The sequence below is a fragment of the Stenella coeruleoalba genome, assembly GCF_951394435.1.
Source record: "Stenella coeruleoalba genome assembly, chromosome: 2".
Classification (NCBI taxonomy): Eukaryota; Metazoa; Chordata; class Mammalia; order Artiodactyla; family Delphinidae; genus Stenella; species Stenella coeruleoalba.
This window is the reverse complement of record NC_137147.1, coordinates 64863757-65859264: the sequence shown is the minus strand read 5'-3', so window position 1 is coordinate 65859264 and position 995508 is coordinate 64863757. Positions and strand designations below refer to the sequence as shown.

The 995508-nt window shown below is 38.8% G+C and overlaps 3 protein-coding genes across 27 annotated transcripts in view; all 3 read left to right on the top strand.

The window, feature by feature from the left end:
• The first annotated feature begins 124037 nt into the window (after nt 1-124037).
• Nucleotides 124038-199256, top strand: ARHGAP5 (Rho GTPase activating protein 5). 5 transcript variants are annotated; one of them, XM_079909434.1, is made up of 7 exons: nt 124038-124257; nt 137625-141512; nt 159494-159641; nt 184690-184767; nt 187539-187670; nt 189699-189804; nt 194892-199255. In XM_079909434.1, the coding sequence occupies exons 2-7, from the start codon at nt 137793-137795 to the stop codon at nt 195217-195219; spliced, it is 4512 nt and encodes a 1503-aa protein (XP_079765560.1). In that variant the 5' UTR covers nt 124038-124257; nt 137625-137792; the 3' UTR covers nt 195220-199255. The 5 variants fall into 5 exon arrangements, with proteins under 5 accessions (XP_079765560.1, XP_079765559.1, XP_079765561.1 ...); XM_079909433.1 differs by lacking the exon at nt 124038-124257 and adding an exon at nt 124551-124635; XM_079909435.1 differs by lacking the exon at nt 124038-124257 and adding an exon at nt 124892-125013 and having other exon boundaries at nt 159497-159641; nt 194892-199256.
• A 31980-nt stretch (nt 199257-231236) lies between these two features.
• On the top strand, nt 231237-829723 carry AKAP6 (A-kinase anchoring protein 6). 7 transcript variants are annotated; one of them, XR_013827168.1, is made up of 19 exons: nt 231237-231755; nt 269651-269756; nt 270661-270789; nt 295580-295680; nt 339193-339404; nt 452745-453102; nt 544670-544921; nt 554883-556649; nt 578119-578241; nt 599386-599482; nt 600597-600763; nt 683598-683746; nt 698503-698623; nt 732841-732987; nt 736049-736273; nt 768884-769099; nt 814446-817867; nt 822805-825290; nt 829647-829723. XR_013827168.1 is itself a non-coding variant. In XM_079913689.1 (19 exons), exons 7-18 carry the CDS (start codon nt 452779-452781, stop codon nt 817824-817826), a joined length of 6969 nt encoding a protein of 2322 aa, XP_079769815.1. In that variant the 5' UTR covers nt 231237-231755; nt 269651-269756; nt 270661-270789; nt 295580-295680; nt 304338-304506; nt 339193-339404; nt 452745-452778; the 3' UTR covers nt 817827-817867; nt 822805-826120. The 7 variants fall into 7 exon arrangements, 6 of the variants coding, with proteins under 6 accessions (XP_079769815.1, XP_079769819.1, XP_079769814.1 ...); XM_079913689.1 differs by lacking the exon at nt 829647-829723 and adding an exon at nt 304338-304506 and having other exon boundaries at nt 822805-826120; XM_079913693.1 differs by lacking the exon at nt 829647-829723 and having other exon boundaries at nt 600600-600763; nt 822805-826120.
• Nucleotides 829724-969894: 140171 nt separating this feature from the next.
• NPAS3 (neuronal PAS domain protein 3) overlaps nt 969895-995508 on the top strand; it is an 863203-nt gene continuing 837589 nt past the window's right edge. For 8 of the 15 annotated variants that reach the window (XM_079914479.1, XM_079914477.1, XM_079914478.1 and 5 more), the window contains exon 1: nt 969961-970022. In XM_079914479.1, coding sequence (XP_079770605.1) covers nt 969973-970022 — 50 coding nt within the window. In that variant the 5' untranslated portion in view covers nt 969961-969972. Of the gene's footprint in view, nt 970023-970050; nt 970388-995508 lie in introns of those variants that run through there. The other 7 variants (XM_079914468.1, XM_079914469.1, XM_079914467.1 and 4 more) reach the window with 3 other exon arrangements.

The following is a 995508-nucleotide window of genomic DNA, read 5'->3' as shown; positions in this document are numbered from 1 at the left end:
GGAATTCAAAAAACTGATGCCTGAGTCCCACCCCTAGAGATTCTGATTTACTTGACATTGGATGTGATCTGGGCATTGGAAATTTTAAATCCTCCCCAGGTGATTTTAATATGTTGCCAAGTTTCAGAAACACTACCCTAAGACCTGCAAGTATTAGCATGCATCAGAATAACGTGGAGGGGGGTTTGTTAAAAATCAGGTTGCTAGACCCCATCCCCACAGTTTCTGAATCAGTTTCTGGATTGTGCCTGATAGTTTGCATTTCTAACAAGTTTCCAGGTGAAGCGATGCTGCTAGTTCAAGGGCCGCATTTTGAGAACCACTATCCTAAAAGAAAGCAAGCCAGGGAGATGGGCTGGGAGGGAAATGTGAGTGAATGCACAAAGATCCAGCTCTTTCTTATTCTCAAACTCTGCTGTTGGCTTCAGAGGCGGGAAACCCTAAGCACCATAGCTGCTGCTGTGCAGAAAACCCGTGTGGGGTTGAGCTGAGTCCAGAAAGCCAGGGTCTCGGTTGGATAAAGCATGGACCTGCAACAGAGAGTCTGGAGGTCTGGATCAGCTCTGTCCAATGACAATATCGTGCAAGCCACAGATGTGAGTCACATACATACTTTCATATTTTCTACCCACATTAAAAAATTAGATATGAATTTTAACTATGTATTTAACCTAATTATCCAAAATCTTATCATTTTGACATGCCATCAACATAAGTATTAGTGAGATAATTTACATTCTTTTTTTCACGCCAAGTCTTTGGAACCAGGTATGTGTTGTACAGGAGCACATCTCAGTTCGAACTAGCCACCTTTCAGTGGCCACATGTGGACAGTGCAGGTCTGGATACACCAAGTACTGGGGCCATCAGCTTCTGAAGAAGGGCTGATGCATGGGGGTCAGCAGGCGGGCCCCTCCTTCCCGCCCCTCCTAGAGCCCCTGGAATCTGTCCTCCGCATCTGAGAATCTTCCTGTGTTCACCATCAGTGCTTCTGGAGAGCGTGAGAGGTGAAGAGGGCCACGTCTGGTTTGCAGGGCTTGTTTCTTCATGTCTGTGTGTCTGAGGTCAGACTCTAAGAGGCTTTCACAGCCACCTCTCCCCATTTCCAGACTTAAGCATCGACAGATACGAGCAGAGCCCCTGGGTGTTGGTGGGAGAAGCTGAGGCTTTGGTTAGGGAGAAATGGGTGTCTGAATTAGACTGAGGAAGAGAGCGAAGGGAGAGCTGTGGTTGGCCTGAACAGCCATGAGTGTTCGTTTGAATGCTGCAAGTAGGCGTGAGCTGACAGTTCCAGTGCTTTCACTGGCCAGGGAGCCCAGAGCACTGTGGGTTTTTACAGCACTGGGTCGACAGCCATTGTGCTCTTCCCATGACATGCCGCCCTCTGTCCAGTTGCAGTCATTAACCATGCTAGTACTGAGTGCCTACTGCATGTGCCAGTATACCAGGGAGCCAGTAGACTGTAGTTATTGGGATCACATGCTTTGGAGTCAGGCAGGCCTGAGTTCGAATCCCCACTTTTGCAGTATGATCTTAGGAAGTTTTTTAATGTCTAAACCATAGTTTCCTCATTTGCAAAATGGGGATAATAACACCTATACCTGAGAAATCTTGTGAGGATAAAGTGAGGTGATATATGTCATTTCTGAGCTCAGATCCCAGCTCACAGGCACTCAGTGAACGGCGGCGGCCGGGACGAGGTGAAGTGAGCGAGGTGCACCGTGTGGAGCTCTCATCACCATCACCATTGTTGCTCTTGAGTTCTTACACCATAGTAGGTGCCCCAAGAATTACCAAGCTGCACAAGGCCTGGTCCTTTCTCATCAGGGGCAGAGGGTCCATAAGGGGAGAGAAGATGTACAGATGAGTTGAAGATGAGCTGGGTGTGATGAGTGCCTTGAGAGAGGTAGGAGGAATCACTTCCACCCAAGGGATTTAGAGACTGTGCCCTTGAAGAATGGACGAGAAGCCTACTGGCAGAGATTGAGGGGGAGGACAGTTTATGGAGAGAATGGCTTGATCAAAAGCCCCAGAGGTGAAGGACTGTGCTCAGGGAGTACTGAATGGTTGTGACACTGGTGCACGGAGACAGCTAAAAGGGGTTTGTAAGAGGCTGCTTGCAGCCCATTTGTACGGGACTTATGTGCCAGGCTAAGGAGTTTGGACTGTGTTTGGTAAAAAATAGAAAGCCATAGACAGCAGCCCAGGAGGGAATGACAAAAGTAATGATGAATACTTTTTCCTTTTGAAACAGAGGGGTTTTGAGAGTCAGAGTCTACTGACACTGCCCCGTCAAAATTGAACACAAACTTTCATGTCTTGAGACACAGGTAACTTGTCAGTCATGTTATCCATTACCACCCCTTCCCAATCCACCTCCCCAAAGGAACCCTTGTTACCAATGTGGTGGGTAGCCTTCCAGACTTTCCTCTGTACAAAGACAACATATTTTAACCAAAATTGGAGCATAGTGTACTTACTGTTCTGCCATTTACTTTTTTATTGTAACTAACTGCCCATTCCCCCTCCTCCAGCCTCTAGTAACCACCACTCTTCTTCCTATTTTTACAACTTTGGCCACTCTAGGTACCTCATATAGATGGAATCATACATTATTTGTCCTTTTGTGACTGGCTTATCTCATTTAACATAATGTCTTCAAGGTTCCTCTATGTTATACTATAGAATGTGTCAGAATTTCCTTCCTTTTTAAGCCTGAATAATATCCCATTGCATGTATATACTACTCTTTGTTTGTCCATTCATCCATTATTGAGCACTTAGGTTGCTTTCATCTTCTGGCTCTTGTCTGCTATGGACTTTTAAAATAATATATTGTGGGCATGTTTCCCTGTGAGTTCCTGTAGAGCCAGCTCATTCTTCATGGCTGCCTAATATTCCATTGTATGGAAGTGACTAGTCTAGAATCACACAATCAGCTAGTGGTGTAGTGGGGATTTGAAAACAGTTCTTTTTGGCTCCAAAGGCTGAGCACTTTTCACCACTCCAGGAGACATGACGGATGTGTATGTTTTGAGCCACCGCGTGGCCTGCATGGTGTTAGGCAAGTGTAAAATAATGTGATACAATTTGATTGAGTTCTGAGAGGCTTCTGACAAATGAAGTGATGGGAGTGGGTAGAGGCCAGATCTAGCCCTGAATTAGGAGTCTTTCCACGACAGAGTTATGGCCAATGACACTCACATTGATTTTCTATTGCTGCAAGGAAGAGAAGGAAGTAAAAGTGATGAGAGAACATAAATAACTTTTAATAAAGCCAGGCAAGACTCTGTGTCTTCCCACGACACAATTATGGCCAATTCTCGATCAACGCTGACTTGGGCCCCTCTCAGAGTGGCTCTGGAACAGTAACAAATAGTAGCACATTTAAGCCAGAAGGGGCCTTGCAGTTCATCTGGCCCAACCCTTTGTTCTAGGAGAGGAGGAAACTGGAGCCTGAGAGATGGGCCCCACTACATGCCTGCAGCTCAAGGTTGTGGCTGCTGGCTAAGCAAAGTGGTAAGATGCTCCAGAGTGTGTCCCATCCCAATTTTATTGACTCATACTCACCCTGTTGATGCTGGAAACTCGTGCATTATTTTTGTTGTTCATTTCTCCCATACACATGCAGCCTGCCAGGCTTTATTAAAAGTTATTTATGTTCTCTGATCACTTCTACTTCCTTCTCTTCCTTCCAGCAATGGAAAATCAATCCGAGTGTCATTAAGAGGATATTCCCTGAAGAAGCTTGCTGGGGACAGTGGATCTGTCACCCAGCTTACTTCTTTTCACCGAGCAACTGGAATTTCTTCCACAGGGGATGATCCCCAGTGTTATTTCACTGTCTGAATTCAGGCAGGCCTTGCGCTGACTTACCAAGTTTTCATCCCATTGTCTCACTGTCACTGGCTGATCTGGTCTCTGCACTGATTAATTAGTTTCAAATCCCTTCATATTGGTCTAGTAAAATTGGCTGGTTTAATTCGTGATGGGAAATCCTGAGAATGTTTCATTTCGACTCTGGTGAGGGGCACCTTTTTTTTTTTTTTTGCGGTACGCGGGCCTCTCACTATTGTGGCCTCTCCCGTTGCGAAGCACAGGCTCCGGGTGCACAGGCTCAGCGGCCATGGCTCACGGGCGCAGCCGCTCCGCGGCATGTGGGATCTTCCCGGACCGGGGCATGAACCCGTGTCCCCTGCATCGGCAGGCGGACGCTCAACCACTGCGCCACCAGGGAAGCCCGAGGGGCACCTTTTTATAACGTCCTGTTGGAGACATCCCTTGGGAGAGAGACATTGTCCTCCATACAATCTCCTGAATTACACAGCAGATGCCGAAACGGTGGTGAGACTCTCCCTGCTGCCAGGTCTGGGTGCTTTTACAACAAGCACTTCTGCCTGTTAATGGGGCAGTTTATCGTGTCCTCTCACCACATGCACCTTGGGCCACCATCTTTCCTCTAGAGGTTGTCTGAGCTGCTTCTAAGCATCAACACCTAGCCTGTCCGGGTGGGGCCTGCTTGCTGTCCACCCCTGCCGTCCTGGGCCAGAACAGAGCCACGGCCGCTTCACCAGCCCCCGTGGCGTGCTGCTTGATTTATAAATACCTTCTTTTTTTCTACTGGCTGTGATTCCCCCCAGGAGAGGTTGGAGTAAAAGTCCCAAAGCGGAATATTTTCTGATCCGTCACAAAGAGAAATGGATGAGCAGATATATAAGTGGCCCTAAAGGGGAGGAGAGAATTCAGCTAAGAGCCAACCCCATCCTGGATGCAGGACTGAGTCATGGCACTCAGCAAGATGCTTTCCGTGGTGTGGTCACTCCCTGGCTGGAATTAAATTCTAATAGCTGCTTTCGCAATCAGCACCCACGAGGATGCAGGGAGCTTGTTTATTTAACACGATCAGACCACTGTGTCCAGCTAATCTCTACTTGCCTATCTCCCCTAAGATAGCTTTCACAAGAATGTGTAAGCACATTCTAATAATCTTCTTGAAGTCCCTTAAAACCCCCCTGCGGGGGCTGCCCCCACCGGCCAGGCAGTGGCTGAGTCGCCCCGTGGTGGGAGGGTTCTCATACATCTCCGTTAGGCAAGGCAAGAGCGGGGCAGCCCAGCCAGAAATGAGCTTCCCCCACAAAGCAGCCTCCCTGCGCGGCAGGGCCCTGGGAGCTGCCGTGCAGGCTGCAGCATTTGGCCCATTCATTTGTCTTCATTAATGTTGCTTATAGCGAGGCCTTTGTCACATACACGATTATGGGAGATTGAATCCTCCTGAATGTGTAAACACAGAGCACCAGTGAGAGGCTCCAGGCAGGCAGCAGCCTGAAAAGGAGCTTTTCTGCTGTTGGAGGGATGACATGTGCTTTCGGTCCCTAGGGATGGGGGCCACACTGGAGGACCGGGTCTTAAATATCGGGGACTGGCTCTTGCTCCTCGGTCCTTGGCCCCGGAGGCCCACCTCTGCCCACCAGTCACCTCGCGTGACCTCATGTCCTTATCCATTCCTCCCTCCCCTCAGCCACATTCACCAAGTCCACTCAGGTTTCCGCCTTAACATCTCTTAACTCAATCCCTTCCTCTTTCCTCCTCCAGGGTCCTGTCCTCATCTAAGGCCACCATCATCTCATGGCTGGATTCCTGCGACAGCCTCTTAATCATACTGCCTACCTCTAATCTTGTACCACTCTCCTCCATTCTCACCCTGCTGCTGTCCTCATCTTTCTGAAATGCAAATCAGTTTGGGTCACTCTCCTTCTCTGGGAGAAGGCCAAACTGCTTCACCTGGTCTGCAAGGCTCTTCAGAACAAGGCCCCTGGAACCTTCCAGGCTTCAAACCCATCCCCTTTTTGGGCTATACTTTGTTCCAAGGTTCCAAAACAATTCTACCTTGAGCCTAATATCTTCAGGCTTTTACCTAAAGCAATTTTTTAGTTTTTTTTAAAAAAATATTTTTATTAAGGTATAATTGACATATAACATTAGCTTCAGGTGTACAACCTAATGATTCAATATTTGTGTACACTGTTAAATAATCACCACAGTAAGTCTAGTTAAGATCTGTCACCATACAAAGTTACAAAAAAGTTTTTTCTTGCACTGAGAACTTTGAAGATTTAGTCTCTTAGCAACCTTCAAATATGCAGTACCATATTATTGACTATAATCACCAGGCTGTACGTTACATCAACATGACTTACTTATTTTTAGCTTTTAATTCACTTACTCTGCCATTTCTCAGATTAAGCCAGGAGAACATGGGGAGATGGATTAAATAAAATATCCAAATCACTGCTTTACTAAGTATCATGCTTCTCCAGGGATTGATGTTTCTGTTCTGAGCTGTCATACTCAGGCCACTTTAGGTGCAAGAAAGAGAACAATCAAGTTACCAGAGGAAAAAAGGGGGAATTTATTAAAGGATATCCATGAGGGAACCCAGCGAAATCTGGCTTCGGGAAGGGTAGAAACAAGACAGCCCTATGGCCCTGCCAGTCTTTCCCTGTCTCTCTGTCTCTCTGTGTGTCTGTCTCTCTTTCTGTCTTTCTCATCAGCGTCACCTCTCTCCATTCTCTTTACTTTCTCTTGACCGGCTTCCTCTGCTTACTCATCTTGTACATAACCCAAAATGGCAGCCACATGGCAGGGTCTCCGTGGGCTTCCAACTTTAGCACCCACCACCCACTACAACTTCCTTTTGTTGGAGAGGGCACGGGCTGGTCCTGAGTCATCTCCCTGACCCGGGCTGCAGCGGTCCTGGGTCCTGGTGAGCCTGGGGATTGGTTGTCCTTGGCTCAGAACTCTTTCCCGCAATTCTTCCCCATAGCTTTGACCCAGGGCAGGAGGTTACAAGGGTATCCTGCTTTCTCTGTCAGGGGCAGGGAGCAGAGGCAGATTATCAATGGGAGGCTGTATTAATTTATTACATTAACTGTATTACTAACAAAGTACCATAACAAAGTAATAAAGGAGGCTGTGTTAGTAACAAAGTACCACAAACTGGGTGGCTTAAACAATAGAAACCTGTTGTCTCAGTTCTGGAGGCTCGAAGTCTGAGATCAAGGAGTTGGTAGTGTTGGTTCCTTCTGTGAGGGAAGGATCTGTTCCATGCTATTCTCCTAGTTTCTGGTAGCCTTGAGCATCCCTGGCTTGTATATTGCATTCTCCCTGTGTCTTCACATCATCTGTCTTCTGTACATGTCTGTCTCTGTGTCTTAAGTCTTCCCTTTTATAAGGACAATAGTCATATTGGATTAGGGTCCACCCTAATGACCTCATCTTAATTTGACCTTCTACAAAGACCCTATTTCCAAATAAGGTCACATTCACAGGTACTGGGGGTTAGGACTTCAGCATCTTTTGGGGGGCATAATTCAACCCATAACAGAGGCTAAGGTCAGGGCCAAGAAATATCTCTACTGTTCCTCTCATGGGTCCCCTCAGGAACTCCCTGGTGAGCCCACTTTGCCAGTCTTCCAGATACAACTAGACACTGGAGTAGAGAGAGACATTAGGTGCAAATTGAGGCCCACGCTACAAACAGGAAAAGCCTTGTAAACCCCAAGTAAACACCTTCTACAGGTAAACAATGCCCCACTGAACCCTGGTCAGGAATATAGCTTTTTGGTTTTGTAAGACCTATAAGGAAAGATTATTTATAACCTGGATAGGTCAGTAGCTCTGATGGCAACAGTTAACCTGGTCAATAATAACTACAACAGTAATGCTAATACTGTATACCATGTGTGGTGCCTTAGAATTGTCAAAGTGTTTTCATATCCATTATTTTATTTGTTCCTCACAACAACTGTGTGAAGTAGGAAGAAGCAGGTTTTCTTTTGTTTCATTTTATTTTACTTTTTTATTGAGGAATAATTGACATATAACAGTATATTAGTTTCAGGTGTACAAGATGATTTGATATTTGTATATACTGTGAAATGATCACCACCATGGGTCTAGTTAACACCCATCACCATACTTAGTTACAAAAATGTTTTTCTTGTGATGAGAACTTTTAAGATCTACTCTCTTAGCAACTTTCAAATATGCAATACAGTATTATTAACTATGGTCTCCATGCTGTACGTCCCTGTGAATTATTTATTTTACAACCGTAGGTTGGTACCTTTTGACCCCTTTTACCCATTTTGCCCACCCCCAGCCTCTGTCTCTGGCAACCACCAATCTGTTCTCTGTATCTATGAGCTTCTTTTTTTCTTAAAGATCATATGGTATTTATCTTTCTCTCCTGAATTCTTTAACTTAGCATAATGCCCCCAAAGTTCATCCATGTTGTTGCAAACGGCAAGATTTCATTCTTTTTATGGCTGAATAATATTCTGTTCTGAGTAAATCACATTGTATTTATCCATTTACCCACTGATGGACACTTAGGTTGTTTCCATATCTTGGCTATTGTGAATAATGCTTCAATGAACATGAGGTTGCATAAATCTTTTTGAGTTAATGTTTTCATTTTCTTCAGATAAATACCCAGGAGTGGAAGTGCTGGATTTATATGGTAGTTCTATTTTTAATTTTTGAGGAATCTCCATACTGTTTTCCATAGTGGCTGCCCCAACTTACGTTCCCACCAGCAGTGCACAAGAATTCCCTTTTCTCCACATCCTTGCCTACACTTGTTACCTTTTGTCTTTTTGATGATACCCATTCTGACAGGTGTGAGGTGATAGCTCATTGTGGTTTTGATTTGCATTTCCCTGATTATTAGTGATGTTGAGCATCTTTTTATGTACCAATGCAGATTTTGGTTATATTATTTCTTTGTGCCTCAGTTTCCTCCTCTGTGAAATGAAGATAGCAATAGCTGCTCAAAGGATCATTGCAAGAGTTAAATGCATTAATAAATTTGAGCACTGGTACCCTGTAAACGTGATATAATGGATGATGTTTTCATCACCATTATTCATATCACAGTCAGAGAAAGGAGACATGGAGGGTAAGAGTCTCAGCTAAGACTCTCAAACCCACTACCAAGCCAGGGCTGTCCCTCACAGCTCAGGGGCAACAGGATCAAATGGGTACCTCTGTTAACCCAGAAAGAAGATGCCCCTCCATTCCCACCACCTCTTTCCGTCATACCCTAGAGTTACTTTGCTAGAGGCTCATATAATGTCACTTCTTTAAACTGTATTTTCATTTATTTTATTTCCTGTCAGAGCTGTTTTGTTGTTACCAAAATTAAGAAAGCATAAAGAAAATATATTTTAGGTTAAAATAACATGCAACTCTTTAGTTATGCCTATAATATCCAAAGGGCATGCAGTGCAATTTTTTGACAGAAAGAGAAAGGGGAAAGGAAAATCATACACCACATGTACGCACACACACACATATTAGAAGACATGTGGGATCTGGAAGATTGTACAAAATTTTCCTTTAGTTTCGGTCTAAAAACTGTCTAGCCCTTTCCATCAAGCCCTCCTCTCTCATTTCCCTCCATCCACATCTCCAGGTCCCAACTGTTGGAGACTCGTTTTTCTCTCTCTCCCCTTTTTGCAGCCTCTTGGCTTCGTCCTGGGATGTCTTAAGTTGGGCTCCTCAGAGGCTGCTGCTGAGATAAGGATCATGTGAAAGAGATTTATTAGGAAGCATTCCCAGGAAAAATTGGCAGGGAGGTCGATCAGGAAGGGAGGTATAGGAAAATATCAAGCGAAGTCCCACAGAGCTGCTCTTGGAGAGAGAGGAGGTCATACTTCAGAGTTGTCTTCATCAGGAAGGGATGGGCAAGGCGCTGGAATATTTTCCACCTAATCAACAGTCATTGGTTGTTAAGTCCTACCCCTCCCCCTTTCCCTCCCCAGGGCAGAAATTCCCCATCACTTCCAGCTGGCTGTGTGCAGGCCTGAGGGTGGGCCTTTACATGAGAAGCAGGTGCTGGCTGTTGGGAATGAAGGCACAGCTGAAGCTGGTGTGTATGAAGGTGATAGAGAGATCTGAGGGGAAAGGGGGCAGCTCCATTGGGCGGTTCCTGCCTCCATCCTGTAAGAGGCTGCATGAAGTCCCTCCTGAGCCGGGCTGAGGCAGCTTTAAATCCTTGAGTGGAAAGTCTGCAAAACGATCACCTTTCTGTTGCTTGTGTGCACTGTCTCTTTGGACAAAGCTTTGATGTTTCATGCTACACAGGGTCTGGTTTTTATTTATTTTACTAAACTCAGTGAAGGGAAAGAAATGCCATGAGTGAAGGTGGGAGAAAATCCCACCAGTCCGCAAACGTGTTTTAGTTCCATGTTACTGATTTTTAAACGAAAATAAGAGACCTCGTGGCCCTGGGGTCTCAGCTGTCCTTGGACGTGTTCCTGATTCAATGCCAGGTTGCTCCCTGTAATCGAAGACTCACTCCACATCTTTTTTTTTTCTTTGTCTTCCTCACTCTTCCCTTTCTATCCAAAATTGGGCTTGGTTTCTTTATTTCCTTCTCCTTTTTTTCTTCTTTGAAAGCTATGGCTTTGCTAGTAAGGGGGGAGATGCTGAGAAAGGTGGGTTGAACCCCCAGCCTAGATCCTTTTCGGGCTCAGAGTTGTTTTGTTTTTTTTTTTTTTTTTTTGTGGTACACGGTCCTCTCACTGCTGTGGCCTCTTCCGTTAAGGAGCACAGGCTCCGGACGCTCAGGCCCAGCGGGCATGGCTCACGGGCCCAGCTGCTCCGCGGCACGTGGGATCTTCCTGGTCCAGGGCACGAACCCGTGTCCCCTGCATCGGCAGGCGGATTCTCAACCACTGCGCCACCAGGGAAGCCCCTCGGGCTCAGAGTTTTGAGGTGAGAGGAGAGTTGTGAGGTAACCCTCCATGGCACGGATGAAAGGAAACAGGGAGGAACTTAGGAGAGCGTGCTGTCCGAACTCCACGTGTCAGAGGTAATTTCAGAAAAGACATTCTCCCTAATGAGGGAAGTTGGGTTTCTGGCCTACAGGTGGAGGGTGAGGTGCTTGGCTGGGGCGGGGGGAGTGGGGGCTGCTGGCAGCTGGCGCCTGAGGCAGGGAACTGGGCCACTCACCTCCAGTGCCTCTTGGCAGAAAGGCAAGGTACTTCCTAATGGAGACTGATGAAGCCGGAACTCTGAGAGATAATGAACTGAAACAGGATTCCTCGCTGAAATGAAAGTCAGGGCTGGTGATAATAAATGCAGCTGTCTCTATTGAGCCTAGAAGCTGCACTCTGCGTGGAACTTTGTGAAATGAGGCCTTCCTTGTAGAACAACAGATTGTGAGGGGCGGACTCTATGTTTAAATTGCTGTTAAACTGAGCTAAGCAAAGTCAAGCCATAGCCTTCCAACTCAACAGATTTGTCCTGCAAGCAAGGTGCTTGGAAATGTCTAAGAGGCCTGAAGCCTTCTCAAATCTCCTGGCAACCTTTGAAAGGAAACAGTTGTAAAATTCCTCCTGCCAGGTAGGATCTTAAGCATCTCAAGGGCAACCTGCAACCATTGTCCAAGGTTGTTTCTCTGAATGGAGGGACATCCTCAAGTCGGAAATTTGTGATATTATGGGTAAACAAAAGAAGACAGAACCCTCAGCTGCAAGAACTTTGGAACTCTAGAGAGACATTTTTCTGGGCTGGGAAGTATCAACAAAATATCCCAGACTTTGGGATACAGTAAAGAAGGAACTGAAGGAATGTTTGTTCCATAACAAGGTCGGATAACAAGTCTACTGATCCTGAACTCCCAGTATGACTCCCAGCATCACTAGCTTTTCTGCTGTGCTGAATGGAAAGAGTTGGGCCTGGATCAGAGAGATGTGCTCTTGAGGTAGGATATTTTATTGATTTTTACACTGATATTTATCTGTATAACACTTGATATTTGCATTGTCGTTCACTAAATTTTTAACTCCTGCCCTACGTGACTGCCAATAGTATGTAGTCTGTACTTCAGGAAATTTTGTGTAGGTTGGATTTTTTAAATCAATCATAATTTTGATGGTTTAAGGCAATAATAACACCATACATCTCTAAATCACTTCTACAGTTTACAGAGCATTTTAGTATATTTGGTATCAACTGCCACACCATCTTTGTGAGGAAGTGTTGTCATCTCCATTTTCCAGATGCAGGAACTAAGATTCATGAGGGTGCAGGGGCACACTCAACCTTCCAGGGCTTCCTGGCTTGTGTTCAGAAGTCAGTTCTCCTTACTGCAAATCTTATATTCTTTTTTAAAATTCAGTACTCATTAATTAATTCCCTTGTAGAATAAATGCTCATTATGCCAGGTTAATTTTTCTGTTTAATATGTATGTCAACAAATATTTCTTTTTATTTATCATATTATTGTAAAGTGAGGTATACCTATAGTGGGTCAGCATTGAATGAGTATCAACTAAGACTGAAAGAAGGATTATTTTCCCCATGTTGTGGGTAAGAGAATGAAACAACAGTAAGGTTAAGTGAATTTCCTAAAGTCTTGGTGAAATGGTAGTATCAGTACTGAGTGTTTCAAGTCTCCTGGTTAGCCCATAAAACACCCCTATATTTTCTATTCTTGCTTTGATAGACCGGTTATTTGCAATACCCGTAAGAACACTTCCAGTAGAAGCATAATACGTGACCTTACACAAGACTCAAGGGCAGATCCATATGTCTGTGCTTTGAAGGTTACACAGTTTAACAGAACAATTTTAAGAAAAAGAATACAAAATTAGTAAAGGACTCTGAAGATTAAGCTTCATGAGTTTCACAGTAAATCCACCTCTGCCAATAGCTGGCGGGAATGCTCCAGGCTCTCACCACACTCCACCTCCCAGAGTTATACTATCCCCATGAGCAGGAATGAATTGATTTTTATCTCCCTTCATTGGTGAGGACACATCCTAGAAAGATGAGGTAAAGCCCCAATTGAGGACAAAGATATTGAGAGCAGCTGGCCATTTGAAATGCATTCAGGTCTCCAAGGCCAGATAAATTACTTTCCAGGGAACCAAAACAATTGAAATATATGATTAAGGAACAACTTTTTAACAATTTTTGAACAAGTTACCAAGGAATGAATAGCCACAGGTCAGAGGGAGAAATTGGTATCCCCCAAATTTCAGAGGTGGACTCTGCACACTGCAGCCAGGTGATCTTAACATTAGCCACTGGCAAATTTCTAGAATGGGTTATCTAACAAATAGTTTGTTAAAATGTAGACAGGGGAGACATGATTACCAGGTTCTAAGATGGATTTAGTAAAAAGAAATCAGCACAAATCAAGTTCATTAACACTTTTTAAACTGAAATATTAAACCAAAGATCAGGGGAATATGTTTGGGTTTTAGAAGGCTTTTTGACAGACTTTTTCATGATAGTTTTTCAAACAAGTTGGAGAAATGTGGATTGAACTATGAAATAGTTAAACAGATTGGTTTGGTTGACTGATAGAGTGAGATGAATCAGTGCTGAAGTGAAAGAGTTGCCCATTTCTTTTCAGCTCTTGTTCAATGGGGATACAAAGATGAATAAGACAGGGCTACTGCCTTCAAGACTTCAGCAGAGGAAAATGATATATAAGCAACTAGCTATGGTCATTCTGGAGAGGGCTGTACCAAGGATATATATAGGAAATGGGAACACTGAAGTAGGATCACTGGGGTGGTGGGTGGGAAATCTTTATGGCAGTTAGCAATGTCAACTGATGCAGAGACCATCTTGCAAATTAGTGAGGATTTCAACTGGAGAGGAGATAACTTGGGGAAGGTCATTGAACCAAACAACTTTCAGGTTCTCTTCAAAGGCTAAGCTTCTGAGTTTGTTCATGGTTAAATCACAACAGCTGGTCTCAGCACAGCCAAGCCTGGCCAAAGCTCTGAGGTTACATCTCCACAACCAGACTGTGGGGCAGGGGAAGCAGAGCTGCTGAGGTAGGTACCAGAGTCAGCTCGGAAACCACATTTATGCTAGGAGCAAAGGACAGGGAAAGAAAGCTTGTTAGCTTGTTCAGATTATTGGGATCCTCCTGAAAGGGAACATATTTGTCTATTTAAAAAATTACAAGCTAAAGGGTCCGGGAATTAAAGGAGGCTTGTGGTCTAGCAAACGAAAGCTGGCAATAGCGGGGGGGGGGGGGGGGGGGAACCCTCCACTCAGAGAGATTGAATTTATGCTAAAGAGTGCAGAAAACCTCCACATTCTCCTCATTTCAAAGCTTTTTCATGCCACTGAAAAGACTGATTCTGCTTTTCGAAAGAACAGTGTGGGTTATTTATTAATGTTCATAAGAAATATTTCTGTAATGCTACCTCAGGGTTTGAAACCAATCTGGCTGGATGAGGCACATCTAAAGTCTAAAAATCCTAGTAATGTCAGCCTTGTTTCCTGTGCAGAGCATGGTTTAAAATGAAATATTAAGTCATTGAGTCATCTAAGTACCTGGAAACGATTCACATCCGACTGGGAAGAATTTATTAGAAAAACACATCCCAGTCCCCCAGCACAGGAGCCCACAGCTCACCATGCACAGTTGTCAACAGCAGAGTTCTGTTAGTTTCTCTCACTGGCAGCTGTCGTGGCCTAAATCTAAACTCTGACCAGGAATCTTCTCCACACCCCAAAGTCACCGTAACAAGATAGCCACCCCTCCTCAAAATCGTTTATAAATGTCTCTCCCTAGGGGCTCACCCTTTCTCAGATTGACACCCTCCTCTAAGGACAAAAACTGGGCATGTGGTGTGAGCGAAGCCCTTTTCACCAGGCGGTCCCTAATTACGCACGGCCTTTCTCCAGCGCATTCAGCGGCAAAGACCAGCCAGACAATGAACCCATGTTCAGGGCCCTGGATAATGCCGGGCATTTAATGCGGTTGAATATTGCAGCCAGGGCCTTCCTGTTTCCAAACCAGTCAATAGAGGTGCGGGGCCCTGAGTGTGTTTCCCAGCCTTTTGCCATCCCGTGGAAAACAAAGAGGAGTTTGATGTCTGTGCCCTGAATACTTAGCACAAGATGCTGAGGTCCAGCCTTCCCTCTGCACGGCAGTGGAAGGCTGTGGTGCTTGGACAGATCGGGGTAGAGCTCAGTTTGCTAGGCAGCACCACGCGCTGTACTCACAGGTCCACAGAGAGGATGGTCTCAATGTGACTGAAAGGATCTTTGGTCACAAAATAGTTATCTATTTTCCCACATAAATATACAAACATTATACTTCTTTCAGGAACAAAAATATTATTTGAATTTACCCGTCCATTTTCATACCCTGGCATTCCATGTTTTATTGGTAAAAACCACCTGTGTTCTTTGAAAATTTAATGAAACAATATTAAATAAATAATCCAGAAGTAGCATAATAAAATGCCAGTACATCCAGGCTGTGACTCTGTTCTGAGAGATGGGTGACGTGTAAATCTTGCTTTCTTTCTATTCAAGGAACTACCCTGCTAGTCTGAACATGTGAAAATCTGGCTGGGATGGGCCTTAGACCTTTGGCTCTTAGTAATAGAAAGAGAATACAGATTTGTACATAGGCAGTCTCTTCACTTTATCCATAATAGCTTGGCAGTCAGATCATTCCCACATTTCGGATGAAAACGGAATGCTATGAATAGCAATAAACTGCGTGAAACCAATGGGCTGGAGTGTTCTGTAAGAGAGAGCTCAATCCATCCCTCTCCCATCCCCCTTCCCCCACACCTTCCATTTGTAAGAAACACTATCCCAAACATCTCAGGCAGCTAAGAATGAAAAGCTACAGAGATGCTATAAAATATGTATGCTTGTGCACCTCCCCAGACCATGTCTAGCAAGTACAAAGGACTTGTGTGTTCTTGGCTAGGAATATATAGATGGATGGATAGAATCATAGATCAGTAGATACAGACAGATAGTTACATTATGATTTAGTAACTATTTATGGCACAGAGGCCGTTTAAATAAATAGAGGAAAGCCAAGGTGACAATCCTAGACATGATCAAGCTATGTTAAATCTTTCAGTTCTTTGAAAATACTCTTCTTTCATTCTCCCTAGCACCCTAACCAGCTAACTCAAGGTCTTATTTTAAGAAACACCAATGATGTGAAGCATTTCATGATCTCTCAAGCCTAGGAGAAGAGTTGCCCTCGTTCTGTACCCTGTAGCATGCTATTCTCTCCCCGTCAGAGGGTCTTCATTGCCAGTCCGTGTTGTAACTGCTTGTTTAACTATGTTTCCCACTGGCCTATTAGTTCCCCATCTTTCTCACACTTTGATCTCCAGCGCAGATCGTGACACACAGTAGGTATTCAGTAGGCATTTGTTGAATGAATGATCGCACTGTAATTCAAGGTCACCCTACTTTGTAGGGCCAACAAGTATGAATTGTGCCCCTTTTATGTGTGAACACCATGCTCTGTCCTGGTTCTCCTGAGGTCATTGAAGGATATGAGCAGTGGCCCTGCTGTCAAATCCTTTGCAGATGAGCCAGACAAATGAGACAATCAGAAGCTCATCAAGAGCCTCTTTGAGCTGCTGATTTCAGCTGAAATTCAGAGAAGCGAGGAGCTTGGGGGCCTAGGAAGTCCTGTGAGGCAAGGAGTGAAGGGGACTGCAGCTGGGCTGGAAGGAGGGGGGGAATTTGATTAGGCAGAGAGGGTGAGGCGGGCACTGCGGAAAGGAGGAATAAGAAATGGAGGTGGGGATGAGTCTGGCATGAACAGGGAACAGGGAGGAGGCTGGCTTAGCTGGAACAGAAGGTCCAGATTCTCCACGACCTGTAGAAGCTGGAGCTGGATCCTGGAGGATTTGGAAAGCCAGGCAGAGGGGTCTGGGCTCTAGACACTGCATGACAGGATATTGATGTAAAACTTGGAGTGGGAATTTCGTGATTAAAAAAAAGTCGTGAAGGAAGAAAGTCTTATGGTCATGGCAAGGAAAACCTGAAGGGGAGAGAACTGTGCTGAGAAGGCCACACTGTAGCCATTGCAATTACCCAAGAATGAGCTGACATGGCCTGGGCTAGGGTGATGCAGGAATATGGGAAGAGGGGAAAAAGAAAACATTTTGGAGAAAGGAATGGCAGGCCAGCCTCAGCTAGAGGCATCTTATGCTTTTCAAAAGCCACAGGTCTGATTCTTCTGAAGGTACAAGTGGCTGCACCCTGGGAACCAGGGGCCAGGGACTGGATGACCGATGAGGAGGAAGGAGATGGCTTTGGAGGTCATCCTGCTGTCCTGGCGCCCCTCATGGAGGTTGCCGGCCAACCTTCCCTTCCCCAGGGCGGTGCTCCTGTGCAGCTTTTACTCACTCCCCCGGCAAGCACAGGGGGGTAACCTTCTCCCGTCGGCACCACGCTTCTGTCTTCCAGGCGGGCGTTCAAGGATAGCTACCTTGCAGAGCTTCGACTGCCTCCAGGACAGAGAACCCAGGCTGTGCTGGAGGCTTAGCTGAGGGCCGGACTGTACCAGGGGTCGCTGGGGAAGAATTCATTTTTAAAAATATGCCAGCCTTTGACTGCCTTCTCTAAGGCCTCAGGGTTCTGCTTTCACCCTTCCCTCTAACGGCTTTTCATCGTGGTCTTGACAACCGTCACATGAACGTATTACGTGAAAAGAAAAGTCACCACTTTTCCAGAATGTGCTCAGGAGGAGTCGCCATTTCCCTTGTGTCCCCGCTCGCAGCGAAGCTCTTGGTCTGGCGAGAACTCGGGGCCTGGTTGCCATGATTTATCATCCTGGTGTCTTTCCCGGACAGCCTGCCTGCTCCCCCAGTTCAGCTTTTCATCATCATTTCGGGGCTGTTTGCTCAGCCTTCACTATTGCTGTTGCAATTGTGTTTTGGACCTGACCTCCTGGCAAGCCGTGGGCTTGGCTGAGGGAGCTGGCAGAGGCTGAGCCCAAGCTCCTGAGGGTGGGAGGAGACAGAGACACAGGTGTGTGTTTTCTGAGCCAAGAAGGGGATTCACTGAGCAACCAGCTTTGGTGCTTTTCTGGAGCATTCTCCGGTGACCAGGGTCCTCTGTGGTGTGGCTCCCTGCTTCATCTCTCCTTAATTCCAGCTCCCCCTTCAGACTCCCATGCTTTTGTCACCTCCCAAAAAGATGATTATAATTCTCTCCAAATGGTGCTTCGTTTGAAATAAACTCAAAAGCAGCCCTGAGGGCAGGACATAGCTGCCTGCTTCCATTTAGGAGCCAGGGCCCTGGGAGCCAGAGTCCACTCGATCTCCTCCCCGCCGCCCCCTTCACCCCTGGCCTGAGCCTACGGGCTGGCGAGGCAGCAGAGAGATGGAGAAGGGGAAAGAGCTTTGGCCTGGACATCTGGACATCCCGGAGTCCAGAACCATCTCTAACCACCTTCCCCTGTGCTGCCTACTTTATAAGAACAAAACCACCAGCCTCTGTCTTGACTTGGAGGGATGGATTTAGCTTTACTGATCATGTACTATGTGTCAAGCTATTTACATACCCTGTTAATCCTCAGGACAGCCCTTAAGAAGTAAATAGTTGTATCCTAAATTTATGGTTGCTCAGAGAGTGAAAATAACTACCTAAGGCTGCACAGCTATTAAGTGCTAAAGCTGGAATCGAGGTCTTCCTAACTTCTCTTATTCCACACTGCCTCTGAGAATGAGTGGGCCAGCCTGTACACTGGCTCTTTCTGATCCGTACTCAAGCATGCTGTTATTGACATAAAAAAATATATATATATATATATACCTTTTGAGTCCCTTCAATGTACAGCAAGAAAATGCTTCTAGCTTCTCAGAGGAAAAATGCCATAGAAAACTCAGCTTAGGTTCACAGTGGTTCTTGACCACTCTCTTCAGGGCTATTTTGATGACCTTATGCTATGAACCATTGGGCATCATGTTTTCTACTGTCAGCTCAGACAAGTCTTGAACCAGAAGAGCCTGACGGCTGGTCCCAGCTGTCTCCTGTGTGTCAGAGAACTCATCATGCAGCCTGTCTGGGTTCCAGTTCCTCCACCTCAAAGGAAAAACTGAAACCCATGCCCTACAGAGCTTTGCTGTGAAGATAGATGCAAACATTTCAGGTTTACAAAAGTGCTACTGACAGACAAAAAGCTATACCCAGGTAATTTTCTGTTGTCCCCTCCTGGGAAGACAGGAAAAAGATTTTTCCTTTACCAGCTTCCCTTTACTTCTGAAACAAATCCATCCTTCCTTGTCCCCGTGTCACCCCTAACCCAGGAGCAGAAGCAGTTTGCTCCATCGAATTGTATAACACTAGCATTTTCCACATGGGCAGGCGATCTTGGGGTACAAGCAGCTTATAGCACAGGCATGTCTTCTGGGCAGACTCAATTATTCATGGGGCCTGGTGCAGAATTAATGCTGTTTCCTTCCTCCTTCGATAAACTGGCTGCTCTTCCGGACTCATGCTTTGGGATAACAGACTTTGCCAGGTGATTTGACTTCTTAGCTTAGCCTCTTGGGCCTCTTGGAAAACAGGACCTTTTTCTTTCTGGGTCTCGGATCCAGCCCCAGGACATTCCTTGAGTTAGGCTGAGACTGTTCTACACGCACCCAACAACCTACATGGAAGGCTTGAGCCACACCACAGATCTCAGCCGTCTGTTGGGGCTCCTCCCGGGCCCCGTTCTCGTCTTCCTTAAATGACCTCACACTCTTTCACCACCCTGTCCTTCCTACGCTCCAGCTCAGCCATAACTAATGGCTTATATTATGTCCATCAACACCAACCACCCAGTAATGACCGCATGAAATACAGCGTTGACAAGGATTCTGAAGTTAAGCCTCAGTTTGGTGGGGAAGAATAGCCTAGACTTGATTAGCGGTGTCTGTCACGGGCACGGGAGGAAGGGGGTCAACATGCATGTGAGGTACTTGCTGTCTCTGCACCAGCATTTTAAGAGCTTGTTTCCCTGGCCTCACATCACGTGTTTTTGTTTTGTTTTGTTTTGTTCTTTATTCAGCTCACATATTTTCCCCTTGGATGTGCAGTACCATTTTTTCCCCTGATAAGAGTAGCATATTTAAAAGCACACATTTACATTTTATCATAATTGCCCTCCTCAGTGCAGTGATTCTTGGAGAAAGGGTACTCTTTTTGCCATTGAGTTCCGTAGAAAATTTTGCTACTAGTAGTTCCCTTCTATTTCCTTGAGAAATTAGAAAAAAAATGGGAACATATATTTTATGGAGACAGGTACTGGAAATTTATTCACTCACTAAATAAGTCTTTATTGAGTGGTTATTATGTGCCAGAACTTCTAGGCACTAGGATACAAAAAGGAAAGTGACACCGACTCTCTCTGCAAGAAGCTCACATTCTGGCCTGGAAAAGCCACATGTTAACAACTGACTATAAACAGATCACAAAGCCTTGCCACCTCTTCTAAGGGAAGCCGCCATGATGTTCCTGGAACTGGAGAATTGTTCTCACCAACTTTCATTTTCTAAAGAGGTTAAGCTGTTGAAGGAAGGAAGTTCAGAAGGAAGAACTAACCTCCTCCACGTTATCTATCAGTGAGTCAGTTCCCAGTGTCAAAGTTCCCGTGGTGCCTTTAAAACACTCTCAGGCAAAAACTGCTGAACTGGGCTAATAAATCTGACTGAGGTAGCAACCAGCTATTTGGCAATAGTCCTCAGAACCACCCTGTTCAGCCTGCACAGATTCCGATGCTCAGGAGTTGGCTGCCCATCCTGCATCCTGAATCAGCTCTGCCCTGGGCTTGAGATCTTCAGGCTGTACCTCCCACTCCCAGCGTAACCTCACAACCCGGGGCTTCAGATTTCAGGCCTCTTCCTAAAACAGCACTTGTTGTTTCCTCACGTGAAGTCCCGTGGCTGACGCCACTGCCCATCTTCAGTGCTGCCTTTTCAGACCAAGCCTGACCTCCTGTCGCTGACTTGGCATGCCCCAAATTCCACTTCCGCTAAGAGTCATTGCACCAGAATGGGTCACCCATGTAGCTGCTAAATGGTGCTAGAGCATGGGATAGGCCTGAATTAGTTTGGCGATATCCAGGTATTTCACATTTGCTTTCATTGTGATTCTGGGCTGAATTTCAGAGCTCATCAACATGTTTGGCAATCCAGAGACTCAGCCTTGGCCTGGAGAAGGCTGAAGCCATCTGTTCTTTTAAGTGATAGAAAGGATAAGACTGAATTAGTTAGAACCAGGATAACACAGGGAATGCTTTCTGAAGAGCATGACCGGGTAGACATTTTGCTTTGTGTGCTTATGCAGAAATACATAAAACTGTGGGACGCAATTATCAGAAAACTGTTGTCAGAGACAGAAACTGAGTTAGTGGTTGCCAGGGGTTGAGGGATAGAGGATAGGGAAGAATGGCTAACGGTTACAGAGTTTTGGGGAGAGGTGGTAAAAATGTTCTCAAATTAGATAGTGGTAATAATTGCACAATTCTGTGAATACACTAAAACCCACTGAATTGTATACTTTAAAAAGGTGAATTTCATGGTTTGTGAAGTATATCTCAATAAAGTTGTTATTTAAAAAAAGAAATCTGTGATGTGTAGCAAAGACAACAACCAATACCCTGGGATACATTTAACAAACACTTGCTCAGCATCTACTATATGCATCAAGCTTTGTCTGAAGCATGAGAGGCATTCAGAAATGAGACAAACAAGGAGTTTGTAGCTACAAGCAACCCACAGATGCAATTGAAACTCCTCCTTGCCCACATCTAGGGCTCACCTGGATACTGGTAGCCTAGAGTCAGGTGTAGATACCCGTCCAGCCACAGTGGTCACCTTTGGACTTTCTACCAAGGAAAGACTGCCTGTCTTGGCAACCCTGAAGCCCTTTCATCTCCAGGGAGTGTTGCACTGATGAGCTGGCTTATCTCACTCATTTGTTAGTAATCACAGGAACAGAACAGTTTGTAATGAATTTTTATCTTTCCCTATGCTTGTGGGAGTCATCCAGGCCTTTTTCAAGGGCTCCATAATCAGAGCCCCAGAGCTAATACAAGAAGGAGAATGCTAATACAAGACGTCCTCCCAAGTGGGTGCACTCCTGCAAGGTGGGATTGCCTGGCAGTTCCAAGTCCTTAGTAGGCCACTGTAACCAATTTTCATCCTCACCTTGAGAGGCTAAGTCCGTGGAGTGGCAGTCACGCTCCTGGACAAAGATGAGGCCCTACCTCCACTTTCTCTCTGGGAGACCATGTCTGCCTTGGCAGGGACAGTATGTTATTTATGTGAGATCATTCTCAGCCATGGTACCCAACCACACCTCCGTCCACAACCAAAATTAAAAGAGCTTGGAAGCATCTTCCTGTCCTCTACAACTTACATTTTCTAACTTCCAGAAATGTCCAACATCTGGCCCTCAGCCTTCCGTCCAAACCAGAGCAAGGCCAGGCCTTGACTGACCCCGCCCCCGCCCCCCCATACCAAATACAACCCACTGTCCAACACCCACCTCTTTCCTGTGGAGCAAAACCAATTATAACCAGGTGAGGATTTCCATTTGTGTCAGTGAGCTCTCAGACAGGAGAAGAAAGGGACAACTTTAGAAAGATGTCATCTAGTATGGAGACAGTTACGAGTTCACATCCTGGGAGCCAACTGGCTGTAAACTGAGCCTAGACTCCTGCTCTGAGATACATGCATACATCCCTCAGGGATGGGAAAGCTATGCAGACAAGCACAGCCCTAGTGGTGTACTTGGAAACTCTAGGAACAGAGAGGAGGGGGGCTGTGGGAGGACAGAAGGACTCAGGGCATCTAGAAACTAGACACTTCCAGTTTGGGGGCTGTCTGGGGAGTTGGGTGGGGCTCATTACTTCTTCTTTAAGGACTTGGGCTAGGTGGGAAAGCTTACTTGGCAGAGGAGATAGAAATACGAAAGTTCATTTTCATTTTTGATGAAGTGAAACTTCAGCTTAAAAAAATTCTGTCGTGACCGGAGCCCTTCTCACAGATAAACACAGAAAAGCACCGTTGGCTATTGCCATCTACCCTCAGGAACTGGCCTTCAAAACACACTAAGGGGCATTCTGAAGGTCATGAACAGGTCCCGTCCAGCTGTCTCATAGGAGAAGAAAACAGGAGAGCAGAAGGGGAAGAGTTTAAAATAAGGGGGCTCTTAAATAGATCTATAAAACTGGGTGGCAAACCTAGTCCAAGGGTTAAAAACAAGCTTTTCCTCCAAAGTTTCTATGGCAACTAGATAAAAATCTACAGCAAGAGTGTACTTAATGAAATATTTCTTCTAGATCAACATGTAGCAATAGCTAGTGAAGGCCGACTTTGTGCAGGGATCCAACACAGGTTACATTTTTAGCTGCTTCTGTTTTTTTCCGGCAAGAATTAGGTATGGAGTTTGGTGAGACTCCATTTACTATACACCCTGATATCTCTTTCTCACAGCACAGAGTCTAGAAAGCGGGGGCGGATACGCTGGTGTGGATCCAAATCACTTGGACTGAAGAGAAACCTTCTCCCTCCCTCCCTCCCCACCCCCACCAACAGTTTGGATTCCTTTGACACACACTCACAGTGTTAATTTGGACATTTAGCATAAATGCTCGTGACTGACTAATTTTATCTGTACATAAAGAATAAACACGATCTGGTGAGGTTAGTTGGGGGCTACTTATGTTGTACGTGATGAAGAAGCAACGAGAATGCTTGGACTTGGAGGCCTTGAAATGGTATTTTAACCTGGTCAGTTATTAGCAGTGGGACTTTGGGCAAATTATTTACCGTGTCCCAATCTCCAAAATGGACCTGAGGGAAGTGCCCACCCAAAAGCTGGTTTGAGGATTAAAAGAGGTTAAAATGTATAAACGTGCCTAGCAGCAACTGGTATAGAGTAGGTTTTCAATAACAGCTTATTGAATCTAATTAAATTTCTTTGGCTACAAATCAGTTTCGGGTTCCAGAGGAGCTCCACTATGTTTCTCACCAAAAAGATTGAATCCTATATCCTTTCTATTAAGGTGGCTTCTCAGAGAACAATTTTAAGATATGAGATTATTCTAAAAATGGAACACATAATTGGATAATAATAAAAGTGGCTAACACTATTGACACTTACTTTGTGTTAGGCATTGTTCAAAGCATGGTATATGCATTTGCTTGCAATCCTCACAGAACACTATGTGGTAGGCAATAGTATTATCTGTTTAACCGATGAGGAAATCGAGGCACAGAGAAGTTAAATTCTGGATAATGTCCTAGATTATTTAAGTTACCACCACTACCACCATCACTGTCAACACTAACATCTCATGAGCCTGACATTGTGCCAAACACTTTATGTGTATTATTTCATCACATCCTCATAACTCGGTATGACCACCTGACAGATGAGGACAATAAGCCTGTTATACTAAGTAATTAGTCCAAGATCACAAAGATAGTATGTGTTGTAGTTACCATTCAACATAAGCAATCATGCCATCTGTAAATAAAGACAGTGTTGTTTTTTCTTTTCAGATCTTTATGCTTTCCGTTTCTTTTTCTTGCTTTATTGCACTGGTTATGACTTCTTTGTTCAACGATGACTAGAAATGGTAGGAGTGGACACTTTACCTTGTTCCCATCTTAGGGGGAAAGCAGCCAATATTTCACTGCTAAGTACATTTGCTGTAGGTTTTTATAGATGCTGTTTATCACACTCTGGAAAATTCCCTTCTAGTTCTCATTTTTTGAGAATTTTTACCACAAATGAATGTGGAATGTCAAATGCTTTTGTTCCTCTCTTAAGATGGTGATATGGCTTTTCTCTTTTATTCTGTTAAAATGATGAATTTCAATGACTGATTTTCAAATATTATGCTAACTTTCAATCTGGAATAAACCCCACTTGGTCATGATGTATTATCCTTTTTGTATTGCTGCGTTTGATTTGCTAGCATTTTATTATGAAGTTTTGTGTCTATAATTCATGAGCTATATTAGTCTGTAATTTTCTTTTCCTGCATGTTATTGTCAAGTATTAGTATCAAGGTTCTTCTGGCCTCAAAAAGGAGTTGAGGAGTATATGCATTAGGGTTCCAGCAGAAAAGAATCTAGTAGGGTAAATATATGTGTATATACATATGTATGTGTGAGTGTGTGTGTGTGAGGAAAGAAAGAAAGAAAGAGAAAGAAAAAGAGAGAAAGAAAGGAAGGAAAGAAAGGAAGGAAAGAAAGAAAGGAAGGAAGAAAGAAGGAAGAAAGAAAGATGGCTATATTGCAAGTATTGGCTTATACTTATTGGGTGCTGGGTAGTCAAGTCCAAAATTTGTAGGACAGGCCATAAAGAAGGGCAGTGGGCAGGAGTTGAAGTTTCAGTCCACAGGTAGAATTTTTTCTTCTTCAGGGAAACCTCAGTTCTGCTCTTAAGGTCTTTGTAGCTGATTGGGTCAGGCCTGTCCAAATTAGTGAGGATAATCTCCTTAAAGTCAGCTGATCAGTAGCTGTTGATCACATCTACAAAATACCTTCAGAGTAACACCTAGATTACTGTTTGATTGAATAACTGGGGACTATTGCCTAGTAGAGTTCACATAAAACAGATCATCATAGTCTATCCCTTATCAAAGTGACACTCATATATATCTCCTTAAACTATACTTAATTTCCAAATAAAGACAATAACAAAGCCCTACTTTTGCCTAACATGATACAACTATCCTGTATATAACCAAAAACGCACTGATCCTTTCTCCAAAAGAGGATGAAAAGGTCTTGGGTGAAGTTCACTCTTCTCCCTGATATCCTATAATTTAAATACTGTTATGTAAAGTTCACTATTAATATATCTATGTTAGATGATATGGTGACAAGAGAGGGAAGAAAACAAACAAAAATATGTATACACATAAACATGTTTAATAAAATAAGCAAGAAATACTCATAGCAATTATAGTCCTCATTTCTGTAACTGGTCACGTGGTTATAGCTGGTATTTATAATTAGCTTCTTATACTACATTTCCATATTCCTTTTGTTTGCAGCAAGCCCCTTAGCTGATTGTGGTTCCTTGCCTCATAGTGTGATCCAGACCTTCATTCCTGAAGGGTCTGTCTGGACCATTAGCAGTTCTAGTTTTCCACTGACTTCAATCATATAGCATGGTAGTACTAAGAGACACCCTGAGGGATTCTTATATTCCAGACATTCTCTTCCTTATATCCATTGTGTAGTACCAGCCCAGTTTCCCCTTGATAATCGGAATCAATAACTCTAGCCAGTATAGTAACCCTCTTCTTTGCCTGTTGACTCAGAGGCATGAGGAGTCCAAAGTGGCTGAATGGCAGTTATACCTTCCAGTTCAATAGAATCATTGTTGTGTCTCCTGGTAAAAGCATTTCTCCCTTTGGGACAAAGATCAACAGACCAACAAAGCATAAAATCACAGGGATGGGAAGCAAACATTTTACTGGTGGATCACTAGAGGTAATAGTGAGTGGTGCTACTCCCATTTCCACCCCTTGGTTCTTAGACTCATGAATTCTGACTGTGGGAGAAACAGCACCACATACTGTATGCTGATTTAAAGCATACATAGCCTCTTGGAGGATATGGCCATAGTCCTGCAAGGTATTGCCACCAAGCCGGCACTGTGACTAAGTTTTCAAAAGGCCATTCCACCACTCTGTCAAGGCAGCTGCTTCAGGATGATGAGGAACATAGTTTGACCAGTGAAATCCATGAGTATGGGCCCATTGCCACATAGCCCATCACTGTGAAGTGAGTCGCTTGATCAGAAGCAATGCAGTGTGGAATACCATGATGATGGATAGGACATCCCATAAGTCCATGGATGGTGGTTTTGGCAGAAGCATTGCACAGAGGTAAAGCAAATCTATTTCCAGAGTAAGTATCTATTCCACTAAGAACAAAGAACTGCCCCTTCCATGTTGGAGGTGGTTCATTGTAATCAACTTGCCATCAGATAGCCAGCTCATTAGCCTGGGGAATGGTGCCACATCAAGAACTCAGCGCTGCTGCTGGCCGATTGGGTCTTCAACAGTAATTGTATTCAGGTGGGCCTTGGTGAATGGACGTTCATGTTGCTGATCCCATGCGTAATCTCCTTCATTGCTACCATAGCCACTTTATTCATGAGCCCTTTGGAAAATGGCAAGAGTGGCTGGAAAAAGAGGATGACATGTACTGCAGAAAGGGTTATTCTATCCCCTTGATTATTAAAAAATCCTCCTCGCTTACGTCAGCCTTTGGTGAGCATTCACATGGAACACAAATATATTCACTTTATTTGCCCATTCAGAGAAGTCTGTCTACATACCTCTTTCTCAGACTTTATTGTCACCAGTTTTCCATTCATGTTACTTTCAAGTCCTTACCCATGCAGCCAAACCATTGGCCACAGAACATGAATTACCATAGACTTGTACCTCTGACCATTTTTCCTTCCAAACATAATGAGCAACAAAGTGCACTGCTTGAAGTTCTGCCCACTGGAAGGATTTCCCTTCACCACTGTCCCTCGGGGATATCCCAGAAAGGGGCTGTAGTGTTGCAACTATCCACTTTTGATTGACACTTGCATATAGCACAGAACTATCTGTAAACTAGGCATGAGTCTTCTCTTTCTCAGCCAACTTATTGTAGGGAACTCCCCATGAAGTCATACGTATGGGCTAGGGGAGAGAAGGTAATGTGGCAGGAGTGGGGACCATGAGTATTTGTGCCACTTCTTCATATAAATTACTTGTGCCTTCAGGATCTACTCAAACCCAATCTTGTATATACCACTTCCATTTGATAATGGAGTGCTTCTGTGCAAACCCAACCTTGGTAGGTCAGACAACACCCAGTTCATGATGGGAAGCTCAAGTTGCATAGTAACTTGGTGGTCCATAGTAAGGCCAGTGTGATGTCTTCTGGAAGGGAAAGATGATCAAGGTACTGTGGACTAAATTAACAGGACTGGAGAGTTGCTGTACCACTGAGGTAGGACAGTGAAGATGTATTGCTGGCTTTGCCCCTGAAAGCCAACTGTTTCTGGTGTTCTTTACTTAACAGGCTTTGAGAAACAGGCATTTGCCAGATCAATAGCTGCATATCAGGTGCCAGGGGGAGTGTTACATTTGCTCAAACAATGAAACTACATCTGGAACAGCAGATGCAATTGGAGTCAGCACTTGGTTAACTTTACAATAATCAATTGTCATTCTCTAAGATCCATTTGGGGGTTATACCTCCTGCTCTGTTCTTTTTCCACAGGATTGCTTTGGCAATTCTGGGCCTTTTATGATACCATATAAATTTTAGGATTATTTGTTCTAGTTCTGCGAAAAATCTCATGGGTAGTTTGATAGGGATTGCATTAAATCTGTAGATTGCTTTAGGTAGTGTGGCCATTTTAACAGTATTAATTCTTCCAATCCAAGAGCATAGAATATCTTTCCATTTCTTTGAATCATCTTCAAATTCCTTTATCAATGTTTTAAAGTTCTCAACATATAAGTCTTTGACATCCTTGGTCAGGTTTATTCCTAAGTATTTTTTATGTGATTTTAAAAGGGATTGTTTTGTTACTTTCCCTTTCTGATATTTCATGTTAGTGTAAAGAAATGCAACTGATTTCTGTATGTTAATCTTGTATCCTGCTACTTTGCTGAATTTGTTTATCAGTTCTAGTAGTTTTTGTGTTGAGTCTTTAGGGTGTTCTATGTATAGTATCATGTCATCTGTATATAATGACAATTTTAGCTCTTCTCTTCCAATTTGGATACCTTTTATTTCTTTTTCTTGTCTGATTTCTTGTCCTAGCTGTAGCTAGGACCTCCAATACTCCATATGCTCTTGAAGAGAAAGTGTATTCTCAGTTGTTGAGTGTGGTGTTTTCTAAATGGCAACTGCATCTAGTTAGTTGATAATCTTGTTTAAATCTTCCTTGTCCACTCTGAGTTTTTAAATTGTTTTATCAGTTGCTGAGAGAAGGGTATCAAAATCCCCAACTATGACTGTCTATTTCTCCCTTTAGTTCTGCCAGTTCTTATTCATAAATTTTGAAGTTCTGTAATTAGGTAAGTATACATTTAGAATTTTTATGTCTTCCTGATTTCTCCTTAAGAATTATCCTTTTAAAAAATCTGTGATAATACTCTTTACTTTGTCTGATATTAATGAATCACAGCAGTTTTCTTTCGCTTACTGTTTACATCGTATATATTTTTCCAACCTTTCGCTTTAAGTTATCTCTGTGTTTATATATATCAAGTGGATCTCTTCTTGACAGTATTTAGTTGGGTCTCACTTTATAATCTCTCCTTTTTAATTGGAATATTAGTTCATTTATATTAATACGATTATTAGTTTCAAGTATATCATCTCATTTTTTTTTCTAGTTGCCAAATCTGTTTTTTGTTCCCCCTTTCCTGACTTCTTTTGGATTAAAGAAATACTTCTTAGTATGTTAGACCACATGATTGTCTCATAGATCACTGGGTTTTGTTCATTTTTTAACCTATCTTTTATCTCCAGAATGGATCATTTCTATTTGTCTTTCTTCAAGTTTACTAATAATTTTCATTTCATATATTTGTACTTGTCAGTTTTAGAATTTCCATTTTATTCTTTTCTGTATTTTTCCTCTCTGCAGAGATTTCCCATCTGTGCACTCATTTTAACCATCTTTTAAGTCCTTTGACATATTTGTAGTAGCTCTTTTAAAGTACTTGTCTAATAATTCCAACATCTGGAATATCTTGGTTGTTTTTTCTCTTTTTTTCCCTCTATTTCTTTAGTTTAGGTCATATTTATCTTTTTCTTTACATGCCTGGTAAATTTTTGTTGTAGCCTGGACATTACGGATGATACATTATAGAGACTCTGGATTATGTGTTGAGTGTTGGGTGTAAAGAGTATTGAGTTTTGTTCTTATGGGTAGTTAAGTCACTGGTAGATACTTTTTGGTTCTGTCAGACTCAGTTTTGTTTTTTGTTAGGGGAGGACTGTTTTGGTTTTGAAGTTAGTCCTTACTCTATGATATGATTCTTACTCTTAAAGTTCTTATTTCTCAAGTAGGAACTGTAATCCTAAAACACAGTCTTTCTCAGGTCTCAACTGAATTCTACTACAGCCCCACCCATACCAAGAACCCGTGGTGAATCCCCACACAGACTTTTGGGACCTCCCTTTGCACAGGTTCTTCTCTAGCATCTGATCTCACACACTAACTGTTTCAGCAGCCTGGAACTGTAATCTCTGCCTTATCTGCTCATTCTGCTTTGTCTCCATCTCCTCATATTATGGCAGAAGTATGCCCAGGGCAGAAAACTGGGGCAATTCTGGGGTTCATTTCATGCTTCCCTTCTCTCAAGAACTGCAGAATTACAAGAATTATAGTCCTATGCTCCCTATTGTTCTTTGCCTGAAAACAGTTGCCTCATATGTCTTGTTCATTGTCATAGTTTATTGCAGTAGGAAGACAAGCCAGGTATCAGTTACTCTGTCATTGTGGGACGCTGAAGTCTCTGAACACATCATCTTAAAACCATTTTGAAATATGGAATGCTTGTATGTGATGTTTGCCAATGAGAAGACCAAGCTTCTGTAAAGAAAAATATGGTTATTTTCTATCTCTTTTAAATGAATATTCATCCATCCAATGGCTTAGAAGTATTTACACTTTTTATTTGGTGTGTACCAAATAAAAGATAAAATCAGTTCAACCAATATTTTTGCTAACCCACATATAGGGCCCTGAGAGGCGGAAGAAAAAAAAAAACCAGAGCCCTAATGTCAAGAAACTTTTACTGTACTAGGAAAGACAAGTTAAATATGAAGACAAGGCTGAATACAATTACATACTAAGACTTGTTGGAACAAATAGGTGAGACAAGTCTGATTTAACTTCCCCTTCTAGCTGCAGGAGCACCTCAGCATCACACATGCTTCCTCCCCCACAACTAACCTGAGGGTATCAATCTACAGATAGTGCTTCTCCAGTGAGATTTCCCCCTAAGGATCTGAATTAAGAGACTCAGCCACTGCAGTCAAATGGTGCTCTGTGAAACTCTATGGAATTATGTTTACTTTCACTCCATCCTGGCTGATCCTCAAGTGGGTATTTTACGCCTCTAAGATGTAGAATCATTTAGGGTAGCACTAGAACTAAATGAAAATCAGAATACTAGGTTTGAATTCCAGCTTAGCTAATTCCCTTGCGGCCTCCCAGCACCTTGCCTCGCTCTCCCTGTCTGTATAGAGAATGAATATTGAAGGTCTTAGTCCTTGTTTCATATCAGACTATCGTTATAAGAATTAATGAGATCACGTTCATAAGAGGATTTAATATCTGCATTGTGGTAAAATATCAGATTGTAAATCCACCCAGCAATTGTTGCCATAATAATTATAGTAAGCAATAGAGAATCTAAAGAGAGAAGTGGTTTTCTACTTTTGCTGTAATCATGAGGAAGATTGGGAAGTGAGAAGGAGGGGGTAGAGAGATAAAAGCTAGCCTCACTTTGACTTGGATGGCATCTGACTCTCCCTTGGAGGTAGATGGAGATAAGAAGAGTCTCAGGAGGAGTAATTTCCTAATCCTTTACTCTGCATCACCACAGCCTTCTCACTGTCCTCTTTGAGAGAGCTGAAAACATCTCTGTCCTTAACTAAAGCTTTCCTATTTGTTGGGATGAATGGTGACATTTGGTGTAACGGTAGCGCAGGTCAGGTTGAATAATTGCTTTTCTGTAAAGGGATCCTGCAGTAGAAGCATAGAGCTGTAAGGATAGTAGAAGGTAGAGCTGTAAGAAACGCAAGACAGGAACAGTATTAAATTTGCACTGGCCAATGAAATGAGGGCTCATTTTGCATGTCTTGGATGATTCGTGTTAATGTACAGGCAGCGTTCTGACATACATTGGCAGAAGTATCAGGCAAGCCTGCATGAGGTGATAATGTCCCCCATGAAGGAAAGAGTAGAGGCCAGAAGGCAACCAGCTATCATAAAAGTAATTAATTGTTTTACTTTATAATGGTCTGGCAAGATTGCCTTTAAAAAAATGAATCATACAAATGGGGCCATGACGTCACACAGGCTGCCCATTGAGACACAAGAAACTAGTTCCTGCTATAAATTATGACAGTGAGTTAGTTTTTAAAATGTTTTATGAGGTTAAGAAGTGCAACGTCAAATTATTTTTCCTCCATATCTCATTGCTTTGAATGCCTTTCAGAAGACAGAGGGTAACATTTCCTCTCAAAAATTCCTTCCAAGTTTACTGGCTGTTGCTTTACCAATCAGGTCTTTCTCCAAGGATGGCTTTAGTGCATGATTTTCATGACTCAGCTTAAAATGAACAAGACCCCATTGTTGGCTTTCTTGTTTTTGCACCAGCATTATTGACAAGATCTGCATAACTCTTGGGAAAAGGTCTGTTGTCTAACCAAGCTACTATGGAAACCTGATCCAGGCCATTTAGAAGCCTAATGCCTTTTCCTCTTGAATTGGTGAAAAATTTTGAGGCTGGTAAAACTTCACTCAGAAAATATTCATCAGGGCAGAGGGGTACAGCTTGTTCATTACACTTTGCTTTTCATCTTAAATCAGCTTTGCAAATAGACTCACTGGCCCAGGGTGAGAGACGGGCAGCGCTGCCCACAGGGTCATTGTAAAAAAGCACACAGCTTTCACTTACTTTATTCCTTACGTTCTGACTGGGCAGGAGCAGAGAGAAGCAAGGGCTTGGCTTCTTTTTTTTTTTTTTAAGCACACCTACATAATTGATAGCTGGAAAAAGATTGTAGATACCTATTTTATATCAATAATTAGCTCTATATGTAAGAAAAAGAGTTGAAACTTTACCTTAAACTTCCAGGTTCTAAAGAGGAGCCCAGAAATGTAGTCTATGTTCTGCTCTCTCAGGAGAATCTTCCTCTTCCCACCCCCTTTCTCTAGGTATCACCTGAGAAGGGAGAGAACACACTGGAAGCCAACACCAGGAGTGCCCCAGCTGTGGCTGGTCAAGGACTTTCCTCAGTAAATTCTTCAGGCCATTTCCTTTCCCTGTTGATTGCTGAGTATCCTGAGGCCTTAAAAGGGTGGAGGGAGGCTTTACTCTCAGTATCTTTAGGTATAAATCTCATCTCTGTGCAACAAGCCTTGCAAAATTTATAATGTGGTTATTCGTCATTATTTATGATTCATATACACTTAAACTTTATGACAACTCTGACCACAGTCATCTCTCCTGGAACATGGGCCAGAGGGAGAGAGCCATGGGGACGTTTCATGTGAACACTAACAGGATTCCTCACAACGTGACAACCGGGAACCGAGTATCTGTGGGTAACAGTCTCCTTCTTGGGATGTGAGATGCAGGATGAGCCCATGCTGTGCCGGGCAGGGTACAGAACCTGAGGAGATCAGAGCCATTTCATATTCTCCTTTCATCCTCCTCAGAGGTGATAATATAATCGCACCATTATCTGAGGTAATTGGGATAACTCAATGCACAGAGTCTACCCCTAATTCTTGCCAATATTTCAAGCTCTTTTTCCTGCCAGATCTTTTATACAGGCTGGAAATTCAGTGCTATTGAGGTTTATGTTTCCAATACCCTTTTGCTCAAGTTCTGCGATCTTATCAATAATGCTGGTGCACAAACAAAGAGAGGGAAAGAAAAAAATAGCAGGAGTTTGAACAGTCCAATGCTGCATTATCTGCCCTTGGTGAGGTCATTCCTGGCCCAGGGGGTATAGCTGAAGCTGGGGTGTGGTTTGGGCTCCCTCAGATTCCCCTGGGGAGAGTTTCTCCCACAGTTCCCTTTATAGAATCTAAGATACTGGCACAGAGTCTTCAAGAAGGTGGTCAGCTTCCTGGCAGATTCAATGAGAGGTAGATTCTGAGATGGGTGGAAAGACTATTGGATTATGACATATTAGATTATTAATTGGTTCAATCAAAAAATTTTATTGAGTACCTACTATGGGCTGGCCACTGTTCCAGATGCTTAGAATACATTGCTGAACAAAAAAGACAAAAATTCCTGCCCCCATGGAGCTTACAATCTAGTGGAAATAAAACCAATAAAAATAGGCAGAATCAATCATCTTTAGTGATAAAGATAAGGGGGACTGGAAGCATTGAAGAGTGCAGTTCTGATTTTAAACAGTATTAATTAGAGTGACCAGGATAGATCTCATTGAGAAGTGAGGTTCCGAGGAGAGTTGAAGGCGGGGAGGGAGTTCTCCATGGGGCTATCGGAAGGAAGAGCATCCTTATGGAAGGGACAGATCAGAGGAAGGCCCTTCGGCAGCAGCCTGTTGGTGCATTTGAGGACAGCAAAAGGCCTTGTAGCTGGAGCAGAGTGAGCAAGCGGGAGGGGAGTAGGAGAAAAGGTCAAAAGCAGTGGGGTGGGGCAGAGCAAGTAGCGACTTGCAGGCCATTGGAAGGACTTTGGCTGTTACTCTGCATAAGATGGGCAGCCACTGGACAGTCTGAGCAGAGGAGTGATATAATCTGACCTTGTGCAAGGATAACGCTGGTTACTGTACTAAGAACAGGCTATAGGAGAACGAAGGAGGAAGCAGAGACTGTTGCAGTCATCAAGGTGAGGGATGATGGTGGTTCAGCCCTGAGCGCTAGGAATGGCAGAGTGAAGAGAGAGAGAGAAAGGGAGGATTCTGGATATATTTGGCTATGAAGGTAAAGCCAGAAAGACCTCCTAATGGGTAGGAGAGTGAGTGAGTGGCTTCTAGTTCTAGGAATAAGTACTATGATAAACATGAGCAGAAGAAAAATCTCAGTGCCCAGTGAGAGTCCCCCAAGACTTGGTTGGCCCTGGGAGCAGCAGTAGTAGTAACAGCAACAGCTCGTGGCTGGGCTGGCTCTGCTTGGTCCTGAGCCCTCTTGGACTTCTGGCCTGTCTTTTCCCTCTTTTATTGGCTACTCCATCCCAGACACCTTCAGGGTAATATGCCAAACTCATATTAAATGTACACTCTGCAGTTTATTCAAGTATTTATCCTGCAAATACATATTTAGCACCTGTTCTGTGCCAATTACTGTACCAGATGCTGAGGATAAGAGACTCACAGTCATGCCTTGGTTTACTCAGCCAGACTGGGATCTCAGCTCAGTGCCTGCTCATCCAGTTCCTCCCAAAGATCCTTTGGGATAAGGACTGTTTTTGTCTCTGTTTTACAGATAAGGAAAGTGGAGCTTAGAAAGGTTAAAGAACTTTCCAAGGTCACAAAGCTAGTTAGGGGTGAGCTGTTATTTGACCTAGGTGTGTCTGACTTAGATGGTTACTTTTAGCCTCTATGTTCTAAAACAGAAGTTGGCAAACTGTTTCTGTAAAGGGCCAGAAAATAAATATTTTAGGCTTTGTGGATCATGTTGTCTTTGTCACAACTACTCTGCCATTGTAGTGAGAAAGCAGCCATAGACAGTATGTAAACCAGCGGTCCCCGAACTTTTTGACACCAGGGACTGGTTTCGTGGAAGACAGTTTTTCCACGGGGACGGCAGGGGGATGGGTCAGGCAGTAACGTGAGCGATGGGGAGAGATGGGGAGTGGCAGATGAAGCTCCCCTTGTGCTGTGTGGCCCGGCTCCTAACAGGCCAGACGGGTACTAGTCCTTGGCCCTGATGGAAATGATCGAGCATGGCTGCATTAGATAAAACTCTAATTATGGACACTGAAATCTGAATTTCATATTGTTTTCATGTCATGAAATATTCTTCTGTTGATTTTTTCTGACCGTTTGAAAATGTAAACCCCATTCTTAGCTCACAGGTCATTAAAAAACAGGCAGCAAGCTGGATTTGGCCCATGGACCATAGTTGTCAACTCATACTCTGAAAGAGAAAGTCTCCTAAAATTGTGGAATTTTCCACACACAATGTGTCCATTAGATTTTGATCCTCATAATTCTGAGATTCAGAGCAGGGGAAACTGAGGCCCATAGGGGCTATTACTTGCTGAGGGCCACAGAGCAGTGGTGACTGGCCCTGGGCCTGCTGAATGCATTCATGGGCTTCTGTAAGGGTCACTGTCCCGTTGTTTATGGCTGCCTGCTTTCCGTAGAATGCTGAGGGCAACAGTCTCCCAGGAACATCATCAGGGTCCATGCAGGCCCCAGTCTACTTAGCTTAGGGTTCTCAGTAGTAAAATCTTGAGATCAGAAAGGAAAACAAATCCTGGGCTTGACAAGAGACTTAAAGAGGACATGAGAGAGATTAATTACACACCTTTCAAGAGCTTAGCCTCCATCATCTGAGCCAAACAGAATGATTGTCACCTGCCAGTCCCTTTGCTGTGAATTTAGTTGTCTCAGTTTGTTCCCTCTCCAAGTTCAAGCAGTCCTCCCTGCTGGTAAGAGAAGCAAACTCCCTAATACAGCATTTCTGGTCTCTGCCCAGGACCTGCCACACAGGCTGCCCTTGTCAGATCTAGAATCTGCCCAAGGCAAAAAAAAAAAAAAAAAAAGCTTGTGTGACTTTTGATTCCACATGAACTATAACGTCTTTAACACATGTCATGATTTTTAAGACATTTTTGGGTAAAACTAACTGATTAAAAATCAATCAAAAAATTGAAATGAACCTCCTACTGCCTTTAAAGGGGAATGTAGGAGATAAAAGAGCATTCTTGGAGAAGGAGGAGGATAGTATTTGGGAGGTCAATGGCCTGATCCTTCTAGAAGCTGTCCCTCAAGTGATTTCTGGTGAAATCAGAAATCTGTATCACATCGTAGGTGAGTGGAGCTGGGGAGGGCATTGGCTCATGCCAATGAGCATTGACTCAACCAGTAGAAAAGCCAGAGACTTAGGAACTATTGACCTGGCTTGAAAAGATGATCTGAGATCATCGGACTCCTCTGTGGGTAAACTGTGACCGAGAGAGTTGATGGAGGTAAGGCAGTAAACTCAGACCCGGAGCTGTCATGTGGCCCAGTACAAGCTGAAGTGGTGAGGAAATCAGGAATCTCCGAGGAGGGGAGAAGTGAAGCGTGGTCGTGCTGGAGTGCTGGAGTCAAGGTCTTCCCAGCCCTGCCATTGAGGTCCTGGCCACCTGCTCCAGTTCTTGCCTTCAGGACACCCAGCCCCAACAAGTAACCTACCAACAGTCCTATTGTTGGGTTTCTGTAAGACTCCTTCTTATTAGGCACATCCCCTTTACTTGAGATTGCCTGAGTGAGTGTCTGTTCATATCAACCAGAGGAGTGATACCTAAAACTCATGTTCATCTATTTGCTCATTCACTCAATCAATATTTATTTTTAAGTTCTGGGGATCCAGCAGTGAGCAAGACGAAGCTGCTGCTCCTGTGGGCTCATGTTCTAGTCGGGGTCAGGGAGGGATAAAAGAGGCTAAACAGATAAACAAGTGAATATACTATATCAGATGCTGGGAATTACAACGGAAGAATGTGGAGGAAATGACAGAAGTCCTCACTGATAAGGTAACATCTGAGTGGAGACCTTAGGAGGTGGGAGAGCCAGTCCCACAAATATCTGGGGGGAGCATTCCAGGCCCAGAGTACAGTGAATGCAAAGGAAGCACATGTTTGGTGTGTCTGAGTATCAGCCACGGGACTCGAGTGGCTGGACTGAGTGAGTGAGGGTGAGAGCCGCAGAAGATGGATCAGAGTTTCCAATTATTATTATTCATTCAATAACCTTTGTTGAACTCTGCTATGTGCTAGGTCTCTTGAAAGTTCTAGAATTAGGAATTAGGGTACAAATGTCTTTTGTCTTCAAAGGCTCCCAGTTTCACTCCAGCCATCTGACACTAAAATAATCTGCAGCTTGTATTTTCCATACTCGAAAATGAAACAAATATATTAGGAGAGATAAAGCGGTCAAGTAATTTGCTCACTTCCTCGGACGAATATAACGCATGGAAAAAGATACAGAACTGCAGGGTTGAAACAAGCCTTTAAAGTTTTATTCATCTACTTCTGCCCCTGCCTCCACGGTGGGGGGGTGGGTGTGCTCCCAAGTTGCCCCAGAAATGCAGCCCCCTCTCCTGAGCTTTGGAGAGATTCCAATGAGGACTTTCCAGAGCTGTCTTTGGAAATGCCTTCTACAAACCCAACACTGAACTTGTGCTGTGCTGCATGAAAACATAAAGGCTTTCCCCACAAGGTACTGCTGCTACCAAAAATGTTACCAGGTGACCCAATTCCTTCATTCAAATGTTATTTTTAGTGAATGTCAGATAAAGGAAGAGTATCATTATGAAGCCGAGAACAAATCCCCTTCACATGCCTCCTCTTTTCATCTGTACCACCCATGGAGGACAAGAGTGACACCTGGCCAGTCTCTCTCTCTCTCTCTCTCTCAAGATGATATCTGACCAGATCCCAAAGTAGTCATGCTTCAGCCGAAAGATGAGTCTGCCTTTTCTCTTCCAAAGAAAATCAGAACTGTCCCCCATTTAAGTTCCTAAATGCATAATAACTCTGCTAAGTAACAGACTTGAATATAATTTACCATTTCCCAGAGACAGAAATAACATTAATAACTATCATTTGGATACATCTGCTCCTCAGATTTACAATCAATCTAAAAGATTGTATATTTGTTTCTGTGTCTTCTATGAAAAGTCTAAATGTTGACCTGTGCTCCCTTAAAGAAAATGCATGAAAATGAAGTATTACTAAATCTCCCATCCTGCTCTCATTATAGACAAATCACTATCACTCTTGTGTTTGCTGTACTGCTGTTGGTGGCTCTGTGTGTGTGTGCATGTGTGTGTATGTATATATTTGTGTGTGCAGTTGTGTGTGTGATGGTGTATGTGTGTAGGGTTTGGACAATCCACATTAGAAATCTGCCTTCTGTTTGTCCCAGTGAATTTCCATTTTCTATTCCTTTCTTCTTGCAAGCCAAGAAAGGCAAAAAAGAAAGTTTGCTCAATTGTCAGAAACACAGATTCTTGCCATCTGTTTACTAGGGTACAAAAAATGGAATTGCTGAAGATAACACTTAGGATTTGATGAGGGCAATTGGTTTCTTTGGATGAAGTGCAGTGCTAATGTGACCAGGGCACAGGTTCAATCCCTTATGGACCACCTCGAGTCACACACAGATGAGACCTGGCTTCATAGTGTTTCTACCTCCTGAACCTTGACCAGTTGTCCTCTCAGTGTTCACTGTTGCCCACAAATAGGAAACCACATGCAGTGAGTAGAGCTCCATGAAAATTACTACAGAGGAAATAGCTCAAAGAGCTGGCCCTGCCAATGGGAAATACCATCTATATGACATAATGACTAAATGACAGAATATTGCCAACACTTGGTGCTTATGTAAATGTAAAGAGCTCAACATCTGTACACTGATGTCGTTTTTTCAGTATGATTAATTTCTTTATAAAACCAGTAGAGCCTAATGATTAAGATCTTGAGCTCCAGGGTCAGAGAACTTTTTTTTTTTTGCATTTTTTTAAAATTTAGTTTTTATTTTATGTTCGGGTATAGTAGATTTACAATGTTGTGTTAGTTTCAGGTGTACAGCAGAGTGACTCAGTTATGCATATACATGTATCCATTCTTTTTCAGAGTCTTTTCCCATATAGGTTATTACAGAAAATTGAATAGAGTTCCCTGTGCTATACAGTAGGTCCTTGTTGATTATGTATTTTATATATAGTAGTGTGTCTATGTTAATCTCAAACTCTTAGTTTATCCCTTCCCCCAACCTTTCCTTTTTGGTAACCATAAGTTTGTTTCTGAAGTCTGTAAGTCTGTTTTATAAATAAGTTCATTTGTACCATTCTTTTTAGATTCCACATATAAGTGATATATGATTTTTGCCTTTCTCTGACTTACTTCACTTAGTATGATAATCTCTAGGTCCATCCATGTTGCTGCAAATGGCATTTTTAATTCAAAATCCTTCTTCACCTTTTACTAGCTGTGTCAGCTTGGACAAATTAATGAACCTCTCTAAGCCTCAATTTCCTATCTGTTAAATAGAGGTTAAATAGTAGCCAGCTCATTATTAACAGGATTATATGAGATGCATGTAATACACTTGGCATACTGTCCCCCACAATCAGCATTCAGGAGCTGTTAGCTGTTGTTATTCAGTATTATTTGCGTCTGCAGATAATAATGATAGTGCCTACAGCATCAGGCTGTTGCAAGCATTAAATGAGATAATCCAGGTAAAGAGCTTAGCACAGTGCCTAATTCATAGTAAGGGCTCAATAAATGGAGGCCTCCATAATAGTGATAATGATGACAATGACCAGAGAGGTGAAGTGACTCTCTCAGATTTACATAGTTGGTTAGTGGGTGAGTGGGAAATAGAATCTGAGTGCAGTGTCAGTTCTGTACTATGCCTCTATATTAAAATGTGAGCTAAGGGGACTTCCCTGGTGGTCCAGTGGCTAAGGCTCCACACTCCCAATGCAGGGGGCCCAAGTTCGATCCCTGGTCAGGGAACTAGTTCCCACATGACGCAACTAAGAGTTCGCGTGCCACAACTAAGAGTCCACATGCCGCAACTAAGAGTCCACATGCCACAGCGAAGATCCCACGTGCCGCAACTAAGACCTGGTGCAGCTAAATAAATAAATAAACTTTTTTTAAAAAAATGTGAGCTAAGAACTGGTAATGAATATAATTCTTCCTGAACCTTAATTTCTGTCACCTTAACACCAGTAGACAGCTTCTTAATATTTGAAAAGGTTGTTTCTCTTTACTTTGGGGAATCCACGTTTTTCTAGAACCACATTTCAAACAAAAGTCTCTTGTCCCATCTTTCATATGATGAATTAATCAGCTTTTCAATTTTCAATAAATTCAATGGCCATTTTTCATAGACAAAGAGTTTATCACTTCTGGAGAACAGTAGAGAACAACAAAGTCAGGCTAAGACGAGATTCAAAATGACAAATTCCTGTGTATCATAGAAATCCAGAGTCACTTACAAATAGCAGAAATGGCACATTGTAAACATGCCAGTGTGAAATCCTCAAATGCCAAGGGTCTACCCTCCCCATTCATTTCCCAAGATACTGTTCTAGGAAAAATCTTTGGAGAATTTGGAGAAAAGCCTGAAATAGTTTCAAAGAACATTAGCTTTAAACTGTCTCTTGGTATGCAAGTTTCTTACAAGTTCAGATTTAATCAAACTCATTTTTAAAAATTTAAATAAAAAGATATGATAAAGAACACCTATTGTCATAGTCGGTGGTAGAGAAAGAGTTGTTTTAATCTCACTAATCCATCATGATAGTTGAGATAGTTGCAGCTAGGAAAGCACATTTCTTCAGTAACCTGAAAGATTTTTCTTTTCTTCAACAAATCTCATTTGGAATTTTAGACTTCATCATAATTTCTTATATTTAATTATTATTACTTTAGATTCAGACCAATTAATTATTACTTCAGATTCAAGCATTTTTCAAAAGCTATTCTACCTATACTAAGCTGGGTCTTATAGGAGGGCAAGAATAGTTTTCATAGGTGGTAAATCTGGGCCTAAATGTCTCTGAGTATTATGGGAATAGACATATTTCTCATTTTGTTGTCAGCAGAACCTTTCTCTCATATTTCATGATAATGAAAATTATTCAAGGCATTATAAAGAATGGGAGAGGAGGATAATGGGAAGGGCTGAATGAGAAATCAAGACTTGAGTGGTATCAGATACCAATGAAGTATGTAGCCCGATGGTTGTTTCTTACTATGATTAGATGTCATGGGAGATCAAAATGAAACCCATTCCTCATGTGCACGGTACACCCCACACTATCCAAACTTTCCTAGAGTTTGGGTAGAAGGGGTGGGAGGTGACACCCCTGCTCTTGATTCCTGCTTCCACTGGGTCATCTGAGCACCTACGTGTGTATTTCTTACTCACTTGGTACTTTCCCACACATGAAACTCAGCACCTTTCACTGCTTGGCACAAAGCAAGTAAAACAACAAAAAGGCCTCACTTGTGACCCTTGTGTGTACAGCAGACTTTATATAAATATGGGGAGATGAAGGGATTATATAACCCTGAAACATAACTTCAAATTGAATTTAATACACTCCTGAGCTTAAACATCTCTGCTCCTGCCTCCTGAAATGTTTGACCCTCTCCTATTCCCTTTCTCTCCCCTCTTAAAAGCTAATTTCTTCCATTTGCTTATGTATAACCTTTTAGCTTTTCCTTTGTTCTGCCTTGCCCTTCCAGATGCTGTATTTAGTCTGTGTAAATGGTCCATCAATGTTTTTTATGCATTCATGTTTTTCCAACAAATATTTATTGAGCACCTATTATGTGCCCACCACTGAGCTAGGCACTGGGTATCCAAAGAGAATTAAAAGAGATATAGTTCCTATCCTCATGGAACTTAGCAGTCAGTTCTCTACACAAAAGGAATTCTGGTAGCAAAGGTTCTGATAGTAATTCCTTTTAAATCTCACTACATTATAAATTGGCATCTGAACTTCCTAATTCATCATGTCATCCAATATTCTGTCATCGTGATCATAATTTGGAAATCTGTTAAATCCTCGTGGGAACATGGCAGTGGGCTATTCATGTCCCAAGTAACTTTTAGTACTTTAGAATCAACAAAAGGCGAACAGGTCCAGAGAGATATTTAAGATGCTAAATCCACTCCTCCACTCCTCCTCTTTCTCCTCCTTCTCACCTCGTCCGGTCTCTGCGCTCCCGCTCCGGAACCCGCAGCCTTCCCCAGACCATGCCGGGGACTCGGACCCTGCACCCTGAGAGTCTTTCTTAATGGATGTGGTGGCTTGAAGCACCACGACCCGGAGGAGCAGGTTGAAAAAATCCGATAGCAGCACCACTCTGACAAGCTTCATCCTCAGACAGGAGCAAGACAAAATGTAAAAAGCCAACGTCTGCTTCCGGGTCAGCTGAGGGCCGGACACCGGAGAGGAGGTGCACCAGCCCTAAGTGACAGCTGGAGCCCCAACGATGTTGGAACAGCCCTGGGGCTGAGTGGAGGTGAACAACAGGCTCAGGGAGATTTGGGCTGTGCCTGGGTTCACAACCAGCAAGTGCCCGAGGCATCACTTCATCCAGTTCTTCTAACTTTAAACCCTTCTGCTCTCTCAAGTGTCGGATGCCTGCCACAACCATGTGGCTGACAGGGTCTTGGTGCTACGGCCGGGTGTCAGGCTTGAGCCTCTGAGGTGGGAGATCCAAGTTCAGGACATTGGACCACCAGAGACCTCCAGGCCCCATGTAATAGCAATTGGCAAGAGCTCTACCAGAGATCTCCGTCTCAACGCTAAGATCCAGTTCCACTCAATGAGCAGTGAGCTCCATTGCTGGACACCCCATACCAAACAACTAGCAAGACAGGAACACAACCCCACCCATTAGCAGAGAGGCTGCCTAAAAACATAATAAGGTCACAGACACCCCAAAACACACCACTGGACACGGTCCTGCCCACCAGAAAGACATGATCCAGCCTTATCCAACAAAACACAGGCACCAGTCCCATCCACCAGGAAGCCTACACAGCCCATTGAACCAACCTTACCCACTGGGGACAGATATCAAAACAACGGGAACTACGAACCTGCAGCCTGCAAAAAGGAGACCCCAAGCACAGTAAATTAAGCAAAATGAGAAGACAGAGAAATATGCAGGAGATGAAGGAGCAAGGGAAAAACATTCTCCACGATAGATTATATCTTGGGTCACAAATCAAGCCTTGGTAAATTTAAGATTGAAACCGTATCAAGTATCTTTTCTGACCACAATGCCATGAGACTAGATATCAATTACAGGGAAAAAACTGTGAAAAATACAAATACATGGAGGCTAAACAATATGCTACTAAATAACCATGAGATCACTGAAGAAATCAAAGAGGAAATCAAAAAATACCTAGAAAAAAATGACAATGAAAACACAATGACCCAAAACCTATGGGATGCAGCAAAAGCAGTTCTAACAGAGAAGTTTATAGCAATACAACCCTACCTCAAGAAAAAGAAAAATCTCAAATAATCAACCTAACCTTACACCTAAAGCAATTAGAGAAAGAAGACCAAAACAACCCCAAAGTTAGCAGAAGTAAAGAAATCATAAAGATCAGATCAGAAGTAAATGAGAAAGAAATGATGGCAAAGATCAATATAACTAAAAGCTGGTACTTTGAGAAGATAAACAAAATTGATAAACCATCAGCCAGAATCATCAAGAGAAAAAAAGGGAGAAGACTTGGGCTTCCCTGGTGGCGCAGTGGTTGAGAGTCCACCTGCCGATGCAGGGGACACGGGTTCATGCCCCCGTCTGGGAAGATCCCACATGCCGTGCAGCGGCTGGGCCCGTGAGCCATGGCCGCTGAGCCTGTGCGTCCAGAGCCTGTGCTCCACAACGGGAGAGGCCACAACAGTGAGAGGCCCGCGTATCGCAAATGAAAAAAAGGGGGGGAGAATACTCAAATCAACAGAATAAGAAGTGAAAAAAGAGAAGTAACAACTGACACTGCAGAAATACAAAGGATCATGAGAGATTACTACAAGCAACTATATGCCAATAAAATGGACAACCTGGAAGAAATGGACACATTCTTAGAAAAGCACAACCTTCCAACGCTGAACCAGGAAGAAATAGAAAATATAAACAGACCAATCACAAGCATTGAAATTGCAACTGTGATTAAAAATCTTCCAACATACAAAAGCCCAGGACCAGATGGCTTCACAGGCAAATTCTATCAAACATTTAGAGAAGAGCTAACACCTATTCTTCTCAAACCCTTTCAAAATATAGCAGAGGGAGGAACACTCCCAAACTCATTCTACGAGGCCACCATCACCCTGATACCAAGACCAGACAAAGATGTCACAAAGAAAGAAAACTACAGGCCAATATCACTGATGAACATAGATGCAAAAATCCTCAACAAAATACTAACAAACAGAATCCAGCAGCACATTAAAAGGATCATACACCATGATCAAATGGGGTTTATCCCAGGAATGCAAGGATTCTTCAATATACACAAATCAATCAATGTAATATACCATATTAACACACCGAAGGATAAAAACCATACGATCATCTCAATAGATGCAGAAAAAGCTTTCGACAAAATTCAACACCCATGTATGATAAAAACACTCCAGAAGTAGGCATAGAGGGAACTAACCTCAACATAATAAAGGCCATATATGACAAACCCACAGCCAACATCGTTCTCAATGGAAAAACTAAAACCATTTCCACTAAGATCAGGAACAAGACAAGGTTGCCTACTCTCACCCTTATTATTCAACATAGTTTTGGAAGTTTTAGCCACAGCAATCAGAGATGAAAAAGAAATAAAAGGAATCCAAATTGGAAAAGAAGAAGTAAAGCTGTCACTATTTGCAGATGACATGATACTATATAGAGAGAATCCTAAAGGTGCTACCAGAAAACTACTAGAGCTAACCAATGAATTTGGTAAAGTACCAGGATACAAAATTAATGCACAGAAGTCTCTGGCATTCCTATACACTAATGATGAAAAATCTGAAACAGAAATTAAGGAAACACTCCCATTTACCACTGAAACCAAAAGAATAACATACCTAGGATAAACCTACATAAGGAGACAAAAGACCTGTATGCAGAAAACTATAAGACATTGATGAAAGAAATTAAAGATGATGCAAACAGATGGAGAGATATACTATGTTCTTGGATTGGAAGAATCAGCATTGTGATAACGATTATACTGCCCAAAGCAATCTACAGATTCAATGCAATCCCTATCAAATTACCAATGGCATTTTTCACAGAACTAGAACAAAAAATTTCAGAATTTGTATGGAAACAAAAGAACCCAAATAGCCAAAACAATCTTGAGACAGAAAAATGGAGCTGGAGGAATCAGGCCCCCTGACTTCAGACTATACTACAAAGCTACAGTAATCGAGACAGTATGGTACTGGCACAAAGTCAGAAATATAGATCAATGGAACAGCATAGAAAGCCCAGAGATAAACCCACGCACATATGGTTACCTTATCTTTGATAAAGGATGCAAGAATATACAATGGAGAAAGACAGCCTCTTCAGTAAGTGGTGCTGGGAAAACTGGACAGCTACATGTAAAAGAATGAAATTACAACACTCCCTAACACCATACACAAAAATAAACTCAAAATGGATTAAAGACCTAAATGTAAGGCCAGACACTGTAAAACTCTTAGAGGAAAACATAGGCAGAACACTCTATGACATAAATCACAGCAAGATCCTTTTTGACCCACCTCCTAGAGAAATGGAAATAAAAACAAAAATAAACAAATGGGACCTAATGAAACTTCAAAGCTTTTGCACAGCAAAGGAAACCATAAACAAGAGGAAAAGACAACTCTCAGAATGGGAGAAAATATTTGTAAATGAAGCAACTGACAAAGGATTAATCTCCAAAATATACAAGCAGCTCATGCAGCTCAATATCAAATATCAAACAACCCAATCCAAAAATGGGTGGAAGACCTAAATAGACATTTCTCTAAAGTAGACATACAGATTGCCAACACACACATGAAAAGATGCTCAACATCACTAATTATTAGAGAAATGAAAATCAAAACTACAATGAGGTAACACCTCACACCAGTCAGAATGGCCATCATCAAAAAATTTACAAACCTTAAATGCTGGAGAGGGTGTGGAGAAAAGGGAACCCTCTTGCACTGTTGGTGGGAATGTAAGTTGATACAGCCACTATGGAGAACAGTATAGATGTTCGTTAAAAAACTAAAAATAGGACTACCATATGACCCAGGAGTCCCACTACTGGGTATATACCCTGAGAAAACCATAATTCAAGAAGAGTCATGTACCTCAATGTTCACTGCTGCACTGTTTACAATAGCCAGGACATGGAAGCAACCTAAATGTCCATTGACAGATGAATGGATAAAGAAGATGTGGCACATATATACAATGGAATATTACTCAGCCGTAAAAAGGAATGAAATTGAGCTATTTGTAATGAGGTGGATGGACCTAGTGTCGGTCATACAGAGTGAAGTATGTCAGAAAGAGAGAAACAAATACCGGATGCTAATGCACATATGTGGAATCTAAAAAAATGGTACTGATGCACCTTGTGGCAGGGCAGGATAAAAGACACAAACATAGAGAATGGACTTGAGGACACAGTGGAGAAAGGGGAAGCTGGGACGAAGTGAGAGAGTAGCACTGACATATATACACCACCAAATGTAAAATGGATGGCTAGTGAGAAGCTGCTGCATAGCACAGGGAGATCAGCTCGGTGCTTTGTGAAAACCTAGAGGGGTGGGATAGAGAAGGTGGGAAGGTGGCTCAAGAGGGAGGAGTTATGGGGATATATGTATGCAAACAGCTGATTCACTTTGTTGTACAGCAGAAACTAACACAACATTGTAAAGCAAGTATACTCCAATAAAGATATTTTTAAATAAGTTAAAAAAAATAAAAGATGCTAGATCCAGAGGAGATTATTATGAACCCTCCCTGATGGCCTGGACACAGGCATAGCTGACCTCAGAGCCATCATGAAGATGGAGCAGGAGAAAGAGCCCTGTCATCACCGCCTGCCTTCTTCTATGGAAAAAAAAATACAAGGGAAGTACGCAGGATGTTCCTAGGAATATGGGTCAAAATAAACAATGGATTGTGGACGCATGAAAACAGCATTCTTTAAACATGTTTAGTCCTCAAATTAGAGATCCCTGGGACGTATGAGAGTGCAACAAGTGTGAGGGCCAGGAGTTTGAATTAGCTCAAGGGAGCCCTTTTTCTTCTCTTACAAGTGCCATGCAGGTGCAACTGAAAGCATCCAACTGGGGACAGCTAGAGACATGCAAAATCAGAGTCTAAGCCAGGAGACTCTGGTACTTGGGGCTGGAAAGAAGGGCAGCAGTCAATGGGCAGATTGTGCTGCCTTCTTATCAGGCCCCAGAAGCTAAATAGTGCAAGACTTGTCCAATATGCAGATGGTGAAAGAGCAGATTCTTGTTTTCTACCAATGGCCTCATAACTACCATCAAGTGAAAAGCAATAGCAACGGGCAGACGGTCGGGATTTATTTAGAGCAAGAGGGGTGGAATGGCTCATTTGGGGCCAGGCATCACACAACCAGCCCATACAGCAGCATGCCTGGGTCAGCCCCGCCCAAAAGAACCCAGCTGCTGGCCAGCCTCGGGACACCGATGTGGTAGGTAGTTTTGTTAAATACAGCAGCTTGTGCTTCTCAAACGTTTCTGCTCAGGCATCCTACTTGCCAGAGCACAGACATGCTACTCCCTGGAAGCCTGGCATTGAGCAAACTACTCACGGACATTGGAAGAGTTTGTTTCACTCTCTCCTTTCATGTTAAAATTATATTAGAATATTATACTCAATATATTGCTTTTTTTCAATATAAAACTATTTAAATTACTAGTTAAGTTGCTTTACATGTCCCAACCCCAAAATCTTTGGGGAAAACGTTTGTATTCTGGGAAGATGGATTTGTTTATCCCTTGGCTACCAGTACCAGGCACATGGCTACCTATTTCCCGGAAGGAGGAAGGTGTAAATTCTGGTTTGAGAAATAGAGCATAGTGGAAATGAGTAGCAATGCTGCGTATGCTGAGAGAGGGATGAAACTGCTTAAAGGTCATCCCTCCGCACTGCCACCACCACCCCTGCTCCTCCTTTCCGTCTTATGTTCTCATGTTGGTGTCATCTGAAAGTCAGTTCCTGCCAATTCTCAGTCATTTAAGTATGATAAACAACCAAATAGCCACCTCCTTAAGAGACTGAAAAGCTATGCATTATTTAAACCCACTTGTCTCGGTCTTTCACAGACAGAATCAACACAGCCTCTGTCCTCTCTGGATAAACCTGTAAGAAATGTTCTGAGACAGAGATGATCAAAAATGTTTGGTCATTAACTTCTTCCTTTTTCATTTGGAGTGGAAATAATGGGCATAAAAGAAGATGTGTAATTTCCATCTTTCCTAAAATAGGATAGAAACTGAGATGAAAGTAAAGTAAAATCTAATCCCTTCTCAACTTCATAATATGGCCACTTTGGCACAGGTAATCCACGTGAGAGAGAATTGAGAGATTCCAGTTCTACCTAAAAATACAGGTCTCCAAAGGAAAACAGAATGTGGAGGTAAGTATCCTGGTAAAATTCTAGCCTGTTCCTGAATTCATCTAGATTCAGACACAAGTGAGATTTTGCCTGAACTGCCCATGGCAATTGAGATTGTAAGAGGTTGCCCCAAAACAAGAATGTGAATACAACTGTTTGAGACATACCAAGGCCAGAAGAATAATTGACCAATTCCTTGAAAAACCTTGGTTGCAGAAGAAAGGAATCATGACTGTGTTCCTCATTCCATTACTTTTCTCCTCTCTAGTTGGCAATGCCACTTGATCCACCCAGCAAAATCTGGGAGACATTCCACCAAGAGAGAGAGACTACATTTGCATGTGGTAAACGTCCCAAGGAAATCACAATATCTGCTAAAGCTGACGAAAAATGGCTGTTCTTTAACCTAGAGATCTGTCTGCAGCTGAGTGCTAGGCTCTCTCACTTTTTTAAATGAAGCGAGAGATCTCATGGCACAGGATGGGATTATTTCAGTTTGAAATGCGTCCCACCAAGGGTGGGGCTAGCAGATGAAAATGGTGTCATGAATAGCTGACTTGCCAAAATCCACAGAAAATGAGAACCGGGCAATCAAACTTGAAATCACTTCTGAAATTCCAGCCTTAAAACCGAGAAGAGAGAGTTCATACCCTGTGTTTTGGAAGTTGCCAATGGGACACTGTATTATCAGGAATTGGAGGTATAAAGGAGGCTCCCAGCCCATGCAGCCTCTTCAGGACAGAGTGGGTAGGGGGCTGGTAACACTTAACACTGCAAAGGTAGCTCTACCAACCCTCACCCAAAAGGTAGCTGGGCAGGTATCAACTTTCCTTTTTCCCTTTTGAAACCAAGCGTTTACTTTCAGAGAGAATTTCCAAGGTAACCAAAGAGATTCTACTCACCTAATTTGACATTATACCCAGGAAAACTCTGGGCTGAAAACCTAGAGCTGCAGATCAAGATTGTGAGGGGTCTGTTCTGAGAGCAGCACTGTTCTAAGTGTGTGTGCAAGAGGTGTGCCAGCCCAGCAGGCCAGTGAGTCAAAACAAGTTATGGAGTCTTAAAAACCACTGGCAAATATTATATGATATTGCTTATATGTAGAATCTAAAAAAAAAAAAAAGGATACAAATGAACTTGTATACAAAACAGAAATAGATCTACAGACATAGGAAAAAAAAAAAAGTTATGGTTACCAAGGGGGGAAGGAGGGAGGGATAAATTAGGAGTTTGGGATTAATATATGCACACTACATATGTAAAATAGATAACTAACAAGGACCTACTGTATAGCACAGGGAACTCTACTCAGTATGAAAAAGAATATATGTATAACTGAATCACTTTGCTGTACACCTGAAACTAACACAACATTGTAAATCACCTATACTTCAATTAAAACGAATTAAAAAAACCCACTGGCTGGACCAAGGAGAGAAGACTGGGCTGCCCGCTCCAGCTTGCACCCTCTTAGACGGGGCTTGGGCAGCCCTGTGAATGGAAGAGCTCCCGCTGCCCCCAGCCCCGCTTCCAGAGGGAGTCATATGATGAACAAATCCCCACCGGCTTGTTAATGATTCAGTGTGTGGTTTGTTGTCTTCTCCCAGGAGACAAGGGCAAGGAATCTCTAATGATGGAATTCCACAGATGCTGTTGAGCTGGGAGGGCATGTTGGCTGGGAATGGGGCCTTTTCCTCTCCCCTTGGTCCCCACCGCCTTCTCTGAGTATGGGGTCAGCCCACACTCTGAGCTGCAACCTTCTGTTCTGACTTGGGGTTGGCCGTCTGTTTCCCTGACCCCAGGGGATGCCAGTCTTGCCTGCTGAGTGAGTGTCTGTCCTGTATGAAAGAATCCTGTGAGTCTTTGCAAAGGTAAACAGTTACGTAAGGAAAGATAGACTTACTTTAGTCCTAGATCTTATTGAGTGGAGCCTGCAATACCACATGGGGTATTAAAAAATAATGTGGGGATTTGTGCCGTCTCTTCTCTGTTTGTTCTTCTGAGTCATGCTCTAGTTTAAGTAGCAAGAAAGATGATGACCTTTCTCTTCACTCTAAATTAAAGAGCAACTGATGGCTAATGGAAAATTTTGAGAAAGTTGTCATTGTGAAGCAATTAAATGGCCAGAGAATTTCCTGCAAGGCTTGTTTTTTTTGAGGTGGAGAAAGAGAATTTCAGGGTGAGACACCTGGTGTGGGAGGATGAATCAGGAGGTCCAGAGAAGTGTTAGAACCGCAGGGGGACCAACAACAAGCTCCCCTTCGTGGCTGTGGTTCTCGGAAATTCCTTGAGATTTTTCTGGACTTTTACCTTGAAGACATGAAGGATACTTTGGACTGTGGGCAGGGCAAGAAAGTTCAAGTTCAGACACTGGAGGTTTTTCCTGGCTGTGCTGATAACTTGCTGGGGAACGGCACATTCCGGTTTCTTCCCTCATGTGGAGGTGATAATTCGTGCCCTATATGAGTCTTATAAAACTGTTTGGAAGAGTATGTGGTCAGTTTTGGGGTGATAATCTAGGCTAAACGTTAAAGAAATATGCAGTTAATTCCCAATCTGAAATTGTTTTATTGTGATTCTCTTCCCTGTGCCTGGTTCATGATGCTGCGCACGAGGATGTGTTAGGAAAGGGCAGCAGAAGCAGGTCTCATTGTCTATTTAGTTATTGTTCAAAGCCTTCCTGGAGAGGAGGGGGTGGAGCTGGCTAATGAATAACCTAAGAGTAAAGAGTATCAAGGAATGTACTGCACAGAAGATGGGTGCTAATTAGTCTCCTCCGCTGAAGCTGCAGAGAGAGGGAAAAGGAAACTTGTATTAAAGCAAGAGAGATACAGGTTAGACATAATGAAGAACTTGCTGTTAATGAGTATTTTAAGTTGCTGAGCAGGGCAAGTAAAACCATAATCTTGGCCTTGGCCAATATAGAAAACGATGAAGGGACTTCCTGACGGCCCAGTGGTTAGGACTCTGCGCTTTCACTGCTGAAAAAAAGGCAACGAAGTGGGCCAGATTTCCCACAGGGAAAGAGTTCATATCTGAACTATCTGAACAAGTTAAGTCTGCTTTCTGGCATAAGCAGGCTTCCTTTCCTCACAAACAGCACTCTAACCTGTGGGCTTGGCAATTTTAGGGTCTCTCCCTTTTTGGAAATGAGAGCCTTTCTCATCACTGTGAAAGTGAACTTACAGTTTCAGGAAAACTATAGATTTCTTAACTGGGAGAGTTTTTTTCCTCCCTCCCTCTTTCTTTCTTGCTATCTTAAATGTTTTATTCAGTCCGTTATACCACCACAGACACAGACTCTTCCCAGGGGGCTATTTCTGCCTCCCATTTATGGAGACTACCAGGTCATATCACTTGTTTTCCATTAACTCAGAGCTCTCAGAAGCTGCTATTAGGCCATTAACTGCTTTACTAGATGCCAACTCCCAAGCCTTCCTCCTCTTCCCTCCAGTCTGGCTACTTCACTGCACTTCCTTCCTCCTATATGCTCCACTGTCCTTCCTGCTTCCCTACGTTTTTTACCCTTTGTCCCTCCTCCTGAGAGCAAGCGAGCTTTTCTTTCTTTCTCTTTCTTTCTTCTTTCTTTCTTTCTTCTTTCTTTTTTTCTTTCCTTCTTTCTCTCTTTTCTTTCTTTCTTTCTTTTCCTCCCTTTCTTCCCTTCTTCCCTTCTTCCTTTCCCCTCCTAAAACATGCTTACTGTACCTTCCAGAGTCATGATTGGAAAAACTAGATTGCTTCTGGAATCTACAATAGGAAGCTTGGCTGAAAATCACTCCTGTGAGGTCCAGGAAAGCCAGAACAGGCATTCAGATTTGTTTATTCATTCAACAGATATTTACTGAGCAGCTACTATGTGCCCCATCCCTGAGATTAAAGCTCTCGGCAATCTTTAAACTGAGAGATAGTCTTGCTCATCTGACACATAGGCTTAATCGAAGATTAGAAGATGGACTAAAAAGCCCTTGTGTTATTCCCCAGCTCTGTGTTCATAATCAGTGATTATTGCTACAAAAAAAGTGCAACCAGAGCCTTTTACAAATGTTGCAAACATCCCAATGGCCATACTGGTTTTCCTTGGAATGTCACTAGGATTATGTGTGGTAATTAGTTTCCTTTTTCCCAGCCAAAGCCCCCTTCAGCATAGCAGTGTCTGGCCCTTTCAAACCCTTTGAGCAACTGGTTTCTAGATCATTGTAACCAATTGTTTCCTATGGGCAAACCCTTCTCGATAATGAGCTCATCCTCCTACCAGGGGAAAATACAGCAGCACAATTAATATTTGGGGATAAAAATCGATTACTGTTTTCTGAGTAATGAGCCCTGAGTCCTGGTTTAAAGCTGAATATGCAGTGCAAGAACAAAATATAATTCTTTTCATGAGAACCGACAGACTTTACTTCAAACCAACTATACTTCATTAAAGCCCTGATAAGAGTCTGCAAAGCAGCACAGAAATGTTGCAGCTGTGGGATCTCGGAGAGAAGGAAAGAATCCTTATATTGTTCAAGTATGACACAATGAGTTTGTTATGGAGTCACTCCATCCCAGATATATTCGGATTCAATGCATTAATTCTCCTCGCCTGCCACCAGGGTTCACTTAATGGTGAAAGGGAGGCAGCATCCAATTCTCTTACTTGCTTTAGACTGTAAGGCATTGAGCAACAGAGTTGGAGCTGGGGGGAGGTGCAGAAGCATAAGAAGGATAAACTCCCTCTGAATAAGAGTGTGGGACTAGGAACAACAGTTTGGGCCAATCACATCCAGCCAAGATATGGAGGAGGAAAAGGGACTGGAGGCTGGACAGGCCTCCATAGAGGTGAAGGAGGTGACCACCCTTTGTGACTGCATTAGTGACCCTGCCTCTGGACTAGGAATTGGGGGTCAGAGGCTGCTCAGAAACCATCTCCTCCAGGAAGTCTTCTGTAATTCCTCAGCCCAAGTTAGGTGACTCCTCTGTGCTCCCCAGGTATCGTATACAAACTCCTTTATAGTTCTTGTTACCTTCTACTGAAATTGTCTACATTTTCACAGTGGTTGCACCACAGACTTTGGAGAAAGGCTGTTTGGCTCTTTCACCGATTAGCTGTGTGACGTTGGGCAAGTTACTTAACCTACCTGATGCTTGGCTTCCTCATGCATAAAAATTAGAGGTAATAACACTTCATAGGGAAGATGTAGTAAGTTAGTAAAGGACCTGGCATATACTAATCATTATCACCGTTATCATTAATAATATCATCTTTCTCACTTTATCAGAAGTTTCATTTTCAGGGTTTGTATACTAAGAGCTCAGAACATAGGACACTGTCAGTAAAAATCTGTTTGATGGATTTCACAGCAATCTGCCAGCATCCAGTAAGAGGCTAGATGTGCCTCTCATGGGATGGTGATTAAGCCTGGAGAGAACTAAGAGTCAACAGTGACACAGAGGGGATCACTTGCTGTTCTATATCTTTGCAGTGGTCAACGAGAAGTGATAGGAATGGCGTTTGCAATGAGGGGTAGGTTAGGAAGGACTTCCTGCTGAGGAGGTGGTACGCTAAATCCAGAGAATCTTGCACCAGGTACAAGCTCTCTGCCACACCTCAGGTGTGTCCATTTAGAAGGGAGTGACTATTGGAGCATGTGTCCCAGGAAAAGGCCCTTAATAAAGAGCCGAGCATCATGCATATAGGAAATGGAGCTGTGGGTAACTTTGTACCCTTCTCCATCTGCACTGCCTTTTATGGGCCTCCAAGGGCAGTGGGGGTCCTCTGGTCTCCTGTGCTGCCCACAGTGTGCCTGTGTGTGGTGTGTACTCCTACAGGGTTCACACTTAGCAAGAATTACTGAAGGGCATTCCCGAGGGAGGAGTCCTCTGTATAAACAGTCAAATTTGCTTACATCTGGGATGTACAGGTGTGATCATGTCTAAGGTGAACAAACTAGATAACTTCTCAGGCTCTTTTGCAGCCCTTTGGGTACAGGAAATAATCTGTGTGTATGTGCATGCGTGCATGTGTGTGTGTGTGAGAGAAAGACAGAGAAAGACAGAGACAGAGACACAGAGAGATAGAGAGACAAGCGGGTAAGAAGCAAAGAAGAGAAAATCATGGCATTTCTAACCAAATTGTTTCTACAATATTCTCTCCCTCAAATTAGCATAGCTAGTGAAATGAGGAGGTGCTGCTGACTTGGAGATATTTCAGACAGCAGTGTTTCCACCAATTAATCAGAGATGTCATTAAGAAAGAGAATGACTAAAATCTGGTGGTATAATTACTGCTTTCAGCAGCCTTTTTCGAAGAGAGGGACTGGCTCACCTCTGGAACAGGGGACTTCAAAATTAAATGGGGAATTGTTCATGTGACACGGTGACAAAAGTACAGCTAAGGAGAGGGCATGATAACTGAGCAGGGAATAGAGGGGAAAAACGTCTAATGGGAGTTAGGACATCTGGGTCCTAGTCCAGAATCTGCTACTAACTAATGTGTGACCTTGGGCAAGTCACTTCATTTCTTCAGACTTCAGCTTTTAAATTTGATGGGTCTCTTCCAGCCCTAACGTTCTAACTTATTAAAGCACGAGTATGTACATGTGAAATAGCAAATAAGACAGAGCTCTACTCTTTATATATTCTTGCACATTGGAATTCTGATGCTGCGTTAGTCCATGTTTATCAATGTCTAGACAAACATTCGAATGGGTTATATATTGATTCTCTTTCAAAGTTTCTTATAATGAAAATTGCTCTATCATCAAAAAAAGTACAGCTCCCCAGCTCATGGCATTATTTCAAGTAATTATTTCTACGTTTAATTCTTTCATCCAGTTACTTAATAAGCATTTTTAACACCAACTGTGTGCCTGATGCTGTCCAAAGGAAGATGACACCAAGATTCCTGCACTTAAGAAGCTACCACAAAGTGACAGCCCAGTAAAACATTAGCAGCATCTTGGAATATGTCTCAGGACCTGCCCTGCCCACACATTTTGAAGTGATTATTTGCATGAGTATTTCAGCTGAAGACAGCTAATCCAGGGTGTGCCTACCTGCAGCATCAATACTGTGTCAGCCAGGTTTGAATTGACTAACTTGAATCGTGGCTGGCATACAATGCCAGCCTTTGTCCTTTGGACAAAGTCCTTTGGACTTCCTTTGTCCAAGGAACGATGGAAACGTAAAGGGGAAGTTCCCACCCAAAGTCTGAGAAGACAGGGTCTGGGATCCTGATAACTTTACAGGGGATGATGGACTTTCCCTTGATCTGGGCTCATCCAGAGTTCCAGCTCCTGACAGGTGGCGATAGTGGGTGATGACTGGAGCCCTGGCATGGAGGGTGTCCACTGCATGTTTTCCTGTAAACACTGCTCTGCTTCCCTGAGACTTTTATCAGGCTTCGTGGTCTCTGTGTATTGCAGAAGAGCTCAAATATTTTAACTCAAGGGGTACCAAAAACCAACAAGGAAGTGGTCGGCAAAGGGAGCATGGTGGCAGAGGTTGCTATGCAGGTACAAGCTTTGTAAATATTTAATAGGAGTTTTTCTTTAACGGCTTCCAACTTAAACCTTTAAATCACTAACCTGATAGTGTGTGTGTAGGAGATGTTTGCTCTGTTCTCCTTTCCTAAGGATTAGGGAGCCCTAAGGGATGGGCAAGAGCTAAGGGTCAGATATGACTAGTGAGAGGAATTGGGCAAATAGTATCTCCCAGCCCTCAGTAGTCCTGGCTTACAAGAATCTTCAGGAACCTTCTAGGCAAAGAATTTGAACTGAGTCCTTTAGCAAACTGCGGGAAAGGGATTTGGAAGAGAAAGATGTATCAAATACTAAAGTGCAAGAGCTGTACAGTCCCTGGGAGAAAACCTCTTAGGGGAAGAAAAATTCTGGCACAGGAAGCTGGACTTAGCAAGAGAACTTAAGGATCGAAGAGTAATGAGTCTTGGTTGAGCACAGAGGCCATTATTTGAAGCCACCCTGGCCCAATTATCTCAGTGTTGTATGCTAGCCCTAGAGAGAAGAATAAATAAAACTGGAAAAGCAGTGTCACCGAAGTGTAACACCACAGAGCCCAGACAACTCCACTGCAGCGTGAGGCCTCTCCCCCAACAGAGCTTAACACAAGGAAGAACACCATCTCCTTTCTGTGTGGCCAGGGCGCTTGGCAATGCTGTGCCCCCCAAGCAGAGCATCGGCATTGGCAGGGCTGTTAGCCTGCAGCGGCCGTGGCTGCCAAAGGTGGGACGGGATGCAAACAGAGGTGTGGTCGTCACAGTGAGCACTGCCCGATGGAGTCTCAAACACATCTGAGACATTCCCCAGATTCCCAAGAACACCTACAGGGTGAGGGGCTGTGGAGAGGGAATAATGCAGATGGAGTCCTACACAAGCCAGTAAAATTCCATATTAAGGACAAAATTGGTTCATTGATTCCTATAGCCTGGAAACAGTTGGGTCACACTTCTTTGGAAATGTGCTTTTTTGAGGGGTGTATCAAACACGTCATGTTCTACTTCAGTTATTCTCAGCCTCACCTGCTTGTTCCAGCTGCTTCAGAAGTAGCCAGCTCTGCATGGACTCCAGTGGGCTTCACACAGCTGCCACCTGACACTGTCTACCCTCATGACTGCACTGTAAGCTGTTCACCTTCCTGGTGCTTCCCTATTGACACAAAGGTGTGGGACCCCCACCCCCCAGGTGCCCATGCATGAGCAACAACCTAGAAGTGCAAGAGAGTTAGCAATCCCATGGGTCATACCTTTGACCAGTGGGAAATGGGAGTTCTCCACCAACGGTGGAGAAATTCTTCCGTCTTTCTCTCCCATCCCTGCACAACATACAATCTTTGAGGTGCAGTTTATGCACGTTCTCGGAGGATGGTCCCTTCAGATGGAGCAAGGAGGTGTGGAGAAGAGACACATAGCTTGGCCTATGTGACTGGGCACAAAGTGTGCAGATCTTTGTGTCTCATATTAATGATCACCAAAGAGTATCCACCACAGAGGAGGATTTCAATAACCAGGAGGACCACTGATTTATCCTGTGGATATAAGCCAGTGTCTCTCGTCAGCTACGCAGTGCTTGAGCAGTGATCCTGTAAACAGTGTGGCCAAGGTAGCAAGGAGCCTGTGCATGGGCCCAAAGTATGGGCTCCCCCTTACCAAGGCTGCTCAAGGCTTCTTGGCAGAAGCAGAGACCAGTGTTGATTCCTTGCTATGACACCATTCTTCAGTGAGGCAGCTGGCTACGTCATGGCAGGGCAATCATATTGGTCCCTTCTACCCTGATGGGCAGCACTTCAGGGCTGATACCTACTCTGCATATGGGTTTGTTTTCCCTTCCCGTAGTGCCTCCACCGATATAACCATCTGAGGCCTTTCAGAATGCCTGATATATTGATGTAGTAGCCCTTACAACATTGCATAAGACCAAGAGACCCATTTTACAGCAACAGCAAAAGAGGTGTGACAATAGGCACCTAACTACAGGGTCTACCATGTACCCTGTCATCCAGAGGCAGCCCGTCTCATAGAATGGTGGAATAGGCTAGTAAAGTCTCAGCTAAGTTGTCACCTTGGAGAAAACACCCTGCAAAGTTGGAGCTCTTTCCTCTGGGCGTATAATATATATGTTGCACCAGCAGCCAATATATGGTGTTATGTTCCCAGTAGTTAGAACACATGGGTCTGGGAAGGAGGCATGGCCTGTCTTATCAGTTCCAGAAACCTTCTTAGTGAATCTATTTTACGTTCCCACAAACAGAATTGTCCAAGTTTAGAGGCCCTGGTATTCAGAGGTTTCCCTTGAACTTGAACGGCAACTACAACTGGCTCACTTTGGGCTCCTTATGCTGGTGGATCAGCAAGCAAAGGAAGAGGAGCTGTGGTTGTTCTGCGCAGTGTGAACAGGGAAGAGTACTTCTGAAACCCACAGGATTCATGAAGATGTATTTTGCATCCATAGAAAATGGGTAATGACAGCAATCACAGCCCAAGGACAAAGCAATAAAAACCTCAGATCCCTTGGGAGTGTAGATCTTGATTATGCTACTAGGCAAGCAATGCAGATCAGTGGCAAAGTGCTGGCCAATGTGATAGAAATCTAAAACGGGAGGTGGAAGAGGGGGATGGTGAATGTCAATTATAGCCTTAGGACCAGCTGCAACTGTAGTACTACATCTTATATCATTAACCCTCTTGCTTTAGAGCTTTTTGAAAATTTCAGCTGCCACCACCTTGAGGGAAATTCTGTGACTGATTAGATTTAGACCTCCCCTTCAGGGAAAAAAAAGTGAGAGCATCTTGCTCTTAGGAAAACAGAGGTTCCAGAGTAAACTAAGTGAGCCAGGTGACAGAGGGCACAGTAGGCTGCTTGGTACAGGGGTGGGCTGTACCAGACCGTTCTTATCCACCACTTTAGATCTCTCAGTTCCAGCTGTCAAGCAGTGTCACAAAGGCACAACCTGACCACGCTTTGCCTCACGTGCATGCTGTTCACCATTTGCCTGTTACTCTGGGACTTCTTTGATACCAAGACATAGACATAGACATTCACAGCAACTCTCACACTTGTACACCTGGGTGTGCAGGAGAATTAACTCTATGGAGTGAAACTTTTGACCAATGGACTGTGAGAGCAGGGGATAAATTCTTCCCCTACTCTTCCCTAGAGGTACATTGCCGAGACATTGTTTACATGGCTCCATGGAAGATGGTCCTGTGATATCAAACAATCAGTTGCGCTCAGTGGCCGTCAGCTCAGTACACAGCTGGTCTGTGTACTTGTATACTGTGTACTTCCTTGTATGGGTTCTATCTCCTCTTCTGCCTTACTTCCCTTGTCCTTCACTCCTGATCCTTGGTGTACCCTCCCTAACAATATAGTAGCACATGAACCCTTGCCTCAGGCTCTGCTTTCTAAAGAAACCAGGCTAAGAAAATGTATGTGATGATAGAAAAATAGATAAATATACAAAAGAAATCATCCTCCTCCATGGAGGAAAGATAAGTCAAAATTTAAGCCCAACCATAGATAAACAGTCCACTGTACCAAGTGTCCCCAGTGGGGCTGAGATTTAGACTTGAGTCCTTGGTGTCAGGTAGCAAGAGCTATAGAAGGGCAGTTTATAAGCCTTTTTAAATTGCCATGGGGTACTTCCATTGGAGTTTCAGGATATTTTTATATAGAATTCAAGAGCAGCAAACACTAGTATCAGATTTGGGTTGGCCCAGGGTAACCTTCTAAGAAGGTGAAATTGATCTTTAATGCCTCTGCAGATATATTTTCAGCATCTTGCACTCATGTCCTAAAACCTTCAGTGCTTATGTTTTCTTTTCTCTCTCCCTTATCCCAACATTTTTAGCTACATATTATTTGGAAGTGGTCACTTAAGATTTGCAGTTGAGGGGCTTCCCTGGTGGCGCAGTGGTTGCGAGTCCGCCTGCCGATGCAGGGGACACGGGTTCGTGCCCCGGTCCGGGAGGATCCCACATGCCGCGGAGCGGCTGGGCCTGTGAGCCATGGCTGCTGAGCCGGCGCGTCCGGAGCCTGTGATCCGCAACGGGAGAGGCCACAACAGTGAGAGGCCCGCGTACCGCCAAAAAAAAAAAAAAGATTTGCAGTTGAATGTTAATAACTAATAGAGTTTAATCTGGTAGTCCTCCTACCACCCCAGGAGGTTTATATAGAACAATCCCTAAACTCAGAAGACCATGTTTGTAATGGTAGAATTTCTGGCATCAATACTTGGCTGCTATAGATAGATTTGAGGGTTCCTTAAAAAAATCACATATACAATTCTTACTTTTCATTATGTCTAGGACTTAGTCCAGGCTATTTTCTTTCTGTGTCCTTTCAGATAATGATCTTTAACTATTAGAAGAAAGGGCAAGAAAATTAAAAAAGCAAAGCAAAACCTTGACTCAGTTTCTTACCACAATATTATTATAAACTGTTTAATAATAAAGTTGAAAGTTAAAAAAATTTTACATGAACGTGCTTATACCTACCACCTAGATTTCTTCCATTAATATTGCACTATACTTGCCTTATGACATGTCTACATATCTATCCATCCCTCTATCCAACCCAATAATCCATTTTAGTTTTTGGTGCATTTCAAAGTAAATTGCAGGCACTCTTCCCCCTAAATACTTCCCTGGCTTGCTTTCCTTCTTAAATAGTCTGCAAGTCAGGACAAAGCAAAGAATTCAGCAACTGCTGCTTAAAAACTCATTCATTACTTTGGGAATCAAGGCAAAGTGATACACGTGGATGGAATGAATTCAGTTCCTCCTCCTATTGTCTTTCTAGCAAGGAGGTGACTAAAGCCGTGAATGTGCGTTTCCTGGAAACTTAAAGTCCTGACTTGTCATCTTTGTAGTAAGAAAGAGCCATCAAACATTTCTTACGTAGCCACATGCCATAGTAAAACCAGCTCTCAACTCTTTATTTTAAAAGACTCAAGTCATTTTGCAGTGTCTTTGTGTTTATAGGTAAATGTGTTTGAAGCTATAAATCAGACCTTGAACTAAGTACAAAGTTTGAGTCAGACCAACATAAGTTGTCTGATTGCATTCCTGACCCACACAGATACCCTTTGTGGATAAAAACAAGTTGCCCCATCTCAATCCTTTCTAACTTCATCTTCCTGACATGGCACCAGCCACTGGGTGGGTGGCTTCTCCACAAAGTGTTCCTGTAAAGGTACAGGAAAGCTGTAAAGCTTCAGGCGCAGGGCTCTCCCATGACCACCTGGCACAGCTCTACTTATTCCCGCACAGTTGAGCACTTAACTGTTTAACTATCAGTTGTTTAACTATGGGATGATCGTGTCTCACTTCCTGTGTCTAAGTTCTTGGAACATAAGAAACCTGTCTTCTGAATCTTCTGCATTCCTAGGGGGCTTGGCACAGTGCTAGGCACACACCTAGGACTATAGATCTTAAAGTCTTCAGGTAGATATATAGATTTTTTTTTTTTTCCTCTCATTAAACTCAATGCATAGTAGACTGCTTGGCCTACTTGCTTCCAAAACACTGGCTCTGAGTACTTTCAAAGTGCTTCCCCGGGATACACGATCATGGCAATTAATATCAGCAAGAATATTTTCCAGCAAGTCCGCAGGCAGTCATCATGAGCAGGGACTTAGAGACAGGGTTTTTCTGTGTTGGAGCCAGAATTCAGAAATGCTCTGCTTTTCTTGTTTAAAAGAGACCCAGGGTTTTTCTTTTCAACACCCATCTGCACTGACCTCTTTTTCTGGCTTCTCAGTAAAAGGATTAAGGACTCAGGAAGCACTGGGGGGCGGGGGAATGGCTTGTTTAGCTGGAGAGGGGGCTTAGGCAAGTCTGACAGTGTGGAGTGGAAAAGCCATGAAGGAGCTTCCTCTATGTCTGGCAGTTCTACAAACCCAGGTCCCTGTCCAACTCTGGGTCATCCCAAGATGTGCATGGCAGTACGTCTGTTACGTGTACATTGCATCAAACTATTCCCTCAAGTAAGCACATCCTGGGAGTTAGCAGGACACAGGGTGCTGAAGCACTGGGGCAATTCATCAACTCCTACCTTAACAACCTAAACCATTTATGTTGGCTTCCGGAGGGTCCAGTATCTTCTAAGAATGTAGCCTATGGCAATGTGTTGATCCTTACACATAACACCTCGTGGGTTTAGCTAAAAAACAAATACCCCCATATGCTTAAAAAATGAAAACAGATTCCAGCAATAGATGAATGTGCTTTTCTTCTAAATTTCCCCAGAGAAACTCCCTTCTCATTCCGACTTTTATGTGATAGAAAAATCATCTATAAATGCACTGGAAATATTGAAAATAATTTCACTGAGGCCCCATGATAAGTGACAGAAACTGAGTCTTACGGCTTGTTCCTGACCTGAGCTGGATTTAATCCCAGAACGCAGGTGGGCTACAAAGTGACCCACTTTTCATTATCCTTGCTTTTACTGTGATTTTGCAGTACTTTCAGCGATGTACAGACTGAAAGAAATCCTTAGGGGCTTATCATCAAAGTTGGATATAGAAACAGAGATATAAGGCACCCAGCAAGAAATTGATTATCTAGAGAAGAGTGAGTCCCAGAGCTTCTACTTCTGTATTTCTTCCTTCCTCTGTCATTCTACAATATCATTGCCTTCAATGTTTTTCATAATAGTCTTCCCAGGAATGGTCTGGAAAACAAGGAAGCGTGGAGAACAAACTTTGCCAGAAGAAACATAACCGCACTGAGGGAGAAGAGGTGGGGCAGCTTTATAGTGATCTTGGCAAAGAAGCACCATGTGATATTCAGAGGCCGCTCAGTTCTCCCCTCCATGTCCACACATGTGGTGGTCTTGAATTCCCATCAGAGCCTACATGCCATGGTGCCTAAAGATTGCAGAGACCCCTAGGCCACCTCAGACACAGCCTGTGAGTTGCCAGATTGGGACCCCTGCGACTTATTGAGATGTTTGCATGCAGTGGCCAGCCCTGCAGGAGGCAGGAGGGCCTGTGTATTTTACAGCTCCATCTTGCTCAGATGAAGTAGAGTAATGGGTTAATAACTCCCCCTCCCCAATTAAACCCTAATTCCCTCACAGGAGGCTGTTATCAAGCCCACAGTCAATTTAAGAGAGCTCCCAGAGAGGATTCAAGAAAGTCAGTCTCAGACTGTCAGGAGGGACTCTCCTAAAAGATTTCCACCAGAGGAGGAAGCAGTACATGGTGAACAAAGCCAGAAGAACAGCTGGAGGCAGAGATGGTAGGGCTTAAACCCTGGATTAAGTAGTGACAGTATTAGATGGAATTGTTCAGTAGATAGTAACAGAAAATCCACTATGAGAATGTCTATTGTTTACTTAAGAAAACCTTGAGCTAAGCTTTCCAGGTTTGTGTCAGCATCTTCAGAACTCAAGGGTTCTGAGTCAGAGTCTGCGATTCTCTTGACCTTCCCCTCAGGATCACAAAATGGCTGCCGTAACGCCAGGCATTGTGACCTCACAAAGCCACTTCCAAAGGCAGCTATTAGCAGAGATGTTCTTCGTGTGCCTTCTATCGTTTATTAATTATAATCATAACTAACATTTTTAAACGTTTACTATATTTCAGGGACTAGCCTAAGTAATTTCTATGTGTTAACTCCTTTAATTCTACAGCAGATAAGAAAAACCAAAGCAAACCAAACCAAAGCACAGGAGAAACCAAAGAGAGTACAATTAACTTTATCAGGGTCACACAGATAAGAAGTGGTAGAGCTGGGACTCACCCTCTGACAGTTTGTCTCCAGAGACCTTACGGTGTCAAACTAGCTCCCAATTAGGGAAGAAGAGATTTTCCAGAATCCCCTCAGCAACCTTACCTTATGCTCCATGGTTTACACCTGGGTCACATGACCACCATGGCTGCAAGGGAGGCTGGGAATACAAGTATCTGCCTACTTCAACCCATAGCAAGATAGGGGCTGTGAAAGTCAGTTACATAGCCAACCAAAAGTGTCTGCCATGGTTGCGAAAGGAACAATGGCCTTTGTCATAGGGGAAAGGTCCTAGTGCACTAAGGGCGTAGGTAAAAGTGTGAGGTCACAGGGTCATTTGGCTTACTGCCGCTGGGGAAGAAAAACAAGCTTCTGGACAAGACCAGCCAGAAATAACAAAAATGCCAGCAGCCTGGTAGTCTTATCTTTCAACCAATCACTGGAGTGTCTATGCATGAGCAGTTCTTATTAAATTATTCATCCTGATTTAATGGGGAGGAAATCAGATGCAACAGGTATGGCTCTTCCTGCTTGTTAAATGGCTTTAAAACAAACTTCCAGATATTGGTCGCCTTGGGGGAAAGCAGCAGGAGGACAAATCAGCTGTATTTTAAGCTAATTACCAAAATGCTACACTAGTACCTGTCAAAGAAGGACATTTGTTCCGGTGTCAGTGATCATAAAATAAAAATCTGGAAAGAAAAAGAATATTACACAAGCAATATGCTTTACATGTACTTGAAAAAAGCCTCTCAAATGCAAGATATAGTCACATCCCAAGTGTTATTTTACCTGCTTGTAAACTTGAGTAGAATCTCATTTTAATAAGCTTGAAGAGACTTCCAAATTGCTACATTAGATCCAAATCTCATTAAACTTGAACCTTATTGTTATAATATACTAAAATATACTGTATTGTTTCCTGGATTTAAAATTCACTTGCACAAAGCAAACGTTAGGTATACAATTCGTTTGCAAATGACATGTGGGGGCGGGGGGGAAGAGATGGGTGCCAAAGGACTTGCTTGCCTGGTGCCAACCCGTTAGAGCCAGAGAAGGTAAATGATGTTACATCTTTCTGCAGTGACTGAAGTTGAATGCAGCACAACATTTTAATGAAATATGACGTGTGTTTCAAATGTTAGGTGGTTATGTTTCACAGTTTTATAAATTGTGGTTGTTTGGTTTTGCCCCAATTTCTCTTTCTCCTTTTTGGTCATGAGCTCATTGTATTGGTACTAACAGCTAAAAAAGGATGTAAAATGAGCAAGGTTTTGAAGTGCTGTTATCTATTCAGAAAATAATTAGAGGTTCGCTAAAGACAGTCTGTAACTGGAAGATGCTGAGAGCTCACAAAGCAAACCTACCCAGATCCACTCTTGTTTCTCCCTGGCCCTGCAGAGAACCATCACCTCCACTGTCCCTCATCTCCCTGAGCCTCAGTTTTCTCATCTGCAAAATAGGGAACTGGACTCAATGATCTCTTGGGTTTTTGAAATGCTGAGGTTGTAAAGTTCTATGATTCTGCACACCCTGGGTCAAGATTTAACAGAGACCCCAAATTTGATAAATATCACTAAGCCACAACTGACATGCTTTTTCATATGCTGCTAAGAATAGTTAACCAAGTAATAAGGGATACAGTCAATCACACTGTAGTAATTTTATATGGTGTCAGATGGTTACCAGACTTGTTGTGATGATCATTTCATAATGTATTTGATTGTCAGATCGCTATGTTGTACACCTGAAACTAACATAATATTGTATATTAACTATACTTCAATAAAAAGAATGTTTAACAATGCAAACAAAACACTGTATGAAAAGGAAATATCTTCATTCAAAAAATAGATGATTAAGAGGATACATATTTCTAAATGCTTTGTTGCACTGGGATTTTTTCCTCCACACCATTCCCTGTAGGCACACTGACAAATAATGCTAATGCACAAAGCACACTTAAGGCATGGAAATAGCCTTGTTCAGCTGGATGTTAAAATGGCATTCTCCTTACATTTTGCTTTATGAATGGAAGGTTAATGAAATTGTGCATGTTTCAGTTTTCACTCTGCAGGTTATTTTGTAATAAGGATGAGACTGTCTTACCTTTAATCTGGTGTTTAATTAAATTAAATGCATTTCAAAGGAAGGGCCGTTTTATTCTGCTATTCTGTCTTATATTCACAAGCAAGAGGGCATGCTAAATGCTTTCTCTGTTGGTTCTTTTAGGAGTCTCCTGTTTCCAGTGAATGTGATATAAGCCCATATTTAGCACATAGAAGAAAAGTAATATTAATTTCTTTAAATCAAAGGTCTTTAAACTGAGGCAGGAGCTTCCTTTTGGATTTTTATGATTTGTTCGCATCTCACCTAAAAAAAAGAAGACTTAAACATAGGAATCGTTGGGACTTCCCTGGTGGCGCAATGGTTAAGTATCCGCCTACCAAAGCAGGGGACACGGGTTTGCTCCCTGGTCCGGGAAGATCCCACATGCTGCGGAGCAACTGGGCCCATGTGCCACAGCTGCTGAGCCTGTGCTCTGGAGCCCACGAGTCACAACGGCTGAGCCCACGTGCCACAACTACTGAAGCCTGCGCACCCTGGAGCCCGTGCTCTGCAACAGAAGCCACCGCAGTGAGAAGCCCACACACCGCAGCGAAGAGTAACCCCCGCTCACCACAACTAGAGAAAGCCTGCGTGCAGCAATGAAGACCCAATGCAACCAAAAATAAATAAATAAATAAAAATAAGAAACATATGAATGGTTAACTCAATGGTTCTCAACTAAGGGCTTAACATATCCTTTAACTCAGTGGTTCTCAGCTGCAGGGTTATTATTGTTGGTGGAACAATATTCGATTTTCATGACTGACCATGCATTGCAAGGTATCTGGCATTCCTGTCTCCCACCCACTAAATGCCAGAAGCACCCTCCTACCATTTCGACAACCATACTTGCCCCACACACATTACCAAATGCCAACTCCTCTGAAACAGTCCAAAGTAGAAGTGTCCCTCTGCAGAAAGGAGGTCTGGTAATGAGAGGTTAGTTTTCAAAAGCCCAGAGAGGGTCTGTGTCCACATGTGGAGAATGAGACATTTCATCATTTCAGTCCTCGTCTCCAGTTGACGTACCTTGGTGACTTCATTGCTCCCCAGATGATGATACATATATTAAGAGAAAAAGCATAAGAGAGGATGTTTGAGAATCATATGACTTATAAAACATCGTACACTTTTCCTGGATCTTAAATAAGAATCGAAGCTGGCAACATGTAACTTTATAGAAGATGTAGACTTATTTCTCTTTCATACTCTATGAAGTAGATTGCATGTGGTCCACCGTAAAATAACCCTTGAGAAGTAAAGATCCTGCATAATGAGAAACACAACAAGAGAATGAGTGGATTTTGTTTCCATATTCCAGATTCCTCTGTGATGTCAGCGTTTTGAATTCCAACGAAATCCAACATTTCTGGGTATTGCCGGCTAAATGAGAAGGATTCTCTCTTGGGACCTGGGAATGTAAAAGATGAATCAGACATGTTCTCTGCTTTTGAGGCTCACAGCTGTGCCTGGGAGACTGACTCTTGGAAAACCAGGATGTAGAATAATAAACACCACCATAGAGGTGTGTTTACATGCTATCGGAATCAGGAAAAGGGGTAGCTGATTTCACCCAGGCATAGGGGTGTGGTGGTGGTGAGAGAAGGCGGAGACTGGCAGCTCCAGGGAAAGCTTCAGAGAAAAGGGGTCAGGTGAGTGGGCCTTGAAGGAGAAATGGGCATTTTCCAGGTGGTGATGAGGTGGGGAACAGAATTCCTAGCAGAGAACAGCATATACGTGGCCACAAAAGTGTGAAAGAGAATGGAGAAAATCCAGCATGTTGAGGCCTTCGTGGAAGGATGGTGGAGGGGACGGTATCAGCATCTAGAAGGCCCGATATACCAGGCTAAGAAGTTGGAGCTTAACTCCTAGGTAGAAAAAAAGCAATTTAGATTTTTAAGCAGGAAAATAAAATAATCAGATTTATATGGGGACAGAACTCCAATGGCAGTATGGAAGATGGATAAATGTAGACAGACTTCAACCAGGGATACCAGTTAAGTGAATTGACTGAATACTTCACTATTAAGCATTCATTCATAAGATTTGAGAAACCAAGTTAATCCACAGCAAATTGAAGGCGGGTAATACATTTGAAGATTTTCACCAGGGAAAATGTTCATGATTTGTCCTATTTTCATTCTCTGAGTGCTGGCTCCAACCACAGTTTCTTCCTTTCTATACAAGGAAGCATGAAACATTTTCTTACACCAGGACACCGTGTTTGTATGATATATTCCCACTGCCAAAGACATAGATGATTGAGTCAGAGATTCACTGTAGGCACCATAAAAAGCCATTGATAGCCTAGGTGGACTGGCTGTGGGTTCTGACCAGTGATGGGTGCCCTTTATTGGGTAAGGGCTACCCAACAGATCCTCTCAGGGTGTCTGAACACAGACATAGACAGAGGCTTGCAGAAAACACAATGGTAAAGAAGCCAAGATACACAGAGGACAGCTCACACAAGTAGTGAGGAAGAAGAAACCAGGAGGTGCTGAGAAGAACAGAGAGACCATCAGAAGCAGCAGGAAAGAAAGATGCGGGACGAGTGAGGAGGTGAGTCTTGTGGGTAGGGCAGCCAAAGTCCCTCCTGAGAGGTACTCCTGAGCTTCCAGGAATACTGTCCCCAATTTGAGTCCTTTTCATCACCTATGTGACGTTCTAGCTCAGGTTTTTTCCTGCTGTTTCTTGTTTCCTTTTATCTCTTTAAAAAATTCAAATTAACTGAAAAAACTTGTATATGCCTCTGTTTCTTTCAAACCGAAGGAAACTTTCACATCTCACTGAGATGGTGGCATTTCTTCACAGTTAATAATGAAAACACTGTTTGCTGATGGCTCACTAAGTGCTGGGCGCTGTGACGGGAGTTGTGCTTGCATCATCTTGCTTGAACCCCATGACAAACCTGTGAGACAGATTCTTCCGTTATCCCCATTTTACAGAGGAGGAAAGCGTCTCAAAGGTGACATAACGTGCCCCTGTCTACATGGCTAGTGAGTGGTAGAACTGGGGTCTGGATTCAGGTCCGTTGGGCTCTAGAACTGGCATTCTTGACAACTGTACCTTTGTGGCAGAGATGGCTGGCTGCTCCCGCCAATTTATATTCCACATTTCCTAACCTCCTTGTCCGGGGGCGGGAGCCATGTGACTCGTTCTTGCCAGTGGAGTATGAACTTTGGTTTTGAGTGTCACCTGTGGGCAGAGAGAGCCTTCTGCACACTCTCCTCTTCTGCCAGCTGAATGCAGATGACAGATGGGGCTCCAGGGAACAACAGAGCCACGGTGTGGAAGAGCCCAGGTCCCTAAGTCATAACATGGAAGAAAATTGCTGAACTGAAACCCTTGTATTGTATTATTGCATAAGCAGGAAATAAACTGAGACTTTGGGGTCTGTTTGTTTCCACAGTCTAACAGCCACGCTGCCTTGCCTTCTTGCCTCAGGGGTCAAGAGCAGGGCAGTAAGCTTAAAGCTTGAACCTCTCTTGCCCTGGTAGGTTACCCAGTGTTGCTAAAGGAGCATGGTAACCACCTCAGATTGCACTGCTTTCCCACACCAAGAGTAGCTCCCTCTTTTTATTCAGCATAACAGGAAAACCAGAAGGTGTCAAAAACACGGAGTATGTTTTTAAACACATTGTTCTTACGAATTCTCAAAATCCTTGAAAACTCAGGAAGAAAAAAACAACAGGGCTTTGAGCCTTGGAGCACCTCTCATCTTTCAGAGGCCTCCACTCTAGTCCAACTTATATTTAGATGTCACTCCCTCTTTTACACTTCCGCCTGCTAGATCGCAGCCACCTTTGGTGTGAAACCTGGCACCTGTTTGATGGGCTCACAAGAGACGACACAGCTCTTTTCGACAGTAAGCAAAAGAGTACCGGACCTGGGGGACTTCCCTGGTGGCATGGTGGTTAAGAATCCGCCTGCCAATGCAGGGGACACAGGTTCGAGCCCTGGTCAGGGAAGATCCCACATGCCGCAGAGAAACTAATGCCATGCGCCACAACTACTGAGCCAGCGCTCTAGAGCCCACGAGCCACGAGTACTGAAGCCCACGCACCTAGAGCCCATGCTCCACAACAAGAGAAGCCACCGCAATGAGCAGCCCACGCACTGCAACGAAGACTAGCCCCCGCTCATCGCAACTAGAGAAAGCCCGCGTGCAGCAATGAAGACCCAATGCAACCAAAAATAAATAAATTAATTAATTAAAGAAAAAAAGAGTAACACACCTGGGAAGAGGCAGCATGACTGGAAAGGAGGAAAGCTAGGAATGTGGAGAGTTCGCCTGTACTCCTATCCAGTTGTGGGCTATGCCACTGATACGGGCGCCTGGGATCCACCCCACAGGGACACTCAAGGGAGACATACAGACCGCACCTCAGAGTTATCTGAGGCGGGTAGAAAGGGAAAGCACTTACCCATGAGTGACCATCCCCCATTGGTCAAGGGTTGCTCAGTGGGGTGTTAATCCCTGAGAACTTCCTGGTTACACATTCCTGGGGGCCAGTTCCAATAGGTATACCACGCTCAGGTGTCAAAAGCAGCACCACTGAGAGAAGAGAGGCTATGAGGTGGGGCACCAACAATGTCTGATACAGACCTCAGTGTTAGACAATGCAGGTGGGATTTGAATCCAATACCTTCTAATTCCAGAGTACAATGTCACTGCCCACACACTGGCCTAGGGGAGAGAATGCAGGCCTGGAACTTGGAACATCTGCTTCTAGCTCTGGAATTGCTGCTCCTGGCTACTTCACTTAGGCAAACCCTTTAATATCTAGACCTCAGTTTCTTTACCTCTAAAATAGGGATACTGAACTAATTCATTATTTCCCAAAGTGTGTTCAATGTTACAATAATGTTGCAGAATATTAATTAACAAGTATAGTTGAGAAGAGGGGGTTTTGCGGCCAAATAAGATTGGTAATTGGAGCCAAAATTATGCAAATTTCTTCCCCAAAGGCTATTTCAGAGTCTTTACAATATATATTACACAAGCTTCTTTATTTGAGAAACATTTCAGAGAACTAGGTTGGTTTTTATGCTGATATTTATTGAGTACTTACTATTTGCCAGGAATCATGCCAAGAACTTCTCTTGTATTCTTTCAGCCATTCATTTCTTCAGAGCAACGTTGGCGAGCTCCTGCTATGTGACCACATTGTTCCTGGCACTGGTGATACCTTCATGAACAAGATAAAGTCCCTGATTTTTACTTGGGAGTAAGGTAAAGAGAAGACAGAGGAGAAACAGGTAAACAAACACATGAACAAAAAAATCAGCATGCCTCATCTCATATTCTCAACTAGTGCAACAGGGACTATTTTTATCATGTCCATTTTATAAATAATGAGACCAAGGATTAGAGAAGGTCACATTTAAAATCATAGGGGTGGAAATACCAGAACTAGGACTATATGTGCATTAAAGTCTGCTTTTAAAATGTTGCTGGCATCAGGTGAACAGCACTGGATTAATCAGTAACCTGAGTCCAATACACTCCTTGTCATAATCCACATATAGCTCATGCCCATACCCACTGAGGTTGCCACCACTGTGCTGTGTGGTCTTGTCCACCATCCTGAAGGTCAGTGTTCTGCAAAACACCATTTTGAGAAACAATGCACCAGATAGTCTGGAAGGAGAACCTGTGGCCCTAAAGAGATGAGAAGCAGCAAAAGATTTTGCTCATACACCCAAGTAGAGATTTGGAACTCAAGTGAATGAGAAGTGACAGTTTTGCAAACTACTGCATAGTGTCTTGTGAGTTATGCCTTTCAACAGTTCTGAATAGACTTACATTATTATTCTCTTCTTACCATAACAAATTTTTTCTCTATAAGAAGTAAATGATGTTTGTGGAAGTTCTTGCAACTTTAATAATCTAAGGAGTGACTTGTCAGTGATAAGCTGATTTTAAAAGCATGTACTTTCTCTTGACACTTTCCTCTGAAGAAAATAAAAAATCCAGGGCCTGATTAATGATGCTTTGGTCTGTGATATCACTATCAGAAAAAATAAAATAGGGAAAGGAGGATTATGTTTTCTGTGCATGGCCTACTGAAATGGTCAGGATTGTTGAATGTTAGATACAATGAAATATCCTTTGAAGATATGAACTGTTCATATGTAGATAACATTTCCTTAAATGCTTTGCTATTTTTACCATTGAAAGACCCCTCTTAAAGCTCAATCTAGATCTAATCTGACTTTAAAACTTCCCATATGAAAAGGGCTTGAGAGAATTATAATTTATATAAGATCCCCTCAGTAGATGGAAACATCACGTATACACAGCATTATGTTTAAACAATTAAGTGACCAGATTTGAAAAATGAAAAAAGGAAACATTGTTCTTCCTGGAGATTTGCACAGTAAAGAGTTACAAGCATAAAAACAACACAGGATAATCTTAGAATAATGAGACCTCAGTCATCTGAGGCCTTTAGGCCACATCCCCACTGGATCTGAAAACTGTAGCAAAATAGTTTCCTCTGCTTCCACTGGTTGACATTCAGCTGGGCCATTTTCTTTGGATGTGCATTAGGGAAAAGAACGGGAACAGGAAAAGGTACAAGAGAGTCAATGCAGTGATCATTCACCATACAGCATATGGTTTTAAAAGTATATCATCTTGGGCTTCCCTGGTGGCACAGTGGTTGAGGGTCCGCCTGCCGATGCAGGGGACGCGGGTTTGTGCCCCGGTCCGGGAGGATCCCATGTGCTGCGGAGCGGCTGGGCCCGTGGGCCATGGCTGCTGGGCCTGCACGTCCGGAGCCTGTGCTCTGCAACGGGAGAGGCCACAACAGTAAGAGGTCCGCGTACCGCAAAAAAAAAAAAAAAAAAAAAAAAGCAAAAAAAGTATATCCTCTTATTTTTAACAGCGTTGAGGCAGGGATCACAGATCTTTGACTTCTGACAGAGACACAGTGAAGGTGACTTAGAATGGATTAGAGGCCGTGCTGGGAGAATGTCAAAAGCCCCAACATTTTTATGTTGGGGGCAAGCCTCAAAACTTAGTTCTCCACTGCCCTATAAGAAAACATGGTCATCTGTGTCCAACCTTCCTAGAATAACCAAGGTTTCATCAAATGTGAAGTAATGATATAATATTCAAGTAGGTGATCAAGGGAAATGCATCCACTATTCTAAACAGGTCATAGCAGAAAACTAATTACAGATGATTGAGAAAAGAAAAGGGCAGGGTGTGTGGATAATGAGGCAGAAAAACACATTACAAAGCAAAGTCCATCTCATCTGGTCTTTGAAATTTGGTTCAGGATTCCTGAGTCCTCGTTAAGAGGAAGTAAGTGTTAAAACTGTAATTCTCATCTTGCACAGAAGGAGTCCATTTGCCACCTCTACAAGAATTCTTTGGATACTCATGCAAAGTCAGAAAGAAGAGGACAAACCTTTGCAAAGGAAACACTTGCCTATCTTACTAGAATAAAATCAGAATTAGAACTGCTTTCTAGCAATGGCTGGGATAGTAAAGTTCTGGTGTTCTCTGTTTTAGAGGGGATTTAGCCCAACTAGTCCCCCTGAGCTTTGATCCTTTCTACCTCATCATCACCAAACTTAGATACCCCCAGGGTAAGAAACCTACCTCTGGTCTGACACAGCCTACATTTTTATGAGGATGACACAAACAGAACACCACCTACTCTGAAAGTCCAAAGGTGGTCATTAGAAGGAACTACTCATGATAGGTATGGGTGGCTAATTTTTTCCCTTCATTAATTCATCAAACCTGTGCTGAGCAATTTCCATGTCTCTACTAAGCCTTGGGAAGACCAAAGCGAATTACACCTTGTTTTTTGAGAGCTTTCAGTTTAGTGTGTGTGTGTGTGTGTGTGTGTGATAGATAGGTTAGATCAGTCGCAGGAAACTAGAGTATGGTAGTTAATGGGGGAGATACATGGTCTAGGAGCACAGAGAAGAGATGCTTAAGAAAACCTTGGGAAGTTAGTGACACCTTCTACAAGTTGGCAAACAATAACCATTAAAAGGAGATTATGAAAATTGAGTAAACAATTCCCATATGCATGCTCTTCTCTTGGTATCCAAGCACACAGAAACCCTTTTTATTTTTTTAAATTTTATTGAAGTATAGTTGATTTTCAATGTTGTGTTTAATTTCTGCTGTACAGAAAAATGACTCAGTTATACATATATATATTCTTTTTCATATTCTTTTCCATTATGGTTTATCATAGGATATTGAATATAGTTCCCTGTGCCATACAGTAGGTCCTTGTTTATCTATCCTATATATGGTAGTTTATATCTGCTAATCCCAAACTCCCAATCCTTTCCTCCCCTAGCTGACCATCCCTTGGCAACCGCAAGTCTGTTCTCTATGTTTGTAAGTCTGTTTTTCTTTTTAATAAATTTATTTATTTTATTTATTTATCTTTGGCTGTGTTGGGTCTTTGTTGCTGTGCTCGGGCTTTCTCTAGTTGCGGCAAGCGGGGGCTACTCTTCGTTGCAGTGCGAGGGCTTCTCATTGTGGTGGCTTCTCTTGTTGCGGAGCACAGGCTAAAAAACGCGCAGGCTTCAGCAGTTGTGGCTCGTGGGCTCTGGAGCGCAGGCTCAGTAGTTGTGGTGCTTGGGCTTAGCTGCTCCTTGGCATGTGGGATCTTCCTGGACCAGGGCTTGAATCCGTGTCCCCTGCATCGGCAGGCAGATTCTTAACCCTTGCACCACCAGGGAAACCCTGTGAGTCTGTTTTTGTTTGGTAAGTATGTTCATTTGTGTCATATTTTAGATTCCACATATAAGTGATATCATATAGTATTTGTCTTTCTGACTTAACGTCACTTAGTATTATAAGCTCTATTATAGGTCCATCCATGTTGCTGCCAATGGCATTATTTCATTCTTTTTATGGCTGAGTAATATTCCACTGTGAATATATATACCACATCTTCTTTATGCATTCATCTGTCAATGGACATTTACATTGATTCCATGTCTTGGTTATTGTAAATAGTGCTGTTATGAACATAGGGGTGAATGTATCTTTTCAAATTATAGTTTTGTCTGGGTATATGCCCAGGAGTGGGATTGCTAGCTCATATGACAGCTCTAGTTTTAGTTTTTTGAGGAACCTCCATACTGTTTTCCATAGTGGTTGCACCAGTTTACATTCCCAGCAACAGTGTAAGAGGGTTCCCTTTTCTCCACACCCTCTCCAGCATTTATTATTTGTACTTTTTAATGATGGCCATTCTGACCAGTGTGAGGTGGTACCTCATTTCTGTTTTGATTTGCATTTCTCTAATAATTAACTATGATGAGCATTTTTTCATGTACCTACTGGCCATCTGTATGTCTTCTTTGGAGAAATGTCTATTTAGGTCTTCTGCCCATTTTTTCATTGGATTGTTTGTTTTTTGTTATTGAATTGTAGGAGCTGTTTGTATATTTTAGAAATTAAGCTCTTGTTGGTTGCATCATTTGCAAATGTTTTCTCCCAGCCCATAGCTTCTCTTTTCATTTTCTTTATGCTTTCCTTTGCTATGCAAAAGCTTATAAGTTGATTAGGTCCCATTTGTTTATTTTTGCTTTTATTCCTATTGCCTTGGGAGATGAAACCACTTTCAGAAGTCTACCATATTTCTTTTCCCTGAATGCTGTCACCTTGTGCTGTGGTGGGTTGAACAGCTCTGAGGACCTTTTGGTGCCCTGTTAATAGAATGAATGTTTGTGTTCCCTCAAAATTTATATGTTGAAGTTGCACCCCACATTGTGATGGTACTAGGAGGTGGGGCCTTTGGAAGGCTATTAGGATTAGATGAGGTCCTAAGGATGGAGCTTTCATGAATGGGATTAGTGCCCTTAGAAGAGTCATAAGAGAGACGGCTTTGTCTACTCTCGGCCATGGGAGGATACCACGAGAAGGTAGCTGTCTGCAACATGGAAGAGATTTCTCACGAGAATCTGACCATGCCCACACCCTGATCCTGGACTTGCAGCTTCCAGAACAGTGAGAAATAAATTTCTGTTGTGTATAAGTCCCCCAGTCTATGGTATTTTGTTTTAGCAGCCTGAGCTGAATATGACATGGCCCCTTGCTTACCTTCATTTAATCTTACAGGTCACATTGGTCACATGCTGTCTGAATCCTTTTCCAGGCTTGGTACAAAGGCAGTGCTGGGCACAGGTCCAGATAAAGAACTTGGCCTTCATCATTGTATTTTAACCAAAGCACAGTGTCAGCTTTGTCTCTTTTATTATGCTGATAGCCTGCACTAATCAAATTTAACATTTTGCCCGTCTATTCATTTTCTATAGCTATCATTCCTTTGATACTTCATTACTTACTTTTTCAGAGGAAATAGTTTTTGTCCAAGGTGGCAGGGGTATGCTGGAGAAGAAGCTGATTGCAAAAGATTTATCTAAGTAGAGAGTCACATAAAATCAGTTACTATCAGTTCAATAAAAAATTGTGTCTGTTATGTGCCAAGTATAGGCAACTTAAATTTGGGGTATATAACTTGTCATATATGCAAATAAATTAGTGGATGGATGGATGGATGGATGGATGGATGGATATGGTTGGAAGAACAGCCAAACTGATAAGGCAGGTGCCTCTGTCCCCTAGAATATCACCAAAAGGAAAACAGTTCACACTCCTAGTGGGATATATGCCATAATTACAGTTGCCATGCTGTCTAAACCAAGACTGCCAAGTGCTGGCATCCTTGTGTAGATAAACTGACAGAATACTTGAAACTGAGATTGCCAGAGAGCTAGAACTTAAGTTCACTCTACATATAACACAAGACAAAAATAAAATCTTAAAAGAACAAATCAGTTCTGACCAGGAAAAGAGGGATGTTTACACAAAGGAGTTGATATATGGGTTGGCTGTGAGGGGCGAGCAGGGTTATTCCATCAGGTAACCAAGAAGGGCAAAGTACTGAGGCAAAAAGAACACTTTGCAAAGGGCACAGGGCTGGGTAAGCTGTTATCCAGTGGGCCCGGAGGGTTGGGGTTCTGCCCTGAGGTGCTGGGAGATGGAGCCTGAGAGAGGAACTAGGGTTGCTGGTGAAGGGGTTTTTTGCTCCACAGGAAATGAGGAGACAGAGATGAAGTGACGCTTTAAACCTAGAATGGGAAGGAGGGCAAGGGAGTCTGACCACGCATCTTGAGCTCCAGGAGGCCAAAAACCATGTCTCCTACCTAGTTCAACAGAATTCCACCAGTAAACATTAGAGCTTAAAGGAAGATTAGAAGTGTCCATCGACAGATCAATGGATAAAGATGTGGCACATATATACAATGGAATATTACTCAGCCATAAAAAGAAACGAAACTGAATATTTGTAGTGAGGTGAATTGACCTAGAGACTGTCATACAGAGTGAAGTAAGTCAGAAAGAGAAAAATAAATACCATATGCTAACACATATATATGGAATCTAAAAAAAAAAAGGTTCTGAAGAACCTAGGGGCAGGACAGGAATAAAGACACAGATGTAGAGAATGGACTTGAGGATACAGGGAGAGGGAAGGGTAAACTGGGATGAAGTGAGAGAGTGGCATGGACTTATATATACTACCAAATGTAAAATAGATAGCTAGTGGGAAGCAGCCGCATAGCACAGGGAGATCAGCTCGGTGCTTTGTGACCACCTAGAGGGGTGGGATAGGGAGGGTGGGAGGGAGACGCAAGAGGGAGGAGATATGGGGATATATGTATATGTATAGCTGATTCACTTTATTATAAAGCAGAAACTAACACACTATTGTAAAGCAATTATACTCCAATAAAGATGTTAAAAAATAATAAAATAAAATAAAATAGTGAATCAAAAAAAGGAAGATTAGAAGAGCTCTAGCATCTAGTCTACCAGCCCTCATCTCCAAATGAGAAAACCCAGTGACTTAAATGACTCACGTAACTACTCAAATGACTGATTTACTACTTAGTGATAAAATCAAATTTCTGCTTTGCCCTTACTATATCTCTGGCTTTAGGCAAATTACTTAACCTTTCCAAGTCTTAGTTTCCCCACCCATAAATGCATGGTTGTTGTGATGATTCAGTGATAATATATGTAAAGTGCTTAGTAACATGCCTGATATGTAGGAAGAACTCAATATTAACAGAAATTATTATGAACAACAAAAATAATAACTACAATATTATCGAAGTTCCCTGATTCTGTCCAATGCTCATTGGCCAGTAGGGCCCAATGCTGGCTGATCATCTTAATCACCTGGGGTGTTTTAGACAGTTATAAAGTTTCTGGCCTACCCCAAGCCTACTGAATATGAATCTTGAGATGATTGGGGAACCTGAGCTTTTGAAAAGCTCCCTAAATGTTCCTGACAATAAGACTAGGATTAGAAACAATTGTCCATATTTACTGCTGTTCAAATACTGCTTTATTTTCTTAGTCTTCAGATAAGCACATGGAATTATCTTTCATAGTTCAGTCCTTTAAAGGTAGGTATAGGAGCAGGGGGTTGGGGGTGGGGTATTGCACATCATGCTGTGTTCCCGGAGGTCTCTGCTCCCAAGAAAGGAGGGATTGGACCACAAGATTGGAAATGGGACATTTATCACTGGTGGAAATGATTAATTATGCCCAGTTTTGCACATACATTAGCATGCCTCCTAATATAACATATGCAAATACAACTTTAATAGCATGACTTGTTTGCCAATGTTGAATGCTAACCATAAATAATTTCTATTTTTTGTAGTGTTTAGGAAACTTCAATATGGTACTTGCTGGCAGGCAGTTGCTGTCTCCTGGATTTAGCAACATATTAAGTAATCATTACAGAAACATTTTTTCACTTACTACTAACAAAAGAAGTCTAGACAATTTGTGGTTGTCTATGGAAACAGAAGATAAGTAAAGCAGAAATAATTTAAATTTATGAAAAAAATTTAAAATATGGCCTATAGTTTCCATTTATTTTTTCCTTACTAAGTTTTGGCTAGTACAGAGCAAAATAGGCCATTAGACATTTCACCCCTTCTTTTAGGATCCTAGTTAGTTTTTCTGATGTCATCAACAGCCAACATAAGGTGGGCAATAGAATAGAGAGAGAAAATACCCAGGCGCCCTACTAGCCAGTACCTGGAAATATTAATCCCTGAATAACTACCTATTAATGTCCCCCTCTCCCTGACTTCCTCTCCCCCATGCCATCCCCCAACACCCAGTGCATTGTTCTTAGTCTGTATAGGAATCATAGAAACTCTTGTTTGACCTGCAGATTCCTGGGACCTCACTTTCAGAGTTTTTGATACAGTATATCTAGGGGGTGGGCCTAGAAATCTGCAATAATTACAATACCATCCCTCCCCAACCAGCCCTGTGATTTTGATGTAGATGGTCCTCAGGACATACTTTGATAAGCACTTCCCTGGGTAATGTAGAGCCTTGAAACTCAGTAGTTCCTGGGCCAGTAGCGTCAACATCACCTGGGAGTTCATTAGAAATGATGAATCTCTGGACCCAGTCCAGGCCTACTCAATCAGAATCTGCATTTCAACAAGATCCCAAGGTGATTCATAGGCACATTTAAGTTTAAAAAGCATTGGTCTAGAGGAGGCATCTTCTTCCTTCTTTGTATGTATGAACCTCTTTGTTTTACTGAGTCTTCCTCTCCTAAATTACCTGGGATTGCTGGGTTCTCAAGGTGGATCCCCAGACCTACTGAGTCAGAAACTCTGCGGGGAGGGCCCAGCAGCATGTGTTCTAGCAAGCCCTCTGGCCGAGGCCAGGTAATTTTGATACATGCCAAAGTTCAAGAACCACTGGCATAGTTGATGTTATTGGTCTACATTTTAAAATGAAGTTCACTGGAATACACAGTGTCTTCAGTCGTGTATAACAAATAGGCCAGTGTCACCTGAGGTAGAGCACATCTCACAGACTTTTGCTTTGCGTTGTCAATACCCCAGAATCAGTCAATCCTGCAGTGTCTCCTACCTCCTGCTTCACTTGTGAAGAGGATGCTTCAACTAACGCAAGTGTTGGAGGCAATCATCTCCTGCAGTAATTAGTGAAATGCCAGGATCTGCGAGCACCCTGGGCAGCTAAGCAGTATTATGGTATCAGGGGATGAGTGGCTCAGACTGTTTGAGTTTCAAATGAAAAATAACTCCCTGATCCAAATACCTTAGCGATTACAAATTAGTATTCTCCACTTTCTGGTGACTGGCCCAACTAGAACAACCTGAGTAAAAATACCAAGGTTAGATGTTGCTCAAAATAGAGCCCCTGAACGTGACGTGGGGGCATGATGTGGAGGAAAGGTCAGGGATAATATGATTGGACCACGGAGCAAGTCAATTTAAGCTGAATACATCCACCTTCCTTTCACTCTTGTTTGGACTTTCCAACAGGTTATTATACTCAATGCTTAACCTAATATCAACTAGCTCTGAATTAGAGGCTTTTGTTTCTCTCTCAGGTTCTCGCTCTATGTCATCTGTCTTGGGCTCTCTCTGTCTCTCTCCGTGTCTCTGGGTCTCTTCCTCTGTCTGTATCTCTTCATCACACTCTCTTTCTTTCTGTCTCTGACTCTCGCTACCTTCCCATCTCAATCTCTTTAATGAAAAGATGGAGCACACCTCCCAGGGGATTGTGGGAGGGGGAGGGAATTTCAATATGAGCAAAAGCAAAGAGGCTGCCAATAGGTTTTTGTTGGTACTGTTGATTATTTTTTCTGATGTTGGAGAGCTGCATGTTATCCTGATATCTCTGCTCCTTTTTTTTTTTTTTTAATTTGCAAGTGTTTGCTATAGATTATTATCATGCTATTTCTCCATGGGACTAGAGTACTAGTTTATCAAAATGTCAGCATAAAGACCAAAAGTCAAGCAAATTTGCTGCAGTAAGGAGAGGCTGTAAATTTGCTGTCAGTTAAGAAATCCTCTCAAATTCAAAGTGCAAGTCTAGCTGAAAGCATTTTTTAATAATTGTGACTGAATGAATGTGAGGTTAACCCAGTGTGTGTGCACTTTGATCTTGTGCCTTGTTAAATTTCTCAGTTTTAATAATAGGGGCCATTATTTATGCTATGATTCCAGGAGCTATGCTATCAGGGAATGCCAAAACTATAAAATCAAGTTCATTTTGCTAATTCATTTGTTGAAACTCATATCTACCCCCCTTTTATTATTTTTGAATGTTAATAATGACGCACCGAGGAATCACTTTCTTCTTCAAGTCTTAATTACAGTTGGAGTGAAATAGTGAACCGTTTTAACATTGAAAATATTTGGCAAATAAGCCTGATGAGAGAAATTTTTATAAAATTTCTCATTGTGGCCTGGATATAAGCACAAAGAGATGAAGCATGTGGAGAAAGACCTTTACCTCCTTGGAATTTTAAGTCTTTCTGTAATACACAAAGCAGTCATAGAACAGCAGTCCCCAACCTTTTTGGCACCAGGGACCAGCTTCGCGGAAGACAATTTTTCCAGGGACGGGGGTGATGTGGAGTTCAGGCGTTAATGCGAGCCATGGGGAGTGACGGGGAGCGGCAGATGAAGCCTTGCTGTGCGGCCCGGTTCGTAACAGGCCATGGACTGGTACTGGTCCGCAGCCCAGGGGTTGGAGACCCCTGTCGTAGAAGGCTAAATAAAAAGACTTCCTCAATTCTAATTATCAAAAAGCAATTCATCTTGCTTGAGTATTTCAATGAACACATCCCTGAAACCACTTTCTCAGTTTGCTCTCCTGTCTGATGTGTGGATTTGTGTGTGTGTGTGTGTGTGTGTGTGTGTGATCATTTGGAGAAACCTCTTAGCATATGGTGGAAAAAATGCTGTTTTGTTAATTTTATGTTTTATTTCTTTTTTTTTTTTTTTTTTTTTTTTATGCGGTACGCGGGCCTCTCACTGTTGCGGCCTCTCCCGCTGCGGAGCACAGGCTCCGGACGCCCAGGCTCAGAGGCCATGGCTCACGGGCCCAGCCGCTCCGCGGCATGTGGGATCCTCCTGGACCGGGGCACGAACCTGTGTCCCCTGCATCGACAGGCGGACTCCCAACCACTGCACCACCAGGGAAGCCCTATGTTTTATTTCTTAATAGCTTACTTCTCTGCAGCAGCTTTAGTAGAATGGTTTAAGCTCGGTCTGACTTTTCTGAGAGTCGTTTACTCTGTGACAGTGACTCAGCTGCGTTAGAGCCAAGATGTTTACATGATTGAGGTGTGCGCATCGGCTTCAGCTTTTGCCGCTTTTGCAGAGAGCTTACAAACTGTAGGCGCTCAGAATAAGTGGCATCATTAGTGGGCACAAAATGCCCTAAGGGTATGGGAGTGATTTAGAAGTCTAGGATTCAGTGGAGAGAAAGTAGGCTAGGGGCTCAGGTATCTGAGGGAACTGGATCCAGTAGTAGTGCTGAAGTGTGACCTTGGTTGTATCACTTGACCTTAATTCTTTACCTTTAAAATAAGGTGAATACATGCATTTTTCCTTTTCTTGAAATGCTGCAAGTTATCAGGGCAGTATTTGTCAAACACAAAGAAGTCTTTTCACTTTAAGACAATTATTTTAGGTAATGATTTGCAAAAGATTACTTAACACAGGCAGCTTTCATCTAAGATTCTGTGAAAATTGCATGTGTCACAGTGGACATCAGCTCATAACCAAAGGGGTCATTGGCAGAATAACTATTTCATTTCCCTCAAAAGGGAGAGATGAGCTGGGCTCTTTGGAAATTTGGTCTTTTGAAACAAAAGTTGAAATTGTATAAATAACTGAATCAACCATTATTTTGTAGCCGAGGTCAGACGATCATGCCTACATTAGTATTCCCATCAAATGTGCATACCCTTGGTAAATCAATAAAGCAAAACATAAGTGCTCAACTGAATTTTTCCTATGTAATCACTGTGTTACACACTGCTGGGTTTCCAGAACCTTAGCTATAGTCCTTACCCTCCAAAGGTTTAGATTTCAGACCTGCATTCTTTAATAGAACTTTCCATGATGATGGAAATGCTCTCTACCTTTTTGGATGGGCATTTTAATCAAAGACAAAATTAATGCTCATAAAATCATCAGTGACCACCCATAAGGAGGTTTATAAAGAAATGTTGTCTTGGACGAAGGGAAACTTGAGCTGAGCCTTGTTGGCTAGGGTAAGACAGAGATGAAAAAGAGAAGAGCGGATGTTCTGGACTAAAGGGATAATAAACCAGTGACCTAGAAACAAGAAGAGCCTGGCGCTGTTACTGAATAGTTAGGAGATCACCTTGACGGGAGCTGAAGGTTCCTGCTAGAGCTGAAGGGGAAAGGGGTGGGAGAGAGGGCACAGAGGGAACGCCTATTCTGTACTAGGCACTTTACACGTGTAATATAATTTAATCCGCACAACCAACTGATGAATAGTTGCTACTATTATCCTTATTTAATGTCAGGGAAAAGACTCAGGGAAGTTAAACAATTTCCCCCAAGATCACCAGCTACAGTAGTGAGCCAAGCTTCAGAACCCAGGCAGATTTCCTCCAGATGCCATACTTTTTAACCGCCTCACTCCACTGCAGTGATTGAGAATTTGAGCTCTGGGATCATCACAGTTCTTTCTCTATTAGCATGTGACAGTGGGCATCTATAAATTGAGGACAGAAAAAACATATCATTTAAGACTGTTGTGCTAGGATTACATAAGATATTTCATGTAGAGCAGCTAGCAGTTCCTGGCATATAATAAGGGTTCAGTAAACCTTTGCCCAATCTTATTATGTCAGCAATAGACTCGAAAGGCAGCAAAGAAATTAGGGCTTGCTTGAGAAGGCATTAGGCAACCATTGCGTCTTCTTGAACTGAGTGTTGACATGTTGAAACTATTATAAAGGACAAAGGACAGAAGGAAGGAGGACTGGAATGAAGGAGGCCTCCAAGAGGCAGTTGCAGTCAACTAGTTCTGGAGGCTCACATTCAACGGATGAAAGGAATGCAATTTTATTCTTCCCCTAGAAACAAAAATAACATATATTTATTGGGGATAATTTGAAAATTTTAGAGGACAAGAAAGAAAATTAAAATCACCCATAATACCACATCTAAGAGATAATCACCATCAGTATTTTGGCATATAGCCTTCCAGGTTTTTATGTTTGTACTTGTATGTGTTAATTCATTTTTTAAGTTTGCCGTATTCACCTACAGTAAAATTCACACTTTTGGTGTAATGTGGAATTTTGACAGACACACACTGTCCTGTTACCACCAGCACAATTAAATTACAAAACAGTTCTAACAACCTCAAAAAAATTCCTTTTGTTGCCCTTATAGTCAACCTCTCCTCTTACTCCCGTCCCCAGCCCCTGGTGACCACTGATCTGTTTTCTCTTCCTATAATTTTGCCTTTTCTGGAATGTCATATAAGCAGGCTTGTACAGGGTATAGTCTGTTGAGTCTGGCTTCTTTCACTTAGCATAAGGCATTTGAGATTCACCCATGTTGGGTGCATGAACGGTTCATCTCTTTTTATTATTAAGATTTTATTGTATAGATAGATGTACCATAGTTGGTTTCCACTCACCAGAGGTACATTTGAGTTGTCTTCAGTTTTCAGCAATTTGAATAAAGCCAATTGGGAATAAGTTTTCATTTCTCTTGCATGAATACCTAAGAATGGTGTTGCTAGATCATATGTTAGGTAAAGGTTTAACTTTATAAGAAAATACCAAACTGTTTTCCAGACTGGGGATGAGAAATTTCCAGTCCACACAAATTAACTCTTCTAATTAGCTGATAACTTTTGAAAAGGTCTATTTGCATCTTTGATGAAATATGAAGAGAAAACTGCTGTAAGTTTTGAAAGCCATTATAAATGCTGAAGCAAAGGAATGGTCGTAGACTCCTGAAGTCAAGCTACTCCTCAGGAATCTGGGGAATCAAAAATCTCTATCTTATGATAGTAACTGTAAATAACTTTAACATACAATAGAGTTCTCTGATGTTTGTAAAGAAAGTTCTCTTTTGTCCATTAAAAAATACTTGTGTAGATAGCTATAGATGCAGATTTACACATGCATATACATAGGTTTGAGAAGAGAGAGTCAACAACCTTTTGATAAATTTTATTCTGAAGCATTTTTTATTTTGAGATGATTTTTCCCTGGATAAGTAAGTTTTCCATTAAAAAAAATAGAAATGTGAGTGTTTTTGACCCTAGAAACATGCATTCAAGAGTAATACACACTAAGTACCCACTTTAGTCTTATTTTTAGAACTCCAAGAATCTGCTTTTCTTCCAAGTTTTATTTTAGAAAACGCAATCTAGTTACTCTTCAGATGCTCATAAAAAAAAATGTCATTCATTGCTTTATTTTATTTGTGAGTCAGAGCTCAAGATAATGGTAAATCTTGCTCAAAGGCCTCAGGGATACTAAGCCTGAAGTTTGGGAGGAGTTTGGGTTTTGTTGGTGTCCTTCTTTCCCAGTCTGGGGTTCAGATGAGTCTGTGTCTTTCAAAATGTTTGTACTGAGAGGATGAACTTCAATGTTTGCATCATTTCCCCTGTTTTACACTCTCCTCGCATAGACCACAGCTGAGAGTTTTAGAGAAAAGGCGCTTTCGGCAAGTGCAAAGTGGGATTGTCATGTTGCTACTGGAGCTGTCTGTGAGAGCCAAGAAAATAGGACAGAATAAAAAGGAAGTAAAATAAGTCATAGTGAAACCCTCTCCCTCAGAGGAAGGAAAGCAAACGTTGAAATATTGCTTTTTCCTGGCTGCTTATTAAAGGGGAAATTTGCCTACTGTGTTGGAAGAGTCCTTTATTCATCGTTCTGTTGATGTGAAGCTTCCAACTTGAGGTTTGTTTTTGTATGCACAGCCCATTCTGTTTCTTAAGGTGAACTCTACTGACAGTGAGTATTGAACAGATTCAACGTTTCTCTGATTACAAAAGATGTTGCTTTGTTTTCATCCTTCAATAATGTAAACTAGTCCAATTCTCGGAAACAGTTCAGTTTAAACATGTTTGTGGCAAAGTCCCTTCAAATTTCTGAAATATATGAAGTCATTATTTATAAGAGAGTGGAAGTCTTGTTTTTAATATGGTTCAGTTTGTTTGAAATAAATGCTATTTGGATAGCTTGTGAAACTTACATAATTTTGTCACTTTCAGAAATGTTTAGGTACAGGGTATTGTAAATTAATTAATATAAAACCTCGAGTTTATAGATATAGAATTGTAGTGCCACATTATGCAATTAAATACCCGATGTTCTATTTTCATAAGTCCAAGGTCATTGGTCTAAAGTACAATTATATAATTTCTGTTATGATTGCTGGTGATTGGTATAATTCAACTAATTATTGCCTAAACAATGGAAGTTGGCTGGGACTCAAACTGCAACAAATGCTTTTTTATATGAGAAGCACAAGGAAACGTAATACTTTTTCCTTTTATCATTCATTATGTTAGGCTGCAATTAATCATAAATATTGTACTGGGGGGTGTAGAAAGCTTTCCTTATTTTCCAGGATCATCTTTCTTGAATGGGATGGAAGGTAACCCTCCAGAGAAAAATAAATGATTATGTTTAGGGAAACATCACATTGACTGACTAATTGGAAGGATAGCGGAAAAATCCCACAGGAAACGGTCTGAAGCCTGTGACTTTTACAGTCAATGCTCTTCTTAGACAGAGCAAACATTCCTTTTAATAGCATAAAAGTCCATTTAAATTGAAAGTACCATCTGCCCAACCTTATTATCTGACCACAGTGTCAAGAGTAACCATTGCCAGATAATAAAATAATAAAATAATAAAATGTCATGAAATATGGAATGAACTTGGGTCTAAATAATAAGAGTGCGATTACAAATTAGGGGGCTGCCTTTTGAAAAGGCACTTGTACTTTGGGGCAACTTAATATATTACATCATTTATTAAAACCTTCTTAGCCTTTCCAGCCTTTTCCAGTAATTTCTTTGTCTATTTTGACCACAAACTTTGAATGAATTGGTGAGAGAACTTGGTCATTGTCACTTTCCAGAGGCATAGAGATTTGTGTGAGTACAGATAACACAGAACCGCCACCGCTGAGAATAGAAAAGCTAGGGAAGAAAATAGTGTGCATGATTTAGCTGTGCACCCAAAGATGTTAGGATTTGCACAGGGTTCTTGGAATTCCTTAGCATCTCTACTAGAGCTGAGGAACTCCCTGGTCCCTAGAGGCGAGGGGTATACATACTGTAAAAAGTCTACTGCTGAGGAGGCGCTGTGGGGACATCCCAGGGGCCCAGGGTGGGCAACAAGTTTTTTCCACGAACCTCAAGGCAATGAGGTTTTCCCAGTCAAAGTGACAGGATTGAGAATTCCATCTGTCTTATGGTCACTTCCCACAAATTCTAGGTAGAGAGTTGCCCCTTCTTCCCCAACCCCTTGCAAAGAGCTTTATAACTTGGAATATGTTCACAGAGGCTGTTAATGCCATTTCCCCACATGTTGTATCCTCAATGTCAGAAAATTCCTATTGAAAAGAATGATAGATTGGATAGGGTAAATCTTCCATGCTAGTATCACATTCTAAAATGTATGCCTTCTGAAGTACTGAATGAAATAAATTGCCTTTAGTACAGCACAACGTAGCACAAATAAAAACGTTAAGTTCCTTATTTAAATCTCATTTGAACGTTTTATGCTGCTCACCTTAGAGATTGTCTCATTTCCTTGGCAACTAAGGACAAGTAGGCAGAGACAAGCTGACCGTTGTGGAGCTGGACCTTCTGGAAACAAAAGAGGCCTTCTGGAAGGCCATATAGCACACCATTTAAACATGTCAGACCTGGAACCCAGTTGCCTGGGTTAAATTCTTGTTCTGCCACTACCAGCTATGAATCCTCAAGCAAGTTGCTTCACTTCTGTGGATCTCAGTTTCCTCATTTGTGAAATGGAATATATAATTATACCTACCTCAAAGGATTACTGTGAGGATTAACCAAAATCGTTCATGTCAAACACTTATAAATTTTAGCTGCCATTATTATGAGTTCATTTCTTCTACCTCGATATTCCTTCGTCTGGCATTTCACACAGCAGGATTATTCAGAATTATTATTGAGAATGCGTTAGCCTACCAAAATTTTAAATGCCTAAACAACAATCCTAGAGAAAGTTATTTATTCTTCAGATACAGTATAGACACATTTCCAAAAAGGCCTGCTCTCTGGGTTTCCTCAGCACTGATAGAATATCCTTAGACCACAGTTATACCCAAAGTTATTTAAGTGAGCCCAGAACCTCTAAAAAATTAGGCAAATGAAAAATTTGCAGGCCAAATAGCATTCCAGTGATTCTGAACATCATGATTATAGAAGTTGCTGATCCACTGGGGGCACACTCTTCTCATTTGTCTCAGTAGCGAGAGCTCTGTAGTTCCACCACCCCCTTTTTAGCTCACAGAACTATTTCTTCATTTTTGAAGATGCAGTAAAATGTGAAGGGGGAGGGTGCTTGAGCACCTACATAGCCTGGTACCCACCTGGTCTTTGATGGTTTGTCAGGGGTTTGGTTCTGGAGTTCATATTTTGGGTTATGTGTGGATTAGAGGTTATTGGCTGGAATTTTTTCTAAGCCGGAAAAAATAGTTACTTTGGTTTTTTAGGTCATAGCAGTCATGAATGTTATTAAAGATTAGTATGGAGTATAAAAAATTGTTTTCCTTAGAATTCTTGATCTAAAAAAGTAACCTTTTCATTTTAACCTCTGAGCTTACCTTGCAATACAAGTAAATAGACTGCAGCAATATTATACTCCTTAGCTGCAGCAGCAAACATTTCATCTTTCTAGGATGCTGCAAAATCATAAACTGAAGAAGTCAAAGTCAATTTATGAACTCTCCAAGATCTTATTAAGGAAAGAGCTAGAAAATAGATAGAAAATGTATATTTATCCTTATGGTACATGTAAAATAATCTCAGTACACTTCCCTAAGTGCCTCTACTATGCTATGTAGGCTATGTAAGATTATGAATGCATTGAGTTTACTTAATATGATGCTTTTGGGAATGTGGTATAATTGAAAGCTTCAGAGATAAAACTAGCATCAATTGAGTTGAAAAGTTCCTTTTTAAATAAGAGCTGTTAAATTATACTGCAAAATGCTGGAGAAAATATTACACACTATCTAAATGTGAAATTAATGTCTCCCTTAACATTGCTATAAGTAGTGCATCTCAACGTAGTTCATAATTGAGAGAATTGTTTCCTTTGTTTCTGGTGATTCAGATTTCCCACGTAATAATATATCTTTTCCTTGTCTCTTTCTGTAACCAAATTCTGCTGCTAGAGTAGTCTGTTTGAACAAGAAAATTAGTGCCTTAGAAAGGTGTTAATAAGTCACAGAGCTGAGAGGAATATTTCAAGGTAAATATATTACACAATTTTCTGAAAGTGAGCAAGTTTGCTTCATGATTTTCCTCACTGACTTAGAACCATAGCTCTTTCACCGTGGTCTTCCTTCTCTTTTGTAACTTGTGGCTTCATTTGTGTGACTCATTTCACTTGTTAGGTTTATCTCCATGGATACTAACCATCCAATAAGCCATACTTTGGACATTTAAAAACAAGATGTAAATCAGCAATTCTCAACCTGTGTTTTCAATATCCAAGGGTGTGTTAATGTAAATCAAGGGTTATCTTTAGTTCTTTAAAAGCTAACTCAAAATAGCTTTGGACTTCAAGATGCTACTGAAAACTAGAATGATTGTGCAACAGCTTGTTTTCTAAGATTTGAAATACAGTTGACCCTCAAACGACATGGGGGTTTGGGGCCCCATTCTCTGCTCAGTGGAAAATCTTCCTATAACTTTACAGTTGACCCTTCGTGTCTGTGGATCTGTATCCACAGATTCAACTGTGGATCATTTAGTACTACAGTAGTTACTATTGAAAAAATCCACATATAAGTGGACTGGCACAGTTCTAACTCATGTTGTTCAAGGGTCTACTGTATACATACTTAAAGAATTCTTAGTATAGCTGTAACTACTTGATTGAAGAAATCAGTTGCTAAGCAAACAACTGAATGGTCTTAAAAATATAACTTGTACTTGCTTCCATTTTTGGATTCCCATTCCCTTCCCTCAAATCCATAATATTTGGAGGCACTGTGTTGATATTATAAAATTTATGGAGAAACTAGACTCTGCTTATTAGATTTCACCATTGAAATGGTTAGGCTCTAGAGGTCATTATCATTTTAAAAATTGGCTTTCTGCAGCCAAATAAAATCATAGATGCATGATCTTAGAAACTCCTCATTTGTAAAGGAGCAAAGGCCCACAACATTCAAAGGAATTGTTTGAGTTTACCCAACTAGTTAGCAACAGAGTTCTACCCAGAACCTAGGACCCTTCCCACCAGTATTTTATTTTTTTCCCAATATACCAGACTACTATCTCATTGGCACATATCCATACATTTTAGAATAAAGTGAGTGACAAGGCAAGGGAATAAGAAATTGAGAATTAGAAATTTGGTGTAGGGTCTATGACATTGTGTCTCAAAGTATAATCTGATGATCACCTGTATTAATTACTTGGATGCCTGTTTAAAATGTAGATTCCTGGACCCTACCCCAGACCTACTGAATTTCAATCTTCCAGGGGTGGAACCCAGGAATATGCAACTTAAACAAGCTCTCTAGGTAATTTTTCCATGCCCTAATGATATCCTACATGTTTCACTAGAATGTTATTTAAAACATTTTAAATTGTCATAATAACATAATAGATTCCCATTTGAGAAATGTGTAAAATTTTGCAGTGGGTTCTCAGGAGTGGTGCAGAGGAGACAGGGTGAAAGGGAAGGGCCTTGAGTTTGGGTTTCAGTCCAGGTTCTTCCACTTTTCTGTGTGAGCCTGGTCAGGGCACTTAACTCTCTGAGTCTCCAATTTTTCTTCTTTAAAATAAGAATAACACCACCCTTGCAGGATTGCTGAGAGATAATGGATAGAAAATACCTGGCAGGCACTGGGCCTAGCATAGTAGAGGCATGCAGGTATTAATTACTGTCATTACCTAAGCTAATATAACTATTTTTTTCCATGCCTCTTCCCTTCCCATGCAAAGTAGAAATATATTGAATTCTACATTGTTTTAGACTTAGCTACCATCCGTGAATTATTTCTGCCCTTCACTCCTCCTCCTGTCCTCTGTGGCTCCCTGCCTATCTCTTGGCCATTTCACTGTCCATTAGTCACCTCCACTAGGAGGAAATGGAAAAAAAGAAATTCAATTCAAAATACCTATTTTCCTCATATGTTATTACTTTTACTAAAAGGCTTGGTTTGAGAGAAAGAGGCTGAATCACTGACAAAAATAACAGTTTTTAGTTTTTTTGAGAATTGAGTTTATCTATTTTTTAGATAGTTTCTGTTCCTGCTCTTGTAATGGAAAAGTGGTAGTCATCTACTTGACATGCCCTCATTTGAAAACAGGTGATTTTAGTCAACATTGCATGATAAAGGGATATTTCTAAGTGAATCATCTGAATCTTGTTTCCTTCCTTACATTTTAGGGAAACTGAGAAGATGTGGTTTAGTGAAACTCATTAAGATCCTACTGAGAAGGAACCCGAGTATGAAGTAGGTCAAATTCAATCTCCCAGTCATGCCCTTCAGGCACTGCTGACACGAGTCTCTAGCGTGGCAGAGGTGGATTGCATGTGGATGGATTCCTAGATCGCAGAGCTGCTCAGTCAGTATAGCTCACACCTAATGAGAAGGTGCCTGCACAGGGCCGGCAGCCAGGAGCCTAGAGTTTCATGTAAAATGCCCTCGGTTCCTTCAGATCTTCAGGTTTTTCCTCATGAAAAGTTCTTGGTGATAGGCGTCTGTTGGTTGGAAAGGAGAGCCACAGTCTCAGCTGCAAGAACTGTGAGCCTCCAGAGGTGGTAAAACCCAAAGCATCACACAAAGGTGAGTGTAGCAATACGGAATTTTTTTCTTAACCATGCTGGTGTGTAGTCAGACTCTGGCAGGAGGGTGGGGGTGGGGCGTGGCTGTCTGCAGCCCTGGTCTTTTCTTCTTCCCACTCTTTACCTATTGCCAGTCCTGGGTCCTGACAGGGTGTCCGATACTGGCCCTCAGGTGGACCAGTGATATGGTTGACATGTGTGGCATGAGTGGTCCACTAGAATAGCATCTTCTTGAGGGTAGGTATTTTTTTGCTTTGTTTTTTGTTTTTAATTAGTTTCTTTTTTTAATTTTAATTTTATTCTAGTAAAGTTGATTTACAGTGTTGTGTTAGTTTCAGGTGTACAGCAAAGTGATTCACTTATACAAATATATACATTCTTTTCCATTATGCTTAATCACAGGATATTGAATATAGTTCCTTGTGCTATATGTAGGACCTTGTTGTTTATCCACCCTATATATAATAGTTTGCATCTGCTAATCCCAAATTCTCAACCCATCCTCCCCACTCCCCCTTCCCCCTGGCAACCACAAGTCTGTTCTCTATGTCTGTGAGTCTGTTTCTGTTTCATAGGTAAATTCATTTGTATCATATTTTAGATTCCACATATAAGTCATATCATACAGTATTTGTCTTTCTCTTTCTGACTTACTTCAGTTGGTATGATAATCTCTAAGTCCATCCATGTTGCTGCAAATGATTTCATTTCATTCTTTTTTATGCCTGAGTAGTATTCCATTGTATATATGTACTGCTTTTCTTTATCCACTCATCTGTTGATGGACATTTAGATTGTTTCTATGTCGTGGCTTATTGAGGGTAGGTATTTTTGACTGCTTTTTTCACTGCTCTAATCCCAGCACCTAGAACCAGGTCTGGCATAGAGTAGGCACTTAATAAATATTAATTAAATAAATGCATGAATTAATCATTAGGGTTAATAAACATTGAAGGAAAAGAATGGGGGTGGGGAGGCCTTCAAGATGGTGGAGGAGTAAGAAATGGAGATCACCTTCCTCCCCACAAATATACATCAAAAATACATCTACATGTGGAACAACTCCTACAGAACACCTACTGAATGCTGGCAGAAGACCTCAGACCTCCCAAAAGGCAAGAAAATCCCCACGTACCTGGGTAGGGCAAAAGAAAAAACAGAGACAAAATAAGAGGGATGGGGACCTGCACCTCTGGGAGTGAGCTGTGAAGGAGGAAAAGTTTCCACAGACTAGGAAGCCCCTTCACTGGGGGTGGGGGTGGGGAAGCTTCAGACCCACGGAGGAGAGAACAGCCACAGGGGTGCAGAGAACAAAGCGGAGAGATTCCCACACAGAGAATCAGTGCCAACCAGCACTCACCAGCCTGAGAGGCTTGTCTGCTCACCCATTGGGGCAGGGGGATGCTGGGAGCTGAGGCTATGGCTTCGGAGTTCAGATCCCAGGGAGAGGACTGGGGTTGACTGCATGAACACAGCCTGAAGGGGGCTAATGCACCACAGCTAACAGGGAGGGAGTCCGGGAAAAACTCTGGACCTGCCTAAGAAGCAAGAGACCATTGCATGAGGAGAGGGGATTCAGAGCACCCCCTAAATGAGCTCCAGAGATGGATGCAAGCTGCAGCTATCTACTTGGACCCCAGAGACAGGCATGAAATGCTAAGGCTGCTGCTGTAGCCACCAAGAAGCCTGTGTGCAAGCGCAGGTCACTATCCACACACCTGCCCCAGGAACCTATGCAGCCTGCCACTGCCAGGGTCCTGTGACCCAGGGACAACTTCCCCAGGAGAACACACAGCTTGCAACGTCACGCCAGCCTCTGCCACCACAGCCTCGCCCCACATTCCCATTATAACCACTGTACCCCTCCTTCCCCCTGGCCTGAGTGAGCCAGAGCCCCCTAATCAACCACTGCTTTAACCCCGTCCTGTCTGGGAAGGAAGAGAAGCCTGAGGGCAACCTACACACAAAGATGGGGCCAAAACCAAAGCTGAACCCCAGGGGCTGTGTGAACAAAGAAGAGAAAGGGAAATTTCTCCGTGCAGCCTCAGGAGCAGCAGATTAAATCCCCATGATAAACTTGAGGTATGCTGCAACTGTGGAATACCCGAATAGACAACAAATCCACCCATAATTAAGGCTGTGGAATTTGTGAGCAACTGTAGACTTGGAGTTTGCTGTCTGAAGCTGACTTGTTTCTGATTCTTGTTTTCTTAGTATAGTTTTTAGTGCTTGTTATGATTGGTGGATCTGTTTATTGGTTTGGCTGCTCTCTTCTTTTTCTTTTTTTATTACTTTTTAATTTTAATATTGTTTTCTTTTTAATTTTAATTATTTATTTATTTATTTATTTTTTGCAGTACGCGGGCCTCTCACTGTTGTGGCCTCTCCCGTTGCGGAGCACAGGCTCCGGACGCGCAGGCTCAGCTGCCGTGGCTCACGGGCCCAGCCGCTCCGCGGCATGTGGGATCCTCCCAGACCGGGGCACGAACCCGTGTCCCCTGCATCAGCAGGCGGACTCTCAACGACTGCACCACCAGGGAAGCCCTAATTTTAATTATTTTATTTTAGTTTACTTTTTAATTTTTTTCTTTCTTTTTTCTCCCTTTTCTTCTGAGCCATGTGGCTGACAGGGTCTTGGTGCTCTGGCCTGGTGTCAGGCCTGAGCCTCTGAGGTGGGAGAGATGAGTTCAGGACATTGGAAAACCAGAGACCTCCCGGGCCCATGTAATATCAATAAGTGAGAACTCTCCCAGAGATCTCCATCTCAATGCTAGACCCAGATCCACCCAACAGCCAGCAAGCTCCAGTGCTGGATGCCCCATGCTAAACAACTAGCAAGATAGGAACACAACACCACCAATTAGCAGAGAGGCTGCCTAAAATCATAATAAGTTCACAGACACCCCAAAACGCACCACCACATGGAGCCCTGCCCACCAGAAAGACAAGATTCAGCCCCACCCACCAGCACACAGGCACCAGTCCCCTTCACCAGGAAGCCTACACAAGCCACTGAATCAACCTAACCCACTGGGGGCAGACACCAAAAACAAGGGGAACTACAAACCTGCAGCCTGCGAAAATGAGACCCCAAACATGGTAAGTTAAGCAAAATGAGAAGACACAGAAATACGCAGCAGATGAAGGAGCAAGGTAAAAATCCACCAGACCAAACAAGTGAAGAGGAAATAGGCAGTCTACCTGAAAAAGAATTCAGATAGTAAATGATAGTAAAGATGATCCGAAATCTTGGAAATAGAATGGAGAAAGTACAAAAAAGGTTTAACAAAGACCTAGAAGAACTAAAGAGCAAACAAACAATGATGAACAATACAATAAATGTGATTAAAAATACTCTAGAAGGAATCAATGGCAGAATAAGTGAGGCAGAACGGATAAGTGACCTGGAAGATAAAACAGTAGAAATAACTACCGCAAAAAAAAAAGAAAAAAGAAAAGAAATAACTACCGCAGAGCAGAATAAAGAAAAAAGAATGAAAAGAATTGAGAACAGATTCAGAGACCTCTGGGACAACATTAAATGCACCAACATTTGAATTATAGGGGTCCCAGAAGAAGAAGAGAAAATGAAAGGGCCTGAGAATATATTTGAAGAGATTATAGTCGAAAAGTTCCCTAACATGGGAAAATAAATAATCAAGTCCAGGAAGCACAGAGAGCCCCATATAGGATAAATCCAAGGAGAAACATGCCAAGACACATATTATTCAAACTATCAAAACTTAAATACAAATAAAAAACATTAAAAGCAGTAAGAGAAAAGCAACAAATAACATACACGGGAATCCCCATAAGGTTAACAGCTGATCTTTCAGCAGAAACTCTGCAAGCCAGAAGGGAGTGGCAGGACGTATTTAAAGTGATGAAAGGGAAAAACCTACAGTCAAGATTGCTCCACCCAGCAAGGATTTAATTCAGATTTGACAGAGAAATTAAAACCTTTACAGACAAGCAAGTTAAGAGAATTCAGCACCACCAAACCAGCTTTACAACAAATGCTAAAGGAACTTCCCTAGGCAGGATACACAAGAGAAGGAAAAGACCTACAAAAACAAACCCAAAACAATTAAGAAAATGGTAATAGGAACATACATATCAATAATTACCTTAAATGTAAATGGATTAAATGCTCCAACCAAAAGACATAGACCAGCTGAATAGATACAAAAACAAGACCCATATACATGCTGTCTAAAAGAGACCTACTTCAGACCTAGGGATACATACAGACTGAAAGTGAGGGGATGCAAAAAGATATTCCATGAAAATGGAAATCAAAAGAAAGATGGACTAGAAATTCTCATATCAGACAAAACTGACTTTAAAATAAAGACTATTACAAGAGACAAAGAAAGACACTACATAATGATCAAGGGATCAATACAAGAAGAAGATATAACAATTGTAAATATTTATGCACCAAAGGTAGGAGCACCTCAATACATAAGGTAAATGGTAATAGCCATAAAAGGGGAAATCAACAGTAAGACAATCATAGTAGGGGACCTTAACACCCCACTTTCACCAATGGACAGATCATCCAAAATGAAAATTAAAGAAGGAAACACAAGCTTTAAATGACACATTAAACAAGATGGACTTTATTGATATTTATAGGACATTCCATCCCAAAACAACAGAATACACTTTCTACTAAAGTGCTCATGGAACATTCTCCAGGATAGATCATATCTTGGGTCACAAATCAAACCTTGGTAAATTTAAGAAAATTGAAATCATATCAAGTAACTTTTCTGACCACAACACTCTTAGACTAGGTATCAATTACAGGAAAAAAACTGTAAAAAAATACAAACACGTGGAGGCTAAACAATATGCTACTAAATAAGCAAGATATCACTGAAGAAATCAAAGAGGAAATCAAAAAATACCTAGAAACAAATGACAATGAAAACATGATGACCCAAGACCTATGGGATGCAGCAAAAGCAGTTCTAAGAAGGAAGTTTATAGCAATACAGTCCTACCTCAAGAAACAAGAAAAAGCTCAAATATACAACCTAACCTTACACGTAAAGCAATAGAGAAAGAAGAACAAAAAACCCCCAAATTTAGCAGAAGGAAAGAAGTCATAAAGATCAGATCAGAAATAAATGAAAAAGAAATGAGGGAAATGATGGCAAAGATCAATAAAACTAAAAGCTGATTCTTTGAGAAGATAAACAAAATTGATAAACCATTAGCCAGACTCATCAAGAAAGAAAGGGAGAAGACTCAAATCAACAGAATTAGAAATGAAAAAGAAGTAACAACTGACCCTGCAGAAATACAAAGTATCATGAGAGATTACTACAAGCAGCTATATGCCAATAAAAGGGACAACCTGGAAGAAATGGACAAATTCGTAGAAAAGCACAACCTTCCAAGACTGAACCAGGAAGAAATAGAAAATATAAACAGACCAATCACAAGTACTGAAATTGAGACTGTGATTAAAAATCTTCCAACAAACAAAAGAACAGGAGCAGATGGATTCACAGGCGAATTCTATCAAACATTTAAAGAAGGGCTACACCCATCCTTCTCAAACTCTTTCAAAATATAACAGAGTGCGGAACACTCCCAAACTCATTCTACAAGGCCACCATCACCCTGATACCAAAACCAGACAAAGATATCAAAAAAAAAGAAAACTACAGGCAGTATCACTGATGAACATAGATGCAAAAATCTTCAACAAAATACTAGCAAACAGAATCCAACAGCACATTAAAAGGATCATACACCATGATCAAGTGGGGTTTATCCCAGGAATGCAAGGATTCTTCAATATACATAAATCAATCAGGGTCATATACCATATTAACAAACTGAAGGGTAAAAACCATATGATCATCTCAATAGAGGCAGAGAAAGCTTTCGACAAAATTCAACACCGATTTATGATAAAAACCCTGCAGAAGGTAAGCATAGAGGGAACTTTCCTCACATAATAAAGGCCATATATGACAAACCTACAGCCAACATCATTCTCAATGGTGAAAAATCCTCTAAAATCAGGAACAAGACAAGGATGTCTGCTCTCAACAATATTATTATTCAACATAGTTTTGGAAGTTTTAGCCACAGCAATCAGAGAAGAAAAATAAATAAAAGGGATCCAAATCGGAAAAGAAGAAGTAAAGCTGTCACTGTTTGCAGGTGACATGATACTATACATAGAGAATCCTAAAGATGCTACCAGAATACTACTAGAGCTAATCAATGAAATTGGTAAAGTAGCAGGATGCAAAAGTAATGCACAGAGATCTCTTGCATTCCTATACACTAATGATGAAAAATCTGAAAGAGAAATTAAGGAAACACTCCCATTTACCATTGCAACAAAAAGAATATAATACCTAAGAATAAACCTATGTAAGGAGACAAAAGACCTGTATGCAGAAAACTATAGGACACTGATGTAAGAAATTAAAGGTGATACAAACAGACGGACAGATATACTATGTTCTTGGATTGGAAGAATCAACATTGTGATAATGATTATACTGCCCAAAGCAATCTACAGATTCAATGCAATCCCTGTCAAACTACCAATGGCATTTTTCACAGAACTAGAACAAAAAATTTCACAATTTGTATGGAAACACAAAAGACCCCGAATAGCCAAAGCAATCTTGAGAACGAAAAACGGAGCTGGAGGAATCAGGCTCCCAGACTTCAGACTATACTATAAAGCTACAGTAATCAAGACAGTATGGTACTGGCACAAAATCAGAAATATAGATCAATGGAATAGGATAGAAAACCCAGAGGTAAACCGAAGCACATATGGTCACCTTATCTTTGATAAAGGATGCAAGAATATACAATGGAGAAAAGACAGCCTCTTCAGTGAGTGGTACTGGGAAATCTAGACAGCTACATGTAAAAGAGTGAAATTATAACACTCCCTAACACCATACACAAAAATAAACTCAAAATGGATTAAAGACCTAACTGTAAGGCCAGACACTATAAAACTCTTAGAGGAGAACATAGGCAGAACACCTTATGACCTAAATCACAGCAAGGTCCTTTATGACCCACCTGCTAGAGAAATGGAAATAAAGACAAAAATAAACAAATGGGACCTAATGAAACTTCAAAGCTTTTGCACAGCAAAGGAAACCATAAACAAGACAAAAAGACAACCCTCAGAATGGGAGAAAATATTTTCAAATGAAGCAACTGCCAAAGGATTAATCTCCAAAATATACAAGCAGCTCATGCAGCTCAATGTCAAAAAAACAAACAAACACCCCTACAGATGAACCGGTTTGCAGGGCAGAAATAGAGACACAGATGTATAGAACAAACATATGGACACCAAGGCGGGAAAGTGGTGTGAGGGGGAGGGTGGTGGTGGTGGTGTGATGAATTGGGAGATTGGGATTGACATATATACACTAATATGTAAATTGATAACTAATAAGAACCTGCTGTATAAAAAAATTAATTTAATTTAATTTTTTAAAAAAAGCAACTCAATCCAAAAATGGGCAGAAGACCTAAATAGACATTTCTCCAGAGTGGACATACAGATTGCCAACACACACATCAAAAGATGTTCAACATCACTAATCATTAGAGAAATGCAAATCAAAACTACAATGAGGTATCACCTCACACCAGTCAGAATGGCCATCATCAAAATATCTACAATCAATAAATGCTGGAGAGGGTGTGGAGAAATGGGAACCCTCTTGCACTGTTGGTGGGAATGTAAATTGATACAGCCACTATGGAGACCAGTATGGAGGTTCCTTAAAAAACTAAAAGTAGAACTACCATACGACCCAGCCTTCCCACTACTGGGCATATACCCTGAGAAAACCATAATTCAAAAAGTCATGTACCACAATATTCATTGCAGCACTATTTACAATAGTCAGGACATGGAAGCAACCTAAGTGTCCATCAACAGATGAAAGAATAAAGAAGTTGTGGCACATATGTACAATGGAATATTACTCAACCATAAAAAGAAACGAAATTGAGTTATTTGTAGTGAGGTGGATGGACCTAGAGTCTATCATACAGAGTGAAGCAAGTCAGAAAGAGAAAAACAAATACTGTATGCTAACACATATATATGGAATCTAAAAAAGGATTTAAAAATGGTTCTGATGAACTTTGAGCCAGGGCAGGAATAAAGATACAGATGTAGAGAATGGACTTGAGGACATGGGGACAGGGAAGGGTAAGCTGGGACGAGGTTAGAGAGTATCATTTACATATATACACTACCAAATGTGAAATAGATAGCTAATGAGAAGCAGCCGCATAGCACAGGGAGATCAGCTCAGTGCTTTGTGACCGCCTAGAGGGGTGGGATAAGGAGGACGGGAGGGATACATAAGCGGGAGGGGATATGGGGATATATGTATACATATAGCTGATTCACTTTGTTATATAGCAGAAACTAACACAGCATTGTAATGCAATTATACTCCAATAATGATGTTAAAAAATAAATAAAAATAAAATATATGTTAAAAAAAAGAAGAATAAGGTGGAATAATGGGAGAGGGAAATTATGAGGTGATGATTGGCCTGGTTGAGTCAATCTGAGCATCTAAAGAGTGTCCTTTGCAGAAAAAAGAAGACACTTCTTTGGTCAAAGGCCCATGAGATTCCTGCTACTGCTAGATTCTCCAAAGTTTTAGGGTCCACCCCTGATAGTATTAATGCTGATGACTGTGTGAATTAGAAAAATAATGATAATAATGATGATGAATAACAACAACAGCAGCAACTGACATTATATAGCACTTACACCATGTGGATTATATTTCCCAATCCATTTGTAAACTTAGTGAATGATAGTAAAAGTATAATGACGTTTTGCCACAGCAGTGTGAGAGCTTACTATAATATGGTATCAAGTCCATTTAGTCACTGGAATGCAATGTTACAAACAGGTCCTAAGGGCAGCAGGCAAGCCTAGTTTCTGTAAAAAGACACTTTGTGTGTGTATGTATGTGTGGGTGGGTGCATGCATATATGTGCATCTAAATACACAAAGCCTACTCAAAATCATTTTAGTGATAACCTTGATTCTGGACGTTGGGTTGCTAGGTAAAGCTAAGTATAATTTTTACCTTAAGGCCACATCCTTTTATTCAGAGGATGGTTTTCTGGGAAGTTTCCAAAACCACAAATGCAAATGACACAAGCATCTCTAGAAATTTCCCTTTTAGGTGAATGGCAGTATGCCCACAAACGTGATGTACAGAGTGTACCTTTTTTTTTTTTTTTGCGGTACGCGGGCCTCTCACTGCTATGGCCTCTCCCGTTGCGGAGCACAGGCTCCGGACGCGCAGGCTCAGCGGCCATGGCTCACAGGCCCAGCTGCTCCGCGGCATGCGGGATGCTCCCGGACTGGGGCACGAACCCGTGTCCCCTGCATCGGCAGGCGGACTCGCAACCACTGCGCCACCAGGGAAGCCCCAGAGTGTGCTTTTAAAAGGAGCCCCTAACCTGGTCTGTATTTTATAGATCTGCTCTGTGATCTTTATTTTGTCATCTTTGTTTGCTGCTTTAACACTTTGGCTCTCGAAGGTACTTTAGTTAAATTCAGTGAAGGCAAACCGAAATGAATGGAACCATTAACTAGATTGTAGTGTCCTTCAGCGTGTCCTTTGTGAAAGGCCATAGGCTTTGGAAGAAGACAGGCTTGGGTGGTTTGGATTCCAGCTCCGCCAGTGGTCACTTGAATGATGTTAGGTAGCTTTCTTAATAATCAGAGTTCTCCACAAAATAGAGAAAGAAATAACCTCTGAGGGTTGTTGTGAGGATCAAGCAAATAATACATACAATAACATCGCATGTGTAAGGTGTATATATACTTACTTCCCTTATTACCTGCTCTTATCACCCCCCTCAGCATCCTGCACAGTGTTGTCTGCTTGGATACTTAAACATCCACAGAACTAGAGTAAATTAAGAAAAAACCCAGTTTTTCCTCCTGTGTCTTTCTCCTTTATGTTCACACAGAACACTTCACTTCTGCTCACCAAAATGGTCACCAAATGCATGGAGTGTTTTTCCCCACAACAAGGAATTCTCTGTGACACTCAATTCTGGCCCTGTCTTCCTGGAGATAGTGTCATATCCCACAGGTTAAGAGCTCAGTCCCACAAGACAGCTCTCATCTCATTTCAGATGCCAATCGCAAATAGTTGGTTCCCAACTTCTGTGGGGCTTGGCTACAAATCAGAGGTTCCCACTACTTCCATCTTGGCTTTGATTAATTTGCTAGAGCAGCTCACAGAACTCAGGGAAACACTTACTAACATTTACCAGTTTATTAAAGGATACAGATGAACAGCCAGATGGAGAGATATATAGGGCGAGGTCTGGGAGTGTCCCAGATGCAGGAGCTTCTGTGCCTGTGTAGCTGGGGTGCATCACCCTCCTAGCATGGATGTGTTTGCCAACCTGAAAGCTCTCTGAACCTCATACTATTGGGATTTTATGGAGGCTTCCTCATGTAGGCCTGATCAATCATTAACTCCATTTCCAGTCCCTCTCCCCTCTCTAGAGAAGTGGAGGTAAGAGCAGGGCTAAAAATTCCATTTCTAATCATGGCTTGGTCTTTCTGGTGATCAGCCCCCATCCAGGAGCCCACCTGGAGTCACCTCATTAGATCAAAAGACGCTCCTAGTTCTCTTATCACTTAAGAATTTATAAAGGTTTTAGGAGCTCTGTGTCAGAGACTGGGGATGAAGGCCAAATATATATTTCTTATTATAAATCACAGTATCACATGGAGCCTCAGGGCAGCCCCTTCTTTCTCTCATAGACTGTTGCAGTTACAGCTAGACACTGTACTTCCAGACCATTCTCTGCATTGCCACAAGCATTATCTTAAACACACACACACACACACACACACACACACACAATCTTATTCTACTTCCTTCTTAGTTTTCTGCTGCCTTCAGGGTAGAGCCTAAGCTCCTTGTTGAAGCATGCAAACCCTCCTCTTCTAGCTGTAGGTCTGTTGACTCATTTCTTGCAGATCCTGAACTGTTTCTTCAACCTTTCCATGCCCTTTTACAACTCTGTGTCTTTGCATATTTTTTTTTCCGGCCTAAAATGCCCTTCCACTCTTCTCTACCCAGTGAATATCCACTATGTCTTCTTTAAAGGTAGAGCTCAAATGTTATCTCCTCTATAAAGCCTCTCTGGACTGCCTGAAGCCAAGTCGGTCACTCCCCTTTATGCCTTCCTGACTCCCACAGTTCTTTAGGTATATCTTTATTTTAGCAGTGTCATGCAGTAATTAAAATTCAAACACACTTAGCAATGCCACTTTCTGGATGTGTGACTGGGGGCTCTATTAGCCTTGTTATTTTCATTTGCACAATGGAGACAATATTAGTACCTATCAGACAGAATTATTGTAAGTATTAAATGAGATAATCCATGTTAACCACATAGTACAGTGCCTAGAACATGGTCTTTACAGGGCTATCCTTGTTAGGCTGTGAGCTACTTCATTTTTGTATCCCCAGTACCTAGCACAAAGTCTGGATCACAGTAGGTATTTAATATATGTTTGTTGGAAGAAAAGGAGGAAGCAAACAAGCTACATTTCATCTCTATTAACAAAAAACAGAAAGTGTTAAACTGTATTTATGAGGAAGGCTCATTAGCTGTTCTTTCTTTCAACCTTCAGTCAATACTCGGATCTTCAGTTTTACCAGCTATAAAATGCCTACTTCCTGCTCTCCCCCAGAAAGCTTACAGAATATAATACGTAAAAATTACACAGCCTTAATTAAGTCTTCTAGGTACATCTTAGCTATAGAAACTGCTCCAATACTGTCCCCAAAAAGGGAAGAGAAATTAAGAATGCATTTAAACTGTGAAATTAAGGAAACTTGGTAAAACGGAGGTCAGATAAGCCATTCAGTAGCATTTCTAGAGTCCTCCATTTTCTGTATATAGTGTCAATACTTTTGTTTTCAGAAAACTTCACTCTCCCAATTATCAATCCTTTTAAAATTAATTGTTAATAAAATGATACTGTTGTCTTCCTTTACTTAAAATTCGAAACATAATTGTTAAAAACAAATGCCAGTTGAGGACGCGGGAAGGGGGAAGGGTAAGCTGGGACAAAGTGAGAGAGTGGCATGGACGTATATACACTACCAAACATAAAGTAGCTAGTGGGAAGCAGCCGCATAGCACAGGGAGATCAGCTTGGTGCTTTGTGACCATCTAGAGGGATGGGATAGGGAGGGTGGGAGGGAGACGCAAGAGGGAGGAGATATGGGGATATATGTATATGTATAGCTGATTCACTTTGTTATAAAGCAGAAACTAACACACCAGTGTAAAGCAATTATACTCCAATAAAGATGTTAAAAAAAAGCCAAGTTTCACCGTAATGAGGTATAGCAGCCCATTTCTTTCTGTCTGTCTAAAAGTGAGCTTTGGCAGTGGATGGCAAGATTTTGGGGTTCTAGTTCAGGGACAGGTATAAACAAGTGAGTTAATCCGGCTAAGTTTATAATTTACCATCTTAACAGCACTGCTGGTTATTTCTTAGATGCTTTGAAATTTTTAACATTGTTTAATTTTTCTGCAATTCAAGTTCCTCGTTTGCAAAAAAAAAGTAAAAATACCTATGGGAAGATATGAAGGTTAAATGAATAATGTAGATAAAACATCTAACATGGTTCTTTGCATGTAGTAGATGCCTGATAAATGTTATTTTCTTTTTTGTCAGGATTTTGTTTACAGCACCACGTTTTATTCAGACTAACCTGCTTAACATATGGTTTACCTCATTATACTGCAAACTCATTCGTGGCAGGAATTATGTTATACTCATCTTTGGATTCCTAGCACCCAGCACACTACTTAACACATAAGAGGTGTTGAATACATAATTATGGAAGGCAGGAAGGAAGGATGGGAGGAAAAAAAAGAAAGAAGAAAGGGAGGAGAAGGTGAGAGATGGAGGGAACTAAATACTAGGTAGAGTTGAGTACCATGGAACAAAACCCCCTATATAATTATTCAAGTTATTGTGTTTTAAATATTTGTTTTATCATACTAATTGTAATAAGTCGAAGCATTACCAGCACTATAAAAAATACTTGAATGCTACTTCATACTTTTGAAATGAAAAAAATATATATATATATCTCCTTTTTTTTGTTGTTTTTTTGCGGTACGCAGGCCTCTCACTGTTGTGGCCTCTCCCGTTGCGGAGCACAGGCTCCAGACACGCAGGCTCAGCGGCCATGGCTCACGGGCCCAGCCGCTCCGCGGCATGTGGGATCTTCCCGGAGCGGGGCACAAACCCGTGTCCCCTGCACTGGCAGGCGGACTCTCAACCACTGCGCCACCAGGGAAGCCCCTCCTTTTGTTTTATGCCAATGTTCATGAACAAGCATTACTGAATGAAAATTGATTGTCAAAAGTGTAACAAATGTGAGGTGGGCTGTGATTTTGATGGCACGTGTCACTCAGGCCAGCAAAATAAGAGGAGTGTCACCATGTTTCAGGGCTCTTATGTGGCACTTAGAAAACTGCAGTCTGTGACCTAGTCAAGGTGATTTATCACAGGTAAAAAGCATATGTTTTGTGCCTTTTTAGTGATGTGCTTGGCACATATTAAGAAATGATACAATCTGTATAGTATAAAGTTGCAGTGCATACCAATCAGAGATGTTATGCTTCGGGCTTACATAATTCACTGTTTGAAAATACCTTATCTGAAGAAAACAAAAGAACAAGAATCTGCTACCAAGATAGTTTTCAGTCTTCTCAAATAGACTTCTAGTACCCCTTCTCTAGTGTGTGCTACTGCCCCTAACTTTCTTTATTTTAGACTTTTTGTTGCTGTTGCTATTCTTTTCTCTCGGTTGACAGTTGATACGTACTGTTTTCATTTTAATTTTTTAAAAAGTTTTAATCATAAAATGTAAACAACATAAAAGTATAAGTAACAAATTCCTCTTTGCCGTGTCCTTACCCTCCTTCCCTTGCATTCCATCCACTTTCTTCCACAGGTACGCATCTTTCCAAATCTTTACCGTATATTAAATGTATAGATATGTGTACATATACATACACATATATTTTTCACACACATGGGATCCAGCCATATATATGTATGTGTGTGTGTGTGTGTGTGTGTGTGTATATATATATATATATATATATATATATATATATAAAATTAAGTGACATGCTTTTTTCATTTAATATCTTAAGACGCCTTTTCATGTTAGTACATATAAATACATCTCATTCTAATGGCTGCATAGTATTCCATGCCATGGTTCTAACAAAATTGATTTATCTATTCTTCTTTTAATCAAAATACATTTGTTTTCCCTCTTTTGCAATATAAATAGTATAGCAGTTGACATTCTTGTCTATTTATCTTTCCATAGGGTAGAGTCCTAGAAGTAGAATTGCTGTGTTAAAGGGCACACCATTTTTCTGAGTGCCACTTAGAACAGTCTATTGCAGCATTTAGTAACCATTGCTATTTGTTTTTTCTTTCCTGTTTTATAGAGGTTGGAAATCTACCCTGGTTTAACTGATCCTTCAAATACATTGAGATGTCAGCATAAAGAAGCTTTTGCTTCTTAAAAAGAAGGGGGAAAGGAAAGATTGTGCCTCTTATGTTAATTTAATCAGGAAGCTTTAATGATGTCTTAATGTTTGGGTTTTCACCATAACAAAGTTTCTCAGTTCGTTTTACCTTATTGTTTTATCTTATGCCACATCCAAGAGGAGTTTAACCATTTAAATTGGTAGTCACTTAAAAAAGTTATCTCCCCACAGCATGGATTTGAGGGGGTCAGGCAAATATGGAGTGAAGTGCTTCTCATTAGATTATACGATTGCAATCCAGTTCTACTGAAGCCCTGCAAAACTATTGCTGCCAAATTTAATGTACATTTTCTGTTTTTTGGTTTTGGGGGAACAAATGCTTTCATTATTTCTTTTGTATTGCAGAAAGGGAAGAATCTAAGAATTCTGAAATTTTAAGTGTTGAAAATGAGAAATGTAAGCTACAGCTATACGGATCATGATTTGAGCTATCTTTTTAAAACGTTAGGGAGATTTCTAAGAATGGGGTTATATCACAGCCCCTCAAATGGGAAGTTATGAATAACACTCATAGAGGACTGAGGAACTAGGGCCATAGAGTTCTGGGAAACTATTGGATGATGGTGTTTTGGGGCTGTTTGGTCATACCTCCTGGACTCCCTCCTAGAATCTCCTGGTACCCTCCTCCACCTATCCTGACTGCTGTGGTCACAAGTGAAATGATTTTCTTTATCATCTTATTGTTAAGCTTCTGCTACAGCTTCAAAAATCAGAAAATTTTAAAGTGGAAAAGGAGTCCTTGGAGACCACTAACTTCTTTCTCTTGTCCTGAAGTACTAAAACTGAGCTGCATTCTAGTGTAATCACAGGTCATCTGTCTTTCCAAATGATTCCTATTGAATTTCTTTCACTTATTTTTTAACTAAAGAAAAAAAGTGATGACTAATAAGAACAGAATGAGCAAATCAAACATCTCCCTCTCCATGCCCTCAGCACATGTGCCCATTCCTTGGCCTTTCCCTACTCTGTTCAACATTGCAGTTCCTCCTCCTTATACAGACTCTGGTTGGTTATCACTTCCTTGGTGATGGAAGCCATCCTTTGTATACCCTCACTCCCAGTGGAGAGCATTCTTCTAACATGCTTATCACTATAATCCGATATTTTTCTCCTGTTTGTCTCTCCCATTAAACAGTGAGAATAGATTTGTCTTTATCTTTGTATCTCCAGCACCAAGCACAACATCTAGCCCTCAGTGTATGTTGGTTAAATGAATGGACGAATGAACAACTGACTGAATAAACCAACTGGATAAACAGTCCTTTCTTAGATGTCATAAATATTTTTCAATCTAGAGGAAGAAGGATGGATTAGAGTTCCCTCTCTACTTTCTGAGTCCGTAAAAGCTATAGTCATTTTACTTAGACGCTTTAAACTATTTGAGTATGCATGGCAATCACCTACTTTGGAGAATGACTAGTGCATGGTTTGGTGTTTGTTAATGTGCCAGAAGGCATCATGACAGCAATTGTTCATCCATCATTTGGTGATTTGCTGGATTCTTACTTAGTCCATGGAAAGGATTCCAGAGCTTTGTTGTAGAGACCTCTGATCGTCTGGACTGGGCCAAACTGATTCATAAAAATCTGAAATTTTCAGGGCCATGTGTACCAAGAAACATTCCAAAATTTGTGTGTGATTGTGTTTAGATTAGATTGCCTTTTTAAAATTTGTCAGATGATGGCCAAAGTGACAAGACCTGTATCAAAACAAAATACGCTGTGAAAACTGCTAAACAGTGGCATTCGGGAAACATGGTTAAGCGTGTGTGCTTTTGTAAAAGTGATTAAAGTGAATCAGGATTAGCAAAAGTTTAGGGTTCAAGATTAGCATAGAAATTAATTTCTGAACAAGCAGGTTGTCTTGTTTCATTTCATTGCTTCCTGTGTGATTATGTAAAGCTGAAATTAATTTCTGAGCTGTTTTTTAGCCACGAAACCATGCTAGTATTTCTCAACTTTTTATTTGTGTCTGTGTCTAGATTCCCATTTTGTGTCCTCCCATCATGCAGTGGCTAATCAAGGGCTTAGCTATACCCTTGTGAATTTCTGACTAGTTGCTTCTGACCCTACCTATCTCATGTAGCACTTTTCAGTTTGTATCTGAACCATTCCTTTAATCAGTGTGTTTTTGAGGAAGATCTTTATCCTGCCAAGAACCTGGGAAAGCTTCATGAAGAGATTGTTCAGCAGCCTAGAATTTGCAAGTGCTTAATCAGGGTGCAAAGCTTGCTTAAGGTTGGAGAGTTAGTTCCCATGAATGCATCTATACCCACACAGCAGAGTGACTCTGAAGGGGGCCAACCCCTAATAGGGGCCTGCAGTGTGGACCAGCCATCCTACTTTATTCAGGAATGAGAAGGATAAAAAGAAGGAAGAGTTGTGGTGACAAAAGTCTTAATGCCATACTCCTTAACTCTATAGAAGTTTTCTGGGTTTAAGGTCCTTCTGTTTTAGGCTCTATTCTTCTCCTTTTCACTGCCAGCTAAACCGCTGAAACTTTATCATACTTATCTTGACATGACCTCTTAGATTCTTACTCAATATAATTTTTTATACCTGGGTGAAATGTAAACATACTAAATCCTCTTTAAACTGGTACTGGTTTGTTCTGGACAGTAGTTCTATTGCCCTAAGTTAAAAGCTACTCTTCTTCCCAGTACATTAGGTGCTTAGTTACTCTTAAAACACTGGCTATCCCAAGTTTCTTGGAGTAGAAATCTCTTTATTTCTAGGCGCCCAGTATTTTAAAATAAAAATATTTCCTGTAATTAGGCTTTAAAATGATGGAACAGTTATGAATAAAATTATTTCTGTGACTACCTAAAATATCCACTAAAAGTTCAAAATGATTAAGAAGAGGAAGAGATGTGTGCTTGGTTGGCACTTAAATATCATATGTTTGTGTATAAAATCAGATTAGTTTTGTACATATACTCACTTCAGGAAAAAACATGGTCAGAAGAGTAGAACAGGGCTTCCCTGGTGGCACAGTGATTGAGAATCCGTCTACCAATGCAGGGGACATATGTTTGAGCCCTGGTCCGGGAAGATCCCACATGCTGCGAAGCAACTGAGCCCGTGTGCCACAACTACTGAGCCTGTGCTCTAGAGGGTGCGAGCCACAACTACTGAAGCCGGCATGCCTAGAGCCCGTGCTCCGCAACAAGAAATGCCACCCCAATGAGAAGCCCATGCACCACAACAAAGAGTAGCCTCCGTTCACCACAACTAGAGAAAGCCCGCACGCAGCAAGGAAGACCCAATACAGCCAAAAATAAATTAATTAATTTAAAAAAAAGAAAAGTAAAATAAATGTTAAAGATAATGCTACAATCACATTATTGAAGAAAAGTGAACATTAAATAGATCTATAAACATTAAAATTAGATTTGATATTTTAAAATTAAAAAGTATTATCATTTGTTGAAATTTACTAGGAACAGCACTTACAATTTCACTAACTCATTCACTCTCAAAATTTTCCTGAAATGCTATTTACATGAGCAATAATAATATTAATATTAAACATTTTAAGGTATAGTTCAACTTCAACATTTAAAAAGCATACACAAACCCTGATAGAGTAACTTCACAGTCTATTAATCAATTACAATCAAATAGCACAAACCAGAAAAATACTGAGTTAATAGTCATCAGCAATAAGGATAGTGATAGTTTTGGAGAAGAAAATTTCCTACAGTGATTATTTCCATAACTTACTCATTGCTGTCAGGAGAGCATTAACACATACTTTTAGCATTCTTTGCAGAAATTATCTTCTAAAGACAGCTCTGTTCTAAACTATGTCACTGACATACTATGTGATTCTTTGGACAGACTTCAATGTTTCCATCTATAATACATGGATAAATATGTTGAAACCTAATTTTGAAGATCCACTGACTAAATGGAATATAAAAAATAAAGCAATGTTTGAAAATAGGCATGCTGCATATTTTTAATGGGTTTACTGAACACAAATATGCAGGAATATTGAGAAATTTTTGGTAAGAACAACTTCCCTAGCATGAAAAGCATATTAATATTGCCACATGTTGACATTTACAGCCACATATGACATTTAAATCCAGTTGCATATGGTTGCTAAATCAAGGATCTGATATAATCAAAGTTTTAAAGCTCAAAGGATTCTTAAAGAGCAGCTAGTCCAAGCTCCTTATTTTATAGATGAGGAAATTAGGTTCAGAATGGAAAACGCATTTGTTCATGTTTTCACGGAGTGACTGCACATCCAGATCTCCTCAGTTCCAGTTGTTATTTCCCTCAGAGGGCTGACTTTTGTTGGGACCTTTGAAGGTGCATACCAGTGTCTGGAAACTTAACATAGAATGTCCCACAGGTGCAATTTTTCAAATGTACATAAGTGCCACTGGGATTAACAAAATACATTCATTTTTAAATAATAAGAAAATTCATGACAGTTGTTATTTTTGCTGTTGTCATTTTGTATTTGTCTCATCAATAGATTCTCAAAATACAAAATATCACATGGAAGCCACTGAAAAATTTTGAAGAGAATATGAAAAGTTTGGGAACCATGACACAGTATCCCTTCTCCTATCTATTTATTAAAATTTTGAATGGCTGGAAAGGATAATGATTTATTCATTTGTTATGATGATGATGATGATGATGATGATGATGATGATGATGATGAACTGGGGGAACAGAGGCCCAGATATACTGATGCAAAGATGAGCCTGAAACCAAGGGCTCAGGTAAGCATGCTGATATTGGTATGTACCCTGTGCCACTGCAGCATTATTTACCACGCACTCACACCAAGTGAAAGGCAACCTCCTTGTTTTATAGGCATGTTAAGACACACAGAACATTTGATTCTAATGGCATTTTTCACTTGACACAAGTAGTATCATAGTAATATCCACCTAGTCCTTTATCTTGACTTACTAGCAATACTCCTGATTCTGGTTTTCAAGCAACTCTGGAGAAGCCCGAAAACCCCTAAGGTATCTAGCAGTGTCAGATCTTCCTTCTTTTTAACCTTATGGCAGTGTAAGCTCATTCCCTTTTGTTCGTTCTTCACTGCTTCATTTATATGCTTAAAAATAGTTTTCCTTTTCTCAAGCAAAGGAATTCAAGTTACTTCTGCTCTTATGGAGTTTATTTTCCATAAATTAGGGCACTCAGAAGTACTCATATTAAATTGCGCTCTGTTGAGGAGACAGTGAGTAGCACATCACTAGAGCAAAACACTCTGCCATGAGTCTGCACACAAGCAGGGTTCAGGAAAACATTCTGAGGCTTTCCCAGAAGAAAGGAGGATCCAGAACACAGCCCTTATTACAATTCCACAAACCAACTGCGCATTTGTAGTCAGAAGGTTCTCAGAGCCTCCTCTATTATATTCTCTGTGTTCCATGTTTGTTTTGATGTATGCACCTCATCCCCATTAACTTTAATGAGTTTTACCCGCAATCAAGAGACCGACCCTTGTATGTGGGGAGCTACCATTCTCTGTATTTCTCAGGAAACAAGACGCCACAGGGGTAATCTTACATGGGAAGATAACCAAGGTCTTCCTTAAGGCCTCCTTTCCATAGCAGAATCTGTCTCTCTTTGCATTTAAGTGCTCGGAGTCTAAATACACTTTTGCATTTAAAAGAATAACTAAGATTTTTAGGTTAAAAGTTTGGCAACCCAGAAAAACCTAGTTTTTGTTTAAACAATTTGAGAAATAACACACATTGCTAAAGAATTGTGACTATTATTTGTGTTGGATCAACTAATACATGTACAAAATTTTGATATTTTTAATTCTTGGATTTTCAAAATTTATTTAAAAGGGTTAATGTTTAATTATGTTTATTATTTTTCTATACTACTATTATTACTGCTCTTGCTGCTACTACTATTAATATTACCAAGAGGACTTGCTGAATAAGAATTCTGTGTTTTGCTTGTCTTAAAACATCTCCCTTTATCACTTTTCTTGGAATGTCCTGCTAAAAGTTTAGTTACACTGAAGGAAATGGAAACAGTATACGAAGGAGGGATGGCTTTTATGAAATGGAATTTGCGGAATGCCCTCATTTTGGATGAGTTGCAGACTCAAATTCCACAGAAACCCAAATAAAAACAGTTATATGCCAGTTAAAACAAGACTTCACTTGGTCTTGGAATGGTCTCTGTGTCATTTGGTGGTATGGCACTAACCTAAAAACTGCAAAAAAAAAAAAAAAAACCATGAGACTACAAATTTGACAGTAGAAGAGAAAAAATGAGTAAGAGTACCTCTAATGATCAGAATCTGAAAATACCGTAATCGTAAAAGTAATTTGAACAAGTTAGTTGTTTAGTTAGATTAAGGAGAAATTATTGTCCATTCAAACTTGTCATTCTATAGATGGTTTTATCTATCTTTTTATCTATCTATCATCTATCAATCTATCTATTTATCTGTCTATGCTTGTCATGTTTAAAAGGAGAAATTGTAAATGATGAAGTTATTATAGAATAACAGAAATTGAAAGACTTATTTGACCTTCACAGATATAATATATGGACCTAGCTCTCAGTAAAGATCCAATCCTAGGACATGAAAATGAGTTCATTGCAGGCAGGGGCCATGCCTTTCATGTTTATATTTCTGGTTTGAGCAGAGTCTTTGGCACATAGTTGGTACAAATTGATAGTTGTTGAATAAGAGAGTATATCAAAATAATATTCCAAAGAGATGGTCTACTTAAGTTTCAAAACTCTTGTTGATTGTATTCTGTCTGCCAGACAGTGTAATTTTAAGGAACGTTGTGAATGAGAAGACATGATTAGTATGTGCAGCATTAAAAAAAGAATCCTCTTTTTAAAAAGTCCAATAAAGTATATGGATAGATAAGAAAGTATATAAGATGAATATGCAAGAAGTATATATGATAAGTATATTTTTTAGAAAATTACCCAGAGATAGCCACTGTTCATATTTTTATATATTTCCTTTCAGGCTATTTAAGTATTCATATGATTTTTATATTTGAACAAACTTGGAATCATATTGAATTTCCAAAATATGTCAAACTCCACATATATCTCATATATAAAATAATCCAGAGTAAACTAAAAATAATTACCCTATAACCAGCTTACACTTAATATATATCACTTTCAAACAATGAATTCTCAACAAATTTAAACTAAAAGCAAAAACTAAATAAGATTTGAACCAATGTAACAGGACTAGGGGCACTGAGGAGATATCTAGTTGTCAGCACTCCTAGAGTGTTTCCCCTTTGTATGAAGACTTTCCATTTTCAAATGAGGGCATTTTACTTTAGCAGCTTATAGAGTATTTATTCGCAATATCTTAGGGGAGTTTGATAGGCAAGCATTCCCTCTAAGCTGCAGGTGTACATAGCGACCTCTGATTTCTGAAAACACCTTGGCAAATACCTATTATTGTGATGATTTAGCTAAAAATACTTATCTGAAAGGTGGGCTGTGGTAGCCAATTACAGCAAGTTAACTGATGAGATGACTGGGGAGGGTGAAGAGTTTTATCCTCAGGTAAATTCAAAGACTTGTCAGCAGCCTGTTCCAATACAAGGTGAACATACAGAATGCTGTCAAAGCCAGAGCTCTTTTATTAGAATTAGGGCGACCCTTGGGATGCTTACCACAGTAGCATGAACCCACAGGCCACACTGCAGATGTACACATAGTAAATCAGAAGAGAGTATCCAAACTGCAGTAGCCTCTTTTCTTTCTAATCCCTAAATTGCTGTGGCACATGATTTCTTTGAGGCCAAGAAGTTGCCTTACACTGCAAAATATTAAAAGGCATGGCAGTATTTCAAGGTATCAAATGAAAAGATCACTTTCAAGTGTTTTAAAATTGTATTCCCTTGGCTTAAAAGAGTTAACTCACTTTCAAAAACACTTACAACTATATACCCCGAGAAAACCATAATTCAAAAAGAGTCATGTACCAAAATGTTCATTGCAGCTCTATTTACAATAGCCCAGAGATGGAAACAACCTAAGTGCCCATCATCGGATGAATGGATAAAGAAGATGTGGCACATATATACAATGGAATATTACTCAGCTGTAAAAAGAAACGAAATTGAGCTATTTGTAATGAGGTGGATAGACCTAGAGTCTGTCTTACAAAGTGAAGTAAGTCAGAAAGAGAAAGACAAATACCGTATGCTAACACATATATATGGAATTTAAGAAAAAAAAATGTCATGAAGAACCTAGGAATAAAGACACAGACCTACTAGAGAATGGACTTAAGGATATGGGGAGGGGGAAGGATGAGCTGTGACAAAGCGAGAGAGGCATGGACATATATATACTACCAAATGTAAGGTAGATAGCTAGTGGGAAGCAGCTGCATAGCACAGGGATATCAGCTCGGTGCTTTGTGACTGCCTGGAGGGGTGGGATAAGGAGGGTGGGAGGGAAGAGGGAAGAGATATGGGAACATATGTATATGTATAACTGATTCACTTTGTTATAAAGCAGAAACTAACACACCATTGTAAAGCAATTATACCCCAATAAAGATGTTAAAAAACAAAACAAAACAAAACACTTACAACTGAAAGTGAATTAGGCACCAAGGAGAAGAAGGTTAGTTGTAGTAACTCACTTTTGATCAAAATGCCTCAAAAGTTCTGCTCAAGGCTCATGCTATTGAGATAGAGACCCCAATTGCCATGGATCAGGGAGCGTATGGCTCAGAGTTTAATAGTCGTTCACCCAGATTTTCTGATAGAATGTGTGTACTGTTTCTACAACAAAATCAAATAGGATAACTGGCATGAAGCCATCCTGTTTAAACAATAAGGAAGGGGAAGGAAAGTAAACAACAGCTATGTATTGCCAATTAAGCAAACTGATTGTAAGGATACCCTAGAAGAGAAAATATTTTACTCAATGCTATTGTATTGTTTTACAACATTTTGCAAGCAGGGAGAAAGAAGCATTACAAACATGCAAGGAAGTATTGGGAAATATTAATAAAGTCATTGTTGCATTAAGAAAAAGTCTTAAGGATTTTTCTGGGGAAAATTCAATCAGAGAATTTAAGATCCAGGGAGGCCCAACTCAATTATAAGGCTCACAATGCGATTTTAAAATAGGCAAAAGATTTTAATAGATATCTTATCAGAGAAGAGATACCAATGGCTAAAAAGCACATAAATAGATGTTCAACATCATTTGTCATTAGGGAAATGTGAATTCAAATTAGAATAAGATACTATTTCTTACCCATTAGAATGGCTATAATAAAAATGACAGACAATAACAGGTATTGGCCAGATTGTGGAGAAACTAGAACCCTCATACACTGCTGACAGAAATGTAAAATGGTACAACCACTTTGGAAAATATTTGGCATTTTCTTATAACATGAAACATAAATTTATTATATGACCCATCAATTTTACCCATAGGTATCTACCAAAGAGGAATGGAAACATATATCCATGCCAACATTTGTGTGTTCATAGCAGCATTATTCATGGTAGCCAAAAAAGTGCAAACAATCTAAATGCTAACTAACTGGTGAATAGCTAAATAAATGTGATATATCCATACAACAGACTACTATTCAGCAATGAAGAGGAAAGGATTACTGATGCGTGCTAAAATATAAATGAACCTCAAAAATATTATAAGTCAAAGAAGCCAGATACATGAGACCACATATTGTATGATTCCATTTATATTAAATGTCCAGAATAGGCAAATCCTTAGAGGTACAAAGAAGATTAGTGGTTGTCTGGGGCTGAATGTGGAAACAAGACTGATTGTAAATGGGCACGAGGGAGAAAAAACATGGGTGAGACCATGAGCAACTGAATAGATTACTAAATAGGATTGTGAGGACCCAGGATTGGCTACTGGATGCCCAGGATGGTGCTGCTGATTGGGGGGTGGGGGACAGAGTGATGAATACATTGTGGGAGTATAAAGAACTGTAAGCTTAGAAACTACAAAGCAACCTTTTGTCAAAGAAGGTTCAGAGAAGCTGACCTTATAACAGGGATGTGGCTGGCTTGTTCTAGGAAAACGGAGGTCCAAACCTAATGAAATAGATTTTAGAGATGGGTTTTGGAGGAATGTAATTAATTTAGTTTCATCAGGATAAAGTTTTTTTGTTTTTTTTTTCTCTTTGTGGGGAGGGATGAGGTATGGGACCCAGACAAAACCCGCAGGGAAGGTGAGAGTAACAACATTGTCCTGGGTGTGATGGTGGGTGTAAATTAAGTGTGAAACAGGAAGAAGTGAAGCCTGGTCTATAGGCTAACCCTGTAAAATAATTTCAAACTCAATAATGTTAAAGTGGCAAAGGGACAATTTTATGGATATGGAAACTTCAGAGAGATTCAATGACTTCTGAAGGTCACACAGAAAGCAGAACCTGAGAAAACAAATTCAAGTCTCCTCATCCCCAGTTTGGTGGCCTTTCCACTACAGACTAATTTGTGCCCCAGCATTCCTTTGTACTACAGTTAAGACCATCTTTACCTTTCCTTTAAACTGGTAATCGATTGTACTGTGCTGAGGATATAGTGGAGGAGGAACTCTGCAAGATAAATGTCTGACTTAGAAAAGCAACCCTCATTTCCTTAGGGGTGATAGGAAGAAAAGGTAGCCTAAGTGTCAGCAAATCCACATGGGAAACCATCCAAATGGAACACATTTTATCATAAACCTTGTGGTCCAAAGGGAAATGCCAGAGCATGTGGAAAGATCAGTCTGGCTTTATCAGCATTAGAGAAGCTACCTATTGTCTATACCTGAAAGCTTTTCAGCAGAGTCTTAGTGTAGAAACAGAGCTTAAAAATAGATCTGTGCCATGAGACCATCAACAATAGAGGCATTGGTATTGGCAGATTTACATAATTTAAAATAAGTCATTAGGGACTTCTCTGGTGGTGCAGTGGTTAAGAATCCACCTGCCAATGCAGGGGACATGGGTTTGAACCCTGGTCCAGGAAGATCCCACATGCCGTGGAGCAACTAAGCCCGTGCACCACAACTACTGAGCCTGCACTCTAGAGCCCACGAGCCACAACTACTGAGTCCGTGTGCCACAACTACTGAAGCCAGAGCACCCAGAGCCCATGTTCTGCAACAAGAGAAATGACCACAATGAGAAGCCTGCAACGAAGAGTAGCCCCTGCTCACCTCAACTAGAGAACGCCTGCGTGCAGCAATGAAGACCCAATGCAGCCAAAAATAAATAAATAATTTTAAAAATAATAATAAAAAAATAAGTCATTAAATATAATAAAATGTATGTTCTTTGCTTGATTTGGTCTGTAAGAACTTTAAAAAAAATTCATCAAAGACAGTACAATCTAGTGGTGGAAATAATAGGTTTGCCTAGACCGTTTCATTCCCTTACATCAGAGGCTGCTGCAGACAGAAAGAGACAATGCCCAAGGTGGCTTGTAAAAGGCCCAAGAGAAAGTTAAGGGAGAAGGAAAAGAAGATGGAGAATCAAAAAAGAAAGGAAGAAGGAGGAAACATCTAAAGTAAGAGTAAGAGGGGGAAAAGAGTGAAGAAAAGAAAAGGGAAGAATAAAAAAAAAAGTAGCTATATATAGTAGGCAGTTCAATTGCTTCAAGACAGTTTACCTTATTCTGCTTTATACATTGCCTTTTTCTCAATTTTCAACACCAGTATAATCCAAACTTTTATTGCACAAGAAATAATAGGTTCATTTTTAAAAGTTTTAATTGCAGAAAAAGCAAAAACAATAAAATAAACATTAGCTGTAATATCACCATGTAGATTAAATCTCTAGTAACATGTTAGTCAATAATATCGCCATCTTTTCAAAACATTTTCTTTTTTATAAAAATAGAACTGTGCTTCCTTCCTCACTTTGTAGCCTGATTTTTTCACAGAAAATAAATGAATATCTTTCTACCTCAATAAATACATACTTTCAAAGTATTTTAGGACTTCCCTGGCGGTCCAGTGGTTAAGATTGCATACTCCCAATGCACGGGGCACGGGTTCAATTCCTGGTTGGGGAAAGATTCCACAAGCCACACAGCGTGGCCAAAAAAAATAAATAAATAAAGGGTGTCGAAAAATATTTTAAATATTTGCCTCCATTTAAATTTAATTTTAAAGAATTTGATTTATAGGACACACAGAGCTTTTACAAATTTATGAATTATTGCTTTTACTTTTTTATCATGTTTGTAAAATCTCAGAATTCTTTTTTTTTTTTTTTTACTTTTTATTTTTGGCTGTGTTGGGTCTTCGTTTCTGCGCGTGGGCTTTCTTCTAGTTGCGGCGAGCGGGGGCCACTCTTCATCGCGGTGCGCGGGCCTCTCACTGTCGCGGCCTCTCTTGCTGCGGAGCACAAGCTCCAGACGCGCAGGCTCAGTAGTTGTGGCTCACGGGCCTAGTTGCTCTGCGGCATGTGGGATCTTCCCAGACCAGGGCTCGAACCCGTGTCCCCTGCGTTGGCAGGCAGATTCTCAACCACTGCGCCACCAGGGAAACCCTCAGAATTCTTAATGTAAACACTTTTGGGGGAAAGAATAGAAAAGAGTTACTTAACGTCTACTTCTAAGAAAACCAAAGCTAGAAATAATAAAGTATATGCTAGAACCCTGTGCCGGGCTCTGCTGAAGAGAGATGGGAAGACTATTTGGGGAAAGATGAGTATTGTTATTCCTCACTATGTAATAGGTGTGTATGAAAGAAGCTGTGCATCCATCAGAAAAATCACATTGTTATTTGTGAAGCGTTTTGAAGAAAATGCAGTAGCATGGATTGGTGAGACAAACATTTGCCATCTATTGCAGTTTATAATAACAGAGGAAAATGACAAAGCCTTAATTGTGAAATGATTATATACCTTATCATTGATTTCAGAAACTGCTAGTTGCATTTCTTGAGAATGTTCTCTGATGTTTCAGATCCATGGTTACTTGTCACTAGTAACTCACATTTACCTACCAGAGAGATGTAATATGGAGAAATGTGGGTTGTACTTAGGGAAGGACATCTAACTCAGCTTTCACAGGCTAATACATCAATTTCTTTAAATGATTTGTATTTTCCAAAGTGACTATCTCAGCTGTATTTCAAAATATAATCCGAAGCCTTCTGTTGGTAATAAGTCCACAGAAATCCATAAAACCTAGAGTGTTTCATATTATTATTATCAAACATTTATTGAGCTTTCCACTAGTTGTATTCTAGTTATTGTATAGGTCCAAACATTCATTTGTGATTCCTACCTAGAGGGGCTCGCAATCTAAATTTGGCCTAAAGAGAGTGGGAATAAGGGATATTCACAAAAATTATGTGTATGGTTAAATAGTCAAGCAATACAAGTTCCTGTTTCCCATTGTAATGATTTACAAATTATAGTGCCAACAATCTCAAAGAGAGAATTCAGTTAGCAACCTTTGCAGTTATTTTTTATCTTTACGGGGTTAACCTTACTGGGGTTGATTAAATTCAAGCTGCGATCTTTCATGAAAACTCAATGGAGGGTCCAGATGGTCCAACATTACCTCCTTTTGTGAGAGGAAATAACTTGAAGATTTTTGTCTAATTAAAGTATTTGTGCTGGTTATTCCTTTAAAAGGAGTCTGCATTACAAATAATCTTTATAAAATACTAATTAGTCAAAACTAGAGCTCTGATTTCACTCTTTCAGTTATGTCTGAGAACCAGAGCAGCATGAACATGACATTTTGAAACTAGACTCTGATACCATCTTTGGGATTTCAGTCTGAAAATACAATTCTGAAAAATCAACAGAACAAGGTTCTGTGGAACAAAATGCCAGGAAGGTCAATGCATTACTTTCCTACTGTTCCAGTCCCATGCTCTCAATTACCTTAACTCTTGTCAAAATATTTTCTATGGTAACAGCCAAGACATAATTAGCACCTTTTCTTCATGCTGAAAATATCATTGGTAGCCATAAAACAAATTTGGAGAAAGCTTTTCAGCACCTCAACTCAGCAAATGGCTACTATGGTTATATTGTGGTCATTAGTTATTGGTATTTGCCTGCTAGTGGGAGAAACACTCCATCTTACTCTGCCTTCCTTCCTTCTAATAGCCCTAACTGTATGAGATACAGAGAAAGAGAAAAGTCTAGGGAGAAGGTGGGGATTAGGTGGAGTATGGAAATGAGTTGTGACATTCTATAGGAAATTAGGCAAGAAACAACATTACCATGCTTTGGTTATTTAGTTATTTGCCTTTGTTATTCTCCAACTTCTTTGGGTATTTTGTCTGTAATCAGGTTGATATTCTGAGATAGTTTGTTCTCCAAAAGCCTGTCTTATGTCAGACAGGCAAAAAGTATGGGTCAATTTTGTTATGAATGGAAAGGCCCTTTATTTGGCTTTTCCTATGCTCTTGGTTCAGCCTACAAAAGCCAAAGTAGTTATGATCAGAGATTTCCAGCAGGGGGTGTACCTGCTTCTATAGGGTAAGTTTATTGAAGCCAAATGACATCAAACATCTCAATATGGTGTGTAGTGTTACCACTGATGGTAGAAGGTAGAGTTTTGATAACATTTTTTATGGCTGTCATCTCTTTTGATCCTAAAAAGACCATGCATATTAATACTTTATTAGGCTGTGTTAAAGAACTAGAAACTTGTGGAGAATATTTAAACTAAAAACCTAAAATACCTGACTGAAATCTTATTCTGCTAATTTTTAAAAAGTAAATGAAGAACAAAGCTTCAGGTGAATTTAATTATCCAGTACAGCAGAACAAATGCTTAAATTTTTTTTAAGATAAGAAGAGTAGTTGATCTGAGAGGGGTTGGTAATATTTCCTCTCTCTCTTCTCTCTCTCTCTCTCTCTCTCTCTCTCTCTCTCTCTCTCTCTCTCTCTCTCTCTCTCTCTCTCTCTCTCTCTCTCTCTCTCGTGTGTGTGTGTGTGTGTGTGTGTGTGTGTGTGTGTGTGTGTGTGTGTAAATGATAAATTACTTATTTTCTCAAAGTTTTTGTTTTCGGTGGGGAATGTTGGTGTTTAAAGCAATTTCTCTGAAAGCATCGTTCCTGATCAGTTTTAAAACATGCCATGTTGTCCTTGGGTTTTATTTTCTGCTGTTTATTGCCTTTTATTTGTATATATGTAAGCATTTTTAACCCTAGAACTTTTGCCCCCAATTCCTATTTTCAGATTTTTATGTGTACAGAAAACTGTATGCTTTCTTTTTTGAGAGGAGGCAGGTACTAACATAAAAATGATACAAATTTGTTAGTTATTAAGCAGTTTACCAGTATATTAGTATTAATAAGGAGCAAAGTTGTAAAGTTCCAGACCCCTTAAATCAAGATGGATGATGCAGGAGGACTAAGAAGTAAAAACAATGCCAGCTATGAAAATTATCTTTCGAAAACCATGACTTTTTTCCCCCTACACTTTCTGGTGTCTTCGTTATGAGAAAATGAGATTTCAAAAGTCCTTTTTTTCCTCCAGTATTATGTCCTGACTCTTCAGTATCATGTCCTGTTTTAAAGAAAACAGTATTATGTAAAGAAAGTAACATGTTTAAAAGCCCTGATTTGACTTTGGTTTATATTGATACATGTCCATGGTTATGAAATTTCTGATTATTTAGGAAATAATTTTTAAAATATCTTTAGGACACCCTATAGTACTTAACATTTCAACCTCAAAATTATGGCTTTGAATTGGCTTCTTGTACTTTTAAGGACTTTTAGTACAAAGGTCAAAAAATGCATTTAAATGCATGAACTTTCCAACCTATACAAGTGGTGTGGCTATGTAAGGCATTAGTACCATGTGTTGATGGATCCACTCTCCGAAATTTCCTCCTCTCTTTTTTCTTCCTTTTCTCTGTATTTTCTTTCATTGCAAGTTTTCTTTAGTGTCCTTTTTCCCTGCCCATAGTTTGTAACTGAAAGAAATAAGTACCTATGTACCTTACTTATCTGGTACCATTCAGATGCGAGGGAGTGACTGGAGTAATTTTAGTCACACCTTTTTAAACTTAGGGAGCAAGAGACATCTAGAGAAATTAAACATCCCTTCTGTTTTTGTCTATTAAGTTTACCTTAGAGAAATATGGAGAATAGAGGGGTAGGGGTGTGGAAGAAATGAACAGAATTTCTGCTGGAATATTGTGACAGATTTACTGACAAATATTTTCTAACAGATTTTTACCAAAAGGCAGTTTTTGTTTTTCTTTACTGACAGACCGGAAACGTACTTCTGGCTGGAAGCAGCTGCATCATTATAACACTAAAAAGCAACCTTGGCTAACTTCAGTACCTTATGTAACATAAGAAATACAGAATAATTTGAATTTAAAAGACTTTTTTTTTTTTATATGTTAACTTTACTGATGACAAACTGTTTTCAATGCAGGAAATCTATCCCCAAAGAGAAATTCTCCTCCACATTACTTCTTTCTTTTAAACTTAACAACAAATTGGGGTAGATTTATGTTTTCGCTCATTCATTCTTTCATCTGCTGGCAGCTATTTTAAGACCTCTGTGTAAGACGGATTCTGATGACCTTGGGAAAATCACAAGACCTCAGTTTCTTCAATGGTAAAAGAAAAGGCATTCTTCCACCGTCCTTTCTCCACCATTCAATGCCAATGCCCAGATGAGAGATACACCGAAAGCTCAGTGTACCCCCAAACTTGTGAGATTTCCACAAGTCTCAAAAAATATTGAATATATTTAAGGCAGTGTAATAAAAGCCGGATGGCCGATGGTTCCTAAGGTTGGGCTGGTAGTGGTGTGAGCAGGGGTCTTCTGGGCTACCCCAAAATCCGCCCCATGTCTTGGCATCTCGCTCAACTTCCATAAGAACGGACTAAACCGAGGGCCTGCCTCCGTCCTTGTGCGGTGTCGACGGCGAAATGGATTCTTCTTGCTCCCATGGAGTTTTCCCTTCTGGGTGAGTATGGCACCAGGTCCCGGGCGGGTGATGTCTGTAGTTGGCCAGCGATCCCAGGCAGAAAACTGGCTGCACACACAAGAGCATGCAGGCAAGTATGTCCCTGAGAACGAGCTTGGGCGCATATTTTCATCTCTTGAATTCATTAACGCTCTGAGACCGTAGGCTGATTTATCGAGAATCATTCAGTGCCCATGCGATGTTTTGCGGCTAACACAATATCAGGTTCCTTTTCAGTATTGTGGTTTGCTCTCAGTTACGGCCAGAAACCGGAACAGAAGGAAAGGGAGAAAGCAGGAAAGGTTTGGAGACGACCGTGCTCAGGGCGGCATGGTCTGCAGCTTCTAAAGCGTGGAGGATGGGACGGAGGAGGAGCAGAATACGGAGAAAGGGGAAAGCAGAGGAAAAACACTCACGCCAATGGGTAAAAGGGAAAAGGTGAGAAGGAATGGAGTAAGAGAGGGAACCAATGGGTGGGAGGGGCGGTGGAAGAAGGGGGAGGGGCAGAAGCCAATGGGGGAGCCGGGACGCGAGCGAGGACGCGGCCCCGCGCGCTCGCTCCCTCCCTCCTTCTCGGGAGCTCGCGCCTTCCCAGGCTCCCGGGAGACGAGGGCAGGGGCGTGGCCCAGCCGGGCTCGCGGCGCGGGAGGCGTCGCGAGGTGAGGGCGGCGGGGGCGGGGGATTGTGGGGAGGGCGCTGTGGCTGCGCGCGCGCGCGCCCCGTCGAGGCTGCGCCACCGCTCCGCCCCCGGCCGTGTGTGTGGCAGCGCGCGCGCGCGCGTGCGTTCCGGCGGTGCGCGCCGGGAGAGATGCTGAGGTAAAGTTCGGGAGAGAGGGAGAGATCCGTCAGCGCGAGGGAGCCCGAGTGGCCGCCATTACTGAGCCCGGCGCGGCGGCGGGCGCTGGGGAAGGGGGGAGGGACGGGGCCGCCGCTGGTGGCGGGGAGGGAGGGAGGGAGGGTGGGTTACCCGTCCGCGGGAGCCGTAGGGCTTGAGGTTTCGGGGCGTGTGTGTTGGGGAGGGCGGGGGGAGGTGGCTGAAGGGACGCGGCGCACGGTGAGCGCGCCGGGGAAGAGAGACGAGCAGAGAGTGGAGGAGGAGGCGGCGGCGGGAGCGCTCCCCAGGAATGTCGCTGCCGCCGCCACCGCCGGGACCGCTGCCGTTGAGGAGGAGATGGAGGAGACCGACGGTGTTAGGTAGGACCTTGCGACTCCCTGCTCCTTCGGGCCTGCCGGCTCGCCCCCTCCCCGCCGGGGACCCTCCAGCCGCCCGCTGCCCTCTGTCCCGCTCGGTCGCCGCCGCCGGTTGTAACCAGTTCAAGGGGCTGGGGCCCCGCAGCCGCCGAGGGGAGCCTGGCGCCGCGCTCGGTCCTTGCAGGCCGGGGCGGGGAGCGGTTGCCGCGGGGAGGATACGGGCGGCGTGAAGGGCAGAGAGGCCGTGGGGGTGGGGGGCGCTTTCTCCACAGGTGACGGGGCAGGGGTCGGCGGAGGCCTGGTGGCGGCTGGGGATCGCGCGGGCCCCGCCGGGTGTCCGACCTCGCCCGCCGCCCTCACTTGCTCTGGTCTCGGATGGTGCGTGGGGGAGGAAGGTGGCCGTGTCTGTTGCCCGGGTGGCTGCTGTTAACGAGTTCCACCTGGAAGGGGGAGAGGGGGTGGGCGCATATTCGCGGAGACACAATCCTCGTTGCAAACTTGAGCGTCTTTCTGGGGGATCGGCCCTTTCACTTTTTTCCCCTAGCTCCCCCACTCCTCCCTGGGTTCTGTTCACCAATTTCCCGTCTGCTCCTAAAGCTCAGGGTAGGATATGAGAAGTTGCGCTGCGCAACCAAAACACAAGAGTCCTAAGGGTTGACTGCGACTGGGTGAGCCTTTGATACTGAGTTCTCGCTAGAATAACCTCTAGATTCTCCCTGTTTCCACTAAAGAAAAGTATCGGGGTGGGGGTGGGGAGCTGCGCGGGAGCGCGCGCGCACTTATCCACACATAAATACACTCACTCCTTCACACCCTCCCTCTCCAGCGTTACTAGAAATGCAAGTGAGGTGGACGCTCTGGGTGCAGCTGAGGCTGAAAGGTGCTCGGAAGTCAAGGCAAACTATCAGGACGTTTAGTAAAATTTCGAGAAAGTTGTAGGGGAGAAGCTCCAGTCTGGGCCCATGCTGAATATATGGGAATTTAAATGTTCTAAATTTAGGCCAAAATAGGCATGCAGATGGTGTGTACGCGCGTTTTTAACTTTAAATTCCCAACGATAATTTGCATTTGCCTTTGTGATTGGTAGGAAACGACATCATTCTTTAAAAAGTGTTCAGGTATAAAACAGTGAAATGCATCGCTATATTTACTGATTTTTGCTTATGCTGTCTTCTACAGGTGTTGGGGGGGCGGGGTTTGTCGACTCCACTTAAATCCAAAACCAGTATTCAATTTGAATAGTATATTAGGGAGTGTTTATTTACATTGCTGTTCTCCTTCATTTCAGGGCATATTTCTCTAAGTCTCCATTTAAGATGGTTCTTTTAACAAAAATGTGATCTAGATTCAACTCTTAAGAAAAATATTTAGTTAAGTAAGATACGTTAATAAATTGTGTTTGGAAGTGTTTTGCTGTCAATTCCAGTTTATTTGACTTTAATGTGATAAAACTGTACTCTTAGTATTTTTAGATAGACATACTGACCATATAGGTAACCTGCTAGACAGTTTCCAGATTAAGGTTTTGCTTCCATTTTAAATTGCTTTCTCATTTTTGGCTTTTTCATGTGTTCTTTGTAATTGACTCACATTTCTTGTATCTGTAGTATCAATAGATCAGAGGAAGAGGCTGGTAAATGCAGATCACCAAAAACTTTTATAGGCCTTGGAGCATATGACTACACATACATGACTGAAAAGCTGGGAATACCTGTGCATTTAACTTTCAAGAAATAGCACTATTGATCAGATGGACTTAAAGCAAAAATTAGAGCAATACAGGTGACTAGATAACAGTCGATTTGGTTGTCATGTGTAGGCTACATTTTTTTTTAACCCACCTCAGCATGTCTTATTTTACCATTCTTTGTACGTTAATATTGTTAACACACCCTGGGGAATGGGGTGTGTTACACTTTGATATGAGAAAGAATTGTCACAGAATCTGATATCTTTATCAATTTTTTAGCACCCCTCCCCCACATTTAAATTAGCCATTTAGAAATTGTATTGCAAAATTAATATCTTACTTCTGTCACATGGTACTTATCCTAAATGTTTTCAAACCATGCCCCCACCCCCATCTTTTTATGTTTGAAAGGCAGATTTAAATCTGCACACTTGCTCTTTCGGAGAAAATTATTTTGACCTTGAAAGTTAAGATTTTTTAAGGAATAAAATACTGTACTTGCATTCTTTTTTTGGAATTGAAGTTGTGGCACAGCTTAGAATAATAGTTTTGTAACTCACTTTTAAATTGAAAAAATTATTTCTCAAGAAGAGCTTACTAAACTTTTACTTTTTCATCATTAGCAGGACTTAAGGTAAGTGTTGCCTTTAGTATTCACTTCTTAAATATGAAATGGCATAATAGAGATTTTTCTTGATAACTACAGAATGCTTTAATTTTCACAACTTCAGTTTCCATAGATATTATTTTTAAAACTTTATTTGGGCTAATTGTTTCTTTGCCCACCAAGGAAGGATACAGGTAATATAGTTCACTCAAGAAACGCTGTATAGTGTTCTGTTTTAGTAATGTCTTATGTTCCTAAAGGATGTTTGTAAAATACATTTGAAGTACACCAAGGGAATTCGGCTTTTTAAAGAACTGTGAAGAAACTTTATGAAGTGATCCATTATTTGGTGACTTGAGTAATCAAGCTCCTATTTGTTTACATGAAGGTTGTTGATAATTTTCTCAAACTCGGAAAATTAAGAAAAAATAGTTCAGTACTAAGAATTTTAAGTATGAACTTTAATTGGTTTTCAAATTCTGTTCCTTGGATCCCTTATGGATTTTTGCTGGATGTCTTGAGACTTCCTCTGATACCCCACCCTTCAAAACCAGGGCAGCCTTTATTTTTGTCTATTAAGTGTATTGTATCAATACTTAAATATAAAAATTCCTTTGAAAAAAGAAATCATCTGCATTAGGAATTTTTTGAAAGCCTCCAATTTGTATTCATTAGTTCAGATTATCTTTTTTGGCACTTATTATATGCCTGGCCTTGGGGGTACCAAGATAAGTTAGTAGTAACTTTACCAGGAATAAATAGTTACAAGTACTAAGAGATGCGGAAAAGAGAACCACTGTTTCTGTCAGGGCCTCTTTGGGAAACCTTTACAGAAGAAGCATTTGAATTTGGATGTTTTGACTGCAAATAGGAGTTTGAATGTAAGAGAGACAAAAAAGGTTTTTGTTTTTTCACTGTATTTTGGAGGTTGACTGTCCACAATTCCTTAGATTTGCAGTCAGATAAAGTAGGTTGTTAATATTTGGTCATGTCTGTGTGTTTTACTCCTTAGAATTAGACTGTTGGGAAAAAATTATGCATAACTTTGTAGTTTTAGGGTTAAAATATGACTGGTACGTTCCATTTGGTTAGATTCTCAAGCTTTTCATCATGAAGAGTTAATGGAAAGGTGAATTTTTATTTTTCTATCTTCGTATTAGATTTAGTCTATTTTATTATCCCTGACCAGTATTTTATTGAGCAACTAGGCACTGTGAGTGATACAAGGAAATATAAAATATTGCTCCCTTAAAAGCTTTGGTGGGGAGTGAGCTTGACAATTTAGGAATAGGTAAATGCCAGTTAGAAGTAGAGTAGAAGAGCCATATACAAGGTAGTACCTATTGATTTAAAAATTGGTGTAAAGGAATTTAGATAAAGGAGATGTCATTTGCAAGTTGCCTAGGATTGGAATGAGTGAGAAAAACATTTAAGTTAATGACACTGTGGACCCAAAGCACAGGGGAAGTGTGGATAAATTGACAGGTGAGGAGAAAATATAAGGTAAAAATGTAAGAGCATCAGTTTGTATGTTGTGAGCCAAATTGAAGGATTGGGGAAAAGTGTTAACACAAGGTTAATAGGAGGAGTAATCGGGAAATAAACAAATTACATCTTCATCACTGTCCTTGTTATTATATTTGGCATTGTCAAACAGCCTTGGAAAACTCATTCTTTGGCTTCTGTTAAGGTATATAGTTTGTTTTTTTTCTTCCTAGTGATCCAATATTGTGATCCAGTATTTTATGTTTCTTTCTATACTTGCCTTTCCAGAGTCAGGATAATGTATCTCTTTTTATTTGCTCCTTTATTTTTACTTTGGTTGATTACTAAAGAGAAGGTAGAAAATTAACATTCCTATGATCTGGGAAACTGAGATCCAGATTTCTACTCTTCTCTGTAAGTTTGTAACTCTTTGGATACTTGTTAAAAAGAGTATTAAATCAAATGGCCTCTTAAATAATTTTCTAAAGTTTATGATCTTGAAATTGATGTTACTGATCTTGACTTTGCCTCATTTCATTTCTGTATTTTCATTTGTCTTGGTAATACTGTTACCTGAAACTCAAGTGATAGCACCATCTGTTGCTGGGACTGATTAGTTTTTCTTTAAGAAACATTGACTCATTTGTTTTTATTTCTTTTATCTAGCAGCCAGTCACCAAGATCTTTGTCTTGGACTGCTGTTTTCAGTTCTGTGATAGTTCAGGTGCTTTCAAGCCTCTAGTATATGTACATCTCTTGGGCATTGTGCCCTACCAAATCCAGTTTTGTATTCTACGTCTAATCTGGAATGGCTTCTTATTGCTCATTACAAAGTCTAACTCACGTTTGCCCTTGAAGACCTTCCATAGATCTTATATCTTCAGAAATAAATAAGAAATAAGTTTCTACTTTCCAACATGGCAGCTGTGCTCAACCACTCCACCCTAATCACACACCAGGAAGGACTTCTTTTTAAAATCCAAATCCAGTCTGTTTTCAGAGTTTACTCAGATCCTTTAATCTGTTGCAGGGGTCTGCAGATTATAGCCTCTGGGCCAAATCCAGCCTGCTGCCTGTTTTCATATAATGGCTTTTTACATTTTGAAATGGTTGAGGAAACAGTTAAAAGAATAATATTTTGATATATGTGAAAATTATATGGAATTCAAATTTCATTGTCCATAAATAACCAGTGATCATTTTTGTAAGTATTGTCTATGGCTGTAATATTTACTGTCTGGCCTTTTACAGAAAAAGTTTTCCAAGCCCTGACCTATACCAATATGTACTGATTTTTCATTTCTTTGAATTCCTGTTACATTTATCAGTTCCATAGTATAGCACACTGCCTATGACTCCTCAGCTATGGTACTATATATAAAGCTTCTTAAAAATAGTGGGGAAAGTGTTTTTCAGCCTTTTAAAAAAAATCCATACCTCCTTTTTAGTCTATACCCCTTTTTGAGATTCTTATTTGACCACTTAATGTTCCCATAATTAAGAATATTGTTAAACTTAATACAGTTTGTTTTCCCTCCTGTGTAGCATTACAATAACAAACGTTAAATTATGCCCTTTCCCCCTGCTTTTCAGTTCTTCAAAGTGAGAAGAAAGGACTCAGACCCTGGAAGGGAGCATATTCATAGCCTGGCTTAGTGGACTTCCCTGTACATACCTTTGTACCCTCAAAACTTCTGACATAAAGCTAAGCAAATAGTAGCTAAGCACAGTATGTACTTAATGGGTTGCTTACATAGGTTGATGTAAATGAGGTTACTGTTGGTTCTTCTGTTTTCATCACAGAATAAGGAAATGGACTAGGAAGAGTTTAGAATAACTTTGACACCATGTCCTCAGAGGCAACATGTTGTTAGAGGAAAGTGTGGATTAAAAACAGGATAGGCAGTTTATCTAGGGAGTAGTTTACATCATTGCTTTTCAAATATTTTCTGCAATGAAACTTTTTCAAACAATAAATCCTTGAAATATCAAAAGATAAAAATGGATAAAAGCAGAATTACCTTTGCTGAGTAGGTTTTGGGGAGATCTCAAGAGTACTGCCTACTGAGACCCTTCTGGAAGGTACCCTTCAGGCTTAATGTTTATAAACCCATAATTTGTTAATGAGCAGACTAAAGATCTTGGAAAAAATACTGGACTTTTTATATTAGAATATTCTGCTGTGCTAAACCTATGGACCCATAATAGTGTGTGATTTTGTTAATTGTGACTGCGAATATGACTTCCAGATTGTCCAGTGGTTTGGGATCCGAGTCTGGAGATTGATTCATTCAGTCATCAAATACTTGAGCACCCACTGTGTGTCAGGCACTGATCTGAGTGCTAGGAATATGGTAAAAAACAAAACAAAATCTCCATCCTAACAGTTTATCCTGAATCTTACCAAGATATGCTTCAATAAAGACTAATTCATAGGAATGATGACTTTAGCATTCCTTTCACCCTTAAGATAGTGTGCTTATGTGGTACAGACCTTGGTCAAAGAAAACATGGAATATGATTGACTCTCCTACAGGTGTTAACATTGTTTACTTAGCTATCTTTTATATGTTAAAATGACTTTTCCATTTCCTCTTCTAATTTTTATGGCATATATTTATCATTGAGAATTAGCAACATTAAGAAAAGTATATTTTAAGGCAATATTATGCCATATTCATCTTTTAGTATACAGTTGATGTTTTTATTCTCAAACTGTTCTCGATAAGTTTACCTAAGATTGTGGAATATATGATCACCTTTGGGCTTGGATCTGCTTCTGTCTTGAATATTTGTTTATTTAAGGGATATTTTCTCTATTTGACTTAAAGAAGATGGAGCACATAATTACAGAGCTGCTTCTGCATAATTAGGTCTTCGAAATGTTTTCTGTAGTAAATAGTTGTGATTTAAAAAAATTTTTAGGTGTCAAAAATAAAAGTTAGATGATTATTCTGGCTGAATACAGGCATACATTTTATTACGCTTCACAGATACTGTTTTTTTGCTCATTCAAGGTTTTTGGCAACCCTGTGTAGAGCAAGTCTATAGACACCATTTTTCCAACAGCATTATTTTTTAGTTAAGGTATGTACATTGTTTTTTTAGACATAATGGTACTGAACACTTAGTAGACTACAGTATAGTGTAAACATAACTTTCATATGCACTGAGAAACCAAAAAATTCATGTGACTTATGTTATTGTGATACTTGCTTTCTTGTGGTGGTACGTTATTGTGATACTTCCTTTCTTGTGGTGGTCTGCAACCAAACCTGCAATATCTCCGAGGTATGCCTGTACAGTATTATAGATTATAGTTAGTCTTTATTCTGATGGCTTAATTTTTGACAAAAAATTTTGGGACCTTGAATATATGTATATTTTATCCATAAGTAGCTTTAGAAAATCTTTTAGATTAGTAAATCATGGCACCTATTTAGTAAACCTAACATGCTTTACTTTTTTTTTTTTTAACCGAAGATTTAAGAACATTTGATTTTAATATTTATTAGCATTCATGCATTTGTTGAATAGCTACTAGGTGGGAAGGACTGTTCTGGGCTCTTGGGAGCCCAGATGATGGAATGAACAGATTTGTGCCTTTGTGCATCTTTATTAAACCTGGAGTGGGGCAGGGAGAGGGATAGAGTTAATGACAGATAATAAAGAAGTAAGTTGTATAGTAAGTTAGGAGGGTAAGCAAAGGAGAATTTGGGGAGTATTAGGAAAATAAGTGCAAAGGTAGGAACATGTTTGGCTTGCTGAGCAACAGTTCAGAGTTTCTCACTGTGACTGGAATAGAATGAGAATGGGGAGAATAGTATGAGAGTAGGTCAGAGAGTAAGGTATGGCTGGAGAAGGTAGATCTTGTAGAAAGCCATTGAAAGGACTTGGCTTCTATTTTTAGGAGCCACTGGAGAGTTTTGAGCAAAAGAAAGGAAGGGTCTGACTTAAGTTTTAAAAGAATTACTCTGGCTGCTCTATGAACAGACGGGGGAAGGGGAGCAGGAGTGGAAGCAGAGAAATTAGTTTAGAAGCCTTTGGAATAATCCAGAGCCAGAGATGACAGTGGAATGAGATCAGAGTTATAACAATAAAGGTAGTGAAAAGCAATAAATTTTGGATGTATTTTGAAGATAGGGCCAGCAAGAATTTCCTGACACAGTATGGTAACTTAAAAGTGTAAAATAGTTTTTAAAATATACTTTTTATTGATTGAGTGCAATAGTTTTGTGAAAAGGTACAAAACAAAATTTAGTTTAAGTCCAGAATTAATAAGAATCTTTTCAGTTTCCTAGATCCCTTATAGAACTTAAAAACATTTTTTTTTTTGCAGAAAACCACTTCATGTTATTAAAACTCCATTAAAAGGAGCACGTTACGTTTGAATGGCTTAAAATTGCTCAGAAAACTTAGTTGTAGAGGTAGCTTCATTGCAGCAGACAACTGTAGGACAGTTCCACTCAAAAATTGTACATTGTCATTAATTTCTGTAAGGATGCTTAATCTAAACATTTCCTTGAAGTGAAAGTTTATAGGGTAGTCTTAAAGGCAGGATGAGAAACTGATTGCAAACTATTAAAAGCAGCACTACTGCTTAAGAAAGTAAAGATTGGTCATCAAGAGACTCATCTTAACCCTCTAACTTTGAGTAGGTCATTGTTTTTATCTTGGTTTTTCCATGAGCAAAAATCAGCATGATAGTAGATGTTAGAGAGAACAAGGTATTTTTAGTTATATGAAAATAGTTATGTCAAAAATAGAAAAGAGGGGCTTCCCTGGTGGCGCAGTGGTTGAGAGTCCGTCTGCCGATGCAGGGGACACGGGTTCGTGCCCCGGTCTGGGAAGATCCCACATGCCGCGGAGCCTGTGCGTCTGGAGCCTGTGCTCCGCAACGGGAGAGGCCACAACAGTGAGAGGCCCGCGTACCGCCAAAAAAAAAAAAAAAAAAAAAAAATAGAAAAGATATGTCTCGATTGACATAGTCAAATATTACCATTAAAAATATTTGAAAGGAATTTTCAAATTAAATCAAACAGGTTGCCTATAGACATTGGCCATTAGCTTATTAGTGGGAACTCAAAACAAAAAAAAACAGAAGGCATTCTTTTTTTCTCAGCACAGCAGAAAAATTACCTTGGTTAGTTAATGAGGGCAGTTTTGACTTGGATAGTGAGGGCCAGTGGATAATTCATGTATGTATAAACTATCCAAGTGTCTGAAAGTAAATTTCTTTATAACCTATTACAGCCAATCTCATGAGAGCTGTCTTTCTCCCTTGGGGTGGTAATAGCATACTCACTCAAACAAATGGCAAAATCTTTTTGAGGGCAGGATGGCAACAATTTTTTTTTTTCTGGTCTAGGATTTCTGAAACATTTAAAAAATCTGAAAACACTTTTATAAACTTTAGTTTCTGAGTTAAATAAACCTGTAAATCAAATAAAGAAGACACTGCTCTGATGAAGAGTTGGAGAGAGCAACTATTTATTTGCCCAGTGTTCTTTCCCACCTCTAGATGAAAGAATTTTCCCACCAGAATTTGAAAATCACTATATGGCGACTCATGACATAAACTCTGGATCTGACTTCAGAATACCAGCAGGTAGCCTGCTTGAGAGCATCCTTAGAAAAAAGAATATGGATGTTCCTCACTGTGTCTAATTGGTAGTTTACTGTAAATTTGGTTTGTTAACCATAAATGTCACACAAAGCTACCTTATTTTTAATTTAAACTTCAGTATTTGTAATTCAGAGACTGCCACTAACAAATTAATTAGGATGTGTTGAAGCCTTAGTATTAAAAATTATCCTCAGTATAATAGAGGGGCTTCCCTGGTGGCGCAGTGGTTGGGAGTCCGCCTGCCGATGCAGGGGACACGGGTTCGTGCCCCGGTCCGGGAAGATCCCACATGCCGCGGAGCGGCTGGTCCCATGAGCCATGGCCGCTGAGCCTGCGCGTCCGGAGCCTGTGCTCCGCAACGGGAGAGACCACAGCGGTGAGTGGCCTTCGCACCGCAAAAAAAAAAAAAACACATAATAGAGGGGTTTTTTTGGTCTGTTAGATAAAAAGCTTTCCAGTTTTCAATGACTGATGAAAGCGTGAAGACTTCATGCCTCCACTCATCTTCATTTACTTTTAAGGCCTTTTTCTTTCTGAAACTTTAAAAATTGATTTTGTGATAGTGTTTTTATTTCTTCTCTTATACTCCATAACTTTAGATAGAAAAGTATCTCAGTCTTTTGAGGTTTATGCTCTAGGAGAGCATGAATGATTTTTTCATGTGTTTCGATAAGTATATGTAAAAAATATTAACAAAGATGTGACCATTATGACAAGGATTAGATTTGTAGTTGAAGTTTTTCTGCAGTATTCAGGTCCATATGATGTTGTATTGTTACCTTTCTATTAACAGCTTTGTGTCTCTTAAGCTGGAAAGCAGGGGATAGTCTTAAACTTCTTTGAATTGCTCTTAGTTTTCAGAATAGATGTTTGTCTACCAAAGAGTTAATAAAGAGCTATATGTAGTTCTAGTGTTTGTACTGTTTAATGTAAAAATTCCCCAGAGTAATCACTGGTTATATTTTCTTTTGATGTACATTTAAAAGGATATCTTCTGCAATTTTTTGCTTGCTTAGTAAGAAAGAAAGATAGACCTTGTATTCCACTGTGTTTTCAATTTTTTTCTTAATTGTTAGTTATGAATCACTATGCTATTTTCACAAACTAATTTCCCTTTTTATCACTGTTTATAACTTTGTTATCCAGTTAGTTCACTGTTGTCTTTTCAGTAAATATCCATTAAGTAGCCCAGTTGTTCTTTTATGCAGTTTAGGTAAAGAATGTTAAACTTGGTGCTAAGTGCAAATATTCAGTTTGATCATGTTAAGATTTGTAAAAATTTTTACTTAATGAAAGAGAGTTAAGAGCATTGGGTGGGACTGCCCTACTTTCTTATACTGCTAGTTATTGTGTATACTGCTACCAGATAAATATTTGTAAGTCACCAGTCTGATCACATCATTTTTAATAAATCTTCAATAGCTTCCTTGGTTCTAAGAATCAAATTTTAAAAACAGAACTTAGTATTTATTAAGCATTTTTTTCTTTGCTAGGCACTTAACATTAAAGATTAACATTAAACATTTTCTTTAACATTAAAGAAAAAATTAGTTCTTAAATTTGTATAGATAGGCAGCCCTATTTTATAGATGGGGGAACCATGTCTCAAGAGGTTTAGGGCTTTACTATTGTCATAAACTAGTAAATACTAGGAGTTGAATTTGAAATCAGTTCTATTTACTCATGGTGTTCTACTACTTATGTTGCTCCTTCAACATGACAATATTTTATTTATTACCGAATTGAAGATAATGAACATTTTGCTTGAATATCAGATGGCTGATATTGTTAAAAGTAATACTTGGTTGAGGCTGATAGGATAAACTTAGAGAATACAAAAATAAATCTGAAATTTTATTTTAAAATATTATTGTACTAGAAATATTAGAATTTAAATTTCAAGAATAATTTCTCTTTACCATTAGTTGTTAGTATAGCAGATGTGCAGCACAACCTAAATAGATGTTTACTTGCAATTTTGAGGGTAGTGGAGAAGCCACATATTGGGGGCAGGTAGTGGTTCTTTATTTTTTTCCTCATGGTCTTTTTATTCTTTTATTTTGTCTGGATTGAAGATAATTTTCACATATGTTGATGTACATGACTGGATATTTTCCTTGTGAAATTTTGATGTGGTAGAAATGATGATGTATTGCTTTTCCTTCAACCTCAAAAGAATGTGAAGAATCTCCAAATAATACCTTCGTAAGAGACTGATTCATTGCTTCCACACAAATAACCTAAATTAAATTACATGCAATTCTTAAAGTTTATTTGATGTTGTTGGTATATCAAATAATTCTAAAAGATTTTCTCAAATACATAATCGTAAAATTCTTTAGCTTTGTGCTATTCAAAATGTGATCTCTGAGCTCTTTGTAAATACTCAGAGGGAATAAATACAGAAATCAAAAACATTTAGAAACTATTTGACAGTAATTTTGTATCTCTTGAATCTAGTAAGAAACTGGGACCTAGATTTTTTAAACTATTCATTCATTGTATTTTTAAAAATTGACTTACAGATATGAAATAAAAGGTCCTTAGATCGTTTGAGAAGCATTGATCTAGTTAAATGCTGTCATTATTTGTATTAACTGTTCATTTATATTTCCTTGTTTAAGTATATGAATATCCTTAATTGCTTTTAGATATAAATTTTGATAGATTTCACAGGAGTATGTTGAAACTTCTTGAAAATTTTTTTTAATTCTAAAATCTTGCTAAATTCATATGAAATTCCATTTTAGGGAATAAGTTTTGAGGAACCATGTTACAGAAAGCAGATAGTTTTTTAAAGTTGTGAGAGAGTTGTTCACGCAACTAGTATGTTTTAGTTATCGTCAAACATAGCCAGCCTCCAGTCAGAAAAGGCAGGAAAATTGAGGGAGGGGAAAAGACTAGTTGTTTCCTCAAACTCATAGGAAGAAGTAGAAACAAAATGCACATTTGGTTAAGAGGGTTTTATTTTAAAGTTTGTAAGATCACATTAAAATTTGTATTTAGTTTTTCTTGTTGTTAGATTTGCCTTAAATTTTGAGGTCATCTTGCATTTATAACAGTAAATCATAAACTGTCTTTGGTGATTTCTTAAAATACATGTAACATTGTTAACTTGCCTGGTGCTTTGTTATGAACATCTTTAATATGTATATAATTCGACATGTGTAATTCATGATTAAGATTTGTCCTTTTTCTCTTTCTAGGAAGATGATCCATAAGATCTTGAAGACCTTTCTGCACAGAAATGAGGGAAATACAAAGAACCAAATATCGTTCTGAAATTCGGGATCTGTATTTTGAGATGATTTTATTTTCAGAATGAGAAGTATATCTGGTTATCTTTATGAATGTAGAGACATGACAAGAGAGTTATGATGGCAAAAAACAAAGAGCCTCGCCCCCCATCCTATACCATCAGTGTAGTTGGACTCTCTGGGACTGAAAAAGACAAAGGTAACTGTGGAGTTGGAAAGTCTTGTTTGTGCAATAGATATGTACGCTCAAAAGCAGATGAATATTATCCAGAGCATACTTCTGTGCTTAGCACCATTGACTTTGGAGGACGAGTAGTAAACAATGATCATTTTTTGTACTGGGGTGACATAACACAAAGTGGTGAAGATGGAGTAGAATGCAAAATTCATGTCATTGAACAAACTGAGTTCATTGATGACCAGACTTTCTTGCCTCATCGGAGTACGAATTTGCAACCATATATAAAACGTGCAGCTGCCTCTAAATTGCAGTCAGCAGAAAAACTGATGTACATTTGCACTGATCAGCTAGGCTTGGAGCAAGACTTTGAACAGAAGCAAATGCCTGAAGGGAAGCTCAATGTAGATGGATTTTTATTGTGCATTGACGTAAGTCAGGGATGCAATAGGAAGTTTGATGATCAACTTAAATTTGTAAATAACCTTTTTGTCCAACTATCAAAATCAAAAAAACCTGTAATAATAGCAGCAACTAAATGTGATGAATGTGTGGATCATTATCTTAGAGAAGTTCAGGCATTTGCTTCAAACAAAAAGAACCTTCTTGTAGTGGAAACATCTGCACGATTTAATGTCAACATTGAGACGTGTTTCACTGCACTGGTACAAATGCTGGATAAAACTCGTGGCAAGCCTAAAATTATTCCCTATCTGGATGCTTATAAAACGCAGAGACAGCTTGTTGTCACAGCAACAGATAAGTTTGAAAAACTTGTGCAGACTGTGAGAGATTATCATGCAACTTGGAAAACTGTTAGTAACAAATTGAAAAATCATCCTGATTATGAGGAATACATCAACTTAGAGGGAACAAGAAAGGCCAGAAATACATTCTCAAAACATATAGAACAACTTAAACAGGAACATATAAGAAAAAGAAGAGAAGAATATATAAATACTTTACCAAGAGCTTTTAACACTCTTTTGCCAAACCTAGAAGAGATTGAACATTTGAATTGGTCAGAAGCTTTGAAGTTAATGGAAAAGAGAGCAGATTTTCAGTTATGTTTTGTGGTGCTAGAAAAAACACCTTGGGATGAAACTGACCATATAGACAAAATTAATGATAGACGGATCCCATTTGACCTCCTGAGCACTTTAGAAGCTGAAAAAGTCTATCAGAACCATGTACAACATCTAATATCAGAGAAGAGGAGAGTAGAAATGAAGGAAAAATTCAAGAAGACTTTGGAAAAAATTCAGTTTATTTCACCTGGGCAGCCATGGGAGGAAGTTATGTGCTTTGTTATGGAGGATGAAGCCTTCAAATATATCACTGAGGCTGATAGCAAAGAGGTGTATGGTAGGCATCAGCGAGAAATAGTTGAAAAAGCCAAAGAAGAGTTTCAGGAAATGCTTTTTGAACATTCTGAACTTTTTTATGATTTAGATCTTAATGCAACACCTAGTTCAGATAAAATGAGTGAAATTCATACAGTTTTGAGTGAAGAACCTAGATACAAAGCTTTACAGAAACTTGCACCTGATAGGGAGTCTCTTCTACTTAAGCATATAGGATTTGTTTATCATCCCACTAAAGAAACATGTCTTAGTGGCCAAAACTGTACAGACATTAAAGTAGAGCAGTTACTTGCCAGCAGTCTTTTGCAGTTGGATCATGGCCGCTTACGGTTGTATCATGATAGTACCAATATAGATAAAGTTAACCTTTTCATTTTAGGGAAGGATGGCCTTTCCCAAGAACTAGCAAATGAGATAAGGACACAATCCACTGATGATGAGTATGCCTTAGATGGAAAAATTTATGAACTTGATCTTCGGCCTGTTGATGCCAAGTCGCCTTACTTTTTGAGTCAGTTATGGACTGCTGCCTTTAAACCACATGGGTGCTTCTGTGTATTTAATTCCATTGAGTCACTGAATTTTATTGGGGAATTTATTGGAAAAATAAGAACGGAAGCTTCTCAGATCAGAAAAGATAAGTATATGGCTAACCTTCCATTTACATTAATTCTGGCTAATCAGAGAGATTCTATTAGTAAGAATCTACCAATTCTCAGGCACCAAGGGCAACAGTTGGCAAACAAGTTACAATGTCCTTTTGTAGATGTACCTGCTGGTACATATCCTCGTAAATTTAATGAAACCCAAATAAAGCAAGCTCTAAGAGGAGTATTAGAATCAGTTAAACATAATTTAGATGTGGTGAGCCCAGTTCCCACCAATAAGGATGTATCAGAAGCTGACTTGAGAATTGTCATGTGTGCCATGTGTGGTGATCCATTTAGTGTGGATCTTATTCTTTCACCCTTCCTTGATTCTCATTCTTGCAGTGCTGCTCAAGCTGGACAGAATAATTCCCTAATGCTTGATAAAATCATTGGTGAAAAAAGGAGGCGAATACAGATCACAATATTATCATACCATTCCTCAATTGGAGTAAGGAAAGATGAACTGGTTCATGGGTATATATTAGTTTATTCTGCCAAACGGAAAGCATCAATGGGAATGCTTCGAGCATTTCTGTCAGAAGTTCAGGACACCATTCCTGTACAGCTGGTGGCAGTTACTGACAGCCAAGCAGACTTTTTTGAAAATGAAGCCATCAAAGAGTTAATGACTGAAGGAGAACACATTGCAACTGAGATCACTGCTAAATTTACAGCACTGTATTCTTTATCTCAGTATCATCGGCAAACTGAGGTGTTTACACTGTTTTTCAGTGATGTTCTAGAGAAAAAAAATATGATAGAAAATTCCTATTTATCTGATAATACAAGGGAATCAACCCATCAAAGTGAAGATGTTTTCCTGCCATCTCCCAGAGACTGTTTTCCCTATAACAACTACCCTGATTCAGATGATGATACAGAAGCACCACCTCCTTATAGTCCAATTGGGGATGATGTACAGTTGCTTCCAACGCCTAGTGACCGTTCCAGATATAGATTAGATTTGGAAGGAAATGAATATCCTATTCACAGCACACCAAACTGTCATGACCATGAACGCAACCATAAAGTGCCTCCACCTATTAAACCTAAACCAGTTGTACCTAAGACAAATGTGAAAAAGTTGGATCCAAACCTTTTAAAAACAATTGAAGCTGGTATTGGTAAAAATCCAAGAAAACAGACCTCCCGGGTGCCTTTGGCACATCCTGAAGATATGGATCCTTCAGATAACTATTCAGAACCCATTGACACAATTTTCAAACAGAAGGGCTATTCTGATGAGATATATGTTGTCCCAGATGATAGTCAGAATCGCATTATTAAAATTCGAAACTCATTTGTGAATAACACCCAAGGAGATGAGGAAAATGGATTTTCTGATAGAATCTCAAAAAGTCATGGGGAACGGAGACCTTCAAAATACAAATACAAATCTAAAACCCTATTTAGTAAAGCCAAGTCATACTACAGAAGAACGCATTCAGATGCAAGTGATGATGAAGCTTTCACCACTTCTAAAACAAAAAGAAAAGGAAGACATCGTGGAAGTGAAGAAGATCCACTTCTTTCTCCTGTTGAAACTTGGAAAGGTGGTATTGATAATCCTGCAATCACTTCAGACCAGGAGTTAGATGATAAGAAAATGAAGAAGAAAACACACAAAGTAAAAGAAGATAAAAAGGTAAGTTTAATTTATGGTTCATAATGTTTCTAAAGATGTTTGCTTTTGACTTTTAAAAAATTATTTTTTAAGAGAATGGATTTGACATCAATGAGAACTTAGGCTGCCTGTGTCATTCAGTAAATATAATTGACAGCTCTTTTAAATTTTCTGAGTATTTTGTGAGGGCAGATTATTTTTTGTTACTTATTACATTTTATTTACTTGAGCTTTATCTTATTTGGGGTGGAAGTTTGATTTCACATTCTTCAGCATAAAAGTTCTAGCTGAATATGTGTGTTCTCTCTGCAGAAACTCAGATATAAAGTGATTTTGTTCATTTTTTTCTGTTTGTCTGTAAGCATCCCATTTGTCTGTTTTTCCCTTTTGATCTACCATTTTGCAATATTAATTTGATACATTGACATAGCTTGTTTTATTGTGCTTTGCTTTTTGCGCTTCTCAGATACTGCATTTTTTACAAATTGAAGGTTTCTAGCAACCCTGCAACAAGCAAGTCTTCATCAGCACCATTTTTCCAATAGCATTTGCTTACTTCTTACTTGCTTCCATGTTACATTTTGGTAATTCTTGCAATATTCCAAACTTTTAGATTATTATATTTGTTACGGTGATCAGTGATCTTTGATGTTGCTGTTGCAAAAAGATTACAGCTCACTGTCGGCTCAGATGATGGTTAACGTTTTTTAGACTAGAAAACTATAGACAAAGATCTGGCAAGATTGATCAGATAAAAAGAGAAGGCATAAATCCTGAGAATGAAAAGGGGAATATAATTACAGATAGATCAGATTAATAAGATAGTAGAGAATACTATCAACAATTTTATGTGAACAAATTTGAAAGTTTAAACAAAGTTAAACTCCTTGACAAGAAAGCTTAGAATAATCCTGTAACTATTAAATAAATTATGAAGTAATAGTTACATCTTACCACAAAAATACCAGGCCCAGGTAATTTTACAGGAGACTTTTTAGGGAACAGATCATTGCAGTGTTCTACAAATCCAGAAAATAGAATAGGAGAATACATTCTTTAATTCATTATCTGAAGTTATCTATTCTTAATTCCAGAACCAGTCACAGGTAATATTAGAAAAGAAAATTTTAGTCCCATTTTACTTACGAGTGCACATGCAAAAATTCTAAATAAAGTTCAGGTCTACAGACCCTTAACTGCAATTTTGAAATCCAGTAACCTCTGAAAACCAAAAGTTTGTTTAGAACTTGGCAGTGTAATCTGATTTACCCTGTTCTTGGTGGGAAAACCTGACTTGAACTAATGTGTGAGGCTACATATAAGCATTGTCTTATTTAGAGTGAATATCCATATAGTTCACTGCAAGTGTGTTAATGTATTTGAATACAGGTACTGACCCACAGTTTGTTGGGGTTGTTACCTAATACACGTTTTTTGTACTGTACAGTAGGGATGATGACTAAAATTTTCTGAATTCTAAAATATCTTACCCTAAGGGTTTTACATAGGGATTGTGAATGTATAATACCAAAAGAAAAAATCCAACAATATATATATAAAAAGCACTTGATAAAATTTAATAAATGAGAAAGCTACTAAATTATGAACAGATGAGAACTTACTTGAGAAAAGGTATCTATAAATATGCAAACAAGTAAGCATCATCCTAATTAGGGAAATGGATTCCCTTTTCAACCAGGAACAAGACAGAATGTACACACCATCACCACTTCCAGTTGGTATTATACAGAGATCCTAGTTAAAGCAGTAAGATAAGAAAAAAAATTAAAAGGATGAGTATTGGAAAGGAAGAAACAAAATTGTCACTCTTGGCTGATGATATGATTGCTTATGTAAAAGCCAAAAGGGATCTACAGATAAATTATTAGTATTAATAAAAGAGCAAAACAGCTCCATATAAGATCAGTAATCGTCCGTTGCATCTCTATACATCAGCAGTAAACAACTAGAAAAAATAATCAGAGAAGACACCATTTTTAAAAGCATGGCAGATAATCAAGTACCTGGGAGTAATTGTAACATCATGTGCAAACCTCCGTGTGGAAAAGTATAAAACTTTATTGTAAGACATTAAAGAAGATCTAAGTAAATGAGGTCACTATTGCCTTCCTATCCATGAATATGGCTTATCACAAAGAAGTTATTGATGTTCAGACTTATCTCTAGATTCAGTGTTGTTTCATTCAAAGTGTCAAAGATTTTTCAAGAAATTCTGCACTGATTCTAATACAAATATGGAAGAGTAAATAGTAAAACCAAGTATTTAATAGCCAGGACACTTCTGAAGAAGAAAGGCAGAGGTAGAGTGGTGATGATACATGTGCTTATTCTATCAGATAACGTAAAACTTTAGTATTTAACATAATGTGTTATTGGCTCAGAGACAGGCACATTTACCAGTAAAACAGAACAAAGTGCTCCCAAATACACAGACCTCTGACTTGGAGCTGTCCTTCCAAGCCATGTGAGGCTGTTGAACACTTGAAATGTGGCTAATCTGAATTGGGATATACTGGTCTACAGGGTGAATAAAGGCTTCCCTGAGACTTGTCATTTTGTCAGATCTGATAGATGAATTGGACTTAAGTAGGGGAGTGGTTGGGTGGATGGAAGAATATTTAATGCTGAATGAATAGAATGTGCATATTCTTAAAGGAGGTCACTGTGGCTAGTCATTGATCTGAAGCTGTCGTTGGCAAACTTTCTGTAAAGAGCAAGATAATAAATATTTGAGACTTTGAAGGTAATACCTCCTGTATTATAATTGCTCAGATCTGCTGTAAAAAAAAGCAGGCATGGACAACATGTAAGTGAATGAGTATGGCTTCTTTTTATTTATTTATTTATTTTTGGCTGCGTTGGGTCTTTGTTGCTGCGTGCGGGCTTTTCTCTAGTTGTGAGCGAGGGCTTCTCTTGTTGCAGAGCACGGGCTCTAGGCACGCGGGCTCTAGAGCGCAGGCTCAGTGGTTGTGGCACAGAGGCTTAGTTGCTCCTCAGGATGTGGGATCTTCCCAGGCCAGGGCACGAACCCATGTCCCCTGCATCTGCAGGTGGATTCTTAGCCGCTGCGCCACCAGGGAAGCCCAGTATGGCTATTTTTAAAAACAGACAACAGGGTGGATTGGTCCCCTAGGCCATAATTTGCTGATACCTGATCTATGGGAGAGAATAATACAAGGAGAGATTTGAGGCTAGGGACTAGATGCAGACCTTTTTAGCACTGTTAGGAATTTTTGTTATTTAGCCTAAGAGTATATTGAAATTAACAGAGTTAGTGGATCTGAAATCACTGGGTTTCTGTATGGGGTATGGGTTGAGTGATACAGAAGACCAGTAGGCATTTACAGTAGTCTAAGCGAATCATGATAAAAGCTTTGAATAGTTGGAGTGGGGAGGGAGAGTGGTTTCAATGGATAGAATGGGATGGATTTGAGAAATACTTAAAATACATAAGATTTGATAATGTATTGCATATGTGGGGGAAGAGTAAAGATGATGAAAGAGATAGGAAAGATATCGCCTTGGTTTCTAGCTTGTGCGGCTTAATCAGTGATGATGCTGTTCCTGACGTAGAGCATTGGAAATTTGCCAGGTTTGGAATGGAGGGATGGAAATGAAAACTTTTAGAGTTCAAGTGGAGATATCAAATAGGCAGTTAGATATATAGGTCCTCAGAGAAGAGGTCTGAGTTGGAGATATGTATTTAGGAGACAATGAAGTAGAGATGGCAGTAGATGAAATGACCTAGGGAGTGAATACAGAGGAGTGCCTAACACAGCCTAGACCAATGTTGAATGGCCAAGGAGCAGAGAGGATCCTTAAAGGTAGGGAGAGTAAAAATAGACCACTTACCTTTTCTTAGCTCATTCCCTCACCTGTAAATTAGGAATGATAATGTTTCGCTTGGAATTGTGGTAGAAATTGGAACTGTGTGTCTCAAGTGCCTGACATACAGCAGTGTTCAATAAATGCTATTATAGTGTGCTTCAGGCCTGAAATATCTCAGTATACTCTGTCTGTATTTCAGAATAGTCCTTTGACCCATTTGCTGGATTAGTCTCCTGACTCATTTTTAAATTAAATACTCCTGTGATTTTTGATCCTGAATTTATGTACTTCTTCTTCTTCTTTTTTTTTTTTTCCTCTAAGAGAAAAGTTCATTCTTTTTACCTTCATTCTTTGATTCCAACATGGGAGCTATAGTCTAGGAATATTTTCTCAGGTTCCTTGACATTGGAAGATTATAACTTTTGGGCATTAGTGGCATCTAAGGAAGGCTCAAAGATCTGTTTCTCTTAATGTGGGCTTTAGTTGTCATTCCTGCCAAGCAGAGAAGGCTTTATGCTTAATTATCTTTTGTTCTATACCCCAAAATGAGTTTAGTGTTAGTTGTGGGAACAAAACCTCTAAGATATTTCTTGATTTGCAAGGATTTTCTTAAGTCATAACCCGTTATAGACATAAATATTTCTATGTAAAGGAAATCTTGCAAAACAATACCTACTTTATAAGTTATTTTGATTTTCTAGTCTATTGCAGTGAAAAAAGGGGTGCTGGTTGTGACCTACTGAATTGACTTTAACTTAACAGGTGCTTGAAAAATAGTGCTTAAGAGAATGAACTGAATGAGAAAATTTGAGTTAATATTGATAAAATTGCCAGTTTTTAACATCCATTCAATGAGATATACTTGTGTTTTAACTAGTTTGTTTTTTCTTCAGTATCCATTTCAGTGCTGTCAGCTTGATTCAGATAGTAAATAGTAGAATACTTTGTGAATTTTGTGGTGCATTAGAATAAGCTGGTATTCTAATGATTTTTCTTTTTGAGCTTTTCTTTAAAATTGTTTTCCTGTCTTATTTCCAGGTCATGAATCTTTTCATCCTCTTATTTATATTAGCAACTACCAACTCCTATTTTACTCTCAAATGTTCCATCCAGTCCTTATTATTTTCTCTGTGTTTTATTGGTCCCTTCTTATTAAACCCCTCTATCAAATAGTATCTTAGAAGATTCTGCTGCTTTAGCCATTATACTAGGGTTTGGAGCCTGTTTAGGGAAGAATACCAAAATAGATAATGTTTTCTTCAAAAAACTGAAGAGATATCTATATGTATATATTGAGTCGAAGATGTTAATTTAGTATTAGTAGATAGTGAACTGATACCAAGCTATTAATAGGGTAGATCCTTTAGAGTATAGTAAATCTTAAGTTTAGAATTATTTGACTTCTGACTTCTAGAACCTACAGTCTTTATTAAGTAAAATGCCTTTTGAAAACACTGTCAACCAGACAGTGGTGACCAGAATTTTCTCTTGATTTATAGATTGTTCATTCCAGATATAAAAGTAATGAAGTATATGAAAGTATGTCTGTGGTGAACTGCTGTTTGTCTGTATCAAAATGTATAAGTTGTAGGGTAAGTTTGCTTTTTATTTTTAGTGTATATCACTTAACCTCTTGACAGTCACTTAACTGACTGTCAGTGTTCACATCTGAGGTTCTTGGAAGAGTTATAATTAAGGCTAAATAAAAATTGGATGGGGCTTCCCTGGTGGCACAGTGGTTGAGAGTCCGCCTGCCGATGCAGGGGACACGGATTCGTGCCCCGGTCCGGGAGGATCCCACATGCCGCGGAGCGGCTGGGCCCGTGAGCCATGGCCGCTGAGCCTGCGCGTCCGGAGCCTGTGCTCCGCAACGGGATAGGCCACAACAGTGAGAGGCCCGCGTACCGCAAAAAAAAAAAAAAAAAAATTGGATGACTAAAGAGCTTACTGTAGGAAGAGCAATACTTACAGATCAGATACAGATAGAGTAGTTTGCACTTTGTTTAATGAGCTAAGTCATTTAACAAAGTCTTGAACTGCTCGACAGTTTCAGGTTTTCTATTTCTCACCTATTTTTTGGGGAGTACCTTGGTTAGATTTCTGGGCAGTTGATAATAGGGTGCCCATTATATATGTTATTACTTTGCAGACACTTCCTTAGGGGAGAGAGTGAGGGTCACTTTTATAAAGGAAGTATGATCAGAAGAATGAGAAAATTGCTTTCCCAGATTCCTCAGCCAGCATCTTTTCCAGCCTCATTGCCATGAGTTGGGTCTTATATCCATTCCTGACCAGTAAAGTCTGGCCAGAGGTGGAGAATTATGCTATTGAATGTAGGCCTGAGCCTTTAGAGCTCTTGGCGAGGTTGGCTTCCCCCAAATTAGGGTAATTTCTAAGGGATGAAAATTGCAGTGTCTAATGCAGGCTAGATTTACATGTTGTTTATAGTTGATCTCCATGGCCTAGCATAGTATGTTGTACTATGATCAGTTTGAAGTCAGTAGGAGTATATAGGTTTGTTTTTGTAGTGGTAATGAAAGAACGATTTATGGGTTTTTAAAAATAATTACATTTATTTTGACTCAAGGAAACTGTTGTTTTATTCAACAAGCATCTTACTGAATGCCTTCTATGCCTGAACACTGTCCAAAGCTAAGGATACAGGGATGACTTGGTCATGGGCTCTGCTCTCAGGCATTCAGTCTAGTACATTTGATTTTGGTGAAAATTAAACATATTTTATATTTTCATCAAGGTTAGTAAAACTTCTGGTTCTTTCATATCTCTCATTTCATTTGGAAAGCATTTATTTAGAAGTCTTAGTAACGATTTTTATTGCTTTCATATTGGCTAAATATGTTCTACATCTGACTGATTAGTTCTAAGGTGTTTCTGAAATTTCTCATAAAGTTAAAATTGGTTTCTTTAGTAGCATTTCTGGTGCTGGTGACATCAATTTATGGTATGATGTAAGTGTGGATATATAATGTGAATATTTCTGCCTGCATTTCACTATTTGCTGTTTCTTTGAATTTGTTCTGTGCTGTTGGGTTGACCATGATCTGTTACTCTTCAAATTCAGAATGAAATGTAACGAGATGGTTAGTTTTTAAAGTATATTTTGACTGATGTGTTCTAATAAGACTCAGTTTAAATGATTGTGTCAGTGGTATGCTTGTTTTCACTAATTTAAAAGCAAATGTAAATGTCTTCAGTGTGGCTTTCTATTCAAACTTTGTGTTTTTACTTAGTTTTCATAACAGCATGTTGAATGTTTAGCAAAAACTGGCATAGCACAAATTACTGAAATTATTCTTTGGCAGCACATTCCTTATATTAATTGTTAGACTATATTTAGTTAATATATAAAGGAGGCACTTTACCTCTATAACATAGACTACTGTGTTCTTACTATAATTTTATATCAATGGACAATTGTTACTATTCCAAGACTTATAAGTGAGTTTATAGGGTTGTCAACCAGTTTGTCTGATACATGTATACAAGAACCCAGACCACATTTATTTGCCCTCAGTTATTTTCTCTTCCCTCTTTTCACCTAGTGTTAGGTTAAAGGGTCTGAAAGAGCATTCACAACATCCAGCACCTAACAGCTTTTAGAGAATTAAAAAAAAAAAAAAAAAAGGATTAAGTAGACCTTCATGGAGTACTGACTCTAAAGACTTCTTTTTTATGTTGATGTGTTATGCTATGGTGTAATACTTATTCTTCCCACATAAAGTAATCACTTTCTAGTGGTTTTATTGCTTTGTAGTTTAATAAGTTTTGTTTTTCTTACTACATTGTAAGCTTCTTGAAGGCAGTTATGATTATCATTCATCTTTGTGTACCGTACAGTAGTGATTCTCTATCTTGAATTATGTATTGACTTTTTTTTTTTAAAGTTAAAGTCTCAGACTTCCCAGGGCTATATCTGTAGCCATCTCCCAAACTTGAGTTCTTAGTCCTTGATTTTATTAGCCTAGCGCAATGGTTCTCAACCAGGGTCAATTTTGACCTGCAGGGAGCATCTGGCAATACCTGGAGACACTTTTGGCTGTCACAACTCAGGTGGGGAATTGCTACTGGTATCTGTTGGATTGAGGCCAAGGATGCTGCTAAACACCCTGCAATTCAAAATGTCAATAATACTGAAGTTGAGAAACCCTGTGTAGCCAAATGTGGTCTTCAATGAAATTCCTGTGAGATTCTAGAAGTCAGTCATACAAGGCTTGTTTGTACTTGCTCATTAGGAAAGGCAGGTTTTTCCTCACAGGTCATAGATATTTCTTCCCTATCCTCACCATGATTGGGTAAGGATGTATTTTCAGGAAGGAGTTACTGTGGGTCAAAGCTACATGCTCTTGCTATTTAACTTGTCTGATCTTTATTCTGCTGTGAAACATGTTGTTTCCATTTCATTGTCACAGTCTTAGTTGAGGTTATCATAAATTCTTACTTGGATTATTGCAATGACCTTTTTTTAAAAAAATCTTTTTAATTTGAGGTAATTGTAGATGGACATACCATTGTAAGAAATAATGCAGAAAGATTCCATGGACCCTTTGCCCAGTTTCCCGCAAAGGTAACATCTTGCAAAACTAGTAAAATATCACAAACAGGGTATTGACATTAATGTGACCCGCAGATACTTTAGATTCCCCCAGGTTTGCTTGTACTTGTGACTGTGTGCACGCATGTGTGTGTGTGTGTGTGTACTCTATGCAGATTTTCACACGTGTAGCTTTGTGTATCCTATCCTGCACAGTACCTAGCATGATGTTATTATGCACATGGTAAATGCTCAGTTCTTACACACTGTTGAAAGTACATTACCTTATATCCAAATGAATTCACATAGAGTTGGCTATTTAATCCTTCTTGTAGTTTTATGATAAGAATCATTATTTTGTATGAATCCTGATTTTATTAGGTTCAGATGCTTAAGCTTAGATACATCTATATAATGACTCCCGTAGTAAAAAAAAAATTAGGTATAATGAAACTGTTTGCATAACTGGTAAATAAACTAACAGTATTTCGTATGTTTATTAACAGAAATCTTATATGGTAAAGGCTTTCTCTGGTTCTTGTTTATAATTTTGTTTGCTGCTGTTAGTGTTGACTGAGCACCCACCATGTGCCAAGTTATAGGTACTAAAAAGGAAAAGTGGACAGTTTCTAGAGTATTTTGGAAGTCATACCAACAGGGCTTCTTATGCATTCACTGTGGAGAGTAAGGGAAAATCAAAGCTGATTCATAAATTTATGGTTTAAGCAACTGGGTAGATTTAGATTTACTGAGATAGTGAAGAAGGTTAAGGATGAAAGGTTTCAGACCAGAGAGACTCAAGACATCTGTTTTGTGCTTTTTATATTATGTTTAAAATATCTATGTTGACATCCCAGTGGAAGTATAAAAGTTAGATTATGAATCTGGTATTCAGAGGAAGACTTATCAGGTTATAAAAGGATTGAAAGTTATGAGTTTAGATAAATTCACGTAAGGACAGAGAATAGCTAGAGAAGAAGGGAGGGGCTCAGAAGTGAGTTTGGGTAGACCAGGAAGACTTGTTGGCAGGTGAAACTGATCCCACTACTGGGCATATACCCTGAGAAAACCATAATTCAAAAAGAGTCATGTACCACAACGTTTATTGCAGCTCTATTTTCAATAGCCAGGACATGGAAGCCACCTAAGTATCCATTGACACATGAATGGATAAAGAAGATGTGGCACATATATATGATGGAATATTACTCAGCCATAAAAAGAAACGAAATTGGGTTATTTGTAGTGAGGTGGATGGACTAGTAACTGTCATACAGAGTGAAGTAAGCCAGAAAGAGAAAAACAAATACCGTATGCTAACACATATATATGGAATCTTTAAAAAAAAAAAAGGGGGAGTTATGCAGAACCTAGGGGCAGGATGACAGGAATAAAGATGCAGACATAGAGAATGGACTTGAGGACACGGGGAGGGGGAAGGGTAAGCTGGGATGAAGTGAGAGAGTGGCATGGACTTATATATACTACCAGATGTAAAATAGATAGTTAGTGGGAAGCAGCCGCATAGCACAGGGAGATCAGCTCCGTTCTTTGTGACCATCTAGAGGGGTGGGATAGGGAGGATGGGAGGGAGACACAAGAGGGAGGAGATATGGGGATATATATATATATATATGTATAGCTGATTCACTTTGTTACAAAGCAGAAACTAACACACCATTGTAAAGCAATTATACTCCAATGAAGATGTTAAAAAAAAAGAAAGAAAGAAAGAAAAATGAATCCCTGGTGAGAAAAGAGGAAAAACTGGTTAAGAGTAGTGACATGGGAGCCAAGAGAGCAAGTGTTTAAGGAGGAAGTGATCAAGAAAGAATGTTGCTGAGAGCTCAAGAGGAATGAAAAGTTTCTTTTTGATTTGATAGTGTGGAAGTATCTGATCTTGACAAGCAGTTTAGTGGCATGGGAGAGAAAGCCAGATGGAAGCAAGGTGAAGAATGAATGGGATGTGAAAAGTAGAGATAGATGTAGATGACACCTTCAAGAAGTGTTTCTATGAAAGGGAGCAAGATTTGGGTCAGTAGCTAGAGTTCAGTATGGGATCAAAAGAGGGTTTTGTTTTCATGTTTGTTTTTAAAGATGAGAGATATTATATTTGTATATTCATAAGAATGACCCAGGAGAGGGACAGGTTGATGCTATGAAAGAAGAGGCGAGGGATAAGAAGATATTGGAAAGAAGATATTGGCTTGTATGAACAGGGGATACTACAGAAGGAAAACATGAATCAGGGTAGAGATACATAGGTGGGTTGGTTGTAGGTATAAATGAAGAAAAGGGAATTCCTATGTGTCTTTTCCAATGAAATGTGAGTTGAGGACATTAGGAAGAGAGAGGGTAGGTAGTACTTGTAGTTACATGAGTTTCTTTAATTGTACAACTTCTCAGAATTTTTTAGCATGCTGTGATATGTTGAGAATCTCTTGAGTGGGACAGAGTATATAGGGCAGGACCAGAGAAAACTCAAATTGGAAGCCATTGGGGAGAAATTTGATTTCCTATTTCTTTCCATTTTGAAAAGAGGATTAAAGTTTATATATCATAGACATAAATTTTTTAATTAATCTGTTTTTGGCTGTGTTGGGTCTTCGTTGCTGCGTGCAGGCTTTCTCTAGTTGTGGCAAGCGGGGACTACTCTTCGTTGTGGTGCGTGGGCTTCTCATTGTGGTGGCTCCTCTTGTTGCGGAGCATGGGCTCTAAGCACATGAGCTTCAGTAGCTATGGCACGCAGTCTCAGTAGTTGTAGCTTGTGGGCTCCAGAGCGCAGGCTCAGTAGTTGTGGTGCATGGGCTTAGTTGCTCCACGTCATGTGGGATCTTCCCGGACCAGGGCTTGAACCCATGTCCCCTGCATTGGCAGGTGGATTCTTAACCACTGTGCCACCAGGGAAGTCCCTCATAGACACAATTTTTTAAATCTTGGTTTTTTTCTGGTTACACAAGTGATCTTTATCTTTTCAAAAAGTACTTCCTTTACAAAAGGAAATGTACAATTTACAGTGAAAATTCTGTATAACCTCCTCCCAGTCTTTTCTTTCTCTTTCCTTCTATACCCTGCTCTAAATTTAAGGGTATCGTTGTCAATAGTTTGGTATTTGTTTTTTAATTTTTGCTATAATATTAACATAAATGATTTATTTTGATGGAATGGAATTATACTATTTATCCTGTTCTTAAACTGTAACATATATCAGTATATGTAAATCTGTTAAAATCAACCTTCTTAATTCGTCTTTATTATCATTAATTTTGGTGTACTAGATCTTGACAAGGACTAAAGGAGATCATTTAAAATTTCTTATTCTGTTTCCATAGAGGTACATATTTCTGCTATACTTTGTTTCTGCTACTTGGTGGATTGAATTCTAGATAATTGTAAGTGAGTCTCTTGTATAGTTCAAAGCTTTTTGCTTTGAAGACAGCTGCAATGTTAACCTTGCTCTTGTAAAAACAAAAAAAATCATTACTTTCTCCATCATTTTGTTTTCAGTTTTTAGGAGTCTGTTTAAATGGCATGTGGTTAGTCACGTTTAGTTTTTTGTGTTTTTTTAAATGAATTTATTTGTTTATTTGTTTGTTTGTTTTTGGCTGCATTGGATTTTCGATGCTGCGCAAGGGCTTTCTCTAGTTGTGGCAAGTGGGGGCTCCTCTTTGTTGTGGTGCGCAAGCTTCTCATTGCGGTGGCTTCTCTTGTTGCGGAGCACAGGCTCTAGGCGCATGGGCTTCAGTAGTTGTGGCACACGGGCTTACTTGGTCTGTGGCATTTGGGACCTTCCCGGACCAGGGCTCGAACCCGTGTCCCCTGCATTGGCAGGCAGATTCTTAACGACTGTGCCACCAGGGAGGTTCTCCTGTTTAGTTTTGTACCAAGTCTGAGAGTCTTTTATAGCTGATCTGATCTTAATCCATTTACATTTACTTTTTAATTTGCTTTTTTCTTGTTATCTATTTTTATTCTTCATCAGCAAAAAAAGAGAGAGAGAGAAATAAAGGAACTAATAGTTATTCTTTTTCAGATTCTTTTCCCTTGTAGATTATTACAAAACATTGAGTATAGTTCCCTGTGCTATACAGTAGGTCCTTGTTGGTTATCTATTTTATATATAGTAGTGTGTATATGTTGATCCCAAGCTCCTAATTTATCCCTCCATGCCCTGTCTCCGCCCGATGATGTTTCATTATGTGTTTAGGATTTCTAGGGCAGTTCGACAGTGCTATAATTTAAATATTAACTATTACATATTTGAGAACTTAAAAAAAGCTGTAGTTGCTTGTTACACACATTTGGATGACATACTGGCTAAATAAAGAATCTTTGACAAATCTTTTTCCCATGAATATTCACATAGAAGAGTTTTCTGACTTCCCAAGTTTTCGTGAGAACTTTGAGGCTAGCCTGATATTTTCCCTCCTTTGTTGGTCATTGGTTTCTTCTGCCTAGATGCTTTTAAGATTTTTGAAGCTTACTGAGTTCAGCAGCATATGTCTGTAACTTGATGGTTTACTCCTATTTGTGCTGAGATCATTCAATCTACAAATTAAATTCATTATTTCAGAAGAGACCTCGACTATCTTTGCACTTTTCTCTTTCTCACAAGCAGAATTCCAGAGCATTGGAGTATGTTAATGAACAAAGCAGATAAAAATCCGTGCCCTTGTGTGGAGCTTAAATTGTAGCAGGCGTACACCAAAATAATAATGATGATGATGATGATATATGAGAAAATTTATATAGTGTTGTGGGTAGGAAAAGCAGTGTAAGAGGGATTAGAAGTACTGGGCAGTAGTTAGAGAAAGACAGGCCATAGATCACAATTTTTAATAGTCCATGTAGGCCTTATTGAGAGGGTAAAGGGAACAGCCAATGCAAAAGTCCTAAGTTAGGAGCATGTGTCACATGCTAAAAAAGCAAGTAAGCTGTGTAACTTACTTGCACAAGGAAGTAAGGAAAGGGAGTAAAATGATGGAGAAAGTAGAGGAAAATGAGGTAAGAATATATAGAAGCCGAGTTCAAAGCATGCTAGATTATATATGGCCTTGAAGGCTGTTATTTGTGGGTCACTATCATTCTGGGTGCTTTATTGAGAACGGTATGTAGAGAATGGTGGTAGAAGCAGGGAGGATTGATTGAGCAGTCAATGCAGTAATCTACATATGTGAAATGGTGATAGCTGTATGGACCAGGGAATTAGCAGTGAAGATGGTTAAGATCTCATAGATTTGGAAGTAAGGTGTGAGAAAATAAGAGGGATCAAAAATGACTCCAAGATTTTAGGCTGGCAGCTGAAAGGATGGAATTGCCAGCAACTGAGATGTAGAAGGCTGAAGATGGAGCTCCTTTTAAGGAAATCATCAGGAGTTCAGTTTTGCGTGTTAAGAAAGAAATCTCTCTTAGACATTCAAGTGAAGAGTCAGGTAGAAGGTTTCAAATGAATCTGGAGTTCAGGAGAAAGAGCTGAGCTGGCAGTATTAATTTGGGTTAGCAGCATATGGATGACATTACCAAGAGGGTGATTATAGATATTGAGAAAAAAAGGCAGAGACTGAGGCCTGGGGTATTCACAGTATTATAAGGTTGCCGAGGAGGGACAAGCTAAGGAGACTAATAAGGGGAGAACAAGTGAGATAATAGAGGTCGTCTCCTGAAGTCCACTAAAGAGAGTGACTGCTGAAAAGTTGAGTAAGATGAGAGCTGAGAACTGACTATTGCAAAACAGTCATTTGTGAACTTAATAAGAGCAGATTTAGTGGAGTGATGAGAGTGATAAACTAATATAAGTACATATAAGAGGGAATGGAAGGAGGGGAATTGGAGACAACTAGTATAGATGATTTATATAGAGTTTGTTCTACAAAAGGAAGTAGAATTCTGGAGCAGTAGCTAGCAGAGAGAAGAAGATTAAGACTTCTTTTAAGAATGGGAGCAAAAGTATTTTTTGGCATGTGTCAAAGAAATGATACAGTAGAAAAGAGAACTCTGATGATCTTTTCCACTTTATTCTGATCTTTTCAATCATATTGGGTCTTTTACTAAAGAGGTATTCATTTCTTTAATGGATTTTTTTCTTCACTTTCTTTACATTTTGCCTCTGGTTGTCTCATTTCTTCTTTAATCTTTTATTTCAAGAATCCCATAATAAATTTAAGAGAATAGAGAAGTCCAAAATTTCTTGTTTCCTGGATTTATTCTTTGAAAGCCTCCTCAACTGTTTTTTGCTACTTAAGTTTTCTACAGTTTGTTGGTTACATATGAAGCAATTGAGGTATTGTTTTTTTCAGTGTTATTGATTGTTATCGACAGTATTTATTGAATATTTGAGGATGTTGCTTAGATGCTCTCCTTTGTTGTGTTGCTGATATTGCTGAAGTGGAAGAGCAGATTCTGTAAAGAGCTATTTATATGCCTTTTCCTGGTCCTGTTTACTTATACTAATGATAGTTTTTAATATCCACTGGACACTTAACTGATAACATTGTTTGTATTATTTGTGAAATACAATGTTTATTTTACTGGATATGCTTTTGCAGACATGAGATTTGCCTAAGTGGCCAGGAAGAAAAGACCTTGGGTATTTGCATTTAAGCAGAAATTAAGATTTGTATGAATGCAGTAATGAATCAAAAGTTGGATTATCATAAATCAGATCCTGTTTTCCTGCTGGCATAATTATTTATTGGGACCTGCCATTTCTGACTATTGGTTCATCAAAAGCTATAGATATAAATGACCAGGGCTTCCCTGGTGGCGCAGTGGTTGAGAGTCCGCCTGCCAATGCAGGGGACACGGGTTCGTGCCCCGCTCCGGGAAGATCCCACATGCCGCGGAGCGGCTGGGCCCGTGAGCCATGGCCGCTGAGCCTGCGCTCCGCAGCGGGAGAGGCCACAACAGTGAGAGGCCCGCGTACTGCAAAAAAAATAAAAAATAAAAAAAATAAATGACCAAATAACCATACGCCTCATCTTTTTCTTGCATTTCAGAGAACCTTGATGGGATTTTATAGCAGTTGTAATCATCTAGCCTTAGTTTAATTTATGAAATAGATTTTAAATTATGTAAGTTAATTTGAATTGGTATAAATTTGTAGCTATAGATTAGCAACTCTTAACTAAGGGTTGTATGTTAGAATAATGTATAGTTTTTCAAAATTCACATTTCTAAAGAACTCCCTGAAGTGATTCTTATGCTTAAGAACCATCACTTATAGAAAAAAAGTTATATATGTTTTTATTCATCATAAAAGCTAATATAGGAATGTCTAATTCAAAACTATTTTCCTACATAGAGTTTTCTTTTGCACCACTGTAAATTAGTAGAAAAATTGGTAAAGTCACATAAGCTTTTTACGCTTTTTTTCCCCATATATGTGAACTATAACTTGACTGTCAGGGCAGTTGTATGTTAGTAAGTTATCCCTTTATACTTTGCCAGAAATTCCATGCTATAAGCCACTTAGCATTTCATTGCCTCAGATTACTGGTGTAATCTGATCTTGGAGTGACTGCAGAATTAAATAACTTGCCCTTGTAACTTTATGGACTTTGAGGGATGGATATTCCCTGAGCATAAGCCAGAGAAATCTACCCCCAATTTTAGTGAAGTATTCAGAGTTTAGTTTGGTTCCTAAAGGGTAATATGAAAAGAGAATTTCTTAAGAGTTGATTGGAACAGTTAGGACTAGCTAGCTTACTTTTCTTACAACTTTGTTTTTTAGGTGTCATTGCAGATTAAGATCTTTTATTCCTGTTTCTTGGCTCTTGCCATAGGTTAGGCATTGCTGTTTTCATTAACTTGCTTAAGTGTAATCTTTTTCACCACTGTATTATCTCTGTAAACAAAAACATCCATCTTTGCCTCAGTTTTCACTTTTGTAATCAAATGGTGCAGCTAATAGTTTGCAGGCTGGAAAGCACCTTAGTGCTCCTGAGAAAGAAGAGGACCCAGTCGCTGTATCCCTACCTCAGCTTTGAAATAACAATCTCTTCATTTCTACTTTCTTGCACATTGTTCTGTTTTGGTGGTGGTGGTAGTGGAAGGATTGTTTAAGGAGTAAGGAAGGATCCACACTACTTGACTTGGTGGGCTAGGTCTTGAGCCATACCAAGTATTCCAATGCTTTGTTGGTAACATTTCAGACAACTAGTTATATTGCATGTAATCTGTACCTACCAGAGTTTATGTAATCTGTATCATCAGAGTGATAATATATGAAGACTTAGAAGTTGGATTTCATGAGATCTGGAAGTTTGATAGGTAGAGCAGCCTGAAATTGAAATGAAGAAAGGACTTGATTGATTATGCAGGGTATCAGTTGCATAACTTGGAACTTGGAAGAACACATTGAAAGATCAGTCCATCCAAAGGAGAGACTCCTCTGGAAATTAAAATGAGGACTGTTGCTTTAAGCATTGAAAGCTCTGCCTGTGTTCCCTCCCCTGCCCCCACACACACTTTTCTGATTAGAAATGGTATGTTTTTATGTGATTTGTAAGTCAGTAACAATACTTACGACAAATATAAATACACCCTACTTAAGGAAGAGTGACTCAGAATCTCCTTAAGGGTTGAATTCCAGGCAGTATTTCCTTAGGTTTTTGAAATGTTCGCTCCCTGGTTAAGAACCCATTTTCTCCCAATGCAGTATTGAAATTAAACTTTGAAAATTCTTACGTAATTTTGTTTATTATTGTGAAAATGTTTTGTCCATTACTTATAAAAATTATCTTTTTGGGAGTGCTTAATAAAACATTTTTTTTTTTTTTTTTTAAATTTATTTATTTATTCATTTATTTTTGGCTGCTTTGGGTCTTCATTGCTGCGCGTTGGCTTTCTATAGTTGCAGCGAGCCGGGGGCTACTCGTTGCTCTGCAGCATGTGGGATCTTCCTGGACCAGGGCTCGAACCCGTGTCCCCTGAATTGGCAGGCAGATTCTCAACCACCGCGCCACCAGGGAAGCCCCAATAAAACATTTTTAATAGACTAAATTAACATCTCCTTTCCCACTAGGATGTTATTTTCTTTTATAAAAATTATCTTAATATTTAAGAAATAGAGTCAATAGATAGGAAGAAAATGAGGAAATGATGGGGTTAAAACTCATGGAGTTGAATAGCTTCATTGTATAATCAATAATTAAAGCTATGTTATATTCTTACTAATATAGCTATGCACAAAAATCTCACTTGGAACTTCCCCAAAGACCAAATAACAAATGCACCAATAAACAGACCACACTGAAACTGTGAATTGAGCATTGCTTACTCCTAGTTTCTCCTTTTCACTTGGCATTGAAAAATGATCTTTTCTAATTTCCCTACCTGTCCAGTTTTCTATTATTTTACAAAGGAAAAAGTTTCTTCTATTCAGCCATTTTTTTTGTCTGTTCACTTTTGTCTCTTTCTCTTGGTCACGTTGCTGCTTCTAGCAGAATTTTTTTAATGAACCCGGTATTGATGGACATTTAGGTTGGATATGGCTTTTAAATATATCTTTTGATACAAAATGTTTATTTACATTGCTTAATACTAATGTTTTTCTGAAAGAAATTAATTTTAATAGTTTTAACTTGAATATGTTTTTTTATAGCAGAAAAAGAAAACTAAGAACTTCAATCCACCAACACGTAGAAATTGGGAAAGTAATTACTTTGGGATGCCCCTCCAGGATCTGGTTACAGCTGAGAAGCCCATACCACTATTTGTTGAAAAATGTGTGGAATTTATTGAAGATACAGGTAGGATAGAAGTATCATTGCAAGAGGTTTGATATAAAATTTCACTTTTGCTACACCAATAGTTTGTCAAATGTTCCTGATTCAAGCTAGAATTTGAAAGAGGTGTATCGTTCTCATTAGGATTGATTATCTTGAGTATTAATTCTAGATGTAACCATCTGATATTTGAAAGCAGTTTTGTCGTTAGCCAGTCATGCTTTTGTTGGACTTCTCTTTATTAAATGGCTAAGTCAAATACTAAAATGTTAAACTTACCTTTTTCTGGAATTTAGAATAACTCAGTTATTAAATTATGCTACTGTTTAATCATAGTTATGATTTAAATCAGTAATTTGAATGTTTGCAACATTTTAAGTCTAATACTATTTTTAACTCATTTTACACACGAATTTTTCTTTTAAAAATTCATAGCAATATTTGTGAATGTGCAAGAGGTAGCTTGTGATGTTACTATTTATTCAGCCCCACTAGCTTAATATGGTTTGTATGGTTTGAGTTGTATTTGTAAGGAGTGTGTAGATATCCTCACTGTTTTAAAAACAAGCCTGCTCTTATGTTTACTTTGTCTGATGAAACTATTCAGAAAGTAGTCAGAGTTGGGTTATAAAGGCAGAATACTATGTTTATGTGCATTTAAAATGAATACAAGTTAACCATGAAACTTCAGTGATTTGAATAGACTCCAAAATGTAATGGTTTGAAAACGTGAGCTAATTTCATTTTAGCTTTATTTATTCTTAATGACCTCTTTTGATAAACAACTATTGTTTAAAGAATAAACAAGCTAGGATGCCCATGTCCTATCTAAAAAATCAAGCTCATTTTTACTTAGGTGTATGTACGCCATACCATTTAATCTTGACTGTCAGCTAAGTTCTATATGTACATATTAGGTTGTCCGGTGAGAAGTGCTAACTTTCAGTTTTAATAATGATTGGAATATGGGGCAATACCTGTTATCCACTGGTATTAGAGTTGAAATAGCCTATCTTCTCCCTTAAGTTAATAAATTTTAATTTATAGAGCCTGTATTTGTATATGCCTTTAATCATTTGTTTTTTCCTTCAACAGAAGTATTAGGCAAATTTCTTTATGTATTTCTGTCCATCTTTAGCATAGTAGAAATGCAGAAGTTCTTATAATATTAGCTATCTGCTTTGAGGTAAAAGAAATCTCATTTTCTCTAGTAATATAATTAGGCCTTGTGGATATGACTGAGCAATTCAAAAAGACTTTTCTTTAGTGATTAGAAAATAATAAAGTAATAATGGATTGCATTTTGTACATTTATTTTTATAATTAAAAAGTCCCACTTCTTGAATATTTTCATGGTAGTTGAGTGATTTGGCTTGAGGAAAATAAATTCCAAGTGTAAGATAAAATGAAAATTCTAGTTCAATTCTTAGCAACATTTGAATTAGTTCAGTCAACTGGCAGGTAATTTATATATTTAAGTGCTTTGTTAGAAGTATACTTAGTTAGGTACCATGAAACCATAAGAATACTTATATAAAGATTAAAGCTAGTTCTTTTGTTGATGTAGTAGTATGTATTATTTTGTTACTGATTAATGCTAATCCATTTTAGCAGAAATTCTCAGTTGTTTAAGAATTGAATATCAGATTCTCATTATGGACTGGAGCAGCCATCTCCATATTTAAGGTTTAACTTGTAACGTAAATATAATCAACACCCTTGTTTAGAGGACTAACCTTTTAAACAACCCTGAAGAAAATATGGTGGAAGTTTTTAAAATCAGCTTTACTGTCATAACTTACATGCAATAAAATTTACCAATTTTAATTATACAGTATGAGTTTTAATAACTCTATAGTCATATAAGCACCACCACAATCAAGATTTAGAACATTTTTATCACCTCAGAAAGCATCTAGTCTTTTGTCAGGTATGATGTTAGCTCTTAGTTTTTTGTAGATATTCTTTATCAGGTTGAAAAGTATCCTTCTATTTTTTTAAAGAAAGCACTGGCTCTTTTATTTTTTTTATTTTTTAAGATTTTTATTTCTTTATTTTATTTTTTTTTAAGTCTGTCGGGTCTTAGTTGCGGCACGTGGGGTCTTCGTTGAGGCACGCGGGATCTTTCTCGTTGCGGTGCTCGGGCTCTTCGTTGTGGCGCTTGGGCTTCTCTCTAGTTGTGGCGTGTAGGTTTTCTCTTCTCTAGTTGTGGCCTGCGGGTTCCAGAGCGCCAGGACTCTTTAGTTTGCAGCACACTGGCTCTAGTTGAGGCACATGAGCTCAGTAGTTGTGGCATGTGGGCTTTAGTTGCCCTGCAGCATGTGGGATCTTAGTTCCCTGACCAGGGATTGAACCCACGTTCCCTGCATTGGAAGGTGGATTCTTTACCACTGGACCACCAGGAAAGTCCCAATCCTTCTATTCTTAGTTTGCTGCATTTTTATCCAAAATGGATGTTGATTTTGTCATGTGGCTTTTCTGCTTCTGTTGATATGATCCTAGAGTTCTTATTAAAGTCTGTTTATGTGGTGAATTATATTAATTGATTTTTTTTTTGAGGTTTTTTTTTTGTTTTTTTGGCTGTGGGATCTTCATTGGGTCTTCGTTGCTGTTTAACGGGCTTCTCATTGTCATGGCTTCTCTTATTGCGGAGCACAGGCTCTAGGCACTCAGGCTTCAGTAGTTGTGACTCATGGGCTCTAGAGCACAGGCTCAGTAGTTGTGATGCATGGGCTTAGTTGATCTGTGGCATGTGGGATCTTCCTGGGCCAGGGCGTGAACCCGTGTCCCCTGTATTGGCAGGTAGAATCTTAAGCACTGTGCCACCAGGGAAACCCCATTAATTGATTTTTAAATGTTGATTTTTAAACTAACCTTGCGTTCCTGGGTTAGTCATACACCATTTGGTCATAATGTTTTATCGCTGGATCCAGTTTGCTAAAATGTTAAGGGTTTCTGTATTCTAAGAAATATTGGTCTATAGTTTTCTTTTCTTGCAGTGTCTTTGTCTGGTTTTGCTATCAGGGTAAACCTGGCATCATAGACTGAGTCTATTTTCTGGAAAAGTTTGTATAGAATGGTAATATTTCTTTATTAAATTTCTGTAGAATTCACCCGGGAAACTATTTGGACCTGGAATCTTGTTTGTGAGGAGGCTTTTAACTATACATTAAATTCCTTTAATAGATACAGGGCTGTACAGATTTTCAGTTTCTTCAGTAAGCATTGATTGTGTCTTTCAAGGAGTTTGTCCATTTCATTCAAGTTGGCAGAGGTGGTTTATAAAATTCCTTATCATACTTTTAATGTCTGTAGCATCTGTCTTCTCTTTTGTTTTTGGCATTACTGATTTCTTTTTTTTGTCCTCTTGAGAGAGGTTTATCAATTTTCTTGATCTTTCAAAGAACCAACTTCTGGTTTTATTGATTTTCCTCTCTTGTCCATTTCTAAATTCATTGAATTCTACTTTTTTTTCTGTTTTCCTTCTTTCTGCTTTCATTTTGTTTCTTTATAGTTTCTTAAAATGGAAGCTAGCTAATGATTTTGACCAGTCTTCTACTATAATGTTAAATGTTTAAAAATTTCCTATAAACATCATTTTAGCTGTGTGCCACTGATCTTGATATGTTGTTTCCATTTTCATTCAGTTCAAAATACTTTGTAATTTCTCTTTTGACTTTTTAATTTAACTCATTGATTATTAAGAGTGTTTTATTTCTAAATGTTTTCCAGATATCTTTGTTATTCATTTCTAGTTTAATTCTATTGTAGTTGGAAAACAGTTTGATTTCAGTGTAAGTTTATTGAGACTTGTTATTTATAGCCCAGAATGTGGTCTGTTTTGAAGAATGTTCCATGGAGCCTTCAACAGAATGTTTTTTAAGCTGTTGAGTGAAGGGTTCTATAAATGTCAGGTCAAGTTCTTGAGAGTATTCGTCAAGTCTTGTCTATCCTTACTGATTTTCTTGTTGACTTGTTTTTTTTAATCGAGTACTATTGAAATCTGAAATCATGATTGAGATTTGTCTGTTTCTCCGTTCAGTTGTGTTAGTTTTTGCTTCATGTGTTTTGAAATTCTTTTAGTTGCACATACATTTAGGATTATGTCTTTTTTTATGAACTGACCTATTATCGTTATGAAGCATTCTCCTTGTTCTGAAGCCTTATTTGTCTAAAATTAACATAGCCAATGGTATTTTCTTTTGAGTAGTGTCTATGTGGTATATCTTTTTTCATCCTTTCATTTGTATCTTTATATTTAACATAGTTTCTTATGGATAGCATATCTGAATCTGACAGTCCATTTCTTTTAAGCAGAGCGTTTATTTGATCATTGACTTTTCATGTAATAATCAGTATGACTGGTTTTAAATCTGCCATCTTGTTTTTATTTTTCTTTTTGTTTCATGTGAACATTATTCCTTTTCTTTTCCTGCCTTCTTTTGGATTAACTGAATATTTTTTATTCTATCTTAACTCCAATGCCAGGGTTATTAGTTATATTTATCTGTTAGGATTTTTTAGTGGTGCTCTAGAATTTGAAATAATAAAAAGTTCAGAAAGTTAAAAAGGCATCAGTTATCACTTTTATACCATCCTAGTGACTTTGGTTTTTAAATGAATGGACAACGATGTACAGTTTTTACTATGTGGCCACTGGTTTAAAAGATGCTGACTTTATTTTTTCATTCATTTTTGCGGGAAAAGGGGACTTGTACATAAGGTCAGTCCTGCTCCCTCAGAATCATGTTAAATGTGGCTAATGGTGTGGTACAGAACTGTAGTTAGTTGTGCATTTGTGATTTTTATCACTGTTTGTTTAATCACAGTTCATCTTCAGGCAACATTACACCACCATGATATGTAGCTTAAGAACCTTGGAACAGTGCATTTAACCCTCCTATCCCTTGTTCTTTTGTTGTACATTTTAATTTTCCAATATGTTTTAAACATCACAATATATGTTCATAATTTTTGCTTTAAACAGATAATTATCCTTATTTTTGAAAGATATCACACTCTACAATTCACCCATTTAAATTGTACAATCCAGTGGTATATTTGTATATTCACAGAGTTGTGCAGCCATCGGCACTTTCAATTTTAGAGCATTTTCATCACTCCCAAAATAAACCCCACCCATTAAGCAGTCACTCCCTCTTCTCCACACCCACCCCCCTTAACTTTCTGTCTCTATAGATTTACCTGTTCTGGTCTTTTATGACTGGCTTCTTTGATTTAACATAGCGTTTTATAACATCAGTGTTAGCATCTATCAGTACTTCATTCATTTTTATTGTTGAATAATTTTCCATTGATGAACATTTGTGTTGTTTGCCACTTTTTTACTATTGTGAATATTGCTGCTGTGAACCCTCCTGTAAAAGTTTTGTGTGGACACGTTTTTCACTTCTTTTGAGTATATATACCTAAGAGTGGAATTTCTAGATCATATGGTAGCTCTATGTTTAACCGTTTGAGGAATTTACCAGACTGTCTTCCAAAGTGGCTGCACCATTTTACATTCCCACCAGCAATATGCAAGAGTTCCAGTTTCTCCACATCTTTGCTAACACTTATTTTCTGATTTTTTGATTATAGCCATCCTACTGGGTATGAAATGCTATCTCATATGGTTTTGATTTGCATTTCCCTGATGATAAATGATGTTGAACATATTTTCAAGTGTTTATTGGCCATTTGTATATCGTCTTTGGAGAAGTATATATTCAGATACTTTACCTTTTTTTTTTCGGTACGCGGGCCTCTCACTGTTGTGGCCTCTCCCGTTGCGGAGCACAGGCTCTGGACGGATGCGCAGGCTCAGCTGCCGTGGCTCACGGGCCTAGCCGCTCCGCGGCATGTGGGATCTTCCCAGATCGGGGCACAAACCCGTGTCCCCTGCATCAGCAGGCAGACTCAACCACTGCGCCACCAGGGAAGCCCCTGGATACTTTACCATTTTTAAATTGAGTTGTTTGTCTTACTGTTGAGTTTAAGAGCTCTTTATATATCCTGGATACAAGTTGCTTTCAATATGACTTGCAAAAATTTTTTCCCCAGATTCCTTATTGGTATCGTTTGAAGCACAAAAGTTGAAAATTTTGATGAAATCCAGTTTTTAAAAAAATTTTGTTACTGTGCACATGGTATCATATCTAAGAAGGTTTTAGCAAACCCAAGATCACAAAGATTTATGATCCTATATGTTCTTCTAAGAGTTTTTTTGGTTTTAGCTCTTTCATTGAGGTCTGTGGTCCATTTTGAGTTAATTTTTGTGTATGGCACAAGGAAGGATTCCAGCTTGATTCGTTTGCTTTTACGTATCCATTGTCCAAGCACCATTTATTGAATTGCCTTGGCATTCTTTTTGAAAATCAATTGACTGTAAATATGAGTACTTCTGCACTTCCACGTATATTCCATTTATCTATATGCCTATCCATTTTTTTTTATATATTTATTTGGTTGCACTGGGTCTTAGTTGTGGCAGGTGGGCTCCTTAGTTGTGGGTCATTGGCTCCTCAGTTGTGGCATGTGAACTCTTAGTTGCAGCATGCATGTGGGATCTAGTTCCCTGACCAAGAATTGAACCTGGGCCCCCTGCATTGGGAGCATGGAGTCTTAACCACTGCACCACCAGGGAAGTCCCTATGCCTATCCTTTTTTGCCAGTACCACTTTGTTTTCATTATTTTAGCTTTCTAGTAAGTTTTGAAATCAAGAAGTGTAGTCTTTCAACTTTGTTCTTCTGATAGTTCTAGGCTGTTGATGGATTTCTTTTTTCTTTTCAGCTTTTTTTAAAAAAAATTTATTTTATTTATTTTTGGCTGCGTTAGGTTTAAGTTGCTATGTGCGGGCTTTCTCTAGTTGTGGCAAGTGGGGGCTACTCTTCATTGCGGTGTGCGAGCTTCTCATTGCAGTGGCTTCTCTTGTTGCGTCACGGGCTCTAGACGCGCGGGCTTCAGTAATTGTGGCACATGGGCTCAGTAGTTGTGGCTTGTGGGCTCTAGAGTGCAGGCTCAGTAGTTGTGGCACACGGGCTTAATTGCTCTGCGGCATGTGGGATCTTCCTGGACCAGGGTGTGAACCTGTATCCCCTGCATTGGCAGGCGGGTAACCACTGCGCCACCAGGGAAGCTCTTCTTTTCAGCTTTTTAAAGACTGCTTCTTGTCTCCTGCATGATATTTAAAAGGAAATCTGCTGCTATTCTTAGCAGTATTCCTCTGTATATGATGTGTTCCCTTTTCTCCCTCGATTCCCGGCTGCTTTTAACATTATTCTCTCTAGTTTTTAGCAATATTATTAAAAATGTATTTTAGTGTGTGCTTAAAAAAAAAAACACTTCTGCTTGAGGTTTCTGGAGCTTCTTAGATGTCATGGTTTATAATTTTCAAATTTGCGGCCATTATTGAAATATTTTTTCCTGTTCTATTTCCCAGTTATGGACTCCAGTTACATGGTATTAGACATCTTAAAATTGTTCCGCAGCTTACTGAGACTGTTCATTTTTTTAAACCTTTTTTTCTTTCTGTGTTTCATTTCACCTAGACTGTGTATCTATTGCTATATCTTCTAGTTCACTGATTTTTTTTTTTTTTTCTGTATGGTCAAATCTAGAAGTTCCATTTTAAGTCTCTTTTTTATCATTTATCAATATCATGTTGATATTTTCTTTTACGTCTTTAAATATACTTATAAAATTTATAATAGCTGTTTTAAGGCCCTTGTTTTATGGATTCTGTCATATTTTATTTCTCGGTCTGTTTATGTTTCTGTTGGCTTTTCTCCTGATTATGGGTTGTGTTTTTCTGCTTCTTTGACTGGCGGTTTTGATTTGACATCAGACATTTTGAATATTTCATTTTGCGTGGTGAATTTTCTAGTGTTCCTTTAAAGAGTGTTGGATTTGTTTTGTCATGTGTTAAGCCTTTTGTGGATCAGTCTGGTCCTTTCTAGGCTTGCTTGTAAGTTTATTTTGGCAGATCCATGGCAGCTTTTATTCTAGTATTTATTTAGACCTACTTTAAGGTATGAAGACTTCACTTACTGCCCTGCATATTAGAAGGTCTTAAAATCAGCTATACTTCAATTAAAAAAAGAAAACAATACTTAAAAAAAAAAGTCTTTTGAGAATAGAACTTGGACTAGTCTCAGCCCCTGTCCTCAGAAAGTTTCCTCTCACACACTTGCAGTATTCAACCAAAGACTCCAGTGTCTTTTCTGCATATCTCTGAGGCTTTCTCTATATACCTCTCCCTCTTTTTTTGGTATTCTACCTCACAAATTCTAGACATCTCATCCTTTCTGAACTCCTGTCTCCACATTCTCAACTCTGGTAGGCCAATATGATTCCACCTCTCTGCACTGCTATCTAAAATCTGTTTCCAGGCACTAAATCGGGGCATTCAGACACTTTAATTTATTTGCTTCTTTTTCCTTACAGATCAGTTTTGAGCTGCCTATAGTTCAGTGTCTGAAAACTGTTGTTTCATATAAAGTTTACAGTTTTTAGTTGAAGTTGTGATAAGTTCCAGTTAGGAAATGACCCTTGAAATATTAGTATAAGTTTTAAGTAGACAGAAAGTGTGGTGGAGAGAGATTGAAAAGAAAGAGTAATAGTCCTCTCTAAGAAACTATTTAGGATAGATAAGGAGTTGAAAGAGGTCTCAAAAATGCCTCTCAGATTCTATATTAGGGTGACCATAGGTGGTACACCATTAATGAAAACAGGAATTATGGTATGAAAAGCAGATTTGACAGTTTGATAATAGATTCATATTATGTACATCTTAAATCTTAAGGTGCCTGTAGGGCAGTGGTCCCCAACTGTTTTGGCCTCAGGGATCGGTTTTGTAGAAGACAATTTTTCCACAGACTGGCAGGGGCACGGTGTCAGGGGGGTGGTTTCAGGATGATTCAAGCACATTACATTTATTGTGCACTTTATTTCTGTTAATATTACATTGTAATACATAATGAAATAATCATACAACTCACCATAATGCAGAATCAGTGGGAGCCCTGAGCTTGTTTTCCTGTAACTAGATGGTCCCACCTGGGGGTATTGGGAGACAGTGACAGCCGAAGTGTGTTGCTTATGGTCCAGTCTAGTATGTAAGATGCAGCTTAATGGTCTCTTGCCACTCACTGATAGGGTTTTGATATGTTTCTGCAAGCAGTTGATTTATTATGGTCTCTGTGCAGTCAAACCTCTCTGCCAGTGAAAATCTGTATTTGCAGCCGCTCTCCAGCACTGCAGTGGGGAACAGCTGTAAATACAGATGAAGCTTCCCTCATTCGCCCACTGCTCATCTCCTGCTGTGTGGCCTGGTTCTTTAAAAGTTCAAGATTCAATTGAATGTATGGCTGTGGATCTTTGGAAAGTTATTTGGTCTTTTTTTTTTTTGCGGTACGCGGGCCTCTCACTGTTGTGGCCTCTCCCGTTGCGGAGCACAGACTCCGGACGCGCAGGCTCAGCGGCCATGGCTCACGGGCCTAGCCGCTCCGCGGCACGTGGGATCTTCCCGGACCGGGGCACGAACCCGTGTCCCCTGCATCGGCAGGCGGACTCTCAACCACTGTGCCACCAGGGAAGCCCAGTTATTTGGTCTTAAGATGAGATTTTGGTAATTGTCATTGTATAGATATTAATGTAAACTATGTGCTGATGAAATTCAGGGTGAGCATAGAGAGTGAGAAGAAAAGATCACATTGCAAATAGGCTGTACAAAAGAATGGAGCCCTAAAACACTAAGAAGAAAATTTTTAATAAGAAGGAAGCATGGTTATCAGCTTTGAAGTTACAGGGGTTAGATGACTTAGAATACTTTTTTTTTTTTACATTTTTATTCAGGTGGAATTCATATATTATAAAATTAACCTTTTTTTTTTTTTTCTTTGGTACGCGGGCCTCTCACCGCTGCGGCCTCTCCAGCCACGGAGCACAGGCTCCGGACGCGCAGGCCCAGCGGCCGTGGCCCACGGGCCCAGCCACTCCGCGACACGCGGGATCCTCCCGGACCGGGGCACGAACCCGCGTCCCCCGCATCGGCAGGCGGACTCTCAACCACTGCGCCACCAGGGAAGCCCTAAAATTAACCATTTTAAGGTGTACAGTTCAGTGACATGTAGTACATTTACCATGTTGTACAACCACCGCTTCATCTAGTTCCAAAGATTTTCATCACCCAAAAGAAAACTATACCAATTAAGTGGTTATTCCCTTCCCTTTTCCCCCCTTTCTCCATCCTCTGCCACCATAAACCTATTTTCTGTATTTATGGATTTACTTATTCTGGATAGTTCATATAAATGGAATCACACAATGCGTGACCTTTTGTCTGGCTTCTGTCATTTCGCATAATGTTTTTGAGATTCATCTGTTGTAGCATGTGTCATTGTATGGATATATACTGCATTTTGTTTATTTGTTCACTTGGTGGGCATTTGGTTTGTTTCCACCCTTTCGCTGTTGTGAACAGTGCAGCAGTGAACATTCATGTACAAATATTTGTTTGAATACCTGTTTTCAGTTCTTTTGGGTACATACTTAGGAGTGAAATGGTGGGTTGTATGGTAATTCTATATTTAACTTTTTGAGGAAATGTCAAACTGTTTCCTGCATTTTACATTTCCATCAGTAATGTATAAGGGTTCAAATTTGTCCACATCCTCCTCAACACATGTTATATTCTGTGTGTGTGTTTTATATATTTTTATTTTTATATACAGCAGATTCTTATTAGTTATCTATTTTATACATATTAGTGTATATATGTCAATCCCAATCTCCCAATTCATCCCACCACCACCACTCCCCCACTTTCCCCCCTTGGTGTCTATACATTTGTTCTCTACATCTGTGTCTCTGTTTCTGCCTTGCAAACTTGTTCATCTGTACCATTTTTCTAGATTCCACATATATGTGTTAATATATGATATTTGTTTTTCTGTTTCTGACTCACTTCACTCTGTATGACAGTCTCTAGGTCCATCCACATCTCTACAAATGACCCAATTTCATTCCTTTTTATGGCTGAGTAATATTCCATTGTATATATTTACCACATCTTCTCTATCCATTCATCTGTCGATGGGCATTTAGGTTGGTTCCATGACCTGGCTATTGTAAATAGTGCTGCAGTGAACATTGGGGTGCATGTGTCTTTTTGAATTATGGTTTTCTCTGGGTATATGCCCAGTAGTGGGATTGCTGGGCTCACATGGTAATTCTATTTTTAATTTTTTAAGGAACCTCCATACTGTTCTCCATAGTGGCTGTATCAATTTACATTCCCACCAACAGTGCAGGAGGGTTCCCTTTTCTCCACACCCTCTCCAGCATTTATTGTTTCTAGATTTTTTGATGATGGCCATTCTGACCGGTATGAGGTGATACCTCATTGTAGTTTTGATTTGCATTTCTCTAATAATTAGTGATGTTGAGCAGCTTTTCATGTGCCTGTTGGCCATCTATATGTCTTCTTTGGAGAAATGTCTATTTAGGTCTTCTGCCCATTTTTGGATTGGGTTGTTTGATTTTTTAATATTGAGCTGCATGAGCTGTTTATATATTTTGAAGATTAATCCTTTGTCCATTGATTCATTTGCAAATATTTTCTCCCACCCATTCTGACGGTTGTCTTTTTGTTTTGTTTATAGTTTCCTTTGCTGTACAAAAACTTTTTAAGTTTCACTAGATCCTGTTTATTTTTGTTTTCATTTCCCTTACTCTAGGAGATGGGTTAAAAAGGATCTTGCTGTGATTTATGTCAGAGTTTTCTTCCTATGTTTTCCTCTAAGAGTTTTATAGTGTCCAGTCTTACACTTAGGTCTTTAATCCATTTTGAACTTATTTTTGTGTATGGTGTTAGGGAGTGTTCTAATTTCTTTCTTTTACATGTAGCTGTCCTGTGTGTGTGTTTTAATTCTAGCCATCCTATTATTCCTTTTTGATAGGGATTGCATTTTGATCTGTAGATGACTTTGGTAATATTTCCATCTTAACAGTATTAAGTCTTCCAATCCATGAACACTAGATGTCTTTCCATTTATTTAGGTCTTCTTTAATTTCTCCCAACACTGTTTTATAGTTTTCATTGTACAAGTCTTGCATTTCCTTGGCTAAGTTTATTCCTAGGTATTTTATTCTTTTGGATGCTGTTATAAACGGAATTATTTTCTTAATTTCATGTTCGGAATGTTTGTTTCTACTATATAGAACTGATTTTCGTGTGATTATGTTTTATCCTGCAACTTTGCTGAAGTTTTTTTTATTAGCTTATTAGTTTTTTGGTGTGTGGGTGTATTTGGGATTTTGTCTGTATATAAGGTCATATCCATTTGTGAATAGGGATAGCTTTACTTCTTCCTTTGAAGTTTGGTTGCATTTTATCTCTTTGTCTTGCTCTGGCTTGAACTTCCAGTGTAATGTTGAAAAGCTGTGGTGAAAGCAGGCATTGCTGGTGTTCCTTACTTTAGAGAAAAACTTTCATTCTTTCACCATTATGTTAGCTCTGAGTTTTTCATAAATGCTCTTTATCGCATCGTGGAAGTTCCCTTCTGTATTAGTTTCCTGGAGTTGCCATAATGAAGTCCCACAGACTGAGTAGTTTAAAACAACAGAAATTTATTTGCCAGCAGTCTAAAGGCTGGAAATCTGAAATCAAGATGTCAGCTGGGTCACACTTCATCTGAGACTCTGGGTAGAATCTTTCCTTGCCTCTTTCTGGCTTCTGGTGGTGGCTGTCAATCCTTGGTGTTCCTTGGCTTGCAGCAGTGTTAACTCCATTCTCCCTGTGTCTCTGTCTTCTAAGAAAGACACTAGTCATTGTATTAAGGACTCACTCTACTCCAGTATGATGTCATCTTATCTTAGCTAATTACATCTGTGATGACCCTGTTTCCAAATAAGTTCCCCTTCTGAGGTATTGGGGGGTTGTGACATCAACATATCTTTTGGGGAGACGGAGTCAACCCATAAAACCTTTTATTCCTAGTTGAATATTTTTTATCATGAAAAGGATTTTGTGAAATGGTTTTTCTTTATCAATTGAGTTATCATGTGGGTTTTTTTCTTTCATTCTATTGATGTGGTGAGTTGCATTGATTATTTTTTTCTTATGTTGAGCCACTTTTGCATTCCTGTGATAAGTCCCACTTGCTCATGGTATATAATCTTTTTAATGCTGTTGCATTCAGTTTACTAGTGTTTTGTTGAAGTTTTTTGCATCTGTATTCATAAAGGATATTGGTCCATAGTTTTTTTTTTGGTGTCTGTCTGGCTTTAGTATCCGGGTAATACCTCATACAGTGAGCTAGGAAGTGTTTCTTCCTTTATCCTTTTATCCTTTAGAATGATATTTTAATGAAAGTTTTCTCTGGTATTAAAAACGTGCTGTCTTCAGAATCTTTTGAAGCATTCCTATGTTAGAGACTTTCTAAATTTTTTTCTAGATTTTATAGTTTTTCAATTTCCTGCTTTGTTGTCAGTGTACCTCCTGCTGCTTATAATCTTATTTTACTTTTCCAGTTTGCAACTTCTAATCTGCTGTGAGTGAGGAAAACATATGGCAGAGTTAGTTTAAGTTGTGTTTTTGGTTAGGTTAAATAGAATCTGTGGAAAAACAGGAGGTATTCCTCCTATAAAGGAAATAATATATTTTAGTGCAAGGGCTTTGTACATCTTTTTGGCTATTTATAATCCTTTTTGTTTCCATTTTTTCAATTATGACAGGTTAGGTGATCAGATGACCAAGTTCCAGATAGGGGAAGAATTTCTTCACCTATGTATCCTAAAATTTATATTTGCATGTAGATGTAGTTAATCTGGAATGCCCCCACTATTACAAATGAATTATAAAGAAATAAACTATCTGTATAGCTTAGAGGTTATTTTTCTGCTAAGACTCTGTTAGAAGGATGAATGTCTCGGTAAGTTTCTTTAAATATTGGTCTAAAAATTATGTTGTTCCAACACACCAATGATGGATGAAATAAGTGAGGTTAAATGGGTAAAACAAATCTTTGTTTTATTGCTAAAATAAAGGTCAGTATAACTTCCTTTTTATTTTATTTATTTATTTTATTTAAAAGCATTCCCACTTGCTTTTTTGAAGAACTCCTACTAATTTTCATTATTCTGACACTTTTTCACTAAATGTCATTACCTAATGTCTTCTGTACTTCCTTGTCCTACCTATATATATCTCAATCCATTTTTATATTCACCCCTTTGCATGCCTCCTCAACCCTGACCATGTTATTCTCTTGGCAAACCTCAACTGTGGTTAAACTAACTCCCTGTCTACTCTGTGGTTGGACCAGAAAGTAGATTATAGCTGTAGAAAAAGAAAAACCATGCATTTCGTGTTAAATATGTGACCACAAATCTGAAGTAACCATCCCATATTTTCTTTATTTCTTCACATTTTGAAAACTTTTGAACGTTCAGAAATGTTGCAAGAATAGTATGATTGAGCATCCATATATCTTTCATCTAGATATACCAGTTTGGATGGGGGGCTGGGTTGCCACATTTCTCCCCAACTTTTTTTTTTTCCCCAAACCATTTGAAAGTTACAGACATCATGGCACTTTGCTCTTAAATCTTTTTGGCATGTGTCTCTTAAGAACAAGGACATTTCCTCCACATAACCACAGTATAAATACCACCTTCAGGAAATATAACATTGATAAAATACTGTTATTTAATATTTTATTTATAATCAAATTTCCTTCATTGTCCCAGTAATGCCCTCTTACAACTTTTTTGTTCTTTCACTTTAGGATCCAGTCAAGGATCGTGCATTGCATTTCTTGTTATGTTTCTTTAGTTTTCTTTAATCTAGAATAGTTCCCTAGCCTTACGCATGTTTTCCTGACACATTCTTTGAAAATTTTAAGTCACTTTTTTGCAGAATGTTCCTGAATTTTTTCTGATTCCTGGTCAGATTCAAGGTAAACATTTTTGGCTGGAATTCTACACAGGGCTGTTGTGTCTTTCTTTTCTTTTTTTTTTTTTTTGTGTTACGCGGGCCTCTCACTGCTGCGGCCTCTCCCGCTGCGGAGCGCAGGCTCAGCGGCCATGGCCCACGGGTCCAGCTGCTCTGCGGCACGTGGGATCCTTCCGGACCGGGGCACGAACCCGTGTCCCCTGCATCAGCAGGCGGACTCTCACCCACTGCGCCACCGGGGAAGCCCTGTTATGTCTTTCTTAATGCATCACACTAGGAGACATATTATTTCCTAAAGGACTTTTTATGTTGCTTTTGAAATTCTAGGCTTTTAATAACCTTATCTGTGTCAGATAATGCTAAAAGTTGGTATCATTGGCATCTGAATTTAATGATTCAAGTGTGACTTGTTTATTTTTGATCTAGCAAAGAGGAATTATAAATTAGACCTTAAAGCCTTTCTTTAGATAATTTTAGTATGCCTATTTCTAGCAGAAATTCCTTAAGGTTTTTTAGTATGTTAATATGTTACCTTTTATGTTTTCTAGTTTTGAAATAAATTTTTATCTGTTAGCAAGAACATTTTCTTCTTTGAAGTAGTTGGTCATTGGGTTACAGCCAATGCTTTGTTCTGTTTTTTAAACACCACAGCCATTAGACCATAATCTCTAAGAGAGGAGGGACCCCCAGCTCCTAAAACTAGGAGGACATGTGAATAAATCCTTTTTTAATAAACGTTTAAAAAATGAACCCTACTTAATTTTAATAATCCTAAGTGTGTGTCCTTGTGCCAGTAGTTATACATGAATGATATCTCTTTAAGTCTTTATTTAACAAACTAGAATTAGCACTTATTATTTTTTCCTACAAAAATGCATGACCTTTGCAAAAGATGAGAGAATGGAGGCATTTGTGCTACAGTGTGACTTTTATAATTTACATTTATATCAATTGACTAATTTGTATTGTGCTGAGCTGTTATATCATTAAAAACCCAGGTTTAACATTGTAATAATAGTGGATGATGAAGGTGATACACAATATGCAAGATGCTCTGTGGTTATGACAGGGAAAGAAAGGCTATTCTCAGGAGAAAGCTATGTCAAATACTTTGTTTGAAAGTTAGATTGAAACATATGGAATCGTCATTTTTTTTTTATTGACAACCAGGTGATTATACCTGTAGCTCTTTTGTTTTTTTAATGGTGAAATTCCAGCAGGAAAATGAATGTGGTGCAAGTCTGAAGAAACACTCTAGCCCTTATTCTTTTTATCCCCAAGGTGAAATAATTAGTAATGTATTCAGCTTTTACTGAATGCTTGCTATTTGTATAGTAAACTTTCGGTATGCTATAAAACAAGTGTGTTGTTTTTTCATTTAATTTTTTAAAAGTATTTATTTATTTATTTACTTAGCTGTGCCATGTGGCTTATGGGATCTTAGTTGCCCGACCAGGGATTGAACCTTTGTCCCCTGTGGTGGAAGCATGGAGCTCTAACCACTGGAATGCCAGGGAATTCCCTGTAGTTTATTCATTTAATTTTCACACCTCTATGGCGTGTGTGTGCATTTACTATCTCTGTTTTACAGAGCAAGAAACTGAGGCCCAGAGAAATTAAGTAATTTGTCTGAGGTCACACATTTGGATTCTAGCCCAGGCTCCACTACGATTATCGCTTACAGGTGATATTTGATAGCCAGGGTTTTTTTTGTTTGTTTGTTTTGATTTGTTTTAAGGAAAGGAGCTATCTATTTCATTACAGCAGGAAAAAAAGTACAGATGAGTCCATAAGGAATAGAACTGAAAAAATCACCTGTGATTTCATGAGCAAGAGATAGGTTTTTCTTCTTCTAAATGTTTACACATTTAAACATACAGCTTTTTCAAAAGGGGAAAACTCAACATGGTTTTGTAATATTTTTAATATATGAGCAAAACTTCATTCCATTTGATAAGATACTTTAGAATTATATTTTATGACCTATATTTCGTATCTAACATCTTGATAATTATGGTTTATTCAGTAATTCCGTATTTCTGGATATGTCTTGAAACAGTCAATAATGGCACTTACCCTTTTGTTTACATCAATGCTCGCATTTTTATTTTCTAGGAAACATGACTAGACATGAAATTGCTATGCCCAACCCCAGTGATAGAAATCATGCAGAGAGAGGAAATCACCTAGCATAAAACAAATGGGGTAGCATGTCAAAAATATTTCCTTTTATATATTGAGTGAGACAAACTAATGACCCTGGCTTGCCCAGTTTCTAATTTTAGCAAGTCACTTCACTTTTCTAAGTTTGTTTCCTTATCATTAACATAAGGCCTCTTGTCTGTTATTTTGAAAATGGAATGAAAATAATGTATGTCATGTTTACGTTACGTATTTTTAAGCATTATATGTAAAGAAAGTAACAAAATGAAAGATTGGAACACTGTTGTTGCTTTTTCTTGGATATTAAAGAGATACATATGTATATATATTTTTAATATAGCTTCCCCCCCATATTTAAAAACACTGTTTTTGATTGAGGAAAAAAAATACTGCCTTTAGCCTTCTTATTTCTGTAACATTCTTGTCCCTGAAGTGTCACTTATCATTGCTAAAAGACTCTCGCTCCATTGGTGTTACTTCATCCTTATAAGCTTTGATGTATCTATATATGTCTATATCTTTTTTTTTTTTCCTTTTTTTTGCGGTTCGCGGGCCTCACTGTTGTGGCCTTTTCCGTTGCGGAGCACAGGCTCCGGACGCGCAGGGTCAGTGGCCATGGCCCACGGGCCCAGCTGCTCCGCAGCATGTGGGATCTTCCCGGACCGGGGCACGAACCTGTGTCCCCTGCATCGGCAGGCGGACTCTCAACCACTGCACCACCAGGGAAGCCCTATATCTTTTTTTTTTTTAAGAAGTTTTAGGTTTATAACAAAATCAAGAGGGAGGTTTAGAGATTTCCCATATACCCCCATCCCCCCACATGTGAAACCCTCCTCACCCCCAATTACCAACATCACTCACCAGAATAGCACGTTTTTTGCCAAGGATGAACCTGCATTGACACATGATAATCACCCAAAGTTCATAGTGTACATTAGTGTTCACTCTTGATGTTGTACATTCTGTTGGTTTGGACATATGTATAGTGACATATCCATCATTATAATAGCATACAGAGTATTTTCACTGCCCTAAAAATCTTCTGTGCTCTGCCTATTCATCTCTCCCCACCTCCCTCACCCCTGGCAGCCATTGATCTTTTTATTGTTTTCATAGTTTTACCTTTTCCACAATGTCATATAGTTGTAATAATCATACAGTATGTACCCTTTTCAGATTGGCTTCTTTCATTTAGTAATACGCATTTAAGTTTCCTCCATGTCTTTTCATGGTTTAATAACTCATTTCTTTTTTGGCATTGAGTACTATTCCATTGTCTGGATGTACCACAGTTAAATTATCCATTCACCTCCTGAAGAACAGCCTGTATGCTTCCAAGTTTGGGCAGTTATGCAGTAAACATAGCTATAGCTATAAAATAAATGTTGTAAACATCTGTGTGCAGATTCTTGTGTAGATATGTTTCCACTTCCTTTGGGTAAAATAACAGAGGATGATTGCTGGATGGTATGGTAAGAGTACATTTAGTTTTGTTTTTTGGGGTTTTTTGGGGGGTGTTTTTTTTTTTTTTTTTTTTGTCCACACTGCACAGCTTGTGGGATCGAACCCAGTCCCCTGGCAGTAGAAGTGTGGAGAGGACATTTAATTTTGTTAAGAAACTACCAAGCTGTCTTCCAAAGTGTCTGTACCATTTTGCTTTCCCACCAGCATTGAATGAGAGTTCCTGTTCTCCACATCCTTGTCAGCAATTGGTGGTGTCAGTGTTCTAGATTTTGGCCATTCTAATGGTGGTATCTCATTGTTGTTTTAACTTGCAATTCCCTAGTCACGTGTGATGTGGAGCATCTTTTTATATGTTTATTTGCCATCTATAGATCTTCTTTGATAAGGTATCTGTTAAGATCTTTACCCCATTTTACAATGGAGTTGTTTTCTTTTTTTCTTTCTTTTTTTTTTTTTTTGGTGGTATGCAGGCCTCTCACTGTTGTGGCCTCTCCCGTTGCGGAGCACAGGCTCTGCACACGCAGGCTCAGAGGCCATGGCTCACGGGCCTAGCCGCTCCACGGCATGTGGGATCTTCCCAGACTGGGGCATGAACCCGTGTACCCTGCATCGGCAGGCGGACTCTCAACCACTGAGCCACCAGGGAAGCCCTGGAGTTGTTTTCTTATTACTGAGTTTTAAGAGTTCTTGGTATATTTTGGATAACAGTCCTTTACCAGATGTGTGTTTTGTAAATATTTACTCCCAGTCTGTGACTAGTCTTCTAATTCTCTTGATGTTGTCTTTCACAGAGCAGAAGTTTTTAATTTTAACAAAGTCCAGCTTATCAATATTTTTTTCACAGATTGTGTCTTTATCTAAAAAGGCATCACTGTAGCCAAGGTCATCTAGGTTTTTTACTATGTTGTCTTCTAGGAATTTTATAGCTCTCCATTTTACATTTAAGTTTGTGATCCATTTTGAGCTCATTTTATATATATATATATATATATATATATATATATATATATTTATATATATATAATTGGCTGTGTCAGATCTTAGTTGCAGCATGCAGGATCTTTTCATTGTGGCACGCATGCTCGCTCTTCGTTGCGGCGTGCAGGCTTCTCTCTAGTTGTGGCACACAGGCTCAGTAGTTGCGGCATGCAGGCTCCAGAGTGCGCGGGCTCAGTAGTTGCGGTGTGTGGGCTTAGTTACCCCATGGCGTGTGGGATCTTAGTTCCCCAACCAGGGATCAAACCCACGTCCCCTGCATTGGAAGGCAGATTCTTAACCACTAGACCACCAGGGAAGTCCCCAGTTTGAGTTCATTTTGTCAAGGGTGAAGGTCTGTGTCTAGATTCATTCTTTTGCATATGAATGTCCTATTTTTCTAGCACCTTTTGTTGAAGAGACTGTTTTTGCTCTGTTCTTATTGCCTTTGCTCCTGTGTCAAAGATTAGTTGACTGTTAATGGGTGTTTATTTCTGGGCTCTCTACTCTGTTCCATTGATCTATTGAATATTTCCCTCTTTTTTCCTCAATACCATATTGTCTTGATTACTGTAGCTTTATAGTAAATCTTAAAGTCATGTAACGTCAATCCTCCAACTTTGTTCTCTTTAAATATTGTCTTGGCTTTAAGTCTTATCCTCTCTATGTAAACTCTAGAATCAGTTTGTTGATAACCATAGAATAATTTTCTGGGAATTCGATTGGGGTTGCATTGAATCTGTAGATCAGGTTGGGAAGAACTGACAACCTGACTATTTTGTCTTCCTTTCCATGAACATGTTATATTTCTCCATTTACAGTTAGTTGACCCTTGAACAACGTGGGTTTGAACTGCGTGGGTCCACTTATACCTGGATATTTTTCAATAGTAAATACTATAGTACTACACAATCCATGGTTGGTTGAATCCGTGGATGTGGAGCAACAGTGGATACAGAGGGCCAACTATGAGTTATACATGGATGAACTACTGCATTGTTCAAGGGTCAGTTGCATTTAGTTCTTTGATTTCATTCGTCAGTTTTGTAGTTTTTCTTATATAGATCTTGTACATATTTGTTAGAAAATTTTCATTTTGGGACATGCTAATGTAAGTGGTATTGTGTTTTTAATTTCAAGGTCCATTTATTCCTTGGTATATAAGGGAAGAAGTTGATTTTTGTATCCTGCAACCTTGCTATAAGCACTTACTAGTTCAAGGATTTTTTTGGCAGATAGATTTTCTACATAGGCAATCATGTCATCTGTGAAAAATGATAGTTTTATGTCTTCTTTCCCAATTTGTATACCTTTGATTTCCTTTTATTGCTTTAGCAAGTACAAGAACTTCCAGTACTTTCAACCAGATGTTGAAAGGTATGGTGAGAGGGGACATCCTAGCCTTGTACCTGATCGTAGTGGGAAAGCTTTGAGTTACTTTGGGTACTAGACCCTTATCAGATAAATGATTTGCAAATATTTTCTCCCATCTTATAGGTTGTCTTTCTTGATAATGTCCTTTGATGCACAAAAGTTTTCAATATTGTTGAAATCCAATTTATCTTTATTTTGTTTCTTATGTGTTGGTGCTGTATCTAAGAATCCATTGCCAAACCCATTGACATGAAAATGTACTCCTGTGTTTTTTTCTAAGAGTTTTATGGTGTCAGTTCTTATATTTAGTAAGTATTTTCATCAGCAATTAGGACTAATTTTACTTAATTTTTTTATGCTTTGGATTCCTTTTATTTTTTTCTTGCCTAATCTAGCTAGAACTCCAGTACAGTGTTTATTAGAAGTCATGAAAGCAAACATCCTTGTTGATTCTCTGTTTTTCTACCTTTTTATTTTTGTATTCTACTTTTTATTTTGTTTATATCCATTTTACTTTTTATTATTTCCTTTGTCCTATGTAGGTCTCTTTGAGTTTATCCTGTTTTCAGTCCATTTAACTTCATGTATAGATTTGTAGGTTTCTTTTTCATATTTGGAAGTTTTCAGCCATTATTTTTTCAGATATTCTTCTTTCTCCTTTTCCCCTCTGGGAAAGTTTTTATGCTAGTGTTGGTATGCTTGATGGAGTCCCAGAAGTCTCTTTGGCTCTGTTCATTTTTCTTCATTCTTTCCTCTTTCTGCTCCCTAGACTGGATGATCTCAATTAACCAGTCTTTTAAGTTCATTGTTTCTTCTGTCTGCTAAAATCTGCTGTTAAACCTCTATAGTTTATTTTTCATTTTAGTTATTATACTTTACAGCTCCAGATTTTCTCTTTAGTTCTTTTAATAATTTCTTTGTATTTATTGATATTCTTCATTTGTTAAGTCATCATTCTCTTGGTTTTCTTTAGTTCTTTGTTCATGGTTTCCTGTAGCTTTTTGTACACCTTTAAAGATTGATTTAAAGTCTTTGTCTAGTAAGTGCAGTGACTGGGTTTCCTCATGGACAGTTTCTATTAATTTCTTTTTTTTCTACAATGGGCCATACTGGCTTCTTTCCATGCCTCTTAATTTTTTTGTTGAAAATAAGAGGTTTTGAATATTTTAACATAGTGAAACATAGGTAAGCCCTTGTGCTCTTTCTTCTGGGAGCCACCAGACAGGTCAAAATATGCAACTACAGTTCTTTGAGAATAAGATCTGTGTTGCTCCCTCTGGCACTTGAAACCTAAACCCAGAGTGCAGGCTGCCTTCCTTATGGTTGTTGCCCGTCTAGAGTGGCACCGGGAATGGTAGGTGGGCAGCTTAAATCTTCTTTCTTCAGCAAGCCTTCTAATGGTGGTTGTAATTTTTTTACTAGATTCCAGAGGTTCTGCAGAAGTTGATTCTGATACTTTTTGGCTGCTCATTAGTTGCTTTTATGGGGGAACCAAGCCCCAAAATTCCTTTCTCTATCTCTTTTGCTGATGTCACTTCCCATGGACATATTAATCTAACTTGTGGATTATCTACACACCTTACTTCTCCTTTACCATTTGTAATCTGTTTTATGACTTCAGTGAAACTCTTGTATCTGTTAGCAACTCAAAGAGAACTTAGACCATTTTAGAACTTCAGATATCAAGAGTTCTGTGTAGTGTAAGGATTAGTTACCTTTCTAATGAAGGAAAAAGGGGTGATGATATTTGGTTCAAACATATTTTAAATTTAGTTTTGGAATATTGGTATAGATTTTTAATACCTATATATTACTTGGAGGCCCAGGATAGATACTTTGGGTGATTTAAGTCAAAGTTAAACTTGTATAATTCACGTCTAGATAATTGAGTTGGCTTCCTCTTTTTTTTTTTTAAAGTCACTCATTAGTGAATGGAAGGCAAGATTTTTTATCATGGATGATTAAGCACCTTATAATTTTCATTTAGCAAATAAATGCTTATCACTATGTCAGGGTTTCTCAACCTCAGCATTATTGACATTTTGGGTGTTTTTAATTCTTTATTAGGCAGACACTTCAGGATCTAATCTATGGGCACTGCTTTTAGTAATCATGTCGTTTTTAACACCTTTAGTTTGGGAGAGTTGCTCAGCTTCTTTTGTTTTTCTTGACTTTGAGACTATCAGACTTTAAGCCACTAGTTTTAGCTTCCGTTGATGATTATTTTTTAGTCTCTCATTTTTTGTATGTTTATTGGTTGGCATTTTACTGTACAAATGAACTTTTTATTTCTCCTTCAATTTGAGGTTACTGTTTCCTCATTATTAGATTCAAATTATGCATTTTTGTTAGAAATACCACCAAAGTAATGTTGTATCCTTCTAAGTGCATCATATCTGTTGGGATAGGATGTTATTTTGTCCCACTGTAGATGATAATAATTTTGGTTATTTGGTGGTGTCTGCCATGCTTCACTGAAGTTAAAACTTTGGATTTAATAACTTTGACACTTTTATCAGTGGATTTTTGCTACCTTTATGACCATGAATTTCTGAATATAAAAAATTAGAATTAACATATTGTCCCATACAAGCACCTTGACATTTGTCCAGGGATAAATTTGACAAATTCTGCGTTTCTGTTGATTCTTTTTTTCTCCTTGGGATCAGAACAATACAATGCCTTATCAAATGGAGTCTCTTTCAGAAGTGCTTTCAGAAACTTCCCATTGAACATAGAGATAGGTTTTCGGCTGATGACACAAATATTAGATCTTTTGTTATTGTCCCACAAATCCCTGAGGCTCATCATTTTTTTTTAGTCTAATTTCTTTAGATTGGGTAATTTCTACTGATTTGTCTTCAAGTTCATTTATTCATTATCATTACTCTGTCATCACTTTTCTGTTATTGATCCCATTCAGTGAATTTGTTGTTTCTGTTACTGTATTTCTAGTTCTAAAATTTCCAGTTAGTTCCTCCTTATGTTTCTGTTTCTTTGCTAAAACTTTCTATTGGGAAGTTTGTTTCAAGTGTGTTTATAATTGTTCACTGAAGTGTTTTATGATGCTTTAAAATCCTTGTCAGATAATTCCACAACTGATATCTTTGTACTGGTGTCTGTTAATTGTTTTTTCTCATTCAGGTTGAGACTTTCTTGGTTCTTGGAATGATGAATGATTTTACTTTTATTATTATTGTATTCTAGACATTTTGGATAGTATGCTGTGAAACTTTGGATCTTATTTAAATCTATTTTAGCAGGCCTCCTCTGACACTGCACCAGGCAGGGGAAGTGCAGCTGCCTCATTACTACAAAGTGGGGCTGGAAGATTGGACTCCCCTCCCCACTTGATCTCTACCAGCCTCTGTTGACTACCATGGTGAAGAGGGGAGGGTACCTCTTACCTCAAGGTGGTAGTAGAAGTTCAGACTTGCCATTCAGTCCTTGCTGACACTCTAGAGAGGGGAAGGGGCACCTTTGTTACTGCTGGCAGAGGTAGAATTCTAGTCTCCCTACTTGGTTCCACTGATGTGGATGAGGAGGAGTGGATTCCATGGTGTTTGGCTGTAGTAGGGCAGTAACAGTAAAAAATGTTTTTGCTTCCTAGTCTGCACCTTTCCCAATCCTTTCACTAGAGAGAACTGGCTTTTCTTGTTGGTTTTCTGAGTGGTGTTTTGTTTTTATTTTTATTTTTTTGCCTGTGCTCATTGGTACTTCTGGGTTGCAGGCTTCTCTGTTGCCTGGTCTAAGATATGTAAGAAGCAAAAGGAAAACCCAGGGAACTCACTGTGTTGTTGTTCTTCAAATTCTGTGGTTGCTATTCAAATTCACTTTCTCTCCACCTTTCAGAGTCTTTTGACGTTTTTAATATATTGCACTTAGGAATTTTAGCTGTGTTTAGTGGACTAGGAAGAAATGTATCTTATTTTACATGGAACTGGGTAGGCTAAATGGTTTAAAATTAAGGTAGTCCATTAAGAACTTACTTTAAATGAAATGCTCAAGAATATTTTATTCTTAAAAATATTTTACCACCATATTTTCTAAGTCACTAAGATGTACATAAGGTTAAGTAAATTCTTTGTTATAGCTATATATTCATGTGTAAAAGTCTATTTATTTCTTTATTCTTTTAGGATTATGTACTGAAGGACTGTACCGTGTTAGTGGGAACAAAACTGATCAAGACAATATTCAGAAGCAGTTTGATCAAGGTAAGAAGATAATTATAGATATATTTATATATATATTTGATCAAGGTAAGATAATTATAGAAGATAAAATAAAATCATTGTTTTATTATTTCCCTCATTGAAATTTCATATGAAAACCTCCTAAGAATATGGATGTTTAGGGGAGAAAGTTTTGAAGTAGTATTGGAAGTATTTAATGGAACAGATACCACAGTCAACAAATGGGAGAGCTATAAATCCATTACCAGAATTAGAGAAGCAATAAATTGAGTTATGATGCATCATCATCTTTGTATATCACAGATTGCACCTATTTAAAGTTGTGATTTAAAAGGTTTTTTTTTTCCTTCATGATACTGGGCCAACTAACCATTAGGAAGTTTCAAAAAGCTGAATTTCCTACTCAAATTAAAGGAAATCTGTATGAGATCAAAGGTTTAAATGCAAAAAATGAAAACTAAGTTCTAGGGAGAAAAACGAGTGAATATATTTATAATCTTGGAGTAGGGAGAGGCCTAAACTTGACATGAAACCTAGAAAGGATGAACAAGATGATAAACTAGACTGCCTAAAAATGTAAAACTTCTGTATGAAATAGTGTATAAAGCAAACAGAATCAGGGGACAAACTGTAAACTTGGTGTGGCTGTGGAATTTCTTTGCTAGATTAAGCAATTCATATCAGAAGAAAGCAACCAACAAATATATGAAAATATGCTCAACCTCTGTCAGTTATAAAGAAATAAAAATTAAAACAAAAAGGTTGTATTTATTTTATTATGTGAGTGGAAAGGATTGTTGGTAGAGTGTAGGCAAGCAGGTATGTTGTATGCTGTTGGTTATGGGTGCTTCAGGTAGCTTTGTTGGAGAAATTCTATTTGTAAATACTTATGTTAGAAAAGTCTTTGTGTAAGCATACCAAGATATTTATTGCAGCATTGTTTGTATTTTGTTTTAAAGGTAGGGGGACCAATCCTGTTGATAAGTAGAATACTAGATAGCTGTATAAAATAATGAAGATTATATGTGTTGAAATGGTAAAATGTTGAGTGGTAAATGGTAAAGTTGAGTGGTGGGTGGGGTGTTTGTGTGTGTGCCTTGCTTTGAAAGACTGGTATTTCATTATTGCATGATATTTCAAATACCATACATTATTGCATGGTATTTCATTTAAAAAAACTTGTTAGAAGAACTGTTTAGACTTTAGCAAATTGGTACAATTTCACTTCAGGTAATGAAGGAAGAGTAGTCGTCAGTACCAGGGCCTTTTGAATTAGAGTTTCTGGTTTTGTTTTCTGGTTCTGCCACTTACTGTCTTTGTGGCCTAGGGAGGTTAACCTTTCTAAATCTCAACTTTTTCATATCTAGAATGGGAGTGATAAGAGTAACTGAGGAATAATGAGATAAATGCATATAACGAGTTTTCTGTGCCAGGCACCATGTTAAATGTTCACTGGGTAGCTGTTATTACAAGGAATATAGCCTGCCTAAGGACCTAAGCTTTAGTACATAAAAGTTGTTATCATAACATCTTTATAATATTTTTAAATGAAATAAATCTGAATGTTCAGTAATAGAATATTATGTAAATTTTTATATCTGGGAGAATGTTTTGTAGCCATTAGAATTGTTTATGTAGGGCAGAATGTAAGGATTGGTGATTCTTGGTTAAGGATATATGTGAGTTCTTTGTATTTTTATTATTCTTGCAAATTTTCTGCAAGTTTGAAATTACAATGAAATGTTACCTGCCCCCTCAAAAAGTTTTTAAAAGTTGCTTGTGAAATTTTATTAACCTTGGATAATGCCTTAAAAATTAAATCCAATATAAAATCTATCTATATATATATATTTTTTTTTTTTAATGAGCAGAAAAGGGCTGAAAGGAAACATGCTAAAGTATAAACAGTGATTATCTCTTGGTTATGGGAGTAATTTTTTATTATAAATATTCATTGTATTTATAATAAGGAAAATATTACTTTTTTAATAGCAAATTAACCTTATGATATACCTTTAATATGTTACATTCTTATTTTTTAAGTCAGAACTTCACTGATAAGTGTTTAAAGTGTTTTATATTAAAATTTTTTAAGTATAATTTCTCCACCAGGGAACTAGTAGATTTACACTGTAGATTACAATTTATATTGGCTTGCAGTATAATATTGTAGAAAAAACACACAAAAGTGGTCCTGCAATGTGAGAATAATAATGTATATTGAAACAATAAAATAGTGTTCGCCTTTTACCCCTTTTATGTCCAGTTAAGCATACTCCATGAGGTATAGTGATTTTGTTTTTTCTTCCAGTTTTATTGAGATAATAATTGACATACAGTACTGTATAAGGTGTACAACATAATGATTTGACTTATATATATCATGAAATGATTACCACAGTAAGTTTAGTGAACATCCATCATCCATCAAAACTTGAATTTATATGCATGATTCCTATCTTTTGTCTTTCTGCTTCCTTATGGCCTCTTTTAAATAGCTTATGTGAACAGAATGTTTCAAAAGAAGAGAGATGTCTCATATACTGACAAGCCTAATAGCATTTTTTTATTGTCACAGAAAATGCTTCTTACTTGGTTTTTTCTTTCCTTATCTATAGTTTGTCAGGCAAAATTATATTAAAACAATGGGGGAGGGATGAATCAGCCTGTGAAGAAAGGTGGTCCATGAGAAGACTTAAATGTCTTTGGATCTACAAGTATCCCTTTAACTTACTTCTCCTGTAATAAATTTAAATTTATTTTAGTTTTTAATTTTTATTTTTGTCTTATAGATCATAATATCAGTCTAGTATCAATGGAAGTAACAGTAAATGCTGTAGCTGGAGCTCTTAAAGCTTTCTTTGCAGATCTACCAGATCCTTTAATTCCATATTCTCTTCATCCAGAGCTATTGGAAGCAGCAAGTAAGTAAAAGCCTCCTTTTTTTTTTTTTTGAGAGGGATGATGATAGTGGGGTTTGTACATTGATTGCTTTGTGTTAAAATCAGTCATGCACTAGAATATGTAGCTAATAAAAATTCAGCTTCTAGAACTGTTTATTAAAGCTCTTTCCCTTTAAATAAATAGTTTTATCTAGGCTCCCAGATGACTAGGTGCTCTTAGAAGTTAGATCATTATACTAGAAGTTTGAGATTTGTGTTTTTAATTCAAACTCAAAGGCATTGTAAGAAAAAGAAATTAAGTCTTGGGCTTCCCTGCTGGCGCAGTGGTTGAGAGTCCGCCTGCCGATGCAGGGGACACGGGTTCGTGCCCCGGTCCGGGAAGATCCCACATGCTGCGGAGCGGCTGGGCCCGTGAGCCGTGGCTGCTGAGCCTGCGCGTCCAGAGCCTGTGCTCCGCAACGGGAGAGGCCACAACAGTGAGAGGCCCACCTACTGCAAAAAAAAAAAAAAAAGAAAAAAAGAAATTAAGTCTTCAAATGAATGTATCTGTAATGTACTTTAGTAACATATTAACCTGTGTATGGTCTGTACACATGTGTATATAAATATTTTTTAAGTCAAAGAAATTAACTTTGGCCTCATGTCTTAATTCAGTTTTTGAAAAAGACAGACAGGAAAATGGGTACTCATTCAGTATTGATTCCTACTTGGCATCATCATTCATCCAGATGTTTCTATGAATCAAATACTCATTTGTTATCTGGAAAATGAGACCAAAGGTCTATTTGAGTATCAGGTAACCTAGTGCTTAATCCACATTGTGTTCTCAATGGCTAAATTTAATGTAGTTTCTAAATATTTCTCTTTAATATTTCCTTTTGATTACAAGTCTTCAAGCTCTGTAGCATGAGACTACTTATAATACTTATTGTTAAAGTTCTCAGTTAATTTTCTTTTCATTGAAATCCACTTCAGTATATTGTCATAAGATGCAGTTGCCTTATACATTCTCTCATACGAAAACTAGGAAAATAGTCCAATTGATAGCTTAGATTTTCTTACGTTTTGGCCATGAACAATAGCCTCAGAACTTCCCTACTTAGGAAATATTGAGGGCTGATTTAGAAGTAATATGTGGCAAATGAGAAATTTGTTAGTACTTAGTGTACTACCATGAGTTGGTTGGCAGACTGGCCTCCTCCAGAGGAATCCATTGTTATTTTAGAAGAATGAACTGAATGAGGAAGAGCAGAGCAGTAAGGCACTCTGTCCTCTCCCATTTACAGCAGAGCCACATTTCAGTTATCCTGTTTCATAATTTGTGTAAATTTGGAAAGTAACTGAGCTAAATGCTTGTACTGCTTGTGCTACTTGTGAAGAACAATGTTTTATAAGCTAAGTGGATTATAAATAAGTATAATGCTTTAAATCAGGTGTTGGCAAACTGGCCTGTGGGCCAAATTTAGCGTGCCATCAGTTTTCAGAAGGCTTGCAAGCTAAGAATGTTTTTTTACATTTTTAAATGGTTGAAAAAATATTAAAAGAAAATTTTATGAAATACTAAAATTATATGAATTCAGATTTTTAAAGTTCTGTTGGATCACAGTCACTCTAGTTACATATTGTTTGTGGCCGCTTTTGTACCACTGCAGAGTTGAGTAGTTTCACCCACAAAGGCTAAAATACTTACTATCTGTAGCATGAATATTAAGAGCCTAACAGATTTGTAAGTAATTAGTTAATTCTAAATCAGTATCTAGTTATATAAGTTGCTTAGAGAAATTACTAATATACCATTTCCTATTTTGCCACCCCCAGGTTACTTTGATCTTCAGTTATTAGCTTTACTTGTGAAAAGGCTATTGTAAATAGATGGTAGTCTGTTTATTAGCAGGCTCTTTACAACATTTTCTTTGTTTTTGTTTCCGTCTCCTGATATGCTTTATATACATTCTTGATTGTCTCATACAATAAGCATAGCAGGAAGCTTTATCAATATTTTTTAATGTTTGTGTTTCACACAAATTCCTCGCTACTTTAATTTTACAGAAATCCCGGATAAAACAGAACGTCTTCATGCACTGAAAGAAATTGTTAAGAAATTTCATCCTGTTAACTATGATGTATTCAGATATGTAATAACACATCTAAACAGGTATTTTTATTTTTCGTTTTTGCAAATAAAATGCACTACGGATTTCAAACACGTAACTTTATAAATTGGGTGATCATAGAATAGAGAAAGAGAGACTAATTTAAACATGCAGTTCAATTTTGGTTCTCTAAATTAGTTTTTCTGTATTTTTAAAATAGATTTTTCATCAACTTGTTTAAAGAAAGGTATATGACCCTTTTAGTATCTAACATGATTATATAAATAATAAGTGTGGTGAGTACTTTTTTTTTGTCACTGCTGTTCTTTAACAATTCTCTTCTATAGAATCTTAGAATTTTAGTTATGAAATGACACTTAGATAATTAACCAGATCAACCTATTTGAAGTTGGAAAGGTTGAGGTTTAAAGAGAGAAATCATATGCTCAAGTGACACATCTTATAACTAGAATCCAAGTTTTATTAAGTGGTTTAATTGCCTCTTCTTTTGTACTGTGTCTCTTTTGTGTATCTTGCTTGTTTTGTTTGGATATTCTTCATAGTGAAATTTTATTAGAAACTTGAATTCATATTACTATCCACCTTGACTGTGACTGAAATGCAGGACATTAATCCTATATCAAAAGCCTTAAATATGTTAAGCTTCAAGTTTATACTTTTTTCTATAAAGATACTCTTCCCAACACCATTTCTTAAATGAAAGGCAATATTAATATTGTATAATAGCGTAAAGCTCAAGACTGTGGAATTAAATAGGCTTGGCTTTGAAACATTTTTAGTTCTGTGGCTTTGGACAAATACTTCACCCTGCCTAAGTCTTGATTTTTCTCAACTATAAGAATGAGAAGAATAATAGCTCACAAAGTTGTTATTGAGACTGAATAGAATTATTAGTATTTGTACTACATTTTTCAAAAGTCTACTCTTCACAGTATTTTCTACTAACATTTTAACGAACTGAGGTTTGGTTTTTTTTAACTAATAATGTCAGTGTCCAAAACAAATACATTTCAGTCTATACCTCTTAAAAGAGAGTATTAAGCAGTGTTTAAAGTTTTTTTGTTGTTATCAATGTAGCATAAAATTATATTAGCACTTCTGGTAACTCTTCTCTGGGGTCTCCGTCTGTGAGAAAATACCAACACACATAGTATTGCAGTATAATTAGTGGAATTTCCTCTTTTGAAAATTACCATGCAACGTGGTTCATGATTTAACAGATGTGTACAGGGCACTACAGGAGACCTTACCCAATATGGAATGTAGGGATGGTATATGAACATATTATTGTATTGCCTGATTAAAGTGCTGAAACAAGAATTGGACTTTATTAAAAACAATAGGGAAAAGAGACAAAGGGAAGAGCATATGCAAAGAATCACAGTGCTAGCCCACCATCAATGTTATATTAAGACACTTAACTGTGTTTGACTCCAGTGATACAACAGTTAATGACAGGCATATTTGGCATGTTGAGGAACAGCAAAAAGGCCTGTGTGGTTTGAGCAGAGTGAAGGATAGGGCAGTACTACCCAGAGTTTAGCCTATTGATTAGTTTTAGTCCTCAAAATATTTTACTGACAAGGAGGTTGCTTTCATGTCTATCACTAAGTGCACTGTTGAGTTCAGCTGACATTTATGGGGGGTGGGGTGGGGAGCAAGACTTTGTCAATGAAACAAGCATTGCATGATTGTTACTCTGAATGGTATGGGGAGCCACTAGAGAGTAGAACAGAGAAATAGTATCATCAGACTTAAATTTTAGAACAAACACTCAACTATTGATTATAATGGATGTACTCTTTGTGACAGGTACTCTTGTAAACCCTATACAGACATAGCAGTAAATAAAATAATCACATTTCATGGAACTTTACATTCCAGTATAGGAAATAAATGATAAATATATATTGGGTGATTGACAGATTGCAAAAATTAATCCATGGAGCTGTTCTTTGGATGTATTTTCTCTCACCTTCCATATTCAGTGAGTTATTGTGTCAAATTAGTTTTTTCTCCTGATTAGTTTTCCTTTTCATTCCTCTGCCACTGCTTTAGTTTAAATTTTATCATTTCTCATTTAGGAAACTCTAGTTTGTCATTGAGCTCTCTCTCTGCCTATTTTTCTTCTTGATTCTCCCTTGATCCTGATGCCAGAATGATCTTTCTAAAAGTTCTTTGTGTAAAGATCACTTACATCCTAAAGGAAAAAAATCTGAATTGTTTATCATTAAGTGGCCTAGTTCTAACTTACTCTGTTAAATCTCCTTTCCTTTTCCACCGTGCAACACCAAGTGCCACTGTATTAAACTAATAGGACTTAACCGAAAGTATCAATTTGTGCCTGGTCCCTTATCACATCTTAACATGACTGCCTCAGTCTTTCTCAAAATTCAGTCCTCAAAGCAGCAGCATCAGCATCACCTGGGAACTTGTTAGGAATGCAAATTATCAGGCCCCACCCCAGACATCCTTATCAATCTGTTTTAACAGGCCCTCCAGGAAGTTCTGATACACACTGAGAATCTGTTTGTTTGCTTTTTTATCGAAGTATGGTTGATTTACAATGTCATGTTAGTTTTCAGGTGTACAGCAAAGTGATTCAGTTATATATATTCTTTTTTTAGATTCTTTCCATTATAGGTTATTAAAAGCTATTGAATATAGTTCCTGTGCTATACAGTATTGCTTATCTATTTTATATATAGTAGTGTTTATCTGTTAATCCCAAACTCCTCATTTATCCCCCACACACCCTTTCACTTTTGGTAACCATAGGTTTGTTTTTTGTGTCTGTGAGAATCTGTTTCTGTTTTGTAAATAAGTTAATTTGTATCATTTTTTTTTTTTAGATTCCACATATAAGTGATATCATATGGTATTTATCTTTCTCTTTCTGCCTTACTTTGCTTAACATGATAATCTCTAGGTCCATCCATGTAGCTGCAAATGGCATTATTTCATTCTTTTTTGTGGCTGAGCAATATACCATTGTGTGTGTGTGTGTGTATATCTATCTATCTATCTATCTATCTCTCTCTATATATATACATACATACACACCATATCTTCCATGTCTTAGCTATTGTAAGTAGTGCTGCTGTGAACATTGGGGTGCATATATCATTTCAAATTAGAGCTTTCATCTTTTCTGGATATATGCCCAGGAGTGGGATTGCTGGATCATATGGCAACTCTATTTTTAGTTTTTTAAGAAACCACCATACTGTTCTCCATAGTGGCTGCACCAATTTACATTCCCAACAACAGTGTAGGAGGGTTCCCTTTTCTCCACAGCCTCTACAGCATTTATTATTTGTAGACTTTTTGATGGTGGCCGTTCTGAGCAGTTTGTGATGGTATCTCGTTATAGTTTTGATTTGCATTTCTCTAATAACTAGTGATGTTGAATATCTTTTCATGTGCTTCTTGGCCATCTGTATGTCTTCTTTGGAGAAATGTCTATGTAGGTCTTCTGCCCAGTTTTTGATTAGGTTGTTTGTTTTTTGATACTGAGCTGTTTGTGTATTCGGAAATTAACCCCGTGTCAGTCACATCCTTTGCAAATATTTTCTCTCCGTAGGTTGTCTTTTCATTTTGTTTATGGTTTCCTTTGCTATGCAAAAGCTTATAAGTTTGATTTGGTCCCAGTTGTTTATTTTTGCTTTTATTTCTGTTGCCTTAGGAGACTGACCTGAGAACACATTGCTACGATTTATGTCAGAGAATGTTTTCCCTATGTTTGTTAGGGGTTTTATGGTGTCATGTCTTATATTTAAATTTTTAAGCCATTTCGAATTTATTTTTGTATACGATGTGAGAGAGTGTTCTAACTTCATTGATTTACATACTGCTGTCCAACTTTTCCAACATCATTTGCTGAAGAGACTGTCTTTTCTCCATTGTATATTCTTGCCTCCTTTGTCAAAGATTAATTGACCATAGGTGTGTGGGTTTGTTTCTGGGCTCTCTCTTGTGTTCCAGTGATCCATATGTCTGATTTTGTGCCAGTACCGCTCTGTTTTGATTACTATAGCTTTGTAGTATCTGAGAACCACTGTTTTGACTAAATTACTCTTTCTTCCTACTGTTTTACTAACACCCATCACCCTTGGCTCAACTCAAACATTACCTCTTCAAGGACCCTGACCACCCTCATCTAACTGATTTGCTACCTTTCCTTTGTACTTTTTGACTCAACAATTAGATTTGATGCCCATATTCATGTCTTTCAAATCTATGGGTATTTTCAGAACCTATACTTGACTACCACATAGACACACCTGACTGGGCCCCTCTATACACTATATTTTAACAGAGGTTGACTTTATTCTGAATATTCTAATTTAGTTTCTTAACAAATAGTAATAACTTTTACCACAGAACACATGTTTTTAGAGCACTTATTTTGCCTCAGATGAGCAACTCCTGTGTTTGGGGGTGTGGGTCCTTTGGTTTAGATTTTTAATTTTTTGATATACAAATTCAAATAAAAAATTTTCCTGCTACCTTGCATATTGGGCTGTTTCTTCATGTGTGAATGAGAGGATTGGATAAAATACCTAAACTTTCCTCCCAATTTAATAATTTTGAGTTAAAATTCAAGATTTGCTTCTTATGTTTCTTGTTTATTACAGACAATGGTAGCAGTGCTTGCTCACATATTTAAAAGACTGGATGCAAAATAGTTAACATATGGTCGTTTGTAAATTATTTATTGTCAGATCAAAAGAATTTTAAGGTAGAATTTGCTCTGTGAACTGTTGTCATTGAAATTAAATTTGTAACGATGTACAAGGTAGTTAATGATTAAAAAGATTGTTTTCTGGAATACTAGAAACTTGAGTTTTTTGAAAGTTGAAAAGTCTCCCGGTTGGAGGATATGATAGTTTTTCCAAAGTAAAAACCATCTTTGGTTCTCATAAGGAATGGATTTTACTGCTTTTTTCTGTTATTAGAATGTAGTTGAACATGGAATGCACAAGCAGGAAAATGTTTTAAATTTGAAGTTAAGATTTTTAAAAAAGGTAAAACCAAATCATCTGAAATAATTATCCAGCTCTCAGATTCTTTAATTGCAATGAGTTTTGACTGGTTTCTAATTTTTTTTTTCCTATCATAATTTCAGGGTCAGTCAGCATAATAAAGTCAACCTAATGACAGCAGACAACTTATCCATCTGTTTTTGGCCAACTTTGATGAGACCTGATTTTGAAAATCGAGAGTTTCTGTCTACCACCAAGATCCATCAATCTGTTGTTGAAACATTCATTCAACAGTGTCAGTTTTTCTTTTACAATGGAGAAATTGTGGAAACTGCGAACACTGTGGCTCCTCCACCACCTTCAAACCCAGGACAGTTGGTGGAACCAATGGTACCGCTTCAGTTACCACCACCATTGCAACCTCAGCTGATACAACCACAGTTACAGACGGATCCTCTTGGTATTATATAAGTAGGAAGTGATTGCAGACAGCCTGAAATTGGACAAAAGCAAATCTAGGCATGCATGTTTCAGGGTTCAGTAGTATACTTCATGTTTCTTACAGATAATTCACATTCAAAATAATGAAACATTTTCTCTTTGAACTATATGGTATTCCTTATTCATTTACATTACAAATCTAAGACCATGTGATAAGCATGACTGGAGAGGTTTAATTTTTATAAACAAAAATAGCTATAAAATACAAAGCTGCTGTTGCATGCAACCTTATTGCAATCAGTATATCATTCCTGTGGCATTTTCTGTCACATTATATTGTGAATAAAATTTTTCTATAGAAATTAAATGATTTAAAAACTCACGTATATGAAACATTTAATGCTTTCCAGCCTGCTTTATGGCTGGTTTTGTTATTTGATGTGCTAATTTGAGCAACTTAATTTACTTTTATCAGTCTGTATAGATAACTAAAAGCCCAGTTAAGTATTTTATAATTTCAGGCTACTTATGCCATGCTTGGGATGTTGTTTGAAAGAAAGAAAAGTACACTTAACATATTTCTGCACCTTCATCTTCTAAGTAAACCTGTGGATGATCTGATGGGGGTAAATGGATATATTTCTTGTACACACATACCAAGGACATGCTTGTGGCTAAAGTGAGTTGATAATGTTGTGCAAAGGATAGTTGTCACCAACTCATTTCTTTATAGTCCATGATGAAACAAACATCTTGTATACTGTTAATTCTGTAAACAGATGCATGTTCAAAAGATCTATTATGGTCTTGTAATCTTAATCTAATATATTTTAGATATTTTAATTTTTTCCCTCTTGGGAAATACATTTAGTATAGTGTAGAAAATACTTCATGACATTTTCATATAAGGTTATATAACTTTTCATACATAAACATGAAATTTGTTGTAGAAAATTCTTTAAACCAAACATTTTAATCTAGGACTTCAATTTAAATCTGTCCCTTGAATCTATTTTTATGTGGCCCTTAAAAACATATCCAAAAATCCATTGCTAATATAGCAATAAAAATACTTTGGGTACTGACAGCCTCTTTGGAGTATGTATATATAAAGTTGCATACTTGTATTCATATTCTTTTCTGTGATATGTTGTACTAAAATCCAAAGTGGCTTTTGCACCATTTTTTAAACCAATTTTTTCCTTTGATGTTGGTACCAGATTTGCTGTAAATGACTGCTGCTTTGGAGGTTAAACATTTCTTTAGTGAAGTTACAACCAGAACACGAAATTATGGATAAAATTTTCAGAATAAGTGGCATAGGTAAATTTTGTTAGGCTTTATTCAAAATTTGTTCATTATCAAACCATGCCGGTTTTTTTCCCAGAAAGGGAAAAAATGGTTTTTTTGTTGCTAGGTTATATTTTGTGTAGTAAAGAAAAAATTCTTTGGTCCACATTGTAATCTTCATACTGCAATTTTAAGGTTGTCTTATGTGTACTGTAGTAAATAGATGATTTTGAGATTTGAGGCTCCTAAGAGTTTGATTTACTCCATTTTTTCCTAAAATAAATATTGTCTTTCCCAACTGTTATGTCCTAGGTATTGTACTTCTAATTTTAACTTCAGAATCAAGATGTTGACATGAACCAGGCTGCTGTTGAAGTACATGTATATTATAAATTATCTTATTTGTGTTATACTCTTACATGTTATTATCTTTTCTAAGAAAACAAAGTCCCTATTATTCCTATTGCAAAGCACACAGGAATTAAGAAAGTACAGTAATTTTTAAAAAGAAAAATCTGGTAAATGTAGTATTCTTAACTTGTTCTATATTACTTATACCTATTGTCTATATAGCTTTAATTTATAGCTGTCAGTTTAACATCGGCATGTCTGGCAAAGAAAATTAAACTTTAAGAGTTTTATAAACTGTTTCTAGGTTGCTAAAGAATTTATTTTTCTACTATATATGGTATAGACAAAGCTCAAAACTATGTACAGGAAAAAAGCCTGACTATTTCTTTTGGAAGTAGGCTGAAAAGAGAATTTTCAGAACTGTTCATGTCTTCAGTTCATTTGGTCATAACTTTGCTATTGTAATATGTGAATCCCAGTTTATTTAAGCTATTCTCTTTTATACTGTGTTAATTTAACTTTCATGTGCATTTAGTACAACTTTTGTTATTGAAACTAGCATTTACCATTTTCCACATTTACTACCTTACACCTTCCCAAAAATTTATCTCCACTTTTCTATGCATTCTATAATTGATTTGAAAAGCTTCATAGTGGGTCATTTAAAATTCTACTTTTGGTTCACTTAACAGATAGGTTACAGTTAATTGAAAATTAAAATACGGTTTAAAGCTCAGTCTGTTACACTGAATTGATTGCGTTTGTTTTTGCCAAGGGTTTAGATATGTTTTTAAATATTAGAAAAATAATGCTAAAAACAATAATATGATTAAACTTTTTTCTGGTAAGTTACTGGAAGGTTTCACTGTTTAGGGAACTATCATATATGAAACTTCTTAAAGGATGAAAAGAATATTAGGTAGTCTCGTAATTATGCGTAAACATTAAGGCATTATATTTTACAGTTTTAAATAAAATTCCATCTACACACATGTTGCCATCGTTTCATTTAAGCTTCAGTGCTTGTAATTATTACAGTATTGTACTTAACAGTATCTAGATTAGCAGTATAAAGAAGCGTAGTGGAATTCTCAAATTTTCAGTAGATTTATGGGAAGTCAAATTCTATTCAACAAACACTTATTAGGATATACAATTAATTTTAGAACAAAATTCCAGGCACAACATATTTTCATTTGAAATGGTATTTGTTAGTAGTGCTTATTTTTTCCAACATTTACAATGTAAATAATGTAGGTAGCAGCAATCTAACTTAGCCAAAAAGCAGCTTTTATTTTCCATACTGTATGTAAATAATGTAGACTTTTTTTTTTGAGGTACTGCAATTTAATTTCTAATATCTCTTAGATAGGAACAAAAAGGAACAATTGGAATAAGAACTTAGGCCTTAGCTTCCATGTGATTTTTAGTTTTTTATACAGTAATAATTGTGATGCTATTTGTCAACTGGATATAAATATATATATATAATTTTAAAAAGTCAAAAGTGCTTTGTTTCTTCGTTTATAATTAATGTAATTTTGTGCTTCACCAACAGGATGCTGCAGTAAATTAAATATCAGTGAAGCTTCTTCTGTATGAAGAATGCTGTGAATAAAACATTAAGAAGCTGTGTAATTTTAAGTTATAGTTGCCTCTAATTTTACCATTTTATTGGTAAAAATCAACTAATATTTTTTCATAAAATAGGAAAATGTTTTTAAAATTGTGATGAAAATTTTAGTAGGGAAGTGTATTATTGAGCTTTTACTGTACCCATGAGAGGAGATCTAAAATTTATTCTGGATGTATACATACAGATGAAAATTAATTTTTAAATGTTTAGGAAAACAGGATTGCACAGATTTCTAAGACTCAAATGTTACCTGGAATTTCGAGCTGTGGCTAGACATATTTTGAGCCACTGAAAATTTTTTGAAGGCTATTCTAGTTTATAACAGAGGTGCTAACATTGAACAACAATATTTTTATTTTCTTCATGGTTTATGAATATTAGGTCAAACTTCTATAGGTATATGTTGTCAGATTCTATGGATCTGGTGAGGTCAGTTTGACCTGAATCATTTTATTTGTTTATCTTGAGTTTAATCCTTTTAATTAAGTTCCTTAATTCTTAGGCTGAACAATTTCTGATTTGTTTCAGAACTTTATGGGACACTTAAAATTTTTTATTGTGTCTGAACTGTTAAAGTTCTTAGCATTTTCAATTTATCAAATGTCTGAAAATAAAATTTTCTAAGGTTTAATAAGGGAAGGAACTACTCTTCAAAATTGATTTGTTATGGTAGGATCTGTGTGTAGTTGAGAAGACTGTACAAGCATGAATGACATCTCATATCCAATATCCAGTCGTTAGATGTGATCCAAGTACCATGATCTTTTTAAAGCAGTTAAAAATCTACTAACTAAGGAACTTTGGGAATATCCACTATTCAGTTGGTCCTCATCATCATCCTATAAGCATGAGGCCATTTTTTTTTTCCCTTACAATATTAGTTTTAACTCTTGGGGTGTGTTTGGGGGGTGGCGCTGGGTGGGAAGGATCCACAGTTCTCACATTGTTTAAGTCTTAAAATGTTCAATATTAGTCTGTAGAAATTTTGCAGGCAGTAGGAATGATTTTGAAAAGCTAATCAATGGTAGTCAAAGGTAGGATTTCAGTTATAACTAAGTTTAATGTATAAAATTATAAACCTTGAAATTAATGCAGTGCTGGCAGTTCTGGTTTAGTTATTTTTACTCATCATTAGAAGAGTGCCAAGACCTGCAGTATACGCACTTCTGCTGTAAGTAGTTGTCAAGGAATTTGTACTTTAGAAACGACCTAATACTTGTTTATTCCCACAGTATAGTTTTTCTATTCAGCTTTATTTGCCTCATAAAATTTATTCATAAATTTATTATGAACTATTTAATAATGGCTTTCTTGTTCTAATAGTTTATCTGATACTTAGTTAAGATTCCCTTAGTGTTAAAACCTATTTTTTCAAATTTCTGTTTTGTGTTAAATCTTATTCCAGCACAAGTGATGTTGGATTAGCAATTGATGTATTTACTAATTGCTTTACTAATTCATCAAACTTAGTTTTAGTTATGTATCTGTACTCACCAGATCATTTTCTTTTTTTTCTGTTATCTATTTTATACATAGTATCAATAATGTATATATTATTTATATACACACACACACACAGATCATTTTCTTATGACCTTGAACTAAATGTTCTGTCCTAACTATTTAGTATTTTTTAGGTCCTTACCAGTTTTTTTTTTTTTTTTTTTTTTTTTTTTTTGCGGTATGCGGGCCTTTCACTGTTGTGGCCTCTCAGGCCACAGGCTCCGGAAGCGCAGGCTCAGCGGCCATGTCTGACGGGCCTAGCCACTCCGCGGCATGTGGGATCTTTCCTGGACCGGGGCACAAACCCGTGTCCCCTGCATCGGCAGGCAGACTCTCAACCACTGCGCCACCAGGGAAGCCCCCCCCCTTACCAGTTTTTAAACTATCTTATCAGTTTCAAATTTGGAGCTCTTAGTTTCCCTTATCTCTAGATTCTTGGTATTTCATTTTATCCAAATAAATGTCTTTGTAGGCTTAGTTGCTCCACGGCATGTGGTATCTTCCCGGACCAGGGCTTGAAACGTGTCCTCTGCATTGGCAGGCGGATTCTTAATCACTGCGTCACCAGGCAAGTCCCTATCCAATTCTTTATTGCAAAATGACTTGTAAGTTACTTTAAAATCCACTTAGATAATTATGATCATGGTGAACAAACTTTTTGGTGAAAGGACAGACAGTAGATGTCTTAGACTTTGTAGGTCATGCAGTCTCTGGCACTACTCAACTCTGCTGTGGTGCAAAAATAACCAGAACAATATAGAAATAAATTAACACGACTGCATTCTAATAAAACTGTGTTTATAAAAAAAAAAAAGGCAGCAGGCTGGATTTGGTCCACAGAGCTGAGTTGATTGATCCCTGCCTCAGATGGTTAGTAGAATTAGGATCTTCCAAGTTTTATCCATGTGGAATAATGTATGATAGAGTAACACAAAGTAATGTAGGTCAAAGTAAAATTTTATGAAGGATGATGACAGTTGCCCGCTGTTCATGCTGCCTTTTTTCCCAAAGGGGATCATCTTTTTTTAGTTGTAAGTAATGAGAGCTATGTGGAATAGTTTTTTGAAAGATCATAATAAATTATTAAAACGTTGCATCTAGAAGGTAGGAATGATGATATAATTTTATACATCAGAACTGAATTGCTTTCATAGCTTTATTTCTCTTCTTAAGGATAACTTAAAGTAATATTTTTGAGGGCAGTAATTGCCATCTCCACACACTATATATTAATCATGATCATATAATAAGTATGTCAATAAGTTGTATAGGTTAATGAAGTGGTTAATATCTTTAAAGTGCTAACCCTAAAATAAAATCATGTCCATAATGGATCTAGAAGTATGTGACCATCATTTAATGGATCATCTCTTCAAACTGTAGGTCTCTACTTCTGAAATCTTTTTGGTTGTTTTTAGTCTATATTTAAGTGCTATATGAAGCTTATAATGGCAAATCCTAATAGATTCATACTTAAGTTCAAACAAGTTCCTTCAGGTAAAAATAACCTTTCTCAAGTTTTAAGAATGTGCTGGCCTTTGAGTGTTTTTCTGTTTATAGCAATGGTTTCCATACATCAGAATCACTTGTGGGAGCTTTTTAAGAATCAGGCTATCCAGAAGCTAGCCAACTATACAAATCTCTGAAGTGCAAGTGTAACAGATTTATTCCCAGTCATGTGCTTTTGTATTCCATCTAGGGAGGACAAAATGGAGTTTCCAGAAGAAAAATTTCATATGTTAAGGGTTAATTACATAGAAAAAGCCTTGGTATTCAAATTTAAACTCATAACTATATCATGTAGGCTTGATAGTTACTGAGCAATTTTATAACCATCCATTGTAATAATCTAGTTAAAACTAAGCTTTTTAATGGCAGAGATCTGGGCTTGTTAGTAAGGAAATTTTAATGTTATTTCCTAGAAATTCAAGTATTTACAATTCCTTCTTCCCCTTTTTGTGAATAAAAGGGTTCTATCAAAGAAATAGAGAGGAAAATGATAATAAAGGGATTAGGGCAAGGAATTGGAGGAAAAAGTAATTTGTACTGTAGAACGTTTTTTAGTGTTCTAACTTTATACATCCTGAATTTTCCAAAGTTGTCATTTTCATTTTTATACCACTTTAATATTTGCCTTACAAACGATGTAGAGGTTCTATTTTCAATGGGATGTAGTAGGTCACAGCAGGTAAAACTACACCATCTAACATATAAAAGCAAGATAATTTTCGAAGGCCATATTTTTAAAGGCATCAGTGTGATATGGAAATGACTGACTCTAAAATAGACTTCAGTCTCACAGAGGGGAGAACTATTCAGAGGTTAGTGGAAGATCAAAAAACTTTTTTTTTTTTTTTTTAAATCTCCCTGATTTCCTTTGCAGTATTAGGGCATAGTCTGGGGATCTGCATTTGGCCCAGGCAGAGGGCCATGTTAAGGGAAAAAGAAACCAGCTATGCTTCTAATGATTGCATAGGGCTGGAGTTACGAAATTGGAGGTTTGAAAGAATAGCCAGTCTTCCTGTCAAGATATTAAATGTTGTAGCTTAGAAAGGCTAAAAAAGCTAAGCGGAACATTTCTGACAGGCAGAGCTGAATCCCTTGCAGATTCCTGTACCTCAGAAATGTAATAAGTGGGTTTTTTTGAGAATTCTGTAGGAAGTAGCTGAGCAGCTGAGCAATACTTCTGATGGCCTCCTGTAGGCATAGGTGGGTTTTGAGTTTGGGGGTAATTTACACAGCAATAGATACTAGCACAATTGCACATCAAAGTTCATAGTGGGGGTATATGCTATGAATGCAGTGATTGTGCATTTCCTTCACTTCCAAGTCACAGTTCCAAGTGTAACAAAATTCACACAGAGTGAAATCATATATGTGTACTGAGTGAGAAAGCACTAAGTGCTAGAGTAAATCTCAGTAAATGTCAGAAAACTCCCTGTAATGAAAAATTATATTTGTACCAGATAAGAGAGAGCCTTTGTAAAGAAATCTTTAAAATACATGTCAGAGAACCTGTACTAGACAGAAATTGTATGAGTGTGCTGACTGTGGTAGCTCCTCTAGGAAATATCACAGAAGCAGTGGAATCCAGTGGCTGCTGGACTCAAAAGGGAAAGAAACTATGTGAGAAACTGTGTGTGTGTGTGTGTGTGTGTGTGTAGGCTTTTCCAAACAGTGTTTGAATATGACCAGAAGGGAAAGAAACTATGTGAGAAAGTGTGTGTGTGTGTGTGTGTGTGTGTGTGTGTGTGTGTGTGTGTGTGTGTGTGTGTGTGTGTGTGTGTGTGTGTGTGTGTGTGTGTGTGTGTGTGTGTGTGTGTGTGTGTGTGTGTGTGTGAAGGCTTTTCCAAACAGTGTTTGAATATGACCAGAGTACTCATGCTTGAGTCACCGTTAATGCAGTGACGGTGGGAAGGGCCTTGGAATGAGTTATAGTGTATATCAATTTATAACTGAAAGAAAATCTGTTTCTTCAAAGTGAGAAAGTCTTACAGAATCAGATGAAATTGCACATTACAGATTTTATATAGCCTAGAAACTATATAAATATATTTGTGAGAGGAACTCTGAGGAGAACAAAATGAAGGATGCATTGAGGAAAGGGCATCTCATTTCACTTAAGTAATAATGCATAATGAGGGAAAACCTACCAGTTTGAAGTATTAGAGTGTGGACCAGCAAACTTATAAAGGACCAGATGGTAAATATTTTCAGCTTTGTAGGCCAAGAGGCCAAAACCAAAAATATTATATAGACACTTAAGAGAAAACAAATGTCCACAGTATTTCTACTGACAAAAATTAACGTCATTGCATCGCAAATCATTTCCAATTGAAGTTTGGAAATTCCACAATTGCACAAATATATTTTTAGATATAGAAATTTCCCTTGCAATTTCATCAAGGTCCGAAAAATCCTGCTGGAATTATAGTGTAAGTTCGGAAAGTACATCCAGTGCAAATTTGGAAATGAAGGATTCACTTCTTGTTTTAACTTCTGATAGTACTGAAAGTGTATAAAGTAGCTTGACATTACTTTTGATTCAAACAATGTTAATTGTCATTGAGATGACTTTACTGCAGCATAGATTTTGCATGTAAGAGCTATTTTGCCACCCTCCACAAAAGAAAGAAAAGCATTTTATGTGAACATAAACTCAAGTGGAATTTAAAGGAAAAAAAAAAAGTTACACAAGTTTCTTTCGTTTTGTTTTACCACAGTTCCCACATATCTTCACCCTTATCAAGCCACCTTTTTTCTTACAAAAAGTCAGGTTCCTATATAGTTAGAATATAAATGGCTTCAGTAACAAGGGATTTCCATTTATAATAATGCCAGGTAAGGTCATTTGGACCAACTCTTCAACTTAGGGCACTTAGAAAAAAATGGACAAAATTATTTCAAAAAAATCAATTTGAAGTCCATCAAAAAACTAACAAGATAGTGAAGATTTGCAGCCAGGAGTTTGGAAAGAAAAGATGCCTAGATAGATAAACCTGTGTTTGGAATCACTTCCCCCTTGGATTTTTTTGAGAATTCTGTAGGAGGTAGCTGAGCAACTGAGCAATACTTCTGATGGCCTCCTGTAGGCATAGGTGGGCAGAAGTTGGAGTTCAAGACCTCAAGTTTGGTGTCCATTACAAAATAAGGCATGTGTGGAGGAGATAAGGCAACATGAATTAAAAGTAACAGAAACACAAAATTTAAAATATGCTAACTGAGCCCTAGGAGATAAAAGTCAAGATGGAGATTGCAGCAGGTAACTGGGAAAGTACAGAAAAGTACCAAATGGAAGTTAGAGAACCAAAAAATATATTAATTGAATTTAAGAACGCAAAGGATGGGCTAATAGCAGTTAGACACAGCTGACGATAGAATTCGTGAAAGACTGGTCAGAAGAAAATAGAATAAAATGAGAACTGAAAGAATAAAAATACAGAGAAGAGAGTTTTGTGATAAATTTAATGAACTTCCCAGAAAGAGAGCAGAAAGAGAAAGAGGTAGAAGGATTATATGAATGGATAATGGCTGAGATCTTTGCACAGCTATCTGAGAGCAAGCAACTGATTCAAAGTTTGTGAATTAACCCCATGCAAGAAAGAAAAAGAAATCCATACTTAAGCATATCATAATAAAGCTGCTGAAAACTGGACAAAAAATTATAAAAGCAACCAGAGAAAAAGAATCACCTTTGAAAGAGTACTGCTTAGACTAAAATCTGCTTTCTTAATCAAAATATTAGAAGCCAAACAACAGTGAAATTATCTTTACCTAAAATTCAGTAACAAAAAATTTAGCCTTTAAGGAATCTCCAATGGAATGCTGATATGTAGGAAAGAGTGAGAAGAATGAAAAGCAATGAAAAATACCTTGGTAAATCTAATGTTAACAATAATAGTAAAAAAGAGTCTAACATCAAAGTCAATAGAAGGGGGAAAATAAAAAATGCTTAATAAAAAGGGGAGAAAAAGAAGAAAGAATAAAGGCAAACAGAACACAAATGTATTATGGTACATTTAGACCCAAATATATTAATAAGTACATTGAATTAAAAAAAATGTTCTAAATGATACGAGAATCAGACTGGATTAAAAATGACAAAATCGTAAGCATTTACAAGGGCCCCACCAAAAGTCATAAGGATCAGAAATATTAAAAGGAAAAAGATTATAAACAACTGATATCTATTAAAATGAATCTGTAACTTCAAAGTTCATGACACACATAGGCCTACATGGCTTTGCTGGTGAATTTCACCAAATAAGGGAGAAATAACACAAATCTTATATAAAGTCTTTAGCAGAACTGAAAAGGAGGAAATACTTTAACTGATTTTATGAGGCCAACATAATCTTGATAATTAAATTCAACAAGGACATAATTGTGGGGCAATCTCATGAATATAAATGCAAAAATCTTAAGTATTTGTATTTAGCAAGATATTAAGAGGAAGAAATAGAGTTGGTTCAACTTTCAAAAATCAGTGACTAATTTGCATTTATGGAATAAGAAAAATATATGATTGTGTCAAAAGATGATAAGGCATTTTATAAAAATATATCATGCAAATACTAATAGCTGGTATTGCCACGCTATTATCAGACAGTAAAATATAACGCAAAAAGCATTACTAGAGAGAGAACATTTAATAATGATGAAGGGTTTATTCAGCAAGAAGAGATAGTAGTTCTAAATTTGGAAGCACCTAATAACATAGCATTAAAATAAATAAAGCAAAAAAGAAATACAAGGAGAGAGAGAAAAGTTTACAATCCAAGTAGGAGATTAGCACCTCTCTTTCATAGCTGGTGGAACAAGCAAATAAAATATCTGAAGGTATCAAAGATTTGAACATGGTAAGCAAACATGACATAATGGACCTATATTACACATGGCACCTAATAATTGTAGATATTTACATGAAATTGTTACAAAATTGGGGCTTCCCTGGTGGCGCAGTGGTTGAGAGTCTGCCTGCCGATGCAGGGGACACGGGTTCATGCCCCGGTCTGGGAAAATCCCACATGCCGCGGAGTGGCTGGGCCTGTGAGCCATAGCCACTGAGCCTGCGCATCCGGAGCCTGTGCTCCACAATGGGAGAGGCCACAACAGTGAGAGGCCTGCATACTGCAAAAAAAAAAAAAATTGTTACAAAATTGAATATACACTGAACCACAAAGGAAATCTCAATAAATTTCAAAGGATTAAAATCACACAGAGTTTGTTCTCCAGTTACATTAGAATTAAGGTAAAAATCATTAACAATAAGATAAGAAAGTCTCCAAATGTTTGGAAATTAAGCATATACTTCTAAGAAGTTCATGGGTGAGAAAGAAATTGAAATGAAACATATTTTGAACTAAAAGATAATGAAAATAACATCAAATCTCGTGGGATGTTAATTGTGGGAGGTTGCTTAGGGCCGTGCTTAGAGGGAGATTTATGGCTTTGAATGTGTATATTATAAACAGGATTTATAGCTTTCAGTGCATGTATTAGGAAACCTAAATTATCAGTAGGAAAAAGAGTAAAAAGTAATGAAGTAGAAAACAGACACACAGAGTAAAGCCACAACTCATATCTTTGCTTTTTGTTTTTTAATCTTTCCCCAATGTGAAATTTTTAAAATTTTATTTTATTGAAGTATAGTTGATTTACAGTGTTGTGTTAGTTTCAGGTATACAGCAAAGTGATTCATATATATATATATATATATATATATAAAATATATATATTTTTCAGATTCTTTTCTCTTATAAGTTATTACAAAATATTGAGTATAGTTCCCTATGCTATACAGTAGGTCCTTGTTGGTTAACTATTTTATATACAGTAGTGTGTATATGTTAACCGCAACTCATATCTTTGAAAAGACAAATAAGCAGAGTTACCTATATTTTTAGGTATTTGATGGGAAAAGACAGCATGTGGCATTTATGGTATCATTCCCCAACAGAAGAATCACAACAGAGTTTCTTAGGATTTTGAAGCAATCCATGTCATCTGCAGCAGAGAACTGCATACTTTTCAGAAAGCTCCTGGCATGCTTATGGGCCATGGAAAAGACAGAAAGCATGATCATGGACTATTAAGTGCCCATGTGGCCAGAACTATTTAAGATGAGGTAGGTTCTGTCAAATCCATCAAGTCATCCTGAGGTCAGATGGACCCAGCAGCAATCTATCATAAGATGGAAGTGGCACATCTGTGATTGGGCCTTAGTGGGGCTGGAGGACCCAATTAAGTTGCACAAGCAAGTCATTGTGATCCCCATCTCATCAACTTGTGTTGCCCTAGTGCCTGCTTCTCAGTTCAAAACCATGTGCATATGGTAGCCATGGAAGTACACTGCTCAAATCTTTCAAGAATTGCCTCTAGGATTGCACTCAGCTGACAGTCCTAAGCTGCAGCACTTTCAGAATCCACTGCAGCATTTAAATTCAAGACATACTATTTCTGGGTACCTATAGCCAATGACCAAGTACTGGTGGGGTTGGACAGATATTAGGATCTAAATATTTCTGCATTCACCAAGATCCTGTGACTTTGCATTCATCAAGACCATCAGGAATGTTCTTGTGAGAGGGGCACCAAGTATCACTAAAGAGTGTAGTGGTGACTCCTCTCATCTACAGGCTGGAGATGATGGTAGGAAAGGTAGTCACAGAACTGAGCTAATTAATAGCAACAGGAATGATGGCATCCCAAAGCAGGTGGCACACTAAACTGCAAGAAGTCACAAGGCCATAATTACAATGACCTGCAAGGTTGAAGGGGTAATCTCAGAGGCTTGACCAGGGAATTGTGGAGAAGGCTAATAGAACATTTCATCTCTGGGGGCAAAAGAGATGGGCATTCAATAAGGATGCTGTTTAACATCTAAAAAACATTTTTTTAACCAAGTATGGAGAAACAAGTGGCCAAAGGCAGCCAGTCCAAAAAAGTTGAAATCCCTTGCTTAGTTCCCTGACCTGTATTCACAACCAGAACCAACTGACTAAAAAGGCGAACAGGTCTCCAGGAGGAAAGATCCTACAACATCTCAGTATATATTGTAAGATTTCCTGTCTTTTCCCAAAACGACTGAGGCCCTTTACTCAGGTGATTGTACACTGGAGAAAGAGGAGAACCTTGCATTTCAAAGAATATTAGACACAGGGTCTGAGTTGACCTTTGATACCTAGAGACCCAAAGCATCATCACCACCCCTTTGTTAGAAATTCACTAGTCTGTCCTCCGAAGAAACCAGATGGATCCTGGAGAATGACTGTAGACTATCATAAATTCAACCAAAGGGTGTTATGTAACATTACATAACAGATGTAATGTTAGGCATGATATCATTGATAGAGTATGTTAATAATATACATGTCATGTGGCCATTGATTTGGCAAGTATAAGAATATATTCCAATTGGGAAAGAGAATCAGAAACAGTTTGCTTTCATGAGGAGCAGATGATGTTGATTTAAGTTTTACCTCAGAACTCTGTCAATTCTCTTAACATCTGTTATAATACATTGTGAAGAGATGAAAGTGTCTGGGCATCCCATGATCCATTAGGCTGATGTCACACTGATTACGCAGGTGGAGTCCTTGATGAGACAATGCACTCCAGAAGAGGGAGATAAGCCCTTTAAAGATCAGCGAGCTGTCACTTCAGTAGAATTTTTAGGGGTCCAGCGGTCAGGCACGTGCCAGTATATTCCCTCCAAAGTAAGAGAAATTTGCTGCATCTTGCATCCCCTTCTACAAATAGGGAAGTACAGCACTTGGTAGGCCTCTTCTGGCTCTGAATGCAACACATTCTACAGCAGGGTTTTTCAACCTTGGCACTATTAGCACTTTGGACCAATTAATTCTTTGTGTGGGGAGCTATGTTGTGCGTTGCAGGATGTTTAGCAGTATCCCTGGCCTCTACCCAAGTTGATGCCAATAGCACTCCCCCTACTCCAGTCATGAAAATAAAAAGTGGCTCCAGACTTAGCAAATGTTCCCTGGGGAGCAAAATCATCCCTGATTTAGAACCATTGTTATATACCTAGGAATTCTGCTGTCCCATGTACCAAGTGACAGGGAAAGCTGCCAGATTTCAGGGTGGTCCAGAATACAAAACAGCCCAGCAGAAGGTACAAGGTTTGGTATAAGCAAATATACTATACTATCCAGTAGACCCTCTGGTCTTGGAGGGGACAATAGTGGAAATGTAGAGTTTGTTGAAAGTCCTAAAGGGACAATTACAGTGCAGACCCTTGGGGTTCTGGAGCAAGGCCATGCCATCTACAGTGGAAATTCCTGTATCTTTTGAAACACAGCTTTTGGCACATTCCTGGGCTCTGGTGGAGAAAGGAATATTTGACTGTGGACACCAAGTGTCCATACTCTGTTGTAGGGAGGAAGGTGGGACACTAAGGGAGATACTGGATCATTATATGACAAAGGAGGAATAAACCTTAAAGAACCTCAACATTTCACCATTGAGGAAGCTGAGTCCAGAGACATAACTTTGCCTAAAGTCATCACGAGGTTAGTGGAAACCAAGTTAGGAGTCTTCTACTCCATGTAAGTGAGTATCTCACTTCATAAATTGAAAATGATTGCATTTTCCCTGTGGAATATTCTTACACACAATTCTTGGGTTGTTTAGTACTGTGGCTACAGTGCATTATAGGTTAAAGAGAATTTTGTGGGCCAGTTTGATGTCTTTCTCTTACAGAATGCATTCTGAGTCCCCAAAAACTGACTTACAAAACAAACTTGAACACTGGGAACTTCTTGGTATGTGTGTGAGGTATGTTGTGGGCTCTCAGGTTTTAGAACAATAAGAGGGAATCCTCCCCCATACTCCTGCCCCTGCCCCATATACTGGGCAACAAACCTTTCTGCCAGGTTACATGGAACAGCAGTTTTCAATTCTCATTTTGACCAAGACCCAGAGTAAGAGATATTTTTGACATCATGACCCACTGTGTGTATGTGCACACATACACACTCACACATACAACACAGATATGAAAGTTTCCCAAACAGAACTTGCCCTTACCGTATGTAATGCTTTCAAATATTTCCTCTATTTTTTTAGTATTGATCATAACCAACTAATCATAGCTACAATCCTCCTGAGCTGGTAATTTCACAGCCCATTAATAGGCTAGGTCCCAAAGTTAAAACAAAAACAAAACACCAGTGTTGAGAGTTGTAGGCCTAAAAATTCTAAACTCTAAATATAACTTGATGATAATATGTACTCAAAGATTAATTTTTCGGGATTTCCCTGGTGGCACAGTGGTTAGGATTCCACAATCCCAATGCAGGGGGACCAGGTTCGATCACTGGTCAGGGAACTAGATCCCACATGCATGCCCACCTAAGAGTTCGCATGCTGCAACTAAGGCCCAGTGCAACAAAATAAAATTTAAAAAAAAACATAAAAAGATTAATTTGTAAAATATGAACACTTATTGGAAGTTGGCTGTTTGGATGGAGAATACATTTCACATTGGGAAATATATCTTTTAAGGTATAAAGCAGGCCAGTCCACAAAACTTTCTTTCCATAAATGTATACACAGGAATAGGACACCAATTGGGCAGCATCTTGGGGTGGGCAGTCAGCCACTTCACTGATGCCCTTATGTTTTCTTCTACAGCCATTTCAAAAACAGGACATTCTCTTTTATAATATAACAGACAAAAAAAATGCTAACCAGCCCCTTGGAAATTATGATAACCCAAAATGCAAAATTTCTTGAAATGGAATTTTTTGGTCCACACAATAGGATTATTAAGTATGTGATGTTTAGAACTTCCTAAGCCAGATTCTAGGAGAAGCATTTTCATCGTGTATGAGTTATACCCACTTAGAAACATGTTATCCCTAACACTGAGTAGGAACAGGGACAAGAACTACATAATAGAGCACCTAGAGGCTCTACAATAAACACTTTCTATACAACACTTTCTGTACTGGGCTTAGTAATTCTATGAACAATATTTTTATCCTGCAGCTGAGGAAACTGAGATGCAGATATTTTAAATGTAATTTTCTGAAGACCATGCAAGCTTTATGGTGGATTTGAACCCTGGTTGTTCTGACTACAAAGCCCATGTTCTGCACAGTCGCATCTGCTTCTTAGTCATTTGATTTGTTGATTGGGAAGAAGTGGCCATCCTTTGACAGTCGGTCCTTTGAAGAAGTCCATAGTGCTATGAGTTCTTACTGCACCAGGAAGTGTCAGGTAAGCCTGAAAAGCTGACTTTGCTCCAGTTTTGATCAAGATGGAAAAAACTGAGCTCCAAAGTCAGTGATGTATCACCTGAAACTTGAATTTCTGAGATTGGACATAATAATATAAAGAAAATTAGGGAATTCCCTGGCGGTCCAGCATGCTTTCACTGCTGTGGGCCCAGGTTTGATCCCTGATGGGGGAACTAAGCTCCTGTAGGCTGCGTGGTGCAGCCAAAAAAATAAAAAAATAAAAATAAGGTCAGAATTCTAAAAAGATATTTTTTAAAAAAAGAAAATTAACAATGGTTTCAATAAGAACTCTAACATAATTTCATACCTTGCATTGTCTTCCACTGTTGATAGGGTACTGATGTTTAGGCCTTTCCCACCCCACTCCCACCCCCAAGTAATATTTCATATGTCTTTCACTATACCATCAGAGGCTTAGCATGAAATATGAGAGTTCAGACAATCCTTCCTTTTCTGGTCAGGAGGAATCCAAACAATCTTGGGAGGATCATCTAAAAGATCACCTCTCTTTGGTGTGAGCCTGAAATTTTTTAGTGAATTTTCAATTTGCACCAGTCCATAACCACATCAATCTGATATGATTGACAATATTTTTCTACGAATTTGTCTCATTCATCTAAACTTTCAAATTTATTGACACTAGTTGTTCATGTTTATTACCCTTTTAATTCCTGCTGTATCTGTAATATCCCTTCCTCTACATTTTAAACATTGCTTATTTGTACCTCTTCTCTTATTGTATTGATTAGTCTTGCCAAAGTTTGTTAATTTTATTAGGTTTTTTCCAAAAAATCAAGTTTTTGCTTTATTGGTTCTTTCAAAAATAGGGTCTTTATTTTTTATTTCATTAAATTCTGCTTTTATCGTTATCATTTTCCTCTGGGTTTATTGTGTTGTTTTTATAATTTCTCAGGTTGGTTACCTAGATCATTAGTTTTGGAGTTTTTTCATTCCTTTAATGTACATTTAAAGCTATAGGTTTTCCTATATGTAGTACATTAACTGTATTCTACAAATTTTGATATAGAGTTTTTATCATTGTTTATTTTGAAATATTTCCTAATTTCTGTGTATTAGAAGCATTTTTAATATTTTATATACAGAAGATTTATAGTTATGTTTTTGTATGATTTCTAATTTAATTGAAGTTTTTAGAGATCATAGTCTTTCTAAAATTTTTCTTGTCTTGCCATAAAATATGAATTTATTTCATCATAATCAAAGTCTACAAATTGTCCTCTGATTTTTTTAACTAAGAGAAAAGGTTGATGAAAAGAACTTCAGTTGGGGCAGTTCAAAATTGGGATTCCAGCTGGTGCAGCTCACACATGGTAGAATCGTAGAAATCATAATCTTTCTAAAAACACTTTGAAATTAGTTGAGATCTATTTTATGGAGAGTACGTGATCAGTTTTCTTTCCATAGACACTTGGAGAGAAAAGGTGAAGTCTCTAATTCTTGGGTACAATTCGTGTTCTATATCTGTCCTAAATTACACTAAGCTTAGTAAATTGTTATGCTTTCGATCCTTAATATTTTTATTGATTTTTTTTGTCTATTGCTCTCAATTACTAAGATAAGTGTGTTAAAATCTTTCATATGATGTAGAATTTGCCAGTTTTTCCTTACGTTGTGTCAATTCTTGCTTTAGATAATGTGAAGTTCTTTTTTATGTTCATAAATATTCATGATTATTAAACTTTCTTGGTGAATAATATCATCATTGTATAATGTCTCTTTTATCTCTGTTTATGCTTTTTGCCTTAACATCTATTTTGTTCATTATTAATACAGCTCTGCTGCTTTCTTTGTGTTAGCATTTACTGAGTATGTCTTTTTTTGATCCTTTACTTTCAATCATTGTGTTGAAACTTCATCTCAAACTTTAAATATTTCTCCTGTAAATGGCATAGGGATGGACTTCTCTTTTTTTTTTTTTTTTTTTTTTTCAGTACGCAGGCCTCTCACTGCTGTGGCCTCTCCCACCGTGGAGCACAGACTCCGGATGCAAAGGCCCAGAGGCCGTGGCTCACGGGCCCAGCTGCTCCGCAGCATGTGGGGTCCTCCTGGACCAGGGCACGAACCCGCGTCCCCTGCATCGGCAGGCAGACCCTCAACCACTGCACCACCAGGGAAGCCCTCTACTACACTTTTTAGCAAGGATGATTGATTTTTTAAAATTAATTAATTAATCATATTTATTTTTTGGCTGCGTTGGATCTTTGTTGCTGCGTGTGGGCTTTCTCTAGCTGCGGCGAGCAGGGGCTACTCTTTGTTGCAGTGCGTGGGCTTCTCATTGTTGTGGCTTCTCTTGTTGTGGAGCACGGGCTCTAGGTGCACAGGCTTCAGTAGTTGTAAGCACATGGGATCAGTAGTTGTGGCACACGGGCTTAGTTTCTCTGCAGCATGTGGGATCTTCCTGGACCAGGGCTCAAACCTGTGTCCCTTGCCTGGCAGGCAGATTCTTAACCACTGCACACCAGGGAAATCCCAGGGATGGACTTCTTTTTAACTTAGGGCAACAGTTTTGTATTTCAATTGGAAGTTCTATATACTTTTTGTAATCATTTATATACTCGAATTTCTTTTTGTCATCTTATTTTGTGCTTTCTATCTGTTCCACTTTCTCTCCCTCCTTTGTTTCTTGCCTTCTTTTGGCTTTGACTATTTTTGTTTATTCCTTCTCCTCTACTAATTGGAAAATTTTACACTCTATGTCTGTTCTTTCAGCTTTACTCTTAAAATTTTAATATACTTTCTTTTTCAAAAATATTTAGGTTGCGCTGGGTCTTAGTTGCAGCACACAGGATCTTCGTTGTGGCATGGGGGATCTTTACTTATGGCATGCAGGCTTCTTAGTTGTGGCATGCATGTGGGATCTAGTTCCCTGACCAGGGATCAAACCCGGGCCCCCTGCATTGGGAGCATGGAGTCTCAGCCACTGGACCACCAGTGAAGTCCCTTAGTTTGCTTTCTTAAATTTTAAAGTTAGTCAATACATTTATTTTTTTCTTGATCATTACAGGAGCTTTTTAACTCTGACCACCCCCACCCACGTATATGTTATTATTTTCTAGTATTTTTAAAAAATTTATAACCATATAAATTAATTCCCATTATTATTTAGCATAGTAAATATTTGTTTTTATTTAATCACATATTTACTATTTTCTTTGCTCACAATTCCTCCTTTTAACTCAGATCTTGTTTCTGGATTTATTTTCATTCTTTCTGGAATATATTCTGTATGACTTCTTTTAGTGAGGATTCTAAGTTTTAGTGTTGGAAAAATATCTTTATTTTGCACTTATTATTAAAAAATAGTTTTACTAGCTATGCATTTCTAAGTTCACAGTTGATTTTGAAGATATTATCATTCCATTATCTTTTTACTTTCATTGAAGCTGGTGATAAATCTGCTGTTAGTCTAGTAGAGGTTCCTTTGTAGATAATTTGTGTTCTCTGTCTTCCCCTAAGATTATTTTTGTCTTTGGTATTCTGTAGTTTCAATATGATATGTCTAAGTGTGTATTTCTTTTCATTTATACTGCTTGGATTTTTAAAATTTATTGAACATCAGTTCTAAATGTTCTCAATCATTATGTCTTTGAATATTATCTCTTTCCTGTTCTATCTAGTCTTGCCTATTGTTATGGACTTAATGTGTCCCACTAATATCCGTATGTTGAAACCCTAACCCTCAATGTGGTTATATTTGGAGATAGGGCCTTTACAGAGGTAATTAAGTTTAAATGAGGTCATAAGGGTGAGGTCTTAATCCAGTGGTGTCCTTATAAGAAGTGGAAGAGAGACCAGAACTCACTCTCTCTCTCTACACATACATAGAAGAAAAGCCTTGTGGGGACACAGAGAGAAGGCAGCTATGTACAAACCAAGAAGAAAGACCCCCCCAGAAACCAACCCTGAGAACAGCACCTTGATCTTGGACTTCAAGCTTCTAGAACGTTACATATTTTTTAATATCTGTATTAGTCAGCATTCTCCAGAGAATGACCAATATGATCTATTTATTTATTTACCTCTACATATATAACCATTTATAAATTTGGAGAAAGAAAGAGAGAGAGAGAGAGAGGAGAGAGAAGAGATTTATTGTGAGGAATTGGCTGACATGATCATGGGGGCTAAGAAGTTCCACAGTCTGTTGTCTGCAAATGGAGATCCAGGAAAGTAGGTGGTGTAATTCTAGTCTGAGTCTGAAAGCCTAAGAACCAGGGGAGTCAATGGTGTAAATGCCAGTCCAAGATCAGAAGACCAATGTCTCAGTGCAAACAGGCAGGCAGGAAAGGGATAAATCCTCTCTTCTTCTGCTTTTTGTTCTAGTCAGTTCCTCACCAGATTGGATGCTGCCCACCCACATGGGGAGAGCAGTCCACTTTACTGAGACCATTGATTTAAATGCTGATCTCATCTAGGAACACCCTCACAGACACACTCAGAAATAATATTTAATCTGGGCACTCCGTGGTCCAGTTAATTTGACACATAAGATTGACCATCACAATATCTTTGTGCTATTTTCTGATTTTTAGCTCTATCTTCCATTTTAGTTAATTCTCTCTTTAATTATAAACAATCTGATATCTAACCTGATCATTGAGTTTCTTATCTTAGTTTCATTTTTCATTTTTAGATGTTATGTTTGATTTTTTTTTTTTTTTCTCGGATCTACCTGATACTTTGATGGTCTCTTTTTCCTTGGGCCTACTCTTAATACTCTCTTGTTTTTTAAAACATAGTCACTACAATCTGGCACCACTTTTTTTTTTAATGATCACCACTATGTATTCCTTTGTTTTTTTAATAAATTTATTTATTTACTTATTTATTTTATTTTTGGCTGTGTTGGGTCTTCGTTGCTGCTCACGGGCTTTCTCTGGTTGCGCTGAGCAGGGGATGATACTCTTTGTTGCAGTGCGTGGGCTTCTCACTGCGGTGGCTTCTCTTATTTAGCAGCATGGGCTCTAGGCTCACAGGCTTCAGTAGTTGCAGCACCCAGGCTCAGTAGTTGTGGCTCGTGGGCTCTAGAGCGCAGGCTCAGTAGTTGTGGCGCATGGGCTTAGTTGCTCCATGGCATGTGGGATCTTCCCAGACCAGGGCTCAAACCCGTGTCACCTGCATTGGCAGGCAGATTCTTAACCATTGCGCTAGCAGGGAAGTCCCTCTTTTTTAAAAAAATATTTATTTATTTGGTTGCACTCGGTCTTAGTTGCGGCAGGCAGGCTCCTTAGTTGCAGTTCTCCAGCTTCTTATTTGTGGCACATGAGCTCCTTATTTGTGGCTTGCAAACTCTCAGTTGTGGCATGCATGTGGGATCTAGCTCCCTGACCAGGGATTGAACTCGGGCCCCCTGCATTGGGAGCTTGGAGTCTTATCTACTGTGCTACCCGGGAAGTCCCATAGCATCACTTTAAACTAAACTTTCAGCTTAATATAAATTCTTGCCTGTAACCCAGATGAAGGCAGACTTGTGATTAGGAAATCTTCAGAGAACATTTTCCCAACTCTATTCAGAAATAAGATTGAGACTGGCATATTTCCTAACTATCTTCCTCTATGTGATGGGGTTTTGCCCAAGTTTATCCTTCCATTAGAATGACACCTCTCAAAGTCTCAGCTTTATGCCAGTATCTTATTTTGAATTGCCATTTTATATATGTGTTCCAATTAAACTTTATATATGGACACTGCGATTTGAATTTTATACAACTTTCATGTGTCATAAAATACTATTCTTCTTTGATTTTTTTCCAACTATTAAAAAATGTAAAAATTATTCTTAGCTCATGGGACATATAAAAATAGGTGGTAGGTTCGATTTGGCCCATTGGATTATAGTTTGACAATCCCTGTTCTATAAGAATGTTTTCAGCAGCAAAATAATCGATACAAACTAAGTATTCTTTATGCGAGAGTGAATAAACTAAAAAACAGTGACATATCCAGGAAAGGAATACTACCCAATGGCTACATGTATTAGCATGGTTAAACATAAAAAATGTAATTTTAAGCCAAAACAAAGCAAAAAGTTGCAGAAGGACATTCTAATATGATACAATTTAAATAAAGTTTTAAAATCTGCCAAAGAAGACTATATATTATTTATGGATACATGTATATGTGTGTATGGAAAATTATTTTTTAAACTCATGAAAATTGGAATTTAGAGAGAGAGGAAGAATGGCAGCTGAGAGAGATACACAGTGGGTCTAAGATATATCTGTAATGTATTGTTATTTTTGAAAAGTTTGAAGCATGTTGGGCAAATAAGATTTTATATATAGGGTTTTCTTAAATTATTCTCAATACTTGTGTATATGTTTGAAATATTTCATAATTTTAAAAATAATCTAAGATTTCATCTTAAAATTTGTATGGAGACACAAAAGACCCCGAATAGTCAAAGCAGTCTTGAGGGAAAAGGAGCTGGAGGAATCAGACTCCCTGACTTCAGACTGTACTACAAAGCTACAGTAATCAAGACAGTATGGTACTGGCACAAAAACAGAAATATAGATCAATGGAACAGGATAGAAAGGCCAGAGATAAACTCACACACCTACGGTCAACTAATCTATGACAAAGGACGCAAGGATATACAATGGAGAAAAGACAGTCTCTTCAATACGTGGTGCTGGAAACCTGGATAGCTACATGTAAAAGAATGAAATTCGAACAGTCCCTAACACCATACACAAAAATAAACTCAAAGCGGATTAGAGACCTAAATATAAGACCGGACACTATAAATCTCTTAGAGGAAGACATAGGAAGAATACTCTTTGGCATAAATCACAGCAAGATCTTTTGTGATCTACCTCCCAGAGTAATGGAAATAAAAACAAAAATAAATAGGACCCAATGAAACTTAAAAGCTTTTGCACAGCAAAGGAAACCATAACCAAGACGAAAAGACAATCCTCAGAATGGGAGAAAATATTTGCAAATGAAGCAACTGACAAAGGATTAATCTCCAAAATTACAAGCAGCTCATGCAGCTCAATATCAAAAAAACAAACAGCCCAATCCGAATATGGGCAGAAGACCTAAATAGACGTTTCTCCAAAGAAGATATACAGATGGCCAAGAAGCACATGAAAAGCTGCTCAACATTAAAAATTATTAGAGAAATGCAAATCAAAACTACAATGAGGTATCACCTCACACCAGTTAGAACAGGCATCATCAGAAAAATCTACAAACAACAAATGCTGGAGGGGGCGTGGAGAAAATGGAACCCTCTTTCACTGTTGGTGGGAATGTAAATTGACACAGCCACTGTGGAGAACAGTATGGAGCTTCCTTAAAAAACTAAAAATAGACTTACCATATGACCCAGCAATCCCACTACTGGGCATACACCCTGAGAAAACCATAATTCAAAAAGACACATGCACCCCAATATTCATTGCAGCATTATTTACAATAGCCAGGTCATGGTAGCAACCTAAATGCCCATCGACAGACGAATGGATAAAGAAGATGTTGTACATATATACAATGGAATATTACTCAGCCATAAAAGGGAACGAAATTGGGTCATTTGTAGAGATGTGGATGGGTCTAGAGACTGTCATACAGAGTGAAGTATGTCAGAAAGAGAAAAACAAATATTGTATATTAACGCATATATGTGCAACCTAGAAAAATGGTACGGATGAACCGGTTTGCAGGGCAGAAATAGAGACACAGATGTAGAGAGCAAACATATGGACACCAACGAGGGAAAGTGACATGGGGGTGGTGGTGTGATGAATTGGGAGATTGAGATTGACATATATACACTAATATGTATAAAATGGATAATAAGAACCTGCTGTATAAAAAAATAAATAAAAGACCCTTGCCTTATTCACCACCTGAAAAAAAAATGATCTAAGATTTCATTAGTTTGCATAATATTAACATGGTGTAAAATGCACATCCTGGTTTGGAAGAAAGTTTGGAGAAATGAAAAGAACACTAAACAACTTAGGACAACTTAGTCCTAAGCACTAGACTCTATCAGGAACTAGCCTCAGACAAGTCTTTTCATATCTTTGGGTCCAATAGAAGAAGTTCTATCTGATGAACAGTGTGCCACCTGTTTGAAAACAGTGATATGAAACACCCTAAAAATGCAAGAAAATACATATTTTTTGTTTGTTTGAGACACACACACACACACACACTCCTCATTTTAAGCCTTGTCCATTGTGAAATATAACACACATACATAAAAAGTGCATAAAATAGTAATGTATACCTTAATCATCATAAAATCAAACCATGTAGCCACTACTCAGATCCAGAACACTGGCAGCTCCCAGAAAACCCCTGAATGCTCCCCACCCCTCCACCTATGATAATTGCTTCCTTGCTTTCCTTACCAAGGTAATTGTTAGTCTTTTTTTTTTTTTTGGCAGCCCCACACAGGGCGATTTCAGTTCCCCAAGCAGCAGTGAGAGCTCTGAGTCCTAACCATTGGACCACCAGGGAACTCCCCTTCAAGGTAATATTTTTATTTGTTTGTTTCAAGATATTATCCTTGATGAAATTTACTGTGACCAGAATTCTTACAGTATTTTGACTCAAAGGTCTTTGGAATGTCTGTGGGCTCAGAGAGAAGGGGATTGGGAAATTCCTTACTGGATTGTTGTTGAGAACTCTCCTTTCTCCTGACAGGGAAACTCAGGCTTAGGCTGTGCCTTGAATGGCAATATCAGCTGCCCAGATGCCCCACCTCCAGCCTGTACTGTGCGGTGGGTGCTGTTTTGGGCATTGTATATATTTACATCATTTCATCCTTGAAACAGACTTGTGAGAAAACTGAAGTAGTCTCTAAGGTCAAAGAGCCAAAGAGAAAGATAAAGGAAAGAAAAGTTGCACTTAATTCCTAAATATTCAAGACTATTAATTTATTTACATTTTTTCCCAAGGTAAAATGTACAAGGCATAGCCCCAAGTGACTGATTTGAATTTGCCTCTTTAAAGTATTTGCATAATTGCCATTTACTTTATCTGTGGAGAACTTGAAAAAATAAATTTCCGTGGATCAAAGCATTTTGAACACATTTAGGGCTCACCAAAATTCTTATGAATTATTAAAAATGTATCATGTGTACCTATAGTCAGCTGTACTGTAAATTGCAGCTAATCGATGTTTAGTTGACAAAAGGTGGAATACTTTGGCTGATTTACTCCTTGGGCTCCTCCTGTTTCACTGGAAAACTCATCTAAACATGTATGTCACAAACTAATTTCAAGACAAAAGCAAAGCCTCAGCTGAATGGTGAAAACAGATAGCCCCATCCAAAATGGATAACCCACCTTCCCAGGTAAGACTGGGAAGACTGCCTGTCTGAAGGAAACGGCCATCGATCTAAGTGAATGCTCCAGAAAGACACTTCTAAAAATAAAAGCAGCCTCTCTACAGGAGAAAAGAAATATCACTAGACATTTTGACCGTGGTTTTATTTCGTTAAATTGCTGAGTGTAAGCTGAGTTACAAGAAGTAAAATTCAATATATAGTTTCCAAGTGCCTCCTCTGTTTAAGGCACTATGTGGTGGCCGCCAGAGGACGCAAAAAGGAATGATCTGCCATCCTCACTATTGAGGAGGTTATAATCTAAGGAGGGGTAAACAGCAAGATAACATTATATGAGCAATGTGTGATAAGACTTATGAGAAAGAAGCAGAGGGGAAATGAACCAAGTTATTTGAGTACCTTTCATAAGCCAGGCATGTTTCATACATCATCTTATTTTAATCTTACAATAAGGTAATGAGGTTGGTATTATTCCCAATTCGAGGAACTGTGGGAAAGTACAACCAAACAACTAACCCAGGATCACACTAGTAAATGGCACAGCTGAGATTCAAATCCAGATATGCCTGCCTCAAAACTTGTGTTCCTAACAAGCCCACAGGCCTTAACCATGTGATAGATAGAAAAGAGGTCCTTACTGACCATGACTCTCAGAATTAGAAAGGAGCCAGGAGGATAAAACATATTAGGGTGACTTCAGACACCATTTATGTGTGCCCTCCAATACATGATTGTATGATTTGGCCTTGTTTTCTTAGCCTAGAATGTAAAACACTTCGGATAGAAGACATGGAGTGAGATTTGATCACAGGCGTTCTTCTGTCTCTGCCATCAACCTCACTCTGCTCAAAAAGATAAAACGAATTGAATTTTATTATTTATTCATGTGAATACTAACACTGTGGATATATTTTCATAAAATAAGAAAAAAAAACCCTCAGCCTCACCATATAAATTGTAGGAGTCCATTTTCACTCTTATTACTATTACTATTTATCATTTTGATTCTTAATTGTCCTTTGTTCAGGTGACTATGCAGCCCCAGTTGTCCTCTTTAATTGCTTGCTTTCGCTTGAATACCTGCTTCATGGTTTCTCAAGAGCTATCATCACCGTTATCATCATTATTTTGAAAGGTGAATGAACATAAATGTCGATTTTCATCATGTGTAGACTCCACTGACAATCAGCAAAAGTTTTTCTTTCATATGAATTGTGTAGCTTAGAGGGGATGCTAGAAGATTAGCCCCAAATGGAAAGTTCAGCACTCTCTGGTTTAATTTCAGTTCTGCCAGTGAGCCACTGGGCAGACCACACTGCCCTTTGGCATGGTCTCTGTTTCTAAGCAGGTGACATTAAAGATGCTTGTCACCCATTGTTTTCCCTGAAGTGCTAATAGGGTTTACTAATGAAAGAAAACACCATTTCTCAAAATGATATAAAGCATCATAGAAACTAAAATTATAGGAAATAATTTCACCCACATTTTGGCTTGCACAGGCCTACCTGACTTTGGGAAAGTTGTTTTTAGGACAAGGGTTGATCACCGTAGTTGAGACTAATACAATTTTAGCTTTTCATCAATGTCAAACAAAGCTAAAACACCAATGGCTAGAATCTCTTTCTGTTCCTCCACTGATGAGAACCAAAATAAACTTTAAGACATCAAGAGCAACAATACTATGGTGTGGTAACAGATGCTTAAACTGGTGAAATCCTGTGGCTCAACTGCATGACTCTAGAACAATTCCAGTGAACTAGTTGCTACGACTTTAGAGTCTGAAACTTTTATTCCCTATACCATACATGTTATATGAATGAGGGCTTGGTATGTAGTATGATTTTCATGGGTCATTTCAAGCCAGTAGGTTTTAGAAATCCCCAGTCACTTACTAGTATACCTTCTTAAATATTCAAGCCTTGAGGAGAAAGTGGGAGTTCCCAGTGAAACTGAGGGATGATAGTGGATCTTAACAGTGTGGTGTTCTTTACTTAAATGCACAGTCCATATGCTTTTAATTTATGTGTAATGATTTGGTGAATTGTCAATCTGTCCTTTTTTAAGAGTGTGTGAGAAAATGTACATAAATGTGCACCAGTGAAATAGGCCTTCATGTTCTCATGTTTTGAAAATGTGTTTTCTTCATAGAGTGAGAGCAAAAGTATTTGAGAATTGATATTTGAAATCATAACAGAGCTAAATGTGACATGCAGTTTGACAGGCAAATATGTGATTCACACACCCTGCCTCAGAAATGAGTAAAATGTGGTCAGATATTTCATTTTCCTCATTGCATTTATCACCATCTGAAATTACCCCATGTATTTATTTGAATACTTTTAAAATCTCTGTCTCTTCCACACTCAAGTGAAACTCCGTGGTCACTGCTCTACCCCTGGTTCCTAGAACAATACCTGCCACACAATAGGTGCTCAATAACTATTTATTAAATAAAGGAATTAATGTAAGTTGAAAGATATTTAGTGCACTACTTTAGAAGTATATTTGTCTGTTTCTTTTTTTAAAAAATATTTATTTATTTTTGGCTGTGTTGGGTCTTGCTTGCTGCATATGGGCTTTCTCTAATAGTTGCAGTGAGCAGGGGCTACTCTTTCTTGTGGTGCACGGGCTTCTCATTGTGGTGGCTTCGTTTGTTGCGGAGCATGGGCTCTAGGTGCGCGGGCTTCAGTGGTTGTGGCACACGGGCTCTAGAGCGCAGGCTCAGTAGTTGTGGCGCATGGGTTTAGTTGCTCCTTGGCATGTGGGATCTTCCTGGACGAGGGCTCAAACTTGTATCTCCTGCATTCGCAAATGGATTCTTAACCACTGTACCACCAGGGAAGTGCCGAAAGTATACCTATTAATTCACCTTGATGAAGCCTCCACAAAGGCAGTATCTACCAGCTTTACTAAGTGCCTTGTTATTAGATGGGATCAATATATATCTAGTAAGGGAGTATAGATAAAGTTCCAGGAGCACTGGTTAAAAACAGCAAACCCTTCGGCATTAGATTTCAGCAACAATTCGTTTGTTCTTGCTGCTTTCTTCTTTTTTATGGAAGCATGGTTTTTTATTGCAGTATAATTGATAATTGTGAGATGCACACATTTCATGTGTATAGTTGATATGTTTTGACAAATGTATACACCCATATAACCCACATACTGATCAAGATACAGAACTTTACATCATTTCAGAAAGTTCCCCTGTACCACATTCAGTCCATTCCCCATATCCCTCTCCCCCCTAAGCAATGGCTGTTCTGATTTCTATGACTATTAGATTAGCATTGCTTGTTCTTAAACTTTATATGAAAGAAGTCATACAAATGTATTCTTTTATGTTTGGCTTCTTTTGTACAATTTACCTGTAAAATTCATCCAGGCTGCTATGCATATCAGTGATATGATCCTTTTTATTGCTGAGTAGTATTCCATTGTATTAATATACTACAGTTTATCCAGTTTCCTGTTGATGGAGAACATTTGGGCTGTTTCCAGTTTGGAACTATTATGAGTAAAGCAGTTACCAACTTTCTTATACAAATCTTTGTGGACATATGCCTTAATTTCTCATGGACAAATACATAGAAGTGGAATTGATGGTTCACAGTGTCAGTTTATCTTTATATGAAACTGCCAAGCAGTTCTTTGAATGTTGTATCATTTTATACTCCCACCAACAATGTATGAGAGTTCTTAGTTGCTCCACATAATTGCCAATATTTGGTATTATCAATCTTTTACATTTTAGCCATTCTAATAGGTATGAAATAGTATTCATTGTGTAAACTAACAGTTCGCTGATGATTAATGATGTTGAGCATCTTTTTATTTGCTAATTAGCCATTTGTATATCTTTTTTTGTGAAGTGTCTGTTTAAGTCTTTTGGCCACATTTTATTTGGGTTGTTCTTTTTATTGAGTTGTAAGAGTTCCTGATTTATTCTAGATACATGTCCTTTTCTGGATATCTCATTGTTAAATATTCCTGAATATTTTCTCCCAGCCTCTAGATTACCTGTTTTTTTTTTAATGGTGTCTTTTTATGAGCAAAAATTTTTAATTTTGATGAAGTCCAGTTATCAACTTTTTAATGGTTTCTGCTTTCTGTGTCCTATCTTAGAAAGCTTTGCTAACCCTAAGGTTGCAAAACTATTTTCCTATTTCCTTTAGAATCTCCATCTCTAATTAATTTTTGTGTATTTAAAAAAAAAACAACCCTGCGTTTTACCTACCTTTTTAGGAGCTCTCAGAAATGCTAGAACTCTATGTGACTCTACTGAGGTTCATTAATGAAAACTATTTGATTAAAACAAAAGCTTACTACCTAAAACAGAAAGCTGATTTTAGTTGATAAAACATGCATTCAAATAATTGAGTTATTATTTATTTTATTCAATTATTTTTCAAAAACTGAATTTTATTTTATTCTGCTTAATTTTTTTTAAAGAACTGACCACTAAAGGCAATTCTGAATCACTTGTTTTAATGGAGGACAACATGGGCATAAATCCTGGATTGGGCCATTTTATTATTGTTTTTTATGGTCACAGGCTTTTTTTTCTTCTGTTTTTTTTTTCTTGACCACAACAATTATATTACCTTTAACTCATAAGTTATCTTCAGTGGTCTAAAAAACATAACCCAGAACATTTTGGAAGATAAAAATAAGCTGTTGAGACAATTTTTTTCCTTCCTAAGCTAGAAACAGAACACCTAGAGTTGACTGAAGTTTTTCCTCTTATTATGATCTACGTATTGATTGCCCAAGAATTTTAAAATAGTTTATAAAGATTTTCCTGGTTAAAGCTACATTAGGATTCCTCTAATGTTAAATAAAATTATAGAATAAGAAGGAGCGTGGATTCGGATTCTGAGGAAACTGAATTTGAATTCTGGCTTCCCCCAGTCCAATATTATTACCCATATGAATTTACCCAAGGTACATAATTCCTTTGAGCATCAATTTCCTCAGCTGTAGAATGGGATAATACCTACCCCTCAGAATAATTGCAAACATTAAATGCAATCTTGTATGTAAAATGCCTACCAAGTAGTTGGTGCTCAATAACTATGACCCCCTCCTTTTCTATTTCTAATTCTTGAGTTGTCCTCTCAAGAAAACGACACATATAAAGCTACACAAACTCCAGAAAGTAGATTTTTCTATATCAACCTATACCGTGTTTCTCAAACTAGGATCTAGAACCTCTTGGAGACTTCAGACAGATTCTCAGGGGTCAGAGGCTTTTCTACAGGATTTTCAAAAGAAACTGTTTATATTTGGATGATTATCCTAAAATATTAAAATAAGCAGAGTCTGAAACTTCTGAATAAGTTATCTTTAGCTATAACTAAGCATTGCCAAAAGATTTCAATATGAATTTGCATTTACCTTTGCCATTTCAGCTTACTGAACTAAGGGACCATCAATGTGTCAGTGCTGTTTGGTTGGCATGTCCTACTATCTAAATGGCAGCAATGGCCAGTGTCTGCTATTATACTTATGTTGTCTGTGAAGGCAAAATTTCTATTTCCTAGTAATAACATACATATGAATAACATTTTCAATGATGAAGACTTTAGTTTCTTGTCTTTTTAATAAATCAATACTTTGATTTCTCATCAAGAAAATGACACGCCACTGAGTATTTACTATTTTGTGGAGGCTAATGAGAAATGAACAGAGGTAGACTGAATAATATTAATGATGCACTTGCACCAAGAGAAAGCCAAATGCTTTAGGACATTCTATACAAATAAAGATTTAATGGTAATTTGAATATTCTAAATTGAAAACAGAGTGGAAGCAATCATAATAAAATCTGATTTATGATCAATTTTGAAATGGTGTACATGAGGCATTTTCAGTATCTAATTGCCTCTGTGAAATTCTGCACTCTCAAGCCTCATTCGTGGTAAACATGGCGCTGAGCCTGTTGAAAACCCACAAGGCTTGTGATGCCTGTGTCAGACTTGTTTCTCTGTAGGAACCTGTCTGCCTTGTTTTGGGGGTGAGGGTAATTTTGATTATACAGCCTCTCTGTTAATCCTTTTCTCTCTTGCCAACAATTGTTGAAATATTGTCCAAATGTCCAGATATAAACAAAACACTGTGAGAAACCTAGTTCCTTCTTTGCCTTCAACAGTCTATGAGCTCAGGGCTGAAATTGAAAAAAAAAAGTTTAAAAAGTATTTCTAGGAGTTTAAAACTAACTTCACATAATCTTGTTCTAAATTTCAGCAAAATTTGATTATGCATTTAGTGCTGATTTCAATTATACTGTTATGCCAACTCCATGTTGAAATAAGTAATACAGCTTTACAGAGTCATCAAGCAAGTATTGCTCACTGCAGAATGTTAATTAGGAGGCCTAATTTTCCGAAACTACCTTATTTCATAGAGTCTCAGCTCCCATCTATTGTGTGCTGTGTCCTGATTTCAAAAATGCTACAATATCAAAAAAGTATGTTCCAGTATCTATATAATTTGGTAGTAAACAAAAGTTCAGTTTTTTCAGAACATACTTATGGGAACTGGCATTCTCTGCATTAGTCAAAACACAGAAACAAATTAAGTATAGAACTGAACCTGAGGCTACATCTTTCCACTATCAAATCCAACAGTGGTTATTCAGTTTCAGCCAAAGACATTATCATTATCACTGCAATAAATTTGAATTGTATTGATTTGCAGTTGTGTGTTTAATTTGTAAATCTGCTTTGGTTTTAGAGTATGTAACAGCTATAAGCATGAGTTTATACCCAGTTTTATGTTTACACATATTTAAATAACAATATAATAGAAGTAATTTGGGAATACTGGGAGCCTAGAGAGAATTTATTGTTTTAAAGGGGGTCATGCATATATCACCTGTGAGAAATTCTGCTCTAGTTCTTTAACAGCTCATTGTTCAAAAGTGCCATGACTCTAAAAACATGCATTTTTGCTATTTCTGTACACATCTGATAATTTAAAGCCATTATAAAGATTTTTCCTCCAAAGGATTTGATCTTTAGTCAACTTTCAAATCTTTTTTCTGTCTGTGGTAAACATTTTTCCTCTTTTCAGAATATAAACATTTTTCCTTTTCCTGGTTTAAACATGGTCATCCAGAAGTGTAGTTGACTGAAGGAGCTTACAACTTGTTAGAGACATCGAGCTTATGTCCCAGGAACTCTGACCATCCTTCCTAAGAACATGAAGGGGTTTTGATATATTTCTTCAAATCATAAAATTGAACATCAATTTACTATTTCTTAATAGCTTTGAAGTCAGAAATGCTTATTGGAAAGACAGGCTATTAGAAGAAATACATCAAAGCATATTTTATTTGTAATTGGGAAACTTAACCGGCTGTCATTTTTTGCCTAGTTTGGGGGGGGGGGAAGAACAGTATATTTTATTACTTTTCAAAAGCTGTGAAAGTAAAGAATTATAACTATAAACACTGAGAAAGAAAGGTTGAGCAATAAATAATCCCTATAGGCTTTCTGTTCCTTTCTCTATTTTTGTTTCAGCAATACCAGAAACTCTTACATGGTTTCACACTACTTTCTTTTTGTACATCATAAAACTGGATACCAATTTTAAAACTTCTCAAAATTACTTATCTTTCACAGGTTTTTACTTCAAACTATTATGTTGTGGAAAGGATAGGACGACCATAGGAAGGAGAAAAAAGAAACAAAACTTCACTTATTCTATAAATATGCCATATTCCTTGTTGAGGGTGCCATTTTTACACAACGCAGGCAAACCTGTGCCCTTCACTTCAATATATGAAGGTTTTCACCTTTGGCCCTCAGTTCACTACGTGTAAGGCTGTAACTTGAGCCAGTTAATATCAGAATGTTTTAACACTAACATTCCAGTATTTCTTGCAGGTAGATCTGTCCTGCATGTTTGTAGCATAATAGGGCTAGGGTTAGGGTGTGGGGAAGTACACTTAAGTACAAGAATGATTCTCCAGTTCAGCTCTAACAGTTTAATTCTTCGAATCCATCTCTCAGGCCGAACAGGTGCGCTTCAGCGTGTTCCAGTGGGTTGGAGGCCAGGCTAGAAGGCGGCCTAAGGGATGACACTTGTGAAGGGCGTGGTCGCCCATGCTAGCTCCACCCCCCATCCCAATGACGCCTGCGCAGAATGGACTCAGATCGAGACACTTGTGCTAATACTCGAAGAGCCCAGGGCGTCCTAGAGTGTGGTGCTGACCATCATATCTGAGTGGTCAGTCGTTGGGAGGAATCTCCCGGAGAGCTGGACGGTGGGCTTCGCCATTTCAGCAAAGTCTCTGGAACTGGCACAAGGCTCCTATTTCATGGGTGAAATATCGGTGACACGTTCCATATTTTGCTGGGAGGACCCGAGCTCGATCCAGAACCCTAGTGACCCAGCGTCCTGGTTGGTGGCCCAGCAAGCCAACCGATTCGTAAACCTTAAAGAGACTTGGGAGAAGCGCCGCTTGTTCCATGCAGGCCGCCAGGGCCGCCTCAATCGCGCCAGCCTGGTGGCCCACTCCGCATCGCGGCCGCCTCAGAGGGCGCGTGTCCACCTCGCTGGCCGGGTCTTCGAGTGCGCCGCGCTCGCCACTCCCGGCATGCTCCGCGAGCCGAGCGCCCCCGCGGGAGGGCCCACAGCCCGGGACCTGGGGCCCGTGACGGGGCTTCTTACCCAAGGTGCCCCGGGCGCTCATTTGCATGTCCCTCCGAAAGGTGAACCCAACAGCCCTCGCGGTTTAGCAGTCCTGGCACCAAATGTGCGAGCCTGCTCAGTGGTTGCGAGACATCAGATTTCCCTAAACGTTCGACGGTGGCTGGGAAGACGCGCAATTCAGTCACCGTAACCGAAAGAAGCGAGAAACTCCCGTGCCTTATATAGGCTGTAGGGGAAGAGTATAACGTGCTCGCTTCGGCAGCACATATACTAAAATTGGAACGATACAGAGAAGATTAGCATGGCCCCTGCGCAAGGATGACACGCAAATTCGTGAAGCGTTCCATATTTTGTGCTCTTCCACACCATCTGGACACCCTTTGTTCATCAGCTCCTAAAGGAAAAGCTATGGGCCGGAAGCACAACGTCTGGCACTTAATGCTGAAATTAAGTGATTTTCACTATAGTGATTTTTCACTATAAAAATGTTCGTGTAAGGCAATGTATGAAATGTGAATGAAGCCGAGTTGCACACCTGGGAATTTACGTGCAAATATGTCGTTTCTACGTATCTTGGAAATGAGAAAATGTCAACTTGCATTTCCTTCATAGAACTTGAAAGTTCTGAAATCACCTTACTTATGGTCTGTCTCCCTTAACAACACAAACTCCAGAGGCCCAGCTCTTATTCACTATAGACTGACACATGAATCGCTCGATGAGTCCATACCAAATCATTTCTAAATTATTAAGTCACTGAATTATTGCGAAGTTAATGAATCCTTGCTAAAGGAAGTAAGCAACAGCAGTGCACAAATCTTGGGCCTACTTTGTGACATTCTTTTGTCGTTTTAGACCGGAGTTCGTACGCTCTCAGACTGAGCTACACAAAAGCAGGGACTGTTACCAAGGAGTGGTTATAACGGATGAGATCAATGTTGGCCGGTGCCTGTGGATCCTAGAGCTCCAGCACCAGTTGAAAACTGGCTAGAAGCAGCAAGCCCATTCTGATCTGCTTTCCTAAGAAGTCATTTTTATCTGATCATTTTATCACTCAAAATGCCGCTTTACCTAAATCGGGTGGATTCTGTGATGGGAAATTTAAGAGAAAAGTTAATTGCCCAAACCAAAAGCAGATTTTAACCAATGGTAACAAGCATTCGACTGCAGACAGCAAGATTATCGAGGCAGTTTAATAATAGAAATGAGACAGGTCGGGCCACGGGCATGCCGGGAGGCCATCGAGATAGAATCGACCCTGGGAGGAAGAAGTATCCGGTGGGAGAGCCATGCAGGAGGCCTCAGAGCGGTCTCCAGAGCTGCCTCTCAAAACCCCACTGTTTTTTGTGTTAATGAGCACAGGGGTCGGGACGGTGGGGAAGGGCACAAAATATGGAACGCTTCACGAATTTGCGTGTCATCCTTGCGCAGGGGCCATGCTAATCTTCTCTGTATCGTTCCAATTTTAGTATATGTGCTGCCGAAGCGAGCACGATATTCATCTTACCCACAGCATATATAAAGCACGGTGACTCTGGACTCTTACACTTACGGTGACTGAACTGAGAGTCTTCCCGGCGATCGCCGAACGTTTAGGAAATTTGATGTCGAGCCCCACTCATGAGGCTCGCACATTTGGTGCTGTAGTCGCTAGACTGCGACGATCTGTCGAGTTCATCTTTCGGAGCGACATGCAAATGAGGGCCCGGGGCACCTTGGGTAAGTGGCTCCGTCGCGGGTCCCAGGTCCGGGACGTTGGGTCCTCTCGCCGGGGCGCTCGGCCCGCGGAGCATGCCGGGAGTGGCGAGCGCGGCGGCCTGCCTTGCGCGCGGCGGCGTGCCCTGCGCGCGGCGCCCTCGAGGACGCGGCGAACGAGCGGGACCCGCGCGGTGCGTGAGGCTGCCGTGATGCGGAGTGAGCCGCCTGGGTTGGTGCAGCACTTCAGAGCACGTCGTTTCCCACTTAAACTTCCTTTGATGAGTACTTGGGAAAAAAAAAAAAAGTAATCACCCAGCCATTATCACACCTCGAAGAGTTAAGGTAATTCCTTAATGTCACCTAATATTCACTCTACGTTCCAATTTCCTTGTTTTAAAGTTGCCTTTTATTGGTGGTTTGTCGTAAGGATCCAAACGAGGTTCAGTCCTCCCACATGGTGTTTGGTTGCTGTGCCTCTTAGGTCTCTATTAATCTCCTAAAGCCCCCTCTCCACTCCCGCCCTCCCCCCACCGCCATTTCTCTTCACGCTCTTGATTTGTTGAGGAAACCGGATACTTGCACCATGAAACGTCACATTTCTTTCATTTGGCTTATGTATTACTGATGATGTCGTTTAACTTGTTTCTCTATCCTCCATGTTTCTTGAAAGTTTGTAGTTAGATCTAAAGCCATAATTAGGTCCTGGTTTAATTTATTTCTTAAGCTTTAGAGCCCCATTGGTAGGGCGTATTCTACCTATTGCATCTCAACATAAGGCAGGTAATGTCCGGCTGCACCAGTGGGTTCAGGTGAGGTCAGTAGCCTGATCCCTCCATTATCAAGTTTCTCATACATCTTTCACTTAATGATTTTAGAATACACTGATGAACGTTGCCCAGGTAGAGGGTCTGGCGGTCTGTTTGTTGGTTTGTTTTTAACCCTTGGCTCATGAGCTATAAGGATGTAAACCCAAGGCCCTTGATGTCCAACTTCTGTACCCCAAGGAAGAAATTGAGAGAAAAAGACCAGGAAAAGAAATGAAGGAAGCGTGTCGTTGGTCGTTCAGTCCTTTCCGTGATTTGGTTACATGAGCTAACAAATTGCCTTTCTTGCTTAGGCTGGATTGGAGCCCAGTTTCTGTCTCCTCACTGCTAAGAGGCTCTTATGGAGCCAGCAACGGGTCTCCAGACACCACCTCCCTCACACAGTCTGCTTTTCTTTAGCTACACTTTTCTTGTGTAGAATCAATTGGATAAGAAAAATAGTCCCACCCACCCATATCACTATTTGAAGGCAGGCTGTTTCTTTTCTGGATATTTTCTGAATGTTTTCTGTCAGGCTATATATTTATTGAAGGCCTCACCTAGGAGGACAGTTGCTGGAGGTGTTCAAATTAACATCTTAGATTTCCTTACTCTGTTCTCTCCTTTCTGTTACACAGTTGTCTTTTTTTCCCCCCCAAAACTCTTGTGTTCTCCTACTCTTCTCCTCCTGTTTCTTCTTTCTCTATCCTGTCCCTCCTCCCAGCTACATCGAATACCTCACTAACTGAGCATATTTACCCAGTTCACCTCATGCCTTTGTAATCACCCTCATGTTTTCTCACTACACATTTGCAGCATTGAAACCCTATTGGCTTCTGCCAAACTACAAAATATTTAAGATCCCATATTTAGATTTTGACGAAAACAATTCCTGTTCTTATCACCAGTTAAGTATGTGTAAGTCTCCAATCACTTTTTTACGGGGAGATAGTGATCTTTAAACACGTCTTTTGGAGGTCATATAGGAACGTTCTGAGGAAGGTGGCTTTTTAGTTAGATAATCTTTTGTATCTTAAGATCTCACATGAGGAGTCTCACTAGGCATTTTTTAATAAACAGACTTTAGAAAAGGTTGATTTAAAGGATTTTTCTCAACTTATCCGATTTTTTAACAAGAAAAAAAGCGTTTTATTTTTATATCCTGGAACATTTGGACTCTGTTACCAATAAATGCTGTCATCATAATAATTCTAACTATTTACATTAGCAGTGGAATAAAACAATCATCTATGTTTTCTTAGTGGTATGTAAAACTGGTGCATCTTACAATCAGTGGCATTATAGATCCAAAGAGATGGAAAATCTCATTTTTCAGAGAAGGAAACTGAGGCTGAGGTAAGTGTGTAGTGATTTCCCTGGGCAGTACTGGCACTGGTCCTACCATCTTCTGAGGCCAAATTCATTTCTCTTCCTTCTGTACCACTTGTAGTATTACTAGGTCATACTCTTTGCAATAGCTTAGAAAAGAATAAAGACTTCAAGCCTGTCATTTTACAGCCACATTTCTGAGTCCTGCTCATTTTACTGCAACAACAGGATAGTACACACTGATAAGCGGAAAATCTACCTTATTCTTTTTCTTTTTATTCACCGAAAGGGAACATTCAGTGATGTGACTCAGTTGAAACAGGCAAAACCCACAAGTCATTTCCTCTTTAGGAATTTTGCTCTAATTAAAATGAAGAGGAAGCTCAACCAAAATGCTCACATCTTCTTGAACAGGGAACAGATGAGTCACTTAGAACCACAGTATCAGTGACCAGCTTTACCTGGTGTGAAATTGGTGAACTTCAGCTGGGGAACAGAGGTTAGCAACCTGGGCTGCAGTTTGTAATCACCATGAGAGCTTTTTAAAATATCCGTGCCAGAGCCCTCCCCTGAAGGTTCTGATTTAATTGTTCTCCATTTCTCTGAGCTGCTCTACTGAAGAAGCTCGTTGGAGTTCCCCACTAGCCCCCTTCCTTTACTATTCCTTCCCTTTTATGGCCATTCCCCCTTCCCTCATGTTGCACCCATTGACTCCCCAGGACACCTCCTAAATATCCCACCTAAAAAGAACTCCGAGGACCTTTCAGAACTTACTAGTCCTGGGTTTCATCTTTTCAGGGCTCTTCTGGCTAACTCCATAAACTAAAAGGTGATAGAGCAGGGTTTCCCAAACTTGCCTAGAGATAGATTCCCAGAGGATTGGCCAGTGCCAAGGCAAAGGATGATACAGCATATCTCCCAGATGACCTATCTGTGGCTTAAAGGCTACTTTTACTGAAATGAGAAAGTCACTGTGGTAAGGCTGGTGTGAGATATTTTTGTGCATGGAGCCCTTTCATAGCAACCAGTTCCTTTGATTTGTAGTAGCAGATAAATCTCATGTTTTGTTTTATGGGGAGAGTGGGAAGGGGGAAGAGGGGAAAGCATGCACAAGAGACTTATCAGAGATGAGCTTCCTTAATTTCTTGTCCTTATTACAGATTTGCTTATATTCACATACATCCCTGTTTCTTCTGTTTTCATGGGTGAGGTGTCTCTTGTATGGGAAAAATTTGTGCCCAGGTGGACAACTGCATTATCTAGAATCTAGACAATCCCCCAGGGTTATCTGATTAGGGTTATCTGATTCCAAATCTATGGAAACTATCTTAAAACTCTGTAAATTGTAGATAACTGATAGCAATACAAAATAATTCTTGTTTATAGACATGCAAAATCTATCCTTACCAGTAGAGGTTCAGTTGACTTCTCTCTACCACTGTGGAAGAAGCTTGTTTTGCTTCCATTTGCAGATTCATTTCAACATTCCTTTACTCTATATAAGTTTGTGGGTTTTGATTTCTCCTTTGAGCTGGTTACAATGTCTACCTTGTTTCTTCATTGATTAATACATTCAATACAATCTTTAACACATGTTCATTTTATATCTGTATGAGAGGCATGATTTTTACCTTTTTTTTCCCAAATGTCTTTTAACAGTTCGGAGGTCTTCTACTGAGTTGCCCAATGGATTCACCTAACAAAACTAGGTATAGTTCTGACCAGGGAAATGCAGCTCATGGGTTGCTTAACGCCCAGACACATCTTTTTTTTGGCTCTCAAAATGACAACTTCACTTTGCACTCTGTTTTTCTAGTTTTAATATTGTTCTCTATTAATTTTGTGGTTTGTCTTTGTTGTGCTTACAGCAATGTCATTGCCCACTCTTGGTAGCAACGATTAGGAATTTGGTGTTATGTTCTGACCAGAACATGTGAACGGATTAATGATTTGTAGAGCTCTTTTCTCTGTTGGGTGAGAGACAACAGAGAAACTAGTTTGTTAGTCTTGTTTGTTTGCTTATTCATTTATTTGGGCTCAAATAAGTTAAGTATGTTGTATTCCACCAAGAAGGAGAACAGCTCTTTGATATATGAACCAGTAAATTTTTTGTGCTTCTGTGTTTACTATTAACTCATGACTGAAATTTTAAAATTGAAATGATAAACTCTGTGTCTGTATGTCTATATGTCTGTAATTCCAAAAGATCTTTACGTCTCATTGTATGGATGTGTAACGCTTTCCTGAGTCCAGATGGTATTATTAGATTATAAAATTTCCTAAATTAAAGAAGTCCTGTTCTGATTGACTTATGAGATAAATAAGTGCTTATTTAAATATAATATTCCTGTAATTCTCAGAAAATAAGGAGGTTGAATTTCTGAGATTTAAAATGTGCCAGATTTAAAAACTATTTTAAAAGAAATCAGCTCAGAATCATTTAAAGAATTCAAGTTCCCATAATTTAGGTAAATCTTTGGCAAACTAGACTTTGTTAATGGTAAGATCCTTGAGGCAGTGCATCAGGATGGGCTTCAGACATTTCTTTAACAGAAAGAAGGTCAGGCTCCTCTTCTGAGAGCAGAGCAGGAAGAAACAAGGATGAGAGCAGATGCAGGTGTGCTTTCAGGGGTGTGTATGGAGTGGGAATATACAGGGAGATGCTTGATGGATTTCAAGTCTGATGGATTCTCTTTTTAAGAATCTAGGAGGTGAGGGAGTCTGCTGAGGATGAAGGGCTAGGTTTGGGTAGAAGGCCTGGGGAGGGTAGCAAAGGCTTAGGAAAGTATTTCACAAAGTGGAGGAGCTAAGTCACTGATGTACTTTGAGGCGATTTTCGTGGGTACATAGGCAGAGTTGTTTTTTAAAAGTTTAATAGTTATGAGTTTATTTTAATGCAGAGGGTGTTTTTTCATTTTAATAGTTTTGTTTTTAAATGTGTATTGGAAATAAACAATTAGCACATCAAACCTAATATTTTATGGATATTACTTATAAAGCAAAAGTACTGTTTAAAAGTTAAGTTAGGGCTTCCCTGGTGGCGAAGTGGTTGAGAGTCCGCCTGCCGATGCAGGGGACACGGGTTCGTGCCCTGGTCCGGGAAGATCCCACATGCTGCGGAGTGGCTGGGCCCATGAACCATGGCTGCTGAGCCTGCACGTCCGGAGCCTGTGCTCTGCAACGGGAGAGGCCACAACAGTGAGAGGCCCACGTACCGGAAAAAAAAAAAAAAAAAAAAAAAAAAAATTAATTTGAAGAAAGGGATTCAGTTACTATTACCTCAGGTGCTACTTTGATATGGTAAAAATCCCAAAGGTGGTACTCAAAAATTTGGGAAAGTTTGATTTAAGTAAGATATCCAATAGGGCAATTGGGAAAAGAGGAACAATGTGTGTAAAAAGACTGGTGAGTGGTGCTGAGACCGTAGCCACCTGAAATCACAGCTTTTAGCACTGGCTCAGACCATAATTCTTCCCTGAAAAGCCCTCATGCTTTCATGGGGATGTTGCCAGTAACCGCTGAAAAAATAGGATTTGTCAGAATCAAGATAAGCAACATAAACTGAAGAGTAAAACAGTACATTTTTTTTTCTTTTTGGTTTAAAACAACAAATTTGGATTAAGAGCTCTGGTTAAAGGAGCTCCAGAGACGGGCGCGAGCCGCTGCTAACAGTGCGTACCCCAGAGATGGGCATGAGGCACTAAGGCTGCTGCTGCCACCACCAAGAAGCCTGTGTGCGAGCACAGGTCACTATCCACACCTCCCCTCCCGGGAGCATGTGCAGCCCGCCGCTGCCAGGGTCCCGGGATACAGGGACAACTTCCCTGGGAGAACATGCGGTGCACCTCACGCTGGTGCAACGTCCCGCTGGCCTCTTCCGCCACAGGCTCGCCCCGCACACCATGCCCCTCCCTCCCCCTGGCCTGAGTGAACCAGAGCCCCTAAATCAGCGGCTCCTTTAACCCCATCCTGTCTGAGAGAAGAACAGACTCCCTCCGGTGACCTACATGCAGGAGCGGGTCCAAATTGAAAGCTGAACCCCGGGAGCTGTGCAAACTAAGAAGAGAAAGGGAAATCTCTCCCAGCAGCCTCAGAAGCAGCGGATTCAAGCTCCATAATCAACTTGATATACCCTGCATCGGTGCAATACCTGAATAGACAACGAATCATCCCAAATTGAGGAGGTGGACTTTGAGAGCAAGATTTATTATTTTTTCCCCTTTTCCTCTTTCTTTGAGTGTGTATGTGTATGCTTCTGTGTGAGATTTTGTTTGTATAGCTTTGCTTTCACCATTTCTCCTAGGGTCCTCTCTGTCCAGTTTTTTTTTTTTTACTTAAAAAAATTTTTTTCTTAATAATTTTTAATTTTTCATTTTAATAACTTTATTTTATCTTATTTTATATTCTTTTATTCTCTTTCTTTCTTTCTTTCTTTCTTTCTACTTTTTCTCCTTTTTATTCTGAGCCGTGTGGATGAAAACTCTTGGTGCTACAGCCAGGAGTCAGTGCTGTGCCTCTGAGGTGGGAGAGCCAACTTCAGGACACTGGTCCACAAGAGACCTCCCAGCTCCACGTAATATCAAACGGCAAAAATCTCCCAGAGATCTCCATCTCAACACCAACACCCAGCCTCACTAAACGACCAGCAAACTACAGTGCTGGACACCCTATGCCAAACGACTAGCAAGACAGGAACACAACCCCACCCATTAGCGGAGAGGCTGCCTAAAATCATAATAAGACAACAAACACCCCAAAACACACCACCAGATGTGGACCTGCCGACCAGAAAGACAAGATCCAGCCTCATCCAACAGAACACAGGCACCAGTACCCTCCACCAGGAAGCCTACACAACCCACTGAACCAACTTTAGCCATTGGGGATAGACACCAAAAACAATGGGAAATACGAACTTGCAGCCTGCAAAAAGGAGACTCCAAACACAGTAAGACAAGCAAAATGAGAAGACAGAAAAACACACAGCAGATGAAGGAGCAAGAAAAAAAACCCACCAGACCTAACAAATGAAGAGGAAATAGGCAGTCTACCTGAAAAAAATTCAGAATAGTGATAGTAAAGATGATCCAAAATCTTGGAAATAGAATAGGGAATATGCAAGAAACATTTAACAAGGACCTAGAAGAACTAAAGAGGAAACAAGCAACGATGAACAACACAATAAATGAAATTAACAGCACTCTAGAAGGGATCAATAGCAGAATAACTGAGGCAGAACGACGGACAAGTGACCTGGAAGATAAAATAGTGGAAATAACTACTGCAGGGCAGAATAAAGAAAAAAGAATGAAAAGAACTGAGGAAGTCTCAGAGACCGCTGGGACGACATTAAATGCACCAATATTCGAATTATAGGGGTCCCAGAAGAAGAAGAGAAAAAGAAAGGGACTGAGAAAATATTTGAAGAGATTATAGTTGAACTTCCCTAATATGGGAAAGGAAATAGTTAATCAAGTTCAGGAAGCACAGAGAGTCCCATACAGGATAAATCCAAGGAGAAACACGCCAAGACACATATTAATCAAACTGTCAAAAATTAAATACAAAGAAAACATATTAAAAGCAGCAAGGGAAAAACAACAAATAACACACAAGGGAATCCCCATAAGGTTAAGAGCTGATCTTTCAGCAGAAACTCTGCAAGCAAGAAGGGAGTGGCCAGACATATTTAAAGTGATGAAGGAGAAAAACCTACAACCAAGATTACTCTATCCAGCAGGGATTTCATTCAGATTTTTTTTTTTTTTTTTTTCCGGTACATGGGCCTCTCAGTGTTGTGGCCTCTCCCGTTGCGGAGCACAGGCTCTGGACGCGCAGGCTCAGCAGCCATGGCTCACAGGCCCAGCTGCTCCGCAGCATGTGGGATTTTCCCAGACCGGGGCATGAACCCGTGTCCCCCGCATTGGCAGGTGGACTCTCAACCACTGCGCCACCAGGGAAGCCCTCTCTTTCAGATTTGATGGAGAAATTAAAACCTCTACAGACAAGCAAAAGCTGAGAGAGTTCAGCACCACCAAACCAGCTTCACAACAAATGCTAAAGGAACTTCTCTAGGCAAGAAACACAAGAGAAGGAAAAGACCTACAATAACAAACCCAAAACAATTAAGAAAATGGGAATAGGAACGTACATATCGATAATTACCTTAAATGTAAATGGATTAAATGCTCCCACCAAAAGACACAGACTGGCTGAATGGATACAAAAACAAGACCCATATATATGCTGTCTACAAGAGACCCACTTCAGACCTAGAGACACATACAGACTGAAAGTGAGGGGATGAGAAAAGATATTCCATGCAAATGGAAATCAAAATAAAGCTGGACTAGCAATTCTCATATCAGACAAAACTGACTTTAAAATAAAGACTATTAGAAGAGACAAAGAAGGACACTACATAATGATCAAGGGATCGATCCAAGAAGAAGATATAACAATTGTAAATATTTATGCACCCAACATAGGAGCACCTCAATACATAAGGCAAATACTAACAGCCATAAAAGGAGAAATTGACAGTGACACATTCATAGTAGGGGACATTAACACCCCACTTTCACCAATGGACAGATCATCCAAAATGAAAATAAATAAGGAAACACAAGCTTTAAATGATACATTAAACAAGATGGACTTCATTGATATTTATAGGACATTCCATCCAAAAACATAGAATACACATTTTTCTCAAGTGCTCATGGAACATTCTCCAGGATAGATCATATCTTGGGTCACAAATCAAGCCTTGGTAAATTTAAGAAAATTGAAATTGTATCAAGTATCTTTCCCGACCACAACGCTATCAGACCAGATATTAATTACAGGAAAAGATCTGTAAAAAATACAAACACGTGGAGTCTAAACAATACACTACTTAATAATGAAGTGATCACTGAAGAAATCAAAGAGGAAATCAAAAAATACCTAGAAAAAAATGACAATGGAGACACGACAACCCAAAACCTATGGGATGCAGCAAAAGCAGTTCTAAGAAGGAAGTTTATAGTAATAAAATCCTAACTTAAGAAACAGGAAACATCTCGAATAAACAACCTAAACTTGCACCTAAAGCAATTAGAGAAAGAAGAACAAAAAAACCCCAAAGTTAGCAGAAGGAAAGAAATCATAAAGATGAGATCAGAAATAAATGAAAAAGAAATGAAGGAAACGATAGCAAAGATCAATAAAACTAAAGGCTGGTTCTTTGAGAAGATAAACAAAATTGATAAACCTTTAGCCAGACTCATCAAGAGAAAATGGGAGAAGACTCAAATCAATAGAATTAGAAATGAAAAAGGAGAAGTAACAACTGACACTGCAGAAATACGAAAAATCACGAGAGATTACTACAAGCAACTCTATGCCAATAAAATGGACAACCTGGAAGAAATGGACAAATCCTCAGAAATGCACAACCTGCCAAGACTGAATGAGGATGAAATAGAAAATATTAACAGGCCAATCACAAGCACTGAAATTGAAACTGTGATAAAAAATCTTCCAACAAACAAAAGCCCAGTACCAGATGGCTTCACAGGAGAATTCTATCAAACATTTAGAGAAGATCTAACACCTATCCTTCTCAAACTCTTCCAAAATATAGCAGAGGGAAGAACACTCCCAAACTCCTTCTACGAGGCCACCAACACCCTGACACCAAAACCAGACAAGGATGTCACAAGGAAAGAAAGCTACAGGCCAATATCACTGATGAACATAGATGCAAAAATCCTCCACAAAATACTAGCAAAGAGAACCCAACAGCACATTAAAAGGATCATACACCATGATCAAGTGGGGTTTATTCCAGGAATGCAAGGATTCTTCAATATATGCAAATCAAACAACGTGATACACCATATTAACAAATTGAAGGAGAAAAACCATATGATCATCTCAATAGATGCAGAGAAAGCTTTCAACAAAATTCAACACCCATTTATGATAAAAACTCTCCAGAAAGTAGGCATAGAGGGAACTTTCCTCAACATAATAAAGCCCATATATGACAAACCCACAGACAACATCATCCTCAATGGTGAAAAACTGAAGGCATTAAGGCACTAAGGCACTAAGATCAGGAACAAGACAAGGTTGCCCACTCTCACCACTCTTGTTCAACATAGTTTTGGAAGTTTTAGCCACTGCAATCAGAGAAGAAAAGGAACTAAAAGGAATCCAAATTGGAAAAGAAGAAGTAAAGCTGTCACTGTTTGCAGATGACATGATGCTATACATAGAAAATCCTAAAGATGCTACCAGAAAACTACTAGAGCTAATCAATGAATTTAGTAAAGTAGCAGGATACAAAATTAATGCACAGAAATCTCTGACATTCCTATACACTAATGATGAAAAATCTGAAAGTGAAATTAAGAAAACACTCCCATTTACCATTGCAACAAAAAGAATAAAATACCTAGGAATAATCCTACCTAAGGAGACAAAAGACCTGTATGCAGAAAATTATAAGACACTGATGAAAGAAATTAAAGATGATACAAATAGATGGTGAGATATACCGTGTTATTGGATTGAAGAATCAACATTGTGAAAATGACTCTACTACCCAAAGCAATCTACAGATTCAATGCAATCCCTATCAAACTATGACTGGTATTTTTCACAGAACTAGAACAAAAAATTTCACAATTTATATGGAAACACAAAGACCCCGAATAGCCAAAGCAATCTTGAGAACGAAAAATGGAGCTGGAGGAATCAGGCTCCCTGACTTCTGACTATACTACAAAGCTACAGTAATCAAGACAGTATGGTACTGGCACAAAAACAGAAAGATAGATCAATGGAACAGGATAGAAAGCCCAGAGATAAACCCACGCACATATGGTCACCTTATCTTTGATAAAGGAGGCAGGAATGTACAGTGCAGAAAGGACAGCCTCTTCAATAGGTGCTGCTGGGAAAACTGGACAGGGACATGTAAAAGTATGAGATTAGAACACTCCCTAACACCATCCACAAAAATAAGCTGAAAATGGGTTATAGATCTCAATGTAAGGCCAGAAACTATCAAACTCTTAGAGGAAAACATAGGCAGAACACTGTGTGACATAAATCACAGCAAGATCCTTTTTGACCCACCTCCTAGAGAAATGGAAATAAAAGCAAAAATAAACAAATGGGACCTAATGAAACTTCAAAGCTTTTGTACAGCAAAGGAAACCATAAACAAGACCAAAAGACAACCCTCAGAATGGGAGAAAATATTTTCAAATGAAGCAACTGACAAAGGATTAATCTCCAAGATTTACAAGCAGCTCATGCAGCTCAATAACAAGAAAACAAACAACCCAATCCAAAAACGGGCAGAAGACCTAAATAGACATTTCTCCAAAGAAGATATACAGATTGCCAACAAACACATGAAAGAATGCTCAACATCATTTATCATTAGAGAAATGCAAGTCAAAACTACAATTAGATATCATCTCAGAACGGTCAGAATGGCCATCATCAAAAAATCTAGAAACAATAAATGCTGGAGAGGGTGTGGAGAAAAGGGAACACTCTTGCACTGCTGGTGGAAATGTGAAGTGGTACAGCTACTATGGAGAACAGTATGGAGGTTCCTCAAAAAACAGCAAATAGAACTACCATATGACCCAGCAATCCCAGTACTGGGCATATACCCTGAGAAAACCATAATTCAAAAAGAGTCATGTACCAAAATGTTCATTGCAGCTCTATTTGCAATAGCCAGGAGATGGAAGCAACCTAAGTGTTCATCATCGGATGAATGGATAAAGAACATGTGGCACATATATACAATGGAATATTACTCAGCCATAAAAAGAAAAGAAATTGAGTTATTTGTAGTGAGGTGGATGGACGTAGAGTTTGTCATACAGAGTGAAGTAAGTCAGAAAGAGAGAGACAAATACCATATGCTAACACATATATATTGAATCTAAGAAAAAAAATGTCATGAAGAACTTAGGGGTAGGACGGGAATAAAGACACAGACCTACTAGAGAATGGACTTGAGGATTTGGGGATGGGGAAGGGTAAGGTGTGACAAAGTGAGAGAGTGACATGGACATATATACACTACGAAACGTAAAACAGATAGCTAGTGGGAAGCAGCCGCATAGCACAGGGAGTACAGCTCTGTGCTTTGTGACCACCTAGAGGGGTGGGATAGGGAGGGTGGGAGGGAGAGATGTGCAAGAGGGAAGAGATAGGGGAACATATGTATATGTATAACTGATTCACTTTGTTATAAAGCAGAAACTAACACATCATTGTAAAGCATTTATATTCCAATAGAGATGTAAAAAAAATAAAAATAACAAATTTATTATTCTGCAATTCTGGAGGTCATCAGAAGTCTGACATGGATCTCACTGAGCTAAATCTGTTGGCATGGCTGACTTCTTTTCTGGAAGTTCTAGGGAAGAAGAATCTGTTTCTTCACCTTTTCAGCTTCTAGAGGTCACCTGCATTCTGTGGCCTGTGGCCCCATCCATCATCAAAGCCAGCAATGCCATCTGAGTCCTTCTGCTGCCATCTCTCTGATTCTCTCCTGCCTCCTTATTCGCCCAGTCGATTCTTGAATTCAGAAATTCCTGCCCATCTTGTTGGGCTTAATGCATATGGGGGAGGAGAGGACAACATATATAACTATGATAGGTCATAGCACAGTCGTAAACTCTTGCTATGGAAACAGGTGAGAGTTGCTAGCCAGGAGAGCTAGAGAAGATACTTTTGAGGTGACATTTCACCAGGTGGGCAGGGTTGATGAGAAGCCAAGGGAAGTCACACCATAAAAGCTCAGAGGTGTGGAAGGGCATGATGAGGAGAGGGTGTATGAGATGATCCAAAAGGCCTAACTCAGATGAAGTCTTCCTACCCTTGATGGCTGAATGTTCTTCTAGTCACTAGAGCACTGCATTTTTACTCAAATTATAAAACATCCTTTTTAAACTGTGATACCCTTTCTAGGAGGGCTAAGGCAGGAAGCTGTTATCATTGCTTGGGTTTATTTTTAACCCAATCTGTGTGTTAAAAATAACTGTGAGTGTGGGTCCAGAATAGAGGAGGGAACTTTCCATAAGAGCAGCCAAGTATCTGGAACCTGTTGTTGCCTGTGTGGAGTGTTCTAAGGGGATGTCCTGGGAAAGCAGAGGCCACTCATTAATTAGGGAGGGAAATGAGCGGTTTCTCAGACGGGCTGACTCAATGAGGACCATTCACATATTCATTCATTAAATATCTGTGTCTAGTCTCATGAATGTAGGAAATTCATTTAGTGGTCCACCTAATCCTTTACTTTCTAGGTCTAATAAATTTCAGAAGTCATCAGTGGAAGATGATGATGATGTTTTTATCGAACCTGTACAGCTTCCCAACCTTCTGCACTAGTGGTAGCTGATCAAAGAACCATAACATTTATATCATCAAAAAATTAGGAGCTGCAATGAAATGATTCCACAATTCTTCCTTCCTCAGAAGAATTGGCTTCTCAGAAGGGACGTGTGAGACAATTGTCATTGGTGATGAAGAGGACATGGAAACAAATCAAGGGCGAGAGAAAAATTCCTCCAATTTTATTGAATGGCAATCTCCTGAAACTAAAACTAGAACCCATGCTGTGGATTTCTCCACTTCCAGTTTTTCAAGAAGACCAAGACTGCAGTAGGACCTTTTAATACTGGTAGAATGAATGTGGCAGGAGACTATTTCAAAATGTAGATTCTGCAACTCATCATAAACCTGATTCTTGGATCTCCCAGTCAGCATCATTTCCCTGTAATCAGAATCAGCCAGGGGTAGAGTCCTTATCACCAGCAGCCTTGCTTCCTAAACAGATTTTCCAGTCTTCTGCGCATTAAACCAGTTAAAGTCTCTTGCGCAAACTGCAAAAAAAGAAGGGATAGATTAATAAAAATAGCTATGTCTTCTCTGATTTATCAGTGTTACATATAATGCAAGTATACATTTTTTTTTATACTTGGGTATGTTTTTTCTAAACTTATACATGTTTACAGGTCAAGTAAGCTAGCATTACTTCCATTTAATGCTTTGCTTATGAAAAATATAAATTTGTGTTTGACCAAATTAAATCCTTATTCTGATGTACTTTGTTTAATTAGTAATTATATCAGCTTAAAGATAAATTTCCAAGATCTAGGTAAGTTAAATCTTGGATTGGCATTAGATTGGGTTAATTAATGGAAAAATCACTGGATACCTAGATCATTTGCAAGTAAGATCGAACACTAAAGTATTAATTATTAAGCATAATTTAAATTTTATATACCTTAGCTTCTTATTTTTATATACTACAGAAAAATCATATCTTTGGTTCATGTTAATGAACACGTTCATTTCTACCATTTTGAGAAGTTGTATATGGAATATTAGTGACTGTAGAAAGTTGTGTTATGTGAATTCTTGAGCTCTGCTAGTCTGATAAAATGCTGGGGTGTGACAGTTCACATTATCCACGCCCCCAGTCTTCTATGCAAAATAGAAGTTATTTTGGTTTAAAGTTATAATTATTATAAATGGTTGAGACTACACTGAGAAGCAATATTTTCAGAGAATTATAACTGTGTACATGCTTCTGTGTTTTCAGGAAAAGACTAGTTTTGTCCTGAAGCAGCAGCATGAAGTTTTTCATAATATTACCTTGTTTTTCTTTTAATCTCTCTAGTATCTGTAATGAGGTCTCCTCTTTTGTTCCTGATGTTGGTAACTTGTGTTTTCTCTCCTATTTTCTTGATTTGTCTGGCTAGAATTTTATTAATTTTGTTGTATTTTGCCAAAAACTCCCACCAGTTTTGGTTTCTTTTTTTTTTCTATTGCTTGTTCATTTCTATGTTAATTTCTACTCTTTATTTCCTTCCTTATATTTACTTTAGCTTTAATATACTCTTCTTTCTCTTGTTTCTTATAGTGGAAATTTGGATTATTAATTTTAGACCTTCTTTTCTAATAGAAGCATTTAAATTTGCTTCTAGGCAATTTTAGCTGCTGTAGCTGTACCCCACACGTTTTTTTTTAAATTTTATTTAAGTATGGTTGATTTACGATGTTAATTTCTGCCGTACAGCAAAGTGACTCAGTTATACACATATATATTCTTTTTCATATTCTTTTCCATTATGGTTTATCACAGGGTAGTGTATATAGTTCCCTGTGTTATACAGTAGTGTATATCCATATGCTATACAAGTGTATGGATAATCCATACAAGTTATTGTTTATCCATCCTATATATACTAGTTTGCATCTGCTAATCCCAAACTCCCAATCCTTCCCTTCCCCACTCCCCTCCCCCTCCCCCTTGGCAACCATAAGTCTGTTCTCTTTGTCTGTGGGTCTGTTTCATAGATTTGTTCATTTGTGTTGTATTTTAGATTCTACATATAAGTGATATCATATGCTATTTGTCTTTCTCTTTCTGACTTACTTCGTTTAGTATGATAATCTCGAGGTCTATCCATGTTGCTGAAAATGGCATTATTTCATTTTTTTTTATGGCTAATAGCCCATTGTATATATACACCACATCTTTATCCATTCATCTGTCGATGGACATTTTGGTTGTTTCTGTGTCTTGGCTATTGTAAATAGTGTTTCTGTGACCATAGCGGTGCATTTATCTTTTTGAGTTATAGTTTTGTCTGGGTATATGTCCAGGAGTGGGATTGCTGGATCATATGGCAACTCTATTTTTAGCTTTTTGAGGAACCTACATACTGTTTTCCATAATGGCTGCATCAATTTACATTCCACTAACAGTGTAAGAGGGTTCCCTTTTCTCCACACCCTCTCCACCATTTATTATTTGTAGACTTTTTGATGATGGCCATTCTGATTGGTGTGAGGTGATACCTCACTGTAGTTTTTTTTTTTTTTTTTTTTTTTTTTGGCGGTACGTGGGCCTCTCACTGTTGTGGCCTCTCCCGTTGTGGAGCACAGGCTCCGGATGCGCAGGCTCAGCAGCCATGGCTCATGGGCCCAGCTGCTCCGCGGCATGTGGGATCTTCCCGGACCGGGGCACGAATCCCTGTCCCTTGCATCGGCAGGCGGACTCTCAACCACTGTGCCACCAGGGAAGCCCTCACTGTAGTCTTAATTTGCATTCCTCTAATAATTAGTGATGATGAACATCTTTTCATGTATCTCTTGGCCATCTGTATGTCTTCTTTGGAACAGTGTGTATTTAGGTATTCTGCCCATTTTTTGATTGGGTTGTTTGTTTTTTTGTTACTGAGTTGTTTGAGCCGTTTGTATATTTTGGAAGTTAAGCCCTATCAGTTGCATTGTTTGCAGATCTTTTCTTCCATTCTGTAGGTTGTCTTTTCTTTTTTTTTATGGTTTCCTTTGCTGTGCAAGAGCTTGTAAGTTTGATTAGGTCCCAGTTGTTTTTTTTTCGCTTTTATTTCTATTGCTTTGGGAGACTGACCTGAGAAAACATTGCTACGATTTATGTCAGAGAATGTTGTGCCTATGTTTTCTTCTAGGTGCATTTATCTTTTTGAATTATAGTTTTGTGTCTATAAGACACATACAGTGTCTTATAGACACTATATATAAGACATATGGTGTCATGTCATATTTAAGTCTTTAAGCCATTTTGAGTTCATTTTTTTGTATGATTTGAGTGTCGTAACTTCATTGATTTACATGTGGCTGTCCAACTTTTCCAACACCACTTGCTGAAGAGACTGTCTTTTCCGCATTGTATATTCTTGCCTCCTTTGTTGCAGATTAATTGACCATGGGTGTGTGGATTTATTTCTGGGCTGTCTATTCTGTTCCATTGATACCACACTGTTTTGGTTACTGTAGCTTTCTAGTATTGTCTAAAGTCTGGGAGGGTTTTGCCTCCTGCTTTGTTCTTTTCCCTCAAGGATTGCTTTGGCAATTCTGGGTCTTTTATGGTTCCATATAAATTTTAAGATTATTTGTTCTAGTTCTATGAAAAATATCATGTGTAAGTTGATAGGGATCACATTAAATCTGTAGGTTGCTTTGAGTAGTATGGCCATCATAGCAATATTAATTCTTCCAATCCAAGAGTATGTTTACCCCACACATTTTAATGTGCTGTGTTTATATTTTCATTTAGTTAAAAATATTTACTTTACTTTTTATCTTTTTTTTCTTTGTCACATGGATCATTTAGACGCTTACTTTTAGTTTCCAAATATTTGGGGGATTTTCTAGATATCTTTGTATTATTTTTAAATTTAACTCCCTTGAGGTATGGTTTCAATTATTTTAAATTTATTGAGACTTGTTCTACAGCCCAGGTTCTATGCCTAGTGAATGTTCCATGTGGGCAGAGAAAGAATGTGCAGTTGTTGGTTGGAGTGTTCTATAAATGTTAATAGGTCAAGTTAGTTGATAATGTTGTTCAAATCATGTATATCCTTGGGACTTCCCTGGTGGCACAGTGGTTAAGAATCTGCCTGCCAATGCAGTGGACATGGTTTCGAGCCCCGGTCCAGGAAGATCCCACGTGCTGAGGGGCAGCTAAGCCTGTGTGCCACAACTACTGAAGCCCATGCGTCTAGAGCCCGTGCTATGCAACAAGAGAAGCTACCGCAATGAGAAGCCCGCACACCACAACAAAGAGTAGCCCCCACTCACCACAACTAGAGAAATCCTGCGTACAGCAACGAAGACCCAACACAACTAAAAATAAATAAATAAATGAATTAATTTTAAAAATGCTTTATAAAAAAAGAATCATGTATATCCTTACTGATTTTTTGTACTTCTTCCATCAATTATTGAGTGAGGACTGTTGAAGTCTCTAGCTATAATTATGGAGTTTTCTATTTGGTCTTTCAGTTCCAACAGTTTTTGCTTTATATATTTTGAAGCAAACGTTGTTGTTAGCTATATACACATTTAGGATTGCTATGTCTTCCTGAGGAATTGGTCCTGTTATCATTATGAAATGTTCCTCAGTGATCACAACTAGTAAAATTAATCTAGTGGATTTTTGTTGATTTATAGAAACATTTAAAATGGACACACAACTTGTGTTTTGTGAAAGCTACATCCCCTGTATCCTGCTTCAGTTTTTTCCATGACATCTGTGTCCATCACACAATTTGTTGTTTTTTTCTATCTTCCCCCACTAGAATAGAACTTCCAAAGAGTAGAACTTCATTTGCTTTGCTCACTGCTGTATCCCAACTACCTGTCACAAAGTCTGACCTCAATAAATACTTTCTGAATGAATTAATGTTTAAAAAAGCTGCAATAGCTATGAGCAGATAATATTCCCATGACTATCCCATTTACTCCATGGTAAGAAGGCCTCTGCTCACACAGGGCCTATTTCAGAAATAACTTCTACACTCCAGTGTGCTCTCACACTGCCCTTCAGCACAACTAGTGCCACAAAACAGTGTTGCTTTGGGTTCTTAGGGTCTCAGGGAGATGTTAGTAAGATAATTCTTTGTTTTAATTTGCTCTTTGTATCTTTAGTCCTGAATCATTCCAGAATGGTGATTCCAGAATGACAGACACCCAGACTCTGCCCCCCACACCCTGGACCTGTATTATGTGCCTCCAGTCACTCCTTCAGGAAGCCATTCAGGCCCTCATGTAAGGTGGACTTTTGGGCTAGCCTCACTGCTTCCAGGAGTGGCTCTATATATCCCTGGATTGTAGGGTGAGTAAGAGTTTGGTTCTTATACCAAGACCCCAACTGTATAAAGCATTTACATTTCACATCTCCTTAGCCACACTGTGGTTTCACTTCCCCCACCGACTGTTCCTTCACGCAGCTGAAGGGTTTTGTTTTCCCAGGAAATTTAGCCTTCAAATTCACCAGGAAAACTGAGCCTACCCTGATTGAAATATTTGATAATGTAAACTGCAGATAAAACATCAATCAAGTATTTCTCTCATATTTACTTTTGAAGAGAAAAAAAACCTTTTAAAATTAATTGTGTGTTTCATGTATCATAAAAAGATCCCTGAGCCTGATGGTCAGAGTTCAAATCCCTGCTCCATCCCTTGGACATACACCTTCCTGTGAAGGGAGAAAATAATAGTGTCTGCTCTGCTGGCCTCTGAGGGTTGATGGAAGAATCTATGAGAAATGATTGGGAAAGTGCCTTGTGCATTGCAAAGCTCTGCAGGTGTGTAAATTGCTGTCGTTGCCATGAGAAGCTTTTTTCAACTTTAAGGTTTGCAGTGATTGAATATTTTTTGCTCATTAATTCAAGAAGAGCATTTGGGTATTTGGATCAGAGGCCTTCACTACATCCTGAACTGCACCTGCCTGCAACTCTTAAACTGGGAGGAATACAACCCAATATCCATTGGCTGTTACCTTGGAAACTAGGACAATTTAAAAACACTGGAAAGGAAATACTGTAACTGGGAGGAAAAGCACACTTGGGCCCAATCACCTTTTTTCTTCCAAAGCTTAAAATATTAGACACCTGTGTAAACATTTCTTAATCGTTTTTTTAAACCCATAACTTATTGTTAAATACATGATGAAAATGAGAGAGGGCATAAGATCTTTTCTTGCTTTGGGGAAGTTAAGACTTAAAAGTCCTACTACTTGTATCTACTGTATACCTACTATTAGCCTATTGGTTTTTCTTACTGTCTAGGATGCTATCAGCAGGCTCAAGCTGTATTCTTGGCCAGCTGTAGGAGTCCCAATGTAATTATCTAGAACTACAGAGGAAAAAAAAACCATCCAAGCACCCAATAGAACTTTCTCCACAAACTCCCTCATCCTTGTGATAATGTATAATTCTGGTTCCTGCTAAGCTCACGAACTCCTTTCTTTCTGTATCCTTCGTTGGCTACTCTTTGTGACCCATAACTGTTGAGACACCCCCCCCCCCACCTCCTTCCCCCTATGCTTTAGTGCTTGGATCCTGCTTGGATCCTAAGCTCAGCCACTTGGAGTTTGGTCTACAGAGTATACATATCTTATCTCTGGTTCAATGGGGGACACTCCAGTGCCCTCAGTACCTCCCTCCTCTAAATTCATTTAATCCAGATTCCTGGGATTGTGGTTCAGTAGGTCTGGAGGGGAGCCCTGAAATCTGCATTTTAATAGGCACACAGGGGATTCTGATGCAGGACTCTAAGGGCTACTGTTTGAGTATCACTGTATTCAAATGCTGGCCTGATTTTTATCTTTGATCTTTATCTTTCATCTTAAATTTAATGAGCCTAAAACTAACCTCCACGAATAGATACAGGTTTCTTTTGCCTGTCGTCATGCCTGCACCAGTTTTGTAAATGTAATCAGTGTAATCTTTGTTCTTCCATCTTCCCTTCTTTCCTCCTCCCTCCTCCTCCTTCCTTTTTTTCTAATTCTTCCAGTCGTTCCCTGTCTGGTTGGCTCCTCCTCCCCAGTCTTCATTCACATTAAATCTCATTCTTAGGGCCATTCCTCTAAATCCCCACCCTCATCAACTCACGCATGGACTACCCAGGTCTTCTAGCCTCTCTCTTTCTGCTCTAATCCTTCTTTCACGTTTTCACCATGTCACTTAGCTATTCAAGAATAAGTAGTATTGCCTGTTTGCCATGTCAGAACTGAACTTCTCTCCCTAGTATTTTATGTTTTCCTCGTTACTCCGAAATTATGTATTTTTATTTTCTGAACTAGTGCCTCAGTCCATTATTTAGACACAATTTCTTTTCTCTTGCCTTTGAATGTGTAGTCTCAAAATATATTCCTTGCAAACTTCCATGGACATAGAATTTATTTGTTAGAGAGGAATTTTGATATACTGACTACATTATTATAAATTCCTTCCCATAGGCGAGGTCTAGAGAGGAAACCAAGTGGACTGGTGGACTGATTGAATGAGAACGTTACATTCCTCTGTTTTACGGCAGAGTTAAATTTCATTTTTGTGGTTTCCTTAGATTAAACGAATTTCTCTTGTGCAGTGAACTTTGAACTTTTAGAGGGAGTAGATTACCTTTTAATAGATTGTCTATTGGTAAAATTTTCCTAAAGCTGTTGAGCCAGGATTTTAAGTCAATATATAGTTTTGTACACCTTAAAAACTATTTTCTGTCCTGAGAAGCTGTACATTTAGTTAAACTGAATATACTAAGACAAAACTCTGACATGTTTTGAAAATTAGAAACAAGTACTCAGAAAATCAGGAGAGGTAGCCGGTCACTCTCATAACAGGTTTTTTTGTTCTTATTCCAGTACTTTGATGTCTCTGGTACCCATGCAGTAGCTTATGTTGGAAACGGTTTAAGTACTTGATAAATCACAAATGTTTCTTTTCAGGGCGCTTATCATTGAGGTTGGCCACTGTCCAGCATCTTGAGAAAGACTTAACAGTTCTCAACCTCTTTTTACCACAACATAACATCCCTAAGCGATCCCCCTCTTTCTGACAGTAACAGAGGTGTACTGAATTAGTTCTCAGAAGATCTCTCCTTTTCTCCTCTCTGGGTAATGTATTATTTGAAAAAGTTCCTCAGGTGGTTCTGAAACCCCCACCCGTTCTGCATTGGGAGTCACAGCTTTCAGATCTCCTAATTGCTCCTTCTTTAATATAACTAAAATTTATTGGCTTGATTTATCAGTTTCTGAAAGATGCGTGCTGAAATTTGCCTCTGAATTTATAGCTGTGAAGAAGTTTTCATTGTAGTTCTATCACATTTGCTTTATATAATTAGGTGCTTACAAGTTCAAGATTGTTTCGTCTTCCTGGGGTGTTTTCTTTTTCTCCTTATGTAGTATACTACTTTATCCCTGTTAATGTTGACGCATTACCTTTTATATTGTCTGATATTAATTTGCTATGTATTCTTTCTTTTGGTTAGTATTTGCTTGACATATCTTTATCCATTTCCTTATTTGCAAACCTTTGGTGAGATTTTTAAAAAGTATGTTTTCTGGTAAATAGCATTATTTGAATCTTTAAAAATTGACTTGCTCTCGGGCTTCCCTGGTGGCGCAGTGGTTGAGAGTCCGCCTGCCGATGCAGGGGACACAGGGTTCATGCCCCGGACCGGGAAGATCCCACATGTCGCGGAGCGCCTGGGCCCGTGAGCCATGGCCGCTGAGCCTGCGCGTCCGGAGCCTGTGCTCCGCAACGGGAGAGGCCACAACAGTGAGAGGCCCGCGTACCGCAAAAAAAAAAAAAATAAAAAAATTGACTTGCTCTCATCCTATTTTTTAATAAATGGGTTTAATTCAGAGGTCAGCAATCTTTTCCTAGAAAGGATCAGACAGTAAATATTTTTGGCTCTGTGACCCATATAGTCTCTGCTGTAACTACTCAGAAATAGCCACTGACAATACATAAATCAATGCACAGAGCCAGATTTGTCCTGCCAGCTGTAGTTTGCCAACCCTTGGGCTTAGTCCATTTACATTTTTGTGATTGATAATATACCTACATTATTTCTGTCAAATTATTTTTTTTCTGTTTACCGTCTGTATTACTTAGGGTAGTGCCAGCTGAGGTTACAGATGAACCTGGAAACCTCAGTGGCTTAACATAATAGAAGTATGTATTTTGTTATGTAAAAATCCAATCAGTGGCACAGAGGGTATGGTCTGCCCCACACAGTCATTCAGGAATCAAGGTTTCTTCCATCTTGCGGTGCTGCCACTCCCAACATGTTGGTTCCAAGATCACCCTAGAAAGGGAAAGAAAGGGTTAGGCTGCTTCTTAACCACATCAGCCTGAAAGTTATTTATATCACTACTGCTCACATTTTGTTGATGAGAACTAGTCATATGGTCCTACCTAGAAGCAAGAGGGGCCTGGGAAATGTAGTTCTTGGCCTGACAGCCACTTCCCAGCAGCAGTTCCTCACTATGGTAGAGGATCACAAATCTTTGGCAGACATCTGGACACATCTGCTGTAGCCACGCTTTTTCTTTGCTGCTTTGTTTTTTCTTTTCTGCTTTCTGTGTGGTTGATTTTTTTTTCTATTTTCCTTTATTCCCTTTGTTGCTTGCAATATATATGATGCATTACTTTTATTTTAGTGGTTGTCCTTAAAGTTTTAACATATATACATAATTTTAAAAATTTCTATAAAGCCTATGTTTATTCAGTATATCTTGTCTCTTCTAGATAAGAAAATAATTTCTTTGTTCCTCTCTTCCTCCTGTACCTACACTGCACATATCTTTCTTCATATTGCTGTCTAGGGTTTTATTTAAACCTAACCCTCCCCCCCCAAATAGTTATTATTTTTATGGGTAAGGATTAAATATACAGTTATTATATTTTTATCAGTTTCTATACGCATTCTTCAGTTTTTTGTTTGTTTTTTTCAGTGAGTCTCTGGGTAGTAAGCACCCCTAGTCTATTAGTTTTTAAAGGAACCTCCATACTGTTCTCCACAGTGGCTGTATCAATTTACATTCCCACCAACAGTGCAAGAGGGTTCCCTTTTCTCCACACCCTCTCCAGCATTTATTGTTTCTAGATTTTTTTGATGATGGCCATTCTGACTGCTGTAAGGTGATACCTCATTGTAGTTTTGATTTGCATTTCTCTAATGATTAGTGATGTTGAGCATCCTTTCATGTGTTTGTTGGCAATCTGTATATCTTCTTTGGAGAAATGTCTGTTTAGGTCTTCTGCCCATATTTGGATTGGATTGTTTGTTTTTTTGATATTGAGCTGCATGAGCTGCTTGTAAATTTTGGAGATTAATCCTTTGTCAGTTGCTTCATTTGAAAATATTTTCTCCCATTCTGAGGGTTGTCTTTTTGTCTTGTTTATGGTTTCCTTTGCTGTGCAAAAGGTTTTAAGTTTCATTAGGTCCCATTGTTTATTTTTGTTTTTATTTCCATTTCTCTAGGAGGTGGGTCAAAAAGGATCTTGCTGTGATGTATGTCATAGAGTATTCTGCCTATGCTTTCCTCTAAGATGTGTGTAGTGTCTGGCCATACATTGAGGTTTTTGATCCATTTTGAGTTTATTTTTATGTACGGTGTTAGGGAGTGTTCTAATTTCATTCTTTTACATGTAGCTATCCAGTTTTCCCAGCACCACTTATTGAAAGGCTGTCTTTTCTCCACTGTATATTCTTGCCTCCTTTATCAAAACTAAGGTGACCATATGTGTGTGGGTTTATCTCTGGGCTTTCTATCCTGTTCCATTGATCTATATTTCTGATTTTGTGCCAGTACCATACTGTCTTGATTACTGTAGCTTTGTAGTATAGTCTGAAGTCCGGGAGCCTGATTCCTCCAGCTCCGTTTTTCTTTCTCAAGATTGCTTTGGCTATTCGGGGTCTCCTGTGTTTCCATACAAATTGTGAAATTTTTTGTTCTAGTTCTGTGAAAAATGCCATTGGTAGTTTGATAGGGATTGCATTGAATCTGTAGATTGCTTTGGGTAGTAGAGTCATTTTCACAATGTTGATTCTTCCAATCCAAGAACAATGGTATATCTCTCCATCTGTTTGTATCATCTTTAATTTCTTTCATCAGTGTCTTATAGTTTTCTGCATACAGGTCTTTTGTCTCCTTAGGTAGGTTTATTCCTAGGTATTTTATTCTTTTTGTTGCAATGGTAAATGGCAGTGTTTCCTTAATTGCTACTTTACCAAATTCATTGATTAGCTCTACTAGTTTTCTGTTAGCATCTTTAGGATAGTCTATGTATATAGTACCATGTCATCTGCAAAAAGTGACAGTTTTACTTCTTCCTTTCTGATTTGGATTCCTTTTATTTCTTTTTTGTCTCTGACTGCTGTGGCTAAAACTTCCAAAACTATGTTGAACAATTGTGGTGAGACTGGACTACCTTGTTTTGTTCCTTATTTTAGAGGAAATGGTTTCAGTTTTTCACCATTGAGAATGATGCTAGCTGTGGGTTTGTCATATATGGCCTTTATTATGTTGAGGTAAGTTCCCTCTATGCCTACCTTCTGGAGGGTTTTTATCATAAATGGGTGTTGAATTTTGTTGAAAGCTTTTTCTGCATCTATTGAGATGATCATACGGTTTTTCTTCTTCAATCTGTCAATCTGGTTTATCACATTGACTGATTTGCGTATATTGAAGGATCCTTGCATTCCTGGGATAAGCCCCACTTGATCATAGTGTGTGATCCTTTTAATGTGCTGTTGGATCCTGTTTGCTAGTATTTTGTTGAGGATTTTTGCATCTATGTTCATCAGTGATATTGGTCTGTAGTTTTTTTGTGACACCTTTGTCTGCTTTTTGTATCAGGGTGATGGTGGCCTGTAGAATGAGTTTGGGAGTGTTCCTCCCTCTGCTGTATTTTGGAAGAGTTTGAGAAGGATAGGTGTTATCTGTTCTCTAAATGTTTGATAGAATTCGCCTGTGAAGCCATCTGGTCCTGGACTTTGGTTTGTTGGAAGATTTTTAATCACAGTCTCAATTTCAGTGCTTGTGATTTGTCTGTTTATATTTTCTATTTCTTCCTGGTTCAGTCTCGGAAGGTTGTGCTTTTCTATGAATTTGTCCATTTCTTCCAGGTTGTCCATTTTATTGGCATATAGTTGCTTGTAGTAATCTCTCGTGATCCTTCGTATTTCTGCCGTGTAAGTTGTTACTTCTCCTTTTTCATTTCTAATTCTGTTGATTCGAGTCTTCTCCCTTTTTTTCTTGATGAGCCTGGCTAATGGTTTATCTATTTTGTTTATCTTCTCAAAGAACCAGCTTTTAGTTTTATTGATGTTTGCTATCATTTCCTTCATTTCGTTTTAATTTATTTCTGATCTGATCTTTATGATTTCTTTCCTTCTGCTAACTTTGGGTTTTTTTTTATTCTTCTTTCTCTAAGTGCTTTAGGTGTAAGTTTAGGTTGTTTATTTGAGATGTTTCTTGTTTCTTGAGGAAGGACTGTATTGCTATAAACTTCCCTCTTAGAACTGCTTTTGCTGCATCCCATAGGTTTTGGGTCGTCGTGTCTCCATTGTCATTTGTTTCTAGGTATTTTTTGATTTCCTCTTTGAGTTCTTCAGTAATCTCTTGGTTATTAAGTAGTATATTGTTTAGCTTCTGTGTGTTTGTGTTTTTTAGAAATTTTTCCCTGTAATTGATATCCGGTTTTATAGCATTGTGGTCGGAAAAGATACTTGATACAATTTCAGTTTTCTTAAATTTACCAAGGCTTGATTTGTGACCCAAGATATGATCTAGCCTGAAGAATGTTCCATGAGCACTTGAGAAAAATGTGTATTCTCTTGTTTGGGGATAGAATGTCCTATAAATATCAGTTATGTCCATCTTGTTTAATGTATCATTTAAAGCTTGTGTTTCCTTATTTATTTTCATTTTGGATGATCTGTCCATTGGTGAAAGTGGGGTGTTAAAATCCCCTACTATGATTGTGTTACTGTCGATTTCCCCGTTTATGGTGGTTAGCATTTGCCTTATGTATTGAGGTCCTCCTATGTTGGGTGCATAAATATTTCCAATTCTTATATCTTCTTCTTGAATTGTCCCTTGATCATTATGTAGTGTCCTTCTTTGTCTCTTGTAATAGTCTTTGTTTTGAGGTCTATTTTGTCTGATAGGAGAATTGCTCCTCCAGCTTTCTTTTGATTTCCATTTGCATTGAATATCTTTTTGCATCCCCTCACTTTCAGTCTGTATGTGCCCCTAGGTCTGCAGTGGGTGTCTTGTAGACAGCATATATGTGGGTCTTGTTTTTGTATCCATTCAGCCAGTCTGTGTCTTTTGGTGGGAGCATTTAATCCATTTACATTTAAGGTAATTATTGATATGTGTGTTCCTATTACTATTTTCTTAATTGTTTTGGGTTTGTTATTGTAGGTCTTTTCCTTCTCTTGTGTTTCCTGCCTAGAGAAGTTCCTTTAGCATTTGTTGTAAAGCTGGTTTGGTGGTGCTGAATTCTCTTAACTTTTGCTTGTCTGTAAAGGTTTTAATTTCTCTGTCAAATTTGAATTAGATCCTTGCTGGGTGGAGCAATCTTGACTGTAGGTTTTTCCCTTTCATCACTTTAAATATGTCCTGCCACTCCCTTCTGGCTTGCAGAGTTTCTGCTGAAAGATCAGCTGTTAACCTTATGGGGATTCCCTTGTATGTTATTTGTTATTTTTCCCTTGCTGCTCTTAATATTTTTCCTTTGTATTTAATTTTTTTTAGCTTGATTAATATGTGTCTTGGCATGTTTCTCCTTGGATTTATCCTGTATGGGACTCTCTGTGCTTCCTGAACTTGATTGACTACTTCCTTTTCCATATTAGGGAAGTTTTCTACCATAATCTCTTCAAATATTTTCTCAGTCCTTTTCTCTTTTTCTTCTTCTTCTGGGACCCCTATAATTCTAATGTTGGTGCGTTTAATGTTGTCCCAGAGGTCTCTAAGACTGTTCACACTTCTTTTCATTCTTTTTTCTTTATTTTGCTCTGCAGTAGTTATTTCCACTATATTATCTTCCAGGTCACTTATCCATCCTTCTGCCTTTATTCTGCTATTGATTACTTCTAAATAATTTTTAATTTCATTTATTGTGTTGTTCATCGTTGTTTGTTTGCTCTTTAGTTCTTCTAGGTCCTTGTTAAATGTTTTTTGTGTTTTCTCCATTCTATTTCCAAGATTTTCGATCATCTTTACTATCATTACTCTGAATTCTTTTTCAGATAGACTGTGGATTTCTTCTTCATTTGTTTGGTCTGGTGGGTTTTTACCTTGCTCCTTCATCTGCTTTATCTTTCTCTGTCTTCTCATTTTGCTTAACTTACTGTGTTTGGGGTCTCCTTTTCGCAGGCTGCAGGTTCGTAGTTCCCGTTGCTTTTGGTATCTTCCCCCAGTGGCTAAGGTTGGTTCAGTGGGTTGTGTAGGCTTCGTTATGGAGGGGACTAGTGCCTGTGTTCTGTTGGATGAGGCTCGATCTTGTCTTTCTCGTGGGCAGGACCATGTCCGGTGGTGTGTTTTGGGGTGCCTGTGACCTTATTATGATTTTAGGCAGTCACTCTGCTAATGGCTGGGGTTGTGTTCCTTTCTTGGTAGTTGTTTGGCATAGGGTGTCCAGCACTGTAGCTTGCTGGTCTTTGAGTGCAGCTGGGTGTTAGCGTTGAGATCGAGATCTGTGGGAGAGCTTTCGCTATTTGATATTACGTGGAGCTGGGAGGTGTCTGGTGGACCGATGTCCTGAACTCGGCTCTCTCACCTCAGAGGTACAGGCCTGACACCTGGCTGGAGCACCTAGACCCTGTCAGCCACGTGGCTCAGAAGTAAAGGGAGAAAAAAAGAAAGAAAGAAAGAAAAAATAAAAAGAAATAAAGTTATTAAAATAAAAAAAATTATTAAAAAGTAATAGAAAAAAAGGAAAAGAAAGAAGGAAGAGAACAACCAAACTAAAAAACAAGTCCACCAATGATAACAAGCACTAAAAACTATATTAAAAAAAAATAAAAAACGGACAGACAGAACACTAGGACAAATGGTAAAAGCAAAGATATACAAACAAAATCACACAAAGATGCATACACATATGCACTCACAAAAAGAGAAAAAGGAAAAAAAAAATATATATGTATATATATATAAAAAAGGAAGAGAGCAAGCAAATCAATAAACAAATCTACCAATGATAATAAACTCTAAATACTAAACTAAGATAAACGTAAAACCCGAAACCAGTCAGTCGCATGCAGCAAACCCCAAGTCTACAGTTGCTCCCAAAGTCCACTGCCTCAATTTTGGAATGATTCGTTGTCTATTCAGGTATTCCACAGATGCAGGGTACATCAAGTTGATTGTGGGGATTTAATCCACTGCTCCTGAGGCTGCTGGGAGAGACTTCCCTTTCTCTTCCTTGTTTGCACAGCTCCTGGGGTTCAGCTTTGGATTTGGACCCGCCTCTGCGTGTAGGTTGCCTGAGGGCATCTGGTCTTCACTCAGACAGGACGGGGTTAAAGGAGCAGCTAATTTGGCGGCTCTGGCTCACTCAGGCCGGGGTGAAGGAGGGGTACAGAATTCGGGGCGAGCCTGCGGCGGCAGAGACTGACGTGACATTGCACCAGCCTGAGGCGAGCCGTGTGTTCTCCCGGGGAAGCTGTCCCTGGATCACGGGACCCTGGCAGTGGTGGGCTGCACAGGCTGCCGGGAGGGGAGGTGGGGATAGTGACCTGTACTTGCACACAGGCTTCTTGGTGGCTGCAGCAACAGCCTTAGCGTCTCGTGCCCGTCTCTGGGGTTTGGACTGATAGCCACGGCTCGCGCCCGTCTCTGGAGCTCTTTTAAGTAGCGCTCTTAATCCCCTCTCCTCGCACACCAGGAAACAAAGAGCCAAGAAAAAGTCTCTTGCCTGTTCGGCAGCTCCAGACCGTTTCCCGGACTCACTCCTGGCTAGCCGTGGTGCACTAGCCCCCTTCAGGCTGTGTTCACGCCGCCAGTCCTCTCCCTGCATCAGACCAAAGCCCAAGCCTCAGCTCGCAGCCCCGCCCGCCCCGGCGGGTGAGCAGACAAGCCTCTCGGGCTGGTGAGTGCTGGCCAGCACAGATCCTCTGTGCGGAAATCTCTCCGCTTTGCCCTCCGCACCCCTGTTGCTGTGCTCTCCTCCGCGGTTCCGAAGCTCCCCCCTCCGCCACCCGCAGTCTCCGCCCGCGAAGGGGCTTCCTAGTGTGTGGAACCCTTTCCTCCTTCACAGCTCCTTCCCACTGGTGCAGGTCCCGACCCTATTCTTTGTCTCTGTTTTTTCTTTTTTCTTTTGTCCTACCCAGGTACATGGGGAGTTTCTTGCCTTTCGGGAGGTCTGAGGTCTTCTGTCAGTGTTCAGTAGGTGTTCTGTAGGAGTTGTTCCACGTGTAGATGTATTTCTGGTGTATCTGTGGGGAGAAAGGTGATCTCCACGTCTTACTCCTCCGCCATCATGAAGGTTGCCCCTTAATACATTCTTTTTATATTTTATCTGTTGCTTTATGTTTGGAGTAGTAGTGAGAGGGTTGTGGTCCAATTCTTCTTCTTTTAGGAACCAATCCCCCCTATTTGAGACCTTTCCCCTATTCCTTTTGATTCCTTCCTCGTGATAATACTGCTTGGTCCATTTTCTGTACCTCACATCACTGTTGGATCCCCAAATGCACTCATAGCAAGCAGGCATGCATTGTTCTAGATAATTTTCTTCAGAGACAGATGGTGGTGAGTGAGCCTGATGACGGGAGTGGGTTGGGTCTCAGTGGCTGTGTTAGAGTGAGGTTAGGACATGGCTGGCTTGAGTGTAAGTCCTGGTAGGGCCACCATGTTTCTGTCACCCTTGCTCCTCCTAGCATCTCTGTCCTTAGCTAGCCTGGCACAGACTGATGCCCCAACATGCAGAAGGGTGTGAGAAGGCTGACCCAGACATGACACCTGCCATCTTTTCTGACACTCTGCGTTGAACCTAATTATTTCTAACCCCTGAGCTATGGAATGGGACGGCTCTGTGTTGCTATGCATTGTGCACTGTACCTGAGCACAAATCATGCCTGTGTTTCACCCAAGCTGTGCACCCACAGGTCTCTATCTACTCACAGTGAGGGAGGGCCTTCTCATTTACACAAAGATGTCAGTTAGACTATGTTGGCCATACAAGGACTCTTGTATAGTCTCTCTCTGGGCTTCTTGTCATCACCTCAGATAAGATGTTCAGGCTCTAAACTCCTTGTTTATCACCCTTATAGACAAGAGTATTGCTGAACCTCATCCTGGGGATGCTTTCCTACTAGGGTATGGTGAAGGGAGGGCCAGAGCCTGGTACCAAGTTGTTGTGGCACCTGGCTGGCAGCTGGAAGAAACTCCAGAGGCTGGAGTTTATATTTCAGTATAGACCTGGCAGGTGAGGTACCAGCTTCCCCTTTTATCTGGGTTAGACCTCATTTTTTCCAACAAGTGACACCCTCAGGCTGCCAAGGGGCCAAGGGAATTCCTGGCCTTTGTTCCCTCCAGGGGCCAGCTTTTTGTGCACACTGCCACTGACCCCCTGGGCCTAGATCTAATCCTGTCTCCCTCTGCACCCTGCCCTCCCTCGCCCCAGTTGGGCAGTAGTTTCTGGCCATAAAGCTATTAGAAATTGGCACCAGCAAATGGGTCGCTGGAAACCCAGCCCTTGGTACAAGGAAAGCCATGGTAAACATCACCTTGCAGTGCTGCTGAGATACTCAATATTAAGTAATGTTATAGCCTGACTCCTTTTCAAGGGACCCTTCTGCGCTAGTGCCTAAGGTAGCATAAAAGCATTTGTTTTCCAGAGCCAAAAGCCTGCTTCCTTTAGCTTTTTTGGGTTTTGCTTCCTTTTTTTGACTGGTCTTTAGCATTCTTGCTACTTTTGCCAGAACTTACTAAAAAATTCCTTCAGGGAAGTTTAGGAGATGACAGAAGGAAGGAGAGGTTCATTTGTAATAGGAGGAAGAACAGTAATTATGAAAAGCACAGAGGAAGCTAGAGAAAGAAAATCAAGGAAAAGAGACTGGGAACAGTCCAATCCGAGGGATTCATGTTGTGGTTGGTAGATTTGGGTTGGGAGTCTCTTTCACAGGAGTGCCTTGTGCCAGCCACTGTCCCTGAACCCAGTTAGTAGGGACAAGGGAACAGGATTCAGGGACCATGAAGAATCTGTCTTACAACCAGGGTGCAGGAGCATGGTAGTCAGCCTAGCAAAGCTAACGTTCAGAATTATGGAGGCTTTTGATGCACTTTTCTTCTAGGAAGCATTTTACTAGGCCAGACAGAGTTTACCAATGCAGGGGACAAGAGAGCTGCATTGCTGTTTGGAGCAGGACAGTTCTTCCTTGTGTCCCCTTGTGTGGGACACTGTTTTCAGCTAGGCAGTGAGAGCATTTGAAAGTCTATAGATGTCGTCCGTGATTGTTACAAAGAAAATACAAACCATGGACCCTTGAATACAACAGAGCAGTTGTAGGTACAATTCCTAGAGAATTAAATGGACATGGGTTCCAACATCAATGGAATTTATCAAGTTATCTGTAAAGCAGAATCTCAGGTGGCTGTTTCCACGCAGACCAGAGAAATCAAAGGTAGAGCTATGAATGTCTTTGGTACCATGGGAGAGATGTAGGAATTACACATAAGAAATTAGGAAGCAAAAAAAAAAAGAAACTAAGGAGCAGAGAATGTGTTCTTATGATGGCAGCATTCAGAGCGCAGGAAGGGGAAGTTTGTAGGTAGATTATAGACTGTAATGAGGATGGAACTTGAGACCCACCAGAAAACTTTGTTCCCATGAGTGTGGCCATTTGGGATGCTGAGAAGGCAGAGTCTGGGAGAACTTTCTCACATTATGCTCATGCTTTACTCCACATCTGTTTCACTTTCCTATCTACTTATACATTCATTCCTTCTGTCCTACCCCTACCATTTTACCATGTATTCACAGTAATCTTTCCTATCATCATCAAGAGAGCTTCGGCAGTGCTGCCTTCTCTAAGGCATCTTTCTCACCCACTGGAAAAAATAGAGTTCCTGTAATGTGCTGGGGTTTGTGCAGTTCGCATGCATCATCTCATTTCATGGTCCCAGCAAATCCATGAAGTAGTTATAAGAGAACTTTCTGGAAATCTCCAAATGGGGTTTAAGATCCCTGGGTCTGACTATGTAAAGGTGTTTCCATCCCACAGGCACAGAGGGTATTAGTGAATTGTGAGCACTATTTTTAAACCATATTGACAAGGGTTGCTGCAAGACGATTTTACAAAATCTTCTCTCGCTAGGGGAAAATGAGTAACACATGCTTTATTTAGGCTCCTTTTAGTAAGCAAACATGTCTGGGAGTCAGGTTTGAATCAATGAATGTCAATAGCAAGTCAGGGAATGTTGGTACCTTTCTAGGCAGGTGTAATGAAATAACATTCCTTGCCAAGGAGGAGCAGGGGTTGAGATTGTTGTAGTATTGAATCCACTGAACAACATACACTGGCTCAGGAGAGACATGAAAGGCTGAGCAATTGATTTCTCAGTAGTGGACCTGAGCTGGCCAATTTGTAGCAAACTTGATTATTCAAAATATATTTTCCAGCTAAAGACAGATGGACCCTTTGATATGAGATGTTTTGCTGTCCTCAGAGAGCTCATAGCCACGGCACAGCCAGGCACTGTGAGCAGAGTCAGTTCATTTACCAGAAATCACCCTGATGAAGTTATGGAATCCAGAGCATATGGATTACAGGGAAAGATGGGGGCAGTAAGGGAGCATAGAGATCCTAGGCCTTCTGTTAGGGGTGTTAGAAGATAACTAGTGGGATGTGGGAGTAGGAGATGGAGTTGAACATTTGATGCCCTTCATGTGGGGATTATTGGAGAAAGAAATTCTCCCTGACCAAATGATTAAGCCGTAGATTCATAGAGCTTGAGTGATAGGTGGAGCTTAAGCAAATAAGCCTCTCATTATGCAGTTGAGAAGCTGAGTCCCCAAGAGATTTGTCCAAGGCCACGCAGCTAGGAACGAATAGAATGGGATTCCAATCCATGTCTTCAGACTCTAACTTTACATCCTGTTATATAGAGTTAATTTATTTTTTTAAGGTTCCTGATTCAGTCTGATATGGCCAAATGAGTCTCTTGCTTCTTTTTATGAAGACAGAGACTATAGATCTGCTATTATTTCCTTATTAGCAGCAATGTCAGAAGCTCATAAGAAGTTTACACCCCAGATAATAAACTCCCATTCATGGTCTGAGAGAAAGATTGAAAAAAATTACCCAAAAAATATCAAAATCCCAAACTCATTAATGGATCCAATTCTTACTAACATTCCTTTTCCCTCCTACTTCTTTTTATTTTTATGATGGTTTTGGGCTTCCAGGAGTGAATGATGATTTATCTTGAACAAAATAGAATTTATTCTTGAATCCTGCTGGTGTAAATGCTAAGCTAAATAAATGGAAATAGATAGAAGTCTCAGGAATAAATCAGACTCCTTGCTTAAAAAGCAAGATGTAATTCAGCCCTTTCTTTTTGGTAGGTAAGAAAAAGCCATAGGACTAGAAGTCCATCTCCTTGTCCATATGTAGGCCCTCACTCAAGCTTTTTGTTCATTTATCCATTTGTAGCAATACAGGGTTTTCTTCCTCCCTTGCTTCCTTCTTTCCTTGTCTCCATTATCACTCATTCTTGAGAGGGGTCTTTGGAAAGTCAGAAAAAAAATAGAGACTTTGTCAGCACAAAAATACATTGAAGTCATGCTATGAAAGGTTGTGAATATTAGCAAGGAAGGATATGTTAGAAGTGGTGTTCCTCTGAGACTCTGAAGGACTTAAAATAATCAGAACTCACAGGACACAGAGAGGCTGACTCACACTCCCCACCCCAGGGGTAGAGCCAGGACTCATGAAGGAAAAACAGGGATGGAAGAAATAAGGGAAACATGGGCGAAGAGATAAAACGGGAGACCAGAGAAAAAAGGACCTCACAAAGTCCACCAAAGACAGGCTCTGCAAGGACTGAGGAGTGACTTGGTTGAAAAAATAAAGGGCCCCATGTGTATTTGTGATCATCTAATCAATGGAAAACATTCATTTTGGTGACAGACTATATACCTAAAGTAAAATATAATTTGCTGTCCAAACTGATACTCTTTAGCAAGTAAAAGGGGCCATTACTGATTATGCGGATACAACAGGTATAGTCTGGGATTATCAGGCAAATCAGGACATATGGTTACAGACTACCTCTACCCCTTCCAGACCTCATGGGCATATAGCTAAGAGGTTAGACTTTCACTCATTCAAAGCACAGTTATTAAGCCCTGATGTGTCCGGCATCATGCTTGGCACTGAGGGTACAAAGTTGAGCTCTTCTGCTTCTGCAACAGATGCGTAGTTCTTTCTGTGGCTGAGACTTTCATGACTAAAGATCAAGGCAAAACCTTCACAGTCCAGTTAACCAGTCATGATACTTCTCAGCGGGGCTTGTGTTTGTGGCTCCCACTTGGTCTCCGGCGTGTTGACGGCTGCACACCCTGAAGCGTGGAGTGAGTGGTGTGGTTTTGCTCTGCCTCTGCCCTGCATATGCTGCTTTTAATCAGATGAGCGCTTAATCCTGTAGCGAGTCTTATTACGCCCTTTGCCCTTTCCCATTCCATCTGTTACATGTCTCATTGTCTATCCTCCGAATGGAATAAGCTATATTTTTTCTCAGACTTATTTTCTTTCCATGTTTGATGTCTTTCAGAAATAGGCCTGGAGCCAAGAATTACAATCAAGCTGAAGTGGGTCTGACTGAGGATTTTCAGTACCTTGAGTTATCTTCCCTAATGCTCCACTTCTCTTATCAGCAAAGCCTCCAATTTTGATGGCTTTTAATGCAGGGTACTGGGGAGCTCTGCAGTTGGTTTCACAGATCTTCCTCTTAGGACTGCCATTACTGTCTCCCCAGGGTGTAGAAGCCTCTTGGGGCACACAGTTATGGTGGCATCCAGTTGGCTCAGTAGGTCTGTGTCCCAGCCGTGCTGCAGAGCCCAGATATATATATGCTGATGGATGGATCATAATCTTGTCTCAGTGGGCCTTTCTAATCCTTTTGATCTCTTTGGCTATTTGCTATCTTACTGACCAAATCATTCATACACATCAAAACCAGATCAACCTGAAAATAAACCTCAGGGCCTCTGTCCTGGGATTAGTAAAAGAATATAGACGAATCTTCCTCAAGGAGCGTATTTCTGTTTATTGTAGTTTCTCTCCTTCGCAGGTATGATAAGGTTTTACTCTGGAAGAATGAAAAATATTTAAAAGTTGTTGATGGTATGGCAAGTTCCAAATTTGGTTCTCTTTCAGCAAGCACAGCCCCATACACCTGGGCTCTGTCTCTCTTTTGTATTATTTATTTTTGTGTCTGTGTGTTTCCCCCAATTTTAAGGTCATTTGAGGGGAGGCTTCTTGTCTCTCATCTTTCAAGCCCTTCTTCACCCTACCCTCCTCCATCCTAGTGCTAAATCCTTTGTTTTCCATATGGAAGGCAATTGATAAATGTTTCCAAACTCAATAAATATTTCTGGCTTGTAAATCAGTAATTTCCTTATTTGTTACTTCTTTAGACTGAAAGACTTACTGATAGGTTCTTAGATGGAATGCAGGGGTTAATGTCCTTTGAGTAATAAGGCCAGACCAGAGATGTGGAAAATATGAAAGTCACTCCACGTGCAGTCCTATGGGGGAGATTTTGCTATGCCAAATGCAGAATCTTCAGAGTTCTAGGGATGCAAATAAAACATGAGGTTGATGATGCCGCATCCAATCTTTTTCGACTCTCTTGTTTACTGCTGTTGCTGTCTGACAAACACTCAAACTTACTTTGCAATAGATGGAAGGAAAGGTGTTTTAGACCTAGGAACACAGGTAAACTAAGGCCCAGGACCTGCCTTAAAAGTAGCATCCAGAATCCTTGGTTGGTTCCCAGACCAAATTAGGCTAGTACACGCCCCACCTTGAACTAGACAGGAATCAATCCAGCCTAAAAAACCAAAAGGAATAAGACATAGGGCAAATGGCCACTTGGTTCTCTACATTCTGTTCCTAATTATTGAGTGTTTCAACCCAGGTATAGCATGCTCCCTATCCTATTTGACACTTTCTTGTTGCTTCTCTCTATTAATAGTCATTCGGCTTCTGGTCAGCCAAGGATAATTATGCTTCATTACCACCCCTGGGTAAAACTCTGGTTGCCAGAAATTCTCTTTGTGTTGTATTTGAGAACAATCCAAATTTCTGCCTCATCGAGGGGGGTGGAGGGGTGGGCCAGGATCGGCCATTATGAACAAATGATGAAAGTTTAAGGCACTAGGAATCTTCACATGAGTTTCCAAGTAGAGAAGTATGGAAAATGTATTATAGTAACTTTCTGTGTTTTGAAAGTAGACCCCGTCTTGTTCAGGACTGGGTGGTGAGAAACCTGAGATAGTATCTCCCATTTATGTAGTGATAGCCATGAATTTGGAAGGCAGACAAGTGCCATCCAGGGCCAACCACACATGGACATGCAGTGCATGCCCTGCACAAAGCCTGCCTCCAGTCAGTCAGGAGGAGGGAGTGACTTTTTGGTCATTTGTCTGCCCACAGAGGGGACGCCTCTTTGAAATTCTAGTAATACTAAGCCTTCTAGTCATCTACCCACCAAGAAGAAGGAAAACTATCACTAAGATTGTGTCTCCATCATAAAATCACATTCTGGCTCGGCAGAGACATAGGATATAGTCTTTTGCTTTTAGATAGTGTTCTTTGCCTAGCTCCATCATTTTGCTGTGTGTGTGCTCAGGGGCAATCCAAAAGGCTATCTATTAAATTTCTTCAGGATGGCTCTTCTCTCTACTCCTTTCCTGAGCTCCAGTATTTTAAACTTAAAACTCCAGTCCTGACTGATGCAACACCACACATAGCTACTAAATGCTGGACTTCAGGCTCCTGGGAATCCCTGGTGATCGATGCCAATTAGATTGCCATAAGCCACAGCTGAAAAAGCCAACAGGAACTTCGAGCTTTCTAATCTAGGCATAAACAGCCGGGTAGTGCTTCTTTGAAGTTCAGAAATTGGGAGATGGTATGTGGGCCCTGGATTGGGAGAGATGGGGGTGAAATATTCTGGTAAAGTAAATATAGGCACAAGCCAGTTGTGTCACGAACAGATAGTTTCTTAGCGTGCCTTGAACTTAAGTTTGAGGAAAGGAACTACATTTCAGGAACTTGAACTTTTTTTTTTTTTTTGCGGTACGCGGGCCTCTCACTGTTGTGGCCTCTCCCCTTGCGGAGCACAGGCTCCGGACGCGCAGGCTCAGCGGCCATGGCTCACGGGCCCGGCCGCTCCGCGGCATGTGGGATCGTCCCGGACTGGGTCACGAATCCGTGTCTCCTGCATCGGCAGGCGGTCGCTCAACCAGGGAAGCCCAGGAACCTGAACTTTAAAACTCAGGTTTAAGAGAAGCAATGAGATTGCAAGTTCCATAGGCATGGGTTATGCCTTACTTATTAAGTGTCTTTGCAGCTGCTAAGGTAGTATTTTACCCTTGGTGGGCACTCAATAAATGTTTATTTAATTGGATTGAGTTTTCTGCAGATAAGGAGGAAATTGGTTTACGGTCCTGATTTGGGTATTTTTCAGTCCGTTTTCTCTGTACAATTCTGTGATTCTAGGAAGGCCAGCAGGCAAGAGAACAGCAGGTGTGACGGTCTGGAAGAGATTCTGTGGGGCTGGAACATGAAATGTGAAGGAATTCTGGTGAGAGATGCGGCTGGAGAGGTATGTGGAGACCAAGTTATGCAGGATATCTTCAGTTGGTTAAGACATTTGGACTTCATCCTAAAAGCAGAATGGAGCTACAGGAGGATTTTTAGTGAAAAGCATGACATGCTTAGATATACATATTAGAAAGATCACTGGGTTCAGCATAAGGAATGGATTGGAAGAGCTCAAGTAGGATCAGGAGACCAGTTGGGAGACTTATCTCAACTTTGGGAAATAATGATTTTTACCTGAACTAGACTGGTGGTTGTGAGAGTGGAGAAAAGTGGATGGATTCAAGAGAGGATGATGACAGTGTTTGACACTGATTGGATGTGAGGGATCTTGGGTGGGGAAGAGTAAGGAGTGAAGGGTGAGTCCTAGGTCTCTTACATGGGCAATGCTAGAAGATGGTGCCATCAACAAGAGAAGAGAGAGAGAAGTGGCTGTGAGGAGGTGGCAGAGAGAGAAGATGAGGAGTTCATTTTTCTACAGATTGAGTTTGAGGTGCTTGTGGGAGTTTGGTAGTTTCGTGAATGGGTCTGAAGTTCTGAAGAGAGATATCAGTTGAAGTACAGGTTTGGGAATATATGCTGTGCCCATGGGAATAGATGAGTTTGTTCAGGGAAATACCAACATTTAGGGCTTGGCAGAGGGAGAGGGATACATAAAGCAACCTAACCATGAGTGGTCAGAGAGGTAGGCGGCAAACACAGAGAGGTGTGCGTAGGGGAAAAGAGAATTTAAAGAAAGAGGAAAGGTCCAGCTTCCTTACCTTTAAGTCATCCAATCTCTAGGTTCCCAAATATTTCAAACTACTTTTGGCCAATAGGCCCTAGATTAGAAAAAATGCATATCCAACCACTCCTATGTGAATGATATAGCCGAAGGTCATTGGTTTATTTTATTTAAATATATCTAGGTTCTGCTCCGTCTGAGGATTTTACCTAATGCTAAAGAGAAAGAGAAGAAGTCCTCATCATACACTGTACAACCACACTAAAAGTAGCCAGCAGGGAAATTGACCTATAAGTACTCTGAGCACATTAAGGTAAGTACATTTTTAAAAACGGTATGTCTTTTGGCTGTGGTCTAATGTGATGATTGGTGGAAATGGAACTGAAGAGTGACAGGAAATATTAATGGAAGATAACACACAGGCTTTCGGCCTTAGAAAGAGCAATGGGCTATATCTGTTCCCAGAGGGAAAGTTTGATGAGTAATGATCCTGATATACGTTTTAAACACTCTGATGATGACATAATGGGTACTGCTTTTACTCTTTGGACAGCAGATTCTCCTTTGCTGTAGTTGGGTCTATTACTTCAAGTCTGTTTAGAGGGCCACCTGAGGGTACACTGGAAGCATCACGACACCTATATACCTGTTCTAGACAGTGGGTGCTGTAAAACGCATGCTATAAGAGGCTGTAAGTGGGTGCTGTCACATCAGGGCTTGCTTTCCCTACAGAGGGAAGAGCGCCAATCCAAAGGTCTCGCAGGCGCGCTTTCCCAAAACTTCCCACCCCCCAGGTTGCTGATTAAGAGCTGATGATTCACATTTAGATGGCCTTGCACCTCTACTCCCTTCCTAGCCATACAAATTTGAGTCAAGCTTGAACCTTGCTAAGAAAACAGATTTGCCCTTTTTAGTCTTAGCAGCACTGGAGTCTAAAGAGAGACTATGTGGGAAGGCAGATCCTTAGTTCCCTCTTCTCCAGGCTGTTGGAGGCATTTCAGACCTCTGCTTGCCAAAGCACTTTTATGGAGCTCAGATTTTTTAATTTTTTTTAATTTTTTTTTTTGTGGGGTGAGGGAATGCCTTCAGTGAGTCACTCCCCTCCCCTCTCTGAGCCTCAGATTTTTCCTCCTAACAGAGGGGTCTGGATTAGGGGATCCTAGAGGGCCCCAAGGCCTAGCCTGTGTCCCCGCCAGCTGGCCCCACCAGCAGAGAGCTTGTTCTCAGAGAGGCCCTTTCCTGGTGAGCTAAACTGGCCCGAAAGGACTGCTCTATACTTGGACAAGGCAAGTCACAATATGTCAGTTTGCAGAAAGGGAGCTTGTTTGGAGTGGGAACTCCATGGGAAGAGGCTTCTAAGTTGAAAATGCACACACCCTGTGGGACGGGGGGAAGACAGAGAACCCCAGTTGCTCTAAGGGGTCTAGAAATCAGAATGGTTAGAGTTTGCCTGGCCCCGCCAGTGCTCTGCTTGATTCCCTGGCCTCGTCATTTTGTGTTCACCTGCGAAGAGGCCCCTGGCTGAGAGAAGGGTGTCGGAGGTAGATGAACCTAGCTCTGTCCCTTAGTCGTTGTATGATCGTGAGTTGTTGGACTTTCTGTACCTTATTTTCTTTATCTGTTAAATGAGGATGCTTTATAGACCTGGATGAGGAATAAATGAGATAACATACATAAAACAGCCATACAGGGTCTGGCATGGGGGGCAGTTACCTCCTTCCTTTTACCTTTGCTCACATTATTCCCCCCACCTGGACCATTCTCTCCACCTCTCCAAATTTGACTCAGTTTCAGTGCTCAGCAAGATCTTTCTGCCTGTCCGAGTGCTCGAGTTCTCCTGCTGCCCCAATCACGTATTACCTGACTTCACATTCTGGTAACTGCCTTCTTTCTTGATACTGTTTTGCTGATTTTTCCCATCTAAACTGCTGCTCCCTGAGGGAAGAAATTTGTCAAATAACAGTTATCTTTCTATAATATCTGGTAAGATGTTGGGGACATAAGCAATATTTGAATGAATGAATACAGAAAGAACTAAGTTACAGGGAGAATGCGGTAGGGGGCAGTATGTACTGTGGTTAAGGTCTGGATGCTGGAATTAGCCTGCCTAGGTTTGAATCCTGGTGTTGCCAGTTATGAGCTTTGCAACTTTAAGAGTTGTTGCATCTGTCTGTCAGTTTTCTCCCTGCATAAAGGTAGTGGCAAATATAGTATTTCTCTCCTAGGGTTATTGTAAAGACTAAGGTTAGATTTGGAGAGTGTTTAGATCAGCGCCTGGCACGCGGTACTATATAAGAACCACCATTATTATTTTAAAGAACATGAGTTTAGCATTAGACAGGCCTGAGTTCAAAGACTGCTGTACTGCTTACTAATTATGTGACCTTGGACAGAAGTTATTCAGTTTCTCTGTGCTCCAATTTCCTTATCTGTAAAATAGGGATGATACACCTGCCTAATAAGTTGTTGTGAAGACAAAATTAAGAGCCTAGAACACAGTATATGCCTGAGAACTGGTGGCTACTAGAAGCCTGCTTCAGTCTTCTAGAAGCAAGAGTTTGAGGTGACTGCATGAAGAGTCATTGCGGTGGCCTGGGCCCCATTTAGGAAACTGAAAACCTGGGGCTTGCCTTGACTGGGAAGGATTGAGATAAGGGTCAAAACAGGGGTTGTGGGTACATTGTAGGAAGGCATAGGGAAGCTACTTTGTGCTAAGCTGTACAGTTGCTAAGCTGTATCACCAAAATCCTGACCAAATTAGGTCATTAGAGATACATTTGGAAGGAGCTAGAGACTTTTGCCTGAGTGAGATTCCGATACAAGTCCATGCATGTCACCTTTCTGCATATCTTTGATTATGTAAGGTGTTTCTCGTGTTTTGTCCTTACGTAGCCAGCTGTGTTACTGTCATGGTGATGCCACAGGCGTGGGTGAGTGGAGATACGCCATCCTCTGCTGGCCAAGCGGATCTGTGATTCTTGTTGTCCAGGAAGGTAAAATTTGCCAGTTCAGAGCTTGTGTAACTGAGGGGTACCATTTAGCCTCTTCTGACCCCAAGTTGGGACTCTGAGAGTCCTAATTTCTACAGTTTAGTCTATTGATTCTCAGTCCCCAGATCTTATTTGGTGTGCTGAGTGATGGTTTAGGGCCTTAGGAAGTCTATCTCCCCTTAACTTCTGCCAGCAGTAAGAGGCTGACTGTTCTGTACTGTTCAGGGCAGAGGGATCTGAGTGGTTTCAGTCAGGAACCCCACTAGGTCCACTGGCCTTGAAGGGAGGTGTGGGAGAGGAAAAAAAGCAAAGAAGAGGCGGGCAGGGAGGTCTTGGCATTGCTGGCTTCTTCCCCAGATGGCGATGCTGTGTTCACACCATAGGACTAAGGGTTTGAACCTCTCTTCCAGCACCATCTGGATATAAGTTTAGACTTTTCACGATGCAGGCTTCTCACATCCCTTTCTTCTCTGTCCCTCTGTTGCTTCTTTGTTTGAATTTAATGCTGAATTCTGCAATGCAATAAATCCTTTGGTAAGGAGATGTAACACATTTATACCTAAGAATTACAGATTTGCTACATATTTGCTATATTATCTCACCGTCTCATCAACATCTTGTGGCTTCATTGTTAGCAGTGCCAACAACTGGTTTCAAATATTAAGATAAAAGTACCCACTTCCTTTTTTTTCATTACCTCAAAGTTTTTTATGATTACAGTCTTGTTTTTACTCTATTCCGGTGGGAGGACTCTCGATTAACTTCATTGTGCAGAATAAAATTCAGATATGGGGAAGTTCAAAGAAGGCAGTTAATTACATTCAGGTGGTGGGCCTGGATACCCCAGCTCAGTGGTACTCGACCTGGCCGTACACCTGAGGAGTTTAAAAAGGTACTCTGCTCTGGGCCCACCCCAAGCCGATTAAGAATGATAGTCCATTGAGGCGGGAAGGATGGTTTAATCTTTTCAGGTGAATCTAATGGGTAAGCGTGGTTGAGATCTCTGCTCAATTTACTAAGGAAGCAAGACTTTCACAGTTTGGATTAGGAAATCACAGGAATGACTTGTAGCTGAAAATGTTAAGTTAAAACTTGCTTATGCTATTACTTTTCAAACTAGTTAGCATTTTGCATATGAAGGTTTTTGGTTAACTGTAGATTCAAGGCTCTGTCTTTGGGTTTTTCATTTTAAAGAGTAAAACTTCAGGGTAGGACTGGAGGTACTCACGCATTGTTCATCAGTACCTTAAATCATGAATATGTTGGTGTTACCCACCTGTGTTCTCTCTTTGCTTTATGATCGTGTTAAATAACCTAAGTGATTTCCAATGAGGTTAAGCAGAGTCCCTTCAGGGGGCTCTCCAGTCACTTTTTCAGAGTATGCGTTTTCAAACTATACCCCACGTCTCATCCCCCAGCCTCCTCATTCTGATCTGTTCCCTGCGGTAGACAGCCTTGGTAACTAATGGGAGTATATCTTTTGGGTATGTGAGGGCAGAAGTTAGGTTAAGGGCTACTTTCTTAGAAGTTTCCCCAGCACTCTATTAAGTATGGTATATTTATCCTCGTCTTTAGAGCTTTATGTGGAAATGTCAAGCTAGTTATTGCAAAAGACCGGGTACTGGAAATTCCTTGTATTTAATGTGAAAGTTTGATGCAGCTGTAGTTGGGATGGTGTCTTTTTTAGGGATGGAGTTCAGAGCAAAAGGAAAATGTTCTGTGTAAGACTTGCCCTAAAAAGGCACCTCTGACTGGCTGAGTCCCTCTTGAAACACTTTGGGATCCTTCAAGTTTCTAGCTTGGCTGGGTTGCTTTTGGAGCCAAGGAGAGTTCTAATCATTAGCATTAGTGAATTGTTGCTCATTAGCATTTGTGTGGAGTACCCAAATCACTGCAACAAAAGTGTGAAACCCCAGCTGGTGGTGGGGGGAGGGCGAGCGGGATTGTTTCTTCTTGGATTAATACCAGAGTTATTTCCCTTGGTGCAGATCCATTCTTCCCTGTGTGGGAATGTTTAACGTTCATACTGTTAGGTGAGAGTCTCATTCAGAGAACTTTAAAAAAAATACCCATTTTTCTCAATTTATCTTAAAAAACCCACAAACCCAACGAAAGTATACTTTCTCTGTATGATGACTTGTTCAGAAATTTGAAAAGACCTTCTGCTGCGTGAGAGAGCTTTTCCTGCAATGCAGGTCCACCAGTTATTCAAGCAAAGAGTTAACCGAGGCCAGGGAGGCTTCTCTGGCAGCCTGCAAGCTTTGTGCAATAGCCAAGCTGGAGGCTGAGAGAGACTGATATTCATTTGTTTGTGTATGAAGCTTTCATTCCCAAAGTCTTAGACATCACATACCAGGAAAGATCACTGTGAAAAGCACGGACAAGCTCAAGTGTTTCCTGGCTGTTCTGGTTGCCTTTGATACATCTAATTCTGCCTGACAGTGTTTGCCGCTTGGTTGTCCAAACAGAATTGTCTTCTTCAGTGGTGAGTGAGAATTAATTATTCACATCCAGTCGTCATCATAAATACTCTTATGTGAACCTGTGTCCCTAAATGAGTCTTACAGTAAAATCTTTAGTTTGGAAATCTTCAGTCCTCCCATTTTATTGTACCATGTGTAAGCTTCACCCTGGAATTGCAGTTTGATGAGGTGTAATGGTCTTTGGTTCTGAGAAACTGTGCAGCGTGGTTGTGCAGAGAGGCCCAGCTAGGAATGTCTCCCAGGAGTTTGAGAGCTCTGTCACTTCCTTTTTCTCCATGGCTCCAAGTTCCTTGGGCCTGGATATAGCAACAGCGCCCTCTAGTGTGTGATAGGGTGAGGATGGGCTCCTGCTTAATAAGGTGAGGTGCTTTGGCTTCCACTGAGTGAGGTGTGGGAAACAAGGGGCTTGGCATTTATTGAACAGTACAGCTGAGCCTAAATACACAACAGCAGCATGTCTTCTAGGTTTTGACAGCTGAGAAAGGAAGATAGAGACAGCAGGAAGATAGGGTTTTAGATTATTTTACAAAGATGTGAAAGCTAAGGAGAGCCAAAGGAGGGAATCCAGAGGTCATTGGGGAAAGGAACTGTTCCTATGAACAGTTTGCTGTTCTTCCAAAGAATTCAAAGCTTGGCCATATGCACGGGGAGGAGGATGGATAGGGCCTGGCCACAGAGACCTTCCATTGCTGACTGAGACTGGGCCTGCAGAGGGGCCAGAGCTTTTTTTAGAAAACTGAAATTCCAAACACTCCAAGCAGTGGTTTAAAGGCTACTAAAATGTAAATGACTGATAGGTATTACCTGACAACAGAGTTTTGATGAAAGCAACTAGACTTAAGTATAACAGGGAGCAAAAAGTGGATAGAGATGGACTGAGTATAGAGAGAATGGAAGAGGGATGCTTCCATCCTTCATTTTGTTCATCTAGCAAATATTTACTGATGAGCTGCTATTCAGTGACAGCTTCTGTTGTAGGTACTGGGTGTGAATTCACACTAGGTGTAAATAAAAGAGAGTCCCTGCCCTCATGGAGCTTATGTTCTCTACAGTTGCCAAGGGGTTCCAGGGCTCAGTCCTCCATGCTTACATTTTTATAGTGTGGTCTGTTTACAGGCAGAATGTCATTTGAGGACATGGAAAGTACCCACTGCTCAAAATTGTGTCTGCTCCAACTGGTCTCTCCTGCAATTTCCAAACCCAAACCCCTTGTTCAACAAAGACCTGTTTTCTGAGAGGAGTAACCACGAAGTCAGACACTCTGTCCCCACGCTTGTCGTCTGGTGAAAATGAACAATCTGATGAGACCTGGAGGGATGGGGGTAACTCTGGCACCAGAAAATTGTGGCCCAGGGGAGTGTATTTTTCAGAGCCGAGGTTTCCTCATCAGTGGAAGCAGCTGTGTTAATTCCTCTGTCAGATCCTTTCTGGATCTAACATTCTATTTTGCATGGCAGGTAGCATCCTGGAAAGCACAGAGTGTGGTACATCCCTGGGAACACTGGGTAATTGTTTGGGGGTGGGGGCAGGACCGGATTAGACACTGTAAAAAAAAAAAGAAGAGAGCATGGAGAAGGAGCGTGATTTGACAACCAAATTAAGGCTATTTAAAAATGTTTCTAGGACATATATTCCTGGGTCCAATTTCTGACTAGAAGTTGCCTGCAAGGGAGGGTGGTAGTGTAGGTATGGTTGTTGCAGATTTTTTGGAAGCTCAATTACTGGTACTCTTGAGGATGCTAATGAGTTTTGAAAATTATCTACAAAACTCATGGCCATAGATCTGACCCCTGAGCTGCAGCTTCTGCTATAAAGAGCTTTATGGTGAAGATGTTCTTGTGGTGTGGAGTGCTTTCCTTTTAACTGCAGATGGAGTACCACAAGCTGATATTCTTTGAATCCTAGAGAGCAAGTGACCTACTTACTTACTATTGTGTCTGAAATATTCAGTTAGAGTGTATTTTAGGAAAAACTTTTTCAGCTTGGAACATGGTTTTGCTTTTGTGAAAACACACACCCGTAGAGACACAAGATTAGTTTTCTTGGCTGTTCTGACCCACTGTGTCAGGAATAACTTTGGTTACTGTATGACTTCTCTCATTGGAAAGAGGCAATGTAAAATCCATGGGCTTCTTTAGTAAAGACTATTCATAACTATACCTTTATAGGCTCATGTGATGAAGATTAATGAAAGCTTTCGGTTTAGAATGAAAAAATGCACGAGTTATTTGCTAGGCTCTCTAACATCTCGAAGATGTTTATCCTGGTCTTTGCAGTTTATTGGTCAGGCTTTCTTTACCTTGTGGCTTTTCCCTTTGCAAAGAGTTTCAGCCTCTCTGTGAAGTACTGTGTAAATAGGTTTCAAGGTGGAGTGTGGGTGGGACTTTTTTTGCAAACTTTCTTCTTTCAAGACTTTTAAAGAAATCATACCCGGGACCAACTGAGAGGCAGAAACCTTGGGTGGCTTTGGAGTTTTCTCTGTGTGTGTTCTGCCATCTGCTGGAAAAGGATCACCAAGCTTGGAAAGCTGACCGGCAGTGTGGGAGAGGGTGTGCACTCCTGGTGCCTCCATCCCTCTCTCAGGGCTGGGCAGAGTACACAGCAAAGCTTGTAAAATGCCACGATGTACTTGGTTTTCTGTTGGATCACCTTAACTCACAACCAGAGTTATCTCAGGGATTTCCCTACCAGTCTGCTGAGCTCAGGTCCAAGTTGCTTTGGGAGCCTGCATCACAGTACCCTCTGGCCTCATTCTTCTGGCTATACAGTATGTTGATTGGGATTGCCTTGAAGTACTTTTCATTGGTTTAAAGTGGAAACAAAACAAAACATTCAATCCAAGTCCGGGTGGGGGGGCAAGGTGGCTGCCTTCGTAGTGATGTTAGTATAAGAGGGCTAACTGATCTATTCAGGAAAGATCAGCCCTTTTTCTCTGAGATCATAATCTCCCTCCTTTTTGGTGTTAAAATGCCCTTTTACAAAATGATAGTAATAGATGAGAGTGATCATGTTAAGCATATATTTGCACGGCAAAAGTAAAAGTTAGCAACTGTGAGTCAGTTTCCTAATTCTTTTAAAAAACATTTTCTTGTCTGTGAAATCCCAATGTCTGGGTTTGCTACTCCCTGTGGTCTCACCTTTTCCTTCATGTGACAACTCGAGTAGAAAAGTAGGGTCAACAATCCTCAGTTGTAGCTTCCATATTTTCCCTGGCAAATCCTCCGTGGATTTTTCTGTGCTATGACCCACATAGAAACACAAAAATAATAGTCTGGTAGAATGAGGATAATGTCTCCTTACTAACTGGGTCACTGCTTTATAGATGGATTTTGGTCTGTAGTAAATGCTTGGCCTGGTTTCGCACCCCTCTGCATCATTTTCTTCCTCTGGAGTTCTTGATGGAATGTGACCTTCCTGTCTGGATGTGTCTGTGGGACTCCCATGGGGAAGACTTAAGATTTTTGGCAGCCAGATCCTCAAGGCAACTGGGACAGGATGTGAAAGGCCAGCATCCTTGTTTCTTCTTAAAATTTCTCAGAGGCTTATAATCCTTTCGAAAGATTTTAAAATGGTAATATGACATTTTGATATCTAAGATTAGTTAAAGGTTCTAGTAACTGAAGTAATGAAACTGACTTTCTTCTTTATTAAGGGTTATACTTACAGAAACATATGATTTTTTCCCCCAAATGTTTTAAGGCCTAATTCAAATAAAATTATAAAGATTAAAGATAAAAATACAACTGGAGTTACTCTGATTGAGGTAGTTTTGGTATTTGGCTCTGTGGAACCTGAATTGAAAATTGCTATTGTATAAAAACTGAATTGAAATTTATTTCTGAGAAGCTATTTAGCTAAGAGGGCAGATATTTGAGATCTGAGTAGGTGGAGGCTGGGAAAATAAGTTTGTACTGAAGCCAGAGCACATGGTGTCTTCATTGGAAATATCAATAGATGTTCCCAGAGAATAAACGTTTTTGTATATTTATCTAGTGATAACAAGTGCTTCTGAACGAGCAAAGGACATTCACGATTGCAGGGTATGAGTTTCATATGGGCACACACAGAGGCTTGTGACCTAAAGGCCATGTGAAGAAGGTGGAAAAATCCTCCCCAGTTAAATTTTCATGGGCCAGATTGTTAGAAACATGTCCAAGAAGTGATTTCATAAAACTTTTGAAACTTGGCTTAAAACCCTGGCAGATCTGTATCATCTGGTAAATATTTAGGACTTTGTGTATATTATTTTCAAGGAACGGCAATAAACTATACAAAAAAAATTTCTTCAGCAAAAACAAAGCACTGCAGGAATGTTAGCGTTTGAATCAGAATTTTGTTTTTTTTTTTCCAAGGGTAGCTGTGGGGTGGGGGAGAGGGAAAGAGGTCTTATTTCTGATAGAATTAGGTCAGTTTAAATTCTCTTTCATTGAAGGTGGCTATCAAAGTTTACTATGATTTTCTTGTTAACTTAGCAACACTGGGCATATGATAGCTTCATTTTTTATCACCTGGTAGTTTTTTGCTTTTATTTTTAAAAATTTTCTTGCCTGAAAGAGCTTATGAGATTTCACCATTACCTGCACCTTAAAATCTCAGTATGTAACTCAACAGCAATTGAAAATGTGAATTTTCCTATCTAGTAGGAGAATTAAAAAGCAGGAAGGTAGAGTTCAGGAATAATACTCCCAAAAGGGAACAATCAAACATCAAGGCCATGTTCTAGTTTCCTCAGGTCATAGCCTTCTGTTAACGATACCATCTTATATTTCTTTTCCAATGGGATTCACATCTGTTTGTCTTTCACATATCTCCTAAGGCAAATGGCTATAATAATCATGCCCCTATTATATAATTTGGGAAACAGAGTCATAGATAAGGAATTACTTTCCTGTCTCTCTTTTCCTCAATACATTGTTCTATTGTAGTGAGGAAAACACAGATGTCAACCAGTTATATATGCCAAGCACTTTACATGTATTATCTCATTATTTCCTATGAGGTAGGTGTATTTCTATTTTTTTTCTTTCAGATGAGGAAATAGTGGCTTATAGAGATTGAAAAACTTGCTAGAATTTATATAGCTAGTACGTGGCAGAATGGGGAACAGAAACCATTACACCATACTGCCTCTCCAGTAATATGCTACAGAGAAAGCAGCTTCCATAGCCCAATTGAACCCAGCTGTCTATTCCCAGGCTCCCAGCCTGGTACCTTTCTTCATGTCCAGCATTCAGTGAACCAAGGAGTTGATTTAGACCTCCCAGGAAAGGGGTCTGGAGAGGCAACAATGTCCTGCTCTCTAGCTTAGAGTTAGCTGTCACTGATAAGACCTCTCTAAGATGTTTTAAAACAGCATGATAAAGACGTAGTAGATGAATATATGTTCTATGCAAAGGCTCATGGAACAGCAGCTCAGTAATTGCCTAAGGCCTAAGCAGGCAAGCAGGAGGCCTCAAACTGGACATGCCTCCCCAGTGTGTAGGCAGACATCTTCTCACAGGCTGTATTCCCATCCTGGCCTCTTCCCTTTTCTGTTGACTTGGGCAGAGTCCCAACTTTTCCTTACAAAAGATCAAAACTAAGACTTCTTGGCTGTCCAGATCAGATCGTCACTAAGGTTTGGCCGTCTCTCAGAAAAGACAGGCTGGGTTGGCCTGAACTTTCCTCACTTGGCATTTCAGGGAGTTCATACTCCACTGAAGGACCTTAAAACCAACAACTGTCTCCTTCATACCGTAGTAATGGCTTTGACTCAAAAACTGAATGTAGCTGATGCCAAATAAATGGCAACTCAGACGATGCTCTCCAGACTCGGCAGCTTTTAACCCATTTATCTTTAGAAACCTAACCCTTCTCTTTCAGACCCAGGCCTGTACAAATGAAATTCTATTTGGGTATAAAGTTTATTCTAAAACTAGCTTTTTGGACTGCTACTGATTTTGAATACTAATGTCCATCTTTGTTACTTTTTTGATTATGAATTTTCTAGAAGGAATAATTTTGTAGAACACAAGTACTCTGGACCCGGTTTGTGCAGAATTCACTTTAAGGGGAGGTACCTTAAATGCCTGACTGTACACTATGTTAGAAGGAGAAAAGACATCTAAGTACTACATTTGTTCCTTTTTTCTTAGTTCTGTGAGCCTGTGAGACTTAGCTCTTCAATTTCTCCCATGCCTCAAAAATTCAGATCTCAAGGACTTCCCTGGTGGTCCAGTGGTTAAGAATCCACCTTCCAATGCAGGGGACACGGGTTTGATCCCTGGTCGGGAAACTAAGATCCCACATGCCATGGGGCAACTAAGCCTGTGTGCTGTAACTACTGAGCCTGCATGTTCTGGAGCCCGTGTGCCACAACTAGAGAGCCCGTGTGCCGCAACTACTGAGCCCGCGTGCTCTGGAGCCAGCGTGCCACAAGAAGAGAGCCCACGTGCTGCAACGACTGAGCCCATGCACTCTGGAGCCCATGTGTCACAACTAGAGAGAGGCCTGTGCATCACAACCAGAGAGGAGCCCGTGGGCTACAACAAAAGATCCCACATGCCGCAACAAAGATCCTGCGTGCCGCAACTAAGACCCGATGCAGCCAAAATAAATAAAATAAGTTAAAAACAAAAAAGAAAGCAAGCATTAAAGTTTCTTTAAAAAAAAATTCAAATATCTAAGCTACCCACCACAACAAAATATCACAAGTGCTTTGGGAATTTCAGAGGAGGAAGGGTGTGGTCAGAATGCTGCCTTCTTTTTCCTAGCACAGTCAGACAGCATCTGCTCACTTTCTAATTCACTACAGAAAAACCGACCTTTCATTTTAGCCTCTGCATATTAAGAACATGATTCCTAACATTCCATTCACTACAACAGAAGCTCATTATTGTACATATCTGGTCTCAGGTGTTCATTATAATGCTGTATTTCCTCTTCTGCTTTCAGAGAGGGAGGTAGTGTCACTTACATCTGGCATATGGGAAAGGGTTAAATAAACAGGGACTCATCAACCAGTTCAGCCCTGGCCCCAAGCAGCAGGTGGTTCTTTTGCTCTTCTCACTAAACTGGGACTTATACAGGAAACAGCCGTTGAGGAAGGCAGGTTAAGTAATTTAGCAGTTTTGTAAGGAACATGCATGTAAACCAGAGGATAATCCTTTCATGCCCCAAACATCTTATAAAATAGTGGTGGAACCAGATGTACAGGGGATCCCAAACATGCAGTTTCTGCACTGCAAACATTGTCCAGTCATGAGCTGTAGAAGTGTAGCTGGTGATGCCTTGCTTATGTCTTAAACTGAAGAGAATGAGGGGCTCTGCATTTAACAGGTTACATATGCTATCAAAGAAAGCTGTACCCCTTGGCAAAGTGCATCTTCTTTGGGGAACAGGACCTCTAACCCTACAGAGCCGAGAGTGATAAGGATGGGAAACACAATGACCCCCCGTGGGTCCTTGAGAATGATGGTAAGGTGGGGCCACTCCTGCTTCCATGTCTTGGTTCGCAGACTCATGAATTCTTCCTACTGGGACACAGCACCATATAGATTCAATACTTACACTACATCCTTGGAAGATGGCACTCCATCCTTGCAGAGAATTGCTTCCAAGCTGGTATTTCAGCTATACCTTCAACAGGGCATTCCAATGCTCTGTCATGCCAGTGACTTCTGTATGGTGTGGTGTGCGATATGACCAGTATATTCCATGGTCATGGGCCTGCTGCACATGTCCTTCATTGTGCAATGGGTTCCTGGTCATATACTGTGTTTCGTGGCCTTCCACGTCTGTGGGATAGGCACACTGTGATTCCTGATAGCGGTGCTGCTTGAGACTCTGCAGATAGTAAAGGCAACCCCATACTCAGCATAGGTGTCTACTATAAGAATGAGTCATTGGCCCTTGAAGGAGTACAGTCAGCTTGCTGCCAAGTGGCTAGTTGTTCTCCTCAAGGAATAGTGCTATATAGGATGCTCAGCTTTCATCTCTGAGGTTGAAAATTCAGAGATGGCAGTAGCCAGATTGCCCTTGATAAGTGGGGATCATGTTGTTGGGCCCAGGTATACTCTGCCATTGTGGGCCTGTGCCCATCTTGTTAGTTCAGCATGGTTGGTGGCAAAGGCTGACTCATGTCAGCTGGCCGAGTCATTTTGCCTATTTAATTGCTCAGTGCCTATTCCATGGTGGCACTTATGGCATTAACATGATACAAAAATCTTCACACTTCATTCTCACAATTATATGTCCATTTACATGTATATTTTTGTCTCTGATCTTCTGGTATCTTTTCCTTTCAGGTCCCTGACCAGTCAGCTGTCCCTCTAGCCTTTCCAGTCACTGCAATAATTTTGTTCTCCTGGCTTCTGTGCTGCCACCAGGGCTCAATTGCTTTGGGGCCCCATCAACCCCATCACTGTCAATAAGCCAAGCTTTGTGACTGCCTCTCTTACCATAGGCTCTGGCTTGCAGAGTAGAGCCACTACTGGAGTTCTTAGTGAAGCTGGTTCTCCTCTCCCTAGCAAATTCCTGATGGCCTTGGTCAATGAAGCATCCTCTTGGCTCTCCTAAGAAATACAATCTTCTGGTGAGTCTGTGGCATCACATAATGCATCCATTCCAGTATGCCAGCTTCCCCCAGCCTCTTTATCCCTTCTTCTACTGCTTGCTGTGGCCACTCAAGCATTTCCACTTTCTTTACAATAGGCTATAGTTTTCTCCAGGCTTCTAGGAGCCTCCTAACCGCAAGTTTGCTCCTTTGCTGGCGTCCTTGCCAGGATGTTAAATCCCATGTCCCAAGAGAATGCCCCAAGGCAATTTATTCTTGCTTACACAGTCTTATATTCCTCCTCCTTTGATTAAGCACCCTTAAAATCCAGCCACAGAGGTCCTTCCCCGGACTGTCGGGACATGCTAATTCTGGCAGCTCTTTGCTCTCTTATCAGCCTTAGCACATCACCACAGATTATGCCGGAATTTATCTCTAGTTATCAGTTTGGCAGGCAGGGGACAAGTGGGACTACTCCTGAAGGTGGCATGTACTTCTTGTGGCAGAGAGGCCTCTGTCGTGTCTTCCTTCATGGGGGATGTGCTAGCTTCTAACACTGAGTGGTAGGCTCTGCAGGCTCTGAGGGTTTAGGAGAGCATGGAGAGCCGTAAGCCTCTGGGCTTTAACCCATGTTCCCCCATATGGGTCTCAGGTTTTTCTAATTAGGATTTTTGCGTAATAGACCTGCCTTGGCTAAGCATTTAAATGTTTCTGGAGCTTTGGACTATTCAGCCATGTGTTTGCTCCTCAGTTGTGTCTATTCTCTCATTATGGGAGAGAAGGGTCTCTTTGTAAACTACCAAAAAGGTTTTCTGATTGTTATACTCAACTGTACTTATACTTTGTTAGAAGGTGCTCTCAAGTTGTTCATTATCCCTCTGCAGGACAATACAATTTAGTAATAACCAACTGACTCTACTGTCCTTTTATACATTGTTCCCCCCTTACCTTTCAAATGCCTGCATCTTCTCGGCAAGGGCATTCCCCTCCAATGGGATGTGTTCCCACATCACTACCAGTAACATCTTCAGCAGCTGGCCCACCACCTTGTGCCAGGGACTATCTGTGCCCCACAAACCACCTGGGGTATGCTCTTCTTTAGATGAGGGGTGGTTGATCCAGTCTGAAACTCTCATCTTACTGCCTGCTTTCTCAGCCCACTCCTGCTACCGATTGTGTCAGTTCATGTTCTCTGGATGTAGATGCCAAAATGGAATTAGAAGTGCAAGGGATTTATAGAGGGAGACACCTGTGAAGGATAAAGGGGAGTAAGAGCCAGAGTAGAAGGGAGGGCCTTTGGATGGCACTGTAAATCTGAAACCAGTGAAAGAAGGGAGGGAAGAAAGGAGGAAAGGCTAGGAAGAGCCTGAGACTCAGCACAGCTCTGAGGTAGTCTTAGGGGGCAGGTAAGGAACCAGAGCAAAGATTGCCCTTAGAGGCATCCTGCCCGGGCTGGAGTGGGCCTGCCCTAGTGCCCTGCTGTGCACAGTCACTGGCTGAGAGCAGTTCAGGCAGTCTGTGGCCTTGGCTTGAATGCTGCCTCAAAGCCTGGAGGTGCATCTGCTGGAGACTGGCAGCTAACCACATGCCGCACAGCAGGGAGATCTGAACAGTGCACCTCATGGCTGCCACCTTCACTTCTCTGTCTGTAGTCTTCCCTATCTTCATGGCAACATATCCTGTTCTTAGGCCCAAATCATGGACTTATCCTTTATTCTTTTCTCTTTTACATTCTCCACAATCTGTCAGGATAACCTGTGGCCAGACCTTCATATCTTAACTAGAATCTGACCACCTCTCATTACCTTCACTGCTGTCATTGATATGAAGAGACACAGGGAGAAGATAGCTGTCCACAAGCCAAGGGACACCTGAAGCTACCACAAGCTAAGAGCGAGGCCTGGAACAGATCCTTGCCTAGGCCCTTCAGAGGGAGCATGGCCCTGCCAACACCTTGATCCCAGATTTCTGGCCTCCAGAACTATGAGACAATGAATTTCTGTTGGTTAAACCACCCAGTTAGTGGTACTTTGTTTGTGGCAGCCCTAACAAACGAATACAAATACCATCTCTCATTTGGATTACTGCAAGAGCCTCCCTGTTGATCTGTTTGCTTCAGTCTCTTTTAACAGAGTAGTAAGAAGGATCTCACTTAATGTAAATCAGATGATGTCACTCCTCAGTTCAGAAATCATCCAGAGGATTTCTGTTTTAGAGTAAAAGCCAAAGTCTTTACACAGGCCCACATTACATGTGCTTCCCCTTGCCCACTCTGCTCTAGGTACCTACCTTTAGTTTTCAAGCAGGCCAGGCTCTCCCACATAACGGCCTTTGCTAAAGCTGTTTCCTCAGACTCCCCTTCCTGCAAAGGACAAGGCTCATTCTCTCACTTCTTTGTTCAGCTGTCACCTTCTTTACCTTGACCACGTTGCTTAAAATCACAATCACTCCCTCTGTACACCTGGTCCCCTTTAACCTGCTCTATTTTGTTCTTTGTCCATAGCACTTATCAACTAACATAGGATATTGATTATTTCAATTATTTATTACCTGTCTCCCTCCACTAGAATGTAGGCTATGAGGGAAAGGAATTTTTGTTTGTATCCCAAGCAAAATAACAGTACCTGGTTCCTAGAAGATGCTTAATGTTTGCTGGATAAAGAAATGGGCTTTCCAGGATAGGAAACAGAATAAAATATTATACCGGATAGCCTGGTAGCACAACAAATCCCTCCACAATTTAATACCTGGCTTACATCTTGTACCAAGAACTGACCTACCTTCATCCACCTAAGATGTATCAAAAGCATCCTGTGTCAGGCGCAAGATCAAAAAGGAGTAATGTTTGGTCTGTGCCTTCAAGGACTCAAGAGTCTAGTGGCTGGAGGCAAGGAAATGTGTGCCCTAGATTATCTTTTTGTCATCTCTCTTCTCTTTTTTCTTTTTTTAAATATATAGTAGAAGTAAGGCAAGGGGTACTAGTGGGTGATGACAGCCTGGTAGATTTATTTTGCTTCATATAGTCCAAGCAGGCTTTCTTTGAGGGGAACTTGAACTTTATTTCAGGTATCACAGTAGGATTAAAATCTTCCCTCTCCCACCCTGTGTCTAACAAAACAGTATAGGTTTCACATAAAAAAGATGTCATTATCTGGACTATAATGATTAACCTATTTTAAAATGCATAGACATTTCTATTCATGAAAAATTATGATCATTATGCAAGTTTCTGACTAATCCTAATTGCTTCCAGGCCAATTTCATGAAAACTTGTAAATAAAAAGTGCCGCTGGTACTGTTATGCAAAAAGAAGCCTTTAAACATGGTTTATTTAAGTCTGATGAATGCAGTGAAAGATAAAAATAAATTAATAATCTGTTCATAATCTTAGGTAAAAAAATAGGTACTTATAGTCCTATTCAAAACTTTTTTTTTTAAAGAAGATGTTGGGGGTAGGAGTTTATTAATTAATTAATTTATTTTTTCTGTGTTGGGTCTTCATTTCTGTGTGAGGGCTTTCTTTAGTTGTGGCAAGCGGGGGCCACTCTTCATTGCAGTGCGCGGGCCTCTCACTATTGCAGCCTCTCTTGTTGCGGAGCACAGGCTCCAGACGCGCAGGCTCAGTAGTTGTGGCTCACGGGCCTACTTGCTCCACGGCATGTGGGATCTTCCCAGACCAGGGCTCAAACCCGTGTCCCCTGAATTAGCAGGCAGATTCTCAACCACTGCGCCACCAGGGAAGCCCCTATTCAAAACTTTAATTCTCTGAAATGTCTTTTCATGATCTGTCAAAAGATAAAATATTTAAAAACTGTGTTTCATTTATTATTATTATTTATTTACTTTTTTATTGAGGTATAGTTGATTTATAGTATTATATTAGTTTCATGTATATAACCTAGTGATTCAAAATTTTTTTTTTTTTTTTTTTTGCGGTACGCGGGCCTCTCACCTCTGTGGCCTCTCCCGCTGCGGAGCACAGGCTCTGGATGTGCAGGCCCAGTGGCCATGGCTCACGGGCCCAGCCGCTCCGCAGCATGTGGGATCCTCCCGGACCGGAGCATGAACCTGCGTCCCCTGCATCGGCAGGCGGACTCTGAACCACTGCGCCACCAGGGAAGCCCTAGTGATTCAAACTTTTAAAGAATTTTTAAGGAGCAAAATTTTGAGAAGCTTTGCATTTTTATTGAATTATTTTTCTTGAAAGAATATTTTTAGTAGTTCTCGATGTCTTGTCTTTGATGTGACTTAAGAGTCTTGAGTGATTCCTCAAGGAAAAAGCAGTGTTTTTGTGTGTATGTATATTTTTCTGTTCGTCATTTCCTCCTTTATTCAATGTTTCTTGAGTGACTACTAATCTGTAATAATCTAGACCAGTACCTAGTATTCACTCAATTTTATGGAGATCAGAGTTCTCAGATCTTTCCTGAATGGAGCAAAAATATAAAGAATTGTCTACTTTGTATTAATTGCAGTGACTTTAAAGGAAATAGTTTTTGTATCTCTTTTGGCTTAAAATTCTTAGTCTGCAAGAGGGAAAAAGCCTTGTACATAATTGAATGAGGAAAAGAGTAAACAATGTCAAGAGTTCAAGGTTTAAGAAACACACCTATATTTCCACCTCTAAATGACAATTACTATTTGATTTAAAATATCAATTTCTCTATTTGTATTCATTCCTATTTTTTTCCTAAAAGAAGAATTGCTACTTTCTTCCTTAATGTGAAAATTTTCATTGATGTTCTTTCCCTCTCTTCAAGATAATTTCTGAAAATATTTTCTTCATGTATATTTCCTTCTCTTATTTTGTGACATTTCCATGTTTTCGATTTTCTAATTAGCCTTTTTATGTGCAAACTATATTTGTTCACCTTTAAATTGTTTATTACCTATATAGTTATTTTCATTTTTCAACTGCTATACCTTTTTTTTAAACCTGAGAAAATAGTTTGGGTATACTGATTTGGGATGCAATACATTACAATTTTTTCATTTAAATGAATGGAAAAAGTTTTTAAACTTAATGGCTTTTCAGTTTGCAGTCTGTTTTTTAGGAATGAACAGAAGTTCCTAACAGGTATCAGTGTATCAATTTGTGGATCAACCTAAAGCATGTCTGTGGAGTAGATTTGGCCAGCAGGATGCTAGTTAGTGACATTCAATGAAGAATGGCTGCAAAAGTACTGTAAATATGTTAGCGTGCTGAACAAGCTATGGGGGTTATTATTCTAGGCCTTTCAGGGTGCAGGGTGGAGGGTGGTGCTTTTTTCTTTCTAACATCTTTATTGGAGTATAATTGCTGTACAATGTGGTGTTAAAATCCTCAACAAAATACTAGCAAACAGAATCCAACAGCACATTAAAAGGATCATACACCATGATCAAGTGGGGTTTATCCCAGGAATGCAAGGATTCTTCAATATACACAAATCAATCAATGTGATACACCATATTAACAAATTGAAGGATAAAAACCATATGATAATTTTAATAGATGCAGAAAAAGCTTGTGACAAAATTCAACACCCATTTATGATAAAAACTCTCCAGAAAGTGGGCCTCACATAATAAAGGCCATATGTGACAAACCCACAGCCAACGTCGTTCTCAATGGTGAAACACTGAAACCATTTCCTCTAAGACAGGAACAAGACAAGGGTGCCCACTGTCACCACTATTATTCAACATAGTTTTGGAAGTTTTAGCCACGGCAGTCAGAGAAGAAAAAGAAATAAAAGGAATCCAAATCGGAAAAGAAGAAAAGCTGTCACTGTTTTTAGATGACATGATACTATACATAGAGAATCCTAAAGATGCTACCAGAAAACTACTACAGCTAATCAATGAATTTGGTAATGTAGCAGGAAACAAAATTAATGCACAGAAATCTCTTGCATTCCTATACAATAATGACAAAAAATCTGAAAGAGAAATTAAGGAAACACTGCCATTTACCATCGCAACAAAAAGAATAAAATACCTAGGAATAAACCTACCTAAGGAGATAAAAGACCTGTATGCAGAAAACTATAAGACATTGATGAAAGAGATTAAAGACAATACAAACAGATGGAGCGATATACCATGTTCTTGGATTGGAAGAATCAACATTGTGAAAATGACTCTACTACCCAAAGCAATCTACAGGTGCAATCCCTTTCAAACTACCAATGGCATTTTTCACAGATCTAACTAGCTTTTACAAAGCTCTAGAAACTCACCTCAAAATCCCTTGAGTAAATCAAGTTATTCTCAGATTATTGCCCTGGTCCCTTGCCTTTTTTTTTTTTTTCTTCTTTGGCCTTTTTCTTCAAAGATATCATCCTATTTTTATTTCTCTTTCTTCTGAAATATAGTTAACCTACTTCTTTTTGAAAGTTTCTGGATCTCATTGATTTTCTGGATTTGAGAAGTCTTTTAATAGATTTCAGAGTGCTGCCTCATTCATACTATGAGTCTAAGAAAGGTATTCTTTACTCTAAGAAACTTTCTTCTTTCACATTTCTGGATGTTTCCTTTATTTCAGTTCAATCTTGTTTTCCCTTCACTTTTTTGTCTTCTTCCTGTAAGACACAAAAACTTCCTCTTACTGAATTATCATTGGTTTATTGGTAGAGTGATTCCAAGACAAAATGTCAGATTTTTCCTTTCATGTTAGGGAGATACTCCCAACATCTCTTCCTCTCTGGACCTCTGGTAGGTTCATTTTCATAAATGCCATTTTCTAGTTTTCCTTTAAGAGTATATAAACAGTCACTTCTGTGATTTTCCAGAGTTTGCCTTATCTCTTAAGGGCACCAGATGGCTTACTCCATATTCTCATGTTAGGCTCACTTACTTATGTACCATATTCAAAATGTCAAAACCAAGTGATCTTGGATTGTTTACTTTTGTTATTTTAATTTATCTGAATTAGACAACTTACCTCCTTCCAGTTAAACTCAAACTCTTAGGCTTCCCTGAATGTTTAATTAAAATTTTTTCTCCAGGTCCTTTTCCAACCTTTTAGCACATCAAGACATTACAATTATGTTTCTGGAATTCTCTTCTCTAGCTAAGTTGAGGGCTTTGGTGGTGTCTCTTTTCCGTGAAAGGCTAGTCCAGTCTCAGACTCCTCAGTTTCAACTTTAATAAAAATTGTTCCAGGGGACTCCCCTGGTGGTCCAGTGGTAAAGAATCCACCTTCCAATTCAGGGGACGCAGGTTCGATCCCTGGTCAGGGAACTAAGATGGGGCAACTAAGCCCACGTGCCACAACTACTGAGCTCGTGTGCCTCATCAAGAGAGCCCGCGTGCCACAAACTACAGAGCCCACACACCCTGGAGCCTGCGCGCCACAGCTAGAGAGAGAAAACCCGTACACTGCAACTAGAGAGAAACCGGAGCAGACTGCACGCTGTAACGAAAACGATCCCACATGTCTCAACAGATATCCTATGTGCCGCAACTAACCCGATGCAGCCAAAAGAAAATAAAAAGCAAAAAAGGAAAATAAATAAAATAACTAAATATTAAAAAAAAATTGTTCCAAAACACAAATGCTACCCCCCTTCCTCTCTCCTTTCTGTTTGTTAAATTCAGGAGTTGTCTGCTCATTCTGACACCGTTTGATTGAAAAACCAGTTCTTGGGAATAAAAGTTTTTATTCACCGTAATGTTTAGGGGTCAAATTATCAGTCAAAATATGACCAAAAAACATAATGCTCCATCTTCTCATGTTCTTAGCCTTTTCCTTCTTTATAGGATTTATCCTTTAGTATGCTTTTTATTCCTGAAAACTGGCTTGAGAGTCCCTCACAAAAAAGGATTCATCTTATTATTTTTTGAATTGTGAATCAACTTGTTCTCATTTCAAAAGGATCTTTTCTCCTCACTTTGAGTGATAAAGGTTCAAAAAAATAATTTCTCTGCACACTAAAAATCCGTCTTTAGAATGTAAATGAAAACCACAGTGAGATTCCACTTCATACCCACGGGGATGGCCCAGGCTGGGTATAATGGGTATGAGGCTTCTTTTGGGGATGATGAAAATATTCTCAAACTGTGGTGATGGTTGTGTGTATCTGAATATATTAAAAACCATTGAAGTGTGTATTTTAAATGAGTGTATTGTATATGAATTATATCCCAATAAAATTATTAAAAGAAAAAAAATTTTAAACACATTTACTTTTCAGTGATCAATACCACTTTCTCATGAAATGCTTACATATGAGAAATGTTCTTGTGTCTTCTCACCTTAAATTGTTCTCTTTCGCTTAGAAGTCAGGCTCATTCCTCTGGCTAATAATTGCATCTGACAGAATCCCATCAGTGTTTTTGCTTCTTCCTTTATTAGCCAGACTACTTCCAGTTTAAAGAAAATTTTGCCCTCAACAACCACTAGAGTTCCCTATAAGGTATGGTTCATAAAGGAAAGGCAGGACAGGTGCTTGATTCTTTCTTTCTATTTATCAGCTTTACAGATAGTAAGTGGTTCCCTAGTGTGCAACAATGACCAGTGCTTTCTAGGGTCATTATGAACTTAGGGATTTAAACGCACGTGATATATTCTAATCCATTGCTGGTATTATCCTTATTGGTGCTTAAAGTTTCCCATATTTGCCCAGTAGGAGCATTGACGTTGACTCCTGGGTCTTCTAGATACAACTCCAGTAATGTTTGATGACTTCTTTATTTTCTGGTGTAAAAAACTGCTCTTGGCTCCTCTTTTACATTTTCTGTTCCAGACATGAACTTACCATTTCTCCAAGAAGCCCTGGGGTATTTTAGAGACCACTACCTGGATGCTATGGGTGCTTATTGCTTCCGGTTTCGTTATTATTTCTAGGTCTTTTCAGTAGACAGATACAAGAAATATTTTTTAACATAAAATAAATTATGAATTCATATTGACACTTCTAATTCAAAAAAGAGGGTTTTTACTTAATTTCATTGATCTTAATCTGTACCTTTCTTCTACATCGAAATCTCTTCTTAACACCAATTACTCATTTTCCTTATCCCCCACTAAACACACAGTAGTCCAAGTGTAGCATTATTAATGCTACTCTAACAGTGTGATTAGTTGAAAATGTTAGAATTGTTTGAAGTTCTTTTTTGTAATGAGGGCATATGCCAAAATAATGAATAACCAGACACATTACTGTGTTTTTAAGTCACTTGGCATGATTTGTTTCTGGTGGTTATACCACCAACTAGACACACATTTAGGTTCTTTTTTTTTTTTTTTTTTTGCTTTTTATTATTAAGGATATTTTATACTTCTTTTTAATAAGGTATAATGTATATACTGTACAATTTATCCTCTTTAATGTATAGTTCTGCATATTTTGACGAAAGCATAAAATCATGTACCCTGCACTAAAACCAAGATACAGAACAGTCTTATCAACCCCCCGAATTGCCCCAAGCTCCATTACCGTCAACCCCCACTCCAGTTCCCAGCAATTTGATTCTGTTTTTTTGTCCATGTAGTTTTGCTTTTATTCAGAATGTCATATGAATGGAGTCATATAGTATATAGCTTTTTGAGTATGGATTCAGCATAAAAGTATTGCTGTTTAAAATTTAATTTTGTTTTATAATGATATAAAATATTTGCATGATTCCACAGTCTAATCAACAAAAGTATATGTAAAGAAATTTGGCTTTTATCCTGTCCTCTTCACTTTATGCCTTTCCTCCCTCTATAGATAGCCATTTTTTTAACATAAATTTGTTTATTTATGGCTGCGTTGGGTCTTCATCGTTGGGTCTTCATCATTGGGTCTTCGTTGCTGCGTGCAGGCTTTCTCTAGTTGCAGTGAGCGGGGGCTACTCTTAGTTGTGGTGCGCGGGCTTATTGTGGTGGCTTCTCTTTGTTGTGGAGCACAGGCTTTAGGTGCACAGGCTTCAGTAGTTGTGGCACGCAGGCTCAGTAGTTGTGGCTCGCGGGCTCTAGAGCACAGGCTCAGTAGTTGTGGTGTATGGGCTTAGTTGATCCGCGGTATGTGGGATCTTCTTGAACCAGGGATCGAATCCATGTCCCCTGCATTGGCAGGCGGATTCTTAACCACTGTGCCACCAGGGAAGTCCCTAGATAGCCATTTTTTATTTTTTGATATCTATCTGTCTACCAATCTCATATTTCCCTCTCCCTTCTTAAACAGTTAACATAATATGCACACTTTGCTCAGGTGGGGCATTTTAGTTTAAATTAATTTCAAGGACTCAGAATTAAAAGGGCTTAAGGATAATAATATATTTGACTAGTCTCTAGTTTTAAATTGGAATTGTATTATAGGTTTGATAAAAAGTAGTAAATCACCCTTTTTTTTCTTTCTTCCCTCCCTTTTTTACCCCCAAATTTTGTCAGGGCCAGTGATGTGTCTGCTGCTATGGACTTGGAGGGTGGTATTTGTGCTGCAGTTTAGGGTTGGCTAGGATTTCCCGAGCCCTCTGTGTCAAAGTGGGCCTTGTGCAAGCTTATGCAGCAAAGAGCAACAGTTATTACTGAGTAGCTACTTGTGCCAGGCATATTCTAGACCCGGGGGATAAGGATGGAAACAAGTCACTTTCTGTGACCTATAATCTTACAGTTCTCTGAGAAAGGAAGACAAAGGATGAGGAATGTTTGCCCTGTGTAAGAGATGGGAGAAGCTGGGGGTTCCTATCTCCTGTGGGGTGGCCAAAGCTTGTCACAAGAGTAGCCGGATGAGGCAGCCACCTACCTTAAGACCCTCTTTTGCCTTCAAATACCTCACTACCAGGCCTGATGGAAATTTCCATATCTGCAAAACTCATTCCTTGGGGCTACCATTATCTTCAGAAACTTTTGTTTAAATGTAAAAGGAAGGGGCAGCACAGTAATATATTAGATCTCCTTCCATTCTTGCCCAGGGTGTTTAATAGATTTCTAGAAGGTAGAAGGGCCCCGAGAAGTATAAATAAAAAGGGTATGGGGAGGACAGCCAGGCGTTAGATTGTAATGAAGCTTAGTTAGCTAACATACAGAATGACAGATAAAATGATCTCGATAGGTTGGGAGGATGGGCCAGGTATCAACAGGATAAAGTAATATATGGATAAAAGTACATTTCGAATTCTTCATTACAGAGCTAAACATACACACCTGGCCCAAGAGTTGGAGAAGCTGGGGAAGATCCAGGGGAAAGTAGAGCAAGTTGCAGGCCCAGCTGCTGCCTCATGCAAACGAGGTGAGTGAGCAAAGATAAGCAGCACCTGTGTGAGCTGCAAAATGATTGCTGCATCATTTCTGCCCAGCAAATCTCCCACAAGAATACTTCTTGTGGCTGACCCTCATCAGAAATATATAGGAAAGGGAATTCTGGAAAATGTGGTTCAGCTTAGTTAAGTTGACACATTAAAAAGACACCACAGGGCTTCCCAGGTGGTGCAGTGGTTGAGAGTCCACCTGCCAATGCAGGGGACACGGGTTCGTGCCCCGATCCGGGAAGATCCCACATGCCGCGGAGCGGTTGGGCCTGTGAGCCATGGCCGCTGGGCCTGCACGTCCGGAGCCTGTGCTCCGCAACGGGAGAGGCCACAACAGTGAGAGGCCCGCGTACAGAAGAAAAAAAAAAAAAAAAAGATACCACAGATGAGTACTATTGTGATTCCGTGGTGGCAAGTAACAGACTCCAGTCAAGATTAGCTAAGGAAAAAATAACTTGCAAAATACCACGAGTGACTCATGTAACGCCGAGCAAGAATGTAGCCAGGCCTCTGGAGGGCCTAGGATCGGGTGTGTCTTGCCATAGGCCTGTTTCCTCTGCCCCTTTGACCTTTGGCAAGTACAATATGGTCAGCCTACAGGTTCTAAGCTACATCATGGTAACTGGATGAGGCATCCCAAGAGACTCAGCCTGTTTCTCTGTCTTTCCCTTCTTCCTTCTTCACTATTTCAATTCAGATATTGGTAAATGGACTTTGATTGGTCCAGCTTAGACTTCATGCCTATTCTTGGTCCAATCAGGATAACAGAGTCACACTATACAAAGTGGCTTTAGGACCAGGACCTGCCACTGTGAGGGAAGCAGACAGTTAAGGCGAGTTCACTCATCAGCTAAATTTGTTCTAAAATTTGTCCATAAGCAAGGTGTGATACCACAGGAGATGCCTAGAGCTCCCTGTGGTTCTGGGTAGTGCCGTGCATCTTTGTTTTCCCCCTTTCTGGTCTTTCCCTTTTCCCCCTTGCACCACTCAGCTCTGATACCCCAGTCCCTCCAGGCCTAGGAAAGCAATCAATGTGTGACCTCCTCACTCCCATTCTGAACTAGAACTATATGCATTTTTAGAGAAATAGTAAAGGACAATGTAGTATTTAACCTAAGGGAATTAAGGGTAATGCCTGGACCCCAAACAACAACAACAGAACCCAACCAACCAAACAAAACTCCGAAAACCTTTTTAGTAACTAGCCACTTATTTTGATTCTGAGTCAGACAAGCCTTGGATTTTGGAGAAACCAAAGGGGCAAAACAAGGCATGGAGACTGGGCCAGCAAGAAATCAGCATTGTCATTTGGTTTAGTCCAGATGGCAGTCCTGAAAAGGGTCCTAACATTGAGGCAAATACAAAGATACTATTCACCCTCATCACCACCAAATACTGCTTGTTAAGCAGTTCATTGTTTTGTCTTTACTGAACGATTGCGTGGAATGATGAATAGCTAGAAACGTTATGACCACTGGTTGGAAACCACCTGAGGAGTAACAAAATAAATTCTGTTCCTCTCTGTGAGTTGTGGAAAGACCAGGGTGAAAAGAACCAATTGTATTATCTGGACACTAATTCTTACTGATAATTCTTAGTGATAATTGTACTGCTAGTGTTTTCTGGCCTGTTTCTACAGGCCAGATATGCCTATTAAAGCGTTAACAACATGAGCAAGCTGTGAAGTAGATGAATTTTGCAGTCTGTGTCCTATGCCTCCAAACCCAACTCTCTCAAGTGAGTTAAGTGCCTCCTATATGGTAAGCATTGTACTACTTTCTAAAACTCTCACTTAAAAAATAAACCCATAAAGCCTTAGATTTAGACGGACTTTTAGAAGAGAATGAGACCCACTCTATCTAGGACTCTCTTCCAGTGACATCAAGTGCTGTACATTCAAAGGCAACATCCTCCATCAGTGATCATCTCTGAATGGTAAAAAGCTCTTCCATATATTGTGATGAAACTTGATTCCTCTGTTTCTACCCATGGATTATAATCTGTCCCGTAGAGGACAGTCTCATTCCCACTTACACATCCCAGCCTCTTAAGGTTTGTAGACTCCCTTCAAGTCTCCTCTAAGGTGAGCATCCTCAGGGTTCTTGGCTGTTTCTTTGATATCACGTGAATGCTCTAGTTGCAACTGTTCCTCTTTGAACATGATGCTGAGAACAGGACACGGCAATCCGTAAGTGACAAGTTCAGTAGGAGTGTTACACTGGGCTAGTAACATGCTCTGCATTTGTTTTACTAATTATTTTGAACATACTGCGTTTGAGTTAACTAAAACTCCAGGGGGAAGCCAGAGCTCTCCTACTCTACTCCTGCCATTGATTTCTTGAGTTCAAGTGTATTAGCATTATAGTCAAAGAGGGCTCTATTAATTTCTTATTGCTGCTTATTAGCACAAATTTGTTATCTCACGGTTCTGTAGGTCACATGTCCCACCTGAGTCTCACTTGGCTAAAATCAAGATGTTAGCAGGGCTTCTTTGCCTTCTGGAGGCTCTCATGGAGAATCCATTTCTCTACCTTTCCAGAGCTAGAGACTGCTCACTTTCCTTGGACTCTGGCCCCCTTCCTCCATCTTCAAAGTCAGCAACGTTGCATCTCTGTGCCTTTATTCCATAGTCACATCTCCCTTCAACTCGCCTCTTCTGCCTCCCTCTTTCATTTCTAAGAACTCTTGGAATTACACTGGGCCCACCTGGATAAACCAGGATAATCTATTTTAAGGGTTAGCAATTTTAACTCTATCTGCAACCTTAGTTCCCCTTTGCCATGTAACCTAAGATATTTACAGGTTCTGAGGATTAGGATATGGACATATTTGGAGGGCATTATCCTGCCTACCATAAGGGCTACAGCAGCTCCAGAAACCATCTTCCAGCAAAACAACATCCAAAGATATGAGAAAGGTCATCTCTTTTGCATGTCCCCTTTTAAGAAGGAGGGGGGAAATTTCCTAAAACCTCTTTGCACCCAACATATTTCCCTCATCAACTGGCCAGAATTATGTCACATGCCCATTCCTAACCCAATCACTGGGAAGGAAAATAACTGACCATGATTGGCTTGGGCTACTCAAGATGCATCCTCTGGGGCCAAGGAAGGCCCAGCCTCCCAGGAGGCAAGCAGGCCTCTGACGACTGAATCAAATTGGGTTTCTGCTAACAAGAAAGAGATGGAAAATGGCTTTTGGGTATTCTTTATCCTATAATGTCACCATGTAATGGCTTTTAGTTATGACCTAGTTAACTGAAGGGGAGAGAGAGAGAGAGAGGGATGTTTTAAAATTATTTTTGCCTTTTCCCTTCTATGTTGAAGAGAGCACAGAGATGTGAGATATCCAGAGAAAAGCAAGAAAATTATCAACATATTATATATATTGGTGTGTATCTGTAAGGGTTCGTCAGATATATAAATCCCCAGCTCCCACAATAATATAAGGTCTCATACCTGTAACAAATCCCTTCATATATGTACATATATATATGTACACAGACAGACACACAGGGATTTATTGTAGGGGTGTGACCTCATGTAACTGTGGGAGCTGGTCAAGCAGTCTCTATAATGCTGTCATCTTCACATTTGAAGTTGGAGCTTGTGGACACAGAGCAGGCAGGGAAGGGAAGATGGCTGTAAAGTAGCCAGTGCAGGAGAGCAAGAGCAAACTGGAACCATAAGCACAAGTGGGATCCCACAAGGATGGACTGAACCCATTTGAATTCTGATTGTCTCTTTCTTTAACATGGACTGAATCTTACTTGGATTCCAGTATTTCATCTACTCAGGATTTGTTGCTACTCCTGACTTTTCTTCCTTACACTTGAACTTTTTCCCATTTAGGAACACCGGCAAATTTAAACATTGGAATAGGTAATGTGCATTGATTAGAGACCTGTATTTTAAGGGCTTTGTTTTCTGGCAGCAGAAAGGGGAAAAGGGTAGTATATTTCAGATATTATGTCAGGTGGTTCCCTTTGTTTTACCTTTCCTTTGCTGTGCTTATGAGTGATTTAAAAACAAACTCTCTGAGACATTTGTTTCTCTTCAATAAGCAGGAGCCATGTATTATCCTTTAACAATCCTGGTTACAGTTCATTTTAGGTTTGGCATTTCTTTTTGGTCACTGGATTGAAAGATTAGAGAGGAGTTTTGATATCCTCAGTATAAATTCTCTTGGTAAATGTCAATTATAGTATTTAAGGCTAAGTGGATATATACTTAACTAGCAGTAATGGTCTCATGAGATAAATACTAGTAAAAAATGTAAAATTATGTTTTATAACTTTATTAACTGTTGTTATTTGTTTATTAATAACAGTACCATTATAGCTTAGGAAGAATTTTGCATGAATTATTCATGTTTGAATTAAAGGGAAGATAATCAAATTTACTGAATCCTCAGAATTTGTCTGGTGCATGTACGTGTTCTCATCTCACTAATTCACATTACAGCCCTATGGAGTAACTCCATGTACAGTGGAGGAAACTGTGCCTTAGAGTGGTCATTTATTTGTCTCAAGTTCTCTGAATTGTAAATGGTGGAGCCAGGATTTGAACACAGTTCTATGTGATTCTGAAGCCCATTTTTGTTGTTGTTGTTTAATTAAAAAATTAAGACTGATCTAGTAAGCTTAGGTTTCCTTCGTAAAGTTTGTTATTAATATACCGTAAGATATACACTTGAACACACTGATTTAAAATTACATGAAACAGTAGGATGTCTGTATGTGTGTATATACACACACATATGCACATGTGCACTCATGCTCATACACTTTCCTGTTAGGTAGAGTGATTATCTAATCTGACTCTACATTAAGAGTAATAATTCTAAAAAAAAAAAAAGAATAATAATTCTACGTTAAAAGGCATGGTGAAAAAACGGTGCTTTTCTTTCTTTTTTCCTTTTTCCTTTTTTAAAAGGGAATTACTTATAAGGTGTGTATTTACATACATGAACTATTATATTGGCATTTTATGGTGATATTGTCTGATGATGGCATTATTGCAACCACTATTATCAGCATTCTCATATAATTCTTTTTTTTAAATTAACTTATTTTACTTATATATATTATTTGTTTTTGGCTGCGTTGGGTCTTCATCGCTGCACGTGGGCTTTCTGTAGTTGCAGTGAGTGGGAGCTACTCTTCGTAGTGGTGCACAGGCTTCTCATTACAGTGGCTTCTCTTGTTGCGGAGCACAGGCTCTAGGCATGCGGGCTTCAGTAGTTGTGGCGCGTGGGCTCAGTAGTTGTGGCTTGCAGGCTCTAGAGAGCAAGCTCAGTAGTTGCGGCACATGGGCTTAGTTGCCCTGTGGTATGTGGGATCTTCCCGGACCAGGGATCAAACCCATGTCCCCAGCATTGGCAGGCAGATTCTTAACCACTGCACCACCAGGCAAGTCCCAGCATTCTCGTATAATTCTTATTTCAACTCCAGGGAGCTTCTTAATTCTTTGTATTATATTTAGAATTTGAGAATGAAGAAAAGAACTGACTACCCAAATCATCTTTTTCAAAATTAATCTATTCACTCTTGGAAGTTTCCTTTCCTTGTCCTTCTCTTTGATTTTTTGTTCTGTTGTCTTCAATTACACAGGCCTTTGATACAATCAGTAGTCATTAATTTTGAATCACACTTAACAAAATTTACCTTGTAGATAGAAGTAAATATTTTAAGGCCATATGAATTCATATTGCTATTTTTCAAACTTGTCCATAAAACGTGTTACTTTATTCTGTTTCCCTCCTATTCAGACACAAGCTAGCACTTTTTATATTCTACAAAGACTGAAACATGTTTAGATGAGAATGGACATGCCCATTTCTTCTTCCCTTTTGACATTTGTCTCCAGTGACGTCAAAAGCTCCCATGCCGACCTCTGTTAGTCACACACACCAATTTGGGATTGAATTCAGGCTAGTGTGTATTGGGGAATGGGGTTCAACAGTGACTTAGGAAAGTGAGGATACAGACCTGCTTCATTGTTTATGGAGGAAGGGAAGTTGGGGAGACAGAAAGAGATGGATTTTATGTGAGTTGCAGAATTGTGACCCCAAAAGCAGCAGTTTGAGGGTAACTCTTTTGGTTTCCCTTCTCCATCTGTTACATGCAAGGACAGAGGTACCATTGATACCCCAATCCAGTGTTCAGGGCAGGGACATCTAGCATCTACTTAAGAGAAGTGTGTGTCAGGCCAGGGACTTTCCTCACTCCCACCCCTTCATGCCATGAGGACTGTGGCACTGGATATTAGACTCTTTCCTTATAGACCCTGTTTCATTTCTAGTCTCCAAACTACCCAGGACTGACTTTCTTGTAGAAACATGAAGAGATTCAAGATTTTTACTTTAAAAGGAGTTAATGTTGTACAACTGTGTATAATTTCCAGGATCGGAGATTGAATGTAAAATTGTTCAAATGACTTGTCTGTTCACAGCTTTGTCTGTCTTCGGTGAATTCTTTGCCAACTATTTCCATAGCCACACTCCTAGATTTTGAAAACAGTTAATTTATCTAGGCAGGAACTTTTCTGGTAGCTTTGTTTCATGGCCAAATCATTCAAACGACTAGACTTAAATATGTTTTGGAAGCTTATTTATAATGAACAACAACAACAAAAAAGTTACAACTTGGCAATGTCTATTAAAATCTACTAAAATAAAATATATATATAGTAAACTAGAATATCTAGTAATCACTATGTCAGGAATTTATTCTACTAAAATACTCTGAAAAGTATGCAGTGATACTATTCAGTAAAAGGTTGGTGAAATAAAGGCATAAACTTAAAATGGAGCACTATTTAGCTGTTAAAGCAAATGAGATAGATCTATCTCAGCAACTGGAACTACAGCAACTGGAAAAAAGCAAGAGGCAAAGAGTGTATAATATGATCAAATTTTCATCTTAAATATCTACATTTATGTACAAATAGCACACAGGTATCTTTGTATGTCTATAAGAAAGCTAAATAAAAACACTAAATTGTTATCCTCTGGGGAGATAGGTTTATGGGCCACATTTTCTTTTTTTGTTTATATTTCAAAACTTTCAATTTTTAATAATTATCACGTGTTCCTTTTGAAATAGAAAACATACTTTAAAAATACCCTGTTTCTTTCCTCTTCACCCCTTTAAAACAAGTCAGGGGGCCCAGTCAGGGCAAGTATTGGGTCTGTGATCCTAAGAGATCTGATGTATGAAGACTTGGGCCTCCTTTCTCAGTATGATGTTTTGTCTCAAAAGTCTTATCCTGACTGAACCATCAAGCCTAATTAAAAATGGAAAATTCATGGGAGGAGAGGCCTCCCTGCACACCCCAGGGGAGCCATTCTTTCCTGGCTCCCTCTGGATCCTTCCAGTTCATTAGCTAAGAAGGAGTTAGAGGAGATGTCTCTGGCCACAGCTGCTGCCTTCTCGAGTGTCACTCTGATCCGGTGAGCAAAACCCCCCGTGGGAAGCAGCAGGCTCTCAGCAGCCTGCCAGCCCAGCCCGCTGGCTGCCTCCGAAGCAGGCCTGCTGGCTAGGCCTGCCCTCCCTCCGTCTACCCCCTCCTTCCTCTTTAAGCCACTGTGGCACGGATAATCATTAGGAAACAAGGGAATTGAGGGGCTTTATTCTTCCAGGTGGGTGTGCCAGGAGTGAGGCGCTCAGACCTTAGGGATTTACTGTGGATATCCCAGGCCTGAGATCTTGGAGATGACCAGAGCCAGTGGCCCTATTTGGGTGAGGAACACTGTGTGCCCCCTGGCAACTGTACTCTACTCTGAGGGGTGTTTAGGAAAGAGAACTATTCTTTGCTGCTCTTCCCTGTGAACATGAGGCCCCCTTTGTGGGGATGCTCTCGCCCTCACTGTGGCCCAGGAGAAACCCAAGGAAGGACACAAGACTGAGAACAAGAATCTCATTAATTTGAAGGTGGCAGGCAGGATGAGTCACATAGCAGATAATGACATCAGGAACATCTGGAGCCGGTTCTGCTGTGGCGGCAGCCCGCCTGACAATGGAAATGGAGTAGGAAGATAGCGAGAGTCCAGCAGAAGACAGAAAGTTCTGCCCAGAAGGGTCCTTCTCTGCTCCTTAATTCCAGAAGTATGTTTCCATAGATCACGTTCCATCAAAGAAAATCGCAGTTTGGTCATTTCCTGACCATTTACACTAGAGTTTCTGTAGTCTTGGTTCTCTGCCCCCTCTCCCCTCCCCCTTTTACTGATATGATTATATTGACCACAGGGCAGGCAAAACCAAACTAGTTCTATGGAAATAGCCCCTTTTTCCATCTGAGGCCTAATCATTCGACTTTTTTATATCCTAGTAAATTTTTTAATAAGAAATCTTGCATATCTTGATTACTTAGATAATTGTAGTGCTTTTCTTGTGTCATTGTAAAATGAAGTATTTTCAAATCATATCTGTGTGTAGCTAGTTCAGGTAGGGCAATCTCTGTATTTAGATAGAGATAAATTACACTAAAGAAATTACTGTCAGATTTTTTATTTTCTTTCAAGTCCAGGAATTTGCTGCTTGTGGTAGAGCCCACTGGAACTCACTAATAAATGTGTTCTTTCCTTCCTGGGCACAAAGCTAGACCTCATTTCTCAACCTCTTGTGCTCCTCTTCCAGGCCTGACCCATAAAAGTCTCCTATCACCAAAAGTCTCCATTTGTCTGCTGAATGGAGAGATTCAAAGACTAAAGATCAGAATTACAAGATGGAAGAACCTGAGTCCTAAATAACTTTGTGGAGCAGAGTCCCTCTAATGACCCACATTGGACTGCGCTGTGAACAAAAAGTAAACTTTTAATGTTCTAAGCCACTGAGTTTTTTTTTTTTTTTTTGCTACAGCAATGTCTCTTCTAATATCTTATTTAAGTGAGCTACTTTAAAAAGAGTTCAGAGGTGCTTTCTGTCTACTTTAACTTATTTCCGTGATAGGAAATACTGCAGGAGTATTAATATTCTGTGTTGTTGGGTGTCCATTTATAGGCAGAGCTAGTTCATGGCATCAGTAACTCTTTAAAGCAAGTTTTGTTTCTTTTTTTAAATAGCAATATCCTATGAAATATTTATGGGCAAGCCCTCAGGCACTGTTTACATTGGAGTGCTGTTAGTTTCAAGGACAAAAAGTTGACTTTCCATGTAGCAAGACTAAACACAAATTAAAATACTCACTTTCTTCAACTGCAACATAGTGGCTGGAGGTAAGGGAGCATTATTATTACCTCATTTCTAAGATGCCTTCCAGATACAATGTTCTGATCCTCTAAGTTTGCTTGTAACCAAAACTGACTAACTTTTAGTAAAAGAAAAAAAATTTATTGAATAGATTTGCCTAGCTCACACAATAACAGAAAATAAGATCTCACAAGTATAGAAGCCATGGGATCTCAGTTGGAGTAGCTCATGGAAAGTCTCTTTAGCAGCCATCAGAATGATTCAGCTCCATTTATCTTCTATCTGTTCCTCCCTTGCCCAATATTCCATTTCCTGGCGGAGAGGGTCAGATGTAGATTGTTTACATGCCTACCTCTCAGCCAGGATAGGGTGTCAAGACTGAGAGACCCAGGAGTACCACAAGGAGGGTCAAAGGAGAGCACACCCAAATGAAAAGCAGGACTCTGAGATACCCCTTTAGAAACACAAAAGGTGGTAGCAGGAAAAATAGAAGCAAGGTTAGATGGCTGTCACTCTCTTTTGCCTGATTGTGTCCTCTGAAGGATCTGGGTCCTCTTTCTTGTCTAATAAATATCTGAAAAGATGATGCCAGGTCAACATATAGAACTTTTACAACTAAAGACATTGTTTTTGTAACTAGATGATTGAGTTACCAATCATTAGAATAGTAGTAGGCATTATCACCTAAAAGCCTAAAATATTTTACTTTATTTAGTTGCTTATAACATGAATGAGACTCTTGGGCGTCTGTTCTGAAAATGTGAGGTATAATCATTATAAGCACGTGGCACTGTGGGTAATGGCAGTTTTTAATACTATGCTTAAATTAGCAACATTAACAGGGTACAGCCAAATTGAATATTGTATCTTCAGATTGACAGCAACTTTTAAAGTAATTACTTCATTTTAGTAAGAAGCAACATTTGGGCTCATTAGCATCTGAGGTCAAAAGGACAGTGAGTAAATCATGTGAAGCTTGGTTATTGATTCTTGAATCACTGGGCTCTTAATCCATAGTATCGCTAGCTCCTTGTCTGGGTTTCATGTGCTCTGTGAAATGCAGTTACATTCATTTTAAAAATTCTATTTGGAAATAATGTTAGACTTACAGAAGAGTTTCAACGATAGTACAGAGAGTTCCCATATACCCTTCATCTAGCTTCCTCTAATGTTAACACTTCATGTGTCCATAGTTACAGTCATTATTTGTGGTTAAACATGAACATAGTTATTTAGACTTAACAGAGACAGATTGATGCATTTAAAAACATGGGGTTTTGGATTCTAACAAACTTGGATTTAGGTGCTATATCACACTTACTAGCTACTAGACAATGTAAGACAAGTTACTTGTCTGTAAAAATGGGGTGCCTACTTTCTTACAAGGTCCTTGTGGGCATAAAAATGGAATCATAAAGTTTTAGTACATGGTAGGTCCTTAATAAATGTTCATTTCTTCCTGCACCTCTCATCAATCTTTTTGCCCGTCTCTAAACCTTCCTTCTCCTCCTTCTTTGTTCATATCATTGGTTAATGTTACTTGTTTTCTGCTTTTGTGTCTGTCCCCAACGAGGCTGCCTTCCCAATCCTCCAGTTCTGGCATTTTCTGGTGCTGGGGGAGGAGACGGCCTTTTTGACCTTAGTATTGCCCAGCATCTTGCCGATTTAGCTTTAACACTCACCAAGCTGAATCCGAAGTACAAAATGTTTCCACATCACTAACAAGGACGTGGAGAAGTTATAAGGAAAAAAATGAAACCAACTTTCTGTTACAAAATGTTTGTGAATGTATTGTGTGTGTGTGTGAGTGTGTATAGGTGTGTAGGGGGGCAATCAGACAATCAGACAACAATATAAACTCTGAAAAACAACTCAAACTCCCCTTCACTTTAACACTAGAAGGGATTCCTAGTATGTGAAGTTCAACACTCTGGATCCAAATAATCCATTTTAGCCAAGTAGGACTCAGATTCTTAAAGGGCTAATCTACTCTCTAGTCATTTACTCTGATGAATGCCCACAGGGAAGGGAAACAGTACAACACTGGCACCATTTCACCTCTCAAAAAAACCTGCTTAAAACCAGATGCTTGGTAGCCATATGACAGACGCTCCACCCTGAGGAGGGGGCTCCCCTCAGGGACCCAGGAGAGGCACGGGTGATTATGCTGTATGCTTGCTTCTAAGCCTAATGGGCAGGCTGGGAGGGAGAGATGGAGCCCTTAACATCTTGGAGGTGACACCCTCTGAGCCATAAGTGCTCCAAACAGGATTTAGTCTCAGCTCAGCAGCTGTCCCATGGCTGCAGCCTTTTTTTGCCATATGGGGGAGCCGTATTTGGCATGGAATCGGGATCCTCAGGCTGGTGGAAACCCCATTATCTGTGTGAGAGTGTGGGTCAGAGGCCTAATTTGAGAGTGAGGGAGAGAGAGGAGAATAGGCACTGTCACTCTCTAGTTGCCTCTCTTGTTTTAAAAAATTTTTTAAATTTTAATTCCAGGGCTGTTGTTTTGGTCTCCAACCCACAATAGGAGAGGGGCATGAGTGTTCCTTTGTCACCGTCAAGGACTATAATAAGGAAAAAACAATAATTAGGGTTGGGCTGGCAAGGAGTTTCTCCAGAGGAAATGCTTGCCCACGGTGGGTTTGTTCGGAAGTCTAGCATGGGTCATTGGAAGGATCACAAAGTGAAAACATGACCATTTGGTAAAGCAAATGGAAACCAGATGTGAGGCAAGTAGCATTTCCGTAGCAGCTACACACTGGGATTTGTAGCAGCGCAGGAAGCTCAAAGGCTGAGGTCCGGCAGTGTTGTTGCTTGTGGCGGCTGTGGCTGGGATATAGGACCAGGGGCGCCTTCTTTTCCTGAGTGATGTGGGGAGGGCGTGGACAGAAGAGGCATGATCAGTGGCCTAATTTGTTATGGTTAAGGATTGAATCATTAGCAAAAAAAGTATTGGATAGTTGAGCTTTGCAGAGGTAGCAGAAACATAATCATTTTGACTAAGAGCTCAGTGTTAGGAATATTCAAGTTTGTGGAAATATGATATGCAGTCTTTCAGAAGAAAAACACTAACATGTCATATCAGTACAACTATATGACCTAGTAGAAAAATGGTTGACAAACAAGAAACCTGATTTATCGTCTAGGTTCTTTGGCTGATTTGCTTCAGTTTCTTTTATGTATCAGTGGGAATGATAATAATGGTTAACACCTTATAATGATTAGCCAGGTACTTTCTAAACACATATAGGTACTGTTAATGTCCTCTTCATTTTATCATGAAGGAGCTGTGACCTGAGTTAAAGAACATAGCTAGTATCACAGAGTCACCATTTTGATCCTGACTCCAGAACCTATATGTACAACTCACACACCATACCGTCTACTCTATTTACCCCATAGGGTTTGGCAGTGATGAAATTAGGTAATTGAAAGGAACAGACTAGTTTTGAGATGGCTGACAGAATGGAAAAAGCCTACACTTTGGAGCCTGGTAAAAGTGGATTTGAATCCTCTTATCACCTTGTGACTAGCTGCAAGTTACTTAATCTTAATTTTTGGTTCTGTCATTTTAATTGGGAATGGTAATGACTATTTTGCTGATTGTTGGAAGGTTAGAGATGATGTATATAAAGTGTTCAATTTGTAGTAGGAACTCAAAACTTGGTAGCTATCATTGTTTGCTCCTACTTTTATATATTAGTCTTGAGAACCAGGACCATGCACATATCTTTACATCCTGCATTTGTTATAATGGGGCTGAGAACAAAGCTGTCACTCAGCTATCAATAACAAAGGCTTATGTTTACTTGGGGTTTACCATGGGCTAGGTGCTCTTCTAGGTTCTCTACATAGATTAACTGATGTCACCACCACAAGGTGAAGAAGTTACTCTTAGTGCCCTAATTTTGCAGATGAGGAAGTAACTTTTTCAGAGTCACACCGTTTGTAAGCGACAGAGTTGGGTTTTGAAACCAGGAGTCTGGTTCTTAATTACTATGCTATTAGTCATGGCTTCATAAGATCATAGAGTTGGAGGAAGAGATAGAGGTTTTATAGTTCAACCTTATGCCCCACAGTGTGAATTACTTGCTTGATATTTCTGAGAGATGCTTATTCAGCCTCTGCTTGTTTATCTTCAGTAATAAGGTGCTCCAGGGCCCAAGGAGGCAACCCTTTCATTTGCTGGGCAACTCTTTGTGAGCGCTTTGTAACGTTAAACTGAAAGCAGGTTTGCCTTTTCTCTCTCCATTGGTCTTCTAGTTTTTGAGTACCAGAACAAGGTTAGCTCACTCTTCAGCATGACACCTCTTTGCTATTTGAAAACCACTATGTCCTCTTTTGCAAGCCAGCAACTTCCGTTTCCCTCAGTGGTGACTCATTGGCCAACTCGTCCTAGTTGGCCCTCTGACTGTTTCTTTTTATGTGTGGTAGAATAAAACATGACAGTTACTGTCTGTCAACAGTACATTATTATTTTCTTAAGTAAAGATTGCATTAGCTTTTTGCACAACCTTATCACACAGTTTGCTCCTACTGGCTTTAGGTAACTGTAGCCTCCTCTTTATTAGTCTGCTCAGGCTGCCATAGCAAAATATCATAGACTAGGTGGCTTAAACAACAGAAATTTATTTTCTTATGATTCTGGGGGCTAGAAGTTCAAGATAAACGTTCTGGCTGATTTGGTTTCTGGCGAGAACTCTTTTCCTGGCTTGTAGACAGACGCCTTCTCACTGTGTCTTTACATGGCCTTTCCTTGGTGCTTGTGTGTGTGGGGAGAGAGCAAGAGCTCGATGTCTCTACCTCTTTTATAAGTCCCATCGGATTAGGACCCACCCTTATGACCTCAGTTAACCTTTATTACCTCCTGATAGGCCCTAACTCCAAACGCAGTCATATTGGGGAGGGGGGTGATTAGGGCTTCAACATACAGATTTTGGGGGACACAGTTCAGTCCATAGCATCCTATGACCACAGGGTGTAGCTGTGTGCTGGAGACCTGTGATGGAGAACTGAAGGGAAGGGCCACGGCCACTCAATCTTGGCTGCAGGGCAGTGTGGAAAGAGTCAAAACTGCCCTTCTGTCTTCAGGGCTTATACTCTCTGTCTCTGTAATTCCACTGAGCCACTGAGGTTTCCTTTTCTTGGTTTTGAGTAGCTGTGATATGACAAAGTGGTAAAAGAAAGGGAGACAGCTGAAATCTGTTATTGCATCAATAACTGAGCTTCAAGCCCAGGGATTTCCCCATCTATCTCATATTGGGCATTTTGCCTTCCTGCCATAGGAAACAGATGCAGGGAGGGCAGGTTGTAAGCCGGAGCCCTTAATCATAGGTCAAAGGGAGCTCTCTCAGGACCTTCATTGCTGGTAGAATGACTGTGGAGACCTGCCAGAGAAATTCCAGCAGCCTTATAGAGAGGCTTAAGGTAGGGAGACCTACTGCTCCTGGGACCCAGCCTACTTCAGCCTGGAGGAGAGTAAGGACAGGGGAAGCAGGGCATGTCCATTAGGATTCTCTAGATTGCAAGCATTAGAAAAGCCAACCTAAAGTGCCTTAAGTAAGATGAGAATGTATTGGTTCACATGAAGTACACGGGCAGGCTGAGCTTCCAGTGTGGTCTGATCCAGTGCTCACATATTATCACCATGATCAGTCTCTAGGCTTGCTTCGTTTGGGTGTCAGCTTTACTGGCTCACTTTGTGGTTTTATATGCTCTCACTACCAATTCCAGAGGAAGACTAAACATGTTTCCTTGGCTCTGACTGGTTGATGTGCCATTCTGGAAGTAATCAGTGTAGCCACAGGGATGGGATACGTTGTTTTTTAAAGCCAGTCTGGGACTCCCCTGCAGCTAGGGTTGGATTCAATTCCATGGAAACCACATGACTGGAGAATAGTGGAGGGTGGTTTCCAAAGGTAATTTTGGATCCTCTTTCCCAAAGGAAAAGAAGCTTAAGAGACAAAAACTTTGGATATCTCAGAACTTTTGGAAATGGCTGTTGGGTAGAAACAACAGCTGTTTATTAGAGAGCATTTCTGACATGGTCCCCAAAACAAATCTTCACTCAGTTTTACTGGAATGTCCCTGAGAATTGTAATAAAGTGTCACTTTTTCTTCATACTCTTATTACAGCAACTTTATGTTTTTATATGCTGGAGGTTAGGACTATAGTCCTTTCAAATTTTCTCCCATTTATTTTTTATTATTATTTTTAACATCTTTATTGGAGTATAATTGCTTTACAATGGTGTGTTAGTTTCTGCTTTATAACAAAGTAGATCAGTTATACATATACATATGTTCCCCTATCTCTTCCCTCTTGCGTCTCCCTCCCTCCAACCCTCCCTATCCCACCCCTCTAGGTGGTCACAAAGCACTGAGCTGATCTCTTTGTGCTATGCGGCTGCTTCCCACTAGCTATCTATTTTACATTTGGTAGTGTATATATGTCCATGCCACTCTCTCACTTTGTCCCAGCTTACCCTTCCCCCTCCCCCTGTCCTCAAGTCCATGTTCTAGTAGGTCTGTGTCTTTATTCCCGTCTTGCCCCTAGTTTCTTCATGACCTTTTTTTTTTTCTTAGATTCCATATATATGTGTTAGCATACAGTATTTGTTTTTCTCTTTCTGACTTACTTCACTCTGTATGACAGACTCTAGGTCCATCCACCTCACTACAAATAACTCAATTTCGTTTCTTTTTATGGCGAGTAATATTCCATTGTATATATGTGCCATATCTTCTTTATCTATTCATCTGTTGATGGACACTTATATTGCTTGCATGTCCTGGCTATTATAAAGAGAGCTGCAATGAAAATTGTGGTACATGACTCTTTTTGAATTATGGTTTTCTCAGGGTATATGCCCAGTAGTGGGATTGCTGGGTCACAAGGTAGTTCTAGTTTTAGTTTTTTAAGGAACCTCCATACTGTTCTCCATAGTGGGTGTATCAATTTACATTCCCACCAACAGTGCAAGAAGTTTCCCTTTTCTCCACACCTTCTCCAGCGTTTTTTTTTTTTTTTTTTTTTTTTGTGGTACGCAGGCCTCTCACTGTTGTGGCCTCCCCTGTTGCGGAGCACAGGCTCTGGATGTGCAGGCTCAGCGGCCATGGCTCAAGGGGCCCAGCCGCTCTGTGGCATGTGGGATTTTCCAGGACCGGGACACGAACCCGTGTCCCCTGCATCGGCAGGGAGACTCTCAACCACTGCGCCACCAGGGAAGCCCTCAGCATTTATTGTTTGTAGATTTTCTGATGATGGCCATTCTGACTGCTGTGAGGTGATACCTCATTGTAGTTTTGATTTACATTTCTCTAATGATTAATGATGTTGAGCATTCTTTCATGTGCTTGTTGGTAATCTGTATATTTTCTTTGGAGAAACGTCTATGTAGGTTTTCTGCCCATTTTTGGATTGGGTTGTTTGTTTTTTTGATATTGATCTGCATGAGCTGCTTGTAAATTTTGGAGATTAATCCTTTGTCATTTGCAAATATTTTCTCCCATTCTGAGGGTTGTCTTTTGGCCTTGTTTATGGTTTCCTTTGCTGTGCAAAAGCTTTGAACTTTCATTAGGTCCCATTTGGTTATTTTTGTTTTTATTTCCCTTTCTCTAGGAGGTGGGTCAAAAAGGATCTTGCTGTGATTTATGTCATAGAGTGTTCTGCCTATGTTTTCCTCTAAGAGTTTGATAGTGTCTGGCATTACATTTAGGTCTTTAATCCACTTTGAGTTTATTTTTGTGTATGGTGTTAGGGAGTGCTCTAATTTCATACTTTTACATGTACCTGTCTAGTTTTCCCAGCACCACTTATTGAAAGGCTGTCTTTTCTCCACTGTATATTCTTGCCTCCTTTATCAAAAATAAGGTGACCATATGTGCATGGGTTTATCTCTGGGCTTTCTATCCTGTTCCATTGATCTATATTTCGTTTTTGTGTCAGTACCATACTGTCTTGATTACTGTAGCTTTGTAGTATAGTCAGAAGTCAGGGAGCCTGATTCCTCCAGCTCAGTTTTTCTTCCTCAAGATTGCTTTGGCTATTCGGGGTCTTTGTGTTTCCATACAAATTGTGAAATTTTTTGTTCTAGTTCTGTGAAAAATGCCAGTGGTAATTTGATAGGGATTGCATTAAATCTGTAGATTGCTTTGGGGAGTAGAGTCATTTTCACAATGTTGATTCTTGAATCCAATAACATGGTATATCTCTCCATCTATTTGTATCATCTTTAATGTCTTTCATCACTGTCTTATAATTTTCTGCATACAGGTCTTTTGTCTCCTTAGGTAGGTTTATTCCTAGATATTTTATTCTTTTTGTTGCAATGGTAAATGGGAGTGTTTTCTTAATTTCACTTTCATATTTTTCATCATTAGTGTATAGGAATGCCAGAGATTTCTGTGCATTAATGTTGTATCCTGCTACTTTACCAAATTCATTTATTAGCTCTAGTCGTTTTCTGGTAGCATCTTTAGGATTCTCTGTGTGTAGTATCATGTCATCTGCAGACAGTGACAGCTTTACTTCTTCTTTTCTGATTTGGATTCCTTTTATTTCTTTTTCTACTCTGATTGCTGTGGCTAAAAATTCCAAAACTATGTTGAATAAGAGTGTTGAGAGTGGGCAACCTTGTCTTTTTCCTGATCTTAGTGGAAATGGTTTCAGTTTTTCACCATTGAGGACGATGTTGGCTGTGGGTTTGTCATATATGGCCTTTATTATTTTGAGAAAAGTTCCCTCTATGCGTACCTTCTGCAGGGTTTTTTATCATAAATGGGTGTTGAATTTTGTCAAAAGCTTTCTCTGCATCTATTGAGATGATCATATGGTATTTCTCCTTCAGTTTGTTAATATGGTGTATCACATTGTTTGATTTGTGTATATTGAAGAATCCTTGCATTCCTGGGATAAACCCCACTTGATTATGGTGTATGATCCTTTTAATGTGCTGTTGGGTTCTCTTTGCTAGTATTTTGTGGAGGATTTTTGCATCTATGTTCATCAGTGATATTGGCCTGTAGTTTTCTTTCTTTGTGACATCTTTGTCTGGTCTTGGTATCAGGGTGATGGTGGCCTCGTAGAATGAGTTTGGGAGTGTTCCTCCCTCTGCTATATTTTGGAAGAGTTTGAGAAGGATAGGTGTTAGCTCTTCTCTAAATGTTTGATAGAATTCTCCTGTGAAGCCGTCTGGTCCTGGGCTTTTGTTTGTTGGAAGATGTTTCATCACAGTTTCAATTTCAGTGCTTCTGATTGGTCTGTTCATATTTTCTATTTCTTCCTGGTTCAGTCTCAGAAGGTTGTGCATTTCTAAGAATTTGTCCATTTCTTCCAGGTTGTCCATTTTATTGGCATATAGTTGCTTGTAGTAATCTCTCATGATCCTTTGTATTTCTGCAGTGTCAGTTGTTATTTCTCCTTTTTCATTTCTAATTCTATTGATTTGAGTCTTCTCCCTTTTTTTCTTGATGAGTCTGGCTAATGGTTTATCAATTTTGTTTATCTGCTCAAAGAACCAGCTTTTAGTTTTACTGATCTTTGCTATCGTTTCCTTCATTTCTTTTTCAATTACTTCTGATCTGATCTTTATGATTTCTTTCCTTATGCTAACTTCGGGGTTTTTCTGTTCTTCTTTCTCTAATTGTTTTAGGTGTAAGTTTAGGTTGTTTATTTGAGATGTTTCTTGTTTCTTGAGGAAGAACTGTATTGCTATAAACTTCCCTCTTAGAACTGCTTTTGCTGCATACCATAGGTTTTGGGTCATCCTGTTTTCATTGTCATTTGTTTCTAGGTATTTTTTGATTTCCTCTTTTATTTCTTCAGTGATCTCTTGGTTATTAAGTAGTGCATTGTTTAGCCTCCATGTGTTTGTGTTTTTTAGTTTTTTTCCTGTAATTGATATCTAGTCTCATAGTGTTGTGGTAGGAAAGGTACTTGACATGATTTCAATTTTCTTAAATTTACCAAGGCTTGATTTGTGACCTAAGATATGATCTAGCCTGGAGAATGTTCCATGAGCAGTTGAGAAAAAAGTGTATTCTCTTGTTTGGTGATGGAATGTCCTATAAATATCAATTAAGTCCATCATTTTTAATGTATCATTTAAAGCTTGTGTTTCCTTATTTATTTTCATTTTGGATGATCTGTCCATTGGTGAAAGTGGGATGTTAAAGTCCCCTACTATGATTGTGTTACTGTCAATTTCCCCTTTTATGGCTGTTAGTATTTGCCTTATGTATTGAGGTGCTCCTATGTTGGGTGCATAAATATTTACAATTGTTATATCTTCTTCTTGGATCGATCCCTTGATCATTATGTAGTGTCCTTCTTTGTCTCTTGTAATAGTCTTTATTTTAAAGTCAATTTTGTCTGATATGAGAATTGCTACTCCAGCTTTCTTTTGGTTTCCATTTGCATGGAGTATCTTTTTCTATCCCCTCACTTTCAGTCTGTATGTGTCTCTAGGTCTGAAGTGGGTCTCTTGTAGACAGCATATATACGGGTTTTGTTTTTCTATCCATTCAGCCAGTCTATATCTTTTGGTTGGAGCATTTAATACATTTACATTTAAGCTGTTTATCGATATGTATGTTCCTATTACCATTTTCTTAATTGTTTTGGGTTTGTTACTGTAGGTCTTTTCCTTCTCTTGTGTTTCGTGCCTAGAGAAGTTCCTTTAGCATTTGTTGTAAAGCTGCTTTGGTGTTGCTGATTTCTCTTAGCTTTTGCTTGTCTGTAAAGGTTTTAATTTCTCCATCAAATCTGAATGAGATCCTTGCTGAGTAGAGTAATCTTGGTTGTAGGTTTTTCTCCTTCATCACATTAAATATGTCCTGCCACTCCCTTCTGGCTTGCGGAGTTTCTGCTGAAAGATCAGCTCTTAACCTTATGGGGATTCCCTTGTGTCTTATTTGTTGTTTTTCCCTTGCTGCTTTTAATATATTTTCTTTGTGTTTAAGTTTTGATAGTTTGATTAATATGTGTCTTGGCGTGTTTCTGCTTGAAATTGTCCTGTATGGGACTCTCTGTGCTTCCTGGACTTGATTAACTATTTCCTTTCCCATATTAGGGAAGTTTTCAACTATCATCTCTTCAAATATTTTCTCAGTCTCTTTCTTTTTCTCTTCTTTTCTGGGACCCTGTAATTCAAATGTTGGTGCGTTTAATGTTGTCCCAGAGGTCTCTGAGCCTGTCCTCAGTTTTTTTCATTCTTTTTTCTTTATTCTGCTCTGCAGTAGTTATTTCCACTATTTTATCTTCCAGGTCACTTTTCCGTTCTTCTGCCTCAGTTATTCTGCTATTGATCACTTCTAGAGAATTTTTAAATTTCATTTCTTGTGTTGTTCGTCATTGTTTGTTTGCTCTTTAGTTCTTGTAGGTCCTTGTTAAACATTTCTTGTATTTTCTCCATTCTATTTCCAAGATTCTGGATCATCTTTACTATCATCATTCTGAATTTTTTTCAGGTAGACTGCCTATTTCCTCTTCATTTGTTAGGTCTGGTGGGTTTTTGCCTTGCTTCTTCATCTGCTGTGTGTTTTTCTCTCTTCTCATTTTGCTTACGTTACTGTGTTTGGGGTCTCCATTTTGCAGGCTGCAGGTTCGTAGTTCCTGTTGTTTTTGGTGTCTATCCCCAGTGGCTGATGTTGGTTCAGCGGGTGGTGTAGGCTTCCTGTTCTAGGGTACTGGTGCCTATGTTATGGTGGATGAGGCTGGATCTTGTCTTTCTGGTGGGCAGGTCCACGTCTGGTGGTGTGTTTTGGGGTGTCTGTGGCCTTATTATGATTTTAGGCAACCTCTCTACTAATGGATGGGGTTTTGTTCCTGTCTTTCTAGTTGTTTGGCATACAGTGTCCAGCACTGTAGCTTGCTGGTTGTTGAGTGAAGCTGGGTCTTAGTGTTGAGATGGAGATCTCTGGGAGATTTTCGCTGTTTGATATTACATTGAGCTGGGAGGTGTCTTATGGACCAATGTCCTGAACTTGGCTCTTCCACCTCAGAGGCACAGCCCTGACGCCTGGCTGGAGCACGATGAGCCTTTCATCCACACAGCTCAGAATAAAAGGGAGAAATAATAGAAAGAAAGAAAGAAAGAAGGTAAAGTAAAATAAAGTAAAATATAGTTATTAAAATAAAATCTAAAAAATAATTATTATTATTATGTCTTTAACAACTTTATTGGAGTGTAATTGCTTTACAATGGTGTGTTAGTTTCTGCTTTATAACAAAGTGAATCAGTTATACATATACATATGTTCCCATATCTCTTCCCTCTTGCGTCTCCCTCCCACCCTCCCTATCCCACCCCTGTAGGTGGTTACAAAGCACCGAGCTGATCTCCCTGTGCTATGCGGCAGCTTCCCACTAGCTATCTACCTTACGTATGGTAGTGTATATATGTCCATGCCACTCTCTCACTTCGTCCCAGCTTACCCTTCCCCCACTGCATATCCTCAAGTTCATTCTCTAGTAGGTCTTTGTCTTTATTTTCATCTTGCCCCTAGGTTCTTCATGACTTCTTTTTTTCCCTTAGATTCCATATATATGTGTTAGCATATGGTATTTGTTTTTCTCTTTCTGACTTACTTCACTCTGTATGACAGACTCTAGGCCCATCCATCTCACTACAAATAACTCAATTTCATTTCTTTTTATGGCTGAGAAATGTTCCATTGTATATATGTGCCACATCTTCTTTATCCATTCATCTGTTGATGGACACTTAGGTTGCTTCCATCTCCTGGCTATTGTAAAGAGAGCTTCATGAACATTGTGGTACATGACTCTTTTTGAATTATGGTTTTCTCAGGGTATATGCCCAGTAGTGGGATTGCTGGGTCGTATGGTAGTTCTATTTGTAGCTTTTTAAGGAACCTCCGTACTGTTTTCCATAGTGGCTGTATCAATTTACATTCCCACCAGCAGTGCAAGAGTGTTCCCTTTTCTCCACACCCTCTCCAGCATAAGTAAAAAACAAAATAAAACAAAACAAAAACGGACAGACAGAACCCTAGGAGAAGTGGTAAAAGCAAAGCTATACAGACAAAATCAAACACAGAAGCATACACATACGCGCTCACAAAAAGAGGAAAAGGGTAAAAAATATATATCTTGCTCCCAAAGTCCACCTCCTCAATTTGGGATGATTCGTTGTCTATTCAGGTATTCCACAGATGCAGGGTACATCAAGTTGATGGTGGAGATTTAATCCTCTGCTCCTGAGGCTGCTGGGAGAGATTTCCCTTTCTCTTCTGTGTTTGTACAGTTCCTGGGGTTCAGCTTTGTATTTGGACTCGCCTCTGCGTGTAGGTCGCCTGAGGGCATCTGTTCTTCGCTCAGACAGGACGGGGTTAAAGGAGCAGCTGATTCGGGGGTTCTGGCTCACTCAGGCCGGGGACAGGGAGGGGTACCGATGTGGGACGAGCCTGTGGCGGCAGAGTCTGGCGGGACGTTGCACCAGCCTGCGGCTCGCCATGCGTTCTCCCGGTGAAGTTGTCCCTGGATCCCGGGACCCTGGCAGTGGCAGGCTGCACAGGCTCCCGGGAGCGGAGGTGGGGATAGTGACCTGTGCTCGCACACAGGCTTCTTGGTGGCGGCAGCAACAGCCTTAGCGTCCCATGCCCGTCTCTGGGGTCCGCGCTGATAGCTGCGGCTCGCGCGCATCTCTGGAGCTCCTTTAAGCGGTGCACTTAATCCCCTCTCCTCACGCACCAGTAAACAAAGAGGCAAGAAAAAGTCTCTTGCCTCTTCGGCAGCACCAGACCTTTTCCTGGACTCCCTCCCGGCTAGCCGTGGTGCACTAACCCCTTCAGGCTGTGTTCACACTGCCAGTCCTCTCCCTGTGATCCGACCTCCAAAGCCCAAGCCTCAGCTCCCAGCCCCGCCCGCCCCGGCGGGTGAGCAGACAAGCCTCTCGGGCCGGTGAGTACTGGTCAGCACCGATCCTCTGTGCGGGAATCTCTCCGTTTTGCCCTCCGCACCCCTGTTGCTGTGCTCTCCTCCGTGGCTCCAAAGCCGCCCGGCTCTGCCACCCGCAGTCTCTGCCCGCAAAGGGGCTTCCCAGTGTGTGGAAACCTTTCCTCCTTCACAGCTCCCTCCCACTGGTGCAGGTCTCGTCCCTATCCTTTTGTCTCTGTTTTTTCTTTTTTATTTGCCCTACCCAGGTACGTGGGGAGTTTCTTGGCTTTTGGGAGGTCTGAGGTCTTCTGCCAGCGTTCAGTAGGTGTTCTGTAGGAGTTGTTCCACGTGTAGATGTATTTCTGATGTATCTGTGGGGAGGAAGGTGATCTCCACGTCTTACTCTTCCACCATCTTGAAGCTCATGACTCTCCCATTTATTTTTGATATTTCCCCCATGGTACTGTCATTTGTGCCCATCCATTTAAAAACAAATACTTGTGGAGTGTCTGTGTGTGGAGTGTCTGTGTGCCATGGGACGCTAGATGCTGGGGATGTTGCAGTGAACAAGAGAGAGATGGTTGCTGCCCTCATGGGGCTTTCCGTCTAGTGTTCCAGTCTCCTCGTCAAGCCTGTCCATTGCATTATGTGGTACAGGCATCTCTTATCTCCCTCAGGCCATGGCTGCCTTCACTACCACACTAGCAGTGCCCTATTCTTGGGTACAAAGATCAGGATCTCCCCTTAATTCTGCACAGCATGGGAGAGACTGCTGAATGCTGTCATATGTATACGATGGCACTTGTTACAATTGTCATGAATTATCTTCATATTTATTTGTTTAATATCTTCCAGTCTAGACTAATTATAAAGGTAGTGTCTGTGTCTACCTTATTTGTCATTGTTTTCCCTTGCCTAGCACAGTTTACAGAGCATATTAGGCATTCAAATACCTTGAGATATCTGCTAGACTGTCAGGTTTAATAAGACTATTTAAGGTGAAGGAATATGAAACAAACAAACAAAAAATACAAAAAGTATCCTAAAAGTTCCTAGGTATGTGTCTTGGTTGGCTCAGGCTGCCATAACAATATATCATAGATTTAGTGGCTTAAACAACAGAAATTTGTTTTCTCACAGTTCTGGAGGCTAAATCCAAGATCAAGGTGCTGACCAATTCAGTTCCTGATGAGACCTCTCTTCCTGACTTATAGATGGCTGCCTTCTTGCTATGTCCTCACATGGCAGAGAGAGAGAGAGAGAGAGAGAGAGAGAGAAAACGTGCTTGCGCTCTCTGGTTTTTCTTCTTATAAGGACACTAATCCTGTTTGATTAGGGTCACACCCTATGACTTCATTTAACTATAATTACCTCCTTATAGGCCCTATCTGCAAATATAGTCACATCGAGGGTTAAGGCTTCAACATGGATTTTTGGGGGGGACACAGTTCAATTCATAGCAGTGTTGTTATCTTCAAAGCACATAGCTCCAGGGTACCTTCAGGGACCTTTCAGTGTACACCTGCCTAGTTTTCTGGATGCTTCTATGTGGCAGAGGCCAGCTAACCATACACTGGAGTGCTCTACTTGTAAGAATCTAAGCATACTTCTCCCAAGGCCCAAAAAGAGAACAAAGTTCCTACCCTCCCAGTCTATGGTTGGCTTTCTCTGTCCCTATTTTTTGTCCAAGTCTCTGTCTCATCCTAGTATTGGGAATATCCACTCCCTTTAGGTGAGCCTTTTTTTCAGTCCATAGCTCCCTTATGAAAAAAAGGAAAAAAAATTTCTAAAGTCTGCTCAAGCTCAACCTAAAGTGAAAACCTTCTCTACCAAAAAGAATACTTATGTTGTAAATTTGAAACACCTACATTTAGGTTATTTCACATTGTTCTCCAAGGAAAATTGGTAGATGTAACTAAGGTACATTTAGATGTTTTTTTCAAAACAAAGGTTCTGCCCACTCTGAAGGGAATTCAGGTCCCTGTATCTGGGCAAATAGAAGTGTTTCCAGCACTTAGATGGCAGCCTCTCTTCCACCACCTCTTCCCTTCAGATTTTACCCATCAAGGCTTGGAGAACCTCAGGAGTGGCCAGAACTCTCATTATACTTACATTGAGTCTGGTACTAAATCACACAGTGCAATATTTTAGTCTTTGAAGCTAGACCTCTGTATCTCTGAACCTTGATGGCTGCAGTAAAGGAAAACTCCTATTCTAAAACTTCCAGAAGTGCTTTTTCTCTGTATGTAATGGGTGGAAGCAGGAATAATATATGGAGCATAGTTCTTCTTTTTTCTGAAAGTCCTCTAGGTCAGATAGCTGTAATTAAAAAACTAACTCCTGGTTGCATGAAATAGCCTTGGTTACTGGTAAAGTCAACCAGGTTGACCCTGGAACAATGAGGGGGTTAGAGGCACTGACCCTAAGCACTCGAAAATCTACTATAACTATAGTCGGTCCTCCATATCTGCAGCTCCACATCCATGGATTCAACCAACTATGGATCATGCAGTACTAAAGTACATATTTAGTGGAAAAAATGTGCGTGTAAGTGGGCCTGTTTAGTTCAAACCCATGTTGTTCAGGGGTCCACTGTACTTCAGGCTGAGTGATGTTTTCTTTAATAACAGAAAATAATGTTTCTTGAAGAAAAGGACAAATTTTTGAAAGTGTGTTTTTCTTTTTCACTGCTATCCTCATTGATTGATTTGTCTAGAATTTCTGCGGAGAATACTTGACATGACTAATAAGTGCTCTAAAGTCATTTAAGAAATCACCTAGGGGCTTTCATGGTGGCGCAGTGGTTAAGAATCCGCCTGCTAATGCAGGGGACACGGGTTGGAGCCCTGGTCCGGGAAGATCCCACATGCCGCGGAAGAACTAAGCCCGTGCGCCACAACTACTGAGCCTGCGCTCTAGAGCCTACGAGCCACAACTACTGAAGCCCGCGCGCCTGGAGCCCATGCTCCGCAACAAGAGAAGCCACTGCAATGAGAAGCCCTCGCACTGCAATGAAGAGTAGCCCCCTGCTCGCGACAACTAGAGAAAGCCTGCAGCAACGGAAGACCCAATGCAGCCAAAAAATAAATAAATAAAATCTATTAAAAAAAAAAAAAAGAAACCACCTAGACCATTAACAGCTTAAAAACAAGAAATAAGAGTAAAATATAATTTTCAAATGGTGGAGTTCTGGATATTATCTTTTTGGTAATAATAGTAAAGATAACACTTATATAGTGCTTTAGAGTTTACAAAACATTTGCTAGGTTACTATTAGGTCTGTTTTAGGGCTGAGCACTCTGCTTAAGCCCAAGCCGGTAACCCTGAATCTCATCGTTCAAATAACTAGTGGGTATTTGTGGGGGGGGGGGGAAGCGGAGCATAGTTTTGGTTTTTCCCACCTCCAGCGCTGCCTCTGCTTGTGCTAGGTCACTCCATTCTCTCTGCCCTGCCATTACCTGCCCCAAGCATTTCTAGAGCTTCTGCTGCCTCTGGGACCAAAAAAAATGAGGGAGTCTTTGCCACCAATGAAGAAAGAGCTGACCGTGAGATAACAATGTTACTTGACTGAACGCAAAATTATTAGCTCAGTCCTTGTACTTCTGTATCCATCTTGGCTCACCATCAGCCACTTGGTGGATATTTGCTAGTACACACCCGTTTGATGCCTCCAGATTCTGTATTTTTCCATTACCTAGCCGAGGGCCGCTGTTGGCAAATGCTGAGCTTGGCAAGTTAGGAATCCAGAGTCAGGAAATCCGTTCCTGGGTGAGCCAAGGGAAATTTCAAGACCTGTAAGCCCTGACCGGCCTTGGAGATGTGGTGATGAGATAGGTGATGGATTTTAAACCATGGACACTTTCTTCCAGTACCATTCCTGGAATTACTGCCCACATGTATCCGCTGCAGAGCAGAAGAGAACCTAAGCTTTCTACCCCTTGGGCTCTCTGCTCAGAAAGCTCTGAGCAAAATTGCTTCTCCGCTTGGGATTCAGCCAAATGGAACCTTCTTTGTGACCTCTGATTTCCTATCACTGAGGAAAGAGGAAAGTGCTGGGTTATGGAGAGCTCATTAGGCCTCTACAGAAAAAGGCTCCTGACTTGTTTGTTCCCAAAGGGCAGATTGTTGCCCTTCATTCCCACGTTAATAAAAATACTGTCTAGTAGTGGTAAGTGAGAGTCTTCCTGATATATCTTATTTTAATTCCTTTGAGTTATTCCATTAGGTTGTTTATTTCTTGTTGTGTTGTCATTTTGATGTGCTGTGTTTCTTTGGCTGTACCGAGTCTGTATACGTGTATTTGGATAGGTGTGCTGGTGTCTTCATACATGTATTTGCTAACCAGAGAATGTGTTTTCCCCTTTGGAATTGCTCTTATTGGAAGGATGTTTCTTTATATGTGGTTCATGGTCAAGCTTTGCCCGCTTTTGGCTCTTTGTAATTGTTTTCTTTTTAAATATATACCAGGTATATATTATTAAATAAACTTCCTCCCCCATGTTCCCCAAGGGAATCCATGCATTAAAAACAAGGGCAAAAAGGAGGAAATTCCAATGCATCTATGCTTTTGGTTACTTTATCAAACAATAATTAAAATCTTCACCACAGAAAGAAAACCTAGATTGTGAGGATAGATGGGGGAATCCATCTGGTGTTTTAAGTTTATTTTCTTGGCTTCACTGTGGTCGCTCTCCCAACCTCTTTGTCCTTTTCCCCAAAGTACCTGGGACAGACTTGGGCCTCTCTTTCAGGTAGTTATCTAAGCCTTTCTGCTCATTCCCTGATACCTGAAAAACTGACTTCGAATCTGCAGGACTGGAGCCTCTTAAGATGTTGGGGTTTTGAGAGTCAGAGAAGAAGGTTCTAACCAAGGCTGAAGTTTGAGAGCACAGGTGCCTAGGATTCTTTCTCTTGAAGTATTGAATGAATCAGGCTCACCACTGTTCAGAATTCTCCCAGCTTCTTTCTTTAGCATCTTCCCCATTTAACGGTAGCATAGAGTTGCTGCATCTGATAACAGATGACAATTTACAGGACTCGTATGATGAAACCTGTATTTAACATCCATTAGCATTTGAGCTTCCTCAGCTTGCAGGGTTTGCTTAATTTCTTTTGACTCGATGCCTATAAATCAGTGCTTATTTGCATGAGAGACTTTATCTTCTTAGTGTGGGGATAGATGATCCACAGCAGAAGAAGGCATAGGCTGGGATAGCATTGCAGTGATTCCTGCACTTATTGCTGCCCTTACTACTATTGCTCTGTTATTGTTGCTGCTACCTGCTGCTCTAACAGTGATCCAGCTGATGCTGCTGTGGCTGATTTTGCTCCTACTAGTATTGCTTCTTCTGCTGCTGCTACTAGTCACCGTTCACATATTCAGTTCTATGCCAGAAGCTGTAGGGATTTTAAAAAATTCATTATCAAAGCCTTGAAGATGTTTATAGTCTACGTAAGACTAACCTGAGAAATAATGGCTGGCAAACAAGCACAATATTTACCATTTATTTAGCACTAATATGTGCCAGATGCTTTCTATAATTAGCTCATTTCGTTATTTTGACTATTTTAAGAGATAGGTCTTACTATTAACCCTTTTCAACAGATGAGAACATTATGTTTAGAGAGGGCAAGTAACTTGCCCATGATCACACAGTTAGTGAATGACAGACCTGGGATTTAAACCTAGGTCTGTTGGGCTCTAAAACCTTTGCCATTTTCACTGGGCTGGCCTGTAGACTTTAAATACAGAAAGCACATTCCCCATTATTATCTCAGAGAATCTCACAATAGCCCCCAGAAATGGCAGGGCATGTATCGTGACAAAAACTGAAACACAGAGAAGATGAATGACCCTCAGAGCTAGTTACCAGGACTGAGACTCAAGGCTCCCAATTCCCAGCCCTGTGTTCTGCTTCCCTCTGGAGCCACAGTGTGTTTTACTGACTCTTTTTTTTTTATAAAGCAACCTTTTAAATTAGCACGGACCCAAAGCCTGAAAATTAGGCCAGGGAAACAAGAGTTCTAGCAGCTATTGAGCTTGTACATCCTTGTAGCCTTGCCATGCCATGTACCTTGTGCAGCCACACTCTTTGATCAGTAGTGTTATCTTTAAGCACCTTTGTTCCTTGAGCAGCATAGGCACTATAATGTGGAAATAAATGCCTGGGCTGTTCATATTTTCTGTTTCTTCAGTCTTGGGAGCTTGTGTCTTTCTAAGAATTTGTTCATTTCTTCTAGGGGGTCCATTTTGTTGGCATATATATATATGCTTGTTGTAGCAGTCTCTTATGAGCCTTTGTATTTCTGTGGTGTCCATTGTAACTTCTCCTTTTTCATTTCTAATTTTATTCATTTGCACCCTCTCCCTTTTTTTCATGATGAGTCTGGCTAAAGGTTTATCAATTTTGTTTATCTTTTCAAAGAACCAGCTTTTAGTTTCATTGATCCTTTCTATTGTTTTCTTCATCTCTATTTCATTTATTTCTGATCTTATCTTTATGATTTCTTTCGTTGTACTAACCTTGAGTTTTGTTTGTACTTCTTTCTCTAGTTGCTTTAGGTGTAAGGTTAGGTTGCTAATTTGAGATTTTTCTTGTTTCCTGAGGTAAGATTGTATTTCTGTAAACTTCCCTCTTAGAACTGCTTTTGCTGCATCCCATAGGTTTTGGATTGTTGTGCTTTATTTTCATTTGTTTCTAGGTAATTTTTGATTCCACCTTGATTTCTTCAGTGGTCCATTGGTTGTTTAATAGCATATTGTTTAGCCTCCACATGTTTGTATATTTTACAGTTTTTTTCTTGTTGTTGATTTCTTATCTCATAGTGTTGTGGTTGGAATAGATGCTTGATATGATTTCAATTTTCTTAAATTTACTGACGCTCACTTTGTGGCCCAGCATGTGATCTATCCTGGAGAATGTTCCATGTGCGCTTGAGAAGAATGTGTATTTTGCTGCTTTTGGATGGAATGCTTTATAAATATCAATTAAGTCCATCTGCTTTAATGTGTCATTTAAGGCCTGTGTTTCCTTATTGATTTTCTGTCTGGGTGATCTGTCCATTGATGAAAGTGGAGTGTTAAAGTCCCCTGCTATTATTGTGTTACTGTCAGTTTCCCCTTTTATGGCTGTTAGCATTTGCCTTATGTATTGAGGTGCTCCTATGTTGGGTGCATATATATTTATGATTGCTGTATCTTCTTGGATTGATCCGTTGATCATTATGTAGTATTCTTCTTTGTCTCTTGTAACAGTCTTTATTTTAAAGTCTATTTTGTCTGATGTGAGTATTGCTACTCCAGCTTTCTTTTGAGGTCCATTTGCATGGAATAACTTTTTCCATCCCCTCACTTTCAGTCTGTATGTGTCACTAGATCTGAAGTGTGTCTCTTGTAGACAGCATATATATGGGTCTTGTTTTTGTATCCATTCAGCCCACTTGTGTCTTTTGGTTGGGGCATTTAATCTGTTTATGTTAAGGTAATTATCAATCTGTATGTTCTTATTGCCATTTTGTTAATTGTTTTGGATTTGTTTTTGTAGGTCTTTTTTCTTAAAAAATAAAATTAGTATCTTACGGTATACCAAATAGGGTATTTGACTAATAATCAGTGACAATATAAATGTCCATCAACGGGAAAATGGATAAATGAAATTTGGGCTTCTCATGAAATGAAATACTTTATAGCAGTTAAAATGAATGTCCTAGAGCTATTTCTGTCGACCTGGATAGATATAAAAAATGTAGTGTTGAGCAAAAAACCCCAACTTTATGCAGGACCACCATTACATAAACTTTAAAACCAAATTTACAATACTGCATAATGTATATGGATGCATCAATATCTAGTAAACTTGTGGAAACATTCATAGGAATAATAAAAACTGAGTTTGTAATAGAAAAATGCCTGAGCTAGTGGCTGAATAGAGTAGATCTGGGTATTGCTTTGATCAGCAAGAATTTATTGAAAACTTAATACATGCCCATTAGTGTCAGATTGTACCAACAAAGTTTTGTTAGGCAAGACTTTTGCAATTGGTAGCCTCTAAAATGTGAGGGGCCAATTGGAAGCTCTTTAAGGCATAGTCTCCTCTTCATGATTTATACACAGTTAATTTATATTGTGGATTATTGGAGTGAGCATGGTCTCTCTTTTCCACTGCTGACTGAATTCTGGATTGCTGCTAGGGAACCAAGTGTCAAGGCAAGATGCCTGGAAAGGTCTTTTAATGAGGGAGTGCCTGTGTTCCAGAGATAAATATAAACATTTGGGGGATTATATTCAATATGCTGTGTCTTGGAGGTTAAGAGTACAGGCTCTGTCCAAAATATACAAACAGCTCATACAACTCAATAACAAAAAAGCAAACAACCCAATCAGAAAAGAGGCAGAAGACCTAAATAGACATTTCTCCAAAGAAGACATATAGATGGCCAATAGGCACATGAAAAAATGCTCAACATCGCCAATTATTAGAGAAATGCAAATCATAACTACAATGAGGTACCACCTTACACCAGTTAGAATGGCCATGATCAAAAATCTACAAAAAAAAAAAAAATCTACAAATAACAAGTGCTGGAGAGGGTGTGGAGAAAAGGGAAGCCTCCTACACTGTTGATGGCAATGTAAATTGGTATAGCCACTATGGAGAACAGCATGGAGGTTCCTCAAAAAACTAAAAATAGAGTTGCCATCTGATCCAGCAATCCTCTCCTGGGCATATATCCAGAGAAAAATAATTATATTATTTTCATATAATTTGAAAAGATATATGCACTCCAGTGTTCACAGCAGCGCTATTTACAATAGCCAAGACATGGAAGTAACCTAAATGTCCATTGACAGATGAATGCATAAAGAAGATGTGGTATATATACACAATGGAATATTACTCAGCCATAAAAAAGAATAAAATAATGCCATTTGCAGCAACATGGATGGACCTAGAGATAAATATACTAAGTGAAGTAAGTCAGAAAGAGAAAGACAAATACCATATGATATTACATATATGTGGAATCTAAAATATGATGCAGATGAACTTCTTTATGAATAGAAACAGACTCACAGATATAGAAAACAAACTTATGGTTACCAAAGAGGAAAGGGGAAGGAGAGGGATAAATTGGGAGTATGGGATTAACAGATACATATTATATAAGTAAAATCAGTAAACAATAAGGATTTACTGTGTAGCACAGGGAACTATATTCAATATCCTGTAATAAACCATAATGTAAAAGAATATGAAAAAAATACATATATATATATATATATATATATATATATGTATAACTGAATCACTTTGCTGTATGCCAGAAACTAACACAACATTGTAAATGAACTATACTTTAATTAAAAGAAAAAATAGTACAGGCTCTGTAGTCAGTCCACCCACCTGGATTCAAATCCTGGTTCTTCCACTTATAGCAGCAAGATCTTGAGCAACTCTTGGCGCCTCTGTTCCTTATCTGCAAAATGAGACTCAGTACCTTTCTCACAGGATTATTTAATGATTAAATGAATTAATACATACCCTAACCGTGCCTCTCACATAGTTAGCTATTATAAGAATAATTATTATAATTTTTCTCTCATTTATTCTTTCTTATTTCTCAAAAAGTAACTCATATTTGACTAAAATATTTGAATCCCTTACTCTGTATACCTTTGCTGTATATATGTCTCCTTAGTAATTTAAGCTGAGAGTATATTTTTATTTATTTGTTAAATATTTATTTATTTGGCTGCGCCAGGTCTTAGCTGTAGCATGTGGAAACTTTGTTGCCACGTGCGGGATCTTCGTTGTGTCATGTGGGATCTTCAGTTGTGGCATGTGAACTCTTAGTTGCAGCATGTAGGATCTAGTTCCTCTACCAGGGATCAAACCCAGGCTCCCTGCATTGGGAACGCGGAGTCTTAGCCACTGGACCACCAGGGAAGTCTGAGAGTGTATTTTTAAAAGATAGCTTTTAGATACAAAAAAAAAGGGAGAACTATACCAATTTAGAGATTAATAGAAGAGCCTGTTTCTGGGAATTCCAAATGAGGACGTATTATAAAACTGTTAGAAGGATAGCCTTTAGAATATGCCTCTTCCTAGTTTAAAATTCTGAGTGGCTCCACATCTCCCTCACCCCCTAGACTGAGCCCTCTTTAAGGCACATTCAAGATCCTTTCATTCTACTTCTCTCATCTTGCATACCCCCCCCCCCCCACCTTCTGTAAGTCAAGTGAACAAGTAAAGTGTGGATCAGAACGAATATGTCACCCTTGGTAGAAAAACTCAGAAGTTCCTGTTCTAGCCACAGGAAGTGCATAGCGATCCTTCATGTACATTAATTATATACTTATACTTCACATAGTGCAGCAAAGTTACTCTTAATTATTCACATATGAATTTTTTAGTTCAGCAGTTCTCAATCCTGACTGATCATTAGAATAACCTGGGGGGCTTTGAAAAATACATGTAACATCTCAAATATTATAGTAGTATTTTTCTCCTCATTTAACAGTCCACAGTGGGTGTTTCGGTCGAAGAGCAGTTTTCTTCAACTGATGCTGCAGGGTGGTGCATCCTGGGCATGCAGCGGTTCCACCTCAGTCTCTCTCCCTGGTATCATCTGGTTTGCCGGAACTTTCTTCCCTTCCTCAGCAGAGTTTACCTCTTCTAAGTTCCATTTCTCCATAGAAATAGAATCTGGCTAATCTGATTAATTTGAGCTAATAATAATATTTTACATTTTATAAACACCATACATTGTTAGTATCAGTGAAAATGTTAGTTAACGTCTACTGAGTGTCTGGTATATGCCAAGTACCATGCTAGACACTTCGATTCACACTAGAATGTCAGGTCCCCAAAGACAGAGATTCTGGTCTGTTTGTTGACTGATGCATGCCAAGTACCTAGAATGGTGCTCACTAAATATTGGTTGAAAAAATGAATAGATAATCTTAATAATAACATTGAAAGGCAGAATTATTATCCCCATTTCCCAGAGGAAAAATGTGAAGCTTAGATAAATGCTTTGCCCAAGGACATACACTTAGGTGGGAGCAGAGCCTAGAAGAATTCAGGCTCCAAAACCTACATTCCTTCGCACCTTTTCCCTTACTCTGTGCCCCTTTCTCTTCCTGTTGCTTCTCCCCTTCCACTTTCCCCCATTTCCCTTGCTCTTTTCCTCCCCTCTTTTTTTCATTCCTCCTTCCCTTTTCCCTGCCCTTTTTTCTCTTCCTCATTCCCCTATCCCTTTACTTACCTCTCTCCCTCTTTCTTTTCCTCTTTTTCTTCCTTCTCTTTTCCCTTCCAACATTTTCTTTTTCCCTTTCCCTTTACTCATTTCCTCCTTTCCCTCTTTCTTTCTTATAACACTTACAAATATGGCATTTGCTTCTAGATTCTCATGGCACTGTTAGGTAAGCAGAGCAGTTACTCCTCATTTTACAGTTGAGGACTCTGAGAGAGGTTAATGCCTTGCCCGATTTCCCGTGGCTGTTAGTGGTGGGGCTTCAACCTATTTGTCTTCCCACTCGTCTGCTTAGTGCCTGTCCCACAGCACGCACTGCCTTGCAGGTATCAATGGCTGTGATGGCAGATGGTGACACCTCTCCTCCAAAACATTCATTAGCTTCCAACTGAGTGGAGTGGATTCTGAGGTAATTTAGGAACCAAAGCAGGTTTGTGAGGGAGACCATGGGGCAGGTGGGACTTAGACTCTCCTCAGGTCCCACCGTCTGCATGACAGTTACTCATAAGGCTGTCTCCTATGAAGGAGACTCCAAAGCTGATTTCAAAGCCCACCAATACATGGGAGCCCACACAGCATCAGAAACAGTGCCTCAGAATGGTGCCACTTCGGCGGGGGGCGGGGGAGTGGGGTGGTGGTATTTACTTATTTTAAATCACCACTTGAAGTCCCAGATAGATAAATGGTGCTGGCTCATTTTTACTGTGACACATCATCTTTTTGTTCAGTCTAGCTCATCTCTTGTACTATTCGTGATACTCTGCAGCACACCATTACATTTTAAAACCTGAATGGCACATTATTAAAGTGCTGACCAACTACAGCAGGTACTATCTACAGTTATGCCACACTTCTTGGGTGTTTTAAGACATTAAGCCAAGGGCCAGCACACCAACTAAAACAGGTCCTGAAGTATTTTGATCTTATATTAGTTAGGAAACATACAAGATCCGGGTGTCTTTTTTCTTGTTGTTGCTATTTCCTCCCTCTATCCCCCAGCTTTATCAAGGTATAGTTGACAAATAAAATTGTAATATATTTAATTTGTACAATGTGATGATTTGCTATACATATACATTGTGAAATGATCACCACAATCAACTTAATTAACACATCTATTGCTTCACATGGTCACTGGGTTTTTGTTTTTTGGTTTCTTTGGTGAGAATGCCTAAGGTCTATTGATACACTCTCAGCAGATTTCAAATATACAATACAGAATTATCAACTATAGTCACCATGCTGTACATTACATCCTCAGAACTTCCTCATCTTATAATTGAAAGTGTGTACCCTTTGATCAATATCTTCCCCAAGGCCCTGGCAACCACCATTCTATTCTCTGTTCTATGAGTTAAAATTTTTTTTTTTTTTCAGATTCCACTTATACCATACAGTATTTGTCTCTTTCTCAGGCTTATTACATTTAGCATGATGCTCTCCAGGTTCATCCATGTTGTTACAAATGGCAGTATTTCCTTCCTTTTTATGGCTGAATGTATTTTATGTATATACACACACACACTCACTCATATATGGAACGGGAGATATAAATCCCGTACGTAGATGTCTTCCACAAATTATATATGTCTTCCACATTTTCTTTATCCTTTCATCTTTTGATGGACGCTTAGGTTGTTTGTATATTTTGGCTATTGTGAGTAATGCTGAAATGAACATTGGAGGGCAGATATCTCTTTGAGATAGTGATTTCATTTCCTTCGGATATATACCCAGAAGTAGGATTTATGGATCATACGGTAGTTCTATTTTTAATTTTTTGAAGAACCTCCATACTGTTTTCCATAGTGGCAGTACCAGTTTACATTCCCACCAACAGTGTATAAGGGCTCCCTTTTCTCCACATTCTGGACAATATTTGTTATCTATTGTCTTTTTGATAGCAGACATCCTAGTAGGTGTGAAGTGATATCTCATTGTGGTTTTGATTTACATTTTCCTGACTAGTGAGGTTGAACATCTTTCATATACCTTTTGGCCATTTGTATGTCTTCTTTGGAAAAGTGTCTATTCAGATCCTTTGCCCATTTTTAAATTGGATTGTTGTTTTGCTATGAGTTGTAAGAATTCTTTTATATTTTGGATATTAAACCTTTATTGGATATATGGTTTGCAAATATTTTCTTCTTTCTTGATTGTTTCCTTTGCTATGCAGAAACTTTTTAGTTTGATGTAGTCTCATTTATTTTTGCTTTTGTTGTCTGTACTTTTGATGTTGTATCCAGAAAACTACCACCAAGACCAATATCAAGGAGCTTTTCCCCTATATTTTCTTCTGAGAATTTTATGGTTTCAGGTCTTTTCCTTAAGTCTTCAATCCATTTTGAATTTATTTTTGTGTATGATGTAAGATAAGGGCACAATTTCATTCTTCTGCATGTGGATATCCAGTTTTCCTAGCTCCACTTACTGAAGAGGCTATCTTTTCCCATTTTGTGTTCTTGGTGCCTTTGTTGAAAGTTAGTTGACCACATATGCATGGGTTTGTTTTGGGTCTCTCTATTCTGTTCCATTGATCTATGTGTTTTATTTTTATGCCAGTACCACACTGTTTTGCTTTCTATAGCCTTGTATGATAGTTTGAAATCAGGAAGTGTGATGCCTCCAGCTTTGTTCTTCTTGCTCAAGATTGCTTTAGTTATTTGTGATCTTTTTTGGTTCCATGCAAATTTTAGGGTTGTTTTTCTATTTCTGTAAAAAATGCACTGGCGTTTTGATAGAGATTAAATTGAATCTGAAAATTGCTTTGAGTATTATGGACATTTTAACAATGCTATTTATTCTAATCCATGAATATGGGCTACCTTTCCATTTATGTGTGTCTTCATTAATTTCTTTCATCAATCAGTGTTTTATAATTTTCAGTGTACTGATCTCTCACCTTCCTGGGTTAAATTTACTACTAAGTATTTTATTCTTTTTGACTCCATTGTAAATAGGATTGTTTTCTTAATTTTTCTTTTGTTGTAGGTATATAGAAACACAACTTAGTTTTGAGGAGCTGGGATCTTAATCTGTTTGGGCTGCTATAACAGAAATACCATAGACTGGGTAGCTTATAAAAAACAAACATTAATTTCACACAGTTGTGGAGTCTGGGAAGTCCAAGATCAAGGGGCTGGAAGATTCTGTGTTTGGTGAGAACCCACTTCCTGGTTCATAGACAATGCTCTTTGCTTTGTCCTCACATGGTAAAAGGGGTCAAGGGAGCTTTTGGGGGCCTCTTTTGTAAGGGCGCTAATCCCATTTATGAGTGATCCACCTTCATCACCTGGTCACTTCTCAAAAGTTCCATTTCCTGATACCATTACCTTGGGGGTTAGGATTTCAGCATGTGAATTCTGGGGGGATACACATATTCAGTCCATAGCACCGAGCAAGCACTATAAACATAGAGCTAGGTAAAGCAATGCTTTTATTACTTGACTTTATTGTTTTGTATGTTATCTCAGTGTATTTATTATGGTATATGTTCTTTTTGTGACATGTATACTTATGAATATTTTAGATTTACTTTTATGTTTGTGTCTGTGTAGTCTTTTTCAAAAGAATTCCATGAAGCAATAATATTTTGTATTATGGTGAAATGTTTTTACAATAAATACATTTTGATAGAATGTTTAGACCAGCAGTAAATTAATACATTTGAAAGTAAAATATTATCACTGGCTAGAGTAAGAGGGAAATATTGGTATTATGTGCAAAAACTCATTCTCACCTATGTTTTCAAGTCAACATGTGTATGTGTTTATATGCATGTATATTTATGATTGACTGGTGGTTTGGGAGTTTCTAATTGCATGTCTTTAGCTGGCCAGGATCAAGTCTCTGAGTTTGACAAACTCATGTAAAGAAGCATTTACTAGGCAATGTACACGACAAGTGTTTGCTACACAACCTACTCTGCTCTGGAAGACTTAGTCTTTGCCCTGAAGATGCTTGAAGTTGTTTCCATGACAGACATGCGTCCAGTTAATGGAATATAAGGCAGCCTGATATAACGACTCAGATGTAAAGCAAAATGGATACTTGTAATTGGCTGAACATTTCAGCTCTCTTGTTTGTTTCATAGCACTCTAGCAAATGAAGATAACTTTACCAATGGTGTGTAACTCTGTACTTAATATAGAGCTGATTTTTAAGAGTACATTTACTAAATTGGATTATTCACTAAAAAAAATGTTTGTACCTTGTAAAACAAATCTCTTTTATCAGAGCTACTTGTAACTTTGATTTAGTGAGCCCTTTAACATATTATTTACTGTAGGAATTTTACATATGAAGGTATGATGTAATTTGTTTCTTTTCCATAGAAAAGAATCACTTTTTCTAACTAAAGTTATCTCGGGAAACTCCATATTTCTAGAATGCATTATCCTTATGCCGGGTTAGTTATTTTAATGTAAATGAGGGTTAGTTGTTTTATTCATGATTTTTCTCAGGTAAGGGGAGGAATCTAGTTTTTTAAAAGACCGTGTGGGCTGAAAATGCTATGTTAATTAAAAGACTCAGTTGTAAATAACTTGAAACAGGTATCATGATCACTATTCCTTCTGTCTCTGATGACACATATTAAATGTTTCTTTGCTGGCTTGCGTTATCATTTTTGGTCAGATTTTCTTAGTAGCAAATTACTTTTTGTTATTTTAGGCAGCAAAAGGAAGGGGAAAAGATTTACACATGTAAGCCTTAGTAAAATCTTATAAGATTTCAAACTCTGCTGTGATAAGGAGAAAGCTGTTAGGAAATTTTTCTTTGCCTGGAATGGAAACAATGTTACTTTAACAAAAAAGAAATTAAGAAGGACTTGTTAGGGGATTACTTATGCCTAGGAGTGCACTAAAGGTTATGGGGGAATCAAAAGTAGCGCAAGACATTGGTAGTACCCTAAAGAGCTGTTTACTTGAGTAGATAAGATTAAGACCTATGAAAAAATTGAGTACTACAACAGGAAAGCCCCAGAAATGCCAGTGCAAAGTTTAAACAGCACATAAACCCTCATCATATGTTGGTCCTGATATATATAGGTAGTTCCTTTGCCTATATAACTCAGCACAACTGGACTTCCACCAGCACATTAAAGCCACTTGGTTTTATGTCGAATGTTTTTGTTTGGCGTTAAATCTAGTGAAGCAGGAAACCATATTAACTCTAAAGTCGGGCAAGAGAAAATCTTAAATTCAGAAGATGACAGGGAGACCTTTGAACAGGTTGGGGCCAGTTTCTTTGGCGAAAATCACCCCAAGGTTTGCTTCAGGTTCCAAATTGAGGTGTTCAATCAGGAGCTAATCCATCCTCCCTGGGCTTTTGGAGGCTTTTTGGCCTTTGCTGATGGGAATTTTGCCTGGGAAAGGACAGAGGAATGGGGCTTAAGCTGATTGGAGTATGTAGTCACTGTCAAGTCCGGGAATGTCCAGGAGAAAAGATGAATAATGCATCGCGCCTTCCTTGTGAGGGGGTCTTGCCAGCTCTGGCCCCGACCCTAACCCTTTGAGGGGTCTCACTGTTCAGTCTTATGCACCACTCCAGAGCCCAAGCTTTTTTTTTCTTCCAAGTACGCTTCATGCTAATGGTGCCAATTTATGCCTTACACAGTTTCTTCAATGATTGGATCAGTTAGGGCTCTGTTTACTGTGACTGAAACCCCAAAACATACTGGCTGAAGCAGAAAAGGGGCTTTTTGGCTCTTATAACCTACAGAGTCAGAGTAGGGCTGATTTCTGGCCCAAGCAGTGTCATCAGAACTCAGTTTCTTTTCTCTCAACTTATCTCAGCCCTCCCTCTGTTGGCTTAGACAGATTCTTCACTCATGAATACAAAATGGATGAGCTACTTCAGATTTGACACCCTTTCAAAACTAGGAGCCAACAGTGATTTCTTTAAAATGTCTCACTGTATCTTATTGGCTTCAGTGGGGTCTCATATCATCTCTGAACTAATTTCTGTATGTCTGGGGATGGAACAAGCTTATTGGCTTAAGACTGAGTGGCATTCTGCATTCCTTGGTTGGATTCCCACCCAAAGCATGTAAGTTAGAATGTGGAAGAGGTAATGTCTGAGAGGAAATAATAAATCCAAACATTAGCTAACTACAATAATAACTGAGCTTATTATTAATATTATGGTTGCAAATTCTATTCTGATCACCCATGATTAATAATAATATCTGTGTGATTATCTAAAAAAAGTAGAAGGGATGGTGTGCATTTGACAACAGTAAGAGCCACAAATGACCACTGTAATTTGGTGTCCAAATATTTTTGGCCAACAAATGTTCTCAGAAAGTATATAGTGTACTGATTAAAACAGCATCTACAGCCAGCATGGGTATATGGTTATGTAGGCCTGTGGTTAGAGTGCTTGAGTATTTGTATATTTTGTGAATGAAGGTCAATTTTGAAGCCAGAATTCCAGAATTGGGCATTGTTGGTAAAGGATTAACTAAACCCCTTCTCCTTCTGCTTAAGATTTCAACCTTTGGTTAATTCTGTAGCTCTGTTCTCCTGGAAACCTGAAAATAATAAAATGTCAACAGTATAGCCAAGTAACATTGCTTAGGGTAGAAATGACCCTTGGCTAGTAAGAATGGCCACCTGGAAGTAGGAGAGTTTCCTTGGTAAGGCCCTGACTCTGTTCTCCAAGAGGAGGTGTTTATCCATTCTGCCCATGGCCCTGGCTCTGTCCTCTGGGAGGACCCCTTGTCGAAGTGAGTAGTGAGGGGTAAGCCTGCATTGGTAGCTGTGCAGACCTTGTAAGCCATTTCCTAACCATCTTATTCCAGAGTCCAGAATCTTACTGGACCTACAGGCAAGAGCTAAATAGCCTCCCCTGACTGGGGTGAGTGGGCTGTTAATGACAATATTAACAAAGGTTCCACTTTTGGTTTCCAAATGCTTTTATAAACATTAGTGCATGCAATCCTCAAAACAACACCACAAATTGAGGATTTGGAGGTAGTGAGAAAGGCCATTAGGAAATTCAAGGTGAATTACTACAGCCCCATTCACACAGCAAGAAAATACTTCATGACTTGCTTCTGCTTTATGGGTCCACTTTTTATTAGGCCATTTTGGGGGCCAGTAATTCAGCCACTTCAGGTTGTTAAAAGTCTGACTTGGCCTCAGAATTGATGAGACATCCATCTCTTCCCACCAAACCAATGACATTTTTCTGGCAAAGGAAACTCATACTGAGAAGCCATATTCAAGTCTGGAACACCTGATCCCACCCTCTTCTCTCCCTTTTATAGAACCGTAGATTTCAGTTATGGAAAGGCTCATAATATTGTTATAGAGCCATGACTTTCACTCCATCTTCCCCAGTGGCTGAGGGTTTCATCAGAGTGCCTTCAGAGGTCAGATCATAGCAGGTGAGATGGGGCATGGGGTTGAGAAGAGCTCGTCAAACTTGGCTCTGGGCTTCTTATCCCCTCTCACCCAGGGCAGCCCAGCTTTGGTCTGTATCATTAGAAGATAGGGTTCCACGACTAACAAAAAACTTGAAAACCATGGTTATTAGCTAAATCCATCATCTCTGCAGGTGAAAAACTTGAGGCCCAGAGAGGTTAATTGATTGACCTGATGTTACACAGATGCTCACTGGAGGAACTGGCATTAACACTTGGGTTTCCTGAATCCCAGATCAGTGCTCTTTACACTGGAGTGGCTGCCTGTTACTTCCCTTGGTGTGGCATGTGGCCTAAGATAAAGGGTGGGAGTCAGGCTCTGCGCATGACTGAGAGCATGGATGACTTGGGCAGGCAGCTTCACATCTTGCTCTTGGCCTCCCAATTCCTCATTAGGTGAAGTAAGAATAATCCTGGCTTTGCATCAGGGAGGGGATGCTCTGTGCATAGCTGATGGTGCACCCTGCTAGGATCTTGGCGTCTTTCAGGCATTTTATCAGCCCCCATTTACCAAGCCACTGCCTGAATTCCTTCTGCTATTTCATCTCCCCATCCCCCATGCTGCTGGTTAACAATGCCATTTAAAATCTCAAGTAGGAGGGGACGACATAATTGTCTCATTAGATTTGGGGGTTTTAGAATGTTGTTCTTCCCCAGAGTTGTGCAGATAGAGTGGATGTATGTAGGTCAGCTTGATTCTCTCTCTATCCGTGGTCTGAGAGTATTAAATATGCAAGAGATGGCTGCTTTGTCCATGTCTCCTTCTCCCCAGTTCGCATCACATAATGTTTGTTTCTGCTCAGGAGTGGAAAGAAATGATTGCTTTAGATTTGCTTTTCTTTTACGAACTACAGAAATACCTCACTATGTCTTATCTAAATGTGGCTTTTCACACAGTTTCAGCTTTTGTGGGGGGGAGGGCTGTGAGTAATTTCCTCCTGTGTGTCTCATTTCCCCATAGGGAGGAAAACAGAACCCCAATGTTTGGAATGCCAATGATTTGGAAGTTTCTAGCAGGTCTGCCATTTGTTCCAACTACCAGGTTTGGTCCCAGAAAAAGACTCTTGCATTTTGGCTCTGAGTGGTAGGGGTTCTCTGCATGTCAAAGGAAGGGGCCCGAGAAGTTGAAGGTGATGTGATGTGCCCCCTAGTTTCTAAACCTCCTTCCATGTGCCTGCCTATCCAATGCTCAAGTGAGAGCTGGGGCTAGTCTGCGTGAGAAGGTTCTGTGTCACGTGTCATGTGTCTGGGTTGGTGTCCATCAGTGGAAATGATTAGGACAGACTTTGTTGGTAGGAGTTTGTCCATATTCTGAGAATTAAACCCTATTTTCTTTAGAATTAGAGTCACTTTCTCAGCTGTTTATATTCCATTTTTAATTTTTTTTTCTGTTCCTTGCTTTGTTCTTTTCGTCTTTGACAAATGAGAAAAATTCTTTTTAATAACTTTTTAAAAAAGTAATTGAAATGCTGTCCAGAGAGGAAAAAGTAATCAAATTGCCTAACAGAGAAACATTGTCCATTTGAGTTTTTATTTGTTTTAGCGCTAAATCTAATCCCCCCCTCCCCTTTTTCTAAGTGTGTAACAACAAAGTAGGAGGTTATTTTTATTTTTTCCAAAATGACTTCAGGGAAATCCCTTTTAAACCTATGGATTTTAGCCCAATGAGGGATCCTCTTCCTTTGATCTAAATTTTGCATATTGTCTGTTTCTTACAGGGCTTCCGTATTGTCTCAGGCTCCACTGGAAATGCAGCAAGGATTCCTAGCACATCCCAGTTGCCATAGCAACAGCAGTCTTTCCCATAATGAGCTGCATCATCTGAACTGATGTCACAGCATCATGCAGCAGGTCAAACAAGGCATCTCCTAGTATTGCATCCTACAGATGTGCTGTAAACATCAAAAGAAGGCGGTGGGAGCAGGAGATGGTGAGTGTTAAATGTCTGGGCCTTAATTTTATGGCTGTTTTCTTGGTTAGTCGGTGTCTGCTAAGGCGGTGATGGGGGGATGTTGTCTGCTTAAAATGGACTAGGGAAAGAAGGGCTGTTTTACCTAAATCTGTTTTCAGGCTGCTGGGTTAAGACAAAGGCCTATAAGAGTCATAGAGGGATCAAAATATGTGGAATTATTCTTGTTCTATCTCTGCCTGTTATTTTTAGTGTTCTCATGGAATTTTTCATAAACATAAGATATTTTTCTATTGCAAAACCCCAAATAGGCTCTAAATTGAGCAGTTCACAGTATTTAAAGATTGTAAAGATACATATTTCCTTTTTATGGGGAGAGCTCATTGGTCCCCTATTTGTTCTTGTGATTTATGAAATATTAAGTGATTTACAGTATGAAATTCAGTATTTACCTCGGTTGGGTTTCAGTTTCTTCATGGCAAGGAACGAATGCTGAATAAGCATTTGACATAGCCCTGATGTGAAAGGGGATCTCTTGAATGTTCAAGACAGAATTTTTTAAAAACATAGAGACCCAAACAAAATGAAATTACTTGAGCCTATTGATGTACATGGTAGTCCTTCAACCCGTGTCCTTCATAGTTAGTTGAAAGACTGCCACAATATTTTTTCATCTCTAGCTAGTCCTCAAAATAGCTGGAGTTATCTGCAGGCTGACTTGTAACAAGTCTCCTCTCTGCGGCAGTTGCAGTGAAGGGTAACCCTATGGAGAGCCTCTGCAAGTGGCAATGGTGTTGCTACCTCTTGCTTAACTTTAACCAGAATCTGATAAGATGAATAAATAGCAGAGTCCTCAGTGATTGTGGCGAATACAGATCTCTGGGCTCAGTCATAACCTCAACTCAATTCTGAAACTCTATGTAAACACGTATGGTGCTTATTTCAACTCCTAGCTCTGTCTTTAGGCCTCTTCATTATTATTATTTTTTTTTCTAAAAATTATGACCTGACATTATCAGATAAGGAGCAGTGAGTTGTCTTTTGTTTTGGGCAATGGATTTCCCCGGTGCAGCTGATTGCTACTAAGGGAAGGAAAGGAGGAGGTGCATGTCAGTCCAATTGATCAGTGTGTCCACTTGGGATCAGGGAGTGGTCTTTGGCTCAGTGCTGCCAAGCTGATAGTTTTTATTTGAAAAGTCGTACAGGAATGAATGGCAACCCTTGAGTTCCTCTTCTTTGAGGCTGTTTATTGAGCCTAAAAGAGATGTATCACAGGAAGCAGGAAAAGCAATACCTCTTGCTAGCTTGGAGTGATTTGTTTTTTTTGTTGTTTTGTGTTTTTTTTTTTGCACAGAGTCGAGCCTATTGGTCCCATTAGGCGCTAGCTGGGATGAAAGATCTTGGATTTAATTAGTTTGTTTATACACATCACACACATGCTGCTCTTGGTCCTTTAAGTTTATGTGCCTGACATGCAGCTGTTTGGGATGGGAGAGGTCAGCTCAGCCTGGCTTTATCGCAGGCACTTAGGAGCATGGGTTCATTGCCTGCTTTTTTTATGTCGTAAAATGTGAACAGAAAGCTCTGCTGGGACTTCTGGGTGTGAATACAGCTAAGTCAGAAGCTCTAAGGTGACAGGGAGGAGTGCTAGATGGTGATGGGGGAGGGGAAAGTGCGTCTAGTGGCTAGATTATGGGTCTGGAGAAAATCACTCAGTGGCCATTGGAATTCATTTAAAGTATTACTTGCAAGGAAAAGCAATGAAGAAAGACTTGCTTTGGTAACATAAATTGCTAGGAATAAAAATAACCAAAGGCAGCATTTTAAGGAGTTTCCTATTTGCTTAATTTTTGTTTCTTTTGTCTAACAGTGCTCTCAGCTGCTTCATCATGGGTGATTTGTACCATTACTGGAAGTCGCAGAAGCCAGATTCCTTAAAGGCAATGATAGGAAAAGTGGAGTCATGCTTTGAGGGTGGGGAAGGCGCTGGAGGGTGTGGGCTGACGCAGTTATCTGGTAGAATCTCCTTCCAGTTTAGAGGAGCCTGTGATCTCTCCTCACCTCTGCAAATGTTCAAAATGCTTTTGTAGTTCCCCAACTTTATGCTTTTGTGCTCTTTTTGCTCTAGGAGAACAAAGCCCTAGTAACGGGAGCTGTCGTCCTGGGTGCTCGTTTTCTTTGCAGAGGGCCACAGCCTGTGCTGCTCTCTGATTAGCTGTGTGTCTTAATTACTGGCTAAGGCTATTTCGGTTGTCTTAGTTTAATATATCCCCAAGGGGTGGATGGGGTGTGTGTGTGTATGGGGGAAGGGAGAGATTGCTCTATGGCTGCATTTTGTGGTGTTTCACTGAAACTTTCTAGAATTTAGAGAATTTTATTTCACAGTGATTAGTGAAAGATCATTAAGATCATATTTATTGTGTGGCCAAGTTTAGACCATGGAAGCCTAACAAGAAACTAACTTCTTCCATGCTTTTGGTTATGGCTTTCTTCACTGAATTACAAAGGTACAAAGAAGTTAATTCTTTGTAGATAACTAGGCCATGGTGGGGTGATAAAAAGAAAAATCATAGTAACAACCACAGCTCTTATTTATTCAATTCTTATTATGTAGTGGCACTGGACTAAACATTGTATGTAACTTATTCAGCCCTTATAATGACATTATGAGATAGAGAGTAACAATCTCATTTTATAGGAGGATTAAGTTATTATTATTTACATTTTACAGAAACTAAGTTTTAGCCAGGTTACCAAATTTGGCTAAGGTCATATAGTTAATAAGTTATTGGACCAGGATTCCAAATCAATGTGATTTGACTGTGATGTCCACCTGCTTACCCACAGTCATCTTAGTTTTATAACATCTTAACTGTGTATACCATAAGAGCAGTCATCTTTACTCTATCAAACTCACCCCACCCTTCTCATTGTAATTGGAAAATCAGATTTCACACGTAGAATGAAATCTCATTTACCGCACTAAGATCCATTTTACTACAGGGATGAGCATGAATCTTGGTCAGATTCTACTCTGATCCCGGAGATTAAAGTAATGCAGACTTGATGCTCAGACCTTTTGCCAGTACCCTTGCTTGACATATCTTTCTAGCAGGATCTGAGGATGGGAAACGCTACACAAATGAGTGTGGGCATGATGGAGTTGTAATAAAAGCAGGTCTTACCTGAGTCAGTAATGATTCAAGTTTGTTGTACCTGTCTTACCAGCTACATATGTAGTGCTCTGCTAACTTTAAGACATTTGAATTCCTTGCCAGCACCAGCAAGGAATAGAAGAGTAGACTTCTCTTACAGTCAGGAAGGTGTAATCCATCTCATGGGTTAGGAAGATAAAAGAGAGTTATTTTGCTGAGTATCATCAGTGGCTGAATCTAAATGCTGCCTACCTCTGACAAAGTACAAGAATGACTGTCTGTGCAACATCCTGGAAGCCTTGTGTTTGAGGAGAGCTGCTATAGTCATCTCTGCATCATCTTGCCCATCCCCAGCTATCCACGCCCAGTGTCATTATTGGGCCATAAGGGCTGTTCTTTGTTTGACTGTGGGGCTAATGCACACACTGACAGCACGTTGATATTGATTCCGGTATGATGAATACTTAGAAATATTATTCCACAGAGCTCATTAGCCACTACTAGGTTCTGGGAAGAAGTTAATCTTTGTCCTAGCCTGTTTCAATGAGGCCCAAGCTCGTGTCTGCATGAGCTACAGGGATTAGAGACTGACCAGAAAGCAACGGAGTTGCTGGGTGCAGTGACCACAGGAGTTAGGCTCTATTTAGGGAATAAAAAAGCCAGTGGAATTTAGGGAAGTTGGTAGTCCTGCTACATGTCTCAGGTTTCCTTCTATTTCCAATCCTAGAACCAGGGAATGATAACTTGTTTTGATCCTATGTATTCAATTCAATTTAACACCTATTTATTGAGTATCTACTATGTGCCAGGCAATGTTAGGAACATAGCAGTGGGACAAGACAGATGCAGATCTCTTACCCCACTGCATTCTAGCGGCAGGAGTGGAGGTGCGGAGATAAAAATAAACAGATAAATTTACAGTGGAATAATTTATTCTCTTTGATACTGTAATACTATTTCCATTTACTTCTATTCCAGAGATACACCCATTATCTCTGCACATATGCATATATGGTCTACATGTGGAGGTAAAATTGCTGCATTGAATAATAGGTTTGGTTTTTCTCTTACTTTTTTATATAACATTCATTTTTATTTAATAGCTGCCTTCATTAGATATTCATTGAAAAGAGGTTCACTGTAAGCAAGAAATAGGTGCGGGAAAGAGGTTGAGCATCTAGAATTTTTTTATATCAAACTTTCAATACAAATTAAAAAATAAAAATTATTTTGTTCCAGTCAGCAAAGAAAAATAAATTGTGGGCACATCAGACTAGGAAAGAGGAAATGCAATGTTAAGTGAAAAAAAAGGGGAGCAGTGTGAACTAGCAGAATAGTTCAGTCCAAACTTTTTAAAGATCCTGGAGTTGTTTTCATTTTTCTACCTTGACAGGCTTAAGCCCTGTGATTTTTGCTTGATTTCCATAGAGCATCTCCATCACTTTGGCTTTGGTGGAGCCAAGTAGCTTTGGTTTTTTCTTCTTGAGTTTGGATTAGAATCTTGCTGGGTGTGAACAAAGCCAGTTTGGTGATTAGCATTTTGTTTGTATTAAGCTATTCTGAAAAGTATAATTGTAATTAAATAAAAAGCACATGTCTGTCTCAATTGACATAAACCTGACGTATGGAAATATGAAATGTATATGACAGATCAGTTTAAGGAGTTTTTTTCATTTTTATGAAAGATATTTTTAATCTTTAAAAACTGTCCAGTAAGCCCTATAAATGGAACATTCCAGCTAGCATGCTGGTGGAGGTATGTGCCAGTCACCTCCAGCTACAAGCAGCCTGTTTATTCACCCTAGTATGCCTTACAAACGTCACTTTAAATGGGAAGCATTTGTCTAAACAATCATATTAACTAATGTATTCAAAACTATGATTGTGGGACTTCCCTGGTGGTCCAGTGGTAGAGTCTGTCTTACAATGGAGGGGATGTGGGTTCGATCCCTGGTCGGGGAACTAAGATCCCACATGTTGTGGGGCAACTAAGCCCGTGAACTGCAACTACAGAGGCCACGTGCTCTGGAGTCTGTGTGCCACAACTACGGAGCCCACGTGCCACAACTAGAGAGAAGCCCATGTGCCACAATGAAGACCTGACATAGCCAAAAAATTAAATAAATAAATAAATAAACATGAACAAAAACCAAAACTATGATTATATTTTTTTAAATGTTATTTATTTATTTTCCTTATTTGTTTTTGTTTTTTGGCTGCCTTGGGTCTTAGTTGCAGCACTCGGGATCTTTGTTGAGGCGTGCGGGATCTTTTTGTTACAGAGCGTGGTCTGCTCGGGCTTTTCTCTAGTTGTGGCGTGTGGGTTTTCTTTCTGTAGTTGTAGTGCGTGGGCTCCAGGGCACATGGGCTCTGTAGTTTGTGGCATGTGGGCTCTCTCGTTGAGGTGCGTGAGCTGAATAGTTGTGGCACGCGGGCTTAGTTCCCCTGCAGCATGTGGGATCTTAGTTCCCCGACCAGGGATCAAACCTGCGTCTCCTGCATTGGAAGCTGGATTCTTTACCATTGGACCACCAGGGAAGCCCCTCAAAACTATGACTGTATTTTCATGAAATTTTTCATCCTTCACACGCGTGTGTGAAGGATGTCTGACTTGTGACAATCACTTGTGGATTGACTGTTCCTCTTTGATGGCAATTGCACATACCCAACTCTATAGATGGGCCATGAATGGGAAAGTTTTTCAGGGGAGTATCACTTTTTATAGGACGTTGGCTATAGCAACAGACTTTTAGGTATTTTGAATTAATAGGGCTGAAGATTTCATTTCCACAAGCACATACCTATCAACAACTGAATCCCCCAGTTGGTTTTAAGACTTGGTGAAGACAAAGGAGAGACTTTTTCCCTTGTAAGCCACCAGCCATGTTTTTCTCTGTTCTTTAGCTGTAGGGCATGCTCCAAACTCTTCCAGCCATCTTGCATTTGTTTGCTTTGAGTCACAAGGGGAAGTGGGAAGAGAATGTAGAACCTTTAGAGCAGGGTCTCAAACTGGGTGATTCCTGAGCTTGTTTTGTATAGCTGCAGGGCAGGCTTCGTGGACTGGCAACCTATGTCGCAGCATAGGGCCCTGCGCTGAGAGAGGTCCACACCTGGTTTAATGCTCTGCTATTGCCAGCTTGCAATTATTAGTAATTTTTGAGCAAGGGGTTCTTCATTTTTATTTTACACTGGACCCTGCAAGTTACCTAGGCAGTTTTGTATGGCCCTTTTGATATAAAAAATTGACACACAAATCTGAGTTTTAAGCTTCTCTTTAAGAATTAGATGATGTGACTCACTTGGCAAGAGTTGACTGCCTTAGATGGAGCAGTATTCTCCAGTTCATCACGGTCTCCCCGCTACTCCCATCCATTTACCCCCACTGCTGCTGCTTGAACCCTGTGGGTATTTGAGTTTGAGACTTCTATTCCGGAATAATTCAAATGGCAATAGAGCTTAAAAAAACCAGAAGGACCATTGTCAAACAACCCAGAGAAAAGATGCCATGCATAGTAATTTAGAAGCATCCATGGTAATTCACCACCATGCACACTAGTTCAGTGGCATTTCTTTTATAGGCAATGGGGGGGACATATTACATTGTACCTGAAGATATTTGATAGGTCAGGATTATTTGTCACCACCACTGCTTTCAGGGGAGAAATCAAATGTTCTTTGCAAAGCAAGCTAATTAACCGTCCTGTTGGTTCATTGTTTGTATTAATTTTCCCGCCCTTTGTTTACTACTTGATTACTTTTATCCCCTGCTTTGTTTAACTTTATTTAAATTACACAACATTTTTATGCTGGCGGGGTATTTTTTTAGCGCTGTTTTTTTCCCTCTATTCTTTCTTTCCAGGAGGCTAGGGGCCTATAATTTGAGATTATATTACTGTAGGAAGAGTTCACTTATTTTTAGTTAAAAAGGGAATTGCAGTCAATATTTATAATGAACCCTTCTCCAGCAAGGGATCTCCAGCCATGCTAATGTTAATGTTCATAAGTCCAAATCTGCCATTACTATTTATAATAATGAGATGCTGGTGACAGACTCCTGGACCTTATAGTAGGTGAAGCATTCTCACCCATCATGTCACAGTGAAAAGATACTGTATTAATCTACAGATGTGCAGAGAAATGTTAGAGAATTAACATGAATGATGGTATTTGCTGCACTGGAAAAAGGTTAATTTTTTGGCTGTGTGACAGTAAACAAGGACCTGACAAATCCATAAGGGGCTTTTGTCACATCTTAGAGATGGAGTCTTCTCTAAGGATCAAGCCCCAAGGACTCACAGCTTTACGCTGTACCCTGTAACAATCCTAATGCCCACCATGCCCACCACTGTACAAGCTGTAAAGCCAGCTGTTTCAGATAATTTCATCAGCAGTCAACAATCAACAGATGTGTCAAATGTCTACCATGTGCAAGACCATGTGCTGAAGAAACACTTTACCAATTAGGACAACCAAAGGCAAGCACATGTATATTACTTGGAGAGCTTGTCATAGATTTAACACTGTGTTGTCTGGGCTCTGCTTATAGACAATTCTGATTAGTTCTCCCCTTGCTCTAGAGGTACTCTGAGATGGGGCTCCAGGTATATCTGGGGCTGCCATCTCATCTTCTATTCTTTTCATTCAATTCCTTGATTTAAATGTTTTTTCTTAAATAACTCATTACATTTTCTGGCCCACTCAGAATCTTTGTTTCCCACCCACTCTCAGCTTTTTCAATTCTTAGTGCTCATCCTTTGTTTCTATCCCATCAGTCTCCAATCACTGTAACCTTCTGGGATAGCTGTGAATCCACCGAAATCCTCCCCACCAGCAGCACCCCAGGCCTCCATCTTCCCTGCTACTGTTTATTCCCATTATATTAGCATAAAAATAGCCCATCTAAAACCAAATGACACTTCAGCTCCCCTTGTGAAGTAATCTGCTTACATTTAGCTTTAAATATTTAATTCAAATATTGCACTGTATTTAACCTGTTTTTTGTTTTGCTGTGAATTAAAAGAGAATGAGTCTAAAACACATATTAGTCACTCTTCCAGGCAATCTATGTGAGGCATCAACTAGAAATTACCAAAATAGCAGGGCCTTATGTGGTAGAAGACTACATGCAAAATTAAAACAGGTGTACAAATGTAGTTAAAAATTTTTGTCCTTCAGTGTTATTACTACATTGCATTTTCAATTAAAAATAAATAAAAATGGGGGGAGGGGATGGTGAGAAGGTAGGCATCACAGCAAGCCTCCAGAGAGAAACACATTTCTTCAGCCTTGGCTAGGAGTGGCACGCAGCTTATAGAACACTGAGAATATCTGTCTCAGAAGAGCAGCTGCTTGAAAAGAAAGAACAGACCTAAAAATAATGGTAAAAAATAAAAACAACCACAAAACAGGCATGATTGCTCAGAGAACTAATAGAGAATCAGATTGATGAATTAAAATATTAGAGTTTTCACTAATTTAGTATTAAATAATTGATAACATGATTTTTAAGCATTTGAATTTTGACTAAACTGAAAATGAATATGCTAAGAGGCAGAGGGCCAAGAAAAAGGTAACGTAACCAGCTTAAGAAGAGACCTGTTTCACCATGTTATTTTTTACTTAGAGAGTTTTTCCTTTTGGTCCTTGCTCTGGTTAGTATTATTAGGTTTATTGGTTGTGAAGGTGAATAAACCCATATATTTTGTTTTAATTAAAAAAAATATTTTCTTTAAGAAAATAACAAAAATCATGGTCTCTGGCATGATGTTTTTTTCTGGTTCTCAGTTGCTAGATCTTAACTCCATCCTTTTGTAATTACTACTTACGCTTAATACCCAAACACGAAGTAGTAAAATGAGTGCTGTCAACCAGTCTGAGGGGAAAACAAAATGCTCCTTTTCAGAGATACTCTAGAATCTCAAGTGGTGGTAGAAAGGCCACGTTACCAAATTTAAAGTGAATTTTTGCAATGGCTTGTACCAAATGAGAGATCTCTATTCTGGATTTTGGAATCCTAAAATCCAACAATTTACACATATGTATGTGACTGATATTCTCTGTGCAGGAGATTAGTGGTGGGGGAGTTGGGCAGGGGTGGGTGGTCCCAAGAAGGGAGCAATAGCTTGCTTCCCTTTTGATCTCCTGGCACCCTAAACCTAAACAGTAAACAAGAACAGAGCCTGGCAGGGTGGGTTTTGGAGCCGGGCATATTTACATTTGAATCAGCTCTAACATAAGATGATAAGATCTGTGATTTCGAGTTTTTTAGAGTGTCATTTTCCCCATATGTAACATGAGGAGAATATCCATTTTACAGAATGACATGAAGTATTTTTATGTAAAGTTACTAGCACAGAGCAGGCATTTGATAAATAAAAGTTATTATTATTTCGCTATTCACAAGTAGTGGGGTAAGATTATTACTCCCCCGAGAAGAAATTTAATTTCTCAACTTCAACCCTGAAACCAGTGAAATACTTTTCAGAGCTTTTATTAATGGAAAGAAAACCCCTTTAATATATTTTAAATGCTATAATATATTTTAAAGGCACATATATTATCTCACTTAATTTCTTTTTCCTGCTTAAGTTTTCTCCATGGCATTTATCACCATCTGCAAACTACACATTTTACCATATTGTTTGTCTCCCCTTAGTACAAAGCAAGTTGCACGAAGGCAGAGATTTTTGTCTATTTTTTTTTACATCTTTATTGGAGTATAATTGCTTTACAATGGTGTGTTAGTTTCTGCTTTATAACAAAGTGAATCAGTTATACATATACATATGTTCCCATATCTCTTCCCTCTTAGGTCTCCCTCCCTCCCACCCTCCCTATCACACCCCTCTAGGTGGTCACAAAGCACTGAGCTGATCTCCCTGTGCTATGCGGCTGCTTCCCACTAGCTATCTATTTTACGTTTGGTAGTGTATATATGTCCATGCCACTCTCTCACTTTGTCACAGCTTACCCTTCCCCCTCCCCATGTCTTCAAGTCCATTCTCTAGTAAGTCTGTGTCTTTCTTCCCGTCTTACCCCTAGTTTCTTCATGACCTTTTTTTTTTTCTTCTTAGATTCCATATATATGTGTTAGCATACGGTATTTGTTTTCCTCCTTCTGACTTACTTCACTCTGTATGACAGACTCTAGGTCCATCCACCTCACTACAAATATCTCAATTTCATTTCTTTTTATGGCTGAGTAATATTCCATTGTATATATGTGCCACATCTTCTTTATCCATTCATCTATTGACGGACACTTAGGTTGCTTGCATGTCCTGGCTACTGTAAAGAGAGCTGCAATGAAAATTGCGGTACATGACTCTTTGAATTATGGTTTTCTCTGGGTATGTGCCAGGTAGTGGGATTGCTGGGTCACATGGTAGTTCTATTTTTAGTTTTTTAAGGAACCTCCATACTGTTCTCCATAGTGGCTGTATCAATTGGCATTCCCACCAACAGTGCAAGAGTGTTCCCTTTTCTCCACACCCTCTCCAGCATTTATTGTTTCTAGATTTTTTTGATGATGGCCATTCTGACCGGTGTGCGATGATATCTCATTGTAGTATTGATTTGCATTTCTCTAATAATAGATGATGTTGAGCATTCTTTCATGTGTTTGTTGGCACTCTGTATATCTTCTTTGGAGAAATGTCTATTTAGGTCTTCTGCCCATTTTTGGATTGGGTTGTTTGTTTTCTTGTTATTGAGCTGCATGAGCTGCTTGTAAATCTTGGAGATTAATCCTTTGTCAGTTGCTTCATTTGCAAATATTTTCTCCCATTCTGAGGGTTGTCTTTTGGTCTTGTTTATGGTTTCCTTTGCTGTGCAAAAGCTTTGACGTTTCATTAGGTCCCATTTGTTTATTTTTGTTTTTATTTCCATTTCTCTAGGAGGTGGGTCAAAAAGGATCTTGCTGTGATTTATGTCATAGAGTGTTCTGCCTATGTTTTCCTCTAAGAGTTTGATAGTTTCTGGCCTTACATTTAGGTCTCTAATCCATTTTGAGTTTATTTTTGTGTATGGTGTTAGGGAGTGTTCTAATTTCATTCTTTTACATGTAGCTGTCCAGTTTTCCCAGCACCACTTATTGAAGAGGCTGTCTTTTCTCCACTGTATATTCTTGCCTCCTTTCTATTTTGTTCATTGATGTTTCCTTAGCTCCTAGAATAGTGCCTGGCATGTGGTGGTGCTCGGTAAATTCTTGTTGCACGAATGAACGAATCCACGTAACCCTTTGAGAGAGGCAACTTGATTGTATTCAGTATGTAGAAAATGAATTCTCTTTTTCAGTGATGGTTTTCAAGGTTCTGAACACCTTTGAGTGATTCTTGCTATTCCAGATAGCATGTCAGGAAGCCCTTCTGGCTGATGGTTAAGCCATCATACACCATCCAGTACTCTAAATTCTTCCATTGAAAGCAGAGATATTGACCAGGCAGCTCTGATGGGCTTCTCCTCTCCATGGGGTTTCTAAGAGGGAGCTGGAGTTTCCTTGGTCATTTGAAAGATACATTGATTCTTCTACCAGTGGTTGTCTCTTTCTATCTCTTTAGTGAATTTGAGACTCCTTCAGGATCACTTATTTATTCTCCTTGAAATCATGAATTCTGAGCTGTAAATCTCAGATTGATTGATGGATTGGTGGGTTTCAAAGGAATCTTCAAGGAAAGTACCAGATAGGGAGAATAAGCCATGGCAGTCAACCCTTTCCTATTGCTATAAAAATGCTCTAATGAGAAATAAAGCAAAGCACAGGCACATAACAATATGCTTGCTTCTTCAGAAGAACATACCACTTCATAAATGAAGGAAATAATTAAGATAGCCGATTTCTGCTATATATTTTGAATTAGAGGCAAACTATCTTTTAACAGTGGATATCTATAGCTGAATTTTGTACCAAAGACATATTCTAAATGTCATGCTTTTGAACTATCTCTCAGCCAACAGGTGTGAGATTTTTTTCTTGAAATTCAAACCGTTTTGACAGCATCCTATTTTTAGAATGCCTTCCTCTTTTAAAAGGCAAAACAACATCCAAAAGCAATTAGAAAAACATCTTGAGAGAAAGCAGTGTTCTTGTTATACCATAATAATAATGGGCTGAATAAGAAAATGTAATGCTGTTAAATTTATAGTTCACAATGTTTTCATTAATTTTATTTTTAAAAATTTTATTTATTTTTGGCTGCATTGGGTCTTTGTTGCTGCGCGAGGGCTTTCTCTAGTTGCGGTGAGTGGGGGGCTCCTCTTTGTTGTGGTGCGCGGGCTTCTCATTGCAGTGGCTTCTCCTGTTGTGGAGCATGGGCTCTAGGTGTGTGGACTTCAGTAGTTGTGGCACACGGGCTCGGTAGTTGTGGCCTGCGGGCTCTAGAGTGCAGGCTCAGTAGTTGTGGCGCACGGGCTTAGTTGCTCCAAGGCATGTAGGATCTTCCTGGACCAGGACTTGAACCCGTGTTCCCTGCATTGGCAGGCGGTTTCTTAACCACTGCGCCACCAGGGAAGTCCTATATAGTGTTTTTATTTTATGGTTATGAAACATTTTTAATATATTTACTTTTAGCAACCTCATCATGCTATAGGATAAAAATTATGCCTTATGAAAGTTTCCTTACAGCTGCAATACATGCCATGGCCAGTTGCAGTACACAAGGACATTACTGTGTTCAAATAGCATGCTATTTTGATCTATTTCAAAGAGTCCTGGACTGGAAGTCAGGAATCTGAGTTTTAATTCCTGCTAATATAATCTTCCTGAACTGTAGTTTCCTCCACAGTAAAACAAAAGGTTAAAATAACTGATTTCTGTTTCCTTTTATCTCTAATATTTTATGCCTCACTTAAAGGGTTCTCCCTGTCTTTCAATTGTTCAGCTTTGTCATTTTTCCAAAATGATATTCCATTAGAATATTTTAAACTTGCTTAATGCCCTCATATAGATGAAAACATATTTTAGTTTATACACCATTTAAATTTCACACTTGTGTGTTTCATTAGCTTGTGTTTCACAGTACTCTTGGTGGTTAACCTATAGTCGATACATAAGGTTTCACTTAAACTAACAAATTACTGTCTTTCACAACAAACTTAAAATTTTTTTTCCAGTTTTATTGAGAAATAATTGACATACATCTCTGTATTAGTTTAAGACATAGAACATGATGGTTTGATTTGTATATATTGTGAAATAATCACTACAGTAGATTCAGCTAACATCCGTCTTCTCATATAGATACAATAAAAAAAGAAGAAAGGAAAAAAATTTTCTCCTTGTGATGAGAACTCCTAGGATTTACTCTCTTAACTTTCCTATATATCATACAGCAATGTTGGCTATAGTTGTCATGTTGTACATTACATCCCTGGTACTTATTCGTCTAATAACTGGACTTTTGTACCTTTTGACCACCCTCCTCCAATTCCCTCTCTTCTTACCCCCCTCACAACAAACTTTTAAACAGTTCCCTTATCTTGTAAATTCAAATATTTTCTATTTATTCTTTCTCCCTTTTAGCCATAACATGTATTTTCTGTTAATGAGTTGAGTGAAATATTTGGTGCTCCTCTACCCTTTCTATTGGGTGTGGAATTTCTTTAGAAACTCACACTGCTGCTCCAGACATTTCCCCCAAATACCTGTGTATGTGCTTTTATAAGGTCAAACCATGTGGAATTCCCATTTTCGTAGGTCAAAAATGGCCAGATATTTGCCGTTTCATGTGGTTCAACCTAATAATTTGTTAATTATCATAACAATATCTTTACTATCTTTATAATGCAGTGATGAAGTCAGTCCCTAAATGAGTTAGGGAAGTAGTGCAAAGAGCATGCAGGGGCTTTAATGAAAGACACATCAGGGATTGAATTCTGCTTTTCTGCTACCAACGATGTGCCTTGGTCAAGTTGCTCAACTTTGCTGAGCTTCCATTTCATTTGTAAAATGGAAACGCTGATGCCTGCCTCATGGGCTTGCTGAGGAGAATGCTCATGGCTCCTAGAATGGTGCCTGATACATGCTTCAAACTCAGCAATGGTCACGATGTGTTACTAGTAACCATCGTTGTACTCCCGCAATGATAAATATCTAAACGTTTAACTAGAAAAACAAACAAATTGACCTAAATAGATTAAATGAGAAATGGTTACAAGAAGGAGCAGATTCCTGGGAAGAAGAGTCCTATCTTCTAGGGCCATGTAGACTTTTAACAAGATTCCCAAGGGACATTTTAGGGGAGAATGGGAAGGTTGTCTTTCATGTCATCCTCAGATAACTATTTCTGGAGCAATAGTGCCATAATTCATCTGGCATCTGCAAATTTACTTCAGATGTTTTCCTTTTTATATTTTGTTTTTTGAGAGTAACAGTAACAAAGTTCTCTTATGAAAACTATGGACTGTAAAATTGTATTTATTTATAACAAATAGATTTAAAATTTTATTTGTAAAATTCTTTGAGCCAAAAAAAGTCACAGAGTTTAAGTGTTCACTAGTATTACATATGTTTTAATGCCCACTAGGTAAGTGAGTTTAATGTTTTATTTAGCCTAAAACAGCTCCCATGAGACGGTGAATCTGGTCCCAGAGCAGAAGGGACAATCTTTAACTCTCCTCCTTTCCTCTGAATGATCCTGTGCTTGTCGATGGCTTCTCCTGTAGCCATGTGCTGATGACTCATGAATTCAGATTTTTACCCTCTGATTATTTTCCCTGAGATTCAGATTTATATTTCTCCTGCCTTCTGTTTGTGTTCTCCCAAATCTTCCTTGAGTACCTTCACTCTGCACATCTAAAATCTCATTGTCTTCCCCATTCCAAACTTGTTGCTCTTTCTGAACTCCTTGTCTAGAATAAAGCCCTGTCTTCAATCCCATCCCTCAGGGCAGAGACTGGGTGTCATCCTTAGCCTTCTGTTTCACCTCTCCCCTCACCCAAGTTCTGCTGAGTCACCAAGTCCTGCCGAGTCACCAAGTCCTGTAGAGTTTCTAACTGTATTGAATTTGGTGAAAATGAGCTTAGGGTCACCCTGAATAATTTTTTATTGTCTAATAGACTTAGGTCATGCTTCCCCACCTCCTAGCTTCCCCTTTTCTAAACTATAGACCTGATAATTTTAGACTTTCTTTCATGGAAGGCCCTTCCATCCCCACGATCTTTCTAGCTGTGCTCTGAAACTTTTCCAGCTCTGTGAAAGCCTGTGTCTAGGACAACCTCAGGTATCCAGTGTGGCTGGTGTGCTGTGGTGAAGAGGGGGAGAAAATGCACAGTGTGAGCACTGGATGGGGACTCTAACAAATAAGAAATGTGTTATCCTAGATGGAAAAAGTGTGTTATTTTTTTTTCACTTTGAAATAAAAATTTATCTGATCAGAGTTCCAAAAGTTGATACATAAAGTTACTACATCCTGACTCAAGAGGATTACACACTGCTGACTTCAGCACCAGAATGTATTTCTGTTTTGCAGGCGTGATTCTCATTTGTCTTTTGAATTAATTCCAATGGATAGGAGCCAGTTTTTTAAAAAATTTTTTTTCTTATTAGTCATCCATTTTATACACATCAGTGTATACATGTCAATCTTAATCTCCCAGTTCATCACCCCACCCCACCCACCCCCTGCCGCTTTCCCATCTTGGTGTCCATACGTTTGTTCTCTACTTCTGTGTCTCAATTTTTGCTTCACTTCACTCTGTATGACAGTCTCTAGATGCATCCACATCTCTACAAATGACCCAGTTTTGTTCCTTTTTATGGCTGAGTAATATTCCATTGTATATATTTACCACATCTTCTTTATCCATTCGTCCATTAATGGGCATTTAGGTTGCTTCCGTGTCCTGGCTATTGTAAAATAGTGCTGCAATGAACATTGGGGTGCATGTGTCTTTTTTTTGTTTGTTTTTTTTTGGTTTTTTTTTGCAGTACGCGGGCCTCTCACTGTTGTGGCCTCTCCTGTTGCGGAGCACAGGCTCCGGACGCGCAGGCTCAGCGGCCATGGCTCACTGGCCCAGCCGCTCTGCGGCATGTGGGATCTTCCCGGACCGGGGCACGAGCCCGCGTCCCCTGCATCAGCAGGCGGACTCTCAACCACTGCGCCGCCAGGGAGCCCTATTATTAGTTCTTTAAGGAACCTCCGTACTGTTCCCCATAGTAGCTGTATCAACTTACATTCCCACCAAAGTGCAAGAGGGTTCCCTTTTCTCCACCCTCTCCAGGAGCCAGTTTTAACTCTGTGGCTCACAACACTGGCATTGTTCACAGTAATATTCAAAAGAGAGCAAATCAGCAACCGTTTTTCCCATTGAAGACAACTAGTTCCCTTGAGGAAGGCAGGTGGCATGTTGGTGAGCTGTGATTGGGGTCAGTTAGATCTTCTGAGTTCAGATCCCAGTCACATACTAGCTCTGTGCCTAAGGAAAGTTGCCCTTCTGGGCTTTGCTTTTCTTCATAGTACCTGCCTTGTCAAGTATTGTATAATTTAGGCACAATGTGTAGTTTAGGTACAAAGCACCTAGCACAGTGTGTGAGATACTGAAAACTCTCAGGAGTGTTTAGTGGGGGCTGGAGCTATTCATAATGTAAAAGCATGACTAACTGGTGGCCAGCCTTGCCGCCTGACCTTGTTTTAGGAGAATTTCTGTTCCAGTCCCAGACCTGTGAGATTTCGGTGGTCAAAGGAGTCTTGTATCAGCATCTTATCCAACTACCCTGCTTCTTCCCTAAATTGGACAGGAACAACCATATCATATGACTGATATTTATACAGATCTTCCTCAACTTATGATGGGGTTACCCATTGTAATTTGAAAATATTGTAAATCAAAAAAGCATTTAATACATATAACCTACCGAACATCATAGCTTGGCCTAGCCTACCTTAAATGTACTCAGAATACTTACATTAGCCTACAGTTGGGCAAAATCTTCTAACACAAAGCCCATTTTATAATCAAGTATTGAATATGTCATGTAATTTATTGAATACTGTACTGAAAGTGAAAAGCAGAATGGTTGACTGAGTATAGAATGGTTTTAAGTTTATCAGTTGTTTATCCTCTTGATAGTGTGAATGACAAAGCTGCCACTGCTCACCATCAGAGAGAGTGTCATACTGCATATCACTAGCCCAGGAAAAGATCAAAATTCAAAATTTTATGTATAGTTTCTAATGAATGCGTATGCTTTTACACCATCATAAAGTTGAAAAATCATAAGTTGAACCATCGTAACTTGGGGACGGTCTATATATCAAATTTTATTTTCCTTATGCTTCCTTTCTACACTAATTTGGGGAAAATGTTTCCATAGAAAATTGTTTTGGGCCCAGTGAATACTAACATTTACTGTTAAACTCTCATAATCTTGTCAAGGGAAATTCCACACTTTAAAATGTGCATTTACTTTTCTAATACAGATTCAGTTCACACAATCTGTTGCACCCTCAGGTATTAAAATACTCTAAATACTCAATATTAAATGTTGATTTTACATTTTTCCCACAGACATTAAATAAGTAAGCAGACAAAGAGGTTATGCATCCACTCTCAGGGGACACGATTGCCTAGAGAGGTTTTCCCAGTACAGGTGAAGCTTTGCCTTGGAAATGATTATATGATTTAGCAGTGAGGGGTTAATATTCCTCACACTGTCAGATGTGGTGTAGGCTGGAGCCTCTCAGCATGAGTTGCCTCCATCACTGAGCTCCAGACATGTCTGGGCATGTCCGCTGAATGTCTGCCCTATGTTGCTGATGATTTAGTGGTCTGTTCCATCAGTGGACAGAGTGTATTGGCACTAGGGTCAGAAGAGATTTCTGAAGAGAACTCATCCTAAGAGAAATGGAGTCTGCCATGATAAGCTCTAATTGCCAAAGGGTGAAGTGACTCTGAGCCCAGTTTGAGGTGGTCACTCCCTGGACTCAGGGCTGAGACCTGTAAAAACTGGGGAGGGGCAAGTGTAGTGTACATAAGAGCTATTCAACTAAAGAATCTGTATCTGATTTGAGCACAAGACCACTGCTTCAGCAGCCTTAGGCAGAGTATATTGTGCAAGAGGGAGAAAAGTGTGTTCCCATCTATCTACAGATGCTCTAACCAGAGGTTTCCAAATTCTCCTGTCAGCCTTATGTGTTAAAAAATGTCTAAGCTCTCACTTGTATTTATATATTATTTTATAAAACATACACAAAAGTAAAAATTAAAAAGGATGAAACAAAAATTAAGCAGAAATCTTAAATTTTCTTCATATTCTCAAAGGTTTGTCTTGCATCTCCCATGGGGTGAGCCCCCAACCTGTAGATTATTGCCCAGAGCATCAGTGAGAGGGGCCTGCTAGTGCCTGGAAATATCAGCCCTTCCTGGCAAAGGTGCCCATGCTGTAAGGAGTGTGCACACACATTTCATGCTGAAACATCGTGAAATTCTACCCAGTGCTCTTTTTTCAGGGAACTAGACTCTGGTGAGGCAGGTAAGAGAAAGAAACTGGTAAATGTAAGACATTACCAATAATGTGACTCCATCTGTACCCCTGAGCTAGCCAACCCTGGAGAATCTTGGGTTGTACAAATCAAAAATATTTCTGAGACAGTATGTCTGTACTGGATTTTAGAGTTTACAGTCAGCTTTTTACATGTAACTCCTCAACAACTCTGTAGGCTATGAAGGATGGAAATTGAGAATTTCCTTAAACCAATTTGATCACACCCAATTCTCAGGTTCTTTTTGGAAATCATAGTAGCTACCTAAGAAGTTTGAACTGATAATTAACTACTCTTCCACAACCTTTACCAAGTTGTAATGACTGCAAGACTCAGACCAAAATTTACCACGCATACAGGTATTTATTAGACAAACATTTATTAACAAAGTAGGCACAAAATATTTCATACAATCCGTTTGATAGGATTAATGAAGTTCCAGCTCTATTTCCTTTTAGGTGCTCCAACTGTATAGTAAAAGCTTTACTTGAGGTAGGATTCTGTGCCCTTTAGTAAGCATCACACAGTCAGAAATTCTTCTGAACCAGTGGTTGAAGACAAAGACAGATTAGGGATTGAGCCTCAGACAACATCACTACGGGGCACATCTGAGGATTCTTATTCTTTTCTTCCCGGAAGTGTTTCTACAGTATTTTAACTAACTCACATGTCTTGAATACCTTTAGTTTTTCCAAGGAAAATCCATTTCTAACTTTCAGCTTTCTAAATGACAAAGCAGTGATTGTTGATTGATGTAGGAGTGAGGCTACCCCCTTTTTGATATAATGCTGGCTGGCACATACCCCCCACCCTCGACTATATTTACCAGATATTACTTTAGCTAAGTCTAGAAATGAAGCTTAAGTTAATTGTCATATGTATATCACACAGATTATACTGAAGTATTTTAAAGTAAATTATAGATTTTGTTAACACTGGGTTACCATCTTACGTTGAAGCTTATAGTCTATGATTTGCTTGAAGTCTCTTTGCTGGTGAGGGCTGGGTCAGAAACTGAACCCAGCTGTAAATGATTCTCAATCCTGCTCTCTCTTTGTAATACCAATGCATCTGACTGTATGCACCTCCAGTGCTGGCCTCCTGGGATTGAAGCCTTCTGCTCCTTGGCTACTTTTCAGTAAAGTCTAAAGATTAGTTAATAGTAATAACCCAATGTTAGGAAGTAAGGAATTGCTGCTTCTGCTGACCTGGTCCCTCCTGTACTTCCTGAGGAGGGGAAAGATAATCCCCACCAGCATTATGAGGCTTTGCTTCCATTCCCAAAAGGTGGCTTTGGTTGCTCTGGTTCATATAACTCTTTTCCTCAAGGATATTGGGATATGTTTTCCGGAGCTTGGAGGACATTTGTGTGAAGCCACATAGTGCCTGAGGGCCATGACCCAAGGGCAGGGGCTGCTCTGGACAGTGAGATAGAGATGGACTGAGCAGGTTAAGGACCTGGAAGAGACAGCTGGGTGGGATCATGTTGGGAGCAAAAGCAAGAAGTTCAAGGTAGGCCAGACAGTATTCTAGACGGGAGCCAGGGGATTTTACAGGTTGCAGCCTAAGGTAGGGATCAATTGGCCTTGCTCAGAAGAATATAGACCTGGGTTAGACCAAGAAAAAAAAAATTAGTACATTCTGAGATACCAAGAGCAAAAAGCAGTTATCCAAAACCTAACAGAAACCCAGAATGTTTAGGAAGAAGATCGTGGATGCTGAAAAACTGGGAAGAGTTTTGTCATGTTGGGAAACTTCTGCTTCCTTTTATCTCCTAGCATTCCTCCTGCAATGCTTTTACCCTGCACTCTATGAGGCTTCTGATGTGTCCTAAAGCAGGGTGAAGTTTCAACAGTACTTCCCACCCAGCAACTCTGCAGGGCCCAGGTAATGCCCTGAAAGGTGCGAGTGACCCTATATTTTTTAATCATTCCTATTCCTGTGTCCTGAGCCTGCCCATTGGTCCCAGGGTCCTCCCACAGATCCTCCCAGGATCTGTGTCTCCCAGGACACCTCTCTGATTCTCATGACCAGAGGATACCTAGTGGCCACTCTAACTGGCCAGAGTACTTAAGGTAGACGTTCCCTTTAAGTCACCCCCTTAGAACTCTTGCTATTGGTTATTTAATTCATAAAAGGGACTCTCTAGTACCTATTGCTCAATAAGAATGATGGCATTTGTGGTTTGACACAACAGGAATTGTTTGAAGGGGTTTTTACAGATCTATTGGACAATAGCCATTTCCATTCCAAAGACATTGCAGCATTTCTAAACAACAGTTATTTGGGACAGGAATTCAGAACTGCACTCTATAGATCCAAAGTGAGTTTGACTTGTATATGGGAGTGATTCTTTTTTAAATGCCCTTGAAATGTTTCATTTAAACTTAAAAATTAAGGGACATCTTTTTCCACAGAAGTCTTTCGATTTTATGGCTCTGTGTAGATGCTAGGATAGGAAAGAAAAAAAGTATTATGGTCAAAGAATGTAGAATCCTGGGCCAGGGGTGGAGGAATGTCTATTTCTTGGCCTTATGTGTTCCTGAGCCTCAGAAATATAGAAAGATTGGTAGGCCTATTGGGGCTTGATATAATGACTAATGGGATATAATTTTAGTTTAGGATTTGGAAGTTCCAAATTTGTTAAAAATGTACATAATAGTAATAATAATAATAACAATGACAATAATGGCTTTCTTCTGTTTATTGGGTGCTAATTATATGTCAGGCTCTATGTTAAGAAGAGCTTCACATATGCTAACTTATTAAATCTTCAACAGATTTATTAAAAGGTAGTTGAAGGGACACATTCAGTGCCCAGAGCTTGGTTTCTAAACACCCTTCTTCAATAAAAGGAGTAATTTTCTAAGGCTAGGACAGGGAAAAGCTTAAGATGAGTGTGAACATCATGTAGTATGAGAAAGTAAGGAAGTGCTCACAAAACAAAAGCAAAAGGATGGGGCATGTCAAAGGGGCACAGGAGGCAAGCTGCAAGAGCTGCTTTTTTTTGGTCCAGCCGCACAGCTTGCAGGATCTTAGTTCCCTCTTCAGGGGTTGAACCGGGGCCCCGGCAGTGAAAGCACCGAGTTCTAACCACCGGACCATCAGGGAGTTCCCGAAAGAGCTTCTAATAGCCAAATTTGGAACACTCTGAGCAATAAAATAAATAAATCAGATAGTATTGAGTTATAATCCAAAGTATAAAATAAATATACATGAATGTATGTTAATATAAATAAATGATTGAATAAATAAACAAACGTGAAAAGAGGCACGTCTTCCTTACTGAAGAATTCAAAATAATGTACATTAGTACTCCTATCTCTAGGAGTAAGAGCTTAACCTATCCCCCCCACCCCCCCCGCCCCGCCACTTAGGGTGGCCTAGACTTGATGGCTCACTTCCAAGGAACAGTACAGAAAAAGAAAATTATGAAGTAAATTTACAGGGGAGAAGTCTGGAAAACACCACTATAGGCAAGTGATGAAGTAACCTTTGCCAGTGATATCATGCTGAAGTCATGTACCCCCGATACTGATGTGATGATAAGGGCACTTCATCTCCATGATAATCTATCCAAAAACCCATAACCCCATTCTAATCATGAGAGAAACATCAGACAACCCAGATTGGGGGACATTATATAGAGCAGCTGGCCTGTCTTCTTCAAGACTGTCAAGGTCATGAAAAACAAGGAAAGCCTAAGAAACTGTAACAGACCAGAGGAGACCAAGGAGATATGACAACTAAATGCAATGTGGTTCTCTAGATTGGGTCCTGGAACAGAAGAGGACGTTAACGGAAAAACTGGTGAAATCCAAATAAAGTCTGGATTTTAATTAATAGTAATGTACCAAGATCAGCTTTATAGTTTTTACACACGTCCCTTGATAATGTAAGATGTTAAGAAAGGAGGAAACAGTGTGTGGTTGTTGTGGGAACTCTCTGTACTATCTCTGCAGCTTTTCTGTAAATCTAAAATTTTTCCAAAATAAAAAGTTTACTAAGATAGATAAATGAATGAATAAATAGGTGAATAAATAGTCAAAAGTTTAAAGAAATACAGGCTTATTTTTTTTAAAAATCAGAGTACTGTAGAAAATGAAAAGTAAAAATTCCTCTCCTCTCTGAGTAGGAACTCCAAGCCCACCCCATTGCAATCCCAGAGGTAAATATAGTTTAACAATTGGTATAAATTTTTCCAGATGTCTGCTATGATCTATATGTGCGTACTTTAAAAATGTGTAACTGGAATCTTGCTTTTCATTCTGTCCCATGATTTATTTTTTCTCTACTAAATACAAAACCATGGAATTAGCTTCAAGACAGAATGTAATGATTTTCCAGGTGACTTTTAAATATTCATGAGGGTATTGCTTCCACAGAGGCATTAGCTATCAAGTCTACATCTTATCTAATTTTTAAGCCTTTTAGATGTACTTTTTGTAGATATCTTAGGCCTTTCTAAATTTTAGTCATATTACCCAAGATTATTACCTGCTCTGCTCTAAAAATAGTATTTGGTAATCATGGACTTTTAAGAAACAAAGACTAAGAAAATAAAGTTATTAATGATTTAAAAAAATAGAAATAGGAAAGATGTTGCTAGTTGACATTTATGTCATAACTGTAGATGAATGCTAACTGAAGTTGTTAATGATAGAAATTGAATATATTTCTGTATATATGGGTGTGTGTATGTATGTATATGTGTGTGTATAATTTTAAAGCATTACTTTACTGCTGCCTCAGGTAGGATAAGAATAATAATCTCTGAGCTCAGAGCCAGAGAAATTACTGATCTGAATAAGATTTTCTTTATTTTTACCCTTCTTTTTAACACAGCCAGAGCTGGGACTTGAGCATGGTTCTGTCTTAGCATCTTGCTGCTCTGCCTCCACCCGCACTGGGTAGACTTGCTGTAGAAGCTGTAGAGGGTTACACAGCCATGGGCAGTGGTTCCTGTGCAACCTTGGGGAAGTGTGTGTGTGTGTGTGTGTGTGTGTGTGTGTGTGTGTGTGTGTGTGGTGTAGGGGAGTCTTCAGCATGCTCCTCAGGCCTTTTTGTATCATATGTCTGTCCCATTTCCAGCCCAAATTGTAACAATCCTTCACTGGTCAGCCTCACTGTGCCATTCTCAACCTCCCATTTCTCAACTAATGGCTGCTATATCCTGCAGAGAAAAGAGAAGATTAATGATAGGAATCTCTCCCATGTCCTACCTGCTTAATACAAATCTATAAGCTGGTACACCCCCTTTTACCTACCTTCTCTTCCTGCTTTTACAGGAAGAGGCAAAATACTGTTAAAAGCATGGATTTTGGAGTCAGAAAGAAATCTACCTGTTCTCTGCTCTGCCACTGTAGCTGTGTGACCTTGAGCACTTTACTTAAAACTTTCCACACTCAATTCCCCATTCTCTGAAATGGGCATAATTACAGTACCCATTTGGTAGTATTAGAAGATAATGCAGGAGAAGCCTCTTTAGCCTGGTGTCTGGCACAGTAAGTACCTGGCGTGGTAAATGGCAATAGTAACTTCTTTCTCTTCAGAAGAAATCCATCTTCCAGGGCTCACCCAGATCTTAAACTGCCCCTATTGCTCCGACTCCTTCCTCTATCTAGAAATATGGTCAAGTTGCTTCTAGGTTAAAAGTAAACAAGAACCAAAAAACCCCTCCTTTGATCCTGCTTTTATTTTCTACTGTTGTTCTATTTCCCTTTTCTCACTGCCATGCTTTTTAACAGAGACGGATACCCTGCTTCACTTTACATCGGCTCCTGGCCTAAAGTAATCTGGATCCCATGCCCCTTACACAGAAACTGTTCTCACTCAGGTCACCAGTGAGACCCCTGGAAGTGGACATTGGCTTTTGCTCACCTTGCGTGCTTTCCCCTTCTGGTACTGGTGTGCCATCTTGGGAACTGCCTTCCTCTGTGGACCTTGGTGTAACTGTCAGTTCAGGTGCCCTGCTCTCTGCCAGCCCGAGGGGTGGACACAAGACCCCAAGCCAGGCCAAACAGATAAGCACGTCAGGGGAATTGTAGACGGTGGCATTTCCTTCCTGCTACCCCGATCCCCTTGGACATTCTTGTTCCCCGTCTTTTCTATGGACAAATTCTTCAGTTTTTCCTTGGAGTCTGTGATCTTCCTCATATTCTTTCAATGCATTTCTTTTTGCTGACATGCGATAGTTGGTTCTATTTCTTACAGCAAAATAACCCAAACTGATACAGGTTCTTTGAAGCATCTTTGATACCTCACATGTAGTTAATGCCTCCCACCTCCTTTCGTCCTTGAACCTAGCATATGTCCCCAGTAAAGTTCATATTACTTTACTAGTTTGGAATACATGATTTACAATCATGTATCCATATATTTCTCTTTTCCACTAACATGTGAAGTTCTTGAGGAAAAGGGCCATATTATATTCGTTTAGGTATTTCCAGATCCTAGCATTGTAAGAGCTCTTAGCATATAGTCATTGTTCCCAACAAATATATGTTGACATATGTAGTGTTACTAAAAAAATAAAAATACCACTATGTGATTCACCCAAGGAGTAAGTTTGTTTTAGGGGATGAGAGCAAATTAATGAGTCTCTCCCATTATAAATTTAGGACAAAATTTTAGCCTCACTTTGAAACATAATTGGACCTCTCTAGTGGAGAAACTAGGTCACGGTACAGTTGTAGTGCTGGGAAAGTGAAATTTATAGGCATTTAAAAAGCTGGTATGAGTTTCTGTATATAAAAGCTCAGCCAACCATGTCTGTTTTAGGATACTATTTTAGCTAGATATATTATTATTTTGTATGAAATTGTTCTTTTTCCCCATATCTATAAATGTTTATCTGAGTTGAGGTTAAATTTACTGCAAGTGAAAACTCTCGGAGAAATAGCCAGAAAGTCAGAAATACTTGTGAGTCCTTACTGTGGACTGGTGTTTTAAGAATTTAGAGACAGAATTACTGGTTGGAGAACAGTCTTACAGCATGAAATAAAATCGTAGCTGCTGCTAGCCCATATGGCACCTTTATGCAATTTAGAAAAAGATATCCCTTCCTCAAAACACTTCCACGTTTAGGGAACTGTCATCATATAGTGATTTTTATGGAATAGGGTGCTTTCCTGCCATCTTCCGGAAAACCACACTAATAAATATGCAAATCTTGATATTTGTGGTGTGAAGGGCCCCCCTAGAAGTGGTGCCCTTGTTTAATGCGCAGCCTGCATTGTGGTATATATAGCAGCCTTAGCTAGGGGATTGTATTGAGCAGTTTCTCCTTGTATGCAGTTTTGCTACCAATTACTTATTGTTCAAACGATGGTGAAAGTTTGCAGATGAAAAACAAAAAGTCTCAGCTATACTGACGGGGAGAAGAAGCTGACTTTGGGCTTAGCCAGGTGACTCTCAGACCATTCATTTTCTCCTACAGAACTGAATCAGAGCACCGAAGAGTGCTATATTTAGACTGTTGCTTACCTGGCTTGAAAAGTATCATAGCCTCAAGGGTTCTGAAACATCCTGTGCATTAGCTATGGCTCCACAAAGGGTACGCCTTCAGTTGCCAACTTCCTGTTCTAGAACTCTGAGACAGATTTCCAAGTATAAATTTTAGGTTTACGGTAAGGCACCACAAACTATGGTCACCATTTGATCTTTGCCACTTCTTACACTCCCTTGCTGTAGAATTTAGAATTCCTGTTCTTAAGCAAATCCTGCAGTTAATGCTCAACATATGAAGCCAGGGAGCTATTTGTTCCTTGAATAAAAATGAACATTTGCTTATTTTCTCATAAAGAATGAAGTTTTGGATCTAAAATAATTTGGATATACTTTGCATCCTGTGTTTTTTCCCTCTAGGTTTGTTCTCTGACATGTGTTTTGGGTAGGGGCCTGGGATGCAGTGAGCCACAGCAGTTTACTTTAGGTATATTCTGGCTTTTAACCTCCCAAGAGGACCAGCATAACAGGAGAACCATGGTCCCAATAAAGCTGGGAGGTGAACAGAACATTTTGAGGATAGGTACAGGCTGTAGGAGAGCCTGTTTACTTTGGAGCTGGAGTGAAGGGTGGGGTTCCCAAGGGGACAGTGGAAAAGAAGAAAAGCTGTGAGATGTGAGTGAGATGGGGAGATGCCTGGGCCAGTTTGTAAAGCCCACTGGGTAAGGATCAATGATCATACAGGCTGTATTTTCAGTGGTGACCAGGGATGGTAGAGATTTGAATTGGCCTGGGACTGATTGGTCTCAGAGCTCTGCTTTAACATTGCATCAGAGCAGACACCTGCTGAGGCCCCAGGTGCAGAGAAGGTCTAGAAAAACAGCAGCTGGCAGGCCAGCCCTGAAAGTAGGGTTGGCTCAGGGACTGTCCCTGGATGGATGGAGGCTTCCTTCCTGCCAGTAGCTCCGCTGACACTCACTGGATTCTAAGTGTTGGGTAGGATTAAAAGGGCCCTTGCCTCCATAGAGCTGCTAAGAGGAGAGACACATAACAACTATAAAAAAAGGAAGAATGAACTGAATGCTGCAACAGAGTCTCTGAACAGACAAAATCCTAAAGGAATGCAGCGTAAGGAGCAATTTACCCTCCTGAGAGGAGCTTTCTCCAAGAAGGTGGCCTTACATTTTTTTTTTTTTTGACCGCGCCATGCAGCATGTGGGATCTTAGTTCCCCAGCCAGGGATCGAACCCATGCCCCCTGCATGGGAAGCACGGAATCTTAATCACTGGACCGCCAGGGAAGTCCAAGAAGGTGGTTGTTAAAAATGAACATCTTGCTGTTTGTTTCTGATTTTTCAAGGAAAACATGCTCCTTTTAGAAAAATGAAAGTATAAAATACATACAAGAATCAGAAAAAGAACAGGTGTACTTTAAAAAACTTTTTATTTTGAAATAAACCTAGATTTATGAGTAGCAAAGATAGTACGAATGTCCCCATATAACTTTTACCCAGCTTCCTCTAGTGTTACCCTCTGACATAACCATGATATATTTATTAAGACCAAGAAATTAGCACTGATACACTACTATTAACCAAACACTTATTTTCCTCTAGATTTACCTGTTTTTTCCATAAATGCCCCTTTTCTGTTCCAGCATCTGATCCAAGACCCCACATTGCATTAAGTCATCACATCTCTTTAGTCTCCTCTAGTCTGTGACAGTTTCTCTGTCTTTGCTTGTCTTTTGTGACCTTGATACTTTTGAAGACTAGTCAAGTATTTTCTAAAATGTCCCTCAGTTTTAGTCTGGCTGGTGTTTTCACCTGAATAAAACTAAGATTATGGATTTTGGGGAGAACACCACAGAAGTGATGTCCCCTTCTCATCATGTAAATCAGATTATCAGGTTATCTCATGATAACTGCACAACTGATTGCTGGTGATTTTAACTTTGATCACATGGTCAAGGTGGTGGTTGCCAGTAAAGTTACTGTTTCTTCCTTTCCATGCACTATGCCTCAGAAGCAAGTCTCTAAGTTCAGCCACACTCAAGGTGAAGGGACTTGAGCTTCATCTCTCGGAGGGAGGTCTGTCAAAGGATCTGTGGGCATCTGTTAAAAGCATCACAGTCATTAGTAAATTTGGGAGGTGCTGTTTTGAGGCTGTGCTAATATCGTTTTTCTCCTGAACAGTTTTCCCCGCTGATTTTAGCATTCATCAGTGGATCTTGCCTGTAGCAGTTATTACTGTGGTATTATAATGGTGATTTTCTATTTCCCTACATTTATTAATTGGAATTTTTGGTAAGGAATATCACTCTTGCCTTTATTTCATTATTCAAGCATTTATTTATATCAGTATAGACTCATGGATGTTTATTTTATACTTTAGGTTATAATTCAATACTATGGTTATTTGTTACATTGCTCAGATTGTTTCAGCTTTGGCCATTGAATATATATTTTTGAGAAGCTGGGGAAGGTCATCGCAGGCTGAGAACAGTGTGAGTAATGATCTGGTAGGGAAAGAACCTGGTGGGATCAGGGGATGCAGGTTAGGCTCTGCTATACATGGCAGAGGATGAAGGGAATCGGGGTGAGAAACACCAGCCAGGAGGCCAGTGAGGCCAGCACTGGAAAGAAGGCAGGAAACAGACTAGCTGACAGCTATTTCAAAGTACAGTAACTAATGAATCTCTGGACCTTTGAAAGGGACGCCATCTAGAGTTTTGTTTTGGATTCTGCTGGGTAAAGTGTGATGTGAGGGACTAATTAGAGTTTTCTTCATTGCTTCTGAAATCTTTCCCCTTCCTGTAGGGGATATTTCCAACTGCAGTTGTAATAAGGATTGGGTTCTTATTGGTTTTTATTAAGTTTTACACTATATATGGCTCAATCTCAGCAGAGACCAGGGCTCACTTAAGCTACAGGGAAAAGCATTTGATTTCTGCTTGTTCATGTGTTATCTTTGATGGCTCTTTCCCATTCATTAGGGCCAGTGGGGCGCTGCTGTGCTTCAATGCTTAAAAAAGTTCGATTCCTTTTGGCCAGGCTTGTCTTTGAATTTCACGTCAGTAGGGGGCTTTGCTGTTGGCTGGCTGCGGGAACTTGGGAAAGTCTTTTTCTCTCCGAGGTTACCTTTCTTCAGCACTGAAAAGGAAATAATTTGCTTACCTTACAGGTTTGTTGTGAGAGATAGATAAGATGCTTGATTAAAAAAAAAATCACCAGCATAGTGCTTGGCCTGTTGTACTCAGTAAATGCTCTGAGAATCAGACTAGAATTGAGAGGGTCCTTGAGGGATTATCTAGTCCATCCCTCTGCCTGGGGACCAGTGTGTGCCCCCAGCATTCAGGTTAAAGTTTCGTATTTTCTTTTCTAATATTTCTAGACATGCGGACTCTACAGTCATCTTCAGCAGTGGTGAAAACATTTATTAATAACCTCCTATATGTTGTATTATATGGCGTGTGTGCATTACAAAGATGAATTAGATAGGTCTTGGGCTCCAACAAGTTACAGTATTGTAGGGGACACAGCTGTGTAGACAGTATTAAAATTCAGTACATTAAGTGCTATACTAGGGGTATGAACAAAGTAATGTGTGGGTGCAGTGTGAGAGAAACGAATGAATTCTGGCAGACTTGAGAAAAGCTTCAGGGAGAAGTTGATGTTTGAGCTGGGCTTCTATCCAAAATAGAAACTTGCCAGGAAAAGGTATGTGTGTGCACATGCCTTTGTGTGTGTGTGTGTGTGTGTGTGTGTGTGTGTGTGTGTTTGGGGAAGAGAGGTGATGGTGGTGTTCCAGGTAGGGTGGAGAGCACATGCAAAGGCATGGAAGCAGGAACAAACATGGCATGTACCAGTTTAATGTGACCCAAGCGTAAAGTGAGTAGATGGCTGGTTGGGGCAGGTCAATCACAGAGAGGTAGGAAATGGGACTGGAGAGGTGAGTTGGAACCATGCTAAGGAATTGACTTTATCCTATTGAATAGAGAAGTTAGACCTGTGTTTTAGAAAATCACTTTTGCAACAACTTGAAAGGTCAGTCAGTGGTGGGAGGGCTGAAAGTGATGAGCAGGTTGCTGTCATAGGCCAGGTAAGAAAACACAAGGGCTGGGATGAGGCTGTGACCATGGGGTTGCAGAGCAGAAAAGGGGAAGCCAGTGACTCAGAAGTATGTGTCAGGACTTCGGTGGAGTAGGGGAAGAGAGAAAAGGATGAACCAAAGGTGATCCTGAGGTTTGTAGTGTGAATGGCTGAATGGATGGAATATTAACTGAGGTATGGACTATATAACACAGTTTTATTTGTTTACTGCTAGATGCCATGCTCTTCTGGGCACTGGAGTTACCGAGAGAAAACGTCATCCCATCTTGAGTAATTTACCATCCTAGTGAACAGACAGAAGCACAAAAATCACCAACCAACCAACCAACCAACCAAACCCTACCAGTAACAGGTTGATTATGTACTATGTGCTGTGCGAACACAGGAAAACAAGCATTTAAGTCTACCTAGGGGAGTAGAGAAAGATTTCACAAGGGAGGTACCATTTGAGCTTCCACTAAAAAGATAAATAGATGGTTGCTAGGACGATAAGAGGGAGGAACATCTGGTAGGTAAAAAATAATGAGAGAGGATTGTAGAGGAAACAGCTGGTTTGCCCGTTAGACTGTAAGTGGGGTGAGGGCAGGGGCCATGTCCTTTTTGCTCAGCATCATATCTCGAATCTGAGTGGTAGAGAGAATAGGAACTGGAGGAAGGGTAGTAGCAGGAAGTCTCTTTACCGTGGGGTGAGGATGTAGAGGTAATGAATCGAGATTGTTCTTTGGGAAAAAGGCTGAGGAGGAAAAGGAAGGTGTGAGAAAGAAGGTGGCAAGTTTTGAGAGAAATAAACTGATGTGGAGAAATGAAGTCGATTTGGACCAGTTTAGTTCAGTCCTCTCTAGGATTCTTCTAGATATTGATGCAGAGAGGCCTGCATTGTAAGCTCCCTTTACACCCCTTGCTTCTTAGCACAACCAGGGCCCTCGGAAGATCTGATTGGATTGTAGGCTATGCATGCTGCCTGGTGGGCAGGGCAGAGTGGCGTACCCCCTCTGCTGAAGGGCGGGTGATGGGGGTGCTGGGGAGGAGTGGGATTGCCTAAGTAACTGCTTATCTCTTTGGCTAAGGTAAGTAGCCATAATTTCTTCTGATCTCTCACACGGGAGGTATTTTCAACTTTTTATTCATTTGGACCATGTCCCCTGCTCTCCATTCCAACACTTCCCATTTCCTGTCTTACCCCCACCTCCCAATGAAGTATAGAAATTTCAAGGGAAAAGAGATAAGATTTTCACTTCAAAGAAAAAGTGAAAAGGGGGCTTTTTGAATCATTTCCCTCAATTTATATTTCAGAAGTCCCAATTGGGAAAACGACTTTTCTAGATGATAATCAATGACACAAACAACAAATTATGACAGGCACATTGGTGTCCCAGATTGTTTCCCACTCCTTTGTTGCTAAGTGCTAGATTTAGGTTGCCAGAGATGCTCGGACTCTGGCATCAGGTGTTTAAATTATAAGTAGAATTAACGATAGAATGATAAGGAATAATAGAACCAGGGAACAGCTTAGAAATCATCTGGATTCTAGGACAAACTCCATACTTCACAGATGCAGACACTCAAAATGTCCAAGTCATGCACTCCTGTTATCGCAGGAACCCAGCTAGGCTTGCCTCAAGTCTCCAGGCTGGACTCCCTGCCCGCCTGGCGTGTGGCTCTGCTGCGGGTGACTGGATGCAGCGCTGCATTCCCCTTCCCTGATTGCTTCCAGCTGCTCTGATCTCTCCCTTGATTGTGGAAGCTACAAGGTGGCAGTACCTGTGTCAAATGAGTCATCTCAGGGCGGTAGAGTGGGTTATCTAATGATGAAGTCATGGGACAGTAGGGAGAGAGGTTCTCTAGGTGCTAGTCTTCTGCAGCTCAGTAGGCATTTCCATGCTGCTTCTTCATCCTGGGACCTAGTCTTTCCCTTTTGTAGAGCACTCACATGAACACTGCCATCAAGAGGGTCTAATGTCTCACCAGGACTTACTGATGACCCCAGGACCTGTTGAGCCTTCTTTTGAAACCAACCATATAAATTGCACCCTTTATGGTCAGTTAACCCTCTTGACTACTGATTCCAATCCTTTCCCACCTCCTCTGAACAGCTTCCTCCAGCTGCCCTGGCCCTCATGGACTCTACTCTCTTCTGTGATCTCCCGTGGGGGCTACTCCTGGGACACCTGTACCCAGGCCAACTGTCAGGAGGGCCTCTGGGCCATCAGTAATCCTCCTGGTCAGCCTTTCCCCTGTCTTCTCAGAACCAGTCCAAACTTTTGCCTCATGCCCCTCAACTTCACCAAGAAGTGGTTGATCATTGGGTAAGAACTCCTCAGCTTCCACACCCAGGCTTGCCTACCACTATTTGCACTCACTGTTTCCTCCGTCCTCGGGGGAGAGGTGTCCCTGCCCTGTCTGCAGTTAGTCTACCCCTCCCCCCTTCCCAGGGCCCTTGCCCACTGATCACCCCCTGTCTATTTCCTCTATCTTCAAACCTCTCTTTCTTTGTTGACTCTTCCCCTCAGGACAACAGTCCCCAACCTTTTTGGCACCAGGGACCAGTTTTGTGAAAGACAATTTTTCCACAGACCGGGGGTAGGGGGAAATGGTTTCGGGATGATTCAAGCACATTACACTTATTGTGCACTTTATTTCTATTATTATTACCTTGTAATATATAATGAAATAATTTTACAGCTCACCGTAATGCAGATCAGTGGGAACCCTGAGCTTGTTTACCTGCAACTAGATGGTCCCACCTGGGGGTACTGGGAGACAGTGACACCCGAAGTTTGTTGCTTATGTCCAGTCTAATTCATAAGATGCAGCTTAATTGTCACTTGCCACTCACTGATAGGGTTTTGATATGAGTCTGCAAGCAATTGATTTATTATGGTCTCTGTGCAGTCAAACCTCTCTGCTAGTGATAATCTGTATTTGCAGCCGCTCCCCCGTGCAGGCATCACTGCCTCAGCTCCACCTCAGATCATCAGGCATTAGATTCTCATAAGGAACTTGCGACCTAGATCTCTAGCGTGTGCCGTTCACAGCAGGGTTTATGCTCCTGTGAGGATCTAATGCCGCCACTGATCTGACAGGAGGTGGAGCTCAGGTGGTAATGTGAGCGATGGGGAGCGGCTGTAAATACAGATGAAGCTTGGCTCGCTCACCCACCACTCACCTCCTGTGCGGCCTGGTTCCTAACAGGCCACGGACTGGTACCGGTGGGTTGTGGACCCCTGCCTTAGGATATAAATACCCTCAAAGTCTCTCCCATTAAAAGAAACAGACATGAGCAAAACCACACACAACGAACAACGATCCATTGGTCCTGGCCTCCCTCTGCCATCCTACCCTTCCTTGTTGCCCCCCTCCATGAAGAGCTACCTCTGCTCGGCCCTTATGCCATCACCCCACATCCTGCTTCTGCCATCTGCAGTGGCCTGATGACTGATCACCAGACTTCATTATTTTATTTGCTAACAAGTCTTTCTTCCGTTAGAACACAGCACTTGAACTAACCTTGATGCCAGGGGTCCCCAGGAGTTAAGTCTTCGTGGGGCAGTCCCTTCTGGGGTCAGAATCCTCTCTGGATGCGTTGTCAGACTGTGGGCTGATAGTCTGTGGCCGATTGTGACTGTGGGTGGAGTAGGGGGATGGCTGTGATCCTTGGCAGATACTCTCTGACTTCAGTCCAAGGTCTTTAGAAAACCATTGTGAGAGCAAGACAATCTGTCCTGAGAATGAAGCCCTTTAATTTTCAGAATGTTGACTTTAACTGGCATCGCATATTTTATCTCTTGCTCTGTTTCTTTTCTAACTAGAGAGTGATATCTTTCTCTCTTTACATTTGGATTAGAAAATGCTGTGTGTGTGTGGCGGGGGGGGGGGCGCTGCTGGGGAGTAGTGGTGGCAAAACTGTAGCAAGCATTTCTATTTACATTTAGTCTGTTTCGTCAAAATGTTAATTATGAACACTGAGGTGTTTAAATCTCAAATTTGTCCCCTAGGAGAAAGAAAGGCTTGTGCAAGGTCATAGCGCAACTCAGAGGAGGCCAGGGGAAAGAAGTTCCAAGGCACACACCAGGGTGCTTTACAAAGCAGCCTGACCTCCCTGAGTTCCGGAATAGGTCCTTGAAATGGGCCTGCGTGGTAGCCAAACATAAGGGCATTCTAAAATTCCCTGCAGTGGGCTGCTCCAACTCAAACCATGAATAATTCAGAAGATCTTCTGGAAGCCCTCCTGGGAACAGCGGTCCCACTCCCGTGGGACAGGCTCTTTTGAATGAGAAGGCCTAGCTACTTCTTCTGACTCTCAGCTGGGAATTTCTTTCCTGTCCCACTAAGTCCACAGATCAACAGGGCCTCCAAAACGGAGATCAGTGTCATCAGTTTGTCACCTGGAGTCTTATCTCAGAGCCTGATAAGACATGCATGTTTACACCAGTGACTTGAAGTTTGGGTTAAGGATATGAAGTGGTCAAAAGTATTATGTACATGGAATTAAGTGGTCGAAAACTCCATCTCTTTGCTTGTTTGTTTTTAAAATTATTAATTACTCAGGAGCTATGAACACAAGTGTTATTAGTTATTATTTATTATGAAGATCAGATCTTTCTTTCTCTTTACCTTGAAATAAAGTGAACAGCTTTCTCTTTTTCTTGTGTTTATTAAAAGTTGACTGCTGATTCCAATATCTTCTTGTATATTTTTGTTGTATTTTTAAACAGGAATGGATTACCATCAACCATTTAATTTTCTCCTCAATGACTGTACTACCATTAGTATCCTGCTCTTTAAACCTTGCTTCTTATCCTACTTGAGCAAGCCTGATTTTCTTCACAGGTGTGTAGAGTGGGAACAGGGATGAATTCCCAGCCAGCTGAGTGAGGTATGCATAGGAGTCTTTTGGGGACTTCCCTTCTAATCTGACCAACCTGCTTTAACTACTTCAATCTCTACTACTTTTTTCTTTGCTACTTATGACTAAAAATAATCTAGTCCAATCTCACACCCCCGCCAAGTTTATCTGTTTAGTGGTTGACTTGCTCCAACTATAAATAACAATTCTTTTAGTTGTTCTCAATCCCTTTTTTCTTTTTCTTTAGGTGTGTAATTTCCCTTTAAATCATAACTCCCTAGAGCAGCTTAACATCAGGCCATTATATGACCATTATTTCTAAGCCAGTATGTTTTGCTCCACTTTGGCCACAGAGAATGTGATGCATGGTATTTTCAGGACAGGGTCAGAAGTTCTGAAATATTGCTATCCATCAAGAGAGGAACTAGTAAAAGACTGAAGGACTGTGGAAAAATCAGCACAAACCAGAAACTGCTGTTAGAGAAGCAAGTTGGTACTTACCCTCAGGGAGAAGCATCACTTTCACGCAGAAGAGAGGGACTTTCTTGGTCCCTGACCACCATAACTTTGTGGCTTATAAAGATGATACTGTTGATCTGGTGGTGGTGTTCTAGGTTCTTATGAGGAATGCTTATAAAAATTGTTGCTGAACGTGCTAGATATGCAAAATGCTATTTAAATGCTTAATTACTAGAAGTGAACCCAAATAATGACTGAGTTTGCTTTCCTACAGACTAGAACTGCTGCTCCCAATACATGACCATTAGCAGAGTTCTGCAGTGTCTCTAATTGCACAGTCCTGAGGCTTAGCCATAAATAACTTACTGATCGATCAGGGAGGAAACCACAGGCCCTATTAGTGCTGGTGAAATGGAAGGTCTAACTTGCGTGAAAGAAATCTTTTACTTTACTGTTAAATGATGGGGAGAAAGGAAGATAGTCTCTTAAAGCTAAAATATATTACTCTTATAAAGGCTCTCAAAATGTAAACAAACGAGTAAGTGGTTAAAGTTCTGTTTGGGGTTTGTAGTTTCTAGGTTTACTGGCATGCAGAGACTGGGGCAGGTTTTATTACCGGAGGGACCTGCTTCATTCTCTGTGTGCAATCCATTCCATGATTGCATCCCTTTTCTTTGTGCAAGAGGAGGAGGAGTGACTCATGATGACTTCTGGTTTTAGTTTCAGTGAATTCCTGAAGGTGCAAAACTGAGTCAACAAATCGTCTCATTTAACTTCACTCTGGTTTATTTCTTTTGAGGGGATATATTTGCTAGTTTAAATATTAATATTGAAAAGTAGATTATACATTAAACTGTGGCAAGAGAACTCCAGAAACATGAAAATTAACTAAGTCCTAGGAAAAAATGCTCATCTTGTTTTCTAGGACCTAAAAGATGTCATAAGCAGGACACATGAGCCATAATCCCTGCCTCTCCTTCCTTCCTGTCAACACAGTGTTTACTGAGCACTGACTTCATTCCTGGCACTATAGTATGTCCTGGGGATAGAGAATCCACCCCCCCACCCTCCCTTGTTGTTGCCTCTCCTTGAAGGGGTGACTAACAAACAAATTGCCTTAAGGGAGGATGCGTGTGTGCCTGAGGTGGCCAGCGTGCTGGGGGAGCGGCTAACAGCCTGGGAAGCAGGGGAGGCTTGTTATGCAAATTAAAATTGTCAGCATTTTGTAAATGCTGTTTATTAACATTTTTCTTTTACTTTTGATGGGTCCTTTGTGGATTTCTATGATGGTAGAGGAGTTCTGAGTCACTGTTGAAGATTTCTGTAAAGAAATACAGCATTGCCAGGCAGAGGAGGGGGCGTTTTAATTCAGTGAACCTTTGCACAGGACAAATTTAGTGGATCAGATGGAGTGTTTGTAATGGGTAAACAGTACTAGTCATCCAGATCAAATGCCATCACAGTGAACCCAGAAGCTGTCACATTCTTTTCACTAGAGTAAAACTTCTTTATAATAAATGCATTTGTTAAAAATCATGTTTTTGGTTTTTGGACACTAGAGACAAAGTAGAGGAAATGGCAAGACTCAGATTTTTGGAATCAAGCATTTACTTGTTAAATTGACAAGAATTTTCCTGAGCACAGTGGAAGGAGGGGTTAGGCATGCCCAAAACAAGATTTTGTGTAGTTTGGAGGCTGTTTCTTATGAGAACACAGAATGATTAGAGGGAAGTGAAATGAGAGGTTGATGTTTTATTACTAATTGTTGCCTGTTAAGTTTTAGGGGAAGATAAGAATGTTAGATGGAAACGTTGGTAAAAATTCTGAGGGACTTTTCAATGTTTCAGTGTCTGATGGTTCTAGTTCTTTATAATACAAAATTTCATTTAAACCTGAAGGGTTTGTTGTTGTTGTTGTTAGCACTTCTAGAAACAGACCAAGCATCAGCTTGTTGTAAGTGTGCTTCTCTTCTCTTGCATGTTGATGTAAAAATCTTTATAGGAAGAAAAAAAACCTTATTCCTTAATTATAGAAAATAGACTTGAAATGTGTGCAACCCATCTGGATTAAGATAGAACAACTATATATCCTGGTATCATAGTTATTCCTGGTTAAAGATGAGGGGTGATGAGAACAACTGTTTAATGGAACAGAGGACAGAGAGATTGCTACTGAGTGAGGTGAAAGGCTGAGAGAGAGAGCAATTTACAACTTTGTATAAGAAGTAGCATACTTCTTAGATTGGTGCTCAGTTTAACTCAGAGACATGTTTTGAGGGCCTATGCTGTTGGGACATGTGTTGGGACTATGCTGGGTATCGTGTATATAAAGATTGAGAGACATAGTCCATCAAGAAGCTCCTAGTATGGGTAGGAAAAACACCAGCCACAGCTCAACAGTAACTTATTGATACAGCGATCAGTTAATTTTGTCCAGGAGGTCACCTGAGAGGAGGTGCTTTTGCTAAGAACAATTAGACATTTTCTAGTTAGAGAAATAATGGAAGGGTCTTCCAGACAAAGAGAAAAGGATGATAAAACCTTGGCCACAGAAGAGTCTGTAAGGCCTTTGGCTCATTTGTCTAGACCATAGGGTACAAATCAGGGGGAAGAATGGGAGGCTGGAGTGGTAGATAGGAGCCCAATTGTGATGGGCCCACCTAAGATGTTTGGATGCTATCCTCTAGATCAGGGGTCCCCAATCCCCAGGCTGCGTACAGGTACTGGTCAGCGGCCTGTTAGGAGCCGGGCCGCACAGCAGGAGGTGAGCGTCAGGTAAGAGAGCACAGCTTCATCTGCAACTCCCCACCGCTCCCCATTGCTCGCATTACCACCTGAACCATTCCCCCACCCCGCCAACCAAGTCTGTGGAAAACTTGTCTTCCATGAAACCGGTTCCTGGCGCCAAAAATGTTTGGGACCACTGCAGATGACAGGGAGCCTTCATGATCCTCTGGCCACCAACATTTTATTATGAACAGATTTAATTCATACAGCAAAGTTGAAAGAATTCTACAATGAGCACTTGTATAACTATCATTCAGATTGGTACTATAAACATTTTACTATACTTGTTTAATCACCTATCTATCCAGCCATCCATCCCTTTGTAATCCATCAATCCATTTTATTTTTATGCATTTCAAAACAAATTACAGATTTCAGTACATTCCTCTCTGAATATTTCAACATGAATATCACTAACTAGAATTTGTTGTTTAAGGCATTTAATGTAAAATTATATTCTTTATAGGTTTTAAAGTATGAGAATAAGATAATCGATTTTGTGTTTATGAAATATAATGTGAAGAATCAATTGGAAGAGGGAAACAAACTAGAAACCTGCTTCAAAAATCTAAATGAGAGATGCTAAGAATGTAATGAAAGCCTGTAGTAGAAATGGAGAGGTACCAGTTAATTCAAGAATCAGTCCAGAAGTGGCGTCAATGGATCACTTGACCAGCTGAATGTAGGGAGGGGAGGAGTGGAGGGCAAAGGCTGGGTTGGGGAAGTATAAAAAGTGAAAGATGGATCCAAGGTTTTCTAGTCTGGATAACTGGGTGTTTGATGATGGGATATGTAATACAGAGGGGAAAAGAGGTTTGGAAGTAGAACAAAAGATAAGTTGAGGCCATCTCTCAAAGAGAGCATTCAGAATAAGTAGAGAACAGGGGCTAAGGTGACCGCTCTGGGGAAAGCCAATATTTAAGGAACAAGAGGAAATTGCTGAGCCCACACGAGAGGCAGAGAGGAATACTCAAAAGGCTAGGAAGGAAATCAAGCCTCAGATAGATAGACAGACAGACAGACAAAGGTTTATTATGTGTTTATTATATTCCAGGGTTCCTAAGTGGTTTATATTCATGGACTCATTGAATCCTTATAACAACCCTATTTTATAGATGAGGAAATAGGGGAACTCAGGGACAGAAATGTCAAGTAATTTGCTGAAGGTTTTGCAGTTAGTAAGTGGCAGAGCCAGTTTTGAACCTAAGTCATTCAGATTTGTCTTATCATCGTGGCCAAGGAAAGAGGGAATTTCCAGGAGAGTGTAGTCAGAGGGTCACGGTCCTCCACGATCTGAACCCTAACCTACATTTACAATTTGTCTTCTAATTACTCTTCACTTACTCGAGACTGGTCAACTTGAAATGCTCCATGTCTTTGACACAAGCTCAAACTCTTCTAGAGCTTCCCAAAGTGTTTTGTAGGCCACTGGTTCCATGAGATGCTCTGTGAAAAAAAGTGTCTTGTGGTCAAATAAGTTTGAGAAATGCTGTCAACTTTATTATCTTGGAAATTTGCGAGTTATGTTAGCCCATCAAAGGTATTGGGAAGTCCTGCAGTAAAGAACCTATTCTAACTTTGTCTATCAGTGCCTCCCAAACGTATTTGAACTTATTTGACCTTGGGACCCATCCCTCTTTTCCTCATAGAAAATCTATAAACTCCCCTCAGAACTAGAATTCTGAAACCCTCCTAGTGAAACAAGACTTTACTTTTCCTCAGGTGGTTTTAAGTGAGATACATGACGTAGCTTTATCTGCCTCTCATTCTTGGTGGCCATGGAACACATTCACCCCTGAAACATCATTGTTTGTGCCCTGCACTCCTCCCAGTGCCCCAGGAGAATGGTGTCCTCGTCTGTTTCATCTTAGGATCTTACATGGGACCTAGCACAGTGCCTTTCATACAGTCATTGTTCCATCAAAATCTATTTGTGGATAAATAAAATGCACAAAACACAGAGGAAATTAGTACTTTTTCTCTTAAAATAAAAGTTTTCTTTTAAAAGGACTTTTCTGTTCAAAACATGGATGCAAATTTGGACTCAAACCAGACTTTTCTTTGAGAATAAGGAGAATGTATGTTTCGAGTTTCAGTTTGCATTTGAACTGTTTGCTCTTGGGTTCAGTTGAGGATTAAACTGAGGAAAGTAACATTTTGCTCATTTCTGTCCTAACTGCATAATGGGATATACCGCGAGGTCTTGGAAACACCACTTTTCCTGAGCAGTATCTGGTCTTGTCAGACTTGGATTTCTTAGTTAAATCAGTGTGTACCTGTACCCTTTGAACTTCCTTACTGGTTTGATGTAATTATTTCTCTTGCTCATTCTGACTTACTGTTGGCAACAGTCCCACTGGTTTCATTGTTTCATTTGTGAGTCCTTATATATGGACCTTAATCAAGTGTGATGTTGTGTCTGACCTTCCTCCTTTGAATTGTATAACACATTTAGCTAATGCCCTGCTCTGTTTTCCCTGTGGGGATAGAAGAGAGACTTTTCTGATGCCCTCCCACTCTCTGTTCTGCATCATACAGCTCACAACTCCCACATGTGGTGAAGTCATTTAGAAGTGTGTGTGTGTGTGTGTGTGTGTGTCAGAGAGAGAGAGAGAGAGAGAGAGAGAGAGAGGATGTGTGTGTACAAGCCAGGGGAGTCATGCAGAGTGAGACAGACCAGTCATGAGCACAGGCAGTCACGGGAGCACGGAGACCCCTAGGAAGGGCCTGAGCATTAGGGTAGAATGGCTGCTTTCCTCCTACACATCAACCACACCTGCATGCAAGTTTTGTTTGCTTATTCCTTAGCTGGATGTCCTACCCCTGGAGCAGGACACCAGAATCCTTGTGAGCTTAGAGGGCTCCGTAGGAGTTTTATTAGCTCACGTGCTTGTTTAAGAGTCCCTGATAATCATAATTATTGTTTTAGAATGAGTCTGAGATTTTTTTATGGAGAAGACAAACCCTACTTGGAGTATATTTTTATTTCCAGTGTCTCTTTAATGCCACAAAGAGCAAGTTTTTTGAATTTGCATATGTTCATGTGGTGATGGTACCTTGATAATCATCATTCAGAGAAACAACAGGCCTGGTGGCCACTTTACAGAAAGTTCTAAATTTATTATAGTAAATGATTTGAAATTTAGGAGAGGAAGAGAGACCCAAGAATCAGATCTGGCTCTGTATGGTAAAAGAACATTGTGCTATCAAAAATAATTCTCATCATTTTCCATAGTGACATTATGGTATGCAATTAAAATGGCAATATTTTACATGGAGTGACAAAATTGTATTTTCATGACCACCATATCATAGAGAGAGAAAACTAACATTTAGCATCTCTGTTAATAATACTGAAATATTTAGGTCAAGCTTTAGAATTTTTTTAAAGAATGAACAACTATTATGATGTCGTCAAAGTGGAAAGTGTTGCAAATGGAAGAAAACACTTTTGGCTGAATGCACAGGAGATGCTGATGGTATTCATTAAGCATGAAATAATAAGAGGAGCAAAATTTCCATCTCTATCCCCTTCCCTATGATATATCTTCTGTGTTTTCAGTGCTCCCTTTGAAGTCAATATATCTTTGCTTTAATCCATTTTTAAAGCTTCCTTTGAAATCAGTGGGAGCTCATGCCTGGAAGAGAGGGAAGTGGCTGAGGACTGGATGCCTGCTGCGGAAGAGGGACCAGCCTAATCGTCACTGGGAAATAATATTTATTGACTGTCCTCATGTGCATGGTCTGTTAGGCTCCACGCTAAAGTGACTTTGCAACTGGTCTGATTCATTTCTAATATTACAAAACTAATAAGATGACCGAAAACAGTTACTTCTTTTTAGGGCAGGGTTTTCGTTTCAAATGACTGGAGAAAAATGAATATTTTAAATGGAAATAATTCTTTTATCTTGACACTCTCACAAACACTGTTTCACCTAAGTGAATTTTCCAGATAACTGAAACTAATAATTGTCTAATAGACGAATTCCTTCAAGGACAATTGAAGAGTGTAGGATTATTTTCTCCTCTATGCAATTACTTCAGACTGCTTGGCTTTAAAAAGAATTCTCGTTAAAAACTTTGGAGCAACGTAAAAGTAATTTATTTCTCATTCTTCCTGCCTCTTCCTTTACTGCTGCCAGTTGTCCTCTGTAATATAGGTCATGTGTTCTCCGTTTCTATTCTGCTGTCTTCCTTTTACATGGAGTTTCCTGAAGAAGGGCCCGGAGGCCTGAAGTAGCTCTATACCTTTCCTACAGGGTGAAACATAAAGATGGTCCCTTCTCTCATTTCCTTTTTCTCTCCCCTTGTCTTTTCCTGCTCTTCGTTTTCTGTCCCTCCTCTCCTTGGACCACCTGCCTCTTTTCCTTTCCCTTGTGATCCACCCCCATGATGTCAGCCCCATCTATGAGCAGGGGGGGGTGGGGGGGCCTCTGTCAATGTCTGGCCTGTGTACTTTGGTCACAGGCTTGAGCTTTGCACCTCCGATTGGATCTTGACCTGGATGCCTCTCCGGGCCTCAAACTCAATACTTCAAAGCTGAGCTCAGCAACTCCTGCCAAGATCTTCATTTTCAGTCTCTGTGAGTGGTATCACCTTCCAGCTAGCCTCCATCTAGCCTGAAAATCTGTCAATTGCCCTTGACAGTGTCTCCTCCCTATCACTCCACCTCTAATCATTTAGCAAATCCTGTCCTGTCTGCCTTGGGAGTCCAGGATCTGCTCCTTCTCCACTCCTCCCTGCCACTATCTCATCTGGTCCCTCAACACATCTTGCCAATGACAGCAACTGCCTTCTCTCTGGTCACTTTCTTATGCAAACTTGTCTTCACAAGGTTGCAACTTTTCTTCCTAAAGTTGGATGCTGGCCATGTCATTCTCAGACTTAAGAACCACCCCCCCCCCCGCCCCTTTGCCTCAGCTGAGCATGTAAAGTCTTTTGTAATCTGTCCTGACTCTCTAGCTCCTTTTCTATGTAGTAAGCCCATTGCTCCTGCCACTGAAAATGCTTCTTGATTCAGTTGGCAAATGTCTGCATATCCTTCAAGAGTAGGTGGAGTGTCTTTTCTATGAAGCCTTCCCCAGTGTCTTCAGACAGTCTCTTCCCCCTTCTTTGGGTTCCCACCCTCTCTTCTTTCGAGGTGACCTGTGATGATCTGTTTTTATGTGTCTCCTGCACCAGAATGAAAGTTCCTGGAGAGTGCAGTTTATAATTTGTTTCTCTGTCAATTCTCATCCCAATGCCTACCTCAGATCAGGTACAAATCAATAAATACTTGGTGAGTGAAGATTCTGAGAAGTCTTTTTCACCTACATTTGGGCTTGAAGTTATTTTATGCTATTGGAGATGCTGGTTCAGACATTAAAATAATAAAACATTTAAACAGATTCTTCAGGAGGCATATGTTAGAGAATATATAATTTTTTTAAATCTCTTAGAAGGGAAGACAGTGCCCATACACTGAGGATGGTCCAGCAGAAGGACAGAAAGTTCCAGTCCATAGGGATGTCCTTAAACCCTTGTACCATCTCCAGAATAACCTGTTGCTGGAGTCCTTGTTACATGAGAAAAGTAAGCCCCTATCATTAAAACCACTTTTAGTCAGGTATAGAGAGAAGTCATCTGCTTCAGAGTTTCCACTCTCAAGATTTCTGAGAAGATTTCAGCTAAGAGCCTCTAGTGAGAGAGTTTTTTCTTGGTGTTTTCAGCAAGACCTATAAATCAAACACACAAATCCTCAAAATCTTATTTAAAAAAAAATGATAGTACAGTGGGAGAAACATCCAGCCAAAGTACCTAACTTATGGTAAAAATGAGAAACCTTTTTTTCTTTTAGAGAAATGTAGAAAATATAAATAAGGTCCCCTTACTTGGAGAAATTTGGTTTTAATTTCAGCGATGTTTCTGAGCAATGGTAGAGATAGAAAATTGTCTAACTAATTTAACAATTGAGTGAGAGCATCTGACTTTATTAAATAAATATATAAAGTAGAAGTCTGTTTCAGTTTCATTGTTTGGGCAATTAAAGGAGAGGGAAAATAGGTAAGAGTGATCTGGGGGCAGAGCACAGCCTGCATTAGAGAAAAGGCTGGGAGGGTGGAGCGAGTCCAAGAGAAGAGGAGGTTGTTCCCCTAGTTCCCCCCCCCACCCCCGGTAACCTTCTCTTTGAGGTCTCTACTTCATCGTCCCTCCCTCCTTTCTAACTTACCTCATCTGGCCCAGACCATCCTCCAACGGCATGTCTAGCCAAGGCACTTCAAGTTCTTCTCTCGCTGCTTTCTAATCACTCTCTTTCCCCAGCCTCTGCCTCCACACCCTTACCTGCCCAGCGTCTATGGTCCTGCTTGCTGTGGGATCTCATCTCCTCCCTTCTTTCCCTAGGTGGATGAAATTTCTGCCTGCTCATCTGCAGCTCAGCAGAGTCCTAACTTACCTTTTGGTGTGTTATTTAACCCTCTGGGCCTCAGTATCCTCATCTGTGAAAAGAGGATTACTAACACATACCTCACAAGATTGTGAGTTGCCCAGCAGGTCCTCAACAAACATTCATTTCCCTTCCCTTCTTTGCTTTTTGCTGCTCTTCCCACTTTTTGCTGCTTCACTTCTGCTCTGCTGATACCAGTGCTTTCCATTCTTCTCACCAACTAAGCCATCAGCTGGGAATTTGTCTCTGGAATTCTGCCTGGAGTCTATGCCTGTGTCTGAGAGTAAGGGTTTCAGAGGGAGGCTCTGAGGTACGGACATCTCTGCACCAGCTGCAGAGTCAGACATCACAGATTCAGGTCCTTGTCCCACCATGTACTACTGTATGAGCTTTGGGAAGGTTGCATATTCTCTTGGTGGCCTAGTTTCCTCATTTGTAATTTGGGGATAATAATTATTTCTGTTTCTAGGGTTATAGGAAGGATTAAATGAGCTACTTCATGAAAAGTGTTCAGTGTAATACCCAGCACATTGTAAGTGCTGACTAAATGTTATAGGTAACCTCAATGTAGGAAATTGTACTGTGCCTTGTGATCAATGGCATGATGTTCTCAATGCTCCAGTTTTATTATCTCATCTCAGAAGAAAAGCATGGCAGGACTCAAGTGGCACTTACCAGGGCACATCCAGAGCAGGCCCTTGGTAGATGCTTGATGGGGTCCACTGTCTGTGGTGGCTGTGGGAGTGTGCACCAGCTTTGTTTTGTATGGGAAGGAAGCTGTATCAACAGGGAAGCAACTTCTGCATGGATTCTGACTTAAAGCCTCCTTCACTACACAGAACTCACCACCTCTCTGGGCTACAAGCAGCAAGTGTCCATATATTGCTGACGGGAATCACCTGATGGGGGTGGAGATTACTTTTAACCCATTTCTGGGTGAGCTTAATCAGCATAAATTAGTATTCATGCCTGAAAGACTTCATCATGAATCTTATGCCCAAATATAGCTCAGCAAGTTTACTAGCTTTCTGATCGTCAGCTGTGTTGCTCTGCTCATGCCGTCTGTGAGTGTGCAAGAGAGGGAGAGAGAGGAAGGAGAGGTAGAAAGGAGAAGCGTGGGGGTGGGCAGGATGAGGGCAAGGGTATGGGGCTGGGGGAGAGATTGAGAGAGAATATTTATTTGAAGGTTTCACCTTCTGCTGGATTACATTCATATATAATTGGGGAGTTGGCCCCATAATTCAACAATGTCACTGAAAATGAAGGTGATGCATTTCAACTGCATTTTTAAAGACAGAAATATATATGCTAGACTTTAAGATATACCACAGGAGGAATTTGGCTATATTCCAGAATGTCATTAAAGAGCAGAAAATCTCTCTAGAATTCTAGCATCAGAGCTGGAAAAGATCTCAGTTTAGCTTTTCATTTCCCAGAATCAGAAACTGAAGTATAATGATGCTAAGAGACTTTGCCAGAGCTCACCAGCTGATCAGAGGCAGAGCAGGGACTAGACACAATTCTGCTGACTGGTATTCTGAGGGCTTTCTGCTGCACCCCGGACAGGTGTGCATACATAAAATGCCAGAAAACTTACAATACCTGAGAGCCTACAGAAAAAAAAAGGATTGGTTGGAATTGAGTTGGAAGCGAAGGCAGGAGAGACTGCCCTGTTCTGCAGTAGGAACAAGACTGAGGTGAAGATTTTGAGGGAGGGGGGCTCCCTCAGGCATCCTGTGATGGAGCAGGGTAGAGTCTTAGTCAAGTGGAGGACTCTGGTGAGAAGAGATACTATCTTCTGCAGAGAAGAGACCTTTGGGGTGACCAAAGGAATGGTAAGTGAACATGGCTGATATCCTTCATATCTTGACTCGTCTGGCTAATGGGAGAGAGAGAGCTGGAGAACACCAGGCATCTCCATGAGGGTGGTTGAAGGAACTGCAGAGAAAGGAAATGCTGGAGGTGCCTGAGATTTATCATTTTGACTCTCCAGTCTTACCTAGTGTTAGTCCTTTGCTTGCCAGCTGTATGTAGATTTTTAGGGCAGCAGCTTCCACACACTTTAATGGGGATGTTATCATTGATTGACACCAACAAAAGTATGATTCACAAAGTAAAATGCACCCATGTTACAGACCTAAGAACAACCTATGTAAATATTTGCGGAAAGTTCTTCCTGGCATCTGTCTATGCATATTTACATTTACAAACACACACATTTATTTTTATACAAATGTGATCAGACTGTACATCTTGTTTTGTAGTTTGCTTTTTTAATGTTTTAAATCATTTTTATTGAATCTACGGATTGAAGAGACAGGTGAAAATCCTTCTTCAAACTTAAACTTTACTTTTTTTTTTTAAATCAACTTTATTGAAGCATAATTTACATAAATAAAATACATTCATTTAAAATATACAGTTCAGTGAGTTTTGATAAATATAAAAAACTCTTACAATTCAATAATAAGAAAACAAACAACCCAATAAAAATGGGCAAAGAAAGGACACTTTATAAAAGAAGATATTTCTCCATTTAATTCCATCAATTTTGGCTTCTCATAAATTGAAACTCTGTTAGGAGTTTGAAATTGTACAGAATTGTTATATCATCTTCGTGAATTGACTCCTTTTTCATTATCATAGTCCCTTTTGCTCCTTGGCATTATTCCTTGTTCTGAAGTCCACTTTGATATTGAAATAGACTCTATTAATTTCTTGTGGTATATCTTTTCCATTCTTTTGATTTTAGCCTGTTTCTATGTTTTATTTTGACATTATGTAGTTGGGTCTTGGTTTTTAATCTTTGACTTTTAATTGGAATGCTTAACCAATTTATATTCACTGTAATTATTAATATGGTTGTATTCAAGGTTTCTATCTTCATACTTGTTTTTATATTTTTCAGTTTGAAACAAGATTTAAAAATTTTTTTTTTTTTTTTTTTTTTTTGCGATACACGGGCCTCTCACTGCTGTGGCCTCTCCCGTTGCAGAGCACAGGCTCCGGACGCGCAGGCTCAGCGGCCATGGCTCACGGGCCCAGGCGCTCCACGGCATCTGGGATCTTCCAGGACCAGGGCACGAACCCATGTCCCCTGCATTGGCAGGCGGACTCTCAACCACTGAGCCACCAGGGAAGCCCGAATTTTTTTTCTTTTTAAACATCTTTATTGGAGTATAATTGCTTCACAATGGTGTGTTAGTTTCTGCTTTATAACAAAGTGAACCACCTATACATATATATACATCTTTCATGCGTTTGCTGGCAATCTGTATATCTTCTTTGGAGAAACTTCGATTTAGGTCTTCTGCCCATTTTTGGATTGGGTTGCTTGTTTTTTTGATATTGATCTGCATGAGCTGCTCGTAAATTTTGGAGATTAATCCTTTGTCAGTTGCTACTTCTGCAAATATTTTCTCGCATTCTGAGGGTTGTCTTTTCGTCTTGTTTACGTTTTCCTTTGCTGTGCAAAAGGTTTTAAGTTTCATTAGGTCCCATTTGTTTATTTTTGTTTTTGTTTGCATTTCTCTAGGGGGTGGGTGAGAAAGGATCTTGCTGTTATTTATGTCACAGAGTGTTCTGCCTATGTTTTCCTCTAAGAGTTTTATAGTGTCTGGCCTTACATTTAGGTCTTTAATCCATTTTGAGTTTATTTTTGTGCATGGTGTTAGGGAGTGTTCTAAATTCATTCTTTAACATGTAGCTGTCCAGTTTTCCCACACCACTTATTGAAGAGGCTGTCTTTTCTCCATTGTATATTCTTGCCTCCTTTATCAAAAATAAGGTGACCATATGTGCATGGGTTTATCTTTGGGCTTTCTATACTGTTCCATTGATCTATATTTCCGTTTTTTTGCCAGTACCATACTGTCTTGATTAATGTAGCTTTGTAGTATAGTCTGAAATCAGGGAGCCTGATTCCTCCAGTTTGATTTTTCTTTCTCAAGATTGCTTTGGCTATTCGGGGTCTTTTGTGTTTCCATACAAATTGTGATTTTTTTTGTTCTAGTTCTGTGAAAAATGCCATTGGTAGTTTGGTAGGAACTGCATTGAATGTGTAGATTGCTTTGGGTAGTATAGTCATTTCACAACGTTGATTCTTCCAATCCAAGAACATGGTATATCTCTCCATCTGTTTGTATCAACTTTAATTTCTTTCCTCAGTGTCTTATAGTTTTCTGCATACAGGTCTTCTGTCTCCTTAGGTAGGTTTATTCCCAGCTATTTTATTCTTTTTGTTGTAATGGTAAATAGGACTTTTTCCTTAATTTCACTTTCAGATTTTTCATCATTAGTGTATAGGAATGCAAGAGATTTCTGTGCATTAATTTTGTATCCTGCTACATCACCAAATTCATTGATTAGCACTAGTAGTTTTCTGGTAGTGTCTTTAGGTTTTCTGTCTATAGTATCATATTATCTGCAAACAGTGACAGCTTTACTTCTTCTTTTCCGATTTGGATTCCTTTTATTTCTTTTTCATCTCTGATTGCTGTGGCTAAAACTTCCAAAACTATGTTGAATAATAGTGGTGAGAGTGGGCAACCTTCTCTTGTACCTGATCTTAGTGGAAATGATTTCAGTTTTTCACCATTGAAGATGATGTTGGCTGTGGGTTTGTCATATATGGCCTTTATTATGTTGAGGTAAGTTCCCTCTATGCCTACTTTCTGCAGGGTTTTTATCATAAATGGGTGTTGAATTTTGTCACAAGCTTTTTCTGCATCTGTTGAGATGATCATATGGTTCTTCTCCTTCAGTTTGTTAATATGGTGTATCACATTGATGGATTTGTGTATATTGAAGAATCCTTGCATTCCTGGGATAAACCCCACTTGATCATGCTGTATGATCCTTCTAATGTGCTGCTGGATTCTGTTTGCTAGTATTTTGTGGAGGATTTTTGCATCTATGTTCATCAGTGATATTGGCCTGTAGTTTTCTTTCTTCGTGACATCTTTGTTTGGTATTGGTATCAGGGTGATGGTGGCCTCGTAGCATGAGTTTGGGAGTGTTCCTCCCTCTACTATATTTTGGAAGAGTTTGAGAATGATAGGTGTTAGCTCTTCTCTAAATGTTTGATAGAATTCGCCTGTGAAGCCATCTGGTCCTGGGCTTTTGATCGTTGGAAATTTTTAATCACAGTCTCAATTTCAGTGCTTGTTTTTGGTCTGTTTATATTTTCTGTTTCTTCCTGGTTCAGTACTGGAAGCTTGTGCTTTTCTAAGAATTTGTCCATTTCTTCCAGGTTGTCCATTTTATTGGCATATAGTTGCTTGTAGTAATCTCTCATGTTCCTTTGTATTTCTGCAGTGTCAGTTGTTACTTTTCCTTTTTCATTGCTAATTCTCTTGATCTGAGTCTTCTCCGTTTTTTTTCTTGATGATTCTGGCTAATGGTTTATCAATTTTGTTTATCTTCTCAAAGAACCAGCTTTTACTTTTATTGATCTTTGCTATTGTTCCCTTCATTTCTTTTTCATTTATTTCTGATCTGATCTTTATGCTTTCTTTCCTTCCGCTAACTTTGGGGTTTTTTCTTCTTCTTTCTCTAATTGCTTTAGGTGTAAGGTTAGGTTGTTTATTTGAGACATTTCTTGTTTCTTGAGGTAGGATTGTATAGCTATACACTTCCCTCTTAGAACTGCTTTTGCTGCATTCCATAGGTTTTGGTTCGTCGTGTTTTCATTGTCATTTGTTTCTAGGTATTTTTTGATTTCCTTTTTGATTTCTTCAGTGATCTCTTGGTTATTAAGTAGTGTACTGTTTAGCCTCCGTGTATTTGTATTTTTTACAGTTTTTTTTCCTGTAACTAATATCTAGTCTATAGCGTTGTGCTCGGAAAAGATATTTGATACAATTTCAATTTTCTTAAATTTACCAAGACTTGATTTGTGACCCAAGATATGATCTTTCCTGGAGAATGTTCCGTGAGCACTTGAGATGAAAGTGTATTCTGTTGTTTTTGGATGGAATGTCCTATCAATATCAGTAAAGTCCATCTTGTTCAATGTGTCATTTAAAGCTTGTGTTTCCTTGTTTATTTTCATTTTGGATGATCTGTCCATTGGTGAAAGTGGGGTGTTAAATTCCCCTACTATTATTGTATTGCTGTCAATTTCCCCTTTTATGGCTGTTAGTATATGCCTTATGTATTGAGGTGCTCCTATGTTGGCTGCATAAATATCTACAATCATTATATCTTCTTCCTAGTTTGATCCCTTGATCACTCTTTAGTGTCCTTCTTTGTCTCTTGTAATAGTCTTTATTTTAAAGTTCATTTTGTCTTATATGAGAATTGCTACTCCAGCTTTCTTTTGATTTACATTTACATGGAATATCTTTTTCCATCCCCTCACTTTCAGTCTGTATGTGTCCCTAGGTCTGAAGTGGGTCTCTTGTAGACAGCATATATATGGGTCTTGTTTTTGTATCCATTCAGCCAGTCTGTGTCTTTTGGTGGGAGCATTTAATCCATTTACATTTAAGGTAATTATCGATATGGATGTTCCTATTACCATTTTCTTAATTGTTTTGGGTTTGTTACTGTAGGTCTTTTCCTTATCTTGTGTTTCTTGCCTAGAGAAGTTTCTTTAGCATTTGTTGTAAAGCTGGTTTGGTGGTACTGAACTCTCAGCTTTTGCTTGTCTGTAAAGGTTTTAATTTCTCCATCAAATCTGAATGAGATCCTTGCTGGGTAGAGTAATCTTGGTTGTAGGTTCTTCCCTTTCATCACTTTAAATATGTCCTGCCACTCCCTTCTGGCTTGAAGAGTTTCTGCTGAAATATCAGCTGTTAGTTTTATGGGGATTCCCTTGTATGTTATTTGTTGTTTTTCCCTTGCTGCTTTTAATATTTTTTCTTTGTATTTAATTTTTGATAGTGTGATTAATATGTGTCTTGGCATGTTTCTCCTTGGATTTATCCTGTATGGGACTCTCTGTGCCTCCTGGACTTGACTAACTATTTCCTTTCCCATATTAGGGATGTTTTCAACTATATTCTCTGCAAATATTTTCTCAGACCCTTTCTTTTTCTTCTGGGACTCCTATAATTTGAATGTCGGTGCGTTTAATGTTTTTCCAGAGGTCTCTGAGACTGTCCTCATTTCTTTTCCTTCTTTTTTCTTTATTCTGCTCTGCGATAGTTATTTCCACTGTTTTATCTTCCAGGTCACTTCTCCATTTTTCTGCCTCAGTTATTCTGCTATTGATTCTTTATAGAGAATTTTTAATTTCATGTATTGTGTTGTTCAGCATTGTTTGTTTTATCTTTAGTTCTTCTAGGTCCTTGTTAAACGTTTCTTGCATTTTCTCTATTTTATTTCCAAGATTTTGTATCATCTTTACTATCATTATTCTGAATTCTTTTTCAGGTAGACTGCCTATTTCCTCTTCTCTTGTTTGGTCTGGTGGGTTTTTACCGTGCTCGTTCATCTGCTGTGTGTTTCTCTGTGTTCTCATTTTGCTTAACTTACTGTGTTTGGGGCTTCCTTTTTGCAGGCTGCAGGTTCATAGTTCCCGTTGCTTTTGTTGTTTGACCCCAGTGGCTAAGGTTGGTTCAGTGGGTTGTGCAGGCTTCCTGGTGGTGGAGACTAGTGCCTGTGTTCTGGTGGATGAGGCTGGATCTTGTCTTTCTGGTGGGCAGGATCACATCCAATGGTGTGTTTTGGGGGTGTCTGTGACCTTATTATGAGTTTTGGCAGCCTCTCTGCTAATGGGTGGGGTTATGTTCCTGTCTTTCTAGTTGTTTGGCATAGGGTGTTCAGCACTGTAGCTTGCTAGTCATTGAGTGGAGCTGGGTCTTAGCGTTGAGATGGAGATTTCTGGGAGAGCTTTCGCCTTTAATATTACCTGGAGCCGGGAGGTCTCTGGTAGACCAGTGTCCTGAACTTGCCTCTCCCACCTCAGAGGCACAGGCCTGAAACCCGGCTGGAGCACCAAGACCCTATCAGCCACATGGCTCAGAAGAGAAGGGAGAGAAAAAGAAAGAAAGAAAGAAAGTAAAAGATAAAAGAAAATAAAGTTATTAAAATAAAAAGTAAAAAATAAAAAAAAATTAATAATGAAAAAACTTTAAATAATAAAAAAAGAAAAAAAAGGAGAGATAAACGAAGAAATCCACCAATGATAACTAGCACTAAAAACTAACTATACTAAAAAAAAAAAAAAAACCAAACAAATTGACAGACAGAACCCTAGGACTAATGGTAAAAGCAAAGCTATACAGACAAAATCACACAAGGAAGCATATACATACACACTCATAAAACGAGAAAAAGGAAAAAATATATATATTGTTTCTCCCAAAGTCCACCATCTCAGATTGGGATGATTCATCGTCTATTCAGTTATTCCACAGATGCAGGATACATCAAGTTGATTGTGGGGATTTAATCCGCTGCTCCTGAGGCTGCTGGGAGAGATTTCCCTTTCTCTTCTTTGTTCGCACAGCTCCTGGGGTTCAGCTTTGGATTTGGCCCCGCCTCTGCGTGTACGTCGCCTGAGGGCGTCTGTTCTTCGCTCAGACAGGACGGGGTTAAAGGAGCAGCTGATTCGGGGGCTCTGGCTCACTCAGGCCGGGGGAGGGAGGGGTACAGATGCGGGGCAAGCCTGCGGAGGCCGGCATGACAGTGCAACAACCTGAGCCGCACCGTGTGTTCTTCCGGGGAAGTTGTCCCTGGATCCCGGGACCCTGGCAGTGGCGTGCTGCACAGGCTCCCAGGAGGGGAGGTGTGGATAGTGACCTGTGCTCGCACACAGGCTTCTTGGTGGCTGCAGCAGCAGCTTTAGCGTTTCACGCCCGTCTCTGGTTTCCATGCTGATAGCCGCGGCTCACTCCCATCTCTGGAGCTTGTTTAGGCGGTGCTCTGAATCGCCTCTCCTTGGCACCTGGAAACAATGTTCTCTTGCCTCTTAGGCAGGTCCAGACTTTTTCCCGGACTCCCTCCCGGCTAGCTGTGGTGCACTAGCCCCCTTTAGGCTGTGTTCACGCGCCCAACCCCAGTCCTCTCCCTGGTGTCTGACCTCCGAAGCCTGAGCCTCAGATCCCAGCCCCCATCCTTCCCGGCGGCTGAGCAGACAAGCCTCTCGGGCTGGTGAGTGCTGGTCGTCACCGATCCTCCGTGCGGGAATCTCTCTGCTTTGCCCTCTGTACCCCTGCTGCTGCGCTCTCCTCCGTGGCTTCTAAGCTTCTCCCCCCCCATCCCCCTGTCTCCGCCAGTGAAGGGGCTTCCTAGCGTGTGGAAACTTTTCCTCTTTCACAGCTCCTTCCCATACGTGCAGGTCCTGTCCCTATTATTTTGTCTCTGTTTTTTCTTTTGCCCTACTCAGGTACATGGGGAGTTTCTTGCCTTTTGGGAAGTTTGAGGTCTTCTGCCAGCATTCAGTAGGTGTTCTGTAGGAGCTGTTCCACATGTAGATGTATTTCTGATGTATTTGTGAGGAGGAAGGTGATCTCCACGTCTCAGTCCTCCCCCCATCTTGAAGGTCTCCCGTATTTATTTTTCTATTTGCTCTAATTATTCTTTTTTTTAATTGAAATATAGTTGATATACAGTATTGTTAGTTTCAGGTGTACTGTGTAGTGATTTGACATTTGTGTGCATTATGAAATGATCACCATGATAAGTCTATGTTCTATCCTTTGTTACCTTTTCCCTATTTTCCTGCCTTCTTTTGGGTAGAGTATTTATTATTTTAATATTATTATTTAGTGTTATTTAGGAGTGAATATTTATTGTTTTACCACCTCTATTTATCTCTTCTGTTTGCTATACTGCTTTATTGCTCTAAAGTTTATAATATACATCTTTAACTTACCACAGTTTATCTTCAAAAAATATTATAGTAGTTAATGTGTAATGTAAGATTCTAACAACCTTCAGTTTCTCCCCTCTGACCTTTATGCTATTGTTCTTATACATGTTGCTTCTGTATATGTTGTAAATCCCCAAATACATTGTTATTATTTTTCTTTAAGCAGTCAATTATTTCTTAAAGACGTTTTTAAATGGGAAAAATATCTTCTATATATGTGTATATATATATATACACATATATATACACACATATTTGCTATTTTTAATACTCTGTTTCTTTGTATAGATCCATATTTCTATTGAGTTATTTACCGTTCACCTAAAGAACTTCCTTTAACATTTCCTATAGTACAAGTTTGCTGGTGATAAATTTTCTCAGCTTTTATTTGTCTAAAAAATTTTTTTAATACCAGTAAAATATTTTTATTTTTGAAAGATATTTTCACTGGTTGTAGAATTCTGGGTTGACGATGTTCTTTTACACACTAAAAGTGTTATTTAGCTGTCTTCTGCCTTGCAGATTTCTTATAAGAAACCTATGATCATTTTTTGTTTCTTATTATATAAAGTATCTTTCTTTCCTCTGATTGATTTTAAGATTATTGTTAAAATCCATGTATACATGGATTTTCAGCAATTTGATTATGATGTGCCTTTGTGTTTATACTGCTTGGAGTTCATTGAGTATTTGGGATTTGTGGGTATATATTTTCTGTAAGAGAGAGAAAATTTTCATGATGTCATTATTTTTGATTGTGTTCCAGTCATTATGAAATTTATGTTGTGTGTGCTGGATTTTTTTGTATTCTTTCAAGAGTGTTGAACTTTTTCTAGAAGAAGTTAGAGGATTTGCAAATCATTTCAACATTTTAGAGTTTTATTCATAAGCTATTATAGTGCTGGTCTAGAACAGCCTTTACCAAATAGGTAGTTTAGTCCTGTTACCAGGGTATGACTCTTATGGAATCTTCTGAATGCCCTGCATATTCAAGAAAGTTTCTGTACTCTGGCTAGTGGAAGATAGAATAATTCGCAGTTCTATGTGAGCTTTGGGAATTGTTCAGCTTACATCTCTCTTTAATTGCTGTTTCCTAGGAAGTTGACTGACCTTGTGGGGTTTCATCCTATGCATACACAGACTGCATTCAACTAAAAACTCAGGGAGTTCCTATTCATATTTCTGGAGCTCTTTCTCCTTGTAGTTTTCTCTTCTTTTGTATTCTGCGCTACCAATTTAAGCTGCCATGTCCTCTCCAAACCCCCATTTCTGTCTCCTTGATTCAGTGAGAGACCATCAGCTCTCTTTGGGTTCCCTCTCCCTGCAGTATGGTCTGGAATTTGCCCCCAGGCAGAAATCTGGGCTTACGGTAGGGCTGATTATCATTTATTTCCCTTTTTCCAAGAGGCAGAGTCATGTTGATGCTTGCGGGCCAATGGCTAAAAACCAGGGCTGAGATGAGATTGAGGAAGGGTACCAAGGGTACAGAATTTAAGAAGGTACTCTCAGGGCCATGAAAGTGCCTCCTTAAATTTTGAACCCTAAGCATCTTTCCTGCCTCACTCTAGTCCCAGCCCTGATGAGAACAGTTGTCTTATATATTTTATCCAGTTTTCTTGTTATGTATGCTGGGAAAGTGATTCCGAGCTCTGCCAATCCCTCATTGCCCAAAGTGCAAGTCTCCTGTCATCTGCATATTTAACTCAACAATGTGTCATGGACATCATTTTACATCAGAGAATTTAGATATTTACCGCCCTTTAAAATGATTGCCTTGTATTTCATTGTGTAGATAGATTTGAGAAATTATGGAGATTAAAACTCATTTCTTAAAAAGTCTCCTCATATCAGATGTGACATTAATGTATTGCTGAAAATAAAATATGTGGGTATACATAGTTTTTTTCATTTAGAAATATGCTTTGTACTGAGTCTGTTAACTAAGAAGCAAGAATAACAGATGGTTTTTCTGTACACCTCTTGATTTGTCACCTGGATGTGTTGTTAATTCACAGTAGTGGCCTGGAATAAAACTTTTCACTGTAGCAATGTTCAGCATTACATTCTGGAGCGTGGGGTAACCTTAATGATGAATCAAAACCACAGTTTTAAGAGATTGATAAGACATATAAAAATTACTACCTTTAGGATGTCACACAGCTGTTTTTCTTTCTCATTTAAAAAAATTTTATCAGAGGTAAAGGTGAAATAAAAACACTAAGGTCTATCTAGTATTTAAAACAAATATAAACGGAGACTAGACTGTCTGATATATATTGTCCTCTTTTCAGATTAACAACAAACTAGGTATCCAAAAATCATAGTTTGTTCTAACAACTATAAAAGAAATATAGTTTCCTTTAACTGTCATTTGTAGCTTTCATGGTGCCTTTTAATTTTTGAACCAGATATAGAAATTTTATCATTATCATTATAATAATTATTAGAAATTATGTAAAACCAATAAAAAATACCAGAAGGCTATACGGGGAAATGATAAAACATTGATTTGTTTAGATGGTAGGATTTGGGCTTGTATTTCTTTCTTTTCTATTTTATTCATTGTTTTTTAATGTAGTTTCCACACTTTTAGAGTAGAAAAGTACATTTCTATATCAAAATTCAATGCAAAACAAAATGGTAGCAAGTTGAATCCAACAATATATAAGAAGGATTATACACCATGACCAAACGGGATTTATCTCAGGTATGCATGGCTGGTTCAACATTTGAAAATCAATTAATGTAGTCCATCACACTAACAGGCTAAAGAAGAAAAATCATATCATATGATTTTTCTTAATAGATGATCATATTAATAGATGCAGAAAAAGTATTTAACAAAATGCAACACTCATTTATGATATTAAAAACTCTTGGTGAACTAGGAATAGAGGGGAACTTCCTCAATTTGATAAAGAAAATCTACAAAAAACCTATACCCACATCGTAATGGTGATGGACTAGAAGCCTTCCTGCTAAGATCAGGAACAAGACAAGGATGTCTCCTTTTATCACTCCTTTTCAACATTGTAGTAGAAGTCCTAGCTAATGCAGTAACGCAAGAAAAGGATAGAAGAGGCATGCTGAAAGGGAAGTAAGAAATAAAGTAGTCTTTGTTCGTGGGTACTGATTGTCTATGTAGAAAATCTGAAATGATTTCTTGGAGCTAATAAGTGATTATAACAAGGTTGCAAAATACAAGATTAATATACAAATGTCCATAAATTCCTTATATACCAGCAGTGAACAAGTGGAATTTGAAAATAAAAATACAATGTTGTTTATATTAAGCACCCCCCAAATGAAATTATTACACATAACTCTAACAAAATATGTACAAGATCTGTATGAGAACAAAGAAGAACTAAATAAATGGAGAGGTCCCATATACATGGATAGGAAGACCCAATTTTGTCAAGATGTCAGTTCTTCCCAACTTGATCTGTATATACAGTGCAATCCCAATCAGAATCCCAGCAAGTTATTTTCTAGATATTAAAAAACTGATTCTAAAGTTCATATGGAGAGACAAAAGACCCAGAATAGCCAAAACAATATTGAAGGAGAAGAACAAAAGAGAACTGACACTACCTGACTTCAAGACTTACTAAAAAGACCTACTGTAATCAGGACAGTGTGGTATTGGTGAAAGAACAGACAAATGGATCAATGGAACAGATAGAGAGTCCAGAAACAGACCCACACAAATATAGTCAACTGATCTTTGACAAAGGAGCAAAGGCAATACAATGGAGCAAAGATATTCTTTTCAACAAATGGTGCTGAAACAACTGGACATCCACATGCAAAAAGAAATGAATCTAAACACAGAACTTACGCTTTTCACAAAGGTTAACTCAAAAATGGATCATAGACCTGAGAGGTGGCTTCTGGTGCAACTCAGAATAAACTAAAAAAGATCATAGACCTAAAAATAAAATGTGAAACTATAAAACTCCTAGAAGGTAGCATAGGAGAAAACCTAAATGACCTTGGGTAAGGGGATGATTTTTTAGATGCAACACTGAAGGTACAATTCATGAAAGAATTGATAAGCTGGACTTTATTATAATTAAAAACTTCTGCTCTACAAGAGACACTGTCAAGAGAATGAGAAGATAAACTACAGTCTAGGAAAAATATTCACAAAAGACATTTCTGATAAAGGACTGTTATCTAAAATATACAAAGAACTCTTAAAACTCAACAATAAGAAATGAGTGACAAAGTGAGAGAGTGGCATGGACATATATACACTACCAAACGTAAAATAGTTAGCTAGTGGGAAGTAGCCGCATAGCACAGGGAGATCAGCTCAGTGCTTTGTGACCAACTAGAGGGGTGGGATAGGGAGGGTGGGAGGGAGGGAGATGCAAGAGGGAAGAGATATGGGAACATATGTATATGTATAACTGATTCACTTTGTTATAAAGCAGAAACTAACACACCATTGTAAAGCAATTATACTCCAATAAAGATGTTAAAAAAAAAAAAGAAATGAATAACCCAATTTAAAAATGGACAAAAGACTTGAACAGACATGTCACAAAAGAAAATATACAGGTGGCAAATAAACATATGAAAAGATGCCCAACATCATCATATGTAACCAGGGAACTGCAAATTAAAACAATAGTAAGATATCACTACGTACCTGTTAGAATGGCCAAAATCCAGAATGCTGACAACACTGCTAAATACTGATGAAGATATGGAGCAACAGGAACTCTCATTTGTTGCTGGTGGGAATGCAAAATGGTACAGCCACTTTGGAAAACAGTTTGGCAGTTTGTTAGAAAACTAAACTTACTCTTACCATATGATCTAGCAATTGGCTCCTTGATACTTACTAAAAAGAGTTGACAACTTATATCCACCCAAAAACTGGCATATGGATGTATATAGCAGCTTTATTAGTAAGTGACAAAACTTGGAAGCAACCAAAATGTCCTTTAGTAGATGAATGGATAAATAAATTATGATACATACAGACAGTGGATTATTCAGTGCTAAAAAGAAATGAGCTATCAAGCCATGAAAAAATATGAAGAACCTTAAATGCATATTACTAAGTGAAATAAGCCAATCATATGATTCCAACTATATGACATTCTAGAAAAGGCAAAACTGAAAGGATCTCAGTGGTTGCCAAGGGTTAGTGGGGAAGAAGGTATGTATAGGTGGAGCATAGAGGATTTTTAGGACAGTGAAACTATACTGTATGATAGTATAATTGTGGATACGTGTCATTATACATTTGTCAAGCTGGTAGAATGTACATAACTAAGAGTAAAGCCTAATGTAAACTATGGACTTTGGCTGATAAAGATGTGACAGTGTAGCTTCATTGGTTGTAACAAATGTACCACTCTGGTGCAAGATTTTGATACTTGAGGAGATTGTATATATGTGGGAAATCTCTACCTTTAGCTCAATTTTGCTGTGAACCTAAAACCTAAAGTAGAGTCTATTAAAAATTCAGTGTAACACTGCATAAAATTTCTAAGTATTATAAGGCTAAGTACAAGAGTCTTTGCTTAGTTTCTCTAGAAAGCAGAGCCTAAAACAAGAATTTAAGTGCTTTATGTGACGGTGCAAACCCAGGTGGTGAGGATTGAGAGTGAAAGGGAAATGAAGGAAGGAAAAATGCCAAGCCGTGTGAAGCAAAGCATTGTTGTATTGGCTAGCACTTAACAGTGAGGAACAGGTCACTCAGCAGGCAGGTGTCCTTAAAGACTTCTCCAGAAGAGATGCAAGAAAGACCTGACCCTTCAAGTATTCCATTGAATCTGAAAATGAAGGAGCAACCCAGTGCCACTAACCAAGAGAAAGAAAAAAGGAGGTGGTTAAGGGAATATGGAGACATGCAAGTTTCGAGTATCTTTGCCAATGCATTAAGCAAGAAAGAATGAGGAAAATGCAGGAAGAAATGGCATCAAAAAGTCAGGAAGGGCAGTAGGCAACTGTTTCAAGGACGCATGATGGAACAGGACATTAATGCTGGAGTTATACCTGGATTTAAATCCATGTTCCATCATGTAGCAGTTGTGCGATCCAGGGGGAAATTAGATCACCTTTCTAAGCATGTTTTCTTCATCTCTGAAAATGAAGTGAATTATCACTTCATAGGGTAGTTTTAAGAAATAAATATATTAACTTAATGAAATTGCTTGGCACTTAATATACATTACTTTCCTCTATTCCAATTCTGTTATTTCATTTCACAAAAGTCCATCATGCCAGTTTTTCCCCAGAATTTGTTTCTAGGGAGATTGGGGCATTAGAGACCGAAGGACTCAATGTTGTTCCCCAACTTTATTGGGAAATGACCCAATAAATTTGAATTCTCCATAACTTCTTTTGTCCTCAGCCTGGCTAATGTCAAGGGGAAGCTTCCTAATTTTACTGTATCATTGGAAAAAAAGACCAACATGCCTCCTCTTGAAAAGTGAGTCATTTATTCTCAGATTATTTTCTTTAGGTCCAATGTTACAGTCTCTTGACAAAATGTTTTTTTTTTGGGGGGGGGCGCTTATATTAAAAAGGTAACTTAATTAGCTTCTTTGTTAGCTTTTCTCTGATAGTAAGCCATGAGTAACATAGCTAAATATGGTTCAAAGCTAGAACATTTGGTGTTTTACTGCCTTTGGAAAGTGCAGCTGCAGTTTTATCATCAGTGAAGATAGTTTTCTTTAGTAGTTCAGCATGAGGTTCAGCACTGTCAAAGACAGCTAACTTTACTAGGTGGCCGTTTCTAACTGCTGTGGAGTCTTATTAATGCATAAAATCTATTTTCATTTATTCCTAATTTATACCTGAATTATAGTTTATTTTTTACTTTCAGTGGTTAGTTATTTGCTTTCCTTATGCTTTTTCTCTTATTTGATGCTCAGTAGTTTGACACCCATTTGGTTCTCAAGTCTTTTCATTTTCATTTTGGAGATGGAAGAATTGTATATACAGGAAAACGGCATCATGGAGGATCTTAGAGCCTACATTCTCAATAGAGGCACTATGACACCCCTGCCCCAGGGGGCGAAAATTGGTTATTGAAGGGTAAAAAAAAAATCGTATTCTTTTGATATTTAAAGCACAGATATACCTAGAGTACATGTAGAGTATATCTGTGGTAGTAAAATTTTATGAGGGGTGATTACAAAAATATGTCTAAAACAGCACCTGAGGGGTGTTGATAATGAAAAACAAGTTGAGAGACACTGATCTAGAGCCAGAAAAGATAATTTTTAAGAGATAAAACTGTGGTATGAACTGAGGGATTCAGAAAAACTTCCTCTGTTAACTCTGTGTTATCTATGTTAGTGATCATCACACCATGGAAAAAGCTGACCATGTGAAAGTTTGGTTATTATTTACATCTTTCCTTTTACTTTCTAACCTGTTAATCTTTCTTTTGTTTTCCCTATTAGTTCTTGTAGCTATTATTCATTATTTTCCAGTGATGAGTAAATTATATAAAAAGATCAGAGTTGGGATCCATTGAGTTGTTGGGTAAAGTTTGGAGTTTAGCATCGTCTGTTATGTTACATTCCAACACAAATGAGTGCTTTCTCCTTTTCTCTTATTTCTCAGGCCTATAATATTTCATTAGTTAAAAAAAAAAAATTAGAACTATTGGTAACCATCTGGTGTGTCTTTAACCATTCTCTTGAACAGGACTCTCTCATTCTGAATCTCCAGGGCACTTTTTACATCACTTTACTGTCATATGGCCTCGCTTTATAGCCTTTTCCTTAGTTCTATGTTACTGTATTTCTTAGCTTCCTAGCTGTATTGTCTTAGGTCCATAGTAACTGGCATTTGGAAGGTGCTCAACAAATATTCAATAATACTTCATTAATTTACCAGATAGTTAAAATATAACACAAAAGAGAGATACTAGAAATGATGACATAATTTAACATTTATGTGGAATATTTTTCTAGGTGAGATGCTTTACTGTAGGTGAGTGAGGAGCAATTCTGTGCAGTAAAAGGAGGAGTCCTGCCAGGTTTAGGTATGCTTATCTCTGCAACTGGTGTTTTTAGAAACGTTTTCCTCTAGGAAATATTAGTTCAGATATTCCAGAATTTGAACAAGCTGTCATATAATTTTCCTCCATCCTTCTGGAGAAAATTTCATCCCCCAAACAAAAGACTTAAACCGTAATCTCTATGAACTGATATAGAATGGTTTCCTTGATATAATAAGTGAAAAAAGCAAAGTGTAAATGACCATCTATGGTATGGTACCTTTCATGTAAGAAAGACAGGCAAAAAAGAAAATATTCATTTGTGAAAGAAGAAATACAGGGTGGATAAACCAGAAACAAATGAAACTGGTTATATGGGGGGGAGGAGGGAAAAAGTGTGTGTGTTTTGGGGGGCATAGGGAGAATGGAAATGGAGTAGATGAAGTGGGGAGTGACTTCTCTGAATATACCTTTTTCTATAGTTCTGACTCTTAGAACCATGTTAATGTTTTATTTACTCAAAAAATCATCCAGGACGTGGGGAAACTCAAAATAGAATATAAATAATAAAAAACAAACCTAACGATTACACATGAATAACATAACCAGAGTGAATGGGATGGAGAAGGAAAGAATTAATCTAAGCAACTCTGGAAAACCGGTTTTGACTATACATTGTAAGGTGACAGACTAAAAGGACTGCACACAAATAATGTTCTTGGTTAACGGCTTGTTTTTTCACAGGGGTGCAAGTTAGCAATTTTAAATCATCAATGGATGCTAAAACTAGTAGACAGAAGTATTTGCATAATCTCAAAGTATATCTCCACGAAATACTTATTAATTTCAAAGAGAAAAATAGTAGCTTTATAGTGGAGAAACCCAGTAGACACCCTTTAACCAAATGATCAAAGTTAACATCATCAATAATTGTTGACATATTGACATTGTCTCCTACTATCATACATTGAGAAAGGTACAATATCAAATCTATGGTATTCTTGCCAAAAATGCATAGCCTGAATTTAATAATGAGCAAACATCAAACAAACCCAAATTGAGGGGCATTCTGCAGAATAACAGGCCAATACTCTTCAAAATTGTCATGGTCATAAAAGAGAAAGACTTAAGAACCCACCACTCCAGGTTGGAGGAGACTCAGGAGACATGACAGATAAATGCATTGTATGATCTTGAAATGGACCTAGACTGGAAAAAGGACATCAGTGGGGCAAATGGCAAAATTTGAATCAGGTTAATTGGTTAGTTAATAAAATTTTATCAATGTTTATTTTCTGATTTTGACAATTGTACTGTGGTTATATAAGATGTTAACATTTGGGGAAATGAAGGGAAGAGTTTACTGGAATTCCTTGTACTATTTTGCAACTCTTTTGTAAATTAAAAGTTAAAGTTAAAATTTTAAAAATTTAAATTTAAAAAACTAAAAAGAAAATTGTAGCAAGGAGAGACTTAAGGACAAATATGGTTTCTAGTTATCTTCTTGGCTATTGTTATTTCTGGGTATGACTAATAATGATAAAAAGGAAGAAAGTGCTCTTTAAAAATAAGGTACATTCATAAACACTTGAGATTTGTCATATATTTAAAATTTTAACTGGCAGAGTGGAATATATGAATAATAGAATGAGGTGTGGAAATTAAGTGGAAAGGAAATTTTTTAAAGAGAAAAGAAATCCTGTAGAAAATATCTACCTTTAACCAGGTTCCTCAGGTTTCAATTACTGCATATTTAAAATCAATAATAACCACCAAGCGCACTCATCTACAGTCATGTTAAATGATTATACTTAACACAGGTGCATGAATTCTGCTTATTCAAGTATGAAACTGACAGTTGGTGGTATAACATTTATTAAAGTGATCTTTGAGCAGTAGATGAAATTGAAAGCCGTTTGATAGTGGAATTTCAGGAGTATTTCTGACACTCTTCTTCTGAGATCATTTTCTACTATTATCATCAAGAAAGTTTACTGAGCATTCATGTTGTGTTGTGTGCCACCCACAAGGGATACACTCTTTGCTTGCTTGAGGCAAATATTCTAAACTTCCAAAGATTTAGGAGTCCAAAGGAGTCTGGCAAATATGTTATAACATTAGGGAGATAAAGGTCCAAAACTGGGACCATGGGGTGGTCTTATAGTTCTACAGAGTGAAATGGAACATCAGAGTCAGAGTTTCAAAAAGAATAAAATAAAAAATGTTGTAGGACAGGAAATGTGGGGTCACTGATGCATGATAGCAAACAGACTAAAAAGCAATCAAGATGACCTACTCTTGGAGAATTTATATTCACATCACACAGTAGTTCTCTTTCCTTCTCTCTTCTCTACACCTGAATGCAAACACATACACATACACACAGATACCCTTGAACTTGGCTGCACCATATTTATTTGTTGCATGTGTCTCTTTTTGCTGGGGTGACTTTTGGTTCTAGTCAACTGAAACATACAGTTTTCTTAATTTGTATTCTGCTGTTTAGTTGGAGAAGCAATTCCTTTAGATATGGCTTTATTTTTATTTAAAGTGTCTATATTTGCCATTCTTAGAAACTAAAGGAAAAGGAGGAAAAAGACCCCTGTCTCTGAAAAATTGTGAGGCAAAGCGAATTGCACATGTGAAAAATCAGGTGTCTGCTGGATAGCATCATTCATTATAGAGTGGATCCTGGTACAAGTTAGGGCCACCTTAGTTTCCTTTCCATAGCCTTGGTTACCACAAGTTAGGAGTTGACTTAAGGAATTAAGTAGTAACGGCATTAACCTAGAGCTGCTCTCCTCACCTTTTCCAAGCAGGCACTCAGACAGATCCCGTTCATATCTACTATATACAACCATAGGAAACCCAGGCATATGTTCTGTCCCCATTAGGCTAAATATAACTCCATTCCCTTTCTTCTCCACCTCTGAAAGCACATGAAAAATGATAGTAATAGGCTTATAGTGATAACCGTGAACCTGCTCTCATTTATTAAGTGGTGAATCATTTGCGTATTCTAGTATTTTATTATTAGTAGCAAGTTACTTTCAAAATATCTCAAAACAGTTGTGTTTTGCGCCTCCACACTGAAGTGGAGCATTCTGCCCTGTGCAGGTCTGCTGCTTTGTTTTACAGATGAAATGCTGTGTTATCTCTGTTGACTTCTAAGCGTTGGCCAGAAACAACTTTTTTCCCCTTATTTATCTTTCAGAACCTTCCCGGAGTATCACTTCCATCCTTCATATGTCAGGTGGATTTCATTGCTTTGATGTGTAGTAGTACATTTACAGTGTGGGCACATGTCTATCCACTGCATCCTGCATTGTGTTCATTTGTTCACATATCTGTCTCTCCATTTCACTGTGGGTCCTAGAGATGAGGACCCACCCTCATTGTATCCCCTTTGCTTAACACTGTGCCTGGCTTAGAGTTGCTGCTCTAAGTAATGTCTAGTAAGCTATGGAAATAGCTCCAGGTTACATTATTTGTGAGTCAAATATGTCATTAATTATCTATTGATGCAATGTGTATTCATATCACATTGGGGAAATGGCCAGAAGACCTCAGCTATGTTATAGAGAATTGTATTATTAGGGGTAGGAGAAGAAACAAAAAGCAAATAGTTTCTGTTTTCACTCAGCTCCTGAGTTTGCCTGTGGGATTTGATAAATTTTCCTCCAGACTAATTACCATTCAATGCTAAGGGCTGGAGTTTGTGGTCTTGGCTTGCCAGCCTCATGATATTTAGCTTTAACTGCCATGTCGAGAACAGATAATTTCCCTTGCTAAGAGGATGTTCTTGGAAATGAGTTGACACCTATCAGTCATTCCTCCTTTCTCCTCCCTAGCTGAACCCTGATTTCTTTTTGACATCCACCCTCTACAGGGGGGTGGGGGGAGCTGACCCTACCCTCAGACGCAGTAATGGGCCTGATTGGTCAATCCTATCCTTCCTGCCAGTAATTGGTTCAGGAATGACTTCATGTTGCAGTTCGGATCCGTGATGAAAGAGAAGAAAGGTGTGTTGGAGACTTCTGGGAAAGCTTTCCCTCACTCTTTTGGGAGTTGCCAGAGGTGAGCCCTCTCTCTTCCACGAGAGGCTTTTGTGTGCCGATGTGAGACTGGGCTGCCATGCCATCTCACTGGCAACCTCAGAGGAGGGCGGAATTAATAGAATTCTGGGGAAACCAGGCCAGGGCTGGTGGGTTAGATCAACCAGGGAATCTGCCCTATGTTAGTTTTCCAGTTAAACGAGCCAATAAATGTTCTCATTGTTTAAGCTAGTTTGATAAGTGTCTGCTGTGACTTGCAGCCAAAAGTGTTACAACTTGTTAACAAAACAAAACAAAAATTCTCTAGTTTTGAAAAGGTGGAAAGTGTAAACAATGCAAGACAGTTTGGCAGGGAGGACCTTTAAAAAAGTAGTTCCTTTAGACCAGTGATTCTCAAACTTGAGCATACATTAGAATCACCTGAAGAACTTGTTAAAACTGCTGCGATTCAGTCCCAGAACTTCTGATTCCTTAGCTCTGGGTGAAGCCTGAGGATTTTCATTTCTAACAAGTTCCCCAATGGTGCTGATGCTTCTAGTTCAGCGACCACACTTAGAGAATCACTACCTTAGATTTCCAAGTATTCTGCCTTTTCTGCCAGGATATCCAAGAGTCAGGGACAGGGCCATGGTGCCAAGAAATGAGCTCCAGCTGTTTCCGAGGGAGCCACCAAGTGCCTCAAAGCAGGTAAACCCACATAATGGGACAACTTACAATTGTAGTTGTCTTTTCACCTGTTTTTTTCCTTCCAGTTTTATTGAGATATAATTGACATACAGCACTGTATAAGTTTAAGGTACAGCATAATGATTTGACTTACATACATCATGAAATGATTATCACAATAACTTTAGTTAACATCGTTCATCTCATGTAGGTACAAAATTAAGGAAATATATTTTTCCTTGTGATGAGATGATTGTCTTCCTAAATGAACCATATACTTCATGTGGAGAGGGTTTGTGACTTAAATATCTTTGTTCCCCAGAGGATTTAACACACAGCTCTAAGCAGGCTGTAGGCGCTCACTAACGCTTGATTAACTTACTGGAAGGAAAGCGCTATCTGCCAAGTGTTTGTGGTTGGATGTTTTAAGAGGAGAGTATGTGCAATACAAAGCTAAAACTAACCCAGGATAATGATTTTGTAAATAAGAGCTCACCTAGTTGCTAAGAAACTAGCAACTTGTCCTTTAGGGAAATGGCAGCTCTGAGGTCTCCTCTTTGAAGCCGTGGGCTTCTGAACAGGAAAACTAATCACCTGTCACTTTCTACTTTTCACACTAACTACAGAATAAATGTCGGATACTGCTCTACTAGTTTAGCAGCGTTTCTTGTGCATTCAAATATTTACTCCCTCGGTAGACACATCTATTCCCAGTTTATAATAAAGGAGACCTTTGTGTTGCAGACAGATAACAAACTGACTTTCTAAGAGAAGAGAACCTTCCTGCTCTTTCCGTAGCTTGCATTCAAATAACTGTTTCTTAAAGAAGGAACATAATTGGTGATTGTGCAAAGGCCAGGAGTACTTCTCTGCTTTCTTTCCAAGCAGCAAACGGTGGTCCCAAATGCAGTGAGGCTCTGCCTCTCTCCTGTGATGGAAGGAAATCTGCTGTGGGCAGGTGTGAAGCCTTCTCCCTGGCAGGGAGGGAGTCGCTCCTTCCTCCAAGCCTCTGTTTAAAACAGGTGTTTGTTTTCCCTGAGGCAGGGTCAGGCAAGGGCTTCTTGGCTTTAAGTAGCCTTTTGCGGTTCTTTTGGCATCAGGTTTTGCCAAGTGATTCACACATTCTGGAGATGCAGGGAGGAATGTGAAGGAGCCGCCTTTCCCTTAGCCAGAAATGGATTAAGACAAACATCAAATTTGATGAACATGGTTTGACGCAAACCCTGTGCTTTCCAGCTATCCACTTGATATATACAGGCCTCTCCCATGGTTTCAGGCTTCTGCTAGGCCTGGCCAGCACAAGGGGTGTGGCAGTCTTTGTGAGTAAGTAAGTTTATGATGATTACTAAACTGCAGGCCTTCACAACAGTGTTTCTCCAACACTGGAATTGAATTTGTATTTGGTACAGATTGATGGTACTCTGCAACTTGCATTTTTCCCTTTTTATATTTCTACAAGTTATTAGAAATAAATTTTAAAAGAAATTCTCCTCATTTAGGGAGTCAGAGAAAAAGGCTATAAGTTTGATAAAGAAGACTCACTCTGATAGAAAGAGGTTTGAGTTTAATATGGTACTTTCTGTAATGTTTGCCTTTGTTGTGAAATACCATAAATATTAAGCTCTAAGTTTAAACTCTGATAAAGAAGTTCTGCAGAGCAAGGATTTCACAAAGTTTTTCATTAACCATTTCCTCCATATTCTCACAAACATCATTACCAATCATTTAACTACTGCTCAGCTTCTCACCCTGTTACAGCAGGGGACAAGGATGAATCTCTCCATGTCATGGTAGGCATAGGCATTGGATACCATTTTGGTGATTTTGGTGATTCCTTGCTTAGATCCTCAAATTACAAATGCTTTATGGGGCGATGAGATTAACCTTAAGCTTCCCTAGCTTCTCTGACAACTACTATTGCAACCCAGGATGATTTCTGAACGAGGTCATACATTTCTTGTTAAGAATGATAAGAGGTTGGAAATTTCCCTATTATATATCTTTTTCAAATCTGCTTGGTTCTTTTATTTTTTGATAGTATCTTTTTCCTTTCTCATATTTTTAAGTCTTTCTTGACTTCTAAAAATAATTAAAAACCTCCTGTCCTGATAATTCTATTACGTGAAGTTCATATTTGTTCTTTCTGCTGACTTTCAGCCATGGTGACATGTTCCTTCAGGTTTTGTGATTTAGGATTGTGAGCTCTTGTCTGGGAGAACCCCGTGTGACCTGAGATGAGAATGTGTCTTTACAAAGAGGCTTCCTGTTTTCTTCAGCCAGGACCTCAGGGACAGTGACAATCTGGAAACCAATTTTTATGTTACTTTCTCTGCCTGGGATTTATCATCCTTGCAGGTAGTGTAAACCCATACCTCAAACCCACATGAGGGCAGACCTGTTGTTACAAATTATCAGGGGAGATTTTTTTTTTCCCCTTAGAGGTCTGCCTGAGGTAGAGGAGGTTCCTTCTCCTCCCTCTGTAGATAGATCTGTTTTTTAGTCCACCTGTTCTCAGAGAGTATAGCCCTTCTAGGGTCCTGGCTCAACATAAGAATCTTAGTTCTATCACCCCATCTTGTGGCCTCCTCATGTATCATTTACATACAAGCCCCTTTGTTCTTGAGAATGACAATGATCTCTATCTAGAGTAACAAACTTGAGTACCTGTTTTTCAGATTTCTCTTTATTTTGGGACTTTGGGGGTTTCCTCTCCATTCCTGAGAGAAAAAAGTATCTGTTGTATTTCTGGGCCACCTTTTCAGGCTTGGTTGACTCTGGACTCTAAGAAGCAGTTAGGAACCCTCCTCAGGGAAGCCTCACAACCTGGAAATTCCTTACGATTCCAGGACCCAAGAAAGACTGTAGATTTGAGGATATTTCTCTGGTCAATCTTCATTTAAATGTGAATATCAAGGAGTTTAGAGCCTCCCTAGAATATAGAGGTATGGACTTGGGCAGCCTCTATCTTTCAGCTCTGGCGTAATGGAATGAAAACTAGATTTTTTTTTTTTTTTTTTACATCTTTATTGAAGTATAATTGGTTTACAATGGTGTGTTAGTTTCTGCTTTATAACAAAGTGAATCAGTTATACATATACATATGTTCCCATATCTCTTCCCTCTTGTGTCTCCCTCCCTCCCACCCTCCGTATCCCACCCCTCCAGGCAGTCACAAAGCACCGAGCTGATCTCCCTGTACTATGCGGCTGCTTCCCACTAGCTTTCTACTTTACGTATAGTAGTGTATATATGTCCATGCCTCTCTCTCGCTTTGTCACAGCTCACCCTTCCCCCTCCCCATATCCTCAAGTCCATTCTCTAGTAGGTCTGTGTCTTTATTCCTGTCTTACCCCTAGGTTCTTCATGACAGTTTTTTTTCCTTAAATTCCATATATATGTATTAGCACACGGTATTTGTCTTTCTCTTTCTGACTTACTTCACTCTGTATGACAGACTCTAGGCCTATCCACCTCATTACAAATAGCTCAATTTCGTTTCTTTTTATGGGTGAGTAATATTCCATTGTATATATGTGCCACATCTTCTTCCTCCATTCATCCGATGATGGACACTTAGGTTGTTTCCATCTCCGGGCTATTGTAAATAGAGCTGCGGTGAACATTTTGGTACATGACTCTTTTTGAATTATGGTTTTCTCAGGGTATATGCCCAGTAGTGGGATTGCTGGGTCATATGGTAGTTCTATTTGTAGTTTTTTAAGGAACCTCCATACTGTTCTCCATAGTGGCTGTATCAATTTACATTCCCACCAACAGTGCAAGAGGGTTCCCTTTTCTCCACACCCTCTCCAGCATTTATTGTTTCTAGATTTTTTGATAATGGCCATTCTGACTTGTGTGAGATGATATCTCATTGTAGTTTTGATTTGCATTTATCTAATGATTAATGAAGTTCAGCATTCGTTCATGTGTTTGTTGGAAGTCTGTATATCTTTGGAGAAAAGTCTATTTAGGTCTTATGCCCATTTTTGGATTGGGTTGTTTGTTTTTTTGTTATTGAGCTGCATGAGCTGCTTATAAATCTTGGAGATTAATTCTTTGTCAGTTGCTTCATTTGCAAATATTTTCTCCCATTCTGAGGGTTGTCTTTTGGTCTTGTTTATGGTTTCCTTTGCTGTGCAAAAGCTTTGACGTTTCATTAGGTCCCATTTGTTTATTTTTGTTTTTATTTCCATTTCTCTCGGAGGTGGGTCAAAAAGGATCTTGCTGTGATTTATGTCATAGAGTGTTCTGCCTATGTTTTCCTCTAAGAGTTTGATAGTGTCTGGTCTTACATTTAGCTCTTTAATCCATTTTCAGCTTATTTTTGTGTATGGTGTTAGGGAGTGATCTAATCTCATACTTTTATATGTAGCTGTCCAATTTTGCCAGCACCACTTATTGAAGAGGCTGTCCTTTCTGCACTGTACATTCCTGCCTCCTTTATCAAAGATAAGGTGACCATATGTACGTGGGTTTATCTCTGGGCTTTCTATCCTGTTCCATTGATCTGTTTTTCTGTTTTTGCGGCAGTACCATATTGTCTTGATTACTGTAGCTTTGTAGTATAGTCAGAAGTCAGGGAGCCTGATTCCTCCAGCTCCGTTTTTCGTTCTCAAGATTGCTTTGGCTATTCGGGGTCTTTTGTGTTTCCATACAAATTGTGAAATTTTTTGTTCTAGTTCTGTGAAAAATACCAGTGGTAGTTTGATAGGGATTGCATTGAATGTGTAGATTGCTTTGGGTAGTATAGTCATTTTCACAATGTTGATTCTTCCAATCCAATAACATGGTATATCTCTCCATCTATTTGTATCATCTTTAATTTCTTTCATCAGTGTCTTATAATTTTATGCATACAGGACTTTTGTCTCCTTAGGTAGGTTTATTCCTAGATACATTATTCTTCTTGTTGCAATGGTAAATGGGAGTGTTTTCTTGATTTCACTTTCAGATTTTTCATTATTAGTGTATAGAAATGCCAGAGATTTCTGTGCATTAATTTTGTATCCTTCTACTTTACCAAATTCATTGATTAGCTCTAGTAGTTTTCTGGTAGCATCTTTAGGATTCTCTATGTATAGTATCATGTCATCTGCAAACAGTGACAGCTTTACTTCTTTTCTGATTTGGATTCCTTTTATTTCCTTTTCTTCTCTGATTGTTGTGGCTAAAACTTCCAAAACTATGTTGAATAAGAGTGGTGAGAGTGGGCAACCTTGTTTTGTTTCTGATCTTAGTGGAAATGCTTTCAGTTTTTCACCATTGAGGACAGTGTTGTCTGTGGGTTTGTCATATATGGCCTTTATTATGTTGAGGAAAGTTCCCTCTATGCCTACTTTCTGCAGGGTTTTTATCATAAATGGGTTTTGAATTTTGTCAAAAGCTTTCTCTGCATCTATTGAGAGGATCATATGGTTTTTCTCCTTCAATTTGTTAATATGGTTTATCACATTGATTGTTTTGCGTATACTGAAGAATCCTTGCATTCCTGGAATAAACCCCACTTGATCATGGTTTATGATCCTTTTAATGTGCTGTTGGATTCTGTTTGCTAGTATTTTGTGGAGGATTTTTGCACCTATGTTTATCAGTGATATTGGCCTGTAGTTTTCTTTCTTTGTGACATCCTTGTCTGGTTTTGGTATCAAGGTGATGGTGGCCTCATAAGAATGAGTTTGGGAGTGTTCCTCCCTCTGCTATATTTTGGAAGAGTTTGAGAAGGATAGGTGTTAATTCTTCTCTAAATGTTTGATAGAATTCGCCTGTGAAGCCATCTGGTCCTGAGCTTTTGTTTGTTGGAAGATTTTTAATCAAGGTTTCAGTTTCAGTGCTTCTGATGGTTCTGCTCATATTTTCTATTTCTTCCTGGTTCAGTCTCAGAAGGTTGTGCATTTTTAAGAATTTGTCCATTTCTTCCAGGTTGTCCATTTTATTGGCATAGAGTTGCTTGTAGTAATCTCTCATGATCTTTTGTATTTCTGCAGTGTCAGTAGTTACTTCTCCTTTTTCATTTCTAATTCTATTGATTTGAGTCTTGTCCCTTTTTTTCTTGATGATTCTGGCTAATGGTTTATCAATTTTGTTTATCTTCTCAAAGAAACAGCTTTAATTTTATTGATCTTTGCTATCGTTTCCTTCATTTCTTTTTCATTTATTTCTGATCTGATTTTTATGATTTCTTTCCTTGTGCTAACTTTGGGGATTATTTTTTGTTCTTTTTTCTCTAATTGCTTTAGGTGCAAGGTTAGGTTGTTTATTCGAGATGTTTCCTGTTTCTTAAGGTAGGATTGTATTGCTATAAAATTCCCTCTTAGAACTGCTTTTGCTGCATCCCATAGATTTTGGGTTGTCGTGTCTCCATTGTCATTTCTTTCTAGGTATTTTTTTTATCTCCTCTTTGGTTTCTTCAGTGATCACTTTGTTATTAAGTAGTGTATTGTTTAGCCTCCATGTGTTTGTATTTTTTACAGATCTTTTCCTGTAATTGATATCTAGTCTCATAGTGTTGTGGTCGGAAAAGATACTTGAAACAATTTCAATTTTCTTAAATTTACCAAGGCTTCAATTGTGACCCATGATATGATCTATCCTGGAGAATGTTCCATGAGCATTTGAGAAAATGTGTATTCTATCGTTTTTGGATGGAATGTCCTATAAATATCAATTAAGTCCATCTTGTTTAATGTATCATTTAAAGCTTGTGTTTCCTTATTTATTTTCATTTTGGATGATGTGTCCAATGGTGAAAGTGGGGTGTTAAAGTCCCCTACTATGAATGTGTCACTGTCAATTTCCCCTTTTATGGCTGTTAGTATTTGCCTTATCTATTGAGGTGCTCCTATGTTGGGTGCATAAATATTTACAATTGTTATACCTTCTTCTTGGATTGATCCCTTGATCATTATGTAGTGTCCTTCTTTGTCTCTTCTAATAGTCTTTATTTTAAAGTCTATTTTGTCTGATATGAGAATTGCTACTCCAGCTTTCTTTTGGTTTCCATTTGCATGAAATATCTTTTTCCATCCCCTTACTTTCAGTCTGTATGCGTCTCTAGGTCTGAAGTGGGTTTCTTGTAGACAGCAAATATATGGGTCTTGTTTTTGTATCCATTCAGCCAATCTGTGTCTTTTGGTGGGAGCATTTAGTCCATTTACATTTAAAGTAAGTATTGATATGTATGTTCCTATTCACATTTTCTCAATTTTTGGGGGTTCCTTACTGTATGTCTTTTCCTTCTCTTGTTTCTTGCCTAGAGAAGTTCCTTTAGCATTTTTTGTAAAGCTGGTTTGGTGGTGTTGAACTCTCTCAGCTTTTGCTTTCTGTAAAGGTTTTAATTTTTCCATCAAATCTGAATGCGATCCTTGCTGTGTAGAGTAATCTTGGTTGCAGGTTTTTCTCCTTCATCACTTTAAATATGTCCTGCCAGTCCCTTCTGGCTTGTAGAGTTTCTCCTGCACGATCAGCTGTTAACCTTATAGGGATTCCCTTGTGTGTTATTTGTTGTTTTTCCCTTGTTGCTTTTAATATATTTTCTTTGTATTTAATTTTTGATAGTTTGATTAATGTGTCTTGGCATATTTCTCCTTGGATTTATCCTATATGGGACTCTCTGTGCTTCCTGGACTTGATTAACTATTTCCTTTCCCATATTGGGGAAGTTTTCAACGATAATCTCTTAAAATATTTTCTTAGACCCTTTCTTTTTCTCTTCTTCTTCTGGAACCCCTATAATTTGAATGTTGATGTGTTTAATGTTGTCCCAGAGGTCTCTGAGACTGTCCTCAGTTCTTTTCATTCTTTTTTCTTGATTCTGCTCTGCAGTAGTTATTTCCACTATTTTATCTTCCAGGTCACTTATCCGTTCTTCTGCCTCAGTTATTCTGCTATTGGTCCCTTCTATTTTTCATTTCATTTATTGTGTTGTTCATCATTGTTTGTTTCATCTTTAGTTCTTCTAGGTCCTGTTAAATGTTTCTTGCCTTTTGTCTATTCTATTTCCAAGATTTTGGATCATCTTTACTATCATTATTCTGAATTCTTTTTCAGGTAGACTGCCTATTTCCTCCTCATTTGTTAGATCTGGGGGGTTTTTATCTTGCTCCTTCATCTGCTGTGTGTTTTTCTGTCTTCTCATTTTGCTTATCTTACTGTGTTTGGGGCTTCCTTTTTGCAGGCTGCAGGTTCATAGCTCCCGTTGTTTTTGGTGTCTGTCCCCAGTGGCTAAGGTTGGTTCTTTGGGTTGTGTAGGCTTCATGGTGGAGGGGACTAGTGCCTGTGTTCTGGTGGATGAGGCTGGATCTTGTCTTTCTGGTGGGCAGGTCCACGTCTGGTGGTGTGTTTTGGGGACTTATTATGATTTTAGGTAGCCTCTCTGCTAATGGGTGGGGTTGTGTTCCTGTCTTGCTAGTTGTTTGGCATAGGATGTCCAGCACTGTAGCTTGCTGGTCATTGAGTGAAGCTGGGTGCTGGTGTTGAGATGGAGATCTCTGGGAGATTTTTGCCGTTTGATATTATGTGGAGCTGGGAGGTCTCTTTTGGACCAGTGTCCTGAAGTTGGCTCTCCCACTTCAGAGACACAGCAGTGACTCCTGGCTGCAGCACCAAGAGCCTTTCATCCACATGGCTCAGAATAAAAGGGAGAAGAAGTAGAAAGAAAGAATTAGTAGAAGAAAGAAAGAAAGAAAGGAAGGAAGGAAGGAAAAGAAAGAAAGAAAGAAAGAAGGGAGGGAGGGAGGAAGGAAGGAAGGAAGGAAGGAAAAAAGAAAGAAGATAAAGTAAAATAAAATAAGATTAAATATAATAAAGTTATTAAAATAAAAAATAATTATTAAGAAAAAAAAGAAAAAATATTAAAAAAACAAACAACAAAAAAATCAGACCGATAGAACCCTAGGACAAATGGTGGAAGCAAAGCTGTACAGACAGAATCTCACACAGAAGCATACACACTCAGAAAAAGAGGAAAAGGGGAAAAAATCATAAATCTTGCTCTAAAAGTCCACCTCCTCAATTTGGGATGATTTGTTGTCTATTCATGTATTCCACAGATGCAGGGTACATCAAGTTGATTGTGGAGCTTTAATCCGCTGCTTCTGAGGCTGCTGGGAGAGATTTCCCTTTCTCTTCTTTGTTCTCACAGCTCCCAGGGCCTCAGCTTTGGATTTGGCCCCGCCTCTGCCTGTAGGTCGCCGGAGGGCTTCTGTTCTTCGCTCAGACAAGACGAGGTTAAAGGAGCCGCTGATTCGGGGGCTCTGGCTCACTCAGGCCGGGGGAGGGAGGGGTATGGATGTGGGGTGAGCTTGTGGAGGCCGGCAGGACAGTGCAGCAACCTGAGGCGTACCGTGTGTTCTCCTGGGGAAGTTGTCCCTGGATCACGGGACCCTGGCAGTGGCAGGCTGCACAGGCTCCCCGGAAGGGAGGTGTGGATAGTGACCTGTGCTCGCACACAGGCTTCTTGGTGGCGGCAGCAGCAGCCTTAGCGTCTCATGCCCGTCTCTGGGGCCCACGCTGTTAGCCGTGGCTCGCGCACGTCTCTGGAGCTCATTTAAGTGTTGCTCTTAATCCCCTGTCCTCGCGCACCAGGAAACAAAGAGGGAAGAAAAAGTCTCTTGTCTCTTCAGCAGGCCCAGACTTTTCCCCGGACTCCCTCCCGGCTAGCCGTGGTGCACTAACCCCCTGCAGGCTGCGTTCATGCCGCCAACCCCAGTCCTCTTCCGGCGCTCCGACCAAAGCCTGAGTCTCAACCCCCAGCCCCGCCCACCCCGGCGGGTGAGCAGAAAAGCCTCTTGGGCTGGTGAGTGCCGGTCGGCCCTAATCCTCTGTGCAGAAAGCTGTCCGCTTTGCTCTCACACCCCTGTTGCTGTGCTCTCCTCCGCGGCTCTGAAGCTTCCCCCTCCGCCACCCGCAGTCTCCGCCCACAAAGGGGCTTCCTAGTGTGTGGAAACCCTTCCTCCTTCACAGCTCCCTCCCGCTGGTACAGGTCCCGTCCCTATCCTTTTGTCTCTGTTTATTCTTTTTTCTTTTGCCCTACCCAGGTACGTGGGGGAGTTTCTTGCCTTTTGGGAGGTCTGAGGTCTTATGCCAGCATTCAGTAGGTGTAGGAGTTGTTCCACGTGTAGATGTATTTCTGGTGTATCTGTGGGGAGGAAGATGATCTTCATGTCTTACTCTTCCGCCATCTTCCCGGAAGCCCCCGAAAACGAGATTTAGAATCAGAAGACCTAAGCTCAGATCTTGACTTTGCTATGTAAAATTGATTAACTTAAATTTCCTGAGCTTCCATTTCTTCATCTGTAAAATGGAGACAGTAATACCTGACAGAGACGCTGTGTAGAGTTAAAGGGTATAGTGAAGGTAAAAAAAAAGTTGGAATGGAGCAAGCATTCACAAATACTAGTTGAATATAAGTCTTTGGTCATCTTAATGGTTGTGGTCTGCCTCAGTTGCTGATCCCTCCACCAGTGTCCTGGTCATTGTGGTTGGGAATCAAATACCCATTCTACTCTAGTCTAAACCGGTGGTTCACAAACTTAGGTGCATCTGAATCACCTGGAATTCTTGTTAAAACACAGATTGCTGTGCCCCAACTCAGGAGATTCTGATTCAGTAAGTCTGGAGCTAGTCCTAATAGTTGCATCCTTCCCAGGTACCACTGATGGTCTGGGGACTGCACTTTGACAACCACTCATGGTAATCCTGTTCTTCCCACTGGTGCTTGGTTTAGGAAGGGGCACGTGATCTAAATCTGCTGGAAGAGATGTAAGGGGAAGTCAGCCTCAAGCTTCCAGGAAAATTCCCTCAGTCCTGAGAAAAAGACACAGGAAAGGCTGGTCCTGTTTTTCCTCTGGCCACTGTGTCAGGACATGATATCTAGAATTACTATAGGCATCTTTCTTTCATCCTGAGGATGAAGCCAATCTAGGGTAGAGGGCAGAGCCTAGAGAATCCCAGGGCAGCAGAGCTGGAATCCTGATAGCTCCTCCTTGGCTAGGTACTACCCTGCTTCTGTTATTTATTATGTGAGGTATTGTATAAATGGAAAAAACTTAAAAATTTTAAATACAGTTTGAGTCAGAGTTTTCTGGTTGTTTACAACACCAAATATTCTAAGTGATGCAGCCATTGTATTAGTTTGTTAGGTCTTATTCTTGCTACCCCCAGTTATAGAGTGTCAAAGTATGAGTTCATTTAAAATTATGCTTTCAGTTCTTTTTTTTCATCTACTAGTTTTCTGTGATACTTTCTTCTCCACTTTACCTCACCCTCCCACCCTCCAATTTTACCCAGTCCTCTGGGGGTATACTGTAACACTGTCAAAACTATGAATCTCTTGAAAGGAGGCAACTGCTCCAAACCTGCATCTCCTTTGCACATGTAGGACTGCGGTATCCATTTGTGGTTGAATGCACGATGACAGTTTTACTGGATGTCTTCTTCCTTGTATTCTATTTCTATACATTGTTATTTTTTGGCAACCCTAGGTAATTAGTAACTTAACCTGTCTCCTTTCAGACTTTTTTCTAGTTTCTAGAATTCCCCAATCAAGTCAACATTGATTCTACCAGAATTTCAATTATACCTGTCCTTCTGTGTGGAATTTTTGCTGGAAAGAATTGCAGCAAGAATCAAGGCCATGTGATGCAAATTCCTGAATCCTGAATCATGACCAGGGTTGCAAAGAAAAGAAAAAGGGAGCTCTCTAGGGAGCTGAGTCAGTTCAGCACCTCCACATCGCGTCTGAGAAAAGGAACAGTAATTTTTCCCCCCTTCTTTTTAATCCTAGTTTGGACAGCTTCTTTATTCAGAACATCAAGGGCTGTTCAAGTTGAATGAAAAGAGTAGGGGCTCCTGGGATTGCTAATGAGTTAGAAAGCCACCTCAGAATCAAAATAAATTGCTATCTGTTGGCTTCTCTGGCCACAAGGGGATGAGTTAATAGCTGCAAGCCAATTTCTGTTGACAAGTATCCTTATCCTAGTAAACAGTGTGATGCACCGTCTACTTGGCTTCTGAGAGGAAAGGCCGGGGCTGCCAGTTGTGTGCTGTCCTCCCAGCAGATAGCTGGGCCGAGGTGAGCACATTGGTACTAATGTGGCAGGAAGCACAGTATCTGGTAGGAGAATAAGGTTCTTAACAATTATAGCTAAAACGTAATATTTCTCATAAAAGTAATTTTCTTAGCCTACAAATTCAAGCAAGTGTTAAAAGGAAGAATTCTATTATTTTCTGATATCAAATGCCATTTCTCACTTCCTCTCCAGTCATAATCATTTCTCTAGACCACATCATATTCCAAGTCTTCTTTTAAAGCCTTGCCTGACAACCCAGGCTAGAAGTAATATTCTTTCTTCTGAGTCCCTAGAGAAGTAATGACCATGCTCTTATCCTGTCTTATTTTGCAAATTTGACTCTGCAGCTCTTTGAAGACAAGGGTATAGAATGTCTTTTCTTATATTCTCCACACAAGATTCAGCACAGTGCTTTGAAAGTAGAAGTCACCCAATAAATATTGGTTTTTTGGTTGATTCTTTTTTTAAAAAAATGAATTATACAGCAATGTAGACATAGAATTCATCTAAGAAGAGAGTTTTCTCACATAGGGTCTATGGGTGGGCATCAGGGCTTCTGCAAGCTCCCTGAAATGGAATGCAAAGTAAATGTTTTCTGGGGAGAGGGACCATAGCTGTCAACAGATTCACAAGGGGGTTCTTGATTCCCTCCTAAATAATGAGAATTACTGAACTAGTTTATTCATTTTCTTTTCTCCTGACAAAACTAGGTCCTAATGTCATGTCTATGACTTCACAAATGTTATGGTAGTAAGAGTTCTCTTGGGATACCTCAGTTCCCATTTTTAGTTGTTGTTCCTGAAAGAGAAGTAGAAATTAAATGGAATTCATGTACTGTGATAAAATGATTTTATTTTATTTTATTTTTTTTGCGGTACGCAGGCCTCTCACTGCTGTGGCCTCTCCCGTTGCGGAGCACAGGCTCTGGACGCGCAGGCTTAGCGGCCATGGCTCACGGGCCCAGCCGCTCCACGGCTTGTGGGATCTTCCCGGACCGGGGCACGAACCCGTGTCCCCTGCATCGGCAGGCGGACTCTCAACCACTGCACCACCAGGGAAGCCCTGATTTTATTTTTTTTAATTGCACACCAATAAAACGACTGTTTTCCCAAGTTCTAGTGGAGATAGTATGTCTTGGTGGTTAGATGTATGGGCACTAAGCCAGATGGCCTACACTTGAATCCGAGCTCTGTCACTTACTAGCTGTGTCATCTTGGACAAATCACTTAAACTCTCTGAATCTCAGTTTCTTCATCCGTAAAATGGGAATAGTGATAGTGATCTAATTCCTGGGATTGCTTTGAAGATTAAATGAGTGAATGCACGTAAAACATTTAAAACAGCGCCTTGCACACATAGTAAGCATGATGTATTAGATGTTTTTATTGCTATTGTTGCTGTTGTTCAGCTCTACCTCTCATTTTCATCAATTCAGATTAGTTATGGTAATTGTATCTTCAGTGGCCCTCTCCACCACCAGATTCTCTCCTGAGTAATCACGTTAAAGTCAGATCAGATTGATGAATTGCTTTGCAGAAATCATGTTTTACTCTTTACTAGGTAGAATTCTGTTTTCTTGCTTAAGTTTGCTTGGCACCCTGAGGTCAAGTCCTCACACTGTGAGAGTATTTCAGTCATTGTAAACATTACAAGGCAGATAATAGAGATCCTTTGAATTTCAATGAATGTGCCTTTTCTCTCATAAAATTGTTTTGAAAATTATTAACAAAAGTGTTTCTCATTCTAAGAAAAACTTACAGTAGAGTCTTTTAGTCATGATTTTAAGTGCTGTTAACTTAGAAATGGATGAAATGAAATGCAGAGGAGGTGGACAGATTAAAGATAGTGCTGCCTGGAATTAATTCTTCCCAATAGCTTTAAGATTAGCCCTTTTAAAATGATGAAAGGTTTTGATTAATCTCAGAATGTATAAATTTAATTTTTAGAGATGGTATGAGTGGTGAGCTCTTAGTTCCCACTGTTGGGAGAAGCAGAAAAATAATAAAGTGATTTTTATGGAGGGAGGAGTTGTGCTAAATGAGGCAATTTGTCCAGTGTTATTTTTATGAGGTGACTGGAAAATATTTGAGAAGGGAGGGGATATATAGAGGCTGTGCTGCAGTGATTCCTCAGCTAAGTGCACATCTACTTTTCCCTGAATAGTGAAACTGTAATTAAACAACTGATATCAACTACTCCATTCCCAGGATCCTAAGACCCTATGGAATTAGAATATACATAGTTAAGGAGGAGAAAAATTTCCATTTGAGGTCTAGGATAATGAAGAATTGTGATGGAAATTGGGGTTATAAGGAGTAAGAGTACATATTAGTTAGGGTCTTAGCAGGAAATAAGTGATTTCTACAAACGGGATAATTTTCAGAGAATTTAAATAAAACTAAATTTATAAAGGCATGGACAGGGTATAGGGAAATGACAAGGGATAGTCTAGTATCCTCAGGCTACTAAGGGATGAGAGCAGTGCCTGTCCACCCCTGGGTCTGAATTGATGAGATGAGCAGGTAATAATCATAATCCAGAGGGAAGGAGAGGGAGAGGGAGAGAATGAGTGGTCGAGGGGGGGAGAGAGAATGACTTTGGCCAAAGCCAAAGGATGGTGGGAATGTAAACTGGTGTAGCCATTATGGAAAACAGTATGGAGGTTCCTTAAAAAAAAACTAAAGAGAGAACTTCCATGTGATCCAGCAGTCCCACTTCTGATATATATCTGAAGGAAATGACATCACTATAGCTGTACCCCTATGTCATTGAAGCATTATTTACAATAGCCAAGATATGGAAACAGACTAAATGGCCATCTATGGATGAATGGATAAAGAAATGTGGTATATTGGAATACTATACAACGGATTATTATCCAGCCATGAAAAAGAAGGAAACCCTGTCATTTGCGACAACCTGGATGATTCTAGAGGACATTATACTAAGTGAAGCAAGCCAGACACAGATAGACAAATACCGTATAATCTTACTTGTATGAGGTATCTAAAAAAACCTAACTCAGAAAAAGAGTAGAACTGTGGTTGTCAGGGCCAGGGAGGTAGGGAAATGGGGAGATGTTGGTCAAATATATAGTACTAAGTTTCAGTTATGCAAGGTGAATAAGTTCTCGAGATCTGATGTGCAGCATGGTGACTATAGTTAATAGTGTATCATATACTTGAGAGTTGCTAAGAGAATAGGTCTTAAGTGTTCTCACCACACACACACACACACACACACACACACACAAAGTAAATATGTAATGTGATGGGTAGGTAAATTCGCTTGATTGGGGAAATCATTTCACAATGTATACATATTTCAAAACATCATGTTGTGCACCTTCAATATATACAGTGCTTATTTGTCAATCACATTTCAATAAAGGATGTTGCCAGACTGGGGCAAGCCTGCAAGGAAGGGAATTGATGAATGCCCCAATCTCGCTCTTCTGCTTTCCTAATCCCCACCAGTGGTCCTGTAAGAACCCAATCAGAAGCCAGAGAGCAAGGGAGACTGTTTACATACTCCAAAGAGGTAATGGTGTACCTAGCATTTTTGACACCCAGAACAGATAATTTTTAATACCCTTACCCTTGCCCATATAGGACAAAAATTATTTTCAATAATAATCATGCAAATAATCAGTCATAATTATCATTTCATTGATTCACCCTTACATTTTATGATACATATAGTTAACAATTAAAAAGAATAAATTACAATTTAAAGTTATTTAAATTCAGTTAAATAGTTCATGTATGATCTTAAGTTTGCATTTATCAAACAAAACATTATAGTTGCACTCTGTTTAACTGATTTAAATTTTAAACATGAATTAAAAATTCCATGTGACCACACAGAACGGTAGAATTGATGTAACTCAAGTTTTGGTTTTCCTCTTGACAATCACTTTTTCTAATCTACTGTTTGAACAAGAGATATGTAGTACTCTGGGGGCTAGAGGCGAGAATGCTCTTGTAGCAGACACCACTGATTCTAGACCCCTAGAATTTAACTCTGGAAAGAAGTGCCTGTAGCTGGGTCTCTGTATGTCGAGGCTGATGGTATGACTGGAAGCTAATTGAATTGGCTTCCATGTTGAGTACGATGTTTAGTAAAGTCAGAGAGAGAGAGAGAGAAATAGAGAGAGAGGGGGAAAGGGAGAGGAAATTTGAGGCCTATATACATATTATTAAAACTGTAGCAATTCTTGGTTTTAGATATTTAGCCATGTGTTAATAAAATGCTGATTGACTTTTGGTTGGTTTATTTCTTATTTTCAAATTCTCCAATTTTCCACCAACAATTCACCCCCTTATTGCCTATACCGGGGAGCAGGATAGGAAGTGGATCTAGAGTGGCAGCAGGAACATGTGTCTTGCCCAGGACATTAAGGTATGAATCAAGAGCTTTCTAAGCCAGAGGTAGTGAACCCTTACATCCATGCTGTTTCTCTCCGATTGGTTTTCTATTCCTTGTGTGTCTACATGAGATTGTCAGGCGTGTTAGCCTCCTATCACAGATTTTGTGACAGCTGTGTATTTGAGGTGAGTGGCTGAGTGGAGTGATTATAACAAAATGGAGGAAGGACCCGATCTCAGGTGGCCTCGGGCTGCAGCGGCTTGAAGCAGGGTTTCAGTTCCTGGCCAGTGATTGAGGTTGGGTCGTGTCAGTGAGAGCACCGAATCCTAGCCACGAGACCAGTGGTCAGTGACAAGGCTCTGGCCCTACAGCTTTGCAGAAAAAGAATTCCCACAAAGACGGAAAGTAGTAAAACAAGTAAAGTATTTATTAGGAGAAAAAAAGAGTATGATACATGTGGATAGACACACGGGCGGGCTCAGAGAGAGTTGTGACCCCGTGGCAGTTTGAATCACTTTTATGGGGCATTTCTTCTGGGTTTCCTTTGGCCAGTCATTTTGATTTGCCTGGTTCAAAGTCCATATTTGGGATATCTCAGATCTTCCCATGTGTGCACACGCATCTCTTAACCAAGATGGATTCCACCGAAGAGGCCTGTGGTGGTTAGCATCGCTTAGCATCACTTCCCTTTTGACCTCTAAGGAGCCTTTCTGTGCATGTGTAGTCGGGGAGGTCTCCTCACTTCAAGAATGAGAAATATGTGATCTCTTATCTTCTGTCTGGGCAGGGCCTAACCTCCTCTCTCAGTTGTCCTGCTATTCTCATCTGGGAGTATAGATCCACAGGGAATGAATCTCTAATTGCTTTACCCTGGGGGTGCCCATTTACTTCCTGCCTCAGACCCATTATTCTGTACAACAAATAAAAACCTTAGGAACTCTTCTCTTTTTGCTGCAAGACTGCTTCCAAGAGCTTTTGGAAGATGCTTTTCTGGGCTTTGTATGATCGTATCTGCATATTCTTCTCTGAGAGTCTCCATCCCTCACCCAAGTGCCTCCCATCTATCTGCCGTCCTCTTCTTCCTGCTTCTGCAGATTGCTGTTTCCTTTCGCTCTCTTGGCTTTCTTCTCCCCACCCCCTTCTTGGCTACCTCTATTTCCTAATTCTTTCTTCACTGGACCAGACCTGAATTTGTCCTGGGAACTTTTAGTAATCTATGGAAAGGTTGTAAAAGGCTTCATGTCCGACGTTCAGTTGCTTAGTAACTCAAAGAACCTCCTGCCAAGTTTATGTTCAGAGAATTAGACAAACCGTCCAGCCCCCGCTGTTTTCGGGCCTGGGCAGCGTCAGTTCACCAGCTCAGCTATGTGTGAGGAGATCACCACACAGGCACAGAGAAGAACCTCAGCCACCACAGAGCATAGAGGGTAGGAGCAGAGGTTGAGCCCACCTTGCCAGGCCTGAAGAGGCACCTGGGGAGGCTGACCCGCACAGAGGTGTGGGCAACGTTGTAGAGTAAGAAAAATTAAATAATCACTGCATGTCGGGGAGGTGGTTTGAGATTCAGAGTTTCTCTACTTCTTCTTTTATTCTACTTTATAATCTGTCATTCTCATTTTACTTCCTAGTAGTTTTCAGGAAGCCTATAGTTTTAGATTTAGAGACCCTCTAATAAATGGTGCCAGGTAACCTCAGAGCAATGGCAACCTCCACAGAAACACAAAAACCAAACAAACAAAATCTCCTAGGATTCTGGGTTGTGAGGTACCAACCTGGAGGAAACAAAACTTCCATAGTGGTGGGTAGGATGAATCTGGGTAAAATATTTGGTTTAATGCCTATTAGGAGCTGAGGCACCAGCAACACCCCAAGGTCCTAACAAGAATTCCTTGCTGGACTGCAGATGACACCTACTGTCTGATGATGTGCAGAAAAGTGCTAGAAGAGTGGGCTTCTTCTGGCTGGTGTCAGGAACCTCTGCTTCCTGCGTAAATCATTGGCCTTGTAACTCCCCCAAACTGTAACACAGAGGAGGAAGTAAAGCTTCTCAGAAGAGAGGAGCTGCCACAGCATGAGTAAAAAGTAGTATTTGGCACACCATGGTTAGCTGCGGGGTAGGGGAGCAGACTGGCTGGCTGGGAGCCAGGATTAATCAAGTGGATATGAACAGGGAGGGAGGGGGAAAGAACAAAAGTCTACTGAAAGGTACAATAAAAATTTTAATGAGTCTTCAACTGTTGCATTATCTTGTAAAAGTCATTGCATCATTTGCAAATTTAACTTTGAAATGATTGACTTGAATTGGGCTGGAGATATAAAAATTTACAAAAAAGGAAATGGTCTCAGATTAGCAAAATTATTTATACTAAAATGTTTTCAGCATTCAGGGAAACAGGATGGATTTGGGTGATGGTTTTAACTGTTGGGAGCTCATTGGATTTTCACTTAGGTGAATGAGAAGTCTCTCTAAAGATAAGAATGAGAACTTGGGTGTCTACTGTACATTTTTTCCTAAGATTACAAGTAAATTGAGTGTGACGATTTTAGCCTCTTTCATAATCAGGGATATTAATTATACTCTGCTATAGTTTAAGGTATCTCCAAATAGGTGTATGTAGGGGAGGAAGATGACATTTGTGCCTTTACTCCCATGGCCTTAGAGTAGGAATAAGGATCACTCCTTGGTGAATGGATATTGGTGAAGGGTAGAGGCTCATGTCCACGGAGAGAGGATGATGCTGGTGAAAGGCTGCATGATTAGTTGATATAACCAATCTTACACAAAGAGTCCTTCCCTTTTTTTTTTTTTTTTTTTTTCGGTACGCGGGCCTCTCACTGTTGTGGCCTCTCCTGTTGCGGAGCACAGGCTCCGGATGCGCAGGCTCAGCGGCCGTGGCTCACGGGCCCAGCCGCTCCGCGGCATGTGGGATCTTCCCGGACCGGGACACGAACCCGCCTCCCCTGCATCGGCAGGCGGACTCTCAACCACTGCGCCACCAGTGAAGCCCGAGTCCTTCCCTTTTGAAAATGCTAACTACCTAGGTGACTTTGGGTGTGTTTGAAAGGCGTTAGGTACAGGTGGGAAGGGTTTTGGTGGCATGGGTGCACTGTCAGATGTCTTAGGAAGCTTGTTCTACTTCATTTCCTGACACTGCTGAGGCTTAGGGATATTTGGGGGCTTCAAAATACATGGATGAGGGAGGAGCCCAGAACTTTTGAACTGAAACTGATGAATTAGAGAGAAAAATATTTTTTTCTTTAAAGGTTAGACCTTTAAAAGAAGGTTATAAAAGTAGATTTGGGTAGCTTTCTCATTGATTCACAACTGAACCATCTTCTTAAAAAAACAGCAGCCCTTTATTCTTGATCATGTTCCAGGAATCTTGATGTGGTGATTCTTTCCTGGGATAAGAGGTTGACAGATGGCTCCCGAGGTTCCTTTCTACTTCGAAACTGTATGGTTCTCATAAAAGCGTTTTTCTTTCTTTTTTAAAAAAATGTATTTTATTGAAGAATAGTTGATTTACACTGTTGTGTTAATTTCTGCTGTCCAGCAAAGTGATTCAGTTATACTGTACCTATATAGATACATTCTAAAAGGATTTTTCTTACATGCACAGTGTACTTCACATATTTATATAGAGTAATAGCAAAGGTTTTCTTCCCCTTTTAATTTGAAACTGACATTAAAAGTAGTTAACAGTGTGAAAGGTAATAACATTCCACATGTTTAAACTGATATTAGATGCACATCTCTTAAAGGTGGCCAGAACCTCAGAGGTATCCTCAGGAGAATTCACCTGACTTACTCACCTCTCTTGATCATCATGTATGATGAGATTTTTAGATGATGATGATGATGATTAAGCTAATAAATGTTGCTTGGGTGAGAAAGAACAGACTGTTTAGAATTTTGTAAAATAAAGTAAACCTCAGTCCATCTCTCATAGACAGATAATATTAATAGCTTTTGTTTTTAATTTTTAAATTTTGGGGGGAGGGATACATGTAACTTTAGATGGTGTTTTTTAGAAAGTTTTTTTACGTTTAGGTCTTGTAAAGAACAAAATAATTTTAGTTGAGAAGAATCAAACTACACTATGCTTCCTAAATGGTTAATTAATTCAAACACAGATTACAAGAGTACCTATATTCACCCATACATAATTTCAAAATATTTAAGAAGGTGATTTGAAGCTCTGGGTATGTGGGAGGGGCATGTCAACTGTGAGTCTCAATTAAGGCAGTGATTCTCCACCAGGAGTGATTTTGCTCCTAGGAAACATTTGGCACTATCTAAAGATATTTTGATTGTCATCACCGGAGAGGTGGGAGTGCTATTGGCATCTGGTGGTGAACATCCTACAATGCACAGTTCAGCTCTTTTTTTTTTTTTTGGCTGCGTTGAGTCTTCGTTGCTGTGTGCGGGCTTTTCTATAGTTGCGGCACGCGGGCCCTAGAGCATGTGGGCTTCAGTAGCAGCGCATGGGCTCAGGATTTGTGGCACACAGACTCTAGGGTGCACAGGCTTCAGTAGTTGTGGCGTGTGGGCTCAGTAGTTGTGGCACACGGGCTTAGTTGCTCCACGGCATGTGGGATCTTCCTGGACCAGGCATTGAACCCGTGTCCCCTGCATTGGCGGCAGATTTTTAACCACTGCCACCAGGGAAGTTCCAGGTCAGCTCTTTATAATAAAGAATTATCTGTCCCCAAATGTCAATAGTATCAAGGTTGAAAAATCATGCTACAGGGTGATATGAGCTGTTTACTGATGGAATATCCTCCCTCAACAATATCTTTCAGTCTTTCCTTTGGATCTGATCAGATTCCAACCTCCTGACTAGAGGGTTAAGGCCATGCTGATAGCATTCTAGGATCTGAGTGGAAGAATAGATAAGATCTAAACATTAAATAAGTATATGTTGACCTAATTCTTCAGCGTAGGGTATGGTACCTCTGCCTTTAATTGTGTTTGTACCCTGTAGTCCAGAGACTCTTCATTTTACTCTCTCTAGAGAGACGCAGACTCCCAACAGAGGGAATCTGGGGTTCTAGCAGCGTCTTAAATGGCAAGTGTAGGATTGATTGCCTTGTTTACAATGAAAGCCTCCAGATTCAAGATTAAGACAAACAAAAGTGCATTGTCTACACCTACTCTCAGCCCATCCTACCATCTTTTCTCTTTAATCAAAGGCATTTATATTCGTTAAGAAATACAGGACCAGACTAAGTAAGGCAGGTTGCCATTTTATATACAGTGTCTCCTGGATTTCTACTGTGGAGGCTATCTAGAGGGCCTTAGGATTGGATATACTGCTTTAAATTGCCTGTCTTTCTTTTTAACAGCTTCTTGTCCTGATCACCCAAAGGTACCATGTAAGGATAGCATTAAGCAAGTAAGGGGTAGTCATAGGGACAAAATAAAAGTTTCAGGGAAAACCATTCTTAAATCTTGTAATTATACAGCCATAGGATGGGGAACTTTCATAGTTATTGAACCACAAATTTCTCTCTTGCTTTCTGCTCCAACTCATCCCCAGACATACCTCAAAGTGAAGTGCCCTGCCAGTGTGCTTTCTGCTGAATTTGCCACAGCTCTTGATGACAGAAGAAGCTCTTCAAGTGTTTCCTCATTGACTGATGGGTGAATCCAAGCTGCATGAAACATTGTTGGATTTCTGTGTCTTTATGGAGCACATTCTCATTGTCACAGTTTGGGGTTTGCCTTTATTGAATCTGTCACAGGCAGAAGGATGAGTCCAAAGTAGAAACCTAAATTGACAGGTATCTGCAGAGGATCAAAGGGAAACCTAGACACTGAGCATAAAAAAACGCCAGAAGTTAGTCATAGATTTGGCTAACCAGAATCTAGAATGTCAGATTAAGGGTCCCAGTCTGAAACTAACAAAATATCAAAAGAGACATACACCTATCAAATGCAGAATGAGAGATTCAGAGTTGAAATTAAAAGGTAAATAAAATAGAAAACTAAGCAGGACTTGTAGTCTTTTCTTCTTTTAATACTGTAGATTGCAGTTGGGTCAGGCTGGGCAGACAGAGGAAGGGACTGCTGAAGTCAAAAGACAAAAGGCTTCTTGCTTTTGACTACACGAGGTCTGGAATCCACACTCTTTGTATACAAAGAATACTTGAAGTTTTCCAGAGTAGTGTTCCCCAAAGTGTGTCCGAAGGAGCACAAGTTCTGTTAATGCAGAAAAATGTTTGGAAAATACTGGATTAAACAAAAGTAAGTTTCTTCCCGAAGACTCCCAGGAGCTAACGTGTGCTGTGTATCTCCCCTAGGGGAAATGTGTAAACAGTGTTTCCCAGATGTATTCAACCTCTGAACCCTTTCTTACAAGGACTTTACAGGACCAGTATTATGTAGACCATGTTTTGGGAAATCATGCTCTGGTCACTATCTATGTTCATATAGAATCTCTATGTCTTCTGTTCAGAACATTTGTTCTGCTGGCTGTCAGAGCTTACCTTGTCAAATTTTGCAGCTGAATGAATATATTGATATATTTTATCCTTATTCTCTAGGCATTGTTTATGAAGATGACACAAAGCATTGAGGAAAAATTTGAAGGCCTTTTACTTTATAGCCAAGTTACAAATGAGAGTGACAAACTGAACTTCTGGTAGTTTAGGTCTCTAATTAATCTTACTCTAGGGAGCAGATGACCTTGAATAACTTACCAGACTAATCCACTCACTACGTTAAACTTGCCTCTGTTCAGATAATTAAATTTGGATTATGTTGAGTTTGAAGAAGAAGTAATTATTTTATGTATTTTTAACCCCTCTCCCCAGTTGAATTTTGAATGGAGGTAATTGATCCAATTACACCCTAAGAATGAGATTTTAAGATATTTTTCTCTGTAAATATTTCATGGACACAGAAATATCTGGTGTTACTGAAAAAGAAATAACGACAAGAAGACAAAGGGGTTCAATCTGCATGATGTTGAATTCTTTGGGAGGTGTAATGCAATATGTGGGTGTAGAAAACTCTATTAGCCATCGGATGATGTCATTCTACAGTGTTATTGTATGCAATACACATGCATTTCCTAAGGTTTTTAGGGTGATTTTTTTGCACATGTGCTTACCGCAGTGCCTTAACTGAGCAGATACTCAAGTGTTTAAGAATTACCATTGTTATTTTAAGACTTTTGATTACTTTTAGAATAATAAAAAACAGTGTTATTTAATTCAAATGACTGCTGCATAGTGTGGTCCCAAGATGCTATTTTAAAATGTTCTGCCCTCATAAAGATAATTATTTTAAATTTCATGGTAAAAGTATGCATGATCACAGAGATCATGTTATAATATAAACCTTGTTATATTTAAATATATATATATAAATCTTGTTATATTAAAAGAAGGTTAAATATATAAGTGTAAATGTAAAAGGTTATAAGAACCCTGGTAATGATAGTCAGATAGCTTTTTTTTTTTTTTTGTACTATAGACTCAGAAACTTAGTTTAAAAGTATAGTGGGGGCTTCCCTGGTGGCGCAGTGGTTGAGAGTCCGCCTGCCAATGCAGGGGACACGGGTTCGTGCCCCAGTCTGGGAAGATCCCACATGCTGTGGAGCGGCTGGGCCCGTGAGCCATGGCCACTGAGCCTGCACGTCCGGAGCCTGTGCTCCGCAACGGGAGAGGCCACAGCAGTGAGAGGCCCGCATACCGCAAAAAAAAAAAAAAAAAAAAAAGTATAGGGGAGAGATGCAAGAGGGAGGGGATATGGGGATATACGTATGCATATAGCTGATTCACTTTGTTATACAGCAGAAACTAACACAACACTGTAAAGCAAATTATATTCCAATAAAGATGTTAAAAAAAAAAAAAAGTACAGAGATGTGACCAGGTAGAAGATACTCTCATCTGTGCCCTGAAGATCCTGAAAGGGCCTTAGACTAGGCATTAGTCCCTTGCCAGCCACAATCCATGAGCAGGCCTGTTGGCATAGGGACCAGGCAGGAGAAACTCTCATCTGCATCCCAGGAGAACCTGAAAGGGCCTTACATGTGGCTTTAGCTTCCTCACAGCCACAGTCTGCCAGTCTGCCAACAGTCCTGAGGCTGTAGGGTCCTAGCAGGAGACACTCCCATCTGTGCCCTCAGAGATCCTGAAAGGGCCCTTTACTCCAGTCCCTTCACAGCCTCAGTCTGCTAGCAGTTTTGTTGGCACAGAGACCAGGCAGCAGACACTTCTGTCTGAACTCTTGGAGATCCTGAAAGGGCCCTATACTTGGTTCCAGGCCCTCCCAGCCACAGTCCATGAGCAGTTAAGCTGGCACAGGGACCAGGTGGGAGACATGTCTGTGCTTCAGGAGATCCTGAAAGGCCCTACACTTGGCTTTAGCCCCTCTAGTCACAGTCAGGGACCAGTCAAGCCTGCTCAGGGACCTGGTGGGAGACACACTGATCCATGCCTCCAGAGGCAGGTCTGCAGAGTTCAGTCTTGGCTGTGAAAACTGAAACAGTCCTGGGGCTTGCTTTCAGCCTCTCTCAGCCATGGTCCAGGGTCAGTCTTGCCCACACAGGGACCCATCCAGTGACCAGGCAGCAATCGTCCCGGGCACTACACCTGCCACACATCTGGTAATAGATCCACTGTCTGAAGACCCCACTGTGGACCCTGAAGTGGACACTTATCCCAGCACCACCTTACTGAATAAGGTACTAGAGGCAGTTCTAGCCACCTGGGCACCAGGCATGATCCATACCCACCTGAGACCCTGATAACAAGCCTGCCAACCAAAGATCTCACCGCATACCCAGCAACAACCTCATAACCAGCTCCAACCCAGCATAACTGTGGTTCTATAGGTAATCCCATCAACCCAAGGAACAGACAGGAGAAGGTATTTTCTTGCTGAAACCAGTCTGTAAAGCCTGGAAGAGGTGTTCACTCCTTTAAATGCACAAAAAACAATACAAAGCCACATGGATCATGAAGAGTCAGGCAATATGACACCACCAAAGGAAACCAAAAAAGCTCCAACCACAGAGAAATGAAGATCTATAATTTGCCTGACAAATAATTGAAAATAATCATCTTAAAAAACAATGAAATGCAGGAGAACACAAATAGACAACTAAACAATCTCAGGAAAACAATGCATGAACAAAATGAGCTTAATAAAGAAATAGAAACCATAGAAAAGAATGAAACAGGAATCCTAGAGGTGAACAATACAATGACAGAACTGAAAAATTCAGTGAGAGCTTCAGCAGCAGACTTGATTGTGCAGAAGAAAGAATCAGTGAACTAGAAGACAGGTCATTTAAAATTAGCCAGTTAGAAAACTTTTGTTTCACTTATATATGTATACATATTAGATAAGTGTGTGTTTGTTGGATTGTGATATAAAATGTATTTTTATATCAAAAAAGTTTTCAGGCCATTGTAGTTAAGTTATACTAGCAAATAAAAGCACAAATTAACCTCAAAAAAATTAGCCAGTTAGAGGAACAAAAAGGAGAAAAGATGAAAAAGACTGAAGAAAACTACCTGAATTATGGACATCATCAAACGAATGAACATTCTCATCATGGAAGTCCCAGAAGAAAAAGAGAGAAAGGTCAGAAAAATTAAAGAAAGACATAATAGCTGAAAATTTTCCAAATCTTAGGAAAGATATGAACACTCAGTTACGGGAAGCTCCAAGGATCCCAGATGAGATCCACCCAAAGATTACTTTGAGACACATTACAATTCAATGTTAAAAGTCAAAGAAAGGAGAGGATTTTGAAAGCAGCAAGAGAAAAATGACTTGTCACATACAAGGGAAACCCCATAAGGTTATCAGTGGATTTCTCTGCAGTACTGTGCATTTCAGGAGTGAGTGAGATGATATATTCAACGTGCTAAAAGAAAAAAATCCTGCCAACCAAGAACACTATATCCCTTTTGCCTTGTAGGCAAAAACTGTCCTTCAGAAATGAAGGAGAAATAAAGACATTCCTCAACAATCAAAAGCTAAGGGAGTTCATCACCACTAGACCTGCTTACAAGAGATGCTAAAGGGAGTTCTTCAAGCTGAAATGAAAGGGCACTAAATAGCAACATGAAAATGTATAAAACTCACTGATGAAGTTAAATATATAGTCAAATTCAGAATACCCTATTAATGTGATGGTGGTGTGTGAAACACTTTTATGTCTCTAGTATAAAAGTTAAAAAACAATAACATTAAAGATAACTATAGCTACAATAATTTGGTAATGGATGTACAACATAAAAAGATGTAAGGTGTGACATCAGTAGCATGTCTGGCTAAAGGTTTATCAATTTTGTTTATCCTTTCATAGAATCAGATCTTAGTTTCATTGGTCTTTTCTATTGTTTTTTTAGTTTCTATTTTATTCATTTCCACTATCTTTATTATTTCTTTCCATCTACTAACTCTGGGTTTTCTTTATTCTTTTTCTAATTCCTTTAGGTGTAAGGTTAGATTTTTTATTTGAGATTTTTCTTGTTTCCTGATGTAGGCTTGTGTTGTTATAAACTTCCCTCTTAGCTTTTGCTGAGTCCCAAGATTTTGGGTTGTTGTGTTTCCATTTTGACTTTTCTCCAGGTATTTTTTGATTTTCTTCTTTGATTTCCATTGGTTGTTTAGTAGCATGTTCTTTAGCCTCCACTTGTTTCTGGTTTTGCAGTCTTTTCTTCCAGTTCATTTCTAGTCTCATGTTATCGTGGTTGGAAAAAATGCTTGATAAGATTTCAATCTTCTTAAACTTACTGAGACTTGTTTTGTGGCCTAGCATGTTATTTGAAAAGAATGTGTATTTTGCTGTTTTGGATAAAGTGTTCTGTATATATTTATTAATTACATCCGGTCTAATGTGTCATTTAAGGCTAGTGTTTCCTTATTGATTTTCTATCTGGATGATTTGTCCATCAATTTAAGTGGGGTGTTAAAGTCCCCTACTATCATTGTATTACTGTCAATGTCTCCCTTTATGTTGTGAATATTTGCTTTATGTATTTAGGTACTATGTTGGGTGCATATATATTTATAATTGCTATATCTTCCTGTTGTTTGATTCCTTTATTATTATGTAATGTCTTTCTTTGTCTCTTTTTACAAAGTCTTAGACTTTGTTTTAAAGTCTATTTTGTCTTATATATGTATTGTTACCCCAGCTTTCTATTCCTTTCCATTTGCGTGGATTACCTTTTCCATCCCCTCACTTTCAGTCTGTGTGTTTCTTTAGATCTGAAGTGAGTCTTTTATAGGCAACATATATATGGGTTTTGTTTTTTTATCCATTCAGCCACTCTGTCATTTACATTTAAAGTAACTATTGATGATTATGTGCTTCCTGTTATTTTATTAATTGATTTCTGGTTGTTTTTGTAGTTCTTTTTGTTCCTTTCTTCTTCTTTTGGTGTCTTCCCTTGTGATTTGATGTCTTAATGGTATGCTTGGATTCCTTTCTCTTTTGTGTTGTGTGTGTGTGTGTGTGTGTGTGTGTGTGTGTGTGTGTGTGTGTGTGTATTATAGGTTTTTGGTTTGTGGTTACCATGAGGTTCATATATATGATTATTTAAAATTGATGATCTTTTAAGTTTGAACACATTCTAACCACCTTACAGTTTTACTACCATCTCCATGTTTAATGTTTTTGACATCATATTTTATGTCTTTTTGTTGTGTGTATGCCTTAGCTACTTACTGTGGATATAGTGATTTTACTATTTTTGTGTTTTAACCTTTCTACTAGCTTTATAACTGGTTGATCTAGTACTTTTACTGTATGTTTCCCTTTACCAGTGAGATTTTTCCTTTCACAATATTCTTTTCTTTTCCATTTAGAGAAGTCCCTTTAACATTTCTTGTAAAGCCAGGTTAGTGGTGCTAAACTCTTTTAGCTTTTGCTTTTCTGTAAAACTCTTTATATTTTCTTCAAATCTGAATGATAAGCTTGCCAGGTAGGTTTTAGGTTTTTTCCTTTCATTTTGAATATATTGTACCACTCCCTCTGGCCTGCAAGTTTCTGCTGAAAAGCCAGCTGATAATATTATGGAAGTTTCATTGTGTATAGCTAGTTGCATTTCTCTTGCTGCTTTCAAGATTCTTTCTTTATCTTTAATTTTTGCCATTTTAATTAGAATGTGTCTTGGTGTGGACCTCTTTGGGTTGATCTTGTTTGGGACTCTGTATGCTTCCTGGACCTGGATGTCTGTTTTCCTTCCCAGGTTAGGGAAGTTTTCAGCTATTTCTTCAAAGAAGTTCTCTGCCCCTTTCTTTCTCTGTTCTCCTTCTGGGACCCCTATGATATGAATGTTAGTATGTTTGATGCTGTCCCAGAGGTCTCTTAAACTATCCTCATTTTTTGAAATTCCTTTTGCATTTTTCTGTTCAGCTTGGGTGGTTTCCACTATCCTGTCTTCCAGATTGCTGATCTGTTCCTCTTTATCATCTAATCTATTGTTGATTTCTTTTAGTGTATATTTTTATTTCAGTTATTGTATTCTTCAGCACTGTTCTTTATATTTTCTAACTCTTTGTTGAAATTCTCACTTGTTCATCTATTCTTCTCCCAAGTTTGGAAAGCATCTTTATATGATCATTACCTTGCACACTTTATTGGATAGATTGCTTATCTCCACTTTGTTTAGTTCTTTTTCTGTGGTTATGTCTCATTTCTTTGTTTGGAACATAGTCCTCTGTCTCCTCATTTTGCTCAGTTCTCTGTGTTTATTTCAATGTGTTAGGTAAGTTGGTTACATTTCTCAATCTTGGAGAAGTGGCCTCTAGTAGGAGATGTCCTATGGGGCCCAGAAGCACTCCCCTCTGGTCACCAGAGCTATACACTATAGTGTTGCCCTCAATGTGGGATGAGTTTGCCTTTCTATTGTGTTGGGGCTGATTACTGTGGGTGCACTGGTACGCCAATCTCTCCCCTGGCCTGATTGGCTGCAAGGTCATGCTTCATGTGGTGGCTTCAGGGTAGGCGTCCTTTGCAGTGGGCTGTGTGGCTTGGGGGTGGGTGGGGCTGGGTCCCCCTGTGGCTGTCTGTGCAGCCCAGAGGGACTAGGACCTGGTGTTGGCCTCCTGGAGGGTGGGGCTAGGTCCTGCTGCAGCTATATGCATGGCCTTGGGGTCTAGGGGCTGGTGCTTGCTCACTGGAGGTCAGACTTGAGCCCCCATGTGGCTGTCTGGACAGCCTTGGAGGGGGGCCAAGATTGGGGCTGGTGCTAGTCCACTGGTGAGTTGAGTTATGTCCCTGGTGCTATAGACTAGAGAGAGGATTCCAAAATGGCACTTGCCAGTGCTGGTGTTATTGTGGTAGAACAGACTCCCCAGAATGGCTGCTCTAAGTGTCTCTGTCTTAAGCGGGGAGTCCCAGTTGCCTCCTGCCTCTCCAGAGGGCTCTCCAAGATCAGCAAATGGATTGACCCAGACTCTTTTCAAACTATTGCCTCTGTGATGGGACTCAGAGCATGTGAGGTATTGTGTGTGCCCTTTAAGAGTGGAGTCTTTGTTTCCTGTAGCCCTCTTGCTTTCCCAAAACAATTCCCACTGGTTTTCAAAGCTAGATGTCCTGGCTTTGTCTTCCCAGTGCAGGAGCCCTGGCTTGGGGAGCCTGATGTGAGGTTTGGGCCTCTGCATGGGGACTCACTGGGGGTCTCTGCAATTATGATGTTCCTCCCATTTGTGGGTAGCTGACCCAGGTATCTGAGTCCTGGCTATACTGTGTCTGCTACCCATCTTATGGTTTCTTCTTTATGTCTTTGGTTGTAGAAGATCTTTTCTGCTAGTCTTCAGGTTGTTCTCATAGTTGCTTTATAAGTAGCTGTGATTTTGGTGTGTCTGTGGAAGGAGGTGAGTTCAGGGTCTTCTTACTCTACCATCTTGGCCATCTCTCTAATATTATTAAAATGTCCATATTACTCAAAGCCATATATAGATTTAATGTGATCTCTATTAAAATTCCAATGGTATTTTTCACAAAAATAGAAAAAAAAACTATCCTAAAATTTGTATGGAACCACAAAAGGCTCTGAATAGTCAAAGCAATCTTGAGAAAGAACAAAAAAGCTGGAGGCATCACAGGTCCTCATTTCAAACTATACTACAAAGATATAGTAATCAAAACAGCATGGTACTGGCATAAAAACAGACACATAGACCAATGGAATAGAGCATACAGCTTACAAATAAAACCATGCATGTATGGTCAACTCATATTTGACAAAGGAGCCAGGAATACTCAATTGAGAAGAGAGAGTTTTTGCAGTGTATGGAATGGGAGAAAATATTTGCAAACCATATATTAGATAAGGAGTTAACATCCAAAATATGTAAGAAACTTATACAACTTGATAACAACCCACCCCCTGCAAATAGTCCAATTTAAAAAATGGGCAGAGGACCTGAATAGAAATTTTTCCGAAGAGATAATACAAATGGCCAACGGGTACAAGAAAAGTTGCTCAATGTTACTAATCATCAGGGAAATACAAATCAGAACCACAGTGAGGTATCACTTCACACTTATTAGAATAACTATTCTCAAAGAGACAAGTGGCAACAGGTGCTGGTAAGAATGTGGAGAAAAGGGAACTCTTGTGCACTGTTGATGGGAATATAAATTGATGTAGCTACTATGGAAAACAGTATGAAGGTTCCTCAAAAAATTAAAAATAGAACTACTATATGATCCAGCAATCCTGCTTCTGGGTATATATCTAAAGAAAATGAAATCACAATCTGGAAGAGATATCTGTACCCCCATGTTTATTGAAACACTGTTCACAATAGCCAGGATATGAGAAAAATCTGTGTTTATCAACAGACAAATGGGTAAATAAAAGGTGATATATATATATTCCATGAAAAAGGAAATACTGCCATTTGTGACATGGATGGACCTGAGGGCTAAGTGATAAAAGTCAGACAGGGAAGGGCAAATACTGTATAATTTTATTTGTATGTGGAATCTAAAATAAAGCCAAGGTCATAGAAATGGGAAGTAGAATGGTGGTTGTTAGAGAGAAAATCTTCCAGTTATAAGATGATTAGGTCCTGGGAATCTATTGGACAGCCTTGTGACTATAGTTAATAATACTATATCTTAAGTGATCTCACCACAGACACACAAAATCATAATTATGTGAGTTGATGGATGTAACTAACCTTATGTGGTAATCATTTTGCAATATTTGTGTGTATCAAATCATCACATGCACTTAATTGTGCACAATTTTATATATCAATTATATCTCAATAAAGCTGGTAAAAAATGGAAAAAAAAGTACAGACTTATTCTTTATGTTCAAGATCAGTTTTTCTCCAACCTATTTCTCTTTATAGTTCAGTTGAGAAGTAAGTACACACAGAAGCTGCTAGTTCTTCCTTTTTTTTTTTTTTTTTTTTTTTTTTGCGGTACGCAGGCCTCTCACTGTTGTGGCCTCTCCCGTTGCGGAGCACAGTCTCTGGACACACAGGCTTAGTGGCCATGGCTCATGGGCCTAGCCACTCCACGACATGTGGGATCTTCCCGGACTGGGGCACGAACCCGTGTCCCCTGCACTGGCAGGCAGACTCTCAACCACTGCGCCACCAGGGAAGCCCTGCTAGTTCTTCCTTTCCTGGACCTGAAGTTCCTGGAAGGTGGATGGTAAACAAGTGTTGACTCACTTGTTTTCCATAGCACCAGGAAAGTGTCAAAGTGAGATGCTCATTAAATTCCTTTTTTCTTGAAACTGTGGTATACATAAAACTGTCAGGCCATTATATTCCTCTGCTTCCTTATAAAGCCGTCTAAATCTGTTTTCTTCATGTTATTTTGAGCATTATGGTGGAAGCAAAGAAAAACCATATTCTCTCAGCTGCTTGTGTTACATTATTTAAAAAATGAAACAAAACTCTCACCTTGCAGACTCCAGTTTAATTAAAGGGTCGTTCCAAATACTCTTATTTTAAAAATTGTCGGCTACATATTGAAGAAATATTCTCGATTGTTCATTTTCAATCATATGAAGTAACATTTCTTGTTGAAGAAATTCATTCAAAAGACGTTTAATATCCAGATCAAGGAATCTTATGGAACTATTAACAATGAGAGGATCAGGGCAAAGGGCACAATGAATAGAAGCTATGACAAGCAGAAGTTGTCTGAGGTTCTTTTGTATTTGGCTGCAAATGACTAAGTAAGACCCAAAATAGCTGTGTCATGTGATGTATGATATGATTGTGAAGCATTAACTGAAAACTTATAAACAGATGCTTTTCTGAGACTATTGGAGAAGGAACTACTGTTTCTGAGTGTCATATCAATTTTAACTATTGGTAAGGAAGATATGAAAAATTAAAATGAAAATCTTAGTCAGTTTTAATGCATCTGAATCACTCTTGGATGACTGCCAGGTGCTCATGTGCTTGATGATAAAGTCTTATCCAAGACTTACCTAAGGAGAGCAAGAAGTGAAAGCCTCAGAAATGATGACCTCTCTGGGAAACTGCTGCTCCCTTCCCACACCACAGCTAGACTTGGTTGGTGGTAAGTGATAAAATCTAATGGCTGGAGGGTTTTTGATTTCAACTTAAGCTTTAGCTGTCTTACAGAGGGGAGAGAGTATGGGTTGATCTGTTATAGTATTCATCATTTTGTCCCTTTTACCCCTATGATTTAGAGGAGCCACCTAAATTAAAAAAATAAAATATTTTTTTCCATTTGCTGAAAGGAAGATCTGTCAAAGCATCTGGTAATATTCAATCTAACAATTTTTAGGGTTGGTGAAGGATCTGCTAGGTTCTTTTTAGGCTTTTAGAGGCTTTTAAGTCATTAGCTCTTACTCAGCACTTTCTATTATTGCTATTTATTTTCTTAGGCAAGAGAATAAATAATTTATTAAGAAAAAGACAAAAATTAAATGAATGTGAATTTATGCTAAACTAGTTCATGCCCCATGCTTTTATTGTCTACCAGCACATACCAGAACACTAAATAAATATGGGCTTGTCCTATGTATCTGCTTTTCATTAGAAAATATATATTTTATTTTTCCTTGAAGATCCATGATGTAGAATTTTTATTTATTATAGGAATTATTTTTTAAAACACCAATTCATGTTGGAGCAAGTCATACTTTATCAGACACCCACCTTCAAGTTAGATGAGTAGATGGGCAGAAACGCTTGACAGTATCTAATGAACTTGATACAAAAATTTTAAAGCAAAATGATCGTAAAATATTTGAAATAAATAGATTCTACCTTGCTGAAATTGTTTATTTGAAAAGTAAATATAGTACCAGACCTTTAATTATTCTTTCTGTAGTAAATAGCATTCAGAGGGAGGATCTCTGATCACATCAGACCTTTGGATATTAAGAGCCTTTGCTGTCTCCATTAGTATTTTTAAATCTGACATCAGAATCTTCTAAAGAAAATCTTTTTTTGCATGTCTGGGAGGTTAGGGTGAGTAGGAAATAACAGTGGATAGGAAATAATGCTTTTGAAAATCCTGGTCTTTATGAGGGTTCATCACCCGTAAAATGCTTTCTGTTTATGAAAGAACAGCAGTGTGGGTAGTTATTTGAAGTGTTCTCAAGTTGCAGCATGAGTAGCACAAACAAATGTAATATTAGTTGAAAGATTTGGCTTAAGTTCATTATTTTGTATTTCAGTCTGATTCAGTTGTCTTCAGAAATAAAAGTTATTCACTCCAGAACAAATCTACTCATGGGACAAATAATGAAATAACCTGTAAACTCGGTCACTTAATCACCTGTGGCTTTCATCATGATATCAGATTTAGTTCATAGGAAGACTTATTTCTTAAAGGAATTATTGGACTGACACAAATACAACCTTATTATTGAACTGAATCACAGTAAGCATTTTGTATTTAAAAATATAGTGTTTAAACAAGTGGGTAGGTACAAGTTTAAATTTAGCATTTTAACTGAGTGCCCCATCCAGTCTGGTGACATTCTCTACCCAAAACAAAACAAAACAAAAATAATCATTTTCATAGTCAAATAAGTTTGGGAACTAAGGCACCAAATATTCCTACCCCTTATTTGGAGATTCTCAATATATCAGAGAGTATTAAAGCCCTGTCCCGCAATTAAGAAACACTTTCATTTTTTAATCTAGATATTTTGAAGTTATGTGTTTATACACAAATAGTTGGGAGTCAAGTAGTTTTGGGATTTTAGACAAACAGCAGCCCTGAGACCTTCTTTTCCATTTCCCATTCTCCAGAGGCAACCATTTTTCATCTGTTAGCTGATTCTTTGGTAACTACCTTCATCTTAAAACAACAGAATGGTATGGCTACCTCCTGAGTATTTTTTCTATTTTTTTAATCTATTGACTTCTCACTATGAAAGATGGGAGTTTATTTAGCTTGTTCCCTGATCCCATCCCTCTCTCTCTCTTACTTTTCTCTCACAGGGGCACACGTGCACATGTGTGCACACACACAATTCTTACCCCCCCAATTCTGCCTGTAAAATTATGTTGTGATTTGGATTATGCCAACATTTAGTGTTTATATTAAGAATATGTAAATGCAATTTTTAGGTAAACCACGTAGAATAATATAATTCCTATTCTATTTTTGTATACCTTTTAACTTTTTTCTAGAGTTTATTGTTATTTGCTTAGTTTTCTGTGTTTAATTCAACCCCAATTCTCACTAGATCAATAAATCTGTTCTTGGTATGTTCATTTGCATCAGGTTTTCTTTCAGTGTCATCTGTGTCAAGAAGTCTTTCTGAGAGCCTTGTGACCTGTTCCAATCTGTGCTGGATGCCTTCCTTGCCCAGGTGTATGGCTGGCATCCTTAGAGTTCTCTTCCTCACCACCCTGGGGTGCTAGATCTCCTGTTTGCTGTGTCTCCTGACTTCCTCTTTCTTGGTTTACTCTTTTATTTTGGTAGAGTATCTACCAAAGAGACTGGTATCTCTTGAGAAAATGTCTGGAAAATAGTCTCTTATTCTATCCTCACATTTGATTTTTTATCAGACTATATTATTCTCAGTATACAATTATATGCTAGAGTTCTTTTTCCTTCCTTTTTAAAAATTAAAAAAAATTTTTTTTGGCCATACCTTGCGGCATGCAGGGATCTTACTTCCTTCATCAGGGATCAAACCCATGCCCTCTGCAGTGGGAAGACTGCCAGGGAAGTCCCCTCTTTTTCCTTCTCGAGGAAAACAATTGTCTTTTAGCTTCCAATGTTGCTCTTATGGAAGGTCACACTCCTGTGTGTCTCTTCCGCTCTCAGTACTCTTCTTCACTTTTGGCATTTCTGATCACCAAATGTGTGGTGGTTTTCCCCACACCAAGCGACTCAGTGATACCAGCTTGGTGTCCTATAATTTAACTGTCTGCCTGAAAGTAGTGTCAGATCCCACCTGTTAAGGGCTCAGTCCCACAGGACTTCCCCCCTCTCCCTACCCACTTCAGGTACCAATTGCAAATCCAGATTGTTTCCTGTGGATATGACTGACTGGCTGTAAATCACCCCCCTCCTCAGGTTCCCATGACCCCTCCTCAGGTTCGATTAATTTATTAGAGCTACTCACAGAACTGAGGAGAACAGGTTACTTACTAGATTACCAGTTTGTTACAAAGGATATTGAAGGATACGAATGAATAATCAGATAAAGAGGTATATAGGGCAGTGTCCAGAAGGGTCCCGAGCATAGAAGCTTCTGTCTGTGGAGTTTGGGGCATACCACCTACCCAGCATGTGGATGCATTCTCGTTCACCAATCTTGTGGCTCTCCACAGCCTGTCCTTTTGGGTTTTTATGGGGGCTTTATTGCACAGGCATGGTTAATTAAATAATTGGCATTGGTGACTGATTCAACCTCCAGCCTCACTCTTCTCCCCAGAGGTTGGGGGGTGGGACCAAAAGTTCCAACCTCCTAATCAGGGTTGGTTTCCCTGGCAATCAGCCCCCGTCCCTTCTGAAAGTCACCTCATTAACATAAACTCAGGTGTGGTTGAAAGGGACTTATAAGAATAACAAGACTCCTTTCACCATTATGGCTCTGGAGCTATTTCAGGAACTGAGGACAAAAGAACAAATACTATAACAAAAGATGCTCTCATTGCTTTTGTGCTTTGGACTTTCCAAGAGCTTTAGGCGCTGTGTGCCAGAAATGGGGACAAAGACCAAATATATATTTTTATTATAAATCACAGTATCACAGTTGCTGTTGAGAAATCCAAAGCAATCTAATTTATAATTCTTTGTATATACCTCTACCTCTAACCCAAATCTTATTTTCCTAATATTCTGGGATTTCAATAAAATGCCTTAGTGTGAGTCTATTTTCATGCACTAGATGGGTCTTTTTAATGTAGAGACTCACGTCCTTCACTTCTCAAAAGATTTTATTAATGATATTTTCCTTTCTCTTCCCTTTTGCCTTCAGAGACTCCTGTTCTTCAGGTGTTAGACCTCCTGGATTGGTCACTAATTATCTTTCTCTCCTAATTTTTGTCTATTTATCTTTTTCTTTACTTCCTGTGAGATTTCCTCAACTTTATTTTCAGCCATTGTAATGAGATTTCCCTTTTTGCAATCATGTTTTTATTTTGCCAAATTTTTTTTTGTTCTATAAATATTTCTTTTAAAAAATAAAATTCTGTTCTTGTTTCATGGATACAATAGCTTATCTCTGATAATTTTTCTTTTTCACCAAAATCATCTTCTCCTTGCATAATCTTTCCTCTAGTTTGAGGTTTTTTGTTTGCTTCCTTTGGGCCTGTTATCCAAATTAGAGTTTTCCCTTAATCTCTGCTAATCCTTGACTGCCTGATCATATTTAAGAGTAGGAGACTAGAAAGCTGATTAAATGCTCTGAGTGTGTGGGTAGGCCTATTGACTGAATGTCATTGTAGGGTGATCTGGATGTGCCAATTTTCAGTATCATGTCTTCTTGGACTGATCAGATCTTCTTGGTGGGGGGGGGGGGTGGTCTCTAGTCTGCTAACTGGAGGATAAAGGCTTAGGAGAGTCAAGTTGTGGAAGGGGACTGGGGGTGGTCTCAGCACTCAGAATGCCTATGTTAACTTAATTCACCTATTTTCAAGGTAACTCTATACTCAACTGCCCAGAGTCCCTAAGTCCAGAGACCCTTTGATTGATTCTTTCTGGAGAATAAAGCTCTAGAATTGGAGTGGGTCCACCTACCCAGCAACACAGAGTAAGGAAAGACCTAGAATTCTAACTGCTTCTAAACATTTTTGAATCAGAATTAATCTTCTCGATGTGTCATTGCCCCTTCACCCAGAGTTAGGCCAAACTTGAGGTTAAGGGTACAGTTCTCCAAGACTGTCTAGTTTGCCCAAGACTTCTGACACCAGCTGCAAGTTCAGGGATCTCCAGGGCTGTCCTCACATGAGACTAGCTAATGATAAATTTGGAGGTGCTCACAGATTCCTTCAGATTTGATAATTTGATAAATCAACTCACAGAGCTCAGGAAAGTGCTATACTTATAATTGTAGTTTTATTATATCAAAAGGGTACAAATCAGAACCAGCCAAAGGAAGAAACACATAGGGTGGAATCTGGGACTGAGAAGTTTCCCAACACAGAGCTTCCATGTCCTTAGGGATGCACTACCTCTTGCCCTTGGTGTGTGACAATACTCATGGGGTATTGCCAACTTTGGAAGTTTGCTTGAGCTTCAGTGTCCTAGTTCTTATTGGGGCTTCATTACTTAGACATGAATGATTGAATCTTTGCCCATGTGGTTGCTCAAAGCCCCAACCCTCTAATAACATGAATGGTCTTTCTGTCTGGCTAGCCCCCATCATGCATCACCTTGTTAGTATAGACTATTAGGTGTCATCTGAGGGGCCCACCATGAACAACAAAAATAATCCTATCACTCAGGAAATTCTGAAAGTTTAGAGGTTACCTCTCAGGAGTTGGAACAAAGGCCAGACTTCTTTTTGGGTAAAGTTAATTTTTCACTACATACTTTTCCATCTCCAGTTCCAGAGGTATCTTGTTCCAGCAATTTCAAAATACTTAAAGAATTCTGAAGTAAAATCAGGTTGGTTCTTTGCTCTCTGTGCCATTAGTTTAGGATTTTGTTTTCTTGGGTTGGCTAAGGTATTTATCACTCGTTCATCTGATTTTCAGCTTCCAAAAATATTACTATTTTTCCTCCCATTCTTGAGTGTTTATACTTAAAAAAAAAAAAACAAAAACAAATTTCAAACTAAAACCACTCTGCAGTAGTGTTAGTGAGGTTTCTGGAGGGAGCCAAATTAGACACATGTAGTCAGTTGGCTGTCTCTTCCCAGAAGTTGCCTAGCACTCTCAATTTATTTGTCAGGGGCAACTTTTTGTAGAATACCTATTAATACCTGGTAAATAAACACTGCATTAGCAAACACTTCTATATTGCTTCATTAGTAGAGATAACCAACGAATTTAGGCTTCAGAATCTTTAAAGACAACTTTTCTTTTAGGGCTCATTTCCTTTCTACTTTACATATTGAGGGCACAAAAGCTAAACAGCCCCTATCACTTATTGACTGGGGATGAGAATGTTGGGATAGAGGAGGATCTTTTAACTTCAGTGTTATCTATTTTTACAATGTTTGAATTAATATATATTACTTTTTAATTAATTAAAACTTTTTAGAATAAGAAAAAACATTGCATAAAATGATCCTAAAATTTTTTCCACTTCAAATCTATGATGCTAGGGTTAATGGAGAGCTAAAAATGGAGAACTCTTTTTATATTTAATGGAGTAGGTAGAACAGAGCACAGAACTCCTTTAATCACTCTGATCTAAAAGTCAGACTTCTAGATCTGAATCAGTCTCTCTTTCTGTTTTTTTATGGGCTATAAAGAAGTTTTTAACCTTACATTTTATACTGATGAAGTCTGCCTGGAAAAGAAGATGTTGATTCTCTCATAATGCTGATTTCTCATTTCATTTTCTTGGTAAATAAAAGTTTGTATATTGATTTTTCTGTCTCATTCTAGCAAACAACTGTAATTTTATTTCTCTTCTTTTGCAATCTTTTTAGAGTTCCTGATCCCTGTGAGACTCATTCCAACCTCCATAGTTTGGTGTTCAAAGCCCTCTTATAACATGCCTGCAATTTACCTTATAGCCTTATCTGTTTCCGGTTCCCAGTTCCCATCAAGCTCCCAATTCCTCTCAACACTGAATTATTTGCTGATTCTCCCAACTTCTTGGTATCTTTGTCCATGTATTTCTCCCAGCCTGGAATTCTGTCCCCATCTCCCTTCTCTTTCTGCCCATCTAAATCGTAGCCATTTTTTTGTTTTGTTTTGTTTTGTTTTTGGCAGTACGCGGGCCTCTCACTATTGTGGCCTCTCCTGTTGCGGAGCACAGGCTCCAGACGCGCAGGCTCAGCAGCCATGGCTCACGGGCCCAGCCGCTCCGCGGCACGTGGGATCTTCCTGGACCGGGCACGAACCCGTGTCCCCTGCATCGGCAGGCGGACTCTCAACCACTGTGCCACCAGGGAAGCCCAATTATAGCCATTTTTACAAGCTCATCTCAAATATTTCCTTCTTCAGTAAAGGTTCTTCCTTATCTTTCCTCCATCCCGGATTAATGCCATTCCACTGGGGCCTCACAGGGCTTTGCCCACATCCTGCCTATGTAATAGGTATCAGTAGATGTGTGTGTGTGTGTGTGTGTGTGTGTGTGTGTGTGTGTGTGTGTGTGTGTTAGGGGAGAGTGGATGGAGGGAAATTGTCCCCATTAAATTATAATTTCCTTGAAAGTAAATCTGATGAGTCATAGATATACATAATGCCTTATATATAGTTGATTCTCAGTAATGTCAGTTGATTTGAAATGAATCTTGTTTCATTTTCTTTGTATCAATAGCACTGACAAAAGTAACAACTGTATAAATTATGTATTATTTTTACAAATCTACCCCAAGTGGGGTGATGCAGCCAAATGAATCTCTGAGTGACAGCAGCTGACCACTGTAGTGGTGGAAGGAAGACATGGGAGGTGTGATGACTAACTGAGTCAATCTGGGTGTCCACGCCACAGGAGAAGGATCTGAATAATGCAGGGTGGGGGTGCTTAGTAGGAGGATGGACGGCTTGAGCAAGGAAGATGATTGATGAAGTGTGTTATGGGTGACAGAAGACCCTATGCTCTGGGCAAGGGAGTTAACAGTGATTGAGGAGAGACCCAGGAGAGGGTGCATGGTCTCTGTGTGATTAACCAGATGTAATCAGCCATTTGCCTGAGGGGACAGCCATACAAAAGGATATAGTAAAGGGGAAAAGTGTTGGGGGGAACATCAGTGATAACACCAGGGTCTTTTAAATTGTAGAAATCTGTCTGGGCCCCTGTATTTACGTGCTGTGTTCACTCCCTTTCCTGCTCCCCAAGCCTGTGCACTTAAAGCTTGAGATTTTTCTTCTCACTGACATCCACTTGCAGGCTGCTCTGTTATGGCAGGAGGATTAGAAAGTGAGCCTAATCTGGGGTTACCACAGTGATCTCACTTATCAGTGTTACTCCAGATGAGTGCTGGAGGGTGTGGGGCTGGGAGGAGAAGAGGGCCAAGGAGAAGGAGGAATCGGTGATTATGGAAACTTTCTTAGAGCATCTTACAAAAGCCACTCACTCTTTTTTCCCTTAAGTACAGATTTAACTTAATATTTTGTAGGAATTCTTCGGCTCTCCTCTTAAAAAGCTTAAAGCCATTTAAAGTTTCCCAACCCTTGACCTCACAAGAGGCCAGAGAGTGAGACAGACAGCAAGATTTAAAACTAGGTGATGAATTAGAGCCTCATTCATCTGGGTAGACTGCGACATTTAATTAAGCAATTTATTAAGCTTGTTTTTGTGGGTTTTTTTTTGTAGAGCCCGATTCTAGAGTCCTGGAATCGGATATAGGGTTCACCTCTTGAGTTCATTTATTTTTCCTTAATGCAGTCAAAGCATGAGAGCTAGCCAGAGACAAAATTCAAAACACTGCAGTGGAACTTTTCTTTCCCTTTCAAAATTCAGTCTCTTTGAATAGGTTCTGTGAAGAATGATTATGAGAATATGAAAGAAAAAAAAGAAGCAAGAGAAAAAAGCACACTTAGTGATGCCTAACTTAATTTTCTCTACCCCAGTTTGGTAACATGTCCTTTGTAGCAAGCAGATTCGTTAATTTGGCCTGAATTATGCTTTAGTCTCTCATTTTGGGGGCAGTAAGCAGAGCACAGAAAGATTGAGAGTAAGTATTTAGGTTTGGGGGTGATTTACATGATGATAAGACTACCTCTCCAACTATACATGTGAAGATGCTCTTGTTTGGAAAGAACAGTTTCTTCCTAAGAAAGGAGAGAGGGCTTGAATGCATCTAGCTCAGATTGACTTTGTCAGCTGGTTATGTTACTATAGTACTGTTAATTTATTTATACACTTTAAAATTTATCCTGCTTTAGGATTTGCTCAGTCTTGGGGTATACAGTCTTGGTTCTTCTGAACAGTGCCTGGCTGTGCTCTGTCTACCCAAATACTCTTTTCCATAGTGATCCTTGTTTTGGCAACTGTCTCCTTTTTCTCAACTCACTTATCACCGCTGCAAAAGCCCAGCCTATAACCTCACGAGCCTGGAGCTTATAGATTAGCTTCCAAATAGGGACAGTGTAGTAGCCCTCTCTTTGCAAGAGATTTAGGCCACTAAGGGCATTTGAAGCTGGTGCCTTACAGACTCACCAGTGTCCTGCTGGCATGAAGCAGCCCTGATACCGGCCTTTATCTTGTTTGGCTACAAGAAGAGAACCCGAGGGGGCTGAGAGGAGGAGGAGCCAGGCACTTAATCCTGAAGGACCTTTAGGGACAAAAGCATTTACAGTGAGTACAGTCAGCTGATTTCCAGCTTTTCCGTCCTTTTATTTAAGAGAGACAATCACAAGAGAAGGGAGAAAGAGGTGGGCAGTTTTGATGGGTGTGTAGCTGCATTTTTTGCTTCCTAGTTTGGTCGAAGAGCATGCTCCTGATTTAAATGTCTTATTCAAATTGAATATATTCTGCTAACGTCAGGTTTCGACTGAAAATTTGTGGACTGTCAGGGAGGTAGCAGCACCAGTCCTTGGTTAGTAAGCAAGCCATGGTATGTTTCTTCTGTTTCTGTAGGATGATAGACAGAGTGTGGTGAGAAAAGCCTTAGCACAAATTTTTTTAAAAAAACCTTTAAAATCTTTACTGCTTTTGGCTTTGGCACCTTAAATGTTGAATCTTCTTTGGGTTTGTGGAAAGGAAAGGATTTGATCTGTGTTATTTTTAACAGCAGCTGGGTTCAAGGTGGTATTATCTCTAATGCTGGAAACGTGGCCACAGATAAGCATTTGATGGGGGCAGAGGGGTGGGTGGAGAACAGGAGGTCATTGGGTTCCAGAAAGCTGGTTGATCCCTCCTCTCATGCAGCTTTGCAGCCAGAGATATAACTGCATGTGTATCTGTATGTATTGAATCAGTGCTTCATTTGCATTGTCAGAAGTTGTTGTCTACTGGCTTTTTTTTTTTTTCAAATTTCTCTGTGACTAGAAAGGAATCTTATTGCATGGATCCTTGCATTAAAAAAAAAATAGAAAACTTAGAATTTAGAAGATATATAGAGTTGTGTTGAATTTCCTACTATTTGTTTGCATATTCAAATGGAGTAATTAATTTGATGGGAAAGCAAGCTTGAATAGTCATGATAAGCGCAGGAAAAATACACAGATTGTTATTGTAGATCTCTACAATATGAGGCAGTTTTCCTTTAAAGTATAAATTTATCTTGGAAATCAGACGTGCTTTTGTGAAAATCAGAAATACAGGTTGGTTATCCATGGGTGGTACATCTAAATGTGAACTACTGGAATTGAAAATTAAATGTTTATAGTAATTAGTTTCCATGAAAATAAGTAATTAATCAATTTTATGCCACTTCCTGGGCTTGCTATGCTGTTATGACACATACGGTATTCCTTCCCTAGGGACAAAGCTGTATGTGAAGGAAAGTAAATAGAAGTTGAAATATAACTTGAGTAAAGCGTTGCTTTGCTTCACTGTTTTGTGTTATGGAAATTCTCTTGTTTAGTCTGATCAGCTAAATATGGAAACATCACATGCAGGTTGAAATTTTGTAGATGCAGGTAACTTTTGCCTTGGCAGCTTGAATATAAGGTTTCCTTGCCCTTTACTCATGTGTGATGCACACCAGCTACATTTTTTTTTTTTTTTTTTTGCGGTACGTGGGCCTCTCACTGCTAAGGCCTCTCCCATTGCGGAGCCCAGGCTCCGGACGCGCAGGCCCAGCCGCCATGGCTCACGGGCCCAGCCGCTCCGCGGCATGCGGGATCCTCCCGGACTGGGGCACGAACCCGTGTCCCCTGCATCGGCAGGCGGACTCTACCATTGTGCCACCAGGGAAGCCCACACCAACTACATTTTTGTTTAATGTTTTTATTTTATTCTATTTGTCCTTTGCGTATATAACCACATCTGTGTTAAGTCTTAAGTGCAAACTCCCAGAGGGAAGAATCTCCCATATTTATTCCTCTGGAAAGAATTAGCAACTTATAATGTGTAAATAATGATTTACAAAATGTGTTTGCATGGTAATAATTTATTTCTTTCCACTAAGTAGGACAAATATTGATGCCGTTTGCCTGCTTTGGTGAAATGGAGGTCCGTCATTTAGTATCTACATAGCTCTCAGTATAGGTAGGATGCTTCTAATAGCTTAGAAATCTCTGGATAAATAACCCTAGGTAATTACAGATTCTCATGGTCAGATGGAATCTTATTGATCATTTAGTCCAATTTTGTCATTTTACAGATGAGGAAACTGAGACCCGCAAATGTGGAGCATCTTGCTCCAAACCACACAAAACTGCACTGTGCCTGCCTGGTGCACAGCCTGATAGTATATATAGAAATGTATGTTGGGATATAAATTACATTGAGCCAATTCTTTGGTATGTTCTTTAGTTTACAGTAAGATATGTATTTCAGAGGAGGCCTTGCCTCGATTTAGGGGTTTCAGAGAAAACACAATGACCAAGCATTGTTTTACAGTTGTACAGGGCTCTTAGGTAGGGGCTTGGAGCTGAGGGAGTGTGTGGGTGAAGGTGAAATGGTTCATTTCACGCTGGCCTGGCACTTAGTTTTCTGGTTTGCTTGAGTCTGGTTTCTTAGAAGAGGGAACCACTGTGACACCAGTGACTTCTTCATTACTAGTTCTTTGACCTTGCACTAAAAACCTTTATTAACCTTTGTGTATCAGATTCCTTCTCTGGGACAGTGATTCTAAATAGTGATTCACCACCCCAGAAGGCAGTGAATTGATTAAAATTTTTAAAGTGCTTCTGGAAATCAGAATCAGAGACTGAGACTAGGGTGTGGTTTATTAAGAAGTAGTGTGGTAGCTCACTCTTTCTGGAGCTTCATCCCTCCCAGTGAAATTTTGATATCTTCTAATTGGTTCCAAAAAATAGTCAAGTCTAGTATTATTGTTATTTTAAAGACTGTATGCAAGGGTGGTTAAAAATGTGGGGCGTGGATTTCCCCCTCTTGCAATCAGGTGTAGAAAGCTGTTGAAGCCTAAAACCATTCTCTAAGGCAGGTACCAAAGTGATAAACTTACCTTATGACATAATATTTTGCTCTTTGCAAATAACTTTGTTTTCAAAAATTCATCTGTAAACCCCCTTATCATTTAATTTAAAAATAAAATGCTCAGGAAATTGGGGGAGAGGCAGTATGCTACAGCATTAGAAGGCTTCTGAAATAATATATCATAAGAATAACTTATTCTTAAGGCTTTTGTCAATTCAACAAGTCTTTTTATTCCCTGTGCTCATTCCTGTGTGGAAGGTTACATATTCCTAGTCAAACTGGGAGCATTCTTGACTTTTCCCTTCCACGTTTGTAGGTAAAATAATTTTGTTTTTGTTATTAAGTTAATCTTAAGAATATAAAGAAATATAGCTACTTTCTGACAATCACATTTAATTTCATTTAATATTTTGATCAGCCGCCTTTCATCTTTGGAGGAATGGGGTTATAAACTAACTTGAATGTATAGAACTAGAAAAAGACTTAGAAAAGGAAAAGAAACCCATTGCCTTGAAGAACTTTCTCTTGAAACTAAAAATAATGTCTATTTAATGTGTTCAAAGTACAAGATCCTAAAAGTTGTTATTTTATATCAGACTGGTTACAGAAGAAAGATAAATTACATAGCTAGATCATTAGTAAACTAATCAACTTTATCTTAAAAAGAAACCATACACTTCATTGGTCAGAACTTAGCCACATGACCACAGTGAGCTCCGATGGAGATAGGGAATGTAGTTTTAAATTCTTGGCAGGAACATGCACAACTGAAAATCAGGAATTTGTTATTAAGGAATGAGGTGAGAATGGATGTTGGGATAGGCAGTACCACACCGTTTTGTGTTCCTATTGAACCAGTATAGGAAGGATGCTTCCAATAGCTTAGAAATCGCTGGATAAATGCTGGGTCTTGGGTCTAGTTGGTAGAAACTCAAAACACCTCTTTCTGTTTTTGTTATGAGCTATGGTTTCTTAATTTAGAAACTTGGCTTAATTTAGAAATCTTGCTTCTTCTGTGAAGTACCATTCCTTTATTTGGGAATCTTGTCTGACTTTTGCTCTCTTTTTTCCTTTTGCCTTTCAGCTGTTTTGGAAAGAAGTAAGGCTTAGACTTCTCCATGTTAACCATGAGCGTGACACTTTCCCCTCTGAGGTCACAGGACCTGGATCCCATGGCTACTGATGCTTCACCCATGGCCATCAACTTGACACCCACTGTGGAGCAGGGTGAGGGAGAAGAGGCAATGAAAGACATGGATTCTGACCAGCAGTACGAAAAGCCACCCCCACTGCATACAGGGGCCGACTGGAAGATTGTCCTCCACTTACCTGAAATTGAGACCTGGCTCCGGATGACCTCAGAGAGGGTCCGAGACCTAACCTATTCAGTCCAGCAGGACTCGGACAGCAAGCATGTGGATGTGCATCTAGTTCAACTAAAGGTAAGGAAGGTCTCTGGGCTCAGGTCCATTCCAGACAGAAGTCTGAAGGTGGCTGTAGTGCCTAGAGCCTGAGTTCTGTAATTCTCAAGGAGAAAGCATCCAAGAAGAAAAACAGAATAACAGGTTTGAAACCATTATTTTTGTAGATAAACATGGGTGGAATTCTTTCCTCGTTTTACTTTGTGGGCTAAACATCTAGAATAAAACTGACCTCAGGGGATAATGCGGAGAAGCGAGGAAAAATGGGGGGGTGGCATTTTTGCTCAATGTCATAGAAATCAGTAGTAAAGAATAAAAATATTACAAAAGGTTTAACAAAGACTCTCATAGGTAAAAAATCAAACTGAGCAGTGATTGTATATGTATGTGATTACTAACTTCTGTTGAAGTTGATGCTGCCTTTGTGGCAAACAGTGGGTTCTCGCATGATGGAGAAGGGCGGTGTTCTCCTTTTAGAATGAGTACATTCTGAAAGGTACAATACATCATGCAGAACAAAGGTGCTTTTATAACAGCTCATCTAAAGTTTAGACATTAAAAAAATGTGTGTGACTTTTAGAGATCCGTTAAAAAGCCTGACCGTTGATAATAATGAGACGGAGATGCTAGTAAAGAGTGCTATTAATAGAGATTTTGGCCTAGGAACCCCAAAGTACCGTGAATCTTGCCCTGCCATAGCCACTCCTCTCTTCTGGTTCCCCGAGGGAAATACATGCTCAGGTCAATGGTGGGCAAAGCAGGGAAGATTTATAACCAATTAGGACATTGGCCCCAAACCCCAATGTTAATTTCTAGTCAGTTAGATGAGATACTAAGGAGAATTCCTCTACCTCAGCTGGTTAATTTTAAATGATCTGAAACCAAAGACCAAACAGATTCTTGCATCTTAATACTTAAATGACATAAGATGCAGCCATCAGCGTGAGAGGAAAGGACAATTAAGAGAGCGTTATGTGCCCCAAAGCCTAGAGCAGAGCTGGCTTAGCCTTCTCAGGCTGGTTCAGCAGATCCTGGGCCCAGCCGCCCCATGAAAGAGAGTGTCCAAGAAAGGGAAGGAGGGGGTTGAAGAGAGAGAGAAAAAACAAAAGGGCCAGAATGCCAAGGTGGCTGGGCTTCTCCCAGGTTGAGCAGGCCTGGGTGGCCTTCTTTCTTCGGGTTCTTGGGAAGGAGCAAGCATGAAAGGTATCAGAGGTGGCTAGGAGCCCGCTTTAACGGACGGAGCTTTAACGGAATGCCAGCCCGACTGGTTTCCCCACCGTGGCAGCAGGGAGTGGTGTCTCTCAGTTCCTGCAGCACAGTCCCTTTAATCAGAGGAGCAGCTCCCAGCTCCTCCGGGTTGCAGTGAGATGGGAGTCAGGGGGCTCCGCAGCACCCCACCCCCTCCTCCATTCCCTCTAATGTTGCACTTACTTATGTGGCTCCCTAAAAGAAATACAGGATTGGGTTTGCAAGGAAAGATGACTGTTGCTCTCTAAAATCTTTCAGATCTACACAGAAAAGGTGGTAAACGATAAAGGAGAATGGGGGGAATGGAAATATCTTTAGAAGATTCCACTAAAAATGCTAAGGGCACCTGAAAACAGTGTGTCAACTAACTTCATTTAATTACATCAATATAGTACTTAAGTGAAAACTTAAATTTTAATTCCAAATAGGAATGTAAAAGTTTTTGTACAGTCAACCGGGATTATGTTTAGTGTTGAGAAATCCCCTGTGGGGCAATTTGCTTCTTTTTCTCATTGGAACTGCCTGTCACCTTCTCACCTCACTCAAAAGGCATCTCACTGCCTCCGTTCAGCTCTGTCCCACAGTGTGGTCTGTCTCCCCTGCTGAGAAAGGAGCCCCAGGAGGGCAGGAAGTCAGCACAGTAGTCACATAGTAGTTCATCAATAGCAGCTAAAGGGATGAAGTGAAATTGTCTTATGTTAATTTAATTCTAGGATTTCTATCATTCCTTTTTTGATGCTTATTTCATCAAGTGACTTAACCAACGTTCTCTGAATGTTCTAGAATATTCTATAATAATAGAGCCCTTCCACTTTGAGGCCAAAGTCAACAAGCTTTGGTCAGTGAGCTATGGCCTTGTTAACACAAGGGTTTAATTTTGGTCTCCTAATCTGCTTATTTAAGTTTTCCCTTTATTTGCGTAACATTTTTTAATTTAACCAAATAAGCACTTTGATACATTAAAAAAAAGATTTTAAATACATGTCAGTTCTTCAGATTTCCACACTGATCCACAAGAATAAAGGGGAACTGGGTCACAGAATTTTATGTGTGGAATCAAAACAACAACAAAACAACCTTGTAGAAGCAGCTCTTAAGTTAGGTGAATGGCAAAGCAGAGGGGCAGGCCCAGCCAGGGAAAGGCCAGCTATCGCCTATGGGGCATCACCGCTTGGCCGCATGCCTTGGTGAATTATTCAGTTTATTAATTTACTATGAAAAATAACCATCACAGGGATGGGAATGCCATGGCTTTAAGGACCATCTAGGCGCACATAATTTCTAAATTTATATATCCATCCCAGTGTTCTCCCAGGAGCCCCAACTGCCTAAGAGACATCTTGTATCTCTAGTGAGCATCTCAAACTGATATGCCCATTGAAAAGCCCTGAATGCCTCCCCGACCCCATCTTCCCAATTTCAGTAAAAGGCACCACTTTTTTGCCAAGCCAAAGTGTGATTCCATGCCCCACATATATGTCTATTAACAAGTCCTGGGGATCCAGCTCCAAAATATGCCCTAAATCCATTCACTTCTCCCCTATGCTACTGCTGCCACCCTAGTCAAGCCACATCACTGCTTGCCTGGGCTACTTTTAGAGCCTCTTCTACTACCCTGCAGTTTATTCTCTACACAGCAGCCAGTGGGGTCTTTTAAAAATGTAAATCCAGTCATGTAACTCCCTTGCTTCCTGTTGGCTTACAATAAAACCCAAACCTCTTCCTGTGGTTCTGCCCCTGCCTGCTTCTCTTGCCGTGTCTCCTGTTACTTTCCCCTTGTTTATAAAGCTCCAAGCGGATTGAAAGTTCAAAAGAAATGTTAGTCTAGTTCTTGCCTCACGGCTTTTCCTGTTGCCTCTGCCTAGCTCTAGCTTTGCCTCGCAGATTCTGGATCCTCATCAAGCAGTCGGCCAGCGGCGCAGCCAAGTTCTAATATCTGGAGGCACAAACCTGGGAGAAGGTTGAGCAGGGGTTGGGAGCGAGGAGGGGCCTGTGCTCTGCTCCGTGAGAGGCAAGCACATAAAAGGAGCTACCCTTACCTAACTCGTCTACACGCCTCAGACTCCCTTTCACATTGCTTGTTCTAAATCTTGTCATCACAGTTTTCTCTGCCATCCTGTTGATGTATAACTTAAAAAAAATTAGTTGAGAAATGCTTTTGGAAAATGCTCAGGGTGGGCTCCCCCCTCTGGTTTTATATTTAATGTCACTTTCTCCAAGAAGCTATTCCTAACCCCTGTTCTTAAAACACCCATCTCCTCCCCCAGCCATCATCTAGTCCATTATTCAGCTCAGTTAATGGCAAAAATTCTTCAATGCTATTACCATGTTTGAAAAAAGGTCTGTCAGTTACTCAAAAGTTAAACATATATATTCCATAAGCTCAGAAATTCCATTCCTAGGTATTTACCCAAGAAAAAGGAAGCATATGTTCATAGAGACTTGTTTAAGAATTTTCATATCAGCTTTATAAATAATAGCAAAAAACTGTCAGAAGCTCAGGTATCCTTCAAGAGGAAAATAAATAAGAAAGTTGTGTTATATTTGTACAAATGGATTGCTATTTAGTAATAAAACAGCACGAACTGCAGATATCTGCAACAACATGGTTGAAACTCAAAACAAAAAGTATGCAAAAGAGTACATACATCCTGTATCATTCCATTTATATCAGGTTCTAGAACAGGGAAAACTAATCTGAGGTTAAAAAGAACCAGAACAGTGTGATGAGAGCAAGGAAAAGCAACATAAAAGAATTTGGGGGAGGCGACGGAAATATTTTATGCCTTGATAGATTTTTTAAAATTTTTATTTATTTTTTATACAGCAGGTTCTTATTTATTATCTATTTTATACATATTAGTGTATATATGTCAACCCCAATCTCCCAGTTCTCCCCCCCATCCCCTGTGTTCACCCCTTGGTGTCCATACGTTTGTTCTCTACATCTGTGTCTTTGTTTCTGCCTTGCAAACTGGTTCATCTGTACCATTTTTCTGGATTCCACATACATTCGTTAATATATGATATTTGTTTTTCTCTTTCTGACTTACTTCACTCTGTATGACAGTCTCTAGGTCCATGTCTCTACAAATGACCCAGTTTCGTTCCTTTCTGTGGCTGAGTAATATTCCATTGTATATATGTACCACAACTTCTTTATCCATTCGTCTGTCGGTGGGCATTTAAGTTGCTTCCATGACCTGGCTATTGTAAATAGTGCTTCAGTGAACATTGGGGTGCATGTGTCTTTTTGAATTATGGTTTTCTCTGGGTATATGCCCAGTAGTGGGATTGCTGGGTCATATGCTAATACTATTTTTAGTTCTTTAAGGAACCTCCATACTGTTCTCCATAGTGGCTGTATCAATTTGCAATCCCACCAACAGTGCAAGAGGGTTCCCTTTTCTCCACACCCTCTCCAGCATTTGTTGTTTGTAGATTTTCTGATGATGCCCATTCTAACTGGTGTGAGGTGATACCTCATTGTAGTTTTGATTTGCATTTCTCTAATAATTAGTGATGTTGAGCAGCTTTTCATGTGCCTCTTGGCCATCTGTATGTCTTCTTTGGAGAAATGTCTATTTAGGTCTTCTGCCCATTTTTGAATTGGGTTGTTTGTTTTTTTAATATTCAGCTGCATGAGCTGTTTATGTATTTTTGAGATTAATCCTTTGTCAGTTGCTTCATTTGCAAATATTTTCTCCCATTCTGAGGGTCATCTTTTTGTCTTGTTTATAGTTTCCTTTACTGTAATAGTTCTTATCACTAGCTTTAATTTCCTTATTTATTTATTTGTATTAGCTCCACGGACCTCAAATGTCTGATTCTCCACTGTATCCCTGTTGCCTAGGGCAAGGGCTGGGCATTTGGTGGAAACCAGTTCATATCTGTGGTTGGATAAATGAGTCCAAATCTGTATGGTCAGTGCCTTCTCTCCCCATAGGCAGGCTTGCACTGGAATTCACAGGAGGAAGCCTTCGTGGTGAGGATTGAATTAGGACAATGGTGTCGGATGAATCAGGCCCAAGTGCATTTGGGATATTACTCTCCCGTCAGGGAGAGTCTGCATGTGATTCAGAATCTTGGACGTCTTGTCTGGGGAGTCTGCCTGGGGGAGTCTATGCTGCCTAGGTAGCTGTGCTGGTCTTCCTCCCACCCCACTTTCTGTTTGACTCCTTCTTTGGCAAGGATTTTGGTCCATGACCTAGAGGGCCTGGAACTACTCTTTTTCTTTAAAGGTTACTTTGCTTAATTTCTGGTCATTGTGTTGATCTTAAAGTTTGTTTATCAGAGACTATTCTTACCAACCTTATTTCCAAGTTCTTAGGGGAAGTTTTATTGTAACCCCCAGGGTGAACTACAAACCACTATTATAAAGTTCCCAAAATTGGGGTGGGGGTTGGTGATTGTTCTAGAAAGTGAATAAATAAAAACATCTCAGTTTAAGATTAAAATATGGAAACAATGCGATATATTACACTATGTAGTTTTTTCCATTATTTTTTAAATAGAAAATGTAATCCACATATTTTGCTTCTTAGCTTCCAGATATTCTTTAGGAGTAAGTATGAGAAGCCAGCTGAACCATTTTTAGAAACTTTCCTTCTCCTCCCCCTTGTCCTTTGGATTCAGAGGCTGTGCTGTGCAGGAAAACCAGACCAAGAACCTAAAAGAGTTTGACTTTAACTGCAACTTCTGGTCTGGATGAATGTATTTGGGTGCTAAATAGGCAAATTAGATACCCATGCTTTCTGATTAACAGTCTTCTTAGAGAGAATATTATTTGTATTCCTGGAAACATGATAGCAGGAAAGAGGCAAGGCTTAGACTAAAAGATGTGGCTGGATGCCAAATAGAAGTCTTGAAGTGACTTTGCTGGAATCAGCTCCCCAAATAACCCCCTTGAGATAAATTCCACTCTCCAGGTGAAATTTGTGTCTGTATCTTCGATTTGCGCCTGATTCTCAAAGATAGAACGTTGAACGGAGACTCTGTTTACAAGACGTTCTGACTGGGCTGTACCCAGACTGAGATGTGCCTAACATCTGGAGTTAAATCCAGATACCCAGTGACTCACATGGGGTCTGAAGAGCTTCCTGGGGAAAAGGCTTGAATCCTCTCCACAGTTGGGGTTGTCACATCAGATGTGCCTGAAGGACTGAGGACTATGCCAGTCCTGGGATGATGGAGCTCTTGAAAGAGGGTTCACCTTCATCCTGGGGCAAGGAGACTGCCTCAGAGCAGAGGGGAGGGGAGTAATGGTGTGTGGTAAAGTGTGTTCCCGGTTCTGGAACCCATCCTGAGCAGCCACCTGGGCAGTGTGGGTACCCAGTGAAGGCAAAGGGCTGTGGGTGTAATGTGGGGGACCTGTCTCATCTGACTCTCCACCTGGACTTCTCCCTTGTTCCATAGGTGTAGGAGGGAAAGAATTCTCTGTCTCCCACTGCTGGAGCATAACAAGCTCTGCCTGCAGTGGCAGAGGAGGTACCAAAGTGGCAACTGTAGAGTCCAGGGTCTGGCTGGCTGTGACAGTGAGCGAGAGCTGGGGTTGATCCTTGGGTACATCCAAAACTCACCCTAGGAGTTTCAGAAATTCTTGATAATGGGGACTCTGAGTGGAACTAAACTTCTGACATCAACAGTTTGGGGCTTGGAGGATCTGATCTTAATGTTAATAAACTGTGTGTTAAAGCCTGAAACGTTCAATTTATAACGTCTTTGAGTAGTTTTCAATTTGTAACGTATCTTAGGTTAAATAAGTACCAGTTGAAGATCAAATAGCATTGTTTCTGGGAAAGAGTAAATATTGTCCTCTTTGCTCTTTAGATGGCTGTTTTTCAAGAAGTAGCTCTCAGTGGTTAGTGGTTAGTTGTTGTGAAATCAATTTGATGAACTAAAGAGCTAAAACAGTGAAATAGAATTACATGAAGTAAGGATAAATACTATCTTGTGAAACTTGGTTTTAGTTATATACATATACATATATATATATATATATATATATATATATATGATTTGTCATGATGTAAAATTTGTCTTTCTCTTCTGAGTCAAGCCAGAACATTTTGATAGTTACTGCTTTAGACCGCTCTCAACTTTCCTCAATATCTTTGATATGTATTTTAATTTTGGAACATACTATGCAAGTAAGTGTAACTTGGTCCAGTTTTTGCAATGTGATTATTTTGTATTTATATGGGATCACATGACAACCCCCCACAGTATATTCCAAATCCCAGAAAACTGGAAAATGAAGCCGATTTCTCTGTTGCTGGGTATGAGGATGTTAAATTTTTTTATTTTCCCAAAGCCCAGATTTGTGGCTGGAAACTCTTTTTTGGCTGATGTGTCTTCCTCAGTGTGTATCTTCTCAGGGAATCTGAATACTAGTTGTTAAGTGTCCTGGGAGTATGGGTCAGTACGGTGACTAACAGTGGAAAAGTTTTTCCTATTATTAATGTCTAGGCTGTGTAAGAATATTTGGTATCATGGACCAATAAAAATGGATGAAATAAAAAGAATGTTTAATGCTTGGAAGGCTAATTTTAGATATGTAAGAGACACAATTATGTGAAAAAAATCGATCTTAATTATTGAGTAATAATCTCTCCACCCCTCCCCCTCCCCCCACACACACTCCAAGTGCTAAATAAATACTTTTTGATTGTTGAATGATTAATATATTTTCATTATGATTTTGGGAGGTGATCTAAAAATCTCAGATCAGGCACATGTTTAAAAATATTTACGTGTGAATACTCTTGGTTAAGACTTGGGAAGGGTGACATGGAAAAAATAACTTTGGTAGTTTATGACACATATTATGGAAGATCTTTGGGTACGCATGAACCTTAGCCACATGTGCTAATGTATTTAGAGCTCAGGATGGGAGCATTAATTTTCAAGGTGGCCCAACTAGTCTACTAGATTGTCCAGCTGTAGTTTTTAAATAGCAATAATAGCATGGAAAATGAGGATTATCATAGACATCACAATTTGAAGGAAACCATGAACACAGGGTATAGAGAAAAGTAATAATATTGTTAAAGAATTTGAAAATGAGTTCAATGAGAAAAGTCTGAAGAAAACAGCATTTTCATTAGAGAATTAGATGCTTTTAGACACAGCATCCAATTTGAGTTATTACGACTTTAGTTGTTATGAGGAATCCTGTTTTATTCTGTTCCATAACTATGTATCTCTGATGATACATTTGTGTGACTTTGAAATCAGGACAGAAGAAAATAATCAGCATAAAATACATTTCCTCTGATTATTTTGTTGATAGAATACAACCCGATAAACTTAGACTTGTGAATAATTAGCAGATCTTCCTCAGGGAAAGTTAGTTCACACTTATGCTGGAAATCTGAGGGCATGCATATTTCTATGTCTGCCACAAGACCATAAATAAGAATAAATATTTCATAACTGTTTCATGCGGTTACCCTAAAATTCAATACATCTTTTTTTTTTAACATCTTTATTGGAGTATAATTGCTTTACATTGTTGTGTTAGTTTCTGCTGCATAACAAAGTGAATCAGCTATATGTATACATATATCCCCCTCCCTCTTACGTCTCCCTCCCACACTCCCTATCCCACCCCTCTAGGTGTTCACAAAGTACCGAGCTGATCTCCCTGTGCTATGTGGCTGCTTCCCACTAGCGATCTATTTTACATTTGGTAGGGTATATATGTCCATGCCACTCTTTCACTTCGTCCCAGCTTACCTTTCCCCCTCCCTCTGTCCTCAAGTCCCTTCTCTACGTCTGCGTCTTTATTCCTGTCCTGCTCCTAGGTTCTTCAGACCATTTGTTTTTTTTTTTAGATTCCATATATATGTGTTAGCGTACGGTATTTGTTTTTCTCTTTCTGACTTGCTTCATTCTGTATGACAGACTCTAGGTCCATCCACCTCACTACAAATAACTCAATTTCTTTTCTTTTTATGACAGAGTAATATTCTATTGTATATATGTGCCACATCTTCTTTATCCATTCATCTGTCGATGGACACTTAGATTGCTTCCATATCCTGGCTACTGTAAATAGGGCTGCAGTGAACATTGTGGTACATAACTCTTTTTGAATTATGGTTTTCTCAGGATATATGCCCAGTAGTGGGTTGCTGTGTCATATGCTAATTCTATTTGTAGTTTTTTAAGGAACCTCCATACTGTTCTCCATAGTGGCTGTATCAATTTACATTCCCACCAACAGTGCAAGAGGGTTCCCTTTTCTCCACAACCTCTCCAGCATTTGTTGTTTGTAGATATTTTGATGATGGCCATTCTGACTGGTGTGAGGTGATACCTCATTGTAGTGTTGATTTGCATTTCTCTAATTAGTGATGTTGAGCATCCTTTCATGTGTTTGATGGCAATCTGTATATCTTCTTTGGAAAAATGTCTATTTAGGTCTTCTGCCCATTTTTGGATTGGGTTGTATTTTTTTTGATATTGAGCTGCATTAGCTGCTTGTATACTTTGGAGATTAATCCTTTGTCAGTTGCTTCGTTTGCAAATATTTTCTCCCATTCTGAGGATTGTCTTTTCGTCTTGTTTATGGTTTTCTTTGCTGTGCAAAAGCTTTTAAATTTCATTAGGTCCCATTTGTTTATTTTTGTCTTTATTTCTATTTCTCTAGGAGGTGGGTCAAAAAGGATCTTGCTGTGATTTGTGTCAAAGAGTCTTCTACCTATGTTTTCCTCTAAGAGTTTTATACTGTCTGGCCTTATATTTAGGTCTTTAATCCATTTTGAGTTTATTTTTGTGCATGGTGTTAGGGAGTGTTCTAAATTCATTCTTTTACATGTAGCTGTCCAGTTTTCCCACACCACTTATTGAAGAGGCTGTCTTTTTTCCATTGTATATTCTTGCCTCCTTTATCAAAGATAAGGTGACCATATGTGCATGGGTTTATCTCTGGGCTTTCTATCCTGTTCCATTGATTTATATTTCTGGTTTTGTGCCAGTACCATACTGTCTTGATTACCGTGGCTTTGTAGTATAGTCTGAAGTCAGGGAGCCTGATTCTTCCAGCTCCATCTTTCTTTCTCAAGATTGCTTTGGCTGTTTGGGGTCTTTTGTATTTCTATACAAATTGTGAAATTTTTTGTTCTAGTTCTGTGAAAAATGCCATCGGCAGTTTGGTAGGGATTGCATTGAATCTATAGATTGCTTTGGGTAGTAGAGTCATTTTCACAATGTTGATTCTTCCAATCCAAGAACATGGTATATCTCTCCATCTGTTTGTATTGTCTTTTATTTCTTTTATCAGTGTCTTATAGTTTTCTACATACAGGTCTTTTGTCTCCTTAGGTGGATTTATTCCTAGGTATTTTATTCTTTTTGTTGCAGTGGTAAATGGCAGTGTTTCCTTAATTTCTCTTTCAAATTTTTCATCATTAGTGTATAGGAATGCAAGAGATTTCTGTGCATTAATGTTGTATCCTGCTACTTTACTAAATTCATTAATTACCTCTAGTAGTTTTCTGGTAGCATCTTTAGGATTCTCTATGTATAGTATCAAGTTATTTGTAAATAGTGACAGTTTTACTTCTTCTTTTCTGATTTGGATTCCTTTTATTTCTTTTCCTTCTCTGATTGCTGTGGCTAAAAATTCCAAAACTATGTTGAATAATATTGGTGACAGTGGGCAACTTTGTCTTTTTCCTGATCTTAGTGGAAATAGTTCCAGTTTTTCACCATTGAGAATGATGTTGGCTGTGGGTTTGTCATATATGGCCTTTATTATGTTGAGGTAAGTTCCCTCTATGCCTGCTTTCTGGAGAGTTTTTATCATTAGTGGGTGTTGAATTTTGTCAAAAGCTTTTTCTGCATCTATTAAGATGATCGTATGGTTTTTATCCTTCAATTTGTTAATATGGTGTATCACTTTGATTGATTTGTGTATATTGAAGAATCCTTGCATTCTTGGGATAAATCCCACTTGATTATGGTGTATGATCCTTTTAATGTGCTGTTGGATTCTGTTTGCTAGTATTTTGTGGAGGATTTTTGCATCTATGTTCATCAGTGATATTGGCCTGTAGTTTTCTTTCTTTGTTACATCCTTGTCTGCTTTTTGTATCAGGGTGATGGTGGCCCTGTAGAATGAGTTAGGGAGTGTTCCTCCCTCTGCTATATTTTGGAAGAGTTTGAGAAGGATAGGTGTTAGCTCTTCTCTAAATGTTTGATAGAATTGGCCTGTGAAGCCATCTGGTCCTGGGCTTTAGTTTGTTGAAAGATTTTTAATCACAGTTTCATTTCAGTGCTTCTGATTGGTCTGTTCATATTTTCTATTTCTTCCTGGTTCAGTCTCAGAAGGTTGTGCTTTTCTGAGAATTTGTCCATTCCAAGTTGTCCATTTTATTGGCATATAGTTGCTTGTAGTAATCTCTCATGATCCTTGTATTTCTGCAGTGTCAGTTGCTACTTCTCCTTTTTCATTTCTAATTCTGTTGATTCGAGTCTTCTCCCTTTTTTTCTTGATGAGTCTGGCTAATGGTTTATCTATTTTGTTTATCTTCTTAAAGAACCAGCTTTTAGTTTTATTGATCTTTGCTATCGTTTCCTTCATTTCTTTTTCATTTATTTCTGATCTGATCTTTATGATTTCTTTCCTTCTGCTAACTTTGGGTTTTTTTTGTTTTTGTTTCTGTAATTGCTTTAGGTGTAAGGTTAAGTTGTTTATTTGAGATTTTTCTTGTTTCTTGAGTAGGACTGTATTGTTATAAACTTCCCTCTTAGTACTTCTTTTACTGCAACCCATAGGTTTCGGGCCGTTATGTTTTCATTGTCATTTGTTTCTAGGTATTTTTCGAATTCCTTTTTGATTTCTTCAGTGATCTCTTGGTTATTAAGTAGCGTATTGTTTAGCCTCCATGTGTTTGTATTTTTTTTACAGTGTTTTTCCTGTAATTGATATCTAGTCTATAGCATTGTGGTCGAAAAGATACTCGATACAATTTCAATTTTCTTAAATTTACCAAGGCTTGATTTGTGACCCAGGATATGATGTATCCTGGAGGATTTTCCATGAGCACTTGAGAAGAAAGTGTATTCTGTTGTTTTTGGATGGAATGTCCTGTAAATTCAATTAAGTCCATCTTGTTTAATGTATCATTTAAAACTTGTGTTTCCTTATTTATTTTCATTTTGGTTGATCTGTCCATTGGTGAAAGTGGGTGTTAAAGTCCCCTACTATTCTTGTGTTACTGTTGACTTCCCCGTGTATGTTAGCATGTGCCTTATGTATTGAGGTGCTCCTATGTTGGGTGCATAAATATTTACAGTTGTTATATCTTCTTCTTGAATTGATCCCTTGATCGTTACGTAGTGTCTTTCTTTGTCTCTTGTAATAGTCTTTATTTTAAAGTCTATTTTGTGTGATATGAGAATTGCTACTCCAGCTTTCTTTTGATTTCCTTTTACATGGAATATCTTTTTCCATCCCCTCACTTTCAGTCTGCATGTGTCCCTAGGTCTGAAGTGGGTCTCTTTTAGAGAGCACATATATGGGTCTTGTTTTTGTATCCAGTCAGCCAGTCTATGTCTTTGTTTGGAGCATTTAATCCATTTACATTTAAGGTAATTATCAATATGTGTGTTCCCATTACCATTTCCTTAATTGTTTTGGGTTTGTTATTGTAGGTCTTTTCCTTCTCTTGTGCTTCCTGCCTAGAGAAGTTCCTTTAGCATTTTTTGTAAAGCTGGTTTGGTGGTGCTGAATTCTCTTAGCTTTTGCTTGTCTGTAAAGGTTTTAAATTCTCCATCAAATCTGAATGAGATCCTTGCTGGGTAGAGTAATCTTGGTTGTAGTTTCTTCCATTTCATCACTTTAAATATGTCCTGCCACTCCCTTCTGGTTCTCAGAGTTTCTGCTGAAATATCAGCTGTTAACCTCATGGGGATTCCCTTGTATGTTATTTTTCCCTTGCTGCTTTTAATATTTTTTCTTTGTATTTAATTTTTGATACTTTTATTGATATGTGTCTTGGTGTGTTTCTCCTTGGATTTATCCTGTATGGTACTCTCTGTGCTTCCTGGGCTTGATTGAATATTTCCTTTGCCATATTAGGGAAGTTTTCAACTATAATGTCTTCAAATATTTTCCAAGTCCCTTTCTTTTTCTCTTCTTCTTCTGGGACCCCTATAATTTGAATGTTGGTGCATTTAATGTTGTCCCAGAGGTCTCTGTGATTGTCCTCAATTCTCTTCCTTCTTTTTTCTTTATTCTGCTCTGCGATAGTTATTTCCCCTGTTTTATCTTCCAGGTCACTTCTCCATTCTTCTGCCTCAGTTAATCTGCTATTGATTTCTTCTAGAGAATTTTTAATTTCATTTATTGTGTTGTTCATCCTTGTTTGTTTGCTGTTTAGTTCTTCTAGGTCCTTGTTAAATGTTTTTTGTATTTTTTCTATTCTATTTCCAAGATTTTGGATCATCTTTACTATCATTACTCTGAATTATTTTTCAGGTAGACTGCCTATTTTCTCTTCATTTGTTTGGTCTGGTGGGTTTTTACCTTACTCCTTCATTTGCTGTGTATTTCTGTGTCTTCTCATTTTGCTTAACTTACTGTGTTTGGGGTCTCCTTTTTGCCGGCTGTAGGTTCATAGTTCCTGTTGTTTTTGGTGTCTGTCCCCAGTGGGTAAGGTTGGTTCATTGGGTTGTTTAGGCTTCCTGGTGGAGGGGACTGGTGCCTGTGTTCTGGTTGATGAGGCTGGATCTTGTGTTTCTGGTGGGCAGGACTGCATCCGGTGGTGTGTTTTGTGGTGTCTGTGAACCTTTTATGATTTTAGGCAGCCTCTCTTCTAATGGGTGGTGTTGTGTTCCTGTCTTGCTAGTTGTTTGGTATGGGGTTTCTATCCCTGGAGTGCTGGTCATTGAGTGGAGGTGGGTCTTAGCGTTGAGGCGGAGGTCTCTGGGAGAACTCTTGCTGACTGATATTACGTGGGGCTGGGAGGTCTCTGGTGGTCCAGTGTCCTGAACTTGGCTCTCCCACCTCAGAAGCTCAGGCCTGACACCCGGCCGGAGCACCAAGCCTCTGTCAGACACACGGCTGTGACAAGTTTCATGAGCCATTAGAAGGGATTTTCCATCCTCTGCAATATCTTGCTAGTACTCCCCTTGGTGCTCTGTGGCATAATCAGGAGAAAACTCTGAGTTCCTGGCTTCTCCCTGGGGAGGAAAAGAAAAGACTGAAGTATTCATGCAACTTTCAGACTTTTGGCGGAGGTACGCAAAGGGCTGAATACATGTTTTAAAATGCAATTCCATAAATGTGTTGCAGGTTTCCAGAAGAAATGTATTGAAGCTTAAAGCACAAGGCTTAATAAAGAGTATGTATTTATTTAATAGAATTTTATGGTCTCTGCTTTAATTTTATAAATCAAATGTGGTGATTTTTATTTATCATCAAACTTAGGTTCTGTTGTTTGTTTTATTTTGATTTTTATAGATTTATTAGTCAAAGATAGTAAAAAAAAATACTTATTCCAAACTGAATCTATTTAAGAAGATGAGTATGTTTTCCTTATATCACAACACCAGCTAGACATTACAGCACAAATTCTAGACTCATAACTATTCTCATTCACAACTAACTTAAAACCAGTGACCCAAAGCCTAGCACACATCTTCTCTCTCAGCTGTAAAGCCTCGCTGGATGCTCTCAGCCCTCCCTGCTCTCTTGATCCATGATTTAGCACCAGTGTTTGCTATCTTGCATTATTTGCTTTTTCATATGTTGTTTTCTAATATTCTCAAACAAGTTTGAAAGCTTTTGCCCCCCTTTTTATTTTATTAAAAAATTTTTTTTTACAGTAGGTCCTTGTTGGTTATCTCTTTTAAATATAGCAGTGTATACATGTCAATCCCAAACTCCCAATCTACCGCCCCACAAAAAAAAAGCTTTTTAAGGGCAAGTTCTCCCACTTTTTTGTATAAAAATGCAAACATTTTTGGTCAGCTGATTGACTGAATCCTCATATTATCATTTTAAACTTTCCCTACTGCTCTGAGTGGCATTAGCATGCCAGGGAAAACATAACTTCCCGAGGATATTTCAGTGAAATAGTAAAATGTATTTATAAGCATTTCAAAATTAGTATAATTGTTCACAGTAGTTTTGGGGTTAGGTCTTGGCCAAAAAACAAGCATAATTTTGTTGGAATTAACTCAGAGCAAACTTTGACATTTTCCTTAATAAGAATGAGGTGATGAGTAACCTTAATTAAATCCCCTTGAAAGACAAGATATTCTGGTTAATAAAACCCAAAGTTTGGGCCAAATTAAATTTGTTAAGTCCTACTCAAGTCCTTTAGCAGTTCATTTCTTCTAAATCTCCAGTGTAACACGTATTCATGTTTGAAAGGAAGTGGAATTATGAACCAATTTCATCTTTGAGTACTTGGCAGTTTAATGTTCCTTTACACCCATTCTGTGTCCAAGTGAAAGCTGGTATGGAAATGTGCTCGCTCGTGATATTCTCTCTAACAGTTCCTAGTGGGAATCTTGGTTTCAAAGGTTAAAACAGGTACAATGACATATTTAAATCCATCAGAAATCTACCCATGCACACTGCTTTTTCTGTAGCAAGGAGAGCAGAGGGGGAAGAACTAGAATTGAAATGCACTGACATCTTGATTAATGATGCCCAGGACCAAAGGTCCTCTTGCAAGGGAGGAAAAACATCTGTAAATCAGGTGAAGCTGAGTGGTTTTGTTTGTAGTTGGATAACAACAGTATCTCAGTAGCAGCTTCTGTTTGTTCTTGGCTGCCTGGAGTAGGGCCAAAATCCAGTGTCCAAGTTCTGTCTCTAATCTTATGATATGGCAACACCTCTCTTTTCTGGGTCTCATCTTCTTCATTTATAAAATGAGGGAACCATAGGGCTCCTTCCAGCCATAACATTTTGCAAGGATAACTAGGTATACCCTAAGCAAACTGTAAATTCTGCCAAATTTGTGGCTTTGATCTTCAGTCTCCTCCTTCTGCATCTGGATAAGAAAAGTTCCTTCCTCTTAAATTTCCTCTGATCCTTTTCTCTGCTAGTAATAATACTAACCAGCTACCTAGCATTTATGCTTTGCTTTCCTCAAAGTGATTTGTATGTATTTTCTCAGTTAATCCTTACAATAATACTTGGACTTCTGGTGAGGGATGTGAGGTACAGAGAGGTTAATTGACTTGCCTAAGGTCACACAGCTAGAAAGTGGTAGAGCTAGGAATAAAAACTAGGTCTTTCCAATTCTGAAGTCTGTGTTAACCTTTTTTAGATTAGTAATTTCTTTGAGAATGTGCTGAAAACTATAAATCATCTTCACAAGGCATTGCACACACATGCCCATAATATTTTGCATACTATTTCAAGACACCTTTGAAACCCATTCATGGGGGCTCCAAGTTAATTCCTGTAGTATACTATATAATGCTGCTTTTTCAGTTCACTTTTTCCTAATTTCAAAATGGGAAGATTCTGAAAGAGAAAGAGATATATTGAAAATGCATACTTGATTCCACAGTCTTATGTTTAGTGGAAAAGAGTCACCTGGATTCTCCTTTGCATTAGGTTTTTGTTTTTTTTTTAAACATACATGAACATCAGGAGCTTTGAGGGAGCTGCCCAGTCCCAGGTATATGGTAAGATTGCAGGAGAGATCTTCACCTTGAAAACTCAACTTCCCAGTATATTCTTTAATGCCTGAATTCCCTCTGTCCTCCACGAAGGCTTCCTTTCCATAATTGGAGATAAAGCATTAAAAATAAATGTCATTGGGATAAGTAATGTTTGGGCTTACATTCACATCAAGAATACCTACCAGAGGCTTTCTTAGAAATGTTTTTTGATGGAGGAGAGGGCTCTGGGCCCGTGAACGGTAGATGGAAGGAAAAGGCTTCCGAAAGAGGCCCTGTTGAAAACTGCCAGTTTTTACCTCAAGTCATATGAATTCAAGCAGAAGAAACTAGATTCTAAACATATTGGTCGTAACTACTAAAATGGCTGAAGGTATTCTTAAAGCTGGGCTGAAGCTGTCTTCTAGAGTATATAGGGCATATTGGAATGTCTCAGTCCTTTTTTTTTTGGTGGTGGCTCCTTTAGTTTAAGCAGCCTCCAAGATTTCAGAAGCACATAGAGAGTAATGAACGCTTGATGCCCCACTGGTATAAACCAGCTTATAATGTTGGAATGGGAGTTCTTCAAATCAGTGACAGTCAGTTGTCATCCCTGCCCTCATGCCTGCCCACTTTCTGCTGGCTCAGGGCTGGCGGGAAGTGAGGCTGAGTGGAAAGCCCCCGGGATCTGGAGATGGCAAACCTGGCTCTTAGCCTGTCTCTGCTACTCACTAGAAGTTAGACACCAAGCGGTTCAGTAATGCCTATGAACCTTATTTTCTTGGATGTAAGTATTTATCTCTAAAGGCTAAAGATCAAGTAAGCTCATTCTTTAGAAGAACATGGGCGTCTCTCAGGTGCTATATAAATGTCCCTAGTCCTGATTATAATTTTGCAGTTCAAACTCTGCTGCTTTTGTGGCTACGGCAGGGTGAGCTGGCAAGTGTGCGTATGTGTATGTGTGTGAGATTTGTGGCAACTGTGTATACTGCCAATTACAATACACTTTTCTATTATTTGCTTTTTGTCATTAAGGCACAATAAAATATAGCTTTTTTTAAAGATAAAACATAGTTTTATTCTTTTACCTATTGAGGAAGAACATGATCTCTGAGCCTTGTTTTCAAATTATACTATTATTTTACACACAAATATATTGAGAAGTATAAAAAAAACAAAAATTAAGGGCTTCCCTGGTGGCGCAGTGGTTGGGAGTCCGCCTGCCGATGCAGGGGACATGGGTTCGTGCCCCGGTCCGGGAAGATCCCACATGCCACGGAGTGGCTGGGCCCGTGAGCCATGGCCGCTGAGCCTGCGCGTCCAGAGCCTGTGCTCCGCAACAGGAGAGGACACAACAGTGAGAGGCCCGCGTACCGCAAAAAAAAAAAAAAAAAAAAATTAAGTAAATATAGCCTTTTTTTTTTTTTTTTTTTTTTCGCGGGCCTCTCACTGTTGTGGCCTCTCCCGTTGCGGAGCACAGGCTCTGGACGCGCAGGCTCAGCGGCCATGGCTCACGGGCCCAGCCACTCCGTGGCATGTGGGATCTTCCCGGACCGGGGCACGAACCCATGTCCCCTGCATCGGCAGGCGGACTCCCAACCACTGCGCCACGAGGGAAGTCCGAGTAAATATAGCCTTTTAAAAAATAAAATATAGCTTTAAGTAACAAGGGCTGCAAGGGGCAGGACATATTTCATTTGACATTCCTAGTTAACAGAATGAAATAAAGAACAAATACTAAAAAAATTTTTTACTGTATATTAGTACACTGTCTCCCCAAATTTCAAGTGTATAGTACTGAACATACATAAATCTTTCTCAGAATTAAGGATACTGAAGCTTTTGAGGTAATCATTGGAACATCATTTTCACCAAATAGAGTAATGTAGATTTAGACGTAGTAAGAGGTGTATGCTGAACATTTCCTTTTTCCTTCAATATCCTTTTTGGGATTATTTTTTTTCTCCTAAAAAGTAGAATAAGGGGAAGATCCAATTAATTGAGGACCTTAATTAGTTATAGTTTTATTGTTAAGAATGCTACAATTTGGGCCAATTTGTTTTTTAAGAAGGCTTTTTAAAACCCCAAATGTAGGGAAAAAAAAAAGCCTTCTACATGAATATGTTTATTATAGCTTATTTATAATAGCAGAATATTAAGAAAAACACAAATCAGGAAAGTGGTTTCATTATTATATTTCATCTACCTAATAACCTGGTAGTGGAAAAAATTAATTGACTTGAGGGAAAATGCTGCTATAGTTTGCAAATAGACTGGAATTTGGAAATACCTGTGAACGAACAAACATCCTTCCTGCTTCATGCAGGTCTTAAAAGTCAAGTTAGCCTTTAGCTAGTTTGCATGATACCCTAAGACTAAGCTTTTTACTAGCTGGCATTTGAGAAAATAAGGTATTTTGTTGCTTCATTACATTTCGATATAATCAAAACTTGTAAGTAGAAGGCATGAGCTTCCTAATCACTACAGATCTATTCAGTGAGTTGAATAATTCATCATCCTTTCAAAAATCTGGCCCTGCTTTCAATGCTCCAGCTTTTATTTTCTGCAGTCTTCCATTTATCACTCTTTCTTTCTGGTCTATTCACCAGAGCTAGCACAAAGGATATAGCTTTCTTGGCATAAAGCTATTTATTTGCTGGTATGTGAAGTATTTAGGAAACTTGCCAAATTAGCACAATCATGCCCAGGTTTGGAAACCATACATATAAAACATGGGTTGGGATCTCACTCTGCAGGAAGAGCAACTCCTTTGATAAACCTGCTGTGAACTAATTTATTCCTGTATCTTCTGGTTGTCTCTTAAGTACAGGTTGGTTGATTTGTTGTTGCTATTGATGTTTAAACAAAACACTTAATATTTTTTCTGATTATAAAGCAACACACAGTCATAAAATAAATATCAATGTCTGCTGTGCTGTCTGAATCAATAGCCACTAGCCAAATATGGATATTTAAACTTAAATTAATTAAAATTAAATAAAACTTTTAAAAATTCAGTTCCTTAGCCACACTTTAAGTGTAGTTGGTGGCAGCTATATTTGACAGCACAGACGAACATTTCCATAATTGCAGAAGTTCTATTGGACAGTGCTGATTGATGTTTTAACCTCTACTTCCTCCACTCCTTGTCTTTAATTCATGGGTAAGTTGTGGCCTTATTTCCATTTAATTAACTATATGGCTCTTTGCAATCTTGTTTAATGTTGTGTAGTAATCCACTGCCTGGATGTGCCTTAACTTATTTGCCTAGGCTGCTATTGATGTATGTATAGGTTGCTTCAACTTTTTCACTGTTATAAAAAGTGTTGTGATTATTATCTTTGAGCATATATCTTTTTGTACTCATGTAAAAAAATATTTAAGATTGGTCCATATTGCAGAGCTGCCCTCCAGAGTCTGCATTAATAAGTACTCCCTTGGTTGATTATGAGAGAGGTATTCATATCTACTGGGGCAAGTCACTGAACCTCTCTTAAGTCTCATTAAATTTTTCTATTCAAGATATGAATAATAATACTCACCACTTAACTCACTAGATAGTTTTTAGAAATGAAATAATATTTATGAATACTTTAAACAAATAAAAGGAAAGTGCTACTGTCATGTATGATATTCGCATTATTAAAACATCTATTGGTTGTAAGGATGGAAGTCAAGAGACCCTTAATCCTCTACAATCTAGTTTAACACCTAAAGTAAGGACTAATGATGGTGGTAGTGGTGGAGAGAACATGACTTGGAAGACTTCATCATGGGAAAGGGACCCCTGGCTTCAGAAACATTTTTTTTTTTTGTAGGCATAAATACAAAGGTCGGATTTTCTATACAAGGACATTTAGAGAAGTGGGGTAATTTTTGTTTTAACCTTACAATGTGATGAAACCTGAGAGATCATTGCAATCCCACTTCTCATTCTACAAATGAGAAAGCGGAGGTCCAGGGAAGTTAAGTGAGTTCTCAGATTCACACAGCTAACAAGGGGCAGAATCTAGGTGAGGCCCTGCTCTTCTGATCCTCTACCCAGCATCCTTTCCTCTACATCCATAAGCTCTAAATGACAAGTCAGGTGGTGGCAGGATTTATACTGTCTCTCAGATGAAGTTTAAGCCAGTGTTGCAATCCGGTTTGATAACTAGTATTTATCTAGGAGTTTATTTTGAAGTAAATGCTTGTATAGGCTGACAAGCCATTTAAAAGTCAGGCTGCCAAATGCTAATTATTAACTATTTCAAATTCCTGTAGTGATAATAGAATTTTTCAAACTGACTCTTTAAGCCAAATTACAAATCAAATCTTTTTCTCCTGAATGGCGTCCAAGTTAGGCAACATTCTTAGAAGTGAAGGTTCTTTGAGTTTGGTGAAGCTGTCAATCTCTGTCTTCAGCTCATCTCTGAAACTTGAACTTAATACCTTAATTTACTTTATGACTTTACATAAGAAACTCTAAGGACGGACAGCTTCAAGTTATGCATAACGTTTTCATCAGCCTGCAAAACTAACCAGATGGCCACGGCCTTCCCGCAGTTTGAATATGCCTTCAAAGTCATTTTCTTGAGTGCCTTCCTCGGGATCTCTCTTTTCACTGGCATTTTTTGAACATCCAGTGGCTGCTAGCAAAAAATAACTTGGAGAAATTAAGGTTGCTGGACTTCCTTCTATTTCGTCTGGGTCTTCTAAGACACGTAAGAGATCTTAAATTTAGAAAGGGCATACGCCTTGCAGTGAGTCATGTGCTAGATATCAACTCTTTGAGAATGCTTCTCCTTCTGTAGGAACCAAAGACTCACAAGGTTTCTGGTCAGAGCACAGCTTCTTACGTGGCCAGCTCTGATACCTATACCACAGGGATTTCCACTCATGGCAATACTTGGTCTTGTACTTGCTGATGTAAAGCAGTTGAAAATGAGGTGACACAATGTAAGGACCAATGGTTTGCTGGGGCAGACCAAAAGGAAGATAAATTATAGTGAAAACTTGATCTTTTTATGAGATGAAAAGATGCAGATAATACACATTTTTAGATGTTTAAGGAGTTGTTTTTTATTTCATATTTCTTTTTTACAATATAGTTAAAAAGGCATATAATTATAGATTTGGAATGATAGAGTTATTTTCCCCAACATAAATCCTTTCTTATATTAAATTGTTTTCTTTCTTTTATTCATTTAAAAATTTGGTCATGTATTTTTCTTGAATGTACAGCAATTGGATGGTGTGTTTTTCTTGAACATGTAGCAGCTGAATGATGTTAATATGAGAATTATCCATTGGAAGAGGGTCTCAGTGTGTTTGCCAAGTTGTCATCGGACATGGTTTACTCAAAGTCCCAAGAAGTACTTCCTTGACAGTAAATTTCCTTCTCCTCCCCTTTTTATTGAAGCAAAATTTGTTCGCTCCAAAATCTTCTTTTGTGATATTGACGCTGGGAAAAAACAATGGTGAGCCTTATAATCCCTGTCGCTTTTATCTCCTTTAGAGTGGCTCTGGTCTGTTTTTATCAGTGCTGTCCTATTTTTAAATTACATGACATTTGTAACTTGCCCCAAACCTACTTTGGAAGTACATGAAGTATAAATCCCAGAGACTGAGTTACTGTCCATCTGCCTATATAAAATGGGTCAGTGGGGGAAGGTGATGGATCAAAGCAGGACAGTCTGGAGCAGCCACATTGATGAGAGGAAGGGATTTTGTTGTTGCCTTTGCCTCATCATTTTTTAAGGGCTGAAGTTTTGTGGGGTTTTGGTTTGTTTTTTTAAGTGGTGGAACAGCATATGTAGAAAAGGGCAGAAATACATGCATTTCAAAAATTTACAAGGGGGTAAAGATTAACTTTTTTTTTTTTTTGCGATACGCGGGCTTCTCACTGTTGTGGCCTCTCCCATTGCGGAGCACAGGCTCCAGACGCGCAGGCCCAGCGGCCATGGCTCATGGGCCCAGCTGCTCCAGGGCATGTGGGATCTTCCCGAACCGGGGCACGAACCCGTGTCCCCTGCATCGGCAGGCGGACTCTCAACCACTGCACCACCAGGGAAGCCCGGATTAACATTGTTTTAAGATGTGATAAATGCATGAGACTATTTGATTATAAAGCAGGTACAATAATAGTGCTAAGGACAATAGGATCCATGGAAATTGGTCTAGATATTATCACAATGCCTTATATGAAAAGCAGCATTCAGTGGTTTCATTTTAATGCTGAGCAGTCTTTGAATGGCATAGTATTTAATTTAGCAAATCTTTCAAAATGAAGAAAAAAGCAGAAATATTGTCTTCACAGAAATGTAGTTCAGTTTTGACTTTAGAAAGAACAGAAAGCAGAGATCAAAATTCTTTTTACAAAAACCAAAACCCAAAATACAGAGTAAAAAACTATCATACTGTGTAAGCAAATCACCAAATACAACTTTCAAGATTTTTTTGTTTCATTATCGAACAACAAAAATAAGTAGCTGGTAGCAATACTTATAAAATAATGTTCTCAAATTGAAACAAATAATTTTGATAGATGTGAAATCTAAATCAACCAAGATTATATTATAGTTAAAAATGGCTTGTCATATGGCTGAGTCAAGATATCTATTTCAAGGGACTTCCCTGTTCCCTACGCTCCCAATGCTGGGGGCCCGGGTTCAATCCCTGGTCGGGAACTAGATCCCAAAAGCATGCCGCAACTGAGAGTCCGCATGCCGCAACTGAGAGTCCGCATGCCGCAACTGAAGATCCCGCAGGCCACAACGAAGATCCTGCGTGCCGCAACTAAGAGTCGGTGCAGCCTAAATAAATTTAAAAAATAAAAACGATATCTATTTCAAAATAGGTACCTTAAATTGTCATCTATTTGCCGGTGGCAGACAGGGCTGGTCATGACCAGAGTTAGAGAACTGGATCATGCCCATGGACCTCAAATATAACTCTTAATGGACTTGCTACTTCTTTAGTGCTAATAATTATATGCATTTTAAGCAAAGAAAGATATTGTCTTACCCAAGAGGAGGGAGTAATACATATTAGGAGAAATAATTTTAATATGAAATAAATCAATGATCTTTAACCTATGATATTGAAAAAAAATGATAGTCTTCAAACTACTTTGGAAACTTCAAAAAGCCTAATAGATATTATACACTTATCCATGATATGGTTTCAGAAACTGACATTTTTTTTTACTGCTTTCTGTCTGAAGTTCTATCAAGCCCATGAGGTAACTAACATCTCTTATCTCATATTGGTCAGGGAGCTCTGAGAAGCGGTTGTATTTGTCATTGAATAAATGGAAAAATGGAAAAATAATTTCTAAATAAATTTAATTTTTCCAAAAGGCACAGTCTTTCAGAACATGGGGTTTATGGTGGGAAAGGATTGACTATAGTGAGATAGCTAACAGAAGAGGTTTCTTGGTGAAGACAGGGTTGAGGAACCATTGAATTAATCTACAGAATAGGGCCTTAGCATCTACTGAGTAGGACCTGAGGAAATGTAATATAGAATATGCAGGTTTTGATCAAGTGGGGGAGGGGATGGGCCTGAAACTTCCCTGCCAATGAGCATTTTTAGCAATATCGGACGAAGTCATGAAGATTCCAAACTTCATCTGCTTCACATTTTGGCCCTCAAATGGCCTTGGTGTAGAATGGAGGCAGCTCGAAATTCGAAACTTGTCTATACTGCAAATATGGTAAAATACCCCTTCCCCTCATTCTTAGCACTCGGCCAGGGCAGGCAAAACTCCAAAATCCCAAACTACTTTTTAATCTAGGATCAACTTCAGGACTTCAGCACAGTACTAGATGAGAGTGAAACCAAACAGAAAGATACTTATGTGATGACCACACTGGAAATTCTTTCCTGTGTGCTGCAGGGGCTGACATTCTGATAAAGTTCAGATGCCTGGTGAAGCTGCAAAGACAGGGCCCGGTCTCTGGACCACATGCTTCTTGTCTACATCATAAACATGCATTTCTGAATCGTTCCTGTTGGCATTTTCATCTCTGTTCGGAGACCATAAACCTTAATTATATAATGGGACCCAAATTATGACAAAATAGAAAATTTAAATGTTTCCCTTATGTTCAGTTGCCTGAAACCTTCCTTTCCCAACTTTTCAAGGCTGACCTGGTCATTATTTTAGCAAATCACAGTAATTTACTTTGCGAGGTAAGGATTCCATCCATTTTGCTACAGATATTCACCAGTGATCAAAGTCACATCTTGTTCAATCTGCCTCCTTGATAGCAAGTTAGTGTGAATGAAAACCCTTGGCAAATATATGTTAGTGTATAAAAGAAAGTTAACTTGTTCAAGACAATTCTTTTACTAACCTAAAGCTGTATTAACAGGTAAAAGTGTATCAAATTTGTTTTCGTTTTCTAAAAGGAATCCAAAGCAGAGAAAAGTCTACTTAGAAAAGACAGTTCTTCAGATTAGGATAATGAATCTTCATTTCAGTTATGTACATCTTTGTATATAGGTTGATAATTAGGAGCTTAGAGTTGTAATATTGCCCTACTGTTAACTTGAAACTTATAAATTTCAGGTGTATCACTTTCTTCTTCAGTAAAGTAAGGATAAACACTGACTTCATAAAATTTATAGACAATAGTAATGTTAACTACCCTCCACAGTTGATGGAAGCTGTATAATTATCTGCGTTGCTGACGACATACCTAGTTTTGTATACTCTTGGATTAGGAAGTTTTCCTATATTATATGTAATTGCAAATGCCCTTAAAAGCATTATTAGTAGCCACAATAGTAATAAAGAAAATGAGCAACAGAAAAGGTTGATTACCATACAAAATTATTATTAAAAAAAGAGAGATGAAGGAGCAGAAAACAAAACAAAGAAACAAATATAACAAAACAGATACAGAGAACAAGCTAGTTGTTGCCAGAGGAGAGAGTGGGGGTGGGGATGGGCAAAATTGGTGAAGGGGATTAGGAGGTACAAACTACCAGTTATAAAATAAATAAGTCACAGGAGTATAATGTATAGCACAGGGAATATAGTCAACAAAATAATAATAACATTGTATGGTGAGCAATCTATAGAAATATTGAATCACTATGTTGTACATCTGAAACAAATATAATATTGTAAGTCAACTATACTTCAATTAAAAAAAAAAAGATAGGAGAATAAGGAGCAGAATAACATCTTTGCTGACAGTGAAAGCATGCCAGAAAGATATGCCCACAAAACATGAAAATGATACCTAATATTTCCAACTGAGCCAAAAGCAATTAAGAAAATAATAGAAGCTATGAAGTAAAAACATGAATCAGAATTACAAAACTCAGAAGTATGACTGTTGAAGAGAAGGAAGATTTTAACAGAGGTAAAAAACTCAGGAAAGAATTAGAAATAAAGGAAAAATAATTTCAGGAATAAAGACTTTAAAGAAGGAACACAAGGGCAAATAAACACAACAGCTAATACCTTAAGAAATATGGAATATGGAAAGGAGGAAAGACATTCCTAATAGCCCCCAAACGGAAATAGCCCAAATACCCATTAACTGGTGGATAGATAAAGAAATTTTCATTTATCCAGAAAGAAATAGTACTTAATAAAAAAATGAACTAATTGTACATGTATCAACATGAGTAAATCTCAAAAGTATTATGCTACATGAAATAAGTCAGACACAAAAAAGACTACATGCTGTGCAATTCCATTTAAATGACATTCTAGAAAAGCCAAAATATAGGGAGTGAAAACAGATCAGTGGTTTGGGAGTTTATGTATGTGGGGAAGGGGGAAGTGATTGACTGCAAAGAGGCATGAGAAAACTTTTGGGGAGATGGGAATGTACTGTATGTTGGAAACGCTCCTAGTTACATTTGCCAAAACTTGCCAAACTGTATATATAGCTGGCCTTGAACAACATGGGTTTGCACTGAGCAGGTCCACTTATATGCAGATATTTTTCACTAGTAAATAAATGCTCCAGTACTACACCATCCATGGTTGGTTGAATCCGAGGATGCAGAGGAACTGCGGTTATGGAGGGCTGACTGTAAGTTTAAGCCCCTTGTAGTTAAAGGGTCAGCTGTCCTTAAAAAAGATTAATGCAATTGTATGTAAATTACACCTCAGTAAAAACAAAGAAAGAGTTAAAAAGGATTTGAGAAAGAGTAATAGATAGGTAGATTGCCAAGCAGATTAAACATGCACAGTAAGAATCTCCAAGGAAGAATTAAAAAATTAAAACATTAGAATAGAATATTAACATCTCTATTTCATGAAAACTTCCTTGAAATAAATTTTAAAATGATTTAAAATTATGTATTGGAAAGGAACTACACATATGAGGGGAAAGAACTCTACCCAGAAAATGAAAAACCTTTGGACTATAAGAAGGAGGAAAAAAATCCTATGGTCATCCAGGCTAAACAACCAAGTCATTAATAAGGGAAAGAATGTGATTGTCACTAGATTTTTGTCAGCTGATTTAAAAATTTTTTTTTGCCAGAAGACAGTGGAGTAACATGTCTAGGATACTTGGGGAAAGAAGGATTCAGCCAAACAGAACTTCAAGTATAAAGACCACAGATAAATTGCAAGAAATCAGGGTATGTTTTTTCCTGAGTAGTTACTAAGGAATCTACTGGAGAATATGTGTTAGGTAATCAGAATGACTGGACAAAGGTCCATATAAGAACTGCTGGCAGTAATTTTCACTGGCTGATAAAAATCACAAAACGAAAGACAACCATATGTAACTCTTTACAAAACTGTACAATACCATCCATAAATTAGTCTTGCCAAAAGAAGAAAAAAGAAAAAGAAAGAAAAAGAAACCTGAATATGATCAAGACTTTAGATCTGACTGTCAATTTCCAGGAAACATGGGGGAGAGGGGGATGTGTTAAATAATACCATGGGGTTGCAATCAGCAAAACCCAGACTATGTGAAATGTAAAGCTCCACAGGACAGACAATGCTACTTCTTCAGCAGAATTTCCCAGACAGGGAGAGAGATGGAGAGAGAAAACCTATAGATAAATAGAGGTGTTAGAGCCATATTAACCAATCAGTGTTGGAACTTGCTTGGATCCTGATTCAAAATTCAAGGTATACAAACAAGATATATACAGGACAATTGAGGAAATATGGACACTGATTGGATACTTTATAATATTAAGGAATTAATTTTTAGGGGTAAAATAATGGTGTGGTAGTTAGGTTTAAAAAGAGGGGTCCTTGTCTTTTAGCAATAAAAGGCAGTCCTCATGAGGTAGGAACCCAAACAATAGCATTTAGAATCTAGGAAGACATGATTTTTCTATTCAGCCACTAATATGAGAGGAACCCTGGTGCCTTGAACAAAGTAGGCACCCCATTAATATTTACAGATGATGTCAATGAAGAGGAAATGAAATGACATACTCAGAAGAGTTAGTTTCATGACAAAAATATTTCCTACTCTGTGCCTTTTGAGGGGTTGGACTCAGTTTTCATCCCTGTCTGCCGTGCTTTCCATATCTAGGAAACGAATACGTCAGAGACTTGTCAGACAATGCCTTGCCCTTTTGTGGACTGAAGGTCAGCCTACCCCATCAGTGTAGCACAGAAACACTAGATTGGGCATTCCTCGAGGGCAGGGACTTCGTTGATTAAAGTTTACATCTCTGTGCTGAGGCACCCTGTAATTATGGGGTGTTGCAGGATGTCATCTCTCTTGTTCGGATCAAGGTCTCTGCTAGGTCACACACCTGTGCTATCGTGACTTAAGGCAAAACTGCAGAACAGGACTTTTGTTTATGGTATGTTTTGTTGTGCTACCATCTCCCATCTTTGTTGCTCCATTCTGTCTTCATGGTACTCCACACCCTCATGTTGTTTTCCCCCATCAAAGCCCTTGCATAATCACAACAACCTCTAGAGACTTGCCAATCCCCAAGTGCCCTGCATTCTGATTGGACTTGCCCTCTGCTCTAAGAATCCTAAAGCACCTTCATCAACATCATTATTTCTAGGATACTGATCTGAGATTTGTTTAAAGTGACTTGTAATAAGATGTGAATAATAGGCAGGTTTAGTACAAATTAATCTCTGTTTAGTGGAATGTGTAAAACAGATTGTCCTAAACTCTATAGTACTGCTGCTGGAAGAGGTATTAGTCAAGCCTTCTACTAGAAAATTTGCTGATCCCTCCAAAGTACTGCTTTGTCCCTCCTTCCTGACTCATGGGGTTTACCATGAGAACTGATGCAGCTTTGGGGAAGTACTTTCCTGTTCTGCCATGAGACCTAGTGCCTGGAAATCATTTTTAGCCATTGTCTGGTAAAGTTCATCAACTTTCTTTGAAGCAGGCCTATGAAACGAATCCAGGAAATCAGTAGAGGGTTTTGTGTTGCCCTTAAACATCTCTAAGGGAAGAGATTTTCACAACTTCCTTTGTATGCCAATGTATCACAAACTTTGTGACCACTAAGATTCTCTCATGTAATTTAAGAACAATTAAAAAACATATGCATACAAATGTTCATAAATAACTATTAGGTTATGTGACATATTAAACTATCAGTAGATTGCTATAGTCTTTCCTAGAAGTAGAAAACTTTTGAAACATGTCCATTAATCTCTATAATAAGCTCAAGATCAATTTTGAACTCGATCTGTAAGAAAGTAAGCAAGATTTAATGATAAATCATTAAGAATTGAATCCTGGCAGGGGAAGGTATTCGCTGTACATTTACAGTTTACTTGTATTATAGCACCACCTAGCGTCAACAGAGAAATCAATTCTCTGCAGTTTTCGAGCTTTCCTTGCCTTGCTATTTAGCAGAAACAGATGCCTAAAGCATACTCTTGGTCTGTCAGCCAAAGAAATGCTGCTCAAAGATGTCTCTGAGTTATGAAATACAGATTGCATTGTATGTTTCTGAAATGAAAGATTATGCCTTCAGTTACCTAATGATCAGAATGGACATATTTACTGACATGCATATATGACATTTTAACTCTTTTAAGCCTAATGTCTATCTTTTTATTTCCTAAGAAAATAGCCTGTAGATGTTGGGAAATTATTGAGTTGCTTTAACTTCAGTTGCTCTTTCAACTAACAAATCTTTAAATAGTGCAACATCAATTCCTGCAAATATATTAATACCATATTAGGTCCAGGGATAGTACTTTGCGCCGCCACTCCCTTCCTGCTACTCCTGACAGAATCTTCACCACTAAAAAGGCTACAGAACATCAGCTGGAGTACTGACGTTTAGAGCTTTGCTACCCAAAGTGTGGTCTGTGGACTGGAAGCTTAGTTAGTGCCTGGGAACCTGCTAGACGTGCAGAATCTCTCCTCCTGCCCCAGACATACTGAATCAGAGCCTGCAGCTTGGCAAGATCCCCAAGTGACCCATATGCCCTTTAAAAACTGAGAAGCACTGTTTTAGAGACTTAACTCCCGCCTGCCCCCACACCCCACCCCATGAGAGATTGTGAATCAAACCAAGACTAAGAACTTTCGTTATAGTTTTGGATTTACAATATTTTGTTTTTGGAGAAAGTTACATGATTTTCTTATCTGACTCATGATTTATTCAATAGAAATTGTATCATTGCTGTTGTTGGGACTCACATCAGCAACTGAACAAAGAAGGCATAGTTCTTTCCTACCAAATTCATCAGCTTCATCTCTTGGGAAACATAATTAGGGAGCCATTTAAAGCAGCTGAGAGGAAAATTGCCATCTGAAATTGGAGGGCATGTAAACGCTAACAAAATATTTAAGTGTGCTGTGATAGAGAGATTCATAGTTTGAACAGACAGTAGGAGGTGAGTCTTAAATAATTGCTGACAATTGAGGTAGAAAGGAACGCTTAGAAATTGCATTATTAAAGTTGAAAATTTTAAAGCTTGATGTTTCTTAAGCGTTTAAATAGTGCAACGTCAATTCATGTATCAATTCCAACTATCAAGTAATTTGATACTGGAAACTTATCTAGTAAGTTGAGTATAAAAATAAGATAACTTTTTGGTTAATGTTCAATTAGCTCTTAAGTTTAACAAATTATATCATTCACAAATTCCGTTAAATTTCCTAAAACATTTTACCCTATCAATCTGACACCTTAAATGAATACTAGCATAGACTTAGAAGCTTAACTAAGCCAATCTTTCTATGCACTTAGGCAAATTAGAAAATATAATAAACCAAACTTATAACCATAATAAGCTAGATCCTTTTATATTAAAAATTAATCAAATTTTAAATTTTATTAAAATCACAGCAGGTATGAAACATTTCAAATTAAAACCTTAAGGCAATATTATATTTCAGATTCTTTAAAAGATTTCAAAAACTTTAAATAATGAACAGATATTATCTTGATAATTACAAAACTTAGTACTAAATCTAGCACAAAGTACCATGACTTATGTTATCATCTCTATACTCATTTCTACATTTTCCTAGTGTTTTGTAGTCACACACATAAAGGAAGCAGAAGTTACTTGATCCATGACCAGTTCTTCAATCCAGTTATGGACATGTATAGTATAGTAACACACTGGCCCAGAATGCAAACCCTGGGGGCTACTTTGGAAACCATAGATTAGCATGCTGAACCTTTTCATACATAGTTTAAATCTTCCCTGCCAGTGGGGCAATCCAAGTCCATGGCCATCAGCTGGGATTTAGTTTCACAAGCCAGTGCATCACCTGTCCCTGAGGTATATTTCTATCTTTATTCAATTTTTCTTGTAAACTCTTTCAACATCCTCTCACCCAGTTGGGGTAGATAGAATTGTGTACCCCCTACCAGGGCTGCAGCTAACATCCTCATTGCACAATTAACGTTAAGCGAAACCTGCACCCCCATCCAGGGTACAAACTGTCTTTATAGCTTCTTATCTGTTTCATCTGCCTCCGTTTTACCGTGGTTCTGTTGACGTTGCTGACTGGAGTTTGGCCAAGAATGAAACACTGGACATTGCCTTGCTGGACTCCACTGAGCAAGCACGCGTGTCATGACTTGTGTGCTGGCACAATTATTGTGAATAAACCAAGAAGAATAGTCCTAATGAGATTTCTTTCAGACTTCAATATGTGGAGGCTAAGTGGGTTGTTCCTTAAAAGAAACCAGAGGTTTGAGAATGTACTTGTCCTAGTAGGTTGGGTTCCTAGGAAGCAGATTCTGAGGCTCTGAGATTTGCATGTTGGAGGCTTATTGGAATGAACCATTGGGAAAACACCTGAGAGAGGTGAGAGAGGTCAAATCAAGCAGAGGGAGGAGGTGAACCTCAGTGCAGCTGCAATAGAGGCCCTAGCCATTCCTGTGGGGAACTCCATAGAACTGTACCCACTCCTTCCCTGCAATGCTTTATACCTCCCCCCACGGAGCAGACATTGGATGTGGAAAGCTCCCAGGGAAGGGTGTGACCTTGGGTGAGGCAGCTGAGGGCAATTCCCAGAGAGGGTCTCAGCTGAAAGCAATAAGCAGCCAACTCTGCTTACAGCTGGGGGCCTAAGTGTCTTAATCAGAAGTGGTGGGGGAGTATAACTGCTTCCCACAGCTTTTCTCTGTTGTTGTTGTTGTTGTTGTTATTATTATTAAAGGGCTTGGCCCAGAAAAGATCATGGTCTTTAGCCATGGAACTTAATTCTGGGAGAGGCAATGTAACAGCAGACTGATCTCCGTAATGCAAATGCAAATGCCCCCCTTTGCTGAGAGGCATTGTGGAGAACTCATGAAAACATGGCAGTGATGTTGGCAGGGAGACCGCAACGAAGTTCTCTGAACCAACTGTCTCCTGCAGCTGTGAAAAGACACACAGCCTGGCTGCCAACTGTTGGGCTCATTGTGCTTTGGCTGAATTTAGTTCCTTCTTCTGTCTTCTTGCAATTCTGTGTTGAAGAAAATTGGTCTGGTCTGCCACCATCTTCATCTCTTAGCAACTGAGAGAGGTTGAAACAACAGCTGGGTAATTTGATACTGGAAACTTAAGGGTTGTGAAATGGAATATAATGGCTGTTGTATTAAAGGGAAAAAAAGAGAGAAAATGATGTAACTCTAATGCATAGAAATGTTGAGAATGCCACATGGGCTACAAAGAGTGAAAATCTAGTTTAAACTGGTTGGACTATTCCGCTCTCAGAATGATTAGAGTCCAGAAGCACTCCCAAACACCTATATTTGCCTAAATATAAATTCCTGTGAAATGTTGGAACTGCAATGTGAAAAACAGTTTCTATGTCCTGCATTTATTTTCTCTAAGATTGACCTATTGCTTTTTTTACCACAAGTTTTGAAACAATATTTCCAATATAACAGGTGACAGTTTAGAATTATGTTTTATTTTGCTTTTGGTGGGCAGTGGGTTGAGGACCAGGTGGAGATGGCAGATAATGAGGGGTAGTGCTCAGAGGCAGTGACGTGCTGGAAGCCTGCTTTATAGACTGTTCACACTGTCGCCAGGGCACACACATAACAGGTAATAATGGAATTATGAGTTTGAAAACTAGAAAATGAAAAGCCAAGCGCAATTGTTGATAACAAGTTGTTTTCCCTCTTCCCTGGGGCCAGTAAAGAGACCATCTGATTTTCAAATTAGTAAAGCCAGAATATACAGTGTTTGCTCTCAGAATAAGTCCAATGTCATACTTAATGAAAATTCCGAAGCAGAAACAGAGAAAGCAAGGGAATGGGGGAAGAAGAGATTGAAATGCCTCATTAATGGGGCAATCTGCCTTCTGCTTATGTTCCTATAGGTTCATAATTCAAGCATTTTGCCATTGTTTAGTAAACCTGCCTGGACAAAGTTCATTGAAAGGGTGTGTACTATAGGTGAGGGGACTGAAAATCCAGCGCTCTACATGGTAGGTAACTGCCTGGTCTTGTTTCTCAGAATAACTTGTTCATCCACCGCATGTGCAGCTTTCATCCCAGCGCAGGGGGCAGAAAGTCATTGTTTTCTTTGCTTGGTTAGTGGTTTACTTCTTTGTTACCTTCTCGTACAGTTGGGTCATGGGTCTACTGCTGCTGGCAACGTGAGCAGCCCTGTCTTTTTTCATCACCACTAAAAGAATTTAATTCCTTCCATGGGAAGTGGTTCCAGTTCCTCAACAAGTGTTTGGTTTTGTGATACAACTTTGAAAAGGTGAAGTAAAAATTTGTTGAGAAATACATCCCTTCTTATCCACCCACTTCCTTACCTCCCAGCTCCCCCAAAAGCGCATCCATCCAGTTTACAAAAAATGAAGCGGAACCATATGAAATTGCTTTTTTGTAGGGCAAAGGCAGTTAAATATAGGTAATTTCACATGTTTCAACTTCTTTCAACTTGCATATACAAACAAGTTCTCTGGTTAAAAATATACTGACTGTGAATATCGTCCTTAGAATTCTCTGAGGAGAGAAAAACGGCTTCAAGGTAAACAAACTGACAGACAAACTTATTTGTAAAGAACTAAATTCCAGATGGGGCTGGCTCCTAGTTCACAAACAGAAAAGAAATAGGGATTGCCTCTTGCAGGAAACGTGCTTCTCCCTGAGGGAGATGAGGATCGAAGTTCTCTATGAGGGATATGTTTCCAGTTTACTTGGTCTTGCAATTTAGCTTAAAAATTCTGCTTGGTATTTGCATGTTACTCATTTTCCAAAATTTGTTCTGATTCCAGATCTCTGTTACTTTTCTATAAATTTGTTTATATGTTCTTTGATTTGGAAGATAGGAAGTATATTGGTTCTTTTAGATGAAAATTAACTTTCCATTCATTTGGGAAAGAATTGTGCATTTGTTCACTTCCACAGCTCTGGAACATGCATTCTCAACTTTATATTTTTATTCGAGACATAGGAAGTATATTTGTTTAAATTTTCTCTCGGAAAATGAAGCCAGAGCTACAGCCTGTTGAACATTATACAAAGGAATAGAGATCTCAGTGTAGTATTCTTTTATACTTTACTTTTAATGGTCCATGAATGTATAATTCATCATAGTGAACTTTTATTCAGCACTTACTATATGTCAGATACGATGCATGTACTATCACATTTAATCCTCATCCTATGACATGAGTCCTGGTCCTAACTTAACAAATGAGGGAATTGAGGCATCAAGGTTAAGTTTCTCTCCCAAGGAATCGAAATTGTTAATAGCAATGCTAAGACTGACTTTCAGGCTATCTCTAGACCTACTCTGTTAATTTACTATACCATTCTGCCCTCACACTGGCTGCGCTGATTCAGACGTCCCCCCAATTCATCACTTTTAGTGAATATTTTTGATGTTGGTTTGTATTTTGAAGGTGACATTTGGGCAAGGTGTCTTGAAGGACTGATGGCAGGTGCATATTGACTATTCTTTGAGGAGCAAAGCTTCAAAAGAAGCATCTTGATGAATTTCCTCAGTGGGAGATTCAAGGAAAACCAGCTTCTGTTTGCAGCACTAGCTTACAACCACTTGCTCACCTGAATCCTTACATCATAGTCTGTGAGCCGAGTCTGCAGCCAGAAATCATTTTTAGCTCTTTCAACTAGCCATAAAAATGTTTTAAGCCCACTTTTAACTGCACAGTATTGCAATTATTATCTACTTTGTGCCTTTAGATTGTACTATTTCTATGCTGAAACAAAAGTTCAATATATTGTTCTTAAACATATTTATATGCTATATTTCCTGGTATCTTATATGATATTTATCAATTCAATAAATACTGAGAGCCTACCACATGTCAGACATTTTTCTTGGCATAACAATGAACAAAACTTGACAAAAATTCTGACCTCGAACACTTAACATTCTTGCAGAGATCGTTTTTAAAAGGGTTATCAACGGAAGGCGAGGGAAGGAGGGTAGATCTGTAGAATCAACAACTCCTTAGATAGGGTTGAGAGGTCTGGGGAAAAATGCATGGCGCCTTCTTATTCAGGAGCCCCTAAAACCAGCTCAGATTCTACTCAGACAAGAGCAAACAGCAAAATGGGGGCTGGAAGAGGTTTCAGTTGAGCTTCCCTTGTGTAAATTACCTCAAAGATGCATTGTACTAAGATACTTGCATAGCAGTCTAAGTCTCCTACTGGATTTTAGCCTTATTTCCCATACATAGAATTTAATCTAGCCATACCTTAATTGTGCAGATAAAGATTATAACCCTTAGATGTTGGACCCCAAGTTGAGGATCATTCTGAATCACAGAGTTAAAAATAATAAAGAGAGAGAAAAAATATTCCGTAAGTAGAAGCAGCTGAAAAAGGAAGTTGAGGGTGGGGTTCACAGTTCTCCCGAGGAGTGGCTGAGGCTGGCTGGTTGAAGCTCAGCTCCAAGGCAACTTGGCTTCCATATGTGTGTGAGTGTCTGTCCTGACAAACTAATTTAGTGCCACAATTCAAGACAAGTGTGTATCACAGACTTGCAAGAATGCCTTGTGGCATATTTACTACTTTGGTTCCCAAACTCAGAATTTAGCCAGATCTTTTCAGTAATGAAGCATTTTTATTTATAGAGCTCTTGCTACATATGAAAGGCCATTTAGAGTGGTGGTTAAGGGAGTTGATTCTTGGAGCCCAACTGTCTGGGTTCAAATTCCAGCCCCACCTCTTACACAGCTACAAAAGGCAGTTCACTGTGCCTCATTTTTCTTTTCTGATGGTCATAATAATAGCATCTACCTCATAAGACTGTAATGAACATAAATTAAATAGTATCTGTGAAATGCTTAGAATGATGCCTGGCCATTATAAGCACCATGTAAATGTAGCTAGTATGATGAGAGTCTTAGATTTTTCAGTCAATGGGCATGCCTGGCTGGGGTTTAGCATCCACAGTGAATCTTTCACATAGCTGGGCATGACAGATCTCGTGGGCATCAGCCCTAAAAGCCAGAAGCAAACACTGAGACTCAGAGCAAAGACATTTACTGAGCATTGCCATGTATGGAGTTTTGAGTTTTCATATTTAATGGTTAAGAGCCAACATCAGTGAATGTTGTTGCCAAGAAGCATCTCTCTCTCTCTCTCTCTCTCTCTCTCTCTCTCTCTCTCTCTCACACACACACACACACACACACACACACACAAGCACACGCACACACACACCCATGTGCCTACAAGCCAAGTTCCTATGTGATTGCTATCAAATGTGCCAAGAAGACATCACACTCAGATCTCTGAAATCAAGGGATAGATGTCAGGAAGATGAGGTCCTTCTGCTAAACAGATGGCTGAACGGTTAAGTAAGTGAATTGTGAGGAGGAAAATTCCAGCCCCCACATGGAGTCAAGACATGAAGCAGCAGCAGCTAAGCTAATAGACCATGGCGACAAGGATTGAAGATGAACTGAATGTCCTCAGAGGGAAAGCCAAGTGAGATAGAAGACACATCAGAGGAGACCTCTGCCATCAGGAAACACACAAATGTAATTTGATGCCAGAAAGAGATAATTAGCATGTGGAAAACCAGATTTAGCCTGAAGTATATGTCTGCTCAAGGTGCAGGTCAGGGAAAGAAAATGAACATCTCAGGGTAGGTTTTATGGGGAGCTCCCAGGACACACAAACTCCATTGTGATGACTGTGTATGAAGAAAGATGATTATGGCTCTTTTAGAGAGAGAATAATTGGATTAAGATAGAGAATGAGATAGCAGCGTGAACAAGTCTCCTTGGTACTAATAGAATTCATCATTCACCATAAGAATTCCTGATTTCTACTATGTTGTCTTTGGTTCAGAATAAAATTAGTATACAGGAAGAAGGAACTAGTTTCAAGTTAGAGACGTTGAGGAAAATATATTGGGAGGAGAGGATGGGGCTGCCCACTCCTATTTCCATGAGAATTTGACATGTTAAAGGATGCCCCAAGGACATGGGGAAAATGCCTTCTGAGAAAGAATTCCATTGGGTTTAGATTTAGGAACATGTAGCTTATATCAGGCAAACATCCACTTCCCACTTTGATTTATTTTTAGCATCACATACAATTGCTTTTAAAAATCACTTCTATTGGGGCTTCCCTGGTGGTGCAGTGGTTGAGAGTCCGCCTGCCGTTGCAGGGGATGCGGGTTCGTGCCCCGCTCTGGGAAGATCCCATATGCCGCGGAGCAGCTGGGCCCATGAGCCATGGCCGCTGAGCCTGTGCTCTGCAACGGGAGAGGCCACAACAGTGAGAGGCCCATGTACCGCAAAAAAAAAAAAAAAAAAAAAATCACTTCTATTATTTCCCCCTGATTATATGAATAATACATATTCTTATAAAAATGAGAAGAAAATAAAAATCATTGTTTCTTTAACTTAATATTATATCCTGAACATTTTCTGTATCATATAGATGGGCCCATATGTTTATCTTTTCTCACAACTCTTGTGCTCAGGGGTTTCTAGAGTTCTTTACCTTCCTCATGCTGGCACTGTGGCCATTTAAGCCTTGTGAGGCTAATTTGGGATTTGCAGGGTGTCTTGAGCTGTGAGAGGAAAAACCAATCTTTCTGCAAATGTAAGAGAATTGGACCTTGGTGTTGGGGTTTGTGTCTGTTAACAGTCTTCCTTTGAGGAGCATATTCTGACTAAATGTATATTCACATTTCAACAAATTCAGACAGGTGATGGGCAGCTGTTGGTTGAGAGAAATATTGGTCACTATATCAGATGTTTAAAAGAAAGAAGCAGTTGATCATAGCCCTAACTAAGAGAACATTGGAGTCATCTTTTAAGAGGACAAAATTCACAACTGACCTGATAGTAAATTCTCCTGTGTAGGCTCTTGCATTAATGAAAGATCTGTATTAAGCCCTGAAGTCTTGTGATTGAAATAATAGCACAATATGCAGAATCCAAAGGGCTCTCTTCTTAAACATTTGTGTCCTGTTCATAGTCAAGGTGCCCATTCATAGTTGGTCACGCTTTCTGACATTGGATTTCTTTCCATGATTTGTAGATATTTGTGTGAAGTGACTCACATATCTATTATGAAGGAAGGAAGAAATGGTTTCATGATTTAGTATAAACCAGTGTGGAGCCCAAATATTTTTAAAAAATCTATTTTCAGTTATCATTTGTTTGAATTTAGGTGTCACTGTGGTAGGCATGGTTTGGTATGTAAAGCAATGCAAGACATGCTCTCAGGAGCCAGAGTTCAGTACACTTTTACTCAATCAGCCCAGGTCTAATTCTCCTTATTCCCCCTCAGCCCCTACCCCATCTGCTCATGCCTGAAGACCCCAGTGACCCAGGAAAGTATCTAGTTGGTCTTCTTGTTGCTTCAGTACACAGAGGATTAATTCATATTTATAGATTCATATATGGTAAAGATAGTTTTAAAATATGAAAAATATATATGTTTCCTGATATACAAGATTGTTCTAAAAAAATAAAACAACAGATAAGTGAGAATTCTCCTTTCATATTTATTTGAGATAACCTCTGGTGACAACTTGGTATATATTTTTCTGTAGACTTTTAGTCCATATTTATATTCGTACTTATATAATTTTAAAAAACATACTGGTTACTATTATTTAACCAACTCTCTTACCTCACAGACTATTTTAGGATCTCTTTCTGTGTCAATATTATAAATATCTACTTTATTGTTCCACTTTGTTTATTGATTGATTTGTGATTAGGTAATGCATGCAAAGGTACAAAATGGTAAACACTGATGCCTCCTTCCTACCCTTATTATCTGGCCTTAAGGTTCTCCTCTTCAGGGACAATCATTGCTATCAATTTAATATAGATTCTTCCAAAACAAACATAAGCTGCATTAGTCCCTTCAGTACACAAACAAGCAGTAACGTAGCACAGCCTGAAACAGGAAGAACTCTTCCTTGACTTGTACATTCCCTTTCAGCTACTACCTCATTTCTTTGCTCGCCTTACAGCAGTAATCCTTGAAAAGTTGTCTTCAATTACTGTCTCCAATTCCTCTTCTCCTGTCCTTTGATAAACTCACTGAAATCTCCATTTTCATGCTACATTTAAGCTATGTGGGGCTATAACTGCCTGGGCCCCCCCGCCATTTCCCTACTTGGGACAATTTGAAGAGCATTCTCAGTTTCAGAGTTACATTTGGGGTGGACTGATGCATAAGTTGAGACTGCTTTACAGCCCAGCTTGCCCAACCCCTGCCTCCTTCCTTCCCCTTCCTCAAGCGTTCATCCCAAGAGCACTCCCTAAAAAACTTCCTGGATACTAATCTTCGTTGTGGAGTCTGCTTCCCAGCACACCATCCTGTAACACTCTCCAGTGGTTTTCCATCTCAGAATAAAAGCCCTAAGTCCTCGCAATGGCAACATGTGTCCTTCCCTCCACACCACCAACCTTTCTGGCTACATCTCCTACACTCTCCCCCTTGTTCAGGTCTAATTAGTTTTTCCCTAGATACACTAAGCATACTTAGCACTCCTAAACCTTTGCACTTGCTCTTCTGACTTCTTGGGATGCACTTCCCTCAGATGCCCTCCTGTCTCAACCCTCATTTCCTTGATGTCTCTGTTCAAATATCACTTTATCAGAAAGTCTTTCCTGACCACTCTATATAAAGCAGTGTCCCCACTACCACCTAAGTGCTCTCTATTCCCCCTATTTTGTTTTTCCCTTCCTTCAAAGCACTTACTACTAACACACATACACTATATAGTTTTTCTTATTGTCTGTCTTTTTCTGGTTTGTCCTCTCATATTTTCCAAGGGCCTAGAAAAGTGCTTGGCACAGAAAATATGTTCAAGTAATATTTATGGATGAATGAATTATTCATTTTCTTTTTCATGCAAATGTTGCAACGGTTACAAAAGTGTTTTGCACATATGAGAACAATACATATCTTGGAGAACATTCCAAATCAGAATAACGCCTGCATAGTTTTGCACTATATGTATAAACAATTTATTTAATCAGTCCTCTATTAATGGACATTTATGTTATTTGCAGTACTGAAATGAATATCTTCATAATGTCATCTTCTATTATGTGAGTATATCTGCTGGAAAAGAATCTCTAGAATTATAATTTGCTGGTCAAAGGGTATAAAATTTATATTGGTAATTTTGATAGATAGTGCCAAATCATTTTCTATAAATCTTATACAAATTTATATTCTCACCAGCAAGATATGAGCATGCCTCTCTCAACACATACTAACTCTTTGATATTGCTAATCTGATAAATGAAAATGGTATTTCACTGTAGCTTTAATTTTCAATTCCCTTATAATGAGTGAGGTTGAATATCTTTTTACATATTTAAAAGACAATTGTATTTCTTTTCATATAAGCTTCCTACTAATACCTTTTCTATAAACTTTGTTGGGTTGTTGACCTTTCATTTGTTGATTTATAGATAATGTGAATATTTGTGAATACTCTTCTTGGTTTTCCATTTATCTTTTTAAAAATTATTTATTTATTTATTTGGCTGTGTCAGGTCTTGGTTGTGGCACATGGGATCTTCGTTGAGGCATACAGGATCTTTCATTGCAGTGTGTGAGTTTCTCTCTAGTTGGGGCATGCGGGTTTTCTCTCTTTAGTTGTGGTGCATGGACTCCAGAGCCCATGGGCTCTGTAGTTTGCAGCATGTGGGCTCTCTCCTTGAGGTGCGTGATCTCAGTAGTTGTGGCACACGGGCTTAATTGCTCCGCATCATGTGGGATTTTAGTTCCCTGAGCAGGGATCAAACCTGCGTCCCCTGCATTGGAATTTACCACTGGACCACCAGGGATGTCCCTTCCGTTTATCTTTTAACTTTGTTTATAGTGTTTTATTTTCATATAGAAGTATAATTTCTTTTTATAGTGGAATATATCAAATTTTTTCTCTTATAGGTTTTGTGTCATATTTAAGTCTTCCTCACTTTGAGACTGTAAATAATTTTTCCATGTATTTTCCTCCAATACTTTTAAATTTTGATTTTTTTAAATTTTAAATCTTTATTCTTTGAGAATTTTTATTGACGTACATCTTAAAAACAGGGGCATAAAAGTTTTTTTAACCAAAGATCAAAGGTTACCTTGAGGCACTAAGGTAACCTTTGATTATTTGTTGAATAAATGATCTTTTCCCCACTTACACCATCTTCATCACATTTCTGGTTCTAGCTTTATATTTCCATTCATCTCTTTATTCATGTATAAGTACTACATTGCTTTATATAGTATAGTTTTATGTTTCATTAGTTATCTGGTTGTTTTTGTCTCTACCTCCAACTAAAAGAAAAGTTCTGAAAAGAATGATATTTTCAAAAATTTGCTGCCTTTCTAGCTTATTTTTCCACTTAAAATTTATAATCAGCTTGTCTGGTACCAAATAAATTTCTGGTTTTTTAAATTAGGCTTATGTTACATTAGAGGTGAATTTAGGAAGAATTGACATCTTCATAATCTTGAGTCTTCTTATCCAATAACATAGTATCTTCTCATAGTTTCTTTATCCATTCAAGTCTTCCTATATTCCTATCAGTATATATTTCCTTTTTAAAATTGCTGTAGTTATATATATATATGTGTGTGTGTGTGTGTGTGTGTATATATATGTTTTTGATTTGAAAAACTTTAAAGCAAACATTTGACTTATTACTACCTAGCTTAAACAACAAAAGTAGAACTTTGCCAGGAACATAGAAACATCCCACATACTCCCTCTGATCTCAGCCCCTTCATCCCTTCAGAAGTAACCAACATTCTGACTTTATGATAGTCATTTCATTGCTTTATAGTTTTGCTGCCATGTAAGCATCTCTAAGTAATATAGTTTAGTTTTGCCTGCTTCTGAGCTTAAAATAAATATAATCATGCTAGATATATTCTTTTGTATCTAACTTCCTTTGCTCAAAATATGTCTATGAGATTTATCCAGGAATGTTGCATTTTTAGTGAATTTTTTTTTCCTGAATTGAGATCTTTATGTGATTTTTTAAAATTTCTTTTTCAAACATTAAAGCAACATTGCTTTCTTGGAATGAATCAAACTTGGTCATGATATATTATTCTTTTTTATGTATTGCTGGATTCATTGGTGAGGACTGGCCTATTCCTGATTTACTGTACTCCTCTAGAGTGGTCCTTTAGAGGTTCCCCCTGAAAGCCTGATTTTTGTGTTTGTTTTGGTGTTGTTTTTTTTTTTTTAACCAGGGATCCTTCTCCTTGCTGCGTTCCGAGCTCCAGTTTTTGTCCCTCCAGCACTGAAAACTGCTAGAAGTTCAGCCTACCTTCTCAACCTGTTAGCTCTGCTTACAACTCTGCAAAGGGCTTTAAGGGGAAAATGGTGCCAGATATCTTCTCTCTCTGAATTTCCATTCTCTGTGGGATCTTAGTTTCTCAAATCCCTGTTGCCTTGGTAATTCTCTTATGCCTTCAAACTGATACTTTTTTGTTCAGCTTATCTAGTTATTCTCAGTGAGATGGTTGGTCTACATAAGCTAGTCTGCCATAACTAGAAGTAGAAATCAAGAAATGATAAAAATGGAAGTTTAAGACACAAAGTATAATGGTATTATCAGGGAATGGTAATTATGATTTATGTCCATGCCTCTGGGAGCCACAAAGGTAGTATGAACTAGCTCAAATACCAAGAATATCATTTAGTGTCCCATGGGATGTGAAGGTGATCTGGCTGTGACATCTGTCACTCCACTGATCTCAGGCTCATTCTGCTCATCTCAAGGCTAGGTGACATCTCCTTTCTGAATAAATACTTCATGTGCATCCCATTAGATACCTCCTCCTGATTTACTCAGTTACCAATGCCAGGAAACAAGGAGTTACCCATGCTCAATATCTCTGCTTCTTTACCCACAATGTCTAACTGGTTACCAAATAATGTCGATTATATCTCTCTATTGTTTCTATAATATGTTCACTCTTTTTCATCCCCACTGCCTTTACTTAGGTCCAACTATCATAATTCTTTGTCTGAGTTATTGAAAAGACCTCTATTCTCACTCCCCTTTCGAAATAAGGAGTGATCCTTCTAAAATACAAATCTCACCCAAGCTTTTGCTGCTATGTTTAAAATCCAACAATAGCTCTCTGTAACCCATAAGATAAAATTATATGTATTATACTTATCCTCCCCCCCCTCCCCACTACAGCAAATACTGAAGGCAGGGATTGTGTGCTGTAGGATACTCGTAGATCTCCGTCATTATACAGGGGCTGCCCCTTTCTAGCGTATGACTGGAACAAGTGACAACCTCTCTGGACCATGGTTTCCTCCTCTACAATAAGAGGAAATTGAACCAGAAGATTTCCAACCCGAATGATTTTGTGATTCTGAATCATTGCTTTAAAATGTACTATGTGTGCTTTTAAAAATGAAGCTTATGTTTATAGCTACATCCATATTTAGGTTGTAAATACTACATAAAGAGTAAGATCAAACATCACTCATGCAATTTTTATGTAACAACAATTGATTTTATCTACATGGATTCATGACTCAAATGGGAAACTAAATCATGACTTAATTGAACTGTTTTAATTGAAGTCCTCTACCACAAAAGGCCCGCAGAAGCCCCTCAGGATTAAGGTGCACTGCAAGCCATTATCCTAGACATCCCTTCCTCTGAGCTGGCCTGCAGTGTGACAAATTATCTTATCCTCTGGCTCCATCTCTTGGCTCTCTGCTCACTCCCACCCTCACATGCTGGGCTCTTCTCATACTGACATGTTTTCAGCTCCCTCAACAAAAGTACCTCATACTCTGCTGCTTCCAGGTCTTCTCATAGGATGCTTTCTTTCCTTGAATGCTTCCCCACAAAATCCATGTCTGACTCTCTTTTACTTGTTCTTTGGGAAAAAGCTTTACCTCACCTCTTTTTTTTTTTTAAGATTTACTTTTTATTTATTTTTGGCTGGGTCGGGTCTTAGTTGCGGCATGTGGGATCCTTCATTGCGGCATGTGGGATCCTTCATTGCAGCGCGCAAGCTCTTTATTGTGGTGCGCAGGCTTCTCTCTAGCTGTGGCATGCAGGTTTTCTCTCTCTCGTTGTGGTGTGCGGGTTCCAGAGTGTGTGGGCTCTGTAGTTTGTGGCACACTGGCTCTAGTTGAGGCACGTGAGCTCGGTAGTTGTGGTGTGTGGGCTTAGCTGCCCCACGGCATGTTGGATCTTAGTTCCCTGACCAGGGATCGAACCCGCGTCCCCTGAATTGGAAAGTGGATTCTTAACCACTGGACCACAAGGGAAGTCCCCTCACCTCTTTTTCTTTTTTGGAAGGTACAATATTTTATTTTATTCATTTATTTAAAAATTTTTTTCCATTAAAAAAATATTTTATATTAGAGTATAGCTGATTAACAATGTTGTGTTAGTTTCAGGTGTACAGCAGAGTGATTCAGTTATACATATACATGTATCTATTCTTTTTCAAATTCTTTTCCCATTTAGGTTATTACAGGGTATTGAGCAGAGTTCCCTGTGCTATACAGTAGGTCCTTATTGGTTATCTATTTTAAATATAGAGGTATGTAGATGTCAGTCCCAAACTTCCAATCAATCCTTTCCCCGCCCCCCATAACCATAAGTTTGTTCTCTAAGTCTGTGAGTCTGTTTCTGTTTTGTAAATAAGTTCATTTGTATCATTTTTTTTTTTTAGATTCTGCACATAAGTGATCTCATATGATATTTGTCTTTCTCTGTCTGACTTACTTCACTTAGTATGATAATCTCCAGGTCCATCCATTTTGCTGCAAATGGCATTATTTTATTATTCTTTATGGCTGAATAGTATGCTATCGTATATATATACCACATCTTCTCTATCCATTCATCCGTCAATGGACATTTAGGTTGCTTCCATGTCTTGGCTATTGTAAACACTGCTTCAGTGAACATTGGGGTGCATGTATCTTTCTGAATTATGGTTTTCTCCAGATATATGCCCAGGAGTGGGATTGGTGGATCATATGGTAGCTCTATTTATTGTTTTTCAAGGAACCCCCATACTGTTTTCCATAGTGACTGTACCAATTTACATTCCCACCAACAGTACAGAAGGGTTCCCTTTTCTCCACACTTTCTTCAGCATTTATTGTTTGTAGACCTTTTGATGATGGCCATTCTGACTGCTGTGTGGTGATATCTCATTGTAGTTTTGATTTGCATTATTTGTATTTCTCTAACAATTAGCAATGTTGAGCATCTTTTCATGTGCCTCTTGGCCATCTGTATGTCTTCTTTGGAGAAGTGTCTATTTAGGTCTTCTGCCCATTTTTGGATTGGGTTGTTTGTGTTTTTGATATTGAGCTGCATGACGTGTTTGTAAATTTTGGAAATTAAACCGTGTCAGTCACATCGTTTGCAAATATTTTCTCCCATTCTGTGGGTTGTCTTTTCATTTTGTTTACGGTTTCCTTTGCTGTGCAAAACTTTTGAGTTTAATTAGGTCCCATTTGTTTATTTTGGTTTTTGTTTCCATTACTTTAGGAGACGGATCCAAAAAATATTGCTGCAATTTATGTCAAAGATCATCCTGCCTATATTTTCCTCTATGGGTTTTATAGTATCTGATCTTACACTTAGGTCTTTAATCCATTTTGAGTTTATCTTTGTGTATGGTGTTAAAGAATGTTCTAATTTCATTTTTTTACACGTAGCTGTCCAATTTTCCCAGCAACATTTGTTGAAGAGACTATCTTTTCTCCATTGTATATTATTGCCTCCTTTGTCATAGATTAATTGACCATAGGTGTGTGGGTTTATTTCTGGGTTTTCTATCCTGTTCCATTGATCTTTATTTCTGTTTTTGTGCCAGTGCCATACTGTTTTGATTACTGTAGCTTTGTAGTAGTCTACAAAGGAAATCGTAGTATAGTCTACAAAGGAGGAAGTCAGGGAGCCTGATTCCTCCAGCCCTGCTTTTCTTTCTCAAGATTGCTTTAGCTATTTGGGGTCTTTTGTGTCTCCATACAAATTTTAAGATTTTTTTGTTCTAATTCTGTGAAAAATGCCCTTGGTAATTTGATAGGGGTTGCATTGAATCTGTAGATTGCCTTGGGTAGTATAGTCATTCTGACAATATTGATTTTTCTGATCCAAGAACATGGTATCCCTTTCCATCTGTTTGTGTCATCTTCGATTTCTTTCACCAGTGTCTTATACTTTTCTGAGTACAGGCCTTTTCCCCTCTTAGGGAAGTTTATTCCTAGGTATTTTATTCTTTTTGATGTGATGATAAATGGAACTGTTACTTTAATTTCTCTTTCTGAACTTTTGTTGTTAGTGTATAGAAATGCAACAGATTTCTTTGTATTTATTTTGTATCCTGCAACTTTAAAGGTACAATATTTTAAATTAACTTCATGAGATATATTTTTAAAATACTCTGTCTTTATTTTGGTTTTCTAATCAGTAACTAAAAAGTAGTCTGTTAAAGTCTTCACTACTATACTGTTTCTGCTCATCTTTTCTTCATATATTTCCAATTGTCACTTTTTATAATTTGAAGCAGTATTTCATTTGCTTAAATGCTTTTTCTTTTTTGTTTGTTAATTAATGTATTTATTTTAATTTTTGAATTTTATTTATTTTTTTATACAGCAGTTTCTTATTAGTCATCAATTTTATACACATCAGTGTATACGTGTCAATCCTAATCACCCAATTCATCACACCACTACCCCAAAACCCCCGCCGCTTTCCCCCCTTGGTGTCCATATGTTTGTTCTCTACATCTGTGTCTCAAGTTCTGCCCTGCACACTGGTTCATCTGTACCATTTTTCCAGGTCCCACATATACACGTTAATATACGATATTTGTTTTTCTCTTTCTGACTTACTTCACTCTGTATGACACTCTCTAGATCCACACACGTCTCCACATCTTCTTTATCCATTCATCTGTCGATGGGCATTTAAGTTGCTTCCATGACCTGGCTATTGTAAATAGTGCTGCAATGAACACTGGGATGCATGTGTCTTTTTGAATTATGGTTTTCTCTGGGTGTATGCCCAGTAGTGGGACTGCTGGATCATATGGTAATTCTATTTTTAGTTTTTTAAGGAACCTCTGTACTGTTCTCCATAGTGGCTGCATAAATTTACATTCCCACCAACAGTGCAAGAGGATTGCTTTTTCTCCACAACCTCTCCAGCATTCGTTGTTTGTAGATTTTCTGATGATGCCCATTCTAACTGGTGTGTGGTGATACCTCATTGTAGTTTTGATTTGCATTTCTCTAATAATTAACGATGTTGAGCAGCTTTTCATGTGCTTCTTGGCCATCTGTATGTCTTCTTTGGAGAAATGTCTATTTAGGTCTTCTGCCCATTTTTGGATTGGGTTGTTTGTTTTCTTAATATTCAGCTGCATGAGCTGATTATTTTTTTTGAGATTAATCCTTTGTCTGTTGCATCATTTGCAAATATTTTCTCCCATTCTGAGGGTTGTCTTTTTGTCTTGTTTATAGTTTCCCTTGCTGTGCAAAAGTTTTGAAGTTCCATTAGGTCCCATTTGTTTACCTTTGTTTTTATTTCCATTACTCTAGGAGGTGGATCAAAAAAGATCTTGCTGTGATTTATGCCAAAGAGTGTTCTTCCTATATTTTCCTCTAAGAGTTTTATAGTGTCTGATCTTACATTTAGGTCTCAATCCATTTTGAGTTTATTTTTGTGTATGGTGTTAGGGAGTGTTCTAATTTCATTCTTTTACATGTAGCTGTCCAGTTTTCCCAGAACCATTTATTGAAGAGACTGTCTTTTCTCCAAGGTATATCCTTGCCTCCTTTGTCATAGATTAGGTGACCATAGGTGCGTGGGTTTATATCTGGACTTTCTATCCTCTTCCATTGATCTATATTTCTGTTTTTGTGCCAGTACCATATTGTCTTGATTACTGTAGCTTTGTAGTATAGTCTGAAGTCAGGGAGTCTGATTCCTCCAACTCCGTTTTTTTCCCTTAAGACTGCTTTGGCTATTCGGGGTCTTTTGTGTCTCCATACAAATTTTAAGATTTTTTGTTCTAGCTCCGTAAAAAATACCATTGCTGGTTGATAGGGATTGCATTGAATCTGTAGATTGCTTTGGGTAGTATAGTCATTTTCACAATATTGATTCTTCCAAACCAAGAACATGGTATATCTCTCCATCTATTTGTATCACCTTTTATTTCTTTCACCAGTGTCTTATAGTTTTCTGCATACAGGTCTTATGTCTCCTTAGGTAGGTTTATTCTTAGGTATTTTATTCTTTTTGTTGGAACAGTAAATGGCAGTGTTTCCTTAATTTCTCTTTCAGATTTTTCATCATTAGTATATAGGAATGCAAGAGATTTCTGTGCATTAATTTTGTATCCTGCTAGTTCACCGAATTCATTGATTAACTCTAGTAGTTTTCTGGTGGCATCTTCAGGATTCTCTATGTATAGTATTATGTCATCTTCAAACAGTGACAGTTTTACTTCTTCTTTTCCAATTTTTATTCCTTTTATCTCTTTTTCTTCTCTGATTGCCGTGGCTAAGACTTCCAAAACAATGTTGAATAATCGTGGTGAGAGTGGACATCCTTGTATTGTTCCTGATCCTAGAGGAAATGCTTTCAGTATTTCACCAGTGAGAATGATGGTTGCTGTGGGTTTGTCATATATGGCCTTTATTATGTTGAGGTAGGTTCCCTCTATGCCCACTTTCTGGAGAGTTTTTATCATAAATGGGTGTTGAATTTTGTCAAAAGCCTTTTCTGCATCTATTGAGAAGATCACATGGTTTTTCCTTCTTCAATTTGTTAATATGGTGTATCACATTGATTGATTTGCATATATTGAAGAATCTTTGCATCCCTGGGATAAATCCCACTTGATCATGGTGTATGATCCTTTTAATGTGTTCTTGGATTCTGTTTGCTAGTATTTTGTTGACGATTTTTACATCTATATTCATCAGTGATATTGGTCTTTAATTTTCTTTTTTTGTAGTATCTTTGTCTGGTTTTGGTATCAGGGTGATGGTGGCCTCATAGAATAAGTTTGGGAGTGTTCCTTCCTCTGCAATTTTTTGGAAGAGTTGAGAAGAATGGGTGTTAGCTCTTCTCTAAATGTTTGATAGAATTCACCTGTGAAGCCGTCTGGTCCTGGACTTTTGTTTGTTGGAACATTTTTAATCACAGTTTCCATTTCATTACTTGTGATTGGTCTGTTCATATTTTCTATTTTTTCCTGGTTCAGTCTTGGAAGGTTCCCCCTTTCTAACAATTTGTCCATTTCTTCCAGGTTTTCCATTTTATTGGCATAGAGTTGCTTGTAGTACTCTCTTAGGATGCTTTGTATTTCTGCGGTGTCTGTTGTAACATCTCCTTTTTCATTCCTAATTTTATTGATTTGAGTCCTCTCCCTCTTTTTCTTGATGACTCTGGCTAATGGTTTATCAATTTTGTTTATCTTCTCAAAGACCCAGCCTTTAGTTTTATTGATCTTTGCTATTGTGTTCTTTGTTTCTATTTCATTTATTTCTGCTTTGTTCTTTATGATTTCTTTTCTTCTGCTAACTTTGGGTTTTGTTTGTTCTTCTTTCTCTAGTTCCTTTAGGTGTAAGGTTAGATTGTTTACTTGAGATTTTTCTTTTCTCTTGAGGTAAGCTTGTATAGCTATAAAGTTCCCTGTTAGAACTGCTTTTGCTGCATCCCATAGGTTTTGGATCGTCATGTTTTCATGGTCATTTTTCTCTAGACATTTTTTTATTTCCTCTTTGATTTCTTCAGTGATCTCTTGGTTATTTAGTAACGTATTGTTTAGCCTCCATGTGTTTGGGTTTTTTACATTTTTTTTCCCCTGTAATTCATTTCTAGTCTCTTAGCCTTGTGGTGAGAAAAGATGCTTGATATGATTTCAATTTTCTTAAATTTACTGAGGCTTGATTTGTGCCCCAAGATGTGATCTATCCTGGCAAATAATCCGTGTGCACTTGAGAAGAAAGTGTAATCTGCTGTTTTTGCATGGAATGTCCTATAAATATCAATTAAATCTATCTTGTCTGTTGTGTCATTTAAAGCTTCTGTTTCTTTATTTGTTTTCATTTTGGATGATCTGTCCATTGGTGTAAGTGAGGTGTTAAAGTCCCCCACTATTATTGTGTTACTGTCGATTTCCTGTTTTATAGCTGTTAGCAGTTGCCTTATGTATTGAAGTGCTCGTATGTTGGGTGCATATATATTTATAATTGTTATATCTTCTTGGATTGATCCCTTGATCATTATGTAGTGTCCTTCATTGTCTCTTTTAACATTCTTTATTTTAAAGTCTATTTTATCTGATATGAATATTGCTACTCCAGCTTTCTTTTGATTTCCATTTGCATGGAATATCTTTTTCCATCCCCTCACTTTCAGTCTGTATGTGTCCCTAGGTCTGAAGTGGGTCTCTTGTAGACAGCATATATATGGGTCTTGTTTTTGTATCCATTCAGCATGCCTGTGTCTTTTGGTGGGAGCATTTAATCCATTCACTTTTAAGGTAATTATCGATATGTATGTTCCTTTGACCATTTTCTTAATTTTTTTGGGTTTGTCTTTGTAGGTCCTTGTCTTCCCTTCTGTTTCCCACTTAGAGAAGTTCCTTTAGCATTTGTTGTAGAGCTGGTTTGGTGGTGCTGAGTACTCTTAGCTTTTGCTTGTCTGTAAAGCATTTAATTTCTCTTCTGTATCTGAATGAGATCCTTGCTGGGTAGAGTAATCTTGGTTTTAGGTTCTTCCCTTTCATCACTTTAAGTATATCATGCCACTCCCTTTGGCTTGCAGAGTTTCTGCTGAGAAATCAGCTGTTAACCTTATGGGAGTTCCCTTATATGTAATTTGTCGTTTTTCCCTTGCTGCTTTCAATAATTTTTCTTTGTCTTTAATTTTTGCCAATTTGATTACTATGTATTTTGGTGTGTTTCTCCTTGGATTTATCCTGTATGGGGCTCTCTGCACTTCCTGGACTTGGGTGGCTATTTCCTTTCCCATGTTAGGGAAGTTTTCGATTATTATCTCTTCAAATATTTTCTGTGGTCCTTTCTCTCTCTCTTCTCCTTCTGGGACCCCCTATAATGCAAATGTTGTTGTGTTTAATGCTGTCCCAGAGGTCTCTTAGGCTGTCTTCATTTCTTTTCATTCTTTTTTCTTTATTCTGTTCCACAGCAGTGAATTCCACCATTCTGTCTTCCAGGTCACTTATCCGTTCTTCTGCCTCAGTTATTCTGCTATTGGTTCCTTCTAGTGTAGTTTTCATTTCAGTTATTATATTGTTCATCTCTGTTTGTTTGTTCTTTAATTATTCTAGGTCTTTGTTAAACACTTCTTGCATCTTCTCGATCTTTGCCTCCATTCTTTTTCCGTGGTCCTGGATCATCTTCACTATCATTATCCTGAATTCTTTTTCTGGAAGGTTGCCTATCTCCACTTCATTTAGTTGTTTTTCTGGTGTTTTATCTTGTTCCTTCATCTAGTACATAACCCTCTGCCTTTTCATCTTGTCTATCTTTCTGTGAATGTGATTTTTGTTCCACAGGCTGCAGGATTGTAGTTCTTCTTGCTTCTGCTGTCTGCCCTCTGGTGGATGAGGCTATTTAAGAGGCTTGTTTCCTGATGGGAGGAACTGGTGGTGGGTAGAGCTGACTGTTGCTCTGGTGGGCAGAGGTCAGTAAAACCTTAATCCATTTGACTGCTGATGGGTGGGGCTGGGTTCTCTCCCTGTTGCTGTTTTGCCCTGAGGCAACCCAACACTGGAGCCTACCTGGGCTCTTTGGTGGGGCTAATGGCAGACTCTGGGAGGGCTCATGCCAAGGAGTACTTCCCAGAACTTCTACTGCCAGTGTCCTTGTCCCCACGGTGAGCCACAGCCACCCCCTGCCTCTGCAGGAGACCCTCCAACACTAGCAGGTAGGGCTGGTTCAGTCTCCCCTCGGGTCACTGCTCCTTCCCCTGGGTCCCAGTGCACATACTACTTTGTGTGTGCCCTCTAAGAGTAGAGTCTCTGTTTCCCCCAGTCCTGTTGAAATCCTGTAATCAAATCCCACTATCCTTCAAAGTCTGATTCTCTAGGAATTCCTCCTCCCGTTGCCGGAACCCCAGGTTGGGAAGCCTGACGTGGGGCTCAGAACCTTCACTCCAGTGGGTGGACTTCTTTGGTATAAGTGTTTTCCAGTCTGTGAGTCACCCACCCAGCAGTTATGGGATTTGATTTTACTGTGATTGTGCCCCTCCTACCGTCTCATTGTGGCTTCTCCTTTGTCTTTCGATGTGGGGTATCTTTTTTGGTGAGCTCCAGTGTCTTCCTGTCGATGATTGTCCAGCAGCTAGTTGTGATTCTGGTGTTTTTGCAAGAAGGAGTGAGAGCATGTCCTTCTACTCTGCCATCTTGGTTCAGCCCCTCACCTCTATCTTCTCTGTCTTATTCTGACTATGGTGCCCCTCCTCACCTTCCTGTTCTCATGACACCCTCTGCAGATACCATTTCTGTGCTTCTCAAACAACATTGTGATTATTTACTTATCTATTTCTCTAAATTCTAAGTTCAATGAGGATAGAGGCCATGTTCTTTTCGTTTTTAAATTTCTGAGAGCTGAGCACAGAACTTAATATATAATGTATATTGAACAAACTAATATATATTTAAATGAATGAATATATTTCTCAATATATTAAAGAATATTTCTCAATATATTAAAGAGCCATTAAAGAAATACATTTCCCTTATCTCATTTTAGAAGAATCTCTTTTTTTATAGCTTTGTTGAATGTCTCTATTGGATGACCTATCTTTCTATCTATCTATCTGTCTATAACTTGTGTTGTGTGCTAGACTTATGGAAAGTTATGTATGGATGCTTCCTAAACTCGCTGAGAAGTATGTAAATTCTCAGATAAGTAAAGATTTCCAGACCAATATTAATACTTGGTTCTGGTCAGAAAATCTTGTCTTGATTTTGTCATCTTTCTTCTTTTGTGCGGGCAAGAGCTGACAGCTATTTAAATGAGAATTAAAAATAGGACCCTGTGAAGTACATGTTCTTTTTCTGCTGCCAGGATATAACTGACCACAGAACTGGGGTTATATCTCTCTCTCTCTTAAAAAAAAAAAATGCCACAGGCTATGCTATCAAGTTCTAGAAAAAAATCAGCGATGAAAAATAACTCCTAAGAGATATTCCAGTGGTACAAATACTTTTCATTACTCCTAATAGAAAATATGTTTTTTTCCTCATTCTTGAAAGATATTCAAAGAATTTGAAGATTAAAGTGCCACCAGTTTGTAGCCATTATAGTCTGCGATTCATCCACGTTGTGAGTTGGCTTTGACTGCTGGATGTGTCTTCCCTTTCTGTGTCATCATCACAAATGCAAGACTTCAGATTGTGGGAAGTTTGAGCTGGGGTGTTAGAGAAAAAAGGGTAATTTCATGTCAGAGAGGGAACTGTGTGAAAGCCTTTTGGCTTTGGGAAGGTGGATTCTTATTTATCATTGGCACTAACTGACTAGAGCAGGCCTGGCTTAAGCCTGGAAGTGGGAACGGGCTCTAAGAACACTTTTCCTAAAGATGTGACGTGTGGTTTATTCACTTGTTTGCTCCTTCATCAAATAGTCGTCCGGTTTTATAGTGAAGTCTGTGAGACATCTATTGTGCCACCTCGGAGCTGCTCGTCACCCTGAAATAACAATATCTCAGGAGAGTGGGAATACAGTGGGAATGGCCTGTTGAACCCAGAAGCAGGCCTTGTGTGCTCCAGTGATTCTAGAACATCCCCCAATTTGTTCATTCAGCAGACATTCATTGACATCTGCTAAGGGCCCAGTGCTGATTTAAGCCTGCTCTGCAAAGAGGAACATGGCACATCGACTGCCAAGTAGAGTTCCCTGTTTGGGGTGCTAGGAAGAGGTAACAAGACCATTAAAGAAAGCACTGATTAGGGGGCATTAAGCTAGCTAAGGGGAGTCATGTAGCTTCCAGAGGAGGTGACCGCTGAGCTGACTATCAAGAAGTTTGAGGGAGCAGTAACCAAGGAAAGAGATGAGACCTTTAGACTTTACCCATTTTGTTGCTCTCTCTTTAGGGAGGCCATGGCTAGCCATTCCTAACACATTTATCAACACTTTTATTTAAACTTCTCTTAGAATGAGGTTTGACTCATTCTTTCTACAAGTAGTTCTCAGCAAATCTCCAACTCAGGAAATTCTTCCTTTGTCTAATTTATATCCACCCCTTCCTGGGAGTTCAAGTTCTCTCTTTGAGTTCTGACTTTTGTGGAAACCATGAGAAGGGTGTTGATGAGGAAGTTGAAATGTTTGTGAATTTATCCCATGTTCCCCTGGGAGTCAGAATGTTCAGTGCTGCATGGAGGGACTCACTGGTAAGGTGCACAGTGCAGTTTCCTGCTACTGTTTTCTTCTTTCGGTTATTTCTCCCATGAGACAGTGTCTGCAAAACAGTCATATTAGCCAGTAGGTGGAGTACTTTATTAGAAATAGTAGGACCTAGTAGACATGTATTAGTTTGTAGAGGGGAACTAACTTTAATAATTATGAGAAATGTTTATAGAGTATTTTGTATTTCTAGCTTTCTCTCTGAGAGCCTGGAAGGGAATCAATAATCTTGATTAGATTCTGGGTAGTTTACTTTTACTGGGACTTCCTGTGGAATGACACACCGTGTGACTAAATACTGACGGTCAGAACTTAAAACTGTTTCATAAAAAAGCTGTCCAAGTCGCTTGCATGCTTCTGTTGAATTATTATTCATGATGGGTCTAAGCTCTCTGTGGGTATTAAATATAGGTGTATAATTTCGGTGTTTCTCCTCAGCTAAAGTCAAAATACATGTAGTGGGGTGTTGAGGAAGCGCTGCACACAGATTGTGAGCTTCTCAAATGAGCTTTCTATTGTAACCAAGCAGCTTGACACATTAGACTCCCCCTTGCCATCAGCTTACATTCTCTGAGAACTTAGGTCAGTGCCTAAAATAACCCTGCTAATTATGAGGGGCACATGTGGACTGAAATTCCAGTTAGCAGTCTGGGAGCTGGGGACTGACGGGACTGAGGATTTGAAAGCTTACTATAGTTAACAGTTCAAAACACGCCTCTAGGCAGTTAGGCCCAAAGCATGTAAGTGTTCAGGTATGGAAAGAAAGTTATATGATGTGTTTTATACTCTCAGTTTGTAAAGCTGGTAGCCAGTGACAGCTGGTTAAAGACCAAGTCTAGAGTTATAAGATCTGGGCTTTCAGTGCCCTGCTTTCAATCTGTTGGTCGGTGGTGGAGTAACTGACAGAAGCGGATGCCTTGGCTGAGGGACATGAAACTTACGCAGCCTGTGTAGGACCCCACGGTGCTTTGGATCTCTTCTTGCAGTGCAGTTCAGGTAGGCTGTTGTTTACATGGAATTGTTTTATCAGTTGGACAGAGATCATAAAACTGTTGAGTTCCAGAGTTGGACATGGGATCTCAAATGCCTCTTTTGCACACGGTGTGTCTGTATTGGTGGGCACTTTATTTCAGTCCCTTCCTTGACATTTTGCAAATGAAAGTCTTTATTTTCTTACTCAGGTGCATGAAAATTCTAGGACATAAGGGAGACTGATGGAGTTCAGACAAAGTACAATTTATCTGGCATGTGGTGAAATTCCTCTTTAAAACTTACCTTCCTCTTTTCTGTTTATTTCTCTTATCCTAGCTCCAAAAGACAGGCTTTATATTTGTGAGAAAAAATGGGAGAAAATGTTAAGCCTCTTAGTGTAGTTTTCATATATTTAAAAAACCACTTAAGAGGGTCTAGGTTTTTATCTTTAGACTAAGATGAAAATCAACACTACTCTTATCCAAATAACCTCACTTAGCCTTCTGTCTGTGCTCTGTATCAGTGTAACTAACATAAAATGCTGCAGTATTTTCTCTTCTTGCTCCAATGTTGACCTATATTATAAAGTATCGAATTTAGTTTTGGCTTCCAGATATCTGGCACATAAAATAAGTATGTAAATGCTGTAAGTGATGCTTTGGTACTTCTGCCTGGGTGGGTTATTTAATCCAGCACTTATACAGATTTAAACGTATACCTCATATCATATGACAGATGTATTTCTGAAACATATGTGCAAACAGGGTTCTGTAATTGGAATAATTTAACACATACTTCAAAAGCTGATCATTTTTAAGGAATCTATGTATAAAATGAATAAGAAGTTATAACAAACTATGTTTAGATGGTTCTTTTTGTGCATCAGGTTCATAAACTGAGATACACTGATATTGCATGAACTCGGATAAATTTCTCAGGAGCAAAAACTGTCCTTTCATTATCAAGAAACACATAGGTGTATATATATGATCACATGAAGCCTTTTGGGTATCCCTAGAAGGATGTCTGTGGGGTTGGATTTGGGGGTGGCCTATATTGGATATATTGGATATTAAATTGTAACCTTGGTGGGTAAAGATTTTCTAGAGACAAGGGTCATGGTCTGAGACTTAAGAAATTAAAAAAATAATAGTTGAAAAGAGTATTATCCTGCTTTTTGTGCATTATGTCTATTTAATAACCTTGAGAAGCTGCAGTATTATTGCTTTTCTAACATTTATATCTATTGTAGTCTCAGGAATTATTAGCTTGAACAATATGTAATTGCCAATATTTGATAATTTTGGACCTGTAAAAATGGCACTTTTGTGTGTGGCTTATTCTAAGTGATTTATGAACATTAACTCATTTTAATGAAAGTTTAGCCTTAAATCCCCAACAATAGTAGCAAGAGTGAAATATTGTCCTGAAGTATGAGAGCTATCTCGTTAAAAACATGCTCATCAAGGTTACTTCCTGTGAATACATCCAGTATGTCTGTGTTATATCCTTCTTTCAATTCTTAACTTCTTTGTTTGGTCTTCTAAAAAGAACTTACTGTTTCTGCTAAGTGCTGCCTACAGTGTTTGTCAAGCCTGGTGACTGTGGGCATACATCCTCAGTGGCTGAGTTGATATTTAGCAGGGATGTCTTTGAGAAGGTTCATCCTTGGTAGCTTATCAATGACCAAATGTATATTATAGTTTTAGGGTTTCTCTACATATACTATCTCAGTGCTCTTCTTTTTCTGACTTCCTATGGTGGAATCTGAGGTCATTGATTTGAGTCTTTTCTTCAGTTTTCATATAGGTGTTTAGTGCTATAAATTTTCTCCTAAGTACTACTTAAGCAGCAGCATAAGAATTTTTATAGATTGTATATTTATTTTTATCCATTTAAAAATGCTTTCTAATTTATTTTTTGATTTCTTCTTCGACTCATGAATTATTTAGAAGTGTATTATTTATTTCGCAAATATATGGGGATTTTCCAGAGGTCTTTTTGTTATTGTTTTTAGTATTCTAATTTAATTTCATTGTAGCCAAAGAGCATAATTTTTATGCCTTGAATCTTTTAAAACTTATTGAGACTTGTTTTATAATTAAATAAATTTTATATATAAAATTGTTTTATATATAAATTGAGACTTGTTTTATAATTAAATAAATTTATAATTAAATAAATCTACCTTGGTAAACATTCTACGGGCACTTAAAAAGAATGTGTATCCTGCTCTTATTTGAGAAAGATTTGTAAAATGTCAATTCTGTCAAGTTGGTTGCTAGTGTTGTTCAAATCTTCTCTGTGTATGTATCCTTACTGATTTTATGTCTATTGGTTCTATCAGTTATTGAGAGAGGGGTATTGAAATATCCAGTTATAATTGTGATCTATTGCTCTTTGCAGTTTTATCAATTTTTGCTTTATGTATTTTGAGGTACTCTCATTAGATGCATTGACATTTAGGATTGTTATGTCCCCTTGATGAACTTATACCTTTATCATTATGACTCTTTATCTCTGGTAATATTCTTTGCTCTGAAATTTACTTTTTCTGATATTAATATAGTGACTCCTGCTTTGTTTTAAAGGCTTTTCTCTTTTAGGGACTTTCTATCTAAGGTATTTATGCAAAAATAAACAGTATAACTTTTATTTATTAATATATTTATTTTATTAATTAAGGTATAAGTAGAATTCACTAACAGCTTTCAGATATCCTTCTACAATTCCGTTTTCACAGTAGCAGAGTTTCTATAGCCATCCCTCCTCCACTGTTGTGTGATTGTCATTTTACAGTAAATAGCCTTCTTTCTATATAATGCATGATATTCATATGTTTAGCATGTACCATAAAATGAGCACTGGCCAATCATAACTGATGTCAGCTATAAGCTATAAGCAAACTAAGGTGTGGCCTTAGTGCTGGATGCTGCCTGAATATCAGTCCTGAATATATAACAACTGATGACCCTTGAATTAGGTGCTAGAATCATTTTTCCAGTCATGCCTATAATATTCTACCTTTTTTTTTCTTAACATTTTTATTGGAGTATAATTGCTTTACAATGGTGTGTTAGTTTCTGCTTTATAGCAAACTGAATCAGTTATACATATACATATATCCCCATATCTCTTTCTTCTTGCATCTTCCTTTCTCCCACCCTCCCTATACCACCCCTCTAGGTGGGCACAAAGCACCGAGCTGATCTCCCTGTGCTGTGCGGCTGCTTCCCACTAGCTATAGGTTTTACATTTGGTAGTGTATATATGTCCATGCCACTCTCTCACTTTGTCCCAGCTTACCCTTCCCCCTCCCCGTGTCCTCAAGTCCATTCTCTTGTAGGTCTGCGTCTTTATTCCCGTCCTGCCCCTAGGTTCTTCATGACCTTTTTTTTTTTTTTTTTTTTAGATTTCATATATATGTGTTAGCATACGGTATTTGTTTTACTCTTTCTGACTTGCTTCACTCTGTATGACAGCCTCTAGGTCCATCCACCTCACTACGAATAACTCAGTTTCGTATCTTTTTATGGCTGAGTAATATTCTATTGTATATATGTGCCACATCTTCTTTATCCATTCATCTGTTGAAAGACAACTTAGGTGTTTGCATGTCCTGGCTATTGTAAATAGAGCTGAGACAAAGATGTCACAAAAAAAGAAAACTACAGGCCAATATCACTGATGAACATAGATGCAAAAATCCTCAACAAAATACTAGCAAACAGAATCCAACAGCACATTAAAAGGATCATACACCATGATCAAGTGGGTTTATCCCAGGAATTCAAGGATTCTTCAGTGTATGCAAATCAATCAACATGATACACCACATTAGCAAATTGAAGAACAAAAACCATATGATCATCTCAATAGATGCAGAAAAAGCTTTTGACAAAATTCAACACCCATTTATGATAAAACCCTCCAGAAAGTAGTCATAGAGGAAACTTACCTCAACATAATAAAGGCCATATATGATAAACCCACAGCAAACATCGTCCTCAATGGTGAAAAACTGAAACCATTTCCACTAAGATCAAGAAGAAAACAAGGTTGCCCACTCTCACCACTATTATTCAACGTTGTTTTGGGAGTTTTAGCCACAGCAATCAGAGAAGAAAAAGAAATAAAAGGAATCCAAATTGGAAAAGAAGAAGTAAAGCTGTCACTCTTTGCAGATGACATGATACTATACATAGAGAATCCTAAAGATGCTACCAGAAAACGACTAGAGCTAATCAATGAATTTGGTAAAGTAACAGGATACAACATTAATGCACAGAAATCTCTTGTATTCCTGTACACTAATGATGAAAAATCTGAAAGTGAAATGAAGGAAACACTCCCATTTACCACTGCAACAAAAAGAATAAAATATCTAATAAAAGGTGATACAAATAGATGGAGAGATATACCATGTTCTTGGATTGGAAGAATCAACATTTTGAAAATAACTAAAGCAAAGCAATCTACAGATTCAATGAAATCCCTATCAAACTACCACTGGCATTTTCACAGAACTAGAGCAAAAAATTTCACAATTTGGATGGAAACCCAAAAGACCCCGAATAGCCAAAGCAATCTTGAGGAAGAATAACGGAGCTGGAGGTATCAGCCTCCCTGACTTCAGACTATACCACAAAGCTACAATAATCAAGACAGTATGGTACTGCCACAAGAACAGAAATATAGATCAATGAAACAGGATAGAAAGACCAGAGGTAAACGCACTCACATATGGTCTCCTTATTTTTGATAAAGGAGGCAAGAATATACAATGGAGAAAAGACAGCCTCTTCAATAAGTGGTGCAGGAAAAGCTAGACAGCTACATGTAAAAGAATGAAATTAGAACATTCCCTAACACCATACACACAAATAAACTAAAAATGGATTAAAGACCTAAATTTAAGACCACACACTATAAAAGCCTTATAGGAAAACATAGGCAGAACACTGTATGACATAAATCACAGCAAGATCCTTTTTGACCCACCTCATAGAGAAATAGAAGTATTCTACCTTCTGTAGGTACTTTTTGTTTGTTTGGTTTTGTTTTTTTGACCTTGCTGCGCGGCTTGTAGGATCTTAGTTCCCAACCAGGGATTGAACCCGTGCTCTTGGCAGTGAAAATGTGGAGTCCTAACCACTGGACTGCCAGGGAATTCCCTGTAGATACTTTTTATTAAAAAAGAATCTTTTTTCTGTTTAGAATCCCTAGAGCTATTCAGTAATCAAGTTAACATGTATATCAACATATTAAGGCATAACTTCTTTATATAAGGGAAAATTCCATGAGGGAACTATTTTTAAACTTTTATTTTAGATTTTAGCTTAAGTTTCAGGTAGCAAATACTTGTTCATTAATTTACCACTTATTTATTGAGGCCCTCCCATATGTCAGCCAATGGGAATTGGAGGATGAATGACACTACGTGGTCCCTGCCCTCAAGAAGCTAGTGCAGTCAGGAAGAGAGGCCTATTGCACGTTCTAGCACACCTAGGCTGTGGTGCAGCAGCGTGTGGCCAGTGGAGTGTAAGAGGGCACCCTCTGGCCTCATAGGATTGCTTAGGATAGAAGAGCCCAAAATAAATTAATTCACCTATTTCCAAAGAGGTAGCAACTATTTTATTAATATATATCCTACTTCCCTCTTCCAGAGATTTTTACCATTTACCTTGTAATCAGTGTATCTTCAATGATTACTTTTTTTGTCCATGTCTGGGTTTTTACTAAAGCTCTTACTCTACTTACTATGCTCCATGTTGCATATATTACCTAATGGAATGCCTTACACAGTCTTGGAGCTCAATGAATATTTGTTGAATGAATGAGTATTTACCTATGTGTATGGAGGATATAGGAAGAAATTGGAGCTTTTGTTCAGTGCTGTCATGAGCTGGGTGTTACCTAAAGGAAGTGATTATCACCAGAAGGCACTCCACGACAGCACTTGGTGAGGAAGGTGTCTTCAGGGACCAGGAATGAGCTATCATGATATGCCTATAGGACTGAAATCAGAGCAACAAAATGATTTTGTGTGTAGAGCTGTTAGTATACTGAGGACAGAGTTCAGAGAAAAGCAGCTTACAGCAGCTCAGACCCCAGGTGGGATTTACCTCTGTTCCTTTCCATACAGTATATATAGCATCTGCAATTTGGCCATGGGAATAAATTAGCTTCAGTCACCATCTAGGCCAGGGCAGCTCCAAGGCCCTGGGGTCAGGAGGTCAGCCTGGTTTGGTTGTATTACCGGCAAAGATGTTTAGAGGCTCTGAACTACCAAGTTAATAATAGTTGGTTGTTAAATAGTTCTACATATCTTCCCTCCTTTTCTTTTTTTGTCAAAACATTTTGGAAACTGTTAAGCAAACCCAGTTTATAAATGAGAGAAATTTCTAAAGCTGGGTGATGGGCACATGAGTGTTCGTTTTATTATTATTCTTTATACTTTACATATAAATTATATATTCTATTTTTAGAACATTGCTTGTGATAGAAAACATACAGGATAGGAAAAAATCTTTTAAACTTAATGTCATATGAAAAAAGCAAAACGAGAATACACACTGTATGATTACATTTATATAAAAATCAGAAACAGGATAAACTAAACTGTTTATTTAGGTGCCCATACTAATTAGGTAAAATGATAAAAAAAGAAGGAAGAAGTGGTTAACATAAAGTAATAGGCTTAATCACCTCTAGAAAAAGGGTATATGAGGAGCATCTTGGCTGTTAGCAATGTTCAGTTTCTTCAGCACAGTGATGATTACACATGTATTGACTTTGTGATTATTAGTTAAAATTTAAATTTATGATTTATAAATTTTATCTTTGCAAGCTGTATTTCACAACACAAAAGTTTAAAACACTTGAGAAAAATAAAACTTAGTGCAACAAAAGGAGAGAGAGAGAAGGAATTTTTATTCTTAATCACTCATTTAGGCCTCTCATTCTTTATACAATTAGGAAGCTGCCCCTTGCTCAGCTTTTAGATGATGTTTGATTTTGATCTTACACACTCAGGTCTGTATATATTATAATGTGACCTGTTTAGAAGATGAATGTGGTAGATAATGCAAAGCCTTGATATTGATGCTTAGAATAGAACTTGGATAACATTTTTTGATACAGTAGTAGTAATATTAAATAAATATCACTATTAATATATTACATGAAGCTTGAGATATTACTATACATTTATTATCATTTTTAATTATATATTTGATATTATCACATATTTATTATTCAAACTAAAAATGGCATTGAGTTTTACTTATTTCAAATGTTAAAGTTTTTCAAGCATTAATCAAAAAGAGAGACTAGACACAGTCTTTGTTACATGGTTTTTAATCTGAAAAATCTCACAATTGCAGTTAATTAATCCTCACTCATACCAAATACCTATTACTAAAAGTAGAACTTATTGAATAAATTTATATGTACATGATAAAAAATTAAAGTTTTTCAGTAAGAATTTGTATGAACTGAAAGAGTGTATCTATATATAGGTATTATTTATAACAGTTTAACTGTAATTGACATGTCCAAGAAGTACCTGAGGCTCTGATTTTGTTCCCTTTCTTTAGTACCTTTGTGCTTGGTTCACTTATAAAAGATCTTTGTGTTCAAAAAGAAAGAGACCAAAAGAGGGAGGGAAAAAGTCACTAACGTGGTTTATCAGCTTGATCTGTGGAATTATCAACAGGAAATATAAACAGATTATTCTTAGCAATGATCTTGCTTACAAAAGACTTGTGTGGGCTTTGTGAAGAAGTAGTCGCCCACATACATCCCGTGACCTGACCGTTTGGCAGATTGCTACAAAGCATTTACTTGGTAAGATTTTTTGTTGTTATTATGTGAAAATGAATATTGCAATATGTCTGAAGGAAAGGAGGAAAATATCATACTCAACCAGTTGCTGTTTCCTGCACTTGTGACACTGAACATAGTTATCTCAAGCCTCTGGTGGGAAGGAGAGCATGCTCAGCATCCAGGGTGCACAGGTGCCGATGGTTAAAATTGCATTCCTGTAATGTATCTACTCAGGATTGGTATGGTGGTGTCATTGTGGGGTGCCTGTACTAGTTAGAATGGTGAAGCTTTGGATGGGCAAATAGAACTGAGCAGTTCTGTACTTTAGTGCTGATCACCACCTGTGTGGAGAAGTCTCTATATCCCCAAACTTTTATCCCTTTCTCTACCAGCTTTGCCAAATGTTTCCCAGAGTCTGAATGTATGATGGTCATAACCACATCATCTCATAAGATACTCTTCCCCCATCCCTTTTACCCTTGGTGTAAACAAATCTCTTTCCTTTAGCTCAGCTGGAGCAGGTATGCATACAGGGGACATAGGTTGAACTCCCAAAGGAACAAAGGCTGAGCCCTGCAGTTTCTTCTTGCAGAAGCATTCTGGACTAGTGATGGCACAGCACTGTAGTGGAGCAGTTCTGCTCTTTGCAGTCATTCAGGGATCAAGGCTCCTAACATCTGGAGCAGCGTTGTCCAATAAAAATATAATGTGAGCCACAAATGTGAATCATGTATGTGATTTTAAATTTTCTAGTAGCCACATTTAAAAAATAGGCAAAATAAATTTTAGTAATATTATTTTATTTAACCCAGTTTGTCCAAAATATGATTCTAACATGCAATCATTATAAAAATTATTAATAAGCTATTTAAAACTTTTTTATACTAAGTCTTCAAAATCCGGCATGTATTTTATATTTACAGTACATCTCAATTTGGAGTATCCACATTTCAAGTGCTACCATATTGGACAGTGCAGTTCTTGAGACTCTGCCATTTTTCTATGACCTCAGATTTCTCCACTGGATCTTTTGAATCCAGCCAGAAGACAAGGAAGAGAGTTCCTAGAGTATCCCAAAGGAGGTTTTGGGGATTAGGCCTGGCAAGAAAGTATCACTTCCACCCACATTCCATTGGCCAGTACTCAGTCATATGACCCCACCTAACTCCCTGGGGCACCTGGGAAATTAGCCCTGTGCCCAAGAGGAAAAGGAAATGGGTTTAGTGAGCATGTAGCAGAGTCTCTACCATAGCAAATAGGGTGTTATTATCCACATTTTACAAATCAGGAAACTGATGTCCAAGCAGACTAAATGATGGGCTAGTTAATGAGGAAATGTAAGTAGAATGCAGGTCCCTAGAGTGATGTTTCTTCAATCAGACTGCCCAACCTTCATTTATTTATCCCTCAACCTACTCTTTAATTCTGTCCATGTAGATACAGTTCTTGCAGAAAACCTGATGTCTTCAATATTTTGTCTCATCAGTTCTCCTAGGCTGCTCTATGACTTAATGACAGTATCCTATTACTGCTGTTTTGTTAGATGACAGGCACCCCAGTATATGAAGCAAATATGCCTTATTACTGAATGGTTCAACTAATAGTACTCTTCTGAGCAGCGCATTATCTTTTTCTTTTGCAGTACGCGGGCCTTTCACTGTTGTGGCCTGTCCCGTTGCGGAGCACAGGCTTCGGACGCGCAGGCTCAGCGGCCGTGGCTCACGGGCCCAGCTGCTCCGCGGCATGGGGGATCTTCCCAGACCGGGGCACGAACCCGTGTCCCCTGCATCGGCAGGTGGACTTTCAACCACTGTGCCACCAGGGAAGCCCTGCATTATCATTTTGAGTGGGCCTTTTCCTTCAGCATACTGAAGTTCCTCATTCAAAGCAGAGGATTATTAAGGTCCTCATCAAGCTGTTTCAATCAATGTATAAATTGCATTTTATGTTATAATGAGCAGTCTGTTCAATTGAAGTTTTCAGCTTTTTAGAAGTGCTTAGAAGAATAGTAACAGAAGTGCTCTTAATGGTGAAACTGTTGAATTGAAGTGCTTGAATAAGCCGCTTTATTTCTTAGATGGAAGGGGATATTTTAGATGAAGAAAAGAGATAATATTCCTCAAAACAGACTAGTAGTAAAGAGTGATGGCTCTCCATGGACTACTGATTATAGCACGAGTCCCTTAGGTAAGGTTTTATTGAAGATAATATAATTAGACCACTGACTGCCCTTTAGCTTTAAATTACCTATAGCAAACTAGTTTGGAGTTTTTGGTGTTGTCTTAAATTTTTGAATATGAAATACATTCACAGGCTTCAAAATTTTTTAAATATTAAAATATATATATTGCAAGGTGCCCCTTCCATCCTCCAATGCAGAGAGTTGGCCCTTCTGCCAAGCTTCTCCCTTCCCTACCCCAACCAGGTAGGTACTCATTCTTATCTGTTTCTTATAGATCCTTCCTGAGTTTGTATATGCATTTATAAGCAAATATGAATATATATTCTTTCTTCTGTGTTATTCTATACACACTATTCCAAACCTTGATTTTTAAACTTAATGGAGGTCTTTCTGTGTCAGAATATAGAGATCCTTTTAATCATCACCATTCTTTTTTTATAGCTGTGTAGTATTCTACTGGATGAATGTACCATAATTTACTTAACTAGTCACCTGTTAATGGACATTTAGTCTGTTTCCGATATTTTGATATTATAAATTGTATTATAATAAATAGGCTTGAACATGAGTCATTTCACAAAAAGTGTAAATATATTAGAGACATAAATTCTTAGAAATAGGATTCTAAGTCAATGTGTGTATGCATTTGGAATTTGATAGAAATAGCCAAAGAGCTCTCTACAGTGGTTGCAGTAATTTACCCTCTAACCAGGAATGTATGAGTGTCTTTTTCCTACACCTTTGTTAATAGTTTGTGTTATCAAATTTTTGAATTTTTGCCTTGTAGCTGAGAAATGATATTTTGGTGTAGTTTAAATTTATATTTCTCTTACTCTGAAAAAGGTTGAGTAGCTTTTCATATGTTTAGAACCATTTGTATTACTTTTTCTATGAACTGTGCTCATTTCCTTTGCTTATTTTTCAGCTGTGTTGTTGGTCTTTGCTTTATTGATTTGTAGGAGCTCTGTGTTGATTAGGGGTATAAGCCCTGGGTTATGAGCCACAATATTTTTTTTCTGGTTTGTCATTTGTCATTGACTATGCTTCAGGTATACTTTTTCACCATTATGCAGAACCTTTCTTTTTTCATTTTAGACAAGTTTATCTTTCTTTTAATAGCTCTGGATTTTGAATCCAGAAGGGCTTACTCATTCCAAGGTTATAAGTAATTTAGCTATTTTTTCCTAGTAATTTTTACATTTTTATTTCTTTACATTTAAATCTTTGATACATTTGGGATTTATTCAGGCATATGGTGGATCCAGCTTAATCTTTTTAGATATTTATCTAGTTGTTACTTTTTTCCTCACTTTTTTGAGATGCCCCATTTATCACATGCTCAAATACCCATGTGTATTTGGGTCTACTCCTGGACTTGTTTTTTCCATTTCTATGTGACAGTATTACACAGTTTTAATTACTGAGACTTTATAACATATTTTGATATTTATTAGACTAGTCTGCCCTTATTGTGGTTTTTTTAGGTTTTCTCTGGTTATTCCTGTTTATCCAGTTTTATGTTAGAATCACGGGTTGGGTTTTCAACCCCAACCTTTAACTCCTCCCCACAATAAAAAGGGCAATCTGTTGTTATTTGTATTGGGACTTGTATCACATTTATAAAATAACTTAGAGAGGGCTGCTATTTAATGATGTGGAATCCAAGGACATATTTTGTTGTTCCACTTGTTTATCTTTTTTAAAAAAAATCTTCATTAGTGTTTTAAAGTTTTCTTCATTTAGGTCTTCTACATTTTTCTTAAGTTCATTACAAGGCACTTTATCTTCATTGTTGCTATATTGTTAATGAAATCTTCAGTTATAGCTTCCAAGAGCTTACTGTTTGCAAATATGATAGCTATTGACTTCTAGGTATTAGTTTTTTACTCTACTCACTGATTGAATTTTCTTGTTTGTTGCAACTTTCCAAGTATATAATCATATCATCTTTGAATAGTAGTAGGCTTACCTTCTCCTTCCCAATAGTCACTCCCCTGGTTCTGTTGGCTTTCTCCAAGTTATTTTGTGGCAAGAAACAACTCTCAGATCTTTTTTTATAAGTATAGTTGATTTACAATATTATATTAGTTTCAGGTGTACAGCATAGTGATTCAGTATTTTTACAGATTATGCTCCATTAAAAGTTATTACAAGATAATTGCTATAATTCCCTATGCTATACAATATATCCTTGTTGCTTATCTATTCTTACATAGTAGTTGTATCTCTTAATCCCATACCCCTGATTTGCCCCTCCCCACTTCCCTTTCCCTTTTGGTAACCACTAGTTTGTTTTCTACATAGTCAGTCTGTTTCTGTTTTACATATATACTAATTTGTATTACTTATTAGATTCTACACATAAGTAATATCATGCAGCATTTGCCTTTCTCTGTCTGACTCATTTTACTAAGCATAATATTCTCTAGGTCCATCCATGTTGCTGCAAATGGCAGAATTTCATTCTTTTTTTTATGGTTGAGTAATAAACCACTGTATATATATACCACATCTACTTTATTCATTCATCCGTTGATGGCATTTGGGTTGCTTCCATATCTTGGCTATCGTAAATCAACTCCCAGATCTTCATGGTTTACAACAACGTGTGAACTCACATTACATGTCCGTCATTACATGTCCATCACAGACTGGGCTTCAGCTCTGCTTCATGTCTTTATCCTCTGAGATCAGGCTGAAGGAGTGACTCCTTTGGTGATATTCAGGTCTCCTGAAATCAGAAAGGAAAGAGCGATGAGAGAGTCACTCTATGGTTATTAAAATTCTAACTACTTCATTTTGGCTCACATTTCATTGGCCAAAACAAAAGTCATATGGCCAAGCCTGTTATCAATGGGGTGAGGAAGTATAATCCTTTCACAGAGAAGAGCATTAACTATTAGAAATCAGTAATACAATCTACTATAACTTCTCATTTATTTTTCCAGATAAGCAGTGAACTTTGAATAATATAATCATAACTCTTAGAGTCTACTAGCCCCAAATACTTAATCTGTGTAGACCTATAATTGTCATTGCTGTATCAGTTAGCTCTTGCTGCATGAGAAGCCACTCCACAATTCAGTGCCATATGGCAGCAAGCATTTATCTAGCTCATGTGTCTGTTGGTTGGCTGGTGGTGGCCAATGTAGGCCTGGCTTAGCATGGGAGGTTCTGTCATCTTCCTTAGCCAGTAGGTTAGCCAAAGCAGAGCTGAGATTAGTGTGAGGCAAGTGAGGGAATTGCCTCAGGCACAAAATTTCAGAGGGTGACAAAGAAACTTAGTAATCAAGATAAATAATATTTTAATGAAATATTTTAAATAACCAAAATCAATGTAGACAAATCATGATGAACAAAATATCAAAATTTTAAATAAAGATGTGATCAATAACACTGCTGTGTCAATAACACTGATCCTGTACTTAGGAACAATTATTGAAAAAGTATATTAATTGAGTATTATGTACAAGGCATTCTGATACATGCATAATGTATATGCATATCTTATTTATGAATTATATGTAAATATGAATGATTCCATTTAGTTGCTCAGTCATAAGGAATTTATCAAATGTACTCATTTTCACAATCATAGTCCAATAATATGCACAGTAGTTTGAGAATCCATTTTTTGGAATCTCCTTTAGAGACATCTGCATACTTCTTTGAAAGTCCTTAGTGGTGTCCAGTTCTCAAACTTTTTATAGTAAATTTGATTTTTGAAAACAGGCAAAAGTTATTTAGGGCCAAGCATAGGGTGAGTAAGCCGGGTTACTAAGCTGGGTATTATTGGTCAAAATAAGAAATGAATGTGAAGACATGACATTCATTTTACTGTGCAATTTGTGAACTTGTCCTGAAGGCTGTTCTTAAAGTGGAATTCTAGAAATTTCTATTTTAACTGTACTGTTGAAAAAGGCAGATAGCTCCACAGAGTGATGACTTTGAGAGAAAACATTACTTTTGGATGTATAAACTCTAGCATTAATCCTCCTCCATATCAATGACTTGAAGGAATGTCCTAAAGTCCTGACGAATGGAAGGGAATATAATTGTCGGAAACTTAATAGAATTATCCTAAGAACATTGAATCAGCTTTGTAGATAGAGTGTAAAACAAAAGTCATAGTTCTGTTTGTTCTGCCACAGTGTAGAAAGTGAAAATAAAAATAGACTGCAAAGATTATGGTAAATGCTTTACTGTGAAGATACCAGCTCCTACCACATCCACATAACCTGCACTCCCTCCCCCAACCCCTCCAGAATTTCAGTCATGCCATGGCTGTAAGATCTGGCCTTGATTTTGTGTGCATATGTGGGTATCTAGACATATGTACATTTGTTGGCCAATAGGGGGAGATGGTCCATTCACGCATCAGTAAATCTGTGAATGGATCAATTATCCAGTCCCTGATTCAGAAATACATAAAGAGACAGTAGATCCCAAACTTTTGTATCAATATGTCAATAATAAATAACAGTTTTATGGCATATGTAACGGCCATATATGTATATCTCATTTTAATTCTTCAGTCTAAAGGAAGTTCCCTATCTCTTTTCTTGTGTTCATATATCATTATACACACAGCCCCCCACACATACTTCTTAGGAAGACCTTAAGGAAAAGAAAAAAAATGTCTATGCATGGTGCCTAAAAAGCGGTACTTTCCCTGAGTTATGGTATTGGTATAAGAATAGACAGTGGTGACTCGAATAAGGTAAATTAACTGTATTACAGGGTTTTGTTTGTTCTTTGGCATAATAGTAACTATAGTAAAATTTTTTGACCATCTTCTTTCCATCTTGGTCGGTATTGTGTTTATCTATCCAGTAATTGCTCATTACTTGTCAAAAATATGAATCAGTTAGGGGATCATACCATAGCAAATCTCAATTTGGGCCTTTGTAGAATTACTTATAGAAAAGTAATCAGATTTGTTCCAAAATTTGTAGTATAATGCTTTGCACAAGGCACTGTTGTGAATACTAAAATAAGTAAGGCACAGTTGTTCCCCTCAAAGGTCTTACCATACAGTGCCTCAAAGTATAAAAAATAATCTTGCCTTGAAGGTGGAAGGCTTTTGCAGAAATTAGCAAACCAGAAACACTGGCCTTAAATTAAGTTCGACATTTAAAATAAGGAAGGGTGAAAGGAAGCATCAAGATGTAATGCCTGGGCGGCTGTCCTTATTAAGTGGCCTGCTCCAGCATCAGAATGTATTTGGCTGGCTCAGCACATTGTATGGTGTTTTTTCCATTTCCACCATTCTTTTCCTTCTTACACATGCATTAAGCTACTTCACCTAGCTGTGAAATATTTCCCATTGCAAGGCAATGTATAATTAAGTGCTGGAACGAGTGGGGCAGGCACGTGTTATTCTAGATCAGAGGACTAAGAATTGAGCTTGGCCTGGGAAAAGAATTGTGGAGGAGGCAGGACTTGAACTGGGCCTTGAAAAAGATTAGATCAGGCACAGAAGCCAGACAGGAGGACAGTTTAGGCAATAGTAATGCTCTGAGCAAAAGGCAAGAGCCAGGCGAGTCATGCTTATTTTGGGACAGTCTGAAAACTGTCTCCTCTGAAGTGAGGATCTGGGTAGGAGATGAAGCTGGCAAGGTAGACTGGGACACAGCTGACGTGGCCTAAAGGAACAAGCCGTGGCCTGCAGGCCAAAGACCTGGGTTCTACCACTGGCCAGCCATGTGTCCTTGGCAGGTCATTGAAACTTGTAAGCTTCAGTTACCTCATAGTGAAATGATGATTTCAGACTGAAAAATCTCTACGGTAGATTCCCATTTTTAAAGTATTCTGTGATTATTTTATGGCGGTCCTTGATAAACTAGAATAAAGACTTTTGAATTTATCCTTGCATTGCAGAGACTTTAAGGTTGTTCTGAGCAAGGGAATCACATGATGAAAGGGGGAATTCATCACATAACTAAAGGGGCATGTATTGGTATTTAACTCAGTAAAGGAATGAGGGAACGTGCCTTAGGAAAGGTGGTTAGACATATTAGAAGAATGAAACCAGCTTGAGGGCTTTGCCAGTGGTTCAGACAGGAGCAGGGCCATTGAAATAGGAATCAAAGAAAGCGGACAGACAAGTGTCATTGCTTATTCATTCTTTATTGATCTTTAGAAACTGTACTAGGTTCCGGAGATCTAGTGACAAGACAGGAAAGGTTCCTATCCTCATGGAACTTAATATTCTACCAAAAGGAAAAATCGAAATTTAGTGATTGACCAATAGGATATTTGTGCCGTTAAGAGAATGACACTCCAAGGCCAACATCCAACTACAAAGGATTGATTCAAACAATACTCTGTTTTCATAAAATGGAATACTGTGCAGCCATAAAGAATTATGAAACATATTTATTGACATGAAAGAATATTCATGTTATGCCACTGAGTGAAAAACAGCACAAAAATAGACTACGATCTAGAAAGTTATGCACTACTTTGTATGAAGAGTAGGTTATTGGAGATTTATTTAATTATTCTTCATTCAGTGATTATTTACTTATTGAGAGCCTACTATGTGCCAGGCGTTGTTTTGGGATCTAGGGATAAATGGTAAATGAGACAGACATGGTCCCTGATTAATTATTTTGTCTTAGCTTTTCTAACTTTTTTGCAGTAAACTTCTGTTGAACAATAATTTTTTTTTAAGTTTTAAAAAATCCTTTAATTGGCCATTGGTGTGGTATATAAGTGTATTTTATGACTCCTACTTGGCTGTATAAGTGGAGTGCAGGTTGCGCTGTTATAAATGACACTGTCCTGGCCTGTGTCTCATCGAGGCGCTTACACAAGAGGGGAGGTGGCTCCAGGACACCAGCCTCTTGCTTGGGCTGGATCAGGGCACTGCCTGCTCGTAGGTGGCTGGAGTGGTCACAATTCCCAGACTCAGTCTGGCTCCAAGGCAACTAGAGTCCTGCTGATGAGATGCGCAACTCTGCTGGCTTTTTATAGTCCATCTGAGGGCTGGTCATTCCAGCCTTGGTGTCAGTTTACACTTGCTGTATGTTACTTGACACTCTTTTATTCTCACTGAGGTTGCCTCTCCCGGAAATCTTTGTCATTCCATAAGCCCTAGCAGCTGACCTCCCACAGTTTGAAAAACAAGATGTATTCTGGCTACATTTAAAGGAAGTTTTAGGGTGAGTTCATGGGTCAGGACTTGGCTGTAATATCTTTGTGGGCAGAGTACCTTAAGGGGGATCTGGCACTGGTCATCACCTAGGATCCGGGGCCCTTACACAAAAGGCTTTGTGTTATTTTTTCCCTCCTTCTGCCCAGCTCTTCTCCCATGACTACTGCTAACCATGTCTTTCTGCTGCAATGCACTTATTGCCTCCTATTTTTAAAAGACAGGATCTTTGTGTATATGCTGAAGAACAAACAAGCAGGCAAAAAGACCACCAAATGATTATTTTTTGAAAAACATTCCATGTTCTTTATGCTAAATTGTAATATATAAATAAACATATGGATACATATAAAGAAAAAATTACCTCCAATCCTGTTTCCCAGAGATATTTTGATACTTATTTTACATTCTACTCACATAGTTGTTGTCAGCTTTTGTTCTGCCACTTTCATAGACTATTTATAGATCTTAAGCTGTATCCATGCTAATATTTTCCACCTAAGTGACCTGTTCTATAGAGAACGAATGCTATTATAATTAGGTGCTTAGCTGCTTTTTCCAACATCTAGATGGCCTCATTGCTCTCATCATATGATGACAGAACGTTTGTCAATTTCAGGGAAGCATCTGTCTATTTTCTCATGTCAGCCCCGGATGAAGGAAATCACTGGAGTCAAGCTGACCCGTCAAATCCTCATTCTTTGTTGCTCTGTGATGAAACCCCAGGGGCATTTTGATACAGAGGGCTCCTCGGGGATCACTGGTGATCTTGACCTTTGTACCAACCTGCGGGAGAAAGGAGGAAAAGAGGGTCCCTCTGGATCAAATCTTTCTGCACATACCTTCTACCCTCTGCTTGGAGTGTGAGAACCTTCTTTATGTTTGTGTGAGCAAACCTGGAGAACAAATCCTCTATAGAGTATAAGCAGACAAACACCATGGACAAAGTTTAATTACAGAATCCGCTTTTCACTAGTTCCAGAGATAAATTTTCCTTAGGAATTTCCTTGTTGTCAATGTTCTCCCTCTGATTTCAATTCAGCCATTTCCAGTCTATGTAGGCCTCTCTGCACCTGACTTTCTCAGTTGAAACTTTGGTTCTGCTTTCCACTCAAAGTCTGAATTATTGCCAAGAAGATGTCGTGCAATTCCAAAGAAGCAGGATCTTCCATGTGTGGTTGTTCCAGGTCCTTAGTTCACCGCAGTCACAGAAACCATCTACTGCCACCCTCTTGTGTTAACTACTGATAATTCCTTTATGTCTCAAATTTCTCACACCAGGTCTTTTTCTTCAACCAACCGCTTCTGGTCACACATCTTCTTCTCCTTCCGTAGAGCTGAACTGAGTGCTTGAATGCAGCAACTATATCATTTTAAGTGTCTTATTTATCTTTCTCCCTCCTGTCCTTTTTCAGACTTTAACAGTAAACTTTACTATTTGTAAGCCACATTCCTCTCTCCCCCTTTTTTGGGCAAAGGTAAGATCTAAATCATGGAGAAACAATCTAAGTTACCTTATCCTTGTAAATCTCTCTTATCGTCTTTCCTTACTCTTATTTTCTGATCTCCAAGTCATTTGCCCCTTTTAGTTTATTTCTTTAAGTTTATTACTCATTATTAATTTACTTGTACACACCAGAATTTTCACTAGACATTCACAAGACGGTTTCTGTCCGCAATTAAATAGGGGTAGAGGGGCTTAAGAGTTAGGATACTATAGGGAGGAGCTTATTAATCATGGATTAAATGTTGAAAGGAGTAACCTGAGGTTTGCTTGGTCTTTGTGCTTGCTCAGAGCTCATTTACTGGTCCTGCTTTTCCTTTTGTGTGCTTTGTGCTCCTTGTGAGATATGAATAGGATTCTGTGTGTGTAGTCAGAAAACAGAACATTCTTCCTCACTAAGTTTACAGTCAAACTAAGTAAGCAGTGAGGTTAAAATGATTTTATAGGTAAAATTAGTCTGGAAGTTTGGAAAGTGCAATTGAAATTGAATTTATTTCGCAGTTGGTTGCTGATTTCAAAAGTAAAGTACAATGTCCTTTGAGGAGCCTGAATCAGTGTTATAAGACTATTTGAATGGATCCTTCGTCTTTCATTTTGGTGTGTCATTGGGACATTAATAGTGGATGGTTTCTGTACTTGGTGGTCAGATATGTTATTTTGATCCATTTTTATTTCCCAAAGGGGCCTCTGGAAAAGGGCAATTGAGGGTAGATTTAAAACCACATTATTGGAATTCAGTAACTTTCATCATGCTTTGTATGTCTAGTTCTTGCTGAAGAGCAGTTCTGATACAGAGTCAGTCAAGCACGACGGAGCAGGCAAAATACCAAAATGGATTTTCTTAACTAAGATATAAGCTGAATTCTATGTTCTCATTTAGGCTTTGATGCTCAGCATTAAATTTTTCAGAAAATGTGCTAGATGTATGCTTTTTGCTCTTTGTGGTTCTGTGGATGAAGGGATGAGCATAGGAACAAAACAAATCCACCAGTACAAGTTATTTGCATTTATGGAAGTAAACAAAAGTTTATATAAATCGGTCAGCAAAAATTGTGTATTTCAATAATTCCTAAGCAATTGTGAAGAACTGTTACTTTAGTTATGTAAAGTATACCCCCAAGGGAGTGCTGAGGTCTCTTTAGATGTCTTCACTTCTCCAGTAATTACTCAAAGGCTGTAGTAGCTTGAAAGTGGAAGATTCTGAATCCTAGGATATTGAGGTCACTCCTGGAGATAAACAAGGTCTTACTTTGTCAAGTAATGGAATCTTTCCCCAGAAACATCCCTCCCTTATGGGTTTATATGAAAATATAGAAGAGGGTTAATGATCTATGCAGTCATGCTCTGGGACAAATCAATCAATCAAATTAGAAGGGAGAGAGGATGAGTAATACATATATTCTCACTCATTTCAGGTGATTAATGTCTTTCCCTCACCTGTATCTTTATATCAATTCTATTAAACTTTAAAAAAGGCAATCAAAACGAAAACAGAGCTGAAAGTCTTAATAACCACTGATTAATGATATGTTATTTATCTGTTAGTACTTGGCTAGTAGCACCTGGCCATCTGACAGAGAGCCCTAAGAGAATGCTGGTAGGATATCTGTGAATGAAGTGACAGGTCTATCCCTACAGAAAAAGAATGCCAGGAGTCTGGGATCCTGTTGCTCTGACATTGATCTTCTTCAGTAAATGATTTTGACTCTATTGATACTGTACTCTACATATTACTTACTCTGCATAACTCTGCATTCCTTGACATGTTGCCATAGAAACTAACTTCTTCATTGTTGTTTACTTTTTACTTCTTTTTTCCACAAAAGAAATGAATCTCTAGTGGAGAAAAACAGTACATTAAAAATCATTTACAATGCTGCCACCTAGAGAATACTATGAACAGCTTTATTTTAACATATTTCTCAGTTCTTTCCCTATGACTATACATAACTATAATTTTTAATAGAACTCATATAAGTTAGTTTTTCTCAATTAACAATATATCTTGAACATCCAACACGCATATTGTAGTATTTGTCTATTTTTTCATTGTATGGAACACCACATCATGTTAAACCAATCTCCTCTCTTTTGATCTTTTGGCTGTTAGATTTTTTTCACAATTAAAAAAACAACTCTGTGATAGCATTTCAGTAGGTAAATGCATTACTGCCTTAGGAGAGTTTCCTGGAAATGAAATTATTGGGTCCATGGGAGGCAGTGGGAGTTTTTCAGAAGGTTAATTGATGACCTACATTCCCACCTACCTTACATAAAAGGGTAGTATTGGCTTCAGAATATGGATTTGTTGTTATCTCATTCACAGGGTGTTAACCATGGCCCCTAAAATTAGTTTTCCACAGTACTCTAATCCTGTGAGGTTTCATTTCCTGTTCCGGACTCTCAGATGTGAGATCTAAAAACTTGTGTCTATAATGTTAGCTTCCAACAGGCATGCTGTAGGTGTTTAAATACAAATCAACAGCCAAGCTAGTTGCTGTGGATATATTTATGTGGGGGAGGAAGACATAGAAACACATCCTTAGAAGCTGTGCCATGTTCTTAGTGATCTAAATATATAAAGAGTGCATCTAAGAAAGAGGTTGACCTTTCCAAGGTCGCATCATGAGTCAGCAATGAAATCCCAAATAGGACTTTCATCCTCTTCACTTCTTTCTCCCAGTATGAAGAGTATTTATGAATAGGTCAAGAGAAAGCATTTGTAGATGAATTTATAAGACCATTTATAACTTGAAGTCCTCCAAAATTTCAAGAGAGTTACTAGAAAATTTCCATCTCAGGTAAATAAATCTAAATTGCTAAAAATTTTGATAAATTTTTAGAAAATAAAATCTTAAGTGACTGGAATGAAGAGGTAGTAGTGGGTGGTATAGGCAGATGGGAATGAGCCTCAAAGGAATATGTGTACACGCACAGGCGTGTGTGTGTGTGTGTGTGTGTGTGTGTGTGTGTGTGTGTGTGTGTTTGCAGGAATGGGGGAATAGGAAAGTGGAAGAATAATGACCTGAGTCTATCATGGTGACTAAGGAAAACACAACCAAAGGGGCTCCTCAGGACATTAACCCTGGGGTGGAAGTGTAGGGGTCTTAGCTCTCTCTTTTTTTCCTTTTTGTAATTCTATATTTATTTTTTTTAATTTAAAAAAATTTTTTTAACATCTTTATTGGGGTATAATTGCTTTACAATGCTGTGTTAGTTTCTGCTTTATAACAAAGTGAATCAGTTATACATATACGTATGTTCCCATATCTCTTCCCTCTTGCGTCTCCCTCCCTCCCACCCTCCCTATCCCACCCCTCCAGGTGGTCACAAAGCACCGAGCTGATCTCCCTGTTTAGCTCTCATTTTGAATGAATCATAGATCTTTCCTTCTCAGCCTGCTGGTATGGATCAGTGCTGTTATTTCAAATCTTATGGAAGGGTCACCTGGAGAACCCAGAGAGATACTTTTCAATGTCCCCAGGACTGGAACTCAGGTCTCCTGATTCCTAGTCTAGTGCTTGTTCTACTACTAGAAGGAAGTAGCAGTCATGTTACGAGGATTTTCAGAGATACACAAAAACTTCTGGGTAATGAAAATTCAGGCTATGTATTATGGGAGGGCTACACAAAATAAAAGAAAAAGAAAACAAAAGAAAATTTTAGAGCTTGATGGTGGTGGATGGAACACCATCCAGCTTGGTGGATGCTATTCCATCTACCACTTTATTGCAGATGAGGAAACTGAGACTCAGTGATCTACCGGGACAAGGATAACCAGGACACAGCAAGACCAAGAACTAAGACCTTCTAATATTCATCCTGGTGCAGAGTAATCTAGATACATATTATGATTCATTTATTCTTTCTCATGATCATCTTACAAGCTCCTATTTCATGGTCCGTGAATTAAGGATCACTAACATCAGCATGTATTAAGAATCTATTTGCTTGTGGTACTATACTCTATAAAGCAAAATAGACAAATGCAGTGCTTGCCACACAAGAATTTTCTAAGGCAGACAGACCTCATAGAAATAGACAGAAATGACCTATAGATCACTGAACAAACAAAGCAAATATGTGAAGTGCACAACTTTGGCCATGTGAGGTGGAAAATGAAGAGATCTTCACAGTTCATGGTTTAAAGAGAAGATCCATCTTCATCTCTGGTCAGCCCTAAACTAATAAGTAGTAAGAATCACCCTATGCTCTGTAGGTGTTATACTAGAAAGGAAAAGAAAGAGTGTTTTATCTGGCAAACCCAGCACTCAAGTTCATGTAATGGTGCAGTCTCTTTGGAATATTGTTGATTACTACTTTCATTGATTTTTGTCCTTTTGCATATTCTGTGATGATCTGCAAAGATTAGAAGGGTCTGCTGAGGCAGGAAGTCTCTTAAGGCATGCCTTCTAAAAGCAAAGTCTTTTCCCTCCTTGTAGGAAAACTAATGGTCATGTGGTTATATTTTTATTGAGGCTTTTTTTCCCTTCGAAAAGGACCTTGATTAATGTGGGAACCTACAAAACCCGCAAATGTTTAAACTGTGTAATATGCACAGCCATGAATGTGAGACTAGGGTATAAGTTCCGTTCTCTCAAAGACCAGTTAAAGACAAACCAAAGGTGACCCAGCTCTCTTCTGTGGTAACAAAAGCCACGTTGACCAGATCTTTTACATGCCTATCGTAGTCATTTGCTTCAGGGCCAGTATTAATAGTAGTATTAGCATTAGTATTCTGAAACTGTCATATGTATAATGTGAGATAAAACAAATGAGTAATTACGGGATTCTCTAATTCCATCACCCCCTGTGTTCATGAGAATCAGAATTCTTGGTGTGGAAGAAAGGAGATAGAGATGTCATATAGAAGATATTAGGTTAAAACCCTGTGGTCATGAATTTGAATTGGAAATATCAGTTATGAACTCATAAAGTGTTTTTTTTTAAAAAATATACATATCTACTAGCTCTGTTAATTAAAAAAAAAAAGCGTAGAAACAATCACTAACCTAGAAGTAATGAGCATCCCTACTGTCCAGATGGTAGTCTGAAAAAACTTTTCTCATTAAAGGAAACCAAGGCTTATTAGAAAAATGGCAGATTTCAAGTATGGAAATATACAAGATGAGCAAGGAAGCTATCAAAGTCTACTTAGAATAGCCAATCTGGAGTCAAATTGAAGGGAATACCACTGGCCAAAGATGGACAGTTTGCCCTTCAATAAGGTTGAGAATTGCTATGGATCAAAATCCATCGAACATGTTTAAATCCATGAGTACAACATGATATTAAAAACCGACTGGTTGGTTACCTTCTGAATGTAACAGAGAACCAATTCATTGTCTTGAAAACCAATTCATTATCTTGAAAACTGATGAAAAGGAAAGAATCAAGCATATATCTTGACTTTCCTTTATGAATTATATCACTGTAACCAAATTTTCCATAAAGAGAAGCATCTTCTATTCCAGCTAGTAAATGAAAACAAATTGATAGAATATCATCATTTTACAATCTCCAATACATTAACAGTTTTAGGTACAGAGCATCAACTGTCAAAATAGTCGATAGCATCAACTATCAAAAAAGAGCAGAAACCGGGCTTCCCTGGTGGCGCAGTGGTTGAGACTCCACCTGCCGATGCAGGGGACATGGGTTTGTGCCCCGGTCCGGGAAGATCCCACATGCCGCGGTGCGGCTGGGCCCGTGAGCCATGGCCGCTGAGCCTGCGCGTCTGGAGCCTGTGCTCCGCAGCGGGAGAGGCCACAACAGTGAGAGCCCCGCGTACCGCCAAAAAAAAAAAAAAAAAAAAAAGAGCAAAAACCAAAGTTAAATTCCTCTTGATGAAAGAACACAATACTACTGATGGTTTAGTCAAAGACATTGTACCTTAAACTAATCAGGCCTTAGGATCCAGCCGCCAGTTTGTAGGAAGAGGACCAACACACTGACTGTTTTCACATGGCTGCAACAAAGAAATCCAAGTTATGGGAAACTCTGCAAGTCTAATGCCCTAGGACTTTCAACAGGTGAGTTATATGGAAAAAACCAAAAGGAATAGAGATGGACTCTGTAGATTTAAAAAGACTTACAGACATAGCAAGTGAACATATGGGCAACAGTAAATTATAGTGCCAGGCGTGCATACTTGGGTGATAAAACCATAAAGAGATGCAGGAAAGTGATTGCTCTTCAAGTCAGGATAGTGATCACTTTTTTGAGGCTTGGAGGGTCTGTGATGGGGAGGGGGCACATGGGGGCACTTCTGGGGTGGCTGGCAAAGTTCTAATTTTTGACCTGGTTAGTTGTTTGCCTTATCGTAATTCACTAAGCTATATATTTTTATGTGTGATATTTTGTATCTGTTCTATTATATTTAAAAAGTGTAAAAAATCAGAAAAAAAAATAAAGCATGTTAGAGGAACCTGCAAACCTGATGCTACCCTAGAGATGATCACAACACTGTAAGCAGTAGATAAATAAGGTTGTGGAAAATTGTGTTCTGGAACACAAAGAATGTAAATTCTCCGGTAGAGACATCTGTGTAATGTCAGTGGCAGACTGCCTTTCAAGTCGCTGGGTTTTGTTCTTAGGGTTGTGTAGCAACAGGCTTGGCTGTAGCTCCTGTTTCTAGACAGATGACCCACCTCTGGCTCAGTGTTTTTCAATTGTGGTTGGTGCTTAGAACACGGGCATAATGACCACTGCATGCTTAAGAAAATGCAGATTTCTTCATCCCATCTCTCTTCAAAAGGAGCAGCCCTGGAATCTGCATGATTAACACACGATTATACTGCACACTTCAGTATAAAAACCGCCACTGACTTCTCTGTCAATTTCTACCTGAAATCAGTTCTATAAAGATGTCCTGGGGAAAGTACAGACCTTCCGAGCAATTTCCAGGTGAGCTATTGAGTGTTGAGGCCATAGCTGATTTTCACTAGTGAATGAACTTACATTTTGAACCTTTATCTAGAACACTGAATATGACTGTGACTAAGCATAGCTCAGTTAGAAAAAAATGGGTTTTCCAGTGTGCAATAGCAATTGTCAATTTTCCTCTTGTCTTTTTGCTCAGGACTTTTTCCCTCTCGAATAAGTCAGAGCCTGGGATTAAGAATTTAAAGTGGAATCTTCATTAGTGAACTCGCTGACGCTTTTAAAATAACAATTTTAAACCAAAAAAAATTCAGTAATGGAAAGCAGAACAATCCTGATTTGGATATGGCCAGGTATGGCCAGGCAGAACTTTTAATTGGTTCTTTCTCAATTTAAGGCAAAGGAGGCTTTCAGAGCATGGAAGCAGAAGTGTGCAGGCTTCCAAGTCTGTATTAAGCATCTTCATCCTCCTCTTTCTACAATCTCCTTCACTCTCCCAAATCCATGTGCTTTCTTCATCACCTCTCCTAATCAAAACAGGAGATGATGTCAGTTACTTAATTTGCAGATTGCATACTGATTAGTGTGGATATACTTGGGAGAGGAAGCTAAACTAGTACTTGCTTTTTAAGGATTTTACATTGATTTGTGAAATACAGTATTTTATCCAATTGAATCCAATTCCTCAGGCATCCTTTGGACACTGTCCCCATGTATGGCGGTGTCCTAGCAGTGCAGACGAGTAAGATACACTTCCTGCTTCCAGAAAGGTGCAATCTAGTGAGGGAGGTGGATGAGTACCAGCTAATGGTAACAGAAAAATCACTTCTGCATAAATAATCTCAGTTCAGTCCTCATACTTGCAGAATTTTAGTAATTAAAAGGATAACCACTCTTTATAATCATAAAGTTCTTCAAACTTTGGAGAGAAGTACTATGATGATCATAAAAGTCTCAGCATCCCTCTCACCAGTCTTCATCACAGTCATTCTCAATATGACAATGAAGAAACTAGGACCATTAGAAAGTGAAGAGGAACAGGGCTTCCCTGGTGGTCCAGTGGTAAAGAGTCCGCCTTCCAATGCAGGGGACGTGGGTTTGATCCCTGGTCAGGGAACTAAGATCCCATGGGGCGACTAAGCCCATGCGCCACAATTACTGAGCCCACACGCCTCAACTAGAGAGCCCACGTACGGCAAACTACAGAGCCCACGCGCTCTGGAGCCTGCGTGCCACAACTAGAGAGAGAAAACCTGCACGCTGCAACTAGAGAGAAGTCTCTGTGCTGCAACGAAGAGCCCACGCGCCACAACAAAAGGACCTTGCATGCTGCAATGAAGATCCCGCATACCACAAAAAAGACCTGTCGCAACCAAAAATAAAAATAAGTAAATAAAATATTTAAAAAATATGGCTATAATTTAAAAAAAAAGAAAAGTGTAGAGGAAGGGAAAAAAGAGAGGGTAGTCTACTTTTGCGGAAATAAAAATACCTTGTCATAGGAACATCTATTAATCTGTCTTTTGGAGAAAGTACAGTTTTGAAAGTCAGCTGTAGGTGACATTCATACTCTGCAATATTTTTTATGAGGTTGCAAGTTTTAGTTCACATGGTTCACTTGCAAGTTTTTTTAAACAAGTAACGGCTATTCCCTTGATCTGTATTTTAAAATACAAAGTACATGTATTAGGTAAGAATCTCTTTTCAGCTTTTTCTAATGAACACACACATATGGTGAGCATATGGGTAAAAGACACTTTAATCATTCATTTCTACAATTGCTAGTAAACAAAATGAGCAGTCATGATGACATGGCATTTTGCAGTAAGACTAAATTATGTACACAAAATACATCTTATATTTACTTATCTCTTGCTTACTGACTTTAGAACATAAAAACTCTTTATTTTAAATGTAATGGTATCCTCTGGATAAGATGAGGGCTCAAGGTTTTTGAAACTCTGATAGGGAAGAAGATGGAAGTGGGAGTGAGGAGACCTATCCTTTAAAAGTAGACTTTAATTCATGTTTTGTTTTAGAAAAACCATCTCAATGTGTCCTGCAGTTATACAAATGTAACTCAAGAGTGTTTTGAGAGAAACAATGAAATTATTTGGGGGAAGAGAAAGAAACATTATTTGGGTAGTAGAAGAACGCAGAAATGACTGTTGATTACTGTTTGTCCCTATGCAGAGTCAGGTTATAGGTACTGGAGGGATTTGCTATGTTTTCTCATTTGGGGATTGCATGTAGGGAAGCAAGAAACAAGAGAGAAGTGGGAGCGGCTGCATTTGTGGGACTTAGTGAAACTGGGGTGCCCAGTGTTGCTTTAGGACCTGGGCGAGAAAGTTGCTGGAAGGGCAGGTTTCCCTCCACATTCTCATGGAGCCCTTGGAGACTGGCAATTTGGGGCACTTTGGCAGAATGTTGATCCACAGATACTTGTAATTTCATGAGGAAACGTTCAAGATGTTTTGAGAATGGTTGGAAATGGGCGTGGTGGCCTAATGATGAGGCAGCAAACAGATCCCCTCCCAGGGACAGTTAGCAGGAGCTGGGGCAGTCGTACTTAGAGTTATTAGAGTAAGCAGTCAGAACACTCACAGGAAGGACACCCTCACTTCTATCTCACTCTGGTGAAAACTGGACATACTGGTTAAATACATAACAGGTATCTTAAAAGCCCTATATCTGTCTAGAAGAAATAAGATACAACTGGAAAATACATATACAACAATCTTACCAAAGAAAGACACCTCTCTCACATAAACATACAACTAAATTAAAGGAAAAATACTGACCCAACCAGCTGGAGTTTATTTGTAAACAGTCTCAGGTCCTCGGTGTTTGTATCAGCTACTAGGTAACCAGAGAAGAGTCCTGTTTCAGTGACAGGCAGCAGCAGCTGCAATTTTGAGACCGCAAGGTGTCATGAAGGTTGAGTGAAGTGGGCAGTTGGCAACATAATGTATTCAGTGCATTTTGTGCTGTGAGTAATACTGAATGCCACAGGGGCTACTGTGCTCTATGTGAATTAAACAAGAAAATAACATCACTTTCCCACATTAATGCAGTAATACCTATGGACAAAATTTTCATGCAACTTTTGAATATACATTGTTTCCACTGTCATTTGCTTTAATTCACTTTGAGATGGGCTCCAGATGAGCCTCATTTTCTTTGATACTTGCCAGAAACTAATGTGGAAGCTACAGAATTAGAGATGATGATAGTAGTGACATGACCTTAAGGGCTGTGCTATTTGTCATTTCCAAGAATATGAAGGGAACGTGTGACCCCAAATTAATTTTTACATGCATTTTACTAAGAGACTATAAACTGGCTTCCTTTTGTTTCATTAGTTTTAAAATTATCATACAGCAAAATTGTGGGGGGTTTTGGTGTACTGTTCTACGAGTTTTCACCCATGTGTAGATTTCTATTACCTTCTCCGTAATCAGAATTCAGAACAGTTCCATCAGCCCAAAAAATGCCCTCATGCTCTCAGTCGATAGTCATGCCCTCCCCACCCCCAATCCCTGGCAACCACTGATATATTCTTCATTACTATAGCTTTGTCTTTTGAGAATGTTGTATAAATGGACTTATACAGTGTATACCCTTTTGAGACTAGCTTCTTTCACTTAGCATACTGCTTTTGAAGTTTATCCAAATTGTTGCCTGTATCAATAGTTCTTCTTTTCCCTGACTGCTGTGTGTTGTATAGATGTACTGTAGTTTGTTTATCCATTTCTCCACTGAAGGACATTTAGGTTTTGGTTTTTATGAATAGAGCGTCTTTTCATTTTTGTGTGTACCTGAGTCATCATTTCTCTAGGATAAACACCCAGGAGTGGGATTGCTGGGTCAGATTGTAAGTGTATGTCTAACTTCATAAGAAACTGCTCAACTGTTTTCAAGTATGACTGTACCATTTTGCATTCTCATCATTAGTGTAGGAGACTTCCAACTGCTCTGGAACTCCTCAGCACTTGGTATTGTCAGCAATTTTTTATTCTAATCGGTCTAATAAGTATAAACTGGTATCTCACTATGGTTTTAATTTACATTTCCCTAATGGCTAACGAGGCTGAAGATTGTTTCATGTGCTTATTTACCATCATTATGTCCACTTAGGTAAAGTGTTCAAGTCTTTTGCCTATTTTAGAATTGGGTTGGTTGTTTCCTTACTGTTGAGTTTTGAGAATTCTCTGTATGTTCTGGATAGAAATCCTTTGTTGGGTAAGTAATTTGCAAATATTTTTCTCAGTCTGTAGTTTATCTTTTCCTTTTCTTAAAAATATCTTTCATGAGCAAAAGTTTTAAATTTTGATGAAGTCAAAATTTGCTCTTTTATGGACAGTGTGTAATATGCCGTGCCTAAGAAATTGGTGCTAAACCCCAGGTCCACAGTTATGGAGACAACACTGACACCTGCTACTTCCTGGAATGTTCTTCTCTATCTCATCCTCCTGGTTGTCTTCTTCAAGACCCAAACTTTACTTCCTTTGAAAAGCGCTTGTGCCCCTTTCCTCTTTGCCCCTGTGGACACAATCATTTCCTCCTCATCTGTGTACCCTTTGTGAACACTTATTTTCCTGACTATAATTTCTCATTATATGCGGAACTCCCACCAGGCAGGGAACTCCAGGGGACCAAACCCTGGCATTTATTCACCTTTGTTTCCCCAGCACATGGGTTAGTACATAGTAGGTACTCAATACATTCACTGAAAAAACAGAAGTAATTAATTCCTAAAGACATTATCCTTCTATCCTTAATTGTGCTGGGGACAATTTGAGTAGCTATAAAAAATGTTATTGCTTTAAGGACATTTAAAGACTATCTTCAGTTTAAAATTAAAGTTTGTTATTCTTTGAGACATCTTTTGATTTAGTCATTTAAATGAGCTTGCTGGAGAACATCTTTTCTCAGAGGAAAGGATATAAGAGAATGAATGAAATTCATGTTAGAATTATGGGAGATTTTAAGTAGCTAAAGCAGTTGATACCAATTGATGATATTGAAAAATAACTTAGCAATTTTATCTACTGAAGTTAAGTTTTTGTTCATTATTAGTCTGTTAAAGTAAGATCCATATCATCAAAATTCTTGACTGCCCAATTTAATGGTAGCCACTAATTATACAAAGAGGTCCTGAGGAACCAGTCCTCTACTTGGGGAAAACATTCACATGCTGAAATAAATCCTCTGGGAATGAAGCTACCGTCTGATGATAGAAAATCTTCATTAATTATGTGAAACAGCCTCCTGTTGCCACATATTCATAGGAAGTTAGATTTTTAGCTTTCCTTTGTCTATAACAGAACAAGATAATGGGCCCAACTTCAGGTGAGCTTCTGAAGGTTAACAGTTTGTCTTGGTATCCTTGGCCCCTCTCTCTGGATCTGCCCTTCCTCCACCTCTACATTCTCAGAGTCCTCCAGCTCTCTGTTTGTGGACTTGGTTTACAAGGAGTGCGAGCTGCCTTTAAGGGCGATAGACTGAACCTAGAGTCTTAAGAGTGTGAGGAGTCTGGGCTGGTGGATCTGTCCATGGTTGCATCATTCCAGATGATGCATACTTGGGAATCAGGAGAGGAGTCTAGAAGTCAGAGAAGAAGGGTCTAACACAGACAACACTGGGGAGAGGGGCTGGAACTGATGGAAATAGTGACCAGAATTAGGCGTGAACAGGAGAAATGGGATAATTTCAGGCTACGACTATGAAATCAGAGCCTGGAATAAATTGCTTTATAGAAGATGGACCAGTGGACCTAACCATTTTTCTCATGGTTGCTGGAAAGGACTCCTTGGCTGTCACTCATAGAATCTTTAGCATCCTCATCCCTTTCTTGACCTTACCTCTTCTGTAGACATTCAATTTTCTGCCTACTAACACCCTCTATCAAAATAGAAAAGAATCTGAAATCAAACATTAACACTTTTTGGGCAATTACACTTCACTATGAATTTTAGTCACTGTATCAGCATAACTAGTCATTGCCATGTTAAGCGTTTTAAACCTCCAACTATGAATGAAAGATTTTATTTCCTGTTAATACTCTTGGTAAATAGATGGGGAGAAATATTTTTGCTTATAGGTTCTTCAGATATATATTATGTATCTCCAGTCCCAAAGGGATTGTTTCTTTTCATATTCCTAAAAAACTGTGAATTTCTTCTAAAGTTACCACTTTGTTTCCACCAAGTAGCACTGCAGTGCTCGAAAGTTTGTTATACACTGAGCAGTTCAGCCATGTGAGTTGAGTCCAGTTTCCAGTTGCTATCTGCTCAAGTTAAACATCTGGTAGAAGCTGAAAAGCCTTACATGCATCAGTTGGGCTCCAATCCAGCTCCACACCCAAGCTTCTACTTCATCTTATTAATCTAGTGCCCACAGGGCCTCCAACAAGTCAGATCTCTCAGTGCCTTTTAATTCCAAACAATCTCTGCTGGGAGGAAGCCATTCAGCAAATCAGGTTTTAAAGTTTCTGATACCTGGTTATCTGACTGAATGTTCGTAATCTTCAACTTGTTTCATATAACATCCAACAAACTGGCAGTAGTTAAGGGCCAAAGCACCAGAAGCTTAAGACTGAATATTTTTTTAAATATTTGTTTGACATTTATATAGAGGGACAAGGAAAAGCAGGTCTTCTGTTATTAAAACCTAGATGTAGATTCAGAATTAGCTACCTTTCTCTAAACAAACATCTCATCAAGTGTTCAAAGCATAGTCCCCGTTTAGAGGGAGAGGGAGTATATACACTCACACACGCGAATATACAACCTACACATTTATCTGTAGTTCTTGTTCTATAATTTGTGCGTGCATGTAATTTTGTCAAGCCAGACAACCAATGGCAAAGTAGAGGGCATAAAAGTAATTAAATAAATTAATAGACTCCAGAAAATTGCACCATGCTATGCATTATTTAGTTTCAGAATTTCAGCAGATCCTTCGTGTGCATATTGCCAAAATACTCAACAGAGTGAGGTCAGCCCTTGTGGGGAGGGTGTTTCTTTCTCCTCAGGGCCCATCTGCTTCTGTGGGAACAGGGCTAATTCACATTTCACAGTTACTAAGGAGGAGGGTATGAAAACCTGAGTTAACTGGCACCATTGATGCTTTAGTGCCCCTTACACATAGTTTCCCCTGGATGGTTGCCTGACATCTTGACCCATGAACTGGCTCTGACTAGATTCCTGCATCCATTATGAAGGAGCCAAATGTGTGTAAATAGAGCAGATGACATGTGCTTTGGCATGAAGTTTTCATGGTACCAAGGCTATACATATAACCTTCTGTATTGGGAGATGAGCGTAGGATGGTGTAGAAATGCCTATTTAGCTCTTCTGAGCAGGTGGCAGAAGGGTTACTCAAACCTTTTTCTCTCTCAGGTATGTCATTTTTCTGCATCTCTAGATTGCAGTGGGGCCTAAGAGACAGAGACTCACAAATTCTGAGTCATGGAATCAAGAGTGCGAGGAAGTTGAGCACACTGCCGAGAGAGTGGTTGAAGTGTAACCACTGTGGAAGCTGTGCTAGGAGACAGGGGGTATATGAGGAAAGCGGCTGGAGGGGATGGTGGCCTGGAGGGGGTTGAAAAGCACCTGTAGTGGGGGAATGGGAGTAAAAAGGTCTGTCAAAGAGAGGTTGGGGGCACAAGGGACTTTCTGATGTTGTTCCCCAGGTGAAGTGACGACCAGATCCAGAGTCATCCGGTAGAATGGCGTGAAGGTCTGAGGAGGAGTGAAGTAAAGGAAATCCGAGGCTAGAGTGTTGGCTGGCTCCTCAGTGTGAACGCTGAAATTACCTAAGACAATGGTGTGCTAGGATGGAGAGGAAAACCGTGAACCAGATGCATTCTTCAGTGCAGAGGAGTGAGAGAGAAGAATGTAGATAACAGTAGTAAGGGAGGATGACAGGAAGGTTTAGCAGACAGTAGGCACCTACGAAGAAAGAAGGCAAAAGAGTAATGATCAGAAAGTGACAAAAAAGCACTGAGGTCTGCCCTTCCCCCATCAGCTCCCCTCCTTCCTCCACCCTTCCCAATCTCTCAGCTGAGCCTGGGAGAATGAGCTGCTTCCCCTGGGAGAGCAGTGGAGGAAGCAGAAGCCTTGAGCAAGGTCAGGTTTGGGTAGGAACAGGAGGTAGAGGTAGCATTTGTGAAGAGGTTAAGGCACGTTTTTACAATGGATTGGGGATATTAGCCAGGAGAGTCCTGAGAATTTGGAAGAGGTCAGCAATGGGAGGAAGGGCATTTTCCAAGGCAACACAGTACTACATAGAAATGAGCATCCTAATAGGACAAAGCATGCAGGGCATTTGCTTTGGGGTGGTGGTTGAGGTATCAGGAATAAAATGCGTGGGGTAAATGGAGTAGATGTCCAAACAAGCATCAGCTAAGACCCCAGGCTACATGGAATATCTGATGATAGTTAGAGGCCTGCTCTTTTCTGCTGAAGGTAAGCAGAGACTAGCTAATCTGGCCATGATTGGTTCTTATGTACTGGTTAATAGGGTATTATAATTTTTGCCCCAAGTCTCTATTGGACCGCATAAGCCCATGGGCCATATTTTTTTCTAAGAAATTTACCTAATCAGAACTCCAAAGTCTACTTAGTTTAAACTTTTAATCTGTTTCAAGTTATTATCACCAATTTATTACCAGTTAGGTCTTGGATTTCAAGAACTAATGTTGGAGCATGTATTGGAATTGTACATTAATTTTTGTTCAGAATTCGGCACAACTTTCTATCATTATTCAATAGTTTTTTTGGCTTACTATTACACATTGTCAAATACAGGTTACATTTTAGTTTTCTTTGAAAACAAGTAATTGAATTGTATGAAATCAGAAGGTTATATTTCCAGCATAGAATGACTGTTTTGATATTCAATATGGGGCTCAGAACTCAAAGGCTGTCTTAAAATTTTAGCTTTAACAAAAATCATAAATAAAAGCTGCACTTAAAAGAAATCACTGATACATAACTAAAAGTGAGTAACTGAGCACTTTTTGCTGACATGGGCATCATTTTGATGCTTAATGGACTCCAGTTGCTCAAGTAGGTATTACCAGTGATGCTGCCCATTTCATGCTGCTGGCCTCTGACAGCACATTGAAAATGTGGGAACTTGTAAGGACAAGTGACACATCAGATAAAATCTGCCTACCTAATAGTATGTGAGGAGGACATTGAAACTTTGATATAGTAATGGTTTTATTTTAAATGTCTGAGTCTTAAAAACAAAACCAAACTGTATTTTGTTTTTCTTCACTCTTGGGGTTTCTCTTTCCTTCTTAAGAGTGATTTTGTTTGCAAAGCGTGGATATCCATTAAGAATTTAAATATTAAATTGTGTCCCTGTGGGAAAGTGACAATTATCCCTTACCTTGAAGATCCCATGGCTCACTGAGAATGGCTAGGAGTTCCAATGCAGCACACATTCTAGCCCATTTTTCTTCATGCTACATGTCTGGAGGATGCTTCTATCCTGAGATACTATGTGTTCGGTGGAGCTCACCAGTAGCAAAGAGAAGAGCTGTTGGCTCCCTTACCTAAATCCCAAACTAACAGTAAATAAAGAGAACAGAGAGCGGATTTGTGAGGTAACCTCTCACCTTGGATGAACTTTCAATGTGAGTACCTGAAAAATAGTAGAATTTTCGTGGCTTAGAAAGAGATCAACTTACCTGTGTGCACTGAAGGCCCAATGCCCAGGAATATGGCCTGTGACTCTATCTGAACTGAAACAAAGGCCAGCTATCCAACATGTGCTCACCTGACCTGTTGGCCCTGATCATTGGTGTCAGGTGAAGGAGTGACCTTTCTACCATCCCCTTCCCAGGTTAAGGCAAAGGAGTCATCGTATATTTGCTTTTCTGTATTGCAGGACATTTGTGAAGATATTTCTGATCATGTTGAGCAAATCCATGCCCTCCTTGAAACGGAGTTCTCCCTGAAGCTGCTATCCTACTCCGTCAACGTGATTGTGGACATCCACGCGGTGCAACTCCTCTGGCACCAGCTCCGCGTCTCAGTGCTGGTTCTGCGGGAGCGCATTCTGCAAGGTCTGCAGGACGCCAATGGCAACTACACCAGACAGACGGACATTCTGCAAGCTTTCTCCGAAGAGACACAGGAGGTGGGTGTTTTCCCTGAAGCCAAATAGTGCATTGTCAGGTGTCATTATTTGAGGATGTTTTCAGTTCAGAGGTGTGGGATAGGAATCCTTTATAGGTAAATAAGCAGGTCCTAAGCCCGGTGTTGAATCTAGGTATAGTGACTAGAGGCCAGGGCACTTCTAATGTGAATGAAGCTAAAAACCAGAGTTCATTCACAGCGGTAGTTTGCACAGATACCACCCGTAGCTGTTGGTGCTAACCTGGCTTCCTGTTCCTTGTTCAATTATTTGATAAATATTCATTGAGTGCTTATATGGGCCAGGCACTAGGTGCTAAGAGTGTAATAGTGATCAAAACATGGCCTTTGCTTTCAAAGAGCAGAGACTAGTGGGGAGTGGAGGCAAGTGGACAGACATTAAGACCAGACTGTGATCTGCATGAACTACATGCAGATACAATGGTCTACATGATGCCACTGGAGGAGAGAGAAGGGGCACCTAATTCAGACAGGGAAGCCTTTACAGGAGAAGTGAGTCTAACCTGAGACCTGAAGGAGAAGCAGGATTAGACTGATGAACAGAGGTAGAAACTGTTCTAGACAGAAGGAATGGCATGATCAAAGATCCAGAGGTAAGAGAGAGAATGACAGCCTCAGAGAGGAAAAAGTTCAAGGGACCAGGAAGCAGGATTTGAAGTAATATGTAAGCAGAGGTCAGATCATGAAGATGAAAAGCCATATTAAAAAGTCATATTAAGAGACGTGGACTTTATTTTGCGGATAACAGAAGAGTTTGTTCAGGGAATTGATGCGATTCAATTCATGGTTTAGAAAATCATTCTGGTTGCAGTGAGTCATATGGACTTTAGAATTTTGCACAACCAGTATATTTAGATTTTTTTGTACTCATAGTAAGCATAGTTTAAAGAGTTTGCTGCTGTTAATCTTGATTCATAGCTTAAGAATGAACACTGTAAAGTTAAATCCAAGTGAACTCTCCTATTCCCAAATAAAACTGACATATATGTCAGAGCGAGAGAGAAAGAGAGAGAGAGGGAGAGGCATTGTGCTAGCTAAGTAGGGGCTATATATACGTGTGTGTGGATGGATGGATGGATAGATAAATAGATGGATGGATAGATGGACGGATGGATAGGTAGGTAGGTAGATAGATAAATAGATGGATGGATAGTTGGACGGATGGATAGGTAGGTAGGTAGATAGATAGATAAATAGATACCATGTATAGATACATAGAGTGTGTGTGTATGTATATAGTCCCTTGACTCTTGAAACCCAGTTTAGTGCTCTGCTGTTGATTTTGTGGAAAATATGTATTATACAAGCTTAGAAGGCATTAATATAAATGTGTATTAAAAGACCTTATAAAGAGTGTTGCATCTCATTAAGTTATTAATGTTTCAGTGGCTCCAACATTATCAACAACACAAAACAAATCTGGGCTTCTTCTCATAAATGATTTATATTTGTTGATTATTGTTTTTGTAATAATGATGCTCTTGCTGTGGCAAATTCCCTGCAGGCCCTGGAAGTTTCTGGGAATGAAAATCTACTGGGCTCACTTCTAACTTTAGGTCACAGTCTTTGTTTTCATTTAGCTTTTCCTAATATTGTGGCAATGAGGGAGGTGATACAGACTTCGGTAGAGTTCCTTTTAAAATCGTAGAATGAATATGTAGGTGTGTGAGATAGTCCTCAGATGCCATCCATCCCAAGTGGGATCCCTAGAAGTTCCTGATTGGGACCCTTGTGGTTATGGGAAACAACAAAGAATCCCAAACTAGTCAACTCTGCCCTAAATCTGGTGTTTAGGAGGAGGTGTATGCTAATGAGGTGGGAGATCAGAGATGGGGAAGGTTTGTCTAAACTCTGAAGAGACAGTACTTTAGATATCTACCTGGTATCTCCAATCTGTACATTCTTTTTTTGTTTCTACCCATGTGTTTTCCTGGCTCTGTCCAAAATCCAGTATTGACCAGTCATCAGATCTGCCCACTTTCAACCACTTAGAGGGGGCATTAGAAATCATTGAGTCAAACCAACTCATATTACATATTTATTTATTCATTCAATAAACATTTACTGACCACAACTCTGATTAGAGCTGGGGATATGAAAGTGCTCTAAGGTTTATTGTTTTTGTTGTTATTGGTGTTTTGTGGAATATGTTCATCATGTGTTTATTTGAACTTGTATTATTCACAAAGTGGTAGCCCAAGAAAGATGAAAAGCCATTGAGACTATCTAATTGTTACTGGCCACTATTTTCACAGCTATGTAGTGAGTTTATATTAAGTAGTACCCATCATGGGTCTCACAATGTGAACTCAACAATTATTTACAGATTCGATTGAAAGCAATTCAGTGCATTTTCATGTTTGAAGTCAGTCTTTAGTCCCGTTGTAGAGATGCAGGAATACGTTGTATGAGGGGTAAAGGAACAGTGGATTCTTAGCCATCTGCTTTGTGGACATTTCTCTGTGAATTGAAGCACTGTCTCCATTACCGTCTTTCCTGAAGCAATGGATTCCTGATCTTATTTGTTAGTTTTATTTGTTTCTGTCAGCACACTGGAACTGTGGAAAATAGGAAGAGAATTAGGATAAAATTCTCAGCTTTATCAGAATAAATTCAGCTGTGAAAGATTTATGGGATGAAGAGGGAGATGGCGTAAAACATGCTGATAAACTAGAATAGTAAATGTCCTTCCAGTGAAGGTAAATTCATTTTTCTCTTTTTGGAAATCAGTTGAGTTTCATAGCCCATTAAAGAATAGGTTTGGGGCTTCCCTGGTGGCACAGTGGTTGAGAATCCGCCTGCTGATGAGGGGGAGGCGGGTTTGTGCCCCGGTCCGGGAAGATCCCATGTGCCGCGGAGTGGCTGGGGCCGTGAGCCATGGCCGCTGAGCCTGCGCATCTGGAGCCTGTGCTCCGCAACGGGAGAGGCCACAACAGTGAGAGGCCCGTGTACCACAAAAAGAAAAAAAAAAAAAAAAAGAATAGGTTTGAAAGTCAAGAAAGTGGCAAGTTCTCTTTCTGTCCGTACAAAAACAAAGTGAGTTTTATTCCTTTATTTAAATATGGAGCAGACCATATCTTGTAAACAAATTGGCAAATGCCTTACTGAAACAAAACCAGCTGAACAAACAAAAAATACTTTAGGGCAAAGCTCCCATTGTGTAAAAAATGTGTTATACTGAAATTTTCTATATTTCAGATACTGTGATAAGCAATTTATATTTATTGTTTCATTTAATAAGGAGGGTAATGGGTATTAAAAGTAGTTCCATTTCAATATTACTCATCCATAAAAAAGAATGAAAGATTGCCATTTGCAGCAACATGGATGGACCTAGAGATTATCATACTAAGTGAAGTAAGTCAGACAGAGAAGGACAAATACTATATGATTATCACTTATATGTGGAATATAAAAAATAATATAAATGAATATATTCACAAAACAGAAACAGACTCAGAGACATAGAAAACAAACTTATGGTTACCAAAGGGGAAAGGGAGGGAGGAGGGATGAATTAGGAGTATGGGATTAACAGATACAAACCACTCTATACAAATTAGATAAAACAAGGATTTACTGTATAGCACAGGGAAGTATGTTAAGTATCTTGTAATAGTCTATAATGGAAAAGAAACTAAAAAAAAATGTATGTAACTGAATCACTTTGCTGTACACCTGAAAATAACACAATATTGTAAATCAGCTATACGTCAATTTAAAAAAATAGTTCCATTTTATAGATGGAAAAATTGAGTTTAAGAGAGGCTAAGCGAATGCTTAAGGGCATAAACCTAAGAATAATTAAATAAAACAAGCAAAACCAGCTCTTAACTGATCTCTTTGGTAAAGATAATAATAATTATTTCCTTCTTCCCTTCCTTCCTACTTTCCTTTCTACCTCCCCTAAATATTTATTGATTTCTTACTCTTTATAAGGCACTAGGCATTCAAAGATGAATAACACATGCTATTAAATGTTAGGAATCACCGTCATACTTTTGTTAGATCCTCAAACAGTTCTGGGAAGTTAGCAGGGCAAGTGCTATTATCCTTATTTTACAGATGATATTATTGTATCCATCTTACAGATAAGAAGACTGAGGCTGAGAGAGGTAGTCACACAGGTAGTGATAACTGTTAATAGTAGTAACACAATAGCGAACATTGATTAAGAACTTACCATATGCCAGATGGTGTGGTAAGCACTTTACCTAAATGATACTCACCCTCTCAGTGGGAACACATTGGTCCTTCCAGAGCACTCACATCATTGCACTTTGTGTGTTCTTCCACGAGCACTCATCACAGGGCAATTTATATTACGACAAAGTGCGTGCTAGATTTGAACTTCGTGATTGTTGGCACCAGATTATAATCATCTCTGTATCTCCCACAGCACCTAGTTCGTGTCGCTGTATATAAAAGTCGATGAGTTGAACTGAAGTAAATAATGCAGATAATAACTGCTTTAAGTGTGGAAGAGGGAGATATCACTGTAGGTTGGTTGACTGGGATTGATCATGGAGATTAGCTATTTGACTCATAAATTCAGCCTGTAGAAAATGGAAATTGTCAAGAATTATTACGATAGTATAAATAAAAATATTGAAAGACTTTGTCTGTTTTCCCTTTTCCCATCAGAAACTAAACTTTGCCTTGCTTCCCATTTCCCTATCATTGCTTGTTCCTCTTCGTCCACTGCTGCTCTCTGCAAGGCAGTCAGAATCAGAGCACCAACATGGGAGAGCTGAAAGGAATCTGAGCAAGGGTCTCGGCCCTGTGGTCTGAGGACTCTGGGGGCTGTCGCCTTCTTGTAAGAGGTCCATGAATTTATATGTTAGTAATTGAAGCATAACAAACACCATGTAGTGAAATTAGGGGAGGAAGGGTAGAGAGAGACATACAAAATTTTTTGCCGTAACCATAATTGAAACAGTGAAATTCTGTTTTCAACTCTTCTGAGTAAGGTCACTAAATCAGGGCACAAAGTCAACTCTGAAATGGCAATGGACACTAATATAAACCTTGGGGGCATTTTAGTAGGGAGATTTTCAAATCTCTAAATTATAAGTATCAAATCTCTAAATTATAAGTATCAAATCTCATGTTCAGCTGGTGACAGAATTCACGGTTAAACAAAGAAAGATCTGAGAAGGCATTTGGAATTAGAACTTCAAACTTATTTATGGGTAAGGAACAAAGCAAAATTTCTTGTTTCAAATTAGGGAGGAAAAAGGGTTTCCTTGATGTCTGAGACAATATTGAAGCCAGCAGTAAAGTGAATAAATTGCTCATCAATAAAGTGAATAAGATACCATCTCCATAAAACATAACCTTCATCTGAGAAACTGCTTCATAACATATTAAATGGGGGTCTGTTTGGACATTGCTAGGCTGCCATGACACAGCTAGAAGCACTACAAAATAAAATGTGGTATTTCTAAAATAAAAAGGCCAGTAAAAACAACATGCACTCTTCCCCCACCTCCATATCCACCTGAGACTTTATTAATTACATGCATTAGAAAACTATCTGGGAAGGTGGTCCAGTAGAAAGCAGTGGGACTAAAATATTAGTATTACTAAGCAATATTTTAAGAAATGAAACTCATTATTTATCTGCTCTGAGAAACTTCAGAGAACTGTATTTTTTTTAAATTGCCTCTGCACTGTGAAATGTAGAAAAATACTTTTGAGGAATGCTCTTAAATAATGGCCAACTGTGTTAAAATATATGGGTAGATGCTTGCCACTTGGTCTTTAGGATATGAAATGCATATGCTATGTGCTGTTTTTTTGTTTTGTTTTTCAGGGAGGGAATTTTTTTTTTCACATTAAAAAATGCAGTATGAATTAAAACTAGTTACCCCTGAATGACAATCAGCCATGCACAGCAGTAGTTGGCCTGATTGGCAACAGGATGGGAGAGGGCTCCCTTTGGAGCATTAAGTGTGTTTTTTTTTTGTTTTTTTGTTTTTTTGTTTTTTTTTGCGGTACGCGGACCTCTCACTGCTGTGGCCTCTCTTGTTGCGGAGCACAGGCTCCGGATGCGCAGGCTCAGAGGCCATGGCTCACGGACCCAGCCGCTCCGCGGCATGCGGGATCCTCCCAGACCGGGGCACGAATCCGCGTCCCCCGCACCAGCAGGCGGACTCCCAACCACTGCGCCACCAAGGAAGCCCCATTAAGTGTTTTTGAGTATGGTATTTTCTTTTCCAAACGAAGGACTGGCTAGGGAAGGGATCTTCAGGGAAAGACTTAATTAGGAAAAGGCAGCCATACCCTATTATCTAGATGTCTCATGCCGTATGTTCAGCTAACATCATTTATTGAGTACCTGTTATTTTTGAACAACACAGTATCCCCTGGTCTTAACGTTCTGTGACCACCAAAACTGGGATCAAATACTTTCCCACGGTTATGGTATTCCTTGCCTGTCCAGAAGCGGGTAGCTGACATTTTCATGGGTCTAATTTTTACCTGAACTCTCACATCTTTTTTTTTCTATTCATCATAGGAACATTTTTCCTTAATGCCTCTTTGACCTCACTTAAGTAGATGCAGTGCTGTAACTTTGTGATAAAAATGATTAAAAATAATGTAAATTTCAACTAGTTAATAATTTAAATACTAACTTATGGGATAGCTTTGGAGCTTAATCACTATTTATAGTACTATTTTTGTAAAGGAGTAAGTTCTGAACATTGAACAACCAAATAAAAAAACTTTTAGCAAATGCAACCTGCTTTTAAATTGGAGTTTCCTCTATTATTCTCTTGAAAATTGCGCTAACTGTGACTTTTGTTTGACTGGCTCATTCCTTGGTGTTTTGGGCTTCTGACTTCTTTCTTTAAAGATCCTGCTCCAGATATGAAGCATAAAAGCCAAACAATTCCAGTTAGACCATTTTTGTTGATATTGGCAGTTAATATTGGTTTCTTACTTTGTGCAGTATAATTTAGCATAGGGACACCTCTCATTTTGATGAAACTTCCCCCCTCGGTATATTTGATTAGTAAAAAAATATATAATAGGGCTTCCCTGGTGGTGCAGTGGTTGAGAGTCCGCCAGCCGATGCAGGGGACATGGGTTCGTGCCCCGGTCCGGGAGGATACCACATGCCGCGGAGCGGCTGGGCCCGTGAGCCATGGCCACTGAGCCTGCGCATCCGGAGCCTGTGCTCCACAATGGGAGAGGCCACAACAGTGAGAGGCCCACGTACTGCAAAAAAAAAAAAAAAAAAAAAAAAAATATATATATATATATATATAAAATAAGTAATAAGAGTAAGCATTCATTGAGAACCTATCCATGTGCCAGACTTGTGTCTTACATATTCTGTCTTCTTTAAGCCTCCCAACAGCCCTATGGCATGGCTTATTGTTTCATTTTTACAGATGAGGGAAATGAGGTTTAGTGATATCAAGCTACTGGTTCCTGATCACATGAACAATTAGTGCTTGAGCTAGAATTTAACTCTGAGGTTTGGGCTTTTAATTACTGGAATCAACGAAAACTACATAATCAGAGGAATAAACTTCATGAAGGCATAGAGATACATTCCAAAATGTCTTCATTCATTCATTCATTCATTCATTCAACAGATGTATCTTTGAATTCTGTGTAGCTCACTATGCTAAGTGTTGCAGGTATCCTGGAAAGTCAGCCATTTTCTATGTGATTTATATTCTGTGGTGCTTACAAACTAGTGGGATAAACAGATTAATCAAATAATCACAATAATATGTATTTAAAGCTTGAGATAAATATTTAAAGGACAAACAACGTAGTTTTATGAGCGCTTATAAGAAAAGATTCTGACTTAGGTGGGTGTTTAGAATCTTGCAGAAGTGAAGCTTGATCTGAGGTCTGAGGGGTGAGTAAAAATTAACTAGTTAAGAGTTTTACAGGTGGGAAGCTTTCTTGGCAGAGGAAATAGCATGTGCAAAGGCTCTGGGGCAGGAGGAACACATTAAAAAATTGGAGGGATGATACCGTAGCTGGGTGCAGCCAGGGAGGGGGGAGTGGCTTGAGAGAGGCCTCTTCATGTCTGTTCTTAAAGGGTTTGGGTTTTAACCTAGCAGCAGGAAGTTAATAAAGGATTTTAAGCAGAGAAGTAATAGCATCAAGACTTGAAATTTGTAAAGGTTACTCTGGTGGCAATGTGCAGGACAAACTGGAGGAGGGGGTATGTCCGTTTAAGATAACATCCAGTGAATCAGAGCAAATTATGGCATAGGGGTCAAATTATGGGTCAGACAGCCTTTGTTTAAGGCTTAGCTCAGCCTTAGTCCCGAGGCTGTGTGCTAGTTATGCACCTTCTTTTGGCTCAGCTCCACTTACGTAAAACAGGGACAATCGTACAGACCCCAGAAGAAAATTGTTTTGAGGATTAAATGAAAAAGTAGTAGTGGTAATCAACCACCCCCATTTATAAGATGAGGACATTGAGGCCTAGAAAGGTAAAATGAGGTTTTTCGTCATTATTATTTATCTGGATGTTGTGGAATAAGAGTGAAGGGAGTGGGCTTCCCTGGTGGCGCAGTGGTTGAGCGCCCACCTGCCGATGCAGGGGACACGGGTTCGTGCCCTGGTCCGGGAAGATCCCACATGCCACGGAGCGGCTGGGCCCGTGAGCCATGGCCACTGAGCCTGTGCGTCCGGAGCCTGTGCTCCGCAATGGGAGAGGCCACAACAGTGAGAGGTCCGCGTACCGCAAAAAAAAAAAAAAAAAAAAAAAAAAGAGTGAAGGGAGTAGGAGGTAAAGGCAAGGTAAAGGTCTGAAGGGAGAGAACAAAGCAAAACAAACAAATGACCCCCAAAACTTGATGTAAGGTCCTGGAAAGGCCAGATCTTGGGATAACCTGGTTGAAATGATACAGGGTCCTGCTCACCCCATCCCTCCTCCAGGAGAGCAGAGATCTGGGGATATAGCCACGCTTTACTTTTCAGTTTTCTTCCTTCATCTCCTAAGGGGCTAGATTAGACCAGCTATCCTTCAGCCTGGTAGGCATGTAGGATTCCAGAGGTCCTTCTGCCCCGAACAAATCATCAAGTAAAAGTCTCTCCATTTGTTGTGTGATAACAGCAACTGCGTTAGTAATGAGAAAAGAACCTGAATTATACAACTAAAGATTAAAAAATTAAAAACACTTACTTATAATACTATTTTTTAGCATAGGGGAATTTCACATCAGCTTTCCTTGAAGGAAGGTGGGCACTTGGTATCTAGCACACACAAATGGAAATGGGGATGGGGGTGGAGGGTAGGGGAGAGTGCATACAGAGGGCGGGGATGGGGGCTAAGATGATACACTTTTGACTCATTAATTTTCTCCAGGATTTCCTGTGGTTACCTTTAAAAGGTGGGGACAAAGAGAAGTTGGCCTTGAACTATTTTTGTTATGTATGCACATTCAGTAGTTCATCTTCTTGTGATTTGTGAATATATATTTAACACAACAGACTTACTATAATTAATTATTCTACTTTAAAATATTTACTGAGCATCTACTATGAGCTCGCCACTGTGGTAGGTGATGGGGTGATAAGCAAAAGAGACATCCATGGAGATTTCACTCTCATGTTATTTTGTTTTCAGAAATGTTATTACTTAAGGCATCACTTAAGAAATGCTTACTAAATGAAAAATGCACCATTTTAAAATAGAAAGTTAGGGTAAGAATGGTTATTTTTGGCTTGGCCTTGACCATTTCTATCAAGGCTCTGTTCTCCAGATTAAAGAAAAATCCTTAAATATTTAAGAACAGGATACTATATAAAGCAATATGATAATGAATATGCCTTTCTATATCTCAAACCAGAAACAATTGAGATTGAAGCATTTTTGACCTTTATAGTGGCCTCTGCTGAGATTTCATGTGAGCAGCAGTTGAATATAATGTTGCCTTTACTGAAACCATTCCCGTTGTCTGTTTCAGGACCGGCTTGATGCTCTAACAGAAGTGGATGACTCAGGACAGTTAACTATCAAATGCTCTCAGAATTACTTGTCTCTGGATTGTGGCATTACTGCTTTCGAACTGTCTGACTACAGTCCAAGTGAGGATTTGCTCAGTGGCCTGGGTGATATGACCTCTAGCCAGGTCAAAACCAAACCCTTTGACTCTTGGAGCTACAGTGAAATGGAAAAGGAATTCCCTGAGCTTATCCGAAGCGTTGGGTTACTTACGGTGGCTCCTGACGCGGTCCCTTCCAACTGCAGCGAAGCAGTTAGTGAGGAGGCGTCTCAGGTGTCTCTTTCAGCAGAGGACAGAGGTGGGTGTGAGGAAGACAGTGCGGCCACAGCGGAGGAGCAGCCAGGCTTAACGCAGGGGCTGTCATCTTCAGGGGAAGCTCTGACAAATGCTGGACAACCCTCTTTGGAGACTGTGAAGCAAGAATCTGATTCCTCTTCCCAACTCGGGGCAAAGAATCAACAGCCTCTTCCTTGTGAAAATGCAACCCCCAAGCGATCCATCAGAGATTGCTTTAATTATAACGAGGACTCTCCCACACAGCCCACGTTGCCAAAAAGAGGGCTTTTCCTTAAAGAGGAGACTTTTAAGAATAATCTGAAAGGCGCTGGTGGCATGAAGCAGGTGGTTGATCTCAAGCCTGAGATGAGCAGGAGCGCGCCTTCCTTGGCGGACCCTCTTGACAGAGCTAAACTTTGCCTGGTGTTACAGTCGTCTCACCCCAACAGACCTTCTGCTGCCAGCTACTCACATGAGTGTTTGCACCAGGTGGGGGATGGGAATCTTGAAAACACAGTCACAAGTCACATTAAGGAGATCTCCTCCAGCCTGGGGAGGCTGAGTGACGGCCATAAAGAGAAACTTCGACTTAAAAAGCCTCACAAGACCGTAGAAGAGGTGCCTTCATGCCAGACACCTAAACAGGACCCCAGTTCAGGCAAGCAAACCCAAAGCACTAGGAGCTCAGTAGTGCCGAATGGAATTCCTTCTAGCACTTCCAAGGCCATAGAGGGGCCAGAAACAGATTCTGCTTCCACATCCTCACTTGAGCCGTATAACCAGAGTAGTTGGAATGCCCAATTGCCGGTGCAGTCGGAAACATCCAGTTCACCCCCTTTTAGTCCGAGCAGTGAGTCCTCTGCTGGCTCAGACAACGTCACGTCTGTGGTACCCCTTCTTTCAGAACACAAAAGCAAAAAAAGCTACACCTCCTCCCCAAGTCACGTCACCAGGAACGGTCAGGTTGTGGAGGCCTGGTATGGCTCTGATGAGTACCTAGCACTGCCCTCTCACCTTAAGCAGACAGAAGTATTAGCTTTGAAGTTGGAAAACCTAACAAAGCTTCTGCCTCAGAAACCCAGGGGAGAAACCATTCAGAATATTGATGACTGGGAACTGTCTGAAATGAATTCAGATTCTGAGATCTATCCAACATACCATGTCAAGAAGAAGCATACAAGGCTAGGCAGGGTGTCTCCAAGCTCATCCAGTGATATAGCCTCTTCGCTCGGGGAGAGCATTGAATCTGGCCCCCTTAGTGACCTTCCTTCCGACGAGGAGTTGTGCGTGCCTCTCTCTGGCATGAAAAAATACATTGATGAGAAGTCAGAGAGAGCTTCATCCTCTGAGAAAAATGAGAGCCATTCCACTACAAAGTCTGCTTTAATTCAGAAACTGATGCAAGATATTCAACACCAAGACAACTATGAAGCCATATGGGAAAAAATAGAGGTAAGGGTGGTCTTCTTAATCGGAATGATTTCTTACCTGATTTTTGGAAGTATTGCTGGGAAAAGGTGAACTCTTCCCCACCCCATGATAAAATGTGTTGCTATTTTTGATAAACATAACCGATTCCCTAAAGAAAGAAAGAAAGAAAAAACACACGATGATCACTGAGTTGTAACAGTGGCATCACTAGGAACTGCCCTTGTCTGTGCATTAGTTTGATGTGTCCCTGCTGGTATACATCTCTCTGTTGATATTGCTCAAACCTAACATGGCTCCTGATGAGTGGTGGACCCCCTTGAACGGAATACAAGATAAGGTAGAAAGTAGCTGTGCACACGCCAGTACCTCAGGAACACATGAAGGGAAAGTTCCAGTTACCCTCAGTGCTTTTTTGATTTGTTGGTTCTAACCCCAGAATAGCTCTCACATCTCCAATATTAACTTCTTGTAGAAAAAGACCAGGTATTTCTAATTTATCAGGAATTTTTTTCTTCAGTCTTCCTCCTCTGGCTAATAACCATGCTACCTATACTCTGTACCATCTGTGGGCTCTGAGATTGGGGAGTTGATATTTTGGGTAAATCTGTACTTTTAGAACAAATTGTTATGTGATGGAATCTTGAAGGACAGACGTCAAAATTCTCAGAATTCAGCTCCTTAATGTAAGCTGTGATTTAAGATACTGGATAAAAGTATAGTACATATGGGTACATAAAACAAAGAGGGTAAAGCTAACAGCAATATATAATAATCGTAACATATATTAAGAATTGTTTACTAAGTATTTATGTGTCCAACCCTCACAACAGCCCTAATATTAACCCCATTTTACGTAGAGGAGACTGAGGCTGAGAGAGACCAGGTAGTCTGCTCTAGAACCCATACTATTAACTAAATGCTCCCTTGCCTCTCCATTAGGAAGTGACTAGTATGTACTACATGTAAATACTGTAATATTGTAGAGAAGAAATAATATCAGTAGAGCTAGGATTTACCTGGGAAGTTCTTGTGAAATAATAAACCTTCACCGGGGCTTTGAAGGATGTGCCAGGATTTAGAGAGAAGGAAGTGGGCATTTCAGGTAGAAGGAGCAAAAACCAAAATGCAGAGGTGGGTATTGGGAATGAGCATGGTATTGGGATCCACAGCTGTCTTGACTGGAAGGTCAGTGAGCAGAGAGCAATAAAAGTTTCCATACATTTAATAGACCTGGTAGCTGCAAGGCCCTGATGGCCAGACCAAGGCAATTAGGATTTGCTTACCAGGCATCCATGGTAACGTCTCTGAAAGGGACTGAGAATAGTTATACAACTAACAATAACTCATGCTCCTTGGGCTCTTATTTTGTGCTGGTTCTGTGCTAAGGGCTTTACATGCCTTATTCTACTTAGGTCCTGGGAGGTAAGAACTTTTCAGATGAAGATGCTAAGGCAGACTGTGGTTAGGAAACTCGCTCAAGGCCTCACAGCTAGTGAGTGCAGAGTCAGAATTTGAACCCAGAGCCAGCACACTTAAAGCAGTGTGTGCCATGGCCTCCAATAGCCTTTCTGGAAGGCCTAATTGGCAATAACAGGAAAGATGGTCATGGCAGCCATGGCGGTGACCAGTGCAGAGATGCCTGTGGCAGCCAGTGTTAGGGGCTGCTGTGATGGGGGATGGGCGAATGGGGGGCGCTGTTGGTAAAGTGAACGGGATCCAGGAAACTGGTTCCAGCCCTTGCGCAGTCATTAAAGACAGGAGCGGCCCACAGCTAATGCTGCTCCATTCTGGGCCTCGTTTCTTTTTTGTAAATAGAGATGTTTTAAGCAGATGATGGCTATTATACCAACTTCCAGCGGAAGCATCCTTTTATTCCATAATTCTACAAAGATGAAGCTAAGTTATCAGTCTCTAGGGACTGGTGTAGTTTTAATAGAAGGAAACATTTGGATGGGTAGCCGCTTGAGGTGGAGGTGAGGCAGGTAATTTTTAAAAATACATGCACTGGGGCTTCCCTGGTGGCGCAGTGGTTGAGAGTCCGCCTGCCGATGCAGGGGACACGGGTTCATGCCCCGGTCCGGGAGGATCCCACACGCCGCGGAGCGGCTGGGCCCGTGAGCCATGGCCGCTGAGCCTGCGCGTCCGGAGCCTGTGGTCCACAGCGGGAGAGGCCACAACAGTGAGAGGCCCGCGTACCGCAAAAAAAAAAAAAAAAAAAATACATGCACTGATATTGAGTATACGATGAAATTTTTAAGAGGAAATGTAGGCCGTTGGAAATACTGTCTTGGAGTTGGGATATGAAGTGAAACCTGAAAGGGGATTAAGCCCCTTCCTCAGCCCAACTTCCTTTCAATGCTTCAGGCAGGGGTGACTCCAAATCCCCATGTCAGTTGACCTTGGGTATCACATTCTAGCTTTGACCTCCTCCATATAGTGACCCAGAAAACGTATTCAACCAGGAAAATATAATAAGAGAGGGTATTATTTAACATCTTCCTTGTATCAGGCAAATACTCGGCACTTTATCTGAAGTAGTGCTCTCATAAGATTCTTAAAGCAACAGCCCTACAAGGTAGGTTTTATTATCTTACATTGGCCACTTCTCTTCCTCTCCAGTACTCCCACTCTGGTCCTAGCCACCATCACCTCCTGCCTGGATTACTGAGGTAGCCTCCTAACTGGTTTCCCTGCTTCCATTCTGCTCCCCTTATAGTCTATTCCCAACAAAGCAGCCAGAGTGATCCTTTTAAAACATAAATCAGGGACTTCCCTGGTGGTCCAGTGGTTAAGAATCCACCTTCCAACGCAGGGAATGCAGGTTCGATCTCTGTTCGGCTGGGGGGGCGACTAAGACCCCACATGCTGCGGGACAGCTAAGCCCACGCGCCACAACTACTGAGTCTGCGTGCTTCGATTAGAGAGCCCGCGTGCCGCAAACTACAGAGCCCACACATTCTGGAGCCCGTGCGTCACAACTAAGACCCAACACAGCCAGAAAAACCAAAAACATAAATCAGATCATGTCACCCCTCTGCTCAAAACTCTGCAACAGCTCCCATGGCATTCAGAGATCCTACATGGACTGGTCCCCTGATTTCCTCTCTGACTCATTTCCAACTGCTCTTCCCCATGCTCACTTCACTCCATTCCCACTGGACCCTTTGCCGTTCCTGGAACAAGCTGGGTACACCCCTGCCTTTCAGACCTTTGTCAGCTCCCTCTGGCTGCACATTCTCTGTCAGATGCATTTTTTTTCTAATACCTCCACCTCCTGAGACTTGGTCAAATAATAATTTCTTAGGGAAGGTTACCCTGACCACCTTTTAAAAAGTGTGACCTGACTTCTTTTTCTTTTCTTCTACAGCTCTCACCATATTCTGTAATTTTATATCATTCTCTTATTTAGCATGTGTATTATTATTAATTTTTGTCTCCCCCTGCTAGACTGGGAGATCTGTGAAGGCAGACATTTTTATCTGTGTAGCTTGCTAGTGAATCTCATGTACCTAGAACATTGCCTGCTACATAGTGGGTGCTCAATAAAGGTTGTTGGATGAAAGGATGAATGAGTCCCCATTTTAGAGTGGAGGAGAGGAGTTCAGAGAGATGAAATCACCTCTCCTAAGCTGCACAGCTAGTAAGTCATAGAGCCATGCTTCAAGCCCTATCTGCTTTGCTCTTCCCACTAGATAAAGTCTTGGGAATAGAAGAATTCCCTGAGAGACTGAGGATAGATGGAGAACAGAAGAGGAGGACAACTGACTTTAAAGTTTTAGCCCAGTTACGAGGCAGGAGTAAGGAAGAGGCCTAGTTGTGGGGACCAGGAAGGAACAGGATTCTCGGGTATTAAGTAAATGAAGGGAGAAGAGATGTGTAGTATGATGAACACTAGCTTCATTCTTTGCAAAATGGAGATCAAGAAGAATAAGCATAAAGAAAAAAAAATAACCTTCAACCTTTAGATTTGTTTTAAAGAGTCAATGAGGACCTTAGAACTCGTCCTGAAAGACATGACTCCATTAGGTTGGACTCATTGGTACCAAGTTAATGGATGCATGACGTAGCTGATTCCTTTTCTCCCCAGAGATATAAATGTCTTCAAATGCTAGATTATGGTGTCCCAGCTATAGTTCAATGACTCAGCTGTTTGTTAGCATTTTATCTCAGAGACATCTATAACCCAATTTAAAAACCCAATCTTTGGTGCCAGCTAAGAATGTCCTTGCACATAAATTATTTCAGATTCAGTGCAGCAAATATTTGTCTGAGTGCTTGATCTTTGTAACTAGGCTATGTAAAATTGCAGTCTAGTCTGTGGTAGCAGCACAAAGACAGTCACCCTTGCTGCTGCCTAGAGGTAGAGCTGGGATGTGGTCAGTAATACCAGGTTAATGGGAATATAGAAGAGGTTTGGTCCTGGGATTAACTTGGCACTGATTTCTGCATTTCTTCTTCCAAGAGGTAAAATGGTCCAGATAGGATCCATCCTATCTTTCACCCTCATTTCGACCATATGTTGACACATCAATGATACCACACTGACGATGGCAGTCATTAAAGAAATATCCTGTTGTCCTGTGTTCTCTTTTCCTTCTTCTTCCATTGTGGTAAAAAAACGTAACATAAAATTTGCCTTCCTAACCATTTTTAAGTGTACAGTTCAGTAGTAAGGGTATTCATATTGTTGTGAAACAGATCTCCAAAACTTTTTCATCTTGCAAATCTGAAACTCCATACCAATTAAACACCTGCCCTTTCCCCCTCTGCTCCAGCCCCCCCGTGGGCACAATTCTACTTTTTGTTTCTATGAATTTGACTACTTTACATGCCTCACATTATTGGAATCATATAGTATTTGTCTTTTTGTGACTGGTTTGTTTCACTTAGGATAATGTCCTCAAGATTCATCCATGTTGCAACATATGACAGGATTTCCTTCCTTTTTAACGGTGAATAAGTCCACTGTATGTATATACCACATTTTGTTTACCCATTCATCTGTGGAGGGATATTGGACTTGCTTCCATTTCTTGGCTATGGTGAATAATGCTGTTATGAACGTAGGTGTGCAAATACCTCTTCAAGACCCTGCTTTCAATTCTGTGGGTATATACCCAGAAATTGGATAGGATTGCTGCTGGACCATATGGTAGTTGTACTTTTAATTTTTTGGGAAATCACCATACCCTTTTCCGTCATGGTTGCTCCATTTTACAATCCCAACAACAGTGCACAAGAGTTTCAGTTTCTCCATATCCTCATCAACAATTGTTATTTTCTGGGGTTTTGGGTTTTTTTTTTTTTAAGATAGTAACCATCCTAATGGGTGTGAGGTAATATCTCATTATGATATTTTTTAACATCTTTATTGGAGTATAATTGATTTACAATGGTGTGTTAGTTTCTGCTGTATAACAAAGTGAATCAGCTATACATATACATATATCCCCATATCTCTTCCCTCTTGTGTCTCCCTCCCACCCTCCCTATCCCACCCCTCTAGGGGGTCACAGAGCACTGAGCTGATCTCCCTGTGCTATGCAGCTGCTTCCCACTAGCTCTCTATTTTACATTTGGATTTGGTAGTGTACATATGTCAATGCCACACTCTCACTTCGTCCCAGCTTACCCTTTCTCCTCCCCGTGTCCTCAAGTCCATTCTCTACGTCTGCGTCTTTATTCCTGTCCTGCTCCTAGGTTCTTCAGAACCACTTTCTTTTTTAGATTCCATATATATGGTATTTGTTTTTCTCTTTCTGACTTACTTCACTCTGTATGACAGTCTCTAGGTCCATTCACCTCACTACAAATAACTCAATTTCGTTTCTTTTTATGGCTGAGTAATATTCCATTGTATATATGTGCCACATCTTCTTATCCATTCATCTGTCGATGGACACAGGTTGCTTCCACGTCCTGGCTGTTGTCAGTAGAGCTGCAGTGAACATTGTGGCACATCACTCTTTTGAATTATCTCATTATGATTTTGATTTGCGTTTCTCTGATGATTAGTGATGTTGAACATCTTTACATATGCTTGTTGGCCATTTGTATATCCTCTTTGGAAGAATGTCTATTCAAGTATGTTGTCCACTTTTTAAATTGGGTTATTTGATTTTTTTGTTGTTGAGTTGTAGGAGTTCTTTATATTCTGGATCTTAACCTTTTATTATATATTTGATTTGCAAACATTTTCTCCCATTCCTTTTCACTCTGTTGATTGGGCCCTTTGATGCACAAAATTTTTAAAGGATGATGTGGCCCCATTTGTCTCTTTTTGCTTTTGTTGGCTGTGCTTTTGGTGTCATATCCAAGAAAACATTGCCAAGACCCATGTCATGAGGCTTTTATTTTATGTTTTCTTTTAGGAGTTTTACAGTTTACGTCTTAGGTTTAAGTCTTTGAGTTATTTTGTATTTTATCTCAGTGTGATTACCTCTCGTGCTTTAAAGATCTCACCCCTAGCTTTTTTGTGTGGTAGGACACAACTTCAAGAGACAAGATTCGTCTTTAGAAAAACACTTGGGAGTCACTCTTTTTAAAAAGTCCTGTCTGCCATTCTTTACTTGATTTGAAACACAGCTGTATTTTTCTTTATTTGTCCCCAGAGTAACTTATAATCAAGGTCTGCTGTAAATTTAATTCTCACCTGCCTTTGATGTTTCTTTTAGACCAACCACATAGCAGTTTTCCTAGAGTTGGTGGAGTGGTAGTCTGCACTTTGGTGTTTATAATGATCTCTTAAGAGCATCCTATCAGGTAGGAAGCATTTTAAGGTTATTGGATTCCACTGTTCTTCACTGGCATTTCGTTTTGTATGTGCCTTTCCCTTATGCTAACCTTTTCCCTCACAGTTGCTAGTCTTCCTCCTATATCTGAATTCTCTCTCTTCCTTATATCTTCTCTCCTATTCTTTTTCTTTACTATTTTTCTGGAATATATAGTTTTCACTCTCTGGCACCTATTTTCCCTTTTAATTTCCTTCCCCAAGAGTATCTTCTACTTTCTTCCTCTGATGTTGTCATAGAGATTCTCAGATTCTGAATATGAGAGGAGACTGTGAGTTGGCTCTTCATCACCATTTGAGCTTGAACCCTTGATCTTCTCAGTACATTTCTTAGTCTTAGAAATATGTATCCAGAGGGTTGAGGAACTGTTTAGATGCAAGAATAAACAATTCAGTTTAAATATCAAGGAAGAAGCTACATTTTTAAAGAGTTGGGAAGGCTCAGCTTTGTAATTAAAATTGGAAGATTCAGGAGTCCTAAAAGATCACAAATTGAACATGATAGTACAGATTATTATTCAACAAGCGGTGTTAGTAGCAGAATGCTGTAGGAACTCTGAACATTCTTCTTTATGCTACGCACAATCTAAAATTTTGTTTTAAATTCTGGACTTAGAATTTGAAAGAGATAGGACAACATAATTCTAGGCTCTGTTTATTAAATAAGATAATATTTGATAAGTCTCAAGTGGAAAGTTACACAATGGGAGAGCAGAGAAAGGAAGATAACAAGTGTACCTAGACCAAGCATCACGGAAGGTGGACTACTTGAGCTGGACCTTGAATAATGAGTAGAATTTAGGAGAGATGAGAAGGCAGAATGCTAGTGACAGAAGCTTTGGTATAAGCTAAGATTGAGGGCAAGAATATTTAAGGTATATTTGGGAAATAGTAAAGGGTGTAGGCTAAACTGCTATAAACAAAGAGATCCCCAGATACATAACAAGAGGTAGGCAGACGATCCAGGGAAGATAGAGGCCATCTAGGGATTCAGGTGCTTTCTCCCTGTTGCTCTTGCACTATGGTGCACAAATGCTGTATCTGTGTTCCATCTCACCAGAAGGGGAACGTGGAGAGCACCCAGCTTTCTTCTCACAGACAGGACTTGGAAGTTGTACACATTTCTTCCGTTCACATCCCATTGGTCCAGACTTTGTCATGTGGCATCACCTAACTGCAAAGGAGTTTGGGAAATTAGCCTCTAGGCTATGAACTTTAGGAGGGAGATGTTCTCTTAAACCAATTGCTGTTTAGAATAGAGTTAGTTGAAGGGAAGGGGAATATAAAGTTAGAAAGAAAGGACCAAAATATGAACTTTGAATTCCAAGTGTTTACATAGCACAGACACAAAATAAATACCTGTCTAATGAATGCATGAATCAATGAATAAGTGAGTGAGTGAATGTATCATTCAGATTGAACTTTTTCCTTTAGACCAGGAGTTACAAACTAAAATGACTCTAAGAGGGGCAGACAGATAATATAAATGAGTCATACAGCCGGGTGGAAGTGGGGAGTGAAAGAGACTGAGTAACGGAGGGTAAGTGCCATGTCTAGAGGGCAGCAAACTGCTCAGTTCCAAGTGATTGTTGCACGGGAGTGTGGGCCCTGTGTGGCAAGATCTTGCAATTTTTAAAAAGAAGTAGCAAATCTGGGTTTTATGTGACATCTCCCAATTTGTTAATTTTGGGTCTGAACAATTTAAAAACGGGCCAAATAAAACACATCCATAGGATAGGTTTAGCCTTCAAGTCACTAATTTGCAATCTTTCTGAAGAGGAGACATTACTTAAAATTTTTGGCTCAGATGGTTGGTAGTTTAAGGTTCGTCTGGCCATGGTGTGCTGGGTACAGCTCTAGCGAAGTGGTTCGTGATTGTGGCTGCACGTTATAATCACCGGGGTGCTTTGAAAAAAAATTCCAATTTCAGCCTCCACCCAGAGCTATTAAATCAGACTCTTGAGGAATAGGTATTTTTTAAAGCTCCTTCATGCATTTCTGACGTACAGTCAAGGTTGGTAGCTAATGCTCTAAGGCTAATTTTGAAGGTTATTGCTAAAAGGGTCTGAACTGTGGTTTTGGAAGCCAACTAAGGAAAATAAAGAAACAGAGGTGGGAGATGTTATAAAAGAGAAATCAGTACAATTTTGTGGCTTTTAAAAAATGAGATAGTGGAGGAAGGGGGTCAAAAGAGTTGGGATTTCAAGCTGAGGTTTGGGGCAGGGAGATGTAAGGACTTTAATAAATGGTTCCAAGGGACATAAGAAATTAAGATACACAGTTGATGAACGGAGCAAAGGTAAATGTTATCTTATATGCAAATGCTGTGGCCAAATCCAAGTTGAGAATTCTCAATTAATAACATTAAAATATAAAGCTGCACAGTTCTTTTTAAGGGTAATATTATATATATTTGTGTATAATTTATTTGTTGCAATGCCAGGAAAAAAACTGAATTAACATTACTAATGGATTTGTTGGGAGTATGTCAAGGTCATTGCTCAAGGTTGCTGGAGAAGAACCATAGGGATCCAAAGCAAATACCTTCCTGGTTAACCCAGTAGGAATGTTTCAATCCTGCGTCAGTTTGGTTTCTGCAGAGCCTTAGCTGGGTCTCGAGCCTTTATCAATGATGATTTAGCACCACCGTGAGGCTGCATCCAGTCAGTGCGTCTCATTTTTAACGTAAATGTATACGGAAGGTGCAGTTTTTTGTTTGCAGTTAAACACTAAGATGAAAATAGTTCTTTGTTATTTTCTTGGTGTGAAAAAGCTATGATTAAATTACATTTTGTTGTGTCAAGATGATGAAAGTTCCTAACTGCATTTGACAGCAAATATTTCTATGATGATGAAAATCAAAAGAAGAATAAACTCAGTGTTGTATTTTTAAATTCAACTAAAATTATTATTAGGATATTAGTGAATTCTTCTTTATCCTTAAGACTAAAGTAATGACTCTGTATTAGCAGTAGGATGTTTTATAAAGGTAGCAATTAAAAAAAAAACAAAACCTTGACATATATTGCCTACTTATAACATGTCAGGCAAGATGCTAAGAGTTTTATTCATTTAACACATTTAATTCTCAAGAAAAAAAGTCCTTCTTTGATGAAGACACTTTTATTATATCCTCATTTTACCAATGAGGACACAGATATTATACATAGAGAAGTTAGTAATTTACTTAAGGGTACAAGACTTAAAAGCAGGAACTTTGGGCTCAATTCACAGCCCCCTACTGTTTAATTATGAAAACTTGAATAAGTTGCTGAAAGTTTACTGTTTAAATCTCCTAGTCTTTAAAATGGGATATTAATTATGTTTGTTACGCCATTGCACAGATTATTGTATGAAATTACAAAGAGCAACAGTTCATTGTCAACTCTAAAGGCTACATAAATACTAGTCTTACCACTATTGTGACTTTTCCTATGAATTCAGGGAATAGCATCAACAATAATAGAAAGAACTAGAATAAGAATCTTAATTCTGCCCCTTTGTAGCATTGTGACCTTGGAAACTTAACTCCCAAGCCTCAGTTTCAAAAAATAAACATTAGTAAAGAAATTGAATTGGCTGACCTCTTAAGATACCTCTCAGTTCTGAAATTTTATAAGAGACTAAGAGGCACAACTAAGAGTTGCAGCCAGTTCTCTGCAAAATATTCACTGGAACATATCACTTCAACATGGAATTTCTTTCTGTTCCATGGAATTCTGGGTGAATCTCCCTTAGAAGACCGTAGTGGTAAGTGAGTGTGAGGCTATGGCATTAGTGAGCCTGGAGGTATGCAACTATTCATGCTGCATTCCCAGCACTGTAATGTGAGAAGAACCAGACATCCTAGAGGAATTTGGGGCCTGGCTAGTGTTTGCTAGATGCCAAGAGATCAGGGACAATGGTGAAGAGCACACAAGTGAGTAACCCAGTAAGAATTAGATATGGATTAGCCCGAATTTATAGCAAGTAAGGTCAGCTAAATGGAGCAGATTGGAAACATTCATCTTGGCAGATTTGCCATTGTGATGTCTTAAAATTAACTGTCAGCACTGCTGTTTGTGCTCTGTTCTGACAGTATGGGGGCAGATCGTTCCAAGAGTGTGGGTTCTGTGTCCGGCTCACTCATGATGTCAGATCAGGTCTGAGCCTCTTGATCTCATTCTGTAAAGATGATTGGCCTGAGAGTTGCATGGTGAATAAGCAACTTTACCCAGGAAAGGTGCTGCCTGTATGCTGAGGCCCAGGTGCTTTCCATCTGTCAGGTAGATGAGGTTCTGTGTATTATCACCTATGTTACCTTGAGCAAGTGACTTGATCTCTCTTGCCCCAGTTTCCTCCCTTGCAAAATAGGGTTAAAAGTGTATCTTCCACATAGAGTTTTGTTTTTTTTTTGGACCATTAAATGTGTAAAGAGCTTAGAATAGTACCTGGCATGTAGTAAGCATTCAATAAATGTTAGCTCTTGTGTTATTATTACTATTGTTGTTATTATTACTATTACGGGAGGGGAGGGGTGAGGCCTCAGCAGCTCTTTGTATGTAGGTGGCTCTGGCCTTTTGGGATCAAATGCTACCACCCTATTTTCTCCTCCTACCTTCAGGCATCTTGGTCATTATGAAGCTTCAACCTCCTACTCACCCCCAACCCACAATGGTTAAGGCCGCCTGTCCTCCTTCCTGGGACCTGTGATAGTCACCCTAGACTCCTGCACCCCTCTTCCCTGTGAGACTCTGGGCCTTCTGCCTTGACAGATGATTCTTATGTTGTGTTAGAGATAATTCTCCTCTAACTGGCCCAATAATTTTAGTTAATGCACTTCTCTGACATCTTAGAAAGTTTATGTAGGGGAATTTATGCTATGAATGTGTGTTCAGATAAACACAAGCAACCTTCTAGTTTATAATATTGTCACACAACAACTTATAAATAATATGTACTTATTTATGTATAATTTGTATTTATACATATTTATAATATGTATTTATAATTATGTACTTATAAATAGTAGTTCCCACAGCACTCTAACCAGAGGAATCTCATTACAACGTATTATGGGAAGAAAAAGGAAGGGACTACAATAAGTTTAGCCCCTGAGACCCCTGACTGCTAAAGATGGAAAAATTAAGCAAGTGTGTTGAAAAGGTAGCCCTAGGTTGGGATCATTTGCTGGGAGATGAGCATTGAAGCTGCGTCTTGAAGGATAGATATGGTGAGAGGAGTAGAAGACATTGGGAAGGTATGTGGAAGTCACCAAAGATCAGTTCCCTGTGTAACTAAAAGAACAGGGAAATCATCTGAACATCCCTGGCTTTGAAGGCGGCTCTATATGCAAGAACCACAGATGGTAACAGTAAGAAAGGCATGAGAAATTGTCCAACTTAATTCCCTCATTTTACAGCTAGAACATGCCTCTCTCAGGAGTGCTTCCTATTAGCACATCCTATTTTCTGGTTATACCAGATTTTGCAAAAAGCTTGTCACAAAGGGGCAGCAAGTACTTTTTTTTTTTTTTTCAAGATCAACATGAATATGTTCCTAGTGGGCCTCAGCTGTTGGCTTTTTATCTTTGTTGCCCTGATGGACTTTGAAGCAGATTTCCCTTCTCTGAATTTGGTGTATGTTTCACAGTTTAATTTAGGGACACAGCCAGTGTCGAGAACCACTGAGACAGACACAGAATGAGGGACTGGGGTGAATAAAATTGAGTGCATTGCACTGTGGGGCCTCAATCTGTAGAAGACACAGCGGATATGCCCCTACACACTGTTCCTAGGTTCTCTCCATGCCCATGGTCTCCAGCACCACCTGTATGTTGCTTTCTCCAACCTGGATCTTGCTCCACACCTCAGAAGCCAAACTCATGCTATCTAATACCATGTTTATCATATACCTGCAAATTACTTCTTCCTTCTGAATATCTTATTGCTTCTTTCAGAGAATAGTACCTCCAACGAAAATTGAAAGCTGGCAGTCATCTCAGATTGTAACAAATTTCTCAAGTTTTTGAATCCATCACATTCAACTGGTCCTGTCCACTTTAACTTCTGTCTCTCTCTGCAGTCTTGCATGTTCCCTGCATGTCCACTGCTGCTACTCAGTCTAGCCCTCATCGACTTTTTCATGCAGTAGTGTAGCAGCCTTTTTACTGGCTTTTCTGATCTCAGCCTAACACCCGGCAATCCACTCTCCACACTGCAGTCAGAGCAAGTCTTCTCAGATGCTAATCAGATTCTCCCTCTCTTCTGCTTCAGACCTGCAGTGACCACCCGCATCGTTCTTAGGATAAAGTCCTAACTCCGGAGCGAGGTGTAGGTGCCTGGCTCTTGGCCAGACTCTCCAACCTCATTTCTCAGTTTCCCTATTTGCCTCCAGAGCGTTAGCCATCAGCTACTTAGATTTCTCAGAATGAACTGTTCTCTACTGGATTTTATCTGCCAAGAATGTTCTCTGTTCCTCTCAGTGCCCTCTATACTTTTTCAGCTGGTCCAGTGCCACCCAATCTAGATACTATACCCAATTAGGTAAACCAACAGTACTCTGGAATTTTACATTATTCTTTAAAACTCTAATTCTGTCCTCTTTTTTGAACTCTAGAAATTTTGTTCAAAAGATGTCCACAGAAACTTTAAAGTGAACAATTAGAGTTCTATACTTAAGGACACAGCACCTGCATTCTTCTGCCTCAGCTACCAACTGGCTGCCTGTTACCAATCAAGTAGTTAACCTTTCTGAACCTCGGTTTCCTCACCTGTAAGATGGGGGCATTGAACTAGATGGGATGTAAGGGCCTTTTGAAGATCAGGTCTGTGCTTCTAATCTGCATGGGAATGCTTCTCCTTTTCAAGCAGATGTATTTAGTAAATGCTGTTTTCTATCTTCTTGGTTCCAATGAGAGTGCAGTGGCTGAGTTGTTACCCTTTACTGACTCACCACCCTGAACTTCTCTGGTAGGAAGTTGGTTATTTTTTTGCTCATTCAATGTGATAAACTCTCCGCATTGAGTTCCATTTTTTTCTAAAAGTATAACTTTGTTATTACTGAAGAACTGTATGTCCCCTAGAGAAAATTTAGAATATTTAGATAAATAAGACTCAACAATCACAAGTAATCTTTTTAATAATTTTAGTATCTACAAACACTCCCATCTTGCTACATGCATTCTTTTTCCAGTTATTAGATTTACAAGGAGGTTTTACTAATCAGGAAAGTATTTATATCTAAACACAAGATTATAACAACATTTCAGCTCTGTACTTCAGTGTCAAGGAGACAGCCCTTTTCATTAAAACTGTATGGACATGTGAGGAAATGTTGTTTGTTAAAAGTGATTGATTCGCTCCAATAATCAATTGTTGGGGGAGACTTTAAGCTATAGAAAAAAGAGAGAAGGAAGAGGAGAGGAAGGGAGGGGAGTGAAAGAAAGGAGAGAGGAGGGAAGAACAAGGGAGTGAAGGGACTAGGGGGAGAGGAAAGAGAAGGAAAAGGCAAAAGAGAGCAGTAGTCAAGAAAGAAAGGAGAAAAGGAAGATGGAAGAGAGCGCAGAGTAGGGAGAATTACCTAAAACACAGGTGGCAGTGATGGGAACGTTGAAGTCGTGTGGCACAGGCTGGGCTTCTCAGAGACTTGGGAAGTAAGAATGGACAACAGTGGATGTTTCTGTCCTTTGTTTTTCTCTGTGAACCTCAGGGTGAGTCTGCTGAGAAAGACGGTGTGGTGGAGCAGTTCAGAGCTTGAGCCCTGGAGCAAAACTACTTAAGAGCTATTTAATGGCTTTATGACCTTGAATAAATTGTATAACTCTTCTATGCTCAGCCTCTTCCTCTGTACAGTAGAGAAATTTATGCAGATTAAAGGACTACATAAATTATCAGAAGAATAGTTGGTAGATAGTCAGCACCCAGATGTTTAGTACTGTTATTTATAATACTGGATAGAAAATACCTATAAGTAAACTATTAAATGATCATAATCCTAAACTCTAAAGTGTGAGCATCTTAGATCCTTGTTTGGGATTTAGAGGCAGATAAAGATGATCTGATATGCTCATCCAGTGCCTCTGGAGGATTGGGGGTGCTTGAAACAAGGTCTTACACAGAGCCAGTGAGCAAAGCTGTGTGGGAGAATCCCCAGCTTCACTGCTGACAGCCGCTAAGTATTCGAGCTTGTCTGTACTTCAGTTTTCTCCTCTGTAAAATGGAGAGCATGGGAATCTTACAGCATAGAGTAGTTGTAAGTATAACATAAGTGCCTGGCATATCATTGGTACTCAGTTAATATTATTATTAGTTCCAGTTTATTCCCAATTCTTTTATTCATTCCTATTTTTATTAGACTTTGATGGTATGCATTCCAAACTTGTTTTTCCCTTAAAATTGTCGATTATTTCTTCTTAGAAATCAATAGGGAGCAACTGAAGTTAAAGCCTCTGGATTTGTTGGCGGAAACCCTTTCCCATTATGAGAGTCAGGGATCTTTCTGGGCTCTTCTTTTCCCAGCTGAAACCACTGTCATTAGTGTTTGACGAAATTGGGGATTCAGCTCAATTTATCCCTTCCACATGATACTGAGTTCAGAATAGAACTTCCCACCTGGTCAGTTTTAGATAATACCACTCGATGCCCTTTTTATTCTCTCTTTCCAACTGACAGCCTTTATTCTGGGATAATTTTATCAGAAATATTTTAAAATTCTAAAGACATTCCATTCAACCTTTAGAAGAGAAGCTAAATATTTCATAAAACATTTCAGTATTTGAGTTTTCTTGTGGCAACAGGGTTAAAACTGCCTTAAACCATTTCATCTTCTCTTCAGTCTTTCTTCTAAGAGTACACACCGTACCCTCCCTTCTGTCAATTACTGGTACTGCATTGCATTTTATAGGTAAGGATGTGGGTAAATGTGTGAGTTGGTTGAGTCCAAAGTACCACTTTTAACTCGCTTTGATTTTACCTTGAGCCTCTGTGTCTTGGCGGCACAGTAAGTACACTGATATGCGGTTAGGAAAGGTGCATTACACTTGAGTGCTATTGTGTAAAAAGCTTAATTAGTCATTTCATATAGGAATTCGGTGTATAAGAATTAAGCAAAAATGGAAGATGAAATATATACGTTGGTAGATGTACATATAAAACCTCAATGCATAAGTTTGCTTCTAAGGGGAGTTCTAATTTTACCAGCTGTCAGAGCCTAAATTAAGCTTCCTTGTGGGTAGGGTGAGAGGATTGCGATTACTCATTGGCAACCAAAGACTGGCTCCAAAGCATGGGTCCTGTTTTGAAAAATTAAGCCAGATTATTCTTAAACTTGTAGTTGTGTAATAGAGAAATGTGATCCCCTTCGGACTTGCTGGTGGAATAAGGAGGTAGGGAAATCTTTGCTAGCCTGCAGGTTCAGATGCTGCCCCTGCCACACCGCCTCATGTGATGGTCTGAGACAGAAGTCATGACTCCCTCCTCTGCACCCCCAGAGTGGTTGGTGCCACGTCTCATATAGTGGCTGTGAAAAGACTTTTCTCTCCATCTTTCCTGGACACCTAGCAGAGTGCTGTATGCTTAGAGAATAACCAAAAGTTTTGAGTGAAAATATAAAAGGTCAAATTGGACATAAAAGATCAAATTGGAACCTGTTAATTAGGAATGGTTTTTAAAAATCATTTATCAAGCCAGGCTTTAAAATATAATTTCTCTTGAAATCCTCACGTAAACCCCAAATGGATATCCCTGTCCCTGTCTTATAGATGAAGAAACTGAAGTTAAGAGACATCAAGTAGCTCATTTAGTTTATACTGTTAGTAAGAGGTGGATGGAGCCTGGAATCTAATTCAGTTTCGTCTGGTTGTAGCAGCTATTCTTTTACCATTATCCACATTGGTTGATGATAAGCATGTTTTTTTCTCTTTTACTATACCCTCTTCCGCTGCCACAATTAATCCTCATTTAAATGTTTTTCAAGTTCTAATTTCTGCCAGGAACTTAGACAAATTATTAGATCAGCTGGCCCAACTAGATCATTTGAGTCTCTTAAAGACCCTGTGAGGTGGGTACTACTGTCACCCCATTTTACAGATGAGAAGACTGAGGCCCTGAGAAGTAAGGAGACATGCCCAATGCCATGTGCCCAATACCTGGCACATAGTGAATGTTCTATGAGGATTACTTATTGTTTCAGCTAGCATTGTTCAGATGAGGTCATTCACTGAATCCTTTAATCTTGGAATACTAAGAAAGGGGTAAATACTTGTTTTGAATGGTTTAAAAAGTTCAACAGCAGAGGCTGCCCTTTTTTATTTTCAAAAATACAGTGAAAATAGTTCACTTCCTGATAATTTTCAGCAGGTCCCTCTCTGAAGGCAGCTGACTTGATCTGGACTAGGTCAGATTTCACCCTTGATTTCTCTGTCCACTGAGAAATGTACATCCTTCTGGGGGTGAACACACACGTGTTCACACACACATCCAAACAACAAATACTGAGAGGACATTAGCAGTTGAGCCCATTGGCTAAACTATCTCCTGATAGTTGATGAACCAGGGGCCATCTCCTCTGTGATTAAACTGAGTCAGACTCATCTGTAATTAAGGCACTGTTAGAATGGGCTCACTTAAGCATGTAACTGCCTTAAAGTTTTGGTTTAAATTTTCTATAAATTAGAAATGAAATTTACAGTGATTTTTGCTTGCTTTAAAAAAAAAGGTTTTTGTTGTGTCTAACGTCATCACCCATCCCCTTTCAGAAAAATTAACAGAAAATAGTGAATGTGAAGGGAGAAGGACTTAGAACGTAGAGAGTTTTATCTCAGTGGTAAGAATGTGGGAGTGGCAAGAAATGTTTCTTCACCCTCATCTGGGTCAGATAATGTGTCTCTAGGAGCGCTGTTTCTAGAGGGCACCGTGGTACCCTGAGAGGAATAGACTTTGGAATGAGATATGGGTTCAGGTCCCAGCCCTGTCAGTGGGCTAGTCACTTTCTTTGACCCTCAGTTTTCTCATCTGTAAAATGACCATAATCAGCACCACTTCACAGAATTGTGTTGACAAGTGTCTACTTCCTGTTGTATACTTCCCCTTTTAGAGAAATAGTTTTCAATTTCAATTTGTTCTAAAAATCATGTAATTCTATAAAAAAATTACCCCTGGGCTTTTAACTCCGTAAGGCGGGGACCATGTCTTGTTTCCTACTATGTCACTGTTTCCTGGTCCCGTGTCTGATACAAGGAAGACCCTCCTTTTTGTCCCAGCTGCACATGACAGCTTTGTCAAAGGGCAACAGTAATCACCCACACAGTTTCTAGTTAACCAGACTAGGTTTGTCATAGAAGAGAACTAGTTAGGAAAATAAAAGAAATAATGAGTATTCTTCTTTAAATTGAAGCATAGTTGATTTACAACGTTGTGTTAGTTTCAGGTGTACAACAAAGTGATTCAGATACATATATGTTTTTTCAGATTATTTTCCATTATAGGATATTACCGGATATTGAATATAGTTCCTTGTGCTATACAGTAAATCCTTATTGTTTATTTTATATATGGTAGTGTGCATCTGTTAATCCTGTACTCCTAAGTTATCCCTCCCCCCCAATTTATGCCTCCCCCCCCTTTCCCCTTTGATAACTATAAGTTTGTTTCCTATGTCTGTGAATCTGTTTGTTTTGTACATAGATTCATTTGTGCTATTTTTTAGATTCCATATATAAGTGATATAATATTTGTCCTTGTCTGGTTTACTTCACTTACTATGATTATCTCTAGGTCCATCCATGTTGCTGCAAATGGCAATATTTCATTCTTTTTCGTGGCTGAGTAGTATTCCATTGTGTGTGTGTGTGTGTGTGTGTGTGTGTGTGTGTGTGTGTGTGTATACCACTTCCTTATCCATTCATCTGTCGTTGGACACTTAGGTTGCTTCCATGTCTTTGTAAATAATGCTGCTATGAGCATTGGGGTGCATACATCTTTTCGAATTAGAGTTCTCTTTTTTTGGATATATGCCCAGGAGTGGGATTGCTGGATCATATTGGTATTTTTAGCTCTTTTTTTAGTTTTTAAAGGGACCTCCCTACTGGTTTTCATAATGGCTGCACCAGTTTACATTCCTACCGATAGCGCAGGAGGGTTCAGTAATGGGTACTTAACCTGTTATGAGAGTGTAGCTGTTTGCAAGACTAACCTAATATTTTCCTTGCAAATATAATCTTCAAATGTATGTTAACCAGCTGAGGGCTCTAGCAAATTATTTTTCACAAACCTGAAAGTGTACCTTTACATACACTTGCACTGTGCTTCTTAGTCTTTAAAGAGATTGATGCTCTAGAAAGTTTAAGAGTAAGATTTTTTAAAAGCACCTCATTAAGGAACTTTCAAAATGCAAATGATTTGATTCCTCCAGCAAATGATTTGGAAGTGGGAAGTGTGCTGTCCACTGATGGTAGTAACAGGCTAACGGCTGTTCCATTTTCTCCCAAGTTGGATGACCAGGGTTTCTTCCAGGGGTTGAATCCTGGCTTGGCTCCAATCATCAGGCTCTCAGAACATGTATCAAATATGAGTATGGCAAGGGGCCCACTGAGGAGGAAACAATTAAGGGGGTAGCCCAAGAGGACTGGAACCTGTGGACTGGTCACCCTCAGTGTGCCCCTGGAGAGCTCTGCAGGGAGTCAGAGAAAGGTAATGGAAGAGGGGCAAAAAGGGACAAGAAGGACACCAGTGGTAGAAAGTGACAGGAGAGAGACTGAACAGATGAGATACAGGAGTCTGAATGACGAAGGCTAAAATGTGGCCTTTCAAAGGTTTGTAATTCAGCCTGTAGCAGTGAGTCGAACGTGTGTAAAATGTGCTTTTTATGTAGTGCAACATTGGATTGTGCCGTGAAGAAAGTGTGATTTTTATAGTTGTCTTTGACTCTCCAGGTAAGTACGTGGGAACTCAGAATATTAGAGAAACAGACAGGTCAGATACTAAAAATAGAAACAAATTTGGGTATAGACAATTCTGATATGGACAGAGTACATTTCACAGGAAAATCCGGGAGTGTGTCCCAACTCTTTATTGCTTGTAAAACTTTTTCTAATGATTAAAATTACCTGAATTCAGTAGGCCAGTGCTTAGACATGCTTTATTTCAGCTGAAATTTTTACTTCAGTGATATTTATCATTTTATTCCCAGTAATGTCCAACAGTGTGCTTTACACAGAGTAAGTGCTTAATAAATATTTGTTAAAAGAATGAATGAGTGACCAATATATCTCTTGTACTAGGATTTGATTTATATTACAAAATAAGTAAAATTTTGTGTTTTTTTCTCATTTTCCTATGTTGTTACTTATGTCAGCCTCATTTTCCTTCATTCACACCACAAAGCCTTTAGCAGAGCTTCTGAAAATGAGCATCAAATATTCGTTGTCTGCATCCAAATGTGAATTCTCCTGCACATTGCATGGTTCGGTATATAGAGTGGAGACTACTTGGTTTCTCTAAGAATAACCGTCTCGTGATATGGGGATAGTAGTCAGTACACTGTCCACTACACAGAACACTGGTGACAGTACACACGGAAAGGGGCTGGGAGAGGTGGAGAAATAGCAGGTGACAAAGGTATCAAGAATCGGATGGACTTCTGTTTCATTTGCTTTCATGATTTCTGTTTATATTTTTGTGGCTACACATGTAAGCAGGAGGGGAGGTGGAAAGCTAAGATTCCCCCTGATAGAGAGGAGTGTCTAGCTTTTTATTACAAGTTAACTCACAAGTTGAGCATTAAAATATTAATCAAAATTAATCAAAAGGTAAATCTGAAAAATGGGTTAAGTTCAATAGAGAAATAGTTCTCAAGCCATCTCAATGAGTTTACATGTAGAAGCCTGTCCTTTCTCCTTTCGACCTCCAGGTGGTGCTGTTTACCCAGCCATGGCAAGCAGGTGCCCAGCCCCGTTTCCTTCCCCTAAGGTTCACAGCTGGGCTTTCATTTTTTCAAAATATTTTCAGTTTCCACAGATGTGTTCTTTTAAATGGTCAATAAATTTTTATAACCACTATTTGAAAACTTGCAAGATTGTTGTGAATTGTGCTTCTTAACCAAGAATATTTATTTTATGTCCAGGACACACCCAGAGTTAGGCGTTTACATTTGTTCATTGGTCCTCTACCTTTCCTTGCTTCTTAGAACCCAGATTCAGTAACAGACATTTGGGCTGTTAGTAGAACTCATCACTCATCCAAGTCCCTTTAAACACTTTTGTAATTTAAAAATAGATTTCTAGTTCAGTTAAGACACCTCAACTCCATGGGCTTCTGAGTAAAGAACACCATCTTTATAGGAGTACTTTTATCCCCCAAAGCCAATGAGTGTTCCTAGCAGACTTGACCTGATTTTTTGGTGAGGGGGCGCTTGCCAGACACCCAGAAATGTTTTGATGGTTTGAGGTCACCTTTCCAATGACACCCTGCAGTCCAATCCAAATTCCTCAAAAAAAAGAGTGTTCCTAGGAAAAAACTAAGGGAGTCATGGACAGTTTCTTTCCATTTTAATAGATTTCAGTGGCAAGAATGGTGGGAATTTTGTTGTACAACGTGGAAATAGGATGGGAGTGCAATGGTATCAATTTTACCATCGACAAGGTTTGGAATTTTTAAGATTGGCTTTAAAAAATAACCAGTTAACATGCTTTTCTTGTCCTTTTTTCCTCTTTTCTGTCACAAGGGGTTTGTAAACAAGCTGGATGAATTTATTCAATGGTTAAACGAAGCCATGGAAACCACTGAGAATTGGACACCTCCCAAAGCAGAGACGGATGGCCTTAAACTGTACCTGGAGACGCACTTGGTAGGCAAGATTATGCTGCTCTTGCTGTTAGTTAGGGAAGGATTTTAATGTGCTACTTGTTTGTTTATGGAGAATATCAGTTTTACTTATCAGAAGTCATTATATGCTAATAAACCAAGTTTTAATGGGGTAAACTGCAGAAGCTGAAAATTTACAGGCATTTCAAGTAATACTATGAAATCTAAATCCTCCATATTTCAAGCTATTTTTTCAAAACTTTTTCCATAAAGGTAAGTAATTATTTAAAAATATACCTTAGAAAATTTTACTAGACCTTTGCTCTCTAAAGTGACAATTGAAGGTTTTCCTCTTCTTAAAAAGAAAAAATGAAAGAGGTAATTTTGATGACCATTCTAAGTTTTCTAGAATTCTTGTAAAATTAATGAACCTCTCATTATCAAGAGAGTCTACTTTATCTGTTCTACATTGGGTTATTTTAATAAAATATTTAAAACGATGATCTCCATCATTTTTGCTGCTATGTGGGTTTTTCAGCATATAATTAATACAACTGTCATTACACTGGTCCCTGTGCACAGGGAAATCCATGGAGAGGAAGTAGAAAACACTTGGATGAATATGCTTCTGAATATGTTAGAAGCAAGAATTATAGACTGGGGGACATTTGATGAACCTCATGAGGTTTTTACTGAATGCTTCAAATGGCCGATATCAATTATGAAGGGGTGGAAACCAAGTAGTCGAGTGTGATAAAGCATGAAGAAAAAGCACGTTGTCATAGGAAATGAAAATTCAAGCTTTAAGGATCTCATCTTTATTCCTTTCACTGATAGCATAAAATCGACAAAGGCAATGAACACGAATCCTTGGGTACCCAACTGTGGGGCTGATTTTCTGCCCCTCTTACATACCCAGAATTTGGATTGAGTAAACAGTGTGTGGGAGTCCTGCATGTATGTTAGTTCACAGGGTTCCAGAACGGTTCCCTGTGATATTAAATGAGAGAAGGAGAGAGAGGGAGAAGAGAGAAGGAGAGAAGAGGGGGAAGACAGAGAGGATGTTTTAGTTTTTTGCTGCTTGTGTTTTGCAGTGTATTTTATATCATTGCAAGAAAAACAGCCTCAAAATCCTATTGCTGCATGCAGATGGTCTTGTGAAAGATAAAAAAAAATCACAAAACTGGTAGAGGATGCTTCTGTTTTTAGAGACCTGGGTTGATGGTGTGTAAAAACGCCAGTGACCCTAACCACCTCTCTTGTACGTGGGTTTTTAAATACTGCCCTTAGCATTCAATTCCCTGTCGAGTAGAGCCTTGATTTTTTTTTTTTAAAGAGGGCATTTCATAATAGCAAGATAAAGATATTCAATGCTTTATAAAGTAAATTGTATTAATTAGAATGTCAACTTTTCACTGGCATTGTTCTGACAGAAATTCTAATCTGTGTTTAAACAGGAGTATATGAACTTTATTTCACATTAAGTGTGCTGTCTTAATTTCTCTTGATTTAATATTTTATGGAAAACACACATTTTGTTTTTGAGGTCCCAGAGGGCATGGGGACACAAAGGGCACTTTAACACTAGACTATTTATTGAAATGAAAGCCAGTCTAGGAGAATATGAACGAAGGTCTCTCCTCTCTTTGGGAGTTGAGTGACACAACCTCTTTGTAACCAACGTGCACTCCTGGTCTCAAATCCGTACTACACAATTCTTTACTTAGCATCCCTGTGTTGGCCTCTGTCTCATTCTAGCCCAACACTATCCATTAGAACTTTCTGTGATGATGGAATATTCTATATTGCACATCCAATGTGCAATAACTAACCACACCTATCTACTGAGCACTTGAAATGTGGCTAGAGCAACTGAGGAAATGAATTTTCTAACTGTAATTAACTTATGTTTGCATTTAAATTGCCACATGTGGCTTGTGATGACTGTATTCTAGTCCTGTAAATTGTGGAACTCTTTACAGACGTAATGAATGGCAAGTATCCAGTACCTGCCTCATAATGGCATTCTCGGCCAGAATGTGAAAATCATTATCCCCTTTGCTGTGGATCTCTACCTCAGATCCACAACAAACAGCCCTTCTTAAAATGTTTATCTCTTAAAGAATAACCTTGTTCCCGCCTAATGGTCAACACTTCCTTGAATGAATTTTCTCCACCATCATGTCTGTATTAGTTGGGGTAGAGATAACATGGGAACATCTTTACCTCTGCTTTGTGAATAGTGAGGGACTGTAATCTCCAGATTTGTTCACTGTTGTTAACTCACAATCTCAGGGGCTGAAATTATGAATAATACTGTTTAACAGTTACTGAAGACCTACTGTGTGTGGATTGCCATTGAATGATACTTAAAGACAATTATTGAGTCACTGTTCTACTGCATGCTGTGTCTGCTAGTCTAGATACAGCCTGTTGTTTAAACATCTTTCAAACAAACTCTGAGTTACTGTCTATCTGAGCACAATGTCTCTCTACATATCTCCTGAGCAATATTGTCATTTATATTTTTTATTGTATTTTCTTACTGTGGTGCTGAGTTAATATTAAGTTATTCTTCTCCAAAGAAGGCAAAAAATATCTATCTTTCCATAAAGAAAGTATACAACTGAGTCTAGAGATTTATATTTCTTAGTTCACACTGCATAAGTCATTACTGCTCCTTAATGAGTGGGCAAGAGGTATTTATTTGCAAGATTATCTAGTATGTAGACTTAGGTACATGAGTTTCATTAAACATCTCTATCGAGTCTATATTTTAAACATTAAACCAACAGATGTACAAGCCTCTGAGTCTGGTGTCTCCCCTGAGTTAATAATGTGTTAGAATAGTTGGCACCCTGCAATATTTATTATAAACAAAAGCAAATAAACAATAGCAAAATTTGTACATTTATATTTTGATACTTAATTCAATTCTTTTCCATAACAGTAACCAAGGGTTTTCACCAACACAAATCAATTAAACCTTCACAATACCTTTATGAGAGATATGAAGGAGCTTTATTCTAACTGTAAGAAATACTGTGAAATTGCGATGATACATCAATGATTTTCCATGATAATTAATCATCTGCTTGCAACCTGGCTGCTCCTTCAAAAATACAATTCCTATCTTTTTAGAAAATGACATTTGCAGGAAAATGTTTGAATTTTGCAAGTATTGAGCATATTGAACATTGCTCTTTGAAAACCACTTTTAAAATAGCATTGTATACATATGTTCTTGAATGGATTCCCTTCTTCTTCACCTCTGTCCACTTTTTTAACAGCTTCATTGAGGTATAATTGGCATACTAAATTGTATATACTTAACGTAAACAATTTCGCAAGTTTTGACAAATGTATACACCCATGAAACCGTCACCACAGTCAAGGTGGTGAACATATCCATCACCTCCAAAAGCCTCTTCATGACCCTTTGTAATTGCTCCCTCCCTTCCCTCTCAGCCTTTCCTTCATCCCTAAGTAATCAAGGGTCTACTTTCCATCACTGTTAGATTGTACTTTCTAGAATTTTGCATAAATGGAATCAAACAACATGTTCTCTTTCTCTCTCTATTTTTTTCTTCTTTGGTCTGGTTTCTTTCACCCAGCATACTTATTTTGATGTTGTATGTTCCAATTGTTCATTCATTTTTATTGCTGAATAGTATTCCATTGCATAGTTATAGCACAATTTGATTACCCATTCAACTGATGGTGGACACTAAGGTTGTTTCCCTCACCACCATTTTTATTGGCTAAAGAAGCAAAAGTCACCAAAAATTACATGTAAGTAGAAGCATCATAAATAGTTCTTTGCAGACTATTTAGATTTTTTTCCTTTGAAAGAATTTATATTATCTTCAGAGTTAGACTGCTGAAGAGTAAAGCAGCAGAGCATGACAGCAACTTCTGCCTCAAGAGATTACATTTCATGTCCGTTTGCTTCCGAAAAGATAACTGTCATCTCCCAAATAGTTTTTATCCATGCCTAATTCACAAAATGGTACCACATCATATGCAATCAATTGCAGGAAAACAAAGCAGAAGTTTTTTTTTTAAATCTGTAGCCAATCAGAGTATCTAGTAGGAGAAAGCAAAGTCAAACTGACACCAGACATCTGTGCGATAATTAGGAAAAAGAGCCAAGCATAAAGGCCTGGCTTAAACTTGGGAGATAAATTTGCATAGGTAGCACCATGTCATGTTGGGCAAACATTAACCAACCACATAGAAATAGCCTTGGAAAAACAACATTCTTAATTCAATTTGATAAATGAGAAAACATGGGGGAAATGGTGATGATGAGTTCATATATGTTAAGCACCTGCGAGTGCCAGGCAGTTGTTTATGTGTTAGGAATACATGATGAATGAGTTTCGCTTCTTTCTTCTAGGGATTTGCAATCTAAGGGAGATGACCATAGAATAAATGTAGTCATCTTTGGACCCATAAATGATGAATGTAATATAATTTTGAGCAGTAAACTTCTTGTAGGATAAGCAAAGTACTGTTTGGAGCACAGAACAAAGTTTTATTGGTTCTTCCTCAGAGTAGGGAAGGCTCAGAGAGGTAATTTGATGTAGACCTCACAGGCCATATATGATTTGTTGGATAAAGAGGGGAGGAGAGGAGATGGGAGGAAATTTTATGGGCAAGTAAGGGAGGTGGGGTGAGCCATCTGGTGTGGCTGAGGCAAAGTTGTGTCCTCCAGGTTAGGGCTGGGTGGTAAAAGAGATTGAATGTCCTTTTAATGGATTGAACTTTTCTCTGAGGGCAAAGGGGACTCATTGAAGGTTTGATTTTATTTTAAAACAGGAGAGTGACAAGAATCAACTGTAAATTCCATGGGGGGAGGGTCAGCTTGCCATAGATTAACTGGATAAATCCATGGCTTAAATGAGAGAATAACAATGGGCATAATGGAAAATGGATTGGAGTATAACAATCTGCCCTTGAAGGGTCTGAAATTTTTTCCTCATTCCTTATTGTGTCATTACTCTAAGTACTTATAAAAACAGACTAATAATTAAACTAATAATATGACTGGCTAACAAAAGCTCAGTACAGATGTCTTCCTGCCATCTATATTTAGGTATTTATATCATTTTTTTAAAATAGCTTTCATTTGTATCATAAGAAAAACAATATACTTCTCACAAAGTTTTTAGTCATACCAGAAAATTTCCCAAAATACATTCAGCTGTGTTTCTTTTGCTTGCCCTTCTGTGTCTACCTGTGTTCCATTTCTCATTGCTTGAAGTGAAGAGATGACAGGCTCTCCGTTTTCCCACTTTCCGGTGCCCACCTCTCCCTGCCTACCCTCCTCTGCTGAGAGGACAGGCAGCTCTGGCCCAAGAAAGCTGAGCTTCACAACACGAGCAGCTACCACATGCCTGTACTCTTCAGTTAACAACAGACACTCGATCGTGCTTCAAAAGCCTGAGCTGTCTCAATTTGGCTGCCACCTCCCCTCAGCCTTGCTGAGTAGGGCTGGTGGCCTCATAGGAGCTTTGAAGTTCCATTTGCTTGTCACCCTTGATTCCTGTCAGTTTAAGGTGAGTAGCTGAGAGTTTAGCAGGGAGAAGCATTACTTCTGTTTGAGGGATTTGAGATACTCGACTCCCAGCCTTGAGTTACTTACTTTGGTAGCTTGTGGATGGAAAGATCTGCTGGAAATTTATAGCACTTAGGCATTTTGAGGTTGATGCCTGGGGAGAGGAGGCTCATCTTGGACATGTGAAAGTCCTGGACCACATTCTTTTGCTCATATAACTTATTCTGTGCATCAAGGAGACAAATAGTGTTGTCTTCCCTTTTCAGTTAAAAAGGATCCCTGAACTGTTCCAAGCACCTGGGAACATACTTTTTGCCTGACTCAATTTTGAGACTCTTGTTCCCATCATTTTAAAAATTGCTGTCGGAGATTGGTTCAAGGTGGCGGAGTAGAAGGATGTGCACTAACTCCCTCTTGCGAGAGCACCGGAATCACAACTAACAGCTGAACAATCATCAACAGGAAGACACTGGAACTCACCAAAAAAGATATCCCACATCCAAAGACAAAGGAGAAGCCACAATGAGACGGTAGGAGGGGCGCATCACAATAAAATAAAATCCCATTACTGCTGGGTGGGTGACTCACAAACTGGAGAACACTTATGCCACAGAAGTCCACCCACTGGAGTGAAGGTTCTGAGCCCCACATCAGGCTTCCCAACCTGGGGGTCCGGCAACAGGAGGAAGAATTCCTAGAGAATCAGACTTTGAAGGATAGTGGGATTTGATTACAGGACTTCTACAGGACTGGGGGAAACAGAGACTCCACTCTTGGAGGGCATACACCAAGTAGTGTGTGCATTGGGACCCAGGGGAAGAAGCAGTGACCCCAGAGGAGACTGAACCAGCCCTACCTGCTAGTGTTGGAGGGTCTCCTGCAGAGGCGGGGGTGACTGTGGCTCACTGTGAGGACAAGGATACTGGCAACGGAAGTTCTGGGAAGTACTCCTTGGCATGAGCCCTCCCAGAGTCTGCCATTAGCCCCACCAAAGAGTTGGGTAGCCTCCAGTGTTGGGTCGCCTCAAGCCAAACAACTAACATGGAGGGAACCCAGCCCCACCCATCAGCAGAGAAGCAGATTAAAGTTTTACTGAGCTCTGCCCACCAGAGCAACACCCAGCTCTACCCACCACCAGTCCCTTCCATCAGGAAACTTGCACAAGCCTCTTAGATAGATAGCCTCATCCACAAGAGGGCAGACAGCAGAAGCAAGAACTACAATCCTGCAACCTGTGGAACAAAAACCACATTCACAGAAAGATAGACAAGATGAAAAGGCAGAGGGCTATGAACCAGATGAAGGAACAAGATAAAACCCCAGAAAAACAACTAAATGAAGTGGAGATAGGAAACCTTCCAGAAAAAGAATTCAGAATAATGATAGTGAAAATGATCCAGGACCTTGGAAAAAGAATAGAGGCAAAGATCGAGAGGATGCAAGAAATGTTTAACACAGACCTAGAAGAATTAAAAAAGAAACACTAGAAGAATTAAAGAACAAACAAACAGAGATGAACAGTACATTAACTGAAATGAAAAATACAGTAGAAGGAATTAATAGCAGAATAACTGAGGCAGAAGAACGGATAAGTGACCTGGAAGACAGAATGGTGGAATTCACTGCCGCAGAATAGAATAAAGAAAAAAGAATGAAAAGAAATGAAGACAGCCTAAGAGACTTCTGGGGCAACAATAAATGCAACAACATTCGCACGATAGAGGGTCCCAGAAGGAGAAGAGAGAGAGAAAGGACCCAAGAAAATATTTGAAGAGATTATAGTTGAAAACTTCCCAAACAAGGGAAGGGAAATAGCCACCCAAGTCCAGGAAGCACAAAGAGTCCTAGGCAGGATAAATCCAAGGAGAAACATACCGAGACACATAGTAATCAAATTGACAAAAATTAAAGACAAAGAAAAATTAATGAAAGCAACAAGGGTAAAATGACGAATAACATACAAGGGAACTCCCATAAGGTTAACAGCTGATTTCTCAGCAGGAACTCTACAAGCCAGAAGAGAGAGGCATGATATATTTGAAGTGAAGAAAGGGAAGAACCTGCAACCAAGATTACTCTACTCGGCAAGGATCTCATTGAGATTCGACGGAGAAATCAAAAGTTTTACAGACAAGCAAAAGCTAAGAGATTTCAGCAACACCAAACCAACTCTACAACAAATGCTAAAGGAACTTCTCTAAGTGGGAAACACAAGAGAAGAAAAGGACCTACAAAAACAAACCCAAAACAAGTAAGAAAATGGTAATAGGAACATACATATTGATAATTACCTTAAACATGAATGGATTAAATGCTCCAACCAAAAGACACAAGCTCGCTGAATGGATACAAAAACAAGACCCATATATATGCTGTCTACAAGGGACCCACTTCCGACCTAGGGACACATACAGACTGAAAGTGAGGGGATGGAAAAAGTTATTCCATGCAAATGGAAATCAAGGGAAAGCTGGAGTAGCATTACTCATATCAGATAAAACAGACTTTAAAATAAAGAATGTTACAAGAGACAAGGAAGGACACTACATAATGATCAAGGGATAAATCTAAGAAGAAGATATAACAATTATATATGCACCCAACGTAGGAATACCTCAATACATAAGGCAACTGCTAATAGCTATAAAAGAGGAAATCGACAGTAACACAATAACAGTGGAGGACTTTAACAGCTCGCTTACACCAATGGACAGATCATCCAGACAGAAAATTAATAAGGAAGCACAAGCTTTAAATGACACATTAAACAAGATGGGCTTTATTGATATTTATAGGACATTCCATCTAAAAACAGAAGATTAATCTTTCTTCTCAAGTGCAAACAGAACATTCTCCAGGATAGATCACATCTTGGGTCACAAATCAAGCCCTAGTAAATTTAAGAAAGTTGAAATCGTATCAAGCATCTTTTCTGACCACAACACTATGAGATTAGAAATCAATTACAGGGAAAAAAACGTAAAAAACACAAACACATGGAGGCTAAACAATATGTTATTACGTAACCAAGAGATTGCTGAAGAAATCAAAGAGGAAATAAAAAAATGTCTAGAGACAAATGACAAAACATGACGATCCAAAACCTATGGGAAGCAGCAAAAGCAGTTCTAGAGGGAAGTTTATAGCAATACAAGCCTACCTCAATAAACAAGAAAAATCTCAAATAAACAATCTAACCTTACACCTAAAGGAACTAGAGAAAGAAGAACAAACTAAAGCAAAGTTAGTAGAAGGAAAGAAATCATAAAGATCAGAGCAGAAATAAATGAAATAGAAACACAGAAAACAATAGCAAAGAACAATAAAACAAAAAGCTGGTTCTTTGAGAAGATAAACAAAATTGATAAACCATTAGCCAGAGTCATCAAGAAAAAGAGGGAAAGGACTCAAATCAATAAAATTAGGAATGAAAAAGGAGACGTTACAACAGACACAGCAGAAATACAAAACATCCTAAGAGACTACTACAAGCAACTCTATGCCAATAAAATGGACAACCTGGAAGAAATGGACAAATTCTTAGAAAGGTATAACCTTCCAAGACTGAACCAAGAAGAAATAGAAAATACGAACAGACCAACCACAAGTAATGAAATGGAAACTGTGATTAAAAATCTTCCAACAAACAAAAGTCCAGGACCAGATGGCTTCACAGGTGAATTCTATCAAACATTTAGAGAAGAGCTAACACCCGTCCTTTCAAACTCTTCCAAAAAATTGTAGAGGAAGGAACACTCCCAAACTTATTCTATGAGGCCACCATCACCCTGATACCAAAACCAGACAAAGATACTACAAAAAAAGAAAATTAAAGACCAATATCACTGACGAATATAGATACAAAAATCCTCAACAGAATAGTAGCAAACAGAATCCAATAACACATTAAAAGAATCATACACCATGATCAAGTGGGATTTATCCTAGGGATGCAAGGATTCTTCAATATACACAGTTCACTTAATGTGATAAACCATATTAACAATTTGATCATCTCAATAGATGCAGAAAGACCTTTTGACAAAATTCAACACCCATTTATGATTAAAACTCTCCAGAAAGTGGGCATACAGAGAACCTCCCTCAACATAATAAAGGCCATATACGACAAACTCACAGCAAACATCATTCTCAATGGTGAAAAACTGAAACCATTTCCTCTAAGATCAAGAATAAGACAAGGATGTCTACTCTCACCACTGTTATGCAACATAGTTTTGGAAGTCCTAGCCACAGCAATCAGAGAAGAAAAAGAAATAAAAGTATACAAATTGGAAAAGAAGAAGTAAAACTGCCACTGTTTGCAGATGACATGATACTATACATAGAGAATCCTAAAGATGCTACCAGAAAACTACTAGAGCTAATCAATGAATTTGGTGAACTAGCAGGATACAAAATTAATGCACAGAAATCTCTTGCATTCCTATACACTAATGATGAAAAATCTGAAAGAGAAATTAAGGAAACACTGCCATTTACTGTTGCAACAAAAAGAATAAAATACCTAGGAATAAACCTACTTAAAGAGACAAAAGACCTGTATGCAGAAAACTATAAGACACTGGTGAAAGAAATTAAAGATGATAGAAACAGATGGAGAGGTATACCATGTTCTTGGATTGGAAGAATCAATATTGTGAAAATGACTATATTACCCAAAGCAGTCTACAGATTCAATGCAATCCCTATCAAATTACCAATGGCATTTTTCACAGAACTAGAACAAAAAATCTTAAAATTTGTATGGAGACACAAAAGACACTGAATAGCCAAAGCTGTCTTTAGGGAAAAAAACAGAGCTGGAGGAATCAGACTCCCTGACTTCAGACTATACTACAAAGCTACAGTAATCAAGACAATATGGTACTGGTACAAAAACAGAAATATAGATCAATGGAACAGGATAGAAAGTCCAGATATAAACCCACGCACCTATGGTCACCTAATCTATGACAAAGGAGGCAAGGATATACAATGGAGAAAAGACAGTCTCCTCAATAAGTGGTGCTGGGAAACCTGGACAGCTACATGTAAAATAATGAAATTAGAACACTCCCTAACACCATACACAAAAATAAACTCAAAATGGATTCAAGACCTAAATGTAAGACCAGACACTATAAAACACTTAGGGGAAAAGACAGCAAGAACACTCTTTGACATAAATCACAGCAAGATCTTTTTCAGTCCACCTCCTAGAGTAACGGGAATAAAAACAAAAATAAACCAATGAGACCTAATGAAACTTAAAAGCTTTTGCAAAGCAAAGGAAACTACAAACAAGACAAAAAGACAACCCTCAGAATGGGAGAAAATATTTGCAAATGTATCAACCGACAAAGGTTTAATCTCCAAAATATATAAACAGCTCATGCAGCTCAATATTAAAAAAACAAACAACCCAGTGAAAAAATGGGCAGAAGACCTAAGTAGACATTTCTTCAAAGAAGACATACAGGTAGCCAAGAAGCACATGAAAACGTGCTCAACATCACTAATTATTAGAGAAATGCTAATCAAAACTACAGTGAAGTATCAGCTCACACCAGTTAGGATGGGCATCATCAGAAAATCTACAAACAACAAATGCTGGAGAGAGTATGCAGTAAAGGGAACCCTCTTGCACTGTTGGTGGGAATGTAAATTGATACAACCACCATGGAGAACAGTGTGGAGGTTCCTTAAAAAACTAAAAATAGATTTACCTTATGACCCAGCAATCCCACTCCTGGGCATATACCCTGAGAAAACCATAATTCAAAAAGACACATTCACCCCAATATTCATTGCAGCACTATTTATAGTAGCCAGGTCATGGAAGCAACCTAAATGCCCATCGACAGACAAATGGATAAAGAAGATGTGGTTCATACATACAATTGAATATTACGTAGCCATAAAAAGGAACGAAATTGGGTCATTTGTAGAGACGTGGATAGATCTAGGGACTGTCGTACGGAGTGAAGTAAGTCAGAAAGAGAAATACAAATATCGTATATTAACGCACATATGTGGAGCCTAGAAAAATGGTACAGATGAACCAGTTTGCAGGGCAGAAATAGAGACACCGATGTAGAGGACAAATGTATGGACACCAAGAGGGGAAAGTGGCGGTGGTGTGATGAATTTGGAGATTGGGATTGACATGTATACACTAATATGCATAAAATGGATAACTAATAAGAGCCTGCTGTATAAAAAAATAAATAAAATAATTTTAAAAAGATAAAAATTGCTGTCACCCAGACATTTTACCGATTTATTACTTTATTCTTTTTCTTTAGAATGTGATGACTGTTTTAAAGTAGAATGACAGAGAAATACTGGATTTATTGAGCACTTGCTATTTAGGGTGGTGGCATGCTAAACACTGAAGAGACAGTTTGCAGACTGCCTTGTACTATAGGGTTTATGCACGATCGAAGGACACCATGTATGGACAAGAGCCAGTGTGTGACCTAACTCACTTGAGCCAGGATGCTGTCACCCACTATCTGTCTCCCTGTATAGACCCATGTGCAGATCTTACTTATCTACTGTGTTACATGGAATTTTGGAATCTTGAAGCAATTCACCTGGCACAAATGATATTAAGATAAAAGTTTCAGGCCTGAAACAGATCTTTACTCTAGCCAGAAAAATGCCTGTCGTATCTACTGAAGGTTGTTGTGAAGATCGCATAAACCTGTTGTAAGTGAGGATGCTTTGTTCATTTTGAGGGAGTTGTGCACACCCCTCGGAGCCCCTGAGAACAGGTGGTGTGAGAATCTCGGGTGTTCCTAGAGAGGTTGAATCTCTCCCCACCTACCCTGCCCTAATGATTCACCTGTGACTGTCACCTCCTTGAGGGACTGCTTGTGTCTTTTTGGTGTCTGCTCTGACACCCTGCCCTGCACATGCATAATAAGTACTAAACAAATCTGTTAAATGAATAAATGAGCACTTGTAAAAACAGTGTTACAACCATTACAGCAGCAAATTATAGCTAATATTATAAATCATCAAACAATAACTGAGAATGTCTGCAAGGTAAATTATTTCCTCTACAGTTTCCAAATCAAAATGGACTCTGGTCACAGAGCTTTCTGGGTATTGTCTGGTATATTTGTGACAAGAAAAACACCTATGGAGGGAAAAAATAGGATAGTTTCTTCTGCTTTCAGGGTGTAATTCATCCCCTTTGGCAAAAAACACAAGGAAAATAAAATGTTAACTCAGATATTAGAAAGGTTAAAATTCCACAGGTTAACATTACTATTTCAAAAGATGAAGACTGTATGACTACACAGGATGTTAATGACTTGACATTACGAAATTTATTAAATTTATTTTTAAAGCAATTTGGTTCCCCCTCTCAAATGCACGAAGCATCTGGGAGTTGGAATAGATCTTCCCCAGGCTGCCAAACAAATTTTTAATGAAACTGGAGTCCTTCAGGGATTGTCCTAAATCCACATAATATTCTTAGGTCTTGATGTTTGCACTGGGACCTGTATATTAACAGATGTACGTGTGAATAATATACTTATATCCATCCATCACCTTGGTGACTCCACATCTGTAGGGGCTGCTGCACATCAATTATTCCACCGCAGGAGGTAGAAAGATATTTGGGCCAGCATTGACCTCTTTTTCAATTAGGGCCTCAGAGCAGTGTGTTCTGGAAGTGACATGGTCCCTTTAGACAGAACCTCTGCAAATCCATTTGGCCTAATGTGGCCATGCTAGGAAGTCAATGTGATTACCTGTGCCAGGTGTGGAGGTAGCATGCAGAAAAGCAAATGAAAATTTGGTCACTAAGAGGCACCATCAACATTCAGGATCTCTCCCATCTATCTAATCCTTGAATAAGATATTAGCAAGTCTATCAAAAAAAGAATGCCAGCCTTAGTAAAATATATTTACCTTCCACAAAAAAATGCAGCTGCTTGTTTGAAAGAAATTGTGATTTGGTTGAGGAGCTAAATTCACTTTCGAATGCTTGGAAATGTTTTTATTTTCTGCGGTTTCAGGAAAAAAAATGTTTCCTCAGGAAGAACAAGGGTTTTTGTCTTTACATCTTAGTGCCTTTTTTAAAAAAAGGAAAACAATGTTTTTATAATGCTTATCTTTTTGTTCATGAACTTGGAACATCTTTCTCAAGAGTACATAGTGCTTTCAGTTTTTTAAAGCTTCTGATATTATACATGGTGGTGTGTTGCATATTGTCGTAACCAATAAATCAATGACAAATGTAGCCACTTCATTTTGTTGGGGAGATATATAATTGTGGTGGTGGCTGACCATTTATTTAATTATGTGGTAAGTACCATATGATGAGAGGGTAAAGTTAAATTGATGATTTGGGCTATCTCAGCCAGGGTACAGTTTACATGGCAATTACACCGGGATCATCTAAGTGTAATTGGCAAGTAATTTTGTAAGCGAAGGAACATGACAGCTCATTTACATGGCGTTCAATGAGTAAAATTTGGGGACATTTATCAACCACCTCCAAGTGAAGAGTGATTGCACCAATATAGCCCAAAATACTATAGACAGCATTTTGAAAGCTTCGTGGAAGGTTTTTGGTACGAGTCTTCATTCATTTGCTCCTTGAACATTTATTAGGTGTGTGCTGTGTGCCAGGCACTGTCCTAGGCATTGAAGATACAAGCACAAATGAAAAGTGAAGTTCTACTTTCAACTCATGGGTGGGAAGCAGACCCATCATCAGTAGTTATACAACAGTGTAGTAAGTAGAGGTTCGAGCTCTGCAGTCACTGTGGATGCTGAGGAGGGGAAACCAGGAGGCTGGAAGATGGTCCGGGAAAACTTGCTAGCAAGGGTGACACGTGGGATGAATTTTAAAGGATGAGCAGGGCCGAGCCAGGGGAGGGGAAAAAGGACTTTTCAGGCAGAGGTGCAAGCGAGAGCAGAATCTTAGAGGACCAAGATGACTGATGTGAGCTGGTGCATTTCAAGGCAGACCTGGGACCCAAGAGGCAGCCTTGAGTGGGATCCCAGAGACTCTGTAGGTCATGCCGGAGGCTGGACCTTATCCTGCAACCTGGGGAAGACATCGGAGGCATTTAACAAGAGTTGTTTTGTAGACAGAACATTCTGTGTAATAAAATGTTTTTATTGAGCTATTACAATATGCCAGGCTCTGTTCTACAGGTATCAAGGCATTTCATCCTCACAGCAACCCCATGAGATAGGCACTGACATATCCCCCTTTTTACCTTTGAAGAAACTGAGTACAAAGAGATTGCCCCGAGCTACACAGGGGGTGATGGAGGAGCCAGGATTTGAACCCAGACTTGTCCAGCTCCAGAGCCCATGCTTGTCCCCAGCACCCACACCATGTCATTAGTCCCCTTGATATAATCAACTGCAGCCTCCTGTTTTTAAGATACGCATTCCCCACCTCCTGTGCCCGCCGCTAGACTGTGAGCTCTATGAGGCCAGGAACTATATTTATCTTGCTCACAGCCACATCCCTCAAGCTTAGGATGATTGCCTGCACCTTCATAGGCATGCCACAAATAAAGAAAAAAATGTAGTTTTGAGGGGGTCATGACTGGAGGCTGTTGAAGTCAGCCTGGCAAGGGATGATGATGAGGGCCTGAATCTAAGGCAGTGTTAGTCAATACAGAGAGGTGAGGATAGAGAAATAAATTGTCAGGGCTTGGTGATTGACTGGACGTGTGGATTTTGTTGGCATATCCTCACAGTGTTTCTGATCTCCAACTCCTACGCTGGAGAGATGACTTGGCAAAAGAATCCGAAGCTGAGGGAAGCTTGTGCTCCTATTCACAGAGCTCTCAAATTCCTGAGAAGAAACGTTGCGGACTCAGGATGAGAAGTTAGAAGAAACTTCCCTGGAGATAGTTAAAAATAGAATGAACACATCTGCCTGGGATGTGGAGGGACAGAGCTGCCCTAGGGTAGATGAATAGTTAGACGGCCTTTGGGATTTTTCCCGCTTTGAAAATTTTCTGCTTTAGAATAAAAATTCTCCTGAGCCACCTGTGCTTAACTGTGTGGCTTAAAGATAAAATCGAAGTGTCCAAGAAATGGAAAATATTGAGTCCAAATGCCTGGATTGTAGGTAAAGAAACAGAAGCCCAGAAGGGTTAGATGACTTGTCCAAGGGCACACAAAAGGAAGACTCAGATCCCTGCTCTCTGGACTCTCAGAGAGCAGCATCTGTGTTTGGGTGCCCCCCTGTGCTGGGTGGTGGCCCCAAAGCAAAGAGAACCTGGTATCTGTACTTGAGGAGTTCAGAGAGCCTCAACAGTAAGTGCCACAAAGTACCACTTGCTACACAGAACATTTGGAAAATAGAGAAAATGAATTTTAAAAGTCTATAATGATTTTTCTTTAGCCCCACTCATTGCCAAGCACTGCTTCAATGCTTTACAACCATTGTCTCTAATTCTTACAACTTGGAAGTTAGATAGTATTACTTGTCATTTTGTGTTTCAGAAAACTAAAGCCCTGAGAATTCATTCCATAAGACCAGGCTATGTTAACTCTAAGTCCTACCCTGCACAAGTGGTGTTAACATTTTGTTGCATTTCCCTATAGTCTTTTTCTACACACTGGGACTATCCATTTACATAGTTACAGTTTAATCATGGATACAATTTGAACTTTCATTTTTTGGCTTGTAATGTGTTCTACCTATTTTTCATGTGATTTCGTAGTCTTCATTTTAATGGCTGTATAATGTCTTATCAAGTTTTTCGGAGGTTCTTAAACAAAAATATTTACTCATGAAAATCTTTCCATTTTTGGCACATGTGGCATTTGGAAGGTATATTTTCTATTTTGAGGACCATCTGACCATCCTCTATGGATGGCATTGGGCAGAGCAGGAGAGAAACTGCCAGGCTGTGCACAGCGGATCATGACTTTCTTCCCCACCAAGAGCCCCTCTGGGAATGCAGGATGGTTCTGGGCACAGCTCAGATGGAGCCCGGGTGGAGACGGCCTAAGGCAGATAGCAGGTGACTTTTCAAGCCTCTGCTTTTCTGACTGAACACACGTTCCTCCTCCTGCCCTTGTGAAAAAGCAAGTTTTCATTTTCTTAGGGTAGTAAAAATCTTTTGTGTGAAGAAAATGTGTCATCAAGTGTCTTATTCATCAGCATATATAGCATCTCTTTAAAATGACAGTGGGAGTAAAAGTTCATCAGTTCAATATGTCTTTCACATTTGGAGACTCCTGACTAATAAACCTCTGGTATTTATCATCAGAACAGCCAAAGAACTAAAATCTGACACATGCTGTTCTCACGCACTGAGAAAAACTTAAAAAGACAGAAGATTTTCTCCATTTTTCCTTCTTCCATTCATTTAGAAGAAAAAACATACCTTTTTTTAATTTAAAAAAAATATGAGCATACAGAAACATCTGGCCTCCATTACCATAGCAGCCTCCTAAACGGCCTCCTTGTCTGCCCGTCTAAAGTCAACTCTGTATAAAAGCCAGAAAGATGTTTCTAGAACACAGAACTGTACCGGTCACCCTCCCGTGTTGTTGACCTCTTCTTCCATGACTCTTATGGCTCTTGGAGTAAAATGCCATGTGTAGCTGCAGCTCCCACATCCCCTGCTTCCACCTTGTCCCAGCCATACCAAGCTGCTTCTGGCTCCTCTATTCCTGCTGCAGTAAAGCGTGTCTCCAGCCCCACATGCAAATCAATCCTTTCTTCCCAAGCTCCGTGCCAGCCTCTGCAGAACCTGGTTCCCAGCTTGAGCTCCCACAGCACCTATCTAGCACTATCACACTCATACGGAATATAGCCTACAATCTTATTTTTACTTGGCCTGCATGATACTTTAATTAAAAAAAGTTAAATCTCATTGGGCATGCATATCACTGTTCAGTTTAAGGCCCTGCCACTCTCTGTTATACATCAAACCCCAATTACATATTTATTCTGTGCTGGGTTATATAAGGCTACTTGCTTTTGATCTGTTTTACCCAACAGACTATAAGTGGTGTGTGCTGGAATTGGGTATTGTTAATTTTTGTGTCTATAGGCCTGGCAGAGACTGCTCAATAAATATCTGTTGTATTAATTTATGCTTTTTTTAAAAGCATATATTATGTCGGGAGAGATGCAGTAACTCTTTTTGGCCTCTCTGTTCACAAACATTATAAAATTCATGGACCTCAGTGGACCTGGCAGACACTAACAGTATTCCATGGGGATGGCAGAAAGTCTATGTTCATGATGTGATTCTGCTAAAACCTAGACATTTTGGATCTTTAAGCTTCTGAATATGATTATGGTCTTTCCCACTATTTCCTGTACCAGGAGATTCATATCAATTCTTATGATCCCTCATGAGTAGCTATCTTCATGTTTGTCATAGTTTTGTGCATCAAGGTGTACATTTCCTTGGTTTCATTTCATATCCACATGATCTCCATACTTCCATCGAACTGGGATCTTCAGAAATTTGAATGGAATAGGATAAGATGTAGATTTTTATCTACTTAGTAAGGTGTGATCATGATTAAAGTACAATCAGTGTGCTTACCTGAATTTGGATCCTGACAAGGAGTAATGTACCCATATCTATAGATGCTGGTGAGGCTAGGAATACCCATTGGTCAACCTGTGAAGTATCATCTTTTTGATAATCTAGTCCTTTGTCTCAGCCACTGTATTTTTCATTTCCTTAGTTATTCTCATCTAGATGTTCAGTTTCATGCTGCTGTAAAGACACGAAAAAGATGGGGTGTCTCACAGGTCCCAGGTTACTCATATTTATGGAATTTCACATAATCGTCAATGATGTAGGTCTGTGGTACCTGTCTATGGCCATGTTGTTGCCGTAAATTAAATCTGCAGAGAATGCCCTGCATTTTCAGGGAGTGCTATGGATGTTGCAAAGGGACTATATACCATAAGGCGTTGCTGAGGAAACATGTTAGTAGCACAAGAATGGAGATGTGTCCAGGTATCAAGTTCAAAAAAAAAGAAAAGAAAAGAAAAAACTCTTTCGCCTAAGCTTCCTTCCTTAGGGAAGAAGTGGGGGCAGAATGGGGACAGTTTATTACAGAATCCTTTAGCAGCCAGAAATTTCATTGACAATGTTGTTAATGTGCCTGCTTGCCTGCCTTCTCAGAGGCCCATTGTGAATTCCTTACTTGATATTATTAATGGTTAATGGATGCATCTGAAAATTAAGCAATATTGTACCATTTGGGTAATAGTTATATTAAATGGTTCTTTCCTATAGCATAAAGCTTATCTTTTTTTAATAATGAATACTTCATCTTTTCCAATGTCCTAATCAAATGCTTCCACATTATCTTGAGGCAGAACCAGATCCAGCTGCATCTATTCTATGCTATTGGCTTCAATTATGTCAAATTGTCCAACCTACCCACAGGTCCTAAGGTTCTCTTTTGCTGAGACATAGGCCTGATGCACGTCTTTGGAAGCTCATGATTACCAACTATTCAGCACTAGTCTGTTGTAAGTAAACAGAGAATACTAGGCTAATTTTACAGTTATGAGGAAATCTCTAGAATAGATTTCTTCCTCAATGTTGGCATTCTCGGGTTGATCTCAAGTATTTTTCTTTTCCATGTCCCTTCTCCCTGAAACACAAACATGTACCTCAATCTGCATGGCATTCCTTCAGAGTTGATGATTTCCACTGCAGTGGCAAAAAGTAAATTACAGTCGTGTTTTGGCTATAAATAATAATTATTTAATTTTTAATAGCTATTATATCGTTTGGATTGACCAGAAGCATCAGGCTTCTGATATATTGTCATACTTTATTTTATTCAACCAAATACCTGCAGCTGAAAGAGGGCAATACAAGAAATAGTGAACAACCCTTGGGGAAACCAGCAAGTCTCTTTCTGCCATATTATGCTGAAACTTTACTGTTCTTATGCTTCTAGTAAGATGAAATGATTCATCATTTTGGAGTCATTTTTTTTAGTCAAGATTCTTATCTTTATACTTCAAGTTCTGATCTGCCTGTCCCTATCTCCTTCATTTTCAGCTTATTTTGACTGTTGTGCTTTTTCTTTTGAGCTTTAAAAGACCCCTTTTTTCCACTAAGAAAAAGACTCACCAGTGAACATCCAAGGTGATAGAGGATGCCCTTTGATGTGCAGGGGCCATGCCTTATACCCCTTAAATTGCTATTACCCTGTCCAGTGTACAGAATAGGCATAATACATGGTTTCTGAATGAATGAATGAGTGAAAGAATGGAAAAATTAATATCTAATTTCATAAGTTATGGTTGTTTAACCTCTTTCATCCAAATTACATTCCAACTGAGACTATCATCTCGAATTTCTGTCAGATATTCTTAATACTAAGTTCAGTGTGTAGTACATGCAGCCATTGCTCAGTGAGTGTTTAGTGAGAGCAAAGTATATTGTATACTTTGGAGCCCTATTATGGAGAAGCCGAAATGTGGAACATAGTCTTTCAAAATCCATACTTTTTCAAATTAGTCAAGTCGAGGAATGGATTTTCACCCTGAAGACTAACCATTGATTCAACAGATTGGTCACTATGATTACTCTCCATTGGACCTCCTGTGTTTGGAACACCTTATAACATTCCAGAGACGGAAAAATCTTTGGAAAACCATCTGTGTTTCTTGAAATATTTAAATGGAAACCTTCCCCTTGAGAGAGTCCTATTGATCCAGTTCAGCAGATATCCACTATTCCTGCAAACATTTATTGAACACCTCGTATGTGACATGAGTTGGAAATAAATGTGAAGCTGGCGATTCTTTCAATTGTAGTTCTTTCTTGCTTATAGTTTGGTAGGCAAGTATAGGAATAAAGCAGAATTCAGTATGATAAATTCTACAATAGAAGCAGGTATAAGGAGCAGAGGAAGCCGAGAGAGGGGAGTAATTAATTCTGTGTAAGGCATTAGGGAAGGCTTCCTGAAAGAAATGGCTCTGAGTTGGAATTCATCCATAACGGTCTTTGTCTTCTGGATGACTATCATGAGCGAAAAATGCCCCTGATGTACTCGACATATTCATTTATAACTCAATGTCATATTGTAAAGAATAAACTTAAAATTCAAACATTTGAAAACCATTGGACTCCTCACTACAGCACCTGAATCCACCTCAATATCCTGTGGTTTGTGTGATATCTGAGAAACAGCTGAATCAAACCCCACTATATTAATGGATTTATATATGTGCACATAAGGCTAATATAATTTATGTTGCCAATTTTTTTATGGTTTCATAAATAGTGCTATCAGTAACATTTCTAAAAAGTGACGAAATGAGCTCATATGTGCTGGTAGAAATTCAGTATATTTTATAGAACACTGCTACTCTTGATATAGCCCACGGGATGTGACTTTTCATAAAAACCTAATGAATTTCTAGATTTGTCAGCTGTTTCCAAACAGATGCACTCTGCTAACCTAATGGAAACATTCTGAGCCCAGATCCTAAATATCAATAGCTTTTAGTATTGCCAATTAGTTTGTCTATTGAGTAAATTGGACTGTGTGGCTCTTGATAAAAAGTAGCAAGTAATTTTGTATGGATGTTTTAACTGCCTTGCCAGGCTTTGATGCTCGTATCTTTCCTTGCAGAGTTTTAAGTTGAATGTAGACAGTCATTGTGCTCTCAAGGAAGCTGTGGAGGAGGAAGGACTCCAACTTCTCGAGCTTATTGCATCTCACAAAGCAGGTAAATCCTCCTGAAATATTGCAAGTCTTTATGTCTCCAGACTATTAAGAATGAAGAAGCATTGCTGTAAATTACTGCATATATTCACTTCCTTATGTATTATTAATATTTACATTATCAGATTGACCTTCAAGATTTATAAATGTTTCATATACTGCACACAATGCTGTGATACTTGTAAGATGAAATACTGCCTCCAAATGGTCTGTTCATTCGGGGCTTGGTGTTCGCCTGAGTTTCAATTGAAATCACATTCCTGAAAACTTCACTGACATGCTTTTTGATGTAGGTGCTCTGGAAATAACATTAAGATAATGAAGGAGAATTGTGCCTATAGTTATAATGCACATGCATTCAGGCACTTATAGATATCATTACAGATATAAGGCAGGCAGTCTAGAGATACCTGATTATTTCCCTGCCAATTCACACACATGAACGTTTTGCATGTTCTTTGCTGGTCATTGCATTAGCAGAGTTTTGGCCTTAGACCAATTCTTACTCCAGTATTAATGTATTTATGAGGAACAGATTATAAATAAGAAATAGTTTTGTCATTTGGTTATACTTATCCTGGTAGTAAAAGACCATAAGACAGGATGAATTACAGTTTGGCACTTGTTTTGAGCTTACCACAGCTAAATAAGAAAAGAGCAGCATTAATCTGATGTGGTAATACTAAAGACTGCTGTCTTAAATCTGGCCCATTTACTATAGTTCGGGTTGAATTAACTTTACCTATTTCCATACATTTTCTGATCATTATAAAGTCTCCACACAGATACACACAGGGCCTTTTATTTGGAATGTGAAGCTGTGGTGTTAATAATTTTTATGTATCGTGATTTTTTGTTCCATATACATTTCTTTAGTCAATATATTAAATCTAAGTCGATTCCAAACCGTGCATCTATGTGGTTATCCCATTTTTGTGTCCTTATGCCTTCTGTCAAGTCAGAAATCCCCAACCTCTGTTCTGAGTGGCAGGTGATGGTAATGGTTGCTTAAAATTATGTTTGTTGTTAGAAATATCCATCTAATTTGCTAAATGAAAAACAATAATGGGTAAAAGTGCAGTTGAGTTCGTAACTTGTGCTTTCCCCTCCTTTTGGAGAAGGACTAAAGGACATGCTGCGGATGATAGCAAGTCAATGGAAGGAGCTACAGAGGCAAATCAAACGGCAACACAGCTGGATTCTCAGGGCTCTGGATACCATCAAAGCTGCGATTCTGGCTACTGATGTGTCTGTGGAGGGTGAGGAAGGGACGGGAAGCCCCAAGGTAAGTGGCTTGAAGTTTGTCTTATTTCCTCTTACTTCTGTCTTCTTTTGAACTAGGCACCACTGAAGTTTTCTTTCTACTCCTAAGGCTTTTCGTTTTTACTGGGTAAACTTTATATATCTCTCTCTGTATAGGTATGTATAAACAAAATGAAATGGTTAAGTTTAAAACAATAAAAAAGCCTACAACTTTCAAGTTTTCCAGGAAGGGGTCTTTTTGTGAAAAGTGGGAGAGTAGGAGGGGGAAAGTACTTTAGGGGTAGGAGAAAGGGGGACATAAAACATTTAGTAAACAAAACATAAAGCATCTTTAACATGAATAATCCGAATGGTTTTAAATTGTTTTGTTGCAACTATAAATCACTATAATCAGTGCAATCACTCAGCTCTGACATCCATTAGCCGCTTGGTTACAGCAAATTAACAAAGAAGAGAGAAAGTGATTCATTATCTCATTCCTGTTAATGACTATCAGATGCATTGCCTAATTAGGGGATGGTCATTGTAGTGAGAAGAAGGTCATATGCTTTGCTAAAAATCTTTTTGCTCTGAGTGTAAGTTCTCCACAATGGTGCATGCACCGAATACAAGTACTTTAAGAATGAATATTGACATGTTTTGGTTATCTGCTTTAGATTTACAAAATAATCCGTAAAGCGTATGCAGTTACGTTTTAAATGAGGCGCCTTCTGATACAGTGCACCACTGTTCTAAAGGTATCTTTGGGCTCATGACGTAGAAGATAATGGACTCATGAAGTAGAAGATAATTTTATTAATTTGATATTTTCTTGCAATCTCTCTTTTCTTTTGTATTTGTTCTTTTGTGAAAGTTGATGCAGAAAACCAGTCTCATAATAGACTAAGCATGGAAACATACTGTAACATGGGGGGAACAGATTTAAGAGTTCATGGCTTCTATTCCTGGCATGGACAAAGTAATTAAATCATCATCAAGTCACATTTATTCAGTCCCCATGTGGATTGGCATTGGGCTAAATGTATACAGAGCGAGTTAAACAAACCCTCTGCCCTCTGAGCCTCACATTCTCAAGTGCAGGCGAGGAGAAACCTAATCTGCCCTGCAGTGGTGAGGCCACGCAGCCAGTGAAAAACTTAGGTGGTTTATAGCTTTGGAATCTCGAACAACAACCTTGAACTTATTTGTTGGAAACAGAGGATGGAATGATGAGCTCAGTTCCCTTTAAAGAAGGTTCCATGGAGGAGGTCACATTTCAGAAAATAGTTGAAGGAAGGAAGAGAGGTGGCTTGGCACATGCACACATATTTTAGGAAGTGACGTGATGAAAGGATCAAAGCTGGAACTAATCATAGGGAATGGAGAGTGTCTTCAGCAGACTTCTCAGGGCAGAAGTGGAGCCCTTTCGAGGAGCAGACTGCAGGAAGAAGTTGATTGGGCTAATACTTTGGCTGGGATAGGGGGCAGTGATGATGAGAAAGGACACGACTAAAAACTTTGTTGTGTTTTATTTATTTAACAAAAATAAACTGGGTGCTTACTTTTTAAAAGCTATCCTGTATTGGATGCATTCCACATGCCAGACACTGTTCTACAGTACTTCTGTGTATTCTCTCATTTAATTCTCACAACAAACTATTTAAACCTTATAAATAAGGCAGTCCTATTCTAATTTCCAGTGGAAAAAATGGAGGCACAGAGAAGTTAAGGAATTGGCTTAAGGTCACACAGGTAGTAGGTAGCAGAGCTAGGATTTGAATCTGAGCCCTTTGGCCCCCGAGCCCATTTTCAACACCACCTAGAGCACTGCCTGTTACTGGCACTGCTCAAGGTGGGGCATGGTGGTGAACAATCAGCCTCAGTACCTGTCTCACGGAGCTTGTGGTGAAGTGGGGTGACAGACTTAAATCTAACAACCATGCTTTTAGAAACCATGATGGGCTGTGAAAGAAAAGAAAAGGAAGCAACCAGAGGTTGGACTGGGAGAAGCGATTTAGATCAGGGCATCAGGGAGCGCTTCTTTGAGGAAGTGGCATTCTGTGAGCAGGCTGTGCAGCTAGAGGGGAGGTGGGGAGTGTGCAAGGGAGGCTGAGTGGCTGTGGGCACAAAGGGGAGGGTTTGGGAGTGAGCAGGGAAACGACAGCATTGATTCGCAGCCTAAAAACCTGTCCTTGGCTTTGGTGTGGAGCGTGGGTGGGTGAGTGCGGTGAGTCTGGGTGAGGGTGGGGAGGCACCAAAGTGGAGCTGCAGAGATGGTGCAATCACCTGCGTTAATAGAAGACCTGTGTTGAAAACGAGTGGCTCTATTCACCAGGGCCAGTTTGAACTGGACACTTTTAAATGAGCTCATTTTGTCGGGAGATGCTGAGATGAAGTAAAGAGGATAACTGAGCCAAATGGGGAGAAAGTATTATTAAATGAGAGGCAATGTCAACATTTCTCAAAAAGAGGACCACCTTCCCCAGGCCCCGCCTCAAATGAGTCAGTCTCCTGGGAAGGGCCCCAGAATCTGCATTCCACAAGCTCCCAGAAAACCGGCTGTCATAGGCTCTAAGAAGGCCCTTTTCCTACGGTGCTATACGATCCTCACATAACGGGGATCCTCACACAATGTGAGAGAATGTCCTGTTGTTACTTACAATACCAAACAATTGGTATCAACCAAAATGTTTAAAACAGGGGCTGTTTAATTAAATTATGCTACATCTTATCCTAATGAAAGGTTACATAACCATTAAAAATAATGTTTTAGAAGACAATTTTTAAACATTGGAAGAGACCTATAAGATGCAATTTTATATTTTAAAATATCTTTGAATTTTCTAAGTCTCTACAATGAGTAAGAATTATTTTAACCAGAAAAATAAAGAATATATGTAAAATGCAAGAATTACAAAGTGATTTAAAAGGTAGAATATATGCCATTGATCTGAAGCGACTTGAGATGTGAATTTAGATATTAGGAGGAAAAATAGATACATCTGATTCTTAATGATTTGGGTGTCTCAGTTCTAAACAAAACAAAACAACAACAGCAACGAAAACCCTCTCTATTTGAATCATCTCCCAAGTGAAAATGTCTTTCTTGAGTCACATCAGTCTACAAAGAGTAGCATAAGTAGTTTTTCTGGTTAATAGTATTACTATTCCAAAGCATTTTCATGTCACGCTATGTGCACAGTGTGGTGCATCTAAAAGCGGCTACGAGGAGAGGCTTCTGTGGGCGTCTACAGATGTAGAACCTGAGGGAGGTGTGAGAGTCTAAGACTTGGATGTGACAGAGCTGGCCACACCCCAGGCCTTTGCCTCCCAGCTAGTTCTCTCTTCCCCAGTTTGGGTTGAATTTTCTTAGGACGGATGAACTCATCCATGGTCAAGGGTGAAGGTGAAATCAACTTAAGACAAAGAAAATATATTTCTAAATTTAAGCTTAGGAAACTGAGGAGAAATCAGAATGGTCATTCCTTCTGTTTGCTTAATGTTTATGAACTGCCTTCCTTAGTCCCTTGGGCAAGCACGAGGAATAACAGGAGGGGCTCAGACTATGAAGTCAGACTGTCTGAGCTCAACTCCTGACACTTAACTAGCAATGACTTAACTTCTCTGTGCCTCAGCTCCCTCATTTGTATGACGGAGGCAATGCTAACATCCACCTCAAGGAACTGTGATGCAGATTAAGGGGTGCCTGGCATATAGTAAGTCTGAGATGAGGGTAAATGTGCAAGACTTCATACTCTAGTGGTGGAGACAACAGACAAATAATTCTAATAGAATCTGACAAATACTCTAGTAGAGGTAGGTACAAAGTTCTATGAGCACAAGGAGAAGGAAATAACTACCCCCAAGTGGGAGTATCAAGGAGAGACTTGCAGGGGGGTTGATGTTCTAAGTGGAGGGTGGAGGGAAGGATTTCTGCCTGGGTGAAGTTGATGGGCACAGAGAACAGACCTGGGATCTTCTGGGCCACGATTAGGCCAGCTTGCCGCAATCTACCCAAGGCTCACGATGTGACAAAAAATGACCCTTAATGATCAGTGATGTGAGCAGTAATTCCTCGTATGTCTCTAACTGACACTATCCAAGCCGAGTGAGGTCCCTAAACAGAATGTATCTAATCTGTCCTGTTTAAACAGAAATTTTTCTTTCCATATTGCACCAAATAGAGCAAGCTTAAACCCTGGAGTTCACCAAGACTGAAAGCTGGATTCAACTTTTTATCTATCATGTCGGCCCTCTTTCTGTGACGTGACCTTGAGCAGGTCATGCACGAATTGTGCCGTGAAATGCATCTCCTAGCACAGCAGTTATGATCATCTATTTCATCTTAGTCCTGAAAGAGGAACTAAAATTAAAACATAATAAAAAAATAACTCCAGAATTCATCTTAGGTTTACTTCAGAAGCTACTGGGAACTTGAGAAGCATAATAGAAAATCTAAGGAATATATCTAGGGGGTATTTTTCTTTTTTACCTTGTTTGAGAGACTGCAGAAAACGACTTGGTCTTAGAAATCTTGTAAAGAAGGAGGATAGGAGGAAATTCAAAGACTCTGGGAAACTTCTCCCCCAGGACTCGGCAGCATACCTTATTTGTTGTATTTCATTTTTAAAAAAAGTGTTTTCCCAGGATTGTGAGATCTTTTATACATGGAAATAGAAAACAAAATTCACCAATTCTAGAAATAGAGCTTTGGCATGCATATCCAAGAATTGAAAGTATGCTTGTAATTATATATTTTATTTTAAGATAGATTGATGAAAGTTTATCACCTTAAACTAGGCTTTCTCAGTATGTTAAACTTATGAATGGTGTATAGCTGGAGGGATTTCAAAACACAGTGAATATCTAACTCCTAACAAAGGGTGCATTCTTTTTTTGACCTCTCAAGGCAAAAAACAAAAATCCTGAAAGGAAAGAAGCATTCTTAAATTTTGCACATTGCCTCCTTTAAACTGTACTTATCCTCTGTTTTTACTTTTTACCTATAGAGCTTGCCATCATTACAGATGTCTTAGAATCAAGGCCAGGATTTCCCCACATGACATCTCGAACTTTGCATCATAGAAAGCACATAACAATGGTTCTTTTGTCCTCTTTAAGGAAATATATACATTTCCAAAATAAAGAATATTTGAAGACTTTATTGTAAATTCAGAGAACTTTATAGCTACTAGAAGGGTGACCTAGCCTGGGTTCCAACCAAGATCTTCACTTCCTTAGTGAAAGGAGATAGAGGGTTTAGCTGCTTTGAACTCTAGGGTTGTGCTTATTTTATCTGGCTTCTTTGAGGTTCTTAGATTGAAGTTGTCATCCCTTTGGAAATGGATATCAGGCTGTGAAGGTCATCAATGTTATCTATTCAACAATAGCACAAGAACAACTGATTCACTTTGTTATAAAGCAGAAACTAACACACCATTGTAAAGCAATTATACTCCAATAAAGATGTTTAAAAAAAAAAAAGAACAAGGTTAAGGACATTTCTTACATATGTTTGCTCAGGCCTACGAATGACAGTTTCAGATATTGGCTGAGAAGGGACGTTTGTGGGTACTCTAACTTGGGTATGTCACTGACCACCTAGCCTTTCATTGAATGTCAAGAGTGGGCAAGTCTAATACTAACACATATTTTCTGTTTGTTTACCAGACACCCAAGTCTTAACCTAGTATTTATGCTAATGAGTTATGGGTAACTTTCTTTAACTGAAGGGAGAGAAAGAGGCTGATTCAGGGAGGACTTTATATGATAATTTTCTCTGTGTTATATAGTATCTCTTGGGTAACAGTGCAGCTGGATATTATTATCCTGGAACGGAATTTGATCCTGATTCTTCCAAAGCATTGGTGAGACAAAGCATTGTCTCTGCATTCTTTTCTTTTCTGGCTCAAATGCTTTTGTAGTTGCATGCTGTTTAATATAGGATCTTCAGAAACAGCTTTAAGATATTGAATGGGAATTGCATTTATATATGGTTAGTCCCACATACACTTGGCACTGACATATATAAAGAATTACTTAAGATACTTTTCTCTTTTCCTCATGCAAAAAAAAGGAGCACAGGTATATGTTGTCAGAGGAACCAGAAATGATATCATAAGCTTAAACTGGGCCTAAAGTAGTAGAAACAAAGACAACAGGCAAAGGCCTGGCCATTATTTATTGAGTGCTGACAGAGGGGCTCTGCCCAGTGCCAGGTCAGACATGAGGGAAGACACGCTTTTCTGCTCAGTGGGCTTATCGTCTCAGTGTAAGCACACAGTGTAACATCTTGTCTAATGTAGATTGGGCTATCTTAGATCTAGAATAATAGATCACCTAAGATTTAGATCATCTTAATTAGGATGTTGGCAGATTGAAATGGAATGGAGTTCTTGATGCAAGCAAATGAGTAGTAAATGCATTACCAATTCCACCTCTTCCTTGCAGAATTCTTCCTAAAAGCCAGTATCCAGTTCCTTTCCTGCTAAACTATATAAACAGTACTGAAATGCAGTACCTAAGGAGAGCTCTTTCTTCTACTGTGGATTCTTCAGTAGTCCTTTTTTTGTTAATAGAAGGGCAACTTTTCTTCAAAAATGTTTGTGAAAGACAGAAACAAAAGTGAGTTATTTTTTTGAAGATCAGTTGTGGTTACTAAATTTGTGATGGAATCGAATAAAAGATAGTTCTTCTAATCTCCTTGAGGCACTTAAATTTGCATATTATCAGATGTGTGGGTGGGCCCAAGATGAGGAAATTTTTTAGTAGTCTGCCACTGTAACTAGGTGACGGAAAAAATGATTGAGATGATATAACATATATTAAGTTAAAGGACAGCTAATGGTCAGCCCTATCATGGTCTATATGATGTATAAAACCATAGCTTATCTTGATTTTTCGTACTGTGTTTCCATTGCTGGATGATTCTGGGAGTGAAATTCTTTGGTGTCTCTAATCAACACAGGGAAATGTCACTGGCAAGAGTAGGTAGCCTATTTTTTTTTCCCTATTTAGTCAAAGAGTGCCTAATCTCTGAATCCGTAACAACTAGAGTTGCAGAGATGCATGGTATTAGAAGCAAAGTTACATTCTGCAGAAAGCAACACTCTTTTACTGGCAGAACTCACATTTTGTAACTCAGCCTGATCTATTTTGAAGATAATATATAGTTGAACACCTTAGAGGTACTTTTTGATATATAGTGGAGGTCAACATTTTTTTAAAAATCTGTAAGTATTTAAGCACAAAAAAGAAGGCAAGATACAGAATTGCTTCAAAAAACCACTTTAAAATTAATAAGTAAATTATTTGAAAGTGTGGAACAATTACCTCAGTGTGTGATTTACACTTTTTCCCCAGAATGTGTTGTTTCTGGCAGGGGAGCGTCTGAGCTGGGAGAGCCCTGCTAAAGGGATTACTTTGCTCTGGCTCTTGTGTTTATTGAGTCACCTAGGACTTCTTATAAAACAGCAGTTTTCAAATGTACACACACCTGCACTCAACACCCTGAACACTCCAAAAGTTTGTTTAACTGTTCTCACACCCAGAGTATCTCTCCCATCCAGTGAGGTCAAAAAGCATTGAGATGTCCATATTCTGGTTTTTCCTTCTCCTCGGAAATTACTTGGAATATAGCCATTTATGTGGTTCTGATGCTAACAGAGACAGAGATATTTTTTCAGTGTACTGTAGTGCTCTTTGCCGCCAGGCCTCACCGAACATCACCAGTCTTACCTCCCACTGTGCCAAAATGAAGGTTTACGTTTCTCAGCAAACATTAACTAGATTAGAGGTCCTGCTGGGCCAGAGTCCAGGGATCCATCTCACTGCGGCTTCCAGGCCATTTTGCGTTGGGTGGGAGTGGTGACTTCTCATCTTTGTACTTATCTGGCCTGCAGAGGCCAACACTGGTTTAGCATTGCCCCCTGCAGGGCTAAGCAAGACCATGGATCTTTCTGTGTGAGAAAGGGGAAAGGGAAAAAGGAAGCCTAAAGCAAGAGGCTAAGACAAAGGAAAAGAGAGAGGGAAAGAAAAGAGAGAGAAGGAACAGAAAGAGAAAGATAAAAGAAGGAAGTATGTATCCAGTGAAGTTCATCTGCCTAAGTTGCTTCATGAACATTAATGCTTTCATGTCTCTTGCTCTTTCTATCTTATTCTTTCCTTTCTCTAGCTGTGGAACTCAAAGCCAGAAAAACTGTCTTTATTTTTGACATCTTAGACATTATTGTATAACCATTGTGTCTGTGTGTGTGTCTAACATACTCTATTAATGGGGTTAGCATAGTTAGCAGGCTTACTATGGTCTAGGTTTGTATCAAGCCTTTTACCTGGATCGTCTCGTTCATTCTTCCCAACAGTATAGCAGTTGTAGCTTCTGTTGTCATTTTTACTTTACTGATAAAAAACTTAGGCTCCAAACACATATTAGGTACTCAGGCTTATTCAAAGTCTTTTTGAAATCCGTATGTGACAGCATAAAGGCCAAATTCCTTACCCTGTCATTGGACTCCACCTGCTTAGTCAAGATTCATGTCACTGTTTCATTTCGTTAATGTTCTAGTTAATTCACCATCTTCCAAATGCCTTTTCCCTTTGCTTTTGCCCAGGGCTTTTCCCATTCTCTCTACTTACACTGCTCTTATCCATCCTTAAAATCGATAAATATTGAATACGTAACTACATTGTGATGTCATAGCTCTGGACAGGACACTGTTCCTCTCCATGCTCACTGCCCAGCAGTAGAGAAAGACACACACATATATAATTCTAAATTAAGGCAGACTGTGTGATGAATACTATAATAAGAGATAGGAACATAAGAAATAGGGAAATTGGGGGAAGGGACATTATTTCAATCTGATTGTGCCTAGGAAAGCTCTTTGCTCTAAGAGAAGATGGATTTTTGTGGAGGTCTCTAATATTCTGACAAATTGTTAGTAGGAAGATATTGAAGGGAGAGCATTCCAGGTAGAGGAAATAACATGGTAAAAAGCATGGAAAAAAGGAAGATATGAGGGACATCTAGAGAATGGTGAACAGCGAATAGTTTGGCTCTTTTGAACATAGAGTGTCCATGTGTTTATGGGAAAGGATGAGGACCTAGTGGAAAATAAAGCCTGAAAAGCTTTGAGCTATGTACTGGAGAGGTCTGAATGTCAGCTGAAGAGTTTGTGTTTTGTTAGTATGCCTTTAGCGTTTTTAATCAACGGTCCCCAACATTTTGGCACCAGGGACCGGTTTCGTGGAAGACAATTTTTCCACAGACAGGGGGAGGGGGGGGATGGTTCAGGCAGTACTGTGAGCGAGGGTTCAGTTGGTAGTGAGAGTGATGGGGAGCTGCAGATGAAGCTTCTGTGTGGCCCGGCTCCTAACAGGCCACGGACTGGTACTGGTCCATGGCCCGGGGGTTGGGGACCCCTGTTTTAATGATTGGATTTAGCCACAGAAAACAGATGGCAAAAGTAGGATGAGAGCGGAAGGACTGACAATGAATTAGGAAACTAGTATAATAACTAAAGGCAGCGAAAGTCAAGCAGTGGCCGTGATAATAGAAAGAAAAAAGTAGAAGCGACATTATAGAAGAAATATTAGGATTTGGCATTGAGGGAATGGAGGTCAGAGGGAATAGTTAATGATGATTCAAAGGAATTGAGCATGAACAGTTAGGAGAATGGTGTTACTATTAACTGAGGTAGGACAGATGTCTAATTAATAAGAATATCTGGATGTATAACCTGGGCAGAGATATTTTGTAACCTCTGCAGGTGATTCCAAAGTGCAGGCAAGTTTGAGAACAATGATTTAGAGATGGGAGAAGCCAAAAAGTTATCTGTGTAGTTATGTGCAACACTCAGTTGAAAATGTAAGCCTGAAGCTTGGAGCAGGGATCAATGCTGAGGTTGCAGGTTTGACAGTACACATAGATTTAAAAAAAAAAATTTTTATTGGAGTATAGCTGATTTACAATGTTGTGTTTCAGGTGTACAGCAAAGTGAGTCAGTGATACATAAACATATATCCACTCTTTTTTAGATTCTATTCCCATGTAGGTCATTACGGAGTATTGAGTAGAGTTCCCTGTGCTGCACAGTAGGTTCTTATTAGTTATCTATTTTATATATAGTAGTGTGTATATGTCAATCCCAATTTCCCAATTTATCCCTCCCCTGCCTTTACCCCCTTAAGTTTGTTTTCCATATCTGTGACTTAAGTTTGTTTTCCATATCTGTGGAAAACAGATATGGAACCTTAAGATTGTTTTTCATATCTGTGACTCTATTTCTGTTTTGTAAATTGGTTCACTTGTACCATTTTTTTAGATTCCATCTATAGGCAATATAGATGTCTTTCTTTGTCTCACTTACTTTGTCTTTCCTTGTCTGACTTACTTCACTCAGTATGACAATCTGTAGGTCCATCCATGTTGCTGCAGATGACATTATTTCGTTCTTTTTTATGGCTGAGTAATATTCCATTGTATATATGTACCACATCTTTATCCATTCCTCTATTGATGGACATTTAGGTTGCTTCCATGTCCTGGCTATTGTAAATAGTGCTGCAATGAACACTGGGTTGCATGTATCTTTTCAAATTATGGTTTTCTCTGGCTATATGCCCAGGAGTGGGATTGCTGGGTCATATGGTAGTTCTATTTTTAGTTTTTTAAGGAACCTCTATAGTGTTCTCCATAGTGGCTGTACCAATTTCCATTCCCACCAACAGTGTAAGAGGGGTCCCTTTTCTCCACATCCTCTCCAGCATTTGTTGTTTGTAGATTTTTTGATAATGGCCATTCTGACTGGTGTGAGTTGATACCTCGCTGTAGTTTTGATTAGCATTTCTCTAATAATTAGTGATGTTGACCATCTTTTCATGTGCTTTTTGGCCATCTATGTCTTCCTTGGAGAAATGTCTATTTAGGTCTTCTGCCCATTTTTGGATTGGGTTTTTTGTTTTTTTGATATTGAGCTGCATAAGCTATTTGTATATTTTGGAGATTAATCCCTTGTCAGTTGCTTCATTTGTAAATATTTTCCCATTCTGAGGATTGTCTTTTCGTTTTGTTTATGGTTTCCTTTGCTGTGCAAAAGCTTTTAAGTTTCATTAGGTCCCATTTGTGCATTTTTGTTTTTATTTTCATTACTCTAGGAGGTGAATCAAAAAAGATCTCGCTGTGATTTATGTCAAAGAGTGTTCTGCCTATGTTTTCCTCCAAGAGTTTTATAGTATCCAGCCTTACATTTAGGTCTTTAATCCACTTTGTTTATTTTTGTGTATGGTATTAGGGAGTGTTCTAATTTCATTCTTTTACATGTAGCTGTTCAGGTTTCTCAGCACCACTTATTGAAGAGACTATCTTTTCTCCATCGTATATTCTTGCCACCTTTGTCATAGATTAGGTGACCATAGGTGTGTGGGTTTATCTCTGGACTTTGTATCCTGTTCCATTGATCTATATTTCTGTTTTTGTGCCAGTACCATATTGTCTTGATTACTGTAGCTTTGTAGTATAGTCTGAAGTCAGGGAGCCTGATTCCTCCAGCTCTATTTTTCTTTCTCAGTATTGCTTTAGCTATTTGGAATCTTTTGTGTTTCCATACAAATTGTAAGATTTTTTTGTTCTAATATTCTGTGAAAAATGCCACTGATAATTTGATAGGGAAGTCCATGTAGATTTAATAGCTGTAGCCTTGGAAGTTGATATTGACAAGAAAAGCCTATTGTGTGAGAATGAAGGAGAAGTATGATAGAACCTTGAGGGATGTCTAGGGTAACTGAGAGCAAGGACGTCATATTACAACTGGGGATTAAGTGAGAATATACATGCTCAATAGTGAAACTCCCAGCTCTTGCCTCCCAGAATGCTGTTAACCAGGGGATAGTAGGAATGTAGTTAAAAGGAAATTTTCATGGGGTAGGGGTGACCTTAGCATGTTTATAGGTTAGAGAATAGGAATAGTTAAAAAGGGATGGTTGAAGAAGATAGTTGCAAGAAGGATGAGAAAGAAGATGAATTGGCACAATGATTCAGATGTTGGAGAGGAAGTGAGTCAGGTGGAGCTGTGAATTTCAGGAAGGGAGGGTATGTCTTATGAGATAGGAGAGAAAGAAAGAATATTGAGTGGTAAGCAATGGTAAAGAGGGAAGGAAGCCAAAGGATTTAGAACAAAGGCAAAGTCAATGTGATTAGTCAGTGAGGCAATTATATGAATAGAGAGAGGGTTGAGAGTGAGGAGGGACTGGAGAACAAGAGTGAGATTCAAATCCCACCTTCTCAATAGAGATTTTCTGCAACGTTCCAGTCCTAGGTGATTGCTATTCCTTCTAAACTATATTGTATTTACTATTTGTACCATACATTTGGTGATTAATCACACACAGCCTTGTGACCCATTTCCGTTGTTGTCTTGAGCTCTCATTTATACCTTTTGTAAGTTAACTTTTAAGGTGATTACACTCCATGACTAAAAAGTCCTCAGGGCAGCGACTACATCCTAAAGTTCTTTGTTTTGCTCGCTTTAAACTTTATTTGAGCTAAAAGTATATATTTAAAAATTTTTAATTGGTCGATATAATATTATTATTAAAGTTAAAGACAGCACTCCCCTTTATCTTCTCATCTTTTTATCTTAGCTGTGTAAATAATGACACAATCCTATCTTACCATCTGATCTTCCTCTCTACAGTTCTCTTGCATTTCCTTTGCCTCTTGCTTTTTACTGTAAATAAAACAATCTTTAAAAGAGCTGTTTCACCTCTTTCTCCCCAAATAACTAGTAATTTATATGATAAAGAAGAAGTGTGATATTATTTACTTACCTTTTTTTTTTTGTATTTCCTTGAATCACTTAGTTAATTGTTTTAATAGGCTGTTAGTTTTTTGTTTTTTTTGGTTTCTATTTAAACAGACTTGCTGAAAAAAATATATTCTGAGTTGCTTTGAAAAAGATTAAAAGCATCTAATGTGACTTAGCAGCTGACCAGCACACTGGTTGATGAAATATATACTCTTTGCTCGAAAGCTCTCTAACAAGATTAGGTGAGATTGAACCTGAGAAGGTAAAGGTTTCTAAATTGACATAAACTCGAAGGACAGAACTAAATCATACTACTATTTGAATCTCTAACAAAGCCTAATCTTTGACATATTATATTTGGTACACTATAATCTGTGTACATACACATCCTTCTAGTAAATGATGAATGAGGTTTAGCTAACATAATGTAGTTTATTATATTCTTTTATACTCTTCTAGACCTTTGTAGGAAATTTAAGGTTGGGGAGGTCTGCTTTGTAAAATGTCCCAGATCACTTCACTGGAACAGAGTCTCTATAGAACACACATGCATGCGTTTTTCCAAAACAGCTTGGTCAAATGTATTTCCCTACTGTCATTCATCTGATGCCTTGTCTGGCTGTCATTAGATAGATAGGGGGAAATATTGAATTTCACTGGATAGTTCCGTCTGGCTAAAACCGGTAAAACCAATACTTTCTGATGGGAATTTTTGGTCCAGTTGTGAAACCAGAAAGAAATTAGTAAAGTTTCATCAGCATATTTGACCTTCAGTACTTATCTGAACCTTCTCAGATTCATCCATAATTTGAGGGCTATGCTTTTTGAATTATGTAGAATTTTGAAAAACTCTGTCTGTCTCAGATTTTTTCTCCTTTTCAGTCCCTCATCCCCAAAGCTTTTATTTCTTTCCTATCTGAAAGTAACTAATAACCACATGATGTAAACTTGCGATTCCAATGCTGAGCAGGCTCAATAGTATCAGTGAAATTGACTCTTGTAGGACGATGCCGACCAGCTTAATGTGTTGGAATTTTTCCCGTTACTTAAGACCTCAGAGGTTACAGAACCTGGCCTGTTGTATATAACAAGTGCTTTATACTGACCCCCTTTTCTGGTCACACACTGTTTCTCCTCTTTGCAAACTCTTCTGAGAATTACATATTTATAAAATAGCATCTTTCTGGACCCCACTGCCCATTCTCATTCATGAAGTTCTTGTGTCACGAGTTTTTTCTTTCAAATAAATTAGATTAACACGACAACAGAAAACAAAATGTATTTCTTCAAATTATCATTAAATAGTGCTAATAATAATGTTACATTTTGGAATGAAATGAAATCATCTCATTTCCGAATAATTGAGAATTTTATAACTGTTACTGTAAATCAGTAATTGAAAATTTTCCCCCTTTTTTATTTTGGTTGAAGGCTAAGAGTTATTAACTGTGTCATATAGAACAAAGAGAACAGTGATGTGAACAAAGATATCACTGGATAAAGGTAAACTTGATGTTCTGAGTGTTTTTTCTTCCCTTTTAATTACTTTTGTATTTTATCCAATTGTGAAGTAGTTTTCAGTTGTATTACTGCTTCAGACCTTTGACAAATATCATCTTCTGTTGTTATCTGCAGATTTCTTTTAGTCTCAGTTGTACACAAAAAGCTTAATGACTATTCTCCTTTGGCTAATGCACAAAAAGGAAATCAGGTAAAAGAGTTTGAAGATAGAATTTCTTTGGAAATCTTGCATTTTAAGCAGTCGCTGTCTTACAACAGCTTCTTTCAGTGAATACCTGGAAATTGAAACTCCTGTTGTGTGTACTTTTCCTAGGCAATCAATAGTTCTCTCTCTTCTTGTAAATGGGAAAATTGGATATTAGGGAGGATAGGCACACTTCTCCTCCTAAAAGGGAAGTGGGTTGGGGATGTTGCACTAATGATACAATCAGCAGCAGCAGCATCAAACAACGGTTATTAAAGTCATCAAACCACGACTACGTGATGACTTTAGCCACAGTCACTTTATTGAAATTATCCTCATCGGTGTTCACTCATGACTTCTTGGTTATCAAATAAAACAGTCTCTGAGCCTCAGCTCCCTAATTTATAAACAAAACATTTGATCCTGATTAGTGGTTTTAATTGATAAATTATTAGCCAATAGTTTTATTCAAAATAAATGTTATTCATAATCCCAATATAGAAAACAAACCAAAGTGAAATTTCTTGGTTGACTCAGAACCTGGAGGCTTTGTCCCCTGCTTGCTACCACCTGGACCTTCTATAGCCCTACCTGTCCCCAACCTCTGCAGAGCTCACAGGTTCCGTAGGATGAAGTTCTGAAACTAGCCTCCCAATTTGACCTTCTTGTCTGTGCCTCTTTTCCATTTGCACCGTGACTCACCTACGCAGGATGCTTCAGTGGTTTTCCATTGCCTGCCTATAAAGTTCCTTCCTTTTGAGCATTGTTCCTTTGAGTCTCTTGTCTTCCTTTGCAACATGGGCCTACTTCTAGCCTCCAGAACTGCTCAACTTGTCCTTTTTTCTATGCTCTTCTCATTCCGCTCCTTATATCTTTGCCCATCTCTAACTGTTCAGTCCTTTTCACTCTCACCCAATACCCATCTAAGTCAAATGACTCAATTTTCTCAACGTTCCTAAAGCATTTGTACCTCAATTATAGCACATATCACATTCTGTCTTTGAATTTTGTATTAAAGATGTCCCTCAGGCTGTTTGCTGTCTGAAGGTAGGGAACTATTTCTTGTTAATCGTTCTATACACTGCAGTGCTCAACATATGTCCCTTAAAGTCTACTTTCAAAAATGCTTGTCAGTAAACAAAACACTTACAACAGAAATCAAAGTCCTTCAGTTATGTGGGCATTCTTTAGATTATTTATTTCTGTTAGTCCCTTATTCTGTTAGTCTGTTAGTCCCAGTTTTGTAAACTGATCTATATTCTCTGACGTTATGTAGATTACAATGATTAAATTTAATCGATATGATGGAATCTAGACCAGTTATATAAGACTAAAGTGAAGTATCTTTTTAATGCAAAATGTTTTATAGCTTTGCATTTCATAATAAAAAGAAAAAGGAAAAACAAAGCAACCTACTATGTGTTTGGAAATTTGCCTTTTCTTGACATTTTTTTCCTTGATATTTTAAATAGGGTTATTTATGAGTTAGTTAGCTCACTGACATCCTAGACATACCAGTTATATATTAATAAGTGTGACATCTGTACTAACACTATAATTTTTAATTTTCATTTAAATAGTTGTTATTGAGCTCCCAGGGAGGACAATGAAATGTGTAATTTCAATAAAGTATATCTTTTTGTATTTATTTTTCTGTTTCCTGTAAGTTCTATAAGATTATCATCCCTTAATAGAATATGTCTGAGAATTCAATTAAGTTAAATGAAAGTTACAAAAGCTGGTAAAGGAGAGAATGTACCACTGTACAACTATTTAGTTTCTATTACTTCATTTTAGTTACTTAGTGCTTCATAATTTTATCAATAGTTTTGGGATAAGGAAAGGATGCTGATTTGGTAAAGTTTGTATTGATATTTCAAACAAACTGTAATAAGAATATGTCCTATGATATAGTAGTGATAGTATAGTGATTAATATGCTTTGGAGGAAAAAGCCCAAATAAATTTAGTAGGTTTTTTTCCCCAAGACTAATATTATCAATTATTTTCATAACTGGGGAAGAACTGACATTGAGACTAGAAATAATGATAGAGACAAATAGATATATTTCAGAATTAGAAATCTGAGGGCTTGAAATAAGTCCATATATCCATAAACCACAGACAAATGGAAGGTACTTTCCCCAGGGATCATTAAGTCAGAGAATCCCTTCTCTGCACCTGTGTGATCATCTGCAAAGGAGGAGTGATAATGCTACCTCCCTCCCTCACAAGCTTGTTGATGAGATCAGATGATATATATGGAAGTACTGTCAGAGTTGGATGGTTGACTAATTCATACGTGGTAGCTAAGAAGACCAGAGACATTTTGTACACTTCTAGACTCTTATAGTTGCAGCCAGGGTAGGAGTCTGACTCCCTGTTCGCTTGCAATGGTGGGTGTGTGGGACTGGGGCCTCACTGGGTTACAGTGAGGAGCTTTGAGTGGGACATAGAATGGAGGAGAGTCACCTCAATCAGCGACGAGGTGAACAAGTAAACCAAAGACAGTCGTAAGCAAGGACTAAATCCATAAATGGAGTCAGAAGGAATGGATGTGGAAAGGAAAACAGGAAGTCAAACCTGAAAATAGCCACTTTGAGGCACCAATACTCAGAGCCAGATGCTTCACAATAGGGACCCTGGGTGGTACCAGAGGCAGTGGTGGTGGGAGCCGTTAAGGTGCCAGAAAAATCAGTCCTAGCACAGGCCGTGCCTTCCACACACCATCCCGTGATTCCTGGAATTTCTCTTCAGTGCAGAAATACCAGCCTTATAGACCCCACAGATTCAGTGTGTGACATCTTCATACTTTTTGAACTCTAGGATAATACGCTTAGGTGACTAAATCCTGAGATTTAGTGATACAGGATCTGAACTCTTGAATTATGATTTTATGTTTGTTATTGGAAATAATTAGTATGATATCTTGTCAAGGGCCTTTGATGTTAAGATTATATTAATATGTATCTAGAGCTCTACAGTAAATTGCTTCTATGACTTATATTCATTATTTACTCTTGGTAGGTCTAGTATTCATAGGGTAACATTTAAAACATGCCAACTGGCATTGAGCACTAATTTAGCTGCTGATCCCTTTCCGCTTCCCACATCCCCTGACTCTTTGCCCATTAATTCTGTGGGACTCAGTTTAAATCAGGAAAGGGAAAAGTGTTGCGTAAAATGAGTGTAGTCAGGGAGAGGCTCTGGTTCTTATGGCTTTGCCCTTAGGAGCCTCAGTAAATTCCTTTCTGCAAAGTATTTGACTCTTGCGGCTTAACTACCAGTGATGCCTCAGCGGGGTTAGCCCCTGGAGATGAGAGAACGATGACCACAGATGCAGACAGAGAAGACTCAAAAGAGGGTTAGATAAGGAAGTTATTTCCAAGTAGCTTCACCTGTTTCAGCATATGTGGCCTGGTCTTTAAACTCCAACCCATAAAGCAGTATTTCCTGTCCTAATAATTTTCATATCTTGGTCTCCTAACAAGCATGGAGTGGTAAGTGGGCTTCACTGTCTGTCTGCATCTGACTGCCCCGACTGTGTTAATCATCATCTGCTCGTAGAAGCATGGAAACCCTGGGAGATTAGTGCTTGACAGAGTCAGTAAATTGGTCGGTTTGTGCAAAATTTTGGGAGAAGAGAGTGGAGTGGCAAAGTGAGTTAACTTTGGAAATATGAGTAGAAGTGGTGCTGAAAGTGCAGAGGGACAGCCTCCTACCTCATTGTATTGTGCTTTTTTTTAAAAAAAAAATTGAGGTATAGTTGATGTACATAATCATTTTGTGATTTTGAATAAAAAGATCTTTAAGTACAAGCTATTTTAGTTCTTTTCAGGGCTAGTAGGAAGCTATTTCATCTAATGTGAATGAAAAGCAAGTCTTTGGGTTTATGAGTCCAGGGCCCCATACAATTGCAGAGAGTATTGGAAGATACTTGTGCTAGGTGGCCATAAATGACGACAAAGCACAGGACCAATGGGACAGATGAAAATACGCTGTTCAAGAAAAATAGGCTCCTTTTCATAAAACACATGACATTCCTGCATCCTGCATCTACCATAATATAAGGACCCCATTAACAGAAAAGAAATGAAAAATAAGGAGTCAGCATGCTTGTTACCTAAACCCATCATAACATTTTAAAATGCTTAAATTGTCGTTCCTAAAAAGAAATTACAGCCATTGAGTGGCCGTTTTGGCTACTTGGCGAGATCTGTAATTCAAATGGTTCAGGACTTAATTCTTAGGGAATTTTGTTCACTTTTCCTATGTAAAAGGGTCACAGCATTTTATATATTACAGAAAACTGTGAGATGAGTAAGGCCGGGAAAAATAAGAAAACATACCTCTTTCTCTGTTTCATAAAACTGTGGTAGGGTGCTAAGTAAGACAAACAACTTATAATTAGAAAGAAAATTATAAGAAGTTATTTTTATTCTAAAAATCACATTAATGGCGTTATCTGCAGCACAGTTATTACCAATTGCCATTAACTTGTCGGCACAAACAAGCTTAAAATTTATTTCATATTCTGTAGTCCTAATAATTTTTTTGAAAAAGGGTGGCATTCAAATGGTGTAATTAAAACAAGTAGAATAATAAACATATTTTTATGAAGGATTGTATATATGTATTTGTTTTAAGTTGAACAGGTAATTTCTAGTGATTTTGTGAGTCATACAGTGAATAATTAAAATAAATTTAAATATTAACATTTCAATTTCCAATTTGGTGAACATAAGCAAATTATTTACAAGTTTGTTTTCAATTCCTGCAAAGCTTATTAAAATTAACTTTTCCTCCATTTAAGTAAACTTCCTTCCTACTGTGAAACAGTTTCATTTTTTGCTATTTGTAAACTGCCTAGGATAGATGCAGAGTGGATTGGGCTTGAAACTCCTTGAACAGTTTCTTTTGAAATAACACTACATACGTTAAGCTCAATTACACATCCAAACAGCCACAGCTCACTTTTGGTAATTTATTCATTGATTTAACATAGTACCCAGAAGAGCCATGCCTGCTGTCATTTTTGTAATATATTATGTTTTAAATATACTCATGCTCACCCATGCACACCATTAAGGTGTGCATAAACCTGTGTTTTTCTCTCTTGACAGCTATAAATGTTTGTTATTATTACACAAAACATATGTTCATGTTGTTTTTGTCTAAATTATTCTATCTGGGGCTATAAAGTTTTAATGTTATTAGTTGCCCTTAGAATTTTAATGTTTCACTGCTGTAACCTTCTTAGGATTTCCGTGCAATTAAATAGAAACTATTTCACTGCAGCCTGGAAGAACAATATATTTTCCAAAAAAAAAAAAAAAAACCTTCTTGTGCCATTTTCTTTCAGTGTAGTAAAAATGTTTGGTTGACAGTTTTTCTTTTTGGTCTATGGAAGCCTCACCTGTGATCATACCTGAGCCCCAGCTGCATGCAGAACATAGACCATTGCTTGTCCTGCTCCTGGCATCTGCTGGAAAGACATGAGTTAAGCACTGTTTCAACCAAAGGGGCAATATTTCACCAGCCCTTCCGGGGTCATTCCAGGTGTTATTTAGTTGGGCCTGGCTCCACTTGGGCCTGGCTTTGGTCTAATATGTACAGAGACCAATAGGGATGAAATGAGAAGTCCGTTATAATACCAGGTATGTGTCTAACTTGGTTTGTTTCGCCAGCTTGGATCAAGGAGCATTTTATTTACAAATCAGTGGAGACACTCACGTTCGGTTGAGCCATTGAGATGCTTTTCTGTTATGTCTCATCTCCTTTCTATCCCCAACCACTATACTTGGTCTAGGCCTCATTTTCCAGCCACACTGATCTTGAAATCTAATTTCCCACAGACAGAATCAGTGAATTGCAAGTAATTTGTATTTTACAGATGAGGTTCTAAGGGTATCCTGACTGTTTGCCTATAATTCTATGGTATTAACTTGGTGGTGCCCAACCCACCCCAGGTCTCCCCACCCAGTGCTGGGGATGAGTAATGTCACTGACTTTTAATTGACTCTGAGCCTCAATTTTATGTCTGTGTACCAGTCATTGTACTTCCGTTGTCATCTTCCTAAAATACATGTTGGATCACATCAAACTTCAGCTCAAAAGCCTTGCCATGTGTAAATCTGAACTCCTTAACGAGGCATTCAGAATTGTCCTTGATCCCGCACCAAATCACTTCTCCAGGCTCACTGGCCCTTAGTTCTGTTGCATAGCCCATACCTCAGCCCTGCTTTTCCAGCACCGCACTCAACCATAGGTGCAAAACTGTTTCCTTGGAGTGTTCTTCTTTGCTTTCTGTCCATTCAGACTCTGTTTCTCCAAAGTTCAGCTCAAATACTGCTCCATCCATTAGGCTCTTCCTAATTTTCCCCCAGTCAAAATTAATCGCATCTGCTACATTTCTTCAGCATGTTGCTTCTGTGTGATTTCTCATATATTCCATTCTGTCTTATTATTGTTCACTAGATTATAAACTCCTTGAGGGCAGGAACTATATACCTCTTTCATCTTTGTTTTCTTACCAATACCTTGCACAGTATATAATAGGTACTGCTTTGTTGGTGAATGGAGGAAAAATATTTCTTTTTTCTTTTCTTTTTTTTTACCCTGAACTAATTGGAAATCGCTGAACGATTAGGCTGATATTAACTGAAGTTTAATTCAATTTCCCTGCCTTTGTTCAGGCTTTATAGACATGAATATAGACCTAAAGTCTGACAGACTTGTAGACAAAGGGATTATATATCTCCTCAGAGCGACACATTACATTAGCAGAAAAATCCTTGTTAATAAATTCTTTTGCTTACATCTGAAAGTACCATCAGATGCTTAGTTCATCTTGTGTCTGTCCTCTGAGGAATCAAAGATTACCTGGCCGTCATTCTTTGAATAATCTCCTGCTGCAGTAAAAAACTCAATGCAAAAGTCAGAGAAACACAATACATGAACTTTGAACAAGGGGTATCATATATATCAGCACTACTTGACTTCAATTTGAAGTCCAGTTTGACTTGGAATAAAATTAGTTATCTAGTACTCTGTATTTGGTACTATTTTAGTTTTCTAGTTTGTGAGTTTGAGTTGCCACAAAAATTGGATTTGTTTTCTACCAACTTGATCCGTTCTTAATTAAGGTATAAAGTTTCAGAGCATTATAAGGAGCTTATTATTTTTCCTTAAACAGTACCCCTAAAATAACTTACATTATGGAATGAGAATTTCTCAATGTTCTCAGGAGCTGAACCTAGTAGGATATTATATTAACAGAAAATTGGGTTAGTGTTCCTTCTCTTTCTTCTCTGGCACTACCCCCTGGTTAATGGCGGTCTCTGGAAGAAGGAAAACAGGAAATGAAGTTCTTCAAGGATTTGTGGAAGTCTCTCTTGTTAAATCACCCTTTTGGACTTTTCTTCTTTTTTATCTCCCACATTTTCCAGTTTAACACCGTTCGCAAAGCCCAGTTGGAAAGAGACTTAGAAAACCACATTTAACTGCTTTTTAAGTCTTCATTTTTTTTCTTCTTTAGAGTGATCTCAAATCGTAGAGATTAAGGTTCTTAACAGGCAGCAATCACTGCTCACGAATAGTAGACCTACTCTAACTTACACCATTTTAATTACATTTGAAGTTTTTACCAACTATATGGTGAACCTCTGCAGGGCAAAGGGAGGTGGACGGATTGGTGTGGAGCCTGAGCGACTTTCTCTTTTAGAAACAGAAACACCTATAATGGAAAAACAAACATTTGTCAAAGAATGGAGATATGATAAGTCAAGGTGCTTGGTTACACAATAATCCCCCATAGAGTGCTCATCACTGCTAAGTCCCTGACTGTGTTACCAGAAGGTTTCTCAGTGAGGAAAGGATCAGGAGGCCAGTTATCTGGTGAGTATTAAGAGGGTATTAATGCTACTAAGAATAGAACTTCTAATTGAAGTTTTTAGTTAAATGATATTAACTTCAAGTTTTAACTGAGGTGCAACCATCCAAATTCTACAGCCAGGCTCCACGAAGTAATGAACATAAATTACATGTTCTTCTGATAGGTTGATGGGTCTTTATTAGAATTTCAAAGACCTCCACAGAGCTGTTATTAGACACAAACTGCTCTAAAGTCTTCTATGAGAATTAGGGCTGGCTGATTGATTCCAGGAAATAATTTCAACCTGGACCACTGCAAGGAAAAAAAAGCAGGAGTAGGGAATGATATGAGGAAAGAAGTGTTTTGTTTGTTTTTGCCTTTTTTTTTTTTTAATTGAAAGGGTCTATTTATATGGCTAGGTGTGGATACATTTGCCAAGCCTTTAAAACACAATACACATCTCCTTTCTTTCCTCTCTTTATTTATTCCTTCTGTTTCTCCCTTTATCTCCAACTAAATGGGAATAGAAACCACCCCCGCAACGGAGTTTGTTTTTCCTTCAAATTTTAAGGAAAGCTCATCTCTCTTGAGAATTCCATACATCTGTGTGTCACTGGTTCTATCAGGGTAGCAGTACCTGTGAGAAGTCAGAATAAAATACTTTATTAAAATATTTAAGTTGAGCCAAACAAAAGTGAAAATTAATGCCAGAACTTTGCCATCTGTGATTTATAAATAAGCTGTCTTCTAAATAAAAACTTCAACTACCTGCAGTTCAGATCTCATGGAGAAATGGGAGGGATATGCAGTTTGAGGAGGAAATCTGCTATTACTCCTTCTCTAGGAACAAAAGAGAGAGATGGCAATTTCAAGGTTTATAATTTTACCTCTTTGAGCCAAGAAGGAAAGAGCTATGGGTAGTGAACAATTTCATAAACAAAATCATCCATACCTAAAACCCTTTGTTTCGTTGTAATCATAAACTTTGTGAAGATTTGGTATTAAGTTGGTTGGCTGCCATTTTACAGCAAAGAAATTTGCTAAAGGAATTGATAATAGCCTTTTCTTCCTTTGGAAAGGATTTAAACTACTTTACATTTTTGGTAGCTAGCCAGCGTTTTGTCATTTAGACATGTCACATTACTATGAAAGCATCATGCATCATAACACAGCATAACTATGTGATTTGCTGAAGTGCTAGTTTCTTGAAAAAAAAAAGAAAAAAGAGAGAGAAAGAAATGAAAAAAGACAGGCATATATATATTTATATAGTTTACATAATATATAAATGTAATATTTTATATTATAGATATATTTTTTTCATTGTAAAAGCCATACAGCAGGGCTTCCCTGGTGGCGCAGTGGTTGAGAGTCCACCTGCCGATGCAGGGGACATGGGTTCGTGCCCTGGTCCAGGAAGATCCCACATGCCGCAGAGCGGCTAGGCCCATAAGCCATGGCCGCTGAGCCAGCATGTCCGGAGCCTGTGCTCCGCAACGAGAGAGGCCACGACAGTGAGAGGCCCACATAACACAAAAAAAAAAAAAAAAAAAAAAAAAAAAAAAAAAAAAAAAAAAAAAAAAAAAAAAAAAAAAAAAAAAAAAAAAAAAAAAAAGCCATACAGCATAATTTTTCCCCAGGAGCCAGTAGAAGTAAGCTCTTTTTAAAAATTTTAATTTTTTAATTAATTTTTATTAAAGTATAGTTGATTTACAATGTTGTGTGAGTTTCTGCTGTACAGCAAAGTGAATCAGTTATACATACACATATATCCCTTCTTTTTCAGATTCTTTTCCCATATAGGTCATTACAGAGTATTGAGTAGAGTATTGAATAGAGTACCAAAAATGTAAAGTAATTTCAATCCTTTCCAAAGGAAGATAAGGCTATTATCAATTCCTTTAGCAAATTTCTTTGCTGTGAAATGGCAGCCAAGCAACTTATACCAAATCCTTGCCTACCTGTACAGTAGGTTCTTATTAGTTATCTATTTTATATATAGTAGTGTGTGTGTATGTCAATCCCAATCTCCCAGTTTATCCCCACCCCCACTTACCCCCTGGTAACCATAAATTTGTTTTCTACATCTCTGACTCTATTTCTGTTTTATAAATAAGTTTATTTGTACGATTTTTTTTTAGATTCCACATATAAACGGTATCATGTGATATTTGTCCTTCTCTGTCTGACTTACTAGAAGTAAACTCTGAAACTAGTCCCATGTCTCTGGATGCCCAGGTGTAAGTGAGCTTCTTTTGTAAATATGAGAAGACAATCTTAAGCTTTTTTTCTAATCAGAGAACATTCATGTAAGGTTATGACATGTTCCAGTGTAGCTAGTTGCCTGTGAGCATTCATTTACCAGGAAGCTGGAAGGGCTAGACCCCAGATTTTTAAACACAACCAAACTTCTTCAGTGACTTGAAATTATGTCTTTTTAAGAATGGTAATACTCTGCCATATTACACTGAACAATCACAGTATTAGTTTGGAATGACCTCTACGTGAGAGGGAAAGAAAACTGCTTTCCAATAGCTAGGTGATTATCACCATTTCATTGTGATTCCTGGAGACTTATTATTCTAATATGTGGATTTTTCTTCTCCAGTGTGTAAACCGAGGCTATAGTTCTCATCTGCCTCCTCTGTCTCCATTAAATAAAGTTGTCAAAATATAACAAGTAAATTTTTTGTTTTTTTCTTTGGTATGCAGGCCTCTCACTGTTGTGGCCTCTTCTGTTGTGGAGCACAGGCTCCGGACGCGCAGACTCAGCAACCATGGCTCATGGGCCTAGCCGCTCCGCGGCATGTGGGATCCTCTCAGACCGGGGCATGAACCCGTGTCCGCTGCATTGGCAGGCAGACTCTCAACCATTGCGCCACCAGGGAAGCCCCACAAGTAAATTTTTTACTTGAAGATCTCATCTCATTTTAAACTTGGGTTTTGAGAATATCTTGTTTCATAGGCCCATTTAATTTACTTCAAACCATCTTTAAACTGAAATTAGAAATAAGATCCAGATGAGAATATAAGCAAGCAGCTTATTGTATTGTTCAACATTTAGGAAATGAAAGATTTTTTTTTCAACTCTGAAAAGAATATAATGGAAATTACCTCATGTTGCTACTATGGAAAAGAAAAGCAATATAATGCATTACTTGTAGAATTTGATGAAAAACCTGTAAATGCAATGGAGTTGGGTATCAGCATTGATTTTATTTTCCAAGACATATTTGTAATAATTTAGTTCAGGGAAAAAGGCTAGATGGTTTTGGACCAGAGAGAAAATATTCCTATCAAAGCGAATGTGTTACCTGCTAGGACTCAAATGCAAGCAATAACCCCAACAGAAGTGAAATTATAACCTGATAATATACGCCTCAAATATTCTTTGAAATTTAAAGTAAAAGGTAAGCCCTTCTATGTAGAATGCATAAAGTCTGCTTAACAGTATAACCCTTTCTTGATTCAAAGGGGCTATTTCTTTAAATGTTCTAGACAATTTATTATTCCTTCTGATATTAATAGTAATAGATGTTCATTGAAGAAAACATGGAAACTACAATAAACAATAAAAAAGATATAAAGTGATAACTAACTTACCATTGAATTGTAAGGATGGCTAACATTTTTACATATAATATTTCCTTCTAGTCTTTTTTCTATTTCCAGAAATTTTGGTGAATTTTTAAAAATTCACAGATTATATAGAGATTTAAATTAGATCAAGAGGGGCTTCCCTGGTGGCCCAGTGGTTAAGAATCTGCCTGCCAAGGCAGGGGACATGGGTTCGAGCCCTGGTCTGGGAAGATCCCACAAGCCGCGGAGCAACTAAGCCTGTGCACCACAAGTCCTGAGCCTGTGCTCTAGAGCCCATGAGCCACAACTACTGAGCCCTTGTGCCACAACTACAGAAGCCTGTGTGCCTAGAGCCCATGCTCCACAACAAGAGAAGCCACCACAATGAGAAGCCTGCCCACCACGACGAAGAGTAGCCCCTGCTCACTGCAACTAGAGAAAGCCTGCGTGCAGCAATGAAGACCCAACGCAGCCAAAAATAAATAAATAAAATAAATAAATAAAATAAATAAAAATTTTAAAAAATAAAATAAATTAGATCAAGATATTTTATACTTCATATTAAGAAACACGGTTTCCATGACTCATTTTCCACAAATGGCACTTCATTTTGTTTGAGAGGTTTGTTCTCATACCTATTTTACTAAAATCTCACATTGTGCGTGAAATACCCCATCTATTGTTTACCATGTTATTTTTAGAAAATTATTCTTTGTGCACCCTATGTTTGTGCGTAAGATTAGGATTGGCACCACTTCCGTGCTTATGCAAATGAACTCATGACGTTATAATGACAGGTTTTATATTTACCAATTTTCCACTTTTCAGAATGCCTTCTTGGATAGTTTATGATTTCATGATTGGATTTCATGATTGATTCGTTTATGATTTTTTAAGATTGAGATTGGTTAGATTTTAAATAGGTTTTACAAATGTAGCAAAACAGAGTTAGTAAACACTATATATTACAGTTATGCAGTTGTACAAAACTAGGAGAATAGGGCTTCCCTGGTGGCGCAGTGGTTGAGAGTCCGCCTGCTGATGCAGGGGACGCGGGTTCGTGCCCCGGTCCAGGAAGATCCCACATACTGCGGAGCGGCTGGGCCTGTGAGCCATGGCCGCTGAGCCTGCGCGTCCGGAGCCTGTGCTCCGCAACGGGAGAGGCCACAACAGTGAGAGGCCCGCGTACCGCAAAAAAAAAAACAAAAAAAACTGGGAGAATACATTTATTGATCTCCTGAGAGCAGTAATTGCAGCAAGAAGAGATGGGATCCTGTTCATATTTTTCCAGTGTTTCAAAGTTTGTAGCTATGATTGAAGCCAGCCCTCCAGCATTTCACAATAAGATGCAACTCAAGACTATTTGAGCTACTGTATAGAAAGTAACCTTAGAATAAGCAGTTGAAGTTGCCACGTAAATGAGATGTTTCAAATGATTTAAAAATTTACAGCAGCATTTCGATTGTCAATTTAGGTAAAGTTCTTTAGAAAGCAAATATAATATACTCTAGATGTGGTTATGCTGTGAGTTGTCAATGTTCTTTTATAAACATGGTTACATGTAATAGATCATTATAATACAAAAGAAGCCTTCTTAGACCTTGATGACATTCTAATAACATTCTGTAGTATTTAGGAAATGGCATTTTAGACGATGGGGAGTGAGACAACTTTCTCTTCCTAACGTTAGAATTTTCAGCGTTATATTCATTCCTCCCCTCCCCCCAACCTGCATGCCCAGGACCTAAAAAGGTTTGTTTAATAAAAAAATAGGGGGAGGATGGGAAGTGACGTGATGGGACATCTGTTTTGTTATGAACTATGGACTATACTTTTTCCTCCTTGTCCTGGTAAACAACGATAAATAATTATTGAGCATCTTATGCAAAAAATATATTGAATTCTCTTTAAATCCCTTTAAATAAAAGTTCAGGAGCTTTTGCTATATAAGAGAAGCTTAACTGCTAGAATGATCAATCAATTTACTTTTCCATTTACAAATATTTATTAAGTACTTAATATCTACTGCACATCCCAATATGTTGTCTTCCCTAGACTTTCAAATTGCATGCTCTGGGAAAACTTGGGCTCCCCTTAAAAGATTTGGTAGGATTTGCAAGAAAGGAGAGAGACAGACCATTTTCTAATGGAATGTCAGGGAAAATTGATCTTTAATGGGAATGTTCTGGTATCAGCAAACTTTATGCTCAGGTGAAGTGATGAATTTGCAGAGACATGCATCTCTGTTTAAGAATTCAAACAGGAAAGCTTGATGTGCAGCTAGGATGGGGAATCAAAGAACCAGGCTTTGAACCAGGTAAACAGTGACCTTTTGGAATGACCTTGGAAGCTATAAATGATCAGTGGGAACAAGAGACTTCACTGAGAAAACGAAATAGTGTAAAGCTAAGGTTCAGATTTAAGTTTTATAGGTTTAAAAAATTCCAAAGAAAGATTTGGAAATGACTCATTCTAAGAATATCGTGATATCATTTTTATTTGATTTAATGATCTGCATGTTTGGGGTAACTTGTTTAGCGCTGTTAAATAAAAATTCAACTGAGTAAATTTAAAGGTCAAATTGGTTTATTAAATGATTCATTTAATAAATTGGGCAGCATCCTATCTAGCAAACAGAAAGGAGCCCCACCAAGGTATAGAAAAGAAAAGGTCTTTAAGAGTGGAAAGGGGGCAAAAAAAGAAAATATTAGCAAAGAATGCATTGCTTCAGGGAAGGTTGCCCTCCTAAGTGGTACAGCAAGGCCTGTTGGGTGGATTACCTCACTAGTGCTGACCAGATAATTCCTGCCTGACTGGTTAAAGGTTACATTCCTGGGGGGGGAGTTGAAACGGCAGTTAGGTTAGGTATTAAGTCTTGGTTTGCTGACGTGGGGTTTAGCACAAGTGACTCCATTTTGGGCCTGCAGTCTCCTTTTTAACAGCACCAAAATGTATTTAGGTTAGTTCATTTTTAACTATCACTCATTTGCATCACATATATTTTGTACACAACTGGAATCGTTTATTAAGTCAGCAGCCTCAGAGTCAATAGGTAGAATCCTCTTAATTATAATGCCATCTAGGATAGAGAATCAAGACAGTATAGACACGTTAACTGGGTCCTTTCTCTGTTTACCTTTCTAATTTAATTTAGTTGTAATTGTAATGAGACAGAGTATAAAGGATTCATATCCACCCCATCAACTCATATAAACTGTCTTTGATTCATTTTTCAGTCTTTGACAGATTTTAGGCACAGGATGATAAAATCATACAGCATAAGACTTTTACATCAGCAAATATGGAAATAGAACAGCAGTTGTTCTCCTTAGAACAGAGCCCTCTATCTGGGGAGAACAAGAGATTTCACCTCCTTCTGTGAAGTTTACTCATTTCAGTCTGTTGCTTTAATTTACAGCGACAGCATCTGTAAAGAGCACAGGCTTCCTCTGGTAGATTGCATTATTGTTCCCACGATTCACTCTCCTTTCCTGTAAGAGGATTATACGCCCTGCCTTCTACCATGTGACTTGCAGGCCTCCTGTGGAGGAGGATGCACCCCTGCCCCACTGACATTGAGCTTGAGCTTGGCTGTGTGACTTGCCTTTGACAAAGGTAAGTGAGCAGATGTTTTAAGAGCCATTGCATGTCTTCGTCAGCTCTCTGGCTCTTTTCCTCTGCCACAAGAATAGCATGTCCAAATAGGGGCTGCTCTTTCAGCCTGGATCCAGGAATGAAAAAGACAGATGGGGAAGACTCACAACTCACTCACAGCCGTCCTTAGCAGACATGTAACTTAAGTGAGAAGTAAACATTTGTTTTTGTAAGCCCCAAACATTTGGTGGTTGTTACTAAAGCAAAGCTTACCAAATACAATTACCAAAGGCCTAACCAAGTGTTTCTCCATCCTCATCAAACCAGTCCTCATGTCTCTGCAACTCTAAGTCTTCCTCCAGCACTGCTGTCTTGCTCACAGACCTTCCATGGCTCCTTATTTCAAATTCAAACTTTTCTATTTCTAAGGCAGCCTACAATCTAATTCATATATCAAACATTTTCTGCATTTACTCCACATAGCCTCCATCACTAGTTGGGTCAGTTTCTTCATTGTCCCCCAACCTCCACACATATGTTTAGGGCACTAGAGTTTAGGGCACCCACCATCGACTGACTGGGTAACCTTAAACAAGATACTCAGGCTATCTAAGTTTCAACTTCCTTATCTACAAAGTGGGGACAATCAAAGTACCCAACTCATGGGGCTGTAGAAATAGCAATGTTAAGCTTGTAAAGTGCTCACTGTGGTCCCTGTCACATAGTAAATGCCCAATAAATGTTAACTGGCTTTATGTAGTTTCCTTCACCTGGAATGCTTTTCTGACTTCTCATTTACCTCAGTCACTTCTAACCAAACTTCAGGTTTGAGTTCAAAGCCTACTTTCTCTATGAAGTCTTCCCTGACAGATATTTTTTGGTACTGTCTTTTACTTGCTCACTATTGTTTCTTCCTGGTTTTAAGCTTTTTGAAAATGGCGATGAGTTAAACCTGCTTTGAATCCTTCTAAAGGCTGAGGACATCGTGGCTGTCCAACTTAATTGATTGGTAGTAATTCCCTTGAGGTTATTCATCTTGACAGCTAGTTATTTGGGGGTGAGGTGGGGGGTAGAGTCAGTATAGCAATGGCCATAGCGTTAATGCATTACTACTTTCAGACCATTCTGAAAATGGTTGACACCTGGCATATCATCCAGTTCTCTTCCTAAATACACCCAAACTTGAAAGAGTCATGTAGCCATAGCAATAGGTTCGGTGTTGAGATAAAAACATGTCAAGAATTCAGAGCTAAAAGAAGTGAGACCCAGGCACTAGGGTTAGTTTTCAATACAGAGCTCAAGAATGACCTCAACACTACTGAATTTAATCAGAGGAGTTTTGAAAGGGAAGATCATTTCTAGCTCAATGAAGTGTATGTCTGCCAAGGTTAAGTTGTCTTGTATTATTTGGGACTCACTGCTGAGTGCTTTATTAATTGTTTTCAGGTTGGAAAATCAAGTTACAGCCTTTCCAGGAAACTCTAGGAGTCGATTTATTTTAGTGGGGGAATAGGGGCATGGAAAACAAGCTTGCCGATTCTATACAACTGTGAAGAACAAGGAATTATAGAAAGCTTGCTGTATGAGTCGTGATCAGAGTAAAAGTCTTTGCTGTAAGGCTTAAAGTATGTATAAAGTTATATACAAAAATAAGTAACCGGGGCTCTGTGTTTGGATGTTTTATTGTCCACTTTAACTTGTATCATTCACTACAAAAAAAATCACATAAAGCAAGTACATCCTCAGTCCATCTCTAATTATTAAATTGAAAGTAATTTTAGGAAGTACTACCCTCAACTCTATTATTAATTTAGCTGTGGCTAAGAAGCTGTCTTGAAGCTGGGAGCTAGTGTTATAGCTAAGCTAGATGAATGAATTAACAGAATAGGATTGAAGGACACCGGTAGAAATAGACAAGGGTTACATTCACGGTATTGATAATTATAGTGGGGGAAAAGAATGTCAAGCGTTTTTATGGGAAAATGATTTTGTTTCACTGGGCATATTTTACTAAGCACATAAAGAATGTTGAAAGTTAGTGATTAATTACAGTAGTTCTTTTTTTTAAAGTGTGGATACATATGTGAAGGTTGTAGGAAAATATATCTAAGCCAAATAAAGGTAGAAGAGGAGATTACTTCAAAAAACAGGTGTTATGAAGCCATGCTTATTAGCTTTTGTGATAACAATGTGGAACCATTCAATTTATTAGTTGCTTTATGTTAGATAGTTCTCAAGAGATCTGGAATCTACTATAAGCTTAATTGATTTACATGCAAATAGTGTTCTTCTAGCTCAGTTGTATATGTATAGACTAGTGTTTGTAAGGACTTTGCACTTACTTTAAAAATTATTTAAAATAAAGGTGTCCTGGTATCTGTTAGACATTTTAACCAAAAAATCTATATACCTTTAAAAATAACAGACTTTGAAATGTAGTAAACGGTACATGTGCTGAAATATCTACACACATATAACATAATTGCTGGCAATCAAATGACTTGCCCATCAAAACAAGCAAATGATACCTGTTTTACTCTAAATTCCTGGACGCTGTCTTCATTAGGAGTGTGAATTTATCAAAACATCATTTGTTGGGGCTTCCCTGGTGGTGCAGTGGTTGAGAGTCTGCCTGCCGATGCAGGGGACACGGGTTCGTGCCCTGGTCCGGGAGGATCCCACATGCCGTGGAGCGGCTGGGCCCGTGAGCCATGGCTGTTGAGCCTGCGCGTCCGGAGCCTGTGCTCCGCAGCGGGAGAGGCCACAACAGTGAGAGGCCCGCGTACCGCAAAAAGAAAAACAAAAAAAACCAACAAAAAAAACCCATCATGTGTTGCACTTGGAAAATGATAAAACAGATTTCCTTAGGTGTATGGCAGATTTTGAAAAACATTCTTTAGGTGTATGAGTTCAGATCAGGACAGCTAAATTAGAAGATATTGAGAAGTAAATATTTGAGTTCCTCTATATTGATAGGCACTGTGAGTGGCACTGGTGGTTCAAAGTTGAGAAAATCACAGTCCTGCTAGCCCTGCAGGAGATCATAGTTGAGTGTGGGAGTGATACGTAACTGTGCTGTGAGTGCAATACAGTAAGTCACGGTGATGGAGCAGGGCACCTACACCAGGCATCACAAAGACTTTTTGGGTGGACTGTGCTGAGTTTTAAAGAATGAATAAAAATGAATCTGATGAAAGTGTACTTTAGGGAGTGGCCACAGTGTGACCCTGTCAGGGAAAAATAAGTGATTCCACCTGGGTATGGGAAGAGGAGGAATGGCATGAGTAGGGTGCCAGGGAGGCCGGCCGGGGCAGACTGTGAGCAGACTTGTGGGACAAGTGTGCCCCCTGAGCCTTAGTCTGACAGTTAAGGGGCAGCTGTGCAGGTATTTAAGCAAGGGGGCATCACTGCTATATTTAAAACAGATAACCAACAAGGACCTCCTGTATAGCAAAGGGAACACTGTGTAATACTGTGTAATAACCTAAATGGGAAAAGAATTTGAAAAAGAATAGATACATGTATATTTATAACTGAATCACTTTGCTGTACACAAAAAAACACAATGTTATTAATCAACTGTACTCCAATATAAAATAAAAATTTTTTAAAAAAGCAAAAAAAAAGCCAGGGGGTGACACGATCAGCTGCGAAATTTAGAGGGGTCTCTAGCAGCAGTGGAGAGCATGGATGGAAGACACACAATGGAGCCAGGGAAAGTACTGAGGAGGGGAGCTTCTTGATGAGCTGGAACAAGGCAGTATCAGTGGGGAAAGAGAGGAAAGGATGGATCCAAGAGATGTTAAGGAGGTGGAAGGTTGTTGGCTTAGCCTACCATCTCTAGTTGTTTCCATCTCTATAAAATGGGAATAATGGTAGTACTGTGTACTCCATAGCATTCTTGTGAGGAGTAAATGTAAAGCACTTAGCACAGGCCCTGGCACATAGCATAAGTTCAATGAATGTTAGCTTATGACACATCATAATACATCAGCATAATTTGGTAACTGATGGGAGGGAAGGGGGAGCATAGCAACTGCTGGCTTTTGATGAGGCAATGGGTGAAGAGCAGTGTATTCTGAGATAGATAATTGTGGAAGAGGCACCGATTCTGAAGGACAGAAGCCAGATTACACTGGGTTCAAGAACAAATTCAAGGTGAAGAAATGTAGAGGAGACTACTCTAACAAGATATTTGGGAGGGGAAAGAAAAAAACAAGATCATAGCCAAAGGGAGATGTTATATAAAGATTTCTTTTGTTGTTTTATGTTTTGGGGGAGTTATTTGTAACATATGTACAAATATGTCCAATTGAGTCAAGAGTCAGGAAATAGTGGTAAGGGGATGACTGATATAATGATTAGGTTGGAAGAAAAAAAAAACCAGGAAGATGAAAGAGAACTGATATATGGGCATGGATTAGAGTTATTTAAGACATGTCTGGAAAAAGTAAATGCATTAACACTTGAGGGTGAGAGGGGAGGGGAGAGAGAAAGCGCTAGGAGAATCAGAGAGATTGTGGTCAGAGAGTGGAACATGGGAGTTTACATTCACATCCTAGAAATGGCAAGAATATGGTTATGGGAGTGGATTGCTGAATGGTTAGGTTATCAGAATGAAAAAAGCCAAGGAACTGGACTATGGGAAGAGTCGCCCTCACAGACATTGGAATTGTCCGAAGCAGCTGGAGATGGTGGGGAAATAAAGATCCTGAGCCTGGTGCCACAATCCTCAACCAAAGGGTGGGAAAAATCCAGGAGTAATGAGCCACACAGAGAGATTCAGGATGAGTCTCCAGGGACATTTTTAAATTAGGGTAAAGGAGCAGTGATCTGGAAAAGGCTGTGGGGAATAGGAAGACTGTCTTGTGCACATTGTGGTTAGTGGAACGGGGAAGCTGAGCAACCCCCACTGAGGAAAAGGCTGGTGGGGACGTCAAGAGGAAAATGAGTTGGTGGCAGAATTGGGGTAAGAGTAAGTGAAAAGACAGAAAAGGAGTCTCTCCTTTGAGTAAGGAAACATGGTAGGATCCAGTTGTCCCAAACTTCCATTCTGACACAGGCAGAGGCACTGGAGGGTGGGCTCCAGTGTGTTCAACTCTGTGTTTTATAGCCTCTGCTTCGTTTCCTTTTCTCTTCTGCATCCAACATTTTGACTATTTCACTGTGTATTCATGTTTTAGCCAGATAATTGAAGGAGAGAGATAGTGAGAAGGAATGAAAATCTAATCACAGATGATGGCATATTGTGATGAAACCTTAACAATTGCTGAGTTTTTTGTGAAATAACTGCTGCAAATGGCCTCACCCAAGCAAAATGGTATAATCAATGGAAAGACCACCATTTGTATCCATCTCCTTTTCCCCCCTCTCTTTTCCTCTTCTCTCTCTCTTTAATTTTTTTTCTCCTCCCTCCATTTAAAACATATGTATTGTGTTTTAACTAGGAAAGCACTGTGCTTGGTTGTTGGTTGGATAAAGTGTTGGAGGTGGCATACCATGAACAAACCTTGGTTTCTACTCCTAAGGTCATTATAGGTGAGGAAAGGGACTGACAATATACAAAATTATAGCTATAATACCAGCAAAAAACATGGACTAAAATCAGAGAATACATGATACCTTATGGAAGTATAGAGGAAGGAGCAATAAAGAACATGAAATGCTTTATGAATTGATGTGCCTCATTGGGAATTTTGGTCCTGATACAGCAATAACACTGTCTAAATTTCAAAGTCTAGATGGTTTCATATATATAGGGTTTACTTTGGTTCTCTGCCATCAGCATGGATAACTGACATACATGCAATATATAATAGTATTTAAATGCTATTGCCATTGAACGGTTCAAAATAAATTAATGTTATGCTCCATTGAGGCTTACCAGTAAGCCCTGAAGATGATTAAAGGGACTGTTGGTGACCCAGAAATATCTAAGTTGTTTTTTTGCATGTGTATACATGATCTTATGACTTGTGGCTAATCATTTTTTGTGCTCATAGAACAGAGATATTTACTCTTGGAGAAAAGGTTTCAAGTATATATCAAAGTTTTACAGAGAGGATGCTGCATCCATCTTCATTTATCTCAAGAGTAGAACTAATGTCTATACAACAATAATCATTCCAATAAAAAGTGAAAATCACTCATTCATTCACTTGCCAAATGTTCATTGAGTGCCTTCCATGTGCTAGAAATCACACTAAGTTTTGGGGAAAACGATAGTGAGCAAAACCAGATAGGATTTGTCCCCTCATGAGGCTTGAGGAAGATGGGATGTAGTCAAATATCTGCAGAGATAAAAATAAAATTGCACCTGTGAAAAAAATAGCACAAGGGAGAGGTCTAGAGTGTTAGGAGAACTTGCAGTTGTTTTGATCTAGTCAGGGAGGTCGGACACGTGTTCACCAAGGTAGCAGAATGGAATGGAGATCTAAATAATGATTAGATACGAAATAGGTAAAAGTGCGGTGGAGTGAGAAACTGAAAATCTTTTATGGCTGAGAGAGTATTGGTGATTATGCTCCGTAGTGGCTGGAGCAGAGAGTGCAGAGAGGGCCATGGTCTGTGTATGTTGGTGAGGGTGGGGGACTGGGGGTGGGATTTGGGAGGGAAGGAGCAGCCAGACTGCTCAGGGCCCTGTAGTTCTTCTTTGCTGTGAAGGCAAAAGATACAGCAAGTAAATTTAATTTTATTCATGTCATTTACCTTAATGTAGATATATCTCAAGGCAAATGTCTTTTCTAAGAATAAAGTGGAGAAGACATTATTGTCATGAGAGAATATTTTAATAAAATGTAAAGGCAGTAATAGTCTATTTTTTCTTTCCAGTAAAGACAAGATAGCTTACCTTTTCTTCACTCAAAATTAATGTATAAGTAAGAGGAAAAATAAGATCTCTAGCTCCTATCTTGTTTATCCTAATCAGGATTAGCTTTATCCTAATCAACAATCTTATATTCAACCTTAATGATATTTCATTAGCTTCTCAGAACCACCTTTCCTGTCTAGGTCTAATTATATCTAATGTAATGTATCTCAACTCACTATATTAAATCATTTTTTAAAAAACATTTTAAAATCACTCCAGAGCTTTGATTTCGGCCTTAGGGAGGAATGAACCCTCTTATTTCTTTTTGGGGGTCCATGACCTTCCAGTTTTCTCCTCAACATATCTTCTTTATTATCCTCATATCTAATCTAGGGGGATGAAAAGAAATAATTTTATTTTTAATAATTCATAAATGTCTACATAAATAAAATGCAAACATAAGCATATGTTCTAATCAATCCTTAAAATTAATGAGTTTTTCTGTATGCTTCACATTGTGAATAGAGACCAACTATCTGTTACCTATGCTCACATTAGCCCTCACAGATAACCTTTGATTGATTCAGAGTCTTAAACACATCTAGTGGTATATTTTAATATCCTATCATTCCCCAAAGAGATCAGAGTTCTAAAACATGAATGCTAAGCTTCAAAGAATGTGATTTAGAAACAACACAGAAATACTACCTCAGAGAATCTGTGTAGTAATGGCATGGGACTCTTTGTTACAGACAAATACCAACAAAAAAATGTACAAACAAAAGTATGCAAACAAAAACGTAGAAACAAGCAGAAGTGCACAAACAGAAATCTAAAGATGTGAAATAGGAAGGAATCATTAGCTGCTGCCATTTTCCTTTGATGACTTTTTGGTGACATGTTTCCATGAACTATTGCCACTGGATGTTCCACCCAGAGAATCCTCAGCTTTCTTTTAAGGCATGTCGCGGATACCATTTTTAGTGGGGATGCAGGAGAAATAGATTACTGCTCTTCTACTCCCTGCGAGGTCCTTTTGAATTTGTCCTTCACTAAAAATAATATTTTGAGACTAATAAAGAAAAATATGCCCATCTCCTCTCTGTGACGGTAATGAGTAATCAGGTAATATAATTTGATTAAATCTGGCATGCTCCGTGTATAGAAGGGTAGATCTGAGTGCAAAAAGAAGAATACAAATTACATAAATGGAAGAAGTGGAAGATATAATAATATACTCTACAATAAAGAAAATCTGAAAGCTAGGATGTTCAGGCAAAGAGAAAGAGAACTTCTGTCTTCTGGGTGAAAAACTAAAGGACTTATATTAACCAAGCCTGCTTGACTTGAACTTTGGGGTTATTTCTAAGATTAATGGACAAAAACGATAGCCTCCACAGGACAAACCTCAAAGACTCCTGATGGAGATTGGTTAAATTCAGTGTGGTCCCTACATTTCACTCTGCGAGAAATAACGGAGAGCTACAATTAGAACTTGAGTAAAGGGGAATTTATTTAAGGAGACTAAAAATGGTATAATCCATAGGTTCATGCTTGATAAAATTGTAAATAACAGGGTGCAAGGGTTCCATTAAAGAAAACGAGGAACATTTTGTTTTTAGGGTATTGCATTTTAACCTGGTAAGAAAGAGAAAAAAAAAAAAGCCAGCGTTTTATGCTGAAAGTTGTTTTTGAAAATGTTCTTAGTAGCTGAAGATTTGGAAATGGCAAATCAGCAAATGAATGAAGGTATCTTTAAGGAGAAAGACTGTTAACATTGTTTTTCCAGAAATGCAATATCATTTACTGAAAGGAACAGAAATGATTAATATAGTCTTTTTGTTCAGGGAAGCTATTCCACAAGATAAAAGGCTAGTAATCTAATAACTAGCATATCAGTATTATTTTATTTGCTTTTTCCTGTTTGCAAAATAACTTCGGTGCTATCTTGTTATTGCTGTTATACTTGGCTAGTTATACATCTCCGATAAGAGAACATAATTAATGTGAAAAATTATACTGAAGTGGCTGTGTTTATTTTGTGTCACTTTAGCAATGCCCCCTTCAGGAGTGCTATTCTTATTTTCCGCTTGCATTCAATAATAGGCTTGCAGCCAGTGGCATTGTAGTTACACAGTTTTTGTCAAAACAATTTTATCGCTAATAGATTTTTATCTACATTGACTGAAAACTTCTGTTTCTGTTTAAAACTTTAATGTAATTTCTTGCATATCTATTTCAGGCAATAGAAAAACTTTTGAACTTATATATACTTGGCAGCTCTACATGTTTTCTTTCACAAAGTTGATTTATTTTTTTAAATAGGGGGAAAATGTCCTTAAAATTAGGCATCTCATTTTTCAATGGGCTTTGAGGAAAGCAACAAATTTTAACATAGTTTATTCTATTCATTCACCACAGACAGAAGCATTTAAGAATTACTCCAAATGCTGTGACCTTCAAATGATTAGAGCTGGTTACAAATATAAATGAATTCCCCACTAGCGTTAAATGAACCCCCAAGAAGCCTTATTTGAGAATATGTAGAGATGTATTTTCATTTCAATGCACAAGGATTTACATGTGTGGCTCCCTATTAGCATTACTCAGGTAAATCCCATTAAAAAATTCATACGCCTCTGTGTGTATAAATTTATACATGAAGCACAGTTAAAGTATATCAGTGTTAATACTGTACCATGGGAATACAATATGACGAGGAAATTGGAAATACAATTAAAGTTCACATAGTATTAGAATTTTTTCACTAGGATAAAAAAGTTTTTATGACAATATAAGAGGATAAATCGAGACTTACTAGTACAACTAGAACCAATGTGTACATTTCAGTATAACTCTGAAACACATATAATAAGGAAGATTAATGCTCTGAATCTCTTGAAAGGGACTATCTTATCAATGTGTTACCCTAATGACTGTTCAGTAATCTTCTAACCCTGAAAGGAGAAAGTAGGAACCAATGGTGAAACCCACCTACAAGGATGCATATTATGTAAAGAAAGGTGTGTCCTGTTTGCCTCCCTCCCCTCTTTTGTTTTTCTTTCGTTCTTCATTTTCTTTCTACATTCTCTTTTGATCTCCTGCTTTTCTTCTCCCCCCCTTCTTTTTCTCCTCCTGATTTATGAGCATGAGAATGTTTCCTTTTTTAAAAAACATTTTTGCTGTTGAAGAAAGGTTACAGTGTTGCCTTTTGCCAACTATGTGTCATGGGGGGGAAACATAAAGGCAAGAGACATGTCCTTTAAGTAAATGGACATTTGAGCTGTAATGGACTTGGTACTTAGTCTTGATTCTCTGCCCAGACTAAAGCCATCTGAAGTAGAAATGAAAAATGCATGTTTCTTCATCTTCAGTTAGGATTCAATATGTAGGCTTAAATATACTCATAATGCTGACTTTGGTTATTTGCCTCTTTCCTCTATTTTTCATAGATATGCTCACCTGACATATTGAAATATTAATGAACCCTACATTAATAGATGTTCATATAGGTACACATATATAGAGAGCACACAATTTTGACTTATGAAAGGTGCTCAGTTGCAGACCCTTGAGGATGTGACATTTGCTAGAGTAGATCATTTCCAACAGATCATTTGATGTTAAATGGTCTGATTTAGTTTGGTGATCTATTTGCCACAGAAGGATAACAGAGGCATTGTAAGCCCAACATCTACATAGATCTTAGTGCAGATGGAGTTGGGATTGCACTTCAGCAATTTGAAGAGGTGGTAGCGATGGGAAGTTGCTACCCTCCAAAGCCTGTCAAATAATGTCCAGAGAAGTGGCTTTCTCTGTGAGGGTCATTTCTTCCTCCTATCAAGTGTTTCCAAGCCAACATCACAGAGGAAAGCTCTCAGTAATTTGTAACCTGGCTGGGCTTTATCTGGTGACCTTGGAGCGAAGAAACTCTAAGGTAGCGCTGGTTTCTGGAGACATTCATTTGATCTCTCTGTAAATACTGCCCAAGGGGTTTTGTTTCCAGGATGTTCCCAAGAGTTCTACTGGCCTAGGAGCTAAAAAGGGTTTTAAATAGTTGAACTATTTTTCTACTTTTCTATAAAGTGACACAAAGTCTATATAACAAAGCCTTGGGTTGCTTTTAAGTTCCCTATAGTATTTTGGGAACCAAGATTTTTTTAATCCCATAGCTTCTCTCTGCCTTTGTTTCCTTTGCTCCATTCTTTATACTCACCAACTCTCACATACTGAAACATTCCTATTTCTCCACACATATAAATTCTTTTTTAGCCTTCTCACTTAATCTCTCCAATTTCTTCCACAAAGAGTGCAGGAGTTCTTCATATGATTACTCAATAAAATTCCATTTTGTTTTTGTCAAGGGAGGGCTACTTTTTTTAAAAGAAAAACTGCCATGTCATGATTCTTCTGGTCTTTGACTAACAGGTGTGTTTACTGTAATCAGTGGATCATTCATGCACAAGAGTTACAAACCAGCCACCTCTCAGTTACAGGTTTATTTCTGTGACAAACCTAAATCTTTTGTTATCATCTTTGCTGTGAAACATGCTTCAGTATGTTGTTTAGGATGGTGCTATTATCCAGCTAAAGACAAATAGTATTTATATTTGATAGTGACCTAACCTCAAAAGGTTAGGCTCTACTCAAATTCTGACTCTGTGCATAGAAAAATTGTCATTAAATAAAATCCCACTTTTTATTTTTTTTTTTAGCAGTATGCGGGCCTATCACTGTTGTGGCCTCTCCCATTGTGGAGCACAGGCTCGGGACGCGCAGGCTCAGCGGCCATGGCTCACGGGCCCAGCCGCTCCGCGGCATGTGGGATCTTCGCTGACCGGGGCACGAACCCGTGTCCCCTGCATCGGCAAGCGGACGCTCAACCACTTCGCCACCAGGGAAGCCCAAATCCCACTTATTTATTTGTATGTATAGTATCAGAGAAAACTATTTCATTCTAAAAGGTGCACACTTAAAAGAGCAAGGTAGCACTGAGGAATTTTTCAACCTTGAATATTTTATTTAAATTCCATTAAGCTGGGGCTTCCCTGGTGGCGCAGTGGTTGAGAGTCCGCCTGCCGATTCAGGGGACACGGGTTCATGCCCCCGTCCGGGAAGATCCCACATGCCGCGGAGCGGCTGGACCCGTGAGCCATGGCCGCTGAGCTTGCGCGTCTGGAGCCTGTGCTCCACAATGGAAGAGGCCACAGCAGTGAGAGAGGCCCGCGTACCGCAAAAAAAAAAAAAAAAAAAAAAAAAAAAATTCCATTAAGATCTCAGGAATGTTTGCTGCATTTCCTTTCCCATCATTGCAGATTGCTAATATATTCGTGGGTAAGCAGACAACCTTTTTTGTAACTGGTCTCCTCCTACCTTGTGTGCTTCTTGATGGCAGTCTAGTGCGGGTGACAAAGAAGCTCACTCCTGCGTTGATGAGCTCCCAAGCCTCAAACAGGGCTGTGCTGAATTCAAGTTAATCTGGCAAGAGATGCAGGAGGATGGGAAGGGAAGCAGACACTGTTTATGTATAATTCTTGGGAACCTGGCAGGAGGATCAGAGCATGGCAGGGAAAAGGAGTCTTCAAAAAATATCACACAAGGCTCAATAACACTTTTTAATGGGAAATTCCTGTTTTGGTTCTAATTTTATGCTTAGATGCTTTTAATTTGATCCACATTTAATTTTCCATTCCTTGGAGAAGGCATTGATTATACAAGAAGCTATCTGCTCTACTGCTAACAAAAGAGGATTGGTTTCAGGGGCTACCACCATGGCATTGTATTTTAATTGTGCCCACTTGGAAACGTTGATGCACACATCTTTGGAATCACTCTATCAACCCTAGGCCCACTCTTCTGGTTGTGATGGCCTAAAAGCTTTGTTAAAGTCACAGTTCTAAAGAAAAATGGGTCAAGATGTGTCTTGAAAAAGCAGAAAAAAAGCCAAGATTGGACATTTGAGTTATACATCATTGTAAAGGATCATAAAGAGCTAAATGGCAGTTGTACATCTTAGAACACATATAATAGATATGTTTATATGTATTGGGATTTCCCAAAACCCAATCACTTTGACACTGTAATGTGTCAATGATGGCATCCACTGCTGGTATGACGAGTTCCAGAGAAATTCAGATAGAGATTCTGGATTTAGGCTAAGCAACTGCATGGTAGCATTTATTTTTGTTAGAAATCTGAAGCTGCGTATGAAATCTACTATAAGCATTGTTTCAGAAAATTCAAGTCTTCTACTTTTTAAAAATTAGGCTGCCATTATTTCTGACATTCTAATGGCTGAACTAGCAACAGTAAAGATGTCCAGGTTTCAATGAAATATATTTCATAAATTAGCTTATCATTGCACTGATTTAGCATGCCTAGCAGGTGAGAGACAAAAACATGTGTTATCTTCCCTAGGGAACCTTCAGTGAATGTCATTCTGGCTTCATATGTCTTTCTTCTCTCCCCTTCTTGAACTGATATAAAATTCTAATGTGTGCCCCCTAGTTCCATCTTCACTGAAATCTAGCAAAACCGCTGAAGGTAAGATAGTGGCAATGGTGCATGAAAAGAGGGAAAAGGAATACAGTGATTCATAGCATATTTGAAAAAAGTTGCAATTGTTAACAGCACTACTTTTGTATGTAGACAGGTTAAAATATGTCATATTAATGATACAAATAAAGTTATTCATCTTGGCCAGTTCTTAAAGTTCATGGGAAAGGCACTAAAACTATATTGGCAACTTGAAAATATTTCTGTATGTGTCTGATGGCATACCAAGTCACCCTCTCCCAAAACAGTAGTCAAAAAAGTAGGTGTACCTGCTAGGATTATCAGTAATCTTGACAAGTCGTTGTTATTTAAATACCAGAAATGGTAGGTGTTATGTAAAACCCTGCTCCTAGTATTATGAAAATGAAACATGACACTTTTCAAGTATAGTAGCCCAGGCCGACATCTCTTATCTCTCTGTCTTTGTTCTTCTATACAAATTGAACCACTGGTACAGTTATCATTTTACAAGTGGTATTCATTGGTCTTTACATCTGCAGATGCCAGGGCTTTCATGAAGGCATAATCCTTTTCCTTAGGCATTATTCCCATTTGCTAGAAGAGAAAACTGAGGTATAAGACCAAATATGTTTCCTTTTACTGGTAAGGAAAATAGGCTCTTGGAATCCTGCTTACTTTCACTTTTTCTAGTCCTCTTTTTTAATGAAAATGTATAAACCTTTTTCCTTTTTCCTTATCTTTTGCTTAGGAAGCCTGAGCAGACTTTAAATATCATCCTTAGTTTTTAAAAATTATTATTATTTTACTGAAGTGTAGTTGCTGTACAATATTATGTTACAGGTGTGCAATAGAGTGATTCACAATTTTTAAAGGTTATACTCTATTTATAGTTATTATAAAATATTTGCTATATTCCCCATGTTATACAATATATACCTGTAGCTTATTTTATATCTAATAGTTTGTACCTCTTACTCCCCTACTCCGGTATTGCCCCTCCCCACTTCCCTCTCCCCACTGGTATCCACTAGTTTGTTCTCTATATCTGTGAGTCTGCTTCTTTTTTGTTATATTCACTAGTTCTATTTTTTAGATTCCACATGTAAATGATATCATAGAGTATTTATCTTTCTCTATCTGATTTATTTCACCTCACATAATGCACTCCAAGTCCATCCATGTTGCTGCAAATGGCAAAACTTCATTCTTTTTTATGGCTGAGTAGTGTTCCATTGTATATATACATCATATCTTATTTATCCATTCATCTGTTGATGGACACTTAGGTTGCTTCCAGGTCTTGGCTATTGTAAATAATGCTGCTATGAACATTGGGGTGCATGTATCTTTTTCAATTAGTGTTTTTGTGTTTTTCAGATAAATAGCCAAGAGTAGAATTGCTAGGCCATATGGTAGTTCTATTTTTAATTTTTTCAGAAGCCTCCTACTGTTTTCCACAGTGGCTGCACCAACTTACATTCCTATCAATAGTATATGAGGGTTCCCTTTTCTCCAAATCCACACCAACACTTGTTATTTGTGTTCTTTTTGATGATAGCCATTCTCACAAGTGTGGGGTGGTATCTCTTTGTGGTTTTGATTTGCATTTCCCTGGTGATTAGCAATGTTGAGCATAGTTTCATGTGCTTGTTGGCCGTCTGCATTTCCTCTTTGGAAAAATGTCTATTCAGTTCTTCTGCCCATTTTTTAATCGGGTTGTTTGTTTTTTTGATGTCGAGTTGTATGAGCTGTTTATATATGTTGGATATTAACCCCTTACCTGTCGTATCATTTGCAAATATTTTCTCACATTCAGTAAGTTGAATGAAGCTGTCTGGTAAAAGCTTTAGCCAAGATTTTGTTCTGATAATAAGACAGAATGAAGATATATCAATGACTTGTAACAATCTTTGAGAAAATCCACACAGTTTCAATTAGACTGCTAAAATCTAGCTAATAGATGTTGGCACCAGTAGTATAATTTAGGTGTATGAGTGCTAAAAGTTACTATTCTTTCTAGCAATTGAAGCTCTGAACTTCATGTCAGTGGAGCATTAGCCACCACCATCTACTCTGCCCAGCTCTATGAAATATGCCTTTTTATTCAGAGCACAAACATATTCAAAAGCCCTTCTGGAATTAATTGAAGAATTCAAAGAATTATATTATCAGTATGACTATACTTGCCTTTTTCCATCAAAAGAGAAACTATGCAAGTATGCCCTGAGAAGATATACCTGTAAGCTATAAAATAAATGAAAAAAAACACCCAAATAGTGATATATGAAAGTGCGCCAAAATGGGAATTCGTCTAGAGTCTTTAGATCACTATTTCTCCGTTTACTGTCTTTCCATTTAAAATAATGCAAATGCCTACTTCCGTTCTTGAAGCTTCAGCAGTCATGAACGTGAGAATTGCATGTGTTCTCATTTCTGTGACCTCAGCAAGCCAGGACTATGCATTAAGGCCCAAACTTAGCTAGAGGAGAATTTAGGAAGAGTTGTTTAAAAGGCAGCCATTTTAGAAAATATGTTGATTTGAGCTGATTTTGGTTTAAAAGCTACAACAAAATATCTGTCTTGAGTAAGATTTGGTTTCCATTAGTTACTTCTTTGGTTGTGGTTTTCTTATGAATTACTATTCACCTATGTAGAAATTAGTTTTTTAGCACTGTTTCATAAATAATAATGGTGATCATTTTTAGAATTGCCTTTTTGAGGAACAGATAGGAGTACATTTCCTTTTGGTCAAGTGTGCCTTAAGCAAGAAGGATTGGGCCTTCCTTTCCTGTTTATTACGCTTCCCACTTTGTCATTATCAGGTCTGATGTTTAGCAAAAACGGTTTCCAGTTGCCTGGGTGTGCTTTGACAGAACTGACAGTAGAAACTGTATCTTAACATACTTGAATCAGTGCTGTAGAAAAGCACCCAAGCATGCTGAAGACAGCTTTTATGAGGTACATTTTGTCAGTGTAAACACTGTGAAATCCAGCACATTTGGAAGAGCATACTCTGTATTTGTTAGAATGAATGAATCACTAATGGATTAAAGAGCACAGCCAAATAAACCTAGCCTAGTCATAAGCATATGTGGCCTAATATTCAAATGTAGGAAATCCAATTAAGCTCCAGCTCTCCTTAGTTTTTCATTCATGAGGCAGTATCTCTACCAAAAAAAGCGAATAACTAAAAAGTTTCTTTTACCAAAAAAAAAGGCATTGCATTTTTAAAATATAAGTTTGAAGTTAGTCTTCCACAGATAGCCAATTTAATTATGCTAAAAATGACATTTTTAATTAAACACCAAGGTAAGCATAAATGGATTTCAAAATAATTAATCAAACATCAAAAAATTGAAACCTTTTTCTGCTTGAGCAGCAGAAATGAAAGAACCAGTCTTTGGGTCTCATAGAGATTCAATCTAATTTAATTCTCTGTCTTCTCTAAATAAACATTCCTAAAACCTTTTTTTCATCTGGGGGAATAAGGATGAGAGGGGTAATCAATATTTCTAGCATTTTAATTAAAACCGTTAGTGGAATAAATCCATTTAATTATCAGTTAATGAAATACAAGGTCATTTACCTGACAGGAACTTTGAGGGTGGATTACTAGCTGGAATAAAGCAGAAGAACCCAATGTCACAGCCATTTAACTTCTGCCAAATTTAAGGTTAAAATCCTTTTAGACTGTTTAACCTATTCTGTACCATTTTTCTATTACATATGCCAATTGGCAGGAGAAATGCATGTTAAAACTTATTTTACATTTAATTGTGCTGAAAAGTTTTCATTAAATTTCTACAAATATCTTTATATTTCTAAGACATTAACTGAAAGGCGACAATAGAGTCCACTGTAATTTTATTTTTATTTTGTGCTTATCACTTATAAAGTTAAAGAGACATTTTTTTTTCTTACTACAAGTCAGGTATTACTTCTGCTTTTTTATAAATATGAGATAATTAAATATAAGTTTTAGCAATCTGAAAATTTAGGATGCAAATACAGAACAAATACGCAATAGTAAACAAATCACTTTAAATAATTTATGGTAAATTTTATACAACACCTTTTTAAAGGGAGTTATTTATTTATTTATTTTTGGCTGCATTGGGTCTTTGTTGCTGTGCGCGGGCTTTTCTCTGGTTGCAGTGAGCAGGGGTACTCTTCCTTGCGCTGCACGGGCTTCTCATTGCAGTGGCTTCTCTTGTTGCAGAGCATGGGCTCTAGGCGCACGGGCTTCAGTAGTTGTGGCATGCGGGCTCAGTAGTTGTGGCTTGGGGGCTCTAGAGCGCAGGCTCAGTAGTTGTGGCGCACGGGCTTAGTTGCTCCACGGCCTGTGGGATCTTCCTCGACCAGGCATCAAACCCATGTCCCCTGCATTGGCAGGCGGATTCTTAACCACTGTGCCACCAGGGAAGCCCACAACACCTTTCTGAAGTGACCTGGATTTCATAAGAATGATATAAAAAGGTAAGAGTTGGTTGGCCACTAAGCTGGTTTTGCAGAATGGTTTGGTAAATGATTTTCAGCTGGTTTAACAAATGAAGAGAAGGCAGAAGATGTGTTGTAGAGAAAACTTCCTGGTCTTTGATGGAGACACAGGGTTTCTCTAAGCAGCACACAGTGCTCACATTGTATATAGATCACTTTTAAAAATAGGCCTTCAGAGGGCCTCTTGTTCTCTCTTAATTTAACATAGATGCTGAACTAATTATCTAGGGTTTGGGATTTTATTTGAATTTTGTAGATCTGAGTTTGTCTCATAACCATAAATTTCAGAGTTAGAGTTTAAAAAGATAACTTATTATTGGTGTCTCATTCTTCTTTTCTCAAATGAAACTCCCTAAATGTTAAAGTCGTGTACAATGCAAACAAGTATAACCAGTTTACTCTGCAGTAGTTCATCCTGAGGCAGCTTAGCTGTGTACTGTGCAAGAAGCCCAACATAATTTAGAGTAGTTTGCCTTTTAAGGACATACCGGTGATCTATTCTAACTTTTAAATGCTACGTGTTACATGTTTGGCCTCAATTTAGGTATTCTACCATTGAAAATGTAATTACCATGTTTGGCCATTTTTTTCCCTTCCTCTTTCTTTTGTTAATCTATAAATATGGCTTCTGGATCAATTTCCTCATCTATGTAATGGGAATGATGATATTTATCTTTAAGAACATAATGAAATCGTTGAGTAGGCAGTAACAGGTGTGTATTTGTTCATTTGCTCTTTCTGGTCTCTGTGTTAGCAAAACTAGAGCAAATGAAAGATTGCCTCATTTTTTTGGTTATGGTCATGATATGTTCAACAGAAAAATGCAAGAATTGATTTCTATCATTTCATGTTCATGCAAGTTGAATGAGTGGCAACGTACAGGTTTCTGACCATTAAAAACCTGTGCAGACTCATAGTAACAAATTAGAAGACCCATGTCTTGGGCCATTTGGGTTCTTCTGCCATGTGCACAAGTCTAATTGGAAACCATTGTACCTTAAACTCTTACTAATTGCTCAAACTTAAAGTCATTATTTCAGACCATTATTAAAAATCAGATTTTTCCCTATAAAATGCCCATAATTTTTAGCAGCTATATATCTGCTATGTAATTTCCTCTTTTAAATAATGTCATGCTCAATTTAATATTGGTATGTCATTTGCAAGTGACTGGGGGACTTTGCAAGGCCATTACAAACTCTAGTTTCACAAAAGTTGGACTCTGAAGCCTGTACCACTGACATTCTGGGTTTGTTTTCCTGACACTGTCCTACAGCATATTTTTCATACCCTAAAGGCTCCCCTAGGGGATGTTCTGTCATGGAATGAAATGGCTTTGACTAAAATGAGAATTTTCTCCTCTATGAGAAAGTGAATTAGGAAGAACCCAATCACAAATGCAACAAACCAATTAAATCAAAACAAAACACACAATTTTGTGGGCTTATTAGTTAAGACTGAGACATATCACACTATAGTATTTTAGGAAGATGCCTTGTACACAGTTAGAAATATTATTAAGTAACTATTTTTATACAATAAAAAAGGATACAAAAGAATCATATTCTAAGGACTTCTATAAATTAACAAAATAACATATGTAGGACTTGCAGCCTCAATCTTATTTATTACTTAAATTTTGGTTGTAAAATATTTTGATGATGAAAATGCAAACTGAGAGTTGAATTCAGGGCTTCCCTGGTGGCGCAGTGGTTAAGAATCCACCTGCCAATGCAGGGGACACAGGTTCAAACCCTGGCCCAGGAAGATCCCACATGCCACGGAGCAACTAAGCCCGTGCACCACAACTACTGAGCCTGAGCTCTAGAGCCCATGAGCCACAACTACTGAAGCCTACACACGCCTGGAGCCCGTGCTCTGCAACAAGAGAAGCCACCACAATGAGAAGTCTGCGAACTGCAATGAAGAGTAGCCCTGCTCACCGCAGCTAGAGAAAGCCAGTGTGCAGCAACAAAGACCCAACTCAGCCAAAAACAAATAAATTTATTTATTTATTTTTTAAAAAGAGTTGAATTCAGAAAAATTCATCAACACAAATACTGTATCAATGGGTAAAATTGATTATCGAAATAGAAATAACTATCAGGAAAAGCATGAATATGCAGCAGATTAAGAAACAGTTAACTGTCAGAGATTTCTGTCTCATCAGAAAATGAGTTTTATTGGAATGCTTTAATTTGAATTAAGATATAAAGTCCATTTTTGTAATAAAATATTTTATAAATTGGTAAGCATAAAAATCACTATGGTTTTACCATAAAGCTTAATTTTAATGTTCAATTAAGACCAGAATTCAAGTTTTAATTCATTTTATATATTGTAAAATATTCACCTATGATTCTTCTTGATTTTTAGGAGATCCCTACAAATTCCTTGAAGGGACAGAGTATCCCACTGATTCTGCCATGTTTTGCCACAGAAACACATACTCTTTATCTGAATGATGTTGTTCATTCTCTTAGGAGAGAGAAAGGGAGAGAGAGGGCGGAAGGGAGAGAGACAGTTAGTGCTTATGAAACCAAGCTACTCAGATTGGGAATTGAACCCACGGTCTTTTGAGATCACACAGCTGGTCTTAGGACTTAATGAAGCTCAGGTTCTTGATGCCTAGGGGCAGAAAGAATTCAGTGAGAGACCAAATGCTGAGTAAGAAGTGGATTTATTTAGAGGGAAACACACTCCACAGACAGAGTGTGGGCCATCTCAGAAGGCGAGAGGCCCCGAAATATGGGATGGTTAGTTTTTATGGACTGGGTAATTTCATAGGCTAATGAGTGGGAGGATTATTCCAACTATTTTGGGGAAGGGGTGGAGATTTCTAGGAATTGGGCCACCACCCACTTTTTGATCTTTGATGGTTGGCCTTGGAACTGTCACGGGTGCTGGTGGGTATGCCATTTAGCATATGCTAATGTATTACAATGAGCATATCATGAGGCTCAAGGTCCACTGGAAGTCAAATCTTCCACCATCTTGGACCTAGGTGGTTCTAACCAATTTTTGTCATGTCCTATGTCTATGTCATTCTTTTAAAGGTGTACCCTGCTCCTGTTTCAGTTATAATTGGGTGAGATCCTTTATTATCACCCTTTCTTTTCTCATCAATTACCTTCTACCCTGATGATACTATTCAATTCAATGGTAATGCCTATTCATTCATATATTTTCATTTTTGAGAGGAAAGGGAAAAGATGGGAGAGAAGAAGAAAGAGAAAGGAAAGGAAAAAAAGAAAAATAGTCAGTAAAACTAAAAATTGTTCCCTAATGTAATTGTCTATCATTCAGAAATATGTGGGGGATAAATACAAAGTAATATATAGTTTTAAAAGCCAGGGTGATGCTGCTATGTTAATTTATGCCGTGTGGATGGATGGATGTCAGAAGTAATCACACTTTGTATTTTCAGTCTTTACTGTTTGTCTTTCACTTATCTCTAGTTTAGACAATATTGATATTTCTGGGTTACTTTTAAGGAATGGTAGATAGAGTTGACACTTTGAGGATTGTATACAACTGTATATCTGTACAGCTTCTACTCAGTACGATACTACAGATTGCAACTGTGGGAGAGCAGAATAGGCCACCACAGTGTGCCACTTTGGCATGTGGATTGTTTTGAGCAGAAGGCCATTAAGACCCAACAGACTCAGAAAAAACTTCTTCTCCCTTATCTGCCTGAAAGAATTTAGAAGGAGGCCAGTACCAGGAAGCCAGCTCTTACCAGAGATAACTTTTTATACAGAAAGACTTGTCTGCATGGCATGGTAAACATTTGATCTCGTCTTCCTGTGAGTTGTCTTCCTCCCCCTTTGAAGCCCCAAGACCCTACCCCCTTCTTACCTCAGGATGGTATTTAAGCCTCAATGCCTGACTGCCTTTGAGTCTCATGTCTTTGTGGGGCTCCTGTATGTACATAATTAAGTTTGTTTTCCTCCTGTTAATCCGTCTTATGTCAATTTAATTATTAGGCCAACCAAAGAACCTAGAAAGAGAAAAGGGAAAAATTTTCCTCCCCAACACAATAAACACATCATTACTGTTCAGTGTTAGGGGTAGACAGTAAAGCACTTTTACACTTTTGTGTAGTTTTCCTCAATAGTAGCTATTATTCTGAAACTATTTTTCAGAAATTGAGTATTATAAAAAAGTTGAAGTCACCTCCAGCTGGACCAGCCTATGATGCTACTAATTTAACTTCTTTCACCTCAGTACTTACCTAGTCACTAACATTCTATTATTCTTCTTCTACCTTGGTGACATCTGTGACCTATATGAATCTATATCTGGTTCTCATGTGGATTTTGGGTGAAAAATGTTAACTATAACTCAAACTAAAGGATAAACCCTATACCATATTTGAATAATATATTATTGTATCTTTTTGTAAATCTTTTTATTATTCATTTATTTGATTTTAAGGTATTCTTTATTTTTCTAGATTTATTCAGATATAATTGACATACAAAATTGTATAAGTTTAAGGTGTACAACATAATGTTTTCATATATGTACATATTGCAAAATGATTACCACAATAATATTAGTTAACATCCATCACCTTACATGGTTACAAAGGTTTTTTTCTTTGTGATAAGATTGCTAAAGATCTACTCCTTTAGCAACTTTCAAATATACAGTACAGTATTGTTAACCATAGCCATCATGTTGTACATTACATTTCCAGGACTCAATCTTTTAAAATGTTGATAACAAGCTTTCAGGTAACTCTGATGTGTGAGGCAAGGTTCTAAAAGCTTTGGGAGATTCCTTGACTATAAGAAGATTGTGATTTAATTGGGAAAAGAAGACTTACACACCTGAGCAAATAGATCTTTACCAGTGCAGGGTGGCCAGTGATACATAATGGAAGAATAGAGGCACAAGATTTGGAATTGGGGAGGTGTTAGTGTTGGCCCTTCGAGGAGGTTTTTTTTTTTAAGATTTTTTTGATGTGGACCATTTTTAAAGTCTTTATTAAATTTGTTACGATGCTGCTTCTGCTCTATGTTTTGGTTTTCTGGCCACGAGGTATGTGGGATCTTAGCTCCCTGACCAGGGATCAAACCCACACCCCCTGCATTGGAACGTGAAGTCTTAACCACTGGACCGCCAGGGAAGTCGCAGAGGACTTTTTGGTTTTATCTAAGTGAGAGAGAAGACTAAAGAAAGTGTTTCATGGAGGAGAAATGTTGCTTGCAAAGACTCAGGAGTAGAAAGCTTCTCGTTAGGAGCCATGATGAATAGACAAATGGCCTGGGGAAGAAGATTGTGTAGAAGGTAATGGGAGATAAGATTGAAAAAGGAGATTAGGGTCAAAATGGGGAAAACCTTTTCTGCCCTCCTAACCTTTTGTCTAGGAGGGTGAGTTGAACCTATTTTCCCAGATTTGTGGTGATCATGTCTTACGGAGTATAATCAGAAATCTAAAGAAAGTCAATGTATGTTAAATCTATCTCTTTTAAGATTAGTCTGTTTCTCTCAAGATAAACCTCTTTTAATTATTTCCGTGAAAATCATGAGGAGTTGGTTGATATGAAACATGATAAAGATTCAGCCATCTATTGGTGAAGTAAACGTAATAAAAGTAGAGTGGAGCTAACTTTGATTTTTTTTTTTTTTTAAGAAATGTATTTGAAAACTCCATGCCTAAAATGTGGTTATGAAGCAATATCTATATCTACAGCAGAGATGACTATAAAAATATATTCAAAGTGAACATAAATATTTCTATTTTTATGTGACTTTTATTATCTGCCCATCAAATTTTGTAAGTTGTCAAAAGTGACTCAATTTTAACAAATCTTTCCCCTAAAAACTTATTTTTTCCTTCCACATTAATCTATACGGAAGTTACGCAGCTAGATATGGACTATTTTGCTTATTTTCAGGACCATGTCCTGTAATATGATAAGTAGGGGCCTGTGGTTTCTCTCTCTCAGAGTTTCTCCAGATTTACTCTGAGTAAGCGTTACCTGGATGCGCTGGTTAAAAATGACCCACCCCCAGAAACTAGGATTCATTTCCTCCCATCTGGGCCTCAGAATCTGCATTTTAGTGAGCCCACAGGCTGATTTTGAAGCTGGTGGTCTAAGAAACATTACTTCAGAGTGAGGAGGAGAAAGAATCGATTCAGTGGAGAGTGAATTTTCGCTGTTAGGCCTTTGTCTTAAATGTTGATATGCAGTTAAACAAATGGCTCAGTGCTGGATGCAATGGGTCCACTCTTGGAACACTGGAGGACTTCTCTAGGAAAGACCTCGGAACTTAAAACCAGGAGGGATGTTTGTGAAGATCTGTCGCACATTTCTAAATCAGGGTTCTGTGCTTATGTCTCTCCTGCTTGTACCTTTCCTGCATGAAAGCCCAAGTGAATTTAATGGGAAGAGCACAGGTACTACTGATATATGGCCACCCTATATAAGGAATTTTGTCATAATCTCCAGAACAGAGGAAGAATTTGATAAAGGCTTTTCAAATTCACTTAAACAGAATTGAGAGGTGCCCTTGCACCTGTTTCCAGGCACTGCCCTCAGCACCGATCCCAGGAGGACACCCGGCTCCTGCATGGTCTCCCAGGAGCCCAGACCCTGATTTGCCATAGGAGAAGGGGGCAAGGAATTCACTGTAACAGCTTGGAGAACCCAAGAAACATTCACTGCCCAATTTGTCAGCTGAAAAGGAGCTCAGAGAGTGAAGGGTAAAAATGCTGACACTGTGTAGTAGGCTGTGGTGAAGTGGCCGATGGTGGGAACAGACCCAACTTTCTCTGAAGTCTCTGGGAACAAGCAATTTCAACGTTAGTAACTGCTTAAGACAGCAGATGAGCCTACAAATCTAATCGTGGAGGCCGCTGCTTTTTCTCTCATTGCACCAACTTTTACAATGGCTGTGATTTCTGGTATTTTCAGTTTCAGATTTGAATGTAAGCTCATGAGGGACACTTTTGTCATGGTCACTTGGGTTTTTCTGTCCAAAATACTGCCTTACACACAGTAGGAGATCAGTGGGGACTTAGTTATTTTAATTTTGTGCAATATTATGAATGTTTTTCTTAATGCTTAATCAGGATATTATTGCTTTTTCTGTAAATGTGGGTTTTAAAAGGCTTGTAATGTTTTTACTATAATTTTAGTATGTCTTGGGACAAAAGAATACAATGTTTCACATGGGTACCATTTTTTCCATATAAAGATGAAGCTGTTTTTATTAAAATGATAAAAAAAATAGGTAATGTAGAATATTAACAATATTAATAGTACTTGAAAATTGGCACATCTACTTGATCATAGTAAAGAAATAACAAAGTCAATTCTGTGTTTTACAAAAATACGTTCTTAGTAAGTAATTATTGGTGGTTCAGTACATGGTAGTTGACAATAAAGAACTATTCCAATGCATGTGGCTCTTTAAGATAAAACAAGGCAAGATAGGTTGTTTTAAAAATGAAATTTTTGCTAGTTTGAAACCTTAAGTATTAAACGACATTGCACCTGATGCTTTCTTTGGTCCCTGGAAAGGATAAGAAGCGATTAGGAGGTAGTCACATTGTTAACTCTATTATAGTCATTTGTTTATTTCATATAAGGAAGATAACAGTCTATGGGGATTCTTTTAAGTCAAAGTCTTCTGCCCTCCAAATGATCATTGAAAGATTATAATGTAATTCATGTTTAAAATGTGAATGCTGTTGGCTCTATATTTTCTAAAGAACATTCTTTTTCATTTTGATAGAGTTTTCACTCATATTGTATATATCTCCCTGTCTAATATTTTAAATTTGGTGTGTACTTCAAAAGTGATTGCTGTTTTGTGATTTACAGGCTTGGAGAAAAATAACATAGTAGTCATAACTTTGCAGTTTTTTGTGATGCACGAAGATCAGATTTTTTAATGTTGGTTAATGCTTTGCTAATTAAAGTGTGCATGTTAATTAAAGCAGAGGCTAATGTTAATTACCTATATTAATGGAATCTCATGTAGCACCTGCCTGAAGCAATGGGTTCAGTTTTCAAAATATCTCAATTAAGGCTGAAACTTTTGATTTGCATCTAGTAGGGTTTCAATTAACTGCATTGAAAACTTAAATAACACTCTTAGGAGTGCAAAATATCAGTGATTATATGAAGTACAGTGGAGTTTGGTAGGTTCATTTCTGAAGGCTCTTTTTAGCCTAACTGTATTTATTTCTTGTCTGCTGGTCAAAATTCTGTTCATCCACTAAGACCCAGTGGAAATACCATCTCTTCCATGTATTTCCAATGTACTGTTAGCTCCTTTTTGTTGCTCTTCTTTCTTTTATGCCATTCTGCCTTGCATTATAATTACCTGTGACAATCTGTGTCTTTTGCTAACTAACTAGAAGCTCCTTAAAGACCTTATCTTCATCCCTTACAAGGCCCAGCATACCTGATAAGATGCTAGGATGTTTTCTAAATTGAAGATACTCTTTAAGTGTTTGCAAAACGACTAAGTACCTTTATTGACTGAAGTAGAAATGAGTGAATTTTTAACTTTCAGCCAGACAATTGCACTGTTGCTACATGTGTGACTGCTTCAGGTAAAGCATGAAGTTGCTGTTTGGGATCTTACTGCTTTGTCAAATAAAAGATCGATGGCTTTGTTAATTTCAGTTAAATATGAGCTGCAATGGGGAAGAGGCTTCTTGTTCAATATAAAATAGTCAGTGTTAGGAGATCAGAGGACTTGTGTTTATGCTGGCAGGGATGATGTGAACACCCTCTTTTAGTCCCAGGTTTATAATCTGACCATTTTACGTGCAGATCTGGCTTGCGACCCCATAAGCACAAATATTGAATACTTTAAATAAACTATAAATTTAAGAGAGCCATAGAGGGCTTGTTTTATCTTGTAAGATAACATGTTATCATGTAGTGGGCCGAAATTTTAAATTAATGAATTAAAAATATAGATAGATGCCTGCAGACAGGTACATTGTAATTAGTGTGCATGTCATTTCTCCGAAACTTAGTGTTATGTTTGCTGGAGTCCCAGTCACAACCATTCCCATTGGGTCTTGGGAAAGGATTATGAGCTAATGGTGCTAACCTTTTTGACATCTAGTATAATCATGGTTTCAGAAAAATAGTTTCCATTACTCTACATAATTGAAGGGAGCAGTAATCTCCTCAAGAAGTATACACAAATAGTATATTTGTATACTATAGAAATACTATACTATTTGTATACTATAGAAATACTATATTTGTGTATAGAAGTATACTATTTGTATAGTATACTATTTGTGTGTAGAAGTATATTTGTGTATAGAAGTATACACAAATATATTTGTGTATAGAAGTATAATATTTGTATAGTATACTATTTGTATACTATAGAAATACTATATTTGTGTATAGAAGTATACACAAATCTCCTCAAGAAGTATACACACTGATTTACAGGCTCTGGAAATAAGCACCAGTTACTGCTGTTCCTGGGCAAACTCTGACTCTAACTGACTGTGGATCTCAGAGGACCAGGATTTGTCTTCATTCAGCTGTGGAGAATATCAAGTGAGCATAAGATTTCCATGTGTAAGGTATAACCAGAAAGGTGACAAAAAGGCACGTAACTGCTTACCGTCCTGCTGATTTAAAAAATATTTTTTTTTTTTTTTGCGGTACGCGTGCCTCTCACTGTTGTGGTCTCTCCCGTTGCAGAGCACAGGCTCTGGACGTGCAGGCTCAGCGGCCATGGCTCACGGGCCCAGCCACTCCTCGGCATGTGGGATCTTCCCGGACCAGGGCACGAACCCGTGTCCCCTGCATCGGCAGGCGGACTCTCAACCACTGTGCCACCAGGGAAGCCTAAAAATAAAAATTTTTTTAAGGAAAAACTAATAGTACTTTTGGGGCAAGAAGACATCAGGTGTCGTCTTGATGGCAGGACATATGATTGCTGGAAATGAGAAGTGAATGTGTCCATTAAGAGTGATACAGGCTTAGAGGTGATAGTGAGTGCTTACATACTTCATGTCACAATTGGCTCAATGTTGGTTAGTTAGCAGCTGAGATAAATACAACAACTATTTGGAGAAATGTGACAACTATGCATATCAGATTTCTCATGATGAGGCAATGGGCCAGGTCTTTACAAGTCTAAGAGTAAAGTCACCAAAGCATCTAATCTCCACTGTGGCACCATTAAGGTGGAAAATGGCAGAGCATTAGCAGGAAGACATTGGGAACAGCTGGAAAACATCTGGTAGGAAGTGACAACCTGAAGGGTATACTGGGCTTTTCCTAATTGTGAGGCGATCACTCAAAAAGCCTGGAAAGAAATGTCAGTGTTTGGTGGTGGGAGAAAGGAGTTGGCTGGAGGACTACCTTCCAGCCCAGGGGGTTGAGAGAATTCTGAAAATAAGTGATTTTAGTGCCTGGTAAAAAGCTTACAGGGAAGAAAAAGATTATAGAAAATTAACCTGCTTTTCCTCAAGTGCTAAATAAGAACAAACTTTTTAGAGGTGTCAGTGAGTCTTACATGAACCTGGAATCCACTTTAGGAAGATAGTTGATTCATCACCACCTTGTGAATAATATTTAAAACATATGATTTTGAGGGTATATGGAAAGGTTATGTGTTCGCAGAGAATGTGGAAACACTAATTAAGCTGGAGTGAGGAAGGTGAACTATTTAATGACTCAATTCACCATACATCTTTCTTAATTTACTATCTCATGATTTTTCTAGAACCTACAGGAAATATAAAAAGGCTTTTGGGCTATTTCTGTCACTGTATTTCTTCTTCTTTTTTTTTTTTCACTCTAGCCATTTGTCCTTGACTGTCTATGTCTCAATGCTCACTCTCCCACTTTCTCACAAAGATCACCTAACTTTTCTTAATTGCTAGTTTCAAGACTCACCATAAAACAATAAGTGCTCGAGAGGGTGTGGAGAAAAGGGAACCCTCTTGCACTGTTGATGGGAATGTAAATTGATACAGCCACTATGGAGAACAGTAAGGAGGTTCCTTAAAAAAGTAAAAATAGAACTACCATACGACCCAGCAAACCCACTACTGGGCATATACCCTGAGAAAACCATAATTCAAAAAGAGTCATGTACCAAAATGTTCATTGCAACTCTATTTACAATAGCCAGGACATGGAAGCAACCTAAGTGTCCATCGACAGATGAATGGATAAAGAAGATGTGGCACATATATGCAATGGAATATTACTCGGCCATAAAAAGAAACGAAATTGAGTTATTTGTAGTGAGGTGGATGGACCTAGAGACTGTCATACAGAGTGAAGTAAGTCAGAAAGAGAAAAACAAATACCGTATGCTAACACATATATATGGAATCTAAAAGAAAAAAATAAAAAGGTTCTGAAGAACCTAGGGCCAGGACAGGAATAAAGACACAGACATAGAGAATGGACTTGAGGACATGGGGAGGGGAAGGGTAAGCTGGGACGAAGGGAGAGAGTGGCATGGACATATATACACTACCAAATGTAAAATAGATAGCTGGTGGGAAGAAGCCACATAGCACAGGGAGATCAGCTCTGTGCTTTGTGACCACCTAGGGGGGTGGAATAGGGAGGGTGGGAGGGAGGCTCGAGAGGGAGGGGGGCTTCCCTGGTGGCACAGTGGTTGACAGTCTGCCTGCCGATGTAGGGGACATGGGTTCGTGCCCCGGTCCGGGAAGATCCCACATGCCGAGGAGCAGCTGGGCCCGTGAGCCATGGTCGCTGAGCCTGCGCGTCCGGAGCCTGTGCTCCGCAAAGGGAGAGGCCACAACAGTGAGAGGCCCGTGTACCGCAAAAAAAAAAAAAAAGACTAGATAACAAATGCTGGCGTGGATGTGGAGAAAAGGGAACCCCTGTGCACTGTTGGTGGGATTGTAAATTGGTACAGCCACTATGGAGAACAGTGTGGAGGAGCATCAAAAAGTTAAATATATAACTGCTATCATATGATCTAGCAATCCCCCTTCTAGGAATATATCCAGAGGAAATGAAAACACCAACTTGAAAAGGTACCTGCACGCCCATGTTCATAGCAGCATTATTTACAATAGTCAAGACATGGAAACAACCTAAGTGTCCATCAATGGATGAATGGTTAAAGAAGTTCTACAAAATAGTATATTATTCAGCCATAAAAATGAGGAAATTCTACCATTTGTGACAAAATGGATGGACATTAAAGGCATTATGCTAAGGGAAATAAGTCAGAGAGAGAAAGACAAATACTGTATTATCTTACTTATATGTGTAATAAAAAAAAAACTCATAAAAAAAGAGATCAGACATGTGGTTCCAGAGGCAGAGGGTGGGGGGAGGAGGAATTGGAGGAAGGTGGTCAAAAAGGTACAAGTTTTCAGTTATAAGATACATAAGAACTAGGGATATAATGTACAACATGATGACTATAGTTAATACGGCTGTATGATATATAGAGAAGTTGTTATGAGAGTGATTCCTGAGAGTCTCATCACAAGGAAAGGTTTTTTTCTTTTCTTTTTTCTTTTCTTTTTATTGTATCTATAGGAGATGATGGATGTTGGCTGAACCTATTGCAATAATCTTTTCACAGTATGTATGTAAATCAAACCATCATGTTATACTCCTTAAACTTATACTGTGGTGGAAGTCAATTATTTCTCAATAAAACTGGAAAAACAACTCCACTCAAACTGAAGTCCCAGAAGCCTTTAAATACCAATTTGAAGGAACAGGTGAATCATTATGTGAAATGTTTTATGTTCTAGATTTGTCTGATTACTTCCTCATGGTGTCTTGTAACTTTTCCACTAGCCCCTATTTCCTATAACCTATAAATTTGGTCCAGAGGCTTCCTTGGATTCAGGTTGAATGGTTTTGGCACCTATACTTCATATGACATCTCATCAGGTTGTGTTGTCCATTCTCTGTGATGCTAAAGTGGTGACAGCCAAATATCTTCTTCATAGACATCAGACTGTCCTTATAATTAGCAGGTAATCTGTAGGACAGTGTTTTGACATCATGTGAATATTTAGTTCTCCATCAAAGCTTTGCTTAATGGTTTTAGAATCCATTGATGATTTTTGTTGGAATCAATGATTTCTTTGGGGATTGTGAAATGCTGGTTTTCTAATTCTGTTATTTCCTAACTTTTTTTTTTTTTTTTTTTTTTTTTTTTTTTTGCGGTACGCGGGCCTCTCACTGTTGCGGCCTCTCCCATTGCGGAGCACAGGCTCCGGACGCGCAGGCTCAACGGCCATGGCTGGCTCAACGCAGGCTCGAACGGCCATGGCTCACGGGCACGAACCCGTGTCCCCTGCATCGGCAGGCGGACTCTCAACCACTGTGCCACCAGGGAAGCCCTCCTTCCATATTTTTAAATGGCATTTCTTTTCTGTAGAGCTTCCTCATATCAACCTCAGATGAACTACAGTTTCTCTTTTAAAAAGCAAGTGAAATACCTTATTTTTTCTTTTTACTTACCAATTTTGTGGTAATAGTCATCTTAAGTAGTGACATTTTTTTTTTTTTCTGTTAGTTCAACTAAGTATTTTATCTCAGGGTTAAAGTATCATAAGACCTGCTAAAATTAAGCATCATCACTTTAAATTAAAATGTGTAACACAGAGGCTTCATTGCTCCCACAAGTTTTCTTGTTTGCAATTCTTAGACAATCCCAATCTATTTTAAACTGAAGGAATCTCAGTAGACTTTGGTCAAAGCATCACCTTTAAGGATATTCATCCTGCCACAGCTCAGGAAGTCTTTAAATGCCACCATTTATATCTTACCACTCAGATTGGCAACCTGAGGTGTTTGCAGCACTGGCCAAGGATCTCTGCTTTCTACCAGGACATTGCCTCTCCTTCAAGCTTCCTTGAAGGATTGTTCATGAGCCTTCACTCAACAGCCCATTCATTTATTCATTCATTCATTCAATCAACACACAATTTTCTGACATTGAGGATACAATTATGAAGAGGAAAGATAAGGTCTCTGCCCTTGTGGAATTTACATTTCACTGGGATATGGATCAGAAAAAGCAAGTGTGTAAATAAGCAAAAAAAAAATCATTTAGTCCAATAACTATAATTGTAAGATATAGTAAATTTAGGAAGAAAATAAATACGACCTGAGAAAGAGAATAATAGGAGATACTTATCTGCAGTGAGATGATCAGGGAATGAAGTAATATTTAAACAGACCTAAAGGATATGAAGGTGATAGCCATATGAAGAAGGAAGGAGGAAAGTTCTAGGGAGAGGGGACAGCATGGGAAGGAGCTAGTGTTCATTCGACGAATTGAAAGAAGCCTAGTATAGCTGGAATGTGTGGGTGAGCGTGAGAGCAGCTTGGAAGGAATGACAGACAGCAAAGGCCAGAAACAGCAGGACCCTGAAGACTCTGATACCCAAGGGAAAGTATGTCTGCACCACACTGGGTGAGGCTAGGTCAGATCTTTCCTTTAAATAGATTTTGAGCATAATATCTAATGTCTACTATTGTGTTATCGATAATGGGGAAATACAGAATAATGGAAATATAAAATAATAATGGAGCAGTCTGTTGTAATTTGTCAGCCGTGGACAGAGCCATATTTAGAAATTCTTTTTATAACTAGTCTTTTGGCTTAGGAGATAGCAATAGTTCATTTTTTTCACTCTGGTCCTAATATAATGATCAGAAAAAGAGTTAAGCAAAAGGGAAGAGAAAGAAGGAGGATATAATTTTGCTTAATTTATCCCTTACTTAGAACAGCGGTATGCCTGATGGGTAGGAATCAAGCCTTCGAAGAGGAAATAAAAATGTGTATTTGTATTTTTTTCAGTCTCTTCCAGATATAATAGCAATAAGCTAGTGAGTATTTTCAGAAACAACTAAGCAACAAGCCCACCTTTATAAGCTGTAAGCAGCAGTGGTGATCAATCTATGTAGTAGTAAAGATGATATAAATGCATAGGAGCTACTGTTGCAAATTTTTGTGCAAGGGTGTGTGTGTGTGTGTGTGTGTGCATGTGAGTGTGTGCTTCTGTCACAGATTTACCAGAAAATAATCCCAGTAGCTCTTTTTAATACTTGGTGAACTTGTAGAAAGGAAGGAAGAATTATTGGATATTGTCTTAGTCTGTTTGGACTTCTGTAACAGAATGCCATGGGCTGGGTGGCTTCTAAACATCAGAAATTTATTTCTCACAGTTTTGGAGGCTGGAAAGTCCAAGATCAAGGTGCTGGCAGATTCGGGATCTGGTGAGGGCCCACTTCCTGGTTCACTGTGGCTCACATGTCAGAAGGGCGAGAGAGTTCTCTGGGGTTTCCTTAATAAGGACACTAATCCAATTCATGAGGACTCCACCCTCATGATGTAATCACCTACCAAAGGCCTCACCTCCTAACACCAGCACATTGAGTGTTAGGTTTCAACATATGAATTTGGAGGGGGGGTGCACAAATACTTTAGTCTATAAGAAATACGTTTTGAGTTTAATTTGGGTTCTAGAGTTTCATTTTTAAGCATATTACAACTTCAGCCTATGAAAGAATTTTGTTTAAGTTAAGCTTTTATTTAAGAACATTCCATTTTGTGTTTGTAATAACCATTCTTCACACTCATCATACACACTTGCTTTTTTCCCTTGCTCTTCCACTTGCCTTTATTCTCCTCATACTACTTTCCTCCCGTTGGGTCTCCTTCCCTGTTGACAAGATAAGCTAATTTCTGAGGCTCTGAGGTCTTTTCTGGCTGTGCGAATTGGGGCCCCAAAGGAAATCCAGTTTCACGTGATTTCCTCCTGCCTGATACCCAGACCCCTGGGAGCAGGGCCGGGATGAGTCTTAGGTGGAGATGAGGGAGGTGGACACTCAAGACTTGGGGGTCTTTTGCAGGCTCTCCTCACCGCTGCTGTGAAAATAGATTTCCATCCATTAACCTTTCTTAAAATTATCTTGTAGATCAATGTATTTCAATCTTTAAGTGAAGAATATTGAAATTCATGAACTTAGAGATGGGTACTATGTTAATGTTAATGCCTGTGAATATTTGAAATGTACTAGTACATCAGATATCTTTCTAATTCAATAGCTAACAAGAGTAGGGATGGGGATCATGGACAAAAGTAGTGAGAGTTTTTTTAAGGAGGCTCTTTTTTTTTTTTAACATCTTTATTGGAATATAATTGCTTTAGAGTGGTGTGTTAGTTTCTGCTTTATAACAAAGTGAATCAGTTATACATATACATATGTTCCCATATCCCCTCCCTCTTGCATCTCCCTCCCTCCCACCCTCCCTATCCCACCCTTCTAGGTGGTCACAAACCACTAAGCTGATCTCCCTGTGCTATGTGGCTGCTTCCCACTAGCTACCTATTTTACGTTTGGTAGTGTATATATGTCCATGCCACTCTCTCACTTTGTCACAGCTTACCCTTCCCCCTCCCCATATCCTCAAGTCCATTCTCTAGTAGGTCTGTGTCTTTATTCCTGTCTTACCCCTAGGTTCTTCATGACCTTTTTTTTTTTCTTTCTTAGATTCCATATATATGTGTTAGCATACAGTATTTCCTTTTCTCTTTCTGACTTACTTCACTCTGTATGACAGATTCTGGGTCCATCCACCTCACTACACATAACTCAATTTTGTTTTCTTTTATGACTGAGTAATATTCCATTGTATATATGTGCCACATCTTCTTTATCCATTCATCCAATGTTGGACACTTAGGTTGCTTCCATGTCTGAGCTGCAATGAACATTTTGGTACATGACTCTTTTTGAATTCTGGTTTTCTCAGGATATATGCCCAGTAGTGGGATTGCTGGGTCGTATGGTAGTTCTATTTTTACTTTTTTAAGGAACCCCCATACTGTTCTCCATAGTGGCTGTACCAATTCACATTTCCACCAGCAGTGCAAGAGTGTTCCCTTTTCTCCACACCCTCTCCAGTATTTATTGTTTCTAGATTTTTTGATGATGGCCATTCTGACCAGTATGAGATGATATCTCACTGTAGTTTTGATTTGCATTTCTCTAATGATTAATGATGTTGAGCATTCTTTCATGTGTTTGTTGGCAATCTGTATATTTTCTTGGAAAAATGTCTATTTAGGTCTTCTGCCCATTTTTGGATTGGGTTGTTCTTTTGTCATTGAGCTGCATGAGCTGCTTGTAAATTTTGGAGATTAATCCTTTGTCAGTTGCTTCATTTGCAAATATTTTCTCCCATTCTGAGTGTTGTCTTTTGGTCTTATTTATGGTTTCCTTTGCTGTGCAGAACCTTTTAAGTTTCATTAGGTCCCATTTGTTTAATTTTGTTTTTATTTCCATTTCTCTAGGAGGAGGGTCAAAAAGGATCTTGCTGTGATTTATGTCAGAGTGTTCTGCCTATGTTTTCCTCTAAGAGTTTGATAGTGTCTGGCCTTACATTTAGGTCTTTAATCCATTTGGAGTTTATTTTTGTGTATGGTGTTAGGGAGTGTTCGAATTTCATACCTTTACATGTACCTGTACAGTTTTCCCAGCACCACTTATTGAAGAGGCTGTCTTTTCTCCACTGTATATTCTTGCCTCCTTTATCAAAGATAAGGTGACCATATGTGCGAGGGTTTATCTCTGGGCTTTCTATCCTGTTCCATTGATCTATATTTCTGTTTTTGTGGCAGTACCATACTGTCTTGATTACTGTAGCTTTGTAGTATAGTCTGAAGTCAGGGAGCCTGATTCCTCCAGCTCCATTTTTCATTCTCAATATTGCTTTGGCTATTCGGGGTCTTTTGTGTTTCCATCCAAATGGTGAAATTTTTTGTTCTAGTTCTGTGAAAAAAGCCAGTGGTAGTTTCATAGGGATTGCATTGAATCTGTAAATTGCTTTGGGTAGTAGAGTCATTTTCACAATGTTGATTCTTCCAATCCAAGAACATGGTATATCTCTCCATGTATTTGTATCATCTTTAATTTCTTTCATCAGTGTCTTATAATTTTCTGCATATAGGTCTTTTGTCTCCTGAGGTAGGTTTATTCCTAGATATTTTATTCTTTTTGTTGCAATGGTAAATGGGAGTGTTTTCTTAATTTCACTTTCAGATTTTTCATCATTAGTGTATAGGAATGCAAGAGATTTCTGTGCATTAATGTTGTATCCTGCTACTTTACCAGATTCATTGATTAGCTTTAGTAGTTTTCTGGTGGCATCTTTAGGATTCTCTATGTATAGTATCATGTCATCTGCAAACAGTGACAGCTTTACTTCTGCTTTTCCCATTTGGATTCCTTTTATTTCTTTTTCTTCTCTGATTGCTGTGGCTAAAACTTCCAAAACTATGTTGAATACTAGAGGTGAGAGTGGGCAACCTTGTCTTGTTCCTTATCTTAGTGGAAATGGTTTCAGTTTTTCACCATTGAGGATGATGTTTGCTGTGGGTTTGTCATATATGGTCTTTATTATGTTGAGAAAAGTTCCCTCTATGCCTACTTTCTGCAGGGTTTTTATCATAAATGGGTGTTGAATTTTGTCGAAAGCTTTCTCTGCATCTATTGAGATGATCATATGGTTTTTCTCCTTCCATTTGTTAATATGGTGGATCATGTTGATTGATTTGCATATATTGAAGAATCCTTGTATTCCTGTAATAAACTCCACTTGATCATAGTGTATGATCCTTTTAATGTGCTATTGGATTCTCTTTGCTAGTATTTTGTGGAGGATTTTTGCATCTATGTTCATCAGTGATATTGGCCTGTAGTTTTTTTCTTTGTGACATCTTTGTCTGGTTTTGGTATCAGGGTGATGGTGGCCTTGTAGAATGAGTTGGGGAGTGTTCCTCTCTCTGCTATATTTTGGAAGAGTTTGAGAAGGATAGGTGTTAGCTCTTCTCTAAATGTTTAATAGAATTCGTCTGTGAAGCCATCTGGTCCTGGGCTTTTGTTTGTTGGAAGATTTTTAATCACAGTTTCAATTTCAGTGCTTGTGATTGGTCTGTTCATATTTTCTATTTCTTCCTGGTTCAGTCTCGGCAGGTTGTGCATTTCTAAGAATTTGTCCGTTTCTTCCAGGTTGTCCATTTTATTGGCATAGAGTTGTTTGTAGTAATCTCTCATGATCCTTTGTATTTCTGCAGTGTCAGTTGTTACTTCTCCTTTTTCATTTCTAATTATATTGATTTGAGTCTTCTCCTTTTTTTTCTAGATGAGTCTGGCTACTGATTTATCAATTTTGTTTATCTTCTCAAAGAACTAGCTTTTAGTTTTATTGATCTTTGCTATCCTTCCCTTCATTTCTTTTTCATTTATTTCTGATCTGATCTTTATGGTTTCTTTCCTTCTGCTAACTTTGGGGGTTTTTTGTTCTTTTTCTAGTTGCTTTAGGTGCAAGGTTAGGTTGTTTATTTGAGATGTTTACTGTTTCTTAAGGTAGGATTGTATTGCTATAAACTTCCCGCTTAGAACTGCTTTTGCTGCATCCCATAGGTTTTGGGTCGTCGTGTCTCCATTGTCATTTGTTTCTAGGTATTTTTTGATTTCCTCTTTGATTTCTTCAGTGATCTCTTTGTTATTAAGTAGTGTATTGTTTAGACTCCACGTGTTTGTATTTTTTATAGATCTTTTCCTGTAATTGGTATCTAGTCTCATAGTGTTGTGGTCGGAAAAGATACTTGATGCAACTTTAATTTTCTTAAATTTACCAAGGTTTGATTTGTGAAGCAAGAGGTGATCTATCCTGGAGAATGTTCCATGAGCATTTGAGAAAAATGTGTATTCTGTTGTTTTTGGGTGGAATATCCTATAAATATCAATTAAGTCCAACTTGTTTAATGTATCATTTAAAGCTTGTGTTTCCTTATTTATTTTTCTTTTGGATGATCTGTCCATTGGTGAAGATGGGGTGTTAAAGTCCCCTACTATGATTGTGTTACTGTCGATTTCCCCTTTATGGCTGTTAGTATTTGCCTTATGTATTGAGGTGCTCCTATGTTGGGTGCATAAATATTTACAATTGTTATATCTTCTTCTTGGATTGATCCCTTGATCATTATGTAGTGTCCTTCTTTGTCTCTTGTAATAGTCTTTATTTTCAAGTCTATTTTATCTGGTATGAGTATTGCTACTCCAGCTTTCTTTTGATTTCCATTTGCATGGATTATCTTTTTCCAGCCCCTCACTTTCAGTCTCTATGTGTCCCTAGGTCTGAAGTGGGTCTCTTGTAGATAGCATATATATGGGTCTTGTTTTTGTATCCATTCAGCCAGTCTATGTCTTTTGGTGGGAGCGTTTAATCCATTTACATTTAAGGTAATTATCGATATGTATGTTCCTATTCCCATTTTCTTAAATGTTTTAGGTTAGTTATTGTAGGTGTTTTCCTTCTCTTGTGTTTCTTGCCTAGAGAAGTTCCTTTAGCAGTTGTTGTAAAGCTGGTTTGGTGGTGCTGAACTCTCTCAGTTTTTGCTTGTCTGTAAAGGTTTTAATTTCTCCATCAAGTCTGAATGAGATCCTTGCTAGGTAGAGTAATCTTGGTTGTAGGTTTTTCTCCTTCATCACTTTAAATATGTCCTGCCACTCCCTTCTGGCTTGCAGAGTTTCGGCTGAAAGATCAGCTGTTAACCTTATGGGGATTCCCTTGTATGTTATTTGTTGTTTTTCCCTTGCTGCTTTTAATATGTTTTCTTTATATTTAATTTTTGATAGTTTAATTAATATGTGTCATGGCATATTTCTCCTTGGATTTATCCTGTATGGGACTGTCTGTGCTTCCTGGACTTGATTAACTATTTCCTTTCCCATATTAGGGAAGTTTTCAACTATAATCTCTTCAAATATTTTCTCAGTCCCTTTCTTTTTCTCTTCTTCTTCTGAGACCCCTATAATTTGAATGTTGGTGCATTTAATGTTATCCCAGAGGTCTCTGAGACTGTCCTCAGTTCTTTTCATTCTTTTTTCTTTATTCTGCTCTGCAGTAGTTATTTCCACTATTTTATCTTCCAGGTCACTTATCCATTCTTCTTCCTCAGTTATTCTGCTATTGACCCCTTCTAGAGTATTTTTAATTTCATTTATTGTGTTGTTCATCGTTGCTTGTTTCATCTTTAGTTCTTCTAGGTCCTTGTTAAATGTTTCTTGCATTTTCTCTATTTCCAAGATTTTGGATCATCTTTACTATCATTATTCTGAATTCTTTTTTAAGTAGACTGCCTATTTCCTCTTCATTTGTTAGGTCTGGTGTGTTTTTACCTTGCTCCTTCATCTGCTGTGTGTTTTTCTTTCTTCTCATTTTGCTTATCTTACTGTGTTTGGGGTCTCCTTTTCACAGGCTTCAGGTTCGTAGTTCCTATTGTTTTTGGTGTCTGTCCCCAGTGACTAAGGTTGGTTCTGTGGGTTGTGTAGGCTTCCTGGTGGAGGGGACTAGTGCCTGTGTTCTGGTGGATGAGGCTGGATCTTGTCTTTCTGGTGGGCAGGTCCACATCTGGCGGTGTGTTTTGGGGTGTCTGTGGCCTTATTGTGATTTTAGGCAGCCTCTCTGCTAATGGATGGGGCTGTGTTCCTGTCTTGCTAGTTGTTTGGCATAGGGTGTCCAGCACTGTAGCTTGCTGGTCGTTGAGTGAAGCTGGGTCTTGGTGTTGAGATGGAGATCTCTGGGAGATTTTCGCCGTTTTATATTACGTGGAGCTGGGAGGTCTCTTGTGGACCTATGTCCTGAAGTTGGCTCTCCCACCTCAGAGGCACAGCACTGACTCCTGGCTGGAGCACCAAGAGCCTTTCATCCATACGGCTCAGAATAAAAGGGAGAAAAAATAGAAAGAAAGAAAAAAAGAGGATAAAATAAAATAAAGATAAAATAAAGTTATTAAAATAAAAAATAATTATTAAGAAGAAGATTTTTTAAAAGTAAAAAAAAAAACCAGATGGACAGAACCCTAGGGCAAATGGTGAAAGCAAAGCTATACAGACAAAATCTCAGACAGAAGCATATACATACACACTCCCAAAAAGAGGAAAAGGGGAAAAAATAATATATGTTGCTCCCAAAGTCCACCTCCTCAATTTGGGATGATTGGTTGTCTGTTCGGGTATTCCACAGATGCAGGATACATGAAGTTGATTGTGGAGCTTTAATCTGCTGCTCCTGAGGCTGCTGGGAGAGATTTCCCTTTCTCTTCTTTGATTGCACAGCTCCCGGGGCTCAGCTTTGGATTTGGCCCCGCCTCTGCCTGTAGGTCGCTGGAGGGCGTCTGTTCTTCGCTCAAACAGGATGAGCTTAAGGAGCAGCTGATTCAGGACTCTGGCTCACTCAGGCCGTGGCGGGCGGGTGGGGGGGGAGGGGCATGGAGTGCGGGGCAAGCCTGCGGCGGCAGAGGCCGACGTGACGTTGCACCAGCCTCAGGCGCCCCATGCGTTCTCCCAGGGAAGTTATCCCTGGCTCACGGGACCCTGGCAGTGGCGGGCTGCACAGGCTTCCGGGAGGGGAGGTGTGGATAGTGACCTGTACTCGCACACAGGCTTTTTGGTGGCTGCAGCAGCAGCCTTAGCATCTCATGCCCCTCTCGGGGGTCTGCGCAGATAGCCGTGGCACGCGCCGTCTCTGGAGCTCCTTTAAGCAGTGCTCTTAATCCCCTCTCCTTGTGCACCAGGAAACAAAGAGGCAAGAAAAAGTCTCTTGCCTCTTTAGCAGGTCCTGAGTTTTTCCCGGACTCCCTCCCGGCTAGCCGTGGTGCACTAGCCCCCTTCAGGACGTGTTCATGCCACCAACCCCAGTCCTCTCCCTGCGATCCTACGGAAGCCCAAGCCTCAGCTCCCAGCCCCGCCCGCCCCGGCGGGTGAGCAGACAAGCTTCTTGGGCTGGTAAGTGCTGGTCGGCACCAATCCTCTGTGCGGGAATGTCTTTGCTTTGCCCTCCGCACCCTGTGGCTGTGCTCTCCTCCGCGGCTCCGAAGCTTCCCCTCTCCACCACCCGCAGTCTCCGCCCACAAAGGGGCTTCCTAGTGTGTGGAAACCTTTCCTCCTTCACGGCTCCCTCCCACTGGTGCAGGTCCCATCCCTATTCTTTTGTCTCTGTTTTTTCATTTTTCTTTTGCCCTACCCAGGTACCTGGGGAGTTTCTTGCCTTTTGGGAGGTCTGAGGTCTTCTGCCAGCATTCAGTAGGTGTTCTGTAGGAGTTGTTCCACATGTAGATGTATTTCTGATGTATCTGTGGGGAGGAAGGTGATCTCTGCGTCTTACTCTTCTGCCATCTTCCTCCCTTCCCTTTATGGAGGCTCTTACATATAGCTTTGAGATTTACTCCAATGTTCTTATTCAGCATTTGGGGTCCTTGCCTTACTCATGCTAAGCATCCTCTGCTTTCATTAGAATTTCCTAATTAAACACTATTATCTGCATTTACATTTTTATTATGACTTTAGTAAATTAATTAATAACGAATATATTGAAAAGCAAAGCGTTTTCCCTAGAAAATTATTTTTATATTTCCTACAAATATGGTTTTAAATAAAATATCTAAGTTTTTAAATGACTTCTGACTTTCTTTTCTTTCTTCATCTTCAAATATTTCTCATTTATCAGTGAATCACATCTCAGTATAATATCTAGATAAAATGTGTTTTCTCTCCTTTTAAATACTTTTATATTCTCATCTGTTTTTATGGCATGTTACTGCATGTCTCCAGAGGCACACAGCATTTTTATTTTCAAGTAAATTTATATTAGTTACAGTCTCCAGCTGTTTTAGATATAGGATCATTTCCTGTCGGTACTGTTTCCAGGACAATTCTTTTTTTCCCTCACAAAAATGAAAAATGTAATTTAACAAAGACATCCTATAATTGCCTTCATATCTAGCAAGGTATCTAGCAATCTAAATACTTATTTTATTTAAAACATCTGTCTACATAATATCTAGTGATTGTCCAGGGCTAGATCATCCTTGGGAAAAGCAGCTGCTGCCATTTTTATTTAATTTATAAGGCACCACCAAAAATGTCTCCTTAATATTGAATCTTCTGCCACTATGTCATATGCGAGATTTTTTAAAAAAATGAGAATAGCTTACCTTTTTGGTGTTTGCAGTTAGTCTTTTACAAATTAGGAAAGACTATTCTTTTAAAAATCACTATGGAAACATTGTGCAAGAATAGTAAGCTTTTGTTACATATATCAAGGTATCATAATAAAAATGGTGACATGCTACTCTACTCATATAACTAGACTTACATTGGAATCACATTTTATTTATTACTTATTTATTTTTAAGATTTTTTTGATGTGGACCATTTTTAAAGTCTTTATTGAATTTGTTACAGTATTACTTCTGTTTTGGTTTTTCGGCCACGAGGCATGTGGGATCTTAGCTCCCCAACCAGGGATCGAACCCGCACCCCTTGCTTTGGAAGGCGAAGTCTTAACCACTGGACCGCCACGGAAGTCTCTGGAATCACATTTTAATTGTCATTTTTTTTAGACTTATTTGTCTGTAGTGCAATTTCTTTTTATTTATAATGAAAATGTAAAGTCTTTTTTATTCTGAAATCGGTCTGCTGATTAGAGTGATTAGTCAATGTGTTCTTGTTATTTTTCAGAAAATGCACGAGAAAGATGACAGCTTCTATAAAAGCTCTTTGTCTTGGGGGTGATACTGAATATTATTTGTAGAGGAACCAATTGGAAACTCTATTTATTGTGCAAGATCCTTGGAGCCTAAGATAAAGTGTTTAACTTTTAATAGATTGTATCAATTGAGGCTCAACAAATGCCAAAACCAACAGACACCCAGGCTCACAATAGTGTGTCTAAATGAGAAAGTTTACCTTTTCCAGGGATGTAATCAAAATATTCCTTTTTGGAACACTAAGAGTATGAAAGGGAAATGATTATGGTTCCCTACTGACATACTGTTATGATTGACAGGAAAAACCAACATGCATGCCACCTGAGACATCTTGTTCAGGAACTTTCTGGAGGGTAGTAAATTGGTGTTGGCACAAACACAAAAAAATAAAATGACTTGATTCAGCACTTTTCAATTCTAAATCCCCAAACACTAAAGAAAGAAGTAAATATTCATCAAATGATCAAAATTTATATTGATTTTTATTCTACATTAGCAGCTCAAAGTCAAGACTCTTGACAGGGTGGATGTCGGTTTGAATGATTCTCTTTGAAATGAGGATACAGGCACTGAGCTGAGTGCTACCGTGCATTCCTGAACCATAGGCCCTGATTATTAGAACCCTAGGAGGCTAAATTTTTAAAAGGACAGTATAAAGGCAGACTTGTTCAGTTCTGTTTTGATAGCTAAATTGTTATTATTAGTATGTAAAGTAATTCTTGTTGTTCCTGCTTCATTCCTTCCTTTCTATCACCATCTAAGGACAACTATTTTATAGAATTTCAAAGGAGCTGGAGTGCACATTGTAGTCATAGAGTTAATAGTAGCATTTGCCAACATAATTGTACTTGGGAAGGAACTGCCAGTCCTGCAGGGCAAGAGAAACTAAGATTGTATCTTCACATTATACATCTTTAATTTTTAGTTTCTGCCAGAAAGTACATAAGGATTTGCTGTAGTGGAATTTGGAAGATGGGAATAAGGATACAGCTGAAGAATATAAACACAGACTTGATGCCTGTGTCATCGTGCAGAGATTTGCTAAGGAAACAGTAATGGAGAAACATCGAAATTCTGATCATCCCCTCCAGTCCACACAGTGTAATCACACTCCCTTCCCACCCTAGCTCATGACATAGGATGCTGAATTTTTAATCGCTTTAACTACTTCCATTGCAAAGAGGAGGAGGGTGGTGGTGGATAAGGCTACCCACAAATGCGATTGTGTGATATATTTGTTCTTTATATTTGTTAGGTGGAGGCATTATTGTCGTTGTTTTTACTAAACATCTCATCTATCATTAACATGGAGGAAGGAAACATTTTTCTTTACACACAAATGCAGAAGAAATAATGAAAATAGCATTCATGTTAATTTTTCTGCTTTGTTTAAATGCTTACCATTTAACAAATATCATTAAGGGCATAGCTTTAAAATTGAATTTCTTAAACATTACAGTGAATGGTTTTAATGGTTTGCAAATAGCACCAAGTCAATAGAAATAAAGATGACATTTTAAAGATATAATATTTTTTACTTAAATCAGTTATCTTTTGCAGTTGTCCTGAGTTAATTATCCATGAATATAAATATAAGTAAACCTTGGGAACCTAAGGCTAGTTTTTCTGGGGCTGCCAATATGGTCAGAGAAGTTTTATATCCTAATGTACAGATTAGTATATACAGTAATCTTTGCTAAGTATAATATTGAAATAGCTTTGAGATTCTTGTTAAATTTTTAATGTATATTTAACTTTAAATGGGAAAATATTTATATATTTAAATACTTTTATAACTTTCTTATCCATTGATAAAAAGAATATTCTAATGAACTTACTGTTTCTTTGACAACATTTTCAAAGTGTAATATTGGTCATATCCTTGAATAAATATTTTAGCTCCTATTATGTAACATAATTTTCTGTAATTCTATGTTTAGGTTCCCTAAGGACAGGCACCATGTCTGACCCAGATTTGTATCTTGTACAATGTCTTACATATAAGAGACTCCCAAAATATGTTTGTCAGATGAAGACCTCTAATCAGCTTTACTCCAAAGAGAAACATTGCTCCTTAGTCCTATGACTCCCTGCTCCAACTGTGTAGGAGAAGGAGGCTTTGTTACTCCATTCAGTTGTGCACACAGGGCTGAAGAGAGACTCTCATCCTTTATAATGCCAAATATTCTTTGTACTTAGTTAGAATGTAGCTAATCATGGATGTGTGATAAATGTCTTCAGAGAGTTCATTTCTAGACAAAGGAAATGCACTTTGAATTCAATTCCAAAGATGAGTTATTTCAGGAAACCATGAACCTCCAACAGTGATGGCAAAAGCAACAACGCACAAAATAACTGGGATCTTGGGGGAAGAAAACACTGTAGAGGTGACAACGCTAAATCCTGGAGTGAGTATGAGGAATTCTGCCAAACAAAAGCATGGAGATTTCCAAGTGTAGATTCTAATCAACCCTGAAAGTCCTTGTCAGAGCCTGTGGGGGTCTAGAAACTGAAGGTGTTTCCAGAAGAATGAAGCAAGTTGGGCTAGTTGCGTGAGAAGGATACTATGGGGAGGCGAGAGGGGAGGCATAGTAAATATTTGTCTAAGGAATAAGAGAAAAAGGCATGTGATTAGAGACAGTGCATCAAAGGGTAAAAACAACAACAACAACAACAACAACTAGTAAAAGTAGGAAGATATTCCCAAATGACAAAATGATTGTCGGAAAAAGTACAGTTCCCCTCCATTGTATTGATGGATCTCCATGGTCCTCCTGAATTGGTGTGGATTCTTCCAAAGTGTGACATTGCTAATGTTTCTTCCAAAAGCTCAAATGACTCTTTTTTAATGGGAAATCAGATTTTATTAAGCTAAAACAAGTTCTTACCCAGAAGACTTAAAACTTCATTTTGAAATGGATTGTGCAGCTTACTGCATGATGACAATAGCCGAAATTTTCATTCTATAAGTGTGAGACCATCGTGGTTAGTTTCTAATATAATACGTGAAGTATAGGATCACTCTATTAGCTGAATAAAATATTACCAAATGACTCGAAATAAAGAAGCTTTTCTTCTTCCTTTTTTTCCTAGATAAAAGTAAACAAGTTGTATATTACAATAATTTTCTGTCAAAGAAAAAAATAGTCTCCTTTCTAAGAGAAAATGAAGCCAACTATTTTAAAAATCAAGCTGAGGCTACAGCCTTCAAACTATCTGTTTTATTTCTTTGTAGACTTTAAACCATTTTAGATTTTCAAACTCAGTAAGATCTATTCAGCTAATTTGTATAGAGTGCCTATCACATACTGTGTGCTGTGCTGGGTGCTGGAGATGCAGCAATGAATATATGGATAAAAGTCCCTGTCCTCACGTGGCTTTCAGTCCACTGGGGGAAGATGGACAATACAAAATAAGTTACATATTTTAGCTACACATGGTGAATATGTATAAAGGGTGATAAGGATTGCTGGGGGTGGGGGTCGGTTGAAGTATTAAGGAGAAGATCAAATAAGACCTGAATAAGAAGATGACATTTTCAGACAAGACCTGAGGGAGGTTAGGGACCAAGCTAGCTTGCAAACAAGACCAAATGCCCCTAGAGCATGCCCACAAGCCATGCTGGAGCATGTCCGGATAGGTTGAAGACTGAGGACTCAACTGGGGAATTTGGACAACAGCCTAGTTGGAGTGTATTCAAGAGAAAATAGGAGAGGGATTGGACATAGTGAGTATAGATAATACATGTAAAAGTGACTTTGCTGTAATGGAGAACAGAGAAATGGGGCTTTAGCCAGAGGATAGATTGGTATCAACTGATGTCTAGAGATTATTTTTCCTTTTTTCTTTTTTTTAACATGGGAGAAACAGCATCTGGGGCTGGGGTGGTAATGTGCTAATGAGAATAATTATAGTAGAGAGGAAAAACTTGATGAAGGGGAGAAGGGTGGTTTGCTGCTGGGGTGATAATCTTTGTGTAGATAAGAGGGGGTCTAGTGCCTAAGTAGAGGGGATTGGTCTTGGATAGAAATACGGACTGTTTCCACAGAAAAAGGAGAGAAAGCAGAGGATGTGGACCCAGATGCAAGTGGGTGGGTAGATGTGGTGGGAAGCTATGAAGTACAATATGAATGAGCAGGCAGACCTACAATGGCATGAGTTAAGAAAGAGTAAAATTAATTATTTAACATTCTCAGGATACTTAACCCAACAAAGGATGCTGTGACGTGCAGTGATAATGAAATAATTGATATTTCTTAAATAAATCCGTGCTTTTTAGGGCAAGGATAAGGCATATGTCTATATGTGATTATAAAAGTATGTGTTTAATCCTTAAAGACTGTTAGAATAACTGAAACTTACCTCCCCACCACCAAATTTTTCATGGGCTAACTATTTTGTCATTAGACACAATATCAGAGGAAGGTAGATGGTTGAGTAATTATTCAGGCCCTGGAGAAGATCGTTGAATTTGGATCACCACATACCAAGCCAAATTTAAATAAAATATTTTAGAACACTGTCTTGTGTTCTGATTATATTATTATTTTGTAGTCTAAATTTGAAAGAGTATCTGTAGTGATTTAAGCTATAGGTGCATACAAAATAAAAGGGGAAAACATACTAGCAATGATAAGCGGCAAAGCAATTGTATTAAACCTCAGATGAGAAGGCAGTGTTTCTAACTTTATTATGTGTATTAGTCTGCTAGGGTGGCAATAACAAACTACCACAGACTAGGTGGCTTAAACAACAGATTTATTTATTTCTTTCTTACAGTTCTGGAGGCTGGAAGTCCCAGATCAACATGTTGGGAGGTTTGGCAGGTTGGATTTCTGGTGAGGCCTCTCTCCTTGCTTGTAAATGACTGGCTACCTTCTCATTGTGTCCTCACATGGCCTTTTCTCTGTGGGAGCGCTCTGCATCTTCTTATAAGGACACCAGTCCTGTTGGATTAGGGCCACACCCTTGTGATCTATTTAACCTTAATTACCTCTTTAAAGACCCTGTCTCCAAATACAGTCACATTGGGGTTTAAGGCTTCAACATACAAATTGAAAAGTTATGACATTATGTGTCCTGAGTCTATAACATTATGTTAAACGTTTACTAGAGAGATATGAGTTAGTAGAATCTCTTAGGCATTTCCCCTGTTTGGGATGCTGGGCTTCTGGCCTCTTGGAAGCTGTTGATTCCCTTCTCAATGCAATGTTCTCAAAGTACGCCAGGAGGTAGGAGCTTTATGAGCATATTTGGACTCATCCATCAGACACCTATGTTCCCATGACAGAAAAAGGGAGATGGAGGAAGATAATGCCATCACAGAAACAATGTCCTCTTTTGTTGGCAGGTCATTGGATAGGGTTCCGACTCCCTAACCTGACATCCTCCATAGCCTATCCCCTTCTACTTTAGCCTCTTCATCCAAATGCCTCCAAAACTCCAGCCACCATTCTCTGAACATGCCACATCCTTTCATAACTCTGGGCCTCTGAACAAAATGAGGTGCTCTGCCTATAAAGATATTCATCTGCTTCTTTACCTGACAAAGTCATAGCCACGCTCCCAGATCTGGCTCAAATGCCACCTCTGTCAAGCCTTTACTGCCTACTCCTCACCTTCAGGCAATTAGTTCTTTTATTTCCCATCTTCCCCCACAATCATTTCACTTGGCACATTTGTAGGTATCTGTTGGCATGGCTCTTTCCTCCACTACACTGCAGTCCCTTGAGAAAAGGGGCTATGTTTTGTTCTTCTTTGTACCCACAGTCCCTGGTACAGTTCCTGACACATGATAAAGGCTCAGTGAATATATGAGTAATAAATTATTTACTGAGCCCCTATCATGTTCCAGATACTGCCAAGGTGCTGGGAATACAAAATGGCTGAGGAGACAGACAGACGGTGTCCCTGTATGGAGCTTAGAATCTGGAGACAGAGACAGGAAAAGTGTAAGCCAGCAAATGTAAGAATTTTTTTTTTTTTTTTTTGCGGTACGTGGGCCTCTCACTGTTGTGGCCTCTCCCGTTGTGGACGCGCAGGCTCAGCGGCCATGGCTCACGGGCCCAGCCACTCCGCAGCATGTGGGATCTTCCCGGACCAGGGCACGAACCTGTGTCCCCTGCATCAGCAGGCGGACTCTCAACCACTGCGCCACTAGGGAAGCCCCAAATATAAGAATTTTAAGTTGTGATATGTGCTGTGAAGGAAATTAACACTTCCGAGATGGAGAAAGATAGAGTGGATCTACTTTTGATTGGGTGGTCAGGGAAGGCCTCTCTGAGAAGTAACATGTCAGCTGAGAGCTAAAGGATGAGAAGATGTTACCAAGAGAATGTTCCAGAGAAAGGGAACAGTATATGCAGAGGTCCTGAGACAGGAAAGAGCTGTTTAAAGAACTGGGAGAAGGCAAGCATGACGGTGCATAGTGATCAAGAGGGAGACAAGTAGGAAATGAAGTCTGAGACAGGCAGGAACCAAATCTAATGAGCCGTGGAAGAAGTTTGTGTTTTAGATCTGAATGCAGTATGAAACCAACTCAGTTTTATAGAGACCACTCTGGTCCTGTAAGGGAAGAGGTTAGAGGGGCAGGAATGGGTGAGGGGAGATACATATTAGAAGATAATTGCTGTACTACAGGGGAGAGATGATGAAGACTTGGACCAGTCTGGCAGCAATGCAGACTGTGAAGACAGACTGGAGAGACATTTTGAAAGAGGAATCAACAGAATTTAGGGAGTAACTGGCTGTGGAAAATGAAGAAGAGGAGTCATGGAAGACTCTCAAGTTTCTGACCTAAGCAACAGATGGTGCCATTGATTTAACGGGAAAGTCCTAAGAACAAACTTTCGGGGCACACGATAAGGATGAGAATGGAGAGTGTTTTAAACAGTGATGCCTAAAGTAAATTCAGTTAGCAATGTCAGGTGATTGATTGGGTAGGTAGTTATGGCACTCAGAGGAGAGAATAGGAGGCCATTACTACATAGATGGCATGGAAAGCCATGGAAGAGAGTATAAATAAAGAAAAGAGATCCAGAATTAAGCCCTGAAATACCAACGACCAGTGATCCCAGATGTGATTCAAAAAGATCAAGGAAATATCTATAAAATAGACTTGGGGATGGTGGAGAAAGAGGGAGGGAGAGTGTTTGAGAATCCATCGCATTAGGTCAGCTAAGGTGTAATGCAGGCCTAGATTAGAATAAGTGAGAACTGATTCTTTTTCTCTTCTCATCATACACCATCTCCCATGGCAGTCTCATTTCCTGTCCTAATGTCAACCATTGCCTCTGGGTTTATATTTCAGTCTTAATATTTCCACTTGCTTGCTGAACATCTCATTTGGGGAATCACACTAGTACCTCAAACCAAAAGGCTCAATTCCAGCTCATTTGTTCCATTCACCTGTACTGCTGTTTTTATATTCCTACTCCCATTGACGGCACCTACCAGGAAGTGAGAGGTGGATCTGTCACTGAGTCTGTTCCCTCTTGTTCCTTTTTATTTTCCTTAATAGTTTGTTAAATCCCATTGATTACAATCAATCCCATTGATTGACTAGTAGGATCAGTAATATTATTTAATGTCTTAGTTTCCATTTGTAAAATGTAGTCACTTTTAAAAGCATCCACAATTGTAATAGATGCTAAGAAATGAAATTCTTTTAATCAAAGATTCAGTGTTACTATTTTTTTAAGAACTATAGTTTCTTCAAATCTTTTAATTAAAAATTTACCTTTGGGGCTTCCCTGGTGGCGCAGTGGTTGAGAGTCCGCCTGCCGATGCAGGGGACACGGGTTCGTGCCCTGGTCCGGGAAGATCCCACATGCCGCGGAGAGGCTGGGCCCGTGAGCCATGGCCGCTGAGCCTGCGCGTCTGGAGCCTGTGCTCCGCAACGGGAGAGGCCATAACAGCGAGATGCCCGCCTACCGCAAGAGAAAAAAAAAAAAAATTACCTTTGGACTAAGATACAGTATGAGAAAAAGTTAAGACAGTTTGCAGAGAGATTTAGACTGGCAAAGTCATTCAACCTTAGCAGAAGAAGCAACTTTGGTTCTATTTTTATCATCACGTTTAGGAATGAATCAGTGAAAGCAGAGATAGAAATAGAGGTGGATAGAAAAGACCTGGGCCATCTAATTCATCTCCTTGTTAGCACAGGGAAGTTTCCTATGTCAAATGCCTTTGAGATATTGTGCAATAAAAGTCTTAGATTAACAACATTTCAATCACTTTTGTAAGGTGACTAATTATTTTTCAAGTTGCTCTCAGCAACTTGTCTCTCTCTGAGCTCCTTTCCACGTATCCCTGTCATGAGAGGTGTTTCCCTCTGTGCGCAGAAATGGCCTAGGATCTCAAAGGGATGAACTTCAATTATTCTTCTATAGTAGTGATGAGTCTATATTAAGTTGACCTCCCTCTTAATGATGCTTTTTGTGACCAGTGACACACATTTGTGAAATCTTTACCCAGAAAAAGCAGTGGTCTAATTTGCTACCTTAGGGTGGTTAAAAATTAATGGGAACCTGTAGGGATCAGACATGCCCCTTGGCATCTAATGGTGCAGATTCAATATTTTAATGGGGTTACCAATAGAATACTTTGTGTGGGATGTCCTCCTCAGTATCCCTATAGCATTGAGGAGGGGAGGGGTGGGGGGGTAGCATTTGGAAAGATTGTTTTTAAGTTCTTTTTTAAAATTATTATTACTGTTATTTTACTGAAGTAGAGTTGATTTACCATGTTGTGGCAATCTCTGCTGTACAGCAAAGTGACTCAGTTATGCACACACAGACATTCTTTTTTTATATTCTTTTCCATTATGGTTCAGGATACAGTAGGACCTTGTTGTTTATCCATTCTAAATGTAATAGTTTGCATCTACTAACCCCAAATTCCCAGTCCATCCCTCTCCCTCCCCCACCCCCCTTGGCAACCACAAGTCTCTTCTCTATGTCTATGAGTCTGTTTCCGTTTTGTAGAGAGGTTCATTGTGCCATATTTTAGTGGTATCACATGGTATTTCTCTTTCTCTTTCTGACTTACTTCACTTAGTATGATAATCTCTAGTTGCATTACATTCTTTGACTATTGTTCAGTATCTCTCAGTTGTCTCATATTTAGTTACTTAAGAATATTGTATGCTCTTTTGAAAGATATATTCTGTTGTTTTTTTCTAATCATTTACTCCCTCTATTCAGTTTCATGTACCTCCCCCCAACTGTTAAAAAATATTCTTAGGTCTGTAGGTATCATTTCTCCAAATTCTATGATATCTGCAAAGCTCTGAGTTGGCACTCTTCTGTGTTGCCATTAATATACTCCATACCTTCTCTTTCACTATCTATTAATAAATATGCCGAATAACACTAAATCTAGTATTTCCTTTGTGCTTTTCCATCAGCCATACCCCTCTTCCCATACTGAATGTACTCCATGTAACATTATTCTTTGTTTATACTGTTTGACATAATTCTTAATCCAGTTGAGTCTATTCTTATTCAAGCCAATTCGTTTGGGCAAGAAGAGTTTACATGAACCAATACATAGATTGCAGTTCTTGAAACTTCAGTTATATGAGTATAGTAATTTTAGCATTTTTAAAGTTCTTCCTCAGTATCTAGAACATTCATAAGTAGCTGCTGTGGAAAGCAACAAAATGCGAACTCTAGAGTGGTTTGAGATCTTACATTTCATAAGCTACCCGTTTCCTTTACAGAGTCCTGATTTGCCCTTTTAAGCAGCTGCTACTTTGCAACACTCTCTCTTTCTTTCCATGGTTGAGTCTGTAAAACCAGAGACCAGGCAAAAGGCCTTGGTTGGCACTGGATGCAAAGAGTAGGAGGTCATGTCTGACTTTGCTTTTCCATTCTGGCAACTGCTTTTCCTGCATGTTATAGAATTCTGACCTGGGTCAAACAGGTCTGACTCAGACCTGTTTTTTTGTAGGAGAATATGTAATTAAATTATAAAGAAGCAGAAGTGTTAAGGCTATTGAGAAATGTTAACGGACGTGTTGGATTTAGTGAAGTGCGCCAAAAGAAAATAAGAGCTCCTTTGGTCCACAGTGCACATAACTCATCATTGCCCTTTCCCCTTCACCATAGGCAAGCATGCCACCGAGAAGACTTCATTCCCCGTCTCATCTGGTGTTCTAGGGAACTCTAAAGCCACAGGGATCACAACAGCTGCAATAAATAAAGCATCTATTCAATGCTATTCCATGCCAAATATTATTCAGCATTCTTTTGGCCTTGGTTTGATAGAAAACAGCATGGTGAACTTACTACCTCTCCCTGTACTACAGTGAGCCCCAAGTATCTATGAAAGATTTAACAATTCAAGCCTGCATGTAAGCAAAATCACTGTTCTCTCTATTTTAACATTATTAAGACAAAATCCAGAGAACCAAAAAAAAAAAAAATGTAATACAGGAAGTCCGTTGTCACTATTGGAAAGGTATTGAATTAATACTAGGCTTTTTTATTCTCCTCGGGGAAGATAATGAGAAGCATTCAAAGTATGTATCCATGCAAATGTATGGATCGGAGGGGGAATCTTTAAAAAAATAAATGTTACATATGTGGCAATACGAGGAAGAATATTATTAAGGAATTTCACAGAATTTTTATGTAAAGTCTCATCATACAGTATTACGATCTCAGGGATATTTTGTGATATTTACTGAGTCTTCTGAGAATTCATTTATTCAGGTCATATTTTAAGGAGGAACTTATAAGATTCAAATCTAAAATATAATTCTGTAATATGCCCAGCTGATCCCATTAAATCCAACCTGAAAAGGAGCCGGATAATGATGTGAACAATGCCCATTCTTTGAGTTGTTACACCTCACTTGAAATGCATTCCTTCTGGATTAAAACAGCAATTCCTCTTTTTTTCTCTCTCCAGGCTGAGGTTCAACTATGCTACCTGGAAGCACAAAGAGATGCTGTTGAGCAGATGTCCCTCAAGCTGTACAGCGAGCAGTATACCAGCAGCAGCAAGAGGAAAGAAGAGTTTGCTGATATGTCAAAAGTTCATTCAGTAGGAGGCAATGGGTAGGGAACTATTCTTTTTGTTGTTTTATTCTCACTAATCTCTACTTTTTCAATGATGTTCCACTGGTAGGTGTTAGGCAGGCATTTCGTCCCTAGATAACAAGAGAAGCGCGATAGACGAGGCATTTATGTTCTTTTCCATTCACTTCAGAATTGAAGACTGTGGATTTTTTCAGTGTGTCATCTCACCCAGAACTTCCTAACTTTGTTATTATTGTTTTCAAAACAGCCTTGTGATTTTATGAGTGATTCTGTCACTACACTATGCCTGTAACTCTTTTCAGTATATTTCCCCCCCTTTAAACTTCACCGTTTATTTTAAAGTCTATAGAAGCAACTTTTAAATACCAGAACCTCACTGTAAACTTGGTAGAACATAATTTTTATGAAAAATATAGATATTTAATAATTGTTTAGGGGCTATGAGCTAACCTGTTTGTCACATAAAGTCAACTGGAATAATGGACTAGCGCTTATTGTCTATGGTATGTGAAAAGACCCAGCAACTTCAGTGACCCACCAACAATTTCATTCAGCCTGAGACTAATGGACTAATGGCTGTCTTTATATTGTACTAACTACCCATGCTATTGAATAGTTAAGTCATGCATTCAAATATTTCCAAATTACTTTAAAGTTATGCGAACACTGTGTGTGTATATATAAATATGTATGTATATATAATACATGTATAGAATTTTTTAAAAACATATATTAGAAAAATTTTTTTCTGGCTCAATTTGAATATTTAGTAGGTGATTATTAAAGAGTAAAAGAGTGTAATGAAATTTAATTATTTCATAGTTTTAATGACTTGATAATAATTATACTCATAAAAATGGAAACACTGACCTATTTCGCTCTTATACTTGAGCCAGACAACACGGTAGAGAAACTGTTCCCCCAAGTTCTATTAGATGTTAATAGCACAGTATAAATCTATGGGGTGCAACTCTAGCCAAAATATTCCTTGAAAAGGCAGGAGGAAAGAAGTAAGTGCTTATGGTTCTGACGTGACTTAAAATTCAAATTTGGGGGATAAATTAAGAACACAAGTTACAAATCCTGTCTTGTGATATAACCCAAGGTCTAAGAATGCAAGAAAAGAATCAGAGTCATAATTCTTTTTTAGGAAATGGGAAAGGACTTTTCAAATTTTAAAATTTACCTATCCATGTAATTTGTTGCTCTATTAAGATATTTGTTATACATAGACATGTTATACATATATTTGATTCATCTTATACGATTCAGAAGACATTTATTCGCAAGAGGACAAGCATAGCAGCAAATAAGAAAGAAAAGGTTAAATCTTGGAGCATGAACAATACGCTGTTTTGAGGCCTTAACGTGCTTTAATTTTTCTAAATGCCTAAATAGTCTCTGGTGTACCCACAACCACAAACTTTAGGTCACATTTTCGTGTTTTCTAAAAGTGCTGGGGGTTGAGCGGGCACCATGTGCTTCTGACCTTGGATTCCAAGGGCCCAACCTGAGTACTTACTCTGGGCTCCACAAATCATAAATCTGCCCTGGGAATTGCTTAGTTAACAACAAGCATTGTTCTGTAAAGTGGGAGTACGTGAACTTGCCTGATATCCTTTGTTTATGCTCCTTAGGGTGCTGAAGGCTGTGCATTGTGCAGAAATTTAACAGTATGCTAAAGAAAAGGCAGCTATTTAATACTAAGGACAAAAAGCATATACTCCTTTCTATTTTCTGTTTACATACAGAAAACCATTGTTTGAGAAATGTATGTGGGTGAGGTTATCTGGGGTGTCCTGCCCCTAAGACTCTTTGCTCCCACAGTTGAATCCTTAATTCTGAAGCCTTAAGAACACAGCCTTGTAAAATTATCTGCTCCGATGATACATAAACTTCATTAACCGTTCATTTTGTTACATAGAATGAGCATTGTTTCCGATAAGCAATTGTGGGAATAGTGTGGGATTTCTAGGGTCTTCATTCCATATGCAGATAGATATCCAATCTACTAAAGAGAACATTAAGTTAGTGATACAATTTGTATATTTTCATTTCCTCCCCGTGCCTACATGCATGCGAAGAAGAGTATGTAGTTGAAAAATGTATAAGGTTACTCCAGGGAAGACTCAGCTGCTAGACTGAATGGAGATCTTAAATTTCTAAGAATTTTGCATAACCAAAGAATTGTTTAGAAATGAGTTTATAACCTTTCTGGCTTGACGAAAAGGTGTGCATCAAGGTGATTTAACACAGCTTATATACAACTGTGAAATGTGTGTTTAGCAGTCATGAATATGTGCAGTGGGAAGATTTCCCCAAAAGTATGTGAACCTGTGTGAGCTGTAGTAACGGAGTGTGCCCCTCTGTGGCACTGGCTCCTGCATCACAAAGTGGGAAACCATGGCTTCCTGTAGGGACATACAATGCTTGAATCACTGGTGATTCTCAGTGGGAGCAGGTTGGTACTTTTGATTCCGGCTGATTTAAATGAAAGCTTATAGATTGTTTTGTGTCTTTCATCCAGTAAATATCCACTGAAGGCCTACTAAGTGCATGGCATGATGTTCTGAGCAGAGTTTGTCAAGAACACTTATAATTTGTGTACTTTGTAAAGTATAACCATCTCTTTTTGTAACACCTCTTTCTATCAAGGAGTTATCTGATTTCATTTTTTTAATGAATTTCAAAATCTTGTTTAATTCATTAAGTAGCATCCATATCAAGATTTAGTGTAGATTAAAAACCAGGTCTTTTGTTCAGCTTATAAATGATAGAACTGAGAGGCAGAAAGGCGGGGTGACTGGCTTGTCCAGGACCTCAACTCAGAGTCCTGGGTCACGATGCAGTGGACAACCCATAAAGTTACACTTTGCCCTCTCTCTGAGAATTTCATTCAGACCCTTGATAAACATTTTTCCCCCTAAAACACATGTTATGCATATTCCATACTGTATAAAATTTAAATTATGGTATCTTCCTACTATGGAAAAATGGAAGAGTCCTAAGGCAATTTCATTAAAGCCACAAGGAATTTTGGGCAAAAACATTGCAAAGCAGGTGGTAAGTGAAAACAGAATTGACTTCATTCATTAATTTGATGAATATTATTAAATACCTCCTATATGAAGTGCAGAGATGAAATGGTCCCTGCCCTTGAGGGACTCACAGTTTGGTAGGAGGAGCCAGATCTGTAAACAACATGTAGTAAAGGATCACAAGTGCTGAGTTAGAAATCTGCTTGGAGTCAGGATCAGGGCTTATGGAAGGTGAAGCTCAATGCTGACTGCAGTAGGGGGAGTTGGAGCAGGTCAGGAAAGACAGCAGAAAGAGAGGACTCTGGAGATGATTTTCGAAAGAAGCCTAGGTCAGGGGAAGAGTTTTCCAATTTAATCTGAACAAACATTTATTGAGCGCTTACAAAGACAGACCGTAGTCCCTACCTTCATGAAACAGTCTAGCAAGAGAGTGCAGCATTAAGCCCGTATTTGCCTGTGCAATGAGGAAGAAGGGGAAGCAGAGGGTGCCAGGGAAGCTCAGAGCAAACAGTGTAGACTCCATGAGGCAGGGTTGTGCCTGTCATGTTCACCACACTCAGCCCTGCACCCTGGAATGTGCTAGGTGCTCGGCGAATGCATTGATGCATAAATGAATAACTAAAACGGATCTGGGGGTCTGAGAGAGGGAGCAAAGGTCTGGAATCATTAGACTACCTGCTGTTCCATATGACTGGAGAGGAGGGTAGAAAGTTGGAGGGGGGTGGTGAAAAATAAGGCTTAGGAAGAAAGTGAAGTCCAGATCCTAGAGTTAATCACTGAGTTCATGGTTCTTAACCAGGATAGTGCATCAGGATTACCTATGCAGCTTTTAAGCCAAAAAATGCCTGCCCGTCTCGCCTCCCTAAAAATTCTGACTCAGTAGGCAGGAGTGGCCCAAGATGTATTTGATGCCCACTTCCATTGAGAACCATTGCTTTAGTGGTTTTCAAAGTCTGGACCAACAGCATTAGTGTCTCCTGGGAATTTGTTAGACATGCAGATTCTGGATCCCACTCCACAGGTACTAACTTGGAAAGTCTGGGGGCGGAGACCAGTAATGGAAAAAGTGGAGACAGGATTGGAGGCTAAAGCCAGAAGGAGTCGATTAACCTTGGCTGAGGGGAATGAGGGAGAAAAAGGAACCGCTCTGACGCTCCAGTTGCTGGCTCAAGGGGGAGAAGGAAACTAGGAGGATTTGGATTCAAATGATTTTCGTGTCATTCAACACTTAGTAACTCTTGAGCAACTAGGAAGTGCAGACTCTACTAGGCACTGGGGATGTAGAGACAGTGGGACCCAAAGGGTGGCAGGAGCATGTCAGTCAGGAACGCCTGCTAGGAGAAGTGTCCATGGAGGATGGCCCGGGTCCGAAGTGACAGCCAGAGTGTCTCCCACAAAGGAGACAGTGTGTACACACAGCTGGAACCAGCCAAGGATCCCAGCAAGACTAGACTGGCAATTTTCAAACAGTATTCTGTCAGCAGTCGGGAGAATACATTGCCATGGGCAATACTAGACAGCGATCGGTTAAGAGGCTATTCCAGTTATCCACGTGAGAAATAGTTAGAGCCTGAGCTAATAAGACAGCAGGAATGGAAACTGAAAGAAGGATGTTGAAGACAGGCCCTGGTCACTGAGTGGATGGGGGGCATTTAAGACAGCTCCTCCCCTGAAAGGGAGGAGCAGGGGGGCGGGGAGAAACTGAGTGTTTGGGACATAGTTCTTTTTATGATCTGCGTAACATCTAAGTAGAAATGCCCAGGAAGCAGGTCTGGAGCTCAGGAGTGTCTTGGGCTCCTCAACCATCAACAAGGACAGTATGGTAACTATGAGGTGGTAGAGGCTAAGAGAGCTAGGCGCTTACCTTGTGGTAGTCTATCCCATAAAATCTACCCCAGGTAGACATAACAGTATCTCTAAGAACGCTCGTTTTAAAAGGTATGGCTAATAGGAATGTTTTTCTTTCAGTTAGACTCTTTCAGGCTCTATTATAGAAGTCTTCTAAAATAAAAACTACACCATTAAAAATTCCATGTGATATCTTGATTAGCAGGAATTGAGGACTACAGTTGACTATTATTTTCTGTCTTAAAGCTGCAGGCAACATGTCATGATCCTAGATATTAGAATGCATTAGGTCTGCTCTGATTGCTTCCAAACGCACAATAACATTTATTTTTAGGGACGGTCATACAGTCACTCTAGTCTAATTTCTTAAAGGAGGAGAGAGAGCATACATGATTAAAAATTAAAGATTTGGATTCAAGTTGGCACTCTGCTACTTTTTAGCTGTGTGACCTTGATTGAGACACTTAACCTCCTCAGTATGCTATATCTCAGTCTGTAAAATAGTAATATTTTATTATTCCTATTATTATTTTATTATTCCTATTATTAAGTAGACTGATTATTATCCCAGTCTACTTCCCATGCTTTTTGCAGCATAGAACTACAATAATCAATAAGAAAATGTCTAAAATACCTGGAATGTAATAGATATGTGAAAAATTAGTTAATGAAATATGCATCAGAGCAACTACTATGTTGCGAGGAGTTGTATGAGGTGCTAGGAATGGAAAAAATACATATGACTTGATCTCTACTGTCTAGTGAGGGAGAAAGACAGAGACACTCAGATACAACCTTATGAAATGATGGTCAAAATTCCAGATAGACGGTATTATGGGGATACTTAGGAGGCTTGCCTAATCCAGCCTGGCTAGAAGGGGTCAGGGAGGTTTATGGGAGGAGGGAACATCTGAGCTGTCTTAAAAGATGCATAGATACTAGCCATTAGGAAAAGGTCAGGTAGAATGAGGGTGAGGATTTCAGGTGTGTATGTAGGGGTGTGTGTGTGTGTGTGTGCGCGCGTGTGTGTGAGCGTGCACGCACGCATGTATTAAGGGTTACCATAAATAATAATTTGAAGCAGAAGGGCATGGAGATGTTTCCTGACTCTGCTTCCTGGGATCAGGAGGGAATCCCAAGGGAGCTCTTAGAGACTTCTGTTTTTGTGGTAAATTTCTAGAAGATACCTCAGTCTCAGTCATATGCCAGGCTTCCTCTGGTTGTAGGGGAATTTGGGCAATGTCTACAGATGGATATGTAGTTAAGGTTTATGCTCTGTGTGTAAGAATACAGGAGTATTCACCCTGTAAGGTTTTAGCGTAAATTTTACTTCCAAATACAAACAGTATATATAGGTTATTTCCAAGCACAACAGGCTGAACTCAGTGAACTTTAATTAGACAAAAGGCTAAACGTTCAGCAGGAAAGATGAGTCCATTTTCCTTTAGGAAGAGAAGTATCCCTGGATCAGTGTGAAAACATACACAGATATATATATATACACCATATATAAAAAACACTCCCAAAGAGGAATGATACTGACAGATGAAAACAAATATATCACTATTTAAAACATTGCTTGATTAAAGATCAAATTTGACTCTAAATTAATTAAGCAATAAGATACACTGAATGACTGTAACTACCTGAGAAGCGATATAATCACCCCTGGATTTCACTGCAGCAGGGTGATCTTTCTAGTTTTCTGTTGAGCAAAAGGCCAAAAATATCTCTGTGCAGTGGGATGAACATTCATGCTCACTCATATTCCCTCTCTCTCGCTCTCTCTCTCTCTCTCTCTCTCTCTCTCTCTCACATGCACACACAAAGACACACACACACAAAATGACAATTTGGAATTTCTGCTCAATGGGTGTTTTTGGAACATTGCTACATAAAATGTTTTCTTTTTGGTACACACCAGCCATAAAATGAAGTACTATCTCTTACGTGTGCCAATGTTGAGAACACCTTTGCAGATATATCACTAGACAGCCCCAAGAGACCTTATTTCCACCCTGCATTTCTATTTTCTTCCCCTGATTCTTCCCCTGTCTTAAACTAGTGAACAGCTGCTCAGTGTTCAGTTCCGGTTCTTTTTGCACCTTCTTTTGTGCTGTGGTGTTATTGAACAGTAAGATCTCAACACAGCCTGTAGTCAAAGGAGCCAAAAGTGCCTGACTACCTTCTGAAAAACTGACATTCTAGGCACTATGTGATTATTAAAATAGGTCTTTCTGGGCTGAAAAAAAAAATCTCACCAGTATAAATGTATTCATTTGGGATCATGATATTATATCCTTCTAATGTGCAAATACCTTAAACTAATTTTAGACCTAGACAGTCTTCCACTTCAGTAATCTAATGCCATCCATGCCAGGAGCCAACAAAGGGTAAACCAGAGAGGTAGTGGCATAATTTCTGGGGAAGTATTATTTCAAAGTTAACAAAGTTAGTGGTAAAGTCAACAATTATATATATATATATATCCTTTCCATCTTAATAATGTTCAAACAATTTCTGTACTGCTTTGGAGAGTTTATGGGGTCTGTTGAAGAAGGACAGAGGTATGAGGGAACCTAAGACAAATCTAATCTACCTCATTTTAATGTGCAGAGCTTAATTCTTTTCTTTAAAATTTATTCCTTTATGCATTCCCCCATGTCTTTCACAAAGGATTTAAGTCAACTTACAAAAATATTTACAATAAAATAGAATAAATATTTGACTGAAGTAAGTTAAGCAAAAGTAAGACGTGTAAGAAAACAAACAAATGCATATTCTATGCATGTCCTCAAGAAGGGCAATGATTTGGCTCTAAGCTTTCCACATCCAAAGAAAAGAGTGAAATCTCATCCATCAGAAAATTCATAGTGTCCTAAGATTAAAAATAATATATAAAGCTGCGGAAACAGCTGCTTATGCCATTGAGTCCTGAGAGGAATTTCTGCTGTAGTTCTTCGAGGAGAAGATAGGCATCTGTGATACTACATCCCTATAAGAGAAAACAAATTCCCAAGGCAGTTTTTTGACGTAGGCTGCAGAAGTGATGGCAAAGCACAATTCACTGAGAGCCGTTCTACGAGTAACCAGAACCCTGTAGTCTGAGCATAGCACTCTGTGGCCAGGGTCAGCCTTGATGGAGGAGATAGACAAAGTCATTTTGGGAGAGGTCTCCATATTAAGTCTGCCACCAGGTTTTTGTTAGGGATTGGGTGGCTGAGAGTTATTTCTAGGTTATTTACCTCCTACCCTAACCCTGAGGGTAAATATTCTCTGTTGCTTCTTAAATCTTTGAAAAACAGGGAGGCCTAGGGTGGAGTAGACCTTTTACCAAAGGCTGAGCTGCCCAATGCTCACCAGTGCCAGTAGCAAGTCTGGATCCAGCCCCGTCTAACACACAGACACTGACATAGGAAGGTTTATATCTTTTTTTTTTTTTTTTTTAAACATCATCTCTTGCTTTGTCTTTGGACGTGTAGGTTCTCCCATTTGTGTTAGAATCACTATTGATTCTAAATTCTTCAGAATGTTTTCAAGCTTTTTGGCTAGAACTTAGTCCAGTGTATTATCTGAAAATTTAGAGAAAGATATGACTTCCTGACAGCCTAACAGAATCCTCTAAATACGTCTAGAAATTTACATTAATATTTCTAATTTTATGGCTAATCTGGAGGTTAGAATTTTTTTGCTTTATGGCTTTTATTTTAATAGCAAGTGTTTATGGACAGACTGTCCATGAGACCATGAGAAAGTGGGACCAAGTCATTAACAAATCTGTAGGGTTGATCTTACTTTTCTTAGACATTTTCATATGTACATGGGTATATATGAGAATTGAGAAAATTACTGCTGGAAAGAACTCCATATTCCTTTTTATTTATTAATGGCAAAGGCAGGCTGCTTTTCTCATGAGGAAGTGGCTCATGAATTTTCATTCAAAATTGTAAATTAGTGTCCACACTTTAATATGTTTAGAGTGGAAAGGGATTCTACATGCAACTGTGCATATCAGATATCATGTCTAGAAAGCTAAATTTTATTCTTTAATGATATTATGATTGGGCTAGGTGCCACTCTTGTATCTCCCTTCTGTGCTTATGTGACACAGGGAATAGAGGATGATGGGAAATTCTAATCTATTATTAGTATTTTACTTCAGTAATATTCTTAAACTATTTTTTTTACAAGATTTTGTTACCATTACCTTTAGTGTCATTTTTGAAAACCAGAGGCAAACTTCCTTGAGCAAATAAAGTGAACAGTGAACACTTAGTGAATATTTGGGGAAAGAATCAATATGCTAAAGACGCTAGGAAAATTGGATCATTTAACAGAAGTTCCAACATAGACAAGCTGGTATCTCAGGAACCTATCTTGTGTTTTTGGATGTGTTGGTGTGAAATGAACCATTCAGTTTACAAAAGATGGATTCTTAAATGCTCCAAAATATGTATTACTCAGCCTTAGGTAGAAAAACTTCCAGGGCTTTTTAGTATTATTTTTTCTTCAACCAATAGTTGCTCTATTTTGATGATTTCTTCATTTGGTGTCTGGTTTAATCAAAATTCCTTAGTGGACCAAGCTGGAACCTCATATATTCACACACACCTCCCATTGATTTCACTTGGGTGAAACTTTATCTTTTAAGCAAAGTTTAAGTTGAAATGTTGAGTTAATGATGCTCACTTTAAATACCAAAGGCTGAATGCATTTATGTATTCAAACACTTAGCTGGTCAAACATAACTCCCACCAGGGTTTAGAGGAAGGATCATTTCTTAGACTGTGCCGGCCTCACAAATAATATATTGCTATCCAATCTGCAGAAAAATGATACTGGACAGGCTTGTTAATATTTTATTTCTATGGTGAAAGGCCCTGGAATCTTTTTTTAACCTTAAAAAGACAGAGAAAATGGTGAACAAGATATTGGGAAATACTTTTGGCAATTACCATAGTAGTTAGCCCAAATTTAGAAATAAACTCTAAAGAAAAAATTGCACATTTATTTTTCCATAGTCTTGTCTCTGTCTCTATTAGAATTTCAGACCATGAAATAAACACATAATTCTGTATTTGTCTAACAAAAACTGACTTTGATTTAGAAGGCTTTCTCCTCATACCATGATGAAGCTTTTAAAGCTCCGAAACTGGTTATATCATACCTACAATAGAATGTCCAACTCTTTTGTTGTGAACCCTTCAGGTATGTGGCAACTTAAAGGAAAAATATCCGGAAGAATAGCATTTTGGTCATGTGTTTGATTTATAACACCTTCTTAGAGTATTATACAAGTCTGCCTCGTAACATTTTCATAGAGAGTATAACATATTCATAGAGTACTGAAAAGGTGTGCTTTGAGACCTTTTAACATCTAGGAGATTATATATTTGAGTGAATGAGTTGACATGAACCCAAGCACATCTACAAAGAAAACTTTATAAGGAAAATCCCTCCAAAAGAGTAGTTCCTGTACTTGTAGCCTTTATAAGATTCTGAACTACTTGCCACAATTTCAGTCACCTCTCTCTTCCTTTTAAAAAGAGAGCATTTGTCACCGGGACTTCAAAAAAAAAGTACCTGGTTCTGAATTCAGCTGATTGAATCAGCATATTCTTCAAAGGGATGTAGAACTGTTGACTAGTTCTATGCTACCCCTGATAAATTTACTCATCTATGATCTATTTTGTTTTCCTGTATAGTAGCTGGCATTTTCCCTGGAAAACACCTTTTATAAAATCACTAGTATACAGCACACCTTTGCAGGTAATATAAACATAAGACAGTAAGCTACTTCCTTTACCCAAGGATTTTCCTAAGATAATGAGCACGTTAAATTATAGTCATTTCAGAAGGTTTCAAAAAAACCAACAAAGAAATTCTAGTAATTTATTTCTGATTTGCTACAAAGTTGTGTATTTGATTTCACTAATTTTGGAAAACTGTCAGGTTTTTTTCTAAGCTGTGAATTAAGACATGGCAAGGAACCTGAAATCAGGCACAAATGCTTAAAAAATGTTTTCGTCGGGCTTCCCTGGTGGCGCAGTGGTTGAGAGTCTGCCTGCCGAAGCAGGGAACACGGGTTCGTGCCCCGGTCCGGGAAGATCCCACATGCCGCGGAGCGGCTGGGCCCGTGAGCCATGGCCGCTGAGCCTGCGCGTCCGGAGCCTGTGCTCCGCAACGGGAGAGGCAACAACAGTGAGAGGCCCGCGTACCACAAAAAAAAAAAAAAAAGTTTTTGGCTTCAGTATTAGGACCTTATGAGAATTTGTTGTTTAGAAAACACTAGCGCCGATTCTACACTTAATGAAACAAACTATAGAACCAAAGCATTTACCATATTTAACAAACTCAAGCCTAAATATTCTCAGCTAGGATGAAAATAGACTAGACTGGAGGAAGTGTATCTGTGTTAGATTCATTCACCACTCGCTGGTCTCCAGTGTAGACCATCCTAGAACGAGCCTGAGGTACATTTAACTAGAAGAAAAGGCTTTTGTTCCAAGTCCTTTGATAGGGAGAATAATAGGAGGGAACAGCTCAATGGATATAAAGACATGTTAAAGAGCTAGTAAAAAAATTCCATGATTGTGAACATTTTATCATCCCATATGCAGTTTTCATCTATTTAAAATCTACTCATAAATCTCCTTTAATTTTTAATATAGAAGCAGGATGTGAGAGGAATGGGAAGGCAACTCACATTAATTGAGAATATACTGCATATAATCATTTCAAGTAAGCAAATGTACGATTGTACACTGAAGGCAAAATCTCACCTTCAGAACGAATGAAGTCTGTCTATATTGCACTGGTTGGTATTGGCATTTGGGGATGAGATATTATCTCTATCACATACTGCTTTTCTGAAGTCATTCTGGTCCTACTAAAAGTTTTTGATTTCATTATCTACATTCATTCATCATCATTTACCAGGTACTATCCTGGGCATTAGGGATACAAAGATAAACTCATACCTCGCCCTTGAATTGTTTAGTCATAATCAAAGTTTCTTTTTAAATCATACACGTATAGAAAAGAAAACAGGCTTCCTTATTATCTCTTACTGATTGCTAATTTATGAGACTTCCTAAATACATACTTCCCTGGTACAGCAAGGGAAAAAAACCTGGTTTTAAGATCAGAATTCAGGCTCTTACACAAAACGCTTGTAGCCTCTCCTAACAAATTAACCTTCTCTTTAGGGAACAACCTCTTGGGATAAATGCTGTTTTTGAGATTTCCTATTCCTCTCCCTTCTTTTGTGCAGGATGACATCTGAGCATATAGCGGGCTTACATGACCTTGTGATTCTGGGGTACAGTGAGGCCCCCTGGCTTAATGTGGCCCCTGGGTGCAGACTGGCTGGGTTCAGTGAAATGGGTCTTGCCCCTGACATTATGAGGTTGCTCCCGACAGAGGGCTGTGGCTGTGTTGTTATCTCTTGGCTTGGTCAGGAGGTATTTCCTGCTGACTAAGCCTCATCTCAGCCTTCACTGGCCCAGCCAACTCCCTGAGGTCTGGCTTCAGAGGCCCCCCTGGCTCTCCTTGCAGGGGTGGGGGGGTGGTCATTGTGTCTCTGTTGCCATGGCAACACCTCTGTCAAGTTCACCAGCTGAACTCCAAGAAACCTCATGGAAGGATGAGGGAACAGTCTCCTCATGGGGGATGAGAGAACAGGGTAGCAAGGGGAGTCCTGACCACAGCTCTCTGACTACAACATCTCCACTTCAGGTTATTGTGAGGACATTGTTTAAGGCAATCTCCCAGACTTCCTAGCAGGAAACAGAGCTGACATCCTGGTGCTTTTGGCTTTCCCTTTAGGTCTTAGGCCAAGAGAGGGGCGGACACACATTTGAGCACCTGCTCCTCTTACCTTTATTTTGTTCTTAGTTTCCAAATCCACTGAGATGGAAGGGGTGAGCTTTTTCCTTCCTTTACCCTTTGCTTTTATTATTCCCCTGGATATTCTCTCCTGTATGCAAGTATTAGGATCATACTCTCCTAATTTGGGGGATAGCATTCCACCTTTGCCCTGTCTTTACGGTCAAAATGTGGGAGGGTGCAAGGAGGGAAAAACAATGAACATAATTCAGGAGGTATTTCTAAATGACTGTGCCCGTCGTGTGAGCAAATGCTTATTAGTCATTCCTTATTAGTCACTCACAGAATGAATAAAGAAAGGCTGATGGTTTATTTGTCCCTGTTGCAGTGGTTTTGGCTTGTTTGGTAGTATTTTGAAATGGGATACTATTTCAGATTTCACACGTATGCTGTAAGTCCTTGCTACTCCAAGTGAGACCCAGGACCAGCAGCGTTGTTAGGTGCCAACACTCATTAGAAACACAGAATCTCAGCCCCACCCTAGAAGTACTGAGTCAGTATCTGCATTTCAACAAGCTCCTCAGCTATGCCATATGCACATTAGAGTTTGAAAAGCACTGCTCTAGACCACCTTAGCCTTACTAAAGTTTTTGGCTACATCACCTATACCCATCATTGGTATTCAGTAAACATTTATTAATTAATTCTATGTGTTAGCCAATGATAATCCTTGTCCTGGGCACTTATGGTTCTAATCAAGAAGCTTTATAATTATGGTAAAGTAATTAAAATAAACTAGACAATTCTAGATCTAGTCTCCTTCATCACCAGACACACCTTAATTTTTTTTGACAAATCTATTAAGATTAAATTGTAAGTTATGAAAAGTGGATGTTCATTTTCTTGGAAAGCAGTCATTTCGTGTATAGAGACAGGAACAAGGTGGTAATAAAATGCTCACTTGATAAATTCAGATTCATACCTGAGGCTGCTGCTTCATTAGTACTGATAGGGTTTTGCTCAGTTAGAGTTTGACAAGACTCTAGGATTTCTTTTAGGGGGATGATTTTGGGGAGAAGGACACAGTCATAGTTTTTCATTCTGCGCTTTCATTTTCTGATCACAGTGTTTTAGAAGAATCTGAGCTTTACTTATTCACCAAGCTTTCAAGAGAGAATCACATTAATCCTTTTAAGCTCCTTATTCTAATGATTTATTTTGTTGAAAACCACAGTGATCCTCCTTTGAATTTTAATGATTGCTGGCTATTCAGAGATTCATTGTTTTGACTTCCTGTCCTTACCTTTGTTTCCTACATGTCTGTGGGGAACACCTGTCTCATACTGGATCTGCCCCTGGTTCTCACTGGCTTACCAGAGTCACTCAAGCCTATCCCTGAGTGTTAAGCTGAAATGCTGGCTACTCATCCATGACAATATATGTAGGATATATGTTTGCAGAGATAGGCAGATAGACAGCAGAGGGACAGATAAATGATTGAGTCACTTCCCAGTGAAAATAATATTTTGGATAGGATAGTATATTGTGATCATTTTAGAGAAGTTAGTTGAATTAGTATTCTTAATCATGAAGGTATTGGGATGCAATATCTGTGGAAAATTTAGTCATAGAGAAAGGGGTTTGAATGTTGAGAGTGCTGTTTTTACCCCAAGTTCTTGACTGTGTAACCTTCACAAGGCACTGACCCTCCATTTCTCATTCTGTTAAATATGGCAATGCTCTTTCTCAAGGACATAGTAGTAATCATTTTGTTCAAATGCTGCAAGTGCTCAGAAAGGGTGAACAAATGGAAATAGCCATGATATGTCTCAGGTATGAGCATCAGAATTACAGGTTACGTTTTCAAAATCTAAGCAATGGCTATGTCACAAGCTTGAGTTCCTATTTTGCTCTCTGTTTAACCACACAGAGAATTTTTCCTTCTCTTTTTATAGGTATCACCTAGGAACATCACAGGTTTTCAAGAATATATTATTGTAATATGAGATTTGAACAACTACACTGTATTTATGCATAATACATTCTGTGCCTTATCTTCAGGCTTCTGGACTTTGATTCAGAATATCAGGAGCTCTGGGATTGGCTGATTGACATGGAGTCCCTCGTGATGGACAGTCACGACCTGATGATGTCAGAGGAGCAGCAGCGGCATCTTTACAAGGTCAGAGCTACCCTTCTTGCCTTTACCTTGCTGTGGAAGATCTGATTAGCCTGACAAGTCTTTCTCTCAGGATATCTTTTGCGTTCATTGTATGTATCATGGTGTCTATTAGAATTCTCTTCCCTGTCCCCAAACTCATTTCCATCCCTTGTGTGCTGACAGGCTGCATGGACATCATAATTGCAAGAAAGTTCCCTTTATCACATTCTATTTGGTGTAATTCTATAGAAGGACAAAGGTTTATCTTCAAGATGAATAGCAATAAATGAAACTGCATTAATAAGTAGACTGAAACAAAATGAAGGATAAATGGATTGGTAACATTAACAAAATGTGTTTTGATTGGAGTACTCAGGTGGAGTCTATCCACCCCTCAGATCTTCCCAGAGATAAAAGAAATTTGCCTTCTGTTTGGCTTGCTGCTTCCGGGGTACAGACCTTGTCCAATTTAATGTTTATTGGTGTTACGTAGCGCAGACGTTGTCAAATTAAGTCAATGCATTTGCATGTGATTTAAGAAAACTGTCTTTGTACTCAACATATTGATTGTAGGCAATCCATCTAATAACTATCTATATTGTTTTCCATGTCTGTTAATTCACCCCTAGCTTAATGTGTTTTACCAATTCTATTTAAATAGTCTTAGAAGTTCTTACAAAACAAGCATGAGATTTTGACTGAAAAAAATGGTTGTAAGATTCAGTGTCTGAAAAAGCAGTTGGGGAGGGTAGAGGGACTTTCCACTGAAATATCAGACTGCAGTAAATCTTCCTCATTTAGGCAATTTTTATTGGAGTAATTCTGACAGTTGTCATCCTTGAATTGCTTTGAGCATATGGCATATTTCAAAGAGCAGATTGTGAATCATAAAAAATAAAATTAATAACTAACCACAGAATCAGCAACAGTATAATGACAAGAAACAACTACCCTCTAGCTTTTTAAAATTTCTTATAGAATAAGAAGTACATTCAAGGTCAAATAAAAGTTGTCTTCTTTCTTCTCCAATTTTTATCATTTTAAGTTACCTTTCCTTAATATATTATTTTAAATTTTCCCTCCTCTAAAGAGAGAGATTTATTTTCAAGGGTCTGGTAGACTTTAATTAGTGTCCCTCGGGGATCATCTTAGTTAAGAGAAGATATAAGCTCCCTAGGGACTCAGCAAAAGGTGATATTTTACTCCCTAAAGAATTCTGCCCAACATTAATCAAGTTTGTTGACTACTAGCTGTTTCCTATATGGATAGCTGTCCACATTACCCACAAAGCTACCATCTTCTGGCCTCACATATTGTTAGAGTAACAATTTCAACCTAATGTAACCAAAGCCAGGTGATTTCGCATTTCATGCCGGGATCAAGAATTATGTGTGAAAAGTGCCTATAAATCTATATTAATTTAATGGTACAAAAATATTTGTTTCATTCCTAAGACTTAAGCATTAAAAGTTCAGCCAAAAAAGAAAAAAAAATACAAAAGTTATCTAATCATAAGCCATTATCTCAGATTTTATTTCACCCATGATGCCAAATAACATTTCTTTTCTTCTTGATGCATTTTGTATTTTGCACATAAACCACTATTTTTTTTAGAAACAGTGCTATTCTTTGTCAAAATCACATTCATATAATTTACATCACAATTAATAGGAAGACATTGAACAAAAAATGCACTCTTCCTTTACTTGTGGTTTCCTTGTAAGTGCTCTGCCTGAGAATTCCCATTCTGGCATATTGAAGGCCATTATTCCACCCAGTCAGTACTTCTGGATTATAGTATTTTTCCAAACATTTATTTATTTATTTATTTTTTCCGGTACGTGGGCCTCCCACCGTTGTGGCCTCTCCCGTTGCAGAGCACAGGTTCCGGAAGCACAGGCCCAGCGGCCATGGCTCACGGGCCCAGCCACTCTGCGGCATGTGAGTTCTTCCTGGACCGGGGCACGAACCCGCGTCCCCTGCATCGGCAGGCGGACTCTCAACCGCTGCGCCACCAGGGAAGCCCTCCAAACGTTTTTATACTGGGGCTCTTCATTTGTGATTCATGTCCTCTGTTTCTTCTTTCAGATGCTCAGCATATCTAAGCTCACTAGACTAGCACTGATTTTGCATTAGGCTTGTAAACAAATTAAAGATTATGTTAGAAACCAAGGACAGTGCTATAGGTTTGTAGAGGGTCTCTCTTTATATAAGCTCCCAAATTATTCCAGACGTTTAGAAACCTCCAAAGCAATCCTGAGGATATTGATGAAGGAGTAATTTAGAACTTGGGGTGGCTCCTGAATTAGAAAAACTGAGGGAAGAAAATTAATCTCAGGTCTTTGCCCAGAATCCCCAGGGATTCTTAGGTTAGGTCAACATTTTCAGTGTCCCATTTCTCTGTTCTAATCTGCTTTTCTAGGAATCAACAAAACTAATGCCTTGGGCGAAGGAGGTTTGGAGCCGGTTGATCACAGAGACCCCTAAAGGACTAAAGCTTTTCAGTTGGTCCCCGGCCTTTCTAGGCTTTCAACACCATTTGAGTCTACCTTAATCATCTTTAATCTTAAAATTTGTTGGCCCTAAAAATTACCAATGCTTCATCAGCATTTTTCACCAAGGGTACCATTGACATTTGGGACAAAACAATTTTTTATTAGTTTGTGCAACCGTTCCTTCCACTACAGGACATTTGTTATTCATGTTCCTCTAGTCATTGTGACAACTCAGTTGGACACCCAACTCATTTCATAGCATTTTCAATCTATCTCAACGTATCTACATCATCTTCATTTCTTAAAATGCTTGTATAACAGCAAGAAAAATGCTTTGCCCTTGTATTCTTTGTTATTAAGCAAAGCACCTTACATGGTTGATATTGAACTAATAGTTGTTGAGTTAAAACAATTAAGGATGGGATTGAAGCTCATGATCCCTGCTATTAATGTAAACAATGAGGGTGAAAAACTTTTAAGAGAGACCTTCAACTGAGTGATGGTAAAATTCCAGGAACTGTAGATCAGGACAGAATCATTATTCCTGTTATCGTAGAATCTGAAACTTTTGTTCTCCTTTCCCTGGGGTGGGGCTCTCTCTGTTTCATCTTTCAGCTGATTTCCTGGTATGCATAGGCATGCCCAGACCCCAATTCTGCATTACTTAGTCCTAGGTTGATGCCTGAAAATCACCTTTGGAAATGTTAGGTTAGAGAAAAGATAGTAAGATGGTCGTCAGTGAGTGTGAAGATTTTTTAGCATTTTCAATGTTAGACACCACCTTTCCTGACTTTACCTGTTTATTTTCTATTCTTGTCTCTGCTAGAAAATCATGTGACCTTAACTCCTAGATATGGAACTTCTGATAAAGACCCCAGACTATTCATTCAGCAGACCTCCTGAGCGGAGCACCTATTATGATATCTTGGTTACCTCAAACCAGCAAAATATTCAAGGAACTTTTAAAGGAAGAGAATTAGGTTTAACAGGCAAAGAATACATAGATACAACCTCACATAATTTAGAACCTTAATATTACAGTGGGCTGTAAAGTGGATTATCTGTTTAAAACATTTCTTGTTATTTTCAGATTGTTAGAAATTTAAGATCATTTTCTTTCTGATTAGTTTTAAACTGCAGGGCCATTAGAACAACCTGATTCTTATTAAAAAGTAACCACTCCCTTAAATATGTTTTCTTCTTTGTTTGGAGACAGTGAGACATACTGCCAATGTCTTTCCTTCCCCCTTTTCGGTCTGGCTCAGCCTCAGAATGGGGACCTTCTGAAGCTATTTTCTAATAAACATTGGCAGTATCATCAGCTTAGAAAACACAAATGTAGTCTTTTCTCGTCTTTTTTCTTCCTCAATCTGAGAATAAGCTCCAAGGAGAATTTACTCCCACTCTCTCATTTTCTTTCTCTTCATTCCTGCTACCTTCCTAAGTAGGACAATTTAATTTGTCAAAAGTAACACCATGATTTTGAAAGTTCAGCTCCTATTTGGACTAGCGTTACGAAGCCAGAATTCATAATCATAGGGAGCTGTCTGCATGTGCATTAACTATTAATGGAGAAATATTTAAAACCCACTTGCAAAGGAAAAGCTTCATTTTTTCATATCTGCAGATCAAAGGTGGCATTATTCTTGGGTTCAGGGAAGCGCAAGACACCTTCTCCCCCATCCTATATATTTTATAGACTGAGTGGCCTGGAAGCATCTCCATGATGGGAGAGCTGGAGGCCAGGCAGCGGCTGTTGCTGCCGCCTTGCCCTCTGCAGCAGGCGCAGCTGGTTCTGGAGTGCCGTGAGGCTGTGCCCTGTCATGGGCTTCTTTCCTTGCCACAGGGCACTGCTGTTCTCTGCCACCTGCAGAGCACAGGTGACAGAGCCCCTAGCCGTCCTGGATTGGCGTGGGGTTTCAAGGGTTAAGTTCAAGGGCCCAATTCAGAAGTTGTAGGCTGGTGATTAGTGTTATAATTAAACAAGAGCTGTTCTCAGGTAGTGTGAAGCTCACTAAAACACCACATTTATAGATTTGTTCCTTGAGTGAATGGCTTAGCTGTTGCTCATCAATAAAATATTAGATTATATTACTTCTCAGGGGTTAAAAATAACCCTTCCAGCTTAAAAAAAAATAACAATATTAACACTCACTTCAATCAAGACCTGTATACTTTCAGGGAATTTACACTGAAGATGCTATACTTAATTTAGAGGGTTGGTTACTCATGGTTTCTGCTTTTATGGGAAAAATGCAAGTGTCCTCTATCTTTCTCCATTGGCATATCTGTAAAAATATATCCTGTGTGAAAAAGGAAAAGAACCATTCATTCTATATAATACAATGCTTACTAAACATATTAATTGCATTTTTATTTTGTTATTGGTTTGAGGTTGTAAGAACTTATAAAATTCACAGGGGAACAATAAAAATATTTTTAATATATAAGTACAAATCAGAACTGGGAAAATATATGTAAGCTGGATTCTATTTCTGTGAGAAGAGTTAATGTGTAGGCACAGACTATAAGGTCCTACACGATTACTAAAGATGATCCTAAAAGTTTATTCTGGGTTTCCTGGTAGTGAAAGCAAAGAAGGAAATGTGGTCAAACGCTAAATTTACATTTTCCATGAGAAAAAACATTATACTTCCTTTGGAGAAATTGTTTATTTTGATACTTAGAAACGAAGATATTTTCTTTTAGGATTTTTTTATATAAGGGGTTAGAATGGTATAGTAGAGAAATGCCTAACCACAATATTTCTTACAAGTAGATTTCTGAACTTAATACTTTTTTTTTTTTTTTTTTTTTTTTTGCGGTACGCGGGCCTCTCACTGTTGTGGCCTCTCCCATTGCGGAGCACAGGCTCCGGACGCGCAGGCTCAGCGGCCATGGCTCACGGGCCCAGCCGCTCCGCGGCATGTGGGATCTTCCCGGACCCGGGCACGCACCCGTGTCCCCTGCATCGGCAGGCGGACTCTCAACCACTGCACCACCAGGGAAGCCCTGCCTGAACTTAATACTTCTGACAAATGAGTTAGTTATTTTTTCTCTGACTCTATTGCCAGGTAATGGTTAGAGATTTTGAGCACAGCTCTCGCCCGTAGGTAGCTCCTTTCAATGATAGTGTGACCAGATGGAATTAATGAAAGGACATCGTTATTATATATTGGAAAAGAAGAGGTTATTAGTAAAATGAGAAAGAAATATAAACGTTGAAGAGATGGAAAAGCAGTTGAAATTAGTTAATTCAAAGTTAACCAAAGAAAAAAAGAATAAAGGAGTAAATTAAAATCATGGGTAGATGAATGAATAAATAAGAACTAAAAAATCAAATACAAACAAATTTTTAAAACCAAAACATTGAAAGAAGAATTGTTTCAGGAAGAAAAGCCAGATACAAGAAAGGGCTAAATTTTAAAGGAGAAAATGTTACTTTAGAGAATTTGGGTGTATATTATAAGACAAGGATTATGACTTTTAAAAGAAACATGTATGGAATGAGATAAGAAATTCTGGGGGATAAGAAATACAGTGTAAAAGAAGAAAAATGAGACATAGTTGACTTGTTATTTTATAACTGTTGATGCCAAAATGATGCCATAGCTATGAACCAATCATAGAAAACAGATTAATCATGCTATTCCTATATTTTATAAATTCAACCCTCTACAATAGTTCTCTTTCATTTTGTTCTGGACTACATTGATCTAAATAATTTCAGATGTGGCTTGATACCTTTATGACTGAACTTGAGCTCTTAAAAATGTAATGGTAGGCTGGTTCATAGTCCAGGTCATAGTAGCTAGGATTAAAATAGAAGAAAATCCATAAACTTATTAAAAAAATTTACAAGAATAGAAGTACACGTCAAAAAATTAAATTCTGTTAATTAGGCCTTATACTGGAATTTCAGTACCTAAATTTTCTACCTTGATTGTTCAAAATGAAGCAAATTACTAGTTATTGAAGCCGTCAAGGTAAAAATGTACCAGATATATCAGGCACAAGAACCTAATGATAATTTTTTACCTCTTTCCCAGTAGATTATTTGTAGAGCTTAATTGTATGTTAGATTAAAACTCTATTAAGATAAGAAGAATATGCTTAAAATCATTATAATATTTCAAAAAACATTATCTAATCTTTTTTAAAGTGATCGGAATGGAAAAACCTAGGCCACCTCCACTGCTACCTAGAAGTGACTTTGTTGTTCCATTTTTATTAAAGTTCAAAAAGTCCTTAGATTAGTTGTCATATTAACTTGAGCTTTGATTAATCAGTGTTTGCTCTGAATACTTGAATATATGTGTATGTTTTCTTTCTTTCCTTTTCTTTTCTTTCTTGAGAAAGGGCAAAACTTATCCTGAAAATGTTTAGAAGAAAAAGTAGATGGATGTGGTTTCTGAACAATATATGAAACACTATTTATGCTGGAGCTTATAATACCTATTTTCCTTGCTTTTTTAAAAGGAAAAAAAAAAGAAGGATGTTAAGAGAATAGTATGCCAAGAAATAGCTGGCTCTGTGTGCAGAGGGGCAAGGAAGGGAAGCCCCGCCAGCAGTTTTTGTCTCTGGCGGGTGAGCCACTGGCCGGAAGGTGCGTTGGCTCTCTGGGCAGCCTCTGCTGTATTGTGCTTCTCCCTCTCTCCCTGGCCTGGCCTGCTCTGGCCTAGAGTGGATCAAACAAGCCGTGGGGAAAGTTCCCCTCATTTGCATCACTTCTAGACAGCCCTGTCTTACTCTTTGCTGACAGGAAATCACTGTCTTTGTCACCTTTTCTCAGGGCCCTCCTTTTGGCAGAGATGGGCCATGTGACCACGCTTAATCACAACAACAGGGCTGGCTCAGGACTCAATGACATGTTTTCCTCAGCACTTCAGTAAATGGGGTAGAGGAGTCAGTAGGAAATGACTACATTAATTTTAGAGTGAAAAGATAATTAACACTTGAAGGACTAATGCTACAACCTATGGAATTATTATTCAAATTGAAGTTAATTCATCAAAAACTTGTGAAAACTATCTTCCCTAATGCAACTGTTTAAAAAAATAAACCTTGAATAGTAAGGTTTGGGCATGTTGGAGGGAGAGTGGGAAGAAGGCGGGGAGAGAGGGGCTTTGGGTGGAGAGTGGAGAGAGAAGCGGGGATAAAGGGAGAGGAAAATCATAGCAGGCATTAGCTATGTTTGAAAAAGCAACTTAAATGGGCTAAAACTTCAACATTTGGGACTGGAGGCTGGAGCATATAAAACGCTCACTTAGATGATATGAATAGGACACTGGCAAACAAAAGCAGCAGTGTGCTCCTAGAAAACTGTGCTTAAAGGAGTTTCCTTGGCAACAGAAATGCAGTTCCAAAAGTAGACAGAACTTTCCTCAGAAAACATACTATTAATAACAACCTTCCGGAACAACTTGGAGCAATTTGACAACTTGGCAATAATAATGCCAAGTGTTCTGCAAATTAATCTAACACATAACTGTTATGTTTCCCTTGCCCATAGTTTTGCTGGACTCTACCTAGAACTCATTGCTTTTCAGTGGCACAAGTGTGAAAATTATTTCTAAATGTTGTCATGGAAAAAAGAAAACCAAAAGAAGTGCTAGTGGCCAACAGTGGCCAGTGATTGTGTTCAGCCTTTTGGAACCTACCAGAGAACTTGGTGTAATGAGATGAGTTTATTCCAATTAAAGCTATTATATTTAATATCTCATTCCAACAAAGATACTTTCACAAACAAAACTTGGTAAAGGGTTAACAGCCTGAGATTTGCTGTGATGTGAAGCACATCTTGAGGCCATTGGTTATATAAATGTAACACTTCACTAGATACGTGCTGGGTGTTATTTTTAAAAGCATCATCATTTCTTGTCAGCCCAGAGAATGAACTAATCTTGGATCTACTTGGCCAATGGGAATCATTTGAATTCTCCTGAAGGCTATACATTTGCCAGCCAAGAAAGGAAGAATGTTCCGCTATTCTAACCTTTCTTGAATCCTTGGATCTAAAGGTTAAAAGTAATCAATATCTCATTGTGCTACTTGGTTTCACGGTAATAAGTAATAACCGTCATGTTAAAATCCAAATGATTACAGATAGCACTTAAATGAGTTGACCTGTTTGGGAGATTTTATTAATTGCAATCAGGATAATCATTAGAGTTTGCTAATAAAAATTTGGATTAAATTGTGAAAATTTCAGCCTTTAGCTTTTGAAAAATGACTTTTACTTAATTAGATGTGAATGTGCAGTGTTCCCCCCCGCCCCATGTTAAGCTGAGATATTTGGCTTTAACTCTACATATTTGTAGATTTCTTTCTGGTTTTTATAAAATAAATTAGAGGAACATTTAAGTTCCTTATAAGAAAGGGCGTTTGGTTCACTGCCACCTTTGGCTCCTGAACTGCTCAACACTATATAGATATGTTTCAGATCAGTGACTTAATGGAAATGCCCCTCACCTACTTTTTAGCATTTCCTATTTTTAAATTACTTATTTGTAGCGGTTATATTCATATGTAAGCTAATCTGGTTTGAAGCTAGAAAAAAAGTTATATGATGTGTGATTAAACTTTACAGACAGCCATGGTAAGAACTGGGGGTTATTTATTTTGTCAAAAATAAGTACCAGAGTTTAAAGATGAAAACCAAGTATTGTCATTGACAAAGTGGTCTTAATGTAAAAGAATAAATGTTAGATTTAATGTTTCATGTAATTACATCAGGAAGGCATTGGTTATCGTAACTGTAACTACAAGGAAGTGTATAAGATATATATGCTATTGAATCCAAATATTTCGTCTTTATTATCATTCTAGTTTTTACAGCTTGTTAGGATTTCATGCATATATTCCTAAAGCAGGGAGGTGGGGCTAGAAGGGTACATAAATAACGTTTTAGTTATTTCAAAGGAAGTCCAGGTACCTGTTCAGAATAGGCTGGTGAGCCTTGGCTGGGGATGGGGCAGGGGGCAGGCAAAGCTCAAGCATAGTGCTTTTACAGATAAACTCTCTAACCTCCTTCCTTTCTGTCCTTGTTTTACTACTATGTCTAACTTTAAATCCCATCCTTAAGATTCATTTCTTTGTGGTAAAAAAGAGTGTACTCTACTGGATGCAGATAATCTATGGGGAGGGGGAGAATAATATTGAATTAAATGCCAATTTTAACATCTAGTTTAAATGGAAAGACACTGAGAAGGGAAGATAGAGTGGGGAGTGGGTAGAGGGAAGAAATCCAGAAAAGGGACCAAGGATGCAGATGTTACCTACTTCACCATATGATAAGAAGGGAAGTATCTCTGTGTGTGTGTGTGTGTGTGTGTGTGTGTGTGTGTGTGTGTGTGTTATGAGATAGGAGTAGGATAGAGGGACAAAAAAATTAATATTGGTCAAATCTTACTATTTGACTATGTCAGTGCCCTATGTACATTATTGTATTTAATGCTCACAATGATCATGGATTATTTTCCCCATTTCATGTACTCTGAGCCTGAAATACAATTAAGTGGCTAGCCTGAAAGACACAGAACTAGTTTCTCAGTCAGATTAGGCTAGGGTTTGCTGAGATAACAAACAACTGCCAAATCTCAAAAGTTTAAACCTGCAAAGATTTATTTCTCATGTATTTATACTACATGTCCTTCACAAGTTGGCTATGAGCTATCCTTCACATTGCTATTACTCCAGGAATCATACTCATGGACCAGCCACCCTCTTAAATATTCCCTCAATGTGGCAAAGAGAAGAGAGACTTCTGGAGGGTCTCACTCTAGTAACTAAATCTACTTGGAAGAAACACATGTCACTTCCTCTCAATCATCGGCCCAAACGAATCACATGGCTCCACCTTACTCCAAACTGAATGGGGAAATGAATTCCTACTATATGCTGGAAGGCAGAAAACTAGAAATATTTGTTGAGCTGCACCAATAACTACCACAAGAAATAAGTAAATAAGTCAGGGTTTGATCCTTGCCTGCTCAGTGTTGCCCCATATCCTCTTCTCTACAATAGGTAAAATTCTTGCAAGAACATTATTTCCACCCTCTTCATGAACTTTTTGTGCTAAGATAGAAAGAAGAAAGTCCTAAATATTTAGATGGTACATCTGCAGAGAAAACATGATGGGTTTGGGCTGGTTCTTTAGCCACTCATCAGCCTTTCTTAAGCACCTCAGCACCCTGGGGAAGTGTTGCCATAACAGGAGCCTCCTGTTATATTCTGTCAGATTCAGGAAAGCCAAGGCCGAAAATATTTATGTCATTTTGGGAGATGCACTAAAGGCAGCATTGCCCAAGGAAGATTCAACCTCATGGATTCTGTTATTGCCAAAGGGAGTCATTGAAGAAGTGTCCCCATGGAGAGATGCTCTAGAGGAATATCATTTACAGAAAAACCACCTTCCAGTCCTGCCAAGGAAGCAAATGCATTTCTCAGAAACAAGGGCATTCCAAGCATATTTTTAATAAAGTGGGCATTTGTGAAGCTCATACTTTCTTAAAATAGGCACTTCTGTGACACTCTATCCCTAATGAGGCACACTGGGAAGCTAAGAGGGAAGAGTGGTCTTGCTGCTGAACCTTGATTCATTTACCTAAGACACAATACACACACACACACACACACACACACACACACACACACACACACACACACACACACATTTTCTTTCTCTAAAGCTAGGAAAGAGTCAACCAGACTAAAATCCTTATTGCTTTTGGGGTTGACTTCAAATTTTCTTCCAATCTTTCTCAGACCACAACTTTCTCCAATAGGATATCTATACACCCCTGAAACTCGTCTGAATTTACTACTTCGGCTGCTTCTTAAGTGGTTGACTCCATGTGCTCATAGACATTTGCATAAAGCTTTGTGATCTGTGATATTCCCCTTGTCACCTCATTTTAGCCATTGGAAACTAGGAAGTCTGTGGAAGAGGTACACACATTTATGCATACATTTATGTGTGTTTACACATATGCACACATATACAAAGTATTAACATGTTGAATTAAAAGAATCTTTCATCAGGATTGAATCTGGATGAAGTCAGACTCCTTGGACCAGACATGCTGGCTGTCCCAAGACATTTAAATCATGCATATATAAATAACTATACAAACTCTTTTCATATCTGCCAAGTTTCAGTCTGGAGCTCATTTCTATGTTATAAAATTTGGCATACTGGATTTTGCTACCTTCATTACAATAGAATTATCCCTTTCAATACTCACAGGTGCCTCCCTGAGAGAACCCTCCTTGAGAATAATTTAGCCATGAGTACTTTGTTATTAATAAAATGCATATTTTTAAATAATATGATAGATTTAAACTTTGTGGACTAAATTTGAGAATGAATGATTATAATTTTTGTTAGATTTCACATTCCAAGGGCAGGATTCATGTCTGTGTTGTTTATTGATATAGCTCCAGTGCTTAGCACAGTACCTGGCACAGAATAGAAACTCAATAAATATATGGTGAGAAACATTTTTCCAATAAGGTTTATTTAATAATCTATTAATTAGATCCTATTAATCAGAGCCATGCTATCAACTCATTACTTTTTCAAGAAAACAATCCTATTTTCATGCTGTGGTAATTGAGTCTAAAACTTCATGGCTTCCTCTTACATTATATATAAAAAGAAAAGCAAAAATTTCTCTCCTTGAAAAACCAATGTGCCTTAAGGATAGTTCTTAATACTCAGAGTACCCAGATTTGGCCAGGTTGCTATCAGGGGAAAAAACGTGGTGATGGGGAAAAAAAGAGGGAGGGAGGAAGGGAAGGACAGTGACATCCATGTCTGAGACAAATGGTACAAAAATGTACAACTAATCACCATAATTCTATGGCTAGTTTCCAACCTTTCAAACTGTAGTATTCACTGTTGTATTCTTGATTATGTAGACAATCTCAGTACAAGTGTTTATACATGTGAGGATAACATGAACCGTGCAAATGCAAAGCCTAATAATAGAATAATAAGTATAGGTAAACATGAACAGTCATTTGAAATGTGAAGTATATCACCACAATTTGTTCTTGTACCATAGTTACCAGGAGATTTTACTGACACTTTCATTGTAGAAAATTTGGTTTGACTTCAGAAGAGTGTGTGTCTAAAAATTTAATCATGAAGGGGTGAGAAAAATAGGAGATTTGGACTTTGGCTGGCTCTTTAATCCAAGTCCGTCATGATGAGGGTGAAGTGGGGAGAGTCTAAAAGACTGACTCATCTTCCAAAGCTATAGCAAGCCAATTCAGAATATGAAACTTAAAAAACTAAATTTCACTTCTATAATGTCAAGAAAAAGCTGAAATGTAATTTCGAAACTTACTCCCACTCTTGTATTTAAAAATTTTATACTCATTATTTAAAAAAATAATCCTCATATATGGTCATTTATACTTTTAGTGATTAATTGTAAGCTTTAATGATTTTAAGCAATAAAGAAAAGGTTAAAAGATGTGCCATTTAAAATGAGAATTTGATAAAGATTCGTGATAAATTCACTTCTTGCCCCTCTTTGTGTCTACTTTGGCATCCTTTTGGGTTTACTGTCTTCCCACTGAACTTTGTCCTTCCTCCTCAGCTGGGACATGCTGAGATTTGAAAATAAGCCTGAGGAACACTTCTCTCTGTATGGTTGTTCTCTCCTCTTCTTCACTCTCTTCAGCCTGGTGATACTAAAGACCCATTCCTTGAATCTCTGGTTTTCTTATAAGCCACGAACAAAAATCCTCACGTTCCTGAAGACTTCAATATAAATGAATCTCTAGAGTTGAGCTCATTGAATTTTTTCTCTACAACAAGGGAGTATAGCACAAGAGCCCAGATTTGGCTAGCATTTTATAACCAGTGTTTGGATGATACTTTAAGAGGCTCCATCCATCCAAGTTTGGGCTAGAAAAGGAAATAGAGTATAGAAACACTGTCAGAGCCTTTTCTGTTTACAAAAAGATCCAGGGATACCATGAATAATGCCAGAAATTTCATGTGACAGCCAGCTCTTGCAGGATTTTTGAGGTCACCAAGTTCAGGAAATAGTTACAGAAAGCTGACTGGAGCTCAAAGATTTTTTTAAAAAATTAACTGAAGTAAATAATTGTGTTCCCTGTCCATTGTCCACGCTGCTGCTCAGACATGTGCCCTCCTGGGGTGGACGTCTCCCCAGAGTTAGGTAATATTTGACACTCAATACTTTCTGAATTGAATCACCTGCTTAACAAGTGTTTTCTCCTGAATCTTCCAAAGTGAATCCCTTAGAGGTTTTGTACAGTTATTTACTCATGAGAAGTAAGAATTTTACCTGAAGTTTCAGGACTGCAAGTGACCTCAAAACGACCTTCATTTCATTTCCTCTCTTTCAGAGATTGTTTTTTATCCATTCCAGATAGGAGAGAATTTGTCCTCCATTAAAGACCTTTCCAGAGGGAATTCACAACCTTCCATTAAAATGTTTAACAATTCTCACTGCCCTGAAAGTCTTCTTATATCTAGTGTAAATCCCTTCTGTTGTTAGGTTTAATTGTCAAATCAGCCAGAATCCATGTTCCATAATTAAATCTTTTCTATTTTCCAATATAGTCACATATCTGAATTTTCTGCAGTTTTCTTTTCAAGTTAAAAAATCTTTTAAAAATCCTTTATTTCAGTTTTGTCTACACTCCATCTAAATGAAACCACTTCAATCCTCTTTTGTAGGAGAAAATATGCTAATATTGAGAGACTGCTGGTAAATCCATGTATTTGAGGGGCCTTAGTGAGCGCTGTGGATTTCTGCATCAGGTTTTTCAACTTTCTCTTATTAACAGTTAATAAAATAGTTCATGGTTTGTTTGGAAGAGGAATGTGGTCTGAGATGGTATGACTTACAGTGTATACCTGGGGAAAAAAAGAGTTTAAAAAGAAAAAGAAAATAAGATAAAAATGGACCAAAAGAATCCTCTTGCCACTTAGGGACAGAGCTGCTGCTTCTCTCAGTGGATGTGTAATATATTATTTATGTAAGAGTGAGCATCATGTTTTTGGCTCACATTCCATTTGGAACAAATATGGTATGACAGTTTCTTTGGCTTATTGTTGTATATGTGGCTATCTATTTTTAATACATTGCTTTTGTCTTTTTTCTGTGCTTGCTTGCATCTGTTGTTATGAAAACTGACATAAAGCTTTTAAACATAAAAGAAGTGATGGAGAAAGAGATGGTAAGAGACAACATTTCAAGAGAACGTGAGGTAGAGAAACAGGAGCAAAGTCACCATGGAGGGAATCCAAAAGCAGCCTCTGCAGGATGAATGAGAGGGAGGGTCAGAACAGGTGTCCGCAATCACAGAGAAAAATGGTCAGGAGGCTACATAAATCATTTCTAAATTAGAGGGAGCAGAGTACATTATACACCAAATTATTTAAACTTTTTTTTTAATAGTCAGCACAGCACCTGACTTTTTTTTATTATTAATTAATTAATTTATTTATGACTGTGTTGGGTCTTTTGTTTCTGTGCGAGGGCTTTCTCTAGTTGTGGCAAGCGGGGGCCACTCTTCATGGCGGTGCGCGGGCCTCTCACTATCGCGGCCTGTCTTGTTGCGGAGCACAGGCTCCAGACACGCAGGCTCAGTAATTATGGCTCACGGGCCCAGTTGCTCCGCGGCACGTGGGATCTTCCCAGACCAGGGCTCGAACTCGCGTCCCCTGCATTGGCAGGCAGATTCCCAACCACTGTGCTACCAGGGAAGCCCCTATTTAAACTTTTTAAGCTGCAGTTTTTAAACCTGCGAAATGGGGATAGCACCTACCCTGAAAGGTTGTTAGGACTCATTGAGGTATGTAAGGGGTTCAGCCCTGTGCTTATAGTAAATAGTACGCGCTCAATACATAGTACAGAATCAGGGGTTGACAAACTACAGCCTGAAGGTCAAATCCAGACTATAGCCTGGTTTTTTTCAAATAAAGTTTTATTGGAACACAGCCAGGCACATTCATTATGAATTGTTTGTGGCTGTTTTTACACTAAGATAGCAGAATTGAGTAGTTTCAGCAGGGACTATATGTTTAGGCTCACAGGCCTAAACTGTTTACATGCTCACAGGCCTAAACTATTTACAGTTGACCCTCGGACAGTGTGGGTTTGAACTGCATGGGTCTACTTATACATGGATGTTTTTCAGTAAATAAGTACTACAGTACTACATGATCCACAGTTGGTTGAATTCATAGTTGCTGAATCTCAGGTGGAGAGGGTCCACTGAAAAGTTATACTTGGAAATTTGACTGTGTGTGTGTGTCGGTGCCCCTAACCCCCGAGTTGTTCAAGGGTCACCTCTACTATCTGACTCTTCGCAGAAAAAGTTTGCCAGTCCCTGGTATAAATAATAACTATTATGGCAACATTTTAGGAATATACGTTATTCTACAGATGAATGATTTTCCAGTTCAATTTTCTCTCTGTTGTATTGCAATAATACACGTTGACTATCAGTTTTTTGCTCAAGGTTCTAGTTTTTCTTTTTTAACAACCCCAAATCTGCCTATTTTGCTTGCTTTTCAATGTAATATTAAATGGTTAATTGGTTCATTTCACCACCAGGTGGCCTCCTATACTCTAGCGTGCTTGTGGGACCCAAAGGAAAGCAGAGAGTGGCTCTAACACACTTCTTTCAACTTTGGCTGTTATTCTGCTTTTATGAGTATTTCTCTGGCGGCTGGACTGCTCTGAAATCATTCTATGAACCCTAAATTTCGTGTCTGACCCCGAAACAGAAATTTACACTGACCTTTTTAGAAAATGAATTATCCATTAGACTTAGAAAGAGTAAAAACAAAATAAAAATATGTAGCTGCACACTCTCACATACACACGTACAACAAAGTGGAGTTTAAAAAAAAGTTTGGCTATTACTCTAAGAGCTTTACCACAACTCAGTCACACTCTCATATGCATACTATCAGGATTAACTGATCTCGAGGCTTCCTCAGGAAAAGGCAAAGGCCACTGTCACTCAGATCTCCACGTATTAAATTCTCTTGAGGATGTGAATGGACTTCATTTCAGTGCCTCAGTTTCTTTATGTTATTTTATAATCTAGATCCTCTTTTGAGTGTTCTTTGATCTTATTTTTAAGCTTCACTAAAGACCAGTGATAGGAAAAAAAAGATTGGAAAGCCCTGTGATAAAGCACAAGGAGGCCGGATTCTCCCTAGGCACTGACACTCATGCTCTCAGGTTTCATTTTCTTCATCTGTAAAGTGAGGGGGATGGACTAGGTAGCTCCAAGGTGTGTTCCAACTTCAATATTCTCTCTTTGGTGAAAAAACAAAGATTGTTCTAATTAGTAATTGATTTTGCCTATAGGCAATCTGGCAAAAATCAGGATTTTAGGAACAATTTCAAAGCTAAGGAAACAATATATATTTGAATTAATATAATTTTTTTGGAAAACTACCATAACAGGGGTAATTTCTAATTTTTTAAAAATAAATTTATTTTATTTATTTATTTATTTTTGGCTGCGCTGGGTCTTCGTTGCTGTGAGTGGGCTTTCTCTAGTTGCAGTGAGCAGGGTTACTCTTCGTTGCGGTGCACAGGCTTCTCATTGCGGTGACTTCTCTTGTTGCGGAGCTCGGGCTCTAGGCGCGCAGGCTTCAGTAGTTGTGGCACACGGGCTCAGTAGTTGTGGCTCACGGGCTCTAAGAGCACAGGCTCAGTAGTTGTGGTGCACGGGCCTAGTTGCTCCACGGCATGTGGGATCTTCCCAAACCAGGGCTTGAACCCATGTCCCCTGCATTGGCAGGCGAATTCTTAACCACTGCGCCACTAGGGTAGCCTAACAGTGGTAATTTCTGAATGCCATGTTATTTTTAGTTCATCTCAGATAGTAGTCATAAATACATATATTATGAGCCTTCTTGGACCCTTTCCTTTCCATTTTACTTTTATTCAGTAGTAGATAACTCTTCTTTTTTTTCAGATTTATATAAAATTTCATTTGTTTTTAAATGAATTTTTATTGGAGTAGAGTTGATTTACAATGTTGCGTTAGTTTCTGCTTACAGCAAATTGAATCAGTTATACATATACATATATCCACTCTTTTTTACATAGCTATTCAATCAGGTTCTCAACAGTGTCCTTTGCTAAATCTGTTATGGAAGTTCAGCTTTCTCTTTGACATCTTATTTTCCACATATTTTAATTTTCCTACCGTTTTCTTTAGGCAGAGTTACCAAATGTTCCTCAGATTTCTTGACAGCGTAGAATAGATATATTTATTTATATTTCCATTGAAAATGGGTCACTTCACATCATATGAACAACCTGTTCTTACCTTCTGCTTGTGTTACGGTATGTACACCCCTGGTTTGTATTTCATTCGTCACATTGGATGTCATGGCAAATATGGCTAAAGACATTTAGCTGTCTATGACAAAAAGACCAGAATGGTCTCTAGGGTATTTTGGTAGAGAATAGGCTCACATTTGAATTCAAAGTCAGCCCTGGGAGACCTAGTGACAGACGATCACACTAATTCCAAATTCCCTACTGGGGCTACTTCTCTGGAGAGCTATCTGGTTAAAGGCGGATTCATATTTACTTGGGGAAACATTGATTTCAAGTTTTTTTCTACTTTCCAAACTGTACTAATTAGTATCAAGCCCCACTAATAATTTATGAAATTTGCATCACTTTCTGTGTGCCTACACACAATGATATTTCCTACCTTAATTCTCCTTTCTCACATATATTTTAAAAATTAAATATGTCCATATGTTCTAATACACGTATTAGGAATTAATGGTTGAATAATTCCACCCTTACTTTAAAAAGTAAGGAAGAGTAAGGAATGATGCTGTCTGACTATGAAGATGAGGTAATAAGCATTTGTTAGGTATTACTATATTCTATGGAGAACAAACTAAAAGGAAGGTTATCCTTTTCCATAGTAATTTATAATCCATTTAGAAAAATAAAACCAAAAAACATGAAATTACAGCCAAGATAGCACATTTGTGTGGTATAAAAAAAGTGCTGGGCTTCCCTGGTGGTGCAGTGGTTGAGAGTCCGCCTGCCGATGCAGGGGACATGGGTTTGTGCCCCGGTCCGGGCAGATCCCACATGCCGTGGAGTGGCTGGGCCCGTGAGCCATGGCCGCTGAGCCTGTGCGTCCGGAGCCTGTGCTCCACAACGGGAGAGGCCACAACAGTGAGAGGCCCGCGTACCGCAAAAAAAAACCAAAACAAACCAAAAAAAACATGCTCATCTTAGAACACCTTTGTAGAAGAAATGAAATTTGAACTGGACCTTGCCAGATAGAATTTTAATAAGTTGAATGGAGACAGGTGCATTGCAGAAGAATGCAATATGGGAAAACCCCTCAGATTTGGGAATTAGTTTGACATGCTCCTAGGCCTTTACCAAAATCAGGAAGACACACTGGGGAAGAGTAACAAACCAATGGCAAATCACAATAGCTTTCAGCCATGTGTTCAATGGAAGTCAATAAAAGGCAAGGTTTTTTTCCACTGAATTCTGATTCCTAGATTCAGTGTTTTATTTAGTGAAGGGAAGTTTTACATAAATATACAAACTAGGGGCATAAAAGAGATGAGAAAAGTTATGCCACAGGTTATTTTTTTTAGCGTGCAGCATTTGGATCAAGTGTGAACAAACGCTTGAATATAGTGCTTATTATGTAATAGGAATTGTCTAGGACATTGCATATATTAGCACATTCAGTCCTCAGAGCAACCTTATGAAAGAAGTATTAATATTATCCCCCGATGAGCAACTAAGGCGTAGAGAATTACACAGCTAGTAAGCAATGCAAGCAGAGTTTAAAAATGGGCAATCTGATTCCAGGCATATATTTTCTTTTTTTTTTTTGGCCTAACTCTTTGAAACTCATTAGTTCACAAATTAAAATGTTTGGCATGGGTCCTTTTCTGTTTCCATATTTATAGAACTTGGTTATTAAATGGTCATGTGTGTATAGATTTTGAGAAGTAGTATTACTGGGTAATATCAACATGTTCCCTCCTCCCTTCATTAAGGGTAGAGAAAAATAGTAATGCTTTGTTGATATATTTTCTAAAAGATCAGGGAAAAAAAAATATATATATAGTACCTTTTCAATGACTCCCCTCCAGTGTGACTTGTTTTACTCTCTAATGTAGACAATAGTTATAGTACCTTATTTCTAAGACATATAAGAAAAATGAATGGGAAGTTTGCATTCTTACTTGCAAATGGGTAACAGACCAAAAAAATCTTATTACAAAAGTCATGTTATTAAAAGTAGAGACTTTTTTTTTTAATGATGCATTTTCCACAGAGATTTGAAATTTTGTAGAAACTGACCTATTTACTTCTTAGAATATATCTGTGGTGGGTAAGTGGCGAGTATATCATTGTCCCTGTCTTAAATGGAACAGATTTTACACAGAAATATGACACGGCATCCCTTGGACCATGTAGCAAGCCACCAATATAGCAAAGGCAGAATTAACAGTCACGGGGAAGATGGTGCCCAGTGAAGGGGCTCCCTAGCGATGGTGCTTAGAGAAAATCCTGGAAATCACAAATTTTAGTACCTATTTATTCTTGAAAAGTGATCCTTTATTATGGATGTAAGCTGTACTAAATGGCCACATCCTGGTACTTCTGCCTCTTTTTGTTCTCATCTCCTCTTAGTGAATTTCTGTAGCCCTTACACAATTTTTTAAGCCATCATTATCATATTCTTTCATCTGATTATTTCAGGGAAGTCATTCACTAAAGACCTTCTCTCCAGCTGTGATTTTCTTCCTCTTCTGCAATACTTTTATTTTTATGTAGTTGTTGTGGTTTATTCTCTGCGGACTAGTTATTGTTTCCCCATCTGTTTAAACCTTTGTAATTTTCCCTATTTACGTATTACTTTCTCTCCATCCATCTCTGCATTTCCTTCATTTTGTTCTCTAAATCTTCTCTCCATCCTCTTCCTTACTTTTATCACTTGTGTGATTGGATACACATACATACACATACACACAAACACAGTATGTTTCTCTTTGATGCGCTGTTTTAGTAAACTTACTTGAATGTTTATGGTAGACTCCCTTACATAACTGCAGTTAAAAGCAGTTGTCACAACCAAGGTTTGCTCTTTATAGTCTTAGTTTATACTAATAAATTTTTACCTGTACCCCAGAGCTCCTGGATGACAGGCATGACTAACAGTGAGGACTCTCCTATCTGCCCTTTTAGCCTCAGCCTCATGCTGTTAAAGATGTATGGAGGTTTGAAAGATGAGCCCACACCAAAGTGAATCTGGCTGTAGAAGCTATAAGGGTGGGGTTCTTAACTGTGTTTTGACTACTCTAAAGTCACTTTGGATGGCATTCTTGACTTTATTTACATTATACTCCCAGGGCCCACTAATTTCCTCAGATGTCTGGACTGATATCTAAAGATGCATTTTCAAGAATAACAGAATGGCCTAGCAAACTAAGCTGAAATTCTTCCAGAAAATTCTGTTTCTGCCTTTTAGCATGGTCTTATTGACCTTGGGCAAGTCACTTAACGTCTGTGCATCAATTTTTAACCCGTAAGACAGAAGTGATATTACTAACTTTCCCCACGGGTTTGCCGCGTAGGAGAACAAAAAAGAGAAAAATCCATTGAAATGACAGTCAAGCTTTTTGAGGCTGAAGCAAGACACAGTACTTAAAGCTTAAAGCCTAAAATCTTTAAAGTTTATTTTCTTAAAAGCTCTGTCTGGTAAATATGGACATGTACCCCAAAGAAACAAAGAAGAGAGGCTAGAACAGAAAGGTTTTTAAGTCTATAGCAGTCTCGTGTTAGAACTAGAAATTGGAGCCAGCCTCTTGCATTCTGATCAAATATTATTGCTGTGAGAAAACACTGAACTCATAAAAGGTGTCCTTAAATATTTAAAGAGCTGCTGTCACCTTCCTCTTTTCTTTGATACATTTTATAGGAGCTTTTCTTATATTAACCATTCCTGGCCATGGGAAACAATTAAATTTGTTCACTGTTTCTAAAAATTCTATACGGGATGATTTAACCAAATAAGTTTTACTGAGCATTAAATTCAAAGAGAAATAAGGCAATCACCTGCTACTCATTTCTGTGTACTATATAATTTTACCTGGCATATATTTCAACAGCCTGATACAGGCTCACCTGGTCTTTTAGGAGAAATTCAAATGAATAAATATTTTCCAACTACCTTCTATATCTAAGCCATAATGCTTAGAGTTACAGCAGATAGAGGGTCAACAAAACATGGTCCCTGACCTTATATACTCCATTGCAGGAGCTTATATCCTAATTCTGAAACAACATTCATCCTCATCTGATGTGAAGACACCCAGAGTACTCTCAAAAAGTGGCCTAAGAGATCGAATGTTTTATTATACATGGACTCAGGCAGTCACCAAGAAGAACCCCATGGCATTATGTATCTATTAAGATTATAGATGTTAAAACCCTTTGAAAGGTTAAAAACACCCTACCAAAGAAAAGTCATGATGTGAATACATAAAGGTATGAGGGCATTTCTCTTGTGTTTTCAGAGCAGACAACCCTGGAAATGTTTTGATTGGCTCTGTCTTAACACCTTCATGGTGAGTTCTAGACATGCTTCTCAGTGCTGGAGTCCATGGCCCCTAGGGAATGCCCATATGCACTAAACTTGAAAAGATTGTTTTTGATGATGACAGTATGGGAGACAGTGCTTTCAGCCTTCATTTAGGCCACTGATTTTCACAGATTTTCAAAGTTACCATGTTCGGCAGTAATATCTTTTTGATACACTACAATGGCTACAGTGTTCTACTTCTCATTTTTCTTGTCATCCTCAAAGAGAAAGCAGGATACTCTCTTTGGAGAAACATTATCAACAGAGTTACCATAAGAAATCTATAGTTTCTTCCTCATGAGATTCATTTGGCGTTATGTTTGAGGTGAGCAACATCTTGGCAACTGCTTTAGTTTAAAACTCTATGTGATTTGGGAAAAGCACGTTTCAGAATGTTTAATTCAGTGATACAAAAGGCACTAATGAAATATGCATGTATGAATTTTATATCATATTAGTTCCCTCTTTCTTGAAATCTGAATAAAAGCCAAACATCTGGATTACGTTTGAAAAGCCTGAATTTCCAATTTTCAGAGAGATTCAATCTATTTTGACATTGCACACTTAGCCTTAACATTTACAGTGTGTTATTAACATTACTTGCAATTGTAAAAAAAAAAGTCCAGATTTAAACAAACTTGGTCCCTCCTAATGCTAAAAATATATCTATATTTGAAATGGCTGCTGCTGCACAACTGTACACATCCATGCTTTAGGCTTCGTCAGCATTTCTATTATAAATGCATTGAACAGGCCTGTAATTCAGCTATAAAGATATGGGGTAAGCTTTGATATATAAATTCTCCCATGATTGTATATTAAAACAACAAAAAGCAGTTCATGTATCACTCAGTTTGAGAAACTATTCATTGACTCAGTGTTTTCTGAAGGCCTCAAATGTTCAAGATACTCCATGGTTGACCAAAAAGGCATGCCCTCATCCTTTGAGAGTTTATTCTTCAAATTTATGACAAATGACAAGATTTCTATTTTTGTAGATATCTGGGTATATTTTGGCAGCTGGACTAAAGGCAAGTGAATGCTTATGGTCATAATTTAGAGAAGTAAATATGGATGCTAATGCTTTATCTCATTTCATTATCTTAGTTTTTTTTAAGACAGAGCTGGTCAATTGAGTTTTAGGAGATGAGGCAAGAAATTCTATGTGCAACAAGAGATCAAGGGCAACAGAAGAATGTGACGTTGTATTTGAAGTTTGCATAATAGTAAGCCTCAGTGGGCTTTAATTTATTACACTTAAATTTTTACTGGATTTCTTGTCGCATATATTAGGTGAATCTTATTCTTTTGTGACATACAGAGAACAGCTTACAGTCAAGGACTTCCCTTTTCTCTTCTTATTTTGCTTTATTAAAAAAAATCAGTCCATTAAATTATATAGTAGTATCCAATTAAACAAAAATAAATGTGATTGAAGGCATTTGTTTAGGTTGGGAGATGGGAAACAAAAGAAATGGTATTTTAAATTAGAAACTTTTTTAAAGGAGAAGACTGAGTTTCATTACATTAACTGCTGCTCCTCATGTCTTCCTTTTTTTTTTTCCATTCTACACTGCATACTCTAACAGATATTACATAATTGCATAACTATTCTTACTATTTGCTGACATGACATTACAACAGCCCTGATAGGGTATATCATAATGAAACTGTAATTAGAACAGTCATGATGTATTATGGCAATGATCCACATCGTCACTGAAGTGCATTGGAATGAACAGAAAACCCATTGAGATGTGCAGATTTTCGACATAATACAGCAGAACCATGAAGTTTCATAGCATGTAGGAGAAATTGCCATTATGCCCACACTGCTGGCAGCAAGAGTTATAACACGTTTCCTAGATATCTGCTAGAGAAAGTTCTGATATATATCAATGGAAGAAAATTTTTGAGAGTGGTATTTGTGAAGTTTGTCTTTAAAATATCTACAGGAAGGACTTCTTGAAATATGGGCTTAACTGCATAAATTGTATAGTAGAAGTTTCCTATATCCTAAAAATATTTAGTCAAAAACAGGACCCAAAAGGTTTCCTTAAGTTCAGGAATTCATCAAATATACCTCTAAAGTAGGACAGATTGAAGATGATTTGAGAATATTTCAGTCAACCTTGCCTTTTCTTTTTGTTCTCTGTATTTGAGCTTAGATTGTATAGCTTACATTTTATGTGGTTGTGTCTTTGCTCCACTGTTGGTCTCCTGGGTTTCTCTGCATGAGTATCTTATATCTGAGTCTCTTTCCAGCAAGTGACAGCTTCTCCTTAACTTGCTGTTTTTCAGTCTTGGCATTTCTTCTGCACATAATAACGTGATTGTTATGGCTCATCTGGTAAATGTGGGCCCAAAGAAGCTCAACTTTCTAAAATAGGGAGGAATTCTAGACTATCTTCTAGACCAATCCTCATTCAGTGCCTCATTATCCCATAAAATATCCCAACTAGGTAGACTTCTGGTCTCTGCCTAAGTAAGTCTGGTGACTGTGAACTCACTATCGCCCAAGCTTTCTTTCTTCTTGTGCTTCAGTCTTTGATCCCAGGCTTGACCTCTGAGGTCAGATGAAACAAATTAATGTTTTCTATTTACTCCTGTAAATATTCCAAATCTGCTAACATGTTTTTCCCTCTCTTCTGTCATATTCAACTCTTATTTATCTCTCGGCTGAATATCTATCTCTGGCTTCTTCCACAGCCTGCTCCCTGGAGAAGTGTTGAATCTTCTCCCTTCCTTAAGTGCTCTCCTTTGGATATTTAATACATTGCTTAGGTCCCTCTCGGAACATGGAACCCAATAAGAACAAGGACTACAGGTTTGGGCCTAGTAAACCATAGTCAAGCTGACCTGTCTGCTACCTTTCTTTTTTTTTTTTGACCCTGGGTTTGTCTCAGTTCAGCCCCGAATATATTTCTTTCTTTTTTTTTTTTACATTCCTTCCACTGTCTGTTGACTCATTGAACCTAAAGACAATTGAAACCTAGTCACCTCCATTCTTTGTGCAATTTCTGTATTTCTATTTTTTTTTTGTGAGGGGAGGGGATGGTTATTAACTCTGTCTGGCTTGATATTTGTCCTATCTCCTTCTTCAGTTTCATCTACTATGCCAGCATGTTGTGTTCTCTTTGGAATCTAGTATCATCGTCTAAAAGAGACACTGCAAAATAGTTGCCTGCAAATTCAGATCTAACTCAGAGACGTAGGTTGACGTGTACAGTGTTAAAAATTTTTAATTCAACATAAAAATTATAAGATTTCACATAAAAATATACATTCTGTCTTCTCTTCAGATGTGTACCTGGCCATACAGAAGCCATATTGAAGCCATATTCCTACACAGGAACAGTTGGCAGAGCTGAGTAGAGAAACTTGTGCTCTCCTGTCCTCTGTAATCCACACTACTTCCTCTTATTTTCCCTTGACTGGAATCAAATGTTAGTAATCATCACATTTATGCATTTTCTTTTAGTAGAGAAAAATATCAATAGTTCTCTCTTTCTATGACCCTAGCAATAGTTAGAGTATGAAAGATAGAAGATGACTTATCTATGCTCAACTCCTGTACACTAGATGCCAGGTAGTGGGCTGCTGGATCTGGTTAGTTCTAGCTTTTGAGAGCTGATTGTCAAACATTCAGGAATTTTGCCAGCAGTAGCAACCATTGGTAGCTTGGAATCCACCATGATGGGAATATTTACACCAGGGAAATCACTCCCCCAGGGAGCCAGCTTACTAGTATACCACTACCTGTAGGTGCTTGAGTTTATGATATCTGAGCTAAAATATTTATTCTTCTTTATTCATAAATGAGATTAGTATAATCTGGCAATCTAATCAACATGCCATATACAAATATGTTCACTAATAAAAATAGTGAATAAGACTAAACCAAAAAAAGGGCCCTATGGCATGACATATCTATTAAGCAGTGATCTTTACAAATGGCTGTTCAACAGGTTCTTAGCAAAATTCCTTGTACTTCTGTACTTCTAAATGATTGCATCCTTCTGCTCACTTTTTTGCTTATGAAAATCTAATAGAAGCTTATATACCTGATCCAGGGATCCACATCCTTGCTGTAGGGATTTAAGTCATTAGATTTGGGGTGTATGTTCTTAGCAATTTAATTATGTTTAAAGTCTGGTTAGTAGTGTAGTAAATAACTGGTATTGCTCCAAAATTGCATCGAGAAGGTAATAGGATTGAATCTCTGCACAAGTTGACACTCAATTAAAATTTCTGTATATCCAATGAGTTAGCCAGTCCTTGGCTGGGGAGCTAGAACAAATGCCTTCCTCCTTAAGCCGATCACTTCAAAACAGCAAAATTTACAATAAAGTCAAATCAAGACTCAGTGCATCAACTAAAATTTGAGTTTGGCTTATCAAATATGGATCAAAAGCAAGGAAGAGACCAGAGAGCCTTCACGATATTTCTTTCTTAAATTCTTCTATTTTTTATTGACACTGGAGGAAAAATAACACATTAAAACCTCCTTACTGAATTACTGTCCTAAACCAATAGATCCATGGGGCTTGTTCAGCTAAAAGCCACAACAGACTTTGTAATGCAATGATGTAATCTTGGCTTTGTGTCATTTATATTCAACCTAAAAAAACCAATTTTCCTGAATAGACAGGCTGACAACAATATTGTTCGGTGTGGGTTTTTATTTGGATTCTTTCCAAATGGTTCACATGCCTTCACCGTAACACATCATGCCTGCTTACATCTTTTTTTTTTTTTTTTTTTGCCTGAATTCCAAAGTTTTCCCCTTTTACTAGCTCTCTATTTTTCTTTTAAGGTCTCAGTTATGTTTGTAAAACTAACCAGCTCCACCACAAAATTAGGATGTATCTTGCAGAGTGCATTCATTTTACTTTTTGCATATTTTTCCCGAGGTCATGTCAAGGTTAGTTTGAATTCCATCCTACATTAAGACTTCTTTCACAGCTATTTAGCTCGGCAGCCCACTCCCCGCTGGGGTCTGCCCCTTGGGCACGTCAAAGCTTCAGACCTGACAAATCACACGCAGATGAAGCTGTACAGTTTTTTAAACAGTTTCATCGGTAACTTTTTTTCCTTTTTCACTATCCTTATTCATGTTGAGATTTTTTTCTCTCTGAATTACCATTTCAGGAATGTCGATTTCTATTTGAGACGGTTTGTTTTTACATCAGACTTTCAAACAAGCAATATCAGTTATTTTACAGTAAATCGTACCAATAGCCTTCTATTCACCGAGACTGCAGACCGAAAGACCTACAGACCATTCTTGACTAGTATAACTGTAATTCCATTATTAAAATCTATTTGTAGCAGGAAGCTTAGTGTTGTGAAAGGTGGCTGTATCACAGAGTCTACCGGAATCAGAAAAAAATGTCAACCATAAAAATGCATCCAGTGTATAACATATTATGGGTTGAGCCTGGAAATGTTTCTCAAATGGTTAGCAATATGCTCTTATCAGTATTTTAGCAAATTGTGGCTAACGGTGCAACTCCATTTCCTGTTTAATTGATGAACTTAAAATGCTTGGTTGCTAATGAGTGTATTAGCAAACAATGTTCCCTTCACAGGCTTAAATAGATCAGGATTTTTTAAAAGCAGCTTACTGTCCTTATTTTCATATAAAGAAAAATATTGACTGCCACAGAATTGCTAGATCAACTGAAGAAGTGGTGTAATTATTGCTGTGTAGTCATTTTGGCAATGTCAAACAACCAGATTATAGTTTTCTAGTTCTCATGCTAGAAAATAGCTATTTTCTTTTGCAAACCATGGGCTTTTCATTACACTTTTATTCAGGACAGACAACACCTGAAGATCTTAACGACAGACCAAGTAGAAAACTTAGAAGTAAGAGGGAAAATATATATATTTGAATGATTCTCCTCTACTCGGTCCTGTTTTACACTTAGCTCAGTATGAAAGTACCCATGGAAGGGTCTATAAAAGGTGGCTGGTTGAAACTAATTAAAGACAGGTCTAAATAGAAGAAGAAAAGGAAGGGGGATCAAAGGAATTACATTAGGTGTCAGTATGTTGTTTGGAGATATTTCATTTAGATTTTTGTAATTATATTCAGGGAAAAAGCTAAATTCTAAAAATATCCATTTTGTGCCATAATTTCATATTTACGTTATTTTTGCAATAAGATACATGTCAACAGGCAAACATCTTGAAATCATTTCAGCATTGGCGCATTAACACATTTTGGTGAAAAGAGAGGCTTGTGCTTTTCACGCAGTGCATTTCAGTCTTCAATTAATGTGAAAGCACTACAATGGCTATGCAACTTCTCTTGCCTAGTGGTGTACCATTTATCATTGCAGTTTTACATTGACCTTGACACCCACTTCATTAGAATAAAGATTGTCTACCATTTAGGTTACATTGTTCCTCTGCACAGAGACCCCATGCAAATTTCTGTTCAGATAGAAGAGCTGCGAGGCTGTCAGAGGTCATCTGCATTAAATGATTGCAGCTATTTTCCAACTGCTTCTTTTCATTCTACTCAATTCAGGCTAGGAGGATCAATCAAGTCCTCTGCCTGAAACAGTGGGACTGCTGGGAATATAACTGTTTTTGGTAGTAGTGGATATGCCCTAAACAGTATTAAATATTTAATATAAACTCATTAAAGGCCATGCAGAGACTTCAGAAAGACATCAAATTTATAGAAAAATCTAAGGGGCTAGAGGACCTTTTAAGAAATAAATAGAAGAATAATAATCAATTTTATAATTTCAGAGTATGATTACAATAGTTCTTAAACTTAGTAAATCTTTTCTAGTAGGAGACTTTTTTCTCACCCTAGACCTGGGTAGGGAAGGGACAAGACAGGCAGATTTGGTGTTCTTATGCAGTATTTTACTTAAAATTGGCATTGAAAAGTTTTCAGTCATGGCTGTTTGTTATTTTTGTTCTCTAACAGTGAATTTTGCTCTGGGTATTTATTAAAAAAGCCTTAGGTATTTGTTATGTAAAAGGAATGATTGGAGAAATAAGTTGCCAGGTTTCCTACTTAAGTTTTCTGAGTGATATAATTGGAATTAAATTATTAATGGGGGATACTTTAAAAAAGATTGTTTTATGATCTTCTATTAGGGAATTTGCAATTCATTTTAATATTTGTAGTTTGATTTATATTAAAGATAATGCAATCTATATCCAATTAACAATACATGGCCAATGTAATGTGATTTCCAGATCATGCAAATGAAATAAGCTAGAAGAGGGGGGAAAACTCAATTCTTAACCTCAGATGTAATTTGCTGTGTGAGTTCTGGCAATTTTAAATGACATTGCACTTTTTAATTTTTCCAAAGGCTCAGCAAGCAGATTTATCCCAATCAAGAAAGCCTGTTATCAATTTACAAGGACAATTATAGGAGTCTTTATAATTTCTCTGTGCAGTTATTCGCCATAAATTGCTAATGGTAAAATACAAGGAATTTGCAAGAAATAAAGACTTTTGACAAAACAGTAAGACAAACTTATTGTTTGTCTTGGGCTTGAACCCTCGTCTTCAGTCTTGAACATCTTCCCTAAGTGTTGGTGATATTGGCTCCATGTGAAACATCACATGCATTGTGAGATGCTGGACACTGGTGCTTGAAAAAGGGGGCAGTGCAAGAACTGCTGCAAAGGGGACACTGGCCTCTAGCAGATTCCTGCACTCAGCATGTACAGCTGAGCTGTGGACCCTGGACTTTCATATAAAAAGACTCTTTGTTCACCACTGAATGGCATTAGGCATGGACTTGCTGAGGGGCCACCATGAAGCCTCGCATGAGGAGGGCAAACACTAGCCCGAAAACACAATACGGGAGTCATAGACGGACACATCCCTGCATTTTTGTGCAAAAATGCATATTTTCACGCATAATTTTACCAGTGGTTTGGCGTTTTGGTGTGTTCCTAGCATAAGCTTTCTTGTTGATAGACTATACTACATTTTATTTTCTCAGTGTATTTTCTCTACCTGTTGTGTGTTTATGGGAAAGGGGATTATGCTGGATATACAGGTGTTTATGGTATTACTTTGCACTGGGAAGGATAATCAAACTGTAATTATAATAACTAGATCATTTTCCTTGCTTTTACTCTTCCTCATATAAAATCACATGAAGCCCAGTTAAAGAACAGTGTAAGATGTAAATACTCAAACCCTGAAGATACAGCATCTGACAGCCCTATTCTAATAATCAAGAAAATTCTTTGGTTTAATTCTTGTGTTTTTCGTAGCCAAAACTTCACTCTCCGCTCAGCAATGTCTGGTCTCTTTTCAGCATAACCAACAGAAGCACCATACAAAAGTCTTACAATGGATGTCTTAATCTCTCTGTGTGCTTTTTAGAGCATTATTTTGAATTCCATCATGCTGCCTTTTTTCTTTCCTCTTCTGAAGTTTTATTACAACAGCAGAATTCCCAGGGAGCTTTGGGGGCAAGGTTCACATAATATAGCCCTGAAGTTTTGCTTAGGTGGAATCCATCCCCCAATCCTGGCCATCTTTTGATGATCTTTGTATTTCAAAAAGATTCACTGGGTAGAGTCTTGTAGCATTAGCTGTATGTAGTTTATTTTTTATTTTTTTACTTACTAGACGGTGAGCATCGACATCCCTTTCATGACGCTTTCTTTCTCTGACCTCACCGTGACAAGGCATCTTGTTCTTTAACATTGAGGGAGGCAGAAAAATGCTTGAGTTGCTCAATGTGTGCCTTCTATACCAGTTTCAAAATGGCTTATTCTTCTGGTTTCCATGGTGACAATTAACACTGTTTCAAGGCATTGTTCCAGTCTCCATTTGGGCAGAATTTTCGGTGTGATTTTTAACAAAAAAAAAAAAAAAAAAAAAAGGAAAAAAAAGGTTTGGGGGGAAAAATCCCTTTAGCATAACTGTCAAAAAAGTTATCTCAATCAAGTCTTCATGCATTTCTAATTTTATTTACTTCAGAAGTCCTGTTTTGGCTGACTTTGTTTTATAATTCAATTTTAGTATTTGTGCTTTTAAAAAGGAAGCACTGAATAAGAATTTTCTAAAAACTTCTTTAACGCTTAGCTTTAAAAATGAGCTAGTGTTTGTGGTTATTTTTAATTCGGTTTTTAATGGTTTCTTTATATATCTCTATATACACACAGGAGTGGCATTTAGAATAGGAGTGGCCTGTGTCTTTAATTTAGATCATTCACATATCTATTAGGAGGCTTCATTAGTCAAAATTGAATTGGCCAAGCAAATACACTTAATAATGTAAATACGCCCTTTCAATAGAATATATTTTATTTTTGACTAGACAGGCCCACAGCAGGTGCTGTGGGGAAATTAAATACTGGATGCTTATTTACCTTAGCACTCAAGAAAAGCCATCTGACTTTAACTTTGTTAATCTCATTTTTGACTATTGAAGAGTAGTCTATATCATAACATCCCTAGACTACAGGGCACAGTGGGGCAACCTCTGCTCACTTACTGCTGTGGACGGAATGAATATGAAGACTAAATTATTTTCTCACCACAGGCTAAAGTAGCCCTACTTGATAGAATGACCGAGAACTGATAGAGCTGACAGTTGATTGTCCCTCTCTAATGCTTCTGAAAATGTTGGAGAGAGAAAAGCAACATACTAACGTCAACAAAAATATAACCCTCTGGCATGATGACATATACAGCTTGAGGCCCTAAATTATATCAGATTCAACCTTCAGAGTGCTTCAAACATTAAAATAAATATTTTCATCTTAAATTACATGACATTCTATTACCTCTCACGCACATACCAATACATCTAACAATTAGCTGTATTCTCTTAGCTCTTATAGTTTGAAGGCATTGTCCATCAATCACATCTTTCATCAGTCTGTTTATACAGTAGGTTACATGGTGACAAAGACAGAGAGCATACTTAAAGACAAGTTTTTTAATGTAATAACCTTTTATAATAGCTGTTGCCGTGACTACCAGTACTAGATTTCATAGAGAAAATTATTTTATTATGTCTAAAATTAAATTAATTGTTTTTAATATTTTTATTATTACAAGACTATGATGTTTATGGGACACATTTAAACTGTTGTCTTTCTTGACTGATCTGCTGGGGAGGAGCTGTTCAAAGTTGGGGTAACGAGAGGAGGTGAGCTTGTTACAAGTGAAAGTGGTAACTGGTCGAGGCTGATCCCGGGTGGCACAGCTGGAGGACTCCCTCTGTCAATTAATGCACATGGCATAAGCAAAAGATTTGAATAGGATTCTTCTACTTGCTTGAAATGCTAGTTCCCCCAATATTATGTCAAAGAAGTCTTACCAAATTAATTATGTAAATCTTTGTCAGCCATATCATCTTTAGATGGAACTCTGCTTACATAAAGCAGATTGCCCTCTCCTCCAATCATTACTCTGATAAATAAAACACTATTTAGGTTTCTAGAATACTTGTTGAGTGTTGAGTCCAGAAAACTCGAGTGGACAGTGTGTTTTATAAGTGTTGTAGTAATGTGGTCTTGGTAATTGCCTGCCATTAGAAAATACAATCAGAATTCCCATGTATCACAGGCCAAATTCTGGAAGAGCTCTAAAGCAACCCTTGATTCTTTTCGTTATGCATATTCATGTAATTTTGGATACTCTGACACCCTGATCAACATTCATTAATACTACGAAATGCTTTAAATCACCTCATTTAAAACATTTTGTTCTGTGATCCACAAATGACTAGCATTTGGAGAAGTTTACATAATACAAATGATGTGCATGTTTAGTGTAAATGAAAGATTAAAATATGAAACTAAAAGTATGCAAACATATGCAGGAAAATGCTGAGGACCTATTAACCGAAACAGGGATTTTACACCTTCTTTTCCTTTAAGCTGCTTCCAATTGTATTTTAGTTTGGGATCTTACACAGTATCATGTTTTCAAGTTGAATAAAATCATCCAAGTGCTTGGGCATGTTTTGAATGTGCTGATTTCCTACTTTGCCCAGACAAAAGCATTTCTTATTAGATCTGGTAAGGTGCTCATCTTAGCTCAGTTAGGACAATGGTGTATTATTACCAAGGACCCCAGTAACCTAACTTTTATGCATTGAAGAAAGAAGTTTAGGGATTGCCAGTATACATTTGGAAATGTGCTAAAGTTGTAAAATATGTTTAATACTCTAACCAGAATCCAGTTTTTCTATTCAGAGTTGTTTTTAGGTGCATATTTAAAAACTACATCCATAGTCAATTATAGTTGTCCTATAATATAGGACTTTCTAACTATGAAGCTATCCAAATAGAGTTATTTGAAGAGAATCACCCTAGTTAACTGTCACATTAAATAGCACTTATTATCACCAGCAAAACATCCTTTAGGAGACACCCACTTGGCAGTTTGTTAGAATACAACGTATATTGCGGGAAGAGAGTTCTGTAATCGATTGTGATGTTTGGGACATTTTACAGCAATCAATAAGGAAGTGTAGATTTGTAACCATTCTCAAAACACTGTTCTTTTGTTTTTTGTTTTTTCCTCTCTATATGTACCTCTTCTCCAAGCCCACACAGAATTTTTAAGTAAAAGAAAAATGAAAAAAAAAAAGTTAACGGAATTTAGGGGACTTATAGGATAAGGAGGAAGTTACACGCTTTTTAGGGATCATTTTATTTGTACCACTCTGAGACTAGTCCTTTGGGAGACAGAGATGGGTGATGGGCAGTACTCTGGAGCCAAATGTTGGCCAAAACTAATTTTGATATTAAATCCCTCTAGACCAGGTATGTTCCTATTTGGAGTATTTTAAGATAAAGATCAAATGTGCGTACAAACTTTAGTTTGGAAAGACATAAATCGTAGTCAACTAAATGGAATACCTTGGATGTTTGTGTATATGTGAGAAATTTGTATATTTTTAACTGTTTTCAGCAATTTTTCTCAACTACTCAAGTTTCTTAGTTTAGCCTCCCCATTAATTTTATTGGAAACACAAACTTTTAACACCCATGAGCCTCACTAACTCTGTGCTCAAAGATTTTCTAAGAACACCTCTTTCCCTAATGGTATCTTTTTTTCTCTTCCCGTTTTAGCGATACAGTGTGGAAATGTCCATCAGGGACCTGAAAAAGACGGAGCTGCTTAGTAAGGTTGAAGCTTTGAAGAAAGGTGGCGTTTTACTACCAAATGATCTCCTTGAAAAAGTGGATTCAATTAATGAAAAATGGGAACTGCTTGGGGTATTTGCATTTTTATTACTGTTTGTAGGTTATGTGTACATTTTTTGTGAAGCACCCTGTCTGATTTCTAATTTGAGGCACAAATATCTCTCTCTTTCAATTCACTACCTACATTTCTAACAAGCTATTCATGCTATTATGGGGGAAAAACACAGCTTTTCCTCTTCTGTTTTTTTTTTTTTTTTTTTTTTTTTTTACTCTGAACTTGTCTTCTCTCAGATTTTTAATAATTTTGGTTCTTTAATACGTAAAAAGGTAAGTAAAATACGCCATGTATTATGGGCATGCCCCAAGTCAACTATAATACAGTATATCCTGATATACACTGACTGTCATGCTTGAATGAATGTTAATAGAATTTATTCTGAAGGTACATGTTAGAGACATCCACTGTTTAACTATTTACTGTACCCTTCAGATGAAAAGTGGAGTTGTCACTATAGCTTTCAAGTCACACTAAAGCCACAAAAACAAAGATGCAAACTTGACCCAAATCTGAATTGCAGAATTAAATCGGCCTCTGTTTTGTGCCTCAATTTCCAGCTCACTTTTAACAAAAGCCAAAAAAAAAAAAAAAAAGTTTCATGTAATTCATTTCACGCAATGATGGGCTGGGTCTCAGCCAAAGACTGAGATGCAAGAATCTGGCAAAAAGGCAATATAGAGATTCTGTTATCCAGAGACCAGGATGGCACTGTGCAGGAGACAGTACTGTCCTTTTGTAGGAAGACAGCTGAGAGAGAGAGGTTAAACTGTATTTTTTCATCAACTTCTCTCCTAAATTGCCTTCACTTCAAATCAAGGGTAAGCTAAATTTGTCAATTACTTAAATGATTAATTATAACAGCTAAGTATGGGTGGTGTCAGTTATGGAGCATGATTTTGCATGCCTTCCCTTTCCTGCCTTTTAATTTTTAAAGAAATAATACTCCAAAAATATTTTGAATAAAAAGCTCTCCATGTACCTTGATGACTTGGAGGAATGCCAGTGTTCAGTTTATGCCATGCTTAATCTAGGTGATTAAAAAACTGCAAGTTGAAATCCTTGCTTTCTCATTTAAATTCACCACACTCTGCAATCGTGCAAAGTAACTTAAAACGTTAAAAGTTTTTACTCTGACCTATTGTTACATTACTTTTCAATAGTAATTAATGGCTTTCATTTTATAATATGGTGATTTAAATCAGAACCTACTAAATTCTACAGAATTCATTGATCTCATACAGGAGAAATGCGGTTAGTGTCTGACATTTTAAAAGACTGTTTACTAAATAGATGAGAGCAGCAACTTTATATGCTTGATAGATAAAGCGATAGTCTGCCTGTGCTGTATTTTCACATATCTATTTCTAATTTGATAAATAATTAACAATAATCTTTTTGGAAAATTGTTTGAAGTATGTCATGTACATAGCTCCCTAAACAAAAATTTTAAATCAAGATAACATTAAAAAAAGAAACAGAATATTTAGCTATCCTTTATGAGGCAGATACCTTAAAAATGGTTGTCATTTTAACAAAAATATCATTCGAATGCAGTACGCAGAGTTTTGTAATGATTTCTGGGGAGAGAAGGGTTCTGGGAAGATTTTAACAAAACCTGTGCTACACTACCACCACCAGGCATACTGCTTTAATTGGCATGATTACATTTTAATTGGCATGAAAAAAATTAAAGACAAGGATTTTAACTTCTAACAATAGTAAAATAGAGGGATATGGTTTTTAATATTACTTTCATCTAAGGTGAACAGTGTGGAATGGAAATACATTAGAATGAAATGTCAGTGGTGCGTACAGTTTAATCTGTGAAATTTTGTCCCCTGTGCTGCATATTACTCTGTCTCAATTGCATATTAAACAACCCTATCAAGGCAGGCATTGGCATCTGCTGTGCTGACACAAATTGTGAATTAAATGAAATTGATGTCCTCTGTCGTATATTTATGAAGATGGACCATTCTCTGAAGTATTCTGTTTATGAAGAATTTATGATTGCAAACTGTTCCAGAACAAAAAAGTGGCAATAAATTCTTTTTTGTGACCCTACCCTCCAAGGGCATTGATTTCACCTCCTGCTGCTACTTTTGTTACAGCATAAAAACAATAGCTAAATCTGGATTCCACTGAGGGTCTTCAAATTATCAATATTTGCACCATGAAAATACAAGGGTGTTGCCACGAAAGGCGATTTTTCTCCTAAAGATACCATTTACGGAACACTACACAGCAGATGAATGTTTGTTGACTTAATTTTATTTGTGTTTTAAAGCCTATTTTTGTAGCTTTAATTCATCATTATAGATTAACTCGTCCTGATTCTCCAGAGTGTTTTCCACCAAAAAAAAAAAAAAAAAAAAAAGCCTTTCCTGACTGTACCTTCATGCCATAGTGGTTCATCTAAGCAGGCTTCTAGCATAGTGGATTGGGGCTTATTTTAACACATATTTTAGAAAGTCTAGCATCCACAAATGCAAAGTGGGAAGAATTGAAGGGTTGAACAATTTCTAGGTCAGGTAAAATCAACAGCACCAAGGAGGCTACCCCTTCTTAACAGTCCTGTGTCATAAGGTTTAGGGAATTGTACCTCACAAAACAAAAAAAAAAAAAAAGGAAAAAAAAAGGAATTGAATTCTCCATGCATAGTCTACTCTTGGCCTCTTTAGTATATTGATTAAACTCAAACTTCTATCTCCTGAAAATTTTTTGCAGAGAATTTTTACTGTAAACTCCTTTCATGAGAATTGAAATGAGTTTTTATCAGTGACCATGGTGAACTTTTGGGTCAAAGCTCCTTTCTGTTAGAGGAAATTAGAAGTGAATGACGTCTTCGTAAGCCTCTAGTGGTAGTCAGAACAACACCCACGGCTCAAGAATCAAATCCTAAATGGAACATTGAGCTAATCTGAACTGAATGTCAGTTGTGAGGTGGGAGGTGCAGCAGACACCTTCCAGGTGGCTCTTGTCACCAGCCAAACTGTGATACGTATTTGGTACCTATGCTAATCAATGTTTTTGTTTTTTGCTGTTTTTGTTTTTGTTTTTAATCTGATGCATTAGAAAACCCTAGGAGAGAAGATCCAGGACACAATGGCAGGGCACAGTGGGTCGGGTGCACGTGACCTGCTCTCTCCTGAAAGCGGAAGCCTGGTAAGGCAGCTGGAGGTCAGGATCAAAGAACTGAAAGGGTGGCTAAGAGATACAGAGCTTTTCATCTTCAATTCCTGTCTGAGACAAGAAAAGGAAGGAACAATGAATGCTGAGAAACAACTGCAATACTTTAAGGTAATAAAAAACAATCAAAGTTTATAAAAAGCTTTCTTTATGGTAGGGATAAAATATTTATCAAGTACGTAAAGTATTATACCCGTGTATCTATGTATCACTGTGCTCTTAAATGTTTCCTTGAATTTATAGGCACCCTCCACATTTCTTATATGCCAACGTCTGTGTGTGTATAAAGATGAACATTAAGCGTATCAAATACACATTGTATAGGGGAAATCTCTGCTGCTTGTGTGTTTTGTGCAACGCCTGTTGAAGGAGGGCTTTGATAAATTAAAAGCAGACCAGCAAACACTAAAGATTACTGAGGACTTTGAAAGGCAGACCTAAATGTTCTATAAATAATGTGGCTAAAAATACTTCCATAAATTGATATGATAAAAACACATGATTTAAGATAAGACCATTAATGCTAACAAAAGGAAACATAATTTTTACACATGAAAGAATCAACTATTTATGGAAGGAAGAAATAAAGTAAAAGTGTTTCCTACATTAGAGGCATTTTCCACTCTAGAAAAATGTCAAACTTAGCCACATGGCTGTGTACGTGTTCGCTGTATGTCCATGAAGAAGAAGCGTTTGTTCCCATGGTTTACACAATATCTATTCAAAAGCAGTTTAAAGTTGAAATCTTTGTTCTCATTGGCCACACTGGCCTGTACTGCTTGAACCCTCCTGTAACTGCAGTGATTATTCGAACTCTGGCTGGTGTCAGCCCAAGGCTTTGGGGTTGCAAACATGAATTTGCTGGCTTAACAGATCTGAAAGAGGAGAAAGGGGAAAATCCAGAAGGAAAGAACTTCTTGAGACCAAGCAACTATTTCTTCTCAAAGCCTTCTAGGACCAGGTTTTAGTCATCTCACATTCTGCTCTGCAGTCTTCCAGCAATCTGCATATCAGAGAACGTAGTCATATGTAGTTCACCTTCCCTCTGCCAGACAGACAGGCCCCCCTTGCTCACCTGCATAACCCAAGAGGAGGCCCCCTCCAAGGTAAGACCACAGTACTTCTCAGTAAACTGTCTGCATTACACATCTACACACTGTTTTACTTGAACTCCTTGTCTGCCACTGAGTTGAAGTTAAAACCAGAAGTTAAAAAGTCTCTTGCCAAGGCAAATGGGTTTCACTATCTAAAATCTAACATCCAGATGATTTGTTACTTCACCTCCGCTTGTTTCACTCTAACCCCCCCATTGCAGGGAGATGGAGTCTTCAGATATTTCCCTCTGTGTTGTTTGAACTTAACAGGTACCATATAAAACATCCCGGTCATCAGTAGGCTAGATGTTGTGAAATTTATTTTCTCTCTATAGTATCTATATCGCAGCTTTAGTGAACTGGTTAATGGCCCCAGTCAGTCGTGTGACCTTGATCATATTTCTTGTATGATCCCTGGTGCCTCAGTTTCTTCATCTATAAAATGGGATGCTGGTAATATTTATCTTATGCGGTTATGAGTTCATACACGTAAATCATTATTTCTACTTTTTGTAATGGTGCATTCGTAAAGGATAGAAATCTCAACATTATAAGCCCAAAGATGTTACATAAAAATTGGGTGCTGCCAAATGATATTAGCTTTATGCTTTAGGCTTATACAGTGTCCTCAACATTATCTTCAGCTAGGTCCTTGTAACAAATTTAAAAGAGATTAAGAGACACAGAGAGAGACAGAGAAAAATCTCTAGGCTTCCAAATCATTGAATAATTCTTAAAGAGTTCTAGTCGTTTGCTAACAAATACTTTGTAGCCACTAGGGAATATTCACTACCCCTAATTCATTATTTACCATGTGCATCTTAGTGCCTGAAAATAATCATAGAATTTTTCTTTCAAAAGTACCAGAGATTATCACATGCTTTTTGCTCTTTTATTTCTTCAAAGCATGTTTATGTTTTCAGTATCACCATTCATTAAACTCACTACATTTACGCCTGACTCTTATTTTATTTAGCTATTTTTAAAATAAAATAATAAATAGAGACTTTCCTACTCCAAACAACAGGCAGGATCTTGATGGTGATGTATACCTCATCATGTGTTTTTCCCAGCCCTATTCCATCCCCTTCTATCCTTACCTAAGATAATCATGATCCTGAATTCCATGTTCTTTATTTCCTTGCTTTCCTCTAGTAAGAAAGAATATTTTTAATTTTAGTTGTTTTTAAACTTATTAAAAGGTAATCATGCTGTATGTTATCTTTTAGGACTTCTTTTTCATTTAACATTATAATGCCAGGATTCATTCATCTCACTGAATATGGCTGTAATTCACTTACTTTGACATTGCGTAATATTCCTTTGTGAATATATGTGTATATACATATAAAGCTAACAGCAACTTATGAGGTTGGTATTAGGATCCCAATTTTGCAGATATGGAAACAGGCACATGGAGGTTAAGTTTTGTGTGTCCAAGGCCACATATAATGAGTGGTAGAATTAGGTTTTAAATCCAGAACTGTCTGACTCTAAAGCCCATTCTCTGAACTACTATGCAAAATTGGTATTTATTGGTATTTACTGGATGCCCTTACATGCCAGGTGACTCAATGGGAAGAGCAGGACAGAACTAAATATCATTGTTTCTTTGTGGAAGGTTTATTAGTCACAATCTTCAGCAATTTGGCCAGGATAGCAAATGGCTGCAGCTATTAAAGATCTGGGGAGGTGAAAATATTTGTGTTTTCATTTTACATTTTTGTACAATATCAGTGTAAATTTCTTTGCCATGTGTCACTTTTTATTTTATTATTTTATTTTTTTAACATCTTTATTGGAGTATAATTGCTTTACAGTGGTATGTTATGTGTCACTTTTTAAATTGAAACTTTTAAAACTTTTTGAGAATATGGAGCCCTGATGATTTTTCTGTATGACCTGAAACTCTAGTCCCTTCTAAAGTTTTGACCTTGAGGAGTTTGATTGGATAAGCTAAGTGGATCTAGCATGACAGCACTTTTTTTTTTTTCTTTTAAAGAAAGCTTTCTGTGTGTCAGTTGGAGTAAACGTCTTTCCTAGCCAGAATTATGAATATTTCTGAGCTGTTTACTCTTTAGTGCTCAGTATATTAGTTAAGTGTTCTGTATATTACCATATTCATTGGAAGAATGAAACCAAACGTTTGTAACACAATAATATTGTAATATAATGTTTAAAACCTGCCAAAAATCATAATTGGTAGTAGGCATATGCAGAATAAAAACTTTTTACTTACCACAAATCCAGAAAACAGATAACCTCTGCCTTTCTAAGTGATAAAACCACTCAAATAAGAGAGTTATTAAAGAACCTTTATGTGTCAGAAACTCTTTGCCATGTTCTGCCTCTTCTTGTGGGTTCCCAAATGTCTTCTGCTGTCATTGGTCACACAGAACACAGAAGACAGGCTTTGTCCACAGGGTTTAGTTTTATGATTCTCCATTCTCTAAAATCTCAGGCTTTTCACAGAATGAATTTCTTTATATGACACCCAGAGTAATGATAGCTAAGCCACAGTGCACTACCCAGGAGAACAGGGAGGGAGGGTGCTGCGTATAAAAAGGAAAATCTGTTGCTTTATAGACACAACTGTTTCCTTCTCAGAGTTTGGTCTGGGATGAGAGAAAGGATCAGGATCTTAAGTTTTCAGAAAAAGAGAAAAAGCAATTTTGGAAAATATTCTTTTTCTCTAAGACAGTAATTGATAAATGTGGGATTAGACATGAAGCAAAATTCTACCTAAGAAAGAGTTAAAGCCCAGGATGGGAGAAACACGAAGGTGTGAACCTAAAAGCCCTGGGACAGAAATGCAAAAGTGTCCAAGAGTGAACACACCATGACAACAAAACTCAGAGAGCACATCAGAGATTTAATGAGGCCAGCTGGCAAAGGGCCCCTTAGAGCTGTGTACGGGCAGCTTCAATGCCATTGGCTGGAAAGCTTTACTTTTTAATGATGATCCTTCAGAGAGAAAAGAAAATAATTACTTAATCATATGTTCCTTGTATCCCATAACAAAATTCATTATTCTGAAGACTCAAATTGGGGAGAAATTATCGGTTACCAGCTAAAGGAGACTGCAGCACTGGACTGGGCCCAGAACCAGCCTGGGAAGGACAAGTTTAGACCAGCCAAGAGGCTCTGTCATAAGAAGAATGAATGGGATAGATTTGGTAACCTTCACAATGACTAATGTCCCAAATTTGCTTACCAATTTAAATTTGACCAAGCACTGACTGGTTCAAAATGACAGAGTAGAAGGACATGCACTCACTCCCTCTTGTGAGAGCACTGGAATCACAAGAAACTGATGAACAATCATTGACAGGAAGACACTGGAACTCACCAAAAAAGATACCCCACATCCAAAGACAAAGGAGAAGTCTCAATGAGATGGTAGGAATGGCACAATCATGATAAAATCAAACCCCATAACTGCTAGGTGGGTGACTCACAAACTGGAGAACAATTATACCACAGAAGTCCACCCACTGGAGTGAAGGTTCTGAGCCCCACACCAGGCTTCCCAACCTGGGGGCCCGGCAACAGAAGGGGGAATTCCCAGAGAATCAGACTTTGAAGGCTAGTGGGATTTGATTGCAGGACTTCAACAGGACTGGGGGAAACAGAGACTCCACTCTTGGAGGGCACACACAAAGTGTGTTCGCATTGAGACCCAGGGGAAGGAGCAGCAACCCCCCCAGGAGACTGAGCCAGGCCTACCTGCTAGTGTTGGAGGGTCTCCTGTAGAGGCGGGGGGTGGCTGTGGCTCACCATGGGGGCAAGGACACTGGCAATGGGAGTTCTGGGAAGTACTCCTTGGCGTGAGCCCTCCTGGAGTCCACCATTAGCCTCACCAAAGGGCCTGTAGCCTCCAGTGCTGGGTCGCCTCAGGCCAGATAACCAACAGGGAGGGAACTCAGTGCCACCCATCAGCAGACAAGCAGATTAAAGTTTTACTGAGCTCTGCTCACCAGAGCAACACCCAGCTCTACCCACCACCAGTCCCTCCCATCAGGAAGTTTGCACAAACTTTTTAGATAGCTTCATCCACCAGAGAGCAGACAGCAAAAGCAAGAAGAACTATGTTCCTGCAGCCTGTATAATGAAAACCACATTCATACAAAGACAGACAAAATGAAAAGGCAGAGGACTATGTACCAGATGAAGGAACCAGACAAAACCCAAGAAAAACAACTAAATGAAGTGGAGATAGGCAAACTTCCAGAAAAAGAATTCAGAATAATGATAGTGAAGATGATCCAGGACCTCAGAAAAACAACGGAGGCAAAGATTGAGAAGATGCAAGAAATGTTTAACAAAGACCTGGAAGAATTAAAGAACAAACAAATAGAGATGAACAATACAATAACTGAAATGAAAAATACACTAGAAGGAATCAGTAGCAGAATAACTGAGGCAGAAGAACAGATAAGTGACCTGGAAGACAGAATGGTGCAATTCACTGCCATGGAACAGAAAAAAGAAAAAAGAAGGAAAAGAAATGAAGACAGCCTAAGAGACCTCTGGAGCAACATTAAACAAACCAACATTTGCATTATAGGGGTCCCAGAAGGAGAAGAGAGAGCGAAAGGACCCAAGAAAATATTTGAAGAGATTATAATCAAAAACCTCCCTAACATGGGAAAAGAAATAGCCACCCAAGTCCAGGAAACACAGAGAGTCCCAGGCAGGATAAACACAAGGACAAACATGCCGAGACACATAGTAATCAAATTGACAAAAAAAAAAAAAAATACAAAGAAAAATTATTAAAAGCAACAAGGGAAAAACGACAAAGAACATACAACAGAACTCCCATAAGGTTAACAGCTGATTTCTCAGCAGAAACTCTACAAGCCAGAAAGGAGTGGCATGATATATTTAAAGTGATGCAAAGAAAGAACCTACAACCAAGATTATTCTACCCAGCCAGGATCTTATTCAGATTCGACAGAGAAATGAAAAGCTTTACAGACAAGCAAAAGCTAAGAGAATTCAGCACCACCAAACCAGCTCTACAGAAAATGCTAAAGGAACTTCTCTAAGTGGGAAACACAAGAGAAGAAAAGGACCTACAAAAACAAACCCAAAACAATTAAGAAAATGATAATGGGAACATACATATCGACAATTACCTTAACTGTGAATGGACTAAATGCTCCAACCAAAAGACACAGGCTCGCTAAATGGATACAAACACAAGATCCATATATATGCTGTCTACAAGAGACCCACTTCAGACCTAGGGACACATATAGACTGAAAGTGAGGGGATGGGAAAAGATAATACATGCAAATGGAAATCAAAAGAAAGCTGGAGTAGCAATACTCATATCAGATAAAATAGACTTTAAAATAAAGAATGTTACAAGAGACAAGGAAGGACACTACATAATGATCAAGGTATCAATACAAGAAAAAGATATAACAATTATAAATATATATGCGCCCAACATAGGAACACCTCAATACATAAGGCAACTGCTAACAGCTATAAGAGAGGAAATTGACAGTAACACAATAATAGTGGGGGACTTTAACACCTCACTTACACCAATGGACAGATCATCCAGACAGAAAATTAATAAGGAAACAAAAGCTTTAAATGACACGATAGACCAGATAGATTTAATTGATATTTATAGGAAATTCCATCCGAAAACAGCAGATTACACTTTCTTCTCATATGCACACAGAACATTCTCCAGGATAGATCACATCATGGGTCACAAATCAAGCCTCGGTAAATTTAAGAAAATTGAAATCATATCAAACATCTTTTCTGACCCCAACACTATGAAATTGGATATCAATTACAGGGCAAAATACATAAAAAACACAAATGCATGGAAGCTAAACAATATGTTACTAAATAAGCAAGCGATCACTGAAGAAATCAAAGAGGAAATCAAAAAATACCTAGAGACCAATAACAATGAATAGATGATGATCCAAAGCCTATGGGATGCAGCAAAAGCAGTTCCAAGAGGGAAGTTTATAGCAATACAATCCTACCTCAAGAAACAAGAAAAATCTCAAATAAACAATCTAACCTTACACCTAAAGGAACTAGAGAAAGAAGAATAAACAAAACCCAAAGTTAGTAGAAGGAAAGAAATCATAAAGACAAGAGCAGAAATAAATGAAATAGAAACAAAGAAAACAATAACAAAGATCAATAAAAGTAAAAGTTGGTTCTTTGAGAAGATAAACAAAATTGATAAACCTTTAGCCTGACTCATCAAGAAAAAGAGGGAGAGGATTCAAATCAATAATATTAGAAATGAAAAAGGAGAAGTAACAACAGACACTGCAGAAATACAAAGCATCCTAAGAGACTACTACAAGCAACTCCATGCCAATAAAATGGACAACCTGGAAGAAATGGACAAATTCTTAGAAAGGTATAACCTTCCATAACTGAACCAAGAAGAAATAGAAAATATGAACAGACCATTCACAAGTAATGAAATGGAAACTGTGATTTAAAATGTTCCAACAAACAAAAGTCCAGGACCAGATGGCTTCACAGGTGAATTCTATCAAACATTTAGAGAAGAGCTAACACCCATCCTTCTCAAACTCTTCCAAAAATTGCAGAGGAAGGAACACTCCCAAACTCATTCTACGAGGCCACCAGCACCCTGATACAAAAACCAGACAAAGATACTACAAAAAAAGAAAATTAAAGACCAATATCACTGATGAATATAAATGCAAAAATCCTCAACAAAATACTAGCAAACAGAATCCAACAACACATTAAAAGGATCATACGCCATGATCAAGTGGGATTTATCCCAGGGATGCAAGGATTCTTCAATATACACAAATCAATCAATGTGATCCACCATATTAACAAATTGAAGAATAAAAACCACGTGATCATCTCAGTAGATGCAGAAAAAGCTTTTGGCAAAATTCAACAGCGATTTATGAGAAAAACTCTCCAGGAAGTGGGCATAGAGGGAACCTACCTCAACAAAATAAAGGCCATATATGACACACCCACAGCCAACATCATTCTCAATGGTGAAAAACTGAAAAATTTTCCTTTATGAACAAGACAAGGGTGTCCACTCTCGCCATGATTATTCAACATATTTTTGGAAGTCCTAGCCATGGCAATCAGAGAAGAAAAAGAAATAAAAGGAATACAAACTGGAAAAGAAGAAGTGAAACTGTCACAGTTTGCAGGTGACATGATACTATACACAGAGAATGCTAAAGATGCCACCAGAAAACTACTAGAGCTAATCAATGAATTCGGTGAACTAGCAGGATACAAAATTAATGCACAGAAATCTCTTGCATTCCTATACACTAACAATGAAAGATCAGAAAGAGAAATTAAGGAAACAATCCCATGCACCATTACAACAAAAAGAATAAAATACCTTGGTATAAACCTACCTAAGGAGGTAAAAGACCTGTACCCAGAAAATGATGAGACACTGATAAAAGAAATCAAAGATGACAGAAACAGATGGAGAGATATACCATGTTCTTACATTGAGAGAATCAATATTGTGAAATTGAATATATAACCCAAAGCAATTTACAGATTCATTGCAATCCCTATCGAATTACCAATGGCATTTTTTTACAGAACTGGGACAAAAAATCTTAAAATTTGTATGGAGACACGAAAGACCCTGAATAGCGAAAGCAATCTTGAGGGAAAAAAACAGAGATGGAGGAATCAGACTTCCTGACTTCAGACTGTACTACAAAGCTACAGTAATCAAGACAATATGGTACTGACACAAAAACAGAAATATAGATTAGTGGAACAGGATAGAGAGCCCAGAGATAAACCCACGCACCTATGGCCAACTAATCTATGACAAAGGAGGCAAGGATATACAATGGAGAAAAGACAGTCTCTTCAATAAGTGGTGCTGGCAAAACTGGACAGCTACCTGTAAAAGAATGAAATTAGAACACTTCCTAACACCATACACAAAAATAAACTTAAAATGGATTAAAGACCTAAATGTAAACCAAACACTATAGAACTCTTAGAGGAAAACATAGGAAGAACAAACACTCTTTGACATAAATCACAGCAAGATCTTTTTTGACCCACCTCCTAGAGTAATGGAAACAAAAATAAACAAATGGGACCTAATGAAACTAAAAGCTTTTGCACAGCAAAGGAAACCATAAACAAGATGAAAAGACAACACTCAGAATGGGAGAAAATATTTGCAAATGAATTCAATGGACAAAGGATTCATCTCCAAAATATATAAACAGCACTTGCAGCTCAATATTTAAAAAATAAACAATCCAATCAAAAATTGGGCAGAAGACCTAAATAGACATTTATCCAAAGACATACAGATGGCGAAGAGGCACATGAAAAGCTTCTCAACATCACTAATTAGTAGAAAAATGCAAATCAAAACTCCATTGGGGTATCACCTCACACAGGTCAGAATGGGCATAATCAGAAAATCTACAAACAACAAATACCGGAGAGGGTGTGGAGAAAAGGGAACCCTCCTGTACTGTTGGTGGGAATGTAAATTCATACAGCCACTATGGAGAACAGTATGGAGGTTCCTTCAAAAACTAAAAATAGAATTACCATATGACCCAGCAATCCCACTACTGGGCATATACCCAGAGAAAACCATAATTCAAAAGGACACATGCACCCCAATCTTCATTGCAGCACTATTTACAATAACCAGGTCATGGAAACAACCTAAATGCCCATCAACAGATGAATGGATAAAGAAGATGTGGTACATATATACAATGGAATATTACTCAGCCATAAAAAGGAACGATATTGGGTCATTTGTAGACACATGGATGGACCTAGAGATGGTTATACAGAGTGAAGTAAATCAGAAAAAGAAAAACGAATATCATATATTAACGCATATATGTGAAATCTAGAAAAATGGTACAGATGAACCAGTTAGCAAGGCAGAAATAGAGCCACAGATGTGGCTATGGACAAACTATGGACACCAAGGGGGGAAAGCGGGGGGTGGGGCATGGGGATGAATTGGGAGATTGGGGTTGACATATATGCATTAATATGTATAAAATAGATAACTAATAAGAACCTGCTATATTAAAAAATATCAAATTAAAAAAAAGGAATTTGACCAAGCACTTTTATGCATGTTATTATATTTAAACCTTACCCTAATTATGTAAGTTGAAAATTGTGGTCATCTTCTTATGTGTGTTTTTATTTATTTTCATGAATGAAGAACTTGAGATATGGAAAGTTAATGTGACTTGTTTGAATTCGCACAGCAACCAGCAGCAGAGACAAAGCAAAAGCCATGGTCTTTGGGTTCAAATTTTAGTATTCTCCCATTCTGTCATTTGCTGACCCTTCGGTAAACATTGAAACCTTGTTTTACTCTAAGTCAAGGGTTGGCAAACATTTTCTATAAAAAGCAGGTAACATAATCTCTGTTGCAGTTATTCAGCTCTGCTGTTATAGTGTAAAAGCAGCCACAGAGAATATGTAAATGAATAAATATTGTGTGTTTAATAAAACTAATTTACAAAACTATTTACAAGAGCCGGCAGTGGCTAGCAAACCTTAGTTTTCTGACCCTGCTCTAGATTACAAAAATTATCATAAACGTGGGAATGGGTACCATCTGCATCTCCTTTAAGGAAAGGAGGCCACGCAATAATTGCATTAGGAGGAAGAAAACATTCTTTTAATAATTGTAATAGTGACAACCAGTACTTATTGAGTGCTCATTAGATGTGAGTCACAGTTTCTAAGTTTCTCCATTCACTTATTTAATCCTCATCACCATCTTGAGGCAGCTGGTTTATTATCCCCTACTTATGGGGAAACTGAGGCAGGGAAAATTGAAGTTAATGAAGTTCATACAGTTAATAAGTGATAGAGCCAATAGTCAGGTCTAGAAAGTCTTTCAGAATCTGCCGCTACTTTGTAGACTCAGTAGTCCTTGGGTCAAAGATCTATTTTCTGGAAAGAGAAAAAGATGTTAACTCATAACTTACTCTATTGTTCCTCATCCCTTTTCTGATTCCTTGGATAGCCATCTAGAGGATGTTAGGTTGTAACCTCCTCAGGAGCTTCCCAGATATAACCTGAAACCAACCGCCACAAACAGAGGGCAGGAAGAGACTGAAGAAAGAGGCAGACTACTCCAGATTGGTCGGTGGCAGGTTTAATAGGAAAGGGAACTTAGGAGGCTTGTCATGGGCAGCCACGAGACAAGAAATTTCCCCACCTCCAGAATCTTAAAGGTTTATATAGAGGCCTGAACTGGGTTCAGTCATGTACACAGTCCAGATAGTCTCACCACCACACTGTTATCTCAAGGCTGTATCTTTGGGGCAGCTTCTGAGGGCAGGGAAGGCAAGCAGAACACACATTCCGAGGACAGGGGAGGAGAAGAGGAGTCCAGTTGCCCGGGTTCAGCTTGAAGGTCAAACGATAGTCACGTCTTCTTGATGACCACCCCCCCCCCCCCCGCCTCAATAGAGGAAGTCAGCAAGTCAATGTTTTAAACCTTGGACATTAAAAATTTTAGAGTAGGGTCTTTAACAGGATTTCAAATTAACTATGAGGTATACAGCATTACTAAGTAATTACTCTGAAAGGGAATATCACTGATGTACTTTTACAAAATAGATAAATAAAAGAGCTAAACACAGTTCACATGCCTTAAGAAGTATTTTCCCAAATCTCACTGTGTAATTTCCAGAAATAAAAATAGAACCAATCTAGCCAAGACATTTAGAGGGAATTTCCCATGTCCACTATAATCAATCTCAAATGGCACCATAAATAATCACATGTCCTATGTCCTTCAAAACCCGCATTTTTAAGGAGATAAGGTTGAAAGACAGAAGAGAATATGTTGGAAGTTTTGAGACTTGAGAGAGGAGGCCATGGTTCCTACAGGTCCAGGATCATCTCTGCTGCTGTGTCCTGGAGCCATACAAACTTGGTAGTGATGCTGTTGGCAAAGCTGCAAACAAAGAATTACAGTAATTCAATCTGGCTGTAACAAAAGCGTGTAAAATGCTTTCAAAATCAACAGATATCAGACAGGATTTAATCCTTTCTATGTGTCTTAAATACATTTTTTTAAAAAGCTATTATATTAACCATGTATGTTCATCAAAAAGTAAGTACTGAAATCAACTTTTATTAGATATTTTCCCCACTGTATATAAAAAAAATCCATTGCCTAACACTTCTTTGGAAGTAATTTTGAGTAATTGGATACAATATAGAGCTGCCTTGAAAAGAAAAAAATCATTGGCTAGGTTAAGGTTGAAATTCAAAGATAGATTTAAATAAATGTTATTCACACTACCATCTGGGGGTAGTGGGAAGACCCACAGGAAATTTTTATAGACAATCCCATTGTACGCCTTCTAAAGTAAAAGAAAATGGAGTAACAAAGGCCTAATTCTTTCTGAGTACACCTTTTTCTAGAAGATGCTGAATGATTCCTGAAGTGGGGCAATCTGTCCCTGAATTGAGGATTCACAGAGGTAGCCATATACTCATGTCATATGTGTTGTTTGTATTACTGCTGTCAGGTAAACCAGATTCATGGAAGTTAAAGGCTGCACTGCTAATCTAGAAAGATGACAGAGAGATGTCACCCATCCTTCACTGCTGCCTCAAAAACCAGACAGAACTGCATTTAGGCTCTGAAACCACAGTGATGAATATTTCTATTCTTACTTGATTTCTTAACATTATTTAAATGTTATTTTAATTGATAATAAACTCAAATTATGAAGAAACTGGGAGTACAGAATTGCAAACATGTCTCCATGCTCTTCATGTAGATAAGATTGAAGCAGTGAATCTGATCCACCATAATGTAGAAGCTTAAGCCTGTGGGTTCAAGACGCATGAGTTTATCCTGTCTCTACCTATTTCTAATCCATGATTTTTCTTAAAGCCCCAGGTTTCTCATCATAAAAATAGACATAGTAATAACACTTACCTCATAGAGTGGCTATGAGTATTAAATGAGATAATATATATGAAAGCTCCTTAAAATGGAGGCTACCTAGTGAGAACTCAGCATTATAATGCTATCAGCATTATAATTATTATAGCATAAGCTTGTCCTTTTTAAAAAGCATTTATTTGTAATACAGTAGGGCAAATGGATAAAGTAAATGGTAAATAGTAATCAGGGAAAATTCCATGGGTTTCAATTACTTCCGGATTAGTTGTAGGATCTTTAAGAACTGAATTATCTGTTAGTTGGATCATTGGCCTATTACTGCCTAGGTAAGACCACAAGAGAATTGTTTTCCTCTTAAGACTAGAAAAAAAGGAGATAGTCAGTAGACCTCCTAAGTTTGCCCTTTGACCTGTGGACTGGACAGCTTTTCTGGGGTGCAGAAAACTAGGTCCCAGATTATCAAAGGTGGGTCTCCACATTAGGCTGCTTTACAGCTTTTGAGCAAGGTGGTAACACTTGGAGGACATTTTCTTCCCTACTTTCTGTCTCCCTGACTCTCTTTTGTAAACACCCCTTTATAGTTTCATCATATTTCTCACAGATTATTGCTCTATACAGATACACGTATACCGCCCCCCACACACACACAAAATTAGACCTTAAGGAAACAAACAAGTCTTTTTTTTCAGTGTTCATATTGAATTGTCAGTCATTTTTCTGTAATTTTACCACATCATTCTTTTATATTTAACCAATTAATGGTATTTATTGAATATCTCTCACTAGGTTCTGTTAGTTGGCAACATTATGATCTAGGATTTTCAGCTGTGTAATCTCAGCAAATAATTTCTCTTCTCTTTGCCTGATAGTTTTTATTTGTAAATTTAGGCTCTTGGATTGAAAGAATTCAACTCTTGCATTCTGTGATTCTGTACTAGCCATCTTTTTCTATCAGTAAATTTATTCAATTGTAGATGCCGTTTAATTCCTCTAAACAATACTTTTGGTTTGGCACAAAATTTCTGGTATATAATCAACTTTATATGCCAGGATTCATGTTTACTTCATTGAAAATGATGCTTCAGAAGGACAAAGGCATCTTTTGAACCAAAGTTGCAATGTTGTTGCCTTTGGCACCGTGGTAGCTTTCTCTTCATACCCATTTCCTTTCTAACATTATAGTGTCTTTATAATTTGAATAGAGATGTTGTATAAAATGTAAATGAAAAGGTCTTCCTAGTTATGAATTTCAGTCAGGATGGTGGCACAGGTAACATGTTTTGTTTCATCAGGACTTGGTTGATTTAAAAGTAGAAAGAAATATGCCAGTTAATTATTGGTGCAGCTAATTATTATTATTTTATTAATATAATCACATTCTTTCTCATACTTTCAATAGTTTCTTTTGACATTTGCATTTATTTTATAAGAATATGAAAAATAATTCAGAATTAATTCTTTATACATTTTTTATTCCTCAACATAATTTTTTATACCATAGTTTTCCATTAAAAAAAATATTCTTAGTACTGACTATTGGATTGTCTTCTAATATTTTTTTTTTTTTTTTTTTTTGCGGTACGCGGGCCTCTCACTGTTGTGGCCTCTCCCGTTGCGGAGCACAGGCTCCAGATGCGCAGGCTCAGGGGCCATGGCTCACGGGCCCAGCCGCTCTGCAGCATGTGAGATCTTCCCGGACTGGGGCACGAACCCGTGTCCCCTGCATCGGCAGGCGGACTCTGAACCGCTCGCCACCAGGGAAGCCCCTTCTAATAATTTTTATAGAAAAAGTACTTTCCTGGTATATTCTCCAAACCATTGCATGTCTGAAAATGTATTTTTCTTGACCTTGCATATAAACAATAGCTTGCTGAACAGAAAACTTTGTTATGGGGAGTATAACCTTTTGCCATCAAAACTGCTAATGATTCTTTTGGCATTTGGAGATGCCAAAAAAGGAGAAGTCTAATTTTTGTTGCCACATAGAACTTTGTTTTTCATTTGTGTGTGACTGGGTGTTGGTCTCTTTATTTCTTTTGCTGGGAACTTGGTGAGTCCTAATTGATTTTGAGAACTTAAACCCTGCTTTAGATCAGGAAAGTTTTACCTACAATTTGATTATCATAAGCTCTTTATATGTTTAGTTCCCTCCTTTTGAAAGTCCTATTCAATGCATATTGATGAGCCTATATTGACACATCATACACCCAGCATCCATAGTTTATGTTACCGTTCACTCTTGGTTTGTACGTTCTATGGGTTTGGACAAATGTATAATGACGCGTCCATCATCATGCCTAGTATTTCACTGACCTAAAAATCCTCTGTACTCTGCCTATTCATTCATCATCCCGCACTCACCACCCCAACCCCTGGCAACCTCTGGTCTTTTTACTCCCCATAGTTTTGCCTTTTCCAGAATGTCATGCGTTTGGAATTACAGTATGTAGCCCTTTCAGATTGGCCTCTATCAGTTAGTAATATACATTTAAGATTCCTCACATCTTTTCATGGCTTAATAAGTCATTTCTTTTTAGCACTGAGTAATATTCCACTGTCTGGAGGTACCACAGTTTACTAATTCATTCACCTACTAAAAGACATCTTGGTTGCTTCCAAGTTTCGGTAATTATGAATAAAGCTGCTATAAATATCCATGTGCAGGTTCTTGTGTGAACATAACTTTTCAGCTCCTTTGGGTAAATACCAAGGAGTGTGATTGCTGGATTGTATGGTAAGGGTGTGTTCAGTTTTGTAAGAAATTCCCAAACTGTCTCCCAAAGTGTTGGTACCATTTTGCATTCCTACCAGCAATGAATGAGACCTCCTGTTTCTCCCTAACCTTGCCAGTATTTGGTGTTGTGTGTTCCAAATTTTGGCCCTAATAGGTGCATGGTGGTATTTCATTGTTATTTTAAGTATATAAACTTGTTAAGAATAGGAGCTATATTTTTTTTAAAAACTTTTTATTGAAGCATAGTTGATTTACAATGCTGTTCTAATTTCAGGTGTACAGCAAAGTGATTCAGTTATATGTATATATCTATATTATATATATAGTATATATATATTCTTTTTCAGATTATTTTCCCTTATAGGTTATTACAAAATATTGATTACAGTTCCCTGTGCCATACAGTGTGTCCTTGTTGGTTATCTATTTTATATATAGTAGTGTGTATCTGTTAATCCCAAACTCCTAATTTATCCCTCCCCCCATTTCCCCTTTGGTAACCATAAGATGGTTTTCTATGTTTGTGAGTCTGTTTCTGTTTCGTAAATAAGTTCATTAGTATCATTTTGTTTAGATTCCACATATAAGCAATATCATATGAGATTTGTCTTTGTCTGGCTTACTTCACTTAGTATGATAATCTCTAGGTCCATCCAGGAGTAGGAACTATCTTGAAGTTGTCATTTTTTGCATGCCCTTCACAGTAACAAAGACAATGCGTTAGAGTTGCTAGATACTAAAGAAGTACTTAGCACATTGTAGAATTTCATCACAAGATGGTATTTGAGGTCATTTTGCTATTTCAACCTCCTTATTCCAAAGAAGAGAAAACCAAGTCTCTGATAAATTAAGTGACTCACCCAGGACCATACAACCAGAGCCAGATGGCAGCCCATATCTCCTGAATCCTAACCCAGGCTATAGTCCAATAAGACCAAACCGATGATTTTATGTGAGTCATCATTGATGCCTTTGCAATTTTCACATCTTGATTTTTCCTCTACAAAATAGAGATAATAAGCCTATCATTTGATGAATAGAAATTAAAAATGATCATCACAAGGGACATTGTGATTGACAGGAAATGTAGAAATGCTTACTAATACTATGAAGTACTATTTTAAACAGTATTAAAAATAGATATGACAACAAACCAAGGCTTTTCTGGCATTGGAACTCAGAGTCTACCCATCCTGACCCTGCATCTTCTCATTTCAGGGGTTTTACTCTCAGGAGTTCAACTCAGTATGGAGTTTGCTATCATTTTTCACCTTGTGTTTATGTTGTACCTCCATATGAGGAGCTTAAGGAGCTTTACAGACATTAGTTCATTAATCCTCCCCAAAACTTCTCTAAGATAGGGCAGGGGCAAAAATTATTATTCCTATCTGGAAAAAAAATGGCCTAACTTATCTCTCTTAATTTTACTGATACTCTAAACCATTGATTAAATCCTAACTTATACCCTGTACACTTAAAATATAATATTTTCTTCCCCAAGGATATTTTTCTTTCTTTTTCAATGTAATGTCATGAAGATAAGTGTGAAACCAGAATGACAGGTCTGGTGTTAGAAGTTCATTTGCGAAGCATAGGATAGGCGATAGGTTCCTCCTTCCCTATATGCTCTCCTCATTTTCTAAAAAATATCCTTTATTGCCCCTCAGTCATGACAGGAGAAGTGACTTTTAGGATTTGGAGGGATGTTTCGAGACCAATTCACTCCTTTATCTGTAAGCCAAGACCACCAGCAAGAGAACCAATGGATCCATTCAACCATGCCATACTAACTCTCTATAAAACACTGGTGCAACAGACTTCAATGCTTTGCAAAAGCAGCAATAGAACTTAAATTTTCAGTCTTGTGTGCTTTGCTTAGGCATGTGGTTCTCACTGTAAAGATATTTGGAGTTAGACTTTGAAGATGTTAGAACATGACCAAGACATGAGAAGAATCTGAGGCCAAGCAAGGTTGTTTCATGTAAACAACTGCAACAACACACTTGTCCATTTAGAGCAGTTGCCCACAGTTCAGGCCAATGAAAAGGAAAATGAATAAGAATGATAAAGACAAAGTGAAACTAGTACCCTATCACCCCTCAAAGTTTATCAGAGCGGGTAAGAATCATCTTGCAACTGATTTGAGAGATATTCCATGTTTTATTATTATCTTTTAAAAGACCATCTCAGACCGCCATATGATATTTTTCCTGTCTCATAACAAAATAAAGTGATGTAATAATCTGATGCCAGAAGATGGTAAAGGCTAAAGAATCATTGCATTTTAGGGAAGGGGTATTGAGGGCACATAAAAGTTACATCATTTACTTGAGATCACGTAAATAATTATTGCCAAACTAGGTGAAGGCCCTAAGTTGTGTTTCTTTCCCTCCCTCAATCCAAGTTGCTTCTCAGATGTTCAACTAAAATACCTTTATGCTTAGATGACTTATGTTCTACCTTGCTGCCAGATGAAGGGGTTTAATGAGAGGACTTCCCCCCAGTGTATTTAATCTTGTTTTGGGGAACAGGCAGGAGAGGGGTGCAGCATCTTTTCTCAGAAGAAAAGAAAACATGTTCTTCTAAAAGGAAAATTAGCTTTTTCAAGAAACTGCTCTCAAAAATTTCTCCTGGACCTCTGCTTTGTTTAAGCTATGGGAGTGTTTAAAGAATGAAGTTCTTATTACATTTCCTTTTCACAAGGTTGTGGAATATTGCTTTGAGCTAAGTAATCATCAGAGCAATTTACCAGTTGGCTAATATTTAGTCAGCATCTCTCTACTACCTGATATAACAGTTAAAGAGTGTTTTTCCGTTATATATTAGTTAAACTTCTAAGAGAAGTTTACTAACCTGAGAGTGTGGTTAGTATTACTGCACATCTGGGAATACTGAAAACTAGCAAAAAAAGGAGTTGAATTGCCCGGGGCTTCCACCACAAAAGCAAAGGAAAGAGCTAAGAAGCAAATTCCCAATGGTCCAGACCCACAAGAAAATGTCCTATTTATTTTAGGTGCTATGAAAATAAAATCAGAAATATGAAGTTTATAGAGCTGGCTATACCTCAGCCTCTTCCAGGTCAGGGAGGAATAAATGAAAAAAAATAGAACGGTCTTTCTTATATTGACTTTTTGTCCTTAGTATCATTTTCCTCTTTTTTAGTGGTGTTATTCCCCACAGCCTAACTTTCTTCCTGCATTCTTGCTGTGTCCCTAGAGTTCTTGAATTCATTTACTTCCCATCTGTAGGATTCTTGAATAACAGTAATACTTCCCTAAAATACCAATTCCTAGCTGTTATACTTCAAGTAACACTCTGAGCTTTGTGATGAGTTCCAGGAGTGGCTTCATAGGAAATAACAAGTAAGTTAGTCAGAGATAAGTCTGGAAAAATACGGTTTGATGGAGGAGGCGGGTGAAGAATAGTCAACTGTGTATGGATGAGAGAGTTAGAAAACACCACGCAGCAGAGTTGAGTGATTCATGAAACAAATTAGTCCAATAATCTGTCCTGTCCTCTGTGTTCCACATTATCCCTGGGAATTCCTTTTGTGTCGTCCTTGCTCCCGTGTTCTCTTGCTTTCCTTCTTAATGCTATTTCATCCCCCAGGTGTGGTCTTTATGATGGTTCTTCTTTCATCTGAACTCACAGATGAGTTCAGGTAGTTGGGATCCACAAATAATCCAGAGAAGAAAATCACCTTCATCCGTTCTCCAGAATTACTTGTTTTTTAAAAATATTTATTTTATTTTTGGCTGCGTTGGGTTTTAGCTGCGGCACGTGGGCTCTTTCATTGTGGCGTGCGGTGGTCTTCGTTGTGGCACGCAGGCTTCTCTCTCTAGTTGTGGCGTGTGGGCTCAGTAGTTGCCGTGCGCGGGCTTAGCTGCCCCGTGGTGGCATGTGGGATCTTAGTTTCCCAGACAGGGATTGAACCTGCGTCCCCTGCACTGGAAGGTGATTCTTAACCACTGGACCACCAGGGAAGTCCCCTCCAGAATTACTTTGAGTGGAATCGGTAAGAGTTAAAAAGCACAGTGGGTATTGTAAAAAGATTTCAAAATATAATGTAAAAATAAAAGGCAATTAGTGCCTCATCTGCTTACGAAAAGAGAGTGGGATTTTAAGAAAAGGTATAGTATAATGGCTAAGTTGCATTTATATCCAGCACCCTTTCCCCCTTATTGCTAAAAGTTACCTTTCTGTAATTGCAGACTAGTTTAGCATCTTAACAATAATGGACATGTTTTTAAAGTGCATTCTTTATTCCAGGGAGACTCTGTAATAGATACCAGCATTTTAGTAATGATACAAGCAATCTGTAAGCTATTACAGTTTTCTTTAGAGTAATGTAATCTTCATATTGTTTTGTATGTCTGGAATTTTAATAGTGTTTTTAATTTAGAAAAGGAAGTATATAACATATTACTAATTACATGTGAATATGAACTAAGCACACGACCACTGAGCTTGATTCTTAAAAACAAACATGTTTAAAAGTACTTAACCTAGTGTAGGGTAAGTCACAAAGAAATTAAAGAATGCCACACAGGGCTAACAGCAGCTTTCATGGAATGACACAGTGAGGGTCTTCATTTTTAGAATGGTTATTAATTTTGGTCTACAGCTAAAAAGTAGCTGAGAGGTATAGAAATACTCCTTTCCAAATATAATTAATGTTTTTTGAACAGATGAAGGTACAAAAGAATTAAAACATAAATATGAGTGTATTAAAAGCATGTTTAGTTTTTCCCTTGATGACACCATTCATTGAAGGGTGTCCAAGAATTTGTAGTATTAATAGTCCTGGCGGCCCTTAATGATTCAACTTGATTGGTGAGGATACTAGATTGCAAGAACAAGATCTTTTTCTAGGTCAAAGGTCAGGCTAATTAAAACTGGAGGTAAAGATGACACCTCACTTATCTGCTGCCTAGGTGAACAGAGGGTAGATGATTTTTCTTAAAAATGAAAGTGTTCGCTGAAACTATTTTGATTTTAAATGGTTAAAATAAATCATTTAGTGTTAGAATCTAGACTTATACTGTCATGTACAATTTAAAAAGTATTTTGGCACACATCCCAGACCTTCTTCAAGGAGCTGATAGAGATGTGCTTGGTGAATCAATTCAGGGGCCTTTACTGCTATTTTTAAAATCCAGCTTTTACATTAAATAAACCAGTTTGTTATTTTGCAAGAAGTTATAATCTACTTAGAACTGTCATTCTCTGTTTCTGACTTGCAGTTAGATGGTACTTCCAAAATGTCAGACCTAGATTCTGCTTCTACCGTCACCATAATACAATGTGACAGCCAAGATATTATATCAGTACCTTTTCCATAATTAGCAATAAGGATCCTGCCAAGGGTTAACTAGAAAAGTTTCATAAATGTTTTTCTACAAATGGTCCTGAAGGCAGTATTACGCTTGTAAAATCTGCTAATGTAGCAAAGACTCATGACAACCAGGAGACAAATCTATGAGCAAAACTGTTCAGAGAGAATAGTTTTGTACTGTATGATGTATGGTATGTAAATGAGCTTATTAGGACTCTCATCTATTTTATTATTGGTGACCAATTTGATAGAGGCATTTAAAAAACAATATTTCTGCCTGACTCCTAGAAATGAAGAAGATACATTGATATAATTGAGAGCAAATGATTGCATGTCGTGCCATTTAATCATGTCATTTTTCAATTGCTAGTTTTTGCACTTCACTGCATGCTTATAGAATATTTAGCTCCAATATAGATTAAGTCCCAGAGTTTGCAACTGAGCTGAGTTCCTATATTGGCTGACATCTTTTAAGTTTGGAATCAGGTAAAATATGAAGATGTCTTTTGTCCATATTTTCTTTAAAATACGCAAGTCGTCATTCATACCTCACTTGAGGTGTTTTAATTTTTTTGGCTGTTTTGAATTACTCCTTTACAATTCCAGGTTGGAAATTCTTTTTCCTTTTTTGTTCCATATTTTTTTAAGTTTTATTTTTATTTTATTTATTTATTTATTGGCCATGCCGCGTGGCTCGTGGGGTCTTAGTTCTCCGACCGGAGATTGAACCGCACCCTCAACAGTGGATGCATGGAGTCCTAACCACTGGACCGCCAGGGAATTCCCTAAAGTTTTTTTTTTGTTGTTGTTGTTGTTGTTTTGCGGTACGCGGGCCTCTCACTGTTGTGACCTCTCCTGTTGCGGAGCACAGGCTCCGGACGCGCAGGCTCAGCGGCCATGGCTCACGGGCCCAGCCGCTCCGCGGCATGTGGGATCCTCCCAGACCGGGGCAAGAACCCTTGTCCCCTGCATCGGCAGGCGGACTCTCAACCACTGCGCCACCAGGGAAGCCCTAAAGTTCATTTTTAATAGAATCATTTTTCTGATATTCACTTCCATTTTGGTTTGGGGCTAGATTTATTTCTTTTTTTCTTTTTCTTTTTTTTGACTAGATTTATTTCTGACATCATGTCTGTTAAATTCATGTTTGCCAAAAGAGCCAAAGCTGCCTGCTCAGCCCATTCCTTATCTGTGATGGCCACCATCTCCTCTACCAGAACAAGATGGCTCACACAGGTCAATACACAACAGGTTGCTCACCATTCTTTTCAGTGGGGTTTTCAGGATAATATAGATATGGGTGTGCATATTTAGAAAAAGGGTATCTTGCTTTAATACTTCCAATTTCTTTTCCCTGTTTCCTTTTTTTCTCTTCCTATCAAAACTGTTAATCTTGCTGGGTCAGTTTATTTTTTTTTAATTTATTTTTATTTTTTCTTATTTGTAACATACACTATACACTAGGTATAGTTAAGTTAAGCACATAATTGGCTCAAGAATGGAGATGTCAGGACCAAATCTGCTGACCCCTTGCTGGAAACTTTGATAATCATTTGCCCTAATGAATGTTTCTTACTTTTGTTAAATCGCTTCTTTATTATTTATATGATTTACATCTTTCTCAGAAAAGAGATTATCTCCCACTGTCTGCTAGAATATGAGGTCCTTGAGGGCAGAAAGTTTTGTCTGTTTTGTTCACTGATGTATCTCAAACACTGAGAACAGTGCCCATTATAAAGGTGTTTAATAAATATTTGTTCAATTAATTAATTAGCATTTTTTCCACCTCTGCTATCATTAACTACCCTGGGCTTAAGAATTGCATAGGTTATAAATTCTTATCATATTTGCAGACTTAGGAATGGGTATAAGATAGACCCCTGACAGGTATATGGAAGAAGTTGTTGGCTCTCTGATCAACAGTTACTTTATGGCTGTGGTCACTTCTGGTTAGAACTCAGGGGCAGAGATGGTTTGAAAATGTTGAAATTTTCGAAGCTTCTTCAGCTCTCTTATGAAAGGCAGTGTAGCATAGTGTTTTCATGAACTGGCTCTGCGTTCAGGTGGCATGGGTTAAAATCCTTTGCTCCCTATTTGCTGTTACTTAACCTCTCTGTGTCTCCATTATCTCATTTGTAAAATAGGTAGATGACAGCAATGTATGTCTCAGAGTGCTGTTGTGAGGATTAAATGAGTCCATACATATAAAGTACCTAAAAAATGCATAGCACACAGAAATACACAAAAAACATTTGTCATTAGTGTAGGAGATTAGTGAAAAATAACTAAGAAAATACTACTAAGAAAAGAGCTCTAGCAATTTATGGCTCAATGATTGTTGGCTATTATTTTGCATTCAAGTAAATCTTGATTATTTGAAGCAAACACAGCATTATTTTTATTTTGTTTTGGTTCAGATCCATATAGTCAACTCAGAATCATCTTTGGTAAAGTATATGAAGTCTATCTGACATGTCAGGTCTCTCATTCTTGTACAGATACTAACACAATAGATTACAATTTCATAAGATGTACCTAGATATATATGAAACTCATCACTGCAATAATTACACTTAACTAACATTCTTCAACTCCCACATTTTCTTCAACTCCTTTTCCAGGCATGCTCTTATATATATACTTTTCTGTTATGTTTTATGATGTCTCTAGAAGTTAGGACAGCTATATTTAAAAAGGAACTGTATTTTTTTATCATATAGCAGAATGTTTTATCTGTTGACTGAGATTTATAGGTCTGTAGTTGTAACTGTATCCCAGGAAATTTTATAGCCATTACTTTTAAAAAAATAAATAAAAGTTCTACATTTGCATTTGTAAGTGTATTAATCAGTGTATTGATCCATGGTTGCAGAACCATGGTGACTGACTGGATGGTATTGGTAATATCGAGTCTGTTGTCATAACACACTCTAAAGGAATGGAAAATTATCTGATTATATCATCAGTTTTGTGGTTGACAATATATACCTGCCCTTAACTGAGAGATTTTAAAAAATAACAACTTTATTGAGATATAATTCATATACCATAACATCTAATTTCAAAATGTTTTTACTGCCCTGAAAAGAAACCGTTTACCTCTCAGCAGTCACTCCCTATATCCCCGACTGCAGCCCCTGGCACCTACTAATATACCTTCTGTTTCTATGCACTTGCCTATTCTGGCCATTTCATATAAATGAACTCATACAACACGTGGCCTTTTGTGTCCAGCTTATTTCACTTAGCATAATGTTTTCATCCATGCTGTGGTATGTATCAGTACTTCATTCCTTTTTATTGCCAAAAAATATCCCATTGTATGGATATACTGTTTTTTTTTAATCTATTTATCTATTAATGGATGTTTGGGTCATTTGCACCTTTTGGCAATCATGTGGTTATGAATTTGTCTACAGGTTTTTGTGTGGTCATATGTTCTCAGTTCTTTTGGGTATATACCTAGGAGAGAAACTCCTGGACCATATGGTAATTCTGTTTAACTTTTTGAGGAAATGTACTGTTTTCCAAAGTGAGTACGTCATTTTGAAATCCCACCAGCAACAGATGAGGGTTCCAGTTTCTCTGTCTCCTCACCAACATATATTGATGTTTTCTGGTATATTTATTTATGTTTTATTTCCAGCCTCACACCACTGCCACCCCACAACACACAGACAAATTTGCATATAAATTCCATGAGAGCAGAAATCTTGCTGCCCACCATTATATCCCTACCAGTGAGAACAGTGCCTGGAATATAGGAGGCACTCAAGTATATTTAGATGGATAGGTGGATAATTGAATTATTATTAACATCACATTCCACTTGAAATTCCATGCTTTTTAAAATGTCGCAAAAGTTATGGTTTCTTGGGCATTCCCTGGTGGTCCAGTGGTTAGGACCGTGCACTTTCACTGCTGAGGGCACGAGTTTGATCCCGCAAGCCAAGTGGTGCGGCCAAAAAAAAAAATCTGTGGTTTCTTGACCTTTTCTTATGTGAATCCCCCAGCTGTAATGCCTGTCCTTCTTCCCCTCCACTTTTTCGAACTTTAGCAACTTTCATGGCCTAGTTCTAGTCCTATGGATCTTTATCTGTTCCAGCTGGTAATGATCTTTCTCATCTCCAAAGTCAATGCCCATAATTTAGCATGTATATCAATTGCACATTACTTTTGGGTCACAGCCTCACTATTCACATGGCACATTCACCTCACTTACTTCATTTAAAACCTACAGGGCTTCCCTGGTGGCGCAGTGGTTGAGAGTCCGCCTGCCGATGCAGGGGACACGGGTTCGTGCCCCGGTCCGGGAAGATCCCACATGCTGCGGAGCGGCTGGGCCCGTGAGCCATGGCCGCTGAGCCTGCGCGTCCGGAGCCTGTGCTCCGCAACGGGAGAGGCCACACAGTGAGAGGCCCGCGTACCGCCCCCCCAAAAAAATAAACCTACCACAACCTGATGGGTTAGGTCTTATCAAAAACCTTTGCCTTGCATTGATAGCTCTCATTTTGAGTAGCCAGAGGCTTCTCTTCACAGCCAGATTACAAGCCCTTAAGATCAGGTACCACATCATATTATATGCCTCTTATCCACCAATGCCATTCCTGTAATGAAAATTATGGTGTTTGGCACATAATTGATACCCAATAAATGTTTATTGCTATAAGAAATATCATTCATGTGATCTTTGCCAACCTTGCCCCCAAATTATGATTCTGAACCAACCAGTCAAAAGCATCTTCTGGAGAATCATAGAGGTACCAGTATAGCCTCTCATTTTTCCCACCTGCTATACATTCTTCTCAGACTATGGCTGTAGGCAGTAGCATTACCTGATGCCTTGTACCTTCCAAACAGTCATCAAGGTTTGATAACTATGTAAACTCTATGAGAGCAAAGCTTCTATTTAATTTAGCACAGTGCCAAATATGTTAGAGTCATTAATTAGTAAATGACTTACTTGATAAAAATAACCAAAAGGAGTAAAATCCCCAAATACAGTACTCAAACCATCAGCATTCTTTTTTAAAATTAAATTTTATTTTTTTATACAGCAGGTTCTTATTAGTTATCTATTTTATACATATTAGGGTATATATGTCAATCCCAATCTCCCAGTTCATCCCACCACCACCACCCCTCCACTTTACCCTCTTGGTGTCCATACGTTTGTTCTCTACATCTGTGTTTCTATTTCTGCCCTGCAAGTCGGTTCATCTGTACCATTTTTCTAGGTTCCACATATATGAGTTAATATACAATATTTGTTTTTCTCTTGCTGACTTACTTCACTCTGTATGACAGTCTGTAGATCCATCCACGTCTCTACAAATGACCCAGTTTCATTCCTTTTTATGGCTGAGTAATATTCCATTGTATATATGTACCACATCTTCTTTATCCATTCATCAGTCGATGGGCATTTAGGTTGCTTCCATGACCTGGCTATTGTAAATAGGGCTTCAATGAACATTGGGATGCATTCATCTTTTTGAAGTATGGTTTTCTCTGGGTATATGCCCAGTAGTGGGATTGCTGGGTCATATGATAATTCTATTTTCAGTTTTTTAAGGAATTTCCATACTGTTCTCAATAGTGGCTGTATCAATTTACATTCCCACCAACAGTGAAAGAGGGTTCCCTTTTCTCCACACCCTCTCCAGCATTTGTTGTTTGTAGATTTTCTGATGATGCCCATTCTGACTGGTGTGAGGTGATACCTCGTTGTAGTTTTGATTTGCATTTCTCTAATAATTAGTGATGTTGAGCAGCTTGTCATGTGCTTCTCAGTCATCTGTATGTCTTCTTTGGAGAAATGTCTATTTAGGTCTTCTGCCCATTTTTTGATTGGGTTGTTTGTTTTTTTTGATATTGAGCTGCATGAGCTCAGCATTCTTAATTATATTAAAATTCTGGAGATCATCAAGCAAATACTAATAATATAAAGTTATCGCTGGCTGAAAAGATCTATTCATTGATTGATTCATTAATTTTTTTAGCCATTCAATAACAATTAAAAAATAATTGGGGGTGGGAGGAATTGGGAGATTGGGATTGACACATATACACTATTGATACTATGTATAAAATAGATAACTAATGAGAACATACTGTACAGCACAGGGAACTCTACTTAATGCACTGTGGTGACCTAAATGGGAAGGAAATCCAAAAAAGAGGGGATATATGTATATGTATAGCTGATTCATTTTGCTGTACAGTAGAAACTAACATAACATTGTAAAGCAACTGTATTCCAATAAAAATTAATTAAAAAAATAATTGATCACTCATGGGTGTGGTCTTTAGGCTCTTGGCTACAAGTGCGACTCCAGAATCAGAACTTACACCTTCTATTTTTATACTTCTAAAAAACTACTCAACTAGATTAATTTTCTTATCTGAGAAACTAAGTTCCTCTGTTTTCTGTAGAGCAATGTTCTCAAACTTTAACATGCATTGTAATCACCTGTAGGGCTGGTTAAACCATGCCTCATTGGGGCCCACCCCAGAGTTGCTGATTCACAAGATATGGAGTGGCACCAGGGGATTCTTGTTTCTAACAAGATTCCGGATGATACTAATACTGCTTGGCCCAGGGAACACACTGAGAAATTTTGCTCTAGAAAATTTGGTCACAGGTAGCAGACTAAGAGAAGACAATTGCTCACCTCATGTAATTAGAATGGTAAAATACAGAAAATGCAAAAAAGAAGAAAAGCACATGAAAAAGTGTAGAAAACCCTTGCAACAAAGAGATGGAGCTGTCTGCTTTTGTATGATCCTATTTAAACTAGAAGAATGTGCCTGTCTTTTCACTTCTCTCTTTTCTCTCCGTATATTTCCTCACGCCAACTACGTTGAAGGCAGGTACATATCATATACATATACAGATTGACGTTTCTTTGTTGTCCTTGCCACATAGAAGGCATATTCAATAGATAGTGTTTAAACAATTGATTCATCTAGAAGGTAAAGTCATGTTTGACTTTAGAAATGGAATTGCTTCATAAATAATTTTTTAATTTGACGCATTACCTAAAGTCCCACCACTTTGTTTCTGTTGACCTACCTAATGATATTACATTAACTGCTAAATAAAATTATGTAAGAGATATGGAGACAAATTTCTTTGGAGTTTCTCAGCTAGATTTAATTGTTTTCTCTCTGCGTTTACCATATACTTGGTTTTGGTATTTTTTGAATTTCATTTTCCTCCTCATGTCTTTTTTCTCTATTTAGTTCTTACATTTTATTTATTGTGCATTTTGGTTCTTGGTCTAATTGTAGTTCTTTAATTGTAGGCTTATTTATATCCTTTTGTAATAGGAGATGACAGTATTATTTAATGTCAAGAATATGGGTGGAGATTTGACTCTTGAACAACATGTGTTTGAACTGTACAGGTCCACTTATACTCGGATTTTTTTTCAACAGTAAATACTACTGTACTCTATGATGAGTGCGTTGGTTGAATTTGCAGATGTGGAACCCTGGATACAGAGGAACCCTGGGCTGGACATAAATTATAATCAGATTTTTGATTGTGCTGGGGGTTGGTACCCCTAACCCCGGCATTGTTTAAGGGTCAACTGTACAAGTAAATATAATCATTCTATGCAATATGTGTGCATAAATACATAAATTTAATGTATAATGAAGAATAAATTACCAATATTGGAAGGCTTACGTTCAGTGGTGTTGAACTGAAGGCAGTGGCAGGAATGATGTTACATCACATTTGGCTCCACAATATGAGTGGTTTCAACAGTCAGAGAAATTCATAAAGCAAGTCAGGAGAGGAGACAAGCCCTACATAAACCAAAAACACCCCTTTGTATCACCACTGGTGAATTGAAAATCAGATTGATCGTTTATAAGTATAAAGCAAAAATCTTCCGTCTGTTGGCAGCTCTCTTATAACATGTCCAAAAAGATATGTTTAAAGGGTTGGAGATTTGTAAAGGAAAAAACAAATTAGAATTTTTGATTTTCACTTTTATATACTTCTCAACTTTTATAGCAAATATGCTTTTTGAGTAACATGAGGAAGTTGAGTAGAAGTGTAAAATAACCAAATTAAATAGGTCATTAGAGACTTAAAAGTAGAACACCGACCTATATTCCAACAATTGGATTCTGAAATGATACTAAGACAATGACCTCCATACTAACAGAGATAGCTTTGTAGGAAAAAGTTCCTAAAGATTACCAAATAATAATGATACTAAATACATAACTAAGTACAAAAATAATGATAATTAAATACATAACTAAATACAAAAGCATCTGGAATATCTTTCTCTTAGATATATTGATAATTAGTTCTCCTTCTTTCTTTTTACATTTTCTTTCCCACTTCTTTTCTTTCTACTTTTCTGGGAAGGCAATATGACTGTGCTTGGGAACCAACATGATCTCATTGGATATCAAGGACAATGCTTCAAAACTGGCAAAAATGAAAAACCTTGTAAACTTTTCTGTTCCTTACTTCCTTTTCCATCTGCTTTACTCTCTCTTTTCTCCAACACACTGGGTACTCCCAGGGTCCCAGGCTACTTGCTACTGGACCTTCTGTCCTTATAACCACAGCCACCCAACTTGGACCATCTGGCTCACATTGTTTCCCTGAAGATTTCACAACTCCTCTGATAGCAACCTGCACGAACTTCTGTTAGCACCTACCTCTCTGTATTATTCTTGGTACTGTATAGTCCACCTCCAATAGACTCTCAGCTCCTTGAGAGAGGGAGCAGTAACTTGCTCCTTTTTGAAGCCTCCATGCCTGAAACAGTGCCTGGCAGATGCAAGGTGCAATACACATTTGAGGAGGTCTGGAAGGCAGGGATGAGTCTGTCTTATTTCTGTGCCTTACTTAGATTGCTTAGCTTGGGTTTCTGTTCTGTTCTCTGAAAATGTAAGCCAAAAATAGTTATAATAATCATTTTGTTCCTATGTAGTTATATTTAACATTTCTCTACGCATAGTGTACCATGGAAATAATGTGAACTCTACTGATTCTAAGAAACATTACCAGCAGATGCACTGATTTTATTTAGTATGTGTTTGTGATTATAAATAAGCATGTACATTTTAATGGTTGTCATGGAAACACATTTATGTAAAAGAATGTTATCTTATCAGTTATATCACTTAGATGTAAAAAAATACTGAAAAGTATGTTGGCCATGTAAAATTCTCAATGTTCCTCTCCTTTTATAAGTAGTGTTATTTCCAAAGTGTGCGTATAGAATAAATTAATCTAGAATGTACACTAAGTTCTTTGAATATTTAAAACTTTTTAAACTGAAGAATTGTGGAGATCTGAAAATCAGATATTGAGTGTTAACTGTGTCAACAGTTTTTAAAAACAGCTAACACAGTTTTAAAACCCATAGAATGTCATTAAGATGTGGGGTGGGGATCATCTGGATACTTAAATACTGGATACATTCTAGATACTAATAAAAAGTTATGGCCAATCACCTTTTTGAAAATTTCCCCTAGCAACCTCACATGTCCTGTTTCAGAACTTTGAAAATGCCTGTGAGGTGAATGAAGCCCATTTGGGCTGCTTTGTGAATATCACCTAATGTGGCTATGCTAAGTCCACACATACCTTTAGTGTCATCCATGGCAAACTCTCATTTAGCTAAGAAACATAGGGACTTTTTGTTGGCTGGAGAAATGCAGTCATTATTTTAGTCAACTTAAAATGGAGTTTTGCAAGATCCAGTTTTGTGGCATGGAAACATCTCTTGATTTTTCTAGCTCTTTATTTTTAACAATTTAATGACAAAACACAGACAAAAACCCAAAATCTTCAACATGTATATTCATAGAACTCATCTGAATCAATCCCAGTTGGCTATATTATTATCTTGAAGTGTTTACGATTGGGCCAAAAAATGACAGATATTAAGTGGGCTTGATAGTTTGACTTGCTCGACAGTTGTTCTAGAGCAAGAGAGCAAATTATTGAAGGGAGTGTGTGTGTGTGTGAGAGAGAGAGAGAGAGAGAGAGAAAGAGAGAGAGAAATAGAAGGAGAAAGAGAGAGAATGCATGTGGGGAGGGTCAGTTAGCAGGATTGGGAGAGGTAATGGAAACAATGCCTATTGCTTTGGTAGACCCTCAAGTTTTATCTTTGAATGTGTAGGGGTTTCTCCTCATTCAGCATTGAGCTAATGAATAGCATCAGTAAAGAAATTTGTCAGACCTGGTCATTCTATCAGGAGTTATATAGGAAAATAGTAATGATCCCTAGGAAAATAAATAAGGGTAAGTTCAAGAAACATAACAAAAAATGCTGTACTGGTATAAACTGAATAATAAAATTCCTAGTCATATTTTGCTGTAAATAGGGGTATGGGAATTTGTCATTCACCTTATTTAAAATTCAAAAATATTAAAGGCACAGGGTTCTCTCATTACAGAAATAATAGAATTCCAGCTATTACTGAGTTAGGGTTGTTTAAATGGCTATAGCATGTATTATATCAATAAGTGGAACATCTGTATGAGACATCCACCTGCTGGTCTACTACCACTCTGCACATTTCAATGAACTGCACTTAATCATTTTAAGACTTCTTCTAATGAAGACTTATCTAGATTAACATTTTAAGCACAAATACTTTTAGGCATTAAAACTCTAGCACTAAATGAAATTGCATTGTCTTGTGTATCCTTGTTGATTAATAAGCAATCTGTTAACTGTTAGAACAGTCCAATTGTGGCAGTAGAAGGAGATTAGTAATTCAGTGATGTTTGTGGATATAATCATCGTTTCTCCCAAAGGCTTTGAATTAGAGTATCACTTACACACTGTCCGTAGGCAAAGAAGAGATATAATACTTTTAGACATGTGTACCCACTATTTTGCTTGAATCGTTCAGCTTAGGGTCACTGCAGCAATACAAATGCTTCTGGGGGCAAAATCTTACTTTGATGCATGCATATCCTTCTTAAATAGTGTGAATGTCTATTAAAAGAAACACGCAACTAACAAATAATGCATTAATAATCCAGTATCCTAATTTCTGTTTTCAGAACATTATTGCTTTGTTAATCAAGTTTCGGAAGAGAAATGTTGCTTATCATTTTTTTCAAACAATAGCTGTTATATATCAATTTTTTTGCAATCTTATTTAACTTATTTCCAGCCTAGAAAAGTAAACTTTTGGCTCCAAAGAATCTAGGAGTAAATTTGGAAATACTCCATTTCCTTTTGGAGGACTTTTCTGTCTTTTGTGTTTCCTATGACCTTGAATCAAAGCATGTCAACCTGTTTGGCATAAATGCTTTATTTCATTAAGTTAATCACCTAGATATCAAAGTGGGACCCAACATTTTAGATGTAGAAGTCAGTTTAAAAAAAAAAAAAGGGAAGAGGAATGAGATACAGCTAAATTCATTGGCATCAGTTGGGTGTCTGTAGAAGATCTCTAATCCAAAGGCAACTCCAGAATCCTTCTTGTCCTATTGTTCACAGCTGAGCATATCACTACAATTTAAAATTACGGTGGAAGAGGGTGTTTTATGTTTTAGGGAAATCTGCCCTAGAAACACTAATGGATCGGTCCCTCTTTCTGTTGCAGTCCCTCTGTTGTGAAATAAAGCAGCGACGTCGTGGAGTGGCCTCCATCCTGCGATTATGCCAACATCTTCTGGATGACCGGGAGACCTGCAATCTGAACGCGGACCACCAGCCCATGCAGTTAATCATTGTAAATCTTGAAAGAAGGTGGGAAGCCATTGTCATGCAAGCCGTCCAGTGGCAAACACGGCTACAAAAGAAGATGGGAAAGGAACCTGTGAGTGATGATTTCTTTTTTAAAGCATAATGCTCTCTCATTTTTCTTAAAAAAAAAGAAATTCTTTCAGGGCTTGGAAAATGTGTTCATCTTACAAGTGGTTTTGCTAGCTAAATCTCTAACCGCTAAAAGAAACTGCTTTTATCATACAACAGAGATTCATTTGCCTACCGATAAGATGCATTTTAGTCTCATTGTCTTTTAAAAAATTCATATGGAGACTTTGCTTAACCTTACCAAACTAAGGTTTGGTAAACCTCACCAACAATATCATTAATCATACAATACCCCATGAAGATTTTGCTTGGAGGTGGTTTACCACTCTCGGAGCATATGGGGCAATGTGTATGCTTTACAGACAAGGCAACAAAGTATACAGTTTACCTTTTCTTTACATGATATGAATTAACACCATCGACGTGTAAAACAATCTCCATTGCTCCTGCTTAGAGCTCCTTCCAATACAGTTGTGCTGCTGAGAACTAGCAAGTTTCCTCTGAGAGTTTTAATGCAGTGCTCAAGGTAGAGGTCGGGACCCCTTTTAAGAATTTTCCAAATTGACTGTAAATGCAAAAGCTGTTGCTAGATGAAGGAAAGATATATATATAACTAGAGTTGTTTTATTATAATGTAGAATACACACTTGTCCAGAAAACCTTAAGGGAGAGGATTTATTGATAAAAAGATTACATTCCCCAAATGACCTTGAAGTTAGTGTCTGTTAGTTGAAGGCCTAATTCTCATGTTTGACTTACATAAATGAAATACACACACACATACATACATACATACATACATACAATGGAAATTTTTTCTTGTGTATTTATATTATCAGTTCTATGTCTTTGGAAAGTTCAAGATTCAAAGTTGTAAAATCAAGTATAATAATCCTGCCACTGAAAAACAGACTTCTCCTATGAATTCTAATTTTAACAATACCTAAATATTTAGGTTATCTGATGTGTTTGGCATTGGGGACTGGGAACAGAAGGGACAATGAAGCAGTAAGCCTTCTCACTCTTTTTGCATCTGTAGTTATGTTGAGTCTAGGGGGTGATTTTATCCTCAATAGTTCACTTTAATTGTTTTGCACTGAAGTCATTAAATTTCTTAAGACTTCCAAGTTATTACCAGTAATCAGATTCTATATAATTGGATGTCTTTTCTTGAAATGACCTATTTGTTGTGAAGCTATTTAGCTAGAGTATTTTCTTTTCTTTTCTTTCTTTTTCTTTCTTTCTTCCTTTCTTTTTCTTTCTTTTCTTTCTTTCTTTCTTCCTTCCTTCCTTCCTTTCTTTCTTTCTTTCTTTCTTTTTCTCTGAGTGTTTGAAAGCATAGAAGAGGTTATTTTTTATTCTATAGTTTGAAACATCTAAGCATAGTAGTGGTGATAATAAAATTTACCCAAAAACCAACTGCACCTGGAGAAGCTCTTAACATTTTGGAAACATTCAAGCTTTGGAGGAAACAAAACTGGGTTTCTTTGGAGATTTATTTGAAATCATATGATGAGGAATGCAGGACTGGATCTCTGCAGACTAGCTGTAGACATTTTTATCCTACTTCTGTGGTAAAGCGGTAAGCTTTAGCTTTGAAACCCTGGCTGCTTCTTAGAGGCTCAAGCTACTACAGAGAGGTAGATAAAAATTGCAGATGGACAAAACACCCCCTTTTCTTTAGGTTGGCTGCTGAATGTTAGGTTTTCTGGAATGATGAGGTAGCAAATAAGGTCCTCTTTGCTAAATAAGATTGAAAATCACTTGAGAAAGGGATAGAAGAGTATCGAGTGGCACTAATGCCAGCAATACAATGAACACCATGTACCTCATTACATTGGAGATATTTCTTGCTCTGATCTCTGTTGGTTGGGCAAAGAGTCCAAGTTGCTTTGATGGGCAAACAAGTATTTTACCAATGTGGGACACTGCCTTTGTAGAGACTCAGAAGCCTCTAAGTGGTCTGTTTGCTTTTTTATCCTATGTCCCCACCCCCATGCCATCCCCTTCTTGTGTACAGGGACTTTCACTGCTATATTTCCAGGGCCTGGGACATTCCTGCATATAGTAGATGTTTAATAGACATTTGCTAAATGAATGAATACAAGCTTTCAATTGATAAATTTTGTTTCATTCTGGCATTTGGTTTGGAGTTACTATTTCTATATTAATTCTCAATGTTTATATCCTCACAAAATGGCTTTGAGTGTTATGTTCCTATGTGAATATTTCACCTTCGTGAGATCACCAAGGAGATACCTTTTAACCTTTATTCTTGCCTGGTAGGGTCAGTTTTTCCAAGTTTTAAAGTATGATATGAAGTCCCCCAGGGTATACTCTCTTTTCTTCAAATTATATCTGAAGGAAATTCTCTATGAGGTATTGAATAAAGTCATTCTGAAAGTGTGGGCTACGTTCTGGCACTTAGAATTAGAAGCTCTAATTCTATCTCCGTGTTGTAGAATTTCCTTAGTCACTTTGGAAATAGCCTGTATAAGAGATGTCACCTAATCGTCTATCCAGTGCTCTTCATTTTTCATGTTACATCTGTTTGTGTGATGATTTAATTACTGTTGGTCTTCTCCACTAGTCTGAAGAAGGCAGCCGCACGCCAGTTTCTGCTCACCTTTACATTCCTAAAAGCCCTACATAGTATGCAGGACTTAACAGGTACTCCATAGTATTTGTTAAATAAGTGAATTTTCTCTAAGTGATGCTCTATAGTAATCAGTGTTAGAGATTTAAAGGTAAACAAGATATCCTCCTTCTCCTCAAAAAGTATAGTTAATACAAATATGCAAATAACTATGATGCTAGGTCTATTGAGGTAATTATGCGCTTCAAGCTTTACAGTTAGTACTGACAAAAATATGGAAACTCTTTCCATAGTATTCAGGAAAATTCAGATAAATGTACAAATGTCAATTAAGCAAGCTTCTCTATTTCTCCTAACTAGGTAAATAATGAATCTCTCTCTCTCTTTTTTAACTGGAAGAAAGCAAGAGAGCTTATATTAAATTCTGGGAGTTAAAACAGACAAAACCCAAAAGCATCTTTCTCCCTTATCATCAAGATTTGAAATTGCGTAATTATTTGACACTACACCTTGTCCTTTCTACATTCAAGCTCTTTTCCCAGACTTATTTGGTTTATTTCTGTGTTACCTGTAAAAAATGATCTCTGTCTATACTCTTTACTCTTTAATTCTAATTTTCATTTGAATCATATGTTATTATTTCTAGTCTCCTGCCTTCTTTCTATGATTCAGGCTACATTTTGGCTAGCAATACCATGTGCCTGAGTTACCTTAGATCGTCCCACTTGCCAAAATAGTGCTCTGAATTTGTGATGTGTTAGTTATAGAGAATCAGGGTTTTTTCTATTAAAAGTTTGAATCTCATTTCCTACAATAGATGCTAATTAAAATATATGAGACAACCATGGAAACACCAAGAATCCATACCAATAATTTATACATCTACTCATATTAATCATTAGCAAAGAGAAGATAACTTATTGATAAAGGCCATAGGGCTTCTTCCTCTAAAAATGCATGGGCCGACTTCCACTTCCAGCCAGGATTGAGTAAAGGACCAGGACCCTTCTACCTGAAACAATTTAAAAGCTGGGAAAAATCACAATTTTAAGACCTTGGATACCAGGCAATGAAGAGATGTGAAATGATTGAAGTGATACTGTGATTACTCAAATTTCTGCCTAGACAGAGTTTTCAGGTCACGGTGTGCAAAGAGGAAATCCATGCAGAGCCTAGCATTATCCCTGGGTTGAGGGGACAGGTCTGGGAGTCTGAGGAGGACAAGGCAGCTAAAGTTGCTACAAGGCATAGTACCACAGAGGAGAGAGCTGCACAGAGAGATGACTCTAGAGCTATGCAGAGGGATCCTTTTAAATCTTCAGCAGAAGAAACCACCTGAAAAAATTATAGGGAACAATCCTTGGAGCTGACACACAGCTGGGAATAGTTCCTTTTCCCATCAGTCACAGTAGAATCCTTATTATTCACAGGGCATGTGACACAGTATCAAGAACAGTTTTACCTTAGTAATGAGGCAAAATTAGATTAAATGCTACTCTAGTCTTGCCCAAAATGCTTAAAAGGAAAACCTGAAAGGATCAAACTCTTTCAAAGTTATTTAACTATATCCCAGTTACAAAACTCAAGAATGCTTATAAGCATCTAAGTATCCAGCATCCAGCAAGGTAAAATTTATAGTGTCTGGCGTCCAGCCAAAAGCTTCCAGTGTACAAAGAAGAAGTATAATATCTTTGAAAATGAGGAGAAAATTCAATTAATAGAAACAAATCCAGAAATGACATATTATAGATTTAATAGACAAGAACGTTAAAAGTTATTTTTTTTGCATTCCATACATTCAAGAAACTAGAAAATATATTGAGCTTATTTAGTAGAGACATTGAAGATATCTGTCTAAAATCAAACTTCTACAGATGAAAACTATAATAACTGAGATAAAAAATACCCTGGCTGGTATTAACAACCAAGTAGACAGTGTGGAAGCAACAATTCATAAACCTGTAAACATAGCGATAGAAACTGTCAAAAATGAAGCAAAGAGGAAAAAAAAGACAAAAACAAAAGCATAGCATTAGTGAGCTGTGAGATAACTTCAAGCAGCCTAATGTATATGTAATTGGAATCCCTGAAAAAAGGGCAGAGGGAGAAACAATTTTTGAAGAAATAATGGCCCAAATTTTCCAAATTTGATGAAAACTATAAACCCACAGATCCAGAATGTCACCAAACTTAAGCACAAGAAACATGAAAAAAACTACACCAAGGGGTATTCTGTTCAAATTGATTAAAACCAGTGATAAGAGTATCTTCAAAGTATCTAGAGGAAAAAGGTACATTATATACAGAAGAATAAGAAGGAAGAGTTATAGCATACTTTTTTCAGAAATAATACAAGTCAGAAGATAGTGGAACAACATCTTTAAAGTATTGGAAGAAAACAACCCAGAATTCCATACACAGAGAAAATACTATTCAAAAAGGAAAACAAAAATAAATGGTTTTCAGATATCAAAACTTTAAAAAAAATCAGCAGCAGCAGAACTGCAAGAAATGTTAAGGGAAACCCTTACAGGAAAAAAGAAAATAATATTAGTGGAAGCCTGAGTCTGCACAGAGAAATGAAAAGCACTAGAAATACTTACTGTGTGGGTTAATATGAAATGTCTTTTTTCATCTTATTTAAATCTCTTTAAATGATAATAGGTTATTTAAAGCAAGATAATAACAATGTATTATGGGATTTATAACATATGTAGAAGTAGAACATATGACAAAAATATCACAAAGGCCAGGAAATGGAACTATACAATTGTATGGTTCGTATATTAAGTATAGTATCACTTAAAGATATATAGTATCACTTAAAGATGGATAAGTGGTATAGAATGGTATAGAATCACTTAAAGATAAATAAGATAAAATACATACTATGATTCTTTAAAAACACAAGAAGCTATAACAAATAGGCCAACAAAGGAAAGAAAAGGAAATCATTTTAAAATATCACACACAATGCAGAAAAAGAGGAAAAATAAGAATAAAGAACAGATGTAATAGATAGAAAACTGAACCAAATGCATCAATAATTCTGTTAAATATAAATGGACTAAAACCCCCAGTTAAAAGGCAGTAATTAACAGATTGCATTAAAAAAGCAAGACTGAACTATATTTTAATTATAAAGAAAAATTAAGTTAAAAGTAAAAGGATGGAAAAATATATATTAAGCTAATGCAATCAAAAGAGAGTTGGAGTGTCCATATTAATATTAAACAAATTAGAGTTCAGAGCAAAGAATATTACAAGGTATAAAGAAAGATATTTCTTAGTGATAAAGTGCTAATTAATCAAGAGGGCACACCATTACTAAATGTTTGTGCTGTAGTAACAAAACTTACAAATTCATAAATCAAGTACTGATACAATTACAAGAAGATAAGAATATACAATTTGGGGCAGAGATTCCAATACTTTTCTCAATAATCGATAGTACAAGTAGACAGAAAATCAGTAAGGATATAAAAAACTTGAATCACACCATAAATCAACTTGACCTAATTGACATTTAAAACACTCCATCCAACAACAGGAGAATATACATCCTTTTCAAGTGCTGACAGAACATCTACCAAAATTGACTCTCTTCTGAGCCACAGAGCAAGTCTCAAATTTAAAAAACATTCTTATTACACCCTGTTCTCTGACTATGATGGAATTAGTTTAGAAATAAATATTAGAAATATATTGGTAAAGTCCTCAAATATAAGGAAACTAAATAACACACTTATCTACAACTCCTGGGACCAAGAAGAAATGAAAAAGGGAAATTAGAGATTATTTTGAACTGAATAGAAATAGAAAAAATATTAAAATTTGTACCAACGAAAATTTGCCACCAAAATAATAATCTTAGTTTTCACATTTATGCAACTAGAGAAAGACAAATTAATCACAAAGTAAGTAGAAGAAAGTAAATAATAAAGTTTACAGCAGAAGTCATTGAAATTCAAAACAGAAAAAACAATAGAAAAAAGTTAATGAGGAAGAAAGCTGGGTGTTTTTTGTTTTGAGATCAATGAAACTAATAAAGCTCTAGCAAGACGGATCAGGGAAAAAGGAGAAAAGAAACAAATTATCATTATCAGGAATAAGAGATAGACATCACTACAGATTCTACTAATATAAAAGAATATAAAGGAAATATTATGAATAATTTTATGCCATTAAATTCAATTATTTAAATAAAATATACAAATTCCTTAAAAGTTGCAAACAGTAGACATTTACTCAAAAGGAAATACACAACCTGAATAGCTCCATATCTGCTAAATAAATTAAACCATTAGCTTAAAATTTCCCTACAAAGAAAACTCCAGGCCTAGACAGCTTTATGGGTAAAGTCTCCCAAATAGTTAAGGAAGAAATTATACTAATTTTACGCAAAATCTTCCAGAAAATTGAAAAGGAAGAAATACTTCCCAACTCAGCATTACTCAAAGACATTACAAGAAAACTACTGACCAGTATCCCTCATGAATATAGATAAACAGATTCTTAATAAATTTTTATCAAATAATCAATGGTATATAAAATAGATAACACATTATGACCATGTGAGGTCTAGAAATGCAAAATTAGTTTGAAAAAAAATCAGTGTGGTTCACCACAAAGAGAAAGGGAAACTACATTCCAGGGTATGCAGAAAAAGCATTTGCCAAAATCCAACATCCTTCCTGATAAAAGCTACATCAAACTTAGTGATAAAACACTGAACACTTTTCTTCTAACATAAGAGGAACATGGTAAGAAGGATGTCCATTTTCACCATTTCTATTCAGCATTGCACTGGAAGTTTTAGTTAGTGAAATAAAGCAAGAAAAAGGAATTAAAGACATGCTGCTTGGAAATTAAGGAGCACAGTTATCTTACTCATAAACTCTATGGTCATCTATGTAGAAAATGCTATGGAATCTCCAAAAAAGATCCTAGAGCTAATAAAGGATTTAACAAGGCTGTAGGATACAAGATCAATATATAAATATCAGTTGTATTTTTATATACTATCAATTAACAATCAGAAATTGAAATTAAAAACAATATCATTTACAATAGCAGCAAAAATATGAAATGTTTAGGGATATATCTAATAAAAATATGGAAGACCTATATGCTGAAAACAAAATATTGCTACAAAATATTACTGAGAGAAATTATATAAGTGAGTGATGAACACTATACTATACACTATACGCTATACTGTGTTCATGGATCAGAAAGCACAATATTATTATTATTATTTGTTTTAATTTTATTGGAGTATAGTTGATTTACAGTGCTGTGTTAGTTTCAGGTTTACAGCAAAGTGATTCAGTTATACATACACATATATTCATTCTTTTTTAGATTCTTTTCTCATATAGGTTATCACAGAATATTGAGTAGAGTTCCCTGTGCTATACAGTAGGTCCTTTTTGGTTATCTATCTTATATATAGTAGTGTATGTACATTCATCCCAACTCCTGATTTATCCCTCCTCCACCACGTTTCGCCTCTGGTAAGCATAACTTTGTTTTTGATATCTGTAAGTCTGTTTCTGTTTTGTAAATAAGTTCATTTGTATCATTTTTAAAATTAGATTCCACATATGAGTGATATCATATGATATTTATCTTTGTCTGACTTACTTCACTTAGTATGATAATCTCTAGGTCTACCCATTTTGCTGCAAATGACATTATTTCATTCTTTTTTATGGCTAATATTCCACTGTATATATGTACCACATCTTTATCCATTCGGTGGACATTTAGCTTGCTTCCATGTCTTGGCTATTGTAAATAGTGCTACAGTGAACACTGGGGTGCATTATCTTTTTGGATTATGGTTTTCTCCAGATATATGCCCAGGAGTGGGATTGCTGGATCATATGGTAGTTCTATTTTTAGTTTTTTAAGGAACCTCCATACTGTTCTCCATAATGGTTATACCAATTTACATTCACACCAACAGTGTAGGAGGGTTCCCTTTTTTCCACACCCTCTCCAGCATTTATTGTTTGTGGACTTTTTGGTGATGGCCATTCTGACCAGTTTGAGATAATACCTCATTGTAGTTTCGATTGCATATCTCTGATAATTAGTGAGGTTGGACATCTTGTCATGTGCTCTTTGGCCATCGGTATGTCTTCTTTGGAGAAATGTCTATTTAGATCTTCTGCCCATTTTTTGATTGGGTTGGTTTTTTTTTGACGTAGAGCTGCATGAGCTGTTTGTATATTTTGGAGATTAATCCCTTGTCGGTCACTTCATTTGCACTTTCTCCCATTCTGTGGGTTGTCTTTTCATTTTGCTTGTGGTTTCCTTTGCTGTGCAGAAGCTTTTAAGTTTAATTAGGTCCCATTTATTTATTTTTGTTTTTATTTTCATTACTCTAGTAAGTGGATCAAAAAAGATATTGCTGCAATTTATGTCAAAGAATGTCCTGCCTATGTTTTCCTCTAAGAGTTTTATAGTGTCTGGCCTTACATTTAGGTCTTTAATCCATTTTGTATTTATTTTTGTGTATGGTTTTAGAGAATGTTCTAATCTCATTTTTTTACATGTAGCTGTCCCGTTTTCCCAGCACCACTTATTGAAGAGACTGTCTTTTCTCCATTGTATATGCTTGCCTTCTTTGTCACAGATTAATTGACCATAGGTGCATGGGTTTATTTCTGGGCTTTCTATCCTGTTCCATTGATCAGTGTTTCTGTGTTTGTGCCAGTACCATACTGTTTTGATTACTGTAGCTTTGTAGTATAGCCTGAAGTTAGGGACTATGATTCCTCCAGCAACATTTTTCTTTCTCAGAATTGCTTTGGCTATTTAGGGTCTTTTGTATTTACAAATAGATTTATTTATTTATTTATTTTTTTTTTTTTTTTGCTCTAGTTCTGTGAAAAATGCCACTGGTAATTTGCATTGAATCTGTAGATTGCCTTGGGTAGTATAGTCATTTTGACAATATTGAGTCTTCCAATCCACGAACATATTATATCTTTCCATCTGTATGTGTCATCTTCAATTTCTTTCATTAGTGTATAAGAGTATAGGTCTTTTGTCTCCTTAGGTAGGTTTAGTCCTAGGTCTTTTATTCTTTATGATGTGATGGTAAATAGAATTGTTTCCTTAAGCACAATACTATTCAGATATCAATTCTCCCCAGATTTATCTATAAAGTCAACTTAATACAAATGAAAATCCCAGTTATGTTTTTGGTAGAAATTTATAAGCTGATTCTAAAATTCACATGGAAATGCAAAGAAACTGGAATAGCCAAAACAGTTTTATTTTATTTTATTTTATTTAAAATTTTTATTTTATATTGGAGCATAGTTGATTAACAATGTTGTGTTAGTTTCAGGTGTACAGCAAAGTGATTCAGTTATACATATACTTGTATCTATTCTTTTTCAAATTCTTCACCCATTTAGGTTATTACAGAATATTGAGCAGAGTTCCCTGTGCTATACACTTGGTCCTTGTTGGTTATCTATTTTAAATGTAGTAGTCCAAAAAAGTTTTTTAAAAAATGAATAAAGTTGGAGGACTTACAGCTCCTAATTTCAAGACTTATGATAAAGCTATAGTAGTCAAGAGAATATGGCATTAGTGTCAAAGCCAAGAAATAGATCAGGATAGATATTTCAGAACTAGAGCTCCACATAAATGGTTAATTGGTTTTTGACAAAGGTGCAAAGGCAATTCCAAGGATAGTCTTTCAACAAATAATCCTGGACTAACTGAATATCCGTATGCACAAATATGAAATTGAACAATATATTGCACCATATACAAAAATGAGTCAAAATGGATCATAAACCTATATGTAAGATGTAAAAATTTAGAAAAAATATTATAGGGTAAAATCTTTCTGACCACTGGAAGAATCATAAAATGTAAAGAGGAAGCTTTCTGGAGTAATAGATATATCCATGATCTTGATAGTATGATGGTTTTGTGCGTGTATTCATATGTCAAAACATATAAAATTGTACATTGTACGTGTCATGCAGTTTATTTTATGCCACTTATTTCTCAATAAAATGGTTTAAAAAACACATGGGCAGATACAGAATTTTACATGTAATTACAAATGGGTGGATAGATTACCTTGAAGCCCGACAGTGAGAATCCTTGCCTGGGAGTAAGTAAATAAAAATAAGCAATCATTTTCTGAAGAACCAAAATAATAATAATAGTAGTAATTATAATAGCTAACACAGCACTTAATATGTGTCAGGCACTTTTCTAAGTGATTTACATTTTAAGTCATTTAAAAATTTTGATAACCTTATGATATATGTAGTATTATTCTCTTAATTTTACACACTGAGGCAAAGAAGGTTTCAGCAACTTGTCCAAAGTAACCCAGTTAGTTTGTAACTGATCTGGCATTCAAATATAGGCATTTTGGCATTTTCACTCCAGGGTCAGTGTCCTGAATCAACATCCTAAATTGTCTCTCTAAGATGAAGCCTTCTTTAATGATAAGGGTGGTGTGTATGCCACCACTTTTCTTTTCAAATCAAGTATAATAATAGGACTTTCATAAATACAAATTGAGCCTAGTGGATTTTGAAATTAAGTAATCCCATTTTTCCAATACAGTTTAGGAAATCATGGATCAAATTTCTTCATTATCATAGGTGATATCTAAAGAAGTTTTCATTGCCAAAAATCAATCATATCTAACTGGGCTAGGAAAAGCAGTACTTTTTAAAAATAAGAACCTTAAGAAAGCGGAGTAAATAAGCATTTTCCCATTCAAAGTACTAGAAAAACTAGAAAAGAATTTGGGCTGCCATGTGTGTTGGTTGACCACTGATAGCTCATTAACACTTATTTAAGCATTTCCTCTAGGTATTTGAGCTTCTTATTAAATTTACACATTCTTCACAGAAACTCCTGACATTCATGGAATTTGTCTCAAGAAAGCCAGTTTTCCAGAAATGATTTGTATGTATCACAAATCAAATTTCTTTATTCAAGTGCTGTCTCAATAAAACTTCTGTCTACCAGACAGGTTCAGTCTAATATAGATCCGTTCCCTCAGGGGAATTCACAAAGTTGCTAACATAAGAAAGTTTTATATATCTTAAGGAAATGTATTTCTCAGTTTATTTTATTTTCTCTTGTTAATTTTGTTTGTTTGATTGTCTGGCAAAGATCCCTCTAAAAAACTAAGTAGTATAAGGATTACTCACTATGAGGACAGGACTGTTTGTTATTTGCTAGCAGTATTGAACGTGTACCATGTCCTGGTCACTGGGTTACCATTTTTCATACATTATCTCATTTAATATTCATAACAACTTGAAGAAACTAAATTTTTGAAAGATTAAGTAAATTGTGCAAGGTCATAGAGCTAGTAAGTGGAGGAAGAAGATCTGGATCCATGCATACCTGATTCTAGGCCTTTCAGCTCTTTCAGCTCTTAAAGGGTCTATCGATATAATTCTTTATTGAAGTATAGTTCATTTACAATATTGTGTTAGTTCCAGGTGTACATCAAAGTGATTCAGGTATCCACCTGTACATCAGGTGATTCAGGTAGATTCTTTTTCAGATTCTTTTCCCTGTTAGGTTATTACAAAATGTTGAGTACAGTTCCCTGAGTTCCCTGTGCTATACAGTAGGTGCTCGTTGGTTATCTGTTTTATATATAGTAGTATGTACATGTTAATCCCAACTTCCTAATTTATCCCCCCCCCAACCTTTCCCTTTGGTAACCATAAATTTGTTATGGTCAATCGTTTTTACTCCAAAAATACTTCTAAAAGTAATAGAATGATTTTATGTAAAATTCTTTTGAGTTTGCTGTTGAATCCAAAGATAAAAATGAAGGGAAAAATGACCTGACATTAATACATGTATGAGGCTTAGATGGTAAAGTATTTTCAAAGTGTTGCAAATATAAGACTCTTTGGGTGTTGATTTGGCAGTGAAGTTTGGGATTCTGTCATAAATATACCTGTCCTGCCAGTCTTTAAAAGATCTTTGTACAGTACAACTCCTCCTTTTACCAACTCAGTTTCTTCTATCATCTGCAGCATATGGATGGATGCTGTACCTATTTGAAAATACTCAAAATAAATCAAGACATAAATTAATAAGTGAAAGGACAGAAGATGTTCTTTGTTCTGAGAGTGTGATTATTTTTTTAAAAACGAAAACCTGGTGAAGATACAGGGATCATTCTCAGCAAATGAAACTCGTTTGACAAAGTGTCAACGTGTATTTATTGATGATGTCCCCAAATAATGTCCTAATTCACTCCTGGATTTATTGTGGAGAAATGTCCAGGAGTCATTCATAATACCTGAGGACACCACTAGCATTAAATGGCTAGATGTTGGATGACAACAGCTAGGCATAGAGCAATCTATGGCTTGTCTCCCACAAACACCAGTAGTGTCCCATTAGGAAACATTATATGCTGTAACCATTTCAGGGTGCTCTTACCATCACCTTCATGCTGGGGACAGATCTCTGTAAAATACTATTGTGCTTATCTTGTATCTCTGTAAAGTACACAGTATAGCTCTGCTTAGCTCTTTTCAAAACCCAAACCTTTATCTAAAGAGGAAGAAAACTTTTGTCTTTTCTATCTCAGTTTCCTCTCCTGTCTAACTCATCATATAAGGCCTCTGAATGGTCCCATCAGTATTTTCTTACCTAGGAGAAGTAGTTATCAATAGCAAATAAATCATTCTTGCTTTCCATACAAGTGTTTTAAAAAGAAGTAACCTGGATTCCTTTGAAATACCTTTATTTCAGCAAGGGTGCCTTTGAATCCTTAGTGTATTTAGGGTTTTAAGTTTTTATTCTTCACAAAAATATTTTTTTCTTTTTCCCCTGTCACTCCAGAGCTCTAGCATTGAAAACACAACCTTGTGTTCAGAAAACCCCTGCATATTTATTGGCCTTGAAAGTATGCAACACATCTAGCCACATAATTGAAAATAATAAGGCCACGATAAATGGGATGGCCCCAGGGTAAAACACCCAAGGGATTCAATTGGTGTCGCTTTGCATCAATGTCCATGCATCATGGTAATTGAGGTAACATAACCAATTACCACATTTTAATTAGAGTTCTAAGAACTTGAGAAAATTTGCAATGAGACAGCTCACTTTAAAAAGAAAAAAAGCAAAGAAAGAAAGAATGAAAGAAAATTGGGGGGGGGGAATCCCACATATTTTGTTACCCAAGCTTGTTTCTTGCAAGAAGAGGTTACATAACATGATGTTTTGTGAGTCTTCTTTATTTCTAAAGCTTTTTCTATCTCTCAATCTTATTATTTGGTGATGCATTTTGAGATACCAAGTATTTTAAAATGCCATTTTGTGACTAAAGCAATAGCATTCTCACCCTATTATGACTGATGATTTTAGAAACTTATGACCAAAGAAATTCCCTAGAATATGCCTTGGCTTATAATTTCATTTCCCATCTAAGTGTTTCTCACCATCATAATTTAGGGATTTATTCTAAGTTTTAAGTCAGTGTCTGAACACAGTGACACATTATTAAATTACATATTTCTCTGGCTCTGGTTGCTAAACAAAAATAGACCTAGATTCCACCCCCCTCAAAATTAAAAGCAGAAAGAATTACAGCATTTAGAAAATAATTTTGACTTGTGGCAATTATTTTTATAACGGTAGAGTTTAAGTGAAAAACCTCCTGTAAAATTTTAGTGCTGCTACATAATCAAGTAATTATGTAATTACTTATACTTAATTACTTACAAGAGAGATGGTTGTTAAAAAATCTTTATACATGTCAAAAACAACTTTCTTCCTTTAGAGTATTTCTAGCCAAGCTTCAAATACCAAATCTCTTTTAAAAGTAGTTTCCAATTGATTTATTTTTCTTTCATATATCCCTTACCATTTTTCTTCAGTGTATGAAAGTGCATTATATACAGCTCTACATGTCCTCTCTCCTGTTTCCACTCATAATAGCCAAAAAAAAAAGAAGGAAGGCAGGGAAAGAGGGGCAGAGGGAGGGTGGAAAGGGAAAGGGGGAAAGGAAGAAAGAAGGAAAGAAACAATTTTAAATTACAGTTGAAGATCTTGAGGTTAAATATAAGAAACGTGTCCTTAATGTGAGCATTTCCAGTAGACAGAGTAAATTTTCAAGAGAAGCTGAGGAATTTTCTTTCCTTGAGTATTACAATAGAATGTGATGACTAAGAGCTTGGGCCAGACTTTGCCACTTAGTTTCTATGTGATTGTGGCAAATTATTTAACTTTTCTATGCCTCAGCTTCTTCATATGTGAGCTGGAGATAACAGTAATACCTACCTTGGGTTTGATAAGGTTTAAATGAATTAATAGGTGAAAAGTTCTTTGAACAACTGCTGCCACAGGGTCAATAAATGTTAGCTGCTATTATTGTTTATGTTATTGTAGGAACCAAGTCTTATTTATCTTTTAGTTATCTAGAAATTAATACATTGTGTGGCATACTAGGCAATTAATATATTTTTGCTTAATAAACACATGAACAAATGACAGAGAAGTGAGTAGTTGAGGAAATCCTGAATTAAGTGATAGATTCCATGGTTGACATAACCACTCATGCTTATCTTCCTCCTTTTCATTCAGAATTGGCCAAAGCATTATTTTGTTCTTTTTTAATGGCTGAGTAATATTCCATTGTGTATATATACCACATCCTCTTTATCCATTCCTCCCTCAATGGACATTTAGGTTGCTCCCATGTCTGGCTACTGTAAATAATGCTGCCATTTGCAGCAACATGGATGGGCCTAGAGACTGTCATACTGAGTGAAGTAAGTCAGAAAGACAGATATCATATGATATCACTTATCTGTGGAATCTAAAAAAATGGTACAGATGAACCTATTTACAAAACAGAAATAGAGTCACAGATGTAGAAAACAAACTATGGTTACCAAGAGGAAAAGTGGTGGGAGGGATAAATTGGGAGATTGGGATTGACATGTCCACACTACTATACATAAAATAGGTAACTAATACGAACCTACTGTATAGCACAGGGAACTCTACTCAATATTCTGTAATGACCTATATGGAAAAAGAATCTAAAAAAGAGTGGGTATATGTATATGTATAACTGATTCACTTTGCTCTACAGCAGAAACTAACACAACATGTAAATCAGCTGTACTCCAATAAAAATTAATTAAAAGAAAAAGAATTGGCCAAAGCTAAACCAGTTGAATTAATTAGCCACACTCCTCTCAGCACTGGTTGATTTAGTTGATTTTCTCTATTATTCTGTTTTCAATTTCATTGATTTTTGTTCTAATTTTTACTATTTCTTTTTTCCTGCTTGTTTTGGAGTTAAATTGCTCTTTTTTTCTAAGTTTCCTAAAGTAGGAGCTTAGGTTACTGATTTTTATATCTTTCTTCTTTTCTAATATAGGCATTTAATGCTATAAATTTCCCTCTAAGCACTACTTTTGCTGCATCTCAGAAATCTTGATAAATTACATTTTCATTTTTATTTAGTTTAAAATATTTTAAGGGACTTCCCTGGTGGTGCAGTGGTTAAGACTTCACCTTCCAATGCAGGGGTGTGGGTTCAACCCCTGGTCGTGGAGCTAAGATCCCACATGACTTATGGCCAAAAAACCAAAACATAAAACAGAAGCAATATTGTAACAAATTCAATAAAGACTTTAAAAAATGGTCCACATCAAAAATAAAATCTTTAAAAAAATAAATTAAAAAATATTTTAAACTTTCTCTTGATATTTCTTTAACTGTGTTATTTAGAAGTTTGTTGTTTAATCTCCAAATATTTGGGAATTTTTCAGCTTTCTGTTATTGATTTCTGGTTTAATTCCGTTGTGGTCTGAGAACACTACATTGCATGATTTCTATTCTTTTAAATTTGTTAAGGTGTGTTTTGTGGCTCAGAATGTGGTCTGTCTTGGTAAATGTTCCATGTGAGTTTGAGAAGAATATGTATTCTGCTGCTAAAATATTCTACAAATGTCAATTAAGATCAAGTTGATTAAAGTGAGAGAGTGAAATGGACATATATACACTAACAAATGTAAAATTGTTAGTTAGTGGGAAGTAGCCACATAGCACAGGGAGATCATCTCGGTGCTTTGTGACCACCTAGAGGGGTGGGATAGGGAGGGTGGGAGGGAGGGAGACACAAGAGAGAAGAGATATGGGGATATAAGTATATGTATAGCTGATTCACTTTGTTATAAAGCAGAAACTAACACACCATTGTAAAGCAATTATACTCCAGTAAAGATGTTAAAAAAAAAAAAGATCAAGTTGATTGATAGTGTTATTCAAGTCAACTATTTCCTTACTAGTTTTCTGCCTGATTGATATATCACTTACTGAAAGAATGTTGATTAATCAATCAGTTACCGAAAGAGCTAAGATCAGAAGTCCTCAGCACTAGTTGAAATCCAGCCATAATAGTGGATTTTCTGTTTCTCCTTGCAGTTCTGTCCGTTTTTGTCTCATGTATTTTGATATCCTCTTGTTGGATACATACATGTTTAGGATTATTGTCTTCTTGAAGAATTGATCCCTTTATTATTATACTGCCCCTTTTTATCCCTGATAATTTTCCTTTTTTTTGAGTCTGCTTTGTCTAAATATATATAGCTACTCCAGCTTTCTTTTTTGTTGTTGTTGTTGTTGTTGTGTTGGAAGTCATTTCAATTTTTTTAAATTTTATTTTAAAAATTTTATTTCAGCTTTCTTTTGATTAATGTTAGTATGGTATATCTTTATCCATTCTTTTAACCGTTCTGAGTCTTTGCATTTAAAGTGAGGTTCTATAGACAACATATAGTTGGATCTTATTCTTTTATCTATGCTGAAAATCTCTAGCTTTTAATTGCATTATTTAGATCATCCACATTTAAAGTGATTATTAATATAGTTGGATTAATATCTATCATGTTTGTTTTTTTCCCTTTGTATTCCTAGAAATGCCTGAATTCTATAATTGAAATTGTTATTGGTATTGATTTCATTGTATATATAATTACATGTTATATACATATTATATACTATAATGTTATATATGTTATAGTGTATATAACGAATATATGTTATATTATTTTGCTGTAATTAGTGATAATATTCAACAAGTATTTAAAATTTGAATTTCCAACAAATATTTACAAGATAGCCATAAGCTAACTTTTGTTAAAAATCTCCTTCCAAGTCTGTAAGGCTGTCTTTTCTTCTGCTCTCTTAAATACTACAGGTAATGACTGGTTGAGGACAGCATAAATTTATATCATTTCTTTTAAGGAATAGTAAATTATCCAAAAATGGGAATGAAATAATGCTTACAAATTATTTGTATCCCATATATAAAGATAGAACACAATATAGAACACAAAATCAAAATGTATAGCATGATAAACATAAAGATTCTAAAAGATTTTGTTGAAGTATAGAAGTAATTCATTTGTTAACAGAAGTCATAATTTTTTTTTATTCAAACAGAAAGTCACAAAAATTATATTCATCCTCATCAGTTCACTCAGTCCCATGTAATTAATATTTTTTTCATCTTGATCTTTTGTTAGCACTTTTATGAATTCATCAGTTTTCCATTAGAGTTCTGAAAATGCTTATTCATTCAATTCTACTGTATAGTCAGTTACCAGAAACCTGTGCTTGTCAGAGTCTTTTCCATGAATTCCTTGAAGATCAAACCCTTTTATAAGAACATTTTTGCAAAAGCATCAAAGTACACCCAGAACTGTCTGTAAATGACAAAAGACTTAAAAATGACCACGGTTAAAGATTTGATGACAGTTCATAATAAGGCAATTGACAAGGAAATTTAGTTATTTCTGAGATGAACATTTTAAAATAACAACTAGGATTATGACTTATAACATTATACCAGAACATATAATATTTTTAGGAATTTCATGTAATGTCTGAAACATTTATATTAACATATTTCCATACAAATAACCCACAGAAAGTTTAGTATTAGTTGTTTTTTTTAATTTAATTTTATTTATTTTTTTATACAGCAGGTTCTTATTAGTCATCAGTTTTATACACATCAGTGTATACATGTCAATCCCAATCATCCAAGTCATCACACCACCATTGCCACCCCCCCACAGCTTTCTCCCCTTGGTGTCCATATGTTCTCTACATCTGTGTCTCAACTTCTGCCCTGCAAACCGGTTCATCTGTACCATTTTTCCACGTTCCACATACATGGGTTAATATACGATATTTGTTTTTCTCTTGCTGACTTACCTCGCTCCGTATGACAGTCTCTAGATCGATCCACATCTCTACAAATGACCCAATTTCATTCCTTTTTATGGTTGAGTAACATTCCATTGTATATATGTACCTCAACTTCTTTATCCATTCGTCTGTCTATGGGTATTTAGGTTGCTTCCATGACCTGACTATTGTAAATAGTGCTGCAATGAACATTGGGGTGCATGCATCTTTTTGAAGTATGGTTTTCTCAGGGTATATGCTCAGTAGTGGGATTGCTGGATCATATGGTAATTCTATTTTTAGTTTTTAAAGGAATTTCCATACTGTTCTCAATAGTGGCTGTATCAATTTACATTCCCTCCAACAGTGCAAGAGGGTTCCCTTTTCTCCACACCCTCTCCAGCATTTGTTGTTTGTACAGTTTCTGATGATGCCCATTCTAATTGGTGTGAGGTGATACCTCATTGTAGTTTTGTTTTGCATTTCTCTAATAATTAGTGATGTTGAGCAGCTTTTCACGTGCTTCTTGGCCATCTGTATGTCTTCTTTGGAGAAATGTCTATTTAGGTCTTCTGCCCATTTCTGGATTGGGTTGTTTGTTTCTGTAATATTGAGTTGCATGAGCTGTTTATATATTTTGGAGATTAATCCTTTGTCCACTGATTCGTTTGCAAATATTTTCTCCAATTCTGAGCATTGTCTTTTTGTCTTGTTTATGGTTTCCTTTGCTGTGGAAAAGCTTTGAAGTTTCATTAGGTCCCATTTGTTTATTTTTGTTTTTATTTCCATTACTCTAGGAGGTGGATCAAAAAAGATATTGCTGTGATTTATGTCAAAGAGTGTTCTTCCTATGTTTTCCTCTAAGAGTTTTATACTGTCCGGTCTTACATTTAGGTCTCGAATCCATTTTGAGTTTATTTTTGTGTATGGTGTTACGGAGTGTTCTAATTTCATTCTTTTACATGTAGCTGTCCAGTTTTGCCAGCACCACTTATTGAAGAGATTGTCTTTTCTCCATTGTATATCCTTGCCTCCTTTGTCATAGATTAGTTGACCATAGGTGCGTAGGTTTATCTCTGGGCTTTCTATCTTGTTCCATTGATCTGTGATTCTGTTTTTGTACCAGTACCATATTATCTTGATTACTCTAGCTTTGTAGTATAGTCTGAAGTCAGGGAGTCTGATTCCCCCTGCTCGATTTTTTTCCCTCAAGACTGCTTTGGCTATTTGAGGTCTTTTGTGTCTCCATACAAATTTTAAGATTTTTTGTTCTAGTTCCGAAAAAATGCCATTGGTAATTTGATAGTGATTGCATTGAATCTGTAGATTGCTTTGGGTAGTATAGTCATTTTCACAATATTGATTGTTCCAATCCAAGAACATGGTATATTTCTCCATCTCTTGGTATCATCTTTAATTTCTTTCATCAGTGTCTTATACTTTTCTGCATGCAGGTCTTTTGTTTCCCTAGGTAGGTTTATTCCTAGGTATTTTATTCTTTCTGTTGCAGTGGTAAATGGGAGTGTTTTCTTAATTTCACTTTCAGATTTTTCATCATTAGTGTATAGGAATGCAAGAGCTTTCTGTGCATAAATTTTGTACCCTGCAACTTTACCTAATTCATTGATTAGCTCTAGTAGTTTTCTGATGGCATTTTTAGGATTCTCTATAGTATCATGTCATTTGCAAACAGTGACAGTTTTACTTCCTCTTTCCAATTTGTATTCCTTTTGTTTCTTTTTCTTCTCTGATTGCCGTGGCTAAGAATTCCAAAACTATGTTGAATAATCATGGCGAGAGTGTATACCCTTGTCTTTTTCCTGATCTTAGAGGAAATGCTTTCAGGTTGTCACCATTGAGAATGATATTTGCTGTGGGATTGTTGTATATGGCCTCTATTGTGTTGAGGTAGGTTCCCTCTATGCCCACTTTCTGGAGAGTTTTTATCATAAATGGGTGTTGAATTTTGTCAAAAGCTTTTTCTGCATCTATTGAGATGATCATATGGTTTTTCTTCTTCAATTTGTTAATATGGTGTATCACACTGATTGATTTGCATATATTGAAGAATCCTTTCATCCCTGGGGTAAATCCCACTTGATCATGGCATATGATTCTTTTAATGTGTTGTTGGATTCTGTTTGCTAGTATTTTGTTGAGGATTTTTGTATCTATATTCATCATTGATATTGGTCTGTAATTTTCTTTTTTTGTAGTATCTTTGTCTGGTTTTTGTATCAGGGTGATGGTAGCCTCGTAGAATGAGTTTGGGAGTATTCCTCCCTCTGAAATTTTTTGGAAGAGTTTGAGAAGGATGGGTGTTAGCTCTTCTCTAAATATTTGATAGAATTCACCTGTGAAACCATCTGGTCCTGGACTTTTGTTTGTTGGAACATTTTAAATCACAGTTTCCATTTCATTACTTGTGGTTGGTCTGTTCATATTTTCTGTTTCTTCCTGGTTCAGCCTTCAAAGGTTATACCTTTCTAAGAATTTGTCCATTTCTTCCAGGTCGTCCATTTTATTGGCATAGAGTTGCTTGTAGTATTCTCTTAGGATGCTTTGTATTTCTGTGGTGTCTGTTGTAACTTCTCCTTTTTCATTTCTAATTTTATTGATTTGAGTCCTCTCCCTCTTTTTCTTGATGACTCTGGCTAATGGTTTATCAATTTTGTTTATCTTTTGAAAGAATCAGCTTTTAGTTTTATTGATCTTTGCTATTGTTTTGTTTCTATTTCATTTATTTCTGCTCTGATCTTTATGATTTATTTCCTTCTGCTAACTTTGGGTTTTGTTTGTTCTTCTTTCTCTAGTTCCTTTAGGTGTAAGGTTAGATTGTTTATTTGAGATTTTTCTTGTTTCCTGAAGTAGGCTTGTATAGCTATAAACTTCCCTCTTAGAACTGCTTTTGCTGCATCCTGTAGGTTTTGGATCGTCGTGTTTTCATTGTCATTTTTCTCTAGGTATTTTTTGATTTCCTCTTTGATTTCTTCAGGGATCTCTTGGTTATTTAGTAACGTATTGTTTAGCCTCCATGTGTTTGGGTTTTTTACATGTTTTTCCCTGTAATTCATTTCTAATCTCATAGTGTTATGGTCAGAAAAGATGCTTGATATGATTTCAATTTTCTTAAATTTACTGAGGCTTTATTTGTGACCCAAGATGTGATGTATCCTGGAGAATGTTCCGTGCACACTTGAGAAGAAAGTGTAATCTGCTGTTTTTGGATGAAATGTCCTAAATATCAATTAAATCTATCTGGTCTATTGTATCATTTAAAGCTTCTGTTTCCTTATTTATTTACATTTTGGATGATTTGTCCATTGGTGTAAGTGAGGTGTTAAAGTCCCCCACTATTATTGTGTTACTGTCGATTTCCTCTCTTACAGCTGTTAGCAGTTGCCTTATGTATTGAGGTGTTCCTATGTTGGGTGCATATATATTTATAATCGTTATATCTACTTCTTGGATTGATCCCTTGATCATTATGTAGTGTCCTTCCTTGTCTCTTGTAACATTATTTGTTTTAAAGTTTATTTTATCTGATATGACTATTGCTACTCCAGCTTTCTTTTGATTTCCATTTGCGTGGAATATCTTTTTCCATCCCCTTACTTTCAGTCTGTATGTGTCCCTAGGTCTGAAGTGGATCTCTTGTAGACAGCATATATATGGGTCTTGTTTTTGTATCTATTCAGCAAGCCTGTGTCTTTTGGTTGGAGCATTTAATCCATTCACGTTTAAGGTAATTATCGATATGTATGTTCCTGTTACCATTTTCTTAATTGTTTTGGGTTTGTTTTTGTAGGTCCTTTTCTTCTCTTGTGTTTCCCACTTAGAGAAGTTCCTGTAGCATTTGTTATAGAGCTGGTTTGGTGGTGCTGAATTCTCTTAGCTTTTGCTTGTCTGTAAAGCTTTTGATTTCTCCATCGAATCTGAATGAGATCCTTGCCGGGTAGAGTAATCTTGGTTGTAGGTTCTTCCCTTTCATCACTTTAAGTATATCATGCCACTCCCTTCTGGCTTATAGAGTTTCTGCTGAGAAATCAGCTGTTAACCTTATGGGAGTTCCCTTGTATGTAATTTGTCATTTTTCCCTTGCTGCTTTCAATAATTTTTATTTGTCTTTAATTTTTGCCAATTACTATGTGTTATTGGCAAAATAACTATGTTACTATGTGTCTTGGCATGTTTCTCCTTCTGTTTATCCTGTATGGGACTTGCTGCAGTTCCTGGACTTGGGTGACTATTTCCTTTCCCATGTTAGGGAAGTTTTTTTTGTTTGTTTGTTTGTTTGTGGTACACGGGCCTTTCACTGCTGTGGCCTCTCCCGTTGCGGAGCACAGGCTCCGGATGCGCAGGCTCAGCGGCCATGGCCCACGGGCCCAGCCACTCCCTGGCATGTGGATCCTCCTGGACCGGGGCACGAACCCACGTCCCCTGCTTCGGCAGGCAGACTCTCAACCACTGCGCCACCAGGGAAGCCCCCATGTTAGGGAAGTTTTTGACAATAATCTCTTCAAATATTTTCTTGGGTCCTTTCTCTCTCTCTTCTCCTTCTGGGACCCCTATAATGTGAATGTTGTTGTGTTTAATGTTGTTCCAGAGGTCTCTTAGGCTGTTTTCTTTTCATTCTTTTTTCTTTATTCTGTTCCGCAGCAGTGAATTCCACCATTCTGTCTTCCAGGTCACTTATCCATTCTTCTGCCTCAGTTATTCTGCTGTTGATTCCTTCTAGTGTATTTTTCATTTCAGTTATTGTATTGTTCATCTCTGTTTGTTTGTTCTTTAATTCTTCTAGGTCTTTGTTAAGCATTTCTTGCATCTTCTCGATCTTTGCCTCCATTGTTTTTCCGAGGTCCTGGATCATCTTCACTATCATTATTCTGAATTCTTTTTCTGGAAGTTTGCCTATCTCCACTTCATTTAGTTGTTTTTCTTGGGTTTTGTTTTTTTCCTTCATCTGGTACATAGTCCTCTGCCTTTTCATTTTGTCTGTCTTTGTATGAATGTGGTTTTCATTACACAGGCTGCAGGAGTGTAGTTCTTCTTACTGTTGCTGTCTGCTCTCTGGTGGATGAAGCTATCTAAAAAGCTTGTGCAAACTTCCTGATGGGAGGGACTGGTGGTGGGTAGAGCTGGGTGTTGCTCTGGTGGGAAGAGCTCACTAAAACTTTAATCTGCTTGACTGCTGATGGTTGGGGCTGGATTCCCTCCCTGTTGGTTGTTTGGCGTGAGGCAACCCAACACTGGAGCCTACCTGGGCTCTTTGGTGGGGCTACTGACAGACTCTGGGAGGGCTCACGCCAAGGAGTGCTTCCCAGAACTTCTGCTGCCAGTGTCCTTTTCCCCACGGTGAACCACAGCCACCCTCCGCCTCTGTAGGAGACCCTCCAACACTAGCAGGTAGGTTTGGTTCAGTCTCCCCTGGGGTCACTGCTCTTTCCTCTGGGTCCTGATGCGCACACTACTTTATGTGTGCCCTCCAAGAGTGGAGTCTCTGTTTCCCCCAGTCCTGTCGAAGTCCTGCAATGAAATCCCACTAGGCTTCAAAGTCTGATTCTCTAGGAATTCCTCCTCCCGTTGCCAGACCCCCAGGTTGGGGTGTAAGCTTTTATTTTATATGTAAGATTTTATTTTACCTTTAATTTTTCCTTCTTCAATGCTTTTTCCTTTATACAGATCCAAGTTTCTTACCAATATTTTTGTCCTTCTTCCTGAAGAACTTCTTTCAGTATTTCTTGCAGGGCAGGTCTGCTGACAACAAATCCCTCAGTTTTTGTTTATCTGAGAAAGTCTTTATTTCTCCTTCACTTTTTAAGAAGTTTTGGGATATAGAATTATAGGTTAGTGATTTTTGTCTTTTGATAATTTATATATTTCACTACAATTTCCTCTTGCTTGCATGGTTTCTGATGAGAAGTCTGCTGTAATTCTTGTCATTGTTCCCCTATAAGGGAGATTTTTACCCACTCTGACTTCTTTCAAGATTTTCTTTCTCTTTGGTTTTTCTGCAGTATGAATATGATACGCCTAGGTGTATATTTTTTAGTGTTTATCCTGCTTCCTGTCTCATTGTTTTAATGTGTCATTAATTTGGGAGTATTCTCAGCCTACTTCAAATATTCTTGGCCTCCATTCTCTCTGTCTTCTCTTTCTGGTATTCCAATTACGCATATATTGTACCCTTTGAAATTGTCCCAAAGTTCTTGAATGTCTGATTCTTATCACTTTTTCTCTTTGCATTTCAGTTTGGAATTTTTTGTTGACTTATCTTCAAGTCTACCAAAGGCATTCTTCACTTTTCTTTTACAGTTTTTTAAATATCTAACATTAAATTTTTATTCACTCTTAGAGTTTCTATCTCTCCGCTTACATTACCCATGTATTCTTACATGTTGTTTCCTTTTTCCATTAGAGCCCTTAATATTTGAAACATAGTTATTAAAAATTTTCTGTCCCTTAGTCCCCAAATATGTGTCATATCTTTCTGATTCTGATGCTTGTTTTGTCTCTTCATATCGGTTCTTTTACTTTCCTTTCAGCATGCCTTGTAATTTTGTTGTTGTTAAAACTAGACATGACCTATCAGGTGATAGAAATTGAAGTTAGTAAGGTTGAGGTTTTATGTTAATCTGGCTAGGAGTTGAGGTGTATTTCATGTTTCCCATAGCTGTAATTCTTTTATGCTGAGCTTCAAATTCCTTTGGTGTCCTTGTTTTTGTCTCCTGTATTGCCTTTGAGTTTTCCTATGAATTCTTCCTCAGACATCTTGCAGCTCTTTTAGCTCTGATCTGCTATTATTGTACTGGAACCCTTGTATAGTGATAATGATTGGGAGAGGAAAAGTGTTCTATAATTTTAAGGCTATCACTCAGTTTTAGTGGGCCTATGCTTGGGCTGTGACCTTCGTAAATGTTTCTTAGCTTCCTGACCTTCTTAGGTGAGACAGGAAGGCTACAGGGAGTGAAGTCAGAGAGGTGCCCTTCCCTCAGTTGGGATAAGGCTCTGGTAAAGATCTTTTTCCCAGCAAAGCCTTTGTTATGGAGAATGTTTTGGATATATTTCACAATGGTTACTCTTCCGCTCCCCCTGTCAGAACCACAAGGGAATCATTCTTGGCTCATTACTGTGAGAACCTGCTGGGGTTCCTGGAGGTAAAACGCATGAAAATGTGTCCCACCCACTCCCACCCCCCAAGACTATGGTCCCTAGGAGTTTTTCACTCTCAAGCTGACCACATGCAGCCTTCAGCAAGTCACTGAAATTACTATTTAATAGTTGCTACCAATTTATGGCTCCAGTGACTTCAGCTCCAGATGATCAGATCTTATCTATGATTCTCTAGATTCACCTGTGTCTACAGATTTCAGGGTAACAATTTGCCCTGCAACCTCAGTTCTCTGATGGGTCCAAGAAAAGTCACTGAGTTTCAATTTTCTTAGCTTTTCCTTCTTTTGAAGACAGGAGTGACAACTTCCAAAGCTCTTTACCTGTAGGAGCTAAAATAGAAGTCCTCAGCACTGGTGGAAATGAAGGGTTCTAGTCCAAGCTAGGACTTTAAAGCCTGATCCAAGGCTGCAGGATGTAAATCCAGGAGAAATCTAAGATACAGGATCAGGGTCAAGCAGTGCTAAGAATCCAGTTCTTAGAAAGCATCAATCCAAAAGGGCCTGGGCAAGAGGTTGAAACTCAGATTGAAGCAGAGGGACTGCAAGCAGAGAGGGCCCAAGGGCAATGAGAATGATTCCCAAAGGAGTGAAGACCTTTTCAACTGAGAATCTGAAGAAACAGAACTGTTAATGGTGGAAGTGGGTTTGAGCTGGAATGTAAACTCCCATTTACCTTAGTAATTTTTGTGTGACAAAATTGATGAAAGGACACATTCTCCTTTTTCTGTTCTCTCTACCCTAACGCTAATCTACTCCTATTGCCACAGCCTAGTGGCTAGAGTAGACTCCTTGCTGGTGTGCTTACTTCCAAGTAGGCCCTTCATTCTATACAATGTACCACTGTCGGGCTTCAGTGACTGAAATGCTGTTGTAATGATGTTATTCCACTGAATAAGGATATGTTGTAGCTCCATTTTGCTTGTAAGTCAAAGTTCATAATCTTCCAAGACTACATAGGCTGGTCCCACTCTGACTACTGCCAACCTAAATAAGGAGGTAAACTGAGGCAAGCTTGAATTACTAGAAATTGAGTTTATTTGTGAATAGCAGAGAAATTGCAATTCAGGAAAGGCATGCTGTAGCAAGCTACAGGCAGGTCCATTGAGGGTTTGGGGCAGGCTCTATTTATGTGCAGGGAGCCAGAGTCCAAGCAGTAAGTACATTGGCTTGAGGACGGGGAGAAATTCTTGGTGGATATTCATTGGTCAGGAGGTAAGTCTCGATCCTCTGTAAATTGGGCATTTACAGGGAACTTAGTCTCTCATTTATTAAGTTCTGTTCTTCTGAAGGACTGTGCATGAGATTTTCCCTTTTATATCCTCCAGTTCCATTTTAGGTTGAAGTCCTTTCATACTACATAAACCTTTGCCCCAGTAATTGTCCATCCAGTTAGTTTTAAATATCAAAAAAGAAAAAAGGTGGGCAAAGGACATGATTAAGTGATTCACAAAGTAATAAATACAAATGGTTACTAAACCATTGAATAGATAACCAATCTAAGTAGTAATGAAAGAAATGCAAAGTAACACAGTTTATCAGTTGTTATTTTTTCACCCATCAGAAAGAGGGAAAATTTATGACAAATTCCACTGGTAGGAGGTGAGAATGGGTTGCCAACTGGCATAATCTTTAGCTATTTATCAATATCCTAAAAAGTGTTCATGCCCTTTGGCCTAGTTTTTATCCTTCTCAAATTTGCTTTCAGAAGATAATCTGAGCTCTTTATCAGAACATGCCTATCATGTTTTATTGACAAAACCAAACATAATGGGAAACAATAGGGATTTTGAATAATATATATTTTAAGTAAACATTTTAGTAAATTGATGGAATATTTAAAACCATTAAAAAATCATGATTTTTCAGAAATTTTTTCATGGCTTATGGGTCTTTCTTTCTAAATGGCTCTAAAGTCCATCCAGTTTTCCCTAACTGTATACCACCTTAGTCCAAGCTATTAGCCTCTCTCATAAAGTGTTTAGGATACTGTTACCTGGCACAGAGAAAGTGTTCAATAAGTGTTAGTTGTTATTATTCTTATTTTACCTGTATCACCGCAGTAGCCTCAACCATTGCTTTCCGCATACCAACTTTTGCCCCCTTTCCAGTTCGTTCACTACACTGTAGCCTGTGTGATCTTTTAAAAATGCTGATCTGATGCCACCTTGCCTGCTTCTCCAGAACAGCCACATATCCTCTCCCTGTAGACCAGACCCACTTTCTGCCATCAGGCCCTCAAATGCAGCATGCTCCCCCCTGCCTAAGTGCCTTGTTCCTTCTGCCTTCACCACTCACCCATACCAGGAGTTTCCTCCCAGAAAATTTGTATTATCCTTCAGAAAACAGCTCAAGAACCACTTCCTCAGGCAACTTTTTCTTGACCTCCTAGAGTAGATCAAGACCACCTCTTCTATTTTAGCACAGATTGTGATCTCACTCACTAGGTCTGAAAATTAAATCTTGTCTGTCTTATTCAGTACTGAGCATTCAGTAAATATGTGTTGACTAAATTTGCTGAATACATATTTATTGGATGAATGAATGAAGTTGTTGAAAAAGTTCATGATAACTTGCTTTAGTATGCTCATTTTTTTTCTTTCTACACTAGTCAGCCATTAATTCAGTCTTCGTTTACCTACCTCTCTGCCTTCTCATATGTTTATGGCTTTCTTAACCAGAAAAACCTCTAATTATATTTATCCTCATGTATAACTGCCCTTCCATGTATGCTGAATCAGTTAGAGATGAATTAAAATACTGAAATCCTTATCCCTCCTGGTGTGGGGAGGAGGGCAGGGTGGGGCCTGGGAGGAGTCCAAGCCATTTATTTGCCTTTTGCAGTGAGCAACCTCTCCTTCCTTCCCAGTATGTAAGTCTATATTAGCATTTTCTATATGTCATATCTTGAAAAATATTGGGAAGCACAGGTCTAGAAATAATAGGTATTAAGCCTCAATACCAACCTGCTGATCATGAAGCAATAGTCACATTTAAATTGTGATTGAAGAGAAAACATCTAAGTGGCAATGCCACTGGGGTCAAATAATTTTCTTATCCCACTATAGAAAGATCAGATTTACTCTAGTTTTCTTTTTTATACAGGGCTAATATTTTAGGTCTGTTTTTTCACTTGAATTATGCTCATGATTTTTTTAACATATAAATGACTAAGTTTGCTGAATATCAAAGAAAAGATTCTGTGTTTAGTTATCCAGGGGGTTAAAATTGAAACACCCATATTGAAAAAGCTAATTTTTGCATAGAGGAGTGTAGTAGTGCAAAATAGTACGAGCAGACCCGTAGGCCTAAAGTCAGAGTAACTAACGCTGTTTTAATATAGATTAAATATTTTCCCAAGCCATAATACCATCAGTGTATCACTCCTGATTATGCAAGTTTTGGATTCTGAATATTTAACCTATTTGCCAAGATGGTTTGTTGTCTGATTCCATTGGGTCATAGTATTGGAAGGAACTGAACCTATTGGCAGATAATGATCAAGTGCCCCTTGAGTACCTGCTCTGTGCTCAGCATTGTTCTGAGATTTGTCTATACAGAAGTAGTTCAGGACATGACCTTCAGTCTCAAGGAGTTTGCAAGCTATATGGAGTGATATAGTAAGATAATATTGACATAGATGAGACAATAATTATTCCAAGCTGTGTGTGGGCTGAAAATGACAGTACCAGTTAGAAAACTAAATGCAAAGCTGCAAGATACTTGAGAGGTGAGTCTGTGCTCAGTTCACTTTTATATCTGTTCAGTGCTTGGGCCGTACTATGTAGTAAGTATTTAATGAACATTTGTTGAACAAATAAACAAATGTTAATACTAAATTGTGTGGTTCTATTACTAGTGTAAGAATCAAAGGAGAGGGAAGTCACTGAGGGCTGAGTATTCAGAGGAACCTTTATAGAGGAGTTTCAGCCTGAATTTTGAGATATTTGGTGAGGGCAATAGAAACCACATTCTTTCATTCAATCAAAAATTATTTATTGAATACCTACTATGAACATAGGCATGGTAACATACATGAACAGTGAATATTCTTGAGGCAGTAAATATAGTGAAGGTCAGCTTTGGAGGAACATTAAATTAAATCTCAGTCATTTTTAGATGACCAGATTAAGGAATGCCTTAGAAGTCAGTCAGGGGACTTCCCTGGCGGTGCAGTGGTTAAGACTGCGTTTCCAATGCAGGGGGCACGGGTTCGATCCCTGGTTGGGGAATTAAGATCCTGCATGCCATGCAGAGCAGCCAAAAAAAAAGAAAAAAAAAAAAAACAGGTCAGAATAATTTGAAGAGAAAATGACCATTGCAAGTTGTTTGTTTATTTGTTTTGTTTTGTTTTAGTGAGCGGAGTAATGCAATGAAAGGATTTATTTTAGGAAGCTTGGTTTGAAAGTGGTATGTAGGATCATCCTGAACATGTTGTTGCTTCTTCTGTTTTTAAAAATGTCTAGGGATAGATTTTTCGCAAACTGTCATGGGAGTCTATGAGAATGTTCTGTTGCCCTTTTAATAAAAAATCCTTTTGGTATATCTTACCTGCTTTTTCCTGTTGCAATGTAATTCCATTTCTTGTGTTTGGAGTTCTGGAAATAGAGAACTTTTTCATTGTTCAAGTCATAGTAACTTCCGAAGTGCTATAGAAAATAAGTCCCAATATAGCCTTTTCCTCACCTGGTAAAATAACTCCAGCTCCCTTGACTGTTCTGAAATGGTTTGTTTCTTCAGCGTTAAAACACATTCCTTGACTGTTAAACTCTAATGATATCTAACTAGATTCTCTCACATGGCCCTGATTTCTCCCTTTGTTTTTACACTTAGGCAAGAGTAGGGGTAGTGACAATTACTTCTAAAAATTAAAGAACTAGACGCTCCTAAAATAATCCCATTTCAAGAGCAGTTTTTGCAGGTAAAGAAAAGTCAACCCTGTCCAATGCAGGATAAAGAATTTTTTATTTGGTGGAAACTCAAATATTTTACATTCTTTTTATTCCTTACCATATCACCATCATCATTTGTTATGTTACTTTCTTAGCTCTTTATATAGCTCTTGTCATCCCCAAGGACTAGAAAAAGACTTACAGCAATAAACATCCAGAGAGATGTCCCTTCTTCCTTAGGACACCTGTACATCTAGGTATGGACGAGAAGGGTCAACTGACATGCAAGAAGAAAGACAAGTTAGCTGAGAACTCTAGGCAAGTCCTGTCCACAGGATGGTGTATCCTGATGGAGCTTTAATGGGCCCAAATGGCCTGCTGGACCTCTCTAACCAAGGATTCCATTCATGGAACTTAAACTGTCAGTTAAGGAGCACAGTGCTCAACTGAAATTGTCAAGTGTGGAGAAAAGGCTAGATAGGAATTCAGGTGTCTTTGTATATTAAAGGTTGTTCTTGTGAGATCACTAACCCACCTCATCCAAATTGATGCACATGAAAATGGGTTTGTTATAAAACAAAAGGACAGAATATTAGGGGATCCAAAATAACACACGCCCTTCTGCTCTTTTCTTGTTTTACAGTCTGAAAGAACCCACTTCAAATAAGGAAGGGAGTCCAATTTTCAAAAAGCAATTCTTCCTTTTTTTTTTTTTTCTTTCTGAGTGACACTCATACAGTAGCAGTGGTAAAATAAACAACAATGTGTTGGATTTTGTTTCTCTTTATCTATATGACATTTGTGTCATCACCGTAGCTCTAATCCATATTCAGGTCTTCATGTTTGGTGTGCAGTAATATGTAAATTATCTCGCCAGCTGCATGGAGCAGTGTTTGTTTATTCTATTTCTTTTGGCACTGCACAGAACTGAATTTCTGCCAAAATGGGGCTGCTTCAGGGAGCACTAATGCTCCAGGAGGAAGTTTTGAAAGGAAATGCACATCATAAGTCTTCACTCTGTGAAGCAGCAAAATCAAAACAAACTTTCTGTTTACTAAAATATCGGTATTATGAATATAAAATAATGTGTTTGTTAAAATATAATGAGCACGCTGCCTATCTCCAGGACGCCTGGTGTACGTGGGCTTTGGAAATGAGGACACAATGCTGAGAAAGCTAGTGTATTTTTATTCTTGGAAAGGAAGTAGGTGAAATGAAATAGACAGAGACAACATCTAGAAGTTTAAGGGGAAAGAAATATTTTAACAAGCATATTAATCTCTGGAAACACATGGCATTTACATGCATTTAAATGTGGACAGCTGTGGCGTTTTAAGTGTTAAAAAATTTCATTAATGATGCATAGAGCTATCTACTTCTGTTGGCAGGCCTTTCAGTCTTCAATCTGACACTTCCTTTTTTATCCAGCAAGCTAATTTCCCCTCTTTTGTGAGGAGTAACTGTTTTCACACTACTGCTTACCCAGCAAGCCTCCTTATTGTTTCATGGTTAATTATCTTCTCCAGCTTCACCTTCCCCAGCAAAGGAAGCAGGGCTATGCCTCCCCAGCACTAATGAAAGCTGGGTTTTATGGGTACACTGTGTAAATAAACGCAAGGTCTGATCAGACAACATAATAAACGAGTTCCTAAAGTTTATGGAGTCAGAGCTCATCTAGTGGTTTTACTGAATAATGAGGGAAAATGGTTAATTTTGTGGGAGGGGGGACTTTAATTTTGGAGAAAGAAACCAAACTCTTTGATACCTTAGTATAGAACCTATCCGTAGACAAACATAAGGGATCTCTATTTATCTAAGTGTTCCCCATTCTTCCTAATAACAGCAGTGATATCTGCCAGGAGAATGTCTTGCACGGAGTAGGCCTTTGAAAAACATTGTTGATTTGGTAGGAGGTGGAGGTCACCTGGCTTCATATTTTCCTGATTACTTGCCATTTATTAAGAAAAAAAGTAGCCAAGCTTTCTGTAGTCAAAGTATGCCTCAGTCTGCACTGACTGCAAGCAAAGCAGAGATGTCACAAATGCTACCATGGTCGCGTGCTTGCAGTGGTAAATTGAGCAGGTCTGGCTCAGGTTATTAGCTCCACTGGCCATCAGTGTCTTGCCTCTCTGGACTATAAGCTCAGTATATTCTCTTAGTTGCCAGCTCAAGGGCCCATATCTGAAGAGTTCGGGGTTTGAAATTATTTTTGGTTATTTGTTACATTAAAAAAGGATTTTAAGGGATTAAGGTGACCCTAAGCCTCTAATATTCTTTTTTTATTTTTTAATTTACAAAATGAATTCACATTTTGAGATCATTTTTCCTCTAGAATGAAAATTTTTTTTAACATCTTTATTGGAGTATAATTGCTTTACATTGTTGTGTTAGTTGCTGTTGTATAACAAAGTGAAACTGCTATACGTATACATATATCCCCATATCCTCCTGCATCTCCCTCCCACCCTCCCTATCCCACCCCTCTAGGTAGACACAAAGCACTGAGCTGATCTCTATGCAGCTGCTTCCCACTAGCTGTCTATTTTACATTTGGTAGTGTATATATGTCATTGCTACTCTCTCACTTCGTCCCAGCTTACCCTTCCCCCTCCCCGTGTCCTCAAGTCCATTCTCTATGTCTGCGTCTTGATTCCTGTCCTGCCCCTAGGTTCTTCAGAACCATTGTTGTTTTCTTTTTTTAGATTCATATATATGTGTTAGCATACAGTATTTGTTTTTCTCTTTCTGACTTACTTCACTCTGTATGACAGACTCTAGGTCCATCCACCTCACTACAAATAACTCAATTTCGTTTCTTTTTATGGCTGAGTAATATTCAATTGTATATATGTGCCACATCTTCTTTATCCATTCATCTGTCGATGGACACTTAGGTTGCTTCCATGTCCTGGCTATTATAAATAGAGCTGCGGTGAACATTGTGGTACATGACTCTTTTTGAATTATGGTTTTCTCAGGGTATATGCCCAGTAGTGGGATTGCTGGGTCATATGGTAGTTCTATTTTTAGTTTCTTGAGGAACCTCCTACTGTTCTCCATAGTGGGTGTATCAATTTACATTACCACCAACAGTGCAAGAGGGTTCCTTTTTCTCCACACCCTCTCCAGCATTTATTGTCTGTAGAATTTTTGATGATGGCCATTCTGACCAGTATGAGGTGATACCTCATTGTAGTTTTGATTTGCATCTCTCTAATGATTAGTGATGTTGAGCATCCTTTCATGTGTTTGTCAGTAATCTGTATATCTTCTTTGGAGACATGTCTTTTTAGGTCTTCTGCCTATTTTTGGATTGGAGTGTTTGCTTTTTTGGTATTGAGCTGCATGAGCTGCTTGTATATTATGGAGATTAATCCTTTATCAGTTGCTTCATTTGCAAATATTTTCTCCCACAGAATGAAATTTACATTTCTTTGATTTGGGTTACAGTTTGAATTAAGGTCCCAACATTTAAAACTCTCAAGAGCCTCCTTCATGACAGCCCAGGACCAGAGCTTCTATTCCAATGAAGACTGAGTTTTTAAATCTAATCGGAGCTCAGAATCATTACTATTTTCCCCTTGAGATCTCAAAAAAAAGAAAATCCCCCAGGGATTCTACATTTTTTTTAAATAAATTTATTTATTTCATTTATTTTTATTTTTGGCTGTATTGTGTCTTCATTGCTGTGCACGGGCTTTCTCTAGTTGCAGCGAGTGGGGCTACTCTTTGTTGCGGTGCACGGGCTTCTTATTGCAGTGGCTTCTCTTGTTGTGGAGCACAGGCTCTAGGTGCATGGGCTTCAGTGGTTGTGGCATGCGGGCTCAGTAGTTGTGGCTCATGGGCTCTAGAGCACAGGCTCAGTAGTTGTGGCGCACAGGCTTAGTTGCTCCGCGGCATGTGGGATCCTCCAGGACCAGGGAGGGCTCGAACCCGTGTTCCCCCACACCGGCAGGTGGACTCCCAACCACTGTGCCACCAGGGAAGCCCAGGGATTCTACATTTTTAACATGTCTAAGGACTCTAGGAGTCAGAAGTATAAAATCTCTTGGAAACTTACTTCAAATACATTTACTACCTTCTAGGAAAATTCATCCTGAAATTTCAAGCAAATTTTCTAGCCTAAAGTGTAACTTGTATATTTTCCAGTCATTTTTATGGAAGGAACAGTATAGCTCTAGGGAGCTATTCTAGCAGAGGTTTTTCAGTTCTCCTTAAGTCTAAAAGCAGTTGTCTTTAAAGGAGGCTATTAAAACAAAAATGTGAATCAAATCAAGTCAGATGTATAAACAAAGGTTAAGCCATTTAAGAAAACAAATCATAACTGACTTCCTTGTTAATCATGTTAGACATTGGGCCAATCAGATAATAAACTGGGAAAAGCAAGAAACAAGTTTGGTTGACTGGCACAAATAAGATGGAAAAGAGATTAAAATAATATGTACCATTTTTGGTCATTCCAACATTTTTCTTGTTTTTTTCTCTGAATGGTGAGTTGTAATCACACTATTAAAATTGAATGGAAACAAACAAAACGAATCCCATACCCCTATTTATCTGAGAGGAGCAAACCATTAAAAACAGCAGTAGCTGGGACTTCCCTGGTGGCATAGTGATTAAGAATCTGCCTGCCAATGCAGGGAACATGGGTTCGAGCCCTGGTCTGGGAAGATCCCACATGCTGCAGAACAACTAAGCCTGTGCACCACAGCTACTGAGCGTGTGCTCTAGAGCCTGTGAGCCACAACTACTGATCCCGCACGCCACAGCTACTGAAGCCCGCCCACTCAGAGCCTGTGCTCCACAACAAGAGAAGCCACCACAATGAGAAGAGTGCGCATTGCAACGAAGAGTAGCCCCCATTCGCTGCAAGTAGAGAAAGCCTGCGTGCAGCAACGAAGACCCAACACAGCCAAAAAAATAAATTAAATAAATAAATTTTTAAAAAGAAAACAGCAATAGCACAATGTTGGTTCTTAATGTGGACCTTTAGAGAGTGAAAAGACACAACAATTCTCTCAACTACTGGGTTGGCCAAAAAGTTCATTCGGGTTTTTCTGCAAAATGCTACAAAAAATCTGAACGAACTTTTTGACCAACCCAATGATATGTACTTCACAAAGGACACTGATCCTAGACGTGAGTGAACTTTGTCAGCTGATATTTGGCTTTGCAGGCAGACTTCAGCGTGTTGGCAAAGCTCTCCTTGTACATGTAACTACCTCAGAATCATGCCACAAATCTGTGTTCTTAAAGTTCAGTCTGAAAGTTGGGAAACTAAGTCTATGTCAGTAAAACTTCACTTGTTGACAAGACTGTTCACCTCCTCTTTACTACAAATATGCTTTGTAGGTTTTAAAAAATTGTAGGTTTTATTAATGGGAGCTCCTTATCATAAAGGGAGGAACAAGAGTATACTTTTCGCTAAGGCAAAGGTGAGGCAAAAATTACATCCCAAGGCACAAAACTCAAATGTTATGTCAACTTTTGACAGTCAAAAGGCAAACACCAAACAGAATAATGACAGAAGAATTGGGCCAGATGTTATCATTAGGGGAAAAAATCATTTATGCAACTTGGCATGTGGGTCTGTTGTCATTCAAATAGTTTTACCATGTGGTAGAATGTAGAAAATGCCACCATTTTACTACGGTTGGGTTTTTTACAACTTTATTGAGTTTATTTTTCTTTTGTACTTCATTTTATTGGTTTCAGTTCTACACAGTACTGAAGAGGTCAGATAAAGAAATTCCTTTTATTTAAAAATCTCTTCCCAAGTTGTTGTTTTTTTAAATTCATTTTTAAATAATCCTAAATGTAGATACTTTCTTGCAACTCTGGGGAAAATTTTCTGGAAAACAGAAGAGTGACTAAAAACAGAAAAATAAGCCAATTTCCCTATTCAGTCTGTTCTGAATACAATAAAATTTCAATGTTTGCACATAAAGCAATATTTAAGATAAAATAATTTATTTTCCAGTGGAAGTAGATTATTTTTCTAGTTATAATACTTTTAATGAAACATTCAGAGTTGGGTGGCAAAACAACTTTTTCCTACAGTGTATGCTTAACGAATAATGATTTATACAATAATTAATTTGTTGAAAAAATAGCTTGATGCAAGAAATTCATCTTTGCCACCTAGCTTTAATATACCAACACTGAGGTTACTACACCTAAGAGTTATTTAGACATTTTGACAGTAATTAAATTTATTTAATTTATTGGCACAAACATGTTGCCTTTTAGTCAAAATAGTACTGTGACACTGAAGTTACAGAAAGGGCAGAAAGAAGTGCTTATAATTTGTGTTTCCTTCTTTCTTCTATGGAATTCCTCCTTACAGCCTCACAATCACCCTGTTTATAGAACCTTAAATTTCTTGGCAACCTGTTCTTCACACACAAAAAAATCAAACTTAAAAAGTATTAAATAGGGGCTTCCCTGGTGGCGCAGTGGTTGAGAGTCCGCCTGCCAATGCAGGGGACACAGGTTCGTGCCCCGGTCCGGGAAGATCCCACATGCCGTGGAGTGGTGGGGCCTGTGAGCCATGGCTACTGAGCCTGCGCATACGGAGCCTGTGCTCCGCAATGGGAGGGGCCGCAACAGTGAGAGGCCCGTGTACCGGAAAAAAAAAAAAAAGAAGTATTAAATAGGATTTTTTTGTTTTCAAATGGATACAGAGTCAGGATGGGTTACTGTGTCTGAAGTTGAGGGAAGAGATGTTAGAACAACTGAAGAGTTTCCTGTACATTCTGTGGCCTCCACGGTTTCTCCACTTGTGCTCTCCTTCCACGATGGTGCTAGAAGGCAAGAAAGGCGGTGAATAGCACCTGGTAGGACCAGGCTCCCAATTTCAACCGTAGCTTTACTGTGGAACCTGGATTCCTTCAGGTTACTCTCAAGCACATCCTGTGCTCCTTTCCTCACCCACCAGCCTCTAGGACCTGCCCTTTCCAAGGCAACAAATGACTTTCTTCTTGCTAATTCACTGGCTTTCCCTCACCTCCCATTCATCTTATCTTCTCTGCTTCTATAACACTCTTAACCACCTGCTACTTTAAAAGGATTCTTCTCTCAGTTCCCAGAATTTCATAGCAGTCCTACTTGGATATTCTTCCTGTGTTTCTTTTGCTCGTTGCTCATCCTTCCCTTGAAGGTACCCACAAGGCTCTGTCCCATCTGCCTTTGCTTCTTACTCTTCCCTCTTCTTGCAGTGTCCCCCTCCTCCAACCCTTTCTCTGAATGCCTTTCTCCTCAACGTAGCCTATACCACCCTCAAAATAATAGACAATCAGGCCTCATGTGGCTAAACCTATGGTAGGAGAGTCTGTAGGGTGAAAAAAAGCCAAACAGAACTGTGGGACACACTATCATTTAACAGTCGGCTTGAGTGGATTTTACAAGGAGGCTTAGCATCAAGGTAATCAAAGGAGGAGAAAATATCAAGAAAAATGGAGTCAAATGCTGTGGAGGAATCAAGTAAAATAAGGGCAAAGGAGAATCAGTTGGACTGGGCTGTCAGAAGGTCACTGTTGACCCTGCCAGAGGGTTCAGCAAATGAGGGCTCTGGTAATCACACTCCTCTCTCCTCAAGAGGCTGTTGCATCGAAATGAGTGAAGTTGAACTAAGAGAAGTATTATACACAGGATGGTCTTCAGCATTTCTGGGAATGATGGGCATGCATTCAGACCAAACAAAGAAGCCTGTAATAAAAAATTATCTTTATTGATAATATATGTACAGTGATGTAAATGAGTTCAGAAATATCTGTTGTAATATTTTTGTAAGCAAGTTCCTCAACAGAGCGATGATGTCCTGTTATGTTTGATGATCTTACAAGTTCAGAAACAGTAGGACTGAGAACTACATTTGCTTGGGTTTTTGGGGGTTTTTTGTTTTTTGGCTTTTTTTGAGATGAAATTAACATAACATAAAATTAATCGTTTAAAGTGAGCAATTCAGTGGCATTTAGTACATTCACAATGTTACATAACCGTCACCTCTATCTAATTCCAAAACATTATCTAATTCCAAAACATTTTCATCTCCCCAAAAGGAAACCCTGCACCCATTAAGGAATCGCTCCCCATTCTCCCCTCCCACAAGTCTCTGGCAACCACCAATTTTTTTTTTTTTTTTTTTTTGTGGTACGCGGGCCTCTCACTGTTGTGGCTTCTCCCGTTGCGGAGCACAGGCTCCGGACGCGCAGGCTCAGCGGCCATGGCTCACGGGCCCAGCCGCTCCGCGGCATCTTCCCAGACCGGGGCACGAACCCGCGTCCCCTGCATCGGCAGGTGGACTCTCAACCACTGCGCCACCAGGGAAGCCCTAGCAACCACCAATTTCGATTCTGTCTCTATGAATTTACCTAGTCTAGCTATTTTACATAAATGGAATTATACAACATATGGCTTTTGGTGTCTGACTTCTTTCACCTAGCATAATGTTTTTGAGGCTGCTCGCTCTTATAACTGAGCAGTAGCACCAGTTATACAGTCAAAAATTCTCCATGTGGTTTTGTCATGGCAAAAAAACCGCAGAACCTTTCCCCAGAGTTCTTCAACAATTCATGAGACCACAGACAAGTCTTTCTTTGCTCATTAAATAATTTTTTGAGAACCTGCTCCCTGCCAGGCATGGTTTTAGTTGCCAGGGCACTAGTGGAGACAGGACAGAGGAGCCCCTGCCCTCATAAAGTTTATAGCTGGGAGGAAAACCCCTGATTCTCAACACTGAACTCTCTTTCGTCCCTGGTTCCTGTTGAAAACTAAGGCAATTTTTGCTATTGTAAAACTTACTTTAAAACAACATCTAATGGATTTTTCATTTTCAGCTAATTCAGAAATATCTCTGGAGCCAAGACTAGGAAATATGTCCATGTCAGTACTCATTTTAGTGAGATTTGTGAGATGGCTTTGGGTTTTACTTGTCTGTTTTGAGTTTCTGATCAGCTCTGTTATTGAAAAAGAGCATTCACTAGAACAGTTTTTGATCATTCGTGTGAGACAGAATTTCAAAGCTTTTTCTGAGCTGAGACAAGTTACTTTAACATTATTGTCAATCTGATAGATAGTGAGCAGGATTTGATTGCTCTAATGTGTCAGTTGTGATAGAATTTCACAGACAATAGACCTGCCTTTTGAAAATAAAGATTATTTTCAGGAAATAGAAAGTCCTTGAGCTATGGGCCCTGCTGAGGGCTGGACAGGCTTCTTTTCTCATCTGGCTTTTCCTAAGGGGTAAGCCCAGTGAGGACATGCAAAGACAAACCCACACCCCATTTGTAGTGCAATGGGAGTGAGTTAGGGGCCTAACTGGTGTTGATTTCATTGGATTCCATGCATGTGGTTGCACTAAAGAGCTTAGTCAACAAACCACCAGTCTTAATGCAAACCTTGATAAGGTTATTTAACAGTCAGCTGCACTATCTTCCTCTCTCTTTACAGGCAGTATATGCTGATAGCTGCAGTCCTTGTACCACTACTGTGTGTCAGGCCCTTCCCATAGGTCTTTACAGACATCTTATCATTTAAAGCTCCCAACAGTCTCTAAGACAGACACAATGTGCTCTGATTATCTTGAATAGATAAATGGTGGAACTGAGGCACACAGATGTTAAATAACTCGTCCAGGATCATACCGCTAACCTGTGAATGGGGGGATATCCAGGATTCAAACCCAGATCTGTTTGCCCCAAATCCCAAAATGGTTGATAAACAGTGAACATTTTTGCTTTTTATCCTATTTCTCTTTTCATCTATATTTTTTTCTTGCTAACTCTGAATCTGTTCTCTGCCCAACAAGCGACAAAGTACTATAAACTCTGAATTCTCATAAAAGCTCTCTTTCTATTTATTAAGGACTAGCTCTTTCTTATGGTTGTTGATGTTGTTTTTAAAAAGTTTCTACCTCAGTCTAATTTAGGAAAATAATTATGCATCTAATGATCAGACACTTTGGTTTTTGCATTTGGAGGGGTGGGAAAATATTGCATCAAAAAAGCAGAATGAGTATATGAAGGGATGGAATATCCCCTCATTTAAATGGATTCCCCGACCCTGATCTATATATTATTTTCTCCCTGTTTCCATCGCCGCCTCAGGCTTCCCTGTGTTCTGCCTTTTGCCCTAGGGTAAATATGCTTATCTTTATTCAATTACGGTTAATGCTGTTTATGTTTTTGTTATTTTTATTTATTGTATGTTTCTGTTGTATTCTACTTTTCCACAGATAAATCTTTCCTCCCAGGGCTTTGCAAGTGGTGTTGCTTAATAAATTCCTAGATCTAGAATAAACAGGGGAACACAGATTGCAAGACCTCCTAATGGTTTTGGCCATTCTGAGTACCAGAAGTTTGACTGGAACATTCAGTTCATCCTAGTCTTTTCGAGATACTTTAGTTTTTCAAAAGTTACAACTTTTTAAAGGAAATTAAAGGAATTCAGAGGTAGCTATATCAGAACTCTGTTGGGTTTTTGTTTTATAGAATGTCAGGTTCCTTCGTCTCCACTCTTTAGCTGATAATGTGTTTCTCATTGCTTATAAAAATCTACCATAACCTAAAATATTATGAAAATACTAGAAATGCAATCCTGGGATACCTAACTCAAAGTCATGCAAGTACAGAAGGAAATTAATTTAGATATGTATTACTTGCTGCAACTGGAATATTGGTTCTTTCATCATCATCATCATCATCATATTTCTCCAGCCACTTTTTAGTTACTTTCTCTGTATATATTACACTAATATAAATAACCTGCCTCCAAGAATAAAAAATAAAGTAACACCAATTAATTCCACTTGGTCTTGAGCAGATCTGTAAAGATGTGTGTGTGTGTATATGTGTGCGTGTGCGTGTGCGTGTGTGTGTGTGTGTGTGTGTGTGTGTGTGTTTGTAATTCTTTATATAGAGCCCTTGGTTTAGGCCAAAATTCTGCACCAGTGAAACAAGTTTGTAAATGAAAGGACTTGGCACAAATGAATTTAATTCAGAATTATCTCTGGAAAGCCAGACTCTCTGTTGGAACCTCGTGTACTACTCACCATCCTTTTGGCTTCACAAATATTCTTAGATTTTTTTCTAAATCCATGCTTGATTTATCACTTTATCAAAGAAAGGAACATTTGTGACTTTTTAAAAAGTACCAGACAATTCCTCTAGAGAAAAAACAACAACAAAAAATGCTTAACTAGCTTGAGGATTATTGGCTATTTTGGGCTATCATCAAAGAGAGCATTTGACCAAATAATTTTACAGCCAGTTAACATTACTCTGTACATGTCTTTTTTTTTTTCAAAGACAACTTTTTTCTTATATAAATATTGTAATATCCTTCCTCTTGGAAACTTTTCCTATTTTTTGCCCCCAAGGTATGTTTTATGTTTGAAGTTAAATCTTGAAGAAATGGAGATTTTATTGAAAATATTGACAGAATTTAATTCACGACAGAAAAAAAGTGAATGAGGGCAGAGTGAGTAGCACTTCTTTGATATGTAAAATTTAAAGTCTAAATTGAATGATTTTCTAATGGATCTTGTCAGATATTCCCCGCAGTTGACATAAAAATTTTTTGGAAGTTACAATAAATTTAAGAGATTTATAGGAAGAAAGAATTAAGAAGCGTAAAGGACGATATTACATACAAAAGTTTAAGCTTCTCCTATGGAAATTTTCCACTCTAACTACATTATTGAGCAAAAGATTTGTTCTTTTAGATGCTGCTGCAAGTTTTATACTTTTGTAGGCTTGCATTTGTAAAGCCATAAAGGCAGCATTTGGTCAGAAAATGACTGTCATGGAAGGCAAGTCCGAATTACAGGCATCACTTGGGCTAAGCTCCCAGCGCACATCCAGATGGCAAGGTTCCTGCAGCTAGTGTGAGCCCCCCGGTTTGGGACTCTCACAGAAAATCTGTGCTTCTAAATGTTAAAATCAACCAGAAAGTTACAGAGAGAACTCCTTTGAAAGACGAGTTCAATTATTTATTAGCATTCTCAGAGTACAGTGTCTCCAAGATAGTATTTGAAATTAATATACTATTTGATTAGACTGATTGATTGTTTCTACAGCTGAAGATTTTAACATTCATTAGCTGTACTAACTGGTCATTAGTACTTCCTTTATCAGCAAGCAAAGAATAAACAGAAATTCTAATAAAAATTCATCACGGTGAACATACTCCATACCTAAGCGGGCGTGATGATGGCCAGTGTACTAGATTAACTGCTGTAACGTTGGCAGGGAAGATTCTGTTATAACATTTAAGAATATCCCTTAATTAATGTTTACTTTGTATCTGGACTCTTTTAAACTTAAGTAAGCTATACAGATAATCTCTTACATAACCAGTATAATAAAGTGCTAATGGTTATTTTATACTTAATGTGTTTGTGTGGTATCCTTCAACTATTAGTTTCAGGAAGGACTGAGGACTTCTTAGGAAAGTTCTGTGAATGTGCTGCTGGTAAAGCCTTTTTCCCACTCCTGAGGAAGAAAAGCATCATGGCCTGTTTTTCAACCAGACTGTTAAAATAATTCTGAATTGTAACGCAAATATGCTCACCTGTTAATACTGTGGGACACCTCTCTCTACCTACCATGTCATGAAACTATTGTGGTTTTTATAATTTTTTAAAAATTATTTATTTTATTTATTTATTTTTGGCTGCGTTGGGTCTTTGTTGCTGTGCGCAGGCTTCCTCTAGTTGTGGTGAGTGGGGGCTACCCTTCGTTGTGGTGCGCGGGCTTCAGTAGTTGTGGCACACGGGCTCAGTAGTTGTGGCTCGCGGGCTCTAGAGCACAGGCTCAGTAGTTGTGGCACACGGGCTTAGTTGCTCCGCAGCATGTGGGATCTTCCCGGACCAGGGCTCAAACCCTTGTTCCCCACACCGGCAGGCAGATTCTCAACCACTGAGCCACGAGGGAAGCCCTCCCTTGTGATTTTAAGAGCAAATTGAAAGGAATGATGAGAAGGATTCTCCCTTCATGAATTAAGGCCACTCTAGAGCAATTCTCCGTATGCACTGAGAATTACAGCTGCTTTATACTGACTGCTTCCTCAGCCCTTCACAAGCGTTAGCCCATTTAGTACTCAGAATTATCTCCAAAGATAGATAATGCTCACCCCCTTGAAAAAGTGACATGAGGAGACTGCTGCTTGGAAATGTTGAGCAACTTGCCCGAGGCCATGCAGCTGGTTAGCAGCAGGTCAGCACTTCAGCCGCTCTGCATCGTTCTAGAATCCTGTTCATCCACCTGGTTACCCTGCATAAGTATAAGCTGAACCGCAGGGTTCTGTTTGAGTTTCTGTTTGTAGGTGAGCCTGTCAGGGCCTGCAGTACCTATATCACCTCTCTTGGCTCTAGCATGAATCCAGACAGCTGGCCAGCAAATGAGGATGGTGGAGGAATACAGAGTCCAGGAGCCCATTCAGCTTCTATGTCCCAGAATGTGTCAAGCTCCACCAAGCAGGGTTAAAATCAAGAAGTCCAAGGAAAGATCAAGGTCCCATCTGTGCAGGCAGAGAGCAGCATAAGAGAATCTGGGCTACTTCATCCTTGGAGTCAGGAAGTCCTCAGATAGTTGCTATTGTAGGGCTGCAGGTGGGCTGGAGCGGGAGGTTAGTGCTTGTTAGAAATAAGGAGGCAATGGTGAGAGAAGTTAACAAGGCTCAAAGTGGAATCTCTGTCATAGAGAGGGACTGCGGAAGAGAGGGACTGAGAGAACTGTGATTAAGAAGCTGCCCTGCAGCAGTGGGGCCCGAGACGCAAGGTCCAGAAAGATGTAGGTACGGAAACCAGTCGGAGGTTGCTCATCTTGGGTCTGATTGGGAACAGAGCCAAATTCTGAAGAAGAAGAATGCTGAAAGGGAAGACAGTGGAAAAGATAGACACGTGAGAGCCTCTGGCCTGTGAATGGCTCTACAGGTAGATACAACTCTATTCTCTTTTCCCAGGCAGAAGCTGCTTCAAGTGGAGAATCCAGGAATAGAAGCAGGAGGGGGTTCACCATATGTGGCTGCAGATAGTACTCCATTATGAACTCCAGAACTGAGATAATATCAGAGTGAATATTCCCTAAAAGATGTCATAAGCTATACTCTTTTTACCTTTATTTACCTGACAGTTTTATCTTCACCCAATCCAAGGTTAAAAATGATAGAAGAATCAATGGGAAATGGCTAATTCCAAATATTACAATTTGACTGTAATAATCTTACATTTTAATCTGTGCTATTGCCCTCAGTGAAAAATTACTATTGATAGAAAAGCATTTTTCAATAATTTTGGATGTTATTCCAGAAAGAAGTAGAGCTGATAATTATGCTATCTTTCAAATTCATGCTTGGGGCAAATTTCTTTCCTGACTCTTCCAAGAGATTTTGAATTGATAAAATTTTCATGCTTGTGTTCCCTAATTCTTCTTTTTTTTCACTTCTCCTACACAGGAGACTTTGAATGTGATTGATCCTGGCTTGATGGACCTAAATGGGACAAGTGAGGATGCCCTGGAATGGGATGAAACTGACATAAGTAACAAGTTAATTAGTTTGAATGAAGAATCGAATGACCTTGATCAAGAATCCCAACCTGTCTTGCCTTCCTTAAAGCTTGAAGAGACAGGTAGTGAGGACCCTGGTTATGAAGAAGAGGCAGGTGACCACGGGGCATCTCAGTGTGCATCGAGTATCACTGCCCCGTCCAGTCCACACATTTACCAAGTATACAGCCTCCACAATGTTGAGCTCTATGAAGACAACCACATCCCATTCCTGAAAAACAGTCCGACCTTCACTAGCATGACACAGTCTAGCGTTTTAACTAAGAGTCTCAGTAAAGACTCTTCATTTTCATCTGCCAAATCTTTGCCGGATCTTCTAGGGGCTTCCAATTCGGTGAAGCCCTGCCCGTGCCACGGAGGAGACATGAGTCAGAATTCAGGCAGTGAGAGTGGAATTGTCAGTGAAGGAGACACTGAAACCACTACCAACTCTGAAATGTGCTTGCACAATGTGGTGGATGGGTCCCCAAGTAACCCTGAAACTGAACATCTGGACCCACAAATGGGAGATGCAGTTAACGTGTTAAAGCAAAAGTTTAAAGATGAGGAGGAACAAATTAAGCTTCCAAATAGCTCTCAGTTATCCATTTCACCAGTCGGTTGTGTAAATGGAAAAGTTGGAGATTTAAACACTGTTACCAAACATACCCCTGATTGTTTGGGAGAAGAATTACAAGGAAAACATGATGTGTTTACATTTTATGATTACTCATACCTCCAAGGCTCAAAACTCAAGTTACCAATGATAATGAAACAGTCACAAAGTGAAAAAGCACATGTGGAGGATCCCCTGCTTCATGGTTTTTATTTTGATAAAAAATCCTGCAAATCTAAACATCAGGCTACAGAGTTACAACCAGATGCACCTCCCCATGAAAGAATTTTGGCAAGTGCATCTCATGAAATGGATCGCAATTCATATAAAAGTGGTGATGTAGAGAAGACCTTCAGTGGCATGCAGAATGCCAAACAGCTCTCCCTTTTATCTCATAGTTCCTCTATTGAGTCTCTTTCTCCAGGGGGTGATTTATTCGCATTGGGCATCTTTAAAAATGGCAGTGACAGCCTCCAGCGAAGCACTTCTTTAGAAAGTTGGTTGACATCCTATAAAAGCAATGAAGATCTTTTTAGCTGTCACAGCTCTGGGGACATAAGCGTGAGCAGTGGCTCAGTTGGTGAACTGAGTAAAAGAACATTAGATCTCCTGAATCGTTTGGAGAATATCCAGAGCCCTTCGGAGCAAAAGATAAAGCGAAGTGTTTCCGATATCACTCTTCAAAGCTGCTCCCAAAAGATGTCTTTTCCTGGCCAGCTGTCATTGGACATAGCATCTTCTATCAATGAAGACTCGCCAGCATCTCTTACAGAACTTAGCAGCAGTGATGAGCTCTCTCTTTGCTCAGAGGATATTGTGTTACACAAGAACAAGATCCCGGAATCAAATGCATCATTCAGGAAGCGCCTGCCTCGTTCAGTGGCCGATGAAAGTGATGTCAATGTCAGCATGATCGTGAATGTCTCTTGCACCTCTGCCTGCACTGATGATGAAGACGACAGTGACCTCCTCTCCAGCTCGACGCTCACCTTGACAGAAGAAGAACTGTGCATCAAAGATGAGGATGACGACTCCAGTATTGCAACAGATGATGAAATTTATGAAGAGTGCAACTTGATGTCAGGGCTGGACTATATAAAGAATGAGCTGCAGACCTGGATTAGACCGAAGTTTTCCTTGACAAGAGATAAGAGAAGGTGTAATCTCAGTGATGAAATAAAGGGCAGTAAGGATGTAAGTAGTAGTGAGATGAACAATTCCTCTGACACCCTGAACATTGAGGCCCTTCTAAATGGCTCCATAAAACATCTCTCCGAAAATAATGGAAATAGTAAGAATTTACCCCACACCTGTGAGTTAGGGACAAAGGGTGAAAATAAGAAAAATATTTTCGAAGTTAATAAAGATCCATATGTGGCAGACATGGAAAATGGCAATATTGAAACTATTCCAGAAAGGCAGAAGGACAAACTGAATGAGATTTCAAAGGAATCAGAAAACCTTGGTTCAACCGGGAAAAGGATTTCAGAGAGTGAGCAGTGTAAGTGCAGAGCACTTATGGATAGCTCAGATGATTCAAATATTGCTGGAAAGGAATTTGTTCCCCAGATGGTTAGACATGTTCCAAAGAAATGTCAAAATCACCACCATTTTGAAAATCAAAGTGCTGCTTCTACTCCCACTGAGAAGTCTTGTCCAGAACTGCCTTCAGAAACCAGTGTTATCAATAGACAGGACTCTGAGGTACTGAAATCTTCATCTAATGATGCACCAGATATGGCTGGAAAATCTGCTCGTTGCTGCCTAGCACTTGAACAAAGCGAAACAGAGGAAACCGTTTCTATCAGTGACAACGTTTCCTGTTGCAACTGTGACCCAGATGTTTTCCATCAGAAAGATGCCGAAGATTGTTCCGTACACGACTTTGTTAAGGAAATCATTGACATGGCTTCAACAGCCCTAAAATGTAAATCTCAACCTGAAAATGAGGCAGCTGCTCCTACTTCATTAACTCAAATCAAGGAGAAGGTGTTGGAACATTCCCACCGGCCCATCCAGCTGAGAAAGGGGGACTTTTATTCATACTTATCTCTCTCATCTCATGACAGTGATTGCGGGGAGGTCACCAATTACATAGAAGAGAAGAGCAACACTCCACTGCCACCGGACATGACTGACTCTGGCTCAGAAGACAAGGAAGACACCGAATGCTTCTTCGAGGCCTGTGTTGAGGAGGACCCTTCTGAATACCAGTCCTGTTTCTCCAGCGCTCTTCCAAATGAACCTGCAGTTCCCAGTGAAGCTCCAGTGCCACTGCAAGCAGCAGCAGGCTCTTCCAAGTTCAGTGATACTTCTCTCCTCGTCGATGATGCAGACGTGATGGCTCTTTCAGGTCCTCCCCCTCCAAAAAGAGGTGATGTAGGAAAGGAAGTGGATGGTTTACCCCAAGCTTCTAATGTCTATGGAGAAAGCTCAGAGTTAACTACTCCTTCAAGGCTGAGCGGTGAAAAGGAGAGTTCAGAAAGCTCAGGTGAGTCTGGAAGGCCAGAAGAACATGATGCTTCTTCAGCCCAATCTAGAGTTCCCGGATTCTCCTCGAAGGCAAAGCAGCCAAAAGACACGGCTGCTTTGCATCCCAACCCCAAAACTTTAACCTGTGAAGAAAATCTTCTGAACCTTCATGAAGAACGACATAGAAATATGCATAGGTAGAATGTAACCCTCTCCAAGCATGAAAATCATCTCATTGAAAGGTGCGTATAGTCTTCATGTTTTTTTTATATATATATATGATATATTTTAACATATATTTAATATATACATACTTAAAATATGAATTTTAGTCAACAAAGCTATGATAGGAGAAAAGACTAGTCAGGATAGCTGTTCTTGGCAGATATTTACCTGAATAAGACATTTAGATGAAAGAAATACTCCCAACAATGCAAGTAACTATGAAGCAAAAGGGGAGAAAACAGTCACAATTGACATTTTTAGCAACATTACCTTTATTACATCATTATGGCAAGAAGAATAAAAAATTTGAGGAAGTAGTCAAATAATGTAGGGCCTCAAATTCTTCCATTAAGGGAGGAAAAAAGGTTCTGAAAATTGCAATTATACCCTCTGATCAGAATGCATGCACAGTGACAGTGCTCCCCGCTTCAGCTTCTGTGCACAGAGATGCCCGCTTCCTTCAGTGCCTGGAGATGAACAATGATTAGGTTAAAGGCTGCATCTCCTGATCTGAGCCTTCCTTTTACGCTTCTGTCTAATGTAACTATCATCACATTTGCTTCCCCGGTGGAAGGCTGTGCTGTCACAGCTCCTAATCATGACCAAGTCTGAGGATTCAAATAGGAGGGGAAAGTTGATGTTAAAGAAGAGGCTTTTATTTATCCACACAGAGACTGAGAACAGGCTCAGAAAGCAAATGCAGAGAGAATACGTGACAAGTTAATGGTGTTTTGATAAGAACAGAATTTTTGAATTTTGCCTGAAGGTGACAGGCTGATTTCCATCCAATTTTTTTGAGAAAGTCATTCTACTCTTCATGTTTAATAAGACAGCTATTGATTGATAATTCTGATATGATGATACAGCTCTAAAAGTGACACAAAAATTCTGTTATTTCCCGTTTCTAAGCCCCAATGATGAATATACTTTCTCAAGCAAGTTTAAAGAAGAAAATTTCAGTTTTTGAATGTGAGAGTTGTATTTCACCGAAGTGTGAGGTACTGAATGCCGTCTCCACCCGTACTCCAGAAGCTTAATGCAGTAACCTAAACTCGTGCTATAGGAAATGAATTACAGAAGCAATCTACCCTAATTTGTTAACTTATTCAAATAACAGTTATTACACTTAACTATGCTAAAGATTATCTTTTTTGTGGCAGATTGTTTATTTTTTGATGAGCCTAATTACTGATTTTCTAAAAGTAATTTACATTTATTACAAATACATCTTTTAAAATGTGACAGATAAATGTTGTTCCCATAATGTATTATGAAAAAAGTTACTATTTAAAAACACATTATTTAGTTTGAAAGATGAATGGCAAACATCATTACTTTTTTTCCTGCAACACCTGTGCCCTCAGCTCATTAAAATGTGTGATTCTGTGTGGAGCTGCTAGAAATGGGGAGTGAGGGGGGGAATCTATACCATATATATACCCTAAAAATAAACTCAGTATGCAAAATTGAAGAAAAGCATCCTACTTACTAATATAGCTCAACTAATCTGTGTTTCAGACTCTATTTACAATTGGTTGCAAGGGAGAACAAAAGTAGGAGAGAGAGAAATGTATTTTCTGTGAAACATGTCCACCCTATAACCACATTCTCTATCAGTATGCTGTAAAACTGACCATTAAGGAAGAACAACTGCGATTCCATAAGCTGCTTCAAAACAAGTTCTATGAGAACCAATTGTACCGCCGGCTCTGCTAACCTCCGCAAAAGGGCCGGTAGAGCCTGGCTGATTTCTGTTTTCTGAAAGGGGATCAAGGCTTGAAAGCAACACCACTCTGAGCACGACATCATGTGACTGTGACCCTCAAGTCACCAGTCATGCTGAGATCTGGTCTCAAGAAGCTCTGGCACTGGAGAAGCCTATGGGGTGCACTCCTCCCTTTTTGATGCTCCGGGGATTTCTTCTCTCCCCTACACAGATATAGAATTGGAATGAAATGTAATGACTCACAGCTCCATCTTTAGACTCAGGGATGGGAATATGCTGATGGATCTGTGTAATCCTCACGTTTTACAGGCATGCACAGTGTAAAACTATAAGCCAGCCCACTTTCCATTTAGCCATATTTTGTGGGACCCTGTGGTTCGATGCCTGGCTGATCTCAGGCAATAGGAGAAGCAGCCTGATTTTACTTCTGCAGAACTCACATCGCCCCCCAGTGACTTGTTATCAGCCTGAGGCCATTTAGGTAGCCATATTTACTGGGCCTATTCAGTTTTTCCAGTATCATGTAGACAAACATCTGGATGCCTAAACTTTTCAGCAGTCATTAACACTGGACACCTGGTGTAAATATTTACATATTGTTAAAATACTACCAACCAGGACAAGTTATTTTATCTCAAAATGCTGACATGCCTTCTGTGTTAAATGTCAGGAATACATAGTAAAATTATTTGGTAAATAAGAGGTTTCATGTCTATAAAAGCTTAACTGTTGTCATTGTTCTTCCTATAAGAAAAAGCTCTACTTTTTTAAGCCATTTGAAAACCATCAGTTGGGGTGCTCTTTTTATCAGGAAAATAAAGTTCACCAAATTCAGTTTGCTTTTTTTTCCCCAGAAATAAGTTCTCAGATGATGAAATTATTGTAATGCCTTCTAGAAGAGCTATAACTTAAAATAGCAGTTCCAGTCTGCTATTTTTTTTTTCAAAATTTTTGGAACACGTTATTCATTTACTGTGTTCTAATCAAAAACCCACTGAAACTGAGAAATTTTAACACGATCTAACACAGTATGCATTTGCACTGATTTCCGGGTACACTGCTGTGCTTTTCACTATTTTCATATATGTGTCATGTTTCTACAAAAATAGAGAGGTCAGTTACAGCAAATCACATCAAAGGAAAGGTAACTGGATACATCCAGATATTTCTGCCTAATTTTGAGGAAGCATATAATGTTTTTCTGGGGAGCCTCCTAGGACCTGCCTAAGAGATGTACTTTGCACTAATCTTTTTGCTGTATTCTGATAGTTATTTCTTCATAATCCTCATCATAAGCCTCTGATCTTTGGTGAATGATTTAACCGTAAACTTCAGGCTGGATAAATCCTGTGGTACAAAAATTGAACTCATCACATTCAGCCAGCATATACACTTTTTTTCCTTTCGGTTTGCTCTGCTCTTTGGGCTTGTTTTAGTGTGTGGGGGTACTGTATTTACTTAGGATGTATATATTTCCTTCAGAACTTTTTAGCTCTATTGCCTTTCCTACTTTATTGGTCTGCAAAGAGCTGGCCTATAGATTTTACATTTTAGGCAATCACTTGTATTCGTACATGCTCAAGTATACACATACACAGTAAAAAGTGCTGCCGCTCAGTTTTTACAAACTGGCAAAGCTGTAAAAGCAAACGTTTCTCATGTACACAACACATTCTTATTCTATTAATTGGATTGACATTAAGTGTTTAACGTGACCCAAAGCTGACCAAGCAAGTTTAAGAAACTACTCTTGGTGATAGAGTATTAATTTTTCACTAAACAACATAGGTGTACTCTTAGCATATTTACCTTTAAAATCACTTTAATAAATCAAGGTCTTGGTGGATGTGAAGTGTTTTCTAGTTATCTAGCACTTCTGAATAATGAGCCCTGCCCTGCCAAATAACAAAGATTTTATTGGGCATCACCCATCTCTCTGTCTCTCTCACACACACACACACACACACACAGCCCAGATCTTTGTCTCAACCAGTTTGTCCTGCCCCTTTCCACGTGGGCCAAGTTGAAAGTCTTGATTATGCAGAGGAATTTAAATACCATCATTTAGTGAGACCGTATTTGCCTCACCTAAGGATTCCCTACTCAGTGGCCAGATTTCAAATGAGTCGTGTCCTCAGCATTTGAACAATGCACCATGCTTTCTTGAGTTACTGCGTTATTTTACTGTACCAAATTTCGTCCCGCCTGTTCCTGTCTGTCTCTCCCTGTTTTTGATAATTTGCCTTCTCTCCCCAACATCCTGTGGCTTCAGCCAAACCACATTTGCTCAAGTTTTTCTGGCTCTTAAACAGGTTGCAAGGTTATAGAGAAAGAGAGAGCAAGACAGAAAGAATGAGAACATTTACTTCTAGAAGGACAGGAAAGCAACCTGACATCAGACATCAGACTTCAGAACTCAGTTTAAACCCATACAAGCAAAAGCCTTGCTATATTTGAGAGCTGGTCAGAGGACCTAACGTAATTGTACCCTGCATTGCCTAAACCTGGAATTTAATTGTTCTTCACACTCGACAGGTTGCTTTTAGCTACTCAGAAATATGAAGAACCAATTGAGTTTGTAACAAATTTGTATCTGAGCCATCAGATGTACAGAAATAATTGAATCATTCTCATTTGCACAATGCTGTCTGTGCTTTAAATGAAATGCATTCCTATTTGAGCTAGAAGCCCCAGTTGTATCCTTTTATAGACAAGGGACTGAAGCATTTGGGATTATCACAGTTATGAATATTTCCCCATTATAAAATAATGGAATTGTTCAGTTCCACTGTCACACATATAGTGATTGAAGGAAAGGTTAAACCCGAGGGTCAAGGCTCCCAGGTTGTGAATCACTGTTGATACTTTTCTGCATCACTTGGCATTGGCAGCCTCACATTTTCATATTGATTTGAGGCTTCTTGAGTGTTCAAAACGGAGTTCACAAGCAAAAGAGTAGGTGAGATCCAGAGAAAAGATCAAACTTGATGATTTTTCTTTTCTTTAAAACCATGTCTTTTTAAAATATATATATTTTTTTCACATTGATTCTGAAGCATTTGGGCTATCAAAATCACTAAAATCACTATATTTTATGTATCCTTTTATTTCAGAACATTAGCAAGTAGTTCTAAATGGCAGCCTTCATTGTTCTTCAAAGGGGCTCAGTTTTGCAAATGAAACAGACACTTCTGAAATCTTCTCTTGTCACTTTTGTGTTTCTTGTAGGTAAGCCTGGCTGCAACTCAGGGGTGGCCTCATATTTCCGCCCTGGGCTGGTCTCTGGTTCCATCGCGTCACTGCCATTTGTTACACTGACCTCTCCCAAGATGAATCTTTCTTCCGAATGCGGTTGTCCACATGAGCCTTGTGATCTGGATGTGTGCACTGGTTCTCTTTAGGTGGTTGTCTTTGAAGTTCAGCAAAGCTGCTTGTTCTCCCATGGATTCCTGTCCCAAGCTACCTCTACCGACCCCACCTCTCCAGAGAGACTTTTCAGTTTGCCTTCTCCCCTCCCCATCTACTCTCTAAAATTCTGGAGTTCACCAAATTGATGGTCCATTAAATTCACCTGTCTGGAATGCCCCCCCACCCCCCCGCTGGTACTTGACCAATTTCACGTTTCAGTCTGGATTTTTTTATGGTATGATGCCTATGTTCATGGAAAGAGGTTTACGTAAAAGGCCAACATTTGATTTGATTGCAGCATAGGGAAGAAACACTGGCCCTTCTTTCAAAATTAAGCAACTTTTAAAAGCGCCATTTTATTTATTTCCTTTTAAAAATAATAATCTATGCAGCACTTCAGGAAACAACTATATGGTGTTGTATATTATAAACTGGTGACATTCTACTATTAAATTATGTACAACATTTTTGTTTTTTATGCTTCTTGAGGTGGCAATGAGAAAAAAGTTTTTTAAAAAAGTGTGCCTTGCTGTATTTCTTATACCATTTATTAAAAAGCTGCTTTCACGGTAAAATTATGTTGGTTTGAAAGGAGGAAATAGCAAGGTTAAGATGTGTGAATAATTTCTGTATATATGTATAACCAAGTACAAACACTGATGTATAATGACAGTATAAAATGCTTTCATTTTTGTGATGTCTAGTGATGTGGAAAATATAAGCCTTAAATCCATTAGATTGCATGGTAATTAAAATTGGCATAATAAACATAGTTTATTGGGGGAAAAGGAAAATTAGTGATCTCTTCTACCTGTGTTCTTTACCAAATTATTGCATCTGGTTCTGGAAAAATGTGACATGTAGCAGCTTCCAAAATATCCATATTGTATAAGAGACTTAAAATTACTTAAACTACACATGATGCTGTCACAATTTCCAAAATCTTTCTGGTAACTATAAAGATCTTGGAACGCAAATGATTAAATGCCAGTTCCCCTAAACCAATAAAAATTTATCCTAGATATTTTATTTCTACTTATCATTAATGGTTTAGTGTTGGGTTTCAGGATACCTAGTATATCTTGTATTTATTTTATATAATTATTTTGAATGGGTTTGATGGAAAGATGGTAGAGAAGTATAAAAAAGTTGATTATTTTTTGATTTAGACTATAAATTTCAGGTGTATTTATTTTGTGTAAAAGAAATTAGCTAAGAAATATTCCATTTAGTCTTTATTGCTCTTGTTAAATGTAGTTTTGAATTTATATCCTAATACCTACTAAAGTGCCTGACACACAGTAGGTACTGAATAAAAACTTGCTGAATTGAAGTATTGAATTAGGTAATATGGATGACATTTATCTATTCATTTTGAGAAACCTACACTAAAACACTTATAAACAATTAGAAAAATGATGAAATGCAATATAAAACCATACAATATATAATCAGTTTATATCAAATTTCAAAAAGAAACAATGTAGATTCAGATAGTCACAGTAATGACAATCATTCATTCAACTGATAATTCATTAACATCTTCTACCTGCAAGGCATTGTTCTAGATGCAGGGGATGCAATGATGAACAAACAAAAGCCCTGCCCTCAGGAGGCTTACCTACATTATGGACGAGGTGAACACACAGTGAGATTCAGTAGTTGTCCTGTACATGAGGAAGAGAAGAAAGCAGTGAAAGAGGCACAAAGACAGAAACAGCAATGAAGGACAAGGAGGAAAAAAAGGGTTAAAAGAGAGCTGGAAGTTTGACAGTAGAAAATAGTGCAGCTTTATTGCAGGGATAGTAGGAGAAACAGTAAATTGTGAGACTTAATGAAAGGTCTTTTAAAATTTTAGGTTGGAGCTTTTGTACGTAATATGCTAAGTAGTAAGGAAACTTTGTATCGTCTTTGTTTTGCACCTGATTTTACTTATTATTAGAACTTTATTAGTACCACACCAAGAACATTTAAAAAATAATAGCCTATAGTTCTGCCACTTAATAACTATTTGTATTGTTATGCATCTTCTAATCTTTTCCATACATATTTCTAAATTGATGAATCATTCTAGGCTTTTTAATGGGTAGCAATTTGTTCAAAAGGGGTTTTAGGCAGACATCTAGCTGCAGTATTCAACACAGGGGAAAGAGATTAGAGGTAAATGCCTCGTTAGGGGGCAGCTGTAGAAAATAAGCTAGGCTCGAGATTATCACAGAGTACACAGGGTTAGCAGCCAGACCACAGAGAAGGAACAAATCCTGGAGTCTCTGAAATACCTAAGAGCATTCTGGAGCTCCGTTGAGGTACGGTATTACTTTATATACTGAGACAACCTAAATTTTCCTTGCGTAGTAATTAACAATGCCAAGTTTAAGTCTATTGGTAAAACATTTGAAGAGCAAACTGACCGAGATGTTCTATTTACCTGTTGTGTGCTCATTGAAGACTTTGAGGTATTGAAAATATGTGTTTTTTAATTATCTGCTTAGTATTAACACCAAATTTGTAGCATGACTTTCCGGTTTATTGAACAGTGCTTTTTCAGGCTGGAAGTGATGGAATAGCCTCACTCCTTCACTCTAGGTAGGCACGACACCCCTGCCCCCCACCAGGCAGCCTTGAAAACGGTCGCACCAACTCTGCCTACACACTTTCAGTGACAGTGGTTCATTGTCTGTCAAGGCAAGCTGTCCCGCCGTTGGATGCGTCTCTTTGTTAGAAAGTTATTTCTTAGGTTGCTAAAATCTGCATAGTTCTGCTTTCCCCTCGCCTTTAGTTTTGCTCAGTGGTCCTAGTTCTGTCCTGATGAGCCGCTCAGAGTATTTCTGCTCCTTTCTCCTGGCAACCCTGAAGAGAGAGACCAGTTAGTCATCCTCTCCCAGCTGCTGTGATTTCTGTTCTTCGGTTCCCTCCACCACCCTTCATTTGTCATGATTTTCAGATCCATTTAAACCTGACTGAATGTTAAGAGGCAGTATCCTTGAAACTGAGGAACTGTCTTGCCCATCATACATGTAGAAAAATATCCGAACATTTAAGTGGTAAGTTTTCTCTCAGAATATATCCAAGATATATGTTTATTCTATTATTGTAAATTTCAATAAATAAATAAATAAGTAAATAAATAAGAATTCATTACTTCCTTCAGTGGCCCAGTCCAGTGCCGGAGTCATGTTGAATCCTTTCCTTACGTCCAATCTGAACCTAACCTGTTTCCATATAAAGCAGGGTCCCCCCCACTCCATTTATTCATCCAGTCATTCAACAACATTCATTCATTGACTGGCTACGTGTGTGAGGCAATGTGTTTGGCGTTAGAGGTACAAAGGCAACTAAAACACGGTTTCTGTCTACAAAGGGTTTACAGTTTTTTTGTGAAAGTACCTTTCATGTCCTTGAATAGGGTAATTTCTCCAAATTAAAAGAGGACTCATTTATTTTGTTTCCTATCTTGTTTCCCTACATTTTCAAAAATCTAGTGAGCAAACAATATGCAGAATTACCTGGATTTGACTACTAGAAGTGGTTTTTGTATTTGTGTTTTAATTGCAGAAAAAATATATTTCAGATTTCTGGTCACTGAATAAATATGCATCTTATGCAACAACAGAACAATCTAATTTCAGGGCTTTTGAGAAGCTTAGTTTAATAACTTTGTTGTGTTTGATTAGCCCAACTCAGGTTTTACCAATGCTGTAATTTTCCTGGGAACAAATTAGATGAAAATATCAGAACACCCTGAAATGATCCAGCTGTTTCTTATAAGTCAGATTGTTTTAATTTCTAAATGGAATTGGTATTATTTTTAGAATTTTAACAAATACTTAATTTTTCAAGTACCATATAATTCTTACCTTTCAAATTTTTCTAACTTGAACCAACTAAATTTACAGCTGTCTCTTTTTTTCTATATATTCTTTGTCCAATTTTTATTTTGAATATTTTCAGGCCTATAAAAGTTGAATGAGTAGTACAGTAATATTTGCATACTCATCACTCAGATTTATTTATTCCTAATATTTTACCACATTTGTTTCATCTCTACACACACACGCGCGCACACACACACACACACACACACTTTTGTGTGATCAAACCATTTGAAATTAAATTGCAGATGTGTAAATGCTGCGGCATGTATCACCTAAGAGCAAGGCATTATTCTACAAGTCCACAACACCATTCTCACACCCAAGAAACTTAACATTGATACAGTAATACCTGATAATACATACTCAAATGAATTTCTCCAAATGCCCCAATAGTGTCCTTTTACAGTTGTTTTTTGCTTTAATCCAGGATCCAAGCAAAGGTCACACATTACTTTTAGTTTTACTATCTTTTTAATCTTGAACAGTTTCCCTGTGCTTTTATTCTTTCTTTCTTTGGTCGTTCATAACGGACATTTCTGAAGAGCCCAGTCCAGTTTTATAGAATGACCCACAGTCTGGATGTGTTCAGTTTTCTCATTCAACTCAGGGTAAACTTTTTTGTCAAGGAGAGTACATAGGTGATGTTATGTTCAATAGCTACTCTTTAATGAAGGGCGAATGATGCACTGACATTCTTCATGTGTCTGGAAGTTCCCTGCCTACTCTTACAGCTCATGCTTCATTAGGCTAAGGCAGGGGTCAGCAAACTACAGTTTGTGAGCTAAATCTGGCCCACTGCCTGTTTGTTTGGCCTATGACCTAAGAATGGTTTTAAAATTTTTAAATGGTTGAAAAAAATCAAAAGTGTTTCATAACATGTGAAAATTACATGAAATTCAAATTTTAGTGTCCATGAATAAAGTTTTATTGGAACACAGCCACACACATTTGTTTACATATTGTCTATGGCTGCTTTTGCACTATAATTGCAGAATTAAGTAGTTGTGATGGAGACCATATGGCCTGCAAAGCCTAAGATATTTACTCTTTGGCCCGTTACAGAAAAAGTTTTCTCATCCCTGGTCTACAGTACCCTAAATTCTGACACCATTTTCTTAGAGGTAGATAGATTTTCATTTGCAAAATCAATGTAAGTTATTAGCACCTGCAATAGTTATTTTTTGCTTTCTAGATTTTATTGAGTTCTCGATTTCAGTTTCATGTGTCCTTAGTAAAATGAAGTGTGCTTTGTTTCATAAACTTAAAGATTGTTCTACATCCATAGTTGGCTTAAGGACTTAAATTTAGTTCACTTATTACAGGCTGGGTTTGATTTAAAGGGTTACTCAATTACAGACTAAGTCATTAAGTTCAATCAAAACCATCAGGAAAATTGACACAACCTAAACTCACTTCGATTCACCAGTAAACTGGAATCCCTTTTCTGAATGTTTTTCTAAAGTAGTCCAAAGAAATTTAAAACCAATCCATTTCAGAGTCAGGATTTTCAAATTTATTTTTCAACCCAAACAAAGGTGAAACCATGATCAAAGACTGTTTAAGATACACTTGCATTTCCTAAGGGCTGGTCATAAATAACAATCTGAATTTACTAAGGAAATAATTACTCACCACACACCCTGCTGTGGTCATACGTAACGACACTCTTATTGAATAGATGTTCAACGGTAACAGTCTTTCTTTACCTTTTTTTTTAAAGAACATCCATTTTTTATTTTTATTTTTTTATAAATTTATTTATTTATTTTTGGATGCATGGAGTCTTCATTGCTGCACTCAGGCTTTCTCTAGTTGTGGCGAGCGAGGGCTACTCTTCCTTGCGCTGTGCAGGCTTCTCATTGTACTGGCCTCTCTTGTTGTGGAGCACAGGCTCTAGGCACGTGGGCTTCAGTAGTTGTGGCACGTGGGCTCAGTAGTTGTGGCTCACGGGCTCTAGAGCACAGGCTCGGTAGTTGTGGTACACGGGTTTAGTTGCTCCACGGCATGTGGGATCTTCCTGGACCAGGGCTCGAACCCGTGTCCCCTACATTGGCAGGTGGATTCTTAACCACTGCGCCACCAGGGAAGTCCCTTTACTTTTTTTCTTAATTCACTTTTGACAGCACTGCCATCTCCCACTGCCATGTACCTAGAGAGGGGACAGTCAAAGACAGTGATCTTTTAGCCACTTTCTCCTTCTTAAAAAGCAACCACTGCCTTGCATATAGCAACAGCCTCTTAATTTGAGACTTGTCATGTATTTGCATTTCCAGAGTAAAATAACAAGTGACAGATGCAAGTCAGGCCCACAATGTTAAGGTTTCTCTGGCCAAGGCCTTTTGGCCAATGCCTTGAGACCATTCTGATCCTTGACTAATGGGCCCTCACCAAAACAGAAAATATGAGGACTGTTTGTACTTGTGTTTTGAAGTAAGCCAGGGCATGCGACTTCAAAGCAACTTTTCTCAGTCCCTCTTCTGTTGCAACACACACAACATGGAAGGTGTTCCCACGTGTGAGACACTTCCAACTTTTGCCAAGCATTGATTAGTAACTTCCAGTCAGGAAAGGCCGTGTCCCCTTCTCCCCAACTCATGAAGGGGATCTTAATGCAGCTGAGTGGGGTGACATTAGTCTATGTATAGCTAATTCTTTGAAGACAATCTAATTCATACTTAAACAAAAAGTGATTCCTAAATATTGGTACTTTATTATTGGTTACAAATCCCTGGTGACGTCATGTTTATGAACCACTGATATGGAGGCTTGCACTCTCTTGCTTGAAAGGAAGTGTCCCCAAACCTGGGAAAGGACTTCCAAAGAACAAGAGAATCAACACCCCTGTGTGTGGATGTACAGCCCCAGGTGCTCCGCAGCCACAAAGAACTTGTGCTTTCTGGTGAGTACGTTCTTCAAAAAATGTGAATTTAAGAGAAGTAGATGTAAAATGCAACAAAACTTGGCCTCAGACTTACATTGGTGAAATGGCTCATTTTGATGATTTAGCCTAAGTAACTTCACTCCTTGTTAACTACAGAGGCATAAGATATGGAACATCAAGATTTTCCAGATGCTCACAAAACATTTTGTGTCTCTACCACATAAGCTGCCATGTTCATGAACTTTATAGACTGTGGCATTGTTCTTTCTCCTTCTTGACCTATTTTATGTGGGAAATTTGAACTAGTATCACCAGATGTAAAATTTGGTATTTTTTCCACACCATCAAGACACATAATAATGGATTTTATTAATTTAATAAAAGGTATTACTAATTAATTACATGATTTAATAAAAACTATACTAAAGTTATTAAAACATTTATTTGTCCTTGCACTTAACCTTCCATTAAAAACAAAATCCCACCTCCCTATAAAAAAATGGGCCATTACTGGCATAAAACAAATATTATTCAGCAAAATTTATCCAAGGACTAAAATGATTAGGAACATAATGCATTAGGAACATAAAAATGCATAAGATCCTCTTTAAATCCCTATATTCCCTAACCACTGGTTTATAAAAAAATACTCTAAGGTTTATAGAATTAGTCTGGTTCTATTAGTTGATCAAGTTACTTTCACTGTCAGCAATTCAAAACAAATACTTCCCTGTGCGTGTGCATGTTTGCTTGCTTGCAAGTATGTTTCATTTATTTTAAAGTGTCTTTTTATATAGAAATCCAAGTTGCTGAATTTTATCTTGTCATTAAAATGGTGTGAAAATCAAATCAGTCTTCATATAGGTTCTCTCATCCTTGCCAATCTCAAATGACCGATGATGCTTACAGCAAGGTTTTGTAAAATACAAGCTCCTTAACTTTTCAGAAACAGGTCCTTTTTAACATGTATACCATTTGCCCCTCTTCTAGTGCTTTGTTCAGTGTTCTAAGTCTAGGATTATTCTCTTATAATATACTAATGATACAAACTATATGGAAAAATATTTTATAGAATGTAAAATTACTATTTAAAGGCTAAGAGGCATTGCTCAACGTGAATGAAATATTTAATTGCTATATTTAAAAAATAAAAGATTACAGATTCTGATTGGTTCAGAATGACTGAACATCAGAATATTCTTCTTCTTAACCTAAGGGTCTGATTTTTTAAGTTATGTATGACTTCCTGGCAACTTAACCATTTTTTTTAAAAAATGTAACCTTTGATGATTCAGCAGCATAATGATTACCAATTATTGTCCAGTATGGTAAATGTGTAAATTATAGGAAATCAGACTAAGTCAGTAAACACACTCTGGATATTATTTTTTAAATCAATCTAAATAAAAACAAAATAAATCATTATTACTTGAGTGCCCACTATGTGCCAGGCACTGTACTAATTTTATGCCTGTTTTACAATAAGGAAATTGAGGACTGGAGAGGTAGGTGAGGGGCTGTACCCTGCAGACCTGCAAGCCCTGTACTTGCCCAGCCTCAAGACCAAGGGAAGAGACCGGCGTCAGTGACAGAGACATAACTGGTTTAATGGATGGAGGAGCTTACACATCTAAAGCAAAATCCTGTAGCAACACCCCACTGCATGCAGCAGGAGGTGGGCAGGATATGGCAGTAATCTTTGCTACCAGGGGAAGAGGGAGAGTACCAGTTATAGGGGGAAATGACATCAAGTTGGCTCATCGGTTGCCAGGGAAACCCCAGAGGGGCGCACCCCTCACAGCCCCTGTGATAAACCAACATAGTGGAGATAGTCCTGATCTAAAAATTAGAATAATTGCTAGCTGGGGCCAAGGGCAAGTACACAGGCATTTCCTGATTAGGCTCTATGATTGAGAAGGAAGGTCAGTCAGGTGAGTAAGGTATAGGTGAGGCAGGGACTGGTCGAGCAGGGGATGTACAGAGAGCAAAGAGAACGGCCACCTTGGGTGTCCTGACCATACAGCAGGCTAGTTATTACTTGTTTCCTTTTCATAAAGGCAGAGTGTGTGTGGAGGAAAAAAGCTATTTCAGAAACTCATTTCCCATCCTAGATAAATAAGGATTTATTTTACAGAGTTCACTTAACATCCATACGTATATTACTAAATTTCCTGTCTATATTATATATTGAACATATAACTCATGCCAATACTGAAGAAAGGACTTTTCGTTTTTAAAAGTATTTCTTACAAAAATTCGATATGAAGAAATGATAGCTAAATTAGCACTTGAAAAAGGCAAAAGAAAATTATATACTGTATATAATTATGCCTTATTATGACCTCTGCACATTTTCTAGAAAAGTTAGGCATTAAAAACACACACAACAGGAACACCTTAAAGGTCAGAGCCTGATGAAAGAAAAATGCAATAGTTAATTATGAAGGATGAGATTAATGTTCTAGTAGGAACGTACATTTTTGCTTGAGAATACTTAAAATATGCAATTTCCCTTTCATGTATTTTGTTTCATATCTGAAAGAGGTGATGGAGAGAGAAAATTCAAAGTATAAGTATAAATTAAATTTTAATTTAATGAAATGAAAATGTGGGCTTTTTATCTGATTTTTCTTCACTTAGGTCTTTTTGCCCCTAAAGGTAATAGTTTTAAGAGTAAATACTGAGGTTTCAGTTTGTAAAAAATTTATCTCAAAATTTCTCATTATCTTCAAAAGATATTTTCTAAGATGGCAGAATTCCTGGATCATATTTGCTGAGTTTCACACTGGCAACACACCTAACTATACACATTTTCCCCCCACATGTTTATTGGAGTATAATCGCTTTACAATATTGTGTTAGTTTCTGCTGTACAACAAAGTGAATCAGCTATATATATACATATATCCCCATATCCCCTCCATCTTGAGCCTCCCTCCCACCCTCCCTATCCCATCCCTCCAGGTCATCACAAAGCATCGAATTGATCTCCCTGTGTTATGCAGCAGCTTCCCACTAGCCATCCATTTTACATTTGGTGGTGTATATATGTCAATGCTATTCTCTCACTTCATCCCACTTTCCCCTTTCCCCACTGAGTCTTCAAGTCCGTTCTCTATGTCTGCATCTTTATTCCTATCCTGCCACTAGGTTCATCAGTTCTGCTCTTTCAGATTCTATATATATGCGTTAGCATACGGTATTTGTTTTTCTCTTTCTGACTTACTTGACTCTGTATGACAGACTCTAGGTCCATCCACCTCACTACAAATAACTCAATTTCATTCCTTTTTATGGTTGAGTAATATTCCATTGTATATATGTGCCATATCTTCTTTATCCATTCATCTGTTGATGGACACTTGGATTGCTTCCATGTCCTAGCTATTGTAAATAGTGCTGCAATGAACATTGTGGTGTATGACTCTTTTCGAATTATGGTTTTCTCTGGGTATATGCCCAATAGTGGGATTGCTAGATCATATGGTAATTCTATTTTTCATTTTTTAAGGAACCTCCATACTGTTCTTCATAGTGGTTGTATCAATTTACATTCCCACCATAGTGCAGGAGGGTTCCCTTTTCTACACACCCTCTCCAGCATTTATCGTTTCTAGATTTTTTGATTTTGGCCATTCTAACTGGTGGGAGGTGATACCTCACTGTGGTTTTGATTTGCATTTTTCTAATGATTAGTGATGTTGAGTATCCTTTCATGTATTTGTTGGCCATCTTGTATGTCTTCTTTGGAGAAATGTCTATTTAGGTCTTCCATGCATTTTTGCTTCTTTTTTTTTGATATGGAGCTGCATGAGTTGCTTGTACGTTTTGGAGATTAATCCTTTGTCAGTTGCTTCATTTGCAAATATTTTCTCCCATTCTGAGAGTTGTCTTTTCATCTTGTTTATGGTTTCCTTTACTGTGCCAAAGCTTTTAAGTTTCATTAGGTCCCATTTGTTTATTGTTTTTATTTCCATTCCTCTAGGAGGTGAGTCAGAAAGGATTTGCTGTGACTTATGTCATAGAGTGTTCTGCCTATGTTTTCCTCTAAGAGTTTTATAGTGTCTGGCCTTACATTTAGGTCTTTGATCCATTTTGAGTTTACTTCTGTGTATGGTGTTAGGGAGTGTTCTAATTTCATTCTTTTACATGTAGCTGTCTAGTTTTCCCAGCACCACTTATTGAAGAGGCTGTCTTTTCTCCATTGTGTATTCTTGCCTCCTTTGTCAAAGATAAGGTGACCATATGTGCATGGGTTTATCTCTGGGCTTTCTATCCTGTTCTGCTGATCTATATTTCTGTTTTTGTGCCAGTACCGTACTGTCTTGATTACTGTAGCTTTCTAGTATAGTCTGAAGTCAGGGAGTCTGATTCTTCCAGCTCCATTTTTCTTTCTCAAGATTGCTTTGGCTATTCGGGGTCTTTTGTGTTTCCATAAAAATTGTAAAATTTCTTGTTCTAGTTCTGTGAAAAATGCCATTGGTAGTTTGATAGGGATTGTATTGAACCTGTAGATTGCTTTGGGTAGTATAGTCATTTTCATAATATTGATTCTTCTAATCCAGGAGCATGGTATATCTCTCCATCTGTCATCTTTGATTTCTTTCATCAGTGTTTTATGGTTTTCTGCATACAGGTCTTTTGTCTCCTTAGGTAGGTTTAATCCTTGGTATTTTATTCTTTTTGTTGCGATGGTAAATGGGATTGTTTCCTTAATTTCTCTTTCTGATCTTTTGTTGTTAGTGTATAGGAATGCAAGAGATTTCTGTGCAAAGAGATTTTGTATCCTGCAAACTTACCAAATTCATTGATTAGTTCTAGTAGTTTTCTGGTGGTATCTTTAGGATTTTCTATGTATAGGACCATGTCATCTGCAAACAGTGACAGTTTTACTTCTTCTTTTCCAATTTGTTTTCCTTTTATTTATTTTTCTTCTCTGATTGCCATGGCTACAACTTCCAATACTATGTTGAATAATAGTGGCAAGGGTGGACCTCATTGTCTTGTTTCTGATTTTAGAAAATGCTTTCAGTTTTTCATCACTGAGAATGATTGCTGTGGGTTTGTCATATATGACTTTTATTATGTTGAAGTAGGTTCCCTCTGTGCCCACTTTCTTAAGAGTTTTTATCATAAATGGGTGTTGAATTTTGTCAAAAGCTTTTGCTGCATCTATTGTGATGATCATATGGTTTCTATTCTTTAATTTGTTAATGTAGTGTATCACATTGATTGTTTTGCATATATTGAAGAATCTTTACATCCCTGGGATAAATACCAGTTGATCATGGTGTATGATCTTTTAAATGTGTCATTAGATTCTGCTTGCTAGTATTTTGTTGAGGATTTTTGCGTCTATGTTTATCAGTGATATTGTTCTGTAATTTTCTTTCTTTGTGATATCCTTTAACTGGTTTTGGTATCAGGATGATCGTGACCTCATAGAATGAGTTTGGGAGTATTCCTCCCTCTGCAATTTTTTGGAAGAGTTTGAGAATGATAGGTGTTAACTCTTCTCTAATTGTTTGACAGAATTCGCCTGTGAAGCCTTCTGGTCCTGGACTTTTGTTTGTTGGAAGATTTTAAATTACAATTTCAATTTCATTACCTCTGATTTATCTGCTTATATTTTCTAATTCTTCCTGGTTCAATCTTAGAAAGTTGTACCTTTCCAAGAATTTGTCCATTTCCTCTGGGTTGTCAATTTTATTGGCATATAGTTGTTTGTAGTAGTCTCTTATGATCCTTTGTGTTTCTGCAGTGTCAGTTGTGATTTCTCCTTTTTCATTTCTAATTTTAGTGATTTGTGTCCTCTACCTTTTTTTCTTGATGTGTCTGGCTAAGGGTTTATCGATTTTGTTTATCTTCTCACAGAACCAGCTTTTAGTTTTATTGATCTTTGCTATTGTTTTCTTTGTTTCTATTTCATTTATTTCTGCTCTGATCTTTACGACTTCTTTCCTTCTACTAACTTTGGGGTTTTGTTCTTTTTCTAGTCGCTTTAGTTGTAAGGTTAGATTGTTTGAGATTTTTCTTGCTTCTTGATGTGAGTTTGAATTGCTATAAACTTCCCTCTTAGAACTGCTTTTGCTGCATCCCATATGTTTTGGATCATCTTGTTTTTGTTGTCATTTGTTTCTAGGTAATTTTTTTTAAATTTCTTCTTTGATTTCTTCAGTGATCTCTTGGTTATTTAGAAGCACAGTCTTTAGCCTCCATGTATTTGCTTTTTTTAACAGTTTTTTTCCCTGTGATTGATTTCTAATCTCATAGGGCTTTGGTTGGAAAAGATGCTTGAAAAGATTTCAATTTTTTAAAATTTTACAAGGCTTGATTTGAGACCCAAGATGTGATGTATTCTGAAGAACGTTCCATGTGCACTTGAGAAGAAAGTGTATTCTTCTGCTTTTGGGTGGAATATCCTAAAAATATCAATTAGGTCTATCTGGTCTATTGTGTCATTTAAAGATTGTGTTTATTTATTTTCTGTCTGGATGATCTGTCTGTTGGTATAAGTAGGGTGTTAAAGTCCCCCACTATTATTGTATTACTGTCAATTTCTCCTTTATGGCTGTTAGCAGTTGCCTTATGTATTGAGGTGCTCCTGTGTAGAGTGCACAAATATTTATAATTGTTATGTTTTCTTCTTGGATTGATCCATTGATCATTATGTAGTGTCCTTCCTTATCTTTTGTAACAGTCTTTACTCTGAAGTCTATTTTATCTGATATGAGTATTGCTACTCCAGCTTTCTGTGATTCCATTTGCATGGAATATCTTTTTCCATCCCCTCACTTTCAGTCTGTATGTGTCCCTAGGTCTGAAGTGGGCTTCCTGTAGACAGTGTATATAAGGGTCTTGTTTCTGTATCCATTCAGCCAGTCTGTGTCTTTTGATTGGAGCATTTAATCCATTCACATTCAAGGTGGTTATTGATATGTATGTTCCTATTACCATTTTCGTAATTGTTTTGGGTTTGTTTTTCTGGGTCTTTTTCTTCTCTTGTGTTTCATGCTTAGAGAAGTTCCTTTAGCATTTTTGTAAAGCTGGTTTGGTGGTACTGAATTCTCTTAGCTTTTGTTTGTCTGTAAAACTTTTGATTTCTCTGTGGAATCTAAATGAGATCCTTTCTGGGTAGAGTAATCTTGGTTGTAGGTTTTTCCCTTTCATCACTTTAAGTATATCATGCCACTCCCTTCTGGCCTGTAGAGTTTCTGCTGAGAAATCAGCTGATAACTTTATGAGGATTCCCTTGTATGTTATTTTTTGCTTTTCACTTGCTGCTTTTAATATTTTTTTCTTTGAATTTATTTTTTGTTTGTTTGATTAATATGTGTCTTGGTGTGTTTTTCCTAGGGTTTAGCCTGTATGGGACTCTGCAGTTCCTGGACTTAAGTGGCTCTTCCCTTTCCCATGTTAGGGAAGTTTTCAACTATAATCTCTTCAAATATTTTCTCAGACACTTTCTTTTTCTCTTCTTCTTCTGGTAGCCCTATAATTCGAATGTTGGTATATTTAATGTTGTCCCAGAGGTCTCTGAGACTGTCCTCAAATCTTTTCATTCTTTTCTCTTTATCCTTCTCCATGGCAGTTATTTCCACCATGTTATCTTCCAGCTAACTTATCCGTTCTTCTGCCTCAGTTATTCTGCTATTGATTCCTTCTAGAGTATTTTTAATTTCAGTTATTTGTTGTTCATCACTGTTTGTTTGCTCTTTAGTTCTTCGAGTCCTTGTTAAATGTTTCTTGTATTTTCTCCATTCTGTTTCTGAGGTTTTGGATCATCTTTACTATCATTACTCTGAATTCTTTTGCAGGTAGGTTGCCTATTTTGTCTTCATTTATTTGGTCTTGTAGGTTTTTACCTTGCTCCTTCGTCTGTAACATATTTTTTTGTCATTTCATTATTTTTTGATGGGTGAGGCTGTATTCCTGTCTTACTTGTTGTTTGGCCTGAGACATCCAGCACTGGAATTTGCAGGCAGTTAGGTAGAGCCAGGTCTTGGTGCCAAGATGAGGACCTCCGAGAGGCCTCACTCCGATTAATATTCCTTAAGGTTCTCTGTTAGCCCAGTGGTTTGGACTCAGTGCTCCCACCACAGGAGCTCAGGCCTGACCCCCAGCCTGGGAACCAAGATCCCGCAAGCTGTGCGATGTGGCAAAAGAAAAGAAAAAATGTAGCAGTACAATAACAAAGCATAAAAAATAAAATTAGAAAGATAAATAATATATTAGGAAAAATATATATAATTGAAACAACTGCAACAAGGTAAAACAAAACCACAACAGAAAAAAGAAAGAAGAAAAACCAAAAGAGAACAAGCCAAAAGGAGCAGAATGATAACAAAGTATAAAGAATAAAATAAAATTAGAAAAATAAAAGATTTATTAGAAAAAATAAAAAGATAAATGAATCAACAACAACAAGGTAAAACAGAACCCCAACCTAAAAGAAGAAGAAAAAAAAAGGCCAGAAAAGCCTTAGCTATGGGGGTGGAGCTTAGACAGGGGTGGAATTTAGGTTTAGGGTGGGGTGGGGCCTATGTGAGGTGATGTTCAACTGTGGGATGGGGCCTAGGCTTAGGATCTGCATGGAAGGGGAGAGGCAGCATGTCCAGAGGGGGACCTCCAGAGTGTGGAGTTTAGAGTTTCAAGGTAAGGCCCTGGATGAGGGTGTGTGGGTGGGGTTTAGGCCCAGCGTGGTTGGAGGGCTTCTCCCAGTGCTGCGTGTAGAGGTGGGGCCCTGGGTGAGGGTGTAGGGGTGGGGTTTGGGTTCTGTACAGCAGGAGGGAGGCTCTAAGGGCAGAGGATTAGGCCAGGGATCCCAACAGGCTCCATGGTGCCCAAGAGGGCAGGGAAAGTGCTGGCCGTGCTCCCTTCCATTCCTCTGCGCCACCCCCCTACCCAGGGTCTCCCGCATCACTGCTGGACCCCTAACCATGGTTGGGTCCTGCTGGATGTAGGAACTCCTCCCCTCCCCCAGCTGCCCCTCAGGGGTGCCAGTCCTGTAGGTCCAGCCTTTACTTTCGCTCCCCTTCCCTCCCTCCCATTCCATCAGGACCCATGCAGCTGGAGGGGGCCTCAGTGGTAGAGGATCAGGCACAGGATCTCAGCAGGCTCCCTGTGGCCCAAGTAGGCAGGGGAAATGCTGGCCATGCTCCCTTTTGATCCTCTGCCCTCCCAGTGGTCACCCCTTACCCCTGCATGGCGTGGGACCCCTTCCCCTCCCCCAGCCACCCATCAGGGGTGCCAGTCCTGTCCCGTCTCCACTTCTCCTCCCCACTCACTCCCCCACACGTCCTACCCAGTCGCTGGGGGTTCCTCCCATCCCCTTAGGTGCCCATGGACCCCCACCCGTGCCTGGTAGGTGGCCTAGTTGTGCAGAGACGAATTCAGCGTCTCCTAATCCTGACTCCACCCCTATACACATTTAAAATAACAACAAATGACAACTTTTAAAGTTTTATTAGGAAATAAGTTCAGATTTACAAATTATTACAAAAATAAAAATAGTGCAATAGTGTACCTATTGTTAATATAGGTACACTACATTGTTAATAGTGTACCTATTGTTAATATCTCAACCCATTTGCTTTATCTTTCTACCTACCCAACCATATGGCTTTTTATCTGAGCCATTTGAAAATAAATTATATACATCATGGCCTTTTATCCCTAAATATTTTATTATATATTTCTTTACAAGGATATAGGTGAGTTCTCTTAAATAATCATAGTGCAGTTGTCAACCTGGTAAATTTACATTGATATATTTATGGATATAAATATAAAATATATGAAGCCTTTTTATTTGATCTACCTTTCACATTCCAATTTTGTAAATTTCCTTAATAATACCCCTTATTGCACTTTTCCCCTCTTCAGTACACAATTTAAGTCTTGAATTTAGTTGTCATGTCTCTTTAATCTCCTTCAACCTGGAAACATTTCCCCAGCCTTTCTTTGTCTTTTTATGACATTGGCGATTTTGAAGAATAGATTCCCCCTTTTTAAAATAGATTATTCTGGGACCTCTCTGGCAGTCCAGTGGTTAAGACTTCACCTTCTAATGCAGGGGGTGCAGGTTTGATCCCTGGTCAGGGAGTTAGGATCCCACATGCCTCATGGCCAAAAAACCAAAACATAAAGCAGAAGCAATGTTGTAACAAGTTCAATAAAGACTTTTAAAAAAATGGTCCACATAAAAAAAATCTTAAAAAAATAATAATATAAAATAGATTATTCCTCATTTTGTGTGTGATCTTTCCTTGTGATTGAATTAAAGTTATGCATTCTCAACAAGAATATTGCATAGGTGATTTTCTGTCCTCAGGATATCATATGTAGAGACACACAGTGTTCATCTGCCCCCCATTAGTGATGTTAATTTTGGTCATTTTATGGAGAAACACTTTAAAACCATGCAAATATCCTGAACCTCCTCAAAAATTTCCCTTTATTTAGCATCCATTGATAATTCTTGTCTGGTCCAATCCTTACCAAGATGGTTGCAAAATTGTGATTTTCCAACTCTACCACTCTCTTCACACTTACCAGGTGGCCCTTGGTATTTCACCACAATAAGATCTCTCCTTTCTCCCCTACTTATCTATTTATCATAAGTATGAATTCATGAATTTCTTTTTTCCCAATTATTTATAATTCATTACTATACTCAGATTATTTTGGTATAGAAATTGTCCCAGGTTTGGCTAGTGGGAGCCTCTTCAATCTAGCTCTTCAATTCTTATGACATCTTTTAAACAATCCCTTACTTTCTGGTATAACAAGGTGTTCCAGTCTTACCTTGTACCTACCTGCCCAAATTCTTTATCAGCCATTTCTCTGCAGAGCCTTGGTTCTTTTTAGTAGGGGTTGGCATTAGAGACCAAGATCTAGAGTGGTAGGTGTGCTTAGGGCTATTGAGGTGTTTTTGCTTTTTTGACTCTTCAGCCAACAAAGATAGGAAATACACAAGTGTGTATATACATATATGTACACGTATATGTGCAAAGGCATATTCATATGTACAGATGTATACATGCACATACAAACATGCATATACATATACATAGACTTATTATAGAAATCAGGAGTTTGTACCAGTTCCTCCAATTTCAATCCATCCCACAGATTCTTTCTTGACTTCTCTCATTCCATATTCGTATTTCCCTTCTTCCACCATGACAACCCTGGATACCCACAACATTAACACATTTACTCATTTGCTGAATAATATAATACATTTTAAATGGTTTCAGAATTGCATCAGAACTATTATAATAAACAAATCTGCTAAAAAGAGTTCAGAATTCATTTGCAGTTTCCCCATCCCCACATTCTCTTTCCCAACTCTGCTCAAGACTGAGGGTGTATGATCAAATACTGTGTTCTAAAGTTACGTTGTTATTAAGTTATCGGTCCCTTTCTCATCCTCCCTTCCTGCCTCCCTTCGTTTCTTCCTTCTTTCTTTCCCTTCTTTCTTTATTATTTCCCTTCCATTATGACATTCATTTAGAACAAAATTAAGTTCATTGTTTCCATTTCCTTTCAGTTTTAGGTTATTTTCTTCTTCCCTCCAACTCTTATTAACTTAATTGTATTTTTATATATGTAGAATATTAACATGCTTTCCAAAGTGAAAACTACACAAAAGGTATATTCAAACAGTGTCACTCCTTCCTCTAGCTCATCAACCTCGATTCCCCTCAGGCCTTGTAAGTCCAAAGTTCCAGTGTCTTCTGGCTTATTTTTCCTCTGCTTCTTTCTGTAGTAATAAGCAGATATACTAATATGTTTTTATTTTCCTTTCTTTCTAGCACAAAAGGTGGCATACCACCTGTGTCTTTTGCCTTTGATTTTTTTTCATTTAATAATATCCTCTGGAAGTCACTCCATATCAATTCTTGAGATCTTCCTCATTCTTTTTTTTAACTATATGGCACTCACTGAAGTCACAACTTTTTTGAAGCTCTTTTGTAAATGCAAAAGGAGATTTGGAGTTCATTCTATGTCCATATTGTGTGAAAGGATTAATGATGAGTATTTTTTTTTAAATAAGGTGTTGGCATATTGTTTTCTAAGAGCAACTGTGGTTTGAGTCCATGTTCTCACGCTTCCCTTGATTTTCCCCTAGCAGTTATCTTTATCCTCCTGTCTCTTAGCTACACTCCATGCCATCCTTACTCCCACCAACAAATGGTGGCTTTATCAAGGCCTAGAAACATTCTTAAATATGTGCTGTTATCAAAAACTTTCTCTCAAAGAGTGTCACCTCTGTTTGTACACTGCACAAAAAGGGGTCAGTCAGGATGAAATCATCCAATATTCTGCTGGCCAAGTCACGCCAGCACACACGTGGGAATATGTCTACCCAGAGAAAGTGTCAAATTGTCCTAACTTTTCAAAAAGCACCATAGAGTCTGACAGCAGCTTCCTCCTCAGTCCTTCTTCCTGATCATGTGACCATCATATCTCTCCATCCTACACTATCTGAATTCTAGTTTTATGCTAGTCTGCCCCTCCCATTTGTTCTCCCTCCGCAGTCTTATTTCTGCCCCCTCCACTCTACGGAAATGGCTCAACTACAATTCCTTGGGAAATTATAATCCTACCAGACAGCAAAGGAGCATCTGGCAGTTGAAACCTTTCTTGAAAGCCATTTTTCTTTTGACTTCTGAAGCCCACAGTTCTCTCTTCTACCTCCTACGTTTTGACACGTGTCTCCTTCCTCCATTCTCACTGGAGGTCTTTCTCCAGGTTTCCTTCTTGGCCTACCTTTCTTTTCACTCTATAGTTCCACTCTATCATGGAAGTAGAGGGTGCAACCTCTACTTCCATGATTTCAACTCACCTCTAGGTGGAACATTCCAGCATTTCATCACCGAGCTTGGCTTTTCTCAGGAATTCTAGATCTAGGTCCATTTATCCAACTGTCTTTTCACCTAATAGTTTTCTTAGGACCTCATACTTTAAAACCCAAACTTGTAATTTTTTACTCTTTTATATGATTGTCTATCTCACATAATGACATTAACTTTACCCACTTGCTCAACATTCAGATTCTGGAATCTCTCTCTCTCTCTCTCTCTCTAACACCCCCAAATGTGACTAGAAAAGACCTGGTGTTCCTTCTTCCCCACATTTTGAAATTTTGTTTAAATACTTTCCATTCCCACTGCCACCCTGTTGCCAAGACTCCCCATGACTCACACAGGGTTCATAGCAATAATTTTCCAATTCCTTTTTCATTCTTGGTTCAGGCATAGGGCTTATCACTTTGCCTCACACATTTCATTTAATCAAGTCTTTTATGAATATCTAAATTTGTGTCTTACTAGAGCTGTAGACAATGCTTGTGAAATATAAGATGTATCCTTCTTCTGAAGGAAAGTTAGTAACTTTGTAATTCTCAATCCTTAGTCTGTAGAAGACTCACTGGAGAAGCTTGTGAAAATGAAAATTCCCAGTCCCCACATTTATTCTGATCCAGTAAACCTGGGGTAAAGCCTAAGTGTCTGTATAACACAGGCATCAGGTTATTCTTCTGCAGGTATTACATTGACCACGCTTTCTTAGTCATTCCTCCAAACAATCCCTAACTCACTACCCAATCTATGTTTCGTATGTATTTATACACTGCCTACTTTCAAAAGTGATGTGTGATATGAGGCAGTTTACAATAAAATCACAATTAAGTGGAAAATCATTAATATAATAAAAGACATGAGCCAAGAAATAAAAATAGTGAGGGAATAATTATTTGAAAATCCAGACTAAGGGAAAGTACTGAATCTAAGCATAAAAATTTACTCTGAGCTTTTCAGCAAAGTAAACAATAAAATGTGACCAATGAGAGCGTTCCTTATCTAATAAAAGGAAGTAACTTTTTTCCTGCTCCTGAACTTTGGGAGGAGGAATTTGCCCAATGAGTCTTTATTTGGGGACCATTGAATAACACAATAGATACTATAATTTAAGTCTACTTTTTTAAAAAAGAAGTCTGCATAGAGCTACTTCTTACAATAAGCTTAGATGAAAACTGAGGGCACAACATGGTTGTATTTTGGAGAATCTTGAAAATGCCTGATTGGTGGATCCCTTTGGCAATTCCACCTAAGTATCAGTAGTCTCAGCCAGGCTTTTGACAGGGGATGAATAATACACAATTCAAATTTGAGATTACTGTCTTGTTCTACTCACAGATAGTCCACATTTCTGACTGAAAAAAAGATCAGATGTGTAGATGACAAAGATGTTGTTGCCCTGTGAAAATAAAAAGGCTTGTCTGATATTTTTATCTTAATGGAGAGTCACTTCACCTCTGTACAACAGAGAGCCAAATGAGCACTTTCAAACAGATCAAGGGCAATTCTCACAAAGCAATTCAGTGTCTGCACAAATTGATAGAAACGTCAGAAGTCTGTACCATAAGGCACAAAGGAGATGGCCTGTCTTAGAAGGTTTTGAGGATAACAGAAGATCCTTAACATGACCCCTGTAAAAAGGTTTAATTTTGAGACCAACTGCATACCAAGGGTTAACCAGGTAAATCACGAATTTGATCCTTAGGAGTTATGTATGGCAGTCAGTTGAGCAGACTAGTTTGATATTATCCATTTACATGTCAAAGCATGCCTGCCATAATTGATCATTTTGGTTTTAGGAGAATTAATATTTAGAAGCTTCTCCTGACATAAGTTGGCCAATAGGCTGAACTGCTTGTCAAAGCCACTTCTGTAACCATAGAGGAAGGCATGTCATCAACACATGAGAAGTACTTGTCTTGCTGTGGCCGGGTCATCTAAAGACAACCAATTTGTTCAGTTATAAAATTAAAAGGAGGGCACTTGGGATCCAGCCCTGTTTTATGCCATTTAAAATGGACATTTCATCTGTCAAAAAGAAGGATCATCCTAGCCACGTTAATTTGTGCCATACTGTCCAGCAGTAATGGCCCTGAGAGAGAATTATAAGCCTTGAATCTATGTTGAGATCATACACTTAGGCCTCTTTATGGATTCAGTGACCAGTGATAAATCAGTAAGTTCCATGAAAAGTCTTAAAATACTCCTAATTGAAAGACTGCATTTTACCTTCAGAAATATATGCTGCATGCTGATTTCTCACCTCCCTTTCTGTTGTCCTAAACTATTTTCCCAACTTACCCTCATAACTCTTCTTATACACTCCCTTATATAATAGTTATTTTAACATTTGTCTCATAGCCCCAGTTAGCTTTCTATTGGGTCATCTAAAGCTTTGAACTATCATTCTCTAAATTTATAAATGCTCTATGTCTTTGCTAAATAAAAGAATGAATGACTGGTGGGTGAATGACTAAATGGGTCATATTTCCTACTCTGGTTATGATGAAATACAAAGTTCCCAAGCATAAAATTTGGTGACACAGAAGTAAGAGACAAAAAGTCAAAGAACATGATGAATGTGATCTGTGTCCTTTAGCGCAAGAGGTTGTTTTGGCTTTCTGCCAATGAAATTTGGAATTGTATCACTCCAGATTTTCAAAGTACAGATTATTGGAAATGGATGGGCTCCATCAGCACTTGTCATGAAGTGACAGATGTCACATTGGCCAAGTCATTGTAATGTTCCAGTTGGATTCCTCTAATGTTCTTTTCCTAAGGAAAATCCAAGGAACACCTAAACAGTCTGAATAATGAAGACTGTAAATTCCTTAATTTTCTCATTTCTGTCCTGGCTCATCCTATGTGTTCACAAGCTTGTATTTAGCCTCCAAAATGTTTTCAGTTGATTGATAGTATTTGTGTGTAGATGCCAGCTCTTTTTCAGACCATCACACAACCAAGTCATTATTTCCTATATTTTTCACCTCATGGCACATACGAAGTGATGACATCCTACTCTGGAGTAAATAGAGGAGGTTGTCCGTGGTGATGGGCCACCATGGGGGCTGAGAGGGCCCAACCTCAGACAACAGTGACACCACAGGCTGGTGTCGGACAGAACTGAGTTTGGAAAGCTCTGGTCTTCAGTATACAAAATTAAATCTTGGCGTAGAATATGGTTATCAGGTCCAGCTTTTCATTCGTAGGAATTAGATTTAATTACTCTAAACATCCAAGATAGTGATTATTTATCTTATGTTTGAAGATTTCTAGAGGTTTTTGAGAGACTGTCCTGCGGTGGGAACGTCCATCATTTGTGGACAGAAGTCCTTATGTTGTCCACTTTGCTGTCTACTATCTACAGTCAGCTCCCTTATCTTCTCATATATGAAAATAACACTCTCATAAAAGCTATCCTTCAAAACCTTGACCAAATAACTTATCAGTCTCTTTTCAGGTAAATAAGGCCAATCCTTTCTATCTTTTATCCCAGGGTTGGTTTCCTATTTCCTCAGTCAATGTTTTATTTTATTCTTAATTCTCTAAATTCACTGTGATTTCTCCACATATTTTTAAAAATACAGAAGTCAAAACTTGCCAAATTATTCTATAAAAATCTGGCCATCCCTGCCTGTGTGCCTATGGGCTTACTCACCTCTTGCTGTGGTCCACTGGCATTCTCCTGCATTATTCCAGTTAGTCCACTGATAGCATTTACACTTGTTCTTAACAAACAAATGAGAGAATGTGGACAAGGGACTCAAATAATAAAACTCTAAATATTAATATTAATCATAACTATTATTGAGTTAAGCACTGTAGTTAGTAGTGCCTGACAAATGTTAACTTATTTGGTTCTCACAATAACCTAACTAGTAGGTATATTAGCATTCCTATTTTATAGATGAAGAAACTGAGGTTCAGGAACATTAGGTAACTTGTCCAGGGTTGGTCTTGGATTCAAGCGGTTTAGTTGTCTGACTACGGCCACTTAAGAACAGTAGTTTAGAATAATAATGAGCAAACCAATATTACCTGTGTACATTATTTTGGTTCTTTTGTAGTTACCCTGAAGCCAATTCACACTAAAAGGTGACTTCTATTGTACCTTCAAGTTTTATCACAACTTTAAAAGACTTAATGCTCCTCAAAATATGCTTCTAAGTATATTTTTCCTAATCCATTATAATTTTTTATTAAGGTACACCTGACATATAACATTATACTAGTTTCAGGTGTGCAAAATAATGATTCAACATTTGTATATATTGTGAAATGATCACCACAGTAAGTCTAGTTCACATCTGTCACTGTGCATACCATACAATTTGTGTACAATTTTTTTTCTTTATGAAATGTTTAAGATCTACTTTCTTAGCAACTTTCACATATGCAATACAATATTAGCTATAGTCACCATGCTGTACATTACATCCCCATGACTTATTTATTTTATAACTGGAAGTTTGTACCTTTTGACCCCCTTTATTCTTTCTGCCCATGCCCATCCCTTGCTGCTTCTCCTGGCAACCACCAATCTGTTTTCTGTATCTATGACCTAGTTTTTGTTTTTGTTTGGTTTTAGATTACACAACCACATATAAGTGACATCAGACAATATTTGTCTTTCTCTGACTTATTTCTCTTTCATTTCACTTTCTTTTTTATGGCTGAATAATATTCCAGTGTGTGTGTGTACATCACATTTATCTATTCATCTATCAATAGACACTTAGGTTATTTCCATATCATGGCTCTTGTAAATAATGCTGCAGTGAGCATGGGGGTACAGATATCTTTCCAAGTTAGTGTTTTTGTTTTTCTTCAGATAAATATGCAGAAGTGGAATTGCTAGATCATAGGGTAGTTCTATTTTTTTTTTTTTTTGAGGAACCTCCATACTATTTTCCATAGTGGCTGCATCAATTTACATTCCCATCAACAGTGCACAAGTGTTCCCCTTTCCTCACATTCTTGCCCTTTGCTATTTCTTGTCTTTTTGATAATAGACATTCTAGGAGGTATGAGGTAATAGATAATCATGTTGCTTCAAGAAAAAAACATCTTATTTATTAAGCAGATAGTTATATAGCACTCACTATGTGTCCAAATACTCGTCTAGGAGCTTTACAAGTATAACACATATAAGTCTATGAAGTAGATACTACTTTAAATATGGAGAAGCTGAGAACAGAGAAGTTAAATAATTGCCCAAAGTCCCAGAAATAGTACGGAAGTAGAACTGGGATCTGAACCACACGGCACCAAGCACTGAATCACTCTACAGTCCTCTGTTGTTTGCTGAGTGATGTGTTATTTATAGGATGTATGATGACTGTTTTAACTCTATTACTGAATTTAAAACCATCAAGTGTGTGTTTGTTGGTAGGTGTGCGTAGGTGATCATATGCATACTGATATGCCTTTAGGGAGGGAGATGCAAGAGGGAAGAGATATGGGAACATATGTATGTATATAACTGATTCACTTTGTTATAAAGCAGAAACTAACACACCATTGTAAAGGAATTATACTCCAATAAAGATGTTAAAAAAAATCTAAATGGAAATGAAAACAAGCCCTCTTATCTCGAGATAGCTTTATTTTTGGTAACATAGTCGAAGAAACCTATGGTCAAATACACATACAAAGCTCGAGTTTCAAAGCTTCTGATGCTGTGACATAAACGGGAAGTCACCAAATTTCCTCCCCCAGTTTGGCATACCGAGGTTTCCAGTGGATCCAGAGCCCAGACAGGACTGAGAGCCCTGCCAATTATCCTGGACGTCCCCATCCTCAAGACAAACTGAGGGGCCTCGAAAATATTTCAACCTTGTACCCATGTGAGCCTCAAGTCTGACTCTTCTTTTATCATTGGAGAGGATATTTTTCAACTATGACATATCTGTCAATTTTTAATGACATAAATACATCGCATAAATACGTCACAATTATTTTACATCATCAGATGTTGGTAATTGCATGTCTCATAAAGGCTGTTCAATTCGATTTAAACAAGGAATTTTATCACCTGACGCCCTCTACCTGGTTAATTTTAAATAATGTAATTTGGAAGATATTTGGGAGTTCTTTTTAATCTAATTTCCCTATAAGGGACTTGGGTCATTTTGACCTTTGTTGAAATCAGCATATATTTCAATTTGGGGAAAGAAAAGAAAGAATGTCCCTTCTTATAGCTTATGTTTGATGTGTACAATTGCACCTGAAATAAGACACTAACAGACACCAACTAGAATTTTAAAAGATACTGTATATGAATATAGGTATTGCATAAGCAAGCAGTAAAACCTATAGGCAACACTGCTAGCTAGGAGAGAAGTTTGATGTGCTTTGGATGCACACCAACCACAGTAGAAGAAGAACTTTGGGCTTTGGACTCACAGGGCCTCAGTTCGAATCCCAGCTCTGTCACCCACTATCTATATGTCTTCAGGCAAATTACAGAGCCTCAGATCCCTCAACTGTATAATGAGGATGCAAATAATTGACAAGGTTGCTTTGAATATGAGAGATAATGTATTAATTAGCCCAGTTCCTGGCTCTTTGTAGGTGTGTGTACATATATATATATATAAATGATGTTCTTTATTACAAAGATCTATACTCATTTAAAATTTTTACATGAGAATTTAACAAAGAGAAGAAAGAAATGCTTTTGGCATCATCAAAATGGCAAAAAGAAGGTTTTGGCTCCCTTTTGGGGGCTCAAAAGCTGGACGCTCTGTTGTGAAATGTCTAATATTGGGTGACCAGCACATACTAATCCAACATACTGCATGCAGTGATGCTGGACCAAATGTTTGCTCTATCACCCTGGTTTACTGTGAGATACTTTATTTGAAACAAAAACATAAAAAAACACAGCTTCAATTACTAACTAGGTTGCCATGATGCAGACAAACTTATTCAAAGTAGGACCATTTTGCACAGACTTAGAGCTCTACAAAGTGCCACCGGCAGCATGTATAGTCTACATACACTTTCCCAGATGCAGCAAACTGTGATAAATTATATCTCGACAAAGAAACTAGTCTTATTCAAAGCAAGTTTGGAAACAATATTTCAGGAGTCTAACCCTTCTTTAATCATATACTTTGATGGAAGAATGTTCTTATGCACATCAGCTCAGCTCAATTCCTTCCAGAAGGACTGACATCTTAAACTGCACTAAACAATGAATCACCTTGTCAAATAAAGTGCAAAATGGAAAACCTGTTACCAAACTCATCTGATATAATGACATTTACAACAACATGTTTGAGGTGATAAACCGACAATAATAATTATATTTCCTTTAGACTTTGATTGTACTCTGAAAGTTCGATGCAATCATACTTTCTTCCTTCAGGAAAATTTTACACCCCGACATTTAATTTCTGAAACTTCAAACCTTCTATGAACATGCAAATCACAGTTGGCATTAAAAGAAGCACTCTCCGCTCTCCTTCAGGAGCCTGGAATAATGATGATGACGATGATGCAAACAATAGCTAAGTATAGGAGACTCTTCCTGTAATTCAAGGTTGATGGAAGCATTTCAGTTCAGAAATGACAAATAGAGCACTTTCCTCTCCCTAACAACAAGATTTTGCTGGTTGACTTTCTTGAGGAGAATAAAAGCAGAAGCAAGGTCATGCAAAACACCAGATTACAGCTGCATTCATGGAGCTTTTGCACACAGTAGACACTTAATTACGATTAAATGAATAACCATTTCTGGAAATTTTTCATATAATATTCTGAGCACTCAGAAGACTGGGTCACTCCTCTAAGGGTGAGATTTTAATTACCCTCACAGAGCAGGCCGGGTCTGGGAGCGCAGAGCCTTACAGACTACTCCTGGCTCCCTCTGCTGCCCTATAACCCTGCTTGGTGAACGGACTTCCCCACCAGCTCCTGGGCAAACGTCTCTCTTCCCTCTGCGGGGGTGGCCAAGCATTGGATCCTCTCGTACATTCCTAATTTCTCATTGCAGTTGGGTTCAGAGCCTCTGGGCTCATGGTCACTAGCAGACTCTATCTACTTTGCTATTTGTCAGTAGCTCTGGCCAAAGGTTCAGCAGGAAAAATATTAGAACTTTGGACTAAAGTGAGATTTGATATACTGTTTGCAGATACCAGTTATCCATGCTCTATCTGTCTCGGAACTCCCCAGAGAATCAGGCACAGGCTGTAATCTTTTCTCAGAATATTTGTGATTAGAAAGTCTATTTATGATGCAACAGTTTAAAGATTAAGAGAAACTAAAAAACTAAATCACATGTACAAAAATGAGACTTTTATTTCTAGACATAACTGTTTTAGGTCCTCTACTGAACATATAAATTGTATATTTTATATATCTAGGAAGTTTTAATCTTACATAAGTGTTAACATATGAATACGTTAACATATAAGTATGTTATATACATCTTTTTTCTCTATGATCCCTCAGATTTTATATGGCTTCCCATGATAGAGACAATAAACTCTAAGACTCCAGACCTAAATTACCTAAATTATAAATGTGTTTATTAGGTTACTTGTTTGAAATACTTTGTCTACAGCTGCATCAGTTATTAGATTGCAAACTCCCAGTGGTCTGTGTCTTGTTCTAATGCTAGCATCATGCTGTCCAAAACAGTAGCACCCAACAAGTTGGTTAATATTGAAATGAATATAGATATTTAAATAAAGGATACCCTGGATTTTTTTTTAATACCAAAAGGCAGGGAGATTTCTAAGGCAGCTGGACTCACGCCAGACCCAGCACATAATAATTTCACAGCTCATATTTGTTAAATGAATAAGTGAGGGATGACAGGGGGATGTTGAATATATGGAATATGAGGCAGTCTCACAATATAGAACTCAAGGGAAGATGATCCTATTGATAAATGAACAAATCGGGGTGCTTGAGGGTTTAGGCAGCAACAATGACAGCTGTGATCAGTCATGACAGGAACTTCATATGTATCTCTAATGCATACGCTGTCTCTAATGCTTTGCAAGATGTTTATTACGAAACCCATTGCACAGAAGATGATCAGCAACTTTACTGAGGTCAAACAGCCACGATGGGGCTCAGCTAAGATTTGAAGGCAGGCCAGTCCCTTCTGAGACCTATTGTTTTCCCACGCCCCTGTGCTGTCCTGTTGTCACCTGAAGTCCACAGAACCAGTGAGAGTGGGGGCAGGGCAGGTGGGGAAAGGATATCAAGCTTACAGCCTTTCAGACTCATTACAGGGGATGGAGATTTGATGTAGTGAGGTTAGTGAGGAGAGGATACTACGATTCTGTTGATTCTAAAAATGAAACTTTTCTGCATAGGCACACCTATGACTCTAGCCATTTAAAAAAAAATTATTTTGACCCAAAGTGTAGAAGAACATTTGCTCATTCTTTGAAAACAGTAAGAGGTGATTGGTGGCCACATGCTGAAATGGTTATCTTCTCTCTGCTCTACACATCATTATTCGTGAAATCATTGAGAGGGGAAAAATGATAGACTCCATATTGTGCAGGATACTGCTGCATTCAAATAACTTTGTCCCTTTCTTAAGAAATCAGGCAAGAAAACTGGCTAACTGGAGGGCCAGCAAGTCCATGAAGTCCACATAATGAATTCCAGGGGGAAGGACACATCCGGGCTCACAATCTAGTAAATGACTATGGCAGTGAAGAAATCAGGAGGTTGTCTTCTCATGCGCTGTGTCCGCCGGAGGAAGAGCCTCATGTAGTCTGCCAACGTCACCCGCGTAGAGTCTGGGCTAATGTCTGTATTAATTTAACTTTTCGCTGGAATTGCTGTTCAGCTTTTTCCTTTGGAATGAATCACTGCTTTACAAAATGAAAAATCTATAAAATGCAGTAAGGGCTCGATGACAATTAGTGCCTATGCTCTTTTTAAATCCTCTTTTGGAAACAGAATTTTTCATGGTTCAGATACTGCTCCAATAATTAATTTGAAAATTTGCCATATTTTTCTGAATTAGTGTTCTTCATTTTCCTCCAGGGAAGAAAATGAGGAACTGCAAAGCCTTAGAGCAACCTGGTTGAAACCACAAGTTAAATGATAGCAATCATAATCATACTTTTCTGTTTCTCTCTCCGGGCCAGTAAAGTTCAACACGCTGCCCCTCAGCAGCTTCTGCTTGTGGAGTTCAGCCACTGGGAAGTGATGTGACCATCAGGTGTCAGCAGTGGGCACGAATTTGGGAAAAATCATGTCCAGAATGCTCACAGGTGCTTGTCAATTTCATAACTGCTAATTGAATCTATCGAAGTCCAAGCTCAAGTCAATTCACTAACATAACAAACATTCTTGAGGCACCTGCTATGTGTTAGGCTGGATGCTAAACACTGAAGATACAAAAATTTCTCAATTCAGAACCCTGGAAGTCAACCCTGCTTAATAATTTGCCCTCATCTGCTACTATTCAACCCTTTGTCTGGTGCTATTTATTCTGTGTACAAAAAATCTATTACTTTCCAAATTTCTTTTGCAAGGGTCGAGCCACCATCATCTCTTGCCTCTACTACTGTATATTATCCATTCATCCACCCAGCAAGCATTCGTTGGACTCCCGCTATGCACCAGGCACTTTTGGGTGCAGGGAACATACCATTGAACGAGACAAACAGAATCCCTATTCTCATGGAGCAGCATTCCAAAGAAAGGATACAGATAATTTTTAAAAAGAAGGAAAAATCAGTTAGTGATGAATATACTACTACTAATAAAACAGGGTTCTCTTTTGGAGGCAATGGTGGTAAGCAGAGATGCATTCCATTTTTGTTTGGGTCTTCATATTCAGACAAAATCTGCTATTTGTCCTTGACCTCAGCCTTTGGATGGCAAAATACCCGAATGCCTATTTCAAGGTCATTTTTGGCATCCCTAAACTTGTCAATAATTAATGATTGGTTAATCATGTAGGTTTCCAGCATTACTAATGAAAATGACATTAGTAATAAAAATGAAATATATCATTAAGATTCATTGTTAATATCTGAGTATCTATTTTCAACTATAGATAAGCATTATAGACATAATTTGGAATGAAATCTACTTTATGCTTTAAATTCTACAAAGACTCAGTTGAAATAAAAATTTATATTTATTATCGCTATAACTGTAGAGTAGCTGCTACGCTATATGATGATTACAAAAGCTGAGAATTTTACTTATGTACAAATGCAGTTGTGAGGAACTTTTAACCAGTTAAATAAATAAGGAAGTAGATTGGCAGATAAACAAACAAAACCCTTTAAGATGTATATTTAACTTTCAATTATCAAACTCCATTTAGGCTATAATTTTGAGAAAATATCCTCCTTGGGAATCATTTGCATCTTGTTAAGATGAATTAAAAGCGGAATGCCAAATTTTATACCTCAACATTTCCTAATGAGGCGCAACTTTAAAAAGCATGTTTTACAACACCTATGGTAAACCACTGCGTCTGTTCATACTGCAGACTACAGAGAGCATGAAAACAAGATGATGCTGCCAGAGAAAAAGCAGGAAACCCCAAACTATCTTCTCCTCTACTGAAGTTAATAGGCGGTAGCATTACAGTGACTGAGTGAGCTGTCAAGTGGTTGACGGTGCTGAGAAATAGTTTCTGTCCTTCAGTTTCAAACTTTCAAAATCCACTATTAAAATTTTCCATGACAAGACTGTAGAAATAATTACATTTATTTATTCAACTATTAGACTTATTTTTTAAATCAGGCATCCTTTTTTTAAACATCTTTATTGGAGTATAATTGCTTTACAATGGTGTGTTAGTTTCTGCTTTATAACAAAGTGAATCAGTTATACGTATACATATGTTCCTATATCTCTTCTGTCTTGCATCTCCCTCCCTCCCACCCTCCCCATCCCACCCCTCTAGGTGGTCACAAAGCACCAAGCTGATCTCCCTGTGCTATGCAGCTGCTTCCTACTAGCTGTCTATTTTACGTTTGGTGGTGTGTATATGTCCATGCCACTCTCTCACTTTGTCACAACTTACCCTTCCCCCTCCCCATATCCTCAAGTCCATTCTCTAGTAGGTCTGTGTCTTTATTCCCATCTTACCCCTAAGTTCTTCATGACCTTCTTTTTTTCTTAGATTCCTTATATATGTGTTAGCATATGGTATTTGTCTTTCTCTTTCTGACTTACTTCACTCTGTATGACAGACTCTAGGTCCATCCACCTCACTACAAATAACTCAATTTCGTTTCTTTTTATTGCTGAGTAATATTCCATTGTATATATGTGCCACATCTTCTTTATCCATTCATCCGATGATGGACACTTAGGTTGCTTCCATCTCCTGGCTATTGTAAATAGAGCTGCAATGAACATTTTGGTACATGACTCTTTTTGAATTATAGTTTTCTCAGGGTATATGCCCAGTAGTGGGATTCCTGGGTCATATGGTAGTTTTGTTTGTAGTTTTTTAAGGAACATCCATACTGTTCTCCATAGTGGCTGTACCAATTCACATTCCCACCAGCAGTGCAAGAGTGTTCCCTTTCCTCCACACCCTTTCCAGCATTTATTGTTTCTAGATTTTTTGATGATGGCCATTCTGACAAGTGTGAGATGATATCTCATTGTAGTTTTGATTTGCATTTCTCTAATGATTAATGATGTTCAGCATTCTTGCATGTGTTTGTTGGCAATCTGTATATCTTCTTTAGAGAAATGTCTAGTTAGGTCTTCTGCCCATTTTTGGATTGGGTTATTTGTTTTTGTTATTGAGCTGCATGAGCTGCTTGTAAATTTTTGAGATTAATCCTTTGTCAGTTGCTTCATTTGCAAATATTTTCTCCCATTCTGAGGGTTGTCTTTTGGTCTTGTTTATGGTTTCCTTTGCTGTGAAAAAGCTTTGAAGTTTCATTAGGTCCCATTTGTTTATTTTTGTTTTATTTCCATTTCTCTAGGAGGTGGGTCAAAAAGGATCTTGCTGTGATTTATGTCATAGAATGTTCTGCCTATGTTTTCCTCTAAGAGTTTGATAGTTTCTGGCCTTACATTTAGGTCTTTAATCCATTTTGAGCTTATTTTTGAGTATGGTGTTAGGGAGTGATCTAATCTCATACTTTTACATGTACCTGTCCAGTTTTCCCAGCACCACTTATTGAAGAGGCGGTCCTTTCTCCACTGTACATTCCTGCCTCCTTTATCAAAGATAAAGTGACCATATGTGTATGGGTTTATCTCTGGGCTTTCTATCCTGTTCCATTGATCTTTCTGTTTTTGTGCCAGTACCATACTGTCTTGATTATTGTAGCTTTGTAGTATAGTCCGAAGTCAGGGAGCCTGATTCCTCCAGCTCTGTTTTTCATTCTCAAGATTGCTTTGGCTATCCAGGGTCTTTTGTGTTTCCATACAAATTGTGAAAAATTTTTTTCTAGTTCTGTGAAAAATGCCAGTGGTAATTTGATAGGGATTACATTGAATCTGTAGATTGCTGTGGGTAGTAGAGTCATTTGTACAATGTTGATTCTTCCAATCCAAGAACATGGTATATCTCTCCATCTGTTCATATCATCTTTAATTTCTTTCATCAGTGTCTTATAATTTTCTGCATACAGGTCTTTTGTCTCCTTAGGTAGGTTTACTCCTAGATATTTTATTATTTTTGTTGCAGTGGTAAATGGGAGTGTTTTTTTAATTTCAATTTCAGATTTTTCATCATTAGTGTATAGGAATGCCAGAGATTTCTGTGCATTAATTTTGTATCCTGCTACTTCACCAAATTCATGATTAGCTCTAGTAGTTTTCTGGTAGCATCTTTAGGATTCTCTATGTATAGTATCATGTCATCTGCAAACAGTGACAACTTTACCTCTTCTTTTCTGATTTGGATTCCTTTTATTTCCTTTTCTTCTCTGATTGTTGTGGCTAAAACTTCCAAAACTATGTTGAATAAGAGTGGTGAGAGTGGGCAACCTTGTCTTCTTCCTGATCTTAGTGGAAATGCTTTCTGTTTTTCACCATTGAGGACGATGTTGGCTGTGGCTTTGTCATATATGGCCTTTATTATGTTGGGGAAAGTTCCCTCTATGCTTACTTTCTGCAGGATTTTTATCATAAATGGGTGTTGAATTTTGTTGAAAGCTTTCTCTGCATGTATTGAGATGATCATATGGTTTTTCTCCTTCAATTTGTTAATATGGTATATCACGTTGATTCATTTGTGTATATTGAAGAATCCTTGCATTCCTGGAATAAACCCCACTTTATCATGATATATGATCCTTTTAATGTGCTGTTGGATTCTGTTTGCTAGTATTTTGTTGAGGATTTTTCCATCTATGTTCATCAGTGATATTGGCCTGTAATTTTCTTTCTTTGTGACATCTTTGTCTGGTGTTGGTATCAGGGTGATGGTGGCCTCGTAAAATGAGTTTGGGAGTGTTCCTCCCTCTGCTATATTTTGGAAGAGTTTGAGAAGGATAGGTGTTAGCTCTTCTCTAGATGTTTGAAAGAATTCGCCTGTGAAGCCATCTGGTCCTGGGCTTTTGTTTGTTGGAAGATTTTTAATCACAGTTTCAATTTCAGTGCTTGTGATTGGTCTGTTCATATTTTCTATTTCTTCCTGATTCAGTCTTGGCAGTTTGTGCATTTCTAAGAATTTGTCCATTTCTTCCAGGTTGTCCATTTTATTGGCATAGAGTTGTTTGTAGCAATCTCTCATGATCTTTTGTATTTCTGCATTGTCAGTTGTTATTTCTCCTTTTTCATTTCTAATTATATTGATTTGAGTCTTCTCCCTTTTTTTCTTGATGAATCTGGCTAATGGTTTATCAATTTTGTTTATCTTCTCAGAGAACCAGCTTTTAGTTTTATTGATCTTTGCTATCATTTCCTTCATTTCTTTTTCATTTATTTCTGGTATGATCTTTATGATTTGTTTCCTTCTGCTAACTTTGGGTTTTTTTTGTTCTTCTTTCTCTAATTGCTTTAGGTGCAAGGTTAGGTTGTTTATTCGAGATGTTTCCTGTTTCTTAAGGTAGGATTGTATTGCTATAAACTTCCCTCTTGGAACTGCTTTTGCTGCATCCCATAGGGTCGTCGTGTCTCCATTGTCATTTGTTTCTAGGTATTTTTTGATTTCCTCTTTGATTTCTTCAGTGATCACTTGGTTATTAAGTAGTGGATTGTTTAGCCTCCATGTGTTTGTTTTTTGTTACAGATCTCTTCCTGAAATTGATATCTAGCCTCATAGTGTTGTGGTGGGAAAAGATACTTGATACAATTTCAATTTTCTTAAATTTACCAAGGCTTGATTTGTGACCCAAGATTTGATCTATCCTGGAGAGGCATCCTTTTTATAATGAACTTAATATTGAATTTGACACTTAACAATTCAGCATTGATCCATAAAGGTTATTAGGTGTGCATCCAGCAAGAAGTAAGAAAGGCCTCTCTGAGAAGGGGACTATGCACTGTGACCCAAAGTACAAGACTGAGCCATTCAGACAGTGATGTGAGTGAGGATCATTCCAGGTAGAGAAAATAAATGATGCAAAAGCCCAGCTTATTACACAGAGAGGAAGAAAGAAGTGGCTGAAGAACAGGAGGCAAAACACATTTTAAACACAATATTTTATACTCCAATAAAAATTAAGAAAAAAAAAAAAAAAGGACCAGGAGGCAGTAGGGAAAGGAGCACAGCTGAGGACTGAGAGAGGCAGGCAGGAGCCAGATGTTGGAGGTTCTCTTCCACTTTTGTCCCCTCCTCCACTGTCTCGACTCCCAGGCCCCATTCATTCCACCCTCAACGTCCTGCAGTATGGTCTTTTTGCAACGTAGTTGTGTGCTATCACTCTGCTTAGCATCCTGCCATGATTTTCCACAGCATTCGGAATGCTGCCCAAACTCCTTGCGAAGCCTTCAAGACCTGGCCCGTGCAGACTTTTCTAGGCAGATCTCAGGACTGTATCCCTTTTGCTCATTAGTTTCCAAGCCCCTTCTCTCTGTTCATCCACCTACCAGTCTATGTTAAATCTGGCCTGTTGCCCATGCTATTCCACTTGCCAGGATGCCCTTTTCTTCAGCTCTTTGCATGATGTGCAGCTCCTTTCTCAGGCCTTCTCTAACAACAACCACCAAAATTGGGTCTCCCTCTCCCCATCTCATGCTGATATCCCCCATTAGCTACTTTCCCCATTAAATTTCTTTTCTTGTTTATTAACTCTCTTCCGCATGGGACTGAAAGCTACTTGAGGGTTGGTGCCATGTTCATTTTCTTTGCCAATGTAGCATCTGCACCCACCATGATGCCTGGCAATGGTAGGCCTTCAATTAATGTCCATTGAATAGACAAAATAAAAATAAAAATAACAGTGATCCTTTAAGTTACAACACAGTAGGGGAATTTTAAAAACACAAAACAAACAAACATAACAGTAACACATGAAATGAATATCTCTCACTACTAACTATTCACTATATGCCACACATATAGTGTGCTCAATGATTTTATTTTTCATTTATTACCCACAGCAAATTTATGAGCAAGATATTACTCTCCCTGTGTATTTCCTTGCCCAAAGTCATAGCTGGTAAATTGTGGAATGAAGGCCGATCATGGAAGGCCTTGAATTCCATTCTCAGAAAGAAGACTATTTAATTGGCATCTGGGAGGCACTGAAAGTGTTGTGAGCAAAATAAAATAAATCTTAAAATATTTTATTAGTGGGAGTATTCATTCCCTGAATTATACTAGACCATCGTACTTTTAATGCTCTGAAAACTAAAGGGAGCCAGTGTTCCATTTTGCTCCCTGGCTTTGCCTGAGGACTCAATTTCTGATTCCATTCTTTCAATTAAAGAGAATTGGGGTAACTTTTAGAATGGGAAATGCTCCTCTGACACACAAATAACCACAAAGACAATTAAAATGATAAAATCTTAGACCAAATGTGAAATAAAGTGAAACATTTCTTCTGAGTGTTTATAATTATTTTTAGACATAAAATCATGTACTGTGCAAAAATTCATGAATTCTAACTTTCAAGAAAGAAAATAGCACAATCACAATAAGCCCTACCTAAATGTGTTTTTAAATACATTATTATTTATACCAACTTTTTTATATGAAATATTTTCAGTGTGCCTGGTTTGGGTCAATCCTGTTAAACAAAACAAAAACCATGCAAAATTTATTTTTCCATGTGGCTAGGTATATTCCCAGGTCTTGAAGAAACAGATTATGTACTTATGTTCTTCTTTCTTCGAAACTATGAATGGAAAGTCAGGGACAAAAAAAATGTATCCTTGGGCAACACAATAATTTGCAAAAGGCTACACCGTGAAACAAGCATTTTTCCAAGAGTTAAAAAAATAATAAGGGAGCACACAAGCACAAAAAAAATTAAATTTCAAGCTGTAAGGGCTGATTTGAAAATTTTAAAGAAAGGTACAATTCAGATATAGTTATATGACTTTCTTCCCTTAAAAATCCACTTGGTTATTTTCATATATCATTAAATATTGTTCACATTTTGTATAATTTTTAATTCTTCAACAAGAAGTTATGTCAGTATTTCTTTAGCAAAACATTTTTGTAGCAAAAGTTTTTTGAAGATTTTTTTTTAGTATTTTAGCTTCAGTAATGTAAAAAAAAACTCACTGGGATGAAAATCGTTTTTGATAATTAGCTTTATTAAGGTATAATGTACTTAAAATTATCCATTTAAAGTTTATATGTCAAGGAGTTTTGAAAAATGTATGTGTGCAACTAGTATTACAATTAAGGTATGGAATACTTCAAAGAGAATGTCCTTTTATGTCCCTCACTTCCCTGGCCTGGGCAACATTTGATCTGTCACTATAGATATGTTGTGCCTATTCTAGAGTTTCAGATAATAGAATCACACAGTAAGTATACTTTTAGATCTGGCTTTTATCACTCAGTGTAATGTTTTTGATATCTATCCATGTTGCTTGTGTGACAGAAGTTCTTTGCTTTTTATTGCTGAGGAGTATTCTATTGTATGGATTAACTACAATTTGTTTTCCTTTCTCCCACTGAGATGTTTGGCTTGCTTTAGATTATGGCTAGTTTGAAGAAAACTGCTATGAACACTTGCGTTCAAGTTTTCCTGTGAAGATGCTTTCATTTCTCTTGACCAAATACCTAAGTGTGGGATATCTGGGTTACACGATAAGTGAATGCTTAATTTTAAAGAAACTTTTAAAGTTAACTTTTAACTTTTAATGCAAACTCTTTTCCCAAAGTTGTACCCCACTGAACATTCCCACCAACAGTGTTAGCAGTGTTCCACTTGATTCAAATCCTTGCCAATACTTGGTATGGCCAATCTTCTTAATATTAGCCATACTAATGTGTATGTAGTGGCATCGCACTGTGGTTTTAGTTTGCATCGTCCTACAAACTCATGATATTGAGCTTTTTCATACGCTTATTTGCCATCTGTATATCTTCTTTGGTGAAGTGTCTCTTCCAATCTTTTGTCTAATTTTTAAATGTATTGTTCATCGTCTTCTCATTGAGATTTGAAACTTTATAAATCCCAAATAAAAGTCCTTTTATCAGATATATTTAATACAAATATTTTCTTCCAATTTGTGTCCTTACATTTCTTAATCGTGTATTTTGAATGTCAAAAGTATTTTAATTACTGAAATTTAATTTATAATTTTTTTCTTTTATGACTTGTGCTTTTTGTGTCTTGGGAAATTTCTTGGGAAATTCCTTGGGAAATTTTCTAACAAACAACATTTCAATAAACTTTGCTAACTTACTAAATGAAAATAAATAATATGCTGCTATTTTCCTGAGATTAAGACATACTTAAACTCTATTACTTCATAAGGCTGTGTGGGGATAAATGAGATCCACATAAAGCAATTAGTCCAGTGACTCTGGATGTTATTGTTCAAATATGTTAGTTTTTATTATCATTATTTTTACCAGAAACTTGCCTTTCTTCTCTTATAAATTCCTTTGCACACAAAATTTTAAGAACTTTATAATCAGGGAACAAACTTCTTTTTCCATTTGCATTGCCAAATTTTTTCCCACATAGTACGTTTTTAACTTTTTAATTTTTCTCATTACATTTCTTCAGCGATTTTTTTTTTTTTTCAGTACGTGGGCCTCTCACTGTTGTGGCCTCTCCCGTTGCGGAGCACAGGCTCCGGCCGCGCAGGATCAGCGGCCATGGCTCATGGGGCCAGCCGCTCTGCGGCATGTGGCATCTTCCTGAACTGGGGCACGAACCCATGTCCCCTGCGTCGGCAGGCGGACTCTCAACCACTGCACCACCAGGGAAGCCCTCTTCTGCGATTTTTTTCCCCCACTGGTTTTCAGATCTGAAAAGTTCTTCATCATCCAGAATACATTCTGGATACAAAAATGTAATATATGGTACAACTGGTACCACAATATGATTGGGGAAAAGAAATCAATAAGTTATTTGGGGACTACTTATACTTTAAAATTTAGAAATTCATATCACATCATAATTCAAAATAAATTCTAGGTGAAGTAAAGATCTAATTTTAACAATGGGGCAAAAGTGAAATAAGCAGGAACATGGCATCCATCACCTTTGCCACATTCTATTGGCTAGAAGCATGTCACAGGTCCCAGCCACAATGGGGGCCAAAAAGGGTGTGGCTCCATGTGGGGATCAAATTAGGGCATGTCCACCACCACTATTCATACATATTACAAAAAGGATGAATCTCAAAATCATTTTGCTGAGTCAAAGAGTGAAAAAAACAGACAAAAAGAGAGCACATCCTTTGATTATATTTACATAAATTACAGAATATGCAAACTACTCTATAGTGATATGTTCCTCCCCAAGTAATACAACACAGAAATTCAGGGGAGTTTACACCTTGTGGAAAGAATCTTTGGCCAACAGGTGATGGAATCACTGGATAAATGCAACTCCTTTTCATCTTGCATCACTCCACTCGAACCTCACCTCTGTTCCCGAAGTTTGTACCTCTATTTTTACTGAGGTATAGTTGATTTATAATATTATATTAGTTTCAGGCATACAACATAGTGATTCAAAATTTTTATAGGTTATACTCCATTTAAAGTTATTATAAAATAATGGCTATATTCCCTGTGCTGTACAATATATCCTTGTAGTTTATTTATTTTATACATAGTAGTTTGTACCTCTTAATCCCATATTCCTATCTTACCCCTACCCACTTCCCTCTCCCCACTGGAAACCACTAGTTTGTTCTCTGTCTGTGAGTCTGTTTCTGTTTTGTTGTATTCATTCATTTGTTTTATTCTTAGCTTCCACACATAAGTGATAATATATAGTATTTTTCTTTGTCTGACTTATCTCACTAAGCATAATACCCTCCAGGTCCATCCATGTTGTTGCAAATGACAAAATTTCATTCTTTTAAATGACTGAGTAGTACTCCATTGTATATATGTACCATATCTTCTTTATCCATTCCTCTGTTGCTGGACACTTATGTTGCTTCCATATCTTTGGTGTTGTAAATAGTGCTGCTATGAACATTAGGGTGCATGTATATTTTTGCATTAGTGGTTTTTCTTTCGTTGTATATATGCCCAGGAGTGGAATTGCTAGGTCATATGGTAGTTCTACTTTTAGCTTTTCGAGGAACTTCCATACTGTTTTCCACAGTGACTACACAAATTTACATTCTGACCAACAGTGTATGAGAGTTCCCTTTTCTTCATATTCTTGCCAACATTTGTTATTTGTGCTTTTTTTTTCATGATAGCCATTCTGACAAGTGTGAGGTGATATCTCATTGTGGTTTTGAGTTGCATTTCTCTGATAATTAGCAATGTTGAGTACTTTTTCTTGTTCCTGTTGGCCATCTACATGACTTTCATGGAAAAAATGTCTTTTTGGGTCTTCAGACTTTTTTTTAATTGGGCTGTATTTTTTTTTATTGAGTTGTATGAGCTGTTTATATGTTTTGGATATTAACCCTTTATCAGTCATATCATTTGCAAATATTTTCTTCAATTCAGTAGGTTGTCTTTTCATTTTGTCAGTGGTTTCCTTTGCTGTGAAAAAGCTTTTAAGTTTAATTAACTCCCATTTTTAAATTTTTGTTTTGTTTCGTTTGTCTTAGGAGATAGGCCCAAAACAATATTACTACAGTTTATGTCAAAGAGTGTTCTGCCTATATTTTCTTCTAGGATTTTTATGGTTCTCAGTCTTACATTTAGGTCTTTAGTCCATTTTGAGTTTATTTTTGTACATGGTGTGAGGGAATGTTCTAATCTCATTCTTTTACATGTAGCTGTCCAGTTTTCCCAGCACCACTTGTTGAAGAGAATGTGTTTTCCCCATTGCACAATCTGGTCTCCTTTGTCATAGATTAGTTGACCATAAGTGTGTGGGTTTGTTTCTGGGCTCTCTTCTGTTCCATTGATCTATGTGTCTGTTTTTGTGCTAGTAACATAATGATTCAACTACTGTAGCTTTGTAGTATAGTCTGAAGTCAGGGAGCATGATACCTCCAGCTCTGTTCTTTCTCAATATTGTTTTGGCTATTTAGGATCTTTTGTGTTGCGATACAAATTTTAAAATTACTTGTTCTAGGGCTTCCCTGGTGGCACAGTGGTTGAGAGTCCGCCTGCCGATGCAGGGGACACAGGTTCATGCCCCGTTCCAGGAAGATCGCACATGCCGCGAAGCGGCTAGGCCCGTGAGCCATGGCCATTGAGCCTGCGCATCTGAAGCTTGTGCTCCGCACGTCTGGAGTCTGTGCTCCATGCGTCCGGAGCAGAGCCTGTGGTCCGCAACAGGAGAGGCCACACAGTGAGAGGCCCGTGTACCGCAAAAAAACAAAACAAAAATTACTTGTTCTAGTTCTGTGAAAAAAATGCCTCTGGTGTTTTGATAGGGATTGCATTGAATCTGTAGATTGACTTTGGTAGTATGCTCATTTTAACATATGAATTCTTCTGATCCAAGAACACAGTATACCTTTCCATCTGTTTGTGTTGTCTTCAATTTCTTTCATCAGTGTCTTATAGTTTTCAGAGTACAGGTTTTTTGCCTCCTTAGGTAGGTTTATTCCTAGGTATTTTATGCTTTTTGGGGAATGGTAAATGGGATAGTTTCCTTAATTTCTCTTTCTGATACTTCATTGTTAGTGTATAAAAATGTAACCGATTTCTGCATTTTAATTTTGTATCCTGCAACTTTACCAAATTCATTGATGAACTCTAGTAGTATTCTGGTGGCATCTTTAGGCTTTCCTATGTATAGCATCATGTCACCCACAAACAGTGACAATTCTACTTCTTCCTTTTCAATTTGGATTCTTTTTCTTGTCTGATTGCTATGGCTAGGACTTCCAATTCTATGTTAAATAAAGTGGTGAGAATGGGTATTATTGTCTTATTCCTGATCTTAGAGGAAATGCTTTTAGCTTTTCACTGTTGAATATGACATTAGCTGGGCATATCAGATATAACTTTTGTGTGTGTGTGTGCATATGGTCTTAGATTTTGAGTATATTGGAAATATTTTACAGACACAGCAACACTCAAGTCCAAGAGAAGGAGTAAGGTAGAAAATTATCATAAGCCATTCTGTAGCGTAAAATTACATGTTTCAAAAGTTCTGCCATCAAACGTAGGTATTGGAAAAGAATTACAATAGAGAAGAAACAAAGATAAATTATACTATACTTCATTACAGTTCTGTTTGTCTAGCCACACTTGGGACTAGCACACAAAGAACATGGTCAACACCACCAAGTTCTGCCAAATTAAAAGGTAAATTTTGAATGTAATAACACTTAATGAATGTAATAGACATTCATTGCATTGCACTTGGAATTTTACAGTATGGAAAATAAAGGAAAAATGTTTTATTCAATAGATTATTTTTCAAATAATTCTATTATGCTTGGTAAGAGCCTTAGAATTTTTTTCCTATGCATTTTTAATTGTTATTTAACATCTTTATTAGAGTATAATTGCTTTACAGTCATGTGTTAGTTTCTGCTTTATAACAAAGTGAATCAGCTACACATATTAATATATCCCTATATCGACTGCCTCTGGCATCTCCCTCCCATCCTCCCTATCCCACCCCTCTAGGTAGTCACAAAGCTCTGAGCTGATATCCCTGTGCTATGTGGCTATTTCCCACTAGCTATCTATTTTACATTTGGTAGTGGTGTATATATGTCCATGTCACTCTCTCACTTTGTCAGCTTACCATTCCCCCACCCCGTGTCCTCAAGTCCATCTTCTATGTCTGTATCTTTATTCCTGTCCTGTCCCTAGGTTCTTCAGAACATTTTTTTTTTTTTTTAGATTCCATATATATGTGTTAGCATATGGTATTTGTTTTTCCCTTTCTGACTTACTTCACTCTGTATAACAGACTCTAGGTCCAACCACCTCATTAAAAATAACCCAATTTCATTTCTTTATATGGCTGAGTAATATTCCATTGTGTATATGTGCCACATCTTCTTTATCCATTCATCTGTCGATGGACAATTAGGTTGCTTCCATGGGCTGGCTATTGTAAATAGAGCTGCAGTGAATATTGTGGTACATGACTCTTTTTGAATTATGGTTTTCTGAGGGTATATGGCCAGTAGTGGGATTGCTGGGTCATATGGTAGTTCTATTTTTATTTTTTTAAGGAACCTCCATACTGTTCTCCATAGTGGCTGTATCAATTTACATTCCCACCAACAGTGCAAGAGGGTTCCCTTTTCTCCACACCCTCTCCAGCATTTATAGTTTGTAGATATTTTTTATGATGGTCATTCTGAATGGCATGAGAGGATATCTCATTGTAGTTTTGATTTACAATTCTCTAATGATTAGTGATGTTGAGCATGCTTTCATGTGTTTGTTGGCAATCTGTATATCTTTGGAGAAATGTCTATTTAGGTCTTCTGCCCATTTTTGGATTGGGTTGTTTGTTTTTTTAGATATTGAGCTGCATGAGCTGCTTGTATACTTTGGAGATTAATCTTTTGTCAGTTGCTTCATTTGCAAATATTTTCTCCCATTCTAAGGGTTGTCTTTTCGTCTTTATGGTTTCCTTAGCTGTGAAGTTTCATTAGGTCCCATTTGTTTATTTTTGTTTTTATTTCCATTTCTCTAGGAGGTGGGTCAAGAAGGATCTTGCTGTGATTTATGTCATAGAGTGTTCTGCCTATGTTTTCCTCTAAGAGGTTTATAGTATCTGGCCTTACATTTAGGTCTTTAATCCATTTTGAGCTTATTTTTGTGTATGATGTTAGGGAGTGTTCTAATATCATTCTTTTACATGTAGCTGTCCACTTTTCCCAGCACCACTTACTGAAGAGGCTGTCTTTTCTCCATTGTATGTTCTTGCCTCCTTTATCAAATTAAGGTGACCATACATGCATAGGTTTATCTCTGGGCTTTCTATCCTGTTCCATTAATATATATTTCTTTTTTTGTGTCAGTACCATACTGTCTTGATTACTGTAGCTTTGCAGTACATTCTGAAATCTGAGAGCTTGATTCCTCCAGCTCCATTTTTCTTTCTCAAGATAGCTTTGCTATTCGGGGTCTTTTGTGTTTCCATACAAATTGTGAAATTTTTGTTCTAGTTCTGTGAAAAATGCCATTGGTAGTTTGATAGGGATTGCAATGAATCAATAGATTGCTTTGGGTAGTATAGTCATTTGTACAATGTTGATTTTTCCAATCCACGTACATGGTATATCTCTCCATCTGTTTGTATCATCTTTAATTTCTTTCATCAGTGTCTTATAGCTTTCTGCATACAGGTCTTTTGTCTACTTTGGTAGGTTTAATCCTTGGTATTTTATTCTTACTGTTTCAGTGGTAAATGGCAGTGTTTCCTTAATTTCACTTTCAGATTTTTCATCATTGGTGTATAGGAAAGCAAGAGATTTCTGTGCATTAATTTTGTATGCTGCTAATTTACCAAATTCATTGATTAGCTCTAGTAGTTTTCTGGTAGCATCTTTAGGATTCTCTATGTATAGTATCATGTCACCTGAAAACAGTGACAGCTTTACTTCTTCTTTTCCAATTTGGATCCCTTTTATTTCTTTTTCTTATCTGATTGCTGTGGCTAAAACTTCCAAATCTATGTAGAATAATAATAGTGGTGAGAGTGGGCAAACTTGTCTTGTTCCTGATCTTAGAGGAAATGGTTTCAATTTTTCACCATTGAGGACAATGTTGGCTGTGGATTTGTCATATGGACTTTATTATGTTGAGGTAAGTTCCTTCTATGTCTACTTTCTGGAGGGTTTTTTATCATAAATGGGTGTTGAATTTTGTCAAAAGCTTTTCCTGCATCTATTGAGATGATCATATGGTTTTTCTCCTTCAATTTGTTAATATGGTATATCATGTTGATTGATTTGCGTATATTGAAGAATCCTTGCATTCCTGGGATATATCCCACTTGATCATGGTGTATGATCCTTCAAATGTACTTTTGGGTTCTTTTTACTCTTATTTTGTTGAGGATTTTTGCATCTATGTTCATCAGAGATATTAGCCTATAGTTTTCTTTCTTTGTGACATCTTTGTCTGGTGTTGGTATCAGGGTGATGCAGGCCTCATAGAATGAGTTTGGGAGTGTTTCTCCCTGTGCTATATTTTGGAGGAGTTTGAAAACGATAGGTTTTAGCTCTTCTATAAATGTTTGATTGATTCGCCTGTGAATCCATCTGGTCCTGGGCTTTTGTTTTTTGGAAGATTTTTAGTCACAGTTTCAATTTCAGTGCTTGTGATTGGTCTGTTTATATTTTCTATTTCTTCTTGGTTCAGTCTCAGAAGGTTGTACTTTTCTATGAATTTGTCCATTTCTTCCAGGTTGTCCATTTTATTGGCATATAGTTGATTGTAGTAGTCTCTCATGATCCTTTGTATTTCTGCAGTGTCAGTTGTTGCTTCTCCTTTTTCATTTCTAATTCTAGATTTGAGTCTTCCCCTTTATTTCTTGATGAGTCTGGCTAATGGTTTATCAATTTTGTTTATCTTCTCAAAGAACCAGCTTTTAGTTTTATTGATCTTTGCTATCATTTCCTTCATTTCTTTTTCATATATTTCTGGTATGATCTTTATGATTTCTTTCCTTCTGCTAACTTTGGGGTTTTTTTGTTCTTCTTTCTCTAATTGCGTTAAGTGTAAATTTAGGTTGTTTATTTGAGATGTTTCTTGAGGTAGGATTGTATTGTTATAAACTTCCCTCTTAGAGCTGCTTTAGCTGCATCCCATAGGTTTTGGGTCGTGGTGTTTCATTGTCATTTGTTTCTAGGTATTTTTTGATTTCCTCTTTCATTTCTTCAGTGATCTCTTGGTTATCTAGTAGTGTATTGTTTAGCCTCCATGTGTTTGTATTTTTTACAGATTTTTTCCTATAATTGATATCTAGTCTCATAACATTGTGGTCAGAAAAGATACTTATGATTTCAAATTTTTAAAATTTACCAAGTCTTGATTTGTGACCTAAGATATGATCTATCCTGGAGAATGTTCCATGAGTCTTGAGTAGAAAGTGTATTCTGTTGTTTTTGGATGGAATGTCCTATAAATATCAATTAAGTCCACCTTGTTTAATGTATCATTTAAAGTTTGTGTTTCCTTATTTACTTTCATTTTGAATGATCTGTCCATTGGTGAAAGTGGGGTGTTAAAGTGCCCTGCTATGATTGTGTTACTGTTGATTTCCCCTTTTATGGCTGTTAACATTTGCCTTATGTATTGAGGTGCTCCTATGTTGGGTGCATAAATATTTACAATTGTTATATCTTCTTCTTGGATTGATCCCTCGTTCATTATGTAGCATCCTTCTTTGTCTCTTGTAATAGTCTTTATTTTAAAGTCTATTTTGTCTGATACGAGAATTGCTACTCCAGCTTTCTTTTAATTTCCATTTGCATGGAATATCTTTTTCCATCCCCTCACTTTCAGTCTGTATGTGTCCCTAGGTCTGAAGTGGGTCTCTTGTAGATAGCATATATATGGGTCTTGTTTTTGTATCCATTCAGCCAGTCTATGTCTCTTGGTTGGAGCATTTAATCCATTTACATTTAAGCTATTTATCGATATGTATGTTCCTATTACCATTTTCTTAATTGTTTTGGGTTTGTTATTGTAGGTCTTTTTCTTTCTTGTGTTTCCTCCCTAGAGAAGTTCTTTTAGCATTTGTTGTAAAGCTCATTTAGTGGTGCTGAATTATCTTAGCCTTTGTTTCTCTGTAAAGGTTTTAATTTCTCTGTCAAATCTGAATGAGATCGTTGCTGGGTAGGGTAATCTTGGTTGTAGGTTTTTCCCTTTCCTCACTTTAAATATGTCTTGCCACTCCTTTCTGGCTTGCAGAGTTACTACTGAAAGGTCAGCTGTTGGGCTTCCCTGTGGCGCAGACGTTGAGAGTCTGCCTGCCGATGCAGGGGACACATGTTCGTGCCCTGGTCTGGGAAGATCCCACATGCCACGGAACGGCTGGGCCCGTCAGCCATGGCCACTGAGCCTGCGTGTCCGGAGCCTGTGCTCCGCAATGGGAGAGGCCACAACAGTGAGAGACCTGCGTACCGCAAAAAAAAAAAAAAAGAAGAAGATCAGCTGTCAACCTTATGGAGATTCCCTTGTATGTTATTTGTTGCTTTTCCCTTACTGCTTTTAATATTTTTTCTTTGTATTTAATTTTTGATAATTTGATTAATATGTGTCTTGACTTGTTTCTTCTTGGATTTATCCTGTATGGGACTCTCTGTGCTTCCTGGGCTTGATTGACTATTTCCTTTCCCATATTAGGGAAGTTTTCAACTATAATCTCTTCAAATATTTTCTCAGTCCCTTTCTTTTTCTCTCCTTCTTCTGGGACCCCTATAATTCAAACGTTACTGTGTTTAATGTTGTCCCAGAGGTCTCTGAGACTGTCCTCAATTCTCTTCATTCTTTTTTCTTCATTCTGCTCTGCAGTAGTTAGTTCTACTCTTTTATCTTCCAGGTCACTTATCCATTCTTCTGCGTCAGTTATTCTGCTATTGATTCCTTCTAGAGAATTTTAAATTTCAGTTATTGTATTGTTCATCATTGTTTGCTCTTTATTTCTTCAAGGTCCTAGTTAAACATTTCTTGTATTTTCTCCATTCTCTTTCCAAGATTTTGGATCATCTTTACTATCATTACTCTGAATTCTTTTTCAGGTAGACTACCTATTTCCTCTTTGTTTGTTTAGTGTGGTCAGTTTTTACATTGCTCCTTCATCTGCTATGTGTTTTTCTATCTTTTCATTTTGCTTAACTTAATGTGTTTGGGGTCTCCTTTTTACAGGCTACAGGTTTGTAGTTCCTGTTGTTTGGCGTGTATACCCCCAGTGGCTAAGGATGGTTCAGTCGGTTGAGTAGGCTTCCTTGTGGAGAGGACTGGTGCCTGTGTTCTGGTGGATGAGGCTGGGTCTTGTCTTTCTGGTGGGCAGGCCACATCTAGTGGTGTGTTTTGGTGTGATTGTGAACTTATTATGATTTTAGGCAGCCTCTCTGCTAATGGGTGGTGTTGTGTTCCTGTCTTGCTAGTTGTTTGGCATAGGGTGTCCAGCACTGTGGCTTGCTGGTCGTCATGTGGAGCTGGGTCTTAGCATTGAGATGGAGCTCTCTGGGAGCACTTTCATCATTTGATATTATGTGGAGCCGGAGGCCACTGGTGGCCCAATGTCCTGAACTTGGCTGTCCCACCTCAGAGGTACAGGCCTGGCACCTAGCGGGAACACCAAGACCCTGTCAGCAACATGGCTCAGAAGCAAAGGGAGAAAAATATTAATAAATATATTATTTAATTAAATAATATAAAAAGTTATTAAAATAAAAAATTTAAAAATTATTAAAAATAAAACTAATTAAAATAGAACTGACAGAACCCTAGGACAAATGATAAAAGCAAAGCTATGCAGACAAAATCACACAAAGAAGCATACACACACACACTCACAAAAAGAGAAAAAGGAATAAAAATATATATATATTACAAAAAATGGAAGAGAGCAACAAAATCAATCAACTAATATACCAATGATAATAAACTCTAAACACTTAAGTAAGGTAAACGTAAAACCAGATGCAGAAAGTGAACCCCAAGTCCACAGTTGCTCCCAAAGTCCACCACCTCAATTTTGGGATCATTTGTTGCCTGTTCAGGTATTCCAGAGATGAAGGGTACATCAAGTTGACTGTGGAGATTTAATCCGCTGCTCCTGAGGCTGCTGGGAGAGATTTCCCTTTCTCTTCTTTGTTTGCACAGCTCCTGGTGCTCAGCTTTGGATTTGGCCCCGTCTCTTCATGTAGCTTGCCTGAGGGCGTCTGTTCCCGCACAGAGAGGACGGGGTTAAAGGAGCAGCTGATTAGGGGGATCTGGCTCCCTCAGACCGGGGGGAAGGAGGGGTATGGAATGCAGGGCGAGCCTACATCGATGGAGGCTGGCGTGACATTGCAACAGCCTGGGGCATGCCGTGTGTTCTCCCGGGGAAGTTGTCCCTGGATCACGGGACCCTGGCAGTGGTGGGCTGCACAGGCTCCTGGGAGGTGGGGTGTGGATAGTGACCTGTGCTTGCACACAGGCTTCTTGGTGGCTGTAGGAGCAGCCTTAGCATCTCATGCCCATCTCTGGAGCTCATTTATGCAGTTCTTTGAATCCCCTCTCCTGGCGCACCCCAAAGCAATGATCTCTTGCCTCTTAGGCAGTTCCAGACTTTCTCCCCGACTCCCTCCTGGCAAGGCTAGCTGTGGTGCACTAGCCCCCTTCAGGCTGTGTTCACGCAGCCAACCCCAGTCCTCTCCCTGGGGTCTGATCTGTGAAGCTGGAGCCTCAGGTTCCAGCCCCCACCCACCCCTGTGGGTGAGCAGACAAGCCTCTCAGGCTGGTGAGTACTGGTCGGCCCTGGTCCTCTGTGTGGGAATCTCTCCACTTTGCCCTCTGCACCCCTGTTGCTGCGCTCTCCTCCATATCTCTGAAGCTTCCCCCCTTGCCAGCCCCCATCTCTGCCAGTGAAGGGGCTTCCTAGTGTGTGGAAACATTTCCTCCTTCACAGCCCCCTCCCAGAGGTGCTGGTCCTGTCCCTATTCTTTTGTCTGTGTTTTTTCTTTTGCCCTACCCAGGTACGTGGGGAGTTTCTTGCCTTTTGGGAAATCTGAGGTCTTCTGTCAGCATTCAGTAGGTGTTCTGTAGGAGTTGTTCCACATGTAGATATATTTCTGATGTATTTGTGGGGAGGAAGGTGATCTCCATGTCTTATTCCTCAGCCATCTTGAAGGTCTCTCCAGATATGACCTTTATTACATTGAGGTATGTTCCCTCTGTTCCTACTTTGTTGAGAGTTTTTATAATAAATGAATGTTGAATTTCGTCAAAAGCTTTTTCTGCATCTATTGAAATGATTATATCATTTTTAAAATTTTCAATTTGTTAATCTTGAGTATTACATTGATTGATTTGTGGATATTGAACTATCCTTGCATCCCTGGGATAAATCCAGTCTGATCATGGTGTATGCTCCTTTTAATGCATTGTTGAATTTGATTTGCTAAAATTTTGTTGAGGATGATTACATCTACCTTACCAGTGATATTGGCTGGTAATTTTGTTTTTTAGTGATGTCTTTGTCTGATTTTGTTATCAGAGTGATGGTAGCCTTGTAGAATGAGTTCAGAAGCATTACTTCCTCTTCAATTTTTTGGAGTAGTTTGAGAAGGATAGGTTTTAACTGTTCTCTAAATGTTTGGTAGAATACACTTGTGAAGCCATCCTGTTCTGGACTTTTGTTTGTTGGGATGTTTTGAAATTACTGATTCAATTTCACTAGTGGTAATTGGACTGTTCATATTTTTTATTTCTTCCTTGTTCAGTTTTGGGAGATTGTACATTTCTAGGAATTTGTACATTTCTTCTAGGTTGTCTCTTTTATTGGCATATAGTTGTTTGTAGTAATTTCTCATGATCCTTTATATTTCTGTGGTGTTGGTTGTAACTTCTTTTTTCATTTCTGATTTTATTGATTTGGGTCCTCTCTCTTTTTTTCCTGCTGATTCTGGCTAAAGGTTTTTCAATTTTGTTATCTTTTCAAAGAACCAACTCAATTTCATTGATCTTTTCTATGTCTCTCTAGTCTATATTTCATTTATTTCTGCTCTGATCTTTTCTTACTTTTTTCCTTCTATTAAAGGAAAAGTGTTTGTTCTTTTTTCTAGTTTCTTTAGATATAAGATTAGGTTGTTTACTTGAAACTTTTCTTGTTTCCTGAGGTAGACTTGAATTGCTAGAAACTTTCCTTTGAGAACTGCTTTGGCTATGCCCCATAGATTTTGGGTCATTGTGTTTTCATTTTCATTTGTCTCCAGGTGTTTCTTGGTTTCTTCTTTGATTTCTTCAGTGACCCATTTGTTGTTTAGTAGCATATTGTTTAGCCTCTATGTGTTTGTGTTTTCTGCAGTTTTTTCCCTTGTAGTTGATTTCTAGTCTCATGGCATTGTGGTTAGAAAAGATGCTTGATATGATTTCATTTTTCTTAAATTTATTGAGACTTGTTTTGTGGCCTAGCATGTGATCTCTCTTGGACACTGTTCCATGTGCACTTGAAAATAATGTGTATTCTGCTGCTTTTGGATTGGATGGCCTATATATATTTATTAAGGCCATTTTGTCTACTGTGTCATTTATAGCCAGTGTTTCCTTATTTATTTTCTGTCTGGATGATCTGTCTATTGATATAAGTCAGTGTTAATGTTCCCTATTATTATGTGGTACTGTCAATTTCTCCCTTTATATCCCTTTATATCTGTTAGTATTTGCTTCATGTATTTAGATGCTCCTGTGTTGAGTGCATATATATTTACAGTTGTTATATCTTCTTGGATTAATCCCTTGATCATTACGTAGTGTCCTTGTTTGTCTCTTTTTTGTTGTTGTTTTTTCCATTCACATGGAATCATTTTTTTCTATCCTCTCATTTTCAGTTGTGTATGCCTTTAAATTTGAAGTGAGTCTTTTGTAGGCAGCATGTATATGTGTCTTTTTTTGTGTCTATTCAGCCATTCTATGTCTTTTGGTTGGAGCATTCAGTCCATTTACATTTAGAGTAATTATTGATAGGTATGTATTTATTGCCATTTTGCTAATGGTTTGGGGGTTGTTTTTGTAGTTCATTTGTGTTCATTACTTCTTTTGCTCTCTTCCCTTTGATTTGGTTGCTATCTTTAGTGTTACGTTTGGATTCCTTTCTCTTTTGTGTGTATGTATATATTATAGATATTTGGTTTGTGGTTACCATGAGGTTTATATATAGCAATATAAATATATATATATAATTATTATACCTTGTTTATCCCTTGAGTTTGAATACAATTTAACAACACTGCATATTTACTCCCCATCCCAAAAACGTTTAATGCTTTTGACATCATATTTTACATATTTTTGTTTTGTGTATTCCTTAACTACTTATTGTTGATAAGGATGATTTTACTACTTTTGTATTTTCACCTTCTTAGTAACTTTATACGTGGTTGACCTACTACATTTACTATATATTTTCCTTTACCAATGAGATTTTTCTTTTTGTAATTTTCATGTTTATAGGTGTAACCTTTTCTTTACCACTTAGGAAAGTCCCTCTCACATTTCTTGTAAAGCCGGTTTCATGGTGCTGAACTATTTTTGCTTTTGCTTGTCTGTAAAACTCTTCATCTCTCCTTTAAATCTGAATGGTAGCCTTGCTGGGTAGAGTATTCTTGGTTGTAGGTTTTCCCTTTCAATTTTAATTATATCATGCCACTCCCTTCTGGCCTGCAGAGTTTTTGCTAAAAGTTCAGCTGAGAGTCTTATGTGGGTTCCCTTGTATGTAACTAGTTGCTTTTCCTCTCTGCTTTTGATATTCTCTCTGTATATTTTATTTTTGCCATTTTATTTACTATGTGTCTTTGGTGTGGACCTCTTTAGGTTGATCCTAGTTGGGACTCTTTGTGCTTCCTGGACCTGGATGTCTTTTTCCTTTCCTAGGTTAGGGAAGTTTTCAGCTATTACGTCTTAAATATGTTTTCTGACCCCTCTTTTCATTCAAGGGCCCCTATAATGTGAATGTTAGTACACTTGATATTGTCCCAGAGCTCTCTTAAACTGCCCTCATTTTTTTTATTCTTGTTTTCTTTTTTCTGTTCATCTTCAGTAATTTCCAATACTCTGTCCTCTGGCTCACTGATTCGTTCCTCTGGATCATTTTATCTACTGTTGATTCCTTCTAGTATATTTTTAATTTCAGTAATTGTATTCTTTAGCTCTGTTTGGTTCTTCTTTATATTTTCTAACTCTTTGTTAAAACTTCTAACTTCTCATACTGTTCATCCATTCTTTTCCCAAGTTTTCTGATCATCTTTGTGATCATTACCTTGCACTCTTTATCAGGTAGGTTGCCTATCAACTTTACACTTAGTTCTTCTGGGGTTTTATCTGGTTCTTTTGTTTGGAAAATGTTCCACTGTCTCCTCATTTTTCCTAATTTTCTGTTTTTATTTCTATGTATCTCGTCAGTTGGTTATGTTTCCTTGGAGTGTGTTCTTATGTAGGAGACATCCTATGCACCCCAGCACCACGCTCCCCTCTGATCACTAGAGCTACTTGCCCCCTATGTGGTCTGCATAGATTCTTCAGTTGTGGCAGGCTGACTACTCTGGGTGGTCTGGTAGGTGTGGCTGGCCCCTGGTCCAGTTGATTGCCAGATCCTGCCCTGTGTGGAGCTTGCTAGCCACTGGTTGGTGGGACCAGGTCACAATGTGCCTGACTGTTGAACCACATAGGGTCCTATGGCTTGTGCTGGCTCACTGGTGGGCAAGCCAGGTTCTGGGGTGTGTTGTGGGGTTGCAGTTTCCTAGGTTGGCCTGATGGTTGAAGCTCATTCCTGACTCAGCTGGCTGGGGTTCCAGGATGTCCCAAAGTGGGTACTGGTCCATTGGTAAGGGGTTTGGATCCAAGGGCAGCCGTCTGAGGAGTTTAAGGTATTTTAGAGCTGGTGTTGGCATGATAGTGGGCAGGGCCAGGGCCCAGTGTGTCCCAGGGTTAGCGCCAGCTCACTGGTGATGGAGCTGGGTCTGGGGTCTCTGGTTGTATGGCTTTAAGGGTTCTTTCTGAAGCTCATGTCAGCCTGCTGGTGGATGAGGCTGCATCCTAGGTCCACCCTCTGACAGGCCCAAAGTCTCCCAGAGATGAAATTGGCCACTGGTGGTCAGGGCCAGAGCCTGGAGGGTCCCACGGCTGGTGCGAGCCTGCTGGTGTTGGCTGGGTCTTGCCACAGCAGGCTACAGGGCTGCTGTGGTCCTGGGGCTGGTGTCTGCTCACTGGTGGGCAGGGCTGGGGCCCAGGGTCTCTGTATGTAGTGCATTGGGATACTAGGGTCTGGCACCCATGCACTGATGTTTGGGGCTGGGTCCTTGGCCCTCTGGTGGATGGAGCCATGTCCAGGGGTGACTTCAGGCTCTGGGGGTCTGAAGCCAGCCTGCCTGCTGGTGAGTGTGGTTGTGTCCCTGCCTGGCTAATTGCCTGGCCAAAGTGATCCCGGTACTGGTGTCTACAGGCTGGTGGGATGGGCCAAGGCTGGGTCCCAAGGCTAGTAAGGTACAGGGAGCATTCCAAAATGGCAGCAGTGTCTGTGTCCCCAGGATGACATCCAGTTGCTTCCTGCTTCTCTGGGAAACTCTCCAAGATCAGGTGGGTCTGACCCAGGCTCCTTTCAAATTACTGCTTCTTCCCTGAGTCCCAGAGCATGTGAGATTTTGTGTACTTCCTTTAAGAGTGGAGTCCCTATTTCACACAATCCTTTGGCTCTCCAGAAAGTAAACCCTGCTGGCCTTCAAAGCCAAACATCCTGGGGGCTTGTCTTCCTGGTGTAGGTCCCCTGGACTTAGGAGCTCAATGTGGGGCTCAGACCCCTTACTCCTCAGGGAGAACCTCCAAAATTTTAATTATTCTCCCATTTGTGGGTCACCAACCTGAAGTTATATATCTTGACTATACCATGTGACTCTGCCCCTCTTACCCATCTCGTTTGGTTCCTTCTTTATAGCTTTAGTTGTAGAAGAGCTTTTCTAATAGATTCCAATCTTTCTCACCAATAATCACTCTTGAAGTAGTTGTAATTTTGGTGGGCCCATGAGAGGAGGTGACCCCAGGGTCTTCCTACTCTACCATCTTTCCAAGAGTCAGGATTGGACTTTTTAATAAAGGATTTGTACATAGGCGTTCTGCCTGGGGTTCTACTTTCTGGGGTACCCAGATTAAGACACAATTACAAAGAGAATGTCTTCATGCTATTATTATCCATATGAAGACATTCTTAAACTGCTCTGTTACTACTTGCAGATCTTAATAAGCTAGAAGTTGACATAGTCTCCAGTCACCCATCTCTGGCTACTTGGAGAATGGTGGGAAATATGTAGCGGAGCATGAGGAAGAATAGCAAGCTAAAATCTGATGCTGGCATAATCTTTCCGTAATTGCCATCACCTTTCAGGTGTAGCCACCACTGTGTGTATATTTTCTTCAATCCTTTTTTCTTTCTTATCTCGTTTTCATAAAACAAACAAAAAATAAGCTAAAACTAAAATGCTTTTGTTAAGACATAGTAACATCTTCCTCAATGTCTTAGGATATCACAAAACCACAGATCCTCAGGTCACTATATTTGGCTTCCTTTCTTGCTGATGCCTAAAGGACATGGAAAATATTTGAGGATTAAAAATACTCAGCCAGGGCTCCCCTGGTGGTGCAGTGGTGGGTGGTCCGCCTGCCGATGCAGGGGACGTGGGTTCGTGTCCCGGTCCGGGGGCATCCCACGTGCTGCGGAGCGGCTGCGCCCGTGGGCCATGGCCGCTGGGCCTGCGTGTCTGGAGCCTGTGCTCTGCAACGGGACAGGCCGCGGTGGTGAGAGGCCCGCGTACCGCAAAAAAACACACACAAAAAAAACAAAAAAAACCTCAGCCAACTACATATGACAATTGAGCCCAAATGCCAGTCTCCAGAAGCAGCAGACATAATGGTGTGGTGTCATGAAGATTAGAGACAAACCTCCATCTGCATTAGAATCAGCCAAACTAAAACTCTGAGAATAGGTTACAGTTCAGTAGCAACACCCTAAAAATATTGGAAGCTTCCTGCATGCTGGGACTGGAGTCATCAAAATCTGTTTGTCCTCTAAACTCTATTTCACTGACTTGCTAAGTTTCTTGAAATTCTCTGGGGTTGCTTCTTTAGTTTAATACAGATCTGCAGAAGACCTTGTTAAAATTGCAATGTGTTATCTTGTAGTGCTCAAACCTTAATGCAGACACACTTGTTGATCATATTAGAATAGATTTGTTTACCAGTTTATGAGAGAACTTAACTCTAAAGAAATAGTATACAGGAAAAGAAAATTTTCTGGGAAAAAGATCTGATAAAGGTTCCAGAAAATCTGGAAAGTGAGATGGCAGTGAGTAGATTAGAATAGTCTAGATTGGTGTAACAGATAGACCCCCAAAGCTTCGCAGCATCAGAACAAAGAGATTCCTTGCTTACAAAATAGTTCACGTTGCTCTACAGTCTTCCAGGGTCCTGGGCTAACAGTGGCAATGCCATCTTTACCCTGTGGCTACAGAGGTTAACCCTGAGGGTTGCATCCCAATTGGGCAGGAAAGGAAAATAGCAGAGGGAAGCACACTTGGGAGGGTCATGATCCAGGTTTTAAGTTATACTACTTCCTACCCTCACTGGGCAGAAGCTAATCACATGGCTCCACCCAACCTCAGGGAGGCTGGACACTGTGGTCTAGCCGAGCGCTCAGGACGTTGAGGAAAAGAGGTTTTGGTGAACAGTTAACAACCTACAAGGAGACAGGCCTGAGTGGGGATTGGTTTCCAAGGTTAGGTGTTTTTGAGGTAAGTAGAGTAACCGGGGGAAATGGGATGGAAAGTATGGAAGTTGAATATTAGCTATCTATTGTTCTGTAACAAATTACTACAAAACGTAAAGCCTTAAAACAATCGTAAAATTTGTTTATTGTTTCTGTGGATCAGGAATTCTGGCCCCACTTGGCTAGGCAGTTCTGGCTTAAGGTTTCCTGTGAGGTTCATTCAGAAGTTGATTGGGGCCATAGTCATCTGCAGGCTCAGCTGGGATTGGAGGATCCACTTCCAAGGTGGCTCACCTGCATGGCTGCCAAGTTGGTACTGGCTGTTGGTGGGAGGATTCAGTTCCTCTTCACAGGAGCCTCTCCATAGGGCGCATTGATTGTCTTCATGATATCATCACAGGCTTCCTCCAGAAAGAATGAGCTAAAAGAACATTGCCTTTGATGACCTAGGCTAGGAAGTCACCTCTGCCATATTCTTTTGGTCACACAGACCACTCATGATTCAATATGGGAGGATATGCATAAAAGCACGAATATTGGGAGGTAAAGATCTTAGGGGGCAATGTTGGAGGCTGGCAAAAATCAGCTTGAAATAATCCACAGTCAACTATCCTATCCATTAATTAGCACCTCATTGATGAACTGTATATATTAGCTGCACACACTAAAAGCAGACTAAGTCAATCTGATTCATAGCTTGTATATTCACATTTCTTTGGTATCAATCACTTGACACCCGAAACAAATCCCGTAACAGTCTTTGAAGTAAGCATCAGGAAAGGTTTCCTTGCTCTCTGTTTTAAGTTCTCATTCTCACTCTCCAATGAACTTACTACACCATCATAGCTCTCCTACGTGTCCCTAACCACTTACCCAGAAGCATACTTCTTAGATTTTAATCTGGAAGCCTCATATTTGTGATTCCCAGGATTCTTTCTCCTGTAATCCCCATATATCATTAAGAACTTAAACTAAGAAATAAAGGAAATAGAGAGCAAGTCTTGTCTTTCTGTTTTCTCCCTGGAGTTTTATTATGAAAAATCTGGACTTTCTAAGAGGAAAACTGACACCTGAGAAGCTGGTTTACCCTGACTGTGGTCAGATGCTGGATTTCCTAACAATATGGCTTTGTTGTGTTTAGTGGTGGTTATACCCCTTGCATGTAGAGTGATTAACTAGGAATAAATAAGATCCAACATTGGCATGGTGCCCAGTGACAGTAACTCGATCTAGTACCATATAGGATATATCCAGTCACAAACAAGCTCAAAAACAGTCTGCCAAGAACAAAAATAAACTTTATGCATCTCAAAATGCTAATTTGTAGCTGATAACCGAACTTTCTGAATCTCTGGACGCACTGAAACTTTTTTTTATCTCTGGACCTACATATGGGGAGGTGGTTTAAAACCAGTGATACCTGGATAAATTAATGAAGCAGGAAGAATTTTATCCTCTTTCCACCCACTGATCCACCTTAGCAAGATAATGTTTCCCAGAATTCAGTAAATTGAAGCTATGAAAGCATTACTCTGTGTAAACAAAAGAGTAATCCATAAACAAAGCATGGACAATAGGAGAAACCACTATGACATCAAACCTGACAGGCTTAGCTGCCAGGCAGGCCACTGAGACCTTCGGGAGGTTGCCTTTTCTGCCCCTTTCTGGACGTGGATGTGGACATGAATGTCTGTGGGTGGCATCTCCTGAGTCTTTCAGACACTTGGTGGTGGCAACTTATTATCGTTGCCCTAATACCGTTTTCACAGTGGAAAATACTCTCGGTGTTATTTATATTGCTTGGGTAGAAAAAAGGGAATATTTCTGCAACTATAAGTGATGACCACACAACGTGACAGTGATGAATGTGTAACGCAGAAAGGGATGCTTCTCTCAGAGGCCTCTGTGCCTGAACTTCAGAAAATGGAAACCGCCTAAAGAGAAACTCAGATTGTCATCTTTTTTTTTTTTTTTGCTGATAAGAAGAAAAATATTTATCAAATCTGGATCAAATTAAAGTTGTTGTGTCTTCAAAGAAAACACTGAGTCAAAATACTTAGGTTTCCCTTCTGAGTTTAGGATTATTTGCTAAGAATAATGTCTCCATCATAACCTTTCCTTCAAGTATAAAAATGATGTTTCCTGAAAGCTACAGGGTCTTTTCTTTAGTGCTTACCTCCAGCATGATTTACTTTTCTGGTCATTTCTAATTGAATAGAACTCACATAAATATTTCTTTAGAATTTCCTAGTGTTGTTCATATGTAAATATATGTAAATTTGATTTATATGCTCTCGAAAATGTATTTAGCAGATGGTAAAGGAAACCAAATTTTAAGACATTGGGTTCCTCCTGAAACTAAAAATTAAGATTTACATTTCCTTGACAAACTGGACTATAGCAATGTTTAACTGTTTAACTATTACCATTGTATAATTTCAGCAATTTCTTTAGGAGTATATTTGGAAAATGGCAGGGTAGACAATAGTAAATGTAAATTTGATACCCTCCCTTGAAAGTTTTTTTTTTTACCCCAACATTTAGCCACCAGCATACTGTAAATTGGTTTAAAAACACTTCTTTGGAATAAGGTAAATCCTTATTCCAAAGTTTTGGAATTTTGTAATTGGGTAATTGCAGGATGTCTGATTCCTTCTAGTCCTTGACTATTAGGACAAAAGAATGGGAGTAGTTTCCTTGATGTAGGCAGGATAAAGTTTCGAAACAAAGAGCAACAGAATCTGTCAGAAACAATTTGCTCTCTTATCTCTGTAGACTGTAAAAGATACCTGAATCAGACTTACGATGTCTAAGTCACAGAAAGAACCCCTGTACTTTTCCAAACGTGCTACCCTATCTCTCAATTTTCTCATCTTTTCCTTTGCACATGTAACTCTTCCCTTGCCTAGAACACAGAGGCTCTGCTGGTTTCCATGGTTAGCCACTGCTGGTCCTATCAAACTAGATGGTATCTCCCCTGAGTGGTTTATACACTGCACACCACTTAGCATCTGTCTCCATGACAGTAATTATCCTTTGGGGTTTTCTTTGTTTTCATGGTCTTCCCCACAAGACTGAAAGATCACTGAGGGCAGGAATTGTCAGCAGAGAATTTTGAGTACCCAAGCTCAGCACAGCAGGTAGCATGTAATCAATACCACTGGATGAAGAAATAAATAGACACATTTTAAATTCTCCAAGTGTGCTTTATTAGGTTACCTCTGTTCAAGAAAAAAGACCATATTTTGGAATTTTATAAGAGTTTCTTCATATATTGCTTTTTTTTCTTTCTTCCAGTTTTATTGAGATATAATTGACATACAGCACTCTATATAAGTTTAAGGTGTACAGAATAATAATTTGACTTACAAATATCATGAAATAATTACCACAATAAGTTTACTGAATGTCCTTCATCTCATATAGATACAAAATTAAAGAAATAGAAAAAATTTTTTTCCTGTGTTGAGAACTCTTAGGATTTAACCTCTTAACAATTTTCATATATAACATACAGCAGTGTTAATTACATTTATCATGTTGTATATTATATTCCTAGTATTTATTTATCTTATAACTGGAAGTTTATAACTTTTGACTACTTTCATCAAATTCCCCATCTCCCCACCCCCTTCCTCTGGTAACCAGAAAGCTGATCTCTTTTTCGATGAGTTTGTTTATTTGGTTTTGTAGTATAATCGACAGCATTATGTTAGTTCCTGGTGCAGAACAGAGAGATTTTAAATTTCTATACATTTCAAAATGATCACCACAGTAAGTCTAGTTACCATCTGTCAGCATACAAAGATATTACATAATTATTGACTAAATTTCCCACACTGAACATTTCACCTGTGAGTCATTTATTTTGTAACTGGAAGTTTAAAACTCAAAATCTCCCTCACCTACTTTTCTTCTCCCTGTAAACCCCCTCCCCTCTGGCAACCACTTGTTTGTTCTCTGTATCTATAACTCTGTTTTTGTTTTGTTATGTTTATTCATTTGTCTTGTTTTCTAGATTACACATATAAGTGAAATCATATGGTATTTGTCTATCTCTCTCTGATTTATTTCACTTAGCATAACACCCTCTAGGTCGATCCATGTCATTGCAAATGGCAAGATTTCATTCTTTTATATGACTGAGTAGTATTCCATTGTATATGTGTACCACATCTTTATCCATTCATTTGTTGATGGGTACTTATGTCAGTTCCATACCTTGGCTATTGTAAATAATGCTGCAATGAACACAGGGGTGCATATATGTTTTCTAATTAATGTTTTCATTTTCTTCAGATAAATACCCAAGAGTGGAACTGCTGGATCATATTGTAGTTCTATTTTTAGTTTTTTGAGGAAGCTCCATACTGTTTTCCATAGAGGCTGTACCAATTTATATTCCCACCAACAAGGTACAGGGGTTCCCTTTTCTATACATCCTCACCAACATTTGTTATTTGTTGTCTTTTTGATGATAGCCATTCTGACAGGTGTGAGGTAATATCTCATTGTGATTTGGTTTGCATTTCCCTGATGATTAGTGATGTTGAACATCTTTTCATGTGCCTGTTGGTCATCTGTTTGTCTTCTTTGGAAAAATATCTATTCAGGATCTCTGCCCATTTTAAAATCTTTTAATCAGGTTGGTTTTTTTTTTGATGTTGAGTTGTATGTGTTCTTTATATATTTTGGATATTGACACTTCATTGCATTTATTGTTGACAAATATCTTGTCCCATTCAGTAAGCAGCCTTTCCATTTTGTTTATGGTTTCCTTCATGGTGCAAAACTTTTAAGTTTGATATAGACCCTTTCTTTATTTTGCTTTTGTTTCCCTTGTACCCAAGGAGACTTATAAAAAATGTTGGTAAGACCAGTGTCAAAGAACATACTGACTATGTTTTCTTCTATAAGTTTTATGGTTTAAGGTCTTGCATTTAAGTCTAAGCCATTTTGAGTTTACTTTTGTATATGGTGTGAGAAAGTAATCCAATTTGATTCTTTTGCATGTAGCTGTCCAATACCATTCATCGAAGAGGCTGTTTTTTGCCTCCTTTGTCCTAGATTATTTGCCCATATAAGTGTGGATTCATTTCTGGGCTCTATTCTGTTCCATTGATCTATGTGTCTGTTTTTGTGCCAGTACCATACACACTGTTTTCATTACTGTAGCTTTGTAGTATTGTCTGAAGTCAGGAAGCATGATTCCTCCAGCTGTGTTCCTCTTTCTCAAGGTTGTTTTTGCTATTCGGGGTCTTTTGGTTTTCCATGCAAAATTTAAAATTATTTGTTCTAGTCCTATGAAAAATGCCATTGGAATTTTGATAGGGATTGCATTGGATCTATAGATTGCCTTGGGTAGTATCGTCATTTTAACAATGTTAATTCTTCTAATCCATGAGCATGGTATGTCTTTCCATTTGTTTATGTCATCTTCAACTTCTTTCACCTAAGTCTTACAGTTTTCTAAGTACAGATTTTCCCTCCTTAGATTTATTCCTAGATATTTACTCTTTTTGATACAATTATAAATGGGATTGTTTTCTTAATTTCTCTTTCTGATAGTATGTTGTTAGTGTATAGAAATTCAACAGATTTCTGTATATTAATTTTGTATCCTGCAACTTTACCAAATTCATTGATGAATTCTACTATTATTTTTGGTGGTGTCTTAAGGATTTTCTATGTACAGTATCATGTTATTTGCAAAGAGTGACAGTTTTACTTCTTCCTTTCCAATTTGGTTTCCTTTTATTTCTTTCCCTTGTCTGATTGCTGTGGCTAGGACTTCCAATAATATGTTAAATAAAAGTGGTACGAGTGGACATCCCTGTCTTGTTCCTGATCTTAGGGGAAATGCTTTAAAATTTTCACTGTTGAGAATGATGTTAGCTGTGGGCTTGTCATATATAACCTTTATTATGTTAAGATATGTTCCCTCTATACCCACTTTGGACAGTTTTAATCATAAGTGGATGTTGAATTTTGTCAAAAGCTTTTTCTGCCTCTACTGAGATGATCATATGACTTTTATCTTCAATGTGTTCATGTGGAGTATCACATTGCTCAACTTATAGATGTTGAACAATCCTTGCTTCTCCAGGGTAAATCTCACTTGATCATGGTGTATGATCCTGTTAATGTACTGTTGAATTCAATTTGCTAATATTTTGTTGAGGATTATTGTATCTGAATTCATTAGTGATATTGGCCTATAACTTTCTTTTTTTATGATATCTTTGTCTGATTTTGGTATCAGAGTCATGCTTGCCACATCAACTGAGATTGGAAGTATTTTTTCCTCTGCAATTTTTGGGAATAGTTTCAGAATGATAGGTGTTAACTCTTCTCTAAATGTTTGATAGAATTTACCTGTGAAACCATCTGGTCCTGGACTTTTGTTTCTTGGGAGTTGGTTTGTTTTTTTTTGTTGTTGTTGTTTTAACTGATCAATTTCATTACTAGTAATTGGTCTGTTCATATTTTCTGTTTCTTCCTGATTCAGTCTTGGGAGATTGTACATTTCTAACTATTTAACTATTTGTCCATTTCTTCAAGGATATATGTTTTATAGACGTATAACTGTTCATAGTAATAGCTTATGATCCTTTATATTTCTGTGGTGTCAATTCTTAACTTCTTTTTCATTTCTGGTTTTATTTATCTTTTATTTTTTTCTTGATGAGTCTGGCTAAAATTTTATGAATTTTGTATATCTGTTCAAAGAACCGGCTCTTAGTTTCATTGCTCTTTTTTAGGTGGTTTTTTTTTTTTTTTAGTTTCTCTATTTATTTATTTATTTATGTGCTCTGATCTTTATTATTTCTTTCCTTCTACTAATTTTAGGTCTTATTTGTTATTCTGTTTCTAGTTCTTTTAGGTGCGAGGTTGGGTTTTTAGTTTAATTTTTTCTTGTTTCCTTAGGTAGACTTCTATTACAATGAACTTTCCTCTTAGAACTGCTTTTGCTGTGTCCCATGGATTTTGGATAGTTGTGTTTCATTTTCATTTGTCTCCAGGTATTCCTTGATTATTTTTATATTTCTTCAGTAACCAATTGATTGTTTAGTAGCATATTGTTTACCCTCCATGTGTTTCTTTGCTGTATTTTTTTTTCCTTTTAGTTTGTTTCTACTCTCATAGCACTATGTTGGAAAAAATGCTTGATATGATTTGTCTTCTGATCTTTTTCTGTATTTATCTTTTAACAACTTTATTGCAGTATAATTGCTTTACAGTGGTGTGTTAGTTTCAGCTTTATAACAAACTGAATCAGCTATACATATACATATACCCCCATATCTCCTCCCTTTTGCATCTCCCTCCCACCCACCCTCCCTATCCTACCCCTCTGGGTGGTCACAAAGCACCAAGCTGATCTCCCTGTGCTATGCAGCTGCTTCCCACTAGTTATCTATTTTACATTTGGTAGTATATATAAGTCCATGCCACTCTCTCAATTCGTCCCAGCTTACCCTTCCACCTCCCTATATCCTCAAGTCCATTCCCTATGTCTGCATCTTTATTCCTGTCCTGCCCATATGTTCTTCAGAACTTTCTTTTTTTTCTTAGATTCCATGTATATGTGTTAGCATATGGTATTTCTTTTTCTCTTTCTGACATACTTCACTCTGTATGACAGACTCTAGGTCCATCCTCCTCACTACAAATTACTCAGTTTTGTTTCTTTTTATGGCTGAGTAATGTTCCATTGTATATATGTGCCACATCTATGTTATCCATTCATCTGTCAATGGACACTTAGGTTGCTTCCATGTCCTGGCTAAATAGAGCTGCAATGAACATTATGGTACATGACTTTTTTTTTTTTTTTTTTTTTGCTGTACACGGGCCTCTCACTGTTGTGGCCTCTCCCATTGTGGAGCACAGGCTCCGGACGCACAGGCTCAGCGGCCATGGCTCACGGGCCCAGCCACTCCACGGCATGTGGGATCTGCCCGGACCGGGGCACAAACCCATGTCCCCTGCATCGGCAGGCGGATGCTCAACCACTTCACCACCAGGGAAGCCCTACATGACTTTTTGAATTATGGTTTTCTCAGGGTATATGGCCAGTAGTGGGATTGTTGTGTCTTTTGGTAGTTCTCCATAGTGGTTGTATCAATTTACATGCCCACCAAAGTGCAGGAGGGTTCCCTTTTCGATGCACCCTCTCCAGCATTTATAGTTTGTAGATTTTTTGATGACGGCCATTCTGACTGGTGGGAGGTGAAAACTCACTGTGGTTTTGAGTTGCATTTCTCTAATGATTAGTGATGTTGAGTATCTTTTCATATATTTATTGGCTTCTTGCATATCTTATTTGGAGAAATGTCGATTTAGGTCTTCCACTCATTTCTGTTTTTTTTTTTTGATATTGAGCTGCATGAGCAGCTTGTATATTTTGGAGATTAATCCTTTGTCAGTTGCTTTCTCTGTAAATATTTTCTCCCATTCTAAGGGTTGTCATTTCCTCTTGTTTATGGTTTCCTTTACTGGGCAAAATCTTTTGCTGTGCAAAAGCATTTACGTTACATTATGTCCCATTTGTTTATTTTTGTTTTTATTTCCATTTCTCTAGGAGGTGGGAAAAAAGGATCTTGCTGTGATTCATGTCATAGAGTGTTCTGCCTATGTTTTCCTCTAAGAGTTTTATAGTGTCTGGCCTTACTTTTAGGTCTTTAATCCATTTTTAGTTTACTTCTGTGTATGGTAGGGAGTGTTTTAATATCATTCTTTTACATGTAAGAGTCCAGTTTTCCCAGCACCACTTATTGAAGAGGCTGTCTTCTCCATTGTATATTCTTGCCTCCTTTATCTCATTAAGGTGACCATATGTGAATGGGTTTATCTCTGGGCTTTCAATCCTGTTCCATAGATCTATATTTCTGTTTTTGTATCAGTACCGTACTGTCTTGATTACTGTAGCTTTGTAGTACAGTCTGAAGTCTGGAAGCCTGATTCCTCTAGCTTCATTTTTCTTTCACAAGATTGCTTTGGCTATTCTGGGTCTTTTGTGTTTCCATACAAATTGTGAAATTGTTAGTTCTAGTTCTATGAAAAATGCCATTGGTAGTTTGTTAGGGATTGCATTGAATCTGTATATTGCTTTGAATAGTATAGTCTTTTTCACAATGTTGATTCTTCCAATCCAAGAACATGGTATATCTCTCCATCTGTTTGTATCATCTTTAATTTCTTTCATCAGTTTCTTATAGTTTTCTGCATACAGGTCTTTTTTCTCCTTAGGTAGGTTTATTCCTAGGTATTTTATTCTTTTTGTTGCAACAGTAAATGACAGTGTTTCCTTAATTTCTCTTTCAGATTTTTCATCATTAGTGTATAGGAATGCAAGAGATTTCTGTGAATTATTTTTATCCTGCTACTTTACCAAATTCATTGATTAGCTCTACTAGTTTTCTGGTAGCATCTTTAGGATTCTCTTTGTATAGTATCATGTCATCTGCAAACAGTGACAGCTTTACTTCTGCTTTTCCCATTTGGATTCCTTTTATTTCTTTTTCTTCTCTGATTGCTGTGGCTAAAACTTCCAAAACTATGTGGAATAATAGTGATGAGAGTGGGTGACCTTTTCTTGTTCCTGATCTTAGTGGAAACGGTTTCAGTTTTTCACCATTGAGAACATTGTTGGCTGTGGGTTTGTCATATATGGCCTTTATTATGTTGAGGTAAGTTCCCTCTATGCCTACTCTCTGGAGGGTTTTTATCATAAATGGGTGTTGAATTTTGGCAAAAGCTTTTCCTTCATCTACTGAGATGAATATATGGTTTTTATCGTTCAATTTGTTAATATGGTGTATCACGTTGGTTGATTTGTGTATATTGAAGAGTCCTTGCATTCCTGGGATAAACCCCACTTGCTCAAGGTGTATGATCTTTTTAATGTGCTGTTGGATTTTTGCATCTATGTTCATCAGTGAACTTGGCCTGCAGTTTTCTTTCTTTTTGACATCTTTTTCTGGTTTTGGTATCAGGGTGATGGTGACCTCGTAGAATGAGTTTGGGAGTGTGTCTCCCTCTTCTATATTTTGGAAGAGTTTGAGAAGGATAAGTGTTATCTTCTCTAAATATTTGATAGAATTTGCCTGTGAATCCATCTGGTCCTGGGCTTTTGTTTGTTGGAAAATTTTTAATCACAGTCTCAATTTCAGTGCTTGTGATTTGTCTGTTTATATTTTCTATTTCTTCCTTGTTCAGCCTTGTAAGGTTGTGCTTTTCTAAGGTTTTGTCCATTTCTTCCAGGTTGTCCATTTTATTGGCATATAGTTGATTGTAGTAGTCTCTCATGATCCTTTGTCTTTATGCAGTGTCAGTTGTTACTTCTCCTTTTTCATTTCTAATTCTGTTGATTTGAGTCTTCTCCCTTTCTTTCTTGATGAGTCTGGCTACTGGTTTATCAATTTTGTTTATCTTCTCAGAGAACCAGCTTTTAGTTTTATTGATCTTTGCTATTGTTTCCTTCATTTCTTTTTCATTTATTTCTGATCTGATCTTTGTATTTCATTCCTTCTGCTAACTTTGGGGGGGGGGGTTGTTCCTCTTTCTCTAATTGCTTTACGTGTAAGTTTAGGTTGTTTATTTAAGATATTTCTTGAGGTACAATTGTATTGCTATAAATTTCCCTCTTAGAACTGCTTTTGGTGCATTCCATAGGTTTGGGGTTGTTTTGTTTTCATTGTCATTTGTTTCTAGGTATTTTTTGATTTCCTCTTTGATTTCTTCAGTGATCTCTTGGTTATTAAGTAGTGTATTGTTTAGCCTCCATGTGTTTGTATGTTTTATAGTTTTCTTCCTGTAATTGATATCTAGGCTCATAGCATTGTAGTCAGAAAAGATACTTGATACAATCTCATTTTCTTACATTTACCAAGGCTTGATTTGTGACCCAAGATGTGATCTATCCTGGAGAATGTTCTATGAGCACTTGAGAAGAAAGTGTATTCTGCTGTTTTTGGATGGAATGTCCTATAAGTATCAATTAAGTCTACCTTGTTTAATGTATCATTTAAAGCTTACGTTCCCTTATTAATTTTCATTTTGGATGATCTGTCCATTGGTGAAAGTGGGGTGTTAAATTTCTCTACTACGATTCTGTTACTGTCGATTTCCCCTTTTATGGCTACTAGCTTTTGCCTTATGTATTGAGGTGCTCCTATGTTGGTGCATAAATATTTACAATTGTTATATCTTCTTCTTGGATTAATTTGTTGATCATAATGTAGTGTACTTCTTTGTTTCTTGTAATAGTCTTTATTTTAATGTCTATTTTGTCTGATAGAATTGCTATTCCAGCTTTCTTTTGATTTCTATGTGCATGGAATATCTTTTTCTATCCCTTCACTTTCAGTCTGTATGTGTCCCTAGGTCTGAAGTGGGTCTCTTGTAGATAGTACATATACAGATCTTGTTTTTATATCCATTCAGCCAGTCTGTGTCTTTTGGTTGGAGCATTTAATCCATTTACATTTAAGGTAGTTATAGATAGGTATGTTCCTATTACCATTTTCTTCATTGTTCTGGGTTTGTTATTGTAGGTCTTTTCCTTCTCTTGTGTTTCCTGCCTAGAGAAGTTCCTTTAGCATTTGTTGTAAAGCTGGTTTAGTGGTGCTGAATTATCTTAGCTTTTGCTTGTCTGTAAAGGTTTTAATTTCTCTATCGAATCTGAATGAGGTCCTTTCTGGGTAGGGTAATCTTGGTGGTAGGTTTTTCCCTTTCATCATTTTAAATATGTCTTGCCACTCCCTTCTGGCTTGCAGAGTTTCTGCTGAAAGATCAGCTGTTAACCTTATGGGGATTCCCTTGTATGTTATTTGTTGTTTCTCCCTTGCTGCTTTTAATAATTTTTTTTGTAGTTAATTTTTGATAGTTTGATTAATATGCATCTTAGTGTGTTTCTCCTTGGATTTATCCTGTATGGGACTCTCTGCACTTCCTGGACTTGCTTGACTATTTCCTTTCCCATGTTGGGGAAGTTTTCAACTGTACAGTCTTCAAATATCTTCTCAGACTTTTTCTTTTTCTCTTCTCCTTCTGGGACCCCTATAAGTAGAATGTTGTTGCATTTAATGTCCCAGAGGTCTCTGAAACTTACCTCAGTTTTCTTTTCATTCTTTTCTCTCTATTCTGCTCTGCAGTAGTTATTTCCACTATTTTATTTTCCAGATCATTTATCTGTTCTTCTGCCTCCATTAATCTGCCTTTGATTCCTTCTAGAGAATTTTTAATTTCATTTATTGTGCTGTTCATCATTGTTTGTTTGCTCTTTAGTTCTTCTAGTTCCCTGTTAAATGTCTCTGTTATTTTCTCCATTCTATTTCCAAGATTTTGGATCATGTTTACTATCATTACTCTGAATTCTTTTTCAGGTAGACTGCCTATTTCCTCTTCATTTGTTTGGTCTGGTGGGTTATTACCTTGCTCCTTCATCTGCTGCATACTTCTCTATCCTCACATTTTTTTTTGCCTTACTGTGTTTGGGGTCTCCTTTTTGCAGGCTGCATGTTCGTAGTTCCCATTGTTTTTGGTGTCTGCTGCCAGTGGGTGAGGTTTGTTCATTGGCTTGTGTAGGCTTCCTGCTGGAGGGGACTGGTACCTGTGTTCTGGTGGGTGGGGCTAGATCTTGTCTTTCTGGTGGGCAGGGCCATGTCCAGTGGTGTGTTTTGGTGTTTCTGTGAACTTAGTATGATTTTAGGCAGCCTCTCTGCTAATGGGTTTAGTTGTGTTCCTGTCTTTCTAGTTGTTTGGCATGGGGCATCCAGCACTGGAGCTTGCTGGCCATTGGGTGGAGCTGGGTCTTAGCATTGAGGTGGAGATCTCTGGGAGAGCTTTCTCTGATTGATATTACGTGGGGTCAGGAGGTCTCTGGTGGTCCAATGTCCTGAACTCGACTCTCCCACCTTAGAGGCTCAGGCCCAACACCCACCTGGAGCACCAAGACCCTGTCAGCCACAGGTCTCAGAAGAAAAGGGAGAAAAAAAGAAAGAAAGAAAAATAATAAATAAATTATTAAAGTAAAAAAATTAAAAGAAAAAAAGAAGAGAGAGCAACCAAAGCAATAAACAAATCCACAATGATACCAAGTGCTAAAAACTGAATTAAGATAAATATAAAAATCAGAAACAAATCAGTCTCAGACAGCAAACTCCAAGATTACAGTTGCTCCCAAAGTCTACCACCTCAATTTTGGGATGATTCGTTGTCTATTCAGGTATTCCACAGATGCAGGGTACATCAAGTTGATGGTGGGGATTTAATCCGCTGCTCCTGAGGCTGCACGGAGAAATTTCCCTTTCTCTTGTTTGTTCACACAGCTCCTGGAGTTCAGCTTTGCTTTTGGCCCCGCCTTTTCATGTACGTAGCCCTCAGACATCTGTTCCCACCCAGATGGGAGGGGGTTAAAGCAGCGGCTGATTAGTGGGCTCTTGCTCATTCAGGCTTGGGGACGGAGGGGATACGGTAGTTATAATTGGAATGTGGGGTGAGCCTGTGGCTGCAGAGACTGGGGTGACATTACAACAGCCTGAGGCACACCCTGTGTTCTCCTGGGGAACTTGTCCCTGGATCACAGGACCCTGGCAGTGGAGGGCTGCACAGGCTCCCGGGGGGTTGTGGATAGTGACCTGTGCTTGCACACAGGACTCTTGGTGTCTGCAGCAGCAACCTTAGCGTTTCATGTCCATCTCTGGGGTCTGTGCTGGTAGCTGAGGCTCGCACCTATCTCTGGGGCTCGTTTAGGTGGTGTTCTGTCTTCTGTCGAAAGGCAGGGAAGGAATCCCTTCTCCTCGAGCACCCCGAAACAATGGTCTCTTGGCTGTTAGGCAGGTCCAGACTTTTTCCCGGACTCCCTCCTCACTAGCTGTGGCGCACTAGTCCCCTTCCGGCTGTGTTCACGCACCCAACCCCAGTCCCCTCCCTGGGATCTGACCTCTGAAGCCCGAGCCTCAGCTCTCAGCCCCCACCCACCCTGGTGGGTGAGCAGTCAAGCCTCTCAGGCTGGTGAGTGCTGGTTGTCACCGATCCTCTGTCCGGAAATCTCTGCGTTTTGCCCTCTGCACCCCTGTTGCTGAACTCTCCTCCGTGGCTCTGAAGCTTCCCCCCCATCTCTGCCAGTGAAGGGGGCTTCATAGTGTGTGGAGACTTTTCCTCCTTCACAGCTCCCTCCCAGAGATGCAGGTCCTGTCCCTATTCTTTTTTCTCTGTTTTTTCTTTTGCCCTACCTAGGTACATGGGGATTTTCTTGCCTTTTGGGAAGTCTGAGGTCTTCTGCCAGCATTCAGTAGGTGTTCTGTAGCAGTTGTTCCACATGTAGATGTATGTATGTATTTATTTATTTATTTTGTGGTATGCGGGCCTCTCACCATTGCTGCCTCTCCCGTTGCGGAGCACAGGCTCCGGACGCACAGGCTCAGCAGCCATGGCTCATGGGCCTGGCCGCTCCGCGGTATGTGGGATCCTCCTGGACCGGGACACGAACCCGTGTCCCCTGCATCGGCAGGCGGACTCTCAACCACTGTGCCACCAGAGAAGCCCATATAGATGTATTTTTGATGTATTTGTGGGGAGAAATGTGATCTTCACGTCTTATTCCTCTGCCATCTTGAAGTTTTCCCCCCGGAATTATTTTGCAGGCTGCTACCTGCAAGCTCCAGTTATTCAATTTAATAATCAATTAAGGTCACAGGGCTTGGAAAGGAAACTGACAAGAGAAAAATGGGAATAGATCATTTAAAGTTGACTTTTTTCATAAAAATCATGGTAGTTCTGGGAAGTGAAGAAATGACTTTTTAAAAAATAACATGGTATCTTTAAAAGAGAGCAGAGGGCTCAAGGGAAAAACTAAGGAAAATAACTTTAAAAGAATAGATGTTCAAAATATTTGTTTATTTTGTTATATAAACAGTTAAAAAATTCTTCAGAAAATATAAACTTGTACCTAGAATTTCATTAAAACCACAACACTAATAGACTATAGGTATTTGAAGTGAATTTGTGCTTAGATTAGATTGAGATGCATAGAGTCATTTATAAACACTTTAATTTGTAGAAATGAACACATATTACCTAAGATTTTTCTAGTTGAACCATACTCTTGAGGAATGACAAAGTTAGGATCCATTTTACTTCATTAAGAAAAACAAGCTTCTACTTCATATCTTTCTTTTGAAAGCTACCTGGTGTCAGCCATATCCTTGTGTAGGCAAAAGTTTCTTATTTATAAAATTCAGGCTTTCCATGAGTTTAACCAAAAAGGAATAAAATAATTATATCACATTGTTTATTTGATTCATTAAAAATATTGATAGCCGGAAAGATGGCTAGTCAGACAGATTATTATACTGGCTGAATCCTTAAGGAACGTAAGATTAAGAACATGACCAGAAAGCACTAGGGAGGTATACACCAGAGAGCAGGAGACAGTTAAAGGAAAAGAGAATATACTGCATTGTGGGGCTCAGAATGGAAAGGGCTGGCTTTTTACAGGCTACTCCATTGCTAGAAAGCTCTTGCAGCAAAGGAAACTTAAAAATGTATTATCCAGTACAACCTGCATCTTGAAGAAAGTGATTAATGCAATTTGGTGAGTCTATAACAGAGCCATAATAGTGTTGAAAGGGGCCTGCTGAGGCAAGATGTAGTGTTGAAAATGTGCTGTTTCTTAGTAGTAATAGAGGTTACCAAAGTGAGCTTTAAAAAAAGTAGTCCTGGCCAGTGATTAAGCTAACATTAACACCTTTTCCTACTTGCAAAGACTCCAATTTTCCCCAAGAGCCTCTGGTTCTTTAAGCTTTTTCTTCTTGTTTTTTTTGCTTGGTTTGGATATTTCATTTTCTGCTAGGATTTTGGAGACAAGGATGAAGGAGGGAAGAAAATCTTGCAGGAAACAGAGGCAGGAAGTTGGATTTTTTTCTTTCAGTAATCATTTCTCCTTCTTCTTTAAACTGGAAATATCCTGTATATCATATCCTATCATGTGTCGTGTTTCAGGATAGGGCAGATATGGCACAGTTAATGTCTGTAGAATGGGGCAGACTAGGAGGAAAAGGACTTTGGAATTAGACTGCCCGTTGGGGACGTGCGGTTCTGGAGGGGAACTCTGCTGCATGTGTAGGTAACGAGTTAGCCTGGCCAGTGGAGCAGGTTTCCAAAAGTTTAGGCAACAAATAGGTGCTAATTCCAGTAAGAAGTTGGTGTTGGAGGGGGCATTCAGTATGAAGCCTGTTGGAAGCCTGGTAAAAATGAGACAATGGGAAATCCTGAATGCCAGTTTGGAAACTCATATGGTAGATGGTGGGAAGCCTCTTAGTAGGGAGTGGCAGTGCCCCAGACACTGGCCTGAGGATAAAGAACATGACTCAAGCCCATGGTAGAGAAACTTGCATGAAATGACCCTTGCCCCAAGGGATTTTATTTTCCTGGCACTGATAAGATTCCTGTTTGGATAGTGGCTAAGTTGTTAACAGAGAAGAACAAGGAAATGCAGGAATTGTGGATTCTTCCAAAGTAGGTAGCAAAAACAGCAGTAGCAGGTTGACACCGCAAACTCTCATCTCTAATGTAACAGCACACAATTCCCTTGACAAGAGACAAAGCAACTGCTAGGCTTAATGTGTCTTTACATGAGCAAATGATCTCGCATAGTAATACTGCACCGTGCTGACAATCCTTTATGAATACAGCAGTGTAACGCCGACAGTTAGCTAACAACAGAGGTGCCTGCCCAGATAGAAGGTTTGGAAGTACACGGGAGGCACATATTCAGCTCAAGGTAATTCTGGGAAAATGTGGAAAGGCTGACATCTGGACTGTCATGCAAAGCAGATACATTTTGAAGCACAAGAGAAATACCGTCTGAGAGGTCCTAGTGAGGCTTCCAAATTGTCATCAAGAACTTGTTAAATTTTCATAATTTTAATGTGGAAGCAAAAAAGATTGCTTTAGAGAAATAGTGGGAGGGACCAGTACTTGAGATGGATACCTTTATTCATTTACTGAATATTTCTTGACTACTTTCTGTAGTCCAAGTACTGTGCTAGGTGGCAGAGATATGGACATGAATAAGACAGTCCCTGACCACAAGAGAGTTATTATCTAAATTTGGAGGGGGAAATAAGCCAACAATTACAGTGTGCTGTGGCAATAAGTAGGAATGAAGTAAAGTTTGCTATGGGAGCTGAGTTAAAGAGCATCTAACTCTGTATGCATGTGTGTGCATGTGTGTATATGCATGTATGAAGGGTGGTATTGGTCAAAGAAAGTTTCCAGGAGAAGGGGATATTTGAATTAGGCATTATAGGGTAAGTAAGGTTGTGTCAGAGGAATGGGTGAGTGGGTAGATAGGTGAGCATTCCTGTTGGAGGTAAGGATATATACAGAAGCTCAGATTCATAAAAGGGCCACTTACGGAGTACATGGTGTACATTGTGCTGGGAGATATGGTGGAGACATGGAAGTCAAGAACTGACAAATGCCTTATTCAGTAGCACCTTTTTGGGGTCTTTGTAAAGGTTTTCTTTCATGGCAAGACAGCATCAGCTTATATATCAAGTGTTTCCTGATACAAAACTGATTAGACCTTAGAGGAAGTTGTAGGAGAAGATTAAGAGATTTCCTTCTCTGAAAGATGTGGTGTAGAAAGTAAGGAAACTAATAAAGAGTTCTTTCATCTCTGGGATTTCTCTTTGTTTCCAAAACTGACTAAAAGGAGTTGGGAAAGATTAATGAAGGGGAAGGACACTGCATGGAATGCAACTGTAAAATGGTGCAAACACTGTGGGATCTTATATAGGGGTGCTTCAATATCAAGATGATGATTGTGGCATAATGGACTAAGATTATTTAATAACCCTAAAGCATCTAAACTACTTACAGTAAATTCTAACATGCTATCCTTGCCAACTTTTAGAAACAGGATGCACTAGGTTCAGGAAACTGCACTGAAGAAAGCCCAGATCATTGCAGACATTTGGTTGGTCTTCAGCAATGTGTCTTGATTTCCAGTACTCCCCCCTCTTATAGATTGTCTTCTGCCACTTGTGATCTGGAGGGCTCTGGTTCAGCCTGTGTATGGTAGCCCATTCATTAGTGGTGTCCAGGTTCATGTCTGGTTCTCTGTTAAACTCAACTACTGTGTGCTAACTTTATCAAGTTTTTACTTTGACATTTACATCCTACAAATTACATGCAAACTGTAAGCAGATATTTTGAGATATAAATGTATATCATGTTTGGTTTTCAAAGCACATTTCTTCATCTCTTCTTTACTTGTCACAGTCCATCGATAACAGGAGAACCAGTACTACCAGAGATGACAGCAGGGCTGGCTCAAATGATAATGCCATTCAAAGTCATCTCCATCTGGAAACATGGGAAAACATAGGTAATTTCATAGAATTATCAAATGCTGGAGTTAGTAAGGACGTTGAAAATCATCCGGTTCCTCATCTTCAATTGGCAGATGGGGAAACTGAGGTCCTTGCTCAGAGCCCTGCAATAATAATGGACTAGAGTTTTAAATGCTAGTCCAACACTTCCTTCTCAGCTGTACCGTTTTCCCTTTCATCCTTACGAATACTTCTTTTCTATTATGGGTCATCTATTTTAGAAAACATTTTGAAAATATAAATGCCATAAAAAATGTGTTATTTAAAAAAAATTTGTATAAGTTACGTTGAATTAGGATTGCAAACCTTACACTTATTAAAACCTCACATATTTGGTTACATTTTTCACACAAAGCTCCCAAAGTCCAACAGCCTCTGCATATGGAGTTTTTTTTCACCTCACATGATCCCATGTGAAAGCTAGCAACCTGGCTGGCAACTCTTCATGATAACTTGGTTGGCAAAGGCAATCGAGCAAATCTGTGTCATTACTTACTTAATTAAGCACGTCGCTTATTACAGAGTGATCCCATCTATTTCTTGCTTTGCCCATGTAACAGCCTTAAGAGGCACACAGGAAAGTATTAATCTTCCCATCATAGAGATGAGAAAGCAACATCTTAGAATAATTGATTTGTTCACAGTCATGGAGCTGGTCTATAGCAGAGCTGAGCTAGTACCCAGGCTTTCTCACTGTTGGTTGTGTACCCCTTTTACCCTATCAAATCATTGTCATCATTACGACCATCATCATTGCCACTACCACCAGCATCAACACCATCATCATCACATTTCTTTCTCCGACGATAGTAACTTTTCTAAGATCAGCAGATCTCGATATATAATAGCATCTCTCTTACAGTACCATTGCCCCAAACTTGCCTCTTGGTTGCCTAGGAGGTTGTAGGGAAGATGGTTGTAGGGAAGATGGTTGTAGGGAAGATGACCACACCTAACTATGTTTTAGGGACCCCATCCTACCATTAACTCCTCAATAGCAGTTAACAGTAGGATTGACATTTAGTGTGTCCCCAAACCATACTTCCTAAAACATCTGAAGAAATTGCTGACATTTTTTGATCGCAAGAACCGCAGTGAAAATTTTGATGGCAAAATTAGCAACTCAACATAATTGGTCTTAAGCAACGCTAATCCTGCCTTTGGTGTTTCTTCAAGGAGTCCCATCCCTCAGTCCTTGATCCTATATCTCCTAGTCCCTCTACGCTTCTGTGCAGCTTCCCAACCACTGAGCTTGCCCACTTTTTGTGGCATACCTTTGGGCTCTCTGCTTCTCATTTTACAACTAACAAATTAGTACTCATGCTTTTATCATTTTCCCCATTAGTGACTCCAGTGACAGGGAAATACATAGGGGTAGAGAGAAACTTGTGTACTCTTCATATCACCAGTATCCACTGAATATCTTTTTCCATTTCCTCACTTTCAGTCTGTATGTGTCCCTAGGACTGAAGTGGGTCTCTTGTAGATAGCATATATACGGGTCTTGTTTTTGTATCCATTCAGCCAGTCTATGTCTTTTGGTTGGAGCGTTTAATCCATTTACATTTAAGTTAATTGTTGATATGTATGTTCCTATTACCATTTTCTTAATTGTTTTTGGTTTGTTACTGTAAGTCTTTTCCTTCTCCTGTGTTTCCTGCCTAGAGAATTTCCTTTGGCATTTGTTGTAAAGATGGTTTAGTGGTGCTCAATTATCTTAGCTTTTGCTTCTCTGTAAAGGTTTTAATTTCTCTGTCAAATCTGAATGAGATCCTTGCTGGGTAGAGCAATCTTGGTTGTAGGTTTTTCCCTTTCCTCACTTTAAATATGTCTTGCCACTCCTTTCTGGCTTGCAGAGTTTCTACTGAAAGATCAGCTGTTAACCTTATGGGGATTCCCTTTCATGTTATTTGTTGTTTTTCCTTTACTGCTTTTAATATTTTTTCTTTGTATTTAATTTTTGATAATTTGATTAATATGTGTCTTGGCGTGTTTCTCCTTGGATTTATCCTGTATGGGACTCTCTGTGCTTCCTGGACTTGATTAACTATTTCCCTTCCCATATTAGGGAAGTTTTCAACTATAATCTCTTCAAATATTTTCTCAGTTCCTTTCTTTTTCTCTTCTTCTGGGAACCCTATAATTCGAATGTTGGTGCGTTTAATGTTGTCCCAGAGGTCTCTGAAACTGTCCTCAATTCTTTTCATTCTTTTATCTTCATTCTTCTCTGCAGTAGTTAGTCCCACTATTTTATCTTCCAGGTCACTTATCAGTTCTTCTGCCTCAGTTATTCTGCTATTGATTCCCTCTAGGGAATTTTTTATTTCATGTATTGTGTTGTTTATCATTGTTCATTTGCTCTTTAGTTCTTCTAGGTCCTTGTTAAATGTTTCTTGTATTTTCTCCATTCTCTTTCCAAGATTTTGGATCATCTTTACTAACATTACTCTGAATTTTTTTTCAGGTAGATTGATTATTTCCTCTTCATTTGTTTTGGTCTGGGTTTTTACCTTTTTCCTTCATCTGCTATGTGTTTTTCTGTCTTCTCATTTTGCTTAATCTTACTGTGTTTGGGGTATCCTTTTCACAGGCTGCAGGTTCATAGTTCCCTTTGTTTTTGGTGTCTGCCCCCAGTGGCTAAGGATGGTTCAGTGGGTTGTGTAGGCTTCCTGGTGGAGGGTACTAGTGCCTGTGTTCTGGTGGATGAGGCTGGATGTTGTCTTTATGGCGGGCAGGTCTATGTCTGGTGGTATGTTTTGGGGTATCTGTGACCTTGTTATGATTTTAGGCAGCCTCTCTGCTAATGGGTGCAGTTGTGCTCCTGTCTTGCTAGTTTTTTGACATAAGGTGTCCAACACTGTATCTTGCTATTCATTGAGTGGAGCTGGGTCTTAGCATTGAGATGGAGCTCTCTAGGAGAGCTTTTGCTGTTTGATATTATATGGAGCTGGGAGGTCTCTGTTGGACCAGTGTCCTGAACTTAGCCCTCCCACCTCAGAGGCAAAGGCCTGACACCCAGCTGGAGCACCAAGACCCTGTCAGCCACACGGCTCAGAAGAAAAGGGCTAAAAAAAGAAGAAAGAAAGCAAGAAAGCAAGAAAGAAAGGAAGGAAGGAAGGAAGGAAGGAAGGAAGGAAGGAAGGAAGGAAGGAAGGAAGGAAGGAAAAGAAAGTAATTAAAATAAAAAATAATTATTAAAAATTATAAAGTAATTTAAAAAAGAAATCAAGAAAGGAAGAAGAGAGCAACCCAACCAAAAAACAAATCCACCAATGATAACAAGCTCTAAAAACTATACTAAAAAAACAAAAAATGGACAGACAGAACTCTAGGACAAATGGTAAAAGCAAAGGTCTACAGAGAAAATCACACAAAGAAGCATACACACACATACTCACAAAAAGAAAAAAAGGAAAAAAAAATATATATCACTGCTCCCAAAGTCCACCACCTCAATTTTGGGATGATTTATTGTCTCTTCAGGTATTCCACAGATGCAGGGTACATCAAGTTGATTGTGTAGATTTAATCCACTGCTCTTGAGGCTGCTGGGAGAGATTTCCCTTTCTCTTCTTTGTTTGTGCAGCCTCTGGCGTTCAGCTTTGGATTTGGCCCCACCTCTTCATGTAGGTCACCTGAGGGCGTCTGTTCTTCTCTCACACAGGACAGGGTTAAAGGAGCAGCTGATTAAGGGGCTCTGGCTCACTCAGGCCAGGATAATGGAGGAGTACGGAATGCGGGGCGAGCCTGTGGCTGCAGAGGCTGGCATGACGTTGCAACCACCTGAGGTGCACCATGTGTTCTCCTGGGGAAGCTGTCCCTGGATCACGGGACCCTGGCAGTGACGGGCTGCACAGGCTCCTGGGAGGGGAGGTGTGGATAGTGACCTGTGCTCGCACACAGGCCTCTTGGTGGCTGCAGCAGCAGCCTTAGCATCTCATGCCCATCTCTGGGGTCTGCGCTGATAGCAGTGTCCCCCCCAACTCTGGAGCTCAATTAGGCAGTGCTCTGAATCCCCTCTCCTCGTGCACCCCAAAACAATGGTCCCTTGTCTCTTAGGCAGTTCCAGACTTTTTCCTGGACTCCCTCCCGGCTAGCTGTGGTGCACTAGCCCCCTTCAGGCTGTGTTCATGCAGACAACCCCAGTCCTCTCCCTGGGATCTGACCACCGAAGCCGGAGCCTCAGCTCCCAGCCCACACCCATCCCAGCAGGTGAGCAGGCAAGCCTCTCAAGCTGGTGAGTGCTGGTCGGCACCGATCCTCTGTGCGGGAATCTCTCCACTTTGCCCTCTGCATCCCTGTTGCTGCGCTCTCCTCCATTGCTCCGAAGCGCCCCCCCCCCCCCGCCACCCACTGTCTCCGCCAGTGAAGGGGCTTCCCAGTGTGTGGAAACTTTTCCTCCTTCACAGCCCCATCTCACTGGTGTAGGTCCCATCTCTATTCTTTTGTCTCTGTTTTTTCTTTTTCTTTTGCAATACCCAGGTACATGGGGAGTTTCTTGCCTTTTGGGAGGTCTGAAGTCTTCTGCCAGCATTCAGCAGGTGTTTTGTAGGAGTTGTTCCACATGTAGATGTATTTCTGTTATATTTGTGGGGAGGAGGCTGATCTCCATGTCTTACTCTTCCGCCATCTTGAAGGTCTCTGCTGTTCTGCTCTTTTTGGATGGAATGTTCTATATATATCTATTAAGTAAATCTGATCCAATGTGTCATTTAAGGCCAGTGTTTCCCCGTCGATTTTTAAAAAATAAATTTATTTATTATTTATTTATTTGTTTTGGGCTGTGTTGGGTCTTTGTTGCTGCGTGTGGGCTTTCTCTAGTTGTGGCAAGCGGGGTCACTATTCACTGCAGTGCACAGGCTTCTCATTGTGGTGGTTTCTCTTGTTGCGGAGCACAGGCTCTTGGTGCGCAGGCTTCCATAGTTCTGGCACTTGGGCTCAGTAGTTTGGCTCATGGGCTCTAGAGTTCAGGCTCAGTAGTTGTGGTGCATGGGCTTAGTTGCTCTGCAGCACGTGAGACCTTCCTGGACCAAGGCTTGAACCCATATCCCCTGCATTGGCAGGCAGATTCTTAACCATTGCACCACCAGGGAAGCCCCTCCCCATCAATTTTTGTCTGGATGATCTGCCCATTGATGTAAGTGGGTAAAGTCCCCTACTATTACTGGGGACTTTACTGTCAGTTTCTCCCTTTATGTCTGTTAATATTTGCTTTATATTTAGGTGCTACTATGTTGTGTACATATATATTACAATTGTTATATCTTCTTGGATTAATCCCTTGTTAATTCTGTAATGTCCTTTTTTCTCTCTTATTACAGTCTTTGTTTTAATGTCTATTTTTCTGATATAATTATTGCTACCTTGGCTTTCTTTTGATTTCCATTTGCAATGAATACTTTTTTCCAGCCCCTCACTTTCAGTCTAGGTGTGTCTTTATATCTGAAGTGAATCTCATATAGGCAGCACATATATGGGTCTTATTTTAGTATCCATTTCAGACACTCTGTGTCTTTTGATTGGAGCATTTAATCCATTTACATTTAAAGTAATTGTTGATAGGCATGTATTTATTGCCATTTTGTTAATGGTTTTCAGTTTTGTAGATCTTTTTTGTTCATTTCTTCTTCTTTTGCTCTCTTCCCTTTGATTTGATGAGTATCTTTAATGTTATATTTGGATTCATTTCTCTTTTGTGTGTGTGTATTTACTATAGATTTTTGGTTTGTGGTTACCATGATACATACATACATACACACACAGACACAGACACACACACACACACAATTATTTTAAGTTGCTGATCTCTTAAGTTCAAATGCATTTTAACAACCCTACATTTTTACTCCCTTCCCCCACACTTAATGTTTTTGACATCATATTTTACATCTTTTTGTTTTATGTGTTCCTTAACTACTATTTATATAGATGATTTTACTACTTTTGTGTTTTCACATTCCTAGTAGCTTTATAAGTAGTTGATCTACTACCTTTACTTTATATTTCCACTGAGATTTTTTTCCTTTTGTAATTTTCATATTTCTAGTTGTGACCTTTTCTCTTCCATTTAGAAAAGTTCCTTAAACATTCCTTGTAAAGCTGATTTCATAATACTGAATTGTTTTAGCTTTTGCTTGTCTGTAAAACTCTTGATATCTTCTTCAGGTCTAAATTATAGCCTTACCAGGTACAGTATTCTTGGTTGTAAGTTGTTTCCTTCCATAACTTTAATTATATCATCCCACTCTCTTCTGGCCTGCAGTTTCTGCTGAAAAGTCAGCAGAGACTCTTATGGGGGTTCCCTTTTATGTAACTAGTTACTTTTCCCTTGCTGCTTTTAATATTCTTTCTTTATCATTAATTTTTGCCATTTTAATTACAACATGCCTTGGTGTGGACCTCTTTGGTTTGATCATGTTTGGGACTCTGTGCCTCCTGGACCTGGATGTCTGTTTACTTTCCCAGGTTAAGGAAGTTTTCAGCAATTATGTCTTCAAATATGATCTCTCCCCACTCCCTCTCCTTCTGTGTCACTTTTAATGCAAACTTGATGTCCCAGAGGCCTTTTAAACTGTTCTCATTTCTTTTTGTTCTTTATTCTGTTCAGCTTCAGTGATTTCCTCTACAGTGTCTTCCAGTTTGCTGATCTCTTCCTCTTTATCATCTAATTTACTGTTGATTCCTTCTAGTGTGTTTTTCATTTGTTAATGTATTCTTTTAGCTCTGTTTGGTTCTTTATATTCTAACTCTATTTGAAACTTCTAGCTTCTCATTGTGTTCATTCATTCTTCTCCCAACTTTGTTGAGCTTCTTTATGATTGTTACCTTGAACTCTTTAGCAGGTCGATCGCTTATCTCCACTTCACTTAGTTGTTCTTCTGGAGTTTTATCTTGTTTTTTTGCTTGGAACTTATTCTGCTGTTGACTCATTTTGCCCAATTTTCTGGGTTTATTTCTACATATTTGGTAAGTTGGTTATGTTTTTTGATCTTGGAGAATTGGTCTTTTGTAGGAGACATCCTATGGGGCCCAGCAGTACACTTCCGTCTGGTCACCAGAGCTACATATGCTCTAGGCGTGCCCTCTATCTGGGCTGCATAGGCCCTTCTGTAGTGGTGGGCTGACTACTGTGGGCACACTGGTAATTGTGGCTTGTCCCTAGCCTGGTTGGTTGCCAGGCCCTGCCTAGTATTGAGGCTGCTGGCTGCTGGTGGCCAGGCCTGAGTCACAAGGTGGCTGACTTCAGTGCCTTGCAGGGTCCCAGGGCTTGTGATAGCCCACTGGTAGGTGGAGCCACGTTCCAAGCTGGCCTCTCATGGGCCTGGGGGGGGGGTCCCATAACTAGTTTCAACTTTGAAATGAATCATAGAATAAAATGTAAGGACTAACTACACAAATTCTATACAAAAACAGAAGAAAAGTATTAGTGGCTTTGACTTATTCAACGATTTCTTAAATAAGACATAAAGAGTAAGAAATATAAAAGAAAACATGATAAAATGAACTTCATCAAATTTAAAAGCCTTTGCTCTTTGAAAGATAGTTAAGAAAATTAAGGTAAGTCATAGACTAAGAGAAAATCTTTGCAATATATATCTGATGTAAAAAGTTGTATTCAGAATATATAAAGAACTTCTGAAAACTAAGAAACAAGAAAACCTAATTTAAAGAGGAGAGGGTTGTGAAGGTGCAAAAGACTTAAATAGATACTTCACAAGAGAAGATATACAGATGCAAATAAGTACATGTAAAGGTTTGTTAGGCATCAGGAAAATACAAATTAAAACTACCACGAGATACCACTTCACAATCACTGTAATTGCTAAAATTAGAAGGTCTGACAATACCAAATACTGGCAAAGGTGTAGAATAACTGGACCTCTCACATATTACTGGTGAAAATATAAAATGTTTGGCAATTTCTTAAACAGACATCCACCTCATAGCCAAATATTTCTACTTCTAATTATCTGCCCAAGATAAATGAAAATATTTTTTCCACAAATGACTTGTTTTTAGCAGCTTTACTTATAATAAACAAGTCTGAAAACAACCTAGATATTCAACAGGAAAATGGAAAAACAAATTGTATAGTAATATAATAAAATAGTATGTATTAAAAAGAAGTGAAATATTCACACAGACAACATGATGAAACTCAAACACATGTTTAGTGAAATAAATCAGATATAAAAGAGAACAGATTTTATGATACCATTTATATGAAGTTAAAGATTAACCAAAACTGTTTTATGGTGATAAATATCTAGAAGAGCCTTTGCTCCTGGTGGGTTCAGAATTGAGTGCTAAGAGGGATAGGGAACCTTTTCAAGGTAATGGAAGTGTTCTTCTGATGGACATGGAGATATGCTGCCCCTTTAAGAATGACCTTGTTGCCTCAGCAGCTGGGAGTGTTGTCAATGAAGATTGTTCAGCTGTCAGCCCTTTATAGGATGGCTTCAGCTGTAGAGACCCACTCATCACAGGTCATTCCCTTCTGGGGATGATCCACAACCAATGATTAATCAAAACAGAAATTAAATGTCTGGCCCTGTGGTCCAACATGAAACAACTCCGTTGGGCCATCCCAGCTTCACAGCTCCCCATAGGGTGGGCTGAGGCTGTTGGGCCTGCTTTGCAGCAGCAAAACAGTATGGCGTGGTTGCATTATTTTTGAAAAAGACTATTCTTTCCCCATTGAATTGTCTTGATACCTTTGTCAAAAATCAATTAAACATACACTTAAGAGTTCATTTCTCTACTCTTACTTCTATTCCATTTATCAATGTATCTATCCTTATGCCAGTGTTGTACTGTTTTGATTATGGTAGTTTTGTAGTAAGGTTTGAAACCACTGTGAGACTTCCAATATTTTTCTTCTCTTTCAAGATTGTTTTTGGTGATTAGTGTCTTGCATTTTATACAAATTTTAATGTCATTGCCAATTTCTCAAACAGTAATATGTGGCTGAGATTTTGACTGAGATTACATTGAATCCATAGGTAAATTTGGGGAATATTGCTATCTTAAGAGTATTGTCTTCCAATCTGTGAACATGGATGTCTTTCCATTTATTTAGGTTTTCTTTCAATATTTCATAGTTTTCAATGTATACATCTGGCACTTTTTCTGTTAAATTAATTCTAAATATCTTACTCTTCTTGATGTTATTGTAAATTGAATTGTTTTCTTAATTTAGTTTTCAAATTTTATTGCCAATATATAGAAATATTGATTTTTATATATTGATCTCATATTCTACAACTTTGCTGAATTCTTTGATTAGTTCTAACAGTTTGTGTGTGTGTGTGTATTCTTTGGGATTTTCTATATGCAAGGTCATGACATCTCTGAATAGAGCTTGTTTTACTTCTTCATTTTTAATCTGGATGTTCTTCCTTTCTCCTTCCCTCTTTTCCTTCCTTCCTCCCCTCCTTCCTTCTTTCCTTTCTTTCTTGACTAATTTTCCTGGCTAGGACTTCCAGTAAAATGTTGAATAGAAGTAACAAGAGCAGACATTCTTGTCTTGTTTTTGATTTTGGGAGAAAGCATTCAATCTTTCACCATTAAGTATGATGTTATCTGTGGATTTTATTTTATTTTTTTTTGATGTGGACCATTTTTAAAGTCTTTATTGAATTTGTTACAATATTCCTTCTGCTTTTTATGTTTTGGTTTTTTGGCTGTGAGGCATGTGAAATCTCAGCTCCCTGACCAGGGATCGAACCTGCATCCCCTGCATTGGAAGGTGAAGTCTTAACCACTGGACCACCAGGGAAGTCCCCATTTACTTTCTTTCTTTTTTTAAAAAATTAATTAATTTATTTGGTTGCGCCAGTCTTAGTTGCAGCAGGAGGGCTCCTTAGTTGCAGCTCCAGGGCTCCTTAGTTGTGACTCGCAAGCTCCTTAGTTGCAGCACACGGGCTCCTTAGTTGTGGCATGAGAGCTCTTAGTTGCGGCAGGCATGTCAGATCTAGTTCCCTCACCAGGGATTGAACCTGGGGCCCCTGCATTGGGAGCGCAGAGTCTTATCCACTGTGCCACCAGGGAAGTCCCATGAGGATTTTTAACAGATTGCCTTTGTCAGGCTGAGGAAGTTCCCTTCTATTCTTAGTTTGTTGAATTTTTTATCATGAAAGGGAGTTGGATTTTGTCAAATGCCAATACTGAATTTATTGAGATGATCTTATGATTTTTGCCCATGATTCTATTAATATGATGCATTATATTGATTGATATTTATATGTTAAAGCAACCTTGCATTTCTGGGATAAATCCCACTTGACTATGGTGTATAATCCTTTTATACACTGCTGAGTTCAGTTTGCTAGTATTTTTCTGAAGATTTTTGCATTTATATCCATAAAGAATATTGGTCTACAGTTTTCATTTCTTATGATGTCTTTGTCTAGTTTTGGTATCAGGGTAATGCTGGTCTCAGAATGAGTTGGGAAGTATTCCCTCCTACTCAATTTTTTGGAAGACTTTGTGAAGGGTTTGTCTTAATTCTTCCCTACATTTGGAGGAATTCACAGTGAAGCTATCTGAGCCTTCTCTGTAGGAAGTTTTATTATTATTACTAATTTAATCTCTTTACTTGCTACAGTTCTATTGAAAGTTTCTATTCTTGAGTCAGTTTTGGTAGTTTGTATCTTTCTAGGAATTTGTTCATTTCATCTGGATTACATAATTTGTTGGCATACAATTGTTCATATTGTTCCCTATAATTCTTTTTATTTTTATAAGTTTGATAGTGATGTATCCTCTTTCATTCTTGTATTTAGTAATTTCACTCTTCTCTCTTTTTAGTCTTGCCAAACCAAATATTAATCAAAAAAGCAAAGTGAATAATGATTCACAAATACTATGCTATCAATGTTAAATTTAAAACCACACAACTATTATAAAAACTTTATGGATAATATTTATAGTAAAAGTCTTAAAATCTTCAGGATACTGGTTTCCTCTGTGGAAGGAAGGGGAGGAATAGGAGATTCAAATATATCTGTAGTTTAGACGTTTAAAAAGATGCTTTTAACGTTTATTAAATAAAGATGGTAGATAAAGTAAAATTATCTTATTCTCTGTGTCATTATGTATATTAGACTTATTTTATAATTAATTTTAAAATTGGATCATGTTAGTCCCTTGCTTAAGACTTTTCAGTGGCTTCCCATGCCACTTAATACAATTCAGACTCCCTACCTCAGGTCTTCCATGATCAGACTCTTTAACACCCTGCCTCATGCTGTTCTCCTCTTCGCTTGTTAAAGCACAGCCAGCCTGGCTGACCATACTTTTTCAACTCAGGATTCCTAAGCCTCCCTCTTTTCTGGGCACTTCTGTCTCATTCAGCTTAAATGTCATCTTAATGCGGCCATTTCTGCATATTCACCATCCCTGCACATTTCTTCTCTTTTTGTTACAGAATCATTCTCATTCCATTTCTTGTCCGTCTTCCTCACTGTGCTGTAAGCTCTAGCCGGGAACTAGTTTGCACAGTACTCTGTTCCGAGCCTCTAGCATGATGACTGTCATATACATGTGCTCACTGGATATGGTCCGGTGTAATATAAAGATTGTGAATCTGTAACCATAACTTTAGTGTCTTAGATATGTCATATATCTTCATTTTGTTTAAATCAAATTAAACTCAACCTTAAGGCCAAACCCTGCATGGATGGTGGGAAATGCAGCTTTAATCAACATAGACGGTTGGATGAGGGGAGGGTATGCTTACCAGCATTCTCTGCTTTGGGACCGCCAAGTCACCACTTGCGGCCCCACTCCACTCTCGTGTAAGGTCTTCTACATCCTTTGGCCCCAAACAATGCTCATGTTTGCAGGCACTGCCATCTCTTACCTTCCACTCTAGGACACCTAAAATAATTTCTTCAGTGATAAGAAACTTTTGCAAAAGACAGTAAGAGAGTTCACTTCAAATTCTTCCCTGAGGCAAGGGTAGTTACATAATGAAGGTGATGAGAGAGAAATAAATGCAAGAGGGAAAAACATAAATTAATATCTCGGTGAACTGTTTTTCCATGGGGAAAAAGAAATGACTAAATAAATGAATGAGTGTAACATCATTGCTAAAGCTAATAGTTTACTATTATTGCAGCCGTTGGTTGTCTCCACCACCATTACATTTACATATCTACTTTTCCCATGATCTTTCAAAGGCTTCCTATTGCTCTTAGTTTAAAGACCAAAAACCTTAACAAGGCATGCAATGTACTCCATGATCTAATCCCGAGCTTTTTCTCCAGCTGCACTCCCCCTAACTCTACGGCAATAGTTCTGAATTCCAGCTATGCATTAGAATCACCTGGGGAACTTTAAAAAATATATACCATAGGTCACTCTCATCCCAGAATGATTGGATCTAAATCTCTGAGGTGGTGTCCAAGCCCTGGTATATTTTTAAAGCTCCCCAAGTAAGGGTTGGTACTCAGAGCTGGGAACCATTCCTACATTCTCTAGCTACAGTGGCCTTTTTTCTACTTACTGCAAAATAAAATGATTCTTCCCAATTTTTCAAACTAGGTTGGCAAAATGGCATTCATGTCTAGCTTTTTCCATCATGGATGACTGACCAGTAATCTTCATACCTCAATCCAGCTATTTTCCTCAGGGAAGTCTTCCCTGAGCCACCAAATGAGGTCAGACCCCCTGTCCTATGCTCTCATTGCACCCAATGCATTTGCTTTAGAGCACTTATCATGGTTTGTAATTATTCTTTTGTGTGACTTTCAAAAAATTAATGTCTGTCTCACGTGTTAGATTGTAAGCCTCATGAGGGCAGAGAATACTGTGGAATTTCTTCATAATTCTATCCAGAGCTTAGGGCATTTTAGGGAAGTAAAAATTTGTGGAATGAGCATTTGAATGAATATAGAAATCTGTGAACATTATACTTGGAGTATATGATCAAGTATATAGTATATAATAAAGACAAGAAATGACAATCTTTTTTCTTTTCTTTTTTTCTTTCTTTTTTCTGATAAAGTTTGGAAGATCTTGAAAATACTTCCATAGATGATAAGTTAACAAGCCTAGTTTTAAAATAGTTTGTGATTTTTAATATCTACACCAAACAGCATTAGTGAATAGTTTCAGAATTAATGAGAAATAGTTGATATTTTAATTATTTTAATTTAATTTTCCAACTTGAATAAAGAAAACTGAGTCTTGTGAAAAAAACAAAACAGAATATCTTGGCATGGCACTGAATGAAGAAACAAATAACTTCCAAAGCCTTACAGACTACAATATTTGTAGCTAGGTGCAAAAGTCATCTCTACAACACCAAAAACATGTCAAAACAAAATTAGAGTATCCTCTCCAGGAATTTTTTAGGAGATAGAAACAGATTCTGGATTCTATAACATCTTGTTTTGATCATTTATTTACTCAAAAACAAGCAAACAAAAAAACCCTCAGTTCAGATGCACTGTGGGTTGTCAGTGAAGTCCTGCTTAATTTGAGGCATTTCTTTTAAAATTTTATAGACTTTCCCAAAAAATTCTTGATTAAAAAAACTATAGAATTTTACACCAATAACCTTTTTCATCTTTTTTTGAAATGTGTTAGTATTAAAGGACTATAGTTTATCATTTAAACTCTAAGTATGAAAGATATTTAGTTTTACTTCTCAAAAACTGCTTAGATGATAAAATCATAATTTATAGGTTGAGTTATTATTTAGTTCTTAAGATGCTTTTTTATCTTTAGCCATACAATTGCCTTCATGTGTGACTTCCCTAATTGTAATGCCTCTGGTGGTTATATTAGAATATATAAGATACTACTTTGGTTTCTTTTAAAGGTTATGTCTGGGTATCTCTGCTCTATCCTGTGCAGATGTAAGTATATATGTCACTATTTCACATTCAAGGATAAGTAATAGTCACAAAGTCCTTAAGCAGCTGTTTCTAATGTTCTGCTCTGTGAGTTGTGTAGATTAGTGGCACCCAGCTCAGAAGGAAAGCAAAGGCTCTCACGGAGCTCAAAACACTTGCCTCCATCACGCAGGCTCTTGATAACATTTCTTAAACTATCATGACCGATTTCCCCCTTCAGCTGACTGTAAAAATGGTTGACCTGTTTGCATTTATAGAGGACTTTTTTTTTTTTTTTGCGGTACGCGGGCCTCTCACTGTTGTTGCCTCTCCCGTTGCGGAGCACAGGCTCCGGACGCGCAGGCTCAGCGGCCATGGCTCACGGGCCCAGCCGCTCCGCGGCATAGCGGGATCCTACCGGACCGGGGCACGAACGTGCGTCCCCTGAATCGGCAGGCGGACTCTCAACCACTGCGCCACCAGGAAAGCCCCTATAGAGGACTTTTAAAGCAATATTTATGAAGCAAATGTCATGAGTATCTGCCCTATGCCGGACACCACGTGGAGCCCTGGAAAAACAAAGGTAAATTAATGCATCCAACAAATCCTTTCTTTTTCAGCAAAGAAAAAGAACAGTTATTTGCATCACTTAACTGTTGGGATTTTTGTTGTCAAGGAGTTTGTCTTTACCTACATGGCCCCTTTTTAACAGAAGGAAGATAATTACGTTTGTTGCCCACCCGCTAAGTGCCAGGTATTTCATATACATTAACAAATTCAATTCTATGCCTCAGAACAAGTCTCTGGGACAAGAGCTATTTTAGCTTCATTTTTCAGATGGAAAAACAGAGGCTCAAGGTTTTAATCACTTGCCTGTGAATGAGTGGCAGAACGTTACCATGCTAACTGGGGAAACGTCTCTGGAAACTAAGAACTCAGTGCAAATGGCAGAAGATGGGTCTCCATCTCTCTTGCTGAAGGGTTGCTCACTAGAGGATCAAAGCAAGATGTCACTAAGCATATTAGAGGGAGCGAGGTGGGAAGAGCAGCACAAGGGGAGAAGTAGATGCTTTTGCAAATGGCGGTGGGGTAAGCTTGAAAATGACACCACCCTTCTCAGGTGCTATACATTAGCGAATTGCTCTCCACCCTCCCCTGTGAGTCTGTGGGCTTTAACACCAGCAGTTCTTTTGTATTAAAAGCATGACACCCATTTTTCTGCTATTTGTACAGAGTCACTTAACAATGAAGCGATGCAAATATTTGTATCCAGGTGCTAGGCACACTGTATTTCAATCTATGACCAGAGGGTAGTAGCTTATGAGGTACCTTTAATGGTACCGAGCATGTGTCCCCAATCTATATTCACATCAGTTCCATTTTCAAATGAGTCAAATGGGAAGCTGAAGTTAGCCAGTCAGAGCTTAACACCTCTGATTTATGGTCAGAAGTATCTTAATAGGATCATTCATTTTCCTTTGCTCGTTCAGAACATCTGATGTTACAAGTTTCTAGAAATGTTCGTGTATACTCTGGTTCTGCAAAAATATAATCTTTATCTCCAAAAGTGACCTTCAAATGAGCAGGAAATGAAAGCCAGCCGTTCTTTCTCAGTCACCTTGCCTTGCTTTATTGATGTGTCATAATGGAAATCTTGAGAGCCAGAAATCTGAGAATTATTATGATATTTAATCTTTTTAGGGTAAGTGTAAATGTGAAGGTGTAAGGCAGAAAGCATTCGTTTAGGCCTGGCTTTATGAAGTATCTCTTTCTTGCCCTTTTTCTCCTTGTTCAGTTGCTTTAGAGAGGATGTCTCTTCTGCAATCTGCAGTGTCTGGGCTTTCGTGAACTTGGTCTTCTACTTTTTATATCTTCATAAGTGACTTGATATATGAAATTGGTTGGAACAACTCTGAGCATCCGACCCCGACCCACACTCCCCTTCCCTTTGCTGTCCCCTCCCCCTCCCCTCCTTCCTCATCTGAGCAGCTCAGCACTGGTTCCTTTGTTTCTACTGCATATTTTACAAATATTTGTAAACAAACCTAACTGCAGTCGGTTATTAGTTTCCGTTCTCTCAGAAAAATGTCTAAACACATGCTTTACTTAGTGTGAGGCTGCGCGTGTCAGGACACAGAGTTCTAAGCCCAGAGCCTTCAACTTTCTAAGTAGCAGGGACTTGTCAATCAAAGATCTTGCTCCAAAGCTAAAATCTTGCTGTTATTCTACGTCTTGAACGTGAGCTCCCGATGCCAAACCATCGGAATATGTACAACACACATCCCTAGAATTGCTACTCTAAAGTATTCTTTTGTTGAGATGAACTCTTAGTAATGGATCAGTTGCTTATGTGGGGTAATCATTTATTCATTCTCCTGAAGCAGAAATGATCGCTGACTACTTGATCTAAATGCATCTCAAGGGTAACAAAAAATTAGAGGCAATTGGTGAATTTACAGTGCTGTTCTAGTCAATATAAAAATAACCCTTCTCACATCATGATTTCTGTCTTAGCCCCAAGATCACCCCAAAACACTTGGTTTTAACTGTTCACTGAACTTGTCTGAGACTACCAGATATATATATATTTTTTAATGTATCAATCACCTCAAACATACTTTAGAAAAAAACACTGTGTTGACTCTATGTTAATTGCTAAATTACTAAATTCTTATTGCAAAAAAATCAAATATATATAGTAATGTACAAAATGAAAAGTAAAAGCTTCTTCTTAGGGTTTAATTTGTGTCTTTCCAAGTCTTTTATAGAAAAGTAGATGTATAGATATGATATTCAAATATATTTAATAAATATATAACAAAGCTATATTTCTATCCTAATATTTGTAATATGTCCTCAGCTTTATAGTTTCCAACCCTTTCCTGAAGACTGTAGACTGTGGCTAAAACACCAGAGGCCTGTCTTGAAACTGGGGAGCTGACATCTTAGCTATACAATTGGTCCAAACTGAATGGATTGAACATCTGACACATTACATTTTAAGGTCTCAGGGAGATATTTCATGATCACATTGAACAGACCACATATTCTTTCCTTTAGGGAGACCATAAAATTCCCAGATTATGGGAGCAGATCTTGTGCTCAAGTATGCAATTCTCTATTTTAAGTTTGATTTTTCTTTTATTAAGATCTGTCAATGGTACTTTGGTTAAGTTCCCTCCTGTGGCCAAAGACTCCTTCCCTACATATTTGTTTTTAGAATCATGTGGTTTTTAAGAAGATGGACTTGCCATCTAAGAGATTGTAATAAGAGGCATTCTTTTGTTGCTGAAAAGATCTAGCTGAGTTAATGACATTGTTAACATAAACAGATGAGTCCAAAATATTTGTGAGAGCTCAAAAATAATCATAAAGCCAATGGGAAGTTTCTGCAGAGTAGAAAAATACCTCTTCTAAGTCATAATAAACTGAAAAGAAAAGACTCTGGTTCAGTATTTTACTGACAAACAAGGGAAGAAGGTAGGGGAGGTAGAATCCCTCATACACTAGTATGGTATAAAAGTCAAGTCCAAGAGGAAGAACAAATTCTGGATTTTTTTTTTTTCAGATAGATTTTACCAACTGAAAGGTGAGTCATGAATGAAAGTGTTTGAGTTTTATTTTCTACTGGCAGCCCCTTTAGGTTAGATGTTTTGTCCCGCAAAGTAGGATTTCAAAATCTTTGTTCCTCTGAGAACAAAGCTGTCCCACCCAGCTCACTGTCAGTTTCTTTTGCTGGTTAGAAACCTGCGGTACAAAGTAGCCACACTACAGCTTTTTTTTTTTTTATTGTCTCTTTTCCATTTAATTTCTATCAACGGCATCAGAATCATCTGCTTGCCTTTCCATTGTTAATGTCCACTAGAATTGGTCAAGTTCCTCGCTTTCCCATAAATAGGGACATAACAGGAATCCAGTCTAGTTTCGCTTTCTCTTTTCTTCTCTCTTCAGAATCAGAGTCAATAGTCAGCAGTTTGCGCTCACATAAATCTTGTTATTGTTTATACCAACTCACCCTTTCTAATGCTATTAGAACCACAGTGGACAGAGACCCCAGAGATTTGCTCATCTTAAAGCTTTAAAGCTGCACCACTTTTATGACAACAGTAAAGCCTTGAGCTGTCACTTTACCCCTACGACTGTTACTCACCGTGATTACTGGCATTCCTTTCTTGCTCATTCCCTCCTGCTCCCATCCCCCGCTTGATTGTTTGGAAAAAGGTATTTGGAACAAATAAGGTAAAGGACTAATGAATAGCGATTCTTAGTTGAGCTGTATAAAACTCTGTGGCTGCCTAGAGACAACTTGTATCTGTTGTATATATATATACCTTCCTGAGAACTCAGCCCATTTTTCTGATGGATTTTTTTTTATGTTGCTGATTTATTTATTTTAACCTCTTTATTGGAGTTTGATTGCTTTACAATGGTGTGTTAGTTTCTGCTTTATAAGAAAGTGAGTCAGCTATACATATACATATATCCCCATATCTCCTCCCTCTTGCGTCTCCCTCCCACCCTCCCTATCCCACCCCTCTAGGTGGTCACAAAGCACCGAGCTGATCTCCCTGTGCTATGCGGCTGCTTCCCACTAGCTGTCTATTTTACATTTGGTAGTATATATATGTCCATGCCACTCTCTCACTTCGTCCCAGCTTACCCTTCCCCCCACCCTTGTCCTCAAGTCCATTCTCTACATCTGCATCTTTATTCCTGTCCTGTCCCTCTGTTCTTCAGAACCTTTTTTTTTTTTTAGATTCCACATATATGTGTTAGCATATGGTATTTGTTTTTCTCTTTCTGACTTACTTCACTCTGTATGACAGACTCTAGGTCCATCCACCTCACTACAAATAACTCAGTTTCATTTCTTTTTATGGCTGAGTAATATTCCATTGTATATATGTGCCACATCTTTATCCATTCATCTGTCGATGGACACTTAGCTTGCTTCCATGTCCTGGCTATTGTAAACAGAGCTGCAGTGAACATTGTGGTACACGCCTCTTTTTGAATTATGGTTTTCTCAGGGTATGCAAATCAAAACTACGGTGAGGTATCACCTCACACCAGTCAGAATGGCCATCATCAAAGAATCTACAAACAATAAATGCTGGAAAAGGTGTGGAGAAAAGGAAACCCTCTTGCACTGTTGGTGGGAATGTAAATTGATACAGCCCCTATGGAGAACAGTATGGAGGTTCCTTAAAAAACTAAAATTAGAACTACCATTCGACCCAGCAATCCCACTACTGGGCATATATCCTTTCTGGTGGGTTTTAAGGGAGCTCTGAGAACAAGAGGGATAAAGAAAAATATGGCCTTCTTCACCTTAATGAGGAACTGGCTGTGTCCAGCCATGATCCTGCTAGGGCCACATGACAGTTCAAGGCTGAACTCTGCTGAACTCAACTGCTTCCAGGCCGGGAGGTTCAGGCAAAGTATTAGCTTCTTTGGCATTCAGTTTCCTCCCTGGAAACATTACATCTGCCCCACAGAGCTGCTGTGAGGATCAAATGAAATGATGTATGTGGATGGGTATTGTAAACTTGTGATCATACCATAAATACTCAAGCTTATAAACTTATTGATTAAAAGAAAGGGAAAGAAAGGTTTGGATGTGCAAAAGAACTAGAATTCACCTGCTCAGGGATTTAAAATTCACAGTCAAATGGCCCATCAGTTTTTGAATTACAAAATTGGAACTTTAATTTTCTTTCTTTCTTTCTTTGTTTTTGGTTTTCACAGTTTTGTAGAGTCATAAGGTATTGTTATCCTCATTTTACAAATGAGGACATTGGTACAGAAAAGTTATGTCACTTGCCCCAGGCCCCTTCTTACTCGGAATCAAAAGCTTTCTGATTTTGACAGCCTAGATATTTGTCTTACAGCCTCCAGAGAAAGGAGAAGATTTATGTGGGAAATTCATCCTCAGAAAGGTTACATGTTCTCTAATGTATGTTCATTTTGCATTAACACTTTGCTCCATCCCAGAACTGTATTAACTGTATCTTACATTTTATTCTGCATTTCCCTAATAATATAAATCTGTTTTTAAAAATCTCATTGCAAAAATGCACTGAGAAGCACGGTTTATAAATAGAGAAAATAGGGCAGAGAAACTTCCTAAGTGCCTAAGTCAGCCACATATTTTCATGCTGAAAGCTCCCTCTTTCCATTTTCTTTTTCTTCTCTACAAGCATAAAATGTGCAAAACACATAGAGGTTTATTTGAACACTGTGGGATGGTGAAGGTGGTGTTAGAACTGATCCTTTCCATTGAGTCATGGAAGAATGGAGAGTTAAAATCTACTGTCTTGCTTACCCAGAAGGATTTTTTTTTAATGTTCATATTTAAAAATGTACTTGGATCAGTGCTTTGGCTCATTCTTTGACAAGTAAGTTTACGTATGAACAAAATAACAGTGTGCAGGATGAAATGAATAATCTGTAAAGTGGATATGTCTGGAAATTTCTAGGCATTTTGGTCTCTGAACCTTTTGAGGAAATTACTTAGCCTGACTTCAGTTTCTCAACCAATATGGCAAACAATTGACCGCAGAAGAATAATCCCAGAAGCTCCCAATTTACGAGTGGGTTAGAGCTAAGAGTTAGTACACAAGTCAATTGTTGGAAATTTACTTTTTTCCTGGTAGTATTTCTTTGAAACACAATTTGGTTCCCCAGCTAGTCTGCAAAAACTTCACCCATAGTGAATCAGGGATCTCTAGTGTCATTCCAGGAGCAAAAATCACTCTCACCTCTCACACATCTCCCTGTCCTGGTGGCATCAGAATCAGAGGAAACAGATTCAGAGGACGATGACTGCTTCACAGAACAGGTGGATGGAGATTTCTGAGGTCTAGAGATTTCTCTCTTGCTATGTCTGTCAGACAAAGTATTCCTCTAAATAAATTGCTCCCCAGACAGGGGAACGAAGGGGTGGTGCCCTTAAGAACTATGGGTTTGGGTTGTGCTTCCTCCAAAACTTTTCCTGCATGTATATTTCCTTTTTAAAAAAAAAATTTTATTGAAGTATAGTTGACTTACAATGTTGTGTTTAATATCTGCTGTATAGCAAAGTGACTCAGTTATACATGCATATATATTTTTCATGTTCTTTTCCATTATAGCTTGTCATAGGATATTGAATATAGCTTCCTGTGCTATACAGTAGGACCTTGTTGTTTATCCACCCTGTATATACTAGTTTGAATCTGCTAACCCCAAACTCCCAATCTGCATGTATAATAGATTTCTTAAGTCTAGAATTTATTACTTGAGGAATCACTGCTGGGATGCCTAATCCCCTTGCACACAGGGCATGTGTGTGCAAGTGAACGTGTTGAAGACTCATCTGCACAAAACCTGTCTCAGTGATTTTGTCCCTCACAAAGTTATTATTTCCAAAACAGAAATAATGTCTTAGGACTTAAAAATGGCCATTAAAAAGCGATTTGTAAGCTATACAATCAAAAAAGCATCAAATTTGAGTTGGGAAATAAACTTTCCTCTTTCATTTTAGATAGAAAAATTATACCATGTAGTATCTTCTAGAAACTTCTTTGTATTTAAAGAAAGGTAAACATAGTCACAATTTAACTTAGATGTTATGAAGATTTACATTCAGCAGATGGTTCTTAAGAGAGGACAAATTAAAATTTGCTGGTCTCCAAATGGATATGTAAAGTTAAACATTGGTTTCATGTAACCTTTTAGTAAAAAACTAAAACTTTAAGGACCAGCCCAAATATCTGAGTGAAAGTAAAACCTTACATTCAACCCTAACAGCCTCTTTTGATCAAAGACCATGGGTATGATATCCTAAACTAAGAAGGAAATTGATGCGTACGGCGATAATTGCAGAATGAGGGAATCCTATTATTAGGTGATTAACCCACGCTAGACTTGGAATATATGCCATTACATCTCTGTTATCTTCCCTCTTAGCTTGCTAGCAAGTGCAGGCTGGGCTCTTCTCAGTCTCTGGGATGACTTCGGAGGGGGTGGGGGAGGGAGAGCGCACATGGCCACATATGAAGTGGTCTTATCCCAGCCTTCCGATCTTTGTGTTTCAGAGTATTAACCAGATTACAGGTCATAATCTGTAAAAGCTCCCCTGCTAGTGCCCTGCTTGACTTCCTTCCAGATGAAATCGCTTCAAACAAATCCTGGATCACAAAGAATACTCTATTTTGTGTCTGGAGCCAAAGAGGAAAATAAAATGCATATAGAAAGACAAGTATCTGCCAAGGGTAAAGAGCCAGATTGATGAGGTTCTGCATTTATCACCTCTGGAAAAAAAATTGTTCCTGTAAAAGAAGCCAACTGCAACATTTAGGATGAAGTAATTCATCTAGTGATTCTTCTTCCATCTGAACTTTTCATTTCCTTGTGGTTTTTTATGGATGCCCAGTTTAAATGTGTCTAGATAAGGACATGACTTATTTATTGACACTAAGAGCTTTTTATAAATTTAATATAATTTATGGATTTTTAATAATCCCTCTAATAGTTTCTTTACATGAGTTACTACTTTTTTAAAAGCCAAATTTCATTTGCTTTATGACGGAAAATGAGTGAAAGAGAAAATTAAAGTTTAAATAAAAAGTTATCCCACTTGGCAGTCCAAACCCATCCTTCGGCTCATAAAACACTACTGATGGGGATGCCCTATTATTTTTAAGCGTTCATGAAGTAGACAGAATTCAATTGTTCTCATTTGTTCTCTCAGCATACAGACAGGATATTTATGAGAAAGCACTCTCAAAACAAACAAACAAAAAACAAACAACAAAACCCCATCCTCCCCCTAAAAAACAAACAAATCTTCTCACTGGGAAGGTCTGGGGTAAAGCAGTTGTAATCAAGCTTGTTTGCTAAATGCCCTCAATTTTTCAGGAGCAATTTCCCCTATCTTTTACAAAGCCTTTCCCCCCCACCCCTCCAGAAAATAACTTTCTAATTCAATAGATGTTTAGTAACCTTTAGTTTTTCATTTGTAAGCTGTTTAGAACTTATTTCTCAGGCAAATAACCTGGTGACATCTTTAAAATAATTCCAACAGGACTAGCCTACGACAAAAGGCCATTGGTCTCTAGATAAATATTCCCTAGACTAGGAAGTGTATTCTTCCTTCCCTGTACATCTCGCAGCTGCACACCACGGATGCCCACATGGGGATGCTTCTCTGTGTGTTAACTCTCATCTATCACAGCCCTTCCTGGTCCCTACCTCCTATGTCGATACATTCCTATCAGTGAGATAATTCAGAAGACCTCATTCCTCCCTTAGTCACTTTTAGGTAGAGCTTTGAGCCTCATCTGGCTCTGATCACTTGCGGCACTGAAGCCAGCAAGCACCATAAATGAGGGCGAGTGAGGAAGCTACCACTCTATAATGAGATCCCTCTCCCCCCGATTAGAACTCCCAGGTCCTTCCCTTGCTGGGACCTGCCTGCATCTCCAGGCCGAAGGCAGTTTCCCCAAGACTTCAGTCCATGACTCCTTAGAACTGTTCTTTGGGTTCTACCTCCCCTGCTCTGATAAAATCTGTGCCGTGTAAAGTTCACTTTTTAATAATAGTTTTATGGAGGCATAGTTTACATACAATACAATTCACTCATGTGAAGTGTACAGCTTGATAAGCATTGGTATATATGCAGTCATGTAACCTCCACCAAGATATAGAACAATTCCATCACTCTAAAAAGTTCTCTTGTGCCTCTTTGTAGGAGAGGCCTTCTTATGCCCAGCCCTAGGCAACTACTGACTACTTTCTGTCATTGTAGTTTTGTCTTTTCTAGAATCTCATATAGGAATTATACGGTATGCACTCTATTGTGTTTGAATATTTCACTTAGCCTAATGCTTTTTAGATTGATCAGTATAGCTAAATGTTGTTAATATTTCTTTCCAAATTTTCACTAAGTATCTACCACAATATATTTATCTATTTTTTTATATAAATTTATTTATTTTTGGCTGCACTGGGTCTTCGTTGCTATGCGTGGGCTTTCTCTAGTTGCGGCGAGTGGGGGCTACTCTTCGTTGCGGTGCGTGTGCTTCTCATTGCAATGGCTTCTGTTGTTGCGGAGCACAGGCTCCAGGGCACATGGGCTTCAGTAGTTGTGGTGCATGGGCTCAGTAGTTGTGGCTCGCGGGCTCTAGAGCACAGGCGCAGTAGTTGTGGCGCATGGGCTTAGTTGCTCCATGGCATGTGGGATCTTCCCAGACCAGGTCTCGAACCTGTGTCCCCTGCATTGGCTGGTGGACTCTCAACCACTGCACCACCAGGGAAGTCCCTATATTTATCTATTGACCAGTTGAGAGATTCATATAGATTTTGCTTCACATCTTCCATCTCTCCTGAAACTGATTTGGAAGTGAATTTCTTGAGTTTCAAGGTGTCTGCTTCAGAAACTTTACTTAAACATATATGCATTTAAATATAATAGAAAAGGTCCAAAGAAGCAGAGGGAAGAATATTTCATTGTACCAACAGTCTGTGGGAAATGAGGAATTATTCCAGTGTGGGAGATTAATGCCATATTGGAAAGGTGGAAAGTTCCTTCAACATCTGAAAGAACAAAAACACTGAATAGTCATGTCTCTCCTGTTGTCTGTCCTGATTCCCACGTCTGTTTGAGATAAAGTTACTTAATTTTCCCCTCCTGACTTATCTGTTTCTTCTAATGGCCACTTAGATTACAGGTAAAACACTATTGATAAGGAACTTCCACAGTTATTTAAACATGTTAAGTCCCATGACAGTTCTTTCACATGTGGCCTTAGTATTTACTCTTTTTTCTATCTACATCAGTGTTGACATTTAAAACTCTGATGAAAAATTGTTTGAAAAGAATTGCAATTTGACTGAGCTCACAAGTCAATCTGATAAAAACTGGTTGATCTGAGTTGATATAATCAAAAGTTATGACTTCTGTAGTGTTTTTCAAAATTTAATGTGCATAAAATCACCAGAGGTAACTTGACAAACACGAGGTTCCTCAGCCTCACCTTTCTGGATTCTGATTAAGATGCTTGGGGTACACAGTTTAACAATCTGCGTTTTCTAAGCATTCCAGATGATTCTGAAGCAAATGGTATGTAGATCTCCTTTGACATGTGCTAGAATGCAACAGGCTGACATAAAAGGCTGGTCAGACTGGTTATTTGGCAAACTACACATGTTAGTAAGGACTCTTTCAGTTGCAAGTGACAGGAACCTAAATCAAACTGACTTAAACCAAGCAGATGTACATTGACTCATATAATTGGAAAGTATGGGAGTAGAACAGGCTTCAGTAAAGATCTGTCTCTCTTCTGGCTTTCAAAGGATGTCATCAGAATTTGAGTTCTTTCTTCATCTTTTGGATTTGTTTTCCTTTTGTTGTTTCCTTCAGAAAGAACCTTTGTAAAAGGTGGCGAGATGGCCACCAATAGTTCTGTGCTTATACGTCATCTCAGTAACTTCATTGGAAAGACAAAAGTCCCATGACTGAGTCTCACTGGAAAGTTTTATCACATTCCCATCTCCAAAACATTCAGAATGTTCTAAATGGCCAGGCCAGAGTCAGGTGCTCCTCTCCCCTTCCCAAGTGAGTGAGTGTATGTGTGTGTGTAAGCACATGTTTGTGTGTTAGGAGATGGAGGGCATGGATCAGCTGCAATTAAATCCCATGAACTGACTGTGGGGTAGGGGTGATTCCCTCCTCCACCAACCAAAAAATCAATGTGTCAGCTATAGAAAGCAGCCCAAGTCTGCTATATTACACATTTCACATAAACAGATGCCAGTAAAATACTATATTTTAATCTGACTAGCTGTGTATATAGATAATCTTAGATTTAAACTCCTAGGGACAGAGTACAAAAACCAACTTCTTTGATAGGGGGCTTAGTAAGCACATGCCAATACATGCTTAACAGATACATTTTCATGTCTAATATCAGCATTGTTATAACCAGTTAGCTTTGGAAGAGGCTGCTGTTCAGGAAAGGAGGGAGGGTACCCAACAAGACTGTTTCTGTGGATTAGAGTCTCTTGGATGGTTAGGATGACGTTTTTTGAAATGTGCTTTGAAATCCATCACTTAAACTGCCATTACTAACTCTGATGATGGGGTGAAGAATCATATTTGAGAAAAAAACCTGTTAAAACTACCTCATCATTGAGAGGTGAGACATAAAGTAGGAGGAATTAAAAAACAAATAGCAGAAATAATTGACAAAACTTGGATAAAGAAGAGGAATTTTAAAAGCTGTGTATATGAATGCAGCCATGACTATAAGAGATGAGATGATTCTCATGTGCAAAAATGTGGGCAGGGAAGAGGAGGGGTATGGTCCAATTGGGTAATCACAACTTGGCTCTGCATTAGAAAGACCAGACCTAGAATAGCTATGGGCAAGAGACCTACAAACGTAAGCACTTTTATCAGTAATGTTACATTGTGAAATAATTCCACAAAGGGTCATCTGTGAAGAAAGTTAGGGCTAGGGTGAGCAGTACACAAAAGAAAAAACAAAACAAAACAGTGACATAAAAGAGCGGCAGGAAATGGGGAGCCCATGACCTGAAAGGTCTCTTTTGATCTCACTTTTCTATGATTCCAAAACAAATGTGTCTCCTTTGTGAATTCTTTCTAAGCAATAACAATTCGAGGTTCAGTTGAAAGTCAAACATGTCGGCTGCTCTCCTGGGCCTGCCGTCTGATACAGGGCTGGTGAATCCTTATGGCTTGTGACTCAGCAGGTTCAGGAAGTAACAACAGATGTCTTTTCTCTGTTTGTTATAACTCATGACCAATGTCTCTTATAACCTAGAATTTTAACCCAAAATGTCTAAAAATGACGAACCTCAGCTCAGAATAGACAAAATATTTTATGATTTATTCGTTCAAATTTCAAAAGTTCAAGGAATATGGCAAAATTTGGTGGGAATATGGCAAAAAATATCTCCAGGAATCTAGCAGTCTATCAGAATTGTGTGTGTAATTTTTAAAAATTACACAATTATATATACACATATATATTTTTAACTTTCCCTAATGGACAGTACATGATATTATTGTGTATGGAAATAGGTTGTTTCTTGACATTTTCTCTGAGATGAATTGACCATGTATCCTACTTAGAGAAAAGCAAGTTCAATGAAGCTATAGTAACTTAGCCACCATGAAGAAGACAAAAGACATGAATGTGAGTTGAAGTGACTTTAAGGGCTAGATATAGGATGACATCAGCATGTTGGCAAGAAACAGAGATACACAGCAAGGCTAGACTGTCTGATCTATCCAGGGTGGAACAAATGAAGAGGAAGACAAATGCAAAGCTACAGAAATAAATACAGCTGTCTAAAATATGCCCCTTGTGGTTATTAGTATATTTATTTTCTAGCAAAGAGGAAATTAACGTATGTGATTCATGTATCACCTCCCTTTTTTCTTTACATGCTTTCGTCTCTATCAACTCTGCTCTAGCTCTGATCTGCCACCCATTCCAAGAGGATCCTTTGGAAACTTGTGTACTGTAATAAACTCCTCCTGCGTCTTTCAGGGCTCCTTCCTCCTCACCTAACTGAAACTTGACATTTACGTGACCATGAAAACTTTCTTACTGTCTACTTAATGTCTTCTACTTTCAGATAAGGGTCTTAGGTTAATCCAGGAACGCAGGTCTGCAACAAGGGCTTGCATTCAGTTAGTATATTTGAAGAAGCAACCCCAGGAAACAGGATGGGGAACCTGGAGGAGTGAGCCCAGGAAGGAGGGAAAGTCAGTCCAAAGATGTGTTATTAGACCTGTCACTGCTGTGGACAACAGGAGGCCAGTCCATCTGGGATGCTCTGAGGAGACTTCTGGAAATCACCTCAGAATTATTTGCCTGACAGATGGAAGAGGGGAGCATGTATCTACCAGAGAAGTGTTGGACAAGTACTGTCCATATCGGTGTTAACTCCCTCTGTTTTAGATTGTACGTATGTGAAGGCCTCATTGTATTGTCAGGCCCTGGGCTAGAAGGTAAGAGCTGAGTGTGTTCTAGAGCTGAGGTGCTGTCAGGTCAGCTGTGTGTGCAGTAACCAGTGACCAAAGGGGACATGAAAAGATACACGTGACGTTTTTTATGCCAGAGGCAACCAATTTCTTAATCACTGCCCCATCTAGTTCATTATCCTCCTAACTTTACCCAGTCAACAGTCCTCTTCCGGAATCCATGACCTCTCCCCAAACCTCTCTCTCCCTCACCTCAGCTTCTGGTCACCCAGATGCTGCCCAGTCTCCCCAATGATAGTGGCACTGAAGCCTCCACCATCCTCTAAAACCCGTGTCTGTCACCATTTTTCTTGGCTTCAGTGCAGATGGTGATGACCCAGTAACTCCCTGGCCTCACAAACCCTCATCTTCAGGCATCACTCAACTTCAGTTGGTCCCGGCACAGCCTCATCTGTGGCTACACTATCACCCAGACCCTCCACACTTGTACACCTTGAATTAATTACAGGAGTTTAAAAAAATACGAAACCTATTCACTTCCTCATTCCTTCTGCTCTTCTCTTTGTTCTCACTGTGTCCTCAAATTCTTCCCTTCTTCCAGCCCATATCCAGGCGATTCTGGTTTTATTTGCTTCCTTACCCAGGGTGGACTTCTTGAAAAGAACAATCCTGTCAATAACACGAGATGTCACCTTAAAATCCTATGCCTCTTTTACCTACTGTCGCCTTTCTTGGTTCTGCATCCTTGGTTCTTAGCAAAGTTTGCTGGAGGAAATTCTCAGGGCCATGATAACAGACTCAGCTACAAATTCACACTATTTCATCTCTGCTTAAATAGCAATCTTATGCTTGAGGTTTCAACCTTGGGAAGTGTTCAGGACCTCTATAATCAAGCTTCTCACATGCCCACACATACCTCAGTCGTTTCCCTAACGTAGGAGGAGTCTGTTACTTAGAATATCTTTCTGCCTCCTTTGGACTGTCCACATTCTACTCATTCTCTACACATTACATTGGTGTGTGTTACGCTTTCCTTTCTCTAGATACCTATTGTATATGTAATCAGCAGTATATTTGGTTATACACTGTTTTTATTATTTTTAATTATTTTTCTTCTGTTTGGGACTTTAACGAGGGAGTACGCTCCTTAAGAGCAAGGACTTTATCTGATACATCTATTGTCCCAACAACGGTGACCACCCATTAAGCACTTACTACAAATACCCATGGACTTCATTTCAGTGAGTCAGAGATTTTCACTGGAAAAAGGAACCTACATGTGCTCACTTGAATCTCAAATAGTATAAATTAGCTCTTCAAAATTCATAATCAAAATGAATTGGCATAATTAGGATCATCTTTTTATTTTTCTCTGAATATTGGTTGCAAATGACCTAGCTTCATGGGTAAATTGGACCGTGGGAATCATCCCTCAGTTTACAGTTCCAACTAAGCACAATGCCAAAGTGTTGATCTAAAACTATGTGGATGATGAAATATAAATGTAGCTTGTGTCTACGCATCATAAACACTTACATTAAAATATGAAAATATAAAAATCTGGAAACAAAGTTTTGACTGCTTTTTAAATGTTTTTGAAGAAATGTTGACAGCAATAATTTTGGAATTTAAATATTTGTTTGGAATTTATACAAATCAGAGCTAAAACATAAGATTTTAACTCACAAGTTTTGTTTGTGAATGTTGAGGAGTCATTAGAATAAAAAATAATTTAAGCAAATAACACTGCAAGTCTCTCTTACAAACACATTTGATAAAAGTTGATCTAGCCCAGCCTCCAGCCCCATGCCAGAATTCTCTCTAATATCCATGTCAACCTACGCTTCAACGATAGGAAATGTAGGTTGATAGGAAGCTCAACAGCCCTTAAGGCAACCCGCTACATTTGGAGACAGATTTCATTTTTTCAGAATTTCTTCATCCCTTTATTTTAAAGGAGTCACACAAGTTCAGATATCTAGGGGCCAGGCACATGCATAAATGAGTATGGCAGACCAGGTGTGTCAATAGGGAGCGGTGGGGACTGTGGTGAGTGGAAGGCACTGCCTGGCTCTTGCTGGATGTCGCTAGAGGAGTGCGGGGCCAATGCTGCCAGATCTTCCTGTGACTCAAAAGATGCTGAGAATCCAGATATATATATGAAGTCTTGTGGCTTTTCAACACAAGTAACTAAGTAAAAATGTTAGATAAAATACTCTGGAGGAGGGTGGTAAATTAAAAAAATATATTTGTGGGCTAAACCTGGCTTGAAGCCCTTGAGGTTTTTAACTTCTAAGTCCTGTCTTACATTTTCACCTCTGGAAAAAATGTATTAAATTTCTACTCTTTTACTTTAAAAAAGAAAAAAGTAAATCAGATATTTAAGACCAACTATTGTTCTCTATACTTACCCCCGTCTTTTTAAAATTCCTTGAGTCTTTTGAACCCAAAATACATTTAGGTTGAAAAATAAATTGCATGTATCTTTATTGAGAGAGTCATGATTTAGAGGGTTCCTTAATGCAAAATATTGATTTCTATTATGATTGTTTTCCTTAGTTTTGGTCCATCGGTAAATTTCCATTTGTAAACCAGACCTAGTATCCTCTAGGCCTCCCAGCTTTATGTCGTAAGCAAATTAGATAAGCATAGCTTCTCTGTCCTCATTTAGAGCATTGATTAAAACTAAGTTTAGCTTTCCTGGACCAAGATAACTGTCCCATGATAGGCCACTAGTCCCACTGCCCTGACCCCCAACCAGCTGGCATACATCACTCAATAATCTCTAAATCTCTGGAAAATATAACCACCCTTTTCAAGATGTCAAGGTGGAGTTTAACAAATATTCTGTTAAAATTTAAAAATACGTTGCGTACATTATCTTCCTTATTTGCCAACTCAAATTCCATTTAAAAAGGAGCCTAGATCAGTACCATTGTGTCACACAACTCAGGGGAATTCGTTCATAAAAAAAAAGATACTAATGAACTTATTTACAAAACAGAAACAGACTCACAGACATAGGAAATAAATTTATGGTTACCAAAGGGGAAAGGTTGGGGGGAGGGATAAATTAGGAGTTTTGGGATTAACATATACACACTATTATATATAAAACAGATAATCAACAAGGACCTACTGTATAACACAGGGAACTCTACTCAATATTCTGCAGTAACCTATATCAGAAAAGAATCTGAAAAAGAATAGATATATGTATATGTATAATTAAATCACTTTGCTGTACACCTGAAACTAACACAACATTGTTAATCAACTATACTCCAATATAAAATTAAAAAAAAAAGACAACTCTAAGCGTAAATCATAGAACACAATGTGGCTGGTGCCCCCTGGAGTTGTGCATCCACCATAGCCCTCAATGAGGTTAATTTGGTAATAAATCCCTGTGGCATCTGCACATATATGATAGCTCTTGGTAGTCATGTTCATGGCCCAGGCTTTAAACAATAACAGAAACAAGGATTACAAAAACCTGATTAACAATTTGCTGGCATCAGACATACTTCAGTATACTTTCCTTTGATAAATATTTTGGTAACATTTGAACTTATACAAGAAATTATAATTTGGTCACATAATCAATTTTTAATCTTAGTAAATGCTATGTAATCCAGAGAAAATCTAAATATCTCTGGCATTCCATATATATTATTCACTTACACTTATAAAACATATCTATTGTAGTCAAGATTACCTATTAGAGCAGAGATGGATGAATAGTTTTGTAAAGGGCCAGATAGTAAATATTTTAGGCAGTGCAGGGCACGTACAGTCTCTGTCACGTATTCTTTTTTTCTAGCAGTTACAAATGTTTTAATAGCTGGTAATTTAATAAATAGTAAGTATTGCCTCACTGCTTTATTTTGGCTTTTTTTCTTCTGTTTATTTTTGGTACTATTTCCATACACTGCCATAAGAAGTTTTAGCTATTTAGTAGTTTTTAGATCCTTACAATAACCCACGGAAATAGGCTTTACTATTGTCTCCGTTGTTTAGATTGGGAAATCAAAGCATAGCAGGGGTTAAGTAACTTGCCCAAGTTTTCAAGGTGATTTTGCTCTTACAAAGAAATTCTTAAAATTGTATCTTACATACGTTCAAGGGTGGAAATAAGTACAAAATGTATATAGGGAATTATGATTTATTTCTATATAAGGTAAAGTGGCCTCAGCCTTTTCCATTTTTTTCCTTTACACCACAGAGTGCAACTGCAGATGTGCGTGTTTCCACTATATTTTGGAATGATAAACTGATATGAAAGTATTTTAAATAGCATGCCAAAAATGTCTTCCCTGTGCACAAAATGGACAAAGTCCAAATGTTAGTTTAAATTTCATATTATCTACCAATCTTCCCAGAAGAATCTGAAAGATTTTATTGTTTAAGTCACGTACTTCTTCTGAATCATCTTTCCTTTGTAAACAGTTGGCAATGCAAACTCTGGATTTTTCCACTTCATGTTCAAAGGAAGCTCATTTTTAAGATCAGTTTTAGTCAGAGTATCTGTCACCTTCCTTTTTTTTTTTTTGTGGTACGCGGGCCTCTCACTGTTGTTGCCTCTCCCGTTGCGGAGCACAGGCTCCGGACGCGCAGGCTCAGCGGCCATGGCTCACGGGCCCAGCCGCTCCGCGGCATGTGGGATCTTCCCGGATCGGGGCACAAACCCGTGTTCCCTGCATCGGCAGGCGGACTCTCAACCACGGCGCCACCAGGGAAGCCCTGTCACCTTCCTTTTTAACCTTTATTTGGCCATTGCTTTCTGGTGCTGGTCATTATTGGACTTGCAGCTTTAAACTGCTATTCATTTTCTTCTTTAACACTGCAGTTTTCTATTCACCAAGATTTGCATTCCCTCCATGTTTTTTCTAAAACCAAAAATTAGTGGTCTTTTTTAAATAAAAGCTATAATTTTTACATGAACCTTGTTTCTTCTTTTAATTCGTGTTCTTTTTTTCTTTTTAATTTATCTGTATTTGTTACAACTTTTAAAGCAGAATGTGACTTGAGCACTACATCTCCATTCACAAAACTTGCTCTGAGTCACTTTTCAAACAGCTTTACAACATGCCTAGATAGGCTTATAATTCTGCTACTCTCACCACTACTTTGCTGTGGAAAACAAGCCCTATGGTGTTCTTCTTTTAACTGGACAATGGTGGAGGGCTGGTGATGGGTGTAATTTTTTTGAGAATCCTGCTTCAGTGAAGCTGTTGTGAAGTAAAAGCTTGAAATGAAAACACTCCTGAAGGCCTCTGACAGGGGTGAGTGAGAAGAAAGGAGATGGAGAAGGAAGAGGAGGAAACATGGGAGGGAGCAGGAATAGCACTGGAATGTCCTCATCGAGTCAGAAATTAGAAGCCAGTCAGGAGCAGGTGACCAAAGGGTTTCTTCAAGTTTAAATACAAAGCCATGTTCAGGTGCATAGAGATCCAAGTTGCTAAAAATTCTTCCCCCCCGCCCCCCACCATCCCAGCTAAATAACAGAATGTTTCCTTCAACAGGTGTCTGATGCACATTCAAGCGGAAAACCCACAGCTAAGATAAAGTGATCGTGTTGAAACCCCTTTCAGACAAACAAGTAAGTATTCACGTTTCTTATCATTTTCTGGTTTTCCTCTCAGTGGGCTAATATGTAGCTGCCTCTGTCATCATTAATTGTCCACTGTTCTTTTTTTTATTGCTATAATTTTAAAAATTGAAGTATAGTTGACTTACAACTATACTTCAGGTGTACAGCAAAGTGATTCAGCTATATATATACATACATATAAACACACATACACATATATATTCTTTTTCAGATTATTTTACATTATAGGTTATTACAAGATATTGACTATAGTTCCCTGTGCTGTACAGTACGCCCTTGTTGTTTACCTATTTTATGTGTAGTAGTTTGTATCTGTTAATCCCAAACTCCTAATTTATCCCTCCCCCCTTTCCCCTTTGGTAACTGTAAGCTTGTTTTCTATGTCTGTGCGTCTGTTTCTGTTTTGCAAATAAGTTTATTTGTATATTTTAGATTCCACATATAAGTGATATCATATGATATTTGTCTTTCTCTGTCTGACTTACTTCACTTAATATGATAATCTCTATATCCATCCATGTTGCTGCAAATGCATTATTTCATTCTTTTTGATGGCTGAGTAATATTCCATTGTATATATACCATATTTTCTTTATTGCTCCACCTGTCGATGGACGCTTAGATTGCTTCCATGTCTTGGCTATGTAAATAGTGCTGCTATGAACACTGGGGTCCATGTATCTTTTTGAATTAGAGTTTTTGTCTTTTCTGGATACATGCCCAAGAAGGGGATTGCTGGATCATCTTGAATGCATTGTAGTTAAATTATCTCCTGCAAGAAACTTAAAATGATGCTTTGAAGGAGGGTTCCCTTACCTAGAGATGGTTTGTAAATATAACGCAGTATAAGGAAAGAAATTATATGGGATTTAAAACCTAAGTTCTTTTTATTCTAATTTGGACAAAGAAAATGGGCTAGAGAATTAGAAGATTTAGATACTATTATATTCAATCTACAAAGTTTAATTTACTTAACATATTTTAATCATTCTTTCAAGCTTGACAAACAGCAGTTCCAATCTTAGTTCTCTAATTTTACACAAACCACAGTTGAAAAAAAACATACTAAATATCTCTGAAAATTTCAATTAAAAGGCTTAAATTTTTTTTTGCATCACCACAAGTATCCAGTATTTGAAACTGTCACAAGTTTTCCAACATTTCCCCCCTCCTAATTTCCATGGATTTAAACCTCTGACACTGTTACATTTTTTAATTACCTAATTTTTAGTACTGGTTTTCCTGCCACAATGTTTCAATTAATAAAACTGTGTTAATTTTAGCATAGCTATCTAATTAATAGGACATACTTTTACCAGATTATAATAATTAGATAGCATCATTTAGAGAAGAATCATCATTAATTTTCTATAGTGTAACACATCATGATGAAAATAGAATAAAGTATACAAGGAGATCAGACCATGGGATATTTTTATATGGTGTTTTCAAATCAACTCTTTTATAAAAATGATTTACTTGCCAATTCATTCAAGAACCTAGTTGGTTATGGTTTTTATGATTTTATTTTCAGGGACAAATATTTCATGTCCCCTTAGATGGTATTTATTCAGAAAGTTTCATATGCGGGGCCCTGAGCAGAGTGTTCTCAAAGAGTTCACTGGAAATGCTGTATGGAGTTGAGCACTTGTGCACTAGGAAACACTGCTGGTCACAACCAGCGGGGAAAAACCCGGATGCTCTTCCACATCACAGGAAACCATTTATTGTAGAGAAAAGAGTGACCTAGTCAGAAAGACATGCTGTTATAGAGATGTAGACAGATATTTAGAAGGTAAATAAATACATAGGTATATTGAGAAATAAATATTTGCATATAGAGGATGTTAATAACTGCTGGGTAGTGGAAGAGTTTTAAAACTCTTATTGAAGTACAGTGTGCATGCAAAAACTGTAGGCGTAGAACTCCTACAATTTTTTACAAATGATACGTGTATAATCCACATCCAGATCAAGGGACAGAATATTACCAGCATTCCTTAAACTATTCATCTTCTACCTTGAGGGTAACGCCTTCCTATTTTCTAACAGCATGGAGTAGTTTTGCCTGCTTTGGAATTTTATATAAATTGAAATACTCTGTATGTACTATTTTGTGTCTGACTTCTTTTGCTCAGCCTTTTGTTGGTGAGATTTAGCCACATTGTATGTAGTCGTAGTTCTTTCATTCTCATTCTATCTTTGCATATGCCTTGATTTATTTATCCATTCTGTTGTTGATGGGTTTGGGGAAAATTTCTAGTTTAGGGTTCTGTTTTGGAAAAACCTATGGTTCTCCTCCTGTATCTTTTTCTTTCACTTCTGACACGTGTGGTCACCAGATGTGTGGGATTTTTCTCCACACCAAGCAACTCCCTATGACACCAGCTGGATATCCTGCAATTACACTCAATTCTGGCACTGTCTACCTGGAGATAGTGAGAGATCCCACAGGTGAAGGGCTCTGTCCCATAATGCTGCCCCTCACTTCAGGTGCCAATCACAAGTACTAGGTCCCCAGGTTACCCATAGCTTTTGTCCAACTTGGCTGCAAATTGGAGGTTCTCATCACTTCCTTCCCCTGGGATTTGATTATTTGCTAGAATAGCTCACAGAACTCAGGAAAACACTTACCAGTTTATTAAAAGATATGATAAAAGATACAGATAAAAAGCCAAATGAAGAGATATATAGGACGAGATCTAGGAAGGTCCCAAGAACAGGAGCTTCTGTCCCAAGGGAGTTGGGGTGTGTCACTCTCCCTATTAGTAGACATGTTCACCCACCTGAAAGCTCTCCAAAACCTGTACTATTGGGATTCTTATGGAGGCTTCATCACACAGTTAATGTTCACTCATTAACTCCATTTCCAGCCCCTCTGCCCTCTTTAGAGAAGAGGACAGGGCTGAAAACTCCAAGCTTCTAATCATGGCTTGGTCTTTCTGGTGACCAGCTCCCATCCAGAAGCCATCAAGGAGCCCACCCTGAGTGCCTCACTAAAACACAAGATGTTCCTAGTGCTCTTATCACTCGAGAAATTACAAGGGTTTTAGGAGCTCTGTGTCAAGAACCAGGGGCAAAGACCAATAAATATATTTTCTATTATCTCACAGGTTCATATGAGTAATGCTGCATAAACATGCTTGTGCATGACTTTTGGTTAATAGACGTGTTTCTGTTGGGTACTTGCTTGAGGCAGAGATGCTTGGTCACAGGGTGTGCGTGTTCTTTGGACAGTGCTGGTCTTCCAACATGGTTGAGCAGTCTACAATCCCACTGGCAGCAGTTGAGAGCTGTTGCACAGAGCTGCTGATCTTACCTGTCCTTTACATTTTAACCATTCCAGAGAATATGTAGTAACATCACATTGTTTTAATTTGCGTTTTCCTGATGACCACTGTGATAAATGTAAAAGCACATTGCCACAATAATCAAATCCTCATAACAATTCGTACCGATGAGGAAGCTGGGCTTCAGCGGATTTGTGATTTACTCAAGTTCACTGAGATTGGATGTGGTGAACCAGGATTAAAAGACTAGGTTTTGCTCATTAGTGAAGCACATAATAATAGGCTTTTAGAGTCAGACGGGAGTTTTGAGATATCCTATCCAAAAGTTTTTCACAGATGAAGTAATTGAGGTCCAGAGGGTTGGCTCTGTTCATTACTTCAGAGATCATATTACATTTGGGGGTTTTGTCTGGTGGGGTACAATGGCCTAGAGGTCTGAATTCAATTCACTACCTACCAGCTGTGTGGCTGAGACAAGTCACCTGCTTTCTCTAGGCATCTGTTTTTTTTCAAATTTTTATTGGAGTAAAGTTGATTTACAACGTTGTATTAGTTTCAAGTGTACAGTAGAGAGTCAATTATACATATACATATATCCACTCTTTTAGAATCTTTTCCCATATAGGTCATTACAGAGTATTGAGTAGAGTTCCCTATGCTATACAGTAGGTTCTTATTAGCTATTTATTTTATATATCTTAGTATGTATATGTCAATCCCAATCTCCCAGTTTATCCCCCCCCACTTCTCCCCTGGTACCCATAAGTTTGTTTTCTACATATTTGACTCTATTTCTGTTTTGTAAACATGTTCATTTGTACCACTTTTTTTAGATTCCTCATATCAGTGATGACATATGATATTTTTCTTTCTCTGACTTACATTACTCAGTATGACAATCTCTAGGTCCATCTATGTTGCTGCAAATGGCATTATTTCATTCTTTTTTATAGCTGAGTAATATTCTATTGTATATATGTACCACATCTTCTTTATTCGCTCCTCTGTCGATGGACATTTTGGTTGCTTCCATGTCTTGGCTATTGTAAATAGTGCTGCAATGAACACTGGGGTGCAACTATCCTTTTGAATTATGGTTTTCTTCAGATATATGCCCAGGAGTGGTATTGCTAGCTCATATGTTAACTCTATTTTTAGTCTTTTAAGGAACCCCCATACTGTTCTCCATAATGATTGTACCAATTTACATTCCCACCAACACTGTAGGAGGGTTCCCTTTCTCCACACCCTCGCCAACATATATTGTTTGTAGGTTTTTTGATGATGGCCATTCTGACCAGTGTGAGGTGATACCTCATTGTAGCTTTGATTTGCATTTCTCTAATAATAATTAGTGATGTTGAGCATCTTCTCATGTGCTTTTTGGCCATCTGTATGTCTTTGGAGAAATGTCTATTTAGAACTTCTGCCCAACTTTTGATTGGGTTGTTTGTTTTTTTTTGATATTGAGCTGCATGGGCTGTTTGTATAATTTGGAGATTAATCCCTTGTTGGTCGCTTCATTTGCAAATATTTTCTCCCATATTGTGGCTTGTGTTTTCATTTTGTTTATGGTTTCCTTTGCTGGGCAAAAGCTTTTAAGTTTAATTAGGTTGCACTTGTTTATTTTTGTTTTTATTTTCATTACTCTAGGAGGTGGATCAAAAAAGGTATTGCTGTGATTTATGTCAGAGAGTGTTCTGCCCATGTTTTCAGAGTTTTATTGTATCCGACCTTACATTTAGGTCTTTAATCCAGTTTGAATTTATTTTTGTGTATGGTGTTAGAGTGTTCTAATTTCATTTTTTTACATGTAGTTGTCCAGTTTTCCCAGCACTGCTTATTGAAGAGACTGTCTTTTCTCCATTGTATATTCTTACCTCTTTTGTCATAGATCAGTTGACCATGGGTGTGTGGGCTTATCTCTAGAATTTCTACCCTGTTCCATTGATCTATATTTCTGTTTTTGTGCCAGTACCAAACTGTTTTGATTACTTTAGCTTTGTAGTATAGTCTGAAGTCAGGGAGTCTGATTCCTCCAGCTTCGTTTTTCTTTCTCAAGATTGCTTTGTCCATTTGGAGTTCCTTGTGTTTCCATACAAATTGTAAAATTTTTTGTTCTAATTTTGTGAAAAATGCCATTGGTAATTTGATTACTGTTTAGCCTCCATGTCTCTGTGGGGTTTTTTTACAGTGTTTTTCCTGTAATTTATTTCTAATCTCATTGTGTTGTGGTTGGAAAATATGCTTGATTGATTTCAATTTTCTTAAATTTACCGAGGTTTTCTTTGTGGTCCAAGATGTTATCTATCCTGGAGAATGTTCCATGTACATTTGAGAAGAAAGTGTATTCTGCTGCTTTTGGATGACCTATAAATATCAGTTAAGTTCATCTGGTCTAATGTGTCATTTAAGGCTTGTGTTTCCTTATTAATTTTGTGTCTGGATGATCTGTTCATTGGTGTAAGTGGGGAGTTAAAGTCCCCCGCTATTATTGTGTTACTATTTCCCCTTTTATGGCTGTTAGCATTTGCCTTATATATTGAGGTTCTCCTATTTTAGGTTCATATATATTTATATATATATTTATATTATATTTATATATATTTATTTTTATATCTTCTTGGATTGATTTCTTGATCATTATGTTCTGTCCTTCCTTGTCACTTGTAATAGTTTTTATTTTAAAGTCTATTTTTTTTGATATGAGTTGTGCTACTCCAGCTTTCTTTTAATTTCCATTTTCATGGAATATCATTTTCCATCCCCTCACTTTCAGTCTGTATGTGTCCCTAGGTCTGATGTGGGTATGTTGTAGACAGCATGTATGTGGGTCTTGTTTTTGTATCCATTCATCCAGTCTATGTCTATTGGTTGGAGCATTTAATCCATTTACATTTAAGGTAATTATCGATATGTATGTTCCTATTGCCATTTTCTTAATTGTTTTGGATTTGTTTTCGTCAGCCTTATTTCTTCCATTCTTCTTTCGTTCTCTTTTCTTGTGGTTTGTTGCCTATATTTAGGGTTGTGTTTGGGTTGATTTTCTTTTTTGTGTGTGTATCTATTGTAATTTTTTGGTTTGAAGTTCCCATGATGTTTTGACATAGTGGTCTATATTATGTACCAAGTTGTTTTAAGTTGCTGGTCTCTTAATTTCAAATGCAGTTCACATTTCCTGCAATTGTCTTCTCTTCATGCTTGTGGTGTTGATATAATATTTATATGTAGATGATTTCCTACTATAACTTTATTTTTTAATTATTTTAAACATCTTTATTGGAGTATAATTGCTTTACAATGGTGTGTTAGTTTCTGCTTTATAACAAAGTTAATCAGCTAGACATATACATATATCCCCATATCTCCTCCCTCTTGTGTCTCTCTCCCAACCTCCCTCTCACCCCTCTAGGTGCACACAAAGCACCGAGCTGATCTCCCTGTGCTATGTGTCTGCTTCCTACTAGCTATCAATTTTACATTTGGTAGTATATATATATGTCCATGCCACTCTCTCACTTTGTCTCAGCTTACCCTTTCCCTTTCCCTTTCCCATGTCCTCATGTCCATTCTCTACATCTGTGTCTTTATTCCTGTTCTGCCCCTAGGTTCTTCAGAACCTTTTTTTTTCTTAGATTCCATATATATGTGTTAGCATACAGTATTTTTTTTTCTCTTTCTGACTTACTTCACTCTGTATGACAGACTCTAGGTCCATCCACCTCACTACAAATAACTCAATTTCTTTTTATGGCTGAGTAATATTCCATTGTATATATGTGCCACATCTTTATCCATTCATCTGTCGATGGACAATTAGGTTGATTCCATGTCCTGGTTATTGTAAATAGAGCTGCAATGACCATTGTGGTACATGACTCTTTTTGAATTATGGTTTTTTCCAGGTATATATGCCCAGTAGTGGGATTGCTGGGTCGTACAGTAGTTCTATTTTTAGTTTTTTAAGGAACCTCCATACTGTTCTCCATAGTGGCTGTATCAATTTTCATTCCCACCAACAGTGCAAGAGGGTTCCCTTTTCTCCATAACCTCTCCAGCATTTATTGTTTGTAGATTTTTTGATTATGGCCATTCTGACTGCTGTAAGGTGATACCTCATTGTAGTTTTGATTTGCATTTCTCTAATGATTACTGGTGTTGAATATTCTTTCATGTGTTTGTTGACAATCTGTATATCTTCTTTGGAGAAATGTCTATTTAGGTCTTCTGCCCATCTTTGGATTGGGTTGCTTGTTTTTTTGATATTGAGCTGCATGAGCTGCTTGTATATTTTGGAGATTAATCTTTGTCAGCTGTTTTGTTTGAAAATATTTTCTCCCATTCTGAGAGTTGTCTTTTCATCTTGTTTATGGTTTCCTCTGCTGTGCAAAACTTTTAAGTTTCATTAGGTCCCATGTGTTTATTTTTGTTTTTATTTCCATTTCTCTAGGAGGTGGGCCAAAAAGGATCTTGCTGTGATTTATGTCATAGAGTGTTCTGCCTGTGTTTTCCTGTAAGACTTTTATAGTGTCTGGCCTTACATTTAGGTCTTTAAGCTTTGAGTTTATTTTTGTGTATGGTGTTAAGGAGTGTTCTAATTTCATTCTTTTACATGTACCTGTCCAGTTTTCCCAGCATCACTTATTGAAGAGGCTGTCTTTTCTCCATTGTATATTCTTGCCTCCTTTATCAAAAATAAGGTGACGTGTGTGGGTTTATCTCTGGGCTTTCTATCCTGTTTCATTGATCTATATTTCTGTTTTTGTGTCAGTACCATACTGTCTTGATTACTGTAGCTTTGTAGTATAGTCTGAAATCAGGGAGCCTGATTCCTCCAGCTCCCTACTATTACTTTATATTTGAATTTACTGGTTAGCTTTTCCATTTGGGATTTTCTTTTTTCCAGTTGTGGCCCTTTTCCCCCTCTGTCTAGAGAAGTTCCTTTAGCATTTGTTGTAAATGTGTTTTTTTTGGTGCTGAATTCTCTTAGCTTTTGCTTGTCTGTAAAGCTTTTGATTTCTCCATCAAATCTGAATGAAAGCTTTGCTGGGTAGTGTATTCTTGGTTGTAGATTTTTTCCCCTTCATCACTTTAAATATATAGTGCCACTCTCTTCTGGCCTGCAGATTTTCTGCTGAAAATTAGCTGAGAAGCTTATGGGGATTCCCTTGTACGTTATTTGTTGCTTTTCATATTTTTTCTTTGTCTTCAGTTTTTGTCAGTTTGATTAATATATGTCTCATCATGTTCCTCCTTGGGTTTATCATGCCTGGAACTCTCTGCACTTCCTTGACTCGAGTGATTGTTTCCTTTCCCATGTTAGGGAAGTTTTCAGCTATAATTTCTTGAAATATTTTCTCAGGCCCTTTCCCTTCCTCTTCTTCTTCTGGGGCCTCTATAATGCAAATGATGGTGCATTTAATGTTGTCCCAGCAATATCTGAGACTGTCCTCATTTCTTTTCTTTTTTCTTTATTCTGTTATGTGACAGTGATTTCCACCACTGTGTCTTTCGGCTCACTTCTTCATTCTTCTGCCTCCGTTATTCTGCTATTGATTCTTTCTAGTTTATTTTTCATTTTAGTTATTGTGTTGTTCATCTTTGTTCTTTAAATCTTCTACATCTTTGTTAAACATTTCTTGTATCTTCTTGGTCTGTGCCTCCATTCTTTTTCTGAGATTTTGAATCATCCTTACTATCATTACTCTGAATTCTTTTTTGAACACATTGCCTATCTCCTCATCATTTAGTTGTTCTTGTGGGTTTTTATCTTGTTCTTTAGTCTGCAACATATTTCTCTGTCATCTCACTTTGTCAAACTTTCTGTATTGTGGTCTCCTTTATACAGGCTGTAGGATCATAGTTCCTCTTGATTCTGGTGTCTGCCCCCTGGTGGGTGAGGTTGGAACAGGGACTTGTATAGGCTTCCTGGTTGGAGGGACTGGTGCCTCTGTTGGGTGGAGCTGGGTCTTGTCCCTCTGGTGGACAGGGCCATGTCAAGGGGTGTTTATTGATGTGGCTCTGAGCTCTGTATGACTTTAGGCAGCCTGTCTCCTGATGGGTGTGTCTGTGTTCCTGTCTTTTTGGTTGTTTGTCCTGAGACTTTCCAACACTGGAGCCTGCAGGTTGTTGGGTGGGGCCGGGTCTTGGTGCTGCAATGGGGACCTCTGGGAGAGCTCATGCTAAGCAGTATTCCCTGGAGCCTCCACTACTGGTGTCTTTGCCCCCACAGTGAGCTGTAGCCAACCTTTGCCTCTTCAGAAGACCCTCCAAGAACCCTAGGTAGGTCTAGACCATGTTCCTATGGAAGTACAGCTTTTTGCTGGGTTCCAGTGCACATGAGACCTTGTGTGCATTCTCCAAGAGTGGAGTCTCTCTTTCTCCCAGCCCTGTGGAGCTCCTGCACTCAGGCCCCACTGGTATTCAAGGCTAAATGCTCTCGGGGTTCTTCCTACTGATGCCAGACACTTAGACTGTCTTGGAGGGCTATTTTTATGTGGGAATGTCCCTCTGTAGCCTGTGTGGGTTTAATATCTTTTGGTGCAAGTGCTGTTTTTAGTACAGATGTCTGCCACCTCTTTCCTCAGTGTATGCTGACCAATATCCTCTTGATAGGATGTGTGACTGATATTATGGTGACAAGAGCCTGCACTGGATACTAAGCAAGATATTTGCTCTGTGGTTGTCACTGCCCTGTCAGAGACAGTGTCTGCTCCCTAGTTGTTGGAGTAGAGGCCCCCAGCTCTGTTTTTTCGCTGTGTTTCTTATCTGTCATGTGAAGTATGTGGGATTGGAGCACTCCCACTGGGAGAGAAGCCACTGAGTATTCCTCCTGTGGAGCTGTTCATCTGTCGGTTGCTCTGTTGTGTCCCCTTTCACCTATTTTGTGGGCTCACAAATTACACTGTTTTTGGCACTGCTCTCGGCCTCACTTTAACTGTGGGTATGCCAGCAATTGGCCCAGGTGTCTCTCAGGCATTGTTTTCACCAGCCTCTCTCCCCATGCACTGGTCCCTGCCTCCCTGGGCAATAGGAAAGTCTCCTGCCCCATCCCCGTCAGGGTGGGCTCTCCCTTCCCTGGCCACTGCCACCTCCTCCACACCCCCTCCCTGCTTGGGTGAGCTCATATGCTTCGGGGCAGCCTCAAGAGCAGACACCTGTGGGTGGCCCACATGCAGAGGTGGGTCTGAAACCACAGCTGAGCCCCAGGGGTCATGCAACTAAGGAAGAAGAGCTGAAATCTCTCCTCACAGCTGTGCAAACCATGGATTTACACCCCTGTGACCAACATTGTAAACTCAGCACACGCAGAACATCTGAATGGACAGTGCATGCTCCTGCAGCTGAGATGGATCTAGCTTTAGCAGCTGTGGTCTTTGTGGGCATGTACATGTGGAGGCTGGGCCAGGCCAGAGTCTGAGCTGCCTCCATAGTGCCCACAAGGGGTCCAGTTCCATGATTACTGCAATCCTGGAACCTGACCTCAGTGGATCTACACTAGTGGCATGGTGTAAACAATGCCTGAGAGTCACCTGGGCCAACTGCCGGCATACCCACAGTTAAGGTAGGGCTGAGAGCAGTGCCAACAACAGTGTAATTTGTGAGCCCGCACACGGCAAAAGGGGACACAACAGAGCACACCCACAAATGAACAGCTCCACATCCTCCTACTCCTCCGCCATCTTGATTCCCCTCCATCTGTTCTTTAATGAGGGCTCTGTGGGCTCAAAAATGTTTTTATAATTTAATTTTTATTTTATAGTTGATTTCCAATGTTGTGTTAGTTTCAGGTGTACAGCAAAGTGATTCAGTTATACATATACATATATCTATTCTTTTTCAGATTCTTTTTCCATCTATATGCAGAATCTTTAAAACAATTTTTTTAGTGAATAATCTTTTTTAAAAATTTTTATTTATTTATTTTGGACTGCGTTGGGTCTTCGTTGCTGTGTGCGGGCTTTCTCTCGTTGTGGCAAGTGGGGGCTGCTCTTTGTTGCGGTGTGTGGGCTTCTCATTGTGGTAGCTTCTCTTGTTGAGGAGCATGGGCTCTAGGCGAGCAGGCTTCAGTAGCTGTGACACGTGGGCTCAGTAGTTGTGGCTCGCAGGCTCTAGAGCACAGGCTCAGTAGTTGTGGTGCATGGGCTTAGTTGCTCCATGGCATGTGAGATCTTCCCGGACCGGGGCTTGAACCCGTGTTCCCTGCATTGGCAGGCGGATTCTTAACCACTGCACCACCAGGGAAGCCCTATATGCAGAATATTGAGTAGAGTTTCCTGTGCTACACAGTAGGTCCTTGTTGGTTAATCTATTTTATATATAGTAGTGTGTATATGTTCAAAAATGTTTTCTTGTGTGTTTATAGCCACCCAGAAGACAATTATGATAAAAACCTCAATTTCTTGTGGTTACAGCTGGCATGGACTTGAATGGTCCTCAAGCAGCCTGTCCTCCCTCTGTGCCATGATTGCTTGTCCTCAACTGGGCTCAGCTGTCCTCAGTTTTTGACCAATATTCCAGTGGTTTACTGGGTAGCTCCACCTGGATACCTACAGGCACCTCAACATGTCCCAACCCAAACATGTCCCCACCTCTGCTCCACCAACCCCTGTCTCCAGTCCTATTTGTAAGCCTGTTTCTTTTCCCTGTTTCCTCCTTTATTTGAAATTAATGTCACTGACCTCCACCTTTCATCTAAGCTACATTCCTTTCTCCTTTACTCCACTGCATTATCCCCAGTTCAAGGGCTCATCCCCATGCCTCTTTCTATTGGAACAGTTTTTCCAAAAGGGTCCATAGCTCCCGTATCTTTTTCCACTAATGCACCCTCCACAATCTTGCAGACTTTATCTTTCTGTATTATGATATGATTATGCTATAATCTTGCTAAAATAAAATAAAAACGTCTTTAGTGACTCTCTATGAACAATGAGATAAAATCCAAATTCCATGGCTTGGCCTTCCAGGTCTTTAAAATCTGGCACCTGCCTACTTTGTACACCTGAGTGTAATTTCTTGTTGCTCATTTTGCTTAGCTGCTTCACCTACATGCCCCACTGCAGACCCTGTCTGCTCTCTAACCACGCTCCACTCCTGGCCTGAAACATGCATGTTCCACTTCATCTACTAGAAACTGCTGACCTGGAATGCCCTTTCTTTCTACACCTGTTAAATTTCTACTGATTTCCTCATCTGTGAGGCTTCTTTTTTATTTTTTTTTACATCTTTATTGGAGTATACTTGCTTTACAATGGTGTGTTAGTTTCTGCTTTATAACAAAGTGAATCAGTTATACATATACATATGTTCCCATATCTCTTCCCTCTTGTGTCTCCCTCCCTCCCACCCTCCCTATACCACCCCTCTAGGTGGTCACAAAGCACCGAGCTGATCTCCCTGTGCTATGGGGCTGCTTCCCACTAGCTACCTATTTTACGTTTGGTAGTGTATATATGTCCATGCCACTCTCTCACTTTGTCACAGCTTACCCTTCCCCCTCCCCATATCCTCAAGTCCATTCTCTAGTAGGTCTGTGTCTTTATTCCCGTCTTACCCCTAGGTTCTTCATGACCTTTTTTTTTTCTTTCTTAGATTCCTTATATATGTGTTAGCATACGGTATTTGTTTTTCTCTTTCTGACTTACTTCACTCTGTATGACAGACTCTAGGTCCATCCACCTCACTGCAAATAACTCAGTTTCGTTTCTTTTTATGGCTGAGTAATATTCCATTGTATATATGTGCCACATCTTCTTTATCCATTCATCTGTCAATGGACAGTTAGGTTGCTTCCATGTCCTGGCTATTGTAAATAGAGATGCAATGAACATTTTGGTACATGACTTTTTGAATTATGGTTTTCTCCAGGTATATGCCCAGTAGTGGGAATGCTGGATCATATGGTAATTCTTTTTTTAGTTTTTTAAGGAACCTCCATACTGTTCTCCATAGTGGCTATATCAATTTACATTCCCACCAACAGTGCAAGAGTGTTCCCTTTTCTCCACACCCTCTCCAGCATTTATTGTTTCAAGATTTTTTGATGATGGCCATTCTGACCGGTATGAGATGATATCTCATTGTAGTTTTCATTTACATTTCTCTAATGATTAGTGATGTTGAGCATCTTTTCATGTGTTTGTTGGCAATCTGTATATCTTCTTTGGAGAAATGTCTGTTTAGGTCTTCTGCCCATTTTTGGTTTGGGTTGTTTGTTTTTTTTTTATTGAGCTGCATACGCTGCTTGTAAATTTTTGAGATTAATCCTTTGTCAGTTGCATCATTTGCAAATATTTTCTTCCATTCTGAGGGTTGTCTTTTGGTCTTGTTTATGGTTTCCTTTGTTGTGCAAAAGCTTTTAAGTTTCATTAGATCCCATGTGTTTATTTTTGTTTTTATTTCCATTTCTCTAGGAGGTGGGTCAAAAAGGATCTTGCTGTGATTTGTATCATAGAGTTTTCTGCCTATGTTTTCCTCTAAGACTTTTATAGTGTCTGGGCTTACATTTAGGTCTTTAATCCATTTTGAGTTTATTTTTGTGTATGGTGTTAGGGAGTGTTCTAATTTCATACTTTTACATGTAGCTGTCCAATTTTCCCAGCACCACTTATAGAAGAGGCTGTCTTTTCTCCACTGTATATTCTTGTCTGTGAGGCTTCTTTTATCTTACCTTTCCTTTGCTTAGGCCACCTTCACCTTCTCATCTCTGCTTTCACCTCAGTCATCATTAAGCTCTACTGCAGCACTTCTCACATGGTACCCTAGTCATTTGTTTCTGTCCCTAACTTCCCTACTTTTTGGAGATCCTCAAGCATCAGGGTTGGGTCCATCCATCTCCATATCTCCAGTGCTGAATGAACATAGATGCTCAGTGAATATGACTTGAGTGTACTAATGAATTTACTGAATCTGAGCAGGCAAAACAACAGACTTTCCTTAGTAGCAAACTACCAAGATACAACTTTCCTCCTTTCTCATTAATATGCTTGAGTTTCATTTCTTTGCTTTTCTCGTCATCAATATTTTGTTAACTAGGGGTTTGCAAGGATGGCACTTTTACGTACACTTTAAGTGCATCTGTTTGCAGTTATGGCATCTCGAATCTGAAGATTTGCATGGGGCTCCTTGAGGCTTTAACTTGAATATTATAGATGAAATTTCTGAAATCAAATTTATCTTAAAAAATAGAAGCCCAGAGAGTTGCCAAGTGGAGTGTGTATAACGGAGTGCGCTCTCTTCAAATGTGGTCTGCTCCTCTCTGTTTCCATTTTGCGGAGTGTAAAACTGATCCACTAAGCTAATTACGTGATGGTGAGCGTGTGATCAAGCATAATGTTGTTTTTAGAAAAATCTGGGACGTATGAAAAAAAATCCAAACACATTTTAAAATTAAAGTAATATGATGCCTAGGTAAAACAAATAAAAACCTACAAATAAATCTCTGAAATAGAAAGCCCCAGATTGTTTATAAGCCCTTTTCTAGAAAATAAAAAAATTATAAAAGAATCAGTTACTCATAAATGTAGAAATGCTTCACCTTTTCCTTAAGGTATTTTATGTAGACATGATCATCACTCAAAAGTTTAGCTTTTAATTTAACCTTTAAAACCTAAGAATGCTGATTTTTTAAAATGCTGCTATAAGAATACATTATCATAACGAGGAAGTGGCACTGTTAAGACAAAAGAGTCTCCATGATGTTCTTTACAATAATTAGGTAGATAACAATGCAGTAGAAAAAGTTCATTTGAATTTTCCAAAATGGTTTTCCTCTTACAACATTCCAGATTTTTAACAAGTCCTAAATAAGTTTTAAAAGACAGAAATGTGCTGAAAGGAGAATTTTCAGGCCCATCACAAAAGGAAAAATTAATAAGGATTAAACATTTCTCACACTTGGTTCAAAAGTGTGTATTTTGGGGCTTCCCTGGTGGCGCAGTGGTTGGGAGTCTGCCTGCTGATGCAGGGGACGCGGGTTCGTGCTCTGGTCCGGGAAGATCCCACATGCCGCAGAGCGGCTGGGCCTATGGGCTATGGCCGCTGGGCCTGCGCGTTCAGAGCCTGTGCTCCACAATGGGAGAGGCCACAGCAGTGAGAGGCCCGCGTACCGCAAAAAAAAAAAAAGTGCGTATTTTGATTTTGTTCTCACTTAAGTAGTGCTAAATTATAATATGAGGCCCACGCTAGTAACTACTCTTCAGTAGCCGCATTATCCAGGATGACTGGCATTAAATACTAAATTAGCAGTAGCTGTTATTATTTATAAATTCATTTTTTTTCTCTTTCTCTGAGTTCTATGAATTACACTGTGTAACCTCCCTTTTCTGAAGGGATATAGGGTGTCACAGTGTAAATAATTGTGGCCTAGAAACTGAAGACTTAGAGTCAACATGTGATTTGCCACCAAGTGGTTCTGTGACCTCTGATGAGTCACTCAGCTTTTGCTGACGTTGGATTGGATTGGAACCAGACTGCGTGAGGTTGTTTCTAATTCCTATATTAAATGATCCTTCTTGGGCCCATATGAAAGAGGATTATGCCTTAAAACATATCACAGTTCAGTCCTTTCTCTACCATTTTTGTATTAAGACTCATCTAGTTGAAAGTGACTAAATCCATCTCAAACAGCCTGAAGCCAAAGAGACAATTTATTGGTTCATAAAACTGAAAAGTCTAGGAGTGGATCTAGGTCTCAAAGTCTGCGGGGGGGGGGGGGGGGGGGGGCTCCAAGGGCTCCAAATGTGTCATCACAATCCAGTTTCTCAAACTCTTCTTCCCAGCTCTGCTTTCCTTTGCCTTGGCTTCCCTCTTGGTTAGGCTGTCTTCATGAGGTATTCTCTGGCAACTCCAGACTCACCGCATCTTTACAGCAAGCAACACCAATGGGGAAGAAAAGCATAGTTTTAACAAAGATCCTGAGTGGCCAAGTCTGAGTCTTGCCCTCTCTTGGAAGTGATGGGGGTCGGTGAAGATGGGGATGGTGGGGCATTTCCACATCAACAGAGAGGGGTGATTCCTCAGAGGAAAACTGGTGTAAAGTTTGCATAAAAAGGGAAAGGGATGGTGAACAGACAAAAATAACAGGTGTCTCCTGGCAACTTTGCAACTTGGGCCACTTCTTTGTGCTGTGCATGGCTTTCCCTTTTTCTACACTGCCAGCTCCTCGGATAGCAAGAACCGTATTTATTCACTCTGTATTTCCTATCAAACCTACCACTATTCTTTGAAATGAGAAGTGTTTGTTAATAAAATAACTGTGGCAGCTATGGAAGTGGGACTCAGAGTGCAATGAGCTGACAGCCAGCCTCCAGTTGCAGTGACTTGAGGATCTACCATAGCATTTGCGCCTAGGCCAGGCTGGGACTGGGTGACCCTTTGCAGTGACCAAACATGGCAGGGTTCTGGGGCCTGGCCATTTCTGCCCGATGCTATACTCCTCTATGGGTGATTTTTTATTTGGAGCTTCCCACTGGGTTGGCCAATGCTTTGTTAGGTCTGTATGGCAGTCTGAGGTTCTTCCAGTTTGCTTCCTCCCACCTTCCTTTCATGCATTCAGACCTGCAACTCGTCCAAAGGTTTTCTCTGTCCAATCTTGCTTCCTTCCCCTTTACCTTTCACAGGTGTTACCTCTCCCAGTAGACCTTATGCATTCCTAACTCTGCCTCAGCAGCTGTCTTCTGGGGGACCCAAACTGATGATGAAATAGGTTTTGGGCCTGGATTATTCAGCCCTCCTCTGGCAATGAGGACCCCCATCTTGGTGGTAAGCGGAGCACACATAGTCCCTGTCACAAGGTGGTGATTCCATTGCTAAAAATTTCACAGGTGCTGCTGTGGAGGGGGACACCCTGATTGCAACAATGATTGAGGACTTTGAAAAGTGCTGCGCGGGAGATGGGTGGAGAATAACGTATATAAGGACAATGTATTTGGCTGCTGTTACTAGATTGAATTGAAACACTAGAGAAAAATAATGAAAAGCTAATGGCAATTAACAGATCAAAAATCAAGTGAGAAGTCCTGGGGACCTCGTTAGCAGCTTCAAAAGCAGTCTTTATCTTCTGCAGGAGGTAAGCAGAAAAAACCAATAACCAACTCCAGACTTAGAATCATTGAGCTTCAGATGATTGAATGCTCAGTGGAGACAGACCTAATGAGCAGGGCGCTAACTGGGAGAATCAGCAAGTTTGACATATGGGATAGGGAAGCATCAGAGTAGATAACCCTAAAGCTTTTGGCTCCCCAGATTCCTCTGAACATTCAGAGCCTGTGTAGGGCGCCTGGTCATCCCTACGTGGGAAGACGCTGCTGGGGCTTCTTCGCAGGAAGGCAATGGGGGCTTCCCCTCAAGATCTACCTCTACGACTTCCGGCTGCCATGTTGGTAACTGGATCAAGTCTCAGTGTAACCCAGCTAGAGATGTGCTGAGCCTGAGAATTGAGAAATCATATCCTAAATTAGCCAGCATATTCCAGCAGAAGCTGGGGAAGTGGCCCTGGGGATTAGATTTTGAAGGTGCTTGACAAAGGAGGCCAGAACATAGTACTGGATAAAGGAGACTTTATTGACTTAGAGGTACTCTGGGATACAGGATTTCGCCTTGGCAAGGACCTCAGTACATGATATGCAGCCTTTGATTTGGCAAATGTGTTTGTTACTTTCTATCCTAATCAAGAAAAGTGAACAGAAATAATTCTCTTTGGTCCACATGGTATAGACAACAGTATATATTCACGGTTTTGCCCCAGGGCTATGTAAACTGTCATAATATAGTCCTAAGAGATCTGGACCATTCAATATCCTTCAGAATATCACATTTGTCCATTGCATTGATCATATTATGTAAATCTGGCAGGTTGAGTAAGCGGTGGCTAGCATACTGAAAGCCTTGGTAAGATACATGTCCTCCAGAGGACAGGAAATAAACCATATGAAGATTCAGGGGCCTGTCATATCAGTAAAATTTTAGGGACTCAGCAATCATAGAATCATAGACATGCTGGGACATCCCCTCCAAAGTAAAAAAAAAACAAAACAAAAATATCCCCAAAACCCAAATTGCTGCGTCTTGTAAATCTTACAACAAAGAAAGAAGCACAATGCCTGGGAAGTTTCTTGGGGGTTCTGGAAGCAACACATTCCACACTTAGGAATACTGCTTCAGCCCAAATACCAGGGGCAGGGCTCTGTGGCAGCTCCAGACTGCATGAACAAGCCCCGCTGCTTGGACTATATGATCAGGCATATTTTATGATTTTGAAGATGTCAGTGTGGAAAAGATACAGTGGAATTTATGGAACACCCCAGTTGGAGAATCTCAATGCACGCCCCTGGGGTTCTGAAAGAAGTCCAAGCTATCTATGGCAGAGAGAAACACTCCTTTGAAAAACCATGAGGGGCAGTTGAGGTGATGATTGAGGGCAAGGGAAATTTAGAGTGAGAGTGGGAAGAAGGGCAGGGAGGCACACCAGCTGCAGGAAGGGCTGTAGCTCTTCTCAGGAAGAAAGACCCACTGGAGTCCTGGAGGGCTGCTCCTGATTGCAGACATGAATCCCTATGGCACAGGAGTGGCCTGTGGGCACCATGGAAGTGTGCCGCTTGGATCTCCCTTCAGGAAAGAACTTGCCGTTCAGCTGTGAGCTGGCCGACAGCCTCCAGGGGCAATGCTTGCATAGAATGTCACAGCTTTTGAGCCAAGACCACACTCTTCCCTGGTGGTCCTCAGAGTGACTGAGCATGGTAGGCCTGCCAGGGCCTGACCTCTTCTGCCCAATGTGGAATTCCTCTGACACACAACTGACTCCCCAGGGTTTCACAATCTGAGACACTCCCTGCCCAATTCTTCCTCCCACTTTCTTTTCACAAACCTCAGATTTATATCCTAGTCTAAAGACTTTGCCAAATCCTGCTTCCTCTTTCTTTATCTTTCCTGGGCATTATGACCCATCGCCATCCAACACACAACTTCTAAAACCTCTTGCACTCCTATCTTCATCTTTGCATTTCATTCCTAGTTGCAATATCTAAATAACTTGATTCTGATTTTGGCTAAAGTCTACATTGCCCACCTGCTTCAGGAGCACTTGAACTTTCTTTCAACTTAATTCATGGAAACTGTTCACCTGTGCCCTGTTACACCAGAAATTTTGCTACAATCACTGTCACTTTCGCCTCATTTCTCAAAACTATAGTGCAAGCCATAGCTTTGTGACCAACAGACTGGGGTAATGATTTAAACTTCAGGAGTCCTTTCTTTACTACTTTTTACATTTGAATGAAAATAAAATTTAGGTCTTCGCTACATACCTGTTATATCCTGCAACAGGTCTCTGTCAAAGGAGTTTTTGATTAGATGGTGAGGAGGGCATCCATACCACAGGAGGGCATGTGTACATGTGAGAAATATGAATACTTTGAATGCCAAGCATAGTCTTCCGTTCTTATATCATGTGTTTTCCATGCTATTCTCGAGTTAAAGTCTCCAAACTTATTTGGAATTATTTGTTGGTCTTTTCCGTCTCAGCAGTACCTCTGGAAGAACTTTGAAGATGTTTTATTTCACTGATATTTAAGGAACACTGATCTTAGAAAGGATCTGGTTTCCTTTTTCTTACCCTCTTATTTTTCCCCCATGGGTTTTAGACTTCTCCGTAACTTTTATTAAGCTATCTTTGAGTTCAGAAGGCTGCGAGAATTTTTCTTTTAAAAAGGAAAGCTTGCCTACCAGCCAGTTTTGTATTTTTCCCCAAGCACTCAACAGTCTAATCTTTTTCCCATTTAAAATGAGAAAGAGTTTAGCAAGAAATTGACTTGATGTTAGGACAGGAGCTTTGGGAAGCTTTAATCTCTATGACAGCTTTAACAAACCAATCCCGCTCGCCGACCTCCTACATTTTGAATAGGACCTGCTCCTTCCAGCCCTCCAGGTAGGATAGTGAGCCTCTAAAGCGCGTTTGTGAGGGCTCTGTATTCACTCTTTCTTTTGGTTTTCTCTTCCGTACTTTCAGGATCTTGAGTCTTTGCAACATATTCCCTAGTCCTTTAAAAGTAGAACTTAGAAAGGAAATGAGACTTTGGTTTGCCTTTGAAATATTTGCTCAAGTTTCGCTATCTGCACAGCCCCCAAAATGGTGATTTGGGGAAATGTTTGGAAATGCTGAGTCTTTAAAGGAATGCTTTGTTTTCTATTTTCACATAAAGAAACAAATGACATAAATTTTTTATGCTAAGGAGAGAGACTTTTGCCTCAGAAAAAGATAGCTTTATAATGATCTGTAATATTGTTTAGTGGTTACCAATAATTATCCATGCCAGTGGTCCTCAAACTTTAAGGACATCATAGTCACCTGGGGGGCATAGGCCCCACTCTCAGAATTTTTTATTCAATAGGTGAGAATCAAAAATTTGCATTTCTAACAGGTTCCCATGATGATGATGCTGGTCTGGGGACCATACATTGAGAACCGTTGATCTATACCATCGCTCTCATTACCCAACAGGAAAAAAAAAATCCCTAAAATTTCTATGAGCATTCCTAATTGAACTAGAGTATTATGACCATTTTATATCATTACTGAATGAATTTAGAAGGGGAAGTAAAAATAATTCTGATTTATTTTAGGACAATTAATTATTAAAATATAAAAACTGTCAGTTATCTTCTCTATCTGATCGGTGGTATTTCATTCCTTTGTTTCTTACGTGAAAAATATATACAGCCAATAATATATACTTGTAAAACAATAATGCCGCTAAAAAGTATAAGCTATTTTCATTGTCTTTATTTTTCTTTAGTTGTTCCAAGTATTTACTGGAGTCTGTTGTAATTAATGAATTTTTTCCATCTATTAATGTGGGGCTAATAGTATGTACTTTTTAGGGTTGTTATGAGGTTTAAAGAAGAGAGTGTGTATAAAATGCCTAACATAGTACCTGACTACTAACAGATGACCAAGAAACATCAATTTTTAATTTTCATTTCTTTACCCATTTTAACACCACTAATTATTTGTGGGTACTTTAAAATACATGTATTCTACCCTGAAAAATCAGAGAAATAAGAGAAGAGAGGTACAAATTATTTTAATGTGGGATTATTTTCCATTAGCTATTACAGGCTTTTTTCATTTGTTTGTTTTCAAAATAGGAATAACTCCTTCCATGCAGACTAGGTATGTTATTTTAGACTATTAATGCAAACTCAACTTTTTTGATTCATACTATTCCCAAACCCATGTAACACCATCAATAATAGCTTCCACCTAGAATTGTGTTTGCATGTCAGTACTAGGCTAAACACTTTATATTGCTTACTTTATTTCATCCTTATAACAACCCTATTAAGTTGTCGTTTCTGACTTTTACAGAAGTTAGTTCATTGCTATCTCCTCTTACCTATAGTGAAACCTCCACATGAGCAGCGGCTTTGTTTTAGGTCCTGCTGTAGCCCTGCTGCTTAAAAGAGTACTTGGCATATAATAGGTGTTCAAGGAGTATTTGTTGAAATAAATCCATGCATCATTAAAAGGAAATGAATGAAAGGAACTCTTCCCTGAGAGGCTAAGTAATTTGCCTCAAGTTCCTGGCCAGGTTAAAATCCAGGCACTGGATTTCAAGTTTTCCCTTTCCTGACCCCTAACATACAATGTAGAATAGGAGTTTCCTAAACTATTATTAAACCATCTGAGCTTCTCTATAATTTTCAAATGGTAACAACAGGGCATGTAATATTGAAATGTGCTTGAAAAGAAACCTGGAGTTACAAGTTTAAAAGAAGCTCAAGTTGAAGGTAAGAGAGTCTTTGGTAGAGGATGGTTGAGGGCGCAAGTTATTCTATGTATGTAACTTGTCTCTGCAGAACCAGATTGAAAATGTTAAGTCACCCAAGATCACCAATAGAAGGATCTCTCATTCTCAAACTGCTGAATGCCTGCAGCCATTCCTTCAGTGAAAGTGGTGGTTGAGGTTTTCTAGAGTCCATGTTCCCACTATAAGCAATCTTGATTCTTTGTTTTTGTTTTTTGCGGTACGCGGGCCTCTCACTGTTGTGGCCTCTCCCGTTGCGGAGCACAGGCTCCAGACACGCAGGTTCAGCGGCCATGGCTCACGGGCCCAGCCGCTCCGCGGCATGTGGGATCTTCCTGGACCGGGGCACGAACCCGTGTCCCCTGCATCGGCAGGCGGACTCTCAACCACTGCACCACCAGGGAAGCCCAGCAATCTTGATTCTTGATACTTCTCCCTCATATTCTGAATATGGGTCAAAGGAACAATAGTTGACCACATTAGTATTGAGTAAATAATATCTGCAGATTTTGCTGGGTTTAGTTCTATGTTATAAATACGTTTAAAATCATAGCTCACAATACAAGATTTCTTATTGCACTGAAATTCCAAAAAATTTGTCTTCTTCCTTTAAGAAAAAAAAAAAAAGAAAGAATGTGATCACATTTTACTCGTATATCCCAAACATTTACATGAGAGGGAAATAAACTATTTTATCTCAGCAGTTATTAATTTGGGTTGTTGTTACACAAAGCTGAAGTGATTTCATATACAGTATATTTTACTTTGGTCAGTTCAATATTTCGTTTTAGAAAAAGTTAAGAATAAAAAGTCATAATAGGGACTTCCCTGGTGGCTCAGCGGTTAAGAATCTGCCTGCCAATGCAGGGGACACGGGTTCAAGCCCTGGTCCATGAAGATCCCACATGCCGTGGAGCAACTAAGCCCGTGCGCCACAACTACTGAGCCTGTGCTACTGAGCCTGCATGCCACAACTACTGAGCCCGCACGCCTAGAGCCTGTGCTCCGCAACCAGAGAAGCCACCGCAATGAGGAGCCCGCACACCACAACAAAGAGAAGTCCCCACTGGTGGCAACTAGAGAAAGTCCATGTGCAGCAACAAAGACCCAATGTAGCCAAAAATAAAAATAAATAAAATTTAAAAAGTCATAATAAACCAAGATCTTTGACATCAAGGCACTTTCCAAGTGAAAATACTTCTTATCATTCTCCAAAATAAAACAAAATAAGATTGGCAAAACTTTGAAATTTGGTTTAGATTTCCCCTCATATATAATAACTTATAATTCTCAATGAATCTTCCTCAAGTTTTAGTTTTCTTTGACTATGACTACACAAATCACTTTTTAAGAGGGATCATTTCTCAGTCAAAATAAGTAAAATTAAAACAGAGTTATGTTGGTATCTTCCCTTTGTGCAAAGATACATGGATGACATTTCTCTGATACACATCCTTTCTTGATTCCCCTGAGACAAAAACACTGAAAAGCTGTCTCTGTAAATAAGTCAGCCAAGAAGCTTCTTCTTCTACAACTTCCATCGAATATGTATCTCACAGTTGAGATATAATTCTTGAGCCAGATTATTTTAAATTCCATAATAAATGATTAATTCTTCAGTAGTTTATCATCTCTTTGAGATATGCCTTTGATTATGAATACTAATAACAAGTAGTGATTTAACTTCAAAAGATTGTTACTCTCCTCCTATTTGGTCTGCATCTTGAGCAGCTGTCCAGGGTACTTAAACAAAATTAATTAGTATAAATACTTAAATTACAGATCTTTCCCTTTTTCTTGTGGTTTGTGGGTTTTGAGACACTGAAGATGCTTTGCACAATAACTCAGTTTGTTTTTCCATTTTGAACAAGATTTTAAAATCCTCCAGCCTAAGAATAATGATAAATGATATAGAAAATATTTGTGGTTGCCTGTGAAGCTGTGTTAGAAAGATTGTACAACACTTCTTTGAAAATAGTGTTATGGTATTTTGCTTATGGAATAGAGATAATATGATTAAATATTATGTCTACATAGAATATGAACTTAAAGGTCACTGACTCCAGCTCTTTATCTGAATTTCTAGAAGGTAGTCATTTTGTTCCAAGTTAGGGAGGCTCAGCACCTCCAGAGGTGGCCCTCTTCAGGTTCTGAACAATGGAAAACCTCTTTCTGCTATGGAACTTAATCTAGCTCCTTCTGAGTTTCATCTTTCCATCCTTCTGAAGTACCATTCTGATTTCTGTATTCCCATCTTTTTCTTGGAGAACAGAGGGAAAATTAAGTTCCTGGTCCCAGATCTTCAACATTAAGTGCTGGAATTGCTTTGTTAGAAGCTATACCCACTTCCTGGATAACAATAGAAGAAAACAAAGTATCTATTTCTGAGTTCTACATGAAATCAAAATCCCAAGTACAACATTCGTAATAATCTATTCATGATTTGATAGCAAACCGACACATAATTGCAAAGTGTATTTTCACTCTTTAAAAAAATACAGCAGAAAGGAAGTTTAAACTTTTCCTCTTACTTATTGGTCATAACAATAACTTAGACACATACTCTTAAGACAGCAGTTCTCAAAGTGTGGGTTGAGGATGTTTTCAGGGTGTCCATGAAGTCAAAACTATTTTAATATACTATAGTAATGCTAATAATATAATAATATTAAAACATTATTTGCCTTTTTCATTGTGGATGTTTCACTGTGGATGCTGATGGTACAAAAGCAATGGTGAGTAGAACTGCTCGGGCATCAGCATGAATCAAGGCAGTAGCACCAAACTACACTAGTAGTCACTGTATTCTCCCCTGCCGCACATTCACAGTAAAAAGCTGCCAGGTTCATTTGAGAACAGCCTTGATGAAGCAGTAAGAATTATTAACTTTATTACATCTGGACCCTTGAACACATATCTTTAAATATCCTTTGTGGTGAAATGGGAAGTACTCATAAAACACTTTTGCTACATATGTGTAAGTATCTGAAAAAAATACTCTTGCCATTGTTTTTGTTGCAAGCTGAACTAGCCACTTTTTTCATGGAACACTATTTGAAAGAATAACTGACAAACTATGGGTATTCAGATGTGAGTATTTGACAGACATTTTCTTGAAAATGAATGAAGTGTGTCTGTCACTTTGAAGATCCAACTGACGGTATTTAGCTACCAATAATATTTGAGATTCCAAGCGATAATTAGAATTTTAGGAAACTTGTACCTGTCATTGTGAGCTTGACAGCTTCCCAGTATGTAGAGACTTTACTGAACAGAGTGGTAGAGATACTAGCAATTGTGATTTTTACTGATATTGTATAATAAAATGCGTTAACCTTTGGAAGAGCTGCGTAATCCAGTTAGTTAATGTTTTAAAAATTATCATTGCATATGACATAAAGCCATGTATGGACAAAAAAATCTACAGGCCAATGGATTTCAGTGATTAGAGTGTGAAAACTTTCTTAATATCATTCCAGATTCCACATTACAGCTAACTTTTAAGAAATTACTACTTACGAGTGTTGGTATAATAACAGCAAAGAAGAATATCTACAATTATATGTAAAGGCTATTAAAATTTAACTTAACTCTTTTCTAACCTTGTATCTATGTGAACCTAGATTTTCTTCACCAAGACAACTTATTGTAACAGAATGAATGCAGAAAAGATATGGGAATCTTGTTGTCTTCTATTAAGCCAGATATTAAAGAAAGCAAAAAAAAAAAATAAAACAATATCACTATTTCTTATTTGGTTGGAAAAAATAGTGTTAAAATAGTTTACAAAATAGTGTTTAAAATAAAAAGTGTTATTATGTTAACATGTAATGAGTTTGTTATTTTTAAAATGAACTAATAAGAAATTTTTGCATATATATGTTAATTTTGACTACATTAAATATTGATAGATGTGATGTACATAACCCAAAGCTCTTTGAATGGCCTCCAAATGTTTAAGAGTTAAAGGAGACTTGAGACAAAAATGTTGTGAATCATTGTGCCAAGGAACACTCTGGTAAAAGATTCAGTTATCCTTACCCTTATTAACTTCAAAAGATTGGAAATAAAACCCATATATTTGTTTCCAGTAATAACCAATACAATAGTGGATCTGTTATCTACTATTTTATTTTATGCCTCTACATATCTATTTAAAAATCTTTACTATATTTAATTTTCTTTAATCAAAGATTGTTTATTTATAATATGAAGGTTGATAACAATACCAACCAGATATATTTCTCATAACAAGGATGATGGGATACTGCATTGCACACCTTTTTTTTCAGTTTTCTTTACAAATATATTTTTAAATTTTATGATGGAGTATAGTCGATTTACAATGTTGTGTTAGTTTCACATGTACAATAAAGTTATTCAGTTATACATATACATACCCCTTTCTTTTTCATATTTATAATATGAAGGTTGATAACAATACCAACCAGATATATTTCTCGTAACAAGGATGATGGGATACTGCATTGCACACCTTTTTTTTCAGTTTTCTTTACAAATATATCTTTAAATTTTATAATGGAGTATAGTCGATTTACAATGTTGTATTAGTTTCACATGTACAGTAAAGTTATTCAGTTATACATATACATACCCCTTTTCTTTTTCATATTCTTTTCCTATATGTTATTATAGAGTATTGAGTAGAGTTCCCTGTGCTATACAGAAGGTCCTTGCTGCTTATCTATTTTATACATAGTAGTGTGTTTATATTAATCCCAACCTCCTAATTTTTCCCTCCCCCAACACCTTTCCCCTTTGGTAACCATAGGTTTGTTTTCTAAGTCTGTGAGTCTGTTTCTGTTTTGTAATTAAGTTCATTTGTATCATTTTTTAGAATCCACATATGTGATATCATATGATATATGTCTTTGTCTGTCTGACTTACTTCACTTAGTATGATAATCTCTAGGTCCTATACATCTTGCATATGATTAATGTCAGAAGTTTACTGCCCTTTGTGTAAAGCTGAACTTCAAGCCTCTAGGAAAGTGCACTGGACTTTAGGAAACACTTGCAGTAATTTTATCTGGTGTCTTTCTTAACTTTGATCAACAAAATTAGTCACTTAGAACTGCAGGTGTATTGTTGTAGAATTTAAAATAAATAACTTTAGAGTTGTCAACATTCATAAATAGAGCATGTAAATATTTCATAACTTATCTGGGTAACCATCAAGACCTTTCCCATCTCCAAGGAAGAGAACTTGGGAGAGAACTTAAGAGACTGTCCTCATGGTGATGACTACCTTTCATTGAGTAATTAACATGAGTCAGGCACTGTACTAAGTACTTTCCACACCTTATATCACTTAAACCCTACAACAATCCTTTGAGAACTACATATATTACTAGTTTTACAAAGAAAGGAACAGAGCCTTGGTGAAAATAAATAAATTGCTTGAAGTCACCCAGCTTGTAAATGGTAGAACTGTAGTCAAACCCAGAGTGCATGATTCTTACCCCAAGCTCCTGACCACATTTTATTTCTCTTCTCATCTGGTTCAAACCCCAACCTCCCATGCCACTTTTGTACTTTTTATGTAAATCTGTTGTTGCCCTTAGGACACTTTATTGCAATTGCAATAATTGCAACTGCAATTTCTTTATATATTTACTTCTGCTTATAAACCCTTGACTCCCTGAAGGAAGGAACTGTGCCCAAATCCCCATCAGGCAGGGCAAATCCATTTTTGCTGACCTGAATTAATACCAGGTTAGGTTGTGGAAGCTGAGAGAGCTTAAAGAACTTGCCCTTGACCGCTCAATCAGTGTGTAGCAAAGTTGGGCTCTGAATCTAGACCTCCCAACTCAACCCTCTATCTTAAACACTGCAGGTCAGCAGTTCTCAAATATGTTGCCTGGACAAATGGCATCAGTATCATCTAGCAATTTGTTAGAAATGCAGATTATTAGCCCCACCCCAGACCTACTGAATAAGATCTTGTAAAGGTAAGACTCAGAAATTTGTGCTTTGATAAGCCCTTCTTGTGATCTGATGCATGCTAAAGTTTGAGAATCACTCCTCTAGGTGAAAAGACAAAACAGTTTAATAAAAACAGAATGTTTGACACAGCATGGAGTGTAATAAAACTGTTTGATTTGCTATGTGATTAGGTTTATAAAATATCCCATCCTACTGAAAATGAAAAATTCAAGTAAAAACTCATCTAGTATGGTTGTTTTCATTTTGAAAAAAATCAGTCCAAAGCAATGTCACTCCTTCAATCAAGCATGCACTGAATTAATACTTTTACAATTAATAAGAAAATTAAGTGAAGAAAAGAGTCCATTGGCTATTTAAGTATGCCTACTTGGAGGAATCCAGCCAAACAGAAATAAAATTTCCAGTGAGCACTAGGTCTAATTTTCACTGAAACAAAAAGTAGCATGGGCTGCTGGATCTGAGGTGCAAGTCACAACTCACATCTTAGTGGGTCTTTTCAAGTTCTAATTATGCTGACAGTCATAGAAGAAGCAAACTGGAACCAACATTTTGGGACTCCTTTATAATCACAGGTAGATTTAAAATTGTCTCCTAAAAATTAGAGATATTTCAACCCCCAAATCAAATTCTCTATCATGAAAAAATAGGCAAGAGCAATTTTTGAGATTGTTGTTTAAAGACAAATTAGTCTTTTAAATATGTTAAGACAATTTAGTTTTTTTGCATGTAAGTCTAAGTTTAGCTTTAGTTAGATTCTATTGATTTGCACATGCTTTGGAATAATATTACATGATGTGTGAATATTTTAACTAAAAAAAAATAAAACCGTATGGATCTGAGACCCTTCCCCACTCACTAATTTTTTTTTAAACAATTCCTCCTCTCCTACTGCCTGCTGCTGATTTTAGAAAATAGCTAAAAGATTTTCTTCTCTTTTAACTAAACCTCTTCTGTTTCTAGCTATATATTTATAAAGCCCTCTGAGAATTAGTTTAGCATAATAGCTTGAGATATTCAGTATTTGATATAGGTAGTAGTAATATGAAAAAATCCTCAGTACTCTCCTTATATATTATAAATGGACATACATATATTATAAATAATGATTTATTAGGTATTCTCTCTTAATTCCTTAGTTTCTCTTCTGGAATATTGAGAAAGACATTATTGTGAAGTTCACGTCATTTTTTTCTACCCTGACATTGTAGCTTTGCTTTTGAATGGACTAGGAGACATATTAATCACATGGCAAAGTTAGTAGTAAGAGCTTGAATTCAATTTGGATTGAGGAGCAAAGATGGAAAATTGTTTAAATCAAATATTAAACCCCTCTACAGAATGTAAAATCTCCTTCCCATGATATGCAGGGACCTTAATTTTAGCTCATGGCTTTTCCTACAATGAAGACTCATCTCTCAGATTATTGTAAATGATCTCAGATGTTTTCTTTTTTGTGGGGGGGGCGCTGTGTTGGGTTTTCATTGCTGCGCGTGGGCTTTCTGTAGTTGCAGCGAACTGGGGCTACTCTTCGTTGCGGTGCGTGGGCTTCTCATTGTGGTGGCTTCTCTTGTTGAGCAGCACAGGCTCTAGAGTGTGTGGGCTTCAGTAGCTGTGGCACGTGGGCTCAGTAGTTGTGGCTCGCCGGCTCTAGAGGACAGGCTCAGTAGTTGTGGCTCGTGGGCTGTAGAGCACAGGCTCAGTAGTTGTGGCGCATGGGCTTAGTTGCTCCACGGCATGTGGGATCTTCCTGGACCAGTGCTCAAACCCGTGTTCCCTGCATTGGCAGGTGGATTCTTAACCACTGTGCCACCAGGAAAGTCCTCACATGGGTGTTTTTTAATGGAAAAAAAACCCTCTCATTGAAGCATGATCCCTTCAATAAAACACTCAACTTTTCAGAGTAAAGCATACCTTACGTTATTCATTACATATAGTATTTTCATTCTGTTTATTTTGTTTTGCTTTATCTTTTTCTGATCTCTGTGTACTATTTTATTTTCCTCTTAAATACCTGACCAAAGTAAAGCAAAAATTAGATACAATAAAGCTTTGTAGCTCCTGTCTCCTACCTGTCACTGGCAGCTTCTGACAGCCAATCATGAAAATTCAAAGTCAAACCATTTAACTCTAAGTCAATGGAAATGAATTTCCAGAGAATAGATATTTATATCATATGAGCAAAAGGCACAGTTGTACAATGACACCAAGGATAAAGATGTAAATATATAATTGTGGTGGCTGTGTGTGTATCATATGTATGTTTTCAGAGTTATGACATAAAATCCTTTTCTATATCTCTACATAACAATATGTAGATTTTAGGTGGGGGGAGAAGGATATACAATGAGAAAGTATACAGTTTAATGTTAACTGGAGCCCTTTTGGTTGGATGAGTGCCAAAGCAACTTTCAAAATATTTCAAAACGGCTGCCAGCATGTAAAGACTTTAACTGAAAGAGTAGAGTAATGAAATCTGAATTACTAATGAGGGAATAAACTTATATTTTGCTTAAGGTCCTTAATGAACATGGAGATAAGAAGATGCAATAAGGAATTTGTCTGTCATGCATGCAAACCGAACTTCCAAATTTTTACATGTAAAGACAAAATACTGAAACAGACTTATCACATACATTCTAAGGTAACCCACTGTGCAAGTCTTCTTTGAGTAGTCTGTTTATTTCTATTTTAGAAAAGAAAGTTTCTGGAGGGCAGGAGCCATATTAATTCTCTTAAATATGGACAGTTGAAAGCTTGGAACTTTGAAGTTGAATGTGCTCATTAAACTCTATTTTAATAATATCAAGTATAATTGAAGTAGCTTAAGCATATCTAGTTTCAAATATCTAACAGCAGACCTCATATCTTCTTTCGAGTGGGATAGGTTTGCCCTTTGGACTTCCAAGAAAAACTTGCCCTCCAAAAAAGAAGAGAAGCAGGATCACATATTTCCAGACCAACTAGTCTGTAAAATAAGTAGTCAATAAAATATAATAGCTGGTCTTTTCTATTCATAGAATCAATATTAAAACAGTTAAAGAAGAAGGGTGATACTGTCTATAAATGTAACTCGTGGATTGTGCAGAAAATACTCTAAAAGGAAAAATAATTTTCTAAAAATCCTTTTTTTGGCAAAAGAGCATTTTATCTGCCTCTGGCATTGTTTAGCATATGAGGGACTGCCTCTGGATCCACCAGATCTAACCTGAAACATGGCATCCCATATTGGAGTCAAAGTACACATGGAAGAAGCAGCCACTTGCTGGAAACCTCCACCAACTGGTTGACCTAGATATCAAATGCCAGGCACAGGCACCAGCCCACAACGGGCCAATAATTCAGACATGCTATTTTATAGAAATCCACTGTCTGCATATCTGTTCATGTTAAGCCTCATTGGTCAGCTGTTAACTGGGCTTCCTTTGGCCTACAGTACTGCTGGCCTTGACCTATGCAGTCAGAGAAGGAGAACTTTTCCCAACCCCTAGATCATTCCTGACCTGGCTATAATTAGCACAAACTCCCACTTCTTTCTACAGGAAAGCTTGCAGAGCCAAGAGTTGGTATTTGAGATCTCTTCAGACTCAGCCCTGAGGATGAGAGGTGGGGAGGGGAGAGCTCTGGGACCCGAGTCAAACCGCAAGGCCTGGCCTGGCCATATCTGTGACCTGATCCCACCACGGTGTCTTTCCACTTAACCACGTGCCCCTACCCTCGCCGGTTCAGTGACTTTGCGTTTGGCCACTTAACAAGTATTAATATCTCTTAATGAAATGCCTTTGAACTAGAAAAAGACCCCTTCCTGGGAAGGAGGCAGTCAGGACCTCAGTTAGATCTTCAACTAACTCGTGGGATCCCTAGCACATGCCACAGATGCTCATTACGATTCTTTTTACGTGCAACATGTGGGGGACGAAGCAGTTTCATATCTCCTGGTATTATCTGCCGTCCAAAGCATTTTCTTTGAGAGGAAAATGGAAACGCAGCTGCGCCGTGGGCCCGGCCAGCCAGAGCTGGGGCTCCCTCCCTCTGGCTCCCTGCGGCTGCCGGGCGCGGGCGGCTTCTCCGGAAACTGACTCGGGTTAGGGGAGCGCAGAGGTTGCTCAGCCAGAGCGGGACGCTGCCGGGGCGCGGACCGGCCTTTGTGCGGCTTGGCTGTTTTCCGGGAGCCACGAGGGTGAAAGGGGACGCCCAGTTCTGCGGCGAGGGTAGGCGTCTGGCCCCCAGACCTTGTGCCGGCACGCCGGGCTGGGCAGTCTCTATCGCTCTCGTCCTCGGCAACTTCTGGCCAATCGGCCCTGCCTCTCTGGGTCCCAGCGGCCGGCTGCGCCCCAGGCTCAAAGGGTTAAGCAGGTGCCTCGTCCGGCGAGGCGCTATTGGCAGAGGGTCGAGCGGCGCGGCCGCGGCCACCACGCTCCGCCGAGCCCAAGGTGGTTTCGCGCGGCGGGCGCGGCGGCCAGTTGTCCCCCAGCTGCCAGGCCCGGGCCTCTGCGCGCGGGGAGAGGAAGAGACGAGAGAGCGAGATGGGGAAACCAACAGGAGCACCAGCCAAGCTTGTTGGGGGCGGTGGCGCGCAAAAGGAGGGGAGCCCGAGCCCCGCGTCGCGTAAGGGCTGCACCGTCCTCCCGGCAACTCAGGTCCAGTGTCGCCACCCGGAAGAAAGAGGGAGGAAGTGGGGCCACTGGGGGTCCTGGGCAGGGGGTAGGGGTAATCATTCACTCCCATTGGCCCCACCCATTATGCAGGCTATAAGGAGTACAAGTTGTCAGTAAAAGGGCGCGCCCAAACCACAGCATCCCTCCTCATCCCCTAAAGAAACACCGATGTAACAATATGGAGAAGTAACTGGAAGACACGAGGAAATAAATGCACGTGTTTTCTCTTTTTGTTTCCCTGGTGGTTGGAATTTGCAGAGTTCGCCCCAGTTGTGGCTGCTAATTTATTCGTTTCGTCGTTCGAAAGGGGCGTATAGAGATGGGTCATCAGGGGCACACCCGAATCCCTCCAGCTGGACCTGCAGTCCCCACCTCACAAGTTTGTCCAAGACCAACATGCCAGCCCACCAGAAGCTAGGAGAGTCCCTTCTTATAAAGGGAACAAACTCTCCATTGCACAAAAGCGCCTCCCCCCCCACCTTCTCCTTTGCACACCATCCCTCCTCGATAAGCATCAAGTTCTCCAGTAGTCCAACTTGCAGTTGGCAACCCTCGCGCTGCCTAGTGTACAGAAGACGGGCAGAGAGGGGTCCCGGCCCGGAGGGGAGGCTCTGCGCCCCCATTCCTGCACACGCGGGCTAGAGTCCAGGTTACAGGGAGCCGCGGGAGGCGCGAGCCTGCTTGGATGGTGGTTATTTCTCTAGAGAAAAGAGGGGAGAGAGCGCGCCTGTCTTACACTTGGAGTCGGAAGTGCGCGGTGTGTGTGTGCGTGTTTGTGTTGAGGGGGCGGGAAAGAAAGGCACCCTCCGCTGCCCGTCATCCCCTTGCACCAGCCAAGTCCTCTCTAAGCCTCCCGGTGCATCCTTCCTCCGCCACCCCCTCCCCTTCTTCCCTCAGCTGGGCTCGCGCAGCGCAGTCGGAGCAGCCAGTGAGAGCAACATCCTGGAAAGAGGGGGGAGCACCACCGCCCCCCAAAAGGGAAAAAAGGACCCACCCTGACACGTTTTGCTGTTTGCAAGTCCCTCGCACGCCCCCCCCCGCACCTCCTCCTTGAGCTTGCGGCCCCCCCAGCCCGCTGCGCGCACATCAAAGCGCCTCTCCGCCGCGCACAGTGGCCGCGGCTCACTAATGGGATTGCAGGCTAGTGCCTGGCTCCGCTGCTGCCGCCGCCGCTGCTCGCGCTGCTGCTGCTGCCGCCGCTACCCGAGCCCCAGCCCGAGCCCCCGCCAGCCCGAGCCCAGAGCCGCCGCGCCCGGGGGCCGAAGCCGCGGCGATGATCCGAATCTTTCCGGATTTCAGCGTGCAGGTGACGGCCGCGGCAGCCGGCGGGGCGGCCGCGGGGGTGCCGGCCGGCGCGGGCATGGGGAGGGCCGGCACCGCGGCCAACGGCACCCCGCAGAACGTCCAGGGCATCACCTCCTACCAGCAGCGGTGAGTAGTCCCGCCTGGGCTGGGATAGTGCCCCCGCTCCGGGGTGCTGGGGTGGGACTCACTTTGCCTCCTGTTTTATGCGTTACAACACACATGCACATCGCCAGGGCTCACTTTGCTTGCCCCTCGTTCTACAGATAAGACAGGAAAAAATAATTCACAATTCGGATTGAGAGGCACTCCAGTGTACTGGCGAAGTCAAATCAACCTTTGCCTTCTGCCTGGCCCCAAATCTAGAGTCTCAACCCCGCGTAGCCAAGGAGTTACAGCGAAGTCTGAGGCACAGAACAAGGTGCTTTTGCAAAGTTTGGGATCCTCGTCCCTTTCAGCGGAATTTTCTCAATGCTTCTGCCGGGTGCGGACCCGCGCTGACGGGCGGCCAGGGGGGCAATTGATCACCTGAGGCTGATTGATCATTTGTTTCCAAACAGAATGGGAACAGTTTTCACGTGTAGCCGTACACTTGCAATTCTACATAATAGTGTTATCATGTCACCTGTTACTACAGGGAAATACAGCATGAAATCCGAGTCTCCTCGGCGCTGTTAAGTATTCATCTTAAACGTATTATAATGCAAATGCGTAAGATTCAGAGATGCAAGTTAGGAAGCAAATTTTACAAAGTTAGGTTAGGTGGGTGGGAAGAAGGAAGTTTTAAAGTATTTATTGTTTGCATTTCCTCCAAACATTTATGGATTAAAAAAAATATGGTTGTGACATTGAAATAGTAAACATTCTTTGATTCAGTTAGGAAAGAAAGGGGAAAAAAATTACCACCACCACCAACAGCCCTAGAACCCTGAAGTTTTTCCTTAAGGACAACTTGAGATGTTGCAAGATTTTATCAAAAATGTAATCCACAAAAATGTGCTGAGAAATACTAACGATGTAGTATGAAAGGTAAGCTTCCCATTTGTGGGGCTCAGTTTTATAGAAGATGGGAAGAAAAAAAGAACACATGAAAGTGTGAAATTAAATATTTGTGTTTCCCAGATTGCATACGATTAAACATCTGAGAGCTTTGCCAATGGCATTTAACTTAAAATATACACAATGCATAATTCAAATAACAGCTCCTATTCTTACCTTGTATTTCAAACTTCATTGATTTGAGAACCTTTGATTTGAACCAACAGTGTTTAAACTGAAAAGGTTAAGATAATCTATCACTGCCATATTTTGTGCCTTCTAACCAGTGGCTCAGCAACCAGAGCAGGTTTTGCATAACACACTGAATGTTTTCCAAGTTGATGGCCAGTATTGCAGATATTCTGTAGAAGACTTCATTATATGCTCTGAGTATTGTCAGAAGTTTAAAACAAAGAGTCTTGAAAATAAGTCAAAAAGAGGCTATTCCTTGTCAAAGAGATTTTTAAATTATTTTAGTCTTGTTTTACTTCAGTGATTACAATAACCTTTAATACAAAAGATCTGGGAATCTTTCAAACATAAAGGACCAGGAAAGAATTAGATTTTTCCTTTTCATGGTTCAGGTATGATTTTATGGGGTTTTTTTTTTGTCACTTATAAAACATTTAAATGACAATAGAATCCAGTGATCACTTTAACTAGGAAGTGCAGGCAATAGTCACAATAGTGTGATCTCTGAAGTAGGGAGTCAAGGGTCAGAAATGTCAGATGGCCTTTGGATGATTTCAGGGACCTCCAGGGAACTTCAACTAACCCTTAAGATATGGATTGGGCGTAAGAGGTAGTCATGAACTTTCAGCCTTTATGTTTACTCTCTGAGTGTTGGTGTCTTTCATCATAAAGATCTTCCCAGGGCCAATTTCCCTGCAAGTCAGGAGCATGCAGGGGTAATCCTCCATGGTCCCGCACTCAAACGCCGAAAGCTGTACCGATGCTTCCACCTTCATCTTTGAATTTGGGCCACTTTTTCAAGTCTGAATCCCACTGCAGTTCTAAAGTCTAAAGCTTTAAAAATAATCAACTCTAAACTCTAGCCTTTGGGATGTATTGTTCCCTTCTTCTCTTTTTATGTTCTGTCATATTGACAGAAGAGAAGGTGCTAGTTGTGAAAAATGTAGCTCTTGGTTTCGTTACTCAGATATGATGACACCTGTTACTGCCTTTAATTTTAGTTAATTTGGGGACAGGGGAGCGAGTCATGTGGGGCAAGAAGATTATTGGCAGGGTCTGAGTCACAAGTCCCCTGTCCTCTGGAATTTTATTGGGAATGTGGGCCACCTACTTGTTAGGCTGAAGGGGCTGTGAAGGGCAGACTTAGTTTCCACCTCAAGACCTGGATCTGTCAGAGTGAATGGCGACAACATTCCCCCCTGCCAAAATTTGTTTTTGCATTAACTTATTTTGGGGAGTCTAATGAGGGAGTGACAGGGGTGGAGGGTTTTCAAGCAAAGAGTGGCCTGTTGGAAGAACACAAGCTTCTCTCATTTGTCATCTTTGGGTAGAAATGCCCTAAGCTGGCCGTCCTGGAGCCAAAACTTCCAGCAGGCAACTTTTTCCCCTCCCTTCCAGCCCCTGTCTATCTTGTACTCAACGCTCTCCACTTCATTTTTCAATCACTCTCATCTTCTCCTACCTGTAGAGTGTACTCCAAAGACAACTCAAACACCATCATGCAGATTAAACACGTCTGTCACGAAAAACACTTATGTTTCCAAGTTTCTAACTCTCAGCCCCACTGTACTGGAATGGTAGAACTGAATGGGACCCCTTTGCAGGTCTATTTTTTTCTTAAGTTTAAAGTAAAATGCAAAGCCTCTCATAGGATTGATGTTTTTCGTCCGGCTCTTTCATTTATTCAAAGTGGGAATGCTTTAAGAGTCCTTTCTACTTTCCTGGGTGACACATGACTGACCCAAGTCTCTGCCTAAAAAGCTGCCCACACCCAGCTGAGCGGTTTAGTGGAGAAAACGCTCTGACCAGGGGCTCCCCAGGCAATAGGATTCCAGCACTGGCCCTGCACTGAGTGGCCCTTTCCCTAGGCCTCGCTGAGCTGTAAAATAAGGAGGCGACTGGGCTGGATCCCCGAGGCCCGCAGTCCGGTCGGGTCTCAGGTCCTATAAGCCAAGTCGAGAGAAGCGTTTTATCTAACTGCGTTTAAACTCCTGGGAATTCACGTGTGAACCCCGGGGTCTGCAGACTTGCAAGTGCGTGAATAATGCAGCTGCTCCGGCTTTGCAACGCTGCTGAGAGCGCTCGAGCCACAAGGTGCCTGTACTGCCGCTGCACTCGCTCACGGGGCGCTCGGGGCCGCTCCGCCCGGACACCCCCACGCGCTGTCCCCGGAGGCGCGCCCCGGACGCCGTCCTGTGAAGCCCGCTCCCGTGGCCTCCCAGCTCCTCTCTCTGTTTCTTTCCTCCTGGCCGCGATACTCCAGAGAAGGGAAGTGTTCGAAACTGCAACTGAGTGGCGTTGTTGCGCCGGCAGCGGAGCTTCCCAGTCCCCGAACGCGAGAGAGAGAGAGAGAGCGAGCGAGAGAGCGAGAGCGCGAGCGAGAGAGAGCGAGCGAGAGAGAGCGAGAGAGAGCGCGATCGAGAGAGAGACGGAGTGAGAGAGAGAGACAGAGAGAGGGAGAGAGAGAGAGATGGAGAGAGGGAGAGGGAGGGGGGAGACACGGAGGGAGAGAGACGGAAGGAGAGGGGGAGGGGGGGAGAGGGAGAGAGAGAGAAGAGGAGAGGGAGAGAGAAAGGGGGGTGTCTGTGTGCGAGAGAGCGCTCTGGAGCAAAGCAGCTGGAAAATGCCCAGAAATACTTTCACAGCGGTCAAGCTGGAAACCCCCTGCGCGTCCTCCCCGTCCCCGCCCCTCCCGACCTAGGTCCCCCACGCCCCCCGCCGGGAGGGTGTGTACCCCACCTGCCACCGGGCCAGCTCTGAGTGGCGGTGGTGGGGTGACTGCGGGGGGTGTGGCGGCGCGCGAGGCGAGAACCCGGAGGCGGCGGGGCCCTGGGCCTGGCTGCCCGCGGGGCCGCGCGGCCGCCTCTCCCCCCCCCCCCGCGCCGCCGCCTCCCCCTCCTCCGCCGCCGCCGCCGGTCGCCTGTCTCCGCGCTGGGCATGTCTCGGGAGCCGGAGCGGCCCGGGCCGCGGGGGCTCTGCGGCGCATGGACGGCGGCGGCGCCCGGAGAGCAGGGGGAGGAGAAGGCGCAAGCGGCGGAGGAGGCGGCGACCTGCGGCGAGAGGCACCGGCGGCGCGAGGGGACGGCCGGCCGCCGGCGAGGCTCCGGCCCCACTACTTTTCCGTAGCCTCCCGGCCTCAGCAGCACGGCCACCGCCGCCGCCGCCGCCGCCGCCGCCGCCACGGCCAAGGCCACGGCCGCCGCCCGCCTGGTCGCCGCTGAGCGCCGCGCACGCCCGCACTCACTCCCGCCACCCCACGCACACGCACAACCCCCTCCCGCCCTCCCCACGCCCCCCGCCCCAGGAGGGGGGAGAGAGGCAAAAAGTAAGAGAGGAAAAAAAATAGCAGGAAGATGGCGCCCACCAAGCCCAGCTTTCAGCAGGATCCTTCCAGGCGAGAACGGTAACACTTTTCTGTTTATTGAACCTGCCGCCGGGGCGGCTGCTGCTGCTGCCGCTGCCGCCGCCGCCGCCGCCGCCAAGGTGGCGGGGCCCGCTCCGCAGCCCGCCTCTTGGGCCGCGAGCCCGCGGGGACCTGGTCGGCGGGCTGGCGGCTCCGCGCTCGCTCGCGGTCCCCGCGCGCATTGTCCGCCCGCGGCGGCTGCGGCAGCGGCGGCGGCGCCAGGCTCTCCGAGCGGTCGCACCTCCTCGGCTCGGCGAATGAAGTGACTCGCTGACAGAAAAAAAAAGAAAAAAAAAAGAAAGAATGAAAAAGCAAAAAAGAAAAGAAAAAGAAAGAGAAACAAACAGAAAAGAAGGGGCTGCTGTGTGAGTGGGAGCAGCGGAGCGGGTGGGGGGGCCGGGGGATCCCCGGGGCCGCCGCAGGTCCCTTGGCAGCTGCTCTCTAGGAAGGAATGAGGCTGGGGAGGGGGAGGGAAGGCAGGCGAGAAGGGGGAGGAGGAGAGGAGAGGAGGAGGAGGCCGGGGGCGGGGAGCGCGGAGCTCGCGCCAGGCCCGGACGGTGTCGCCGAGGGACTGTCTCCGCGCGGAGCAGCTAGGCCGGGCCGGGCGGAGAGAGGCGCGCGGCCGCCGCCTCCCTGCCGCCCAGGCTGCGTCCCCAGCCTCGGCAACTTGTGGGTCTCCTGCTTTGCCCTCTGTTCTCCTCTCCTGCCCTCCTCTCCACTCCCTTGCCCCCCACAGAAAATAAGGAAAAGAAAGAAGAAAATCCTTCAATCCAAATCAGCAAGCCAACAGCGAGATCCAAAATGTGCCAACAGTTGGAGCATCTCTGTCCCGTTAGTTACTGTTTGGGGATCTGTGTTTAAAAAAGTTCCTGGTGAGAATTGCCTAGCCAGGCAAGGAGCTCAGCCGAGCATGTCTGTTTGAAGTTAGTTAAACCAAAGCCAAAGGGAAAGGGAGTTTGTATTCAAAATTTCCTTAACCGTCCTACGTGGATGGCATTGTTAGATTTCGGAGTAACTAAGCACCCCTCCGCCCCACGTGGTTTTCCCTCCTGCTGTCCACCCAGCCTACTTTGTTTGGAATCCTATTTGCTATTAATTGGCAGCGTTAATGACGTTAATTGCATATAGCATATTGGTTTGAGCAAAGTGAATATCTCTCTCTGTCTCCAAGGAGAAAATGCTCAGTAGGAAGTATGAAATGTTACCCATTGAATCGTGAGGAAAACAAATGCGGTTAGATATATGCACCCCCTGTGCCCCCCACTCCCGCCCCCAAGCAGCGATGTTTACTTTCCTCACAGGCTTAAGTGAACTTGAAAAGAAGATGAGGGCAGTCCGCAGTAGCAAGACTTAATTATTATTACGTGGGTAGTTTTATTTTTGGTACAACGTAGCATTTAACCTATAGTTTACATCAAGAGGCGGTAGGGAGATATTATTAAACAAGCTATTCCTTTAAAAAGCTTCAGTTGCACTGTTGCTTGTTTCCTCCATACAGTAGGGACCGCAGAATTGTCAGGATTAAGGAAATAATTTTAAGTTGGTACTTAAGTGACTCATTCTAAACTCTAGCTAATTTCTATATAAATCATGTACCTGAGAATAAATCATACACAGTCCAGTTTTTAAAGATGTTAAAAGTGAGTAGCATTAACTATCTGACAACTCAAAAGCTAAAACGAACATTTAGTCTTAGTGTTTTATGAGAATTCACGTATTAAGTACTTTACTCTTGTAGGTAGAAAAATTATGTCTCAGAGCATCGTGCAAGGCTTTTAATAATTACTTCTTATTTAACATGATGATGAATACTTTTTGAAATCAGAAGTTTGTAATTGATTTCCTCCGTTCTTTCCTTCCTCTTTGCCTCCTTCATCCCCAGTTCTGCTGGTAGTAAGTGTATTTACTGGGATGGCCCCAGTAATCTCTCTAGCAGAGGCCTATTTGTGTGCCATTTTGGGAATTTCTCTGAGATGGGAATCTTGAAGATAGAATTAATTTCTAGAGGAAACTTCATAGCCTGTGCATGAGCGCGTTCTTTATCACCTGTCTCCATTTGGCATTCGAAGAAGGTAAATCAAAGTGCGCGATTTGTTATTCTGCTCCACTTGAGAGCTGAACTAAATAACACTTGGTCTGAAATTCTGATTGAAGTTGTAGGAGGATATACTGTATTTAATTTAATGCCCTTTAATAGCATCTTCTTGTTCAGCTCGGAAGCTGTCATTTTAAAGGTTGGATCTGAGAAGGTTTAACCTGTAGGGAGAGGGAGTAGTACTAAGGAGGTAGGGGCAGAAGGAGCAATATAGAGGAAAGGAAGGAAGGACTTATAAAACTAAATGTTTTCAAACAGTAATAACCACAAACTTGGCCCGTTATCCAAACAGTTGTTTTATGCCCCAAGGGTTCACTTTGTTATTAGGGTTTTAAATGTTCTTAACACTTTAAGTGTAAACATTACACATGTTAGTTGATTTGGTTTTGTAATGAGAAATGGGAAGTCAGATGGTTGGTTCAGGAGGGGTGTTTTTCATAGTTACTTGCTTCAGCTAAGTAGTCATTTTACCTTTGTGTGCACTTTGTGCCTGAACTTACTGGTTAGTAGTATGATTTCTCTGTAACGGTTGAACACAAATATGTTTATAAGAGATGGCTTTCTGTGGACATGCTTCAAGTGATCTCGCTTTTCCTTAAAAAATGGTTTCCAAATCATTGATTTCATAAAGGCATTTACGGACACTATTCTTTACTGCTTTTCAAATATACCAGTAATCAAAAACTTGAAAAAATACATCTTTTGAATTGTCTTGTTGTTTATTTATGACATATCTGACCTGAGTTTAAGAATACAGTACAAAAGTCATTTCCTTCTAATAATGTTTACAGAGTAAATTTTGGAAAGAGAAGCTTTTTCTTGATAATGTCTTACGTTATTATTTAGTATTCCTTAAATTTCTCTGACTCATACACACAAAGTGTCTCTTTGGAGCCTGAAAGAACAAGTTGAAAACCTTGTGCATTTAAACAAAACAAAAAACAAAAAACAAAACAAAACTCCAATAGGCTGCAAATTATATAGCACTACCACAGAGTGTTTCCACTATGTGGATGTATAACCGAGAAAATTAGACAGAAGTGTCAGGCATGCGATATGCCCATGCTGGCTTTGCAAAGCATATTCCATTTGCACAGGGCTTTTGGTTTAAAAAGTAAAGGTGGTGGTGGAGACTTTTTTGGAGGTATTTCTTCCTACAGTGTAAGCTTAAACAGCGTGATAAATAATGATGTGCGTTGTCTAACACTTGCTTATATATAAATAGCTCCACAAGATTGCTTAAATGATAATCGAAAATATGAAATAGGATGGCCTTCATATCACAAGGCCAAGGGTCTACAAATGGATAAACTGAAATAATGAAATATTTCCAAGGCAACAGACTGTCAACAAGAACTGTAATGCATGGGCATATCATAGAACCACCAGAGAGGATATTAGATTGTATAGCTCTGGAGCCAGGAGTTATAATGACCTTCATTACGTAGGACCCTCCCACATTACAACATCCTTTCATATTTCCAATTTCTGATTTATAAATTGAGAGACACAAAGCTACTTCAAATCTGTAATATGCCAATTACTAGATTTGATTTGTTACAATGAGCAAACTCGAATCCAAGATTATTTGATGCTTTTGGTTTTAAAAAAAAAAAGTTACATGAGTTAATTTTTAGCACCTAGTGGTATTATGAGTAAAGTTTTAGTCCCTGTGTCTTTAAAATATTCTTAAAAATATGACTTATTTTTGACTAAAAGTTATGGGGAATTAATGTCTTGTTCAGCAATGAATTGGTAAGAATTATATTGCAATTTAAATATAATCTACACATTGTAACAGCTTGATATTTTTGGCAATATGAAGTTTGAGTTTTCCCCAGAATTCTTCTACACAATGGTTGCCCCTACCTACAATAGATCTATTTTATGGGAATGCCAGAATTTCCATGAACCCCTCAACTCTTCTGGCCTGGCCCACTGGCATGTTAAAATTACATCTGTTTGAAACTGGACCTGATGTCCAGGGTCCCCTGCTCTGTGGTGAGGTTTTCTATGATGGTGTATCTGTACTGTATATGCTTTTGTAAAGCAGAACTTTTGCGGGAGGATTTAGGCAGTTTAGCTTTTATTTAGTTATTTTTTAAGCTGTTGAGCTTTAAATTTTGTGGGGTATTTGCAGGGGATATGTCACAGAGATTTCTGAATCATTCCTGGTGATGTTTTTCTCTGTAAACTTCCTTAAGTGCTTTATTATTATTACTAATGACCCTTAGATAGTCTATTTTTCTTTTCCTATTTTTTCCTGCAATTCTAGTGATTCTCTTTCCTATGCAGAATGCCACTCACTAAATTTAAAGAAAATTAAGCACACGTGAGAGCATAACTAGCCCCTCCCCTGTTATGTTTACATGGCTACTTTTTCTATATTATAGCGTTTCATCTCTTGAATTAACTTTTAAAAAATTCTGCATTGCTGTTGGCTTAGAATCTAACTTCAAGTGCTTTATCAACATTTCTTAATTGCATACAATGGGTAAGGCTGAAACCTAGTGTAAGAGTTAGTATGTTGAAAATTTTAGTTCATTTGATTAAATATTAATTTTAAAATTTAAATGCTTCCAAAGTTGCTCATAATGGAATATGTGAAACTTTAAATATTTAAATCTATACTATGATTAGCTAAGAACTTCCTGAATTTATGGGAAAATTCAGTTATGTTTGCTTTGCATTTAATGTTAGTATTTTCACAGTAAACAGTGCCTGTTTTTTTTGTTTGTTTGTTTGTTTGTTTTTATTTCTTCATTGGGCAGTGTAATAAACCAACTGTAACTGAATGATATTTTTTACTGCGCTGGGCCCCATTAGTGTGAATAGGATGTTTGCACTAGTAAGTTTGATAGAACTGTACATAGAATAATTTGTAGTAATATTAATAATAGTACAGTGCATAAGCAGGACATGGCTTAGTAAGAGGAAGGTGACTGCTACTATATCTGAAATTACTAGGGCAGTGACAAGATTAAACAACACTTGAAGTTGTCTGTATACATGTCTAAAGTGTAATGTTTTGGTGAATTAATTGGAATACTTGTGATCTCGTGTACAAAATCGTGAGAGGCAAGATGAAAATCGCACATTACTGTTGTCCAAACTGCTCATGGGCCCCGACTATAATTATTGATAGGTTTTTTCATTCAGCTTTATTTATCCAACCTCTGCAATGGACCATCATGACTTGTGTGGGGGATGGTGGTGAATAATACACCCTGTAAGAGCAGTTGCTCTAGTTATAGACTTGTCTTTATATTGGATATATGAAATATTATCAAGGGCCAGAAAACACCCTTTTCTGGAAGAGTAGGAAGTACAGAATTCATAGACCTATAAATAAGACTCCTTATCTACTTTGACTTCTGTTAGCTTAGTGTTCTGCGGGGACAGGTATTCAGCCTGTAAAATATTGTAAGTAATGACTATAAAATGATTAGAGATTCTTGGGAGAAAGAAAGAAAAGATGCTATATAATGTAAATGAAATGATAGCAAAAAATTTTAAAGATCTTTGATGGGATTTTAAAATGAAAATAGATCACATATGATCATAATAAAGATTTATTGGACATTACATGTTTCAGGCCCTGTGTTAAATACTTTGTAGTAATTTTCTCATTGGTTTCTCCACTGCCCTACAAGGGAAGTGCTAATATCCCCATTTATGGATGAGAAAACAGAGGCTTACTGTTCCCAAAGAAGGTGGTAGAGTTAGAGATTGAAATCAGGTTTGTCTCTAGAAATGTACCTTAACTGCAGGGTGGAGGGGCCTACATTTTCGGATTTTCTAGAGTCGGGGATTTCTGAGCCGATGCCAGAAAGTTCCTATGGCAGAAAGACTGTGTGGGCTGTGAGTAGTGAACTAGGTCTCTGCTTCTTAGTCCTTCCTCAGATGTTTGGAGAAGTTCAGAAATACCGTGTTTATAAAGTTAGAGGAAGAATCAAGAAATTATTCTCACTCTACCTTTTAACATTCTGGTAGTTTTGTGGGCAAGCTCCACAGCTGTCTGTACTTTGGGGCAGACTTTTTACTGAATGGTTTCAGAAGAATCAGTTTGCCATGTACGTAGGCCTCTTTGGTCTTAGACTGTGAAGTATTCAGTGACCTCTTCCGCCCGTGTTATTCTTGCCTCAGAGTGTGCCACAGTTTAATCTAAAGATTACAGTTGAGATGTTTTTATTTTGGGATAGTTTTGCCACTGAATGGGTAGAAACAACCTCATAGGCTTTCTGAATAACACACTCTAGTTCCTGTATTTCTGGATGTTGTCTTCTGAGATATATAAGGACTCTTGTAGATCTCAAAAGTTGGCCTCTTGCCAAATTATCTGGCATTATAATAATGACAGCAAGCATTTATATAGCACTGTGTACCAGGTACTGTTCTAAGGGCTTTACGTATATTAATTAACTCATTTAATTAAAAACATGTTAAAAATGGACCACAATAAATACACAAGTGATAAGTTATCGTTACTGAGTTCCCCCCACCCTCCTCCCAGAAGCTCACACACTTGCCGCATCTTCAAGAAGGGAAAGTCTTGGTAACATTTTAATTCCTCTAATGCCAGGGATCACAGAGGTTGGTCTGGTGTGTAACAGTTCTTTGACAAAAGCTATACTTCAGGAAACTTTGTAGCATCTGACTCTATCACTGCTCATTGTAGAATGTATGCTAGATTTGAGGTAATAGACAAGCATGCCACATTTATCTTCCCGTTTTTAGATCTAATACTGTCAACCAAATAGCTTCCTTAAAAAAAAAAATGTATAGTAGGAATTTCAGGGCTTGAAAGGACTAGATAAGCAGCGCTTGAGTATTTGTGGTTGAAAGCTGAGTATTTTGTTTGTGTAACAATTAAATATTCACTTTTACATTCAGAAAATTTCTTGTTTACATAAAGAATAGGTTGCCTTGTGAAATGTTGGAAAGGGCTCATTTAGAGAGATGTTTTGCTAAAATATGGAAGATAAAAAGCAACAGTCAATAGGAAGTATAAGTGAAAAATAGGCTACAAAATTTCAAACAGCATTCAGATCATCTTAAAAGAAATTGTATCTGATTACAGTATTTTATTATCATCGGTATGCTAATGCAGAATTAAACAGCTCTGACTTGGGTACCGAGGTTATATATAACATTAAAACTTAAATATTTATCACATATTTTGGAAAGTAGTGCCACATAGCATTTTAAGACCACTTTATGGAATCACAGGTCATTTCAGTAATATCTGATTACTTCTGATAGACTGGGGCTTTCTTCATTTGTAAGATTTATTTTAAAAATTTTATTATAAAGAAAAGTGTAATAGTGGGTTAAGGGTCATCTTTAGTGAATATAGCTGAAATCAGTTATCCTCCCCCCCCCCCACAACCATGAATTCCTTTCTGCTATTGTAACACTGCAGGAAAGGGTACTAGTTCTAAACTTCATTCAGAAGCACTTTACTCATAAAGACTGCAGTATTTTGGTAGGTGCAAGTGGAATGATTGAAACTGTTTGCAGAACCTCTCTCTCTGGTCCTAGAAAAAGGAGATATCAATGAATAAGGATATTTTAGTAGCTAATATGTATTACACTGATGGAGGGAGCATTTTTCCCTACAAAAATAATTCATTCCTCAAAATCTATTTCTTAAAAACATATCCATTCTATTCGTATATATGAATGGGATGATTTTTATTTATTGTAGGAGATTTCTTTATGTTGTATACATGATTTATATATAAGCCGAACATATATTTATATATAGTCTTTACAGTGTAACATATATAAAATATAAACCAGATATACCATGTTTGTATAGATCTACCTGAAATGAGAAAATGTTACAAAGGTATCTTGAACATATTATAAATGTCTTACTTTAGATCAAGTTAAATTTAAATTTATGCAGTGGATTGGTGACTTTTTTGTTTTCCTAATGGTTTAAGGAAAAGTAGGCTCATCATTTTTTTTGCACATTTTTATTGTTCTGTGTAAATGTAATTTGTTAATCCTGTGAAATTTGTCATAGATAAATTTGCTTGGATTATCTTGTCACCACCGTATCTGCATTCTTTTGTTCATTGCTTATTCATAATTTAACAGTCTGGCAGTGAGCCTTTTTGGGATGCTCACAAAAGATATATGACCTCTACCAGCTGCTACTATAACCTGCAGAATGCACAGCAAGACATTAGAAACGTGAGGATTCCTCTACTGATTAAAGTGCTCTTCATTTAAACAGTCTGTTCATAAGAATCTCAGGAATCTCTTGCTACCAGCAGTTTTGATTTTTTTTCTTCCTAACAAAATTAGTTCTAACAATTGAATCTTCATTTGGTATGAATATTTCAGATTATCCAAAAGAAGTTAATTCCTTGAATGCTGTTTCTTCTTTATAACTAACTACTTAAATGTTTTACATTTGGGGGTATTAAAGTTATTCAGAAATGGTTTTATTGGACAAGAAAAAATGGAGAGTGGAGTAAATATCTCACATCCTAATCTTAGAAGAAATGGTTGGATTAATCCTACTTGAATCCAAGCACTTTACAGTTCATACTGTAAACATCCCATGTTATGTAGTATGGAGCAGACATTAAAAATAGAATGTAACTTGACGTGTAACCACATCTTTACGTTTTCATTATTCTGAATTAGTTTAACATATGAATTTATTCTCATCAACCCCACCCCCACCCCACCACCTCTCTCAAGAAATCAGCAGATCAGTTTATGAGTAATGGCTAGGTTTGCCTCTCTTCTGTGCAGGCATATGATTACAGTTCAAAATAATTCATTGCTAATCCATGCAGTATTGGTTCATCTCCATCACTCTGTTCTGTGATTAGAGCCTCAGGCCTGCTGCCTTGCTTTCTGCCCCGATTTTCTTTAACTGCAACCCTTGTTTTAATATAGTTCTGTAGTCACCACTCTCCTGCTCTCCCCTCTCCATTCCTCATATATATCGATTGCAGTAGATTAATATTTATTTGAAGCTATTTTTCAGGCTTTGTGAAAAATGTATTCATTTCTTACTGTGAATCTTCACCTAAAGGGAAAATGGAGAGGGAAGATGTAGGACTCAGGTATGCAACTCTTCTTATAGAGTAAAGCTATTGCTTTTACCAATCTTCATTCTCTGCTTTGGTCAATGTTTGTTCTTTATACAATCAGGAAGTTGAGTTTCCTTGAGAAAAATTTTAGGCAGATTAAGCTACAATGTTGACAGTTTATCTCTAGTTTGTAACAGTTCTAAAATGGCTTTCTGTATTTTGGAAGTACATACTGCAGTCACCACAATATACATTGATCAGCTTGCATTTTCAGGCAGGGACACAAAGCTATCATTTTCCTTAACATCAAAATTTGCCAATTTTACCAGAAGGTCATCTAACAGATTTTTAAAAGACTTTGTTTCAGATCTTAGTAGTCCTGTGTTCCTTTTAATAATTACTTTCGTCTCATTGTAGCTGTGTGTTTGAAAGTGTAGGTCAATGAGGATGATTGCATTCAGAATTTCATGATCTGTGTAGTGGAACAAATTGAAAGCAAAGCCTGTATCAATCACTGTGAAGGGAGGGTTAATTGTTACCGCTTCTCAAGCCTCTGGACAGATAAACCAGTAATGAAATACTTATTGCTCTGATATGTGAATGCTAAAGGATGAAACAATGGAAACAGAAGCAGTCTTCAGAGATAACCAAAAAGGCAAAGAAAAAAGAATAAACTGGATGAAAGTATAGAACTCTGTATTGCATTAACTCTCTTAAAAGTAATATTGTTTTTAGCCTCCTACCCATCTTTTTTTCTGGCAGGTTAGGGCAGTATCATATATCAGGTTGCTAAAGCCAAATAAGAATATAAATGGAAAACTCTCTTTGTGTAAAAAAAGAAAAAAAAAAGGAAGTGTAGTTCTATGCTTTATATGAATTGCGTATATTTTATAAAAATAATGTTTGAATTACTATTTAAGGTTTTCTGTTTGTAAAAATTAGTGATGCTACATATGTTACATTTGTTAAATATTATACATGTATAAATGGGTTAAATTCTTATACATGTATAAATGGCTTAAATTAAAGGATTGTTTTATCTTTGAAGAGATTTTGGAATTATCGGTCATTATAGACCAAAGCATAGAGGAAGTTGTGAAATACATAAAGAAATAATAAAATAAGAATTAGTGTTGCCAAGAAATCATGAGATAAGAGTAAACACATTTAACCATTTCTTCCATATAAACTTAACATTTAAACATCTGTTGGTTACTTATATGTTGAAATATATGCAAAATATTTAGCCAAATTGAAGTCTTAGGCCCATGACAATCATCTCAACACAGTGGGTAGTTCTGAAAATTAATGAGAATGATAATACTGTAAAGACTGTTCCAGAGTTTGCCCAAATTCATTATCTAAGACTCTTGTTAAGAACATCTCAAAGAATTTTAACCAGGAAAATATATTAATGGTTCAAAAGCATTTTCAAAACCCTGAATTATAAAAGTATAATGGAATTATATATGCAAGAGTTATAGTTAGCAACAGAGATAGCAGAAGGTATTATGAAGGCATATTTTTCCATAACCTGTACTGCTCTTGCACATGGTTTCATCCAAGGGTTTAATCTCATACATTATTTTTTTGTTTTTAGGACAAGGAATTGGGATCATTTAAAAAATAAAATGGGGGAATTCCCTGGTGGTCCAATGGTTGGGACTCTGCAGTTTCTCTGCCGAGGGCCCGGGTTCCATCCCTGGTCAGGGAACTACGATCTCACAAGCCACGTGGATGGCCAAAATAAAAAAATAAAATGTTTTTTTCCTCCATTAATGTAGGGAAGCCTATATCATAAAAAGTTAAATATATCTTTTAGCAGTCACTTCATATTTGATACAAACAACTACTAACAAGATAGAACATTCTTAGCAAAAAGAAAGAACTGTCTTACACCTTTGTATTTATCTTCAGAAGGTTAAGAACTTCCCAAGGCCCGTTTCTGCATAGTATTGATGTGGCTGTAGAGCAACTTAAACAAATGATTTGGGGCATAGCACTTTATATGACAGTAGCACCATCCCCTAGTTAATGTGGTTTTGTATATTGTAAAAGATAACTGTAATAAGAATGCTATAACATCCCTGGATCAGGATATTTAAACTGCTATTCAAATATGCTAGGACGTAAGTCAGTAGAGAGCCCTAAAAGTCAAGCTGTGCAAAGGGCTGTCAGTTTCTGTGTACAATAAAGGGCAGGCAAAAAGCAGGAAGAGTTCCATTACTCAACAATAAATGTGTTCTTAAGCTTAAGACAGGAGCCCATGGATATATCGAGATTGTCATGGCAATACATTATGAATTACCGTTGGCTACTTGCTTGTTGGGTTCCAGTAGAACAGCAGGTCATGGCATAAGTCCTGGTCACCAGTGTCAATCTTTCATTATCTTTGTAGGAAGTTGTACTTTACATAGGTCCTTTAACCGTTTACAGCCTCTGTTTCTTTATTTGTATACTGAGTTGCTAACATTTCCTTCCAGCTACAAAATTATGTGACTACATGATTTGAATTGCATGACTATATGATACAAAGTAACGAGTTGAAGTATTTGTGGATGTTTTTTCTGATGGTATTAACACTTACATATATTCTTTATTTATAAAACTATTAAAGTTTTTAGATCAAATGTGATGCTTGTCAAGCAGGTTTCAATCAATAAAATATAGGATACCTAAGTATTTTTCTTTTATGAAAACATCTTTGACAGGAAACTTCTTATTGCAGGAATGTCCAGAGGGACATTGCAGAGGAAGCAATAGGCTATATTAAGTTATATTTTAAAGTGACATATTATGCACATGACTCAATGTAACACTGAAGAAAAACATCAAAAGTGTTCAGAGATAAATACATTTGTTGGTTAAATTCAATCAAGACAGTAGAACAACTCTGGAAATATTTGAAAACCAGATGATATACCATAAAGAAGGAAGTTAATGTAATATTTGATGGACAGGTGAGTGCTTAGGGGAATAACTAATCTCTGAAAATTTTGTGTGTTCCTAAAACATTTATAAAAGAATAAATTTCTGTAGTGAGATATATGCCTAAACTACAACAATTATTTATTTCTTTTTAACCTTGTTTTTCAAAGGAGCTTTCTTCTAATTCCTCTCCCTTACTTGTAAAGTTGAACTGACTTAGTGTTTGTAGTGTAGACAGATTTAAATATTTATGATTGGATAAGATTTCTTGCTTCTAATAGGCTAATGACTTTTTAAATAGATGTATCGTCACTTATTTATTGTTTTCTTTGATTAATGATATTAATAGATACTGCAAGGAGGTAATTAACTTTTTTTCCTAATTTCTATATATATGCAGATTATCTAAATCTGTATTCTATATATTATCTGTAGATTAAGAGTATTTTATCCCCTAAACCTATTTTATACTTGGCAGTGATAATTTAACACCACTGATCAAAATATTTTCCCTAAAAGCACTCTATTCCTCAAAAGGTAATTTTCCATTTTTTACTGTGGAAACACTTCGGAAAAGAAAAAAGCAGGATATGGTATAGACTGGACTTCTGTAACTCCTGTCTCTCCCTTTCACTCATCAAAACCGTTTTTCCAAAGCTGATTTTGGCTAGCTGTTAGGAGATAATATGAATAGAACAATTTATAGTTAGGAATAAAGCTTATTTTCATTTTTAAAATGAACCAATAATAATAAACAAATTTTTAATTAATAGAACACAGAGAATCTTTAGTGTGTTCTTGCCTGTCTCTCCATATCACACGTATATACCCCTTCCCAAGAGATACATTAGTCAGCACTTTGAAATACCTCTTCCGAAAATTTAACATCTCATCGTGACATTGTTTTAGAAATAATGTGTTAATTTTCTCACATTATTGAGTGTAAAAATGGATAAATGTCATGAGCTGGGTTAAATACATGTAATGTACATATTTTCCTTGGTAACCATTTTCTTTTTCTGTCTAGTTAAAAGTCTCTCACTGTGGTAAAGAGCTAGCACCAAGAGAAGAGATTTAGATTTGGGTGGTATATTGTGACACCAAGGTTGGAAGTGTCCACTCAGTGCTGAAATAGAATTTAAATGTGGAATTTATAGATGGCTATAGTGTTCTTTGTAGAAAGGAGTCTGCGGCAGATGTTTAGATTTGGGTTGAACCAAACCACAATAGACTTAGCCAGATCCATCCCATTCCCACTTCTTCTGAAGTTCATTTACCAAGTCTTGTTCCAAGGGCAAACATTACCATCTAGCTATATTTTGCTGTTACTCGCTTGTTAGCAGCATTTGCGCTATACATGGTCAAAAAGACTTTTGATAGGCCCTGATTGAGTGTGGCCTCTCCTAACTTAAGCGGGAATCTTTAACCCATGGTCCACGTTATAGCAGTAGGTGAATGGGCTTCAGAGGATCCAAGAATCTCCTGAAATGGCATATTCATAACATTTTCATCAGTTACACACGGGAGTATATTTTCCCTGAAAACCTGTCTCAAGAATTTTGAAGAGTCTGAGACTTTATCCTACTTGCAAGCTAATGGCCTGCTACAGTTTAATGGATGCTGGTAGAAGATGCAAAACCCCTGATTCAGAGATGAAGAAAAGTTTAATACAGCATTAGCAATAGCCAGGGTATCAACATCTAGTTCTGTGAGCCCCAGTTCCTACAGGATGATACAAAGAAGACTAGATAATACCTGCACATGCAGTAGCTTGGGTTATAAGAAGAACTCCGATCTTAGGGAACCTAAACCTTTTAGAGATGTCTCCCCTTTCCTATGAAGGGAGGAATGCTAGCTCTATCCTCCAAGGCTGTTCTCCATACAAACAAACATTAATAGATAGTTTGGAGCAAGGGACGGTTGGTACCTTGCCTACAAGATGTGCAGAAAATGCAAGAAAACTCATGGAGACTTGTCTCTCAACAATACGAATCACTATTATGGGGATTTTTATAGAAGGGATGAGAGGATCTAGTGCTGAAATAGTCCTATAGTTTAGAGATTCTTTGAGCTTAATGCAAAACGAAGTCAATGATTTGGAGAGAAAATGACCAAGGATCCAAATATGTAATCTTTCCAAAATTGCATATGATGCAGTATCTGAAGCTTATGTAGGTTTAGTTGATTCGGTAGTGGATGGATCCTTACGATGTTAATACATTCATATTCTCATGACATATTATATCACAGTAGATATCTGTCCTATTTTGTAAGCATGCTCTCTTCCTGGTTTCCTCTATTTATCCATAAATTTTAACTTGCTGAGAGTTCACATCGTGCCTTTGCATTATATCGTTTAAGTTTCTCTGTCACACAATAAGATAGGCTTTGCCAATATCTCCAGTTTATAGATAAGGTCACAGTTAGTGAGGATTTGAAACTGGGCTCAAACCTTAGTTTGTGTTGACTTAGTATATGGTAGAGATGACATCCTTTTACCATACTAGCTTCCTTCTGACTCTTGTGGATTTATTTTCTGTTTTCAATCTTTATTCTGGGGCTTCTCCATTTTCTCACATCACCTTCCTTCATCATAATGTTTTTCCCTTTTCTGTACCACCCCACATGGATCCAACTGATGATATAGGTCCCATCTTATATATCGCCTTTAATACATTCCATTGACTTGTAGGTATTGAGTCTTTTTGCATCCCCAAATTATACTAGATCATAACCTTTCTTATCTTCTGATTTCATGGTAACTATCTCTGTAAAGCTAATGATTACAATTGCAACATAAACAGATCAGCCAAAAGTTTGCAGATCATACCTGGCATTATGCTAAGGTATTACATTAAAGACTGTTATGAGAAGATTATGATCTTATTTAGCAAGTTATAATCTGTAGTTCTATTTCCTGCATGGTTTTTATAACATTCAAATGTGAATAGATTTACATTTTGTGAGTTATGGTGGCATGGGTCATAATATATTCCCGTCTTTTGCATAGCATGGCACTTTTCTATATACCATAGTTTGTTGATGTATCTCACTTAAAAACCTTGCTTAAAATAACCTGTGGCTTCTAGTTAATTCAGATCCAGCTATAAATTAGGAGTTTACCTCCAATCAGTGCCCAATGACTTGGCACTTCGCTTTCTCCCTTTCTAGTGTTTTAGCCCAGTTTTTATCCCAATAGGATTTAACAATACCATTCTAACATAATTTAATGCAAATTCATTATCAGTATATGGTCTAACTAATGAGACCACTCAGATCCAAATATTCTCTATTGGATACATTCCCTAGTCATTCTCTGCAATGGGGATTTTTTTTTAAACATCTTTATTGGAGTATAATTCCTTTACACTGGTGTGTTAGTTTCTGCTTTATAACAAAGTGAATCAGCTAAACATATATATATATCCCCAAATGTCCTCCCTCTTGTGTCTCCCTCCCATCCTCCCTATCCCACCCCTCTAGGTGGTCACAAAGCACCGAGCTGATCTCCCTGTGCTATGTGGCTGCTTCCCACTAGCTATCTATTTTACATTTGGTAGTGTATATATGTCCATGCCACTCTCTCACTTCGTCCCAGCTTACCCTTCCCCGTCCCCCTGTCCTCAAGTCCATCCTCTACATCTGTGTCTTTTTTCCTGTCCTGCCCCTTGGTTCTTCAGAACCATTTTTTTTTCTAGATTCAATATATATGTGTTAGCGTACGGTATTTGTTTTTCTCTCTGACTTACTTCACTCTGTATGACAGACTCTAGGTCCATCCACCTCACTACAAATAACTCAATTTCGGGTTTTTTTTTATGGCTGAGTAATATTCCATTGTATATATGTGCCACATCTTCTTTATCCATATAAATGCCAATCAAATATCTGGAGATCATGCTAAAATATCAAACTGGAAGGTGCTCTTGAGGATGTGCCAGTGGGACATAGAGATTGTCTACCTGTTGGCAAGCAAGTCATAATTCATCATCAGAATCTGTTGTTAAAATTCTAAGTATTCATAACCAGAATAGAGTACTGTTAACCAAAATAATGGATGATAAAGAAATAAGTTATAGTTTCTTCTGTACTTGTCTTTCTGTGTAGATTGTGACCTCTCTGGAAGGGAAGAAATTATTCTCCTTCATTTTGCATGCCCAGTGGTGAAACACATTCCTGGAACAGAGCTAGGGAATGAAGTAATGAATGAATTTTAGTTCTAATTATGCCTATTTCGTATTTGTGTTTCATTCCAAAAGTCCTCCTTATCTGTCAGAAATCTACAAACACCCTTTGCATACTGCATGACCACTGATCTAAAAAATAAATTATTAGGGAAAATTAAACATTTTATAATTATAAAATTTTTACCAATGCTTAGAAATTTCTAGTGCATTCTGGGTTTCAGAGCTGAATTATTTACATTATCTGTTCTAGATTCCCTGAAGAGTATACTCCTGTAACTCTATAGAGAATAGTCTTAGGTTCAAGATGTGTCAGGACTCTCTATTAAGCAGAGGACCAAGAAAATCAGTTAGAACCAAATATGCCATTGATAGTTTCTTTACCTCCAAATGATAGCACCAAATGGATGAATTCTGAAGCAATGGAATATTTCCAATTAGAATCATATTAAACCTATTTGATAGTCAATTATAGTTCTATAAAATTTGAATTTCATTAATTCTATATTTCACAAAATTGTACCTATAATAATTTAAGTTGATTAGACTAAAATTAAAAAATTCAATCTTGTAAAATAGAACAGATGACAAAGAGAGCTGACAATTTTCCAGGCATCTCTTCTCTAGTAGCACAGTTCGTCCATCACATGGCCATGTGTACATAGTACCTACAGCAAGAATCTTTGCACAGAAAATCACATATAAGGATATAGTGAAAAAACCATGATTAATTTAGCTTTTTACCATGATTGATTAATAGTGGTGAAGGTTGTTACTTTCATTCAAACCAGTAGAGGGATAAAATTTGATAAACTTGCTTGAACTTAATATATATAAAGAAATGAAATAATTAATGACTCTAGGGAAAGAATGGATCAGTAGTTCAAATATACTTATTCCTTTCTCTCTTTACTCTGAACATTGCTCACTTTCTCCAAAGTTTATTATCTGTAGTCACTAAATTTTGTCTTCAGTGCTTATCAGGCATATTCAGATATATTGATGTATATCTTGAATAATTTTAGGAATAAAATTTAGCTAGAAATTTATTAATGTATGCATAAAGAAGCACATCTAATTCCCTGGAACCAAAATAACATCTGATACCTTGATGTATACACCTAAATATGTCCATACACACACACACACACACACACACACGATACACATGGCAACAGAGCTCTGCCCTATGACACAGTTAGAAATTCTATTCAGTGTTAATAATGAAAACTCAATCTAATGGGCAAAAGCTTTCTATTTGCCCGATGAGAGCACTGAGTTCCAGAAACGGATATAATGATGCATGGCTATTTGGTCTGGTGCCCCAGTGTGATGATGATTTGATTTATTTTGTCTGGATCTACTCTGGCTTCCCAACTCCAGATAAAAGTGGTCTTCTATATCCAATGTCTATTTAGGAAGATTGCTCTCTTTCTGAAAAACACAGACCATCTCCGGACTGTGCTTTTCCACCTGGAAAATTTGAGCAACTACACATATGTCTTACAGTTTTAATAATAATATGTTAACAATTACTGCTTATTGCATTATGATTTTGTGTCACAGTGATAAACTCTTTAGCACATTAACTTTCTCAGCATTTGAATTTGTAACTCATTTTTGATATCTTTAAGTGTTGCTCATTATAAGCATTTATTTTCTATTCCAGGCATTTATTTTACATGTGCGTCGTCTCTTAGAAATTATGAAAGCCGCAAAAGTTTCGGTTTGGTTGACTGAGTCACTCTGTTATCCTTCTGTCTCTCACTTTGGAGAATGTATGCTGCTTAATCTCGAATTTGGTGGTAAAATCAAAGGAAGCATTATAAGCTTGTGCAAGTTCTCATTTTCTCTTAGTTTTATAGGTTAGGACATTTTGTAGCCTAAATGTAGCAACTCTCGCTTTTGAATCGTTGCAGTTATACTCCCCGCTCCCCACCCCAACTCAGTACAGGAAAGCTTCAGTGTAGCTTTCACGTTTGACCACTCTTTCTAGGCTCTTTTATCTCAGACTCACTCAGCGTTTCCTTAAATATACTTCATCAATTCCCTTAAAGTCGGACCTTTCCAAGTGCCACCTTTTAAAGGTTTGTTTTTCTTTTTGAAAAAACCTGTGACCCCTATTCTCTACTTTGATTTTTTTCTTGTTTTCTTATGAATTCTTTAAAATGAAAGCTCTCCTCTCCCCAAATAACTGAATGCTTCCAGAAGTGTTAATACCCTCTTTCTCACCCCCATGAACTTACCGTGACCTTCAGTTTTTCTTAGCCAATGATATATAGTAAGCTTCCTTGTATATCTCCACACTGGAGGTGACCTATTACCTATAGACACTTTCAGTCTTTATTTCCATAATCTCTTGGCAGCATCTAACACTTCTGACCACTCCTTCCTTTCTGTGACACTCTGTTCCCTTGTCTTGCATGATGCCATGCTTTTCTGGTATTCCTCCCAGCTCTCTGTTGTTCAGGGTTCTGGCCTGATTTCAACACACCTCATTCTCTCCTTCCTACAGGAGTCTACCACTTATTTCCATGGCTCATAAAAGCAAATAAAGACGCTGACAACACCACACCTGTTCATTTTCGACCAGTATCTCTCCTGATCTCTAAATCCATATACACAGCTGTCTTATTGGCCATAGCCATTCAGATGTCCCTTGGGCACTTCAAAATCAAAGGGACCCCACATTTAACTATACAGTACTTGCACACAGTATGTGCTCAGTTGTATGCCAGATGAGTGAGTGATAAGTAAATACACGGGCAGGAAATGTAGTCCTAGAACAGGCTCACAGCAGTGTGTTGTTGGTGATACTGCTATCTTGTTCTGTCACACACACTACTGGCAAATATACTGCTGTCTGCTTTGACCATTAAAATCTGGCCTATCTTTCTGATCTTTCTTTTGACCTCCTGGTTTCTGAACACTCTACTTATTTTGATCAACTCTTAAACTTGTTTACTTATGCCTTGATGTTTCTGTTCCTAAACTTTTGCTTTACTTCTTATCTTATTCCCCAGAAACCACAAATCCTTTATTTCTGGATCTGGCTCAACTTTTGATAGGAGATGCCGGGTATTTACTAGGGGGTGTGTGTGTGTGTGTGTGTGTGTGTGTGTGTGTGTGTGTGTGTGTGTGTGTGTGTGTGTGTGTGTGTGTGTGTGTATTTGCATGCTTTAACAGTAAATCAAATAAAGACTCCAAAGATGAGGAATGACCTTAAGTCTAGTAATGTTAAGTTTGGACAATTGAAATAAGCTAACCCTTCAGAAGAACTATATTTTCATTTACAGGAGTAAATACTTCATGTACCATGATTGTATTGTCATTTTGCCATTTTTAGACTTCTTTTCTTTTGTGAAATCTGCAGTTTGCATGAATAGTGTTCAAGTCTCTGGCAGACACAGACTTAATTATGACTGTGATAGTAGAGGAGACAACACGTTCAGTGAGAGCCCCAGGAATATGCACATGGTGCTCGGTTTAGAAGCCTTGGGCAGGCTTCATTTCCTCAATAACAGCATCACCACTTTCTGTTGAAATCCCTGAGTATCTTCAGGTTTACAGAGGTGAAAACCCTCTTTTCTGAATTCACCAGGTAGTAAGTATGAATGTAGTACTATTATCTATAGTCTTTCTTGGCTGGAGTATACTCCACAAAAAGGGGATATGCTGACTGAAGCCAGGTAGATTATGAAAGGGACACCCCATGTACATAAGGCATACCCCATGTCTAATGTTTTACGTCAGTTTTCTCTTGCATTTTGTGTGAGTAATGATTAATTGTTGAATTAGGTAGAATCTGTAGCTCTTCCTATCCTTCCAATTATGTATCGGGGGCTTTGGAAGGGAAGGGGATACTGGTTATAAGATAGTAATCAAACACATGGAAGAACTTTAAAATGGAAATCATCCAAGAAGGTTTCCTTACTTTTATGTTTTCCTTATATTTAAATAGGATATTTTTTTTTCTTTGACTTAAATATCCTTTACAGTCATTAACAAACTCATGTAATGAGTTCGGAGAGAAGCAGGAAAGACAATGTTTATTACAATAGCCATGGAGAAGATATAACTTATTATATGGCTATATCCTTGAATATTTCCTGGAACAGGAGAAAAGTAAAAGTAAAAGCCTGCATTAACATGTAAAGAATCTGTTCAAATACAAATGGAAACTAAAGAGACATATCTCTTCCTGTGCCCCAGAGGTAGTTGGCTGAGACAGCTTCTCAGACAAATCACCAAGAACACCACAGTGGAATGTCAAATTATAGACCTTTTACTTTTTGGGGGGTGGGGTGGGGGAAGCAGCTATTCTATGCACTATTATAGCTTTTATTAATTCAAAAATAATAAAATGATTTTCCTCATTATTCTGTCAGCTCAAAGCAGCCATACATTTGTTTGAGTTTTTAAACATTATTTTGGTCCTTTACTATAGAATATAATCTTTGCTTATCCATGAATTTTATTCATACAAAATGTATACTTATGTGTTTAATGTAGAATTAGGAAAAAGCAGAGGACTTATGTAAAATGTAATAGCGATCCTTTAAGAAATAGTAGGAGAGGAAAACCTGTAGTAAGACGGTTTCATTTAATCCTAAGAACCCCGACAGCAGTATATTGTGTTTCAGTTTGTTGTGTTTCCCCCAGCATGTGTGTTTAAACATACTCACCAAACTCTGGAAGTATTTAGAGAAAGTTTGTGCTGCTTAATTCCCCACATAAATGGTAATTTCATGGCAGTTCTTGAAATAAACATTTTTAAACTTGAAATTGTTTGTTACTATTTCCATTACAGAAACAAATATTTAAAACCCAAAATAATATTTTACCAGTAATTTGAAACCTAATAACATTTCTCTGAAAAATGTGAATTCATATCTGATTGTAGTGATGCCATTTTATGTTGGTTCTGCTCTGTTTCACACTTAATCTGTATAACATGTTGTGATAAATTGCTCCATGTCTCAAATTGAGGATGCCCCTGGGTTATTCATAGTGTGAGGATTGTCTGATACCTTATGTGGCCACACCCTCCATCTTCAGCATCATCGTAATGAAAGCAACATGTGTTGAACTCTTTCTGTGTCTCAGGCCATGTGCTAAGAGCATTAAACACATTATCTCATTTAATTTCCATAGAAACCCTCTGAGGAAGAGATCATACCCCCATTTTATGGGTGAGGAACTATGTCTTCTCTGCTAATCAGCTGTGGTCTTACTTAAATTCTTTTAGAAAGTTACATTTTAGTGGTAAATAAAAAGTAAAAGAATAAAGAGAATGGTTCAGAAGTTCAAATACAGAGCAGCATATGATATTCAGTTATCAAAGTGTAACATAAGTTAAAATCCTCTTAAGTAAATAATGAAACACAAATATGAAACCCCTCACATAATTCTCATTTGCAGTTATGGAGTCAAAAGAAGCAATTAGAAGAAAAAAGAAAGCTTTTTGTTTTAAACAAATATTTTGGTACAGTGGTGTGTTGCTTCCTGATGTCATTGAGAATCTGTGTGACGCTATTTGAGATTAGGGCCTTACTGTGTTAAAGGGAGGGAGAGGACAGGATGGTAATGAAATATTTTGAAGGTCTTCCTACCTGTAAAGGAGGATGTCCCCCAAAATGAATTGGTTAATTAATGTTGGTTTGAATTGAAACATATAAAGACTGATGTTTATTATTGAAGTTGTTAAAAATGAATTTCAAAATTATTAAGCGCTACTGATTTCAAACTGCAAGTAATAACATTAGCATAAAGTTAGAACTAGACAGAGCATTTAATAAATGATTAATAGGGGCTTCCCTGGTGGCACAGTGGTTGAGAGTCCGCCTGCCGCTGCAGGGGACACGGGTTCGTGCCCCGGTCTGGGAGGATCCCACGTGCCGCGGAGCGGCTGGGCCTGTGAGCCATGGCCGCTGAGCCTGCGCGTCCGGAGCCTGTGCTCCGCAACGGGAGAGGCCACAGCAGTGAGAGGCCCGTGTACCACAAAAAAATAAAAAAAATAAATGATTACTAAATGATGAAAAATGTTAAGAAGAGTTTGTATTTATAAATGGAACTGTCTTAAATGCAAGCATTAACAAGAGATAGATTACCAGCATTATATGAAATCTAAAAGTATACTAAAGTTTAGGAATTTATATCACAATTTTAAAGTACATATTTCCTTCTAATTCAAGATTTCTTCATCTCCTTCCCTTCTGAAAACTATTTATTGTTTAAATGGGTACCATCCAGTGACTTATCTCATTGTTAGTGATGATAGGTGATGATCCTGAAGAAAGTCTAGATAGAATTTAATGATAAAAACGACACTTTCGGGCTTCTCTGTGTGACGCAGTGGTTGAGAGTCCGCCTGCCAATGCAGGGGACACGGGTTCGTGCCCCGGTCCGGGAAGATCCCACGTGCCGCGGAGCGGCTGGGTCCGTGAGCCATGACTGCTGAGCCTGTGCGTCCGGAGCCTGTGCTCTGCCATGGGAGAGGCCACAACAGTGAGAGGCCCGCGTACCGCAAAAAACAAAAAGACAACAACAAAAAAACCCCCGACACTTTCTGGGGCTAAAGAAGTTGCTTTAAAAATGCAGGCAGTTCTGAGTGCAAATAAATAATGGCAAAACAGGTCTTTTCTGTATTTTCTGTAATAAACCCCATGTTAGCTATCTTTTAGATTTTACATACAGAGTAACATTTGATAAGAGGAGCTTTGCCAAATGGAGAGAAGACAGCAGATAAGGACATTAAACTGAAATAATGAGCTGCTAAAAAGGATAATGGTTCAGGCTGTTCCAAAGCAACTTGTGGGGGAAAAAAAGAAGAGAGAAACTTTGAAACTGGGTTCTTCAGCTTTTTCGAAGAATGGTCTCCTTTTACCTCAAGTGCTGACTGCAGGGAGAGGGCATGGAGTGGGTATGACTTGTATAGCTGATACTGAGGAGGGTGTACTGAATCCCTAAGCACACTTAAGGATGTGGTGGCCCGCAGCTCCCAGCCAGCCCATCTCCTTCCCTGGGAAGAACCATTTAAGAGACAGAAGCAGTCATTGGTGCTGTGATCAACTTTGAAGTTAGGAGAGAGCTCCCCATTTTGATGTTTAAATTAATTTTATGTTTGAAATTAATATTCAGTATGTAGCTAGAACTTAGTACATGATTCAGTGAGATAATGCATGGAAAATGCTTTGTAGATTATAAAGTTCTACATAATAAATACCAAGTAATATGAAAATTGCATGGCATAAAAAATCCTAGTATTTAGGACTTTTGTTATTGTTACAGAAAAAAGAAAAATAGACTGGGGAGGCGCTACGGTTTGGGGGGTTTGAGATGCCATTCATTAATGGAAGATGCAGTTTTTCACTGCGTATTCTTCCTCGATATACCTGAAAATTGTGTTCAAACAATAGTTATTTTGCCTTCACTAAAATGTGAGTTCCAAAGTGATCACACTTATAAAAATAATGATGGAATATGGACAAAATGACTACTCCAAAACAGTATTGTCCCCAACTGGAAATTTTTTTTCAGCTTTTTGTTTTACTTTTTTTTCAACACTAAAAAATGACAAACACTCATTGATTTATTCTAGACTCTGTGCATTATTCATTCCATATTCAACCCTATGGGATAGGTGTTATTGTTGCCATTTTATAAATGAGGATGCAGTGGTACAGAGAGGTTAAGTAAATTGCCTAAGGTCACACAGCTAGTAAATTTTATAGTCAGGATTCCAGCCCAGGTCCCCTGGATTCCAGATCCCAGGTTCCTGTCTGATATACCAGATATTTTATAGTAAATGTGCTGAACTTCTCCCCGCACCCCATTATTTTGACTATTTAAGTTAAAAAATGCAGTTGTTACATATGTACGTATATCGTGTTGTAAATAGAAGAGAAGGAAATATCTCAATGAAAACATTTAAAATTCCATATGAGTAGAGGAAATCCTGAAGATTTCATGGGAGCATCTGTTGTAAATCAGGTAGCCTATTTATTCTGCCAGAGAAGGAGTTTGTACGTTTAAAAAGGTGTAATTAGGGCTTCCCTGGTGGCACAGCGATTAAGAATCCGTCTGCCAATGTAGGGGACATGGGTTCTATCCTTGGTCTGGGAAGATCCCACATGCCGTGGAGCAACTAAACCCGTGCGCCGTAATTACTGAGCCTGCACTCTAGAGCCCACGAGCCACAACTACTGAAGTCCGCGCGCCTAGAGCCCATGCTCCACAACAAGAGAAGCCACCGCAATGAGAAGCCCGCACACCGCAAAGAAGAGTAGCCCCCGCTCGCCGCAACTAGAGAAAGCCCGCACTCAGCAACGAAGATCTAACGCAACCAAAAACAAAATAAATAAATAAATTTATATATAAAAAAAGTGTGATTAGAGAAGCATAAAGAAATGGCAGTTGTGACAATCTAACAGTATTTTAAAAAATTTTAATATGTGTGCCATATAATGTAAGTGTATATAAAATGTTTTGATTTGAATCATTGGTGTTAAAATTCTTAGGATGATCCAGGTTGGAGTCTTATATATGTATTAAACTATATTATGTCAATGAGTTTACCAGTTTTATACTTGGAATATAATTATGGATTACATGGTTCCTAAATCCAATAATAAAGTATAAAAATGGTACATTTTCAAGTTTTAAATCACATTACTTTTCATAACCAGTACACTTATATAACAATGTTTGTTATCTAACGCAGTTTCTGAGGGAAAGGAATCTTGGAGTGTTTACCTGGGTGGTTCTGACTGAGGGTCTCTCGTGAGATTGCAGTCAAACGCTGGCTAGAGTCTCACTTCCAAGGTGGCTCAGCTCACATGGTTGTTGGCAGATCTCAGTTCCTTGCTGGATATTGCTGGAAGTCTCATTTCCTCACCTCCTAGACCTCTCCTTAGGCTGCCTCAGGGTCCTTACAGTGGCAACAGGCTTACATCAGATTGAGTGATGAGAGGCAGAGAGAGGGTCTGAGGAGAGACCCTAAATGGAAGCTGCAGTCTTTTAGACCCTAAACTTGGAAGTGTCATATCATATTCTCTTGGTCACAGAGACCAACCCTGCTACAGTGTGGAATGAACTACACAAAGTGAAATGCAAGGAGGTGAGGGATTACTGGGAACCATCCTGGAGGCTGATTCCACAACAACTATTTCATTAGGAAAGAAAATGTACCAATAAGGTCCTAAAGACTTTTTTAAATTGAAGTG

Excerpts from the sequence above, each read along its gene's own strand:
- ARHGAP5 (XM_079909434.1), top strand. The coding sequence starts at position 137,793 with ATGATGGCAAAAAACAAAGAGCCTCGCCCCCCATCCTATACCATCAGT. Across the intron at positions 187,671-189,698 it reads AGAGCTATTGGAAGCAGCAA|AAATCCCGGATAAAACAGAA; the intron begins GTAAGTAAAAGC and ends TTAATTTTACAG. Across the intron at positions 189,805-194,891 it reads GTAATAACACATCTAAACAG|GGTCAGTCAGCATAATAAAG; the intron begins GTATTTTTATTT and ends TCATAATTTCAG.
- AKAP6 (XM_079913691.1), top strand. The coding sequence starts at position 452,779 with ATGTTAACCATGAGCGTGACACTTTCCCCTCTGAGGTCACAGGACCTG. Across the intron at positions 453,103-544,669 it reads TGCATCTAGTTCAACTAAAG|GACATTTGTGAAGATATTTC; the intron begins GTAAGGAAGGTC and ends TCTGTATTGCAG. Across the intron at positions 736,274-768,883 it reads AACAACTGCAATACTTTAAG|TCCCTCTGTTGTGAAATAAA; the intron begins GTAATAAAAAAC and ends TTTCTGTTGCAG.